General features: G+C 47.3%; 1 protein-coding gene and 1 pseudogene across 1 annotated transcript; one reads left to right on the forward strand and one right to left on the reverse strand.

Moving 5' to 3' along the window:
- The first annotated feature begins 61,834 nt into the window (after positions 1-61,834).
- GOSR1 (golgi SNAP receptor complex member 1) lies at positions 61,835-653,277 on the forward strand. Its single transcript, XM_086951506.1, has 9 exons — positions 61,835-61,973; positions 131,018-131,138; positions 157,589-157,676; positions 158,177-158,284; positions 279,154-279,245; positions 282,423-282,497; positions 583,746-583,775; positions 647,882-647,964; positions 649,422-653,277. Exons 1-9 carry the CDS (start codon positions 61,943-61,945, stop codon positions 649,544-649,546), a joined length of 753 nt encoding a protein of 250 aa, XP_086807632.1. The 5' UTR covers positions 61,835-61,942; the 3' UTR covers positions 649,547-653,277.
- Positions 548,820-549,581, reverse strand: LOC147660728 (cyclin-dependent kinase 2-associated protein 2 pseudogene; annotated as a pseudogene).
- Positions 653,278-874,600: the final 221,323 nt, after the last annotated feature.

Raw genomic sequence — 874,600 nt, forward strand, 5'->3', positions numbered from 1 at the left:
CTGCACCCTCCAACTCCACCCTCCAAAAACACCCTCCAACTCCACTCTTTAACTCCACCCTCCACCCTTCAACTTCACCCTCCACCCTCCAACTCCTCCCTCCAACTCAAAATCCACCCTCTAACTCCAACCCCAACTTCACCTCCAACTCCACCCTCCAACTCCACCCTCCAACTCCACCCTCCAACTCCACCCTCCAACTCCACCCTCCAACTCCACCCTCCAACTCCAACTCTAACTCCACCCTCCAAAAACACCCTCCAACTCCACCCTCCACCTCCACCCTTCAACTTCACCCTCTACCCTCCAACTCCTCCCTCCAACTCCAATTCCACCCTCCAACTCCAACCTCAAACTCCACCCTCAAACTCCTACTCCACCTTCCAACTCCAACCTCCAACTCCAACTCTACCCTCCAACTCTACCCTCCAACTCCAACTCCACCCTTCAACTCCAACTCCAACTCCACCCTCCAACTCCACCCTCCAACTCCACCCTCCAACTCCAACCTCTCCAACCTCCCAACTCGACACTCCAACTCGACACTCCAACTCCAACTCTACCCTCCAATTCCACCCTCCAACTTCACCCTCCAACTCTAACTCCACCCTCCAACTCCAACTCCACCCTCCAACTCCACCCTCCAACTCCACCCTCCAACTTCAACTCCACCCTCAAACTGCACCCTCCAACTCCACCCCTCCAAATATACCCTCCAACTCCACCCTTCAACTCCAGCCTCCAAATCCACCCTCCAACTCCACCTTCCAACTCTACCCTACAACTCCACCCTTCAGCTCCAACTCCACCCTCCAACTCCAAATCCACCCTCCAACTCCACCCTCCAACTCCCCCTCCACAATCAAACTCAAACTCCACCCTCCAACTCCAACTCCATCCCTCCAACTCCACCCTCCATCTCCACCCTCAAACTCCAACTCCATCCTCCAACTCCTACTCCAGCTCCACCCTCCAACTCCAACTCCACCCTCAAACTCCACCCTCAAACTCCAACTCCACCCTCCAACTCCAACACCACCCTCCAACTCCACCCTCCAACTCCAACTCCACCCTACAACTTCACACTCCAAATCAAACTCCACCCTCCAACTCCAAACTCCAACTCCACCCTCCAACTCCACCCTCCCAACTCCACCATCCAACTCCACCCTTCATCTCCAACTCCACCCTCCAACTCCACCTTTCAACTCCACCCTCCAACTCCACCCTTCAACTCCACCCTTCCACTCCAACCTCCAACTCCAACTCCACCCTCCAACTCCACCCTCCAACTACAACTCCACCCTCGAACTCCAACTCCAACCTCTAACTTCCAATTCCACCCTCCAACTACAACTCCACCCTCCAACTCCAACTCTACCCTCCAACTCCACCCTCCAACTCCACCCTCCAACTCCAACTACACCCTCCAACTCCAACATCACCCTCCAACTCCACCCTCCAACTCCAACTCCACCCCCAACTCCACCCTCCAACTCCACCCTCCAACTCCACCCTTCAACTCCTACTCCACCCTCCAACTCCATCTCTACCCTCCAAGTCCACCCTCCAACTCCAAATCAACCCTCCAACTCCACCCTGCAACTCAAACTCCACCCTCCAACTCCACCCTCCAACTCCACCCTTCAACTCCACCCCCCAACTCCAACCTCCAACTCCACCCTCCAACTCCCCCCTCCAACTCCAACTCCTCCGTCCAACTCCACCCTCTAACTCGACCCTTTAACTTCAACTCCACCCTCCAACTCCAACTCCACCCTCCAACTCCACCCTCCAAGTTCACCGTCCAAGTCCACTGTCCAACTCCAACTCTACTCTCCAACCCCACCCTCCAACTCCACCCTCCACGTCCACCCTCCAACTCCAACCTCCAACTCCACCCTCCAACTCCAACTCCACCCTCCAACTCCACCCTTTTACTCCAACTTCCAACTCCACCCTCCAACTCCACCCTCCAACTTTACCCTCCACCCTCCAACTCCACCTGCCAAATCCAACTCCACCCTCCAACTCCACCCTCCACCCTTCAACTCCACCCTCCAACTCCAACTCCACCCTCCAACTCCAACTCCACCCTCCAACTCCAACTTCACCCTCCAACTTCAACTCCACCCTCCAACTCCAACTCCACCCTCCAACTCCAACTCCACCCTCCAACTCCACCATACAACTCCACCGTTCAACTCCAACCTCCAACTCCAACATCCAACTCCAGCCTCCAACTCCAACATCCAACTCCAGCCTCCAACTCCAACTCCACCCTCCAACTCCACCCACCAACTCCAACTCCACCCCCTCAAACTCCACCCTCCAACTCCACCCTCCACCCTCCAACTCCACCCTCGAACTCCACCCTCCATTCCAACCTCCAACTCCAACTCCACCCTCCAACTCCACCCTCCAACTCCACCCTCCAACTCACCCTCCAACTCCAACTTCCAACTCCACCCTCCACCCTCAAACTCTACCCTCCACCCTCCAACTTCAAGTCCACCCTCCAACTCCACCCTTCAATTCCACCCTCCAACTGCAACTCTACCCTCTAACTCCACCCTCCAACTAAAACTCCACCCTCCAACTCCAACTCCACCTCCAACTCACCCTCCAACTCCAACTCCACCCTCCAACTCCAACTCTAGCTCCACCCTCCAACTCCACCCTCCAACTCGAACTCTACCCTCCAACTCCACCCTTCAACTCAAACTCCACTCTCCAACTCCAACTCCACCCTCCAACTTCACCTCCAACTGCAACTCCACCCTCCAGCTCCAATTCCACCCTCAAACTCCACCTTAAAACTCCTACTCCACCCTCCAACTCCAACTCCACCCTCCAACTCCAACTGCACCCTCCAATTCCAACTGCACCCTCCAACTCCAACTCCACCCTTCAAAAACACCCTCCAACGCCACTCTTCAACTCCACCCTCCACCTCCACCCTTCAACTTCACCCTCCACCCTCCAACTCCTCCCTCCAACTCAAACTCCACCCTCTAACTCCAACCCCAACTCCACCTCCAACTCCACCCTCCAACTCCACCCTCCAACTCCAGCTCCACCCTCCAACTCCAAATCTAACTCCACCCTCCAAAAACACCCTCCAACTCCACCCTCCACCTCCACCCTTCAACTTCACCCTCTACCCTCCAACTCCTCCCTCCAACTCCTCCCTCCAACTCCAACTCCAACTCCACCCTCCAACTCCACCTCCAACTGCAACTCCACCCTCCAACTCCACCCTCCAACTCCACCCTCCAACTTCAACTCCACCCTCAAACTGCACCCTCCAACTCCACCCTCCAAATACACCCTCCAACTCCATCCTTCAACTCCAGCCTCCAACTCCACCCTCCAACTCCACCTTCCAACTCCACCCTACAACTCCACCCTTCAGCTCCAACTCCACCCTCCAACTCCAAATCCACCCTCCAACTCCACCCTCCAACTCCCCCTCCACAATCGAACTCAAACTCCACCCTCCAACTCCAACTCCACCCTCCATCTCCACCCTCAAACTCCAACTCTATCCTCCAACTCCTACTCCAGCTCCACCCTCCAACTCCAACTCCACCCTCAAACTCCACCCTCAAACTCCAACTCCACCCTCCAACTCCAACACCACACTCCAACTCCACCCTCCAACTCCAACTCCACCCTCCAACTCCAACACCACCCTCTAACTCCACCCTCCAACTCCAACTCCACCCTCCAACTCCAACTCCACCCTCCAACTCAAACTCCACCCTCCAACTCAAACTCCACACTCCAACTCCACCCTCCAATTCCACTCTCCAATTCTACTCTCCAACTCCAACTCCACCCTCCAACTCCACCCTCCAACTTCACCCCCCAACTCCACCCTCCAATTCCACCCTCCAACCCCACCCTCCAACCCCATCCTCCAACTCCACCCTCCAACTCCACCCTCCAACTCCACCCTCCAACTCCATCTCCACCCTCCAACTCCACTGTCTAACTCCACCCTCTAACTCCACCCTCTAACTCCACCCTACAACTCCACCCTACAACTCCACCCTACAACTCCACCCTCCAAATCCACCCTCCAATTCCACCCTCCAACTCCACCCTACAACTCCACCCTACAACTCCACCCTCCAAATCCACCCTCCAATTCCACCCTCCAACTCCACCCTTCAACTCCAACTCCACCGTCCAACTCCACCCTCCAACTTCAACTCCAAAATCTAACTCCACCTTCCAACTCCACCCTCCAACTCCAACTCCACCCTCCAACTCCACCCTCCAACTCCAACCTCCAACTCCAACCTCCAACTCCAACCTCCAACTCCAACCTCCAACTCCACTCTCCAACTCCACCCTCTAACTCCACCCTCTAACTCCACCCTCTAACTCCACCCTCTAACTCCACCCTCCCACTCCACCCTCCAAATCCACCCTCCAACTCCACCCTCCAACTTCAACCTCCAACTCCAACTCCACCCTCCAACTTCAAACTCCAACTCCACTCTCCAACTCCACCCTCCATCTTCACCCTCAAACTCCAACTTCCAACTCCACCCTCCACCCTCAAACTCCACCCTCCAACTTCAACTCCACCCTCCAATTCCACCCTCCAACTCCACCCTCCAATTCCACCCTCCAACTCCACCCTCCAACTCCACCCTCCAACTCCACACTCCAACTCCACACTCCAACTCCACACTCCAACTCCACACTCCAACTCCACACTCCAACTCCACACTCCAACTCCACACTCCAACTCCAACTCTACCCTCCAACTCCATTTTCCAACCCCACACTCCAACTCCAACTCCACCCTCCAACTCCACCCTCCAACTCCAAATCCACTTTCCAACCCCACCCTCCAACTCCACCCTCCAACACCAACCTGACCCTCCAACTCCAACTCCACCCTCCAACTCCACCCTCCAACTCCACCCTCCAACTCCACCCTTCAACTCCAACTCCATCCTCCAACTCCAACTGCACCCTCCAACTCCACCCTCCAACTCCAACCTGACCCTCCAACTCCACCCTCCAACTCCACCTTCCAACTCCACCCTCCAACTCAAACTCCATCCTCCAACTCCACCCTCCAACCCCCCCTCCAACTCCAACTCCACCCTCAAACTCCAACTCCACCCTCCAACTCCAACCTCCAACTTCCAACTCTACCCTCCAAGTCCAACTCCACCCTCCAACTCCAACTCCACCCTCCAACTCCACCCCTCAACTCCTACTCCACCCTGCAACTCCATCTCCACCCTCCAAGTCCACCCTCCAACTCCAACTCAGCCCTCCAACTCCACCCTCCAACTCAAACTCCACCCTCCAACTCCAACTCCATCATCCAACTCCACCCTCCAACTCCAACCTCCAACTCCACCCTCCAACTACAACTCCACCCTCCAACTACAACTCCACCGTCCAACTCCACCCTCCAACTCCAACCTCTAACTCTACCCTTTAACTCCAACTCCACCCTCCAAGTCCACCCTCCAACTCCAACTCAGCCCTCCAACTGCACCCTCCAACTCCAAGTCCACCCTCCAACTTCACACTCCAACTCAAACTCCACCCTCCAACTCCAAACTCCAACTCCACCCTCCAACTCCACCCTCCAACTCCACCCTCCAACTCCACCATCGAACTCCACCCTTCATCTCCAAATCCACCCTCCAACTCCACCTTCCAACTCCATCCTCCAACTCTACCCTCCAACTCCACCCTTCAACTCCACCCTTCAACTCCAACCTCCAACTCCAACTCCACCCTCCAACTCCACCCTCCAACTACAACTCCACCCTCGAACTCCAACTCCAACCTCTAACTTCCAATTCCACCCTCCAACTACAACTCCACCCTCCAACTCCAACTCTACCCTCCAACTCCAACTCCACCCTCCACCCTCCAACTCCAACTACACCCTCCAACTCCAACACCACCCTCCAACTCCACCCCTCCAACTCCAACTCCCTCCCCCAACTCCACCCTCCAACTCCACGTTTCAACTCCTACTCCACCCTCCAACTCCATCTCTACCCTCCAAGTCCACCCTCCAACTCCAAATCAGCTCTCCAACTCCACCCTCCAACTCAAACTCCACCCTCCAACTCCACCCTTCAACTCCACCCTCCAACTCCAACCTCCAACTCCACCCTCCAACTCCACCCTCCAACTACAACTCCTCCATCCAACTCCACCCTCTAACTCGACCCTTTAACTTCAACTCCACCCTCCAACTCCAACTCCACCCTCCAACTCCACCCTCCAAGTTCACCGTCCAAGTCCACTGTCCAACTCCAACTCTACTCTCCAACCCCACCCTCCAACTCCACCCTCCAAGTCCACCCTCCAACTCCAACTCAACTCTCCAACTCCACCCTTTTACTCCAACTTCCAACTCCACCCTCCAACTCCAACTCCACTCTCCAACTTTACCCTCCACCCTCCAACTCCACCTGCCAAATCCAACTCCACCCTCCAACTCCACCCTCCACCCTTCAACTCCACCTTCCAACTCCAACTCCACCCTCCAACTCCAACTCCACCCTCAAACTCCACCCTCAAACTCCAACTCCACCCTCCAACTCCAACACCACCCTCTAACTCCACCCTCCAACTCCAACTCCACCCTCCAACTCCAACTCCACCCTCCAACTCCAACTCCACCCTCCAACTCCACCCTCCAATTCCACTCTCCAACTCCAACTCCACCCTCCAACTCCAACTCCACCCTCCAACTTCACCCCCCAACTCCACCCTCACCCTCCCAATTCCACCCTCCAACTCCAACTCCACCCTCCAACTCCAACACCACCCTCTAACTCCACCCTCCAACTCCAACTCCACTCTCCAACTCCAACTCCACTCTCCAACTCAAACTCCACACTCCAACTCCACCCTCCATTCCACTCTCCAATTCCACTCTCCAACTCCAACTCCACCCTCCAACTCCTACTCCTCCCTCCAACCCCATCCTCCAACTCCACCCTCCAACTCCACCCTCCAACTCCGCCCTCCAACTCCGCCCTCCAACTACAACTCCTCCATCCAACTCCACCCTCTAACTCGACCCTTTAACTTCAACTCCACCCTCCAACTCCAACTCCACCCTCCAACTCCACCCTCCAAGTTCACCGTCCAAGTCCACTGTCCAACTCCAACTCTACTCTCCAACCCCACCCTCCAACTCCACCCTCCAAGTCCACCCTCCAACTCCAACTCAACTCTCCAACTCCACCCTTTTACTCCAACTTCCAACTCCACCCTCCAACTCCAACTCCACTCTCCAACTTTACCCTCCACCCTCCAACTCCACCTGCCAAATCCAACTCCCCCTCCAACTCCACCCTCCACCCTTCAACTCCACCTTCCAACTCCACCCACCCCTCCAACTCCAACTCCACCCTCAAACTCCACCCTCAAACTCCAACTCCACCCTCCAACTCCAACACCACCCTCTAACTCCACCCTCCAACCCAACTCCACCCTCCAACTCCAACTCCACCCTCCAACTCCAACTCCACCCTCCAACTCCACCCTCCAATTCCACTCTCCAACTACAACTCCACCCTCCAACTCCAACTCCACCCTCCAACTTCACCCCCCAACTCCACCCTCCACCCTCCAATTCCACCCTCCAACTCCAACTCCACCCTCCAACTCCAACACCACCCTCTAACTCCACCCTCCAACTCCAACTCCACCCTCCAACTCCAACTCCACTCTCCAACTCAAACTCCACACTCCAACCCACCCTCCAATTCCACTCTCCAATTCCACTCTCCAACTCCAACTCCACCCTCCAACTCCTACTCCTCCCTCCAACCCCATCCTCCAACTCCACCTCCAACTCCACCCTCCAACTCCGCCCTCCAACTCCGCCCTCCAACTCCCCCTCAACTCCACCCTCCAACTCCACCTCCAACTCCACCCTCCAACTCCATCTCCACCCTCCAACTCCAACTCCACTGTCTAACTCCACCCTCTAACTCCACCCTCTAACTCCACCCTCCAACTCCACCCTACAACTCCACCCTCCAAATCCACCCTCCAATTCCACCTTCCAACTCCACTCTTCAACTCCAACTCCACCGTCCAACTCCACCCTCCAACTTCAACTCCCAAAATCTAACTCCACCTTCCAACTCCACCTTCCAACTCCAACTCCACCCTCCAACTCCAACTCCACCCTCCAACTCCAACCTCCAACTCCAACCTCCAACTCCAACCTCCAACTCCAACCTCCAACTCCAACCTCCAACTCCAACCTCCAACTCCACCCTCTAACTCCACCCTCTAACTCCACCTCTAACTCCACCCTCCAACTCCACCCTCCAACTCCACCATCCAATCCACCCTCCAATTCCACCCTCCAACTCCACCCTTCAACTCCAACTCCACCGTCCAACTCCACCCTCCAACTTCAACTCCAAAATCTAACTCCACCTTCCAACTCCACCTCCACCTTCCAACTCCACCTTCCAACTCCAACTCCACCCTCCACTCCAACTCCACCCTCCAACTCCAACCTCCAACTCCACCTCCACTCCAACCTCCAACTCCAATCTCCAACTCCACCCTCTAACTCCACCCTCTAACTCCACCCTCTGAACTCCACCCACCCACTCCCACCCTCCAAATCCACCCCCCAACTTCAACCTCCAACTTCAAACTCCAACTCCACCCTCCAACTTCAATCTCCAACTCCAACTCCACTCTCCCACTCCACCCTCCATCTTCACCCTCAAACTCCAAGTTCCAACTCCTCCCTCCACCCTCAAACTCCACCCTTCAACTTCAACTCCAACTCCACACTCCAACTCCACACTCCAACTCCACACTCCAACTCCACACTCCAACTCCACACTCCAACTCCACACTCCAACTCCACACTCCAACTCCACCCTCCAACTCCACCCTCCAACTCCACACTCCAACTCTACACTCCAACTCCACACTCCAACTCCACACTCCAACTCCACACTCCAACTCCACACTCCAACTCCACACTCCAACTCCACACTCCAACTCCACACTCCAACTCCAACTCCAACTTCCACCCCCACACTCCAACTGCAACTCCACCCTCCAACTCCACCCTCCAACTCCAAATCCACTTTCCAACTCCACCCTCCAACTCCACCCTCCAACTCCAAATCCACTTTCCAACTCCACCCTCCAACTCCACCCTTCCACTTCCAACTCCACCCTCCACTCACCCTCCAACTCCACATCCACTTCCAACTCCACCCTCCAACCACTCCACTCCAACTCCACCCTCCAACTCCACCCTCCAACTCCAACTCCCCCTCCAACTCCACCCTCCATCCAACCCCACCCTCACTCCACTCCATCCTCCAACTCTAACTGCACCCTCCAACCCACCCTCCAACTCCAACCTGACACTCCACCCTCCACCTCCACCCTCCAACACAAACTCCACCCTCCAACTCCACCCTCCAACCCCCCCTCCAACTCCAACTCCACCCTCAAACTCCAACTCCACCCTCCAACTCCAACCTCCAACTTCCAACTCTACCCTCCAAGTCCAACTCCACCCTCCAACTCCAACTCCACCCTCCAACTCCACCCTTCAACTCCTACTCCACCCTGCAACTCCATCTCCACCCTCCAAGTCCACCCTCCAACTCCAACTCAGCCCTCCAACTCCACCCTCCAACTCCAACTCCATCATCCAACTCCACCCTCCAACTCCAACCTCCAACTCCACCCTCCAACTTCAAACTCCAACTCCACCCTCCATCTTCACCCTCAAACTCCAACTTCCAACTCCACCCTCCACCCTCAAACTCCACCCTCCAACTTCAACTCCACCCTCCAATTCCACCCTCCAACTCCACCCTCCAACTCCACCCTCCAACTCCACACTCCAACTCCACACTCCAACTCCACACTCCAACTCCACACTCCAACTCCACACTCCAACTCCACACTCCAACTCCACACTCCAACTCCAACTCTACCCTCCAACTCCAACCCCACACTCCAACTCCAACTCCACCCTCCAACTCCACCCTCCAACTCCAAATCCACTTTCCAACCCCACCCTCCAACTCCACCCTCCAACACCAACCTGACCCTCCAACTCCAACTCCACCCTCCAACTCCACCCTCCAACTCCACCCTCCAATTCCAACTCCAACTCCACCCTTCAACTCCAACTCCATCCTCCAACTCCAACTGCACCTTCCAACTCCACCCTCCAACTCCAACCTGACCCTCCAACTCCAACTCCACCCTCCAACTCCACCTTCCAACTCCACCCTCCAACTCCACCCTCCAACTCAAACTCCACCCTCCAACTCCACACTCTAACCCCCCCTCCAACTCCACCCTCAAACTCCAACTCCACCCTCCAACTCTAACCTCCAACTTCCAACTCTACCCTCCAAGTCCAACTCCACCCTCCAACTCAAACTCCACCCTCCAACTCCACCCCTCAACTCCTACTCCACCCTGCAACTCCATCTCCACCCTCCAAGTCCACCCTCCAACTCCAACTCAGCCCTCCAACTCCACCCTCCAACTGAAACTCCACCCTCCAACTCCAACTCCATCATCCAACTCCACCCTCCAACTCCAACCTCCAACTCCACCCTCCAACTACAACTCCACCCTCCAACTACAACTCCACCGTCCAACTCCACCCTCCAACTCCAACCTCTAACTCTACCCTTTAACTCCAACTCCACCCTCCAACTCCAACTCAGCCCTCCAACTGCACCCTCCAACTCCAACTCCACCCTCCAACTTCACACTCCAACTCAAACTCCACCCTCCAACTCCAAACTCCAACTCCACCCTCCAACTCTACCCTCCAACTCCACCATCCAACTCCACCCTTCATCTCCAAATCCACCCTCCAACTCCACCTTCCAACTCCATCCTACAACTCTACCCTCCAACTCCACCCTTCAACTCCAACCTCCAACTCCAACTCCACCCTCCAACTCCACCCTCCAACTACAACTCCACCCTCGAACTCCAACTCCAACCTCTAACTTCCAATTCCACCCTCCAACTACAACTCCACCCTCCAACTCTACCCTCCAACTCCAACTCCACCCTCCACCCTCCAACTCCACCCTCCAACTCCAACTACACCCTCCAACTCCAACACCACCCTCCAACTCCACCCTCCAACTCCAACTCCACCCCCCAACTCCACCCTCCAACTCCACCCTTCAACTCCTACTCCACCCTCCAACTCCATCTCTACCCTCCAAGTCCACCCTCTAACTCCAAATCAGCCCTCCAACTCCACCCTCCAACTCAAACTCCACCCTCCAACTCCACCCTCCAACTCCACCTTTCAACTCCACCCTCCAACTCCAACCTCCAACTCCACCCTCCAACTCCACCCTCCAACTACAACTCCTCCATCCAACTCCACCCTCTAACTCAACCCTTTAACTCCAACTCCACCCTCCAACTCCAACTCCACCCTCCAACTCCACCCTCCAAGTTCACCGTCCAAGTCCACTGTCCAACTCCAACTCTACTCTCCAACCCCACCCTCCAACTCCACCCTCCAAGTCCACCCTCCAACTCCAACCTCCAACTCCACCCTCCAACTCCAACTCAATTCTCCAACTCCACCCTTTTACTCCAACTTCCAACTCCACCCTCCAACTCCAACTCCACTCTCCAACTTTACCCTCCACCCTCCATCTCCACCTGCCAAATCCAACTCCACCCTCCAACTCCACCCTCCACCCTTCAACTCCACCCTCCAACTCCAACTCCACCCTCCAACTCCAACTCCACCCTCCAACTCCACCCTCAAACTCCAACTCCACCCTCCAACTCCAACACCACACTCCAACTCCACCCTCCAACTCCAACTCCACCCTCCAACTCCAACACCACCCTCTAACTCCACCCTCCAACTCCAACTCCACCCTCCAACTCCAACTCCACCCTCCAACTCAAACTCCACACTCCAACTCCACCCTCCAATTCCACTCTCCAATTCCACTCTCCAACTCCAACTCCACCCTCCAACTCCAACTCCACCCTCCAACTTCACCCCCCAACTCCACCCTCCACCCTCCAATTCCACCCTCCAACTCCAACTCCACCCTCCAACTCCAACACCACCCTCTAACTCCACCCTCCAACTCCAACTCCACCCTCCAACTCCAACTCCACCCTCCAACTCAAACTCCACACTCCAACTCTGCCCTCCAATTCCACTCTCCAATTCCACTCTCCAACTCCACCCTCCAACTCCTACTCCACCCTCCAACTCCACCCTCCAACTCCACCCTCCAACTCCGCCCTCCAACTCCGCCCTCCAACTCCGCCCTCCAACTCCACCCTCCAACTCCACCCTCCAACTCCACCCTCCAACTCCATCTCCACCCTCCAACTCCAACTCCACTGTCTAACTCCACCCTCTAACTCGCCCCTCTAACTCCACCCTACAACTCCACCCTACAACTCCACCCTCCAAATCCACCCTCCAATTCCACCCTCCAACTCCACCCTTCAACTCCAACTCCACCGTCCAACTCCACCCTCCAACTTCAACTCCAAAATCTAACTCCACCTTCCAACTCCAACTCCACCCTCCAACTCCAACTCCACCCTCCAACTCCAACCTCCAACTCAACCTCCAACTCCAACCTCCAACTCCAACCTCCAACTCCAACCTCCAACTCCACCCTCCAACTCCAACTCCACCCTCCAACTCCAACTCCACCCTCCAACTCAAACTCCACACTCCAACTCTGCCCTCCAATTCCACTCTCCAATTCCACTCTCCAACTCCACCCTCCAACTCCTACTCCACCCTCCAACTCCACCCTCCAACTCCACCCTCCAACTCCGCCCTCCAACTCCGCCCTCCAACTCCGCCCTCCAACTCCACCCTCCAACTCCACCCTCCAACTCCACCCTCCAACTCCATCTCCACCCTCCAACTCCAACTCCACTGTCTAACTCCACCCTCTAACTCCACCCTCTAACTCCACCCTACAACTCCACCCTACAACTCCACCCTCCAAATCCACCCTCCAATTCCACCCTCCAACTCCACCCTTCAACTCCAACTCCACCGTCCAACTCCACCCTCCAACTTCAACTCCAAAATCTAACTCCACCTTCCAACTCCAACTCCACCCTCCAACTCCAACTCCACCCTCCAACTCCAACCTCCAACTCAACCTCCAACTCCAACCTCCAACTCCAACCTCCAACTCCAACCTCCAACTCCACCCTCTAACTCCACCCTCCAACTCCACCCTCCAACTCCACCCTCCAAATCCACCCTCCAATTCCACCCTCCAACTCCACCCTTCAACTCCAACTCCACCGTCCAACTCCACCCTCCAACTTCAACTCCAAAATCTAACTCCACCTTCCAACTCCACCTTCCACCTTCCAACTCCAACTCCACCCTCCAACTCCAACTCCACCCTCCAACTCCAACCTCCAACTCCAACCTCCAACTCCAACCTCCAACTCAACCCTCTAACTCCACCCTCTAACTCCACCCTCTAACTCCACCCTCTAACTCCACCCTCTAACTCCACCCTCCCACTCCACCCTCCAAATCCACCCTCCAACTCCACCCTCCAACTTCAACCTCCAACTTCAACCTCCAACTCCAACTCCACCCTCCAACTTCAATCTCCAACTCCAACTCCACTCTCCAACTCCACCCTCCATCTTCACCCTCAAACTCCAACTTCCAACTCCACCCTCCACCCTCAAACTCCACCCTCCAACTTCAACTCCACCCTCCAATTCCACCCTCCAACTCCACCCTCCAACTCCACACTCCAACTCCACACTCCAACTCCACACTCCAACTCCACACTCCAACTCCACACTCCAACTCCAACTCTACCCTCCAACTCCAACTTCCAACCCCACACTCCAACTCCAACTCCACCCTCCAACTCCACCCTCCAACTCCAAATCCACTTTCGAACTCCACCCTCCAACTCCACCCTCCAACACCAACCTGACCCTCCAACTCCAACTCCACCCTCCAACTCCACCCTCCAACTCCAACTCCACCCTCCAACTCCACCCTCCAACTCCACCCTCCAATTCCAACTCCAACTCCACCCTTCAACTCCAACTCCATCCTCCAACTCTAACTGCACCCTCCAACTCCACCCTCCAACTCCAACCTGACCCTCCAACTCCAACTCCACCCTCCAACTCCACCTTCCAACTCCACCCTCCACCTCCACCCTCCAACACAAACTCCACCCTCCAACTCCACCCTCCAACCCCCCCTCCAACTCCAACTCCACCCTCAAACTCCAACTCCACCCTCCAACTCCAACCTCCAACTTCCAACTCTACCCTCCAAGTCCAACTCCACCCTCCAACTCCAACTCCACCCTCCAACTCCACCCTTCAACTCCTACTCCACCCTGCAACTCCATCTCCACCCTCCAAGTCCACCCTCCAACTCCAACTCAGCCCTCCAACTCCACCCTCCAACTCCAACTCCATCATCCAACTCCACCCTCCAACTCCAACCTCCAACTCCACCCTCCATCTTCACCCTCAAACTCCAACTTCCAACTCCACCCTCCACCCTCAAACTCCACCCTCCAACTTCAACTCCACCCTCCAATTCCACCCTCCAACTCCACCCTCCAACTCCACCCTCCAACTCCACACTCCAACTCCACACTCCAACTCCACACTCCAACTCCACACTCCAACTCCACACTCCAACTCCACACTCCAACTCCACACTCCAACTCCACACTCCAACTCCACACTCCAACTCCACACTCCAACTCCACACTCCAACTCCAAATCTACCCTCCAACTCCAACCCCACACTCCAACTCCAACTCCACCCTCCAACTCCACCCTCCAACTCCAAATCCACTTTCCAACCCCACCCTCCAACTCCACCCTCCAACACCAACCTGACCCTCCAACTCCAACTCCACCCTCCAACTCCACCCTCCAACTACACCCTCCAATTCCAACTCCAACTCCACCCTTCAACTCCAACTCCATCCTCCAACTCCAACTGCACCTTCCAACTCCACCCTCCAACTCCAACCTGACCCTCCAACTCCAACTCCACCCTCCAACTCCACCTTCCAACTCCACCCTCCAACTCCACCCTCCAACACAAACTCCACCCTCCAACTCCACCCTCCAACCCCCCCTCCAACTCCAACTCCACCCTCAAACTCCAACTCCACCCTCCAACTCCAACCTCCAACTTCCAACTCTACCCTCCAAGTCCAATTCCACCCTCCAACTCCAACTCCACCCTCCAACTCCACCCTTCAACTCCTACTCCACCCTGCAACTCCATCTCCACCCTCCAAGTCCACCCTCCAACTCCAACTCAGCCCTCCAACTCCACCTTCCAACTCAAACTCCACCCTCCAACTCCACCCTCCATCATCCAACTCCACCCTCCAACTCCAACCTCCAACTCCACCCTCCAACTACAACTCCACCCTCCAACTACAACTCCACCGTCCAACTCCACCCTCCAACTCCAACCTCTAACTCTACCCTTTAACTCCAACTCCACCCTCCAAGTCCACCCTCCAACTCCAACTCAGCCCTCCAACTGCACCCTCCAACTCCAACTCCACCCTCCAACTTCACACTCCAACTCAAACTCCACCCTCCAACTCCACCCTCCAACTCCACCCTCCAACTCCACCATCCAACTCCACCATCCAACTCCACCATCCAACTCCACCATCCAAATCCACCATCCAACTCCACCCTTCATCTCCAACTCCACCCTCCAACTCCACCTTCCAACTCCACCCTCCAACTCTACCCTCCAACTCCACCCTTCAACTCCACCCTTCAACTCCAACCTCCAACTCCAACTCCACCCTCCAACTCCACCCTCGAACTCCAACTCCACCCTCGAACTCCAACTCCAACCTCTAACTTCCAATTCCACCCTCCAACTACAACTCCACCCTCCAACTCCAACTCTACCCTCCAACTCCAACTCCACCCTCCACCCTCCAACTCCACCCTCCAACTCCAACTAAACCCTCCAACTCCAACACCACCCTCCAACTCCAACACCACCCTCCAACTCCAACTCCCTCCCCCAACTCCACCCTCCAACTCCACCCTTCAACTCCTACTCCACCCTCCAACTCCATCTCTACCCTCCAAGTCCACCCTCCAACTCCAAATCAGCCCTCCAACTCCACCCTCCAACTCAAACTCCACCCTCCAACTCCACCCTCCAATTCCACCCTTCAACTCCACCCTCCAACTCCAACCTCCAACTCCACCCTCCAACTACAACTCCTCCATCCAACTCCACCCTCTAACTCGACCCTTTAACTCCAACTCCACCCTCCAACCCCACCCTCCAACTCCACCCTCTAAGTCCACCCTCCAACTCCAACCTCCAACTCCACCCTCCAACTCCAACTCCACTCTCCAACTCCACCCTTTTACTCCAACTTCCAACTCCACCCTCCAACTCCAACTCCACCCTCCAACTTTACCCTCCACCCTCCAACTCCACCTGCCAAATCCAACTCCACCCTCCAACTCCACCCTCCACCCTTCAACTCCACCCTCCAACTCCAACTCCACCCCCCAACTCCAACTACACCCTCCAACTCCAACTTCACCCTCCAACTTCAACTCCACCCTCTAACTCCAACTCCACCCTCCAACTCCACCCTACAACTCCACCGTCCAACTCCAACCTCCAACTCCAACCTCCAACTCCAGCCTCCTGTCACGACGTCAATGGTATTTACCACTAACCTCTGAAAGATGTCAGCAGGAACGATGGATGGATGACTAGTCCCCCTCTTCTCCAGAACGCACAACACACAGTGCAGGGGTAACACAACTATGTATAAATGCCTCCCGGGAAAAAAGGGGGATTAAAACAAGATAAGATATTCCAAAGGGCTTCCTAGAAATGTCTGGATGCCGTCCACCCACTCTCTCGCCAGTCTCTAGGACCCCCCGGTGATTTCTGCAGATAGGGAAAGAACAAGAACCAACAATTAGAAACCCAGTCCTGCACAGGAATCACAGTAACAATACTCTCTATGCGATAGGTACTAACGGTTGAGTGGAACTGGAACGCTTGAAAAGCCCTTAGGAAAATAAAACAGGAAACAGTACTTCATCCGGTAGAACCAAGCCGTCTCAGGAGCAGCCTGGCAACTAGTGGTCAAGGTTTCAGATGAAGACAAAATCAGCAAGGAAGGTGCAAAATAAAGAATAAACAAAATCAGCAAGGGTTTCTTCTTGTAAAGCGCACCGGTACCGGCACGCCTGGATGCACCAAAGGAATTCCCCAGGACAAATACAGTGACGGAGACGACAACGCGCTCCTGCGCGGGTCTCACAAACGCCACTCGCTAGAGCGAGGCCGCCCGTCTTATCAATGCGGGGACTCACTGAATGTAGCAATAATACAAGAATAACTGTTTCGAGAAAAACTGGGAAGCAGAATCCGTTCTGCTCAAGACTAACAAAGTACCTGGATCTCCGCTCCGACTAAACAGGCATGGCTCCGTCCAGACTACACGCAAGGTCCTGATTGACAAGCCCCGAGCCGTTACCTCGGAAGTCTTTTGTACATTCAACGCTTCCGTTTCCGTGTCTGATGGGTCTCTGGGGAATGTAGTCCCGCAATCGCCAGGCTCCCTCTAGTGGCGAGATGCGGTAACCACATCGTCTGACTACCGCTATCCGTCCCTTCCAGACCCTGTCACCCATGGTAAACGCTACAGAGCCCCCTCTCAAGGACCGACGTCCCGGCGGTCGACCAGGCTTGCCAGGATGAGCTTCATGAAACCGGTCTACCAACAGAGGGCAATGCAAATAGGCCAAAGGTTCCCAAGTCCTGTCCTCAACTCCATACCCCTTCCATGAAACCAGGTATTGCAACCTCCCACGGGACAGACGGGAATCCAGAATCTCCTCCACCTCATACTCATCATCCCCGTCAAGATCAATGGGGCCAGGGCGAGAAGGAAGACGCATACCCACCCGACAGGGACGAAGCAGGGACACATGGAATACAGGGTGGAGCCGCCAAGAAAGGGGGAGTGACAATCGAACAGCCACAGGGTTGACAATCCCCTCAATTCCATAGGGCCCTATGTACTTGGGAGCCAACTTACCCCGCCCTTTCAAACGCAGGTTCCTAGTGGACAACCAAACCTTATCCCCCACCTTGTACTCGGGTTCAGGGACCCTCTTTCGATCAGCACATCGTTTCTGGGCTGCTTGAGACAGAGCTAAGTGGTTCCTAGCGTCGATCAAGACAGCCCTAAGATGAGCGTGATGCTCCTGAATGGAAGGGTGAGCGGAGGTGACAGGCCACTCGAAAGGGAGCATATCAGGATGGAACCCATAGGAACAAAAAAAAGGCGAGCACCCTAGGGTGGAGTGTTCAGCGTTATTGTAGGCGAATTCCGCCATCCAGACCAGAGGAAACCAGTCACCGGTGTTCTGCAGAGTAAAGCACCGTAAGTATTGTTCCAGGGACTGGTTAAGCCGCTCTGTTTTGCCATCTGTTTGAGGATGGAAACTGGTCGATAACCGAGCTTCCATATGCAATGCTTGGCAAAGAGCCTTCCAAAAACGAGAGGTAAACTGAGAACCCCTGTCAGTGATTAGGACTCTAGGTATACCATGAGCTCTCACTACATGCTGGAGAAACACCAAGGCCAATTCAGAGGAGGTAGGCAGTTTTTTCAGGGGAATGAAATGACCCATTTTTGTCAGATGATCTATTACGACTAGAATCGTGGTATAGGTCTCACACGGGGGCAATTCCACGATAAAATCCATTGATACTGTATGCCAAGGAGAAGGTGGAATGGGGATGGGGCGTAGTAATCCCACAGGTTTGGAATGACTGGATTTACTCTGAGCACAAACAGCACAATTCTGTACATAGTCTTTGGCATCTTTTCGCAGCGAGGGCCACCAAAAGGAACGTTCCATATTAGCGATGGTCTTGTACTCTCCCAGATGACCTCCCAGCGTAGAATCATGACACCAATGCATGGTCCGCTCCTGGAGAGTTTTCAAGGGCACGTATAAAGCATGATAATGGTACAGTAGATCATCCTTGGAACTTCTATGTTCCGGTTCTTCCTGTATCCATGCAGCGCCATCGATTCCTGGCACGGCTACTTTGACGTCGTCCAAGAAATCCCGTGATATCACAAGAGCCAGCGTCGATTCCGGAAAGGCCGAAGGAGAAATAATGGGAGGAGGCTCCGTATCGTCCTTCTGCAGGGGTTCTGTGAGGTCCACCCTGCGGGATAGAGCATCAGCCTTGCCATTCTGGGGTCCAGGTCTATACTTTATGATAAAATCATAGTCCGAGAAAAAGAGAGACCATCGTAGCTGCCTGGGAGTTAGTGCTCTTGCAGTTTTCAGAAATAAAAGGTTTCGATGATCCGTATAAATCTCGACTGTATGTAGAGCCCCTAACAGATAATGCCTCCATTCTTCACATGCCCGTTTAATGGCCAACAGTTCTTTATCGGTGATAGAATAATTCACCTCACAGGGTGTGAGTTTGCTGGAGTAAAAGGCCACTGGATGTAACTGTCCCGTTTCTGGATGTCGCTGGGACAACACCCCACCCAAGGCATATTGTGAGGCGTCCGTTTCAACCACAAACGCCAGATTGGGATCCGGATGCCGCAGAATAGGAGCTTGAGTGAATCGCTTTTTCAACTTTTCAAAGGCTTGATCCACTTCTAGAGTCCACTCAAAGGATACATTCTTTCTCAGCAATCTGGATATGGGAGTAAGAATGCGAGAGAAATCCTTGATAAACCGTCTGTAGTAGTTAGCAAACCCAAGGAAACTCTGTACAGACTTAACATGTGTAGGGGCTGGCCACTGGGTTATCGCTTCTACCTTGCTCATGTCCATTTGGAACCCCTGGGCGTTGATGACGTATCCCAAAAAGGCCACCTCCTCAACATGAAAAAGACACTTGTCTAGCTTGGCGAACAGGGAATGGATGCGAAGGCGATCCAGTACCGTTTTCACGTGGCAGATATGTTCTCCGATGTTACGAGAATATATCAGGATATCATCGATATATACGATACAGATCGTTTCCAACAGCCCTCTTAATACTTCATCCATGAAGTACTGGAATGCGGCAGGGGCGTTGCATAGCCCAAAAGGCATCACTTGGTACTCGAATAAGCCGAACTTCGTACGGAAGGCGGTTTTCCATTCATCACCGGTCTTCACCCGTACCAAGTGATAAGCACCACGAAGATCCAGTTTGGTAAACACCTGAGCCCCTCGAAGCTGGTCCAGAAGAACGGGTATGAGGGGCAACGGGTATCTATTTTTTATGGTCACTTTGTTGATAGACCTATAATCTATACACGTTCGGAGTTCATCGCAGTCTTTTTTCGATATGAAGAAGAGGGGAGACGAAGCAGGGGAGGTAGAATGGCGAATAAACCCCGAAGCAAGGAGTTCCTCCAAGTATGTCTTAAAGTATCGTGTTTCAGGCTCGGTCAGAGCATACACTCGGCTGCAGGGTATATCTGCCCCGGGAACGAGATCAATTCGACAATCATAAGGTCTGTGTGGTGGTAGCCTTGTTGCTTTCCTTTTGTCGAAGACATCCAGGTAAGAAGAGTATTCACAGGGAAGAGAGGTAGCACAGCAGTACATTCCTTCTATACATCCTTGGGCAAGAAGAGCGGCCTGTGTTTCACTGTTGTCATCTGACGCCTCTGGAGGGCAGCAATGTTCTTGACAGTACTGAGATGTCAAAGACACCGTACGAGCAGCCCATTTCACAACGGGATCATGTAATGTCAACCAGGGCATTCCGAGGATGAGGCGGAACTGAGGAGCGTCAATGATGTCGAAATGTATGGTTTCCTGATGATTCTCACCTACATACATCACTAGGGATACTGTGTGAAAACGAACAGGGCCAGAGGTCAGGGCCTTACCATCCACGGCTTTCACCATTTCAGGGATCTTTTTCTTCTCATTCGGAATGCCCATCCTCCGGGCATACTGTTGATCGATAAAATTTCCTGTGGCTCCCGAATCCAACAGGGCAGACACTGTAAACGAATTGTCCTCGGTTATTCTCAAAGACACAGTAATACACATATGAGCCACTGAAGGCTGCATGGTATTTGCAAGGTATAAAGGGATCCTTTCTTCTTTGTCCAAACCCAAGACGGAGACCCCGTCCATACTTGGGCTCTTCAGTTTTCCGACTCCTGTGTTACTGCAACTTGGTTCCGGGGACCCGGACTAGGATAGGATGTTTTTCCTCTAGCCCGGCATTCTTTTATGAAATGGCCACTTTTCCCACAATAGTGACACAGCTTTTGCAGGCGTCTTTTCTCTCTTTCTTCAGGAGTCAAAGGACCCCTCACCCCTCTGATTTGCATGGGTTCTACTCCCATCCCAGGCTTGGTATATTCCTCTGGTGGAGGGCGAGGCTTCGGAAAATACGAACGTACTTCTCCTCTATTCCTGTCCCCTTTTCTGTCTTGCACTCTGTGGTCAAGTTGAACCGCAAGATCTATCAATTCATCACATGTCTTGGGTAGTTGTACCACTTGGGAGAGCACGTCTTTTAACTCCCCACGTAATCCCTGATAAAACAAAGAGGTGCGTTTTTCAGGGGGCCAGTCTGTTTCCACTATTAGCCGATTAAACGTGGTGATGTATGTCAACAGATCCTGTGATCCTTGACGAAGTGTCATCAGTTCACGATCTAGAGACAGCATGTGTGTTTTCCTATCAAACAACTTTCTCATTTCGCTACAAAAATCCTGGAAGTTGTGTAGCACCGGGTCGTTCCTTTCCATCAACGGAATAGTCCAACTGGCGGCATTTCCCCCCATGTATGACATCATGAACGACGTCTTGGAAGCATCATCCACAAAAATGGTTGGTTTACAGAGGAAATGGAGCCTACACTGGTTTAGAAATGTTTCAAATTTCTTCGTGTCCCCATAGAATCGCTCGGGAGGTGCCAATGGTATACCTAGATTCTGGATGACATGGACTGTGGGACCAGGACTGAAAGGTGAGGGAGTAGAGGGTTGAGAAGCAAAGAACCCACCTCCCATGGCCGCCCCATCCGGATTTTGAGAAGGGGGGGAAGTGTTGCCTCCCTAATATAACTCCTCCCTTTTCGAGAAATGCCTGCCACCTCCCGTCTTAGCGAACTCACTTCTGTTCGGAGGTCCGCATTCTCCTGTCGTGTGGCATGTACCTCCTGTTGGAGAGCAGTTACACTCTCCAACAAGGTAGCCAACACTGTATTAGTATCCATCGCTCAGGCTGACGAATTTCGTGGGCTTGTCAATCTGTCACGACGTCAATGGTATTTACCACTAACCTCTGAAAGATGTCAGCAGTAACGATGGATGGATGACTAGTCCCCCTCTTCTCCAGAACGCACAACACACAGTGCAGGGGTAACACAACTATGTATAAATGCCTCCCGGGAAAAAAGGGGGATTAAAACAAGATAAGATATTCCAAAGGGCTTCCTAGAAATGTCTGGATGCCGTCCACCCACTCTCTCGCCAGTCTCTAGGACCCCCCGGTGATTTCTGCAGATAGGGAAAGAACAAGAACCAACAATTAGAAACCCAGTCCTGCACAGGAATCACAGTAACAATACTCTCTATGCGATAGGTACTAACGGTTGAGTGGAACTGGAACGCTTGAAAAGCCCTTAGGAAAATAAAACAGGAAACAGTACTTCATCCGGTAGAACCAAGCCGTCTCAGGAGCAGCCTGGCAACTAGTGGTCAAGGTTTCAGATGAAGACAAAATCAGCAAGGAAGGTGCAAAATAAAGAATAAACAAAATCAGCAAGGGTTTCTTCTTGTAAAGCGCACCGGTACCGGCACGCCTGGATGCACCAAAGGAATTCCCCAGGACAAATACAGTGACGGAGACGACAACGCGCTCCTGCGCGGGTCTCACAAACGCCACTCGCTAGAGCGAGGCCGCCCGTCTTATCAATGCGGGGACTCACTGAATGTAGCAATAATACAAGAATAACTGTCTCGAGAAAAACTGGGAAGCAGAATCCGTTCTGCTCAAGACTAACAAAGTACCTGGATCTCCGCTCCGACTAAACAGGCATGGCTCCGTCCAGACTACACGCAAGGTCCTGATTGACAAGCCCCGAGCCGTTACCTCGGAAGGCTTTTGTACATTCAACGCTTCCGTTTCCGTGTCTGATGGGTCTCTGGGGAATGTAGTCCCGCAATCGCCAGGCTCCCTCTAGTGGCGAGATGCGGTAACCACATCGTCTGACTACCGCTATCCGTCCCTTCCAGACCCTGTCACCCATGGTAAACGCTACACCTCCAACTCCAACATCCAACTCCACCCTCCAACTCCAACTCCACCCTCCAACTCCACCCACCAACTCCAACTCCACCCTCAAACTCCACCCTCCAACTCCACCCTCCACCCTCCAACTCCAACTCCAACTCCACCCTCGAACTCCACCCTCCATTCCAACCTCCAACTCCAACTCCACCCTCCAACTCAACCCTCCATCTCCACCCTCCAACTCCAACTTCCAACTCCACCCTTCACCCTCAAACTCTACCCTCCACCCTCCAACTTCAAGTCCACCCTCCAACTCCACCCTCCAATTCCACCCTCCAACTGCAACTCCACCCTCTAACTCCACCCTCCAACTAAAACTCCACCCTCCAACTCCAACTCCACCTCCAACTCCACCCTCCAACTCCACCCTCCAACTCCAACTCTAGCTCCACCCTCCAACTCCAACTCTACCCTCCAACTCCACCCTTCAACTCCAACTCCACTCTCCAACTCCAACTCCACCCTCCAACTTCACCTCCAACTGCAACTCCACCCTCCAGCTCCAATTCCACCCTCAAACTCCACCCTCCAACTCCAACTCCACCCTCCAACTCCAACTGCACCCTCCAACTCCAACTGCACCCTCCAACTCCAACTGCACCCTCCAATTCCAACTGCACCCTCCAACTCCAACTCCACCCTCTTAAAATACCCTCCAACTCCACTCTTTAACTCCACCCTCCACCTCCACCCTTCAACTTCACCCTCCACCCTCCAACTCCTCCCTCCAACTCAAACTCCACCCTCTAACTCCAACCCCAACTCCACCTCCAACTCCACCCTCCAACTCCAACTCCAGCTCCACCCTCCAACTCCAACTCTAACTCCACCCACCAAAAACACCCTCCAACTCCACCCTCCACCTCCACCCTTCAACTTCACCCTCTACCCTCCAACTCCTCCCTCCAACTCCAATTCCACCCTCCAACTCCACCCTCAAACTCCACCCTCAAACTCCTACTCCACCTTCCAACTCCAACCTCCAACTCCAACTCTACCCTCCAACTCCACCCTCCAACTCCAACTCCACCCTTCAACTCCAACTCCAACTCCACCCTCCAACTCCACCCTCCAACTCCACCCTCCAACTCCAACCTCCAACTCCAACCTCCAACTCCACACTCCAACTCCAACTCCACCCTCCAATTCCACCCTCCAACTCCACCCTCCAACTCTAACTCCACCCTCCAACTCCAACTCCACCCTCCAACTCTAACTCCACCCTCCAACTCCAACTCCACCCTCCAACTCCACCCTCCAACTTCAACTCCACCCTCAAACTGCACCCTCCAACTCCACCCTCCAAATATACCCTCCAACTCCACCCTTCAACTCCAGCCTCCAAATCCACCCTCCAACTCCACCTTCCAACTCCACCCTACAACTCCACCCTTCAGCTCCAACTCCACCCTCCAACTCCAAATCCACCCTCCAACTCCACCCTCCAACTCCCCCTCCACAATCGAACTCAAACTCCACCCTCCAACTCCAACTCCATCCTCCAACTCCACCCTCCATCTCCACCCTCAAACTCCAACTCCATCCTCCAACTCCTACTCCAGCTCCACCCTCCAACTCCAACTCCACCCTCAAACTCCACCCTCAAACTCCAACTCCACCCTCCAACTCCAACACCACCCTCCAACTCCACCCTCCAACTCCAACTCCACCCTCCAACTCCAACACCACCCTCTAACTCCACCATCCAACTCCAACTCCACCCTCCAACTCCAACTCCACCCTCCAACTCAAACTCCACACTCCAACTCAAACTCCACACTCCAACTCCACCCTCCAATTCCACTCTCCAATTCCACTCTCCAACTCCAACTCCACCCTCCAACTCCAACTCCACCCTCCAACTTCACCCCCCAACTCCACCCTCCACCCTCCAATTTCACCCTCCAACCCCACCCTCCAACCCCATCCTCCAACTCCACCCTCCAACTCCACCCTCCAACTCCGCCCTCCAACTCCACCCTCCAACTCCACCTTCCAACTCCATCTCCACCCTCCAACTCCAACTCCACCGTCTAACTCCACCCTATAACTCCACCCTCTAACTCCACCCTCCAACTCCACCCTACAACTCCACCCTCGAAATCCACCCTCCAATTCCACCCTCCAACTCCACCCTTCAACTCCAACTCCACCGTCCAACTCCACACTCCAACTTCAACTCCAACCTCTAACTCCACCTTCCAACTCTACCTTCGAACTCCAACTCCACCTTCCAACTCCAACTCCACCCTCCAACTCCACCCTCCAACTCCAACCTCCAACTCCAACCTCCAACTCCAACCAACTCCACCCTCTAACTCCACCCTCTAACTCCACCCTCGAACTCCACCCTCCCACTCCACCCTCCAAATCCACCCTCCAACTCCACCCTCCAACTCCACCCTCCAACTCCACCCTTCAACTCCAACTCCACCCTTCAACTCCAACTCCACCATCCAACTCCACCCTCCAACTTCAACTCCAACCTCTAACTCCACCTTCCAACTCCACTGTCCAACTCCAACTCCACCCTCCAACTCCAACTCCACCCTCCAACTTCACCCTCCAACTCCAACCTCCAACTCCAACCTCCAACTCCACCCTCCAACTCCAACTCCACCCTCCAACTCCACCCTCCTACTCCACCCTCCAACTCCAACTCCACCCTCCAACACCACCCTCTAACTCCATCCTCCAACTCCACCCTCAAACTACAACTCCACCCTCCAACTCCATCCTCCAACTCCAACTCCACCCTCCAACTCTACCCTCCAACTCTACCCTCCAACTCCAACTCCACCCTCCAACTCCACACTCCAACTCCACCCTCCAACTCCAAACTCCAACTCCAACCTCCAACTCCAACTCCACACTCCAACTCCACACTCCAACTCCACCCTCCTGAGGAAATAGAAATTTTACGTGGCCAATGTGTCCCCTGCATGTACCCTATGTATGTTCACGTCACCAATGCACTTCCCCTCTCATGCCTGTAATAATAATGTTTCTGCATTTCCGTCCAACGTTAGAATGTCAGTTACCAAGCCTTCCATGAAAGAAATGTTAATTCTGCACTGAGGCCTATGTTGCCAATGCATTTGCATGGTGCACGTTTAAAAGTCGAGATGAACCCGTTTTGTGGCTCAGCCGAGCCAGGAACCGAATTCAGGCTCCAAGCCTCCAGACACTCTGAAAGCTGCAGGTTAGCTATGTATCCCTGACCCCTCGCATACTTCCTGCTCAGCCGAGAGGTGCCCAGTCCGGCCTGCCAAGACAGTATTTTGCTTACAGTTATCTGCTCTGCTCCACAGAAACACATTCCTGCTTGACGAAGGAGGTAAACATAATCCGCCTGCAGAAGATAGGGCCTAGCCTTTCTGTCTCCATTTAAGTGATTTACAGAACTTGCATCCATAGAAGGCCCATGGCCCCCACGCAATGCACGAAGAAATATATGCACACACTGGCTCTTAGTAATGAGCAACCTTTGCTCGAGCGACCTTTACTTCAGACCATACATCCTCCAAAACTCAAGATATCAGATAATACCAGACGTGCAGGTCGTCCTGACACCCAAGGTTTCTCTACTAGAACGAAAGTCAGCTCCCCCCAGCTTCCCCCAGTTATACGTCAATTCCACGTCATGACCAAGTGGCGCACACAAGTAGGGTAAAGGTTCCAGCTGATCACGCAGACCCCCTCCATGTATCCACCCACCTATGACACACCTATTACTCCTCAAGTGAACGCCCTTTTACACGCCCATGTGCTCTTATCTCTCTCTTTCGCTTGCTCCGCCTGGAGCGCTCCGCCTTCTCCATGCAATGTAATGTATGTTTAAAGTATAAATAATGTACTCTGTGAATAAAGTTCAGATGACGATCCTTCCTGAACCTTAGTGGTGATGGAACCCGATTCTCCCTTAACACGAGTTACTGAAATAAAGCCCTTTTGGATCGGACAACACGGACTCTGCCTCTCATTATATGCATGACCCTTGTTTAAGTATAGAAATTCCGACAGGGTAATATTTTTATTTACCACATAATCTGGCGCCCGAACAGGGACTAGTCCCCTTCCCCACGCGCCGGTGATGTAGGTCCAGCCCCTGCCCCCTTCTACAGCCGTGACGGACTTCAAAGTGTACACGACAGTGGGACTTCCTGCCTACTCCCTCAAGCCCACGGAGGAGATGGACTGCGACCAGGCATCCACACGAGGCGGTGAGGATTGCGGACCATCCCAACCAGAGCCCAAGCCGTGAGAGAGCAAGGTCCGAGGTATCCCGAGGCCCACCTGTTCCGAGGCGCATGCGCAGTAGCAGCAGCGGCAGCACAGTCACGCAGTATCGAGTTTCCGAGGCCTTCAAGTTCTGCTTCCCGGTGAGTACCGTTATTGGGAACGCATCTAGTTTAAGACGGGTTCATTTATTTGAGCTCGGTAAAGACGTGTCTGGTCACACAGGCACGGTAAAGACGGGTCCATTTCGGTGGGCACGGTAAAGACGTGTCTCTTTATGAGACCGGTATGGTTGTACTGTATTGCAGTGCATAAAGTTAACGGTTTTCAAGTTCATGTTTTCCCCATGTATCAGTCAAACTGTATCTGTTTTTAATGTTTTAGTGTTGTAGTGTGAATGGTTGTTTCAGTCAGTCTATTTTAGTGTATTGTGTTTTCATTACGTTAGTTCAAACATGCCACTGTTTTCGAAATTACGTCAGATAGGGACCAGGAAAGGGATACTCGAAGAGGCAGTTCCCGTCCCGCCTAGAGACACACCTGGTCATTTTATGTACCAGAAACACGGACTAGATGCCATATTGTTTTTAGACTTGTGGGTGGATTACACGAAGGATTTAGAGGAGAAGTATAGATGGCCTGCCTCAGGAACATGGGATGCTGAATGCATTATGAAAGTAGAGGAAGCGCTATGGAAAAGGAAAGTAAGACCGTCCCAGAAAGATGCCATTGAGTTATGGCGTAAAGAAGCACATAGGAGAGCAGAAAAATAATTCCACCAAGCAGAGAGAAGTAAACAGGCAGCTGAAAAAGCCAAAGAAAAAGAACTGCGGGAAGAGGGGGAACGGGTCAAGGCAGAACAAGCAGATAGAGAAAGAAATGCCCTCGTTGCAGGTATTTATCCCGTCCTTACAGAAGAACTAGCTAAAGTGACCCCTTCAGACCAAACCTGTAGACCACATACGCCACCACCAGTACCCTTTAGAGTACGTAGACAGAAGCCGACAGCCTCTGAAGCTTTTATTTCCTCCTATCTAGAAAAGCCCGCACCAGACTATGTAAACGCAGAATTCCCTCCGCCCCCAGCACAGGATCAGCTTCTACAGCTTCAGCTTCCGCAGGCTTCTCTTCCGCAGGCGTCCCTTCCGCATGCCGTGGCCGTGAAAGACGACGTAGGGCAAGGGGCAGTGGGAGGAGGGCCACCGCCAACGCCACGAACAACGCCAATGCCACGAACCCCGCTAGGGCTAGGGCAACCACGAACGCCACAAATGACATCAACACCATTTAAGTATGTAGGTGTAACGATTCCACGTTGTATATATGATCCAGTACCAGGAGAGGGTGCAATGCTCGTGTTTTCACTAAGATTAAGACATGCCGTTGACTATTTGATTACATTACCAGGCACGAAGGACCACCTAGATAAAATATACGATTTCATTAGAATTGGTAAGGGACCCGAGAGTATAGAAGATGCCATGGAACAAAGAAAGGTGGATGTTAAGAATATGATTTTATGTTTTTTGATTAACTGTCTGATCAGGGAACAAGATCAACCAGGCAGAGAGGTAAAGAAAGTTTTGACGGATTGGAGTGACAACATATCGGCCGGTCGACATGATAAACAGGGACAGACAGAAAGTATGTACAAGAAAATACGAAAGACGATTATAGAAATACACAAGGAAGAGTCTGACGGGCAGTATGAGTCATCGACTGAAGAGGTTGAGCCAGAAACGGAGGAGAAGGATAAAATAAATTACGTAGGCAAAGCGTGACAGTTTGCAAGGCCCAAGTGTCTCGACTACCGCAAACAGGCACATTCTATAAAAGAAAGATATTCCCTCGAAAATCTATTCCAAGCTACTGAAAAAGAACTGAAACGACGGGTAGAGTGCGAGAGACCCCACACCCCACACGAACAGGAATTAGTCCGGTCAGCCGTCCAATGGGTGTCTAATTCTAATATATATAACAGTGATGTAGTGGCCCAGACCTTTTTGAGCCTTTCGCCGAACGAACAGCGTTTGGCTGGTATTTACATGGTTCAACATTTGATCTCGTTATATGAGAGTCAATATTCTGATCCCGGTCCCTTATATAAATTACTGGACGATATACTTCTAGAAAGATGGACAGACCTAGGTACTGAATTAATTAATGTCATTCTGGACCAACGACATAAGTACTTGACTTCTCTGACCACATGCATGATTCCTGCCCCACACCACGACAGAAAGAACTTACACATAGATAGACAGAACCCCCTACGAGAGGTACATCCTGTTAAAAATACAGCGGGTGAGCTTCAACGAGTATATGTTTACACACCCTTGACGAAACTAGAAATATTGGAAATGAAAAAGATGTTACCCTGCCATGATAAGGACCCGGGGGGGTTTCAACGTGAATTAAAAGACATTCTCCGCATAGGGGATTACACATATGCTGACATTATTAAATTATTGAAAGTACTGTTGCCTGCTGGTATTTACGAAAAGCTTAAAGAAAAATACTGTGAGGTGGGAGAGAAAAAGTTAAGTTGGGCAGAATTGGAAGCAGAGGATAAAGACCGGCACCCTGGTGTTGGTCTTGGGGACAAAGCTAAAGCACTACCTGAAGTCCTGATACAAGTTCTGCCAAGATTATTGATTACTAAAAAAGGAAGATTGGGATGCTATTTCAGCCTGTAAACAGAAACAAGACGAGGACACAAGTGATTTTTATTCTAGATTTGAGAAATGTTTTTCTATTAATAGTGGTCTTAAGCCCAGTAGCGAGTCATATCCACATCTTTTTGTGAGCAAATTAGTAGAGAATTCTCTACCCCGATCAAGAATAGAGTACTGAAGGTTGAGAGTACCTGGCAAGCAAATAGCCCTTCCTAAATGTTGCAAATGCTACAATATCACCAGAACAGAATTAGAGAGGAACAGGATCATGAAAAGAGACGCATGAAAGATACGAAAATGAAAGTGTTGGTTGCACAATCGGTACCAGCTAATGCGAATAAAAAGGGCACGACACCTGTTAAAGGGAACTGTAATTATTGCAAGCAACCAGGTCACTATGTAAATGAATGTGCTGTCCTGAAACACAATATAGCTACAGGCAAGACAAAAGAATGACCGCATCCTCCTAGACAGAATAGCACCCCACAGAACACGCAACAGGCAGTAACAAATTTTCCACCCCCAACACCATCTGCCACACAACATGCCACACAACAAATGTACCAGTACACTCAGTTGGATTATCCAGAATACCAACAGTTCTCATGAAACAGCCTAGAGAGAGAAGTTGGCTTGCCCCTTATTGAGGTTCCTGTAGATCAAGAGGGTCCCTATGTACATAGTCGTGTATTGGGAAAAGACAGAAAATTTCTGATTGACCCAGGGGCGAGCAGAACTACCATCAGCCATGACGAGGTTCCAGGGGCACCACTCAAAGAATGTTTCCCTGGGATTTTCAGGAAAGCCTATTGTTAACGAAGTGTCGAAACCAGTTTCCCTAGGGGTCGGTCCATTGTCCCGTACCACAGACTTGTTACTTACTAGGTCATGTCCAGAAAATGTGCTTGGTATAAAGACATTGAAAGAACTAGGAGCAGTTATATGTTGTTCTCCAGAAGGAGTACGATTGTTCTTACGTGATTTTAAAGGACATTATGTGTTGAAAGATTTTGACCACAGACTCCAGAATGTACCACAGCATTTATGGGCACAAGGTCCGACTGACGTAGGTTACATGCACATTACACCACACCGTGTCACTCTCAAAACAGGAGTAGTACTACCACGTATCCGACAATACAAGTTGCCACCTGATGCCGTAGTAGCCTTAATGAAAATTGTTGACGAACTCATTGCACAAGGAGTGGCAGTGGAGACTGACTCGAATGTATGTAATTCACCTGTCATCCCTATTCTTAAAAGAACAGACCCTAATGCACCACCAGTCTACAGACTAGTGGTTGATCTTCAAGAACTGAATAAATGTATAGTCCCTCAATACCCAGTGGTCCCAGACATTTCTTCATTACTGACTGCTATTGATTCTGAGGCAACGTTCTTTACTGTAATTGACCTGAAGAATGCCTTCTTCAGTGTCCCAATTCATCCAGAGAGCCAATACCTCTTCGGATTCAGTTTAAATGGACGCAGCTTTAAATTTACGAGAGCTCCCCAAGGTTTTACAGAGAGTACCAGCATTTACAGCTAAGCGTTAAAGAGACAACTGGACAGTATTCACATGCCTGCCAACACTGCACTGCTCCAGTATGTAGACGATATCCTGATCACAGCACGATCAGAACCAGACTGTGAACATGCATCACTGACAGTTTTACACTTCTTGGCGGACAAGGGGCACAAAGTGTCCCCTTCGAAGTTGCAATTCTGTGCACAGCAAGTGGTGTACCTTGGACACTTGCTGTCCAAGAGGGGTAGACAGCTGACACAAGAACGTATACAGTTAATTGCTAACCTTTCACAGCCCAAGACACAAAAGGAAGTACGGGCCTTCATTGGCCTCACTTCTTACTGCAGACAATGGATTCCCCAGTATGCCTATCTAGCCAAACCACTCATACAGTTGACAACACAGGAGGCAGCGTCTTCGACTGTCCTCCCTTGGACACAAGAACATACCCTTGCATTTGAAGAATTGAAAAAAGCCTTATGTCAAGCACCAGTTTTAGCGACTCCTTGTTACAGCAAACCTTTTACACTTTTTGTCACTGAACGAGATGGTACAGCATTATCTGTCCTCACACAAGATCAAGCAGGAAAACACAAGCCTTGTGCTTATTTTTCTAGTACATTGGACCCAGTGGCCCAGGCTCTGCCTGCGTGCCTGAAATCAGTTGCAGCAACAGCCCTAGCTATAAGACAAAGTGACTCCATAGTGTTAGGACACCCCCTGACAGTACAGGTTCCACATGCAGTGGAAGTTCTCTTGAACAGGACACAGACGCAGCACCTGACTGTAGCGAGACTGACAGGATATGAACTGACGTTATTTCAGCCACGCATAGAGATCAGACGATGCAATATTCTCAACCCTGCTACACTCTTGCCCTCAAGCACAGTAGACACTGCACCACATGAATGTGTGGAAGTAATTAATACAGTGATGAAACCAAGACAAGACCTGACTGACATTGCACTGCCAGACCCTGACCTGACACTTTATGTAGATGGTTCATGCATGAGAACAAGCACAGGAGAGTTAGTGGCCGCATATGCTGTGACCACTGATACTGAAGTCATAGAGACACAAAGAATAGACACACTGTCAGCACAAGCAGCAGAGCTCATCGCTCTGACACAAGCCTGCATAAGAGCCAAGAACTTGAAAGTTAACATATATACAGATTCACAGTATGCCTTTGGGGTTGTTCACGACTTCGGAGTGTTATGGAGGGAGAGAGGTTTCCTGACCTCTCATGGGGCCAAAATTCAGCATGGTCCCCTTATTCAGGCTCTGTTAGAAGCAATACATTTGCCTACAGCCATAGCCATCCTGAAATGCAAAGCACATACGAAAGTTACAGACACCATTTCCCAGGGTAACGATCTGGCAGACCGAACAGCCAAACTTACAGCCCAGACACCAACAGACACAACAAAGACAGAAGTACCATCACTGACAAACAGCATGACAGTCAGGGATCCTTCATAAGATGTACTTGACATACAGACACATGCCACTCCAGACAAAATAAAGAAATGGACTGAACAAGGAGGGGTCCAGACTGACCAGGGTTGGATGACTAAAGGCAAAGCTACATGGTTTCTCCCAGACTCTATGGTACAAGTCATCATAAACACAGCCCATAGTCCAGCACACTTAGGAGAAAAGGCAATGCTAGACAGTTTACAGAATATCTGGTTTAACAAGCACCTGCGTGCAGCAGCGAAACAGAAAGTACGTACCTGTATGATCTGTTGTCAGTTGAGGTTCCGTGACGATTTGAACCCGTGTTTTCAACATTGTCGTAAACTCATAATTTTGGTACCAGTGAACCGCAAATGATCCATTTAGCATATCCTGGTGTTTTCGCCATGCTACGAGCAAGAGCACTCCTGTTATAAACACATTTCTGATCTCCCCATGGCATCCATCTTAGATTGCGGCAGCCATTTTGTATTCTTGCCCTCACATAGTCAATGGACACCGCAGTGACCTCTTTCACTTAAGGACACGTAAGCTTTAGCCGGCGATTCACCTTGCTAGTGACACGTGCACCTTAGGACAGAAACGCTGTGGCCGCATGACTCGGCAGAAGCTGCCTCCCCAGCCTGAGGCCAGTCCTGCTATACTGGTTCTCGTGTTCATTGGCCTGATCATGATTAGGCGGCCGAAGCTGGTAGCCTTGCCCATTTACGACCCACAAACATCTCTTATCCTGCTTTTCTATCTTCTGCACCTGGCTCTGCTCCTTTCCTTCTGGGCCTTTATTAGGGGGAGGTAACGAAATTTACGATGAGGCGGTCCGGCTCTTGAATGAAAAGTTGACATGGGATTATGATGGAACAGTGGGAACCCCTCGTTCGTAATGTTTTGATATCAGATATTGTGGACGATTCTTGTATAACGCCAAATAGGGCTTAGCCCTCACGAGATTGTATTCGGTCGACCTGCGAATATTTGGGGGGTGCCTAGACCGAAAGAATTTAAACAGCTGGAATATCCAATGTTAATTGATTACCTTTTCGACTTGACTGCTAAATTGAGTCTTATTCACCAACAGGTTTTCGATGCATTGCCAAAGCCACCGGAGAGTCCAGGTCATCAGCTGAAACCTGGTGATCAAGTGGTCGTCAGAAACTTTGGACGGACCAGAAATCTCCAACCGAAGTTCGTCGGACCATTCCAGGTCCTGTTGGCGACGAGGACTGCTATACGTGTGGCTGGCAGAAAGAACTGGATCCATGCGACGCACGCAAAGCGTGTACCCCTTCCACTTCCTTATGACAACTGGGTGAAAAAAGGAATCGGTGCTTCTGAAACTGAACCAGTTTCTAAATACATTCCTTTCAGCGATGCAGAATTGATTACTGATTCACCGAACTCTGACCCCCCTTCTGAAACTGCTCCTTTGATTCCTGAACATTTGTCCCCTGCATCAAAAGAACATTTGCCATCTGCGAACTCGAACATTGTGGCCCCTGCTGAAAATAGACTGTTTCCGGATCAAACAGTTCCAGGAAAGTTGAGATACAACTTACGTTCTCATTCAAAGGACAAATAAAGCAGGAAACTGCTTATTTTTCATATTTCAATTTGATACATTGCCTCCAGCCAGGAAGTTTGCTAATATTTTGTATTTTTTCATATATGTTATGTTGTTTTAATTGCCTTGCCGTCTGGGTAGCCGTAGGGTCGTGGCTGTGTGCCTAGCTGAATCTGCGGGGGCCAGACACAAGGTCAGCCTTTCTGTTAGTTCTGGGAACTCCCAGGGCTGATAGAGGCATTTTCAACTACGTACACATCATCAGTGGTCGCGAGCGGTTGTAGAAGATGGATCTTCCTGGGCTGCACCGAGAGAATGTAATTTATGTTCACAGAAATAGACTCTACAAGATTCTTTGTGAGAAGGTGGCCTGATATGCAGTGCTCACTATTCTAGTGAACACTATGTATCAGTCCAGCAACCCTTATTGATGATTGGTTGTAAGTCAACCTTATAGACCAGCTATCCTAGTAGCGTGGATACGAGCAGTCTAAGGCTAAAGACTCGAGAGGGCGCGTTAAGCCAGCTGTTTACCACACATATACCCCTTGAATACCAAGTGAAAGGACACCACACAAGTGTTATGAAAATAAACAGTTATTTATTTAAAGATCACAACAGCCCTGTACTCTTTATGAGGACAGGGTACTAAGCACAAACCAAAACTCTTACAAAAATACTTAAGTTAGCACAGTATATACAAATGCCCGAGGGGCACGGAAAACCATATACTCTGAAAGTGGAATGCGAAATTCCTAGCAGGTAAGTACAGTACTAATAGCTTTTGGAATCGCTAGGACTTGACTAGGGAATCGTTAGATTATGTCTAGGAGGCCTAGGGGACTCGGGTGCAGTGTGTGCACTCTCACGCGAGATGCGGGACAAAAGTCTATGGTAGCTAGGAATTAGAAAGTTAGTGTTCTCGGGCGAACCCGACCTGGTAGGGAGAAAACGAAAGTAGATTCTGACCCTTGGATAGTGAGGCTATGCTGGGGCACCGAAATGCCGAAGTTACCTAGCCCAGGGGCTGCAGCTGCATAGGTCTGAAAAGACGTCGGGAATCCTCGTAGACGGACCAGGAGCCGGAAGAAAAGATGCTGGCCGGTGACCAGTGAAGAAAGTTCAGTCGGATCCAAGCCTGGATCTTGAAGATAGATGACACCTGAAAGCAGAGGGGACCAAGTTCGAGACTACTAGCCAGTAGTCAGTGGGCACCAGGAGGGCACCGGATGGTAGCCACCTCGACAAGGTGAGTGGGTGACGCTTGACTCGAAGATCTCACGGACCAGGAGGCGTTGTCGGCGACCAGGATGGAGGATCGAGCTGTCCCACGAAGATAGAAGCTGTCGGCGTTGCTGGACCCAGGATTGGGCAACAAAGCCTTGGCAAATTCAAGCCCACGCGGTGGACCTAAAATGGCGTCTGGAGTGGACCAGGAGGGTCCGGGGTGCCTCTCTTGAACAAGGAAGCAAGGGCCAGCCTGGAGCAACCAGACCAGCAGTCGTGAAGTCGTTGGGCGTCGTTTAGAAGGCCACAAGCCAGCCGGCTAGTAGCCAAACAACGCGGTGCACAGCAAACAGCAGAAGGGCCCCACGCCGTTCGTGGAGATGCAGGGGGGCTGATCTTGGGTGCTGGAGCTGCGCAGGGTCGGGGCTTCTCGGACCCCAAAGCACTCACCAGTGGAGGACACGGTGGGCTTGCAGTAAAGATGTCGTGCAGTCTTGGCGATCGTCGGTCCCTTGAGGTCTCGTCGCACTCACGGTTCTCAGCTTGGCTGTAGAGGTGAGTAGAGGTCAGAGGTGCCAGGGAAGCCGGGTCTCGTCGAGCTGGGTCGTCGGATTCGTGATGAAGGACTTGCAGCAGACCGCAGTGTTCTTTAGGATGGTGCCCGCTTGATGCAGGGTGACTACTCCTTAGCCACAAGGGAGAATCTTGAAGAAGAAATCGTGAAGTCCTTTCGAAGAAAGTGGTATCTTGATTCCAAAGATGATCTAATCTTAACAGGGGGCCCGCTCCCATCTTTATACTAAAAAAGGGGGCTGACCCGGTGACTAGGTCCTGCCTATGGGTGGGACTAGGTGGGGGGGTGGTTACACCCCTCAGCCATGCCGGACTTCCCCAGGCCAGGGGCTGGTGTGCCCCTGGAACTGGTTCAGACCGGCCTATGCGTAGTGAGCACCGGGGTGCCACTCAGCAGTCACCTTCCTGTAAAGCCCTGCCTACCCAGGATACACAAAACCATGTCTGGGACGGTGCTAGCACCGCCCCTGACAGGAAACCCTTTGTCCAGGCTCCCCTCGCTGGAAGGACTCCCAGCTGCAGGGGGTCAGACTCGTGTCTGTGGTGGCAGCATCCATTTTGTGGAGCTGAGGCTTCAGTTAACTTTAACCGGGGTTCACAGTTACATACATGTCGTGTCCCTCTAGAAGGGTGGAATGCTAACCCCGTCGCCAGAATTGGCGAGGGGTTAGTATTCCAATTCGTATGACACCTTACTCGACATGTTTTGATAAAGCAATACCAAAGTTAGCATTTAACCGCGAGGATTATAATGCACTTAAGAGTATATGGTATGCGATATCATGGAACAGCTATTAGGACTTGGTTCCGCAAGCTGCAGACAGGCTCAGCTCATGCCAGAGCACCATCTCACACGATTCCAAGCACTCTGCCTTCAGGATTGTCAAGGCCTGCCATAGGAGTGACTGATAGGAATCTGTGTGTCCATTTTAGGGTTAGGTATAGGTATACTTCACCTACAGCAAAGGGTGATTACACGACTTTGCCCCAGCTGTCATGCAGCCAGTTGTGTCAAATTTAGGAGGCCAGCCAGGGGGGGCATAATACATGCTGCAGCCCCTGGCAGCCCTGGGTACACCTATGCCCTGAGTTACAGGGTCTGATAAGGTGGCCCAGTACCAATTGGAAATGTACCTAGGGTACATGGAATCCATTTTAAAGAGAGAGCAGTAGGCCTGGGGTCCTGATTGGCAGGGTCCCAGGTCGACTATGTCCAAAACCAGCTAAAACACAGGGCAAAAAGTTGGGGGCAACCATAGTCAGGATGTACCTTCCTACACAACCCCCCCCCAAACGAAAGGAGATAAGGCTATCCTTGTCCAGGTAAGCCTCTATTACCTAAGTGGCCATATAAGGAAGGACCAGCTCTGGCTTGGTTTCCCCCTGTGTCATGGTCCACTAGGCAACCCCTCACCCTAAGGGTATCTGAGGGTCTCCACCATAGGGAATCTCTGTCTCTGGTGTGTCTTGGGAAAGAAGAAGGCTGATGCTGGGATGGAGTACTGAAGTGAGGCTCCTCTACCTTTGGGCTCAACTTCCTCCAATCACCATTCATCATGTGTGCCTTTCTTTCTTTAGCTGAGATGCACTGAGCTCTCAGGGTCAGCCTCTGGCTACCTAAAGCTGGAGGCTGAGTCCCTCTGTTTGGCTTACTGGAGGGACAGGTCAGGTCTGGGGTTTTTAGGCCCCATGTTTGGCTGTGCCCAACAGTGTCCAGCTGTGGGAGTTCCCTAACTACTTTTAAGGGGGATCCCTCAGGAGTCTGTTCTATTTTCACTTGGCTAGGTTTACCAGCTTCAGTGATCCTAATCTGCTGATTAGGGGGTTCTTTTGGACAGGGGGCCCTTTGGGGTCCACCACTGGCCTCCCTGGTCTCTTCAGCCCTGGGCTGACTGAGGCAGGGTAGAGAGGTGCAGGTTACCTGCTCCAGACTGGGTCCCACCTGGGAAGGGTCCACTGCCATCAGGGGTTCTGCCAGGCTAGGCCTGACTACCTCTGGGGCAGTTCCTTCAACAGGGGTAGAGTCAGTTCCCTGAGGAGGCTGGCTCTCACCTAGTGTCTGGGAGGGGGAAGACTCTTCTTCCTCCTCAATGCTCTCTGTTTGAGTGGAGTGATCCATTGTTTCAGGCTTCACAACCTCACTATCTGTCTGAGTAGAGGCTGAGACCATTTCAACCTTGCCAACCTTTTCAGGAGGGCACTCAGTCGGTGTTTGGGCTGTGACTGTCACAGCCCTCCTATCCTGTTCTGAAAAGTCTGTCTGAGCCTGGGCAGTGGCTACCACTGCCCTTCCAACCTTTTCAGGGAGGAATGGTGCTTGGACTGGGGCTGTAGCTATTACTGCCCCACTGACCTGTCTGGATAGGCCTATCATTCTGGAATGAGTTTCTTGTTCCACCTCAGCCCATGCTGAGAGTTCCAGGTCATTCCCCAGTAAGCAATCTACAGGTAGGTTATCTGTCACTGCCACTCTCATGGGCCCTGTGACATTACCCCAGCTGAGCTTGACTACTGCCATGGGATGCCTTCTCTTCATTCCATGAATGTCTGTCACCTGATAAGTAAAACCAGGGGTCAGTTGAGCAGAGGGGACCAGATGGTCACTCACCATGGTGAGGCTGGCCCCTGTGTCTCTGAATGCCTCAACTTTCTGACCATTCACTAAAACTTCTTGTCTATACTTGCCCAAAATGTGGGGTCCAGTAGTGAAGTTGGCAAACCCCATGCCAGTCTCACAGACAAGAGTGTGGTCAGGGAACCTGGCTAAGCCATAGTCCTCCTGATTGCCCAAGGTAATGCCCACCACATTCTTGGGGGCACTCCCACCACCTGGGGGATTACCACTAGTGGTAACAGGAGGTTTAGGAGTATTACCTGGGGGTACATTTCCCTTATTACCATTTTTAGGGCAACTGACATCACTTTTGTAATGACCCACCTGTTTACAGGTATGGCAATAAGGTTTCTTTTGTTCTGAAGGAGTGTTCTGGGACCCACCACCCTTGTTGGAGTTTTGGGGCCCTTGGGAAGTCTTCTCTGAGGATTTATCCCCACCCTTCTCTTGAGGCTTGGTTGATTCCTTTTTCTGGTCACCACCCTGGTTTTTAGGCCTAACCCTGGTTCTGACCCATTTGTCTGCCCTCTTACCCAATTCCTGTGGAGAGGTCAGATCAGAGTCTACCAGGTGCTGATGTAATAACTGGTTCTGACAATTATTTAAGATTTGCTCCCTCATAATTAGATTATACAATCCTTTAAAATCAGTAACCTTACTACCCAGTAGCCAGCCTTCAAAAGCCTTAGTGGCACAATCAACAAAGTCAGTCCAATCTTGAGACTGAGTTTTCTGGGTGTCTCTGAACAGCATCCTGTATTGTTCAGTGGTTAAACCAAACCCATCAACCAGTACATTTTTCAAGACTTGGTAATTGTTAGCATCCTCCACCCTTGTGGTGAGGAGCTTATCTCTACCTTTACCATCAAAGGAGAGCCACAAGATAGCTGCCCACTTACTTTGGGGAACACCCTGCACAGTGCAGGCTCTCTCCAAAGCAGTAATCCATTTGTGGATGTCATCCCCTTCCCTAAAGGGGGGCACTATCTTATTCAGGTGCTTTTTATCAAAACTCCTTTCCCTATTGCTAGGTTTATTGCTGCCACCAGTGGGAACTAGCCCACATAATTCTTGCTCTCTAGCAAGGGCAAGTCTCTCTTTGGCCAGGGCAAGTTCTTCCCTTTCAATCCTCAGTTTGACTGCCCTTTCTTCAGCTTCATACACTCTCCTCTTAGGGGAAGACATTCCTCTGTGAGAAGAGTTGAGAGAGCCATTGGTTCGAAAGGATCTGCTAGAGCCTCTTGATAGAGACCTAACTCGTCCATTCCCAATGTTAAGCTGACCTGAGAGTGGGCCCAGGGGTCCCCCAGTACCAAGCTCATGTCTGCTTAAGTTGGACCTGCTTAGTCTACTGACTTCTAGCTGTCCCTTATCTGCCTCATCCCCAGACAACTCATCCTCCTCCTCAGCATCATCTGCCTCATGGAGGGGATGGATATCAAAGGGACCCTGTAAGGAGGGCAAACTTCCATCTGGATTAGAAGGGTCTGGGTTACCAGCCCTACTGGCATCATAAGCCTCTAAGAGACCAATCAGAAAGGAAGTGGTGGGGTTAGACCCCTGTTTTAGTTTCCTGAGAGTACACACTTGTCTCATCTCATGGAAGCTAAGAGCAGTATATTTTGAAGGGATGACCTGTGGAGGGTCAACTGACACAAGGGGAGACTCAGTGTTTCCTCCTGTGACCGACATACTGCTTCTAGTGTGGTGTAAGTGATGCACCTACCTACACTATGTGTTACCTACTGGTCCCTTGCTAGAGTTGTAGCCAAGGTGTGCTAAGCCTTGAGGAGCTACAACAGCTGGTTCAGTAGAACTCAGAGTATTCTAAGCTTCAGTTATATGTACCTTACAGTACTTATGTGATCTTTCAGCAAGATATTCTTAGGATACGTGTGGTAAAACAACAGCAAGCTCAAATCCCAACCGCTGCTCACCAATGTGAGAAGGTGGCCTGATATGCAGTGCTCACTATTCTAGTGAACACTATGTATCAGTCCAGCAACCCTTATTGATGATTGGTTGTAAGTCAACCTTATAGACCAGCTATCCTAGTAGCGTGGATACGAGCAGTCTAAGGCTAAAGACTCGAGAGGGCGCGTTAAGCCAGCTGTTTACCACACATATACCCCTTGAATACCAAGTGAAAGGACACCACACAAGTGTTATGAAAATAAACAGTTATTTATTTAAAGATCACAACAGCCCTGTACTCTTTATGAGGACAGGGTACTAAGCACAAACCAAAACTCTTACAAAAATACTTAAGTTAGCACAGTATATACAAATGCCCGAGGGGCACGGAAAACCATATACTCTGAAAGTGGAATGCGAAATTCCTAGCAGGTAAGTACAGTACTAATAGCTTTTGGAATCGCTAGGACTTGACTAGGGAATCGTTAGATTATGTCTAGGAGGCCTAGGGGACTCGGGTGCAGTGTGTGCACTCTCACGCGAGATGCGGGACAAAAGTCTATGGTAGCTAGGAATTAGAAAGTTAGTGTTCTCGGGCGAACCCGACCTGGTAGGGAGAAAACGAAAGTAGATTCTGACCCTTGGATAGTGAGGCTATGCTGGGGCACCGAAATGCCGAAGTTACCTAGCCCAGGGGCTGCAGCTGCATAGGTCTGAAAAGACGTCGGGAATCCTCGTAGACGGACCAGGAGCCGGAAGAAAAGATGCTGGCCGGTGACCAGTGAAGAAAGTTCAGTCGGATCCAAGCCTGGATCTTGAAGATAGATGACACCTGAAAGCAGAGGGGACCAAGTTCGAGACTACTAGCCAGTAGTCAGTGGGCACCAGGAGGGCACCGGATGGTAGCCACCTCGACAAGGTGAGTGGGTGACGCTTGACTCGAAGATCTCACGGACCAGGAGGCGTTGTCGGCGACCAGGATGGAGGATCGAGCTGTCCCACGAAGATAGAAGCTGTCGGCGTTGCTGGACCCAGGATTGGGCAACAAAGCCTTGGCAAATTCAAGCCCACGCGGTGGACCTAAAATGGCGTCTGGAGTGGACCAGGAGGGTCCGGGGTGCCTCTCTTGAACAAGGAAGCAAGGGCCAGCCTGGAGCAACCAGACCAGCAGTCGTGAAGTCGTTGGGCGTCGTTTAGAAGGCCACAAGCCAGCCGGCTAGTAGCCAAACAACGCGGTGCACAGCAAACAGCAGAAGGGCCCCACGCCGTTCGTGGAGATGCAGGGGGGCTGATCTTGGGTGCTGGAGCTGCGCAGGGTCGGGGCTTCTCGGACCCCAAAGCACTCACCAGTGGAGGACACGGTGGGCTTGCAGTAAAGATGTCGTGCAGTCTTGGCGATCGTCGGTCCCTTGAGGTCTCGTCGCACTCACGGTTCTCAGCTTGGCTGTAGAGGTGAGTAGAGGTCAGAGGTGCCAGGGAAGCCGGGTCTCGTCGAGCTGGGTCGTCGGATTCGTGATGAAGGACTTGCAGCAGACCGCAGTGTTCTTTAGGATGGTGCCCGCTTGATGCAGGGTGACTACTCCTTAGCCACAAGGGAGAATCTTGAAGAAGAAATCGTGAAGTCCTTTCGAAGAAAGTGGTATCTTGATTCCAAAGATGATCTAATCTTAACAGGGGGCCCGCTCCCATCTTTATACTAAAAAAGGGGGCTGACCCGGTGACTAGGTCCTGCCTATGGGTGGGACTAGGTGGGGGGGTGGTTACACCCCTCAGCCATGCCGGACTTCCCCAGGCCAGGGGCTGGTGTGCCCCTGGAACTGGTTCAGACCGGCCTATGCGTAGTGAGCACCGGGGTGCCACTCAGCAGTCACCTTCCTGTAAAGCCCTGCCTACCCAGGATACACAAAACCATGTCTGGGACGGTGCTAGCACCGCCCCTGACAGGAAACCCTTTGTCCAGGCTCCCCTCGCTGGAAGGACTCCCAGCTGCAGGGGGTCAGACTCGTGTCTGTGGTGGCAGCATCCATTTTGTGGAGCTGAGGCTTCAGTTAACTTTAACCGGGGTTCACAGTTACATACATGTCGTGTCCCTCTAGAAGGGTGGAATGCTAACCCCGTCGCCAGAATTGGCGAGGGGTTAGTATTCCAATTCGTATGACACCTTACTCGACATGTTTTGATAAAGCAATACCAAAGTTAGCATTTAACCGCGAGGATTATAATGCACTTAAGAGTATATGGTATGCGATATCATGGAACAGCTATTAGGACTTGGTTCCGCAAGCTGCAGACAGGCTCAGCTCATGCCAGAGCACCATCTCACACGATTCCAAGCACTCTGCCTTCAGGATTGTCAAGGCCTGCCATAGGAGTGACTGATAGGAATCTGTGTGTCCATTTTAGGGTTAGGTATAGGTATACTTCACCTACAGCAAAGGGTGATTACACGACTTTGCCCCAGCTGTCATGCAGCCAGTTGTGTCAAATTTAGGAGGCCAGCCAGGGGTGGCATAATACATGCTGCAGCCCCTGGCAGCCCTGGGTACACCTATGCCCTGAGTTACAGGGTCTGATAAGGTGGCCCAGTACCAATTGGAAATGTACCTAGGGTACATGGAATCCATTTTAAAGAGAGAGCAGTAGGCCTGGGGTCCTGATTGGCAGGGTCCCAGGTCGACTATGTCCAAAACCAGCTAAAACACAGGGCAAAAAGTTGGGGGCAACCATAGTCAGGATGTACCTTCCTACATTCTTCATAACAAATGTTTTCTGATGCAATGTGCAATTACGTTTTTGATTGTTTTAATGACATTGGTGGGTGGAATCGTCTTTGGTGTGCAATAAATTTTTACACCGGTAACAACCACAGTGCCTCCCCTTGATCTTGTTTCTTCTACTGTTGCTTCTTATCATTCTTTTCACTCGTTCCCCGAGCATGAGCAAGCTAGACGTTCAGAATTCATTAATAACACTTTTGTACAGCTCTTGCATCAACACCAACTGGTAGGTAACACAACAGACTGCTGGGTATGTGGTTTGATACCCCACACTATGGATAAAGGCATTCCTTATCTGGTCTTGCCTTTTAGCTACAATGGATCATGTCGGGCCTTCCAAACTATATTCGTCTATGCTCTCGAAACCTATCCCCCGCGCCCTCCACGCTCCGCTAAGTATACATCTGTTAATAAAGCCTTGATAAAGGGAATAACTGACATGGTTAGAGACGTCAACAACTCACCACCTGTCCCTAAAGATGAACTACGAGTTTATCTGAGTTGGAATTCCACGGAGTATAGTATTAGTTTGGGTGAAAGCAAGCGTAAGAGCTCCACTCCAGTCTGGGTCGTACCTCACCGAGGTCAAGTCTGTTTGCAAGGAAATGGGAGAAATCCGAGAGCTCAGCTAGGGAAGAGTGAGTGCGTTGAGACTTACGTGTATCCGTCTAACTCTTCCCCTGCCTTTCTTACTGCTAGGGGTACCTACTTCATCTGTCAGGACAGAGCATATACATGGCTGCCTGCTGACTTTTCAGGTTCATGCTATATTGCTCGACTGTTGCCTCCAACATACACTGCCTCTCCAGATTATCACAAGACCAGAGTAGCAAGAGGTGTTTTCAGCAAAGAAGATACCGCTGGTCAGGAAGCCGGAGACTTCTTCAAAGGTTTCCTTCCGTTCTGGGGGCCTATGGCCAATAGTAGAAATCTACGTCAGCTAACACGGGTAGTTGAATCTACTATTACAGAAACTGCTGGTGCCCTTAGTAATTTAACAGCTGAGCTTCAGGCGGATCGTCTCATGACGTTACAGAATCGTATGGTTCTTTACGTAATACTTGCAGATCGAGGTGGGGTATGCAGAATGATCCAATCGAGCTGCTGTGTTTTTATACCCAATAATGCTCCGACTGTATACGAAGCGATCTCTAAGCTACACAAGATTTCCGACTCTATTCACGTAGACAAGGGAAACTGGTCCTTAATGGAGTGGCTTTGGACTCTGCTATCAGCGTGGGGATGGAAGGTTCTGATGGTCGTTGGTATTGTCCTAGTATTCCTGTTCTCGTGCTGCCTTATTATCCAATGTGGTCCTGCTTTGTGTAGCCTCTGTGCTGCAACCTGTTTCAGAAAACCACCTGTGTTTGGAGACAAGGTACGAGGAAGGATGATGATGCAACAACATATCACTGACCTGATGAACATCGAGATAGACTCTGACATAGACTGAGTAATTGCCTATGTAAGGGCAAAAGGAGGGTCTGAGGTTCCGTGACGATTTGAACCCGTGTTTTCAACATTGTCGTAAACTCATAATTTTGGTACCAGTGAACCGCAAATGATCCATTTAGCATATCCTGGTGTTTTCGCCATGCTACGAGCAAGAGCACTCCTGTTATAAACACATTTCTGATATCCCCATGGCATCCATCTTAGATTGCGGCAGCCATTTTGTATTCTTGCCCTCACATAGTCAATGGACACGCAGTGACCTCTTTCACTTAAGGACACATAAGCTTTAGCCGGCGATTCACCTTGCTAGTGACACGTGCACCTTAGGACAGAAACGCTGTGGCCGCATGACTCGGCAGAAGCTGCCTCCCCAGCCTGAGGCCAGTCCTGCTATACTGGTTCTCGTGTTCATTGGCCTGATCATGATTAGGCGGCCGAAGCTGGTAGCCTTGCCCATTTACGACCCACAAACATCTCTTATCCTGCTTTTCTATCTTCTGCACCTGGCTCTGCTCCTTTCCTTCTGGGCCTTTATTAGGGGGAGGTAACGAAATTTACGATGAGGCGGTCCGGCTCTTGAATGAAAAGTTGACATGGGATTATGATGGAACAGTGGGAACCCCTCGTTCGTAATGTTTTGACATCAGATATTGTGGACGATTCTTGTATAACGCCAAATATTTATTGTTTAGGACACGAAGGCTTAGAAATGTACTAGCATGTAAAGAATTTGCCCCAAGCTGAAAATTTTGTATTTAAGGAGCAACCCACTTTGTACAAATCGAACAGGCTCCTAGAATCTGCCCGTGTGTAGTTTCTGTGACTTCTGTGTCCCTGCAGTAATAAACCTTTGGTCTTTGACGCCACCATCGAGAAGCCCGTGTTTCTGTTTATTTGTGCACCAAGACAGGTAGAACTCAGGGGTCTTCGGGTGTTGTCCCTGACACCTCTGGACGGTACCAAAAAGTCCAGAACTCCACAGTTCAATCCAGGCAAAGGCATTCCAGTGGAACAAGGTGGATTTCATCCTCCTGACCATCCTTTTGAAGTCCTCCAGATGGATTATATCCAGATGGACAGATGTAGAGGTTACAAGTACGTCTTAGTAGTTGTATGTGCACTATCTAGATGGAGAGAAGCGTACCCAGTCTCAGATTATACTGCTGTGACCACCGCCAGGCAATTGGTACGAGAGTTTTTCCCACGGTACGGATTGCCCCGTGTCGTGTACTCAGATAATGGTCAGCCATTCTCCTCTGAATTAATGAAACAAGTGTCCTTTCTGTTAGGATATCAATGGAAATTCCATTGTGTACGACACCCAGAAGCAGCTGGACTCGTCGAGCGACATAACCAGACACTTAAGACGAAATTAGCGAAAGTCTGTGCAGAAAAAGGCGTGGATTGGATGGTAGCATTGCCGGTTGCCCTCTTTTACATGCGTATGGTAGCTCATTCCAGAACAGGCCTATCCCCTTACGAAGTGGTTTTTGGTAGACCACCGAATATGTGGGGTACGCCTATGCCAAAGAAAATAACTGATGTTGACAGTAATATGCTGACAGATTACCTGGCTTCCTTGATGTCTGCACTACTCTCTTGTCGTTCACAGGTTGCCGCCGCTTTCCCCGACAACACTCAAGTCAAAGAGCATACCATCGTCCCTGGAGACCTAGTCCACATTCGGAACTTTGATTGATCGAGCCCTCTTGAGCCGCGCTGGAAAACACCGAAGTTAGTTCTGCTAACCACGAGGACTGCCGTCAAGGTCGAGGGACGCAAAGGCTGGATTCACGCCCAGCACTGTAAGAAATTCTTTGGAGATTCCGGAACTTTGATCAAGCCTAAAGACTGTCCCGACAATACTGACTCAAAGCCCCCTTTGCTAGAAAAGACTCCGCAACAGGAATATAGGTCTAAATTACGGTCTAGTAAGTCAGACAGCGTTCAATTGTTTAAGTCCACCAGGTGGTGAATCGGTTAGACAGGTTCCTGACATGTATAAGATCGTAGACCAGAATAGTAGAAAGAGAGAAATGAAAGAAAAGTATTGCAAGATATTACGCAGTAGATGTATAGTAACTCTGATTTTTATGTTTCTTCTGAGCATCACTATAATATGTATCAGCTTGACACTACATGTTTTCTTTCCTCCTATTGCCTCACGTATACATTCTTCCTTTAATGACACTGTAGAGCACACATTCAGTGATCTGCTACCCCATGAACTGTCATATCGACTAGCCCTGCGCAACAATACTTTTATTCGAATGTTGCACCATTCTCATCAGACCAGCAATATAACGAATTGCTGGGTATGTGGCCGACTCCCACCTAATCAGAAAACAAAGGGTGTTCTGCCCCTTTTTCCTTTTCCGTTCTCCCACAATGGTTCGTGCGGAGCATGGTTTGCTTTAATGTCATCATTAGACAGAAGGTCTGCAGTTTCTCAGGGTGTCTGGATATGGGGAAACTTGAATACCGTTATGAACGAGGCATGTTTTCCAGACAAAGACGGTCTTCCCCAAAGGAAAGGGACCGATCTAGAAAATGAAGTGTACGAACAAGGAAATGCTTCCCTTAACTTTATGATTCTGAATGTCCAGTCCGAGAAAAATACAGGTCCACCGTTCATATCAGTCCTACCAGTAAGAGGTGAATTGTGCGTTAGAAAGAAAGGATCAGTGCATTTAGGACACAGTGATTGTAATACTGTAGTCGAGTTCAATGATAAAGGAAAGTCTACTTTCAAAGCTTCCCGCCATTCCTATTTTATTTGCGGTCAGACAGCCTATGTACGTCTGCCCTTAGACTGGGGTGGGACATGTTATATAGCGTTCCTGCTGCCACCCGTTTTTCTAGCCCCATCCCATTATCATCGAGATTCACGACTAGTACATGTTAGACACAGGAGGGAGACCGATTCCCCAGTTGTTGATCAGACTGAGACAGCTTGGGAGCAATACACAGATTTCATTAAAGGATACTTCTGGTTCATAGGTCCAGTCCAAAACAGTAAACTCATACGCAGGTTAACAAGAACTTTAGAAGCAGTAGTGAATGAGACTACTTCTGCCCTGGCGAACTTGACCGAGGAGCAGTCTGCCATGAGACTTGTTGTTCTTCAGAATCGCCTTGTTCTTGACGTCATCCTGGCAGATAGGGGCGGGGCTTGTAGAGTGATCGGCTCCAGTTCTTGCGTGTTTATTCCTAATAACGCGCCTTCCATGTATGCAGCAATAACAAGACTCCATAAGATAGCTCATGAGATGCATCAAGACCCATGGACTTGGTCCGGTTGGCTCTGGAGTGTAATATCAGGATGGGGTTGGACAGTCTTGTCATTCCTAGGAATGATACTGCTTATTATATTCGGTTGCTGTCTCTGTCTGCAATGTGGCCCGGCGATTTGCGGCTTGTGTGCCACTGCCTGTATTCCCCATCAACGTATACAAAAGAAAAAAGACGAACAAATGATGCTGTATGATCAGATATATGGTATCATGAGTATAGATGTGTCCTGAAGGGCACAGTAGGGGACAAGGAGGGAATGAGGAAATAGAAATTTTACGTGGCCAATGTTTCCCCTGCATGTACCCTATGTATGTTCATGTCACCAATGCACTTCCCATCTCATGCCTTTAATAATAATGTTTCTGCATTTCCGTCCAACGTTAGAATGTCAGTTACCAAGCCTTCCATGAAAGAAACGTTAATTCTGCACTGAGGCCTATGTTGCCAATGCATTTGCATGGTGCACGTTTAAAAGTCGAGATGAACCCGTTTTGTGGCTCAGCCGAGCCAGGACCCGAATTCAGGCTCCAAGCCTCCAGACACTCTGAAAGCTGCAGTTTAGCTATGTATCCCTGACCCCTCGCATACTTCCTGCTCAGCCGAGAGGTGCCCAGTCCGGCCTGCCAAGACAGTATTTTGCTTACAGTTATCTGCTCTGCTCCACAGAAACACATTCCTGCTTAACGAAGGAGGTAAACATAATCCGCCTGCAGAAGATAGGGCCTAGCCTTTCTGTCTCCACTTAAGTGATTTACAGAACTTGCATCCATAGAAGGCCCATGGCCCCCACGCAATGCACGAAGAAATATATCCACCCACCTATGACACACCTATGACTCCTCAAGTGAACACCCTTTTACACACCCATGTGCTCTTATCTCTCTCTTTCGCTTGCTACGCCTGGAGAGCTCCGCCTTCTCCATGCAATGTAATGTATGTTTAAAGTATAAATAATGTACTCTGTGAATAAAGTTCAGATGACGATCCTTCCTGAACCTTAGTGGTGATGGAACCCGATTCTCCCTTAACTCGAGTTACTAAAATAAAGCCCTTTTGAATCGGACACCACGGACTCTGCCTCTCATTATATGCATGACCCTTGTTTAAGTATAGAAATTCCGACAGGGTAATATTTTTATTTACCACACTCCAACTCCACCCTCCACCCTTCAACTCCACCCTCCAACTCCACCATCCAACTCCACCCTTCAACTTCAACTCCACCCTCCAACTCCACCTTCCAAATCTACCCTCCAACTCCACCCTCCAACTCCACCCTCCAACTCCAACTCCACCCTCCAACTCCACCCTCCAACTCCACCCTCCAACTCCCCCCTCCAACTATAATTCCACCCTCAAACTCCAACTCCACCCTCCAACTCCAACCTCCAACTTCCAACTCTACCCTCCAACTCCAACTCCACCCTCCAACTCCACCCTCTAACTCCAACTCCACCCTCCAACTCCACACTCCAACTCCACCCTCCAACTCCACCCTCCAACTCCAACTACACCCTCCAACTCCAACTACACCCTCCAACTCCAACACCACACTCCAACTCCAACACCACCCTCAAACTCCACCCCCCAACTCCACCCTCCAACTCCACACTCCAACTTCACCCTCCAACTCCAACTCCACCCTCCAACTCCACCCTCCAACTCCACCCTTCAACTCCTAGTCCACCCTCCAACTCCATCTCCACCCTCCAAGTCCACCCTCCAACTCCAACTCAGCCCTCCAACTCCACCCTCAAACTCAAACTCCCCCTCCAACTCCAACCTCCAACTCCACCCTCCAACTACAACTCCACCCTCCAACTACAACTCCACCGTCCAACTCCACCCTCCAACTCCAACTTCTAACTCCACCCTTCAACTCCAGCTTCACCCTCTAACTCCATCTCCACCCTCCAAGTCTACCCTCCAACTCCAACTCAGCCCTCCAACTCCACCCTCCAACTCCACCCTCCAACTCCACCCTCCAACTCCAACTCCACCCTCCAACTCCACACTCCAACTCCAACTCCACCCTCCAACTCCACACTCCAACTCCACACTCCAACTCCACCCTCCAACTCCACCCTCCAACTACAACTCTACCCTCCAACTCCAACTCCATCCTCCAACTCCAACCTCCAACTTCCAACTCTACCCTCCAACTCCACACTCCAACTCCACCCTCCAACTCCAACTCCACCCTCCAACTCCACCCTCCAACTCCAACTACACCCTCCAACTCCAACACCACCCTCCTACTCCAACACCACCCTCCAACTCCAACTCCACCCCCCAACTCCACCCTCCAACTCCACACTCCAACTCCACCCTCCAACTCCACCCTCCAACTCCACCCTTCAACTCCTACTCCACCCTCCAAGTCCACCCTCCAACTCAGCCCTCCAACTCGACCCTCCAACTCAAACTCCACCCTCCAACTCCAACTCCACCCTCCGACTCCACTCTCCAACTCCACCCTCCATAACTCAGGAACACCTCCACATTACTCAGGGACACCACCACATCAGTCAGGGGCACCACCAAATCACTCAGGGGCACCACCACATTACTCAGGGGCACCACCTCATCACTCTGGGACACCACCACATCACTCGGGGACACCACCTCGTCACTAGGGGACACCACCACGTCACTCGTGGACACATCACATCACTCAGGGACACCACCACATCACTCAGGGACACCCTCGCATCACTCGGAAACACCACCACATCACTCGGGGACACCACTACATCACTTGGGGACACCACCACATCACTCAGGAACTCCACCATATCACTCGGGAACACCACCACATCACTCGGGAACACCACCACTCACTCGGGGACACCACCACATCACTCGGGGACACCACCACATCACTCGGGGACACCACTACATCACTCTGGGACACCACCACATCACGGACACCACCACATCACTCTGGGACACCACCACATCACTCTGGGACACCACCACATCACTCTAAAACACCACCACATCACTCAGCCCAACCACATCATCACTCAGCACCACAACAGCACTGTCCTTGCTTGCTACCAATAAGCATTGCCATACCCGATAGAACTCGCGTTAGGAAAGTGTAAGCTATTGGCTTTGTGAATAACAATGCTATTAATTTATATATTTTCAAAGCCAACACATTTTTAAAAAATGGGTCATTAACAATACCAGTAGCTCACACTTTCCTAATGCGAGACCTATTGCATTGCAAATGCTTGTTTTCACCTGCTGTCAGGACAAATTTCAAGAAATTTAGCTCCTGTCCCGGTTGTTAGAGAGGTGCGAGTGAAAACTGTGGGAGTTGCTTTTTATACTTTACAAAGCAGGGATTGTTAGAAGTTGTTTGAAGAAATCAATGTAATTAACAGGCAAGCTTCTGGGTTTAAAAATGTCCTTTTATTTATGTTCTAGCTGCCTGTTCTGTAATTCTCTGCTAAGGAGCACTGCCATTCTGTTCGCTCGCTTGAAATGAAACTGTAGTCCTTCTTTTATTTTCGTGAAATGTCCCAGTTTTTGGCTTTAAAATACTGGTCACCCTATCGCTCCTAATGTTGACTACCCCCCCGACAGAGGCCTGCCAACTTCCAAACCTGGCAGGAAAGGTGCGTTAGGCCGCAAGTAAGGCATAGCTCCACCCAATGGGACCTCCCCAAACTCATCCCGTCACAAAAAACAATCAAGTATTGGCAAAGCCAATAGGTTTCGCCTATCCGAAATCCATTGTCTTTGTGAATGTTAATTTACTTTCCAAGCCTGACACAAACTGTATATCAATGTTTGTTGCACCTTTGCTGCAGGGCGATTTGCAGGAGTGCACAAAAGGAATTTTAAGTCAGCCGAGTGATGTTATTTGTGATGATGAAATCCTTCTAACAAACAGGGACACAGATAGGGTGACCAACTGGCATAGGTGCAAATTCAGGACGGTGAGTGTAAAAAATCAGGACAAAGGGACAAAATTCAGGACAAAAATTCAGGACAAAGGGTCAAAATTCAGGGCAAAACTTCGGGACAAAAGTTACATTTTACAGACACGTCAGAGTTGGTCCCGCAATAGTATATAAGTAAGTAAATAGACAACCACCTAAGTACAAGTCAAAATAAGTTTATATTAGGTTGAGACAACTGTGCACGTCATTCAGTATGGCCGTAGCTTGCTACCTTAGACAATTCAAACTTTGCATCTCGCTCCAGCAGGTACATTAGTCAGCGGACAATGGGGAACCACACCTGAATATAAGTGAGGCTGGTTTTATTGTTGATTAAAAACTACTGGATATTCACGGAGGTTTGCAGTGCCAGCCCCCAGTAACACAACCTCTCTCGCTCCCTTTCTGCCTCCCAGTGAAACACCCGATGCCGGTCCGGACAGTCCGGCCTTGCTACCACCCCCATTGGTGCCCCTCATCTTCACTTAGACCGTCTCTCACGTGTATTTAATTTCTTTTATAGTGTTACTCATCCCAAGTATGTAGGGCAGGGTGTCGGAGTACGTTATAGCACACACACATTATATAGAGACAATGACTCATATTAAAGTGAAAGTCATTGTATAGGAAATGCTACTTAAGATAATGGGTGCTACAAGGTGTAATCATTCTTTCACCCATCATTCAGTCTTTCACCATTCATTCTCTCCTTCCATCTGTGTGCCCATCTATAGCCAAACATATTCACCCATTTGCAAACCTATCCACCATATATCCTTCCATCCATCCATTCATCCATCATTTCACTCATCCATCCCTTCATCCACCCTTTCACTCATCCATCATTCATCTACCCACCCTTTCACCCCATCCATCCGTACAGTCATCCATCCACTCTTCCACCCATCCATCTATTCACTCACCCATCCAGTCATTTACCCTTTCACCCATCCAGCCATCCATTCACTTACTCATCCATACACCCATTCACTTGCCCATCATCTACACTTCCACACATACATCATCTATTTACATTTTCTCTCATCCATACTTCCACTCATTCACTCATTCATCCATCCTTTCAGTATCTGTCCATTCACTCCTTAATTCATCCATTCATCCTTTCCTTTCAGTAATACATCCAGCCATTCACACATTCCTTTACTTATTTACTTTCCCACCTTTTCACATTATGAGCTGAGCCTTTGTCTGCAGAGTCACAGACAGAAGAGGCCCATCAAGAAATTCACCTTGCTGTAGTTCCTAAAGTGTGGGGTGGGGGAGGGTTCACTATGCCCCTGCACATAGGCAATAGGAAAACGTAGAAGTCATGAGTCATGCATGATGCACAGTGCCAGGATGTGAGGTGACTGTGACATGGTGTTGTTACCACGCCTTTAAGTGGTGTAAAAAAACTTGGGGGGTCTCTTAAAAGTGTGTGTTCTTAATTAAGGGCGTGGTTTAAAACACCTAGGCACAAAATCTGCGCTTAGCATAGTGTTTAGCCCGACTAGTATTATGTTGTTTCTGTCAATGCATCCAGAGTGGAGTGGTGTGGCTCACTGGTTAGAGGCGGCAGACCCGGAAGCAGAGAACGGCCCGGGACCAGGGTTCAATTCCCGACGCGGCAGGGTCGTGGACCAGGGTCAACGGACTCGATAATTCTCGCCTCGGTGCCTACTCGAACTAGGGATCACACTCGGCAACTCTGGGCATTAAGCTTGCCTCATCTCTACAACGGCCCCACACAGACGCCGGGGATGCCTGGTTTCACCTTGGAGATACCCAGAAGGGACCATCTCACAGGGAAAGCCAGGACAGGTTCCCCAGCAGTCTTCAGCGCCAAGACACCCCGAGATGGGGTAACAGTGCGCTTTACAAGTATCATCATTACATTACATTTTACATTACAGATGTATAATACAGCAAGTATTATTACACCAACAAGAAGCCAGGACTATTGGCTTTGTCAATGAGTGCTAGTTGCTTAAAATAAAAAAAGCAGTAACCGGGGCTTTGTTGAATATAATATTGAAAATATCTCACTCTAAAATGATGGGACAGTAAAAGAACGACAACCCCTTCTTTTTAATTTGTTTTTCAGGCTTCTTTAAATAAACAGTTTTTCCACTTTGCAGCATGTACGTTTTACCTTATTTCTAACAGATTGCCCTGCTTACACTAAGGTAGGAGAAGGCCGCCACATGCTTTAACACCCCCAGACTGCCCAATTGACATTCTGCATGTGGCAATCAGCGGCATACTGAATGACAATGGGCGGTAGGGGCTGCTCCTGTGCCCCAAGGAGGAGTGCGAGGTGGCTCCATCAGTGGGTGAGGCCTCTGGCAGGGGAGCAGTGCTGCTCCCGTTGAAGGCCAAACTCACGGACAAAATGCGTCGGTAAAGGGGATCCTCACGGACTACGGACGTGAGGTCCCAATTACGGACTGTCCATGAAATTTACGGACGGTTGGTCACCCTAGACACAGAGAGGATGTGGCGTAACAGTTAGAGCGGCCGACCTTGAAGTTGGGAAACCGGGTTTGAGTCTCGGAGGGAGGCTCAACATCCTGTGATTCTGGGAAATTCACTAAATCTCTCAATACTTAAAAAGGAAGGTGTTAATCCCTAATGCAGTTAAGGCTCATTTTAAGCCATTCGAGGCCTTTAAGCCGCATTTGTGGTAACTAAAATAAAAAAAATAAAAACAGAACGAACAGCGGGAAGGGTGTGGTAAAAGAACACGAGGGACATGTGGGAAGCAACATCAGGAGTGGGGAGGTGATAGGGAGCACAAAAAGTGGGCAGTGGGAAGAGTAAAGCGACAAGAGGCAGCATTTTATTTATTTTTTATTTTATACGTTTTATATAGCGCTAGCTTGACCCGTAAGTATCAGAGCGCTTTACATACACACAGTAAACAGCAGAAGAACATTACATTACATAGTAGGCCGGCAGTAAGGAAGCAAACCACAGAAAAAGTACAGCATGGGAAATAAATATGCAGTGTAGCGGAGGGGGAGAGAGCAATGAAAGAAAAGGCAAGAATGACATAGTCCGGTCACCCACTATCCTTGAATGTCCAGGGAGAGAGGAGACAGCTCGGATAAAGAAGACTAGGTTAGTTGACGCCAGTCATGAAAGTATTTGTTTAGGAGAAGGAGTTTCAGGTCCCTTTTGAAACACGAGAAGGAGGGGTTGCATCTGAGGACTCCAGAGAGAGAGTTCCATATCCTGGGAGCGTTGCCAGAAAACAATCGGTATTCAGTGGTTTTCTTTTTCAATTTCAGAGGAAAAAGAAGGAGTGAGTTGGAGCTTCTTAGTGTTCTGGATTGACCAGCTCTAACCAGTTTGTTTTTTAGGTAGTTGCGAGCAGGAGAGTGAAGGGTTTTGTGTGTGAGACAGGCCAATTTATAGATACATCTCCCTTCCATGGGAAGCCAATTGAGTCAGTTGAGAGCTGGAGTGATGTGTTCAAATCTTTTAACTCCAGATACGAGTCGAGCGGACATGTTCAGCACTGCTCTTATAGGGGCTAGGTGAGCTTTTGGAGTCCCGGTAAGGATGGCGTTTCCGTAGTCGATTTTAGAGAGCACTAGGGATTGGACTACTGTCTTACCGTTATCCTAGGGTAGAAAAGGTTTCAGTTTCTTGAGGTGTTTTAGAGAGAAAAGAGCACTTTTTGCAAAGTTTTTGAGGTGGGCCTCCATTGAGAAGTTCTTGTCAAGGGTGATGCCTAGAGACTTAACTGAGTCGGAAAGGGTAAGGGGCAGTTTAGGGCAACCAGATTCTTGAGCCATTCTTGGATTGGATGATGGTTACTTTTTGGAGAGAATAGGATTAGTTCCGTTTTGTCTGGGTTGAGCTTTAAGTGATTAACGTAGAACCAAGTTTGGATCTCGGTTAGGGTGCTATTGAGGAGTTGGATGTCGCTGGATGTCGCTGGGAGACTTGATCCTGAAATAGATTTGGGTGTCGTCCGTGTAAAGGTGGTAATTCACTTCGGCTTTTTTCAATTTGATTGTGGAGGGCTCCATGAAGAGATTGAAGAGGGACGGGGAGAGGATCGAGCCTTGCGGGATCCCAAGTGTGACTTTAGTTGGCTTTGAGAGACAGGAGTTCATTTTAATTTGTTGCGAGCGGTGTTGAAGGAAGGCGGTGAGCCATTTTAGTACTGTGCCATTAATGCCGGACCGCTTCGACAGGGTCTCCAAAAGGGCTGGATGGTTTACTGTGTCGAATGCCGCAGATAGGTCAATGAGGATGAGTAGGTAGGCATCACCTTCGTCTAGGGCCTTGTGAATGGCGTCGGAGACGCCGAGCATAGCTGTTTCCGTGCTACAGCCTTTTCTGAAACCAGATTGAAAGGCGTCGAGAAGGTTGAACTCATCAATGTGTTTATTGAGTTGGAGAAGAACACATTTCTCCAATGTTTTTGCAAGGATTGGGAGGTTAGAGATTGGTCTGAGGTTGTTAAGATCATTAGGGTCAGCCCCAAGTTTCTTGAGAATGGGTGTGATTTGTCCTAGTTGAAGGGAGTCTGGGACACAGCCTGAGGTGAGAGAGGCGTTGATGATTTTGTCCAGAAAGGGGAAATGGTGTGGTTGAGTTCTTTTATGATTGTGGAAGGGAGGGGTTCCATGGTGTGGGAGGAAGGTTTTAGATTGGAAATTATATTGACGACCTTGTTTACCGACATTAGCTCAAAGTCGGACCAATGCGTATTGTTTTTTAGCTAGAGGAAGGTCTGATTGTCCTTGTTAAGAGCTCTTTCCAAGTGGTCCAGGGAGGTTAAATGGGGGCAGGTTAAGAGGGAAGGGGGGTTAGCAGTTTGTAAGAAGGATTGATCAATATTAGAGACTTTATTGGTGAAGAAGGTGGCAATTTCTTCACATCGCTCATGAAGGGGCAAAGAGAGTGCAAGCCAAAAACTAAAATTCTGTGCAGGAGGACGATGGAACACATGCACTTGTATGGAATGCGGTGAAGACATTTTTTACAAAAAAAGTAACTCAGAAGCATGCTGCCTGTGAAAGGACACTAGATGTTACCAAGTGGCTGCCAGGTGGAAACAGTACTTGGTCCAAGCTCCAGGGAACAGTCGAGAAAAGAGAGGAAGTGAAATCTGATGATGTGAGAAGCTGCTGCACCAGTGAGAAGCAAGAAAATGAGAGTGACAGCCAAATTGTAAATAATGGACCTCTGTTTCATCATCTTTGCCACAAGAAGGGTAAATCAACAGTGAACCACTTTCCTCAACCCCCCCAACCCCCACACCCCGAGCTTGTGAATGTACACATGGGGAGTGGAGTTTCCCATGCCTGAACTGTATGTACAGCTTCCTGCCAAAGCTGGTTGAACCTCAGCTAACAAATCCTCAAATCAAATAGTGGCTTTAAACCCTATAAATCCTAATGTCAGAGTCCCTAGAGAAGAACTCTCCAGGAAGGTAGATGGTCTAAACCTCTTGTAACATTGCGCCAAACAGGCCTGGACAGGATCCTCCCACAGGCTTGCTTTGCCAATGCTTTTTAGAGTTTCTCTGATGTACTGGAGCCATGGTAGCCTGCCTGCCCGCACCTTGTAAACCTAAGATCTCCGCCAAGGCCAGTTTATAGGTGATCAGCTCTGGAGTGGTTCATATTCGTCTACAGAATAGTATTGGCCTAAGTCCTACCCCTCTGCCATTGACCCAACACCAACATCTAATTGAAGCAGAGTTAATGGCGTGCTGGCGTGGAGATTCAAAAGTTGCCTTAAAAAGTTATTCTCTACCTGGACAATATCATGGACAGGTTTGTATTCCCATAACTCAGCTACATATAAGGTAGCGACTCGGGCTTGGGTTCTGTAGATCTCATTAGTGGGGCTAAGAGGTTTACAAAAAGGGCACCTGAACATCCTCGTGAGGCCACCTGTGTGTTGTCCTAATTTATTGGAAATGTGGAATGACCAGTCCTTGTGTTTACTAAGAGTTAGTCCTAGGTAATCAAAGGTAGAAACCCTCTCAAGGAAAATACCATTCAGGCAGGGGTTTGGACATGTGGAATGTGGCAGATTAAACAATACATTTTGTTCTGGTTACATTAATTTCAAGGTCCCTTGCCTTGCAAAAGGCACTGAAACTATCCAAGTCCTTTAATACCCATAGGGGTTTTTGAAAGAAGAAGGGTGTTATCAGCAAACATCAATGCCTGCACTTTACAAGAACCAAGAATAGGAGTGTCATTGTTATTAGGTGTTTAATGTGGCTATAAAACCATTGATGTACAGACAAAATACCTTGGGGCCAAAGCACAACCTTGCCGCATGCCCCTGTCAACTGCAAAGGGTTCGGAAGGTTCCCCTAGTTTACCGCTGTGAACCTGTGCAGAGTTGTTCTCGTGCAACCTCTTGATGACATGGTGCAGATAAGGGGAAAACCCCACATCAGCCAATACTGACCAAAGTAGATCCCTCAGAACTAGGGGTCAAAAGCTGAATTTAGGTGTACAACTATCAGAGAGAAACTACCACTAATATCACAAAGTAGAGAGGAGGAGGGCAATGCACCCATACATCCCTCCCATAAACAACTGTTATATCACAAACAAGTAGGGTGCCTAAAATGAAGATCACTGATGCATGCAGACGACCACAGCCTAAATTACCAGGAAGGTCATCCGTTATTGCTAGGCTCAGCGAGAGTCAGATTAAAATGGGAAGGCCATCCTTAATGGAAGAGGATGTCTCACACACATAACAGTGTCATGCTTCATCATCGACATCCTCTCCCCACCCCGGTAAGATGGTGCTACCAGGGCGGACAAAACCTCAGCGAAGACTTGTTAATAGGATCGAGTTCTTATATTAAACTTACTGGTCAAGGCGGGATCCAGACAATATAAAAATACCTCAAAGCTCCTCGGTTATCACCTTTATTCGTGAGGAATCTGGGTATGTATAAAAACCCTCAGCTTAGCGGGTAGAACGAGAGCAATGGCTCAAACCTGTCTGCTGATCACCAACATGTTTCTGCCCTCAATATTTAGCCTATCTGGTCTGTGGCATTTGTCAAGGCTAAAGGATCTCTACAAAAATAGCCAAGTGGCTTAATTATATTCTAAATAGTAATGCAAGTGCATCACCAAACCACATAACCACTCAGATGAGTCCTACTCGCATAGAGCAGGAATGAGTAGTAGAGAAAAATATCCAAAGGGGACTGGCCACTCACCCAGCAGTTGCAGGCTCTCCAGATGAAGGAAGAAAGAAACGTAGCCCAGTCCAGCCTTGTCCGGGTGCAGAAGGGTCCGCTCTTGGCCTGGTCTACGGCCGGGCCATGCCCGGACATGACTAGCACTGTGGGACGCCTCTTCCATGTTTATGGCGCTCTGGCGTCCGTCACCAGCATGAAAGTTTAGCAAGCTGGAGGAAGTATTTTCCCCCAGCGTCCTGGCCAGGAGCAGGTCAGATAGCAAATGGGCTAAAATAGCAGTCAACCGGAGACCTGGGTTTATATATGTAGTCGATTGAGGAATCCCTGGGACTAGAGAGTACAGAGTGTTGATGGAAGGCGTCAGGTAGGTGGAATTTGGGGGTAGAGAGTACACAATGAGGAATGGAGTTTGATTTCTAAGTTGTGTTAAAAAATGTTTATGTAGCCAAGTTACAATGCCTGGCAATTTTACACCAACTGTTTAGAGACAGCAATAAATGTCATCATTTGTCCATGTTACTGCAAGCAGCTAAACTGTATAGTCCAAAACAGTGCAAAATCATGTAGGATGTGAGCATACTGTACAAGTTAGTGGGAGCGTTTTCACTTTTGGAGAAGAGTGTTTTGAAAGTTTTACATTATGAAACCTGATTAGATAATGTCATCACTGCATAAGTGTGTGTAACAGGGAGAGAAATGGTACTGTATCCTGGTTGGCACAGGGGGTGTTATCTGACTTGTATATTGATAGTACTACAAGTCCCAGCTTGTGACTGAAAGCCGAGTTTGTAGAGTGTTTTAATTACAGTACATGTGCTAATTTTATCTGTAATTTAAAAAAATGAGACATCTCCTCTTTTATGTTTTTATTACTATTTATATTATGGTTTTAAAATTCCAGGTGTTTGTCCTGCTGTTGAGCCAAATCATTTTCTTATCTCCCTTTAAAAAAAAACATTGTGCTTTGCTATTAATTGCGCTCTTAGTAGGCTCATGTACTGAACTTTTCTTTATGATCCTTGACTTTTATGGTCTAGAACAGAAATAAAGCTTAAACTGACTGAATAACTGAAAGCACAGTGAATGTGAAGGTAATTGTTTTACATTTGCACTTGACTCAGTATATGACAGTCTGCCGAAAAATGTGCAAACAGATTTACTCTTTTATGCAAAGTAGGTTAGTCACATTATATTTTTGGGGGTTTTCGTTTCTAATTGCATCAATAACTTTTCATAGCATTTTATTGCTCAAAAGTGTGTCATTTCTGATTTTAATCACTTTCATACGATGTCTTGCTTCGTTTTACTCGCGAAAAAGTGCCACTCAAAGAAGTATTACACATTTTGCAGTTTAATGTCTCTCATAACTACACCGTGACCATGGAAATGGTACACGTGCTTTAAAAATCGGGACGCTCCTGCCTGAATCGCATGTGAGCTCACATATTCCGTTTCAGCCAATCTAGTGTTACAAAAAATCATAGAACAGACTATGTATGGTGCTCTTCGTTTTCCTTGAGGAAAAATAGGCAAAAAAATATTTTGTATAGAGCTGGTATTTTCTTCCTCACCCCTACAGTAGCAACCACAGCCGATAAAACCTTAGCAATTTCAAAACCGATTACCTTTAAGAACATCGAGAAAACTTTATTAATTGATGCCTGTTCTTCGGCGGCCATCTTCTATTGGGAAGCTACCGTATTCATTGCATCGCGAGCCTAAAACTGCGATTTCTCATAGAGCAGACTTTTACTCTCTGGAAGACTGAGCAATAATGTTATTGTTCAGTCTTTCTAAGTAGCAAACTTTCTATAGAGTTGCATTCAAATATATGTCTGCTTCTCCAACAAAACTGACAACGCACCTCCAATTTTACAGAACACAGAATAACCCATTTTTTGATGGCCGCCACGCCGGCGTATAGGGCCTCTGTCAGAGTGGTCCTTTGTTTATGCCCATGGTCAGTGCCCTGTTGGAGTTACCGGTCGAAGACGCTCTATTCGCTGCTCCCTTCTCTATCCCCGGACCTGGCTCCGGTGACGCTGGACAACAAAGATGGCGGCAGGAAGCAGCAACTATTGGGAAGGTGAGGTGGCAGCGATGGGTAAAGGGTGTCAGACGAGGGCTATTGAAGGGATACCAGGATAGAAATTGTTTCCTGAGTAGGAGTTAGTGGAGACCTACAGATAAAAAAAAAGACTCTAAGGGCCTGGGAGTGTGATACAATGTCTAGGAAAATGTAAACAGGAAACACACCTGCCACACTCTTCAGTCAGAACTGCTGGTGAAGTCCGATATTTAGTGGGGAATCCCATTTGCGAATTAACGCTTTTTGAATTGTGATGTAGGTTTGATAAGCGTTTGACTCAATGTCTGTAGAGTATTTTTGTTTGGCAGACAGATGACTAGAAGTAGAAAGATTATGGAACCTGCCAAATGCGGGTGAGTTGACAGGTAGGGGGGGGGGGGGGGGGCAGAAAGAGAAGGAGCGAATTAACCCTTGAAGATATTTGTGAAATAAGTGTCGTAGGAAGTATTCCCATGAGAGTGAAATAAGTTAATCCTTAACTGTTAAGGGGACAGGGAACCATTCAGTGGTTCATCTGAAGAGTGGTTGGCGCCTCTGAGATTCCCAAGAACCCCTATGTTGTCCCATATAGTTCATCTGAAGGTCCACCCCCTCTCGCTGCCACCTAGACTAGAACATGTTAGTTGGTCATTTTGCCTTCATGTTCACTCGGCTAGTCCTCACAGACCCTTAGCTCTGCCCCAGCATTCTCCAGAACCCCACAGATGTCTTTGCTGGCTTTAGAGCTAATCACAAAACCCTGAAAACCTCTTTAGATTGTCCTCACATTCTCTCTACGAAAATCCACATAGCAGTCATGCGAGATCTCTCATTTGGACTTTGTGCCTTAACATGCCATCAGAGCTCTTTAAATGCCCTCCTCTGTCCCCCAAAGCCACTCTTGCCTAAGCTTTGGAAGTCATCAAACTCACTTCCACCCTGCCCATAGCTCTTCAGCAAAGAGCATCAGACGCGCTCCACTGCGTACCGTAGTTATGTTAATTGGTGTTTATATAGCACCAAATCACCATCAGGTCTATTGGCACTTGGAGTGGGGAGGGCATGGCTGCAAGACGACAGTCGTGGCAGGTGAGAGATAAGTGTTAGGCTGTGCTTAGAGCTTCCCTAAACAGGATAGTTTTGAGCTGTTTTTTGAACTGGGCAAGATTAGGTTCCTTTCGGAGCTGCTCAGGTACCTGGTTCCAGAGCTGGGGGATAAGGACGGAAAAGGCTCTGCCCCCTTTTGAGGGGAGTTTGTGACGTGGGCAAGACAGGAAACAAGCCTTAGAGGATCGCAGTGAGCGTACCAGGATATAGGCCTTCAGGCGTTCTTTTATGTAGGTGGGGGCTCGGCCGTAGACCGCTTTGTGGGCAATGCATAGGCCCTTGAATTTTGCTCTTTGTCTTATAGGGAGCCAATGCAGTTTGTGTAAAATCTGGGTGGCATGGGACCTTAAAGTGAGTCTAAGGATCAGCCTGGCTGCATCATTCAGGACCACCTGCAGTCTGTTTACCAGTTTCTGAGGGAGGCCAATGTATAGGGCGTTACCGTAATCCAATCTCGAGAAGATAGTGGCCGAAACGATCGTCTGGAGTGTGTAGGTGGAAAGAAGGGGAACCACTCTCCGGGATTGCCTAATCAGGCCAGTGCAGGTACCGACCACAGAGGAGATTTGGTTGGTCATCGAGAGCTCGGCATCAAGTTTTATGCCGAGGCTCTTTACAACTGTCATGGGTCCGGGGGTGGGGCCTAGCTCATGGGGCCAGAAACGGTCCCCCCAAGGGGAATCTGTTGGGATGACCAGGATCTCTGTCTTGTTGGGGTTGATTTTTAGTGAGTTAGCTGTCATCCAGCTTACAGTAAATCTGAGGATGTTTTGTGCCTGGGCCTGAGAGAGGGGGTGTTATCAATGCTGAGGAGCAGTTGGGTGTCATCAGCATAATTGTAGATTTTACAGCCCATGTTGGCTAAGGCTGCGATCAGCGGTTGCAGGTAAACATTGAAAAGGAGAGGGGATAAGGCCGAGCCCTGGGGGACTCCACAGCTGAGCATGCCTGTATCAGATACCAACTCTCCCAGTTGGATCCTTTGGAATCTGCCAGATAGAAACGATTCAAGCCACAAGGGTGCTTGGCCCCTGATATCCAAGGAGGCAAGTCTATCCAGTAGCTGAGCATGGCTGACCGTATCAAATGCCGCTGACAGGTCTAATAAAATCAGGGCACAGGGTCTTTTACTGTCAGCCATGATTCTAAGCTCATCAAGCACCGCTAGCATGACCAGCTCAGTGCTATGATGTGCTCTAAACCCAACTTGGCGTTCCTGGAGGAGGTGATGGTCCTCCAGGAAGGGTGGGAGTGTTTTCAGGACATGTAGTTCTGGGACCTTGGCCAGGAATGTAAGGGAGCCACATGACTAATCTGCAACTTCCAATGAACCTCTTTGCTCAAGTAAAATCCAGACTTTAAGCTTTCTCATGGGAAGGCAACATGCCCCTTTGCAGCAAGCATTATTATTCAGAGTAAATAAATGTAAGCGCATGAACACATTGCCCTTGTTTTCTTTGTACCACTCGTTACAACAGTGTTTTGTTTAATTGCAATATTGATGCTGCTTTTGCACATCATTGCAAATAATATACCTGCAGGTCCCTGGTTCTTATCTTAGTAAGGTCACAAAGTGGGTTCGGGTGATTCCTGCAGATATTGTTGTATTGGCTTGCAAGTCACTAGTTGTAACCAGGGGACATATTTCAGAGGGTTGTGCACCTGTTGCAGACATCTATATTGGGCATACTTGTCGTAAACTTACATCCTTCCAGGTCCAAGACATTATTTTAATTCGTAGGAGTTTTCGTAGTTCTCTGATAAGTCATTGTGTTAAGTATCAAGTGCCACAGCCAGTTTTGCTATGTAAGTCATAATTCGCTTTGGACGTACATCCCAGCAAATATTGTATTAAATAGCAATTCACACCCATTATGAGTTGCCGAAGCTCATTAATGAATGAGTGGAATGTTACTCCATTAGTGTGCTGTGGTTTGTTGCGTGGTGTGGTTCTTGAGGTCCACAGTTAGCCTTTATCATGATTTGTTATTAGGACTAGTTGAACTGAAAAGGAGTAAAGGATAAAGCTCCTGGATGAAGAAAGACTTTGTGAGTGTGTTGCAGCCTATGCAGGAACTGTTTTGCATATATCTGAAAAAGTTTAGTCCATCTTACCGCAAGAGTGAAGCTGTGCATACCATGTGTGTGACAATATACCTGGTCGTGCAAGTATGCTGACTGATGCCTACCTTGCAGCGATTGTTACGTATTATCAGTTGAATCACCTTAATTATGGGCCGCCCCTTTATGGTGTATGCTTCCACTGATTGTCGCACAAACTAACATTCTCACCGAAGTAGCAGAGGAGCAACCACTATGAATAGTGCTGGTCTTAGTGTATGTTTTTGTGTTCGGTTTTGAAGTTCTAGAGGGACCACCCATGAGTGGTATTGGTCAGTGACAGCCGGTTAATGGGCTAGGCTCTCAGGAGTGTGGGATTGCCTGCTGAGCAGTGACCAACAGCCAGTCCGTGTAAATGAAGATTATGCACCAGCTGTTTTATATTTCCTAGTGGCAGTCAGAAAATTGACAGAGGAGCTGCCTATGTGAATGAACATTATACGATCAGTCCCAGTATGTACTTTTTTCAATCACAGAATGGCCCTTATATGTGCCTTTGTGATTTAGGTTGGTAAATCTTTTATGGCACATCTATTGCGACTAGCAGATGGACTCATTAAGCATTAATGTCTACTCATTTTAGGCAACCATTGTGAGAAGTTGGCATGGCATATGCTGTTCACTATTCTAGTGGGCACCTTGCACCAGTCCAAACAACCCTTAATGATGGTAGGTTAAAGACAACCTTTATAGAAAGCTATCCTAGTGGTAGCTGTGGAGAGCAGCCTTCAGGCTAAGTCTTGGAGAAATGTAGAGCAGCCTGTTTTACCAGTCTATAATCTTGTGAATGAACAAATAAAGGAGAACCACACCAGGTATATATATAAAATATATGTATTTATTCTAAACCCATCCCTCTAGTCTCTTTATGAGGCTAGAGGCAAAAGTACATTCAGTAAACTTAATAACACTCAGTAGATTAGCACAATATATATTGAGCCCTAGGGGTGTACCAAACCATATATTAAGAAAGTGGTATAAGAACTACAACTTGATTAGACACAACTCCTAAAGCCTGTAGAAGTGGCGGGTCCACAAGGAACCACCCAAGGTAGTGACACAGGGGAGACTTGCAGTGCCTAAACACAGCCGCGGATCACCATTAACTTCTGTGGAGACTTAAGGGGTTCTAGGGCCAACACCCACAGGAGCACTGGAGTACTCTAGTTACCTCACCCAAGGAAGCCGGGTGCATAGGTTTTTTTGATGTTTGGTTTTGTCGTTGTTTTCAATGGCGATCTGCTGCAAAGGGCTGCTGCCGTCTAAGTGGAATATGTCCGGTGTGATCCAAGCCTGGATCGAAGCTGAGAAGAACCTGAAAGCAGAGGGGACATAGTCTGGATCACTTGCCAGTGACCAGGGGCACTATAGTCGAATGCCCACCGATGTCGGGTGATTTCAGGTGAAAGAGGTGAAACATGACTCTTCAGCCATGAGGACCAGTAGGTGTCGACGACGACCAGGTTCTGGAATCGAGCTGTCCCACGAAGGATGTCAAGTGCTGTGGTGTCGGCGCCCGGATTGGACCCAACAAGCCTTGTCAACAGCAACCCACGCAGGAATCAAAGAAATGCTTTGGTGTAGACCAGAAAGGTCCGAGGGACTCGCCATGCAGTGGAGAGTCAGGGCACGTCGGGAGCAACCAGGGAAGCCCAAGGAAAATCAGAGTTGCCTTTGTAGGGACCCACCAGTCGACCAACCAGGGATCGCGAAGAGCCTCGAGCAGAAATGCAAGAAGCGGGTTCGCGGAACACTTGTGGAGTGTAGGCCCACAACCTTAAGTGCAAAAGGTGCGCGGGGCTTGGGCTACAAGTAACCCAAAGCACAACTTCAAGAGATGTCCAGAAGTCAATGCACTTGCAAATGTGCACCGGTGTCCAGGAGTTCCGGTTCCACGTCACTCCTGTGGGCTCAGCTTTGCTGGGGACGCTGGTCTGCCTCTGAGAAGTCTGGAAATCCTCTTCCTGGGCTGCAAATACTTCAGAGTCCTGCGGGAGCTTCGGAGATGCAGACCGGCGATTACTTCTTTGGTGCCTGCCAAGCGGGGAGTCACTCCTTGACCACAAGGGAGATTCTTCTGTTCTCTAGTCTTTAGTAGAGTGTCGAAGTTCCAGGATTCAGTTTGAGTTTCGTCCAGGTGTAATCTAAAGTCCTGTTGCTAGGGGTTTCTTACTTATACCTAACAAAGGGGTTGGACTTACTCTGGGGACCCACCTATGGGAGGGTCTGGAAAGAGGGGTGGTTACACCCATTTCCTTTGGCCATGTTCACGCCAGAGCAGAGGCTGGTAGCCCCTGCAACCGGTTTGAACTGGGCTATGCACAGGGACACCAAATGTGCCCCCAGTGCAGACTTTCAAAGCACTCATGGAATGCACCCACCCAGCCCCAATATACTACAACCTGTCTGGGAGGTGGTTACACTTCCCTGTGACAGGAAACCTGTTGTCCAGGTCTCCCCTGCCGGAGTTTCGGTCAGAAGCAGGAGGCCAGACTCATGTCTGTGGCTGCAGCATCCATTTTGTGATGCCAGGGCTCTTTTAAACTATTACCGGTTAGGTAAGTGTGTTCATGTCTTCTCCCTCTCGAAGGGTGGAATTCTACCCCTGCCACCAGGACTGGCAGGGGGAGGGAGGGAAGGAGGGGGGGGGGTAGTATTCCAAAGTGTTTGACACCAAACATGACATGTTTCAATGCAGCCATTCCAAATTGAGATTTTTTTTGCGAGGTTATAAAGCATGTAAGAGTATATGGGCTGGTTGCATTACAGAACAGATAACAACTAAACAGTTAGAGAGAGAGTCCAAGGAATGTATAGTTTAAAGACCCACACCTGATTTTATCCCCAGCTCTTACTTAATGAATAACACACGAAACACAGGGGTCTACCAGCTAAATTCTAAAGCTGCACTGTCGTTACCGAGTCCACATGATCTCGGAGTGTATATATCACATAGAGACAGCGTATTTCAGAAAAAAGAGAGAAGGGTGAACACTAAATGCATAGAAGAGACCGGCACATCATGGGTTATTCGTACATGGCTGACTAATCCAAAGCAATTAGTAAAAGGTTCCCATCAAATTGACTCAATGATCAGTCCTATTCTTTGGCCAAACCCAGGTGCATATTAGGCTGGTCCCCTGATCATTGGAACATCAAGCACCGCACCTTATTGCTGTTTTAGGATTTGGTTCACCAAAATAAACAAACCGTCCATGATGACTGATCTTTTTATGGTAAAGTAAACAGTGCAACAGAAAAACTTAGTGACTTAAAATAGGATGGAATGTCCTCCTTCTAACAACTTTATTCTGCGGACAAGACACGCCTCCTAATTAAAAAACCAGAACAGTGCAAGAGAGACAGTAACAAATATCTGTCTAGAAATGGGCCAACATGTTTCTGCCTGACGGGTATTTAATCCCTTGGCATTCATCAGGGCCTCTGCTCTTATAATAGTTGCACTCCTAGTAGTGGAACAAAGAAATCACCACCATCACCAGAGAAATAAAGTATGATAAAACTAGTTGAATACGGTACAACCTGTAACAACCATGGACATTAACCCTCCATATCACTTTGGCTACTGTGAATTCCTTAATGGTAGGGGAATAGACCTCACCTCACCTGGACCATGCATTACAGAACAGCCTCGGAGAATAGGCTCCGAAAGCTGCAGAGGCGACCAGCTCATGCATGGGCACCCTCTCACACAAAACCAAGCACTCTGACTTCAGTATTGATAAGGCCTGCCATAGCAGTGACTGATAGGTTTATATGTGCAGTGATTTACGGTATCATATGTGCAGTGATTTACGGTAGATATAAGTAACCTATATCTTAGTAAGGGGTGCAGGCACCACCCAACCCAGGCTGCAGTAGCAGTCCTGTGGTGTCATTTTGGAAGGCTTCCCAGGGGTGGCATAATACATGCCTTTCTAACCATGACTGAGTTGCACTTTGGTCTAAGGGTCAACCTTTGGCTGCCTACAGCTGGGGGTTGGGTCCCTTTTGGTGGAACACTGGAGGGACATGGTAGGGGACACTGGGTCCCAGGTTTGCCTTTGCCCAACAGTCTCTTTCTGGGGGTGGTCCCTATTCAATGTCAAAAGGGATCCCTCGGAGGTTTGAGGAATTTTCACCTGGCTAGGGCTACTAGACTGGGTACCCCCAATATGCTGATGTGGGGTGTTCCTCTGGACAGGGAGCCCTGTAGGGTCCACTGACCTCCCTCACCTCGGCAGCCCTGGGCGGACTGAAGGAGGATAGAGAGGGGCAGGTTACCTTCTCCAGACTGGGTACTACCTGGGAAAGATCCACTACCATCAGGGATGTTGCCAGGGCTGGCCAGACTAACTCTGGGGCAGTTCCTTCACTAGGAGTAGAATCAGTTCCCTGAAGAGGCTGACCCTTACCTATAGTCTGGGTGGAAGAAGACTATTCTTTATCCCTTATGCTCTCTTTTTAGGGAGAGTGGGCCATTCTTTCAGGCTCCATCACTCCAAAATTTCCCTGGGGTTGGGCTGTGGCCCTCACAGCCCCACTAACTCTCAGGGACGCCCAGCATTCTCAGATGGGCTTGGTGTTCAACTTCAGCCCAGGCTGAAATTTCCTGATCATTGCCCAGTAGGCAATCTACAAGCAAGTTTGGTGACACTGCCACTCTTTTTGGGCATGTGACCCCTCCCCAGCTGAGATTGACTATTGCCATGGGGTGGCTGTTCTGACACCATCGATGTTGGTCTACTGGTATTTAAACTCCGGTAATAGCTGTTGATGAGGGACTAGTTTTTCTGTCACCATGGTGACACTAGCCCCTGTGTCCCTGAAGGCCACAGCTTCCTGACCATTGATTATTGGCTCCTGTCGGTACCAGCCCAAAGCATTGGGACCCATGGTAAAAGTGGCACATCACATGCCACCATCACAGACTAAGGAGGCTTGTGAGGGGGACTTGTCTAAACTAGGGACCACCTCTGTTCCCCATGAGAATGCACTTAACTTTTTGGGTGCAACACCACCGCCTGGGAGATTACTACTAGTAGTACCAGGAGGAGCGTTAGTGTTAGTTGGAGTAACATTTTCTTTATTGCCAACTCTAGGGCAACTGGGATCAGTTTTCCAGTGGCCAGGCTTTTTACAAAAATGGCAATATGGTTTCATTTCAGGAGAGGAAGAAGTTTGGGACCCACCCACAGAAGTGGATTTTTGGGGCCCTGTAGGGGACTTGTCTTTTGATTTATCCCCACCTTTCTCTTGGGAATTGGTAGAATCTTTCTTCTGGTCACCACCTTGATTCTTAGGCCTAACCCTGGTTGTAACCCATTTGTCTGCCTTCTTTCCCAATTCTTGGGGAGAGGTCAGATCAGAGACCACCAGGTGCTGGTGTAAAAGCTGGTTTTGACAATTATTAAGTACCTGCTCCCTCATAATTAGGTTGTACAATCCTTTGAAATCACACACCTTACTGCCATGTACCCAACCTTCCAGAGCCTTGGTAGCACAATCTACAAAGTCAACCCAGTCCTGAGTCTGTGCCTTTTGGATATGTTAATCCTGTATTGTTTAGTGGTTAAGCCAAACCCTTCAATCAGAGCACTCTTCAGGACTTTATAATTATCAGCATCCTCTTATCTAACAGTGAGGAGCTTGTCTCTACCTTCGTCTGCAAAGGAGAGCCACAAGATTGCTGCCCACAGCTCCGGGGGGACCTTCTGAACTGTACAGGCTCTTTCCAGTGCAGTTATCCATTTGTGGATGTCACCCCCATTCTGGTAGGCAGGGACAATCTTGTTTAAATTCCTATGGTCATGAGATCTTTCTCTACCACTAGGGAAGTTGCTGCCACCATGGGACTCTAGTCCCATCTTTTTTCTAGCTTTTTCAAGCTCTAAGGACTCCATTTCTAAGGCTACCTGCTGTCTTTTAATCCTCAGCTGGGCTTCCTCAAACCTGAGCTGCCTTTCTCTCTTCTCCTGGGAGGATTCCCTCCTATGAGAAGAGACGGAGGTTCCTATAGGTACACCAGAATGGGCCTTCTAGGTGTACCTCTAACTCTTCCTGGGGGGAGAAAGATAAGGCCACCTTGGCCTTCCTCCTCCTCTCCAGTAGAAGCTGCATGGTCCAGGTCTAGGTAATTGTCACCTTCCTGGTCAGCATCAGAGTCTGAGTCCTTGTGGTTTGTACCACTGGGCTCTGCCTGCTCTGCTGCCCCATACCCACTGCCTGACCCTTCAGGCTCTGAAGACTTTCTAAGATCATCTTACAATAGTACCTCCTTGAGGCGTTTGGTGTTGGCACTTTTGCCTGTCTTCAATTTCCTCATAGTACACAATGCCCTCGATTCTATGAATGGGAATGTGTCATACTTGGATGCCTGTAACATACTGACATCTGGCAGAGATCCACTGGTTCGTGGCTTTGAAGACATTATTAATGTGGTGTGTGCACCGTCCTACTCTAATGGGGCCTACTAAACTCTCTTGAACTTAATAAAGAGTGTGCTAAGCTCTTGACACACAACTCTAAGTTCAGTAGAACTTACTGTATGTTAAGCTTGTATTGTATATAGGTCTGATACCTTTAGTGGTTTTCAGTTAGTCAAAAACTTGAGATTATCTGGTAAAACAATGGCATGCTGGAATCCCACACGCTGCACACCAATGTGAGAAGTTGGCCTGGAATATGCTGTCCACTATTCTAGTGGGCACCTTGCACAGTCCAAACGACCCTTATTGATGGTAGGTTAGAGCCGACCTCTATAGAAAGCTATCCTAATGGTAGCTGTGGAGAGCAGCCTTCAGGCTAAGTCTTGGAGGAATGTAAAGCAGCTTGTTTTACCAGTCTATCATCTTGTGAATGGCCAAATGAAAGGAGAACCAAACTAGAGATATATATATATATATATATATATATATATATATATATATATATATATATATATATATATATATATCAATTCGAAAGAGAGTTGTCCCCTCGAAGAAACCACACAGAGGAGGTAAGTTTTCTTGCTTTATTAGGAAAGCTGCCGCATGGAATACAGGACGCTCTCACCAGTCTTTGACGCCCTGACGCGTTTCGTGCTGACTCGCACTTTCTCAAAGGGCAAAGGCATTCTCTGGTAATCACTCCACGTTACACGGGGCACCAATTAAAGTTTTTTAGTCCCACCTCTACGGGCGTTGCCAGGCGCACTGCCTGCTGGTTCTTGTGGTGCTGCCCAAATCTTCCTCTTGTGAGTCGCGGTGCGTTACTCTATTCAGCTCAAATGTATCCCAAATGGGTTGGTAGATTGCCGTGTAAACTCCAGGCGGCACATTACATCTTTCCTCGCAGCCTTCTCTCCACAACAGCAAAGCGCCCCTGGGCGCCAGCATGGGACCGATACTCACGGCGGGGTTTCCTCACGGCAGGACTGGCCGTAATACATCAATTCGAAAGAGAGTTGTCCCCTCGAAGAAACCACACAGAGGAGGTAAGTTTTCTTGCTTTATTAGGAAAGCTGCCGCATGGAATACAGGACGCTCTCACCAGTCTTTGACGCCCTGACGCGTTTCGTGCTGACTCGCACTTTCTCAAAGGGCAAAGGCATTCTCTGGTAATCACTCCACGTTACACGGGGCACCAATTAAAGTTTTTTAGTCCCACCTCTACGGGCGTTGCCAGGCGCACTGCCTGCTGGTTCTTGTGGTGCTGCCCAAATCTTCCTCTTGTGAGTCGCGGTGCGTTACTCTATTCAGCTCAAATGTATCCCAAATGGGTTGGTAGATTACCGTGTAAACTCCAGGCGGCACATTACATCTTTCCTCGCAGCCTTCTCTCCACAACAGCAAAGCGCCCCTGGGCGCCAGCATGGGACCGATACTCACGGCGGGGTTTCCTCACGGCAGGACTGGCCGTAATACATCAATTCGAAAGAGAGTTGTCCCCTCGAAGAAACCACACAGAGGAGGTAAGTTTTCTTGCTTTATTAGGAAAGCTGCCGCATGGAATACAGGACGCTCTCACCAGTCTTTGACGCCCTGACGCGTTTCGTGCTGACTCGCACTTTCTCAAAGGGCAAAGGCATTCTCTGGTAATCACTCCACGTTACACGGGGCACCAATTAAAGTTTTTTAGTCCCACCTCTACGGGCGTTGCCAGGCGCACTGCCTGCTGGTTCTTGTGGTGCTGCCCAAATCTTCCTCTTGTGAGTCGCGGTGCGTTACTCTATTCAGCTCAAATGTATCCCAAATGGGTTGGTAGATTGCCGTGTAAACTCCAGGCGGCACATTACATCTTTCCTCGCAGCCTTCTCTCCACAACAGCAAAGCGCCCCTGGGCGCCAGCATGGGACCGATACTCACGGCGGGGTTTCCTCACGGCAGGACTGGCCGTAATACATCAATTCGAAAGAGAGTTGTCCCCTCGAAGAAACCACACAGAGGAGGTAAGTTTTCTTGCTTTATTAGGAAAGCTGCCGCATGGAATACAGGACGCTCTCACCAGTCTTTGACGCCCTGACGCGTTTCGTGCTGACTCGCACTTTCTCAAAGGGCAAAGGCATTCTCTGGTAATCACTCCACGTTACACGGGGCACCAATTAAAGTTTTTTAGTCCCACCTCTACGGGCGTTGCCAGGCGCACTGCCTGCTGGTTCTTGTGGTGCTGCCCAAATCTTCCTCTTGTGAGTCGCGGTGCGTTACTCTATTCAGCTCAAATGTATCCCAAATGGGTTGGTAGATTGCCGTGTAAACTCCAGGCGGCACATTACATCTTTCCTCGCAGCCTTCTCTCCACAACAGCAAAGCGCCCCTGGGCGCCAGCATGGGACCGATACTCACGGCGGGGTTTCCTCACGGCAGGACTGGCCGTAATACATCAATTCGAAAGAGAGTTGTCCCCTCGAAGAAACCACACAGAGGAGGTAAGTTTTCTTGCTTTATTAGGAAAGCTGCCGCATGGAATACAGGACGCTCTCACCAGTCTTTGACGCCCTGACGCGTTTCGTGCTGACTCGCACTTTCTCAAAGGGCAAAGGCATTCTCTGGTAATCACTCCACGTTACACGGGGCACCAATTAAAGTTTTTTAGTCCCACCTCTACGGGCGTTGCCAGGCGCACTGCCTGCTGGTTCTTGTGGTGCTGCCCAAATCTTCCTCTTGTGAGTCGCGGTGCGTTACTCTATTCAGCTCAAATGTATCCCAAATGGGTTGGTAGATTGCCGTGTAAACTCCAGGCGGCACATTACATCTTTCCTCGCAGCCTTCTCTCCACAACAGCAAAGCGCCCCTGGGCGCCAGCATGGGACCGATACTCACGGCGGGGTTTCCTCACGGCAGGACTGGCCGTAATACATCAATTCGAAAGAGAGTTGTCCCCTCGAAGAAACCACACAGAGGAGGTAAGTTTTCTTGCTTTATTAGGAAAGCTGCCGCATGGAATACAGGACGCTCTCACCAGTCTTTGACGCCCTGACGCGTTTCGTGCTGACTCGCACTTTCTCAAAGGGCAAAGGCATTCTCTGGTAATCACTCCACGTTACACGGGGCACCAATTAAAGTTTTTTAGTCCCACCTCTACGGGCGTTGCCAGGCGCACTGCCTGCTGGTTCTTGTGGTGCTGCCCAAATCTTCCTCTTGTGAGTCGCGGTGCGTTACTCTATTCAGCTCAAATGTATCCCAAATGGGTTGGTAGATTGCCGTGTAAACTCCAGGCGGCACATTACATCTTTCCTCGCAGCCTTCTCTCCACAACAGCAAAGCGCCCCTGGGCGCCAGCATGGGACCGATACTCACGGCGGGGTTTCCTCACGGCAGGACTGGCCGTAATACATCAATTCGAAAGAGAGTTGTCCCCTCGAAGAAACCACACAGAGGAGGTAAGTTTTCTTGCTTTATTAGGAAAGCTGCCGCATGGAATACAGGACGCTCTCACCAGTCTTTGACGCCCTGACGCGTTTCGTGCTGACTCGCACTTTCTCAAAGGGCAAAGGCATTCTCTGGTAATCACTCCACGTTACACGGGGCACCAATTAAAGTTTTTTAGTCCCACCTCTACGGGCGTTGCCAGGCGCACTGCCTGCTGGTTCTTGTGGTGCTGCCCAAATCTTCCTCTTGTGAGTCGCGGTGCGTTACTCTATTCAGCTCAAATGTATCCCAAATGGGTTGGTAGATTGCCGTGTAAACTCCAGGCGGCACATTACATCTTTCCTCGCAGCCTTCTCTCCACAACAGCAAAGCGCCCCTGGGCGCCAGCATGGGACCGATACTCACGGCGGGGTTTCCTCACGGCAGGACTGGCCGTAATACATCAATTCGAAAGAGAGTTGTCCCCTCGAAGAAACCACACAGAGGAGGTAAGTTTTCTTGCTTTATTAGGAAAGCTGCCGCATGGAATACAGGACGCTCTCACCAGTCTTTGACGCCCTGACGCGTTTCGTGCTGACTCGCACTTTCTCAAAGGGCAAAGGCATTCTCTGGTAATCACTCCACGTTACACGGGGCACCAATTAAAGTTTTTTAGTCCCACCTCTACGGGCGTTGCCAGGCGCACTGCCTGCTGGTTCTTGTGGTGCTGCCCAAATCTTCCTCTTGTGAGTCGCGGTGCGTTACTCTATTCAGCTCAAATGTATCCCAAATGGGTTGGTAGATTGCCGTGTAAACTCCAGGCGGCACATTACATCTTTCCTCGCAGCCCTCTCTCCACAACAGCAAAGCGCCCCTGGGCGCCAGCATGGGACCGATACTCACGGCGGGGTTTCCTCACGGCAGGACTGGCCGTAATACATCAATTCGAAAGAGAGTTGTCCCCTCGAAGAAACCACACAGAGGAGGTAAGTCAAAGACTGGTGAGAGCGTCCTGTATTCCATGCGGCAGCTTTCCTAATAAAGCAAGAAAACTTACCTCCTCTGTGTGGTTTCTTCGAGGGGACAACTCTCTTTCGAATTGATATATATATATATATACATATACATATACATACATACATACACACACACTAGCAGCCCGTCCCGACGTTGTCCTTGTATGAATTGCTGCCGGGCAGTAGTATATTGTTTTGTAGGATTTTGTTTAGATAGCATTGCTCCGATTCACAGTGCACTGCTGATGCACTTAAAAGTGCGCGTTCAGTAGTGTGTGAACTCGAGTTTCCCTACTTTATTTTTCCTTGCAATATTATATAGCGTGAACTCAACAACATGGCATGAGCACAATTTACATTACAGAAAAACACATTCATTTGTGGTAGGCACGGGGAGACAAAGCGATTTGCCTGGAATCACGGGATGTTGAGCTGATGCCGCGATTCGAACGTAGCTCCCCAGCTCTAAAGTTCACAATTCTAGAACTTGTGGCGGGAGGTGTGTCTAAAAGTGTATGTCGGTGCTGGCCATCAATGAGAGAGACCTGTGCATTTTTCAAATGGGTGGTGCAAAAATATGAGTATGTTGCTGGAGATGTGGGCCACCGTGCCACCAATGTACTTACCGGGGGAGGGTAAACACCCATTATTCCGCAACTTTCTTTCCGCCTACCATCACTCCGCATACTTTCATTACGAAAGTACCATGACTCCGCAATGCCATTATAACGCTTGGCATTACATTTTATATGCTTTTACCACACATACATTTACAACAAAATTCGTTGTAAATGCATGAATGGTAAAAGCATGTTTTTTTAAATGTTTGGATAAGGTAAGTATGGGTATAGGGTATATGTTTTGGGTTACTGAGGTATATGTTTTGGGGTGATTGGATATTTTAATGGTTCAGATATAGTTTTGGGTTATGAGGTACAGGGGTAGTTTTTAGGGTTTAGGGCTTGGTTTGGGTTTTAGCTTTGGGGTAGAGGGTTATTTTAAGGGTTCAGGGCTAGGTTTGGGTTTTGGGGTACAGGGGTATTTTTAGGGTTCAGGGCTAGGTTTGGGTTTTGGGGTACTGGGGTATTTTTAGGGTTCAGGGGTAGGTTTGGCTTTTGAGGTACAGGTGTATTTATAGATTTCAGGGCTAGGTTTGGGCTTTGTGGTACAGGGGTATTTTTAGGGTTTAGGGATGGGTTTGGGGGTACAGGGTATATTTATAGGGTTAAGATGGGTTAGTGTTTAAGGGTGTTGGGGTATTTTAAGGAGTAAGGGTGGGTTATGATTATGGGTTGCAGGGGTATTTAAAGGGAGCAGGGTGGGATTAGCACACAATATGAGACATGGCATGAAGGGTGTAACGTACCACACACCCCCAGGGTTTGTCACGCCCCCAGCACATGCCCACAGCCCAATGCAGACACGCCCACAAGGGACTACTTTGCTGGCACGGTTCTTTTACCTTTTAAATGTATATGGTGGGCGTCTGCATAGCCTAATTCCTTCTGCTGCAACTGCCCTTTCCAGACCTGTATTGGGTGTTGTGATTGGTGCTGTGGTTCCTGAGATTACCCGCCTCAAAGGTTTGGGCTCTCTTTATTATATTAGTATGGATATATATATATTTATTCTAAACACATCCCTCTAGTCTCTTTATGAGGCTAGAGGCAAAAGTAAACTTAATAACACACAGTAAATTAGCACAATATATGTTGAGCCCTAGGGGCGTGCTAAACCATATATTAAGAAAGTGGTATAAGAACCACGACTTGACTAATCACAAGGCCTAGAGCCTGTAGAAATGCTGGGGCCACAAGGAACCACCCAAGGTAGTGACACAGGCAGGTGACGAGTGCAGTGTCTAAACCTAGCCGCGAATCACCATTAACTTTTGTGGGGAAAGTTGCGGTTGGAAATTTAAAGATCAAGGACACTTAGGACAGGACTTTGAACAAACCCCTTTAGACTTAAAGGGTTCTTGGGCCAACACCTACGGGAGCACTGGAGTACTCGAGTTACCTCACCCAGGGAAGCTGGGTGCATAGGTGTCTTATGGTGTCGGGTTTCATCGTCGTTTTCAATGACGATCTGCTGCAAAGCGCTGCTGCCGTCCAAGTGGAAAGTGTCCGTGTGATCCAACCCTGGATCGAAGATGAGAAGAACCTGAAAGCAGAGGGGACAGAGTCTGTGTCACATGCCAGTAACCAGGGGCACGATAGTCGAATGCCCACTGATGTCTGGTGATTATCGGGGGAAAGAGGTGAAGCTTGGCTCTTCAACCAAAAGGACCAGGAGGCATTGACGATGACCAGGATCTGTAATCGAGCTGTACCATGAAGAATGTCGAGTGCTGCGGTGTTGGCGCCCGGATTGGACCCAACAAGCCTTAGCAACGGGGGGGGGGGGGGGGGCGTGGCGGAGCTATCCGCGTTGGGAAATGGCAGCGCTGTAGGTGAGCTCTCCCGATCAAGCAACAATCCTACATATATCCTGTGTGTCTAATTGATGATTGCTTGCAGAGAATCAAGCGTTTACATAGAGGTGAGCGCCAGCAACAAAACAAGGTGTTTCTTTGTTAAAATATATACCTCCGACATGCTGTAATCCAGAGCGGTGAGCATTGCGGAGCGACGACTGGAGACCTAACATGGCGTACGTCGCCACGTAATCCACACGCAAGCCCGAGGCTCCGACAGTGCGAGGTAGTCCTGAAGGCGGTGCCGGAGCTGCAGAGACCGGAGCACGGTACGCGCTGCAAGATCCGGAGCGCAGCTAAGAATTCTATCCCTTCATGTCCCAAAGCTGACTGATACTGCCGCGAGGACATAGTCTGCAGCTGTGCAAGGCGGCGACTGAGGCGGACCATATTGGACGGAGGCTCCCGTGGGGATGTAGCTCCTTGTCGCCGGACAGAGTCCACGCTAATGAGGTGAATGAAGGTGCAGCGATATCTGAGGCGCTTGCGGCCTGCTGCCTCCCATGCCCCGAGCTCAGCGCGACTGGGGGGAGGGGAGTGTGGAGAGGCCGGCGGAGTGCCTGTAGTTCAGACTTCCTTACTGCGGGTGGCAGGGATACACCATGTGAGTGTGTGCCTTTGTAATGTTGCAATATCGCCTGCTGCTCTGATAAGGTATAGGCGATCCTGGTGAATTATTAAGTGGCTACTTCTGACACAGAATAGGCTACAGGGCACTACGCTAGAGGTTGTAGCCCCCCCTGTTAATAATGCACAAGCACTCTTCTGACCCTCAAGGGCTCCTGTGCGGGCTGAAAGGTTGGGGACTGATATCTTCGCCGTCCGCTAACTGAGCCACAATCTACTGATTGCACCACTGATCTGCTGGAGACAAGCCACACGATACCTGGCGTCCCATCAGATAAGAACTGCTTAATCTCTATGTGGAACAATATATCCACATCATTTTAATCGAAATTGTGGCCTGCGCTGGATCATAGGCACGAGCTCCTCAGCAAAATATCTTTAATTTGTCGCACCTGCGGTGTGACTATTGCACTCCACTAAGGTACCACCCAGACGAAAGAGATGGGGAAACCAAACTGCAGTTTGAGCATCAGCGAAAGGTCCCAGAAATGTCCGGCGAACCACCCGACTGGAGCCAAGTAAATACGTCTGCAACAGACGCAGTGCCGGCAGGAGACGTGCAGGCAATGTTCACAGAGATACAATCTACCCTCGCCAATATCGACGGGAAGATAGACTCTCTAACATATCAAGTGGACGGCATGTCGGAACGGCTGGATAAACATATAGTATGTGTTGGACAGGCCACATGACGGGCCGCTCTCCCCCGGCTCGACCAGGCCCGAGCCCAGTCATGCAAGCACCACACACCACCATTGTACGTCCTACGTCCCCTCAGGGACACCTGCCCTCGAACATGATCACCTCATGGGCCCGATCCACTGCCGACCCATGCGCTCAGCCTGGGCCGCCATCTTGGACACTTCGTCACGAGGCCGCCTGGCCCCCGATCGACCTCAACCCTGGGCCTAGCCCGGCCTCAGACATTCCGGCACCACCCTCCACCCAGGAGGTGAGCGAGCTACTTGGCAGGTCAATGGGAGAAAGAGGTGTCGATGGCTCTCCCCCGGCCAGTGCCGCTCGCCCATCGCCTCCCCGGGCGCTGGCTCCACCCCCCTGCTGGGTGTCTGGACTCCCTCATCCCGGACCTCCCGACCTCCAAGTGCGAGGGTCCGGACATCAAAGCACGCCAGCCCTATAACTGGGGCAGCTCCAGAGCAGGAAGGCAGTTGTATCTTGGAGTCGAGAGACGTAAAGAGGAACTCATCCTGGACGGACTACTGGCGCTGCCGTAGCTCTGTCCTGTGCACCATCGTCCTGCCTGTTGGCGCTGCCACAGCCGTCGTAACCTTCATCCTTCCTCGTCGTCCGGATCTGCTGGCGAGGCCGTGGACCGTTGTAACCGTCATCTGCATCGGGACCTGCTTGGCTTCTCCACGGCCCGTCGACCATCCGTCATCCATCCCGGGACCTGCTTGGCTTCTCCACGGCCCGTCGATCATCCTTCGTCCATCTCGGGACCGGCTTGGCTCCTCCACGGCCCGATCAGCAAACACGCCGAGCTCGAGGATTGAGAGCTATTTAACTCATTGGCAACTAAGACTGTCCCGCTACCCCTTTTTCCTCAACCAGAGATCAGAACCGAGGGGACCCCTGAGTCCAGACCTCCTTGTATCATATCAACGTAACCTAAGAATTGCCTATAAAGTCTCGTTAACCTTCAATCTTGTGTGGTGTCCGTCTGTGGGGGGGGGAAGTTACTTATCTGTACAGTCGTTGGAGACGGCTCTCCCTGGAGACCTCTCCCCGTAATCTCGGCCGACCCTCCCGGTCCGTCTAACATTGGTGGCCAGCGGCGCGATCCGAATCACCGCATAACGTACAGAGAGTAGCTCACCCCACAACGAACAACAATGTCAACTAAAGAGAGCGGATCAACTGAGAAGTTCCAAATGGAAAAACTCGAGGAATACAGCCATCGTGAACTAAAGCAGTTCTGCATCGAACTAGGTATCGCTACCACCGGACTAAGTACCAAGGACGATTTTAAGCATGCCCTAGAATCTTGGGCAGAGACCGGGGATGTCGAAGCCCCTGAGCAAAGCACCGCGAAAAATACCAGCACGGGCCCTGAGGGGCAAAGAACCAGTCTCTCGCAAGACGAGATCCAAGAAAGAGAAAAAGCCCGACTACACGAACTCGAAATGGCCCGACTCAAGATGGACATAGAACTCAAATTGGCCGAGCAAAAAATAAACTTAGAGCACCTTCGCCTCCGAGAAGAAAGAGAGGAGAAACAGAGGCAAAGGGAGCTCGAGGAAAAAAGACTAACGTACGAGCACGAGCGGAACCTAGCCGAGATCAACCTGCGCAAACAGAATAAAGAGTTAGGGGTGCCTGACCGACCGTCCACCCCAGGGACCACGGAGAAAAAAGTGCACATCCCCAAGGATGTGGTCCGAGAATATTTTCGAGAAGACGACATCCAGCAATGGTTTAAGGCCTATGAAATCGCGATGACTGCGCACCGGATCGATAGAGCCGACTGGGGAGCCGGCCTATGGGGCAAATTCCTCAATGAGGGCCGCGATACTCTGTTACAGCTCCCAGACCACCAGATGACCTCCTACGACCATATGAAAGCGGCCCTCCTCACCCGCTATGGCCTCACGCCCGAGATGTACCGTCAGCGGTTCCGAGACTGCACACGCATTCCAGGTACAACTTGGGTGGACTATGTAACGTACTTTAGCAGAGCCTTCGAAGGCTGGATCAGAGGGAACAACGTCACGACCTACGAGCAGCTGTTCAATCTGATGGTATGGGAGCATCTGTCCAACAATTGCTTCATTGAACTACACCAACACCTCCTCGACAGCAAGTTAACCGATCCCCGGCAGCTCGCAGCCGAAGCTGACCGGTGGGAGATCACCCGAGTGGGCCGGAATGGGTCCTATGAGCAGAGCAGGAACAACAATGGTCACCCCCGACCCAGAGGAGGAGGAGGGGGCCAAGGACGAGGAAGAGACAACACTCCGGCCGCCCCCACTACCAGCACCACCCCCCCGGCCAACCGGGGCAGCACCCCGGCGCGACCGGGATACAGAGCCAATGTTACATGTCACCGATGCCAACGAGTCGGCCACTATGCAAACGACCCAAGCTGCCCGCAGTATCAGAGTCCAAGACCCCGCCAGGTGGCCGCCGCGGCACTAGGGGAAGAACAGATCTCCGAGGAACAAGAAACAGACGAGCAAGAGTATCAAGAGTGGGAGCCAGCAGCCATGACTCTCGCGTGCTTAGGGGGAAGAGACATGGTCCCGCGGGTCCCCCTACCCGCTAACACCCAGAAGTACAGCCAATGGGTGAGCATCAATGGACAACGGGCCGAAGCCCTTCGAGACACCGGGGCCAGTGTGACAGCCGTCCGCTGTCATCTGGTGACCCCAGAACAATATCTACCGAACATTCTCTGCCCTGTGCGATCCGCCGACAACTCAGAGAGTCTGTGTCGGATGGCCTGCGTCCCCTTTGAGTGGGGAGGGGTCTCCGGCATGCTGAAGGTAACGGTCCGAGACGACGCCCCCGTGGACTGCCTCCTCGGAAATGACCTGGAAAGCTCCCCGTGGACAGCCGTGGAGCGAAAAGAACACTTGGGGATGTTGGGCGTCCCAGACTGGGCGTGCGTCACCACCCGGTCCATGGCCGCCCGTGCCAACCCTCACCCCGAAGAACCAGAATGGCCGGCGCCACCGCCCCCGGTCGCCCCCGCCGAGACCCCCGACCATGGTATCCCCCTCGAACTTGCCCAACCTTCCGACCTTGCTAATCTTGACCAGTGGGCTCAAGAAGGGGGACCCACACAAGAACAATTTCGTCAGGAGCAGGAGACCTGTCCCTCCCTTGAGGGACTCCGACAACAAGCGCTCGCCCAAAGCGCAGGGGATACCTCCGGAACTCATTGGGTCTACTGGGACAATGACCTATTGTACAGCGAGCAACGAATCGCCGAGCTAGGGGCCAACCGAGTACTAGTGGTGCCCCTCCGCTTTAGAGACTTCCTGCTAAATCTGGCCCACGATGTCCCCCTGGCAGGGCACCTGGGACAAGATAAAACCTACAGCCGCCTAGTGACCCACTTCTTCTGGCCAAAAATGAGAAACGATGTGGTCACCTACCGCTTCACGACCCCCTATCACCCCCAAGGAAACAGACTTGTTGAGCGGTTCAATCGCACGCTAAAAGGGATGATCGGGGGATTGGAAGAGCCCCTCCGTCGCCAGTGGGATGTGCTGCTGCCGTGCCTCCTCTTCGCCTACCGGGAGGTCCCACAGAAGTCCCTAGGCTTCAGCCCATTCGAGCTGCTCTATGGGCACCCAGTACGGGGGCCACTCAGCCTGATCAAAGAAGGCTGGGAGATGCCGCCGGCCAAGAGTCCGCCCGATGTCTTCCGGTACCTCCTCACCCTCCGCAACCAGTCCCGAAGGTTCAGAGACCTAGCAAAAGCCAACCTAGAGACCAGTCAAGAGGACATGAAGAAATGGTATGACCAGAACGCCTCATCTATTGAATTCGAGCCGGGGCAACAGGTCTGGGTAATGTCCCCCACAGAACCGTGCGCTGCTAAGACAAATGGACGGGACCCTTCAAGGTAATCGAGCGCAAGGGTCCTGCCACCTATCTGATCGATATGGAGTCCGCCCGGAATCCGCTCCGAGTCCTCCACACCAACAGACTGAAACCCCACTTTGCACGAACAGAACTCAGTCTCTTGATGGCCACAGACAATGGGGTTGAAGACGACTCCGAACCTCTCCCTGACCTCTTGCGGACCCAGGAGCAAGACGGCTCCGTGGATGGGGTCCGACTCTCGGAGACCCTCACCAGAGAACAACGCCACGAGTGCCAAGCCCTCCTATCACGATTTGCCAGTCTGTTCTCCCTCACCCCAGGTGTCACTTCCTGGTGTGTGCACGATGTGGACACCGGAGACAGCCCTCCTATCCGCCACCGGGCCTACCGCGTACCTGATCGGGTACGGGCCTGCATCCAGGCGGAAGTAGCTAAGATGCTCACGCTCGGGGTCATCGAGCCCTCAGACAGTCCATGGGCCAGCCCGGTCGTACTGGTCCCCAAAGCAGCCGCCCCCGGAACCACACCAGAACTCCGGTTCTGTGTCGACTACCGGGGCCTGAATGACGTCACCAGAACGGACGCACACCCCATCCCCCGGGCAGATGAACTGGTCGACCGAATGGGCGCTGCCCGCTACCTCAGCATCTTCGACCTGACGGCAGGTTATTGGCAGATCGGCCTCACATCCCGAGCACAAGAACGTTCTGCCTTCTCCACCCCCGATGGCCACTATCATTTTAAGGTCATGCCCTTCGGCATGAAAAATGCCCCAGCGACTTTCCAACGGCTCGTCAACCAGGTCCTGGCGGGGCTCGAAGAGTTCAGCGCCGCCTACCTGGACGACATCGCTGTGTACAGCCACCATTGGACCGAGCACCTCCACCACCTCCAAGCAGTACTACAAGCCCTTCAGCGAGCTGGCCTCACGATCAAGGCCAGCAAATGTCAAATTGGACAAGGGTCGGTGACCTACCTCGGACACCAGGTGGGAAGCGGCCTAGTGGCCCCTCTACAGCTGAAGATTGCCGCCATCCAGAACTGGCAACCCCCTATCACTCAAACTGAGGTGCGAGCCTTCCTGGGCCTCACGGGCTACTACCGAAGGTTCGTGAAAGACTATGGTACCATCGTGGGGCCTCTCACCGAACTCACATCAAAAAATCAGCCCAAGAAAGTGAACTGGACCCCAGAGTGTCAAGCGGCATTCGAACAGTTAAAGGCCGCCATGTGTTCCGCTCCTGTGCTCCAGGCCCCAGACTACAGCCGGGAGTTCGTCGTCCAGACGGACGCCTCCGACCAGGGCATTGGGGCAGTCCTGTCCCAAGTGAACACCGAAGGCCTTGATCAACCGGTGGCCTTCATCAGCCGGAGACTCCTACCACGGGAACAACGCTGGAGCACCATAGAAAGGGAAGCCTTCGCTGTGGTATGGGCCCTCAAGAAGCTCCGGCCCTACCTTTTTGGCACCCACTTTCGGGTGCAGACTGACCACCGACCCCTGCAGTGGTTGATGCATATGCGGGGGGAAAACCCAAAACTGCTACGCTGGTCCATCTCCTTGCAAGGTATGGACTTCACGGTTGAACACCGGCCTGGGTCCGACCACGCCAACGCGGATGGCCTGTCCCGGTTTTTCCGCCTCGACGAAGAGAGTCCCCAAGAGGATGGGTAACTCTCCCCGCCTTCAGCTGGGGGGGACGCATGTTGGACAGGCCACATGACGGGCCGCTCTCCCCCGGCTCGACCAGGCCCGAGCCCAGTCATGCAAGCACCACACACCACCATTGTACGTCCTACGTCCCCTCAGGGACACCTGCCCTCGAACATGATCACCTCATGGGCCCGATCCACTGCCGACCCATGCGCTCAGCCTGGGCCGCCATCTTGGACACTTCGTCACGAGGCCGCCTGGCCCCCGATCGACCTCAACCCTGGGCCTAGCCCGGCCTCAGACATTCCGGCACCACCCTCCACCCAGGAGGTGAGCGAGCTACTTGGCAGGTCAATGGGAGAAAGAGGTGTCGATGGCTCTCCCCCGGCCAGTGCCGCTCGCCCATCGCCTCCCCGGGCGCTGGCTCCACCCCCCTGCTGGGTGTCTGGACTCCCTCATCCCGGACCTCCCGACCTCCAAGTGCGAGGGTCCGGACATCAAAGCACGCCAGCCCTATAACTGGGGCAGCTCCAGAGCAGGAAGGCAGTTGTATCTTGGAGTCGAGAGACGTAAAGAGGAACTCATCCTGGACGGACTACTGGCGCTGCCGTAGCTCTGTCCTGTGCACCATCGTCCTGCCTGTTGGCGCTGCCACAGCCGTCGTAACCTTCATCCTTCCTCGTCGTCCGGATCTGCTGGCGAGGCCGCGGACCGTTGTAACCGTCATCTGCATCGGGACCTGCTTGGCTTCTCCACGGCCCGTCGACCATCCGTCATCCATCCCGGGACCTGCTTGGCTTCTCCACGGCCCGTCGATCATCCTTCGTCCATCTCGGGACCGGCTTGGCTCCTCCACGGCCCGATCAGCAAACACGCCGAGCTCGAGGATTGAGAGCTATTTAACTCATTGGCAACTAAGACTGTCCCGCTACCCCTTTTTCCTCAACCAGAGATCAGAACCGAGGGGACCCCTGAGTCCAGACCTCCTTGTATCATATCAACGTAACCTAAGAATTGCCTATAAAGTCTCGTTAACCTTCAATCTTGTGTGGTGTCCGTCTGTGGGGGGGGGAAGTTACTTATCTGTACAGTCGTTGGAGACGGCTCTCCCTGGAGACCTCTCCCCGTAATCTCGGCCGACCCTCCCGGTCCGTCTAACAGTATGGATAGATATGGCAGAACACCGAATATCCGACGTGGAGAACTCTCATCAACTGGAAATAAAACACATAAAAGTGGACAAAGCCCTGCAAACCCTTCTGGTAAAAACGGACGATTTGAAAGCCAGATCACGGCGCTGCAACCTGCGCATTATGGGGGTCGTGGAAACGACACGGACAGGGAACATGGAGAAATATGTTGACACTATTATCAACGGCACTTGGCAGGGACACCTTTTCTGAAGTCTTCATTGTGGACTGGGTGCATAGATCCCTTGCTCCATCGCCTGCGCCTTGGGCATGACCCTGCCCCATAATTGCCAAAATATTGAATTATAGGGATAGGGACACAGCGCTTCGCAAGGCCTGGGATCTAGGAACTATCAGTTATGACGGTATGACTATCTCTATCTACCCGGACTTTACATCACAGCTACAAGAGGTGCGAAAAAAGTAAATTGTTGTGAAGAAGAAACTGCGAGACAATAACATCCCCTATGCTATGCTGTACCCAGCTCGCTTAAAGATCACGATCGACGGGAAAAACACTATTTGTAGCAACTCTCCAGAAGTGCTCAAATTCTTACAATTGCATAATCCACAAGCTCTTCGAAGAAAATCTCAGCGAGGACACAATGCAGAGCAGGATCCCACGTCGGATGTTGAAAAGCGACCAAGTTTATTGGTCTGCACTCCCTAGTCACTCTGTACTCCCTAGCACTCCCTAGTCACTCTGTACTCCCTAGCACTCCCTAGTCACTCTGCACTCCCTAGTCACTCTGTACTCCCTAGAACTCCCTAGTCACTTTGTACTCCCTAGAACTCCCTAGTCACTCTGTACTCCCTAGCACTCCCTAGTCACTCTGCACTGCCTAGTCACTCTGCACTCCCTAGCATTCCCTAGCCACTCTGCACTCCGTAGCACTCTGCAGTCACTCTACACTCCCTAGCACTCCCTAGCACTCTGCAGTCACTCTAAACTCCCTAGCACTCTGCAGTCACTCTGCACTCCCTAGCATTCTGCAGTCACTCTGCACTCCCTAGTCACTCTGCACTCCCTAGTCACTCTGCACTCCCTAGTCACTCTGCACTCCCTAGTCACTCTGCACTCCCTAGTCACTCTGCACTCCCTAGTCACTCTGCACTCCCTAGTCACTCTGCACTCCCTAGTCACTCTGCACTCCCTAGTCACTCTGCACTCCCTAGTCACTCTGCACTCCCTAACACTCCCTAGCACTCTGCAGTCCCTCTGCACTCCCTAGCACTCTGCAGTAACACCGCACTCCCTAGCACTCTGCAGTAACACCGCACTCCCTAGCACTCTGCAGTAACACCGCACTCCCTAGCACTCTGCAGTAACACCGCACTCCCTAGCACTCTGCAGTAACACCGCACTCCCTAGCACTCCGCAGTCACTCTGTACTCCCTAGTACTCTGCAGTCACTCTGCACTCCCTAGTACTCTGCAGTCACTCTGCACTCCCTAGTCACTCTGCACTCCGTAGTCACTCTGCACTCCGTAGTCACTCTGCACTCCCTAGTCACTCTGCACTCCCTAGTCACTCTGCACTCCCTAGTCACTCTGCACTCCCTAGTCACTCTGCACTCCCTAGTCACTCTGCACTCCCTAGTCACTCTGCACTCCCTAGTCACTCTGCAGTCCCTCTGCACTCCCTAGCACTCTGCAGTCCCTCTGCACTCCCTAGCACTCTGCAGTCCCTCTGCACTCCCTAGCACTCTGCAGTCCCTCTGCACTCCCTAGCACTCTGCAGTCACACAGCACTCCCTAGCACTCTGCAGTCACACCGCACTCTGCAGTCACACCGCACTCCCTAGCACTCCCTAGCACTCTGCAGTCACACCGCACTCCCTAGCACTCTGCAGTCACACCGCACTCCCTAGCACTCTGCAGTCACACCGCACTCCCTAGCACTCTGCAGTCACACCGCACTCCCTAGCACTCTGCAGTCACACCGCACTCCCTAGCACTCTGCAGTCACACCGCACTCCCTAGCACTCTGCAGTCACACCGCACTCCCTAGCACTCTGCAGTCACACCGCACTCCCTAGCACTCTGCAGTCACACCGCACTCCCTAGCACTCTGCAGTCACACCGCACTCCCTAGCACTCCGCAGTCACTCTGCACTCCCTAGCACTCCGCAGTCACTCTGCAGTCACTCTGCACTCCCTAGCACTCCCTAGTCACTCTGCACTCCCTAGCACTCTGCACTCCCTAGTCACTCTGCACGCCTTAGTCACTCTGCACTGCCTAGCACTACCTAGCACTCTGCAGTCACTCTGCACTCCCTAGCACTCCCTAGTCACTCTGCACTCCCTAGTACTCTGCAGTCATTCTGTACTCCCTAGTACTCTGCAGTCACTCTGCACTCCCTAGTACTCTGCAGTCACTCTGCACTCCCTAGTACTCTGCAGTCACTCTGCACTCCCTAGTCACTCTGTACTCCCTAGCACTCCCTAGTTACTCTGTACTCCCTAGCACTCCCTAGTTACTCTGTACTCCCTAGCACTCCCTAGTCACTCTGCACTCCCTAGTCACTCTGTACTCCCTAGAACTCCCTAGTCACTCTGTACTCCCTAGAACTCCCTAGTCACTCTGTACTCCCTAGCACTCCCTAGTCACTCTGCACTGCCTAGTCACTCTGCACTCCATAGCACTCCCTAGCCAATCTGCACTCCCTAGCATTCCCTAGCCACTCTGCACTCCGTAGCACTCTGCAGTCACTCTGCACTCCCTAGCACTCTGCAGTCACTCTACACTCCCTAGCACTCTGCAGTCACTCTAAACTCCCTAGCACTCTGCAGTCACTCTGCACTCCCTAGCACTCCCTAGCATTCTGCAGTCACTCTGCACTCCCTAGCACTCCCTAGTCACTCTGCACTCCCTAGCACTCCCTAGTCACTCTGCACTCCCTAGTCATTCTGCACTTTCTAGCACTCCCTAGTCACTCGTCACTCTGCACTCCCTAGTCACTCGTCACTCTGCACTCCCTAGTCACTCGTCACTGCACTCCCTAGTCACTCTGCACTCCCTAGTCACTCTGCACTCCCTAGTCACTCTGCACTCCCTAGTCACTCTGCACTCCCTAGTCACTCTGCACTCCCTAGTCACTCTGCACTCCCTAGTCACTCTGCACTCCCTAGTCACTCTGCACTCCCTAGTCACTCTGCACTCCCTAGTCACTCTGCACTCCCTAGTCACTCTGCACTCCCTAGTCACTCTGCACTCCCTAGTCACTCTGCACTCCCTAGTCACTCTGCACTCCCTAGTCACTCTGCACTCCCTAGTCACTCTGCAGTCACTCTGCACTCCTTAGCATTCCCTAGTACTCCCTAGTCACTCTCCACTCCCTAGTCACTCTCCACTCCCTAGTCGCTCTCCACTCCCTAGTCACTCTCCACTCCCTAGCACTCTGCAGTCACTCTGCACTCCCCAGCCCTCTGCAGTCACTCTGCACTCCCTAGCACTCTGCAGTCACGCTGCACTCCCTAGAACTCCCTAGTCACTCTGCAGTCACTCTGCACTCCCTAGTCACTTTGCCGTCACTCTGCACTCCCTAGCATTCTGCAGTCACTCTGCACTCCCTAGCACTCTGCAGTCACTCTGCACTCCCTAGCATTCTGCAGTCACTCTGCACTCCATAGCACTCTGCAGTCACTCTGCACTCCCTAGCATTCTGCAGTCACTCTGCACTCCATAGCACTCTGCAGTCACTCTGCACTCCCTAGTCACTCTGCACTCCCTAGTCACTCTGCACTCCCTAGCACTCCCTCGTCACTCTGCACTCCCTAGCACTCCACACTCCCTAGCACTCCCTAGTCACTCTTCACTCCCTAGTCACTCTGCACTCCCTAGCACTCCCTAACACTCTGCAGTCACTCTGCACTCCCTAGCACTCCCTAGTCACTCTGCACTCCCTAGTCACTCTGCACTCCCTAGTCACTCTGCACTCCCTAGTCACTCTGCACTCCCTAGTCACTCTGCACTCCCTAGTCACTCTGCACTCCCTAGTCACTCTGCACTCCCTAGTCACTCTGCACTCCCTAGTCACTCTGCACTCCCTAGCACTCTGCACTCCCTAGCACTCCCTAGTCACTCTGCACTCCCTAGCACTCTGCCCTCCCTAGCACTGCACTCCCTAGCACTGCACTCCCTAGCACTGCACTCCCTAGTCACTCTGCACTCCCTAGTCACTCTGCACTCCCTAGTCACTCTGCACTCCCTAGTCACTCTGCACTCCCTAGTCACTCTGCACTCCCTAGTCACTCTGCACTCCCTAGTCACTCTGCACTCCCTAGTCACTCTGCACTCCCTAGTCACTCTGCACTCCCTAGTCACTCTGCACTCCCTAGTCACTCTGCACTCCCTAGTCACTCTGCACTCCCTAGTCACTCTGCACTCCCTAGTCACTCTGCACTCCCTAGTCACTCTGCACTCCCTAGTCACTCTGCACTCCCTAGTCACTCTGCACTCCCTAGTCACTCTGCACTCCCTAGTCACTCTGCACTCCCTAGTCACTCTGCACTCCCTAGTCACTCTGCACTCCCTAGTCACTCTGCACTCCCTAGTCACTCTGCACTCCCTAGTCACTCTGCACTCCCTAGTCACTCTGCACTCCCTAGTCACTCTGCACTCCCTAGTCACTCTGCACTCCCTAGTCACTCTGCACTCCCTAGTCACTCTGCACTCCCTAGTCACTCTGCACTCCCTAGTCACTCTGCACTCCCTAGTCACTCTGCACTCCCTAGTCACTCTGCACTCCCTAGTCACTCTGCACTCTCTAGTCACTCTGCACTCTCTAGTCACTCTGCACTCCCTAGCACTCTGCAGTCACTCTGCACTCCTAAGCACTCCCTAGCACTCTGCTGTCACTCTGCACTCCTAAGCACTCCCTAGCACTCTGCTGTCACTCTGCACTCCTAAGCACTCCCTAGCACTCTGCTGTCACTCTGCACTCCCTAGCACTCCCTAGCACTCTGCTGTCACTCTGCACTCCCTAGTCACACTGCACTCCCTAGCACTCTGCAGTCACTCTGCACTCCCTAGCACTCTGCAGTAACTCTGCACTTTCTAGTCACTCTGCAGTCACTCTGCCCTCCCTAGCAGTCCCTAGTCACTCTGCACTCCCAAGCACTCCCTTGTACTCCCTAATCACTCTGCACTCCCTACCCACTCTGCACTCCCTACCCACTCTGCACTCCCTACCCACTCTGCACTCCCTACCCACTCTGCACTCCCTACCCACTCTGCACTCCCTACCCACTCTGCACTCCCTACCCACTCTGCACTCCCTAGCCACTCTACAGTCATTCTGCACTCCCTAGCACTCTGCGCTCCCTAGCACTTTGCAGTCACTCTGCACTCCCTAGCACTCTGCACTCCCTAGCACTCCCTAGCACTCTGCAGTCACTCTGCACTCCCAAGCACTCTGCTGTCACTATGCACTCCCTAGCACTCCCTAGCACTCTGCAGTCACTCTGCACTCCCTAGCACTCTGCAGTCACTCTGCACTCCCTAACACTCTGCAGTCACTCTGCACTCCCTAGCACTCCCTAACACTCTGCAGTCACTCTGCACTCCCTAGTCACTCCGCACTCCCTAGTCACTCTCCACTCTGCACTCACTACTCTGCACTCACTACTCTGCACTCACTACTCTGCACTCACTACTCTGCACTCACTACTCTGCACTCACTACTCTGCACTCACTACTCTGCACTCATTACTCTGCACTCACTACTCTGCACTCATTACTCTGCACTCATTACTCTGCACTCACTACTCTGCACTCACTACTCTGCACTCACTACTCTACACTCACTACTCTACACTCTGCACTCACACTCTGCACTCACACTCTGCACTCACACTTCGCACTCACTAGTCTGCACACTCACTAGTCTGCACACTCACTACTCTGCACACTCACTACTCTGCACACTCACTACTCTGCACACTCACTACTCTGCACACTCACTACTCTGCACACTCACTACTCTGCACACTCACTACTCTGCACACTCACTACTCTGCACACTCACTACTCTGCACTCACTCTACACACTCACTCTACACACTCACTCTGCATACTCACTTTGCACTCTGCACTCACACTCTGCACTCACACTCTGCACTCACACTCTGCACTCACACTCACTAGTCTGCACACTCGCTACTGTGCACTCGCTACTGTGCACACTCACTACTCTGCACTCTGCACTCACTTCTCTGCACACTCACTCTACACACTCACTCTACACCCTCTCTGCACTCACTACTCTGCACTCACTACTCTGCACTCACTACTCTGCACTCACTACTCTGCACTCACTACTCTGCACTCTGCACTCACTACTGTGCACTCACTACTGTGCACTCACTACTGTGCACTCACTACTGTGCACTCTGCACACTCACTACTCTGAACTCTGCACTCACTTCTCTGCACACTCACTCTACACACTCACTCTACACACTCTCTGCACTCACTACTCTGCACTCACTACTCTGCACTCACTACTCTGCACTCACTACTCTGCACTCACTACTCTGCACTCACTACTCTGCACTCACTACTCTGCACTCACTACTCTGCACACTCACGCTGCACACTCACACTGCACACTCACACTGAACACTCACACTGAACACGCACTCTGCACTCTGCACATGTTAGAAATGGGATCCCTGGCTGGCCAAGGCTTGCGCCAAAGTCAGTCAGAGACCACCACTCCTAAGTCAGGGCAAGGGAGTTACACGCCAAGATAACCCCTTCTCACCCTCTAGGTAACGTGGCGCGAGCAGCAAGGCTAAACTTGGAGGCGATATGAGTTAAGTATTTGCGCACGCACCCCAGCAACAACACCCAAGGCCCACCACAAAGGAAACTCCACACAAGGTTATATATAAAAATAGCCTTTGTATTACACCAAAACACATTAGATAAAACACACACTTTACAATGTGCCAACAGGCACGGGCAGAATTTACAGGGGATATGTACAAGACCGGGCCACATGGACTACTGTCAGGAATCAGCACTTTTGGAACTTAGCACTAGGTAGAATTAGCACTTAGAACATAGAATAATATTCACTTTAGCATCAAAATAGAACATAAAGCACACAACCAGTAATCACTGGTAAAGGTCAAGTAGCACCTACGCAATCCTAACCACCTTAGGAACAGGTCACGCAGGGAACTAGGACCTCACTAGCACCACCTGTACTAGCAAGAACAACCACCTAAGTATCACAATACCTGTTGGGGTATAAGCACATAACACATGATGCATGACATACATTCAGAGGTGTAAGGAACAAGGCACATGATTCATAACCAACACATTCAGAGGTGCAGGGGAGGAAAACACATGATGTATCAACAACACATTCAGAGGTGTAGCAATAACAATTGCGCAGTAATCACATTGGCACATGAATCATAAATGCGCCAGAACTCACATTAGTCACCACATGTGACTGTCCCTAGGCCAACTGGCCTTGTTGGGGCTAGGACGCCCTGTGTCCCAGAGTCAGGGTCCTAAACGGAGCAACTTGCCACAAAGTGCTGGGCAGCTGGAAACACTGTTGGGCCACTGCTGGAGTCCCTCCTGGACTCAAGAATAATGAAAATGCCGCTTCGAGCCTCTCTCAGGGCTCTGAGGGCAAAGGGTGCCGTGAGCCTCGTGGGGCTCGCAAGAAAGGAATGCCCAACTTGTTGGAGTCCCTCACGGGGGACTCGATCTCGCACCTAGGGCCCTAGAGCCTCTCGGGGCTCTAAACAACAATCAGCGCCAGCTCGCGCTACGAGGGGGGGGCGGACACCGACAATGTGTCCCGGCGCCCCTCCCGTCTCGCCTCTGCCACACTCACCGGCTGTCTGCGGCGGCGGCTGGAAGACTCCTTTACTCGGCTGCACGCTCCGCCGCACAGGTTGCGGGGCTCTCCCTTCACTTGGGAAGCCTCGCGGTCGGGCCTCTTCGGCGCTCAGGTGCGGGGCGGGCGCTTCCCGGGAGATCTCCTGCTTCTCAGGGCAGGCAGCTAATTGCAGCACGCGTCGCCCGGCGAGCCCCCGTGGCCTTAACCAATGGCAGCGCGGCTCCCGGGTGACGTCGGCGGCTGCTCCTCGGATTCTCCTTGGCTGCGGCGGTGAAGTCCTGGGCAATGCCGGGTGGGCACCGGCTTCTGAGTACCATAAAGCGCGGTGGGCACGCGCTCGAAATGCGGCAATGTCCCCGGCAGGGTGGACACCTGCCAAGGGGCTCAAACTCGCCACGGAGCGGGGCCAGCGCCGGGTGGGCTCCGGCTTCCGACAGTAAAGCGCTCCTCAGCGCTAAATGCAAAGTAAAGCGCTCGTAAGCGCTGGAGGTTAAATTAAGCGTTTCCAGGCGCTTGGGAGCCCAGAAGTCCAGCAAAAGGTCCTCAGGGCAGTCAGGGGGGCAAGGCTGGGCCCAGGGCCAGCACACTGGGTCTCCAGGCAGGGAGATACTCCAAGTGGCGGTCCTCTGGCCCAGCAACAGCAGCAGCAGCCCCCTCAGGATCCTGGAAGAGAACAACATCTGTGGGGACACAGCCCCATTTTTATACACCACATTCCTTTGTCTAAGGGTGCAGGGTGGGGGAGAAACCAGTCGCAGCTGGTTTTGGAGCACTCATGATAGCTCAACCACCCACTTCATTCACTGGCAGGGCTTGGGTCATCAGTCGCACCACAGGGGGCGGAGCCAGCATTGTGTGGGGAAAGTCCAGGCCCATCAGGGACCAGGTGCAGCCCTCCCCAGCCATCAACATGCTAATCTCCCACTCACCACCAGGCAGACCCATCCAGCCTTCCTGGAGCCAGGCTCACCAGCCAGCTCCAGCCAATCACACGCCAGGCATATTTTATATTAATATGCCAACTCCTAGAAGTGGCACTTCTACATATGACACACTCATGCAACACACAGCATTGCGAAGCATTCAATCTCACGAGTTCGCATATATCAACTTCGAACCTGTACACCCCACGCATCAGGAACTACCAGGGACACATACATTCCCCATGCATTCCTATGGGAGGGCAGGCCTATCTCATCACATGCACTCAGAGTGCGCACGCACTTTCCACTGGGACACAGTGAAAGTGCGCAGAACCCAAAAATCACCATCACCAGGTCACCATTACAAGCAAAAAGTCTAGGGGTGAACCTGCCAGAAGGGCCAAGTCCAACAGTAGACATAAAATTTCGCCTGCGCGAAAAGCTGCGCAGTGCGCAGCTTTCGACAGGCGAAATCTAAAAATAGTACGCTCTGAGAAGTTGAAAACTTCCATGCGTGTTGTAATTGTTCTTGGCATCAGCAATCAGTATGATTTAAAGGTCATACTACGTGCTCTTTTGTAAACCCACAACAAATAATGCAATATAACGTTTCTCTTTTTTGTTGTTGTGGTATTTTTTTAGGTTCAGTCAAATGAAATCAAAAGCTTATCTTGGTCAGGCACATGTAAGTCTCAGAGAAGAATAAGGTTAAATGATGTGGATCAATAACGCAATTTGAATTTCTTGAAATAAAAGATGGCCAGGGCAGTACAATTATCAAATGTTTTGAAATATTGCTGAAAGCATTAACAGCTAGTTCCGCATTGGCAATAATTCTGATGTTTTAAGTGTGTGGTCCAGCAATCTAAATTGAAAATCTTTCCAACAGACTGAAAAAATGATAAACTCGTATCTATGTTCTTACTGTAAAAATATTAGCGAGGGCAAGAATTGACGTTTGACTAAAATCAGCTGTGCATTTTGGAAATCCTAGCTGATCGCTATGTGGCCCTCCTCATTCTGCTAGAACTTTCAGTTTGAAAAATATTAACCACTCCTTACTATGAATTGAAAAGTGTGAATTGAAGGGTGCCTGATCTGGCTGGCGAATATTTCAGCCCTTTCATGAATAGGTGCTCTCGAGTTTGTGTCACAAATCATACTATGAATCAGCTGTTAGCTTTGGAGTTCCCAGGGCACATTTAGACCAACAGGTATTTAACCTCTTGCATGCTATGGACGTGCCCAGGTGCTGAGGTTGACTCCAGCATTTCCTTGCATCAGAGGCAGGAAATCGCTCCGGTGCAAGTACTTGAGGGATTTCCTTTCCTTGAATTTAACCTCGGGAGCTGAGGGAAATCTTCCCCAGTGATCAAGGTTGTTTTTTTAGTCCAAAGTCTACCAGACAGCACAGCTGTGTGGTTTGCTAAAGACATCTTGGGGACATTCAGAAAGATTCCCTGGGAATGCATTCCACCTGTTGCTCACCATTGTCTTTGTGGTTTATAACTCACATTTTCTGGCTTTCTATTTGCTACTTGATATGTTTTAGGCTGTCCAGGGTGAGTTTGTACCTCTCAAGGAGCAAAGCCTTTTCACACCAACTCCCCTTTCTTTTATGAGTGCTCCTTTCTGTAAATCTTGTTCTTATCTTGCCGCATTTGCTGTGCATTCAAAGACCAAGGTCAAACGTCTCTTCCTAGGGAGTTTGGTGACTTTTTATGACTTCAAAGTGAAAGGATTTATGTGACAAATCTGCTGGATACTGGGGATAGGAAAGGGGGGTTTCTTGCACCCAACAACATTTAAATCAACTGTGCAAATATTTCAGAATGTATCAGAATTAGGTAACAAATGAAACACATTTTATGTTAAATCTGAAGTGTTGGAAACAAATACTTTAATATGATCAAAAGAAATCATCACACTAGGTGATGAAATTTCCAAACATTATCGTTTGTGAGCTGTATAGTTTTATTAATAAATATTAATAAAACTGTCTGTGCACATATATATAATGGTTATTTCAATTGAAAATGTGTTGTCTAATGGCAGTGCATTACCACACTATGCATACTCCACTCTGCACCACTCGATGCCACTGCACTCTACTTTGTACCACTGTATGCCACTGCACTCTACTCTGCACCACTCTACACCACTGCACTCTACTATGCACCAATCTACGCCACTGCACTTTACTCTGCACCACCATTCTATGCCACTGCACTCTACTCTGCGCCACTCTATGCCACTGCATTCTACTCAGCACCGCTCCACGCCAGTGCATCCGATTCTGCACCACTCCACGGCAGTGCATCCAACTCTGCACCACTCCACGCCAGTGCATCCGACTCTGCACCAACCCTACGCCAGTACATCCGACTCTGCACCACTCCACGCCATGCCACTGCACTCTACACCTCTCTGCTCTGTCCATATACTCTAGAATACTCTACTCTACACTACTGCTCTCTTCGCCACTCTAGTCTAGACAAAACCAATCTACCCTGTACAACTCCTCTCTTGACCACTCTACTCCACAACACTGTACTTTACGCCACTGCACTCTGTGCCAATTCACTTTACTCTTTAACTCTCACCTCTACGCCCCTGCACTCCATATAATCCACCGTATGCCACTCTTGTCTAGTCTGAACCACTTCACTCTATACTACTGCACTCTACACACCTTTACTCCACACCATTACACTCTGCACCACTCTACGCCATTGAACTCTACCCTGCACCCCTCTTCCCTGCACCCCTCTTCCCTGCACCCCTCTTCCCTGCACCCCTCTTCCCTGCACCCCTCTTCCCTGCACCCCTCTACCCTGCACCCCTCTACCCTGCACCCCTCTACCCTGCACCCCTCTACCCTGCACCCCTCTACCCTGCACCCCTCTACCCTGCACCCCTCTACCCTGCACCCCTCTACCCTGCAGCCCTCTACCCTGCACCCCTCTACCCTGCAGCCCTCTACCCTGCAGCCCTCTACCCTTCTACCCTGCACCCTTCTACCCTGCACCCCTCTACCCTGCACCCCTCTACCCTGCACCCCTCTACCCTGCACCCCTCTACCCTGCACCCCTCTACCCTGCACCCCTCTACCCTGCACCCCTCTACCCTGCACCCCTCTACCCTGCACCCCTCTACCCTGCACCCCTCTACCCTGCACCCCTCTACCCTGCACCCTCTGACCTGCACCCCTCTGACCTGCACCCCTCTGACCTGCACCACTCTACCTTGCACCACTCTACCCTGTACTCCACTCTGCACCAATCCACTCTGTGACACTGCACTTTATGCCACTCTACTCTAAACGAATGCGCTCTACGCCAGTGCACTCCAGACAACTGCACTCTGTCACTGCACTGTAAGCCACGGCACTCTACACTATGAGCTTTCTACGCCACTGCACTCTATGCCACTGTAATCTGCAACACTGCACTCGCCGCCACTCTACTCTGCCCTACTACACTCTATGCCAGGGGTCTCCAAACCGGTCCTGGAGGGCCGGATCCATGCCAGATTTTTTGTATATCCCCATTGAGATGCATGTAGTAATTTTAAAAATCTGGCATGGATCCGGCCCTCCAGGACCGGTTTGGAGACCCCTGCTCTATGCCAATGCACTCTACGTCACTGCACTCCGCAGCACTCCACTCTATGCCACTGTGCTCCATGGCACTATAATCTACTCTGCACCACTTACGCCACTTTTCTCTGCAGCACTCTACTGCATTTCATTGTGTGCCACTCTAGTCTGCACTACTGCACTATGCGCCACTGTAGTCTGCTATATGCCACTCTTATTTACGGCACTGTATTCTATGACACATCATTGTACTCCGCTGCATTCAATGCTGCTGCACTCTATGCCACTTCACTCTAAAACTCTACACCAGTCCTCTCTACTCTCTGCCAAGCCACTGTACTTGAATCCATTCCAGTACATGACACTCTCCGCCACTGCACTCTACAACACTCTACTCCGGTCTGTGCCATTCCACTAGGACACTCTATGCCTCTCTGCTCTACGCCGCTAACTTTTAGCCATGCTGAACAGCAGCCACACTGGTGTACAACATTGCTAAAACACATCGCCAAAGCCAGAAGCTCTTGCGTAGGTAGGCAAGACCTATTAGCTATGCCAACCTTGTTTTTCATCTCTGAAATGACGATTGGCGCACTGACGTAGTTTAAATGGGCTCATTTCCCTTTCACTGCATTGGTGCTCCGGGCATATCTCAGCGCACCCTGCCCCCGCCCCCCAAGCATCCATGCAGATGGAAGAGATATTGTTGGAAAGGGGAGAATCTCCCCTTCCCAATTGTACCTTTCCTGAGTGGATCCCTGCCTGGGGATTGAACCGCCAAGCAGGAATCCCCTCACTAGACACCAGTGAATATTTTCTTGATGGGGGAGCTACTCCCTTGCAATGGGCTAGTGGTCCCTCTCCTCTAAGCCCAAAAGTCTTTCAGCCGAGAAAGTCCACTAACCACCAGGAATTTTCTTTATGCGCAAAATTGGTGGAGGCGACCCTCCCAGGCATCGTGCCTAGACCCCACCCACCCAAATAACCCCCAGGAGCCTTTCTGCTCCCCGTCAGGGCATTTAGGAGGTGTTTTCCTTCAATCAGCTTCCCGATGGGGGCAGAAAGCCCACTAGACCACCTAGCAATACATTTGTGGGGGTAGCGAGCCCCCCCTTGCAAAGGGCTAGTGCTTCTCCTTCCCCATGGCTCACATGTCTTTCCTTTTCTCTGGGGGCAGATTGGAGGTTGTTAACTCCAACATTGCCCTTGAAGGGTTGTGGGTGGGGATTGATGGTGGATAGAAAGCCCACTTGACACCTGATATATATATATATTTTTTTGGGAGGAGAAATTGGCAGGCGGCTTTTCCAGGCATTGGGCCAAGCCCTACTCCTCAAATGACCTGCAGCAGTTGTTCTGCCTCTCCTAGGGAGACAGATAAACGGTCTTGAGTTCCAATCTGCCCCATTGGGAGGAGTCCGAAAGCCCATTAGACAACAGGGAGTTATTTTTATTGCTCTAAGGTGTGGGGTGGCCTGCCCTCCCGGCCAAACGTTGGGCCTAGCCTCCACCTACAATATGAAGCCAACAGTTTTTCGACCCTCCTAGGGACCAAAGCATTCCCATCTTTATGGCAAGAAAGGAAATCAGGATTTTTTTAATTTTTTATATATGGGTAGCATAGTTGGTCTAAGTTCCAATATCATCCTATTTCTATCCTGAATGGTTGCACTTTTCAGGCTTGGATCAGCTTCCACCTGGGGAAGCTTACCACAGCCAGGCATCTCTGAAAACGAAACACTGGGGGCAGTCTAAGATGGTGTGCATTGTTTCGATCCCATAACATTTTCTTACAGACAGTGCCCTGCAGATCTCAAACTATGGCTAAAATTGCCACATTTTCCATGCATTTCTGTGATGTAAACTTATAGAAACCTCAGGGATCCACAAAATTCCTACTATTCTGCCTTCCCCCACTTGCCCAATAAAAATGTCACTGCACTTGTGTGGCTAGACCTAGAGTCCTTGATACAAAAGGTCCCAAAATGTAATGTGGAGAAATCGCAATTGGGATAGCTCCAGTGTTTGGAGCCAGACTCTGCTTCCACACATGGAATACTACCAAACCCAGTCATTCCTGAAAACTAGACATCCGGGGGAGTCCAGGGTGGTGGCCCTTGCATAGATCTCACAACATTTTCCTACCCACAATGCTGTGCAAATCTCAAACTTTGACTAAAATTGCATGTTTTCTTGCATTTCTGTGGTGCAAACTTTGGAAACCTTAGGGATCCACAGAATTCCATCCACCCAGCAATCCCTGACTTCTCCTGATAAAAAAGCTACCCCACGTGTGTGACTTAGCCTAGTGCCCCCGACAGAGACAAAACAGACTAGGGTCAATGAGAGTCGCTCGGCGAGACTCCCAATTACCATGGTTTGATGCATGCAGTAGGCCCATCCACCCAACTGTAGTAGTGTTTTGATTAGAACAAATGGGAGAACGCTGGGTGGTATGAATTTTGTGGATTGCTGCTGATTCCGGAGGTTGTAGAAATGCAAGGAAAATGTGCAATTTTAGGACAATGTGGGTAAGAAACCTTTGTGGATCCAAGTGAGGCATAGAGCCCTGGACGTTTCCGGGTGTCTAGCTTTCAGAAGTGTCTGGATTTGGTAGGTTTCCCCGGTTGGCTGTTCATTCCCAGCCAAAAAACGCTGCTACCTCCACTGCCAAGCATATCATTTTTGTGACAGGAAATATTGATGTCTCCACATTGTACTTTAGGTTCTTTCCTGTTTCAGGTAATAGGCCTAAGCGCACACATGCGGTACCATTTTTATCGGGAGAAATTTGTGGCTTCCTGCAGATTGCAGAACTTTCCATGACAGAGATATGGGGAAAATGTGTTTTTGAGACAAAGGTTTGCAAAGGCTTCTGCGTAAGAAAACCTATTTAAAGCCACCCCTTCCCCTTAATGCCCCTGGGTGTCTAGTTTAAAAAAATGTACAGGTCTGCTGTCTTTCATTGGGTGCTGGCTGAGCTAGGGCCCAAAATCCACAGCTAGCCACGTTGCAAAAAAAGTGGCCGCTTTCAGTCGAAAAACGTGATGTGTCCATGTTGTGTTTTGGAGCCTTTCTTGTTGCGGGCAATACCCATACCCACACAAGTGAGGTACCATTTTTAACTGTACATTTGGGGGAATGTTGGCTGGTAGGAAATAAGTGGCCCTTGGCAGATTCCAGAAGTTTTCTTCTTAGAAATGCGAGGAAAATGTATGTTTTATTCCAACTTGGAGGCTTGCAAAGTCTTCCTGATAGGAAAACCTGGTTGAAGCCACACATCACCCCCCTCCCCCCCCCCCCCCCTGGATTCCCCTAGATCTCTAGGTTTCAAATATTTACAGGTTTCCTAGATTCCTACTGCTACTCACATTGGAAAAATACAGTCAGTTGTCAGTGGAAAAAATGTGACGTGTCCATGTTGTGTTTTAAGCACTTTCCTGTCTCGGGTACGAGTCCTATCCACACAAGTGACATATAATGTTTATCGTGAGACATGTGGGATTACAGAATAGTAGAACATTTGTTTACAATTAGCCATTTCTCATGGACTGTGTATCTGGTAGCTATTTCAGAAATACATGGGTTTGTTTGACACCCATTATTCACTCTTTATATTTTACCATAAAAATTGTTCTATACCCAGTACACAATGAAAAACCATTGTAAGGTGCAATTCATTTGTTGGCTCTGGGTATCTTGGGTTCTTGGGGAAACTACAAACCCTATATATCGCTCCAACCAAAATGGTCTAGAGGATGTAATGGTATATTGCTTTTGCAAGTTGGCCATTGTGACAAGAAATTACAAATAATAACGTCACAAATGACAGTTTTTTCCTCCCCATTTTCAATATTTTTTATTTCAACATATTGGCGTACAGATAAAGTGATTCGCCCCTAATAACACAATTTACAATTAAGCTTTTTCATTGGGATTAGATCCCAGTTCCCCTAGTTTCATTAGTCAGTTTTGCTATTAGACCACATATCATTTGTGGGTCTAATCACTTGATTAAGTTAGTCGACCTGTGGGTCTCTTAGCGGTTTATTAATATTTTGTTTTTCAAGTTCTGCCTCACTCGTACAAGTTTCTCATCTTAGGTGATTTTAACTTCCTGGCTGATGACCTGGCCAGTATCTATGCATAGAGTATCATTTACTGTTTGAATGACCAGTGCTAAGAACAACTAGCTGATGAACCCAGCCACAGTAGGGACCAAAGTCTGGACCTGATTTTTCCCTGATCTATTTGCTCAAGATAACCCACTGAGGCACCATCTAAAGGCAAGTTGGTACCCGTGGCTACAGCACAGTCCTCTTTAAAATAATTTAGTAAAACATGACCCATGATTCTTTCCCAAGCCTTCTTTGCTATGGATGATACACTTTTGTGGTCCTCACAAAAAGTATTTTGTTATGCATGATTTAAGTCACAGCAGCCCTGGGCAGCTTGTGCCCAAGAGATCACCAGAGAACAGACACAGCTGTAACTTGCTAATTGGGTTGTTCATTGAAGAACTCGGGCCATTGAAGAAAAGTGTGTGATGGGTATCATGGAAATCTTTAGTTGACTGTGCCACTTACCAGCAACATTCTTCAGGAAACATGATTGCTTGCATGAGAAAATATAACTTGCAATCCATGCTTGCAGAACCAGCAGATTAGACTTCTGAGCTGTTCCACATATACAAAGAACCCTCATCCATCCACAACAGTTGCTACCAATTTAGTTTTTTAACAGCATGTTGTTATTCTTTCAAAGATAATTGACTTAGTCAGGGATCATGTCTAGCCCATAGTCTCTGTTTAGGCATGCATGATAACCACGGAGGTGCGGTCATCGTTTTATGGGATGCAACGCTCAGTAGTACGGTGGATGAATGAAGAGATGTAGGATAATGATACATAAACTAATGAGTTTCAGTAAGCTGGCAACTTCGAGCAGCTCTGCATGTCCTTTCTGTGGTATTTCTTATGATCATAGCCCACTTGGCTCATTACTGAATTGGATTGTCTTTTCAGACATATTTTGTTAAAGTTTATGGTCTGGAGCAGCTTTTGTTAGAAGTAGAAATGGCTGGAGATTTTCTGTGGTGGACTTTGTTACTATCATTTCATATCTGATTATTATTGTGAGATGTATTGGAGCAGACATAATACGTTACTATATGGTATTTGCAGTGGTGGAGTAGATTTGATTCCGCCAATTGGCTAACGTTATATGGCAGTTATTCCATGCCTTTTTAGTTGCTGATGACTGGTGTATGGGCTTTACATTACTGAGTGACAGCAAGGCCCGTAGCAGATATGTGTTATTTGATGTAAGATGATTAAGCATTATAGTGGAGTTTTTATGCAGCCTCTATGAATTACAGGTGGCTACAGACAGCTGAGTGTTAGTATTAGAGAGGGCCAGAAGAGTTACATTTGAATTGAAATGACTATAAATAGCCAGCCCTTCAAAACTTAGTTAGATATACAAAGTAGGGTTCTGGTTGGTCTGCAAACTGTAGATTGAACTTGAAGGTGCAATTATCATTCAGGATTCTCTCCCTGAGTTGTGAAATGAAGTAGTTATCTTGGAAACAGCCATGTTTTAAACTGTCTTCTGAACTGCGTATGCTTCTGAATGCTTCAAATCTGCGCTGGTAGTGAATTCCAGAACTTGGCAGCTTGTAATGAGAAATCAGTGCCTCTTCTGGATTTCATATGATAAGGTGGTATGATGACCTGTGGTGCAAGCCTGGAGCGCAGTGTCTTGCTTCTTTGTATTGCTTGAATATAACCAGGAAGGATGGTTGTACTTTTCCTTGGGAGTCTCTTTTGACAATGTAGAGTCCTTTAACATTGCTCTACTAGATACAGGTAGCCATTGCAGGTTTGATTGCAGGACTGGGGTCATGCGTTCTATTGGGAGAAGGCAATGAAGTAGTCTTGTGGCAGCATTTCGTATTAGCAGTTTTATTGAATGTGATGTAACTGGATGCTTGTTTCCGGTCCAGGGAAGACCTGGCTTTGACAGTTCGGGCTGGACTGTTCCCATGAGGCACAAAGTCAGACTGATTTGCATATGGCCATGTCTGAACTGGGGTGGCGGAGTGAGCTAAAGAATGGTGATGGATTAAACCCAGATCAGTTGACTGGGAGTGAGTGTTTGATTTGCTCAAGCGCTCCGTCCATCATCCCCTTTTGTATCGCTTTGTTCATCCTAAGTTGGCAGGGTATGCTCAGACGGGAGTCCCTTGCTCACTTTGCCACTGGATTCAAGCTAGCCTGGCTGATGACGGCTGAAATGCCAGAAACCGGTCCCAGGATGCTTGTTTCTGGTCCAGGGAAGACATGGCTTTGGCAGTTCAGGCTGGACTGTTCCCATGAGGCACAGGGTCAGACTGATTTGCATATGGCCATGTCTGAACTGGAGTGGCAGAGTGAGCTAAAGAATGGTGATGGTTTAAACCCAGATCAGTTGACTGGGGGTGAGATTTTGATTTGCTTAAGCGCTCCGTCCATCATCCCCTTTTGTATAGCTATGTAACTGGGTGTGCCATGTTGTAGGTTTTTGGCTTAGTCAAGCCTGGAGGTTACAAGTATGAGGATAGTTTGTAGCATTTGTTGGTACCCAAGATTGGGAAGATGAAACGCATTGCTTTCATTTGTTAAAAGGCTCTCTTTGTTACCTTGTTCACTGGCGGTGTCAAGGATAGTCCTGAGTCTGTGGTTACTCTCAGGTTTCTGACTTCTCCTGATGTTTTTGGAGGTGCCTCAATTCGGTTGGTCAAATGGCATTAGACTTGTATTTTTGTGTTTGTCTGCACTTCATGATATCTGTCTTTACAGGGTTGATCTTTAGGTGGTTACTCATCATCCATGTAAATGTAAATGTACAGGAATTTATATAGCGCAAATCACCATGCGGTTTCTAAGCGCTTGCTTAGGGAACCCATCCTGGTATTCCCCTGTGAGATAACACCGGCAGGGTATCCGCAAGGTGAAAGCCAGGCATCCCGCCGCGAGGGGCCGTTGTGGAGATTAAGCAAGCTATTGCCCAGAGTCGCAGAGTGTGAACCCGTGAATCGAGTAGGCACCGGAGCGAGAATTGTAGAGTCCATGGACATTTTAGGACTCAAGACCCCGCCGAGCCGGGAATTGAACCCTGGTCCCGGGCTGACCTCTGCTTCCAGGTCTGCCTCCTCTAACCAGTGAGCCACACTTCTCCATATTTATGCAAAGGCAGTCAATATTTAAATAGTAGAGGTCCTCTGTCCAATCCGTTTTTTTTAAAGAATGATTTGTGTCTTCTGCATAGTTGTCAGGTGTGGTTGAATAGTTTGGCAAGGGGGTTCGGTAGATGTTGACTAACAAATGAGATGTGATTGACCACTAAGGGACACCACAGTGTTTGGTGTGAGAAGCTAATGTGAAAGGTGGTTAGTATACGCCGCTTGGGCTCTGAGGTAAGAAGCAAACCATTTTAGAGCATTTTGCATGTTCTGTGATGGAATTGATTCCTTGTGATAAAAGTACACTATACAACCCATTATTCATCATTTTAAGGTGATTCAAATTATCCTCCTGTATACTTGTCAAAAGTCTTCCAGTCAGCACTCGGATCAACTTTTTTGTTGTTCAAAACTTAATTGAAAGTTTAGTCCAGGAAAACAAGGAAAGTAGAAGTAACAAAAGGGGGAAATAAAGATTAGTGTATATAAATCACAGTACAAATTGTGCTCCACATACAGGGCTAGGTATATCGCTGGATGGTAATTTAACGAAGAGAAACAGAAGGAATTCCATATAGAGTATCATTTAGAGCATGATGTTGAGAAAAAGCAATAATTGCTATTGTGCTAACAAAAGGGTAACCTAAGAAAAGGGTATATTAAATGTGCACCGCAATTGGTGCATTTTTGTTTTTTAAAATACCTTTTAAGCTCACCATTGGAAAAAAATATATATTGCCAAGTGGTAAATAACATACCTCTTTTTGTGTAAACAGATTTTCTTTTCTTTTTTCCTTCTTGAGCATGCACAGTTACATACATCTTCCCTGTTGGCTCACAGCCAAACCTACTCTTTTACATTTTCTGGTCGTTTTACCACATATCTTTCCAACATGCATCTGATCTGATTCATGAGTATTTCCCCCCCAAACTCCCCTTTCCTATAACCTAACTGCAGGTCGCTATTAGTGTTCTGTTATGCACGTATGGGGTGCTCTTTTTCAATTCCAGTGTTAATACCCGTTGCTAGTAGTGTCTTCTGACCCTCTCGAGATCCTCCCAACCTGTCTGAATTTACTCAGCTGGTGGCGCCTGCACCAAGTCCCGTTACGGGCTTTGTCGTTTTAGACTTCCATGTAGAGACTGTGTTACCGGTGTTTAATTGCCTGATTCCAGGTCGGCGTGTCGCATACTCGCCACAGGAGCCTACCAGGCCCTGGCCTTTTCAATTTTACCCATCCCCCTTCGTGCATTTCTAAGCAGGATTCTAACCTCGCAGCTTGCCCATTTCTCCAGTTCCCTTTTCCATCTAGCAACGCAGGACTCCCCCAGTGCTTTCCATCGCCTAGTAATTTTATGATTGTCCAGAATATAGGCCAAATCCTGACATTTGTTAGTGACCCTTGTTTGAGATGTGTGGGGGAATAGGTTAAGAATGCAGTGCGCCGGTTTGCATTGAGCCTTGCGGTCGCTAATTCTTGCTGTGTTAGTCGTCACCTCCTGCCAATTTATAGACCATCCCGGGTACCTCCAAATCATATGCATAATGTCCGCTCTGATCTCCCCACATCTTGGATAGCCCATATCTTCCTCGTGAAAATATTGGTTGATGCATTCTGGTGTGAGTTATGCCCAGTGTAAGATGTAGAAACTAATGAGTCTAAAACTGGCATTCCTCGAGGCCCTGAGAGTTCTATCAAGTATGTTCTCCCAATCCTTGTCTTCCAGGGGGGATACCTAGGTCTATTGTCTAGTAATTTCTGAGCGTCGCCAGGAGTTGAGTAGAGTCTTTGCCAATTGCTCTGTAAAGGCAGGTGATGGCCTTTATGGTGCCTCCTACCCTTCCTATGTAGCCCCGCGTAGAGTGGTGGTCTGGCTCTGGGTTGCCCATCTCCCAGTGCCTTCATATAATGATAACATACATTTTTGGCCATAGTATGCTAGCGCCAAATTTTCCTAAAATTATCTAGCAGTTTTTGTTCTATTTATCGTGGCACCAATGGTTCCTGTACACCTCTTTGTAATTCAGTCCTTAACTCGCCTATCATTCTTCCCATGTAAAAATACTCAACACCTCTGCATTTGATGTTCCTTTTTGTGAACCTTTATCAGTGGTGCTGTCTTTCCAGACCTCATCACAGGTATTTCTTTTATTCACAATCATTGGTCTCTAATTCACTGCTATTTCTCTTCATACCATGCCGCTCTTGCTGTTTAATCAAAGATGGACGGGTAAAATGAGGCGTCATCCTTTCTGGAAACGAACAGTACAAATTATATTGTTGTTGCCAATCTCCCCAGAGATGCATTGATCAGAATCGGTGTAACTGGGGAAGTTAAATCACATTTGTAGCTAGCACTTTCACTGGCTTCAGTGTTCCAATTTTAGCTACGGGTGAATGATGATTTTTCTTTAACAATTGTGTGTGTCTCTCTCACTTGATTCACCTACTTGTACCTTAAACCACTGTTGACGTTTGCTGTCATAGAAGCACTCATTCCCATGTTTTTAGGTCTCGCCTTAGCCAATGGGCTTGCGCATTGCTCCGGTGAGATTATAGTAAGCGGAAAAGAACAGTGTACCAAAACGGCTGCAGATCGCATACAGTTCATGTGATCTATGCGCGTGCACACATAATGCCAGCCACATAACACACCACCATTTGTCTGTGCCTCGGCATCAGACTTCAAAGGCTGCCGCGCCCCCGCCCCCTCCATAGCAATGCAGAGAGCTTGTTTCTGGACGAAAGTGAGAGTCTACCATGCTTGTTTACAGTAGCCTTGCTCCTTAAATGCTGTTGCTGTGTTGCCCTCTCGCTAGGGACACTCCGCTTGAAAACACTCGACGTGCTAGCTGCAATGCTACATCCCCTATGCTTTGCCTCTAGACACGTTGATCCCTCGCAGACTGTGCTGACTCTGCCCCTCCTGATTCTGAAACTGACCAACGCAGTCACCACGCAGTCTCTTCTCTCTGTCTTATGTCTGCCCTGCTACCATTTACTTCGGACCCTCACACCTCCTCACCCTCACACCCCCTCACCCACCTTCACCCCTGTCACCCACACCCCCGTCACCCTCACCCACCTTCACCCCCGTCACCCACACCCCCGTCACCCACACCCCCGTCACCCACACCCCCGTCACCCTCACCCCCCGTCACCCCCACCCCCGTCACCCCCGTCACCCTCACCCCGTCACCCTCACCCCGTCACCCTCACCCCTGTCACCCTCACCCCTGTCACCCTCACCCCTGTCACCCTCACCCCTGTCACCCTCACCCCTGTCACCCTCACCCCTGTCACCCTCACCCCTGTCACCCTCACCCCTGTCACCCTCACCCCTGTCACCCTCACCCCTGTCACCCTCCCCCCGTCACCCTCCCCCCGTCACCCTCCCCCCGTCACCCTCCCCCCGTCACCCTCACCCCCGTCACCCTCACCCCCGTCACCCTCCCCCCGTCACCCTCCCCCCCCGTCACCCTCCCCCCGTCACCCTCCCCCCTGTCACCCTCCCCCCTGTCACCCTCCCCCCTGTCACCCTCCCCCCTGTCACCCTCCCCCCTGTCACCCTCCCCCCTGTCACCCTCCCCCCTGTCACCCTCCCCCCTGTCACCCTCACCCCCGTCACATTCACCCCCGTCACCCTCACACACCTTCACTCACCCTTACACCCTCACCCACCCTCACCCACCCTCACCCACCCTCACCCACCCTCACACACCCTCACACACCCTCACACACCCTCACTCGCCCTCAAAACCAAACAACCTCACACCCCTCACACGCTTACTCACCCCCCACACACCCTCACCCTCACCCACCACATCACTCAGGAACACCACCACATCACTCAGGAACACCGCCCCATCACTCGGGGCACCGCCCCATCACTCGGGGGCACCGCCCCATCACTCGGGGGCACCGCCCCATCACTCGGGGGCACCGCCCCATCACTCGGGGGCACCGCCACATCAGTCGGGGGCACCGCCACATCAGTCGGGGGCACCGCCACATCAGTCGGGGGCACTGCCACATCAGTCGGGGGCACTGCCACATCAGTCGGGGGCACCGCCACATCACTCAGCCCAACCCCATCATCACTCAGCACCACAACAGCACTGTCCTTGCTTGCTACCAACAAGCATTGCCATAGCCAATAGGACTCGCATTAGGAAAGTGTAAGCTATTGGCTTTGTGAATAACAATGCTATTAATTTATATATTTTCAAAGCCAACACATATTAAAAAAATGTGTCCTATACAATACCAATAGCTCGCACTTTCCTAATACGAGACCTATTGCATAGCAAATGCTTGTTTTTAGGTCTACCGGGACAGCGCAGCTGCCTATGACCCTATCCAGCTATGGGAAAAAGAGCTGTCAGAAATACTTTTCCTAGAGGCGCTTGGGCTCCACCCACGTGTTGCTTCCCTTGAACACAGTATTTGATTGGGCAGAAGCTGTTTGATAAGAGTGCTTGTATTTCGCTTTTTGCCTTCTGGGAAAGTTTGTGCTCAGTGCAACTGGACTGAATTGGTTAGGGTGACAAGCCAATGATCAGGACGTGTGCATGAACTGTTTATTACTAAAAGTTATGATAAAGGCAGTAGGACTGACATATTAACTTTCACAAATGCTTTTCACAATAAATATTTAGTCACAGGTGGATAGTCATTGCTCTGTATCAAACCATGCTCTGGTATTTTGTTACGTGGAATCTCAGAGATTACTGTAGTTACCAGGGCTTCGGTGTTGGAAATCTGCTCTGATAAATTGTAGTACTTGAAGATTGGCACTGTGATAATCCCATGTTAGGCTGGAGTTAATATTTTGCTTTGCCAGCTGTAATTTTGTATTCTTTTGTAATTTTAAGATTGAATGCTTGATGGTTGCTTTGTGGAAAAGTTTATGCTGAATACGTTAGGTATTACGTTATGATGACATGTAAGGCTACAGGTCCGATCGGTTCACTGGAACAAGGGGTGCCAGGGTCAAAGTTTGATCTGTTTATTATGACAATTTCTGTCAACTGCAATAGCCTGGTTTATTTATTGTGAAAAGTATTTGTTAAAGCAAATAGAGCTTTAATGGTGGCTTGGTATCACTATGTGTTACAGCCATAGACGGGTATCTTTTTTCCATGAAATATTATACATCACCACAGTAGGCCAGTGTTTTGATATTGGTCACCTCCTCTGACAAATACTGTTGCTACACGTTTTTCACTGTGTTAATTTGTGAAGATCCTTTTGAGAAGGATACATATTGTTTTGCCAACTGCAATAATTTTTTATGTATTTGTTATTTGCTTAACTGCATGCATGTTGGTTGTCAACTAATGCACACTTTAGTAGGCCTGTGCTTGTGAAGGTGTCAAGCCAATGGTAAAGGGTGTCGAATTATTTTATTTACTGGGAAAAGTCATGGAAAACAAAGTCATGGCAAAGCCAATAGGTCTGACTTGCTTATTGTGAAAAGCATGTGTTAAAGATGATAGGATGTTATGGGTGGGTTCTTATTACACTGCGCTGATGCTTGTAGGCAGATATTTTGTTACTTGGAATCTCACAGATTCCCTTACTAGGCAATGGTTTTTGTGTTGGTGACTCACTTGAAAAAAGAATTAGCACTGCAATAAGCCTTTCAGGAGGGATTGTATATTGTTTTGACAAAGGGTTTTCCCAATGGGTTGTCTTGTGGAATTCTTTATGCTCAGAACCTTAGATCTGGGCAAGGTATTGTGACAAGCCATTGATAGAGGCTGTAGGCCTGATTGGTTAATTGGGAAAAATTATTTCCGATTCTCTGGATCTGAGCTGATGAATGTATACAATAACAACAAAGGCAGTAGGCCTTATTTATTCATTAGGAAATACGTATGGCAAACAGAGTAAGACATGGATTGTTATTACAACATCTGCAAGTGTATCATTGTTTTCCCATTTCAAGATAGCAAGCATATTGATTCTAAATGGCAGCCATGCTGAAACTTAAAAACAATGATAAACTATGTACAGTACCACTGCCGGATGACTGACTGCTATGTTTAAATGTATTTGCTATAGCCAGGGTCACTGGGGTTATGTAGCAAGAAGAGCCAAATTACGCAGCATAATGCAGCAGATTTTCTAATAGTATTCCTTTATTATTTTGTCATTTTTTTTCACCACTCTTTAAAAAAAAAAAAAAAAAAATCTTTTTTATTAAACATCATTGAGAAATAAACATCAGGTGACAGTTAAACTGTTGTAAGTTTCATAATTTCTTTCCATACATCAGAAGTAACAATGCAGAATAGTTAAGTTGGATCAGGGAGGGTCGTGCACCTCTTCATCCTCTTGGCGCACCGGGTGCTCACAGATATCTCCACTGTAGTGATTCCAAGCCTCCCAAATCCTCTCCCACTTTGCCGGACATCCCCTCGCGGCATATACCGCACGTTCTCGAAACATACACCAGTCCAAATCATCCGCCCATTTCTCCACTCGGGGCGACTGGCTTGCCCCCCATAGCTGGGCAATATTATGCTTTGCTATCATGTATGCTAATGTCGCCAACTGCTTCCTGTGCTTACTCCGATCTGTGGGCTCCCAAACATTTAGGATACACCTGCGTGCCTCAGGCCTCATCTCCACACCTAGGACCTCCCGCATCTTATCGTGGATCTTCCCCCAATACGTCTGTACCCCAGTGCAGTGCCACAAAATATGCATAAACGCTCCAAGTTCTCCACATCCCCTCCTGCACTCCCCACTCTCCAAACGGCCCATACGGGTCAAACTCGGCCCCGTAATATATGTCCTGTGCAAAATCTTTAACTGCACTAGTCTGAGTCGCATCTGTATCACTACTTCCCGCAGAGAGGAGACCGCCTCCCTCCATTCCTCCTCCTCAAATTCCAGCCCATCCTCCCTCCAATGCGCTTTAATAAGGGTCAAGGGATCCTCCATATTATTTATGAGTTTACTGTAAATTAACTAGATGGTCCTCTCAGGGAGATGACCATCCAGCAACCGGTCTTTAAGGGGGGAGGCATCGGCAAGCGTCGCATCTTTGGGAATATGTGTGCGCAGTGCATGGCTAATCTGAAGGTAGCGGTAGTGTTCCCGGTCGTGCAAGTGGTACTGCTACTGAAGAAATTGAAATGTGTGAATCGTATCCCCTCCGCAGACATCCTTAATCTGTGTGATCCCGATGAGATCCCATTTATCGAAGCCCCTAGACTTCCACAGACTGCCCAATTTCGCCGAGCTTCACAGCAGGGTGGCCAATGTAAGCTTCCCCTCTCATTTCAGATAACTGTTAGTCCCGTGCCACACCTGAAAAGCGTGCGCCCTGGGTCCCGCTTAGGGGAATCGACCGGGTTTGGCATAGAGCACACTTGTAAAGTCGCCCCCTGGCATCTGCCAGCGGTCCATAGCGTAGCCCGGGTCCCCGGGTGGACCGTAGATAGCATAATTCACCGCAGCCAGCTGTGAGGCCCAGTAATAATTACGTAGGTCTGGTAAATCTATCCCCCCGTCGTACCATGGAAGAGTATGTTTAGTGAAGGCAATTCGGGGCTTTCCATCCCACAGTAGCTGCCTCTGTAGGGACTCTATACCCCTGAAATAGGAGGCTGGGATTAAGTCCATCGCATTTTGGAGAACCATACAAAAACCGGGGAAGGGCCAGCATTTTAAAAAGCACTGCTCTACCCAAAAGGTAGAGTGGCAGCGCCTTCTAGCGCGCCTCATCTCCCCTTAGCCGAGTCAGTGGAGCTCCCAGATTGTTGGCAAATCGTAGCTTTGGGTCAAGCGTTATGTAAATGTCGAGGTATTTAAACCCTACTGGTTCGATTCGTATTGGGCAAGTATGGGGAATTATCGGCGGATCCCCCCTGAGCACGTAGAGAACCGATTTCGACCAATTAATTGCGAAGCCTGAGTATCTCCCAAAGATCGCAAGCACATCTAGAAAAACTAATAGTGATCCCCTTGGGTTAGTGAGATAGAGCAGAATTTCATCCGCGTATACAGAGATCTTGTCCTCCCACTCCAGCTTCCAGCGCAGACCACGAATCGACCGATCCTACCGAACCCAAGCAGCGAGCGGCTCCAGGGCCTGGGCAAAAAGGAGCGGGGACAGGGGACAACCCTGTCTCGTACCCCTGCCAAGGGGAAATTCTGCAGATTTCTGATTGTTAACAACTACTCTAGCCAGGGGGTCAGCATACAGGAGATGCACCCAAGCGATAAACTCTGACCCAAAACCCATTTTCCCCAACACTGCAAATAAATATTGCCATTCAACCCTATCAAAAGCCATTGTTGCATCTAAGGATAGCAGCACTGCCGGCTCCGGCAGGGTGGGCGACCTTCCCTGCACCTCATGCTCGCGGCGCAAATTGAGGGCTATATTGTGGCGTGGCATGAAGCCAGACTGATCCGCATGTATTAGGGACGTGATAACTTTAACCAGTCTCGTTGCCAACAACTTCGCTAAGACCTTGGGCTCGGCATTCAGTAAAGTGATGGGCTTTTAGGACGAACAATTAGTTTTAGATTTGCCTGCATTGTGTATGACCACCACATTGGCCACTCGTTGGTCGTATGGGAGTAGTCCCTTCTCTTTACTCTCCTCGTACATAGAGCGGAGAAACGGAGCGAGACGATTGGTGCTCAATTTATACAGTTCTATGAGAATTCCGTTCGGGCCCGAGGCCTTCACAGATTGCACACCTCTTATGGCATGCGCCACTTCGTCATTCGTAAGTGGCGAGTCAAGATAGTGCCTGTCTTCGTCCGAGAGTTCGGGTAGTTGGATGTCCCTGATCATTTCTCTATTCATCTCCCCTCGGAGGTATATATCTCCTTATAGTATTCTGCGAAACTATCTGCCACTTCCTGTGGGTCTGTAATTTTACAGGCATCCTCTTTCAACAACTCCGGTACTAGCCGCGATGCCCATTCTCCCTTCTCAAGCCAGGCTATTAACTTTCCCGCCTTATCCCCATGTTCATAAACTCTACTCTGTGTCTCCTCACACTGTGCTTTGGCCTTGTTCGTGGCGAGGCTCCTGAACTCATCCTGCCGCACTTAAAACCGGAGCAGTCCCTCCGGGGTGGCTGCCTGGACCACCTCTTTCCAATCTCAACTTCCTCCTCCGCCTTTTCTAGGTCTGCTAATCGTTCCTTCTTCTTTTTGACTATCAAGGACAAGGCCTCCCCCCGGATCACCTTTTATACGCTTCCGACAGAGTCTGGGCCGAGTCTACTGTTTCCTTATTTTCTAGAAAGTACCTGTCCGTGGTTTTAATCAAGTCATTCTTGGTGGCGGGGTTTTTCAGAAGCCACGCGCTAATAGGAGCTATTTTACCTGCGTTGAAATAACCTATCTCTCACCGGATCCAAACCGGTGAGTGATCCGAGATACCTCTCCCCAGGTGGGGCGCCTCTCGAACATTTTGAGCCCGGGCCGCTGGCACCAGCCTGTAATCTAACCTAGACAGGCTACGGTGTGCAGCGGAAACATGTGTGAAGTGTACCTCAGTCGGATGGCGTAACCGCCAGCCATCCACCAGTCCCGTCGTCTCGAGAAAGTCCGGGAGCCACCTCTGCGCTGGCCGCAGCACCCAGGCAGGTTGCCGATCTAGCCCACCTTCCATGACTGCATTAAAGTCACCTCTCATCACTAGGAGGCCTAAGGGTAGAGTCAAGAAGATGGATCCCAAATCTTGAAACGTTTCAGAGTGCAGACTTGGTGAGACATAAATAGAAACGAGGGTAATCATCCTCCCCTCCCACTGCCCTGAAATTCCAATGTATTTGCCTCTCTTGTCGACCCACGTATCCTGAATGATCAGAGGTAAGGAATTTTTAATCAGAATACTAACGCCCCTTGACCCTGAAGTGAACCCTGCATGCACCACCAGTTTATATCCCCCTTTATGCAAGGCCATGCAACGGTTCCCAATAAGATGCGTCTCCTGAAGCAGCGCCACATCTGGGGAATGCCTATGGATAAACTGGCTAAACATCCCTCTCTTAATCTTGTCCCCCAGACCATGTACATTCCAGCTAAGCACACTTATCCCCGATCCCTGATTAACTTTCGACATCGTTCTGAGATGGAAACAATGCTCTCACCTCCTTGTCACCTGATGACAACAAACCAAACAACACACAAACAATCCCTTGAACATGGAAATCGAAAGGACTCCCAACCCCTCCCCCCCCCCCTCCCTGCACCCCTGCTCCCCTGCTCTTGGCTTACGCCCAACCCCAACTTGTAGTGTGCCTGTCGCCCCATATTATAAACTATGAACTAACTAAAAGTAGAAAAGATAAGGAAGCCTTGACCCAGTCACCTGCGTCTCCAACCCCCCCCACCCCTCCGAAACCCCCCCATTCTGTGTTTATACCCGCCAGGAGTCCAGACACCCAATCCACTCAGTACATGTGGGTGAGACCCACTACCTGGCCATAGAAAAGTCCCAGGCAATCCGTGGTTGCCATCATTCCTCTTCCTGCGGTACGCCACTGCCATCTCGGTCTTGTCTCGCTGGTTCATTTGGGAGGCGGCTTTCCCACCAGTCCGCAGCCACCTCTGGGATATCGAAACCCTCCTGTCGGCCTCTACCCTCAATCGAGCCGGAAACATCACTGCGTATTTTAGTCCTGCATCCCTGAGCTGCTTCTTCACTCCGAGTAAACTTTGGTGCTGCTTCTGAACAAGTTGGGTAAAATTCAGGGAAAAGGAAAGATTGACATTTTCATATCGGAGGGGACCACCCGATCGTGAAGCCTGCAGGATAGCATCTCTGTCCCTAAAGTTTAGCACCTTAGCGATCAATGGGCAAGGGAGGGCTCCAGGCTTGGACCTCCCCACCCGGCACTCTGTGTGCTCGCTCAATTGTGAAGTTGCCCAGCCCCTTAGACTTTAGATGATTTAGGATGATATCTTCGAGGTCCGGGGCCAGGCCCTCCACCTTCTCGGGAACACCAATAATGCGGACAATATTGCCACGGGCTCTCCCTTCATATTCATCCAACTTCCGAAGAGTCAGGGCGCCGGAGGCCTTGAGATCTCGCACTTCCCGCTGGAACTGTGCAACATCGTCTGTCAGTCTTAATATCTAGAGACTTAACTTTCTCACTCACCTTAGTGAGATCTGCCCGTATGAGATTGACCTCGATGGTGACCGCATCCAATTTGTGGTCCGGCGACTCCTTTTTTCCCCACAACGAGGTCTTTACCCCATCGATCGCCGCCATCACGTCAAGAAGGGTCGGTTCCGCCGATGGGCCAGCAGACTCCCCACCGGCCGAGGAAAGCCGTTTCGGATCCGGCAGCGATCCCCGAGACATTGTATACCGATCCCGTTTGTTGGTCTGGACCTGCCGCGTCCCCTTGGACGTTTTTGACTGCAGCATATCACCTTCGGATTTGGACGCCATTACGAGCGCTGTCTCTGTGGACTCCGGGCCACCTCACTCCCTCTGGACTTCACAGTAGCACATTGATCACCCTGGCAGAGGGGACTGACAGTCAGACAGTTCACTTATCAGCTCGGGCCCTCCTGCAGGTATGCCAATCACCACAGTCTGAGATGCGGTTCCCAAATGAGACTCAGGCTTCCAAGATATATATCCACCATTACGACAAAAGCACAGGGCCAGAAGAGCGCCGCCTAGTCCACACCGAGTTGCTGCCTCCAGGACCAACCCCGGGAAATCAACTCGGCGGGCCACCACCAGATGCTCTGCGGTCTCCACAATGCCTCAGTCCTTGATGGTGTCCACTCTGCACTTTCGAAGGAGAACTCCGCCGCCAATGGGGATAGTCCGGAAAGTGTTGGAGCTAGGTTCGCTGACTGCGCTGGTGTTCAGGTGCAATGGTCCGGTACACAGGCAGGCGGTCCCTCCCCATTTCACAAGCCCCCACCTGCCGTCACCGCGCCCCCTCCACTCCACACTCCGGTGACCTTTCACCTGAGACCCAATTATGTCGATTCCTGGCCAGTGCAGTGACCAGTGCAGGCAGGGGACCCGGCCACTCACCACCACCAGTCTGGGAGGGCACCCAGGCGTAACAGCCCGTCTCCTGGGCCCAGCGTCCCCAGGCCCCACTTTCTCCAGCGCCACAGACCGATGGGCCCCCCAATTCAGGACACAAAAAAAGGGGGTGATTTTCATAAATTAGGCCCTTAGAATCAAGATCTCTCTAATAGCATGTGAACTTCCATCACATTGATGCTGTTGTTTATGATCCAATGTATTCACATCACTGTTATTTGATATGTTGACCATGTCATCAAGCAATAGCATATGCCTCTTTACAGCTAACTTATGTAATATGGCATATAAAACAATGCAACATGTTGTCCCCAGTCAGAAGGGTAAGCGGGTGTTCACTGGCTTCTTGCATGCTGTACAAAAATGGCTTGGCAGTTCGGGCTGGACTGTTCCCATGAGGCACAGGGTCAGACTGATTTGCATATGGCCATGTCTGAACTGGGGTGGCGGAGTGAGCTAAAGAACGGTGATGGATTAAACCCAGATCAGTTGACTGGGGGTGAGTGTTTGTATTGTCAACGCTCTGTCCATCACCCCCTTTGGTCTTTGTTTGTTCGCCCTAAGTTGGCAGGGTATGCTCAGACGTGAGTCCCTTGCTCACTTTGCCACTGGTTTCAAGCAAGCCCGGCTGAAGACTGCTGTAATGCCAGAAACCGGTCCTGGGAAGCTTGATTCCGGTCCAGGGAAGACATGGCTTGGCAGTTCGGGCTGGACTGTTCCCATGAGGCACAGGGTCAGACTGATTTGCATATGGCCATGTGTGAACTGGGGTGGCGGAGTGAGGTAAAGAACGGTGATAGATTAAACCCAGATCAGTTGCCTGGGGGTGAGTGTTTGTATTGTCAACGCTCTGTCCACACCCCCTTTGGTTTTTCTTTGTACCGAAATGACAGGCGTGCACTTTAAGCTGCTACTGCATCTGCCGGCTGCCCCGATATCAGGAGCACCAATCTCTTCTCGTGCGCTGCACTGAGGCGGCAGACCCGCACTCAAGGGCCGCAATCACTCCTGCGGGGTAAGTTCAGACCCGGGGGCAGCAATATCTTCTAGGGCCGACGCGGCCGGCTCGCACTCCGAGCCGCCGCTGCTCCTCAGGGGCTCTCCGCCACCCCCACCGCCGCCCACACGATGTCAACGGGTACTCGGACGTCGGGGGGGGGGGGCTCCATCTCCGCCGTCCGCCGCACTGTTGCCGCCCTGCAATTGTACTGGGGCCCGACCGATGACTTCCGGTCTGCGGCCCGGTGTTGTGAAGATAGTGGCCGACTCCCACAGGAAACGGAGCCCCCCTCTCCAGGCTGCACGTAGGCCCCTTTGGACGAGAGGCGTTATCTGGCTCCCGAGGTCACAGCGGGACCGGAGTCCTCTGGTTCGGTGTCACTCGCCTTCCGCCGAGTAGCGGTGGGGTCAGTGATCAGGATAGATTTCAGGATGGTAAGGATGGGGGATTGGTCCAAAGGAGCCGAGTCTTCACTCTGGCATCTTTGACCGTCGCGTGGCTCCTCCCCTATTTTGCCATATCTGAAAAACACGTTAGTGTTAGATTCCTTACCTTAGAATATCCCCAGGCGTCAGTCTGGATCCGAAAACTTTTGCGTAGCAGTACCCCTGCGCGTCGGTAGGCGTCGTCTGCAGGCGTCCCCTGCAGCTCCGCGTCCGTCGTCGGCGTCGTGCGCCGTGATGACGTCGCTGGAGTATATAGACGCCGCCTCCGCGCGCTGACGTCAGTTCTTCGGATCTGCGCTTGCTGGCGCGGAAAAAAGAAGAGCAGTACTCCGGTCTTTTGACCAACTTTGTTATAACTTCTATCTCTTTTTGGTGCCTGGTAGGATGCCTGGTTTCAAGAATTGTGACGGGTGTGACCGCACGATGTCGGTCACGGACCATCACCGACTCTGTCTCCGGTGCCTGGGCCCCGACCACGACGTGGACGCCTGCGTCGACTGCCGGGCTCTCACTAACAGGGCTAGACGGGAGCGGTCCCGCAAGCTGCTTGAGCTCCGGGTGTCGGCCCCGCGTCGGGAGCGGTCTTGGTCCGGCCGGAGGTCCAGGGAGCATTCGAGGGAGCGGTCGCGGAGCCGCGCCGAGCGCTCCGGAAGTCGTCACCATTCGTCGGGCTCATCAGGTAAGAAACACAAGAAGTCGGGGCGTCGTCATCGTACCCCCGACTCCCGCGCGACACGGCCGGGGGTTCGGGTGAACCCAACTCCGCGGCTCCGCGAGAGGCTCCGGCGCGGCCTGCCCCATACCCTCCGGTCCCTGGGCACGGTGCGACGCCTGAGGAGATTGAGGCGTTCCTCATGGCCATGAGGGCGCTCAGTTCTCCGACGGGACCTACGGCGCCTTCGGGCCCAGTGCTACCGTCCGAGGGCCCTGACGGGTCGGGTGTCCCTGGCTCGACGCCATCGGGTGCTTCGGCCCCGGTGCCGCCGACGGCTCCGACCCCGGCGCCGCAAGGGCCTTCGGGGTCGACGCCGGCTGGCCTACCGGCTGGTTCGGCGCCGATTCCATCTGGGTTACCCCCGACGCCGCCCCCGCGCAGCGCCGGTTCTCCTGTGCCGGCTCCGGGCGGCGCCGTCCCCATTCCTTCCCCGAATCCGGACGCGGAGTCGGACCGGCGTCGATCGACGCCGATGGGGCCTGTGAACCCCGAGGAGCCGGTCTACATCGTTGACTCCGAGTATGGAGATGATGAAGAGTACGGGGAAGGTTGGGAGGGGTCTGAGGACCCTCTGTCACGTGAGTACCAGTATGACCCGGACTGGACAGGTGATTTGGGGGATGCCAGTGGTCTGGACGACTCTCCTAACCCTGGTTTTGTCTCTCCTCCTTCCGTGGAGTCGGTGGAGGGTGCTGCATATTCAGTGGTGCTGATGAGGGCTGCCAAGGCCTTACACGTTGAGCTCCCCGTCGCGGCCGTGAGACCTAACATCCTCACTGAGGTCTTCAAACCGCAGTCATGCCCACAGGAGCCACTGCTGCTGTTTAACGAAGCCTTGTCAGACGTTCTGTTGGGCACGTGGTCCAGGCCCGCTTCAGGTTCGCCTGTTGATCGGAACGTGGCCAGGCGCCACCGTCCTTGTCCGGATGACCCCAAATTTCTGTCCGCCCATCCCACCCCCGAGAGTCTGGTGATCCAGGCCTCTACCTCCCAGACCGCATTCCCGTCGGCCCCGCCCAATCGGGAATCCAAGAGGTATGACCAGTATGGTAAGAAGGTCTTCTCGTCCCTGAGTCTGGGACTGCGGTCTTGCAACACCGCATGCCTCTTGGGCCGCTACACCCACTCTGTGTGGGACACGGTCGCGGAAGTGCTGCCAGAATGCCCCATGGAGGTGCGGGCGAAGCTCGGCAAGGCTGTGGCTGAGGGCCGAGACGCAGCTAAATATTCCATACGGTGTGGTCTTGATACGACCGACTCGCTGGGCAGAGCTATGTCAACGACGGTGGCGATTCGTCGCCACGCCTGGCTGAGATCCGCCAACTTTTCGGCAGACGTCCAAAATGCCTTGATGGACATGCCGTTCGATGGCTGTCGCCTCTTTGGTGACAAGGCGGACCACGCGCTGGAACGCTTCAAGGACTCCAGGGTCACGGCCAAGTCCTTGGGTCTTTCGACCCAGCGCCAGCAAACGGGTTCGTTTCGCCCCTTTCGTGGCCAAGGAAGGGGCGTCCCCACACGTGCTGCCAGACACGCACCACAACAATCTTTTCAACGCGGTGGCGGCCGTGGAAACCGCCGTGGAGGCGGTCGGGGTCAACGGCGGGGTCAGGCCACACCTCCCCCCACAGCATCTGCCTCCAAATCCTCCTAGTCCGTGCTTTCGGCCCCATGTGACGCCAGTGGGTGGCAGGGTTCGCCATTACCACGCTCACTGGCGCACAATTACATTGGACAGGTGGGTGCTGCAACTCGTCCGAAGGGGCTACTCCCTCCCCTTCGAGACTGCTCCTCCAGCCATGCCACCGCAGAACCACCGTGTGTCGGGGGACCACTTGACACTTCTGCAGGAGGAAGTTACGGCCCTCTTGGCCAAGGGGGCCATCGAGCGCGTTCCTGGGCCAGAAGTAGGGCGTGGTTGCTATTCCCACTACTTTCTGGTACCCAAGAAGGACAAGGGGGGCCTACGTCCTATCTTGGATCTAAGGAACGTCAGCGGCTTCCTCCGGAAGGAGAAGTTCAAGATGTTGACGTTAGCTCAGGTCTTGGCTGCTCTAGACCCACAAGACTGGATGGTAGCGTTGGACTTGCAGGATGCGTATTTTCACATCCCCGTCCTGCCGGCCCACCGGCGTTACCTGCGGTTCACGGTAGGCCAGGAGCACTTTCAGTTTATCGTGCTCCCCTTCGGCCTTACCAGCGCCCCACGGGTGTTCACAAAGGTGATGGCGGTGGTCGCAGCCCATCTGCGCAGGTTAGGGGTTTCAGTCTTCCCCTACCTAGACGACTGGTTGTTGAAGGCGGGCTCGCCCCAGACAGTCGTCCACCACCTTCAGATGACGGCAGACCTCTTGCACGACCTGGGGTTCTCCATCAATGTGCCGAAATCACACCTGTGTCCCTCTCAAAAGCTCCTTTTCATCGGAGCGGTTCTGGACTCGGCGCAGTTTCGGGTTTATCCTCCGGAACGGCGGGTCCGGGATATACAGGCTTTGATTCCCATCTTTCAGCCGCTATCCCGGGTTTCGGTCAGGTTGACGCTGCGGCTGCTGGGACTGATGGCTTCCTGCATCCTTCTGGTGCATCACGCCCGGTGGCGGATGCGGGCTCTGCAGTGGGACCTGAAGTTTCAGTGGGCCCAGCATCAGGGCAACTTGTCCGACCACGTCTTGATCTCGGAGGGCACTGCGAGACAACTGCAGTGGTGGCTTACGGACCGCGATTGGGTCAGAGGCAGATCCCTCTCCCTTCCCCAACCGGAGCACGTTGTCATGACGGACGCGTCCCTCCAGGGCTGGGGGGGCCACTTGGGAGAGGCAGAGATCAGAGGCATCTGGTCTCCGGCGGAGTCCCGGCTCCATATCAACCTTTTGGAGCTGCGGGCGATTCGTCTAGCACTGAAGGCATTCCTCCCCTTTGTCAACGGGAGTGTAGTGCAGGTGTTCACCGACAACACCACCGCCATGTGGTACTGCAACAAACAGGGCGGAGTGGGGTCGTGGACCCTTTGCCAGGAGGCTCTGCGCCTCTGGCAGTGGCTGGAACGTCAGGGCGTGACTTTGACGGTTCAACACCTGGCAGGCTCTCTGAACGCCAGGGCGGACGAACTCAGCCGTCGGTGCTCGATGGATCACGAATGGCGTCTGAACTCGGACGTGGCGCAAGGCATCTTTCTGCAATGGGGAGAGCCTTGGTTAGATCTATTCGCCACAGAAGAGAACGCGCAAGGTCATCAGTTCTGCGCGTTGGAGTTTCCAAGACGGCACTCGCACGGCGACGCCTTTCGGCGCGAGTGGAGTTGCGGTCTGTTATACGCCTTTCCGCCTATACCACTTCTGCCCAGAGTGCTGAAGAAGATCAGGCGCGACCGGGCCCAAGTTATCCTTGTGGCTCCGGACTGGGCTCGAAGGTACTGGTATCCCGAGCTACTCAGCTGTGGTAAATAAAATTACCTATACTTAATTTCTATGCGGTAAAGTTCAATAAGAATAACTCAGTCAAAAATGAGAGGCAGAGTCCGTGGCATCTGAGGTTATAAGGGTTTTATTCCTTAAAAAGGAATTGGTTCGAACCAGGTATCATGTTCCATCACCACAAGGGTTCAGGAAGGGAATGGACATGGACATGGACATGTACAATGCTTTATTAACAGAATATCATATATATAGTCAATGCATATAGTGGTGATGAATGCAGAAGGCGTAACAGCTGAGAGAAACGAGATAAGAACACATGTGCGTAACAGAAGGCGTGCACATGGGTGTACACGGAGGTGTGTGCTAGAAACGTCATAGAAAAGTGTCACAAGTGGGTGGATCCATAGAAGAATCCTGCAGAGTCAGCAGAAATATGTGGCAGAGATGCGCGCGCAGCAGCATGACGTGTGATTGGCGTGGAACTAGAGGGTGAAGGGGACTTGACATTTGCGCTATACGGGGAGACAGAAGTCTGGCGTGTCAGAACAACCTAAACCCAAATCATATCTGGTATCTTGTGTTTGAGGAACTGTATTATCTAGAAGGAAAGGTCTCTCGGGCAGAGGCTATTCTATACTGACTGCTAGTGCGTGCATATGCGACTACGTGTCTACGTGTAAAGCAAGGGGGCCATGGGCCTACCATGGTAACGGGAGCTATGAATTTCTTGCATGGAGACAGAAAGGCCGGGCCCTTTGCTCTGTAGATGGGAAGGATGTTTACCTAAACTACTAGACAGGAATGTATTTTCGAGGAGAGGAGCAGATAACTTGAAGGCTGAATACTGTTTTGGCAGGCAAGCAGGCCGAGCCAGGCACCGCTAGCCGCGCAGGGAGTAAGACAAAGGTCAGGGATACAGATGCAGGTCCAGGCTGCAGCTTCCAGAGGCAGAAGGCAGAAAAAGCTCGATGGCAGAAATCAGGGCCTAACTCGCCAGAGCCAGGAAAACGTGAAAAGTGCACCATGTAAAGACGGTGGCAAGGCATACTTAGGAACTGAATATTCGACCCATTCATGGTGGATCTGAAAGAGGACATGTTAACGTTGGACGCAAATGTATTTGCGTCTTCATAGCTGGAAGTGGAGGGAACATACATGTACTTGAAGCACGTAAATGGAGCCGTTGGGGTCTACGTTAGGGGACATAATTGACCAAAAATTCATATTACCTCACAGCATGTCAGTCGGTCCCCCGATCCGCCTGCCCCTTCAGGAGGACCTTCTGTCGCAGCAGCAGGGGACGGTCCTCCACCCGAACCTGTCCAGTCTCCACCTCCATGCTTGGAGATTGAGCGGCGGCAGTTGAGGCCATTTGACTTGCCTCCTGAAGTCTGTGACGTAATTCTGGCAGCCAGGCGTACCTCCACTAAGTCGGTATACGCCTGTCGGTGGAACAGATTTGTGGCATGGTGCACAGCAAAGGCTGTGGATCCTCTTTCTGCCCCTCTTTCCGAGGTTCTTCTGTTTCTTCTTTCTCTTGCCCAGCAGGGCTCTGCTCTGGGCACTATCAAGGGCTACCTTTCTGCCCTTTCAGCCTTTCTGAGGCTTCCTGATCAGCCTTCTTTGTTCAAGTCCCCGATTGTAACGAGATTCTTGAAGGGCATCACACACATGTATCCACCTGTTCAGTTTGTGATGCCTCAGTGGTACTTGAACCTGGTTCTTACCTTTCTGATGTGTGCTCCCTTTGAGCCCCTTCATTCTTGTCCTCTTCGTCTCCTGACTTTGAAGACGGCTTTCCTGGTTGCCATCACCTCTGCCAGGAGAGTGAGTGAGCTCCAGGCCCTTTCTGTCCAACCTCCTTTCCTGTCCATTCATCCTGACAAGGTGGTTCTAAGGACTAGACCTTCTTTCCTGCCCAAAGTAGTTTCTGCTTTTCACATCGGGCAGTCCATCACCCTCCCCTCCTTCTTCCCGCCTCTGCATCCTTCAAAGGATGAAGAGCGGCTCCATCGTCTGGACCCAAAACGTGCGCTTTCATTTTATATGGATCGCACACGCCAGTTCCGGGTGGATGACCAACTGTTTGTTGGCTACGTGGGTGCGAAGAAGGGACGGGCGGTGTGTAAACGAACCATCTCTCGGTGGGTCGTTCTGTGCATCAAAGCGTGCTACTCTTTGGCTCGGAAGGAGCCTCCTGTTGGGCTGAGGGCCCATTCCACTCGGGCCACGGCTGCTACTACTGCCCTGGGCCGGGGAGTCCCTTTGCAGGACATTTGCCAGGCGGCTACGTGGGCCTCTCTGCATACCTTTGCGAGGCACTACTGCCTGGACAGTCAAGTCCGGAGGGATGGCTTCTTTGGCCGTTCTGTCCTCCAGGATTTTCTGGTGTAGGAATGTATTGGTTCGCAGACCCACCACCGGGGTTGGTATTGCTGGGGTATCTATTCTAAGGTAAGGAATCTAACACTAACGTGTTTCTTTCAGATGAACAAGTTACTTACCTTCGGTAACGATATATCTGTAAGAAACATTAGTTAGTGTTAGAGTAGGTAAGTAAGTAAGTACTTACTTACTTAGTGTTAGATTCCTTACCGAACCCACCCATCCTCCCCGTTCTGCGAACTGATACCTAGGGTTAAGGACATCCCTTTCAGGGCCCTAGTTTCAAATGGCACCAGTGTTGGTTCTCTCATGGCTCTGCGTTTTCTGGCGCGGAAAAGCTGTGTACAAAGAACTGACGTCAGCGCGCGGAGGCGGCGTCTATATACTCCAGCGACGTCATCACGGCGCACGACGCCGACGACGGACGCGGAGCCGCAGGGGACGCCTGCAGACGACGCCTACCGACGCGCAGGGGTACTGCTACGCAAAAGTTTCCGGATCCAGACTGACGCCTGGGGATATTCTAAGGTAAGGAATCTAACACTAACTAATGTTTCTTACAGATATATCGTTACCGAAGGTAAGTAACTTGTTCTTTTACACTTGTTAACTGTTTCTGTGTATAGGTGCACTAGTATAATGCTCAAACATAACAGTAAGGAACAGAAACGTGACCAGCCAAACTTTTCAAAGGGTCTTCCACTGTGTCACTGTCGTTTTACCATCTATTAAAGAGCTCATCACAGAATTTGAGGCAGAGGCACAACGAGAGGTGAAATTTATGGGCAAGTACACTCAAGCTAGACACAACGCGGAGGGGAACAGGCCAGGCAAAACCTTAACGAATATGCTCAAGACTCCACACATCACCACTTATAATTCTACGGTTATGGGAGACGGTTCACATTAGTCAAAGGCCCCCTGGAGGTTTTGGACTGATTTACCAACTTCAATACCAAATTATACACCGCTACCCATCTGACAGTGCCAGAGGAGCTTCAACCTTTCCTTGACTCCCTTGAGTTGCTGTGGCTTAGGAGGGCACATAGAGAATATCTGGATGAACCTTTCACATCCAATGATATTCTGCAGGTGATTAGCAGTCTTCCCATGGACAAGGCCCCAGGCATTCTATAAGGCCTATGCCGATCTGCTGGTCCCTCCACTCCTGGCAGTCTTTGAGGAAGCTCAAAGTACTGGCATGCTTCCCCCATCAATGCGAGAGGGGATAGTACAAACGTTACTAAAACCCGGGAAACCAAGCCAAGAGATAGATTCTTATAGTCCACTATCCTTGATATAGATCCAAGATGTATGCAAAATTGCTTGCAAATAGACTGCAACCTCTACTCTGATAGTGACACCTTACCAGTCCGGGTTAATTCCTGATAGATCCACAACTCATAGCCTCCTCACCTTTTTCACAGTGCTAGATTACTTTAATCCTAAAACAAAGGCGCTCGTGGCATTCCTAGATGCAACTAAAGCGTTTGATGCGCTGGAATGGCCATACTCTTTTGCTATTCTGGGGAGGATTGGGATCAGTCCGAATTTCATAGCACAAATAAGACTGCTATACATGGCACCTTTGGCCAGACTGCGCATGAATGGTATGCTTTCATACCACTTTTGCATATCCAGAAGAACCCGTCAGTCATGCCCCCTTTCCCCTCTCTTCTTTGCTGTTGCGATGGAGCAGATAGCGGCAAGGATTCGCCAGCATCACGTGGCAAGTAGATTTGTATTTAGCACCAGAGGGCTCCTAATCTCGTATGAGGACGATATGATATATATCACTGACCTGGTGGTTAACTTATGTCCAATGATTAGGGAGCTTACAAAAATTGGCGTTCTCTCTAGAATATTCATTAACTGGACCAAGTCTACCCTATTTCCACTTACCGAGGCAACTAAGCCTTTCGACCTGGATCACCCATTGAAATGGGCGGACGGTCCAGTGAAATATCTGGGCAACTGGCTTAGTCGGGCGAACAAGAAATTTGGAATTTAAATTACGGTTGCGCTGTCTCTTGGTTGGGAGGAAAACTAAAAATATGGGCTAGACTGCCGAATTCTCTCGCCGGTGGAATAGCCATTGCTAAAATGGTTGTGTTGCCTAAATTTCTAGATCTATTTGTTAATCTGATACTGCTCACCCAAGCATTTTCCAAACCCTCCGATCTTTATTAATCTCCATGGTTTGGATGGAGAAGCAAGCACGTGTCTCCTGGGAATTGCTCATACTCCCTCCTCATGCAGGGAGGATTGGGGGCTCCGGGTATACTGCTCTACGAGTTCTGCGCACAAGCTCAATTCTTACATTATTGGCTTCACCCCACCCCATTTCTGCCCCATGTAGCTGTGGAAGAAGATACTGCAGCCTCAGTCCCCCTCCAAGAGGCTATTTATCAAACATACCGGAGACCGAGGGACGGTTAGACACAGTGGAAAACAATTGGTGGGCTTGGGCAATGCTGCGCACCAGAGCTCGCTTGGAGATACTATATGCCCCTCTATCAGTCTCCCGCCCCTCTATCCCTCTCCCGCGTAAGTCACTGATCCCTGCGATGACAAAAAGTGGGAATGTAATGCTGACGAAATCAATGGGATGTGAGACCTTTGCAGATCTCTATCCTTATAATACCTTTGCACCCCGCCGGGACCTACGGCTGAGGGCACGAGGAGCTTCTCTGAGTTTTTTCTCTATTTTAAGATCCGAGCAACATGTAGGCAACTACACGCCACCTTCCCCAACCCCCCTAACCCCCCCAACTCAATTACCAGCACTTGAGCAGATAACAAACGCCTTACCCGTAGGCTAATATCACGCCTATACAGCTCCATGGAAGATGGAGGACCACTGACTAGACCCAGGGCGCAGCACAGTTGGAACTCTGACCTGGATGGCCAGATAACGGATGAAAAATGGGCTTTCTGTTGTGGTCAACTCCAAATGCTCTCACCAAATTACAAACTGAGGTTGATACATGTTTAATATTTACATAGATTTTACAGGACCCCCCTCTCAATTGATTCATATGTGGATCAGACCTGATGAGAGTTGCTGGAGATGTGGGTTCGTACCTGCCACCTTCCTGCATATGTCCTGGTATTGCCCACGTATTGCTGCCTTCGAGGCTGACCTATTTAACAAAATTCAAGAGATAATAGGGGCTCCTAGCGAACCACTGCCGATCATTGGATTATTGGGTTATGTGGAAGACACTAAAGCTGAGACACGCAAATTACATGCCATGTTACTCTTGTTAGCTAAACATAGAGTGTACATACATTGGGGAGACAGAAGAGTCCCCACGATTAAGGTATGGATACAGAATGTCACCTTCAGTCATACTCAATTAACTAACTTCTGGGAATTGATGCCTACAGCCTCCAGACCAAAAAATAAATGGGGTCCCTTCCTAGACTGGCTAAAAATACTCCCAAGATGATAGCACTTCCTCCCCAGCCCGTACAGACACTCGTGGGTCACAATCGCTTGAGCTACAAACACATGAGTAGTTCCCCAAAGAGCTCCTTTGAGCAAGTATAACAACTAGACACCTGTATGCCGCCCGCTACGTGTCCTCTGTGGGAAGATAATAAGCATAATGCCACGTTGCGATCTCAATGTGGACTATCCAAATGTTCCTATTCAGGTACTCTAGGTTTGTATACTGCTTCCTGATTGTTTTGTTTTTACAAGTTTACACATTCATGTTGGATTCTACACCTGATCATATAGATTATCCACTGCAATGTAGAATGTGTACTGCTTTTGAAAAATGTCAATAAACAAATAAAAAAAAACTTCTGTGTGTAGTTAATCATTAGTTTATAAAAAATATAGTTTTTTTAATTTGGAACCAAATGTATAAAGGAAGTGTGTTGCTACTTCAGCCCTGGGGGCGGCGAGTGCAGGTCATACTACCAGCTGGATTGCTCCTTCGTCCCTTTAAATGTCTCGGTATAATTACTCATGTTATTTTGTAGTTTTAGTAAATCTCAAGAGTATTAGTGTGAACAATGAGTTTGGTTTGTCTGCCTGCAACATATAACAATATATATCAATTATAACAATAAATCTAGCACAGTTTAACAAATAATATGGCTAAATGGATGTGTGTCGCGACTAGATTGCACTGTTGTACCGTATTCACTTAAATATAGTTTACCATTCTCTTATGATTTCGTGCTGTGCACTTACATTGTTTTAGTTTGTTTTATTGTCTGAAAAGCTTGTTTGGTCGACGTATCTGTATTAGGTAAATCTTATCATATTTAATACCCATTCCAAACGAATTAGGCTACATAAATGCTCTGTTTTGTACTGACTTTAGAATGCTGAAAAGTGTCGCACATATTGCTACCAACAGACCTACGTTTTGGTTTTATAGGTAATCTCCAAGACGCCAAACTGAGTGTGCAGCTAATTTGCACACTGTTTTGAACTGTCATGTTTGCAAATTACAAACTAGAATTCCACCAGCTTGCCTTAGAAAGATCAAGCAATTAAAACAACTCTTCCAACACCCTGAAAAGAGCATTTGTTGATATAACTATATATATTCTGTTTGTGTCTGAATGTACTATTTATATTCAAATCTTGCCTTTCTAGGAATAACTGTGCAAATCATTACATATCACTGTTCTGCAGATATTTATCTGCTGAAGCTGTTCATATACTGTTAGCTGCGATGCGCTGTTTACTAAGTACAGCAAGCACCGCTATTAGAAAGGCTGACTATGCATTTTTAATACATTCAAAATACAAATACATTACATTTGGCTTCATTTAAAAAACATGAAATACATGTTTTCTTTGCTCCTTGCCCTAGATCTTCGGAAGCAAGCCCGACAACTTGAGAATGAGCTGGATTTAAAACTTATCTCCTTCAGTAAATTATGCACAAGCTACAGCCACAACAGTGCCAGAGAGGGGCGACGAGATGCATATAGGTAATGTCATATTCATATTTCAATGCATCTTTTCTTGTTATGCTTTGATCCTGTACCAGGTCTTCTTTCCTTTGTATATTCTAAATGTGTTCACATTTGATTATTCTGTAATGATGGTATAGACTTCCAACTCTCCATGTAAAGACAATTACTAAGATTGGACATTGCACTGCTGTAGTGATGACCGCGGTTGATGTGTGAATCCTGTCTGCATGACTGCCCTACATGTCTTGTTTTTTAAGAAAACAGATCAAGGTCTCCTAAGGAAATGTACTAGTTACATGAAACAGCACAGTCTTTGATGTCTCTAGCCCCTGTTGCTTGGACCTGTTAATCTTTTAATTTTGTTTCAAGGGTGAGTCCCTAGAGGTGAGAGTGAACAAAGAAGTCACACATACAAGTAATGTTGCGTTCTACTGATAAATGTACAAACTTTGATGGATCACCTCACACAATGTATCTTGTTCTCAATTGAGAACTTTTAGAAATTTCTTTTATGGTCACATAATGAGAGTTTAAGTAAATCAAACTTCTCTGGTGTGGCAATATGGGTATTACATATTGTGTTTGCCTATCGCATCATGATTTAAGCAATTGCAAAAATAATAAATATCATGCTAAAGAATTGTGTTGCACACCAGCATATTATTAAAATTAATGTTATTTTAATAGTATGTTTGGGTTTGAACTACATATAATAAAAGGTTGTGGCTGCATTACCGACTCAAAACTCGCAAGCCGAGAGACAGCTGGAGAACCTAAGACTACATTTAATCAAAAGACCTTGACAAATATTAAAACAGGAACATGTTAACCTCTGTCGCGTATCAGTGGTGTTATTATATAATGAACTAGTTAACAATTTAGATTGTGTGGGATAGGCCAGTCTTGTAGATAACTGTATCCTATTGCTGGCAAATTTGCCCTTTGCCGTGGTGAAAGCGGTATGCTGAGGGCACACTTTCACTGACCAGGGACTGCATCACTTGATCTGTACTGCATCTTTGATATGCGTTTTTTCTCTTATTTTATAGTGCTGATCAGAATAGGTACAGAGCAGTTACTTTAGTTTATTTCAACAGTAATGTTTATGTTTATAATTTGAAGTTGGTCATAGCATAATTAAGTTGCTACTTGTATTCACCGTTTATTGGTTAATTGTTCAATTATTTTGCACTTGTAGACAGTACTAATGAAAATATAATATTTTAAAAATATTGGTTTGGGATTCCTCCAAAAAATGTGAGAAAAATATTACATTTGAAAAAAAAGTAATCTAAACATTTCTAAAACTCGGATTGTGGAAGTCAGCTAAACAACCGAGGCAGCAATATGTCCAAACTTAGTCAATCTAATTGCTTATGAAAATTTTGTTTTTTAAATTGCAAAAGTAGTGTGGAAGGCACTTGTAAACTTCAGTTATGACAAACAAATGTTACATAATATAACTTTCTTTGAGTCATGAGTATCTCTAAAAATAAATTTATTAATTTAATCCTTTTTATTCCAAAACAAGTGTGGTCCATAAATAAATCTTTCTGTTAATTTGCTACATTTGATTAGAATTGTTGCATGCAAAGCATTACATGTTCACTGCATCGATATTAACAATCAGTAGTCCATTGTAAGGAACAGATCATTAACCCCCAAAAAAGTGCTGCAGAGTCTGATTAAAATGTAGTCCGTTCCTGCTCCCATCCACACTATCTAGTAACGAAACAGGAAACATAGTATTTCTTTAGTTTTTCAAGTCTAGGCTTTTGGTTTAAAGAAACCTAACAGGCTCTTAATTTTTTTTAACATATCTTAATTAAATTTTAAAAAATGAGACTCGTAACCATGCCAGCAAACAACCCAGGGCCCAACCGAAATTCAATATTCATTACGATGAAAATAGTCCAGCATAAATTAAATGTACAGTCGTCCCCGAACAGTTGAAGCACCAATTACAGAAAGTGCTGTAACTCATTCCCTACTCAGGAAGACCAAGATGTGGGGTAGATATAATCCAGATCCACCTCCTACCGGGCCGTACCCAAGTATAGTGGCCATGCAAGGAACGGGCCACCCCCCTCTGGATGTGAATGTGCTGACCCCACATGGAATGGTAAACTATTAAGGGGTATAAAAGGTCACACCTCTGATCACGCCTTGCCGCCTGAGTACGTATAAGGAATAACCCCTTATCTTCGTGTGATTTAGGAGCCCATGGCCTACTTGTCTGGGTCAAAGACAGGGCCCCGATCTGCTGTCCTGTGTGGTTCCTCCCCAAGGGGAGGAGGGGGCTAGCTATCAAGGGTAAGAATGGGGCACAGGTCGTCCCGCGTCTCAAGATTGCTGTTGTATACTTCCCATATCATGCCTCAGTCACGTTTGCGCCTCGCCCGCGGGCCTCAGCTGAAACATCTGCCTCTGTTCGTGCCCTTTTTAATAACAAATAGAGCCAGCATTTCACCTCTGGGGCCATCTGCGATATAAACAACACTTCTATTTGCTGCTTAAACAGTGTAAATGCCAGGTCTATAAATCTGTGCATGTATTCATTCCGCTTAGTATGTGGGTGAATACCTAGTAAACAGGACTCCTGTGTGGCCACACCCACCCCACCAACCAGCGCGGACATGACCACCACCACATTCTCCCAAGTCCGCTCAATCGCAGAGCACGTCCTTACCATGTGGAAGAAGCCTGCGTCTCTAACCTGGGGTAAAGTGACAGGGCAGTGGGGTACATATGCACTATGTGTCGGGTGTGAGATACCTCTGGTGTAGATAATTAAATTGCATTATCTGAAAGTGCAGGTTGCGCAATAACCCCCCTGATATGTTATAGGGCATGTTCCTATTGCTTGTCAGTCAAGGCGTATGCCCTGCATCCTGCTCTCATGCACCTTAGTAACCAGTTTACAATGATGTTTCATCAGAATGGTAAATATTAAAGATATAAGTCTGCATGCCCCAATACGACTGCCGCGTCTAGCAGCTCTGTCTGTGGCTCTACCACCATGAAAAGCAACTTTTGGGTACTTGGTGTTGTAGGCAAAGAATTAAACCACCACAAGCACGTAGCCTGGAATGACACTGACATTCCCTCCTCAACAGGTCCCCTCTATGTACCACACTAGCATCCCACCAGCTCTACGTTTCGTGATGGTGTTGCATTTCTCGGAGCGCCACTGTATGCCAAATGAGGAGTAGTAGCGAATACAAGATGCTGGGTTGCCTTCCTGTGGATATCTTTGTGCCAGCTGTGCCGCGCTGTCAACATCGGCTCAGCACGTGGGCCACCCTCATCCTTGGAGAAGACAGCCAGGTGTAGATGGGTGATCCTGCCAGTGAGAATTTAATACCCTCTCGCCATGGCAGAGGGGCCGATCCCGACCAACATACTGGCCACTGTAATTGATTTGCTGCATAGTAGAGATTACAGTTAGGTACCCGAAGGCCACCTTCCTGCAATGGATGGCAACGTCTGGTGAGTGCAATCCGCCATCTGCCAGTTTCCCATATGAGTTCTACTAGTAGCCTATTGCGGGATGCACAACAGGAAGTGTCGCAAAAAAGTGCAAGGTCGATAAACATGCCTCTTGTTGTTTTTTTCTGGTCAGTACCTAGCACCTAGACAAAACATGCTAAACCCAGCTGCCCTGCTGGATACTCGTGCTTTGAAACTACGGGGATGCATGTTGTTCACACACACTTGGAGAGAGACCTTTCCTTTGAGAAGAGCTATGCTGTTCCAATGATGTAACCCTTTCATCTAAGCTCTAAGGTGTGGGGTATGCTGACAAAGCCCATAGATCTTCCTTTATATAATAAACTTCAACTTAACAATGGAAGGGTGGTTAGGCCTTCTAGTCCTTTTTCCACTGTCTGTATATGATGACATCCCCCTTTATAGTCGATGGTATTGTAACAGTGCTAACTGTTTTAGGTTTATGCATTTTGCTGCTGGTAGTGGCTTGGATACTGCATTATAGAGCACGATAGTTAAAATAAACATTTTGAACTATACAGTGTCTCTGACAATCCTTATTGTGGACAAGTGTGAGTGATCTAAAGGGTATGTCTTGCTACAGCGATTCCTGAGAGTCGAGAGTGTTATGTTCTGGGTTGTCTAATCTTTTGTAGCTTCGTGATTGTGTAGGAATCAATCAATCATGACACTTGTATAGCGCGCTACTCACCCGGGAGGGTCTCAAGGCACTTGGGGTAGGGGTTCGCTACTGCTCGAACAGCCAGGTCTTCAGTTGCTTCTTGAAGGAGAGGTGGTCCTGGGTCAGCCGGAGGTGGATGGGGAGGGTGTTCCATGTCTTGGCTGCCAGGTAGGAGAAGGATCTGCCTCCGGCGGTGGCTCTTCGGATGCGTGGTACGGCGGCGAGGGCAAGGCTAGCAGACCGTAGCTGGCGGGTGGGTGTGTGGAAGGTCAGGCGGTCGTTGAGGTACTTGGGGCCCAGGTCGTGGAGAGACTTGTGTGCGTGGGTGAGGAGCCTGAACGTGATCCTCTTGTTGACGGGGAGCCAGTGCAGGTCCCTCAGGTGGCCAGAGATGTGGTTGCGTCGGGGGATGTCCAGGATGAGTCGTGCGGAGGCGTTCTGGATACGTTGAAGTCTTTTCTGTAGCTTGGCTGTGGTTCCGGCGTAGAGGGTGTTTCCGTAGTCCAGTCGGCTGGTGACGAGGGCTTGGGTGACCGTCTTCCTGGTTTCAGTCGGGATCCATCAGAAGATCTTGCGGAGCATGCGGAGGGTGTGAAAGCATGAAGAGGAGACGGCGTTGACTTGTCTGGTCATCGAGAGGGAGGAGTCCAGGATGAATCCAAGGTTGCGTGCGTGGTCTGTGGGCTTGGGGGTGGTGCCCAGGGCAGGGGGCCACCAGGAGTCGTCCCAGGCGGAGGGTGATGGTCCCAGAATGAGGACTTCCGTCTTGTCTGAGTTCAGTTTCAGGCGGCTGTTCTTCATCCACTCGGCGACCTCTATCATTCCTTCGTGGAGGCTGGTTCTGACGGTGTCGGGGTCTCTGGTGAGGGAGAGGATTAGCTGGGTGTCGTCGGCGTATGAGATGATATTGAGGTTGTGTTGGCGTGCGATGGTGGCGAGAAGTCTCATGTAGACGTTGAAAAGGGTGGGGCTGAGTGATGATCCTTGCGGGACGCCGCTGATGACTTCGGTGGCTTCTGATCTGAACGGGGGGAGTCGGACTCTGTGTCCTTCCGGCGAGGAAGGAGATGATCCACTCCAGTGCCTTCTCCTGGATTCCGATGTTGCTGAGGCGCTGCACTAGGGTGCGGTGGCAGACAGTGTTGAATGCCGCGGAGAGGTCCAGGAGGATGAGGGCTGCTGTTTCTCCGTTGCAGGGCTCGGATGTCATCGGTGGCAGCGATGAGGGCGGTCTCGGTGCTGTGGTTGGACCGGAAGCCAGACTGCGAGAGGTCAAGGGATCCGTTCGTCTCGAGGAAGGCGGCCAGCTGCTTGTTGACTGTCTTTTCGATGACTTTGGCTGGAAACGGGAGGAGCGAGATGGGGCGGTAGTTTTTTAGTTCGGTGGGGGTCCGCTGATGGTTTCTTCAGTAGAGCGCTGAGTTCGGCATGCTTCCAGCTCTCCGGGAAGGTAGCGGTGTTGAAGGAGGTGTTGATGATGTCCCGCAGATGGGGTGCGATGACAGCGTCGGCCTTGTTGAAGACGTGGTGAGGGCAGGGGTCGGTTGGAGATCCGGAGTGGATGGAGTTCATCGTGCAGATGGTGTCTTCGGTGCTGATCGGGGTCCAAGCGCGGAGGGTGGTGGTGGGGGGCGATGGTGTGGTCGTGGCGTGCGTCGGTTGAGTGTTGAAGCTGTTGTGTATGTCCGCGATCTTGTTGTGGAAGTAGGAGGCAAGGGAGTTGCAGAGGTCTTGTGAAGGGGTGATGTCGTTGTTTCCGGCGTTGGGGTTAGAGAGCTCTTTAACGATGTTGAAGAGTTCCTTGCTGTTGTGTGCGTTGTTGTCCAGTCGTTCCTTAAATGCGGTTTTCTTGGTGGCGTGGATCAGTTGGTGGTGTTTTCGGGTGGCGAGCTTGAGGTTGGTCATGTTGTCCGGTGTTGGGTCTCTGCGCCAGGCTTTCTCAAGGTGTGGTAAATTTTAATTACCTATACGGAATTTATGCGGTAAAGTTCAATAAGAATAACTCAGTCAAAATGAAGAGGCAGAATCCGTGGTATCTGAGGTTTAAAGTGGGGTTTTATTCCTTAAAAAGGAATTGGTTCGAACCAATGGTAGCATGACCCATCGCCACGAGGGTTCAGGGTGGGAATTGCAATGGACATGTACAATGATTTATTAACAAAAAATCGTATATATAGTCATTTCATACAGTACATTGAATGCAGAAGGCGTAACAGCTGAGAGAAACGAGATAAGAACAGAAATACGTAACAGGAGGCGTGCACTAGGGCGTACACGGAGGTGTGTGCTAGAAACGTCACATAGAGGTGTCATAAGTGGGGTGGATCCCTAGAAGGATCCTGCTGAGTCAGCAAGAACATGTGGCAGAGATGCGCGCGCAGCAGCATGACGTATGATTTACGTGGAACTGGAGGGTGAAGGGGACTTGACATTTAGCCCTACATGTGGAGACAGAAGTCTGGAGTGTCAGAACAACCTAATCCCAAATCATATCTAATATCTTGTGTTTGAGGAACTGTATTATCTGGAAGGAAAGGTCTCTTGGGCAGAGGCTATTCTATACTGACTGTTAATGCGTGTATATGCAACTGCGTGTCTACGTGTAAAGCAGGGGGCCATGGGCCTACCATGGTAACGGAGGCTATGAATTACTTGCATGGAGACAGAAAGGCCGGGCCCTTTGCTCTGCAGCTGGGAAGGATGTTTACCTAAACTACTAGACAGGAATGTATTTTTCGAGGAGCGGAGCAGATAACTTGAAGGCTGAATACAGTCTTGGCAGGCCGGCAGGCTGAGCCAGGCACCGCTAGGCGCGCAGGGAGTGAGTGAAAGGTCATGGATACAGATGCAGGCCCAAGCTGCGGCTTCCAGAAGCAGAAGGCAGGAGAAAGCTTGAATGGCAGAAAACAAGGCCCAACTCGCCAGGGCCAGAAAAACGTGAAAGTGCACCATGTAAAGACGTTGGCAAGGCACACTTAGGAACTGAATATCGGACCCATTCATGGTGGATCTGAAAGAGGACATGTTAACGTTGGACGCAAATGTATTTGCGTCTTCATAGCTGGTTGTGGAGGGAACTTACATGTACTAGAAGCAGGTACATGGAGCCGTTGGGGTCTACGATTGGGGACACAATTGACCATAAAATTCATATTACCTCATTCCATCCTTGTCCCCTACGGACCCTTCATGATATATCAATCCTCATTAATCTATCAATCTGTTCATGTAACATCATTTGCTCTTCTTTCTTCTTACGGCGTTTTGAATGAGGACTTGAGTGAGGAATACATGATGTGGCGCACAAGCCGCAAATCGCTGGCCCACATTGCAGACATAGGCAACAACTGAATACTATGAGAAGGCCAATACCTAGGAAGGATAGGATTTTCCATCCCCAGGCTGACAACGTTGTCCAGAACCAACCGGACCAAGTCCAGGTGCCTGGATTCTGGTGTATCAGACTTGCAATTTTATGAAGGCGAGTTATGGCTCTATATACTGATGGCGCGTTTTCTGGAATGAAAACACAACAGCTCGACCCGATGACCTTACAGGCTCCGCCCCTATCGGCCAGGATGACGTCAAGGACGAGACGATTTTGAAGAACAACAATCCGCATAGCAGACTGCTCCTCTGTTAAGTTGCCCAGGGCGGAAGTAGTTTCATTCACTACAGCTTCAAGAGTTCTAGTTAATTTTCGTATCAGTTTACTATTAAAGACAGCACCTAAGTAGGGAAAGAAACCTTTATTGAAATCTGTGTATTGCTCCCATGCCGTTTCAGTATAGTCGACAATCGGGAGATCTCTCTGTGGTCTATTGTGTACTAGATGAGTATTTCTATGATAATCAGGAGGGGCTAGGAAAACAGGTGGCAGAAGGAATGCGATGTAACAGGTGCCATCCCAATCTAGAGGTAAGCGTATATAGGCGGTATTACCACAAATGAAGTAGGAATGACGTGAAGCTTTGAAGGTAGACTTGCCCTTATCACTGAATTCGATCACAGTAGTACATCTACTATGACCCAGGTGTACTGAACCATTTTTTCTGACACATAATTCACCTTTGACTGGAAGTACGGACATGGCGGGCAAGACTGGTTCTGTTTCGGATTCAACACTGAGAATCATGAGGTTAAGTGTAAAGTTACCTAATCCATATATTTCATTTTCTAGATCAGTTCCTGTCCTTTTGGGGAGACCCTCCTTGTCAGGGAAACAGACTTTATGCAGAACGACGTTCAGGTTTCCCCATACCCAGTTACCCTGGTAGACTACGGAGTCTGAATTCAAAGAGTTAATCAAACTAAACCATGCTCCACAGGACCCATTATGTGTGAACGGATACGGAAAAAGAGGCAGAACTCCTTTGTATTTCTGATAGGGAGGGAGTCGGCCACATATCCAACAATTAGTAGCATTGCTGGTCTGATGGGAATGATGTAACATACTAATGAATGTATTGTTGCGCAGCGCAAGTCTGTAAGATAACTCGTGCGGGGGCAGTTCACTGAAAGAATGCTCGGCAGTGACGTTGAAGGAAGAAAGTTCACGCTTGAATATAGGATAGTATATGTGGAGAAGCACACTTGCAGCAATAATCATAAGGCTCAGAAAAAACATGATCAATAAAGTCACAATACAGTGGCTGCGAAGAGATTTGCAATATTCACGTTTCTTGAGCTGTTTCTGTCTATCTCTCTCTCTGTTGGGGTCTAGGGGATACATGTCAGAAAACACGTCTAACCGATTCACCTAGGGGAGGACTTAAACAATTAAACTGTCTGACTTGCTAGACCTCAATTTTTCTTTATACTCCTGCTGTGGAGTTTTCTCTATCAGGGGAAGTTTAGAGTCACTAGAATCTGGACAGTCCTTAGAGGGGGAGGGTGAGTCAGTCTCTGGCAATGCACAAAATTTCTTCACGTGACTTGAGTGCAACCACCATTTTCGGCCCTCGACCTTGATTGCAGTCCTCGTCGTGAGAAGAACCAACTTCGGCGCCTGCCACCTGGGCTCCAGCGGACTTTTCCTGTCGAAATTTCTTACAAGGACGATATCACCTGGAACCACGTCGTGCGGTTTCACCTCGGTGTTGTCGGGAAAGGCTGCAGCGACCTGTGAACGACATGATTGTAGTGCAGACATCAAGGAGGCAAGGTAATCTGTCAACATATTACAATCGACATCAGTGATCTTTCTTGGCAAAGGCGTCCCCCACATATTCGGTGGTCTACCAAAGACCACCTCATACGGGGATAGCCCTGTTCTGGAATGTGGAACCATTCTCATATAAAAAAGGGCGACTGGCAAAGCTACGATCCAGTCGACACCCTTCTCCTTACAGATTTTTGCTAGACGAGTTTTCAGGGTCTGATTGTGTCTCTCTACAAGACCTGCTGCTTCAGGATGTCGGACACAGTGGAACTTCCACTGGTAGCCTAGCAGGAGTGATACCTGCTTCATAAGCTCGGATGAGAATGGCTGACCGTTGTCTGAGTACACAACACGGGGCAAACCATATCGAGGGAAGAATTCACGAACCAGCTGCTTGGCAGTGGTCGGAGCAGTGTAATCTGGGACTGGATATGCTTCTGTCCAACGGGAAAGTGCACAAACAACTACGAGGACATATTTAAAACCTCGACAACGTTCCATCTGAATATAATCCATCTGGAGGACTTCAAAAGGGTGATCGGGAGGATGAAAACCACCTTGCTCTACGGGAACGCCTTTACCTGGGTTGAACTGACAACAAATCATGCAAGTACGCACTTTCTGTTTGGCTGCTGCTCGTAAGTGTTTATTGAACCAGAGATGTTGAATACTGTCTAACATGGCTTTTTCTCCTAAATGTGCTGGACTGTGTACGGTATTAATGATAACTTGAACCATAGAGTCGGGGAGAAACCATGTGGATTTTCCCTTCGTCATCCATCCTTGATCTGTCTGGGTCCCTCCTAGTTCAGTCCATTTCTTAATTTCATCTGGTGTAGCATGTGTCTGTATGTCAATTACATCTAGGGTGGGATCCTTAACTGTCATGCAATGTGTCGATGTCGCGACTATTGTCTTTGTCAGGTCAGTGGTGTGAATCTGGTTCTGAGCTGTATGTTTTGCGGTTCGATCTGCCAGGTCATTACCCTGGGAAATAGTATCTGTAACTTTTGTATGTGCTTTACACTTCATGATGGATATCGCTGTAGGCAGATGTATTGCATCTAATAGAGTTTGAATGAGGGGACCGTGTTGAATTTTGGCACCGTGAGAAGTCAAAAAACCTCTCTCTCGCCAGAGAACACCGAAGTCGTGAACAACTCCGAATGCATAACGGGAATCTGTGTATATGTTAACTCTCTTGTTCTTGGCTTGAATACAGGCTTGTGTCAGAGCGATGAGCTCTGCTGCTTGTGCTGAAAGGGTGTCAATACAATTTGTTTCTATGACTTCAGTTTCTGTTGTGACTGCGTAGGCGGCCACTAATTCTCCTGTACTTGTTCTCATGCATGAACCATCCACATAAAGTGTCAGGTCTGGATCTGGTAATGGAGTGTCTGTCAAGTCTTGTCTGGGTTTCGTCGTGATAGTAATAACTTCAATGCAATCATGTGCCAATGGGTCTGTTTCAGTTAATGGCAAATGTATTACAACGTCTAATTTCTATGTGCGGCTGAAATAATGTCAATTCATAACCTGTCAATCTTGCTATAGTCAAGTGTTGAGTCTGTGTTCGATTTAAAAGAACTTCCACGGAGTGTGGAACTTGTACTGTCAATGGATGTCCTAACACTATTGAATCACTTTGTCTGATTGCTAGAGCTGTTGCTGCAACTGATTTCAAGCACGCAGGCAGAGCCTGGGCTACTGGATCCAATGTACTAGAAAAGTAAGCACACGGTTTGTGTGAACCTGCTTGATCCTGCGTGAGTACCGACAATGCAGTACCTTCACGTTCTGTGACGAAAAGTGTAAAAGGCTTACTGTAACATGGTGTCGCTAAAACTGGTGCTTGACATAAGGCTTTCTTTAAGTCGTCAAAAGCTTGTGTATGTTCCTGAGTCCAAGGGAGGACAGTCGAAGACGCTGCCTCCTGAGTTGTTAACTGAATGAGTGGCTTTGCTAGAAATGCATACTGAGGGATCCATTGTCTGCAGTAAGAAGTGAGGCCTATAAAAGCCTGCACCTCCTTTTGTGTCTTGGGTGGTAGCATACCTGTAATTAACTGGATGCGATCGGGCGTTAGCTGCCTCCCCCATTTGGACAGCAAGTGACCTAAGTAAACAACTTGCTGAACACAGAATTGCAGCTTCGAAGGGGATACCTTGTGCCCCTTGTCAGCCAGGAAATGTAAAACCGTCAGTGACGCTAGTTCACATTCAGGTTCGCTTCGGGCGGTGATCAGCAGATCATCAACATACTGGAGTAGGGCAGTGTTTTCAGGCATGTGTATACTGTCGAGTTGTCTTTTCAGTGCTTGGCTATAGATGCTGGGGCTTTCTGTGAATCCTTGAGGTGCGCGTGCAAATTTGAAGCTTCGTCCACTTAAACAGAATCCGAAAAGGTATTGGCTTTCCGGATCAATTGGGACACTAAAGAAGGCGTTCTTAAGATCAATAACGGTGAAGAACGTTGCTTCAGAATCAATGGCTGTCAATAGAGATGAGATATCTGGGACCACAGGGTACTGCGGTACAATACATTTATTCAATTCGCGCAAGTCAATAACTAATCGGTAAACTGGTGGTGCATTGGGATCTGTACGTTTAAGAATTGGAATGATAGGAGAATTACATAAATTCGAGTTGGTTTCTACAACCACTCCTTGTGTAATGAGCTCTTCAATGATTTTCAGCAAAGCCACTACAGCATCGGGGGTAACTTGTATTGTCGAATTCGTGGTGAAACAACACCTGGTTTGAGTGTGACTCGATACGGTGTAATGTGCATACAACCTACATCAGTGGGGCCTTGCGCCCATAAATGTGCAGGTACATTCTGTAATCGGGAATCAATATCTCTCAACACATAGTGACCTTTAAAGTCACGTAGAAACAACCGTACTCCTTCCGGAGAACAGCAAATAACAGCTCCTAGAGCTTTCAGAGTCTTGATACCTAACAAGTTTTCTGGACATGACTTTGTGAGCAGTAAATCTGTAGTACGTGTTAATGGACCAACTGCAAGTGGAAGTGGTTGCGATACTTCGTTAATAATAGGCTTGCCTGAAAAACCAAGGGAAACATTCTGTGAGCCTGAGAGGGGTGCCCCTGGGACCTCGTCATGACTTATTGTTGTTCGGCTTGCCCCTGTATCAATTAAAAACTTTCTGTCTTTCCCTAATACTTGACTGTGTACATAAGGACCCTCTTGATCTACAGGAACCTCAATAAGAGGCAAGCCAACTTCCCTCTCTAGGCTGTTTCATGTGTATCGCTGATAATCGGGATAATCAGTCTGGGCATACTGTACATCTGCTGTGATGCATGCTGAGTTGCAGCAATTGGTTGAGGTTGTGGCACTGCTACTGTCTGTCCTGTCTGTTGTGAGGCTTGCATAGGCTGAATATTCTGTGGTACTTGTTGTTGGACCTGGTCCTGTCTAGGAGGACGCGGTCTCTCTTTAGTTTTTCCAGTAAGTATATTATGTTTCAAAACCGCACAATCGTTTATATAGTGACCTGGCTGTTTGCAATAGTTGCATGTCCCTTTAACAGGAGCTGGTAAATTATTTGACTGTGTCGTGCCCTTTTTCTGACCGTCAGCTGGAACTGACTGAGCAACTAACATTTTCATTTTCGTGTCTTTCATGCGTCTCTGTTCGTGTTTGTGTTCCTCTCTAATTCTATTCTGGTGGTACTGTAACATTTGTAACATTTGTGAAGGTGTATTTGCTTGCCATGTGCTCTCGACTTTCTGTACACGATTCTTAACTTGGGGCAGGGAATTTTCTACTAGCTTTGTTACGAAAAGATGTGGATATGACTCGCTACTTGTTTTCAAACCACTATTTATACCAAAACATTTCTCAAATCGGGAATAAAAATCGCTAGTGTCTTCATCGTGTTTCTGTTTACAGGCTGAGATTGCATCCCAGTCCTCCTTTTTAGTTGCTAATAAACGTGGCAATACTTGCACTAACAATCCTGGTAATGCTTTAGATTTGTCCCCAAGCCCTGTTCCTGGGGTACGAGTCTTTTCTTCGTCTTCTAATGCAGCCCAATCTATCTTTTGCGTTCCTACCTCCCAATCTTTTTCTTTGAGTTTCTCGTAAATACCGGATGGCATTAACACTTTCAATATTTTCATAATGTCGGGGTAGGTGTAATCCCCCATGAGTAACATGTCTTTGATTTCGCGGTGGAAACCTGCTGGGTCTTTATCGTGACTGGGCACTAATTTCATCATTTCTAACAGTTCCATTTTCGTTATGGGCGTGTACACAAACACGCGTCTAAAAGAATTATCAGCATTCTGGACTGGATGCACTTCTCGCAAGGGGTTCTGTCTGTCTAAGTAATACATTTTTCTTTCTACGGGTGGAGCTGGAGCAAACCGTGTATTCAGGAAAGTATTATACCTGTGTCGATGTTCTAGAATTACTTTAATCAAGTCGGTACCTAGACCTCTCCATTGTGGCGAGAGTAGTTCTATTAAAATATCAGGTAAGGGACCTGGATCAGAATGTTGGCCTTTGAATAACGTAATGAGATGCTGAACCATATATATGCCAGCTAATTTCTGTTCATCAGGGGAAAGGTTTAAAAAGGTCTGCACTAAACCATCATCACTATATTTATCAGGATCGTCAGTCCATTGTACGGCTGACCTGGCCAGTTCTTGTTCATCCATGGAATTGAGTACATGGTACCCCATTCGTTCCTGAAGTATTCTATCAGCGGCCTGAAACAGATGTTCGGGGGTCTTTGGATTTGACATGGCAGCTTGAAATATTCTTTTACTTTCCGGGCGTACCGGACGCATTGAATTATTATAGGGTCTTCCTTTACCTACATATGCTATCATTTCTCTAACTGGTAATTGTGATTGTCCTGTTGCCGTTTCTGGTGCATCCTCCTCCCCTGAGGATTCGACCTTGTCTGAATCTATTTCTGGTTCTTGCGATCTTCTTTCATGTATTTTTATTACTGCATTTCTGATTCTTTGGTACATGTTTTTTATACAACTCTGTTTATCATGGTTCCCGTCTGCTATATTCTGACCCCATCTATTAAGTGCTTTCATTTCTTCCGGGTTTACACCCGGCCTGTCTTGTTCTCTTATTAGGCAGTTTATGAAAAACCGTAATATCTTGGCTTGAGTGTCAACTTTCTGGTGAGCCATGGCCTCGCCAATACTTTCAGGGCCTTCCCCTGTTTGAACAAAATGATATATTCTGTCTAGATGATCAACCATTCCTGGTAGTAACAGTAAAAAGTTGGTAACCCGTCTTAGGCGTACTGATGCGAGCATCAATCTGTCGTCATTTTTACCGGGTACTGGATCATATCTACAGTCTGAGAGACGTTCGTTAAGTATGTCATAATCGGCTGATTTAGGTGTACGTTGTTGCGCTAGATCCCTATAAGTCAATCGGATTGCTGGTGGCGGTGTTTGAAAACCTATCGCACCTCCCGAGGTGCCAGGACCAAAAGGATTGAATGGGTTAGTGATCGGAAGAATAGGTGCAGGAAGGGTTGGGGGAACAGGTACAGGGGTTCGAACGGGAGAAGGAGTTCGTTGCGGAGGTGGGAGTAGATGATCTCGGGGTGGAGTACCATCAGCGGGTAGTGGTTGAGCATGTGGATTTGTATATGCGGGAGCTACGTCGTCTAGATAGGAAGAAAGGAATATGTCCTTTGTGGTCTTGTGATGTACTTTAGTCGGGAGCAAGGGAGGGGGCAGATCCTTCGGTATTTCCGGGGTGGCCTTAGGTAAACCCTCGGCCAGCAAAGGATACATACCATTCATAAGAGTGTTTCGTTGTCGGTCTACTTGTTCTGTTTTTACTCGTATCCCCTCCTCAACTAATGCGTTTTCTTGGGCTTTGTCTGAATCCTCTTTATGTTTCTCTGCTTTTCTGAGTGCTTTCTCTGTGCGCCTATGCGATTCTTTACGCCATAGTTCAATGGCGTCTTTCTGTGACTGTCTGGCTTTCTTTTTCCATAACGCTTCCTCTACTCTCATGATGCACTCGGCATCCCATGTCCCTGCAGCGGGCCATCTTTGATTCTCTGCTAGATCTTTAGTATAGTCTACCCACAAATCGAGATATAATACAGCGTCTAGGCCGTGCTTGTGGTACATAAAGTGCCCTGGAGTGTCCCTAGGTGGAACGGGCACTGCTTCTTCTAGAATCCCTTTTCTAGTTCCTATCTGTCTTAGTTTGGAGAACAGCGGCATGTTTAAGTCGTGCTACTCTGGGCTTGATACTTACTCGATTTTAGACACAACTAATACAGTAAACACAATAATGTAGATCGAACAATCACTCATACCACGACATTAAAACATACTAAAACATTTCAGAACGAACAATAACGATTAGAATAAAACTAGTTAATTGCATACTGGATATACTGCTAAACAGTACAGATACACCGCTAAACAGTGCAGACCGGGTCTGCGTACCCAAACCCGTCTTGACCGGCACAAACTAATGCGCTCGTCTAGATGCGTCCCCAGCAACGGTACTCACCGGGAAGCACGGAACAGAAGGCCTCGGAAACTCGACACTGGACTGAACTCGACTGGACTCGACTCGGACTCGACTCGGAACTTCGGAACTGGTGGGCCTCCGGATACCTCGGACTTTGCTCTCTCAGCTAGGCTCTGGTCGGGATCCTCCGCACTCCTCACCGCCTCGTCTGGGTGTCGATCGCAGCCTCAGTCACCTCCGTTGGCCTGAGGGAGATACAGGAAATCCTGCGGGTACGCGTAGTTGTCCGTCAGCGCTGTGGCAGGGGACCGGGCCTGCAACGCACCGCCGGCGCGTAAGGTGGGGGAGGGGTACCTATTCGGGCGCCAAATTATGTGGTAAATTTTAATTACCTATACGGAATTTATGCGGTAAAGTTCAATAAGAATAACTCAGTCAAAATGAAGAGGCAGAATCCGTGGTATCTGAGGTTTAAAGTGGGGTTTTATTCCTTAAAAAGGAATTGGTTCGAACCAATGGTAGCATGACCCATCGCCACGAGGGTTCAGGGTGGGAATTGCAATGGACATGTACAATGATTTATTAACAAAAAATCGTATATATAGTCATTTCATACAGTACATTGAATGCAGAAGGCGTAACAGCTGAGAGAAACGAGATAAGAACAGAAATACGTAACAGGAGGCGTGCACTAGGGCGTACACGGAGGTGTGTGCTGGAAACGTCACATAGAGGTGTTATAAGTGGGGTGGATCCCTAGAAGGATCCTGCAGAGTCAGCAAGAACATGTGGCAGAGATGCGCGCGCAGCAGCATGACGTATGATTTACGTGGAACTGGAGGGTGAAGGGGACTTGACATTTAGCCCTACATGTGGAGACAGAAGTCTGGAGTGTCAGAACAACCTAATCCCAAATCATATCTAATATCTTGTGTTTGAGGAACTGTATTATCTGGAAGGAAAGGTCTCTTGGGCAGAGGCTATTCTATACTGACTGTTAATGCGTGTATATGCAACTGCGTGTCTACGTGTAAAGCAGGGGGCCATGGGCCTACCATGGTAACGGAGGCTATGAATTACTTGCATGGAGACAGAAAGGCCGGGCCCTTTGCTCTGCAGCTGGGAAGGATGTTTACCTAAACTACTAGACAGGAATGTATTTTTCGAGGAGCGGAGCAGATAACTTGAAGGCTGAATACAGTCTTGGCAGGCCGGCAGGCTGAGCCAGGCACCGCTAGCCACGCAGGGAGTGAGTGAAAGGTCATGGATACAGATGCAGGCCCAAGCTGCGGCTTCCATAGGCAGAAGGCAGGAGAAAGCTTGAATGGCAGAAAACAAGGCCCAACTCGCCAGGGCCAGAAAAACGTGAAAGTGCACCATGTAAAGACGTTGGCAAGGCACACTTAGGAACTGAATATCGGACCCATTCATGGTGGATCTGAAAGAGGACATGTTAACGTTGGACGCAAATGTATTTGCGTCTTCATAGCTGGTTGTGGAGGGAACTTACATGTACTAGAAGCAGGTACATGGAGCCGTTGGGGTCTACGATAGGGGACACAATTGACCATAAAATTCATATTACCTCAAAGGGCTCGGCAGTTCTTCTTGGAGCTCTTGAGTTCGTCGGTGAACCACGGGGCTTTCTTGCTGCCGGGGTCCTCAGAGGGGCGAGGTCGTCTGCGCAGTTGCTGATCCACTTCGTGAGGTTGTTGGCGGCCTGGCTGGGGTTCGTTGTGCTGGTGGGAGGGTCCAGGCTCAGGGAAGCGGCGAGCTGGTCGGCTGTGATCTTCTTCCAGCTTCTGCGTGCAAGCTGTTGCTGGTGGTGGTGGACCGTGGTTCTTCTGAAGCTGAAGTGGATGCAGCTGTGGTCTGTCCAGTGGAGTCCGGTGGTGTGGCTGAAGGCGATGTCCTTGCTGGATGAGAAGACCGGGTCGAGTGTGTGTCCGGCGTAGTGGGTGGGGGTCGACACCAGTTGCTTGAGGCCGAGGTTGGCGAGGTTGTCCAGCAGGGTGGTGGTGTTGCAGTCGTTGTTTTCCAGGTGGAAGTTGAGGTCCCCGAGGAGGAGGTAGTCAGCGGAGGGGAGGGCGTGCGGGCTGACTAAGTCTGCGATGTCTTCGCTGAATTGTGTGCGTGGTCCCGGGGGTCTGTAGATGAGGGTGCCTCCCAGGGTGGTCTTGGGGTCGGTGTGTATCTGGAAGGGCAGGTGTTCGGCGGTTGGGAGGGCGTCGTCGGTGTTGGTTGTGATGCGGAGGTGTTCCTGTGGACGATGGCGATGCCTCCTCCCGTCTGGTTGACGCGGTCCCTCCGGGTGATCTTGTAAGCGTCCGGGATGGCGATGGCGATGTCGGGTGCTGAGGAGGCCCAACTCTATTTAACATCTACATGGCACCGCTCGCCCATGTCGCCCTTCGGCACGACCTCAACATCATCTCCTACGTTGATGACACCCAGCTGATCCTCTCCCTCACCAAGGACCCCCACACCACCAAAACTAACCTTCACTAAGGAATGAAGGCCGTCGCTGAATGGATGAGGAACAGCCCTTCGGCCTACTCCACCCTCTCCATGACTAAACAGGTCAACACCGTCTCCTCCTCCTACTTCAACACCCTACGCATGCTCCGCAGGATCTACAAGTGGATCCCCACTGAAACGAGAAGGATGGTCACCCAGGCCCTCAGCAGCATGTTGGACTACGGAAATGCCCTCTACGCAGGAGCCTCAGCCAAACTCCGGAGACTGCTCCAACGCATCCAGAACGCCTCTGCACGCCTGATCCTCGACATCCCTCGCCACAGTCACATCACACCCCACCTGAGAGACCTACACTGGCGTCCGGTCAACAAGTGGATAACCTTCAAGCTCCTCACGCACACAAGGCACTCCACAACACCGGACCAACGTCCCTCAACAAACGACTCTGCTTCTACACCCCCACTCGCCAGCTCCGCTCCGCCGCCCTCGCCACAGTCCCTCTCTTCCAAAGAGCGACCTCATGCGGCAGATCATTCTCCCACTTAGCAGCCAAGACCTGGAACACCCTCCCCATCCACCTGCGACAGACCCAAGCCCTGCTGACCTTTAAAAAAAAAAAACTCCTCAAGACCTGGCTTTTCGAGCATTAGCTCCACCCCAGCGCCTTGAGACCCTCATGGGTGAGTAGTGTGCTTTACAAATGATATGATTGATTGATGTCATTGTCAGACATTTGTGGTACAAAACACACACAGCTCTGCATTAGTGAAAAGTCTAATTTGTAAAAAATATTAAACTACACTCAATATATTCATTGGTTTCTATAGTCACAACTTGGCTCCTGAGAGCAACGACTTGACAGCATTCACCGCCGTCGGAAATCAGAAGAAATGTTCACGCTTGCCTATGGGGTATAAGAATAACCCTGGGGCTTTTGCTGCACGTGTTGCGTCTTTGTTAGACAGCATAGACACTGATGCATTCTCGTACGTTGATAATATTTACCTGACGGAAGATGAACTGATGCCTCATCTTGTCCGAGTCGACCGCATTGTTTTGTTGTATGCCGACTATGGATACAAATTCAATTTGGCAAAATCACAAATCTCACATTTTGCATTGCTCTTTTTGGGCTACGAGCTCAAATATTAAGGTAGGGAGTTGGCCCCCCACTTTCTGGAGAAATGTGCACAGTTGCGACCTCCTTCTACACTGAAATAGCTGCAGTCTTTGCTGTGATTTTTTAATATCGGGAGGACATACATTCCTGATCATGCCCAGTGTATCAAACCGCTACATGCATTGATACAACCAACATTTTCTTCGGACAGCTGGCTTGCGGAACATACCTCAATTCTGCAATCTTTGCAATCAGATTTGCTTGCTACTAACTACCAGTTGATGCATGACAATACCACAAACCTGGTGATATGTATAGTACCGGGACGGTGGGTTTCACTTACTTGACCTTCAATGAGGGAGACACATTACCTATTGCATACAAATCATATCTATACTCAACAGCTGAAATGCGATTTTTTTTTTTAATATTGATAACGTTTTGACTTTATGGGGAGTGGCTTCCTCCTGGCTTCCGCCATGCTGTTCCTCTCCTGGCTCGGCCGCGCTCTCGCTTCTCTCACCTTCTTATACCCTGCCGAACCGCCGCCTCCCTGCACAAATGGCGATTCTAAAAGAGCGCTCGCTGGCGCAGGGAAAACGCATTCTAATGCTTTCGAATCAGTGACTAAGGCGAGTGTCCCAAACTCTAAAGCATTACATCCCGTTGGATTCAATGGGCTACATCTTTGACATCAGCTGATGTCACGTTTATCTTTGATCCTGCTCTTGAGACACAGGAGTTTTTACAGTATGAACGTGTACAACCTCCTCCACTGTCGTTGCTTCCTTAGGATGAGTACAAATGTATCATCTATACCGATGGCTCAGCCCAACCGGTCGTTGGTTCTAAACACGCTTACTCAGCTGCTTGCACTATTGTGGGTGGTTCGATTATGGATAATTTAAGTCCTCCACAGTGCATACGCAAGCACATGGGGTCTGTACAGCACAATTGGCGGAGCTGCGTGCTCTTGTTCTTGAGTTTGCTGATCCTAATGTGAATACTCTTATTGTCTGCGATTCTTACTACTGTGTTCAGTCTTTTAATGACCACTTATTCTTTTGCTCACAAAATTACTATAGAGTCTCTAAAGGAAGGGCAATAAATCATAAAATGCTTTGGGTTTGAGTGGTGGAACTTAAAACGTCTCCCACTCTAAACAGGTTATCCATACTCTTGGCCATCAGCATGTGGTAGCACATGCTGTTGGTAATTCTTTGGCTGAAGAAAGGGCCAAAGCTGCAGGAGCCACGTGTTCAGTAGAAGCAGAAACCAGGTTAATGACTAAGATAGATAATGGAATTTTGGCAGTGATAGCTGCTACGAAGGATGGAACTGCTTATCCGCAGCGATTCCCCTCGAAGTATTTTTATAATTTATCTCCCGAACAAGTTTCTTATTCTAAAATTTCATCAGTTGTGGATCGGCTGAATCCCAACAAGGATTGCAGACTTGCTTTGATCGTTGCTGCACACAAAGGCATGGCTTCTGCACATAACGGAGTGACTGCAACGTCTCTATTTTACAGCAAGGTTACTGGTGGCGTGGTTTATATAAACAGACCCGTAATTATGTACTTTTGTGTGACATTTGTCAGCAAATCAAATGGTCTATGGTCTCACACCCACCACAAACACAGCTATGTATATCTAATCAGCCATTTGGCTGTGTGTATCTTGATCACTGTGGTCCGTTCTCTTCTGATACTGCATATAAATATATCTTGGTTGCTGTTGATTCATGCTCTAGATTTCTTCGGGTTTTGCCGCAACGCAGTGCTGACGCTGGAAATGTCATGAGATTTGCGTGTCTTTGTCAGGATATTTGCCTTTGGCACCTTCCATTCTGACCAAGCCTAGCTTTTGCTTCTAAGGCGTACAAGGATGCGATGATGTCAATGGGGGTGCTGGTGCAGTTTTCATCTAATGGGCAATTCCATGGTGGAGCGAATGAACAGTGACTTAAAGCAATCCTTGACAGGTAGAGTCTTAGGTACTGGCCGGAACTGACTGGCCCACTTGTATGGGGTTCAGCGTGCACTAAAGAATCTCCCTAGAAGATCTTTGCGTGGGCAGACCCCATACGAAATGCTCTTTGGCATTAAAATGCTTTTACCAGACCTTGATGGTCTAGACTTTAAAGCGGCTGCCGTAACCTTTTACGTAGTTTATCATTCTACTATGTTACAGGACCTACAGAACATTTACCCTCTTCCAATGATGCAGCGCTGCTGATTCCGGTTGTCGGCTGACTCCTGTAAGATTGGACATCTGGTACGAGAAAAGCGGGAGAATACAAAATAATTTGGGCCCTCTTATCGTGCACCGGTTCCAGTACTTATATTGAAGGGCACTCATACAGTCATATTCCCATCGTTACCTGATCGCAAAGACAACAGATAAATTTCAGTGGACAATGTCAAGTTCCTCCTGCAGTTTCGTGCAACGCTATTTCGTTGAATCCGGTGACTTCATCCTCTTCCACTAATGCCCGTGTGGTTAAGGAGAGATGAAAACTATTGTTGCCCTATCGCCTGTTCTGCCTTCATCTTCTTCCAATGCAGACGTCGAGTATACTTGCCCTACAGATGAGTCCCAAAGTGAAGTGCCGAACAGTCCTAGCACCTCTAATAAACATGGATACAAGTAGTTATTTTGGAGATCATGCCAGTTTCTCTTAGGACTCATCCTCCTCATCGTCCACTTTGGGACTTCCACCTACAAAATTAAGTGTTTTCATCTCTTGGTTCAAAAAGACTTGCCTTGTCCCGCCCTGGACCTACATCTGGTTGGTATTTATCCTGATTTTCCTCTTCATGTCAATTGGATTTGTGATAGTGTTTTTCTTACTGATCATTATTTGCCAGAACGCTTTACTGTGAACTTGGTGGATGGAATTCTGACACCTCATACATCGTCCCATATCATGAAACGTGATCAAACTCTTATGAACATTTCGGCTTTCCCGGTTGCAGATGGCATTGTTTGAGATAAAGTAGCTTTTGAAATTCAAGGCCCGACGGAAGTCCTCAAGATACTATATGTTTTTCGCGTCTCCTCATGCAATGTGGTAATAATACAGGACATACATTCCAATGTTTGGAATGTGCAAGCTTTACATTCATCGTTTTCCGATTTAAAGTATTATGCTGCATTTTATCCTGAAGATTTATATTTGAATTCTGCCAATTATGCTGATTTAGTCTGTTATACACATTATGGGCATCATTACTTACACAAAACGAACACACCTGTCTTTAATTACACTCAATGGGAACATTGTCCAACTCCCATCCAGACGAGTTCTAAGACACATAGCGCTAAAAAAAGCGTACCTTTGCATCCCTGCGCTCCGCCATCCAACACTGGCTGTTCCTACTTGAAGACGGCTTTCCCCTCTTCTTCTGCGGCCACTTCCTTTCCTTGTAAACCACCACTGACTTTCTAATGGAAATTCCTCTGAGATGTGTCAATAGTGCAAGCTGTTGTTGAGTGAGTAGTAGAGAGTGTAGTAGAGAGTAGTGAGTGTGTAGTAGAGAATAGTGAAGAGTAGGGAGTGCGTAGTAGGGAGTGCGTAGTAGGGAGTGCGTAGTAGGGAGTGCGTAGTAGGGAGTGCGTAGTAGGGAGTGCGTAGAAGGGAGTGCGTAGAAGGGAGTGCATAGAAGGGAGTGCGTAGAAGGGAGTGCGTAGAAGGGAGTGCGTAGAAGGGAGTGCGTAGAAGGGAGTGCGTAGAAGGGAATGCGTAATAGTAGTGAGTGTGTGTGTAGTAGAGTGTAGTAGAGTAGTGAGTGTGTGTGTAGTAGAGTGTAGTAGAGTAGTGAGTGTGTGTGTAGTAGAGTGTAGTAGAGTAGTGAGTGTGTGTGTAGTAGAGTGTAGTAGAGTAGTGAGTGTGTGTGTAGTAGTGTAGTAGAGTAGTGAGTAGTAGAATGGTAGAGTGTAGTAGAGAGTGTGTAATAGAGTAGCAGAGAGTGTGTAGTAGAGAGTAGTGTGTACTTGAGTGCATAGTAGAGAGTAGTGTGTACTTGAGTGCATAGTAGAGAGTAGTGTGTACTTGAGTGCATAGTAGAGGGTGAGTAGTAGAGAATAGTAGAGTAGTAGTGTGTAGTAGGAGAGTGTGTAGTAGGAGAGTGTGTAGTAGGGGAGAGTCGAATATAGAGTAGTAGAGTGTTTTGTGGTAGTGTGTTGTGGTAGTGTGTTGTAGTAGTGTGTTGTAGTAGAGTGTGTAGTAGAGTATAATCTAGTGTAGTAGAAGAGTGTGTAGTAGAGTGTAATCTAGTGTAGTAGAAGTGTGTAGTAGAAGAGTAGTAGAGTGTGTAATATAGACTTGTAGAGTGTGTAGTAGAGAGTGTAGTAGAGAGTAGTGAGTAGATTGTGAGTAGTAGAGAATAGTAGAGAGTAGAGAGTGTGTAGTAAAGAGTGTGTGGCAGAGAGAGTGGTAGAAACTGTAGTAGAGAGAGTGGTAGGGGGTGTGTAGTAGAAGAAACTGAGGTACATGAGTAGTGATCCAAGGATGAGGACAAAATAATCCGAAAGCTACAGTATGTTGAAGAGGAGCACCACTCCAGGAGTCAGACTTCTAGCCCAGTAAAAGCCCAAAAAAGGTTTGTAGGCCCACTACTGCCTTCTGAGCCCCATCGAGCTGAGACAAAACATGGGAGCTGAAAGAGCAGACCCAAACGCATTTGGAGCTAAAGCACCCGTGGGGCTGAAATACCCGCCTTCAATGTTGAAAACCCCATCTTCGACCTAGAAGACAACACTCAGCAAAAAAGTCTTCTTATTCAGCCCAATACAGGGAAATGCTTAAACAGCCACCGCATGGACCATTAATGTCCACACTTTAATCCCATTCCTAAGTTGAGAAAGCTAACATTAGAGGAAGAACTAGAGTATGATGAACCTCCACAATCTGGACATAACCCATCTAAAGTGCATAGAACACCTTACCAAACTGCTAATATTCCTGAAACTCAAGTCTTCATCACCAGCTGCATGTCTGTCAACCCCTTCACCACCACCAAGGGCAAGTTTGCCACTGCCTCACTTGCCTCTAAAAGAATCACAAGAGGGGTCTATTTACTCTGTATCATGTAGATGTATACCCATACGACCAGCCAATCAGCATAGGTGAGGATCCATGGGAGGACTACAGTGTGGATCCTCCAAAGGATCAAGACATTGAGCCTTATCCTATGAAACCATCTCCCTGGATCATACAACAACATACCTTGCTGTAATTCAGAGAGCGGCTCTACATCAAAATGTCTCTATACACATTGTGAAAGAAGAAGACTATTTCCTTGTAGAGACCGTTTCAAAAGTGTAGTGCTCAGTTGCTTACTGTCTTAAAGGAAATCATAAAATCTGCTCCTGAAAGATCCTATTAGTCTATGTATTCACTCCACAGATAAAAATAAAAGTATACTTTCCCTGAGGCCCACATTTACATAAATTGTCTGGTTCCACCAGACTCACTAGTGGTTCATGCATCCAGTAAAGGGTGTCTGTGCAAACAGCATGAATGCACCCCTCCAAGATAAAGAAAGTAAGCGTATATACTCAGTAAGGGAAAAGAGCTGCTGTTGGTGCATAGACTCACTGGCTTAGTGTCAATTCTGTTGAATTGCTGTTAAGGTATGTCAGATTCCCTTGAAAAGATGGAAGCACTCGTACAACATTTGCCTGAAACATATAGGAAGAGGGAACAAACTATTAACAGAAGGGAAGATCATTTCAAATGCATACATATGCTACACACTTGAAGCAGCTGACACTGCTTCAAGAGGTATAAATTACTTCGCAGGCCTGGCTTGCTAAGAGTGTCAGAATTTAAACCAGAGTGGCAACAATACCTTCTTACATTCTGTTTAATGGGGAACACCTTTTTGGGCCTTAGGTGGACTAAATGTTCGAAAAATTTAGACAGGACACAGAAATAGCATAGTCAATGCAGGCACTACAAACATCCACCTCAATGAGATTTTGTTTCCTAAGCCCTACCTAAGAGGTTCACCCATTTCAGGGAAAATACCCCATACACACATACACATATGAAAGGCAACAGCATCGAGCCTTTCAGGATCCCCAAATCAATGAGGGCTACTCATTACACTATAGGTACTAAAAACGTCCACCTCGGTAAGGTTGTTCGTGAGACCTAACCATGAGGTTTTTCCAAATCAGGGCAAACATCCCATACACACACATATCAAAGACGACAACATCAAGCCTTTCGGGATCACTAAAATAACAGGGGCTACTCAAAGGGAAGTTATAGAGGTAACAATAGCAGAGGTAGGGGTAAAGATGGTTCTTTTAAGGGAGCCACAACCATCAAACACTGACCCGCCCAGGGCCCCCTCCGGCATATAACGCCAGTAGTTAGACGAATAAAGGATTTCCATCCGTACTGGGTGGAAATCACTTCACTGGGTACTCCTAATAGTCCAAAGAGGCTATTATCTCGAATTCCACACCAACCCACCCAAAAATGCTCCAGGAATTTCTAAGGTGGTTAATGCATTTTTGTAAAGAACTTGAATAAAACTTATTTTTACAGAGAGTTATTTGTTCATTGCGTATATTCTTATTCATAATTGTAACCTCCACACTCATTTGAATAAGCACCTGATGCTTGTATGATTCAGTTTAGTTTATGCTATATGAGAAAAACTGATTCACTCTGGAACGTCTCTTGCCATAGCCAAGCTTGAAAAACAGTAGAGGGTGTTTTTTATTTTAGGTTTTGTGATACCAACTTGTGTAGGCATTGTTAGAATCCAAAGAAATACCAATTAGCATAGTACTTTGCAGGCAGCCGGCATGGAACTTATGATTGTTCTTTTTCTTCTCCTTGTTATAGGATTGGTTACTTTTTATTGTGCCTGCTGGTTTTTTCCTTTCAAAACCAGATTTTCTGGTTTTGTTTCCTTGCAAATTTGCAAAGTTAAAGCCATTTCAATAAATGTCAAATACGGAGTCAGTCAATGAATTATCTTTTATTCAGACTAAAATAACCTCTCGTCTGTCTTTCAGCTCTGACACAACTCCCCTCTTGAATGGATCTACCCAAGACAGAATGTTTGAAACCATGGCGGTGGAGATAGAGCAGCTTTTAGCAAAGGTATCATGAAGCAACTTGACATTAGAAAACTAAAATGAAGTTTGGTTCAATATCACAGTGTTTAATTATTTGGACTGTTATGGCCAAGTATAATTGTGTGAATGGTGATATAGATTCATTGTTTTTTTACCAGTTTATCTTATACAAGTTGAATACATAGGTTCATGTAGCCAGTAGCTGTATTGTGGACCTAGGTTTGTTTTGATTTTATCCTTCGTATAGTGATAACAATGGGCTACTTGTAGCTTGCATCCATTGAAGGTGGATTGAATGAGTTGTTAGTCTCCATTCAATTATCCTTGTTTGCTTATTGTGATGGTCTATGTTATGGAGATTAAATGGGTTCATGATGGTGTTATCACTCCATTTATGTGTATTAAGATATAATGGATTTATTACCACTATCTTTCACTAGAGTATGTGGTGTCTGTGTAGTTGCCAGTGTGAATCACTTGAAATTTATTTGGCAAATGGATCTTCTCATGCTGTCTTTTCTCTAGCTCACTGGGCTAAATGACAAGATGGCAGAGTACAGCAGCAATCCAGGTACGGCTTCTTTGAATGCAGCCCTGATGCACACGTTACAGCGACACAGAGACATACTTCAGGTAATGAAGGGTGGGATAATTACCCTGAAATACATTTTAACACTTGATATATTAACTCGCCCATGCATAGAATATTCTTAACTGCTTATGACTGTTTTTGGTTGTGTCTGACACCTTCTTGAAACTTAAATTGATCCATTTCTAACCTTGTTTCCACATACTTCTTCCGTTTTCAAAGTATGACTTTACAATAATTAGTATCAATAAGTACCTACCTTCTACCTCTAACCCTCTGCGGCAAGATGTTTGGATCAGTCTCCTTCCTTTTTTGCAGTTTCCTTTGTGCAAGTAATTTTCCATTTGCTTTCATTCCACATTTAATCTTCCTAAATGTCTTGATTCTTTTCTTCATTTACATACTTCCAATGCGTATATATCTGTTAAAGTTCAACTCTACATGTCATAAGGGGTAAAAGTGGAAGGAACATCTTTATGTAAAATCAAGAGGCATGGCATTACAAAATATAAATACCACAGAGTTAGTTGATGGAATGGATGTGGGAGAGGAGGAGAAGTAAGTAGAAGATCTCTTTTGGAAGAGTTCAACATAAGAAAAGTAAAGGCCATCCGTTTTTGAATTACAGTGAAGCACTACATGTGAAATTGGAGGTAGAGAGAGGGAAGGTAGAAAATCACTCTATAGTGATAAGAAGTTCAAAGTGGAGCTGAAGTCCCAAAGTGAAGTATTGTATAGAATAGGAGTGAAGAAATGTATGTGGTAATTATTTCTTAGAGCCCCATTCCACTGAGAGAGAGTTCTCTGATAGATATGATGAAAACCAATGGAGAGCTATGCCCTTACTGGCAAATGTTTAGCGGCATATGGTGTGGGTTACAGTTGAATGCTTTAAATAGATCAAGAAGAATGCAGTCAGAAGATAGGTGAGTGGAGGAAATAAAGTTGCCGATATAGATGAGTGTTGCTTCTGTTAAATGAAGGTTTTAGAAGCCAGACTGGAAGGGACGAGAAGGTTGTATGAGTTAGTTGAAAACAAGGCCTTCCAGTATCTTCAATATAAACAGAAGTAGGGATACTGGTCAGTAGAGGAAGTCTGAAATTTGCAATCTTTCAGCTCCTGCTGAAAACAAAAACAAACATTATGGGTAGATAGATAAGAGTATGTGGTTCAATATAGAGGTTAGGTAGAGAAGTTTTTGGGGAGGAAGATTTAAGGGTTTATTAGTTTTGGGACTCACAGGGGTTCGGATTATATGCAGGGTGGATTAGGTCATTTGAAAATGAGCTCCAGGGGTTAAGTAGGAGAAGTATGTAGTGATCAAAACCTTATCTGGAACAGTGCACCCTTAGGTTGATGAAATATTGCATACTTGATCACTTGTTCTCGTAGTTGTGGCATACCAGTAGCCTCACAGCACTGTGCTGAATTGATCCTCTGATACCTCTGTGTCCAATATTTGGGTTTGTTGTGTTGGCACAGCGCTGTGCGGCCCATTGGACCTCGTAAGGTTCTGTATTTAATTTGATGATGTTCTTAAGTCTGAACTAATTATATTTGCTGTGTGCTCAAACAATGTTATTAATAGTAAGTAATATAGTGTTAATTAAACAATTCCCAATGCATTTCAAGACCTCTCTTCATCAAAGGATTATTTGATCTGCGGTTCTGTGGAGAAAAATAAAAGAAAATGTGCCAGAAATCAAACGTATCTCTGAATAACAGAAGTGTATAAGTGAAATCTAGAGATCATGCTAACATGAACTCTTTCAAGCATGAATCATAAACTGCGATCATATAAATGAAAACGTGTATCAAAATGGTCCAATAAGGGGACCCTAGCACGAAGTATTTTGGATCAATTCACAGTTGCTTGGTATTCACAATGTTCCAAAAATATACCACATTCATTCGGAATGTGTCCAGAAGTTTGATATTAGTATAAACCATCATGACCATAAAACTGCTCAGTGGCTTCCGTACAAACTTTTGAGCAGCTTCTGTACAATCTTTTGAGCTGGGATATCCATTGTATGTGCAGTACCTGGGCCTCGCTCTGGCTGTGTGATTCAAAAGACTGACGGGCAGATCAAGGCAGCAGGTGTCTACCATGCATCTAGACCTGCTGGCTCTGCCCATCTCAGTCTGTCAGAGTGAGCCGAGGGTGCTGGCTATTAGGGTGGTACGACTGGCAGTCAGAAAGAGTTTACTCTGAGTAAGCATGCTGGCAGCACAGGCAGTTGGGAGGTATGTGACAGCAATCAATGGATGTGCGATTCCAGGTTAAAACTTAATGGGGAGAAATCTGAAATACTCCTCTTGGGAACTCGTAACAAAATCCCCACATCCCTCCCTTGGCCACCATGCATGGGAACGCCACCTATTCCAAAATCCGAAGTCAAGAGCTTAGGGATATGGCTTGACCAGGATCTAAGTTTCAAAACTCAGGCGAGGAAAACGGCGGGAACCTGTTTCGGCCTGATAAAGATGGCTCGAAAGATTTTACATCTACTCCCGCTCCAGTCCAGGAAACTCCTGATGCAGGGGCTTGTGAACTCCAGATTGGACTATGGAAATGTCCTGTATCTGGGGGCCCCAGCCTCGGTTGTCCATAGACTTCAATGCGCACAGAATGCGGCGGCTAGAATCCTCACAGGAACCCCAGCGAGGAATTCGGCCAAACCAGCTCTCAGAAGACTGCACTGGTTGCCAGTAAAAGAGAGGGTCAATTTTAAGACCCTGTGCATCACTCACAGAATTATGCACAACGAAGGCCCTCCCATTCTTAGGACACTCGTGACTCAACAGCATTCAAGTCGACAATTAAGATCCAACTCTCTTTCCCTCGCCAATGTCCCTAGAATTAGGAAGGCCAGAACAGGCGGTCGCCTGTTCTCCTATAATGCTCCCAGACTTTGGAATGCCCTTCCTCTCTCCCTGAGGCAAGAACATAACCACCTCAGGTTTAGGAAACGTCTAAAAACCCTTCTTTTCCCTTGAGCTTATCTTCCTGACCCTTCCTTACCTCAGTACCGTGGTCTTTCTTTAGCGCCGGGATGCCCCAGGGTAGCTGCGCGCTGTAGAAAACCTAAAATCAAATCAAATCAAGCAGCTTCTGTTTACCATGCTGGAAAGGAATCAGTGGAATGCAGAAAACATTCAACGTTATAACGTGGCAATATTTCAGAGATTGCGATCCCGTGTCTGGAAACGATATTAGAGGTGTGCACGGCACACAAGCTTCTAATACAAAAAAAGGAGGTGGGTGGGGTGAAAATATACAAAATGAAAGGTATTGTCGACATGGGAAGTGAGTATCAACAGCATGGTAGAGGCCATTTAGCAGAGTGAGTACTGCTTTCAATTTGAAAGGTTTATGTAGATAACGAGGAATATTCTGCACTCAAATTTCAGGCTGCAAGTTGGACTCCAAGTCCTGTAGGAATAACATTTTTTCAGCTGGGGAATCTCAAAATGTATTTAATTATTGCAGGCCTGTGATTAAGTTGCACATTTACAAAACGAAGACTTATGACCTGCAAGACCCTAATTGGTTCTACAATGTGTATTATCTAGAGAATTACTTTTGAAGGTTATAAGATGGCAATTATTATACACTTTGCCATTCATACTGTTGAAGTTCATATATTTTTTTCTCCAAACATTCTCTCTAGTAATCTTTTGTTTCTGTCTCCTTCTCAAGTCATCGAGGGCTTGACCTCTACTATTTAGCACCATAATTGTTCCTTTTCATTTTATTCTGTTGGCCACTCCCAATCTAATATTCTTATTTCTGTTCGTGCTTTTGTAAGCATAAACCCTGATTTCTATTTTTCGTTCAGTTTTGCCTACTTAAACCAGGCCACAAGGACACTTCATCAGATACACACAAAACATGATGCCAGAGGTTGAGGGTGTCTCACTTTGATCCTTTCTCTTGTATAAGGATGATTGACCAGGTTGCCTTTGAATATATTTTTGCAGCTGATGCAATTGTACCTGGAGTTTGTTGTTTTGAGAAAATATTGACGTTGGGCACTTTGTTTTGGTTCAAAGTTACTTAAGGTTTTTGCTTCTTATACATGCCATCATGCACCATAAATATAGGTTTTTATGCGTCTCCAACCAATATGCTCAAGTGTTTTGAAATGATGCTTTGAGCTTTTTGTCCCGTGGTAAGTATTTGAAAATCATGACCTGTCTCTTATTATTTTTTTGTTTGGTTTGTTTGTCTTCAAGCAGTGTCATTCTTTCCACTCTATCCTTGTGCATGCTTTCATGAAACAGTCTCACGGTTCAAATTGTTCAGATTTGCACGCAATTGTTTTGCTTCTATGGAAGATTTTCTTTCAGTTTCTTAGGATAGAAGAAGTGATAATGACGTCCTAATAATAGAGTTAGTGTATATGTTCTGGGTTTCCTCTCTCATATTCTTTATTTTTTTTTCTGAAACATTTTATTAATGTTTCCATTTCAACAAATTAATCCAGTACAAAAACTTGAAGGTTCGCCTTTCCCAGTCCCTTAACAAAAGGTCCATACAGACCAGAAGCGTCCCCTCCCTCCCCCAATGGCCGCCCCTCACCTCCACCACTTGGGCGCCAGCAGTTCTCTTAGCTACACAGTTTAAGGACCAGTCACTCATTTCTCTCCAGGGGTTACATATTTTATTAAATATCTTTGGACATCCATGGACTGTGTATATTGTCTCTTCCCCTTGCATGCATCAATCCTTGTTATTCACCCACTGATTTATTTCCGGTGGGGCCCGTATCCCATAGGTGCACAGTGTCACTTCTTGTCATCATCAAAGTCAAATTGAACCACTTTATTGTGCATCTTGGGAGAGTTAGTGGCCCAAGGTCCCTAGCAACACCAAAGTAAGGAAAAGGTCAGTATTTTCTCCCCTGATCCCCTTTATCTGGAGACCAACCTGGGCTCAGAAGAGTTGAATCTCGGATAGTCCCACAGAATATGAAGCAGTGTTCACACCCGGCCACATCCCCTCAAACATTTATCATCACATGACTTTCCCATTTTGAACAGCCTGGTCCTAGTAGAGTAAACGCAGTGGAATATTTGAGCTGCACTAGACTGAACTCCACCCGAAGAGCCCCCTCCGTACAATATCTGCACGCTTCCCCCTAATCCGTATCCTACATTCCCCCTAATCCGCTCCCATTTTCCCCATAAACACTGTAGGGAGACCTTGCATTGGACACTTAGTGAACTATAGACTTGTGAAGTGGCTTGTTCATGAAGATGGGCAGCCAGTATCTGAAATTCCAGGGGGGTTTCATCCGCCACGTCTTGTTGCTGCTCCCTATAAATGGCAAGAGCTCACTTCACATGTAGATATCAGAGCCTTTGTCCATTTCTTACGTTGTATTGCACCTGAAGTTTTTGCAAAAGGTATCTTAGCCCTCTGCACCTATACAGCTTCCATTTTAGAGATTCCCAGGAAATCTCATTGTTTCCTCCCTTCAAATTTCTTCAACTCAGCTTGTATATCTGAATCCCAGAGGGGCGTTGCCAGCATCACTTCACCTTCCCTTCCAGTCTCGGTGTGGAGAGGTGAGGGTGCAGGACGGGTATTCTATGCCTCCCATAGATTTCCTCAATGTTCCCCCTCGTCTGTCTGTCTGCCAACAGCACTGGTTTATGAAAGGCTAAAGCTGTCGTATTCTTTTTTGATCTTACATCTAGGAAATGAATGCTTGTTTCATGTATTTTATGGGTAAATGTGATCTTTTCCTAATTTTGACTTATACAGAATAGTAGCTAAACTTTTGTTTTAGTCCAAATAAAAAAGATGTCCTCAATGTATATTGACACATTTTAAATCCTGTGATCTGTTGTTGTTGTGTTGGTATGTTCAGATTCAAATCTAGACATATAGGTATTAGCGAAGGCTTGCACGTCCCACAAACCACGAATGTTCCTATGAATTAAAGTTTAAAAAATCATTTGTGTTACCTATTTCAATATTCACAACCTAGGTTATAACGATTATTAAGAAGTGTGTCAGATTTTGGATATATTGTCTTTAGTTCCAATGTTGTTCCTGGTACTGAGAATGATCTCTCTTGACTTAATTAGTATAGATAGATAGATAGATAGAGCAGGCCCAAACAGGGATGTCACATTTTGATCTCACCTTTTGACCGGTGCTGTAGCAGAGATGTTCTGAACAGCCAGATATGTGGAAGATGAAGGGAAGAGAGGGTGGGACTACCATTGTCACTTTGCAGATTCTCATGGCTGGGGCCTTACAATGCCTATTGCTGCAAAGCAGGCTTGAGGGAGGAGAACCTCTTGTTCGACCCTGTGAGAATTCTGAGGGCCGGATGGGAACAAACTCATCAAAATTATGTACCTAAATCCCTGAAGATCTCTGTGAATTAAGCGGTCTTATATCTCTCGGGTAGGTTGCATAAATGTAGTTAAAATTACTATACTGCCATGACTCCTCAACTCATCAAGCACTCCCAAGTCCCCATTCCAGTGACTGAGAGCACAGAAATGCAGAAGAAACGAATTGATTTTATATGGGGAGTGAGGAAAGGCTAAGTCTCCCAAGTACATTTTGATGGTTCCATGGGATAAAGGTGACTTAGTTTGTCCCAATCTCCTGAAATACTATCAGGCTGTGAATGTAAGCATATTGAGGGTATGAGCAGTCAGGGAAACCAAGGGTAAAAATGTATGTTCAAACACCAGGCAGTGTGTGGCAGATCCTGGCATGGCTGATAAATCCCTCATCCCCTGCAAGTATATCTTCACTTCACCTGTAAAAACAGCTTTCTAAACGCGAGCTGTAGCTTTCTCAAAGCAAGCGGAAGCTTTCTCAAAACAAGCGGTAGCTTTCTCAACATGAGGTAGCTTTCTGAATACGAGCGGTAGTGACGGCCCGTGTTGAGGAATGTCACCGGAAGACTGCACTTCATTTTCTCACTCGCCAACTTAACATTAACGAAACGCGCAAGAAAAAAACTCTGCCACATAGACATTGGCAAAGTTTTTCCGAAACTCTGCGCACCGAGTGGAGGGTGCAAAACTCTGCGAGCTTTGCCGGATGAGCGGAGTTTACCACCCACACCAATTAATTTTATGATGGCTCCGCAAGTGATTTTCCCTTCAGGGCTATTGAAAGAGGAGCACTGGAGCCAGGGTATCGTGCTTTACGGAAATGCGGGCCATGAAAGTTGGTGGATGCAGTCAATAGAATGTAAATTATGCTTGGGTGCAGAGATAATATTCGAAATTGGGGCTTCTAGGCCACCTTGGTCATACGACCGTGTTAACACTTCCCATTAGATACTGGGATGGATGCCAACCCGTGTTCTAGGGCGATCATGACGGAACGTAATCGCTTGAAAAAGTGTTGAGGAAGTTGGATAGAGATAATACTGATTAGGTATACTAGCTGGGGCAAAATGACAGTGTTTATATGATGGATAAGGTCTGGGGGCAGGATGTTCTCCTTGAACACCGCCAAGCTCTGGAATGCTCTCCCCATCTCACTTCGGTCCAACCCAGACCTCCTTTCATTCCGTAAAAGTCTAAAGACCCTGCTGTTCGCTAAATCCGACTCCCCCTAGATTCCCTCCAGGCACTCCCTGCTTCTACTCAGCGCTTGGACGCTTTCGGGCAGCAATCGCGCTTTACAAGTACTTTTACAATTACAATATATGCTCAAACCGTAAGGACATCGGTCGCCATGATTAGGTATGCTACCTGGGGCAAAATGACAATGTTTATAATGGATATATGCTCGGACAGTAAGGGCAGCGGTCGCCATTGCTAAGCGCTTAGGTGTTTAATTGAGGACGTGCACCAGGGGAGAGAGAGAGAAGTCTAATGGGCAAGGTTGCATGCTGGTGGGTGTGTTCTAATTGATAGATATACTGTACAAGAGTTTAAATGCAGCAATCTCTTGAATGACTGGCACCAAGTTACTATCTGGCTCTCGAAGGTAGAGTATGATGCAGAACCTCTTCAAAGACTTGCAGAAGTTGTGGGGTTAATAGGACAGCGAATGCCTTTCATCATTCACTAGGAAACCCATCCAACCCCTGTGCCTTCCAGGTGGGCGGTTCAGAAAATACATGTCGAGTCTCCTCTAGGGTTGGGGGTGCGTCAGAGCGCCATCCAGCAATATCAGAGCAACTCCATTTAGAAATTCAGTGAGCATTTGTGACAGAGGAGACTCTGCGAGGTATAGAGGTCAGAGGAGAAAGCACTGAACTCCACCAGTATTTGTTCTGCATTATAAAGCGTATCCCCATTATCAGTTTGAATTTGGATTACAATATGGGAAAATGTTGGCAGTCGCAGCACAACTGCTAATGTTGTGCCTGGCTTTTTGCCTTCCCCGTAAATTGTGGCCTTGGGCATGGCAACCCAAGTGCTTAATCTCTCTTTCTGCCACCTTAGTGAACTTGGTGAGGGTTGATGTGTTTAAGGTGTGTGCATATTCAGTTTTTTGGGAATTAGCATCTTTTCCCAGTCTGTTCAGGTGGTTGTGGAGCACATACGTATACCATACAGTTTAGAAATGCATACCCTTTGTATAACTACCTTACATGCATCCCAAAGAAGGTCTACACAATCATTTGAGTGTTTGTTAAATTTAAAGTAGTTAATTATCTCTGTCCTAACTTTTTACAGAATACTTTATCATATAGGGCCATTGGTAAGAAATGCCAGGTAAAGGCATGGCGTTTAGGGGCAGGTTGTACAATGATGAGTACCATCTGGGCTTGGTCAGAATACTTATGCGGTAGGTGATCCACCTTGATCGTCCACATACATATATCTGAAGTACCCAGCCGGTAGTCCAATCTGAACCAACAGCTGTACCCAATGACATGTAATTGCCCACCAAAAGAGTGGGGTTCCCACATCATATGTTCTCTACGTTGTGGTCAGATATGGTGGAGCACAATCTAACCGTTTCTGTGGAGTGTGAGCAAGTTGAAAGATGCGATCTGTCTAACGCGGACTCCAAAGCCAACTTGAAGTCCCCACTCCATTGGATGGATAGAGGTGATTGTGTTAAGAAGGTGTGCTATGTGGTGGATAAAATCTGGGGCGTCCACATTGGTTCAATAAACATTCACTGATGTGATATGTTGATCGTGTATGGTGCCTTTGACTATTGACTATGCCCTTAAGTGTCATTAATCTCCTGGGTCACGAAAAAGAGCACCTGTTGATGAATAAAAATTACAGTGCCTCTTACATAAGAGAGGAGTAGTTGGCAAGCGTGCGAAAGCCATTCCACTTTGTCGCAAAATTGGCCAATTGGGGTTTGGTGAGGTGCATCTTCTGTAAGAGTGCTACCATGATGGCATGATGCGTCAGGTATGCTGGAACATGACATACCTTACGGGGGTTATTGAGTCGTCCAACATTCCAGCTTAGGCAGTTTAATGAGGCCATAATGTAGGTCAATACAGCTTCATGGGATATGCATATTGTATAAGTGATCGAAGTGGATTCCACCATTGTTTAGAAATCATGTATACCTCATGTAATGTGAATGTGTGTCATGCCTGGGATAAGATACAACCTGCAAAAGCACCAAAGTCCTCACCCACCCCCAGTCACATCGACCAACCCAAAATGCCAATTGAAATTAACCACCCACCCCGACAAAACCAGTCCAATAAGAGACTGCACAGTATCGCAACAACCAAATAAAGGTGAAACTGGGCACTTCCCAGGGGTGTGGTGGGGGTGAATGAGCACCAGCTAGACAACACCTCTATGATGGAAGTACGTGCTGGAGCACCCACATAGAAAGTAACAGACATAGGTTTGCTGATGACTTCAAATTTCCATAGATCATGAGGGCTTAATTCGAACAAAGAAGCAGTGGATCCGATTGTCAGCCTCATCCCGCCAAGTGAGAACGAGTGCAGCTAGGAGGCTGAGGCGGGAGACATGGCCAGACATCTACAGCGTAATCTACATGGGAGGAGAGAATGTGAATTCAAAAGTGAAGGCATGCCAGATATTGTTTAAGTTAAAGTTAAAGCCCTGGTGAGTGGATGCCATGGTTGAACCATAGTGGACTAGTCAGATGCCATCCAGGAGGCTATGTGGCCGGTCATAATAAACTTTGGTTTGCAACAGTCATACAACAATGATCAAGCGGAGGGCAAGAGTGACGTGGCCCAGACTAATATGACCAGGGCGTTTACTGTCACTCATTGTTGTTCAGATGTGAGCCTGCTGAGTGGCAAGATACCAGAGTGGAGGCTTCGTCCACCTTCAATATGTTTTGTGATAAAGGGAGTAGCATTCTACAGAGATATGCATATGTAAGGCTTATCGCGATTAATTATCTTGAGACACGCTGGGTACAGCATAGCATATTGGATATTCGCCTGGCACAGTTTCTGTTTTTATGGCAGGTACTCACGTCGGTCTTCTTGTACCACTATTGTGAAATCTGAATGGATACTTAGAACTTGTTTTGTTACTCTCGTGCCAAGCGCAGTGCTGCATCGCAAGTTCAAAGATACAATAGTGGGGCTATAATGGGGCGCATAGTGGTACCAGGATGCGGCAGAGGCCCCAGTTATTGGCGCTTTCACTTGATGGCAAACAAATGCCAAACTTATCACCCTAAATCGTTCAACAGGAAGTTTTTCAATAGGTCATGAGATTGCCTGTAGTGGTTGACTTTGGGGAACCAATCAAATGTAAATGGTTGCAGTGAGAACACACCTCCAAGTCCTGATTCTTTGCTTTGATCACATCAATGACTTTCACCATGTAGAGTATTTTCTCTATTTTGTGCGATGAGTTGTTTTCGATAGTTTTAATCTGTGTTTCTGCTGTTTTCAGGTGTCCCTCTTGCTTATGCAGGGCTTTCTACATCTGGTTAACCCTAGCTGTCAGTCCAATTTGGTGTCAGTAGAGCGCAGGCTGTTGAGGCAAATGGGGGACTGGCATCCCGCCAAGCCGGGTTTCGTCCCAGGCATTCGACCGAGTCAGTCGTGGTCTCAGTCTTGGACAAACTCAGAAAGGGTATGGATGAAAACAAACACCAGGCACTGGTCCTCCTTGATCTCTCCGCCGCCTTTGACACGGTGGACCATACCATCTTACTTACCCGTGTCAAGGCGGCCGGCATCGGGGGATCAGCTTTGATCTGGCTCTCCTCCTTTCTGAGGGAACGCACTCAGGCGGTCCGGCTAGGCGACTTCACGGCCACTCCCCTCCCTGTCACCTGTGGTGTTCCCCAGGGATCCTCTCTCTCCCCCTTACTTTTCAACCTTTATATCTTTCCTCTCATCTTTGCACTACAGCAGCTGGAGGTCACCGTCTATAATTACGCGGATGACCTCCAGCTCATCTTTGATCTGTCCCCTTCTCCTCTCTCGGTCTCCAATTTCCAGTCAACTATGACATTCATCAGGGACTGGATGAACCACAACCACCTTAAGCTAAACCCGGATAAAACCGAGCTGGTTCTCACTGGTGGTTCGTCCAGTCCCTGGAACTCTCTCTTCTGGCCCCCCTCTCTTGGCTCTGCACCGACCCCCTCCACCATGGTCAAAACACTTGGTGTCAAAATAAACAGCCAACTCACCCTCCATTCACAAATCAGTTCTGTGGTGTCCTCCTGCTTCCTCTCTCTCCGCACTATCCGCACTGTCTCCCGCTTCTTTTCCCCCCAGGCACTTAAGATCATTATGGCCGCACTTGTGATATCGAAATTGGACTACGCAAACGCTCTTTACCACGGTATCCCCGCATACAGTTTGCGTAGACTCCAGACCGTCCAGAACCAAGCAGCCCGGCTTGTGTACGGCCTCCCTCGTTATCACCACTCCACCCCTCTTCTCAGGGAGCTTCACTGGCTCCCTATAAAGGAACGGGCCCTATTCAAGATCGGGTGCATGGTCTTACAGGCCCGCCAGGGCACCGCCCCCGCCTTCATCTCCTCACTAATCAAGTCTTATGTACCTGCAAGAGAACTTCGGTCTTCCTCCAAGTCCCTCCTCCAGATCCCTCGCTTCACTCGCAAAAAGTGGGGCGGAGCCAATTTCTCCACCCTGGCTCCAACCTTCTGGAACTCACTTCCTGACCACCTCCGCTCTGCCACTCAGTATCTCCCCTTTCGCAGAGATCTGAAAACGTTCCTCTTCAGCCAGGCCTTCCCCACTTAAACTCCCTCATATATCCCCTTCATCTCTCCCTGGTCTTTTCCCCCTCAGTTGCTGATCCCCCTAGCGCCAAGAAACCGCAAGGTGTACGCTGCGCTATAGAAGTATTTTAAATTAGAAATTAGAAATTTGTATAGTGATGAGCAGCGTCTTAACATCTTAATCCTCTGTGGCCCCTACCTATTTTTGTGACCCCTCCCCCTCTGAGTGTGACGATGGTCTAGAAATGTGCTTGCCATCAAATGCGTTAAGTAGTGGCAGCAATGTGCTCTTTCTACTGAGAGCCGCACATTGCTGCTGCTCCACAGCGAGAGCCACTGTAGTGTAGTTCCTATATTCCTAATAGGCTCTGCGCATTGGAATACTATTCAGCAGTGTAGACGTAGGACTGAGGTCGACTAGGTCTCTACTGACTATATTACACTTAAGGTTTGCCAGCTAGCTCAGAGGTCACTAGAAACTTTCTCGAATAAACAAGGAGGAGTTTAACCTCCCTGGATAGACAAGAAGGGATTAGCTTCCGAAAACCATATAACATGTTAACTATGCTCCCTCAGAATAAGAGTAAATCTCTAGAGTCGTTTGAAAACAATACACTGCTATTTCACTCAGTCAATTGTGCGTTCTTAGTTTCACCAGAGCGCAGAGAAGAGAGAGACGGGCGTTTTCAATAAAAGGTATTATTTATTGAACAGTCTTCCTTCTCATGCAAGAGAAATGAATTGCCACAATTGCAATACTTAATGTAAAGTAAAGTACGTACAGTAAAAGGAGTATTATGAAATAATACTGTAAAAGCATTGATATGGTTTCTTAGCCATAAGATACTTTAAAATGGATAAAATATATACATACATATATACATTGACTAACGTGCTCAACTGGTGCTTCTAAAATACGCCTACCCCAGTGTACCTGACCTAAGCCTAATACGTGGGAAGGAGTAAGTAAGTAGCAGTTTAAATTAAGTTGGTTTTGCCAAGAATCTGATTCAAGAATTCTCTTTAAGGGTTTAGTCAGCACTGTACCTTGGGAATAGAATGTAGAAGGTCTGATATCTCTTTCCTCAGGACTTGATATCCCAGCAACCCGCAAGGGTAGGCTGGAAACGCCGGAGCTGTATTTTCTCGGCAGGAGAAAAGACAGCGTCTTTCTCAGCGCGTCAAAGAGGAGGGGCAGCGTCCGTGGGCTCTCGCATCAGCTGGGCTCTCGGGCAAGTGGATAGCTGCTCTGCTCCAAAACCACCACCCTGTGTTTGCTTAAGGCAACGTTGGTATATTTATACCTGAAAGGTGCCGAGTTTGACGTAAGGTTTGGACATAAGACGTCAATAAAGATGTCACTAAGAACTGACCGTTCTTACAGTGCTCGCAGTAGTTCTATTACAAAGCAAGTGGGGATTTCCCAGGTTGCTGGAGGTTTGGTGTGTCGAAAGAACTCTTTGTGCTTTCTAGGAATCCAAGGAAGTAGCTCTTGCGTGCCTTGGACTGCAAGGGCTATTTACTTAAATATGGATCTGATTCTTATGCCATTATAGGGATATTATTGATTATAGCCGTACAAGGGCATAAAATAGCAATATTGATTCAGGTTCCTAGATAAAAACACAATACCCACTCCACGATATAATGTCCATCATTACTAAAACTAAGCAATAGTAAACATTTAAAGGTGCATGTGTATTCCAACCCACCCCAAAAGACATTTTTGCATTTGAAATGGTGTATGCGAAATACATGAAAGATTATTGGTACTGTACGTTTATCAAGCAGTGTAATCATTCAGTAAAAAAGGATGCATATATTTAGCTGAACGATTTGCGAAAATTACACATGAAATGTCTCTTAATACAGAAAAGAAGGTCGAGACTATTTCATCACATATAAATACAATTGCTTGTAAGTGTGCTAGAGGCTGAGGTAATATTTTGTCTCGAATTACTAAAAATATAAGCTCTGTTCTTTAAGAATAGTTCTACTTTAAGCAGAGTACATGTGCCAGAAAAAGGGTAAATATTTTTGAATTTTGAAAAAAATAAGTTCGTTTTCAGGGGAGAAAATAGTTCCAAATGTTTTCAGTAGCTTTTGTCTATCAAAGCTGAAGGCCGAATTCAGAGTTCAGGGGAACGCTGTGTGCCGGTTTGAAAAAGTTATTCTTTCTGTTCAGGGGAGAACATAATTTCAGACAGATGTGCAAAAATGCAGTCTACAGCTTCAGGTGAAAGTTCGACCAAGTTTGAAAATGCTGCAACGGTGCAGTCGTGAGAATGATTGCTATCATCGATGTTAGGATCAGCAATGCTCACAGAGGGTCGTACCTGGGTGATGTTGCTCTCATCTCGTACTTCACTGCCACCTAATCGTAGTGGTGAAGTTTCAACGAATGCCGTCATCGGGATTGGTAACCGCTGGGGACAACGCGATGCATGAGCCGTTACAGGACTTAGCATAGTATCGATATCCATTGGTACTGCTGATTGTAGTGTAAGACAGGTGTCCAACACGCATTCTTCTCCGCATAGCATACATCGAAGCACAGGTAAGATGCAGTTTTGCCAAATAGGTCTGAATGAAAAAAACCAGGTCATATCTAGATCTCTTAGCCGAGGACTTTAGTTATGCGGTCCCGATAGCTATAGCTAGGATCGTTTCTTCCATCGTTGCTGGAGTCTTGTCTGCGATTTGGCTTGCAATATCGGAGCAGAAGAGTCAAAAAAATAATTCCTGCTACGAGTCCCAAAAGTAGTGGTAGGCCGCCAAAGACAGAATGGACAAAATTGGGAAAGATGCCCAGAACTGCTTCGAAGAGTGTTAACAGTCCCGAAAAAATTGTCTTAAATACATGTGCGATGCCACTGGTATCTGACCTATTTAGGATTTGGCTTAGCATTTCTACGAAATGCACGGGGCAATTAGTTGATAAAAGTGTATGTATCTCTGCTGTTGTCCTTGCAACTTGAAGATCATACGTTTCTTTTGATGACGTTAAAGGCACGGTTGTCTGTAAAAGAACAGACTTCATTCTGCTTAAAGTACCAATTCGTATAGAAGAGATATTCAAAGAAGGCCAAATCGTCGCCTCTGTATCAGGAGGGCCGTTTGGATACAATACTTGCATACAGCAAGTGACCATGGAACTAACGCTTACGAGATGTGCTTTCCCTGGCACCATGCCACAACAGCTGTGGTCCGTTATTAGAACGTAACTCCCGTTAGAAAGTTGTCTAAAGAATGGCTCTATCTGTGTTGCAGGTGTGCCGTGCTGGTGGCATGAAAGGTTATTTGAAGTCCCCTCCCAGGCCCCATGCAAATTAATACCTTGGCACAGAAGTATACCGCTTAGTGATTGTTTACAATTATTACCACTAAGAAATACATTCTGGTTCTTGTCACTATAACGTGTGTGTGTAAGGTAATTTCCATGATGACTTAATGTACCCTTTACCCAACCTTTCATACTGGCCTGCTGGTATATACTCTTGGCAATTTTTAAATTGGAAAGTTATTATCGGAATTGTGATTATTCCGTGTATTATCCATTTAATGACAGGTCTTTCTGACATTGTCAATGGTAATCTCTCAAGTTTTTCAATGCTCAGAATCGTATAGTCTGCTCCTTTTTGTGCCAAACTGATTTGTTTATCAGTAAGGTTAAAGATGGAGAATAATGACGTCGTGTTTATCAGACGCCATGGCACGTAGCTTGAATGCAGATTTTGCAACGTCCAGCCGAGCTGTACAATAGAACGTAATTGGGACTGACCGTGTTGTAACATTAGCAAGTCCTGATCTATGATATCGATCGCAGATGATACAATACTGTCCAGTGAATATATTCTGGAGGACAGAGTCATTAACCCATTGTCCACAACAGAAAGCGATTTTTCCAAATGAATACAATCAATTTCTCTTATTTTCTCTGCTGTCTCAATTTGAGTTACTTCCAAGCTTCGTTGTACACAGCGTATATACTGGCCGCTATGAAACGTTTTTGACGCTGTTTGCGTGGTCCCATTATGAAATCGCGCAAGTCTGCACCGTCTTTAAGTAAAGTCAAGTGTTGCTTGATTTCTGCCAGTGTGGATGTCTGTAGCCATTCAAGGCATAGTTTCCCTACACTGTATGTTGTTACTATCCCTGGATGTTGTCTCTGGGAGTATCTAGGGTCTGGTCTGGTCATTTTGAACCCCTGTGTTTTGTTCAGGAATATATCTTGACAGTTATTTGTGTCTGCTCGCTAGATTAACCACTTTTTCCAAACAGGATGTGTTCTGTTTTGGTGTAAAATTTGGGATACGTCTATCTCAATATCTGTGGTCGTATTATCAGGTATTGCCTTTGGAATAGACGGTTTGTTTAGGTCTTTAATCTTAGCTAGGCCAAGACAAGTAGTCTGTTGAATGGTGTTATTCAAGAACATTATTTGTTCTGGGATCATGCAGGCTCGAAATAATGCTTCTAAACCTTGGACATGCCAAGATGGTTTTTGTTTCAATGTTGTTTTTCCAGAAATCAAAACCAAATATAATCATTTTTTCATAAAATGTTTCCGAATAAATCAATTTAGTATTTGTCAACATAGTTTTTATCCCTGTTTTATCTACCAGTTTATAATAAAATGTTTCTGCATCACTTATGTTAAACCCTGAGAAGTATGGGAATTTCTCATAAAATGTTTTCGAAATGCTTTTAGGTGGAGTTGCACAATGTTCCCATTGATTATACTTAAAAACATTTCTAGGTTGAGCAGATTTATGCAAATAGTGATGTGCAAAGTGGTTATTGCAGTACATTTGTTCATAGTTCGATGAACCCTGTAAATAATCATGTTCTGTAAATTTTGCTGACATTACTAAATCTGACATATTATTTATGCTTTCAAAGTCCCAATCATCAGAGAATGTACTTGGTTTTACAAAGTCACTTAATGAAACTTTGAATTGATCTGGATATTTCAAGAGTTCAACCGGGCCATAGATTTCGTAATCCGTTTTGTCCCAAACTACCCCACTGGGTATTGGAATGGCTGTGACATTCACTGATGATAGTTCTCTTTTCTCGGTGTGAGATGACTTGTGTGGCTTTAGGACCAAGTTGATGTTCTGACTTGCTGTGTCCATTGTACTGTATTTTCCCAAACAAAGTACCATGATGAACTAAAGCAGGAGGAAAAGTACACCTAACACAATCCAAAATTCAATCCATGGAGAAATCAGATAGGTTTCTTTGAGTTGATGACAGAGTTCTGTTGCTTTGTCTTTAAAAGTTTTTGTTGCTGGCGTTTCTTCAGGTTCGCTTGGATCTTCAGAAAAGTTATCGAAATTGATGAAGTAGCCAGATGCAGTTCTGTCAATTGTTGGAATTGCTTTTTCAATTTTTCTTTCATTAGCATAGTCTGAGGCTACATCGTTGTAGACTGGTGTTTCTTGACGAACTGTTTCAATTTGGGTTTCAAGAGGCACAAGTTCCATGGCATTGTTGCATAGTCCTTTTTTATTCACTGCAGGTTTATCAAATGTGATTAGTCTCTCAGTTTGAACCTCTTGGATTGTAGCAAGTTTTGGAATTCTGCTAATTCTTGGGAGTCCACTGAGCCTACTACTTATTATTGGCCACATGATTGTGGTTTTACCAGGCCGATGGATACAACTCGGTTCTCCTTTTACCAGCAAGGGGCGGTAGTACACCTGATCTTGTTCCACTGACAGCTAAGACAGGTACTTGTGCTTTTCTATAAGAAGGCCCAAATTCCTTCTTCACCACGATCTTCTCTCTGACCAGATCCCCAATCTTTGGAATCCAGATAGGCCTTTCTGGGACAGGTGGCTTATCTTCAGTGGCTGTTGGCTGCTGTTTTAACTTTATGTTGCTCAGGGCTTTTCTTGTTTCATTTAAGTCCTGTAAAACAGCCAAACGATCTTTGATGTCAAAACATTTTTTCTTATCTTCTACCACTGAAGTCTGACTATCTAAATCCTGAATATACATTCTAGTTCCGAACAATAGTTCGTACGGGCTGAAACCTTTTAGAGAATTTCTTGGCAGATTGTTAGACTACGTTTGAAACTTGTTAAATGTTGGACCCACCCATCACCCGAACCTAATACCTTTGCCGTTATAGATTGCTTTATGTCTCGGGTTTTTTCTTTCCACAATCCCATTTCCCTCAGGATGGAAGGGACAAGAGTACCGCAATGCAATGCCCATGCTGGTCATGGCCTCCTTATAAGCTCGAGAGCTAAAAGCAGGACCCTGGTCAGAATGTAGCATGCCAATTGCATATGTGCCGATAAAGACTCGCAAATCTTTTATAACAGTTCTGGCGTCAGCCGAGCGCTGGGGCCTGTATTTTTAAGTGAATCTAGTCTTAAAAGGAAATTAATGCGATGCTTGAATTTACGTATAGATAGCCTTATGCTAACTACCGAAATGGCTATGGCAATACTCTGGTTGGTTCGCTACTGCGATCTCTGTTGCAGTTTGGACAGCTCTTTGCAAATGTATAATGTTGCAAGCTCTTCCCCGGCCACCAGTATTCTGATTGTAATTCTTTCAGAGATTCCTTGATCTGTTTGTGCCTCGGACCCAATCCCCATGTGTGCGTCCGCTATTAAGAAGACTCTCCTGTTCGTGTTTGGAATTACTCTATCCCCCACTCCAGGGATTCGAGCAAAAGGAACGTAGTTTGCGTCAATTACGTATGTATAATTGAATGGATAGTTCACGGGTAGTGCTGCACAGTCGCCTTTTGAAGACGTTTTTACCGCCAGCATGGTTTCCCCGTCTATGTATTTTTCTGAACGCTATTTTGTGGCTACGGAAGCCGGTTGAGTTGCTTCCGCTGTGGCTGTATTAGCCAATGAATTCTCTGCAACGTGAACGCCATCACGTTGATGACTCTGTGTGTGTATCACGTGAGTCTTCTGTAGTTCTTTTTGTAAAAGAACTACCTGTTCCCAAAGCTTCTTATGCTTTATTGTGGCACCTGTGTCATCTTTGTTATCATTTTGAACCCAGTTCTGCAAGTCACTATTGTAAGATTTGACGCAGAAATGCGAATCGCACACTATTAGTGTCGGGAATTCACGATCGGCATTTTCAAGCGCCATCTTTAAAGATCTGATTTCCGCTCGCTGAGCCGAACAGTTTCTCAGTGATTCAGTTTTTAGGTCGAGCAGACCTACTCTCAATGCGTGAGCATTGAGAGTGTCTGCTTTAGACCTTTTGTGGCCCGTATTTAGGAATGAGGACAGCTACCAGACGCGCGCTTTGACGAGGTCAGATTTTACCTCGGGAGCGAGCATCTGGTAGCTGCGCATGCGCGAATCAAATCCCTTGCTCACACACACACACACAGGCAGCCCCCACCCCTCTGCATGCACGCACACACACACACACACACACAGGCGCGCGCATGCACACGCAGGCATACGACACACATACAGGCACACATACAGGCACACTATCCCCTACCTCGCATTCTCTCTCAATCACACAGTCACGCATGCGCACACACATTCCCACACGCACACACGCGCGCACACACTCCCCCTCCCCTCCCAGGCATACACACAGGCACGCACGCACTTCACTTCAGCCATGGGCCCCACTCACCGACTGCGCTCTTCCGGCGGGCTCCTCTCGCGCTCCGCGCCTCACGGCGCGTCTCGTCTCCTCTTCACAATCGGGGCTCCCTCAGGTCCGAGGAGCCCTGCAACAGGCGCCACACTCCTTCTCCCCGGCCCCCTCCTGGGGACCCGGGCTGATTCGGACAGGCAGGGCGCTCCATGCGCCGGCAGCTCGCGGACCTCGGGAGGCGGGACTTCCGGTCGGCCGCGACCGGATTGGCCGGCCGGCCAAGAGCTTCCGGGTCGCCGCGGGACTTGTTTATAATGGAAGGTCGGTTGAAATATCACTCATAATTACACAAAGCAATCTCAAACCTTGTTTTAAAAGGTGTGGAGGTACTTGCCACCGTTTGTGACAGCGCCCGTGTTTTCCATAGGTTGTACGTGTACGGTATAGTTTGTTCATTTTTATGCAGTGTTGCGCTATTCCGATGTTTAAGAGCCGAGTTCAATGTGTTACACAAAGACTTCGAGAAACGTGGTTCAAAATATGAAATCCTTGCCAAGTGCTCGCCAGATTCCACATGCTGAGGGAACCCGCTGGAACCTTTCGAAATTCGGTGCCATTTGTTTGAGAATGAACTGTTATCGGCAAAAAGCGATTGCTTTATTTCCGGATAGAAGGTTCAAAGCAATCTTAACTATAATTGAATTACAACAGACCTAGATTTGTGTCTATCTAGATATATATTTAGTTATAACTTATTTATAAGGGCAGGTGTTCTTCTCCGCGTCTCCATATACACCACACCATGTATTTAAATATCTGTAATTATAACATCGTTTTATAAATAACCAGAAGCAATACTGTAGCTGATAAAGGTTGTAAGGCGTTTGCAACATCTCACGCTGCCATCCAAAGTGAGTCCACAGTGTGAACCGTGAGGCAGCCGGTGCGCCAGAGGCATCCGGGCACCTGTGGACGGGGCACGGTGCTGGCTCCTTGGCGTGTGCAATAGAGGGCGTCGGTGCTTGGAAGCTGCAGCCAGCATCTGCCGGGGAACGACCTCTTTAAACCAAGGAGGAATTCACCCCTGCCTGTACTCGTCCACCGTAAGCCCCCTGGATCCCAGCCAAGCAGTGCAGCCGAGCTCACCATGTGATTCCCGGCTGATTCATCCCAGCTCAGCTCTTCACACCGGCGCCCTGCTGACTTCCCAGGAATAAAGCCCCGCCATCTCTTTAAACCCCTTTCATCTTGAAATGATTTATGGGAAGGCCGGGCTTGCGGTGCCTGTGCCAGAGGCGGCGCTCATGGAAACAATAATATAAGCGAAAAGCAAAATACGGGGTATTTAAGATTTAAGCGGGGGAGCGCGAGATATGCGCCCTCCCCATCTTGCTTTTACATCTCTACCATCCTCCTGTTGCTTTGGTGTCCCTCTTTCCCCGTTTTGCTACTGTGTTCCCCTGCCCTCCCCATGTTGCTTCACCCCTTGTTTCTTTTTCCCCGATTGCTTTAAATAGTATTTAAAAACGCTTTTGCATGTTTTTTTTTGATTACCGATCTTACTTGGATCAGTATCTCAAAAACAAAGTGTCCATGTAATTTTGTCAACGAACATGCATGATGCTTACACAATGAGGCTGGCAGCCAGGCTACGTTTTTTACATTTGACTTTAGCTATGCTGCACAGCATTGCGGACGCTGTGTAGCGTGCCTACAAACCATTGGGCAGACCTATTGGCTTTGCCAATGCTTGTTAAACATGGAAGTGACACCCGATGTGGAAGGGCGGGAGGCAGAGGAGGGGCTGGTTGTGCAGAAGGTCAGTAGCGAAACCTCTCAGTTTGAGTTAAAAACATACAACTGGCTCATGATAAACACATTTTCTTAGCGGTTCCTGCGCTACGTGCGGCCACTTTTATGACGAGCGATCCCTGCTGACTGACTCGCCTATTACAAGCGCTCACTGCGGCTTTTGTGTGAAAACCAAAGCGCTCGCTGACGGGAATGCGGCCCGAGATAAAATGAGATAACCAGACGTGGTTTTCACGTCCTGCTTTGTGCATTTCTCGCTCTACTCCGAGCCAATTGCCAATACACCAGCACCATCAGATACATCTGCAGCTCCACTTTTCACTCGCTTACATTACCTGCAGCCCCACATCTGGGCGGCACAGATGTTTTCGTTTATGGTACGAAGGGGTATTTATTCACTAGGCAACCGGTGCCTTGAAAATAAATTAACTCCAGAGGACACCCAGGGATTTCTCTCTAGGTTCCAAGGCGTGCGTAGGGCCATCCTGCGTTAAAAGCACAAATGCAGACAGTGATCACTCATCACTCAGCACCACTCAACGCGACAGCACCACTCAACGCGACAGCACCACTCAACGCCACATCACCACTCAATGCCACAGCACCACGCAAGACCACAGCACCACGCAAGACCACAGCACCACGCAAGACCACAGCACCACGCAAGACCACAGCACCACGCAAGACCACAGCACCACGCAAGACCACAGCACCACGCAAGACCACAGCACCACGCAAGACCACAGCACCACGCAAGACCACAGCACCACTCAGCGCCACAGCACCACTCAACGCCACAGCACCACTCAGCGCCACTCAATGCCACTGCACCCCTCAATGCCACTGCACCCCTCAATGCCACAGCACCCCTCAATGCCACAGCACCACCTAATGTCACAGCATCACTCAGCGCCACTGATTGCCACAGCACCCCTCAACGCCAAAGCACCCCTCAACGCCACAGCACCACTCAACGCCACAGCACCACTCAACGCCACGGCACAACTCAACGCCACAGCACCACGCAACACCACAGCACCACGCAACACCACAGCACCACGCAACACCACAGCACCACAGCACCACTCAACACCACAGCACCACTCAACGCCACAGCATCACTCAGCACCACAGCATCACTCGGCACCACTGAATGCCACTGCACCCCTCTATGCCACAGCACCACTCAATGCCACAGCAACACTCAATGCATCAGCACCACTCAACGCCTTAGCACCACCATTTAACGCCTCAGCACCACTCAACGCCTCAGCACCACTCAACGCCACAGCACCACTCAACGCCACAGCACCACTCAACGCCACAGCACCACTCAACGCCACAGCACCACTCAACGCCACAGCACCACTCAACGCCACTGATTGCCACAGCACCCCTCAACGCCACAGCACCCCTCAACGCCACAGCACCACTCAACGCCACAGCACCACTCAACGCCTCAGCACCACTCAACGCCTCAGCACCACTCAAGGCCTCAGCACCACTCAAGGCCTCAGCACCACTCAACGCCTCAGCACCACTCAACGCCTCAGCACCACTCAACGCCTCAGCACCACTCAACGCCTCAGCACCACTCAACGCCACAGCACCACTCAACGCCACAGCACCACTCAACGCCACAGCACCACTCAACGCCACAGCACCACTCAACGCCACAGCACCACTCAACGCCACTGATTGCCACAGCACCCCTCAACACCACAGCACCCCTCAACGCCACAGCACCACTCAACGCCACAGCACCACTCAACGCCTCAGCATCACTCAACGCCTCAGCATCACTCAACGCCACAGCATCACTCAACGCCACAGCATCACTCAATGCCACAGCATCACTCAATGCCACAGCATCACTCAACGCCACAGCATCACTCAACGCCACAGCATCACTCAACGCCACATCACCACTCAATGCCACTGCATCACTCAGCGCCACTGATTGCCACAGCACCCCTCAACGCCACAGCACCCCTCAACGCCACAGCACCCCTCAACGCCACAGCACCACTCAACGCCACAGCACCACTCAACGCCACAGCACCACTCAACGCCACAGCACCACTCAACGCCACAGCACCACTCAACGCCACAGCACCACTCAACGCCACAGCACCACTCAACGCCACAGCACCACTCAACGCCACAGCACCACTCAACGCCACTGATTGCCACAGCACCCCTCAACACCACAGCACCCCTCAACGCCACAGCACCACTCAACGCCACAGCACCACTCAACGCCACAGCACCACTCAACGCCACAGCACCACTCAACGCCACAGCACCACTCAACGCCACAGCACAACTCAACGCCACAGCACAACTCAACGCCACAGCACCACTCAACGCCACAGCACCACTCAACGCCACAGCACCACTCAACGCCACAACACCACTCAACGCCACAGCACCACTCAACGCCACAGCACCACTCAACGCCACAGCACCACTCAACGCCACAGCACCACTCAACGCCACAGCACCACTCAACGCCACAGCACCACTCAACGCCACAGCACCACTCAACGCCACAGCACCACTCAACGCCACAGCACCACTCAACGCCACAGCACCACTCAACGCCACAGCACCACTCAACGCCACAGCACCACTCAACGCCACAGCACCACTCAACGCCACAGCACCACTCAACGCCACAGCACCACTCAACGCCACAGCACCACTCAACGCCACAGCATCACTCAGCGCCACTGATTGCCACAGCACCCCTCAACGCCAGAGCATCCCTCAATGCCGCAGCATCCCTCAATGCCGCAGCATCCCTCAACGTCGCAGCATCCCTCAACGTCGCAGCATCCCTCAACGTCGCAGCATCCCTCAACGTCGCAGCATCCCTCAACGTCGCAGCATCCCTCAACGTCGCAGCATCCCTCAACGTCGCAGCATCCCTCAACGTCGCAGCATCCCTCAACGTCGCAGCATCCCTCAACGTCGCAGCATCCCTCAACGTCGCAGCATCCCTCAACGTCGCAGCATCCCTCAACGTCGCAGCATCCCTCAACGTCGCAGCATCCCTCAACGTCGCAGCATCCCTCAACGTCGCAGCATCCCTCAACGTCGCAGCATCCCTCAACGTCGCAGCATCCCTCAACGTCGCAGCATCCCTCAACGTCGCAGCATCCCTCAACGTCGCAGCATCCCTCAACGTCGCAGCATCCCTCAACGTCGCAGCATCCCTCAACGTCGCAGCATCCCTCAACGTCGCAGCATCCCTCAACGCCGCAGCATCCCTCAACGCCGCAGCATCCCTCAACGCCACAGCATTACTCAACGCCACAGCATTACTCAACGCCACAGCATCACTCAACGCCACAGCATCACTTGGCACCACTCAATGCCACAGCATCACTCAGCACCACTCAATGCCACAGCATCACTCAGCACCACTCAATGCCACAGCATCACTCAGCACCACTGAAGGCCACAGCATCACTCAGCACCACTGAAGGCCACAGCATCACTCAGCACCACTCAACGTCACAGCACCACTGAATGCCACAGCATTACTCGGCACCACTGAATGCCACATCATCACTCAGCACCACTGAATGCCACAGCATCACTCAGCACCATTGAATGCCACAGCATCACTCAGCACCACTGAAGGCCACAGCATCATTCAGCACCACTGAAGGCCACAGCATCACTCAGCACCACTGAACGCGACAGCATCACTCTGTCCAACCATTCAACAACAACTGGTTCTAATATGTTCTCTCAATGTTTCAAGCTTTATTACAAATGTCACAAAAAGGTGTTAATATTTCACTGCTGTTCTTGGATTTTCATCACGATAAAATACAATGAACATAACCTTCCCAAAAGTTATTAACAAAAGATTAAGCTATTGCCATTATAAATTACAATAACCTTTATTTAAGTATTAATTATTAAAAAAATTAAAAGCCATTTTCAATTGTAATATTAAAACTTCTAAGTCATGTAAATACAACACATTTCATTACAAATGCTATAGGTGTCACGTTTGCGAAAGTTAAAACTATTGGCATTGTAAATTACAAAGCTATTAATTTCGCTATTTTCAAAACCAACACATAAATAAAATATTTGTCATTTACAATACCAATAGCTCAAACTTTCCTAATGCGAGACCTATTGCATTGCAAATGCTTGTTGTTATTTTTGGTCTGAATTTACCACAGCGCCAGCGACCTTTAACAATCGCGCATGCTGCATTGTAGGATTTATTATCCACATCGTAATGTTGTACAAATCTGTCCGTATAGATTATACAAGAGTACTGTTGGAGAGGCAGAATTTCGATTGGCAGAGGATATTCTTCTTCATATTTCAGATCCTTCTGTTTTTTCATGTTCGGGTCAAAATAGTATTTCACGTCTTCTGCAGCAAGAGAATTTTCCCACTGTATCCATTTTGGATCTAGTGCCACCGTTTTTAGATTAACTGGGCTGAATAACGCCTCAAAGGCTGATTCATCTGTAAAAACAGTTATTCCTTTGCCTTGGGCTTGGGCTCTTTCTTTTTCTACAGCAGTCTGAACCGCATTTACAATATTTTCTGTAAGACTGAATGTTTTTTCAGCTTCTGTGTACAAATGTGATTTGTAAGCTATTGGTAACGTTTCTCCCTCATTAGAGGTCAGGTACGTGAATCCGCATCTTCCTGGGATGACTCGGATTACAAGGTTGCGTGTATCGTCGCGAGTTTCAAATTTTGTTTTAGCTAACATGTCTGTTTGCAATGATCTCAACATTTCTGTGTGTTTCTGAGTACAATTGATTGGTTTAAAATCTGATTTTATTAATTCATAGAGAGGTTTAACCCTCTCTGCATAATTTAGAATGTAAGTTCTTCTGAAATTCAGGAAACCTAGTATTGATTGTAAGTTCTTCAGCGTTTTTGGTGCTTGGAGTACAGCGCACTTCTCTAAGAAGTTGTCTGCTAGGCTTTTGCCTTCACTTGATAATTCATATCCTAAAAACAGGACAGTTAGATAGGCAATTCGTGACTTTTTAAAGTTGAATTTGTAACCCTCTGCTGCGAACCCAAGTATTATGGTGTTCACTCTTTTCAAATGAGTATCCAGGTCATCATCTGTGAGATAGACATCATCGACATAAGATAATGCCTCATCATCATATATTTGTAGTAACTCGGTTACTCTTGCTGAGAATAATCCTGGGCTATTCTTGAATCCCTGTGGGAGTCGACAGAAATTTTTCTGTGACCCCATTATTGAGAAAGCGGTTAAATACCTGCTTTCCGGTGCGATATTTTGACAAAAGAATCCATTAGAAATGTCTAATGTTGTTTTGTATTTATTGGGAATAATGTTATTCATTAGTGCCGCACTGTGCGAATTTTGTACCGCAAATGTCTTGCAACATGAGTTAAGGTGTCTGTAGTCCAAGACTAGACTATATGAATCGTCTGGTTTGGAGACAGGAAACAAAGGATTGTTCATTTCAGAGGTGCATGTTTCAATCACCCCTTGGTATTCAAGTTGATCTAAGATCTCCCTGACTTGTTTTTTAGCTTCTTGCTTAATTGGGTACTCTCTTTGTGCAGTTGGTTGACATTTTAACTGGATTTTGTGAGGAGGGGAGTCCTCATCCCATCCTACATGATTTTTATATAATGCAGAAGCTTGAGCTACTGCCCATTTTCTTGCATATGTGTATTTTCTATGAATTGCAATATGATTTGAGAAGGCAGGCATAATCATTTCTTCGCCATGAGGGCACTCCCTGACAAACTCTGGTGGCCAGTCTTTCTCAGCTAATAGGATGTCATAGCCTTTTGAGAGGTTATCCCAAAACAGACCCCTTACCTTCCTAGTCTTATCTCCCTCTATACGCAATGTTATTTCATATATTTTATGAGGTTCGCTAACTCTGGTATCTGCAGTTTCCACCTGAATGTATTCATTCGTTTCCACTGTCTACAGATGATTCCTCAGGATCTTGCGAGCTATGGTCACTTTAGCATTGTCTGTGCCCACTCTCCGTTTTTCATCTGTGTCCTCAGTATCCTCGGCATGTTTGATTATTTTAATACTGGCTACCTTCTTTCTTGGAAATTGTAATTTTTTACTTTGAGCAGGTTCCTTGTCTTTGGACTTGACGTGCCCTTCCCTGTGTTCTGACCGTCCTCTTCTTTCCCATTTCTGCGAGGAAGTCTGAAAAGATCGAGAGGGACGTGTATCAATATCTTGATATCTATCAGGCTTTTTCAAATTATCCCTATTTCTAAGGTTGTATCTTTTTTCAGAGGGCTCCCTTTGGGGAGACTTGTGTTCTCGGTTCGGAGATCTTTCTCTCCGCCGAGGAGACCTTCCTCTGGACTGGAATCTTTTCTCTTTGGGAGTTGGGGTTTTACCGGTTTCCCACGCAAACTATCACTACCTATTTCTTCATAGGATTTTTCTATGATTCTGGCAAGTTCGCTTGGTTGGTCTGCTATATCTGTTTCTTTCAATTTTTGGAGGTAAGTTATATCCTCCATTGCCAATTGAACTAACTCTCTATATGCTTTTGTTAATTCTTTTATTTTAACTAAGAGTTCTTCGCTTGACATTTTATCAATGTCTGGATGTGGTGTGTAGCTGGCTAGAACTGGCCACGTTGCTCCTGGCCTACCTAGTGGACCGAGCCTGGTGATGTGATCATTATGTTTTAGTGCGCCTTTAAACCAGAGCAGATGCTCTTGGTAATTTAGTGGTATTTCAACATCCTCGAAAGGAGTGTATTCATCCGGAGGTTCCTCTATTTTGTAATAGTGGAATTCGTGTGTTTCAGCGTTTGCTGCTGGAAAGTTTATCCATGAATAGAATACCTCTGCCTGCCGATATTCGTGTGCCTCTATCACGAATATGACTATACCACCTCGTGGTGTCAGGCCATTTTCTATAATTTTTAGAGTTATAGTTCTTCTTAGATTTGCCGGGATGATAATTGCACCTGGTTCATTTTCATTAAACCCTGTAACATCGAAACCCCGTTGATTCGCACCTACTGCAGTTTCACCAGTTTCGTTGCTGTCGCCGTTAGTTGACATTGTTTTAATGAAAGTTTGCAGAGCAGGTTTCCAAGGAAACAAAATATTAGGTGCACAATATTTTGGAACACTGTATCCTTCAACGTTGACTAAACCAAAACTCTACATAGGAATCTCTTCCTACTAAGTTCCGGCGGATTTTAGCCTTTCACCCACTCCAGACGTCTATTGGAGTATTTACGGGAAAAAGGGTCTGTGTGAAAAAGGACGACTGAGTTACTCTAACGTCTTGCATTAGTTTTATCACCTTACCAAACGTTGGGCGCCATGTAGTGTAGTTCCTATATTCCCAATAGGCTCTGCGCATTGGAATAATATATTCAGCAGTGTAGACGTAGGACTGAGGTCGACTAGGTCTCTACTGACTATATTAGACTTAAGGTTTGCCAGCTAGCTCAGAGGTCACTAGAAACTTTCTCGAATAAACGAGGAGTTTAACCTACCTGGATAGACAAGAAAGGATTAGCTTCCGACAACCATATAACATGACAACTTTGCTCCCTCAGAATAAGAGTAAATCTCTAGAGTCGTGTGAAAACAATAGACAGCTATTTCACTCAGTCAATTGTGCGTTCTTAGTTTCACCAGAGTGCAGAGAAGAGAGAGACGGGCGTTTTCAATAAAAGGTATTATTTATTGAGCAGTCTTCCTTCTCATGCAAGAGAAATGAATTGCCAAAATTGCAATACTCAATGTAAAGTACGTTCAGTAAAAGGAGTATTATGAAATAATACTGTAAAAGCATTGATATGGTTTCTTAGCCATAAGATACTTTAAAATAAATAAAATATATAAATACATGTATACATTGCCTAACATGCTCAACTGGTGTTTCTAAAATACGCCTACCCCAGTGTACCTGACCTAAGCCTAATACGTGGGAAGGAGTAAGTAAGTAGCAGTTTAAGTTAAGTTGGTTTTGCCAAGAATCTGATTCAAGAATTCTCTTTAAGGGTTTAGTCAGCACTGTACCTTGGGAATAGAATGTAGGAGGTCTGGTATCTCTTTCCTCAGGACTTGATATCCCAGCAACCCGCAAGGGTAGGCTGGAAACGCCGGAGCTGGATTTTCTCGGCAGGAGAAAAGACAGCGTCTTTCTCAGCGCGTCAAAGAGGAGGGGCAGCGTCCGTGGGCTCTCGCATCAGCTGGGCTCTCGGGCAAGTAGATAGCTGCTCTGCTCCAAAACCACCACCGTGTGTTTGCTTAAGGCAACGTTGGTATATTTATACCTGAAAGGTGCAGAGTTTGACGTAAGGTTTGGACATAAGACATCAATAAAGATGTCACTAAGAACTGGCTGTTCTTACAGTGCTCGCAGGAGTTCTATTACAAATCAAAACAAAGCAAATGGGGATTTCCCAGGTTGCTGGAGGTTTGGTGTGTCGAAAGAACTCGTTGTGCTTTCTTAGGAATCCAAGGAAGTAGCTCTTGCCATGCCTTGGACTGCAAGGGCTATTTACTTAAATATGGATCTGATTCTTAAGCCAATGAACTGTTATCGGCAAAAAGCGATTGCTTTATTTCCGGATAGAAGGTTCAAAGCAATCTTAACTATAATTGAATTACAACAGACCTAGATTTGTGTCTATCTAGATATATATTTAGTTATAACTTATTTATAAGGGCAGGTGTTCTTCTCCGCGTCTCCATATACACCACGCCATGTATTTAAATATCTGTAATTATAACATTGTTTTATAAATAACCAGAAGCAATACTGTAGCTGATAAAGGTTGTAAGGCGTTTGCAACATCTCACGCTGCCATCCAAAGTGAGTCCATAGTGTGAACCGTGCGGCAGCCGGTGCGCCAGAGGCATCCGGGCACCTGTGGACGGGGCACGGTGCTGGCTCCTTGGCGTGTGCAATAGAGGGCGTCAGTGCTTGGAAGCTGCAGCCAGCATCTGCCGGGGAACGACCTCTTTAAACCAAGGAGGAATTCACCCCTGCCTGTACTCGTCCACCGTAAGCCCCCTTGATCCCAGCCAAGCAGTGCAGCCGAGCTCACCATGTGATTCCCGGCTGATTCATCCCAGCTCAGCTCTTCACACCGGCGCCCTCCTGACTTCCCAGGAATAAAGCCCCGCCATCTCTTTAAACCCCTTTCATCTTGAAATGATTTATGGGAAGGCCGGGCTTGCGGTGCCTGTGCCAGAGGCGGCGCTCATGGAAACAATAATATAAGCGAAAAGCAAAATACGGGGTATTTAAGATTTAAGCGGGGGAGCGCGAGATATGCGCCCTCCCCATCTTGCTTTTACATCTCTACCATCCTCCTGTTGCTTTGGTGTCCCTCTGCCTTTCCCCGTTTTGCTACTGTGTTCCCCTGCCCTCCCCATGTTGCTTCACCCCTTGTTTCTTTTTCCCCGATTGCTTTAAATAGTATTTAAAAACGCTTTTGCATGTTTTTTTTTTTGATTACCGATCTTACTTGGATCAGTATCTCAAAAACAAAGTGTCCATGTAATTTTGTCAACGAACATGCATGATGCTTACACAATGAGGCTGGCAGCCAGGCTACGTTTTTTACATTTGACTTTAGCTATGCTGCACAGCATTGCGGACGCTGTGTAGCGTGCCTACAAACCATTGGGCAGACCTATTGGCTTTGCCAATGCTTGTTAAACATGGAAGTGACACCCGATGTGGAAGGGCGGGAGGCAGAGGAGGGGCTGGTTGTGCAGAAGGTCAGTAGCGAAACCTCTCAGTTTGAGTTAAAAACATACAACTGGCTCATGATAAACACATTTTCTTAGCGGTTCCTGCGCTACGTGCGGCCACTTTTATGACGAGCGATCCCTGCTGACTGACTCGCCTATTACAAGCGCTCACTGCGGCTTTTGTGTGAAAACCAAAGCGCTCGCTGACAGGAATGCGGCCCGAGATAAAATGAGATAACCAGACGTGGTTTTCACGTCCTGCTTTGTGCATTTCTCGCTCTACTCCGAGCCAATTGCCAATACACCAGCACCATCCGATACATCTGCAGCTCCACTTTTCACTCGCTTACATTACCTGCAGCCCCACATCTGGGCGGCACAGATGTTTTCGTTTATGGTACGAAGGGGTATTTATTCACTAGGCAACCGGTGCCTTGAAAATAAATTAACACACCCAGGGATTTCTCTCTAGGTTCCAAGGCGTGCGTAGGGCCATCCTGCGTTAAAAGCACAAATGCAGACAGTGATCACTCATCACTCAGCACCACTCAACGCGACAGCACCACTCAACGCGACAGCACCACTCAACGCGACAGCACCACTCAACGCGACAGCATCACTCAACGCCACAGCACCACTCAACGCCACAGCACCACTCAACGCCACAGCACCACTCAACGCCACAGCACCACGCAAGACCACAGCACCACGCAAGACCACAGCACCACGCAAGACCACAGCACCACGCAAGACCACAGCACCACGCAAGACCACAGCACCACGCAAGACCACAGCACCACGCAAGACCACAGCACCACTCAGCGCCACAGCACCACTCAACGCCACTGCACCACTCAGCGCCACAGCATCACTCAGCGCCACTCAATGCCACTGCATCCCTCAATGCCACAGCACCCCTCAATGCCACAGCACCCCTCAATGCCACAGCACCACCTAATGCCACAGCATCACTCAGCGCCACTGATTGCCACAGCACCCCTCAACGCCAAAGCACCCCTCAACGCCAAAGCACCCCTCAATGCCACAGCACCACGCAAGACCACGGCACCACGCAACACCACAGCAGCACGCAACACCACAGCACCACGCAACACCACAGCACCACGCAACACCACAGCACCACAGCGCCACTCAACACCACAGCACCACTCAACACCACAGCACCACTCAACGCCACAGCACCACTCAGCACCACAGCATCACTCGGCACCACTGAATGCCACTGCACCCCTCTATGCCACTGCACCCCTCTATGCCACTGCACCCCTCTATGCCACAGCACCACTCAATGCCACAGCAACACTCAATGCATCAGCACCACTCAATGCATCAGCACCACTCAATGCATCAGCACCACTCAACGCCTCAGCACCACTCAACGCCTCAGCACCACTCAACGCCTCAGCACCACTCAACGCCTCAGCACCACTCAACGCCTCAGCACCACTCAACGCCTCAGCACCACTCAACGCCTCAGCACCACTCAACGCCTCAGCACCACTCAACGCCTCAGCACCACTCAGCGCCACAGCATCACTCAACGCCACAGCATCACTCAACGCCACAGCATCACTCCACGCCACAGCACCCCTCCACGCCACAGCACCACTCAACGCCACAGCACCACTCAACGCCACAGCACCACTCAATGCCACAGCACCACTCAACGCCACAGCACCACTCAACGCCACAGCACCACTCAACGCCACAGCACCACTCAACGCCACAGCACCACTCAACGCCACAGCACTACTCAACGCCACAGCACTACTCAACGCCACAGCAACACTCAACACCACAGCACCACTCAACACCACAGCATCACTCAGCGCCACTGATTGCCACAGCACCCCTCAACGCCAGAGCACCACTCAATACCACAGCACCACTGAATGCCACAGCACCACTTAATGCCACAGCATCCCTCAATGCCGCAGCATCCCTCAATGCCGCAGCATCCCTCAATGCCGCAGCATCCCTCAATGCCGCAGCATCCCTCAACGTCGCAGCATCCCTCAACGTCGCAGCATCCCTCAACGTCGCAGCATCCCTCAACGTCGCAGCATCCCTCAACGTCGCAGCATCCCTCAACGTCGCAGCATCCCTCAACGTCGCAGCATCCCTCAACGTCGCAGCATCCCTCAACGTCGCAGCATCCCTCAACGTCGCAGCATCCCTCAACGTCGCAGCATCCCTCAACGTCGCAGCATCCCTCAACGTCGCAGCATCCCTCAACGTCGCAGCATCCCTCAACGTCGCAGCATCGCTCAACGCCGCAGCATCGCTCAACGCCGCAGCATCGCTCAACGCCGCAGCATCGCTCAACGCCACAGCATCGCTCAACGCCACAGCATCGCTCAACGCCACAGCATCGCTCAACGCCACAGCATCGCTCAACGCCACAGCATCGCTCAACGCCACAGCATCGCTCAACGCCACAGCATCGCTCAACGCCACAGCATCGCTCAACGCCACAGCATCGCTCAACGCCACAGCATCGCTCGGCACCACAGCATCGCTCAACGCCACAGCATCGCTCGGCACCACTCAACGCCACAGCATCATTCAGCACCACTGAATGCCACAGCATCACTCAGCACCACTGAAGGCCACAGCATCACTCAGCACCACTGAAGGCCACAGCATCACTCAGCACCACTGAAGGCCACAGCATCACTCAGCACCACTGAAGGCCACAGCATCACTCAGCACCACTCAACGCCACAGCACCACTCAACGCCACAGCACCACTCAACGCCACAGCACCACTCAACGCCACAGCACCACTCAACGCCACAGCACCACTCAACGCCACAGCACCACTCAACGCCACTGATTGCCACAGCACCCCTCAACACCACAGCACCCCTCAACGCCACAGCACCACTCAACGCCACAGCACCACTCAACGCCACAGCACCACTCAACGCCACAGCACCACTCAACGCCACAGCACCACTCAACGCCACAGCACCACTCAACGCCACAGCACCACTCAACGCCACAGCACCACTCAACGCCACAGCACCACTCAACGCCACAGCACCACTCAACGCCACAGCACCACTCAACGCCACAGCACCACTCAACGCCACAGCACCACTCAACGCCACAGCACCACTCAACGCCACAGCACCACTCAACGCCACAGCACCACTCAACGCCACAGCACCACTCAACGCCACAGCACCACTCAGCGCCACAGCACCACTCAGCGCCACAGCACCACTCAGCGCCACAGATTGCCACAGCACCCCTCAACGCCAGAGCATCCCTCAATGCCGCAGCATCCCTCAATGCCGCAGCATCCCTCAATGCCGCAGCATCCCTCAATGCCGCAGCATCCCTCAATGTCGCAGCATCCCTCAACGTCGCAGCATCCCTCAACGTCGCAGCATCCCTCAACGTCGCAGCATCCCTCAACGTCGCAGCATCCCTCAACGTCGCAGCATCCCTCAACGTCGCAGCATCCCTCAACGTCGCAGCATCCCTCAACGTCGCAGCATCCCTCAACGTCGCAGCATCCCTCAACGTCGCAGCATCCCTCAACGTCGCAGCATCCCTCAACGTCGCAGCATCCCTCAACGTCGCAGCATCCCTCAACGTCGCAGCATCCCTCAACGTCGCAGCATCCCTCAACGTCGCAGCATCCCTCAACGTCGCAGCATCCCTCAACGTCGCAGCATCCCTCAACGTCGCAGCATCCCTCAACGTCGCAGCATCCCTCAACGTCGCAGCATCCCTCAACGCCGCAGCATCCCTCAACGCCGCAGCATCCCTCAACGCCGCAGCATCCCTCAACGCCACAGCATCACTCAACGCCACAGCATCACTCAACGCCACAGCATCACTCAACGCCACAGCATCACTCAACGCCACAGCATCACTCAACGCCACAGCATCACTCAACGCCACAGCATCACTCAATGCCACAGCATCACTTGGCACCACTCAATGCCACAGCATCACTCAGCACCACTCAATGCCACAGCATCACTCAGCACCACTGAAGGCCACAGCATCACTCAGCACCACTGAAGGCCACAGCATCACTCAGCACCACTGAAGGCCACAGCATCACTCAGCACCACTCAACGTCACAGCACCACTGAATGCCACAGCATTACTCGGCACCACTGAATGCCACATCATCACTCAGCACCACTGAATGCCACAGCATCACTCAGCACCATTGAATGCCACAGCATCACTCAGCACCACTGAAGGCCACAGCATCATTCAGCACCACTGAAGGCCACAGCATCACTCAGCACCACTGAAGGCCACAGCATCACTCAGCACCACTGAACGCGACAGCATCACTCTGTCCAACCATTCAACAACAACTGGTTCTAATATGTTCTCTCAATGTTTCAAGCTTTATTACAAATGTCACAAAAAGGTGTTAATATTTCACTGCTGTTCTTGGATTTTCATCACGATAAAATACAATGAACATAACCTTCCCAAAAGTTATTAACAAAAGATTAAGCTATTGCCCTTATAAATTACAATAACCTTTATTTAAGTATTAATTATTAAAAAAATTAAAAGCCATTTTCAATTGTAATATTAAAACTTCTAAGTCATGTAAATACAACACATTTCATTACAAATGCTATAGGTGTCACGTTTGCGAAAGTTAAAACTATTGGCATTGTAAATTACAAAGCTATTAATTTCGCTATTTTCAAAACCAACACATAAATAAAATATTTGTCATTTACAATACCAATAGCTCAAACTTTCCTAATGCGAGACCTATTGCATTGCAAATGCTTGTTGTTATTTTTGGTCTGAATTTACCACAGCGCCAGCGACCTTTAACAATCGCGCATGCTGCATTGTAGGATTTATTATCCACATCGTAATGTTGTACAAATCTGTCCGTATAGATTATACAAGAGTACTGTTGGAGAGGCAGAATTTCGATTGGCAGAGGATATTCTTCTTCATATTTCAGATCCTTCTGTTTTTTCATGTTCGGGTCAAAATAGTATTTCACGTCTTCTGCAGCAAGAGAATTTTCCCACTGTATCCATTTTGGATCTAGTGCCACCGTTTTTAGATTAACTGGGCTGAATAACGCCTCAAAGGCTGATTCATCTGTAAAAACAGTTATTCCTTTGCCTTGGGCTTGGGCTCTTTCTTTTTCTACAGCAGTCTGAACCGCATTTACAATATTTTCTGTAAGACTGAATGTTTTTTCAGCTTCTGTGTACAAATGTGATTTGTAAGCTATTGGTACCGTTTCTCCCTCATTAGAGGTCAGGTACGTGAATCCGCATCTTCCTGGGATGACTCGGATTACAAGGTTGCGTGTATCGTCGCGAGTTTCAAATTTTGTTTTAGCTAACATGTCTGTTTGCAATGATCTCAACATTTCTGTGTGTTTCTGAGTACAATTGATTGGTTTAAAATCTGATTTTATTAATTCATAGAGAGGTTTAACCCTCTCTGCATAATTTAGAATGTAAGTTCTTCTGAAATTCAGGAAACCTAGTATTGATTGTAAGTTCTTCAGCGTTTTTGGTGCTTGGAGTACAGCGCACTTCTCTAAGAAGTTGTCTGCTAGGCTTTTGCCTTCACTTGATAATTCATATCCTAAAAACAGGACAGTTAGATAGGCAATTCGTGACTTTTTAAAGTTGAATTTGTAACCCTCTGCTGCGAACCCAAGTATTATGGTGTTCACTCTTTTCAAATGAGTATCCAGGTCATCATCTGTGAGATAGACATCATCGACATAAGATAATGCCTCATCATCATATATTTGTAGTAACTCGGTTACTCTTGCTGAGAATAATCCTGGGCTATTCTTGAATCCCTGTGGGAGTCGACAGAAATTTTTCTGTGACCCCATTATTGAGAAAGCGGTTAAATACCTGCTTTCCGGTGCGATATTTTGACAAAAGAATCCATTAGAAATGTCTAATGTTGTTTTGTATTTATTGGGAATAATGTTATTCATTAGTGCCGCACTGTGCGAATTTTGTACCGCAAATGTCTTGCAACATGAGTTAAGGTGTCTGTAGTCCAAGACTAGACTATATGAATCGTCTGGTTTGGAGACAGGAAACAAAGGATTGTTCATTTCAGAGGTGCATGTTTCAATCACCCCTTGGTATTCAAGTTGATCTAAGATCTCCCTGACTTGTTTTTTAGCTTCTTGCTTAATTGGGTACTCTCTTTGTGCAGTTGGTTGACATTTTAACTGGATTTTGTGAGGAGGGGAGTCCTCATCCCATCCTACATGATTTTTATATAATGCAGAAGCTTGAGCTACTGCCCATTTTCTTGCATATGTGTATTTTCTATGAATTGCAATATGATTTGAGAAGGCAGGCATAATCATTTCTTCGCCATGAGGGCACTCCCTGACAAACTCTGGTGGCCAGTCTTTCTCAGCTAATAGGATGTCATAGCCTTTTGAGAGGTTATCCCAAAACAGACCCCTTACCTTCCTAGTCTTATCTCCCTCTATACGCAATGTTATTTCATATATTTTATGAGGTTCGCTAACTCTGGTATCTGCAGTTTCCACCTGAATGTATTCATTCGTTTCCACTGTCTACAGATGATTCCTCAGGATCTTGCGAGCTATGGTCACTTTAGCATTGTCTGTGCCCACTCTCCGTTTTTCATCTGTGTCCTCAGTATCCTCGGCATGTTTGATTATTTTAATACTGGCTACCTTCTTTCTTGGAAATTGTAATTTTTTACTTTGAGCAGGTTCCTTGTCTTTGGACTTGACGTGCCCTTCCCTGTGTTCTGACCGTCCTCTTCTTTCCCATTTCTGCGAGGAAGTCTGAAAAGATCGAGAGGGACGTGTATCAATATCTTGATATCTATCAGGCTTTTTCAAATTATCCCTATTTCTAAGGTTGTATCTTTTTTCAGAGGGCTCCCTTTGGGGAGACTTGTGTTCTCGGTTCGGAGATCTTTCTCTCCGCCGAGGAGACCTTCCTCTGGACTGGAATCTTTTCTCTTTGGGAGTTGGGGTTTTACCGGTTTCCCACGCAAACTATCACTACCTATTTCTTCATAGGATTTTTCTATGATTCTGGCAAGTTCGCTTGGTTTGTCTGCTATATCTGTTTCTTTCAATTTTTGGAGGTAAGTTATATCCTCCATTGCCAATTGAACTAACTCTCTATATGCTTTTGTTAATTCTTTTATTTTAACTAAGAGTTCTTCGCTTGACATTTTATCAATGTCTGGATGTGGTGTGTAGCTGGCTAGAACTGGCCACGTTGCTCCTGGCCTACCTAGTGGACCGAGCCTGGTGATGTGATCATTATGTTTTAGTGCGCCTTTAAACCAGAGCAGATGCTCTTGGTAATTTAGTGGTATTTCAACATCCTCGAAAGGAGTGTATTCATCCGGAGGTTCCTCTATTTTGTAATAGTGGAATTCGTGTGTTTCAGCGTTTGCTGCTGGAAAGTTTATCCATGAATAGAATACCTCTGTCTGCCGATATTCGTGTGCCTCTATCACGAATATGACTATACCACCTCGTGGTGTCAGGCCATTTTCTATAATTTTTAGAGTTATAGTTCTTCTTAGATTTGCCGGGATGATAATTGCACCTGGTTCATTTTCATTAAACCCTGTAACATCGAAACCCCGTTGATTCGCACCTACTGCAGTTTCACCAGTTTCGTTGCTGTCGCCGTTAGTTGACATTGTTTTAATGAAAGTTTGCAGAGCAGGTTTCCAAGGAAACAAAATATTAGGTGCACAATATTTTGGAACACTGTATCCTTCAACGTTGACTAAACCAAAACTCTACATAGGAATCTCTTCCTACTAAGTTCCGGCGGATTTTAGCCTTTCACCCACTCCAGACGTCTATTGGAGTATTTACGGGAAAAAGGGTCTGTGTGAAAAAGGACGACTGAGTTACTCTAACGTCTTGCATTAGTTTTATCACCTTACCAAACGTTGGGCGCCATGTAGTGTAGTTCCTATATTCCCAATAGGCTCTGCGCATTGGAATAATATATTCAGCAGTGTAGACGTAGGACTGAGGTCGACTAGGTCTCTACTGACTATATTAGACTTAAGGTTTGCCAGCTAGCTCAGAGGTCACTAGAAACTTTCTCGAATAAACGAGGAGTTTAACCTACCTGGATAGACAAGAAAGGATTAGCTTCCGACAACCATATAACATGACAACTTTGCTCCCTCAGAATAAGAGTAAATCTCTAGAGTCGTGTGAAAACAATAGACAGCTATTTCACTCAGTCAATTGTGCGTTCTTAGTTTCACCAGAGTGCAGAGAAGAGAGAGACGGGCGTTTTCAATAAAAGGTATTATTTATTGAGCAGTCTTCCTTCTCATGCAAGAGAAATGAATTGCCAAAATTGCAATACTCAATGTAAAGTACGTTCAGTAAAAGGAGTATTATGAAATAATACTGTAAAAGCATTGATATGGTTTCTTAGCCATAAGATACTTTAAAATAAAATAAAATATATAAATACATGTATACATTGCCTAACATGCTCAACTGGTGTTTCTAAAATACGCCTACCCCAGTGTACCTGACCTAAGCCTAATACGTGGGAAGGAGTAAGTAAGTAGCAGTTTAAGTTAAGTTGGTTTTGCCAAGAATCTGATTCAAGAATTCTCTTTAAGGGTTTAGTCAGCACTGTACCTTGGGAATAGAATGTAGGAGGTCTGGTATCTCTTTCCTCAGGACTTGATATCCCAGCAACCCGCAAGGGTAGGCTGGAAACGCCGGAGCTGGATTTTCTCGGCAGGAGAAAAGACAGCGTCTTTCTCAGAGCGTCAAAGAGGAGGGGCAGCGTCCGTGGGCTCTCGCATCAGCTGGGCTCTCGGGCAAGTAGATAGCTGCTCTGCTCCAAAACCACCACCGTGTGTTTGCTTAAGGCAACGTTGGTATATTTATACCTGAAAGGTGCAGAGTTTGACGTAAGGTTTGGACATAAGACATCAATAAAGATGTCACTAAGAACTGGCTGTTCTTACAGTGCTCGCAGGAGTTCTATTACAAATCAAAACAAAGCAAATGGGGATTTCCCAGGTTGCTGGAGGTTTGGTGTGTCGAAAGAACTCGTTGTGCTTTCTAGGAATCCAAGGAAGTAGCTCTTGCCGTGCCTTGGACTGCAAGAGCTATTTACTTAAATATGGATCTGATTCTTAAGCCAATGAACTGTTATCGGCAAAAAGCGATTGCTTTATTTCCGGATAGAAGGTTCAAAGCAATCTTAACTATAATTGAATTACAACAGACCTAGATTTGTGTCTATCTAGATATATATTTAGTTATAACTTATTTATAAGGGCAGGTGTTCTTCTCCGCGTCTCCATATACACCACGCCATGTATTTAAATATCTGTAATTATAACATCGTTTTATAAATAACCAGAAGCAATACTGTAGCTGATAAAGGTTGTAAGGCGTTTGCAACATCTCACGCTGCCATCCAAAGTGAGTCCATAGTGTGAACCGTGCGGCAGCCGGTGCGCCAGAGGCATCCGGGCACCTGTGGACGGGGCACGGTGCTGGCTCCTTGGCGTGTGCAATAGAGGGCGTCGGTGCTTGGAAGCTGCAGCCAGCATCTGCCGGGGAACGACCTCTTTAAACCAAGGAGGAATTCACCCCTGCCTGTACTCGTCCACCGTAAGCCCCCTTGATCCCAGCCAAGCAGTGCAGCCGAGCTCACCATGTGATTCCCGGCTGATTCATCCCAGCTCAGCTCTTCACACCGGCGCCCTCCTGACTTCCCAGGAATAAAGCCCCGCCATCTCTTTAAACCCCTTTCATCTTGAAATGATTTATGGGAAGGCCGGGCTTGCGGTGCCTGTGCCAGAGGCGGCGCTCATGGAAACAATAATATAAGCGAAAAGCAAAATACGGGGTATTTAAGATTTAAGCGGGGGAGCGCGAGATATGCGCCCTCCCCATCTTGCTTTTACATCTCTACCATCCTCCTGTTGCTTTGGTGTCCCTCTGCCTTTCCCCGTTTTGCTACTGTGTTCCCCTGCCCTCCCCATGTTGCTTCACCCCTTGTTTCTTTTTCCCCGATTGCTTTAAATAGTATTTAAAAACGCTTTTGCATGTTTTTTTTTTTGATTACCGATCTTACTTGGATCAGTATCTCAAAAACAAAGTGTCCATGTAATTTTGTCAACGAACATGCATGATGCTTACACAATGAGGCTGGCAGCCAGGCTACGTTTTTTACATTTGACTTTAGCTATGCTGCACAGCATTGCGGACGCTGTGTAGCGTGCCTACAAACCATTGGGCAGACCTATTGGCTTTGCCAATGCTTGTTAAACATGGAAGTGACACCCGATGTGGAAGGGCGGGAGGCAGAGGAGGGGCTGGTTGTGCAGAAGGTCAGTAGCGAAACCTCTCAGTTTGAGTTAAAAACATACAACTGGCTCATGATAAACACATTTTCTTAGCGGTTCCTGCGCTACGTGCGGCCACTTTTATGACGAGCGATCCCTGCTGACTGACTCGCCTATTACAAGCGCTCACTGCGGCTTTTGTGTGAAAACCAAAGCGCTCGCTGACAGGAATGCGGCCCGAGATAAAATGAGATAACCAGACGTGGTTTTCACGTCCTGCTTTGTGCATTTCTCGCTCTACTCCGAGCCAATTGCCAATACACCAGCACCATCCGATACATCTGCAGCTCCACTTTTCACTCGCTTACATTACCTGCAGCCCCACATCTGGGCGGCACAGATGTTTTCGTTTATGGTACGAAGGGGTATTTATTCACTAGGCAACCGGTGCCTTGAAAATAAATTAACACACCCAGGGATTTCTCTCTAGGTTCCAAGGCGTGCGTAGGGCCATCCTGCGTTAAAAGCACAAATGCAGACAGTGATCACTCATCACTCAGCACCACTCAACGCGACAGCACCACTCAACGCGACAGCACCACTCAACGCGACAGCACCACTCAACGCGACAGCATCACTCAACGCCACAGCACCACTCAACGCCACAGCACCACTCCATGCCACAGCACCACGCAAGACCACAGCACCACGCAAGACCACAGCACCACGCAAGACCACAGCACCACGCAAGACCACAGCACCACGCAAGACCACAGCACCACGCAAGACCACAGCACCACGCAAGACCACAGCACCACTCAGCGCCACAGCACCACTCAACGCCACAGCACCACTCAGCGCCACAGCATCACTCAGCGCCACTCAATGCCACTGCATCCCTCAATGCCACAGCACCCCTCAATGCCACAGCACCCCTCAATGCCACAGCACCACCTAATGCCACAGCATCACTCAGCGCCACTGATTGCCACAGCACCCCTCAACGCCAAAGCACCCCTCAATGCCACAGCACCACGCAAGACCACGGCACCACGCAACACCACAGCAGCACGCAACACCACAGCACCACGCAACACCACAGCACCACAGCGCCACTCAACACCACAGCACCACTCAACACCACAGCACCACTCAACGCCACAGCACCACTCAGCACCACAGCATCACTCGGCACCACTGAATGCCACTGCACCCCTCTATGCCACTGCACCCCTCTATGCCACAGCAGCACTCAATGCCACAGCAACACTCAATGCATCAGCACCACTCAATGCATCAGCACCACTCAATGCATCAGCACCACTCAACGCCTCAGCACCACTCAACGCCTCAGCACCACTCAACGCCTCAGCACCACTCAACGCCTCAGCACCACTCAACGCCTCAGCACCACTCAACGCCTCAGCACCACTCAACGCCTCAGCACCACTCAGCGCCACAGCATCACTCAACGCCACAGCATCACTCCACGCCACAGCATCACTCAACGCCACAGCACCACTCAACGCCACAGCACCACTCAACGCCACAGCACCACTCAACGCCACAGCACCACTCAACGCCACAGCACCACTCAACGCCACAGCACCACTCAACGCCACAGCACCACTCAACGCCACAGCACCACTCAACGCCACAGCACCACTCAACGCCACAGCACCACTCAACGCCACAGCACCACTCAACGCCACAGCACCACTCAACGCCACAGCACCACTCAACGCCACAGCACCACTCAACGCCACAGCACCACTCAACGCCACAGCACCACTCAACGCCACAGCACCACTCAACGCCACAGCACCACTCAACGCCACAGCACTACTCAACGCCACAGCAACACTCAACAACACAGCACCACTCAACACCACAGCACCACTCAACACCTCAGCATCACTCAGCGCCACTGATTGCCACAGCACCCCTCAACGCCAGAGCACCACTCAATACCACAGCACCACTGAATGCCACAGCACCACTTAATGCCACAGCATCCCTCAATGCCGCAGCATCCCTCAATGCCGCAGCATCCCTCAATGCCGCAGCATCCCTCAATGCCGCAGCATCCCTCAATGTCGCAGCATCCCTCAATGTCGCAGCATCCCTCAATGTCGCAGCATCCCTCAGTCGCAGCATCCCTCAACGTCGCAGCATCCCTCAACGTCGCAGCATCCCTCAACGTCGCAGCATCCCTCAACGTCGCAGCATCCCTCAACGTCGCAGCATCCCTCAACGTCGCAGCATCCCTCAACGTCGCAGCATCCCTCAACGTCGCAGCATCCCTCAACGTCGCAGCATCCCTCAACGTCGCAGCATCCCTCAACGTCGCAGCATCCCTCAACGTCGCAGCATCCCTCAACGTCGCAGCATCCCTCAACGTCGCAGCATCCCTCAACGTCGCAGCATCCCTCAACGTCGCAGCATCCCTCAACGTCGCAGCATCCCTCAACGTCGCAGCATCCCTCAACGTCGCAGCATCCCTCAACGTCGCAGCATCCCTCAACGTCGCAGCATCCCTCAACGTCGCAGCATCCCTCAACGTCGCAGCATCCCTCAACGTCGCAGCATCGCTCAACGCCACAGCATCGCTCAACGCCACAGCATCGCTCAACGCCACAGCATCGCTCAACGCCACAGCATCGCTCAACGCCACAGCATCGCTCAACGCCACAGCATCGCTCAACGCCACAGCATCGCTCAACGCCACAGCATCGCTCGGCACCACTCAACGCCACAGCATCACTTGGCACCACTCAATGCCACAGCATCATTCAGCACCACTGAATGCCACAGCATCACTCAGCACCACTGAAGGCCACAGCATCACTCAGCACCACTGAAGGCCACAGCATCACTCAGCACCACTGAAGGCCACAGCATCACTCAGCACCACTGAAGGCCACAGCATCACTCAGCACCACTCAACTTCACAGCACCACTGAATGCCACAGCATTACTCAGCACCACTGAATGCCACAGCATTACTCAGCACCACTGAATGCCACAGCATTACTCAGCACCACTGAATGCCACAGCATCACTCAGCACCATTGAATGCCACAGCATCACTCATCACCACTGAAGGCCACAGCATCATTCAGCACCACTGAAGGCCACAGCATCACTCAGCACCACTGAACGCGACAGCATCACTCAGCACCACTGAACGCGACAGCATCACTCTGTCCAACCATTCAACAACAACTGGTTCTAATATGTTCTCTCAATGTTTCAAGCTTTATTACAAATGTCACAAAAAGGTGTTAATATTTCACTGCTGTTCTTGGGTTTTCATCACGATAAAATACAATGAACATAACCTTCCCAAAAGTTATTAACAAAAGATTAAGCTATTGCCATTATAAATTACAATAACCTTTATTTAAGTATTAATTATTAAAAAAATTAAAAGCCATTTTCAATTGTAATATTAAAACTTCTAAGTCATGTAAATACAACACATATTTCATTACAAATGCTATAGGTGTCACGTTTGCGAAAGTTAAAACTATTGGCATTGTAAATTACAAAGCTATTAATTTCGCTATTTTCAAAACCAACACATAAATAAAATATTTGTCATTTACAATACCAATAGCTCAAACTTTCCTAATGCGAGACCTATTGCATTGCAAATGCTTGTTGTTATTTTTGGTCTGAATTTACCACAGCGCCAGCGACCTTTAACAATCGCGCATGCTGCATTGTAGGATTTATTATCCACATCGTAATGTTGTACAAATCTGTCCGTATAGATTATACAAGAGTACTGTTGGAGAGGCAGAATTTCGATTGGCAGAGGATATTCTTCTTCATATTTCAGATCCTTCTGTTTTTTCATGTTCGGGTCAAAATAGTATTTCACGTCTTCTGCAGCAAGAGAATTTTCCCACTGTATCCATTTTGGATCTAGTGCCACCGTTTTTAGATTAACTGGGCTGAATAACGCCTCAAAGGCTGATTCATCTGTAAAAACAGTTATTCCTTTGCCTTGGGCTTGGGCTGTTTCTTTTTCTACAGCAGTCTGAACCGCATTTACAATATTTTCTGTAAGACTGAATGTTTTTTCAGCTTCTGTGTACAAATGTGATTTGTAAGCTATTGGTACCGTTTCTCCCTCATTAGAGGTCAGGTACGTGAATCCGCATCTTCCTGGGATGACTCGGATTACAAGGTTGCGTGTATCGTCGCGAGTTTCAAATTTTGTTTTAGCTAACATGTCTGTTTACAATGATCTCAACATTTCTGTGTGTTTCTGAGTACAATTGATTGGTTTAAAATCTGATTTTATTAATTCATAGAGAGGTTTAACCCTCTCTGCATAATTTAGAATGTAAGTTCTTCTGAAATTCAGGAAACCTAGTATTGATTGCAAGTTCTTCAGCGTTTTTGGTGCTTGGAGTACAGCGCACTTCTCTAAGAAGTTGTCTGCTAGGCTTTTGCCTTCACTTGATAATTCATATCCTAAAAACAGGACAGTTAGATAGGCAATTCGTGACTTTTTAAAGTTGAATTTGTAACCCTCTGCTGCGAACCCAAGTATTATGGTGTTCACTCTTTTCAAGTGAGTATCCAGGTCATCATCTGTGAGATAGACATCATCGACATAAGATAATGCCTCATCATCATATATTTGTAGTAACTCGGTTACTCTTGCTGAGAATAATCCTGGGCTATTCTTGAATCCCTGTGGAAGTCGACAGAAATTTTCTGTGACCCCATTATTGAGAAAGCGGTTAAATACCTGCTTTCCGGTGCGATATTTTGACAAAAGAATCCATTAGAAATGTCTAATGTTGTTTTGTATTTATTGGGAATAATGTTATTCATTAGTGCCGCACTGTGCGAATTTTGTACCGCAAATGTCTTGCAACATGAGTTAAGGTGTCTGTAGTCCAAGACTAGACGATATGAATCGTCTGGTTTGGAGACAGGAAACAAAGGATTGTTCATTTCAGAGGTGCATGTTTCAATCACCCCTTGGTATTCAAGTTGATCTAAGATCTCCCTGACTTGTTTTTTAGCTTCTTGCTTAATTGGGTACTCTCTTTGTGCAGTTGGTTGACATTTTAACTGGATTTTGTGAGGAGGGGAGTCCTCATCCCATCCTACATGATTTTTATATAATGCAGAAGCTTGAGCTACTGCCCATTTTCTTGCATATGTGTATTTTCTATGAATTGCAATATGATTTGAGAAGGCAGGCATAATCATTTCTTCGCCATGAGGGCACTCCCTGACAAACTCTGGTGGCCAGTCTTTCTCAGCTAATAGGATGTCATAGCCTTTTGAGAGGTTATCCCAAAACAGACCCCTTACCTTCCTAGTCTTATCTCCCTCTATACGCAATGTTATTTCATATATTTTACGAGGTTCGCTAACTCTTGTATCTGCAGTTTCCACCTGAATGTATTCATTCGTTTCCACTGTCTCCAGATGATTCATCAGGATCTTGCGAGCTATGGTCACTTTAGCATTGTCTGTGCCCACTCACCGTTTTTCATCTGTGTCCTCAGTATCCTCGGCATGTTTGATTATTTTAATACTGGCTACCTTCTTTCTTGGAAATTGTAATTTTTTACTTTGAGCAGGTTCCTTGTCTTTGGACTTGACGTGCCCTTCCCTGTGTTCTGACCGTCCTCTTCTTTCCCATTTCTGCGAGGAAGTCTGAAAAGATCGAGAGGGACGTGTATCAATATCTTGATATCTATCAGGCTTTTTCAAATTATCCCTATTTCTAAGGTTGTATCTTTTTTCAGAGGGCTCCCTTTGGGGAGACTTGTGTTCTCGGTTCGGAGATCTTTCTCTCCGCCGAGGAGACCTTCCTCTGGACTGGAATCTTTTCTCTTTGGGAGTTGGGGTTTTACCGGTTTCCCACGCAAACTATCACTACCTATTTCTTCATAGGATTTTTCTATGATTCTGGCAAGTTCGCTTGGTTGGTCTGCTATATCTGTTTCTTTCAATTTTTGGAGGTAAGTTATATCCTCCATTGCCAATTGAACTAACTCTCTATATGCTTTTGTTAATTCTTTTATTTTAACTAAGAGTTCTTCGCTTGACATTTTATCAATGTCTGGATGTGGTGTGTAGCTGGCTAGAACTGGCCACGTTGCTCCTGGCCTACCTAGTGGACCGAGCCTGGTGATGTGATCATTATGTTTTAGTGCGCCTTTAAACCAAAGCAGATGCTCTTGGTAATTTAGTGGTATTTCAACATCCTCGAAAGGAGTGTATTCATCCGGAGGTTCCTCTATTTTGTAATAGTGGAATTCGTGTGTTTCAGCGTTTGCTGCTGGAAAGTTTATCCATGAATAGAATACCTCTGTCTGCCGATATTCGTGTGCCTCTATCACGAATATGACTATACCACCTCGTGGTGTCAGGCCATTTTCTATAATTTTTAGAGTTATAGTTCTTCTTAGATTTGCCGGGATGATAATTGCACCTGGTTCATTTTCATTAAACCCTGTAACATCGAAACCCCGTTGATTCGCACCTACTGCAGTTTCACCAGTTTCGTTGCTGTCGCCGTTAGTTGACATTGTTTTAATGAAAGTTTGCAGAGCAGGTTTCCAAGGAAACAAAATATTAGGTGCACAATATTTTGGAACACTGTATCCTTCAACGTTGACTAAACCAAAACTCTACATAGGAATCTCTTCCTACTAAGTTCCGGCGGATTTTAGCCTTTCACCCACTCCAGACGTCTATTGGAGTATTTACGGGAAAAAGGGTCTGTGTGAAAAAGGACGACTGAGTTACTCTAACGTCTTGCATTAGTTTTATCACCTTACCAAACGTTGGGCGCCATGTAGTGTAGTTCCTATATTCCCAATAGGCTCTGCGCATTGGAATAATATATTCAGCAGTGTAGACGTAGGACTGAGGTCGACTAGGTCTCTACTGACTATATTAGACTTAAGGTTTGCCAGCTAGCTCAGAGGTCACTAGAAACTTTCTCGAATAAACGAGGAGTTTAACCTACCTGGATAGACAAGAAAGGATTAGCTTCCGACAACCATATAACATGACAACTTTGCTCCCTCAGAATAAGAGTAAATATCTAGAGTCGTGTGAAAACAATAGACAGCTATTTCACTCAGTCAATTGTGCGTTCTTAGTTTCACCAGAGTGCAGAGAAGAGAGAGACGGGCGTTTTCAATAAAAGGTATTATTTATTGAGCAGTCTTCCTTCTCATGCAAGAGAAATGAATTGCCAAAATTGCAATACTCAATGTAAAGTACGTTCAGTAAAAGGAGTATTATGAAATAATACTGTAAAAGCATTGATATGGTTTCTTAGCCATAAGATACTTTAAAATGGATAAAATATATAAATACATGTATACATTGCCTAACATGCTCAACTGGTGTTTCTAAAATACGCCTACCCCAGTGTACCTGACCTAAGCCTAATACGTGGGAAGGAGTAAGTAAGTAGCAGTTTAAGTTAAGTTGGTTTTGCCAAGAATCTGATTCAAGAATTCTCTTTAAGGGTTTAGTCAGCACTGTACCTTGGGAATAGAATGTAGGAGGTCTGGTATCTCTTTCCTCAGGACATGATATCCCAGCAACCCGCAAGGGTAGGCTGGAAACGCCGGAGCTGGATTTTCTCGGCAGGAGAAAAGACAGCGTCTTTCTCAGCGCGTCAAAGAGGAGGGGCAGCGTCCGTGGGCTCTCGCATCAGCTGGGCTCTCGGGCAGGTAGATAGCTGCTCTGCTCCAAAACCACCACCGTGTGTTTGCTTAAGGCAACGTTGGTATATTTATACCTGAAAGGTGCAGAGTTTGACGTAAGGTTTGGACATAAGACATCAATAAAGATGTCACTAAGAACTGGCTGTTCTTACAGTGCTCGCAGGAGTTCTATTACAAATCAAAACAAAGCAAATGGGGATTTCCCAGGTTGCTGGAGGTTTGGTGTGTCGAAAGAACTCGTTGTGCTTTCTAGGAATCCAAGGAAGTAGCTCTTGCCGTGCCTTGGACTGCAAGGGCTATTTACTTAAATATGGATCTGATTCTTAAGCCATTATAGGGATATTATTGATTATAGCCGTACAAGGGCATAAAATAGCAATATTGATTCAGCTCTCCCTGCGACTCTGCGCCCAACACAGCACTGCTCTGCACTTCGGTCAGCAGCGAGCCCTGCTGCTGTGAGCTTTTCGGCACTTGCATTGACTTCTCACCAGCGCATCCCAACCTCTACATCTTTGCTGTGAGACAATAGCTCGAGTCATGAATCTGCACCTTTTAGCCGGGTGTGCTTATTTGACCTTTACCGTACCAGTGGCAGTACACTGAAAGTACTTACTCAATTGGTTGCACCTTAAACAGGCATTTTTTTCCTCCGGCATATATTCTAAGTCCTGATGATGATCCCCATATTTCAATGAATGATCGAAATATGACGGACCGTAAAGCACCATGACTGTTACAAATGTTTTATTGAGATATAAATAGCATGGGCACTATATGGTATTATGTGGTGCTAATTCAATATTTATGGCACCTTCCTGCAAATGTCTTGAGTTTTATATGCATATAATGTATTCTGTTCTTCCTGTTTCTTTCTTAAGCCGCCCCTTGGCTTTGTGCTCTATCCAAAACATTCATTAAAATTACTATGTATATGACGCTATTCTAAGCTGCTATAGACATTATTTTGTTTTCTATTGATATGGTTATGTGACCATTTCTCTGGAAAAGTACCCTTTGTTCCCTCATAACTAACTTCACCTTCAGGCCCTTGACATATCTTTTAGTTCCCTTGTTTATTATAACATCAATTCAAAATAACACTTTTGGGCTGAAAGCATGAAAAAATATGTGTGTATGTTGTTCTACCAAATCAACGTTGCCTCCTAACTAACAGGTATGACATTTTCATTCCACTGGAATCCGCAGTACTTATGCCTCTTTCTTCCCTGTTTGTTAGGAACAATCATGAGTTAGACTTAAAACAAGAGATGTTCTATCTTGCTTATTTATGTACCTCTTTAAACCTAGACCTGCAACATTATACAACTGGCCCCCTTAAGGAGACACTTGCCACCTTTTGCGTGTGTTATGATCTGCAGTGTGAAACTGACTACTGGGAGGAGTCACCCTTTCCTTATAGGCAGTCAAGAAGGAAATTGAACAGACCTTCTAATTGTCCACTCCTTGACAGATTGTGATGCCCATGACTCCTCACGTTTGCTCATGATATGGGTCTTTCTTAGTACTAAGCAGTAGTTTCACATCATTAAGCCATGAGAATTTGGCACTTAAACAGACCTTAGTTTCTAGGTGGACTGACATCCCAAACGTCTTTTCTAGTGCCCTGTGTTTCTTTAGAGAGCTTGTGATGTTAAGATAATGCTTTGATTGTATAAAGGTGCATTATGCTTTTCTCCTTTATAGAGCTTAATCAAGATCCAGTAAAGGTTATAGGTTGTTTATCGTGTACTGCTTTGGCTTGGGCTAACCCTGTGGTAATTAATTCCGATGTCCCTTTTGAAATGTATGATACTTGGCTGCTTGTTTTTAACAAGCATTTACAATGCAATGGTTTCGCCTTTGGAAAAGTTAGAGCTTTTGGCATTGTAAATGACAAAATTTGTATTTATGTGTTGGTTTTGAAAACAGATAAATAAATGGCATTGTCATTTACATTGCCATTAGCTTAATCTCTGCAGTCACTCAACAGTCCCTAGCACTCCCTAGTCACTCTGCACTCCGTAGCACTCCCTAGCACTCCCTAGTCACTCTGCACTCCCTAGCACTCCCTAGCCCTCCCTAGTCACTCTGCACTCCCTAGCACTCTGCACTCCCTAGCACTCCCTAGTCACTCTGCACTCCCTAGCACTCCCTAGTCACTCAGCACTCCCTAGTCACTCTGCACTCCCTCGCACTCACTCGCACTCCCTAGCACTCTGCACTCCCTTGCACTCTGCACTCCCTTGCACTCTGCACTCCCTAGCACTCCCTAGTCACTCTGCACTCCCTAGCACTCCCTAGCATTCTGCAGTCACTCTGAACTCCCTAGCACTCCCTAGCATTCTGCAGTCACTCTGCACTCCCTAGCACTCCCTAGCACTCCCTAGCAGTCACTCTGCAGTCCCTAGCACGACTTAGCACTCTGCAGTCACTCTGCACTCCCTAGCACTCTGCAGTCACTCTCCACTCCCTAGCACTCCCTAGTCACTCTCCACTCCCTAGCACTCACTAGTCACTCTGCACTCACTAGCACTCCCTACTCACTCTGCACTCCCTGGCACTCCCTAGTCACTCTGCACTCCCTAGTCACTCTGCACTCAATAGCACTCCCTAGCCACTCTGCACTCCCTAGCACTCCCTAGTCACTCTGCACTCCCTAGCACTCTGCAGTCACTCTGCACTCTCTAGCACTCCCTAGTCACTCTGCACTCCCTAGCACTCCCTAGCACTCTGCAGTCACTCTGCACTCCCTAGCACTCTGCAGTCACTCTGCACTCCCTAGCACACCCTAGCACTTTGCAGTCACTCTGCAGTCACTCTGCAGTCCCTAGCACTCCCTAGTCACTCTGCACTCCCTAGCACTCCCTAGCACTCTGCACTCCCTAGCACTCCCCAGTCACTCTGCACTCCCTAGCACTCTGAACTCCCTAGCACTCCCTAGTCACTCTGCACTCCGCAGTCACTCTGCACTCCCTAGCACTCCCTAGCACTCTGCAGTCACTCTGCACTCCCTAGTCACGCTGAACCACAACACACATCAAACTCTCCAAAGCACAACAACTATACACTAGTCCTTACATACACCCACACACACTGGACCGCTAAAACTCATACACCAGCCACACACGCCGAACCACATGCATCAAGACAAACTCACAGCGTCCATAAACTCCAAACCACGCACATATGTATAGACACCAAACTACAAAAGACATACACACATGAATCTACACAAAAGGCACACAGGGGTAAGCACACTAATGCTCACACAGGCGCGCATGCCGATAAACACACATACCCAGACCCAGACAAGGTGTACAGATAAAGGCCCCCGCACCACATTTGCATTCACCCATCATGGTCTGCCTACAGTTGACAGGTTGTGTGATCTTGGCCATATGACCGCATTCCAGTGTGTGACCCCCGTTGTTCATAGCTTGGTTGTGTATGTTTTAGTATTAAATACATATAGGCCTGTCTGCAGAAGTTTACCGGAACTGTGGTACACTGATAGAAAACCTCCTTTTTGCCCACAGAGAGGCGGCGTCAAGGGCCCTTTGTCACCGAAAGTTCTCACTAAACCCGAGTCAGAAGATGCCCGCGAGGTAGCGCTTATTGTAACAACTGTATTACATAATGCACTGTGAGCCCATTGTATTGGTTACATCATTTTGCCTCCCCTCCCGATGAAAAAGCTATCCTGCTGTAATACATTTTAAGGAGTAGTAACCGATTTTCATTGACTCTAGAGCTGGGTGGGTGAAGGGGAATTAGGTGGTATGGTCGAATAGATGTTCATCCTCCAAAGGTCGATAACATTTGAAATTTGTGCTTTTTGCAGTTTTTTATACAATTACAGGATGTTTAGCGTCCCCACCGAGACTTGAACCTGGTTCCCCAACTTTGAGGTCGGCGGTCCTCTGCGGTGTAATAGTGCCCCAGGAGGAGGGTAGAGAAGGTGACTACGGCCACCCAAAAGAGGCTGCAGCGGTTCAACCGTGGAGCTCGGGTGCAAAAGACTTTGATTCCTGGAGGCTACGTTTGGGGAGCCTGCCCCTCCTCTTAACAGTTACTTCACGATCTGCAGGAACGCGTGTGTGGGTTAGTTCTAGGTCCCCCTAAGAGAGCGCGGTGAGGCAATGGAGTTCTACGTGTACTCAGCGGATCGCCTGTTCCAATCTCGGTAGGTTAATTCGCCGACTGCAGAGCTCTGTGCGAGCCGGTTGGTTTAAAGGTTCCAATTCTAGTAAAATTGTAGGGTGGGTTAATGCGCCGACCTTGGAGCTCTGTGTATGCCCGGGAAACTGCAATATCGAAGCCCGACAGGGTGGCGGTAGGTGTATAGCTAAATGTACCCTCACAAGTTGGAGGCGGGCCGGGTCACCTGTAATTCCAAAAGAGCACTTCAAGCCACCCACATAGCTCCGCGGGGACCCGCTGCAGCGCCCAGCGAGCTGCCCCCGTGCCCCATTGTGAGCTGCGCATTTCAGTTTCATTTCAATCGTTGTTACTATCAGTGGGTCATAGAGGTACGCCCACCATCTTTTCAGATATACATTTTTTTCTGTGCTGACAGAAGGAGAAACTAGCAACTCTACCTGCATGGCACACTGCTAGGCTGCGTGATGGTAGTGTGGGGGAGGGGCGAGAGGCGAGAAGCTCGGGGGTAACATGACGCAGCGAGGTTTCATGGAACGGGCAGAGTGCAGGGAACACTCACCACAGACCAGCAGAATAAACTAGGCACCGCAAGGACAATATTTGTGAACAAAAGATTAAACAAGTAAGTATTGTAGATGCATTGTTTCTAAACCGAGGCATAACTATTTACTTTAAAAAATTTGGCGAGGTCACTATCGGCCTCAGTGGGATTAAACAATGAGCTATCGGCATTCAAACTGATTATCTACAGGTCATGTTGCACATCAGTCTTGTTGAGGCGTGGGAAATGTTCTTGGTGACAGTTACCCTCGAGCTATATAAACTTTTGAAATGGGTATCCTTGTGGGCAGTAGCATACCATTGATTGACTTCATACACAAATATATCAGCTTAAAGCACTATGTTTTGCGGTTATGACTGACATTCGGTGTTCTTTAAAATGCATCACTGAACGCCAAGATATTTTTAAAGCTCTCTCCTATCCGAAATTAATCCATAAAAGAAAATGAGTGACTGTCACATTTTAGACATACGAATGGTTGCCATACTAAAACTAAAACAAACTACCGTTTTTCATATAGACTGTGTGGAGTAACCCTCTTGGATTTTTACTTATTTTATTTTATGCGTTTTTATATAGCGCAGACTTTACCCAAAGGTGTCAGAGCGCTTCACAATAGGAACAGAACTGATGCATGAGAAGAACACTACAAGTGAACAAATTACAAAAGCAAACGTTAAGTTACATGAGGCAAAAATGACAATTGTGGGCAAACAAAATACAAGAGGTAGCAAACGGTGCGGTCCACTGGGTGTGCCTGGTGGGGTTAAGGGACAGACACTCTGAGGCCAAGGGGGGCTATAGGTTCTGGTTTCATTTACAATCTGAGAGGCCAGTAATGGCTTAATTCACCCACATGGTATGGGGCCATTTGTGGCACAAAACGTTTATCTCCCCGTCTTCCTCCATGTTCATTGTAAACTGTGTAGTCAGGCTCGCAGAGGGCGAGAGTGAGCGTGTGCCGAGGTTGATGCAAGGCAGCTTGACTGACCCCGCCCCGGGTGGTTGTATTCGGGAGTGTGATTTTCATGTCAGCTACTGCGGTACTGAGTGGGCTCAATTACGACATAGCAGTAATTGTAATTTTTGACATAATGTTGGTAATTATGTAATGTTTCCGAGATTCTGCAGCATGACTAAACATAGTCGGTCCGATTCCGAGCGTTGACTCACCCAGGGCTTTCGGTCTAGTTGTTCGTATTCCTAACGTAAGTCTTAGAGATAAATGAGGGATTTGTAAGAGCGTGCCTCGTTGGTGTGTGGGTACGGCACACTGCGTTTCGCTAGTAGCGGGCAGAACGGAACCACTTTGTGTTATGAAAACAGCTGTTTAATCAGTGGATAAAAATATAGAACCTGATGATAACATCTGTAGAGTACAAGGCTAGGACTGCGGAAATGTCTGGAGTGTTCTGTGGAACTTTCATATGGCTCGTGAGACAAGAGGAAAAGAAACCTGATTAGCGAGAGGGATGAGAGGACGAGACAGGAAAAGCATTGGCCGTGTGGTCGGGCCGTGCAATGAAATAATAAAAACAAGGTAGATAGTGGGAAGGGACGTGAGCCAGTGCTTTAAAAGTAATACAAAAGTGCAGGGATACTCGACATCTCATAGCACCTGAGAAGTACCCGTACTCTTTCACTAAAAGCATTGCACCCTTTCTAACACGAACGGCGGGAGGGAGGCCTACGAGGACAGGGGGGGGGGCGGGAGAGGAACGGACGGCGGGAGGGGGCGGGAGAGGACACAGGGGGCGTGAGGGGGGAGGGGGGCGGGAGAGAACACGAACGGCGGGAGGGAGGCGGGCTAGGACTGCGGAAATGTCTGGAGTGTTCTGTGGAACTTTCATATGGCTCGTGAGACAAGAGGAAAAGAAACCTGATTAGCGAGAGGGATGAGAGGACGAGACAGGAAAAGCATTGGCCGTGTGGTCGGGCCGTGCAATGAAATAATAAAAACAAGGTAGATAGTGGAAAGGGACGTGAGCCAGTGCTTTAAAAGTAATACAAAAGTGCAGGGATACTCGACATCTCATAGCACCTGAGAAGTACCCGTACTCTTTCACTAAAAGCATTGCACCCTTTCTAACACGAACGGCGGGAGGGAGGCCTACGAGGACAGGGGGGGGGGCGGGAGAGGAACGGACGGCGGGAGGGGGCGGGAGAGGACACAGGGGGCGTGAGGGGGGAGGGGGGGCGGGAGAGAACACGAACGGCGGGAAACGTGCCGGGGAAAAACATGCCCAGGACAGCAGCAATCACGGCCGGGCCGGACCAGACTCGGGGGCGTTCCCGGCGTCGCGTGACGTCGGCAAAAGCCAAAGAATCTCGGGAACGCCCCCGTGTCTGGTCCGGCATTGATGGACAGGCCCCTCGTCCAATGGCTAGGCTCCATTTATGGAGCTAGCCAATGGGACGGGGGGCGTGTTCCATAGTGCCTTACTGTACTCATTAGATTTCTCTGGAGGAGGAGCCTAACGGCTCCGCCCCCCAGCGAAACCTAAAAAGGTGTTTAAACGTCCTGGTTTGGGGAATTCTGCTGAAGAAGCTGTGTGTGTTATTCAACAGAACGGAATGGATGTTTTGACTTGGGTAACTCGTTTTCATCAATTGGCAGCTGAAACTACTTTATTAGAGAGTACTACAATTACACTACTTCAGTGACGGTAGAAAGAATAAATTAAGAATGAGCTGGTACATATCCAATGTCATGCTTCATTTTCTAAACCTATTGACCAAATATTCTTAATTGAACATTGAGTACAATACAAAAAGAAAGCAGTCCTGCAGAAAGTTTTCTAATTTAACTGGAGTAACTTCTCGTGGCTGGTCAGTTTCTAGTGTATCCATGGCCACCAGATGAGGCTATGAAAATAGGATAAGTAAGAGGTCCCTTGAGAGTGAAAAGCAGTAGCGGCCGGCACTGATCGGAGGTAGGGGGGCTGGTGGTAGGTAGACTGAAAAGGGAGGACAGGGGAAGTGGGAATGAAAAAAACAAGTACCTTCTCACCGCTTCCTATCCTCTGTAGTCCTCCCTTGACCTTACCAGAAGCACACCCAGGCGATCAGTCAGTCAATCAACACGCTGCGTCAGCAGCGTTATGATACATATGAACGCTGTGTTTCAACGCTCAGACGCTGACTGGGGGCCTGGGCATGTTCTCTATGTAGGCTGTAATGCAGTCTGCATGGAAAACATGAGAAGGGCTCAAGATTGTTTTGGGCGGCTCAAGAGGGCCGGCCAAGCAGTCACTGCGCACTTAAGGGTACAACCACTCCTCCCCTGCCCCCTAACACAAAGCGGTCGGAAGTAGGAGAAAATAAATTAAATGTTATCATTTTATTTCCCTTTGTGTCCTTTCCCTTTGTGCAGAGGACCCGCCACTGGTGAAAAGGAACACTGGCTGAATGTTTTCTTTGGTATATTATGTTGATGTTGGCTATGTGATTCAGATTTGTGTAAACCAACCTCTGAAGAATTTGGAAAGAGTCCTGTCATCTCCTGAAAAAAAGAAATAAATAGGAGTAGGTTGACCGACTTTTATTGCATCATCTATGAACAATACTGATACTTTTCTCTTACCAATTGTCTGGAAAGTGGGAGAAGGGAAAGACATTATTGTTTTTTCATTATTAAATAGTGACACCTGCAAAATATTTATTGACCAGGGTTGGAGCACCCAAAAACATATCCCCCCTCCCAAAACCAAAAAGATTTGTGAATGTAATCGCACAGATGATGCTCCCCATTTACTTCTAATCCGAAACAGGAAGCTCTGTCATCATTACAGGTCACTTTTGAAGAGTGCTGTCTTTTAATATTATTGCCTTGTCCAAATATACAGTGATTTGTGGTATTCCTTGGTTGAAAAGGCATAGCCATTATGTTAATTGTCTTCCCGAACAAAATCTCTGACGCCACATCTTTGTCAACTTCGCTCTTATTCTTCAGGAATTTATCGGGCACCTAATTAAGCAATAAGAGTCCACCCCAAAATTGATTGTGGCTAACCTTTCTTCAGTGCCATTTCCTTACCATGCTTCTTCTCCAGTTTGTTTTAAGCATAAGATTGCCTAACACTTAATAAGGGAATAGGAGTGTATAATTCAAACAAAAGTGGGTGATGTTGTTGCCTTTGAACATAACTAGATAAGGAGATATTAAAGGATTACTTGCAGGAGAATTTACAGGGTTGTTTAAATGGACCATCTTCTTCACCAGCTGGTGCGTGCACCTTTGGTTTTTACACCCAGGAAAGATCTGGACTGCCTTCCTTTCAGTGATTGTAGAGTGGTAAATGAAAATACAGTCCAGTATCTATATCTTTTATTTTTGATAAAGGCGATATTGGAATCTGTTAAAGGAGCAAGAGTCTCCACTAAGCTCTAGTTTTGAGGTGCTTTTCATCTCCCTGTAAAGGGGGAGATGAGTAGACAGCTTTTCGAATGCCATTTGGGCATTTTGGATATTGTGCAATTTTGTTATTATTTATTCTATATTTTAGGATGCTTTTAATCAGTTGATATTGCCCTATTTGAATGACATGCTGGTGTGTTTTGAGACTATGGTTGATCATCAAGAGCATGTGTTGAAATCAGACAGGAATCAAGTACTGTAGAAAGGAAGATTTAATGTCCAGCACAGCATCAGCAAGTACACAGCTACAAATCTCATGTCAAACTGACTCTCTCCTCTTACACCTTCTAGAATTCCAGGTCTTATTGGAATCATAACATGATGTGTAGAGCAGACATCAGAAGAACAGGCTGATGTCATACAAGCAGAAATAAATAAATACATGATAGGGAAAACATAGAATGTAACACATCCCCCTTTTTTTCATAACAATTGAAAACTAAACATAATCTCTCAATTTTAACGGTCTATTTGTAACACGAATATTACGTTTGATTCTTGAGGCAATGGTGTCTTGATTACCCTGACCTGAAATATCAGAACTAGGTAGATCCTTAGCACAGGCACCATGAACAGCATAGTTACATTTAGCAATTCTTTTTGTGTTCCATAACTTACCATCCTGAGTAATAACAGAATTTGAGAACACTTTTTAGGTCTCGTAGCGATACAGTGCGTAAGCACTGTACTCGCCGAGATCTATTGTTACAGACTCTGCTTCCCAGGAGACAGTGCCGGCCGCGCGCATTGCCTCTTCAAGGAGGCGATTTGAGCGGGGAACGCGCTCAGCTGCTGTCTCCTGGGAAGCTCCAAACACCATACACGCATGCGCATACACAGAGACACACACACACACACGAGCGCCCATGCAGGCACACACCCACACATACAGAGAACCCACCCCCGCCGTCGCATACACACACACACGCGCACACACACACCCACAAGTGCACCGAGTGCCCCCCCCACCCCCCCTTACTCCCCCAGCCCACTTACCGCCATTCCGGACTTCAGCCGCCACCACTGCTCCTCTCCTGGCCAGGCACTCCGTGGGCGCGAGCTTCCAGCAGGAAACGGAAGTCCCGCCCCACGGTAGTTTTCCTCACGCGCACCACATGACCAGCTGGGGAGTACAGGAGCAGGTTCGCTGGGATGAAGTGCTGGCTGGGCGGCCAATATCTGCTGGTGGTGAGTCATATGTTGGGAATGGATCAGAACCTCACACACTGACCGCCCCCCCCCCCCTCTCCCCCCCCTCCCCCCTCCCCCCCGCCGCTCGCGAGTTCGGCATCTACAGGATGCCCCCCCCTGCCTGTCCACCTCCAGCCCGGAGCCCCCTGCAGCCCCTGCTTCCCGACGCTGCAGAGCGAAGCCCCCGAAAGACGAACAAATAAACATAGGTTTCGCCGGCGGGCAGAATAATAAAGGTTTAAACTTGGTGCCTGAAGGGCTGGTTCTTTATCATGTCGTCCCCTCTACAGTACATACCCTTCCTGAACATTAATTCCTAGAGTCTCGTTACTTAGTGCAAGCTCGATATTTAGGCACTGCAGCGCTTTGCACACCACATACGTTACAGATGAAAACATTCGTTTTTTGTAGGTGTGCGGAGATTGTTATTCCTGAAGACTGTGTGTGTGGAGTCAAGGCTGCTCTCCTTAGGTCCTTGACTCTGGTTGCCGCGGAGCTAATGGTGCCGTGCCGTGACGGTGCAGGGACGATGGCCAAGCAGGTTCGTGTCCTGACCGAGGCACCGGTCCTGGTGCAGCTGCTTGAGGTACAGCCCTCCGAGCTGTTGCATTTTTCTGTAGAAGCTCTTCGGGGCATGACCCAGGGCAAACCGGAGGCACAGAGCTGTAGGGTAGTGTGCCATTGCTGTATGTGTGTGTGGTGCCTGTCTGCAGTGTGTGTGTATACAGTGCCTGTCTGCAGTGTATGTGTGCGCGTGCGGTGGCTGTCTGCAGTGTGTGTGCGTTTGCGTCAAGTAATCAGTATTAACTGAACAGACACAAATGAAACGAGACCTAGAAAAAACATTTTAAATACATCTCTATCGGTGAATCTCGTTCTGAACTCCAGCATATATTACTTCTGCAAAAAGCATGGATTCTCTCAAAACTCTGCTCCTGAAAGTGTCGAAATTCACACACAGCTATGCTCATGTGTGGAAGAGAAAAGTGTGTGACTGGATATGTACTCATCTATTGTAGAGGCATAGGATGCCCATTCATGCAGGCACATAGCTCACAAATAACAAATCTACATGTTCTTTTATTGCCACATTAAAACCGAGATAACTCATTTTTCGTCTATAAAATATCCCATTAGATACTGCTCATCTTCCAAGTCCTTCTTTCGATCTGCTTCTATTTCGTTTCTTTATCTTGGTTTATTGTTTTTCTGTTTCTGCCTGTCTCCTCAGTCTCTATAGCTCCTGTCTCTCACACCTTTATTCTACCCAGGAACGACATATACACCCTAACTCCACTCTGGCCTCCCAGCTCGTTTTCCTCCCATGTTCTGCCCATTTTCTCTCTATTTTTTCTTTCACTGAATCTCTCATAGTTTCCCGCTTTTCTGTTGCAACTGCTTTGTGCCTGACCTCGCTCTGTTGCTTTCTCTTTCTGACAGTTTTCCTATTTGTCACTCATGCTTTTTTAATGCTCATGTTAGCCACTTAACTTTTAACATCATACTGTTTTTCCGGTGGCTTTTGCTCTTCGTTTTTCTTCAATGTAGAACTGTACATATTTATGTATTTGAATGTATACAGTGCAAACGTAGCTAGAAAGCAACGCCGTGCCGTAACAAGAGGGAATAGGCTAATTCTGTATCATGCACATGAAGGAATTCTTCCAGTAGGGACAAATCAATGCAGATCAATGGGATGTTTCTTTAGATGAGGCGAATGGACCTCAGAAGCTCCTCGCTGCTGGTGTTGGGCGAGTTGCTCCTAGGAAAGGTGGTTGCTGTTTTCCAGGTGCTAGATAATCAGCAGCATCCGGTCTCCATCCGCTAGGTCTAGGAACAGATCATGGGCTCAGCGAGGGAACAGCGTCCGAAGTATGTTTAGACAAGCATTTTCAATACAATAGGTCTCACATTTGCGAGAGTTGAAGCTATTAGGATTGTAAATGGCAATGCCTTCTATTTACGTTTTAAAACATAAATAAAAGGCATTGTCATTTACAATGCCAATAGCTCAAACTCATGTGAATGCGAGACCTATTGCATTGCAAATGCTTGTTTAATCTGTATAGGTCTACCAAACTTAGATGGACCCTTAGTCATTAAACCAGGTTTTTTAATTCTCACCCAATCACCTACAACAAAATCATGCATTTAAACTTTCCATTTCTTGTTGTACCAACACATGGTCTTATTTTGTTTTTCTTCAACTCTCCAAGCAGTGTCACGTACACATTCTTTAGTAATCAGTTTATCTTGACATTTATCCATAAGCCACCATGGACAAATCTTAGAGGCAGGATCTCTACCCTTTAACAATTTGAAAGGACTAATTCCAGTTGTTGAATGAGGCGTAATTCGGTAAACCCACAACCTCTCTCTCAACTCACTCAACCATTCTCCACGTGTACTAATAACATCAGAAACATAAGATTTCAACACCCTATTAAACCTTTCTACTTGTCCGTTTTCATGTGGTTCGTACAAGGATGTGCACTTGTGTACAATCCCATGTCCCTTCAAAATGTTTTCCATCTTTGATGACTTCAATTGAACACCATTGTCCGTAACCAAAAAAGAGGGACAGCCCTCTCGAGCAAAAATCTCCTTAAAAAACAAAATTACAGAACTGGTCGTGGCACTGGAAACAAACTTCACCTCGGGCCATTTCGAATGGAAATCAATCAAAACCAATGCAAACCGTGAATTCTCAGGTAAGTTCTTAAATGGTCCTGCAATGTCAAAAGCTAATTTTTGCCAAGGCATCTCCGGCCATTTCACCACCTTTAAAGGTGGAACATTGGTTCTGAGCATCTTTTCACTTGACACACACTCTGTGCATTCCCTTACTGTTCTGTCAATAAACGCATCCATTCCTGGCCACCAAAAGAAACTCCTAACCAACCTCTTCATTGAAGATATGCCTGGGTGTGTCTTGTGAGCCAATTTAAGAATCATGTCCCGTATACCCTGCGGTGGAACACATTTGCCCGATTTAAACAAAAAATCATTCTCCATTTCCAACTCATCCGCTACCTTAGCAAATGGTAGTAACTCTTCCGCAATAAAATATTTCTTGGGCCAACCTTCCATCACAAACTTCTTGAGAGTGCTCCACTTATCATCTTCAGCAATGCAACTATTCCACTTCTCTTCTGTGATCTCTTGGAATTGATCACCTAATACATCAGCAATTGTTAAGGAAAAATCTACCTCTCTAATAACATCAACATCATCTTGTTTACATGGAAGACGAGAAAGAAAATCAGCTGTGACATTTTTCTTTCCTGGGACATATTCTGTACTAAAATTGTACTCCTGTAACCTGGATGACAATCTTGCGATTCTGGCTGTAGAATGCCAACCACCACCAGTAGATAAAATATTAACTAGAGGTTTATGATCCGTTCGCAGAACAAACCTGCAGCCCCAAACATACAACCGAAAATGTTCAACAGCCCACACACATGCAAGTAACTCCCTCTCAATCACTGCATACTTCCTCTCACAGTCATTTAAGGTACGTGAAGCAAAAGCTACATTCCATTCTTCTTTTCCTTCTCTTCGAGACAAAACACCCCCTAAGCCATACAGACTAGCATCCACAGTTATTATGCACTCCTTCTTCATCCTGAAAGGTTTCAAAGTAGGAGCATTAACAATGTCCCTTTTTATCAACTCAAAAGCCTCCTGTTGTTCCTTTGACCATACATACATCACATTCTGTCTTAACAAATTTCGCAGAGGTTCCATTTTGGTAGCAAAACCCTCCACAAATTTACTATAGTACTCACACATTCCTGTGAATGACAATAACTGATCTCTGTTGACAGGTGACGGTGCTTTGACTATGGCATCCACATTGTTTTTTTTCGGAATGATTCCATCTCCAGATAGGGTATGTCCCAAATATTCTACAGTATGTTGGAACAATTTGCACTTATGGGCTTTTAAAGTAAGGCTATGATCTTCTAACCTCTTGCAAACCTCATTCAGATGACCTACATGGTCATTTCTATTTCTTGAAAAAATCAGGATGTCATCTTGAAAACACTTCACATATTCATCTAAATCTCTAAAAAATCAAAAACATAACTCTTTGAAATACTTTCGCAGCTGACGCCAGACCAAAAGGCATTCTCGTATATTGGTATAAACCAAAAGGCGTGATAAATGCTGTCAGCTTCTTAGATTCTTCTTTAAGTTCAATCTGATGGTAGGCCGAACGTAAATCTAACGTGGAAAACATTTTGGCACCCTCGAACATTGATACTACCTCATTGATATTCGGTAATGGGTGACAGTCTATAACAATGTTTGAGTTCAAAGCCCTGAGGTCTACACACACTCTTAATTTTTGATCAGGCTTGCGGACTAAAACTATGGGAGAAACCCACTCAGCCGATTCAATAGTTTCAATTATGCCCTCATCTGATAACTCCTTTAACATATCTTTCAGTTCTTGTCTCACACTAATAGGTACACCTCTTATTTTTTGTTTCACTGGTGTAGCATTGTCTTTCAAAACAATTTTGTGTGAAAAGCTCTTAAGTTTTCCTAATTTGTCACAAAAAACATTTTTGAAAGAGTTGATCAGTTTCTGCACTTCGTCATCAATTTTGGAATTTTCATCTATTGTTGCAACTTGGTTATATAGCGTATCATCACACAACATAACAGGTTCCTTAGCCCTAGGATTTAATATAATACCCAACTTGTATTGGTCACGCCAACCAAGGACATTGACACCCTTTTTGGCAATATAAAGTTTTATGTCAGCGCGTCTGTGCTTAAAATGTATGGAAACTTCAAAAAAACCTTCAACTTCAATTTGGTTTCCCTCAAAACTAACAGCTTTGATATCTGGTTGTTCCAAATTACTCAAACTTAGTTGTTTACTCAACTTCTCAAGAAAATAGAGTTCTGTCATTATTGTCCATGGTGAACCTGAGTCTACCATCAAGGATATATTGACCTGGCACATCACAAAATCCGCATTAGGTGATTTCTTTATATGAGCTGGAACAACATCAATTATTGAAACAACAAAGCCTTTATCAACAATATCTGTATCTTGTAAAGGATCCTGTAAAGCACTAGTATGAGCAGATTCATTACAAGTGAGAAACGATACCGCTCCCTTAGAGGGTGTAGGATTGCGTTTGAGATCTTTACAAACACTAGTGAAATGTCCTATTCTTCCACAATTTCTACACTCTTTGTTAAGAGCAGGACATCCAGGAAAAGAAGCTAAATGTGATCTATTACCACATCTATAACAGACAGTCATACTACCAAACATTCCTTGAGAATTCCTATTAAATCCACTTCTGTAATTTTGTTGAAAACGTGAAGATAGAGGACGATGAAAGGTTTGTTGTATATGACCATCATTCCTAATTTTAACATTACATACTTCTTCTTCTGCAACTTTCTTATTAGCATTATCTTTAACAACTTCCATCCATTTTTCAGATTGTTCTAGAGCTTTAGCTTCTGAAATAGCTTCAAATAATGTGGGATTACCCAACACCCATAATCTTTCCTGTATTTTCTTATTCTTAACATGTACTATGATTTGATCTCTGATCATTTCATCTGTTAACAACCCAAAATTGCAATGTATAGATAATGATCTCAAACCTGTAAGAAAATCATCAAAATTCTCGTCGGATTTCTGTGCCTTCGTATAAAATTTAAATCTGTTTAATGCAATACTTGTAACCGGTTTAAATCTTTTCTCTATGCGTAATAAGGCTTCGTTATAGACATTCAAATTAGCACCACTACCATCACTCTGTACTGTAACCTGAGGCAAAGATCTAACAAGCATTAGAAATGCAATAGGTCTCGCAGCATTAGAGTTAGTGCTTTTAGAATTGTTAATGGTTTTTTTTGTAAATCTTTAGCATGAGGGTGAGGGTGAGTGAGGGTGAGTGAGGGTGAGGGTGAGTGAGGGTGGGTGAGTGTGAGTGAGGGTGAGTGTGAGTGTGGGTGAGGGTGGGTGAGTGTGGGTGAGTGTGGGTGAGTGAGGGTGAGGGATTGAGGGTGAGGGGTTGAGGGTGAGGGGTTGAGGGTGAGGGGTTGAGGGTGAGGGGTTGAGGGTGAGTGAGGGGTTGAGGGTGAGTGAGGGGTTGAGGGTGAGTGAGGGTGAGGGGTTGAGGGTGAGTGAGGGTGAGGGGTTGAGGGTGAATGAGGGTGAGGGAGGGTGAGGGGTTGAGGGGTTGAGGGTGAGTGGGGGTGAGTGAGGGTGAGGGGTTGAAGGTGAGTGAGGGTGAAGGTGAGTGAAGGTGAGTGAGGGTGAGTGTGGGTGAGTGTGGGTGAGTGTGGGTGAGTGTGGGTGAGTGTGGGTGAGGGATTGAGGGTGAGGGGTTGAGGGTGGGTGAGGGGTTGAGGGTGGGTGAGGGTGAGTGAGGGTGAGGGGTTGAGGGTTAGGGGTTGAGGGTGAGTGGGGGTGGGTGAGGGTGAGGGGTTGAGGGTGAGTGAGGGTGAGGGGTTGAGGGTGAGTGAGGATGAGGGGTTGAGGGTGGGTGAGGGTGAGTGTGAGTGAGGGTGAGTGAGGGTGAGTGAGGGTGAGGGTGAGTGAAGGTGGGTGAGGGTGAGGGTGAGTGAAGGTGGGTGAGGGTGAGGGGTTGAGGGTGATTGAGGGTGAGGCGTTGAGGGTGAGTGAGGGTGAGGGGTTGAGGGTGAGTGAAGGTGAGGGTGAGGGTGAGTGGTTGAGGGTGAGTGAGGATGAGTGAGAGTGAGGGTGAGTGAGGGGTTGAGGGTGAGGGGTTGAGGGTGAGTGAGGGTGAGGTGAGTGAGGGTGAGGTGAGTGAGGGTGAGGTGAGTGAGGGTGAGGTGAGTGAGGGTGAGGTGAGTGAGGGTGAGGTGAGTGAGGGTGAGTGAGTGTGAGGGTGAGGTGAGTGAGGGTGAGGATGAGGGGTTGAGGGTGAGTGAGGGTGAGGGTAGGTGAGGGGTTGAGGGTGAGTGAGGGGTTGAGGGTGAGTGAGGGTGAGGGTGAGTGAGGGTGAGGGTGAGTGAGGGTGAGGGTGAGTGAGGGTGAGTGTGGGTGAGGGTGAGTGTGGGTGAGTGTGGGTGAGGGTGAGTGAGGGTGAGTGAGGGTGAGTGAGGGTGAGTGAGGTTGAGGGTGGGTGAGGGGTTGAGGGTGAGTGAGGGGGAGGGTGAGTGAGGATGAGGGGTTGAGGGTGAGGGGGTAGGTATTTTGGGATGCGAGGTGACACCGCCACGAGACCTTGTCATAAATGCATAAAAACATATCCCTATAAAAAGAAAACAAAACACGAGATAAACAACATCCCTTAAGGAAAGTTACGTGCTGTGAGCCGCGGGGAGGGCTGTCGGAAACACCTACGGAACTGACATTTTAGAAACGCGTGGGCTGCAGGAAGGTCCCCCGGCACCTTGCAGAACAGAGCCTGCTTGTGATTGTGAACAGTACATAAAGGAGAGCGCTACCGAGTATCTACAGGCAGCCTCCTGATCGCAATCAAATTCCATCACTGCTAATATTTAGAACCCAAGCCATCATGTAGGGTCATAAAGGTTTAGTGTTCCCCGCTGTATTCTGAAAACACTAATTTGAGCAAGGACTAGGGGCTAATCCAGCATGTCTATACCGATGACCTCCAGCCACTTGACTCTTTCAGAGAGCCTATACAGCCCGCTTGACAGTCAACAAGCAGGGTTTCAAAATCTTACGAACAGGCAGAGACTTCCTTATAAGGAAAAATATGATCGCAATTTAAGGAACCGAGTTTCCCTGGTTAGATTCTCAGAGCAGGAAGAGGTTGCAGGCGACAAAACGACTTCTGCAACCGGTTCTGTAAAGGAATGTGACACGCATTCTCTAAAGGCTTTTTTTCCAAACAGTGGCGACCTTGCGACAAAGCCCTCATTTCAGCTTCGGAAAAAAACGTCCACAAAAAATTCCACCGAATGAAAAGCAGCAGCGGGCTTCCCGAACAAGCTGCAGTCCACCCTGGCATTAATGAACTTGCCAGCACACACGGCTTCCCGAGACCCACACATGTTCGACACCAGCTTCGTGGAGCCGCGCCCATGACAACTGGAGACACAGAATGTGTGTGCAAGGGGCTCATGGGGGCAGTCAGCTGGGTGGTAACGTGTTCGAAGCCTCTTATCGCATTGTAAAACCGCAAGTTCACACATCTGGCCCTCAAAGTCAACACAGATGCACGTTTCATGGAGGAAACACAAAAGAGCATGACAGAAGTGCAGACTGCCAGACTTCAGAAGAAGGGAGCAGATTCCAGTGGATTTTACAGAATAAAACCACTACCGCGCGTGGTGCTAACGGCGGAAAGCACGGCATTATCAAAGGGAGCCCCTAACCAAAAAGTATTGTTTCATAAGGACCGCCCAGTTCATACAATTAATTGCTTTATAGTATACAGCGAAATAAGCAAGATGGATTCAAGTTGTGGCTGACAATAGGGGTTTTAAATAAGGATTTCTTGTAACGGAAATTCTCTCTGGTGAACCTAAAGAGTTACAAGAAGACTTCCCAACGGTCATACACAGAATGGCAACAACATGGTCAACGGCAGCATTTTAAATTTAAAACCAATATTCAAAGTCTACATAAATTGACAGTCGAAAACCGAGCAGCTTTGAGTGTTCCACCCACAGCCCAAGCAGGCAATGCCAAACTACGTGCCTGACCGAGGAATTCCACAAATGTACTCGCACAAACACCCATCAATGAATGGAGCAAACAAGGGCATAAAGAAGGGCCATGTAAAAACACAAAAAAAGCAGACGGAAACATGAAAGAAAAGCCTTGAGTTAAGCCCAAAGGATAACAAGGGAGAGAGTGGGGTGACAAGGGAAGAGTGAGGCGAGTGATGGAATGGGGTTACAAGTAGAAAGACATTGGCGAGGAGAGGCAGGAGAGAAAGAAAACAAGACGGACGGACGGAAGAGAGGGGAGGGGGGAGGAGAAATGCGACACGGAGGGAAGGGGAGGGGGCGGAGCGGGTTAAATTATACAAACCAAAAACAAGCCTTTCACCGTAACACGGCGGGCAGGGGAGGGGGCGGGCAGGGGAGGGGGCGGAGAGGGGAGAGGTGCGACACGGCAGGATGTGACCGTTGCGGCGGTGTTACGCGGAAGGAAGTTAGACGGCGTTAGACGGAAGGAAGAGAGGGGAGGGGGAGGAGAAATGCGACACGGCGGGAGGGGGCGGAGCGGGTAAACAAAGACGGACGTGCACGCGCTTTTAAGGTCAATGCGCATGCGCATAAGCTCAATGCGCATGCGCATTGACCTTAAAAGTCACGGGCACTGCAAGGAATCGCCACGATTCCTTGCAGTGTAGATAAAGAGTGGATAAGTCGCAATAGTCTCGCTTGCTCGATGCGCATGCGCATCGACAGGCGAGACCTAAAAATAACTTGACCTTCGGATCCTAAACAATGAAGGAAAATACTTTTTTTTTCTTTCTGCCCCCATGCGTTCCCCATCAATTGCCTTCATATAAGTGATAAATTCTTTCTTCCACCTTACCCAAGGCATGGGAGGATCACCTTTAACTTGAAGGAATTTCGCTGGAGGGTCAAACTGCATGTTAAATAATGTGAAGTACTGACAAAATGCCTAAAGTTAAAAACACATGCTAGTTGTAATATTGTAAACCATCAGAAACTAAACTTAATTGATTAAAATAATGAACTAATCTCCATGGAAACTAAATACAGAAAACCCAAAATAAATAAGCTGGTACACATATAAGTAAATGTAAAATTAATAGTCTTGCTGAGTAGTAATTTTTTTTACCAAAAACGATTATAATGTCTGTAAATGAGCTGTAAATGAACTCCGTTATCGAAGCTCCGTAGTTTTGTTGAAATCGGTTCCCTTGGAAACCGAAAATGGCCGCCAACGTTGTGACGCGTTGCGTGGAGAAAGTGCGTGATGGCGCGCTAAGGAGAAGCGCTGAAAGACTCCCTTGACAACAGCTCGCGTAGGCGGCGGTGACGCTGCAGTGTTGATGCTTCCTTGGCAACAGCGCGCGTAGGCAGTTCAGAAGCTGCTCGCGTGAAACACTGGGAGAGCGATTGCTCGCGTGTGGAAAATCAAAAGATGCAATTCAGGCTGACTTGAAAATGAGGGTAAATAGTTCAAATATCCACAAAATAGGAGTAGAAGGTCGCAAAACGAGCAGAATTTAAATCGTCTTACTTGCAACACGCAGAGCAGGCAAACCAACAGTGTGTAGATGGAAAAGTTTCACAAGGCGAAAAATAGTCAGATTAAAACTCAAAAATAGTATGTAGGAATATATCCAAAGTTAAGAGGTTACAGCCGCAGGTGCTATCAAGGCACATAAATGAGAAATATAAAGAAAACTGTCGCTGGTGCCATCAGAGCACAAAAATTTTGTAAAATGAAATAATCCTTAGACACACTCCATACCTGTGCTGGTAAGATGACAGGAGCATAAGATAGTTCTTTCCCTCGTCGCCAAAATATGTTGAAATCAGACAGGAATCAAGTACTGTAGAAAGGAAGATTTAATGTCCAGCATCAGCAAGTACACAGCTACAAATCTCATGTCAAACTGACTCTCTCCTCTTACACCTTCTAGAATTCCAGGTCTTATTGGAATCATAACAAGATGTGTAGAGCAGACATCAGAAAAACAGGCTGATGTCATACAAGCAGAAATAAATAAATAAATAAATGATAGGGAAAACATAGAATGTAACAGCATGCGAGTCTTGTCCTATCAAGACTTCAGCAACATCACTTATTCTGCAGACTCGAGAAATGTGAGTTTGAGAAAGATGACATTGAATATCTTGAATAAAGATTGAATGCCTTTGGTCTTACCATGGATTCAAACAAGGTTTTATAAATTTTGGAATGGCCTCCAGCCACTAATGACAAAAACTCAAGTTTCCTTGGATTCTCAGTCTCTGATCATCAATTTATTAAGAATTTTGCAGACCTCACTTGTTGAAAAAAGAAAATGGGAGAAACATTTTCCCTAGAAAGATTTAACTCAAGCACAAATCTTATACCATCCAAACTCTTCTAAGTAGTTCATTGTGGAAGCAGTTGCCACTGAAGGAGCAGTTGGGGCAGTTTTATTAGACTTATGCCATGTTTTTCCCGATACTGAACTATTGAATTATAGATAGAGAACTTATAGGTGGTCTGTACTGAATGGAGATGTATTTTGATGGGCACCACAGAATCATTTGAAATTGAAACTAATCATCAGAATTTTGCAGTGCTTGCGAAATCTTTAGTGCAAAAACCGTCATCATGCTAGATGGGTACTTCTCTGTACCCAATATAATTTTACAGTGAATTATTTTCCTAACTCCTGCTTTGTCCCGTTATTATCATAGACTTCTCATATTTTTGATCAACATGCAACTCTTCTTATCAAGTGGCTGGTTTAATATATTGATTTTTAGACAAATGTGAGTTTGCTGAAGAACATATGGATCCGAAGGAGTGAGAATATCTTTGTCTCAGGACTTCTTTTGTTCTGTGAAATGGCTGGTATTTTAGTCAACAAGCCATTTTAGTTCCAACAACGAATAATTCGATATAACGAGCATTTTTCATGATACTGCAATTTATGGTCATTAGAGGAGTAGAAACTCTGTGAATTTAGTATTACAATCTTTTTGCTCAATCGGATGTTCTGAATATGATCTTGCTTGTCCCATTTGTGATTCAAACACGTCACTAAATTCTAAATCTTTTGGATATTTACACCTGCTGCATTTCGCCCCTGAACGTTTTCATATAATTATGACATTGTTTAGAAAGGATCTTCCTCTTTTTATGGAACCAATCTTTTTATTGGTAAAAGAGAGTCAAAAGCAAATAACTCTTCATCTTTTTAAAGGATACCAGACATTGATTGTTACTAGTGGATATATTTTCAGAAATGGTTCGTTTTTCACATTTGGCCAAGATACCCACAGTTGAGGCAATTGCTATAAATGTTTTTTGACATATCTTTTTTGTCTTCATTTACTACATCGTACCAATATTTCTGATAGAGACATATTCAGTATCTTTCTTGCATGTGTAAGACTCTTAACTAATGCCCTGGGAAGTGAACAGGCTTTTTCTTCTTCTCCTCTAATTGATTCATTGGTTCCAGAAGCTACTGATTTATGTGAATCAATTACAGAAACAGAGACAACTAATTTCTGAAAGCTTATTCTGTAAAAAAAATTCAGGATAAAGGAACATGTTGACAAGTCAAAATGAATTTCACCTCTATATTCTTGGACTTAAGGTCTCGTTTTCTTTGAGTTTGGAGGTTTCAAGTTACATTTTGGCCATCCTTTTTGGTGTGTTTATTATCACTCCTCATATCAAACTTGTAGCCTTCTGTTTGAAATTGCGTTGCACGTGGAAGATTCATTCTGTTTTCATGCATCTCAGTTGAAGCAATATGTACCAGATCTTATCATCAACTTCAATCTGAGCTTTCACCAGTTGGGGTGCAAGGACAACCAGAATATACATTTCAAGAGGCTTATGACTCTTGGATTTTCAGCGGTTGTTTTCAGTTTACGATTTACTGGCATCTAGTGAGCAGTCATGGGACAATGCTTCTTGTGTTCATACTTAATGGTTTGCTATTTCTTTCAAAAGCATAAAGCTGGAGCCTCAGGAGAGGAGCATACTGACACAGCTGTGACCCCATAGCCTTACTGGGTACTATCCAGGAAGACTGTGCATACTGCATTCTGTGATTGCATATTGCTGGACTCTGCTTCAAGCTCATAAGTGGACTTGCACTGAGCCAGGACTACTCTGTTGATTCTGTGATCGCAGTCACCCAACAGGGCGTTCTACAATCAGTTGGAGGCATTAGCCAGCATGGGTGGGGTTTGGAGCTACTGAATATGGCAGTGAGAGGGGGATTCGTCTTCCATGCATATTTAGCAGTTCTCCAGTATTAAGGGTGTCTTTAATAGATTCACATGCTTGAATATTCCCCGTCGTCGAAGTAGGAGTCCCACGGTACATAAAATAGCTGTAATATATGCATATATATAGATGAAAAAATTACATAATCATACATATAGAGCAATTAGATATAAAGATATCATAAAGTTATGAAAGTACCATAGAACAGAATAGTCCCATAGCAGCCTAAGTGAGAATTCACTTTAGTAACATATCAGTGCCATTTGAATGGTCCACATTCCAGCCAATCATGCTGTAGCACCCTCTAGAACCTTCTCCTCAGAAGCTCAAGTCCTCAGATTTTCTACCGCACGTCGTGTGAAGGGAGTCTCCCTGAGCTCTGCTCAGTTTTTCTACTTTCTTAGCTCATTTCTACTTGGCAAATGTCTTCCTCAAGGAAATCTTTATTTAGACCAAGTTCATCCTGTGGCAAACTGAGACTGTTTCATGAAGATCCACACAGTAAATGCATTTACTGTCTCTACCCGGACCATGAAGTCAAGAACTGTATGTACTGCCGTACTTTTTCTGCTAAAACTTTAAGAGACTGAGAGGCCCGTCTCCGTCTGTGGCTACAGAAGTTGAAGACCTCTTAGTCAGTGGTCTCGGAGGTTGAGAGTGTCTCTTCATTTCATTCCAAGGCCTCTCAGAAGCGTGGGTCAGAGAAGGAGATGCCCTCTCCATTCCTCAAGAAAAGAAGACTTGCTGAAGTCTCTAAGAATGTCTCCCCACAGGACTTGCCTCCAACGCCTACAGGACCTGGTTCTCTGGCGTCACAGTCCAAAGCCGTGCCATCATCTTCAAAAATTGGCACTGGCTCGTCGACGCGTCCGTCGTCGACGACATAGACGATGACTAAATCAGTTGATGCTGTCTCTACGTCGACGACGACATGTTCAATGTCTTCAAGGACTACGTCGACAACGTCCACCTCGACGACGACCCATGAGGTGAGACCCATTACTTCTATCATTAAGATCTTGTTGACGACTGCCAAGACCTCATCGTCGACGAAAAAGCTTCTGTCGACGCGTCCATCTTCGTCGACGCGTCCATCTTCGTCGACGAAAGCAACACCATCGTCGACGGGACCCAGCCCGTCGACTGGAACCTCTTCGTCGATGGTGACAACTCCGTCGCGGTTGCATCCTCGTCGACGGTCCCACCTTCGTCGACTAGTAAAATTCAGACGACGACATCCTCGTCGACGGTGACATCTGCGTCGACGCTACCCTCTTCGTCGACGGCGTCTTCGACGGCGAAAAAACGTTAGTCGATGAAGAATAAAGGGAAGTCACGTCCATCAATGGCTACGTATTCTTCATCAGCAGACCCAGCGCTGACAATTCAGCCTCCTTCTGAATCTTCTGCCGCTTCGTTGACGAGTTCGTCAACTTCACACCATCCGCTGGCCACAGCCACCACCTTCACAATGCAGTACAAAAGGGGGTGGTGATGGACGGAGCATCTGAATCAATCAAACACTCACACCCAGTCAAAAGATCTGGGTTTAATCCATCACCGTTCTTTAGCCCACTCTGCCACCCCAGTTCAGACATGGCTATATGAAAATCAGTCTGACCCTGTGCCTCATGGGAACAGTCCAGCCCGAACTGCCAAGCCATGTCTTCCCTGGACCGGAAACAAGCTTCGGAGGACCGGTTTCTGGCATACCAGCCGTCACCAGCCCCTTTTGTACCACCACCTTCACAATGGTCACTGCTTCAATGGTTAAAATACGGGTACCTCTTCTGCATTTAAGTCCTGTAAAGAGTGGCTCTGCTTTTCCTGAACAATTGTTTCAATCTGCGGAGTAGGATTCTAATGATGGCTTATATGTCGACGATGTTTTTCGACCTGCGTCTAGCCCCTCTGAACTTAAGATCAAGTGTCAGGACTATGACGAGGAAGAGGAAACCGAAGATGGGGCAGATCTTTTCCCCATAGAGCACTCTGAAACACCCATAACGGAACAGATGACACAAATACCACTGTCTTTAGTGTCTAATTTGCAGCACATGCTGGATGATTATAATCGCAGGTTTTCACCATCTAGGCCTGCTTCTCCAGCTCCGCAACCTCCTCCACAAACACAAGTTTCTATACCTACAGTAACACCCAGATCACCAGTACTCCTTCAGCAGGTTACTGATAATGAGGAACAGGACCCTCAAAACACAGATCAAGATTACGACGACAAGGTCCTCACTGATTGGGATGACTACAGTGCTCAAACACCTTCTACTCCACCAACATCGCCAAGAGCTTCGCCTCCAGTGGACATTGGCAGCTTTCACAACTTGATTGTCCGTGCTGCCAAAAGGTTTAGCCTGACTTTAGAGGTCCAGCAGACAGACTGTTTTTTATATGATTTCAAGGATCTTCCTCAGAGGCAAGCCCACACCATCCCGATCATCGATCACATTTGGGAGGAAGGTCTCAAATTAATGGAGCGGCCTAATTCGATCTCGGCCGATTTACCTAGACTTGATAAAAAGTATAAAGTGCCTGCAAATTCTCCAGCATGCCTAGTTTCTCAGCCGAAGGCGGATTCCGTCATCACTCATAAAAGGTCTCGCAATCCTGCCACACCTCTCACATCTCCCCCTGATCAAGAAGGGCGCAAATTGGATTCCATCGGGAAAAAGTTTACCACGATGGCGGCCACAACAGTTAGGGCGGCTAATTCCCTAGCAATTCTTGGACGGTATGACCGCCAGATGTGGTCCGAAATTGCAGCATTAATTCCACAATTTCCGGATGCCATCCGCGCGGAAGCGCAAGCCATTGTACAGGAGGGAGAGAAGGTCTCTTCAGAGATCGACTGTGCCATCGACATCTCATCTACGGGATTCAGGCAATTGGCTGGGGCCGCTGTGTTGCGACGCCAAAGATGGCTAAAGTCGACTGCATTTCGTCCAGAGGTTCAAGCCCGAGTGCTTGATCTACCCTATGATGGCGATTCGCTCTTCGGCAAACATGTCGATGACGCTCTCGAATACATTAAAAAGGATACAGATACGGCCCGGGCTTTAGCAACCCTCCAATATAAGTAACGGCCGTTTCGAGGAGCACGTGGTAGGGGCGGCAGCTCTTCCTCTTTTCGTGGCTCCAACCAATATCGTTCCTATTACGACAATAGACAACTAAATAACTACCAGTCCCAAAATCGCCAGACCAATTCAAAACCATACCAGAGAAAAACCATGTACAGAGGTGGTTCCAATGCTAAGAAACCGTGACAACACCAGCGTAAAGTACACACCGTCTGTGAAAATTGGAGATCGGATCTCCAAGTCCATCTTAAATTGTTCAAACATCACCTCCGATCATTGGGTCCTGGATGTGATCTCAAAGGGACATACGCTAGAATTTATACAATTTCCTCCCAACCGCCCACCTACTGGTCCGCCCCCACCTCATTACAGAGAACTATTGGCTCAAGTCAAATTGATGATCAAAAAAGGGGCTGTCTAAGTGGTACCGCAGGGGCAGCAGGGCAAGGGCTTTTACTCCCGCTTCTTTTTAATCAAGAAAAATTCAGGAGAGTGGCGCCCTATTTTGGACTTGCGGGCCCTGAACAAATTCATCACAGCAAAAACATTTCAAATGTTAACACTACTTCAAATTTTAAATTACCTCAATCCCAGAGAATTCCTCTCTACCATCGACCTCCAGGACGCATATTTTCATGTGCTGATTCACCACAAACACAGAAGATATCTTCGTTTCACAGTCGACACCTGCACTTCCAGTTCAAAGTCCTGCCCTTCGGCCTTCGCTCAGCACCGAGGGTCTTTACAAAGATTATGGCTCCGGTATCTGCTTTTCTGCGCCTGCAAGGCATCCAATTTTACCCTTACCTAGACGACTGTCTTATAAAGGCTCCGTCATACCAGGTGGCGAATCAGCACACTCAGGTCTGCATCTCGCTTTTTCGCACCTTGGGCCTTTCAGTCAATCGCCAAAAGTCACACTTTCGCCCATCACAGCAGCGAGATTTTTTATGACCCTTGCTAGATTCTCAATTGGCAAAGGTGTTTGTCTCCCAGGAACGACAGGACCGCATACTCAAGATGGTACTTTCCCTGCAGTCAAAACAGTACGTTTCTGTCCGGATGTTAAAATCATTCCTGGGCATGCCTTCCTCTTGCATACATCTGATTCCACATTGCAGACTACATATGAGAGTCGTACAAGAGGAACTAGACAAGCAGTGGAAACAGATCTCCGGGTCGTTCAACGACAAGATTCACCTCACGCCCCGCATTCAATCTGCCCTGGAGTGGTGGGCTCACCCTCCAAACATCTCCATGGGACGACCTTTTCAAGCGACGACTCCGACACTGACGCTCACGACAGACGCGTCATTGGAGGGTTGGGGAGCACACCTCGAAGGAATGTCCGTCAAAGGAAAGTGGACTACGCTCCAACGCACGTGGCAAATAAATCGCCTAGAACTTCTGGCAATTTTCCTTGCCCAAAAATCTTTCCAGAGGGTAGTGCAGGGCCAATCGCTGCTGGTGCGGACAGACAACACCACCAGCATGCACTACCTCAACAAACAGGGCTGCACGAGGTCTCTTCTGCTCTCCAGACAAGCACAAGAAATATGGGACTGGGCGATTCACCACCAAGTCCATCTCTCAGCGATCCATGTGCCGGTTGTCTCCAATGTCCTAGCGGACTCACTCAGCAGGTCTCTCACAGACAATCACGAGTGGGAACTCAATCAACCAACTCTAGAGTTCATCTTCCGTCAGTGGGGCCAGCCACAGATGGATCTTTTTGTGACTGCCACCAACAGGAAATGCCAACTCTTTGCAAGTCGTCATCCCCTCAGAGAGTCGAGCGGGAATGCATTTTCGATCAATTGGTCGCTCTCCCTCCGCTCCCTCTAGTTCCGCGCCTGTTACACAGGATGAGGCTTCAACCCTGTCACGTCATCCTAATAGCACCCAGGTGGCCACGGCGCCCATGGTTCACGGATCTCCTCCTGTTTTCTCAGAGCGATGCAATTCCGCTTCATCCTCTGCCTCACCTCCTGACAATGAAGCAGGGGCAAATCTGCTATCCAAATCCGGCGTATCACCAGCTACATGCCTGGAACCTGAACACAATGAGTTTGCACGTCTGAACATCGACGCAGATTGCAGAGAAGTGCTGGCTCTCGCTCACGCTCCATCCACCATTAAAACCCATCAACTGAAGTGGAAGCGTTTCTGTGTCTGGTGTCACACTAAAGCCTTGGATCCAATGACCGCCAAGCCTGAACAGATTCGACCTTTTTTCCTGTCCCTTGCAAAATCAGGACTTTCTCATTCCACTCTTAAAGTCTTCTTGGCAGCACTCTCCCGCTTCCGTCATGATGGTTCCACGTCATTATATTCCTCTCGAATTATCCAACAGTTTTTCAAGGGCCTCTTTCGGATGTTTCCGCCAATTTGTCTCCCTCCGCCTGCTTGGCGCTTAAATTTGGTCCTGTCTACTTGCTCTTCTACTTGCACTAACATCCTCCAGGCGAGTAAGTGACATTCAAGCATTTACGATCCAACCTCCTTTTCTTCAGTTTTCTAAAGAAGCGGTTACACTACGCACCTATCCAAAATTTATTCCTAAGGTTCCAAGTGATTTCCACCTTAATGAACCTGTCATCCTTAAGACATTTTTCCCTAATCCTCAGTCTCCTGCAGAACGTTCACTGCATTCTTTGGACTTAAACCGTTGTTTGAAATTCTACATTCAACGCACTACGCCTTTTTCGAAGATCAGATCAATTCTTCGTGGCCTATGGCCCAATCTGCAAAGGACAGCCAGTTACCAAACAATCCATTACTGGGTGGATTTCCTCTGCCATTGCTTTTTGCCACCAACGAGCTGGAAAGCCCCTCTCTAATCCTGTACGAGCTCACTCCACAAGGGCGGTGTCATCTTCCACAGCCCTCTTTGCGGGAGTGCCACTACGCCACATCTGCAGAGCTGCCACATGGTCGAGCAGACGCACGTTTACGAAGCACTACTGTCTCGGATCAGCAGACGTGGCTGTTGGACAAGCGGTGCTACGGAATCTTTTCCAATAAGGTGAGCCTCTGTTGCTTCCCGCCTCCAGTCATAAAGGTATTTTCTCTTGAATCATAGTATGAACAGTTTTACGTTGAATTGTTATGTACTTTGTTTTATGCTACCTTTATGATTCATGTTGTGCTTTACTGCTTTCTATTCTTATTCAAGCATGTGAATCTATGAAAGACACCCCTAATACTGGAGAAGAACATAAGTTACTTACCTGTAAACTGTGGTTCTCCAGTATTGGTGTCTTTCATAGATTCACATGCGACCCACCCTTCCTCCCCTCAGAGGCTCTCTTCTCCTCATGCACTCTGGGTCACTTTGTGCTACGAAAATCTGAGGACTTGAGCTTCTGAGGAGAAGGTTCTAGAGGGTGCTGCAGCCTGATTGGCTGGAATGTGGGCCATTAAAATGACACTGATATGTTACTAAAGTGAATTCCCCCTTAGGCTGCTATGGGCCTATTCTGTTCTATGGTACTTTCTTAACTTTATGATATCTTTATATCTAATTGCTCTATATGTATATATGTATGAATATGTAATTTTTTCATCTATATATGCATATATTACTGCTATTTTATGTACCATGGGACTCGCACTTCGACGGGGAATATTCAAGCATGTGAATCTATGAAAGACACCAATACTGGAGAACCACAGTTTACAGATAAGTAACTTATGTTCATACAGTGTATCAAAGGAAGAGGCATGGCCAAGCCTATTAACTAACCTTCCTAAGTTGGTGGCTTGTCCTTTTAGGACAGAGATGGTGGTCTCCAGTCAAAGATGAAATTAGTCTTTCTTCAATCAATCCATCAATCAAGGGTTTGTAAAGCGCACTACTCACCCGTGAGGGTCTCAAGGCGCTAGGGGTGGGGGCAGCTCCGGATCAGTCGCAGTATTGGATCAGTCGAAGAGCCAGGTCTTGAGGTCCTTCCTGAAGGTTCACAGGGTTGGGGAGCGTCTGATGTGCACGGGGAGCTTGTTCCAGGTCTTGACTGCGATGTAGGAGAAGGCTTTCCTGCCTGTTCTTGTTCTGCGGATACGGGGGACATCTGCCAGGGTCAGGTCAGTGGAGTGGGGGTTCCTTTTGGGTACATAGAAGGAAACTCTCTTCGTGAGGTATTTGGGTCCAATGTTGTTGAGGGATTTGTAGGCGTGGGTGAGGAGTTTGAAGATGGCCCTCTTCTCGACGGGGAGCCAGTGGAGCTGTCGCAGGTTTTGGGTCATGTGTTCGTGGTGCGGAGTCCAGAGAATGAGTCTGGCAGCAGCATGCTGGGTCGTCTGGAGTCTGTGTAGTAAAGCTCTGTTAATTCTGCCGTATTTCAATCTGATGGTTATGACCGCGTGGGTGACAGTCTTTCTGCAATCGGGGGGGATCCATTTGAGGGTCTTGCGGAGGATGTGCAGGCAGTTGAAGCTGGTATAGTGATCTAAAACAAGCATAGTAGACAATATATAGTTTGCACATGTACAGTCACCTACTTGCATATTACCAAATTGTGAGATTTATGATCAATGATTGATGCCAGGAAGCATACCCATCCAAGAGGTTTATGAATTCCTCCTTCTCCTATATTGCAATTTTGAGGAGTTTATTGGCCAACAAAGAATTTTCAGGTATGGGATTGTAAGATTCTGGATTTGTGTTTGACGAAATATTGTGGACGCATGGATATCTAGTCACTTGTGATAAACATTGATGTTTGTCATTGAAAGTCTTTTGGATTTTAGTATAGTGACATTATTGTTGTAATTTTTAGCCCTTAAGAAGTACCATTTCTTTTGTACTGAAACACGTTTGTTGTGCTTTTGATGTGAACTTGTTAAAAAAGAAAAAAATTGTGTTTTAACATGAAAATGGAAGGTGTTTATCTATCAGAGTTAACACATGGCTGGATAACTAACAAGACTGCATCTTGAGATACAACATGAAATGAAAGCATTAATTATATTCTAATAGCGACCTAAAAAGTGGTTTTCTCGTATGTGTAAAAAAATGTAGAACAATGATAGTGAAACAGTTACACCTCAATTGGCAGTGCATGGACGCTTCACTATCCATACATTGCAATGGAGACACTTCTTAGGCATACTCCGACACATAGTGCACAAATGAAATGGCTGCAGGCCATTAACTATGAAATATTCCTGTGGGCTGATCTATTATGTGAATGATACTGGCAACAAGTAATGTCTGAAAGGGCCTGACCCAAACGGCCAATTTCTGAAGGCAGTGAGCCAAACCAACTTTGTTTTTCCTCATTACATATGCTCCGGCACAACTAAAGTTGCCTCCTGCTAGACCAAAACATTGCTCTATAAAGTAAACCCTTTGTTCTCTTTTTGAAAAAAAAGTATCTGAGGGGAGAGGAACCCTTCCAAGTCTCCTGGATCGAGTTTGATGGTTGGTTTTTACCATCGCTGATCTTGGTTCCCTGTGTGGCCCAGTTTCTCTGGGTTAACCTGAAAGAAAGAAGTCCTCTGAACCGCAAAGAGACTCTTCTTGTTACTTAAGGTGCCTGGCTGTTTACTGTGCCAAGTACAGTTTCTTGGCCGTTTGCTTAATTATCCGTTAATGAATCACTTGTCCCTGGAATTGGGCTGGTTTAGTTATTCGTGGGTGAAGGGCAAATGTGAAAAGGTTCAGCGTTGTAGTCCTGGTGTGCGAAGGACTTGTAAGAAAAAGTGGGGATCTCATTGAGGCCTAGCTAGCCAGCATGTCAGGCAGGGAGGGAGTGTTCATGCAGTCGTTCAGTGATCTAGAAATCGTGACTATAGCAATCATTTTGCATCTCCATGTCCGAGTTGTCGAGCTGTTTCTTTATTAGCTGGTGAATTTGCTTGGATTGGGAAAGATGTAATTTCCGCTGTCGGCCTTCCCAGGGTGATGGACGACAGTCGTTTCTATGAGCTGTCACTGCTGGAAGAGTTCTGGCTGTCGCTCCTATTTTATTTCTGTTTTCGGATCTAGTTTCCAGTTCATCTTCCTTGTCACATTTTTCTGCTGCGACAGATGTTCTTCCCTTAAATTGGTCAATCTCTCGTCCCCTGGTGCTAGTAAATTCTCATCACTTGCTGTGAAGGAAAAGCTGCTGATGCAGTGCGAGTGTCGCGCAGGGAATCCGTTCTTGAGCAAAGCTGTCCCTATTAGAATTTGAATGTAAATCCAGTAATAAAAGCATAAATAACCGTGCTGCCAGCAGAGCATGGGAATGCCACCCAAATGGGGCAAAGGTTTCCCCGCCCTGGTACTTCAAGCCCATGCTTCGTTCTGGGTGCGGTAGAATGGTCTCGGTGAAGCTTTGCTGCTGTAGCTCTCTGCAAAGAAAGGGCGGCAGCCTTGCTGCACCGGCTGAGCCGCCCTTTCACTGTAGCATGCAATATATGTCGATAAGCATGGATAACAGAGAAACTCAGACCAGGCTCAGTTAGCATACAACGAAAGCACTATCCCCCCCTTTTTCAAGACCCAGCGCCCATCCAGAATAATAAATCAGGACATTTGGAATTATGAATAGTTTTTACTCCAGGGAGACCTGTTTGTGGCAGACCCTTAAGTATCCCATTGGTATAGCGACTGCTTCCTCATGGAAATGATGCTGTGGGCATAAGTTTCTTAGTCATGTTACCCTAAAGTTTCATGGCCGCATGAAGACGCCCTACCAAGGGGTTGTTAGGGTGCGGACAACCCCTACTGATGCCTCCTAGCATACCAGTGACCAGGCAGCACCTGCTGCATTAATAGGCTGCCCCCTGTATGGGCACTCTTGAAGGATGTGCTGGCCCGCAGTGCTCATTGATCAGATGTCAACAGCAAATGTTGATTGACTTCTGTCACAGGTAGATGCTGCTAGGGTTTCTCCTGTCTCATATCCCCCCATCAGAATCAATAATAATAGTCCTCTGGGGTCATCATTGATTATTAATAGCCCATCTCCATCTTTGCCTCTCAATGGTTTAGGGGGAATCTGGGACGACAATTATGCCCCATACCCCCCCTTGGACCTGATGACTTCTGTGGACGATGTCGTTCAGGAAGGAAATGGCAAATACGTAGAAATTGGGCCGCTAATCCCAACTGTAAGCAGTGGCACAAGGTTTGACCTAGGGTTAGCCCGGTCACACGATGGTGGTCAGAACAGTTGTAACGGCCCCCTTAACGTCATTTCATGGAATGTCGCGGGCTTGTCTAAAAAAAGTATTACTTCCTGACTGGAATGCCCTGATAGATAGATACGATGTGTGTATCTTTCAGGAAACCTGGTGTCTCAAACCTATGCACAAGTCGGGGTATTCCACCTTTTATGTCCCAGCTATTCCATCACGGCGGGGCCGCCTGTCGGGCGGCTTGTTAATCTGGGTGAAGATTGCACTAAACTGTAGAATAATCCATCGCACTAGTGCATCAATGGATTTGATGAGGCTAACGATCAGAGATTCCAAGGCCACAGTCACTCTGGAGCTTTTTAATGTTTATGCCAGAGGTCTGCAAGGAGGGGCTAAATCTCCTACCATTTCTGCTTTAGCTGACTCACTTCTAAGCAGTCCGACCGATTCACTCCCCATGGTCGCCGGTGACTTCAACTGTACTTTTGAACCGCTGGTGGTGGGTGGAGCAGGAGGTCTCCATGATGAGGATACGAGATGGGGAATACCACAACTGTCAATCGCGCCAATTAAAAAATGGACACCAATTGTCATCCAGATGAATGCTATGTTAATGGAATATTCCCTGGTAGCTGTGAATGGCTGTACACCATCCGATTTTGCGGGGGCCTGTACATACAATAGAGTTTCATGCCCTAGCAGAATAGATCATATCCTGGTCGATAAAAGATTATGGAAATATGTGAGCGACATGATTGTCACTCCTTCTATCCATAGCGACCATAACCCCCTATCCCTCTACATGCAGAACCAGTTGCTTAAAGGCGATCCTCGGACTAGTAACAGACCGAGATTGGTGACAAGAGAAATTATCCCCTCAAATTGCAAAAGGTTTATCAAATAGAAAAAGTTTGTCCTTGACGAGCACAAAATAACCACCCTTGCTGCGATCGTAAGAGACCAGACTGAAAAGCTTTCTGATAGTTGTACAAAAGACCCAGGTGAACCCCCGGCGGATGTGACTTATAATGAAACAATTGACATGATGGCCGCCCTTTTTATTGACACTCGGGCGTCCACCCAATGTAAGCCCAGGAAACCGGGAGCTAAATGGTATAACCATGAATGCCGGGGGGCAAAAACTAATCTGATACTTGCCGTCAAAACCCGAGACGCTGCTGAGGTCCGCCTAGCCCGATCTCAATATAGACGAGCATTATTGGTGGCAAAGAGGTCCTGGGATGACATGCATTGGGAGGAGCTGAAGATGGCTAGCAAGGCTAAAAACGGAGAGTGGTTCTGGGCTTTGGTCAGAAATTCAGGTGGAGGCGATACAGATCCAATACCTAATCACATTACCGACGGGGAGTGGTTCGACCATTTTAGTGGCTTATACAAAGGGGTAGGGGCACCTGAGAGTAGTCAATTACCTGGACAGGGCGTATTACCCTTGATAGCAGTGTGTCTTTCTTTGATCCTGTCGGGCAAAGAGAGGTTGAGACTGCTATCAACAAAATTGTGCAAGGGAAGGCACCGGGCCAGGATGGGATTCCGGGCGACCTCTTTCGAGCCAATACTGAGCATTGGGCCAAGTTCTTTTCTATTTTTATTAATGCCCTCCTACAGGGGGCTTCAGTTCCGATTTCCTGGAAAGGAGCCAAGGTGATCCCGATTTTTAAAAAAGGACCCAGAGGAGACCCCGCCAACTATCGTCCAATCAGTCTCATTGATGCTGGTCAGAAGGTGGTTGGCAGGGTCCTGCTGGAGAGAATTCTCACATGGGCGGAGGATAATTACATCATTTCCCAATTCCAGGCAGGTTTTAGGGCGTGCACAAGCACCATTGACCAGGTGCTTAGATTGGTGCTACTTTACTGGAAGATAGTAACCATTGGTAAGGGTGGTCTCTACCTGGCCTTTATTGATCTAAAAACGGTGTTCGACCTGGTCCCTCGAGAACGCTTGTGGTCAGTTTTACGGGAGATGGGGTTCCCCTTGCCCATTTTGAACTTGTTGGCTCGTGTGCACGATGGGAACTATGCTCGTATACGGTGGGGTACCCAAGATCAAAAAACTGCTAAAAGCCCGGTAAATAGAGGTGTTCGCCAGGGATGTGTCCTGGCGCCCACCCTCTTCTCATTGTTTGTGAATGGGGTCGTCTCCTTTTTAGGTCTCGCCTCTCAATGCGCATGCGCATTGAGCGGAGAGAGACTATAGGGGTTTAAACAGACTTTAACTAACTGGCGATTTGATGCTGTGCCCGTGCGCTTTTAGGTCAATGCGCAAGCGCATTGACATAAAATGCGTGTGCACAGCATCAAATCGTCAGCCATCTGTTGCCCAGCTTGGTGCCGCTCCACCCCCTGCGGCATCAAAGGCTTTCACGGCCAGCCAGCCGTGCTTTTAGTTTCACGGCCGGCCGGCCGTGTCTCCTTTTCTTTTAACTTGTTTCTTGTTTTTTTTCTGCCCCTGTTGTGCCGTCCGTCCGCCCTCCGTCATTGGTAATCTCCCCATTTCCTGTCCACAACAAATGGATAGCCAAAATGTATAAAACCGCCTCATGAGAAATTCGTAAGGTCCTAGACGGACTGAAAGTTTGCTGCAGACTTGGTAAAACCCAGGAGCTTTGATGAAAGAATGACATTGGAGTGAATGTATCTATTATACGGCCTCTGCTCTCTCCCCCTCTTTTCCCCTCCCAGCCCCCACCTATGTCATCCTGTCACCCCTTCCCATGCGTCTGCTGCCTCCATGCCCCTCACTTAATTTGAATCCTGGACACGGCAGACACACAGAGATGAGGTTACGTTCCAGTTACTCAGTCTTTCTGCTTATTCAGTTCTGTAGTAGGGGATATCTATGTATAGTCATAATCTAGTGAATAGTCCCGGCCACGTGCGTGGACCCCGGCAATCAAAAATAATCTTTTAAGTTGTCAAATCATGCAGAAACTGCAAAGACACTTAAGAGAGAATTTAAAGACAAATAATGCAGCCTATATCCACAGGCTACACTGTCCAGTACTTCAACTAGAAATTCCACCAAACAACACCACACACAACACAGCCTGCCCAGTTTCTCCCATAGAGAAACTTGCCTCCACCAGTAAAAGACTCTGGAATGATAGAGAGGAAGGCATGGACAGACAAGCCCCATAGGCTGCCATTATGTGGCTTAAATAGGATACTGTGCCTTTAAGAGAACTTTCCAGAACTTTCTCCCAGTATCCCAGAATGCATAGCGGGTCCCTCTTACTTTCAGTTATTTTTTCCGGCTCCTCCTAACAGGACCCTGGCATTGAGCTCTCCCTTGTTTCAAGGGTTTATTAGATTTTTGTCACTTTTTTGGATAAAAGTGTTTGAGTATATCTTTCTTGGTGCTTCTCTTCTCTCCTGTGTGTTGGTTCAGGCTTTTTAGGGCTCTAAAATGCCTGGTCTTTTCGACAAATGCCCAGCATGTGGAAGGAATAAGGCCAAGAGTGATCCACACGACGTCTGCATCGTCTGTCTCTCTGACACACATGTTCCTGAAGACTGTGACATCTGCCAGCAATTTTCAGCAAGAACCCTGAGGGACAGGCTGAAGATTAGCCTTCAAGGCCTAGAAGAGAGACGACGGCAGGCTGCAGGTGGGTCTGGGCAGGCTGGGAAGGTTCCCTCTGCCTCTGCTGAGGCCTCTGGGGGGCTCCCCAGAGGCAGGAAGGCCAGCAAACGTTCCCAGTCTCCATCGGCGTCGATTGCATCGACGACGACGTCGAGAGGGATGACGACGGTGTGTTCCCCATCTCCCCGGGGCTGCGGGTCGAGACGGCGTGAAGATTCGACGTCGAAGGGCCTGGATAGGCCGCAGTGGAAACCACCGTCGACTGCATCTTCATCGTCATCGTCGACGTCGGAGTCGACCTATCGACGTCGAAGACGGAGCGACAGGCATCGGCGCTCGCCGTCGAGGCGACACCGTCGATTGCCGTCGATCCAATGGTCGGCGTCGAGGGGCTCCTCGACGTCGAGGACCTCGAGAAGGAGGAATCGACGCTTGTTGTCGAGAATGGAACGGTCAACGTCGCGGAGGCGGCGTTCGGCGTCAAGAAAGAAGAGGTCGACGTCGCGGAGGCAGCGTTCGACGTCGTGGAGAAAGAGATCGACGTCGCGGAGGCGGCGTTCGACGCCGGAGTCGCGGCGGCGACGTTTGATGCCGGAAAAGCGATGCTCAGCGTCGAAAAGGAAGAGATCGGCGTCTAGGAGTCGCTCCACCTCTCCTAAGCGGCGCAAGAGGAGTTCTGGCGCCAGAAATCAAGCTGGATCTAGTGGAGGACGCAAAAGAAAGCGATCGCCTGTTGAAGGGGCTGGGTCACAATCCCCTTCGCCGAAGGAGTCGCCGGGCTCAGTGGTGTGCACACCAACTCGGCCTAGGTCGCCCCCTCCTCCTGTACCTAAGGAGGACCCTCCCACCAACCCTCTACTTCCGCCAGGACGACCACTACCACCACTTCCACCGCATGGGCCTGCCCCTCGGTCGATGATACCTCCGGTCCCTCCGCCGAGGTTGACGTCATTACCTCCTCTGCCGACACCTCCTAAGGGGACCCCGAAACCTAGACCCCAGGAGGAACCGAGGAAGACGCCCCCACGGAAACCTGTGGAGCGTCCACGGGCGGGAGATCACGCTCTCGCTTTAGGAGGAAGGCGCGATTGCGCCAAAGGTCGTCCACGCGGTCGAGACACCGCCATAGGAGGCACAGATCTCGCTCTCGCACGAGGTCCTCAGGGACTACTCTCCGACCTTGTCGGGATCGCCGGACACAACGGTGTCTCCGATTGATGACCTGGTGGCGTTCCATGATGTTCTTTTGAGAGGCGCTGCAAAATTGGGCATATCTTTGATGGTGCCTACGCCTAAGACATCAGTCATTTTCGAGACACTGCAGCAGAAACACCTGTCTCGTCCACTGTTGCCTCCGGTGCCGGGCCTGGAGGAACCGGCCATGGACCTTTTCCTCACCCCTGCGGTGACGAAGGCGGCCCCATCGAGATTGCTGAAAAAATACCGGGCTCCCGATTCGGACCCGGCCTTTCTAAGGGCGGAACCTCCTCCGGATTCTTTAATTGTGACAGCGGCCCGCAAACAACATGCCACCACCCCGTCATCCACGGTTCCCCCGGATAAAGAGTCTAGATGGATGGATTCAGCTGGAAGGAAAGTATGTGGAACATCGGCGACCTCTATGAAGGCTGCGAGTGCCACAGCTTTGTTGGGACGCTACGACCACGCCCTCTGGGACTCCCTCCAGCAGTTTGCGGAACACTTGCCTCGCGAGAAGCGGGAAGACTTCCAGGAAGTGTTAAACGAAGGGATGCTGGTAGCAAATCAGATTATCAGCGCTGCAGCGGACTCATCCCTATTAGCGGCACATGGTTTTTGCCATGGGGTTAACCAGCGATGTCACGCCAGGCTCCGCCTTACGTCACTAAAACCGGACGCACAGCAAAGGGTAGCCAACCTTCTATTCTCTGGCGAGACCCTTTTAGGGAAACGTGCGGATGACGAAATGGCCCGCATGAAGGCCGAGGCCGAAACGCTCACGGCTGTGGGCCTGGAAAAGCCCAAAGAAGCGACAAAATCGTACCACCCATTCCAACGGCGGTTTGGTGGGCAGGGCAGAGGACGTGGCCAGCCTTCGGGACAGTCGCAGCAACATCAACAGTTCCGTAAGCCATTCCAGAAACGCCAGAAGGGCAGAGGAGGCCAACAGTCGGCTTCAGCGACCAAAGGCCCGGCCGGGTCTAGGCCCTGAGCACTTACTTCCCCCGTATCTGTTACCCACTCCGGTAGGGGGAAGCATTCAATTTTTTCTGGCAGAGTGGAGAAAAATTACTCAGGACAAGTGGGTGCTGAATATTGTTTGCAATGGATACAGTCTTCGGTTCACCAGCCCGCCTCCAGCAATTCCACTGGTCAGCTCGCAGTTTCAGCTGCGCAAGCTTCAGGCGGAGGCAGATATCCTGTTAAGGAAAAGGGCGATAGAAGACGTCCCTCTGTCTCAGAGAGGAAGATGTCTGTACTCCCGGTTCTTCCTGATTCGCAAGAAGGACAAGAACGAGTTCAGACCCATTCTGGACTTGCGACAGGCAAACAGACGGATTCGCAGGGAAAAGTTTTGCATGCTGTTGTTGCATTAGATTTATCCTCAGTTGTAACAGGGAGACTGGCTATGTGCTATAGACCTACAGGATGCGTACTCCATGTGCCCATTGCACACAAACACAGGAAGTTCCTGCGGTTCCAAGTCGGCGCCATTCATTATCATTACACAGTACTCCCATTCGGACTAAAGTCTGCGCCGAGAACATTCTCGAAGTGCAGGCGGTGGTAGCAGCACACCTACGGAAGAACAAGGTGTTTGTCTACCCGTACCTGGACGATTGGTTGATCAAGGCATCCTCCTTCTCGGAAGCGCGAGCACACTTCCAGAAGTGAGGTTCCGTGACAATTGTAAGTGGTGTTTTCGACTTGCTCGAATATGGACGAGTTTGGTATCTATGAACCGCAAATGAAGAGTTTAGTGGGTGTACGCGTTTTCGCTATGCTAACCTAAACCGTTCGTCTGCTTCGTGGGTTTCTTCATCTGAACCCACGGGTTCCATTTTAGATACGGCATCCATTTTGTTTCTTGCCCTCAAGTAGCCAGCGAACGGACACTGTCCGCTTCGTGACCCTGGGATTCCCAAACTCTTGCGGAAGACACGTGTTCCTTTGAGGGTGTCTTTATGACGAGGAGGATGACACTGCAAGGCAGATGGCCCCGCTCGAGGCTCATCTTGCCGTGCCGGTCTATTGTTGCAGCTGTGCATTCATTAGGCGCGTCTCCTTTGATCCCTGCAATCGTGTTTCCGATATCACTTCCTTACACTCTTTCCAATCTGTTGACTATCTTTGTCTTCCTTTGCACCTGTTTCTGACTCTTCCTTAACTTGTTTACAGCCGGAATGAAATGCACTAATGATGGGAAGACGTACTTTTACAGTTGGGAACCGGCGATGTTACTGTAATTATGTTCCGGACCCTGAATACATGAAAGCGACCCCCTATGAAATTTACTGTGGGAACCGGGTTGTAACCTTTTGTTTGCCATGTTGTTCTATGACGAAAAACTGTATAAAGGAGCGATCCACATATACAATTTGAAGCAGTCTCCTAGAACCTGCATGCAATGTACTTCTTGTGACTTCTGTGTTCCCTGCAGTAAATAAACCTCGAATCTTTGACGCCGAAGGAAGTGTCCCGTGTCTCTGTTATTTGTACGCCGGAACAGGTAACCCAGGAAGGTATCAGGTGTTGTCCCCTGGCACCGCTGAGTCTTAGAAAAACCCAGTCCTTCAGTTGGCGCCCAAGTGGGGCGGCATCAGCGGTACCGGTCCAAAGCCCGACGATCGTGAGGAGCTTCGTGTGAAATCTCCGAGGGAAGGTGCACCCCGCTTTATCGATCCTGTTGTCGAAACAAGTGGCCCGAAGACCTTTCCTGCGAAGATCCCCGCCTCCTGACGGCTGCGACGGACTGATGCCCTGACTGTCGACCTGTTTTGGCGCCTGGCGTAGACGTTGGTACAGCGAGACGATTGACGGGCCTTCCTGGTGACGCCATTGTTCTTTGAGTTAAGTATTTGTGGGTCGCTCCCAGAATCCTTAGTTGTTGTGGGTGCTTAGTTGTTGCATGGTTCCATTGCATTTGTGGTTCTTCGTATTTTGTTCTTAGTTGTTCTATTTGACGACTGCAGTCGCCAAAAACCGAGTGTTTTTGCATTTTGCAGGGACATTGTAATCCAATAACCCTTGAAGTTTGTGAAACTCGGTTAGTGTGCATGATGCCTGGCCGTAGTACTTTGTTTTGCTGCTTTAGAGGTTGTGGTGTGGATTCCCGATTGGAGGACTCATGTCCGATACCTCCAGTTGGAACTCCAATCTATGAATTATATAGTCGTCATGGTGTGGGTCCTATCACATTTAATGATTGTTGGGTTCACTATACGAAAGATGATGGTGTCCTTAGTTGGCCACCTCATGGTAGTTTTGAAACCCCAATTTTAGATAATCTTGAAGCTAAATTGTTTCAAAAGAAAGCAAGGCCGGCCATGTTTGCTTCCTTTCGGTTATGGCGTAAAGAAGCCAAGCAGAAAGAAATCAAACAGCTTAAGCGAGAAGGTATCGTTACAACGATGAGAAATGCAGAGCAGTTTCAGCGAGACAAAGAAGAGAAGGAAAAGGAAATTTTTGATAGATTACAACGTATGACAGTGGATACATGTTATCCCGTTTTACCGACGGGTACTGAGAAGAAGGGAGAGGAAGCAGTAGAGGACCCTTTGTTGTCCTATCTACTGAAGTCGCCACCTCCATATGCACAGGATACCACAGCCCCTGTGGTTCCCCCTGTTCCTCAACCTGTTGTTCCGGCAGCTGTTAATCAGCCTGTCGCTGGTCCTGTTATTGCGAATCCTTCTGTCCCTATTCCTCTACCTACTACTGTCCCTACTGCTCCACCGTCTATACCTTCTCAAACTGTTGTTCCCGCTACTTCTGCTCTTGTGGCTACTCCTACTGCTCCTGCTGCTCCTGTGTTTAGCTCTCATGTTGTTGCTCCTGCACTTCTCTCCTCTTCTCCGTCTGTTCGAAGACGCATTCCTAATACTGTTGCTAACCTTTACTCTCCTTTTGGACCGCTTCTTGGGTCTGATGATTCTGATGTTCCCCAACGACGAAGTCAGCTTCCTGGCGTTAGGGAACGTGATACGCTAACTAGAATGGCGCAAAATTGGATTAGGTATCCCCTTAAAAATCCCCCGCGCATAGTTGTTGAGACTTTCTCTCAATTTAATGAGCCAACACAGAGATTCGTGTTTGAAGAAATGTGCAAATTCTTACGTGAAGCGATATCACATGATGTGGTAAATGAGGTATTGGTCGCTGTAACTGAACTTCAGCTTCAGTTTTCGAGTGGTATGATTGTGGGTAGCAATGTTAGACGTGCTGTCGAGCATCTTCTATCTTTTCGTCCCACTGTGATGCCTCGTGCATTGTTTAAAGGCGAATCTGAGGAATGGATGGCAACGCCTGGTCAGTATCCCATGCGAGAAGTTCCACCAGTGTGGATGCCAGGTGATTTGCAGGCTAATCCTATTATTCTGCCACACTTCCAGAGAGTGTGGATACACCTTCCATGGAAGCAATCGGAAGTTTTGCAGGTTAAGCAAACTTTGCCTGACCCCCGCAAAAATCCTGCAGGGTATTATAAAGAGTTGTCCCAATTAGTGGATGCTACGATTATGAATCTTGCCGACATCGACATGTTGTTCGGCAATGTCGTACCGCAACCGGTATGGGCGAAAATAGGTCACGAAGATCATGCAGCTGAATTAGGCGGTGATTGGGCTGCTCTTGCGGCGGCTGACGTACGACAAGTTGGTGGGGCTAAGCCTGAACAGCTCATTACTGATCTTCCCCAAAGAATAATTACCCTTATGAAGACACTTATGCCAGCAATGAAAGTTAATTGGGATAAACTGTCTGCGTGTAAGCAAAAGAAGGACGAGAGTGTCTCCGATTTCTTTACGAGATTTGAGGAGGCATTCATCGATCACAGTGGTCAAGATATGAGCACTGAGGGAGGTCAGAGGTTGTTTGTGGATAAATTTGTAACAACTTTGTTGCCTGAACTTAGCAACAAATTGAAAAATTCTGAGAGTTCGTGGGCTGTTTCTACCTCTGCTCAGATATTGGCTACGGCTCAATATTATGAAAATAGAGAGAAGGAGGAAAATGATCGTGCAGATAAAGACGAAAGACCTCAAAACTAAAGTTCTGTTACAACAAGCGTATCCTCCGCGCTCAAATCAAAATGATTCTCAACAGCGGAATAGATCGCAATCGCAGTCCGCTAGGTTGCAGTCACGAAATGACTCTTCTTCGCAAAGATCTATGCTTGGGTACAATCAATGTGCCTATTGTAGAGGTGAGGGTCATTTGAAATTTGATTGTCCGGTTCTGCGCGATCGAAATAGTGGCAATTCATCTAGGGGAGGTCGTAGTGGTCCTCAACAGGCTTCGCGAGGTAGAGGTCGTGGTGTTACTCAGACTCAAAATGAGCGTTCTAACAATTCATCTGATTCTAATAATTGTTTTGATCAGCGTGGTTCATCATCAGGTAGATCCGCGCAGTACCATGTGGACGATTTTTATGTCGAGCAGGTTACCGAAGACGGTGATTACTAGGACAGCCACAGACAAAGAGAGGGAGTAGTATCAGTTCCGGTTGATCAGAGAGGGCCTTACGTCGCAGTTGCCACATCGGGCGTAGTTGAGCCTTTTCTGTTGGACACTGGTGCAGCGAAAAGTTCTATCATGCATTCGAAACTCCCTGGCGCACCTTTGTCTGGCTTAACGAATGTTTCCGTTGGATTCTCTGGCGCCCCTGTTAGCAATCCGGTTTCTCGCCCTTTGCCCCTTACAATTGGGCCTTGTGAGCTGAAAGCTCCTTTGATTTTGACTACTGGTTGTGGTGAAAATCTTTTGGGCCGGGATTTGCTGAAACGGTTATATGCGACTTTGTATTGTTCTCCTGCGGGAGTGGAGCTTACATTGGGTCAGAGAGTGATCTCTCCCATGTACTTGTCATCTTGATAAGCTCCCACCGGAATCGAATTCTCTTCCTGCATCTTTGTGGGCAACAGGTCCCAATGACGTGGGCCTGCTTGACATCTCCCCTTATGTTGTCCAATTGAAATCAAATGTGCGATTACCACGTATTCCCCAGTATCGTATCTCCCTTGATGGTGAGCGAGCGTTGTTAGCGATCATCTATGATTTGATCGAGAAAGATGTTATCGAGGAGACTCGGGGAAACGTGTGTAATAGTCCTGTGTTACCTATTCTGAAACGCACTGATCCATCTAAGCCTCCTGTTTATCGTTTTGTCATTGATTTACGGGAGGTGAACAAAATTGTGATTCCTCAGTTCCCTGTGGTGCCTGACATTACGGCTTTACTGACTCTGATTCCAGCATCTGCTTCTTGGTTCTCAGTGATCGATCTGAAGAATGCTTTCTTTAGCATTCCGATTGCTGAGGAAAGTAGGGACCTATTCGGTTTCTCATTAGGTGGTCGCAGCTTTAGGTTTAAACGCGCTCCTCAGGGCTACTGTGAGAGTCCATCGATATACAGCCAAGCCCTGAAGAGTCAACTTGATGCGTTTGTGTTACCGGCTGGTGCGGCCTTGATCCAATATGTTGATGACTTATTGGTGGCTGCGGACACACGAGAGATTTGCAAGACTGCTACGGTGTCTCTGTTACAGCATCTCTGTGACTTACATCACAAGGTGTCACCTTCTAAGCTGCAATATTGTTGTCAAGAAGTAACCTATCTAGGTCACTTATTGTCAAAGGAGGGAAGAAGGTTGACCCCAGAGGGAATTGCAGCGATTGCTCGAATGACTATGCCAACAACTCAGAGAGATGTGCGTGCCTTTCTAGGTATCACGTCATACTGCAGGCAATGGATTCCAAATTTTTCATTGCTAGCGAAACCATTGGTAGCCCTTACGTGCAAGGATGTTCCAACTCCTTTGCCATGGACGGATGAATGTCAGAAGAGTTTTTCTGAATTACGTGATGCATTGTGTTCGGCCCCTGTGTTAGGTACTCCTGACTACAGTAAGCCGTTTACACTATACGTTCACGAGAGAGAAGGTTGTGCGTTGAGTGTTCTGACGCAGCAATTTGGCGGTAAGCAGCGTCCATGTGCATATTTTTCCTCAACCTTGGACCCAGTAGCTAGAGCATTGCCGAGTTGTCTAAGAGCGACAGCGGCAGCTGCGGTGTCCATCCGACAATCTGCAGGATTGGTTATGGATAATATGCTTACGGTGATGGTTCCGCATGCAGTTGACACTCTCTTGAATCGTACGAAAACCCAACACTTGACGAGCGCAGGGTTGTCCGGCTACGAGTTGACGCTTTTGGCAAGTCACATTCAAATAAAGCGCTGCAATGTCCTAAACCCGGCGACTTTGTTGCCAAGCAATATGGAATCAGACGAGGTACCACCACATGATTGTTATTTGCAAACTGAGGAAGAAACGAAGGGTCGTGTTGACCTAAAAAACACTCCATTGGAAGATCCCGATGGTACTTTGTGTGTGGACGGTTCATGTTTTAAGTTGCCGAATGGTGATGTGAAGACTGCGTATGCTGTGGTAACATTGAGTACAGTTGTGGAAACTGCGAGATTGAATCAGAATTCTGCGCAGGCGGCAGAATTAATTGCATTGACGAGAGCGTGTGTTTTGTCGAAAGGAAAACGGGTGAATGTGTTTACCGACAGCCAATATGCTTTTGGCGTCGCGCATAGTTTTGGTCGATTGTGGCGAGAGAGAGGCTTTATGACATCGCATGGTACGAAGATCCAACACGGACAACTCGTGAACGATCTTTTAGACGCACTTACATTGCCCAAGCAGGTGGCGATTATTAAATGTAGTGCGCACCGTAAGGTGAAGGGTGGCTCACTGGTTAGAGGCGGCAGACCCGAGAGCAGAGGACGGCCCGGGACCAGGGTTCGATTCCTGGCGCGGCAGGTTTCTGGACCAGGGTCAGCGGACTCGATAATTCTCTCGCCTCGGTGCCCACTCTGATCAGCGATCACACTCGGCAACTCTGGGCATTAGCTTGCCTCATCTTCACTAACGGCCCCACCAGACCGCCGGGGATGCCTGGTCTCACCCTGGAGATACCCATTATGGGACCATCTCTCAGGGAAGCCAGGAAGGGTTTCGCAGCGGTCGAAGCGCCTTGGGACCCTCCGGGTAAGTAGTGCGCTATATAAATGCCTATACATTACATTACATGATGTTGGTCGTGGCAATGCGTTTGCTGATGAGATTGCTAAGGAGACTGCTAGAAATCTTGCAACTAGAATGCATGTGACGAGTTCGGTAAGGTGGCCTGCAGAAACTGGTATGTGTGAGGATACTATTGAAAGTGTGAAAGCGATTCAGAATGAGGCTACCGAAACTGAAAAGACCAAGTGGAAGGAGAGCACAGGAAAATTGGATGCGAATGGATGTTGGATTGATTTGTCGGAGAATCAAAGATGGATGTTGCCGGATGCATATGTGCTAGCTGTTGTGACAATGGCACACGGCTTGTCACATATTAGCGCGAAAGGTATCTGCAAGTTGCTGTCCCCTGTATGGAAGAATAATGGTATCGCTAAGTGTGCTGAGAGATTGGTCAAGAATTGCATGGTATGTATGATGTACAATCCTGGCAAGGGCACTCCTACACCCCCTGGCCATTTTGCTCCTCCTACATGTCCCTTTGAGGTAATCCAGCTGGACTTTATCCATATGGAGCGATGTAATAACCTGAAGTACGTTTTAGTTGTGGTTTGCGCATTCTCCCGATGGATCGAAGCCTATCCTCTCAAAGACAATACTGCCCTGTCTACAGCAAAAGTCCTACTGAAGGAATACTTTCCTTGGTATGGAATGCCACGGATTGTATGGTCTGATAACGGAAGTGAGTTTGTGGGGAGTGTGATGAAGAGTGTGTGTAAAGGCCTTGGAATTACACAAAAATTCCACAGCGCCAATCATCCCCAGTCAGCAGGTTTGGTTGAGGGGTACAATGGTACTCTAAAATTAAAACTCGCAAAGATTCAGGCTACGACTGGTCTGTCGTGGCCCGACGCTTTGCCTCTGGCTCTATTGTCGACTAGGGCAACTGTGCACTCTCGAGTAGGGCTTAGCCCATATGAGATTGTGTTCGGCCGTCCTGCAAATATTTGGGGGGTTCCTAGACCCAGGTCATTCGCAAGTCTTGAATATCCAATGTTAATTGATTATCTTTATGATCTGACTGCTAAACTGAGGTTGATTCATCAACAGGTCTTTGAAGCACTGCCGGCACAGACGGAGGGTCCTGGCCACCGGCTCCAACCGGGAGACTGGGTGGTGACCAGAAATTTTGTCCGGAAGCGAAACCTCGATCCGAGGTTTGTGGGACCCTTCCAGGTGCTACTCGCCACGAGAACTGCAGTTCGTTTGGAGGGCCGCAAGCATTGGGTGCACGCCACCCACACCAAAAAGGTACCAATACCTTTACCAGCGGACTCGTGGGTGAGGACTGGCATCGCTGCATCAGAGACAGAAACTCTGCCGAACTTTGTGCCGTTCAGTGACGCTCAGCCTGTGGGAGATACTTCAGTGCAGCCAGATAACTTTGTTGAACCTTTGCCATTGGAGAATTCAAGACCTGAACCATCGTCTGACCGACAGGACTCTGTTCCACAATCTGATCAATTATTTGAAAAGCAGACTCGTCCTGGAAGAAGCAGATATTTTCTTCGTTCCAATACCAGAGACTAATAAATTATTTTTGCTTTTCCTTTTTTGAAATTCACGTTACCCCCATTACCATCTTAAACATTTTTGAACAATTGTGGTTTTTATTAATTTCTGAGTTCTTTTCCACGTGTGTGTTTTTCCACAGCTAGGAGATTTTGTATATATTGTTTGATTAAAAGAACCTTACATCCGGGTTGACCGTAGGGCCGTGCGGGTACTTCCTTCTGTTTAGTAGGTTCCTGACACTAGGTCGGAGGCCGTCGATTCCTAGGAACTCCTGGGGATTGACAATTGCTACACAGAACGAAGTGCGTCAAGAACGTTGCGGACGGTTTTTAGAGGATGGCATTCTCAAAGTTGTCGGAAGTGGAGAAGACTCAAGCGCAAAGATCCATATTGCATAGGGTTGTACGTACCAAATGCTTTCTGTTTCAGGTGTTCCTACTGTTCCTAACTGTTTCCATGTTACTGGTGGGTGGGGTATATTATGGAATACAATCGTTATTGCCTTCTGCTCCACCTACCCTTTCCTCTGAACCAAAACCTACTTCCACTGTTTCTCCTCATTCTTTTCACCTCTTACCCCAACACGAGCAGGTTAGACGTGCGGAATTCATGAACAACTCTTTCGTTCAGCTTCTTCATCAACATCAGTTGGTGATGAATACTACCAACTGTTGGGTGTGTGGTTTAATGCCACATACCACGGATAGGGGAATTCCGTACTTGGTCCTTCCTTACAGTTCCCAGGGTTCAGCTCGAGCATTCCAAACAATGTTTCGTAGCGCACTAGATTCCTACCCCCATCGAGAGCCACGCACTGCAGATCATGGTCCTGGCCCGTACCACAAGCCTTTGGCAAGAGCGATTGCCGATTTAGATAGGGATATCTTTGACGCATCGCTTATCCCAGAGGAAGAGGTGCGAGCATACAGAGATCTGAGTGAGGCTGAGTACAGCATGTTAGTGGGTGATCGACAGCTTAAAAGCTCGTCTCCGATCTGGATCGTACCCCATCTCAGTAATTTCTGTCTGAAAGGTCTTGGCCGAAGTCCGCGAGCTCAGCTTGGGAGGAGTGCCTGTACTGAAACGTATGTTTTACCGACGGCCTCTTCCCCTGTTCTGCTGACTGCCAAGGGTACATACTTTGTTTGTTACGACCGCGCATATACATGGTTGCCTCGTGATTTCTCAGGCACGTGTTATATTGCGAATCTGTTGCCGCCGACCTTCACTGTTGGGTCGGATTATCACATGACAGAGTTGTGAGAGGCGTGATTAGCGAAGAGGACACTGCCGGTCAAGAAGCGGGAGACTTCTTTAAGGGTTTCTTGCCGTTTTGGGGACCTATGACCAATAGTAGGAACCTGAGACATTTGACTCGAGTGGTGGAATCGACTGCTAATATCACTGCGAGTGCCCTTGGTAACATTACAGCAGAGCTTCAGGCTGACAGGCTTATGACGTTACAAAACCGTATGGTTTTAGACGTTGTCCTTGCAGATAGAGGTGGAGTATGTAAGGTGATCCATTCGAGTTGCTGAATTTTCATTCCTGATAACGCTCCAACTGTCTATCAAGCCATCTCGAAGTTGCATAAGATCTCCGAGTCCATACACGTGGACGTAGGTGATTGGACGCTACTAGGGTGGTTCTGGGGCCTGATGTCGACGTGGGGTTGGAAAATTCTGATGATCATTGGGGTTGTTGTAGCATTTCGGTTCACGTGTTGTCTTTGTGTGCAGTGTGGTCCAGCCTTATGTGGCCTTTGTGCTACGACGTGTATAAGACGGCCACCTGTTACCAAGGAAGCACTGATGGATAGAATAATGTTGCAGCAACATCTGGATGATCTGATGAATATCGAGATCGATTCTGATATCGACTAGTGCTTGCCTACATGAGGGCAAGAGGAGCGTCTGAGGTTCCGTGACAATTGTAAGTGGTGTTTTCGACTCGCTAGAATATGGACGAGTTTGGTATCTATGAACCGCAAATGACGAGTTTAGTGGGTGTACGCGTTTTCGCTTTGCTAACCTAAACCGTTCGTCTGCTTCTTGGGTTTCTTCATCTGAACCCACGGGTTCCATTTTAGATACGGCATCCATTTTGTTTCTTGCCCTCAAGTAACCAGCGAACGGACACTGTCCGCTTCGTGACCCTGGGATTCCCAAACTCTTGTGGAAGACACGTGTTCCTTTGAGGGTGTCTTTATGACGAGGGGGATGACACTGCAAGGCAGATGGCCCCGCTCGAGGCTCATCTTGCCGTGCCGGTCTATTGTTGCAGCTGTGCATTCATTAGGCGCGTCTCCTTTGATCCCTGCAATCGTGTTTCCGATATCACTTCCTTACACTCTTTCCAATCTGTTGACTATCTTTGTCTTCCTTTGCACCTGTTTCTGACTCTTCCTTAACTTGTTTACAGCCGGAATGAAATGCACTAATGATGGGAAGACGTACTTTTACAGTTGGGAACCGGCGATGTTACTGTAATTATGTTCCGGACCCTGAATACATGAAAATGACCCCCTATGAAATTTACTGTGGGAACCGGGTTGTAACCTTTTGTTTGCCATGTTCTATGACGAAAAACTGTATAAAAGGAGCGATCCACAGATACAATTTGAAGCAGTCTCCTAGAACCTGCATGCTATGTACTTCTTGTGACTTCTGTGTTCCCTGCAGTAAATAAACCTCGAATCTTTGACGCCGAAGGAAGTGTCCTGTGTCTCTGTTATTTGTACGCCGGAACAGGTAACCCACGAAGGTTTCAGGTGTTGTCCCCTGGCACCGCTGGGTCTTAGAAAAACCCAGTCCTTCAGAAGACGTGCGTTCTCTTGAACAAGCTGGGGTTGCACATCAACATGTCCAAGTCTGTCCCGACTCCGGTCCAATGCATACAGTACTTGGGAGCCTCCATCAATACGCTGTCAGCAAGCGTGTCTCCTTCGGAAGAGCGGCGATTATCACTCCTTCGCAAGGCTCAGGCTCTTATGACAATTCCATCTACAACAGTGAGGACGGTGTCTTCTCTACTGGGATCGATGGCCTCTTGTATCTTCCTGACGCCACACGCACGGCTGCACATGAGACCGCTGCAGGAGTGCTTGGAAGACCAGTGGGATCAGAGGAAAGGATCTTGGGACGACAAGATACGACTGTCCCTGCATGCTCTTCAGTCTCTGAAGTGGTGGTGTTCAGCGGAGAATCTCCTCAGAGGGGTTCCCTTCCACAAGGAGATTCCCACGCACACTGTCGTGACGGATGTTTCTCTCCTGGGGTGGGGAGCGCACTCCGGAAACCTACAGATTCAAGGAATGTGGTCCCCGATGGAGGCCACGTATCACATCAATTTTCTGGAACTCAGAGCTGTTCACTTGGCACTGAAGGCCTTTCTTCCGTCCTTTCAGACCAACTCTCTGCTTGTACAGACGGACAATACCACCACGATGTATTACCTCAACAAGCAGGGGGGCTCGAGATCACGCACTCTGTCGCAGGAGGCGCAGACGATCTGGCACTGGCTTCTGGCCAGAGGACTGACGATAACGGCTACCCATCTGCCAGGTGTGCAGAATCTTCAGGCAGACGCACTGAGCAGACTGGTTCAGGAAAACCACGAATGGGTCATAAACGACGAAGTACTAGGAGAGGTCTTCGCAAGGTGGGGAACTCCAGACGTAGATCTGTTCGCCACCGCCGAAAACAGCAAATGCCGAGACTTCGCCTCCAGGTACTACCAGCAGGGGACGCTGGGGAATGTGTTATGGATCAACTGGTCGAACAGCTTTCTGTACGCTTTTCCGCCCATTCCCCTGATTCCGGCAGTGCTCATCAAGCTGGCCCGGTCCAGGGCTCGGGTGATACTCATTGCCCCGGAATGGCCCAGACAGTGGTGGTTCACGGACCTGCTTCACCGGTCTCTCCTTCCTCCCATTCGGCTGCCGTGCAGGCCGGACCTTCTCACGAAGTTCGGGGGACAAATGTTACACCCCAACCTCTCGTCTTTGAATTTGGCGGCATGGCTCCTGAGTGCAATATGGCCATCTGAATCTGCCCGATGATTGCATGGACATACTGAAGGAGTCTAAGAGACCTTCCACTCGGACTTCCTATGCTTACAAGTGGAAGAGGTTCTGTATCTGGTGCCAGTCTCAGAACCATGACCCTACGACGTGCAAGGAAGATGTCATCCTTCCTTACCTTCTACATTTGGCGCAGTCTGGACTTAATGTTCATTCCATTAAGGTTCATCTCGCTGCATTGACTGCCTACAGGAAATGCCCTTCACAGACTTCCTTCTTCCAGATCCCTGTGATCAAAGATTTTTTGGAAGGCTTGAAGAAATTATTCCCTCCTGTCAGGCTTCCTTCGCCTTCATGGGAACTGAATGTGGTGCTGTCCAGGTTGATGAAGGAGCCTTTTAAACCTATTCATAAGGCTTTGTTGCAGCACCTGTCCTGGAAGGCGGCGTTCCTCGTGGCCATTACTTCGGCCCGCAGGGTGAGTGAAATTCAGGCGTTGTGTTGCCAAGAACCTTATACTGTATTTCATGCTGCTAAGGTTCTTATGCGTACTCACCCTAAATTTCTTCCCAAGGTTATTTCTGATTTTCATGTCAACCAGACCATAACTTTGCCTACGTTTTTTCAGAATCCTTCGTCTCCAGCAGAAAGGTCTCTCCATTCCCTGGATGTTAGGAGTGTGTTGAAATTTTATCAGGATAAAACCTAAGATATTCGTAGGTCTGACCAGTTGTTTATTAATTATGGATCAGTCAGGACGGGTCTTGCTACCTCTAAGCAGTGCATTTCTAGGTGGATTGTGTCCTGCGTACAATTGTGTTACCAAAAAGCTAATAAGACCTTAGGAGGTAAGCCTAAGGCTCATTCCACCAGGGGCAAAGCTGCCACGACAGCCTTGCTCCGTAACGTGCCGATTGCTGAAATCTGCAAAGCAGCCACTTGGAAGTCGGTTCATACCTTTGCTAAGCATTACTGCCTGGACACTGATGCCAGGGCAGATGCTCAGGTTGGACAGGCTTCGTTGCGGAATTTGTTCGCACAATAGTGGTGTTAATTTCTTTCTCCACCGCCGCTTTGGTGTGGGGATAGGCTTGCCATTCTATTTACTAGATTATGACTATACACAGAGATCCCCTACTACAGAAGGAGTAGTTTCTGTCCTGTAACTCCAGTTCTGTAGTAGGGGTATCTCTGTTATAGTCATAAGCGCCCGCCCTCCTGCCCGGTGGAGATATTTCTTCATGTAAGGAATGCTACAGGTCTGGCGTGCTACGCCTTCAAAAAGAACTGAAAGTAAGAGGGACCTGCTATGCATTCTGGATACTGGGAGAAAGTTCTGGAAAGTTCTCTTAAAGGCACAGTATCCTATTTATGCCACATAATGGCAGCCTATGGGGCTTGTCTGTCCATGCCTTCCTCTCTATCATTCCAGAGTCTTTTACTGCTGGAGGCAAGTTTCTCTATGGTAGAAACTGGGCAGGCTGTGTTGTGTGTAGTGTTGTTTGGTGGAATTTCTTGTTGAAGTACTGGACAGTGTAGCCTGTGGATATAGGCTGCATTATTTGTCTTTAAATTCTCTCTTAAGTGTCTTTGCCGTTTCTGCATGATTTGACAACTTAAGAGATTATTTTTGATTGCCGGGGTCCACGCACATGGGCGGGACTATTCACTAGATTATGACTATAACAGAGATACCCCTACTACAGAACTGGAGTTACAGGACAGAAACTACTCCTTTCTTGCCTTGTAATGTAATGTAATGTATAGGCATTTATATAGCGCACTACTTACCCGGAGGGTCCCAAGGCGCTTCGACCGCTGCGAAACCCTTCCTGGCTTCCCTGAGAGATGGTCCCTTAATGGGTATCTCCAGGGTGAGACCAGGCATCCCCGGCGGTCTGGTGGGGCCGTTAGTGAAGATGAGGCAAGCTAATGCCCAGAGTTGCCGAGTGTGATTGCTGATCAGAGTGGGCACCGAGGCGAGAGAATTATCGAGTCCGCTGACCCTGGTCCAGAAACCTGCCGCGCCGGGAATCGAACCCTGGTCCCGGGCCGTCCTCTGCTCTCGGGTCTGCCGCCTCTAACCAGTGAGCCACACTACTTCACCTGCCTTCCGTTCTGTCATTGCGCCGTCCATCCGCCCTCCGTCACTGGTAATCTCCCCATCTCCTGCCCACAATGAATGGATAGCCAAAATGTATAAAACCGCCTCATGAGAAATTCGTAAGGTCCTAGACGGACTGAAAGTTTGCTGCAGACTTGGTAAAACCCAGGAGTTTTGATGAAAGAATGACATCGGAGTGAATGTATCTATTATACGGCCTCTGCTCTCTCCCCCTCTTTTCCCCTCCCAGCCCCCACCTATGTCATCCTGTCACCCCTTCCCATAGCCCCTGTGCTTGGTATCTGCTTCAGCGTCAAACGTTCAAAACAATACCTTTATTACATGTATTTGCTCTTTTCATAGCTGCAGGACTTGGTTCGGATGCGGTTTTATTAACTGAATGTTTTTCTCGACTCATGTCACTCTCCCACTGTGGATAAAGTGCAGAGAGTCGGCCCGGGAGCCTGCACAGCTCGTTAACGGAAGGGTTTCACTTCGGTGTGACATTCCCATAGTTCAGCAAACTTAACGTGACATCTAGAGAGGTGCAGCGTCGCCAGCTCTGCAAAGCGCCTCTTATTATAAATTGTATCTGAAATTATCCAGTTTCTATAAATCCACCCATTCACACTTTCATCCATCTCCGTGTGCTGCCACTCCGACCCATCCACCCTCGGATGCAGGCACGCCAATCCAACCATATATTCATCCAAGTATACACCTATCAACTATAAACGTATCCATGCATCCATTCACCCACCCATTCACATTTGCATCCATCCATGTGTCCATCCATCCACCATCACCTCCAAATCCACCTCCACATGCACCGCAACATCCACCATCACATCCACCATCACATCCACCATCACATCCACCATCACATCCACCATCACATCCACCGCCACATCCACCTCCACATCCACCGCCACATCCACCGCCACATCCACCGCCACATCCACCGCCACATCCACCGCCACATCCACCGCCACATCCACCGCCACATCCACCGCCACATCCACCGCCACATCCACCGCCACATCCACCGCCACATCCACCGCCACATCCACCGCCACATCCACCGCCACATCCACCACCACATCCACCACCACATCCACCACCACATCCACCACACCCACCACCACTACATCCACCACCACCACTGCATCCACCACCACCACATCCACCATCACCACATCCACCATCACCACCACATCCACCATCACCACCACATCCACCACCACATCCACCATGACATCCACATCCACCATGACATCCACATCCACCATGACATCCACATCCACCATGACATCCACATCCACCATGACATCCACATCCACCATGACATCCACATCCACCACATCCACCACCACCGCATCCACCACCACCACCTTCACCACCACCACCACCACATTCACCACCACCACCTTCACCACATTCACCACCACATTCACCACCACCACCACCACATTCACCACCACATTCACCACCACATCCACCACCACATTCACCACCACATCCACCACTACATTCACCACCACATCCACCACCACATCCACCACCACATCCACCACCACATTCACATCCACCACATCCACCACCACATCCACCACCACATCCACCACCACATCCAACACATCCACTACCACTTCCAATGCATCCACCACCACCACATCCACCACCACCGCATCCACCACATCCACCACCGCATCCACCACCACATCCACCACCGCATCCACCACCACCAAATCCACCACACCCACCACCACCGCATCCACCACCGCAACCACCACCACCACATCCACCACCACATCCACCACCTAATCCACCACCGCATCCACCACCACCACATTCACCACACCCACCACCATCACTTCCACCACCACATTCACCACCACATCCACCACCACTTTCACCAAATCCACTAGCACCACATCCACCAGCACCACATCCACCAGCACCACATCCACCACATCCACCACCTCCACCACATCCACCACCTCCACCACCTCCACCACCTCCACCACCTCCACCACCTCTACCACCTCTACCACCTCTACCACCTCTACCACCTCCACAACCACCACATCCACCACCACCACCACCACATCCACCTCCACATCCACCACCATCACCACCACATCCACCATCACCACCACCACCACCACCACCACCACATCCACCATCACCACCACCACATCCACCATCACCACCACCACCACCACATACACGCCCACCATATCCCCCAGATCCACCACCACCACATCTATATGTGTGTGTGTGTGTGTGTGTGTGTGTGTGTGTAGCTCTGTGTGTGTGTAGGTGCAAATGCAATGTTATTGGATTTTCGTCACAATAAAATACACTGAACATAATCTTCACAAAAGTTATTTACAAACGTTTAAGCTATTGCCATTATAAAGTACAATAACTTTTATTTAAGTATTAATTATTTACAATATTAAAAGCCATTGTTATTTGTAATATCAATACATCTAAGTCACGTAAATACAACACACATTGCATTACAAATGCTATAGGTGTCACATTTGCGAAAGTTAAAACTGTAACTGACAAAGCTATTAATTTTGCAATTTTCAAAACCAACACATAAATAAAAAAAGTGTCATTTACAATACCAATCGCTCAAACTTTTCTAATGCTAGACCTATTGCATTTCCAATGCTTGTTATCCAATATTGATGCTGATGCCCGAGCCTGGCTGGTGTAAAAGTGCCCGCCATGCTCTTTGCCGATGACACTTTATTGGTATCCAAAACACCTACGGGGCTTCAGAAACTTTTGGATCGGTTTTCCATATTTTGTAATCAAAGGGGCCTGGTTATTAACACAACAAAAACCAAGCTCCTCTATTCTAACCCTAGTAAAAAAAGCCAACTGCACGATTACCCTTGATAATGTGCCCCTAGAGCGTGTCAAAGTCTTTGATTATTTAGGGATAAGGATATCGGACCAACTTAAATGGCAGTCTCACATTGAGAAAATGGCCCTGAATCATAAACGAGCTTTGGGAGCCATTGGGAAGGAACACAGAGCCTCAACCTCCAGACCTATAGCTCCAGTACTGGAGATCTATTCTGCGAAAGCTATAGGTAGCGCTTTTGTATGGAGCCGAGCTCTGGGGTTTTAACAATGCTGACACCCTCGTAAAGGCTGAAAATAAGTTTTTAGGGAGCTGGTTCACTACCTAGAGGCACCTCAAACAAACCCCTTCTATATGATTTTGGTCGCCGTTCCATTAAAGACCTTATTACCCTGCGTCCGCTTCTCTATTGGGCTTGCTTATGGCGCACTCCTGAATTATCTAGCTATGCAAATGGCCTTAAAGAAGTGATGAATATGCAAGGGTCCTACAAAATCGTTTGGCTAACCAAGGTCAAGAAGCTTTTACTTGCTATTGGTCTTAACATTGCTTGGGAAACAGGTGTGTCGGTGTCCAAATTGGAGATCAAGAGAGCCTATTGGCAATGGGTTGATGCCCAGGATTCTAGAGATACGAAACTGGACAGGTTGACAGATGAGTTCCGTTTACACAAGACTGTACACCGTCTTGAACCCTACCTGGATTTCATTAGGAAATCCAGTGATAGGGCCCTATATATTCAGTTCAGGCTGGGTACTTGTTAGTGGAAACCCCCCAACCAAACACCTATCAATTGCCCGTTTTGCACCGACACACCCGAAACTATACCACATTTCTTTTTTGTTTGTAGTGCCTACAAGAAACCTTGGTCAAAATGGTTAAGACCCTTCTGTTGTCAGCTTAAGATCAATAACCACGCCATTGCTCTTAGAATTTTGCAGACGGACCCTAATACCACCCTAGCCTGTGGAGTGGCTACATTTCTCAGTTGGGCATGGCTGATCAGAATGAAATATCTTAGATAATTTGATACGGTGAATATTCTTCTTTCTTGCTCAAAGCTGTAATTGGTTTAATGACTTTTTTAATTGTAGCAATTTGGTTTAAGTATTTATCCAAATGTCTTTTATATATGTATCGTATTTTAATTGTATTGTGCTTTTTAAGATATTTCATATCGAAATAAAGCTTTGTATGCACCAATAATCTGTGCAACCAAGATGGCCGCCTGGTAGGAGCTCTAGTCCGGAGCTCCTAGTGCTTGGGATCCCTTTCTCGGAATTATCCCTGTTAGCAGTCCTCTTTAGCGAGGAACGCAACTCCCATAACTCCCACAAGTAACTGGATTGCAACCTGAAAGTAACTGGATTGAAAGGTGAAACACACGTACCTGAAGCACTGGCGGCTGGGACCCCTGCCACTTTCACCGGATCGTCGGCGGAGCTGCTTGTGGCTGCTGCGGTCGCCGAGGAGGCTGGTCGCGGTCAGTGATCCGTGATCGTCCGGGAGGCTGTGGGCGTCGGAGAAGTATTGTCGTCTGGGGCCCCGACACTCATCGGATCTTCGGCGGTGCCCCTGACGGTGGGCTGGAGCCTGCTGTGGCTGTCTGCTGTGGCTGCCTGCCGTGGCTGCTGCGGGCACCGGTCACAACCGGTCACTTTTAACCCGCAGAACATCGGATCTTCGGCGGTGCCCCTGACGGTGGGCTGGAGCCTGCCGTGACTGCATGCCGCAGAACAGAGCGAAGCGGCGGGACCCCCCTGCGGAGAGTGCTGACGAGGAGGCGGCAATTGCAAAAACAACAAGTGATGGACCGAATGTGGATCAATGTCACACATTCCCCCAGTCAAAAGATCTGGGCCTAAATCCATCGTTTTTTTGCACTCCACACCACCCTGGGTTAGACAATGGCGATATGCAAATCAGCTCTGACCCTGTTGCCCCATGGGAACAGTCCAGTCCGAACTACAAAAGCCATGTCCTTCCCAGAACGGAATCAAGCATCCGAGGACCGGACCGGTTTCGAGGTAACACCTCTCATCAGCCCGGCTAGCTTGACTCCAAGTGGTGTGGAGTGCCTGGGACCCACGTCTGGGCATCCCCAGCGCACTTAGGGCGGCAATTGCAAAAACAACAAGTGATGGACCGAATGTGGATCAATGTCACACATTCCCCCAGTCAAAAAATCTGGGCCTAAATCCATCGTTTTTTTGCACTCCACACCACCCTGGGTTAGACAATGGCGATATGCAAATCAGCTCCGACCCTGTTGCCCCATGGGAACAGTCCAGTCCGAACTACAAAAGCCATGTCCTTCCCAGAACGGAATCAAGCATCCGAGGACCGGACCGGTTTCGAGGTAACACCTCTCATCAGCCCGGCTAGCTTGACTGCAAGTGGTGTGGAGTGCCTGGGACCCACGTTTGGGCATCCCCAGCGCACTTAGGGCGGCAATTGCAAAAACAACAAGTGATGGACCGAATGTGGAACAATGTCACACATTCCCCCAGTCAAAAGATCTGGGCCTAAATCCATCGTTTTTTTGCACTCCACACCACCCTGGGTTAGACAATGGCGATATGCAAATCAGCTCTGACCCTGTTGTCCCATGGGAACAGTCCAGTCCGAACTACAAAAGCCATGTCCTTCCCAGAACGGAATCAAGCATCCGAGGACCGGACCGGTTTCGAGGTAACACCTCTCATCAGCCCGGCTAGCTTGACTCCAAGTGGTGTGGAGTGCCTGGGACCCACGTCTGGGCATCCCCAGCGCACTTAGGGCGGCAAGCACTGGGAGCCTCCCTGTTGCTGCGGAGGCCCCGGACGACTGATCCCTGGTGCTGGAGCGCCAAGCCCTGGATCACACGGCTCGCGGCGGAGGTGCCTCTGCCCTCTCACCGGAGTGCCCGCTGGGTGCTCTGGCGGTGGATGGAGGCGGAACCCCTGGACAGTAGCGGTTGGGCTGCAGTGCTGCTTAGGAGAGCTGGGCGGCGGGTCGGCTGGATCGCGGCTTCGGGGGCCCCCGGGAGGACCGCGCTGCGATCACACACGGAGAGAAGTCACCTCATAGCCCCGCCCCCCCCCCCAGGAAGTGCACTGAATAAAACAAAACAACGCTGATAGCACAACCATCAGCTGTCATGTATTAATGGCATTTTTATTTTTATGGAGCCTACAATTGGAAAAGAGGAATGTACACACCGACAACTTGGAAAAAGGGCGTGTTGATGCCAGCAGAACAATCATCTCGTACAAAAATCGAGCCCAGGACTATGGCAAGGTATCGTGCCTCTTGCTCAGTTTTTCATTTTTATTTTTGCACCACTTTTTAAGCTGATTTACATGACTTTTTTGTGATCCTTCTGCCCAAAATGGCTGGGGCCATAAAATTGTAGTATTTACTCGACTCCATTTCCCTGACTTCCTCAGAAAACCAGATCTTTCACCCAAAATGGCTGGGGTCATAAACCTGCAACAACAAATCGCCAGACCCTCACAAAGCTCATTTTAAAGCACTGCCTTCCCCTTGGCCCTCCAAAATAGACATAGGACTCACCTCTACCCTCCCAGTAAGATAGAAACAGGACTTCCTCGACCAGCCCCTGTTTAGTATATGAAACTTGTCTGCATTGCTGATCTCAGGACATAAAAACAAACATAGGACTGCTATACTCTTTGCTACCTCTCTATCTTGGCGGCCATCTTAGACTAGTCAATCCTCATCTCTTCACCATGCCTAACGAAGCGGCCATCTTAGGCTAGTCAAAATCTCTACCCTTCCATACACACTTCTTAACTTTTTCCCCCACACCTCCCTCGCACACACCATAGCTCTTTTCCTACACCGACCCTCACAGCCCCCCTCCCCTGCCTATTCCCCTTCATCCAACATGGAACCCACGGGCAAACACACATATAAAATTAATTACCCCCCAGAGCTCTCCAAAAAAAACGCAAAACATTTTAAACACAACTTTTTAAAGTCCCACCCTGAAACCCCCTTTTTAGACACCTACTTCTCCCTCATCAGCTAAGAGCACCGATATCATTCTTTACACTATACGCAGAGCACAATAGAGAAAAGCATTCCTCACCCTACTCACCATCTCGACCACCAGGAAAACTGCCCATGGCATAACACTTTCCACCACACCATCCCAACTCTACCCAGCTAGAGCATCCATCACTATCTACAACAACGGCACTATCTTAATTCAATCCACAGACAGAAACCTTGATCTATTTGACAACCTGTTCCCCACTTTCAAAGAATACATCTCCAACGCTCAGATCCCACACCATCCGGCCTCCAATCCCAACATCCTCGACCCCACAGCACCACCTACCACTAACACGCCTCCTCCCTTCCCCCAGTACTCTACTCTATCACCCCCGGCTACATACACTTCACACTCCTCAATCCCAGACGCGGATCTCCCCTCCGCCACCAACACCCCCACTCCCACCACCCCACTCCCACATAACCAGAGCCCCACACCTCCGACTAGCTTCTCAGAACAACCCACCTCACCTGACTGCACCCCACACAACATGTCTCTCTCCCAACCCATCCCCCCCCACTCTTTGCACTCCCGCCACTCTTAGACCTCACTCTCCCCTCAACCTCTACCCCCCACTCTTTGCACTCCCACCACTCCTAGCCCTCACTCTTCCCTCAACCTCTCCCCCCCACTCACTCCCCTCTACCACACGTCACCCCCGCAACGCCCAGCCTCCACACTTCCCGCAATTGCCTCACCCCTCCTATCATTGATTCCCTGTCCAATAACACCAACACCATCACTAATCCTTTCACTCCCCTCCCCCCAACCTCCCTACCAACCGGAACATCAACACACTCACTAACTCCTCCAACCCCAACTCCAACCACTTCACTAACACCCCCGCCCCTCTCCCCCCCTATTCCAGTAACATGGACACCTGCTCTCTCTGTGCCCACCCCCAACTCCTTACCCAACCCCACGCTGGACATGATTATGTCCACCCTCCTCCAAGTGAGAGAAGAACTCCACACCCTCAAAGAGTTACTCCTCACACACCCCAGACACCCCCCTCCCACCACCACTTCTCAACCTAACAACATATCCCCCTCACATCCTACTCACCCCCTACATTGGACCTCTATCCCCTCTCGCAATACCTCCAACCGCCCCAGACGCACTATCAAGACTCTTTCCGACCTCGACATACACACCCTACTCCGCACATATGTCCCGGTTCGCCAAAACCTCTTAGCCACCACACACCTGTCCATTCCTACGATTCTCTCCAACCCCCTCAGGCACCCCACGCATAACAGAGGCTCCGTCCCCAACAACCTCACAAAAGGCCCCCTCACTCCAGATCCCTCCTCCTCCCTCTGCACCCCCAGACTTAAATGCACACTTCTCAACTGTAGATCGGCCCAAATACACTCCTCGGAGGTCACTGATCTCATCACTACTTTGAAACTTGACCTAGCCATCCTAACTGAAACATGGTTAACTGAATCTTCTACTCCTATCATGGATATCCTAGTCCCCCCCCCCCCCCCCCAACTACTGCATCATTAGACTTGAATGGTCCAGCAAGACAGGCGGTGGAATCACATGCATTTACAGGAGCAACCTTTCAATTAATAAAGTCACCGCCCCCTCTCTTACCTCCTGTGAATACATCTGCCTTGATGTCATCAGTGAAAACAAACCTGTATGTTCACTACACATCATCTACCACCCACCTGGGGACAACCTCACCTTCTCCCAACAACTCATGGACACAATCTCAATCAACTCAGGGCGGCAAAACACACAAATTTTCCTTGGCGATTACAATCTTCAGTGGAATGATTGCAGTGACGCAGTGGTAAATAGCCTCAAAAATTTCCTTAACGCTTCTGACCTCACCCAAATTTGCAACAGCCCGACCCATGACAAAGGCTCTATCCTCGACCTTATCATCTCCAAAGAAGGCACTATTCAACTTGATTCAATCCAAGCCTGTGACTGGTCAGATCACCATATTGTCACATTCTTCATCAATGAAAAAGTTAAACTTAACCCTGTCCAATCCTCCAAGCCCAAAGTTTGGAAAAGAGACCTGAAGAAACTCAATCCAAACTCTTTACCCCCTAACAGCTACAATCTCCTACTCCCCCCTACCGGCGTTACTGACGTTCAATACTTAACTGACCACTATCTCAACGCTATGACCTCAATAATCAATGAGGCTGCACCGATGCAACTGACAAGAGTCTCCACCAAGATCTCCAACCCTTGGTACGACGGGAGTCTCAATGAAGATAGACGGGCCATGCGAATGGCAGAGCGCACCTGGAGATCTGTTCCCTCTGCACTGCACCTAAAAATTCAGAAGAAAAAGAGAAACGCATACTTCAGGAAAATAAAACGCTCAAAATCAGATTTCTTCAGACTCCAGCTCGACCCAGCAAAAAACCGTCCAAGAAAACTGTTTGAGCTAATCCGAACACAATCCAAGGAACAACCCCAAGCAGTCGACACTATGGGCAATGCACCTTCCTGTGAAGATTTCTCTGCTTTCTTTAACCAAAAAACTGACAACATAAGGAGCGATCTCCTCATTGACGCAAGCCTTTACTCCAAACCCCACTGCATATCACCCAATGAACCAAAAAACAATGCGACATGGTCATCCTTTGGCACTTACTCTGAAGAAGAAATTGACAGACTACTCAGCACCTTGAAACCATCCAATCACCTCACTGACCCTCTTCCTGCTAACGCTGCAAAACACTTCACCCCTTTGCTCCTCCCACTCAGGACTAAAATTATCAACAGCTCACTTCAACAAGGAACCATCCCTGACTCCCTCAAAGTTGGACAAGGTACACCTTTAGTAAAGAAACCAACAGCCGACCCCACTTATCTAAACAACTACCGTCCTATTACCAACATTCCCACTCTCGCCAAACTGTTGGAAAAATGCGTTCAACTACAATTGACAAAGCACATAGAACAGTTTGATCTCCTCAACCCTCATCAATCAGGCTTCCGAGCAGGGCACAGTACCGAAACTGCTACGACTCACATAATTGACAACGCCCTCCAAATTTTAGATCAAAACGATACCTGCCTCCTCATCCTTCTTGATCTCTCTTCAGCATTCGATACTGTGAAACATGAGAACTTACTCGAACTCTTAAACACAAGATTGGGTCTTTCTGGGACTGTTCTTCAGTGGTTCACTTCCTTTCTATACAACCGGTCTCAGAAATTCAAGAACAACAACTTGATGTCCTCTCCAGTACCTGTATCGTTAGGTGTCCCCCAAGGATCCTGCCTATCCCCAACTTTTTCAACCTAGTTATGGAACCTCTCACCACCTTGCTACAAGTATCCAATGTACACTTTCACATGTACGCGGATGACACCCAACTATATCTCAAACTACAATCCCCCAAAGACATTATGCGTCTGAACTCAACGATCAGAAGCACCCAATCCTGGTTTGCCGATAACCACCTCAAACTCAATGCTATGAAAACTGAGTTCCTTCTGATCTCACCTCCCGTGAAAATCTCTACCACTCAAACCTGGCTTAAACACCTAACTGCACTCAATGTCCAACCGACCATCGTGGATTCAGCAAAATCTTTAGGCATAACACTTGACGCCAATCTCAACATGCAGCAGCATATCAGCAAGGCAACTAAGGGAGCGAACTTCCAAATAAATACCTTGAGGAAACTTAAACCCTTCCTCCCAGCCAAAGACTTCCAAACTGCAGTACAAGCACTAGTCATCCCTCGCATAGACTACGGCAGCATCGCCCTCTGCGGTCTCCCCCTAACTACAACTGCACCCCTAAGAGCTTCACTAAACGTGGCAGCGAGACTCATCACTGGATCTAAAAAACACTCACATATCTCCCCTGACTTTAAATCCCTGAACTGGCTGCCTTTTGAAGCCAGAATACATCTGAAAATTGCCTGCATGACGCACAAGGCTATACACCTGAACTCACCCGGCTACCTCACTCAGAAGCTGACAATTTCCGGCGGCTCCAGAACCACCAGAAGCACAAACAATCTTCTGCTGAAGCCTCGAAGATTCCGGAAGGAAAAAAAACGTACAAACGCTCCTTCTCAGGAATGGCGCCTAGGATCTGGAACTCACTCCCTCCTGAAACCAGGCTCATCTCCTCCACTCTTCTTTTTAAGAAAGAAGTAAAAGCTATCCTCATGGCTAAATACACTTGAACTACTACTTTTGATCTTTTAAGACTCTGCGTCGATTTGTACTACTTGTTTGATCCCTTTGCACATGTGCATTACTTGTATTATCGACCTACCTGATTGTCCATGCTCCCTCTTATTTGTACTACTTGCATTGATGACCTACCTTCCCAACTATGCTCCCTCGTGTACCCACCCTACCACTCACTTACCCCTTGCCAGTTTGTAAAGCGCTCTGTTATCTGCAAAGATCTTGTTCGCACTATATAAAACTTTCTAAATAAATAAATAGCAGATGAGGCAGTCAAGATGCAACTCACTGCTAATGCTCTGAGTCCAAAATAAGGTGGTCTTTCGTACTGCATAGAAACTCTCCCCTCCCCATGAGATTGTAAGTATGCATCTATGGCGGCTGGCATCCGAAGCACACCATCTGGGAGCACGTGGCCGAACTTCAACACCCACCCTTGACCGAAGCAAAGACTTAGCATCGTTGGATTTTGTGTTAGGATTGTGCACGGGGGAGGGGAGCAGCCGGGCATACGCTTTACCTCGGGGTTGATGTCTCCAAGTCGGATAATTTGTACAATCATTGGGTGATGTAACCAATTTCTAGTTACAGCTGTGTTCAGAATATGATGTAGATAGGACTCTCTGTGTTTACTCCGGGTGAGACTTGACGCGTTCTTTAAGATACCCACTGCATAGTGCCTTGGGGCCGTTCCTGGCGCTCATGCAATCTGCACCTTTGTAAAAGCGATATCTTTTGGTTCAAAAGCCAATAAATCTCATTGAGAAATGGTCTGTTGGAATAGTTCTGTTTATTATCTTTTTTGATGTTCAAAAACGGAGTTAGAACTTAAGCACATCTTGAGTAGGAGTAATGGTGGGAGGAGAGACTGTCAAGAAGAGTTTGTAAAGATAGTTGAAGTACTTTTGAACATCACATAATGGCACCAGTTACACGCAGTTAAAATATTATTGAAGGTTTCACACAATACCATAATGCTGATTGAAGAAAACGCAGTTTTGGCAGCTGCGGGGACATGTACTTTTATTGTAACACTGTGCGGCACAAAATGGGTTGAGGCAAAGGCACTAGGGGTTGAGCTGGGATAAAACCCTAGCATTCCAAAATGTTTGTCAAACTTCCCAATGCTGTTGGTGGCCCTATGCAGGGCTCGAGTCGGGGTACCACGTGGAAGGACGGCGTCCCCCCACTTATTTTACCGGGAGCCCGATAACTGGAGCAAATGGAACCACACATTCACTCTTTGGCCTCTCTGGGGCGAGATCAGAGATCATTCAGAAGCTGCTCACACGCTGGCTTCTCTGATGCAATCGCATCGAAGGGGTGAGCCAGGGGATGCAATGAGTCTGATGGTGCCTGCCACCTTTCATGACGTCACTTCCTGTTGTGACGTCAGCGTCCCCCCCCACTTCTTTTTAGGTCGAAGGCCTAAAAGGCTGCGCTTGCGCAGTCTTAGGCCGGAGATTTAATGAGTCTGAGTAGCGCCGAAGGTCCCGCCTCCGTGCCCCATCTCTCCTTCATTGGCTGGCTTCCTAAACGGAGGCCAGCCATTGGAGGAGAGATGCGTCACTCCAAACAAGCTCCGTCCTTTTCGGATTTGGGGGCGTAATTTTTGATGTTCTTTAGACAGTGACGTTGTCCGTCACTCAGAACATCAAAACCACGCCCCCAATTCGGAAAAATTTCAGGAGCGCCGGCCGCCATTAAGCTGTTTGTTGTACATGAGGTAGGTCGCATGCTCCCGCTGTCCTCGTTCCCGCCCCGAATCCGAAAGTCGTTGTGGCCGCCGTTTTGTTTTTGCCGTTTTATTTTTCTTTCCATGTTTTGTTTTTGCCGTTTATTTTTCCCGTCCCCTGAGGCTCTCCCGTCCCCTGAGGCTCTCCCATCCCCCGAGGCTCTCCCGTCCCCCGCGCCTCGTCCCCCGAGGCTCTCCCGTCCCCCGAGGCTCTCCCGTCCCCCGAGGCTCTCCCGTCCCCCGAGGCTCTCCCGTCCCCCGAGGCTCTCCCGTCGAGGCTCTCCCGTCCCCCGAGGCTCTCCCGTCCCCCGCGCCTCGTCCCCCGAGGCTCTCCCGTCCCCCCCCCCCCGCGAGTCTCTCCCGTCCCCCCCCCCCCGCGAGTCTCTCCCGTCCCCCCCCCCCGCGAGTCTCTCCCGTCCCCCCCCACCCCCCCGCGAGTCTCTCCCGTCCCGCTGTCCCCCTCCCGCCCCCTCCCTGTTGTGGCTCCCGCTGTCCCCCCTCTCGCTGTTCTGGCGATACGAAACCGCTCCCGCTGTTCGTGGCTCCCTGTCGGCCGTGCTCCAGCCCTAGGAGTCACACTCCATCCCCAGGCTCGCCTGTGTGCTCCAGCCCTAGGAGTCACGCTTCACCCCCGGATCCGATGTGCGCCACCATGATGCCCTCTAACAGACGCAGTCCAGCTCCATGCCCGACTGCCTGCACCAACATGTCACCGATGCATTTTACAAGCCCTTGGTGGAAAGCAGTTATTTGGGGGACTGCCCTACACGAGCGACGGCCTGAAATCAGTGACCCATATCCTCATTAAGTAAGCTTCAAGTCGAATTACTTACAGTGCCAAAATATAGCCCTTGTTACTTTTTAAATAATGTACATTTTAAGGTCATATTTTTACCATCAGAAATATATTTTGAACTTAGGTATCTGATCAGGACAGAGTGGAGATCGGGGAGCTGGAAGCATTTTTATTGCAGTGTAGACGCTGAAATCATGGTTTCGGACGGTGGTAAACCTAGCTGATCAGTTCCGTGCCGTTGTAGAGGGTGTTCCAGCACCCCAGCTGCGAGGGATGAAGCAAAACTTCATCCAGAGTAGAGCTGGTCTGTGTTCCCTGGAGAGCACACGGTGAGCTGCATTGAGACTTGCGTGGAAAGGAACCCCCACGTGAAACCCTAGGGTTCCTTTCCGACAGTAGATGCGGGTCTGTGTGTTCATAGAACCCCCCCCCCCCCTCCCCCCCCTCTTGCTGTGTGTGCCTGGAAGATGCTGGCAGGAGGGGGCGTCATCCAGCCCTCCCGCTGGCAGGATGCACACTAGGGCTCTGACTCGGGTGCTTCACTCTGATTGTTGGGGGGCTGCTGTGGACGGCGCTGCATGCCCGGACCCTTTAGCACAGTCGCATGAACTGCCACCACGCTGGCAGTTGTAATGATCGGCATTCGTTGCCATCAGCGCCTTGTGCAGGGGCCGTTTTGGGCGAAACGCATCGGTGGGCACACATCTCCTTAGCGCGTCCAGCTGTGGCCTCTGCACTTGTGAAAACAGAAAACGCTTGCACCCGGCATCGGTTGGCCCATATGTTGACAATCATGTGGCACGAAGTCTGCCCCTCCCCCTCCAGCTCACTGTACTGAGTAAGGGAGCGGGGCGCTTTTAATGGCTGGTGTTCAGTGTCCCACTCTTCAGCCAGAAACTTTCATCAGGGATATTAGGTGAAGATACCAGAGATGCCGCTTTCGAGGGGTTCAGACCGATTGGACGAGTATTCAGTGACTCACCATTTACTCACGCAATTTTCACAAATGTGTACGTGCGGCTTCTGGGCACTACTTGTAATGCGGGAAGCATGAACACACAAACAAGGTTGCCTTATAATCACGCCGTGAAGATTTGTTTTTTTCTATTTCACCGGGAAGAGTCGGTACTCAGGCCCCTCCTCCCCGCGCAGTTAGGTTTTGTACTTTTCTCCCGGTGCAGAGTTTGAACTTTGTCATCGGTTTCACAGAAAGCCTGCACATGTCCAATCATGAATTACCTTGGTGAACTTGTGAAATCCGACCCGCCTCTCTTCCCGAGGGAGCAGGCTAACTTTTGCGAAAATTACTGGAAGCATTAACTCCTATAGCCTAATATAAAATGTAGCTGCAGTGGTGAATTTACCAGTTAATCTCATGACAACAAGCTAGGGACATCTGGCTGTTGTGCAGGGTGTCTGCTGTCAGGGTGTCACAAACAGGGATGGGTGGCAGATTACATAGCTGCGGTGTGTGCATTAGGTTACACCGCGTGGGGGTGGGGGTATCACTTTAGCGTCTCTTTCAGATGCATGGGGAAGGGAGATGGATGCTAGTGTGAAACCTGCAATGCTTACCAAAGTCGATGGAGTCAGCACTAGGGAGGCACTCGCCGCGGTGATGGCTGTGGCGTACTGGTTGCACTGAATGGGAGTCGGGAGAGCGTTAGCACGGTGTGCCTGTGATGAGTTACGGTGATGAGTGAGTTTTCTGCAACTGTGGTCGAGGGAAAGGGGAGTTTGCCACAGGCAGAGAGGAGAGAGTTAAACTGCTGCAGGTCGTGCATTGTAAGGATTGGATTGTTATGCCACAGCTGTGAATGCACCGTAGTGCTATAGGATGCATAGGAGGGACATATGCTTGATGCAGCTAGCTGTCCTAGATGTGGCTAATGGCAAGCACAGCGTTATTCCACTGTGTCCTGTTTATTTATAGAGTTTTGTTTCACGTGGCCATGGCATACACAGTGGTCACTGTTTTCTGTGGAGCACACAGACGTTAAAGTTGTAGGGGGGCCCTTAGGGTATGCGGGTATGTTTACCTGTATTCATCTTAACTATAAATATGACACCGCATAGGAATGTTTGAGTGGAACATTAGGGCGAAGATCCAAGATGGATGACTGCTGCAGGTGTTTACCTCTGACAGGGTGTCTTACTGCTGGGAACCAAGCGTTTCAGGGACTCACCTACCCTGAACCCAAGAAGCAGGCAGGGAGCGAGGCTGTGGACAGCAACAGGGTCGGGTTCTGCTCACGACAGAGAAGGCGACCAGGTGCTGTGTTTTCGCATCGCCAGCCTAAGCCCTGTTCGTGTTGGAACGTAGTTCTTTCAACCGATAGCATTGGGCTTTATATGTTGCCAACATTCTTGTTATCACCTGATTGGTCGGTGTTATTTCACAAGCATCAGTGGGTTGGCAACCTGCAATTTACACCCATGACGTCATATCGGCGTATTATGGATGTGAGTCACAAACATGACATCATTTTTATCAGCTGCAGATTTCCAGCCAAGTAGAATCTTAAACATGTTCTCGTCAGTCGTCAAACGTGATGATTTCTCGTTGCCCTTTGATGCTTAGTTGCTCCGTGGTCCTTCACAACACGTTCGGGCACGGATTTCTCATCTATTGTGGATGTATGCCACTGGAGCCCTCGAGACACTGCAAGGCCGTTTACAGTGGTAAAGTGTCGGACTTGCTTTGTGCACAGAGCGGGCACACACCAAATATCTGTATTGCGCATTCGTACCATGTATTGCCCCAGAGGCACGCCTGGAACACTGCCAAATTTTATTAAATGCAGCTCTAAATTAACGGGACCCTGATGCCTTCACGTGTATCTGCTTTATAAATATAAGTAGTAAGCAGCCCATTTAAAGCAAAATATGGAGTAGCAGAGATGACAATTTTTGTATTGGAATGGCATATGGAATATTCTTCGAATTACAGTTAACCGACCCACCTGTCCTTGGTTTGCCTTTACTGCACGAGATCTACGTAAAAACAATACCAGCATATGTGAGCAACAATGCCATTAATTTAACAATTAAGCTATTGGCAATGTAAATGACAATGCCATTTATTTATGATTAAAAAAAAAAAAAGAAATGTCATGAGCAATGCCAAAAGCTCTACCTTTAATGATGCCGAGACCATTGCATTGTAAATGCTTGTTTAGGACTTGTGCCCTGGCCCTATGGGTCATGAGACTTCTGTCAAACCCATCAAAGCATTTCCCTGCCAGTGAAAGGAAATCAGGATAGAAGCCCTCTCCGCACCACATGCAAAGTTGCTTAGGAGTAGTGCCATGTTACACAAGTGTCCATAGGCTCAATATTGAGAGTACTTGTAGTATTTACCAGAGGCCTAACATAGAAGTTTAGTTTTTTTTTGGTCTGGCTTGACAGTGCTTTTATCTGTGGAACCTATTGTTACCAATGCTTTTGTATACGCAGAGGAGGCTTTGTCTTCACCCAGAGGAGAAGTCCTCTCTCAGCTTATGTTATTGTCTGCTTGGTGTTTCAGTCTGCCTTCTACAGAGTGCCTGCATTGTACTTAACTATTTTGTATCTGAAAAGTAGACTGAGTCATTACGCATTAAAGTATTTATCTTTTTTGTGCATTGTATGCTTAAGTCAACTGTTTAACATTTTGAGTTTTTTCACTACATGTTTTTTTAAATTTTATTTTAAATAGCTGGTGCTCAAAATTCAAATCTGACCTATTGGGTTATTGATGTCAGTGACTTCTCCAAGCTGGTACAAAGTCTTGACATTTATTCTCACTATGAAATAAGTGGGACTAGTTTTCTTTATTGGTTGTAATAAAATAAATGTGTAACCTGAAAGTGTTTCTTATCTCCTCAGGATTACACACATGAATTCCACAAAACAAAAGCCAATTTTCTTGCGATACGGGAACGAGAGGATCTCCTGGGTTCTGTGCGGAAAGATATTGAGTAAGTGATCAATTAGAACATCTAAGATGTTAGTCTGGTCAAGCTTTTGAAGGCAGCTTTGTGCGTGTAACTGAACGTATTGGCTCCATAATATACCATTTTAATAAGCCTACATCATGCTGGTACATTCAGACTGAAAGTCCTTGTTTCCCACTTGCAAGCGCGCTGTGTACCCTGTTCCCCTGAGGATTTTCAAGATCTGCGTTAAACTTCTACTGATTGCGTCTTACTATAAGCCTGAATGGTTCCATTATTGTGTTTTGTACAATAAAACTTGCTTTGACTAGAAGCACATGCAGGGACCAGGTATGCAAAACTGTTTCTGTGAATCAAAATATTTCCAGGGATGAACCAGTGCTTTTTCATCAATGGTGTTAATTTTGCTCCGAGATATTTAATCTATTGGAAAACATGCCCGTGGCATTGTGCGAGACAATACAGTGTGGCTTCTTTAATTTGGCTCGGATTTCTATATCAAATAACTAGTTCCCTGCGACTGCCTCATGCTGAAATCGTGCTGGTCACATCAGTCCCCAGGCAGAATGCTGAATTCGTGATGTTCAGTCTTCATGATGCATAACGATGACTACATGCTGGTCAGTTCAGACAAGGGTACAGTTAACAGCTATGCTGTCATGACTCAGTTCTCACCCTTCAGGGAGGTTACTATGGACGACCCCACTCTTTCGAAACAGAATGCCTTTAAATTGTTTCTAACTTAGTCCAAATTGTAGCTCCCGTGTTATTAATATGTGAAAACAAATACTGCCACCTAGCGGGTAATACTAGAATAATTCCTAAAGCTCTTTCTTATGTTCAGGTAAATCCGTCCCGGGCTTTATTTGGCGACCCCTGAACTTGTTGCAATTCACAAATAAATGTCTCCAGACAACTAGAATAGTCTTCTGTTCCTTACCTAACTGTTGTGTTGCACACATAAAAAGAACATCATCCATATTCTTGCAGACCAACGAATTGGCAGGATGAATTTTGCACTTACTTGGTAGACGAGTAAGAGTTTTAAAAAAGTAAAAATTTCAAGATCCATCCTTCATTGATACTGCTCTGTGTTGGAGTCTACAGCATGTTAAGGTATTTGATAAAGTGCTTTCCCCTTTTGTAATTTACAGTGATTTTACACCCTCTTCCTTGGCTTTCCATTACATCCTGAATACATATCAAACGCTTGGGCGCTACTCTCGCGTCCATATTCACGTGCGTAGCCAACATTCTTTACCAAAAACCTGCCCCTTCTCAGAAAAACCTGCTCGCCCTTTCGCGTGGTCCCCAGCCTCAAGCCAACCTGCCAGGTATGGCACTTTCTCCTTGCTTCTAGACCTTCCATGCACCCTCGCATCAGAAACAAGGCTGATTTACTATAATTTGGAATACCAGTAACAACGAAGATAATTCCACGGATTTCCCTTTATCCTGAAATCCCTGATCACACTATCATGACCTTGATACAACCTATAATATTTTTTTGTGTGTGTGTGATGAATTTCCTTTATCTCTTTTCTCAGGTTTTGAACGCTCTTCCTACCTGCTAGGCACTACCTACCTTGTTTTACAGTCTAAACATAACTACGCATCTCAAAGCACAACCACTGCAATTTGAGATGCACTTTTTTATAAAGTAGTTTTCACCTCCTGCTTTCCTTTACGGTTATTTTGGAATTGTAATAGTATTCTTAACTTGTATTTCCATTTGCTTAGACAATAGGCTGTGCTTTAAAAACAAGCAAGCATGTGAAGTCATTTGGTTGATGTTTGTGGAGAAGTGTGGCTCACTGGTTAGAGGAGGCAGACCCGGACGCTGAGATCAGGCCCGGGACCAGAGTTCAATTCCCAACGCGGCAGGGTCTTGAGCCCAAAATGTCCACGAACTCGGTAATTCTCGCTTCGGTGCCTACTCGAATCACAGGTTCACACTCTGCAACTCTGGGCAATAGCTTGCTTAATCTCCATAATGGCCCCCTGCGGCGTGATGCCTGGCTTTCACCTTGGGGATACCAAGTAGGGGCTATCTCACAGGGAAAAACCAGGACGGGTTCCCAATGCAAAGCGCTTTGAGACCTGGCGGTGATATTGCGCTATATAAAAACCCATCCATCCATCCATCCATCCATGTTTGCATGATGGTCAAACGGACGGGCGCACCGTACAAATGTCAATCCTGTTCTCTTTGCCAATGCTGTTTTTTAAATAAGTGACACTTGGAAGTGAGCGCAGACAACAGTATATGAAAAAATGGATGATCCAGAAAAGAAAAATTGGCAAAGCCAGTATGTCTGGGTTTAATGCAAAAATGCATGCAGGGTTAGCACATTAGAGCCAGACATGCAGGAGTGGACAAAGAGTGAAAGTTATAAAGTAGTGCCTTACACATTATTATTCAAGCGCTTGGGTGAAAGAGGACGTATACACCTAAACAGCCAGTAGCATTACGTATGAGATGAATACTCCACAGGGCATGCCTGCTTACACTAAAGAGAGGTGCAGGACCAGTAGTCCCTCATATATTTTACTGGAGGCGTAATCACACACCCAAGCTACTAATAGGAAACAATGTGACAAAAATACTCCTGTGGGCTGATTCAAGATGTAACGTAAAGTGCCTCAATCCAATAGCTAAAGGTTCAGAGCAAAATAAGTCAATGGCTGAAAGAGGCTGACTCGAACCCCTTAAATTTAGTACAGAATACAATATGCCATGTATGGCACAAACACCATACACGTCAGAGCTAAAAGAAAAAAACACATGCTCTGTTCCACTGTATTTATTTATTGGATTGGCTTCACCCTTAAATAGGTGGGTAGATTAAAATCTGCCTCTATATTTGTATGTATGGATGTACTTCTACTTTTTTGTCTACAGCGATAAACTAATTTCTTTGCCTGTTGTCACAAAAGCTTATGTGCAGTTACACTAACATTGTCTACAAGGTTTTAAATACAAAAAATATAAAATGCTGTATCTCTCTTCATTCAACTAGTTGTGGTGTAGCAAAAACTATAGCTATTGCAGGAGCGTTTTGGTTGTCGTAACTGTCCATATTTAGGTGTAACTCCGTTCGCTATGGTTGCTTGCAATATGCTTAAATATGTTGATTTGAGCACCAGGACGTGTAGCCCACACTGCAGTGAGATAATGAATGTTCGTTTTATACACTTTAGATCCTATAAAAGCGGTTCTGGAGTGAACAACAGGAGGACGGAACTATTTCTGAAAGAACATGAGCACCTTCGAAAGTAGGTTCAACTCAGTTTACCTCATTAATGGTATATTAAAATGTAAACTCTCGCTTTATTAAATATACATTAGCAGTGTGTGAACATTAAGAAAAAGCATTAATCATTTGTACATTGCATGTGTATTTTTAACTGTGCAATTCAGACTTTTTATGGAGTGTATTGGTGGAAAGGGTTTAGAGACTGTTAGCCTTCTATATAATTCACTATATTATTTAAATTCACTGTTACTATTTCTCGTCTTGAGGTTTGGTCTAGGAGTTTCTATTGGTATTTCAATGGCTGTTGGAGACTCTATATTTGATATCCACCACGAAGCCTAGGTCTTCGGCATCTTGTGGTCTGGTGAGGTACAGGGTTTGCACATTTGATATCTATTATTTTGGTATGAAGTTTGAGTATTTCCCGAAAGTGGTGAATTCTGTTCATGTTCTATTTGTGTAGTCTTTCCAGTTTCTTTAGGACTGCTCTACCATTCCTACCTTGAAAGTTGTATCTTACACACTAACTACCCTCATCCGTAGGTCTAAAAATGACTGAAGTTTTTTTAGCCCGTCCAGTAGACTTTAGGGCTAGTTATCAAGGTCGTTTTTTGCTCTTTTCCCATGTTTTCAGCTGGTATTTAAAACAGACCTTCAAGCTTTCATATATTGCATCTGCCATTTCTTTATTTGGGCCTGAGAGCTTATATTGGCCGCCCTGTAGAACTTGGGGCCACCTTACACTGTCCATTCATCCCATGTTTGGAGGAGAGAGCTTGTGAAGGATCTCAGCTTGATCGTTTACATCAGCGAAAACCATGCATGCATTTTATTTTGCTGATCCCACGTAGCCTAGAATTCCTTTAAGAGTGGGTTTACTGATCAGTTACTCTTTATAATTTGACTTTCATGAATGAGCAAATGTAATTAATAACTGAAATGATTACCGCTGCACTCCAAATGTGTTTTGAAAGTTCTTGGAGGTAAACCAATTAGTAAATCTTATAGGTACACCAGGTGTTCACCTCCTGGATCCTGAGGTGCTATTAGCCAAATGTCTAGAAAATCTTACAGCGACTAAGAATAACCCGGGGTACTCTTGGGCACAATCTGTGCTATATAACAGTAAACACAAGTCATCCAAAGTAGAATTAATTCTTTACTCCATAAGAGTTAGCAAATTCTCCAACAATTTCAAAATGTTGTCATCATATTCAATTCATATGACAAAATCAAAAACGTATATTCCATAGTTAGTTCTCCATAGAAGGTATGTCAATTAACATCCACATTGTTTTAAATCCCCAATGCATTTCGCACAAAAGCGCGCTTCCTCAGGGGGTCTGTAAGTAAAATGAAATGAGGAATATATGTAATAATACTGGTATCCAGAAGCAAGACAATACGAGAAAATACAAAACTGTGAGTGAGGGAAACATAAATCGAACGTACATCAGATGGTAGTGATGGGTTCATGCAAGGTAATCAAAAAGTGCCCAGCGTGTACATATATAACAACAGCGACAGACAATGTCGCCATGGTGAGCAATGGCCGAGTGAATAGGAACATGCAACAGATCTATCTAATCGAAAAGTGCACACACGCTGAAACTGAGAAAACATGAGAGAAATGACGAGACGTGCGTAACAAACTAAGTCATAAGAAAGTGCTCAGAAACTCAAAAACGAATGGTGGCCAAAATTTTAGCAAAGTGACATGAACTGTCCGAATCGGTATACGCAAGTGCAGCTTACCCGTATGGTGGACAAAAATAGTTAAACGCCGGTAGATAGATGTAGCGAGAACCAGGCTCAGGACGAGGCATGAACCCGGAAGACGCCACGCATGCGCATATGCGTCAAGATATTCCGCACGGTGAATAAACATAAAAGAAAGACACACAAGTAGCCCAGTGTTCATAACCTGAAGTTTGGAGCGGAGGTGTGAAAACAGATCCCATGTTGGAAGCATGGGGGGGGGGGGTGTGGGTATCGGGGAGTGATAGAAACAAGCACAAAACTAAAAAAAGATGCAAAAAATCGAAAAAGGAAAAAGGAAAGAATATGCAAAGTGTGGGGAACAATAACAATCAAAAGTTATAAAATAATGTAATGAAATAAAGCAGGGAACTGGTGTGGAGTGTCTGAAATTAGAACCAAAACAAGCGTATTGTTCAACATCATATTAAACAAAAAATCGCTGGTCACAGCTAAATGGAGAGATCAAGAAACACATAATGCAAGATGTATCAAATGTCATAAGTTCATAAATGATTCATCGATGATTCATAAATGGCAGCTAAATTCAAGACGTTCATTTAGTCCTTTCGACTGAACTGCCTGTAATCGATATATCCAGTATAATTCCCGTTGTAGCAAATGTTTGTTATTGTCTTTATGAGGTTTTTTGTCAACTTTTTCCAAAATCAAAAATCGGATTTGGCTGGGGTTATGAGACTGTAGAATGAACTGTGCAGCAATGTTGGACTTTAAATTTTTAGTGCGGATATTGCTCCGGTGCTCATTTAACCTTATTTTAATTTTGCGTTCAGTTTTGCCCACATATGGGAGGCCACATGGGCATTTAATCATGTACACCACATTACTGGTATCGCATGAGGCATTTACTTGAAGGTTAATGGCGGTGCCTTGGGTAGGGTTGAGCCATTGTAGATCCAGGGATTATGCTGCTGCAGTGACTACAGTTGTGGCACGGGATAGTTCCTTTAAAAATGGTGTTGCTTGTGATTGTGGGTTGTCACTTTGCTAAAATTTTGGGCACCATTAGTTTTTGAGTTTCTGAGCACTTTTTTATGACTTAGTTTGTTACGCACGTCTCGTCATTTCTCTCATGTTTTCTCAGTTTCAGCGTGTGTGCACTTTTCGATTAGATAGATCTGTTGCATGTTCCTATTCACTCTGCCATTGCTCACCATGGCGACATTGTCTGTCGCTGTTATATATTTTCACGCTGGGCACTTTTTGATTACCTTGCATGAACCCATCACTACCATCTGATGTACGTTCGATTTATGTTTCCCTCACTCACAGTTTTGTATTTTCTCGTATTGTCTTGCTCCTGGATATACCAGTATTATTACATATATTCCTCATTTAATTTTACTTACAGACCCCCTGAGGAAGCGCGCTTTTGTGCGAAATGCATTGGGGATTTAAAACAATGTGGATGTTAATTGACATACCGTCTATGGAGAACTAACTATGGAATATACGTTTTTGATTTTGTCATATGAATTGAATATGATGACAACATTTTGAAATTGTTGAAGAATTTGCTAACTCTTATGGAGTAAAGAATGAATTCTACTTTGGATGACTTGTGTTTACTGTTATATAGCACAGATTGTGCCCAAGAGTACCCCGGGTTATTCTTACTCGCTGTAAGATTTTCTAGACAAATGTAATTAATGCCATGCTAGTTCCACAGGTGGAGCCTAGAACTGTGTGTGGTCATTTTAACCCCACTTGAAGTATATCTATGAATCTTGTATCCAGTATTACAGCCCTGATCTCTAACATTGAACTTGCATTATCGTTAGACTCGGATGATGTTTGGAGATTTTTTTGATCTAGCACACACTTGCAAGCCTTACACATAAATATTTGTTTTTCAAGCCCCAGTACACGTGTATTGTTTAGCAGAAATGTTTGCTTCATATTTTTTCACGTGGTGTTTTTTTATTACTGTTAAACCCCTCGTTATTTAGTAGTGGTGTTATTTTGCTTCACGTTTTTTTCTGTTTAGTTTTCTTCTTTAACCCCTTGCCTGCTGATGACGGAACCGCTCCGTCATCGGCTGCGGTGGCGCTGTGCTGATGACGGAGCGGTTCCGTCATGGCCCGCCTGACGCTCCTGCGCGGCGCGAATTCCGCGCCTGCGCTGTCGTTCCATTGAGCGGGCAGGGCCATGACGGAACCGCTCCATCATAAGCACAGCGCAACCGACGCTGGTGACGGAGCGGTTCCGTCACCAGCATGTGGTCGCCGTGCGGCCGCCCCGCCCCCGTAGCACTGCGGCGGAATAGCCGCCGCAGTGAAGGGGTTAAACACTTGTGTTTTGTTGCCCCTCCTGTGTGTCACACGGTCTGGGAAATACTGAAGATCTGTTATACTGGATTGTTCCTTTCGCAGTTTGTTAACATTGATTATTCAGTATTACATTTAACCAGGATGCAGCGGAGGTGTTGTTTCAAGTGAAAGAGGCACTGGATGTTGTCCTACCTCAGACTTGTTTGACAAATGTGTGTGTGCGGTATATATATACAATACAAGCATCAGGATTTGGAGTTACATTGGAAACTGAGCTTTGAACATTTCACGTAGTTCAGAATTTAGATGAGTGTTTTAAAATCTTCTCACTAATTTATTTATTCATAAAGACCTTGGGCAGCACAGTGTAACAAGCATTGGAAAAAGCAGTAGGTATGGGTTTGATGTGTAATGGCATGCAGCATTAGCACATTAGAGCGAGACACACTGAAGGGAGCGGGCAGGGGTGGACAGAGATGTCTGTTTGTGAAGTAGCTCCTTGTTCACTTCACGCACTTTCAGTGGAGGCTGAAGAATACACTCAAATGGCTAACCGCATTTGGTAAGAAATTGATTGTCCACAGGGCTTAGCTGAGACGTGATTGACATAGTGTGAAGACAGTGGCTGAAAGAAGTTGGTAAAAGAAAGTCAGTGGTTGAGAGGCCTTCTTCAAGCCTGATGCATTATTATTGATAGCACAAGGTCTGTTTGATAGCTGAACTGTGAAAACCCAGACATAAAAAGAATCAAAGAATGATTAGACCGGTCTGCATTTATGGGAGCTTTGTGTTACAATAGTAATTAATAAAACAGAAATAAGAAATATTTTGTTAAACTCTTATTTAGAAACGTAATCAAAAGTTACCTGATATTGCTTTTAGAAGAAGCACATTTTTTTTCTAAAAGGATGGCATTTGAGGATGGAGTATGCCTTTTCTCACTTTCCCATACAGGTCCGTGCAGTAAATAGAGGGCCCAACCCTATCTTGGTGTCATAGATTCCCTTAAATTTCCAGTTCAACATGTACATGGTACCACCAACTTCCTATGCCTGATCACCTTGTAAAGTTTGTCTCTCCTTTGTTCTATATCGTTTTAGTAGGGAAAAAGAGGGCTAGTTCTATTTAAAACAGTTGATTTCTGTGCTTTTGCTGTCAAAGTACACGGAAGTCTTCAAATGCAGCAGGTACCCTTCGTACAATAATGGTTATTAACTTTGTACATGGTATTTGCGTTAATATTGTCGTCATTTTGATTAATGCAAACCAAACTTGTGAATTGTTTGTTGAGATGGGAACAAAGTAATTGTCAAGTTCTGGTTGTCCTATGCAAACATTAAGACTTATCAAGCGGGGGCAGTCCTATGTAAACATTGAGAAAGGTGGGCTTTGCAGTTTTCGTGCAGAATACATTTGGGGTGGGGGTCTTAAATAGCTTAAAGCTGTGGTTAATTTTCGTTTTTGACATGCAGAGGTTATTTTTTTTTAAAACCGTATCTGTGTGAAACTCACACTGTACATTTAAGTACAGTTGTAGTATTGGTTATTCCACTTTGTAACCGTGATCCCTAGTACGTACTTGTTGTCAAACATACATACGTCTGTACTGATATTGGCAGTGGACGTTGAATATGTGCATGTTGTAGGTAGTGAAATTTTTCAACTTGTGGGTAAAAGCGAGAGGTTAACTTTCGCCCCAGTGTAATTCTATGTCAGGACCGGAGGCTTCAGATTATGCTATATCTTCCTTCGCTTTATTAACATAAAACTCCACAGCAGCTTAGGAAAATATTCAAAACAGTGAAAGACAAATGCTTTAAGTCCCAAAGCATTTGAAGGAATGTTTTAACAGTCCAAAACCACAACTCCCAAGAGTCTCTTGTGTATTGCTAGTCCATAGTCCTTCCATCATGTCTACCATAGCTAGATAGCCAGTCATCTCTTCCTCTTCCTCCTCTGCTCCCGCAGCTAGATAAGTGCTTTTCATGTTTTTCCTTTTGTATGAGATTTACTGTGTATATCGTGTATACGATTTGTTGGGGGCTCGTCGCATGGTTTGCGTCTCTTCATTGCAGAGTCCCCGGTCGCGGGAACGTTCTATTTGTTCCTACGCGACTTTTTTCTTTCCCGATTGTGTGCTGTGACTGATAAAGCCGCCAGAGGGCGCCCGCGCGTCTCGCCGGCTCTTCGGCGCGTCTCTTCAGTTACGGGAGCCGCGCTGAGGAGCCTGCCTGCGCCGGAGCCTGCCCTCGCTTGCCCCTCTGACACCTGGTTTACCGGGTCTGTACTCCTGCTTTCTGACGCCCCGCTGGGGTCTGTATTGCGGCGTAGACCGCGTAAAACGCCTTCGGGCGCCTTTTGTGCACCTCAGTTATCTTCGTGTGGCATAGCGCGCTTGAGGGGTAGCAAGTCTCGGTCCCGGTGATGAGAGTCCGCGCGCTGGGGGGTTGGTGCAGCCCTACCTGCCACGCCTGTTGGCCCACAAAGTAATCGCAGTCAGTTTTGTCTGCCCAAAATCGAATTGCCTTTCACATAACACCCTCTTGGGTGCTTGTAGGGTTGCCCCTGGATTTGGGGGGTGTTTTTTCCCTAGCTTCTGTCTTGTGGCTTGTCCCCTTATTTCTGTGTGTTCGTGATGGAAGGGGAGTATGAGGAGGAGCCCTATTCCTACCTCCAGGACGATGAATTTTACCACGCGGTGGATAACTCCATTTACCGCTGTGTGACGGAGGTGGTGGGGCCCATGGAGGACCGCCTCTCCGCACGCATTGTTGAAGAATGCGCAAAGTTAGCGTCCGCGCATTTGGGGGCGCCTACTGCCCCCCCGGGAACGTCGGGCGGGAAACCGCCGGCACCGAAGAAACCCTGCAGAGAGGGACCCTCTTCAGAGTCGCAGGGGGTAGACAGAGGCGCCTTTGAGCGTCTCCGTGACGCCTTTTTGGCAAATGCAGCGGCTGCGCCCCCTGCTCCCCTGGCGAACCCTGACGCTTCAGGGGACGTTGGCACGGCCCCCGCTTCCCCAGTGTATGATTCACCGGACACTGACGATGACGGGGAGTCGGTGCGCTCTTGGTGCCCCTCGAGCTCAGCCACAGAGCTTCCTCGGGATGAATCGGGCATGTTGGACCCAGACGAGATTGTTCATCCGCGGTCCGCAGCTTGGACACCGGGTGAGACTGTGGCGAAGTTCGTTGCGGGTCGACTGCGCAAGCCGCTGGAAAAAGAAGCCAGAGGCTGTCTGCAAAGGGAATGCCCGAGGCCGACTTTGGAAGGGAAGGTGGCTATGACCCCCGAGTTGGATGCGAAAATGGCCACCTTCCTGGCCAAATTCATGAAAGATCCCCCGCAAGGGTATTGACCGATCCTGGCGGTCCTGTCAGGATAAGTTACTGGATGCCGTAGGGCCTGCCACAAAAATCCTCGACATGGTGGAGGAAGCGAAAGCGAATGGCACGGTCATTTCCCCGGAGGTGCTATCGAATTGGGCACAACGTGTTATCGTGTTTCTGGGTAATGCCAATTGCGCCCTGTCCACCGAGCGCAGGCGATCATTGCTGATTAAACTAGACCCTAAGCTGGGGGACCTGGCCTCGTCGGAGGCAGGCACGGTAGCCCAGGGGGGCCTCTTCGGCGAGCCCTTTATCAGAGAGCTGGGCAAGTTCGTGTCCACTTTTACATCGCTGGACAAGGCACAGTCCAGCATCAAACGCGTTTTTCACCAGCGTTTCTCTGGAGGGGCCGGTCGCGGCAGGGGCCGCGAGACCGGCCGTGGCCAACAAGCCAATAATAGAGGGCAAGGCTCCGGCAGAGGCCAGTACCAGACCTCTGCGAACTTCAATAATTTCTATCCCACCAGAGGGCAACGCTTCGGCGGCAGAGGTTTCAGGAAGAATTCCGGACCAGGAAATACCTCTGGTGAGTGTACTTTGTTTGGATCAGGTTCCGATAGGAGGGAGGTTGGCAACCTTTTACGAGGAGTGGGAATTGCTCAGTCCCGACGCTTGGGTTTTGCAAACCGTCCGTGGGTTCCATACAGAGTTCTACGACCAGCCCACTCAGGAAGTTTTTCCACGTCCGATGGTGTTTTCAGAGTCCGACGCGCTTTTGATAGACGGAGAGGTCGCGGAGTTGCTTCGCAAAGGTGCCATCCGTCAATCAATGCGCCACCCCAATGGGTTTGTCAGCAATGTCTTCCTAGTGGACAAGACGGATGGGGGCAAGAGACCTGTGATCAACCTCAGGGAGTTCAACGGGTGGTTGATATATCGACACTTCAAGATGGAGGGTATCCACCTCCTTCGAGACGTGCTCCTCCCTCGGGATTGGATGGTGAGGCTAGACCTCAAGGATGCTTATCTAGTCGTTCCTATCCACCCGCCACATCGTCGTTTCCTTCAGTTCTTGTGGAACGACAGAGTGTTCAAGTTCACGGCGCTGCCGTTCGGCCTTTCATCGGCCCCCTGGTGCTTCAGAAAGGTGTTGCATCCGGTGGTGGAGTACCTCAGGGGTCAAGGGGTGCGGATGTTGGTCTACTTGGACGATATCCTCCTCATGGGTCAATGTCCAGTGGTTTTGGCCGGGCAGCTGCAACAGGCCGTACAACTTCTTCAGAAACTGGGGTTCGTTATCAACGGCTCCAAGTCGGTTTTGACCCCCACTCAGAGTCTTACCTTCCTGGGTTTCGTAGTGGACTCGGTGGAGGCTGTTCTGTGCCTCCCGTCCCGGAAGATCGCGAAGATCAGACATTTGCTGCGGCAGACGATCACAAAGGATTGTACGTCCTTGCGGCATGTCGCCAAGGTGGTGGGACTTCTGTCGTCCTCCATCCAAGCGATCTTTCCGGGGCCCCTACATTACAGGGCGCTTTAACGCCTCAAAGCTCAGCACCTCTGGAGAGGGATGAGCTACGATCAGTTGGTTCCTCTCACAGAGTAGGTGAAGGAGGAAATGTCATGGTGGCTGTCTCACATGGAGGCGTGGAATGGTCGGGCGATCTTCGGGTCGGTCCCAGATCTCGTCATAGAATCCGATGCCAGCAGATCGGGTTGGGGCGCTCGGTGCGGGGATTTCTCCACCGGCAGCGCCTGGTCTTCAGACGAACAACGGTTGCATATCAACTGTTTGGAGCTCCTGGCGGGCTTCTTCGCAGTCCGTTGCTGGACCAAGGATTCGGTCAAGGCCTGTGTTTTACTGAAAATGGACAATGTTTCAGCGGTTCGTTATGTGAACCATCTAGGGGGTCCTCGCTCTCGCGCTCTGGCGAATTTGGCGAAGGACTTCTTGGATTACTGCCTATCGCGTCACATTGCTGTGACAGCGGAGTACCTGCCAGGCCAGGCCAATCAGGTAGCGGATTGGCACTCCAGATACCTCAGGGATGCCAGTCAGTGGAAACTGGATCCGGAAGTCTTCCAGTGGCTACAAAGCCTTTGGGGTCCCTTTTCGGTGGACCTGTTTGCGTCCCGTCTGGACCACCAACTGCCGTGTTTTTTCAGTTGGAGGCCGGACCCTCTCGCGGAGGCCACGGACGCCTTTCTGCAGGATTGGAGTCGGGAGAAACCGTTTGCGTTCCCCCCCCTTCTCCATGGTGGTGCGGACAGCGGCCCAGGTACGCCACCAAGGAGTGGAGCTGGTGTTGATTACACCGCTTTGGAGGTCTCAAGTATGGTTTCCGGTTCTTCTGGAACTTTCTTGGGATTTTCCAATCCTACTCCCCCTGTTTCCTCTCCTCCTGAGGAATCCAGATCAGGAACCGCATCCTCTCATCGTGCGGAGCTCGCTCCGCCTCATGGCGTGGGGGCTCTCAGGAGACGTTGGACGCTCCCGGGCCTTTCGGGGTCGGCTGAGAACCTTCTCTCCAAAGCATGGGCCGATAGTACGACGAAGCGCTACAGATCCGCTTGGCTTAAGTGGATGCGTTGGTGTCTTCGAAGGGATTTGGATCCCTTGGTCGCGGGCCTCGTTCCCGTCCTGAATTTCCTGGCTGAACTAGCCGACAAAGGCCTTGCCTACAGAACAATTAATGCGATTCGGTCAGCGATTTCGGCAGGCCATACCAACATCGATAACTCTCCGGTGGGAGAGCATCCTTTTGTCTGTCGTCTTCTGCGGGCTATTCGGCTCACGTTGCCTCCAGAACCCAGGTATTCCGTCCTTTGGGACGTCAATTTGGTCCTGAATTTGTTCCTTTCATGGCCGGCCAACTCCTATCTGTCTCTAAAAGAGCTCTCGGCAAAGTTGGCCATGCTGTTGTGTTTAGTTTCTTGTAGACGTGTGTCTGACGTACGCGCCCTGGACATATCAGCGCGCATCTTCTCCCCGGATCGGGTTACTTTTACTGTGGGTCGTCGCACTAAAACGGCGCCACGATCCATTTCATATCCAGCTTTTCTAGACACCCCTAAGTTGTGTGTCGTGCAATGCCTCAAAGCATATGAGGATTTAACATTAGAATTGCGCCCCCCGGGCGAGCGTCAATTATTGATTGCCTTACGAAAGCCACACAAAGCTGTCTCCTCCCCCACTATTGCTAGGTGGGTGCGTTGGGTCATGCAAGAAGCAGGCATCAATACGAAGCTTTTTGGAGCACACTCTGCCAGAGGGGCCATGGCCTCTAAGGCGTTCGCTGTGGGTGCTCGCTTGGAGGATTTAATGCGAGCTGCAGATTGGTCCTCGGACTCCACCTTTAAGAGGTTTTATTTTAAGCCTGTGGTGGATTTAGCCCAGTTGGTGGTAAGTAAGCTTTGAACTAGCATAATCTGAAGCCTCCGGTCCTGACATAGAATCGAAATTTGCCTGGCTTATGTAACGGTAAGTTTCAATTCTATTAAGGACACGGAGGCGAGGATTATCCCACCCAGAACGCACAGTGGTTTTTTCTACCCGCCCGTATGGCAGTAAGTAAAGCGTTTTCCTTTATGCAGTTATATGTGACTAGAATTTGGTTATTCCTCTGTCATTTTATTCGACTCCTGTGACTCCTCGCTTACGCTGTCCTTTTTTTCGGCAGGCAACGAGGGTGCTAAGCAGGATCAGTGAGGCGAATGCGTGATCTGCGCGAAGAAAGAGGAGGAAGAGGAAGAGAGGACTGGCTATCTAGCTATGGTAGACATGATGGAAGGACTATGGACTAGCAATACACAAGAGACTCTTGGGAGTTGTGGTTTTGGACTGTTAAAACGTTCCTTCAAATGCTTTGGGACTTAAAGCATTTGTCTTTCACTGTTTTGAATATTTTCCTAAGCTGCTGTGGAGTTTTATGTTAATAAAGCGAAGGAAGATATAGCATAATCCTCGCCTCCGTGTCCTTAATAGAATTGAAACTTACCGTTACATAAGCTAGGCAAATTTCGATTCTTCCCCACTGTTGTGATTGAACAGTCTCATGCCGTGAATATGTCAAGCCACTTTGCCATCTTAGATTTGGATAGTTTATTATTGTGCTGTGCTCCCTTCCCAATGTAGGGAGGGGTTTGAGTTCTGATCGTTGTTTACATAGCACAAATTGGCAGCACAGTTCTAATGTGACAGGGAGCCTCTGGAGCACTTTTGTTGTGCACAATACTGTATTTTCTATCACCAACTGTAGTGCACCACATTTTGTACAAGTAATACTTACTTCATTCTTGGTTTGTAAGTTGATATTATGTCCAAGTTAAGTCAGCCATTATAATCCTCACCTGTATTGTCTTGCTCCATTTTGTAAATATCCTGCTTGCTATAATGAAATCTCATCCATAGGCCCATTAAGTCTACCGCTGCTTAATAGAAACCTATGATATCTTTGTGGTGTGCAGATGATCCGTCCACCAACACAACTGTAAAATTCTATAGTTTAATGTCCACACTGTAAGGAAAAATAAAGACTCCAGACAAGACATTGTGTTCGACATTGGGAGCAGGATTTCCATCTTTACGTGGCCTCAATCTCGATTTGGATGTGTGACGAGCTGCCCTGGTAGTTGTTACCACTAGAACATTTGTCTTTACTCCTCACTGCCACTAAACTTCGCATCAGAAGACTTGGGCTCAAGTTGTGGGTCGTTGCTGGGTACCTTTTTAGAGTAGCCCGCTCATTAGATCTCATACTGGAGACTGTTTTCTGTGCAGCCCTTTAATATGACAACCTTATCCATTCTGGAAATTGTCATTTGTTGCTTCCATTGAGCTTATTAGACAAACACACCTGAATTGTGATTTTGAATGTACATTTCTGCACTGGAATCTGTTTAGGATTACATGGAGAAAGCAAGTCGCCTTAACCTCTGACCAGGGGGCTACTGATCTAAAGGCAATGCCAGCAATCCCTTGATTTGGTTCGAACCTTTACCAATCCTGTTTGCACTCCAGACAGTAGTATCACAAGTGCCGGGTCTGGCAGTGGTGGTGTGAATAAACATAGAGCCAAATTAGTGGGCCACTGTTCCTATTTGGACACTCTTGTTGTCCACAGAAAGAGAGAGAGAAGAGAGTAGATCTAAACCTCACAAGTTAGCGACAATCTCAGATCTTGTCTCTTGTTGCCCTCACACAGCCCAAGAGATGCCATGCTTCATCATTGGGGAACATATTTCTCAAGCAACAGCGGTCCCATGCATAGATAGGTACAGGAAAAATAAATATAGACACAATGGAGCTATATTGAGTAATGTGATTTGTCCAGCCGGACAGGGATCACAAATTTTTACTATAAAATAATTCAACAAGGTAATACCTTACATTCAAAAGAGTGAGATACAAGCCTGTGCCCTCACGCTTACAAATTGGCAAAGTGAAAGGATAGAAAAAGGCAGAAGGGAGAGAATTTTTAGGCAAAGAGTGAACGATTTCTGAAGATTAAAGAATGACAGAAATTCAATTACACCATTATACGCATAACACATTCGGTATACATTTAAATATATGGTGTTTCAACAAGTCGACGGCGTTTCGATCCCTTAGACATAATACATGGGATCATCATCAGAGTTTTACATTAGCCTAAGGAGAAGGAAGGAAAAAATGGAAAATATCAACAAGAGCGAATATCACAGCAAAAAATCTTGAGTGACATCCAGTGAATGTGAATAAAAGTTCCATAAGGGAAACGATGATCTAAACACATGCCTAATCCTGTCAGTGAAAATCATGTGAAGGTACGGCGAGTGTCTATGAAAATAAAAACAACAACCGTCACATGCAACACTGGCGTGCACAAGTCGTCACAAGAATGCGCGAAGATTTGCAGTATTGGTGAGAAGGCTAACTGTGGGCTAAGAGTGATCAATGAAGACTGAATTATCGACAAGGTGGTCATTATAAGTGCAAAAACTAAGAGGATGTGAAGAAAGCTAACAGGAAGTGAACATAACTCCCCAGTGAATGTTTACATAAGTGAAGGTCGGCATGGCTACCTGTTACACGGACTCTATCAGTTCTGAAGGGCAAGATAAGGAGCAGCTCCACGGTTGTTGTGGAGGAGGTAGGTAAGGATTCGTGCAATGACGGAAGCTTACTATCCACGGACGTGTGATAGGTCCAAGGGCTGGCGCGTCACACTAATACGTGCAATACTGGAGGAAAAGGGGGGGGAACGATTACTCATACATCATGCAGATCCGGGAAGAAATAATAATACCATGGAACTGTAACACGCGTCTTACCCATTAGGACAGAGCTGAACACAGCCCGCAGTGGGCACTGGGTAAGGGTTTAACGTGTTTCCTGGCAGATGGGCAGTTCCACGATGGGGCAACCAGTAAAAATTTCGGAATCCCACGTTTGAGGAGAATTCCCGATGCCAAAGTGAGGCGTTGGTACACGGTTCTGGGTTAAGGAAAGTAAACGGGACGTGAAATTAGGGGGGAAAAATTGGAAGGTAACGGCACACGAGGCTGCCAGTGGTTGCAAAACTCACCAATATGAAGGGCTTCGTGTATGGATCCTTGTATAACAGGAAGCCCGTAGTAGGGAAACAATCAATTCAAGTGCCAAAAATAAGGCACAAGCCTGCGGGGGAAAGGAGACGGGAGCCGTGTAGTCAGAGGGGCAATCATAAGGTGTCTGTACAATGGCGTCAACCCGCGTTTACAGGACTTACCAGAAATGAAGGCTTCGTGTATGGGCCCAGGTGTGTCCAAGGTTTGCAGGGAAGCAGGAAGTTAACGTCGGGGGTGAGAACTCATAGGCGGATGGAACCAGCCTCACTGGGCACAAAAATAAATAAAGGACTAGCGGCGGCCATCTTAAGTGAGTCTAAGTGAGTGAGAGCATGCAAAGAGAACCTGCGGTAGCGCAGAGTGATTACAATAATTTCATAGACACAGATACAGATAAAGCAATGAGGTTTTAGAATTATGAATGACCCAATTACAGTAGACTGGCCCAGTCCTCCTGTAAATTCAGCCCTGTATTTAGGCTGACAGTTCTTAATATCCATTTGAGTTCTTCTTTGTTGAGCAACCTGGACAAGTCACCTCCTCTGGGTGGTACAGTAACTTGGCTGATCACAGTCCACTTAATTTGGTTCTCCGAATGTCCTTTTTCTAAAAAATGTTCAATGAGTGGAGCATTGGCAGTTTAGCACCTGATTCGGCTCCGATGTTGGGATATCCTGAGTTTGATCTTTTGCTTCGTTTGTCCCACATGAATCATGTTGCATGGGCACAGAATTGCATAAATTAGATTACAGCTGTTACAATTAGTGAAGGTGTTCAGAACATTTTTGACATCTTTAAAAACAAATTCTTTACTTTCAATGCAAAAATCACACAGCACACATGCGCCACATTTAGAGTGGCCCCTTAAGGGGGGAAGTGACCAAAGGTCATGTAAGGTAGTATTGGTCATTTTGGATGGGTGCAAGGCTGCTCTAACCAGCTGGTCCTTTAGGTTTTTATTGCGTTTAAAAGCAAATAAAGGTGTTTCCAGGGAGAGGTTTCCAGAGTTAATGATGTGCCAATTCTTTTTGATACTTTTCTTTATCTTACTAGATACAGTGGAAAAGGTGGTGACACAAACCAGTTTATTGGATTCTTTTCTGACTTTAGGTTCAAGTAGTGTCTCTCGGGGGCAGTACCATGCCCTTTTCATAGCATTTCTAACCAGACGTCTGGGGTAACCTCTGAATCTAAGTTTATTAGCCAGGGTGTTAGCCTCCAGAAAGTAGTCAATTTTTTGGAAACAGTTTCTTCTCAGTCTTAAAAACTGTGAATAGGGAAGACTGTCTCTAAGGGCTCGAGGGTGGCAACTATCATAACGAAGTAGTGTATTTCTCTCAGTTGGTTTTTGAAACAAAGAGGTGAACAATAGGCCATCTTTGTGTTGGACACACAGATCCAGAAATGGGATACTGGTTTTACTATGATCCATAGTGAAAGTAAGTCCATTGCAATTGCTGTTCAGCCAATGAGTAAAGGTAGGGAGGATTTCAACAGGACATCCCCATATCATAAAGACATCGTCAATGTAGTGTTTCCACATGAGGGCGCCCTGATGAAAAGGATTAGTGACTGGGAGGATGATGGTGCATTCTAGCCAATCCATGTAAAGAATGGCTAGCGTGGGAGCAAAAATTGCCCCCATCGAAGTACCCTTATTTTGTTGATAACACTCTTCTTCAAACATAAAATAGTTTCGGGTCAGGCAGATCTCCAAAAGCTGAATTATGAACAGAGTCGGCACAGGGTGTGGACGGGGACGTTTAGTCAATATTTCTTCCATTACCAATAGGGAGTCTCTTTGGGAAATATTGGTGTAAAGTGACTCAACGTCTAACGTACACAGGGTTTCAGAATCGGGGTCAAAAGGATGATTTTCAACCAGGTTTATCATACTAATGCTATCCCTAACATAGCAAGTTGTAATGGATACAAAGTCTCTCAAAAAGAAGTTGACATAGTGACCAAGAGGTTCCAACACAGAGCCGCACCCAGAAACAATTGGGCGGCCTGGTGGATCAATGAGGCGTTTATGGATTTTAGGCAGTGTGTAAATGACCGGTATCCGGGGATGACTTACATTAAGAAAATTGAATTCATGTTTAGAGATGAAACCGGTTTCTAAGGCCTCAGAGGTCACCTGTTTTATCAGGGTTTGAAGTTCTTTGGTCGGGTTGGTGGGAAGTCTACTGTAATGATCAGTGTTGGAAATCTGGCGAGATAGTTCTGTTTTATAGCTATCTATATTTTGTAATACAATGCCACCACCTTTGTCCGCCGGTTTAATAACCAACCCGCTTTTATCTCGTAGTGATTTAATCGCATTCTTCTTATCTAGAGTGATGCTATAGGGGATGAACATGTGAGCTTGTGATAGGTTGATAGTCTCCTTGAGGATGACTTTTTCAAAAGTGATGATCTCCTTCGGGATCATATTGGCCGTAGGTGAGAAAGTAGAGGGAGGTCTGAAGGGTGTAATTGTGATCTTGGGTTGAGTTGGGTTCAGTTCAAAGAATGCCCGTAGTCTAATTTTCCAGAAGAACGCCAGTAGCTCAGATTGTATTTCCCAAAAATTGGGGTAAGAGGTAGGCACAAATGAGAGTCCCTTACTGAGTAAAGAGATCTCTTGTGAAGAGAGATTGTGGTTAGACAAATTGAAAAGTGGAATAGACATGTTCGAAGTCTCAAGGCTGTTCACCATTTGTAAAACTTCTGTCTCGTTTGCCGTTCCCCCGGCTGATTGTGCCAACGAGCTTGTTGTTTTACTCTGCCCGTCTTGGGGGCTTCCCCTCTCCCAGTTCCTCGTCCTAAAAAATGAAGGTTTGGATTGCAGGAAGTGGAACTGGAGCCTTCACCTGCGTCTGAGTTGTCAGAGGAATCAGCAGAGGAGTCAGTAAACCCTACCACTGTATTTCTCTGGTTGAACCTGCCCCAAGGTCTTGGATTCTGAGGGTTTTGGTTAAAGTTATGATTGGTATAAAAATCTTTTTGAAGGTAGGGGTAGGTTCTTTCGGCAGTATAGGATTTGATGTCCTTTTTTACTTTTACTGATTTTTTATTTTGTTTACTTCATCATTGGGCATTGCTCTTCGTCGGGCTGGCGCTGCAATGCCCTACAGGTCCCCCCAAAGGGTCGTTTTGTTAGAGATATTTTAGTAATGCCATATGATGACTGATGGTGTGAGATTTTCAGTGAGGAGGGTTTGTGAGAGAGAGTGAGTGAGTGATTGAATGACTAAAACTGGCTAGTGGATGCCGAAAAAGGCTTTTTAATGTGTGGGTTCCCCTAATAGGTTAAACAAACCCGTAGGTTGTTTGATACTGGCTAGGCGATAATGTGCTTCAGTAACTCTTCGGTCAACATGTTTCGTGCCCTTCATTGGTCATAGCGATCCCTGGCGCTTCCTCAGGACAAATAAAGTTGATTGTAAAAAAGTGTGAAATGTGAATAAGTGAAGAACCCGAATGTAGAAAGATGAGCGGTCCCGCTTGTGAAAACTACAAGGTGGCGTAGGCTCAAATAGTGACAGCTCTTGTTGCGACCTAGATAGGGAAAGAAATAAAAAACAGACTATGTACACACACACATACTAAAGAAGACAAAATTATTATATGGCTTTTAGTGGTGAGGTGATTGATAGCATCTCAGCCCAGTTATGTGCTCTCTTGTCAGGCAGGAGAGAGGTGGTGTACTGGTGGAGGCACCTTGGTAGGGTATGAAAAGGTGGCTTCAATAACATACATATGTAGTTCACATTTAGGACTCAATAGCGGAGTTCGCATGCATGAGTGATGGCATCTCAACCCAAATTATATTCTCTCATGCCAAAAAGAGGTACTGTCGGCGCCTAGGTAGGTTGTGGAATAGGGGCACCAATATACGTGCATTAAGTGCACGTTTAGAAGTCACATTTGTAAACATCAGGCAAAGAAAATGACCCCCATAGCAATAGATTATAGTAAGGTCAAAACAGACATTTCATGCACTCTTCCCTATTTATAAATTTGTGATCGCTCCATAGGTTATCGTGTGTTCGTCCGCACCGTAACAGGCTGTGGTTATCAGTGGAGAGAGAAAAGACACGTGGTATAGGAATGGCTAAGCGGAAGGCTGTTGTAATGGCCGTAAGGGCCCGCCTGATAGCAGTCGAATGAAGACCAGAGGTATTCTACTCACGGTTGTCATTGGGTGCACTGTGCTCCAACACCTACCCTTACACACATGCCTGCATATTGGTTTGCATATGTAGCGGTCTCCATGATATAGCAGGGCGCCTGATCTCCGATTGCCTGGCTTTCGGTGGGCGTGTTCTAGCGTTATGATACGCATGCGCGGGCACCATCTTTGAGTGGTGAATCATCCTTATTGTGAGCGAGTGTTAAAAAAAGACCTATCTCCAAAGGGGATATGTGAATGGAGAAGGACTATAATGGAGTGTAATAAACACTTGTGGTGATATGTGGGATGACAATATTTATGTATACTGAGATAGCAGTAGAGTATGCCAATCGGAGGGGGCAAAGGGTAACTGCTAAGTGCCACAATTATGGGATGGACATTAGAATGGAAAACCGGTCTAATTGCTAGATTGTTGAAACAACAGGAAGGACTCTGGCTTGTATGTTACTCCTACTAGGAGTCTATACGGAGCAAGGAGAGTAGGTGACACATGTTATTTATTGGGGGGTATCGCAGGGACAACGTCCATGGGGTCATAGTTCTATCCACGGAATGTCATCATTGAGTCCCCTCTTGTGTGGTTGAAGACTGTATACCCATAGCTGTTCGCGTCCCACTAGAGCAATGTTGCTCCAAGTAGGGTTGTATTGTAAGATAGTCCACTTGATATCGTCTGCAGAGTGCTTTTTTTCGATGAAATGGTTACACATTCTGGTAGAGGTTTGTCCACACCATATGGTGCTCTTGTAGTGTATTTTGTAAAGAGCACAGCTGCCCCAACGGGGCGTCCCGGCGCTGTATAATGCTGTGGAACCCTTCCTGGCTCTCCCTGTGAGATACCCCTAATGGGCACCCCCAAGGTGAAGCCAGGCATCCCAGTGTTGTAGGGGCCATTGTGGAGATTAAGCAAGCTATTGCCCAGAGTTGCAGCGTGGCACCCATGATTAGAGTAAGCGCCGAGGCGAGAATTATCGAGTCCGCGGACATTGAGCCCAAGACCCTGCCGCGTCGGGACTTGAACCCTGGTCCCGGGCCTGATCTCTGCTTCAGAGTCTGCCGCTCTAACCAGTGAGCTACACTTCTCCAACACTTGTGTTGGCTAATCCTGACTTTGACTTGCCTGGTCATCATCCCAACGTAGAGAAGTACACATGGGCAGGAAATCAGTGCGAATAAACAACCTGGTTACACATCTTACGTAACAGACAGCAGGGAACTCGTTCCAGAACAGATCAGTTCTTGGGCATACAGGAATCTGCTTTCTCTGAAAATTGTTCACTTCAATAGTGTAGACAGTGGGTTTGCTGTCTAATTGAGCTCAATTCTTCTGTCCTGCCTTAACGTGGAGATATTTGCCAGCTTGTGAAGATGGTACAGAATGTAGTTGTGGACCACTTTGTGGGACGGACATAGCTGAGACTGGAGGGTGGATTTACCTGAGGTCAGTGTCAAGGCTGCATCTGCATGCTTTTCTTTGAACATGGGTTTGCTGGCCACGGTCGCTAAGGAAGGAGCTCTGATCAACCTCTTTTTCTATTCTGGAGTACGATGTATTGGTTTAGTATGGTGAATAAATTAGCTGTATCTTCTCCTAATTACTTCAAGTGCCTGATTTCTCGTACTTATTCTTAGAAACTTTGTCAGATTAGAAATGGAAAGTTTGTGGCTTCAGTTGCAGATATTCGCAAGAGGTGTAGCAGTGGCTCTAGCAATGTTCAAGGCATAGGACTGGTACTGAACTTAGTTCAGGGCTGGGTGTGTGGTTAACAATCCGCACCCATGGGATTGTGACTGGAGTAGGTGCAGGTGTTCCTGTAAGGAGACTTAGGGACGGGCAGTGGCTCACCCTGTCCTAGGAGAACAAACAATAAGTGGCCTTTGGGACTTTCAAGATCCTTGGGTGGTATGGAGAAAGTTGAGGAATTTGTAACGCTTTTACTAAAAGGGGTGTATTGGGCTTGTTCCAGATCTCTGTATTCTTCCCCGTTTCTTTGATCATAGTTTGATGATCATCAGTCTGTGGATGCCTCATTTTGAACTCCTTGGGTATATTGTACTCTAACTTCTATACTTTCAGGTATTGCCCCTTGTTATTTTGACCTACACAAGATATTTGGGAGAGTGGGGCTCAAGAGTGAACAGGTAGCCTTTTCTTTGCCTGGAACGTCTAATCCTATAACATGTACCAGGCGGTATCCCAAAGGTGATTTTTCTTTTCTTCCACAGTGATACAGAGGTCATTTTTCCCACCTTATGTCTTGACCCTGCTTAGCCAAGGGAGGCACAATTTTTGTGTATCAAGAGCACCTTGTCCCCTCACCTATACCATTCGAAAGAGTGATAGTTTGTTCAGTATCTTTAGGCCAGTTACCTTCCACCTTTATATTGAGCAAATGGCACCGGTCGACTGTCTCTAAAGCCAATGAAGGAGTAGGCTTGTATAACGCAGGAGAAAATCTAGGATGGTCCACCAAAGGTATGGTTTCCTCTTGTGCTGAGCCTCAAGGGCATCACTGCTAGACCTTTTCCTGATAGATACTTCTAACTACAGATTCCAACCTTTTGAATATTCCCTAGACGTCAGACACTTTCATAAAGTCTTTTGACAATACCGCTGTGTGACATTAGGTGGCTTTGTGATGCTTTTGAGCTGTCGTCGCTCCTCTCTGGAAGTGACCAACGGGAGTTGCGCTTCCTCCGTTCCTTTATTTCTGTGCCATAAATGAATTCCCAGAGCTACCCCTCATCTGTTCACAAGACTATTTTCTTAAAATGTTTTCACTTAATACTAATCGAGAAACTAATGGTAGCCCCAAAAACATCGTTTAAACTTTGTGGTGACTGTTGGAAACAAATGTCTGTGAAAGAAAAATTGTCTTTGTTGCTTATGGTAGGACCACTACTCCAAGACCTACAGTGACTGTTCCTTGATGTATCCAAAGGCCATTTGGGACTGTGAAGCGAATCTCTACATCTCTGAACATCCCAAGCCTCAACTCCGTGACCTGTGGAAATCGAAGGGAAGGCCCTGTTCCTGAAGTCGTTCCTGTGGCAGGTCTTCATATCGGTCAAATCTAGGATAAGTCAAAGAAAAAACATAAGAAGTCCAAGTGGTATTCGCCCTTTTGTGCCACTCTCAAACTCCAGAGAAAGTGCTAAAGTTTCAATGTGCCTCCCGGTCTCGCTCTTAAAACTCTTCTCTTTGGAGCAGATTCCTACCCTGCAGCTCTTCATCGTGCTGGTCAGACTCAATATATTGTCCCTAACACAGTGAACGACCCAAGTTATCCATAATTTATTTGGGACGGACTGGCATGAGCATCTTTAATATGCCAGTGGCCTTGACACTTTCCTAGACACTGGGCTGGAATCTCCACCTGTCCCTGCTACAGAAGAAAGTGACTTATTCCCACTGGTGATGCGAAGGGTGGCTGAGGTTCTTGACTTCCAGTTGCCCACCATGTAGGTCAACACAGATGTACTCCTTAAGCTGCTTCAGCCGGGATAAACTATCATTGAACCACTAATGCCGTTTATTGAAGCCCTCACAGACATTCCTCTTGGAGCTTTGTCAAATTCTTGTTCCCGGCCTCATTCAACAACAGATAGCATAACGCCATTGTCCAGCCCCAGACGACTCAGCCTTCCTCATGCTGCAGCCAACACAGGAAAGCTTGGTTGTACAGGCATCCAAAAGCCGAATAAACCCCAATGCCTTCCCCACCACACTGCTGGAGATCTTAAGCCCATTGAAACCTTTGAAAAGCACATGGTCTCTTCCACCAGTTTAGCAGCACGTTTGGAAAGCGGAAGTTACATCCATACTCTTTGAGACTCTGTCGCTTAGGTCCTTCCTTTTGTGCTAGATGATCTGTGGTCCACCCTTAGGAAAGCCATTCAAGATGACCAAGATGCGGCAAAGTTTATCATTTGCTGTGGTCCGGATACCACAGATTGCCTTGGGCCCTCTGGAGAAACCCCCTGATAATATTTCGGCTATCTGGTTTTAGGTTTAAACCTATGATAACTGATAAAACCCCACTGAAAGGAAAATAGCCTTCACCAGTGTAAACATATAAACACTGAAAAAACACATTTGCAACCAAAAAATAAGTGCCATTCAAAGAAAGGAAATGATGAGTGAAAGAGTAATTTTTATTTCTTCCTGATGAGGCCAATACAATGTAACTTTGTTATACAAGGTAGCATCAAGAAAGACTAGGCTAACGTTATTCTCCATGAGTTTTGTTGTTTAGAGATATAACTAAAACATTGCCTCTTCCTTCTTTTTTTTTTACTTTTGTGGTCTTTAGTCTAAAGATGCAGTGTTTAGAAGCATGTTTTAGGTCTTATTTAGTTATTTTTATAAACTGTAGAAAATCGGGAAATATCAATATCATATTTGAAATTTTGGCTAAATTTGTTTTCATTGATAGGTAAAATGGCTGGTTTCATAAGAATCTTTCCTAATATGTAGCATCACATTTACCCACAGACATAAAATGGATGAAATCCTTTGATACACCAGCCCCCTTTTCTAGTGAGTCAGTATTGATTGTAAGTGAATTGCCAAACACCCCAGTCTTTAAACATTCAATGCAAGATGTAGTGACAGGTATATTTGAAAAGAATGTTGTCCTCAAGCATCTGAGATAGTGGTGAAAACATGACACCAGGCATTTAGTAAATATGGAACACAGTGTCACTTGGAATGCTGCTGAAAAAAGTTCCTACCAAGTTCAATAAAGTTTGGAGTGATATGGTTTGTATTTACAGTAATTCAGCTACGTATATAAAAAAGTTGTATGATGGGCTGTCAAAATAGATACTTGAGCTTGAAGTGCTTACTTGTAAGAGATCCTTGTCACTTGCTAGATGGAGTGCTGAAAGCATCTTTACAGTCTTCAGAGTTGATGAAGAATGCTATTGACTTTGTAGTCCATTCTGGTGCAGTAAAAATGCATTTGGTCCTCATAAACCCTGTGCACACTCTACCTACACACATGCACTATCAGTGCAGAAAGCAAGCAACAATTCAAATTCCATAAACATAAAATGTTTTTTTTAATGATGCCAAAATGTGTAACCACTGATAACCACTGTTTTTTTAAGGTATTGAAAAAACCCCACCAGAATTTACCAAAAATAAAAACTCAAAACAGGAAAGCCTAATAATATCCCAGGAATGTTATGGGGATGTTCAATCCAGCTTGAGGGACATGACTTTTGATATAGGTCATCTTCTTGGAAAGAAGGCAGATTCAGCCCTCAAGATATTTTAAGGATTGTAGGATAACAGGGTGCTCTTTGGGTCTGTCTGCCTGCCCCTCCACACCAGCAATTTCACTTCTTCCCTGGTTATGGCAGGGCTTTCAATACCGCTAGCAACCTTTGCAGCCAGTCCAAGTAGACTCCTCAGCCATTTCATGGGAAAAGGCCACTTTTATGTATACACACAGAAGGCCTGAGGAGATGTAACGACCAGCAGAGGGCGACTCCCCTTTAAAATAATCTAACAACACAAAAACTAGCCTCCCTGGGTCAAGGACAACAGAAGGGTGAAGGAGTGTTGGGGGAGTGTTCCCTTTTTTAGGATGAATTGCCTCACCCACCCGCGGGTGGCATGCTTCATCATCGGGAACCTCCTTGCATTGGTCGCAGTGCGGGCTACAACCCCCCTCACTGTGAGGGAGGAGCTCAGGGATGTTTTGGTTGTGTACGACAAGCGGTATACTAAAACCTTCAAATGAGCAGGGTGTTGAGGAAGTGTGTGAAAAGGGAGTGGTCGAGAAGTTAAAACTAACTCCCTGGTATGTTAAAACTCAATTTTAATGGCACATCCGGGAGCCATGCCTGGAAAATTCAAACTTGCATGGTTCGGTGTGGTCATACGGCAGACATGTTTCAGCCTAGGTGCCCTCCGCCGAGGTGCCGTGGCTTTCTTCAGGACCAAATGAAAGGAAATGCCTGAAAACTAGGCACCATACCAAATTTAGGTTGGTGTGAAGAGGATACATACAAGTGGTGATGGGCTGATGTTCAGCGGCGTCCCTATAAATGAAAATGTAGTTAATGACAAGCATGGAAGACATTACAATAACACTCCTTAAATGCCATGCCAATAGATATAATTAATAAACATGCTGTGGCTACGGTGATAATGGGCAGTTTGTCCCAAAGCTTACTGGGTTAGTACAAGGAGCTAGTGGCAACTCATCCTCTGTGCAGGCGAGGAGGGTTCCAATGCCTATAAATGGCTAGAGAGGGGCCAGAGTAACTGTGATTCACAGTCATATGAGCATAAATGATATATACAGTTGACTCAACGTGGGCGAAATGTAAACAAACATTATATATACATTAACTGCTGAAAGGGTTGTTCACAGATCAGTATATCTTAGTGCATGATTGAAAAAGACATAGAAAAACAGATCAACGTTGTTGGTTGCTAGTTATGCAGAGCAACAGGCATCGCAAACACTGTGATACTGTAGGTGGTATTATCAAAGCTAGATGCCAAAGGTAGCAACAAGAGTGATTTAGAACAAGGGGTAAGAGTGATGAACACACCCCTGTCTGGTCTGGTGTAGGCTGGTATGAGAGCCCTCTGCCGACACTGGGTAATTATAAATGATTGAAGAAATAGGTTTGATGAATATACGGTTATTTTTACCAAGTTTTATCTGGTTGATCATGTGTGAATAAGAAAGAACCTCTGTTCTTGTTGGCCTTTGTGTTTTACCAGCCAATCCGCATTGTACAAAATTGTGTCTAGAGAGGAGAGTGACTGAACCCCTCGCCCTGACGAATAGACCACAACATACGTAATTGGCAATGAAACATGTTGGCCTTCCTTGAAAAGGTTAGCAACATGCTGTGCTTTTAATTCGAGTAAGCTCACATTCCAGAATAAACAGGGTACTTTGATAGTGAGTCTAAACTCAATTTTAATTGCATTGAACACATTGTTCCTTGCATATCACAGGGTTACGGTTTTGGGCAGTTAATTTACTTTTTCTGTTCCTTCTCTTTGCGCTGGACACTATTTTCTTTCTATCTGTGAATGGGCAACCGATGATGATATACATGAGCATACTGGCGAGAACCGGCTGGTAGCCTCCCTGGTGTTGCATATGTGAGGTGCCCTCTCACTTTCTCATTTATATTTGTAAAGTATTATTTTTTGTGTAGTATTCTTTACTTGTATGTTGTGGGGAAGGATATATGTGGTTGGACACTTAGACTAACAGTGGTTTGTGTGGCTTTTTAAAGACTATATTAGATTGAGAGTTCTAGTACTGCGAAAAAGTGGACAGGGTGCCAGTGAGTGGGTTGAAAATGATATTCCAACTCTAGAAGCAATTTCCAAGAGTTATTTTGAAGACACTCTCTCATAACCAGGCCTTTTTTGTATGAATAGATGCCAAAGGTACACAGCGAATCCGTGGTAAACGAACATTAGACCACGAACTAAGGTATGGGTATCAAATGGCAGGTTAAAATAAAGTGCCAGTTCACCAGAATGTGGAGCAACTAATGCCAAAGGTGAGCCCTTAAGGTGTGTAAGACGTGGGTAATGCCTTGGGTCCATGGCACACATTAGAGGCCACGAGGAAATAGGTGAACACACTTATAAAGTTCGTACAAGAGGAAACATCCCTGACGTTGTGTGAACTTACAGATCCAGAATGGGTGCGACGGCGGGCACTGGGGAGATCTAGGGCCGCCTCTCTGAGCTAAGTCCATATGGGTCAAAGCATAACCAATCCCAGTGGGGCAGAGCGTATCAATGTCAAAGTTGGGGTGAAAGTTAGGCGGAGCAGCCGCTAGCGAAAAGCCCATATATGCGCGGTTGATAAACCATGCTGGGTCATGGGGGTGGGGGGGGGGGGGGGGGGGTAATGCTGCTGTTCGCATGAACAAACGCAATGCGGGGCAATTAGCACTTAACCTACACTCAAAGTTCAGGATATTCTGGTGCTGTGGTGTGGCCGGGAACGAGCAGGGGGATTGGCGAATGAAAGACGGCTAGAAATACTCACGCAGGATGGAAACTCTGCCTCCCCGTGTAGACCAGAAATGGAAAACGAACTTTGAAAATCTCCAGACGGGGAGGAAGAACGACGGCCATCTCAGAATGGTCCTGAAGTGCTGCATGCACACATTTCCTCTACACCCGGCTAATCTGAATTTTTTAGAAAACTTCTTGTCGTACACAACCAAATCATCCCTGAGCTCCTCCATCACAGTGAGGGGTTGTAGCCCGCACTGCAACCAGGTTCGTAGTGCGAGGAGGTCCCGATGATGAAGCATGCCACCTGCGGATGGGTGAGAAAACTAGTCCTATAAAAGGGAACCCCCCCCAACAAAACCCCTTCTGTTGTCCTTGACCCAGGGTGGCTAGTTTTTGTGTCATTAAAGGCTGCTTTTAGGCAAATACATCATACCCAACAGGGAAATCAAGTGGCCTAATCCATCTTCCCTCCAGGCCCTGCAAAACCTCTTTAGGGTGCCCTTCGAGGAATGCAGCCACCTTGTTGGAGGAAGGATCCTATATTTTCTGTCAGGGTAGCAGGCAGTCATTTTTGACAAGTGGGTACTTCAAATTTTTCAGCGGTACTATACCTTGCCATTTCTTGTCACTTTCTGCAACTTTCACCATTCTCAGAATGGCTGACCGAGGACCATCTGTCCTTCTTGTGGTAGGCAGTGCAGGCCCTTTTGGCTTAAAGAGTCATAGAGAGGCTATTGGCATCAGAGACAGACTAAGGCTGTTACTTCCACTACTTTCTGGTGCTGAAAGAGGACTAAAGCCTCCATCCTATCCTAGACCTTTGCCCTCTCAATGCCTGCCTTGCTTTGGAAGGACACATTCCAGCTGCTTACCCATGTTCATTTCTTGTCTGCCCTAGACCCTGGAGACTGGATGTTAGCGTTGGAGCGCCAAGAGGCTTATTTTTTATAACACAGTCCTGCTGATTTACAAGTGTTCTCTGCGGTTCACACTGAGACACAAGCACATTGTTGTGCTCGCTTTAGGCCTTCCACTGCCCCTTCGGTGTTTGAAAAAGTAATGGCGCACATATTCGGAGGTCGGGGTACTAGTCTCCCCTACCTCGATTATGACTGCTGAAGGCGGTTTTGCCCCACACAATTGTCACCCACCTCTAGACTACAGCACACCTCTTAACATCATTGGGGTTTACTAACGTACTGCCTAATTCATAACTGACTCCTTCGGAGATCCACCCTTTTATCTGAACCATTCCAGACATGGTGCAGTTTTGCGCTTACTCTCTAGAATCCAGGACATTTGGGCAATGATCACAATGTTTCAGCTTATGTCCTGGATCTCAGTAAAGATGAGTCTGAGGCTGCTGGGACTGATTGCCTGCAGCACCCTGCTGGTCAAGCACACCAGGTAGCATTTGCAGGGTTTGCAGTGGTACCTGAAGTTTGTGCGGGCACAGCATCAGGGGGACCTTTACAATTGCATCCAAATTTCTGAAGAGACTGCAAAGGAACTGCAAGGGCGGCTGCTGGACTGCGGTTGGTTAAATGGCAGGCCCCTCTCCATACCCCACCAAGAGCTGACAGTGGTGACCAGTGCATCATTTCTGGGTTAGATTGGCCATATGGGAGAGGTGGAGATCAGAGGCAGCTGGAGTTGCTGGCAATCCATTTTGCGATGAAAGCCTTCCTGACATTTATCAAAGGGAGGCTGGCATAGGTGCTTACAGACAACACCACGGCAATGTGGTACTCTAAGAAGAGACAGTGTGTGGTAGTGGACTCTGTATCAGGAGACACTAGACCTAGTGGCTAGAACATCAAGGGATTTTCCTGTTGGTGCTCCACCTGGTATGATTTCTAAACGCTAGGGTGGACCAACTGAGCCATCAATAACTAGCGGATCACAAATGGCATTTACACCCAAAAAATGTTTTAAGGTCTCTTCTGCCAAAGGGAAGAATCTTGGCTTGATCTTTTCACCACTGCTGAGAACCTGCAATGTCAGCATTTCCGTTTTTGTGTGTATGAGTTTTCAAGAAGTTCTCCCTTGGAGATGCATTCTGCCTAGAGTGGAGCTTAGGACTCCTATACACCTTTCCACCACTACCTCTCCTGCTCTGTGTTCTGAAGATCAGGAACAAGTGGGTCCAAGGCATCCTAGTGTCACCAGAGTGGGCAAGGATTGTGTGCCATGCAAAACATCTATCCTGCATTCATACTGCCACTTCGGGAGGTTCATCTGTCCCAGAAAATGGACAAGATTCTGCACCCAAGCCTCTACAACCTCCACCTACATGCTTGGAGATTTAGTCCATGGCCGTTGTCTGCATTCGACCTTCCTCCTGCGGTTATCAATGTCATCTTGGCAGCCAGGTGTCCCTCAAGAAATCTATATATGCCTGCAGTTGGACCAGGGTTTGTATCTTGATGCGCTACTCTGCAGATTGACCCACGTCAAGCCAAACTTGCAGAAGAGTTGCTTTTTGTGTGATCACTAGTCCAGTAAGGATGTGCTGTGGGCATGGTTAAAAGGTGCTTGTCAGATCTTGTTTTCCTGTGGTGCCGGATCAGCCCGCTTTGTTTAACTCACCCATTGTAGTGTGTTTATTTAATGGTTTGCAACATATGTTTCCACCCTCTCCTTTCATAATCCAAAACAAAAGTTGTTTAAAAAACGACATTCCCTTTCTGTGATTACTGTCTTTGCATGTGGTTGTTACAGTTTAAAATTGCAGTTTTGACCTGCCTGTGATTTCATATTTAATCACCTGTTTTGTGTTTTAAACTTATGGTTTTCCCTGCCCTAGATTGCTTGCATTTAACGTGTTGAATTGTGGGATTTGCAGTCCAACCTCTGTAGTTTGTCCCTCTCATTCCTTGGTGACAAATCTGTTTTCCTTCCAAATTTCTCCTTTGCCCTGTGCTTAGACCTGTGTGTTAAAACAGTGCACGCCCAGCCACCATTTTGTGTTCACAAGCCAGTGAGGCCAGTCCCCTGCACCCCCCCCCCCCCTCCCCCTCAGCAACAGAGGGTGCGCCTGTGAGCTGTTTAAACTTTATTTACTGGAGCCTGTGCACTTCGTTTTTTGGCCAGCAGGGGGAGTAAAGTTTTATTCAAACCGTATTGTTAGATTTAGAGTTAGTGAAGCCTTTACCTGCAGAAGTCCAAAGTGTGGATTGAGCCTGTCTGTCTCCTAGGAGATTCTCAACAGGAGAAGCAGCTCCAAGCCCCCACCCCCAGGCCAGCAGACCATTGGCTATTCAGCTACCAGGCAAGTCTGAACCCTCCTCTCACACCTGCCCAGGCCCCTTAAGGCCTTGTTGGGTGCACCCCAAATCATTCTCCTCCATCTTGTAAATTGCAGCCTACCTGTGCCCCAGATTGCAGGGAGCAGAGTCCAGGAAGTGGTAAGGAGACAAAGTAGTGCTGTCTCTTCCCAAAACAAAAGTTGTTTAAAAAACGATTTTCCCTTTCTGTGATTAATGTCTTTGCATGTGATTGTTAGTTTAAAATTGCAGTTTTGACCTGCCTGTGATTGCATATTTAATCACCTGTTTTGTGTTTTATACTTTTGGTTTTCCCTGCCCATGATTGCTTGCATTCAACATGTTGAATTTACCGTTCATCCCTATTTTGCGGTTGAGGTGCCGATTGTGGTGCCCAGGGCCGAACTGACTACTGGGCAGTTTGGAATGCTGCTGAGCTGGGGGCTGATTTAATTGCAGGTGGGGCTGATTTCGTTCATGGAGACCTGCGTGTGCTTCGAAATAATGAAAGCAAAACGAATTTCGTTTAGTACTCTCAGGTCCCCATCAACGAAATCAGCCCCCAGCTCAGCAGCATTCCAAACTGCCCGGGAGCCAGTCCGGCCCTGGTGGTGCCTGGCTGTTGAGCTGATGCGCCTCTTGACTTGATCAGTACGGACTGAAACAAGGAAGCTGTAACTGAAGAAACGAGATCACCTGGAAGGCATTGAATGCTCTTAGACCTTACTACTATCGACGTGGACTCTGACAGAGTTGGAGAGGTTGTACAGTCGCATTCGGGATTCCCAGAGTGCATGTGTGTTCACATTGGTAGATAGTGCAGACTAAGGTGTGCTCGTTGCTCATGTTGAAACGTTTCTGCTTAGTAAGCGGCTTTAAATTGTTTGGACGAGTTCCAAGCAATTTAGCTGTAGTGGTGTTCTCGAGTTGGGCGCATGGGGGCAGCCTTTACACAAATTCTGGTGGAGGATGCCTTTTATCCTCTCAAAAGGCTATAAAACTTGCAGAGAATTGCCTCTCGCAGAAATGAACGAATCTCATGCGTCTGCTAAATGCGTTGTTTGTAGTAGGAATGTAGGTTTGAGCCTCCGCGCTATTCCATCTCCCCTTGGGAGGTTTCTGCTCGCATAAAAAGAAACTATTTTCCTCAGCACATTTATAAAATAAGAGCATCCCATACAGCCGTGATTTCAAGAAATAGACCCTCATTAATATATTATTGGCTGTAGTCAGGCCTTTAACTGGGGTGAAAAAACTGAGGGGGGTCTCTCAAAGGGGCATGTTCGATATCATTAAGGGCTTGCCTTAAACACCGAAAGTAAAAATCTGTGGTTAGCATAGTGTGCCGCCCTACTGGTATTTTTCTGCGTCTGCCATTGCATTCAGATATATAATACAACAAGTTACATTACGCCTACAAGCCATGACTATTGGCGTTGTCAAGGGTCATTAGTTGCCTAAGATAAATAAACAACTACGGGCTTCGTTGTATAGAATATTGAAAATGCTACTGTTCTGAAATGGCGAGAGCGTTAAAGTACCCTAACGAGTCTCTTTTGTTACATCAAAGGCAGTCGAGGGTGGCACTGAAGCAGAGTTGAGATTTGTTTTTCAACCCCATGGTGAGGGCTAAAACGGAGAGCACATGCTGTTTTTGAACTGGCAATCCTGAGCACCGCCAGGACCCGGCCCACTTAAAGCCCTGGTTCTAGTAGTCAACTGTACCCCGGCAGCACGAAGGGAAATAAGACGAGCGAGGTTTTGACTTCCAGCCTTACGATGTGGTTTAAAGGAAGGCGCTTTAATTTGTACGCCCACCTGGCCAAACCTGTGCACGTTTTGGTTATGTGTCCTTCGACAAACTCCCTTTTGAAATGCGCAGCTAAACGGACTGAGTGCTCCCAGAATTACCGGTGTGTCGATTTCATTGAAGCTTTTCCAGCCTTCATTTTTGTGCCGTGTAAAGAACCGAAATTCAGTCACTTTGGAAGGCTTCCATTTTTTTTGCTCCCCGTTTGCCTTTTCCATCGTAGGTTGAAAAGATAGTCTCGGCTAAGCCTTCTTTCTTGTCCGTGGACCGATTGCAGCCCCAGTGGGATTTGGAACTGTATCATGTTTCTAAATGGCCAGTCAAATTTAGGGTTGAAGAAGCTGCAGGGGGCTGGAGAGACCTAATATTCCATAGGACTCTTTTACCCACTTGGAAAGAAGTGAAGCTCCTCTTGCAGCCGGAGATAAATAGTACAGAACTTCCTATGTGACCCGGATCCATTTAGAGCCCCCTGATGGTCCTCTCTCCATTGGAGTTAAACAGTACAGAACCTCCTGTGAGGCTCGGAACCATTTAGAGCTCCTGTCTCCATTGGTGTTAAACAGTACAGATCCTCCTATGAGACCCAGATCCAGTTAGTGCGCACCTATCCAGTGCTTTTGCGAGGCTTGAGGATGTACCGGCTAGTATATTAGTTTGCTCAACACAATTCATAAACTGGTGTAGACTGTCCTCCTCTTTCCACCAGGTGCTTAACTAGTCCAGTGTTACAAATCTGCATTAATTCATTTGTGAAAGTTGGGATTTACTTGCAAGTCCTTGCTGTCAGGAATAATGCTAGACTAGGTCTTCAAAGCCCAACAGGTAAGTGGGCTAGATGCCGTCCAAGAAGCCTGATTCTTCTGTGGTATCAGCTCATGCTTCTTATATTAACCAGCAGGAAAACTGCAGATTATTTAACTCCCGGCGCTTGAACGAAGGAGCCGGGCAAGTCTGACTGTGATGACAGACCTTCCATAGTGATCGCAGTGTCTTCCAGTCGTCCCTCTGTCTCTTTCTCGATCAATCACAATCTAACGAGAGAGAGAAAGCAAAGAAGTAAGACTATCAAAAGTCTCCTCTGCGTGCCTCGAGCCAGATCTGGCTGCTCTGAGATGAAGTGGGCAAACCATGGAAGCTTTCTCCACACCGAGCAGCAGCTCTCTTGCCTCTGTGTTGCCTCTCTGCGAAAACCCTTTTTCAGCTCCAAGGAAGTGTAAGGTCCAAGTGCAGCGGAAATAAATAATGATTTAAAAGGCCAACCACCAGCACTTCCCATCCTCTAATCATTGATCCCGCTCAGCATTTCCCGGTAGCTACTGATTAGAAAGGCTGAAGGGAGGAAAACAAATTAAGCTAGAAGCCATTTCATCAGCAAAAGCAGGGAGCAAGAGGCAGTGAGCGGAGGGTTTCTCAATGCTCTTTGAGAGAGAGAGTAGTGATTACCTAGCAAAAGCTATCAGATGATGACGTTGAGCAGACCTCTTTCTAGTCAAACGTGAATTTTGCAGATGCCCTGGCTGGCAGTGCCTGGTTTTAGGACCCCTACCACCCAGGCCAAGAACCTCGGGATAGTCATTGACCGCAAACTAGACATGACTGTCCAACCACTGCCTCATGCTTCCATAACCCGAAGATCCTGAGGAAAATGTACAAAAACTCCTAGTCAGTACCCAAAACAAGTGATTCATACCCTTGTTACAAGCAAGCTGGACTATGGGAACACCCTCTATACGGGGATCAACGAAAAAAAGTTCACCTAAAGGCTGCAGCACATTCAGGACTCTACTGCTAGAATCACTCTAAACCTCTCATGGCACACGCGCATCACAGCTGAAGGAACTCCACTACTTCCCATTCACAAACGAGCACAATTCAAACTCCTCACCCAGATTTTGAAGGCACTACTTAATACTGGCCCGGCATACCTCAACAATTGCATCTGTTTTCATAAACGTTCCAGACACTTCCGGACTCCTACTTGCACACATCCCACGCATACAGAAACCAGATCTGGCAGTCAAGCCGGAGGAACGACCTGCAGCTATACATAAGGGCCTCCTCCTCACTTCTTGAATTCCGCAAGAAGCTGAAGAACTGGCTTTCGAGTAGTCCCACTTGGCAATATATTCGGCTAGACTCACACCTGCTCAAGTCCATGATACACGCCCGGATGATAGCACGCTTTACAAATCTGCATAGCCTAACACAAAACTGTTATGGGCCTAACTGGTGTGGAGGGTCATCTGACTTGCTGGTCACCAGATTGAGTGGGTCTGTCTGGTAATAGTGCACCCTATCACACAGCATGTAATGGACGAGTAGTAGGGCCAAGAGAGAGCACATCTCCTCTTCACTCCTCAGCCAGCATTTTAAATGAGCTTCAAGTAGTTGCGATATAACTGTACATTAGGGCTGGAAAAAAGGTGGGACGATATCAAAATTCTAATCAGTGCTTGGAATGGAGACCGAGGATCAGAAGGGGCAGCTCCACCATTGCAGGGGGATTCAGGGTACTCTGCACTGTTGAGGTGTAGTTGCAAGGTGGGTGCAATGATTCTCATGTTCAAATTAGTTGTGGTGCGGCAGGAAGGGTAATTGGGCATATCCTGAGATGGAACTACATAACAGAAGATTGATGCAGCTTTTGGGAATTGCGCAAGACAGCACTCTTTGTTTACTGCTCACTATTTGTGAGTTTTAGGCTTTTCCCTCTACCTTGCAGTCACCCTTTGGATGCACAGTCTGCGGTAAGCAGATCATTTTAACATACCATGTAATGTCTGGATCAAGCCACTGTATGGGGCTCTAGAGTTCATGATTGGGTTGCAGCTTTAGGACTATATCAGTAGCTGTAGAACATGCCAGATAACAGTGAGCTTTAGTGGTAGAGCTCTGGAGAGGTATCCAATGTTGTACTTCAGATTTCGGCTGAAGTGGCAGGGCTCTATGCTGGCCATTTTTGGGTCAGCAGTTTGGAAATGAGACGCAGTGGCAGAATTGCATGTAGACTCTCTTCGGGGGCTTCAGATCAGAGCTGGACCACTCCTTCCTTTTGGCATTGGAAACCAGGGTGTCTAAAACGCATATACTGCAGCAGTGCAAGCTTCTATTACCTACAAAGAGCAGTAAAGGAATTGGCTGCCGCAGGGCATAGCCTCAGCCTTTCTCACACACACATAAGCTTCTTGTATAGTGTATCTTGTGCAGTACCAGTTCAGGCCCTCTCCTCTTGCTCTCCATTTTCACTGCATCGGCATATCGAGGAGGCAAGCACACGTGTATGAGGTAGCCTGCAAGGGGCCGTTACATACCTCTGTGTCCCTCTGTCTCTTACAGGTGGCCAGTTACTTGATCCTGCTCTGCCAAAGATAAAAAAAGAGAGAGGGAGTGCTGAGTGGCCCACTTCTCTTCCACAGGTGGCTGATGGTCTGACTGTCCCAAATGCTGTGGGATTGGTCGGGAATGGACATGAAGCGGTCAGGACCTGCGCACGTTTTTGGATCACTGTGCAGTTTTGGTGGGAGTATTCCTTTGGCAAAATAAGTTTGTTATACATCCATCTGCATCCATTAGCCCTTAATTTTTTTAATAGTGTGCTGTAACATTTTAAGAACCACTGTGCCAAAACCTGAAAATCATGCATTCATGCCAGTACAATTGGAGGAGGGCGTAAAGTGCCAAGAGAACATGTAGTAATTAGTCTTGTCGCATCACTTCACCCTGTGCCCTCTTCATCACGCATCACTTTAATATATCTCTGCCAGCTGCTAGATCTGTGGGACACTAAAACGTGAAAAATTATTACAATAAATATGCCCTGGCACAGATATTTTAGTTGTGGCGTTTTCTAAATAATCGAGAATGTAATAAATATAAAGTGAGTGGATTTGAAAGTTGTTGGTTCCATTTTTGCATCTAATTTTATAAATAAAATGAAATGAAATTTGATTTTGATTTGTAGAGCGCATGGCTGCCCGAAAGCGTCCCAGCGCTTGCTTAGGGAACCCGTCCTGGTATTCCCCTGCGAGATAACCCATTACTGGGCATCCCCAAGGTGAAAGCCAGGCATCCCGCTGCGAGGGGCCGTTGTGGAGATTAAGCAAGCTATTGCCCAGAGCTGCAGAGTGGGACTCCATGATTGGAATAGGCACCGAGGCGAGAATTGTCAGGTCCGGGGAAATTTGAGCCCAAGACCCGCCGAGGCGGGGAATTGAACCCTGGTCCGGGCCAGACCTCTGCATCAGGGTCTGCCGCTCCAACCACTTGAGCCACACTTCTCCACATAATGCACATTTAATACTGTAAATTGCTCCGATTTCTCACTGGGATTTTTGTAACAGTTTCCAGCAATTTTGGGTACTTTTACTGATTATTTTAACTGCTGCTAATCATCATCTTTATTGAGTACTGGCTGTTGGGGCTCAGTGCCTAAGCTGTACTTCAGCAGTGGACATTGCTCCAGTTTCTACTTAGAATTGATCCTTTTGCAAAGTTTGATGGGCTCTGATTTTTTGGGAGGAACATTTTCAGAGTGTTCTTCGTGGGCTTATTTGGTATAAAAATGTATAGCATCTCTGAGGAGGAGAAAGTAGACACCAACAAAGTGTAGTGTAGTTCCTATATTCCCAATAGGTTCTGCGCATTGGAATAATATATCCTATAGAATGACGTAAGACTGAGGTCGACTAGATCTCTTTTGAATATATTAGACTTAATTGTGAGTGCCAGCTAGCTCAGAGGTCACGAGGAACTTTCTCGAATACACAAGAAGGAATTAGTTTCTAACAACCGCATAAACATGACAACTTTGTTTTCCCAAGAATAAACGTATCTTCCGAGTCGTGGAAACAATAGATAGATATTTGACTCAGTCAATCATGCATGCTTCGTTTCTACAGAGGTACAGAGAAATAGAGAGACTGGCGTTTTCAATAAAGTATTTATTGAACAGTTTTCTTTCTCATGCAAAAGAAATGAACTGCTACAATCATAATACTGGTTGCAAAGTATAATGCATACAGTAAGAAGAGTATTATAAAATAATGCTGTAAACGCATGGTATAGTTTCTAAGCCATAAAATACATACATAAATAACAACGACTAAAACTGCTTAACTGGTGCTTCTAAAATATGCCTACCCCAATGTACCTAACCTAGGTCTAGTTCGAAGGAAGAAGTAAGTGTGGTGTAGCATAGGTTTTAGTTTTCTTTTGCCAAGAATCTATCCAAGATTTCTCTTAGGGTCTAATCAGCTCCGTACCTTGGTTTTAGAATGAAGTAGGTCTGGCATCTCTGTCTCGGGACTCGATTTCCTAACACCCCGCAAGGGGAGCTTGGAAACACTGAAGCTGGATTCTCAACGAGAGAAAGGATAGCTTCTTGATCAGTGCGTCAGCAGGAGGGTCGGCTAACTTTGGCACTTGCTGTAGTGCGCTGCGTTAGGCAAGTAGATAGTCGAGCTGCTCCGAACCACCCTGTGTTTGCTAGGACAAGTGTAGGCATATTTATACCTTGAAGGTGCCTGGTTTGACGTAAAGTCGGACATAATAACGTTATCAAAGAACCCAGAGGGAATGGTATTTCTTTGAAAAATCAATATTCAAGTAAGGGGATGTCCCTGACTGCTGAAGCCGAGTTTTCCCAGAAATCGTTGTGGCTTTTTGGAACTAGTGGAAGTATCTATGCCTGTATTTGGACTGCATGGACTATGTCTAAATATGGTTATGATTTCTATGCCTATATAAGGGCAATGTGAATTATACCTATATAAGGGCATGAATCAGTAAATTTCACTCTGGTCCTAAAACGCTATACAACAAAAAGGCATGAAGGTTTCTGGCAGTGGGTCTGTAGGGAAGACTGTACTTTCCCAGGAGTGATCCTCTAGTAATGAGCTACATCTGCTCCAAGCATACTTTCTGTCACGCACTAAACTCGTGCTGGAAACATGTCACTAGGGTGCAAGGACTGTGGGCGGAGAGATCAAAAGCAGTGCGCTTGAAGGCTGCATGGGTATCCCTTGGTGTGTGACCTGTGGGCCTTACATCTCTGAACATTAGAAAGGCTGTGCTCCAAAACCGGTTTAAACATCGCCTACAAGAAGCTCATAACTGCCTATTGTTGAAAACCTGTTGTGTACAATACCAATAGATAGATTTCTTTAAAATCTCATTTGCTTCCTTTGTATTTGATGCGTTTTCTTCCTTTTCTTGTATTTGTCCCTCTCCTGAAGTATAGTTTCTTTACCATCCTTTGATTGGTGACAGCTATCCTTACATTGCTCACATCAGGGGACTACTTTTTTTCTTTTTCTTTGACCACTCCATGGGAAGTGCCTCTGTTTCTTGCTCTTTTTCTCTCGTGCTGCTACCCTCCTCAAATACCCGCCTCTTGTACTTTCTATGTTGGTATAATTCCCTTCCATCTTATTTGTAAAAGCACAGTAGCAGGTCTATTTTTACTGAGATTTGACTAAAGAGCAGACTTTATTGAGTTAGTTTTATTTAATCTGTGTTCCAGATGTTGTAGACCTAAGCACACAAATACATCATTTATTGCACTGGAGAGAGCAGGCAGCTGACTGTCTCAGCTGGTGATTAAGGCAGAAAGTGTATTTAGAAATACTATAAACAAAAATTTCTCAGCTACCGGAGAACCACATATATGACCCCTAGGCTGTGACAGCACTCCAGATGCCATGATCATTTGCTTCATTAGTCCAGTGGAAAATAAATTAGTCCCTGCTAAGCATTTTCATCTAAATTCTGACCCTCCCTTATTCTTTTTAAATTCTGTTCCATTTCGGAAAATAAACTATACGGTTTATAAAGAATGAAAATATTGAATTCAGTGTACAATTTTGAAATCTATTAAGATGTGTGCTGTTCATTCCGAATTTTGAAATGTCATTTTCAATGGGTTTTTTAAAACAGTGCTTTACAAACATGCATTGGCAAATCCAATAGCTTGTTGTTCGCCTTGTTAAGGCATGATCTGTTGGCCTAGTTATAGACTCGCTGTCAACGCATCTAGTGGCGGGAGAGTTCTCCCTCCAGTACAAATAAGAGGTCTTTTCTTAGTATTCCCAATCCAGCAATTGCCTGTGGCTCTGCTGTTTACCACTAGAGATAAGACACCATCATGGTTTCTGTAGAGCAGAGATTTCTGGGGTGAGAAAAGACAAATCGTTTAGGTAGCAGCATTGGGGGGCGGGAGGGGGAGACTAAATCTACTGAATGGAATTGCTGCTGAATACTACATTGAAACTTCATCCATCCAGTTGGCTGTATATCCTGGATATGATCTAAGGAAGCGGGTTGGCGATTTTGAACTCCACTTGCCTGCCAGAATCCCACCGAGTACAGACTCCTGTCACCTGGCAGGGCGTAGGTAGCCTATTGGGTAAACCAAAGCAGGACGTACTGCTTGGGTAGAAGCTTGACTTGAGCTCTACAAAGAAATAAAGCAGCTGTATTTTCCCTGTCCTGTTTCCATATGAAGTGACCGGAGGGTGACATTGAGCACCATACATGCACACAGCGCATCACATTCTTCCTTTCCTTGGTTCACTGCCAAACTTAACTTTAAAGGGGACTTAGGGCAGTGTCAATATTTGGGCACGTATTAAATATGGCATAAGATCATGGTTCCTTTAACCCCACACCTTTTTAGGTCTTGCCTACACAGCGCGCAAGTGCTGCATGGAGTGACCTCTTGGAATCACTCTGTACTTTTTTGGAAACTGGTGCATATTTTGCACTGTTTCCTTTTAGTACCGTGCATGTATGGCGTTTCCCTTGCACGAGTGAGCAGCAGCGCCATCTGTTAGCAATTATCGCGCCTGCTGCTCGCTCCTGTAAGGTAAACGCTGCGTGTCGCTTTAACTTTCGCAGCCGCTCGACCAACTTCCTTCGTGTGTGCCTGCGCCTTGCATCCATGCCACAGGTACATAAGGGCCTTTTTACACTGAGAAGGATCATAGACTTCCTCGAGCGCAGACTGCTACAGTGACTGGCTGCCTTGAGCAAATTCACTTCAATTCTCCGCACACACAGTACAACCTCCACTCGCCTGCAGGGGGCAGAAGAACACCAGTTTAGAAACTGTTCAACGCGTACAAGTGCTGAAGCGACCCTTTGTTTTAATGCGCACGCATTCTAGCAATCATTACTTACTCTGCCTGTTCTCTTCTTCCTCTTCCCTCCTCCCCGTGTGGACGATCATTCCTCCCTTGAAACACTGGAGGAAACAAGGCGGTTCCTTCCCTTGCAGCACTTGCACCTATTGAAGCTAAACCACAATTACAGCATTTTAAAGGTTCTGCACCATTTTAATGAACATATTGATGTACATGTTTGTTTAGGCATCCCCTTATTTGAAAATTGATATAAAGCGCAACAGGGCATTTACATTATGACATGAGAAAATAGTACAATATTTAAATGTGTGCTGTAGGTGTATCTAAAGGTTATACTTTTAATGCTACTTCAACAGAGGTCGATTTGTCTTAACAAAAAACACTACTCCTGAGTTCCAGAAACACCTCTCAGCAGGGACATTAACATCTATCAGTCGGTGGCAAGGGAGTATCCAGAAAATTAACCCTCACATTTAGTTAAAAGCTATGGATATGGCTCCAAGCAAGACATATGAGCCCACCCCTCCCTAGAAGAGCTCCCTTGTCTCTTCCATCCACCCACTGATATCCACTAGTTCACCTTTACATTCCGTCATCCATTTTTTTTTACCATCTATCATGTGATCTTCCCAAATTTCATCCACCCATCTACTCTGCCGTCCATCCAACCATACACCACCTCATCATTCCATTCATCCACTCTGCTGTTCATTCATTCATCCACTCTGCTATACATTTAAGCATCCTTTCACCTACTCCCCCACCCACTCATCTATCCATCTCTCCCTTTTCTCTACCATCCTTTCACCTGTCCCTCCACCTATCCATGTATCCGTTCTCTGTCATCCTTTCACCTGGCCATCCATCCAGTCACAGCCATCCTTTTGCAAGTCTATCCACTACCCATTCACTCACTCATCCATCCATCTTTCCACCAGCCATCCATATTTTTACCCTGCCATCCTTTTACCCATCCACCCACATATCCATTCACTCATCCATTTCATCCAGCCAATCATCCATCCACATACGCACCCATCTATCCTTCCCTCTTTTCAATATTCATTCCTTTTCGTTTCTCACAAGTTTTGTTTGCTCCCAATTGCTCTTCTCTTCCATTATCGCTGTATTTCTTCATAGTGTTATTTATGAGCTTTCGTCTGCTGAACTGCAGACAGAAGGTCCATAAAGAAGCCCACATTGCTGTAGCTGCTTAAGCACGGGCGAGGGTTGCACAACGCCACTCGTCAGAGGCACTGGTGCCGGTCAAGTTCTAGGAGACTTGAAACACATACTTGCGGGTCCTTGCAGGCAGTTCCCCCATCAGGGTCTACTCAGAGTCTTACTCAAGTAATATTGTCAAAAGGCTTGCGTCACCAGTAAAATAACAAGGATTTGCAATGCAATAGGTCTCGCTTTTACGCAAGTTTGAGCTATTGACATTGTAAATGACAATGCTTTTTATTTTCGTTTTTAAAACCTAAATAAAAAGCATTGTCATCTACAATGCCAATAGGTTAAACTCATGTAAATTCGAGACCTATTGCATTGCAAATGCTTGTTTTCCTCAGCCTGTCAAAAGCCTAAATGTGGGGCCGAGCACTACTTTACAGGAAAAGCAGGCCTTTCACAGTTTATAATACTCTATTTCCAACAGGACACATAATCTCAGTTGGGAAATTTTCCATCATTCCCTGCCTCTGTAATTTGAAGAGTTCACAGTGATCATCTGTATGCCCATTACTACTTAGAAATTTCAAGGCGATCACCTGCGTAAAAGATGATACATAACTCATCATCAGCCTTAAATGATGATCCTGCTAATTTTACTGCAGGGTTGCCAGCAGTTATGATGGATTGATGTAACTTCCTTAAACTTAACTCACCAAAATCAGAGATCCTTCCTGTCTTCAACAAACTAAACCTGTGGGGTGCCTCGTTATGGCCACTCAAATTTGGAGTCTGCTTTCAAGTTGCATTTGCAGTACGAGATCTAGGAGTGATCCTTGATTCTGACGAAAGAATGTAGGCCGTCGTCGACTGGATGAGGAACAGCCCACTGAACCTGAACTTGGACAAGACGGAGGTCCCCATCCTCTGATCCACCCCTCGGCCTGGTATGACTCCTGGTGGCCGACTGCACTAGGAACACCCCCAACACCCACCGGCCACACACGCAACCTAGGGATCATCCTTGACTCCACCCTCTCTATGACGAAGCAGGTCAATGCCGTCTCCTCCTCCTGCTTTAACACCCTCCACATGCTTTGCAGGATCTTCAAGTGGATCCCCACCAAAACAATAAGGACAGTCACCAAGGCCCTCGTCAGCAGTAGACTGGACTACGGAAACGCACTCTGCGCAGGAGCCCCTGCCAAACTCCTGAAACGGCTTCAATGCATCCAGAACGCCTCTGCATGCCTGATCCTCAACATCCCTCACCGCAGCCACATCACACCCCACCTGAGAAACCTGCACTGGCTCCCTGTCAACAAGAGGATAACCTTCAAACTCCTCACCCACGCACACAAGGCACTCCACAACACCGGACCAACGTACCTCAACAGCCAACCCAGCCTCTACACCCCCACCCGACAGCTCCGTTCCACAGACCGCGCCCTCGCCACCGTCCCCCACATCCGAAGAGTGACCACCGGCGACAGATCATTCTCCCACCTCGCCGCCAAGACATGGAACACCCTCCCCATTCGCCTGCGGTAGACCGAAGACCTCCTGACCTTCAGAAGATACCTCAAGACCTGGCTCTTCGAACAGTAGCTGTTCCCCCTCTCCCCCTAGCACTTACCCTCGTGGGTATGTCGTGCGCTTTACAAATGCCATGATTGATTGATTGATTGACCCGAAGCTTGAAACACTGATTGCTAATGTCATCAATTCAGAATATCTACAGTTTATGCTCTGATGTGCATTACACCATTCTATTCTTACACTCAAAGTTATGATAGCCAACGCCTTTGGCCAATCACAGGTGGATAATGGAAACTGTGCCTACCTGGGACTGTCGAAAAAGTGTGTTGCCTACAGTAAATAAATGCAAAAATCTGTAGGAAGTACTTTTTTTTTAAAAACGGACTGTCTCTAAGTAGCTCTGTCGACTGCAATGGCTACTGGTACAGAAACAAATGGGCTTCAAAGTCTAATTTATTCCGTACACAATCTTCCATGAGTCAGTGCCTAGTGTAAAAGTTCAAGAAACACGTACCCATGAGAAACCTCGGATCGGGACGAAAAGCTAACTTTGTAGTTTATTCCACCAAGTACGCCAAGCGGGCTTGCAAACCACAGTCTGTAATATGATTCCTTTTGAGATTTGCATCCAACTCCAGTTATTAAAATTCAGCTAGGCCTAAAAAACCTGGCTCTTGTCTGATTAGATTGTTCAATTCTGCTGCTACAATGCTGCTTGTGTGATGTTGGCTCCAAGAGGCTCCCCTAGAATGCTGGTTGTGCTTGACAAACCCCCATAAATAAAGTATACAAGTACCAAAAATGAAACATCATGTTCCTTTCTTCTCTCTCCTGGCCCTTTTTCCTAGCATTACTAAGAAGCAGCCTCCCTGGTTTTCTTGCATTGATTTAAAATGGCATAAAGGTACAGTGTTAACAGCTATACATGTACCAATAATCGTATGACATTGTGTTCACTTCTTTTTTCTCAACCTTTATTCTTTTACCCTCTTGTTCTCTTCTTCTTTGCAGTGCTATAGTGCTGTGTTAGCACTATAAGAGTACTCAACATAAGATCATATACCCTTCTTACGTCTCGCCTATGCAGCGCCTGCACTGTTTCTTCGCGGTATGCTGTATTCAGGATATGGGCATAAAGCTCTGCCCACTTTTCGCCTATCTATTTAATTGGCGCCTGTCCTTTTTTAAATGGTGGCTTTTCATTGGTCTATAGGCTTAGTAGTCCCACCTTAGTACTGCCTTGTCTCATCTTGTAACCATCCATGAGGACAACCCCTGTTACATGTGTTTTTACTTCCTAGGTTTTAATTACAGCTTCTGAGCACTATTTTCTTAAAGGGTTTCAGGCAGGATACACGCTTGGTCCTAGGCAAGACTGGCAGTGTTTACTTGACTCACTAGCACATCTCACATTTTATATGAGAACTTCTATAAATTTCCCTTCGTCAGCTTTACACAGAGTACAACCTAATCCGGAATTAATATAATTCTTTTGACACATTTCAAAGCTACTAATTGTATATATTGACATAGCTATTTGAATGTACTTGTAGTACTGTCTTGAACGCAATGCTTTATAGGTATGGTGGATTTACCCTATCATCTGCAGGGTACAGTACCATGGGCACCCTGCAACATGTCTAGGTAAAAAAACATTGGCATTTATAATGCCAGTAACTACAACTTTGCAGCGTGCAGTATACCATATGTGGCCATGGGACCTCTTTTGGGCACATATGGGAGTGCAACATGGCTATGTAAAAAACATTGGCATTTATAATGCCAATAACTCCAATTCCAACAAATGCGAGACCGATTGCAATTTGCAATGCAATAGGTCTTGCATTTGTTAAAGTTAGAGCTGTTGGCGTTGAAAATGAAAATGTTTTTTACGTTTGCTTTTTGAACCATTGGCAATAGTGCTATGCAAATATAAATCCACTGCAAATAAAACAACAAAAGTAAAAAACCTTGTCATTTGCAACACCAACAGCTCTAACTTTAACAAATGCGAGACCTTTTGCATTGTACATGCTTGTTTTCTCTTGTCCATTCGTCCTTGCAGTATTGTGAAGCGACCTAATGGTGGTGTTGTACCCTACTTTACAAATACCAAGCATGACATATATTCATGCTCCCTTCTGACCTCTCCTCCCCTGTCTGTTCCTCGCAGTGCTACGAAGCTGACTCAGGGCAGCTTTAAGAGACACTCAAGCAGGAGGCGTCCTATTGCTTGACACTTAAAGTCATCCGTTGAAAGACAAGGAGCTTTAGGCAGTGGTTAATTTGTAAAAGAATGAGTACCCATGCTCTGCACAGAACTTAAGACATCGGCTGGTGCGATTAAATGTCGGCGAACCGAATGCCAAGGCTGAAGTAGTATTAAATCCACCTCATGGCTCTTCCATCCACTATCACTCTTCCTGCCCCATTATCTTACTCCTGCAGGTTCCTGCTTTCTCCCTTTGTCGTGGTTTTCAGTCTCTTTTTTCCTCCGTTTTTCCATTTTGTTTTTCCTCCCTCTCATGGTCTTTGTAATGTTCTGATGCGAAATGAGTGCCATTCCCCATAAGTAGGTGCTAGTCGCCCCCTCCAGCAACCACTAGCTTTAGGTATAAGGCAGAGGATCCATTGGGAGGCTCCGTTAATGGAGATGGGATTTGCGAGCTGGCTGAGAGAACAGCATGCCTTGACACAGAGCCCAAATCAATCCAAGCCGCATATTCTTGTGCTTGGTGAGCCCATTCTTACTGAGGAGAGTTCAGGAAGGTGCAGGAGCATCAGAGAAAGCAGTTAGCGCAGCCTCATGCCCTGCCAAGAAAACTCTGCGAGCTGGCCAAGAGCCTGCAAGCCTTGACTGCTGCAAATGCTGACACAGCTCACAGGTCTCGCGAATGAAGTAAAAGATCAGGCAGATTGGAAGAAAAGATCTGCAGGGTTTCAGGACAGCCCTATGGCCAGAGTCCACGTGAATGCGTGGGTTAAACGCGTGCCACATTCCCCTGGGATCCTCAGCTCTGTACTGCATCTGAAGGTAAAGCTGGTAGCTCATGAAGCCCTTTTGTACAGTGTAATTCTCTGTTACTGTCGAGATGCTTTAACACTTTAGTTTTGTGGCAGCTGCCTACATGTTTTCTTAAGCCGCCCACACAATGCACCCGAGATATGATGCTAGTCCTGTTATCCTTGGTGCACCAGGTTCTTTTAGCATTCTGTCTCTATCTCGGTCACCATAATGACCACAGCTGTGACCGAAGCATATTGAGCTATTCATTGTCTTCCTGTTCTGGTTAGAAGTGTCTGTGTTTACCAGACGGTGTCTATGTACAAGGCTGAGAACAGTGGGATTACACTATTGGGGAGTGTCTGAGGACATGAACATGTTATAAGTGAGATCCCCGTTGCTTTCATCTGCATCCTTTGATCCTACCTGAAGGAACGCAACGCAGTTGTTTTCTTCAACCTGTTACTGGTTGCTTCCCCTCTACACTACTTGCAGAAAGAAAAATATTCTTTAGTTTCTTAGGGGAATACATTGTGAGATTTTAGTGTACAGATTTACCCTCAAGGTGTCATGTTCTGTCTCCCACCACACTTACAAACTACAAAGCTTAGTTAGGGGTATGAAATGAATGCTGCTGTAGCACCTGGGATGAGTCCTATGAACTCATGAGAGATCACACAAACATTGGGTTCCACCTTGACATGCAAGATCCAGTTAGAGCATCGGCCTTCCAACTGTTGATCTCCCTCATTTGTGTGCATGAATCTTGAGCAAGGGAGGTATTTAATATTTTGAATATTAATAAGTCAATAAACCATGGGTAGTTTAGTCATGTGTGAATGGAGAACGCAACCAAACTATTTTTTTTAAAGGTGGGTACAGCTAGGGGCTAACTCAAACAGTCAACTAGTTTCCAGCAGATGGGGAACACATACCACATACAAAGGGCATCAGAGACATGTAGTTACTGATGCACTTTTGTCAAACTCATTTCTGGAGGCCTATTTTCTAGTACGGATATGTCATGTATAAGGTTGGGTTCTGCCTGAAGACTATCTACCTGCCTCCTAGTCAGAAGATCTCTACAGTACTTGTTTCTGAGGCACAAATATTAAACATTAAGTAAAATAAGTTTGCAATTATATGATTGAGCTGCTGAGTATATTTTACCTTCAATGAAGTATAGGAACAATCACCTCGGTAGACAGTGTCAACTTCCATTAAAGAGCCCATTGCCCATTACAAGTCTGAAAAGCCACGCACATCTCATACTTCAATCACATTACCAATGAAAGGCCGCTTCAAAAGACCTCGACTGTCCCCCAGATTAAGTTTAATGCATAAGTGATCGGAATTCCTCTAAGCCTGCAAGGACAGATGCCCATTCATTCACAATCTAGAAACGCTCTCTTTGTGACATTGGAAGGCCTGGCTTCATTACAACTCACAACTCAGTTGTCATATGTTTTGTCATGTTGTGCATTACAGCTTTGCTAGGCCAGTTACAAAAAGCCTATTCACCTCCCTACACAATAGGTTTGTTTTCACTGCAGTTGTTAGTTTGAAATTATGGGTTCTATATTTGCCAACCGATGGGTGCCCTTCAGGAGCAGACTGGCACAAAAATTGGCATGGGCACCAAAATAAGTGTCCACGTTTGGAAATCAGGGCAGTTTTGAACTGGTAATGACATGGTTTTTGAGTATTTTGCAAGGTATGGAGGACTGCATGCATGCGCATTTACTGCACATATTGTTTGTAGTAATATCAGGAAAATCAACAGTAAAAACCAGCCCGCTGGGCCATAAAGCTGGCCCATAAACTAGTCTGTCTGAGCAGCCCATCGGGCACTGTCTGTTTGCCCCATAGGCCAGTACAACCCTGGTACCTACCTTGCTGTGTAGTGGTAGGTCCGAAAACTGATTTCAAATTAGTTCTAGTTCAGAACTTTGTGCATCCGGTCATGTGCATGTGTACAGGTTTATACCCAACCGTGCTCCTTTCTCTGTGCCGGTGCATGCCTCCACTACCTTACTTTATTCTACCCGTGGTTGTGAACTGGAAGCTGCTCTTCTTATGTTCAACTGTGGAAATGTGCCTTTTAAGGGGCACACCGGTGCATGGTTTACCCTTCTCTTGTCCACGGGTCCATTGAACAACCAAATAGAGATTGGCACTGAAGCTGGAATTTAAATAACAAATGTAGTATTCATTCATGAGGGGGATTACGTCCATACAACACCCTCAAGTGTTCCAGGAGGTAGTGCATTGAAGCCATAGAACACAGGCCTTATGTACAGCTTTTTCTGCACTGGTAAGCATGTGGATACAAATAGAAGGTACAGGCCTACACAGGAATAGTTACCAACAAACATGGGGAGATGGGAAATCACTTCGCAAAGTGGGAGTCAAACTGCTTACAGTAGCCACAAATAGTTGACAGTTGTATCTTTACCCAGGTGCATTTCAGCAGCTACAGGCCTTTTCTCAGCACGTAAATTGCCATGGCTTAGTACAGAAGGAGTTAACTAAAGTTGATGACTCAAGCAGAATAGAGGGGCAAGCAGCAAAGAAGACATAAGAATTACATAACTAACAAAATGGATGCAACAGACAAGGTGGCTTCAGTCTATGCTAACAGAAATTATTTTCGCTTTCCACTCAGCAGTTCCATATTGTAAGTCCTACTCCTTTGCAAGCCTGATTAAACAGTCTTTTTGACAACACTTTGATTCACTCCACAGGTATAAGCAGTTACAGGTCAAATGAACAGCATACTTTATTTGTGTTTTACTTGGGCAACAGCCATTTGGTGCATACCTGCACTCTGATGCAACCATTTGGATGAGGGCTCTAAAAAACAGTCTGTTGTGCTGACCTACCTCATTCTTCAGCACATTTTTAGGTCGAGCCTAGAGTCCGTGTGCATGCTCTGCTTGGCGAGGCATGCATTATTCAGAATGTGGATTCTGAACACACCCACCACACACCCACCGCTTTTCATTGGTTGTTTGGTCTGCCTATATAAATTCTGTAGTTTTTCTTGGTGAATAGTGTCCATTTGTCCCGCCTTTTGGCTGTTTTGTTCCCGCCCTGCCGACTACCCTGCTACATGGATCCTTTCGGTATAGGCCATATGTTTTGTTTAACTGCACTACTTTTTCTCTCTGCCCTCTACTTGCCGTTGGCTGGACACCGCTGCTTGCAGCTCACTTAATCTCCTCCTTCGTAGGTATTCATTGAAGTTGGCCCGTATGCGTATTTATTTTTATTGATGGCATTTCTTAAATTCTTGTAAAAAGTCAGAGTGGGTTTCGTAATGCTAAGCAATGCTGGTCAAGTGCTGAAAACATTTCTCATTGTTGACTTTTTTTTTTTATACCATGGGAGTTCGGACTCTCACACCGGTCGCGGCACACAGGCCGTGCCTGGGCATGTCTGACCAGAAAGAGACACTCCCTCTTCTGCTCTGACAAGGACAGTGTCCACTTCTTATGCTCTGTTGCTGTCAGCTGCCCCCCTCTTTCTTCCTCTTCTTCCCTCTATTTGTGTCGCTCCTCCTCATTTGCTGAATGAAAGCATGACTTCAGTAAATGGCTCTTACTCTCACTTTACTCTCATTTCCTTTATTCGTTCCCCTGTGAAATTGATCCAAAAAAGAAAGGAACAATTTTGCTGGAAATATCTTATTCTCACGTTTTTCTATTCCAAAGTGCAGCCTCGTAATGGAGAGAATTTTTTTTAAAAATACGAAAAATAACTAATAAAGCAAGACAGAGTGGCCGCAAAGTGGCCGGATTAGTTTTATTCACGCCCAAACACACTAGTGCCACTTTACAGAGTTTGCCAGTTATGCTCTACTTGCGTTTTCTTGTCTTTCTGTTGATGGGTGGAGTGGAAAGCGTTTAATGGAATCCTTATCAGCTGTTTTCCTTATTTTAGTGTATAAAGTGTGTACTGCAGCTCTGTGTTCAGGTATGTGGTCTTTTTAAATCATACTGCTTATGTTTTGTAAGATTATAAGCAATGGGCATTGAAACGGATCCCTTCTGGGCCCTCTTGTCCTGTCCTTGACTTTTCAGACAAAAACACTAACTGATTTCTGAATAACGAGTGTAAAAGTGTTAAGGTATCCATGTTGATCCTGCTTACATTTGACATAGTTTACTTAAACTGGCTTTCCCTATAATTTTTGCTTTTTCCAGGTTATTTTTTTCAGGCTGCATATTACTCTTGTCTAGGGCATAATTTGAAATGAGTCGCATCCAGGTGTTTATAGCGAGCACAATTGTGTTGTAGCTGAAGGCTTTGCGAGTCACTCAGTGGGGAGGGATGGTGTTCAGTAGGGGAGAGAATGTGTCACTATGGCCAGAAATGCCAAATTTGGTTCAGCATTCATGATCAGTTTATCCGACCACTCTCCTGAGGGAACACTTTCCCCTGCTAGACCTTAGAAGGCCCCGTTATACCTTAGAAACCCTGGTGTCTTAGCACGAGCAGGTGGACCCTAGCAGTGCCAAGTGTGGGTTAACCTTGAAGGCCTATCCACCACAATCCATACTAAATATCACCTCCAGTCTTGCAGGCAGGCCTGCGAGGCAACAACCCCATTTTGACAGTGGCACTGAGGTCACAGGACCCTTGAGGCCAGTCCGCTTCCCGCATTGGTACCACCATTGGCCTTGTTTCAGCAGTAGAAGTGCAACTCGCCAAGAATTGGCAATGCAGGATTTGCACCCATACCAAACTAAGTTTGCAAACTTCAAAGTCTCTCTGCTTCTTGCACAAGTAATTTTAACATACGCTTGTACATTAAGGTCTGTGTATCGTTTTAATCCACACTAACCTGATCTTCAATCGTTGGCTACATTAAACACTCTCTTTTCTACTTAGGCATGTCTGTGCGCTTGGCTAACATAGCTTAAAAACATTGCCAAAGCCAATCGCTCTGGCTAAACACTTATAAGGTCCCAAAAGTGAGAACTATTGGCCATGCCAATGTTTGTTTATTTTACTTTTAAGAACAACAGCCAGGAAATGTACAGGGGCTTCGAAACCGGCATCCAGTGACCAGGTGTTAAGGCCCAGGGGCGACAGGCCCATTTGTGACCAACCCTTGAAAAACAAGTGGTTAGAAGATAAAGTAAAATTTTATGCAGTTTATCCGAAATTAGCATATTGAATTACATATGCGCACGAAGAGAAGTGAGTCTCACTATATTTCTTACAAAATATAACTGCTTTTTCTCATCCATATTTTCTTACCTCATAATACGGGAGTCAGCCCAAAAAATAATGGTAATCTCGAGGTAATCAAAACTTCAAGGGAATTCTAGAGAAATCTACAGCCTCTCTCCATAGATTGTCCTGGTGACCATTTGATAACTAATTCCTCAACTCCTTTACATGAAATAAGGATTCATGAATTGTGGCAAAATAAATGTGCCTCAGTGATGATGATCAACAGGAATGAAGTAGGACAGAGTTAGCGGACCAAGATCAAAGAATACAGATTTTCTTTTTTTTTTTTTTTGCTGTAACCTGTGTGTTTAAGCTACCAGAGGAGATGAAGAGGCTTGGCTCTTAGAAGGGAGAACTAGCAACGACCGAGTTGAGTCCTTTCAAATCGAGCAGTGCTCAGCAGAAAGTTAGGGGCAAATCATAATGCTCACAAGATGATAAAAGGAAAAGGGTGGTTGAAGAAAACGTGTGTATGTGCTTGGAATGGCACAATAACAATAGCACAGCCTCTTGATCTGTACTCTTTTAGTAGTGAGCCACTGAAGGTGGAGATGCACTTAGACTCTTTGATGAATGCAAAGTCAGAGCCAGAGGTTGCATTCTAGGTCACCCATATTTGGCTCATTCGGTAGTTGACCAGCACAGAATACAGTGAATTGCCGTAGACTAGATTAGACTAATCTTTAGGACTGTATTGTTGCAATCAGATACAGGAGGAATGCAAGAATCTTTGCGTATGTGGAGACTTGGAAATCAGATGGACATATGTTTGCTAATCTGGAATTTGAATGGTGCTCATCAAATAAAATATAGAGGTTTCAAATAACCATTGCAGGAACTGCGTGGTTACGCATAAAAAGAGGCCTTTGAAGAGACCGTAAACGAGGATGTGGATAAAGCAGAATTTAGAGACCATCTCACATTTACCAATTCCTGGTAGGTGCAACTTCAATCTAAATCCCCGGCCTTATTCCAGAATCCCCTCTCCACATTCTTTAACAAAAATAATGCATTCATTCTTGCCAAAATTTCAGTCAGAAACACTAAGGGCACTCATTAGTGAGTAGGCACTCATGGGATAAGGAATTGGGGGGATTAGAAAAAGGGACCAGAAAGGAAAGAAACTAAAGAAAGAAAACAAAATACTCGTTACATGTAGTGGTGCTCAAAATGGAACCAAGTCTTAAACAATAAACTAGTGGCAACTATTTACTTAGAATTTCAATTATCTAACTTGCATGTCGTCGTTCGCCACTGAACCCAAACTCTAAAACAAAATCCTGCCCTCAAGATCACCGCACCTTTAACCTTCCTCACATTCCACTTTCTCCCATCTTCGAAACCCACACTGTCACCCTTCACTGCAACTACCTACTTGGAATCTGGCTGTTTCCTTAGTACATCCAGCTCCTGGGATTACTCCTGCAACGTTCTCCTCTTTAAACACTCTCGACTTTCTCTTTAGTTTGTCACTGTGCCTGCCTACATATCAGTCCTGTTTGTGCTTGTGAAACACACCATAATTGTCAGTGAGCTGTTCATCTCTCCTACCTATATTCACGCAAGCGCAACAATTGTATGCAGTACTCTAGCCTTTAACAACAAGCATTTGCAATGAAATAGTTCTCGCATTTGCGAGAGTTGAATCTATTGGCATTGCTAATTAACACATAAATAAAAGGCATTGTCATTTACAATGCCAATAGCTCAAACTCTTGTAAATGCAAGACCTATTCTAGGAAGCGGCTGTCATTGTCCCGGCTGCTTGGAAAGCTGAAGCGCTCATGGCACGCTGAATGTTGCAGAAAAGCATGTTGTGCCTGCATTAGGAGAAACGTATTAAAGAAAGTGGTGCATCTGAAAGAGACTTTTAGTTCTGGATTCCTCACCTTAGAATTACCTCCAGGCGTCAGACTGGATCTAGAGAATTTTTCTTCAGCAGTACCCCTGCATCTCGGTATGTAGCGTCGGTCGACTCTGCGTTCGTTGTTGGCGCCGTGATCGCCGGAATGAAGTTGCAGTATCTCCTTAGAAGGTGCCCCTGCGCACTGATGTCAGTTCTTTCTTTTTCCGCACCAACCAGCACAGATCTGGAAAGAGCGGTGCCTCCAGTCACTTTTTGACTCTTTTTTCGACTTTTTGTCGAGTTTTCTGACTCCTGGTGCACGGGGGTGGTCATCTCGGCGAAAACGGCTTCAAGCCTTGTGGCTCCCTCCGCAAGCTGATGTTGTTGACTGACTCTCACCTTCAGTGCCTCTAGTGCCTGGAGCGCAACCACGACCCAAAGTCGTGCTCCAACTGCCGGGTCATGGCCTGCAGTCTTTGCAGGAGCAGTTCCCAAAGATTCTGGAGGCCCAGCAAGTCGGCTCAGCGCCGCTGTAGGTCCTGGTCGAGAGGGAGGTCCCGGGACTGGTTGCAGAGCCATCACCATAACTCCTCATCGTAGTCTTCGTTTTCGGGTAGTTTAAAGCACAAGAAGAAGGTGAAGAAGCACCGCTGCTCTTCGTGTTCTCCCCGTTCGTCGACTGACGCAAAGTGGGATGCGAGAGGTAGTAGCCCAGCTCTGCCTGCGGAGCCTGTTGGGTCGACTCTGGCCTTCCCGGGAGCCGGAGCGACCCTTGCCCAACTTCATAACGTTTACGAAGCCCTCCACTCCATCTTTGGCAGCCCGACTCTGCTGCCGCGCTTTAGACCCCGTGGACTCGGCTGGGGGTTCTAGGCCTTAGATGCTGGAGGCTTCGGAGCCACAGGGCCCCCATGGTTCCAGGCCTAGACCCGGATCGGCGCCGGTCGACCTAACAACACCTCCGGCACCAAATCCTTTGGCTACACCTCTGCCCCCTCCGACGCAGGTTGTGTCCCCAACCGACGTCAGCGGCAGTCTCCCACTGGATGTGGACACGGAGCCGGACCTGCGTCGACTGACGTCGGTACCGGCGCTGCCTGGTACTTTTGTACCCCTGTTCTCCCTTGGTGTTTCCTATCGCCCTGAGTGGCTACACGAGGAGGGTGAGGAGGACTGGGAGGGGTCTATAGACCCTCTGGCAGATGAGTTAGAAGAACCGGCCTGAAGGGAGGAGTTGTGTGAGGCCAGTGGTCTGGACACCTATCCAGACCTTGGCATGCTATCTCCCCCTACCGTGGCTATGGAGGAGGGTGCATCATATGCAGTCGTGTTGCGTTGGGCGGATGAGGCCTTAAACCTTGAGTTTCCTACTATGGTAGTCAGGACTAACCTCCTGACCCAGGTGCTTCTACTGGCGGCGGCCTCTTTGGAGCCCCTGCTGCCGTTCAATGAGGTCCTCACGGACATCCTTTTGGCCACTTGGTCCAAGCCCAACACAGGGGCCCCTGTGGATAGGATGATTGCCCCATGCCACCGCCTGGCCCTGGGCGACCCCATTTTCCTCTCCCATCTCCCTACCCCGAAAGCTTGGTGGTCAGAGCCTCAACTTCCAAGGTCGCATTTCCTACCACTCCACCTTATAAGGAATCTAAGAAGCTGGACCATCTTGGGAAGAAAATGTTTTCTTCCTCCAGCTTAGGACAACACTGCATGTCTCATGGGCTGTTACTCCCATTCTGTGTGGGACACGGTTGCATAGGTGCTGCCACGGTGCCCGAAGGAGGCTGGATCCGTGCTCTCTCGTGCAGTTGCCGAAGAGAGAGACGCAGCCAAGCTTGCCATATGATGTAGACTGGACATTGCCGGCTCGCTGGTCACGACGATTTCAACGTCCATAGCCCTGAGACGCTACTCCTGGCTGAGGTCCAAGCTACACTTTTGGACATGCCCTTTGATGTCCGTCGCTTGTTTGGCGACAAAGCAGGCAACACGCTTATGCGCTTTAAGGACACCAGGGCTACGGCCAGGTCCTTGGGCCTCGCTTCTACCTCTCGCCCTGCGCAGTCTGCTTTTCGCCCCTTTCGTGGCTACGAAAGGGGTGCCCCGCCATGTTCCATCCAGAGCCACAGGCCACAGGCCTGCGCAAGTTGTCCAGCCTCTGCGTGGCTGGGGACGTTGGTCCCACTGTCGTGGGTCTGCGGCCAACGAGCAGGCCAGTCCACCAGTGCCCCCTCTGCAGCAGCCTCCAAGCCCTCCTAGTCTGACCTTTCAGGCCCACCATTGGCCCGTGGGCGGCAGGATCTGCCATCACCTCCTCCACTGTCTCAACATCACGTCGTACAGGTGTGTTTTTGCAGATAGTCCAAAGCGGCTACTCCCTCCCTCTCGAGACAACCCCTCCATCCATGCCACCTCAATTCCTTCACATGTCGGAGGATCACTTGGCCTTTCTCCACCAGGAAGTGACGCCTCTCTTGGCCAAGGGAGCCAACAAGCGCATTCCTGCCCTAGAAGTAGGTCGTGGTTGTTATTACCACTACTTTCTGGTGCCCAAGAAGGACAAGGGCCTGCGTCCTGTCTTGGTTCTCAGGAACGTCAACTGCTTCCTCCGGAAGGAGAAGTTCAAAATGTTGACATTGGCTCAGGTATTGTCTGCCCTCGACCTTGGAGACTGGATGGTAGTGTTGGGCTCGCAGGATGCTTATTTTCACATCCCAGTTCTGCCTGCCAACAGGCGTTACCTACAGATCACAGTAGGCCACGAGCACTTTCAGTTTACAGTGCTCCCCTTTGGCCTTACCTGCACCCCTCGGGTCACCATGGTCGCAGCTCATCTGCGCAGATCAGGAGCTCCAGTCTTAACTCGACGACTGGCTGTTGAAGGAGGGCTTGCCCCAGGCTGTCGTCGTCAACCTCCAGACTACGGCCGACCTTCTACATGGACATGGCTGGAATATCAGGGCATTTCTCTGGTGGTTCAACACCTGGCAGGTTCGCTGAACACCAGGGAGGACAAACTCGGCCGCTGGTGCATGATGGATGCCTTATGGCGTCTAAACTCTGAGGAGGTGCAAGGTCTCTTTCAGCAGTGGGGAGAGCCTTGGTTTGATCTATTAGCCATCGAAGAGAATGCGCAATGTTAGCAGTTCTGTGAGTTGGAATTTCCAAGCCGGCACTCGCTAGGCGACGCTTTTCGTCACGAGTCGAGTTGTGGTCTTCTATATGCCTTTACGCCTATACCACTTCTACCCAGAGTGCTGAAGAAGATCTAACGCGACCGGGCCCTAGTCATTCTTGTGGCTCCAGAGTGGGCACGTAGAGTCTGGTATCCCGAGCTCTTGCACATGGCCATCGATCCTCTGATGCGACTGCCTCTTCGGGAGTATCTTATGTCGCAGTAGCAGGGGACTGTCCTCCACCCGGACCTGTCCAGCCTCCACCTTCTTGCGTGGAGATTGTGCGGTGACAGTTGACAGCTTTCAACCTTCCTCTCGAAGTCTGTAACATTATCTTGGCAGCCAGGGGTCCCCCACCAAAACGGTATACGCCTGTAGGTGGAACAAATTTGTGGCATGGTGCGCAGAAAAGGCTGTGCATCCCCTTTTTGCCCTCCTTTCTGAGGTTCTCCTCTTAATTCTTTCCTTGGCCCAGCAGGGCTATGCGCTGGGCATTCTCAATGGCTATCTTTCAGCCATTTCTGCCTTTCTTCGCCTTCCAGATCAACCTTCTCTTTTCAAGTCCCCTATTGTAAATCGCGTCCTTAAGGGCATTACTCACTTGTTTCCTCCCATTCCTCTCGTAAGTCCTCAGTGGGATTTGTACCTGGTTCTGGCCTACCTCATGTGCACTATTTTTGAGCCGCTACATAACTGTCCTCTCAGACTTTTGACACTCAAGACTGCCTTTTTGGATGCTATCACCTCTGCTCGCAGAGTGAGTTAGCTCCAGGCTCTTTCTCCAAAACCTCCTTTCCTGGCTGTTCATCCGGACAAGGTTGTCCTTCACACTAGTTCTTCTTTCCTTCCCAAAGTGGTTACTTCCTTACACATAGGACAGACCATCACTTTGCCCACCTTCTTTCTGCCCCCGCATCCTTCTAAAGATGAGGAGAGGCTCCACCATCTGGGTCCAAAACGTGTGCTTTCATTCTATCTAGATCGCACAAAACTATTCCGGGTGGATGACCAGCTCTTTGTTGGCTATGTGGGTGCCAAAAAAGGCTAGGCCATGCAAATACGGACCAATTCTCGATGGTTTGTTCTTTGCATCAAAATCTGCTATTACATAGCGAAGAAGGAACCTCCAGTCAGACCCCCCAGGATATAGCGGCATGGATTCGCAAATTTAGCAGCACAAATATGGAAATTTAGCGGCACAAATATGGAAATTTAGCGGCATTTTAGCGGCACTTTATTTTACTCATAAGCATTCATTTTCAGCCTTAAATCAATGGAAACTGTTTTAGCAGAGTATTCCACTTTGATTAGGCAATCTGGAATATGGAATAGAGGAAGCAGCCCACAGGTTAAGGCTGTTATCCCTTGGAATGGCAATTCTTCATCTGCCAGTTGGGCTAAACAGAAGTGTGAGGTCTAAAATTTTGTGTCACATTTTGTCATGTCAATTCCTGTGAGGTCATGGGTCTTGATGCGGACGCTCCCCCCCCCCCCCCCCCCCATCCCCCCCCCCCCACCCGTGCAACTCACGACACCCAGCACAAGTATGCACTGTTTAAGTGCTTGTTGCCAGTGCTTATATAGTGCAGAGCCCACTGCCTTTTTATGGATCATTTTGCTTTAGTCACCATCCATCCTGGCATTGAGCACATAACCTTACCACCAACTCCCTTATCAAATACTTCTAAAGTCTACCACAACTCTCCCTCCGGTCTACTCTGGCAATGGAAGACTTCACTGTAATACTGACTCACTGTCAAATTGCACTCGAAGGAGCGAGGAGTAATGGACCTGGAACCCTGTGAACTTGAAATCACAAGGCGCTCAACTATAATTCCCAGCGCCTCCAATTACTTGGCTATCACTCTTCACATTTAGTGGCACGTATATTTTGTGCGATCAGCGCTGTGTTGGTAATGCTGCAGAGTTGAACTGTCAAAGCCCCCGGTCATTACCTTAATAGGTGCATATGTATTGGGTGTGTCTCAGATGTGCAGGGGAGGTTCAACTGGTTTTTTTGTTTGAAAAGAAATGACCTGGAAACAAGGGACAACGTAATAGGTAGGGAGACTAAAAATCAACTGTAGAAAAAAGTACGAGACAAATGTATTGGATCTGAAAGCAAACTAAAAACTATCGGACAAAATGCACTTATACATAGTGAGTCTCCATCCTATCGAAATCTGGGTTTAGGCAGCTAACTGCTGAAATAAAGGCAAATGCATCCAGTTCCTTTGACAGTCCACCATGCTGTTACTAAGGAGACTGTAATGAAATGAAATCCAGAAGAGATCGTAACCGGCCTGGAAAGGATAAAAAGAATGCCCCCCCCTTCCAGCCATAAAAGAAAAACATGCCCCTAATGGGAGGACCCAGGGGGTTGGCTTCTCGTGCAATGACACACAGAACCCCAAAACCACCGCAAGCCCCTGACAGAGCCGAGGATAACAGGCGGGGGCGTGAAAAACAAAGCCTCACTAGCAAGTGAAAGGTCTTTAAATGACCTGTGAAGTACTCGGTGCTCAAAAACTGACTGTCTGTGTGTGTCCCGGGAAGCTGCTGACACGCACGAGTGGGGGTAGGGGGGGAGGGGGAGGTTGGGCGCGCTCAGCCAATAAAAGGCATTGTTTGTTTTGCTGTTTTGCTGTAGAGACACTTTTTTATAAATATCGCGGCCAATATGGTTATCGCGGCCATCGCGGTAATCTGCCGATTTCGCGATTTTTTCGTGAATCGCGATAAACTGGAGGGTCTGTCCAGTGGTGCTGTGGGCCCATTCCACCAGGGCTACGGCAGCTACTACTGCTTTGGGATGTGGTCTCCCTCTTCATTATGGTAGTGTATGCGGAGCCCCGCAAGTACATCCCCTGGTGAGGCACACCAATATGGATCACAAAAAGTGTGTCGACTTTCGTTTATAAGTCTTTGTTTATTTCATTTCCGTGATTATGTACATGTAGTTCATTTAAGGATAATTGAATCCGATATTTAGCAGCATATCAGAGGACAACGAATGTTGTAACACGTTAACATTTGAACATTAACCTCCAATGCATTTCGGGCTTAGGTGCCCTTGGTCACGGAGAGCTGGGGAGGAAGCAGAGAGGAACGACAGTGAGGGAATGTGCAGCGACTAGAAGGGTCGGGGAGTCTATCGTAGTGCTATGGTGTGTGGGCTTATCAAACAAGTTACAAGTGCGCGAGGCTACAGTGGGGGGTGGGGCATGTGATGGGAGTGTTACCGCCAGTGAGGAGATCGATATCTAATACCATACTTTCAAGAGTCTTACTTCAAAATTACGCGTGGCGTCCTGAGGCGTTGTCAGTCGGTCATCCGTTCGTTGTCTCATGCGCGTGTGAGACAAACTGCTTAATATTTACATAGACAGTGATGACGGACTAGCGCCCGGAAAATACGGGGGCCATTTTGAAATGGTGAAAACTAAAGGATAACGCATATAATGCAAGTTGGGGAGTACATGCATAGGGAGATAAACAAAGGTAAATAGGAAACCAAGGTGAAAATGAAATAAAGAGGAAGGTGAAGCAGCTGAGCAGTACTATATAGATGATATTACAGGTAACAGCTAAATTCTGTACGGTCATTGAGCCCATGGGGCTTAAGAGTTTGAAGAAGGTAAATCCATTCAAGTTCTCTCTTGAGCAACAGTTTGGTATTGTCAATGCCTTCTTTCTTGGGTACAATCTCTAGGATTATGAATTTCAATTGGGCGATGGTATAGCGTGCTTCCACAAAATGCAAGGCAATGCTGGATTTTTCAGTTTTTAGTCTGTTAGACTTGTGTTCATTAAGACGAGTTTTGATTTTACATTCGGTCTTACCTACGTATAGTTTGCCACATGGGCATTTGAGGGCATAAATCAAGTTGGTAGAGTCGCAGGTGGCGTCTACATGAAGTTTGATGTTGTGTCCTTTCATAGGGTGTTGTATTTCATTGCCCCTGATTACACTGTTACAGTGGCCGCAGTTCAAACAGGGTTGAGTACCGCGGTGACGTTTGGGTGACTCTGTGGGATTAGCCAATATTTCTTTGATGTTTCGGCTCCTGGTGTGAGCAAATATTGGTGGCTCATTGAAGATGCCCTGAAAATCGGGTTCATTCTGCAGTATTGGCCAATGCTTCCAGATGATCTTTTTGTACGCTGCACTCGCAGTGGAAAATTTAGATACAAGGACCATGCGTTGCTCTGTGTTTTTGTGAGTCTTAGCCAGGCAATCCTGTCTGGATATGTTGGCAACACGGGATTGTGCGTCTTGCAGAACAGTATCTGGGTAACCACGTGCCCGGAATCTATCTGACATTTCCATCATACGTTTGTGAACCATTGTCTCGTCGGATACGATGCGCTTGACGCGCAGCATTTGGGAGTAAGGGAGATGTTTTTTCAGAGAGCCTTGGTGGAAACTGGCAAAGTGGAGAGCATTATTTCGGTCTGTACTTTTTCTGTGAAGATCCGTGACTATTCCATCAGCAGTGTTCTTGATGTGGACATCTAAAAAGGCGATGTCGGTTTCACTGATTTGCCATGTAAGTTTGATCCGAGGATCTTTAGTGTTAGTCTCCGTCAGTAGGTTGTGAAGAGATTCTTTAGTGTCTGCCCATAGAAAAAATAGGTCATCAATGTACCGTAAGAACAGTTTCGTATGTTTTAGAAAACTTGAGTTGGTGTATAGGTATTTTGTTTCAAAATTCTCCATGTAGGTATTGGCGTAAGACGGGGCGGCGCAGTTTCCCATCGCCATTCCAGAGAGTTGCAAAAACCACTGATTATCAACTTTAAAGTAGCTGTGATATAGGGTAAATATCATTAATTCCATCAGGAACGTTTGCATGTCAGGATCAATGTCACTTTTGAGTAGAGTCTGTTCTATTGCTTCGATGCCCCCCGCATGGGGTATTGATGTATATAGCGAACTCACATACCTATATCACAGCTACTTTAAAGTTGATAATCAGTGGTTTTTGCAACTCTCTGGAATGGCGATGGGAAACTGCGCCGCCCCGTCTTACGCCAATACCTACATGGAGAATTTTGAAACAAAATACCTATACACCAACTCAAGTTTTCTAAAACATACGAAACTGTTCTTACGGTACATTGATGACCTATTTTTTCTATGGGCAGACACTAAAGAATCTCTTCACAACCTACTGACGGAGACTAACACTAAAGATCCTCGGATCAAACTTACATGGCAAATCAGTGAAACCGACATCGCCTTTTTAGATGTCCACATCAAGAACACTGCTGATGGAATAGTCACGGATCTTCACAGAAAAAGTACAGACCGAAATAATGCTCTCCACTTTGCCAGTTTCCACCAAGGCTCTCTGAAAAAACATCTCCCTTACTCCCAAATGCTGCGCGTCAAGCGCATCGTATCCGACGAGACAATGGTTCACAAACGTATGATGGAAATGTCAGATAGATTCCGGGCACGTGGTTACCCAGATACTGTTCTGCAAGACGCACAATCCCGTGTTGCCAAAATATCCAGACAGGATTGCCTGGCTAAGACTCACAAAAACACAGAGCAACGCATGGTCCTTGTATCTAAATTTTCCACTGCGAGTGCAGCGTACAAAAAGATCATCTGGAAGCATTGGCCAATACTGCAGAATGAACCCGATTTTCAGGGCATCTTCAATGAGCCACCAATATTTGCTCACACCAGGAGCCGAAACATCAAAGAAATATTGGCTAATCCCACAGAGTCACCCAAACGTCACAGCGGTACTCAACCCTGTTTGAACTGCGGCCACTGTAACAGTGTAATCAGGGGCAATGAAATACAACACCCTATGAAAGGACACAACATCAAACTTCATGTAGACGCCACCTGCGACTCTACCAACTTGATTTATGCCCTCAAATGCCCATGTGGCAAACTATACGTAGGTAAGACCGAACGTAAAATCAAAACTCGTCTTAATGAACACAAGTCTAACATTAGACTAAAAACTGAAAAATCCAGCATTGCCTTGCATTTTGTGGAAGCACGCCATACCATCGCCCAATTGAAATTCATAATCCTAGAGATTGTACCCAAGAAATAAGGCATTGACAATACCAAACTGTTGCTCAAGAGAGAACTTGAATGGATTTACCTTCTTCAAACTCTTAAGCCCCATGGGATCAATGACCGTACAGAATTTAGCTGTTACCTGTAATATCATCTATATAGTACTGCTCAGCTGCTTCACCTTCCTCTTTATTTCATTTTCACCTTGGTTTCCTATTTACCTTTGTTTATCTCCCTATGCATGTACTCCCCAACTTGCATTATATGCGTTATCCTTTAGTTTTCACCATTTCAAAATGGCCCCCGTATTTTCCGGGCGCTAGTCCGTCATCACTGTCTATGTAAATATTAAGCAGTTTGTCTCACACGCGCATGAGACAACGAACTGATGACCGACTGACAACGCCTCAGGACGCCACGCGTAATTTTGAAGTAAGACTCTTGAAAGTATGGTATTAGATATCGATCTCCTCACTGGCGGTAACACTCCCATCACATGCCCCACCCCCCACTGTAGCCTCGCGCACTTGTAACTTGTTTGATAAGCCCACACACCATAGCACTACGATAGACTCCCCGACCCTTCTAGTCGCTGCACATTCCCTCACTGTCGTTCACTCTCTGCTTCCTCCCCAGCTCTCCGTGACCAAGGGCACCTAAGCCCGAAATGCATTGGAGGTTAATGTTCAAATGTTAACGTGTTACAACATTCGTTGTCCTCTGATATGCTGCTAAATATCGGATTCAATTATCCTTAAATGAACTACATGTACATAATCACGGAAATGAAATAAACAAAGACTTATAAACGAAAGTCGAACCACTTTTTGTGATCCATATTGGTGTGCCTCACCAGGGGATGTACTTGCGGGGCTCCGCATACACTACCATATTGATATCCACAGGTGTTCAGACGGATAACACCACCCTTTGAGTGCACCCAGAACTTAGAAGCCTCTTGTTGAACCAATCTACCTCCTTGTTGTGCACCCTTCCACTTCCACTATTTGTCTCCCTCTTCATGACATCTGCCAGGCAGCCACGTGGACTTAATTGTACACATTCCTCAAACATTACTGCCTGGACAGCCAAGTCCGGAGAGATGGCGTTTTTGGCTGTTCAGTTCTCCATGACTTTCTGGTGTGAACTAAGTTCGCAGACCCACCTCCGGGGTTGGTATTGCTGGGGTATCTATTCTAAGGTGTGGAATCCATAACTAATAGTCTCTTTCAGATGAACAAGTTACTTACCTTCGGCAATGATATATCTGTAAGAGACCTATATTAGTTATAGATTCCTCACCGCCCCACCATCCTCCCTGTTTTGCGAACTGACTTCTGTGGTAAGGGACTCCCTTTCAGGGCCCTAGTTTTGTGAACCAGTAGTCAGTGTCTTGCATGGCTCTGCGCTTGTGGCGTGGAATGTCGTTTAAAGAACTGACATCAGTGCGCAGGGGCGGCCTCTAGATACCGCAACGTCATTCTGGCGATCACGACGCGGTGTCGTGCGACGCCACCTCCCAACGCGCAGGGTTACTGCTGAAGAACAATTCTCTGGATCCAGTCTGATGCCTGCGGGTAATTCTAAGGTGAGGAATCCATAACTGATATATGTGTCTTACAGATATATTGTTACCGAAGGTAAGTAACTTGTTCTTACAGACTAAAAAAGACATACTGTGTAACAACTGAAGTAAAAGGGCAAGTCCACATGGGAGGTTACAAATGAAGACAACGCCGTACTAAGGAACGACTAGCAACCCTATTAACGAATCGGAAGCCAGAATTTACAAAAGGTAATGATACAAGCCAATGACAAGTATGGGTGGAGAGTGGGCGGGCTTCAATTCCATACTCCAATACGCCATGTCGCAGAGCAGCGCATGCGCTTCCCAGGCTCGATCTAAAAATGAGTCTCCCTTGTGACAGTGTGTGGTCCCATAGCTCCACAACATTTTCTCAACTTCTTTCCTCTATCCCAACCCATTCTGCACAGCTAGTTTTAGGCGCACAGGCAGCAATTGAAGAATTCCGCCAGTCTATTCTTGCACAGATAATACATCACAGTCTTTGTGATGCTTGATCCCTTCGAGTCTCAAAATGTCTCGGACTCACCCAACGTGAACTGACTCATGTTGCCCCAAACTCTCATGGCAAACCTTCCTTAGTAAATGCCTCCTCAAAAAACTCACCATATTTGAGGCTTTAACTTCTTCAAAAACGCCATATCGATCCACTTATAGAAATAATTGATTAGCACCACAGCATAGCTAACATTTGAGGCCAAAAGGCCTACGGATGTTTACCTTCTGTTTCTCCCAAGTTCTCTTGGAGAATCCCATGAAAGCAACCGGTTTTCCATCACTACGTGTGAATTATCACTGCTTGTGCACTCTACACAATTCCCTATACATACATCTGTCTTCCGGTCCATGTCAGGTCACCACAAATCAACACGAGACCTTCTCTTCATGGTGTACATTTCACTGTGACCCGCATGCTGCAAACTTATACTTACTTGTAGTTCTTGTGGAACAACCAACCTGTCACACAACCGTACCATTCTGTTCTCACTGATATTTCAGATCAGATAGTTTGAAACCGACTCAAGTTCAATACTTCATGCAACTCTCCATCTTACCTATTTGGAAAGTGTTTTTTATGTGGCAGCACCATGGTTTCATCATTTAACACTGCTTGTTTCCATTATTCTTCAGTAATGGCCCTGTAACAAGAATTCTTAATGCCTGCCACCACCCACTCATCTTCCATGGAACTTCTGGCACCAAAAAGCCTTAATAAATAATCCATGTTCACGTTTGTAACACCAAGCACATACTTGATGCTAAAAGTTTACTCTTGCAGCATCTATATCAAGTTTACGATATGGGGTGTAGCTCAGCTTGCACCTTCTGTTGAAATTAATTAGACTACAAGTTTGTGATCAGTGCCCAATTTGAAAGAGGCTCCCCACACATAGGTCCTAAAGTGTTATACGGTCCACCTACAAGCCAACCTCTCCTTCTCGATGATGGAGTGAGTACTGGCTGCAATCTTCAGTATACATGAGGTGAATGGAACTACTCTTTCCCTTCCATCCCTAACCTACATCAAGATGGCTCCCAAACCGTACGTATTGGGGCCCTTAAGGGCTATCTTTTATTTCGCTGGTCATACCGCTTAAAAACAACCAATCCAGCAATACATTCCTTTAGTTCCTCAACGACTCATTGACTCTCCTCTGACGAGATGAATGCTCTGATCTATTGTGCTGTGCACGCATGCATTCCGATCCCAACTTTGTCTCCAAATCTGAAGAAACCACACACCAGAATGTTGATAAATGAAGAAGTTTGAGACAAGGCACCATCCACAAGCCCCTTACAGGCCCATTCCAAACCCCAGCCATATGCCAGAATCCACTTAAAACATTCTTTAAAACCCTGGACCTGTTGGGCCCACTGCGGGATAAGTAGGTGAGGGCCTTTGAAGAAGCTGCTTGGAGTGATGCATGCATGGCCCCCCACGCACTGGTGAACTCGGCACAGCTCCGGCTGGTTCAATTCAAAGTTATTCACCAGAATTACTTGATGCCTCGCTGGTTGTGGAAGGCGGAAGCTCCCGCCTCTCCTGAATGCAGTAGGTGTTGTGATCCCGGCGCTGACTTTTTCCACATGGTGTGGTCTTGTTCCGTCCTCCAGGCCTATTGAAACAGTGTCATAGCTACTTTAGCCCAGTTAGTGGGGACACTAAATCGATGTTGGCAAGCATAATCGAGGATCTTGGATGTCCCCATGGGGACAGGATACTGGTGGGTTTGGGCATGCTAGTGGTCAAACATGGATATAGCTAAGCAGTGGTTTTCTCCTGAAGCACCATCTATAACAGCTTGGACTCCCAAAATGGACTGACATGCCAAAATGGAGGATACTATATATACCTCTAAGGGGGGGTCCTCGTAAATATGAGCGGGTTTGGAGGAAATGGTGGTCTTACCATGCACTGGACAGTTAACACAAGTCTGATACAGTGATTGCCTCGATAACTGTGGAGGTTGTGGTTGGGTTTGGGGGGGGGGGCCTTGTGCACTTTAAGACTGTGTTCTGATCAGGCGACTGGTTGTATTGTTTATGAAAATAAAAATATTTCTATTAAGAAAACATTCTTTAATGGAAAGGAACATAATATGGGCCACCGTTTGTCAGATGAGGGATTTCAATTCACTTTTACCACTATTAATTTTCAGTGTGTTTATGCTTGCGTTATGGTGTGGAGACAACCATAGAACGCATCCTGAGTTCCAGTGGCTTCAGCATCAAGTCAAACCAATATGTCTGTGTTGTCGGCATAGCATAAAAACGTAAAACTAAAAGTAAGACTTAAGGGCTCAAGGGAGACAGCATAGATTTTGAAGTGGTTTGTACTCCGGTTCAGAACACTGCTATGAAGAATATGGGGTGTAAGAAAGTGGTCAAGCAAGATCAGGCCTTGGTTGACCACCTTTATCCAGTGTAGTATAAATGAAAATTAAGTTTTTATTATCAACATTTCATAATTTCTTTTTAATCTTGCAATTCAGACATACAGTTTACGTAGTTTTCTTTATTATTTGTCCATTTATTTCCTTGGTGATTAACTTAATTGAAATGTTATTGTTTATTAGAACAATAATAGTCTCACAGGAGTTAACGAGGCGAATAGGAAAAGAAAATATACATGGGAGATGAACCATGAGAAGATTTTCTGTAGTGGACATTCATGATGTACAATGCATATGTAACTTAGTTAAGCGTACATAGATTCTTGGTATATGCTTTTTAGGTCCCGCCTGCGCTGCTCTGCGAGGCTTTTCGAAGGGCTTTAAAACTCTGACCGGCCCACGGGAGCCGCTAGAAGCTTGTTTTACGGGGAGAAGCGTGCTCACGTGGGGATAAAAGAAAAGTAATCTGAAAGAGGCCACAGTGAATCAAAGCGAGGCTTGGAAGAAGGTGCCTGGTTATAGCAAATATCACCTAGGAGGCACCCCCGGAGCTATGCTGCTTGGAGAGAGCACGTAATCTGCTGTACTGGCCTGTGGCAGTCTGTGCCAGGCGCCCAGCTCAACATTATACCCAGCACCACTGGAATTATTTGACAAGGCCAAATTATCCATCTTTTTCTTTATTTGATCTTACACAAGTTACACAGCCGTACGCCTACAACCCTGGGGCCGGCGGCATGCTCAGCATGTAAATTAGAACTAGGAAATCTGAAACAGATTAACACAGCCTTGTGTCCGGCAACCCGGGGGTCCGGAGGCAAGTTTAAGGTGTCTATATTAAGTGCATTCCACTTGTGAAGAATATAAATGATAAAGCATTGTGGTGGAACTAGTTTTGTTGTAATAAACTTGAAAAAACAACAAAAACACAAACTTTTATCACTGCACCACGGCATTCTCCCTCCCGTCCCTCATTTGCATACTATGTGACCTTGTATAGTGGGGCGTAATTATTCACAACCCTTTACTCTGTGTCCTCCAGCTGTCTCGTTTGTAGATATTCAGATAAATAAAACCAAGTCTTTGGACCTTGAACTAGATGGGAGTACTTCTTCATAGGTTGCCAGAGTGTCCTTACAGTATGTTAGATCTTCCAACCAGTGTTGTAGCGTTGGACACCTCGAGCTATTCCAGTGGATTGAGATTCTACGTTTTGCCATCAACAGTGCCACCACACAGAACTTTCGTTTCCTCGCTCTGATTTGAGGAACTAGGCCCAGCAAGCACACTCGTATAGTACTCGTATAGATGGGTGTCTCTAACATAATACTCAATGCTTCCGTTACCTGGACCCAATAATTCGCAATTTTTGAGCAGTACCATGCAAGGTGGATGAAGTCTGCCCCTTCCACTTTACATCTTTTGCATCTAGAGTCCGCACACAGTCCGTATTTATAGAGTCTTTGTGGTGTGTAATACGTTTGGTGCAGGTATTTATAATGGATTATTCGTAGATTACCATTCGGAGTCAGCATGTTGGTTAGCATACATGTAGCGGCCCATTCTTCTGTGGTGATCTGTTCATTCATGATATAGTTCCATTTGTGCCTCATTTTCTCCGTATTCCCTGCTATATCCTCCTGTAATCTAGTGTATAGTCTAGATACCATGTGAGCTGCAGTAGGTGCCGTTATTATGAATTGTAATAAGGTCATTTGCTGGGGTTCTGCTGGGTATGTCGTGTACAGCTCTTTCAGTGCCCTTTGCAGTCTGTACTATGTGAAAGTAAATAACAGTGTTGGGTTACTAATATAGCTCAACTTCTCCAGCGATTTGAATTGGCCCTCCTCATATAGATCGCCCATTGTATCTATGGCGGATTGCCTCAGTAGTCCCATGCCCACGTCCTCTTGCGTGACCGAAAGCTCTGGGTGATGTGCCAATGGTAGAGCTGGCGCATATAATGGCAGCTTTCCCGCTTTCTTGCTCATTAGATACCAGGCCATGTTTGTTGCATCAATAGTGTTTATGTCGTGAGAGTGTAATGGCGATCTTTTGTGCAGTAGTATGGCCGATAGGGGAATAGGTAGAGCATCTCCTGCTTCAACCGCCACATGAGACATGAACGGCACTTCATGATACCAGTAATGTGCAAATTGTGCTTGTGCACACGGATAGTAAAGGAAAAAGTCTGGTACCACTCCACCCCCCCTAACCCCACCCTAACCCCCCCACCTCACCCCCTCCCCCTCTAACCCCCCCCCCTCTAACCCCCCCCCCCTCTAAACCATGCTGCAAGGTTCCATTTCCCGGTGCTTTGCCCATCAACTCGGTTGCCTTGCCCACCTGGTGGTGCATGCCCGCAAGTGAATGAGGTCACACCCCATTTTGAACTTGTAGGCACTGGATTCTTTAGTAGTACCGGGGTGCACACCCTACATCGCAAGCGGAAGAGAGTACTGTTTGCACACGTGCACAAAGCCGCTATACAGCCACAAACCCCACCCACGGCACTATTTAAATTGCACTAGGACTTTCAATGTTATTCTGTGTTCAAACGCCATCTTTGGACACATTAGAAGCCCCTCATCCTGCGTAGGCAAGACATTTTATCTTCACCTTGAAGTGCGTTTCAATCATCCTTAGCTCTCGCCCCACCAGAGCAGGTGTCTTCCCATGCGCGTCACACACGCGCGCAGCGCTCAGAGAGCCCTTTGCTCTACGCCCCTGCCCCATGCTGACTGAACCCCTCCTCGGCAAGCCAAGCCAGAGAGGTGCCGCTGAAGTGAATGTGGGTAGGCCCTGTTTACAGGAGTGTAGTAATTGGATTTACAAGAGAACCCAGTGGACGGGCCTGCAGGCTGTGCTCTGTTCTCTCACTGTAGTGCAAAGGCAGGGTAGAACGTCTAAGACGTGCAGGGAAACAATTCGAAACAATACATAGGGGCCTAGAATTGTCACCGCGCTTTCGGTTACTTTTCCTGGCGATGGAGCAGCGTCTGGAGGTCCGGTTCTCAGGTACCAAGCAATAACAAGGCGTCGGAGTCAGTGGTGGCACCAGAACCCCAAAAGGCTGGGGATCATAGGCTCTGGGTGGAAACTACGGTCCACCAGGGCAGATTACCAGATCCCACTGTGTTCTTTTACCCTGTGTGAAAAATAGGCACTACCTTGGCAACACAATTCACAGTGAATCCTGGTACGGTTTCCTTCACTACAGTCAGGGCCACTGGAATTATGCTGCAATGTTCGCACAAATATAGATATGCCACATCTTGACACATAGTAAATTATTTGCCACATAATCCGAAAATTTAAACAACAAAAATTGTTTCTAGCTCAAACGGTTCAAAAGTTACTTAAAAAGAAGAAACACGTGTTATGCAGTGAAAGACCCTTTGTAAAGCTGTACTTGTCACCTTTTTGTTGCTTATTGCTATTTTTGTGCATTAAAATGGAGCTAATAAGGTGCACCCAATGCCCAGACAGTGTTACCAAGTGTAACAAGCATTGGCGTAGCCAATAGGTCTCGCCTTTGGGACCTTATAAGTGCTTAGTTATCCAGCCCAATATCCTTAGTGCAACAACATCAACTGTTGCATGGCTAAACACTTATAAGGTCCCAAAGGCGTGACCTATTGGCTATGCCAATGCTAGTTTCTTTTCTTGATTGTTTGCATTTTCCTACTTACTAGAGTGCTTGCACAGAATAAAAAGAGTACCATTGTGCGAAATTCTGATCTCTGCATCGTATTATGTAGTGATACTTTTACAGCCGTATAGGAGTCCAAGAGCGCCTTTTTGTTTACACGTCTCGCATACAGTTTTCAGCCATCTGTTATTGAAAGACTGATTGCGGAACTTACAAAAACGTACTTTGTCAGCCCACCAATTGCTTACCATTGGTTTGCTTGCCTGTCACTCATTTAATTGCTTCTTATTCAATGGCTTTCTTTCCTTTCCTTGTATTTGTCTCTCACCAGAGCATACCTTACTTACCGTTCTTTAGATTGGATGACTTGTATTTAACCATTCCTCGCAGTCGGGGAACTACTTTGTTTTTCTATCAGGACTCCATGAGAGAGTGTATATGTTTTCTTGCTTTTTGGCCCGAGTGCTGGTTCCCCCTTCTAAAACATCCATCCCATGTGCGCTACATATTGCTCCCTCGGCTCCCCATCCCTAATTCATCCAGTGTTTTTCCCCTACACTGGCGTTTTTACACCCCTCTGCCCCAAGCTCCTCCATTGCGCCTTGCCCGCTTCCCTTCGCATCACGATGAGTTGACTTCCCTCCCTCCCACTACTTTTACTCTCACACCCCTCCCTTCCAGAAGGGAAAACAAATTATCACTTTTTAAGAGAGCCTAGACTGCTTGGTTTTCTAAAAGTGCTATTATGCACAAATAAATTAATTTTGTTTATTTACAAAATAAATGGAATGAAGGGAGGCCGTTCTGTGATGTATGTGCATGAATGAGTGGTGATGCATGTGTGCATACCTCATGGTAATAGAGTGCGGCAGTATCATGACGGATACACATCAATGTGTGTTTTTCATTTGTGGGTGAACTTGTTTACCCAGGATATATAGCATCAGCAAAAAAAGCCTTGGCAGAGTCAATAGGTCGAAAATGTGAGACCATTTGGCTTTGCCAGTGCTTGATTTCTTTTCTTATAGACGGATATAAATCTGTCGGTATTCCTTTGCTTGCAGTCAAGCTTTCCCTCGCTAGCATTCAAGGCCAGACTAATTATTGGAACGGAGTACTGCAGTGTGAAAACCTGCATAAAGTAACACCGATTTTAAAGACGAAAAACGCTCTCAGATCGGCATCATGGACTGGCTGAAAGGGAAGAGCATAAACCTCAAAGTTTAATGGCAGATTGGGGCTCCATTCTGTGCATTTCAGTAAACAGATTTGCTAGAAGAATCTCTCCAATCTTTTTATGTTGCCTCGCGTCAGAACCCCCCTCTTCTGCTAAGGAACCATAGCAGGACATCTGTGTTGTCTTCCTTGGTATGGGCGATTTGACTGATACACTTTTTGGCCATCAGGGGACCTGTAAAGTGACTGGCCCTATTACTACGGTTGTTACACTATACGTCGTCTTTAGTCTGTAAAAACTATTTTCTCTGAGTTTCTCTTTCTGCCAGAGGGCAGGGAGGGTCTCTCATGCGCAGTTGTGACCACCGGCTTGATTAACTCTTAGCAAACTGGGAGTTCTTCAGGGGGCACGGGAGACAGAAGGGGGCAACTCAGTGATGTCTTTAGGGAGGTCAAAGGTGCATGATGTAAATTCTGCAATAGGCCTTGCATTTGCAAGAGTTTAAGCTATTGGCATTGTAAATGGCAATGCCTTTTATTTATGTTTTAAAAACCAAAACATAAATAAAGGGTATTGTCATTTACAATCCCAATAGCTCAAACTCGTGTAAATGCAAGACCCTTTGCATTGCAGAGGCTTGTTATCACTTGCCATGGGCTCGTTGCCCATGGCAAGTAATAACAATGCCTTTTATTTATGTTTTAAAAACCAAAACATAAATAAAAGGTATTGTCATTTGCAATGCCAATAGCTAAAACTCGTGTAAATACTAGACCTATTGCATTGCCAGTGCTTGTTGTTACTTGCCATGGGCTCGTTGCAAGATTCCATGTGCTAAAGTCATCACATTTCTTTAACAAAACCAAGCATTGGAAAAGCCATTAGGTCTCACTTTTGAGACATGTTGGCTTTGTCAAGGTTTTTGAGCCATGCTGTACCGCATCCCCAATCAAGAGTTGTATTGGCAAATAAACTGAAAAACATGTGCAACATGGATGGCGCAGGTGGGGGAAAGCAATGTGAGAGGTGGGAAGGAGAACCAATGTGTGGAAGAAACATTAAAGGCGGGGGGACAGAAGCAACATTAAGAGCGCAGCAACAGGCGGCAGGAAGGCACAAGTGGGGGGGGGGGGGCAATACAGCTGCCAGGAGTGTGGAGGAGAAGCAACAGGCAACAGGCAAGAGAGCAAGGTGGAGGTGGCATGGAAGAGAACACGTTGGCCAGAAAGCAACGAGGAGTGGGGCATGAGAGTGAGTGTAGCATAGTGGGGGAGTAGAGACAAGCAGACGGGTGACAGCTAGCAGCAGAGTTCAGGATGAGAAAAGTTAATATGGGGGCAACTGAAAAACACATGCACTCCTATGGAGTGCTTACCCCAAAAGAAAACAAGTAGTTTTTGAAAAGCAATCGGTGGAAGCAAAGAAGCCAGCCAATCATATATGGTGGTAAAGAACTGTGCACTGTAGGAGGGACCAACACAAGACTGACAAGCTCGGACATGAACAAGGAGTAAGCAAATGAGTGTGACAAAGTCAACCAATTGTAAGTGGTGGATGGGATCCAAGGTCCTGTATGTACTTTATAAGCCTGCATTGAGTCTTGCAACAGCACATGCGCTACCTAATATGCTAGACTTAAGTATGCATGTTAAGTGACCGTCTAATGATGTACGAGCAAGGCTCTACATCGCATGTAGGGTGTGAAAGGTGCTAGGGATGTCTTCTGCAAGACAACCAGTTAGGTATCTAACCTGTAGTAAGCCAAGAATATCTCTTGTTCGGAACTATTGCGGTTAAGTTTATCCCAATTAATAAAATCTAATACTGCGAAGTCTTTAGTAAAGAAGTGTATGATTTAGAGACATTCTCTTGCAAGACTTATGCTTTATTACAGAGCTGGTTTTGTTGGGCATCTTTTAGAGAGAGATGGTTGTGAGAAATATTCTGTTGTAGGGCACACAAAGTAGTAAGGGACTGCCGCTGCATTGAGGAGAATTTTGAAGAAAATTACCCATAGGAGTTAAAAACGCCTTGTAGAAATCCGTGTAGCCGGTTTCGCGTTATTAAACACTACATGTGACAAACATCTGTCGTATTGGGGTGGAGTGTTCAACACATTCATGATACCGGTGTCTCCAAACTGGTTTACATTTAAACATGTTTCTTTTCTTTGGTAGCATGGCGACAATCAATCATTTAGCAGGATTACTTTATTATTGCATTAGTGGCTATACATATTAAATTGCATTTCCCCGGTGTGATTACTCATGTACTTTTGATACTTGAGAATTCAGTTGGTAGCCGCAGTGCAGTGGCTGCTTGCTCCAGGCTAAATGAACTGCATAGTTTGCCAGTGTAGGTTCCACATCACGAACATAAACTTTCTTTCGTATTGAGTGATCTTTTATCAAGTCCTTTAACAACTGAACCATATCTATGGCGTTTCTTTATTTTAAAAGTTTTATATAGCGCTGGCTAGACCCGGAGGTATCAGAGCGCTTTACATTAGCATCAGATCACAGTTGCAGATTACATAGTTACAAAGGTTACATAGTTCTTGGAGCATGGCAGCATTGTTACTTGTAAGGTTCAGATAAACAATAAGCACAAATACGTATGGGGAAAAGAAGGTACGGTGAGAGATTCAGGGGGGGTTGGAGTAGGGGAAATAGACAGATAATGAAGGTGGGAAAGAGGAAGGGAGGGGAGGGGAGGGTGAGAGTCACAACAAGGGGAGAAGAGGGGAAGGATGACGGGGACACAAACCGGTAGACGAGTCAAGGCAACGTCCAAAGTCCAGTAAGCTGTGATCCCAGGGGAAGTGAAATCCCTTTCCTATCTCTATTGCGAGAGGCTCCCTTTACGCAGTGGACTCTCTGAGAGGTCTCTGAGACTCCAAGGTCTACATACTGGATCCTTCCCCAAAAAGGGGAGAGGGAGTGCTTTGGCAAGGGGTGCCATACCATACCTCAAGTGGGAGTGGCTCCCTTGGCGCAGTGGACTCACTCAGCGGGTTCGCTGAGATTCCAGAGTATAAATATTGGATCTTTCCCCAACAAGGGGAGAAGCAGTGCTTTGTCAAAGGGCACAAAGGACAGGGGGTAGGCAGAGTAGAAGGCAAGGGGAGAGATTCAGGGGAGAGAGGATAGGACCTAGGGAAGACACAATAAGGAGAGACGAAAAGAAGTCTGCCTAAAGACCGACTGGGTAGGTGACGACCAAGGAGGGAGTCCAAGGCCCATCTCCCCTATAGCTAAACCAAGTAGCTCCATCGGGCATCAGACAAAATAGTTCAGTCTCAAAACATTTAGAGAGGAGGGAGGAGAGACATAAATAGAGGGAGGATGCGGTAGGAGACAATAGGAGAGACGACAGGAAGTGCAACACTGCAGTGTCAAAATAAGACCCCGTGGCTATGGGCAGATGCCGTTCAGGTACAGTGATACAAAGTGTAAGTAGATACATTTAAGTGAGGCACACAGTGTCTTATATGTTATAAGTAATGTTTGAAACACAGAACTGTAACTTTCCAGTTTGGGTACTGTATGATGAATTTTGGGGAGAGCCTAGGAAGAGTATTTGTAGTGGGAGTTGTTTCTAATAGCTATCTGTGGGTGGTCTCATAAAGAGTTTGGTCTGTTAAATGATATACATTTAGTGCATTCACAATCTAATAACAACGGAAGGACGGATCAATGAGTTCAACTTTCCAATTGTTTGGCTCTGTTCTCTAGTATTGTCTGTGTGATCCAAAGCCTAGGCGTTCATATTGCTCCTAAATGAATTTCTGTCAGTGAGTGATCTGCAAGTTAGTTGAGTGGTGGATTTGGTGCGTAGCATGATATCAACATTAGCATTCAGCACATTCTTGGTGCCAGAATGTATTGTGTGGTGCAAATGATATGAATTTGAACCAGTTGTCCACCTTTTCCAATTTTGTTACCAGCAGGGTATGTTTGGTAACAACCCTAAATGGACACCAGTTGGCAATTCGGTGTGATGTCAGGATACAAATTTGGAACACACACTCTGGAATTAGGATGGCATGTTAAACAGCAGTCATATATGTGATATGCAATGGATTGTATTAATTATAAATTGTATTTAACATCCTTGAAAAGGTCTTTATTATGACGAAACACGAGTCGGCTGTGCTTTCAATGATTGACCTGCGAGACAACAAATTTTGGATCTGAACACTTGAAAATTAAAAGTTGGATTGCAAGATTAGCTGTCCAGTACTACTATACTTGTGTGGTGCTCTGGATCACTTGGTTATCGGAGCTCCGAGCGTTTGGTATGTGTCTGACCTGCCTAGGATGGTTCCAAACCTCCTGTTATCAGAGCTTCGAATGTGATTGTATGTGCCTGGCCAATCGAGGATGCTTCTTAAACTCCTGTTATCAAAGCTCCGTGCGTGATGTTGTGTCTGGCCTGCCAAATATGCTTTTAAACCTCTTGTTAGTGGAGCTCTCAGCATATGTGTTTGGCCTCCTGCTGCTGCTTTTAAACCTCCAGTTTCCGGACCTGCCATTGTGAGGTCCTGTGCCTGACCTACCGAGGATGTTTCTGAACATCCTTGTAGGAGACCTTCCAGTGCCTGACGTACCAAGGATGCTTCTGAACTCCATGTAGCAGACCTTCCAGTGTGAGGTTATGTCTGGCATACGAACAGAGGAAGCTTATGGACTTCAATTTGTTCGACCTTCCAGTGTGAGGTTATGTCTGGCATACAGAGGAAGCTTATAGACCTCAATTTACCAGACCTTCCAGGGTGAGGTCATTTGTCCAGCTGCAGAGGTTGTTTCTAAGCTTCCACCTACCAGATATCTGTGCATGATGTCAGTCCTACTGAAGATGCTTCTAAACCTCTAGTTATCAGACAATTGTGTGATAGGTGTTCTCTCATGCGAGGATATTTCTGAACCTCCGCTTACCAGATCTCTCTGTGTGAGATAATGTGTCTGGGCTGCATGTTTTTTTCTAAACCCGTTTACCAGAGATCTGAGCGTGATGTGAGGTCAAGCCTGCTGAGGATGCTTCTAATCCTCCAGTTACTAGACTTACCATAGAAGTATTCTCTGCGGACAAGACCGAAATAACTAAGACTCCCGTTTCCAGACCACCCAGTGTGAGGTTGTGTTTGGCCTGCTGTGGATGCTTCTTAACCTCCAGTTACCAGATCTTCCAGAGTGATCTATGTCTGGTCTGCTGAGGATGTTTTCAACTTCTAGTTACTAGACCATCCAGTGTGATAAGTGTCTGGCCTGCTGAGTATTTTCTGAACCTCCAGTTACCAGACCTGCCAGTGTGATGTTACTTACGTTCCTGGCCTGCAGAGAATGCTTCTGAACCTCCAGTTACCAGAGCTCTGAGCATTGTTTCGTCCAGCATTTCGGGGAATCTACTAAGCCTCTAGCTGCCAGATCTCCGAGTGTGAAGTTATATTTCTGGACTGCTGAGTTTGCTACTAAGCCTCTTGTTATCAATAGGGGTAGGTGTAACTAGTGGAATTCCTTGTAGCATTATCACTCATATTTACTGAGGAATTAATGCTAGAAGAGGAATTCTGTGTTTAGTGCTATTTCTTATCACAAAAATGCAGCTTTGCGTCCAAAATGGATGCTAGGATGCATCTTGTTCTAAGAAATAGCACTAAATGCAAGACAACAAACATAAGGAGCCAGCCTCTCACACTCACAAAATGTGCTCTTGAGGTATATTTTCCCCCAACTTACTACTGACGTTTAGCGCTACTTTCTAGAGCCCATTTCACTCTCACATCCAAAATAGATATGAAGAAGCATTTTGAGCTAAGAAACCGTGCTAAATGTAGCAGATCACAAATAGGGAGCGTGAATGACCGCTCGCAATTGCTAACTGCGTTAGGATATTTTCCCCAACAAATTATGAGAGGAGGCGCTATTACATATAAATATATATTGCTAATTCCGCATCAAAGAGTAACACAAAATTACCGAAATTACTGATTACTCCGGCGTAATTGAAATTCTGCCCAAGCCTAGAAGCCTATTCATCACAGTACTGAGGGCGTTCTTTTATTGCATGTGTCCAGCTCTCCGAGGCTGTTGGCAAACCAAACGAAAAACAAAATTGTCTGGTTGCATTTGATCAGCATATCTTGAAAGCACCACCGTTATAGACAAATGTTTGTTTTAGAACCAGTCCTAAATTGAAAAAATAAGGTTAGCAACCATAACATTAACTTTGTTAGAGATGCGTTCTGTTTGTGCTCCCTTTTTGCATGGTATGGGTTTGTTATGTTTGGTAACAACCTTGATCATTATCTCTTTACTGTTCCTCACTATGTTGAGGGATTGGTTGACTTTTAATATAAATACCAAGTAGGTGGTAGGAATGCAAGCACCAATAATACTGTTAATTTGATTGTGATAGGCTTCCTGGGAGGAACGATCCCTCGTGCGTATGTATTTAATTAAACATAAGCTTCGAACCTGTTCTTTAGTATAATCCGCGAAGGCTTTCAATGTTATTTATAACAGTTATATGCTTACTCTATTTGTTCTTGGCATGATATTTTCTTGCACCTATTATGTAAAGCAAGTTACAACTGTGAACCAGGTTGTTGCTGCATACTTACCACGGCTGTGTTTTCGCTGGTGTTTATTGCTTTATAACATAAGCATATTTATGACTTTCCTTGTAAATGTAATATTACACGATCCTGATCGTGCCTATTGTATGCAGGAGGTAGTTTGTCATTAAAATGCTGTTTTTATGTATTCTATAGTGATACATTTGGTTCGTGTTTCTGTCTTTTTTCTCTTCACGGTATTAGACGTGCCAGTGTGCCCCTTTATAAAAATAACACATTTTTTATAGAAACGAATGTAACAACTATTTTTGGTCATTTGTTTGTTATCGCTATATGGTAGCAGGACTTAGACCTTGGTCGGAGTTCTAATTCTAAGTCTATGACAGCTGTCCGCCTGATGTTTGGTGTCTTTTTAGCAGAGCTCCTTCATATGATGATGTGTGTCAGAGCAGCAAGTGTTGCTTCTAAACCACCACTTACCAGAGCTCTGAGTGTGATGTTATGTGCCTGGTCCTCAGCGGTTTTTCTTAAAACTCCATTTCTCGCACTTCACAGGGCTCTACTTTGTGTTACTCAGTGGTGAACAATTTTTAGAGTGGGGTTGCTGCCATTAATGTTGTATCACTGAAGTCATAGTGATTGTGAAAGATCCAAGCGTCATACCAAAAACAAGCATTTGCAATTCAATAGTTCTCGCATTTGCGAGACTTTGAGCTACTGGCATTGTAATTGACAAACCGATTTTCTAGGTGTTGGTTTTGAAAACGGATAAATAAAAGGCGTTGTCATTTACAATGCCAATAGCTTAAAATTTCGCAAATGCGAGAACTATTGTTTTGCAAATGCTTGTTTACACAGAACAATCTAAAACATTTCTCACCTTGCCTTTAGTAGCATTATCTGGACTTTTTCCATAGACAATGCAGCAATCACCACTCAGAACACTTTGATGGCACATGACTGCCGAATAACCCCTAATCGCACCACTTTCACGTTTCTGTCTCTTCACAGCGTCCTCGTTTTCACAGAAATAAAAATCCACACTGAAAGCTGGTGATGTTCTAGTTTCTCATAGGCCTCTGGTGACAGTGCTCATTTGAGAGATATGTTTGTCTTGATCTGACAGTAATTGCAGGACTTCTTACGGAGCCCTGCTGTGGGTGTCACAATACTGGGAGGAGGGGTGAAGTGCATCAACTCACAGCTTCCTTTTTAACTGCAACACTTACCACACCAATCATGTTTACATTATAGCACATACATTTTCTGACAAATAACTCCCATGTTTTAGGTCTCGCCTAAGCCATCCCGTTAGGAATGCTGGCGAGATTATAGTAAGGCTTTTAAAAGTGTACCCAAACTGCAGATCGGGTACAGTGCATGTGAGCACAACCACGTGCATTGTGAACAGCTGCCATTTGCTACCTGACACTTCATCTTCGTGCGCGCGCCGCCCTCCGTCGCCTACGCTTCCTTTGATCTCGCCGCGAGTTTTCACAGGCTCCTCTCCACCCCCTTCCTTTAATGGCCCTCCCCCAGCACAGAGCGCGCATCGTTTGTTCTTACTTACAGCGCGCACCACTCGCGGGACGCTGTTCTTTATGTTAGGCGTGTTGCGCTGTGCATTTGAATTTGCATTTCCTCGGTTTATTTCATGTAGTAAACTTGTATGTTTGACCAAGTGGTCATTGCAATCCCCTCCGCCAAAAAGCATGCATCTCAGAAACACTTCCTAGATCCGTACATCTCCTTTCACTCGTGTTAACGGCTTGCCCACATGACATACGTGTGTCCCCTTTCCTCGCTAACCATCACTCATATAGATTCTCCCGCCTCCTGTTTATCTGCTCATGCATGTGCCTTCTTTTGCTGACTCGCTTTCTAATTCTCCACCCCTGTCTCTCCTCCTGCACCTGTCAGACGTCACAACCCATACACAGCTCTTCTTTTTCTCCACCTTCTTTTACCCCTGGCAGTCGAGCAGAACATCCTTTGCTGACTGGGAACCAAATAGTAATTGACAGCTCGTGTTTTTCTCCACCTCTCATCCTTGCCGGTTGCTCCAAATCCACCCATGAGCGGGATGGGATACCTGTTTTGTTATGACAATTCACAAGTTATAGAAGCACGTGAACTGGTATGCGTATACTGTCCACACGCGTCCTGTTTGCTCCTATCTAGGATCGTTCCCACACCAGCACAGACCACCCTACTCCCCTAGTGGGGCTTCCTTTACTCACAATGGACAGGCATCAGTGCAGAGAGCTGCAGATCCATGGCAGATGCATTCAGCCACCCCAGTATGCTTTGTGGGTGCTCAGCACTCGCAAAGAAAGTGTTGCACTGAAAGAAGTGTGTACCACATTTGTCTCCCTCCCACCCCACACCTCTTCGTTTCATACAATACGTTTTCCAACGCTGGATGCACAAGGTGCAGAACTTGGTGGAAGCGACACCTTTCAGTTAGTCCCAATCCTGTTTAATATGTATAAACCATAAAATACGGTTACTGCAGTGTTTCGGTTTAAATTACATGCAGTGGGTCCCAATGAAGTCTGTGCAGCATTGCTTCGCCCCGTTTGAAGCTCGGAGCGCTACTTCTATCACTGGATGCAATGCTACCTCTTGCCTTGTACTATACCCTCGTCATGTGCCACCCTCGCCAGTGTGCGCTCTGTCTTTGGTTTCTGCTGCATGTGCACATCGACCCTGACGCGCGTGCACCGTCTCCAGTGACAAATGGGTCATGTGCAGCGCGTGCAATGTCTTGCTGCACTGTCTCTCATGCACACTATTGTTAAGGACATCCTTCGTCTGTATGATGAGTAGTTTTATCTGCAGCACCCTAAACAAAGCGTGCAGCGTAGCCGATCGATTTATTGGAGGGCCCTTATGCTGCCTCCCTCACCAGGGTCACAGCAGTTTACTTCCCATCACTGAACGCAAAATCTTCCCTGCAGAGCTTCCATGCATGCAGTGACTCCTGCAGTGCGCACAGCCAACCCGCAGCCTGTGATGCGTGCCTGCACTATCAGGGATCCCCCGGCGGGGGGAGCCTTGACACCGACCACAGAACCCTTTCATCACGGACATGCGCCTGGAAACCGCTGAGCTCTAGTAATTGCTTTTTTTTCTCGGGAAACCTCATGGATCATGTTACTAATTAACACAGCACGGTTGTTTTCACTTTCACGGATGCGCTTGTTTTTTTATTTAATTCACATTGTCTTCAATTCTGCTGTAGCCAGATGATATTGTAGTACGACACATTTTGCAGTGCTTATTCATGCTGTCGTTGTTTTGATTCTGTAGAAAATGTCTTCAGTGCAGGAAAATGTGCTTTATTTATTGAAGCTTCTGAAACATTAGTCGCCTGGAAATTGCTGCCTCGGTGCACGGGAAAGCTTATGGGCTCCAACAACAATGGCTATCATTTCGACTGACCATCCGGCAGCCAAGCACAGGCTTGTTAAAGAGGTAGTCGGAAACTGCTAGCTGAACTTTTATCCCACGTTATTACGGAGTGTGTGCGAGAGTCAAAATGTACCTACTTGTTTATTGTTTTAATACATGAGTAATTTACTTCCCCCCAGTACACTGTGAGTGTTTTGATAATTACAGGGTGAGACTGCTAACCAGTTTCCAAATGGTAGGGATGTAATTTTGTGATAATCACTATTATTTGGTATGATTTTTGGAGCGGGTAATTTCCTCCACCCCCATCACTTTCTTGATGATGTTAATTTTTTCTAATTGATGAGGGAGTCTCCCATTTAGACTCGGATATGCGTAGGTACGCACATTTGTTTTGCACTTTTCCCAAATATCACCGGTTTCCCGCCACTTTGTTTTCAGATAAAACAGAATTTCTCTATGATTGCGTTGTTTCATCTGCCATACTCAGACTTTCATTTTTGCGGTTGCAGATTGTTCTTAAGTATCCCCAGATACATCAAGCCATGTTTATCTCTTCCGTAGCTGCTTGCATTGCAAATTTGAGCTTGGGTACGTACTAACCCTTCCCTAGCTTGCATGGTAGGTTTGTTTAGTGGCTCAACGCAGATTGGTCTTATTTTTAAGGATGCATGTTTGCTTAAACCTGGCAAGGCCGATTTGGCTCTTTATCCCACCGAGGTTACATTCCCAGTATCCCCGAATTTGAGTTACATGTAAACGACATACCCTCAGTAGTTACACAGATGCAACCGAAACGGTAAATACATTTTTGCTTTGTTAATCTTTTTTTCCCTAAAGTGGACACTTTTTCACCATTGCCACATTTATTTTGGCCTACAATTTATAGACTTTCGTTGCAATTGGTGTTGCAATATTTAGCAATGCCAATAGCTCAAACTTAATTAATGTGAGACCTATTTCATTGTAAATGCTTGTTACTAGAGTTACAATTTCTTGGTACATTTTATTTCTGACACAGACAGCTTTGACTGTCTCGTCAGCTTGATGTAATCAAGAGTTCATAAATGAAAACTGCATATGTACGTGTACATAGAGAGGTTTTATGTCAGCCTTCTTCATTGTGGTTCTTTCAGCTCTCATTCGCATTCTGCTTAAGCCCACCACAGTGCACAGCGTGAGGGAATGGTTCAGGCCACTTCAGCCACTGGCTTTCTCGCACTGTGAGTGACAGCATTTTGTCTGATCACATGTGAATAGCTGCATAAAAAAGGAGTCTACTTTAGCGTCAAGATTGGCAGGGCAATACTTTACTTATGCTTTTTCTTTATACTCTTTCTACTTCGCTGGTGTTTTTTTTTTTTAAAGGCAAACTTGTGCGTTTAAATGATGTCTTCATGTTTTTGTAATTCAAAACCAATATTATTTTTCTTTGCAATAATAACAAGCATATTTTTTGCAGTATGCATTAAAACTTGAAATTGGGTTTCTATTGTTGATGTAAGTACCACTGCGCGCTAGGATACATCTGTATTATTCTATTAAAATGATATACAATGGTTAATTTTGAAAATTTTTATTGGCAGCATATAGCCACAATGTGCAGAATGTTTGAATTGTATTTTTTTATGGCATTTCATATGCTTGTAATAATTGTTTTGCAAAATGAACCATTGCACCAGCTAGCCAAGGTCAGGCCTTCTGGAGTTGCCAGGGCTTATTATAATTGTATTACTCTTTCCTTACTGAATCACGAACACATTCACATAAGCCTTTGTTATCACGTCCCCTCGCAGCCAAGAAAAGGAACCGCTGCAAACTTTGAGCACGCCAAGATTCTGCTGATATGGTCGTGTGCGCACACCGACACGCGCCTGTGTTTTGGGATGTATTTTGCTCCATTGAAGCACACCGACCCTTTTGCTATGTGCAGTCAAAACATACTTCCTCTTTGAAGTAAACCATATCATTGAAACATTATCTCCCACATACTCTACGGCCAAAAGATTACCGCTGCCAGCTCTAACACATGCTTCTATTAAGATTATGGAAATTCGCCTAATATTTGGATGACTCTCCCACAAATCTCGCTTTGAGAGGCTCACGGTAGACATTCGTTCTTTCATATGAGAAAGGGCTTAACTGTTTGTAAAACCCTGAGGATTTTCCAGTTATTTCAAGCTGACTTTTTCATCATATCTGAAAGTCACATCTTTCCTTTCCATTACGTTTGGGTATATTTATTTTATTTTATTTTTGGTTTTGGATATTTCCGTTCTGCGCATTTTCAGTCTATGTTACTAACCGGTACACCTTAGACTGCCTTGAGTGACTTATTTGTTATTTCATTGTACAGATATTAACGGAGGCCCCTTTGCAAAGGATATTGGTGTGAAAGAAACATTCTGCAGTTATATATTGAATTAGAATACATTTTAACGCACAAGTTAAAGTAAAATGACATAAAAGCGCGCTCATGCACTAGTCAGCATTAAAACGTTACTAGAGGATTGGACTCTGTCTCTCATAACGGAGGGTAGTTTTAGTAAAGCAAAGTAGACACAAAGCACTTGTCTGCGCCTTGTGCTCAATGCATGGAAGCAACTCTGCAAAGCGGACATATGGCTCCGTCCTGAAGGGCTGAGGCATAACCCTCGCATGTGCCTATTCCGCGGAGACCCAAGCATACATACTTACCGGCCCCCGCATTCTGCTGTTGCCAATGGTGGGAAATAATGTCAGCCAACAATAACTGGTATTAGTAGTGGTCGTTGTTGGCCGCAGTTTATTAATAACCAAAGACATATTAATAACACAAACTGGTTTCAAGCAATCTCCCCTTTTACGAACATTAAACATCAATCATAATTGCCATATACAAATTATGACACCATCTTGTGATAACAGGTGTCAGTCTTTTTATGCCCTCCTTAGTTCGAAAATGGGGCTTGTACACAAACCAGTTTGTTGCCAGTCTATTGGTGCTCCAGTGGTTGGTTGCCCACGCCTTCTGCGTGTTGCGGAGGGGAGCTTTCCTGTCAGGAGTTAGGTCCCCAGCTCGCTACCATTTGCGCCCTGCCGTCCGGCCGGGTCTGGGCCGCGAGTGCCGTCTCCTCCTGTTACTCCCATCCTTTATGCCGCCACGTCACCCTGCCGTGCGGCATTCAAAAGTGAGTGGCCATCCTCTTACACACCGCCCGCCGGTGTGTTTTCTTAGCCAACCAGTGTAGGATTTCCGCTAACGCCCCTTCCCTTATCCAGCACTGCGACTTTGCTGTTCCTTAGGTGTGGGTGGGTGGGCTTCAGTCGTTGTTGTTGTCGCGCCGTTCTCCCAGCTCCTCGAAGGCGTTGTGCTTCTGCTGGGAGGCGGCGTCGCTTAAATCCTCCTGAGCCCTCCATGCAGGCCTCAGGTGAGTCCCCCTGATTGGGGGGTTCAAACAAAGCCAGGTTGACCATTGGGCGCCCTTTGGGGGCGCTCAGGTCAACAGGTCACTTCCGGTCGGGTGGCTGGTGCGCACCCCGCTTCCGCTGGTTCCTGGGCGCATCCAGGCGCCCAGAACCAGTTTACCCCCGCTAGTGGCACCACGAGGGTTATGGCGCCGGCCTTCAAGCCTCCCCCACCCTTACGGGAGGGTGAGGCGGCCTCTGCAAGAATTAGAATACAGCTGCCTGACTTCGGCAGGCGGCCCCGGCTTCTTGCTGCTCTGCATCTCTGTGGCAAACTCCTCTGCCATCTCATTCTCGCTTAAACGAGCTACAGCAATTCACCACGAACAGGACTACACACATCCGTTTGAAATCATCACTACACACGCTCCTACCTTTGAAAGGGTCGCAGAAGGTTTTGGATAATTTTGACTCAAAGCGATGAAAACAAGCATTTCCAAAGCCGAATGATAAAAAAAATAGTCCTTACCGACTAATGAGGAGATAGTGTAACACTGCAAGTAAAAGATCCAGTCCTGATGGGCGGTCACAAAAGGAAACAGGGCTATAACAAGGAGGGACTAAGAAACCTCATTACTAATCGGAAGCCAGCATTTACCATGGACAATGACACCAGCCAATGGAAAATATGGGCGGGGCTTCCATAGCACTTCTACACTTTACCCTACTACAGCATGCCTCGCAAAGCGAGCAGTGCATGCACTGCAATGCTAGGCTCGACCTAAAAAGTGTAACAAATGTTCCTTGCTCATTCATCAGGAGAGTGTTATGGGGATGTGTGGTATGGCGCTGGCGGTGCATTTTGGAGCACTAGTGAGGTGGTGCACTGTCACTTACAGACACATTAGTCAATAGTACCTGTTGGCTGAGGTAGTGCTTGTTAACTATTTTGCTATGCATCTGGGCTGATATGAGATTTTTTCTCAATCTCATATTACTACTCCCCGGAGGGTGCGGCTTTCATAGGATGTTGTGTGTCCGGACTGCTGAGGTTGTTTTTATTAAATCTGTTTTACTATCGCTCCGCGTGTGTGTGTGTGTGTGTTGGTCTGTCTTCACCAGGTTTGTTTGTAAATCTCCAGATTGTCCATATGTTCAGCCAGACTTTGATCTATCCATGCACTCACTGAAAAGAATATATCTCTTTAACTTGGTGCTATTAGCTCGTAAGGTGCAACTTGCCACCTCCATTGCAAAGTTTGCATTGAAATCCACGAGGGATTACCTTACATCTATACATCTCTGACGACTTTTGTCTTCCTCCAGCCTGACTGTCTCTTGATTTTTCAGTGTAGATTTGTATGTTTTGGGGTCTTGACTGATGTGAAATTCCTTTACCAAATCAGGAACAGGTGTTACCTTGGCTTTTGGTGCTATATTCCAAGTCAAAATTGCACCTGGAATCAGTGTACTGATTGCAGGCACGTGGCAAATGATGCTCCACCTCCAAAGTGAGGGATTTGTCCAAAGGCCTATAAAGTAACTGCTAATTTCTGTTACGTAGTCCAGAGTCTCGTTCAGCCCCATTCTCTTGATGGACATCAACATAGCAGAACTGGAGATGAATTCAGCTGCAGAAGACCTCACTAGATATTTGTTCTGCTCAAAGAAAATGCAGACTTCATGAGGGTCAGCATTGAGGACAACTTATCACATCCAATGCACTACTTAAAACCTGTTGTGACCAGCATGTAGTGCAAAGAAGGCCATGTTCCTTGAATGTTGAATGTAGTTGAAAGAAAATCAAAATATTCCTCTTCACGGAATGGGAGACAGGAAAGAATAAGCAACCTCCCGTACAGAGGGACAGAACTGGAGAAGCCAATCCCTGTGTTTTGTCTGATGGGTGGAAAAAACAGACTAGGAGGTGCAACCAGTGATACCTGTAATGGGTGAAGCTTGCATGCTGAGGCATCCAAAACTCAAGTGTCAATGTTCGTTTTGGAGATTCCGCATTAGTGTGGATTGGGGTCAGCAGGATAGTAACTCTCACAATGAAGTTTTGTCTACCTTAAACACAGTTGCAACGTTTTTTCCAGGTTTTACAACTTAGTCTTTCATGAAGAAATAGCAGTATTCTTTGTAAATAAAATAAAGGATATTTGTCCAATATTGAATCTGCTATGGAACCTAGGTAGTTTTGTTTAATATATAGACAAGGCGTGTATGTCTTCCACTTGCAGATACCTCACAGTCTCCTCGGGCACTCTGAAATCTGAATCCCTGCTTGATGCCTTTTGCATCAATACCTTAAACAATGGATGTGGTGACTCCTTCTCTATGCCACTTCCTTTCTCTCATTCTATAAGCTTTATCTCATCCTTCCTGTTTTAAACAAGCTATATCTACACCTCTAAAAAAAGCCCTCAGTCTGAAAATTCTATAGCATGTTTATCAATGCTTCCTGATGCATAACCCAGGGATATTGGTGCAGAGTTGTCACCAAACAACTTTATAATTAGTTAGAAGAGAATTGTGTGTTTCTTGCATTTCAGGAACGATTTAGCTTATGAGACATACCGGAATGGTCCTTAAGGGGGGATTTGAGGCTTCGGAGCCATGGGACCTAACAGCAGCATTTGATATCAGCAACGGTCCAACCGTTCTGTACCTTCTGAATAAGATAAGATATTTTGGGACTGATCTGAAGATGAATTCTTCTTTCTTGACTGATTCATGTCAATCATGCTTCATTTTATTACCCACTTAATTGTGAGGTTTATCTGTCTTTAATTAAACATGTTTTCTCATGGACCACCTTATCCATTTGTATAGTTTTTCCTTTTCTAATTCGACTTACTGATAACCCGATCACTTTGAGGTTCAACAGTGATCGGGATGCAGGTTCTGCTCGCTTTAAAGACTTTAAACATGCTTTTTCCAACTAGATGCCATGTAATTGCCCGAATTTCAAATATGGTGAACGAGAAATATTAATTCTATGTCAGGACCGGAGGCTTCAGATTATGCTATATCTTCCTTCGCTTTATTAACATAAAGACTCCACAGCAGCTTAGGAAAAGATATATAATAGTAACCAAATGCTTTAAAACATAAAGCATTGACGGAACGTTCAACAAATCAAAACAACAACTCCCAAGAGTCTCTTTGTATAATAATAGTCCATAGTCCTTCCACTCTGTCCATCACCGCTATAAATCCGGCCTTCTCATCCTCTTCCTCCTCTTTCTTCGCTGCTCCCGCAGCCAGATAAGTGCTTTTCATGTTTTTTCCTTTCGGTGTTTGCTGATTGTATTGTGTGTACGATCGTTGGGGGACTCACTACATGGTTTATTCCCTTACAGAGTCCCCGGTCGCGGGAACGCTCTTTCGTTCCTACGCGATCTTTCTTTCCCACTTGTGTGCGGTGCGTAAGTAGGCCGCCAGGGGACGCCCGACGTCTCGCCGACCCTTCGGCGCGCCTCCGCAGTGCCAAGAGCCGCGCCGTGGAGTCTGCCTGCGCAGGAGCCAACCCTCGCGTACCCCTCTGACACCTGGTGCTCCGGGTCTGTACCTCCCTGCTCCTGATGCCCCGTGGGGGTCTGTATTGCGGCTCTGACCGCGTGAAACACCTTCGGGTGGACTTTGTGCACCTCTTTGATTGAAGTGTGGCTTAGCGCGCTTGAGGGGTGCGGAGACCCGGTCCCGGCGAGGAGGGTCTGCGCGCTTGGGGGTTGGTGCAGCCCACCTGCCACGTCGGTTGTCCAAAAACGTGATCGCAGCCAGTTGGCCTGCCCATATCTGAGATCTATCTCGACTGCCGCCCTACAGGGTGCCCCGGATTTGCCCTTGTGATCCCGGATGGAAGGGGAATACGAGGAGGAACCCTACTCCTATCTGCAGGACGACGAATTTTACCAGGCGGTGGACAATTCGATTTACCGCTGCGTGACGGAGGTGGTAGGCCCCATGAAGGACCGCCTTTCCGCCCGCATCGTGGAAGAGTGCGCGAAGCTGGCATCGGCACATGTGCCTCCGTCCCCCGATCTCCCGGGGACGTCCGGCAGGTTGCCACCCGCCCCGAAGAGGCCTTGTAAGGAGGGGCCGTCATCGGAGGCCCAAGGAGTGGACAAGGGCTCGTTTGAGCGTCTTCGGGACGCCTTCCTGGCGAAGGCAACGGCGGTGCCCTCTGCTCCCTCGGTGGACCCTGGTGCTTCGGGGGACGTGTCGACGGCCCCCGCTTCTCCGGTGTACGACTCTCCGGATACCGATGACGACGGGGAGTCGACCCGATCTTGGCTTCCGGCGTCCTCTGCCAAGGAGATGCCACGAGATGAGTCGGGCATGCTGGACCCGGACGAGATCGTCCATCCCCGCTCCGCGGCTTGGACACCGGGAGAGACTGTGGCAAAATTTGTAGCGGGCAGGCTGCGCAAGCCCCTGGAAAAGGAGGCGAGAGGTTGCCTGCGTGGGGAGTGCCCTAGGCCGACGTTGGAAGGCAAGGTGGCCATGACCCCGGAGTTGGATGCCAAGATGGCCACCTTCCTGGCGAAATTTATGAAGGACCCCAGGAAAGGCATCGATCGGTCCTGGCGGGCCTGCCAGGATAAATTGCTGGATGCGGTTGGGCCCTCCACGAAGATCCTCGATATGGCGGAGGAGGCTAAGGCGAATGGCACCGTCATTTCTCCGGAGGTGCTTTCGAATTGGGCCCAGAGGGTGATAGGGCGCAGTTGGCGTTGCCCAAGAACACTATCTACGGAGAGGCCGCGTTCGCTCCTGATTAAATTGGACCCGAGGTTGGGAGACCTGGCCTCGTCGGAGGCGGGTGCTGTGGCCCAGGGAGGCCTCTTTGGCGAACCCTTCATCAGGGAGCTGGGCAAGTTTGTGAACACGTTCACGTCGCTGGATAAGGCCCAGTCCAGCATTAAGAGGGTGTTTCACCAACGTTTCTCCGGAGGGGCCGGTCGCGGTAGGGGCCGCGCGATCGGCCGTGGCCAGCAGACCAACAATAAAGGACAAGGCTCCGGAAGAGGCCAATACCAGACCTCTGCGAACTTTAACAACTTCTACCCCACCAGAGGGCAGCGCTTCGGCGGCAGAGGGTTCAGGAAGAACTCCGGACAAGGAAATGCCCCCGGTAAGTGTCCTTTGTTTGGATCAAGTTCCGATTGGGGGACGGCTGGCAACCTGTTACGAGGAGTGGGAATTGCTCACTGCCGACGCTTGGGTCTTATAAACTGTACGTGGGTTCCACATAGAACTTTACGACCAGCCCACGCAAGCGATGCCCCCGCGCCCAATGGTCTTTTCGGAGTCCGACGCGCGGTTGATAGACGGGGAGGTCTCGGACTTGCTACGCAAAGGGGCCATCCGTCTATCAACGCGCCACCCACACGGGTTCCTCAGCAACGTGTTTTTGGTGGACAAGACAGATGGGGGCAAGAGACCTGTGATCAATCTCAAGGAATTCAATGGGTGGTTGGTCTATCGACATTTCAAAATGGAGGGTATCCACCTCCTTCGAGACGTACTCCTCCCTCGGGATTGGATGGTGAGACTGGATCTCAAGGATGCCTACTTGGTCATCCCCATCCATCCCCCTCATCGTCGTTTCCTTCAATTCCTATGGGACGGCAAGGTGTTCGAGTTCACCGCTCTGCCGTTCGGTCTGTCGTCGGCCCCATGGTGCTTCACAAAGGTTCTCCACCCGGTAGTGGAGTTTCTCAGAAGTCAGGGGGTCCGTATGTTAGTGTACTTAGACGACATCCTCCTCATGGGGCAGTGCCCGGAGGTGTTGGTGGGCCAGCTGCGACAAGCTGTCCATCTGCTCCAGAGACTGGGGTTCGTGATCAACGGCTCCAAGTCGGTTTTGGTTCCCACTCAGAAGATCGTCTTCTTAGGTTTCGTGGTGGACTCGGTGCAGGCGGTCTTGAGCCTGCCGGGTCGGAAGGTCGCAAAAATACGACACCTGCTTCGGCAGACGATCGCGAGGGATCGCACGTCCCTGCGCCATATCGCCAAGGTGGTAGGACTTCTCTCGTCCTCCATCCAGGCGATTTTCCCGGGCCCACTGCATTACAGGGCTCTCCAACGCTTGAAGGCGCAGCACCTGCGTCGTGGGATGAGTTACGATCAGTGGGTCCCCCTCACGGACGAAGTGAAGGAGGAGATGTCCTGGTGGCTGTCTCACATGGAGGCATGGAATGGTCGGGCGATCTTCGGTTCGGCCCCGGACCTGATCATAGAGTCTGACGCCAGCAGGTCGGGCTGGGGCGCCCGGTGCGGGGATTTTTCCACCGGCGGCGCCTGGTCTTCAGAAGAACAACGGTTGCATATCAATTGTTTGGAGCTCCTGGCGGGCTCCTTCGCAGTTCGTTGTTGGACCAAGGATTCGGTCAAGGCCTGTGTCCTGTTGCGGATGGACAATATTTCGGCGGTTCGTTATGTGAACCATCTAGGGGGTCCTCGTTCCCGCGCCTTGGCAGATCTGGCAAAGGACTTCTGGGACTATTGCCTGTCACGCCACATTGCGGTGACGGCGGAATATCTACCGGGTCAGTCCAACCAAGTAGCGGATTGGCACTCCAGACACCTCAGGGACGCCAGCCAGTGGAAACTGGATCCGGAGGTCTTCCGGTGGCTACAAACTCTCTGGGGTCCTTTTTCAGTGGACCTGTTTGCGTCCCGTCTCGACCACCAGCTGCCGCGTTTTTTCAGCTGGAGGCCGGACCCTCTGGCGGAGGCCACGGACGCCTTTCTGCAGGATTGGAGTCGGGAACAACCGTTTGCGTTTCCCCCGTTCTCCATGATCATGAGGGCGGCGGCCCAAATACGCCGCCAGGGAGCGGAGTTGGTGTTGGTTACACCGCTCTGGAGGTCTCAAGTGTGGTTTCCGGTTCTTCTGGAACTTTCTTGGGATTTTCCAATCCTACTCCCCCTGTTTCCTCTGCTCCTGACAAATCCGGATCGGGAACCGCATCCTCTCATCACGCAGAGCTCTCTTCGCCTCGTGGCGAATTGATTACCCATGTTACTGATATTGCAAGGACCTGCTAATGTGCATTTTAGGTATTGAGGAAAATCATGTCCTTGTTGTCCATACAGACCCAAAACAGTAGTTCATACTACAATATCAACCAGGCCTGATTTAGGGAATTTCATGTATGTGTACCATCCTAAAGGAATATGGCAACATCTCAAAGTTTTTCAAAGCTTGGTAGATAGTGAGACTTTTGCCATGTTTTCCAGCCACTTGGTAAAGCTTTACGGGCGGCCCACCAACAGGAGTGTAGTTTTTAAAACTGATTGCACAAAGCCTTTTTTTGGAGATTCTTCTGTTTCTAGTAAAACCATCAATCAATCAAAGGCAGTTTGTAAAGCGCTCTACTGCCTCGACTGAGGCGTAACTGCACTCAAAAGCAGAGACTGAAGAACACGACCAAACATTTATATCTATACTTGGTTATAAAGCCAGGTTTTTAGATCTTTCCTGAAGCAGTACTTGGCCATACGTAGTTTGATAGGTAAGATGTTCCAAAGGTTAGCCGTCTGTACCGACAAAGACCTGAACCCCCAAACCCTGACTGACTTTGGCAAACCTCGGAATGTGCCAGAGTTAAACATGATTAAATATGAAGGACCTCTCCTGTTGGTACTGGCCAAGTCTATTTCTCAGATATCGAGGGCCTTTGCTCCCAGTGGCTCTGAGCAACAGTGTCTCACCCATATTAGCAACATGAATCCAATGAAGCTCCATAATTGAGGTGAGATGTGTTGGCAGAAGAGGACTTGGTGCAATCGCCTGGCCGCCATATTCCGTATGATTTGAAGTCTATGAATCGGGAAAGCAGGAAGACCCAGATATAGGCTGTTGGCATAATCCAAACTAGATGTCACAAGAGCGCAGGTTCTGGCTTTTTAAGTCTCTTCTGGAAGCAGAGGCAGTAGCTTCCTGACTAATCTTAGCTTCAGAAAGCAGGACGATAAGATCTGACTGATCTGGAAAGGTCTGAATCGAGCATAATCCAGAAATTTCTAGCCAATGCAGACGGTACCGGCAGTGGATTCAGTTTGGTGGGCCAACAGTAGCTCGAGGGAGGAGGAGCCATCTGGCTGAAGAAGAGCATCTAATTTTTGTTTGCGTTTAGTTTTAAAAAAATGGCATTTATCCAATTGTCAAAGCACTTTTTACAATTGAAAAAGGCTGCTTCTTATTGTTCTCTGAACAAGAACAGTAGTTGCGTATCATCCACATAGGATACAACCTTCACTTCCCAGGTCTCCATAAGGGTGGCCAAATGGGCCAGGTAAAGGTTGAAGAGCAGCGGGCTAAGGGCAGAGCTGAGGCACCACACAAACCAGTGGTTTAGGAGGAGATTAAAACAGGTGAAGGAAAAACTGCTGAGAATTTTTCCAGAAATGAATGAAACCAAGACAGCACAGTGCCTTGAAAGCCACAAAGGTGTCAGCTATTCAACAAGATGGAGAGTGCCACCATGTCAAACGCTGCCAACAAGATTAATGACAGCACTATGGCAGAGGCGCCACCATCCAGTGTTTATCGGATGGTCTCTGACATTTCCAATAAGGCGGTCTCCGACACGGAAGCCAGATTGAGTGTCTTGAGGCAGATTGCTAGCTTCCATGAAGGACGAAAGTTGGCGATATACCAGCTTTTCCAAGATCTTTGCCAGTACAGGCATCAATAAGATGGCCCTAAAATTGCTGAGCACCCCAGGGTCCGCATTAGGCTTCTTTAGCAGTGGCAGCTGGAACGCTTGTTTCCAGATAGCAGGATAGATACTGGATTTCAAGGAGGTATTCCAAATCCTATAAACAAAAAAAGATTTACAGTGAGGCAGCCAGTCTGAGAAATTAGGGGTGGCAGTGGTCCTCAGGGGAGCTGGATTAGCATTTTAGTAACTCCTTGAGAGAGTTTTCTTCAGGTATTGGGCTAAATTACGGGAGAACAGATGCTGGACAATTGGGGGGGGCTAGGGGGGATCAGTAGGCTGCTGAGCCGGATTCTTTGGAAAGGTGAGTAAAGGTTTTTTCATTTTTTTCATCAAAGAAGCCCGGGAGGCTAGTGCAAAGGGCAGGTGAAAGATTATGATAGGCACTTTTAACCACTACAGGGGAGATACACGATTTTACAATATGGAAGACTTCCCCAGAAGAGTTGGCAGCATTCTTGATGCGCAATGTGAAATGCTCTATCATAGTTTTCCCTGCAAGTTTGTAGAATTTTTTTAGAGCTGCCTGGGCATGTTCTGCTACAGGGTCATATGACATTCTCCAGCTGCCCTCCAGCTTTTTACAAAGGCTTTTCTTTGCTTTTAGGGCGGGGGAAAGCCAAGGAGCAGATGGCTTGGATCTTTTGGTCATAAGTGTTTAAAAGGGTGCAAGAGGAGCCTTAGCGATTCATAGATTGAATAGGCTTGAATCACTGTCTGGATTGCCTGGGAAAGTTGGAAGGAGAGATTGACGAGAGAGAGCCTTTGTAACATTGCGCCAGTTTCTCCTCCTTTCAGGTGCTGTCTTGGTCTCCACCTGGTTGCATAAGCCAAAAAAGCTAACCCGGATAAGACAATGGTACGTCCATACCAGGCACATGGAGGCGCCGGCTTGGAGGCCTGTGATTTTGGAAAAGATTAAGACCAATATGTGGTCGGCTATATGGGTGGTGGTGACATTCTGGGTCGGATAAAGGCCTGCCAGGGTCTGGGCCAGCTGAGAAGCCTGAGAACGGTACGTACGGTACATTGACATGAATGTTAAAGTCTCCCAGAACATTGAAGTTGTTAGTCCAAGGGTTTATAGATCAGCAAGCAGGTGAAGGAAAAAGATGGGGTAAGTTTGATGCAGAAGGTGAGGCCCGGAATATTCTTAATTTGGTCCAACCTAGATGGCGAAACCTCCAAAGTGTCCCTGGGAATAGTGTCTATGCGACCTCCCAGCCTATCTCCACCCTGGTTGACACACAGGATCCGATAGCCCGGGGAAATGGCCAAGGCAAGGTCTGGATTAGAGCCGTCCTTGAGCTACGTTTCTGTTAGAAAGATGAGATCCCAGGTATTTGTCAGCCATATGAAGGTGAAGAAGAGGCAAATAAATGAAAAAAGATCCGATCATGGCTCAGTTTGACACTGATCACTTTTATCACTAATCTGTTTCTTCCTCTAGTCTTGATTTTTCTCCCAGACATCACGCTGCTCAGGCAAGATGTACACTGTATCTGAAAGAGACACGTTAGTGATAGATTCCTTACCTTAGAATATCCCCAGGCGTCAGACTGGATCCGGAAATTTTTGCGTAGCAGTACCTTGCGCGTCGGTAGGCGTCGTATGCGGCTCCGCGTCTGTCGTCGGCGTCGTGGGCGCCGTGATGACGTCGTCGGAGTACTTAGACGCCGCCTCCGCGTGCTGACGTCAGTTCTTCTTTTTTCCGCGCCAGCAAGCTCAGATCTGGAAAAAGCAGTACTTCTAGTCACTTTTTGACTAACCTTTTTGGATAATTTTGATCATCTTTTCGAAGTCGTATGACTCCGATCGGTGCCATAGGGATGCCTGGATTTAAGCACTGCGAGGATTGCGACCGCACAATGTCTTTCACGGATCCTCACCACCTGTGTCTACTTTGTCTAGGCGTCGACCACGAGAGGTTGAGGGACAGGTCGCGGGGTCGGAGCCACTACAGCTCCGAGAGTCGGCACCACTCCTCCGGGTCGAAGTCGTCATCGAGTAAGAAACACAAGAAGTCGAAGAGGCGTCATCACTCTTCTGACTACCCCCGACGTTCGCGCGACGCGGCCGGGGGTTCGGGTGACACTGCCCACGCGGCTTTGTCGGAGTCGCGGGCGCCGCATCGAGCTCCACACCCTCTGGTCCCTGGGCGAGATGCGACGCTGGAGATCGAGCGCTTCCTCATGACCATGAGGTCCTTTTCTCCTCCGACGGGCTCCGCGACGCCTCCGGGCCCAGCGGACCCGTCTGGGGCCCCTAGCGGGTCGGGGTCTCCGGCCCCGATGCCGTAGGGTGCTTCAGCCCCGGCGCCTTCGGGCCCGGCGCCGCAGGGTCCCGCGGTCCCGACGCCACCGGCGCCTTTGGGCTCGGTGCCGCAGAACCCCATTGGACCTACTTCGGGATCTGGGTCGTCGCCGGTAGACCTTACGACCCCCCGGCGTCGGTCCGTCAGGTGTCACCTCCGGCGCCGTCCTCGGGCAGCGCAGTCCCCGATGCCTTCCTCGACCCGGTTCCGGCGTCTGAGCGGCGCCGCTGGGCGCCGCTCTCGACGGCGCTTGGGGGAGTTTTACTTCAATGAACCGGCACAATCAATTGATAACCCTGATTATCAGGAGATGGGTGATGAGGAGTATAGGGAGGGGTCTGAGGACCCTTTGACCAGAGTGTCAGTCTCAAGAGGACTCGACAGGTGGACTTGGGGATGCCAGTGGTCTGGACACCTCACCAGACACTGGTTTTGTCTCGCCTCCTACCGTGGCTTCGGAGGAGGGGGCCACCTACAGTGTGGTGTTGATGAGGGCAGCCAAGGCCTTGGGCCTTGAGCTCCCCGTCGCGGCTGTGAGGACTAACCTCCTCACTGAGGTCCTTAAACCGCAGTCAAGCTCGGCCGAGCCTCTGCTGCCCTTTAATGAGGCCTTGACCGACGTTCTTTTGGGCACTTGGTCCAGGCCCGCTACGGGTTCGCCCGTAGATAGGAACGTGGCCAGACGCCACCGCCCGGCCCCGGGCGACCCATGTTTCCTGTCCACCCACCCCACCCCCGAGAGCCTGGTCATCCAGGTGTCCAATTCCCAGACCGCATTCCCGTCGGCTCCGCCGGACAGGGAATCCAAGAGATACGAGCAGTACGGTAAAAAGATCTTCTCCTCCCTTAGTCTGGAACTGCGGTCTTCCAACACCGCATGCCTCTTGGGCCACTACACCCACTCTCTGTGGGATACGGTTGCGGAAGTGCTGCCAGAGTGTCCTTTGGAGGTACGGGCCAAACTCGGTCAAGCCCGCGCCAGGACAGTCTTGACTAACGGAGCGCGTTATAAATCTATACATAACATAACATAACTCGGCCAAGCCCTTGTGGAGGGCTGGGATGCAGCCAAATATTCTATCCGGTGTGGGCTGGATACCACCGACTCACTAGGTAGAGCGATGGCAACGGCTTTCTCCGGAAGGAGAAGTTCAAAATGCTGACTCTGGCTCAGGTCTGAGCTTCCCTGGACCCAGGAGACTAAATGGTGGTGTTGGACTTGCAGGACGCTTATTTCCACATCCCCGTCCTGCCGGCCCACCGGCGCTATCTGCGGTTCACGGTAGGCTACGAGCACTTTCAGTTTACCCTGCTCCCATTCGGCCTTACCAGCGCCCCACGGGTGTTCACGAAAGTGATGGCGGTGGTCGCAGCTCATCTGCGCAGGTTGGGGGTTTCAGTCTTCCCCTACCTCAACGACTGGTTGTTGAAGGCGGGCTCGCCCCAGACAGTCGTCAGCCACCTCCAGACGATGGCAGACCTCTTGCACCAGCTGGGGTTCTCCATCAATGTGCTGAAGTCACACCTGTGTCCCTCTCAGAAGCTCCTTTTCATCGGAGCGGTTCTCGACTCGGCGCAGTTTTGGGTTTACCCACCCGAGCAGCGGGTTTGGGATATACAGGCTCTGATTCCGATCTTTCACCCTTTATCCCGAGTTTCGGTCAGGTTGACACTGCGGCTTCTTGGGCTGATGGCTTCCTGCATCCTTCTGGTGCATCACACCCGTTTGCGGATGCGGGCTCTGCAGTGGGACCTGAAGTTTCAGTGGGCCCAGCATCAGGGCAACCTGTCAGACCATGTCTTGATCTCGGAGGGCACTGCGAGACAGCTGCAGTGGTGGCTCACGGACAGCGATTGGGTCAGCGGCAGATCCCTCTCCCTTCCCCAACCGGAGCACGTAGTTGTGACGGACGCGTCCCTCCAGGGCTGGGGAGGCCACATGGGAGAGGCGTAGATCAGAGGCCTCTGGTCTCCAGCGGAGTCCCGGCTCCATATCAACCTTTTGGAGCTGCGGGTGATTCGTCTAGCACTGAAGGCATTCCTCCCCTCTGTCCGAGGGAGTGTAGTGCAGGTGTTCACGGACAACACCACCGCCATGTGGTACTGCAACAAACAGGGCGGGGTGGGGTCGTGGACCCTCTGCCAAGAGGCTCTGCGCCTTTGGCAGTGGCTGGCCTGGTAGTTCAACACCTGGCCGGTTCTCTGAACGCCAGGGCGGACGAACTCAGCCACCGGTGCATGATGGATCACGAATGGCGTCTGAACTCGGACGTGGCGCAAGGCCTCTTTCAGCAGTGGGGAGAGCCTTGGTTAGATCTATTCGCCACCGAAGAGAACGCGCAATGTCATCAGTTCTGCGTGTTGGAATTTCCAAGGCGGCACTCGCTCGGAGACGCTTTTCGTCGCGAGTAGAGTTGCGGTCTGTTGTACGCCTTTCCGCATATACCACTTCTGCCCAGAGTGCTGAAGAAGATCAAGTGCGACCGGGCACAAGTCATCCTTGTGGCTCCGGACTGGGCACGAAGGTACTGGTATCCCGAGCTACTCAGTATGTCAGTCGATCCCCCGGTTCGTCTGCCTCTTCAGGAGGACCTTCTGTCGCAGCAGCAGGGGACGGTCCTCCCCCCGAAACAGTCCAGTCTCCACCTCCATGCTTGGAGATTGAGCAGCGACAGTTGAGGCCATTTGACCTGCGTCCTGAAGTCTGTAACATCATTCTGGCAGCCAGGCGTCCCTCCACAAAGTCGGTATACGCCTGCAGGTGGAACAGATTTGTGGCATGGTGCATAGCAAAGGCTGTGGATCCTCTCTCTGCCCCTCTTTCTGAGGTTCTTCTCTTTCTTCTTTCTCTTGCCCAGCAGGGCTCTGCTCTAGGCACTATCAAGGGCTACCTTTCTGCTCTTTCAGCCTTTTTGAGGCTGCCTGATCAACCTTCTTCGTTCAAGTCCCCTATTGTTAATCGATTCTTGAAAGGCATCATGCATACGTTCCCTTCTGTGCCCTTTGTGATGCCTCAGTGGGACTTGAACTTGGTTCCTACTTTTCTGATGTGCGTTCCCTTCGAGCCACCTCACAACTGTCCTCTCCACCTTCTTACTTTGAAGACTGCCTTCCTGGTAGCCATCACCTCTGCCAGGAGAGTGAGTGACCTCAAGGCTCTATCCTGTAAACCTCCTTTCCTTTCGGTCCATCTGGACAAGGTTGTGTTGCGGACAAGACCCTCTTTCCTGCCCAAGGTAGTCACAGCCTTCCACATCGGGCAATCCATCACCTTGCCCACCTTCTTTCCGCCTCCGCATCCCTCAAGAGAAGCTCCAACGTCTGGACCCAAAACGTGCGCTCTCGTTCTATCTGGATCGCACACACCAGTTCCAGGTGGATGACCAACTCTTTGTTGGTTACGTGGGCGCTAAGAAGGGAAAAGCAGTGCACAAGCGGACCATCTCGCGGTGGATCATCTTGTGTATCCAGGCGTGTTACTCCTTGGCTAAGAAGGAATCTATCACTAACGTGTCTCTTTCAGATGCACAAGTTACTACTTGTGTAACAGTATATCTGTAAGAGACATTAGTTAGTGATAGATTCTTTACCGACCCACCCATCCTCCCCGTTCTGCGAACCGATATCTAGGGTTAAGGTCATCCCCTTTCATGGCCCTAGTTTCAAGGCATCAGTGTTGGTTTTTAGCATAGCTCTGCGTTCTCCAGTATTACATCTTTCATAGATTCACATGCTTGTATCTTCCCCGTCGTCATGGTGGGAGTCTCACGGTAACAGAATGACCAAGCAGTATCATAGAGAAGAAAAACTGCATAGAAAATCCCCATAGGGGCTGTACTATTTGGTAACCAGACCATTTCTTTGTTTTGGTCCAAAAGCCAGCCAATCAGAATTGCTGCCCTGCCCTCACACTCCCCAGCAGCAGCTTCCTGCCTCAGATTTCCAACCGCCTTCGTGTGAGAAAGGAGTCTCCCTGAGCTCTGCTCAGTCTTCTTCTGTTCCTGTGTGAACTTTTGACCCTTTGGGAATCTTGTTTCCTGCCTTCTACCTTGAGGTATTGTGTGTATTCATATTGCTTATGATGGCTGAAAGCTCTAAGAAGAGGCTGTTCAGGCCATGCAGATCCTGTGGGAAGGCCAGACTCTTCTCTGAGGACCCACATGAGGACTGCCTTTATTGCCTCTACCCTAAACACCTGGTGAAGGATTGTAAGCTTTGTAGAAAATTTTCTGACAAAACTAAGCGTGACAGAGAGGCAAGATTACTGTTATGGCTTCAGAAGAAGAAGGCCACATCAGGCTCAGATTCTGAGGAAGAATCTTCTCACTCCACTCCCAAGAAAAGAAAGGCCTCTGTTTCTGTGGAGAAAGTGGAGTCTAAAAGGAGTAAATCTAGGGAAAAATCGACATAATCTCTTCCTATTACTCCTCTGGAGAAGCAGTTAAGTCTTAAAGGACCTGGATCTGCACCTTCTACCAGTTCGATGGTTTCTGCTCCTAAGTCTGTGGTGAAAACTTCAGTTCCGTCGACTTCAGCTTCGTCTAAGGCTGCGTCGACGACCACGACGTCTACGGCAACGACATCGATGAGTAAGATGTCTCTGTCAGGAACGACGACGACGACTCCGTCGACGACAGGTTCGATGTCACGAATGTCGACGGGGGTCCCGTCGACGAAGGTCCCGTCGACGAAGGTCCCGTCGACGAAGGTCCCGTCGACGAAGGTCCCGTCGACGAAGGTCCCGTCGACGACAGTCCCGTCGACGAAGGTCTCGTCGACGAAGGTCTCGTCGACGATGGCCCCGTCGACGATGGTCCCGTCGACGATGATCCCGTCGACGGTGGTTCCGTCGACGAAAATCTTACTTTCAACGGCTAAAGCTTACAGTTCTCCTCAATCGAAGACCATGATCTCCATCCGCTCTTTTCAGTCGACAAGAGGTTCGGCTACCATCAGTAAGTCCGCGGAGTTCACCTCTTGGACAAAGATTTCTCCATTGCCGCCATCATCGCTGTTGGAGCAGGATTCGGAGGGAGAGGAGTCCTCAGGTGCCGCTTACAGCCCTTCTCAGCTTCAGATAAAAAGCCAAGATACGGATGAGGAGGAAAGTTTTTCCTTCAAGGACAGGCCACAATCTGCCAGATATGAATCATTCCAGGAATCTGGTGATTATGAAGATGAAGAAGAGCAGCACGAGGACTCACGGGAGGAAGAACGTCAAGAGACAGTTTCTATACCCCTCACCCTTGTGTCTGATCTTAGATTGATGCTAAACGACTACTATCGTCGCTTCCCAGAGGCGAATTCATCGCAACCAGTTACGCACACGCCTCCCACGCAGACACCTAAAAAAGCACCTGCCCCTCAGGATCAAGGGGTTAAATCTCCGCAGGTGGTTACTATTAGGGACGACCTAACGGACTCCGATGACGATGAAGAGTCCGAAGACGGAGAGCTAGTTCATGATGCCTCGGGGAAGGAATGGGACGAATACGTTTTGCCTTCAGCTGCATCACCTGAACCACTCAAATCTACCTCCCCTCCTCAAGATATTGGAGGCTTCCATGATATCATGGAAAGGGCGGCCAAGAGATTCAGTCTGGATGTGGACGTACAAGAGACGGATTGTTTCTTGTACGATTTCAAGGATGATAACAAAAAGTCACTTCGCTCAATACCTATTATCCCGCATTTATGGGAGGAGGGCCTCCAGATTCTAAAAACACCAGCCTCTATAGCGGTTTCGGTTCCACGAATTGAAAAGAAATACAGAGCTCCAGAATCTACGGCAGCCTGCCTCATTGGTCATCCCAGGCCGGAATCGGTTGTGACACAGGCGGCGCAAAGAAATTCTAAAAACCCGGTAGCTACTTCACTAGTGCCACCAGACAAGGAAGGGAGGAGAATGGATGGAGCAGGTAAGAGGTTTGCGGTCATGGCAGCCTCTACCATTAAAGCGGCAAATGCGATGGCTCTGCTCGGCCGTTACAACAGGCAGATATGGTCAGATCTGGCCCCCATCCTGTCGGCGCTTCCAGAGGATCGAAAGGAAGAAGCGGCAGCCCTTCTTAAAGAAGGAGCAAAATCAGCGGCTGAGTCTATCGACATCGCCATGGATGTTTCGTCTTTAGCCTTCAGACAGATGGCCGGGGCGGTCTCGCTTCGCAGACAGGGCTGGCTCAAGGCGACTTCTTTTCGACCAGAAGTGCAGGCGAAGATTGTCGATATGCCCTTCGACGGTGAGAACCTGTTTGGGAAACATATCGATGAGGCATTGCAAGGCATAAAGTCGGACACGGATACGGCTAGAGCGCTGGGATCTCTTCAGCAGGGAAAGTTTCAGTCCTTTCGGAAGAGGGGTGCAAGAGGACAATTTAATCAACGATCCTCTTTTCAATCCAACCGATATCAACCGTACAGTCAGCAGGGATATCGTCAGTTTAACACCAGCAACCAGTACAGATCCTCTAACTCCTCTTACCAACAACAGTCCAGAGGTAAATCCAACGCCAGGGGGAAAAATCAGCAGTCTAATAGACTTCAATGATTTCAGACAGGCGCTCCCCACACTACTGATCCCGGACAACGACCACTATCTGTCTCAATACTACACCAACTGGATGTCCATAACATCGGACAAATGGGTCCTGGATGTCATCAGCAGGGGCCACACACTGGAATTTGTGGAGATACCACCGGACCACCCTCCAGTACTCAGGCTCAACCATCATCGCACAGAAATGCAGAAGGAAGTTCTCTCGCTTCTACAAAAGGGAGCCATAGAGGAAGTACCACAGCATCTCAGAGGGAGAGGCTTCTATTCACATTTCTTCCTCATCAAAAAGAAACAGGCCCAGAAATGGAGACAGGTATTGGACCTGAGGGATCTCAATCATTACATAAAAAAGATACCCTTCAGAATGTTGTCGTTGCAAGAGATCTTACTCATGTTAAAGGACAAAGACTACTTGGCGTCCTTGGATCTCATGGATGCGTACTTCTATATTCCCATCCATCGGAAGCACAGGAAGTATTTGAGGTTTGTTGTGGAGAGTCGCCACTTCCAGTTCAAAGTCCTGCCATTCGGACTCAAATCAGCCCCGAGGGTATTCACCAAATGCATGGCCCCGGTGGCGGCCCACTTAAGACTGCAAGGGCATTACATTTACCCATACCTGGACGACTGGCTGGTGACAGGTCCATCTTTCAGGGACGCAGCAGAAGCTCTACAGAGCTGCATCCGGTTGTTTCAGCGATTAGGTCTGAGAACCAACTTAGAGAAGTCCTCGCTGACTCCGGCCCAGGGCATTCAGTTCCTAGGGGCATGGATATGCACCAGAGCGGGGAAAGCCTACCCTTCCGAAGATCGGATGAGAAAGATCAGGGGGCTGACGGCTTCTCTTCAAGCAAAAAAGTCCACTTCCGTGAGGATTTACAAGTCCATGTTGGGGATGATGTCATCCTGCATCCCGTTGGTACCAAACTGTCGTCTGCGAATGAGACCTTTGCAGGAACAACTCGACGAACAGTGGGTACAGGCCAGTGGAACCTTCGAGGATCGCATTACCATCACGACCCGTATGAAGGTGGCCATGTCATGGTGGAAGATCCTAAAAAACCTGAACCAGGGACTGAGCTTCATTCATCGAGATCACGACTTCGTGATGACGACGGACGCTTCGCTGAAAGGATGGGGCGCGCATCTTCAAGAGCTGGAAATTCAGGGCCTTTGGTCGGATTGGGAAGCTCAGCTTCACATAAACATGTTGGAGCTCAAGGCGGTGTTCCTAGGGCTTCAAGCATTCCTTCCCAGAATACGTCAGTCGTCAGTACTTATCCAAACAGACAGCACCACGACCATGTTTTACCTGCTGAAACAGGGCGGGACGAGATCCAAACAGCTGTCGACACTGGCGCAAAGGATCTGGAAATGGCTCATAACCAACGAAATCTCGATCCAAGTCCAGCATATACAGGGAGTCCTCAACACTCGGGCGGACGCCCTGAGCCGCACTCCCAATGCGACACACGAGTGGGAACTTCACGACACTCAGATTCGCATTCTGTTCCAAAAGTGGGGCACTTCCACATTAGATTTGTTCGCGACTCAAAGCAATTCAAAGTGCACTCACTTTGCGTCAAGGTACCGTCAACAGGGATCCATAGGAAATGCATTCCTCATGGACTGGACAGGAAGGTTTGCATACGCGTTCCCTCCGTTCCCGTTGATACCGCGCATCCTGCGCAAGATGAGACTGGAACCGTGCCGGATCATAATGATTGCACCAGCCTGGCCAAGACAGGCGTGGTTTTCAGACCTCCTTCAATTGTCGAGGGGCGACAAGATCCAGCTCCCGACCTTTCAAGACCTCATCTCCATGGAGAAAGGGCAGATTCTGCATCCGGATCTACACTCTCTAAAGTTGTCCGCATGGAACCTCACGAGCGTGAATTTCAGAATCTAGATATTTCACAAGAGTGCAGGCATATTCTCTCACAAGCGAGAGCTGTATCAACGAACAAAACATATACAGCAAAATGGACCCGTTTCTGCCACTGGTGCAACAGACAAAACTTGCATCCTTTTGAGGTTCAGCCTGAAGGTATCCTGCCTTACCTGCTTTTACTATCAAAGTCAGGCCTTTCGCATGCTTCAGTCAAAGTGCACTTAGCAGCAATATCACGATTCAGGCGAAAGCCAAATGAACCATCTCTCTGGTCATCCAGAGTAATAAAGGAATTTATCAAGGGACTCTTTAGAGTCTTCCCACCCATCCAACGACCACCTGTGCCGTGGCACCTCAATACAGTTCTATCGCAGCTTATGAGGCCACCCTTTGAGCCCATACATAAGACAGACTTGCAGTTCCTGTCATGGAAAACAGCCCTCCTTCTCGCCTTAACATCTGCAAGGAGGGTTAGCGAAATCCAGGCATTTTCAGTGGAGGAACGCTTCTTACAATTCCGTCAGGACAGGGTTATATTGAGAACTAATCCTACCTTTATTCCCAAGGTGTCGACGTCTTTTCACCTCAACGAACCCATTATTTTACCTACTTTCTTCAGCAAGCCCTCATCGGAAGCAGAAAGAGCCTTACACTCTCTAGACATTTCAAGATGCCTAAAGTTCTACATTGAGAGGACAAAACCGTTCCGCAAGTCCAAGCAATTGTTCATTGCATTTGAAGGGCAGAGAAAAGGTCTTCCATTGTCGAGACTGAGTATTGCTAGATGGATATCCTCAGCTATCCTGAAATGTCATGACAAAGCGGGGAAGCCGCTATGTTCTAAAGTGCATGCACATTCAACGAGGAAGATGGCAACCTCGTTGGCCTTGTTCGCAGGAGTGGCACTGCCAGATATCTGCAGAGCAGCAACGTGGAAGAGTGTGCACTCATTTACAAGACACTACTGTCTAGACACTGCGTGGAAGGAGGACACGGCAGTGGGTCAGGCTGTTCTGAAGCGTCTATTCCAGTAAGGTATGGCCTCGTGGCATATTGTTTTTTGCTATACAGTACTTTGATGTGTACTTACATGCATTTATCGTTTTGCTGATGTTTTTCATAGCTACTATTATGTCATTGCTTTGCGGCAGAGCTTCCTTCTAGGTTCTGTCCTGGAAACGCTACGGGTATGGTGAGCACTGCTTACTACTCTGATACAAGCATGTGAATCTATGAAAGATGTAATACTGGAGAAGGAATTAGTTACTTACCTGTACACTATAGTTCTCCAGTATTATCTTTCATAGATTCACATGCGCCCGCCTCCCCGTTTCTCAGGCAGATCTTGTTCTCGGAATTTATCCTTGTCTCTCACTCGGGGACGGAAATCTGAGGCAGGAAGCTGCTGCTGGGGAGTGTGAGGGCAGGGCAGCAATTCTGATTGGCTGGCTTTTGGACCAAAACAAAGAAATGGTCTGGTTACCAAATAGTACAGCCCCTATGGGGATTTTCTATGCAGTTTTTCTTCTCTATGATACTGCTTGGTCATTCTGTTACCGTGAGACTCCCACCATGACGACGGGGAAGATACAAGCATGTGAATCTATGAAAGATAATACTGGAGAACTATAGTGTACAGGTAAGTAACTAATTCCTTTCTGGCGCAGAAAAGCGGTGTCTAAAAACTGACGTCAGCACGCGGAGGTGGCGTCTAAGTACTCTGACAACGTCATCACGGCGCCCACGACGACGGATGCGGAGCCGCAGACGACATCTACCGACGCGCAAGGGTACTGCTACGCAAACATTTCCGGATCCAGTCTGATGCCTGGGGATATTCTAAGGTAAGGAATGTTCAAGTTCAAGTTCCAACATTTGTATAGCACACTACTCACCCAGACGGTCTCAAGGCGCTTGTGGGAGGGAGGTGTTTTACTTATCGAATATCCAAGTTTTTAGTTGCTTTCTGAAGGAGAGGTGGTTCTGTGTAAGGCGGAGGTGGGTGGGTAGAGAGTTCCAGGTCTTGGCCGCTAAGTAGGAGAAGGATCTTCCCCCCCATGGTGGATCTGTGGATGTGCGGCGAGGGCTTGATTGGACGATGTAGAAGGATAGACGCGTGTTAAGGCATTCGGGACCTAGGTCATAGAGGGCTTTGTGTGCGTGGGTGAGGAGACGGAACGTTATTCTCTTGTTGACAGGGAGCCAATGGAGGTCTTTCAGGTGGCTGGAAATGTGAGCTTGCCGAGGAATGTCCAATATGAGTCTGGCTGAGGCGTTTTGGATGCGTTGGAGTTTTTTCTGTAGTTTGGCTGTGGTTCCGGCGTAAAGGGTGTTTCCGTAGTCCAGTCGGCTTGTGACCAGTGCATGGGTGACCATCTTTCTTGTTTCGGTGGGGATCCAACGGAAGATTTTTTTGAGCATTCGTAGGATGTTGAAGCAGGATGATGAGACGGCGTGGACTTGTCTGGTCATCGAGAGGGAGGAGTCTAGGATGAAGGCCAGGTTACGTGCGTGGTCCGTAGCTATGGGTGCGGTTCCGAGGGCCGGTGGCCACCATGAGTCGTCCCAGGCAGAGGGGGATGGCCCTAAGATGAGGACTTCTGTTTTTTCCGAGTTTAGTTTTAAACGGCTGTTCTTCATCCACTCGGCTACTTCTTTCATTCCTTCGTGTAAGTTCGTTTTGGCGGTGTTTGGGTCTTTGGTGAGGGAGAGGATCAGCTGGGTGTCGTCTGCGTAGGAGATGATGTTGAGGTTGTGTTGGCGTGCAATGGAAGCGAGGGGACTCATGTATAAGTTGAAGAGGGTGGGACTGAGTGATGATCCTTGTGGTACTCCGCAGATGACTTCGGTGGCCTCTGATTTGAAAGGGGGGAGGCGGACTCTCTGGGTTCTTCCGGTGAGGAACGAGATAACCCAGTCCAATGCTTTTCCTTGTATTCCGACTTTGCTGGGGCGTTGTATGAGGGTGCTAAGACAGACTGTGTCGAAGGCTGCGGAGAGGTCAAGTAAGATGAGAGCAACTGTTTCTCCGTTGTCCAGTAGTGTTCGGATGTCGTCTGTTGCTGCGATGAGGGCGGTTTCGGTGCTGTGTTTGGCTCGGAAGCCGGACTGTGAAGGGTCGAGGGATTTGTTGGATTCGAGGAAGGCGTTGAGCTGACTGTTGATGGCTTTCTCGATGACTTTGGCAGGGAATGGGAGGAGCGAGATGGGGCGGTAGTTCTTAAGTTTAGTTGGGTCTGCCGTGGGATTCTTCAGAAGGGCGCTGAGTTCGGCATGTTTCCAGTTTTCGGGGAAGGTAGCGGAGTTGAAGGAACAGTTAATGACATCGCGGAGATGGGGTGCGATGATGGAGTCTGCTTTGTTGAAAATGTGGTGGGGACATGGGTCGGTTGGCGATCCTGAGTGGATGGAGTTCATCAGGCGGATGGTGTCTTCGGTGGTGATTGGGTTCCAGGCGCAAAGGTTGTTAGAGTGCGGTTTTGGTTCGGAGGTGGGTGGAGTGGACTGGTCTTCGGACTGGTTTTCAAAGCTGTTATGTATTTCGGCGATTTTGTTGTGGAAGAATGAGGATAGAGAGTCGCAGAGGTCTTGGGAGGGGGTGATGTCGTTAGTGCCGGCGGAGGGGTTAGTGAATTCTTTGACTATGTTGAATAGTTCCTTGCTGTTTTGGGTATTGTTGTCAAGTCGATCCTTGAAAGCTGATTTCTTGGTGGATCGGATCAGTTGGTGGTGTTTGCGGGTGGCGTTCTTGAAGGTGGCTAGGTTGTCAGTGGTTGGGTTTTTTCTAAAGGTTTTCTAAAGAGTACGACAGAACTTCTTGGATTTCTTAAGGTCATCGTTGAACCAGGGGGCTTTTTTGCTGCCTTGCTTGATTAGATGGTTTTTCAAGGGTGCTAGTTCGTCGGCGCTGTGGGTGATCCATTGTGTGAGGTTGGTGGGTGCTTGGTTAGGGTCCGATGAATTGGCAGGGGGGTTTTGATGAAGCGATGTGAAAAGCTGGTCGGTGGTGATTTTGTTCCAATTTCTTCGGGGAATAGGTTGTGGGGGGTTGTGGGTCGTGGACTTTTTGTAGTTGAAGTGAACGCAGCTGTGGTCCGTCCAGTGGAGAGCTGCGGTGTGATCGAAGGAGATGTGCTTGCTGGTGGTGAAGATAGTGTCAAGCGTGTGTCCGGCAGAGTGGGTGGGGGTGTCAATGAGTTGTTTGAGTCAGTGATTGGCCAGGTTGTCCAGAAGGGTGGTGGTGTTGTTGTCGTTTTTCTTTTCCAGGTGGAAGTTGAGGACTCCCAGTAGAATGTAGTTCTCGGATGGGAGGGCATGTGGGCTGATGAAGTCAGCGATGTCTTCGCTGAATTGTGTGCGGGGTCCTGAGGGTCTGTAGATGAGGGTGCCTCTGAGTGTGGTTTTGGGGTCGGTGTGAATCTGGAAGTGAAGGTGTTCGGCGGTAGCGAGGTTATCGTCTGAATTGGTCGTGATGCGGATTGTGTTCTTATGGACAATGGCGATGCCTCCTCCTGTTTGGTTGGTGCGATCTTTTCGGATGATCTTGTAGGTGTCCGGGATGGCTATGGCGATGTCGGGGGCTGATGAGGTGTTCATCCATGTTTCTGTAAGGAAGGCGACGTCCGGCGATGTAGTGTCAAGTAGGTTCCAGAGTTCGATGGAGTGTCTGTGGACTGAGCGGGTGTTGAGCAGGAACTGTGCGCCATGGACAGAATAGCAGAGGACGAGGTCCGTGTCTTGGAATTAGAAGATACAGTGGCAGACATCTAACGAATAATCACAAGGCTCCACTCCATGACTAAGGAGCTTGTTGTGTGCATGGATAACGCAGAGGGGAGGGTCCGCAGGAACAGTCTCAGCTTTGTGGGACTTCCGGAAGGGTGCGAGGGGTGTTCTCCGGAAAAATCTCTTGACTAATGGTTGTGCTCTATCCTGCTGAAGCAGATACTCTTATCCTTCTTTATCATTGAGAGGGCCCACTGAACTCTGGCCCAAAAGTCTCCTCCTGGGGCTCACTAGCCCCTATTGGCTGCATAGTAAATTATGTGGACAGGGATGCGGTACTCCACCATGCTCTCTCACAGGAGGCCATAATGTTTCAACTTTCAATCCCACAAAATCATGATTTTCCAAACTATACTAAACTTGCCCAAGAACAACGGAAATCAATCATTGCTGCAAAAAAAAAAAAGACTACGAGACCTGAATATCTGATACATGCTGTTTGTTATACCCTGCCAAACCCCAAGTCATTTATCAATATTTTTAAAACCCTGGAGGACGTCTTTCAGTGGACTGATGAACGACTATATCCTTGCTCAAACACACACAACATCATGGAGTCACCACTCTCCCTCTAAGAGGGTGCTACTATCTCCCCTGTGACGATCTGTGACAAGTGGGCACAACAGCAACTGTTCCATACCTTCCTAGCGGTATAAGCCCGATCCGTCTGACAGTGCGCCGGACCGGCACGGCTGAAGCTTTGGCCGTGGCACAGAAAGGGCATAGCAAAGGTTTCCTCCTAATAAATCCAGATCGAGAATCAAGGACTACTTAACTACCATATTCCCACAGTGCACCTCCTCAAATACCTTGTGGTCGTCCTCGACACTGAACTTGGCAAACAGGCGTAAGGCATTTACTTACCTTAGTTACAAGGTAGGATGGCACGCGCATGGCAACTGTATAGCGCACAAAGCAAATGCAAGGAGATGATGGACGGAGCGCTGACATTTTTCAGACACTCGCACCCAGTCACAGATCTGGGTTGAACCCATCATCGTTTTTTAGCTCACTTAGCCACCCCAGTTTAGACACAGCTATATGCAAATCATGTTTGACCAGTGCCTCATGGGAACAGTCCAGCCCGAACTGCCAAGCCATGCAGTATAGCATACCCCTCAGTGCCAGTTGAACTCTAGGTTCTACACCACCCTGGACCGTCGCCACTGACCTTCGTTCTTGCTGGGTTGGGATACACTGGGACAAGATGCCGGCAACGCCCCATTGGTGGTGGTGTCACTTTGCTCCACGACAGATGCTTCACTGTATATCAAGTGAGGGGGAAGGGGGGAGTTGGTTTTTAATTTTGTTTCTTCCAATTTTGGCGCAATAGACACTCCTAGCTAACACTACCAATCCTACTACCTTCCCACACTCTTGATGACCCCCAGTGATAACGCAGCCCTAGAGAACCGTACCTGCTTTATGGCCCGGAATGTTTATGGTTTACTGAGTTAGATTAAATGATCTGTGGTTCTCCTATCTGCTAAGTGACTGCATGCTGACATCCTTTTCCTCCTGGATACCCATCTATTGAAAAATAAAATTCCCTTTCTGGCCCACTATGGCTATAAACAGGTCTTACACTGTGGATTTGTGGAGGGATCCCCAGGGGTGGCCATACTAATAAACGGCCATCTCTGGTATGGAATCACAAAATCGTTGTCCGACCTATGGGACCGATATGTGGCAACCACTGGCCTCCTGCATGGTGAAACAATGACACTGGTAAATATTTATGCTCCACCTTCACTGAGTGCATCCTTCCTAGAGGTAGTCACAAGAAGCATGGGTAAACACCTGATAGGCCCCTGATATTTGGAGGTGACTGGAACAGAGTGGTGGACGTGACAATGGACATGCTCATCGGGTACCAGTAGCAGACACTTCTTATTACTGCCATTTCTAGAGGCATTAGGCCTCTCTAACATCTGGTGCATGTTCCACCCACGTGAGAAATGTTACATCTTTCATTCTAGAGCAAACAGCACTCTGGCCTTCCTCAACTGCTTCTTCATGCCCAGAAAAGAGAGACTGCATTCTAGACACACAAATTCTTTCTCGGATTGTCTCCGACCACTCCCCCATAACAATCCGCCTAATAAGAGGCCGATAGAAAAAAAACCTGTGGCTGAGATTGTCAGATTGGTCCCTCCAAGACCATGCCCTCACCTCACACCTAGTAGGCAGGATACATCAGTACTGTGCTTATAACCAGGGCACGGTCGAATCCCTGGGCACTGTAAGGGAAGCCCTTCAGGTGACCCTCAGTGGGCAGATTATTAGCTACTTGACTGCGAAATAACACAAGAAATGGCAGACGACGTGCGCATTGGAGGCGTAGCCACTGCAATTGGATTCAGCCCGGATCATCAGTTGCGCAATGATATTAACCTAACACAAGCACACTTTTTTTGCCAAGCCTCATCCGTGTTCTCTTCGTTGTTTTCTTGTGGAGGGCCCGTACCACTGCTGCCAATGCGTATTGCTTGTCTATCCTGTCCCACACCTCCTGTGGTTTCTGAAAGAACTGCATACCTCGCCCCCCCTTTCTGAAGCCACCACCCTAAGCCTGGCCGGAAGCAACATTGCTTATGACAGACCCATTTGCTGCTTTTGAGTTTTTGCTTCTGCAAATGTGGAGCTTTGGCGCTGAACATATCTTGTAAAGTCTAGTAATAACATCACTTTGCTGTTTTCCACCTTCAGGTCTCAGTCCTTGTAGTATAATAGCCTGGTGACCACTGTTTGTGGTGGAGCCCAGGGCTGTTGCGGTCTCACCGAGACCCTAGATGCCCTCTCCAGAACAAAAAACTTTGACAACCCTTCCGGGGCCGGCACCTCTTTCAACCACCTAGGGGGAATAGTCCACCATGCTCACCCCTTTGATCCTCTAAACAACGGACAATGAGGGTTGCACCTAATTTAATTTTCTGACAGTCTGTCACACCGAGATGGATATGCAGTGACTTCCCCTCTGGGACCCGTATTAATAAAACGCTTACAGCACATAAGGGGCTGGAGGCTTTGTACCAGTGAAGAAGACGGTCTTTCATCCATTTGAATGTGGAAAACAAATACTTGTTGCGTTTCCATGAAGAGTTTATTTATTTATTTCAGGATTTGTAATGCGCATGGCTGCCTCAGCGACGAGGCGTCCCAGCGCAACCAGAAACCAGGCAGGAGACATGGAGGCACAGCAAGCGACAGATATCAAATAGAAGGGAACAGCCAAGTCTTCGAAGATTTTTGAAACGTCAGAAGGTTGGGGATGGCTCGGATGCTTACTGGATGGGAGTTCCACAGTTTGGCCGCTAAGAGGCCAAACGAGCGACCCCCTGCCCTCGCCTTCTTAACTCGAGGGACACAAACCAGACCTTGATTAGCTGAACGCAGAGCGCGTCTAGGCACGTATGGCTTCAGTAGACCTAATAACCCCACAGGGGCTTGAAGCCGCAGAATTTTATGCGCAATACATAGCACCTTAAACTGAATTAGGGCTTCGATAGGCAACCAGTGCAACTTCAAAAGCACCCGGGCCACTGAGTGAGATCTTGGGAGAGCCACTAACATACGTGCTGCTACGTTCTGGACCCTCTGCAGGCGCTTGATACTAAAGTATAAGGCGTTGCCATAATCAAGCCTCGCAAGGATGGAAGCCTGCAGGATGGTCTGGCGTACTCTAGGCGGGAAGAAGCCAAGCAAGGGCTTCAAACCTCTCAGAAGCCCAAAGCAGACTGCGGCTACAGCTCTTGTCTGCTTATCGAATGTTAGTCCGGTACTAATGAATTAAAAAAAATTATTAAAAATTTGATATAGGCACTGTGGATTGACTCAGGTGGAAGTGTTTACCTTTTGTGTGTATAGGATTATCTCGTAGCTGGATTGCTCATAGTTGTGTAGCAAATACGAAACTCCTAGTTTGGGGTAGGGAGGAATATATGATTGTGTATTAGTATGTGCAATTGATTGTATGTAATTGTTTTTTGTTTAAGTTTGGTATTGTGAGCTGTTGTATTTATGTATTATATCTAATGTGTTTGTATTGATATAATTTATGTACTTTGTGTCGATAAAAATAGGAGAACAATTAAAAGAATGTACTATTTGTCCCTATTGGTATCAGAGTTTGTATGTGCCTTAATGTGAATAAGTGCAAATAGAAGGGGACTGTGTACTATAGAATAGGATTGCATTTACTGTGTCCTATTGATAATTTCATTATATTGATTCCTCCACATCACTGTGCACGTATAGTTTGATCCTTTGATCTGCTCTGGCAGACCAATAACTCAGATATTATTTTGCCTGTATATGATCTCGGCATCCTCCAACTGAAGTTACAACGTGTGCACTTTTCTTTCTAGTTCAGCCTGTCTTCCTTTCATTGAGCTTAGTTAGGTTGGGATCTCTGCAAATTCTCATCCTGTCGCAGTTGCTTGCTCCGCCAGGCCATGGTGATCATTCTTCATAATGCTCATGTCAGAAACCGCTGTATCAGTTTTCACCTCAAGGACCTCCCTAAATATGGTGATGGCTTGCAATGTGACCTGGAGTGTAGGGCCTGCCTGAAACCCCTGCTGAGAGTCCGCCATGCCCCCTCCCAGCGTGTGATCTCCGAGCTCACTCTTCGGTGCACTTCCCATTTCAGGGTCCTTCCTGAGTGATACCTTCCCCATATTGACTACATCGTGTTTCGGGGCGGAAAAGGTTATACCCTGGAGGAAAAGCTAAAGTCAGTTGGATGGGTAACCAGCCAGTCCGGCCCCTCGAGGCAGTCGCCACCAGCAGCAGTGGTGATGCCATTTGTTTGCTCACTACATTTTGCTGATGATACTGCGTATCCTCCACCTAGTTGATTTGTCTTTGGGCCCATGCCGGCAGGTTTATTCCGCTATCAGGCTATGTGCCTCTCGGCACAGGAGACACTCCGCTGGTGCGCTTGGTCTTCTCAGAGGGCCTCTCTCAGCTGAGGCACCTAGCCCAGCTACTGGTCTTAGGTGTATGGTCCCTGCTGTCCTGAGTAGTATACTTAAAGGGCTGCCCTTTTCTCGCTGCTCATGGCTCACCTCATCTCCCCTCACTGCTGGGTAGGGAATTCTGCCACTGGAGCCCCACTGGCACCTGCGAGGGCACAGTTGCAGGGTGATGGGATAGTCTTCCTCGTAGCCCGTTGCAAGTGGCTCACCCTCTGGGGGCTCGTCAAATGCAGTGATGTGTTCTGGGTCACAGGGGATGGGTGGATGAGGTTCCAAACTCCAGCCGAGTCTCTCGTATACCATATATTAGTAGTCAGCCACTATCTGCCTGCTGCCGCAGGGACTCCGGCACCACCTTGTGCTCCTGTGCTGTGAAGCCCCAATTCAATTATCTCCATTGAAACATGTTCATTTCCATTGGGCGCTCGTCGCCGCAGTAGCTGAGGCCCAGCTGGACACCAGGTATGCAGCTGGCTCACACAGATTGCCCCTGGTTCCTTATCTGCAGGATGGGTTCAGATGGGGATCCCCCAGCGGGAGCTCTCCCTTTGAGCGCCCTACTCCATGGCTGCTTGGCCACGTCTCCCCCTCCCCCCCCCCCCCCCCCCCCCCCCCAACACGAGCACAGTTGTGATGTATCCTGCTCAAAGAGGCAAAAAGGGTCTGGTTGGACTCGCAATCCCGCATTTATTAGTGGGGGGGGGGGGGGGGGAATAAAGCTAGTAGCACTATTGATGCATTACCAGCACCCAAAGACATTCTAACAGTACCAACCTAGACAATGAAATCCGGACGTAAATGGGATCGAGGCTGCAGTCCACGAAGGGCGCATACATCTATGTATAATGTCTGGGGGGACAAGGATTGGGCCTAGTTTGCATTGTTGACATGTTGTACTTTCTCATGTCATAAAACAAATGTATGTATCTGAATGCTGGTACTTTAGCAACTTTTGAAAGTTCCTTTGTTTCCTTCACAACCAGCTCTCTAGTTTACTAGAGATCTTGCTACTTTTCCAGTGTCATGCAGTTTATATTTTAGGACCAGTTCCTTGATGACGTGCTTTCTTGCATAAAACACAACATTCCAATGCTGGGCTAAATTCTTTTGCTATTCCTTCTGCTTCCCACATAGAATCTTGACCGTATCCTAATTCAGTTCCATGGATAGTTATTACATTTTTTTCCCTTCTTAAGCTAGCCATCGTGTTCCCTGGAACATCCTTTATGTGAGACATAAACCTCTGTGAGAGATCACGGAACATCTACCTGGGCCAGGCCTCATTTTGAGGCTTTTTTTAAAGTTTCTGGATGCTAATTTCACAACTAACTCCCCATGATGAGCCATAGTCTGTTTGCTTGCTGACTCCTTAAGGATAAGTAAAGGTCTTTCTTCGCCAACGTCACTTCTGGGCAAAGGTCTGAGAAACAGAAGGCAAAAGTTTCTTCCAAAGCAGCAGCCTTTTGCTTAGGCAAATAAATTCAGATTCTGTTATGGCTATGGACAGCTTGCCATATGGGGAAACCTGGCATATTTTTAGAGTGTTTCAGTCTGACTGCTATAGGAGGTTTTCCTCTTCTCACTGATACGGTAACAAGACTGCTACAACTGTTGCACGTTAAAAAGGACAACATGACACTCACAGTAGCGTGACGAGTGGACTGGTTGCATCTCTTTACTGTGACGTTTATGAAAAAGTCACACATTTATCATTTTATGCCAAGTTTGATTTCCTCCATCTACACTTGAGGTTTTAGAAAAGTCAAAAAATCTTTCGGAATGATTATGACTGTGCCAAACTTTCTGTTGGCCTTCCCTGACTTTTAAAGCAATGCAGCAAAATAAAATAAACAAGTAATCTGACAAGAAGCACATATTTCGATTCTTAAGCTGTCACAAATAAAGTAGTGAGGGTGGTGCGGTTGTAAGGGATGTGCGGAACACTATATGATCAGATATAAGCATCTAAAAGATGAAAAGCAATAACATTGAAATCCTTTAAGTCTGTGAGTCGAAAAGGTCCAATCGCAGTAGTTTTTTCGCATACTCTTGCCCGTGCAATGATGTCTTTCAGCATTATATAATTTAATGGATCTGGGATCCTGTTGCCGGAGAATCATACATAGGGCCACTTCTTACTTTAGATTGCCTGTCTAGGATGATCAGATCATTGCGAGGAGATAATATTCCTTTTGGGAAGAGGGAGCACAATTTCCAATGTAATGTTGTTCGTAGCTAGAAGTGCTTCTGTCTCGCATTTCTTATGCACTAATGAACCGCTCTAAGGTTTTACAGCTATGAGGAGGTGAAGGGTCCTCTGCTGAGTGAGACTGCCCTCATGTAGCCTCATCTGTAATTTAATTTACTGGCACTGTTATGTTGTCAGGGCACAATGGAGATTTAGGTGCTGTGCAAAACGACGAGCTCAGTAAGTGAAGCAGTGCGTGTACCTTAGAAAGCCGGGTTGCCATGTCTGTGCCAGCTATGCAGAGTTTGAACTGCTGATTAATGCCCGCTTTTGCAGAAGTATTATGCAAAACATGGTTCTTCTTGAGCATTGGAGGCCAGGCTACTGTGCCCACGTGTACTTATGCCCGAATTGCCCCACCTCTTTCTGCCATCTTACAATATCCTCTTTCCCATTCTGCCTGGTTCCAGCCTTATTATCCCTTGCAGCCATTCTTCATTTCTAAGTAATTTGCTGTGAGACGTTATGCTGCTGTCTGCCTTTCTTTTTCAGTTGTCTTTCTCCCTTCGCAGCCACTTCTCTGCTCTTCAGTCGGGCTACTGAAATTGTATCTTCTGCTGTAAAAGAAATATTTTGTTATCCTCACATTGACACACAATCTCCTCTACTCCCCCCCCCCTGCTGTTGGGATGCAAAGGGGCTGTTATGTGCTGTTCTAACCTCTAACCTTCCTGCAGTATTTGGCTCTTTTGTGTTCATCTGACCCGTTCGCTGCTCAGATCTTCTTTAATCTTTTTACCTGGCCTCCTTATGTCTCCCTTTCGCATCATCGTGCTCCACAATCTTTACTTTCCTCCTTATAAATGTATCTTATTCCATTCTGACTATCGTTTTGTTTGTTTTCTATCAATTACTCCTTAGATAGGGTTTTGATTGAGTTTATACTTCTAAAACAAGTTGTGTGAGAGAACTGGTATACAGTAGAAACAGTTATAAAACCAAGATCTAGATCCTGCATGGCTTATCGTATCCATCTCTGTTTGCTACATGTATTGTACTCCTCCTGAACCTGTGTATCAGTGACTGTCCAACTTTAATACCCACACAGAATTAGAGGTCCCATATCTGTCTGATACAATCTCTGTGGCACCAATAATGTTGTGGCTCTCCATCTGGAGAAGGGAGTCCATACAGACTACCCAAAATCTAATTGAAGATTGTTTATCCATGGAAAATGTACATAGAATTCCATCATATATCAAATCCTCCTTCTCCGCTTTAGGTTTGTAGCACTTATTTACTACCCCCAGGTAATGCATGAGCATCTCAAGGCGGGAGGTAAAAGCTTGTTTTCTTAAACAGAGCAGATGCCAGATTACAAACAAACTGTTCAAAGGTATTGGTAAAACTGTGTCTCGAAGTTCCGAAGCCCCAGGAAGGGATAAAGTCATACCTATTTACTGTCCAAACTTACGTCATAGATTCTTTCTAAATCGATTCCGACAGAATCTTATACCATTCATGTTGTCACACCCTGCAGGTATCTATTCTATAAATGACTTGCCCTTCTGTACTTGTGACAGTTCTTCAGCACAATCAAATTTACATATTATTTTCCTTAAAAATATTATAGGGATCCCCCTAAAAGATTTATTCTCACTGATGTGCACATTTCGGTTCAAACAATGTCGTGTAGCAATGTTCTTTTTACAGTCCCTGCCTAACCTCTTGGTTTGCTTATCAGTGGCGTCTTTAACCCCTTTGAAGCGTCAAACGTTAAGCGCCCAGTGCTGAACGTTCGAATAACGGGTGCGGTCCCGTCGGCTAACGTCGTGCGCAGCACTGGCAAGGTAGTGCTCGCGACGACCATTGGCAACACTTAAGGGGTTAAGTCAATCGTAGAAGATCAGGCGGCAGAACAATCCCACTGAAAGCATTTTTAAATAGTTCCTAATTATCATTGCTTTTACTTTGTTACTTTCACTACCATACTGATATGTATAGCATTCTCTTTTTGTACTGATTGATTGATGATTTTTAAATTGTATTTATCTGTATTTTGTTGTTTTTAAATTGTATTCATCTGCCCTTTTATGATGGTATATCAGAAGTATCGACTAAAGTAATTGACTGGCTTCTGACCTTTCACCAGTCATATTTAAGATCTAACTACATCCCATTGTTAACCTTTCTCAGAAATTTGGCGTCCCAACAACCCTATGTAGATCACACTCAGGTTTATATGAAGATCTTGCCAGTCAGCCATCGTGGTGTTGAGTTACATATCTTTCTAAAAGAATGGCAGGAATGGATGTTAGTCAGTTTCCTTCAACTTAACCTCATCGCTGCTATTGATATTTTCCCCCTGTGCTGGGCCCTAATAATAATGGGTGTGGTCATGACGGAACCATTCCGTCATCAGCACAGCTCAACCGTGTCTGATGACGGAATGGTTCCGTCACCAGCATCGAAGGGGTTAATCAGAGCAAAATGTAAATAATTATACTTGCCAAAAGGACGAAACTGACTACTGTTGTAAATGATAGTCGCAGCATTTTTGACCTTCATATCAACCCTTTAGACAAAGTAAATATTTGGGCTTCAAATTGAGTTCTGATTAGGCATTAAGGCGTCAAATTAATACAGTGGCTGGAACAGTTTCTTCTACTCTAACAAACTTTAACCTTTAATTACTTTCAATCACAAATCAAACCCTTGTTCTACAGCAATTCCCTTCTGGACTACCTGCCCTCAATACTTATTAGTTACACTACAGAAAGCGTACAGTGCTGCTGTTTGTGATGTGTTTGCCTGCATAAAAAGGATCAGTTATCCGCCCGTATCCTCCTCCATTGACTGCTTGTAGTAGATTGCTTCAAATTCTCGATCTTGTGCTTGATCTTTCACGGTCTTCATCATGTACCACAGCTCTGTCTCTGTTCAGAAATATGCCTTAATGCTCCTTCAGGGAAATTACACAGCAGGAAACTACTCTTCTTAAACATCCCAAGATTTAACCTTAAAACCAGAGAAGGTTGCTGCTCCTCTCTGCTCGGACGAAGTTGGTGGAATGCTCTTTGTCTTTATATAAATTGTTCTTCCTCTCCATTGGATTGCAAGTAGAAACTACAATATTGTTTGATTAGTGGCAAGAGCTTCTTATTAAAGTTGTACCATACAGCTGTTAATCGATTTACGGCTAAAATATGAACCGTAAAAATTTAAATCAGTCTTACGAATTAGTTGCAGTAGAAGTCAGAATAGATTTTAAAGAATAGGAGAAATTGGTTCTTTTAGTCACTGATTGTGTTTGAAACCTTATTGAGATATTTTGGCATAGGACTGAGGCTCTCCTCATTCCTAAGCTGAAACTTATTCTGACCCCAGCAGCATAACATTGATTTAAAATCCTTAGCATGTTTTAATAAAAACAGTAGCTAACTGGCCATTCTCCTTTCACTGCCAGTGTGTGAAGGTCTGTAGGGAGGTGCACGTATAAATAAATAATTCTTTTAGCATAAAACAATGACCCTGGTAAGAGTATTCAATGCAGAAGCACATTATTGCAGCACTTTATCCGGGGAGATCGCAAGTGCATTTATTTACTGGGGGATCAAGGCGAGCTCAAAGAAGATCCCTTGCACAATCAAAATGTTTCCATCTGCAACCTTTAGGATACACAAAGGCCACAAATCCTCTGTCTGTTTATCAATCACGTGTTGACCATTTACAGATGTAGCCAGCCAAGAACCAGCTGATGGATAATGATTGTGAATTTATTTTATTTATTTATTTTAAAGGTGTTCTATAGTGCTAGCTGGACCCAATAGTATCAGAGCGCTTTACAAGATTTGATTAAAACATAGAGACAGTCCAAACTCAGTGTAGTTGATATAATAAGGTAAGGCAGTTGCATTTTAAGAATGATTTAAGTTTGGAAGTGATAGGAGTTTGTCTAATGACATAAGGGAATAGCAATAACAAGTAGGATATTCTCTCAGAACAAGAATGTATTTAGAATTAAGGACAAAATAATACAGGATTCAACACCAATAAGAAGTAAAGAAAAGAACCTCATTAGGGATTTCACCATGACCTAGACAATCGCATTAAAACAAGCATAAAGATCAAGAATCTGTCACTTAACATGCAGCATTGATCTTTTGGGGCATACACCAGCATCCAGTCATTTGTGAAATATGAAATGTGTATGAACCTATATCTGCCAACAAGTGACAAGAGCACAGGTTTACACGAGGCAGGTACGACCACTACTAGCTTTAAGTACAGTGAGATACTAGTGTGTTACCCAAAGATCATACATTGTAAATAGGTAGCTTTACCAGAAGCTAAACACAAACTGCCACACACAATGGGCCTAACTCTGGCAAAAATTAGATTGACTAACCTAACAGCTGTGTTTGATTCTCTTTCGTAATTGAAGGTAAAGCTGCATCTATTTAGCACAATATCAATAAAATATAAATTGAAAAAGAAAGAATGAGTGAGACAATTTGAAAACAGAGAACGTATATTTGACTGTAATCCTAACTGGTGAACTTAATTTACCCAGCTGGGAATCCTATAAAGGAACTTGAAGTTCATTCAAGCCCATCTGATGAAGGTCAATTACATTTTAGCACATCCAAACTAAGTAAACCATAAAGCAGATGCATTTAAGTAGTTCTTTGTTATAAGATGATATACACTTCGCCCAATGGACGCAATGCTGGAGCGAACAAATGAAAGATTGTTCAGATCTATTTTACAGGCAAAGATTACAACTTCCTATGAATGATGTACAGGCATGCTGAAGCAGACCCAAGATCAGCTAAGCTCCTTGCCCAAGCGCAGTAGAGCCAGCAGTAGCTAGCCCATGTGAGGCACCCGCACTGATCCAGACAATTCCTGCACCTCCCCGTCCTTTTTTACTTTTTTTATTTATTAATTTTTCAGCTGACAACAGTTTACAGCGAATAACAGAGCATTTTTCAGCCATGACTAAGAGCATACACGATTGCGGGCAAGTTAAATGTCTACATGACCAGTGAGAACAGGTAGACAGCGAGTTAAGTATTACAAAGATTGAAGAAGCATATCGTGGTCGACTTACAGAATGACAACAAGTAGTAAGCAGTAATAACACAGCAAGGCATGCATAGCGTCTGCTTAAAGCTTAATCCTGTCATGATATGTTTATGGCAGCTTGGGAGTGGTGTGTTTGTGATCATATAATATCCTCTCTAACCATCTTGTAGAAGTGTTGGGACAGTGGGGGCTGTCATCTCAGCAGAAGAAGGAAATGTCCTTGTGTCTTGCGATGATTCAGGGGTTGCCCACTCTGTGCGTGCGTTAGCCTATGTCAGCAATGGTTCCCATATGTCTTTGGGTCTTGACGCCATGGGCATGTGGTCCCAATATGCAGAGAGCATTTTCTGACCGTATTTAATATCGAGGATCCAAGCATCTAGAGTGGTAGCCCTGTGTGTGCCCTAGTGCATTGTAATACAGCATTTGGCCGGGAGGAGCATCATGGCCGATAGTCGGCTTGTGCCTGAGGGGCTTCTGCCACATACCCTAGTAAAGCTGTCCGCCGGGAGCAGTCTAACCTGTTCTCCATTACCTCAAGTATAGTATCAAATACTGCACTCCAGAAGCACAAGATAGATGGGCAGGACCACACAAGGTGGAGGAAGGATATTTTGGCATGGGCGCATCTCCAACATTTGGCGTTAGGTCTCAGACCCATTTTGAATAGTTGGAGGGGCGTGCGGTAAAGTCTATGGAGAAACATAAAATGAATGAGTCTCAACTTGTAATTAGGGGAGTGGTATTGGAGCTGTGCGCAGTAGAAGGCCCATTGATCTGCTGTGGGTTGTGTGTCTAGATCAGCACTCCATTTCTCCAGCGCCACAGGAGTGTCAATCGGAGATGTTTTTTGCATGGGGTTGTAAATGCGTGTAATCCGCTCCACAGGCGACCGGTTCGCCAGAATATTGTACTGCACAGTGACCGTCGGTGGTGTCGAGGGGTAGGAAGTGTTGGCTTGTCTACAATTGGCTCTAAGCTGGTAATCTAAAAGGAGTTCCAGCGCGGGTATCCAGGCAACATCAGGGCCCAGTGGCCTAGCAAAAACCTCCCCTCCCCCACAATATCCCCCCCAGCCCACCCCCCTTTCTCCCCCAAGGTAGAGAGCGTCAAAAGTGGCAGGTCCCAACTCGCATGCGCCTTGGATAGAGCGAGTATCATGCATTGGGGGGAACTTCGGATTGTGTGCCAGTTATATTGACGGTGTGTACAGTGAGGGTGCCCTGGCATGCCGTCTAAGACCCTCCCATGCCCATCGCAAGGCCTCCACTGTGTTTCTCTTTGTTTGGTCTTTTGTAGTTGTGGCAAACGGCAGCTGGTAGGGGGGCAGGAGAAGCAACATCTTTCTCGACCGCAACATGGGGCTCAAAAGGAATAGGGTGGGCCCAGTAGTGGAGATATTGGGCTTCTGTGCTTAAAGCATAGAGCTCGAGGCCCGTTGCCCCTATTCCTCCCTGCGCCAGTGGCAGCGTCAGCACCTCCTAGTTGATGTATGGTTGTTTTCACGCCCAAACATGTGTCACCAGAAGGGAGCAGAGCTGCTTAGAAAAGGCTTGTGTGAGAGGAAGAGGAATGTTGACCAAGAGAGATAGAAATTTGGGCAGAATGATCATCTTAGCAGAGAGCGGTAATTTGGCCCAAAGGCCTATTTTACTCTCCAACCAGGTGATTAGCCGGTCGTAGTTTATTCGCCAGATCTCCTGCACCTCTCTACTGAGCCAGATCCCTAAGTATTTAACAGCCCGTTCAGCCCAGGTCAAAGGTTAGTCCATGTCTAGAGTAATTGGGGCTGATGTCGGGGGTAACAACGTTGACTTAAACCAGTTTACCTGTATGCCAGACATGCCTCCAAACAGGAGAATCTCCCTCAGCACAGGATTAAGGTTTAGTTCTGGCTTGCGTATGTATAACGTGATTCCGTCGGAGTACATTAAAAAAATGTGCCCTCCGTCCGTGTGATGTTCGAGAATCCTAGCGGCGAGAGGCTCCATCGCTATCACAAATAATGGTGGCGAAAAGGAGTACCCCTGTCTGGTGCCTCGCAGTATATGAAACAAGTCAGATACCAGGCTGTTGAGCCCGAGTCTGGCAGTAGGGAGGGTGTAAAGCAGTTGTATCGGTTTCAAGAAATTGGAACTAATGCATATTCTGGACAATGTTGCAAAAAGATACGGCAGTTCGAAGGAATTGAACGCCTTTGTTGTGTCCAGGAAGGCAGAGAGTGTTGGTAAATCCTGAGGTAGCTGGTGGAGGATGGAAAAGAAAGTTTGTAAGCTATGCGTGGTGGGTCTCCCCAGGATAAAACCTGATTGATCCGGCCTGGCAATAATTGGGAGTAGGGGCAGCAGTCTGTTAGCTAGTAGCTTAGCTAGTATCTTGGCATCTATATTAATGAGGGAGAGCGGGCGGTAGGAGTTGCACTTAGTGGCTGGTTTATCTGGTTTTAAAATTGTAAAGATCACGGCTTCTGTCCTTGTTGGCGGAAGGTGGGATTTTTCAAGTGACTCCTTATAGACAGCTAGTAGATAAGATGCAAGCAATTCTGCGTACTTCTTATTGAAGGAGGCTGATAGTCCATCTCGACAAGAAGCTTTGTCTCCGGGTAGACTTTTAATACCTGCGTAATGTCTTCCATGGTAAAGGGCCAATCCAGGTATTTACGGTGAGCGTTGCTCACCCACAACAGCTCGATGTATTCTAGGTACGTCTGCAGCTCAGGGTGCTGGCTGCTCTGTGTGGCAGTTTAGAGGAATGCATAAAAGTCCTTTAGTCCTCCCAGCGTGTCGGCCTGTCCGCGAACTTAGCCAGAGTTATCCTCGAGGAGTTCAGTGACAAGACGAAGTGCGAGGTTCCCTGAATGTGAAAGCCAGGGCTCTACCAGGTTGGTCTCCCTCCCCGTACCTACGGGCTTGGGAATTCTTCCCCGAGAATTGTGTTTCACGAACAGCCTCAGCATCATATTCAGAGATTTTAGTGCATGTAGTCGCCAAGTGCGTGGGCAGTTCACTCTGAAAATACAGGATTTCCGCCTGGTATATCTCCCTCTCTATGTTGCCCAAGGTGGTCCTAATTGATTTTAATATTCTTGATTTCTTAGCAATACAGGCCCCTCTTATAACTGCCTTAAAAGACCTCCCATAAGGTTTAGGGGGATTCTACTGAGTTTTCGTTAGTGGCAAAATATTGCAAGATCTCTGCTCGTATCTCTTCTCTGAATGCTGTATCATTTAACGCATGCGGCGGCAGACGCAAACTGAAAGCCTGTGGTATAGCCATCTGAATAGTCCAGCAAAGCAGTACAGAGGTATGGTCGAAGAGAGTGCATGGCATGTGCTTGAGGCCCGTAGACCAAGACACAACATCCTTGGAGACCAAAAAAAGTCTAGGCGAAACCATGCATTACGACACGCGGATAGCTCCGGGTGCCAGGCACGCCAGATATCTGTTAGCCTGTATTCTTGGGATATGATAGCGAGAACGTCAGTAGCCTTGGGATGTAATTGTCGGGAGGCTACAACCCGGTCCAGAGAGTCCTGCATAACAACATTGATATCCCTCCACAGCCCCCAATATCACAGTCTCAGCACCCAGCAGTGTAATTTTAGACCAGATAGATTCAAAGAAGGTCGAGTCGTCTGTGTTAGGGCCATATACAGCAGCCAGTGTCAGCGACGTTGAGTGTAGGGTGCCTCTCAATAGGACATAATGGCACTCTGGGTCAATAGTTAAGTTGATAGTGGCCCAGCCCACTATCTGATGAGGATTGCCGTGCCTTTCTCATAGTTAGAATCCGCTGCTGAGAATGCCTCCCCCAGTACCTGTTGTGTAGCTTAAGGTCAGTGCCAAAGCGAAGGTGTGTTTCTTGCAGGAAGCAAATATCAATCTTGTGCCTAATTAGATAGGCGTGAACTAATCTTGTCGTCTTGTGATCGTTAAGTAAATAAACATGTATAAAGCGCTAGATTGCCGAGGCGTCTTGCCGCTAGAATAACAGAGATATGAAAAAGGCCAGGAAAGAGAATGTTATTGGGTGGGAAAAAGCCAGGTTTTCAACAAGGCCTGGAAATGTGCATGGGCCGGTAAAGATCTAACATTAAGTGGCAGATTATTCCATAGTTTATGAGCTAGATGAGAGAGACTTCTGCCATCCCATTTTGCTTTCTTGATTCTTGTTATACTAACCAATGCTTACTTTGCTGATCTCAGGGAGCGTCCCAGAGTGTACCATTGGAATAAGTTACAATATTCTGTGGGTCCTCCTCCATGTAAGGTTTTATTAATCAAGCATAACGCCTTAAACTCAATTGACTGGGAGCCAATTAAGTTTTCGGATGGTCCCCGATATGACTACATATGCATTGTAAAAACTGTATCGTTATGCAGATTCTCGTTGCTTCGTGTGATTCGAAGTAAAAGGCGGACCCTGTAGCTGCAATACCGCTCCAGCCAAACCATAACGATACAGTTTTTATGATGCAGTACACTGGGATAGTTACATAGTTGAGAGATAAAAATGAAAATAATCCACAATTGCTACAAACAGTGATACAAAAGATTGGTGCGCTAAATATATACTGGAGAGTGTGCACATTATCCAAGTGTACTGCATCTTAAAAACTGTATCGTTATGCAGATTCTCGTTGCTTCGTGTGATTCGAAGTCAAAGGCGGACTCTGTAGCTGCAATACGAGAATCTGCATAACAATACAGTTTTTACAATGCCAAACACTGGGATAGTTACATAGTTGAGGGATACATATGAAAATAATCCACAATTGCAACAAACAGTGATACAAAAGATTGGTGCGCTAAATATATACTGGAGAGTGTGCACATTATCCAAAAAGCATAAGTGGATATATGGTCTAAACGCAGGAATTACCAATTTTTGAAATACAAAAACGATCCCCCACTGACCCCCCCCATTTCGTGAAATAACCGGATAAATGACAAAGCCCTGATGAGATTCCAGGAACTGTTTCCTGGCATTGAAACGCGTCGTCAAATTCAAAGGAGTACATATGGTCATCTAGAGTAGAAACTAGCGACAGCTGGTTCAAAAATTGTTTCATTTATTGATTTTACTTCTTGATTTTTGACTTTGTCCCTTTTTTGGAATCAAATATACATAAATATATAATGTTTTGTGTTGTCTAAAAGCTTTTTTTTGGGATGGATGATGTTAAAATTTATTTGATTTAGCGTCTATATGCATTGTTTTATTTAAGTTTATGAATTGCATTGTATAGTAGTGTAAATATATGAATGTACAGTTGTTTCACTCTTCTTACGTCAATGTGTTTACATAAAGTCTTTATAAAGAAAATATAAACAGATGGTATAAATAAAAATACCTGGTCAAATGAAAGAAATTGTTTTTGAGACCTTTACAAGTAGGATTGTATATAAATAAGGGGAGTGTAGGCACTTTGTGTGTTTTTTTTTTTTTTTTTTTTTTTTACAAAAACCTTTATTTCACCTTCAAATTACACAGCAGAACGCCTACAACCCAACGGGCCGGCCGCTATAGTAGTCTTTAGATCAAATGGCAACGGTGTACATTCAATAGTCCACTTTCCAGTAGTAGAAACGATGATACAGCTGCCGAAAGGAAAAGGTGCAGCACAAGCATAAGTCATTTCAAAGATTATTGTTTTTTGGTGTAATTTTTTGTTTTCTCCCCCTCCCCCCCCCCCCCTGAACAACAGGAAAACGAAATAACTGTTAGGAATATCAAAGCGGTCATGTAGATAACAATGTCGTGCTTACGTAGTCTTCTTACCAAGACGTCCCTCACCAGAGTCCCTCCCTTCCCGCAGTCTGATCCCAGTTACTATATACTTGTCATTGTGGACATCTCTCTCAAATAGTGACCCCCAAAGTCCACCCGCGGGTTCCCTGCACCCCAATATGGCTGAATATCTCCACCCCGCCTCCGGCGCTCTCTTTCTCTAAGAAGTGCGGTATATTAGCCCTCTGCCTCTTCCTCATCTGAATCATCTTGATCGTCTTCCGGCAAAGGATCACAAATCTCCCCCCTATATACATTCCACTTGGTCCAAATTTTATTCCACTTCCCCGGGCAGGCACGATTGGAGTATACCGCCCGTTCCGTTATCATTACTCTATCCATATTCCGACACCATACTGACTTGGTTGGTACCTCCGCCACTCCCCATTTTTGTGCAATATCCCGTTTCACTATAAGCAACCCCACTGTGACCCAGAGTTGACCATGTCTAGAAATATCTGTAGGATCCCACACGTTTAAAAGGCACCTTTTTGGTTCTGGCAATAATGATGTTTCTAGTGTTTGTGAAAACGTTCGCAGTATTTGTCTCCAATATTCCTGAATCCGGGGGCAGTCCCATAAAAATGTACCCTCTTCCCCGCACCCACGCAGGCAGTAAGGGTGTTGTGTCCGGTGAATATGATGTAGCATTGTCCTTGTGTAGTACACTCTGTGTAAAATTTTTAATTGAACTAATCGCAGCCGCGCTGAGATGCCCACTTCATTAGGTGAAGCTAGTGCCTCATTCCACTCCTGCTCGTCCATTCCACTGGTGTCCCCCTCCGATTTTTCCTTCAAGGGCAGTGTTGGGTCTGGTAGGTTATTAAGTAGTTTGCGGTACTTAAGGGATGTAGCGCGTTCAACCATGAAGTCCGTAAGGAGGCGGTCTTCCAGCGGGGAGGACTCAGGCAGGTCAGTGTCTGCGGGCAAGGCCGTTAATAGTGCGTGGTGAATCTGGACGTATCTGTAGAGCTCCCTGTCACTGAGTCCGTATAGTTCTTTCAGTCTCTGGAAGGGTATCACCCCACCCCTCTCCCAAAGATCGCCCACTGTGGAAATTCCTATTGTTTCCCAGTGTGAGAAACCCTTGCTGTTTCTCATGTTGCCGAGGGCTCGAGAGTCCCACAGCGGGGTTAGCTTGGTAATTCTACCTTTCCAACCCAGGGCCGCCGTCGCTGTGTGCCAGATTGCTACCGTGAGCCTGGTGGGTCCCATTAACGTGCACGTTTTGCGTTGGTCGTATAATGGGGCTAGTAGAGTGTCAGTGCCAAGTTGTGCTCTATCTGCTTGGAATGCTCGTTCGGTTTGTGAAGTGTGGATCCACTGGTTGATGGGTTTGAGGTGTGCCGCCCAGTAGTACAAATTTAGTTTGGGTAAAGCAATACCACCATCATACCACCCCCTATGTAGCTTGGATTGTGCAATACGAGCAGGGAGGTTCCCCCATAGGAGGTTGGATACTAAAGCTGCCACCTTTTGGAAGAACCCGGGGATCACTGAGTAGGGTGTGTTTTCAAGGACGTAGAGGAAGCGGGGCAGGGCCATCATCTTATAGAGTGCAGCTCGCCCCAAAAGTGTCAGCGGGAGTCCTGACCAGAAATGTACGTCACGTTTGAGACTGTCTAGGTGGGGTTTCAAATTTTTGTCCATGAATTCTGCTGTGTCTCTGGTGATATGAATGCCTAGGTATTTAAATGATGTACCGGCTATCTGTAAAGGGCAGTCCGAGTCAAGGACCGGGGCCTGACCCTTCAGGACGTACAATTCTGATTTGCCCCATTTCAGTGTGTATCCGGATATCTTTCCATGAGTGTCACAGAGGTGTAGTAGAGCGGGGATTCCTGTATCCGGATTGGTGAGATATACTAGCATGTCGTCCGCATACAGGGATAGTCGATCCTCCCAGCCTTCCTTCCAGCATATACCCTGAAGGTGGGGTGAAGTTCTAATTAGAGTTGCGAGGGGTTCCAGTGAGATCGCGAACAACAATGGCGATAGGGGGCAGCCCTGTCTTGTGCCCCTGCCCAAGGAAAACTCTCGTGAGATATGGCCATTGGCCGCTACTCGTGCCCTTGGGTCAGTGTACAGTAATCTCACCCATGCAATAAAGCGGGGTCCGAATCCCAAGCGTGATAATGTCTCAAATAAGTAGGCCCATTCCACAAGGTCAAAGGCCATCCTAGCATCGAGTGCCATGATCACTGCTTGTGTTTCTACTGTGTCTGCCCGTGCCAGCACTCCATGCAATCTGCGCAAGTTTAGAGCTGTGTTGCGGTGGGGCATAAATCCGGACTGGTCCGGATGTATAAAAGATGACAGGTGGGGCAAAATTCTCATTGCTAGGAGTTTGGCCAAGATTTTGGCTTCTGCATTAAGCAGCGATATGGGGCGATTTGAGGAGTAGTCTTCAGGTGGTTTGCCTGGCTTAGAGACGGCCACTATGGTCGCCGCCCTTTGATCCGGTGGGAGCGTACCTTTCCCCAAACAGTCCTTGAACATCTCGAGTAGATGTATACTGAGGGTCTCCGGTATCGCCTGATACCATTCCACAGGTATACCGTTTGGTCCCATTGCCTTGCCCGGGTTTAAAGCACGGATCGCCAGTTGAATTTCGTCAGCGGTTATGTCTGCTTCTAACTCTTCTGATATTTCCGGGGTTAATGTATTGACCCCAATTGGGGCCAACACGTCTCTGGCCATCTCGGGCGTTACTGTGTGTTCTGGGGTGTATACCTGTTCGAAGTGGTCTGCGAGCAGCTCTACAATGTGTCCCGGGTTAGTGTGTATCTCCCCGTGTTCATCTTTCAGTCTTTGAATACCCCTCGAGTTCCCTTCTGTTTTATCAAGCCACGCCAGCATTTTCCCGGCCTTATCGCCCACTTCATAGATCCTGTTCTGAGTGTCGGATAGGCTTTCCCTGACCTGTGTGCGCAGGTGACCGTTGTACATCTGCTGTTGTAAGGTGAGTGAGTGCAGGGTGGATGGAGTGAGATGTTGTTCGTGAGTTGTAGTCAGTGTCTGTAGAGTCAATTCCAGGTCAACCAACTCCTGAGCCCGTTGTCTTTTAAAGCCCGTGATGGAATTTATGGCTTGGCCCCTCAGTACCGTTTTATACGCCTCCCAGAGCACCTCGGCGGAATGTACAGAGTTCATATTCTCAGTGTAGTATTGTGTTGTTGTTTTTTTAAGAGCTTTGCGAACTTGGGGGATCTTGAGGTATGCAGCATGTATAGGGTAGGTGCGTTTGCGTGTACGTGCCTGTGAGGAGAGTGTGAGAGTCAGTGGGGAGTGATCTGAGATCCCTCGAGGGTGGATCTCCATCGCGTCTATATAATGGAGTCCGTCTCCCAGGGTCAGGAAGTGATCGATTCTAGACAGACTACCATGTACTGCAGAATGGAAAGTATATTGCTGCACAACGGGGTGGAGGTGTCTCCAAATATCGACCAGTCCCATGGCTGTCAAAAATTGCTGAAGGCGGGGGACCCCTCCCGTGGAGGCTGGTGTTGGGAACCTGTCAAGTTGTGTGTTCAGAACTGCGTTAAAGTCTCCCCCGAGAATAATTTCCCCCTCCGGGAGAGATAGGATAAAATCGCCCAGTTTAGGGAGGTGTACCGAGTGAAGTGCCGGTGGGATGTATACTGAAACTAGGTTGAAGAGTCTCCCTTCCCATTGCCCTTGCAGCGCTGCAAAGCAGCCTTGGTCATCCGTTTTGGTTTGTAGGGGGAGGAATCGTGTGTTTTTATGCATTAGAATTCCGGTACCCCTAGAGCCGGACGTGAAATCCGAGTGGACCATCATCTTGTACCCTCTTCTATTCAGGGCCTTGGTGGTCTCCCCTGTTAAGTGGGTTTCTTGCAATAGTGCTATGGTGGGTTTGTGCCTCTAAAGTACGGTGATTACTAGCCCCCTTTTCACCTTATACCCCAGCCCTCTCACGTTCCAAGACAGTAAGCGTAGGGAGGGGCATTGTGTCTCGGGGTCTACATTCCCCGCGTCAGTCGCTGGGATGTCAGCCATTTGGCCCCATGGGTCCCACGGGGTGCCGGTGGAGAGGTGTGGCACCCATGGCGGGTGTGCAGTTGTGTGGGAGGATGATAAGCGTTCTCATGGAGGTTGGATGCCTCACTTCATTCTCCCCTTCTGGGATTAACTCAGGTGAACATTTCGTCTTTTTCTGTGACCTAACATACAAATTCCTAACAGTCAAAAAACAACCCTTCCCCCCCCTCCCTGCATCCCTGCCTAACGGACTTTCAACTGCCCGCCCCCCCAACTGAGTAGAGTGCTTAACCCCTCCCCCAACCAGAGTACTTGCGTGTAGGGGGGAGAGTGTCTCCCCAAGCAGGCGGCATCCCTGCGTTCTTCTGGGTTAGCCATGCCAGAGTCCATGTGCAGCAGTCAAAATGTGAAGTCAATAAACAGTGATTGTCATTAAAACAGATCCCGGGTTAGAAATTATTCCTCTCCTCCTGCTCCCGTAAAGCTGCGGGAGGGAGATCTCTCCGCTCCTCCCCCACGACCAGACGTTTGTGAGCCATTATTGCCGTGTCCTGCACTTTCGTGATCCGGTCTATGAGTTTTACGCTGTCGACCAACAGTGTGCCACCCCTCCAGCCAGTCCCGGGCAGCATCCGGAGAGTCAAGAAACAACACCTTTTTGTCCGCTACGACTCTTAGCCGAGCCGGGAAGATCGAGTATGGTAGCTCCTTTTCTCTCAGCGTTTTTTTAACTTCCTGGAACGTCCTTCTCTTCCTGGAGACTTCGGCCGTGTAGTCCGGGAAGAAGGCAATCCTTGAGTTCTGAATTTGAATGGCCGGCGCCACTCTCGCGGCCTGTAGTATGGCATCTCGATCCCTAAAGTTAAATAGTCTAGCCAAGATAGGTCGGGGCGATCCCCCAGACTTTGGTTTTCCCCCCGGAACTCGGTGGGCCCTCTCTACGGAGAAGAAATTCGAGAGCCCTTTGGGCTGGAGTCGGTTTTTAATCATGTCCTCCACATAGAGGTCCATCGCCCCCGTGTCTTCCGATTCCGGCACACCAAGAATTCGGACGTTGTTGCGCCGGGAACGGCCTTCCTGGTCATCCAGTTTATCTCTGAGCTGTTTGTTGTCTGTCTGTAAACGTGCCATTGCTGTTTGCAGTTCGGAAACATCCTCGACTAGGGATTTAGTGACCACTTCGACCTGCTTGACTCTCTCGTTCATTTTCTGGAGGTCTGCCCGTATCAGCGTGACTTCCGTGGCCGTTGCCCCCACTGTCGCCTGTACCTGGGCTAATGCCGCCAGGACATCTTCAAGCGTGGCCTTTTTCGCCCCCTCGGTCTCCGTCGTTTTCCCAGAGTTCTTGCGTTGTTCTTGGGGTGGCGTCTGCCTTTCATACGCGAATGTGTCCAGTTTAACCTGGGTAGTGCTGTTCTTGGGGCCCCTGTTTGACATAGTGCAGTTTGTGTTAGCGTTATCAGAGGCTACAGTAGGCTAGTGGACAGGTCGGGTCGGGTCATGCACTCGTAGTAGTGGCTGCCCCGTGTGAAGGGCCGTGAGGCGATATGTGCGTAGTTAGCAAAATGGGGGCGTTGCGTCCGAGGTTCGCTGCTTCTTCCGCGCCCCTGGCCAAGTCCTGCGGGTTTGTAGGGGATCGATGGACGTCGCAGGGTTTCTCCCGTGTCCTCGGGCCGCCGGAGAGTAATTTGTAGGTTTTTCGGAGCAACGTGCCCGATGGGCCGGGGCTTCCTGCTCCACACCGCCGCCACCAGGTCACTTCCGGCCAGCCATAGTCTTGCCGCGACACCGCTGCTTTCAGGCAGACATTAGGCCTTTCCCCACTCCGGTCTCTGTCTGGCGTTTCGATGCGAATTCGGGCCGTCGCTGACCCCAAAGTTGCTGCGTTGGTTGCCGCACGGACCCTGGGTCCGGTCCTCCCCTTAAAGCTCGTGAAGACACGGATAATTAGAACGGATTGTCGCGGGAAGCCGCCTTGCCTCGGGAGCCTCTCTAAGCTGCGGCCGCCATCGTTGGCTGCTAGCCACGCCCCCACTTTGTGTGTTTTTTTGCTTTAAAAATGGTCTAGCCTACCCCAATGTCCCTATGGGCCTAACTCCTTAGTTCTACAAAACAAACTGAGGCCAGCATACTTTATCAAGTTTGTTGTATTACTGTGTGTGTAGGAAGTGTCTTACATTTATTTCAGATGTTAAGATAGGATATATGATGTTACAACGCGGACTGTAACAACGCATACCGTTACAACGCGGATTTTACAACGCGGATACTGTAACAACGCATGTATTTACAACGCATATTTTTACAACGCAGGTACCTTTACAACGCAGACCATTACAACGTAAGTATTGGTAAGTATATATTAATATTAATATTATAATCGTAAATTAATTTAAAAAAATATAATTTAATGTAATTTTATTTAATTTAATTTCTGTTAATTAATTTAATTTAAAATTAATATTACATTATTTTTACCCTGTACCCCAAAAACTCAAAACTGACCCTCAACCCCAAAAATAATGTAATGTAATTTAATTTAATTTATTTTCTATTAAATAATTTAATTTAAAATTAATTTTAATTTATTTTTACCCTGTACCCCAAAAACTGAAAACTGGCCCTGAACCCTAAAAATACCCCTTTACCCAAAAACTAAAAACTGACCCTGAACCCCAAAAATACCCCTTTTCCCAAAAACTAAAAACTGACCCTGAACCCCAAAAATACCCTTTTACCCAAAAACTGAAAACTGACCCTGAACCCTAAAAATACCCCTTTACCCAAAAACTGAAAACTGACCCTGAACCCTAAAAATACCCCTTTACCCAAAAACTGAAAACTGACCCTGAACCCTAAAAATACCCCTTTACCCAAAAACTGAAAACTGACCCTGAACCCTAAAAATACCCCTTTACCCAAAAACTGAAAACTGACCCTGAACCCTAAAAATACCCCTTTACCCAAAAACTGAAAACTGACCCTGAACCCTAAAAATACCCCTTTACCCAAAAACTGAAAACTGACCCTGAACCCTAAAAATACCCCTTTACCCAAAAACTGAAAACTGACCCTGAACTCTAAAAATACCCCTTTACCCAAAAACTGAAAACTGACCCTGAACCCTAAAAATACCCCTTTACCCAAAAACTGAAACTGACCCTTAACCCTAAAAATACCCCTTTACCCTAAAACCCAAAACTGACCCTAAACCCTAAAAATACCCCTTTACCCCAAACATATAACATTTAACATATAACTATATACTTACCAATACTTACGTTGTAATGGTATGCGTTGTAAAGGTACCTGCGTTGTAAAAAAATGCGTTGTAAAAACATGAGTTGTAACAGTATCTGCGTTGTAACAGTAGTGCGTTGTAAAAAATGCGTTGTAACAGGTGCATACCGTTAAGATATGATGGCTGGATAGTACGAAACTTGGTGTTGTGCCATACCTAGGGGTCATAGTATTGCCTAATGGAAATAATTGAGGAGTATATCAGCTTAGTAGTAAAAGAAAATTGAAGTTGTGCGCTAATGAAGCAGTGTTTTTGGTTAAGAAATGACACTATGACAAATACATTTTTTCATCTAAAGTATATCAGAAGTCGTCCTTGCACCAGCTTGATATTTCTTCTGACGGATTTTGCCTTGATATGTTAAACGTGTGGTCAGAAGTCTATGTCATCAGAAAAAAAGGTTAGGGGTGTTATTGGCATGAAGACTGGAAGTTTGGTAATATTTTGTTAAGTACATTCTGATGTATTGTGTTATGTATAATGTCAGCCTATTATGGAAGACCGTTTGTTGTGAAGTAATGAAAGCATGGTGTATTACATTGTGAGTGTACCTCTGGGTTGATCCCATAGTTAGTCACTTGGCCTGCAGTTGAATTGTCAGTGTTTATGCAGCAGGTGAAGCGTGACCGGGGCATAGAGGGTTAGCTTCCATCTATTCTTGGTTTTTTATTGTTGGATTTCAGTGGAGATATTGACTTGTCTCAGATTCTTGACTATTTGGTTCAAGCTCTCTGTCTTATCGATGACTTGATGTTCATCTTCTGAAAATTCTTTTTGAGAGTTCTGGTTGCATGTAGGAGTCTTGTGTTCCACATGACCCTAGGAGAAGGGGGTTATTCATATTGTGGAAGGTTTCTTAGAATCAATAAGAGTTTTCAGGTCGACAGTTCTTCATATTCAGTTCTTTTACTTTCATTGTGATTATCATGACCGCTAGGTCTAACAGCACACACGTAAGTCCTATTGGGGCAGTTGTGGGCATTAAGGCTGAAATTTCTGACTTTTAATACTGATGTCAGAAGATTAGTAGGCTGTGATGGATATGGTACTCCCATCCAAGGAAATGGGCCTAAGTTTGTGCTTTGCAGCTGTGAAAATCTTCTCGGTATGTTGATGTTATAGGAGATAGGCGAGGACTGGGCAAGAGTGTTCTCCAGTGGTTGCTTGGCAAGAACTTACTCTATGTACCCTTTGAAATTCTACTGGTTCCACAAAGTCATTGTCAAGAAGAAGCAGGATTTGGTCCGCATGGGATCCTTTGAAGTCCTTAATTTATGTTTTCTCATAGACTTCCTAAATGTGTATATTACCTTAGCTCGAAGGCATCTTGGCTCAAATCCATATGTGTGTCTAGGTATCCCTGTATGTATTGTTCACAGCCTTCTCTCTGCAGGGGGAGTGCCCAACACCAGTCGCTAAGGCAAAAAATCTTGGGATCACTTTTGACTGTAGGTTGACCTTTGACAGTCAAATTATTTGCCTTATCTCCAGCTTCTGGTCAATTCTTAAAATGATTCGGAAAGTCCGCCCCTTTGTGCCGTCGGAAGCAGTAATAATGTTGGTGACTGCGCTGGCCTTCTCTAGACTAGATTATGGCAATGCACTGTAAATGGGAAAACAAACCCAACTCTTGAAAAAGATGCAATGCTTGCAGAACGCAGCAGCCAGATTAATACTGAACATCCCTAAGCACAAATCAGTCTCCCAACAGTTAGGAACTCTGCATTGGCTCCCGGTTAAGAAGAAGATCATTTTTAAGACTCTCTGTATCCCATTCAAAGCACTTCATGGAAAGGGCCCTGCTTACCTAACTTCGCGCTTAAAATACTATGTTCCGTCCAGGAATCTCAGATCTGTACAACACAGACTGTTGCAAATGCCCAGGTCTAAACCAGTCCGTTGGAGAGGAAGGAGCTTTTTGCTGGGAGCCACCAAGTTTTGCAATCTCCTTCCTCTCACAATCAAAAACAGCCTAAATCTCCAACCATTTAGGAAAAAAGTAAAAACTTGGTTGTTCCAAACTGATATCTAGTCCATCGATACACTAGCTTCATGCTCTGAGTCCTCAGCGCCAAGACGCCTCCGGGCATTTGTTGCGCTCTATAAATCTAATAATCAAATCAAATCAACTTGGTGTTTAAGGTTTAAAGGTCAGCGCCCATGGTGAGCAGTTCCTTAGACATTTCTGTGACTTTGGTGTCCAACTTGGAGCTTGTTTGTCCTATATTAGCAAGTTACTTAATGAGGGACTCCAGGGTGACCTCCGACATAATTGCTCTCTCAGGTTGCTAAACTGTCCTAAAAGGGGTTTCCATGAAAAGGAGTTGTCTAGAAGGGCATGTAAATGACATACCAAGGTATGAGTCATCAGGGTATTAGTATTAAGTCCCCAACTTCTGAGCAAGGAGTTCACAGACTTTGTATCTGTTTCAACCTGAGCAGTTTATGTACCAGACATCCTCTCTAGAATTTGGTGTGGCCAGTCAATGGTGCACTGATCCCTGTTGCTGGTGGGTAATCCAGATGGTGTGCAGGTCTGTTAGCACATGGGTGGTGTGTTCAGAGGAGGTCCCACTGCTTCATGCAGGAAGGTGCCCAAGGAAATCAAGGATTGCCTTATGACTTTTGGTATTTATTGTAATTATAACATTACCTATTGTGGAGATTACGGTGAGAGGAGTCGATATCTATTATTTTCTGCTATGTCCCATGGGACTCGAGCCGGTCGTTGTTGCTATTCCATTAGACTGCTGTCATGATGGTTTGTGCCTCTCTGGCATGTTTGCAGATCATTGGTAAGGAGAATGCATGCCCTCTGGTGGCTCTTGTAATGTTTTGTTTCAGTAGGGCATTTTTAAGTCACTTGTGCCTAGATATATGTTTAACCCCACCCCACCCCCCAAGCCGACTCTTTATGGCTTTTATTCCTACCTTTAACAATTTTAGGCATATGTTATGAAGTTAAGGCGATGTTCGTTCTGCAACAGAGTAGTCCTGCACCTTCTGTAATGTCTAACTGATCCATGTCAGTCGACTCTGGTGGATGAGGTTTTGCGTGTAGTGGTCCCAGACACAGAACCACTCTAAATGTAGCTCAGACTCACTAGTGCAACTTTGGGCGAGGAAGGGTGCTGCAGTGTGTTTTTGTGTTGTGCGTCGTCATTACTATGCACAACTCTGTCCTTTTGTCACACTGCTCCACTACATTAGCCAGGATCTATGCCATGGGCCTTGGGTGGGGGTGGTTATCCCTGTGTTCATGGGTGTTCTGTTATCATCAACCAGACCACAGCCCCACTAATCAGTGGGGGAGGTGTCCCCGTTGTCTATTTTGGTTGAGCACACCCTCAGTCGAAATGTTCTGTATATGGCCCCTCTGCAGAGCTGTCTCAGGGAGAAACCATCATGACTGAGCCCAAACCCCTCCTCACTTTTGATGCTGTGTCTTTTGGAGATGAATTTAGGGAAGCCTACTTATTTAAAGTCCGATTAAACCCTTCAGGTGGCTGGTGAGAAAATAAAAGCTTCCTTTGAAAACCAGCATCTTGCAGACCCCCTTCCAAGAACCCACAGATGTGCAGGCCTGAAAGAACTCTTTGGCTCAGATTTAGATATGTTTGACACGGACGAAGATAGTTCAGTGACTGATAACTTCCAACTTCTTTATCACATAAATGCTAGACTCTGCTTAGATCTTCAGAATGCCAACAGCCTTTTATATGTCCCAAGAAGGTGCAATCCCTTATCCATTGGGTCCTCGCTCTGGACATTTGTTTGTTAAAGGAGCAGAGATTAGCTTGAGTTCCACCTTCCATTTGTTGAGCACAAATCCAACTTTCTTACAGAATGTTGGAAGCTTTCTTCTGCTACTTTCCAAGCCTCTTCTACCTTTTAACAAAGGTCTACTTGAAGTGATGCTGTGTGCTGGGGAGAAACCGTTTTCGAACCTTGGCAGATTGCTCAGCAGTATAATCCTCAGCTGTATGATCCAAAATTCTTATTAGCTCATCAATCTGTTTATTGGTTCAATAATCTGCACCACAATTAAAGCACAGTGCTTTCCCTATGGTTGTGGCAATCCAAGTAACTTTACTCCATGGTGTGCAGAGATATTAGCTTTGGTCAATTCCGACTCTGTGCTCTGATAAGATCATGTGCCTCCTTTGGCAGTATGTTCGTGTTGTGTGGGAAATCACAAAGTTGGCTGTATATAACCTTCAGATGACATGAAAGGTCAAATTCCTGAATGTATAAAAGACAGCCTATGTGCTGCAAAGCAAATTCTGAAATGTAGCCTGACGTTGGCCAATATGAAGGCCCATTGTAAGGGCTAGGACTATTGCCCTTTATAGGTATTACAAAATATGCTCTACTGGATTACCTTGGGATGTCCGGGCTGCCCTAATGGATTTGTGCCATGCCTTTGACGGGGAGGGATTCATTGGAGGAAAAGCAGACTCCTGTTTGGCTCTCTGTGTCTGGCCCCAAGTTGTTCCTTCTACAGTTTTGCAACTTTCACAGCTTTTCCTATTTCTGTCTATTCTAAACCCCATGCAGAAGCCAGGAAATTTGCCTTGGTCTGTGTCTCTCTGAAGTTCTTGTGTTGCTGCAAAAGTGACTTGTAGAAGTGGAGCCCGTAGTGGAGAAGGGCATCGGATTGTACTCTGTTTGCCTTTTGGTCCCCAAGAAGAAACGGGGTCTCAACACATTCTGGTCCTGGTTTACCTGAATATCTTTTTTCAAAATGTGGTCCTTGAGTCAAGTTCTCTTTGCCTTTAATGTGCAGGATTGGATGGTATCGCTGGATCTCCAGGTCATCTATTTGTATCTGCCACTCCCTCTGGGACACAGGTATTACTTTGACTTCAAATAGGGGTCCCAGCACTACCAGTTCATTGTGCAGCCCTTCGGTCTTGACTGTTTTGCTAGTATTCACCAAAGTGCCATGGGTGATGGCAGCCTCCCTCAAGAGGTGAAGAGTCAGTGTATTTTGATATGTGAATAAATGGCATGTGGGGGCAGCGCCCTGTGCTGGTCTCTGACCATTTCCGACCATCTGGAAAATACTCTGGCCCACCTTTTATCTCCTGGACTCCATCGGCCAGCAGAAGTCCCACTACGTACGAATTAATAGACATACCTTCATTGAAGCGGTCATGGACACAACCTGTATGAAGCCTTTTCCTCCTCAGAATCAATGTAGAGGGAAAGAGGAAGTTGTGATCCAACCAATTTCCTCGAGTTATATATTCTGATCAGGGGGGGGGAAGGATCACTTGTCCTGCATAACTTTGGGTATGCCGCAACTGTTCCGAGTAGTCCCAATGTTAACCCTCATGCACGTGCTGGTAAATGGTGGGGTATTGAGCGGTATATCTTGTTTCTCCGCCGTCCCTCGCACGTGTGTGCATAATCATCGGGTTGTTTTTTTATGCAACCTCCATCCAGGAGGCATTACCCATTGTTAAAAACAGTAGTGATAAGTGATTGTGACGTGAAAAAGTGATAGATTAAAATTGTCTCTCTTGATCAGAAAAATTATTTATTAGTTCTGTATTAGAGGCAATGGATTTAAAAATTAAGTCGGTGAACGTGAGTGATTATGACTCGTTCACACTAAGTGAAAAAAGGTCGACATGTTTCAGCCCTTTCTTATGCCTGGTAGGTCATATGGGCTTTCTTCAGGACCGTGGTGTGAAATAGAGACCTCTCACGCCTCTATTAGTGGTAAGAAAAAAGGTTTAAGTAATGGAACATAACGTTATGTTGCTCCATAGGAGGTCAAATTGTACCTCCGTTCTTGGCTACATTAAGCCTCTTCGGTATCAGGGTGGGTTAGGGAGGCACACTCTGGCTCTCCATTCACTCCTTGTGCTGACTCTGCCACCTCTGTCCCGGAATACATTTTCCTCCTCCCCAAAATGATTTAAGACATTTGGAATATGATCCTATTTCTTCAGACACTAAATTGGATCCCATTTCTGCAGGTTTATCCTCTTGTTGGCTCTATGGCTTCATGCATTCTGTGGTGCCACACACCAGATGGCTATAAAGGTGCCTTCAGTGGTATCTCGGGAGACGGTAGCATGCTCATGTGTAGAACTTCTGCTCTTTCTTGCCAGACCTTGATTGGTGGTTGTGCCCCTTTTACCTCATGCTGAGTCATCCTTCAACCTCTCCACAGTAATAGACTTCAATTATTACAAACACCGGTGGAAGGTTTTTCATCTCATCAGAAAAATGAATGCACATCAATGTACTGAAGTTGAGAGCAGTATGCTTGGCTGTGAAGGCAGTTCTCTCTATCTCTGGCAGTGCAGATTATTTAAGACAACACTTCCACCATCTATTACCCTTACCAAGACACCTTCAATACACATGTGACGATTGAACAGTATCCATTAGAGCCTTCAGCTTACCTCCAGAATTAGTGATGTCATGTTCGCTGCCAGTAAGCCAGCCCATGAAGTCTATCTATGTGGGTTGTTGTGACTATTTTATTTATTGGTGCCAGTCTACCAACTCACTTTTTGAAGCTCAGCTTTCTGGATTTCTGAGCGTTGTGCTTTCTGCCAACTAACTTTATAAATCACAAGTGTGTGCTTGTCTTTGCAAATGGAAAAATCTGTCCTTATACGAGCTACTGACCAGATATACACTTTTCCTCAACATGCCAGTGCTGCTCTTGACTAGGCAAGATCTACATACTTTGAAACTCTTATCTGTTCCCTCTACATCCACCCTCTGAAGCTATCTAGGCCCTTCTAGTCAGTTATGCCATCTGCGTGTTTAACCTCATACCATCTCCATCAGCAGATGACCTTGTAATCATAGAATATACCACAAAAGTCGACACTCAATGCCTCATCTTACTAATCTGAGTTCTTCAATTTCTGCAACCAGGCACCCAGCCCTCATGCATTCAAATGTCGGGTATTTACATTGTCAAGAACCCCACAGCTGACCTGCCCTTATCCTCTTCTTTTTCCAAAGCTGTTGTGTGTGTTTTTGACACTGTCTTGCTTCAACAAATGCCACTCCATTAAAACTGTTCCAACCCAAGTCTTCACTTTCAGTACCCTTGGGCCACGTTATGTTATGTTATGTTATGTTATTAAAATTTCTATAGCGCACAGCTGCCCCAGCAAAGGGGCGTCCTGGCGCTTTGACAGATGCTGTAACATAACACACAAAAGAAATTAGCTAGGAACTGGAAAGAGGAAAGTTTTGATCGCCTGCCTGAAGGCGAACATATCCTCCAGAGCTCGAATGTGAACTGGGAGCGAGTTCCATAGGCCTGCCGCTAGCACCCTGAAAGAACGGCCACCCATCCTGCTCAACCTAAAGCGTGGACAGACAGCCAGATGAAGCCCCTCAGATCTTAAAGATCTCGACGGCACATAGGGCGTGAGTAGAGTAACAAGTGCCGGAGGCGAAGAAGTTTTCAGAATTTTGAAGGCCAGACACAGCGCCTTGAACATGATTCGCTGTCTGACCGGGAGCCAATGCAAGGCCGTGATGGTACCAGACACTGAACAGTGTCTGGGGAGGCCCACAATGGCTCGTGCCGCGGCGTTTTGTACTCTTTGGAGCCTAGAGGCCTCCGCTTGATTCACCCCTAACAACAGTGAACTGCCGTAGTCCAGCCTAGATAGTATTGAGGCCTGAACTACAAGCTGTCTGGTAGGGGGATCAAAGTACTTCAAGACTGGCCTAATACCACGCAATATTCCGTAGCACGTGGCAGCCACCTTCTTGGTGTGGTCCCTGAAGGTGAGCGCAGAATCCACCCAAACTCCTAGATTTCTCACTCCATCCACTGGAATAGGAGTGACACCAAGCTCCGACGGCCACCACTGGTTACCCCATAGCTCAGCGTGCTTCCCTAGAACCAATACCTCCGTTTTGGTGGCATTCAACTGGAGGCAGTTGGTGCGAAGCCAGCTGGCTACTGCCAAGAGACCCGCACGGAATCTCGGAGCTGCTACCTCGGGGTCTCCGCTAAGTGTCACCGCTAGCTGTGTGTCGTCCGCATATGAGGCCATCGTAAGACCCCACTGTTTGACGACACCAGCCAACGGTTTCACATAGAGGTTAAATATTGTAGGGCTCAACGAAGATCCCTGTGGAACCCCCATCTTCAGGGGGTAAGTGGTGGATTGGCCAGGTGGTATAGCCACTTTAAAAGTACGATCAGCCAGAAAGGACCGAAACCATTGGAGAGCGACATCAGTCACTCCCGCCTCCTGTAGGCGTTGGATAAGTATTTGGTGGGACACAGTATCGAAAGCAGCGCTTAGATCTAATAGTATAAGCGCTGCAGTATGACCTGAGTCAAGTACCTGGCGTAGGTGTTCCAAGATGTAAAGTAGTGCCGTCTCGGTACTGTGTCCTGACCGGAAGCCGTTCTGGCTGGAATCCAAAATCTGGTTGCAAGCCAGATGCTCCGACAGAACCGAGTTGACATGCGCTTCTGTTACTTTGGCGATCCAAGGCAACAGGGAGATAGGTCGGTAATTTTCTGGCAGTCGGGGGTCAGAGTTAGCTTTTTTTAGTATGGGAGTAACCACTGCCTGCTTCCAAGCCGCGGGTACAGTTCCAGAAGACAGAGACATATTAATGAGATCCAGTATGGGGTTTCGACACAGCGGAGAAAGTGTATTAATGAAGGCAGGCTTTAATGGGTCCGCCGGGGAGCCTGATTTGACCCTGAGGCTGAGTCTATCAAAGGCCTCAACCGACAGTTCAGGTAAGATAGCCAAGGGCTCATGATCCGATGTATCAGAAACAGTGGCTTCTCGATCCTGGTGGAGTGTGTCGAACCCGTGGTATATTTTTTCCACTTTCTCCACAAAAAAGGAGGCCAATTTGTCACAGTGTGAATCTGTGCAAATCGCCTCTGATGAGGATCTGTTTTTCATAAGGTCCTTCAGTACCTTGAAAATCAGTTTAGAGCGGTTAGTACTGGTGGCAAATTCCTGGGCGTAGAATGCAGCTCTAGCTCTGCAAATAGCTCTGTGGTAAAGTTTCACCTCAGTGAAATACCGGATTTTCAGAGCAGGGTCATATGATCGTCTCCATTCCCGCTCTGTTTTACGGCAGGATTTTTTCAATTCTGCCAGCGACTCGTTATACCAGGGACTAGGTGTTTTTGTCCGGCCTTTCGCCCAACGTAAAGGTATCAGAGAGTCCAAGGCGTCGGTGATCCACATGCAGAACTGTTGGTAGCCTTGTTCCACATTAGTGAAATTGTTCAGAGGTTTCCGCTCTAATGTACCGTAGAACTCTTCCAGCGTAAGTTTGTGCCACGGCCTTTTGAGGGTTAGCCTTTCCCTGGATATAAAAGGATTGTCATGGACCGGGCAGAGCGCCTCTACTAGTAGATGATCAGTCCACCCTATCCTCCTTGGATCTGACACCCTTAACCCGTCAAGTGTGGAGAAGAAGGGGTCAAGGATATGGCCTCCAACGTGGGTTGGACGGGTGACAAGCTGATTAAGTTGGAGAGCTTCCAAGTCGGCCAACAGGGAGCTCACAGTAGTGGATGACCCATTATCAAAATGGATGTTAAGGTCACCCAAGATGTTAAAATTGGCACAGCCCAATGCTATAGGACTGACCATATCGGCCAATGCGGATCTAAATACCGAGTCATTGCCGGGGGGGCGGTAGACCAGCAGCCCGCTGAAGGTGAACTGATGGGAGAAGGCGATTTTGAAAATAGCGCTGTCACATGCGGGTAGTCCTGATGGCTTCCATTCTGCTGGGAAGCAGGATTTGACAGCCATAGCAATGCCACCACCTCTTGTGGTCCTATTAGAGGTGAAGATGGTGTAGTTCTGGGGGAATGCCAGGTTCAGTATGGCAGAGTCAGAGTCCTGGAGCCAGGTTTCTGTCATTAAGAAAACATCGGGGTCCTCTTTATCTATCAGGTCATAGATGGACAGGTGGTGCTTTACAAGAGATCTCACGTTAAGGCACCAAATACGGAGATCTCGCGATACAGCACGAGGCCGTGCGACAGGGACGATGTTTTCCAAGGATCGTATTTTGGTTGGGCTCTTAAGAGACCAGCCTTCACAGGCGCAGCTGTAAGGGCCAGCTAAAGGGTCCACAGGCTTACACGCAGAGCCCCTGGACAAATGACCTATGGCCAACAGCTCTGACCGTGTGTAAGATATCATACCTGGCAGCGCAGAAAAACGGCGCTAAGATAGCAAATAAGATTGAGCCTGCCCTGCCTCGCGCTGCCTCGGCGCGGACGAGCGCAGACGGGCAGGACTCAGGCACGACTCCGGCTAAGCGACGGCGTCCACATCTGCGCGGGAGGGGGGAGCTTTAAGTAGGCTCTCCAATCGTGGCGCGAGCGCGAGGACGCTCCAAGATGGCGCCTAAAGCTACACTAACTGCCCAATCCAAAATGGCGCCCACAGTGAGCCACCCCCGGGATCCAGGCCCGCCAAAACGGCAGTGCGGGAGACAATTATGTGCAGAATGGGGACGGGGCCAAGACCCTGTTAAAACCAGGGGAAAAGTGCTACAAAAGAAATTAAGTTATCATCTCTCTGCTATTTTAATCGTGCTTGATCTCTCTGCTGCCTTCACCACAGTGGATCATATCATTCTCCTCTACACTATGACCATCATGGAGATTACTGGTACTTCTCTCACCTTAATCATAAAAAAGTATGATATTGGTTGCTCAGGTAAGTGATTAATAAGGATCCCAGTTTTCGATATTTCCTTTTTTTCCCATTTAGCCGATAAATAGTTTATAGACCCTCTGTACCTCTGTCTGAATTTTGTTTTACAAACCAAAAGAAGCAAACGAAAGTATGTGTACTTTTAAGTGATCCTCCAAGCTGTCAGTCAAGTCTACCTGACCCAAAGCTGTGCAGACTGACAGCACGGCAAGTTGAAAAGAGATGTGATTTCCAAATGATGATTAAATAGCTGTAGGTGTGTACAAATGTTGGTATTGCGGTGATCTTGTTTGAGATGAGTGTTGTGCAAGGTTGCTTAGGGCACTGAAACCCTACGACATCCAGATCGTGGGGTTGATGGTTCAATAAATATGGAAAAAATGCTAGTTACAATTTTTTTTCCACAGAATTCTAAAATAAATATGAATACCGAGAGTATGAGCAAAAATGAAACATGAATAAATGTTGTCAACGAAATATATACTGTAAAAGCTAGGGCTCAATATTTGATAATTTTTATATTTTTGCTACATTCCTAACACAGCCCTATTGGTGTTTTCTTTCCTGACCTGCCATCATCTCAGCTTTAGGAATAGCCATTCATACTTCTGCTTTCACTACTTGAAGACCGCTTAAACTTGCTATTGCACCCTCTTTGGCTTCCCAGTGTCCAAACCCCACATCCTGTAGACATCAAACTGGCTGATTTACAGTACATCACAGAACACTGGATAAAATACTCTTTGTATTGTTAATCTGCCCATGGATTTGCCCTTTCTTACCTTGTACAAACAAACTCTTTCTCTTTAAAGCCCTATTATTCAGGCTCCATTCTCAGCAAGACCACAGCTAAATCACCTGGCCACGTCTTGGCCTCTCCATTTGCCTTGCCATTGGCAGCCTACCCCTAGACCTCCAGCAGATACCTGCTTACACTCATTCAATACAACATTAAGGAACCACTTCATACAAGCCGATATCTTATATTTTTTGTCTGTCTTGGAGGAGGCTTATATTATTTTACATCTATTGCGTGGTACATGTTTTCTGCGCACGCCACAGCGTTGACGGTTTCTGTGTCAAATCTCCATACTTTTGAAATGTCATAGTTCATGGACGTCTGCTGTGGTGTTCAGTACAGATAAAAGTAGCACCAGTGCCGTGTAGGGTTCTCCCTTGCAAACTGGAGGTGGGCGCCTGAAATGTCTCAATCTTGAAGAGATGAATACCGTCTCGACTGTATGGGAGCCTAGGTAAACGTTTCCCATAAAGTCGTCGCCACAGCTTGAAGTTGCCTGCTGAGGGTTTGACCCCGTGGTCAGGGCAGGGCCCATTTTATGTTTTACCAGATGCAGAACATCCTTTACCTCGGAGACGCTGGTGGTTCCAGTTAAAGTGAGACTGGAGTGAGCGTCTTTGTGGGTGGCAAAGGTCCGAAGCAGTGGAAACAAAACGTATTGCGTGTGTTAATTTTGAGTTTCCATTCTGCAGAGCTGAGCTGTACAGTGTTGTCTGAAGCCGCAGGTTGCCTCTCGGCCCTGCGGGGGTTGCTGGTACGAAGCGTCAGCATTCCTAATGCTTTTGATGTGTTACATTTCCTTTTCTTTAGTGGGAGAGATGAGCAGCTAGTGCATTAGCGAGGTTACTGGAATTGCTTTTGACAGTTGTGGTTGGTAATAATGAGTAACCCTACTGCCTCGGCACGCCGGAGTTCGCTTTCTGATGCTCCCAGCCGTTCTCCTGCAGCAATTAACATGAGAGGGTCTCGGAAAAGACGGGCATGGCGTGCCCACGGCCTCTAGCCCCCGGCCTGCAGACGTGTTGTGCTAGTAGGTCTGTCTGCCACGTCCTGAGGCTTGCTGTCTCTTTCATCGTTTCAAATGTTCACACTTAAGTCCCATACTCAAGTGTGGAGTCTTAAATAATTGGCAATATAGTTTGGGGTACACTCTGTCTGTAACATATTAATACAGTAACCATAGGCTGGTTTGCTGCACCCATATAAAAATTAATCTATTAAGTTCTGAGGTCACCCCAACGGGAATGTATGTATGTATAGGCATTTATATAGCGCACTACTAGGGTCTACTAGGTGCTTCGACCGCTGCGAAACCCTTCCTGGCTTCCCTGAGAGATGGTCCCTTAATGGGTATCTCCAGGGTGAGACCAGGCATCCCCGGCGGTCTGGTGGGGCCGTTAGTGAAGATGAGGCAAGCTAATGCCCAGAGTTGCCGAGTGTGATCGCTGATCAGAGTGGGCACCGAGACGAGAGAATTATCGAGTCCGCTGACCCTGGTCCAGAAACCTGCCGCGCCGGGAATCGAACCCTGGTCCCGGGCCGTCCTCTGCTCTCGGGTCTGCCGCCTCTAACCAGTGAGCCACACTACTTCACAATCGTTGCCTAAATTCTGCAGGAGGCTCTTTTTTTAGCCACCATCAAAGGAATTCGAGAAATGTGCCACATTTCGAGCAGCAGAGCACTTTTGGCCTCTCTTGATCACTAACACCCATACATGTACTGTTTTAATCAAGAAGGTGACTTTGTGAGGTGTTTTACCGTGGATTCTGGAGTAGTCAGTGGTTGCCAGCCATGATCCGAGATTGTACAGTCTATGATGTATATTTTAAACTACTGATGCCAGAGTACCTTGGGTAATACTGTACTACATTTAGCTAACCAGTTTGCTCTCTTCATACCCTTGTATCTCTAGTGATAGTGAGGACAAACAGGCAGGAAGTGTTAGGTTTGGCACTCGCGTATTGCTCCAGGCAAGTAATTGCATAAACTAAGGCCTAGTCAGAGCTATTGCTTTATGAAAAATATTAGGTCATGTATTTAGAGGTAGGAAAGCAGGGCAGGTCAAATAAAGGACAATACAAAATAGCAGAAAGTCCCAGCACATTCTTGAACCGATGAACCAGCCAAACACACTTGAAGCAATCATGTGATAAAGTGCTACATTTCAAGTAAAATTGTGCCACCGACCAGTGTTATCTTATGACTGAACCTTCAGTTTTACTGTGACCTCTGTTTCCACAGCCAATCAATTTGGTTGAGGTGCTATGTGACTAGACAGTGGTCATGTTAGCAATGATAGGTCTCCCCTTTATCCTTTTGTCTGCAGTCCAGGTAGCAAGGCTCAAGAAGTCAGCTGGTTTTAGTCTAGGTGTCTGAGAATCCAGATAAAATAGCTCCAAGCCCACCACATATTGTGTTCAAAATAAAAACTCAGACTCTGGTTCACCTTGGGGATGGAACATATTTAGGCCACACTTACACACTCCACGGCTGCGTTTCGGAAGCTTTGGCTGCCGCTGCTATCCCTCCTGTCCAAGGAGTTTAATGAGATTACATGCCCCAGATACCTCCGCATATTACGACTCACGGAGGCTCCTTCTGGCCCACTGTGATCTCATGTACACTTGCAGTATTACTCGAGTGACTACTTCCATGATTGCTTCACAACTACGGCCCACACGTTGGGGTGGTAGGGGTGGGGGGGGGGGAGTTGGGGGTAAGGGGGGGTTCCGGGTTTCTGTTCCTATCTATCATCTACAGCCTTGGCATGATACTTCCGATTGGGCACCTGTACCTAGCTTACTGTTTGATCTACAGAGAAGACGTGACCGTCTGTCTCGCTCGCCTTCTATACCTACTGCCTTTCTATTGTATTGTTATGCCTGATTTTGCTTTTAAAATCAATAAAACACCTTTGAAATTATAATGAAAACTCAGCAAAGTCTGTGATGGTGTGGTGATTACTCCAGATTATGGGAGTATTCTGTTGTCTTGGAAATGGTCTTTTCTAGCTAGTGTGGCATTGAGGGTATGGCCAGTAACCTGTATGGCCACAATGACAAGTTGGTCATAGTTGAGCACTGCATTGTTATTTGGCATGACCGTGGCCTGGAGGAGATTCGGTTTGCAAACCAGTTAATGTAACATATTAGCATGCGTCAGTGGTATTTGATATGGGCTCCAGGAGATGTTTTACAAATACTGTTTTACAAATACTGCTGTTTCTGGAGGTGGTCGATAGGTTAGAAGCAATGAGGGGTTGAAAGTTGAGAGCAGTAAGCCGCATGTAAGAAATTATTTTCCCTGTGATATTGAGTGATCTTTTATCATGGAAGACACTAAAGAGGTATTGTAATATGTAGCAAGTTCTCTAGGGCAGTGGTTCCCAAACTTTTGACCCCGGGGGACCACCATTGAGTCACCAATATAAGCCGGGGACTCCCAAGCAATCTGTATGAGTTAAATTTCAAATATTAAAACTGTAATAAAAAAAACACACATGTGCACACAATACAAATTCTCAAAGTACTAAGGATTTTGGGGCCAGATGTACGACCATTTTATTTAGCGCTTCGCAATTGGCGACCCATTACGAATGGCAAATTGCGAGTCGCTAAATGAAATGTACAACAGTGTGTTTAACACTGTTTGGGATTCCCAATGGGGTTGCAAATTGCGAGGCTCATTAATATTAATGAGCCTCTCGCAATTTGCGAGCCCATTGGGAATGCCAGCCCTCCCAGGGATGGTGGCCTGCTGGAATCAGCAGAACACCATGTCCGGGACAGCTTTTAAATAAAGCAGTTTAAAAAAAAAAATGCAGCCTATTTTCCATGCATTAAAAAAAGAAAATGAAACAGTTTTGTTTCATTTTTTAAGGGCAGGCAGTGGTCCCTGGGACCACTGCCTGCCCTTAAAAAATAATTTTCAATGCATTTGCAAAGGGGATGGGGTCCCCGGGGAACCCCTTCCCATTTGCGAATGCATTACTATCTACTTGAAGTAAGTGATAAATGCGAGTGTTTTGCGACCGCAATTGCAGTCGCAAAACATTTGTACATGGTTTTGAGACTCGCTATTTGGAAGGGAATGCCCATTCCAAATAGCAAGTTGCAAAACATCAGTGTATAGAAAATGGTACATAAGGTAAGGTTAATACAAGGTGTAGTATTAACATCTCATTCATACTGATAGGCATTTTTAAAAAGTGCTTGGTCTGGAAAAGCAAAAACTCAGGATTCAGAACATAACACAGTGGCTAGCACTGACTTTTACATTAAAAATGTATTTCTTCCCAAACAAATCTTTTTATAGATCTCTCTGCTAGATTACGATTGTCACTTATGAAGTGCACCGTAACAAAAGAATCTCTGTGACAAAAGCAGTAACCACGGACCTATGCACATAAATTCTCCTTGTTACACGTTCTTTGCAGTACGCACATTAACCCTCTGTGCTACATTAGTTAAGTCAAAGCTGCCACTGAACAAAACTCTCCTCTCTCTCCAGCAGGTACATTAAACACTGACATTATCTTGACACTTTTCTTGTTGCTCGAACTCTGCTAATTGTACAAGAAAGTTTGCTGTGCTTTTAAAACTGCTGCCCACGGACCCCCTGGGAATGTGTCACGGACCCCTGGGGGTCCGGGGACCCCAGTTTGGGAAACACTGCTCTAGGGCACATCTTGTTGGGTCGGTTTCTGTAGAGTGGTAGATTTGAAATGGTTTCATGTAGAATGGCTAACGTGTCATCTTCCTTCCAAATTTCTGTTATAAAGAGGAGGTAGGGCCTGGAGTCACTTATTAAAGTCTTTTATGTGATTTCCATTCTTTTAAAGATCATGGTTAATAAGGATATAGAACAAATATGTGTAGGGGTGACCAGAAAGGCATGCAGACTCCCTGACTTTAGTTGTAGAGTTTAAGGGATTAAGCGGTGATCTTTGATGCATGGACATATTGGTGTGGTTGGTCCCAACAGCAGCATCAATGCTGTCCAGTAGTTGAGAGGTTTATGCACTGCAGCTCCTTTGACCGAATTAAGCAGAATTCGGTACTCCTCTTGAGCATAGGCTTGAAGAAAGAGGCACCTATCTAGCTAATGCCAAAAGTGCTGCTTGTAGCTTGTCATGATGGCACAAAAAGATGCAATGATGATCAAGATTTACTTTACTGTCCTGAAACGACCTGGTGACAGACAATACAGTAAATATTGTCGGAGGAAACCTCGCCCACATTTTTGTGGCATGTTTCATCTTAGGCGAACTCCCCCTGCCCTGGTTAGATAGTTCTGTCAGGTTGAACTCAACATGTTTGTAAGGGAGTTCTTAATGAGAATCAACAGATAATAAAGGCTGACCAAGTCGTAATTCATCTGGCTTCCTTATTTTTAATAGTACCCTGCGTACCTACCAATAAGGGAATTCTCTTTAGATGAACACTGTTGTATAATGTGCATATTTTAATATTAAACATGTTGTTTCTAGTTGAAACGTATGTAGTGGAAAGCAATTTGCAAAGGTTTGCTTGTCATCTTTCAATTGCTTATTGCTTTATCTGGTACTAATAAGGTGAAAACTTTAGCCAGACAGTGTTACCATCTATAAAAAGCACAAAAGAATGAGGTAATGCTATTACAAAATGGGACACATGCTGCATAATTTAAGCAACCTTGCCGCATAATTTGGTCCATCCTTGGTGCATAATTCCAGTGGCCCTGATTGTGTTTTTTTCTTTCTAGGGCACCAGGGGGCAAACCTGTACAACGTCTTGCAACTGTTACACCATACTTATAATATTAAACGCATGCCTTGTTGGTTTTGTTTGTGTTTGTTTGAAAGAATACCCCGCTGTCTAATGAAGAAATTAGAACTGCTCAGTGTGATATTTCGGTTAACCTTTGGTGTCGTCAAATCCTCAAAGAGACTGATATCAATGGTGTTGAATCAACAGAAAGACGCCCCCTTGTTAAGGTGAAGTGTCATTGGCATACTGAATGACTGTCTCCAACGCTGGAATCGGGAGGCATGTGTATGTTCGGATCCCACCTCCCTCATTTGACCAAACTGCGTCATTTCCCACATCTCCCCCAACATTAGGCTCGCTTCGAAGGACCGAGCCCCTGTGTGTAAGCACTGCACATTTGCATTTACCCCGCCCGGTCCCGGAGGCCTGTTGGGGGACATCTCATGATTTCCCTGCAGGGCAGTCTGTCTCTGCTGTTGTGTGCAGTATTTTCGCAAACCTCTGAGTGTTTCTACCGCTGACAGGTGTCGTAGGCCCTGCAGTGATGGATGACTTTAGAGCCGTGTATCTTGGTCTCTGTAGACGTGGCGTGTCGCTGCTGCTTGCCTGTGGTACTGAGCGAGCTGAAAGGCAAGACCTGGAGTCCGGGATAGGCAGGAGCGTCCCCGGAAGTGAGATCTTCCCGCGGTGTACAGACTGACCTCCCGGCACTGTGCAGTCCGCGTCTCCTCGAAGCCTCCAATTGTCTCTAGTGTGTATCTTCGGCTCTCTGCAGGTACTGAATGTGTGACTTGGTGATCAACTTACCATTATTATTTCCTAAAACCAGCTGTAGTTATACGTGCGAAGTGAAGGGATCAAGATCACTTCAAGGTGTTTTATGCTTGCATTGGTACATGGCAAATAATGTCAGTCTGCTAAAGCTTTCAAAGTCCTTATTTACACCCGGTCAACGAAGACCTAATCATCTGGTCAGTTTCATGCAGTGCGCGGTAACATTTCTATGCAAAAGGCTAGCACACCCCATTCCTTCGCTATAGAGTCGTTTAGATATCAGGTTCTTCTCAGTTTAGGTAGGTAGATGTCGGCTTAGATTCGGTTCACATGTAGCAAGAGCAGCCTTTACTCGGTATACCAAAATCTAGCTCTCAGCCCCACTCGCTTTAGAGACGGGTTGATCAGTGTACAGCATCGTTATCGGTTTAGCTTCTAAAGCGGACAGTTTGAATTCCAGAGCTCGCCTTACATACAGAGCGCACTGCCCCTGTTAGCTCTACAGGGCACCTTTAACTGGTTCCTACTGGTGTCGAGCGAGGTGGTGTCCTATTATAGTAAATACTTGGTAACCAATACAGCTTAAACACACGACTTCCCTTGGGCAGCATATTCGTGAAAGGCAGGCCTGCTGGTTGACGTTACTGGTTTACCTTTGAGCAGGCAATCAGCAGCTGCCAGAGGGTGCAATGAGTGTACACACCTTCAGGGGTATGCCTTAGGGTCTTGGGACACACCTTTCCAATGACTGCTCCACATCTGTGTTGTAGGGAAGTACTTGGCAACATTGGATGGCATGTATCCCATATTGACCAAGTTGCTGGGTCATATAGAAAGTTGGGCCCCCTTCACTCTCCCAGGTAGCCCAGTTGAGCAGCCCAGACCTACCACTGGGGCGTGGTCTGAAGATTGAGTTAAATGCAGTATAACACAGTAAATATGACTGCTCTGCCCGGGTGATAGCTTAAAAGAAAGAACATATAAACTGCTTAGGAATTTAGTACAGTAAAAATTTGAAGGAAAAGTGCTAGTCTAGTCTAGTTCAAGATATATATATATATATATAAAAAATGTAGTTTTTGGGACATTTCTCTTAATCTTTAGCAGTTTTAAAATGTCAAAGGATTAGTGCAACAAGTGAACCTGACTGCCTTCCTGTTAGAGACACTAGGATTGTGTAGCTCTGCCCTTGAAGGTGCTAATCACATCGAGTCAACAATCCGGGTTTCTGGAATCTGGTGTGTTTTTGGAGTGGCTCTAGCTCAAACAACATTTTGTAATACTGACCAAGCTAGATCTAGAGTTCACATAGTGGGCCTAGTTCTCGGACTTCATGGGATCTAGGTAAGTGGTGGCTGTTTGATATTTTCACAGGAACGCAGGGTCATGCAGTCTTCTAGGGATGGCTCGAAAGGATGCTTTCTCAGGACCAAGGCTGGCAGTGATCTTTGCTTGCGCTTGACGGAGGGCAGTTTGCGGGGGGTGAGGGGGTTCTCTTCTCAGGTAGTACTTCCAGCAGTCAGCAGCAGGGTCACATGCAGAGTTAAAGGTTGAGACCCAGTCTGGGTAAACATGCAGAATGCACCTGCAGTCCAGAAAGCACCAAAAGTCTGTTCTGGTCCAGTTCAGTGCAGTTCTTCAAATTACTGAATTGGAGTTTGAATTTCAGTTTGGGCAGCATTCGACTACCTGTCAGGGTGTTTTTAATGCTCAATGATATGAGCGTTACCCAATCAGGAGACCAAACAGTGCACGTTTTTGCTTGAGCTGCATTCAGTGTTGATTCCAAACCAAAGCCATTTAGTAGGACATGGCCTTTTCTGAGTTGGCCCCCAATTGTGTTGCTTAGGTAGGGCGGGGACTCCGTGTGCCCTCCACCCCTAGAGGAGCACCGGAATAATGAATGAGAGTTAGCATAAGGCGAAGGTACCTGAGCACAAAGGAACAGAACTACGTATATGTGCACTATCTTCTCTGTGACATGCTTGAAGCGACACTCGTTATCTCCCACATATCGGGTGAATGGAGATGGCTCGTTGCAGGAGTTTCAGAACTTTTGCTGTGGGAGCAAGGGTAAAGCCATGTTGTGGCCTAAAATATTATCACTTCAAAAACACCAGGCAGTACCCATGCAATAAAGGATTGAGGGTCGCCCTCGAGTACATAAACAACCAAGAGCTCTGCTGGGGAGCTTTGAGATCAATGTCTGATTGGAACTATAAGTGAAAATGTAATCCAGCATTGGCAAAGCCAGCAGGACTCCCCTTTTGGACTTATTCGATTTGCTGTTAATAATTTGTTGCTAATGCTACACAGCGCCGGACATAATAAAACGGGAAAAAACCAAGATGACTCGGCCATTAGTTCCATCATTTAGTATGTGAGCAACTGTGTGGGTACTTATGCACAGGTATGCTTAACCACGCTTGCCTCCTAATGCAAGCACCAGTTTTAATTTACCAATCCAAGATGGAATGCTAAATAAAAAAATATATGAAATGTAACCTCCTTGAAAGCACTTTTTTTAAGGTGGAGTGTCTGGCAGCAATTTGCTGCTGGCCCTGGAAAAAAATGTGTAAAATATTTATAATTAAAAAAAAAACTAACACAAAAACGGAGTTGAGTGTAACAGAGGAGTGTGTGCCCGGAAACAACAGGGAGTGGTTGTAGGAATAAAAGAAATACAGATCTGTTTGGAGGGAAGATGGGAAAAGCAGCACAAAAGGTTGAGAGCAGTGGTATGGGAGAGAACCATATTAGAGAGGAACATGGAGTATGAGGTAGTTTAGAGGGGGAAGCATGCAAGAGCGAGTGAGCAGCACATGTAGAGAAAAACATACACCATAGGAGGGAGAAGCATTAAAGTGAGAGAACTGGAAAACACAAACTCTCATGGAGTGCTTAGCCAGAAAGAACAAGCATTGGAAATGCAATTGATCTCACCTTTGTTTAAGTTAAAGCTATTTGCTTTGCTAATGGTATTGTATTTTAGCTATGTCTTATTGAGTGTTTGTATGTGATATGTTGTGCCTTTATGTTGGTTGAATTGTAATTGTTATGGGTGTAGTAGTTAATGCATAGCGTTCGAAGGAGAACAGCAGTGTTTAAGATTTGGAATGACAAGTATAGCATGAGGGTAATGAAGTAGAAGGAAGAGAGTAGCATGAGCGGGAATAAAGGAAAGTGGTGAGAGTAGTCTGAGGGAGAAGGAAGAAAGCGTGGGTGCTTTAATCCACAGAGTGATTAGACGTGCCTTGCACCACTGCTACACCACCCTAGCGGGCTCACCAGGCACCTATCATGGTTGGGTCTATACTCCCTGCTCCTATGGGCTGTTACTCTCCAGGCACACAACACCTGATGGAAAATGACCTATCCCGTTCCCTTTTCCGCAGTTTTTGCTCCGCTCCATAGTCTGTGTGGCTTACATTGTGTTCCACAGACCACTCCAAAGTTGGTGGGTGAGTGTTGTGAGGGCATCAGCACATGTATTTCTATGCCCACGCATAAGTATAGCACCATGCTTGCTGTGACCTGGTTTGACGTGATTTGTGGATTTCTTCCACGAAGGCCACTATTCGATCACGCACTCTCCAAACATTCGCAAACTAGCGTATGATGCTTAAACATCCTGTCTCTCACTCACTGGCTTCTCACTCCACAGGTGTGCCAGAAACACGCTCCTCATTGATTACGTCAAACAGTCCACTGATATAGGCCTCGGAGAGAGTCAGGCAGTCTCCACCCAAGTACACCCACACAATACAATGTTATCTGTACACAAATGCTCTTCGACGCCTCAGGTGGATCATAAAGCACTATGTAACTGCCACTCGATTGCACTGCAGCAGTGTGCCACTAAAACATAAAATACACACTGTCCTAGAAAGCCTGCACGCAGCAATAAACAAAAGAAGCAGCACGCCAAGAAGAAACAATTTGGGGCTGTGATTGTCTCCCTGGAGAATTCAAAAATTGTTTATCTCAATTTGTGAAAGCCCTGTAATTGCAGCTTGTTGACCCCCGTCTGATGGCATTTGCTTCACAAAAGGCCTCTGCAGGAAACCAAACATTAACCCTTGCTAATTAGGGTGACATCACTTACAAGCTGACCAGATTAGTATGCAGATAACTCTGCTGCATCTGCAGTACAACAAGGGCATCTCCTACATCAAGCTTTGTGTGCAGATCGCAGAGAGAAACTTCACTTAACTAGGCCTTTTGCCCCGCATTTGTTAAAAAAAAAACGAAAAAAACACAATTCGGTGCAGACGAACATTATTTTATGTCCGAAATCACGCTTTAATGTCTTCATTTTGCATTTTTACTGCTTTGTTAATTTATGAAACGTACAGCGCACACAATGGTGGGTCCCTTCTTGTGATCCACGTTAGCCTGTGCCGCATAGCCAATGGGTAGCCTGCTTTTGTCCCCGAAGAAATTCTGGAATGGTGCGTTTTTGAAAGACATCTGCTCGCAGAGAGGGGCTCGACTGAAGAGCCTTCGCCGCTTCGTGGCCACCAACTCCCCAGCCTCTACCAGGAACAATGACCTCCAGAGCTGAGAGGGGAGGAATGTCTGCGGTTATTCAAGCTGGTGACAAAACCAGCTAACGGGGGAGCACCTTCAAAGACCAGCAGAAGAAACAATTAGTGATTTTCTATGCTTATGAATGAAATTCAGGGTGTAAGTTACCCCAGCGAGCTTGCATGCGTTTCCAGGACAGTTGTAGGTAGCCCGAACAGCACGGATAAACACAGCTATGTTAAAAAAGCAATCTAATTAAACACGCGCCGCCGAGGCAGACTGCGCAGAAAATAAAAGCACACTGTTTTAATGAGGAGAAATGCTCCCTTTTGCCCTGCGTGGAAAAATAAATAAATAAATCAACAAGCGCGGCCGATGGTGAATTCGCAGCGTGCGAGGAAGACCCCCCCGGCCTCAGTAAAAAAAACAACAGAGAGGGGTGTCTCCGAAGAGGACGCCGCAAAATATAAATAAATAAAGTGGGTGCGGTGTCCCTAGCGGGCACCGTGCTCATTAAGTAAATATACAACTTAGAGCATTCGCCCTTTGCAGCCGGAATGTCAAAAAGAAAGTGCTCACCCCCTAATTAAAGGAGACAGTATCACGCCGCAATTAAAGGATCCAGTCCGGGTGGGCGGGGGTAAAAGTGGACAGGGCGGTAACCAGGAGGGACTAAAAAGCTTCCTTTACAATCAAAAGACAAAGTTTAGCATAACTTTTGACGCGAACCAACCAAAATACCGGGAGGAGCCGAAACACCACTTCTGAAACTATTGATTCCAAGAAGCCCTCGCACAGCGAGCAGCGCATGTGCGATGCAACGCCAGACGAGACCTAAAAAAAGAGATTCCCTCAAAGTGAGCAGTGGAAAAATGCAAGTAGCCAAACAAAAGGATGATAATGAGGCTATGCTGCAGGAAAGGGACAAACACAAGAAGAGGAAGGCATGCCATGGAATAAGAAGTAAACAAATGAGTCACTAGTGCGCAAGCTGTAAGACACAGTAGGTCTTTTGCAACCAGACAGTTGACTCGAAATAACAGTTTATTGGCTTTCATGCTTAGAGTTGCCCTTGTTTTGTAATTGGGTCATGGATTAACTCTTACTCTTGTCACACAAAAAGTGCTATGCACTTCTTTTTCTAGCTGTGCTAGGGTTTCGCAGTCGGATTCTTTGGTCTAGGTTTACTTAACTGCAGCATTTTAATCACACAAGACGTGCTCTTTTTTATACCCTTCTAAATTTCGATTTCTTTTTCAGTTGTATTACGTAAAAGATGAATGCTTCTGGTCTAAATCCCTCTTAACTATCCAATTCCAGCTGTAGTTTTATGCTTAATTCTTGATTTACAATATTGAAAAGCAGAAGCTGGTCCTTTTTGCATTTTCCGGCACAGCATACTTCCAGGGAGCAAGGTCTGCTTAGAAGAGCGATTGAAGGAAATACTTCTCTTGTGAGCCATACAACTCCTGCCTGAAACCCACTATTTAAGAGAGCCTCTTCACTTCAAGGTAGGGGGCAACATTGTGGGACAGTCTGTCTGGTCATGTTGGCTATGACAGATGAGCTAAGGCTTCAAAATATATTTATGACTTTAAAATATTGGGTTAAAGTATCATTTCTTTTAGTTTTACCCTGGTGTTTGCTTTTGAGACTTCGCTTTTGCAAAATCAAAGACTGTTAAAAGAAAATTAATACAATTATTATTTCCCCTTCTGCTCAATATCATACCCTCTGTGGGGATGGATTTGTTCAGGGTCCTCCTTAAAGCTGTGTCATGCATGAATTTTGATACAACTAGTTTGTGAAGCCACCTCTGTGATGTGTAAAAATATGTTGTGGGAGTTTAGGCTGGTCTGCATGAAGCAGGACCAGGACTGATTTGCATATATCTGGTCTCTGTCAAAAGCGGCACAGTGGGTGAAAAAATGGACTTAAATGAGGCCTGAGGTATCCTCCTTGGCTGAGATTCCTTTAAGCATTCCTTCCTTTACTTTGTTGTTCGTTGATGCTCAATTATATATCAATCACTCAGCACGATGCCATCTGCTCTAAAGCACGTTTGCCTTTCTTGATGAAGGAGCTCGCAAATATTAGGCCTATCTGTTAGCTTTTTTTTTTTTAGCAAAATTGATAGAAATATTGAACTGCAACACCTTAATAAATATCTAGTTAGAGGAGTACCTGCTGTATAGGAACCAATCAGACATCTACCGGACCACTGAACAGAGACAGCCTTGATTGACATTAGGGAGGAAGTGAGAAGCTCCTATGGGAAAGTGGGTGTGGTTGCTCTGCAGTCCTGGTCTTATTGGACCCATAGAGCCTTGTGTATTTAAAGGTTAGTTATATTTTGTCTGGCATCAAACTTTGGTGTCAGACATGAAGTCTAGCTACATCACATTGCTCCATGCAGTCTATGTTGCATTTAGGCGGGTAAATGTGACTGCTGGTTAGACCGGTAAAGGCATTAAACTTGGATTTTCTGATATACACAGATACCAGACAGTTGGCAGTTCAGTTTGATTAGAGGACAAAGGAGATGGCTCTTGAAGATGCACGTCTGTTAGATATTGCTCAGCCGATAGCTAACCTACTGGTGTTAAATATGCCTAAGACAGTGTGTTTTTAGTATGTAAGTGGAAGTCCCAGTGATAGTACTATTTGACTCTTATAGACCTTGCACGCATTGAATAATCTATCAGTCTACTTTGAAAAAAGTTGTGGATGGAGTGAAGTGATGTAAACGTCTCGTAATTCCTTGATGTACAACAGAAACAAACATCTTTGGTGAATCATATTAGTCAGACTGGACTTGGCCACCATGTTCTACACAAGTGTACTGGAATTTCTAATCTGGATGCTACAAAACATCCAAAGAAGAGGGGCTAAATTACCTATTACTTTGAAAACACGCCCAATTTAATTATATTACACTAACTACCAAGAGATGAAGTAATTTCTCTGACATTACGTGTTTTACATGTTAAGGCACTGCATTATTTGATAGTGCAGTGTAAAAGGTACAAACCAGCAACACGTTTTAGAGCCTCTCCTCAAATCAAATGTATTTGATTTAATGAGTTCTAAAAGTAGAGCACATTTTAGAACACTGGCCTTGTTAGTTTCCATGTTATGTTATGTTGTATGAAACTTTTAAAGTGCAACTTTTACTTAAAGGAGCATCATGGCGCTGAGTGAAACCCTAATGGACCCGGTTACTAGAACTAAGTGATTCAGATAAGTGATCTACATAGAGCGCCGGGGGCAGTGAAGATCCAGGTTTTCAGAGCTTTCCTAAAGAGGGTCTCTGATTGAATGAACTGTATATCGGTGGGGAGAAGGTTCCAGGCTATGGTCCCAAGTATCGCAATAACTTTCCCACCCTTAGTGATGCACCTAAAAATAGGGACTTCAAGAGATTTGCGTTGGACGATCTGAGTGTGCGTTGTCACACGGTGAGTGAACTTGGCACGGAAATAGTGAGGGCCTAAAGAATTAAAAGCTCTGAAAGTAATTATCAGGATATTAAAACAAGCATTGGAAATGCAATGGGTCTCGCATTAGAAAAGTTGGAGCTATTGGTTTTGTAAATGACATTTTTTTGTGTTGGTCTCGAAATTAGCAAAATTAATAGCTTTGTCATTTACAATGCCAATAGTTTTAACTTTTTGCAAACGTGACACCTATAGCATTTGTAATGTAATATGTGTTGTATTTACATGACTATAAAAAGAAACAGGCTTGTAAATACAAACGTTTAGTTTTGTGAAAATGCACTGCCATGCGACATGTGAACACATTTCACACTGGCTAATTATTGTAATTTGTTTAAATATTTACAACACTTAATTCACCCTAGTAGCCTAACAAAGTCAGTACAGAACCTCAGCTGTTGGGGAAAGCTTCCCCTTCCTCTCCTATACACACTGAAATAAACATGGCTGTAAATGTGTCAGGTTGTCTCGGGCCACAAGCACAATAAGGGAAACAAGAAAAACAAGCAAAAAATAAATATAACGAGACACGGCCTACCGGCCGTGAAAGTGAAAGTACGGCCGGCTGGCCGTGAATAATTAGGGGAGGAGCAGCAAGGAGAGAGCAGGAGCAGAGGCGCCAAGCTGGGGACCCATCAAAGACATATCCTTGAGGGCCTGCTCGTTTCTGGAGAATCCTGTGGAATGCCTCCACGCATGCCGACAAACAAGACTGCTCTCCACATACAATCCAGACCTGCGCAGATCACTTATTCAGCCGCATTGGCCATCATGTATCGTCTGGGCCAAAGAGGGCTTAAGGTATTCCTAAACTGCGCCCAAGATCTCACTGGCCATGTCCCACATAGCATGTGTGCAACAGTCCAGCAAACAAACTGCATTTATTAATCGCTGTGCTCGTCTGGAAGCAATAAAACATAAGACGTGCCCGCTGGTATACCAAGAAAAGTAAAATAAAGGGAGACACGGCCTGGCGGCCGTGAAACTGCAGGGAGAGAGAGGGGAGGTGCTGGCGGCCGGGTGAGGGGGAGGAGAAATGCGAGCCTGGCTGCCGTGAAACTGCAGGGAGAGAGAGGGGAGGTGCTGGCGGCTGGGGAGGGGGAGGAGTAATGCGAGCAAGGCTGTGTGCGGGGAAAGAGAGGCGAGGTGCTGGCGGCACCAAGCTGGGGAACAGATGGCGAAGACTGGCGATTTGATGTGTAGTGTTGTGTTAGTGTAGTGTAGAGTTGTGGTGGTTGTTTAGTGTAGGGTCGTGCTGGGGGAAGTGTTATAGGGTTTAGGGTAGTGTTGTAGTGTTTGTGTAGTGTAGGGTCATGCTGGGGGTAGTGTTTTAGGGTTTAGGGTAGTGTTGTAGTGTTTGCGTAGTGTAGGGTCATGCTGGGGGTAGGGTTTTAGGGTTTAGGGTAGTGTTGTAGTGTTTGCGTAGAGTAAGGCCATGCTGGGGTGTAGTGTTTTAGGGTTTAGGGTAGTGTTGTAGTGTTTGTGTAGTGTCATGCTGGGGGTAGTGTTTTAGGGTTTAGGTTAGTGTTGTAGTGTTTGTGTTGTGTAGGGTCATGCTGGGGGTAGTGTTTTAGGGTTTAGGGTACTGTTGTAGTGTTTGCGTAGTGTAGGGTCATGCTGGGGGTAGTGTTTTAGGGTTTAGGGTAGTGTTGTAGTGTTTGTGTAGTGTAGGGTCATGCTGGGGGTAGTGTTTAAAGGTTTTGGGTAGTGTTGTAGTGTTTGTGTAGTGTAGGGTCATGCTGGTGTGTAGTGGTTTAGGGTTTAGGGTAGTGTAGTGTTTGTGTAGAGTAGGGTCATGCTGGGGTGTAGTGGTTTAGGGTTTGGGTAGTGTTGTAGTGTAGGGTCATGCTGAGGGTAGTGTTTTAGGGTTTAGGGGGTGTAGTGGTTTAGTGTAGTATTGTAGTGTTTGTGTAGGGTCATGCTGGGGGTAGTGAGATAAGGTACTGTTGTAGTGTTTGTGTAGGGAAGTAAAGTGCTTTATGGTAGTGTTGGGGGGGGGGACGTGCTGGGTAGTGTTAATGTAGAAAAATAAGTAAAAAAATTAAAACCCTGAAATACTTACAGGACTCCATTAAAAAAAAAAAAAACTTAGAAGGTCCCAAAAGCCCGACCTATTGGCTAGCGTAGTTGTGTAGTGCCTTGACATGAATAGCTATGCTGTGGGATGGCTGTGCAGCACCTGTGCAAGACGAGGTTAGTTATGTGGCATCTCGGCAGGACTAGCTTTACTGTAGAGTGGCTGTGCAACACCACTGCTGGACTAGCCTTGCTGCGGGATCACACCTAAATAAAAAGAGCAAGCACTGGCGTTGCCAATAGGTCTCGCAGTAGGAAAGTTGGAGCTATTGGTTTTGTAAATGACAAAGCCCTTTATGTTTTTAAAATGAAACAAAAAATAAAAGGCATTGTTATTTGCAATTGTAATAGCTCCAACTTTCCTACTGCGAGACCTATTGGCAAGGGTGGCCAAAGTGAATTAGTGAGTGGTTGAGTGGGAGGTCTATATAATTCTAGACAGTGGTTTTCCCTTTTCTCCCAGACCACACAAACTTTTATTAAGGGGTACCTTTGTTCCTGTTTGTTCAATAAAACGACACAAGCCAAAACGGAACTGGTCAGCAAACTATCGGTTTATAGTCTACAACCATATAACTGCAATGTGGTGCGATCGATCGGACGAACGAAGGAAGGAATATGTGTATGCAACACCGGAAAATAAACTAGGCACATAACTAGACTACATTTAATCAAGCTCTAGTCCTCCAAGAAAGAAATTACCAAAGAGAGCAAAATACTTTATGCCTGGACATACGAAACTTGTTGCTTGCGGATTTTGAAAAGGTACTGTTAAAGCGCTTGATGCGTTTCTCTAATAATGTAATAGAGTTGTCGGGTAAGCCTTCAACATAATTTGACAATGCTCTTAGGAGACCGGATTTTTTTCAGCCCCATACCAGTGCAAAGATTGTGACCGGTCGGGAGATTTTAGAAGAGGAAAGCAGGGTCCCTCGTGCATTAGTTATTTAACCTCCCTCTACTAAAACTGGAAGGTTCAGATGCATCTTCCATCAATGTTATGATCTTAGTTATGTTTGTAAGATTGAGGCGGTGTTTAACAGAATACGTCGATTCATTTTGTTTCTATAGTGCGCTAGGATCAGGTGTATTTAGTCATTTTATAAATAACGTTAAAGGATATTAAATCATAACAAGACTGATAGGAGTTAGTAGTGAAAAGCGGCGTATCGGGGTGCGCGTTAAAAATAAGCGTAAAGTTCTCAAAATGTTAGCAAACGAGGAAACTAACCAAGTCGACAACAACAACCAAAAACAAGAAAAAAAGCTGATGTGAAATAACAACATAGAATTTTAAAAACTAATTTCTCAGAGACGGGGAAGGAGCGGCCAGGCAAGGCACAAACAACACAGATGCAATATCACCTACTAGCACTGAGAGGGGACATTGGAGGAAGAACGGATGAAGAGAATGGAGGAGAGGACAGGAGAGTAGCGAGGGGTGAGATAGCAAAGAGGGAAAAGTCTGGAAAAGAAGAGAACTGATATAGGCGAGAGTAGGAAAGAAAATAACAGAAGGGTGAGGTAGTGATGAATGAAGGAGGGGTAAGAATAGAATGACTGAGTGAAAGGAGGAGGGCGGAGTAGGGGGGACAGATGGTGAATGAAAGAGAGCGAGGGATGGGGTGGGGCGAGACATAATAAAGTAGGGAGAGTAAGAGAGGCAGAAAGTGAAGGCACGGGACGGCGCGAGGATGGCTGTGTCAGACAGTGAAGTGAAAAGGAGACACATGGAATAGCGGCGAATGGGAGGGGAGAGGAGACAGTAAATGGCAAAGGAAAGACGAATCGGGGACTGTGAGGAGTGGTGGGGGAAAACCACGAGGGAGACACGCGCACGGAGACAAAGTGAAACAACACGTACCTGATAATGCAGAGCGGCCGGGAAACTGAAAGTACGGCCGGCCTGCCATGAATAATTAGGAGACAAAGTGAAACAACACGTACCTGATAATGCAGAGCGGCCGGGAAACTGAAAGTACGGTCGGCCTGCGGCCGGCCATGAATAATTAGGGGAGGAGAAGCCACACAGCGCACGCTGGGAGAAGCCCTTTGATGTGCTGTGCGGCCGTGAATGCGCGTGCTTGTTTGGTCACGTGATTCACGTGAACTTAATGAAAACCGCAGCGCAAGAAGCCCTTGGTTTGACGAGGATTTCGAGCTCTTGAATTCTCGCTCCGCTCAATGCGCTTGCGCGCATTGATAGGTCGCGAGACCTAAAAAACAGTCTAAATGGCAGGATGAACCTGTGGAGAAGAGTGTTCGTTTTCGCTGGGACTTGCGCCTGTAATGCTTAAAACATGTAAGAATAAAGGATGTGCACAAGGGGCCGAGTTGTGAGGTTGGCAGCGTGCACAACAGATTATCACTTCCGAGGAGACACGCATGTATACGTGGGGTGCGGAAGCGAACAGACAGGTGCCTTGAAATATGGGACCATGAAAACAACAAGCTAAAAACACCATCCAACGCTGATAAGTAAAAAACAGTTTTTTTAATGGAGTGGTTCATTTCGAACACTCACTGAGAATAGGCAATGTAGAATGTAGATGTGCTTGATGTATGTGGACGGTTGTGAAATATATTGTGACATTATTTATTTAAGGACTGCTTTAACCATAAGAGTCAGTGCAGCATTTCACGTATGGAGAGGAGAAAAATAAACTGATCTAATTAAATAACTGTACTCCTTCATTAAAACTTCGCTTGCAAAGAGACAAGTCCGTTTGTGGGTTGGGATGCAAGGCGTTTAATTTAATTTTAATGCTCACTGCTGCAACATGCAGTGTTCTGCAAGTAACACATGTTAGTTCGAGAGCATAGCTTTTCTTTCAAGCTCGGCTTTATTTATATCCCTTCATGCCTCCTCAAATACAAACACAGAAACATGCTAAACTATGCTGTTACCATATTTCTGTTTGGAAACTGCCTGAGAAAAGAAGCAATTAGGTTGCCTGGTCCTTTGAAATGTGCGTCTGTCAGATGTGTTTGCACACAGGTGTGATGTCAGAAAGATAGTATTCATGCATGTGAAGACCAGTGTGTGCCGCCGAGTGTGAATTTATGCATATTTAATCTGGGGACCGCCTTTCTTTTAGGGATAACTAGTCATTCATTTCCAGCAGAGTAGTGACTTCAGAACAAGAATATGTTTATCATTGGCAACTTCTTTGTTTCTTTAAGAAAAAAAAATGGCTCAAATAGCATTTGTTTTTCCAAGTTAGCCTGGGGGCTTCACACTACACTTGCGTGGAACTGGATAAGGGAACAACCCATAATTGATTCAAAAGGAAGTCTAAGCAACTAAAACACGTCATATGTTTGTGTTAAGCTACTGACTGTTTTGTGTTAGTTATCTCCTTTTGTTTCAGCGAGGGGTGTCAAAGGTCTTTGCAAAGATGTTTTGGGTGGACTGAATAAAAATCGGTTTGAAATGTTCCTAGGAATAACAAGGAAATTCTCTGCTTTGTATGGGGAATTTTGTTTTTCATTCACCTAAAGTATCGGAACAAACAGCCCCCTATCAGCTCTCGCACCCATGCAAGTTAAATGATTGCAGCTCATAAGGGATTTTGAATTTGTAAAGAAAATGTGAAACACACATTGCACTATTAAAGAGGCTAATGTGCTTGGACGTGCTAGCACAATGTGGGAAACATTTAATGAATATGCACACATTCACTGGATTAAAAGCATAGCGTGTTGCTGCTCTGACATATTCCAGCAATTTCCAGCATGCCTCCTTTCCCAGAGACTCGGGCACGCCAAACATGAAAAGGAAAAACAAGACGGAGGGAAGGCAGAGAAGGGGAGGGGGGAGGAGAAATGCGACACGGCGGGCAGGGGAGGGGGCCGAGCGGGGAGAGCGGCGATAAGGGTGTGAAGCAGCAGGGCCTTTGAAGTGAAGCTAAGCTTCACTTCAAAGGTGTGGGAGGAGTGCTGCTGGAGAACAGATGGCGATTTGATGATGTGCACGCGCATTTTAGGTCAATGCGCATGCGCATTGACCTAAAAGCGCATGGGCACAGCACCAAATCGCCAGTTGGGATACTAGTTGGGTAAAGTCTGTTTAAGTCGCTATAGTCTCGCTCTGCTCAATGTGCATGCGCATTGAGAGGCGAGACCTAAAAAGGACTCTTCTATGGATTGGCAGCCAGTAGAGTGCTGCTGATGCTGATGAGCCTCTAGGTCATTTTAATACTTGTCGAGCGGCTGCTTGTTGCACCATCTGTAGCTTGTTTAGCTTGTTGGTTCCTGCCTAAAGGCTATTGCAGTAATCAAGTCAAGAGGTGATTAGGGCTACTGTGACTGCCTTTCTAGCAGTGCAGGGAAGATCGAAGAACTTTTTAAGTGACTTTATCAAAAGAAAGCAAGTCCCAGCCACTGCTAGGGATTGATAGCGTAGGAAAAAATGCTGAGTCAGATTTCACATCCAGGTACTTTGTTGCATTCATTGTGTTAGGAGGGGGGTGTCTATGGGCCACCGTAGGCTGGGGAGAAAGTATTGGAATTCCTTAGGGGCATGATTTCCGTTTTTAGGTCTCGCCTTTTCCATTCCGCAGGAATGGAAAATGGAGAGAATTCTAGTGCTGAAAATACTCGTCAAACTAAGGCTTTTTCTGTGCGGTTTTCTTCGAGTTCACGTGGCCACAGGCACGCGCTTTTGTGCCATAAACTTTTTTTTTCAAGAGCTTTTGTTGTTTTTCATTGGCTCTTCACTTTGTCCACGCCTCATTGAAGCTGCTCCCTCCGCCCACCTTCTCTCTGTCCTGCGCGTGCCTCTTGCTTATCTCACCATAGCTTGACAACATTCAGACGTGCACTCTTTCCAAGCATACCACCTTGCCTTTCACTTGCAGAAACACGCACACCAAAAACAAACAGCCCACAGACTCTCTCTCTCTCGCATTCACGCACGGCAACACGCACACCAAAAACAAACAGCCCACAGACTCTCTCTCTCTCCCATTCACGCACGGGACCACGCACAACAAACACAAACAGCCCACAGACTCTCTCTCTCTCCCATTCACACACGACAACACGCACAACAGACTCTACATTCAGACGTGCACTCTTTCCAAGCATACCACCCAGCCTTTCACTTGCGGAACACGCACACCAAAAAGAAACAGCCCACAGACTCTCTCTCTCTCTCCCATTCACGCACGGCACAAACTCTCTCCCATTCACGCATGGCAACACGCACACCAAAGTCAAACAGCCCACAGACTCTTTCTCTCCCATGTATGCACGGCAACACGCACAACAAACAGCTCACACAGAACACAGACTCTCTCCCATTCACGCACAGCAACACGCACACGTCGACAACATTCAGACGTGCACTCTTTCTAAGCATACCCCCCCTGCCTTAGCTTCTCTCATTTATTCATCTGCACGTTCCTGCCTTTCACTCGCGGAAATACGCACACCAAACACAATCAGCCCACAGACTCTCTCTCTCCCACCCCCCCACACTCCCAGTCTCTCTCCCATTCACGCACGGCAACACGCACACCATAGCTTCTCTCTCATTCATCTGTACGTTTTCACCCCCTCCCAGACGCTCTCCCATTCACGCACGGCAACACGCACACCATAGCTTCTCTCATTTATCTGCACGTTCTCCCACCCCCCTTCTACTTTTATGCCCGCTTTTCTCACAATCAGCCCACAGACTCTCTCTCCCACCCCCCCACACTCTGTCTCTCTTCAATTCACGCACGGCAACACGCACACCATAGCTTCTCTCTCATTCATCTGCACGTCCCCCCCCCCCCTCCCAGACGCTCTCCCATTCACGCACGGCAACATGCACACCATATCTTCTCTCTCATTCATCTGCACGTTCTCCCACCCCCCTTCTACTTTTATGCCCGCTTTTCTCTGAAAACATTTTAAAACACAACCAACAGTCCCCAGACTCTTTCACATTCACGCACGCCATCTGCTTCTTTCTTCTACCCTCTCTAAGGTGGGGAGGGGGCGAGAGCAAAACGTCTGGGGCCTAACCACCCCAGGAGACTGTAGTGCTTTAATCGCAGTCGTAAAGATTCTAATCTCTTGTCGGCCATCCGCTGAGAAATGCAAATATAAACTAAAGGGAACGAAACTCGCCTTCTCACCGAATACCATAAAATACAAGGGAAGCAACTTTAGAAACACTGTGGAAAGCACCACGTTCTTTTACACATACTATTACATGCAGGTAAAATGGTATTTTGTTATTCTTACGTTTGTTAGTGCAAGGTTTCACACCAAACACACATAGCACCAGCCGTAAGTGCCTGCTTAGGCCATGCACACACACCAACACTGCAAATGGCTAGAAATTTTATGTGTAAATGCAAATATAAACTAAAGGGAGCGAAACTCGCCTTCTCACCGAATACCATAAAATACAAGGGAAGCAACTTTAGAAACACTGTGGAAAGCACCACTTTTTTTACACAATCTATTACATGCAGGTAAAATGGTATTTTGTTATTCTTACGTTTGTTAGTGCAAGGTTACACACCAAACAAGGATAGCACCAGCCGTAAGTGCCTGCTTAGGCCATTCACACACACCAACACTGCAAATTCCTAGACATTTTACGTGTGCGGATTAAGAAAAATACCACATTTAGTATGACACAAAAAATGAGTACTAGGATTACGCAAAGCACTTTTGTATTTGTATAATTGTGTTGCGAGTGCTGCTTTAACACTTGCTCACACTTTTTATCGCCATAATTTGAAAACCTCAATCGTGAACACAAAGTGCAAATATTGTGGAACTATACACAGCCCTCACTCAGTGCACACAGCCTTCACTCACACTGCACAAAGTCTTCGATCGCACTGCATACAGGCCTCACTCAGTACATACAGCCGTCACTCAGTGCACACATCCCTAACTCACACTGCACACAGGCTTCACTCACACTGCACACAGGCCTCACTCAGTGCACTCAGCCTTCAATCACACTGCATACAGTCCGCACTCAGTGCATATTGCACACACTTAGTGCATACCGCACACACTCAGTGCACACTGCCCTAACTCATAGTGCACACAACACTCACTCAGTGCACACAGCACTCACTCGCACTGCACACAGGGATCACTCACACTGCAAACAGGCGTTACTCAGTGCAAGCAGCCCTCACTCAGTGCACACAGCACTCACTCACACTGCACACAGGCCTCACTCACACGCTTTCACCAGGCATACACAACACCGGCCGTAACTGCACGCTTTCACCACATGTTTCAATGTGGCACACACAAAAACAGGTATAAAAGCATGCTTTGTTGCTGTTGAGTAGTGCAGTAGTGTTGATGAATGAGGCTGTTGTTGTGCCAAGTACGGCTGTGGTGGTGCACAGTGATGCTGTGTTGGTGCTCAGTGGTACTGTGGCGGTGCTGAGTGATACTGTGGTGTTGCTGCGTGATACTGTGGTGTTGCTGCGTGGTGCATTGGTGGGGCTCAGTGATGCAGTTGTTGTGATAAGTGCTACTGTTGTGGTGCTGAGTTATGCTGTGGTGGTAATCAGTGAACACCAACACAGCAGCACTCATCACCACCACATGAAACAGGGGGTCCCCGCAAGAAGATATATAGTCCTGGGTTTACAGAATTCAAAAATCCAATCAATTGCACGTATTCATGAAACTTTGCACAGTATTGTGATTTATTAACACTGAACACCTCAAATGATAACAATTACTGAATATAAATTGAGCAATTAAGAAGCCCCAAGAGGGGGAGAAAGGAAAAGGAAAAAGGGGGTACTTAAAGGAGTGAAGTACAAAAAGATTTAGTCATATTAAGTCAGATAAATCAGATAATGACATACAAAAATTAAGCATTTCAGATGCAACAACCGAAATTTATGGACAAAATTGATGCAACTTTTAAGAAAGACATTCTACGGTAACAACCATTTCAATGGAATTGTCAGGGACTTGAACCGGATGTCAAGAGAACACAAGCAGTCGACGTTTCGACCCCTGTATTGTAGGTCAAGTTAGGTCCCAGGACAAAAAAGGGAAAGGAGTTGATGGGGCAACGATATCATGGGCAACAGGCCCCAAAGGGCTCCGCTGAAGGAACTCGGGTACACCACTCAATCGTAGGGGATATCCGCAGCGAAACCAAAATCGCAAACTTAGTTAAAAGCACAGAAAGCCTGGGATATCTACAGAAAACTGAAGAAACGGATAGCCAATATCCTAAACGCGGTCCTCAGGGGTTATATTGAACCAATGGCTACATCAATTTACCAGGAGATATCAGTTCGAGCGAAACCGTAATATTAGTTGGGAAGGATGGGCACCAAAGGTACACTGGTTTCAGGGAGTTGCGTGCAGTATTAATCCTAAACGTAAACAGGACCGGACGGGGCAAGGCTGCTTGACATGTCTCGAACGTTAGTCGGGTTAGTCGAACTCTGAGACGCCGTCCAGCAGAGTAGCGGGAACGATTGGCCCAGTTTTCTGTAGATATCCCAGGCTTTCTGTGCTTTTAACTAAGTTTGCGATTTTGGTTTCGCTGCGGATATTTCCCTACGATTGAGTGGTGTACCCGAGTTCCTTCAGCGGAGTCCTTTGGGGCCTGTTGCCCATGATATCGTTGCCCCATCACCTCCTTTCCCTTTTTTGTCCCGATGAAGACCCCGTCTAAGGACCTAACTTGACCTACAATACAGGGGTCGAAACGTCGATGGCTTGTGTTCTCTTGACATCCGGTTCAAGTCCCTGACAATTCCATTGATATGGTTGTTACCGTAGAATGTCTTTCTTAAAAGTTGCATCAATTTTGTCCATAAATTTCGGTTCTTGCATCTGAAATGCTTAATTTTTGTATGTCATTATCTGATTTATCTGACTTAATATGACTAAATCTTTTTGTACTTCACTCCTTTAAGCACCCCCTTTTTCCTTTTCCTTTCTCCCCCTCTTGGGGCTTCGTAATTGCTCAATTTATGTTCAGTAATTGTTATCATTTGAGGTGTTCAGTGTTGTTAACAAATCACAATACTGTGCAAAGTTTCATGAATACGTGCAATTGATTGGATTTTTGAATTCTGTAAACCCAGTACTATATATCTTCTTGCGGGGACCCCCTGTTTCATATGTACCACATAGCGCCCAGGTCCCCTTGACTGCATGGGTAAAACCCCCTTTTGTGTAATGTCTCATCACCACCACAGCACCACTCATCACCACAACAGCATTACTCAGCACCACACTAACATCACTCGGCAACACACCAACATCACTCCACACCACCACAACAGCATCATTCAGCACCACCACAATATCACTCTGCACTGACACAGCAGCACGCAGCACCACCACAAGCACCACTCAACAACACCACCACAGCATCACTTTGCACCAACACAACATCATTCACAAGCGACATATTGACAATAGGCATCACTCATCACGAGTCTAAAATTACACAGAACAACTCAGCACTATTGCAAGCTTCTTTCGTATATAGAGGGCACACAACACCATTGCAAGCTTCCCTACAATACAGAATACAGTCAGCAGCATTGCACCATTTAGAGTGGTGTGTCAAGTGAGCTCAATGCACAGTTTTACAGTACATTTCACCAGGCACACACACACACACACACACACACACACACACACACACACACACCACCAGCCATCAGTGCACGCTTTCACCAGGCATACACACACACCAACAGCGATCACTACACGTTTCAACATGGCACGCACAATAACTTCAGCTTTGAATATAAACGTTCTAATATTATGCTTCACTTTCATTCATAATGTCAAGGACGTAATCAATTGTGTCTTTTATCACCTAAGCTTACTTTGGGGACTCTTGCAAATTCTTGTTCTCCCACACAGAGGCACCCTGCTCCTGCGGTGAACATTCCTAGACTGGATTAGCACATTACTATCACACACAACTTGTTCATCATCAAACAACCAAGCTACAGGTAGCACCCTTTAGACCACATGCTCAGACTGTGGATCGTTGCTTCGTCCACAAGGCACTACACAGGAGTCCCGCAGGCCACGGATTCAGAACCTTCTGAAAATGTCCGCTTACCCACAAATAGGAAACATCAAAAAGGTTTCTGCCAACTTATCAACCTAACAATAATGCTATGCTGAAAGAAGATGCCTTCACTCTGAAGGGTACATTGTCTGGAACTATCTTCACCTCCAATTAACACCTACAGACAACTTCCGGCGTTTAAAAAATTCACATCATTATTAAACTAGCATGCTCTTTTTATTCGAGTACTATACAGCAAGTTTTTTACACACTATTATTAAAGTTTCACATCAACTACTTTAAAAACAAGCACTGGCGTTGCCAATAGGTCTCGCAGTAGGAAAGTTGGAGCTATTACAATTACAAATAACAATGCCTTTTATTTTGCATGTTAAAAACATAAAGGGCTTTGTCATTTAAAAAACCAATATCTCCAACTTTCCTACTGCGAGACCTATTGTGCACTGCACAGTTTGTGTGAAAGTGGCACTGCGTGGCTGAGTGGCGTTGCGTGGCTGAGTGGCGTTGCGTGGCTGAGTGGCGTTGCGTGGCTGAGTGGCGTTGCGTGGCTGAGTGGCGTTGCGTGGCTGAGTGGCGTTGCATAGTTGCGTGGCGTTGCGTAGTTGCGTGGCGTTGCGTAGTTGCGTGGCGTTGCGTAGTTGAGTGGCATTGCGTGTGTGAGTGGCGTTGCATGTGTGAGTGGCGTTGCATGTGTGAGTGGCGTTGCATGTGTGAGTGGCGTTGCATGTGTGAGTGGCGTTGCATGTGTGAGTGGCGTTGCATGTGTGAGTGGCGTTGCGTAGTTGAGTGGCGTTGCGTAGTTGAGTGGCGTTGCATAGTTGAGTGGCGTTGCATAGTTGAGTGGCGTTGCGTAGTTGAGTGGCGTTGCGTAGTTGAGTGGCGTTGCATAGTTGAGTGGCGTTGCATAGTTGAGTGGCGTTGCATAGTTGAGAGGCGTTGCATGTGTGAGTGGCGTTGCATGTGTGAGTGGCGTTGCATGTGTGAGTGGCGTTGCATGTGTGAGTGGCGTTGCGTAGTTGAGTGGCGTTGCGTAGTTGAGTGGCGTTGCGTAGTTGAGTGGCGTTGCGTAGTTGAGTGGCGTTGCGTAGTTGAGTGGCGTTGCGTAGTTGAGTGGCGTTGCGTAGTTGAGTGGCGTTGCATGTGTGAGTGGCGTTGCGTGTGTGAGTGGCGTTGCATGTGTGAGTGGCGTTGCATGTGTGAGTGGCGTTGCATGTGTGAGTGGCGTTGCATGTGTGAGTGGCGTTGCATGTGTGAGTGGCGTTGCATGTGTGAGTGGCGTTGCATGTGTGAGTGGCGTTGCGTAGTTGAGTGGCGTTGCGTAGTTGAGTGGCGTTGCGTAGTTGAGTGGCGTTGCGTAGTTGAGTGGCGTTGCGTGTGTGAGCGGCGTTGCATGTGTGAGTGGCGTTGCATGTGTGAGTGGCGTTGCATGTGTGAGTGGCGTTGCATGTGTGAGTGGCGTTGCGTAGTTGAGTGGCGTTGCGTAGTTGAGTGGCGTTGCGTAGTTGAGTGGCGTTGCGTAGTTGAGTGGCGTTGCGTAGTTGAGTGGCGTTGCGTAGTTGAGTGGCGTTGCATGTGTGAGTGGCGTTGCATGTGTGAGTGGCGTTGCATGTGTGAGTGGCGTTGCATAGTTGAGTGGCGTTGCATGTGTGAGTGGCGTTGCATAGTTGAGTGGCGTTGCATAGTTGAGTGGCGTTGCGTAGTTGAGTGGCGTTGCGTAGTTGAGTGGCGTTGCGTACTTGAGTGGCGTTGCGTGTGTGAGTGGCGTTGCATGTGTGAGTGGCGTTGCATGTGTGAGTGGCGTTGCATGTGTGAGTGGCGTTGCGTAGTTGAGTGGCGTTGCGTAGTTGAGTGGCGTTGCGTAGTTGAGTGGCGTTGCGTAGTTGAGTGGCGTTGCGTAGTTGAGTGGCGTTGCGTAGTTGAGTGGCGTTGCGTAGTTGAGTGGCGTTGCGTAGTTGAGTGGCGTTGCGTAGTTGAGTGGCGTTGCGTAGTTGAGTGGCGTTGCGTAGTTGAGTGGCGTTGCGTAGTTGAGTGGCGTTGCGTGGTTGCGTGGCGTTGCGTGGTTGAGTGGCGTTGCGTAGTTGAGTGGCGTTGCGTAGTTGAGTGGCGTTGCGTAGTTGAGTGGCGTTGCGTAGTTGCGTGGCGTTGCGTGTGTGAGTGGCGTTGCATGTGTGAGTGGCGTTGCATGTGTGAGTGGCGTTGCATGTGTGAGTGGCGTTGCGTAGTTGAGTGGCGTTGCGTAGTTGAGTGGCGTTGCGTAGTTGAGTGGCGTTGCGTAGTTGAGTGGCGTTGCGTAGTTGAGTGGCGTTGCGTAGTTGAGTGGCGTTGCGTAGTTGAGTGGCGTTGCGTAGTTGAGTGGCGTTGCGTAGTTGAGTGGCGTTGCGTAGTTGAGTGGCGTTGCGTAGTTGAGTGGCGTTGCGTAGTTGCGTGGCGTTGCGTGGTTGAGTGGCGTTGCGTGGTTGAGTGGCGTTGCGTGGTTGAGTGGCGTTGCGTAGTTGAGTGGCGTTGCGTAGTTGAGTGGCGTTGCGTAGTTGAGTGGCGTTGCGTAGTTGAGTGGCGTTGCGTAGTTGCGTGGCGTTGCGTGGTTGAGTGGCGTTGCATGTGTGAGTGGCGTTGCATGTGTGCGTAGTTGAGTGGCGTTGCGTAGTTGAGTGGCGTTGCGTGGTTGAGTGGCGTTGCGTAGTTGAGTGGCGTTGCGTAGTTGAGTGGCGTTGCGTAGTTGCGTGGCGTTGCGTAGTTGCGTGGCGCTGAGTGATGCTGTGGTGGTGCTGAGTGATGCTGTGGTGGTGCTGAGTGGTGCTGTGGTGGTGCTGCTGCTGAGTGGTGGTGTGGTGGTGGTGGTGTTGAGTGGTGCTGTGGTGGTGCAGAGTGGTGCATAGTGGTGCTGTGGTGGTGCAGAGTGGTGGTGCAGAGTGGTGGTTTTGTGGTGCTGTGGTGGTGCTGTGCTGTGGTGGTGCTGAGTGGTGCTGTGGTGGTGCTGTTGTGGTGCTGAGTGGTGCTGTTGTGGTGCTGTTGTGGTGCTGAGTGGTGCTGTTGTGGTGCAGAGTGGTGCTGTGGTGGCGCCGTTTTTTTTTGTTGCGACAAGTGATGCAGTGGCGTTCAGTGTTGCTATTGTAGCGCATAGTGATGATGTTGTGCCCCTGAGTGATGCTGTGGTGGTGCTGAGTGATTTACTTAGTGCGTAACAGATCTTGTGCATTTTTTTGTTATTTAGAATTTTTTTTTGCATTTTTGCTTTGTTGTTTGGCCTTAGTTTTGTAGTTGTTTGTCTAGGTCTCAAAAGGATAGCGTAGATTCTTTTTAGGTCTCGCGACCTATCGATGTGCGCAAGCGCATCGAGCGGAGCGAGAATTCATGTGGCGAAAACAGCTTCAAACCAAAGGGCTTTCAGCCCTACGCAACGCCACGCAACTACGCAACGCCACGCAACTACGCAACGCCACGCAACTACGCAACGCCACGCAACTACGCAACGCCACGCAACTACGCAACGCCACGCAACTACGCAACGCCACGCAACTACGCAACGCCACGCAACTACGCAACGCCACGCAACTACGCAACGCCACGCAACTACGCAACGCCACGCAACTACGCAACGCCACTCAACTACGCAACGCCACTCAACTACGCAACGCCACGCAACTACGCAACGCCACGCAACTACGCAACGCCACGCAACTACGCAACGCCACTCAACTACGCAACGCCACTCAACTACGCAACGCCACTCAACTACGCAACGCCACTCAACTACGCAACGCCACTCAACTATGCAACGCCACTCAACTATGCAACGCCACTCAACTATGCAACGCCACTCAACTATGCAACGCCACTCAACTATGCAACGCCACTCAACTACGCAACGTGGCGTGGCGTTGCGTAGTTGAGTGGCGTTGCGTAGTTGAGTGGCGTTGCGTAGTTGAGTGGCGTTGCGTAGTTGAGTGGCGTTGCGTAGTTGAGTGGCGTTGCGTAGTTGGGTGGCGTTGCGTAGTTGAGTGGCGTTGCGTAGTTGAGTGGCGTTGCGTAGTTGAGTGGCGTTGCGTAGTTGAGTGGCGTTGCGTAGTTGAGTGGCGTTGCGTAGTTGAGTGGCGTTGCATAGTTGAGTGGCGTTGCATAGTTGAGTGGCGTTGCATAGTTGAGTGGCGTTGCATAGTTGAGTGGCGTTGCATAGTTGAGAGGCGTTGCATGTGTGAGTGGCGTTGCATGTGTGAGTGGCGTTGCATGTGTGAGTGGCGTTGCATGTGTGAGTGGCGTTGCATGTGTGAGTGGCGTTGCATGTGTGAGTGGCGTTGCATGTGTGAGTGGCGTTGCGTAGTTGAGTGGCGTTGCGTAGTTGAGTGGCGTTGCGTAGTTGAGTGGCGTTGCTTGTGTGAGTGGCGTTGCGTAGTTGAGTGGCGTTGCGTAGTTGAGTGGCGTTGCGTAGTTGAGTGGCGTTGCGTAGTTGAGTGGCGTTGCGTAGTTGAGTGGCGTTGCGTAGTTGAGTGGCGTTGCGTAGTTGAGTGGCGTTGCGTAGTTGAGTGGCGTTGCGTAGTTGAGTGGCGTTGCGTAGTTGAGTGGCGTTGCGTAGTTGAGTGGCGTTGCGTAGTTGAGTGGCGTTGCGTAGTTGAGTGGCGTTGCGTAGCTGAGTGGCGTTGCGTAGCTGCGTGGCGTTGCGTAGCTGCGTGGCGTTGCGTAGTTGCGTGGCGTTGCGTGGTTGAGTGGCGTTGCGTAGTGGAGTGGCGTTGCGTAGTTGAGTGGCGTTGCGTAGTTGCGTGGCGTTGCGTGTGTGAGTGGCGTTGCATGTGTGAGTGGCGTTGCATGTGTGAGTGGCGTTGCATGTGTGAGTGGCGTTGCGTAGTTGAGTGGCGTTGCGTAGTTGAGTGGCGTTGCGTAGTTGAGTGGCGTTGCGTAGTTGAGTGGCGTTGCGTAGTTGAGTGGCGTTGCGTAGTTGAGTGGCGTTGCGTAGTTGAGTGGCGTTGCGTAGTGGCGTTGCGTAGTTGCCTGGCGTTGCGTGGTTGCGTGGCGTTGCGTGGTTGAGTGGCGTTGCGTAGTTGAGTGGCGTTGCGTAGTTGCGTGGCGTTGCGTAGTTGCGTGGCGTTGCGTGGTTGAGTGGCGTTGCGTGGTTGAGTGGCGTTGCATGTGTGAGTGGCGTTGCATGTGTGCGTAGTTGAGTGGCGTTGCGTGGTTGAGTGGCGTTGCGTAGTTGAGTGGCGTTGCGTAGTTGAGTGGCGTTGTGTAGTTGAGTGGCGTTGCGTAGTTGCGTGGCGCTGAGTGATGCTGTGGTGGTGCTGAGTGATGCTGTGGTGGTGCTGAGTGGTGCTGTGGTGGTGGTGCTGCTGAGTGGTGGTGTGGTGTGGTGGTGTTGAGTGGTGCTGTGGTGGTGCAGAGTGGTGCATAGTGGTGCTGTGGTGGTGCAGAGTGGTGGTGCAGAGTGGTGGTTTTGTGGTGCTGTGGTGGTGCTGTGCTGTGGTGGTGCTGAGTGGTGCTGTGGTGGTGCTGAGTGGTGCTGTGGTGGTGCTGAGTGGTGCTGAGTGGTGCTGTTGTGGTGCTGAGTGGTGCTGTTGTGGTGCTGAGTGGTGCTGTTGTGGTGCTGAGTGGTGGTGCAGAGTGGTGCTGTGGTGGCGCCGTTTTTTTTTGTTGCGACAAGTGATGCAGTGGCGTTCAGTGTTGCTATTGTAGCGCATAGTGATGATGTTGTGCCCCTGAGTGATGCTGTGGTGGTGCTGAGTGATTTACTTAGTGCGTAACAGATCTTGTGCATTTTTTTGTTATTTAGAATTTTTTTTTTGCATTTTTGCTTTGTTGTTTGGCCTTAGTTTTGTAGTTGTTTGTCTAGGTCTCAAAAGGATAGCGTAGATTCTTTTTAGGTCTCGCGACCTATCGATGTGCGCAAGCGCATCGAGCGGAGCGAGAATTCATGTGGCGAAAACAGCTTTAAACCAAAGGGCTTTCAGCCCTACGCAACGCCACGCAACTACGCAACGCCACGCAACTACGCAACGCCACGCAACTACGCAACGCCACGCAACTACGCAACGCCACGCAACTACGCAACGCCACGCAACTACGCAACGCCACGCAACTACGCAACGCCACGCAACTACGCAACGCCACGCAACTACGCAACGCCACGCAACTACGCAACGCCACGCAACTACGCAACGCCACGCAACTACGCAACGCCACGCAACTACGCAACGCCACGCAACTACGCAACGCCACGCAACTACGCAACGCCACGCAACTACGCAACGCCACGCAACTACGCAACGCCACGCAACTACGCAACGCCACTCAACTACGCAACGCCACTCAACTACGCAACGCCACTCAACTACGCAACGCCACTCAACTACGCAACGCCACTCAACTATGCAACGCCACTCAACTATGCAACGCCACTCAACTATGCAACGCCACTCAACTATGCAACGCCACTCAACTATGCAACGCCACTCAACTATGCAACGCCACTCAACTATGCAACGCCACTCAACTATGCAACGCCACTCAACTATGCAACGCCACTCAACTATGCAACGCCACTCAACTACGCAACGTGGCGTGGCGTTGCGTAGTTGAGTGGCGTTGCGTAGTTGAGTGGCGTTGCGTAGTTGAGTGGCGTTGCGTAGTTGAGTGGCGTTGCGTAGTTGAGTGGCGTTGCGTAGTTGAGTGGCGTTGCGTAGTTGAGTGGCGTTGCGTAGTTGAGTGGCGTTGCGTAGTTGAGTGGCGTTGCGTAGTTGAGTGGCGTTGCGTAGTTGAGTGGCGTTGCGTAGTTGAGTGGCGTTGCGTAGTTGAGTGGCGTTGCGTAGTTGAGTGGCGTTGCGTGGTTGAGTGGCGTTGCGTGGTTGAGTGGCGTTGCGTGGTTGAGTGGCGTTGCATGTGTGAGTGGCGTTGCCTGTGTGCGTAGTTGAGTGGCGTTGCGTGGTTGAGTGGCGTTGCGTGGTTGAGTGGCGTTGCGTGGCGTTGCGTGGTTGAGTGGCGTTGCGTGGTTGAGTGGCGTTGCGTGGTTGAGTGGCGTTGCGTGGTTGAGTGGCGTTGCGTGGTTGAGTGGCGTTGCGTGGTTGAGTGGCGTTGCGTGGTTGAGTGGCGTTGCGTGGTTGAGTGGCGTTGCGTGGTTGAGTGGCGTTGCGTGGTTGAGTGGCGTTGCGTGGTTGAGTGGCGTTGCGTGGTTGAGTGGCGTTGCGTGGCGTTGCGTGGCGTTGCGTGGCTGAGTGGCGTTGCGTGGCTGAGTGGCGTTGCGTGGTTGAGTGGCGTTGCGTGGTTGAGTGGCGTTGCGTGGTTGCGTGGCGTTGCGTGGTTGCGTGGCGTTGCGTGGTTGCGTGGCGTTGCGTGGTTGCGTGGCGTTGCATGTGTCAGAGGCTAAATGTAGCACAGGGAGACCTCCAGCGGTAAGACAATCAAAAACAACTTTGAAAACATTTCACAGTATGAAGAGATCAAACTCATGAACGAGCGTGATACACCTCAGCTAAAAATCATGATAAATAACACACATTAGAAGTGAAACTGCAAGTACAGAAGGACCAGCTTTGCTTGTTTAAAACTCCCAATTCAGGCAGATGAGTGTAATGTGTAAAGCGTCTTGTGCACATGAGCAGATCGGAGTCTGGAAGCAAATACAAAGAAGAGGAATGACTGAGGCGCATTGGTGTGAAGCACATCAAAGGGCTTCTCCTCCCCTAATTAGGTGAGGAGAAGCCGTTCTAGGAAACTGAAAGTACGGCCGGCCTGCGGCCGGCCATGAATAATTAGGGGAGGAGAAGCCCTTTGATGTGCTGGGCTGGCTGGCCCTGAATGCGCGTGCATGTTATCACGTGGTTCACATGAACAGCATGAAAACCGCGGGGCTGAAAGCCCTTTGGTTTGAAGCTGTTTTCGCCACATGAATTCTCGCTCCGCTCTATGCGCTTGTGCACATCGATAGGTCGCGAGACCTAAAAAGAATCTACGCTATCCTTTTGAGACCTAGACAAACAACTACAAAACTAAGGCCAAACAACAAAGCAAAAATGCAAAAAAAAAATTCTAAATAACAAAAAAATGCACAAGATCTGTTACGCACTAAGTAAATCACTCGGCACCACCACAGCATCACTCAGGGGCACAACATCATCACTATGCGCTACAATAGCAACACTGAACGCCACTGCATCACTTGTCGCAACAAAAAAAAACGGCGCCACCACAGCACCACTCTGCACCGCCACAGCATCACTCAACACCACCACTCAGCACCACAACAGCACCACTCAGCACCACCACAGCACCACTCAGCACCACCACAGCACAGCACCACCACAGCACCACAAAACCACCACTCTGCACCACCACTCTGCACCACCACAGCACAACTATGCACCACTCTGCACCACCACAGCACCACTCAACACCACCACACCACACCACCACTCAGCAGCACCACCACCACAGCACCACTCAGCACCACCACAGCATCACTCAGCACCACCACAGCATCACTCAGCACCACCACAGCATCACTCAGCACCACCACAGCATCACTCAGCACCACCACAGCATCAATCAGCACCACTACCGCATCACTCAGCACCACCACCGCATCACTCAGCACCACTCCATCACTCAGCACCACTCCAGCATCACTCAGCACCACCACAGCATCACTAGTTCAAATATGTTCTCTCAATGTTTGAAGCTTTAATGCAAATGTCACAAAAAAATGTTAATATTTCACTTCTGTTCTTGGATTTTAGTCACTGAACATAATCTTCACAACAGTTATTTACAAAAGTTTAAGCAATTGCCATTAAGAATTACAATCATTTTTATTTAAGTGTTAATTATTTAAAAAAGTTAAAAGCCAATGTTAATTGTAATATCAATACATCTAAGTCAAGTCAATACAAAACATGTGACATTACAAATACTAAAAGTGTCACACATGCTAAAGGTAAAAGTATTGGCATTGTAAATCACAATACAAAAATATAAAATGTCATTTACAAAACCAATAGCTCCAACTTTCCTACTGCGAGACCTATTGGCAACGCCAGTGCTAAGAGCTTCAGTAGTGTTTTGGAATGTCCTGGTGGCCTTCTTTGAGCAGGAACGTCATTTGTCCCGCAGAAGCAAGCTCACAGTGAATCTTTTTAGCAGAGCCTGCTGTACAAAGATCAGTGAGTGAACATCTCAGTTCCTTTGATTACCCTTGTACCCTGAAACGAGAAAAAGGATGCGTTAGATCACATCACCCTTGACATTGTCTTTCACCCAGGTAAGTTCATGATGCAAAATATGATGTCAGCACAAATCGACTTTGCACTGAAGGTCGGTGAGCCAGTTGCATTCCTCCTGAAGCAAACAACTATACATCTATGTCAGATGTGACCTTCACAATATCCCTTTCCTGTTTGATGGCGTTTACTTTTTCCTCATTTTGTACTGTTCCCGAGCTGCTAGACCTCGTAAGCTACATTAAATCTCACTGACACTTTTCTTACCACTTTTTTAATGTTATTGCATTCATCCATCCATATTTCTTCCTCTCCTTCCGAAGTATCAACTCTGTCAAGTGTTGCCAGAAATGTGAAACTTTTAGTCCATTTTCAGGTTTTGTTTTATATTCCACCTCTTGGTAATTGGTTATGAGAATTAAATAAATGTAAAAAAATAAAATAAAAAGCAGAGACAAATGTAGTTAAAATACTATAATAGAGATAGCATTGGGGAAAGAAATATGCAGGAATGAAGGAAAAAACACGAGGGAAGGCAAAAATAACAAGCAATGACCTGGCCACATCAACCTGGAACGATGTTAACATTTTTCCACTTCTTGATTTTAAGCATAAGTCTTAAAAAGAAAAAATGCAGCTGCCTCAAAGTTGCCTATATGCCTGCAAAAAAATGTAAAATTAAATTAACCACTGCATTTAATTGTAATGTAATAGTCAATGTGCTTGCGATTAGGCAGGTGTACGTAAAGATGTTGAAAAAACATTTTCAGTTTTAATGCATATCACAGCATAGTACGATTCATATTGGCATACAAGGTATTATAGGCTTTGAATTACTGTAACCTGAAGACGTAGGTTAAACACACCAAAAATACAAAAAGGATAAAGAATGAAAATAAAAAAAGTAGTGGTAAAGTATTGACCCACCAGCCCTGGTAAAGAAATGGGCTTCCTCTTGGATGGATGTGCACATGAAATGAGACAAAATACTGTCATGTGCAGTGCACGACAACTTGCTCCATACAGTAGTGGGCTGACACAAAATATGAATAACACTTTAACACACCAATGACTGAAAATGGCTGACACAAAGCCCAGTGTATGTGCACAGGTGATCTCCTACCTCGCCCTTATAAGTCATAATGACGTGTCAGCCATCATGTTGAGAATACAGTGTTAGGAGGTAGGCACACACCTTTTAATAGCACAAAATTGAATATAAACAAAAGGAGTCAAACATCATTCCAGCAGGCCTCTGTTACATAGTGCAATAGCATGCACACGTCCTCCTGTCTTGTATATATCAAACGTATGTGTACTCAAAGAAGATATCCTACTAGTACTCCTAAGACCAATTGAGCTCCAATGGTGAGCGTTTCGCAACCACTGTATTGTGAACACCTTTTATCACTATTTGTCCATAATGTGATACGGCGAAATTACATGAAGAAGAATAAAAATAAAGACAATAGCAAAATAAATTAACAAAAAAAAGACGATGAGTATCGTCAGCCAGACACTCACCCATATCAAATTTGTAAACTCATAAAGTAGTTCACAGAGATGTGTGCAAACTGCACAAGTCCGAGCTTAACACAAAATATGCCCAAGTGGGAAAGCGCCATAGTATTTGATAGGCAGGAAGTATATCCAAGCTCATAGACTAGTGGCCACTGGTTCAACTAAGTTTGAATGTCATAGTTGTCTATTCTCAACCAGTGTGTCATGCTCATCTTAGAACGTCATTGCAGCACCTTATAATGGTATATCCCAATATATGTCCACATATACAAACAGATGCTGCTGGCCAAAAAGCTTGAGGACGGTGGGTCCCACCCTGTATGAACACAAACATAAAAACAAATTGCGATATCCTGACTTCAAAGTTATTCATGCCTTGCCTGTAGAATCTTACAGTGATGACATGCCATGGAATGTTGTGAGTCAAATAGTCACAGTTAACTGGGCTGAGCTGCCTGCTCCTGGTGGGGCCTCCTTATGGGCTTGCTGTGATCTTGTACTATCTTGAATAAAACCTCCTTTAATCACCTGAACCTGCGTGAACTTGATTACTACCATTTTTGGCGATGAGGATGGGATTTCTACATTACTGGTTTGCCCTCCCATGTTCCCAAAATAACTGCTGGAGGAATTTGTTGCGTTTGGGAAGGCATTTTGATCTTCGGGTCTGTTTTACATCTGTTGCAACCTATACACAGACACACAGACTTCGCTTCAATCAGGTGAGCAGAGGCACGTTTGTTTATTTTTGTGTTTCTGGGGTTTGGCCCGGCGACATGGCTGTTTAACCAGTTAAACCACTGCCATTTGAAAATCGCATAAGCACCATCACGCGCACAAACTCCACATTATTATTATTATTATTTAACGATTTATAGAGTGCCTGGTGACCCGGAGGCATCCCCGTGCTGTAAAAGCTTGCGATGTCCAAGAATGGAAAGGTGGTCCTATTTGGGGAAGAGGAGGGTTTTTAGCTGTTTGTGGAAACGTAGGTAGCAGGGTTCCAGCCTCAGGTAGCGAGGGAGCGAGTTCCAGCCTGAGGACGGTTTTACTGAAAAGCGTCGGCCACCAGTACGAGCCCTCCTAAATCTTGGGACATTAGCCAGTCGCTCATAGTCTGAGCGCAGGAATCTTGGTGCTTTATACGGGGTGACCATGTCTCCCAGGTTTGAGGGGCCTAGACCGTTGAGGAGTTTATGGGCGGTACACATAGCCTTAAACTGTATCCTCTCTCACACTGGGAGCCAGTGAAGAGCCTTGAGCGCTGGTCTGGCCGAGGCTCTGGAGGGAAGATTCATCCGCATTCGAGCGGCCGCATTCTGGGTGCGTTGAAGCTTTGCCAGAGTAGTTTCGGGGGCTCCTAGGTAGACGGCGTTACTGTAGTCCAATCGTGCAAGGATCAGGCCTTGGACCAAGAGTTTCCTAGATGGAGGAGGGAGCAGCGGAAGGATCTTGCGAATTGATCGCATGAGTCCGAAGCAGGTTCCCGCTGTCTTGGATGCCTGAGTTTTCATGGACAGGTCTGGTTCGAGCCAAACTCCTAGAGTTTTGATTTCTTTCTTCGGGGCGGGCACCTCACCGAAAGCATCGGGCCAGACAGCTGGTGGAATAGCTGACCATTTCTTGCCCATAAGCATGACTTCGGTTTTAGATCCGTTGAGCTTAAGTGATGACTCGCACATCCAGAGGTGGATTTCCTGGAGGCAGTTCAACAGATTATCTGGGCAGTGGTCAAGATGTGAGAGCGAGACGACCAGTTGCGTGTCGTCCGCATAGCTCACAATCTTGATACCGAATGGGACAACTACGTCCTCCAGAGGGGCCATATAGGCATTAAACAAGGTGGGACTTAGCGAGGACCCCTGGGGGACCCCGCTAGACAGAGGCAGGGAGGCTGAGCGGGAGTTGCCGTCCCAGACCTGGAATGAACGGCCCGACAGAAATGACTCTATCCAGGCCAATGCCGTGCCCCCGAGTCCCGCCCTGGCCAGCCGGTGGAGCAAGACACGGTGATTCACCGTGTCAAAGGCTGCACTAAGGTCCAGGAGGATTACTGCCACTGACCCCCCTGAATCCAAAATGCACCTTGCCTCCTCAACGACTGCGTGGAGGGCAGTGTCCATGCCGTGGCCAGGGCGAAACCCAGTTTGGGATCGACGAAATAGGTTGTTGGATTCGTGGAACTGGGACAGTTGGACATTGACATGTTTTTCGGCCATTTTACTGATGCCCGGGAGGAGCGAAATCGGCCTGTAGTTGGCCAGATCGGCGGGGTCTAGTTTTTTTTTTTTTAGAAGGGCTTTAACTACTGCCCCCTTCCAGCTCGGGGGGACCGAGCCCTTGGACAGCGAGGTGTTGATCAGCTCCATGATAGGGGGCACAATGGCAGGGGCGACTGCTTTCAGGAATCTCATGGGGGCAGGGTTGCAAGGGGAGCCGCTTTTCATCTTGGCCAGAGTCTTTCCCACTTCGTCCAGAGAAACCGCCCTGAAAGCAGTCCGCTGTGGGCGAGAGGTGTTTCCTGGGCGGGTGTCAGGCGCATCAATGTCCCTGTGGTTTAGCTGGCTGGGTTGCGGGAGTGAGGCCAGGATGTGGGAGATTTTGGAGTCAAAGTAGGTTGCCAGTTCGTCGCTCCTACCCGGAAGGGACCTGTTGGAGGAGGGGGGTAGTGGTATTTTCAGCAGCTCTTTGGCGATGAGGTAAGACTCTCTCGCCGAGTTGGTGGCATTTTTTATTCTCGCATCGTAATATGAGGCTTTAGTGAGTTTCAGGGCAGATTTATAGGTTCTCACCGACCTTCGGTAGGCATCCTTACAGGAGTGGAGCCAGTCCTTTCTCCACAATCGCTCTGCTTTTTTGCATTCCTTGCGGAGGGTTCTGAGTTCCGGGCAGAACCATGGGGCTGATCCTGTCTTTCCGTTTTTATCTTCGCGGGTTTTTATGGGGAGGATGGAGTCAAGAGAGTTGGAGATCCACTTCCTAAAATTGTTGTCTGCTGTGACAGGATCCTCTGAGGGGGCAGGGGTCGTAGAATCCAAGGCTCTAGCCCAGTCCTCCGTGGAGAGTCTGGACCATGCCCTGTCCCGGGTGTAAGTGACGGGCTTGTGAGGCTTCCTGAATTCTCCTGGCCAAAAGAGAGGGACCAAAAAATGGTCCGTCCAAGGAAGGGGGAGGGACGCTTTGGCCTGGAGGGAGTGGACATTAGTAAAGACTGGGTCTAGCAGGTGACCCTTGATATGGGTGGCTCCAGAGTTGGCCAGTTGGAGACCATAGGCAGCCAGATCAAGGATCAAGTCGGCGGCCCCTGTGTCTAGGGGGTCATCAAAATGGATATTAAGGTCCCCTAGTAAGATGAAGTTAGTCGTTGAAAGGGCCAGCAGTGATATTGATTCTAGAAGGGAGCTAGCAAAGGGGCCAAAGTGGCCGGGGGGGCGATATACGAGAAGGCCTGCCAGCGATGTGGTCGGGGCCAGCTGGATGGTAAAATGGCAACTTTCAGAGTCCGAGATGTGGGCATTGCTAATTCTGCAAGAGAAATGATCCCGGTGCAGAATGGCTATACCGCCTCCTCTGCCAGAGGGGCGTAGTTGGAACTGGATGAGGAAGCCCGGGGGCAAGGCTAACACCACATCCGAATCTGAGTGGGTGGTGAGCCACGTTTCCTGGGGCTGAGCCTCTCTTTACCTGCCCTGTGTGCCTTCACTGCCCACGTGCTGCCATTCCTGCTTTCAGCTGTGTCAAGTGGATCTTCTGTGATGTACAGTCCTTTTTCTAGCCTGCTACTGCCACAGACGTTTGGGCGCACGCATTTGCTGCTAGCCATCCGGCATGCTGTCAGAGATGCGTGCCACCATTTTAGGTTTGGTGTATCTTTACGTTGCCAACCACGTTCTGGGTTTTGGATGTTCCCTGTCGCAGTCCTGCTGTCTGCCAACCACTTATTTTCACAGCACGAATCCAGTATCTTCACGGCAACAACCAGGTTCCGTTTTTGCCTGCTACAGTTCTGCTGTTCTTCAACCACGTTTGTGGAGAGTCATTAAAGTTGATTGACAGTTTCAATTTAGCACAAGTTTTGCTGTTTGGAGTTACATCGTGCTACATCTCTCCTGTACATCAGCCTGTGGTTTCAGTTAGCACCACCATATTTCAGGTACCTTCTTTTTACCTAATCTTGACTTTTAACGTTATCCACTTGCGGAATTCCTGCAGTCCAATAGCGACTTCTCTATCTACTCGTTTTTCGGTCGACATCCCATGTTTGTTTTCTTTTTCATGTGACAGTGATCTTCAACAAGTCAATCAGCCCGTGGATCTTTAGTTGGCGTTGTCCTTCTTGTAAAGTACTTACTTGCTCATCTACTCTGGATCTTTTTCATCTCAAGTTGCTGTTGGGTCCAGTTTTGTCTGCCTGTTCCAATCTCGGTGACAGGCACACCTGTGACTATTATGTTATAGTTAGCTTATGGTGCGGTTTGCTAGCTTTCAAATGTTTTAATTGTACATGTCCATTGGCACCTTATTCTCTCACACTGTCACATGTACGTTGGCAGCAATGTTTTATCTGTATACATCTGATTTTTCACGTTGCCATTCCTCCTCCCAATTTTTCGCAGCGTCCTCGTACATATTGGTAACATTTTGCAGCGATCTTTGTCGCATGGTCCAACACTGTTTTGTGTCACATTGGTCCGATGACACATTAGGCGTGCTTACATCTCGTCCCTTATTCTAGGGTGTCTTTTGCCTTCTGAAGCTCAGGTGAGTAGTTACTCACTGGCGTGGATAGCTGGTCTGCCTTCAACACTATTGTCCATGGACCCTAGGTATATGCCGAGTTGGTAAACGCCGTCAAGAGTCCATTATGCATGCTTTATATTCTCCTACACTGGCTTCGCAGTGGATGTTAGTCCCATCTGTATGTTGTACATTTATACCATTTTCACAAGTGCACAAAATTGTAGTTTTCCCTTCTTACAGGTGACCTTTACAATGGTTTTTGTCCGGTCTGCGTCCATGCAAGGGTTAGAGTCCTGTTGCATATTTAACTTTCTCTATAACCTAGAGACTGCTTACGGGTTCTTACCCACACTTCTAGTTGCCGGGTTCACATTTACAATTTTAGCTTACGTTTTATACCCTTTTTGAGTGCATTTCATGCTTTCATTGCTAGGTATGTACGGTTTATATTGAATTTTCTTTTGTGAAATATACACTGTTATCTTTGTATTACAAGCTTGCCATATTAGAATGATAATGGTGTTTGGATGCGGAATCCCCTGTTACTTTTCCTCATCTTCCTTGTTTCTTTCTTCATTTCTGTTTTCCTTCTGAGGTATTCTTCTTGTATCTCTTGTGGATTCTGAACTTTCCTCTGTTTTTCTGTCGTATTTCCTTTCTCTGCATTCATTCACAGCTTGTAGCCCTGTGTTCTGCTAGTTCTCCATTTCAACCTCCTTTCATTCCTGTTCTGGCCAGTGGGTGTGTTTTTGTGCTTCGTTTTCTCTGACGTTAGGTTTCTCTTCCTTTCTGTTATGTATAGAAGGGAGGATGGTTTCTAGGTTTTTGTTTTCCTTGCTTCTCGGCTTCTCGATTTCGCTCTTGTTGCTCTTTTTTCGTTGGTTTTACGGTTCTGTTTTCTCTTTCTCGGTTCTTCTCCCTTGTTCTCTCATTGTTGTTCTTTTGTTCATTTGTGAGAAAGGGAGATATGTTATATCCTGACTTGTTATTCATGCCTTGCCTGTAGAATCTTACAGTGATGACATACCAGGGAATGTTGAGTCAAATAGTCACAGTTAACTGGGCTGAGCTGCCTGCTAGCTGCTCCTGGTGGGTGCTCCTTATGGTCTTGCTGTGATCTTGTACCATCTTAAATAAAACCTTCTTGAATCACCTGAACCTGCATAGACTTGACTACAAAAAACATGCATTGTAAAATCAATAACATTGCCTGTGTCTCTTATGATGTATGCCAACCTGGGCTGCATCTGATTGCCTTTTGGGGTGGACTCTTTTCTCCTGCTTAAAATTCCTCTTAGTCTGAGGAGCCGTTGGCAACAAAGAGCTTAGATATCTTCTTGTATCTTATTTCCTCTTCTAATCTACCTTATCTCTCTTTTTTCTTCTTTTGTGGAATACTGGTATACACCATTATAGGATGCTGGAATGACTATCTAAGATGAGCATGGCAAATTGGTTAAGAATATATAAATATGACACTTGAACTTAGTTGAGCCAATGCCCGCCAGTCTATGAGCTTGGACATACATCCTGCCTCGCAAATATTATGGCGCTTGCCCACTTGGGCGCTATTTTGTTAAGCTCAGACTTGTTCAGTTCACACACATCTCCAAGCACTACTTTATAAGATTACAAAGCAAATAGGGGTGCGTGTCTGTTGAAGATACTCCTCTGTAATGTTTATTTATTTTGTTATTGTCTTTATTTTTATTCATGTAATTTCTCCATATCACACCATGGTCCTATAGTGATAATAGGTGTTCACAATACAGTGATAGCGAAACGCTCGGCCACTGGGGCTCGGTTGATCCTAGGAAGACTTATTTTCTTTGAGTACAGTAAGTTTGATGTACATACAAGACAAGAGGATGTGAGCATGCCTTGTACTATGTATCTGAAAGACTATTAGTTATGGATTCCTTACCTTATAATTACCCCCAGGCATCAGACTGGATCAAGAGAATTTTTCTTTAGCAGTACCCCTGCGCGTCGGTAAGTGGCATGGGTCGATTCCACGTTCGTCGTTGGTGTCTTGATCGCTGGAGTGACGTCGCAGTATCTACTTAGATGCCGTCCCTGCGCACTGACGTCAGTTCTTTTTTTTTCTGCGCCAGCCAGCGCAGATCCGGAGAGAGCGGTACCTCTAGTTATTTTTTTACTGTCTTTTTTTACTTTTTCCAACATCTTTTTCAAGTTGTCCGACTCCTGGTGCACAGGGATGCCACATCGGCAAACGGGTTTTAAGCCATGTAGCTCCTGCTACAAGCTGATGTCGGTGACTGGCCCACATCTAGTGTGCCTCTGGTGTCTGGCGAGGGACCACAACCTGAAGTCGTGCTCCGACTGTCGGGCCATGGCCCCCCAAGTCTTTGTGGGAGCAGTCACAAATGCTTCTGGAGGCTCAGCAGTCGACTCCGCGCCAGTCGAGAGCGAGTTTGCGGGACCAGTTGCAGAGCCATCACCACCACTCCTCATCAAAATCTTTGTCATTCGGTAAGTCGAAGCACAAAAAGAAGGCGAAGAAGCACTTTTGCTCTTCGCGTTCTCCCAGTCAGTCGGCCGACGCGGTATGTGGATGGTGGTCGTCCGGCTCCACCCGCAGAGCCTGTTGGGTTGCCTCCGAGCCTCACTCACTCCCTTCCTGGGAGCCAGAGCGATGACAGCCCAACTTTTTAGTTTTTACGAAGCCCTCAGCTCCATCTTTGGGCAGTCTGACTCCGCTGGCGCGCCTTCGGGCCCCGCGGGCTCGGCTGGGGGTCCTAGGCCTTTGATGCCTGCGGCTTCAGCTCCAGCGCCGCAGGGCCCCCAGGGATCCAGGCCTGTATCCAGATCGGCACTGGTCGACTTTACAACACCTCCAGCTCCAAATCCATTGGCGACACCTCCGCCCCCTCTGACGCCGGTTGTGTCCCCAACCGACGTCGGCCCCAGCCTCCCTCTCGACATAGAAAAGGGGGTGGTGATGAACAGAGTCTCTGAATTAAGCAGACCACTCTTACCCAGTCAAGAGATCAGCTTCTGGTATTTCAGCCGTCGTCGGCCCGGCTTGCTTGAATCCTGGTGGTGCAGTGAGCAAGGGACTCATGTCTGAGTATACCCTGCCACACCTATAGTGGCCAAAAACGATTCAGAAAAGGGGGTGGTGATGAACAGAGTGTCTGAATTAAGCAGACCACTCTTACCCAGTCAAGAGATCAGGGCTTAATCCATCACCATTATTTAGCTCACTGCATCACCCCAGTTCAGAACCTGGCTATATGCAAATCAGTCTGACCCAGTGCCTCATGGGAACAGGGCAGACCAAACTACCAAGCCAATTCTTCACCGGAAAGGAGACAAGCTTCCGGGGACCGGTTTCTGGCATTTCAGCCGTCGTCGGCCCGGCTTGCTTGAATCCTGGTGGTGCAGTGAGCAAGGGACTCATGTCTGAGTATACCCTGCTACACCTAAAGTGGCCAAAAACGATTCAGAAAAGGAGGTGGTGATGAACAGAGTGTCTGAATTAAGCAGACCACTCTTACCCAGTCAAGAGATCAGGGCTTAATCCATCACCGTTATTTAGCTCACTGCATCACCCCAGTTCAATTCGGATACTCTGTCCATCACCTCCACCCCCTTTTCTGAATCATTTTGTCCACCATAAGCATGGAAGGGTATTCTCAGATGTGAGTCCCTTGCTCACTGCACCATCAGGATTCAAGCAATCCGGGCCGAAGACGGCTGAAATGTCAGAAACCGGTCCCCGGAAGCTTGTTTCCTTCCCAGTATAAGAATTGGCTTGGTAGTTTGGTTTGCCCTGTTCCCATGATGCACTGGGCCAGGGACGGACTAATTTGCATATAGCCAGATTCTGAGCTGGGATGGTGCAGTGAGCTAAAAAACGGTGATCGATCAAGCCTTGATCTTTGGACTAGGTAGGAGTGTTCTGCTTAATTCAGATACTCTGTCCATCACCACCCCCTTTTCTGAATCATCCCTCTCGACATAGACACGGAGCCGGACCAGTGTCGTTCTCGGCACCAACCAGTACTTTTGTATCTCTGTTCTTCCCTAGTGTTCCCTATCGCCCTGAGTGGCAACTAGAGGAGGGAGAGGAGGACTGGAAGGTGTCTGTGGACCCTCAGGCAGACCAGTTGGAAGAAGCGGACTGGAGAGAGGAGTTTGGTGAGGCCAGTGGTCATGACACTTCTCCAGACCTTTGCATGCTTTCTCACCCTATCTTGGCTACGGAGGTGGGATCCTCTTACCCAGTTGGTTTACTTAGGGCAGCTGTGGCCTTGAGCTTCCTACGGTCAGGACTAACTTCCTGACCGAGGTGCTTCAACCGGCAACGGTCTCTTTGGAGCCTCTGCTGCCGTTCAATGAGGCCCTTATGGACATTGTTCTGGACATTTGGTCCAAGCCCACCACAGGGGCTCCTGTGGATAGGATGATTGCCAGACGCCACCGCCCGGCCGACCTCATTTTCCTCCCCCAACACCCTACCCCCGTGAGCTTGATGGTCCATGCCTCAACTTCCAAGGGTGCATTCCCTACTGCTTCACCTGATAGGGAATCCAAGAAGCTGGATCACTTTGGGAAGATGTTTTCTTCCGCCAGCTTAGGACTGCGGTTGGTGAATACCCCATGTCTTTTGGGTTGTTACACCCATGCTATGAGGGACAGTCGCACAGGTGCTGCCACAGTGCCTGGAGGAGGCCTGGGCCATGTTCTCCCGTACAGTTGCTGAGGGTAGAGGTGCAGCATAGTTCGCCATACGATGTGGGCTGGACACTGCCGCCTTGCTAGGTAGGACGATTTCAACGTTGGTAGCCCTGAGACACTATGCATGACTTAGGTCCACTGGCTTTTCGGGTGATGTCCAATCAACTCTTTTGGAGATGCCCTTTGATGGCCGTCGCTTGTTTGGCGACAAAGCGGACAATGTGCTCGAGCACTTTAAGGTTTCCAGGGCTACGGCCAGATTCGTTGGCCACGCTACCACCTCTCGCCCCGCGCAGTCTGCTTTACGCCCCTTTCGTGGTAGAAAGGGATGCCCCGCCACGTTCCGCCCAGAGCCACAGGCCCGCGTAAGCTGCCCAGCCTCTGCGCGGCTGGGAATGTGGGACCCAACATTGTGGGTCTGGGGGCCAGCGGGCAGGCCAATCCACCAGCTCCACCTCTGCAGCAGCCTCAAAACCCTCCTAGTCCGACTATTCAGCCCCACCAGTTGGCAGTGGGCGGCAGGATCCACCATCACCTCCCCCACTGGCTCAACATTATGTCGGAGAGGTGTATTTAGCAGATAGTCCGAAGGGGCTAGTCCCTCTCCTTCGAGACTACCCCTCCCTCCAAGCCACCCGCCTTCCATCGCATGTCGTAAGATCACTTGGCCCTTCTCAGCCAGGAAGTTACAGCTCTCTTGACCAAGGGAACCATTGAGCGAGTCCCTGTGTCAGAAGTAGGTCATGGTTGTAATTCCCACTACTTCCTGGTGCCAAAGAAGGACAAAGGCCTGCGTCCTAGCTTGGATCTCGTGGACGTCATCTGCTTCCTCCAAAAGGAGAAGTTCAAAATGTTGACACTAGCTTAAGTCCTATCTGTCCTCGAGACTGGATGGTAGCGTTGGACGTGTTACCTACGGTAGGCCACGAGCATTTTCAGTTCACTGTGCTCCCCTTTGGCCTTACCAGCGTCCCTCGGGTGTTCACGAAAGTGATGGCAGTGGTCGCAGCTCATCTACGCTGCTATGGGGTTCCAGTCTTCCCCTATCTCGACGACTTGCTATAGAGGGCAAGTTTGCCCAGGCTGTCGTCTCCCACCTCCAGACTACGGCGGACCTCCTGCATTCGCTGGGCTTCACTATCAACATGGTGAAGTCACACTTGATTCCCTCTCAGAAGCTCCTGTTCATCGGGTTGTTTTGGATACAGCACAGTTTTGGACCTATCCTCCCGATCAGCGAGTCTGGGATGTTCGGGCTACGATTCCGATCTTTCAGCCTCTATCCCGGGTTTCGGTCAGAATGACTCTGAGGTTGCTGGGCCTCATGGCCTCCTGCATCCTGCTGGTGGACTATGCCAGGTGGCTTATGCCAGGTGGCATATGCGGGCTCTGCACTCGGACCTGAAGTTCCAGTGGGCACAACATCAGGGGAATCTTTCCCCTTGCGTCCAGATCTCGGAGGGCAATGCACACCAATTGCAGTGGTGGCTAATGAACCAGGATTGGGTCAACAGCAGATTCCACTCCCTTCCCCAACCAGACTTCACAGTGGTGATGGATGCATCACTTCTGGGGTGGAGCTGCCACATGGGGGAGGTGGAGACCAGAGGCCTCTGGTCTCTAGCGGAGTCCGGGCTCCACATTAACCTTCTGTAGCCTCAGGCGATTTATCTTGCTCTGAAGGCATTCCTTCCTTCTGTCAAAGGAAGAGTAGTGCAGGTGTTCTCAGACAACACCACCACCATGAGGTATTTTAACAAACAGGGCGGGGTGGGGTCATGGACCCCATGTCAGGAGGCACTTCGTCTCTGGATTTGCCTGGAACATCAGGTCATGTGCCTGGTAGTTCACCACCTGGCGGGTTCCCTAAAAGCCAGGGCGGACAAACTGAGCCGCTGGTGCATGATGGATCACGAATGCCGTCTTCACTCAGAAGTGGTGCAAGGTCTCCTTCAGCAGTGGAGAGAGCCTTAGTTAGATCTTTTACCACCAAAGAGAAGGCGCAATGTCAGCAGATCTACATATTGGCAAGGCAGCACTCGCTTGGCGACGCATTTTCGTCGCGGGTCGAGTTGCGGTCTTCTAAACGCCTTTCCGCCTATACCACTTCTGCACAGAGTGCTGAAGAAGATAAAGCGCGACCTGGCCCTTGTCATTCTTGTGGCTCCGGACTGGGCACGAGGATTCTTGTATTCTGAGCTTTTGAACATGGCCATCGATCTTCCGATCAGACTGCCCCTTCGGCAGGATCTTCTGTCGCAACAGCAGGGAATGGTTCTCCACCCGAACCTGTCCAGCCTCCACCTCCTTGCGTGGAGTTTGAGCTGCGACAGTTAACAGCTTTCGACCTTCCTCCCGAAGTCTGTAACATTATCTTGGCAGCCAGGCGTCCCTCCACCAAAACGGTATACGGTTGTAGATGGAACAAATTTGTGGCATGGTGGGCAGCAAAGGCAGCGGATCCCCTTTCTGCCTCTCTTTCAGAGGTTCTCCTATTCATTCTTTCTTTGGCCCAGCAGGGCTCTGCGCTCGGCACTCTTCAAGGCTATCATGGCAATTTTGCTTTTCTTTGCCTTCCTGATCAGCCTTCTATTTTCAAGTCCCCTATTGTAAATCGCTTTCTTAAGGGCATTACTCACGTATTTCCTTGTATTCATTTCGTAATGCCCCAGTGGGACTTAAACCTGGTCCTAACTTACCTCATGTGTGCTCCTTTCGAGCCGCTACAGAACTGTCCTCTCAGACTATTGACCCTCAAAACTGCCTTTTTGGTTGCCATCACCTCTGCTCGCAGGGTGAGTGAGCTTCAGGCTCTTTCTTTGAAACCTCCTTTCCTGGCTGTTCATCCGGACAAGCTTATCCATTGCACTAGACCTTATTTTCTTCCCAAAGTGGTTACCTCTTTCCACACAGGACAGACCATCACTTTGCCCACCTTCTTCCCGCCCTGCATCCTTCTAAAGAGTAGGAGAGGCTCCACCGTCTGGATCCAAAACTTGCACTTTCATTTTATGTGGATTGCGCAAAACAATTCGGGGTGGATGATCAGCTCTTTGTTGGCTATGTGGGCGCTAAGAAAGGTTGGACCGTGCAAAAACGGACCATCTCTCGATGGATCGTTCTTTGCATAAAAACTTGTTGTTCCTCAGCAAAAAAGCAACCTCCAGGAGGGTTGCCCGGCCATTCCAAGAGGGCAATGGCAGCCACTACTGCTTTAGGACGTGGAGTCCCCCTTCATGACATCTGTCAGGCAGCCACATGTGCTTCATTGCACACGTTCACCAAACAATACTGCCTAGACAGCCAAGTCCGGAGAGACGGCTTCTTTTGCCGCTCCGTTCTTTAGGACTTCCTGGGGTGAACTTGGTTTGCAGACCTACCTCCTGGGTTGGTATTGCTGGGGTATCTATTTTAAGGTAAGGAATCCATAACTAATAGTCTCTTTCAGATGAACAAGTTACTTGCCTTCGGTAACGATATATCTGTAAGAGACATATATTAGTTATGGATTCCTTCCCGCCCACCCATCCTCCCTGTTCTGTGACCAGACTTCTAGAGTAAGGGACTCCCTTTCAGGGCCCTAGTTTTGTGCACCAGTGGTCAGTTTCTTGCATTGCTCTGCGCTTGTGCCGTGGAATGTCGTGTAAAGAACTGACGTCAGCGCGCAATGGTGTCTAAGTAGATACCGTGACGTCATTCCGGGGATCACGACGTCAATGTGGCGGCGAAAGACGCCACCTCCCGATATACAGGGGTACTGCAGAAGAAAAATTCTCCAGGTCCAGTCTGATGCCTGGGTATAATTCTAAGGTAAGGAATCCATAACTAATATATGTCTCTTACAGATATATTGTTAGCGAAGGTAAGTAACTTTTTCAACAGATGCCTACTGGAATGATGTTTGAGTCCTTTGGTTTGTATTCAATTTTGTGCCATGAATGTGTGTGCCAACCCCCGTAATATTGAATTATCACCATGTCCAAAAATTGCAGACACGTCTTTATTGCTTATAATTGCGTTATCTGTGGTAGGAGTACACCTGTGTTTGCTGCACGATTTCTAAGTACAGTATTGTGCCCTCCTGGTACATTCTATGAGACCGTTACGAATATCTTAGGAGACCCAGTATCTATAATTATGAGTAGACAGTACCACTCATATATTTGTAATGAATATAACCCATCAGAACATGTTCAAAGGTGGCCGATTATGTTTGTTTTGGAGTGAATCATTTCACCCTCTTTTATGTTGATGAATATATGCACTTTAAAAGATGATAACAAAATGTATTCACCCGTGACCAAGGTGTGTCGATGCTGAAACACCTTGGTTATTGGATTTTGGTATGTCCGCACTGCAGTAAACTGGATGTTCACAACTGAGTGGTATCGAAGTTATTTTTGCACCAGAGTGAGCGTCTCTGAACGTGTTGAAAAGTAATCTGTGTGGGACTGGCTCCTCACCCATACGCACCGCTACTGAGTGGGTCCCGACAATGAGGATCGGTGAGGATGGGATGGATAAGTGTGTGTGTGTACAAATATATATATATATATATATAATGTTTTAACGTACTGGCGATAGATACTAGCGCCGTGTGACAAACAAACTTTCAAGACTAGTGTGACCGTCACGTCAGCTGCAGTATGGAAAGTTCGTGGGCGATTCGTGAAGCAGGGGCTGAGAAAGAGGGATCCCAAAATGCTTTTTCCCTCTTCAATTTTTTATGGGAGTTTTGCAGTTTTTGAACACACCTACCACCCAAACCGCTGAACGGATCTACACCAAATCTTGCAGACCGGTAAATCTTGGTGTAGAAAGGGTGATGTTTGTTATTTGGTGTAAATCTGTTCAGTAGTTTGGGAGATATTAAAGACATGTATACATATCTAGGGACATTGATCTACCCCCGGGGGATCCACAGCTGCCCGTCATGGGCAAGATATTGCCCCCATAACGTTTTAGAGCCTAAATAAAGTATCTGCAGGTGCCCACGGATCTAAAGTCCAATGGAGGGGAAACAAACCCTCACACACCATACTCCTGCCAAGCATGACAAAGGCCGTGCAGAGCGTGGGGTTGGGTGCATGCAGGAGTTGGCTGCAGGTGTTGGCCACAGGCCAAGTCCTGGGGTCAAACCCCTGTGGGCGGCTGTAGTTGTATTAATGTAAGGTAATTATATATATATATATATATATACATATATCCAAAACAAGTTGCTCTTTCAATTGAAGCGCCTCACACGATGTATAGATTTCACCTTATTTATTCACAGCGCAGCAATGAGACACAGCGTCTATTAAAGATAATAGGCATTTGGCAAAACAGGAACAGTTGGTTTAATCAAACTCTTTGGCGGCAAGAAAAGGTACAGAGTTGGGGGTCTTTGGACTGTCTCAAAGTACAATTGATCTGAGTGCATATTATATACATTTCTTGGAGCATCATAAAACAATTCAGAGGAATGCAGGCCTAATCATAGTCAGTACTAACTCACACCTAATAACAAATGCAGGTGGGTCTCGACCTTGTGTGGTACAATTTAGGGCAAATGAATAACGTGTCCAATTGTCCGGCATGGGGAGTACATGATCACTGCATATGCTGTGACCTGGCTGGCTGAGTGTTCCTAACTTCATGTTGCATCTAACTTTATGGTGTTTTGGGAACGTGTGCAGCCCTCCAGCCATGTGTACTTTATTGGGGCCAAACTCCCCGGACTAATATTGTATTGCTGCGTATCTGTGGGACTGATCTGGGGTTTTCCTGTTTGCGCAATTGTTTTGCTAGCTACGTGCCACCCCACCTGTTATCTGTCAATCAGTTGCTCGCAGGCCTAGGTTACAAGGCCTGCCTGACCACATATTTGACTGGTCATATCGAGTGATTTGATAACATTGATGCGATCTCGTTTTTATGTACACATGTATCATTACGTTCATCGACATCAACTATTTCAATATTAACACCTATACATGTCCCAAGTCTGATGTAGAGGCTAGGGCGCTTCCTGGTAGCTCCTTTAACTCTAAAGCAATAGTAACTGTGTGTGGATTAGCCCTACAAGACTTAGAATGCTATTATTTAGCTGCACAGCTCCATGGGATCGCTCTATGGTTGTTTGCCCGCCCCTACATAAGACTGGGTTTACCCGTACAAACTTTAAGGAAGCGTTACTGCACTATTCATTGTTTCCTACGGACCATGCTACCCAGCACTACCTGGGGTTATTCTGCATGTCTTTTTCTTGCCTTACCAGAACCTTTAAACTCACTAACATGAAGCAACCCCATGTTCCTACCATACCTTTGCTAGGACTTCCCACTTGCAGAGGGTAACTCTGTCGGTGGCATGCTGCATGCCTCTCAAAGTTGGGGGATATGTTTGTTGACGCCGAGCTACTAGATTTCCAAACCCTTGTGGCAGACGACTACAGTCTTTACCCGGGTCAATTCCTCACTTATGAACACCTTAAACAATTGTTAAATGCCCTATTTCATGTCTGCCACCTACAACCAAACCCACATGAGGTTTATCAGACGCTCTACACCATAGGGACTAGTGGAAAACTGATACGATGTGTGTACTGATCTTTCCTGAAACTAAGATACAACTCCAGGGCTTTTCTCCTTATTAACTTGGCGACTGACCTGTCCAACCCTCAGCAGAATGTGGACTGGGCTAAAATATTGGAATATCCACACACAGTAGAGGTCCTCAAACTGGAGAGCGGGCACCCTGGGGGGCGTGGGGGCTTACGCAATCCCTGGGCGGGCCCCAGGCTCTGGCCAAGAGAAGCATCATGCTTTGATTAAGGGATAAACCAGCATTTACAATGCAATGGTCTCGGCATTGTTAAAGTTAGAGCTATTGCCATTGATCATGACATTCTTTTTGTTTGTTTTTGTTTTTAAAACATTTAAAGAAACAGCATTGTAATTTACAATGTCAATAGCTTAATCTCTCTCAAATGCAAGACCTATTGCATTTGCACCCACACACAGAGCCACCCACCCAAAGCCACCCACCCACACAGAGCCACCCACACAGAGCTATTCGCATAGAGCAACCCACACACAAATAGAACCACCCACACAGAGCCACCTACACACAGTTACCCACACACAGACAGAGCCACCCACGCATAGAGCCACCTACAAAAAAAGCCACCCACACAGAGCCACCCACACAGAGCCACCCACACACACACCATCTATTCTTTATTGCGCTAATTAACTATTGGACAAAGTTTCAGGAAAGGGAAAGAGGCAAACTGACGTCATTGCCTCATTCATTCACACCAGGCTACATTTCTGTGATGATATGTGTGTGTATTCTTAGTAATTGGTCTTTTTACGCACCCAGAATTTGGCTGTGATGGGATTTGTGGCACAGGATGTGCTATTCGCTCAGGATAAAACAATTTGGTGAAGTGGAGAAGCCGGGATTACATTGCAGGCCTCTTGGTTCCAGGGACACTACCTCAGCCACGCTCGAGGGAATGTTCCACAGACCTTGGTAGACCACCAGGATGTGTGTGTACAGTCAGGGGATACACGCCTGATACACTCTCCTCCTGTCCCTTGCGCCCCCGCCCTCGGGTTGTGACACAGCTCTACATTTAAAAACGCATCACCTTTTAAGTATTTGGCTATGCAATACATTTAGCGCACATTACTGCAACATAGCGGGGGCATGGCTTGGGCGCCGAAGGGAATGGCGGCGTGAGCTCGGAGATCCGCGCCCGATCCCCACAGAAATCCTGAAAATCGAAGCAGCAAAACCCACGACGGCCCCGGAAAAACGGGTCGCCGACGGGCGAATAGAACAGGCACACGGGGAACCGCCAACGCAGCCGATTAACAGAGGTTTGGCGCCGGAGGAACACTAAAAGCTCGACATGAAGAGGCTCCCAAGATAGCGGCCGAGGTGTGATAAGAGCCGATCAGCAGCAAGCGAAGTTCTCCCCCCTGAGGGAGCCGAAGACCCGACTCCGGATCACACCGCCAAACATGGCCAAGTGACCCAGCGGTGGACCTAGATGGCCTATGGCGAGAAGATTAATGCCCGCCGAGCTGACTAGCCTGAGAGCAGGGACTTGACAAGATGGCGGAGTGGCCCGGGCTGGTGCGTCATGCAGGGGAGCGGAGCCCGGAGAAGTAAAGGCCTGCAGCCTGTGGAGAACTAAGGAGTGGTGCGGACCAGCAAGGCCAAGACGCCCTCGCCGACGGACCGGCCGGTGGCCGGCTCACGACACCCCCTGAAAGAGACGGAGAGGTGGGGCACTGAACCCCGAGCCATCGGTGGCGGACGAGACGATAGCAGGAATTCCTGGAGAAGTGCCCCAGCCGCCCTTAAGACAGTGGAGCTGAAGGGGAGACCATACGGTTGGCCCAGCAGTAACTGGAGAGGCCCGGTCTTTACATTGCACCAAGCGGGGATCGAGGCAGCAGAGGCGCGAAGACGCAGATTGCGGGCCCGCCCTGCGGTAGGCCGCATGAAAGTGCTGAGCGGAGAGCAACTCCAGAACAATACCAGGCCCGAGGTCGGTCTTGACCCGAGTGACCCGTGGTGGTTTGCAGAAGGACGCAAATACGAGGCGGATCGACGGGTTGAGCTGAGATCCAGTGGTGGCCCAGTGGCGGGAGGGCTTGAAGCCGGAGCCCCCGAGGCGCCAACAGGCAGGAAACTGGGAACGTGACGGTCCCTGCAGTTGTGATCCAGTGCCCGAGAGGAGAACCGGGGGACAGCGAGGAGCCCGACTGGCAACTGAGGGCACTGAGCACATCGACGGAGTAGGCGGCTTGGCAATATGGTGAAAACGAAAGGAAAGACTGAGGGAGCTGCGGCCTCCGACGCGGTGGAAGAGGATCCTGCAGGACCATCGGAGCTGCAGCAGTTGCAGGACCGCATCTTGGAGGCTATAGCGGCAACAAGAGGCACTTTGCAGCAAGATATAGCGCAGGTGGTATTGGGACTGGGCCTCCTACGAGCGGACCATGACAAACTTAAAGATAGGGTCAAGGATGTCGAAGATACACTACAGGAACTGGCTCCTGCTCATAAAACTATGGAGGGTAGACTAACAGATGCCCTAGACCCGATACAGGTCTTAGAAAGACGGGCTGAGGATGCCGAAAATAGCAGTCAACGCAGTAATGTCCGCATAGTAGGAGTGCCGGAAAAGGCAGAAGGGGACGACATGGTTGAGTTCCTCGACAACTTGCTCAGGACTACGGTGGCGCCGGAGGGCCTTTCGCCCTTCTTCACCCTGGAACGCGCACACCGTGTCCCGTCCGGGCCGCCCAAACCGGGCCTGCCCCCGAGACCGATCATAGCCAAATTGTTGCATTACAAGGACAGGGACCTGCTGCTTCAAAGGGCTCGGGACACTGGTCCGTTTCAACTGGAGAACAGCAGACTGACATTGTACCCTGATTTCACCTTTGAGACGCAGTGACTGCGTGCCTCCTTTCTGTCGATTAAAAGGGAACTCCGGACTGAAGGCATCTCATACTCCTTGCTTTTCCCAGCTAAGCTCAGGGTGGTGGTTGGTTGATGATAAAACACACTTCTTCAGCACGTCGGCGGATGCATGGGCGTGGTGGGAAACATATAACGCGGGCACTGATGGGGCCAAGTTCCGAGAAGAAAGGGAGCGGGCTCCATCGCGCCTACGGAAATCGCAGAGATTGCGCAAGAGACGACAAGGCACACGGAAACCATCGACGTCACAAAATGGAAGCGGAGCGGAAGGCCGCGCTTCAAGCTGTAGAAACGCTGGCGAGATCCGGCGATTCCCAGTCCAAGCAGGGCACGAACACAGAGACACACACCTCAGCCATGGGCTCGGACTCGGAATCGGACCTTTCGGGAATACACAGAACCAAGGGCCCGTTGGTAACACCGCAGACGTCGGAGGAGATCCTAAATATTTGACTCGGAGCTGACGGGTAGTGGGCAGGATTGCCAACGAGAACCTCCTGAACTGAAGAGTACTATAACAGGGGATTACAAACTGGTTCATAAGCCTGCTGCTAATCATGGGGGGTCCACGGGAGGGTGCGGAGGGAGAGCCTGCGTAGCTACCTTCCGATCTAGGCCACGCTCCACTCGCCCTTAAGGCACTCGTGGTTACGACCGTGGAATAGCAAAACAGTTCGAAAGGTTGCATACGTTTGGATGGGAACTAATAGACCAATATTGGGGCCTGTTCTGGGGGGGGGAGGAAGGGGCATACTGTTGGGGACTTTTTTCACAGCTGGCAACTGTTGATCCCGGGACACCTGGGAGTTGGGGGGGGGGGGGGGGGGTCCACCATCCGCGAGGGAATGGGATTCTATGTGAGGAAGCGACTTGAACTATGGGACAATGGCTAATGCTAATGTATTGAAGTGTATAATCTGGAACGTGCGGGGGCTTCATACGATGGTAAGGAGACATAAGGTACATGCCCACTTGATTCGAAAGGGGGTCCATATTGCGCTGCTGCAAGAAACACACCTCACGAAGTAGGAAGGGGCGGCACTGCAGAGGAGATGGAGGGGTCAGGTCTTTTATACCACTTATTCAGCGTATGCTAGGGGCGCTTTGATATGGGTAAGGGCGGGCACACCCTTTCAGGAGACATGACATCTAATAGACCCAGAGGGGAGATACGTAGTGGTAGAAGGCAGGTTGAGAGGTAGGGACATAGTACTGTGCAGCATATACCACCCGAACACGGAGCAGCTACCTTCTTAACAGGTTTGTCGGGGACACTAGCACACTTCCTGGCGGGCCCGATTCTGATGGGAGGGGACTTTAACTCAGTAGCGGACACAACACTGGATAAGTCCCACCACCATTAAAGGACTCCCCTGTTCACCGACTCACAAAAGGTAGATTGGAATGGCAGGAGGGGTGGGGCTTGACTGATGTCTGGCGCGTACAACACCCAACTGAACGCGATTACTCGCACTTCTCCAGCCTGCATGACCTCCACGTCCGAATTGATGCGATACTATGCTCACAGGTAGTGTTGCTGGCCATAACTTGGTCCGAGTACCTGACAAGGTCAATCTCGGACCACAACCCGTTAATAGTCAACTTGGCCTGGGCGGTCGAGGTACCTCGAGTGCCGACCTGGAAGCTGAGACCAGAGACCCTGGAAGACCCATTGTTCCATGCGGTACTGGAGGAAGGGATAACCCAATACTTCACCGACAACTAGGGGACGGCAGCCACTAGAGCGGTGGAATGGGATGCTTTTAAAGTGGTGGTGAGGGGCCAGTGCATAACGAAATACGTGGGCACGCAGAGGGTGCTGCTGGAGGACCTCAATAAGGCAGATTCCAAGCTGCGGGAAGCAGAGAGTGTGCGGCCTGGCCATTCCGAACTCCAAGAGGAGGTCAACTTAGCTAGGGAGGCGGTGGCGGTGAAAGTGGAACGACTTCCTGGCTTTGATCACCGGGCATATATGCTTAGGGCCCACGTAGAGGGGGACAAAGCCGGAACATTACTAGCATGGCTGGCAAACCCCACAAAGCGATGCTCCCCAATACTAGCCATAGAGGATGAGGTGGGTCGCATCCACTACTCCCAAACGGAGATCTTGTATGGCTTTCAGAAGTACTATGAGGGCCTCTACAAGAGCGAACCGGGGGATCGGGAGAGTGAAACCGAGATCTTTTTAGATGGCCTCCAATTGCCCCAGTTAGACAAAGAACAGGCGAAGGCTCTGGGGAGAGACATTGACCTAGGAGAGATCAGGGGAGCGGTGAAAAGGATGGCCCGCAACAAGACACCGGGATTAGATGGTTGCCCATAGAATTTTATAGTAAGTACCTAGACGTCTTGGCGCCAAAACTCCAAATGATATGCAAAGAAGCCAGAGTAACAGGTCGCCTACCCCAATCAATGCGGGAAGCGCTAGTAATACCACTCCTGAAACCGGGAAGGGAGAGCTGTAGCCCTGCATTTATAGGCCACTCTCTATGCTGACCACTGACTACAAAATATTGAGTTCTATTTTAGCAGCTAGACTCCTACAGCATATGCCCGACTTAGTACACGAAGACCAAAATGGATTCATTCCCGCACGGAACACGACGATTAACATCAGGAGACTCACGTGCCTGTTGGAGGGCCCGTACGCTGAGGGCCGAGCGCCTCTAGTCCTATCAGTAGTCATCGAAAAGGCTTTAGATAGTCTAGAATGGGACTACTTATACAAGGTCATGGAACGCTTCGGATTGGGGGAAGGGTATATTAATTGGACGCGAGTCCTGTATACGGCGGCAGTGGCAAGAGTGAGGATAGGACTCCTAGTCTCGCACCAATACCGGGTGGAAAGGGACACCCGACAGGGATGCTCCTTGTCCCCCCTACTATTTGCACTAGCGATTGCGCCACTTGCGGCCGAGGCTCGGACGGGAAAACACTTCGAGGGAGTAGGCAGCAGAGACAGTCAGCAATTTATTTCACTGTATGCCGACGACCTGTTATTCCTAGAAAACGATACGACAGCGCTGGAGGGTGCAGAGAGACTGCTGGGGTGATTCAGCGAAATATCGGGCCTAAAGGTCAACTGGGCGAATACGTGCTTGTTCCCATTATGGTGGGACGCGGATCGCCCTGACCACCGGCCTATACTTAACTGGGAGCCGAATTGTCTTAAGTACTTAGGTGTATATATATACCACACGGCTGCGGATATGTTAGAGGAAAACGTGGACCGCTGTGTGCGAGCGCTGAAAGGCAGCATGGCCTTTTGGGCCACGCTCCCGCTATCCGTCACTGGCCGTATATCCTTGCTGAAAATGGTTGCCCTGCCGCGATTACTATACTACTTTCGCACACTCCCAATCTGGATTCCTAGTTCCTTCTTCCACCAACTCAAGTCTCAGCTGACTACGTACCTGTGGGGGGCAGGTAGATGCAGAGTGGCGTTGGCGACGCTCACCCGCCCGAAGGACGAGGGGGTGCTCGCGGTACCGGACTTCGAGCTTTATTATCTCGCTGCTCAACTGCAGATATACACACAGGAGGTGGCGCGGGTGTACCGGGGCCCTGAGAGCGACTGGGTGAGAGGCACGCCACGGCACGTCCTGGCCTATATAGCCCTACAGCAGAGGATTGCCATTCGAGACCTGACACTTGAGCAACAAATGTTCCGGCTTTGCTTGAACCGGTCTCAGCGGCGGGCGGGGATACGACACCGATATGCCCCGGAAATACCCCTGGGCATGCTGACTGCGCTGCCCCCCAGAGGAGATTGGTCGCAGCTGCAGTACTGGGAAGACGCGGGAATACAGGTTGTAGGAGACCTCTATGAAGATGGGGCGCTCCTCCCATATCAGGAACTTCAGGAACGGTTCGATTTGCCACGAGGGGGCTACCTTCTGCACTCGGCTGTGTTTGGAGCAATGCAGGCGCATTGGAAAGGGGGTCTGACAGAGCTCGAGACGTTCATGGCTTGCCAGTACGCTATGATGGCGGCTGGGACGGTTAAGACTGTGATGTGCCTGTACTCTAGAATGCTCCGCGAAAACCTGCAGCCCCTCACGGCGTTTAAAGTCCAAATGGGAAGCTGACCTGGGTAAGGATATTCCTGAGACGACTTGGGCCCGACTAGTGCGCCGAGCCCGATATAGCACAAGAAATGCAAGATTTCAGCTCATTCATTTCTACGTGCTGCACAGGGCTTACATGACCCCTGGCAGAATCAAGAAGTACTTTGGGGTAGTTGAGTCGGCGTGCCCCCGGTGTGCATTGGAGGGAGCGGAGCTGGAACACATGCTGTGGTCCTGCCCTGCCCTCCGGGAGTACTGGCAGGCAATAGGGGACACCTTGAACGAAGTAACGGAAAGAACCATTGAGTTTGATTCAGCGGTGTGCATTCTGCACTGGTTCCCACACGCCCAAAAATAAAAATTCAAGTAAATTCATTGATATGGGGTTGATAATAGCCAAAAGGGAAATAAGACGACAGTGGAAGGTGAGGACGAGCCCTTCTCATAGGAGATGGTATAACGAATTCCTCAAGTGGGTAGCTTGTGACAGCACACACAGATATCAATTAGCACGTCGGAATCCAGACCTTAGAGCATTGGATATGGCGGCAGCCTGGGAGGCGCTAGTACAAGCCCTTAGGGATAGCATGCTAACGGAGGACGAGGAAACCCTCAGCACGGACAGGAATTGCACCCCGGAAACACCGAGCACATCACACACCTAGACAATATATGGCCCAAGATTGTACCCTAGATTAGACAAAGCAAGAGACCCTGCGAGCGGATGGTGAGGGGGGAGGGGAGGGTGGGCAAGTAGCAATGTTGAGGGATAGTTTAAGGGGGAGTTCATAAAGTTTATTTCGGTTAGGAAAAGAAAAGTAGACATACACTCTTTAATGCGATGAGGATGATCCCAACAACAGCAACCAGACTAAGGAGGGTCGTTTAATTGCCACCACCCGACCTCCGGGTTGAGGACCTGCAGGCTGTGCAACAAGAAATGAAAGTATGTCGTTAAATGGCCCGGACAGAACTGTAAATGTGTGTATACTGGTATGTGAACTGTATGTCTACAATAAAAATTACATGTATTTGTAGCACAATGACATTCCCAGATGATGGTAATTCACACAACATATTCAATACTTGAGACCTATGCCCCAGATTCAGGGGAGCAAATTGTAAGTTATAAGAATGGCTGTTACCTTGTTCTTATTGGCCTATTACTTATCCTTTGTCATTCCAGTAGGAATAGCATTGGCACCTTATCTTTATGTTAAATAGAATCTTCATTTTTGCTTATGTATTTCTGTACTGAACCTGTATTAACATAATCAAGAGTTGTTTGGACAATGCTTATTACTAATGATTCAAGAAGCAATGTTCCATATCGTCCGACCATCACCTGGAAGAGAATGAGACCTGTACCTAGGTAGAGTAAATTCTTTGTCATTCGTTTGTGCACTGAGCTTTTCTATAAAAACTCAATAAAATATTTGCAACACAAAAAAGCAAATGTTCAAATCCCAGAATACTAGGTCTATAAAGATAGGAATTACTTAGGGAGTCATGACATGGGACCACTTGGCAGCTGAGTGAATTCTTAAATGTAGATGCATAGGTTAACGACGCTTAAATTGCATAATGTATGTATTACATTCATTTTAGACTGAATTGTGTTGTGAAATTACAAAACTTGTCCGTTTACTGTATTTTGGTCAATTCACAGCAATACTGCTTTACTGTGATTCTGCCGACCATGAATCACTAAAAAAGTAAAATAACTCTGTTTTACGGAAGACCAACAAGCGGCACATGTTGCTTCAAATAAACAGGTTATTTATCACACTCAGTATATACCATTACCCCGGGTGAGGGGGGAGGGCAGGTTGAATACTGAATGTGATCAATACATCTCCATACTCAGAGTTTATCATGGAAACTGAAACAATGTGGAATCTATGTTTGCCTTTATGGTTACCTGAAGAAATCTGGGAGGGGCAAACTGTAAGCATGCAGTAATTATCGCACGTGGTAATACACCAGATGGAATTTGCCGCACAACTCAGAAATTATCTCTTAAATAATAATCTGGGCAAAACGGTCACTCACAACTCCTCCACCATCATGAAAACGCCCTCCAAAAAAAAAGTAAAACACAAAAGACTTCCCCCTTCCACTCCCTAGAACCACCACGTCTAAGAGAACATACATTAAATCTCACACAAGATAACTCAGTCCTCCAAACACCACTAAGCTTTTGTCAATCAGAACGCAGCATTTGTTACCCTACCACGCTCTGAAATTTCCGCCCCAAGAGAAAAAGGACTCAATAACGCGCATATGCAGAACTTACTCATCACGCATCAATGAAATATCAAACACGTACTGAGGAATCAATAGCAACCCCCTCCTCCCCCAAAAAAGAACCGAAAACCCCACTGCTCGTAGAGCTTAATATAACCCCCACACAAGACCAGATGCTGCTTCGCGGGAGCACTTGGGCGCACTTCCAACTTCTAGCCTAAAACAAAGCATACAACCCCAATGAAGCATAACACATTTTCAAAGCATTATTTAACCTCACCCCAAGCAGTACAAAAGTCCCCTAACCTAACAAGCACAAACATCGACTCTCCCTACCCCAAGGATGAGACTCACTCCCTAAACAGAACATACAACCCGCACCTTACTGAAAGGAGTATAAGACCCACAAGTGTGTGTGTGTGTGTGTGTGTGTATATATATATATATATATATATATATATATATATACACATGCACACATGCACACATGCACACACACACACACACACACACACACCATTCTTTGTAAAACACATATCGCCATCCTACGATGCTGCACTCACTAGTGGAACTCTTCCAGAAGTTCCCGGCCATGGAAGAACCGCTGGGGCTTTGCCAGCCCAAGGCTTTGGTTACCGGGGTAAGGCAGCGCTTCTAGCACCCCGTGGAAGTAGAACACCGGTGCTAATGGGAGGAAGGGATCGAAGACTTCCAGCCTCACGGTCACGAAACAACGTAACATACAGTCAGGATATGGATAACAAGGAAGTTGTAACCAGGGTGGGAGTTACACCAGTCTAGGGAAAGATTGTGGTTGTCCAGGGCACCGGCCTCGTCGTCGGGGAAGTATGGATAGCTCACTCCAGTGGGGAGGAGTGCTGTAACCAGTCTCGTTGGGAGAGGGGAGGATTTGCTTAGTTCCTTAAAAGGGTACCTCCGTTACCTGTGGGGAATAATGTGGACTGTCCGGTTCTTCCTCCCCTCCGAGAAAGCTCACTCGCAACGCGATCTGCCTTAACGTATAGTTAGTTGTGAATTATGGGAGTTGAACACTTCGATGGACGCGTTTACTTTCTCTACAGAGTGGTGATCAGATCTCTCATCAGCCCGCAGCAACCGCGCTCCAGTGGACAGAAAAAGCCACACCTACAAAAGGCCTCGACAAATCAAGGACTGTATGAGCTGGCGATGGAGAAATCCATTGACATTTTAGCGCAAGTACATACAAGCCGACATTTTAGAACAGGAAAGTAGGACAATGAAAACAAAATCGGGGGAATTGATTTCCCCAATTGATTTCTATTAATACAGATACAGTTTCAAGCTGGAGATAACTCAAAGCCGTTTTTAGCCACAACAAAATTAATAATCTGTAGTCTCCCGTCGGAATCGGGTCGATTGGCGTGGAACTTTTTGGTTGTGATTAACAAAAAATGCTCCTTTCTTTAAAAAACAAGCATCACTACAGGGCAGCAAAGCGAGCTCCGGCGGGAAAGCGGAGCATGCAATCACACCACCATGTTTCTCCGAGGTCCAGCAGAAATGCCTCGGAGAAACGCCCCGTCATTTTCGGATTCGGGGCGTGTGTTTCTTTCTCTTCTCTTCCCATTGGCTGGAATGTGAAATTCCATCCAATGGGAAGAGGAGAGAAAGAAAAAAAAAAAAACCCGAATCCCAAAAAGACGGGGCTTAAATGGACAAACGCCCCTCTCCTCCAATGGCTGGCCTCTGTTTAGGAAGCCAGCCAATGGAGAATAGGGGCGGGTTCAAGCCTCATACTGAGAAACATAAGTTCTCGCCGATGAGACTGCGCAAGCGCAGCCTACGCAGGCCGAGACCTAAAAATGAGCGGCACTTTGTAGTAGGCGATCACTAACATATTTTGACATTTATATCCTGACTCAGAGTATGTATAAAAGGGCTAGACATATTTAAAAATTGCCAAATTAAATTAACTGGGAAAAATTGAAGCCTACTGCCACCGAGTATCCAACGGCTACCATTTTAAGCACATTCAATTTAATATTTGGAATGGAGCCTACCTTACACATGTCTGAATTAACAAAATATACCCGGGAGCCGCGGCTGCATGTCCTCATTGTATGCAATTAGATGCCGATTTTTTTCATGTGCTTTGGTTTTGCCCCACACTCCTTTCATACTGGCAGAGAGTTCTTGAGGTGCTGGCAACCCCGATGAGCTGTGTACTTTCAAAATCCAGAGAAGTGGTCCGATTGTGCAGATTCCACCTGCCTACGTTTGAGAACCCCCCACCAAGTTTATTGATCTGGCTCTTCTATGAAAATGCCATATTATACTGTACTGGAAGGATTCACTTCCTCTGACTATCGTAAGTTGAACCAAGTTTTTGCTCATTCTGAGAAAATATTTTATTGCACAGGCATTGACTAATTTGGTTGAGTGCTTTAAACACTGCACCAAGAATGATGCTCCCGCCCCGTAATCCACCCCGCCGCATACACTTCAGCTTCCTATGTACTAGGTGTTCTTGCCAAATCTAGGCAACTACACAAGGCAGTGGTCTAAGGGTACCTTTCTCCGACACTTTCATGATTTCCCCATTACAGCAATTTCTTCTAAGCACCACAAGGTTCACTGCTCTGCTTCCCTACGCTGATAGTTAAGGCAGCACAACTGGACAGGGGTTAGGGAGAGACTGTTGATTATGGGTCAGTTTTCTAAATTTTAAAATTGCTTGATAACTCTCTACAAATGTATGTAGCCCTGCACTATTCTTCTGTATTTGTATGATGGAATATATTGCCACAAGCCTGGCTACTGTCATGCCATTTACACACTTGGCATACACCAATGAAATCTTTAAAAAAAAAACATATGGTAGTGTTTCGATTTAGTACATTAGCTCACAATATGGCATTGTTATTCATTTGAAGGGAAATGTTCTAAACATTCAGTATAAAACATTCATTAACCCTCACTGTTTACATCAGTAGTGAGCGTAGTGAACCAACTATCTGGTGTCCCTTACATCATGACCAATGTTATTGTTATAAAGGGTGGAACATTACAAGCTAATAAAACGTACACATGAGTTTTTTGTGCACAGTGCATTTTAAACTGAATTACTTGAAAGTTCTCCCAAATGTCACTATTAAGCAAAATTTAACACTTGAAGTACATTGATTTGCATTGAATCACACAATTAAATCATGCTAGTAATTAGATATGTGAACCCAGGCTTCCTGGTCACACACATTGCACTTAAGACACTGACTAGATATATTTATTTTTCTCAGTCTATTTTAAAATCAGAAGACTGTGTTTTTGTACATTTCTTTAAAATGAATAGTACACTGTGTTAAATAAATACAGATCACTGGTTAATCTGACACAATATCTAAAAACAAGGTACATAATGAAGGTAAGGGAACGTATCTGCTAATATCACAAGCTTTTTCAGACATTACATAGCGATTCAATGCTACAGTCGTAGTGCATTAGAAAAAAGTTTAGATACTGAAATGGGGAAGGGATCAGTGAGCGCAGAGGCAGAATCAAAGGTGTAGCTACATAGAAAGACGTGTTACGCAAAGATCTAGTCAAGTCAAGTCAAGTTAAAATTTGTATAGTGCACTACTCACCCAGAGGGTCTCAAGGCGCTTGAGGGAGGTGGGGTACGTTATTTATCAAATAACCAAGTTTTGAGTTGTTTTCTGAAGGAGAAGTGGTTCTGTGTAAGGCGGAGGTGGGTGAGGAGAGAATTCCATGTTTTGGCCGCTAGGTAGGAGAAAGATCTTCCTCCCATGGTGGATCTTTGGATGCGTGGAATCGCGGCGAGGGTTTGATTGGCCGATCGTAGTTGGCGGTGGGGGTGTAGGTCAGGCGCGCATTGAGGTATTTGGGTCCTAGGTCGTAGAGGGCTTTGTGTGCGTGGGTGAGGAGACAGAACGTAATTCTCTTGTTGACGGGGAGCCAGTGGAGGTTTCTTAGGTGACCGGATATGGGATTGTGGCGGGGGATGTCAAGGATGAGTCTGGCGGAGGCGTTCTGAATGCCTTGGAGTTTTTTCTGTAATTTGGCTGTGGTTCCGGCGTGGAGGGTGTTTCCGTAGTCCAGTCGGCTTGTGACAAGTGCTTGGGTGACCGTCTTTCTTGTTTCGGTGGGGATCCAATGGAAGATCTTTTTGAGCATACGTAGGATGTTAAAGCATGATGATGAGATGGCGTTGACTTGTCTGGTCATCGAGAGGGAGGAGTCTAGGATGAAGCCCAGGTGGCGTGCGTGGTCCGTAGGTTTGGGTGCGCTGCCTAGGGCCGGGGGCCACCAGGAGTCGTCCCAGGCAGAGGGGGATGGTCCCAGGATGAGGACTTCCGTCTTGTTAGAATTTAGTTTTAAACGGCTGTTCTTCATCCACTCGGCTACGTCTTTCATCCCTTCATGTAGGTTGGTTTTAGCGGTGTTTGGGTCTTTGGTGAGGGAGAGGATCAGCTGTGTGTCGTCAGCATAGGAGATGATGTTGAGGTTGTGTTGGCGCGCGATGGATGCGAGGGGGCTCATGTAGACGTTGAAGAGAGTGGGGCTGAGCGATGATCCTTGTGGTACGCCGCAGATGGCTTCAGTGGCCTCTGATCTGAAAGGGGGGAGACAGACTCTCTGCGTTCTTCCGGTGAGGAACGAGATGATCCAGTCCAATGCTTTTCCTTGTATTCCGATGTTGCTGAGGCGTTTTATGAGGGTGCTATGGCAGACCGTGTCGAATGCTGCGGAGAGGTCCAGTAGAATGAGGGCAGCTGTTTCTCCGTTGTCAAGTAGTGTTCGAATGTCGTCTGTGGCTGCGATGAGGGCGGTCTCTGTGCTGGCTCGGAAGCCCTGTCCAACTGTTGTTTTTGCATTTGTCACCCCGAGTGGGTGGGGTATGCCCAGATGTGGGTCCCGTGCTCTCCATGCCACTGGAATCAAGCTGTCCTGGCTGAAGAAACTGAAACCGGTCCTAGGATGCTTGTTTACAGTCCAGGGAGGACCTGGTTTGGCAGTTTGGGCTGAACTGTGCCCATGAGGCTCAGGGTCCAGACTGATTTGCATATGGATGGGTTCAAACTAGAATGGCATGGTGAGCAAAACAACAATGGATTTAGAGCCTAGGCCCAATCTCTGTACTGGGCTGAATGTATGACATTGTTCTGCATTCTGTCCATCAACTGTTGTTTTTATGTACAATGACAACATATTTCGTAATTATTTTGTTGATCTATCACCATCAAGTAACTTCATATATAATTATGCACATCTTAAATGAAAAATAAATAAAAATGCTAAAATTAATCAGTGGGAAATGCCCTATTTTGTATGCACGAAAGCTGTATTGGTTACTGTGATCACAATAGATGTCTGTGTACAACCAGAAGCCCATAGAATTGATTCCGGTTTGTTGCAGCAGGGAAATGTGATTTGTATATTTTTAGTTCTAGTGGGTGCCTGAAAGCACTGTGAATGTGTAAGTCATCATTTTTAACGTGTATTACACGCAGTATAATATAGGGTGCCACAAAATGGGCATATACATTTAGGTTAAAGATAAAAAGTGCTTCTAAACTATACATTTTATTGCAACCATTTTTTAGGTCTTGGCTGGTGTGGGCTGCGCACATGCAGAGTCTTGCTGGCGAGATTTAATGAATTAGAGGGCTTCCAGTATCGGGCTCTAAGCCAAGCCTCTCTTTCCCATTGGCCGGCATCACCGTGGCCAGCCATTGGGAAAGAGCCTTTACTGACGTATACTTTTCTCTTTTTCTGCCGTCCCACTTGGACGGGCTCACCTGCTTTCCTTCTGAAGTAAAAGGTTTCTTATCTTTATGGGGCCATGTGTCTAAACACATGGCCCCATAAAGACAAAAAATCGTCACAACAGAAGGAAAGCAGGCCGCATGTTTATTTTTGCATCTTGATTTCACTTTCACTCCGTGTCGCACACTGTGGTCTCTCACATAGACACCTATGCTCGGACGCCTGCGCTTATTCATTTAGTCTCCCTCACTCTCAGCCTTGCATGCACTCACGTTCACACCCACACACTTTCTCTTTCTCCTCACTTTCCGGCCTATTCTCATATTCCCAAACGAGAAGCTTGCATGTCACACTGCTGCTTCTAGAGTAAGGGTGCTCTACATACTTGTTAACTAAGTTAGAGCTCCATTTTCCTTGATATTTGTTGAATGTCCTTTACAAGTTGCTAGGATGGGCTGTACCTTTTTCATAACTTTGTTGTTCCCCATTTTTCTCATTAGTAGATTAAAGCTAGATTACAAAACCTAAATGTTTTGTTGAAGGCTATAATGTTTGAATTAATATTGCCTTTGAGGAGTTTTCACTATGGATGTTAGTAATTCGTCCTACTGGGTTTGCGAGTGTTATTATGCAAATGCATTTCCTAAAATTATATTGGTGAGTCAATGGTTTTGTTTTCAGCAATGTGATTACAAACTGATTATCTTGAATACGTGTGAGCCTCCCTTTAAATATGTTTGATATACTTTCGTCTTAAAGGGCCTGGGTGATTTTTTTGTGTGTGAGGAAATGGCTTTAACAAACTTTATGTTATATGAAAGCATTGAACTCGAAATTCAGCAAATCTTTTCTCATGAAGATTCCGGGACTGGATAAGTTACCATTCTAATTTCAGCTCTACAGTTATTCTGGTGTCAGGCTTGTTGCAAATTGTTGATATAATATTTTGTACCGTAGTATATAATGGAATATTATGTTCCACTATCAACTAAATCTGTGGTTTTGTAATATAATGTTTTCTTAGTCACGACTGCTAACCAGATAGCTCCTCACTAAACAGTGATTTATATTGAGATTTTGTTTCACATTATCATTTATACTGTGGTGGTTTTGTTCTGAGGTCTTTAAAAATTTGTTTTTCCTGCTACTAGTTTTCTACCTAAAACTTACCACACTACATCAACCCACAAGATACTCCGAACTAGCTGCACCCTCTGTAATGTGTAGTATATTTTTCCTTTTGACACTGAATTGTAGAAGTGTTTTCACAGTTGCTTAGATGAGCTATGAGAAGCGACTGGAAGAGGCAACGGGTTTCGATTATGGCAGGGGTTAATTTTTCGACTATAACCTCTGATTAGTGTTAACTGAGGTTGTTTATCAGTTCCATCTACACTGTCTTCTAGAGGAAATAAATGCTTCGTCTGAAAAGTGTTTGATGTGGTGAAGGGTGGCAAAGCATTTTAGTATGCAGTTACTCTAACAATTTTGAAGGAGCGAATCTGAACTCTCTCCACTTCATTTCTGACTAGGTAGCCTAGCTCAATTTGAACTGCGCCTAGCTTTTATAACCGGATCTATGTCATTCTCCTTCAGATTGCGGTCACATTCCACCAGTTTTAATGACAAGCAGGTGACTAATGCAACAAGCATTGAAAATGCAACAGGTCTTCCCTTTGTTTAAGTTAAAGCCATTTGCATTGCTAATGGTATTGTTTAGCAAAGCAAATCGCTTAAACTTAATTTAAGGCGAGAACTATTGCTTTTGTAATGCTTGTTAACTGTCTATTTAAAGCAAGCACTCCACACCTCAGCTTGGAAAACCTATAAAGTATCTCAGAAAATGAAAATATCTTTGTCATCAGGTAGCTTTAAGTGACTCCAACACTTAACGCCTATACAGGCTACAAAGCAGCCATTACATTTGCAAATTCACCAATTGCACACAGTTGCATTTCTTTCGAGAAGGAGCCACCCTGGCAAGAAGGCCTGTTTCTTTTTCATCTTTCTTCCCCTCCCTCAAGAACACAGCACAGGAGACCCCCTCACTTCCACCTCAGCTGGGGAATTTCAATTGTCGAATTAGCTTTTTTACTTAGGCGGAAAGTCTAAAATTACGGACAAATGCCGTACGATAAAAGATAAGTCACTGACAATAGGGCTAATTTATACAAAATCTGTGTGAATTAAACTCGCGTAAATGCGAGACCCATTGCATTACAAGAGCTTGTTTAATGAACTCAACAGCTGGTTTGTTGTTGTTACACATTACATGATTGTGTAACACCTAGAGGGTGGGGGTGTTGATCCTTTAAATGGGCTACCAGAAACGGTTTGTAATTAGAAGGTGGCCCCCAAAATGGGTGGAGCCAGGGCCGGAACCCGGGGGGTGGGGTGGGGACACCCACAGCCCTGTCAAGAATGCCTCATCCATCCACTCCGCCTCCTCTATGATCGCCTTCTCGCCCCCTCTCTTAAAGCCCCCCTCTCCACTCCTCACCCACCTTCCTCCCTACTGCAATAACCTGGGGGCAAAGGCACCAGGAGCCGCCCAGAACCTACACCTTGGCTTTAGGCTACCTTCTCTGGATACATGTAGGACGTTACCCCTTATGCGTAAATCGAAAATGCCTACTAGAAGAAGAGAGAAGGAATGGGGGAACCAGCGAGGGAAGGGGGAGAAGAGGATTAAAGAAGAAAATATGTAAGTGATCTTATAAATATCCGCCGAGTCCAAATCCTCCACTTTTTGCATGCCCGTGGAGAGCGGTCAATCATGTGTGCACACCAGGTGTGAAACAAGCTAACAGGCATGATATGACACGGCTGCAGGATGCGACTGTGATAATGGTACGGTCGCTAGTTGAATGGTCAATACAACCGAAAGAGAAGGGTGAAATTAACCGCAAGACAATGCTCAATAAACATTGCTACTGACCGGTGGAAGGCAGTCGGTGTAAGAGGTTGAGTTCCGAGTTAGTGCAGGAGCCTCGCTGTGGCACAGTGCAGTCTGTGTAAAGAGTTAGTGCAACTTTAAAACATGGCCAAGTGCAATGAGTGAAAACCTAAAACCATGAAAAGGATCCAACCTATATAGAACGGAGCGCTGATAACAAGTCCGTATAGTGAGCCAGGGAATAAGGCTCACAAGCTGCAGGCGACGCAAGGAGTGCTGTTTCAGTGGCAGCGCTGTATGCTGTTGTTTCTGTGGCAGAGCTGCTTGCTGTTGGTTCTGTGTGCAGTGCTGTTCGTTCTGTGCGCAGTGGTGTGTGCTGATAGTTATGTAGCAGTTGCCGTGGCAGTGCTGTGCGCTGCTGCCTCTGTGCCAGTGCGGTGTCGATAGCCTCAGAACTATATAAAAGCCAGTTTTGCCCTGGGCTCAACTTAGCGATCAGCACGGGACTCCTCCACGAAGATCTCGTCTGTTTACAACCGGGCAGGAAGTCAGTGGAGGGATTGGCTGAGGCGGAAGCTGTTTCCGGTGAAGGGGCCTTGCTAGCTGCTGAGAAGAGCCGCCGCCCGGTAGAGAAGGTACCGAGGCCGCCCCTAACTAGCACCAGTACTGGCCATCTTGTTCACTTGTGCCGCTCGCCTTAAGGTTGTGACCCAGTGCTCCAGACTCGTTACCTGCATCTCGCTACAGGAGTAGCAGTTCATTTGCCGAAATCACCGCATCGCCAGAGGGAGGAGAAAGCCACCGCGAGGCCGCAGAGGAGGTAAGAGGCGCGGCCCCGGGACTGCGAGGAACAGCTTCAAGTTCATCAGCTGTTTCCTCCTCCCGCGTGAGCCGCGCCCCCCCCAGTGCCACGCCCCCTTTTCCTCCCTTCACTGATTTAAACAAGTCCAGTAACGCGCATCGCGGGACGCGCGCGGGTCGTAGCCCGGGGCGAAGCCCGGGCCAAGGGCGGGCCCGTTGTTGCCCGTTAGTGCCCGGTAGCGACCGGACCGGGCCACCTCCCTTTCATCACTGAAACCCTAGCCAGCAGACCACATCATGCCACCGAAAACCAGGAGTACCTCAAAGACCAAATCCAAACACGCTCAGGAGGTAGCTCAAATAACCGGACCCATTGACCTATTCATCTCACGGACCCATGAGGTAATTAATCAGAGTATCGCCCTGATGGAAAAGAGAGTGTCACTAGACCTCATGAACGCGAACGCAAAACGATCTTCCTTAGGTGCCATAGCAAATGCCACCTCTCCTATTCATCTCAACTCCCAAAACTGTTCCCTTCCCGTGACTTTGTCAGCTCCCGACATAAACACAGTTCCATCCATAGTAGATCTCTCTGTAACACAGTCCGAGTCTGACCTTTCACTAACTTTGGATGATTTGGAAGCAACCCCCGACCTGGCGGCTTGTCAAAGTCAGGAGGAAGCCCAGACAAACGTTAACCTGCACCTTCAAGGAGAAAGGGAAGGAGCTATCCCAAAACAAAATACCACAAAACCTGCTGAAAATGCAGCAACCATAGCTCCCTGTTCAAACCATGTTATAACCCATCCGAACCTCACAATGCAACCAAACGCACTACTCCCCTCTGCAGCTAACCCCACTCACTTGACAATTTCTAATGAGGCTACCGATAACCTCTGCAGAACATGCAAAGTCACCTCGCAAGTTCTGACTACAACAAAAGACCTCTTATTCCAATACCTGAAACCCATTCAACTTAGTATTAGAAACATAGAAGCCCAGTTGACCATAATCTCTGCAACACTCCTTGACACCAATACGCGCATAGAAATAAAGGGCCAGCGAAATCCTCCGCAGCCACCTAAAACACAATTCCAAGCGCAACCACCCAAAGTATTAAAACGCTCAAATCCAACTACCCTACCCCCAAAAAGTCACAAACAAAACACTGCGAATCAAAATCTGTCAATTACAACGCCTCAACCACAGCGGAGCAAAACCACTGCTGTATCAAACCAACAAACTCAAAGCACAGACCCAGCCACCGTAGATACTCCAGGATCAGCGACAAATAATCTTAGCAAAGTTCATCCCGCAAAAAAGCCAGTATCTCTTCCACCGAAACCAGCGGCCTCTCAGCCGTCTCCTAAAAACATCACTAAAAAAACACCAGCAACCAGACGTCCAGCCCACTTGCCTCCGGAAGCCACTCCCTATACAATAGTACTCACAGGCGTACCAGAGCTAACCGATGACACACCTGAAACCGCATGGTCACTTAAAAACAAGGTCATGCAATGGTTAAGCATTAACAGACCTCTAGAACCCCATCTTTCTGGAGGGATCTCCACAGTCCGCAGGGTAGTCTGGGTAGGCAAAACAAAAAAATCGACCCGCGGAGACTGTATCATAGTAACTTGCAGAGACCCCTCCGCAGTGGACTACATTTGCGCCTGGCCCTCGCTGGAAAAAAAGGGGGGGATCGATGCCTGGCATCTTTCTTTCTTCTATCCCCCAGCGAGACAACATCTCAATACCCCGCCCTGGTCCTGGCACCAGATCCCCAAAGAACCATGGAACCAAGAGCCATGGAACCAGATGGAGTATACATACGACCACGGAGGCAGAAATGGCCCGAGAGAACGGCCGAGGCAATACTGGCAAGAAAGACCCTGTCAATCCTATGAAGGCTGGCAGGGCTTTCCAACGCAAAACCGTTTTGACTGTCTAGAGATGGTCGATTGACCACTCAGGGCGGAACCTAGACATACAAACATCACTACCACACCACAACCAACTAACTCAACACAGCACCTAGCATCTTCAGAGTCCTTTCCTGACAACTATAAAAACCCATTCCAGGAATTGTTAACTACTTCCCCAAATACTCTTAACAAAGTTACTTACACAACCTTTCCAGTTGAAGACGGAACCACCTCCGGCTTGTTTCATCAGCCAATTGTAGCTCCTAAAGCTTCCGTCAAACTTCCACAGGTCAAACTACAACAACTGCCAGAAACCCAGACTGTAAATATCCAGTCAACTCCACCACATGTCTCGGTAGACACCACAAACCTGAGCTTCTCCACCGCATATTGGAACATCGCAGGCTTGACCTCAAAAATAACACTGACCTTATGGCTTGACACAGCAAAGCAACATCAGATACTGTGTCTGCAAGAAACCTGGTGCACAATCCCATTACATCTTGCGGGATACAAAACTTTCTTTACCCCTGCAGTACCTGGAAACATGGGCAGACCAAAGGGAGGGCTCACGACCTATGTCGCTTATACTCTCCCTCTCAGAGTGAAACTATTAAAGGAGTCACCTACTTTCCAAATCATGCAAATCATGCAGATAACAGCACCCAAAGACAATAACTATATACTCACAAACTACTACAATAACTCAGGTACTTTGGAATGCTGGTCAAACCTAGAAGAGATAGCCGCATTCCTAACCTCACTTCAAAATGACAACAATATATCTTCAACTCACTTCATTTGGGGTGGCGACTTCAACTTCCCTTTATGCCCAAACCACAAAAATGGAAACTGTGGTCTCCAGAACGAACTTGGGAATCCTACTCCTCACTTCGCCCATTCGACATGCGGCAACAAACTCAACGAAATCCTATTCTCCCTAGATATGGATTATGTTAATGAATTGGTTGACCCGCAGCAGGATTACTTACCCACCTTCCATGGGCGAGGCTACTCCACAACCATAGACTATATAATAGCCTCAAACTCACTCAAAGGGCAATTAATGAACTATGAAATTGGGACAAACCCAATAAGCGACCACTATCCGCTCAGCATGAAAATCAACATTAAACGAGCAGGAGCACACCCTGCAAAGCTCAGTTCCCTTGATCAACATTTAGTGTCCATGAACAAACTGAACGGGTATACAATCAAATGGGCAAAGATTGACCCAGAAGAGATGACACAGAGGGTCCTCGGAAAAACAGACCAATGGCTATCCAAATGTATGTCTCTGGAGACACCACCGCAAATAATTGTCAGCTGCTTCCAAAGTATCCAGGAAACAATAAGGGATGAGCTATTTGTCAACTTAAAAAACAAGACCAAGTCCCCCACCACGAGATGGTTTGATACCGCTTGTCGGAAGGCACTTACATCCCTCAAAGAAGCTCTGTGCAAGCCTACGAGAGACCCCCAGGAAATCTCTCACCTGAGGAAAAATTATAACTCTGCTCGGCAAGACCGCAAAAAACAAATTAAACAAGATCTTTGGCTACGTTTACACGATAGTGCCCGAAGGAAAGACAGCACTGCATTCTGGCAAACCATAAGATCTCCCTTTTTGGCCAAAAGCACAGACCCTGATCATCTTGACGTGGCAATAACTGAGGACGACTGGGTCTCCCACTTTGCAAAAATCTTTGGAACAACATCAGACTCCGTAGCAAACAATCCAACACAAGAAGCCCGGCTGGCGGAAAACAACATCTACCCGATTAAGATACATTTTTCCCTTAACGAAATCATAAAAGCAATCAGGGCTTCAAAAACTGGTAAGGCCCCTGGCCCCGACGGGGTCCCAATGGACTTGTTCCTTCACGACGTAGACTTTTGGTCAAAAATAATCACACGGGTCATGTCAGCAGTAGTTTCAACCGTTCTTTTTCACTCATGGTCAACTTCAATCCTACTACCCATTTTCAAAAAAGGTGACCGCAACGATCCCGTCTGCTATAGACCAATCTCCCTTCTGGATTCCATGGGCAAGATTGCAGGTCGATTACTCCTGGACCGACTACAATCTTGGGCCCGGGAGAATAACATCATAACCGACCTGCAATACGGTTTCCAGAAGGGGCTCGGGACCGTGGAGCAGGCCCTCAACCATGTTCTTCTGGCTGGTAAATATGCTCGCGCCAAAGGAGGTAACATCTTCCTCGTCTATGTCGACCTAAGTGCGGCATTTGACTGCGTCCAGCATGCGAAACTTTGGCAAATACTAACCGACATTGGTGTGGATCCCCCGATATTAACTTTCCTAAGAGAACTCTACACAAATGCTGAAGGCCGAGTACGATTTGGTACCAGCGGCGAACTGTCACGACCATTTCAAATAACGAAGGGAGTAAGGCAGGGATGTGTACTGGCTCCCTTCCTGTTCAACCTCTACACAAATGGGCTTGAACAGGCTATGCTGGAAGGGAGCCAGGATTTGCCCCAGATAAATCATCGCCCGATACCCACCCTCCTGTATGCTGACGATTCAGTAATCCTAGCACGGACCTTAAATCAACTCCAGCTACAACTTAACAAATACACAACATTCATGGATTCACTCGGTCTCAAAATCAACATCAAGAAAACCTTTACAATGAATATCGGCCCCAGGACTAAAATTTCCAAACCTATAACGGTCAATAACAATAAACTGGAAAAAACCCCGGTTTATCCATACCTGGGTATCCTAGTGGATGACGCAATGAACTGGCAAAAGGCAATCGAGGCCAGAAATCTACATTTCCGCCGTGCAACCTCAGCACTAACCTCTTTCTCGAGGAAATTGGGGAAACCAGCTCCACCTGAACTCCTGACCATATACTATGCAAAATGCCATAGCGTGGCCACCTATGGAGCTGGAATCTGGGGCCATGGACGTATTGACCAGCTACAGGTCACTGAAAACGCTTTTATAAAATACATCCTAGCCCTCCCTCAAAGTTCCCCGATATTAGCCTCACACCGGGAGCTTGGCATGGAATACATCATCGACACCATTCGATGCCAGCCCATCTTATTGTGGCATCGAATATGGTGCAATCCCGAAAGCCATCTAACTCGCTCCCTCATCACTGACTGTTTAGGCCTGACAAACTGGCGAAAAATCCCGTGGCTAAACTACATATGTAATTTCTTTAAAGACCTGGACTGTGAACACTACTTTGATGAACCTCCCTCAGTGGAAGATATTTCCAGGAAACAACTAAAGCTAATGTGTTTGGGCCATCTGAGGGACCTTCGAAACCAGGCAGAGATTACTAAACCACAAAATGAAAAAATCTGTGCACTACAGTCTGGAAAATGTATTCAGCCCTACCTGACGTACTTTTTATCCAATCACGAAAAGTTTTTACTTACAAGACTACGCTTTAACATCTTCTTCCGTTTCGTTTCATTTCCGGAAATGCAAAATTGGTCCCGTAACTTGATGAGGTGCCCCTGTGACGGAATCTCCCCACAATCCACGATCCATGTCGTCCTCTTCTGCAAATATTACAAACTACCAAGGAAAACATGGATCATCCCTATTCTCCGATCCAGTGGACTTGGACAATCCTACCCAGCATTCTTTTATTTGCAATCTCTAAAATCGCCACATGAAGCCAAACTCATAGTGACTTTTCTTAAAGCAGTCATAACAATACGTCGCAATATCTCTAGTTAAATCAGTACTGTTAAAAATTGTAAAAACTATTCCACTATTTTAAATGCCTTTTCTACTGTGATTTAATTTCTTTGTGACTTCATCGTTTTCTCATTTATGTGCTTAAAACTTTTAAACATGTACTTTTCATGATTATTCAAACTGATAATCGAATAAAAGTTGATGAAACTGAAACAGTGGAGGGACACCAGGCAGCTTGGGTGTAAGATAGGGCTCGCACTGCAGTCTGGGTAGCTTGTGTGGACTGAAAAAAAAACTTACAGGGTTTGGCCTCTACTAATGAGACATGTGCGACATCTTAATCATATTCAGACACTCTATATGTGACTACAATGTATGCAAAATAATTAGGGCACATACAGTATTAATGCTGATATACATAACAATAGTAGAATTCATGGTAATATGTTAACAACGTTTCAATCCCACCATATAATATCGGGACCACCATCAGGAGATAATGCATTATGCTTTATTCGAAAATGCCTACTGGAAGAAGAGAGAAGGTAAGGGGGGGAATAGGGGAACCAGCGAGAGAAGAGGGAGAAGAGGATTGCAGAGTTCAAAACCTCCACTTTTTGCACGCCCTTGGAGAGCTGTCAATCTGTGCAACACAAGGTGTGTAAAAAGCTAACAAACATGGCACCGCTGCAGGGTGCAATTGTGATAATGGCGCGGTACGCTAGCTGAATGATCAATATAACCGAAAGAGAAGGGTGAAATTAACCACAAGACAATGCTCCATAAACATGGCGACTGACCAGTGGAAGGCAGTCGGTGTAAGAGGTTTAGTTCCAAGTTAGTACAGCAGGCTCGCTTTAGCATAGTGCAGTCTGTGTAAAGAGACGGTGCACCATTAAAACATGGCCAAGTGGGGCAACGAAGTCCCGAGCTCCCGTGGGACTAGAGAAAAGGGGCCGGCATAAGAGCACAGCCAGCCCCCAGAATTCGCCCCCAATGAAGCTAAAAACATACGCGCTGCAGCACCAACCCAGCAATCCCCGCCCGCTAAAGCAGGGCGCAGCGGGACCATGGAACACGGGAAAAATGGCCGCAGAAGCAGGCCGTGTCCCAACAATTGAGGGCGCCAGGTAGAGGCAAACGCTAGCGCGAACCGCGCGAAAACACCGGAAAAGCTGGCAGTGCGGGGGCAAAGCAGAAAGAACAAAGGCGGCCGCTAAGGCAGGCCGCCCGACATTACAATGAATAAAATAAAAAAACAGGGAACTTACCCCGAGCTCAGCCAGGCAACCAAGGCATACCGTTGGCAGAAAAAAAATAACAGGATGTTACTTTCTGACACATCCTCCTTTATTGTCACGTGATAGTGACGCCATGTTGGGGGAAGTGCAAAAAGCTCAGCTAGGTTATAGGTTCTGTGGAGCAGACTAGCTGCTCACTGTTAAGGAATGGGACGGGGAGACAGGACGAGGAGGTAATGAAAAAGACCAAACCTATATAAAATGGAGCGCTGATAACTCGTATAGGGAGCCAGGGAATAAGGCTCACCAGTGGCAGGCGACGCAAGGAGTGCTGTCGCTCTTCGCGGCCGAATGGGAAAAAAAGGGCTTCCCGGCTAGTTAAAAGAGCCTGTGTAACACCACAGGTAAAAGATCCAGTCCTGATGGGCCGTCTCAAAAGGAGACAGGGCGGTAACAAGGAGGGACTAAGAAGCCTCCTTTTCAATCGGAGGCCAGCGTTTAGCATGGAGGATGATGCCACCCAGTCGAAAAGATGGGCGGGGCTTCAAGTCCCCTTCTCAAAGCCTACTGATGACAATAAGCCTTGCAGAGCGAGAGCCCATGCGCTCCAGCGCTAGGTCTTCGAGACTTAAAAAAGCAGTGCCTAAAAAGGAAGCAGTAGAAGGAGACTAATGAGGCCATGCTTCAGGGGAGGGACAAGCACAACAGGAAGGAAAGACCAGACAAGCTCATGAATAAAAAGAAAGCATATGAGCCCCAATAAAGCCAACCAATGGTAAGTAGTGGGCAGGCTGTATGTTCACTGTAAGCTGCCAATCAATCTTTTCGCAAATTGACAACTTGCGCTAATTGGTAGGTGACCTAAAAAACTATACAGAGACATTAACTGTTTACCTAGCCCAGCTTTAAATATACTTTCAAGGTAATTTGTATGAGTAGATCTGAGCTACCCGGCATCCCGTACCCTAGAGAAAACTCCCTTCATCAGCAGTATTTGCCTTTGCCTGTTTAGCTGCTTATGAGTCTTCTCTGTGTAGCAGTGCGAAAGTCCTTGGTGCTATCTAGTTACATTTTCTTTATTGCTCTTTCATGTAAACTATGCGTCATGTGATTTTTAAGCTACACATCTCCCTCACATCCTGCCTGCTGTGGCTCGGCCTTGTGGGGCAGAACATGGGTGGTAGTTTTGGAAGAACGGGCACTAAAACAAATTGTGTGAACTGAAACTGTATAACTGAGCCCAGGGCTTTAAGAGGTTCGGGTCCTCCCAGTGCTCAGCATTGGCAGTTCTAAAAAGCTGGGGCTGAGACTGGGGTCTATGGGGCACTCTATTTTTGCCTTCACCATCGGGGTGAGAAAAAAAATCCTAACTCTGCAGCAGGACCACCCTTCACTGCCTTTGATGTAACTTCAAAGAGCCTCGTTATAGTTATTTGACAGTCTCATCATGTCAAAACTGGAGCATTTTCATCATTGTATACAATAAAGCTATAGTTGTTGCTTATTATCTTGCGCAACTAACAACCATTGACAAAGCTAATAGTCTTGGCTTGTTGTAACGTCGCTTGTTGTATTACATATGTTTATGCAATGACAGAAGCAGCAGAATCAGTGGGGGACGGCATGGATCGGGGTGGGGGCAGTAGGGGGGATAACAGGGTTTAAATAAGAATTAAAAACACTTACCCGATTGCTGAGTCTCTCCTCCATATCTCCCCTTGGGCCTGAACAGCAAGCACCTAGGGTCCCCTGAGCCAATCACAATGCTGCAGTGTAGCTTTGTGATTAGTCTGAACGCCGTGGTTCAACGCTCAGCCAGGGAATCTAGACCTGGCATTGTTCTCCACCCAGGATGTAATGCAGTCTGCATGAAGAACATCCAAAGCGTGCATGAATGTTTGGCCACAAACCACTCCTCTCCCTGCTCCTCTGTCATTGGAGCAGTCCTGCCCGCAAACCTGCAGCAGCAGAAAAACATAAAATGATAACCAAGTTATTATTATTTTGTTTCCTGTCTTTCACTGCTTCAATCGTGTGGGGCGACGCTCCTCCACCTAAGCGGAGAAGTCGCCGCTGAGCAAAATACCAGTGGTGCGGCACACTTGTCTAAGCACAGATTTTTAGTTTACTGTGTTTTTGAAGCCACACCCTTAATTACATCGCCCACTTCCCTTTGAGACTCTCCCCAACCCCTCCCCAGTCTTTAGGTCTCTCTTAGCAAACCCATTAGGGATGCTGGCGAGATTATAGTAAGACTTTCAAAAAGCGTACCCGAACTGCTGATCGGGTACAGTTCATGTGAGCAGGGCGCGTGCACATCGCACACCATCGGCATCAGACTCAGACTTCAAAGGAAGGCGCTCCCCCGCCACCCAATGCCGCTCCCCCGCCCCCACCACCCAATGCAGAGAGCTAAGCGCTGTTCCCCCAACCCTCCACGCAGTGCCAAGAGCTTTTTGATTCACCCAGTGACTGTGTTGCCTTTAGCCCCTCTCTCCCGTCCTCACGCCGTTCAAGTTGTAAATTCCCTGCCCCCTTATGTTGTCCACGTTGACCACCTTCTGGCTCCTGGCCAGCTTGATAACAGAGGCGACATCAGGGCGCAGACTCCCTGCCGTTTTACAGTGAAGCGCGTCCATTTATGTGAGTATGCTTCATAGCGTTTTAACTTAGCCTTGCGAAATCTATTACTTGCACTCTAAACCTTCAGTTCCTGCTCCCTGTGTTTACCACACTCCTTCCGCACACACTCCCTTTTGCTTTACCGTGAAGTGTGTTCGTGTACGTGAGTACGCTTCATAGCGCTTTGACTTAGCCATGTGAAATCTATTAACCGCATTTCATTTCTGAACACTCTTGCTTAACCAATTGAGCTACTACAGAGTGAATCCCATGGGACTGCGCTGGGAGCATTGCATCCCAAGCTCGTTTCAATTAGGCATATTTGGCAGATGTTATTTAAGTGAATCCCTTCTGGATCCTTTCTGGGACTTTGCAGATTTGGCGTTCCCTCTCCACAGGTTTTCAAGAAGTCCTTGATTAATTGGTTGTGGATATTGTCGGTCCACTCCCACATTTCCGCTAGAAAGCCCATTGATAGGAGGTCACCCATCCAGGCGGTTCACACATCCTTTGTCCTGAAGACCTGTGTGATGATTTTTTTATAAACACACCCCGAGGGTCGAAAGGTCAACAACATTAATAAGGATCCTTCCTCTCGGCCAGCAAGCCTGAAGAGTGTACCACCAGTACAACAGACTGTGTCTTTGAGGTGACCGGATTGAAAGAACGGACAATCTAAACTTCTTTTTGTTTTCACCATGTTAATGTCAGGTGCTGATATTTGTTGGAGATTATTGTTTTATTTACACCTTGTCACCTTCTCATGAAGTCACTAAGTTTGCCATCATGTATGGCTTAACAGCCTTATATGAGACTTTTCTCCCATACTCCGAGTATAACCTGGATACATGAACACGAATATTGAGTGATCACAGACCCATGAGTGTGATGCTAAAATCATTTATTTATGTTTATATGTTCTATTTGACTGGTGCCTTAATTTACATATGCCAAGGAAAGCAGAGGTTGGGCTCATAGCAGTCAGCAAAGCTAGGCCTCAAATCACGTTAAAGGAGAAAATGCCACTGCTGCTGATCATTTGACAATACAACAGATTTTTGGTTTCGTGACCGCACAGTTTAATTACCACAGCAAATGTTTAATTCCTATTAGATTTAAAAAGAACCCCACCCCCAAAATCGATATCATTTATTTACACCAGCATTATACAAGGAAGTCGTACACACATTCAAAAACAATCAATAGATTTAATTTTTTTGAAAAATCCAAAACCACAAACACATTTCACAATACATCACATGTATCACAAAATATAATACAATGCCATTTCGATAATGTCCTTGTTCTGAATTGATATAATATATAGGAGTTCTAATAATTCCAACGATTTTATAGCTCCTGCCTGGGGGGCTTATGCCAGAAACAGAAACAATTAAATTCTGTGACATTACAGGGGTGTTTTCTTTACACAATGAACCTCATTCTCCCTGTGCCCAAAATTTCTTTTAGACCGTGCTCTTTGGGTGGTGCCCTTCGACGCGTTTCGAACCATGAAAGGCTTGGTGGTTCTCCTCAGGTCTCAGAACACATGGACACTCTTTGGTCAGGGTGAGAATCAATATATTGAGATTCAGAAACACTTCTTGCTGGAATGTTAAACTTTTTTTCATAAACCTTCCAGACCCTTGTTTCTGCATTAAATCTTACAAAATCTCTCTAATGCAGGGACATTTGTCTTATTCTGCATGGGATTTCAGACAATGCTACGCACACGCTGAGGGTGAAGCCTCGTGGGGCTCATTCAATTGTCTGTGTTCATTCCCATCAATCTTTCATTTCGAAATGCGATTCAGAACAGGAAAATAATTCCTCCTATTTACATATGTGGCATTGTTCAGCCACCATTGGTCTGTACGAAGGTGTTTATTAATGCTCCTCAATATTTTGCAAAGAAAATCACATCTCCCCACAGAACAGATCTCAATGTAGATTTGTAATAATCAACCGTGAAGCCAGAAACTGCTCTTGGCCCAACACTTAATGCCTTGGGGTGGACTATAAGTATTTATCAACATATGCCATACTGACAACAAAGGTTGGGCAGCAGACAGGGCAACTACTCCTTCCCAGTGCCCTGTTCTTGGCTCCCTTACGTCATCCAACAATCAGGCATTTTCCCGCTTCTTGAGCATTCATAGGGCTAGCACCAGCGTTCATTGTTCATCCACTGAGGCCATCTATCGTTAATGGTTAACATACATACTCTGATATTGGCCCCCTACGCTATTCAACTGTCAACCTGCCAATTTTCTGGATTAATTTATTATTTAAGAACAGCGCTAATTTTCAAGAATACATATAAAATTCACTACAAGAGCCACCACCCCTAGTCGGGACTTCGTGTTAAACTCGTGCCCCTCTTCTGGGCGAACTACTTTTCCCATCATGCCCGAGCCGCTTCCAGGAAGCGGGCTTGAGGCCGTCGTTGACACGCTGGATACTTTACTGTGTTGATCGGTCCAGCCTTCACCGCAGGTCCTGTCCCTGGACACACACCACAGCGTCCCCCACTGTAACTCAGGCAGTTAAGTGCTGGCTATTTGCTATAATAAGCGATGTTGCATTAGGGATCAGGCGATCTCCCAATACTCCGTCTCGGCTGCAACTCGATCGTGGTTACTTGCTGTTTTCATTTAGGGGCACACACAGCATGTTTTTGGCAGTTTGGGTCACATCGCTCCCTATGTTTATCAGAGTGGCCAGGCGATTTATTTAATTTGGATGCCTCCCTGGGTGATGAATTTCAACAGAGTAGGACTTCCCCCACCCGGGTATATTGCTACGAGTCCAGAGCCACTCGCATATAGCAACTAACACCTAGTCTTCACCATTAACAGCCCATCATTGCTGTCATCACTATTTCTCGGCTTACTTAAACAAGTGTCCCCAGCAAACCCTGTTAGTCTACATGTCTTTTCAATTACTTGATACTGATACAGAGGTATGTTGCTTAGACCCCGGCACAGACTTCAAAGGAATGCGCTCCCCCGCCACAGCAATGCTGATAGATTGCTATGTTAGTGATTGTTAAATCCATCTGGACAGGCGCCAACGCCATCTTTCTTTGCCATGACGTATGAGGGTGTGCTGGTAGCTTGTGTTCTGGCCACTCCTCTCTTCCCTCCCCAACCCATCCAAAACCAAACTTCCCACAGTTGCCAAGTTCACTCGCAGACAATTCTGAACAGCTCGCCTCTGTACTCAGACGCCCGGTTGCGCATATGCACAGTCACTGAGGAACAGACATAAATGCTCACATTCACCCTATGCCGCGCACGCCTGCCTTGGCCCTCTTCGTTCAGAGACTGGCCCAAGCTGCACTCCCAAACATTACTATTCTACACCCAGGACGTGCGCGCAACTGCTGCCTTCGGACCTGTGCTGCGTCTGGCTGGACCCACACTCTCGCCTCTTTGGAATTCTCCTCAGCTCGCCGCCGGCGCTCGTAGACATAGTCCCCGCACACTCCAGCCCTGCACACACAGTGCAGAGTCCCGAGCTCGCTCACAGACGAGCATTTTCCATAGCTCCTGCTTTAAGACACCCTGTTCTGCCCAGCTTATGCTCTCACTCATCTGTGTACAGTGCACCAGACACGCGCACCATGTATTTTAGACGGGAGTAGTTTCCAACGGTGCATCAGGTGCAGTGGCACTAGGACCCAGTGAATTATAATTATAATTTACTGCCTATACAGAAGTCGGCTGGCCCATTTTATCACTTGAACTAAAACCCCCTGTTCAAACACGGGCCTCTCTCAAAACAGACGCATTATTGGCATGTTACGGCTCACCCGTTTCACACTTCAGAAATTGTGTTTTTCTGATTATTTTACTGGTACTGTGAAGTTTCTTCTGGGGGTGACCTTCCCGAACAGTAACCTTTATGCAATTATAAGACATTGTTGAAACCGACCACTCTCACAAGTATATGTTTTCAATCCAAAAACAGGAGGCCTAAACATCACCCAGAGATTGTTATTTCATGCCCCGTACGGTAAATTGCAATCGCGCAAAAATCGCATTTATAAATGTTGTGATGTTGTTTATGCCGTGCTGTAATCACGGGTGCCATAAACACTGCACACTCCTTAACCTTCACCAACTCTCAAACGTGCCAAAAATTAAAAAGGGTAAAATGCCAATAAAAACTGGGACATGCGGCATGTGGTGCTATAAGCACTGTAATACAGTCGTTTTTCCCCTAACTTGGCACAAAACTGGTAATACATTTGACACCCATGGATTTCATATTTTATTTCGTGTAATAATTACTTTACCTCGCCCCAGGCCACCAGTGATCAGGGCCTTAAAGTTCTCTTTTAAGGCTCGACGTTACCTCAAACAGGGACCAGCTCCCTATATTACCTTGAGGCTCTTTCCACAAACCCTGTTGGTTGGTCGGAACCCACCCCCTGCCTTCTGACAAGGCCCGAAGGTCATTTCCAGCTATATTTATTATGGAACCACTTTTATTTGCAAAATGTTCTCGTCTGTTGTGTTAGTAAAAATTGTGAGGTTTTTTTTAACGCAGCTTTTTTTACTGCGTTTTTACTGTCTCAAGGCACTCTAAAAACAAGTTTACTGCCAGCGTTGCCCACTTTCCATGAGCAGCCCCAGCTGGCTCTGGCGTTGGAAAGGCACACTGCTCTGCCTTACTTACTTTAAACCTGCAGCATCCCCCCATAAACAGCTAGCATTTACAATGCAATAGGTCTCGCATTTATGCAACTTTAAGATATTACCATTGTAAATTACAATTACTTTAATGTACGTTTTAGTTTTTAAAACGTAAATAAAAGGCTTTGTCATTTACAATGCCAATAGCTCAAAATCTTGAAATTGCGACACCAGCTTGGAGGTGATAACCCCCTTCATCCTTTGTGAGTGTGAATGGATAGGTATCGCCGCGCATGATTCCCTCCTCCGAACTTTATTCATAAAATGTGTGGCACCTGGAGTGTCTTTGCTGTGGACTTAATTCGGCATCCGTGTGCAGGTTTAATATAATATGTTTAGCATTTGGGTTCTCTTGTTTTGTTTAGAGCCGGGACATTAAGTGATTTGGCTAGAATCACATAATGCTTGAGATTTCCCCGACTCGAACCCGGATCTCCAGCTTCAAGGTCGGCCGCTCTAGCCTTTAAGCCATGTCCTCTTACGTTGCCACTGGTAGCTGCCGACTAGGTTGTGTCGAACACAGAACAGCATTCCGGTGCGGTCTACAGGCAGTAGTGCAAGAGCGCTTCGAATGAGCTGTGTGTTAGTGCAGCGCTGACACAGTGGGCATTTAAGAACGACATTCTCACACAGTACAACGCTGGCACAATGAGCAATGGCACTATGTTAGCGCAAGGAGATCTATCGCCCTCACTCTATCTATCTATCGTCCTCACTCTATCTATCTATCGCCCTCACTCTATCTATCTATCGCCCTCACTCTATCTATCTATTTATCGCCCTCACTCTATTGATTTATCGCCCTCACTCTATTAATCGCCCTCACTCTATCTATCGCCCTCCCTCCCTCCATCACCCTCCCTCCCTCCCTCTATCTATCGCCCTCCCTCCCTCCCTCCATCTATCGCCCTCCCTCCCTCTATCGCCCTCCCTCCCTCTATCTATCGCCCTCCCTCCCTCCATCTATCGCCCTCCCTCCCTCTATCTATCGCCCTCCCTCCCTCTATCTATCGCCCTCCCTCCCTCTATCTATCGCCCTCCCTCCCTCTATCTATCGCCCTCCCTCCCTCTATCTATCGCCCTCCCTCCCTCTATCTATCGCCCTCCCTCCCTCTATCTATCGCCCTCCCTCTAGCTATCTATCGCCCTCCCTCCCTCTATCTATCGCCCTCCCTCCCTCTATCTATCGCCCTCCCTCCCTCTATCTATCGCCCTCCCTCTAGCTATCACATCACCACAACATCACTGAGCACCACCACAGCATCACTCAGGGGCACCACAACATCACTATGCGCTACCACAGCATCACTGAACGCCACCGCATGTATCACTTTTCGCAACCACAACATCACTCGTCGCAACCACAACATCACTCGTCGCCACCACAGCATCAATCTGTGCAACCATTCAACAACTGGTTCAAATATGTTCTCTCAATGTTTCAAGCTTTATTACAAATGTCACAAAAAGATGTTAATATTTCACTTCTGTTCTTGGATTTTCGTCACAATAAAATACACTGAACATAATCTTCACAAAAGTTATTTACAAAAGTTCAAGCTATTGCCATTATAAATTACAATAACTTTTATTTAAGTATTAATTATTTTTTTAAAAAATGTTATTTGTAACATTTGCGAAAGTTAAAACTATGGCATTGTAAATGACTAAGCTTTTAATTTCGCTATTTTCAAAACTCAAACACATAAATAAAAAATGTGTCATTTACAATACCAATTGCTCAAACTTTCCTAAAGCGAGACCAATTGCATTGCAAATGCTTGTTTTTCATTTTACCTCACCTAAAGCCCTGCCTGAGCCGATGTGTGGAGAGGCCTCTCGTTGCAGGCATTGGCTGCTCACTACAGAGACAGCTCCGCTCGAGTCTCGCGCGCTGCATGGCTTCTTCATCATTGCTGAAGACGGCGGGAAATGCTAGGGGACGAAATTGCTTCCCCCTACACAATTAAATTGCTGAGGAGCGCATTTCTACTGAAGGACAGAATACTGCATGGGCTCCCGGGTCGGGTTTGGAGACGTGCCAACAGTAATGTTATCCCATTGTTTTAGCTTGATCTTTTCAGTACTGTTTTATGGGGTCTGCTTTAATGCTTCTGTCAACGCCCTGTATGCAGAAACAGATGGTGCATGAGATTAATATACCTCTTTCTGGGATTTACTTGCTTTCAATTTTCTTGGGTCCCGCAACTGGCCCCGAGTTTTAAGCTTTTTCCGTTAGCGCCGAATAACTTCTTTGCTTCCTTCCGCTCTTCCTTTTCATCCTTACTCATAGTTGACTTTCGCTTCCAGTGGCTCTGCCGGGGTCATTGGGTGTCTAAGGGCAGCACAGTTTAGTGGACAGTGAGCCTTAGAGGAGAGTTAGGGCTGTCATTAACACGTGAATTGCAGAGTAGTATGGATGCTAGGTGCTGCAATAGCCGGGGAAGCGTTTGGGATGGCTTTCAGAGCTGTGCAGGTGCCGCATAAGGAATGCATTAATGTAGCTATTTATTTCAAGTGTTTCTTTAGCACGAACCGTGTGAATGCTACATCATGGAATAGCTGTGAGCTCTAGTTCAAGATTGGGGAGCATTGGCCTAGCTGTGTGAATGCTGCATCCTGGAATAGCTGGGAGAGCTCCAAAGCAGGATTGGACGACATTTGCCTAGAGGAATTGATACTGCATCCTTGAATAGAAGCCTGTGCTGCAAATCAGGATAGAGGTACAATGACTTAACTGTGTGAATTCTTAGTCCCCTAATAGGATGGGGTGCTGCAAGTCAGGGTTGAGGTACATAAACCTGCCTGGAATCCTGGAATAGCAAGGAGTCCTGCAGATCGGGTCTGAGGTGCATTGACTTGATTGTGTGCCTGCTAAATCCTTCAATATCACGAAATTTGATGCAAGTTACAGTGCACTGACATAGCTGTGTGGATGGTAAATCCTACAGTAGCAGCTGTGCTGCAGCGCAGGATTGGAGTCCAATGAGCAAGCTGTATGGATGCTGCATCCAGGATTTAAAGTAGGTACTGGGAGTCAAGCCTGGGGTATATTGATCTAGCTGTGAGGTGTTGCACCCTGGAACAGCAGGGAATGCTGCGGGTGAGGACCTAGTTTTATGGATTCTACATCCTGGTGTTGCAGGGAGCGCCACGGGTCAGGATTGGAGTGTAGTAACCTAGTTGTGTGGATTCTACATTCTGAGATAGCAGGGAACTCTGCAGGTCAGGATTTGGGTCCACTAACTTAGCTGCGTGGACACTGCATCTTGGGATAGCATGGAGTGCACCTGTTCAGGGCTAGGGTGCATCAGTCAAACTGTGTTAATGCTGCATTCTGGAATAGAAGGGGGCCTGCAGGCCAGGATTGGGTTTTATTGACTTAACTGTGTGGATTGAATAGAAGGTGGGCCTGCAGGCCAGGATTAGGTTTTCTTGATTTAACTGTGTGAATTGGCAATCCTTGAATAGCAGTCTGAGTTGTTCAGGGTACAGTGCATTGGTCTAGTCTTTCTGACCAGCTAGGGCCTAAAGCATCCTCATGGCAAGCAAGAGGATATTTGGAGTCCTTGGGTGCAGTTTTGACTTTGTTGTCAGAGAGGGGATATATATCAATGTCCTCGCACTTACAATGATGAATGGCTGCCCTTTTCACTCTGTGGGTCATTCAGAAACCAGGTAACCGTATAAGCCTTGGGCATTTCTGAAACATAAAGACCAAGGCAAATCTAGGGTGGTGTGACTTGCAGGGCTCCCTCTACACTTCTTATGTAGAATGCCCTGCACACTTCAATCATTGGCTCACATCATGCATTTTTTGCACATTTATGTGAGGGATATTTCTGGAATCTACGGTGATCCTCAAAATTTCTACTACCCAGTTTTACATAATTTCTCGTGAGACAAATGGTACCCCACTTGTATGCTTATGTCTATCACCAAGGAATAGACCCAACCAGGGACCATGCTAAAACACCATTGACTTTATATGGTCACATTCTTCATCCATTGATGCTGCGGGCGGTAGGCTCGCAACCCAGTTAACACTGAATGAAGCTAGACTGGTGGTGTATAGGCAGTTAACTGGTAAATGTGTGAAGCCAATCATTGCAGAACCTGTTGACTTACCTCAATCGTTTTTTTCCCTTCTCCTTTTATTTTATTTTTACATTGATGGTCTGTCTTAAGATTTTTCTGTTTTTTTAATGACAATTTGAGGACTGATGAGAATTGATTTCTACCAGGCCTTTGTTTTTTAAAGCAGTGTTGAGGGGCTGTTCTACTGAAAATGTGTGAGAGTTGGGCAGACTACTTAATCTTTCTGAAGTTGCCAAGTGTCAAGCCCTACTTAAACAACATACGTTCTAATCTTTATTTTGAATATGGGTGCAGTAGCAATGGGAATTGAACTTGGTGGTACTATGCCTGTATCATGAACATATTCAGCATTGGTGCGCAGGCTGAGAAGGTTGTGTTTTATTTGATTGCAACCTTTATACACCGCTTACTACCGCTATGTGGCACACAGAAGCACTTGCATACGTGAGTATAATGCTATGCCTTATATCGTGTATGATCTGTGCTTTTTCTACATTGTGCACTAGCATGTAGAATTATATTTGAAATGTTGGCATTTCAGCGAAACCGGTGCTTGAACCCCTTCTGGATCTACAATCGACACTGAATGTGTTAATGATATGGCCCCCTGATCTTTCAGGATGAGTCTCCTACATTCATACTTTTTTTACCTATAGGATGCGAAACTTAGAACAGGAATTTTGTGTGCAGTGAGTCATGGGAGGACATCGATTCCGGCTGTAGGCTTATGCAGTGATTTTTGTTGCTACATTCCTGATCCCTGAGGTTTCAGAAGTCGAAGCCCTGGCCTGCTCTCAGTGAAGGAGGATGGGATCATGATGGTACCAATTGTCCAGGCCTTAGTCAAGGCTCAAAGTTCAGCTCCAAAACTGCTAGCCACCACAGAACAATGTGCAGAGAATAATCTAAACTCAGATGAGGTGAACCATACTCTAAAGTGACTGTCAGAGTAGGTCCTGAGAGAGACCTTGTGGCTAGTTGCGTGGTATATTAATTAGCTTACCGTGGCCTGAGTGAGACATAGCAGAAACATTCATTATAGAAAGTGCATTGGAAAGAGCTTCGACACCAGTGGGCACCAAATCAGTAGAAGTGCAGTTGAAAGTTAATGTTTTCTAGTTTGTACAGAAAAGCAAACATTCACAAATATTATCTTTAGAGTCTATAGTGGTATTTTTATCAGTTGTAATCTTTTTTATCTGTAAACTAGAATGCTCAACATGTTTGAAATCTCATGTTAGAGGACCTCAACGGAGGTGCAGCAAAGCAGAGAAATAGCAAAAGAATGCTGAATAGAGAGTAAGAGAATACAAACAGTATGATATTGAAGTTGTTCAGCCACCACAGAGTGTAAATATCACTGTTAATACTTTGTATGGAATGCTGACTCTATTTTTGAATGGCTCATGTGGAACCTGCCTTGTTCTCAATTCATCATTGAAGTATTGCTGCTGCCTTTCCAGGTCACGTCTGGCATATTGTATCCCGGCCTGGAGACTACCTCGAGCTTGTAGTTTTTGCTAGTGGAGTATACATTTCATTGTCGTCCATTTCTGCGTATGATCTTTGGTATTTTGTGTTCATGTCTGGTGGCCTTATGTGAAGTGCTGTGCTTATTTCTGGAGCACTTCTGGCTTATGTATCTGAAGGATTATTTCGATTCATTGTTTTCAGTTCAGGCCCCCGTTCGAATGTCCAATTTTGGAGACGCCAAAGTCAGCACTAGTATTCATGAGTAACTTGAAATTGGAGGTGAAGGAAAGCTCTAGTGTTCAAAACACAGAGCCTTTTCAAAGGCACTGCAGATGTGCATACAATCCATAATCATTCCCCTTTTGAGCTGTTTGTAATAGTCTGTGCACAAAAGTATGCTACCTTCAACCAGCCTTATTCTTGGTACTCAGGAAAAAAATTACGTTCTGCAGTTGGGAATCTTGATGCAGAGTTTGAGGCAAAGTATACACCTATGTAGTTGCTGGTTCTAAACTTTGTGATTATCCTTCTAAAGCATACTAAACAAAACGTCACTCACCAAAATAAAGAGGTAATGGGTACCAGGGCTAAACTTTGTTCTTGTTCACTTGTTAGTTGGCTGATGGCCCAATGCAATAGGACTGTTGCAGGTGATCCTGCATCCTTCACCTAAGAGTTTAGTAGTTAAGGCATATACCAGCAGAGTTAATCCTAACTAATTTCCCACAACAACCCCAGACAAAGAGTAGAAAAGAGTTGAGGCATTTGAGAAACAGATATTCTCCTTGGCAAGTCTAGCCCTTCTGTCAGTCATCACCAGCTATTTACTGGGTAGGTGTTAGAATTGGGGGTCTCTGGTTGGCACAGGTAGGTACTTGTGACAACAGGGACCCTCTTCTCTAGTCAGGGCAAGGGAATTACTCTCTCAAAATAACCCCTGCTCACCCTCTAGGCGGCGTGGCGCGAGCAGTCAAGGCTTATTTCAGAGGCGATGTAAGTTAAGCAGTTGTGATCACATACAGTAACCCAGTGACAACACTACAATTGGACACCACACAGGTTTTATAGCAAAAATTAAGTATACTTTATATAGAGTTATCACAAGACCACTAAACGACAAAAAGAATCCACAGTACTATTAAGTTTCAAGAGTTCAGGTTAAAAAGGCTTAATTCAAGGTTCTGTGCGAGTTGGTTGCCTTGTCAGGCTACAGCGGTGCTGAAAAGAACACAGAGTCTAACAAATCCAGCAGACCGCGGCGGTCCGGACCCACTCGGATGTCGACAGACTCAATCACAGTACCTTTCCCTTTCCCTTGAGGCGGCTAGCACAGGTGTGCGAGTCGGTTCCGGGGTTTGTCGCGGTGTAGAAAAAGTTCGGGAGCTGGCGTTGGTCAGTCCGGATAGCGGTGCGAGTCGGGCGGTGCGTCGTGAAGCGTGCGAGGTGGTGCCCAACTCCGGTGCGATCACAGGACTCGAAGTCAGCAGCAGTGACCGAGTCGGTCAGGCCAGTTCGATTCGATGTAGCGAGGCGTTGCACGTCGCGGTGTCCTTCCAGTCGCGGTGCAGGCTACGGCTCGTTGACGGCGTCTGGACGGAGTCGGTGAGCGCAGAGCTTGCGTTGTTCGAGGCGGACGTTGCTTGGTGCGTTGCCTACAGGACGCCGGTCGTGAGAGTCGGTCACAGCTCCCTGCCTCTGTAGCCACTTGTTTCCAGCAAAAATTCACAAAGGCTGATGAAGTCCACTGGTCCTGGGACTTGGGTCAGGGGTCAAGCTCTCTTCCAAGCCCTTGGAGATCTTTGCACAAGTTGAAAGAAAAGTCCAAAGTTCTTTCTCCTGTCTCTGGCATTCAGGCAACCACTACAGGTCAATCCCCCAAGCAGCACTTCAGCTTGGGAATAGTCTCTCCTCCGTTTCTTCAGGTTCCTTCTGCTCAGCAGAGGTTTCGTCTTGTAAGTCCAGGTGTGATCTAATTTCTTGGGATCAGGGTTCCAATACTTATACCCCTAAATCCTTTGTTCTCTGAGGGGAGAGGGGCCTGTGCCCAGTTCAAGCCAGTTCTGAAGTACTCTGTTTACCAGACTTCTCCTTTCCTTTCACAGCACAGGGCAGGCACACCAGACGCCCCACAGGAGGTGGAGCCAGCATTGTGGAAGGCAAGTACAGTCCAGGAGCACTTCGTTGACAGTCTTCCTTCTCTTCTTTCAGTGTGCAGGGCAGAGACATCAGACACACCACAGGGGGTGGAGTCAGCATTGTAGAGGGAAGGCCCAGCCCTATTCAGGTACCAGGTGCGACTCCTCCCTCCAATCTAGATGCAGATCTCCCTATTCACCACCAATCAGCCCCGGTCTGTGTCCTGGAATTCCCCAGCCCTGTCACACACAAACCCAGAAAAGGAACACACAACCTCTGAGGCAGGCTCAAATGGTTAGGCAAGCAAATGCCTACTTTCTAAAAGTGATATTTGCAAACACAGAATATTAAAATAATTTCACTAAAAGATGTATTTTATTATTCTGAGTCCAGGCATACTAAACTCGAATTTCTACAATGTTCTCTGAGTCTGCTAGGATTATTAAGTGTAATAATTCTAACAACCAATTCTGGCCTATGGAGAACAGGTAGCCTTGCAATAGTGAAAAACGAAAATGTCTGTAATTCACTATTAGGACATGCCACACACATCAGGGCTTGTCCTACCTTATACTTACAATGCACCCTGGCCTTGGGCCTACCATAGGGGTGACTAATATGTAGGAAAGGGAAGGTTTAGGGACTGGCAAGTGGGTGCACTCGCCCAGTCAGCATGGCAGTTCCAGACTGCATGCAGGCTCTGCAATGGCAGACCTTCGACACATTTTACAAGGCCGCTTCTGTGGGTGGCACAATCAGCATTTAGATTTACACCCCTGGGCACCCTCAGTGCACTGTACTAGGGTCTGACAAGTAAACCAAATATCCAATCAGAGAACCACTAATCAATACATCATTTTACAGTAGGGAGCACTCGCACTGTGTGTAGGAGAGTAGGGTCTGCTTCCTATGGTCACCCCCACATTTTGCTTTGATTTTCTGGTTTTTCGACTTTAGTGTGGCTGTGGGCCTGCTAATCAAACCACAGCCCAGCTGTTCTCTCTCTAAATGGATACCATGTACTTCAGGTACATACCAGATTGGGTATTGGGTCACCTTTGTGAGTCCCTGTATAGTGTCCCTTGGGTTCCCAGGGCATAGGTGCATCCAAGGCCTACCAGGGGCTGCAGCATGTATTATGCCACCCCTGGCTGGCCCTCCAAACTGACACCACAGACTGATCACTCAGCTTGAGTAAGGTGGTGTAATCACCCCTTACTTAGATAAAGTATACCTATATCTACCTTATATATAGACACATATACACCTATAAGTCACTCCTATGGTAGGCCTCGACAATCCTGGAGGCAGAGTGCTTGGTTTTATGTGAGAGGGTGCCCTAGCATGAGCTGAGACCCTCTGCAGCTTTCGGAACCATCTCCTTATAGCTGTTCTATGATATAGCCATACCATATACTCTTAAGTGCATTATAATCCTCGCGGTTAATGCTAACTTTGGTTTGGCTTTATCAAAACATGTCATGTAAGGTGTCAAACACTTTGGAATACTACCCCCTGCCAGTTCTAGCAGCAATGGTAGCATTCCACCCTTCTAGAGGGAAAATACATGTATGTTACTGCTTTACCCGGTTAAAGTTAAACAGAGCCCCAGCATCACAAAATGGATGCTGCTGCCACAGACACAAGTCTGACCTGCTTCTGGACGAAACTCCGGCAGGGTAGGCCTGGACAATAGGTTTCCTATCCAGGGAGGTGCCAGCACCTCCCCAGACAGGCAGATGTGTATTGGGACAGGGAGGGCTGCATCACCAGATGCTTTTTGAGACACTGCCTGGGGCGCACAAGGTGCTCCATGCATAGCCCGGTTCAAACCAGTTGCTGGGGTGCTCCAGCCCCAGCTCTGGCGCGTAACTGGACAAAGGGAAAGGGGTGTAAACACCCCCTTCTCAGGTCCACCCATAGGAGGGACCAAGGCAGGTAATCCAGCCCCTTAGCTTAGTATAAGTATAGGAGCTGTGTCCCCAAGATTTTAGATTATCCTGGATAGAAACTTTGATACAGAACTCTTGGACCTTTGACATTCTATTCTGACTAGAAGACGGAAGTCATCTCCCTTGTGGTCAAGGAGTGACCACCCTGTGTAAACAGGCACCACCAGTAACTTGCCGATCTGCTTTGTCGATGCTCCCGCCGGAACCTGAAGACTCAGCGACACAGGAACTGGGCTCTCGACTTCTCTAACTCCGACCCACATCCACAGCAAAGCTGAGACCCGTGGACACGAGAGACGTGGGACCGGACACCCTAGACATCCTGCATTTTGCTAACAGCTCGACTACTGAGGTACCCTCACAGCTGTGCATTGGGGTACGAGAAGCCCCAGACCTGAGCGCATTTGCACCGAAGCCCAGCCCTCCACACTCCACGAGTGCCGCCTGAGGCCCGCTCTTGCATTACAGCTCGACGCGTCTTCCCGGTTCCTTGCCCGTTGGCTAGTGACCCCCCTGAAGATTTTTCTTTTGAACTAAACTACTTTCCTGGTTGCTCCAGGCTTGCTCCAGCTTCACTTCAAAGGAGAAGCACCACAGACCTTGCTCGTCTGCAACAGAGCCAATCTCGACATCCTGCGTGGGTTGCGGTTGCCAAGGCTTGTTGGGTCCAATCCGGATACCGACACCGCAGTCAACTAGATCCGTCGTGAGACAGCTCGAATCCAGGGCCTGGTCATCGTCGATGCCTCCTGGACCTTGTGGCTGAAGAGACAAGCTCACCTTCTTCACCTTCAAGCACGCGACATTGCCTGGTTCCTTCCTGGTCACTGGTTAGCGACCCAAACTCTGTCCCCTCTAATTTCAGGTTCTTCACATCGTCGATCCACCCGCACACTTTTCCTCTGGTCGACTGCAGCACTTCTTTGCAGAGCTCCATAGAAAACGACGATGAAACCAGACACCAAAAGGTACCTATGCACCATGCTTCCCTGGGTGAGGTAACACGAGTACTCCGGTGCTCCCGTGGGTCTTGACTCTCTAAGTGTCCTAGTCTAAAGGGGTTTTACCGTAGTCCATCCGGAAGTGTCCTTAAACAGTAACTTTGTAACTTCTTCGTTTCCCATTATAAGTCAATGGTAACTCGCGACTGTGTTTAGACACTGCACGCGTCTCCCGTGGGCCTCCTACTTCCTAACCCTTGGTTGTTTAGTGTAGTCCCAGCGATTCTACAGGCCCTAGGCCTGCTGTCTAACTCTCACGTGGTTCTTATACCACTTCTTTAGTATATGGTTTGTGAGGCCCCTAGGGCATAACTGTATTAGTGCAACTTATCGTATGCTAATTGAGAAACTTGTGATGTACTTTTACCTCTGACCTCATAAAGAGTGCAGAGGGGTGTTGCTTAGAATAAATACATATATATTTGATATATACCTTGTGTGGTGTCCTTTCATTTGGTATTCAAGGGATTATAATTGGTAAAACAGCGTACTTCACATGCTCTCTGAAGTCTTAGCCTAAGACTGCTGGTCCATGCTACCACTAGGATAGCTTGTCTATAAGGTTAACTTTACAACTACCATCAATAAGGGTCGATTAGACTGGTGCAAGGTGCCCACTAGAGTAGTGGACATCATATGCCAGGCTAACTTCTCACACTGAGGCACTAGACAGCAGTGGAACAGTGCCCAAAGCATCTAACATCAGCAAAAACACATGAGGCAACAGCAAAAATGGAAAGGAGACCCACGCCAATGGTGCCAGGTCTAACAGTAGGTATGCACATGGATTATGGGATAAGGTCACCGAGATCCTACCGGCAGTCCCAGAGGGATTTCTTACCAACCTGATGCAAAATATTAAGGATGACCAGGTATGCAGCAAAATGTCTTCAGTATTGGACACTGATTGCGTAGGCAAAGCATTTGGGACTAATGTGGTGCTCCAGCGTGTAGGAGAGTAGGGTCTGCAATCCTATGATCACCCAGATTTTTTGCTTTTGTTTCACTGGTTTACGACTTTCTCTGGCTGTGGGCCTGCTAATCAGACCCACAGCCTGGCTGTTCTCTTTCTAAATTACGATATGTACCCTAGGTGCATTTACCAATTGGTACTGGGCCACCTTATCAGACCCCGTAACGCAGGGCATAGGTGTACCCAGGGCCGCCAGGGGCTGAAGCATGTATTATGCCACCCCTGGCTGGCCTCCTAAATTTGACACAACTGGCTGCACGACAGCTGGGGCGAAGCCGTGTAACCACCCTTCGCTTTAGGTATAGTAGCTCTATATCTAACCATACAATGGACACCCGAGTTCCTATCAGTCACTCCTATGGCAGGCCTTAACAATCCTGAAGGCAGAGTGCGTGGGCTCGTGTGAGCTAGGTTCAGGCCCGAGCCGAGCCCGGTTGTAGTTTGCGGAATCAAGACCCAATGGCTGTTCCATGATAACGCGTACCATAACGGTAACTCCGGTGTCGCGTTATCCAGGCATGTCGAGTAAGGTGTCATACGAATCGGGGTGCTGCCCTCCCACCAATTCTGGCGATGAGGTTAGCATCCCACCCCTCTAGAGGGACACGACATGCACGTAACCGTGAACCCCGGTTAAAGTTAACTGAAGCCTCAGCTCCACAAAATGGATGCTGCCACCACAGACACGAGTCTGACCTCCTGCTGCTGGGAGTCCTTCCAGCGAGGAGCGCTTGGACAAAGGGTTTCCCGTCGAGGGCGGTGTTCGCACCGTCCCAGACAGGGTTTGTGTATTCTGGGTAGGTAGGGCTTTTGCGTGAAGGTGACTGCGGAGTGGCACCCCGGTGCTCACTACGCATCTGCCGGTTAGAACCAGTTCCAGGGGCGACAGCCCTGGCCTGGGGAAAGTCCGGCAGGGGAGAGGGGTGTAACTGCCCCCTTCCTGGTCCCACCCTTAGGGCAGGACCTAGTCATGTACCCACCCCTTTCTTTAGAATAAAGACCGGAGCGGGGACCCTTCCAAATTAGATCATCTTTGATTCAAGAACTACTTTCTACGAAAGGACATTCAAGACTCTTCTCAAGATTTCTCCCTTGTGACTAAGGAGTAGTCACCCTGCATCAGCGGGCACCAACTAAGAACTCTGCGGTTTGCTGTAAGTCCTTCCTCAAGGAATCCGACGGCCCAGCTCGACGAGAACCGGCTTCCCTGGCACCTCTGACCTCTACCCACATCATCAGCTCAGCTGTGATCCGTGGGTGCGACGAGACCTCGAGGGACCGGCCATCATCAGAACCTGCACGCTCTTAAAACCAGCACGACCATCGAGGTAACTCGCTGGTGAGTGCTCTGGGGTCCGAGAAGCCCCGACCCTGAGCCGCTCCAGCACCGAAGTGCAGTCTCCCAGCATCTCCACGATCTGCGTGGGGCCCTTCTGCTCGCTGCTCAGCACGTTGTCTGGTCACTAGCCGCTGGCTTGTGTCCTTCTGTGACGACATCCGAGAATCAGTACTGCTGGTCTGGTTGCTCCAGACTGGCCCTTGCTTCCATCTTTGCGAGAAGCACCCCGGACCCTCCTGGTCCACTCAAGACGCCCTCTTAGGCCCACCACGTGGCCCTGAGAACTGCCAAGGCTTGTTGCCCCATCCTGGACCCAGCGACGCCGACAGCATCATCCTTCGTGGGACAGCTCGCACCTCCGCCGTGGTCGCCGATAACGCCTCCTGGTCCGTGAGACTGCAGAGCCTAGCGTCGCCCACTCACCTGGTCGAGGTGACGGCCAACCGGTGCCTTCCTGGTACCCTCTGACTACTGGCTAGTAGTACGAACTTGGTCCCCTCTGCTTTCAGGTTTCTTCAATCTCCGATCCAGGCTTGGATCTCTACGAACTATTCAGCACTGGTCGCCGGCCAGCAACTCCTTTTCTTCCGGCTCCTGGCTCGTCAGCGAAGACCCCGACGCCTGTAAGACTTGTGCAGCCGCAGCCCTCGTGGCTAGGTAACTCGGCATTTCGGTGCCTGCATAGCCTCCTTACTCTAGGGTCCCGAGTCCCTCGCTTCCGACTTGCCTTATCGGGTCCGCCCGAGACCTTAATCTTTCCGTGTCCTCGGACACTTGTTCCTAATTGTGCACTTGAAGTATTTGCTAAAGAGATTTGGTTTGTGCTTAGTACCCTGTCCTCATAAAGAGTACAGGGCTGTTGTGATTCTTAATAAATATACTGTTTATTTTCATAACACTTGTGTGGTGTCCTTTCACTGGGTGTTCAAGGGGTACATGTGTGGTAAACAGCTGGCTTAACACGCCCTCTCGAGTCTTTAGCCTTAGACTGCTCGTATCCACGCTACTAGGATAGCTGGTCTATAGGTTGACTTACAACCAAACACCATAAGGGTCGTTGGAACGATACATAGCGGTCGCTAGAATAGCGAACGTTGCATATCGGGCCAACTTCTCACATTGGTGAGCAGCGGTTGGGATTTGAGCTTGCTGTTGTTTTACCACACGTATCCTAAGAATATCTTGTTGAAAGATCGCACAAGGTACTGTTAGTACATATAACTAAAAGCTTAGAATACTCTGAGTTCTACTGAACCAGCTGTCGTAGCTCCTCAAGGCTTAGCACACCTTGGCTACAACTCTTAGCAAGGGTACAGTAGGTAAACACGTAGTGTAGGTAGGTGCATCACTTACACCACACTAGAACCAGTATGTCGGACAAAGGAGGAAACTCTGGGTCTCCCCTTGTGTCAGTTGACCCTCCACAGGTCATCCCTTCAGGATATACTGTGCTGAGCTTCAAGGAGTTAAGACGACTGTGTCACTCCAGGAAGATTCAGCAGGGGTCTAACCCCACAACGTCCTTTCTGATTGGTCTCTTGGAGACTTATGATGCCAGGAGAGCTGAGAAACTTCGTAGCTCTTCTAATCCAGAAGGAGACATGCCTCCCCTCGAGGGAACCCGAGACGATCCTGACCTCATTCACCTCGCAACTGAGAACGAGGATGTGGAGGAGGATGAGGATGAGGATCTCTCTGGGGATGAGGCAGATAAGGGACAGGTAGAAGTCGTCAGACTAAGCAGGTCCAACTTAAGCAAACATGATAGCGGTACTGGGGGACCCCTGGGGCCACTATCAGGTCAGCTTAACATTGGGAATGGACGAGCCCGATCTCTGTCAAGAGACTCTGGCAGATCCCTTCAAACCAATGGCTCTCACAACTCTTCTCAGAGAGGGATGACGTCCCCTCAGAGGAGAGTGTACGAAGCTAAGGAAAGGGCAGCCAATCTGAGGATCGAAAGGGAAGAACTTGCCCTGGCCAAAGAAAGGCTTGCCTTTGCTAGAGAGCAACAGTTAAGTGGGGTAGTCCCCACTGGTGGCAGCAATGTACCTAGTAATAGGGAAAAGAGTTTCGATACGAAACACCTTGGTAAGATAGTGCCCCCCTTTAAACAAGGGGACGACATCCACAAATGGATTACTGCTTTGGAGAGGGCCTGCACTGTGCAGGGTGTTCCCCAGAGTCAGTGGGCAGCTATCTTGTGGCTCTCCTTTGAAGGAAAAGGAAGAGACAAGCTCCTCACCACAAGGGTGGAGGATGCTAACAATTACCAAATCTTGAAAAATACACTCGTTGAAGGGTTCGGCCTAACCACTGAGCAGTACAGGGTGCTGTTCAGGGATACCCAGAAAACGCAGTCTCAAGATTGGTCTGATTTCGTCGATTGTGCCACTAAGGCTTTTGAGGGCTGGTTGCTGGGCAGTAAGGTTACTGATTATCAAGGATTGTATAATTTGATGATGAGAGAACAAATTTTAAACAATTGTCAGAACCAGTTGTTGCATCAGCATCTTGTCGACTCGGATCTGACCTCTCCCCAAGAATTGGGAAAGAAGGCAGACAGATGGGTTCGTACAAGAGTTAAGCAGAACCAGGGCCAGAATCAAGGTGGTCAGAAGAAAGCAGACCAGAAGGGTAAAGATTCTAAAGGGGAACAAAATGACCAGAAGTCTTCGACAGGTCCCCAACAACCCAAAGAGGGTGGGGGTCAGGCTCCCCAAAAGAAGAAAGAAGGCCAGTCCAAAAGATGGTGCCAGTACTGTAAAAGTAAGTCTCACTGGTTTAGTGAGTGCACCAAGAAAGGAGGAGGGCAGACTCCTGCCACTGCAGCCCCTAAGGCACCTGTGCCCCCTAGTACAGTCAGCAGTGGTAGTGCGCCTCCCAAGGGTTTAGTAGGGTTAACCCTGGGTTCTGAGGGGCGTGACAACTTAGTTGGCACACTCACTCAGGCTGTCCTTGTCAGTACAGGGGACGCAGACGTATCCCCTGACGTAAGCCCCAATACTTTGGGCAAATACCGACAGACGCCTTTCATAAATGGAAAGATGGCTCAGGCCTATAGGGACACTTGTGCCAGCGTCACCATGGTGACGCCTAACTTTGTGGACCCTGGACAGATCATGCCAGGTACAGAATTCCTGGTGACCAATGCAAGCAATGTCACTACCAATCACAGTATGGCAATTGTAGCTTTCTCCTGGGGAGGGGTAACTGGCCACAAGAAGGTTGTAGTTAGTCCAGACCTCCCAGTGGATTGTTTGTTGGGCAATGATTTGGAGTCGTCACAATGGTCAGAAGTGGAGCACCGGACTCACATGGAAATGTTAGGTTTGCCAGCACATGTGTTCGCTGTGACTAGGTCACAGGTCAGGAAATGCCCCACTGAACAGGTGCTGGATCCTGGAACAACGGACCAGACACCTCCCAAGAAAAAGAGCAGTAGGGTTAAGGCTGCGCCTTCCCCCTTGCCCCAGGTCGAGGATCAAGTCTCAGAGGAGGCTGACCTACAGGAATTGAGGGAAACTGAGCCAAGGGAATTCGAACTTGATCAAGTTGAATTCTTGGGTTCAGGGGGACCCTCAAGGGAAGACCTGGGGAAGGACCAGTTAGACTGCCCTTCTCTTGAACCCCTCAGACAGCAGGCTGCTGCTGAGGCTGCTGGGAACGCCACAGGTACCCACAAGGTATACTGGGAAGATGGACTCCTGTACACTGAGTCAAGAGACCCCAAGCCTGGCATGACCAGGAGGCTGGTTGTACCCTTGTCTCAGCGTGGTTTCCTACTTACCTTGGCCCACGAGATTCCCTTAGCAGGTCACTTAGGCCAGACGAAAACGTGGGACAGGCTTGTCTCACACTTTCACTGGCCTCACATGAACGAGGATACCAAGGAGTTTTGCCGCTCCTGTGTCACTTGCCAAGCCAGTGGTAAGTCAGGTGGCACGACAAAGGCCCCCCTTATACCAATGCCTGTGGTGGGGGTGCCCTTTGAACGGGTGGGGATCGACATCGTCGGACCCATGGAACCACCTACAGCCTCAGGGCACAAGTTTATACTGGTGGTAGTGGATCATGCCACCAGGTATCCTGAAGCTATTCCCCTTAGGACCACTACAGCACCTGTTGTGGCAAGAGCCCTAGTTGGAGTGTTCTCCAGAGTGGGCTTCCCTAAGGAGGTCGTCTCCGACAGAGGTGCAAACTTCATGTCGAGCTACTTAACTGCTATGTGGAAGGAATGTGGTGTTAACTACAAGTTCACTACACCCTATCATCCACAATGCAATGGGCTTGTTGAGAGATTCAACAGGACCCTAAAAGGGATGATTCATGGACTACCGGAAAAGCTTCGGCGTAGATGGGACGTCCTGATCCCCTGCCTCTTGTTCGCCTACAGAGAAGTCCCACAGAAGGGGGTTGGCTACAGCCCTTTTGAACTTCTGTACGGGCATCCTGTAAGGGGACCCCTGTGTTTGGTGAAGGAAGGATGGGAGAGACCTCTCAAAAAGCCTGCAGCCAACATAGTGGACTATGTGCTTGGCCTCCGCTCGCGGATGGCTGAGTACATGGAAAAGGCATCTGAAAACCTTAAGGCCAGCCAAGAACTCCAAAAAGCTTGGCATGACCAAAAGGCTGTCTTGACTGTTTACCAGCCCGGACAGAAGGTGTGGGTGTTGGAGCCAGTGGCCCCAGCAGCACTCAAGGACAAATGGTCCGGGCCCTACACCATCCTGGAGAAAAAGGGAGAGGTCACCTACCTGGTCGACCTGGGAACTCCCCGGAGCCCCCACAGGGTGCTTCATGTCAACAGGCTAAAAGCATATGTCGACAGGAAGGACATGAGTTTGCTCATGGCCCTAGATGAGGGACAGGAAGAGGAGAGTGACCCTCTCCCCGACCTGCTCACTCAGAATCCTGACGATGGCTCGGTAGATGGTGTTGTCTTTTGTGGCAGCCTCTCCGAACATCAACAGAGCGACTGTAAACAGGTTCTTCAGTCGTTCAGGCATATGTTTTCTCTAACACCCAGTCAGACCGATTGGTGCACCCATGAGGTTGACACTGGTGACAGCTTGCCAGTCAAGAGTAAAATCTACAGGCAGCCTGATCACGTTAGAGACTGCATCAAAAGTGAAGTGCAGAAAATGTTGGAGTTGGGAGTCATTGAACCCTCGGATAGCCCTTGGGCTAGTCCCGTAGTTCTAGTGCCGAAACCTCACACCCAGGGTGGTAAGAGAGAGATGAGGTTTTGCGTAGACTACAGGGGTCTCAATGCAGTCACTAAGACTGACGCCCACCCAATACCAAGGGCAGACGAGCTTATCGATAGATTGGCTTCGGCCAACTACCTAAGTACGTTTGACCTGACAGCTGGGTATTGGCAAATCAGGTTAGCTGAGGACGCCAAGCCTAAAACCGCATTTTCAACCCCTGGTGGGCATTACCAGTTCGTGGTGATGCCCTTTGGTCTGAAAAATGCACCTGCCACCTTCCAACGGTTGGTGAATCAAGTCCTTACTGGGCTGGATGACTTCTGTGCGGCGTATCTTGACGATATTGCTGTCTTTAGCTCCACCTGGGAGGATCACCTGGTCCACCTGCGGAAGACGTTAGAGGCACTGCAAGCAGCAGGTCTCACTATCAAGGCCACCAAGTGCCAGATAGGGCAGACACAGGTTGTATACCTGGGCCACCTTGTAGGTGGAGGTCAGGTTCAGCCACTGGAGAGCAAGATACAGTCAATCAGGGACTGGGCTCCTCCAACCACCCAGACTCAGGTTCGAGCTTTCTTGGGCCTGACTGGTTACTATAGGAAGTTTGTCAGGAACTATGGTTCAATTGTGACACCATTAAACGAACTGACAAGTAAGAAAATGCCAAAAAAGGTTCAGTGGACAGCGAGCTGTCAAAAAGCATTCGATGACCTAAAGCAGGCCATGTGCACGGCGCCTATCCTCAAGAGTCCGGACTACTCCAAACCATTCATTGTCCAAACAGATGCTTCTGAGTTGGGTGTGGGAGCTGTTCTTTCTCAACTGAATTTTGATGGTCAAGACCAGCCCATTGCTTTTATAAGCAGAAGGCTGACCCCTAGAGAGAAGAATTGGTCAGCTATTGAGAGGGAGGCCTTTGCTGTGGTTTGGGCCCTGAAGAAGCTGAGGCCATACTTGTTTGGTACTCACTTCAAGATTCAGACCGACCATAAGCCCCTCTTGTGGCTAAATCAGATGAAGGGTGAAAACCCCAAACTGCTTAGGTGGTCCATTTCCCTACAGGGGATGGACTTTACAGTGGAACATAGACCTGGTACTGATCATGGCAATGCCGATGGGCTCTCCAGATATTTCCACTTAGAACAAGAAGACTCACCTGGTCAAGGTTAGCTTATTGTTCCGACGTTTGGGGGGGGGTCATGTAGGAGAGTAGGGTCTGCAATCCTATGATCACCCAGATTTTTTGCTTTTGTTTCACTGGTTTACGACTTTCTCTGGCTGTGGGCCTGCTAATCAGACCCACAGCCTGGCTGTTCTCTTTCTAAATTACGATATGTACCCTAGGTGCATTTACCAATTGGTACTGGGCCACCTTATCAGACCCCGTAACGCAGGGCATAGGTGTACCCAGGGCCGCCAGGGGCTGAAGCATGTATTATGCCACCCCTGGCTGGCCTCCTAAATTTGACACAACTGGCTGCACGACAGCTGGGGCGAAGCCGTGTAACCACCCTTCGCTTTAGGTATAGTAGCTCTATATCTAACCATACAATGGACACCCGAGTTCCTATCAGTCACTCCTATGGCAGGCCTTAACAATCCTGAAGGCAGAGTGCGTGGGCTCGTGTGAGCTAGGTTCAGGCCCGAGCCGAGCCCGGTTGCAGTTTGCGGAATCAAGACCCAATGGCTGTTCCATGATAACGCGTACCATAACGGTAACTCCGGTGTCGCGTTATCCAGGCATGTCGAGTAAGGTGTCATACGAATCGGGGTGCTGCCCTCCCACCAATTCTGGCGATGAGGTTAGCATCCCACCCCTCTAGAGGGACACGACATGCACGTAACCGTGAACCCCGGTTAAAGTTAACTGAAGCCTCAGCTCCACAAAATGGATGCTGCCACCACAGACACGAGTCTGACCTCCTGCTGCTGGGAGTCCTTCCAGCGAGGAGCGCTTGGACAAAGGGTTTCCCGTCGAGGGCGGTGTTCGCACCGTCCCAGACAGGGTTTGTGTATTCTGGGTAGGTAGGGCTTTTGCGTGAAGGTGACTGCGGAGTGGCACCCCGGTGCTCACTACGCATCTGCCGGTTAGAACCAGTTCCAGGGGCGACAGCCCTGGCCTGGGGAAAGTCCGGCAGGGGAGAGGGGTGTAACTGCCCCCTTCCTGGTCCCACCCTTAGGGCAGGACCTAGTCATGTACCCACCCCTTTCTTTAGAATAAAGACCGGAGCGGGGACCCTTCCAAATTAGATCATCTTTGATTCAAGAACTACTTTCTACGAAAGGACATTCAAGACTCTTCTCAAGATTTCTCCCTTGTGACTAAGGAGTAGTCACCCTGCATCAGCGGGCACCAACTAAGAACTCTGCGGTTTGCTGTAAGTCCTTCCTCAAGGAATCCGACGGCCCAGCTCGACGAGAACCGGCTTCCCTGGCACCTCTGACCTCTACCCACATCATCAGCTCAGCTGAGAACCGTGGGTGCGACGAGACCTCGAGGGACCGGCCATCATCAGAACCTGCACGCTCTTAAAACCAGCACGACCATCGAGGTAACTCTCTGGTGAGTGCTCTGGGGTCCGAGAAGCCCCGACCCTGAGCCGCTCCAGCACCGAAGTGCAGTCTCCCAGCATCTCCACGATCTGCGTGGGGCCCTTCTGCTCGCTGCTCAGCACGTTGTCTGGTCACTAGCCGCTGGCTTGTGTCCTTCTGTGACGACATCCGAGAATCAGTACTGCTGGTCTGGTTGCTCCAGACTGGCCCTTGCTTCCATCTTTGCGAGAAGCACCCCGGACCCTCCTGGTCCACTCAAGACGCCCTCTTAGGCCCACCACGTGGCCCTGAGAACTGCCAAGGCTTGTTGCCCCATCCTGGGCCCAGCGACGCCGACAGCATCATCCTTCGTGGGACAGCTCGCACCTCCGCCGTGGTCGCCGATAACGCCTCCTGGTCCGTGAGACTGCAGAGCCTAGCGTCGCCCACTCACCTGGTCGAGGTGACGGCCAACCGGTGCCTTCCTGGTACCCTCTGACTACTGGCTAGTAGTACGAACTTGGTCCCCTCTGCTTTCAGGTTTCTTCAATCTCCGATCCAGGCTTGGATCTCTACGAACTATTCAGCACTGGTCGCCGGCCAGCAACTCCTTTTCTTCCGGCTCCTGGCTCGTCAGCGAAGACCCCGACGCCTGTAAGACTTGTGCAGCCGCAGCCCTCGTGGCTAGGTAACTCGGCATTTCGGTGCCTGCATAGCCTCCTTACTCTAGGGTCCCGAGTCCCTCGCTTCCGACTTGCCTTATCGGGTCCGCCCGAGACCTTAATCTTTCCGTGTCCTCGGACACTTGTTCCTAATTGTGCACTTGAAGTATTTGCTAAAGAGATTTGGTTTGTGCTTAGTACCCTGTCTCATAAAGAGTACAGGGCTGTTGTGATTCTTAATAAATATACTGTTTATTTTCATAACACTTGTGTGGTGTCCTTTCACTGGGTGTTCAAGGGGTACATGTGTGGTAAACAGCTGGCTTAACACGCCCTCTCGAGTCTTTAGCCTTAGACTGCTCGTATCCACGCTACTAGGATAGCTGGTCTATAGGTTGACTTACAACCAAACACCATAAGGGTCGTTGGAACGATACATAGCGGTCGCTAGAATAGCGAACGTTGCATATCGGGCCAACTTCTCACACAGCGCCATATATTTATTAATTTGTAAAACGCACAGTTACTCAAAGGTGTCTTGACGCTTGGTTACGGCATCTAACTTTTCCGGCTGAATAGGTAATGTCCTAAAGGAGGGCAGGAACTGTTAATTGTAGGATTGTATTATTAAATAGAGGTAGCTTTTTTTAGAGACCTACGAAATTTTAAAATATTGGTTTCAGAGCATAGCTCATTCATCAGTTTATTCCAAACCTGAGCTGTAACCACAGAAAAGACACATCCTCCCTGCCTTGTCCTCCAGAGCTTATGGACAGTGATTAAATAATCAGAGGCAGAACTAATCCGTCTAGACACGATGTGATTTTTAAACATGCTAGACATATAGGTAGTATGAGATGCTGGATAGTAGGCATATTTCTTGAACAGGGAGCCAATGTAGGTTACGAGGTTGCAAAGAGAGGCTATCCAATTTCCCCATACCGAATCAGTCTGGTAGCCACATTTTGAATAAATTACAGTCTCTGCATTAGATAAGCAGGGAGACTGACATATAGTGCATTGCAATAGTCTAACCTACTAAGAATCAAGGCATGTTTTATCTAGGTTATTGGGGAATAAAGGGTAAGATATATTTTTTAGTTCTTTAATAATTAAAGAGGCAAGCAGTTAAATACGTTTTTATAGTGTTCAAATGACTTTATTGTTAAATAGGACATCCGAATTATGAGCAGTAGTTGCCGGGTTAGGACAAGCCCCTAATGTCTGGGGCTACCATGAAGATGTCCTGTCTAAAGGATTGCCAAACACCAACGCCTCAATTTTATCTGAGTTCAGTCGCAGGGAATTTGCATCATCCAACTGGCCCCCTTCACCAGGCAGCTTTTAAATTAGTCTTGTAGTTGGCTAAGATAGCCTTCCTTTCATCGGTGGAACGGTGGTCCCTGGTTGGGGGGGATTTTGACGGACGATGACTAGGGAAAATTAATTTTGTATTTGTTTTCCCTCTGCATCATCCCCCGAAATGCCCTCTTACCCTGCCTCACCGCTGTTACCTGCAAAGACCGTGGCTGAATCAGAGTGTCATCTGCATAACCATAAACCTGAAACCCAAAAGGAGCCATCCGATGCGGCAATGGGGCAACACATATCTTAAAAAGTGTTGACTTATAGCAGGTCGCAGAGGGATCCCACAAGGCAAAGCTTTAAAATCAGAAAGGAACCAAGCCACTTGAAAAGCTTGCATGGTTGAGCCATGCCTGGTTGAGATCCACAGGCTCCTGCATTTATGTTCAGGTGTCACTTATTGATATGACTTTTGATGGGTCTTGCCTCATTGGTGAGAAGGTTGTTTACCCATTGAATTGCTTCAAAGAAAGTAGAGCTGCAGCATGCACAGCGGTGTCCCCAACTATTTTGCCCCATTTGAGACCTCACCACAGGTTTGGCATACAGGTAAAGCAAAGGCCCACCCTCCAAATCCTTTCAAGGGATAAAGTAGACAAAGTCCAGGACCTTATTTGAAAGTTTTATAGCGCGCAAACAAGATCCTTGCAGATATCAGAGCGCTTTACACGCAGATGGCATAAAACAGATAAAGAGTTAAACAAAATATAATGCAAAGATGAACGAAACAGATTGAACAAATGTAAACAAGGTGAGGTAGCAGTGGTGTATAGGTGGTCAACTGTACACAAATAAAGGAATAAAAGTTAAACAAATATATCATGCCAAGATGAGCGAACAAGTTAAGCAAATGTAAAGCAAGGTGAGGTAGCAGTGGTGTATGGGTGGTCAACTGTACATAGTTTTGGAGGAGACATAATGAGAACGAGTGTACAGTAGTCTAAAATCCTGTGAATTTAGCTAAGAGGAGAGATTTTACTTCTTTCTTGAAGGAAGCTGTGGATGAGATAAGTCTGATTTCTGGAGGAAGGGAATTCCAGATCCTGGGCGCCATCCCAGAGAAAGAGCGTTTATATGTCTTCTTCTTGTGGAATCTTTGGGATTTCAAGAGAAGGTTTTCTGCGCTTCTTGGAGCTCTTGAGCCACCCGAGATTGTCAGTTTCTGAGCGAGGTAGCTGGGTGAGTTGTGGTGTATGGCCTTGTGTGTCATGCTTGCGATTTTCAGGTGTATTCTAACGTCGTTTGGTAGCCAGTCCAGGGATCTTAAGTCGGGAGAGATGGGGGGGCGTGGCTACCGGCCGAGCATGGCGGACGTGAACTGAATTAGCTCCGTCCCATGCCCTGTAAATAAGCAAAATATCCTGAGAACCACGAGAAGCGGGAATAAATCTGGCAGCAATCGAGGCTCCTGAAACCATATGCGAGCAGTTGCCGAGGAGCGGACTAGCTGCAGGAAGGACGCCGCAGACTAAAGTGGGAGGAGGAGCCGATCGGAGAGCTGCGGAGGCGCCGCAACATTTGGACGGCGCCCGGAGGTGCATCGGAGACGCTTCCTAGAAAGAGTGTAGCCGTCTGAGTCCGAACCCTCCGCACCGACAAATGAGCACAAGAGAAGACACAGCATAGGGAAACAAGTACGCTTTTATCAGGAATCCCTACCTGGGCGCGGAGGAGACGAACAGAGCCCCAGTGTGCAGTGGAGCAAATGCGGCGATTAGACAGTAAGCTGAAGGGGGAGAGGAAGCCGAGGGTAAATACTGAACGGAGGACGACAGTGTAGCGGTCGGGAACGGCTTAATACCGAGAGGCGGCCTCTACCGAAATGAACATCATAAAGCTACTTATAGGTGCCGGCGGGCGCCATCTTGAACAGTGCAGAGGGTGCGGGTTAGCGGCGTGAGCCTCGGCAGGGGACCTGACTCTATGAGAGATGAAGGCTCGTTGGGGTGTAGTTCCCCCCGAATTGTGAGACACCAGTCATTTACCGGTGAAGGGCCCCGCCGCTACACACCACACGCAAGAGAGGGCTGTGTTAGAGAACGCTGACACGAGGAGATTGTAATAACGCAGTGAGTTTGGAGAAGAGCACCGCGACAAAGATAGATGACCGCCACTGCCACTGAGGTCTAGGAGAGCGTCGCATAGCACATCCCGAGCAGACCCTGAATATAGGTGGCGGTGATTTGAGGTAACCCGGCTCGTACACCAATAAACAAAGGCGTCAAGCTCACTGTGGAAGGGAGGAGCCTCCCCCCCCCCCCCCCCCCCCCCCCCTCTCCCGGATGAAATACCAACATGAATGATTTCCAGGTGATAGGCATGGCGCGAGGGTTACATTGAACCGAGCGTGGGACCACTCATCAGCAGCGCCAATACCCACCAAGTGGGACACTAGCATTGAGTCCGGATCAATACCACTCGGGCCCCTGGAGACAGTGACCGCGGAGCACCGATACCCAAGAGAGGCGAGCGGGGCACCCCCCAAAACAACCTGGTATACAGAACAAAACCAAAACACAAACATGGGGTGCAACAGACTCAAGCAGCATGACCCAGTGGCGAACGCCGAACTACATTCAACTGGTTCTGAGGACCCACTGGCCTCTTCTAACAATGAAGTAATACCTCCGACGGGCAAGGACTCACAAGAGGCTAAATTGGACCTAATCTTAACAGAAATCAGGGCCTCTAGAGAAGCGTTGGAATCGCGAATTGACGCAATGTCGAGCCGACTGTCCATCCTTAAAGCCGACCACAACAAGCTGGCGGAGAGAGTCACGGAGCACAGGATTGCGCTGGACGATCTGATACAGCAACAGACTGAACACTCCACGCGCCTCGAGGAAATGGAACGGCAGTTCAAAAGCCTACAGGATAGAGTGGATGAGGCAGAAGGATGCTCGCGCTGCAATAATGTCCGCATACTGGGCGTTCCGGAACGCAGCGAGGGGAGAAACCCCACACAGTTTGTGGAAGACTGGTTGAAGACTGTGGTCGGACCAACCGACCTCACCCCGCTATACAGTGTGGAGCGTGCGCACAGGGTGCCTCCAAAGCCACCTAGACCGGGAGCACCAACGCGCCCCCTGATTGCACATCTTCTACACTATAAAGATAGAGACTCGTTACTAAAGGCAGCCAGAGAGAACTCTCCTTTGAAATATGAAAACAAGACGATATCTATATACCCAGACTTCACCCCGGCAGTCCAGAAAACTAGATCGACGTTCCTTGGAGTGAAACGTAAACTACGGGACCGTAACCTGAAATACACGCTGCTGTTTCTGGCGTGCCTAAAGATCGTATATGAGCACAAAACTTACTTTTTCGACACCCCTGAGGAAGCTTTGGAATGGATGGAGGTGGCGCTTACCCCACTCCACACGCAAGAACCCACGACAGACGACATGGAGGAAGGAACCACTCGTCAAGCAGAACCACAGCCGATCTCAAGGGACATTATGGGTGAGACGTCTGGCGCGAAAGGGAAGTGGACACCGAGCAGACCGGGATCGATTGCAGAAGCAACTTTGCTGACAACGGACGCACTGGCAGCGCATGATGCCCGGGATAAGATGGGCACGGACAACCACTCAGACACGCACGGAGATGTCGGACTCGGACACTAGTTTGCAATTGTTTCCGAAAATTACTGCACAAATGGCGAACAAATTTTGACTGTTAATGTTGAAGATGCCGATTGGTAATGTGTGAATGTACGAATGCGTAGGCGGACAAGCAGGGAACAGGGTACATTTTAAAAACAGGGTAGAATGCTGAGATCACTAGCAGGTACCTCGTGAGTGCGTGTAGCCTACCACACCCCCAGGGCGCAGGCACGCTTAAGTCTATTTGTGACCCACGTTGGGTCCAGATGTTCGGTCTCCAAATCTTTCTGGATGGGGACCTTAAAGTTGGGGAGTTTAGTAATGTTCAGGCACTTGGAACACACATCTGCATGAATAGCGCACTAGTTGTACTGGGTTTGACACAGATAACGGACACGCATTGGCATGGCGACTCCTAACACATATACGATATGCACCTGGAATGTGCGGGGTATGGGATCCGTACACAAGTGACCACAATTTTAGAGCAATTAAACAGGCGACAAATAACTATAGCATACCTTCAGGAGATCCACCTCAATGGATCAGAAGGCGCTAAGTTACATAGAAAGTGGAGGGGCCAATTGTTCGCTACCACTTATTCCCCGTTTTCACGAGGAGCAGCTGTCTGGCATAAAAATTCAGTCTCCTTCAAGATGATAGAGCATAGAGTGGATGAGGAGGGGAGATATGTGTTTATACGTGGGATACTAGATGGTTCCCCTATAGTGCTAGGCAGTGTATATGCACCTAACTCAGAACAGGCGAAGTTCCTCGCCACAATCAGCAGAGTTTTGTCAGACTGGTCGGAGTATGTATGGTTAATAGGAGGGGACTATAACGCAGTCTTAGATCTCTCACTTGACAGGTCTCACCCCCCGCTACTCGCAACAGAGAGTAGGAAACAGGCCGAAGCACTGGCACAATGGGCGACCAGCTGGGACTTGACCGATGCATGGAGAAGCAAACATGCGACACACAGAGAATATACTTTTTATTCCCCATCCCACACCAGGATAGATCGCATCTTCTGCTCTAATGCTTTACTGGGGTCAATTGAATCTGCCACTCGCATGGGGAAAACGTTCTCCGATCACAACCCGGTAGAACTAGTAATGCAACGGGGGAGGATTCCGACTCTGATATCGACATGGCGATTAACGCCGGAACTACTGGAGGATACAGCCTTCAGGTCGCACTGTCAGATGCCATTACACAGTACTTTCATGAAAACACATGCACAGCTAGCTCCATGCAAATAGAATGGGATGCCTTTAAGGTGGCCATACGAGGGTTAGCAATGGGTACGAAGGTGGGAATTCGACACTCAGTGGTGGAGGGACTTAAGGAGGTAGAGGGAAAACTGGCAATGCTGGAGAGTGAGGCAGCGGGTACGAACGACCAACTCACAACTACAGGAGGCCCACATCCAACATGCGGAACTACTTGAAGAACTGAGGGTAATTGACTATAGGGAATATACATGCAGACAACACACGCAAGCTGATAGGTCGGGACCTTTACTAGCGCGTTTAGTACGCAATACATCTATGTATACCCCTATAATGGAAGTGAATGACCAATACGGGATGCCGATTAGGACACAACACGGCATAAACGCCACGTTCCAAGAATATTATACAACGCTATATGGTCCACACCCACCACTATCGGACACGGCATACGAGTCCTTTATGATCGACCTACCTATTCCACAGCTCATGACAGACCAGAGACACGATTTGGCACGTCCAATCACGATTGCAGAAATCAGGCATGCGTTTAGGGCTTTGCCACGGAACAAAACCCCCAGGACTGACGTTTTACCAGCAGAGTTCTATGTGTCTTATATTGACCTGCTCGCTCCACAACTAGATCTACTATATCGGGAATCCCTAAAATCAAACGTGCGCCCACCCACAACCCTCCAGGCGCTGATAGTTTCCCTCTTAAAACCTGGGAGAGACAACTGAATTTAGCAAATTTCAGACCACTATCGCTTCTGAACACGGACTACAAGATCCTTAGTAAGATCTTGGCGACACGGTTGGCTCAATACATTCCGAAGCTGATACACTCAGATCAATGTGGCTTCGTACCCAGTCTGAGTACAGCGATGAACCTTAGGAGGCTAAGTCAGCTAATGCTACATGAGGAAGCGAAGAACATTGCAGAGGGATGTATATCTTTAGACCTAAAGCAAGCATTTGACTTGCTGAGGTGGAATTACATGTTTGCAACGCTCAATAAATTTGGAATTCCGTCCGAATTCATAGCATGGGTAACTCTCTTATACATACAACCAACAGCCCGCATACGCACTAATAAATGTATATCCGGGCCGCTGAGGATAGCGAAAGGTACTCGTCCGGGTTGCCCGCTGTCGCCCCTACTGTTTATATTAGCTTTAGAACCTCTCCTACATAAAGTCCGAACTCTCGCAGTACACAGAGGGATAATGAGAAACACAGTGACACATGTAGTGTCAGCCTACACAGATGATATATTATTATACATTAAGGACATGCGAGGCTGCCTAGATCCTGCACCAGAGATATTCGAAGACTTCCGGGTAATATCGGGCCTAGCGATTAATGACACTAAATAGTATTGCTATTGTTTTGCTGACAATGCAGGGGACACACAGCTACAATTTCCCCCATATTGGTTTCAGATGGCACCAACGACTTTTAAGTACCTAGGGATTAAAATTTACAGAGATACCCAGGACACGTCAGACGGTAACTTGGGGAAAGCAATTAATGTCCTCAAGACACAAGTGCATTTTTGGAATACATTGCCATTGTCTGTGTCCGGGAGGGTGGCAATATCAAAGATGGTAGTGCTGCCGCGCCTAATATACTTCTTCACGAACATGCCGCTTTTGGTCCCAACAAGCACCTTCAAAACAATACACACAATTCTGACAGAACTAATTTGGGGAATGGGTAGACGACGCATTAGCCTAGCCAAGCTGCAACTGTTAACTGCCCAGGGCGGTATTGGGGGTCCCGGATATGACAGCATATGGCTATGCTTGCCAACTCCAGTGGCTAGCTTACTGGCTAGCAGGTCGTAACCTACACGAGTTGGACATGACTGAAACTGATAGGGAGAGTGGCGTCATCCACAAATTATTGTTGCCGAAGGTTAAGGTCCCCGGCTCAGCGCCACACCTACTCAAGCTTGCAATTAGTTGCTGGAAAAAAGCGATAAAGTACACGGTGCCGACGACCTCCTATGCCTCCACTATACCCTTATTAGGGCTTCCCCTTGGAACAGGCACGCTGACAAAACGCAAACTCAATACCTGGCAGGAGGCAGGCGTCCTGCAGATAGGAGACCTTTTTGTAGACGGCACTATTATGTCACATGAGGACTTCAACAGAACACATCAGACTCCTGGGACGTTATTTTTACTATACGCAAGGGTCAAGCATTACATCACCTCGACCTGGGCACCAACAGGCGTAGAGCCACCCACAAACCCACTATTCACTGTGCAATACTTAATGGGGACCGGCGGCCACTTGACAAAATGGATAACAAATGGAATTAGAGCTGGGAAGGCTATCTCACTGCAACCTACTCATGTACCATGGGAGAGAGATATCGGCCGGACACTCGGGGACAAGGAATGGGAGAGGATTCTGAGATTCCCCAAAAAGGTGTCGCGGAACCCTAAATTCAAATTCATTCAGTTAATGGTTGTACATAGAGCATACCTCACCCCACACCGGCTGCACACCATATTTCCCGACGCACCAGGCACATGCCCTCGCTGCAGGGCTGACGCCGCCGAACTAATACACATGTTATGGGACTGCCCTAAAATAGGGTATTACTGGGGAACAGTGCGCGAGTCATTGACAAGGGTAGCACCCACCAGACCGTACAACACTATGGCATATGGCATATTAGGATTGGGCCCTACCGAAAAGAAAAAAAGTGTTGCTACATGATTTGTCGATATGGCCCTACTATTGGCTAAGAGAACACTCACGATGCGGTGGAAATCAGCAAGGCCCCCGGACCCTGAGACCTGGCATAGGGAGGTGGTGCGATGGGGGAGGGCGGAGGGCGTGGAACTGCAGAGGGAGGAGCGACGAGGCCTCCGCAAAACTCCTATATCTATGGAATTGAATGCAATGCTATTAGAATTTGAAGCCAACACTGACAACGATTTGAGTCAATAGAGTACTGTTGGAGCTGGGGATCTGAGGCACCAATGGAGGACCTAGAGGTAACCCCACCCCCCTTCCACGTTGACCCCCCCCCCCCCCCAGCAACACCTGGGAACCCATAAACAGGTGCACAAAGTGCTGACGCAGAGATAACTGACAAGGGAAAGGGAGTGACAGAGCCAGGAAATACACTTATAACCCATGCAAACATGGTGCAGTGCAAATGCGAACAGGATTTTCAAAGTGCCAGGGAAGTTGCGGGTGGGGGGTTTGGATATAACAAAGGGAAATAGGAAAATAAGAAAAACTGCAAGGCTATGTATAATTTGTGATTGAATAGACATACGGCATACGATGTATGGCAGATGAAAAGATTTAAAATGTAATTGCTACTGAAACATGCAGAAATAAAAATAATTTTTTTTTTAAAAGTCGGGAGAGATGTGAGACTGTTTTTTTGAGGCCGTGATAAGTCTGGCTGCAGCATTAATAGAGGCTTTTAATGGTGCGGTACTCGATCAGGGGAGTCCACACAGGGCAGCGCTTCCATTGTCCACTCGAGGGATTACTAGGGCTTGGACTGCAGTTCTGAAGTCATTTGCAGTCATTTGCAGGAGGAAAGGTTTTAGCTTTCCCATTTGTAGCATTGCTGATATGGTGATGCATATTGAGATTGCAGTCGAGGCTTATGCCTAAAGATTTTGCTGAATCCACGATAGTAGGTTGAACGTTAAGTGCAGTGAGATGGTTAAGACAGGACCGAGTGATGGGGACTTTGGAGGGAGGAGCTATTAGGCGGAATTCTGTTTTTAGGGCGTTAAGTTTGAGATGATTCTCTGCTAGCCAAGTTTGTGTGTTCTTAAGCGTTGTGTTGAAAAGTTTGATGTCTTCAAGGGTGTGTATTTTAAGGTAGAGCTGGGTATCGTCTGCGTACATGCGAAATTGTACATTAGATGCTTGAAGCAGTGTGGTGAGTGGTTCCATGACTAGATTGAACAAGGTAGGGGATAGGGAGGATACTTGTGGGACACCCAGTGTTGCAAGAACTGGAGTAGACATAGTATTGTTAATCTTGAATTTCTGAGTCCGGTTATGTAGAAAGGATGTGAACCATTTGAGTACTGTCTCTGATATACCCATTCTGAGATTCAGTAAATCGAGTAAGTTCTCGTGTTTGACCGTATCAAAGGCTGATGAAAGGTCAAGAAGGATGAGGAGGCAGGTGCCATTCCGATCAAGAATTTGAAGTGCATCATCAATTATGTGTGTCATAGCTGATTCCGTGCTGTGGCCTGCTCGGAAGCCTGATTGGTGTGAGTTGAGGAGTTGGAAGTGCTTGATGTGTTTTGTCCGTTGGAGATGTACACATTTTTCTAAGAGTTTGGCCAAAGTAGGGATATTGGTGATAGGACGATAGTTAATAAACTTGGTGGGGTCCGCTGGAGGTTTCTTTAAAATGGTTGAAACTTGTCCTACTTTGAGGGAGACCTTGTTGCAGAGAGCTGTTAATGATTTTGGTCCAAAGCGGGAGAAGCAATGGAATAAAGTCATGTACAGCGTTAGCGGCTAGAGGATCAGTCAGGTGATTGGAGGGCTTCAGTGTACTAAGAATCTTGCCGATAGTCTTCCGAGTAAGTTTCGAAGGATGCCCACAATGCATTGTTTTTTTAGAACAAGGGGTGTTTTGCTGTGGGGGTTAGAATAAAGTCTTAGATCAGAGAGGAGATCTTCCCTGATCGTGTCTGTCTTTAGATTAAAGAAATAAGAGAATTATTCACAGGACGGTGGTGTACTAGAGGTGTTTTGTGGTCTTTGAGGTCCATCCCTGGATTGAGTTTTGATTAACTCGAACAACTTCTTAGGTCGGTTTCTTGCCTGGTCAAGTTGGTGGCTGAAGAAGGATGCTTTCGAACGTTTGATTTTTCTAAAGTATGGTTACTTTTTTTAGGTCGAGCCTGGAATACGCATCCGAAGGATGCGGTCCAGGTGGGGAACTATAGCTAGCTGACTCGGGGGAATGAGGACAAGAAAGTGCCACGCGCTTCTCTCCGGCTGGATTTAGCTGCGTGCACGCGCACCCACATTCACGCATGCGCACAGCCACATGCATACACAGCCACACGCATACACAGGCACACCCCCCCCTCGCACCTACACACACACCCTCTTCCCCCCCCTCCCACAGTCACACACACGCGCGCATACACACAGACTCCAAGACACATACACACACGCACGCTCACACACATACACAGCCCCCCGCCCTCGCAGCTCAGCAACAAGGCGAAGCCCCACTCACCGGCTTCCTTGGTGCGGCGGCTCTCCTCATCGGCAGCTGCAGGGCCCGGCAGCGGGACTCTTCCTCCCTCCTTCGGCACCGGGGCGCAGGGTAGGCTCCTGCCTGCTCCGGTACTCCAAACAGCCGCGGCTCTTCCGTGGGAGGCGGGGTAGGCTCCCGCCCTCCTACTTCCTGTTTCCGGTTGTCCCGCCCGGCCAGCCTGACTTCCTGGACGCAGGCCGGCGGCGATGTTCCGTGTTTCAGTTTCAACTTTAAACTCAAAATTATGAAGTCGCAAGCGTGTCTGAAAAATCTGTAAATATTTTCGCACCAGACACAAAAGCTAATATAAGCTGCTCCTTCTGTTGAGCCAGTAGCGCAGCACATAAGAAAGCTCACTGTCTACACATTAGAAATAAATATGTCGGTAGTCAGTATTTTAGCGGCTCTTTCTTTGCGCGCAGATACTTACAACCCAGGAAAGTTTACCTTACACTCTCAAAGCCGACACCCGGTTACACAAAACATCTGCTGAAAGAAAGCATTTCTTCCAACTCCTGCCACTGTGGTCGCTGCAGGCTTTTCCGGCAGGGCTTGTTAAGCAGTGTGATTAAATCAATAGATGCACACTGCCCCCAGGGTGTGGTGTGCAGCCGCCTGCTGTTTTTAACGAGTTGCACAGACCTCTACCCACCCAGTACCCACCACGCAGTGAAAAACAAAACTAGGTCCTGTGAGTTCACTAACAGTGTTCACAGTTCGTCTTGGCACTCTTCTCTTCCCATGCAAAGGCAGCTTGACTCTGCACTGGTGACGACCAGCCCTCAACCTCTCACTGTGTTTAACTGCATCATGTTGGCCGGCCCGAACTGCAGGCGGGCGGCGTGACCATGTAGCTCCTGAGCTCACATCGCGGGCGGCCCGGCTGGGCAGGGCACTGACCTGTGTAAATAAGTGACCATTGTTTTCGGCTGTCAAATCAGCAACATTGCGGGCAGTTCGTAATCAAAACAGAAACGGGTTGGTGATTTAGAACAAGCAAATGAAGCTCTGGGAAGTTAACAGTGTGTGTGCTTTTTCTAAAACAAAGTTCATTCATGTGCTTGTGATTTTCTGTGCTTAGAACCAATATGCGGTCATGAAGAGAGGAACCAATGTACTTTATAAATGAGGATGGATAGCTTGTTCACGTCCTCCCAGCGCTTCAAAATGCCCTGGTGTTTTGGTCCGTGTTTCGCCTGCTGGTCAGCCTATCTTTATTCCTGACAGTGACCTCTGACACGCCGCAACGCAGGAATTCAAACTTTTAACCTGAGAGCAGGGCAGATCAGTCTGAGTGAGTGGTGCAAACAGCAGCGTGCTGCGGGGCCGAGCAGCGCCATGAATCCCCCCGGTCACCACGAACAAGTGAGTAAAACTCAGCAGATGGGCCAGTCAGCAGCAGAGGGAGTCCTCACAATATTTAAAAACTCCCACCTGCACTTTCTGGATGCAGGACGTGACGTGACGACGTCCTCCGGAGCAGTGCTTAATTTGTAGCAGAATGAGTGTCAGTCCCCAAAGCGCTGCTGAGAAACAAGTGGCCAGTGTTTTTAAACACCGGCGCACCGAATACCAAGGCTGCCTAGTCTTGAATCAATCTCATGGTTGTTCCTTTTAGAATCAGACACTTCCTGCCTCTTTATCTCAGTGGTGCAGGTTCCTGCATTCCCTGTGTGCTGTTTATTTCTGTCTTTCTCTTTCTCCTTTTCATTTTTTGTTTTTCCCTCTCTTGCTCACACTTAATGTCTGATGACAAAAAATAAGTCCTAATCACAACAAGCATTGGCATAGCCTATAGGTCTCGCTTCTGCTGCAGCTTGCCACGGCCCCTGTGCTGTCAGCTGAGCTGCCTGCCTTCCACCTCTGCACTCAATTAATCATTGCGCTGGGGTGCAGGCAGCTACTGGACGGCCCCGCCAAGCAGCCCTTAAGCCCTGAAGTTCCACCGCGTCGTCTGCAGTACAGGGCTGATGGATTCAGGGTCTGGGTGAACTGTTATACAAGATTGGGTGGAGGAGAACAGGTTTGTCACAATAAAATTCCAATTGGGAAGGTAAGGGCTAAAGAAGGGTTTCTGGCGAAGGCTCTGTAAGTAAAACAAAGAAGCTGCCAATTCCAGGGTGTCCGATTGTGGGAAAATTCATCTGGGAATCCCAAAAAGTACATCCAAAATGGAGGATATTACGTGCGGGCATTGCGCTCTGTCTCAGCCAGACATTCGCGTACCAGCGCCCGGCCGTGGATGATGCCTCGCTTTAGCCTCTCCATGGCACTCTTGCTGCCAGCGTATGTTGGCCTGATTTCTTTGCCCCTCTCCTCTATCACAGACAGCAGGTCAGAGTATGTGCTCTGGGAGGCCTGAGACCCAGGTGGCTTGATCACCTGCATGTACCCCATGGATGGTGGTCCGAAGTCATTGAAGTGTGGTCGAAAGGGAGCAGAGGTTCCACCTAGTGACCCAGACGGTGAAGGCACACTCACACTGGAAACTTGTGGGACAGGCGTTCCAGGACCAGAGTTGTTGCTGCTCCCCGTCGTGGCTGTCGTGCTGCTGGCTGTGGTCGTTGCTGGGGCGATGGGCTTGTAGGACATCCCCAGAGTCCCAATTAACGTGGTGGGCAAGTCGCCCCCTCCGGTGAAGGTCGCCGCCAGCGCAAGCCTGGCTTCTGTGATAGACTGTCCTATTAAATAAATATGCCCCCCAAAGGAGAGCCAATTCTGAATTACGTTAAAAACTGATTTATTCTTCTGTTGTGCTCAGTCGGTATTTTGAATTGCTTCCTTCTAACGGGTGTCAGGGTTGAGCTTTATGATTGGAGGATTAGCAGAAGAACGAACGAATTCTTTGTTGAAGTGATATAAAACCGGAGTTTCTGGTTGCAGGCTGACTTGAGTCCCTCTGCCCCTTCTTCTACGGTGACCACCCGTCCATTACAGACACGGACCGCCCGTGCACTCGGTCGTCTGCAGTAGTCATCTCGAGTCGCCTATAGTTGAAGCCTTCTTAGGAGTTGAAATACTGCGCAGCGGGAGGAGCAGCTGAGTGCCCAGCTGGCTGAGGTACATCATACACTTTGCGCTTGGAGCACCGCCATAATCTACCAAGCGGCTCTGATCCTCACGTGAAAGGCTGTTTTGATGAGAGAGGGACCGGTATGAGGGCTGAGAGAGCCAGAAGTAAGTGACCAATGTGAAGCTGGAGGTTTCGTAAAGTGGGGGGCTCCCCTACTGAGGTTGGGTCAAAGGGAGGGGCAGCCAAGGTGAGACAATTAAAACGAGACAACCTGGGGCAGCATACAGGTCTGTAGGGCTGCGGGGGAATACCAAAGTGCTCTGTGGAAATGCACCAAGAAATAGGCATAACCTCCTAATGAGCACGCTAAAGCTGCGTGGGGCCTGGGAGCACTGAAGTTAAAGCATCCTGAAGGTGCCCCTGCAAGGCATGTATATAAATTACCTGCAGTTTCCTGACAGCACCGTTCCCCATTTGTGTGTGTTACTTATTGTCTGTATATGCTTTTATTATTAGTTTGAAATCCTTCACTCCTTCAAGGTGCTCATTTTTATACAAACAAAACTTAACTACTGCATAAAAAAAAACATTGCCATTTACAATACTAAAAGCTCAAACTTTTCTAATGCGAGACCTATTGCATTGCAAATGCTTGTTCTTTAGTGTTTTGAGGTGCATAGCTGAGGGGACTGATCTCCAGTTGCGTTCCGCCAGTCTCATGGCTCGTCTATCTTCATTAAGCAGTCCGTCGTACCATAGTTTGGAATTCTTAGAGGAAACTCTCTTTAACTGAAGGGGGGCAACTTCGTTGATAATAGAGGACATCGAGTTGAGGTAGTGGTCGGCGAGAACCAGTACGTCGGTAGCGCCAGTATGGGGTAGGAGAAGATTGTAGCTGGGGGAGGGTAGAGAGTTAGGATTGAGTTTCTTCCAGTCTCTCTTCCAGACCTTAGATCTGGTGCCTTGAACCGGGTTTGATTTCACTTTTTCATTGATGTAGAACGTGATAATAGGGTTGTCAGACCAGTCACAGGGTAGGATTGACTTGAGTTGGATGGAGTTGCCTTTAGAAATGATAAGATCCAGGATAGAGCCTATGTCATGTGTAGGGCTGTTGCAAATTTGGGTGAGGTCAAGGGCGCTGAGGACATTTTTGAGATTGTTGACTACAGAGTCGTCGTGATGATTCCAATGGAGGTTGAAGTCACCAAGGAATATTTGTGTGTGTTGTCATCCCAAATTTGTTGTGACCAGGTCCATGAGGCATTCGGAGAAGGTGAGGTTGTCTCCTGGTGGGTGGTAGATAATGTGTAGGGAGCATACAGGATTACCTTCGCTGTTGATGTCAAGGCAAAAGTGTTCACAGGAGGAGAAAATAGGGGATATGGCTCTAATTACTGAGAGGTTGCTTCGGTAGATACATGCGATTCCATCCCCCAATCTTGCCAATCCTATCCAATCTGATGATTTGGTAGTTAGGGGGAACTAAAATGTCAAAGAGTGGCGAGGAAGATTCTGTTAACTAGGTTTCAGTAAGTACGGTCAGGTCTAGGTCATGTGCGATCATGAGGTCGGCAATATCGGATGCGTGTCTAGGGGCCGATCTACAGGTCAAGAGTGAGCATTTAAGCCGGGGAGTGATTAGGGAGGAGGAGGGGTCAGGAGCGAGAGTGACTTTTTTAAGATTATTGGTAACTATGCCTCTATCATTCTGTGTTGAGGACCTATGAGGGTTGGGGGGGATCGTAGGGATGGGAAGGTGTTTAGGGGCTATGTGGCCCGAGAGTGTGAGATCATAGGAGTGAAGAAGGGAGCGTATGTAGTACGCAGAAAGTGGGTTGGGGCTACGCCGAGGACGGGTGGGAGAATTACGGGAGGGAATGGAGGTCCAGTAAGGAGGGTTATGCTTGTATGAGAGTGGCGGGTGGGTGCTGGGCTTGTTGGGTGAAAGGGATCTGGGTGTGGGGTGCCAGGGTTGTTTCGAGATAAACTCTTTGAGAGTGTGAAGTTCATCTTTAATTTGAAAAAGGGTGGACATAATCTTGTCCAAGGTGTTGTTTGGGACGGTAGTGAAAGTAGACAGGGGAATGGGATGGGGAGGTTTGGCTCGGTAGGGTGTGAGGTCAGTAGAAGGCAAGGGGGTCGAAGGGGGGAGGTGAGTAGAGTATTGGGCACTTCGTTGACAAGGGTGCTGGAGTAGGGTGGGAATGGATACAGGTGGGAGAAGAGGTGTGGTAGGTGTGTCTAGGAGTGTAGTAGGTTCTGGGTTAGTAGATGGTGAACATGCAAGAGCGGGTGAAGCGTGTGACATTAGAGGGTGTGAAATTGCAGCTAAATGGGTGGAGGGTGCCATGCGTAGGAGAAGGCAGGGGGGGAGTAGTAGGGGTAGTGAAATTTATTAAAGGCGAGTTAGAGGGGAGTGAAACGATCAGTGAGTGATCGATGGGGGAGGAGGCAATAGCGGTGGGGGGGCTGTGGACGTGGACTTCAGGGATGACCATTGGATGGGGGAGGTCCATTGATTTTGTTATTGGTGGCCTCGGCCATTTTAAAAGTGAAAGAACCCAAAGCCAATGACAAACTTAATCAAAAAATAAAGTCAAAAGCACCAAAGGTATCATTACCTTAAAATAATGTTGCAGCTGAGGTCGTTTTTAGCAATGTCACAGTATTCTGCAGAGTTTATCCGAGCCCCATGTGTTGCATGAGGTCTGTGATGCCCAGAAATAGAGGATGCACCGTGCACAGTTTTCAGTACGACGTAGTTATCATCAAAAACGCTACAGCTAGCGTTCAAACGGCATTGTTATGAGGTAGAAAGAGCAGCTCATGATGGGGGTGGGGACATGGAGCGTTTTCCGAATGTGGTGGTAGGCTTACTTGTAATCTCTCGAAGTGTCCGCCTGGGGTCAGCTACTGGCATTGTCCCATGTGTATTGCCGCCGTTGCCGTTGTGCTCTCGTTGCAGCCACACACGAAGGAGAGCACTCTACCGGGTCTGAGGTTGCCGCAGGTCAGTCAGAATTTCCCCGTCTAGCTGCAGTGTTGTTGATGTTGGGGCACTGGAAGGGGAGAGCCCAGCTGCCTCTTCATGTGGGCTTCGGGGCTAAGAGGTCAGGCAGCGGTGCAGCATGGGACACCCGCCGCTGCTTCCACCCACCAGACAAGCTGCCTTGATAACGGGTTAAAGAGGGATCCGTAGCTTCCGCGCAGCACCCAGGACGATCAAGCTGTTCGGGTTCCCAGGGGTCATCAGAGCTGGCCACTCCGGCGGGAGGAAACCCCAGGACTCGTCCTGCGATCGTGGGGGCACCTCCGTTGAGCACCGGGAACCTGCAGCTTCAAGCGCCCGAACGATCAGGCTGTTACCTCAGTCGGCAGGGGTCATGGGGGCTGGCCGCTCCGTAAGCAGGGATCCTTGGGTCTCGTTCTGCTGTCGCTTGGGCACCTCCGATACTCGTCTTGTAGTATGAGGGACGCCGCGAACTGCTGCTAGTGCAAGCCCAGCCCAGGCCTGTTTGGAGAGCAGCAGGGAGTCTCCTACGAGTGGTCGGCCATCTCCTCGGCAGATCGATGGGAAGAAGAGCTGCTTTCTGACGACAAGAGCAGCGAGGGGAGCTCCGGGGTCCGTGTGAAGGTAGGAACATTCAGATAGTTCAAATCGTTAGGGAAGGAAAACCTGTTACTCTTATGAAAGTGGTTCCCAGCTGTTACTGCAGCTAAGAGGGATAGACACCAGAAAGGGATCCCAAGCGCCAGGAGCTCTTTCTGGGAGCTCCTACCAGTTGGCCATTTTGCATTGGGATCAGTGAACCTCCCAGTCCCCCTTACTTCTGGCATCCGCCTCCAAGCTTCTTTAGTTTGCCCGTAGTGGCGAACACAACTGCTCTGTGGAAGGCTGGATCAGTCGTTTCCTCCAGGTGTGGGAGAACATAACTTCTGACAGGGATGGGTCTTGCAGATCGTTCAGTGGGGCTACACTCTGCCATTCCTTTATGACCTGCCACATCTTCAGCCTACATCAGAGCGGCTTTCTGAGGAGCACCTACCTGCCTGTTTTGCTGCAGGAAGTGTACAGGCTCTTTTGGTGTTAGGAACCAGACCTTGAAATAGGGACTGGATGTTACTCCCACTACTTCCTAGGGCCAAAAAATTATAGCGGACTTTGTCCTGTTTTAGCTCTTCACGCTTTCAATTTCTTCCTGTGGAAGGACAAATTAAAGATGCTCTCTCTGGCCCAAGACCTAGGTGCATGGGACCCATCTAGCAGCATTGGAAATTCAGAATGCCAATCTCCATGTTAACGTCCTGCAGGCTCACGGTTCAAGGTGGGCCAGGAGCATTTTTGTTTGCTGTGCTCCCTTCTGCTTCACCACTGTGCCTCAGGTATTAATAAAAGTAATGGCAGCAGCCTAAGCATATCTTCTGACACGCGCTGAGCAACAATGCTTCGCCGCATTTCCTGATACTTTTAAAAATTGTAATTGAATCGCCGAGCACTGCTGCCTGAGACTGCTTTGCTTTTAAAGGAAAATCCCCCACTTACCCGCACTTCTGTACCCGCTGACACCCGGCTCCCCGCGCCTCCCCGGCCCACCACGGGATTCTCCCGATTGATGTGGACGGAGGAGCGAAATTGCACAACACTATCAGGTTAGAGGGGAGGAGGGCGCAACTGCTCTGGCCACATCCATATAACTAGATGATCATCACTACGCGCTGCGGGCGAGCCGAAGGGAAGCCTGTCTGCGCCTGGCTGGGGCCAGGGGGCCACAACCCCTGTCCGTTCACCATCCCACCTTAGGACGCAAGCTAAGAGGGGAAACTCCTGCCTTATGTCACTCTTCATGGGACCCAGCGGCCCAACTCACCTCATGCCCACATTGCGGGCTTCAATTCCATCTCAGCCCCCCACCAAAAAAAGAACAGCACAGCATGTATCTTTTAAATTGCAGGTCTCTCCCTAAACACTCTTTGGAAATTTCCATGCTGCTAGAGGAGCTTAACCCCGATGTTCTGTTTTTGACAGAAACCTGGATGCACACACACTCAGAGCCTGATATCGTCTGTGCCCTCCCCCAAGGCTATTAAATCCTACTCCGGGACAGCGGGAGGGTGGAAGGCCTAGCAGTCATCTATAAAGACTGCTACAGATGTCGTAGCACCCCTACCCCCATACCAGATTGTGAAAGTCTCCCCTTCACCATAGATTTCTCCCCCACCAGCACCTTCTCTGGAGTACTCTTATACCGCCCACCTGGCTACCCAGGGCAATTTACCAACACCCTCCCACCCATCATGGCTAGCCTAGCATTTAGCCCATCCAACTTTACCCTTCTAGGTGATCTAAACATTAATTTCGATGACTCCACAGACCTTACCGCTTCGGAACTAACCTCAAGCCTTTCAGCTCTTCAGCTCACACAGCTAGTACACAAACCAACCCATACCAAAGGTCATATCCTAGACCCCATCCTTAGTAATAGCCTAGATCTTTTAGTTGGGAACCCCCTTCCCCTTCCATGGACGGACCATTTCCTTATACCTCTGTCCTGGCTCACCCAAAAGTCACTGTCTCCCCAGCACCCAGGAATGCGCAGAGACCGTAACTGGACAAACCTCTCCACAACCAAATGTGTGGCAATTCTTGAAACCCTCAAACCACCTAGTAACCCCGACCCCACTCTGGCCAACGAGAACTACAACACATGGATCTCTGAGTCACTGACTCTGTGCTCCCTGTCAGGTGTACTAACCTCAAACGCAGCAAGGCGACTGCCCCCTGGTACTCAAGAGAACTACGGGAATGAAACGTACTTGCAAAAAGATGGAACGGAGATGGCGTCTTGACTACTCTCCCTTCAGGAAATCAGAATACATAGCAGCCATTAATACCTATAAGGACTGAATTAACTGCACGCAGTCGTCCTTTTTTGAGGAAAAAATCACGGAGGCAGCCTCAAAGCCCAAGGAAATTTACCGCATAGCAAAAACCCTCCTGCAACTTCCAGAAAAACCCCGAGACCCCTCTAATGCTCAAACCCGCTGTAACAATCTGGCAGATTTCTTTCTTCATAAAATCGTAACAATCTACACTTACTTCTCTCATCCTGTGACTCCACCCCGGACACCTTTCAACCCAGGGCCCCAGCATTCAGCCACACTCAACCATTTCCCCCTCCTAGACGCTTCTACACTTGAATCCATTATGCACCAGGTAAAGTCTGGCTCCCCCAATGACCCAGCACCACCTCGCACTTTACTACAAGTCACTAGCCATATTCTACCTACCATCCTGGAACTACTTAATGCCTCTTTATCCTCTGGCATCGTACCACCTCCATGGAAACGAGCCATGGTCAAAGCTCTCCTCAAAAAACCTAATCTGGAACCAAACAACCCCACCAACTATCGACCCATTTCACTGCTGCCGTGGCTTAGTAAAATCCTGGAAAAGCATGCCAACACCTTGTTAACTGAGTTCTTGGAAACCAACAATCTCCTAGACTCCTCCCAGACGGGATTCCGCCCCCTACATGGGACTGAAACTGCCCTGATCGCAGTGACGGAGGAGGCCAGGAGAATTTTAGATCAGGGTGGCTCCGCAGCTATCATCCTCCTCGAACTAAGTGCCGCCTTCGACACTGTGAGTCATAACATCCTACTACACCGATTTAGCAGAAAGGGAATATCAGGGACGGCAATCATCTGGCTTAGGTCCTTCTTCTCCAATCGCTTCTTCCAGGCTTTTGAGCGTGACTTTGTTTCCCCTAGCAAGCCCCTCGACTGCGGGGTGCCGCAGGGCTCCTCCCTGAGCCCTACATTATTCAATCTTTATATGAGCCCCCTAGCCGAGATCGTCCACCCTTTTGGAGTGAAAATTGTCACTTACGCGGACAATACTCAGCTAGTGGTGGCTTTCAACCCCCCACAAGCCACACCTAGCTGCCTGAAAAACTGCCTAAAAGCAGTTACTGAATAGATGACATCTTCCTGCCTCAAAATGAATGGGAACAAAAAGGAGCTCATTCTCCTTGGGAGTCCCAACTATAGCACCATCGATCCATTCTGCCTCGGACCAGCCCCTGTGCACAAAGACACAATCAAAAGCCTGGGCATTTGGTTCGCCAAATCCCTTCATTTCAACTACCAAGCAGCCAAACTCTCAGCCACCTGTGTTGGGCTGCATAGGCTTCTGCGAAAAATCCTTCCTCTGCTGACTTCCCATGCCAGACAGATAATGGTCCAGGGCTTGATCCTATCTCGTCTGGACTTCGGGAACGCCCTTTATCTAGACACACCCCAGACAACTTGTAACGAGTTACAGATCATTCAAAATTGCGCAGCCAGAACCTTCTCCAGATCCCCTGCCGAGTCCCGGTCAAATCCAGACTAAAGGACCTCCACTGGCTTCTAGTGAGGAAAAGGGTCGAATTTAAAGCAATGTGCATTGCCCACCGAGCTTTCTGGAAGAGAGGCGCCACCATTAACCAAGCTCTGATAACAGCCTATCACCCAAACAGCTCAGATCCGGATCTTTTCTGGCCGTAACACCGAGGCTCAAGAGCAAGATGTGGAGGCCGTTCGTTCTCCCTCAACTCGGTCAGACTCTGGGACTCCCTTCCTATCCAACTCAGATCTGAGGCCAAACTAACCATCATCTGCAAACTCTTAAAAACCCTGCTTTTCAACAAACCAGAATAGCCTGAACGTTAGTGTACTCGGCACGATGTCTGCAGCGCTAGGACACCTGAGGGTAGCTACCGCGCTCTACAAATGCTCTTTTCATTTCATTTCATCTTCTGAAGTCGGGCATACTAGTCTTCCCCTACCTCTACGACTAACTATTGAAGACGGGCTTGCCACAGTCCACCTCCAGGTGACATCAATCAATCAAGCAGTGTTTTCTAAAGCGCACTACTCACCCGTTAGGATCTCAAAGCGATGAGGGGTGCATGTGCACAGCTCCGTTGGAGTCATTTGAAAAGCTGAGTCTTAAGGTCTTTCCTGAATTGGTGCAGTGTCGGGCTGTGAGGTAGGAGATGGGCCTTCCACCAGCTCTGGTCCTTTAGAAGCGTGGGACGGTGGATAGGGAGAGGTTGACTGAGATGAGGTTTCGCTTGGGGCATGGAAGGAGATGCTTCCGTTGAGGTATTGAGGTCTGGTGTTGGGGAGGGCCTTGGAATCTTGCGTGAGAAGCCTGAAAGTTTTTTTTTTTAGTTTTTTTTTTAAACTTTATTGTGCAAAACAATATCATTACAAGTATGGGCCTACAACCACAGGCGCCGGCCGCTAATACATGTAAAGCAATTATATGACTTCACAAAGCAGCGACTGATCCCGTAGAGGTCCAGCAGAGTTACAGGATACATTTCTCAGCAACACAGGATGTAGTCAGGATATAGATATTTAAACATTTTTAAACAAAGTGAAAACAGAAAAACAGAACTCAAGGCGAAAAGCGGTCTAGACAATGTCGGGCTCCGATGGGGGGGCCTGTAGTACCGGATAGAGAATCAGGAGAGCAATAGAGATGACCACGGGGGGGAGGCAGTGGGGAAGTCAGACAATCAGGAAGAAAGAGTGAATTATTTCAGGAACCTCAGGATCAGGGAGACAGTGAATGTCCGGAGTGTCTTCGAAAGGGGGCGTACAGATGTTCCCTCGGTAGGCGTTCCATTGACCCCAAATTTTACTCCACGCCCTAGGCTTGCCCCTAGCCAAATATACCGTCTTCTCTCTAAACATGCACCAGTCCATATTCTCCTTCCATACTGACACGGTGGGAGGCCGTTGGGAACCCCACCGCTGCGCAATATCTCTTTGCGATCATGTTCCCAAGTGCCGCCCACCGGGTTTGGGCAACGGTGTAATCATTCGGCTCCCACACATTCAACAGACATCTACGAGCCTCAGGCAGCAGAGCGACCCCGGTGACACACTCTGCCAATACACCGCCACCTCACGACACTCCCAAAGGATATGAAGAAAGGTGGCACTCATTCCACATCCGCGCTTACACAACCCATCCGAGGAAAAACCCATAGCAACCAAACGAGGACCCGTAACATACACACGATGAAGAATTTTGAGCTTGACGAGACGGAGACGGGCGGGAATGGCGATCTCTTTCGGGGAGGACAGTGCGGACTGCCAGTCCTCATCATCCAACTCCAACCCGTCTCCAGTCCAAGCCTCCCTGAGACGCACAAGGAGATCTGCCCGATTGTTAATTAATTTCTTATAAATCAAGGAGATCGTACTATCGGGCAGATGACCGTCAAGTATACCGTCGTCAAGTGGGGAAGATTCAGGAACAGTGACACCGGCTGTGAATACAGACAGCAAAGAGTGGCAAACCTGTGCATACCTGAAGAACTCCCTATCACTCAACTCGTACTCCCTTTGAAGCACCGCAAAGGTCTTCACCGCGCCCTTCACCCAGAGATCACCCACTCTACTAATACTAATCATATCCCAGTATCTCGAAAGCCGGATTCAGACCGGGTGCATACGTAGCATGGTTGATGGCGGACAACTGGGAGGCCCAATAATACCTCCTGATGTCTGGGATCGCAATGCCCCCGTCATACCAGGGGAGAGTTAGTTTTGCAAGAGCGATGCGTGCGCGACCGTCCCATACAAGCCTCCTCTGTCTTCCACTTCCCGAACATAGGCTGCCGGAATAATGTCGAAAGAGTTCTGAAGTGCGTAGAGAAATGGGGGCAGAGACATCATTTTAAAGAGTGCCGCTCGACCAAGTGGCGGCAACGGCAATCTACGCCACCGAGCCACATCCAACTTCAATCGTCGGAGAGGGGGAAGTAGATTATGCTGGTAGCGGGCAGCCGGGTCGAACGATACATAGACCCCCAAATATTTGAAACCGGATTGTGAAATTTGAATGGGAAACCTACTCGGTAAGGGGGGGAAGGCCGCCGGAGATGACATACACACACGGTTTGGACCAATTAATGATCAAACCGGAGTTCTTGCCGAAAGAAGTGAGAACGTCGAATAGGACGTTAAGGGATTTACGAGGGGAGGTGAGGTACAAAAGGATATCGTCGGTGTACAACAAAACTCGATCTTCAAAATCGGGGGCCCCCTGAATGCCCTTTATCGACGGCTCCCATCGGAGCCAGGCTGCAAGTGGTTCTAGAGCAAGAGCAAAGAGCAGGGGGGACAACGGGCACCCTTGCCTAGTACACCTCCCGAGAGCAAAGGACTGGGACACTCTACCATTGACGACAACCTGAGCCAGCGGATCCGCATATAAAAGTCTCACCCAACTGATAAATTCCGCACCGAAACCGAACTTCGCCAGAGTGGCCCAAAGATATGGCCATTCTATCGTATCAAAGGCCATCGTCGCGTCCAAGGAAGCCAAGATGGCCAGCTCCGAAAGAGACTCCGCCCTAGCGAGAACGCCATGTAAGCGCCGCAAATTGAGAGCAGTGTTACGGTGCGGAATAAAACCGGATTGATCCAGATGGATCAGGTCGCAAATTACAGTGAGTAGACGATTAGCAAGGATCTTGGCGAGAATCTTCGGCTCAGCATTCAATAGGGAGTTTAGGTCTGTATGACGTACAACGATCACGAGGCTTGCCCTCCTTGGGAATGACCACTATAGTTGCCAGACACTGGTCACAAGGGAGGGAGCCAAGATCACGTGACTCCATAAACATATCGCGAAGATATGGTGCGACTTTGTCTGGGCGCAGTTTGTACAGTTCAATAGGCAAGCCATTTGGGCCCATGGCCTTGCCCGAACGGAGGGAACGGATTGCGGTCGCAATCTCGTCGACCGACAACGAGGCCTCCATGCACTCTCGATCCTCCTCAGACAGGCAGGGCAGCGCGATGTCCCTCAGCAATAAACGAGAGTCATCCTCATCTCTTTCGGACACCGGGGAGTAGACCACACGAAAATAGTCCGCAAAACACTCAACAATCTCGCCAGGGTCAGTCACATTCACACCATCAGAAGTCTGAATCACAGGGACCACACAATTCGCTCTTTCCTTCTTATCAAGCCAGGTGATCAATTTACCCGCCTTATCCCCAACATCATACAGTCTACCTTGCAGTTCCCTGTACATTGTCTTGGCAGCATCTGTAACAAGGGATTTATAGTCAAACTGCTTCAAACTAAGGGCGTGGAGTCTATCCTGGGTGACGCCTAAGTCTAGGTCAGCCTCCAACTCCAGTATTTCCGTCTCCAGACTCACGACCTCACTATTCCTAGCTTTCTTGGTATCAGCTATTAAAGATAGGGCCTGTCCACGATTCACAGTTTTGAAGGCTTCCCACAGGGACACTGAGGACAAAACGGACCCCTCGTTCTCCAGGAAATAGTGATACAGGGACTTAATAAGGCTGTTACGGGTCTTGGGATTGCGCAGGTGCCAAGGATTGATAGGGGTGATCCGCCCCGCAGCATGTATCCCCGTATCGAAACTGAGCCACACAGGAGAGTGATCTGAAATGCCCCGGGCCATGTGTCTGGCCTCCCTGACGTAGGAAGACTGGACAGCAGGCATAAGGATGTAATCAAGCCTGGAGAGACTCCCATGAGCCCCGGAGTGAAAGGTGTATTGACATTGTGTCGGATGCATTAACCTCCAGCAGTCTACCAGACCAAAAGTGTCCAAGAACCCACCGAGCCATAATTGGGAAGTGGGAAGATCCCTGGGGGGGGTGACGATCCAACCCGCCTGAAAGCACAGAATTAAAATTCCCACCCATGAGGAGAAGACTATCAGGGAGCTCCAGCATCAACCGGCCAACATCCGAGAAAGTAGAGGTCTAGAGACCCGGGGGAACGTATACAGTAACTAATGAAAGAGTCTTACCCTCCCACCTACCACTGAGGGCGGCGTAACGCCCTCTGTCGTCAAGGATTACGTTATCAATCTCTAGAGGGAGAGATGACCGGATTAGAATACCAACCCCTTTGGAACCAGTGGTGAACCCGGAGTGTGCAACCAAGCGATAACCCCACCTATTCATAGCATGACACACATTTCCCACCAAATGCGTCTCCTGCAAGAGCACCACATCGGGAGACAAACGACGCAAATATTGCAGTACAACACCCCGTTTTATACGATCCCCCAATCCATTGACGTTCCAAGATATCAATCTCAACCCACTACCCCCCATCCCCACAAGTGATGCATGAGTCACCCCTCAAAGAGCAGGACACCTGAAGCAGAGAAAAAAACAATATACCGCCTTGAGAAAGAAATACACAAACACCCCATTCCACCCCCCAACCGAAACCCGTTACAACTCCCCCTTCCCTGCACCCCTGCAGTAGACCAAGAAGCCACCCCAACATGCAGTGTGCCTGTCGCCCTCACAGTCCCATTCTACAAAAAGACCCCGGAGGAGGAAAGAGGCCCGTCACCACCCGCCACCCGGACGTGGACAACAATAAGACCTAATATACAAAAGAAATCGCACCCAGGTGAGTAATGTCCAATGTTCGGAGGTCAGGGACCGAAAAGTCTGCGTAGGCTCACCACCCTCGGCACCGCCAGGGTGTTCCGTCCGATCGCCTCGGCCCGGCAGGGAATCCAATCAGTCACTCACATTGTCCGGTCGATCGAAAAAGAAGGTCCGTTCCTCATATTCCACTCGAAGCCTAGTAGGGAAAAGCATTGCGTACTTTAATCCTAGGTCCCGAAGACGTTGTTTAACCCCCTGAAAGCCCATCCTTTGTCTCTGGACAAGTTGAGTGAAGTCCGGGAAAAAATTGACAGAGGAGTTTTCAAATTTTACCGGTCCGTGCACTCTCGATGCCTGCAAGATCGCATCACGGTCTCTAAAGTGAAAAAGTTTTGCGATGATAGGCCTCGGAGGAGCGCCCGGCTTGGGCTTACCACCCGGGACACGATGTGCACGCTCCACTACGAAAAACTTCCTCAGTCCAGAAGGGGCTAGATGGTTCAGGACTAGATCTTCAACCAGGAGGTCAACCGAGTGGGTCTCGGGATTTTCTGGAACACCTATGACGCGAATCAGGTCATTGGCCGATTTCAAATTGCCAAGTTCGGTTTGGAGTTCCGACACATCGGCCGTGAGGCTGGAAGTCTTCAGATCCAATTACTTCACTTTCTCATTGGTCTTGGACAGGTCGGCCCTGATCAGAGTGACAACAATGGCGACCGTGTCAATTTTACGAGCCAGAGCCTCATATTGCTGGCCGATGGTCTCCTTCATGTTGGTGATGGCGCCCATAATGTCCTGCAGGGACAAATCGACAGGAGCGGACGGGTCCTCTCTGGCGTCCTCCAGGGTACGGCTGGAGAGTCAGGGGGATCCTTTGGCTCGAGTGTACCGGTCCATAACATTTGTCTGGACCTTCCCCCACGAAGAGGCGTCTTGGTCTTCCGCTTCTCGGCTTCACCCCTGCCCGCCATGTTGGAAGATGCGCCCCGGAGGGGCCCGCGAGACCTGGTGAAAATGGCCGCCGGCAGGCCGGGCACCAACAAACCACAAAAGCTGGCTTGTACGGCCAAGACAAAGTCACGACTTGACCCAAAAGGCTGTGATGAGGAAGCAGTGCATACACTAAATGGAGGCTGGATTGGTCCCCCACCGAGCGAAACGGTCTCTCAATCAGACCATGCCAGGATCCAGAAACGAAACCGAAAGTAGAGGTCGGGCTGCCGAGGAGACCCAACTGCCGTTGTTGTTCAACTTCGTCCCGGATCCACAAGTCGCCAAGTCCCCGGCTTGCCTCCAGGCGGGCCCCAAAAGTTCAAAGCGCTGTAGTTTCGGTTGCCCAAGTCAGATTTAAATTCTGAAAAGAGTATTGGACTCAGTCGAGGTTCATATTCGAGAATCCGTCCAAGAATTCAGGATATCATCAGGATCAATTGCGAAGAGTGGCGAGGGTCCGGGGAGCCCTGTGCTCACGCGACCATCTTGGATGCGCGCTAAGCTCCTCCTCCAGTTATTCTTCTTTTGACAGAGAGCCAGTGGAGGTCGCGAGGTGTTGGGTGATGTGGTTGTGCTGTGGGATATCGAGGTTTAGTCTGGCTGCTGCGTTCTGAAGTTTGCCTAGGAGCGTTTTGTTGATTCCGGCATAGAGGGCGTTGCCGAAGTCCAGTCTGCTGGTAACAAGTGCGTTTGTGATCATTTTCCTGGAGTAGTCGGGGGACGGGGGGGGGTCTACTTGAATGTCTTGACTAGTGTGCAGAGGCTGTTGAAGCCTGCGGAGGAGACTGTGTTATTCTGGCGATTCATGGTGAGTGATGAGTCCAGTATGATGCTGAGGTTCTGTGCATGGTATGTCTGGTTCGGTGGGTTTCCGGGGGTGGGGGGGCCACCAGGTGTCGTCGCATAAGGAGGGGGTGGAGCCGAGGTCTTCTGTTTTCTAAGTTGATTTTCAGGCAGCTGTTCCTCATCCAGGTTGTGACAGCTTTTATCCCTTCTTGGATGTTTTGCCTGGTGATATCGCGTTCCTTAGTGAGGGAAAGGATGAGCTGGGTGTCAAAGGCGTAGGAGAATTCGTTGAGCCTATAGTTGCAAGAGCGGCCATGTAGATATTGAAGAGGGTGGGGCTGAGGGAGGATCCTTGGGGTACTCTGCATCTAATCTCTGTTGGTTCTGAGAGGAAGGGCGGGAGTCTAATTCTGTGTTCTGCCTGTGAGGAATGATCTTAACCAGACTAGGGCCTTTCTTGGATGCCGGCGTCACAGAATCTGGCGGCTAGTGTGCGGTGGGAGCCGGTGTCAAAGGCTGCTGATAGTTCCAGGAGGATGAGGGCTGCCATTTGGCATTGGTTGAGTAGGGTGGAGATGATTTCTGTGGCGGCGAGGAGGACGGTTTCGGTGGAATCCGGATTGAGAGGTGTATAGGGTGTTGTTGGCTTCAATGAAGTGTGCTAGCTGGGTGTTGATGTCCTTTTCGATGACCTTGGCTGTGAAAGGAAGCAGTGAGAAGGGCCTGAAGTTCTTGAGGTGCGTCGAGTCTGTGGAGGGCTTCTTTGGAGGGGGTTGACTTCAGCATGCTTCCAGTTGTCGGGAATGTGACAGTCTCATGGGTGCAGTTGATGGCTCACCATAGCTTGGGAGCGATGACTGTAGCAGTTGTGTGGAAGATGTGTGGCGGGCAAGGGTCAGAAGATGCTCCAGAGTAGATAATCTTCATGCTCTTTAGGGTGCCTTCTGTCTTGAGTGGGGCCAAGTAAGAAGGGTCTGTTGTTTGGCGTCAGTGGGGGTGGAGGCGGTGCAGAGGTCTTGGTCGTCAAAATTGTCATAAAGTTTCTTGATCTTGAGGTGAAAGAAGGAGCGGAGTCTGTTGCAGAGGTCTTGGGAGAGAGAGATGTCACATGTCTGTGCAGGGAGTGTATGTTGACGAGGAAGCAGTTTAGTGGCTTGTGTACACTGGCAACTGGTGGGCTGGGGGATGCTGCTGGGCTACTGAGGTGGATAAAGATTTTGCGGCAGTGACGGCAGGAGAACGGGCCATGGGTGTTGCCCGGAATAGAGTGCTGGCAGTTGTTGCTGCGTCTGGGATTGAGAGTGTGGAGGGTGCTGGGGTCGTAACGGCGGGTGGTCAGGGGACCATGGTCCCTGGCGCTGGTTGCCATTGGGTCGCGGACGAATGCAGACGTGCTAGCCTTTTGTGCGCCAGCGGCTGCCATTGAGTAGGGTTCGGGGAGGGCGATCCGCTGGGAGGCAGAAGCAACATGGTTGGGGTTGTGGGGTCAGCAGCGGCAGTCAGCACGGGAATAGGGGGCGAGCAGATGGAAAAGAGAAAGATTGAGAAAAGAGGCAAAAGAGAGAAATGGCCAAAGAGAAAAAAAGGCAAAGAAAAGAAAAAATTGGCAAAGTAATGGTGAAAAGAGGCAAGAGAGAGAGAAAAGAGGCAAAGGAAAGAGGCGAGAGAGAACAGAGGACACAGAGCTGAATAGCAGAAGAGCAGGGTGCTCTTCCACTAGACCACCAGGGCTGAGGTGTAGGCAGGAGCCTGCCGGTAGAAGAGGGTCTCGAACTGCTACATGTGAGCAGCTCGGGCTTAACGGCAGAACCTTAATGGTGGGGCTGCACAGGAGTAGTGCAGTGACGCTGACCAGGAAGGAAGGTCTCAAACCTTCTTACGTCATTGGCGTTCGCTATCAGTGTGCCAAGGTCACATCTGACTCCTTCATAGAGGCTCCCCTTCATCTGAGCCAATTTGGATGCTGTGCATTTTTGGATCTTCTCTGTTGATCCACGACGTTCTGGCTATGATTCCAATGTTTTAGCCTCAGTCGTGCATCTCAGTGAGAATATCTGAGGCTCCTTGGCCTATTGGCTTCCTGCATCCTGCGCGCCGGCCAAGGTAGATGGCATATGCAAGCTCTGCAGTGGGATTTTAAGTCTTGGTTGGCCCAGCACCAAGGGAACCTGTCTGATTCCATCCAGGTTTCAAAGGAGACTGCAAACGATCTGCAATGGTGTCTGCTTGATGACAATTAGACCAAGCAACAGATCCCTCTCCCTACTTCACCCAGAGCTGATGGTGATGACAGACACAGCTTTGCTGGGTTGGGGAGGTCATCTGGGAGAGGTGAAGATCTGAGGAGTTCTGGTCTCTAGTGGAACATCAGCCTGTTGGAGTTGCAAGCTATTGGCTTTGATTTAAAAGCCTTCCTCATATCCATCACAGGGAGACTGCCTCAAGTTTTCACTGAAAACACCACTGCCAAGTGCTATTGCAACTAGCAGGTACTTTGCCAGTAGGCCCTGCACCTCTAGACCTGGCTGAGTCATCAGGGCATTTCCCTGGTCGTGCACCACTTGGTGGAATCTTTAGACACCCTATAGCATCACAAACGTCACTAGGCGTCTTCTAGCAATGGGGAGATGCTTTCTCTCCCTACTGTGGCTACAGAGGAGGGTGCATCTTATGCAGTGGTGTTGCGTTCAGCGGCCTAGGCCCTAAACCTCGAGCGTCCTACGGTGGCTGTCAGGACAAATCTCCTGACCGAGGTGCTTCAGCCAGCAGCGGCCTCTTAGGAGCCCCTGCTGCTGTTTAATGAGGCCCTCACGGACCTTCTTTTGGGCTCCTGGTCCAAGCCCAACACAGGGACACCTGTGGATAGAATTATGGCCCGACGCCACCGCACAGCACCGGGCGACTCGCTTTTCCTCTCCCAACACTCCACCCCCGAGAGCTTTGTGGTTAAAACCTCGACTTCCAAGGGCGCATTACCTAACGCACCACCTGATAGGGAAGCCAAGAAGCTGGACCACCTTGGGAAGAAGATGTTTTCTTCCTCCAGCTTAGGACTGCAGTTGGTGAACACCACATGTCTCTTGGGCCGTCACTCCCGCTCGGTTTGGGACACAGTTGCGCAGGTGCTGCCACAGTGCCTGGAGGAGGCCCGGGCCGTGCTCTCCCATGCTGTTGCCAAAGGGAGAGACGCAGCGAAGTTCACCATCTGGTGTGGGCAGGACACCGCCGACTCACTAGGCAGGACGATTTCCCCGTCGGTAACCTGTTTGAGGTCAACTGGTTTTTCGGGTGTTGTCCAAGCAACACTTTTGGACATGCCCTTTGATCGCCATCGCCTTTTTGACGATAAGGCAGACAGTGCGCTCAAGCGCTTTAGGGATTATAGGGCTACGGCCAGATCCTTAGGCCTCGCTTCCACCTCCCGCCCAGCCCATTCTGCTTTTTGCCCCTTTCATGGCTACGGAAGGGGTGCCCCACCACGTTCCACCCAGAGCCACAGGCCAGCGCAAGCTGTCCAGCCTTTGCGTAACCAGGGACGTGGATCCCACCGCCATGGGTCGGGGGCCAGCGGCCGGGCCTGTCCACCAGTGCCCTCTCTGCAGCAGCCTCCTAGTCGGTTCTTTTAGGTCCATCCATCGCCAGTGGGCGGCAGGATTCGCCATCACCTCCCCCACTGGCTCAACATCATGTTGGACAGGTGGGTTTTGCAAATAGTCTGAAGGGGCTACTCTCTCCCCTTCAAGACTACCCCTCCAACCATGCCACCTCCAGTCCATCGCAAGTCGGAGGATCACCTCGCCCTTCTCCAACAGTAAGTTACAGCTCTCTTGACCAAGGGAGCCATTGAACGTGTTCCTGCCCCAGAAGTAGGTTGTGGTTATTATTCCCTCTACTTTCTGGTGCCCAAGAAGGACACGGTCCTGCGCCCTATCTTGGATCTCAGGAATATCAACCGCTTCCTCAGAAAGGAGAAGTTCAAGATGTTGACACTAGCTCAGGTCCTGTCTGCTCTCGACCCTGAAGACTGGATGGTAGCGTTGGACTTGCAGGACGCTTATTTCCACATCCCCGTCTTGCCGGCGTTACCTGCGGTTCATGGTAGGCCACAAGCACTTTCAGTTTACCGTGCTCCCCTTTGTCCTTACCAGCGCCCCTCTAGTGTTCACGTAAGTGATGACAGTGGTCTCAGCTCTTCTGCGCAGATCAGGGATTCCAGTCTGCCCCTATCTCGACAATTGGCTGTTAAATGCGGGCTCACCCCAGGCTGTCGTCTCCCACCGCAAAAAAAACAGTTGATGGACAGAATGCAGAACAATGTCATACATTCACCCCAGTACAGAGATCTGGCCTTAAATCCATCGTGTTTTTGCACTCAACACCACCCCAGTATCATACATGGCCATATGCAAAACAGCCTTGACCCTGTGCCTCATGGGAACAATCCAGCCTGAACTGCCAAGCCAGGTCTTCCCTGGACCGGAATCAAGCATCCTAGGACCGGTTTCTGGCTATCGGCAGTCATCAGCCAGGATAGCTTGACTCCAGTGGTGTGGAGAGCATGGGACTCGCGTCTGAGAATACCCGTCCCACTCGGGGTGACAAATGCAAAAACAACAGTTGATGAACATAATGCAGAACAATGTCATACATTCACCCCAGTACAGAGATCTTGGCCTAAATCCATAGTTTTTTTGCACTCCATGCTTGGTTCCGGTCCAGGAAAGACATGGCTTGGCAGTTCGGGCTGGACTGATTCCATGAGGCACATGGTCAAGACTGATTTGCATATGGCCATGTCTAAACTGGGGTGGTCTGGTGAGCAAAATAACGATGGATTAAACCCAGATCTGTGACTGGGGGTGAATGTTCTGCCATTGTGCAACATTCCGTCCAACATTTGTTGTTTTTGCATTTGTCACCCTTAGTTTTATATAGCGCGAACTTGATCCCGAAGGATATCAGAGCGCTTTATAATTATTATGTTGGTTTCCGACAGCCTTTCCATGTCGGCCTTTCCGACATCAAAGGGCTGTCAGAAAGCGTCGTCGGAGGCCCAAAGCAGAGCCCCAATCCCTCTGAGGCCTACACTTGTGGGCCTAGAGGGGACCTGCCCCCCCTGAAAATCCCTGCACCAAGTTGCAGGCTCTGTGAGGTGCCTGCCACACAGTGCAGGGATTTCAACAAACTCCCATTTCTCAATGGTTTCCACCTGCCGTACAAGCTCCCATTGAGAAATGGGAATTTGTGACCGCACCATATGCAGTCACATCCTAATTGGATGTTTGGAACCGTGACGGCTGATAGCCAGAAACCGGTCCTAGCAGGCTTGGTTCCGGTCCAGGAAAGACATGGCTTGGCAGTTCGGCTGGACTGTTCCCATGAGGCACAGGGTCAAGACTGATTTGCATATGGCCATGTCTGAACTGGGGTGGTCTGGTGAGCAAAATAACGCTGGATTAAACCCAGATCTGTGAATTGGGGGTGAATGTTCTGCCATTGTGCAACATTTCGTCCATCATTTGTTGTTTTTGCTGTCGTCTCCCACCTCCAGACTACAGCCGACCTACTGCATTTGCTTGGGCTCACCATCAATGTGCCGAAGTCACACCCAATTATCTCTCAGAAGCTAATCTTCATCGGAGCGGTTCTCGACACAGCGCAGTTTCGGGCTTATCCTCCTGAGAAGCGAGTCCGGGATATTCAGGATATGATTCGGAACTTTCTGCCTCTATCCCAGGGTTTGGTCAGAATGACCCTGAAGCTACTAGGCCTCATGGCCTACTGCTGGTGGACTACGACAGGTGGCATATACGGGCTCTGCAGTAGGTCCTGAAATTCTAGTGGGCACATTATCAGTGGAATCTTTCTGATTGCGTCCGGATCTCGGAGGACACTGCACACCAATTGGAGTGACAGCTAACGAACCTGCATTGGGTCTACTGCAGATCCCTCTCACTTCCCCAACCAAAGTTCACAGTGGTGACAGATGCATCACTTCTGGGGTGGGGCGGCCACATGGGAGAGGCGGAGATCAGAGGCCTCTGGTCTCTGGGGGAGTCCGGACTCCACATCAACCTTCTGGAGCTTTGGGCGATTCGTCTTGCATTAAAGGCATTCCTTCCCTCTGGCCGGGGAAGAGTAGTGCAGGCGTACACAGACAATACCACTGCCATGTGGTACTGCAACAAACAGGACAGGGTGGGTTCGTGGACCCTATGTCAAGAGGCTCTGCGCCCTTGGACATGGCTGGAACATCCGGGCATATCCCTGGTGGTTCAACACCTGGCATGTTCACTGAACGCCAGGGCGGACAAACTCAGCTGCAGGTTCATGATGGATCACGAATGGCGTCTTCGCTCGGAGGTGGTGCAAGGTCTCTTTCAGCAGTGGGGAGAGCCTTGGTTAGATCTATTCGCCACCGAAGAGAACAGGCAATGTCAGCAGTTCTGCGCGTTGGAAATTCCAAGGTGGCTGTCGCTAGGCAACGCTTTTTGTTGCGATTGGAGTTGCGGGCTCCGGATTGGGCACGAAGATTCTGGTATCCTGAGCTATTACACATGGCCATCGATCCTCTGATCAGACTGCCTCTTCTGGAGGATCTTCTATCGCAGCAGTAGGGAACAGTCCTCCACCCGAACCTGTCCAACCTCCACCTCCTTGCGTGGAGATTGAACGGCGACAGTTGACAGCTTTCAACATTCCTTCTGAAGTCTGTAATGTTATCTTGGCAGCCAGGCGTCCCTCCACCAAAACGGTATATGCCTGTAGATGGAACAAATTTGTGGCATGGTGCTCAGCAAAGGCTGTGGATCCCCTTTCTGCACCCCTTTCATTCTTTCTTTGGCCGAGCAGGGCTCTGGGCACTCTAAAAGACTATCTCTCTGCCATTTCGACCTTCCTTCTTTTCAAGTTCCCTATTGTAAATCGCTTCTTTAAGGGGATCTCTCACTTGTTTCCTCCAACTCCTTTCATGATGCCCCAGTGGGACTTGAACCTGGTTCCCACCTATCTTATGTGCGCTCCCTTTGTGCCGGTACATAACTGTCCTCTTAGGCTTCTGACTCTTAAGACTGACTTTCTGATTGCCATCATCTCTGCATGCAGGGTGAGTGAGCTTCAAGCCCTTGCTTCTAAGCATCCTTTCCTGGCTGTTCATCCGGACAATGTTGTCCTTCGCGCTAGGCCTTCTTTCCTTCCCAAAGTGGTTACCTCTTTCCACATAGAACAGACCATCACTTTGCCCACCTTTTTCCTGCCCCCGCATCCTTCTAAAGAGGAGGAGAGGCTCCACTGTCTGGATCCAAAATGTGTGCTTTCATTCTATCTAGGTCACACAAAACTATTCCGGGTGGGTGATCAGTTCTTTGTTGGCTATGTGGGCGCCAAGAAAGGTTGGGCCATGCAAAAACGGACAATCTCCTGATGGGTCGTTCTTTGCATCAAAATCTGCTACTCCTTCGCGAAAATGGAACCTCCAGTGGGACTGCATGGCCATTCCACCAGGGCGACGGCAGCCCTTACTGCTTTGGGACGTGGAGTTCCTCTTCGTGACATCTACGTGGGCTTCACTGCACACGTTTACCAAACACTTCTGCCTGGACAGCCAACTCTGGAGAGACCTCTTCTTTGGCCGTTGAGTTCTTCAAGACTTTCTGGTATGAACTTAGTTCGCAGTCCCACCTCCGGGGTTGGTATTGCTGGGGTATCTATTCTAAGGTGAGGAATCTATAACTCTTTCAGACGAACAAGTTACGTAAGGCCGGTAACGATATATCTGTAAGAGACATAGATTAGTTATGGATTCCTCTCCGCCCCTCCCATCCTCCCCTTTCTGCATACTGACTTCTAGGGTTAAGGATGCCCTTTCAGGGCCCTAGTTTTGTGCACCAGTGGGTCAGTGTCTTCGATGGCTCTGCACTTCTGGAGTGGAATGTAGTGTAAGGAACTGGCGTCAGCGTACGAGGGCGGCATCTAAGTATATACCCAACCACCTCAGATGCATCCTTCTCAACACCCGCTCCGCCCGCAAACACGCTGTTGAACTCTGGGACCTACTCGACTCATCCCCGCCCCCCCCCCAGACGTCGCCTTCCTGTCGGAGACCTAGCTGAACCTCGCCTCGGCATCTGACAAAGCCCTAGCCGTCCCGGAAGGCTACAAAATCACCCACAGGGACCGCACCAACGGAGCAGGAGGAGGATCCGCCATTGTCCACAGGAAAACTGAGCCCCGACCAACACCGACTACGCCCTTAGCACCACCGAACACCTGCACTTCCAAATCCACAACAACCCCAACAACACCCTCAGAGGAACCCTCATCTACAGACCCCCCGGACCACATTTCAGCGACTCCATCGCCTACTTCGTCAGCACACACGCCCTCGCCTCCACGGACTACATCCTCCATGGGGACCTGAACTACCACCTCGAGATCAACAATGACACAAACTCCACCACCCTGATCGACAACCTAGCCAACCAGGAACTCAGACAACTCGTCACAACACCGACCCACTCCGCCGGTCACACGCTTGACCCCATCTTCTCCGCAAGCCCCCACGTCTCCTTCAACCACACCACCAAACTCTACTGGACCGACCATCACTGCATCCACTTCACCTTCAAGAAACCAACCACGCACCACCCCACCCAACAGATGCCTCGCCGCTGCTGGAGTAAAGTCACCGAAGACCAGCTAACCACCACCCTCGCCCAGAGACCATCACCTCATCAAATCTGCCAAAAGGGCCTCCTTCAGAAACTGCCTAGACAACAACGCGCACAACATCGTGAAGGAACTCTCCAATCCCAGCTCCAACAACAACGACTTCCCACCCTCGCAAGACCTGTGCGACTCGCTGGCCACCTTCTTCCACTGCAAGATTGCAGACATCCATGACGGCTTCAACGCCACAACCACCCCAAAAACCACCATCCGCACCAACCGCCTGCTCTCCTGGACCAACATCAACAACGACAACACCATCAATATCATGAACACCATCCACTCCGGATCTCCGTCAGACCCATGCCATCCATCGCACCCCATCTCCGGAAAGTCATCAACACCTCCTTCGAGACAGCAACCTTCCCGGAGAGCTGGAAGCACGCCGAGATCAACGCCTTACTCAAGAAACCCCAGGCGGACCCCCAAGGATCTCAAGAACTTCCGGCCATTTCCCTCTCCCGCTCCTAGCAAAGGTCATCAAGAAGACCGTCAACGAACAACTGACCTCCTACCTCGAGGAGAACATCCTGGACCCCTCCCAGTCCGGGTTCCGCAGCAACCAAAGCACAGAGACTGTCATCGCCGCAACCCATGACCTCAAGTCCCTGCTATACAACGGAGAAACGGCAGCCCTCATCCTCCTGGACCCGTCAGCTGCCTTTAACGCGGTCTGCCACCACACACTACGAACACGCCTCCACAGCGCCGGGATCCAAGAGAAGGTACTGGACTGTACCACCTCCTTCCTCTCCAGCAGAACACAGAGCGTCCACCTTCTGCCTATCTGTGCCCGTCCACTGAATAGGCAGAGCATCCACTAATCTGCCTCCCAGTTGATGTGCTACTGCCCTGAGCGGTTCAGTGAGTGCACTTACTCTTTGGATCCGGGTGAGGAGGGTTCTATTTGTTAGCATTGTGCTTTTTAGGTTGATCCTAGAGCAGCGCATACGCTGCTTGCTCGACTTTTAGTAAGGGGCTTTTCAAAGTGCTACACGAGCGCAGCCACCATCTGTCTTTCCTCCCCACACAACTCCCTCTTCCGCCCCCCCCCCCCCCCCCCCCCCACCTCCACCACAGATCGCTTCTCACGGCCGCCTCACTTGATCGCGATCACTTTTGATGCCGCACGTCCGTGTCACTTTCATGGCCGCGCGGCCAGTGCTTGTTAGCAATTGCATTTATATAGCACTTTATACCTTGGACGCGGACTCAGTAGCGCGCTATTGCCTCGAATGAAGTTTTAATGGGATGAATATGGACATTGTTCTCTTTTAAATGGATGAAAAACAATCGGTTTACTGACTGTAAATAGTTCTAATGACGACTGCTCAAAACACTGGCTACTTTGGCACAACACAGACCACATTAGTTGCATTCACAAACAAAATGAAAAAAACTAAAGTTGCCCCATTTCCTTCAGTTAAGTGAACTACGGTGAAACATTTTTGTCACTGCTGCGCCAGTGGATATTTTGACCCTCCGTTTTTCAAACCTGAGACACTACGGGTCACTGTTGTAAATAATATGAGATTATCTTGCTGCGTGTACACTGGATGGAGAGATTGCCCCAGAGCAAGCCTTTACAGTCAGAAAGAACTGAGATCATATGCTGCAGAGCCAGCTATGCGGTCCAAAAGTATTGGCGGCTAACTGCCTGGTAGGGGGCCCAGTGGGCCATTAGAACACACTTCAGAAGATAGCAGAACATGGCACGCAGATGTGTGGTTATGAAAAGGAAATCTTGAGTTGGTGGTAAAGTGGAAAGGAAATGGACTAGAAAGACCGACAAAAATATTAATACTTGTGTGTAGGGCTTTCGGCTTTGGTGTGCCTACACTGCCCACCTTTATCCTCTAACAGTAGCGGCTGGTAGACTTTGAAAGTGGTGAGGCATAAACAGCAAATAGGCGAGCTAGAACTGCTTTAACCCCTTCACTGCGGCGGCTATTCCGCCGCAGTGCTAATGGGGCGGGACGGAAGAGCGGCGGGCGCATGCTGGTGACGGAACCGCTCCGTCACCAGCGTCGGTTGCGCTCTGCTTATGACGGAGCGGTTCCGTCATGGCTCGCTCAATAGAACGCTTAGCGCAGGCGCGGAATTCGCGCCGCGCAGGAGCGGCGGGCGGGCCATGACGGAACCGCTCCGTCATCAGCACAGCGCCACCGCAGCTGATGACGGAGCGGTTCCGTCATCAGCACTCAAGGGGTTAAGAAAAGAGGGTTTTCTTCCATAGGGAAATGTTTTTAAAAAAAATGTGGCTCACATGGTCAATTTAACATCGAGTTTGGCTAAAAATCTAGAGGTTATGAAGGCCGACTAAGGAAATATGTCAGCAAGCTTGTCTTCGCTTCATGAGGGTTATTAGGATTCACCCTCCCTAAAAACACTTAAAAAAATAAAAATAAATAACACGCCGGCAGCAACAAGTGCATTTTTTACATAATGTGCCCTAAAATGTGGCTAATTGATTTTACAGGTGGATTTTACTGGCAGTTAAAAAATCTGGCTATGCGCGGTCACAGGCCTATCATTTTTCACAACGTTTATTTAATCCTACTTTACCTTATTTTTCTGTCCGGACCCTTCTAAACAGATTTTCTGTCAGATATTTTATGGAAGGAGAAGGCAGAGCACACCAAAGTTAAACAAATCTCACACTCACAGCCATAGACAGCAGAGCTAGACAAGTCTTACAGGGTTGTGCAGCAACTTGATTGGAAGTTGCCCAGACATCTGATCGCAGGATCAAACATCTGATAAGTTGCACCAATCCTACATGCTCAGAAACAGTGGAGCTATCAAAGCAGTTTTACAGTTATTACTAATATAATGCATTCGGGTAAGTCATGAAATAACTCCAGTAGTAAGTGTCCTCTGAACCCAAGGAACCTAAATCAACAATAAGTGCCTCACACAGGGCTTGATTTGTCACTCAAATATAAGCTGCAAGCATGTTTTCGTTAACTCTTCACATTAGCTTGCCAGTTTCTGAATATACTGACATTTCTTCATGAAATGTTAGGCTGTACCCCAGAGGAAACTAGTAAATGCATCCTTTGTCAATTAATTCCATTGCGATCACATTTCAACTGAAGAATGTTTACGAATTTCCCAAGTGGGTATACAAGGCTAGAGGATAGCCCAAAAAATGTAAGAAAATTTGATCCCCCTGGATGAGCTTCTGTGGATTTGAGATCGAAGAGGGAGGAATAAGAATCCCCAAAGACCCATCAAAGCCCCAGAGAGATGGAGAGGACGTGAAGGCCTCCTCCTGCCAGTTTCTCGTCTTATCCATAAAGATCAGGCACACAATGGTAGACAGCTACACGAGATATACACAGGTGACGGGCAACTGAATTAGTAATTGTGTATCTACAGTGTTCATTCAGATGTGTTATGTGACCCTACACTGCAATCTGATACATAAGCAAGACCTATATCCCAATGTGTTGGCTTATTGTGTATCGTTCACGATAACAATCATAAAAAAGTTTTTTTTTAAATCCCAAGTTGAGGTCAAAATTTTTTTTTTTTAGCAATTATGGCCGCAAGTTACTTGCATATTGGAAGATTCAACAAGAACTCTGATTGATCTAATTCTCTAATGACATCACATAACCATCTCACCTCAAATGCAAATCATGGGGCTGTTTCACAAAGACACAAGTTTGAAGTTACTGTTATGCATGGCCACTATGATGCAATATCACTATTTTCCCATTGGAGAATCTCAGTCTCAGTGAGGCCAAAAAAGTGGCCAAGCTAATGAGATGTCACAGCACTTTCGGAATTTGAAACTTGTTGAAGAAAACTCTGGACAACCTGCCTTGTAGTGAATCTACAGATATAACTTGAGGCCCACATTTGGTTGGGTGATACCTAGATGTAGGCGCTACCTAGATGTAGGCGCTACCTAGATGTAGGCGCTACCTAGATGTAGGCGCTATCTAGATGTAGGTGCTATAAACCACTTGCATAATATAACACATTCCATCATAACTAGACAATAGTCTTGTGACAATAGGATGTTTATGCTCATGGGGTCTGTTAGACCAGTGTCCTTGGCCTTCATATAGGCTACAGACAGTTGCAAAAGGCACATTTGTGTCATAGAGCCCTCTGCAGGAGACCTGTAACAGTTTCCTAGAGTGAATTTGTCCCTATTTCAGTCTAGCCTTTCTCATTGCTCTGTCCAAGAGAACCATGTTTGCTTTCTTCTGGATTACTGGAAAGATGCATTTTTGGTCAAGAAAAACTACTGACACTTCTATCCACTTAAAAGTATGATCCTGTCCGGTTTCTGTTGAGTAGTCATGATGAGTGTCACCCCCATAGTCACAGACCAGTATACCAGATGGGTACCCTCGGACACCGGACCCAACCAGCCCAGCTGTGAACTCAGGACGTAGGAGTGATAAGGATATTCAACAGTATCAAGTGCAACCACATGCATAGTAGGAGATTAGGATTGGTGGGAAACATGATGCAAAAAAAAACCAGAAAATAGAAAAAGCAACATAGGCAAAAAATGAGTAAACAGAAGCAAACGGGTACAAAGTCTCAAAAACCGACATGTTGCCAAGCATGGACTCCATATCAGAATAGCTTTAAATACTGGCTCTAACCCTTGTGTCCTGTAAATGTACCAGCAACCAGAAAGTAAGTGTCCAAGTGTACCAGTCAATTTATGGTTCTGCTGCGCCTTTTTCCACAATCTCTAGCCTGGCTAGGTCTACGCTTATTCACCTGTCTTTGCGGAGCCCGAATCCTGACCGATCCCTTGCTGAGAATACAAATCATAGAATAAGCAAGTCTATGCTACAACAACTACCCATAAATGGAGGCATTCATTGCGCGATCCAGAGGATTAAGAAACAGGAAAGGCATGCCTAAGGCAGATTCAAAAGAACCAGCCACCTGTGTGACTCTTCGTAAATTGTAAATGACACCAGTGGCAGAGCCAATAGGTCTCGCCTTTAGGGCCTTATAAGTGTTTTACCATGCAACAGTTAATGTTGCACCAAGGATATTGTGCTGCATAACTAAATACTTATAAGGTCCCTAATGCGAGTCCTTTTGGCTATGCCAATACTTGTTTTATTAAGCACGCTTGCCTTGTTTGCAGGCTTCTTGAGGGGAGACTAGTGTCACAAGTTTCAAGATGGATAACATTAATTGCTGCTTGCTAGTGCGCCACCATGCAGAACTTTTGGATTTTATCATGGAATATTCACCTGTTGTCATGTTTCTTATGGAAACTTAACTCAACCAGTCAACACATTCTGAGACAGTAATAGATCTTCCTACTGGCTATTGCATCAAAAGGTGCGACATAACTTCCGGTGGTGGTGGGGTGGGGGTACTTTTGCAATTATTTACAGAAATTCTCTTATGTGCCGTCTTATCTCTCGTCCTATGCAGGGGTTATAAAGTGCACTGTTCATGGTTCATTCGAATAAAAACTTTACTTTCTCAGACCTCCTAATTTACAGATCTCGGGACCAGTGAAATGTTTTAAAGAAACTTTAGTAGACTATATATCCCCTCTTGTTTTGAAACTGGCTCACTTATACATTATAGGCGATCTTAACTCACACTTAGAGCAGATTGATGGCAGTTTCACACACAGTCTTAACAAAAATTTGGAAGCCATTCAACTGATTCAACTGATTCAATTAGTGACAGTTCACTCGCATGCGGTGGGACATCTATTGGACCCTGTCTTTTCCAACTTACCCAACCTCCAAGTATCTAAACCTCTTGCGGTGGTGTTTTCAGGTCACTTTATGGTCCCGAAGGTTTGAACATTCCAAGTTCCTCAGGTTTTGCTGTAGCCAAATCTGTTACCCGAAGGTAATGGCACAAACTCAACATTAGGTAATTTGGTAACCATATTGATACCACCAATTCTCAATTTGACTCGAATATTGAGGCAGATTTGTTGATGAAGATTTGGTTAACCTCAGCTTTGGGTGCCTTCATACCTGTGCACTCTGTTATGCTGAAAAAGAGGCCTTCTACCTCTTGGTTCAATGAAAAACTGAGTGGCGAAAAGAAGCGCTGTAAAGTGCATGAACGCACTTTGAGAAAGCATATGATGCCCTAGCTAAAAAAAAAAAAAATAAGTATATGACAGCCATCAGTCTATCATAAAATAATTAAAAAGGCCTGCCCGGATTTTCTTACTAATAACATTATTTTTAAAAAGTAGCAACCTCTCAAAAGAAATTGATACCATAGTCCACAGCTTGATGAAACCGTCAGATAGCCCACGTTTTTCCTGAGGCATCCTACGAGAATTGCAACAAGCTTGCGGACTAAAGATCAACAATATTTTTATCCATTTTTCTGCTGACCCTTGCAGTATTGAGGTTGACAGTCCTGTATTAAGGATGAGCAGCATGCTTCAGGAGGATGATCTGAGGGAGTTGGACCTGCTGGGCAATATCTCCCTTATCGCCTTGATAAATAATGTTACGTCGGGTTCTCTATTAAATCTGAACCTATACTAAGCATGCAAGTGTTCTTTACACCTACGTTGTTACGTATAGCTAATCTTTGTCCACTGCAGTCGTACCCACTGTGTGGTAAAACGGCAAGGTTATTCCTCTTTTGTAAAAATCCTAGCTTGATCCAGGCCAGCCGGAAAGCTATTGACTGATTTCTCTTTTTCCGTTCTTGGCGAAGGTAGTGGAGAAGCATGTGAATAATCTTCTGCTGACATTTTTAGAGGAGAACCAAGCGCTAGACTCCTCGCAGAACGGTTTTAGACCTTCCAACAATACGGAATCTGCAATCCTTACTGTGACTGATGCACTGCGTCTAGCCACGGACGAATGTGGCTCGACTGCACTTATTCTTTTAGATAAAGCACCGCTCTTGCTACTGTGTCCCATAAGCTGCTGTTATGGTGACTTCATGAGATTGGAGTTTAGGGAAAGGCTTGGGCTTGGTTCACCATATTTTTAGGAGATCAATCCTTTCAAGTGATATCCCCCCTTTTTCATCTTCTGAGAAAACTCTAAAACACGGCATCCCTCAAGGCTCGGCCCTAAGTCCTACTCTCTTTAATATCTAAGTTAGGCTGCCGGCGGATGTGATGAAATATTTTGGGATGTCTTTGGTATCCTACACAGGTGATGCTCAGATTTTAGTCTCTTTGTTGGTGTGATCTACGGAGGGCGCTGCCAATTTTCAGAATTGTATGACTGCCATTGCTGATTGAATGCATACTAATTGCCTGTAGTTAAAGGCCAACAAATCGGAAATTCTCTTCTAAGAGAAGCATTATCAAGGTTCGGGTGATCACTGCTGGCTGAGAGTTTTAGGGTCACTCCCAAGCCCAAATCTTTTGTAAAAAAAAAAAGTAGGCGTCTGGCTCGATGATGTTGTTTGCGCCACATGTCAAGGCTCTGTCTGGGACTTGTTTTGGTACTCTTAGAAACCTTAAATGTATTATGCCTTTTCCATCCTCAGATTCGTCAAATTATTATACAGTCTTAATCATCACGCTTCTTCACTATTGCAATATGCTGTACTTGGGCACAACCAGGCATGTAAAAAATAGGTTGCATATTGTGCAGAATGCAGCAGCAAGATTTCTTATTCATCTGCCTAAATTCAGCGCTGATTTTAAGCTTCTTTGGAAACTTCATTGACTCACGATAGAGAAACGTGTTCAGTTTAAGGCTTTGTACGTCCTAAATAGAAGGAAAGCTTGTACTTTATTCTGACAGTTATCAATTCCTTACCCACTGTTTTTGGATGAATCCTGAGAAAGGAGGGGAGAAATTTTGTAGGCCATGTGGAGGAGGATAAAGCAAGTGGGCGTGGCTTTGCTGACTCAGCATAGATTTAAGCTCACAGTTTTTGTCATGGTGGCATTTAAATGTATTTGTCTGGATGCCCTCTTACAAGTAGCCTGCCGAATATTATAGAACATTCTTTCTGTGAGACCATACTCCTTTAAGGACATTCAGAGGATGAAGAACAAGTGTAGAAAAATAGGAAATTCTTTATGTCCAGCATAGAATATATGGAGTAGGTTGATCTCACAGTGAATTAATACACCATGCTGGCTGACATCAGCACTAATAGGAAGACTGTGCCTACTACCAATGGAGGCAAAAGCCCACCAAGAGTAAAGGAACCAGCAACCACTGCTGGTTAAGGCCTTGGAGATTGTAAAATAATCTCTGTGCCTCCACAGACCTGCACCTCATTGTATTGTGAAAAACACTGAAACATTTTCTAACATGCCAGAATATAACAACCAGCAAATGGGTTCTAATTATTGCACACAATGTTTCAAAGCTTGAGTTTCCAAGTTATCCACTGAGCATTCTGCACAGGACATCAGCTGGGTGAGGAGGTCGGCTGTTAATGAAGAAAGACATGAGAGAATGCCAAGACACCTGAGAAGCAATGGGATTTACTCTGGTTACCTTGTGGTAAAAAAAGGAAGGTCCATAAATGGAGGAATGTCAACCCATGTGGGATCTCACCAACAAATGATTGGAAATCAAAACGTCAGCATGCTGGAATTACATCAGATTGACCCTCTGTGTAGTACGCTGATTGGTTGTTCGCCATACACTTTAAAGATGAATACTTTTTTATAGCAGTTATGGAAAGCCTTAGGAAATGCCTTCCCTTTAGAGTATGCTGTCATACGGTGATGTATTGTTGAGTAATCATAGCGAGCCATTCATGCATTTTCAAAGTGTAAGATTGTGGTGATAGCTTTATGACATGTCAGATCTATTATTACCCCTACTTGGACAGGCTGATCAGGGCGCATGCTTCTCATAAATTATCGATGCACATTAAGATGGCCTCTGACTTTTTAGAGCTAAAGTATGGCAAATCGTTGACCAATCCTCTCAAAGTTATCAAATTCTTGAGAGAAGTTATTGGCACAAGGTTCCACTAAGGTATCCTTTGAATCACATGCCATTTTTTGCACACCTGAAAACTCTTTGCCTTCTAAACGTAGTACCTCATTCTACAAACAGTTTCCTCACTTCTAGAGTCCATGGTGCTTTACATTTCCATGGTCTAGAATATCAGACCTCATGTGAGGCCTTTGCAGCAGTGCCTGAGAGTCATTGTCACCAGAGGGTATGGACCTGTGAAAGCAGAAGACGCCCGTCTCATACCTCAGCAGTTACCCTTGTGATCTGCAGGATGAACAAGTTAAGGAGCATACATTCCAGACATCTCTACAGCCTCCGTCGAGTGTGATAGAATGCTTGTTGTAGGGGTATGCTGCTGTCATACACCAGCTGCCAATAAAAGAAACAGACCTCCAGGCACGACCCTATAAGTTAGCATCCCAAAACCAAGTGAGTTTTAAGGAGTATTTCACCAAGTTCCTTTTATTGCAAATACGAACTGGTGAGCTGAACATAGTTTTATTGGTAGTAAACCCAAAAATGTTCCAAGTGTCCCCCTCTGCTAGGCAGTATCCCTTTTTGTCCAGCGGGTTGGGATCTTGCTCACTTTTGAGTGTTGGATTTTAAGCCTTATTTCAGCAGCTCTGACTCAGGCCCACTTAACCTATCCCCCTTAAGCTCCGAGCTACAGAACAAGTGGGCTAAAAGGCAAGTATATCAAAGCAGTTAGTTACTCCTTCACTCAATTAACTGCTCTGACTGATGGGTTCGGAGTAGACCTTGTGGTTATCCAAGGACACCATTTCTCAGTTCTACAATCGTTCACTGATCACACGTATGTAACTTTGTCAGACATTTCTATGTAACTGTATTTTTTCTAGTCCTTGCATTTAGGTCTTTTAAACGCTAGAATACAATTTGGGGTGATATCTTAATCAGAATGTACTATGCCCTTTTGGTTATATGTATAACTGCTCTTCCCTTTGCTGTAATTCATAAAGATCCGTCTTTTTAATAGATATTGTTCTGAGTGGAAAGTTATCTATGAGTGCTAATACTTTGTTCCATACTTTCACTGAGTTGCAAACCATACACCTATAGGAATACATAGCATCCAAAGGGCAGCATTGTAGTACACAAGACCCGGATTCAGCAGTGATAAGCAAGTTATTCACCAGAGAACTGTCCAGTAACCAAGGGCTGCCTGGATAAGACATTCAGGCCAGAGGAGGGTGACATATGAGCGTAACCCCATGAAAATGCTTTTTGTGTGTCAGTAGAATTAATATTTGTATCAGAAGTAATTAAGTCGAAGCTTAGGATAGCACAATAAAGCAGAGTAGAAACATTGCAACATCAAGCAGTGTCCATAAATGTTCTAGCACCTATAATTATTCTGTTTGGCCAGTATTCTTGAGAGACTCCACACCAAGAATAACTATAATTTTCTTATAGTAGTGGAACCCATTAACAAGTACTTGACGATCCTTCAAATGTGCTAAAGCAACCGGCTCAGTAGATTTCAGAAGAAGCCTTGTTTGATTTACAAAGGTTAATATATGGACCTGATACCTGGTGGGCGATTGGTAGTCTTGCTGGGTCCTATTGCTCCTAGTCAAAAGGTATATGGGGTTAGTAGACATTCCTGTGGAGTGTCTTTGGGGCTCATCCTATCCTTGCTGAGGGCCTCTTCCAACTGTGAATTGATGCATTTTTCAATCTCGCTCATAGGATTGTAGTCGTTTTTTTTGTAGCTTTATGGGTGAGCTAGATGGTGGTCTAGTTCTTCTGGCTCCTTACATAGCCTTGTACACCTAGGCTGTGTTTTTTTACATTTCATCTAGTGGAGTTTTCATAGCCATATATCTGTCTAAATACGAAACTCCCATCTCTGAAAAACTAGTAAAATCGTGTATTAAAACTATTGACCACAAAGTTCTAATGGCAACATTACATGGTGAGCCCAGAACCATTATTGTAGTTTTCTGTAATATCGTCAGTGCATGTGTCTGATGTATCTTTTTTCCGCTTCCTTTACAGCTCTGATCGCCTGATAGAAGAGACAATAAGGTAAGAATGTGCTTACAGATTTGTTACCCTTTAGAACAATCAATAGTAAATTGGTTTTGATGCGCTTTGGATGATGAGTTGTATTTACTCTGACTAATGTATGTAAATCAAGGTTGGCGGGTGGATTGTTGGCTACCTTTACTTAGTATCTACTTAATATTCTTTTCTGCATATAAACTGTTGTTAAAGACACTGGCCCAGCATCCAGGGGGAATAGGGCACGTAGGCGAGCCCATTTTTAGGGTAGCAGTTTTAATAAGGATCGATGGGCAAACTTGTCAAGGAGAGTTCTACTAAGTAGCTGCTCGCCTGCACTGTGTAGGTCATTGTTGTGGTTCTGCTGCCTCTAGATTTGCTTCTCCGGTGCAGCATGTTCCTCCGATAGTGTGGCAGTACAGGACATGTGATCCCGGGCTCCTCCCTACCTCCTCATACTAAAGTGTTTCTAATCCTTCAGTCAGTTCTTGAATAAGTGTGCATTGACTCGGACAGACTTTTGTTCAAGTTTTCTTCTGGAGAGTGATGGGACACATGTAGCTTTATCACTTGATGAGTATCAACATTACTGTCTGTGACCAGGTTTAAGATCAGACACTTTCCGGTGCATTGGGTACAGCATAATTTAGTTTTTAGGGAGCAAGCCATTGGTCCAGTGCCGTGATTTTCAAAGTCTGCCAGACCAACCACCTAGGACAAAGGAAGGTTGTGTGGACTCTAAACTGAGCTGGGACCCTGGAGTCAGCTTGCACTAGCGCTAGATACTAATTCTATTTGTGAACTAGGGAGCAGAAAAATCCTGCATAAGGCGGGATCTGGGGAGAGATACCAGGGGACTAATATGAACAAGAACTTACATTCACAAGTAAGGAGGAACCATGTCAACTTAGCTATATTACTGGGACACAGCCTTGAAGGTTAGTAATGGTGATGCGGATGGGAAACATACTCGCTATATTTATTTATTTATTTATTTATTTGAAAGTTTTATATAGCGCGGACAAGATCTTTTCAGATATCAGAGCGCTTTACAGAGAGGGGTACATGAGAGAGCATAGTCAGACACATATATCAATAGATCAAGCAATACAGATAGGTGGCTGCAAAGCCAATCATGTGAGTAATAAGACAACTAATACAAATAAGCAAAGTGGTCAAACATGTAGTAAAAATCGGTGCAGAGTATTAACAGAGTTCGAGAAAATAGTTCAAGTGTATTTAGCCATGAGGATAGCTTTTACTTCATTTTTAAAGAGTGTAGTGGAAGAGATAAGCCTGGTTTCGGGAGGGAGTGAGTTCTAGATCCTAGGCGCCATTCCTGAGAAGGAGCGCTTATATGTTTTTTCCTTCCGGAATCTATGAGGTTTCAGCAGAAGATTGTTTGTGCCTCTAGTGTTTCTAGTTCCGCCAGAGATTGTCAATTTCTGAGCGAGGTAGCCGGGTGAGTTTAGGTGTATCGCCTTGTGTGTCATGCAGGCGATTTTCAGATGTATTCTGGCTTCAAAAGGAAGCCAGTTTAGGGATTTCAAGTCAGGGGTAATATGGGAATGTTTTTTTGATCCAGTGATGAGTCTCGCTGCAGTGTTTAGAGAAGCTCTTAGGGGTGCCGTTGTAGTTAGGGGGAGTCCGCAGAGGGCGATGCTGCCGTATTCAATTCAGGGGATGACTACTGCTTGTACTGCGGTTTGGAAGTCTTTGGCTGGGAGGAAGGGTTTGAGTTTCCTCAGAGTATTGATCTGGAAGTTCGCTCCCTTTGTTGCCTTGCTGATATGTTGCTGCATGTTGAGATTGGTGTCAAGTGTTATACCTAAAGATTTTGCTGAGTCCACGATGGTGGGTTGGACATTGAGTGCCGTTAGGTGTTTAAGCCAAATTTGAGTGGTGGAGATCTTCGCTGGAGGTGAGATCAGAAGGAACTCTGTTTTCAGGGCATTGAGTTTGAGATGATTATCGGCAAGCCAGGATTGGGTGCTTCTGATCGTTGTGTTCAAGAGCAAGATGTCTTTGGGGGACTGTAGTTTGAGATAAAGTTGGGTGTCATCCGCGTACATGTGAAAGTGTACGTTAGATGCTTGTAGCAAGGTAGTGAGAGGTTCCATGACTAGGTTGAACAGAGTTGGGGATAGAGAGGATCCTTGGGGGACGCCTAGCGTTACAGGTATTGGCGAGGACATCAAGTTATTGCTCTTGAATTTCTGCGACCTGTTGTGAAGAAAGGAAGTGAACCACTTGAGAACAGTTCCAGATAGGCCCATTCTTGTGTTTAGTAGTATACTAGTTTAGCTATACACAAAGGGCTTGACTGCAGTTATGAAACAAATGCCACCAAGCGGGCAGCCACAGTACACCAGGCATATTACACTGTGAATGGGAGGAGTAGCATCTTCCAGGAAGTTACCCATGTAGTTTGTCAGATCTGTTACCTGCTTTGCTTCAGAAAACCCCAAACGAGACATTGAAAGTATGGAGGTTGGTGGAGGGAAAGCAAAACGCCAATGGATGGTACACCTGCGGCTAGGATCTGTGAGCTATCGTCCTCACTGCTCACCCCAAACGAGACATTGATAGTATGGAGGTTGGCGGAGGGAAAGCAAAACCCCAAAGGATGGTACACCTGCGGCTGGGAGCTGTGATCTATCATCCTTACAGCTCTTCAAAGACTTCTTTCTGAGAATGTAATATATTTCAGCTTTCCTCGAGCCTGACGCGATTAACCTCTTCGCTTCTAACTCCGTTGAATTGTCTGTTAAAAGCTTCAGCTCATTAAATTGTTAGTAATGAGGTCTTGTTATTGTTTCCCATGGGTACCATGGGGAGAACCAGGCAGCATTAGGGGCTGGTTCTGTGAAGTCGCTCGCCCCGGCTCGCTGAGAGGGTGCCTGGCTGCCTTTAATGGACTGCAAATGCATGAGTGAAGTCCACACAGGGCTTGGTGCAGGGTAGGATGTGACCTGCAGGAAATCTAGTTTATGCCTGTGGCAGGTCTAGAGTTCCCCGCCCACTGTATGTTTTGCTGACTGAAGTGAAAGGCAGAGAGGGCTTTAGGTATGAACTTTACTTGCAGGCTGTTTTTTCCCTTCTTTTCCCTTTTAAGGGGTGCAAATCACTGCTACCACCGCTAGTCCTCAGGGCGTTCCCTCTACTTGCACAGGCTCTCCCCTCGGCTAAGCACCCATAATCCCTGAGGCTTTAAGAGCATTCACATGTGGTGGTGGTGTTTTCTCCACCCTTTAGAATTTCTTTTTCAAACCAGTGTCCTTTGTGCGTAAGCATTCTGTTAGCCCATGTGATGTATTTCCCTGCTCTGCACATTTTACATCCAGCCACTTTTTTGTCCTCCCTCTTCCCCTGGCGTCTTGAAACACTAAGAACTATTTTCTAACAACTATGCAAGATACCAAATAATGTGAATTAATATGAACGTTCACCAGCTGACCTAGCTGCATTCACTTATGTTCGATTAGAAATGCAATAGAATCAAGCACATCACGTACCCAGCTGTGGCAAAGGTGACCTGCGTTGAACTTTCGAATTATCATCCTTCAATATGATTCTAAGATCTACGTTGCTTGTCACAGGGCAAATACCTGGCAGACTATGTGACTCTTACTATGCTATGAAAACCGCGTTTGTGCCATCGCCGGGGGAAAAAAAATTCGAATTAATTTTTATTTTTGTTAATTAATACCATGCTACATACCGAATCGTGTCTATTGCCTCCCGGATTCGTGCTCAGTGAGTTAAGCAGGCATTGCAGACAGATGTGAGTAACTAAACGTATACCTATTCAAATTACAACAGTCAGCCTTTGTCTGCCCTCTAAGGATAGTCACTCGCATTGGACAGACTGCCTTTGGTTCATCCAAAGCTAAGAAAATAAGTTATTTTGAAACCAGTTCACAAACCACTTCTCATTCGAAACAATAGGCCAGTGCCCACTGCCGCTGGTTAGAAATGAGTAAAAACATGGTGCTATCCTGCATTGATAACTAAAGGTCTGCTAGGAGAAGCGTAGTGTAACCTGTTCCAGAGAAGTCCGGCCACGTTTGTATGATTCCTGGCAGAGATTACCCAGCCTTTCATTTTTCCAAGGACGATAAAACTAGTTCAACAAGTAGTGTCCTAACTCCTAACCCTCCCCTAACATGTACATGTTATTTTATGATGCATTTTACTGTTCTCTAATGTTCTCTTCCAGGACATTTTAGGGCCTGGTTTTGATTGTATTGTAATTGCATGTATACGCTTATGCTCAATTAAAGGGAGTTTAGGACACAGGTTAACTATGTACGTTGTAGAGGTGTAATACACGATCAAAGATTCTCTTCTATAGAAAGATTAAAAGTGCCTACTTTCATCGGTGGCAACAGTTGCTTCATGCACATAGACTTGTTTTTGGAATCAATATCCCCGCTTAGAATTTGTTAACGATTTGATGGAAGCACCTTGCTTGGATGGATGCTCTAAAAGGCCTGTGGTCTAGCAAAGGAAATGGGTGTAACTCACCTGATCTTAATGGGGGTGACGCTGGGCAAAGCAAGTGTCCATCAGTTTGCAAAAGTAATGTTGGGAACTGTCCATTTGAAATTAAAAAAAAGATTTATTAATGTTTTAATATGAAAGGCATCGTATAGCGTATGTAATTCATTTTTTATAGTTGTAAGCAAGCGAAAAGTCTTTCCATTTTGAATGGAAGAGAAGTGGAAGGGGTGTGCACGAGCCATGGATGTCAGAGGCGTTTAATAAAGCAAAACTCTCTTTGCCAGTGCCGATAAAATAGTCTGAAGTTTTATCGGAATCTTACGAGCTCACGTTTCTGCAGCCTGATGGAGCCGGGCTTGTGTGGGACGTAGCACAGCTTCGTAGCATCTCAAGTCTGTTGCACCATTACCAATCCCCCTGTCCTTCCTTCATGTGCTCCAGTGAAGAAAATGCGACATTTACGTTCTCCAGTATTCAATCTTTCATAGATTCACATGCTTGTATCTTCCCCGTAGTCATGGTGGGAGTCTTCCGGTACATAATAGCCATAGCAGTAGAAGAAAAAACTGCCTGGAAACCATAGAGTAGTGAAACAATAGGTAACCTCTCCTACTCAATGTGGCCCAAACTACAGCCAATCAGCGGCCAACACCAGCCTACACCATTCCCAGCAAAGCCACCATACCTCAGATTTCTAACCACCTTCATGTGAGAAGGAGTCTCCGTGAGCTCAGCTCAGTTTTTCTCTCTTCATTGAACTTTTGACCTTCACAGTTGGAAGTCAGGTACTGTTTTTTGTCAGGATTATTACATTCAAAATGTCTTAAGGCTCCAAGAAGAGGCTTTTCAGAGCTTGCAGGTCCTGTGGCAAGGCCAGAATATTTTCTGAGGACCCACACAAGGAATGCGTGTACTGCTTGTACCCTAAGCATATCCCTAAGGACTGCAAATATTGCCAGACCTTCTCTGCCAAAACCCTTAAGGATAGAGAGGCGCGCTTCAAAAGAGAAAATCTATAGACTCGGAGTCTGGGGGGAAAGCCAAGGGACACACCTCCAAGAAACATAAAAGAGGGTCCTCTGAGGAAAAAGGAGATGTGAAGAAACAAAAAGCAGGAAAAACCAAGGAAGGTGAACCTTCTTCTTCTTTCCCTCCAACTCCTCTCAAGCCTTCCTCAGAAAAGAAGGCTCCGTCGTCGCTTCCGTCGACAAAATCTGCTGAAATTCCAGTCAGATCGCCATCGACGACGACCATCTCGTCGACAACGACGACAATCTCGACGACGACAGCTTCGTCAACGTCTATTACGACGACCACTCTGTCGACGGTGAGTACCAGACCCTCGTCGACGGCAAGATCTTCGTCGACGACCATCCTGTCGACGATGCAGCTGATGGTTCCGTCGACGACGAGAAAATCGTCGGCGATGCCTGCATCTCCAACGATGATGACTTTAACCTACATCTCCATAAAACGGATTGCTCCGTCGACGGGCTCGTCGGCGAGCAAAAAAGGAGTTTTCCACGCCGAAGATTTCACCTCTACTTCCCTCTACCATACTGGATTGCTAGGAATCTTAGGAGGAAGGTCCCTATGGCGTTGCCTATAGTCCTTCGCAGCTTCATATTAAAAGCCAGGACTCGGATGAGGAAGACTTTCAAGAGGTCCAGGAGCATTTCTCTTTCAAAGATCGTCCGGTCAGAGGCCAAAAGAGATACGAGTCTTCATCGGGCTTACCACTATGAGGACGAAGAGGAAGCAGATACATCTGTTCGGAAAGAGGCTATGTCAGTGCCCGTATCTTTGATATCAGACTTAAGACACATGATTGACAGCTATTACCGTCGCTTTCCGGAGGGTAATGCTACAGCCTCTTCCACTGCCTCTGCTACTGTCTCTCAACCTGTGAAAGCCACCTCCTCCACCTCAACGGACGGATGTCCAAAAGGTTATTACAATTCGGGATGATTTGAATAATTCCGATCATGACGATCAAGAGGAGGAAGGAGAAATTCCTCAAGATGATGTGGTTGGGGATGAATGGGACCAATATATTGTTCCAACTTCCCCGGTGTCACCATTGCCTCAAGCAAGCTCTCCACCAAAGGACATAGCCAGCTTTTACGATCTGATAGGAAAAGCGGCTAAGAGATTTCAACTTAATATGCCAGTGAAGGAAAGCAAATGTTTTCTTTACGACTTCAAAGAGTCTTCTAGGAAGTCTGTAAGAGCCATTCCAATTATTCAACATGTCTGGGATGAAGGACTCAAGCTGATGAAGAATCCAGCTTCAGTTCCAGCATCTATACCCAAGCTGGATAAGAAGTATTGTGCTACAGAAACGGCTCCAGCATGTCTTATAGGTCATCCTCGACCGGAGTCGGTTGTGACTCAAGCAGCGCTCCAAGAACCCAATGGCAACATGCCTTGCACCCCCTGATAAGGAGGGCAAGAAAATGGATGGCATAGGTAAACGCTTTGCAGTCATGGCAGCAGCATCAATCAAAGCGGCTAACGCGATGGCACTTCTGATCCGGTTTAATAGACAGATGTGGTCAGACATCGCACCACTACTGTCTCATCTTCCGGATGACAAGAAAGAGGAGGCAAATTCCATTCTGCAGGATGGTGCCAGGGCAGTGTCGGAGTCCATAGACGTAGCAATGGACATAGCGTCTATTGCTTTTCGCCAGATGGCTGGGGAGGTAGCCCTACGGAGGCAAGGATGGCTGAAGGCCACATCCTTTAGACCTGAGGTCCAGTCTAAAATCTTGGACATGCCATTTGATGGCGAAAGCCTTTTTGGTAAGCATATTGATGAGGCGCTGCAGGGGATAAAAGCAGACACTGATACTGACCCTTACCCTGTCTCAGGGCCGGTCGCTCCACTTACCGCACGGCCCCCGTGTGCCCGTTGCTGCCAAGAGTTCTGCCGCCACTTCTGCTGCCCTGATCTGCTGAGCATCTCCGAGCTCGGTGCCCGCCTTCTGCCTCTGCCACTGTTGGCTCTGTTCTGTTTCTTGTCTGGGCTTTGCTCCCGAGGCTTGCCCTCTCGCTACTCTCCCCGTGTTCTTGTCCCGCTTTGGGTCCCCCGTGATTGTGTTTTCCCACTCTGTGCCCCCTGTGACAGCCTTTCCCGCTTGTGTCTCCCCCCGCTTCCTGGCGCTGCTCCCTGCCCGCCCCCTTTTCCTCGGTACCCGATCCCGGTCCCCATTCGCCGCCCCGCTCCCGCCTCCCAGCTGCTACTCCCTCCCACTTCGCCACTTATGGCGGAGACCGCGCGTGCAGCGGTCACGCCCATCGGGCGCGCCGATGGTGCACCTAAGTCGCGTCGATGGTGCACCTAAGTCGCGTCAAAGGCAAGCCCGTCTACGCCTGGACCGCACCCAGCACCAGAACCCCTGGACCCCGCCGCAGCCAGCCCACCCGACGGAGATACAACGCCACCACCCTCCACGCACTCAACACCGGCCGACAACCAGCCTGCTATCGCGCCAACCCCAAAACGCACCCACGGAGCATTCACCTGCTGCGACTGCAAGTTCACCTGCCCTCGGTCCCGCACCGCCCCCGCCAGAACCGGCGCCAACAACATCCACCTCGAGTGCATTCTGCCTGCTCAACACCCGCTCCGTCCACAAACACTCCGTCGAACTCTGGGACCTCCTAGACATCACGGCGCCGGACGTCGCCTTCCTCACCGAAACCTGGATGAACGCCTCCTCAGCCCCCGACATCGCCATTGCCATCCCGGACGGCTACAAGATCATCCGGAGGGACCGCGTCAACCAAGCGGAGGTGGCATCGCCATTGTCCACAGAAACACCGTCCGCATCACGACCAACACCGAAGACTCCCTCACCGCCGCCGAACACCTTCACTTCCAGATACACACCTACCCCAAGACCACCCTCAGAGGTACCCTCATCTACAGACCCCCAGGACCACGCACATAATTCAATGAAGCCATCACAGACTTCATCAGCCCGCTCGCCCTCGCCTCCTCCGACTACATCCTCCTAGGGGACCTCAACTTCCACCTGGAGAACAGCAAGGACAACAACACCACCTCCCTGCTAGACAACCTTGCCAACCTCTGACTCAAGCAACTGGTCAACACCCCACCCACCGCGCTGCCCACACGCTCGACCCCATATTCTCCTCCAGCAACCACATCTCCTTCAACTACGCCACCAAACTACACTGGACCGACCACAGCTGCGTCCATTTCAACTTCAGGAAAACAACGACCCACCACCGCCCGCAACAAGCCCCCCGAAGATGCTGGAGCAAGATCACCACCGACTAGCTCACCACCTCCCTGAGCCAAAACCCACCCACCATCACTCCGGACCCCAACGAAGCAGCCCACAACCTCACACAGTGGATCACTGACTGCGCCAATGCCCTTGCTCCACTGAAGAACCCCCCCAGCAACCCGGACAGCAAGAAAACCTCATGGTTCACCAATGATCTCAAAGACTCTAAGAAATCCTGCCGTGCCATCGAGAAAACCTGGCGCCACGACCAATCAGCGGAAAACATGACTTACCTCAAGAATGCCATCCGCAAACACCACCAGCTGATCTGCACCACCAAAAGATCATCTGTCAGAGAACGGCTAGACAACAACGCCCACAACAGCAAAGAACTTTTAAGCATTGTGAAAGAGCTCTCCAACCCCAACGCAAGCAACGCGACGACATCACGCCATCACAAGACCTCTGCAACTCCCTCGCCACGTTCTTCCACCGCAAGATCGCCGATATACACAACAACTTTGGCGCTCAGACCACAGACCCTACCACCAAACCAGCGCCCCCCACCACCACCCTCTGCACCTGGACCCCCGTCAGCACGAAAGATACCACCCACACGATGAACACCATCCACTCAGGCTCCCCAGCCGACCCCTGCCCACACCACATCTTCAACAAATCGGACTCCATCATCGCACCCCAACTCTAGGACATCATTAACTCCTTCGCATCCGCCACCTTCCCGGAGAGCTGGAAGCACGCAGAGATCAGCGCTCTCCTGAAGAAACCCACCGCAGACCCCACAGACTTTAAGAACTTCCGCCCCATCTCGCTCCTCCCCATCCCCGCAAAAGTCATCGAGAAAACAGTCAACAAGCAGCTGACTGCTTTTCTCAAGACAAACCGCTCCCTCGACCCATCGCAGTCCGGATTCCAAGCGAACCACAGCACTGAGACCGCCCTCATCGCAGCCACCGACGACATCAGGACCCTGCTGGACAACGGGGAAACTGCTGCCCTCATTCTCCTTGACCTATCAGGCGCTTTCGACATGGTCTGCCACCGCACCCTGACTACCCGCCTCCACCACGTCGGAATCCAAGGAAAGGCACTGGAATGGATCACCTCCTTCCTCTCCGACAGAACTCAGAGTTCGTCTGCCGCCCTTCCATGCAGCACCCACCAAGATCATCTGCGGCGTACCCCAAGGCTCCTCGCTCAGCCCCACCCTCTTCAATGTCTACATGAGCCCCCTCGCAGCCATCGCACGCAAGCACAACCTCAACATCTACGCCGACGACACCCAACTGATCCTCTCCCTCACCAACGACCCTGCCACCGCCAAAGCCAGCTTCCAGGAAGGCATGAAAGACGTTGCAGAATGGATGAAGCTCAGCCGTCTGAAACTGAACTCAGACAAGTCGGAAGTCCTCATCCTCGGCCCATCCATCTCAGCCTGGGACAACTCCTGGTGGCCCCCAGCTCTGGACCCCCTCTTCCCCCCCCCCAAGCCCACAGACCACGCACACAACCTGGGATTCATCCTCGACTCCTCCCTCACGATGACCAGGCAAGTCAACACCATTACTTCTTCCTGATTCAACACCCTCCACATGCTCCGAAAGTTCTTCCGTTGGATCCCCACTGGAACTAGAAAAACGGTCTCCCAGGCCCTCGTCACCAGCCGACTGGACTACGGGAACACCCTCTACGCTGGGACCACTGCCAAACTAAAGAAACGACTTCAACGCATACAGAACTCATCCGCACAACTCATCCTGGACATTCCCCGACACAGCCACATCTCTGCCCACCTGAGAGACCTGCACTGGCTACCCGTCAGCAAGAGGATCACGTTCCGGCTCCTCACCCACGCACACAAGGCTCTCCACGACACAGGTCCCGAATACCTCAACAACCGCCTCACGAACTACACACCTACCCGCCAGCTCCGATCCGCCAGCCGTGCCCTCGCCACCGTTCCACGAATCCGCAGAACCACCACCGGAGGAAGATCCTTCACCTACCTGGCAGCCAAGACATGGAACACCCTCCCCACCCACCTACGACTGACCCAGGACCATCTCTCCTTCAGCAAGCACCTCAAGACCTGGCTCTTCAAGCAGTAGCGACCCCTCTACACCCCCCCCCCCCCCCCTCAGCGCCTTGAGACCCTCGCGGGTGAGTAGCGTGCTCTATAAATGCTCTTGATTGATTGATTGATTGATACTGCTAGATCCTTGGTATCATTGCAGCAAGGCCGTTATCAGTCATTTCGCGGCAGAGGATCCAGAGGAAATTTTCAACAGCGTTCCTCTTACCAATCTAATAGGTAACAACCGTACAACCAACAGGGATACCGTCGGTACTTCTCCAACAAGCAGTATCTGTCTTCGAATACTTCTTTCCAACAACAAGGAAGGAGAAAATCTGCTGCCAGAGGAAAGCACGACTCTGGTCACAGACAGTGATGTTCTTCAGGCACCTCCAACACCGTTTCAGATCAACCAGTTCCACTACCTCTCTGTTTCTTTCGCATTGGCAGTCCATAAAATCGGACAGATGGGTATTAGACATCATTACACAGGGTCACACCCTGGAATTCTCACAAAAACCTCCAAATCGTCCACCTCTCTGCAGACTTCAACAACATCTAGCAGCTCTCAAAGCAGAGATCTTATTACTCATACTGAAAGGAGCGATAGAGGAAGTCCTATCAGACCAGCAGGGAACAAGCTTTTATTCACATTTCTTCCTAATAAGGAAAAACCATTCTTCAAAATGGAGGCAGGTACTGGACCTCAGAGATCTGATCAAATACATAATGAAAATTTCATTCCGCATGCTGTCCTTACAGGAAATTCTTCTACTGCTTCGCAAGGGAGACTACATGGTCTCTCTTGACCTGTTGGATGCATACTTCCACATTCCGATCCACAAAAAACACAAAAAGTATCTTCGATTCATGGTGGCGGGCGCCATTACCAGTTCAAAGTGTTGCCTTTCGGCCTGAAGGCTTCCCCCAGAGTATTCACAAAATGCATGGCTCCAATAGCGGCACATCTAAGGCAGCAAGGTCTCCAAATGTTCCCTTATTTCGACGACTGGTTGATAAAAGGACCATCGTACCAAACAACACAAAGATCTTTACGGATTTGCATGGCTCTTTTTCAAAGATTAGGCCTTTGAATAAACAGAGAAAAGTGATTTCTTCTTCCGACACGTTCCCTGCAGTTCCTAGGAGCAATCTTAAAAACTCAGGAAGTAAAAGCATACCCATCAGAGGAACGAGTAACAAAAATCCTGAATCTGACTGCATCCCTGACATAAAAAAAGTTCACTTCCATCAGGATATTCAAGTCCTTACTGGGAATGATGTCCTCCTGTATCCCATTGATTCCCAACTGCTGTTTGCAGATGAGACCACTGCAAGAAGCTCTGGACAAACAATGGGTTCAAGCTCTGGGTTCCTTTCGACGACAAGCTGGTCTTAACCTGTCAGATGAAAAGAGCAATGTCATGGTGGGGTATCCTGATGCAACCTGACAAAGGGCCTGTTATTCGAATCACAATTGCCAAGTTACGTCATGACATCAGACGCTTCATTACGAGGTTGGGGAGCACATCTGCAGGACCTAGAGATTCAAGGCCTTTGGTTTCCCCAAGAGGCAAAAATTCACATCAATCTCTTGGAATTGAAAGCTGTTTCCCTGGGCCTTCAGGCCTTTCTTCCCAGAATCCAAGGTTCATCGGTCTTAGTGCGGACGGACAGCACTACAACAATGTTTTACTTTTGCAAACAGGGTGGCACAAGATCAAAGCCCCTGGATTTGGCTTCTGCGTCACAAAATAACTCTGCAAGTGGAACATGTTCCAGGGATAGAAAACACAAAAGCAGATCTGTTAAGCAGGTTGTCCGACATTTGCCACGAGTGGGAACTATGTCAAGTCCAACTGAATCGGATTTTCAACTTGTGGGGTAGCCAAGTTTGGATCTGTTCGCAACTCAGAGCAACAAAAAGTGCAAGCATTATGCCAGCAGGGTTCGAGAGGGAATGCTCTTCATCTCCGATGGACAGGGATGTTTGCTTATGCCTTCCCTCCCTTTCCCCTAATTCCGAGAATATTGAGAAAGATGAGATCGGAACCTTGACAAATAATTCTAATAGACCCAGCCTGGCCGAGGCAGTTTTGGTATACAGAACTTCTCCAGCTGTCGGTGGAACCAAGGATACAGTTCCCAATAACCAGGGATTTGATTTCCATGAACAGAGGCCAAGTACTTCATCCACAATTGACCTCTCTAAAATTGTCGGCTTGGAACCTTTTGAGCACGAATTCCAGTTATTAGATATCCCTCCGGAATGTCGTGAAATATTGAAAAGTTCCGCAGCACTGTCTACCAACAAGACATATACTGCAAAATGGAAACAATTCTGTAATTGGTGTCTTGCTCATACAGTGCATCCCTTCTCGTCTTCACCTGAGCAAATTCTTCCTTATTTGCTGCATTTAGCCTGATCAGGACTTTCGCATTCATCTATTAAAGTCCATCTAGCAGCAAAATCCAGATACCGAAAATCTCCAGGTCACCCATGGAGGAGTGTGGCTCAATGGTTAGAGCGGCAGACCCTGATGCAGAGTTCTGGCCCGGGACCAGGGTTCAATTCCCACCTCGGCGGGTCTTGGGCTCAATTTCCTCGGACCTGACCATTCTCGCCTCGGTGCCTATTCTAATCATGGGCCCCACCCTGCAACTCTGGGCAATAGCTTGCTTAACCTCCACACGGGCCCCAACAGCGCTAGAATGCCTGGCTTCACCCTGGGGGTGCCCAGGAGTGGACACTTCACAGGGAAAGCCAGGAAGGGTTCCACAGCGGTATGAGTAATAGCGCCAGGAAACCGCTTGGTGACAGTGCGCTCTACAAATACCTTGACATTTACATTTACATTTACATTTACCCATCTCTGTGGTCCCAAAGATTAATCAAGGAATTTTTAAAAGGGTTATTCAGAAAGTTTCCTCCAGTTAAGCATCCTCCACCTCCATGGCAGCTTAACACAGTCTTGTCTCAACTCATGAAAGCTCCGTTTGAGCCAATCCACAAACCGGAATTGCAATTCCTGTCATGGAAAGTAGCATTACTCCTGGCACTAACATCAGCCAGGAGAGTCCGCGAAATCCAAGCCTTTTCAATACAGGATCCCTTCATACAATTCAGGCCAGATAAGGTGATGCTAAGAACTAATCCGAAATTTGTTCCTAAAATACCCTCTTCTAAATGAACCGGTGATCCTTCCTACATATTTCAAAAATCCTTCTACAGCGGCTGAAAAAGCTCTTCATACTTTGGACATTGGCAGGTGTCTAAAGTTCTACATTGAAAAGACAAAATCTTTTCACAAATCGAACCATTTGTTTGTTGCTTACTCGGGGCCCAGAAAAGGTCTGGCCCTTTCAAGATCCTCCATCTCTAGATGGATTGCATCTGCCATTGTCTTCTGTCAAGAGAAAGCAGGAAGACCTTTCGACATGAAAGTCCGTGCTCACGATACACGGAAGATGGCAACGGCTTCTGCATTACTCTCAGGAGTACCCCTTCCAGACATAAGCAGAGCAGCAACCTGGTCAAATGTTCATACATTCACCAAACATTACTGTCTGGACACAGAATGGAAAGCAGATGCAGCAGTGGGACAAGCAGTTCTGCGACATCTTTTTGAAATAAGGTACATGTTTATGAATTTCTACTGTTTTTCTATAATGTTGTGTTCGAGGCATATGGGCTGCAGATGGTACATTATGAATAGATCGCCATCTGGTGTTGGGCTCGGATGATTGCACTTTGTTTTTCTCTTGGAGAGTCTTTTGTATCTTGGTGACTCCTCCCTTAGTTGGTAGTGCGCATGGGCATCGGCTCCATCCTTAGATTGTTTTTTTCCGCCATCGGGTTCGGATGAAGATCGAGACGCTCCAGATCAACTTCAGAAGAAAGTGATTTTTCGGCGCGTATTCCCTTTCCAATTCGACGGTATTGTTATCGAACGCGTTCTTTTCCATTCCGACGCGTTACAAATTAAAAATAGAAGAGAAAAACTTGCATCTACGTCGAAGAACAGGAGACCTTTCTCGACGCAGTCAAGCCCGGAGTCCATGGAAAGGACTCCATTCAAAAAATGTCCATCGTGTGGTGCTAAGTTCCCACACAAGGACCTACACGAGGTGTGCAACCTCTGTCTATCGCCTGAACACGAATCCAGGGACTGCGAAGCCTGCGCAGCATTCTCCTCCAAGCTAACGATTAGAAATCGTCGAGCTCGAAGACACGAGGCTTCCAGAATGCAGGCGGAGGCAATCCCGGAGCTGTTCGGAGACGATCAAATCGAGGAAGAAGAGGACCAGTCGGGGTCGGAAGGGGACCAGTCGGAGGTTGAAGAACTCTTCGAGCAACAAACCGTGAGTGACGACGTCCCCTTACCGAAAAACCGACCCCGTGCGGTAACGACCCCGCCCTCGGGCCCGGTCAAACCGCTGAAAAAAGTTTCCGACGCCCCGCCCTCGGGCCCGGCAACGAAACCGAAAGTGAAACCGAAACACTCGGAATCCCACCATGTCGGATCCGAGAAAAGGGCGACATCGACTTCGGCACCGAGGCTACATACAAAGGAGAGCTCGGTATCGAAACATTCCATGTCGAAAAAGAAGTATGATTTATCGCCCAAGAGACACTCGATACCCAAAAAGTCGGAATCGAGCAGACATTCGGTGTCGAAAACAGCAAGATCTGAAGATCAAAAACAAAAACAGCTCTCGGAACCAGGACCTTCGGTACCGATTCAAGAGCAACAAACAGATCCCAAACAAAAGATCTTGTTTATTGACCCACAAACTGGGAAAGTGGTCACGAAGAAGAGAAAGAGTGAACAGTCAGAAGATAAACCTCTTCCTTCAAAAAAGAGAACAATGGGGCCGAACATAACTCCTCCTGCTTCTCCTCGTCCTAGAGACACACCCTCTTCTCCTATTCCTCACAATAGGCCACATATTCCTACACCCTCCACACCAAGACCAGCTACACCTCAGTCAGATGTAGACAGTGATATAGGGGAGGGAGAACCTCAAGGGGATGACGAATCTATCCCAGATGAGGAAGATCCATGGGAAAATTACGATGTAGGGTCAGATGAGGACAACGACCCAGAGCTATATCCCTCAAAGCCTTCACCACCTGATGATAACACAGGTTTTGTGCAGCTCATTAATAGGGCAGCAAAATATCACAAACTAGATATGCACACAGAACCTCAGATAGAGGATTTCTTGTTAGAGACTCTACCTAGTGCACAGAGAACATCAGGTACTCTTCCTATGCTGAAGGGTCTTCTCACTCACACAGAGGAAATATTCGAAAACCCAGTGAGAGCCAGGGTATTAAACCCAAGAATCGATAAAAAATACAAAGCGGCTCCAAAGGACCCAATATTTATTAGAGGGCATGTACCTCTAGATTCGCTGGTGGTCTCAAACGCTCGTAAAAGAGCAAACTCATTATCTACAGGAGAGGCTCCTCCACCAGATAAAGAGTCGAAGTTAATAGATGCATCAGGCAAAAGAGTAGCATCACAGGCAGCGAATAGCTGGCGTATAGCCAATACACAAGCACTACTCGCACGTTATGACAGGGCACATTACGATGAGTTAGAAAAACTTCTCACACATCTTCCAAAAGAACATCAGAAGAAGGCAGACCAATTAATACAGGAAGGTAAAATAATAACCAATACTTCCATTAAGTGTGCATTAGACGCAGCAGACACTGCAGCAAGGTCTATTAACACTAGTGTCATGCTAAGAAGGCACGCATGGCTTAGAATCTCAGGATTCAAACAAGAAGTACAAACAGCCCTACTGAACAAACCATTTGATCAAAAGACATTGTTTGGTTCAAGTACAGACGAGACATTAGAAAAGATGAAGAAAGATACGGAAACGGCTAAGTCAATGGGAGCATTGCAACAGCCAACGCACAGAGGTTCCTTTCGTAGATCCACCTATAGAGGGGGCTCAAAAAACACAGGAACAAATCAGCAATCCACATCTTTCACACCAACATCACCCAGAGGTAATTCAAGAGGTAGTTACAGAGGTAACAACAAGGGTAGAGGCCGCGGAAATAATAACAACCGCAACGCCTCAACACCAAAACAGTGACTTCATAGAACTCCCCCCAGACCACATAACACCGGTCGGGGGACGTCTATCACAGTTCCTACCTGTCTGGGAAAACATCACGTCAGACAAGTGGGTGAGACAAATTATCCAACATGGTTATTGCCTAGAACTCACAGCTACCCCACCAAACATCCCTCCCAAACAGCGGCCAATGAGTCAGGATCATCTGACATTGTTAAGAGAAGAAGTGCTAGCACTTCTACAAAAGCATGCAATAGAGAAGGTCCCAAAAGATCAACGAGGAACAGGAGTATACTCTCTATACTTCCTGATCCCCAAAAAGGACGGGTCCCTACGACCAATATTAGACCTCAGACCTCTCAATGCTTACATAAATTCGGAGCATTTCCACATGGTCACGCTCCAACAAGTACTCCCTTTACTGAAGAAAGGGGACTTTCTTTCTACACTGGATCTAAAAGACGCTTACTTTCATATCCCAATTCACAAAGCCCACAGAAAATACCTAAGGTTTGTGTTAGAAGGACAACACTACCAGTTCAAGGTCCTTCCGTTCGGTGTCACAACAGCACTGAGAGTTTTCACAAAATGCCTAGCTGTGGTGGCAGCACACCTAAGGAGACAACAAATACATGTCTTCCCATACTTGGACGATTGGCTAATAAAGGCCAAATCAAAGGAAGAATGTCTTCACAACACACAGAAGACAATTCAATTGCTGCACCACCTAGGGTTTACGGTGAACTACAAAAAATCACACCTGCAACCAAACCAGATCCAGCAATACCTGGGGGCTACAGTAGACACAGAAAAGGCAATAGCATACCCCAACCCAATCAGAGTACAGACAATGGTCGGGTTAATACAAAGATTTCAACCACAACACTCACTACCAGCACAAGTGTTTATGCAACTATTAGGCATGATGTCCTCTTGCATACTGCTAATACCACATGCCAGACTACAAATGCGCCCACTACAAGAGTGTCTAGCGACCCAGTGGAATCAGGCTCAAGGTCAGATTACAGATCTGGTGTTGGTAAACGACCGGACGTATCGCTCTCTGAAGTGGTGGAACACAGAAAACATTTCCAAGGGACGGTCGTTCCTAGAGCCAATTCCACAAGTAATAATAACAGCGGACGCATCGCTCTCCGGATGGGGAGCGCATATGGACAAATACACAGTACAGGGGAAGTGGAGTGCGCAGCAAAAGAAACTGCACATCAACTACCTAGAACTATTAGCAATATTTCTAGCACTAAAAGCTTTCCAAATGCAAATAACAAACAAGGCAGTCCTGATCAGAACAGACAACATGACTGCAATGTATTATATTCAGAAACAGGGGGGGACACACTCTCTCCAACTGTCCAAACTAGCACAGGACATATGGAGATGGGCCATTCCTCAAAAGATCTACCTGTTAGCGGAACACCTACCAGGAATTCAAAATCAAATAGCAGACATCCTAAGCAGACAGTCAGAACAAGTTCACGAATGGGAGCTGCACGACCAAATACTACAGCCATTCTTCCAAAAATGGGGGCAACCAGAGATAGATCTGTTTGCAAATCATCAGAACGCAAAATGCAAGCAATTCGCATCCAGGTACCCACACCAAAGGTCCCAGGGCAATGCACTGTGGATAAATTGGTCCAACAAATTTGCTTACGCGTTCCCTCCTCTACCACTAATTCCATTACTGGTGAGAAAACTGCAGCAACACTCAATGACAATGATACTAGTGGCACCCACGTGGGCAAGACAGCCGTGGTTCACCACGCTGCTACAACTCTCACAAGTACCACATCAAAAGCTAAGGTTATTACCCATGCATCTTACACAGAACCATGGAGAAATAATGCACCCAGATCCCAAACAACTGAACCTAGCGATCTGGCTCCTGAGGTCATAGAGTTTGGGTATTTAGATTTACCACCAGAATGCATGGAAATCATTAAACAGGCAAGACGTCCTACCACCAGAGCATGCTACGCAGCAAAATGGAAGAGGTTTGCTATACACTGTAACAGTAAGCACATCAACCCTCTGGACGCATCCACTAAACAAATCATTTGCTATTTATTACACTTACAGCAATGTAACCTAGCATATACCTCTATCAGGGTTCATCTAGCAGCCATAGCGGCGTACCTACAAAACAGGCAACACCTGTCACTGTTTAAAGTACCAGCAATTAAAGCTTTCATGGAAGGACTCAAAAGAGTCATTCCACCAAGAAGACCACCTTCCCCAGTCTGGAATCTCAACATAGTGCTTACCAGACTAATGGGGCCACCCTTTGAACCTATGCATAGGTGTGAAATACAATTCCTCACATGGAAGGTAGCCTTCCTCATAGCTATCACGTCACTTAGAAGAGTAAGTGAACTGCAGGCTTTTACGATTCAAGAACCATTTATGCAGCTACACCAAAATAAAGTGGTTCTTAGAACAAACCCAAAATTCTTACCAAAGGTTATTTCAGCATTCCACATCAATCAGTCAGTGGAATTACCGGTTTTCTTTCCAAAACCACAAACAGTAGCGGAAAGAGCCCTACATACACTGGATGTTAGGAGGGCCATATTGTACTATATAGAAAGAACACAAACTTTCAGAAAGACAAAACAGCTATTTGTTGCGTTTTCTCCCACACATAAAGGCAATCCCATCTCCAAAGCGGGCATTGCCAGATGGATTGTAAAATGCATTCAAATATGCTACTTAAAGGCAAAGAGAACATTAACTGTTCCTCCTAGAGCTCACTCTACACGTAAACTAGGAGCATCTATGGCATTTCTGGGAAACATTCCACTAGATGACATATGCAAAGCAGCTACCTGGGTTACACCGCACACCTTCACAAAACACTATTGTGTAGATGTGCACACAACACAACAAGCTAGAGTGGGACAAGCAGTATTAAAAACATTGTTTCAGACAGTTGCAACAGACACGGGCGACCACCGCTAGGGAGAGAACTGCTGTATAGTCTATTCATAATGTACCATCTGCAGCCCATATGCCTCGAACGGAATATGCTACTTACCAGTATGCATCTGTTCTTGGCATAGAGGGCTGCAGAGTGGTACATGCCCTCCCAGCCTCCCCGGAAACCTGTGTCTGTTCCAACATTATCTTATTTAGATACACTTACATGGGCACTCTTATCTGTATTCTACTATACTACTCCATCTAACCCTACTATGGCAAAACAATCTAAGGATGGAGCCGATGCCCATGCGCACTACCAACTAAGGGAGGAGTCACCAAGATACAAAAGACTCTCCAAGAGAAAAACAAAGTGCAATCATCCGAGCCCAACACCAGATGGCGATCTATTCATAATGTACCACTCTGCAGCCCTCTATGCCAAGAACAGATGCATACTGGTAAGTAGCATATTCCTTTCTGCACAAATGACGGTAATGACAAAGGTCGCTTGTTGGTACCTTTTTGATTTCTTAATGAGTTCTTTTTCTAAAAGGAGTTTATGGCACACAGCCCCGAGAAAAAAGGGGGTCTAGCCTAGAGACGCTCTGACAACAAGGACTGCTATCTACTCTGATACAAGCATGTGAATCTATGAAAGATTGAATACTGGAGAAAGAACTAGTTACTTACCTGTACACTATGGTTTTACAGTATTATCTTTCATAGATTTACATGCTCCCGCCCACCTCCCCGTTTCTGCTCGGTACACCATCTTTTATCTCTGGTTTTCTGCATAGCTCACTCTTGGGCTGTTGGAAATCTGAGGCATGGTGGCTCTGCTGGGAATGGTGTAGGCTGGTGCTGGCTGCTGATTGGCTGTAGTTTGGGCCACATAATGAGGAGAAGAGGTTACCTATTGTTTCACTACTCTATGGTTTCCAGGCAGTTTTTTCTTCTACTGCTATGGTTAATATTTACCGGGAGACTCCCACCATGACGACGGGGAAGATACAAGCATGTGAATCTATGAAAGATAATACTGGAGAACCATAGTGTACAGGTAAGTAACTAGTTCTTTCACCCTGCTGCTCCTCAGCTATGCCTAGTGCAGCTCCTCTTCCGTTGCCTTTGCTGCTCCCCTTCCGGTTTGGCTTACTTGCCGGCCTTCCCCCCTCTTGTTCTAACTTCTGCTGACTCTTTGATAAGCCCATCCCTCAGTTAGGGTCTCCTTTTTAGCCCCAGCTCAGCTCAGCTTTTCTTGTGTGCCATTGTCAGTGTCTGCTACCCAGGCGGGAAACTAGAGCAAAATTTCAGGGGGGGGGGGTAATTCTTCCAGCAATAGGCAGAGTGGCTCGAAGAAGGGGTGAAAACACAACAAAAGCTTCATTAACAAGTAAATGGTCTTTAAAAGACCTGTGAGGTACTCGGGTGCGGCTGCAATTAGATGGTTGCCAGCCCGCGTAACTGTCTCAGCCCGTACTAACACACGACTTCGGAGGGGGGGGGGGGGGTGGTAGGGCTGTAGCCCGGTGAGCCCAATTGGTGTTGCGCGCCTGCTGGTGCCTCCAATCTAAAGTGGAGGTGAAGCGTGGGGGAGAGGTGCATGGGGAGCGCTAGGGGAATAATAATACATTTTTAACCCCTTCGCAGTGGGGGTAATTCCCCCGCTGTGCTGGAGGTTGGGGGGGGGGGGCACGCACAGCACCCCGGTGCTCATGGCGAGGCGCAGTGCTCGTGTGCTCATGACAAGCTGAGCTAGTCACGGCCACACCCGTTTTCCGTGGAACGCTCAGCACAGCAAGGGAATTATCCCCACGTGTGAGCGTTCCACGGCTCATGCACACAAGCACCGTGCCTCATCACGAGCTGAGCTAGTCATGAGCACGGTAGGAGTTAAAAAAAGAGACTTATTTGCCGCTGCTGACCACCTCGGTGCTCCTCTCCAGCTCTCCTCCCGGCAGTCGGTGGGCCACAGCACAGGCTCCCCACCCACCCAGACTTTGCTCTCATGCTATACTTAGCACAAGAGAAGCGCCTGGATTGGCCAGAGTGGACAGACCTGTCGCTCACTCTGGCCCAGGGAGCCTGTAGCATTTCTCCAATCTGCTGTGCTGGAAAAATATAAGTGTGCATGTCTGTTTGACCAGCCTAAGACGTCTGGACAAACTGACATGTAGACTCATAAGTGCCCACCACTCCTCATCCCTGCCATAACCCGGCCCTCCCAAGACTCCATTGCTCAGGCAGTGATAAATAAAGTAATAAAATAGTTTTATTATTTTATTTTTCATCTGCTGGCAGTGGGGTGACGCTTCTCCACTGTTACGGAAGAGCCGTGCCTGGCCTTTGCCCTCTTCCTCTGCTCACTTATGTCTGGGGTGCTGCTGCATGATTTTTGAGCCATTCTCGTTCATATCTGGTACAATTACAACCGACCCAGACTCCATGCTTGTGTGGTTACTCCTTTCATCCCCTTCTGGATTATGTAGTTTGTTTATCTTTGGCTGTTCAATGTGCCTTCTTGGACTCCTACTTCTCTTCCTAATCTAGTTCTGCTGCTGTTCTTCGCCTCGCTCTCCTTCCTTGTGCCTCAAGCTGCTCTTCTCCGCCTCACTCTAGTTCCTTGTGCCGTATGCTGCTCTTCTACTTCCTTGTGCTGTATGCTGCTCTTCTCCTTCCCTGTACCTCGTGCTGCTCTTCTTCTCACTCTCCTTCCTTATGAATCATGCTGCTCTTCTCCTCCTTGTCTCCTTTCTTGTGCCCCATGCTGCTCTTCTCCCTCCTAGTGCCCCATGCTGCTCCTCTCCCTCATAGTGCACCATGCTGCTGTTGTCCTCCTTACTCCCCTTCCATGTGCCTCATGCTGCTCTTCTCCTTCTTACTATCATTCATTGTGCCTCATGCTGCTCTTCTCCTCCTTACTAGCATTCTTTGTGCCTCATGCTGCCCTTTCCCCCACTCGTATTCCTTATTTCTCATGCTGCTTTTCTCCTCACTCTCATTCCTTGTGCCTCATGCTGGTCATCTCCTCCTTACTATCCTTCCTTGTGCCTCATGCTGCTCTTCTCACTCCTTGTGCCCCATGCTGCTCTTCTCCCTCCTAGTGCCCCATGCTGCTCCTCTCCCTCATAGTGCACCATGCTGCTGTTGTCCTCCTTACTCCCCTTCCATGTGCCTCATGCTGCTCTTCTCCTTCTTACTATCATTCATTGTGCCTCATGCTGCTCTTCTCCTCCTTACTAGCATTCTTTGTGCCTCATGCTGCCCTTTCCCCCACTCGTATTCCTTATGCCTCATGCTGCTTTTCTCCTCACTCTCCTTCCTTGTGCCTCATGCTGGTCATCTCCTCCTTACTATCCTTCCTTGTGCCTCATGCTGCTGCTTCTCCTCCCTACTATCCTTCCTTGTGCCTCATGCTGCTCTTCTCCTTCCTTATGCACCATGCTGCTCTTCTCCCTCCTAGTGCCTCATGCTGCTCTTCTCCCTCATAGTGCACCATGCTGCTGTTGTCCTCCTTACTCCCCTTCCATGTGCCTCATGCTGCTCTTCTTCTTCTTACTATCATTCATTGTGCCTCATGCTGCTCTTCTCCTCCTTACTATTATTCCTTGTGCCTCATTCTGCCCTTTCCCCCACTCTTATTCCTTATGCCTCATGCTGCTTTTCTCCTCACTCTCCTCCCTTGTGCCTCATGATGGTCATCTCTTCCTTACTATCCTTCCTTGTGCCTCATGCTGCTGCTTCTCCTCCCAACTATCCTTCCTTGTGCCTCATGCTGCTCTTCTCCTCCCTTATGCCCCCTGCTGCTCTTCTCCTTACTAGTGCCCCATTCTGCTTGTCTTCCTTACTCCCCTTCCTTGTGTCTCATGGTTCTCTTCTCATCCCTACTCATTTCTTGTTCCTCATGCTGCTCTTCTCCTTCCTAGTGCCCCATGCTGCTCTTGTCTTCCTTACTCTCCTTCCTTATGCCTCATGCTGCTCTTCTCCTTCCTAGTGCCTCCTGCTGCTCTTCTCCTCCTTCCTGTTCTTCTTTGTGCCTCATGATGCTGCTTCTCTTCCCTCCTATCCTTCCTTGTGCCCCATGCTTCTCTTCTACTTCCTTATGCCCCATGCTGCTCTTCTCCTTACTAGTGCCCTATGCTGCTTGTCTTCCTTACTCTCCTTCCTTGTGTCTCATGCTTCTCTTCTCATCCCTACTCTTTTTTTGTTCCTCGGGCTGCTCTTCTCCTTCCTAGTGCCCTATGCTGCTCTTGTCTTCCTTACTCTCCTTCCTTGTGTCTCATGCTGCTCTTCTCCTTCCTAGTGCCCCATGCTGCTCATCTCCTCCTTCCTGTCCTTCTTTGTGCCTCATGCTGCTGCTTCTCCTCCCTCCTATACTTCCTTGTGCCCCATGCTGCTCTTCTTCTTCCTAGTGCCCCATGCTGCTCTTCTCCTTCCTAGTGCCCCGTGCTGATCTTCTCCTTCCTAGTGCCTCATGCTGCTCTTCTCCTCCTTCCTGTCCTTCTTTGTGCCTCATGCTGCTGCTTCTCCTCCCTCCTATCCTTCCTTGTGCCCCATGCTGCTCTTCTCCTTCCTTATGCTCCATGCTGCTCTTCTCCTTCCTTATGCCCCATGCTGCTCTTCTCCTTCCTTATGCCCCATGCTGCTCTTCTCCTTCCTGGTGCCCCATGCTTCTCTTGTCGTCCTTACGCCTCTTCCTTGTGCCTCCTGCTGCTCTTCTTCCCACTCTCCATCCTTGTGCCTCATGCTTCTCTTCTCACTATTCTTACTTGTACCTCCTGCTTCTCTTCTCATCCCTACTCTTTTTTTGTTCCTCGGGCTGCTCTCTCCTTCCTAGTGCCCTATGCTGCTCTTGTCTTCCTTACTCTCCTTCCTTGTGCCTCATGCTGCTCTTCTCCTTCCTAGTGCCTCATGCTGCTCTTCTCCTCCTTCCTGTCCTTCTTTGTGCCTCATGCTGCTGCTTCTCCTCCCTCCTATCCTTCCTTGTGCCCCATGCTGCTCTTCTCCTTCCTAGTGCCCCATGCTGCTCTTCTCCTTCCTAGTGCCCCATGCTGTTCTTCTCCTTCCTTATGCCCCATGCTGCTCTTCTCCTTCCTAGTGCCTCATGCTGCTCTTCTCCTTCCTAGTACCTCATGCTGCTCTTCTCCTCCTTCCTGTCCTTATTTGTGCCTCATGCTGCTGCTTCTCCTCCCTCCTATCATTCCTTGTGCCCCATGCTGCTCTTCTTCTTCCTTATGCCCCATGCTGCTCTTCTCCTTCCTTATGCTCCATGCTGCTGTTCTCCTTCCTAGTGCCCCATGCTGCTCTTCTCCTTCCTAGTGCCCCATGCTGCTCCTCTCCTTCCTAGTGCCCCATGCTGCTCTTCTCCTTCCTAGTGCCCCATGCTGCTCTTCTCCTTCCTAGTGCCCCATGCTTCTCTTGTCGTCCTTACTCCTCTTCCTTGTGTCTCCTGCTGCTCTTCTTCTCCCTCTCCATCCTTGTGCCTCATGCTTCTCTTCTCCTCACTATTCTTACTTGTACCTCATGCTGCTCTTCTCCTCACTCTTCTTGCGTGTTACTCATGCTGCTCCTCTCCTCCTCCCTTTGCTTCCTTGTAACTTACACTCCTCTTCTCTTCTTTACTTCAACCTTGTGCACTAATGCTGCTCTACTTCTCACAATGCCACTTGTGGGTAATGGTTCCCTCCTCTTTGCGCCGTTCTTCCTTATGGATAATTCTGCTCCTCTTCTCCCCATTATCCGTCCTTGTGCCTCATGCTGCTCCTTTCCTCATCTATGCTTCCTTGTGCCTCATGCTGTCTTCCCCTCACTCTCCTTCCTTGTGCGTCATGCCTCTCTTTTGACGCTCCTTCCTTGTGCCTCATGATGCTTATCTCCTCCTCACTCTTCCTCCTTGTAGGTTATGTTCCTCTTCTCTTCACTCTTCCGTCTTGTGTCTAATGCTCCCCTTCTTGCTCTGCTTCCTTGTATCTAAAGCTGCTCTTTACCTTCTCATCTTGTGACTAATGGTGACTACTCGCTCTGCTTTCTTTTGGCTAATGCTTCTCTTCTCCTTCTGCTTATTTTTAGCTAATGACTCCCTTTTACTCCTCTTCTTGTGGCTAATGGTACTCTTCGGCTCACTGCTTCCTTGTGGCTAATGGTGCTCTTAGCTTATGCTTAGCTTATGGCTAATGAGGCTCCTCTTCTTACTCTGATGGTTTGGAGGTAATGCCGCTCTCCTCACTCTCCTACCTTGTGCGTAATGCTACTGTTCTCCTTTGCCTCCTTGGATGGATGGTTTTTATATAGCGCAATATCACCGCCAGGTCTCAAAGCACTTTGCATTGGGAACTCGTCCTAGTTTTTCCCTGTGAGATAGCCCCTACTGGGTATCCCCAAGGTTAAAGCCAGGCATCCCATCCTTCTTTGCGCCTACTGCGGCTCTTTCGGTCTCATTCATCTTCCTTTGTGGCTGGTGCGCTTTTCTCCTCACTCTGCCTCCTTGTGGCTAATGCTGCTCTTCTCTTGCTCACTCTGCCTCCCTGTGGCTACGGTGGTCGACCAGATACATACCCTGAGAGCCTGACAGGGAAGGGCGTAATTACCCGCCTCACCCTTGCACTTCTGGAAGTACCCGCTCCATCCGGCACTGGAAGAGTGACAGCAGTGGAAAGTGCAGTTCCTGGATGTTCTTTTAATGACACCCTGCGCCCACCATGAGTTGGTTCTCTTCTCTTTGAAATTGGGATAGATAATGTCTGAGGTACGCATTGCTTCGACCGTCGCAGTGCACACTGGCCTGGTGCATTAACATTCGGTGTGCACTAGACTGGCAAAGGGTGATTCCCGTGGTCAGTCAGCAGCCGGACTGATGGTTTAATGTTTTTTTTTATGTTTGGTGCTGCAGGTGGTTAGGCTACCCTCGCTCCCTCCCCCCTTTCTGGGCCTTGTGTGGCTTGACCCCTGCCCTGTCTTGTGGGTTGGGGCTTGCATGGGGGACACCCTACTTTTTCTGGCCCATTAAGAGGGTTTGAATCTACTTTCTCATACTGCCTCTCTTTGTCCTCTCTCAGCTTCGCTTTGTTCTAGGTCTTCGCTTCTCTTCCTGAACCTCTAGTCCCCTCTGCCTTTTCTTCCATCTTTCTTCTGCTCTTTCTACCCTTCCTCTCTCTCCATCTTCCCCTTCTCTAGCTCTCACCTTGCCTCTATTTCCCTCCCTCCCTCGCTCTCTGCCATCGCTTTCCGAAGAGAAATGTCGACAGAAGTACAAGTCGGACACACGATTTTATGTATCATTTAGGGAGGCTAGTGGGGTCAAAAATATTTAATTGTCTGAAAATCAAAATAAAGTGTCCACTGTAACTGCTGAAACACCAGGCGTCTGTCCTTCCTCCTTGCTTTAGACCATGAAACCGCAATTTCAGTATATCACTTGTTCAATGCAACCTTTGAACTTCCAGACCCTTCTCTAGTTTGCTGTCTCTGTTGGCCTATGACTTGTGTCCATAGCTTGAAGTAGTCTGAGCAGCACCCGTAGTTTATTCTCATTTGCATGCACCTTGGAAAGTGTTTTTACTGCTAATACATTTTTTTGCCTGATTATTTGAGTTATCATTTGTAAATAAGAGGTTATGAATTAGTGAAGCATTGTATTTAATTTAAGTCACGTGCTACCGCTCCTTGATCACGCCCCATTTGATAGCTCCCCCCACTTTCTGTGAACCAGTTTAAAGCCCTGCCTCAGACGGATGAAACACTAAGTAGCCCTGAACGTCGGAACATGGGATCAAAACAAGTTCCTGCAGTGGATGGATTAATCCACTGAGCTTGGAGATTTCCCTAACTCCAATTTTCATCGCTTCATTGTGGGCCCTTTGTTTGATGTGGATCCCTTTAGGTTTGAATGCATTCTTCAAAATACGTGGTGGTGTTATTCTGGCTTTCATGCTGATCATTGACCTATCAAGAAGGCATCCACCATGCACCTCTAACATTCCACTGGACCATGATGGTTCCGACAGCGGGATGCCCATTAAGAGTGGGGTCGCAGTAAACCCTTCCTGGAGCCAAGCATTGCCCGCTCCACATGCAGCTGTGTAATCATTGCTATTTTGCTGCCTCATAATGAAATGTGTTTTGTGGCAGCTAGTATACTACAGCGCCCACCTGGGCTAAGGTTATGTTCTTGCAGCTAGGTCACCGAAGTTCCTGTGTTCCTGGTCTAAATCGGACTGTAGTGTAAGTGACCTCCTGGTCACAAGTCTCATCCTGCCTTACACGTCCCGTCCCGTTAATACTCCGTCCACGGCGGGATCATTGTGGCTGCATCTTGCAGTGCACAGCTTCCTTCCCAGGTTGGCATGTGTGACATCTGGAGGCCTGTGCTCTGACAGCCCGGCCATCGCTCCTCGTCGCGCCTCTGCAGCCCAGGGACGCCTCGAGAGGCAGGGACGCGTCTAACATGATCCAATTTTTACCGGGCTGTAATTGAGCCTTGACAGGCTGTGCATTACGCCAGCTCCTGGTGAAATTGGACCTGCAGATTGAACGGGGTGTAAGAACGAGCTGCTCGGCCTCGTCTCAAGACAGGATCGAATGAAGACAAAGAGGGAAGGAGCTGGACGTTCTGCTTTACTCCCGTGATCCTCCCGATGACGGACTGTTCAGACATGTTTGGGGGCGCCGAACAAATGAATGCAGCATCCGGTGAACATGAACAGGTTTCCTTCAGACGTTTAATCCTGGGTACAGCGTGAAATGAAATGTGTGATTCTTAAGGACTCAAATTGCAACACATATAAACACAGAAGGCCATTGTGAGGAAAACAAATATCAGTAGGGTGTCGGCGATAGATAGAGTGAGGGCGATAGATAGATAGAGTGAGGGCGATAGATAGATAGAGTGAGGGCGATAGAGAGATAGAGTGAGGGCGATAGATAGATAGAGTGAGGGCGATAGATAGATAGAGTGAGGGCGATAGATAGATAGAGTGAGGGCGATAGATAGAGTGAGGGCGATAGATAGAGTGAGGGCGATAGATAGAGTGAGGGCGATAGATAGAGTGAGGGCGATAGATAGAGTGAGGGCGATAGATAGAGTGAGGGCGATAGATAGATAGAGTGAGGGCGATAGATAGATAGAGTGAGGGCGATAGATAGTGAGGGCGATAGATAGTGAGGGCGATAGATAGTGAGGGCGATAGATAGTGAGGGCGATAGATAGTGAGGGCGATAGATAGTGAGGGCGATAGATAGTGAGGGCGATAGATAGTGAGGGCGATAGATGGAGTGAGGGCGATAGATGGAGTGAGGGCGATAGATGGAGTGAGGGCCGATGGGCGATGGAGTGAGGGCCGATGGGCGATGGAGTGAGGGCCGATGGGCGATGGAGTGAGGGCCGATGGGCGATGGAGTGAGGGCCGATGGGCGATGGAGTGAGGGCCGATGGGCGATGGAGTGAGGGCCGATGGGCGATGGAGTGAGGGCCGATGGGCGATGGAGTGAGGGCCGATGGGCGATGGAGTGAGGGCCGATGGGCGATGGAGTGAGGGGCGATGGGCGATGGAGTGAGGGGCGATGGGCGATGGAGTGAGGGGCGATGGGCGATGGAGTGAGGGGCGATGGAGTGAGGGGCGATGGAGTGAGGGGCGATGGAGTGAGGGGCGATGGAGTGAGGGGCGATGGAGTGAGGGGCGATGGAGTGAGGGGCGATGGAGTGAGGGGCGATGGATGGAGTGAGGGGCGATGGATGGAGTGAGGGGCGATGGATGGAGTGAGGGGCGATGGATGGAGTGAGGGGCGATGGATGGAGTGAGGGGCGATGGATGGAGTGAGGGGCGATGGATGGAGTGAGGGGCGATGGATGGAGTGAGGGGCGATGGATGGAGTGAGGGGCGATGGATGGAGTGAGGGGCGATGGATGGAGTGAGGGGCGATGGATGGAGTGAGGGGCGATGGATGGAGTGAGGGGCGATGGATGGAGTGAGGGGCGATGGATGGAGTGAGGGGCGATGGATGGAGTGAGGGGCGATGGATGGAGTGAGGGGCGATGGATGGAGTGAGGGGCGATGGATGGAGTGAGGGGCGATGGATGGAGTGAGGGGCGATGGATGGAGTGAGGGGCGATGGATGGAGTGAGGGGCGATGGATGGAGTGAGCAGCGATGGATGGAGTGAGGGGCGATGGGGCGACGGAGCGAGGGGCGACGGAACGAGGGAACGATGGAGCAAGGGGAGATGGAACGAGGGAACGATGGAGCAAGGGGAGATGGAACGATGGGTGTGTGTTTGTATGTGTGTTTGGTTGGGGGGTGTGGGGCTGGGTGTGGTTATAACTTTCGCAAATGTGACACCTATAGCATTTGTAATGCAATATGTGTTGTATTTATATGACTTACATGTATTGATATTACAAATAACAATGGCTTTTAATTTTTTTAAATAATGAATACTTAAATAAAAGTTATTGTAATTCATAATGGCAATAGCTTAAACTTTTGTAAATAACTTTTGTGAAGATTATCAGTGTATTTTATTGTGACGAAAATCCAAGAACAGAAGAGAATTATTAACATCTTTTTGTTACCTTTGTAATAAAGCTTGCAACATTGAGAGAACATATTTGAACCAGTTGTTGTTGAATGGTTGCACAGATTGATGCTGTAGTGGCGCTGAGTGATGGTGCACAAGTGATGCTGTGGCGTTCAGTGATGCTGTGGTATCGCATAGTGATGTTGTGGTGCCCTTGAGTGATGCTGTGGTGGTGCCCTTGAGTGATGCTGTATGCCGTGCTAGGTTTTATTTTGCTATCATATGTTTTGTTTTGTTATGCTATGTTTTGTTTTGCTATCCTATGCTTTGATTTGTTATGCAATGCTATGCTGTGTTATGCTATGCTATGTTTTGCTATGCAATGCTTTGTTATGCTATACTTTGTTATGATATGCTATGTTTTGTTTTACTATGCTATCTTTTGTTATGCTATGCTTTGTTGTGTTTGGTATGCTATGCTATGTTTTGCTATGCTATTATATGTTTTGCTTGCTATGCTGTTTTGTTGTGTTTTGCTATGTTTTGTTATGCTATGTGTTCTTGTTTTTGTTATGCTATGTTTTGTTATGCTATGTTTTGTTTTGCTATCCTATGCTTTATTTTGTTATGCTATGTGTTGTTTGCCATCCTATGCTTTGTTTTGTTATGCTATGCTATGTTTTGTTATGCAATGCTATGTTTAGTTTTGCTATCCTATTCTTTGTTTTGTTATGCTATGCTAGGTTTTGTTGTATTTTGTTATGCTATGTTTTGTTGTGTTTTCCTTTGCTATGCTTTGTTATGCTATGCTATGTTTTGTTATGCTATGTTTTATTTTATTGTGCTATGTTTTGTTATGCTATGCTTTGTTTTGTTTTGCTAAGCTTTGTTTTGTTATGCTATTCTATGTTGTGTTTTGTTATGCTATGTTTTGTTGTGTTTCGTTATGCTATGCTGTTTTGTTATGTACGCTATGTTTTGTTGTGTTTTGTTATGCTATGCTTTGTTTTATGTTATGCTATGTTTTGTTCTGCTATGTTTTGTTGTGTTTTGTTATGCTGTGTGTTGATATACTATGCTTTGTTTTGTTTTGCTATGCTTTCTTATGCTATGCTTTGTTTTGTTATGATGCGTTTTGTTATGATGTGTTTTGTTATGCTATGCTTTGTTGTGTTTTGTTATGCTATGCTTTGTTGTTTTGCTATGCTATGTTTTGTTTTGTTATGCTATGTTTTGTTTTGCTATCCTATGCTTTGTTTTGATTGCTATGTTTTGCTATCCTATGCTATGTTTTGTTATGCTATGCTGGTGAGGGTGTGTGAGTGTGAGTGAGGGTGAGGGGGTGTGAGGGTGTGTGATGGTGAGGGAGGGTGAGGGAGTGAGGGTGAGGGAGTGAGGGTCAGGGGGTGTGAGGGTCAGGGGGTGTGAGGGTCAGGGTGTGTGAGGGTCAGGGTGTGTGAGGGTCAGGGGGTGGTTGAGGTGTTTGAGGGTGAAGGGGTGAAGGGGTGGGTGAGGGCGTGGGGTTGTGAGGGTGAGGGTAAGGGTGTGTGAGGGTGTGGGGTTGTGAGGGATGTGAGTGTGTGAGGGTGACGGGGGTGAGTGAGGGGGTGTGAGGGTGAGAGGGTGTGTGAGGGTGAGGGTGTGAGGATGAGGTGGGTGAGGGGGTATGGAGGGGGGGCTGGTGAGGGTGAGGGGGGTGAGGGTGATGGTGTGTGAAGGTGAGGGGGTGTGAGGGTGAGGGTGAGGGGGGTGTGAGGGTGGGAGGTTGTGAGGGTGTTTGGGTAAGGGGGTGTGAGGGAGGGTGACGGGGCGAGGGTGAGGGTGTGTGATGGTGAGGGGGGGTGATGGTGAGGGTGTGTGAGGGTGAGAGGGTGTGTGAGGAAGTATGTGAATGTGAGGTGGTGTGAGGGTAAGGGGGTGTGAGGGTGAGAGGGGGTGTGAGGGTGAGGGGGTGAGGCGGTGTGAGGGTGAGGCGGTGTGAGGGTGAGGCGGTGTGAGGGTGGGAGGGTGTGTGAGGGTGAGCAACGATGTATGCTATGAAAGGTGCTTGTGAATTTCTGAAAGGTAAACGCAAGGAAACAGAAACCTTGCACAAATACATATACATTGCACCTATCACTATACTCTAACTATACACTCGTTTGTGGAGGACGAGAATGGTTTAGTATAACAGAAAATTAAGGAGCACTGTAAACATCCTACTGATCCATGCTCTTAGTAGTATACATACAATCTGGAAACCGAATACCTTGTACACAGAATTCATTAAACAGGCCTCAAAAACTGATTACGGATATTTTAGAAACAGAAACAGGTCTCCATGAATGTGGGGAAACAAAAGGGGCGAAAATATTTGCCTGCAATTGAGACACTGTAATTTAAAAAAGGTAGGGTGTATGAATATTGAGGTGGAGCAGTGTACAAAAAGGGTACAAAGTGCAGTGAAACAGTGGGTGGAGTTTGTATGGAAATAAACACCTGGGGCACAGTGGGGATGCTGAGGAAGGGTCCAGTCATTGTGCAGATGTGACTGAGTGATGGTTGTGCTGCATAGGGAGTGAAAAGGTTTGCGGTGTGTAGAGCAAACGATGGGGAGCAGTGCACGGGCACCGGTTGAAGCTGAGCAGAGGAAAGGCAGCGCTAGGAGGGGGGCTGGGCAACCATGCCAGCATTCTGATTCACGAGCAGATGGTCCTGTTTATGACCTGCGGAGCGCGTGAAGTGGCTGCTGGCAAATGGAATCAAAGCGGCCACGGTCGCTTTGATGTTCTTGTCTTGCTTTGTGGGAGGGGTAGGGGGAGCGAATTCCTGTGCACGCGCCTGGCTCGCATGAACTGTATGCGATCCGCAGTGCGTAGACTTTTGAAAGCAGCTTACTATAATCTCGCCGAAAACAATGCTTACGCATTGCTTCAGCGAGACCTAAAAACGAGGCACACAAGCTTGTTTATTAAAAAAAAATTGGCCGGGGAGATGATTGCTTCTATTTTCATGGGGGGAGGCACGTGCTTCTCTCCAGGTTGATTTCAGACCTGTGGACCCAGCCATTTTTTTAGGGGGAGGGGAGCACACAGCCCCTACCACAGGGTGTATTAGGCCTCGGGTGCAGAATTATGTTTAAGGGGAGAGGGGCACGCTGCTCCCTTCCTCGAGCTGCTTGCGGCCCTGATGACACAATCCCTCTTGACCCTTTGTCGTCTTTAGGGGGATGGGTGCACATGGCCCTGTCCTCAGGCCGTATTGTGGCCCTCATCCCCCAGGGCCCACTGAATTTTTGAATGGGAGTCAGGGGTGTGCAGCCCCCTTCCTAAGCCTCTAAAGGCCCTGGGGACCCCATCTCCCTGGGCCGCAAAACGATGTATTATTGAGAGAGGCTGCGCTGCCCTCCTCCCTGAGCCATTAATGGCCTCGGGACCCCACCCCTGGGACAAAGCGGTTTCACGCCAGCACAGGCACATACAGGGAATCCTGTGTTTGCTGATGCCTGACAGGAGCATTTTCAAAACTCACGCCATGCAGTAGCAAACGCAGTCTGCTCTCAGCAGGGAGGAGCTTTGTAAAGGCTCCCGCGGGCTGGGAGCCGACTTAAAATCTGATTCCCTGCCTGCATTGATGCGAACAGGGAAACAGATCAAAATATTGCTCCTGCCCAGAGGGAGCAGCATTAGTAGCTGCTCCCTCTGGGCAGGATAAATGACTGCTCCTGCTGCATGCCTGGAGCCGGGTGAGGCTGTTGGTGCCTTGGGGCTCCCCCAGCCTCCAACCAATATACAGTAGGTACCCTGGGTAGGTACCAGGGCACCCATCTGTGAGAAAATCTGCCCTGGGGGATGGAGCCCCAGGGGCCAGAAAAGTCTTGGGAAAGGGGGGGTGCCCGCGAAACCCACCCCTTTAAATTCAGTGGTGGGCCTAGGGAATGAGGACATGACAGCAAAATGAGGCATATTTCCACCTCAAACCATATGCACTGCATATATAGCGCCCACTCGGCTCCAAGTTCCAACATTTATCCATCAGTTCTACCAACTAATCCAATTAATCCATACTTTAACTCAAATTATGTCTCCATATGTTCATTGAATGTTCCACTTGCGGGGTTTATATGGCAGGTTCCCAAGTTTCTGATGTTTAAACTGTGCCCATCCAGGCCTCCAGTTTACACACGACAAGTGCCATGGTTCTTTCAAAGCAGTGTTTTATTAAAAATCCCAATGCATTTCGGGCGGGATACGCCCTTCGTCAGGGGACACTAGAAAATGACAAAAACATAGCACATTTTTATGGCTGAATATGACGTACATCATGTGCATTATATCACTCGTTTAACTTGTTTATGCATTACATTTACTAAATGTCACTATTCACATTATGCAGACTGTTGGAATACATGATGACATCACAGAAGTCTCACTCTCAATAAAGCCTGCACATGTTCTTGTATGGCGGTTTGTATACATATTAAATGCAAAAGACGGGTATTCGATCTCTCGCGCTGAACACATAGCTGTAAATCGTTTTAATTAAACATTTGCCCCGGACCCACACTGGTACATTCCTAGCCCCTCTCTCAGTGCTGGGTGATTACCAAGCGTATTATCCTAGCGTGTCTCCTCTCCCCCATATTTCACAGTTTGCTAACTGAGGTATTGCAACATTTCTTAATAGGTGTGCTTACTGCACTTTCCGTACTTTACTTATGCCTTAATGTTTAACAAGTAACCCCCATGTACTTTAGGAGCACTCTATCAACAGCCTAATACCTTTTGTGAACCATCCCCCGATTAACCTACTTTGCCGTACCTGCTTCGGAGATTTTAAAATGCTCGGTTCCCACCTCACGGAGTCTGTCTAACTGTTCTAACGTCGTGCTTTTTTTATTCGTGTTCCTGTGCCTAGCTATTGCCTGATTGGTGCTATAATATACATCAACCCACCCCGTTACAGCTGCGCCTAACGAGCTACGTGAACAAACTGTCGGAACCATAATGCATCACGGAGGTGCATGTCACCATTATAAACGACCGCTGCTATGTTTTGTTGACATTAACAGTTTCTCAGATGAAAAATGTTTATGTAAACATGTTCGTTTCCCTTCGAATAGACACCACTTATATATGAACCAGAATGTTTTCTCCGTCGATATGGAACATTTGTCTTCGTTATTTTTCTTATCCTCTGTACTGTACTCCTCACGGGTGCATCCCCTTGGTAGGGCAATGAATGTGGTTAACAAAGCGAATTTGCAGGGTGCACTCCAATTATTTAAATCTTGACCTACTAATCCATTATAAAGAAAGACTGCGTGCAATCTGGTAAAGTGCCTTGCCCCAGTGGCACTTAAATACATGACAGCAAAATGAGGCATATTTCCACCTCAAACCATATGCACTGCATATATAGCGCCCACTCGGCTCCAAGTTCCAACATTTATCCATCAGTTCTACCAACTAATCCAATTAATCCATACTTTAACTCAAATTATGTCTCCATATGTTCATTCAATGTTCCACTTGCGGGGTTTATATGGCAGGTTCCCAAGTTTCTGATGTTTAAACTGTGCCCATCCAGGCCTCCAGTTTACACACGACAAGTGCCATGGTTCTTTCAAAGCAGTGTTTTATTAAAAATCCCAATGCATTTCGGGCGGGATACGCCCTTCGTCAGGGGACACTAGAAAATGACAAAAACATAGCACATTTTTATGGCTGAATATGACGTACATCATGTGCATTATATCACTCGTTTAACTTGTTTATGCATTACATTTACTAAATGTCACTATTCACATTATGCAGACTGTTGGAATACATGATGACATCACAGAAGTCTCACTCTCAATAAAGCATGCACATGTTCTTGTATGGCGGTTTGTATACATATTAAATGCAAAAGACGGGTATTCGATCTCTCGCGCTGAACACATAGCTGTAAATCGTTTTAATTAAACATTTGCCCCGGACCCACACTGGTACATTCCTAGCCCCTCTCTCAGTGCTGGGTGATTACCAAGCGTATTATCCTAGCGTGTCTCCTCTCCCCCATATTTCACAGTTTGCTAACTGAGGTATTGCAACATTTCTTAATAGGTGTGCTTACTGCACTTTCCGTACTTTACTTATGCCTTAATGTTTAACAAGTAACCCCCATGTACTTTAGGAGCACTCTATCAACAGCCTAATACCTTTTGTGAACCATCCCCCGATTAACCTACTTTGCCGTACCTGCTTCGGAGATTTTAAAATGCTCGGTTCCCACCTCACGGAGTCTGTCTAACTGTTCTAACGTCGTGCTTTTTTTATTCGTGTTCCTGTGCCTAGCTATTGCCTGATTGGTGCTATAATATACATCAACCCACCCCGTTACAGCTGCGCCTAACGAGCTACGTGAACAAACTGTCGGAACCATAATGCATCACGGAGGTGCATGTCACCATTATAAACGACCGCTGCTATGTTTTGTTGACATTAACAGTTTCTCAGATGAAAAATGTTTATGTAAACATGTTCGTTTCCCTTCGAATAGACACCACTTATATATGAACCAGAATGTTTTCTCCGTCGATATGGAACATTTGTCTTCGTTATTTTTCTTATCCTCTGTACTGTACTCCTCACGGGTGCATCCCCTTGGTAGGGCAATGAATGTGGTTAACAAAGCGAATTTGCAGGGTGCACTCCAATTATTTAAATCTTGACCTACTAATCCATTATAAAGAAAGACTGCGTGCAATCTGGTAAAGTGCCTTGCCCCAGTGGCACTTAAATACATGACAGCAAAATGAGGCATATTTCCACCTCAAACCATATGCACTGCATATATAGCGCCCACTCGGCTCCAAGTTCCAACATTTATCCATCAGTTCTACCAACTAATCCAATTAATCCATACTTTAACTCAAATTATGTCTCCATATGTTCATTCATTCATGAGGACCACAGGGCCTATCAAGGCTTAGGGAGGAGAGACCACACAACCCTCTTCTCCTTTAATTACAAAAAATGGCCACGGCCATGGGGATGGGGTTCCAAGGGTCTAATAAGGCTCGGAGAGGGGGGCCATGTGTGGCCACCCCTCCATTTTTATTGCAAAACAAAAAGGCCCTAGTGCCTAATAAGGAACAAGAGGGGGGGCACGCAGCCTCCCACATACTTGGGGTATTGAGTCCCAAGTGCCTAATAAGACTTGGGGAGCGGGTGTGCGCACCCCCTCTTTATTTTAAGTAGTGGCCCAGGGGAATGAGGTCCCCCGGGGCTTAATAAGGCTTGAGGAGTGGTGTGTCCACACGGCTTACCTCCTCTTTAATTAATAAAATAACAGTTCTAGGGGATGAGATCCCCAGGGCGGAATACTGCCATGGGGGGGAGGGGGCGGGCGTCCTGGGGAATGTGGTCCAAGGGCCGTAATAGGTTCAGAAAGGGGCACCACGCAGTCTCCTTCCTCTTTATAAACAAGACATGTCATGGGGGATGTGGTTGGCCCTGTGGCCAACTCCTCCATAAACAACGAAAGGCCCTGCACAGTGTCTGTTTAGTTGTCTTTACGGCGTTGGCCACAGGGCCTGTTATCTCATGTAATTATAACTCGTGCCCCAATGTAACTATAACTCATGTCCTCTCCATGCACTGCTAATTACTCCACATATTATGTCACTCATGACATCTTCTAAGACATCATTGATAATATCACATCAACATTTGCAGTGAAATTATTGATAAGAAAACTGTGCATGACGAGCCCAAGTTATAGTTAGCTTAGGGCACAAGTTACAGTTACTTGAGATAGAAAGCTTTTGAGCTTGTACTGTGGGTACATACCAACACCAGATTCTCTCATTTGGCACTTTTAAATACTAGGCAGCGTACTTGGTGTACTACAAAGCCTTCTTAAGGGTGACTTATCGAATATCTAAAAATAGGCTTCGTTCCTTTCAAGAGAGTTATTTTGGGAGGTTCTCTTGCAGGTTTAAAAACTTCAGCAGTAGAGCAAAAGATTTAGGCCTGAAGCCAGGTTTTGCCTGTTACACTAGTGAATGCCTCAATAAGTGCTGTGGTCCAAAAGTGTCACCCCTCCGTTGCTCTTCAATCTCTCAGGACATTTACTTTTTTCGTTTGTTTTTTGAAGGGCCCGGCAGCTGTCTGTTGTTTAATCATTGTGCCCACATGCTGACTCTAATGCAGGATTCTCCAACGAGTAGCTTGTGAGTTACTGGTAGCTCTCCTGCGACCTGTATGTAGCTCTCCTGCAACCTGTATGTAGCTCTCCTGTGTTTAGCCCAGCCTACTACATTTGAATCTTTTGCATGATGAATTAATATAAGTGTACCAAAATTGAGTGTATTTAAGATGAAAATGTGTATTTTCAGAAGGGGTAAATTAACTGGTAAATATTAAGAGCTGATATTTGATTGATAAATCATGGGGCAATGAGGGAGACATAACTAATTTATTATTTGTCATTTGTGTCAAGGGCATTGCAGACATAATTATTACATAGTACAAACTCGGAGGTATTCAAAATTTACAATGTCTTTTTTTGCATGTTTTTGCTTTGTCAAGCAAAGCAAAATCTTGGATCATTCTCAGATTGGCTTTTGTGCGCCTTATAGCACAGAAATGGCTCTTATCACGGCTACAGAGGAGCTCAGACGGACGCTGGATGGCGGGAGGGCGCCACCCTGATTCTTCTAGATTTGTCAGCAGCTTTTGACACCATTAATCACAGGCTGCTGCTGTACGGTCTAGCTTCTATCGGGATCAGGGATAAGGCGCTCTCCCTGCTAGGCTCCTTTCTGACTGGGCGTTCTCAGTTGGTCGCACTGAGCGATTGTGTCATCCCCTTTTTCACTGCCATGTATGTGGTGTACCTCAGGGATCGTCCCTGAGTCCTACACTTTTTAATCTGTCACTCCGCTGGCCAAACTGGTAGAAAGCCATGGCTTTGCCCTCGTATCGTACGCAGATGATACGCATATTATTGTCAAAGTAAGCGGTTCATCAAGTTCCACAGAAACAGCTTTCATGACGGCATGAGTCGTATAGGACACTGAATGTCAGAGAATTGTCTGAAGCTGAATTCCTCCAAAACTGAGGTTTTGGTCTTTGGCAATGATCCTTTCATGTAGACCAACGGCTGGTGGCCGGCCCAGCTCAGCCCACTACCAGCACCTGTCTCTAAGGCTAAAAATCTGGGAGTCATTATGGATACCTAGTTGTCTTTTGAACTCAAATCCACTCCACCACCTCTTGCTGTTAATTCATCCTAAACATTCTCAGGAAAATATTACCTTCAATTCCACCTGAATTAAGGAAAACAGTGATATCTGTTTTGATATCCTCAAGACTTGATTATTGTAATGCTCTGCTTACCAGCTCAACAAAATGCAGCATTCAAAAATTACAGACTGTACAGAACGCTGTAGCCAGGGTACTCATGGGAATCTCCAAATCGGATTCGGTAACTGCCACTCTGTCTCAGCTCCACTGGTTACAGGTAGCAAAGTGGATTCAGTTCAAATCCATGTGCATTGCTTTTAAATCCCTCAACAATATGGGCCCAACTCAGCTAGCAAATCATTTAAAACCCTACATCCCGTAAGGACATTCAGATCAGCCGAGCTTGGGAATCTGATTGTCCCTAGAGTAAAAAAGACCATGTGGGATGGAAAAAGTTTCATCACCACAACAGCAAAATTGTGGTACTCCCTGGCGACCTCTCCTAAAAAAGAGACGCATCTTTTAACCCCTTGGACGCTCATGACGAGCTCAGCTCGTCATGGTGTACACCTCCATACACTCATGACGAGCTGAGCTCGTCATGAACAATGGGAAATGAGTAGATCCAGCACAGGAGAAAAATAACACTTGCATCGATGTGGTTAAAGTTCGGGAAAGGCCTAAAACATTGCTTTTTAGGATATAACTTTAATCCCCACGTAAATTAAGTCTGAATGTGCTTTCAGGAGGCGCCTAGACAACTCAGGGTATTGCTGCAGTTTACAAATTAATCATCATCATCCTTATTACTGGCAGCCTTGCCTAATGCATCGATATGATGACAGCTGGTAATCTTCTATTTGATGGCCAGAAATCTTGTATGATGTGTTCATTTTTACAACACTAATGATGTCAGTAGCTCTGGATGATTTTCATTGAACATAAGTAGTTCCTATTATTAAAAAGGTTGGAGACCCCTGCCCTAATGCAACCAGCGGGTTAACTTTGACCTCCATAGTGCTGGTGAATAGAAGACGTGTTGGTCACATAAACAAAAGTTCTGGTGATGTGGCTGAGATGCTTTTTCGCTTCTTTGCTGTTTGATTCGGGTAACGGCGCACTGCTCTGTCCTGTCTGTGTACACTTGTACCCCCTTCATAAGGGGAGCAGTATTCACGGCTCGCCATGGGAGCGTCTGGCCTCCCACAGAGGGCCGTATAAATACAGCCGCGCTTCGGTGATCTGTGCATGCTTGGATTGCAGGTGTGAGGCGAAGCGCATCTCTGGCGATTATAAATCAGGCGCGGTGCAGGAGGCCTTCATGCCTCGAGTATCCCAGCTGTGGGAGGAAGTTAATAGCCGCGCGTGCCGATGTCCTAAGTAAGATGTATTGCAAGGCCAGCTACCGAAGAAGCGCCTCCATACTAAGCAGTCTGAGTTAGCAAACGATTGTTTAACCCCAGCCAAAGGGGTGCAGCTGCAAATACATATGCTTATTTTTCAAAAAGGAGCAGACTGTTTTTGTTGCTTATGTTGAAGGGACGTTAGATTGTGTTGTCTCCACATAAAAAATTATTTCCTGTTTTTATGTGGTAGAATGCTCCCATTGCTTATGATTATCAGTCGATGACTTTACTCTGAATGCACTGGCACAGCGTGAACTTTCAGGGCCGTTGCCGCTGGCAGGATTTCCTGGGCCCATGACAGAAATAGTAATTTCACAATCCATGACCCATACTTGGGGGTAGGGTGAGGAGGGGGCAAGGGTTGTGAATGCAAGGATTTTAAAATTCAAGACCTGTACGATGTAATGCTCACAAAAACTGCTTAATAACAAAACTGTCTCCCCACAAGGGTGACCACAGCTAAGTCATTCGCCCTCCACCAAAATTGATTTTGTAAGACCAAAATTGATTTTGTAAGACAGCATAGCGTCTGAAATCATCCGTGATCTGGCAAACGATGAACCTATCACTATTAAATAAAAACTCCCTCTTAACACGAAGTGAACTTTAACTTTCAAACACGATTTAGAGGTTTTCCAAAAAGAAAATGCAAAATGAACACTTTTGTAAACAGTTGACTGACTGAAATATTTTTATAGCGCTCTTATGCCGAGGTGTCTTGGCGCTGAAGAACGGAAAGAGTACAGGGGTTGGTTAGGGCATAGAAAAGAGCCTGGTTTTTAGCGCCTTCCTGAAGCTCATTCTATTCTTGTTGGACCGTAGGGTGAGGGGCAAGGAGTTCCACAGTTTGGAGGCCTGATAGGAGAAGGATTTCCCACCCCATCGGGCTCTCCGTATTTTTGGCAGACAGATCAGAACTTGGCTTGCTGATCTTAAAGTGCGCAGTGGTGCGTACCGCGGGAGGAGATTAGTGAGATCTTCTGACCCTTTCCCATATAGGGATTTGTGGACCAGGCAGAGGGCCTTAAATTGAATTCTGCGCCTGGCTGGGAGCCAGTGAAATTCTCGTATGGCTTGAGATGTAGGGTGCCGTTTCAGAAGATTCATTAGGACTCTTGCAGCCGCGTTTAGAATGGACTGTAGCTTGGCCAGCTGTTTTTCGCCTGTGCCTAGGTACAGCGCATTGCAATAATCCACCCTTGATGTTGTTAGGGCTCCCACCACCGTTTTCCTTAGGGTGAGCGGAATATACGGTAAGATTTTCCTGAGCACCTGATGGTGTAGGAACAGGCCGATGTTACCTGATTTATTTGCGCTGTGCAAGAGAGATCTTTGTCAATCAGAAAACCGAGGTTTCTGACCTTTCCAGCATGAACAGGGCATGTACCAGCCTCTGGAGGCCACCAAAGTTGGTTCCAGATAGATGGTTTTTGGCCAAACTCTATCACTTCTGTTTTTTCGGTGTTGAGTTTTAACCCCTTCGCTGCGGCGGCTATTCCGCCGCAGCGCTAAGGGGGCGGGGCGGCCGCGCGGCGGTTCTGTGCTTGTGACGGAACCGCTCCGTCACGGATGAGCTGTGCTTGTGACGAAATAATGGGCGGGCGGGTTCGTGACGGAACCGTTCAGTCACAAACCCGCCCGCCCATTATTTCGTCAGCGCAGGCGCGGCGAGCGGGCCGTGAGGGAACCGTTCCGTCACAAGCACAGCTCACCCGAGGCTTGTGATGGAACGGTTCCGTCACAAGCATGCAAGGGGTTAAAAAATTGTGACTCATCCAATTTTTAACATCTAAGAGACAGTTTCTGAAGTGTTCTGCTGTGGCTTCCGCCGTTTGGGAGAGTGACACTACTATTTGCGTGTCGTCGGCATACGACACTAAGTGCAGCCCATGTGATTTTATTAGTGCAGCTAGTGGAGTTACATACTAATTAAATAGTGTCGGCGAGAGTGCTGAGCCTTGGGGTACACCACCAGGGAGGGAGAACTCATCAGATTGGAGACCTCCCCAGTGGATTAGCTGGATTCGAGCATCTAGGAAGGACGTAAGAAGGGTTAGAGCAGTGCCTGTGATTCCCAGAGTCCTCAGTCGGCTCAATAGGACCTCGTGATTCACGGTGTCGAACGCCGCTGTTAAGTCCAATAGGATCAGGGTCGCTCTACCACCTCCATCCATTGTCCTACTGATATCCTCTGTTGCCATAATTAAAACGGATTCCGTGGAATGGCCGAAACCCATGTTGTGAGGAGTCTAGCAGATTATTCTGGTCTATATACCTCATTAGTTCCTGATTCATGGCTTTTTCTAGAATATTAGCAGGTAGAGGAAGGTATGATATCGGCCGGTAGTGCTTAGGTTCCTTAGGATCCAAGGTCTCTTTTTTGAGGATGGGTCTGATGCAGGCTTTCTTCCAGCTGCGAGGAAATGTACCTGAGCTAGTGACCTCTTTAAGCAGAGGGGTCAGAGCTGCTCTTATTGTCTCAGGAATTAGATGTAATATATAAGGAGGGCACGGGTCAGGTGGTGAACCAGATTTAGTCTGGGTTAGCAGGTTAGTGACCTGTGTTTCCTCTAGAGGTGTGAACTGAGAGAAATTGGTTACGTCTGGTGTTGAGTTTTCTATATGGGTGACGGATGTTCCTGCAGCTGAGATATGAAGGTCATCATAGACCGTCTGGACCTTTTGTTGGAAGAATATTGCTATATCCTCTACAAAGTTCTGATCTGGCACAAAGGCGGTGTCGCGGGGGCTCTTTGCTAGATGTGCAACCGTTTTGAATAATTCCCTAGAGGAATTTGAGGCCTCTTGAATTTTTTTGGTGAAAAAGACCGATTTGGCCTGTGCTATCGCTATCTTATATTCATGTAGAGTTTTGGTGTATTCTGTCCTGTTATGCTGGCTATAGTCAGAGCGCCAGATCCACTCATAGCGTCGGCATTTGAGTTTTATTAGTGTTACGTCTGGAGTATACCATTGGGCGGTGGCTGATCATCTTCTGGGTTTTTTGGTTTCCACTGGGGCCAGCTTATCCATTTCTTGGCTGATCCAGGTATTGAAATAGTTCGCTCCGATTTCGCTGTTGTAAATTTCGGGTAATGGAAGGTTTCTAGATAGCGTGTTGGCTAGTTGGTTGGCTTGGAGCTTCTTCCAGGGCCGTGTTATTACTGGTTGCGAGAGATCTCTGCGTCGGATAATAGAGAGATTTGTATGTAAGTTAAAGAAAATGGCTGCATGGTCAGACCAGGGAACTGACAGAATCGATGTTATGTTTAAGGGATGGTTATTAGTAAAAATACCATCAAGTGTGTGTCCAGCTGTGTGTGTGGGTTTGGAAACGTTCTGGTTCATCCCGAAGCTGTGAAAATTGTCAATTAGAGTGGCCGCCTCGGTATCTTTATTATCCTCTAGGTGGAAATTAAAGTCACCCAATATTGTGAAAGTGGGTGCATCTGAGGTAGATTCCAGAAAGTTGAGAAGTGCTTTAATGAAGGGGGCTCTGGTCCTGGGGGACCTGTAAACCAGTATTCTTGCGAATACTGTTTGATTTCTGTCTTTAACGTTAAAGATCATGGTTTCTGCCTCCAAACCTTGTTGTGGGAGAATGGTTAATTTAAAGTGGGAACGTTAAAGACAGAAATCATTGAGCCCATCCTGTTGGCATATCCCACCAAGTAGCCGTTCGGAACTGCTATATTCCAATCCGGCCCAGAGGTTTCAGACGCCCATGTTTCCGTAAGGAAAACAAGGTCAGCAGAGTTGTCCGTTATTAGTGCTTCAAGCTCATATTTACGTTAGCCATGGATCTTACATTTATAAGTATGATCTTTAGGGTTTTGCAATTGCGGTCAGGTTGACCATCTGTGTGGTGGATGGGTCTATTTGTGAAAAGTGGGTGGTTAGACGCATTATTGGGCTTACTTTCGCCCCTATTCGGACGCTGCTGATCATGAAAGAGGGTTGAGGCTACGCTGAGTAACCGGAACCCACCGGCCGCACAATTGGGGGTATTAAGAATACCATTATTGTGCAGGATGGTCGGATGCTTACAGGTCATTGGCTCTAGTTGGAGCAAGTCATCTTTAGCATAGCCGTTTCTAGCAATTAGGGCATGGGTTTGGGCACTGGGCGCGGGTCCGGCGCGGACGGGCGCAGACGGGCTTGCCTTTGGCGCGCCCCCGCTGCGCTTCCAGCCGAGCATTGGGCTAAATAGGTTCTTGCCCGGATGTTGAGTCAGCTAGAGCGCGTCCCCAGCAGTCCCCACCAGTCCTAAGATGGCGGCTGTGTGGAGTGGGAGGCCCGAGAATGCCCTTGTTTCCCTCCGCAACAAACGGGACTTCCCGCAGCGGAACAGGGAATAGGGGTGTTAAGGTAGGTTCAAACAATTTTTAAGTCAATTGTGCAAACACAGCAATAAAGTTAAAATACACCAGCTATCTAATAAAAAACGTAGTAATCGCGATTTTTTAAAAAGGGCAAGGTTTATCCTAGAAGCAACAATGATTCTAGGCTAAGCCCGCGACAGGTCAATTTCGTGCGCTAGTCGCTCTGTAGTGCTTCCTTCTATATCCATGATTTTTATAAACCCTTCCCCCACATAAAGCAAGTATTTGAAATGCAATAGGTCTGGCATTTGCGAGAGTTTAAGCTATTGGCATTGTAAACGACACTGCCTTTTATTTATGTGTTGTTCTTTAAAACATAAATAAAAGGCATTGTCTTTACAATGGCAATAGCTTAAACTCTCGCAAATGCCAGACCTATTGCATTGCTAATGCTTGTAAAAGCGCCCCTTGCCGCACTTTAACGGTGGCTGCGCCCATGTCTTGAGACGCGGTTTGTCTAAAGAAAGGTGCAAGGTGTTAAGTGAAAGAGCGGTATGGGGTGCTTATGCAAAAAAAGCATTTGTTTGTCAAGTTGAGAAACATGTTTTTTTTTGTAAAAGCGCCCCATGCTGCACTTTCACTTTTATGGTGGCCACGCACCTTTATTTAGACACAGCTCATCTATAGAAAGGTGCGCTGTATGGGGCGCTTTTACAAAAAAAGCATCCGTTTGTGAAGTTGGCCCAATAAAAATTTAAAAGTGGGCGCTGTGCAGAAACTGTAGCGCAGCGCCCAGAGGCAAAGCCGGCACCCTTGCAGGAAAACACTTTGTGCGTGTAATAAGGGGGCAATCATTAAAGAAAATAGTGCTCACAGACTGTAAATAAAACACACTGTGTAACAAAAGTAAAAAGTCCATTCTTTATGGAAGGTTATAAATGAAGACAAGGAGTCACTAAGGAGGCACTACTAAGCCTATTTATGAATCAAAAGCAACCATTTAGAAACAACAGTAACTGGAGCCAATTGAAAAGATGGGCGAAGTTTCAAGTCCAAACCTGAATACAGCATGCCTCACAGAGCAGCACATGCGCTGCCCAGGCTCGAAAAAAAATTCACATCTATAATCCTCCTTTTATTGGCCCTGCACTGCTACATGTGCTGCCACCAAATGTTCCTGTGCAACCTGCCTCCTAATATCAGAATGCCGCACAGCCGGGAGAAAAAGACTGCTGCTTAAAACTGGAACTTTAAATATCAGGGGGGTGACCCTGTGTTCCTCAGAACCTGGGTATCCTAAAACCGAAACAGTTTTGTCTGATAGACGTAGCACTTGCTACTGTGTTCCAAAATGAGTGGCTACAGTCGCTTACTTGATTAACCCTTTCGCTGCGGCGGCTATTCCGCCGCAGCGCTAAGTGGGTGGGGCGGCCGCATGCTGGTGACAGAACCGCTCCGTCACCAGCCGCGGTTGAGCTGTGCTGGTGACGGAGCGGTTCCGTCATGACCCGCCCGCTCATTAAAACTGCCGCGCAGGCGCGAAATCAGCGCCGCGCAGGCGCGGCGGCCAGGCCATGACGGAACCGCACCGTCATCAGCACAACCCAACCGTAGCTGATGACGGAGCGGTTCCGTCATCAGCAAGGGAGGGGTTGAATCACATAAAAAAAGAAAGAAGCAAAAGAAATGTGTAGGTCCGAACAACTGGGCTAATAAGTGAATAGTGTATATTTAGTTGTTAAATGATATCAACTCATAAACTCAAACATTGAGGTGCTCTATAAGTGATAGGTGAAAAAAGTGCTCGTGTAGTACATCAAAAAAGTGACTACACTTACATAAGAACAACTAAAAAATATTGATAAACCTATCTAATATGTTCAAATCTGCAATGTCTTATTGGTGGACTAAATTCATCTGTCAACAGCTGCCCCAAAAACGGAGTTTTGTACAGGCGGGAATATGGAACAGTCGACATTTTGGCCCTCCTAGGAAGCATGTGCTTCAGCGCCCTCCCATCCCAGTGCCCCCACCCTTCCGGCCAATCGGGGAAACGCCCAGTCCGACGCCAGGCGGTATTAATGGGACAGGCTCATTTGGTGCATGCCGAAAAAGTACAGCACATTTTGCAATTCACGAGGATGGGGTGATTTCAGAGTCTGTGTACTCAACCAGGGACAGCAGTCGTCTTCCTCGTCTTCTTTCGCATGTGTGGTGGCCATGGTGTTTTGATTACCCTTTCTTTTATCCTGTGTGGCTCATAAGGGGCAGAAATGTTTTTTCCTGTCCAGCCGCCACGGTATGCCTTTGGAACGGTGGGTGTTGTACATCGTTCAACAAGGTTACTCCCTCCCCTTCACATCTACTCCCTCTCAGATCTCATCTGTTTTTGCTTACACCTCGGTGGATGATGCCACCATGCTTGTGCAGGAAGTTCAGTAGTTACTGACCAAAGTGGGCATAAAGTGGATTCCAGAGGTGAAGAAGGGTGAGAGGTGCAGCTCCTATTATTTTTTGGGTGACCAAAAAAGATGGAGGCCTCAGGCTGATTCTAGACATTTGACTTATGAACGCTTTAAGTTGAAGGACAGGTTCAAGATGTTCATTTTGGCTCAGGTTCTTTCTGTTGTGGATCCTGGAGACTGGATGGTGTCCTTGGACATGTACTTTCATGTGTCCCGTCCTGCAGTTCCATAGACACTTCCTACTGTACATGATGGAGCCCAGTGCACTCCCAGTTTGCCATTCTAACTTTTTGACCTCACCTCTGCCCTTCTGGTATTTACGAACGGGATGGTCTTGTGCCCACCCTCGCAGGGGGGGTATATGTGTATTCCTATACCTTACTGGCTCCTGAAGGTGGGCTCACCAGTCAGTGGTGAGCTTCCGTCAGACAACGGTCACCCCTCTGTCATCTCTGGGTTTTCCATCAGCAAATCGAAATTCCAGCTGAAGCCTACCCAGAGGATTTGCTCCATAGGGGACATCCTGGACACAGTAGTGTTCAAGGCCTTTCTACCCTTGCAGTGGATCTGGGACAGTCATGATATGATCCTAATATTTAACTGGCACTGCTGGGTTCTGGCGCAGATGCTTTTGAGGCTTTGCGACACTTGTCCTCATGCATTCTGATGGTTCCATGTATCTTTTAGCAGGTACTTGCCTTGCAGCGAAACAACCAACTGCTATGGGCAAACCACTGGGACTGCTTTTCAGACAACTCTTCCTTTCAAAAGGGCATCAAACGTTCCTCCCACTTATCAAGGGAGAGCTGATTTAGGCTTAAACTAACAACTAGCCATGTGGTACTGCAACAAGCAAGACATGGTGGGGTTGCCGATACTATGCAATAGGCACTACACCACTGGAAATGGCTGGACTTTCAAGAAATCTCCCTAACGCCAAACCATTTATTGGGCTCGCTGAAATCGGAGCGGATGCGTTCAGCAGATATCAGCTGGCAGAGGTGGCTCAAGGCATTTTCTCCCCAGAGGCGTGCCTTGGTAGATTCTTTTCACCACCACACCGAAATTAAACACTGGAGTATCCTCCAGGAGTCTTCAGTGGCAGTATGCTGAGGGTTGCAAGCCTCCAGTACTCCTTCAGACCTCTGCCTCGAGTTCTGATCTACAACTGGGTTCCGGTAATCCTGAAAGCTCTGAATTGGACTAGGAGAGTGTGGTACCCAGATGTGTTTAGCTCCTCCTTCCAATCTGGCTACCAGTTTAGGTTGCTCACCTCTCTCAGCAACTGGGATGGCTCTGTACCTAAGTCTCCACACCTACATCTCTATGCATAGAAATGAACCGCACCAAATGAGCACATTTGATTTATCTTTTCGAGTAGTGTATGTAATTCTTGCCACTAGGCACCCATCCACCAAAACTATTGCGGTTGTTGGATGAAGTTTGTGGCCTGATGCAAAGATTGTCAAATTGACCCTCTTCAAGCTACACTGTTGGGATGTTTTGTTATTTGTTATATTGCTGGCCCAGTTAGGGCTTTGAGTGGGATGAAAAAACTGGGGGGTTGGAGGCGCCTCAAAGGGGTGTGGCCAATGCAATTATGGGCGTGGCTTAAAATACATACTCTAAATATCTGTTCTTAGCATAGTGTGTTGCCCGACTTGTATTCTGCTGTTTCTGTCATTGCATCTAGATATAGGACACAACAAGTAACATCATACCCACAAGTCAGGACTATTGCCTTTGCCAATGGTTGTTAGTTACATAAGGTAAATAAGCAGCAGCTATGGCTCGTTGTATATAATATTGAAAAAGCTTCCACTTAACACCTTAGCTGCGTGTAAACATTTCTCCCCAGTGCTGCGCTGTCCATTAGAACTAGTGCTGAATGGACGTTCAATGGTCGTGCGCAGCACTGGGGAGGTAGCGCTGCTGACGACCATTGGCCGTCAGCAGCACTTAAGGGGTTAAAGGCCTGGTGACACCACAACAATGATGCTGCTCCAGAGTTTTCAAAAAGAGATGGGATATCCAGAGAGAAAATGACTCTTTAACCCCTTTATCGCGGTGTAGAATCCGCTGCAGTGTGGAGGTTTCCGTGCCCGGGCAGGGCCGCGTCGGCCAGCGGACGTGCGCAGCACTCCGAAGGTAGTGCTCGCGACGGCCGCTGGCCGACGCCAGCGCGCAACGGGTTAAAGTATTTCCCTTCCCCCTACAAGGCTCACCTGGCATGACGTCATACCGTAACTTCTCCACTAGTGAGAAGTGAGCAGTCTATCTCTTTTCATGCTGGCAAGGGGGAGAGACTAGGTTTTACTGACTGGGCTGAAAGAGAATTCTTAGCTTACATCGAGCAAACAAAAATAGCAACAGGTGGATGTTCAATTTTTTTGGCTTTGTCAGTGCTAAGTTGGGAAAGGCGATCCTAGGAGCTATCCATACTATGGCCTTGCCAAAGTAATCCACATGAAGGCCTTCGGGCCCATTTCAGCAGAGCTCAGACTGTCACAACAGTGTTGGCAAGATGTTTCTGGTATTGGACATCTGCCAGGTTGCTACTTCGGTATGCATAAACACCTTCACCAGGCGTTACTGTCTCAACAATCAAGTACTCTGAGGGCCCATTTCACCCACTTGAGCCTGGTGTGAGTTTAAACCTCCGACTATCCACCTTTTGGGAGGTCCTATTTTGGTACTTATTCAGTAGATGAGAATGCTGCATTTATAAGAATGAAGCAAAGCTTTTAATGGTGAGTATTGTATCTGCATATTCCTCACTGTCCTCCCCATTCGGAGTGGATTTTTGAGGTTCGAACAAGGTTCCTGTTAGATTTTGCACACTGTCTTTCTTCCAATTTGTCACAGGTTGTCTGCGCCTGAGAAAGCGGAAGAGTTCAAATGTAAACTGATGTTATCGCCAGATGGCGGTGCCTATGTACGACTTTGTGCCGTCACTTCCATAGGTGGAGTGCTATGGCACCACCTGCTTGCACTTTGGAGCATTAGCTATAAAAAATGTCTCAATCTTGTCTGGCTCCTGGATAATTTAGAAGATGATGAATCTGCAATTAGATGCGTTATTCACCCGAAGCAGTATTACCAAAGGTAGGTAACTTGTTAAATAGTCCATTAAGCCACCAGAACCAATATTACCTGGCCCAAGCTCCTTAACCACTCTTTATGAGAAAAGAGCTCTGACTCAGGTCGGTTGCATTGTGTACCGATTCAGTATATCTGGGTCTCAATGCATTCCTTTGCCTGGCCTTATTGTGTAGATGGGCAGGGCAGAATACAATCCCAATTCGATAGCACTATACTTTAAAATATTATTGTGTGGTTCATTGGTATCTCAAACCTCAGTCAAAATTTCACCCAGGCCTTCCTTAGAAAAAGCTACTTTTGGTGACGTACTTTCTGATGGATGTGACCGCTCTTGCAGGTTGTGTGGCACTCTCTCCTCCCCTCCTGAGGTTTGTTCTTCATGAAGCAATTTTTCTTTGGCTCTGTCCTTAGTGTCTTAGATTCTGTGACGGTGTGGAAAAACAAGCAACACTTATGTCGCAGACCACAGTGGCACCGTGTACAGGGCCCATCACTTCCGGTGTTCCTGACTCCACACAGGACGTTGTACAGCGCAGACAAAGTGGTACAGCTGACAAATGTCGAGTCCAAAGTAGCACCTTGAGATGAGGTTCATGCAAAGACTCTGCTTGAACTGCCATATCCATCAGAAAGCACTAAAGGTACGATTGTAGTTCCAGATGCTTTGCAAGCTTCACAGAAGACTTGTGGTCTCTTTTATCTGAGCGTATGCTTGCCCTAACGTAAGAATGGTCAAGTCGAGGCCTCTTTTCTAGTCATGACAGTCATATTATTTTTGCCTCACGTCGACGCACCATCCATATGCATACCATATCAAAATCTTCTGTGGTTTCATGTTTCAGTAATTCTGCAGCTGTAGTTCACCAACAGAATCCCATCACTACAGTGTACCTCTGCTTTGGACTGCCCGGCAGCTGTATACAGAAACAGCCGCTTGTTCCAGTGCTCCCGAAGGACCGCACAAGCAGCGGCCTTTCTTGCATCCCTCAAACCTCTGTACCTGGAGGCCACGCCTGAGGCATCCCTCAGTTGATGTGAACATGTAACTGGTGAAAAGCTCACGCATGAGCCACAACAGCGCGACGGTCCCAATAGAGGGATGGATTACGCATTATTTTGCGGAGAACGCTGGAATGACTGCAATGAGGGCGGTGGAATGAGACGCCTTTAAGGTGGTTGTCAGAGGGCTCTGCATAGGGAAGCATGCAGTAGTGCGGAAGGTACTTTTAACCGACTTATAAAACGCTGATAAGGCGTTGAGGAAGGCAGAGCTGGCGCGACCCGGCCACCCGGACCTTCAGGAACAAGTCTGCGCAGCGAAGGAAGCAGTAGCAGTAGAAGTGGAGCGCTTACGTAGTTTTGATTATAGAGCGTACACGGTGAGAGCCCACGCTGAGGGTGACAGAGCTGGACCTCTGTTGGCTTGGCTGGCAAATCCCCTGAAAAGAAGCTCCCCTATAGTGGCCCTGGACACGGCGGAAGGGGGGGTAGTCCACATCCAAAATGAGATTCTGCAGTGCTTTACGAACTACTATGAAGCTTTGTATAAGAGCAGGCTGACGACCAAAGGCCGGAACGCAGACACTTTTCTCAGTGACTTACAACTACCGGGCCTGGACCAGGAGCAGGCGAAAGCCTTGGGAAAGGACATAGAGTTAGGGGAAATAAGAGGAGCAATAAAACGTATGGCCCAAAACAAGACCCCAGGGCTAGATGGGCTGCCCAAAAAATTCTATGTGAAATACGTGGATCTACTGGCGCCGAGACTCCAAGAGGTCTACAGAGAAGCGAGGGAATCAGGACAGTTGCCACAATCAATGCGGGAAGCATTGATAATACCGCTGCTGAAGCCGGGAAGAGAGAGCAGGGATGCAGCCTCTTACAGGCCACTGTCGATGCTGACAGCAGACTACAAAATTCTGAGTAGCATACTGGTGACCCGATTGTTACACCACATGACAGCACTAGTCCATGAAGACCAAGCTGGCTTCATACCAACGCGAAACACAACTACAAACATCCGGTGACTGGTGCGACTGCTAGGAGAGGACGACTTGGGGGCACAACAGCCAGTAATACTTTCGGTAGACATCGAAAAAGCCTTTGATAGTCTGGAATGGGACTATTTATATACTGTATTAGGATTCGTCGGGTTAGGGGACCGTTACCTACAATGGACTAAGGCATTGTATACGTCGGCGGTGGCCCGGGTGAGAATAACAGCCAGTAATACTTTCGGTAGACATCGAAAAAGCCTTTGATAGTCTGGAATGGGACTATTTATATACTGTATTAGGATTCTTCGGGTTAGGGGACCGTTACCTACAATGGACTAAGGCATTGTATACGTCGGCGGTGGCCCGGTTGAAAATAGGCACGCTGGTCTCCTCACAGTACCCTGTGGAGCGGGGTAGGAGACAGGGATGCTCGCTATCCCTGCTACTTTTTGCCCTGGCAGTGGAACCATTAGCAGTGGCGATGAGAACGGGTGCCCACTATGGGGGGCTGAAAGGCAGGAATGGTCAAAATTATATATCAATGTATGCGGACGACCTGTTGCTCTTTCTGGAAAATGCCGACGGAGCATTGACAGGGGCGGAGGGAGTGCTTTCGGCTTTTGGGGAGGTCTCTGGACTGAGAGTGAACTGGTCCAAACGTGCTTATTCCCAGCGCGACAAGGAGAGCCGCAGCCTACCCAGCTGCGAGCGGTGCGGTGGGAGCCCAGCTGCCTGAAGTACCTGGGAGTGCACATTTACCACCGGGCGGAGAACCTGTTGGAAGGCAATATTGGCCGAGGGATACGGGCATTGAAGGGCAGCATGGCCTTCTGGGCTACCCTCCCACTATAAATGACAGGCCGCACAGCATTGCTCAAAATGATAGCGCTCCCTAGGTTTCTTTATTACTTTAGGACACTACCAGTGTGGATACCCGGCGCAATGTTGAAATTACTCAAATCAATGGTGGTGGCCTTCCTCTGGGGCACGGGACGTCGTAGAGTGGCACTGACGACACTTATGAGGCCGAAGGTTGAGGGAGGGTTAGCGGTCCCAGACTTCGAGCTGTACTACTTGGCGGTCTAGCTGCAGGTGCTTACGCAAGAAATCGCGAGACAATTCAGGGGGCCGGATCTGGAGAGAACGGGAGGCATCCCTCGCCACGTCCTCTCGTTCATAGCACTGCAGCAGAAACTGGATCTTAGAGCATTGACCTTAGAAGAGAAAACACTAAGGCTCTGCTGGAACCGTTCTCAGCGGAGGGCGAATATAATGCGCCCATATGCACCTGAGATCCCCCTGGGGATGGTGACTGCATTGCCGCACGGAGGTGACTGGTCGCAACTGCAGCGCTGGGAAGAAGCGGGAATCCAAATGCTGGGGGACCTTTATGACGATGGGACTTTGTTGCCCTATCAGGCCCTACAGGAAAGATATGATTTACCGAGGGGGGGGGATTCCTGCTGCAGGCGGCGTTGACCAGAGCGATACAAGCATATTGGCGGACTGGCTTGGCGGAACCGGAAACATCGTTAGCCTGCCAATACGTCATGATGGCGGCGGGAACTTTCAAAGCGGTCACATGCCTGTACTCTAGGATGCTGAACGAAAAGCTACCACCTTTGGACACACTAAAAGCAAAATGGGATCTGGACCTGGGGAAAGACATACCTCAAGGGGCATGGGCGCAGGTAGTGCGAATGGCCTGGAAAAGTACGCGAAACGCTCGGTTTCAGCACGTACACTTCTATATCCTACACAGAGCATACCTCACACCACAGAAAATTGGGAAGTACTTCAAGGTAGTGGACACAGCGTGCCCTAGATGCACGAGAGCGGGGGCGGACCTGGCGCATATGCTGTGGATTTGCCCAGTGTTAGGCCCATACTGGAAGGAGGTGGGGGATACCCTGAATGCGGTGACAGACCGACAACTGAAGTTCGATATGGCCATTAGTGTATTACACTGGTTCCCCCACATGGCTAAAAACAAGATCACGAGTAAGTTTGTGGACATGGGGCTCATATTGGCAAAAAGAGAGATCACGAGGCACTGGAAGGCAGCGGCGGGCCCCAACAGCAACAGGTGGTCGAGTGAGCTCCTGAAGTGGGCCAGCAGTGAGAGCACACTACGATACCAGCAGGCGCGCAGGCAAAACAATGAGAGAGGGCTAGAAACAGCGGCGGCCTGGGAGGCACTAGTAATCACCCCTGTACGCGAACACTGAGAGCACATTACGATCGCAGGCGCCAGTGATGAGGTTTGAGGAGGTGGGGAAGGGGGACGGGGGACTGAAGGGAGTTAACAGAGGGATTGTTTTTGGAACTTAGATTAAAATGTACATAGATTGTAAGAGTTGATGTATCTCACGGTATGACACCTGGGGACTGAGATAGGATAAGTAATATAATGCTCAATGTTTGCCTTGTGAAAAAAACCAATAAACTACGTCGTTTTAAAAAAAAAATGAGCCACAACAGCTCGTTGTAGCTGCCAATGTAGTTAATAAAGCATCTGCAGCTGTTCATGCTGCTTTTTCGGGTCAGTACTGTCTTTGTGCACATTTTACCGCCTGGAAACATGTGCAATCCTGTCCCCATTCTTGGTTGCTTTCACGCTGGAACTGTGGCACAGTGGAACAGACATCACGATTAAATATATGGGATTAAAATGGGAACACCCAATCATAAACATACTATGTTTGCAGGCGATATTCTGCTCTCCCTTATTGACACCAAAAAGCCAGTAATTGTTTTAATGGGCGAACTTGGGGAGTGTCAGCAAATATTAAGCTTTAAAAACGAATCTGAGCAAATCCGAAAGATTGGCGATCTCGGTTTCAGAAGGTGATGCTTGAGAATTGGCGAAAATAGGTCCCCACAAATAGGCTTAGGCCTTACTTAGACACCTAGGTGTAGACACTTTACAAACATCAGCTATAACTTAAAATATAAATCTTAGGATACTGACCAGAGCAGTGAAGGCTGAGCTGGAAAAATAAGGCACTGTCGTAGCAAACGAGCTTCGGCATAACAAATAAGTCTTGCCTATGTGAGATATATTGGCTTATCTCATTTTTTTTGCTATGTTGCAAACTGCTGAATGTAATGTAGAAAAGCTGTATGGCACACCCAGCAGTATCCGTGTTCTACTGTTTTGAAAAAAATGTAAGTTATGCTTCAATTAAGCTAGTGCCTCTGTATAATACGGCTAAAAACATTGACAAAGCCAAGAGATCTCACATAGGCAAGCCCTGTTGACTTTGCCATTGCTTGGTATGGAATGCTGTGTAGTAAGTTATAAGTATTCATGTAATGTTTACAGTGACAGAAGTGCTAATGTTATAGCATGAAAAAGGCCCTTGCCAAGGTGCTAGTGTGTCGCATCGCCGATAACTTATCAGTGTAGAGAAGAGTTTGATAGATATGTTCGCACCTTCTGGTTTTATTATGCCTCAGTGGGACTTTAATTTGGATCTCACCTTTCTAATAAGGGCTCCATGTGAACCTCTGCACAATTGCACCCTCCGGCTGCTTACTATCAAAACGGCGTTTTTAGTTCCAATTACATCGGCCATGAAGATGAGAAAATTGCAGGTTCTGCAACAGGACCATCTTGCCTTCAGGAAGCAACTCAAGACCTGGTTGTTCGAGCAGTAGCGACCCCCCCCCCTCTCACATATGTCTTGGCTGCAAGGTAGGAGAAGGATCTTCCTCCAGCGTTGGCTTTGCGAATACGTGGGACGGTGGCGAGGGCGAGGCTGGCGGAGCGGAGCTGGCGGGTAGGCGTGTAGAATAGGAGGTGGTTTTTGAGGTACCTGGGGCCCGCATCGTGGAGAGCCTTGTGTGCGTGGGTTAGGAGTCGGAATGTGATTCTCTTGCTGACGGGAAGCCAGTGCAGATTCTTCAGATGGGCAGAGATGTGGCTGTAGCGGGGGTGTCCAAGATGAATCTTGCCGAGGCGTTCTGGTTGCACTGTAGTCTTTTCTGGAGCTTGGCTGTGGTTCCGTCGTAGAGGGTGTTTCCGTAGTCCAGGCGGCTGATGACGAGGGCCTGGGTGACCGTCTTCCTGGTTGCGGTGGGGATCCATCTGAAGATTTTTCGGAGCATGCGCAGGGTGTTGAAACAGGACGATGAGACGGCGTTGACTTGCTTGGTCATCGTGAGGGAGGAATCAAGGATGAATCCCAGGTTGCGAGCATGGTCCGTTGGTTTGGGTGCGGTGCCCAGGGCCGGTGGCCACCAGGAGTCGTCCCAGGCGGAGGGCGAGGGTCCGAGGATGAGGACTTCCGTTTTGTCAGACTTCAGCTTCAGCTGGCTGAGCTTCATCCATTCTGCGACGTCCTTCATTCCTTCCTGGAGGCTGGCTCTGGCGGTGGCGGTGTCTTTGGTGAGGGAGAGTATCAGCTGTGTGCCGTCGGCGTAGGAGATGATGTTGAGGTTGTGTTTGCGTGCGATGGCTGCGCGGGGGCTCATGTAGACGTTGAAGAGGATGGGGCTGAGCGAGGATCCTTGAGGGACGCCGCAGATTACTTCGGTAGCTGCTGACCGGCACGGGGGGAGGCGGACTCTCTGGGTTCTACCAGCGAGGAACGAGATGATCCATTCTAAGGCCGCGCCTTGGATTCCGGTGTCGCTGAGGCGTATCAGGGTGCGGTGACATACCGTGTCGAAGGCTACTGAGAGGTCCAGGATGGGTGCCGTGGTTTCCCCGTTGTCGAGCATAGATCTGATGTCGTCGGTGGCTGCGATGAGGGCGGTCTCGGTGCTGTGGTTGGCTCGGAAACCGGGCTGTGACGGGTCGAGGGATCCGTTCGTATTATCTTATTGCGCTGAAGTATCCTTGTATAGCGACGCCTTCTTATAAATCTTTTTCAGTGAGGTAGTCAGTTCTGAGTTTTGTGTCAGAGTCCGTCCTCACGCAGCTGCATCATTCGCTACGTGAGGACGGACTCTGACTCTGACACATTGAACTCAGAACTGACTACCTCACTGAAAAAGATTCATAAGAAGGCGTCGCTATACCTTCGAATGTGTAAAGGAATCCTTGAAAACTAACGAGGACCTCTTCCATAATCCCGTGGCTTCGGAAACGACCAACTTTACAGATTCCGCCACTGCGTTTTTAATCTCTATGGTGCAAACTATTCCATATACCTGGGACACCTGTTGGCTCCCATAAGGATACTTCAGCGCAATACGATAATTCTTGAACCGGTATCAGCGCTAGGAAATTGACTTTATGATCCGGACGCTTGCATGATTGACACATGCGCCTACATGATTGAGGGTACTCAAGATATAAAATCCATGTCCTGAGGATGGTCTCCTACACGAAAGAATAGAGACCGAAACGTCGACTGTGGCTTTATCTACCATTGAATATTTAATTAATTTTGTGTTGGGTAGAGAAGCTTGAGCAATTGATGTAATAAGGGCTGTGTAGATTAATGTATTTACCCTTTTACATCTTTGCTGTTTATCTTGTACCCAACTTTTTAACTTGATTTGAAAAAAAGATTAAATACTCTTTGTTTATATACACCTGTTTTTCAATCTCGTTTTGCTCTCTCCCCTGACTGATTACTAATAAGTAACAGCTTTGAATATATGTCAGTTTTGTTGTTGCATAACCAGCATTAGTGGGTTCAAATCACTAAGCTCACACAATCTCACCCTCTAAGTGATTTCAAAATTCCTGTGTCTATTAAAATCCCTTGAAGGTATCCTCACCCCATCATACTCTTTGCCCAAACCCTTAAGGGTATACTGGGCCGCCCACTATCAATTCTCATAGGCAGCAACGTGGGCATCCCTGCACAGGTTTACAAAGCACTATTGCATGGACAGTTTAGTCCACAGGGATGGCCTTTTTGGCTGCTCTGTCCTGCAGGACTTCCTGGTTTAAACTTGTCCACCGTCCCTCCTCCAAGGATGATATTGCTTGGATATCTATTCACAGGTAAAGAGTCTGTGGCTAGATGTCTCTCTGATGGACAAGTTACCTTCGGTAACACCTTATCTTGTAGAGACATGATCTAGCTGCAGATTCCTTACTGACCCACCTATCCTTCCCGCCCTGCAGACAGGTTTTTATTGTCAGGGGTGTTCCCTTTCAGTGCCCTAGTTGTTCAAAACACACCAATGTCAGTGCACTTCATGGCTCCGCGCTTCTGGCGTGGAAAGTCTTGTATACTGACATCAGTGCGCCGATTTGGTGCCTATATAGGTGATGCGGTCGACTCTGTTACGTGGAGATGCCACCTAACGGCACGCATTGGTATTGCTCAAAGATAAATCTTCCGAATCCAGTCTGATGCCTGGGAAATTCAAAGGTAAGGAATCTGCGGCTAGATTATGTGTCTACCAGATAAGGCATTACCAAACATACGTAGCTTCTCTTTTAGTAATAAAATATCGCAATAATCTGTGTTCAGTGGGTTTCGTAGAGCTTTTGGCCTTTGTGCCACTGCACATGCTGCACCATTCAAATCATGGCCCTCGTGCCTGCAAGGTAATTGCACTTGTGACTTCATATTTATTAGTAAAATATAGCCTTAATCGGTGTTCAGTGGATTTCCTATAGATTTTGGGCCCCGTACCATTGCACCAGCTGCACCATTCAAATCATGGCCCTAATGCCTTCAAGGTAATTGCACTTCTGACTGCTTGTTTAGTAGTGAAATATCGCCACAATCCGTGCTCATTGGGATTCCTAAACCTTTTGACCCCTGTGACATGGCACCTGCTGCACCATTGAAATCCTGACCATAGTGCCTGCAAGTATAAATGAGGAAATTGTTTATATCTAGTAATATATGTGTTCCGAAAAAGGCATAGTTGTAGGCGGAATACATAATTATTGTGTAGCTAAACATAAATACAAAAGCTTTCATAACAAGCATTGGTATAGTCAATAGGTCTCGCCTTTGGGACCTTATAAGTGTTTAGCCATGCAACAGTTGATGTTGTTGCACCAAGGATATTGTACTTCATAACTAAATACTTATAAGGTTCCAAAGGCGAGACCTATTGGCTATGACAATGTTTGTTGTGAAATGCTTCAGCTGCGAAGGGCAGTGGATGGCCTCGCTTGTTAGAAATGAAGCCTGCTGTGTCCTGCGACAGCTGGCCGCAAAGGCAGGAGTGTTTCTAGGCGGATACTTTCCCTGCATCTGCGGGGACAGTATACATCTTGCTTGTGGTCACTTCATTCTCCATTGTAATAAATGCAAGGCTTATATTTTAGAAAAATCAACTCTCACGTTTTAGTGAACCCATGTGCTTTGTCATGGCAGGTTTGTGGCTCAGACCGCAGCATATTCATTGCCAATTCTAGTTTTATTCATACATGGTCAGGAGCAATAGAATTCATGTTTATACATTTCCAGTCTTTAATTTTAGAATCAGTTATTATTATTTTTTTTCGAATGGAAATTTCACTTATTTGGAAAAGTCGAGGGAAAAGTTAATACAACATTTTGCACATTCTCATCAAGAACTGGCTTGGGACAGGCCTCTCGTTAATAATTGTGGCCATGAATAAAATATCAGCACCATACATAGTTCTTCCCTCCTGTTCACGGAATAATCTTTAAGTGGATACAGCACAACACTGTTTATGCTTTTTCTTAGAGCTATGTTTCTCTTTATGATTTTTGTCCTCCCACTCCCCCCTCCAGCTATCGAAGCGTGATCTGCTATTGTGTCACTTTAATGGGCTCAGAGGCTACAATAGCTCTACTAGTTGTGCCTGTGAAGTGTACAATCAAGATTGTACCTGTGTAAGATGGATTCTGATTTGAATACATAAAAACTGAGTTGAGTGTGTTTGAAACATGCTCATTAGAAGCTTTTAGAGCCTGTACTGGACAAGAGAACACCAATTTACACATAATTTCCTTAAATATATACTATGTTTCAGAGTACACAGAATGCACAATTATGCTGCTTTAAAAAAATCTGTCAGGGAAGATAATACGCATGTAAAGAATCATCTTAAATACTTACTGATTTAACACGTGCTTGCAAAATGTGCTAAAATTCACAGCTTTGCTCTTTTTGGGTCGAAAATCGCCTGATTCCTATGTCTTGAGCGCACATATCACCAGAGCTCAGAATATACGGCTCTTATGCCCCGTCTTTAGCTGCACGCATTGCTTAAAATATACAAACTCACAATACATATATGGGGCTCCAACATCTTGAGAACCGTGCTGGAAAGGTTGAAGATGCTACATAGATGTGACTCCACTATACGGCTATTTAATTCAAGCTTGTTCACTCCGTGATATCCACTGAGTGCGTGGTAAACAAGTGGGAGACCCCATCATCTCACTTGGTAATTGTAGCCATGCATGTGCTTGGGAAGTTTGGTTGTTTTGTTTAAAATCGAGTGGTTCATTGCTTCTAGGCTTCCTTCACTCAGTGGTATGCATTGAGCCTTTCACACATGTATAATTGTGCTAATAAACGTAATAAGGACCTTACATTTAGAGCATAGAACAAACGTAGCAGTTTTTTTTTATACTCAACAAAATCGCTTCCCAAGTGAATACCACTCATTTGTCTCAATATCCTAGGAATGAAGCCGTTAAAGTATTCAAACATGCAAGACGTGCGACGGGGTGATGTTTGCAGTAGGAGCATAACACATGGAACTGTTTCTCGGAATCCCAAACTATGATCTACAGTTTAGACAAAGTGCATGAACCTACTAAGCTATTAGACTTGCAGCCTATCCTGTGGATCCTGTGGTCTGCAGGCTCCTGGCAGGCGTTGCTGTGGAGCAGGCACCACCAGTATAACTAGTTAAATTTAAAAAAGCACAAGCATTAGCCACGCGGCAATAATAGTAACGCCGCACGACCGTGAAAGAGAAAGTCATCACGATCGATGTAAAAGCGAAAGTCATCGCGATCATGTGCTAAAGCACGCAAGGGATGCGCGCGCAGCAGCGCATGTGCTTGTGCACGTGAGCATAAGCTGGTGGCCGCTTTGAGAGCACTTACAAAAGCTGCTACTAAATGTCTCTCTGAGCAGCGCATGTGCGCTGACTCAGCGAAACCTAAAAAGTGCCTTTATACTGATCCAACTCTCTAAAACGAGGGGCCACAGATGTCATAAATAAAGCTAAAAGTGAAAAGCAAGCATTGTTATATTGTGTTACAATGTGCCTGGCTCTTTCCTGTGAAAATATCAGTGAATGGCCCATAAAGCAGTGTAAATTCCCCACAATCGCCATATTTTAGGCTGGTGCGGAGTCCAAAATGCGGTTTTGTACTTTGTTCCTAAGAAGGCAATTTCACAAATTAAATGAACTCGCCAGAGAAGAGGATTTTGCAAAAAAAAGCAAATGAATTGTGCAGCTGAAGAACGAGAAACCGTTTGAAATGGCTATGTTTAAAATACATTTTTTTGTTAAAAAGACGCAAGCAGGGACCATGGAAAAAGTAGGATGCATTCCTCTTTCCTATGCTCTCACTTTGAAGTCAGTCGGAAGCAAAATAAACACCAGGCTTCCATGAAAACACAACTTGACATTTGACCTCAGTCTTTGAATGGCCAGAAAATGTAATGAGATAAGAATAACATTTAAAGGCCTGTTTATTACAGAAAACGAGTTAGTGGAAGAATACTGGAAACACGGATTTTGCTTGGGGGAGATACATCTCAAGCTTCAAAGCCGAAAGCAAATAAAGCCAGCAAATGGAAAGACAGAACATCTGTTACAGACCACAAAGCCAATAGCAAGCCCCGGGCACAATGCATCCCCAAGTCAACTTTCTGAAAGTCCTCAAGATGCAATTCGCACGGCGACCTAAATGACTGTCGCCAAAACTCTTGTATGTTTTTTCAAGCTTTGGCACTTTATAGTAAACGGGAACGCATTGCGCACTTACAAACCATATTCATGGATTTCATTTGGCGAGGGCAGAAGGCCAGGTTTGTTAATGAGCACTCCATGCTGCCCACTCAATGAGGAAGGTAGGGGTTCCACAACTTGCTCCGATATTATCAAGCAGGCCGTTTGAGGTACCTGAGAGAGTGGACAAGGCGAGAGAGTAAAAAAGCCTCTGGATAATAAGGGGAGGTTATTTATGGACGATACCATGGACTCCCGGAAATTCACAGCTTTATATTTTGCCTGTCACAAGCGCTACCCTTTGGGTTTGGGACCCTGTGGGAATTCAGTTGAGCCTGACGTAATCCTTCTCCTTTTCACCAATATGTGGAACTAAACATTGGCAGCTCGGAGTAATAGACAACTCTCGGAACTGGAACACTACAGATATATCCAAATATGACATGGAGGCCAGAGCCCCCTAGTCAGAGGAGGAGAGACAAGTGCATTAACTCCATTTAAAAATGATGTATTAAATTACAATAAGAGACATGACATATATTCCCAATCTACACAATTTAACTAGCCATAGTAAAGACAGGAAAACTCCCATTCCTGAATACTTGCGAAAAATAACTAGGAATAGCGCTGGGCGCTAAGTAGTGCAACAAAATACAAACAAGGTCTAATAGTGTAGCTACTCGTGTGGGGTGGGAGTAACTCTGTTCGAAATACTCTATAGGTACTACACCCAAACCAACTGAAACGAACATTTCACTCGAAAAGCTCAATGTGTTGTAGGGGAAACAGGAAAATTGTTTGGTGCGCCTACTCATGAATTGTGGTCTTGTAGAAAATTGCACCCATATTGGGAGTGAGTGCTCAAAACTATTGAGGAAGTGTCGGGGTTCTGTATAGCGAAATGCCCAGAGGTGATAATGTTTGCACCATCACCCAACCATCCCCTCCCTCCCCCCCCAAACTCCCCAGCCCTGCCCTCCTCCACTCCTTTCCCCCAAAGTAGAGGCTTCAAGGAACTGCTATGTCCCAAGACGTGTTGCTTATTCTTGAGGAATCGAGATATTCGATGATTACCACAAGACAAAAAAAGAAATGATGCTCAAAAGAAATGAGCATAACCGATTTAGAATGAATTGGAGAAACAATAGACGTACAGTGTCATAAAATATCCACACTTCCCAAAAGTGAACACTAATGAGAATGAGATGAGGATGAGGTGCGTGGGTGGCCGAATTGGGGTTCTTTGTTGTGCCATGGTGGAGTGCTTTTTGTTTCATATGCAAAAAGAATAATGAAGCAAAAATATATTTTACCTAAAATGTGAAATCACGTACTGCCCACTTTTGTTTTTCAGTATTGCCATGGCAACGAAAGAAAACATGACGTCGCAGCGTGGAATGTTGAAAACCATACAGAGCAAAATGAATACGCTGGCAAGTATCCTTTTCTCTAAAGCCATGCTGTGGAATGGGAAGATGGGAACACACTTATCTCCCTAGTTCTCCTAGAGCTGAGCTGTCTACGAGCTGCACGTCACGACACTATGTCTCTTTGATAATAAATTCTAGTGTTTTGTTTTATTTTTTTGTAGTTGGTGTGGTGGAGTGAATCAGTCTGCATGTTTTTATTTCGAGTTTAAACGTGCTTGCTGTACAGAACAGGGATGTTTTAGACAGCAGGTACTGGAACAGATGCTAAGGAGCAGAGCTGGCCCTGCTGGTGGTGGTTCATGAAATATTAATAGTCTCGACTATCAGAAAGCAGCATCTGTTTGAGTCCAACTCTGAGCATTCTGTGCCTGCACACAGTTCCCAGGGGATTTGTTCCTGCAAGATACATTTAATGGTATATTCATGTTTACTTCATTTCTTAATTTCGTATTGTTTCAGGGAAAAGTAAAACTAGAGCCTAATTAGTAACATACAAATTACAATGTAAAGTTGTTACCCAGTGTTAAAATACGTCCCCACCATTGTCTGCCCAGTCATCCAACCTCATCTTTCCCAAGACCTTATGCTACCTTCCGAGTGAAGAATCCTCATTGGTCCTGCTCTACATGAGGCACTCTGGTTCCAGAGGGAGGAGGATCACCCTAGTGTGGCATTCAAGAACAAGACTCCAGCACTGGCCAAAGTGGCTTACCGCTACAGAGGCTTTGGCTCCTTGAGGCCGTAAGCCTGGTGTAAATCCCTTTACTCAATTGTATATGAATCCTTTTATGCTTTCAGAGATATTGGTCATGTGTGCTTTAAAATGCACTAATTGGTACGCTTCTCTAAAAGATTAATTTGAAGGAATCCTTGAAAATCTTTAAAGCGTACTCACGTTTTGGTCAATGTTACCGGCCCCAAATGAACTCTTCGCCACATATTTTCCCCAGAACCCACTGGTTGGGAGAACCCCTTAACCCTCTATAACATGGTCTTTTCATTATGTCAAATTTGGAATATTAACAAATATTAAATTTTACAAATCTTCCTTAAACACCCAACCCTGAGATTAAAGAAAAAAAATATTTCTTGGTGATTCATCCTTTTATCATTGAAACAGTGTGTTATTGAGGAAAGCTTAATAAGTTTGAGAGGGGGAAGCCAAACAATTTCTTGCTAATTGTTGGTCAACAGGGTTAGTGAAGGAGAATTATTTTGGTGCCCACCTTAGCTACCGCCTGGAGAAGTGATGCGAAGCAGGTGAGATGCCCCAGCATGACATCCTGTCTTTTATCTTAGAAGGTTTCAGTTTTTCCTGAAAGGTGGCAGGCAGCATGAATGCGGAGCAGTGCGGACTCCTGGTGTGAGTAATAATGTGTGTAGTGCAAAATTCGAACACTTATCTGGCAATCCTGACAATTATAATTCTTCAGTTTGTTATCATCTTAACAAAGTTTCTCTCAGATCGTTTTCCCGCTGTGAACAACTTGATTCAGAGGATCAATCTGCGGAAGCGACGGGATTCCCTCATCCTGGGGGCTGTGGTCGGCATTTGCACCATTCTTCTCTTGCTCTACGCCTTCCATTGATGGAGAACAACCCCCATGAACTCTGCCCCCTCCCCGGCACAGCTGGGAGCGGGAAGGATAAAGAAGTTTGTCGGCAGTCGAGACACCTACATATGAAGACTGGAAGCCAAACCCAGCATCTTCCAGGATTCTGTTTACATCTTTGTGAGCCTTGATATAAAACATTCAGGCCAATTGATAGAGCGGGGCTCCAAAGCATTACTCTGTAAATGGGATTCATCCAGTGTACGTGGAACACCCACATTTTTGTTTCAATTTATTTTAAGTTATGGATTTTAAAGAATTGTAAATTTACTCCTTCACCTTCTCAACGGCTGATTTTACCCAAATATATGAATCCCATTTATAGGCAAATACTGCTGCTCATCAAATCTGACAAGTAGTTTTTGGCTTGCGATGTCACAAGGAGAACTGTGGACACAGCATCTGCCTTTCACATCCCTCTTCCCAGCATGGCAGAATGGTTTAAAGAATGTAAAACTTATTGAAGCAATTCATTTTTTAGTTTGTAGGAGAATTTGAAACCAGGCTGAGAGGAAGAGGTATGGCCATGGCCATTCAATTCTTGTAGATATGTAATATGTGGCACAGATCTCACTCGCGTGTATTCCTCCTACTGCTGTAAGATAACTGGGATATTTGTGCTATCTTGATTAGAATACAAATGTTATCCACAGTCCCAGCAGTATGGACTTTACAAATTTCTTACTGCATTTCAGGTACACAGAATGGGGGGAAATGATCAGGGTATGTGTTTTATTGCCCTCTGAAAAAGAAAAGCTGCATATGTACAGTAAGCACCATGGTTTTAAACCTATTTACGTAAAAGCAGAAACCTGTTCTTCAGTTTATAGGAAGCAGGATCAGTGTCTGTTTGTATAGATCAAAGACCTGTGTCTAACCACACACTTCAAAGACCTCTCAACTCTGAGGGTTCTACGCTGTGCAAATGCACAGATTTCTGGTAACTCGACGCTGGCAGTCTGTTTCAGAACTGACTCTGTCTTCCTTTAATTTCGGGCACATGACTGCGTTTCTGCACTCACACTAGTGGAAGGCAATCGATATACATTCTGGAACTTGTTTTTTCTGCAGCATTCACATTTAGTAACAAAGACTGATGGAAAAATTTAGATTTGGTATAGTTGTAAAAAGCGGAGTCACATGTTACTACACAGCTTTGTGGGCAGGGCTAAATTAAGTATTTGAAAAATCAAAAGAGAGGGGGGAGGGCCAAGAGGAGCAACACTGTCTTCATTGGGTGGCTGGCAACCAATTCTTTATATGTAAAATAAATGAGGCCTGCTGAAATAAATCTAATTGTTCTAGGTGGTAGCAGTGCTTATTTAATCATTGCCCAGATCTGTTGACTTACGAGGTCCAGTTCATAATGAAAATTGAATACTCTTTATACATGTATCACCTTAAGAAAACTTTCAGTGCTGTACATTATGTAACTGTACGGTCTTTGTTCTGGGTTAGATCCTTTCTTGGTTGGAAGGCATATCTGTTAATGTTGTAAAAATAAGATTTCTATATTTTTTCCCCTCTGGCAACGTTTGTTGGTTAACTGGAAACCCTCCAACCTTCTATTTAACAAAGCTGTTCTGAAGGCAAGACAGTAACACATGAAGCTTCAGTAGACTTCAGTTCCCCTTACCTTACTGCTTAACTCGTTGGCAATCAAAATATTTTGTTTACCATAAAGAATATTAAGAGCGCCACTTGGTAGGACATAGATAGCACTTTAATGATAAGGCTCATTGGAAGGAGATTTCTCGTTGAGGTTTACTTCCTTTGCTTGGTTGGTCTCAGGGAGTGGCTGCTTAATATAGTGTATTGTGTGTCAGCAGGGTTCAAAAGATCACTTCAAGGCACTTTCCTATAGTTATTTCCAATGAGAAAAATCTTTTGTCACCCTTCACCTGTCTCCACGTTTTGTAATTGTCATAAAGGGTCAAAAGATACATATTCTGAATACGTGAAATACTGCTGGAGCTGGTTTAAGAGGTTGTGTACACAACAGCACAATTTCTTTTTTTCCTAAATAATTAAACATGTGGCATAAATATGCATTGGTATCCTCCTACCGTTGCAGATACCAGGGACCATAAATTGGTGAAGTGTGTGGGCCACCTCTTGAAGATGTGAATCACTTGCAGAATTACCGGCGTCAGTGCACTGCAGGTTGCCGCTAGCATCCTGGTCAGTTAAGCACATGCTGTAATCTGCAAATGCAGACAGATTCTGTTGATAGCCTTTTGAAAACTAGCGTGTGGGGAATGAGATGTTCAAGTTGCAGTAGACCGCACCAACATTAGCTTTGCATCACCATTTATTTATTTATTTCCTGGATGAGTTCAAGACATCTCTGTGCTATGAACAAGATGTGACCATGCTCCAAACCCCCAAAAAGTTCACTCTTTTAAAGATATTGTTCTTGAAATATGTGCTTATACCGAAAGTATGATCACCGCGGGATCCTGTTTTAATGTCCCTATTTTGATGATTATGTGGCCTAAACTTAGATAATGAACTCTAAGGATCATTGCACCCCAAGTGTTGGTACATTGGCGAGAGACGTTCGTGGTGAGCTCTGCTACATGTCTTGAAGTAAGGTTCGATGATATCAAAGCATGACAATTGCTGGCACCTCATCAAGCCCTTGCCTTTTCGGTGTTAAACTAGTTTCTTGTGCCTGTGTTTGACACTTATTCTCCTACGTGTTGCCTTTGTGGCTTGTGCTTTTCATTACTGTCACTCACTGTGAATCATCTATAAGTAAAGGCTCAGTTGTTTCTCAAATGGAAAGGGAAACTGATTTGCTTACTTCTGTTGGAGGGGATACATATTTGCTGTAATCGCTCCAACAATGTTGTTTTAAGAGACAAGACAGTTTGGATCGAAGTGATAAATAATTTGTGTCATTGTCTCCCTAAAATGTGCATTTTTTCTTACATTTCTAAGTTTCCCAAGTTAGCGTTCTGCAAATCAGTGTTAATAAGAGTCTAATTTTCTGTCCTTCAGTACGGGAAAAAGGACATTTAATTTCATGCACTTACACCTGTGAGTCTGTGTTAACGAAACGTAAGAAGAAAGTCCACACACCGATAGATTGGTTTGTAGAAGCAGTTGTCTGAATTATTAGGCCCTGTTCTGGTAAAATATCATGCCAGTAACTAAGCTATCCAATGAGCTCTTGATTCCAGAGGCAAAACTGGTAGGACCTTTTCTACGTTTTTGAAGGGCTGAATTCCTCAACAGCTGTGCACATGAAATTGGGAGGATTAGGTTGATCAGTAAGAGTGACTTCTATGTGCCTGAAAGTTCGACTTTTTGAAGGAAAAAATGCCCCCATTTTGAAGTGGTCGCCAATGGGTCACACTAACTCTTTTGTGTCTGCGTCTCTTGCTTTGGAGTTTGTGGACAGAGTTCCAGCCATGTTACTGATGTAGGAGTGTGCTTGGATCTTAGAGGACGAGTGAAATGGTTCAATTCGATCCCATGTCTAAAGGTAAATCTCACATAACATTTTAAGATCGTTGTAACTACTTTATAACCCCCTTACACTGCACTTTTTAATTGTTTACTTCTAAATTGGTTTATTGGGACTTTGCTTTATTTTATTGCCTCTGTAAGTATTCCTGCTGTTTCACCTAATGTCTATTTTCCATGTGTATAAGAAAAGCTTTTGTAATGTAATTTAATAATAAATTAGAGATCTAAATCAGCGTACAGATTTCTGATTTTATTTTCTGCTTCCTGAATTGTTCTTGATAATGTTTTCTGTGCTGGAAAGGCTCGAGTTTCTCTACCTCATTGTCACACCGTCAGCCAGGGGGTGGAGTCTAGTCCCAATAGTTAGTAGATCAAGTCCATTATTATTATTGGATTCTTATATAAGCACATAGCTACCCTGTACCAAGGTGGAAGACTAAACAGCTTCAGGAGTGATACTGAAATTAGCTAGAGTTCGAGGCATGTGGGCTGCTAAATTCATATCTTAGTATTAGATCGCCACCTAGTGTTGGGTCCGGATGATCGCACATTGTTGTCCTGGAAGAGTCTTCGAAGTATCCTGAGATGGGTGGCTCCTCGCCTGGACTACAGTGCGCATGGGCATCGGCTCCATCCCCAGATTGTTTTTTTCCGCCATTGGGTTCGGATGCGGTCTCGACGTCTCTCCGTCGGAACCGAATAAACATCTAATTTAACGGCCAAAAGGCTTTGGGTTCTTTACGTCGGTATTGTTTGCGTACGGTCTCGAGTTCTTCCGTCTCTCGGAGCCGGAATCAGCGGAGTTTTTACTACTCTTCGGACATCGAGGCCTTCTCATCGCGACTCGACACTAAGTTCCCAACATGGAGCGGAGCCCGTTTAAGCTCTGTCCGCTCTGTGGGTCCAAATACCCACATATAGACGTGCACCCGGTCTGTAATAAATGTCTTTCGCCAGACCATGACGAAGGAAGTTGCAGGGCCTGTGCGAGTTTCAGGTCGAAGAAAACTCTCACGATTCGGCGCGCGGTGCGCCTTGTGGCCAAACAGGCGGCCCCGGATCCAGAAAACATCTTCGACGACCAAGAAGAGGAGGACCGGAGCCATCATCTTCAAATCTCCCCACCTGAGACGGAGGTCGAGGCTGATCCGGAATATGACGACGACGGAGTCGTGGGTCAAGGCCTTGAATACGTCGACGAGGTAGGGGACGACGATATGGTTTATGGGGCCGCGGAAGATAGCTCAGGGGACGAGCTATGCCCCGAAGTTGAAGGACATCAGGAGAGGGTCGCGGGATCGCCTGTCGGCCTTACCCAAGACCCTGTAGCGCAAGCCACGGCCCCGCCTGCTGGCCCGGCCACGGACATACTTGCTGCGCCGAGGGTTTCGAAACCGAAACTGAAAGCAACGGTCTCGACTGCACCTAAAATGGCCGAACCGAAACCGAAAGTCAAGGACTCACTCGTCCCTAAGATGGCGGTCGCAACGGCAAAAACAAATAAACCGGCGGCCTCATCGACTCCGTCGACCTCCGGTCCGCAGAAGCCGAAGAAACACGGCGATTCCTCAGGGTCAAAATCGGCGCCGGAGGAGAAATCCTCTAAGAAGGGTGGCACGCACAAGACAAGCGCGCCGGCGCAGGCAAAGCCAGCCAAGGCAACCGACACAGCCCCGGCTCCAACGGGGACATCTGCGCATCGCTCCAAGGACTCGGGGTCGGCGCCGTCCATCCCTCCAAAAGACCAACGGAGCGTCGCATCCGAAGGCAAGGCCGCCTCGTCGGTGCCAAAGACATCGGTCACCGACGCATCTCTCGTGGCTGCTTCACTACAAAGAATTAGGGAGAAGGCTCTTTCTTCGTCGACGCCAACGCCATCGACGCAGAAGGCGGCAGACGTCCCGGTCAAGCCAGCAAGTAAACTCCTCTTCCTTCTACCGCCAAAAGTGGCGCCGAAGGCCTTCTCATCGAAATCGACGCCAAAGAAGTCGGAATCTTCTACGGCATCTTCGGGTCAGGTGCTCGACCCAGAAGGGGATTCGGAGTGTTTCATAGACGCGGACACGGGGAAGTTAACCCTTTACAAAAGGAAGATCACTTCGCAGCCGGTGGAATCCTATGTCATCCCCCTAAAGAAGAAAAAGTTTCCACAGGACGCCTCAGGCCTCATGGAACCTATCCAGCCTCCTCTGGGAAGGAGCCCAACACCGTCTCCAGACCACTCTGAAAGTGAGGGCTATGGTGAAGATGAACAATACACGTTCCCAGTAAATGAACCTGATGCACAGCCAGATTCTTATTCTGTCACTGGGGACCAAGGCACCCAAGATGTGGGACAAGACCCACAGACTTTCAGTACACGTGCATCCCCTACAGAGGATTCTGCAGGTTTTCATGCACTCATTGAGAGGGCAGCTGCTAATCATGATGTGGACATGCATGCTGACCCAGTTGAGGAAGACTTTCTATTCGACACCTTTTCAGTTTCGGAAAGAACTGTAAAGACCCTGCCTATGCTCAAAGGGGTCCTCAAGCATGCTGCGGACATCTTTAAAGAGCCTATCAGGGCGAGGGTGGTCAACCCACGTATTGAAAAAAAGTACAGACCAGCGCCTGCAGACCCTGCATACATTCGAGGACAGTTGCCGCTTGACTCCCTGGTGGTAGCAAACGCACGCAAGAGGGCCAACTCCCAAACAACGGGTGAAGCTCCTCCCCCGGATAAGGAGTCCAAAGTGCTAGAGGCAGGAGGCAAAAGAGTGGCTGCACAGGCTGCCAATTTCTGGCGTATTGCAAATACACAGGCACTACTGGCACGTTATGATAGATCACATTACGACACACTAGAGCAGATTGTGGAACACCTGCCTCCGCAGTTTCAAGAGGGCACCAAAATGATTATACAAGAAGGACAACTGATCTCCAACGCGGCCATAAAGTGTGCACTTGATGCCGCGGACACAGCCGCTAGGGCCATTAACACCAGTGTCATGCTCAGAAGACAGGCTTGGCTCCGCATATCGGGGTTCAAACCTGACATTCAATCAACCATACTTAATCAACCAGTCAATCCGGATAAACTGTTTGGTCCAGATGTTGACACCACCCTGGAAAAAATTAAAAAAGACACTGAAACTGCTAAATCTATGGGAGCCCTACAATCACAGCAGTTTCGTGGCAATAATTTTCGTCGCTCAGGTGCCCGTGGAGTCACCAGAGGACAGTTGGGTCAACAGTCACAGTTCCCTAGAGGTGGAGCACAGTCCTCGTACCCCAAACAAAACAAGAGGGGCTACAGGGGAAACAGCAACAAAGGACGTGGCAAAGGAGGCAACAATTCACGCTCCTCTGCCCCAAGCAACCAGTGACTCTCTGTCACTGCCCCCCGACCATTTAACACCTGTCGGGGGGAGAATACAGCAGTTCCTGCCCGTCTGGATCAACATCACCACAGACAGGTGGGTGCGACAGCTTATCCAGTACGGTTATTGTCTAGAGTTAAAGTCCACTCCCCCCAACATTCCACCAAGGCAAAGACCTATGTCCGCAGAGCACTTGCACTTATTGCAGCAGGAAGTGTTGGTGATGCTGCAAAAAGGGGCAATCGAGCTCGTGCCAGAGGGGGAGGAAGGAACAGGGGTTTATTCCCTGTACTTCCTCATTCCAAAGAAGGACGGATCTCTCAGACCAATTCTGGATCTCCGTCCCCTCAATCTGTACATACTGTCAGAGCATTTCCACATGCTTACACTGCAACAGATCCTTCCTATGTTAAACAAAGGAGACTTCTTAGCAACCTTAGATCTCAAGGATGCTTATTTCCACATTCCGCTACATCCGTCCCACAGAAGGTACCTCAGGTTCACTATCCAGGGCACGCATTATCAGTTCAAAGTCCTACCCTTCGGAGTCACAACTGCCCCAAGGGTGTTTACCAAGTGTCTGGCGACAGTAGCAGCGCACCTCAGGAGGCAGAACATCCATGTCTACCCCTACCTCGACGACTGGCTCGTTCAAGCCAGGTCGGAACAGCAGTGCGCCGCGGACATGTCGACTACCATTCACCTCCTTCACGACCTGGGTTTCTCGTTGAATTACCCAAAGTCACACCTTCAGCCGGCACACGTCCGGCAGTTTCTGGGTGCGACAATCAATACCCTGACGGCCAAGGCGCAACCAAACCAGGTCAGGATAGACGGCATACAGTCTTTAATCCAGAAGTTCAGACCGGGACACTCACTTCCAGCAAGAGTGTTCATGCAGTTGATAGGCATGATGGCCTCCTGCATCTTCATAGTCCCTCACGCACGGTTGCATATGCGCCCGCTCCAGGAGTGCTTAGCAAATCAGTGGACACAGGCTCAGGGACAATTAACAGACCTAGTGTTGGTTACCAGTCGGGCATACAACTCTCTGCATTGGTGGACTCCACACAACCTTTGCAAAGGCCGACTGTTCCAGGAGCCAGTGCCACAGGTTATCCTGACAACGGACGCATCTCTCCAGGGATGGGGAGCTCATCTGCTCACTTACACGGTGCAGGGACTATGGACGACGCAGCAGCAGAAGATGCACATCAACTATCTAGAACTGATGGCGATCTTCTTGGCACTCAAGTCCTTCATTGTACATCTGTGCAACAAGGTGGTGTTAGTCCGGACGGACAACATGACCGCGATGTACTACATCCAAAAGCAGGGAGGCACCCACTCACCACAGCTGTCTCACCTGGCTCAGAGCATGTGGAAGTGGGCCATTCAGAGGAACATCTTCCTCATGGCAGAACACCTCCCAGGGAAGGACAATCAGATGGCGGATCTGCTCAGCAGATACAGTCATCAAATGCACGAGTGGGAGATACATCCATCGGTACTCCAGCCGTACTTCCAAAGGTGGGGTCGTCCAGACATAGACCTGTTCGCCACAAGGGAGAACGCAAAATGCCAAAGCTTCGCCGCCAGGTTCCCACACCCCCAATCGCAGGGCAATGCGATATGGATGAACTGGTCAGGCAAATTTGCTTACGCTTTTCCCCCGACACCTCTGATACCACTGGTGGCGAGAAAACTAAGGCAACACTCGATGACACTCATCCTAGTTGCTCCGACGTGGGCGCGCCAAGCCTGGTACACCACGTTCCTCGAACTCTCAGTGGTGCCGCATCAAAGACTGCGCCTCACGCCCAGACTTCTGACGCAGAACCATGGAGAAATTCAGCATCCAGATCCGCAACAGCTCAACCTAGCGATCTGGCTCCTGAAGTCTTAGAGTTTGGATACCTCAACCTACCTCCTGAATGCATGAACATCATCAAGGAGGCGAGGAAGCCGTCAACCAGGGCATGCTATGCCGCAAAATGGAAACGTTTTGTCATTTACTGTGCAGACAATGACATAAACCCGCTAGACGCATCTATCCCTAACATCATTTGCTATCTGTTACACCTTTATAAGTGCAAGCTAGCGTTCACTTCTATTCGGATACATCTATCCGCCATCGCAGCTTACCTTCAAAATAGGCAGCACCTCTCGGTCTTCAGGGTGCCTGCCATTAAAGCGTTTCTTGAAGGTCTGAAACGAGTCATTCCCCCAAGAACACCGCCAGCTCCGGTGTGGAACCTCAATGTGGTCCTCACCAGACTGATGGGACCACCATTTGAGCCAATGCACTCGTGTGAACTGCAGTTCCTAACGTGGAAAGTTGCTTTCCTAATTGCTATTACATCACTAAGGCGTGTTAGTGAGCTGCAAGCGCTCACAATACAAGAGCCTTTCATCCAGATTCATCCAAATAGGGTAGTGCTACGTACTAACCCCAAATTCCTTCCAAAGGTGGTGTCACATTTTCATCTCAACCAAACTATCGATTTGCCGGCATTCTTCCAGAACCCACAAACGGTGGCAGAAAGAATGCTCCATACGTTAGACGTACGGAGGGCATTGATGTACTACATAGACAGGACACAACACTTTAGGAAGACGAAACAACTCTTTGTTGCCTTCTCACCACAACACAAAGGCAACCCAATTTCCAAAGCTGGAATAGCCAGATGGATTGTTAAGTGCATTCAAATCTGTTATCATAAAGCCAAGCGCACTTTAACAATACCCCCAAAAGCACACTCCACACGCAAGTTGGGGGCATCCATGGCTTTCCTAGGAAACATTCCTCTAGAGGACATTTGCAGAGCAGCCACGTGGATTACACCACATACCTTTACAAAACACTACTGTGTTGATGTACATTCCAAACAGCAAGCGGCTGTAGGGCAGGCTGTTCTCAAGACACTTTTTCAGGTTTCTGCAGCTGGCACGGGCAACCGCCGCTGATGGAGGGACTGCTATGTATTCTATGCTAAGATATGAATTTAGCAGCCCACATGCCTCGAACTGAATATGCTACTTACCAGTATGCATCTGTTCTTGGCATGTAGGGCTGCTAACATTCATGTCGCCCACCCTCCTCCCCGGTGCCTGTCGCAGCTGCAGATATACTATTGTATTCAATCATTAGCATGGACATCCTTTACACTTTTCACTCCATCCTCTGCCACAATGGCGAAAAACAATCTGGGGATGGAGCCGATGCCCATGCGCACTGTAGTCCAGGGGAGGAGCCACCCATCTCAGGATACTTCGAAGACTCTTCCAGGACAACAATGTGCGATCATCCGGACCCAACACTAGGTGGCGATCTAATGCTAAGATATGAATGTTAGCAGCCCTACATGCCAAGAACAGATGCATACTGGTAAGTAGCATATTCATTATGGCTCATCGGCATGGAGTGGAGGATTCAAATAACTAGGTTTTTAGCTCCCTGCGGAAGGCTAGTAGGGAGGTACAGCGTCGTAGTGATTCCAGAAGGAGTGGCCGCCCATCCAGACTCGACTAACTCTCGGAACTGTAAAAAGAGAAAGATCGCTTGAACACAGGGTACAGGATGGGTGTTGGGGGTGACAAGGTTTTGCAGATACCAAGGCCCTGAGCTAGAGTTGATTTAATACATATAGGAGAGTGCCTTAAACCCCGTGCGCTTGTCCAGTGTTAGACAATGGAGGTCCTGAAGAAGGCCGGACTAGGCGGAGTGTTTGGGATTCGGAACAAGAGTATGGCGGAGGTATTCTGAACTACCTGAAGGTGTCTGATCACAGGCTTATTTGTTCCCATATATAAGATATTTCCAACATCCAGCCTAGACATAATCATGACCTGGATGACGGTTCTCTGGGCCACGGAGGGAAGTACCCATAGGATCTTTTTAAGCTAACTCATGGTCGCAAAGCATGAGGAGGCAATCTTTGAACACTTGGGGCTTCATGGATAGATTTGAATCTAACCAAAAACTAAGGTTCTTCTCCTTGTGAGTGGGAACAGGAAGAGTACCAACTAAAGAAGGCCAGTGTTTGGGTCACCAAAGCTCGGGATTCCTGACTAGTAGTCTGACTAGTAGCATTACCTCGGTTTTGTCACCATTCAACTTTAGGGAGTGCATAATGTGTATTATGTATTATACTGCCTTGAGATCAGAAAGATGAAAAAGAGGTGAGTTACGAGGCATTTCATCATATTATGATTATGGATTTTGACAGAACTGTATTGCCCTCTACGATTGCTATTGTTCTCACAACTCAGTACTATGTATCTTATACCTGTGTCTTGTGGCAGTTGTTAAAGATATGCTTTAAGATGCAACTGGGTGCTACCTTTATGAAATCTTTTCCTCCACCTAGCCAGTGGCTGCCGCCTCGAAATAGCCTTTTGTCTTTATAGCGAACCATCAGTGTCCTAGTAGAGGCATCGAGCTGATGACCATGTTTGGATGCACACTCCCATCCCAGCAGTACCAGCTCCGAACCACAGTCCTCCTTGGATTGTTAATCTCCTTTTCTACCCGATCGGACTATTGAACCGTCTCCCAAGGAAAGGATAAGTATTCGTAGCTGAAAAGCAGCCAGCTGCCTTCATCCTTAACATGGCTGAACTTAGTTGGCACTATTAGCTGAAATTACTTACTCATTCTTACCTGTTGTGGAGTTAGACCCAAGCAGACATTACTAGCTGTATTTAATCTCAGTACTTGTTGTTTTATTTTTTAGAAATTGATATGTATTGATGCGCACAGCCCGATGAGTGATAAAATGCGGAAGGCGTCTACCATTACTTCTACATATCAACAAAACTACTTTCCCTTCCACCTTCATACTCCCCCCCTCCATTTCAGCTGAGCAGCATTGCATAATTCTCTCAGCCTTGTACAGAGACTTCAAATGGAATCATTAGTAGCAAATAAGTAGGCTAGCCTGTTTTAGCTTTAAACCTATAATAACTGATAAAAACCCCACCGAAAGGAAAATAGCCCTCACCAGTGTAAACATATAAACACTGGAAAAACATCTTCACAACCACAAACTAAATGTTGTTCAAAGAAAGGAAAAGGTGAGTGAAAGTAATTTATATTTCTTCCTGAAGGGGCCAATACAATGTAACTTTGTTATACAAGGCAGCAGCAAGAAATACTGGGCTAACCTTATTCCGCTTGAGTTTTGTTGTTTAGGGATGTCACTAAAATATTGTTGTTTCTTCTTTTTGCTGTTTTCGGTTTTGTGGTCTGTGGTCTTAAGATGCAGGTTTAAGAAGCATGTTTTAGGTCTTATTTAATTATTTTATAAACTGTAGAGAATCAGGAAAAATCAAAATCATATTTTATGTTTTGGCTATGTTTGATTCTTTCACCGACCGGTAAAATGGCTGGTTTCATAAGTCTTTCTCAGTTAGTACCATCCCATTTACCCACAGACAGTGAGTGGGTTAAACCCTTTAACCCTTTCCATGCTCATGACGAGCTCAGCTCATCATGAGGCACGGTGCTCATGTCCTCATGACGAGCCGACCTTGTCATGAACAATGGAATTCAAGCATTTTCAGCACAGCAGGGGAATATGCTCCGCAGTCAAAGTGTTGATACATCAGTCCCCTTTTCAAGCGATTCAGAATTAGGTGAATTGCCAAATACCCCAGGCTTTAAACATTCAAAACTAGGTGTGGTGACCGGTATATTTGAAAAAGTGCTGTCACCAAGCATCTTAGATAGTGGCGGAAACATGACAACAGGCGTTTGGAAAACATTGAATGCAATGTCACTTGGAATGCTGCTGAAAAAAGTTCTTACCAAGTTTAACAAAGATTGGAGTGATATTGTTTGTAGTTGCTATAATTCAGCTACTTATATGTAAAAGTTGTGCGATGACCAGTCAAAATCTATACCTGAGCTGAAGTGCTTCCCTGTAAGAGATCCTTGCTAGATGTTATACTGAAAGCATCTTTACAATCTTCAGAATTAATGAAGAATGCGATTTACTGTGTGGTCCATTCTGGTGCACTGTTTCTCATTTTGGGTTTTGTGTGGCTTCAAAGAAAGTCATGCCAACTGTGTCATTCAGCTGGTGGTTCTCAGTCCTAGAGACCGCGAATGGTATTTTATCCATTTGAAGTCCATTTACATAATATTTGCTTAGTGATGATGCCAAAGGCAAGACATGTGAGGATCTTTGGTCGCATATTACTAGGAATGTCAAAAAAGTACACTTTATTACATTCTGAGATTTTTTTCAGAAAAACATGACTGCTGTAGTAGACGTAATAGCCTTTGGGACCTTATAAGTGTTTAGCTATGCATCAGTTGATGTTGTTTCAGGAATGATATTGTGCTACATAACTAAATACTTATAAGGCCCAAAAGGCAAGACATATTGGCTATGCCAATGCTTGTTTTTCTGCCCACGGTAAGGAATTGAGTATGATCCGCTCATCTCTGAGTTGCGAAAAGAAAACAAACAAGGAGCGTTATCGGTAGGTGGCCGCCGAGCTGATAGGAAGAAGGGCCTGCTGCCAGCCGGGCGGGCGTGGGAGAAGGGAGAATGAGGATGTCTCATCTTTGTGAGATGTGGGAAAGGGGGAGGCTGACATTTCCTGGTCTCCACACTCGCTGCTTCTCTCAGACTAGAAAAGACAAGATAAGTTGCTGCCCGTAGTACAATGTTTCAGCTGAAATAAGATTGCAAAAAAAACAAAAACTAATGTGATTACCTGGTGGTGGTTGGTAGGAGTACACTGGACACTTAGTTTTTAGTTTACCGAATTGCTGCTGATTAAATACTAACTTTTTGCGGCACAGGGAGGTGGAGGGATTTGCCACAATAACACCATTTCTGATGAAGAGCTAAACATTAGATTAGCACTCAAGAAATGAGGGTTCAAGGTCAACATCAATAGATTTGAATATGTGAATAACGTGCAAATCCTAAAGGTTCTTTTTTTTTTTATCGCCGTCCTAGATGGATGAGGGAAGGGGGCGGCGCAGACAGTCGACTGAGTCATCTACAGGTAGCTCAAAAACATGAACAGCATGCTGTTAACTCACTGAGTAGTGTTGGTGTTAGACCTGGCACCTTGGCGTGAGTTCCCCTTCCACTTTTTGCTGGTGTGCCTCCGATGTTTTGCTGGTTTTCCGATACTCAGGGCACTGCGCCACGGCCGACCCGTGCCGCAGTGCAAGTGCTCCCTACTGTAAATTGTACATGTGATTGGTATCCATGATTGGTTCATTGGATTTACTGTTAGTCCCTAGTAAAGTGCACTAGGAGTGCCAGGGCTTGTAGATGCCAATACTGCTAGTGGGCCTGCAGCGCTGGTTGCGCCACCCACAGAAGCAGCCGTAAGATGTGTCTGGTGACTGCCACCGCAGAACCCGCGTGCAGTCTCGTACTGTCATGCCGGCTGGGCGAGTGCACCCACTCGCCAGCCCCTGAACCTTCCCTTGACTGCATATTAGTCACCCCTATGGTAGGCCTGCGGGCAGGGTGCATTGTAGGTGTAAGGTAGGACAAGCCCTGATGTGTGTGGCATGTCCTAGTAGTGACTTACAACTAAATTCGTATTTCACTATTGAAGGCTACCTGCTCCCGTTAGGCCAGAAGGAGCTGCTGGAATTATTACACCCTATAATCCCAGCAGGCTCAGGGAGCATGGTAGAGAGTCGTGTTTAGTATGCCTGAACTCAGGATGATAAAATATTTATTTTAGTAAAGTTTATTTTAATATCCTGTGTTTGCAAATGCTACTTTTAGAAAGTTAGCATTTGCTTGCCTAACCATTTCAGCCCGCCTCTGCTGGTATGTGTATCTGACTGTCTGGGATGTGTGAGGGACAGGGCTGGGGGATGACAGGTGGTGAATGCGCAGATTACACCTTAATGGGAGGTAGGAGTGGCTCTTGACTCTGAATCTTGCTGTGCTCTGCCACCACAATGCTGGCTCCACCCTCCTGGGGAGCGACTGATGACTCAGCCAACACCTGGCCCAGGAAGGGCGAAGCCCCATCAACAAGGTACTCTGGCTGCCCCTGTCCGCACAATGCTGGCTCCACCTCCTGTGGGGCGTCTGATGCGCCTGCCCCTCACACTGAAAGCAGAAGCCGGATTACACCCACCAGAGTACTCAAGGACTGAAAGTGGCTATGCAAAGGCCCCCCTGGCCTGCGAGAACAAAAGAAATGCAGTATAAAAGAAGGAGCCTTGCTCCTTGTAAATTAGATCCTGTTTGTGCTACAGAAGGAACTCTACCCGACGAGAAGGACCGGGAAGGACAAGGAAGAGTGCTGTCTCTTGCCTGTGTCTGGTGCCTTGCTGCAGAAGGAGAGGAAAAGGAAAGACTACAAGAAGACTTTTTCTTTGAGAAACTTTGTGCCAAACTCTGCTGAAAGATCTCCAAGGGCTTGCTGTTGAACTTGCCCCCTGACCAGCGCCCCAGGACCAGTGGGCGCTACATCCTGAAGAAAGCGACAGTGTGTGCTGCTTATCGCTGCAGTACTGACAGAGGGGTCTGGGAGCGCTGGGCAAGCCTGCCACGCTCCCCGTACCCAAGGCATCGACATCCCCCCGAGCACCGTGACCCGGGCCCAAAGCAACAGCGAGAGCAACGTGAGGTCCAGCCGCCGCTGGCCCGAGCACCGTGACCGCAACTGCACCGGGAGCCCGAGAGCAAAGTGAAGGAGGACCCGTCCGGTCCAAGCTCCCGAATTGACTGCGCTTCGAGCCGTCAATCCACCTGCGAAGACGGACAGCCGCCCGGTGATAACCCCCCTCTGGTCGGTAGCCTGCCCGACAGCTCAGCTGTGAGTGCACAGCTGCAACCGGCCCTTGGCTGGGTACGTCCTGCACTTGGGGACCGTACTGCCACTGGCCGCCACCGCACAGCCGCCGCCTCCAGGGTCGGAGCGAACGACGAGGAAAGGACCCTGCCGCCACAGAGCACCGCCGCCCTGGATGACCCGTGACCTGCCCGGCTGAGAGCCGCAGTGAACAGCGACCCCGGAAAAGCAACGCGACGTGGAACAGCTCCCCTGGAAGCCGCCCGCTCCACAAGAATTTGAAAGGTACTGTGTTGTATCCTCACGGTGCGGGCATCCTGCAACTCGAGCTCGCACCGCGCTATCTGCTCCCAACGCGAGCCGCCTCTGAAACCGAGGCTCGCACAGCTCCTGGCCCTCGAGGCCCACGCAGAGAGCGCATTGAGGCGCTACGAGACACTGAACCTTGACGAACCTGGGCAGAAGGCCCGAAAGATTGCTTATTGCTAAAAGAGAACTGTGGCAACCTGAACTTAAGTAAACTGGAACCGTTATTGAAAGTTTGGCAACTGTATTTACAAGCCTGCTTGAAATTTATATGAAGAATATATATTTTTACAAATACAGTTTGGTGTCATTGTGTGGTGGGTTGGTTGTGGTGGTGTGATATTGCAAATGTTTAACCCTATGTGCCCCAAAGATTAGCCTAAGACTGCTTAAGCCACACTACCTAGAGGGTAAGCGGAGGTTGTCTGGAAGGTAACCCTCAGCCCTGACGAGGAAGAGAGAGTCCCTGCTTGTCGCTAGTGTTACACTGCGCCAACTAGAGCCTCCCCCTTCCTACATTGGACGCAGCGGTGAGGATTTTCAAATTTACATTTGCAGTGTCTATACCTTAACTTCTGACCATTGCACAGTGATTTCAGTCCAGTTACTTGGCCACAGGTTTTGTTGTAATTTTGCCGAGAGAAGATCCCTAGCGAAGAAACCATGCCGGGCACGAAGAGCCTGGATGGAGCGGAGTCCACGACCTCCGAGATGTTGGAGGTGGAATGGGACGCAGCAAAGCTGGATAAATACACCAGAGTTGAACTGAAGTTTTTTTGCAAGAAACTCAAGGTTCCGCACGCCGGTTGCAAGAACAAGCCAGAGCTCTACAAGGACCTGAAAGCCTGGTTAGAGTTCAGAAAGGCCCCGGAGGAGCAAGATGCCCTCGCGGAGCAAGATGCAACTGAGGAGCAGAATGCACCTGTGGATCTGGTGGATCTCGAAAGGCAAGACAGCGTGCACAGCTTTGGTAAAGGCCTGTTGCCAGAGGAGCTGGCGGACAGAAAGGAAACGAGGGATCATGAAAGAAAGCTAGCAGAATTAAAAATCCAACTGGAGCTTGAAACCAAAAGAATGGCGCTGGAAGAGCGAAAGCACCAAATGGATTACGAATTGAAAATGAGGGAGAGGAGTCTAAAGGAGAGAAACTTGGATCATCCTCCCTCTGGTGGCAGCACAACGCCGGTGCAGGTAGAGTCAAGAGTGCACATCCCCAAAGATGTAGTTAAAGAGTTCTTCAAGGGGGATGACATAGGACAGTGGTTTAGGGCATACGAGGTAGCCATGTCCTCCCACCGGGTCCTTGACAAGGATTGGGGAGCGGGGTTGTGGGGAAGGTTCCTTAGCGAAGGGCGAGATACCCTGCTAGATTTGCCCGTTGAAAACCAAAGATCCTATTCCCACATGAAAGAAGCTTTAATGAACAGGTATGGGCTTACCCCTGAAATGTATAGACAGAAGTTTAGGGGATGTACTAAGCGGCCTGGGAATACGTATGTGGAGTATGTGACTTATTTTTGCAGAGCACTGGATGGTTGGGTGAAGGGTAGCAAAGTGAATGATTTTCAAGGTCTCTTTGATTTAATTGCATGGGAGCACTTGTCTGATCACTGTTTTCCTGAGTTACGCCAACACCTGATCGATAGCAAGCTGTCCAAACCGAGGAAGCTTGCTGAGGAGGCGGACCGCTGGCTCAGCACCAGGGTCCACAAGGGTCCAGTGGGAGACTCCGCCAAGAGTGGGCAGGGTCCCCAGCAGAAGAGTGGGGGGGACAAGGGAAAACAGAAAGGGTTTCAAAAAGGCCCCCAAAGTAATCCCCAAGGGGACCAGCAGAAAGGTTCTCAGCCTCCCCCACCCCCAAAGCAGAATAGGGCTCCGACAGGTAGACCTGTTCCAAAGGGGCCCTTCAATTGTTTCCAATGTGGTGAGCCGGGGCACATATCCAGTGACCCCAAGTGTCGCCTGTTTGGAAAACCCGCACCCACTGGTGCTCCGCCCCGTCAAGTGACTAGTGTTCACTTAGGAGAAGAAGTGATGGTCCCGGGGGGTGGAGATCCCGTTCACATGACCCTAGTCTCACTAGGAGACAGTGAGATGATCCCTACAAACTACCTGCCCTCTAACACTAAGAAATATGGGCAGGTGGTGATCATCAATGGTAAGGAAGCTGAGGCTCTTAGAGATACAGGAGCCAGTGTGACTGCAGTGAGGCAGCACCTGGTGTCTCAAGAGCAGGTTGTGCCCCATGCCTACTGTAGGGTTATCAATGCTGATAATTCAGAGAGTCCGTGTCCGATGGCTCAAGTTCCCTTCGAGTGGGGGGGGGTCTCTGGTACTCTGCAGGTCTGTGTGAGGAAAACCATGCCTGTTGACTGTTTGCTAGGGAATGACTTGGAGCACTCCCCTTGGGAAAAGGTGGAGAAGACGACTCACCCGCGGATGGTGGGTCTGCCTGACTGGGCGTACGTGACACCCAGTCAATGGCAGCCAGTAGGGGTGATCAAGAGGTCCTGGGGCCTGAGGGAGAGGCCCAGGAACCGGCCTTAGGGAGAAGGCGCAGGGGGCGCGGGAAACCGGCCCCTGAAGTTCCCACGGTCCAGGAGGAAGCAGACCTTGAGGGGGATGCCCTGGAGCCTACAGGGGAACAGATTGCCGAACTGGGGGACCTGCCTGAGCTGACCCATTGGCAGCAAGAAGGAGGACCCTCCAGGGAGGAATTCTGCAAGGAGCAGAAAGAATGCCCTTCTCTCGTGGGTATGCGGCAGCAGGCTGCAGACCAGGCCAATGGTGTTCAGGCCAAAACACATTATGTGTACTGGGAGAACGACCTCCTGTATTCAGAGCCTAAGGCTGCTGAACCTGGGTCAGCCCGTGTGCTGGTGGTACCCCAGAAGTTCAGAGCTTTCCTACTGGGTCTGGCTCACGATGTGCCTTTAGCAGGACATTTGGGGATGGACAAGACCTATGACAGGCTTGTCACCCACTTTTACTGGCCCCAAATGCACAAGAGCTCAGACGCTCATTGTAGAACCTGTCCGACTTGCCAGGCAAGTGGGAAGAGCGGAGGAAGGAACAAGGCTCCCCTCCAACCCTTCCCTGTGGTCGGTACGCCATTCCAGCGAGTGGGTATTGATATTGTTGGGCCTCTGGACCCCAAGACAGCCATGGGCAACAGGTTCATCCTGGTCTTGGTGGACCATGCCACCCGGTACCCTGAAGCCATCCCTCTGAGGACAGTGACGGCCCCCGTGGTGGGAAGTGCACTGATGGGAATTTTCTCACGAGTAGGATTCCCTCTAGAGGTGGTGAGCGACAGGGGGACCAACTTCATATCCAAGTATATGAAGTCCCTTTGGCAAGAGTGTGGTGTAACTTACAAGTTCACCACGCTTTACCATCCCCAAGGTAACGGGTTGGTTGAGAGATTCAACCGAACCCTGAAAGGCATGATCATGGGCCTGGAAGGTCTAATGAGGCGTAAGTGGGACGTCCTCTTACCATGCCTGCTCTTTGCATATCGCGAGGTACCACAGAAGTCCCTAGGGTTCAGCCCCTTTGAACTGCTGTACGGTCACCCCGTGAGAGGACCACTGAGTTTGGTAAAGGAAGGCTGGGAGCAATCTCCCAGGAAACCTCCCCAGAATGTATATAGCTACATGCTGGCCTTCAGAAACCAAACCAGGCGCTGCAGACAACTTGCCGAGGCAAATCTGGAAGCAAGCCAGGAGGAGATGAAGCGTTGGTACGACCAGAATGCCACTCTGGTCGAGCTTCAGCCTGGACAAGAGGTGTATGTCCTGGCCCCAGTGGAACCCTGTGCCCTTCAGGATAAGTGGACAGGTCCATTTGAGGTTGTGGAGCGCAAGAGCCCAGTGGCATACTTGGTGGACATGAAGACGCCCAGGAACCCTTTGAGGGTCCTACATGTCAACCGCCTCAAGCCCCACTTACGAAGGTCCGAAGTGGGCATGTTGTTGGCAACTGATGATGGAATGGAGGAGGAGTCGGAGCCTCTTCCTGACCTCTTAGTGGCCTGTGAGAAGGACGGGTCAGTGGATGGAGTTAACCTCTCACCCACCCTGACCCCTGAACAACAGGAAGACTGCCGTCAGTTGCTGGGGCAGTTTCCAGATCTGTTCTCCCTGGTTCCGAGTGTCACAGATTGGTGCGTCCATGATGTGGACACTGGAGACAGCTTACCTGTGAAGCATAAGGCTTACAGAGTGACTGACAGGGTCCGGGCCTGCATCAAGGAGGAGGTCTCCAAGATGCTTGCCCTTGGGGTGGTTGAGTCTTCCAGCAGTCCTTGGTCCAGCCCCGTGGTCTTGGTCCCAAAGGCTGCTGCGCCGGGAGCCACACCCGAACTCCGGTTCTGTGTGGACTACAGAGGACTCAATTCAGTCACGAAGACTGACGCGCACCCCATCCCCAGAGCTGATGAGCTCATTGATCGGCTAGGGGCTGCCCGGTTCCCCAGCACGTTTGATTTAACGTCTGGGTACTGGCAAATCGCCTTGACCGAGGGGGCAAAGGAGAGGTCAGCATTCTCTACACCAGATGGGCATTTCCAGTTCCGGGTTATGACATTTGGAATGAAGAATGCCCCTGCCACCTTTCAGAGATTGGTCAACCAGGTGTTGGCTGGGCTGGATGAGTTCAGTGCCGCCTACCTGGATGACATCGCGGTGTTCAGTGGCACCTGGCCAGAACACCTGCAACACCTCTGGGAAGTGTTGATGGCCCTGCACAGAGCAGGCCTCACAATCAAGGCAAGCAAGTGCCAGATTGGGCAGGGTTCCGTGGTGTACTTGGGACACCAAGTGGGGAGTGGCAAGGTAGCACCCTTGCAACCCAAAATCGAGACCATCCTGGCTTGGGAACCCCCCAAGACCCAGACTGCGGTGAGAGCCTTCCTGGGGCTCACTGGGTATTACAGGAGGTTTGTCAAGGGCTATGGCACGATTGTGACCCCTGGACAGAGCTGACTTCGAAGAAGCAGCCCAGGAATGTGATTTGGACTGACACCTGTCAGAAGGCTTTTGACACCTTGAAGACTGCCATGTGCACGGCGCCCGTGCTCCTGGCTCCTGATTTCTCCAAGGAATTCATAGTGCAAACAGACGCTTCAGAGCATGGTGTAGGGGCTGTTCTTTCACAGATGACTGAGGAGGGCTTTGACCAACCCGTAGCCTTCATAAGTAGGAGGTTACTTCCACGGGAAAGTAGGTGGAGTGCAATAGAGCGTGAAGCATTTGCTGTGGTCTGGGCGCTGAAGAAGCTAAGACCCTACTTGTTTGGGTCTCACTTCCGAGTTCAGACGGACCACAGGCCCCTCAGATGGTTGATGCAAATGAGGGGTGAGAACCCGAAACTGTTGAGGTGGTCCATTTCTCTACAGAGTATGGACTTTACGGTGGAACACCGCCCTGGCACAGATCACGCCAATGCTGACGGTCTGTCCAGGTTTTTCCGCCTTAGTGATGTGGAACTCCCTGGGGAAGGGTAGTTCCCCCCACATTTCAGCTGGAGGGGACACGTGTTAGACCTGGCACCTTGGCGTGAGTTCCCCTTCCACTTTTTGCTGGTGTGCTTCCGATGTTTTGCTGGTTTTCCGATACTCAGGGCACTGCGCCACGGCCGACCCGTGCCGCAGTGCAAGTGCTCCCTACTGTAAATTGTACATGTGATTGGTATCCATGATTGGTTCATTGGATTTACTGTTAGTCCCTAGTAAAGTGCACTAGGAGTGCCAGGGCTTGTAGATGCCAATACTGCTAGTGGGCCTGCAGCGCTGGTTGCGCCACCCACAGAAGCAGCCGTAAGATGTGTCTGGGGACTGCCACCGCAGAACCCGCGTGCAGTCTCGTACTGTCATGCCGGCTGGGCGAGTGCACCCACTCGCCAGCCCCTGAACCTTCCCTTGACTGCATATTAGTCACCCCTATGGTAGGCCTGCGGGCAGGGTGCATTGTAGGTGTAAGGTAGGACAAGCCCTGATGTGTGTGGCATGTCCTAGTAGTGACTTACAACTAAATTCGTATTTCACTATTGAAGGCTACCTGCTCCCGTTAGGCCAGAAGGAGCTGCTGGAATTATTACACCCTATAATCCCAGCAGGCTCAGGGAGCATGGTAGAGAGTCGTGTTTAGTATGCCTGAACTCAGGATGATAAAATATTTCTTTTAGTAAAGTTTATTTTAATATCCTGTGTTTGCAAATGCTACTTTTAGAAAGTTAGCATTTGCTTGCCTAACCATTTCAGCCCGCCTCTGCTGGTATGTGTATCTGACTGTCTGGGATGTGTGAGTGACAGGGCTGGAGGATGACAGGTGGTGAATGCGCAGATTACACCTTAGTGGGAGGTAGGAGTGGCTCTTGACTCTGAATCTTGCTGTGCTCTGCCACCACAATGCTGGCTCCACCCTCCTGGGGAGCGACTGATGACTCAGCCGACACCTGGCCCAGGAAGGGCGAAGCCCCATCAACAAGGTACTCTGGCTGCCCCTGTCCGCACAATGCTGGCTCCACCTCCTGTGGGGCGTCTGATGCGCCTGCCCCTCACACTGAAAGCAGAAGCCGGATTACACCCACCAGTGTACTCAAGGACTGAAAGTGGCTATGCAAAGGCCCCCCTGGCCTGCGAGAACAAAAGAAATGCAGTATAAAAGAAGGAGCCTTGCTCCTTGTAAATTAGATCCTGTTTGTGCTACAGAAGGAACTCTACCCGACGAGAAGGACCGGGAAGGACAAGGAAGAGTGCTGTCTCTTGCCTGTGTCTGGTGCCTTGCTGCAGAAGGAGAGGAAAAGGAAAGACTACAAGAAGACTTTTTCTTTGAGAAACTTTGTGCCAAACTCTGCTGAAAGATCTCCAAGGGCTTGCTGTTGAACTTGCCCCCTGACCAGCGGGCGCTACATCCTGAAGAAAGCGACTGTGTGTGCTGCTTATCGCTGCAGTACTGACAGAGGGGTCTGGGAGCGCTGGGCAAGCCTGCCACGCTCCCCGTAACCAAGGCATCGATATCCCCCCGAGCACCGTGACCAGGGCCCAAAGCAACAGCGAGAGCAACGTGAGGTCCAGCCGCCGCTGGCCCGAGCACCGTGACCGCAACTGCACCGGGAGCCCGAGAGCAAAGTGAAGGAGGACCCGTCCGGTCCAAGCTCCCGAATTGACTGCGCTTCGAGCCGTCAATCCACCTGTGAAGACGGACAGCCGCCCGGTGATAATCCCCCACTGGTCGGTAGCCTGCCCGACAGCTCAGCTGTGAGCGCACAGCTGCAACCGGCCCTTGGCTGGGTACGTCCTGCACTTGGGGACCGTACTGCCACTGGCCGCCACCGCACAGCCGCCGCCTCCAGGGTCGGAGCGAACGACGAGGAAAGGACCCTGCCGCCACAGAGCACCGCCGCCCCGGATGACCCGTGACCTGCCCGGCTGAGAGCCGCAGTGAACAGCGACCCCGGAAAAGCAACACGACGTGGGACAGCTCCCCTGGAAGCCGCCCGCTCCACAAGAATTTGAAAGGTACTGTGTTGTATCCTCACGGTGCGGGCATCCTGCAACTCGAGCTCGCACCGCGCTATCTGCTCCCAACGCGAGCCGCCTCTGAAACCGAGGCTCGCACAGCTCCTGGCCCTCGAGGCCCACGCAGAGAGCGCATTGAGGCGCTACGAGACACTGAACCTTGACGAACCTGGGCAGAAGGCCCGAAAGATTGCTTATTGCTAAAAGAGAACTGTGGCAACCTGAACTCAAGTAAACTGGAACCGCTATTGAAAGTTTGGCAACTGTATTTACAAGCCTGCTTGAAATTTATATAAAGAATATATATTTTTACAAATACAGTTTGGTGTCATTGTGTGGTGGGTTGGTTGTGGTGGTGTGATATTGCAAATGTTTAACCCTATGTGCCCCAAAGATTAGCCTAAGACTGCTTAAGCCACACTACCTAGAGGGTAAGCAGAGGTTGTCTGGAAGGTAACCCTCAGCCCTGACGAGGAAGAGAGAGTCCCTGCTTGTCGCTAGTGTTACACTGCGCCAACTAGAGCCTCCCCCTTCCTACAGTTGGTTAAATGTTTACCCCTATATTTGGTGTGTGAACAAGGCAGTCTGTCCTGTAGCCGGACTCCAGCTTTCTGCAAGGGGGGGCGGGGAGGGGAGTTAATGCCTTTAGGAGAAATTATATTTTGGCACAAGTCTGTTTACAACACTGGCTCGCGAGCCTCTTGTATTTATTTCCATAATAAATCTTGGATGGGGAAGGTTTTATTCCGTGGCAGATAAGATGAATTGGGTCGCATAGACAACCACCAGCCCAAGATTCGTCACGTACCAACCATGGTTTGAGCTCGTTGCAGTGCCATCTTAGAATGGTGGTTAGTGATGTTATATTTATTATCGCATTAGCTCATGATTTCATTTCAGATATGTAACTATCGGAATCTGCTGCAAATATAATGAAGGGAGCGGCGCATCAGGAAGCTCCGACAGATGTTTCTGAGACAGTCTGAACATGGGAAGATGCGGCCATCCACCGGATCAGAGTTACACAAAGTAACAAGGGGAGGGGTCGACGGAAGGTGGAGTGAGAGTAAAATAGAACTGTGAGAAATAGGGAAACCGAAAGTACGAGTACAAAAAGAATTCACCTCACGCACTTGAAATGAGTGCTGGCACAAAAAGAATAAATCAAAGACTGGACAAACCAAAAACATGCAGACGACTCAAATGCGTGCAGGCAGGGACGGACTACAAACATGCCTCAAGTGCATGCAGGGAGAGATGTTTCCTTTTCTGCTTCGGTGGCAGTGTGAGTGCAGTAAAAGCACAGAGTAAATGATAGCCGTGCACAAGTGAATAATTAATGCTGCTATTTTGAAGCACGAGCGTCCAGTAAAAGCAAAACACACTGCTGGCACTGCAATCGTATGTTTGCTGGCCCGGGAAGGGTGCGTGCATGCGTGCGGGCGCACTTGTGGCGCGCTCCTGCTCGCTCCCGCAAGGTGGATACTGCCACAAGCACGTGTATGTGCTTCCAAAAAGAGCAGAGCGACAGCTAAAGGTCCTCCTATGCAGCACATGCGCGCTGCGTAGGCGAGACCTAACTATAGTCTGAAAACATCGTTGTCTACCAAGTGTTCAGCATAATTGGTGTAGATGTGAAACATCTTCTGAGAGTAGGCTGGGCAACACTTTTAGTGACTTTGGCAGTGCAACATGTTTCATGTTCGAATTCTTATCACTTAGTAAGCAAAGAAATGATGAGGAGCAATTCAGGAAATGTTATTTTACAGTGCATGAGAAATGTCAAGTCAAGTCAAGTCATGAAATTTGTATAGCGCACTACATACCCAGAGGGTTTCAAGGCGCTTAGGAAAGGGGAGGAGGATTATTTGTCAAATATCCACGTTTTAAGCTGCTTTCTGAACGCTAGGTGATTCTGGGTGAGGCGAAGGTAAGCGGGGAGTGAGTTCCATGTTTTGGCAGCCAGGTATGAAAAGGATCTGCCTCCCATGGTGGTCTTGTTGATGCGAGGTACAGTGGCGAAGGCTTGGCTGGAAGAGCGAAGTTGGCGGGCGGGGGTGTAGAAGGACAGCCGAGAGTTGAGGCAATCTGGTCCGATGTCGTAGAGTGATTTGTGTGCGTGGGTAAGCAGTCGGAAAGTGATCCTCTTATTGACGGGTAGCCAGTGGAGGTCTCTAAGGTGACCAGAGATGTGTTCGTTGCGTGGGATGTCTAATATGAGCCTGGCTGATGCGTTTTGGATTCGTTGGAGTTTCTTCTGGAGTTTAGCGGTGGTGCCTGCGTAGAGGGTGTTTCCGTAGTCCAGTCGGCTCGTGACCAGAGCGTGGGTGACTGTTTTCCTTGTTTCGGAGGGGATCCAGCTAAATGTTTTTCTGAGCATGCGAAGAATGTTAAAGCAGGAGGAGGATACGGCGCTGACTTGTTTGTCCATTGAGAGTGAAGAATCTAGGATGACGCCTAGGTTCCGTGCGTGGTCTGTCGGGATGGGTGCTTTTCCGAGGGCTTCCGGCCACCAGGAGTCGTCCCAAGCTGAGGGGGATGTACCTAAGATGAGGACTTCTGTTTTGTCTGAGTTCAGTTTCAGACGGCTGTGTTTCATCCATTCTGCGACTTCTTTCATTCCTTCGGGTAGGTTAGTTTTGGCGGTGCTGGGGTCCCTGGTGAGAGAAAGGATCAGTTGAGTGTCATCCGCGTAGGAGATGATGTTGAGATTGTGTTGGCGAGCGATGGCCGCAAGGGGGCTCATGTATACGTTGAAGAGGGTGGGGCTGAGTGAGGATCCTTGTGGTACGCCGCAGATGATTTCAGAGGCCTCGGACTTGAATGGTGGGAGGCGGACTCTCTGGGTTCTTCCAGTGAGGAACGAGGTGATCCAATCAAGTGCTTTTCCTTGGATTCCGATGTTGTTGAGGCGTTGTAGAAGGGTGCTGTGGCAGACTGTATCGAATGCTGCAGAGAGGTCGAGGAGGATGAGGGCGACTGTGTCTCCATTGTCCAGTAGAGTTCGAATGTCGTCTGTTGCTGCGATGAGGGCGGTCTCAGTGCTGTGTTTTGCTCGGAAGCCAGATTGTGAGGGGTCGAGGGATTTGTTGGCTTCGAGGAAGGCGGCGAGCTGGTTGTTGACTGCTTTCTCGATGACTTTGGCCGGGAATGGAAGAAGCGAGATGGGGCGGTAGTTTTTGAGTTCGGTGGGGTCTGCTGTTGGTTTTTTCAGAAGGGCGGTGAGTTCAGCGTGTTTCCAGTCATCCGGGAAGGTGGCGGAGTTGAAGGAGCAGTTGATGACGTCTCGGAGGTGCGGAGCTATGACGGAGTCTGCTTTGTTGAAGATGTGGTGAGGGCATGGGTCTGTGGGGGATCCAGAGTGGATGGAGTTCATCAGGCGGATGGTGTCCTCGGTGGAGATTGGGTTCCAGGCGTTAATGGTGTTAGCGGGGGGAAGATGGTCAGCAGATGGTAGGGTGGGTTGGCTTCCGGGTTGGTTGTCGAAGCTGTTGTGGATGTCAGCAATCTTGTTGTGGAAGAAAGAGGCTAGGGAGTCGCAGAGGGTTTGAGAGGGGGTGATGTCGTTGGAGTTGGCCGAGGGGTTGGAAAATTCCTTGACGATGTTGAAAAGTTCCTTGCTGTTGTGGGCGTTGTTGTCAAGTCGATCCTTGAATGATGTTTTCTTGGCTTTTCGGATCAGTTGGTGGTGAGTACGAATGGCGCTTTTGAAGGCATCCTTGTTGCTGGTGGATGGGTCTTTTTTCCAGGCTTTTTCAAGGGAGCGGCACAGTTTCTTGGATTTCTTGAGGTCATCGTTGAACCATGAGGCCTTCTTGTTGCCAAGTTTGTGATGACGTTTTTTCAGTGGTGCTAAGGTGTCAGCGGTGTTGGATAGCCAAAGGGTGAGGTTGGAGGCGGCTTCGTTGGCATTAGAAGAGAGGGCTGGGGGGTTTAGAAGGAGCGATGAGGAGATCTGGTCGATGGTGATTTTGTTCCAGTTTCTTTGTAGAGTTGGTTGGTGGTGGTTGATGGGTTTTGGTTTGTTGTAGGTGAAGTGAACGCAGCTGTGGTCAGTCCAGAGGAGCTCCGTAGTGTGGCTGAAGGAAACATGGTTGCTGGAGGTGAAGATGGGGTCGAGTGTGTGACCTGCGATGTGGGTGGGGGAAGTGACCAGTTGTTTAAGTCCGAGGTTGGCGAGGTTGTCCAAGAGAGTGGCGGTGTTGCGGTCGTTGAGCTTTTCGAGGTGGAAGTTGAGGTCTCCCAGGAGGATGTAGTCTTTGGAGGGGAGCGCGTGTGGGGTGATGAAGTCCGTGATGTCTTCACTGAATTTTGCGCGGGGTCCTGGTGGTCTGTAGAGGAGGGTGCCTCTAAGAGTTGTCTTGGGGTCGATGTGGATCTGGAAGTGAAGGTGTTCGGAGTTAGCGAGGTTGGCGTCGGAGTTGGTGGAAATGCGGATGGATTTCTTATGGACGATAGCGATTCCACCTCCTGTATGGTCGGTGCGGTCCTTGCGTGTGATCTTATAGTCTTCAGGGATAGCGATGGCGATGTCAGGGGCGGAGGAAGCGTTCATCCATGTTTCAGTTAGGAAGGCGACGTCAGGAGAGATGGTGTCTAGTAGGTTCCAGAGGTCAATGGCGTGCCTGTGGACCGAGCGGGTGTTGAGAAGGATGCATTCTAGGTGGTTGGGGTCGGGAATCCGTGGTGTGATCGTAGCGGAGATGTTGTCGGTGCCGCTGAATTTGCAGGAGTAGCATGAGAAAGGTCCATGGGTTTGTCCAGGGGCGGCTTGGACGCAGTTGGGGGCGCGACCGGGGTTAAGAACTAGGAGGGAGGCGGCATCGTAGGTAATGCGGGAGGGCTGGGCAGCGCGAGGGGCAGGGGGTCTGGCGCTGGGCGCGGTCCAGGCGCGGACGGGCGTAGACGGGCTTACCTTTGGCGCACCTTCGACGCGGGTTGGGCGCGGTCGCTGCGCGTGAACGCTGCGCGCAGGAGTTACTGTCATATATGGATAGTGGAGGGGGAGGGGCGAGGGCGTATCAGCTGGGAGGCGGGGCGGGTGCACGAGGACGACGAGGACAACAAACAAAATGGAGGCGGGGGGGGGAGGCACAGCGTAGCGCTACAGGTAAATGCGCTGAGAGCGTAGGGGAAGCAGTTCTAATCTTACAGAGCGCAAATGAGGCACAAAGCAAGCAAAATGTCAATAAAGCGGCACAATTTCAGAAGCCACAGAGCGTCAATGCAAAATACACTTTGAGCAGATAAACAGCGCAGATCAAGCAAAGCGCTACTTAGCTATGCAGCAGGCGAAATGGACCAAGTGAATATTTCTGGCAAGCGAGGCAAAGCAGCGCGGAGAAACCAGCTGTCTGCAGGGACAGTGGGAGGCCTTTTAAGTTAGTCAAGCCTCACTGAGGTACTCTGCACAAGTTATAGTTCCATTCCGTAACAGGTATTTCAAAAAGTGCTGCTTAATATTTGACAACTTCAATAACTGAGGGCATAGGCGCCCCGTTTGACACATATATTGCAGAAACTGTCCAAGAGATTCGCAATCTTCAGGTATACCAGTATTTGCATGGAAAGCTATGTCAGTGGTCAGATTTAGCAAATTGTTTACTGGCTGTTTTGGAGTTGCCCGTATCAGGTGCCAATGTTGAGATGGACTTTTCAAAGAAAAACGTTTATATGGAAGGAAAGAGCGAGTGCACATATCCAAAGAGTCACTAAAGAAATATTGTATGGTGTACTACAATAAGTTTGATTTGTAAAAATGTATTTGGGTGTACGACGAGCTCCGGTGCCCAGAAGTGGAGGTAAGGAGTGGGGCGCTGAGGTGCGGGGGTGGAGGATTCGGCTGTAGTCGCTGCGGCTCCCTTTGATTGTCCCGTCTCTCCTCCCTCTCATACTCCTGGCGCCCTACCTACGTTCTGAGGCCGAGGTGATCTGGCCGGGCTGAACAGGACGCTGCGCAGAGGTGCACCCAGGGGTCATCTGGCACAACACCCTTGGACCCTCCACTTGTCAAGCGCACGTTAAGCAGGTTCGGAGAGGGGCCCGGCCGTAGGACCACTAGGACCCTGGTCCTCCCTGGGGTCGGATCATGGGCAGAACAGACAGGACCGCAATGGTTCCTGCCACCCAGACTAAAATGGACCGTTTCACCACCCCAGAGGCGGGTTTCTGGGGGGGTGGCGGGACAGGAAGCAGCCCCGTTCACCGTACTGGCAACGATCCTCCAGGCCATCCACACATCACAGACCTCGGTGGAAGGCAAAATTGCCAAAGTCAGGGTGGACATGACGCTCATTAGACAGGACCTCTGTAACGCAAATGCCCGGATTAAGGAGATTGAATCTAGGAGGACGACGTGCAGCAACTTAAGGGGTAGGTGGCGTGTCTTCAGACGCATACTCAGGAGCTGCACCGTTGGGCAGAGGCTGCGGAAAATAGGTCCGGGCGCAACAACCTCCGACTGATGGGCTTTCCAGATGGGGCGTAGCAGGTTTCATGAAGTGGATTTCCTAGAACGATGTTTGAGATCCTGTGTCCTCGAGGGAACCCTGTCCCAGTGGTCCACGATTGAGCAGGCTCATCGGTCCCTGGCCCCCAAACCATTGCCGGGCGCTCCTCCTCGCCTGATTATAATGCGGATCCTTAACTTCAAAGACCTTGACATCATCCTAGCTGAAGCCCATAAGCAGAAACGGCTCCTACATGAAAACTGCGTCATTATGATCTTCCCGGATCACACCCACGAGGTTCAGGGCCAGAGGTGCTCCTTTGGTGAGGGTTAAACAAAAACTGAGGGCATTTAACATACAGTATCTGCTCCTCTTCCCGGCTCGCCTGGGGGTGATTTTTGGAAACAAGACACTGTTCTTCAACAATCCGACGGTGGCTTGGACCTGGGCTACGGAGGAGCGTCCTCTGTGGGTCGATGACCCAGTCATGGAATAGGGAGAGGAGAGGGATGGGCTGCACCGGTCCATTCCCTCCGCTCCTCAGCCTCCCCGCAACCGCTCCCGTAGGCGCCGTGATCAGATGCGGGTCCGCTCGGACTCCCTGCCAGGTCACACACACGACAGTCCACCCAGGTTGAGGAGTTAGCATTGCCTGGGAGGCGCTCTGGATCTTCTGGCCGGCAGGACGACGGACTTGCCGCGACCCGGCCCTCTGTGATTGACCTTCCGGACACAGACCTCTCCTGTAGCCCGATGCTGCTGAGGGACCATGCTCGAGCCGTCCTCTGCCCGCCGGGCCTAGATCCGCTGCCGGAGACGGCACGCAGTTCCTGCTCAGTATCTAGCTTCCCCTTGATCTCTTTGTCATTAAGCATCCGCGCAAGAGGAGGGGTCCTCCACGCTTCCCTATTCCAAGGCGTTTTAGTTTGGTTGTTTGCCCGATAAACTGGGTGTTATTGTTGATTGGAGGATCAACAGATGCTTCTGTTCTTTAAGTGTAGGGTGAGCTTGAGGGGTGGGTTCGGGACGGTTTTGTCCGTTATGTTGTTCTAGTATGTATTGCGTTTTGTTTCAGCCAGCTGGATTAACACAAAGCACTGGTGGGTGGGACAGGTGGGTTCCCGTGGTCTGTACCCACAAGCAATACCCTTGGCGCTTGGGCACGTATGCTTACGCAAAACTACGTGCTCCGCCTAGACCAGGTGCACTCAACCATGACAGATAATACCTTCCCCACAGGATCCCTCCACGTTTTGTCGTGGAATGTCAACGGTCTGTTGGATCGCCACAAGCGTACAGCAGTTTTAAGGTATGCGCAGCGTCTCCACATAGACATCCTACTGCTCCAGGAAATGCACCAGTTGGGTAATTTTTTCCCATTCCTGGCTCGGTATGGCTGACAGGGTTTGGCACTCTGGCTTCTCCAGAGGCTCACGCAGGGTGGCAATCCTCCTGAGGCGTTCCCTGCCCTTTGTTCTGTCCCAGGGGGTGCATGACCCCTACAGCTCGTTTGTGGCGATATGTGGGTCGTTATCCGGTACATCCCTCACTCTCCTGCCATTATACGCCCGCCCTCCTTGCTTGCGACCACTCAGCCTCCCTGCTACACGACATGCCTGCAGGTAATATGATCATTGCGGGCGACTTTAACGCAGTCTTAGCCCCAACCCTTGATACGTCAGGGCCCGCTTCGGCGACCCAGGTAACGAATGCGAAGCAGTTACGATGATGGTCCGAGACCCTGGGGCTTTGTGATGCATGGCGCACTTGGAACCCGCGTACTGTCCAATTCACGCACACATCTGCGGCCCACCACACCCATGCCCGCATAGATGCAATTTTCGTTCCCGCGCTTGACTGTTCTCAGATAGTGGGGATTCGTATCCTCCCTAGGGGCATCTCTGACCACTCTCCGATCCTTCATAGTCCGGGCCCCCCACCCCCTCGGTGGCCCGTAAAACTTAGAGAATGAATGCCTGGTTCCTCCAGGATAAGAACTTCAAGAAAGAGGTTGGGAAGGAACTCATCCGATACTTCGACACTAACGACGGGTCCGTGTCATCGGGAGGTGGGCAAGGCGACCGTTAGGGGCTTTGCAAAAACGGCAACTTAAAATCCAGAGACAAGCGCAGCTGCAGGAAATCATGGCCAAGGAGGCGCAGACGCTTCGATTGGAGCAGCTTCTCTCCATATCGGAGGATGCATCCTGGGCTCGGCAATTGGCCCTTATTCGGGGCAAAATCAGGCAATTATGCTTGGATGCGGCCAAGCTCCTTTGGCGGTCCTCAGTGGACAGAGTATACGGCTGGGGGACAAAAATGGGACAATACTGCACAGGTTGGCCATGTTCCCCAGAGCGAACCGCATCATTCTGGAGGTGTTCAACACAGCTGGGGTGGTGCACCGTGCTCCTACGGCAATGGCAAGTACCTTTGCTGCATATTATAGGCAACTATACACGGCACGGACCCCCAGGCGGACCGTCACTGCTCTACTTGACAGGGGCGGAGTGCGCCTCCCCACGTTGGATCAGGCGGCCCAGAAGGATTTGGAACACCCCATCTCCCTAAAAGAGATTGAGGAAGCGATCAGCCTGACCCCTTCGGGTAAGACCCCGGGCCCGGACGACCTGCCGCAGGAATTTTACGCGGCCTATAGAGGCACCTTGGTCAGTCATTTGGCAAACCTTTTTAAAGAAGCGGTAGACCGGGGATCGTTTCCACCAGAGACGGACATCGCCACCATTGTGGTTATCCCAAAATCCCAACCTCCCTCCTGCTCCTGTGCTGAGTACCGCCCCATATCCCTGATTAATACCGAAATTAAACTCTACGCCACCATTCTGGCCCAACGACTGAAACCCTACTTGACCTCATTGGTGCACCCAGACCTATGTGGATTCATGCCGCAGCGGGGAACCCGCCATTGTCACAGAAGACTGGAGTCGACCCTGGCACACCGACATCCGATAACCCCCTAGTTGGCCCTTCTGTCCATAGACTTTGAAAAAGCCTTTGATTCTGTGGATTGGGAGTATCCGTTAGGGGTACTGGTCGAGATGGGGTTTGGACCCCACTTTTGTTCTCTGGTTCTTGTCCTCTATGTTCACCCGAGGGCGCGAGTCCTAGTTAACGGAGTGCTGTCGGAGGCCTTTCCCATCATTTCGAGCGGGCCACAGGACTGCGGCTTAACCCCGGAAAGTCCGTGCTAGTCCCTCTGCATCTCTCTAGGGCAGAGGTCTTCAAACTTTTTGATTCCGAGACCCCCTTGTAAAACCTTTTTAGGTGTAAGAACCCCCTTCTGACAAAAGTTTCTAGAAACTGGTACTCCTCATCATCAACAACTATCGTCAACCATAAATGCGCCTCATCACATCCATCCATCGATCATTCATCCACCCACACTTTCACACATCCATTCATCAACCTTCATCCATCCACCCTTTCATCCTTCCATCCATACAGCCACCCTTTACCCATCCACCCTTCCATCCATCCACCCATCATTCATCCACCCACCTTTTCACACATCCATCCATGCATCATTCATCTATGCAACCTTTTATCCATTCATACATACATCCATCATCCATCCACCCTTTCATCCTTCCATCCATCCTTCATCCGTCCATCCTTTCATCCTTCTATCCATACATCCATCCTTCCACCCTTTCATCCTTCCATCTGTCCTTCATCAATCCACGCATTCATCCATCCATTCACCCATCATTCACCCATCATTCATCTATTTATTTATTTGCTTCTATAGCGCCGGACTCGACCCCGCGCTTAACTCGCAGTAGATGTCAGAAAACAGTGCCTTAGGTGCAGGCAGATGGAAGTCTAAGCCTCCCGAAAGAGGTAAGTTTTAAGTGCCTTCCTAAAGGAGAGAAGGTTGGTGTTATGTCGTATGTCCACAGGGAGTTTGTTCCAGAGGGAAGGCCCTACATAAGAGAGTGCACGGCCACCCTGCCTTGCCTTCTTAATGAATGGAATTTTTAGTAAAAGTTGACTGTTGGAGCGCAGAAGGCGTTCCGATGTGTGAATTTGAAATTTCTGAGTCAAATAGTGGAGGCTTGATCCGAAAAGACTCTTGTGAATGATACAGCAAATTTTAAATTTGATTCGCTGGCATGAAGGCAACCAGTGAAGCTCTTCCAAAAGGGGCCTAGATGGTGTTCTCGAGGGGACTTTAAGAACCAGTCTGGCCGCAGTGGTTTGGGCCACTTGGAGTCGGTCGATTACATGTTCATTTGCCGAAATAAGGAGGCCATTACAGTAATCCAACCGACTTATTACAAGTGCCTGGACTAAGGTCTTTCTGTAAACTTCTGATAAAAAGGGAAAAACCCTTCTTAAGAGACCAATTGTCCGAAAACAGGATCCAGTCACCAGATTCACATGTTCTTTTAAAACCAGATTCTGGTCTAATCGGACTCCCAGGTTCTTGACTGATTGTTTTGGGCAAGGAATAGGTCCTAACTCCAGAGGCCACCAGTCTGGTGACCATAGGAGATTTGCTTTCCCAAATAGCATGACTTCTGTCTTGCCCACGTTACACTGGAGGTGAAAATTGCAAAAAACACAGTTGATGGACAGAATGTAGAACAATGTCATACATTCACCCCAGTACAAGGATCTGGGCCTAAATCCATCGTTTCTTTGCACTCCACACCACCCTGGGTTAGACACTGGCTATATGCAAATCAGCTCTGACCCTGTGCCCCATGGGAACAGTCCAGTCCTAACTACCAAGCCATATCTTTCCCAGACCGGAATCAAGCATCCAAGGACCGGTTTCTGGCTCTCAGCCTTCATTCAGCCTGGATAGCTTGACTCCAGTGGTGTGGAGAGCCTGGGACTCACATCTGAGTATACCCAGCACACTCGGGGTGAAAATTGCAAAAAACACAGTTGATGGACAGAATGTAGAACAATGTCATACATTCACCCCAGTACAAGGATCTGTACAAAGACGTGAGTCCCAGGCTCTCCACACCACTGGAGTCAAGCTATCCAGGCTGATAGCCAGAAACCGGTCCTTGGATGCTTGATTCCGGTCTGGGAAAGACATGGCTTGGTAGTTCGGACTGGACTGTTCCCATGGGGCACAGGGTCAGAGCTGATTTGCATTTAGCCAGTGTCTAACCCAGGGTGGTGTGGAGTGCAGAAAAACGATGGATTTAGGCCCAGATCCTTGTACTGGGGTGAATGTATGGCATTGTTCTATATTCTGTCCATCAACTGTGTTTTTTGCACGTTACACTGGAGGCAGTTGGAAGCCATCCAGTGAGATACCGCTCTCATGCCCTCAGCAAAAGAGTTCTTGATTTCTGGGGTTAAAGTCTAAAAAGGGAACAAGAGCTGGGTATCATCGCCACCTTTTCACACATCCATTCATCCATGCAACCTTTTATCTATCCATACATCCATCCTTCATTCATCTACCCTTTCATCCGTACATACTTCATCCATCTATCCTGCATCCACCCACCCTTTCATCCATCTATCCATCCACCCTTTCATCCATCTATCCATCCACCCATCTATCCATCCACCCTTTCATCCATCTATCCATCCACCCTTTCATCCATCTATCCATCCACCTTTTCACACATCCATCCATCCATCCTTCATCCGTCCACACTTTCATCCTTCCATCCGTCCACCCTTTTATCCTTACATCCATCCTTCATACATCCACCCTTTCATCCATCCATTCACCCATCATTCATCCACCCACCCACCTTTTCACACATCCATCCATGCAACCTTTTATCCATCTATACATCCATCCTTCATCCATCTACCCTTTCATCCTTCCATCCATAAATACATCCTTCATCCATCCACCCTTTCATCCATCCATCCATCATTCATCCACGCACCTTTTTGCACATCCATCCATCCATCTTTCTTTCTTTCATCCATCCATCCACCCTTTCATCCTTACATCCATCCATCCACTCATTCATCCACCCACCTTTTCGCACATCCATCCATCCATCCACCCACCATTCATGCCTCTCTCATGGGGGGGTCAGTATCTCTCTGTGTCTTCTTCCTCTCTCATGGGAGGGCATCTCTGTGCCTCCCTGCTGAGGGAGGGAGCAGACAGGCTGTAACAACATCTCACTGTGAAGAACTGACACTCAGGCACATTTCTCCCACAGAGATGCCAGGTATGAGGGCTCATGGGATTTGAACCAATGATTTATGGGACGTGTCGTGGGGGGGGGGGGAGGGGCGGGGGGGGGGAGACGACCTTTCACTTGCTTTACTGACAGGACCCACAGCTCCAGGCGCAATGTCCATTGAACTCAAAGGGCTACAGCCTCCTCCCCCAGCCACCCAACCCTCCCCTCGTGTATTTGAGCCCGGCTGAAACAACTTCCCGTACACACACAAAGCCACACCCGAGTACTTCACAGGTCTTTAAAAGACCTTTTACTTGTTAATCAGGCTTTGATGTTTTTCACCCGTCGGTGTGAATTAGGCCTCTGCCGTGAGCACCCTCAATCAGTCCGACGCCACTAAGGCATACCACACGTTTCAAGGAACTGCACGCTCTGACAGAATGTGCGACCCCCTTCCCAGGACGCCACGATTCCCCTGGGGGTCGCGCCCCACAGATTGAAGACCTCTGCTTTAGGGAGTGCTTCGAGAGGCAATCCACCATACTGCTCCGGAGGCTGTCCTTTAAGTACCTGGGGTTCTGGATCACCCTACTCCCCGAACTGGGCTGGTCCCTCAATGTGGCCCCCTTGTTTAAGAGGGCTAAAGAGGATCTCTTTAAATGGAGGGAGCTGCCTCTAAACCCCCTGGGGAGGGTTGCTTTATTCAAAATGATGATCCTCCCCGGGTTCCTCTACGTCCTCCAGAATACGCCCTTCTGGTACTCCAGGGTCTGGTTCAAGGAGTTGGGACAGCCTAATCACAAAGTTCATCTGGAGTGGTGGAAGGGCCTGGGTGGCTCTGACCGTCTCTTAGATTCCCTCTTATGTCGGGGGCATGGGAATGACAGACCTATATCCTTATTTTGTAGCGGTACGTCTACTTGTGATACATGATTAGTTTAACGGGGTCTGGTAGGACCAGAGATACAGGCTTGAGCTGAGCGAAATGGGGATAAAGTGCGTCCAAGCCATGCTATATGGAGAACCCATTCCGTCCAGACTTCCTGTGGTGATGCGCTCGGTGCTACTGGCATGGCGGGCCTCGCTTCGCCACACAGGGTGGTTGGGGAAGTTGGCCTAGTGCACCCTCCTTTGGCAGGGAACCTGGCTTCGGGAAGTCAGCGGTCTGAGGGGTTTTAAATCTTGGGATCTTATTGATATCTCCCAATTAGGGGATGTCTGGGGAAAAAGGCCAGATGTTGTCCTTCCAGATGCTCCAGAACCGCTACTCCTTACATTCCTCTCAACACTATAAATATCTACATTTGAGAAACGCCCTCCTCACACACACATTACAGGTGACACGAGACTCCCCGAATACAGCCCCCCTGAAGCTCAAATGCTGATGGGCGACTTGGGAAGGGGGGGGTCTCCTGAATTTACCGCTCTCTAGTCAATAACACCTCCACATCACTAGACAAACTGAGGGATCAATGGGTGGAATGGGTGGACCCTCCTGATGATGCGGACTGGCACGATGCCCTTATGACCCCCAGAATAGTTACTGTCTCGGCCAAACTCAAGCTGATAAAGCTCTGCTACCTACATGCAGCGTACCTCACCCCCCTGGGCTGACATCGAGCAGGGTTGCGCCCGATGCGTACTGTACGCGATGCCAGCATGCTCCAGCCGATTTCCTCCACATGGTTTGGTCATGCCCCCGCTTGGGGCAATTCTGGGGTTCCATCGAGGGGGAACTAACTGAGGTGCTAGGCTGGGAGGTCCCCCATGATCCACGTCACACCTTGTTGGGAATCACTGATGGGCTGGATGGGTCCAGGGCTGACAAGTTGTTTTAGAACACGGCTATGATGGTGGCCAAGCGGGACATTGCGTCAGCATGGATAAGCCATAATCCTCCCACCCTGGAGAAGTGGCGAAAAGGGGTGGACTGGTGTGCGACCCAAGAGAAAGCCATGTATACTGCAATGGGGCGTGCCAAGAAATACCGTAGAGTGTGGGGGAAGTGGTTGGGAGCTGTGGAAGGTACCAATTGACTGGACTCCAATTTTTACCAGGGTTTTAAAGGGATCTTGATTGGGGGGTATAAATATGAACTGAATGTATGTATAACTGTGATGTCCATGCTTTGGCTGATTTGCTCTTCTTTATTGTTAAAATCAATAAAAATTGTTTATTAAAAAAATAAATGTATTTGAACCTCATAAACCCTGTACGCACACTGTCTATACACTTGCACTATCAGTTCAGAAAGCAAGCAATAATAAAATCAAAACATTCCATAAACACCTGAAAAACATCATTTTATGCATAGTTGCTTTTAATGGCGTGAAAATGTGTAACCACTGATAACCTCTCTTTTATGGTAGTGAAAACACTGACAAAACCCCACCAGAAATTACCAAAATTAGAAACTGAAAATGGGAAAGCCTACAAATAACATAGATCATCCCTTGAGCCCTACAAGATGTTTATTGATCTAGCTCCATGTGCAAGTTAAACCAGCAAACTTCTGAAACCCCAAATATATATCCTGAAGTTCCTCCCGCATCACAAACTTAGTCACCTTTTCAAACATGCAATAATTTCTACATTTGTTAGGACCTTACTGCAGAATTTGAATCCTTCACACCTCCATTACCCCACTTTCCATTGTCTACCTCTTAGGGCACCTGTTCTATTGACTATCTCCAAGACTCCAGTAACACCATTACATCCTCTGGCTCACCGAAGGTTGTCCTTCTCTTGTTTAGTGACCCCCATAGCTTTTCAGAAAAAAGCAGGTTTCAGAAACAGAAATTGCACCTCAGTTGCTCTATCATCTTTTGTCTCAGTTCCATTTGTTGATTGACATCTTATACAAGGACTCTGAAAGCTGTAGGAGAGTAGGGTCTGCTTCCTATGGTTACCCCCACTTATTGCTGTGTTTCACTGTTTTTTCTACTTTAGTCTGGCTGTGGCCCTGCTAATCATGACCACAGCCTAGCTGTTCTCTCTCTAAATTGATACCATGCACTATAGGTACATACCAGATTGGCTACTGGGTCACCTTTGTGAGTCCCTGTATATAGTGCCTTATGTACCCAGGGCATAGGTACCCCAGAGCCTACCAGGGGCTGAAGCATGTATTATGCCACCCCTAGTTAGCCTTCCAACTGACACCACAGGTCTGCACTTGCAGCCTGGGTAAGTTGGTGTAAGCACCCCCCATTACTTAAATAATGTATACCTATATCTACCTTTACATATAGACACATATTAACCTATAAGTCACTCCTATGGCAGGCCTTGACAATACTGAAGGCAGAGTGCTTAGTTTTGTGTGAGAGGGTGCCCTAGCATGAGCTGAACCCCTCTGCAGCTTTTGGAAATATCTCCTTATAGCTGTTCTGATATATAGCCATACCATATACTCTTAAGTGCATTATAATCCTCGCGGTTGATGCTAACTTTGGTTTGGCTTTATCAAAACATGTTGTGTAAGGTGTGAAACACTTTGGAATACTACTCCCCCCCCCCCCCCCTCCCGCCAGTTCTGGCGGCGGGGGTAGCATTCCACCCTTCTAGAGGGAGAAGACATGTTCACACTGGTTTACCCGGTTAAAGTTAAACAGAGCCCCAGCATCACAAAATGGATGCTGCTGCCACAGATACGAGTTTGCACTCCTGCTGCTGGACGAAACTCCAGTAGGGGAGGCCTGGACAATAGGTTTCCTGTCCAGGGAGGTGCTGGCACCTCCCCAGACAGGCTTTAGTGTATTGGGGCAGGGTGGGTTGCATTCAGTGAATGCTTTTCAGACACTGCCTGGGGCATACAAGGTGCTCCATGCATTTCCTAGTTCAACCCGGTTGCTGGGGCACTCTGCCCCAGCTCTGGCGCGAAACTTGACAAAGGGGAAGGGGTGTAACCACCCCCTCCCCAGGTCCTCCCGTAGGTGGGACCCTAAATTTAGTCCAACCCCTAAACTTACTATAAGAATAGGAACCCAGTCCCTAGGACTTTAGAACCCTGGACGAAACTCTGAAGAAGAAATCCTGGACCTTCGGCATTTCATTTCGACTGAAAGACTGAAGAATCACCCTTGAGGTCAAAGAGTGACCTCCCTGTTCAAACAGGCACCAACGAAGCATCTTTGCTGGTCTGCATTTTCGAGGCTCCCGCCGTATCCCGAAGAATCTGCAACACAGGACACGGACTTCCAGACATCTCTGAAGCAGACACGAGTTCCCAGCAGAGCTAAGACCTGTAGCTGACACGAGAGACGTGGGACACAAACTCCTGGACATCCTGCATTTTTGCAACTGCACCTACTTCCCGAGGTATCCCGAAGTTGTGCATTGGGGATTTGAAGCCCCTGCCCGAGCAACTTTAGCACCGAAGTACAGAGGCCATCACTCCACTAGTGACCCGTGAGTCCCCTTTCTTCACCGCAGCTCGAGGCTCCTTCGCGGCTTCTAGTCCATTGCAAGTGAGCCCCCACGAAGGCCAATTCTTTGTTTCTTGAGCTTTCCTGTTTGCTCCAGACGTGCTCTGACTCCCCTCCAAAGGAAGAGTCTCACAGACCTTGCTGGTCTGAACCGAAGCCAATCTGGTCATCTTGCGTGGGTTGCTGTTAAGGTTTGTTGGGTCCAATTCGGATTCCGACGCTGCAGCACTCGACAGCCTTTGTGGGACAGCTCAAATCCAGCTCCTGGTCATCGTCTATGCTTCCTGGTACTCGTGGCTGAAGAGTCATGCTTCTCCTATTTCACCTGAAAACACCTGACATCGGCTGGCATCTTCCTGTTGCCATTCTGGTCACTGGCTAGTGACCCAGACTCTGTCCCCTCTGCTTTCAGGTTCTTCACATCTCCGATCCACCCTTGGATCCACCCGGTCACTTAAGTCAAAGGTGATTTGCGGGTGTGTTTAGACACTGCACACGTCCCCCGTGGGTCTCCTGCGTCCCTACCTCGGGTGGTTTCTGGTTGCCCCAGCGGTTCTACAGGCCCTACCAATATTTCAGTATATTGTTTGTGAGGCCCCTAGGGCACAACGTATACTGTGCAACTTATCGTATGCTAATTAAGTTCCTTGTATTGTACTTTTACCTATGACCTCATAAAGAGACCAGAGGGGTTGTGTTTAGAATAAATACATATATATTTGATATATATCTGGTGTGGTGTTCTTTCATTTGATCATTCAAGAGTTTATAGGCTGGTAAAACAACTTGCTTAACTCGCCTCTAAGTCTTAGCCTGAAGGCTGCTCTCCACAGCTACCACAAGGATAGCTTTTTATAAGGTTGACTTTAAACCTGCCATCAATAAGGGTCATTTGGACTGGTGCAAGGTGCCCTCTAGAATAGTGGACATCGTATGCCAAGCCAACTTTTCACTAAAGCCACACTTGTTCCTCTGCAGTCTGGACGTTTTGTCATTTCAGTAGCCTCTATTAGCTCATCGCTGTCCTTTAAGGTATAATTTGATCTGTATCCACAAACATTTTCAAATTTTGAATGTTATATTGAATGCCAGATGAGGTTTTCTCTGATAGCCAGTTTGGCTAACACCACCACAATTTTTGTCCTCTACCAGGCACCTCATAAATCCCTCCCTTCCGGCCTCCACCTGGTCCATTGCTCCCACCTCCCTCTCACCAATACTCTCTCCTCACCCGCTCCTATTGGATGGCTATGTCAAGCAAAATATGTTCACCTACGTTGTAAAACCCAAATCTTAGATATGCCATTTTTTGGGGCATTCTCTAGTTAGTCTCTGCTTGGAAAACATGTTGGTGAGGTTATGCAGACAATCAAAGCAGGAACAGCGAGAACGGTGCATTCTGTGGAATGGAGATACTGCTATCATACTGCTAAGAGATCGACTTACACTACCTGGAAGTTGAGTCGTATGATAGTTTTTACTCCTTGAGGCTTTATGGCACTCAGCAGGGTTATAAATACTACCACAGATCTCTAGATCTCTTGAATGTAACCAGGACATTGATTCCGTTCACTTTCTTGACCTTATGAATGCGTTTGGTATTAAGCAACATATTCATTCCCCCACCCATTGGGACGGCAACACCCTGGACGGCATTTTTGTTATTCACAACAATGTTAGGATTAAGGCTGTCCTGCCTCTTACCTGGGTTGACCATGGACTGGTGGAGTTTGAGGTCACCTTTCCCTCTCTCACTAAGGTAATGTCTAATGTACCCACTGGAAGGATGCTCTGACCTTACTCTCGGCTAGTAGCTTGATTGATTATCCTATAACAGCAGAGGGTTATTGTGACTTGATTACCAATGCTTTGGACATTGTTGCTCCTGTTAAATGCTGTGTTATTAAGAGAGCCGAACCCTCAGCTCCATGGTTCTCAGACTAACTTAGGACTCTTAGACAGCTCTGTCGTAGGCAAGAACGGAGGTGACGGGCGGCCCCTTCTTTCAAGGAAAAGTGAAACAGATCCTTGATGAAGAACTATAAGCGTCCCATCTTTTAGGCGAAATCCCAATATTTTACTGATCAGATTAGGTCAGCTGATTATTCATCTAGAATACTCTTCAAAGTCATCAGAGAAATTACAGAGACCCCAGGAGCTCCACTCTTGAATCCCACCCAATACTTCTGTCCTGACATAGCCTTCTACTTCCAGGAGAAAGTCTTGAACATTTTTCACATTTACTCACCTTCCGAGGAAATCAAGTCTGTCACAGACTGCGCTTTGGCACCCGCGTCGGCTGCACCTAGTCTGGCTTTGTTTCCGGATATTACAGTCTCTTGCACTAAGGAACTCCTTCTTGGCCTCAAATCCGGTTCTCCTATTGATCCTTGTAGGGTCTCTACACTTAGACTGGCACCCAAACTTATAGCTGAGTTCGGAAGTTTGGAAGGAAGCCACGGTCACACACGCTTTAAGAAGCCCAATGCCGATCCTTCAGAACTAAAGAACTATAGGCCGATCTCCCTTCTTCCAGCCCTGCAAAAATGCTTGTAAAATGTATCAATATTGAACTCTTGGAAATAATTGAAACACACAACATCCTGGATATCTCCCAGAATGGGTATCGGGCGAGTCACAGCACTGAATCCACGTCGGTTGCAGCCTCTGATTATATCCGCATGCAGGTTGATCAGGGCGGATCAGTGATGTTGATACTGCTGGAACTCTCGGCGGCGCTTGACTCCACCTCCCCAGTTTGCATGTTTCAGCGATTGCAGGTTGTTGGTGTCTCTGGTAAGGCCTTACAGGTTCTACATTCTTTTATGCACGACAGAACCAATGTCGTCAGTCACGGCGGGTTCAAAGCCAAGTCCTTCAGTCTTCCTTGTGGGGTCCCTCAGGGCTCCTCACTTAGCCCTACTCTTTTTAATCTTTATGTGACCCCCTTGGTTCATTGGTGAGATCTTTTGGCTTCCAGGTCCTCTCCTATGCGGATGAAACTCAAATCATTATAACCGTCTCTGATGATATGCAGCTGGTTGCTCAAAGGTTTAATATATGTATGTCTAACAACAAATGGGTGGGGTCCTAGGGAATTAGTTTAAAGACCAGCGAGGAGAACTTCCCCTATACTTAACCAATTTCACAATACTACCTCATGTCTATATATTGGCACGTGGTTTGTGTGTAATGAGTGCAAATACTCTCAAAACAAATATGTGCATAAACAATAAAGGGGATTATCCCTTAAGGACTAGAACCCTCACTCATCCGGAGGTGATATGCTTCATCATATGGGTTCCTACTCCCAACAGGAAATCCTAGTCCTGCTGAGGTCTACATCTCCCTCACTGTGAGGAAGGACAGGGATGTTTTCAACAGATGTTCACTAGTGTGACTAGGATGCTAAAACCCCATATGTGAAGAATTAGTGTAATGAGGGTGCAGCTCCACAAATAATGAGAAGAAAAGTTAGTGGTGATTTAAAACTGTCTAGGAAGATGCAACAAAATGTTTTTTTATTGGGTTGCTCTCTCTGGCAGGATTAAAAAGCAGTGCAAAGAGCAGTATAGATTTAAAACTACTCCTATAAGGAGGTTGACATGTTTCATTCTAGGGATCAGTATTATGGATCAGTGAGAGAGAGAGAGAGAGAGAGAGAGAGAGAGATAAATCGATGTTTATTTTAGACCATAGTCTATAAGCCATACATAAAACTTTGGATCCTCATTGTGATAGCATAATTAGACCACATTTCTTTTAAACACAATTTACACAAATATAAATCCATAAAATTCCCAATATTGGTGGAACGCAAAAACATTTAAAATAAACACCCCCTCCTTTATTTTCTCCATTACAAATTCTCTTGTTGCTTTCAAGAACTTTCCCACGGCAATTGTAATATCTAAAAATGACATAGCCATAAGGAGGCAAGCAGCTTAAACACGTGAATGTACCTTATATTTTAAAAATATTGGACATAAAAACAATTTCCTTATTACTAAAATTAAAGTGAAATCAAGCAATATATGTAAGATATCATTTCTTACACCTAAGCCACATTTACAAATACCATCTGGTTGGATCAAAGCTGGTTTTATTTTTCTTTCTATCTTCCAAGGATTAATGCCCACGCGAACCCTTAGGATTTCATGTCTTAACCATTTATTGGGCAAAAATGGGAACCGCGTCTCCTTTTCCCATGCGCTCCTTACCCAATTACCAGATTTTTAAAAAATGTTTATTTTTTTATTTTAGTCTTCATCAAGCAAGATTTTTTAGAATATGGAGGAGTCAGAGGCCCCATTGTTCGGTTGGTACCTAGTTCACTGTGGCCACTTTTTGTCCTTCGGGGGGTGCGATTTACCTTGTCCTTTGGGGCCTCTTTTTGTCCATATCTAGGTACACGATTATTGGAGGAGGGGGAGCTAGTCATGTTGACTACTCGGTTCAAGACCCGCCTTGAAATCGTTATTACCATTGCCTTACTCATTGGACCCCCTAGAGGTTGAAACGTTGTACCTTTGCCAGATATTCCAGAAACTGTTTTTCTTATTGTACTTCCCCTGTTTATCCAGCTTATATACCCTTAATACTGAGTTAAGCCAGTCAGAGTATCGTGGTGGTGTTTGATTTATCCAGTTAATACAAATTTCCCTTATGGCTAACAGAATTAGTAAAAAAAGAATGCTTTCCTTGCCCTTAGACAGTGTGGTAGGATGTGCATTATAACCAACCCCAAAGATAATCTATTCCATGCTTACCTCAATGCGTTGCTCTAATACTGTGGAAAGTGTCTTACCAGTCTGGGCCCAGTATTCCTCCAGCATTACACACTCTCGGAACATGTGCAAGTCATCTGCTCTTTCTTCCCCACATTTAGGGCACTTTTTTACTGGGTTATTTTTTATCTTTGACAGCTTTTTAGGGGTCCAGTACGCTCTGTGTATCGTAAATAGGTGTTTTTTCTTCAGTGGAGCAGATTTTACTACACGACCAGCAGTTATATTTGAGGTTTGCCAGTACTGGGTAATGTCGAGGTCGGGCATTGCTTTCCCCCAAATTTCGTGGGGGGTCTTTGTATTCTTTCTCGCCTGTTCTTATCAATGCCCAGTACCAGTATGATATTTCTTTTTTAAATGACTCTGTGTTCAGAAGTTTTTGTTCAATGATGTCATCACCTTGTAGGTTTTCTTTTACTCCTTTTATCCAGCTGTTTAATTGGTAATACTTGAATCTGGATAATGTCCCCTGAGTTTTTTCATGTAAGATCTCCCATTCAGCAATTTTGTTGTTTTTTATCAACTGACCCCAGTAGTTCATGTTGGCTTCCCTTAAGGGGGTCACTAAACCGTCTTTTAGACAATCAGGGGTACCTGGGGATTCCCAAATTGGTGAAAATTTACTGTAATAAGGCATTGCCAGGGTAGATCTTATATCATACCATGTTCTTGCTGCCGCTTTTACCATCTGTAGTTTGATCTTTTTGAAAAATGTGGGGTGTCCAAATTTGTATAGATAGTGATCTCTTCCGGGGCCGATTAGTGCTTTCCAGTGCATAGGCCACACTTCCCTTATACCTAAGAGTATCCTTATGTTTTTGAACTGAAAGGCACTGTAGTACTCCAATATGTCTGGGCTGGCAATGCCGCCTTGTGCCTTGCTTCTTCTTAATTTCTTCCAGCCAATCCTTATTCCCTTGGAAGCCCAAATAAAGCTGGATATCTCTCCTTGCAGCTTTTTGATCGGCTCTTTTTTGGTTGTATGTCGTTACAACGCATAATTTTACAACGCATACCTTTACAACGCATGTTTTACACCGCAACATCCTTTACAACGCATTCCATTACAACGCATGCTATTACAACAAATTCTTTGAAACTACCTTTACAACGCATTCCACTACAATGCATACTACATTTACAACGCATACCATTACAACGCATACCATTACATTGCATGTATGGTAAGTATTGGATAGTGGAGGGGTCAAAATTATTATTCTAACTCCAGGGGGTGCAGCAGTAGGGTAAGTGTTGGATAGTGTAATAGTGTAGGGGTAAAAATTACTATTCTAACTGCAGGGGGTGCAACAGTAGGGTAAGTGTTGGATAGTGTAGGTATGCGTTGTAATGGTATGCGTTGTAATGGTATGCGTTGTAATGACTGCGTTGTAATGACATGCGTTGTAGTGGTATGCTTTGTAGTGACATGCGTTGTAATGGTTGCGTTTAATGGTATGCGTTGTAATGGGTGTTGCGGTGTAAAAGTTTTGTTGTAAAGGTAGTGCGTTGTAAAAGTTGCGTTGTAAGTGTTGTTTCCCCTTTTTATTAAAATCCAGTGGGAGAGAGTTAAACAGGTATGTGCATTTTGGTAGTATTGTCATTTTTATTAGGTTAGATTTCCCTATGAAGAAAGGATGTAGACCAGACCAAGTCTTGAGGAGTTTTCTTAGGTCTTTGTGTATTCTCATGAAGTTTAGGCTGGCTATCCTTTCAATGTCTTTAATGTATTCTATTCCAAAGTATTTTATTTTATCATTCACTAGGGAATTTCCGGACACATCGTTCCACTCCATTATTTCTGATTTCAATTGGTTAACCTGGTAGCCTGACACTGCCCCAAACTGGCCTATAATATCTTCTATCTTTGGGAGTGAGCTGGTTAGGTTGCCTGTGAATATCATCAAATCATCCGCAAATAAGGCAACTTTCTTATTCCAGCCTTGGTGGGTGAAAGGTATAATCCCCTCTTCTCTTCTCAATAAGCATGTTAAGGGCTCTATATAGAAATTGAATAGTAGGGGAGATAGGAGGCACCCCTGTCTAGTGCCTCTTTTTATCTGTATACTATCCGCGAGTGCCTCATTGACCAATACCGTAGCTGCTGGGTTTTTGTAGATGTTTTTTATGGCATTCTCAGACTTATTCTCAAGATTAAATTTAGCCAAAGTAGTGCTCAGGAAGGGCCTACTAACCATATAAAACGCTTTGGCAGCATTAAATGTTATGACTGCCAAAGGTGTAAGGTATTGGGTCGCAATATCTATAGTGGTGGTAAACTCATGCAATAGTTCAGATATCTGCCTGCCTTTAATAAATCTCTTTTGGTTTGGGTGAATCAGGGACCCTGCCACTGCCCCTAATCTTTTTGCCAGAATCTGTGTGTAGATTTTATAGTCACAGTTCCGAAGGAGATATGGGCCTATATGACTCGCATTTGGTTGGGTCCTTGCCTGGCTTTAATTAAATGCTTACTATTGCGTCATTCCATGAGTTGGGGAGATAGTGATTGTTTAGAAATATTTAATTAAAGAGCTCAGTAACAGGAGCTAGTACAGCTTCCTGAAGAGCCAGGTAGATTTCATTTGGTAGAGAATCTGGGCCTGCCGCCTTTCCTCTTTTCAGGTTCTTTATTGCTTCTAGGACCTCTTTCCTAGATATTTCCCGGTTAAGATCTGACTTCTGTTCCGGGGAGGCCATTGGGATCTCTATTTTATCTAGAAAGCTGTGTATTTGGTCACTGGAGCAAGCAGACTCTTCTGTGTACAGATTTGTGAAAAAAGCTGTGAATTCTTGCCTAATTTCATGATTTTCTGAGCATTGTTCCTGTTGGCCCTCTTTCTGTATCTTTGTGACCCTACTCCGGGTTTGTTCAGTTCTTGCTTTCCAGGCCAGAATCCTTCTGCAACCTTCTCCATATTCATATTGAGAGAGTTTGCTAGCTTCCCACCTTTCTCTAACTGTTGTTTCCAGGGAATCACTCAACTCTGTTTTCTTGTTTTTCAATTTCTCCCCCAATTCCTCATTTTCCTGGGTGGTCTTGGCTCTTTTTAGTTCTATGTTTAAACCCATGAGATCTTTTTCAATGTTTTCTATAAAGGTTCTTTTCTCTCTATTTTTGTGTGCCATTATGCCCACGATTTTCCCACTCGTAAAAACGTTATATGCATCCCAAGCTGTTTGTTTTGTCGTTCCTTCTCTGTTTAGCTCAAAGAACTGTTGCTTCTCATCTGTTAGTTTGTCAATACATGATTGGTCCAGGAAAATCTTCTTGTCCACTGTCCACCTTTGAGTAAGGGGAGAGTTTATTAAAACCAGATTAAGTTGTACTGCAGAGTGGTCGGATAAGTGTTCTGGGATGTGTTCAACTTTTTTTGTATGCTCAACTAGGCTCCTGCTAATCGGGAAGAAATCGATTCTGGAATCATGTCCTAGCCTTTTGGTTTTAAATGCATCACGACCAGTTCCGACGATAACCTCACAGTCGCCGAACACCTTCACTTCCAGATCCACACCGACCCCAAGACCACACTCGGAGGCACCCTCATCTACAGGCCACCAGGACCCCGCTCACAATTCAGCGAAGACATCACTGACTTCATCAGCCCACACGCCCTCCCCTCCGAGGACTACATTCTACTGGGAGACCTAAACTTCCACCTGGAAAAGAACAACGACAGCAACACCACCACCCTTCTGGACAACCTCGCCAATCTCGGACTCAAACAACTTGTTGACACCCCCACCCACTATGCCGGGCACACGCTCGACCCAATCTTCACCTCCAGCAAGCACATCTCCTTCAATCACACCACAGCTCTCCATTGGACGGACCACAGCTGCGTTCACTTCACTACAAAAAGACTACGACCCACAACCACCCACAACCAATTCCCCACAGAAACTGGAACAAAATCACCACCGACCAGCTCTTCACATCGCTTCACCAAAAGCCTCCTGCCAAATCATCGGACCCAAACCTAGCAGCCACCAACCTCACACAATGGATCACCCACAGCTCTGACTAATTAGCAGCCTTGAAAAACCATCAAATCAAGCAAAGTAGCAAAAAAGCCCCCTGGTTCAATGATGACCTTAAAAAATCCAAGAAGATCTGTCACACCCTCGAGAAAGCCTGGCGAAAAAACCCAACCACTGACAACCTAGCTACCTTCAAGAACGCCACCCGCGAACACCACCAACTGATCCGATCCACCAAGAAATCAGCATTCAAGGATCGACTCGACAACAACGCCCACAACAGCAAGGAACTATTCAACATCGTCAAAGAGTTCACCAACCCCACCGCCGGCACCAACAGCATCACTCCCTCCCAAGACCTCTGCGACTCTCTAGCCTCGTTCTTCCACAACAAAATCGCTGACATACGTAACAGCTTTGGAGACCAGTCCGGAGACCAGTCCACCCCACCCACCTCCGAACTAAAACCCCCCTCCAACAATCTTTGCGCCTGGAACCCAATCACCACTGAAGATACCATCTGCCTGAGGAACTCCATCCACTCAGGATCGCCAACCGACCCATGTCCCCACCACATTTTCAACAAAGCAGACTCCATTATCGCACTGCATCTCCGAGACGTCATCAACTGCTCCCTCAACTCCGCTACCTTCCCGGAAAGCTGGAAACATGCCGAACACAGCGCCCTCCTGAAGAAACCCACAGCACACCCCACTGAACTTAAAAACTACCGCCCCATTTCGCTCCTCCCATTCCCTGCCAAAGTCATTGAGAAAGCCGTCAACAGTCAGCTCGCCGGCTTCCTCGAATCCAACAAATCCCTCGACCCTTCGCAATCCGGCTTCCGAGCCAAACACAGCACCGAAACCGCCCTCATCGCAGCAACAGACGACATTCGAACTCTACTAGACAACGGAGAAACAGCTGCCCTCATCCTACTTGACCTCTCCGCAGCCTTCGACACAGTCTGCCATAGCACCCTTATACAATGCCTCAGCAACGTCGGAATACAAGGAAAAGCATTGGATTGGATCATCTCGTTCCTCGCCGGAAGAACCCAGAGAGTCCGCTGCGGCGTTCCACAAGGATCATCACTCAGTCCCACCCTCTGCAACGTATACCTGAGTCCCCTCGCATCCATCGCGCGCCATGAACCTTGCTAAACTCCTGAGGCGGAAGCCGGGAGACCACCTTATTTTAAATCGTATTTCTTGTGTCACCAATTTTGTCAAATATCTGTATTTTAAATTGCACTCACCCGCCTGGCACCACCGGAACGGGCTATAGAAACGCCTAAACAGCGATCTCTTCGCTGCAACAAACAATTAAAAAGCAAACAAATCTGCCGCCATTGACGGCGAGGAATCGAGGCCACGCCTACCCCTAGGCCACGCCCACCCGCCCATCGCAGTATAAAACGCTGCCGACAGCGCCACAACATCAGAACCTTGCTAAACTCCTGAGGCGGAAGCCGGGAGACCACCTTATTTTAAATCGTATTTCTTGTGTCACCAATTTTGTCAAATATCTGTATTTTAAATTGCACTCACCCGCCTGGCACCACCGGAACGGGCTATAGAAACGCCTAAACAGCGATCTCTTCGCTGCAACAAACAATTAAAAAGCAAACAAATCTGCCGCCATTGACGGCGAGGAATCGAGGCCACGCCCACCCGCCCAACGCAGTATAAAACGCTGCCGACAGCGCCACAACATCAGAACCTTGCTAAACTCCTGAGGCGGAAGCCGGGAGACCACCTTATTTTAAATCTTATTTCTTGTGTCACCAATTTTGTCAAATATCTGTATTTTAAATTGCACTCACCCGCCTGGCACCACCGGAACGGGCTATAGAAACGCCTAAACAGCGATCTCTTCGCTGCAACAAACAATTAAAAAGCAAACAAATCTGCCGCCATTGACGGCGAGGAATCGAGGCCACGCCTACCCCTAGGCCACGCCCACCCGCCCCTTCTCCACCCTTAAAAAGATGTGCAATTACCGGACGCGCAGCGGACGGGCGCAGCGGGCGCACCGAAGGCGCGCCAAAGGCAAGCCCGTCTGGGCCCGTCCGGGCCCAGCCGGCCCTAGGCCCAGCCACTCTGCCCATTGTAGCCAGGAACGACCAGACCTACACCCGTGAGGACTTATTAGCCTTAAACACCAAAAAACATCCCTCCTGCTCGCGCATCCTGAAGGGTGATACACAATTTTCCGGATGTAACATCTGCGACCCCGCCGAACAAAACCCGGCACCTAAGGGCTTGCTCTTAGGCCTACTTAATTGCAGGTCGCTCGTGAAACATTCGCACAAAGTGAACCTCTTAATCACAAACTATGCCCTTGACATTTTGTTTCTTACAGAAACCTGGCTCACCCCTAGTAGTGGCCCCGACTCCGTCCTAGCACTCCCCCCCCCGGGTACTTCATGCGCTCATTGAATAGACCTGAGGGCAGGGGAGGTGGACTAGCCATAATCCTTAAAGACGGCTTCATCTGTAGAGCATCTGACGGCAACATCAAGGGATACGAAAGCTGCCACTATACGATACAAATTTCCCCTGTTACCTCGCTGTCAGGAACACTGGTATACCGCCCGCCAGGCAATTTAGCAGACTTTCCGAATAACATTACGGATCAGACCTCCATTAAATGTACGTCTACCACTAACTACCTATTATTGGGAGACTTTAATGTACACTTCTTGGACCCGGCTGACAAGCAGGCCAGTGAACTACTTCAGGACTTCACCTCCATGGGCCTTGATCTTAAAAACCCACAGGCCACTCATGAAAGAGGGCAACTGCTTGACCCTATCTTCTCCAATATCCCCGAGCTGAAAACCCTTGACCATATCCCCCTTCCTTGGACGGACCACTTCTTGGTCCCCCTCGTATGGGACATCATCACCCCGCCCCCTCAACCTCCCAAAATCAGTACGTACACCAGACGATGGCAGAAATTGGAACCAGACGTATGGGCTGCCAAACTCAGGGAAAACGCCCCTGACCCCTCTCAAAACACCATAGCAGGGGACAAAGAATTTAACAACTGGATCACCCAATCGCTCGATGCCATTCTGCCTAAAACTCACTCTCTGAAACACACCAAGAGAGTGAACCCCTCACCCTGGTACACCCCGGAACTCAACCTCCTGCGTAAGGCTTGTAAAAAGAACGAACGACTCTGGAGGAAGGAAAAAACAGAGGGAAAAAAAGAAACGTTCCGTACCTCTGTAAAATCCTATAAAAAAGAGCTCCGCAATACTAAAATCTGTTTTTACGAAAACAGAATTAAAAACGCTGCCTGCTCGGCTCACGAAACCTACTCCGTTCTTAAAGAACTCCTTCACGCCCCGGATCTCCCACTTAAATCTCTCGACCCCAAAGAAGCTGAAATCAAATGTAACAACTTAGCCACCTTCTTTGACGAGAAGATTCAAAAAATTCTTCTTGCTATACCCCCCCCCCGAACCGGCCCACACGGATCAGGATTTTACCATCACCACCATTAATCCTCCCCTGCCGTCGGCCAGCCCTCAACCCTCCCTGGACGTCTTTGGCCCTGTAACAACGGAAGAGGTAGAGGCAACCTTGGCCTCAATTAAAAGTGGTTCCCCCCTCGACCCTGCTACCCTCCGCTTCCTGAAAAAGGTGTCGAGCACCATCATCCCTCCCCTCACGGCTTTAATCAATTCTTCCCTTTCGGAGGGCATAGTCCCCCCTAGCTGGAAAGCGGCAGCAGTTAAAGGCCTTTTAAAAAAACCCTCCCTAGACCCACAGGACCTTTCCAACTATAGGCCCATCTCGCTTCTCCCAGGAAACAGCAAGATCGTGGAGAAACTGGTAAACAAGCAATTATCACTCTACCTAGAGAGCAACAACTTATTAGGGACCTCCCAGACAGGGTTTCGTCCAGGTCAGGGCACGGACATTGCCCTCCTGGCAGCAGTGGAGAAGGCCAGAAGCATTTTGGACACTGGAGAATCAGTGGCAGTGATCCTCCTGGACCTCAGTGCAGCCTTCGACACTGTAGACCATTTCACCCTAATCCACCGACTGGGAGAAACTGGACTGAAGGGCATGGCCTTGAAGTGGCTAAAATCCTTCTTATCAGGACGTTCCTTTCAGGTACGGGAAAATGACAGCCACTCACCCTTCATCCCCCTCCGATGTGGAGTACCGCAGGGCTCATCCTTGAGCCCTACGTTATTCAACGTGTACATGGCCCCACTGGAGAAGAGGGTCAGCTCGTTCGGCGTGTCAGTTATTAACTACGCCAACGACACCCAGTTGGTCGTAACCCTTTCACACCCCCACCAAGCCCCCTCTGATCTTCACAGCTGCCTCTCCGAAGTCCACCGATGGATGAATCTCTCATCGCTGAAATTGAACGGGTCCAAGACTGAGATACTCTTGATGGGCCACAAGGGGCCCTCCCTGCCACTTCACCTTTGGCCTAGCCGCCTAGGTGACCCTCCCGCACCCAAGGACGAGGTCAAGAGCCTAGGTGTGTGGATCGACAAGGACATGAGCTTTAAAACTCAGGCAAAAAGGACGGCAGGGACATGCTTTGGTTTACTCAGAGCCTGCAGGAAGATCTTACCCTTGCTCCCCGAAACCGCAAGGAGGCTCCTCATTCAGGGTCTAATTCTGGCAAGATTGGACTACTGTAATGCCATCTACCTGGGAGCTCCCGAAGCCACCCTTAACACTCTGCAGAAAGTCCAAAACGCTGCCGCCCGCCTTCTTACGGGCACTCCGGCAAGATCCTCCGCCAAGCCAGCGCTTAAGTCTCTCCACTGGCTTCCAGTCAGAGAAAGGGTTGTCTTCAAGGCCCTCTGTTTGGCCCACAAAACCCTCAATAACAACACCCCCCCCTTCTCAAAGAACTCTTAATCCCTTACAAGGCGGAGAGAGATCTCCGTTCTAGTGGAGAAAATCTGATCTCGGTCCCCAGAGTCAAAAAGGCCAAGACCAGTGGCCGTCGTTTTTCGGTCCACACGGCCAATCATTGGAACCACCTACCACGGAAACTTAGGATAGAACTGAACCACCTCCAATTCAGGAAAATTTTAAAGACTCTTCTTTTCCCGCAAACATAACCCTGTCAAACATCTGAAACCCATGAAGAAGCAGGTTAGCGCTGGGATGCTCTCTGAGTTACTACGCGCTTTATAAAACCATTAAATAAATAAATAAATAACACAACCTCAACACCATCTCCTACGCAGACGACACCCAGCTGATCCTCTCCCTCACCAAAGACCCAAACACCGCCAAAACTAACCTATACGAAGGGATGAAAGAAGTAGCCGAGTGGATGAAGAACAGCCGTCTAAAACTGAACTCGGACAAAACGGAAGTCCTCATCTTAGGATCATCCCCCTCCGCCTGGGACGACTCATGGTGGCCACCGGCCCTGGAAACCGCACCCAAACCAACGGACCACGCACGTAACCTGGGCTTCATCCTGGACTCCTCCCTCTCGATGACCAGACAAGTCAACGCCATCTCATCATCATGCTTCAACATCCTTCGTATGCTCAAAAAATCTTCAGTTGGATCCCCACAGAAACAAGAAAGAAGGTCACCCATGCACAGGTCACAAGCCGACTGGACTACGGAAAAACCCTTTACGCCGGAACCACAGCTAAAATACAGAAAAAACTCCAACGCATCCAAAACGCATCAGCCAGACTCATCCCAGACATCCCCCGCAAAGCTCACATTTCCGGTCACCTGAAAGACCTCCACTGGCTCCCCGTCAACAAGAGAATAACGTTCCGTCTCCTTACCCACGCACACAAAGCCCTCTACGACCTAGGACCTGAACACCTCAACACGCGCCTGTCCTTTTACACCCCCACCCGCCATCTACGATCGTCCAATCAAGCCCTCGCCTTAATTCCTCGCATCCAAAGATCCACCATGGGGGGAAGATCCTTCTCCTACTTAGCGGCCAAGACCTGGAATTCACTACCCATCCACCTCCGCCTTACACAGAACCACCTCTCCTTCAGAAAACAACTAAAAACTTGGATATTCGATAAGTAAAGTACCTCCCCTCCCTCAAGCGCCTTGAGACCCTCTGGGTGAGTAGTGCGCTATACAAATTTTAAACTTGAAACTTTAAACTTGTTGTTTATTCCCTTTTTCCTTCCAGTTATCCACAATCCCTAGATCCTTTATACAGATTCCTCCCCATTCTCTCATTTTCGGCGCTGTGAGTGATTTTCCGGTCGGGTAACAATCTTCTTTGGGGTTTAACAGGATATTAAAGTCTCCTCCCATTATTATTGGTGGGTTGGCTGCCAGGAGATGGGAGAATAGGTTTTGAAGTGGTTCAGGGTCGTCTACATTTGGGCTATAGTAGCCCACCATCATGTATGAGTTGTTATAGATTCTCGCTTTCACACTGACCCATCTTCCCTTTCTATCTGTTTCTGATTTCTCAATTACGGCTTTCAGAGATTTCTTGAATATAACCGCCACTCCTTTTACATTGCAGTTTTGGCTCGTTCAGATGCAATGCTCTATCCAGCCTTGATTTTTGCGTATAGGCTCCCATTATTCCTTAGTTAAGTGAGATTCTTGGATTATTATTATTTCACAGTCCTTGTTTTTTGGATATTCCAGAATTTTTAATCTCCGTTTTCTTATTCTCAGCCCATTTACGTTCCATGTGAAGATGTTGAGCTTTTTTTCCTTTCCTCTTGCGTCTGTGCTAGCAATCCTTGGTTAGTTTCCTACATTTTGCATGTCGGCCACCAAACTCCTCTTGACTTGCTTTTAGGACTTTGTTTTTTTTTTTGTTTTTTCCCCATTTTGCTCCCTACCCAGTGACACCATTTTTTCCTTTTTTCAAATTTTTTTGGTGAGGATTTCTGCTGTATGTTTCCCCCCTCCCCGGAGAAGCCTCCCTTTTCTTCCTTCTTTTGGGCATGAATATGCCCTTTTGAGCATGAATATGCCCTTTTGAGCTCCCTGCCCTTTAGTTTGATTACGTTTTATTCCTTTCCCACTGGCTTGGGTCCGCCGAGGCCTAGCGGATTTTGTTTAGGTTACTGGGAGTGAGAGTGAGAGCGGGCTTCCTGTTGTGTTTTAATTTGCTCCATGAGCTTTTCAACTTCATTTGGATCTCTTATATTGAACATTTTGTTATTCCACATGATTCTTAGTGAGGCTGGAGAACGCATCTGAACATTTGCACCGAGTGCCCTCAGTTGTGGCATATGTTGGCCCAACTCCCACTGCCTGTCCTGAGTAGTTTTTGATATATATCTGATCTAGTTCTGCAGGTCCATCCATCTTTGGAGAAAGACACATATTTTAATCCCTTGCTCAGAATCCTTTCCTTAAATGAGTATGTCATAAAGTTGATTAATATTTTCCTGGGATTTTTGCTTGGTTTACCCTTCCTGAAGGGATCGCGGTGTATCCTTTGGATGTCTTCAGCGAGGTTGGATGACTTGGTCCAGTGGATTAATTCTTCCAGAAGCTGGATTATGAATCTCTTTGTCATCCCCTTCCAAGCCTTCCGGTATGTTTAGAATTTTGAGGTTGTTCCTCCTAGCATGATTTTCTAGCGACTCCATTCTCTCACTGATCTCAGAATCTCTAGTTTTAAGTTTGTTTATTTCTTTGTGGTTCGCCTCAGTCTTTTTGCACAGGACTTCTATTTCACCTTCCACATGTGTGACCCTGTTTATGATGGTGTTTATCTTTTGGTCTAGTGTCTCACAGGCTTCCTGAATCTTAGTCTGGTTCCTTTCAGAGATTGCGAACTTATCCATAAATTCTTTCATCATCTCTCCCAGAATTTTCTCTGCCTGTTATCTACTAGTGCTGTAAGAGCTTCTACTGTTACTGTTGCTGCTACTTTGAATTTGGTCAAGACAGGGGTCTGTACTGTGGGATGGTGCTGGATCCAGCGTAGTTATAGGGTGAATGGCATTCGCTGCAGCCTCGCCTCCACTGTCTATTTCTTGAGTTGCGAGAGCCTGGAATTTATTGCTTGTCGGTAGTCCGAAACCTCCATCTTTTGGTTTCTCTGCCATGGTTATACCTTTTAGTGTTGCGGAAATTTTTGGTGCGATTAGGAGTGGGTTTGGGTTGATTCCCACTGGAGCATGGCTACTAGACCCTAAGTTTCTTGGCTCGCTGTTTCCCGCCTCCCTAGAATCGCTTTTTTCATGAACTTTAAAGAAGGATCGGAGTGATGGAGTGATTTTTTGGGCACTACTAAGCCCGGGCTTTGCCAGGCTTAGCCGGGTCGCTCTTGATAGGGGCGCTGTTGTCTGTCCTGCGATGTGCTTCTTGTTCCTCCTTTTTGCCCCTCTGGGGATAAGCTGGTTCTTGTCCTTGTCTTTGTCCCTATCCTTATCCTGGTTTTTTTCTTTAGCATTTTTTGATTCCTAAATCTCCAGGTGTCTGCTTCTCAAGCTTCTCAAGCTATAGCCCCCTCCAGTGTTACTCCCTTCTGTCGGACTTTTACTATCTGTGAGGGGAGCCTTGGATCTTTCCAGGTTTCCTGCTGATAGTATTAATGTTTTTACTCTTGTAGGAGAGCCTGGTTTAGATGCTCTCCCCTCTTATACCCCCCTCTCACTATTCATTGCTGCTGCTTTCGGCCCACCCTTGAGCTCCAAGCCTCAGAGCCATCAAAAAAGTAGCAAACAGATGGGTCGCTTACCGGGACTTGTTGCTGTCGAGCTGCCCCCTTTCTCTGCCTTGCAACGCTGGCGTTTCTTCCTGGCTCCGGCTCGGATACAGTGGTTTTGCTTTGAGAGAAGCTGCCCCTCCTCTCTGCCTCCTCCTGAGATGCTGGTGCCACTCTCCCCCGGAAGGAGATCCGATGCGCGGTCCTTGTGTTGATGAGGCACGCTCTGGCCGCCTCCGCCCACACCACCGGTGAGCGATGAGCCGCCTCGCAGGGCTCCGTCTTCCCGACTCGCCCGCAACTGTCCAGTACTGTGTCGGGTGCACACTCACTGGCCGCTGGTTGCTGGTCGCAGTGCAGTCAGCTTCGCGGCTCCTCTCGGCGCACACGTCGAGCCTCGATCAGAGGCCTCGCTTTTCCTGCTCCCGCTACCGCTACTGCTTCTCGCTCCTCACCCAGTCTTTAGACGGCAAACAACAACTATGACGATGAGCCGTGATGACAAACAAACTGGTGGCTCCCCCGCACTTTTCCACACCTCGCAGTGGTAGTCTGCAGTGGTAGTCTGTGGGATTAGTAGGACTCACAGCCCGCCGGCGACAAGCGGCAAGTGTCGCAACACACTTCTCCCCAGGTAAGGCTTTGTTTGAGATAATCTGTTCCTTGCTCCTCTATCCGCCTTGCTCTTGCTCTCGCTCTCGCTCCTCTCCCCGGCGCTCCTCAACCTCTGGTGGGCATACTGTAAGTTACGGGTCTCTCGGGCAGGGAGCTCGCGACTGAGCTTCTTAGTCAGCCGCCATCTTCTCCCTCTCTCAATTAACAGATTTTTTGTACCTTCAAATAATCATAGTCTTGTGATTGAGAGAATAGGAGCCCATGATCCCTAAGCATTCTCTTTGTAAAACCTACGTCCAGGGATGGCTGTAGAAGGCTCAATTTTAGGTGCACCGCTATGGTCTGGATAGTTTTCCTTACATCCCGTGCTCAACCAAGGGTACTGGTTCGGATTTCCTCTCTGCACCATATAGACACCTTCTTTATGCCACATGACTCCTGGCGTTTCCAGAATCTTAGTAGGGCCATTTGGGTCTTTGTATTCCAAGCTATTAGCCCTACCTCCATTCTGATTGCTTGAATCATGGTACAATTTGGTAAAGATAGCAGCATTTTTAAAATCTTTCCTTTTTCGCGATCCCACCCCCTTTTACCACTCAGATAGAGCACTTCTGCACCATATAAAACTTGCGGGGGATCATAGCTTCAAATGCACTTAACATATGTCTGTGTGACATATCGCCATATTCTTTATTACATTCTTTCAACCCACAGACGGATGAGAAGGCCTTTGCGGCTTGAGCCTCCAAATGAGTGCTCCACTTTAATGCGCTATCAAACCAAAGGCCTAGGTATTTGTATTCACTTACTAATTCCAATTTATCTTGTCCTAAAAACCAATTATACAACCCCGCGGGGCCGGCCGCTATGACACAAACGGATGGATAAAAAGGAAATTAGGAGACAGTACGCTGTTAAGGCAATCTCTTGAGCATACACTGTCATGTGGAACATAGCACCATATCAAATAGGATAAAAAAGGTTTAATTTTATGATTTTGTCGAGAAGAACAACAACACACAAACACATGGTATCATACTGGCAAGGGTCGTAGGAGGGGGGAGGGGGGATAAAACAAAGAGATAAAGGAACACATCTGGCGAGGGGGGCGAGCATGAAGGGGAAAAACAGAGGAAATACGGAAAACTGGAAACGGAACGTCAATCATGGAGAAGAGGGGAGAGGGGCCTCATAATCAAGTGGAGGGGAGCAAATATCTCCGTGGTACGAATTCCACTGAGCCCAGACCCTGGACCATTTCTTGGGACGCCCCGTGCCTCATACACAGTTTTTTCTCGGAACATGCACCAGTCCATGTTCTCCTTCCAGGCACTGAGCAATGGTGGTCTAGGGGAGCCCCAGAGCTGAGCTATATCTCTCTTCGCGACCATGTTGCCCAGAGTGACCCAGAGCGTCTGGGCAGCGTTGCAATCCGAAGGCTCCCACACATTAAGCAGACCACGTTGTGCTTCGGGAAGGAGGGGGATCCCGGTGACACGACCCATAACATCATGCACTCTAGACCAGAAGGCCGCGATCATTGGGCATTCCCACAAAACATGAAGGAAGGTACCATCCATACCGCACCCACGCCTGCATCGTCCATCTGAAACTAAACCCATTCGTACCAGACGCATTCCGGTCACATAAACACGGTGGAGGATCTTCAGCTGGACAAAACGAAGCCGAGCCGGGATAGCCACCTCCTTAGGGGAGGATACAGCGGACTGCCAGTCCTCGTCGTCGAGTTCGAGCCCGTCAGCTGTCCAAGAAGCACGAAGTTTCTCAAGTTGGTCAGCCCTGTTGTTGACGAGCTTTTTATATATTAAGGAAATCGTGCTATCGGGGACATGGCCGTCCAAGACACGATCCTCCAAAGGGGATGACTGCGGAATATCGGTACCAGGGGGAAAGACGGAGGACAAGGCATGTCGAACCTGCATATATCGGAAGTGCTCCCTGTCATCGAGCCGGTATTCCAGTTTCAAAACAGCGAAGGACTTCACAGCGCCCAGTGCCCACAGATCCTCCACCTTACTAATCCCAATCATGTCCCACTTATCAAACCCTTTCGTCTTCCACAAATTGCCCAACCGATCCGAGTCATACAGTGGCGTCATACGCGTCAGCTTACCACCCTAGCCCGTGGCCACAGTAGCATCCCTCCAGGCCCGCACCGCACACTTCGTTGGACCTGTAAGGAGCCGGACGGGTGACTTTGAGTACAGAGCCCTATTAAAGTTGCCACCGGGCAATAGCAGTTTATCCAGAGCAAAGGCGGGGGCAGGTTCCGAAGAGTACGTCGCATGGTTGATAGCACTCAGGTGTGAGGCCCAGTAATAGCGTCTAATATCCGGCAAAGCAATACCACCATCGTACCATGAGAGGGTAAGCTTGGACAATGCGATACGGGCATGACCATCCCAAATCAGTTGTCGCTGTAGACTCTCGACCTCACGAAAGTAGCGAGCAGGGACAGGGTCGAAAAAATTCTGCAGGGCGTAAAGAAATCGGGGGAGCGACATCATTTTGAAGAGCGCCGCTCGGCCCAATGGAGATAGGGGCAATTCACGCCACCTTCTTACATCCTGCTTGAGTCGGCGGAGCAGAGCATACAGGTTCCGCTCATAGCGGACCGAAGAGACCGTAGAGACATAGATCCCCAAATATTTGAAGCCGTCCGTCGCCACCAAGATGGGGAACCTGCGAGGCAGAGGCGGCAAAGCCCCGGCTATAACATAAACACAGGACTTGGTCCAATTGATGACTAATCCAGAGTTCTTACCAAAGGACGTAAGAACGTCGAAGAGGACCTTAAGAGACTTTTGAGGGGAAGTGAGATAGAGAAGGATATCATCGGCGTACAATGAGACGCGATCCTCGAGATCTGGCGACCACCGGATCCCCTTAATCGAGGGTTCCCACCGAAGCCACGCCACAAGGGGTTCAAGCGCGAGCGCAAATAGAAGCGGGGAAAGCGGACTGCCCTGACGAGTGCCACGACCTAATGGGAAGGGGTCAGAGCATCTGCCATTTACCACAACCTGAGCCAGTGGTCGTTCGTAAAGGAGCCTGACCCATGCAATAAAATTAGGACCAAAGCCAAACTTAGCGAGGGTCGCCCAGAGATAGGGCCACTCGATGGTGTCGAAAGCCATAGTAGCGTCTAGGGAGGCCACCACTGCCGGCTCCGCGAGGGTTGCAGCCCTCGCGAGAACACCATGAAGCCTACGCAGGTTAAGGGCCGTGTTCCTGTGCGGAATGAAACCGGATTGATCCGGATGGATCAGGTCGCAAATCACCTTCAACAACCGATTGGCCAGAACCTTGGCCAGGATTTTGGGTTCCGCGTTTAGCAGGGAAATGGGGCGGTAGGAGGTACAACGGTCACGAGGCTTGCCATCTTTATAAATGACCACTATAGTAGCTAGGCGCTGCTCAAGTGGGAGGCTACCAGCCTCAACCGCATCGAGAAACATGTTGCGCAGATGGGCGGCCATCTTGTCCAGGCAGAGTTTGTAAAGTTCGATGGGCAACCCGTTCGGGCCCATCGCCTTACCCGAGCGTAACGATCGGATGGCAAGGGCAATCTCATCTACGGTGAAAGGGGCCTCCAACACAAGGCCATCTTCCTCCGATACAGTAGGCAAAGCTATATCACGCAATAACAGCCTGGAATCGGCCTCATCACGATCACTAACAGGAGTATAAACCTTCCGGAAGTGGTCCACAAAACAATCAACAATCTCGCCTGGGTCGGAGACATTCTCACCGGATTCGCGAACAATAACAGGCACAACACGACTCGCTCGTTCAGCCTTATCTAGCCATGCCAGGAGTTTGCTAGCTTTGTCACCCACATCATACAGCCGGCCCAGTTGATTCGCGCGCATTAACTTAGCAGCATCAGTGACACAAGCCTTGTAGTCAGCCTCTTTTAATTCCAGAGTGTGCAACAGTGCAGGCGTGTCGTCCCCACCCAGCTCACTTTCAAGCGCAGTGATCTCAGTCTCAAGGGCCAGAACAGCCTCCCTTTTAGCCCTACGCTCAGCAGCAATGAGAGATAATGCGGAACCCCTGATAACCGTCTTAAAGGCCTCCCACAGAACAGTAGGGGAGGTGACCGAGCCCACATTCTCATCAAAGTAACAGTCAATTGCCTTCACCATATCTGAGCGGAGCCGGGGGTTTCGGAAGTGCCAGGGAGGGACAGGGGGGATCCTATTGCCGAGCAGACCACCCATCGAAATCCTGACCACCAAGGGGGAATGGTCCGAGATACCCCGGGGAAGATGTCGAACCTCCCGGACAGTGGACAGAGTGGAGGCCAGCATAAAGAAATAGTCTATATGAGAGAGGCTGCCATGTGCACCAGAGTGGAAGGTATACTGCAGGAGCGACGGGTGCAGTGAACGCCAAACATCCACCAGACCAAAAGTATCTGCCATCTCATTGAGCCACATCTGGGATGGCGGCAGGACTCTAGAGGGCAGCCGATCAAATTCGCCAGACATAACAGAATTGAAGTCCCCGCCCATGATTAACAGTCCATCAGGGAGACCAAGAAGAGTCTTGCCGAGGTCGGCGTAGGTGGTAGCTTGCAGCCCCGGGGGAATGTATACAACCACTAGCACAATTTGTTTACCCTCCCACCTCCCGGAGACAGCAGCATACCGCCCCCTATCGTCCAATATAACATCGTCAATAGCAAGGGCTAGGGAGGACTTCACCATGATACCCACTCCCCGGGACCCAGAGGTGAAACCAGCATGTGCGACCAATCGGTAGCCTCGACGGTCGAGAGCCTTACAAGCATTACCGATTAAGTGGGTCTCCTGAAGGAACACAACATCAGGGGCATGTCGCCTCAGTAACTGTAACACAATGCCACGTTTGATTCTGTCACCCAAACCGTTGACGTTCCAAGAAAGAACCTGCATCTCACCCCCCCCCCCCATCGCAGCAAAGGCAATCTGCCCCAACCCTCCCCCACAACCCCAAGTTCGGAATATTTGCAATCAGTGAAATACCATGAAAAAAGGAACATAACAAACAAAACGAAACACAACCAAGTCCCCAAGAACCATCCCCCAACCAAGAACCCGTTACAACACCCCCCACCCTGCACCCTTGCTGACTAAAAAGCCACCCCAAACTGCAGTGTGCCTGTCGCCCCATCTGATCTACACAAAGAACCCCCCGAGGAGGAAGGGAGAAATCACCCGCACCCGCACCGCCACGGGCATAAACATAGAGCCCACAGTTAATTTACTCGTGAAGTAGTGTGGCTCACTGGTAGTGAAGTAGTGTGGCTCACTGGTTAGAGGTGGCAGACCCGAGAGCAGAGGAAGGCCCGGGACCAGGGTTCGATTCCCGGCGCGGCAGGTTTCTGGACCAGGGTCAGCGGACTCGATAATTCTCTCGCCTCGGTGCCCACTCTGATCAGCGATCACACTCGGCAACTCTGGGCATTAGCTTGCCTCATCTTCACTAACGGCCCCACCAGACCGCCGGGGATGCCTGGTCTCACCCTGGAGATACCCATTAAGGGACCATCTCTCAGGGAAGCCAGGAAGGGTTTCGCAACGGTCGAAGCGCCTTGGGACCCTACGGGTAAGTAGTGCGCTATATAAATGCCAATACATTTACATTTACACTCTGTAGAGTTCGTAGTCTCAAGTCGGACCTCCGGGGGCCCATATCACTCCTGGGCCGTCGCATCACCTTCCGCACCACCAGGGCCACCGCTCTCAGAGTCATCTGTCGGCAACGAGTCCAACCAGTCAGCAGCACGGTCCGGCTGATCAAAAAAATAGGCACGTTCTCTGAACTCAATCCGCAATCGAGCTGGAAACAACATGGCGTACTTCAGTCCCCGGTCCCTTAGACGACCCTTCACTCCGAGGAACCCAGATCGCTGTCGTTGCACTTGGGGAGTGAAATCAGGATAGATGGAGATAGTTATTGTCGTATTTCAACGGGCCGTGTTTACGGGCGGCCTGCAGGATAGCGTCTCTGTCTCGATAGTGAAATAGCCTTGCGATGATAGGCCTCGGTGGGCCTCCTGGCTTCACTTGACCTCCTGGGAAACGATAGGCACGCTCTACGGCAAAGAACTTGCTGAGTCCAACCGGAGCGAGTTTAGCAACTATAAGTTCCTCGACCAGTAAATCGATCGAGGCAGCACCATCACTTTCCGGCACTCAAACCAGGCGTATGTTGTTCCGCCTGGCCCTATTTTCGTAGTCCTCAATGCGTTTGAGCAGTAGATCGTGCGAGGAACGCAGATTCCCGATCTCGGATTGCGCCTCCGCCATGTCCGTCACCAGACTCGACGCCTTCAGGTCTAGTACCTTCACCCTCTCGTTCGTTTTGGCCAGATCGGCTCGAATAAGAGTGACATCCACAGCCACCGTGTCTATCTTGGACACGATGGCTTCGTATTGCTGACTCATATCAGCCTTAAGTCCAGAGATGGCAGCCAATAGGTCTTGGAGTGACACTTCAGAGGAAGACAACATGTCCGTTTGAGGGCCTTCAGAGCCCACACTGGTGACACCGGGGGAGCCTCTCAGGCTGGGTGTAGCGCTCGATCATTTTAGACTGGATCGACCCCCTCCCCCCCCTCCCCCCCCCCCCCCCCCGAGTTACAGTCTTCCTGCGTTTTTCCGCCTCAGGTTTCGTCGCCATGTCGCAGTCAGCGGCGGCCGAGGGCACCATAGTTCAGCGGGACGATGATAAGTCCAGAAACTTTGAAGTGTAGTTCGAAGAGTGAATACCACAGGCCTCCTTGCCAGTCCAAAGATGGAAAGCGTTCACTGTGAGAGTGGCAGGCGAGGACAGAGTAGGAGGAGACAGAGACGATGAGGCCGGAAACCGAAAGTGAAAGTGGCACACCACCGGTGGGCCAGATGCCAGGCAGCCGTTGTTGTTGCATTACAGCTCGGCCATGGCAGGCAGCCGAGGCCCCGGTTGCGTCTGTGGTTAGGCCAGAAAGTTCAAGACGACAGAAAAATGGTCCCCAAGGTCCGATTTCGACCAAAAATGGATCGATAGCATCAGTGAGAGTAGTACTTCAAAAGCCCGTCGAAGTGATCAGGATAATTGCAGGATAGATAAAGAAGGGCGGCGCGGGTCTCGGGAGCTCTCTGCTCACGCGACCATCTTGGATGCCCGCGTAGCTCCTCCCCAATTACCATTTTTAACTCTTTTCCCAAATCATAAGACCTTTGTTTTTTCCATATTGACAGTTAGAAACTTTTTGTCACAATCATTTTTAAACACATTTAATTTCCTCTGCAAACCCATTTCAGTTTGGTCAAGGATTACAGGGTCATCGGCGTATAAAAGGCATTACAGCTCGGCCATGGCAGGCAGCCGAGGCCCCGGTTGCGTCTGTGGTTAGGCCAGAAAGTTGAAGACGACAGAAAAATGGTCCCCAAGGTCCGATTTCGACCAAAAATGGATCGATAGCATCAGTGAGAGTAGTACTTCAAAAGCCCGTCGAAGTGATCAGGATAATTGCAGGATAGATAAAGAAGGGCGGCGCGGGTCTCGGGAGCTCTCTGCTCACGCGACCATCTTGGATGCCCGCGTAGCTCCTCCCCAATTACCATTTTTAACTCTTTTCCCAAATCATAAGACCTTTGTTTTTTCCATATTGACAGTTAGAAACTTTTTGTCACAATCATTTTTAAACACATTTAATTTCCTCTGCAAACCCATTTCAGTTTGGTCAAGGATTACAGGGTCATCGGCGTATAAAAGGCAGGGCACTTTATTTCTATTCACGCGCGGACTCGCGCTTCTTTCAATTTCCAGCACTACCGGAAGGTCCGCTAGGATAATTGAAAAAAGCAAGGGTGCCAAAACGCACCCCTGTCTAAGGCCATTCTTTACTGGTATTTTATGGGTTAGTGACCCCTGTGTATCTCTAATGACCTGTGCCCAATTGCCACTTTGTAATTCTTTTAAGATATTTAGAATGCCATCCCGGTATTCCATAATTTTCCAGCACTTCCCAGAGGCTGTTACGGTCCACTGAATCAAAAGCTGCCTGAAAGTCGACAAAGCAGCAAAACAGTTTACCGTTTTGCTCTATCGACTTTCTGGCTAATGCCCACACCGCAAAGCAATGATCCATAGTGAAGTGACCTTCTTTGAACCCACCCTGTTCCACTGGTACAATAGGTCATTGTTCCACCCAGTCTTTTAACTTGCTTAGTCCCTTGCTCATTGCACCATCAGGATTCAAGCAAGCCGGGCCGAAGACGGCTGTAATGCCAGAAACCGGTCCCCGGGAAGCTTGTTTCCTTCCCAGTATAAGAATTGGCTTGGTAGTTTGGTCTGCCCTGTTCCCATGATGCACTGGGCCATGGACAGACTAATTTGCATGTAGCCAGGTTCTGAGCTGGGATGGTGCAGTGAGCTAAAAAACGGTGATGGATCAAGCCCTGGTCTGTTGACTGGGTATGAGTGTTCTGTTTAATTCAGATACTCTGTCCATCACCATCCCCTTTTCTGAATCGTTTTGTCCACCATAAGCGTGGAAGGGTATACTCAGATGTGAGTCCCTTACTCATTGCACCATCAGGATTCAAGCACGCCGGGCCGAAGACGGCTGTAATGCCAGAAACCGGTCCCCGGAAGCTTGTTTCCTTCCCAGTATAAGAATTGGCTTGGTAGTTTGGTCTGCCCTGTTCCCATGATGCACTGGGCCAGGGGCAGACTAGTTTGCATGTAGCCAGGTTCTGAGCTGGGATGGTGCAGTGAGCTAAAAAACGGTGATGGATCAAGCCCTGTTCTGTTGACTGGGTATGAGTGTTCTGTTTAATTCAGATACTCTGTCCATCACCACCCCCTTTTCTGAATCTTTCAATTTCCAGCACTACCGGAAGGTCCGCTAGGATAATTGAAAAAAGCAAGGGTGCCAAAACGCACCCCTGTCTAAGGCCATTCTTTACTGGTATTTTATGGGTTAGTGACCCCTGTGTATCTCTAATGACCTGTGCCCAATTGCCACTTTGTAATTCTTTTAAGATATTTAGAATGCCATCCCGGTATTCCATAATTTTCCAGCACTTCCCAGAGGCTGTTACGGTCCACTGAATCAAAAGCTGCCCGAAAGTCGACAAAGCAGCAAAACAGTTTACCGTTTTGCTCTATCGACTTTCTGGCTAATGCCCACAGGGCAAAGCAATGATCCATAGTGAAGTGACCTTCTTTTGAACCCACCCTGTTCCACTGGTACAATAGGTCATTGTTCCACCCAGTCTTTTAACTTGCTTAGTATTATTTTCGACGAGACAATCGATGACGTCGTCGACGGCATTCCCGTTGACGACCATACTCATACGGACGACGGGAGCCTTGTCGACGGCAGCTCCGTCGACAAAGGCTTTTAAATCTCTGAAGTCAAAGACCGTGATCTCTATCAGATCTTTTCACTCGTCGACAGGACCATCGACGGTAAGGAAGTCTTCAGAGTTCACTGCATGGACAAAGATATCTCCTCTACCTCCATTAAACTTTCTAGAAATGCAGGAATCGGACAATGAAGAGTCTTCAGGGGAAGCGTATAGTCCCTCCCAGCTGCAGATCAAGAGCCAGGACACAGATGAGGAGGAGGTTTACTTCTTTAAAGATGCTACTCAGACCAAGTCTTTGAGTTATGAATCATTCCAGGAACCTTGTGACTATGAGGAGGAACAACAAGCTGAAGGAAGGGAAGGATCTATATCAATGCCTATATCACTAGTAACGGATTTGCGTCATATGATTAATGATTACTACAGTCCCTTCCCTGAGGCTAATGCCCCTACTCCAACTGCTACAGTGGCTCAGACTCAAGCATCGGCAGCACAGTCAACAACTGCAGCGCAGATAATACGTTCCTCGCCAATAGTCACAATTAGAGATGACTTGGCTGAGAGCGACAGAGATGATCAACCGGAGGAAGGTGAACTTCTCCATGAAACCCCGGTAGGAGCAGAATGGGATGAGTATGTTTTGCCAACAACTCCTTCACCATCACCTTCTCCAGCTAATTCACTTCCTCAAGACATCGGAGGATTTCATGATATTATAGAAAAGGCTAAAAGATTTGACTTACACATGCCGGTTCAAGAAACAGAATGTTTCTTATATGATTTTAAAGAGGACTCAAGAAAGTCAATCAGATCGATCCCAATCATACAGCACATATGAGATGAGGGTCTCAAAATTATGAAGACACCAGCTTCAGTGGCAGTGTCGGTCCCAAGGATTGAGAAGAAATATTGAGCACCAGAAACTTCTCCTGCGTGTTTAATAGGACAACCACGACCGGAATCAGTGGTGATGCAGGCAGCGCAGAGAAACTCTAAAAATCCTGTCTCCACATATATGGCCCCGCCGGAGAAAGAAGGAAGAAGAATGGATGGAGCGGGAAAGGCCGCAAATGCCATGGTCCTCCTCAGCAATTATAACAGGCAGATGTGGTCAGATATAGCACCACTATTGGCTCACCTGCCAGACGAAAAGAAAGAAGAAGCAGCAGCTATTCTACAGGATGGAGCAAAAGCGGCTGCGGAATCCATCGATATAGCCATGAATATATCTTCGATGGCTTTTCGTCAAATGGCAGGAGTGGTGGTGCTTAGAAGACAGGCCTGGCTGAAAGCTACCTCCTTTAGGCCCGAAGTACAGGCCAATATAGTTGACATGCCCTTTGATGGTGAAAATCTTTTTGGAAAGCACATAGATGACGCACTCCAGGGCATTAAGGCAGAATCGGACACGGCGCAGTAGATCTTATGGACGCATATTTCCATATACTGATCCATCTGAAAACAGGAAGTATCTGCGTTTTGTAGTGGGGGGATGCCACTTTCAGTTAAAGATGCTGCCCTTCGGCCTAAAATCGGCCCCAAGGGTCTTTACAAAATGCATGGCTTCAGTCGCAGCTCACCTAAGATTGCATGGGCATCAAATAATCCCCTATCTGGATGACTGACTTACAGAAAAGTCCAGATCTCCTTAAAATGCTGCATGGATCTCTTTCAACGACTGGGTCTGCGACTCAATCTAGAAAAGTCATCAATAGTGCCTTCTCAATCGCTTCAATTTCTAGGGGCCTTGCTCTGCACAAAGGAAGCGAAAGCATATCCGTCGGAGGAGCGGATTCGATAAATCCTAGGTCTGGCCTCATCCCTACAGTCAAAAAAGTACACTTCAGTGAGAATATACAAATCCTTGTTGGGAATGATGTCTTCCTGTATCCCACTGGTTCCAAACTGCCGTCTTCAGATGAGGCCTTTACAGGAACTCCTCGACGAACAGTGGATTCAATCGCAGGGGACATTCGAGGATGGGATCACCATATCTCCTCAAATGAGGAAGGCTCTGTCATGGTGGAAGGTACGAGAGAACCTAGTACAAGGCCGGGCTTTCGAACCCCGATTTCACAGTTATGTAATGGCATCAGACCCTTCGCTGCAAGGTTGGGGGACGCATCTTCAGGAGCTAGAAATCCAGGGTCACTGGTCCAAGCAGGAAGAACAATTACACATTAACATGCTGGAACTGAAAGCGGTATTCTTGAGTTTAAAGGCCTTTCGACCCAGGATATGCGGCTCTACAGTGACAGGGACAGTACAACGACAATGTTGTACCTCTTGAAACAGGAAGAAACAGGAAGGAACAAGAACGAAACCACTCTCGTCGCATGCTCAAAGAATTTGGAGATGGCTAGTACATCACAACATCTCCATTCAGGTTCAACTCATCCAAGGAATACACAACACAAGGGCAGATGTCCTGAGCCGAACAGCCAGTGTGTCCCACGAGTGAGAAATAGATCATGCTCAGCTGCAAAGAGTGTTTCAGCGGTGGGGCACGCCAACATTTGGTTTGTTCACAACCCAGGACAACTCAAAGTGCGAACAGTTCGTAAGCAGATATCCACAAACGGGATAGTTGGGAAATGCTCTGCATCTGAGATGGTCGGGAATGTTTGCCTGCGGTTTCCTCCATTTCCATTAATTCCAAAAGCACTCATCAAAATGAGGTCAGAGCCATGTCGTGTGATTCTGATAGCTCCAGCTTAGCCGAGACAAGCATGGTTCTCGGAGCTCCTCCAACTTTCAGTGTCCAACAGGATACAGTTCCCGATAACTCAGGACCTGATCTCCATGAACAAGGGACAAATTCTCCACCCAAATTTGACATCGCTGAGCTTATCAGCATGGAACCTCACGAGCATGAGTTCCAGACTCTGAACATTCCTCAGGATTGCAGGGACATTTTATCTCAATCTCGAGCAGTCTCCACAAATAAAGCATATGTGGCAAAATGTTCTGTCAATGGTGGGCATCTCAGGCGCTACATCCTTTTGCAGTTTCTCCGGAACAAATCTTGCCATATCTTCTCTACTTTTCGAAAGCAGGTCTTTCACATGCCTCATTAAAAGTGCACTTGGCAGCAATTTCAAGATATAGGAGAGTCCCAAATCAGCCTTCGCTCTGGTCACATAGAGTGATCAAAGAATTCATCAAAGGGCTCTTCAGGGTGTTTCCTCCGATCCAACACCCTCCGATCCATTGGCATCTCAATACAGTATTGTCTACTTATGAAGCCACCATTCGAACCAATACATAAGGCAGACCTGCAATTTATATCACGGAAGACAGCATTGCTTTTGGCCCTCACATATGCGAGGAGGGTTAGCGAAATACAAGCTTTCTCAATAGCAGAACCCTTTCTTCAGGACAAAGTGATACTAAGGACGAATCCTAAATTCTTCTCTAAGGTCCCTACAATATTTCATCTCAATGAACCGGTAATATTACCTACTTTCTTCGGAAATCCTTACACAGGAGCAGAGATGGCCCTGCACTCGCTAGACATCAAAAGATGTTTAAAATTCAATATTGACAGGACAAAACCTTTCAGAAAGTCAAAACAGCTGTTTATAGCCTTCATAACATATTGTCAAATGTCATGAAAAGGCTGGGAAACCACTGCGCTCCAAAGTTCAAGCGAATTCCACAAGAAAGATGGCAATTTCAATGGCCCTGTTTGCAGGAGTGTCGCTGCCAGACATCTCCAGAGCAGCGACCTGGAAGAGCATCTACTCCTTTACTAGACACTACTGTCTAGATACTGCGTGGAAAGAGGACACAGCAGTGGGGCAAGCTGTCCTTCGACGTCTTTTTCAATAAGGTATTTTTTCTATTCAATTATTTATTGATTTAAGTATGCATAGGTGTATATATGCATGAATATACATAGGAATAAGTACAAGAATATACAAATTGATGAACAATGTTTAATTTCTACACTAATTTACTGTTATATATGAATTATGTTCTACTTTTCAAAGTTTACAGAGATTATTCATTTATCGTGGATGGTGTCTAATAGTTATGACATCACAATGTTTAGGAGCAGAACCAGAGTTCTTAGGTTCTATCCTGGAAATGCTAAGATTATTTGGTACTACTTGCTACTCTGATACAAGCATGTGAATCTATGAAAGATTCAATACTGGAGAAGAAATTAGTTACTTACATGTACAATATAGTTCTCTAGTATTATCTTTCATAGATTCACATGCGCCCGCCCACCCCCCCATTTCTCAGTTGGAACCTTTTACGTCTGTGTATATCCATGTCTCTCACTTGGGGCTGGAAATCGGAGGTAGGAGAGTTCTGCTGGGGAGTGGGATGTCAGGGCTTGCTGCTGATTGGCTGAGTTTTGGACCGAACAATAAGGAGGTCTGGTGACCAAATAATTCATTCCCTATGGGGTTTTCTATAAAGTTTTTCTTATCTATGGTACTGCTTTGGTCATTCTGTTACTGTGAGACTCTCACCATGACGACGGGGAAGATACAAGCATGTGAATCTATGAAAGATAATACTGGAGAACTATAGTGTACAGGTAAGTAACTAGTTTCTTATGCTTGGGAGCCCTCGCATCTGTTCTTAGTTCTATACTTATGCTTTTAACTACTTGGTTTTCTTTCTCTATAAACCATGCAAGATTTTGGCCACTCACACGTTCTAACTCAACGTTTTGTTGCAGTCTAGTTAACCTCTCAATTGCTGCGTCGGATAGCCGAGTGGTTATCCGCTTCAGGTAATCCATCTCTTGTAAAATAACCTTATCGCAAGCAGACTGTGGGGATATTTCCAGCTCCACTTTTATTATTTAATGGTCACTACATTCCGCTAAGTAATTTCCCAACTTAGCCGCATCAGTCTGTATCGCACTTTCAGAGAACTTTGCTTTTTTTTAATATCATATGACTCCAGTACTTCTATATACCAAAGGTCTGACAATTTAGGATTTAATTTGTGAATAAAATATCCCACCACCAAAATCAAATCAGTTCCATACATATCACAAAATGAATCCAAATCCTTCTTAAAATGTACCAATTCGACCCCATATTCTTTCTGCGAACCCCATTGCATATAAACATTTAGGACAAACCTATTTTCATATTTTTTATCAGCAAACGTTGATATTCTACAGCCTAAAAGCCACTTACATGTCACAGGTAACTGGGATTTTTTGGTTACTAAGTTTGTTGATAGTAGAATCAGTGAGCCACCTGCAGGGCGGCCTGATCTAAATGTTAATGCCGGACGATGGATTTGTCGATATCCTTCAATTACGGAGGGTTCTCCACAAAGCAGGTCTCTTGTATACAAATGATCTTGTTGTTTTTTGCAATCTCTTTCAAAACCTCCTGCTTTAACTCCGTTACTAAGCCATTTATATTCCAAGGGACCAGTTTTATGCCATGTGGCTGCCCCATTTCCTATTCTACATCACTTAGTGATCCATAATATTCGGTTCCCTCCAAATAACGCTGTGAAGGACCTGCAGGACTTGTATTATTCTTCCAAACTTCCATCAGGTCTAAATTATTTTTTACTATATTGAAGTTTTCAAACTCTTGGTCCATTTCACTTACTGATAGCTACACTTGTATCTTTCCTAGCCCTGCATGGAACCGTAGGATGGTTTTCTGTTGTGGAGCCTTGTATTCTAGCACTACCTCTTCTTTGGGTACTAGTCTAATCCCTTCTTTACTTAGCTCCTGCTCTGCGTTTATTATTGCAGTTTTAATGAAGAGTAAAGCAGCACCCTAGTAAACTAGTAAGATGCTTGAAATCTCACCTGACTAAGATATTTTGATCCTATTCCTTTTAGATTTGGGCAGTGGGCAAATGATTTGAGAATGCGGGATCTATTTAAGTAAGAACTCTTCTTCGATTTTTTTCCCACCCCTTCCCATTTTCGTTTCCTACTGCTGCTTTCCTTTCTTACTAACATCCTTCCTGATTTTTCAGCACTTACTCTAATTAATCTTGCTTCACTCCCTGTTTTGAGGGGTTCAAAATTGATTTCTTCTTCAAGTACATCAATTAGCTCCTTCCGCTCCCTTTTACTTTTTCATCACTCTCGTATTACCCTTTCCTTGTACAGCTCTTCCTGCCAATCTCGCTCGTTTTGATAAGCCATGGGTTATATATTCACCCCTTTTTACCAACATCGGCCATCTTGATACATAAACCTCATGGGCAGCAGTTGGTGATTCGAAATCATGTTTAACTAATGAGGGCTCAACAATTACGACCTCCTCCTCCCCCTCCCTCACCAGGGCTGTAAACTCAGGGTCTGAGACAGGTCTTAACATTGATGGCATTTGCCCCCTAATACCACGTAATTCTCCCTCAATTTTAGAGAGGTGCATTTTCTGAGTTTTTAAAATATCATGGTTTAACATTGTTACTTCTAGCAGGCCTTGGAGTGATTTTTGCAACATTAGCATCAATTCCAGCATTGAAAATGCGGAGGTCTCCGAAGATTCTAAATTCATCTCCAGAGATTGGTTTTCACTGTTTGTCACAATTTTTGTCCATGTGCGTTGGGTCCTTGACTCCATGTAAAACCGACCTTTCTATTCCGTTAAAACTTCTATCTGAGGTTTGGGCTACTTCAACTTCTTCAATTTGCCTTGAACCCAGACTATCTGCTTCTTCGTACATCTGTAGTAACAATTGCGGAGAAGAGGAGAGTCGCGGTGACAATATTGCCCCTTTATGGCTTATCAGGGATTGTATCAATTGATTGGCCAGATTTACAGAGTCCACAACGCGTTCATCAAAGATTAAAGAGTAGCCCCCTTTCATGATTACGCCCCTTCTTCTGTGGCCGTAGATTTAGCAGGGGAAAAAACCCTTTTAAAATGCTTTCCCACAAAGTCTTTAAGGGAGTTTGATTCTTTACCTCCCTTACTTCCCCCTTGTTGTTGTTCTTTTGGGGCTTTCTGTTTTTTCCTTTGGACCCGTTTACGTTTTTGCTCTGCCCCTGGGCCGGTCAGACTCTCTCAGACGGTTTGTTGAACTCCTGCACTGGTCTTTACTTTCGGTGCAGGTCCCGGGCTCGCCTCGCGTCCCAACTCCGTGTCCCAGCTCCGCTCCAGCGCCGACTCTCGCTCGACGCACAGCACGTTGGGGGTCAGGGTCACGACGCTGTACGGTAACAAAAAACGTCCCAGGACTCTCTCAGAAAATTATGTATCAGTGGCTTTCTTCAAGACCAAGACGATGTTAATAAATGCTGCTGCTATCAACTATGTAAGTGAATAATATAGAAAAAGGATACAACACCAGTAATCCTGCGAAGCGTTTTCAGGATTTACTGGGAATATCTGTGAAAAGATGAGAGAGAAAAACAAACCCACACTGTCAATTTCTTGTGCTTTGCTATATGACATATTTGAATTTATCCTATGGTCAATAGTCTATGCATATAATATTGCGTGTGGTTCAACTTACCCTCAATTGTAGGATAGAAAACCTCGCCTCTACCTGGCAACAGCTCAGGGAAGGGGGTCCCCTTTGTGGGAAACAAAATTCTAAGTCACACCTCACCAAAATGATAGTAGGGAATTATTGTATTAAAAACAATGCTGTGTTTGTTCAGTCTTCAGTAGTATCCAATCCCCCCCAAAGCTGGTGATCTCATACCAACTACATGATTTTTTATACATATAAAGATATTTCTTTAATAGTAAGCTATTCTCGCTCTTGTCTCAATCAAGACCCAACTATTACTTCCAAATGTAATGCGGAAAGTACGAGGGCCTTATATAGTCTGATTGAGAAAGAGGTTTCTCAAAAGATTTGAGGCACTCCTGTTGTCAGTATGCCCTCTGGAGCATTTCCCAACTATACCAATCTACTGGTCTTGTTTACAAAACAGGACCACCTACGTCCCCCATCTATAGTTTGTGGCACGGTGGGCCTATATATTCTCTGTAAAAATCGGTTTTCAATGCCCATAATGCCATGTCTAAACAGACTGAGCCCATTCCTTACAATTGTAATAAAACAATAGAACAATAGGGGGAGTTGTTGGAATTGTTTTTGGAGCCTCTAGTAGGTATTTAGACTAATGGAGTGAACAAAATTGACAAGATGGCAACATAGTTTGCATGCTATCAAAAAGGGGAAGTTTGGCATGTTATCCAAACAAAGGGGCATGTTACCACAATAAGGGGGAAGAAAGAAAAGAAAATCCTAGGTCCCCTTACCTGTCCGTCTGTACCCCGTCTCGGTACTCCGCTGCCCCCGGAGGTACCAGATGGTCAGGTAGGCATGCTTTAAATAGCTAAAACACGCTCAATTGTCCTCAGGTGCAGGCGTAGGTGTCCCTTCCACCGCCTGTAGGACCCGCTAGAAAGCTCCCTTTGCGCGCATGCTTCTACAAGGGACTCTGGTCTCTATTTTCGAATTCAACTCCAACCCACACGCTGCTCTTTGATGCTGCGTGGACTATCTGCGTGGACTATCATCTTGTATGGGGTATTAACTATAAGTACGACCCACCAACTGCGGTAGACTCAAGGTCAGAGTTCTAAAAAAACATTACATCGTCCTGGACATCATGCTCGCAGTCTGTGTGAACGTATCTGGTAACGCTGATCTTGATTAAGTTTCTATGGTGCATCCGTGAGAACGGGACACCGTTCTCTCCTGCAAATCATGCTCGCCGTCTGTGTGAGCATATCTAGCAGCGCTAATCTTGATTACATTTCTATGCCGCATGCTTGAGAACGGGACTCCAGTCTCTGCAGTGCATAAAACGATCCACATATTGGCGTGAAGCAAAAATAGAGTGTGGTCATCCTGTACACTACCAATCTCAATGCTGGAAAGGAAAAGTATTGAAAAGTATTCTATTGTTTTGGATAGTTTTAGCACCAGAAGAGGAATGCCCAATGCTACCTGCGCCACTACTCTACTTTCCAATACAAGTGTAGACTCCTGTATCTTGTAGAACCTCTCTCCTGCATGGTATTACAATCAATATGTTTAAAAGTGGGACCCCAAGTGTGGCGCCATACCTAGTCGTGTACAGATATAAAGTATTACGCCACCTCTCCTGCATATTATGATAAAAGGTACTACTATACCATACATGAATCTTTCCTTATTAGACAACCAAGGTATCTCATTGTTTAACCCAACAATGTAGTTTTTGAGCCTGAACACCCAGCGCTGCTCACGATGGAATAGGAATTTTTATATATCTGTGATGTGTGATTGTATCTGTGGTTGTTCTAACACCACCCAGTGTAAGTTGGTTTCTGCAAGTTGTTTGTCAAGAAAGTGATTTGTCAATTTTGTAGCTCTCTTTTTGCACCGAATGGTACTCTTGTGTTCTGAAATTCTTGTTTTAATTGTGCGTGATGTCATCCCGACATAGTGAAGCTTGCACGGGCCCCAGATCAAATAAATTAGTTTATCGCTGTTACAATTAGTGTGCTTAGAGAGAGTATCCATGGTCTCTCTGTACCTTCAGTTGTTCTTTCAGTTTGGGGACACACAGCACACATATCACACGGGAAATGGCCTTTCACAGGACGTAAGTTCCAAAAAGTTGTAGTCCCATCATTATTATTCTTTTCTCTCGGGCGAGTGTGTGGACCTAGCTGTCTCTGATATTAGCACTACTCTTATAACAACCATAGGAAGTGGGAGTTTTTCATTTCCTGAGTTGATAATTTTCCAGTGGCGAATGATACTTTTCTTGATCAGATTTGAATAACCTGAAAAAGTATTGACAAAGGTCAATCTGGAATTCTTCTCTTTCGGTGCTTGATTTTCAATCAGAGCTTCCCGGTGATTGTTCGCTGCTCTTTTGCGTGATTTGTGTATTGTTGATGTCTGGTAGTTTTATACCTTCAAATCAGTTAACATTTTCGCATGTTCATCATATTTCTCCATTGTAGAGCAATTGCGCCGTATTCTGAGAAATTGCCCGGAGAAATTTGGGGTGATAGCTTTAGTAAGGCAGTAAGGAGTTACAGGCCAAAGGCTTTTTGTACAGTTCTGTGGCAAGACCATCTTTCTCAGGGAATATCCGAACATCAAGGAAGGCAAGACTTTCTTTAGAGTACTCCATAGTGAAGTGTAGATATTCATTTTTCTCATTTATCCATAAGTGGAAAGCCTTTATTGTATCAATGTCACCTCTCCATACCACAAAGATATCATGTATGTAGCGTTTCCAGACCCAAATGTGTCTGTAGAAGGGGTTGCATTCTTGTAATATAGATGGTTGTTCAAACTTATGGACATACAAGTTGGCCAGACTCGGCGCGCAAACACTGCCCATTGATGTGCCCGAGATACAATGAATCCTCAAACTTAAAAAAGTTTTCCTTCATCACTTTGTGGGCACAAGCCATAATGAATGGCACTGGTGTTATGCTTTCCATAGGATGTTCTTCCAACATCAGTTGTATGGTTGCCAACGTCTCGTCTTGAGGTATACATGTATACAGAGACTCGACATTGAACGATACCAAGAAATCCCGGTCTCTATCAAATGGAATCTCTGCAAGGTGACGAAGTAGATCTTTAGTATCTAACAAGAAAGTAGGCATTTTAGATACGATGGGCCTTAAGAAATAATCAACCAAAGTGGATAAGGTTCAAGTAATGACCCTATTCCTGTGAATATAGGCCTCCCGGGTGCGGAACGTTTCTCTTGATGTATTTTGGTTAATACATAAAGGTACGGAGTAGTAGGAAATGATGTCGTCAAAAAGGATGCCTCATGGTCTGTGATCCATTGATTTTCTTTTCCCTCATCCACCATTTTCTTGATTTCCTCTGATAGACGTTTAGTGGGGTCCATTTTCAATATTCTGTATGATCTTTTGTCGTTCAGTTGACAAAGGCACTCTGTTCTATATGCCATAATATCCATTATAACTATGGCACCCCTCTTGTCAGCAGGTTTCAGTTTGATGGTCTCATCCTGGGATAGATCTTGTAGTGCTAGTTTTTATACTTCTGTCAAATCTTTATATTGTACAATGTCTTGGCCTATTATGCTGTTCACATCATGCAGTATGGCTTCCTCGAAAGCCATACCCGGTGTCGAAACCAAGTGTGCTGGAGGGTTAAAGGCGGAGGGAGGTCTTAATCCTGTATTCTTTGTTTCTTCTCCGATGTCAATCCGTTCTTTGTCCTTAAAAAAGGAATTCAAGCGGATCTTCCGGAAAAAACCTGCCAATTCTCGTTGGATTTGGAAGGCATCTCCTTTGTACGTTGGTACAAATCCAAGACTTTTCTGTAAAACTGATGCTTCTGTCTCGGTGAGTGTCTGTGCACTCAAATTTACGATCAACTGGGTCCGTGACTGCTCCCTGGTTGTACCGGTGGTTGCATCATGATGCGTGTTGTTGTTGTAGCTATTGGTGTGTTCCAATGTACTCCGGTCTGTGTGTTTCTTCATCGTCCTCGTGGACGGCCTGGACCAAACCCTAAAAAAGGATGGTCAGGCATCATATTATTGAAGGGTTGTGGAGGATAGAACTGTTATTGTAGATGTGGTGGTGGATATCCCTAGGGAGCAGGCTGCCACCACTGATTTTGGCCTTGAGCAAAATAGCCCCCTCTTCTTTGTCCTCTTCCTCTTCTATTAGTTTGTCGTCTTCCTCTTCCTCTATAGTTTGTGGAGTCTGAGTCACTTAACCCTTTATCAATGGCTGATGTGGAATAATTCGAACTGTATCTTCTGCCTCTCTGATTGAATTGAGGTGGAACATACTGGTCGCTGGTATAGGGATACACTTTCTCCTTAGAAAATTTCTCCAAATCTTTCTTGAATTTTGCGATTTTGGTAGCAAGAACTGCCTCTTTTAATTCTTTGTTGTTTTTGTTGGTTTCATCTGCTTGTTTCTTGTATACTGAAGTTACCATTACTGATTTGATGTGAGCTTCAAGAGTTTCAATTTCCACTAGAATGGTATCAGCGATTCGTTTGGCCGTGGTGATAATCAAGATTAGCCAATCTCTAGTGCACCTCCATGCGATCAGTGACCAGTCTTTTAAAAAGGATTTGTCCTCTAAAAACAATCTAGGTGCATTAGTCACTATTAACCCTAAGGGTGCACAGTTGGCTCTGAAATACTCTGTCATAATGGCTCCATGTATATGTGTACGGGAATGTGAGCGTTTCAACACCAGCAATTTAGCCCAATCAACATTAGATGTAGTGTCAGCACTCACGCTGCCTTCTAGAATGCTGGGTGTGCTCAGGATCTCCTGAGCCATATCTTCATCAAAAGCCAGGCCCAATCTGTGAGCCATTTTTCGGCGGATGTGCAGGTTATTTAACCAAATATGAAATCACTTCTCAGCCGAGGATTGTGCACAAACACTGGAGTTAGAAACACACATCAAGCATTAGTGATCCAAACCACCTTTCGAGCACATGCAATGGACCCGCGGCCTAAGCCGCACTAAAACTCTAACAACAAATTATTATTATTATAATATATATATTTTATAAAGCGCTTGGTTACACCAGCAGGTTTGTCCCCGCGCTGGTTGCTGCCGTTGCTTCCATTAGCGTTTGGATCGGATTGTGACAGGGATCCTACTTCGAGCACTGAGGTTTGGGGAACAGGATAGTTTTAAGCTCTCTACGGAATGTAAGCTCCGAGGTTTCCAAGCGCAGCCTTTCTAGCAGCTTGTTCCATAACCTAGCAGTCAAGGCTCTAAAAGATTTTCCCCCCATTCTTGCTCTTTTTACCTTCGGGACCTGCACCTGCCCTGTGCCACAGGATCTTAACTGGCGGATGGGCTCGTACCGCTTAAGATAGTTATGCAGGTACCTGGGGCCTCTCCCATGGAGGATCCGATGTCCTATACAGAGGGCCTTAAACGTCACCCGTTCCCTAATAGAGAGCCAGTGAAGAGTTCTCAGAGCTTTTTGTGATGATGCCATTCTAGGTAGTTGAAGGATCAGACGGGCCGCCGTATTTTGTATACGTTGCAGTCTCGAGACGCATTTTTCGCTGGCCCCTAGATATAGTACATTTCCGTAGTCCAGCCTGGATGTTATCAGGGTATGGACTAGGGTCTGGCGTACCGGCATAGTCATGAGGTTCAGTGTTTTCCTGAGGACCCGTAGTGTACCAAAACAAGTGCCTGCCTCTTGTTTGGTCTGGTGGTCGAAGGATAAGTTTTTGTCTAGCCAAACTCCTAGGTTTTTCACTACATTGCTGGGTGTGGGCAATTCACCCAGCTCGTCCGGCCACCACGCTGAGGTCCACGCTGATGGAGATTTACCTACGATCAATACCTCTGTCTTATTTCCGTTAAGACGGAGGCAGTTGTCTGCCATCCACTTGGCCAGTTCCTGCATGCAGCTCATGAAATTTGCCGCACATTGCTCCTCTGGTTGCGTCAGCGTCACAATCAGTTGCGTGTCGTCTGCATACGACACTGTCTCAACCCCAAATTTGTCTGTGATCACTCCAACAGGGGCCACATACAAATTAAATAAAGTGGGGCTGAGACTGGTGCCTTGTGGGACTCCCTGCTTGAGTTTTATTTTATTGGACCTGAACTGTCCCTGTGCGACCTGGAAACTGCGGCCTGTAAGAAATGATTCCAGCCACTCCCATGCTTTGCCTCTCACTCCTCCCTTTTTAAGACACTGTAGCAGTGTGTGATGCGCTACAGTGTCAAAAGCGGCACTAAGATCCAAAAGGATCAGTGCCGCTGTCTGGCACTCCACCAAATGGGTGGGGTGGTGTCCTAGGGAATTAGTTTAAAGACCAGCGAGGAGAACTTCCCCTATACTTAACCAATATCACAATAATACCTCGGGTCTATATATTGGCACATGGTTTGTATGTAATGAGTGTGCAAATACTCTCAAAACAAATATGTGCATAAACAATAAGGGGGATTATCCCTTAAGGACTAGAACCCTCACTCACCCGGAGGTGACATGCTTCATCATATGGGTTCCTCCTCCCAACAGGAAATCCTAGTCCTGCTGAGGCTACAACTGCCTCAATGTGAACAAGGAGCAATGGAATGTTTTCAACAGATGTTCACTAGTGTTACTAGGATGCTAAAATCCCATATGTGAAGAATTAGTGTAATGAGGGTGCAGCACAACAAATAATTGGAAGAAAAGTAAGTGGTGATTTAAAACTGTCTAGGAAGATGCAACAAAAAGTTTTTGGTTGGGTTGCTCTCGCTGGCAGGATTAAAAAGCAGTGCAAAGAGCAGTATAGGTTTAAAACTACTCGTATAATGAGGTCGACATGTTTCAGCCTAGTGATCAGTATTATGTATCAGTGACTTTCTTCAGGACAAAGACAATGTTAATAAATGCTGCTGCTATTAACTATGTAAGTGAAAAAATTTGAAAAGTGAGACAACACCAGTAATCCTGCGAAGCGTTTTCAGGATTTACTGGGAATATCTGTGAAAAGATGAGAGAAAAAACAAACAACACACACTGTCAATTTCTTGTGCCTTGCTATATGACATATTTGAATGTATCCTATTGTCAATGGCCTATGCATATAATATTACATGTGGTCCAACTTACCCTCAATTGTAGGAAAGAACACCTCACCTCTACCTGGCAACAGCTTGGAGAAGGGATCCCCACTCTGTGGGAAACAAAATTCTAAGTCACACCTCACCAAAATTATAGGTGTGAATTATTGTATTAAAACAATGTTGTATGTATGACCAGCATAATACGATGGATGAAGGACAACTCTCATAAAATGAATACGTAGAAAAACGAAGTTCCGGTTTTCGGTCTTAAGCTCTCAATTTGATCTGCCACTTGGTGGCCGGATACCTGTGGCCCTCTTCCTGTCCTGGTGACAACTGCCAAAAACCTGGGAGTTATTTTTAATAGGGGCCTGTCTTTCGACGCCCAGGTGAACCGCACGGTTAGCACCTGTTTTCATATTCTTAAAATTCTAAAGAAAGTACTGCCATACATTCCCCCGGATCTCCATCGGCCCACTATCATTGCTCTAGTCACCTCACGGCTTGACTACTGCAATGCATTATACCTCAATGTCAATAAAGGCTCCCTGAACAAGCTGCAGGTAGTGCAAAACGCTGCGGCAAGACGTATACTGAACATCCCTAAACATCAGTCCATCAGGGAAGGAATCTGTGCCTTGCATTGGCTTCTGATCAGGAAACGTAAAGCTCTGAATCAGGTGTACAAGGCAATGCATGACACCGGATTATCTCACCTTGCAACCTTATTCCACTGGTACACCCCGGGCAGAACTTTGTGGTCCTCCACTTAGAAGAAGCTTGTCTCACCTAGATTTTGCCGGTCCAGGTCGGGTGGCTGCTCATTCTCTGTGGCGGCTGAAAAACTTTGGAACACTGTGCCTCTCTCCATCACTATGGCTGACTCACTTGTATCCTTTAAGAAGATCTTAAAGACCTGGCTTTTCGTCTTGTAGTCGGCCAATGCTTGCTTCCCCTTCATCCCGCTTAGCGCCTTGACACCTTCTTGGTTTAGCGTGCTTTATAAATTCCCATCCTATCCTATAACCCATGAGATGCCTGAGCAGTCCAGAAACCATGACTCTTTACACCTCACTCTGCCTCCAACTTAGCCACACTTAGCCACTAGGGTACATCATCATACAGCAAAATGGAAGGACTTCAGCTCCTACAGGTGATTGTTTGACATCATCAAATATGACAATTCGTGTTCTTTGATTTTCATTTTTACGTTCATGTTTATTTTTGCACATTTTGTATCCATATTTTCCTTCACTCGTTTCTCGTAATGTGCCGCCTATATTAGGTTGTTTACATTGTTATTTTTGTCATTACGTGAGTTTTGTTTCCCATGCGTAAAGTGTTTTGAAGCCACAGTACCCGTCTCACATGACCGGGGTACCGCAACACTATTGGTTGCGGTCGCGGTCACGTGACACAGCTTGCATCCTATTAGAACTGTTGTAGCTAGTATGTTGAAAACTTCAGAATCCACGGAAGCGCGAATGCATGCAAATGCTCGTAAGTTTTTCCTTGTCGGCTCGTGTAATATTGGCTAGCTACACATTTGTGGGGGAGTTTAGCGTTATACCGGGTCCACTCACCTAGTTGGTGGAGCACTCTTCTGCTCTTTTATTTTGGTCAACCTAATGGCGCGTCGTAATACTTTTTGCTGTTGGTGTTTTGGAAACTGTCTAAGTAGCACGACTCCTTTCTTTCTTTTTCCGTTTCTGAGCCGTTGCCTGTGAGATCATGACATAGAATATTTAACTGCTGTTTATGATTGAGGGTGACTAATTTGGTCCTGTTTGATTTCCATTCACAGACCCCTGACGAAGGGTCATGGTTTTGTTCGACCCGAAATGCATTGGGTGTTATCATAAAGTGGAATATTGTACTAATTACACTTCAACATAAGAAGATGATTATGTTGGCAAGATAAACCACATAAGGTTGCAGAGATGAAGTAATTCAAAATACTGATGAACTGAATAAATACTCATGAGCTTTAATGAGAAAACGTTGTTTTCGTTGTGAATTTGGCGCCCAGTCCAGAGGCTAGTGCTTCTAACCTCAACACTTGATCGTTTTGCAAAGGCACGTTCAGGCTACGTGCGACGACGAGGGCACCTACCTATATACATTCCTAAAACCAGATGAATACACTTTAAAGAGTGCTCGGGATAACATTGTTTGTTGTCACAGTATTTCAGCCTCATACAATCCTTTGAGCACCAGACAGTCATAATGCAATTGGATGATATAGCACTTTCTACGACTAACAGAGCTGAAACGTTAGTATATTCCACAGAAGCTGCAAAGGAAATCTATGGGCTCATACAGGAGACCAGACGCATCACTCCTCAAAAAACTACTACAGCACAAATTCTCAGGCAATTTGAATACACGAGCAAAAAAGAAATCAACCAAAGGTTGCATGCAACCACTCTGATACACTACCACAGAAACCAAAGGATCCCCAGGGGACTCAGGATAGCGCTCAAGCCAATGCTTTGCGCCAACAATAAGAGATTTTTAGAGAAATGGTACCAAATATTGAATAAATGTTCCCTTGATTTAATCTTGTTGATAGTGGAGGGACTGTCTAAAGTATTGTTGGAAATCGAGGAAGAGATTAAGACCATAAAAGAGGAGTTGAACAAAATTCCAGACTTAGATAAATTGTTGGAGGAGGTCAATCTGAAACTTGATCGCTATGCTAAAGAGGTGAATGAAAGGAAAATTCGTAAGTATCGTCGCGATACTTTAGACTACAAACTTGAAGAGGTGTATTCGTGGGCTGAAATCTATAACCAAAGGAAATGGCAAGCACAACCTCAAAAAAAACAATCGGCAACTACATCTTCAACAGAAAGTGTTGTATCAGATGCAGACATTGCGCAAAATAGACCACCATTAACAAAAACCAGCAAACAACCAGTGGTACCGTCAACCAGTCAAATAAGCGTTCAACAACCGGCTTTTTTAGATATAAGTCCAGCAGCAAACGCTCCGCCAGTTATACCACAACAAGAAGGGCTAAGGGAAAAAGAAACAGAGGAGGAAATCGCCAGGCGGACACGGAGTCAAGTACAGAAAATAACCTAGTGATCAATATTTCTTCTAAACAACTAACTCACATGCAGCTGGCAGTTTTGAACAAAGGGACCACATTTGTGCCAACTTACAGATCCAACGCTGGAGAGACTGAAATCACACTTTTGAAGTTCTTTAGAAACTTAAAATTAAGATATTTCTTTAAGGATATGAGTCAAACGTCTGTCATTCCAACATGGGATCATGAGTTCAAACCACCGAGAACATTTTGTGCACCTACTACGCATAAGACCTTAGAGGCATTTGAAAGATCAGTAATTTCAGATATTCAAAAAATTCATTTCAGCAAACCTCAGAGAAACAACTTGAATTCCAAAGAATGGAATACACTCAAAAATCTAAGCAATGACAAAGACTTGACTTTCCAGAAAGCTGATAAGGGCGGCGCCCTTATAGTAATGGACACGGAGTTCTACACTTCAAGTGTCAACAATCATGTTCAAAATCAAGAAATCTATCTGCCATTAACCTCAGATCCCACACAAGAGTATCAAAAGGTTCTATATCAAATTTTGGATCATGCCCTAACCATGAAATGGATAAGTCAGAAAACACACGCTTTCTTTCATCTTAAATACCCAAGAAGACCGCAACTTTATATGTTGCCTAAGATACACAAGGACCCCATTAGACCACCATTCAGACCCATCGTCTCGGCCTGTGGATCTATCTCGGAACCAGTAGGTAAATTTGTAGACAAATTCCTACAACCTCTCGTCCCAAAAAGCGAGACATACATCAAGGATACGACGGCTTTTTTGAACATGTTAGACAAAGTAAATTTGTTGCAAGGAGAGACGTATTGGTTATGCACCATTGACGTCGTTGCATTGTATACTTCCATCCCGCATAGGGAAGGTATTGAAGCACTCGAGTGGAGCTTATTGCATAGTGACCTTGAGGAACATCAAAGAATTTTGATACTGGAATTAATGCAGTTCGCATTGTATCATAGCTATTTTGAATGGAATGGACAATTTTTTAACCAATCCAATGGTACATCGATGGGCTTTGGGGGGGCCCCCTCATATGCTAATATTTTTATGCAAAAATTCGAAAGGGACCACATCCTGGAGAATCAAACATGGGTAGAAGGTCTCACCATGTTTAAGCGGTTCATTGATGACATTTTTGTGATCTGGTGTGGAGCGAGAGGAAAATTGGAAGACAACATCAAGATGCTCAACTGTCTAAATGAAAGGATCAAATTCACACACACTATCTCTAAAGACACCATATCATTTCTCGATGTGCAAATCACCATATGCAACCATGTAATTAGCACGAAAGTGTTTCAGAAGCCGACTGACAGAAACTCATGTCTTCTTTTTCAGAGTTTTCACCCTGAGCCACTGAAAAAACATTTGCCTGTATCACAATACCTACGACTCAAGAGAATTACATCAGATGAAGACCAAGCCAAAAAATCCATTTTGCAACAAACCGTGAAGTATAAACAGAGGGGATATCCGGATGATATTCTCCAACAAGCCATGATGAAAGTAGATAAAATCAAGAGGATTGATTTATTGTCACCCAAAATCAAACAAACTGCACAAAAAACTGTATGTGTATTAAAATACTCATCGGATTCAGAAAAGATCAAAAGAACAATTAACAAGCATTGGCATTTGGTACAATCGGAACCTGACTTGAAAGATTTATATAATGAACACATTACGTTCGCCTATCAAAGATCAAAAAATCTCAAAGAATTGCTCAACACTCCTGTCATGGAGAAGAAAGCATGGAAAGGAATGTCCAAATGTTTTAACTGCACCCATTGTAACAACGTAATTTGTGGCAAAACATTGATGCATCCCACTAAAGGTTTTCCTATTGAACTACAACATTCAAGCAATTGTGACACTGCGAATTGTGTTTATTTGATCAAGTGCCCCTGTGGCAAGATTTACATTGGGCAGACTGAACGTAAATTGAAAGTCCGTATCACGGAGCACAAAAGTAACATTAGACTCAACAATCTAAAGTCATCAGTGGCTTGCCATTGGAAAGAGATGAACCATCAAATATCACAGTTAAAGTTTATGGTGATCGAGGCAATCCATCAGCGTCCTGACGTGGATCCCATAAAACAAAGACTTAAAGCGGAGTTTTATTGGATCAAAAAACTCAATTCTACCCATCCTGTGGGTTTGAATGATCGTATTGAACATGCGTGGGCTTTATAGTACTCTTATCCACCGCATTGACTTTTGCAAATCCTGTTCCCTAACAACGTGTTCTTTGATTTTCATTTTTATGTTCATGTTTATTTTTGCACATTTTGTATCCATATTTTCCTTCACTCGTTTCTCGTAATGTGCCGCCTATATTAGGTTGTTTACATTGTTATTTTTGTCATTACGTGAGTTTTGTTTCCCATTCGTAAAGTGTTTTGAAGCCACAGTACCCGTCTCACATGACCGGGGTACCGCAACACTATTGGTTGCGGTCGCGGTCACGTGACACAGCTTGCATCCTATTAGAACTGTTGTAGCTAGTATGTTGAAAACTTCAGAATCCACAGAAGCGCGAATGCATGCAAATGCTCGTAAGTTTTTCCTTGTCGGCTCGTGTAATATTGGCTAGCTACACATTTGTGGGGGAGTTTAGCGTTATACCGGGTCCACTCACCTAGTTGGTGGAGCACTCTTCTGCTCTTTTATTTTGGTCAACCTAATGGCGCGTCGTAATACTTTTTGCTGTTGGTGTTTTGGAAACTGTCTAAGTAGCACGACTCCTTTCTTTCTTTTTCCGTTTCTGAGCCGTTGCCTGTGAGATCATGACATAGAATATTTAACTGCTGTTTATGATTGAGGGTGACTAATTTGGTCCTGTTTGATTTCCATTCACAGACCCCTGACGAAGGGTCATGGTTTTGTTCGACCGGAAATGCATTGGGTGTTATCATAAAGTGGATTATTGTACTAATTACACTTCGACATAAGAAGATGATTATGTTGGCAAGAAAAACAATATAATGTTGCAGAGATTAAGTAATTCAAAATACTGATGAACTGAATAAATACTCATGAGCTTTAATGAGAAAACGTTTTCGTTGTGAATTTGGCGCCCAGTCCAGAGGCTAGTGCTTCTAACCTCAACACTTGATCGTTTTGCAAAGGCACGTTCAGGCTACGTGCGACGACGAGGGCACCTACCTATATACATTCCTAAAACCAGATGAATACACTTTAAAGAGTGCTCGGGATAACATTGTTTGGTGATACCTCAATTTAGAGTCACACAATTTTTTTTTGATTAACAATGACTCAGCAACTGCGAGGATCATCTGGGACTCGTTTAAAGTGTTTTTGAGGGGGCTCATAACAGGGAAAGTATCATACAAAAGGAAGCAGTATAAGGAGCAAATTTCTTCCATTGAGAAAAGGATAATCAATCTCCAAAGTCTCATCGATATTAGTATTGGGGCAGATGAGTCCATCATAGATAGTCAAAGAAGGGAAATGGCGACCCTGAAAGCCAATCTAGGTTCAGTATTGAATCTTAGATTGCAGCAGAGATGGGAGGCAAGCAAGCTGGCCCATTTTGAGTATAGCGAAGGCGCAGGCAAATTGCTTGATTGGAAGACCAAAACAGACCTGGTCCGGAACAACATAGCCATCATTAATGTGGGTAATGATTCTTTCACATCAGACGTTGAAATCAGGAAGGCCTTCAAGGAATTCTTTGAATCTATCTATAAGGAGGACATTGGAACTCGGCCTGAGGAGGTCGACGACTGGCTAAGGCACATTGATCTCCCCAGCCTTACGTATGAACAGTCCCAATTCTTGGATAGTGCCATAACTGAAGGAGAAGTTAGGGCCGCCATAAAAAGAAGCAAGAAGGGAAAGGCTGCAGGGCCCGATGGGCTACCTGCAGAAATCTATAGAATTCTAGAGGCTGAGATAGCCCCCTTTCTTACTAAGCTGTTTAATCAGATTCTTCTTGAAGGTCATATCCCCCCTTCATCATGGGACAATGCATCGATTACGCTTATTTTGAAACCTGAGAAACCTAAAGATGCCTGTGAATCATACAGGCCAATATCAATTTTAAACGTGGACTATAAGATCTTCCCCACAGTATTGGCCTCTAGGTTGGCCCTGGTAGCCCCCGTCAGTCCTTCATGCAGATCAAAAAGGGGTCGTAAACGGGCGACAGTTATACGAATTGACGTACGACTTAATAGGGGCAATGGATATGGCAGTGTCACAGAACTTGTCCTTGACCGCTCTCACGCTGGACGCAACTAAGGCCTTCGACAGGGTTAATTGGGTTTACCTGTCGGGAGCCTTGGCCAAGTTCGGCGTGGGGGAGGGATTCCCTCGAGCAGTGGGTCTGTTGTATGGTAGCTCAGTGGCGAGCCTATTGATCAATGGGGAGCTGTCAGACCCTTTTTTTATAACCAGAGGGACACTGCAGGGTTGCCCGCTCTCCCCCCTACTGTTTGACTTTTATATTGAGCCTCTCGCGCAAGAACTGAGGAGAGAGATTGCCATCAGTCCTTTTTGTTACAGTGGGTGGGAGAGGAAGGTAGCTCTATATGCCGATGACCTGCTTATCCTCACATCAGATGTAACTACGGCTCTCCCTGTAATATTTGAAATTGCTCGGGGGTTTGGTCGGATATCAGGGTACCAGAACAATACATCAAAGACAGAGATGTTGGTTTGGAACGATGATGTGAGTGCATTGGAAGTACAGGCGGGTGAATCAGTGCGTTATTTGGGCTTAAACATAATAAAGGATCTCAATAAACTTGCTATAGTAAACCTCACAGCAGTTGCTAAAGAATGTAGGAAGCTAATGCAGTCATGGTCCCACCTTCAATTATCCTTGATTGGGAGAGTTAATTTGATTAAAATGTCCATTCTGCCCAAAATCTCATTTCTTTTCAATACAATTCCCCTTTATTTTGATCAGACTTATATATCTAAATTACAGTCAGATATCACTTCTTTTATCTGGAACAAAACATTACTGAGAATAGCCTGGAAGAAGCTTAGAAGGCGATGGGAGAAGGGGGGCTTAGCAGCCCCAGATTAAAAACTATACGCTTGGGCGTTTCAGCTATCTAATACTCGAATGCTCTTAAAAAGACCTACTGACCATGGGGTAGGCTTAATGTTTTCAGCCATGTTGGATGGGGAAGGTCTCAGCCAGTCGGGGTACCTATTTAAATTTGGCAACCCGAAATTCTTTAAAAAGATAAAACTGAAGGTCCTATATGGATTGGCGAAAATGTGGTGTGAGGTAACAAATTCAATCAAACAGGGTTATTTTTGTGATAAAACACTGCTTTGGGGGTTACCTGAAAGCCCAGCCTGGCTAGAAGACATCCTAGCCATGCCTTTAAAAGAGGCAGGCCTTAAAGTATGGGGGGACCTCTTCTATGAGGGGGACTTGCTTTCGTGGGAGCACCTACAGAATAGAATAGGTCCAACCATTTCGAGGTTCAAATACCTACAAATGAGTAGTTGGACACAGGCTTATAAAATTCCACCTTCAAAAAGAAACAGGTTCCCTCTTGGAGGGTATAGTCAATTAATAACTAACTAAGTGAGTATTGGTCCAACTAAAAGCGAGATCTCACAATGGTATAAACTCCTACTTGAGGAATCTGATGGGGAATTTAAGCTACCAGTACAACTGTGGGGTGTCTTAACAACTGGACAAGATGTACAAGAACTTTGGTCCACCTCATTTGAGCTCTTAAAGAGTTTAGTAAAGCCTTCATGGCTTCGCAGGAACCATCTTTATACCCTCCATAGGGCGTATTACTCTCCCCAGAGATTATCTAAATTTGCCATAGGAAATCCAGTGGCATGTGCAAGGTGTGGGTTGCTGGCAGCATCAGACATTCACATGTTTTTTGAATGCCCTCGGGTTGCTGCATTTTGGGTAGCTATTGGTAAGACTCTTACAGCATCGTTGGGTTTCCCAGTTATCATTGATCTACCTTTAGTGATTTTTGGGATCCTGACAGGATCACAGAATGCAGCTAGAAGCCTAGTGTTTTATACGGTCCTCTTGGCAAGGAGGGAGATCTGCAGGAGGTGGAAGGACCCCCTACCTCCTTCCCACGGGGACTGGCTGACATCCAGTCTACCGGCGGCACGAATGGACCTAGCCAGACCAGGGAATCAAAGCAAAAGAGCTTTTTGGCACATGCTTGTTTGGGCACAATAAAGATCCGGGGGTTTTTTTTTTGTTTGTTTTTTCCCCGGGTCCAATGATTACACTACTATGGTGCCAATGTCTAGCCATAAACTAGCAGATATCCGGTCGTAGCCCGGCCCAGGCCCTGCCGTAGGCTTCCCCAATGGTAGCCAAGAATGAGACTAAGCTAGTGACAGCTGAGGGATGCGTGGTCCCCCCACTTCATATGATCCCATCCAGTTATAACACTGAGACAGCTGTACTATGGCTTGTTTTAGATGGCTTTCTTATACCATGGTGGATATGAGGAAAAAAAAAAAAAAAACATATTCAAAATATGTAGCACCTGGTCGATTGCTCAGCCTCCATAGATTTTCATGAATCTTTTAATAGAATTGTCAACAATGTTTGCTTTTTTCCCCATTATTTGAAATGTGGTTGGTCCACGCTCGTTTGTGGTCCACCATCACACCATGATAGTATAGTCATATTTGGTGACTTGTTCAACAATATTGTTATTGATTTTCCACCCGTAAGACATTGTTCAGTTTCCAAACAACATAACTTTAGTTTCTGCCAAGTTGACCATTGTTTCAGGTATTCTGCTGACACACAGAACTGTGCAAAGAGACACAGAACATCAGTGAATTGTGGTGGACCAAAAAACTCACCTCATTACCTAGAACCCCTAACCGACTAGCATCAGTGTCGCATTAGCTCTTCGTCCAATAGCAAAGGAACCACTGATTAGACAACCCAGAACATGCGACTTAGGTTACTCTCAGGAATGGTGGGAATTAAGAACACTCTTTCGTTATATTCTCATACCAGTCCACAATATGGGTAAAGAAAGAGACACGATAACGTTTAAAATATGTATTTTAACGACGTGCTCTAAGATGCAGTATTTTTGCGAGCATAAGCAGACATATGATTAAAAATAATACGATCAGCATTGTTACAACTTCATAAAACACAAAAGGAGAAATCATATTATAATGATGGTGCAACAGGTTATACAGCACCTCGTATGCCACCCTCCCTAGCTAGGAACTATGTTTTAATAAAATATAGGTCTCTTAGGCTTGAATAAGGGACCCCATACCTCTAAGATCAGAAGAAGTGAATCACATCAGGATCTGCAATAGTTCTGTCTCTCTGGAAACGGGCTTCCTTTCAGACTGTCTAATACATGCATGGAGTGTGATATTAAAGATGCCAGGATTTTCAGTTAGCTGCAGCAGCGTGTATGTTATGTCTAGTGCATAAGACGATCAGCCTGAACAACACCGACATTGTTTTGATAACCTTGGAGGCTTCAGCACTCACTGTGCAGACTAAGGTCAAGCTGTACGTCTAGGGACATTGAAAACAAGCCATTCTCGTGTGAAGCAATTCACACAGCCTAACTTACAACAACAGTTATATATAGTGTTGTGTGAAAAAGCAGCAAAAAGGTAAAATGGCGTTTAAACTTGAAATAAGCCTATGCTAATATAGCAATGTGCACAAGAGCCAGCCCTCACTACACCATAAGATCGTTGATGTCTTACCGCTTTTGTAACTCAAACAGTTAAATAGCTTCAGTTAAGACAAGGGTGATGGTGTCTTCTGCATACACAAAATATCACATGCATTTTCCACCAAGTTTAGGGGGTAACCCCTTCAGATCTTTAAGGTAAAAACATATACAATGAAAAAGTAAAGGTGCCAGGGTCCAACCTTGCTTTAGCCCGTTAGAAGTTTTTATCTGCGAAGTAAGGGTTTTCTCTGAAAGTTTAACTTGTTGCCAATAGTTGTCGTATAATGCTTCCAGGAAGTAGAGCAATGATTAGTTAATTCCCCAGTTCTTGAGTTTTCTGCAGAGTTTAAACCAAGTTTCTTTATTGAAAGCAGATGAATAATCAATGTAGCAAACCAATAAGGGCAGCTTTTTTGTTAAGGTGTGATTAGCTTAAAGATTCAATGCCGCAATATTATCTAATGTGGAACAACCAGTCCTAAATCCGATTTGGTTACATGGTAACAAATTATTATCAATAACCCAGTCAAACAAATATTGTAATAAAAATGTACCAAATATTTAATCTTCCGCATCCAGTAATGCAGGTAGACTATTGTTTTTCAGGTCGTCCATGTCCCATTTTTTGCAACATGGATGAATAATTGATCTTTACAATAAAGACGGAATTTTACCTGTCTCAAGTACATTAGTAAATAGAGTCCAAACTAAGTGACTCCAGAGCTCCAGGTCCGATTTAAGAATGTTAATTCGAATTCCATTTAGGCCTGGCCACTCTTGAGGACCTGGATTTATTTTATTAGTGAAAATATGTCCTCCCTTGTCACCTCCAAATCACCTTGTTCAAAATGTGTCAGTATAGACCTTCCTCCTGTATTGCTTGCATATCGAGTATTGATATGGGTGAGTCTTGTTTTAAATGGAATATGAAAGTCAGAGGAAATTCTGAGAGATCCTATTTCCTGCCCAACTATTCTCCAAAATGATTTTAACTGGTCTCCTGTAAGTATATATAGGATGTATAGAAAGGAATGTTATCAAATTATTGCTATTAGGCTCTATGTGGCAGTCAGTTCCCACAATATTCCATGAGCATAGTTGCAGTTGGTTTTCAGCTAATAAGCAGATTGTTACATTTTGTTGCATTTTTAAAAGCAGTTGGCTGGTGAGTATTGGGTGAATATTCAGAAGGTTCATGCCTGTGAGAAGATTCTCGCAATATCTTCAGATATTTTATTTAGATTGTCTCCTAAGAGTTATGCCCCAGTCAGCTAATTTGGATTTCCTTGTCCACATATTTTTCATGATTGCTGCTCCTGACAAGGATGGGGCTGTGGATAAACTCCAAGTTCAGAAGGTCTGACGAGGCTAAATCCTTGCTGTTTTGAAACTGTAACAAGATTTTTATAATCTGATGATTTAAGACTTCAAACTGACCTTCTAAAACATAATCTAGGATATAGTTGAGAACAAGGTTATAGAAGGCTGAAGATCCTGGGAATTTATATTTTGCAAAATTGGCTAATACTCCTCTGTGCCGTTATTTGAGGTGACACTTAGATGCAGTTAATGAATTTAAATTCAGAGATTCTATTAGTAACTCCATTTGCAAGATTGGACTTGTTTGAGATGTTGTGGCATAGTCAAGATTACCTGAAGGACAGTGAAAGTTTGTATTCTTGTATAGGGCTTTTACGAGTATTGCAAACACCTCTGCAGTTGTATTGGTGGGATTTGCGACTTATGAAGGAAGTCTGAGATGAGAAGAAGTCTATTCCTTGTTAGTATCAGTCGGCAAAGTATCACTGGTGATTGTTCCAACCGGACTGGAAGATACATCCATAAACCTTTGTAGGGTGCCTGAATCAATTTGGATAGCTCCAGAGCTGGTATTCTGCTGGGCATCCTTTTTGACAAATGATGGGAAGAAGTTGCCAGTGCTACCCAATTGCGATCAAGTTGGATGATTAGTAAGAGCCTAAGTAGTGCCTTTTACTTTTGTATTCAGTTTCCTCTATTTTTTAAGCCGATATTCACTGATATATGGTTAAAAATCCCCAGTATTTACTCCTGGGTACCAACGCTGCTACATTGCCTACAATGGAATTTGGTAAAGCTTCTTGAGATTCGGTCTCCATAATTTCATTAGACAACACAGATCGTGAAATGAACAGAGCTTCTGTGATAGACATTGAATCTCTATAGCATCAATCTTATCTGCAGAGGCAGCCAAGATACAATAACTCTACAATCTGCTGAAAGAGGCTGATAAATTGCCAGAATTATAGACTAGCTCTGACCCATTTTGCCAGGGAGAAGTCGAAAAAAAATCTACACTGTTCTTCAAAATAGACAAATTGGCACTGTAATTCTCCATATTGGCAATGCACTGTGGTAATTTAAGCAAAGAGTCCATTATGTTGGACATGGATACAGACTCCTCTTTTATATCCTTTAACAGTGCAGTTTTTTCACCCAATATCGACTCTTAGTTTTACAAGAGATATGCAATTCTCCGATAGCCTGAATCACTGGGTAGACTGGAGGTGTGATTATCTCATTTAAGTCTGTTGTTACTGTATTGGAACAGTTGTGTTTATTTGAGTTAGAAATATGCCAACTACATGGACGAACAGCCAGTCGCGGACTCTACATGCCTAATAGATCAGCTAGCAACTTAGAATTGTAAGACAGTTGAAAGCTTACGCTGGTGACACATTGTCCTATATACCAATCATCCCATTGTGCTGTCTTTGGATGCGCACCATCGAGAAAGTAGCTGGATTCCGAATGGCATCATATAGCTGGAAAAAAGGGCCAACTTAGAGTACGTTTATTCCACAACTTGGAAGGTACTGCAGTGGTGTTAGAATGGAAAACACCTGGTCACTGATGATTCATGCAAATTTTCAGAGCTACAGTTTTACCTTACAACAGATACCACCTTACATACATAGCTTATATATAGCTCCTGGAGATGTACACCCTAACAAGGGCAACCAAAGCTCGTGTTGGCACAAACGTTTATTTGGTTAGAGAAACTTGAGAAAACAGAACTTGCTTAGTGGTGGGATGGTACTACATGGAAACAATATATCAAAAGAAATAGAATACCTAGAGGGTTGAGACTTTTTGTGTTTCCCACCTATGATGGCCTATATGCAGATTTGATGTTGCGATGGGAGAAAGAACTCACCAACTCTCACAATAACATGCAGATTCTAATTGACAGTTCAGCTAGATAGTCTGCCAGATTGAAATCTGAAATTATGGAACTAAAAAAAGAGATTCAGGCTATGAATTTGACTGAACCTATTAAGGAGAATTATGATATATTTAAAGAAATATTAGATGTTTATCAGGAAGATATTAAAGAAAGGAAAGCTAGGAAACTCAGACGTGATGTGAATGACTCTAGAACACCCAAGATCTTTATATTTGCTAAGAAATTAGATCATTTGAGTAAAAACAAGAAGGTTGTAACAAGGAGGTCAGACAGGGAAAATAGAACAAGGACACCAGCAGCCTGCATAAAGTTTGTTTTCCTTCTTTTTTTTTTTAGTTCCAACTAATTTATTGGCATTTAAAAGTAATAAACAGGTATTCAAATGTTACATTGTCCTTGCAAGGGTTCGAAAGAAAAAATACCACAATACATAAGTAATAGAAGGAAGATTTACAGTGATCATCATGAGTTAGCAAACAGTCCTAGAGTATACAATATAGATCCACCTACATCGAGATTATATGTATTACCTCTGTGAATAATCAACCTTGGGGAAGTAAGTGTCCCTAAGACAAAAATACACTTTTCTTTGAAGCCAGGTCAGAAGAAGACTGCTGCTGGCACCTTCTGTGCCCCTCTAATGGACGGAGCCCTGGGTGTGGGCTCAGCTCACACATGCTGATTGGAATTAGTATCAAATAAAGCAATTGGTTTCGAAATGGTTACGTAAAGACAAAAACATAAAAAGCTATGTGACCATGTTGACTTACCTTTGTGTTTCATTGATGTGTTTGAGGTGAAGCGTTACTTGCTTTGCCCGAGTTCCTCCTGGACCTTTACCCTCCTATGGGTGTTATTTTGAGTTTTTAGACCACATGAATGGTGTACTTGCCTTCAAAATATTTCAATTTTTCTTGCATCTTGGTTTTTGGTTTATTACATTCTTTGTGTCTAGACTCACTAATGAAATTAAATGTGAGAATTGACGTCAGACGCTTATATTGCGTTACAATAATATTAGCAAGAAAACATGGCGGGCCATTAGCAGCAATGTAGGATTGCTTAAAACGGGTGTCGCGCAACCTCAGCCCATCACCCCCCAGAACACTCTCAGGTTGAATTATATGCCCATTAATAGCTGCAGATCACATCTCAGGTGTAATAATATTCATCAGTACAAACTATAATCTGAAACTTGTAATAATCGGAAAGAAATGTTGTTGCATCACACTTAGTAAAATATAGCCCTTCATTTTCATCTCACCGTTGTCTCAAACATGACTGAGTGCTTGCTGTTTTGATACATTGTGACTGTTCGACCTGTCAGCCCTTTGGGTAGTCCCTCCTTATTTGTCTCCCCTTTTTGCCTATCTGAATTTTTGTCCACTACATTTTTTTGGTGTTGACTCTAGGTCTCTGGGCGCTCCATTGTTACTAATTAACAATGACGCGCAGATGCCCCTCTAAAATGGAGAAAGTGGAGTAGGACATCTACAAAATGGTGGCTTAGTTAAGTTTCTAAGATGGTTGCCCTGTCAGAGGTTACCTCAGAGCTCTGGCCCATAGGACGCCCACGTGGACATCGGTCAATGTCTGCAGGCCCGTAGAGGCTTGTGTTAGGCACCTATGTCTGCTCCTGAATACGAGGTCGCTGGGATGTCATGCCTTGCACCTATATGATCTCCTCGTGAGGGAAAACCCCCTGTGTCTTCTCCTAACCGAAACCTGGCTGGGAGAAGCGTCGAATCCGGATATCTTTTCCGCTATCCCCCCAGCCTATAACATCTTTCGGCAGGATAGAGAGAAAGGCAGGGGCGGTGGTGTAGCTGTGGTGGTGAGGAAGAACGTTTCCTGCTCTGTTCTCCCTCTCAATCCTATTGGGGGCTCGGAGTCCATTGCTTTTACACTCAGACTGTCCTCGGTCCAAGCATTTAAGGGGCTGTTGGTCTATAGGTCACCAGGCCCGATGGGCTCCTTCTTGGAGGATTTGCAGATAGCGATTTCCGAACTGGCGCTTACTACACAGCACTGTGTAGTGGCGGGCGATTTCAACTTCCATCTAGATGTCATAGGCGACCCGGACACTATCAAACTGTTGGACATCACATCTCCTCTGGGCCTATTACCGTGCGTGTCAGGTCCTACGCATGAGAGAGGGCATACCCTCGATCAAGTGTTTTCATCAGTTCCGCTCGCCGATGTAGAGACTCTGCCTGTGCTCTGGACGGATCATAGGCTGATCAGGTTCTCTGTGTGTGAGAATGGGCGGCCGGATAACATCGCCCCCATGCTACCTAGATCGGCCTCGAGAGCGCTCCATAGAGTGACACCTGATATGTTAGAGCAGGCGCTCGCGGAACATCCCTGTTATCTCTCGGGTGATCTGGAAAGAGACACGGAGGCTCTGCAGTCGTGGCTGACTGAAAGGCTGGATGATCTTGCCCCACTGGCAGTCCCTCGGTCCACGGCTGTATGGCAATCTGCGCCGTGGTTCACTGAGGCGCTGCGGGTGGCCCGCAGCCAATGCAAGGTTGCTGAGAGGGCCTGGCGCCTTCAGTACAACGAGGTGGACAAACTCGCCTACAGGGCGGTTATAAAGGCCTATCATCGGGACATCTTAGATGCCAAAAAAGAATACCTTGCTAAGAGGATTGAGGTGGCGGCGAACTCCTGCAAGGAGATCTTCACGGTGGTGAAGGAGTTCACGACCCCCAGTTCCTACTCAGCCCCACCAGTGCCATCGGAGGCGTGGGCGTGTAATCTCGCCAGCTTTTTCACTAATAAGGCAATTCAGGCCTCCTTCTCGGAGAGCGCTGAGGATGGTGGATGTGGCCCCGGAGCGGAGCGTGAGCTATCGCCCATGCCTACCGCAGTGTTGACAGATTTTCCAGCAGTCACTTGCGAGGCGTCGCGGGCGCTGCTTACCAGCCTTAAATCTGGCTCGCCACTTGACCCATGCCCTGCCAAATTTTTGGCCGGGATGGCGGCGGTGGTGAATCCCCTGGTTAACCCCATCCTCAATGCCTCCTTGAGGGAGGGAAGGGTGCCTACCACCTGGAAGAGGGCGATGGTGATCCCCCTTTTGAAAAAGCCGGGCCTTGATGCCGAGGTTTTGGCCAATTATAGGCCAATTTCACTTCTCCCGGCTCTGGCCAAGATTACCGAGAAACATGTTCATGGCGTCTTGTCGAGCTTTCTTGAGACCAACCATCTGCTCCATCCTTCCCAATCCGGTTTCCGTCCCAACTTCAGCACGGAAACGGCATTGCTGGAGGTCTCCGAGATCATCAGGGAGACCTTGGATGTTGGTGGCAAGGCCATGTTAGTCATGTTGGACCTGTCAGCGGCCTTCGATACCGTCCCCCACGCGGCGCTCCTCGCCAGGCTCCATGACATCGGCATTAGGGGGACGGTGCTCAAATGGTTTACGTCTTTCCTGGAAGGCCGCCGCCAGACGATCTGGGTCTCCCAGAGCTCCGCCGAGATGCCGCCTTTGGGGGTTGGGGTTCCACAGGGCTCTGTGTTGAGCCCATCACTGTTTAACATCTTTATGTCCCCCCCTGGCGGCGGCGGTGGGGGCTGACGGGGCCCAGATCGTGTCCTACGCCGACGACACGCAACTCCTCTTCACTTGTGGTAAAGATCAACCATTTGATGGAGAGAGTATCCGGGGTTGTTTGGGCAGGGTATTCGACTGGTTCCAGCATAACAACCTGAAGGCCAACTCCAGTAAGTCGGAGGTCCTATTCTTCGGCTGTGTCACCGACCCTGAGTGGCGGCAATGGTGGCCATCTGAAATGAGCCCTCCTGTACAATCATCTGCGGTTGCTAAAAATCTTGGCGTCAAACTTGATAATAAGTTATCACTGAGAGCGCACATCCTGGGTCTGGCCGGAACCTGCTTTGGCATTCTGAAGATGCTCCGCAAGTTTCTTCCACTGCTTTCTGCGGAGCATAGGCGGATTACAGTGCAGGCGCTTATCGGGTCCCGGCTCGACTATGCCAATGCCCTCTTTCTTGGCCTCCCGGATTACCTGGTCCAACGCCTTCAGGTGGCACAAAACTCTGCTGCCCGTGCCATCTTTGGCCTGCATAGGCGGTCACGAGCCTCTGGGTTGCTGCAGAAGCTTCATTGGCTGCCTATCCGTAATCGGATTATGTTCAAATCCCTTACGTTGATGCATAAAGCCCTGTTTGGCTCAGGGGCTGGGTATCTACGGCGTAGATTGGCCTTCTATCGTCCAGCCCGCTCACTGCGTTACGAATCTCTTTTTACTGCCGTGGTGCCACGTGGGCGGAAGGCGCGGACTGGGGGCCGTTCCTTCAGCTTTAAGGCACCCCAGTTGTGAAACTCTCTGCCACTGGCGCTACGCAGTACCTCTAATCTGCTTCAATTCAGGAAGAGCCTGAAGACTTGGCTTTTTAATGTTTAACTGTTCTCTTTGCTGGGTTCTTTCTTTCTTTTCTGTATTAGTTTCTTCTTGTTATGTTATTACACACGGAGCCGCTTGTGGAAAGCGCCGGGACACTCTTTTAGAGTAGCCGTGCGCTATATAAGTTTATTTTAACATAACATAACAAAGTATTCGAGGGATATAGAACCTTCCAGCCCACTCTAGTGACCTGGGCCTAGGCTATATAAGGGAGTACACTGGGCGGCCATTTTGAGCGTCGTGGGGCTGGCTCGGTACAGGCTGTGGCGTCAGGGGATAAAGCACTGAGAGAGTTGACTACTCCTGAGGGTTGCTTCCATGCCGCTGTCATCGCCCCTCTATCCATAGACCTGGCCCTGCCTAGGTATTAATCAGATGAACCTTGCCCTGGTGTCTCCACGAAAAGGAAGGGGCCGTCACTTTCACTGGATTGTCCCAGAGCAACTGTTGGGGCTCATGCTGATTAAAAAGTACTGCCCCTTTGACCTGTGGGGGTAAGAGCTGCCCTGAGGGCACTGGATAGCTACGGGTTTAAAGAAGGGACTGTGAGAACTTGCACCCCCCTCTCTAGCAACACCGCTCTTGCGGGGTTGTAAATTGCGTATGCCTGCCCCAACTTACCTGTGCTGAGGAGCGCTGAGAAGAGTCACCACTGCTGACCCCCCTTTGGACGATTTTGCTGGGGCTCCGCTGTGGTGTAGAGTTCGCCTGACCTGCGACATTGGGCTGGGAGCTCCGTGAGGCTTTGGTGGGGTAGTGAGACTAGGAGTGCCCTCCTATGGGCAACGCGACTCCCTCCCAGGGTGAGGAACCGGTAATTGATACGTCTGTGCAGCTGCCCCTCGCTGAGGAGATCTATGCTGAGGGGGTGGCGCAGCATTGAAGCGTCCTTTCACTCACGCAGGCCCAGTGGAGGGCTTGTCAGCTTCGCTTAGGGAGCAGCGCTGCATTGAAGACACCTCTATCCCGCGCAGGCCCAGTGTAGGGCTTGACTTCTTTGGGAGGAAGCGCGGCTGCTCGAAGTAGAAGAGTGGCTGCCTGTAGAGGTGGCTGAGCAACGGCAGTCTTGACCGGGCATTATAGCGGAAGCGTCCTTTCTCCAGCACCGGCCCAGTGTGTAGGCCGGCCTTGCCTGAGAGGGAGCGGACGCTTCACCGGGAGACTGTTGGTGAGTGGGTAGGCTTCCTAAGCTGCCTGTGACGGCTAGAACTGCCCATAAACACTTCAAGACCACAAGTAAGCAGGGATTTGGAGCTGGTGCGGGACACAGACCCAGAAAAATCCCTACTGGGACTAGTGATTGGCCTTCTTTCCTGATCCTTGGTGGTAGAGGTACTGTGAGCCTGGGGGTGTTTAAACCAGAAAAACCACTCTACTGGATTTAGAGTCATGCCATTCATAGTACTGCTGCTGGTCGATTGCTATAGCTAAACAGACGCCAGGGGTTTGCAGGTTACCAGAACAACCGAATGTTTACTCACGGAAAATTAATGCATATACTGATCCTTGGGAGAATATAATTCCGGCTCCTGCTATATTAACGCATATCCCAGCTTTACCAGGAAGAGATATGTAATACTGTTTCCTTACTGAAGTAATGCACAATCTTGTTTCACTGTATAGATGCATTTTTCATGCTGCTTGTCTTATCTCAACTGCAAAGTAGCTATCTGAAAATTGGAGAAAAGGTACTTTAGCTGAATACAATGTTGTGCTATAATTGATGCAGATAATCATATGGAGAAGTGCTAAATGTGTTGAAAGTTACCTTGCTAACGGAGTAAGCTAATTGAAGGAATTTGATAAAGCATACCATTGTTTACTAACAAGATGTGGTGTCATTTTTCAAGTGGAGGGGCGCTGGGTTACTGAGTGAGTGTGACGCAAGTATAACACAATTGCCTTGGAGTTAGGCCTTCCCACTTGTGCCTAGGTGGACCAGTGATCCCGGGTCCAACATATTGGTGTTCAGTGGTGGGATAAGGGCTTGTGCTTGCGTCCACTTGACAGTGGCTCAGTGTGCACCATGCACCTTACACCTGAATTTTTGTTTTCTTTTTCTGATTGGAGTTTTCTCCTAGTTGGTCTCCCTAAATGGATATTTTTGATATTTCCAAAATCCTTTCTTGTGGTGGCGATAAATAGTTCTTATTTGACACCTCACTCTTAAGAAACCCCAAATAAATGTCTGGGGGCCCGTCTGGTAAAATGGAGTTTGTGTTGGCTGAGTTAGAGACTTACTCAGTGGTGCAACTTAGGGAATTTTGCCAGGAGAAATGGGTGTTCTTCAAGCGTTGTGCGAAGAAAGTAGAACTCCAAACCAGCTTGAGAGCATGGGTAGCAGCTCACCCAGATGGGGAAAGGGGAGGAAGAAGGGGATCGTGACACCATCATAGAAGTGGACATGCTGTACCAAACCGAAGGGGGGAATCTGTTACCAGGTCCTGGGACACCTTCAAGGGCGGGCAGTAGTGTGTCTGGAAGGAGCCTGTCCTCAGCAGAATTAGCAGACAGGAGGGAGAAGAGACAACTGAAATTAGAATTGGCCCGATTGGAGATGGGGCGGGAGGAAAGGAGGTTTCTCCATGAGCTTAGCTTAAGGGAGTTAGACCTCAAAGCCCTACAGATAGGGACCCCCAGTAATCCTATTGGTGGCAGCGTACCTAAGGAGGTTACCAGGGAGCCCAGACCCTACGTGCCCAAAGATGTAGTCGCCAGTTTTAGTGTAGGGGATGACATTGCCAAATGGTTGGCTGCCTATGAGGTCTCACTAAGAGCCCATGGGATTTCAGAAAGTCATGGGGGGGTTGCCTGTACAAGTATATGCCTCCAGTGGGGAGGGATGCTCTTTTAGCCTTGGAACAGGAGGAACAGACCAATTACCCCACAATGAAGGTTGCGTTAATCAGGAAGTTTGGGCTGACCCCTGAAAAATATTGTCAGAAATTTCGGAACAGCCACAAACTACCTACACAAAACTGGGTAGATTTTCTGGACTACGCTAAAAAGGCCTTAGAGGGTTGGGTACAAGGCAGTGAGGTTACTGATTATGAGGGGTTGTTCAATCTGTCCCTGAAGGAGCATCTCCTCGAGAAATGTTTTCCGGAGCTGCGTCAACACCTGGTGGACAGCAAGCTGAATAACCCTAGGAAGCTTGCAGAGAAGGCGGACATCTGGGCTAGTACCCGGGTGTCCTCAAAGGGGACTGGAGGGGATTCCCAAAAGACTGGTCAGGGCGCTCCCCAGAAGAAAGAGGGGGGAGACAAAAAGGAGTTATCGAAAGGCCCCCAAAACAGCTCACAGGGGAATGGATCAGGTTTCCCTCCTAGGGTTAACCAACATAAATCCCCCTATCCTGACCATAGTCAGCAGCCTAGGGTTGTCCGCTGTTATGAGTGTGGTGGAATTGGGCACTATAAGGGAGATACCAAGTGCCCAAAGAGACCACCCCTCCCACTGGAGGAAAAACCCTGGGAGTGGCTAGTGTAGTGCTCGGGGAGGAAATGACCTTAGGTAAGGGAGGTGAGTGGGTAGGGATAACCTTAGTGTCCCGGGGAGACAGCGAGATGGTTCCTAAGATCCAGGTGCCCCCAAATACCACCAAGTATGGGCAGTGGGTCACCATCAATGGCCAGAGAGGGGAGGCTCTGAGGGACACAGGTGCCAGCATGACTATGGTAAGGAGTCATCTGTGATGGCTGACGGCAGAATAAGCCACTATCCTGTGGCTGAGGGGTCGCGGGTCTCCTACGAGTTGCGGTGAGCCCTGCCGTGCCAGTCGATTGTCTGTTGGGAAATGACCTGGAGCACAATGCTTGGAAAGAGGTGAAATTCCGGACCCATCCAGTGATGCTGGGTACACCTGTCCAAGCACACGGTCCGCGACTGCCCGGAGGGAGAGTTCGCAAGGGCTGGAGCCTGGAACAAAGGCACAGCAAGCTGCCAAAAAGGGGAAGATCCGGGGATAGGGAAAACCTGCCTCGGCGTCCATACCCCGTGAGATGGATGTGGCACCTGAGGTGGTGGTCCCGGAGTCCACGGAGGGGGATGTCGTCTCCCTGGAGGACTTACCTATCCCTGCAGAGTGACATGTGGAGGGAGGACCTACCAGGGAAGAGTTTTGTCAGGGGCAGAAGGAGTGCCCTACCCTTGAGGGTCTGAGGCGACAGGCCGAAGCCCAGGCAGCAGGTAACATTGCAGGCAACTTTCACATCTACTGGGAGGATGGCCTTCTCTACAGCGAACCCAAAGCTCCGGTGCACGGTTCGTCACGGGCCTTGGTAGTTCCCCAACGTTACCGAGCCTTTCTCTTGGTGTTGGCTCACGAGATTCCCTTGGCAGGACATCTGGGGCAGAACAAGACCTTTGCCCGGCTTGTCCCCATTTCTATTGGCCTCAGATGAGGGTGGCGTCCGACACTTTTTGTAGGACAGGGTGTCCTGTCAAGCCAGTGGGAAAACAGGGGTTAAGCTGAAGGCTCCCCTGGAGCCACTACCCGTCGTTAGCACCCCCTTTGAAAGGGTGGGCATCGACATTGTTGGGCCATTGGATCCACCAACTTCAGCCGATCACAGGTTTATCCTGGTTCTGGTGGATCATGCCACCCGGTACCCAGAGGCTATTCCTTTGAGGACCATTACTGCACCTGCGTTGGCTCGGGACCTGATGGGGATTTTTACCCGAGTGGGTTTCCCCAAGGATGTTGTGTCTGACAGAGGGGCCAACTTCATGTCAGCATACATGCGGGCTATGTGGAAGGAATGTGGAGTTACCTACAGGTTCTCCACCCCTTACCATCCCAAGACCAATGGTCTGGTGGAAAGGTTTAACAAAACCTTGAAGGGCATGATCAGGAGTCTGCCTGAGAGCCTGCAGAGGAAATGGGGCATCCTCCTACCTTGCTTGTTGTTCTCATACAGGGAAGTGCCACAGAAAGGAGTGGGCTTCAGCCCCTTTGAACTTCTGTATGGACACCCTGTCAGAGGACCTCTCAGCCTGGTGAAAGATTGATTGGAAAAGAATCCCAGAAGGCTACCCCAGGATGTGGTGAGTTATATGCTGGCTTTTCGTAGCCAAATGGCTAAGTTGTGGAAGCAAGCTTCTGACAACCTTGAAGCCAGCCAGGTAGTCATGAAAGAGTGGTATGACCACAATCCTCACCCTGTGGAGTTGGAGCCTGGCCAGAAGGTGTGAGTCATGGAGCCTGGAGAGCTTAGTGCCCTCCAGGATCGCTGGACAGGCCCCTTTGAAATGGTTGAAATAAAGGGCAAGGTCACTTATTTAGTGGATCTTAAGACCCCCAGGTAGCCCCATCGGGTGCTCCATGTCAACCGCCTCAAACCCCACCATGAGAGGCCTGAGGTCATCTTGATGATGGTGACTGATGGGACAGAGGAAGAGGAAAGTGAGCCTCTCCATGATCTCTTTGCATCCAAAGAGAAGGATGGTTCGGTGGGGGGAGGAGGGTGATCCTCTCATCATCCCTGACTCCCGAACAGCAGAGAGACTGCCGTCAAGTCCTGGAGCAGTATTCCTCGCTGTTCTCCCTTATCCCGGGAAGGACCCACCTGTGTACCCATGATGTGGACACAGGGGACAGCCCACCTGTGAAGTTCAAGACCTACCGGCTGTCAGATAAGGTGAAGGCCAGAATCCACAGTGAAGTTACTAAGATGCTGGAGCTGTGAGTGATTGAACCTTCAAGCAGCTCCTGGTCAAGTTTGGTGGTTCTGGTACCAAAAGCTGCCCCGCCGGGCACCACTCCAGAACTCAGGTTCTGTGTGGATTACAGGGGACTGAACTCTGTGACGAAGACTGATGCCCATCCTATCCCTAGGGCGGATGAGCTCATTGACCGGCTGGGAGCTGCCCAATATCTAAGTACCTTTGACCTCACATCAGGGTACTGGCAGATCTCCCTTACAGAGGGAGCAAAGGAAAGGTCAGCCGTCTCCACTCCTGAGGGCCACTACCAGTTCTGTGTGATGCCCTTTGGGCTCAAGAACGCTCCTACCACTTTTCAGCGGCTGGTGAACCAGGTCCTCTCCAGTATGGAGGCCTTCTCTGCTGCCTATCTTGATGACATCACTGTTTTTAGCAGCAGCTGGGAGGACCATTTGTGTCACTTTCAGGCTGTCCTACAAGCCCTGAAGCAGGCCGGCTAGACGATCAAGGCTAGCAAAAGCCAGATCGGGCAGGGGTCGGTAGTGTACCTAGGCCACTTGGTGGGCGAGGGTAAGGTGCAGCCCCTCCAGACTAAGATTGAGACTATCATGGCCTAGGAGCCCCCCAAGACCCAAACCGAGGTCTGAGCTTTTCTGGGCCTCACAGGATACTACCGTCGCTTTGTCAAGGGATATGGCACAATTGTGGCTCCCTTGACTGAGCTTACATCCAAGAAACATCCCCGACAGGTAGTCTGGACGGAGGCATATCAACGAGCTTTTGACACCTTAAAGCAAGCTATGTGCGCGGCTCCTGTCCTAAGGGCCCCTGACTTTTTCAAGGAGTTTATTGTCAAAACAGATGCATCGGAGCATGGCATTGGGGCAGTGTTATCGCAACTCAATGAGGAGGGTCTGGACCAACCTGTGGTTTTCCTATCAAGGAGACTGCTCCCCCAGGAACAGAGGTGGAGTACGATTGAGTGGGAAGGTTTTTGCGGTGGTATGGGCTCTGAAGACTTTGCGGCCATACCTGTTTGGCTCGCACTTCCTTGTTCAGACTGACCCCCAGCCCCTTTGTTGGCTGATGCAAATGAAGGGCGAGAATCCCAAGTTGCTAAGGTGGTCCATCTCCCTACAGGGAATGGATTTCAGGGTGGACCACCGACCAGGAGTGGACCATGCCAATGCTGACAGTCTCTCCAGGTATTTCCGCCTTAGTGATGAGAACTCCCAAGGGTTTGGGTAGCTCTCCCCACTTTCAGCTGGGGGGGGGACGCGTGTCCCTCCTTTGGGTGGTCCCTCCTTATTTTTCTCCCCTTTTGAATTTTTGTCCACTACATTTTTTTGGTGTTGACCCTAGGTCTCTGGGCGCTCCATTGTTACTAATTAACAATGAAGTGCAAATGCCCCTCTAAAATGGAGAAAGTGGAGTAGGACATCTACAAAATGGTGGCTTAGTTAAGTTTCTAAGATGGTTGCCCTGTTAGGGGTTACCTCAGAGCTCTAGCCCATAGGATAGTATTAGAGGGATCTAGAACCTTCCGGCCCACTCTAGTGACCTGGGCCTAGGCTATATAAGGGAGGGCACTGGGCAGCCATTTTGAGCATCATGGGGCTGGCTGGAGTACAGGCTGTGGCGTCAGGGGGATAGGGCACTGAGAGGGTTGACTACTCCTGAGGGTTGCTTCCTTGCCGCTGTCATCGCCCCTCTACCCATAGACCTGGCCCTGCCTAGGTATTAATCGGATGAACCTTGCCCTGGTGTCTCCATGCAAGGGAAGGGGGCCGTCACTTTCACTGGATTGTCCAAGAGGCAACTGTTGGGGCTCGTGTAAAAAGTACTGCCCCTTTGACCTGTGGGGGTGAGAGCTGCCCTGAGGGCACTGGATAGCTACGGAGGTAAAGAAGGGACTTCCCCCCCTCTCTAGCGACACCGCTCCTGCGTGGTTGTAAATTGTGTATGCCTGCCCCAACTTACCTGTGCTGAGGAGCGCTGAGAAGAGTCACCACCGCTGACCCCCCCTTTGGACGATTTTGCTGGGGCTCCGCTGTGGTGTAGAGGTCACCTGAACTGCAACACCGGGCTGGGAGCTCCGTGAGGCTTTGGTAGGGTAGTGAGACTAGGAATGCCATCCTATGGGCAACGCGACTCCCTCCCAGGGTGAGGAACCGGTAATTGATACGACGCCTGTGCAGCTGCCCCTCGCTGAGGAAATCTTCGTAAGGGGGCGGCGCAGCATTAAAGCATCCTTTCACTCGCGCAGGCCCAGTGGAGGGCTTGTCAGCTTCGCTGAGGGGGCTGCGCTGCATTGAAGACACCTCTCTCCCGCGCAGGCCCAGTGAAGGGCTTGACTTCTTCAGGAGGAAGCGCGGCTGCTTGAAGGAGAAGAGTGGCTGACTGTAGAGGTGGCTGAGCAACGGCAGTCTTGACCGGGCATTACAGCGGAAGCGTCCTCTCTCCAGCGCAGGCCCAGTGTGTAGGCCAGCCTTGCCTGAGAGGGAGCGGACGCTTCACCAGTAGACTGTCAGTGAGTGGGTAGGCTTCCTAAGCTGCCTGTGACGGCTAGAACTGCCCATAAACACTTCAAGACCACAGGTAAGCAGGGATTTGGGACTGGTGCGGGACACAGACCCAAAGAAATCCCTACTGGGACTAGTGATTGGCCTTCTTTCCTGATCCTTGGTGGTAGAGGTACTATGAGCCAGGGGGGGGGGGTTTAAACCAGAAAAACCACTCTACTGGATTTAGAGTCCTGCCATTCATAGTACTGCTGCTGGTCCATTGCTACAGCTAAACAGACACCAGGGGTTTGCAGGTTACCAGAACAACTGAATGTTTACTCACAGAAAATTAATGCACATACTGATCCCTGGGAGAATATAATTCTGGCTCCTGCTATATTAACGCATATCCCAGCTTTACCATGAAGAGATATGTAATACTGTTTCCATACTGAAGTAATGCACAATCTTGTTTCACTGTATAGATGCATTTTTCGTGCTGCTTGTCTTATCTGAACTGCAAAGTAGCAATCTGAAAATTGGAGAAAAGTTACTTTAGCTGAATACAATGTTGTGCTATAATTGATGTAGATAATCATATGGAGAAGTGCTAAATGTGTTGAGAGTTACCTTGCTAACGGAGTAAGCTAATTGAAGGAATTTGATAAAGCATACCATTGTTTACTAACAAGATGTGGTGTCATTTTTCAAGTGGAGGGGCGCTGGGTTACTGAGTGAGTGTGACGCAAGTATAACACAATTGCCTTGGAGTTAGGCCTTCCCACTTGTGCCAAGCTACCCTAGGTGGACCGGTGATCCCGGGTCCAACAGTGACCACTGAAATGTCTTGAATGGCTGCGTTCACTTTGCAAGGGAGGTGTAAAACCGGTATTACTACTTTCAATATATATAGATATATATATATATATATATATATATATATATATATATATACATATATACAGGCTCAGGGGTTAGAGGCGGCAGACCCGGAAGCTGAGATCGGCCCTGGACCAGGGTTCAATTCCTCGGCGGGTCTTGGGCTCAAAAATTCCACGGACTCGATAATTCTCGCTCCGGTGCCTTCTCGACTCACGGGTTCACACTCTGCGACTCTGGGCAATAGCTTGCTTAATCTCCACAACGGCCCCTCGCGGCGGGATGCCTGGCTTTCACCTTGTGGATATCTTGCCGGGGTTATCTCACAGGGGAATACCAGGACGGGTTCCCTAAGCAAGCGCCGGGAAACCCTTTGTGGGTAGCTGTGCGCTATATAAGCTCAAATACATTTACATTTACATATATATATATATATAAATATACACTCACACACACACACACACAAGCTAAGCTACAGGAATATAGGAGATAAAGTGTACCCCGACAACAATCAGGAAGACTGTTATAAAGAAGTCAATAACTCAGGATACTTGAAGAATCTTCTTTATTCGTACCTTTCACCATCACAGGTTCCAGTCAGCTGTAGAATGTTCAGACAAGCAATGTTAGGCAGGGACCAACAGGGGGGAGGGAGAGGGGTGGTTGGGCATACCAAGTATGGAATATAACACATCTCCTTGCATAGGGAGATGAAGTAGGAAGGGAGGAGAGGAACAGGGCAGAGGAGCAAGACATATAGTAACATGATATTCTAAGAATGGGGCCTAGAACAAAACAATATACACAGTACAGTGGTCTCTAGTCCATTTGGGTGCCGTAGTAGGGATTGTAGTGTAGTTCCTATTTTCCCTATAGGCCCTGCGCATTGGAATAACATAAACAGCAGTGTAGACGTAGGAGTACGGTCTTCTAGTCTCTACTGACTATGTTAGACTTAATTGGGTTTGTACCAGCTAGCTCAGAGGTCACTGGAAACTTTCGTGACTGAATAGGAAGTTATCAGCTTCCCTGGCTCAGACAAGAAGGGATTCAGTTTTCCAACAACCGCATTAACATGACAACTTTGCTCCTCAGAATAAGAGTCAATCTCTAGCGTCGTGTGAAACAATAGACAGCTATTTCACTCAGTCAGTTGTGCAGAATTACTTTCACCAGTTATGCAGAGAATAGAGAGACGGGCGTTTTCAATAAAAGGTATTATTTATTGAAAAGTCTTCCTTCTCATGCAAGAGAAATGAATTGCCACAATTGCAAGACTTATTATAAAAAGTACGTACAGTAAAAGGAGTATTGCGAAATAATACTGTAAAAGCATTGATATGGTTTCTTAGCCATAAGATGGTTAAAATGAATAAAATATATACATTCATATATACATTTGGCTAACGTCCTCAACTGGTGCTTCTAACTACGCCTACCCCAGGGTACCTGACCTAAGCCTAATACGTGAGAGTAAGTAAGTAGCAGTTTAAGTTAAGTTGGTTTTGCCAAGGGTTTGCTTCAAGAATTCTCTCTTAAGGGTTTAGTCAGCACCGTACCTCTGGAATAGAATGTTGGAGGTCTGGTATCTCCTCTCAGGACTCGATATTCCAGTTACCCGCAAGAGTAGGCTGGAAACGCCGGAGCTGGATTTTCTTGGCAGGAGAAAAGACAGCGTCTTTCTCAGCCCGTCATGGAGGAGGAGGGGCAGCGTCCGTGGGTTTCTCGCATCTGCTGGGCCCTGTAAGGGACAGCTGTTCTGCTCCAGTATTCACCACCATCATCGCGTTTGCTTAAGGCAACGTTGGTATTATTTATACCTGAAAGGTGCTGAGTTTGACGTAGGTTTTTGGACATAAGACGTCAATAAACATGTCACTAAGAACTGGTCGTTCTTACAGTGCTCACAAGAGTTCTATTACTAATCAAAACAAAGCAAGCGGGGCTTTCCCAGGTTGCTGGGGGTTTGAGCTGTCGAAAGAACTCGGTGTGTTATCTAGGAATCTAAGGAAGTGGCTTCTGCTGTGTCATGTACTGTAATGAGCTGCAGAGACAAGTTACTGAAATATGGCTCTGATCGTTTATGCCATTATAGGTATATCTATTGATTATAGCCATATAGGGTAAGCATGGGTGAATTTTGCGAATCTGGCGTTCGCGAATTTAGCGACTTTGCGAACTCGCAATCCGCAAAATCCGTGAATTCCCGCGAATTTGCGGATTTTTTTTTTGTGTTCGCAAGTGTTTCTGCCAGTTCGTGAGGATTTGGTACTAGTTCGCAATTGCGAACTTACTTGTCGGCTCGCAACGGTCGCGACTATGTTGTTTCTACGTCTGGTTCATCATCACAGCCTCCCAGCACCCTCTCTTTCACCACTGCCACCCTCTCTTTGACCCATGCCACCCTCTGTTACATCAATGCCACCCTCTGGTTCATCATCACTGTAGAAGATGGGGGGGGAAAGCAAGCACACCTGCCCTGCTTCAACTGACATGAATTAATTTGGGGTTAGTTTATTAACAACACCTGCCCTGCCCCAACTGACAATAATGAATTAGGGGCTAATTAATGTGTCACTGAATTTGAAGTTCCAGCCTGGCACCTGCTTGTCTGCTCCCTTAGCTGTAAATCAGGACCTTTGTGGCATACAGTTAAGGTCAGAGCAGGGTCACACAATAGTTGCAAGCAGGCAACCGAATTCTGGAGGGCCCCCTCAGGAAGCACAACAGGGAATCGTTACAAATCATGAGATTGACCTTTTGCACCTGCTCATTTGTTTTGCTTTTGCAAAAATCGGTTTTCGGTAATTTCGCGCTATTTGCGAGGCTCGCCGTCGTGCGAAACCGACCGCGGAAGCCGCCAATTCATGCGAATGAGCTTTATATTTTTTTGCGGCGTGTTATTTCGCGAGTTTTTTTGCAGTATTCGCGAGCCGCTTGCAGCGCAACATGCGAATTTACCCTAAGGTCAAGTACGGGCGCGGCCATTTTGTTTGCGTGACGTATTTCCGTTTCCGCCCGCTATGTATAATCTCGCGAAGTAAGCGCATTGCGAGTACAAGTTCGCACGAGATCGCAAGGAAAATCGCGTGCGAACTTACTTTCTCGCTCGTGAACGGGCGGCCATCTTGTTTTTCATTCATTTCCTGTGTCTGGGCATGGTGTTCATCCTCTTGCTATCTTTGCCATCCTTTGCTTGTTTTCAGTTTTTTTCGAACGATTTTGCTTCTTATCTATCCCTCTCTTTTCCTAGCTGTATATTTTTGTCTTTTCTGCTATTTTTGTTTACTTTTAAACTACTTTTTTAAACTCTTTTCTTTTCTTCTTCCCTATCCTATTCCTTCTTAATTTTCTACTTCTTACCTTACCTGCCCAGACCATGGTGAAGCCAGGCGCCGTGAAGCTGCCCAGGCACTTGAGGGCCGCAGCGGGGAGGAGGAGTCCTGGACCCCGTGCCAGGACAGCATGCGGGCGATTGAGGGGGGAGCAGGTGACGCAACGGGAGATCTTCAGCCCGGAGGAAGTGGGCGCGCTGGTCTACTTCATCCAGCGCCGCCTGCCCAGGACCATCGCGGGAGGCGGCAGGATCGCGGCCGGCGGCTACAACATCCGGGAGCGCCGGAAGCGGTGGCAGAAGGTGTGCTGGGCCATGTCCCAACTCTCCGGGGTCCAGCGCACCTACAGCCAGGCCACCCACCGCTGGACGGACCTCCTGGACCGGGAGCGCGACCTGCTGGACCAGCTCGGCTTGGAGATCCCCGGGCTTGGTGAGTAGTAGTAGCTATCTCATCACGCACTACTATGTTTTCTCCTGCTCTGTGTTGTTGTATTGCAAATATTTGTTTTTTACATGGAGCAAGCCAATAATGCTGCTGACGATTACATTGCAGTTAAATTATATTTCAAAATCTTCTGTGCATTTCAGGTGCACTGCTCTCCTTCTCAGTGGCGTTGCTACTATGCTTATTTGTTTTCTATTTTGTGGTCTCATTGGCCTGAGTAACTATTATGTATGAGTGTACTTTACAGAACTGCGTAATGCTAGACACTAGGGGGCAGATTACATTTACAAGCCCCTTGCGCCACGTTTACGTTGCCTTGTGTGACGCAACAGCGGCGTAAACGTGGCGCATCCCTGCGAGTCATTTACAGCATGACGCATCTAGGGAGATGCATCACGTTGTAAAGCCATGGGCCTGCGCCACAATGGGTGCGTTCCTAGTACGCAGGGTGGGCGGTCCGGCGGCTGTGCGCCTCGCAAAAGTGCCTGCGTGAAATCTACAAGATTTAACGCAGGCACTTCTGCGACGCTGCTACGTCAATTCAATTCCTTATGCCTTCTTGAAGCAGGCGTAAGGACTGACACAGCATGTTAAGTATTGGGTGGCCCTGAGCATTACTGGAGTTGCATTGCGTTGGCGACGTGACTCCAGCGATGCGCCGCTCTTACGTGACGAGATGCGTCACGCAAGTGCCTACCCATGCGCCAGGGCGCGCCGCATTGTAAATGAGGCGCATCTGCCGTGTCGCAAGGGTAGTTTTGCGTGCCGCATTTGATCTGGCGCATCTCTGGAGATGCGCCAGAACGCGTAAGTAAGTATGCCCCTAAGGGGCAGAATTGCAATTACCGTCGCATCCCTGCAAAGTAGCAGGGATGCGCCAGTAATTGTGCGGCCCGCTACCACCACCAAACATGGTGCGCCGTATTTGCAATGCGGCGCACCATGGGCCCAAAACGTCACCGAAGCTTTACTGTGGGAGTTGCGTCGCAACGATGGCGTAGCTCCAGCAATGCTCTGGGGTACCCTATCTCCCCAATGCTGGGTCAAGCCGTACGTCTGCTTCAAGCAGGTGCAGGGTTTGTGTGACGCATCATTGTCCTAAAGGTGACTGATTGAAATTTTGTAGATTTCCCTCAGCCCCTTTTAGGATGTGTTCCAGCGCAGGAATGCCCTCCCTTGCGCCGGAACGCCCCCTGATGGCGCAGGGCTTTATAACGGGATGCATCTCCCAAATGCGTCACGTTGTTATATTACTATACGCCGCACCATGGCGCCTCTTTTGTTTAGCTGCTGCGTCACAAAAGTCACGCAAGAACGGAGCAAAAGAGCCGCAAGGGGCTTAAATCTGCCCCTTCCTTTGTACCCCTGACAATAAGTAAAATAGTGGCGGTGGATTGATAGTTTGACTATTTAAATGACTGGTTATGTAGCAGGCAACTGTTAGTGTTGTCACTGATCTGACTGAAATCACAATGGAGTTTGTCTGTCACTTTGCGTCTTGCCTGCGGACTGCTGCCTGCCAGTCCTAGGTGAACCTTTCAGTACTTTGTTTAGTGAGTTACGTGACTTTCGAAGTCGCAGGTCCGCAAATCAATGAAAACTAACCCTAATCAATATAATTTCGCGGAAATATTTTGTTATTGTTGTTTTGAAATGTTTGATTTGGTTGACATTGACAAGCAACAATCATCCATGTTTTCTGTTCTTTCTTTCATGTTGTACGTCAGCTCCCCCCAGGGGCGAGGGGACACAGGAGCAGCAGGCGGCGGCGGATGCTGTTGAACAGGGCCAGGATCGGGCAGGCGAGGGCTCCTTTGCTGGCCCCAGTCAGTTTTCATTTTAGACTAGTACCTATTTTTCCTAGCGTTCCTCATTTGATTTTTTCAAAATCGTCTTTGATCTTCTTGTAGACTGTATCTAAATTCTTATCCTGCCTCTACTATGACTCCCTGTGGTATTACTAGATTATTCTTATTAGTCTGTCTGTGTAGCTAACTAAGATTGCACGGTTGGTGAAATTCCCATTCTAGTCAGCAATAGCTCTATCAACTTAGTGCAGTCCTCTGGGATTGTCCATAATGTCTTTTGAAGTGTTCTATCTGCTTTGAAAATTCCCAACTATAAAATGTGAATGACCACCAAGAAAGAATAAGATACTACCTTTTGGTTTGGATAGGAGGACAATCCATACCACTACTGTTGCGGGGACAATTCTTCTGCAGAAACAGAACTATGGACAATAAATAGTGCATTGCTTATCAATTATAATAGGCGCTGTTAGAGTTTCCACATACCTCTGTGATAACAGACTTTGAACCCCCAATGGCCTTACTGACTGACTACATAGTGTGGCACAGTCATTTACCTCCCGAATTCATCGATGATTGATCCCCAATGATGATTATCCAACGTAGCTCAAGAGTACGGAGTCAGAGTCAAGAAGTGTCAGAGGCACGGACTCATGCTTGCAAAAATTGCAAAACCTTTCGCTCAGTCACTCTAGTCTGGACCAAAAAACACAGAGTCTATTTAAGTTTAAAAGCTTTATTAAAAGTAAACACATTTATTAAAATGAAGTCATAATAAAAAAACTAAACGTTTAACTGAGAATGGAAAAGTGGTTAGTGCTGACGATTAATTGAAGACATTTCTTGTGGTCGAGCCGAGCTCTCACCTGGTTTCAACTTGATCTTGTTGTTAGAAGTCCATCTTCTGTCTGTGTGGAGAAAAATGGTGCGTGTTAAAAAGCCAGCCTTCATCAGTTGTGCCAAAAAGTGCAGCAAGACAACACCCTTCCCTGGAAAAAGGGACATTTTTTTTTACTTTAGAGTAGACAGTCACAAATTACTTTGTTTTCGCATGTCTTCATTCCTAGACCAAATACTAGTGAGTGGTTTATTCTAACATTCTTAAATGTACTATGTAGGTGGAACATCTGGTGGCGGGGCCAGCGCGGAGGTGGTGGTGCTCGACACGGAGGCGGAGGGCAATTCTTCAGGGGAGGAGGCGGCGGCTCCAGTGCCGGCTGTGAGAGTTGAGACGGTGGTGGTGGCGGGCAGAGGTAAGCTATTATATATTCCTTACTTATTGAGATTGAAGACGTGGCTGGGAAGGAAAAAATATGAGATGCATGGCTGGGTGAATGATGAAGCAATGATTGGTGGAAAGACAACAGCCTGGGTGGGTGACCCAGAAACTGTATGTGTCCATATACCTGGATCATGCTACTATCTGACTCTTAGATAGCATATGTGTATCTAGAGCAGGGGTACTCATAGTACGGCCCGCGGGCCGGTGGCGGCCCGGCAAGCCTTCCTTGGCGGTGCACAGACCTTGCAGACAATCACTGCTCCCCCGGCCCCCACAGAACAGAGTGGAGATGCAGGGCCACAAAGAGGTGAAATAGAACAAAGCCTCTGCTCTGTGGGGCCGGGCAAGCAGTGATTGTCAGGGTGGAGATGCAGGGGCGCTACAACAAACAAAGCCTCAATAATATGTTAATGGTCTTTTAAAGACCTGTTGAGTACTTTGGTGTGGCTGTCTGTGTGTGCGCGTTGAGGAAGCTGTCTCAGCCCGGGCTGAAGGCTGACACAGACAGACACACACACAGTGAGATGACAGAGGGGGAGGGAGAGGGAGGGCAGGAGGGAGAGAGAGATGGAGAGGGAGGGCAGGAGGGAGAGAGATGTATGTAAATGCTGGGTCTGGTGGCTTAGTGGATGAAGGCATCTGCTGCAGGGACCTGTGTGCAACCTCATGGTCACAGGTTTTCGTTTTGCTTTAGCCCCGCCCCCTCTGACTCCGCCCCCACCAGTGCAGCCCTCGGCCACAAACTACACTGTGAATTTAGCCCCTGAGAGAAAGTTTGTGAGTACCCATGATCTAGAGAGAGTAGACGGTCAGTGGATGAACTAAGTGTAACTTTGAAGAGCATGTAACACTGCACCCGCACGTCCGTTCCAGTGTAGGAAAGGCAAGGAAAAGAAGTTGTAATTTTGTCCAAATACTACCATCAATAGTAGCAGTAGTTTGTATTGCAAGCACAGCATAGATCCGGTTATTACGGTGGCCACTCCCTACCTCTCTTAATAAGTTTAGTAGTACTCAGTCATTCATGTGTGGATGTATCACTGGTCACTCAATAAAAAGCAAAGCACCTAAAGTCATCCCATATGTAAGCAAAAACATCCCATGTGAAGTGATAGATAATCAGATTATTTATCTTCTTCATTTTCCATTTCTAGTACTCATTTGCACTGTAGGGTGAAAGTTAAATTAATTAAGCAGTAGCCCTTGTAACAGAGTATTCTCAGTGCCACCCATAATAGAAAAGTAAGAGCTTCACCACCTGCATGTACTGGACCGGTACAGTAACGCAAGTCTAGGTCACTCATCATGGCGTGCGTCTCTTTTTCTCGGGTGCAAGTTCACTGCGCTGGCATTATGCCGGCTTGCAGAAGATAACGTACCAATTTTCCTAAACAAGAGACTAGAAGAAGAATAAGACTGGTGTACTTTCATAGTCGACTCCAATGGAAGTCCATAGTGCTCGTAAAATTTGTTCCTTAAACTCCCACTAATGTTAGAGCAAGGATGAAGAAGTGGGAGGTTAGATAGATACTGGCCTCAATAGTTATGTAATGCGCTTGCAAGTTGCTAGTTGTACTGCAAAACAAATTTCTGCTGAATGATTGAGTTAATCTTAAAGAGCATTGGTTACAGACTGTCTTTCTTTCTTCATATAGATGCTCCTTCCAAACCAACAAGGAGGAAGGAGCTGGCTAGAGCGGCCCGGCAACGGAGGATCGATGCCACTGTTGCAGAATATCGGCGGCTGGTGGCCCTGGAGGACGATGAAAGTGCGCAGTCGACCACGACAACAACGTCGGCTGCATCGGCCTCCGTGCCCCCACGGGCTGCCACTCAGCACTGTGCTCCAGCCAGACTGAGCCGGGCTGCCAAAGCCAAACGCCGACGGCGAGCAGCAAGGACAACAGCTGCCTCTCACAGCCATTGCAATTGCAAGGCACGCCTGCGCCGCAGTACCCTGAGGGTGTCCCGCCTTCAGCAGGAGCTCCACCACTTTACAAACGTGTTGGAGGGGCTCCGCTTAGAGCACGCCTTGCTCCGCAAGGAGTATGATGCCCTGGCCCAAAAAGTAAACAGCATCCACCGATAGTGTCCCTTGTCCCTTTTTTAGATACTTTTGGGGGGTGGGAATCGGGAGTTCGGTTTGGGACTTTTAAAGGACAACCGTTGGGGTTAGGGAGGGTCTTGCGGGAGATTATTTTGTTAGGGCTATAAAAATATACTTTTTGAAACTTTATCTGACCATACCCGTTTTTACTGCTTGCCTGGTGGGTGGGGGTTTAACAGTAACTTTGTTTTCCTGAAAGTTTAGTTCCATTTTCTTCCTTTAAGTGTAAATGCCCAAACAAGAGTCCTAGGACTTTAGTAGTACTACCGTCAGTCTCTCGTCTCTCCTAATACTCCATTATACTCCCTCCCACCAAACGCTTATCTTACCTGTCCTGTAATTTGTGTTTCAAAGTAGGGCTAGGCACAGGGCTGGCTCCACGGGAAATGGCGATTAAGGTTGGCAATCCTGGGCGGATGAAATTTCCTCATAGCAGTGTTACTAGTGGTGTGACACAGTGGCAGTTGCATGCCTATGAAAAAAAAGAAAATGAAATCTGGTTTGTCCTCCTGAGCAATACAACGGTACAATAGAGAATATAGCAGGTGACAGTACACTAGAACAGTGCCACATTGTAGCCTAACAAATGGTAAAGTATAACTACTAATTCGGTTGAAGTTCTTTGACATTAGCCATGGGTCTTTGTCAAGCAGAGTAAGACTATATCCTCGGATTTCTTCACCAGCCTGTTGCTATCACCTTATCCTCCCCAGCAAGTGTGTGGATTTATTGCTGTAATTTAGTCACACATCAATCAAAACCACACAGCCCGGGGGAAGAGGGTTAGGGTTTGAAAAATGGATGGGTACGGGGGTTTTTGGGAAAGGTATTGGGAGACAAGAAAAATAGCACAGCATGGACAAACAATTGTGAACATAAACAAATCTTTGGGTACAAACCTATCCATCAATCTTTGAAAGTGCATGCACTACTGCATGCATGTCAGTGAAAAGTAAGTAGTACTTTCGACAACTGTGGAAGAAAGAATGCGACAGTACAGGGCGTGTGTGGAATTATTGATAACTATATTCAACATAAGGTCTCTGTTGCCAGATACCTGAGAGCCTTATTGGTCACTATAAATCCATTCACAACACTCAATGGGGTTGGTTGGAAGGTATAGTAGATAGAAAAGGATAAATTGTTCTTTTTCTAGGTGTCCCCTCACTCACCAGGGTTGCCCCTTGGTGACATGCTTCATCATTGGGGCCATCCCAGTCCTCTACGGGCTGGGGCGTGCTGCAACTTGCGAATTACGTAGGAGCACTTACAAATTACTATGTGTGGTGCAGATGTGATAGTGGAGTGGACTAAGTGATGTGTTAAGGGATCAATTTAGAAGCAGAGAGAGATCCAAGAAATGCAGTCACAGTCATAGAAAAAAACAATGGATACTGTATCTGTATGTTGTTGTAGTTGTCCTGTTGAAATTGGTAAGTAAGTTGCATGCAGAAAAAAATTCCTCTTATTAGCGGCACTCCTCCATTCCATCTGACGCTTCGTCCATCAATGTTGGTGACCAGAAGTCACCCTGTCCACTGCCTGCCTGGCGGATGCTGAATTGCGGCTCGCTAATGTGAAGCCTGACTCCATCCTTTTTTCCCCATTTGCACAGACTGAAACCCGGCCTGTAATTATTCAACGAAAAACAGGAAGTGATATAATATTACAACACCACTGATAAATAAATATAAGGTATGTAGGCTGTGGAGTGCAAAAAGTCACACTTTGATTTTCCGAGTAGACAGTACAATATTTTTGAAAGTGCGTACTCTGTCTGAGTCACCTTTTGAAGGATAAATAAGTATGGGCAAATTAATGTAGCGGATCTTTCCCCTCAAGCTGGGTGTACTGTAAACTGTGTTTTAGAACAAAATTAGATCTTCCCAGCAGTGCTCCCACCCAGACCCTTACTAAAGCCAGTCGCAAAAATGTAGAAGACCCCCAATCAAATCTCAAAAAACGAGGCCTAGCAGAAAACTGGTGACAAAACGTACTTTGAAAGTAAAAGTAGGCCCAAATACCCCCTTACCCACTGTGGATTGTATTCAAAACACTTGCAAGCAACCAAGCAAAAGTATCCATAGCCAGCATTGCTCCAAGACTCGAAAACCCCCCCACCCAAACACATGCAATAGAAATACTGCTAACCCTAACAAACCCTAAGTTAAGAATAGTGGCAAAGGCTTTCTTTAACTATGGCAAATCCCCCCTTTCCCACCATGGATTTTCTTCAAATGACTTGCAACCAAAATTACACATTCTCACGAGTGCTCTAAGAACCCTGAACTCAGTTGCAAAAATCTAGAACACCCCGAAACACATGCAATCCTGCTGCTAGGGCTAACCCTAACGAACCCTAAGTTACAAAAAGTGCCAAAAGGCTTTTCCGCGTGGATTTTGTCCCAACCACTTCTACCCGGTATTAGACCTTCCCAGGAATGCCCCAAGACCCGCCAACCCACCCGCCAAAAAGCATAACACCCCCAAACAGGCCAAAAGCAAAATCTCATACTTACAATATTTCTCGGCCATCGGTCCAAACGCACTGTGTAGCTAGGCCATAACTCCGGTGTACCACCACGGATTTCCTGAAAAGCAAATGCAATCAAGATTAGAGTGTCCCAGCAGTGCCCCCAGACCCCGAAACCCACCCACAAACAGCCGGAACCCCCCCAAAGAGCACCTCAAAGGCAAGCAAGTCAGCAAAAACACCAAAAAATTTCCGCCTCGGATTTGGTCCAAACCACTTTTATCCGGTATTAGAGCTTCCCAGCAATGGCCCCAGAGCCGTCAACCCAGGAGAAAACGAGTAGAAGACCCCCAAACAGCCAAAGAGCAAAAGTACAAAAATGGGGACTTGGTCATTTTTTTGCCAATTTCCCAAATCACTCCGCGTGCGCTCTGCAGCTAGGCCCTAACTCCCCTCTGCCACCATGGATTTGCTTCAAACCTCTTGCAAAGTAAAGTATCCATAGCCAGCAGTGCTCCCAGACCCCAAAACCCACCCACAAACACCAGGAAGCCCCCCAAACAGGCCCCCGAAAACGCTACATTGAGCAAAATGTCAGAAATAGCAACAAAACAAAATCAGCATGGATTTTGTCCCAACCACTTCTATCCGGTATTAGACCTTCCCAGGAATGCCCCAAGACCCGCCAACCCACCCGCCAAAAAGCATACACCCCCAAACAGGCCAAAAGCAAAATCTCATACTTACAATATTTCTCGGCCTTTGGTCCAAACGCGCTGTGTAGCTAGGCCATAAGTCCGGTTTACCACCACGGATTTCCTGAAAAGCAAATGCAATCAAGATTAGAGTGTCCCAGCAGTGCTCACAGACCCCGAAACTCACCCACAAACAGCCGGAACCCCCCCTAAGAGCACCTCAAAGGCAAGCAAGTCAGCAAAAACACACAAAAAATTCCGCCTCGGATTTGGTCCAAACCACTTTTATCCGGTATTAGAGCTTCCCAGCAATGGCCCCAGAGCCGTCAACCCAGGAGAAAACGAGTAGAAGACCCCCAAACAGCCAAAGAGCAAAAGTACAAAAATGGGGACTCAGTCATTTTTTTGCCAATTTCCCAAATCACTCCGCGCGCGCTCTGCAGCTAGGCCCTAACTCCCCTCTGCCACCATGGATTTGCTTCAAACCTCTTGTAAAGAATCCATAGCCAGCAGTGCTCCTAGACCCCGAAACCCACCCACAAACACCAGGAAGCCCCCCAAACAGGCCCCCGAAAACGCTATATTGAGCAAAATGTCAGAAATAGCACAAAAAAAATCAGCGTGGATTTTGTCCCAACCACTTCTATCCGGTATTAGACCTTCCCAGGAATGCCCCAAGACCCGCCAACCCACCCGCCATAAAGCATAATACCCCCAAACAGGCCAAAAGCAAAATCTCATACTTACAATATTTCTCGGCCTTTGGTCCAAACGCGCTGTGTAGCTAGGCCATAACTCCGGTTTACCACCACGAATTTCCTGAAAAGCAAATGCAATCAAGATTAGAGTGTCCCAGCAGTGCTCCCAGACCCCGAAACCCACCCACAAACACCAGGAAGCCCCCCAAACAGGCCCCCAAAAACGCTACATTGAGCAAAATGTCAGAAATAGCAAAAACAAATTCTGTGTGGATTTTGTCCCAACCACTTCTATCCGGTATTAGAGCTTCCCAGCAATGGCCCCAGAGCCGTCAACTCACCGCAAAGAGGTAGAACAACACCCCCACAAGTGCTGAGTCTTTCTTCATTGGGCGTAAACCAGCCCTCTGCTTTGATGGTAATAGGAGTCTGGAGGAGGAGGATAGAGGAGCATGTTCTTCTGAACTTGTGAACTTGAGGAATACAGACTGCGGCACCTTCAAATCAATAAGCAAACAAGTGAAGACAGTTCTGCTGATGGGCTTGTTTTTGTAATTAGGTGATTAAAGTTTGAATTATATTAACTGTGCACAACAAAGAAAGACAGACACACAGGAATAAAAGTGAATAAGGACGAAAAAGAAAGTTATTGATTCATTGTCTCATTTTCAGGGCTCGGTGTCACGGTCCACGAATAAGAATAAGGCTTCGTCATCATACTCTGCGAATTCAGGCAGGGTGAGCTCAGTGTCACCTGACAGAGAAGAAATTCCCTCATCTATGTTGCTGTCCACCTCGTCTTCATCCGGCGCGCTTTCTCGTACTCTGTAATCTGGTGGTATGAGGTGCTGATTCATCTTGATCATTGTTAACCTCTCCACATTTGTGGGCGAGAGGCGGCTCCGTTTGGAAGTTACAATGCCACCAGCAGCACTGAAAACACGTTCAGAAGACACGCTTGCGAGTGGGCAAGACAAGTAGTTTAAAGCCAGGTTGGAGAGCTGTGGCCACAATTCTTTTTTCCCATGCCAATACGCCAATGGGTCAGCATTACCATAGACCTCTGTTGAGTCATTCAGATAGTCCTTCACCATCGACTCAAGGTTCTCCTCCAAGGTTCCTCCACTTTGCTTAGCTGTTGCTGTGACCTTTTGAGAACCAAACCCAAGCCGAGCTAGCCAATCCTCTTCAGCCTCCAATGTTACTGTTGTGTCTGGTGGTGCAGATGATCCGGTTGCCGGTCTCTTTAACGGCTGAGAGGTCACTTGTACCGCAGCCACTGGTGCAGAAGTGGATTGTTGTGACTGGGGATGGCCTGCTGATGCTGATGTACTGCCTTTTCCTTCAATTTGCTGCCGTTCTCTTTCAAACCTCTTGGCTGAGGAGGCTAGCCACTGTTTGTACTTTGTAACATCTTCATCAGCAAAAGGAAAGAATGCTTGGCCTGCCAGCGCCTTTTTGTAGCGTGGATCCAGAATAGTAGCACAAATGTAATGCTGGTTTGAGTGGATCATTTTAAGACGTTCATCACCTTGTAGGTGCTCTAATAATTTCTTTGCCACAACAAAAGGGTCTTGGTTTTCTTCATCTTTTTGAAACACAGAATACACCTCCTTCAGTTGGTGCTCCAGCATGTACAACAATGGGATAGCTTTTCCCAAATTACAGTCCTCCTTGCTGACTGCACGCGTGAAGAACTCAAAAGGACGAAGCATACGTGTCAGGCTTTTAACTATGTCCCATTGCGCCGCACCCATCCTCAGGTCCTCCTTCTGAGCTGTACCCTGTGTTAAGAAATAGTGATCGAGTACTGTATACTGCTCATACAGACGCTCAAGCATGTAGAAGGTTGAGTTCCAACGTGTTGCCACCTCCTGGATGAGTGCTTTCACTGGCATTTGACGTTCATATAGCAGGCTCCTCAGATGCTTCCGGGCCTTTAAAGAATGGCTGAAATGTTTGCACATTTTTCGGCAGGTGTTCACTACCCTGTACGCTGCACTGTCAATTTGCGAATCTCGCGGATTGCGAATTTACCGAAAATCCGCAAAATCCGCGAGCTGAACGGATTTTACGCCCATGCTTAGTATAGTGGCATGAGGTCACAATATTGATCGGGGTCCTAGATAGAACGCCCACTCCACGTATTTATGTCATCAAATTACTAAAACTAAAGCAATAGGATGCGCGTGTATTCCTACCCACCGCAAAATACATTTTGCATTTGAAATGGCGTATATGAAATACATAAGAATATAGGTACTGTACGTTTTTCAAGCATAGTAATCAGTTATGAACGATTTTTGCGAAAAATTACACATGAAAAGTCTCTTAATACAGAAAAGAAGTTTGAGACTATTTCATCACATAGAAATACAATTGCTGAAAAATGTGCTATAGGCCGAGGTAAAGTTTTTCCTCTAGATCTACTAAAAATAGAGCTCTGTTCTTTATGAATAGTTCTACTTTAAGCAAAGTATGTGTGCCAGAAAAAAGGTAAATATTTTGAAAAATGTCTGATTAAAAAAAATATTTTTCATGGGGAGTGGAAAAACAGAGTTCCAAATGCTTTTCAGTAGTTTTTGTTGATCAAAACTGAAGGCCGAATTCAGAGTTCATGGGAACGCTGTGCGCCGGATTGTTTTCTAAAATTCATTGTTTCTGTTCAGGGGAGAACATCATATCAGACAGGCTCTCAAAGAATAGGTCTACATATTCAGGTGACAGTTCGACCAGGTTCGATAGTGCAGTAACCTGGCAGTTGTGAGAATGATTGCTATCATCGATGTCTGGATCAGCAATGCTCACAGAAGGTCGTACCTGGGTGATGCTGCTTTAATTTTTTGCTTCACTGACGCCACCTAGTCGTAGCGCAGGAGTCTCAACGAATGCCGTCATCAGGATTGGTAGCCGCTGGGGACAACACGATGCGTGAGCCGTTACAGGACTTAGCAAAGTATCGATATCCATTGGTACTGCTGATGGTAGTGCAAGACAGGTGTCTAACACGCATTCTTCTTCGCATAGCATACATTGAAGCACAGGTAAGATGCAGGTCTGCCATATAGGTCTGAATGAAAGAAACCAGGTCATGTTCAGATCTCTCAGCCGGGCCAATCCATGGACCTTAGTTATGCGGTCCCGGTAGCGTATTGCTAGGATCGTTTCTTCCATCCTTGCTGGAGTCATGTCTGCGTTTTGGCTTGCCATATCGGAGTAGAAGGGTCAAAAATAAAATGCCTGCTACGAGTCCCAAAATTAGTGGTAGGCCGCCAAAGACTGAATGGACAAAATTGGGAATAATGCCCAGAAATGCTTTGAATGGTGTTAACAGTCCCGAAAAAATTGTCTTAAATACGTTTGAGATACCAATGGCATCCGACATATTTAGGATTTAGCTGAGCATTTCTGTGAAATGCACGGGGCAATTTGTTGATAAAAGTTCATGTATCTCCGATGTTGTCCTTGCAACTTGGAGATCATACGTTCCTTTTGATGACGTGATGGGCACTGTTGTCTGCAAAAGCACGGACTTCATTCTGCTTAAAGTATCAATTCGTATAGAAGAGATATTCAAAGGAGGCCAAATTGGCGTCTCTGAATCTCTCAGGGTTGTTTGGAAACAACGATTGCATACAGCAAGTGACCATGGAAGTTACGCTTACGAGATATGCTTTCCCTGGCACCAAGCCACAACAGCTGTGATCCGTTATTAGAATGTAACTCCCGTTAGAAATTTGCCTAAAGAAGGGCTCTATCTGCGTTGCAGGTGTGACGTGCTCGTGGCATGAAAGGTTGTTTGAAGTCCCTTCACAGGCCCCATGTAAATTAATATCCTGGCACAAAAGTATACCGCTTAGTGAATGTTTGCAATTTTCACCACTAAGAAATACATTTTTGTCGTTGTCATTCTAACATGTGTGTGTATATGGTAATTTCCATGATGACTTAATGTACCTTTTACCCAACCTTTCATACTGGCCTGTCGGTATATACTCAAGGCAATTTTTAAATCGGAAAGTTGTTATCGGAATTGTGATAATCCCGTGTATTATCCATTCAATGACGGGTCTTTCTGACATTGTCAATGGTAATCTCTCATGTTTTTCTATGCTCAGTATTGTATAGTCTGCTCCTTTCTGTGCCAAACTGATTTGTTTATCAGTAAGGTTAAAGATGGAAAGCAATGACGTTGTGTTGATTAAACGCCATGGCACATAGCCTGAACGAATATTTTGCAACGTCCAGCCTAGCTGTACAATAGAACGTAATTGGGACTGGCCATGTTGTAACATTAGCAAGTCTTTATCTATTATATCGATGGCAGATGATACAATACTGTCCAGTGAATATATTCTGGAGGACAGAGTCATTAACCCATTGTCCACGACAGAAAGTGATTTTTCCAAATTAATACGATCAATTTCTCGTATTTTTTCTGCTGTTTCAATTTGCATTACTTTCCATGCCTCGTTGTATGCAGCATATACACTTGCCGCTATGAAACGTTTTTGACGCTGTTTGCGTGGTCCCATAATGAAATCGCGCAAGTCAGCACCATCTTTAAGTAAAGATAAGTGTTGCTTAATTTCTCCCAGTGTGGATGTTTCTAGCCATTCAAGGCACAGTTTCCCTACACTGTATGTTGTTACTATCCCTGGATGTTGTCTCTGGGAGTATCTAGGGTCTGGTCTGGTCATTTTTAACCCCTGTGTTTTGTTCAGGAATCTATCTTGACAGTTATTAGTGTCTTCTTGCCAGATTAACCACTTTTTCCAATCAGGATGTGTTCTGTTTTGATGTAAAATTTGGTATACATCTATTTCAATCTCTGTGGTTGCATTATCATGTATTGGCTTTGGAATAGACGGTTTGTTTAGGTCCTTAATCTTAGCTAGGCCAAGACAGGTTGTTTGATGAATTGTGTCATTTAAGAACATTATTTGTTCTGGGATCATGCAGGCTCGAAATAATGCTTCTAGGCCTTGTACCTGCCAATCTTTTGTACCCCAGATTGTTTTCGTTTCAATGTTGTTTTTCCCGAAATCAAAACTAAATGTAATCATTTTTTCATAAAATGCTTCTGAATATATCAATTTAGTATTTGTCAGCATGGTTTTCGTCCCTGTTTTATCCAACAGTTTATAATAAAATGTTTCTGCATTACTCGTGTTAAACCCAGAGAAGTATTGGAATTTCTTATAGAATGTTTTTGAACTGCTTTTAGGTGGAGTAGCACAATGTTCCCATTGGTTATATTTAAAAACATTTCTAGGTTGAGCAGATTTATGTAAATAGTGGTCTGCGTAATGCGAAAAACAGTGCATCTGTTCATAATTAGATGAACCTTGTAAATAATCATGTTCTGTAAATTTTGCTGACAACACTAAATCCGACATCATATTATTTATACTTTCAAAATCCCAATCATCAGAGAATGTACTTGGTTTTACAAAGTCACTTAATGACACCTTGAACTGGTGAGGATATTTCAAGATCTCGACCGGGCCATATATTTCATAGTCTGTCTTGTCCCAAACTACATCGCCGGGTATTGGAATGGTTGTGACATTTACTGATGATAGTTCTCTTTTCTTGACGTGAGATGATTTATGAGGTTTCAAAACAAAGTTGAGGTTCTGACTTGCTGTGTCCATTGAACTGTATTTTCCCTCAATGAATTTTCCCAAACAAAGTACCATGATGAGCCAAAGCAGGAAGAAAAATACACCTAGCCCAAACCAAAACTCTAACCATGGAGAAATAAGATAAGTTTCCTTGAGTTGATGAAAGAGTTCTGTTGCTTTTTCTTTAAAAGTCTTTGTTTCTGGCATTACTTCAGGGTCGCTTTGATCTTCAGAGAAGTTATCGAAATTGATGAAGTAGCCAGAGGCAGTTCTGTCGATTGTTGGAATTGTTTTCTCCATTTGTTTTTCATTAGCACATTCTGATGCCACATAATTGTAGACTGGTGTTTCATGACGAACTGTTTCAATTTGAGTTCCAAGAGGCACGAGTTCCATGGCATTATTGCATAGTCCTTCTCTGTGCACTGAAGGTTTATCAAATGTGATTAGTCTTTCAGTTTGAACCTCCTGGATTGTTGCAAATTTGGGTAATCTGTTATTTCTTGGGAGTCCACTTGGCCTGCTGTTGATTATAGGCCACATGCTTGTGGTTTTACCAGGTCGATTGATACAACTCGGTTCTCCTTTTTACCAGCAAGGGCCGGTAGTACTACTGATCTTGCTCCGTTGATTGCTAAGACAGGTACTGCTTTTCTGTAAGAAGGCCCACATTTCTTCTTCACTGCTGTTTTTTCTCTGACCAGATCCCCAATCTTTGGAATCCAGACAGGTCTTGCTGGGACAGGTGGTGTGTCTTCAGTGGTAGCTGGCTGTTGTTTTAACTTTATGTTGCTTAAGAATTTTCTTGTTTCATTCAAGTCCTGTAAAACAGCCAAACGATCTTTGATGTCAAAGTCTTTATTTTTATCTTTTACCACTGAAGCCTGACTATCAAGATCCTGAACATGCATTCTAGTTCCGAACAATAGTTCGTACGGGCTGAAACCTTTTGGAGAATTTCTTGGCAAATTATTAAGACTACGTTGGACACTTATTAAATGTTTGACCCACCCATCACCCGAACCCAATACCTTCGCTGTTATAGATTGCTTTATGTCTCGGTTTTTTCTTTCCACTACAATGTTCCCCTCAGGGTGGAATGGACAAGAGAATCGCAATCCAATGCCCATACTGGTCATGGCCTCCTTATAAGCTCGGGAGCTAAATGCAGGACCCTGGTCAGAATGAAGCATGGCAATTGCGTATGTGCCGATAAAGACTCGCAGATCTTTTATAACAGTTTTGGCGTCAGCCGAGCGCTGGGGCCACATTTTTAAAGCGAATATAGTCTTAAACAATTAATAGGACGCTGGATTGCATATAGACAGCATTACCCTGTCCATAAAGGGTATCTGGGCAACAGGCTGGTCCGGTTCACTACTGCCATCTCTGCTGCAGTCTTGACAGTTTTTTGCAAATATTCTTTGATATTTTTGGGCCTCAGACCCAGTCCCATGTGTGCTTCTGCTATTAAAAAGATTCTCCGGTTCATGTTTGGAATTACCCTATCCCCCACTCCAGGGATTCGAGCAAAAGGAACGGAGTTTGCATCAATTACGTATGTATAATTGAGTGGATAGTTCACGGGTAGTGCTGCACAGTCGCCTTTTAAGGACGTTTTTACTGCCAGCATGGTTTCCCCGTCTATGTATTTTTCTGAATGCTTTTTTGTGGCTACAGAAGCCGGTTTACTTGCTTCCGCTATGGCTGTATTAGCCAATGAATTCCCTGCATCGTGAACGCCATCACGTTGATGACTCAGAATGTGTATCACGTGAGTCTTTTGTAGTTCTTTCTGTAAAAGAACTACTTTTTTCCAAAGCATTTTATGCTTGATTGTGGCACCTGTGTCATCTTTGTAATCATTTTGAATCCAGTTCTGCAAATCATTATTGTAGGAGTTGACGCAAAAATGCGAATCGCACACGATTAGTGTCGGGAATTCACGTTCAGCATTTTCAAGTGCCATCTTTAAAGATCTGATTTCAGCTCGCTGAGATTTAGTTTTTGTTATTTTCGGTCTGAATTTACCGCAGAGCCAGCGACCTTTACCAATCGCACAGGCTGCATCGTAGGATTTATTTTCTACATTGTAATGCTGTACAAATCTGTCTGTATAGATTATACAGGAGTACTATTGTAGAGGAAGAATTTCGATTTCCAGAGGATATTCTTTTTCATAATTTAAATCATACAGTTTTTCATGTGCGGGGCGAAATAGTATTTCATGTCTTCTGCAGCAAGAGATTTTTCCCACTGTATCCATTTTGGATCCAGTGACACTGTAGGCAGGTTTACTGGGCTGAATAGTGCCTCGAAGGCGGATTCCGCTGTGAGAACAGTGATCCTTTTGCCTTGTGCTAGTTCTCGTTCTTTTGCTATAGCAGTTTGCACTGCTTTCACTGTATTTTCTGTGAGACTGAATGTTTTTTCTGCTTATGTGTACAAATGAGATTTGTAAGCTATTGGTACGGTTTCTCCCTCATTAGAGGTCAGGTACGTGAATCCGCATCTTCCTGGGATTACTCGGATTACAAGGTTGCGTGTGTTGTCACGTGTTTCTAATTTTGTTTTTGCTAACATGTCTGTTTGCAGTGATCTCAAAAAATTTCTGTGTGTTTTTGAGTCCAGTTGATTGGTTTAAAATCAGGTTTAATTAAGTCGTAGAGAGGTTTAATCCTCTCTGCGTAGTTTAGAATGTAAGTTCTCCCGAAATTCAAGAAACCTAGAACCGATTGTAAGTTCTTCAGCGTTTTTGGTGCTTGGAGTACAGCTCACTTCTCTAAGAAGTTGTCCGCTAGGCTTTTTCCTTCACTTGATAATTCTTATCCTAAAAATAAGACTGTCAGATGGGCAATTCTTGACTTTTTAAAGTTGAATTTGTAACCCTCTGCTGCAAACCCAAGTATTATGGTGTTCACCCTTTTCAAGTGAGTATCCAAGTCGTCGTCTGTGAGATAGATGTCATCGACATAAGATAATGCCTCATCATCATATATTTGTAGTAACTCTGTTACTCTGGCTGAAAATAATCCCGGGCTATTCTTGAACCCCTGTGGGAGCCTACAGAAATTTGTCTGTGACCCCATTATTGAGAAAGCGGTCAAGTACCTGCTTTCTGGTGCAATATTTTGACAAAAGAATCCATTAGATATGTCTAATGTTTGGTGCAGAAATAATGGTGTTCAGTGGAAGTAGGGGCAAGATGGCCGCCGAGGCGCTGTGGGAGTAAGTCGCACTCAGACCCCTCTCCTGAAGATAAGCAAAAACTTCAGGCGCTAATGGAGATCCAAAAGCAGCATGCAATCCGCCGCTTTGACTCAGCACAGAGGAACTATTAACTTTGCAAGTTTACTGGAGAAAGCGAAATTGTGGTATTCCAGGCTCCGTAAAATACTGATGGCAGAAATGGGCACTCGAGGAAAGGAGAAAGTGCAGCAACAAATACCCATGCCGGGTGTTACAAACAAGGACATCACACAAAAGGAAGCGGGTAAATTGGGCGCTATCCCGAAAACAAAAGCGCCACCTAACAGCAAAAAGACAACCCCCACGGTCTCCACCCTTACGAAAACACAGCTACGCAAACTGGAGAGAGCTGGCGAAAAGGAGAAAGCGCTGATTCAAAATAAAGACATGAGAGGTGCTTGCACTACAACAGCGGCGCGGGATGTAGCAGAAAGAAAGAAAAACGATACTGTATATCGGCAACCCTCAGTATCCGAGGTCTTCGGAGCCAAAATCCAAGCGGAGGCATCGGGAGTTTCAGGACCATCGGGAACCCTGCAAAGTACGACAATCCCGCCCGCAGGAGCTGTTCAGAGCGTCCTCGAGGACGCAAGCGGAGGCGTTGCTAAGCAACCGGGGATTACTGAGCTCACGCTTCCCGCGGAGCTCCGAGCGGTGAGTCATGCAACAGCCCAGCCAGACGACGCTGTATCAGAACAGGTACAGACGCAGACCCAGGGGATGCAGGACGAAAGCCAAGACCCGGACCCGGTCAAAGAGGTGAGAGAGGCGAGAGAGGCCAACAGTGGGGGTGAGATGTTGAATACAGGGCAAATGCTTGAGGCCCTTAATGAGGTGGAAGCCGAAATTCGTGAGGAGCAAATGCAAGCCAAAAAGAAAGAGAACGCTCCGCTGGGGGCAGATAATGAAGGATATAGACTATCTAACATTCTGGCAGAAACAGCTTGCACAGATGGGGCTGATGGAGATAGGTTTTTTTCTGTCCCTGAGGAATCAGAATCAACATTGGCAAGCAGCGAGGAAGAGAGAGACTTTTCTGACTCACTCTCGAGCTCAGAAACTAGTGACAGTTCTAGGGGGAGCGGCACGCAAAAAAAGCGCAAAACAACATCTAGAAGAGCAGGATCCGCCCAGAATATTCATAAGGGAGCATATAAAAAGCTAGTATGGGACTATTCTGCTACCTCCAACATATATAAAGAAGATGAGAAAGAGACACAAAATGATGGAGGGAAATTGGACTTAATGTTTGCCACGCTGAAACAGATACAAATGGAGGCAAGGACTGAAAGCCGGAGGGCCAGGCATGATACGAAAAAGATTCAAGCCTCAATCAGGAAAATGAATAAAAAGTTCGAAGAAGTTGAGGAAAGAATCATTGGAGTTGAGGAAAGAACTGGTCGTCTAGAAGACGAAGCCACTGAGTGGCAATCATCTAGAGAGGGTCAGACTAAGGTCATGGAGGATTTGCAGTGGAAGGTGGAGGACTTGGAGAATCGCCAGAGGCGCAATAATGCCAGGCTCCTTGGAATAGAGGAAGGGATTGAAGGCCAAGATCCTAGAGGCTTTGTTGTTAAACTGTTAAAGGGCGCGTTCCCAGAGGTACCATGGAACTGGGAACAAGAAGTGCAGAGAGCCCATAGATATCCACTTTTTGTAAAGAAAACTCACAAGGAAGGCTCAGGAACGCTCCCCAGGGCTATGTTAGTTTTTTTCGGAAACTTCCTTGCAAGGCAAGAGTTAATGGAGAGAGCCAGACCTGATGCCAAAAAGACGGTGGAAGGGATAACTTTCTTTGCAAGACCTGACTTTTGTCACATAACAGTAGAGAGGCGCTGGCGGCTAAGACAGTTGATTAATGCATTTCAGGCCCAAGGAGCAGAGGCATATCAATTGTTTCCAGCAAAGCTGAAGGTTATCGTAGCGGGCCGCACTAGAATGTTTTTCTCTGAAATAAAAGCTGGGGAATTTTTGACAGAGTTAAAAGAGAAAGGGGGGGCCCGAAGGAAATAGTTAAGGAAGGGAGTAGAAGAAACTCAAAATCAAGTAGCTACAAATGTCGGATAATGCACTAAGCCTGATAGTTAGATGATAAGAGGGGAGGAGAGGGGGAGCGACTCTACAACGCTAAGCGGACACACATAGGTCAGGGATGACCTATTTGCCTGTCACAGGGGGGGAGGGGCAGCAACCGGGGTGGGGGGGCTTAAAGGGGAGGGGGAGGAAGGGAAGAAGTCACGGGTAAAAGGTGGTGGTGTAAATTAATACAGATTTGTAAAGATTGGAGGGATGCAGTAAAAGAATACACAGAAAAAGATAAAAAAGTGGTTGAGGCGCTGGTAAAAGCTAAACTAGAACTATGGCAGTTAGGATAATGACGATTAATATCTGTGGGCTAAATAACATGGAGAAAAGACAGAAGCTATCCGCGCTGCTGCGATTTTGGAAAATTGATATAACCTGTCTACAGGAAACGCACGTAGCAGCTGAAGATAAATTCTTGCTTGGCCAGATGGGACTTGAGATTCTTGCTAGCACAGGTCAAGAAGGGAGAAATAAGGGGGTGGCAGTCCTGGCCAGAAAAGGTGTTGCTAAAATTAAAAAGAAAAAAGAGGATCCCGATGGGAGATGGGTGATGCTAGACATAGAAACAGCCGCGGGAAGATGTACCTTGGCCTCACTATATGGTTCAAACGAAGATGAATCGGAATTACTAGATTTTATGGATAGCGAGCTAGCCTTGTGGCCAGAGCCTGTGATCTGCTGTGGGGATTTTAATATCAATGGGCTGAATGGAGTAATAGGTGCAAGTGGAGGCGGATATCAAGGAAGGAAAAAAAAGGTGCATAAAGCAATACAAAATCTTGCTAGACATAACGCGCTGGTGGATATATGGTTGGAATTTAATCCGATAGGTACAGGTAGCACTTTCTATTCAGCACCACATCAAACAGTTGCCCGTTTGGACTATTTCTTTATTTCTAGTTCATTAGTCAGCGGGGCTAAAATAGAATGTCTCCCAAGGATAATGTCGAACCATAATCCGCTGGTGTTAAGCCTAGCAATATTACAAAAAGCAGAAAAAATAAACCCGACATGGACGTTTGAGAGAGGCTTGCTGAAGGAGGAGGAGTATATTATAAGGATGCAAGAATGGATGACACAGTTTTGGGATACAAATAGATACTCAGCCTCAGCAGATATGGTGTGGGACAGCTTTAAAGCAGGAGTAAGGGGAGAGACACTAAGCTATACCTTGGTAAGAAGCAAAAAGGAAAAGGAAAAGGTGGAAGAGGAGATTAGAAATGTGATGGTGTTGGAAAGAAGGCTAGTGGATGCAATAGAAAGACAAGAACCTATTGAACAGATCTTAGTGGCTATAGAGATGCAGAGGTCAGAAACAGGGACCACTCTGGCACAAAAAACAGCAAGAAAATACCTAGCACATAAAGAGAAATGTTACGAATGCAACGAGAGGGTGGGACATTTGCTCGCAATTAGAACTAGGCAAACGCTAGCTGCAGGGGAAATTTAAGAAATTAAGGACTGCAATGGGACAATTGTTAATAAAGTGGAGGAGGTGCAGGAGGTGTTCAGGAGGTTTTATGAGAGACTATATGAGCAAGATAAAAACGATGAGGAGGTAGAGGCAAAAAGTCTGGAATACCTAAGGCAAAGCCTACAGGAGGGGTTGAGCATAGAAGAAAGGGACAAATTAGATACGCAATTAACGCTAAAGGAGATAAGAGATGCAATATTCAGTTTACCATCTGGCAAAGCAACGGGACAAGACCAGATCCCGGTAGAATTCTACAAAACTTTTTGGGAGGTACTGGCCAAAGACATTTGGATAATCTGTTGCTTGGCACAGGGAGGCAGAATTGTTCCTCAGTCTTGGGCGGGTGCCGATATAATCGTGATATTGAAAAAAGACAAACCCCCTACTGAGCCGGGTTCTTATAGACCCATCACATTGCTTAATGCCGATGCAAAGATATTCTCCAAGGCACTGGCCAACAGACTGAGCAAGGTGATAGAGAGGGTGGTCTCCCCTACACAACATGGATTTATACCAGGGAAGGGAACTACTGAACACACTAGACAGCTGATTACTATATTGGACGCTGCAGCGGCCTCAGGTGACCCTGTCGCGGCTATATTTTTGGATGCCGAGAAGGCTTTCGACGGGGTCTCTTGGGCGTACCTTTGGGAGGCTATGGGCTGGGCAGGTATAGGTCGAGGATACATAACTGCAGTCCAGGCACTATATAAACATCCTAGTGCTAGGATACGTATTAATAGATCATACTCTAACGCAGTGCAGATCAGACGGGGGACTAGGCAGGGATGCCCAGCTTCACCCTTACTATTTGCAATATATCTAGACCCCTATCTGAGAAGGCTCACAAAAAATAGGAGGATTACTCCAGTTATGTTACACGGGAAAGAATATAAATTATTTGCCTATGCAGATGATGTGGCTGTCATAACACCGACACCAGAGGAGTCATTGGTTGAAATTGAACAGGAGGCAAGGAAATTTGGAGAGGTGTCTGGATATTCAATAAATAGGGGGAAAACACAGGTTGTTCAGAATATACACACCACATTCACAGACGCAGGAGTTGTCTCAGACACAAAGTATTTGGGTGTTAGGGTGACGGCAGATTTAGAAAAATTAGTAGAGATAAATTTGGAACCATTGCTGGTCAAGGTTAAAAGCAACCTGGAGAGGGTAAATAACTTACAGTTGACTCTTATGGGTAGAATTAACTTTATTAAAATGGTTACTTTTCCGAAATTTTTATATTTGTTCAGGGCAATTCCACTTTTTTTTGAAGGGATATGGTTTAACAAAATAGAATCAGTAGTAAATAAATTAATTTGGGCACAGGGGAAGACACGTAGAGCGTACCGGTTTTTAACACTACCACGGGAGAGGGGAGGCTGGGGAGCACCTGATTTTAGATTCTATTACTGGGCAACAGCTCTACAATACTCCAAAGGACTATTAGGCGGAAGTGCTCAGGAGGAAGAGGGGAGAAAATGTCCGGCGAACGTATATGAAGCACTCTTAGGTAAAGCGGCAGAAAACGCTTTAGTAACAACGGTGGACTTTGCATATTTTAAGCATACAAGATTTAAGACTCTGAGTGCGACTGGGAAGGTATAATCGGTACTTAAGGCTCTATATGAATGATAACCTTCCTATGGAAATTTTTTGGGACACAGCTATGAAAGAATGGGATGAGAAAGGGATCAAGAAATTGGGGGACTTAATGGATGAAGGGGGAGCAATCTTAACGTTCCAAAATATACAGCATAGGTATAAAATAGCTGGACACAGCTTCTTCAAATATCTACAAGTGAGGAGTTACTTCCACACAAAAACGGGGGGTGCAGGAGGGATCGCGAGATGCAAGATAATGGATTATCTGGGAAGCAGCCTCTCATGCTCAATAAAACAGCTGTATGCAGAGCTACAAGTTTACAAAACAGACGACAGAGAGAAATTCAGTAATAAATGGAGAGAACAGGTAAAGGCACGACCGGAAGATCTACAAATTTCTTTAGATTTCGGTCGAACTATTTTATGCTCAGCTACACTCCAAACCCAACACTATAAAACAGTCTATTCACTATACTATACACCAGCTAGAATAGCCAGTTGGGGAGGCTCCACCGGAATAACGTGCCCAAGGTGTAATTCAGCACAGGCAAATATTACACATATGTTCGCACAATGTCCGCAATTATACACTTTAAAATTAGCAATAGAAGAGTTTCTGGAGAAATCACTGGGAATAAAAAATAAATTAACTGAGGAGCTGATAATTCTTGGGGTAAGCTCGGAGGAAAATATAATGTATCCAGAATTTTTATTCATGGTTACAGCAGTATACAGGATAATTGTTGCAAAAGCATGGAAGGAGAAGATAGCACCATCATTCCAGACTTGGGTAGCAAGATTATTATCTACCTATAATTTAGAGAGGGCCATATATGACAGAAAAGGAAGGAAGGCAAAAGCTATGGGGTGTAAGATATGGCTGCCCATTGAGCATTGGAAGTATAGGAAAATTACGGGTGGTAATAACTGAGGAATTTGTTGAGTCTATAAGATTAACAGATATGTTGTAAGATGTGCCATATTTATGTTTAGTGTGTTAATATTCTAAATCTGCATATCATTATTATTTAGTAACACAAATCTGTATTTGTTGTAAAAGACTATGTAAATGTTTAAAAACACATTGGATGTAACAGAAAAAAGGAGGGGGGGAAAACATTTCTTGAATAAAGATATTTAAAAAAAAAAAAAAAAAAAAGATATGTCTAATGTTTTGTATTTTTTCCGAACTATGTTATTCATCAGTGCCGCACTGTGCGAGTTCTGTACTGCAAATGTTTTGCAACACGAGTTAAGGTGTCTGTAGTCCAGGACTAGACGATATGAATCGTCTGGTTTGGAGACAGGAAACAAAGGATTGTTCATTTGAGAGGAGCATGTTTCAATCACCCCTTGGTATTCAAGTTGATCTAAAATATCCCTGACCTGTTTTTTAGCTTCTTGCTTAATAGGGTACCGCTTTGTGCAGTAGGTTGACTTTTTAACTGGATTTTGTGAGGAGGAGCGTCCTCATCCCATCCTGCATGATTCTTATATAATGCTGGTGCCTGGGCTACTGCCCATTTCCTTGCATATATATATTTAGTGTGAATTGGAATGTGATTCGAGAAGGCAGGCATAATCATTTCTTCGCCATGAGGGCACTCCCTGACAAACTGCGGGGCCAATCTTTCTCAGCTAACAGGATATCATAGCCTTTTGAGAGGTTATCCCAAAATAGACCCTTTATTTTTCTAGTCTTATCTCCCTCTATACGCAGTGTAATTTCGTATATCTTATGAGGTTCGTTAACTCTGGTGTCTGCAAATTCTACCTGAATGTATTTATTTGTGTCCATTGTCTCCAGATGACTCATCAGGATCTTGCGAGCTATGCTGATTTCTGCTGCACTGTCTAGCAATGTCTGTGCCCACTCTCCGTTTTTCAGCTGTGTCCTCAGTATTCTCGGCATGTTCGATTACTCTAATACTGGCTACCTTCTTTCTTGGAAATTGTAATTTTTTACTTTGAGCAGGTTCCTTGTCTTTGGACTTGGTGTGCTCTCCTGGGTCTGACCGTCCTCTTCTTTCCGATTTCTGCGAAAAATATCGAGAGGGACGTGTATCAATACTTTGATATCTATCCGGCTTTTTCACGTTATCCCTATTTCTAAGGTTATATCTTTTCTCAGAGGGCTCCCTCTGGGGAGACTGGTGTTCTCGAGTCGGAGTTCTTTCCCTCCGCTGAGGAGACCTTCCTCTGGACTGGAAAACTTTTTCCTTGGGAGTGGACTGTTTATTTCCATCCCAGCTCTTTTTAGGAGTGTTTAGATTATTTTTAATAAATAATTTTCAGGATTTTCGAGTAGTTGGGGTTTTACAGGTTTCCCACCCAAACTATCTCTACCTAATTCTTCATAGCATTTTTCTATGATTCTGGCAAGCTCAATTGGTTGATCTGTTATATCTGTTTCTTTCAATTTCTGGCGGATCGTCACAGATGCTGCTTCTCCTTTTATGTTGGCTAGTATTATAGCCGAGACCTGCTTGAAGTCTTTCAGTAATTTCATACCAAGAGTTAAAGCAGGTTCTGGACCCTATTCATTCTGAATTTGTTTTAGCACATCTGGTATTACCACCATGGATGGAACACCATGTGTTTTTGTGTAAATGGAAGCAAAGACTGTACCCCAAGTGTCACAGTCCTCCACGTGTGGTGCGACCCCCATTGGAAGGCAGATAGTCAGAATTCTGTGTTTCTCAATAGGGGTAGTATTCGGGAATACTGCCTCTATTTGAGTAATTTTCTGTGCTAACCAGAAAGGGATTTGTTCCCGTTTTATGGGTGTAGCGTTTGCCGCTGGAAAGTTTATACATGAATAGAATACCTCTGTCTGCCGATATTCGTGTGCCTCTATCACGAAAATGACGGTACCACCTCGTGAGGTCAGTCCGTTTTCTATAAGTTTTAACGTTATAGTTTTTCTTATGTTTGCCGGAATGAGGATTGCATCCCGGTCATTTATTCCTGTATCATCGGGACCCTGCTGAGTTGCATTTACTGTGGCTTCAGCAGTCCCGTTGTTCCCGCCTTCTTCTGACATTTTAATGTCAGGAAGGTCTTTTGTTGCAAATCAGGTTTCAAGGAAACCAAGATTAGGTGCACAATATTTTGGAACACTGTATCCTTCAACGTTGAATAAACCAGAAGCTCTACCTAGGAATCTCTTCCTACTAAGTTCAGGCGGATTTTAACCTTTCACCCACTCCAGACGTCTATTGGAGTATTTACGGGAGAAAGGGTCTGTGTGAAAAAGCACGACTGAGTTACTCTAACGTCTTGCGTTAGTTTTATTGCCTAACCAAACATTGGGCGCCATGTAGTGTAGATCCTATTTTCTCTATAGGCCCTGCGCATTGGAATAACATAAACAGCAGTGTAGACGTAGGAGTGCGGTCTTCTAGGTCTCTACTGACTATGTTAGACTTAATTGGGTTTGTACCAGCTAGCTCAGAGGTCACTGGAAACTTTCTTGACCGAATAGGAAGTGATCAGCTTCCCTGGCTCAGACAAGAAGGGATTCAGTTTTCCAACAACCGCATTAACATGACAACTTTGCTCCTCAGAATAAGAGTCAATCTCTAGCGTCGTGTGAAACAATAGACAGCTATTTTACTCAGTCAGTTGTGCAGAATTACTTTCACCAGTTATGCAGAGAATAGAGAGACGGGCGTTTTCAATAAAAGGTATTATTTATTGAACAGCCTTCCTTCTCATGCAAGAGAAATGAATTGCCACAATTGCAAGACTTGTTATTATAAAAAGTACGTACAGTAAAAGGAGTATTGCGAAATAATACTGTAAAAGCATTGATATGGTTTCTTAGCCATAAGATGGTTAAAATGAATAAAATATATACATTCATATATACATTTGGCTAACGTCCTCAACTGGTGCTTCTAACTACTCCTACCCCAGTGTACCTGACCTAAGCCTAATACGTGGGAGTAAGTAAGTAGCAGTTTAAGTTAAGTTGGTTTTGCCAAGGGTTTGCTTCAAGAATTCTCTCTTAAGGGTTTAGTCAGCACCGTACCTCTGGAATAGCATGTTGGAGGTCTGGTTTCTCCTCTCAGGATTCGATATTCCAGTTACCCGCAAGGGTAGGCTGCACACGCCGGAGCTGGATTTTCTCGGCAGGAGAAAAGACAGCGTCTTTCTCAGCGCGTCAAGGAGGAGGAGGGGCAGCGTCCGTGGGCTTCTCGCATCTGCTGGGCTCTGCAAGGGACAGCTGTTCTGCTCCAGTATTCACCACCACCATCTCGTTTGCTTAAGGCAACATTGGTATTATTTATACCTGAAAGGTGCCGAGTTTGACGTAAGTTTTTGGACATAAGACGTCAATAAAGAGGTCACTAAGAACTGGTCGTTCTTACAGTGCTCGCAAGAGTTCTATTACTAATCCAAACAAAGCATGCGGGGCTTTCCCAGGTTGCTGGGAGTTTGAGCTGTCGAAAGAACTCGGTGTGCTATCTAGGAATCTAAGGAAGTGGCTTCTGCTGTGTCATGTACTGTAATGAGCTGCAGAGACGAGTTACTGAAATATGGCTCTGATCGTTTATGCCATTATAGGGATATCTATTGATTATAGCTGTATAGGGGCATGAGGTCACAATAATGATCGGGGTCCTAGATAGAACACAACAGGATAACACAACATTTCAGCAATTGAGATAAGAACAGGCGATTATAAAGTACAGTAGTCTTTAGACCACCTGGGTGCAGACCTGGTCCTTGGTGACCTTCTAGGAACATCAAGACCTTTATCACAACCCTGCGCCACAACCTGATGAAGCGAGACATGCCGGGCAGGGACAACTCTGTCCATGCTCCATGTTTGGCCATTAGCAAGTTTGCATTCCATTTCTGCCTACATTAGTTACTTTCATGGACTCTGAGAATCTTGTAGCTTCCCGTCCTTCATGGTTTGGGTAGATCTACACAAACCCAATCGCCCACTCTGAAGGTGTGTGCTTTTACATGTTTCATTTCTTCGTACGTGAGAGTGTGGTTTTGGGGACTCTTCCCTTCAAGGAGACAAAGGGTGAAATCCCTGTAACTGAATTGGGGGTTGAGCGATAGGCCCAAAGAGTACCTTGCTATGCCTCTTTTGCAGCGATTCCTAGAACCTCTGCTCGCTGCAGACATTCTTTCACCAACCGGTTCATATGTTCCACCAACCCGCTGGCCCGGGGACAATATAGAGCTGTTTTATAATGGGTATTGCCCATCTCTGAAAGGAACTCCTTCATGCTTTCTGATGTAAATTGTACCCCGTTGTCAGTTACCAAGGTGTCAGGAATACCCTCATCGAAGAATACAGCCTTAAGGAAATTAATTAGTACCTTGGTGTCTATTTGGTGTAGACACTTGTAAACTATCTAACGAGTGTGGGAATTTACAAGGACTAGTATGAACCTTTCATTTAACATTTTGAGATTCAGGGGTAGTTTTGACCATGGCCGATCTGGCATAACTACCGGAGACAAGGGGGGTCTCCGTGTTTGATGAATTTTGTCAGAGCAGCTGCATTCAAGACAATCATGTACGGTGTGCTCAGTCATGGTATCCATCCCTGGCCACCAATAGTCCAACCTGATCTTGTTTTTGGTGAGGCTACGCCCTAGGTGACCAATGTAGGCCAGGTCGTCGATTTTTTTTGTCTCAATTTCACAGGTGGAACAATCTTTTCACCCCTGCAAACCGCACCCCCTTGAATTATCAATTCCAATTTCACATTCCAGTAGCCACTAAGCGGCGTGGTAACTTCTTTCTTATCATTGGGCCAACCATTGACTATGGGATCTTTGAGTGCCTTCATTTCTTCATCTGAGTGCAAGCATTCCTCTTTTCTAAGACAAGACAGTTTATGTATAATTTCATCAGAATCCCCTACTGTTTCACAATAATCAACTTTAGGTGTCGAGCAAGATAAGAAATCCGCTACAACATTTTTGATGCCTGGCAAGTACTTAACTGTGAAATTGTACCCCTCCAGTACCAGATTCCATCTTGCTATCCGTGGTGTAGTTTTCACTGACTCTTTTGTTGTGAAAGCATACATTAAGGGTTTGTGATCAGTCTTCACAGTGAAGGGAATACCCCATAAGAAGAAACTGAAATGGTTAATGGCCCAAGCAAAAGCAAGTGCTTCTTTCTCCACTGCGGAGTAATTAGCTTCTGCTCCTTTAAGGGCACAGGAAGCAAAGGCAACCACATGCTCATTGCAGTCGACCACTTGGGTAAGGCTGGCACCTAACCCTTTATTACTGGCGTCAGTGCACAGCACAGTGGGTTTGGTGGGATCAAACCTGCCCAACGACGGGGCGGTGGTGATGCTCTCCTGCACTGTGATGAATGCTGCCTGACACTCTTCACTCCATACAAAAGGTGTTCTTGTTTTTAACAATGATATTAATGGCTCCCACTATGATAGCATAGTTGCGGACAAATTTTGCATAGTACTCAGATAAGCCAAAGAACGATTTGAGATCTCCGACACAGTTGGGAGCTGTTGTTCCCTGAAAGCCTCTACCAAGTCTACCTTGGTTTTTATTCCATCCTGAGATATGGTGTGCTCTAAGTACTCTACAGACCCCACCCCTATACAGCATTTATCTTTCTTCAATTTTAGACCTGCTACCTCAAGTTCAGATAGTACCTTTCTCAGATTGGTGTTGTGTTCTTCCAAATCTTTTCCATAAATAAGAATATCGTCCTGAAAGCATAATGTGCATGGAAGAACTTTCAATACATGTTGCATGGAAGGCAGCAGCAGCTGAGGCCAACCCAAAGGGAATGCAAATGTATTGTAATTCCCCAGCTGTGTTATGAACGAAGTTAGGTGACGGCAGTCGGGGTGTAGTTCCACTTGGTGGTAAGCCAAAGATAGGTCTAACACACTAAAACAACTCGCACAATTAATGAGGGTGAGAACTTCGTGTATCCGGGGTAGGGGATGCCTATCCACACATATGTTCTTGTTTAAATCCCTCGGGTCAACACAGAACCCGATTTCCTTGCTGGACGATTTGGTGGTAAGAACTATGGAGGACAACCATTGAGAGCTTTGTGTGGGTTCAATAACACCTAGTGACAACAATCTATCTAACTCAGCTTGTAGGGGTGCCTGCATCATGTGTGGTATGGGCCTGGCTTTATTAGTCACTTGTTTGGCCTTGGTTTTTAGCTTAATGGAGTGTTGGTAGTTTTTAAGCAGCCCTAGCTTGTCAGTAAAGACTTTGGGAAAATCATTACATACTGCAGTGCCCCCGACTGAAGGATCTACAAGTAGGACATGGTCTGGGCTGTTGGGGTCTAACCTAATACCTAGCTCTCTCTGGTGCCCCCACCCCAGTAAGTTGGACCCTTTCTGCGTGATATATATCTTCCCAACCGCGCTTCTCCCTTTAAATTCAATTTTCATGGTGGTCATGCCTACCAAGGGTATAGGGTCACCGTTGTACCCCCCGGGATGAATATCAGGGAGTTGAAAGTTTTGTTGCCCTGAGGAAAACATTCTTGAGAAAACCTCAGCTTGCACTAAGGTATAGGGGGAACAAGAATCTGTAAAAACTGTGACTTCTCTCTTGTCTAGGGTGACAGTACATGACGGAAGTTCAGCATTTTTATCAGGGTCGTTGAGTTGAAATACATGTTTAGATTTCTTCGGATGCTCTTGCTCAATGGACATTACTGCTTTGGAACATTGATCAAACCCTAGTCAAATACCCCCTTTCACCACACTTGTGGCATGTGATTGATCTGGAGTGACACCCTACGTAATTTGCTAAATGACTTGGGCTGCCACACCGGTAACACTTTAACTTTGTACCCGCTGTAAGAGTATTGGGTAGTTTACTCTTATTTTCTTTGCTAACTTCTGTTTACTTATAGCATTTACTTCAGCATGTTTGTCCCCATTTTCCTTCATGGCTGCTATGCAACCTGCAGTGTGCTCAATCCCGACTGCTATTTCTATAGCTTGTTTAAGATCTGGATTGGCAACTAATAGCCTCTTTTGTATGTTAGTGTTGTTAGTACACCTCACCAATTTGTCTCTGATGAGGGAATCCTATAGAGTTTCAAATTCACATGTGTTTGCTAGGCCTTTTAAGGCCGCTATGTACGTCTTAACATTTTCATTCTTGCCCTGTACTCTCGAAAATAATTTATGCCTCCCCAACACCACGTTGATAGTTTTACCAAAGTGGTTTTCCAGTCTGTTAACTGCAATCAAATACACATTGTCATCCTCATTGCTATCACTCCCCGCTTCTGCTGATGCTGTAACGTTGTAATAAGTTTCCCGGCCCTCAATACCTAAAATTTTGAAGTAGGGTATGCAATTTGTACACAGAAGAAAATTGTTCTCCTCCTATTACGATCAAGTAAGACTCCAATAGTCCAAACCATTGTTTCCATGGCAGAAGAGGCTCTCCCACCTTGTTGAGGAAAGGAGGTAGTTGGGACATATTTGAAGTGGCCATGTTGGTGTTAATAATCTGCAGAACAGGGGAAAATTGCGAACTGACAAGACCGTAACCTTTTTCAGTCTGACCGAGAACGGGCTGCACAACACAATGTTCAAGGAGGCTTGCAGAGTTTTGAAGCCAAACAAATGTAAAAATAAAAAAAAATTGATGTGCCTATCAGCGAGTGGAAAGCCTAGGCAGGCAGAGACAACTGTGGTAATACTGGCAATAGCTGTGTCTGTCAGCGAGGGAAAACTTGGGCAGGCAAGTGGTGCTTGACAAGAAACAAAAAACTCCTTATGAAATTGCTGTGCTTGTCAACATATAGCAAGCCTGACAAGCATAAGTAAAATCTTTATGGAAATAATAAATACTCTTGTTGTAAGAACAAGGTTCCCTTCAAAGAAGTACGGAGGCAGGAGAGAGGAAGCCGGAAAGGGTTAATCTCCGCCGCCTCCTCCGAGAAACGCCCACACAGGCCGGCATATCACAGGTCTGCCTCAGAATTCCTCAGGATCCTCCACGGAAAGCAGAAACCGCGTTTGATTTTGTTGGATGGCTGGACACTTAAGGGAGCTGCGCGACCAACAGCGAAGAGGTAGGGAGCATGGGATGTTTAGCATGCCTACCGCTACGCACCCCCTTCAGCAGCACTCTATGGATGAAGAGACGCCATGCGAGCACCTCAGTCACGGTTAGAAGACCGCACGCTCAGCAGGCAGCGTGCGACAAAGGAAGTCACTGGGGCTTGCAGGTCACAAAAGGAGCTCCAGATGAGTGACGCCACTCCTCAGTATCCCTACAGCGGCAGTCCCATGAGTGAGGCTCACACGCAACTACTCTGCATCGGAGGGATACTGCTTCTCAGCTGGAACACCACAACGCTTCTTCAACACAGCAGCAGCACTTTCACCCCTCCGATGTTTGTCAGGGATGCAACTTCTCAGTATATCCCTACGGCGGCGGTCCCATGAGGGAGGTTCACCACACAACCACTCGGGCATCAGCGGGATACTGCACCTCAGCTGGAATACCACGGCGCTTCTTCAACACAGCACCAGCACTTTCACCCCTCCGATGCTTGTCCGGCACACCTCACAGCGGCAGTCTTACTAGGTATTTTGTCCTGCGACCCTCGCTTCAACTCGTGCCTCACAGCTGCTCAAATCCTCACGTCATCAAGGAGTATGTTTCAACCTCATGCCACAGATAATTGATTCGAGGGTTTAACCTTAGTTCAACTTAAACGTCGTGAAGCTTTTCCGCAGATCTAGCTTGAAATCACACAAAAATAACTCTCCTCATAGCCACCAATCAGCAATTCCTTGTCGTGATAATCCAGGGTGGACGCACTCGTTCAGGGGAGAAAATGTCACTTACTTTCCATTGAATAGCTTATTGATATCCGCTGTCACTGGATTATGTATTGGGGGTGATGGTGAACCGTCCCCACACTGTTGTCTGTCGCCAATGTTATAAAGAAGTCAATAACTCAGGATACGAGAAGACTCTTCTTTATTCGTACCTTTCACCATCACAGGTTCCAGTCAGCTGTCAAATGTTCAGACAAGCATTGTTAGGCTGGGACCAACAGGGGAAGAGGGAGAGGGGTGGTGGGCCATACCAAGTATGGAATAAAACAAAGACCATATCAGAAACACCTGATGTCAAAAGGGAAAGAGCAAGAATTGCACAGTGTTCAGTTCAAGGAAAATATAGAAAAAGAAAGAGAGAAAAGTGATAGACTATATAACATAAAACAAAACAGATGAGAAATCAAGGTTAGATTCTTAGAAGAACTCCCCAAGTGAGGCTCAGTTACAGGCCAGAAGTCATAATGTGCTCCAGAAGACACGTTTGTACATAAAACACCAGTGACCTTATTCCCACTGAGAAGGTTCAAAGAAAGTTTGTCAGAGATATGGACACCTACTATATCAGTATACGGAATGTGTCTCCGACATGGACAGATCACAGGTGGAGAGCGCCAGGTGCTCCAAACAAAATATAGCGGACAGTCTGGTCAGAGTGCTCAAAGGATAGGATAGGATGGGAATTTATAAAGCGAGGAAGAAGAGACTTTCTGGGTTGCATATGAAGGCAAAAGCATAAATACTTAAAATGTAAGTGTTGCAAGTAGATTTCAAGGATGACCAGAGGTAGCCATGAAGTATTACCATGTAAAGGTTTATTAGTTGCTCCAGTAGATAACAGTTGTAAATCTTGTTAAGTTCATCAGATGTTCAAAAGGGAATAAATAAGATATAATAGAAGTCCCACCAGGAGCTAGATGGTTGTTGCTCAGCCTACACTCTTCAACTGTCATTCCTCACATAACAAGCACACTCACATTCCAATCACACTGTCATCAGGCATTCCAACATTCCACGCAGACATCACATTCATACTGGCTGAGCAACTAAGAAGAGGATGCACTAGGGAGAATCAAGTTACAACATATCCTCTTCCCTTGGGAACAACAAACAATAAAAATTGCAACAATGCAGCATAAGCAAGAGAATGAAAGTGCAAGAAACATTGTGCATAATACATCTGAAAAGTACAGAAGAAAAATTAAATGTGAAAAATACAAAGGAAGAATTAGCACAGATTAGAGCTCAGGATGCAAGACAGCACTTCCCCCTTCCTAGGGAAAACAATAGAATAGGTGCATAACTAAATATTCAAGCATCCTTTACTAGTGATGAATAAAGGAAAGAATCAAAATCAAGAAAGAATAGGAAAAGAGTAAAGGTGCAAGTCATAAGTGTAGCCGGAGGCTGAGTGAAATAGATACAAAAAGTACTACACCCAACCATGTCTCTACACATCCCACCCTCGTTGCCAAAATGTTGTAAGTAGATTTCAAGGATGACCAGAGGTAGCCATGAAGTATTACCATGTAAAGGTTTATTAGTTGCTCCAGTAGATAACAGTTGTAAATCTTGTTAAGTTCATCAGATGTTCAAAAGGGAATAAATAAGATATAATAGAAGTCCCACCAGGAGCTAGATGGTTGTTGCTCAGCCTACACTCTTCAACTGTCATTCCTCACATATCAACAAGCACACTCACATTTCAATCACACTGTCATCAGGCATTCCAACATTCCACGCAGACATCACATTCATACTGGCTGAGCAACTAAGAAGAGGATGCACTAGGGAGAATCAAGTCACAACAGTAAGTAGCATGATTTGTATATCTACGTAGGTGAACAGCACTGGCAGCAGAAGCTATCTAGATGAACAATACATAACCTTCAGTTACTCCAGGTAGGGAAACAGAATTAGAGAAGTTCAAGTACGGCGAACGGAATTCATGGTATTTACATTCCGCCAGACTAAGGAGATCTTTCAACATATTTATCCTTAGAGGCTAAAGGGAAACAGTTGTGTCAAACAAAACACAAATCTTTAGATCTACCCAAATACATTCAAAACTTTTTTTAAAGTCCATGTATGAGAGACATTCCATATACTGATATAGCAGGTGCCCTTATCTATGACAAACCTTCTTTGAAACTTCACTGTGGCAATAATGGCATTGGTGTTGTATTGTATTGTATTGTAATTGCATTTATATAGCACTTTCTACCCCTGACGAGGTGTCAAACTGCTTTTTTGGGGAGTAGCATGCTACTCCGGAACCCTTAAAGTATTAGTGGTATATTAGTATAGTGAAATATGGAAGTAAATTGAGTGGTGGATATGTTAGTCTGTTATTTTTGATTGAGGAGGATAGTGGAGGTATAGAAGAAGAAAAGGTTTACATTTATATAGTGCTCCCTACCCCTGATGAGGTGTTGAAGCGCGTTACGGCGAGTAGCAGGCTACTCCGTAACCCAAACAGGATTAGTGGGGAAATAGTTTAGGGAAATATGAAATTTATTTGAGTGATGGAAATGTTAATCTGTTATTTAGATTGAAAAGGGATAGAAGAGGGAAGGGTCTAGAATTTTTTATTTTTGGGAGTTCATAGCAGGAGAATGGGGTTTGGGTTGAGTGGGAAGAGTCTGAGGAAGAGTTTAAAAAGGCTTGTTTGGGAGATCTGAAAAAAAGGGGTATGAGATGATGCAAGGACGGGTAAAGGAGATAAGAGCCTATAAAGGGTTATTTTGGGGATCATAGTAGTGGTATAGGTTTTGCCATAAATGAGACAGTTGAGGTAGATGATGTATTGATAGAAGTATAGGGTGAGAAATAGGGTAGTGATTTGGAAAGAGTAGTAGAACCCTGACCAGCGCCGAACACCTGCATTTCCAGATCCACACCAACCCGAACACCACCCTCAGAGGCACCCTGATCTACCGACCCCCTGGACCACGCACGCAATTCAGCGAGGACATCGCCGACTTCGTCAGCCCGCATGCCCTCCCCTCCGCCCACTACATCCTCCTGGGAGACCTCAACTTCCATCTGGAGAACAACAACGACCGCAACACCAGCACCCTGCTCGACAACCTCGCCAACCTGGGACTCAAGCAACTGGTGTCCACCCCCACCCACCTCGCCGGACACACACTCGACGCAGTCTTCTCTTCCAGCACAGACATCAACTTCAGCCACGCCACAGAGCTTCAATGGACGGACCACAGCTGCGTCCACTTCACCTTCAAGAGAACGACGTCCCACCACCACCAGAAACAGGCCGCCCGCAGAAGCTGGAACAAGATCACAGCAGACCAGCTCGCCACCTCCCTGAGCCAGCACCCTCCTGCCAGCTCAGCGAACCCCAGCCAGGCCGCAGACAACCTCACGAAGTGGATCAACAACTGCGCGGACGAACTCGCCCCACTGAGGACCCCGCCCAGCAGACCCGGCAGCAAGAAGGCCCCATGGTTCACCGACGAACTCAAGAGCTCCAAGAAGAACTGCCGAGCCCTCGAGAAAGTCTGGAGAAGGGAACCGACACCGGACAACAGGACCTCCTTCAAACTTGCCACCCGGAAACACCACCAGCTGATCCGCGCCGCCAAGAAAACAGCTTTCAAGGACCGGTTGGACAACAACGCACACAACTGCAAGGAACTCTTCAACATCGTGAAAGAGCTTTCCAACCCCAGCGCAGGAAACAACGACATCACCCCATCGCAAGACCTCTGCAACTCCCTCGCTTCATACTTCCACAACAAGATCGCCGACATACACAACAGCTTCAACAACCAACCAACGCACACCATGACCGAACAACCACCCCCCACCACCACCCTCCACGCCTGGACCCCGATCAGCACCGAAGACACCATCCGCACGATGAACTCCATCCACTCCGGATCACCGACCGACCCCTGCCCTCACCACGTCTTCAACAAGGCCGACGCTGTCATCGCACCCCACCTGCGAGACATCATCAACACATCCTTCGACACCGCCACCTTCCCCGAGAGCTGGAAGCACGCCGAACTCAGCGCTCTTCTCAAGAAACCCACAGCGGACCCCACCGAACTCAAGAATTACCGCCCCATCTCGCTCCTCCCGTTTCCAGCCAAAGTCATCGAGAAGACCGTCAACAAGCAGATGGCCGCCTTCCTCGAGACGAACGGATCCCTCGACCCCTCACAGTCCGGCTTCCGAGCCAACCACAGCACCGAGACCGCCCTCATCGCCGCCACCGATGACATCCGAGCCCTGATGGACAATGGAGAAACAGCGGCCCTCATCCTCCTGGACCTCTCCGCGGCATTCGACACGGTCTGCCACCGCACCCTAGTACGGCGCCTCAGCAACATCGGCATCCAGGACAAGGCGCTGGAATGGATCATCTCCTTCCTCGACGGAAGAACACAGAGAGTCCGCCTACCACCGTACAAGTCAGAGGCCTCCGAAGTCATCTGCGGCGTCCCCCAAGGATCATCTCTGAGCCCCACCCTCTTCAACGTCTACATGAGCCCCCTCGCGGCCATCGTACGCAAACACAACCTCAGCATAATCTCCTACGCCGACGACACCCAGCTGATCCTCTCCCTGACCAACGACCCCGCCGCCGCCAGAGCCAACCTGCACGAAGGGATGAAAGAGGTAGCCGAGTGGATGACGACCAGCCGCCTGAAACTGAACTCGGACAAGACGGAGGTCCTCATCCTGGGCTCCTCACCCTCCGCCTGGGACGACTCCTGGTGGCCTCCCGCCCTGGGCACCGCACCCAAACCGACAGACCATGCACGAAACCTGGGCGTCATCCTGGACTCCTCTCTCTCCATGACCAGGCAAGTCAACAACGTCTCCTCGGCGTGCTTCAACATCCTACGCATGCTACGGAAGATCTTCTGGTGGATCCCCACCGAGACCAGGAAGACCGTCACCCAGGCCCTCGTCACCAGCCGACTGGACTACGGCAACGCCCTCTACGCCGGTACCACCGCCAAGCTCCAGAAGAGACTCCAGCGGATCCAGAACGCCTCAGCCAGACTCATCCTCGACATCCCACGAACCAGTCACATCTCCGGACATCTGAAAGACCTTCACTGGCTCCCCGTCAACAAAAGAATCACCTTCCGCCTCCTCACCCACGCACACAAAGCCCTACACGACCAAGGCCCGAGCTACCTCAACAGCCGAGTCAACTTCTACGCTCCCAAACGCCACCTCCGATCAGCCAACCACGCCCTCGCCGCCGTCCCCCGCATCCGAAGAGCGACTACAGGAGGAAGGTCCTTCTCCTACCTGGCCGCCAAGACCTGGAACTCCCTCCCGACCGACCTGCGCCTGACCCAAGACCACCTCTCCTTCAGGAAGAAGCTGAAGACCTGGCTGTTCGAGCAGTAGCGGCACCCCCCCCCCCCCCCCAGCGCCTTGAGACCCTACGGGTATGTAGCGCGCTTTATAAGTGTCAATGATTGATTGATTGATTGATAGAAAGAGGTTTGAGATGAGTTGAGGTACAGGATATATTGAGAGCAGTATAGGGTGAGAAATAGGGTAATGGAGAGTAGTAGAATGGGGTTTAAGTTGAGTCAGAGTGGAGGTAGAGGATATATTGCGATATCTATATATATATATTTATATAGGGTGAGATATAGGGTATTGCGGGGGGCACGATATAGGTGCTCAGACTGCGATCTCTTTACTTTTTAACTGTTCATTTGTGCATTACTGGCTCCTGTGTGTGCGCGACGCTGCTGAGAGCAGGGGGGCACATTAAACAGGTCGCCTGCACTGCGTGTGTTTTAAAAATTCCGCATGATTTTAAAAATTGCTTGCTAACAGTCACCTGATTATCTGTATTTACCACTCCCCGTTCCGAGCCGAGCCGAGCTAGTGGTGTGGAGGGAGGTCTTACTATCCCTACTCACTTCCGGCGGAAGCGGGGGGGGGGTGCGGTCTAGTCCTCCTACCGCCGCCTCCCTACTTAACCGATGTGCTGGCCGATGCGCAGCGGACGCGACAGTGGCGCGCCGGAGTCGTGCCGGAGTCGTGCCGCAGTCGTGCCGGAGTCGTGCCAGAGTCGTGCCAGAGTCGTGCCCGTCTGCGCCCTTCCGCGACCAAGGGCCAGCTCTTCTGTCTCGACGTGTCCAACATTAAGGATAACCTATTCCAATAATACACTCTTGACCCTTAGGCCACCCCAATGCTCGTATGATACTCCTCTGTGCCCACAGCAAGCCCTTCTGACGTGCCCTGATTGTTCGCTGACCCTCTCTTTGCTTCCCTCAACATTAGATATTTCTGCATCCAATTTCTTACGAAAACCTATTCAGGAGCCCCCTTTCCACACATTTAGCTTCATCAGTTTAAATTGCAGGTCTCTCCCAAAACACAGTAGAGACGTTTTTGATCTTTTGAGCTCCTCCCAACCTGACGCCCTATTTCTTACGGAGACTTGGTTGATGGACCATTCGGGTCCAGATATCGCAGCTGCTCTTCCTGATAGTTACACCTACACGGGTAGAAACAGAAGGGGTAAGGAGGGTGGAGGAATAGCTATTATTTTTAAAAGAGCCTTCTCTTGTAAGTGGGAGGATATTGTTATTCCTAATTGTGAGGTTGGGCTGTTTAAGATACTTCTATCCCCCAATTTCACCCTTACAGGTGCCCTGATTTACCGCCCCCTGGCCCTGCCAGTTCTTGGGCTTCATCTCTTTCAGAGCATTTAGCTCCTATACTATTGAATGCGACTAACTTTTTAATTGCTGGCGATCTTAATGTTCACTTTAATGATAAAACTTGCCCTTTCAGTAACAATTTGATATCTGATCTAGCAGCCATGAACATTACCCTGCATAATTCGGGCCCCACTCATAAGGCTGGTAATTTGCTCGACCCAATTTTCTCCAATCTAGAAGCATTAATGTGTAAGTCTCCCTTACCTGTCCCGTGGTCTGACCACTTTATTGTAGAATTCTCCATTACGATTGACCAATCTTTCAACTCCCGTGCAACGGCTTCTAAACCTAGAATGACCCGCAATTGGAAGAATCTTGATTTCAACAAATTTAATTCCGTTTTGTTAAACTCTATGCCTCTTACTGAGGTTAGTAGCCTTGATCAAGTGGACGTTATTCACCACTGGTTTACTTCTGCTGTTAATACTTGTCTTCCACTTCGAAAGCAGACATTTAATGTACATCACCCCCTTGCACCATGGTTCAATGACCTTCTAAAAAAGGAAAAAACCAGCTGTAAACATCTCGAGCGGAAGTGGCGCTCTGACTACGACCCTCAAATTAAATTGCAATATAAAGCTGCTTTAACAAAATATCATTCCCTTTGCAAGATAGCCAGAACTGAATATGTTAACTCATCTATTCTAAATGCCCAAAATCGTCCCAAAGCCTTGTTTAAGGTTGTGCAGGAACTCTCTGGTGCCACTTGTCAACCTAAGGCCTCTTGTTTGGATGACGCACAATGTGACTCCTTAGCAGACTTTTTTGTTTCTAAAATTGAGAATATATATGCTGACTTTGGTCCCCCTAATGCCCCCCCCATTTCCCCATGAGCTTATCATATCTACTACTCCATGCGATCATCAGTCGGCGGAATCAGATATTACTGCCTGGGACCCTTTGACCCTTCCTACATTATACGACATAGTTAGAAGTATTAAATCCGGTTCCCCTTTGGATCCCATCCCTCCCCAAATTCTGCTAACCCTAGACTCCTCCTCTCTTAAGCTCATCTTGGAGTTATTGAATACGTCACTCAGGGAGGCCAAGGTCCCCAATTCTTGGAAACACGCAATGGTTATACCGTTGCTGAAAAAGGCCAATTCAGATCCAAATAACCCCGCCAATTTCCGTTCAATTTCGCTTCTTCCAGTCTATTCTAAGATTCCGGAAAAGCACGTAATAAACAACTCACCAGCTACATTGAATCTCGTAATATTTTACATCATTCACAATCTGGCTTTCGCTCTGGTTTTTCTACAGAATCCACACTTTTAGGAGTCTCTGAAACTATTCGTCATCTGGTGGACAGAGGGGAGACCGTGGCACTTATTCTACTAGATTTAAGTGCTGCATTTGATACGGTCTCCCACCCCACTCTGGTTAACATCCTCAAGACTTCTGGCATCACTAATTTTGCCCTTGGATGGCTTACCAGCTTTTTGTCTGATCGGGCGTTTCAAGTCTTCTCGGCTACTTCTGCGTCCAAAATCCACAATTCAGCATACAGTGTTCCCCAAGGTTCCATCGTGAGCCCCCTTCTCTTCAATTTGTATGTCAGACCCTTGGCTACTATTGCGGATCAAGCTGGGCTCTCCATATATTCATATGCAGATGACACACAGATCATCTTTTCACTCTCCACCAGCCATCACTCCACTACATCCTCCCTCTGCTATGGTCTCAACAACGTTGCCTCCTGGATGCATGACAACAAGGTACGGAAGGAAAACAGAACTTCTTCTGTTTGGCAACAACACCGCCTTATGGGGACCCTCTCATTGGCCTGCTCAAATGGGCACCCCTCCTAACCCATCTAAAACAGCTCGCAACTTGGGCATCATTTTTGATGACCAGTTGTCCATGAGGCAACATGTTGTTAGAGTCTCTTCCACTTGCACAACTATTCTCAAATGGTTGAAGAAAATCACATGGATGCTTCCTTTGGACACCCAGAAAACCGTAGTCCAGGCGCTAATAACATCTCGCCTGGACTATGGTAATGTTCTTTTTCTGGGGGCGGGCAAAGAGGTAATCCGTAAAGTGCAGACGGTTCAGAACATGGCAGTCCGTCTGCTATGTAAACTAACCTACAAGTCTTCTACCTCCCCTTCCCGCCGTAGCCTTCATTGGCTTTGCATTGATAGTCACTGTAAATTTAAGGCACTCTGTTTTATACACAGAATTAATACTGGCATGGCCCCTCAATATCTGAGATCTTTGATTCATCTGTACTCTCCCTCCCGCACTCTTCGTTCGTCCAATCAACACAAACTCCAGATTCCCAGGATTAGGAGAGCCAGTATGGGTGGTCGCTCTTTTGCTTTTCTGGCCCCATCCCTGTGGAACTCTCTCCCTCTACCCCTTCGGATTGAACCTAATTACCTAAAGTTCCGCATGGATCTAAAAACTTGGTTATTCAATCAATAAACTATTTCTGCAGGCACACCTCCCTTGTTGGTTTAGCGCCGAGAAACCTCCGGGTAGCTGCGCGCTCTATAAAATTAAATATAATAATAATAATAATAATTGCATTGGATATACTAAATTAGAAGCAAAGTAATACATCTATAGATACATACATGGAAGGTATATAAATGCATAAGGAAGGTAATATATGTAGATTAAAGTAGCATTTAATAAAACTCCGGCATTCATGTGTTGTATTTGTTTTGTAATTCAATAGTGAAGAAATTATAGATAGTCATGATAAAAGTTTTACTTTATACAGTCACTTAAATACATGTTAAAACAGAATAATGTAACTATAAGTAATATGTACATTTATAAGCGAAGAAATGTCCTGTACCATAAAGGGTTTAATCAAAGAGTTATTCCCCAGCTTATCCACAAACAGGTTTATGTATAGAGCAAACAACATAGGGGAACAAGGACGTCCTTGCCGAGTTCCTCTGGTAATTCTCACTGATTTTGATACCATACCTATTGCAGCAATTGTAGCCACTGGTGCAGTTTACAATACCTGTAAAGCAGTCGTTAAACCCTTACCAAAGCCCGCTCGATACATCAAATTCCACAAATAGTTCCACTCCACACGGTCAAATGCTTTTTCAGCATCCAATAAAAGTAGCCCTACTTCCCGCTTTTCAGCCTGGGCTATATTAAAAAGTGTCACCACCTTATTCACATGGGTGACCGTCCCACGCGCAGGTATAAACCTGTGTTGATTTACTGACACTAATGGGCCAATAATCTTTGACAAGCGATTGGCCAAAATTTTTGAATATATTTCGCCATCACAGTCCAACAAAGAAATCTGACGATACGATACGGGAAGATCCGATGCTTTCCCTTTCTTGCCAAAGACCACAAAAGTGGCCTCTTCCCATGATTTGGGATCTTGCCCGACCTGTGCTGCCCAAAAAGTAGCCAACATCTCCAACTTAAGCTGATTAAAAAATACCTTCTAGATCTCACCCGGAATTTTATCCGGTCTCGTGGCTATCCCCATCGAAAGGCTATTGACTGCAATTTCTAGTTCCTCCATAGTAATTGGGCAATCCAATTGTTCCCTCTCATCTGGATCTAACTGTGGAATATCCCCCTCATAAACATATTATTATCCACATCCACCGCTGCCTGATGTGTATAAAGTTCTGTATAAAACTGATGGAAGATTTCCAAGATCCCTTGAGGGTCGTGACAATACACCAATCTTATCCTTTAATGCCAAAATGCGATGGGAGGCTTATTCTATGAGCTGACATAGTGCGAGGCAACGACCAACTGCTTCTCCATACTCACGGCATTGTTTTTATACACAAAATACTTTCTCGTGTTCTCCCTATTCCACACCCCAATAATTTTGGCCCGACATCTAGCAACTTCGTTCTCATAATCCATAATATTACCTCTCTGTGCTATCCCCTGAGTCAATTTTTCCTCAGCCACTCCTAAATCAGAATATAATTCCTGCATCTCAGTTTTATTTTTCTTCTGATGATCTAGACCGACACTCAGTGCTTCGCCTCTAAAACAAGCCTTAAAGGCATCCCATATAATTGGTATCTGGGCAGATTGTCTATTGCAAACAAATAAATCCTTGATCCAGCTGGACATATGTTCTCTAAAATCTTCATCTAAGCACAGCTTCAGATCAAAAGAGAAAACTCTAGGTACAAAGTTCAGACTCATTGCCCCTATTTCTAGTGCAACAGGAGCGTGGCCTGATGATATCCTGGGGAATATTTGGACCGAGGCCCATACTAAACTTACGGCAGATTAAAAAAACAATCCAACTGAACCAGTTTTTTATGGGGAAAGGAATAAAACATGTATCCCGGATCCATAGGATATAGGTTACCCCATACACCAACCAACCCGTGATTGTTCAAAAAGTTATATAAAGCATTAAAGACTCTGGGCTTACGATCCTTATATCCTCGTGGTCCATCCTGCAACTCCTAGTTAGCTAAATTAATATTTATGTCCCCACATACAATCAGTGGAGTTGGCCAAGACGCAAGTTCTAAATTTAGATCCTCCAAAACTGTTGCCTCATGCAAATTGGACACATAAATAGTACACACTGTACACTTACTGCTGCCAAACACACACTCAATTATGGCCCATTGTCCTAATTTATTCGCCAGGCAACAATCAGTTGTCTGCACTATTGGTTTAGCTAAAATCGCAACACCACGGGTCCTTGAAGTTTGCTGAGCAGCCACTAAAAGTTAAAACCCTAATTATTTTAAAAGATTACGTTCTGCCAAGGGTGTGTGCATCTCCTGGACACATAACATCTAGTTGGATAATCAGCCACAACCCTCCTCCTCTTATTCACATTATTAAGACCTGAGACATTCAAAGAACAGATTTTAACACCCCTAGCAGCCATAATAAAGCCAAAAAATTACCGCTATCAAAAACCATATCAGGAATGTTACATATACCAAGCACCATCCTCGAGGCTGTATCATTAGTTTATTACCATTTTCTCTTTTTGTTACTGTGGATTTTTTCCCCATTTTACCCCACCTAAGTGCCCCCCCGGACTTACCCCCCTATCATCCCGATACGAGGTTTTAGGACTCATGGTCCTGTAGATGTCAATCTTCCGCACATCCCCTGCCGTTGCTCGCAAACCTTTCCAGTCAAGGGAGAAAGGACTTCCATTGTCTGGACAGGAAAACAGATACACATAAATTTCAAATAAATAGGGCAGAAGGAGTATATCTCCCAAATTGGAGAGAAAAACAAGAACCCCCCACCACCTTTATACCTCAGTTCTATATCAACAGAATCCCTAAATAGAATTCAGAAACTCCTTTGCAGACCCTTCATTAGTGAAAAATCGAGTACGCTCCTGAATAATCACTTTTAATTTACCGGGTTCATCAAATATGCTTGCGCCCCTTTAGCTTGAAACTGTGTGATAAGCTGCTGTAGCTGCCAGCGGTTCTCTACTGTGTATCGACAAAAATCCGGTCTTACAAAAAATTCAAAATCTTTTCCATCCCTTTTCTTATCAGGGTGTGCCAACTGAAAGATCTCTTCTCGAGCCAAATTGCTGTTGAATGAAATTAAGAAACCTCTAGGTTTGTCATCTGTCTGACCTGCTCGAAGGCGAATATTAAATGGAAACCTATGAGCTCATTCAATCTCCCTGTCCCAATCCCATCTAGTGAGTTCCGGGAAGGCATTCGTAAATAAGTCTACTATGAATTCTTAACAGAAACCTGGTTAAGGGAGGAAGCTGACCCAGACATTACCGCCATACTACAGAAGGGATATGGATTACAGAGGGTCGACAGGGTAGAGGAGGAGGATTAGGCATACTTTTTAAGGATTGTTACCAATGCAGAACCAGCCCTGCGACAATTCCTAACTGCGAAAGTATGAACTTCGCATTAGACCTATCCCCTACCTTAACCTTTTCTGGCCTACTTATCTATCGCCCCCAAGGCCAAATTGGAGATTTCATGAACTCCCTTCCCTCCAAGGTCGCTGAATCAGCCATCTCTTTGCCTCATTTTACGATTCTAGGTGACATAAATATCCATTTAGACGATCCCATGGATCCTCTAGCTACCAACTTTTTAAACAATCTCGCAGCCCTACAAATTGTTCAGAAGGGTTTTGAACCCATGCACAACAAAGGTCACCTACTAGATGCAGTCTTAAGCAATGATCACAGACTTAAGACAGGGAACCCAGTTCCCCTCCCATGGACCGATCATTTTCGGGTCCCACTACTCTGGCACATTCCAAGCCCCCCCTCTGCGCCCCCTCGAGCTAAATTAAGAGGGAGGGACTGGGCGAAACTATCCACAGACCAGTGGGCCAATTCCCTCTCCATTACCCCTCGACATACTGGGGTTGACGTAGACACACTTTACATCCATTATGCCAATTGGCTACAGACCACCCTAGACATAATTGCGCCTCAGAAACCCCTCAAAGTGAAAACCAAGTTCAAAGAATCACCTTGGTTTACCCCCAAGCTAAATGAGCTAAAACAAAACTGCCGGAAGCTTGAGAGAACTTGGAGACGCACCCTCAAGGCACAGGACAGAAGTAGCCATCGAGAGGCAATCAAAAAATATAAAGCTGAAATCACACTAACACAGGCTTTATTTTATGAGGAAAAAATTAGAACGTCTGCCAATACCCCGAGGGAACTATTCCGGATAGCAAAATCCCTGATTAGTACCCCCAACTCTGCAGGATCCCCGTGAAGCCCAGACTCGCTGTGATAGACAGGCAGAGTACTTCCATCAAAAAATTCAAGCCATTTCCTCATCATTTGACCCGGTCAGTCAACACCCAGTCGGAACAGATACCCTCCCCCCCAACCACGGTCTGCCAGCTAGCTGAATTCCCACTGCTTCTCTCTAAATACTCTTATGTTGAAAGTCACATCAGGTTCCCCTTCAGATCTCGCGCCCCCACGCCATCTTTTGAAAGTTGCGGATACCATTAGACCAGTGATTCTAAATATTGTAAATATGTCAATCACCACAGGGAGAGTACCAGAAACTTGGAAATGTGCACAAGTCAGGGCTTTGTTAAAAAAAAAAAAAAACAACCTCGACCCAGAAAAAAATGACCAACTACTGCCCCATCTCAGTCCTCCCCTGGGTAAGTAAGCTGGTGAGAAACATATCAACACCAGCCTTATGCTCTATCTGGAAGCCAACCATCTGCTCCATGATTCTCAAGCTGGCTTTCGCCCAAAATTGGGGACAGAGGCGGCATTATTGACTGTCACAGAACTAGCCCGTAAGCACATGGATCGAGGCGGCACCACAGCAATCATGCTGCTGGACCTAAGTGCCGCCTTTGATACCGTAAACAGTAACATCCTTATCTCCCAACTAAAACAGCTCGGAGTGACGGGAAGCGCCATCTCATGGTTACAATCTTTCTTAGAAAACCGAACTTTCCAGGTGGTGGAGGGTGACATTCATTCCAAAACTTGGCCTCTCAACCAAGGTGTGCCTCAGGGCTCCTCCCTGAGCCCCACACTTTTTAACATTTACATGCAACCGTTAGCGGAGGTCGTTCACCCTTTTGGCTTTGAAATCGTAACCTACGCTGATGACACCCAGCTTGTGGTGGCCCTGAATAAGCCAGGAAGCACCCCCTCCAACCTGAACAGCTGCCTAGTAGCAGTTACAAAATGGATGGCCTCTTCCCATTTAAAACTCAACGGGACAAAACAGAACTGATGTTCCTGGGGAACACAGCCGGCCCCAGACCGACCCTCCAATGGCCACCCTGTATGGGCCCCCCCCCCCCCCGAGCCAAAAAAGCAAATCAAAAGCTTGGGCATGTGGCTGGATGATACCCTAAGCTTTAACCAGCAAGCCACAATACTCTCCGCCACCTGCTTTGGGCTGATGCGAATGTTGCGGAAAGTCCTACCACTCCTCCCTTTTCATGCCTGCAGGATAATGGTCCAGGCCATCATCCTGTCCCGTCTTGATTATGGGAATGCTTTATATCTGGGTGCACCGACCAGCACACTTAAAAAGCTGCAAGTCACTCAGAACGCAGCAGCACGTCTATTGCTCGGCCTGACCCGTAGGCATTCGGGCACTGCCGCCCTGAGGAATTTACACTGGCTGCCCATCCAAGCCAGAGTAAAATTCAAGGCTATGTGCATAATGCATAAGGCCATATGGAAAAACGCAGCCGCAATGATCTGCTCCCTAGCCACCCCTTACCATCCCCAAAGAACACTGCATTCCAGCACGGCCTTTCTGGCAACAACACATAAGATCAAACGGGCCAGGTGGGGCGGACGCTCCTTCTCCCTGAATGCTGCCACGACCTGGAACTCTTTACCATCCACGCTTCGCAGCAAGCCCAATCATCTAAAATTCCGCAAAACTCTTAAAACCTTCCTCTTCTCTAAGTAAATCAGTAGACTCCCAGAGATACGTATTCACAGCTCTACGAGGCCCTCGGGTAGTAATGCGCTTTATAAAACCCACTTTCATTTCATTTCATTTCATGAACTTGCGCTGATCCTGCCCTTCCTTTCCCGCTGGAATCTGCAATACTCTTAAAATTATTCCTTCGCGGGCGGTTTTCCATGCCAGCCATTTTCCACTGTGTGTCCTCCTTAATAGAGCGAAGTGATTCAGTCACAAATTTCTTTTGAACCAATTCGTCCTCTAAATTAGAAATCTGTGTTTCTGCTTCATTAAATCTCGAGGTAAAGTCAGCATGGGATTTGACAAGCTTCCGCACTGAGTTTTGTAATTTACTGCACAGATTTTGTACCCTTTGGCCTTCCTCCCTTGTATCCTCCCGATGCGACATTATCGATTGATATATTAGTGACAAAGAAATATCTTCACCCGGAAGAGTATTCTGCAGCTGGCTTACAGGTTGCTGCCAATTCTCATTTTCCCTCTTACCAGCATTCAGCTTAAGTCTCCTCCGCACCGTGTATGGACTACCATCTATAAAGTCACCAGAATCCTGCAAGCAGATACTGCTGTGGTCGCTGCCACCGGCCACATTTATCTGCTCAGAGTGTTGCACCGCCAGGTCCTCACATGATGAAGCGGATTGATCTGACAGAGAATAAAAGTCCCCTGATTCCGCATCTTGACACTGTATTTATTTATCTCCTCCACTGTTTACAGCCTGCTTATCTTGTAGCTCGCAGCCATCAATGGCGCCAAGATCAGCACCTCCTGTCGTCATACTCATACCGCCTGAACCTGTACCTACAGTGTTCTGTACTAGGGCTTAATCTCAGCTGCTTGACTGCCGCCTGTCACTTCCTGCAAAAGTTTCCTCGCACATCAACAGGTTTGATACTAAGGTCGTTGATTCCGTATTTAGTTCCCAGCATCAATAATGTCCGCCGTATCAGAGCCTTCTACTAACATATGCGCAGACTTTTTACCTTTCCTTTTATCTTTTGGTTGCTGAAAAAAACACCTGGATAGTTTTATTGCCTCCCGTATCCCCTGTAACCTTCGCGCAGTTCGAGTCTGGTTTTACATTTTTAGGTGGGTTACCTGGTACTTTATCGTTTAACTCGGCGTTGCCTTCAGCTTCTTGAGCTTGCGGTCCCCCGCGAGTTCCTTTCGGGGGCATTACCAACACAGAGTTGATTCTTCCGCCGTACTCGCCAAACTGTCTCCAGGTGAAATAATTCAGCGAGCTCCACAGCCGGTGTGAGGCACCCGCCCAGTGGCTCTGTCGGCACCTATTCAACCCAGCCGCAAGTATTAACAAAGTATCCAGCATTCGTCTGCAGATAACAGCTCATAAGCAACCCGCTCGAAATGGTAAACAATCCAGGATAAAATTTCTTACGAAGATCTTAATAAAGTCGGCAGGTAGAAGTTCTTTTTATCACACGCTTAACTCCGCCTCCCTTCAGCAGTCATTTGCGAGTTCGGGCAGAAACGGTCAGCTCACGCGTCCACTCGCGCAGGCGCCATCTTGCCTCTCAACCCAGTCTTGGTTTCTAGTCTCTGGTCACTCAGCCTAGTAATATATACATTTATTAAGCAGAATGAACTAATATCTATAAAAACATTATACACGTTTATACAAAGCAATACACATATGTAGGTACATATCTATAGTCCAAATAAATGCATATATACAGATGGATATGCTGTATATTTATGTTTGAGTATGGTGGTTATGTGGGGGAAGAGCCAACTCTTGTGTAGTTTCCTGAAGATAAGGTGGTTATCTGTGGATCTTATGTTTGGGGGTGAAGAGTTCCATAGTTTTGCTGCTTGAACAGAGAAGGATGTGCCACCCATGTTTTTTTTTCTTGTACGGTGAAATTTTGAGGTGAGGTGCCACTCTAGAGCGGAGGTACCTTTGTTGAATGTATTTTGTGATTTGTTCTTGATGAAGAGCAGTCCTGTTCCATGTATCGCTTTGTGGGTGATACAAAGCATCTTGAATATGGATCTTCTGGCAACCGGTAACCAATGTAGGGCTTTCAAGGCAGGGGAGATGTGGGCTTGTGGCTTTATGTGTAAGAGTAGACTGGCAGCTGAGTACCGAATCCTTTGTAGAATTTTCATAGTTGTTAAATGTGATCGGTGGTAGAGGCTATTGGAGTAATCGATTTTGGACAGAACAAGAGAGATGGTAGCCTAGACCTTGCGTGGAAATTTCAGATGGGGGAAGATGTGTTCCAGAGTTTTTTTATTAACAAAGATTTATCTTGCTAGTTTGTCCTCTTGGGCATTCATAGACAGCTTGGAGTCCCTGGTCATTCAGAGGTTTCTTACTTCTTTGATACTTTAGGCGGTGTTTCCAAATCAGCAGGCCATGCTGATTTGGGTCATAATTTTTCCAATCACCACTTGTGAGTCTTTCCGTTTTGAAGCATTCAATTTGAGATGGCCCATTGATCCACGGCTTTGAGACAACCAAAAATTGGTGAGTTTCCAATGTCTTTTGGGCTTTCCAGTTGAATGAGTATTTGTGTGTTATCTGCATAGCTGTAGCAGGTGAGATGAAATTGATGGATCAGTGTGGTAATGAATTCATGTAGATGTTGAAAAGCATGGCTGAGATGATAGAGCATTGAGGGGCTCCTGCTTTTGTGCAGTTCGGTTTGGCAAGAAAGGGGCAGTATGGATGACATTAGGTCAGTTGTGAAGGTACGATGTGATCCAGTGGAGAGCAGTGCCCACTATGCCTGCTTTATATAGTCTTTTCATCAGAGTATCATGGTCAACCGTGTCAAAGGCAGCTGGGAGGTCCAAGTGAAGAAGTGCAGCAATCCTGTTCCAGTTAACTGTATTCTTAAGGTCATTCCAGATGGCAACGAGGGCAGATTCTGTGTCTGTTCCTAGATGGAATCCTGTTTGAAAGTCTGAAATTATGGCATTATCTTCAATGAATTGACACATCTGGGCAAATGCTGCTCTTTCTATTAGTTTGCCTAGGAAAGGTCAATTTTAATGTTATCTTAAAAAGGTTTATCAAATGTGCTTATAGCCAAAATTAGTCTTGGTGCTAGTGTCAAGAACTCGCAGCATTGTCAATAATCAAATAAAAGGGCAAACCTATCTTTTATGGGGTACCAACCAGCTGGTCCAAGGAAAAAAAAAGTTTTTTTGATCCTTTCTAAATTTCAAAAGGTTGGGTTGGGCTCGTAGATGTTTTGGCAGTAAATTCCACCAAATAGGAACAGCTTCTTCCACCCCAGTGAGTTTTCTTTATTCTGGGTATTTGTACTTTGTTGGCTATACAACCACACACAACCTGTACCACACACACAACCACACACACTCAACCACACACACACACAACCACACAACACAGCCACACACACAACCACACACACAACCACACACACACACAACCACAACCACACACACTCAACCACACACACACAACCACACACACAAACACACACAACCACACACACAACCACACACACACAACCACAACAACACACACACAACCACAACCACCAACAGCCACACACATGGATGTACCATCCTACAGCCTTTCCTATTTTCACTCTTCATGTACCCCAGCAAGACTGGTCCATCATTAACTTAACTTTTCTTTGCCCAACTACAAACAGAGGTGTTTATAAACACCAGTTGTGTAAAAAAAAAACACATAAGCAGAGGAAGACATAGTCTGACTTTTGACCTATGTGATTGAAGCACAGCAAGCACTACAAGATAAAAACTGAATTTAAAGTTATTTTTATTTATAGATTGGACATATCACCTTAAATCAAAGGTTTGGAAAACATTAGCCTAGCACTTAAATTATAAGAATGTATGTAGAAAGGTAGAAACAAAATATAGTCTATGCTGAAAAAAATTAAATGACCTTCTCTTTAATGCATATATACTTTAGATTTGCAGTGCTCCCCCATTCGATTCTGTAACACAACAGTTGCAGCCCACAGTAAAACTGCCTGTGAAAGGTTAAATGTGTTTCTTTCAGCTGTGATTTATCTAAAGGGATCCAGTTACACCCCTGCCCTGTTCTTCTTATTGCGGGCACCCTTGTCTTTGTTCTTTTTCAGATGCGTGTTAATTCTCAGATGCATGTAAAGAGCTGTCCAGCTGATAATAAGAAGGACCCTTTGCGATGTGCGCTCCTGAAGCCGCCCTGCACAGGGAGAATTGACAATGTGAGCGGCCGCCCAAGCGCGAGCTCTCTAGAGAGAACAGTGCTTCCTTCCATTCTACACTGTGTTCTCCTCTGTGTTTGATCTGTTTTTGCTGGTTTACATGCTTTGGGCACTGTGCCACTGCTATTCAATGCCACAGTGCAAGTGCTCCTTTTTGTAAAGGGTTGTAATGGATTAGTGACTCCATGATTGGCTTATTTGATTTACTTGTCAGACCCTAGTACAGTGCACCATGTGTGTCCAGGGCCTGTGGATCAAATGCTGCTAGTGGGCTGGCAGCACTGATTGTGCCACCCACAGAAGCAGCTTGTAAGGTGTGTCTCCGGCCTGCCATTGCAGAGCCTGTGTGCAGTCTAGTTCTGCCATTCCAACTTGGTAAGTGCACCCACTTACCAGTCCCTAAACCTTCCCTTTTCTACATGCTAGCTACCCCTAAGGTAGGCCCAAGGGCAGGGTGCATTGTAAGGAAAAGGTAGAACATGCCCTGGTGTGTGTGGCATGTCCTGATATTGAATTACAGCCAATTTTGTTTTTTACTATTGCAAGGCTACCTGTCCCCATAGGCCAGAATGGGCAGTTTGATTATAACATCTTATAACCCTAACTGACCCAGGGAACATGGTGGTAAAATTAATTTAGTATGCCTGAACTCAGAATGTTAAAGTACATCTTTTAGTGAAGGTGATTTTTACATTCTGTGTTTGAAAATACTACTTTTAAAAAGTAGGTATTTTCTTACCTAACCATACAGCCTGCCTCTGCTACGTTGTGTATTGCATGTCTGGTTTGTGAGTGACAGGAGGGCTTGGGCTCCTGCAGTCTGATGAGCCAGGGATGTGCTGATAAGGACCTTGGCAGAATGGGGAGGATATTTCCTTTCAGCTACCTAGATCAGGTCTGCATTAAACAATGCTGTCTCCACCTCCTGCCAGGAAGCTGCACCAGTGAGGACAGAACTGTTTTTGGCCAGGTACAGACACTATCTGTCTTCAGAGAACAAAGAAATTAGTAGTATAAATATTGGGGCCCAGACCTCAAGACTTTAGATCACTTCTGGGAATCAAGACGAACCTTTGCAGAGGAGAAGAACCAAAAGAAGCTGAAGGATTTGACTGCCCATGTGCCAGTGTGCTATTTTCTTGGGTTGGCCTGCAGTGGTTACTTATTTGCCAAGGAAAGGAGACGGAACTTTTATTGAACTTTCATCATCTTGAAGAAGACTCTCCAAGGGCTTGAATTTTGCCTGCCTCCTGCTTAAGTCTCAGGGATACAAGACTTCACCACCAGCTCCCCCCCTGAATTTCCATGCTGTCTGCAGAAGCCTGTGTATTGGTGGGAGCTAGAAGTGCGACGCAACGAGAAGAAGCGTGACGCCGCTGTATCGGTTACTGTTGCACCACCAGAGAAGCGTGTCACCGCCGCAGAGGTTGCCGTCGCATCACCAGAGAAGCGTGTCTCTGTCGCAGCTGTTTGTCGTCGCATCACCGAAGAAGCGTGTCGCCACCGCAAGGGTCACAGTCACATCACCGGAGAAGCGTGTCGCAGGGCCTGTCGCGATTTACAAAAAGGGGGTGGTGATGAACAGAGTGTCTGAGTTAAACAGACCACTCTTACCCAGTCCAAAGATCAGAGCTTGATCCATCACCGTTATTTATCTCACTGCCCCATCCCAGCTCAGAACCTGGCTATATGCAAATCAGTCTGTCCCTGGCCCAGTGCATCATGGGAACAGGGCAGACTAAACTACCAAGCCAATTCTTCACCAGAAAGGAGACAAGCTATCGGGGACCGGTTTCTGGCATTTCAGCCTTCTTCGGCCCGGCTTGCTTGAATCCTGATGGAGCAGTGAGAAAGGGACTCATGTCTGAGTATACCCTGCCACACCTATAGTGGCCAAAAACGATTTACAAAAAGGGGGTGGTGATGAACAGAGTGTCTGAGTTAAACAGACCACTCTTACCCAGTCCAAAGATCAGAGCTTGATCCATCACCGTTATTTATCTCACTGCCCCATCCCAGCTCAGAACCTGGCTATATGCAAATCAGTCTGTCCCTGGCCCAGTGCATCATGGGAACAGGGCAGACTAAACTACCAAGCCAATTCTTCACCAGAAAGGAGACAAGCTATCGGGGACCGGTTTCTGGCATTTCAGCCTTCTTCGGCCCGGCTTGCTTGAATCCTGATGGAGCAGTGAGAAAGGGACTCATGTCTGAGTATACCCTGCCACACCTATAGTGGCCAAAAACGATTTACAAAAAGGGGGTGGTGATGAACAGAGTGTCTGAGTTAAACAGACCACTCTTACCCAGTCCAAAGATCAGAGCTTGATCCATCACCGTTATTTATCTCACTGCCCCATCCCAGCTCAGAACCTGGCTATATGCAAATCAGTCTGTCCCTGGCCCAGTGCATCATGGGAACAGGGCAGACTAAACTACCAAGCCAATTCTTCACCAGAAAGGAGACAAGCTATCGGGGACCGGTTTCTGGCATTTCAGCCTTCTTCGGCCCGGCTTGCTTGAATCCTGATGGAGCAGTGAGAAAGGGACTCATGTCTGAGTATACCCTGCCACACCTATAGTGGCCAAAAACGATTTACAAAAAGGGGGTGGTGATGAACAGAGTGTCTGAGTTAAACAGACCACTCTTACCCAGTCCAAAGATCAGAGCTTGATCCATCACCGTTTTTTATCTCACTGCCCCATCCCAGCTCAGAACCTGGCTATATGCAAATCAGTCTGTCCCTGGCCCAGTGCATCATGGGAACAGGGCAGACTAAACTACCAAGCCAATTCTTCACCAGAAAGGAGACAAGCTATCGGGGACCGGTTTCTGGCATTTCAGCCTTCTTCGGCCCGGCTTGCTTGAATCCTGATGGAGCAGTGAGAAAGGGACTCATGTCTGAGTATACCCTGCCACACCTATAGTGGCCAAAAACGATTTACAAAAAGGGGGTGGTGATGAACAGAGTGTCTGAGTTAAACAGACCACTCTTACCCAGTCCAAAGATCAGAGCTTGATCCATCACCGTTATTTATCTCACTGCCCCATCCCAGCTCAGAACCTGGCTATATGCAAATCAGTCTGTCCCTGGCCCAGTGCATCATGGGAACAGGGCAGACTAAACTACCAAGCCAATTCTTCACCAGAAAGGAGACAAGCTATCGGGGACCGGTTTCTGGCATTTCAGCCTTCTTCGGCCCGGCTTGCTTGAATCCTGATGGAGCAGTGAGAAAGGGACTCATGTCTGAGTATACCCTGCCACACCTATAGTGGCCAAAAACGATTTACAAAAAAGGGGGTGGTGATGAACAGAGTGTCTGAGTTAAACAGACCACTCTTACCCAGTCCAAAGATCAGAGCTTGATCCATCACAGGGCCTGTCGCGGCTCAGAATTTTCCTGAATCGCTGCACGGTCGTCGGGCATGCACGCATCGCCTTCACATTGTCGTATCGCATCAAAGACGCCATCTTATCGCACCGGATCATCGCATCGAGGTGCCATCTTGTCGCATCTGGAGCGCACTACGAGATCGACGCATCACCTCCATTCCGGTAAGGGACAGACGCATTGCCTACTTTGCACAAGCATTGAGGAACCGATGCATCGAATCCCTCGAAGCAAGGAAATGATACATCGCTCTCCCTGCAAACCTTTTGTTTATCTTGCGTTACGCATCCAAAGGTACATTGTGAGAAACGTGTCGCATTTACCATCAACTTTGAACTAAGCCATTTTTATCATTTAAAAGTCATTTTCCTACTATTATATAGTGTTTTTTTGTCATTTGGGTCTTGTGTTAAGTCTATATAAAGAATACTTATTTTTTATAAAACCTGTTTGGTGTTCATCTGTAGTATTTTCACTGTATTACGGTGTGTGTTCACAAATGCTTTACACACTGCCTCTGAGATAAGCCTTCCTGCTCGTGCCAAGCTCCCACAGTGTTCAGCAGGGGTTGTTTTAGGAGTGTAGCCCTCTTACCCTGACTAGAAGCAAGGGTCCCTATTTGAACAAAGGTGCAGACCATTGCCAACTAGAGACCCCCAGTTCTAACATCTGAAATTCAACTCACTTGCTTCACATGCAGAAAATCTGAGGATAACCAGCCTATTACCTTTTGGCCAAGGGACTTGGTCCTTCACTAATAAGATCAACTAAAGTAAGAAATATGAAGTGCTCATTGTTTCTGACTTGCCCCTTAAATGACTCAACTTCCACATCAGACAAATCTTCTGATACATTTTCCAACACATAGGTTTTCAGCAGAGCATCCAGAACACCATCGTCCTGATTGTGTCATGTCTGGACTATGTAAAAGAAATGTAATTGTGAGCACCACTCTACTCACTGTGTAGCCCACAAAGAACACAGAATGAGCAGCCATATCGTTTCTACACCACATTGCACCAGTCCTTAAACACTTCAGTCCCTACCCAAGATCAGACCATTTGTATTAAAGCATTCTGCATTGACCATAGGACCATTCACAGCACTGGCCCATCTTTTATCCGAAAAACCCATCAGTGATGCATTCAGAATAGACCGTGCACTCTAGACTGCCACAATGCTATTGACTATTCTGGCCTTCAAGTAAATGTACATTGGTGGAACCTCCCTCTTTGTTTGGCCACTGAAACTTAAACGTTTTCCCACCAAAGCTAAGAAACATTCATAATTATCTAGAATCCAGGAAGACAGAAAGGAACTTGATGCTCCTCATTAAGTGCTCCCCTTACCCCAAAGCACTCTGCCCACCCCATAAATCAGAAACCAGTCACCCACAAAAAGTAGTGATTATAAGCATATGCAAAAGTATTTCCACTCCTTGCAGCTCCACTCCATGCTTATGGGCAGCTACGAGATCCCATCAGTCTGGTCGCCATTCATGATGCCAAACCAATTTCCTCATAGGCCGCCCTATAAACCCACACCCTTCAAACCAAGCACAACCAGTGAATTTGTCGGCTTGCTGTCACCTGAATTGCCTTCTGGGGCCTCGTCAAGGGCATGAGCTGCTTAATGCAACTGCAGTACAATAGTCGTGCAATGTTTAAAGGTGTTCTATGTTGCTACAATGTGTTGTGTTGCCTTGTGCCTTAGTTTGGTGTTGTACATGGGCAGCAGTTTTTTATATAATATTGCGTGAATTGATTGTAGTATGGTGTGCTGGTATGTTCTTTGGGATGATTTTATGTTCTAGTGTGGTGTCTTATACAGTAGTATATTTGACATTAATAAGTGGTATTCGCTTATGTGTTGGTGTGGTATGGAGTAATATACAGCTTGGTGTCGTTTGAATTTCGGTTGTTTGTGCAGTACTGAATACTGAGGGCAGGTGTGTTGAGTTGCTGCGTGGAATGACATCTACTTTTTGTATTGTGTGGATAGTGTGCTGTTTTCTGGTTTCAAGTAGAATGTCAAACGATGTTGCATTGTGGTTTTCATCCTGGCGAGAGTGAAGTTTATGGAACTGGTGTTTGCCCAAAGAACTTTCTATGGACCAAGTCCTAAATACTCATCAAAGCGACTTTCTCACTATCATCCCTCTAGAACCCCACATTCGGCTGATGCACTTTTGGTTGTGGTGCCTAAGACAAGGAGGAAGAAATGGACAGACTCCTCCTTTTCTGCGCTAGAGGGAAACATATTTCCCCAACATTTTCGTGCTATTAGGGATGCAGGCTCTTTTAAATGTGGCCTGAAAACCTGTCTTTTTAAAGAGGCATTAAAGATTGTGCCCCCCCCCCCTACATACAAGATCAGTGGTCTACTTACCTGCAGCGCCAGGACATTCCATGGAGTAGCTGGGCACTTTATAAGCTCCGTTTTGATTTGATGTTGGGTGGTATTTTTTGGTGTTAGTAGTGTGGTGAGTTTATAGACCCTGTGAAGTGGTATTTTGTAAAATATTATACCGTTTGTCATTCATGGATGTGGTGTGATGTATTGTGAAAGCAGGTGTTGAAGTGTGAATTGTGTAATGATGAGGTGTGATGATAGATGGTTTTGTATAGAGTAATGTATTGTGGACCTGTTCAGAATGATGCAATGCAATATAATCTAGTAAAATGCAATATCACCTGTAGTGGTGATGGGTAATTTGAAGTGATATGACAGTGTATTGAACAGTTGGTCTTCCCTTTGGACACCTCACCTTCCTCTCGTTCCAACTTTCAAACAACGATGTTGTTCATCTCTGACTGGATGGCTCACAGTCAGCTCAAGCTGAATCCGTCTAAGACGGAACTTGTTCTGGTGGGTGGTCCTTCCAATCCTTGGGATGACAACTACTGGCCTCCTTCTCTTGGCATCCCCCCTCGCCCGGTCAGCTCTGTGAAAAGCCTAGGAGTGGTCATCTCTGAGGACTTATCTATGAAATCCCAGATCTCGGCTGTCATCTCATCCTGCTCTTTCCAACTGCGAAGGATTCGCAAGATCTGTCGATTTCTTCTTCTTGACTTTGCAAACATCTTGTATGTGGGGATTCCTGCCTATCAGCTCCAAAAACTCCAGCTAATTCAGAATCAGGCCGCCCGCTTGGTGTTCCACCAACCCAAACACCAGCATGTCTCACCCCTTCTGAGGAGCCTTCATTGGCTCCCAGTGGCTAAACGGTGCTCCTTCAAACTCGGCTGCACCATATTCAAAGCTCTCCATAACCGCGCCCCCGAATTCATCTCCTCCAAGCTAAAGAGATACCTCCCCACCCGTAATCTAAGATCTTCTGCTGATAACCTTCTCTGCATCCCGTCTATCCGACGCAAAAAACACGGCGGAATGCGTTTTTCTTTCACAGGCCCTTCCTTTTGGAATTCCCTCCCTTCTTCTTTCCGTCACTGCCCCTCTTATGAGTCGTTTAGAAAAACTTTGAAAACTTTCCTTTTCAAAGCTGCCTCAGAATAACACCCTTGCCCTGACTCGTTATGTCTGTTATGAGCGCCAAGAAACCGTTTCGGTGTACGTGCGCGGTATAAACTTTTTAACATAACATAACATGAAGTGGTTTGTATTATGTAATATATTGTGTGCTCTTGTGGCGTGGTGTGTTAGGGCATAATGATAGATTTGTTGTGTGGTTTGGAAATATGTTGTGTGGAGATGCACGATGGATGTCAACTGGATTGAAGAGGTGTGGTCTATTGTGTTCTAGGATGGAAAGTGGTCCAGTGTGTTTGTGATGTGGTGTGATGGGCGTTCTGTGAGTAGGTATCGTAAAATGATCGAATTGTCTTCTTTGGTGTTTGTTCATTGATGCAATGTCGTATGGTTTGATTTGGTCACTTCTGAATTGTGGGAGCTATAATTTACTCTGGTTCAAGTGAGGTTAACATTTTGTTGTATAGTGTGATGAGGGAATAGACTGTGTGATGCGGTGTGTTGTGCAATATACCACTCTGGAAATTACGGTCCAATTAGAGTTTATGTGGTTTGAAAGGGTGAAGGGTGGCATAGTATACTGATGTGGGTGTACCATTGGATGCTGAGATGTGATACATAGCAAACACAGGGAGATGATAGACGGAGTGCTGAAACTTTTCATACACTCACCCGCAGTCACAGATCTGGATTGAATCCATCATGTTCTTTAGCTCACTTTGCCACCCCAGTTCAGACACAGCTATATGCAAATCAGTCTAGACCCTGTGACTCATGGGAACAGTCCAGCCCGAACTGCCAAGCCATGTCTTCCCTGGACCGGAAACGAGCATCCTGGGACCGGTTTCGGGCTAACAGCCCTCATCAGCCAGGCTAGCTTGAATCCAGTGGCAAAGTGAGCAAGGGATATGATACATGGCGGGAAACGGACGTGTCTGTGTGTGTTCTAAGGTTGTTCTGCTGTTGAGAGCAGAACGGTGGGGTCAGTTTTATAGTATATATTGAGATTTGTGTTTTTGCTACAGCCTGTAGAGTGGCTTCCTAATATGCCGAGTGATATGATGTTGTAATGTGGTGGAGTATGATATGTAGAAAGGGCTGATTTGGGGAGGGTATGTGTGGGTGGACTGGTTGCAGGGGCTCCAGCTGGGGTAGGATGCCGACAGAGCAGAATGTAAGCTGGGCATTGGATTTTGTAGACCAGCGAGAGAGACTACATATTTGGTTTAGAAACGTCTTTAATCGTAATGTCTTAAAGCTCAAGTCGATGAAAATGAATGTAGTTCTCAAGGCAGCGCTTGGTGACGTTTCCAGTAGCAGTAATGAGGTAGAGCGCTCCACCCATTTCGGTAGGAAGGCCACATCAATTATTAACTGAGCTGCATTTGCTTACTTCTTTTCAACTCCATCATGCAGTGACGCTTGGCTGAGCTTTTACCGTCAGCCATTTCACAAGGCTAGGGTGTGCATAAAAAAGGACGTTGTAATAAAATGCTTTGTGGGACAAGATGGGCCATAAGATGAAATTGAGCTGATGCCAGCATCTTATACCTATCCTACATATTCATGGTTTTAGCAATGCTGAACAAGCATTGGCAACTTCAGTAAATGTGGCATATAACTAAAAGTGCCTGGATGTTTCCATCCAGGCAGTCGCTCATCCATCCCTCCATGCACTCTCTGACTCATCCTCGCAGTTGTGCATCTGGTCATCCATCTGTTGATTCATTCTTGCAATCACCCACTTGCCCATGTACAATACCACACACAAACTCAACAATCAACAAAGAAGCATTTTTTTTTATCTGACTGTGGTGCTAGTCGATAAGGAGAGCGAGAGAGCTGTGGTTTGAAACTCCTACTCTGTGAGTGATTATATAACAATATTTACTATTTATAAAGCACCAACATCTCCCTCCTTATGGTTTCAAGGTGCTAGGGGCCGTCTGCGAGATTAAGTTTGCTAATGCCCAGAGTCATATGATGCTGAGCTGCTGACGGGGATAGAAACATGAGCCTTGCTCTCTGCAGTCAGCCGTTCTGGCCTCTGCGCCCCACCTCCCCCTATTCTGTTAAAAGTTTGTGACTGCTAGTTTGTCGGGAGTGTAACCGTGCTTAATACCTAGCTGAGTAATTATCTACCGAAGATGGACAGCCCCATACCACATGCCAGCGCACTGCCAGACTAGAAATATTGTAAAAATAGAACACCAGAAGAAAATTACTTCTTCATATGATTTTTTCTCAGTTTTACCCCAAAGGTGTCCCTCAATGAACCCCAACCCCTTGCTACATCCTAGGTGGGGTCTAGGCACCCCACCCCTTATTGTTTTTTACACTTATTTTTCAGGACCTGGTAACTGAGACTCCGAATCCTAAAATGGCAACCACAATTTTTCTTCAGGTTGCGGCCAGCATTCACTCAGCATGGTATGAGCTTGCAGATCCTCAGCAATACTACAGTGTTGTGTTATATATATATATATATATATTTCGCTCAGTCCCCTGCAGGTTTTGAGAGAAATGACAAGAATTTGATTTTCAGTGGCTCCATTAGCAATATCTGTGTGGAATATTTGGACTTGAAAGTGTTCATAATAGACAATAAAATAGAAACATCTCTCTTCCGCAAGAGTACAGCGGGGAACTCAGTATTGTATGCCAAAAGCAACCATCCAACTGCATTAACCCCTTGCGTGCTGATGACAGAACGGTTCCGTCATCAGCATCGGTTGAGCTGTGCTGATGACGGAACCGTTCCGTCATGACTCCGCCCGCGCAAGGCGGAGTCAGCACAGGCGGAAAATACGCCCCGCACGCAAGGGGTTAATACAGAGCATTCCCTATGGAGAGCTACTCAGGCTCAAACGCAATAGCTCTAGGGATTCAGATTTTAAAATTGCAGCATCATTATGTATCAGTAGATTTCAGAAGAGAGGCTATGCAATGGCCACCCTACAAAGTGCATATCACAAAGTTAATGCATTGCAGAGACAAAATCTACTGGCAGACAAGAATCGCACTTCCATTGACGAGAATACCGAAATGGGTAAATTCCGGCTGGTAACTCCATATTCGGCGGAAGCGAATTTCTTGAAACGTATGCTCAGAAAGAATTGGCATATATTAAAGACTGACAGTTGCATCAAAGATGACATTCCTGATTATCCTTTGGTAACCTTCAAGAAATCCAGGTCTCTAAAAGACATGTTGGTCCAAAGTCATTTAAAGAAAATTGAAAGGAAATCCAACACACTCGCTGATTTAAAGGGTTTTCATCCATGTCACCACTGCAAAGCCTGTGCACACAGCAAAAGAGTGAAAAACTATGAGATACCAAATACGGGAGTAACAAAAACGATCAACAAATACCTTACCTGCAACACTTCTTATGCAGAATACTGTCTCAAATGTCCGTGCGGACTGATGTACATCGGGAGAACGATCAAACCCTTAAAACTAATGATTTTAGAACACTTAAGGGCAATAGACAAAAATGATCAATCGTATCCTGTTGCCCGACATTTCCAGGATAAACATTCCAGCAGTAGACATCAACTACAATATTATGTACTGGATTACATACCAGAGAACCCCAGGGGGGGAGACAGACTACATAGGCTAAGAAGACTTGAGTCCCGATACATCATAGACTTAATGACCAAATATCCCAATGGCTTGAATGCAGGGGAAGAACTGGCATCTCATATTGGATTTTAAGTAAAAAACAGAAGTATAATGAACTGAAGTAGGTTTGTATTTCAGTGTAACTCTAATAGAAAAACAATGATCTTAACCAACATATGAACTTCTGAATTATATGATCAAACAACCTCATGTAAAGTAACTTATAGAGACATTGGAAAAAGTTGCAGAGAAGAAAACTATTTGTGTAGTTTTTCCAAATATCCTTTAATATCTTGAAATATATGTTTAATTGAAGCGTGACATTAAGGTAATCCTTCTATAGTGAAAGTTCTTGAACCTATGTAATATGTTTATGATGAATGAGAATTAAGATTGTGGTAAAACATTTGTAAGTCAAGGGAGAATTGCTGATCCACGGCTTGATTATTCTAAATCGTCACTGGTACTGTTAAAGTACAATGGTTACGTCAGTATATGGCTAAACGGCTCACTCTAAGATTGGGTTTGCAGTTCCAAGATGGCGTAGTAATTGTCACTAGAGAAGATGTTGGCGGCTTTGGTCAGTAAATCTTGGAGATAGAATTAGCTGTGTTGAAATACATGTTTAATTGTGCAAACCCTGATTATGCCGAAATAATTTAGCCGATACACGGCGTAGAAACGTTATTGCGGTAATGTGCGCGCGATTGATAATTCTAATCTTTGCGCAAAATATGTTTTGATTATATTGTGCTTGCGATTAATTTGAGCATAAATAGTGGCGAAATCAAGAAGAAAAGTCCCTATGGAATCATTAATGTACTGTAACAATACGTGATGTGTACTGTGAACAACATCCAATATGGCGTATATTCTAGTCCCTTGTTTGTTTTTACCACTAAATCACACGAGAACGCTGTTAAAAACATGGCGCCTACCATCAATGTTTGTAACATTGAGGAAGGCGGAGCGCCGAAACGCGTCTGTTGCGAACTTTGAAATAAACAACATCGGAGAACTACCCCCGGAGTGGGTTCTTGGGCAAATCTGGTGGAAACCTTGAGCTGCATATATATATATCGGGGAAGAGAAATCGGATGCCTTTCGAATAAAAGTTTGGTAAACAGACCCGGTGTGGAGTGCGGTCCTATATCTGGGGGACTTTGTGGTAAAGACATAATCGCGGCGCCACCGGCCGCGGGGACGATGCACCTCCTGTGAACAACGAGGGTCCCGTGGAGGCGTAATGTTAAATCCTAAAGGGCACACCGAGTGAAAGAATTAAGGCATGCAAGATCCCTTCCTGGAGCCCACTGGAGGGCTGAAAAAAATGGGGTCCCAAATGGAGTGCGACGGACAAACCCATTGGAGGGTATTATTGGCAGTAAAAGACTACAGATCCCAGCGTGCAAAAAAACTGAACAATTAGCATCACAGCAGGCACACCGGAGGCCAATTAAACACGTGAGCATGCAGAGGAGACTTAGTCAGCCTTGTAAATGGTCCGCCCGACACGGCCTCTGATGAGAAGCAAAAATGCTTTGAAACGCGTCAGGCCAGGGACTACAATCGGGGAAGAGAAATTGGATGCCTTTCGAATAAAAGTTTGGTAAACAGACCCGGTGTGGAGTGCGGTCCTATATCTGGGGGACTTTGTGGTAAAGATATATATAGATATATAGATATATAGATATATATATATATATATATATATATATATATATATATATATATATATATATATATATATATATATATATATATATATATATATATATATCCTACATCCTACAGGCGGTCGCCAGTAGGTATATATAGTTAGGACCTAGTTTCCCTAGGAAATCCGCAACATTCTATTGGGAGTAACTTTGGCGCCGGTTGATGAATCTTTGCGATTTTCTCAAAGAAGATGGCCCGCTCCGCTCCTTCCCTGAATGTTTTGGGGGGGTTCGTCAAGTGGGGGCTGAGAAAAAAAGGGGGTCCTAAAACGTGTTTTCACCATGATAATTTCCATAAGACAATTAGACACGGCTACAGTCCGAACCGCTGAACGGAAGTACACCAAATTTGGCAAAATGGTAGAGTCTGATTCGCAGATCACGCTTTTGCTTAAATGGTGTAAATCCCTCCAGTAGTTCCTGAGAAAATCAAAAGAGAAAAAATATATATATCTATAAGCACGCACCGTGCGCGCACTGTCCGCGTACGGTACGCGTACCTTCTCGTGCCGTACGCGTATGGTACGCGTACCTTCCCGTGCACGAGCTGCATGCTGATAGGCTGCAACTGTCTGTCAACACTCCAAAACAGAAATTGTTGGCAGCCATCTTGTGCCTTGGTAGACTGAGTCACAAGAAAGCAGAAAAACAAACGTGTAGAACTCAAAAAGAGGGCAGGGTAGAAGCACCCTGACCCCCTAGGCCTGCTCAGAGGGTCCCACAAGGACCCCCAAGGCAAAAAAAAAAAGAGTTTTTTTCAAAAATCGCGGGGTACGCGTACCGTACGCGCACCCCACGATTTAAAAAAAAATTGGGGCCTTGGGGGTCCTTGTAGGACCCCCTGAGCAGGCCTAGGGAGTAAAGGTGCTTCTACCCTGCCCCCTTTTTGAGTTCTAAACCTTTCCCAGCACGAGCTGCATGCTCATTGGCTTTCAACACTTTAAACCAGAAAGTTTGGCAGCCATCTTATGCTCGGTAGACCGAGGCACAAGAAATCAGAAAAACAAACGTGTAGAACACAAAAAGGGGGCAGGGAAGAAACACCCTGACCCCCTAGGCCTTTCCAGGTGGTCCCACAAGGACCCCCAAGGCCCAATTTTCTTTTTTTTAAAACCAGGTCTGGTTTTTTTCAAATTACCCCCCAGGGGACCAAATCGCGGGGGCATAGTGATAAAGAAGAGTGGGGGTGGGCCATATCCCCCCTACACTACCCCGGGGACCGCCGCCCCCCGGGGAAAAGCAACGCAGCCCCTGGCGCATACTGGAGGCTCCTGGTGGGCTAGTTGGCCCCCAGGGACCCCAATATGCAAGGGAACTTAATCCCCCAACTTAGAACACTCTACAGGGCGCGTTTGCACAGTTTAAGTTGGGGAATTAATTCCTGTTCAATCCAGAGGTCCCCTAAAGGGCAACTAATCCAACAGGTATCTCGAGTAAGCGCCATGGAGCTGCGCTGCAGAGTGTTGTAAAAAGAGGGCGTGCCCTCTGAACACCTGTTTGCAAAAATGTAGTAAATCAGTATAAAAAAATAACAATTAATACATTTAAAATTGTCATTTTAAAAACCTTCGAAATTCACTGAAAAAACCATAGGTTTCAGGCCTTATATAGTTAGGAATTAGCATTTAAAAAACCTTGCAAATTCACTGAAAAAAACATAGGTTTCAGGCCTTATATAGTTAGGAATTAGCATTTAAAAAACCTTTGAAATTCACTGAAAAAACCATAGGTTTCAGACCTTTTATAGTTAGGAATTAGCATTTAAAAAACCTTTGAAATTCACTCAAAAAACGATAGGTTTTAGGGGTGTTATAGTTAGCTGGACATTTCACTCATACAAAACCATTGAAATTGCTCCTATATAGCCAACAGTCAACATTCTAGTCAACATTCAACAGCATGGGTCGTGATGGGGAGAGGCACCACGACCCATGTCAACATGGCAATTACAGCATTTGACGTAGCCTCGACTTCTCACACCCCACTCGGAATGGTTATGCTAGATGCAGAAAAGGCTTTTGACCGAGGGGGGTGGGAGTACTTGTGGGAGGTGTTGAATAAGATCGGTATACATGGTCAATACATAGACTGGATACGTTCGCTGTATGACAATCAAATGGCCAAGATCAGTTATCGGGGAACTGAGTCGGCAAACTTTTTGATTGAGAGGGGAACAAGGCAAGGCTGCCCCCTGTCGCCTCTGCTCTTTGCTTTATCTTTGGAGCCATTTTTAAATGCACTGTCCGCACAAGATAACATCCTTCCAACACTACATGGCAGGAAGAGCTTAAAAATAACCGCCTTTGCAGATGACATAGCGATATTTACTACGGACTTAGTTAGAGTCATTCCAGAAATAATAAAAGAAGCTGCTAATTTCGGAGAGGTGTCGGGATACAAATTAAATGTAAGCAAGACGCAGGTTATTGCCAATTATAAACCTTTGGAACCAATCCCGGGCCTACGCCAAAGTGCGACTTATCTAGGAATTAAGCTGGCAGCTAACATTGATAAGGTAATAACAATGAACTATGACTCACTGCTAAAGGAAATCACTTTAACTTTAAAAAAAAGGGCACAAGATACCGCTTAGTTTAGTGGAGCGCATAAATCTAGTAAAAATGAAGATTTTGCCCAAATTTTTATATTTATTTAGATCCATCCCTCTACAACTTAATTCATTTTTTTAAACAAATTGGAAGGTATTTGTAGTAACTTTGTGTGGGGCTACAAAAAAGCGTGCAGATCTATGAAACTATTGGAATTATCAATTGAAAAGGGAGGATTAACGTTCCCTGATTTTAGGTTATATTTTTTTGCTACCATTTTCTGTCGCATACGAAGCTTGTTGAAAAATGAGAGTTCGTTGTTTTACCATCAGTACATGTTGGGACCTGATTGTAATCAATTTTTATTTCGTGTACACAACCCAAATTATTTTAAAAGAGTAAAATTCCAAACAGCTAGACACATTAAAAAAATTGGGACCAAATTATGACTATAGATAAGACCTCTTTTTATAATGCGGAGCTCAGAATATGGGGTAACCCTGGACTACCTGGTATATTTTCAGATGGGACAGGGAATCTTTGGGCCAGACATGGCGTTAGCACTTTGGAGGATTTATATGGCCCAAATGGCTTTCTAGATTTTGACACATTAAAACTTCTATTCGAACTAAATAATGATATGTATTTTAAATACATTCAAATACGAGACTTTGTACTTCGTAAGATGAAAATTGTAGAAGTGTCTCACTCAGATACATTAGTATGTTTATATTCGGATAAAAACAATCACTCATAAGCTTGGGCTATGGATATCTGAGCTCAGGTAAAATAGATGATAGTGGGAAAATAGCGGCCAAATGGTCGTCTAGACTGGGAATAAATATCAACCCCATACAGATATCATCTGCATTACGCCAAATAAACCAGGTAGTCCAATCTTCTAATCTGAGGTTGCAGCTATATAGAACAATAACTCTGCTGTACTATACTCCTCAAAGAATATCAAGCTGGACACTAGCAAATCAGTTAAATGATCGAACAAAATGTCCAAAATGTAATATGGAAGCAGCAGACATTGCGCACATGCTCTTTTCGTGTTCGGAGCTAACCTCATTCTGGAAGGGGATAACAGATGTTCTAACTAAGAAACAAATTATCACTCCATCACTTTCAGCACATTTGATCTTATTAGACATACAAGATGTTCATAGCCAGTACAAAGATTTAATAACTATAGTATATGCCTGTGCTAGGCTAGTCATAGCTAGATCCTGGATATCAAGGGATCCTCCGAAAGTAATTGAATGGTGGATTTTGATAAATGAAATAAATGTAATGGATCTTTCGCTAGCAAGACGTAGAGGTCCCAAGGCTTTGATAAAGAAGGAAAAAATTTGGGGAACTTTCTTCGAACTGTGAAATTCAGGATACAAATGTTAGAAGAGACCAGTCTAAATTTGTGTTTCTATCTTCTAAAGTATACTTATGAAATTGTATAAGGTCGTCCTCTGCCTCAGTTGATATTTGTTAGTCTATATTTGTTTTTCTTGTTTGTATTAGTTATACTATGTAGATTTAATGAAGATGTTCTTCTTGCAATAATAAAAATATTCCCCCCCAAAAAAAGAAATTGCTCCTATATAGCTAGTTGTACTAACTATATTTCGCGCACCAGCAATCCACTGCTGATGATGTCACATATTACATCATTCATGACATGGTCAGTGACATCACTGATGACATCTCAAATGACATCACTGATGACATCACTGATGACATCATCCAGTGAATGTGGTTTGCTTCGTTATTTTAATATGCATTATATATATAGCAATTTGCATTGAAGAATGAGCGGATATATAAAAAAAAATATTTGGATGGAGGATTTAGTAGCAGTGTAATTTACTGTTAACTTGACCAATGCGGGAACTGCGGGAACTTCGTTAACTTTGTTTGTCCCTCCAAAACATTTTTTTTAACAGCTTCCATGAATCCTCAGAAATTGCTGAGAATTCCTCTGCAACATAATCTCTACAGATGCAACAAACTCAATATCTTCATTCACCACATACTTTTCTTTACCAGGACGTGGAACATATTCCACGCCAAAATTATATTCGTGTAATTTAGACATGAGTCTGCTTATGCGTGCTGTGGCATTGCGACCACCGCCAGGTGACAAAATAGATACCGCGGGTTTGTGATCTGTCCTAAGCAGAAATCTGTTGCCCCATAGAAAGTTACGAAAATGTTCAATGCCCCACACACACCCCAGGAGTTCCTTTTCAATGAGAGAGTACTTCCTTTCAGTGTCACTGAGGGTGCAGGAGGCAAAGGCAACACACCACTCATCCTTACCACATTTCTGGGATAAAACACCACCTACACCATAAAAACTGGTATGAACCGTGATAATGCACAACTTGTTTACACAAAAGAGTTTCAATTTCCAAGTTGGCGCCTGCGCAATTTCATCTTTGATCTGTTGAAATACATCTTGTTGCCTTTTACGCCAACAGAACTCTGTCTTTTGCCAGGTGAGTTCTCTAATGGGCTCAATCTTCGTAGCAAACCCCTTTATGAACTTACTGTAGTACTTTCATAAGCCCGCAAAAGACAGTAGTTTCTCTTTGTTGTCTGGTGCTGGAGCTTTCACAGTGGCATCAACAAGGGATTTTTTGGAACAACACTATCCCCAGAGAGAGTGTGTCCTAAATACTCAACAGAATTGCGAAACATCTTACATTTCTTGTCTTTGAGAGTTAGACAATGTGACTCCAAGCGTTTGCAAACTTCTATAACGTGTTCCTTATGTGTTTCATGACTGCAGGAAAACACAAGAATATCGTCTTGAAAACATTTTACACAACCATCTAAATCCTTAAAAATATCATGCATAGCTCTCTGAAAAACTGACGCCACAGAGGCCAAACCAAAAGGCAGTGTCTTATTCTGGAATAGCCTCTGCAGTGTAAGAAATGAAGTAAATTCCTTAGAGTCATCAGTCAAAGCAATCTGATGGTATGCTGAACGCAAATCGAAGGTGGAAAACACTTTGGCCCCCTCCAACATGCACACTACTTCATTAATGTTAGGCAACGGGTGGCGGTCTATCACTAAATTAGCATTCAATGCTCTAAAATCCACACATAGGCCTCAAATGTTTGTCAGCCTTTCTGGCTAAAACGATGGAAGAAACCCATTCGGATGATTCCACTTCTTCAATGATGTCCCCATCAATAAAATTCTGTAACAAAAGCTTGAGCTCTTCCCTCAAGTTCACTGGGACAGTCCTAAGCTTTTGCTTGACAGGTAGCGCTCCTTTCTTTAACTTTATCTTATGACTGTAATTATTGAGTTTGCCCAGACTCTTTGAAAATACTGTAGGAAAAGCATCAATGACTTCACTTGTAGTCTGGTTCTCATTCACGCCTTCTGATATTACCAATACCAGATTAAAACTTCTAGGATTAAGAATTATCCCCAGACTCCACTGATCCTTCCAGCCCAACACATTCACACCTTTGACAGCAACATACAACTTCACAAGTGCAACACACCCCTTGAATTCCATGTCGACTTCTGCAAAACCTTCTATGTCAATCGTGGTCCCATCAAGAGCTTTAGCAATGATGTCAGACCTTTTTAGATCCTTGAGACTCAGAACTCCTTTGAAGCTATCAACAAAGAACGCCTTGGTAATTATAGTCCAGGGAAAACCCGAATCAGCCATGAGTTCTAATGTTAAACCAAGAACATGTACAGAGCATTTTGGGGGTCTCAAACAGAACTCAGCATTCTCGGGGCATCCATCATCAGTAATGGAAACCACAATGCCTCAATTATTCCCATTCACACCGTCATCGCACTCTTCCTCATTCAAATAGGAGATTTTCCTTTTATTGGGTTTTCCCCCATAAGCACTTTTGCAGACACTGGTGAAATGCCCACGATGTTCACACTTCTTGCTTTCTTTACCTAACGAAGGACATCTAGGAAAAGACGCCCCATACCTAACACTCCGATATCTAAAACAATGAAACTCTTTGTCAAATTTTTTAAAATTTTGTTGACCACTTGTTCCACTGCGAGATGTTTCAGGCCTAACAGCGCAAACATCTTCAACCTTTCCCTTTCCTTCTCTATCCAAAGACTTCTTCCACTTTTCCAAATTTATTCCATGGCTTTAGCAATTGTAATAACATCCCTCAAATTTGGATCACCCATTATCCATAGTTGTTCTTGATTTTCTTACTCTTGACATGAACAATGATTTCTTCATTTCATCGGTGATGGTTCCAAAATGACAGTTATACTATTTATACTATTATTGCAATGTAATTTCCGCTCTTGTGTTACAAGTTCTTGTTTTGTATTATATTTATAAAATGCTAATAAACTATTTCAACACAAAATTACAGTTTACGGATAGGGAACGTAAACCAGTGAGGAAATCATCAAAAGTTTCAGAATCATCTTGAGCCCTTGTATACTATTTGAATCTGTTTAAGACAACACTAGAAGTGTCTGGTTTCCATGTGGGCCATGGCGTCATCATACACATTTCTATCACCACTGCCATCTGTTTAAGGAAGTGTTCTGAAAACAACTTGACCTTCTGACCCTAGAGAATGCAGAACAATGTTTTTCTTCTTTCTGAATAAAGTCTCTCCCCATCAATAGCTTAAAGATAAGTCAGAAATATTTCCTTCCACCTTGTCTATGGAACAAAACAAAACAAACAAAAATGTAGTTAACCCCTTCGATGCTCATGACGAGCTCAGCTCGTCATGCAGTACACTGCTCGTGTGCTCATGACGAGCTGAGCTCTTCATGAACAATGGGATTCATGAAAGTGCAGCATCCTGGATGAATTGCTGCAACACTGATGGTGTTAAGACAATTATGCTCAGAATAATGGGTATACCATAAAAATTACTTGAAGGAATGCTCCCAAGATGAAAGAAAAATGAAGCAAAATGCCAAATGGAGTTGAGTATAAGGCTTACTACTCCTTACAAGTTTGTGCAGTATTATCCAACAAAGTGGACAAAAATATACTTGAAAATTTCCACTTGTGACACTTACGATAAAAATGAACTTACGTGAACAAAAAGTCTTCCCTCAAAGCTTTGTTGCTTTGCAGATGCTTTCCAAATAAAGCGGAAACATGCACAGCTACATCGTGCAAAGACGAACAGTCTGGGTATGCGGTTGTCAAGGAGATGAAATTGCGAAGAAAATCAAGATGACAGCTCACGCATGCGTGAATACGTCATACACAGCGTGCTGCGGGGACGCAGTCTTCACTTTCTGAAGATTCTAGCCACAGGACTCGTGTATTCCCTTGCTCCCGCCCAGCAATTCAAATGGCAACAAGAGTGCGAGCAACGTCGCGATGCGACCACAGGACAACAATGAAAATTAAAGATGAGGAAAAACGTTACCTTTTTGATTACAATTTCAATGTTTCGTTGCAGCGAAGATACCATGAAGCTTTTTAAAAAGAGTAGTGCTCCACATTCAGGAAACGGTTGTGACGCTTTTCGGATGCGTAGTACCTTGCATTCAGGAAACAGCTTACAGCTCACAAGGTGTTGGTTTAAGAATAGTTGAAAGCAAATCCAGCAAAAAAAAAGTTCTCAACCCAAGCATGAGCAGCAGTAGCAAGTACACAAACATTGAAAGCCTATGAAACAAATAGGGAGTACTAGGTACTCAGAATGTAAATAGTCCAAAGAAATCCACAAAGGTACTTCTCCTTTGAAGACAGGTTGCTCCTGTGCTGAGAAAATGTAGCAGACAAGTCATCAATCGTCACCAAAATTGTAAAACAAGATGTCCAAAGAGGGAAATATATAAAAAAGGCAGTTTTCTTTTAAACAAACTTTATTGAACCCTCAGTTGGAGTACAATATATTACATCAAGTTCTAATGGCATTTTTGTTTTTGTTGGTTGTTATCCAATCCTTACCAGTAATAAGTGTGTCAAGTTAAAATTCGTTATGACCAGTGTAGTACATCACACTGCAAATAATGCAAATACTACAAACCAAGAAAACAGAATATAAAAAAGGCAGTTTATTCAGTTTCAGCACAGTACATGCCAACTGCTCAAGAAGAGGTCTCATGAGCTTCTGCTGCATGGAACATGGAATATCCACATACCATAGCAACAGATTACAGATAGTAATTCAAACATAACTTGTAGGGAAAGGAATTAAAGAGACAGAGCAAAAAAGAGGAGAATGGAACACCATTTCTTCAATTTTCCAGTTTGTTAGCCCCCGACATGTGTTTTACTCTTCATGAGCTCCTTGGTGGAGCACACGAGGTACTGAGCGCCAAATGTCTTTTTATACACAGATTTCTAGGTGGTAAACAATGTAAAGCCTCTTAATATAGTTGTTGTTAATGAGTTCATAATTTAGCATTCCTTCCTGTTGCACTTGCTACACAGTTCACAGAGTAAAACCTTTTCCAAGTGTACTTGTCAGAGTGGTCACAATGTAAAACCTTGTTTAACTGTATTTATCATGGCGTTAAACTGTGTTAAGTCCCTTCCTCCTCTATTGGACACTGGATGGGCTAACACAATGTCTTCTCAATCAATTGCTCATAAAGATGATTAAAAACGTGACAGAACCAACAATCTCTGTAAGGTCTCTCTGTTAAGAAATGCAAACCCTCGTCCTATTGCATTTGTCAAAAATATTGCAGTATTAACCCCCTTTGTGTTGCATTTGACAGTGTTTGCAATAAAAAAACCTTCCATTTGTATTTGTCAGAGAGTTCATAATGTAAAACTACTGCCTATTGCATTTTTCCAGAGTTCACAATGTAAAACCACTTCTGTTGTATTTGTCAGGGATTTCATAATATAAACCCCTTCCTGCTATATTTGTCAGAGGATTAGGCCATGAAAACCCTTTCCTGCTCGATTAGGCAAAGGGTCTGCGTTAATGTCTCTATCTGGTAAGAGAAATTAAACTGATTCTTAGGCAGGTTGATATAACGTCTGGCCAATTAAATGCATGTGAAGAAGACAAACAAAGGGCAGGAGTTGAACTCCCTATCTCTATACTTCTTTTAAAATAATTTTATTGTGATTACATTAGCTACCGCAGACACAAAAGCAGGATCTAGAATATAAGATCATTTAATTTGGCTCAGTTGCGGACACAATTATGATTTTACCCTATATGTTTTTTTTCACTTACTTTTGGTGATCAGTTTAGCGATCCTCCACCCGCACCCTCCTGTGTCAAGTGTGAGATTGCTAGCATATAGATATCCTGGCTTAGGATCTTCAGATCTGTGGTAACCGGATGGGGTAAGCATTTAGGGCACAGATGTGGTCTTGGGACTGAGAACCAGTTGACCTCAGATCTAATGCCAGCCTCCTTACTTAAACCACTTTGGGTGATCCTGGGTAATTCACTGAATACCCTCAGGTTTCTAGCTCTTTTATTTGGGATTGCTAAAGAAAAGCTACATTTATTTGTGAGCACATTTTTTCACTTACTCCAACTGGGAATGGTCCAGAGTCCACTAACACAGAGCACAAACAGTGTGGTAATGTTGATGTTTGAAATAGAATTGACCTGTGTGACATGCCTCTATGTGCTGCACACAGGACATTGAAGTTGTTTGACTTGTAGCCATTTTACATTGTCTTACCAGGAAAACATGGCCAGTTTTGTATTCTCATGATACTTGAATCAACTGTATTCTGTATTAGTTAAAGAAAGTTCATCCAGTAGGTTTGTATCCCCAGATATAGGGGGATGGCTTTATCAAGCCTAGATGTCTCCATTGTGACTACTGTACTGATCTGAGTGAGCATTATTACATACACCAAGTTTCTCATGCTGCATATGTATGTACATATAAGAACGGCGTCAATGCATCAATGCATGCTGAGGAGTTTGACATCCCTGTTCTCTGTATTTATCTACTCCTCCATGCCTGAACGCCAAAAGGCCACCACTTGATCATAGAAACGCAATGCTTAAAACACCTAAATCTCCTCCAGTTGTGCTCGAGAAGCTGAATGGTGCCAGCATACGGATGGGCTAAAGACTGGGTGAACAGAGCCAGACTGGGGACACAAATGTTGCAGAACTGGGGACAGCAATGGGAAATAGACACATCTGGAAGTAAATAGAAAGGGATATAGATTGAGAGAATCTCTTGTGGAAGGATCTGAACTGTGCAAATTCTGTGCCCCATATTTGAGGCTCTACCACAACAGTAATGAAAATGGCACAATCGACTGTCAAATGGCATAGATGGGGCTGATTAAATAAGGGCACTGACACAGTGGTGCTGGAACAGTTTTCAGAGTGGGGGTGCTGTCATCAATGTTATACCACGGATATCATTGGCTTTGTGAAAATTCCAAACATCACGCAAAGAACAAGTATAGCAAATGAGCCACTCCCATTCAGAAGAGTGGTGAGGGTGTTGTATATAGCCAGTGATGCATTTTGGAGCACACTGTCACAAATATATTACTAAAGCTTGGTGTGGTAGTGAACTGCCATTTACAGATAGAAATTGTTTTCATTGAAATGGCCACTACATTTGCAGGCTTACAGTTTTACTGATAAAAGCATGTGTGGAATATCAGGATTCAATGAATACTCATTTTCACTTAACATCCTACAGCCTTTCCTTTCACACTCCCTATATTGCAGCAAGATTGTCACATAGTTCACTTTGCAAAATCTTCTTACTTTGTATTAAGAGAACAAAAAGTAAACACCAGTCTCCATGTTGAAAGAATAACCAGCAGTTTGTCAAAAGATATACCTGACATTTGACTTCTATCTTCAAAAGCACAGAAACTTGACAAGATAAAGACAACATTTTAAGCCATCTTTGTTGCTCATTCACCTTCTGAACTTTCGCATGATTATTTCTCAGAGTACTACAGCACCCCCCGCAACCCTACTACCAGCCCATATGGCTGACATTGAGATCGATGTGATGTCACCCAGAACTGATCAATAGGTAAGAAGTGCAGCGCCATATACATGCATACCTGCATTTGATGCAGTTGTCTCAATCAAAACTAAACTGCATATTACACTAATGTCACTTAGACTTTTACCACTTTCTCACATATTACATGTGATGGAGCAGGGGAAATACAAACATTTTTGTACCCCCTTCAAAGTTAAAGACCTCATAACTTTAATGATACTAACTGTGTGAACCAAGGAAATTAATCAACCAAATGCACCTATATTTTGGACACTACACGCGGGGAAAACTAACTGCTATGTTGCAAAAACCTAATTTATTAATAAAATGTGATGTGAAGTAACATAGATTGTGATTGAATAGAAATAAAAGATGAATTAGCATGTATCTCAGTGTTTGTAATAGAGTTATATTGTGGCATAGAATGCAGATGATAAGTAAAATTGGCTTTGTTTGTTGCTTTTGCTAGGTAACATCTAACATGAATTATTAGAATGGTGGGCGGTAAACAGAAGGGCTTAAATTCTATATCTAATTTTCTTATATTTACTTTCGTTCTAGTTCCCATGAGAGCCTGGTCGGCTACGTCTGAAAGTGGCTGATATTCTATGCGACTGCGCACAGAAAATTCAAAGATGGCCCGCGCATGGGTAGAGCGGATGTTCAGTCACGAGTGTATGGCCTATGTCCGGAGTGAGAGATGTTAAGGCCAGCCAGGCCTGTTTCAGGAGTTGTGCTGAAAGTCTATTCTGAAACCCCTGGGAACCGATGGACAAGGAAACATGGAAACAGAGAAATGTTGCAAATGATAAACAAGACCCAATATGAACTTTATCAGTCATGTGAACCTCTGAGATGAGCAAGGACTTTTTCGAACTGGTTTGAGCTAGGAGGACAATGAGGTGATCATCGCCACCCCTCCTTTGGACCAATCAGGAGTGAATGTAGCCCCTAAATGTTTCAATAAGTGGTTGTAGAAAGTTAGTGAAAGGGTATAAGAAGGCTTGTGCCTATGATGTGTTGCTTGTTGCGCTATTTTCTTTTTCATGACTTGACAGGCTGTCAGTTGAGACGATTTGTGATGCAAGAGACTTTGCAGATTTTGGACTCAAAATTCTGATGGGGAAAAGGAACGAGATCTGGAGGGATACTTCCGAGGAGGGTAGAGGGACAGACAGTCAGCTTGTGAACCTATTCTGTGATCTACAGCTCATGCTCTGGTGAACCCATTTTCCATCACCCTATGGCCAAGTGGTAATGAGTATTTTCCGTTTTCTTCTAAATTTCTTATGCTTAAATATATTGAAATAATGCTTGAAATATTATTTGATTTTTTTTAATAATAAAACTTATGTGATCTAATTCTTCTTTTAAATGAGTTAAGATAAAGTCTTGCAGAAATATAAACTCGAGTCTGTGGTTATTAGACTAAATGTCATGACAAATAAATGTTAACGGTTTAAACTGTGATCGAGCTGGACTTAATCGCTATTAACTAATTCCTACTAGTTTGGTCCATCAACCGAAATAGCGGAGCATCTTGATGATTTAAACGGATAACTAACTTAACAAAATGTATAACATGTATATGGTTGAGATATAGGTTACCTAGGTACCCCGCATGTCTTGCAGCTTGTCTACTTATCACTAATCTGGCCTAGCCAGGATTAAAGATCTTGGTATGAGAATAACCTCATACGCCGACGACACCCAACTGGTGTTGGCGGTACACAATGATGGAATGCAAGTGGCGGCCAGCTTTCAGGAGGGAATGTTAGCTATCAGCTGTTGGATGGCATGTAACTGCCTAAAGCTAAACTCTGATAAAACGGAGGTAACGACCTTTGGAAGTTTAACCCCTGGTTGGTCCTTTGTTTGGTGGCCAACCGATTTGGGACCCCCGCCTCAACCAGTCACTAAGGTCAGGAATCTTGGTGTTATGTTCGATGACAAGCTCTCGTTCATTCACCATGTGAATGCAGTTGTTTCCTCATCCTTCCATATCCTCAGAATGGTAAGGATGCTTCTTCCTTTCCTTTCTCTTAGTGCAGAAAAGAATCTCATATCCAATGTAAGCAAGAGTTGGAGCTCAATTCCTGTTTTATATTTCTTGAATAAGTGCTAAATTTGCCCCAAGATGAACCTCGTGTTGAACCTTACGAATAAATGTATAGTTCAGTATTTAACATTTTCAAAGGGCTCCACATAGCTCTAACTAGTTTACTGTTGGGAGGAGGTGACCAGTGGGTTGAGGGTTTAGTTCCACAGCCTTTCACTCGTGCTTCCAGAATAACTTTGTGCCAGTCACAGAAGGATATAGGCCTTCCATATCTTTCTTAAATATAATACACTAGCTTACCCATCGCGTGTTGCTGCGAACTCAGATGAAAGGAAATTTAAGGAAACGTGTTATGATAACATTCAATTTACATTGTGTCATTTTTATTGAAACTTATTCATTTTAATATGGAAAACATTTTAAAGTGTTGTTTTAATTCTGTTTATTTATTCGAGTACTTATGGATACACGGTATTTTTTGTTTTTCCGTCTGGCGCGCACACAAATAAATCAGAAGGTTTTCCGACGCGTGAGCTGGCCACATACAGTTGTCCATGTGAGAAGCACGAATTCTCCAAATGTAGTCCACATACTTGCAGCGATTGTCCTTGTGCTTTGTTGATGGTCATTGCAAAAGCGAGTCGCACCGTAAACTGTAAACATTCAGTATTGGAAAGATTATGAGGGCCCTGGGGGCCGATTTTTTTTTTTTTTGCCAGAAACCTTCGCGGGAGTGTACTTAACAACTTTTAACAATTTTTATTTTATTTTTTTTAATTTGTTTTGCCAGAAACCTTTGCGGGAGTGAACTCAAAAACTTCCCAAAGTTTCATTGCAATTGAATGAATGGTGTAGTAATGCATAAAGGACAAACAGACATACTTTAGTTTTTATATATATAGATATATGCGTAAAGTCATTCTTATAGGAACATGTATATGCCTCAACAGGAAAAATTCTATTCATTCCATGCAAACGGTTTCACCCCTATAACCGGCATTATTATATTTTATGGGAAAATTACACTTTTAAAGATATATTGTTTTCATAACATGTCTTTAAATAAAGGTGTTGTACAATTTGCCGTCCATTAACTATTCTGCAAACTGTCAGTCCCCTGGGGGTGATGAATGGAGCTAAAATTTTAACTTTGCTGTTCCTCGTGTTGACCAATTCTTCTTTCCCTTAAGCCTTCCCATACATGAATTATTGTATTATTTGATTATCACAACAGTATCACTATCATGAATGTATCACACATTCATAATTATACATTCACTCTCCCAATTCTCTCCAGCATTGATACCATCACTGTGACTTGAGTCAATCCATTCCTCATACATCAGCCAACTGTAATTCTTATGCATTTCACCACTCCCCTTCACCTTACTCCATTCTCCCCTACATTTGGGAATTCTACTCCCTCAAAACCCTACCATCACTAACCTTAGCCGAATTCATAAAAAACTTCTTGACTACCAATGGTTCTAAAAAGAAACTCCATCCTTTCTGCACTCTACCTGTATTTTTGTCAAGTATCTCTTCCATTTTCAATTTGGTAACATGTATACCAAACCACTTGTCGTAAGATTTTTTTTGTATGAGGATTCAACATAAATAATGTAGTTTCTCACCTCATCTACAGACCATTCCCCTTGTCTAAACTTGAACATTCAGCTCTGATTGTCTTTAGTAAAAAAAAAGAACTCTTCCCCCTTCATGATAGTAAAAGGACTATACCCTGTGACTGTCTGGGTTATTTGGCACATCCAAACCATTTTCCTCACTTCAAGGATGCATTTATTCCTCTTGCTATTTGCCATCTGCAATATAACTTTAATAACTCTACTAAATCTCTCAATTGCACCATTTCCCTCAATGAAAGACATGACCTTATGCTACACAATTGTGGTAGGGAATATCAAAGCCAGAATGTCAATGGTCACAATAACGCGACCAGTATATGGAGGGACAAAACACAAGTACATAAGTATTTGTAAACTTACCTTTCAATATTTTGTACATTGATATTCTTATCACAAAATTGTAATCCATCGATATTCTGGTTTATTTGTTCCGACCAATGTTCCCTCTAATTGTTTTCCTCTGTGTGCGGCAGTGGAGGGTCTCTGTGCACTGCAACCATGGCTATGTGCGCCAGGAACTATACCGCGTGTGTCTGCGGCGCCAAATGGCACTCAAAACGTATACTTTAAAAAGTGAAAAGATGGTGCATTTTCACACATACAGCGCAACAATAAGGGTCTTAAGGGCAGTTTGCAAATTTATTGTATTGCCTGTATTTTCATTGTTGTGCCTGTAACTGCTGTTGTCGGTCTTCCCCGCTGCCCGTACATGGTCCATGCCCCTTTTTCTTCCCTCTGTTCCCCTCACTGTCCACGTGCTCTCTCTGCCCAGTTTTTCCTTCAGTACCCCTTGCTGCCCGTGCCTCTGCCCAGTTTTCACTTCTGTTCCACTGGCTGCCACCGTGCCTCTCTGCCCTCTGTTCTTAGCTACCCCTATATTTCTGTATTTTGCCTCTGTGCCATTAGTTTTTTGAGTCCGTACGCCCTCTGTGCCACTCGTTTTTGTGCCCCTTTTGCCTTCTGTTCCACTCGTTTTTTGTGCCCGTCTGCCCTCTGTCCCACTCGTTTTTTGTGCCTTTATGCCCTCTGTGTCTGTCCCACTCGTTTTTTTGTGCCTTTATGCCCTGTGTCCCACACATTTTTTGTGCCTTTCTGCCCTCTGTCCCACTCGTTTTTTGTGCCTTTCTGCTCTCTGTCTCTGCCCCACTTGTTTTTTGTGACCTCTGTCTCTGTCCCACTCGTTTTTGTGCCTTTATGCCCTCTGTCTCTGTCCCACTCTGTCTCTGCCCCACTCACTTTTTGTGCCTGTCTGCCCTCTTTCTCTGTCCCACTCCTTTCTGTGCCTTTCTGCCCTCTGTCTCTGTCCCACTCATTTTTTGTGGCTTTTTGCCCTGTCTCTGTCTCACTAGTTTTTGTGCCTTCATGCCCTCTGTCTCTGTCCCACTTGTTGTTGTGCCTTTATGCCCTCTGTCTCTGTCCCACTCGTTTTTGTGCCTTTCTCCCCTCTGTCTCTGTCCCACTCGTTTTTTGTGACTTTCTCCCCTCTGTCTCTGTCCCACTCGTTGTTGTGCCTTTCTGCCCTCTGTCTCTGTCCCACTTGTTTTTGTGCCTTTATGCCCTCTGTCTCTGTCCCACTCGTTGTTTTGCCTTTATACCCTCTGTCTCTGTCCCACTCGTTTTTTGTGCCTTTATGCCCTCTGTCTCTGTCCCACTCATTTTTTGTGCCTTTGTGCTCTGTCTCACTCGTTTTTTGTGCCTTTCTGCCCTCTGTCCCACTCATTTTTGTGCCTTTCTGCCCTCTGTCTCTGCCCCACTCGTTTTTTCTGCCTTTCTGCCCTCCGTCTCTGTCCCACTCGTTTTTTGTGCCTTTATGCCCTGTCTCTGTCCCACTAGTTTTTTGTGCCTTTATGCCCTCTGTCCCACTCGTTCTTGTGCCTTTATGCCCCCTGTCTCTGTCCCACTCGTTTTTTGTGCCTTTCTCCCATCTGTCTCTGTCCCACTCCTTTTTGTACCTTTCTGCCCTCTGTCTCTGTCCCACTCGTTTTTTGTGCCTTTCTCCCCTCTGTCTCTGTTCCACTCGTTTTTGTGCCTTTATGCCCTCTGTCTCTGTCCCACTCGTTTTTGTGCCTTTCTCCCCTCGGTCTCTGTCCCACTCGTTTTTGTGCCTTTATGCCCTCTGTTCCACTCGTTTTTTGTGACTTTCCCCCCTCTGTCTCTGTCCCACTCGTTTTTTTCCCACTCGTTTTTGTGCCTTTATGCCCTCTGTCTCTCTCCCACTCGTTTTTGTGCCTTTCTCCCCTCTGTCTCTGTCTCACATGTTTTTGTGCCTTTATGCCCTCTGTCTCTGTCCCACTCGTTTGTGTGCCTTTATGCCCTCTGTCCCACTCGTTTTTTGTGTCTTTCTCCCGTCTGTCTCTGTCCCACTTGCTTTTGTCCCCCTCGTTTTTGTGCCTTCCTGCCCTCTGTCTCTGTCCCACTCATTTTTTTGCCTTTCTGCCCTCTGTTTCTGTCCCATTCGTTTTTGTGCCTTTATGCCCTCTGTCTCTGTCCCACTCGTTTTTTGTGCCTTTATGCCCTCTGTCTCTGTCCCACTCGTTTGTGTGCCTTTATGCCCTCTGTCTCTGTCCCGCTCGTTTTTTGTGCTTTTCTACCCTCTGTCCCACGTGTTTTTTGTGCCTTTCTGCCCTCTGTCACTGTCCCACTCCTTTTTGTGCCTTTCTGCCCTCTATCTCTGTCCCACTCGTTTTTTGTGCCTTTCTCCCCTCTGTCTCTGTCCCACGCGGTTTTTTGTGTCTTTCTGCCTTCTGTCTCTGTCCCACGAGTTTTTTGTGCCTTTCTCCCCGGTCTCTGTCCCACGTGTTTTTTGTGCCTTTCTGCCCTCTTTCTCTGTCCCAATCGTTTTTTGTGCCTTTCTCCCCTCTGTCTCTGTCCCACGCGTTTTTTGTGCCTTTCTGCCCTCTGTCTCTGTCCCACGCGTTTTTTTGTGCCTTTCTGCCCTCTGGTCTTCTGTTCCGCTTGTTTCCCCAGCTGCTGTGGCCTTTTTGCTTAAATATTGTTGTTAATCAGAGCCCCTTCACGGGCTCCGATTAACAGCAATATTTAAACAAAAGGCAACAGTCTGCCCCGCACTTTACTAACAAAAGCGTAGAGACAGTTTCAAAACACAGCGGGTACTTTAGTACCCGCTGTGTTTTGAAACTGTCTCTACGCTTTTGTTAGCTCTAAAGTACCCGCTGTGTTTTGAAACTGTCTCTACGCTTTTGTTAGTAAAGCGTGGGGCAGACTGTGGCATATTGTTTAAATATTGCTGTTAATCGGAGCCCGTGAAGTGGCTCTGATTAACAACAATATTTAAACAAAAGGCCACAGTCTGCCCGCTCCCACATAGCCGCAAGTGCCACAATCCCCACAAGCCCCCCACCCCGCCTCCTTACCTGCACTCCTCACGCCCGCTCATTCATGATCGCGCTGCTCACTTCTTTAAAGAGGCCGGCAGAGCGACTCCTTCTAGCGACGTCCTGTGTGCCCGCTCCACGCGAGATGGTGCGCGCTGACATCAGGGGAGGTGCGCGCGCGCGCCCTAGAGGGAACGGTGGTTCCGACCCACACTCTTCCATCCCATTCCATCTTCAAAATCCTTCTACCTCTTCACCAATAAACGAAGCATATTATTCAGTAATGACCGTCTTGGGTAATCCTTCACTTGGAAATTACCTCATCCAAATAATCGATTGATACCCGGAGATGTGCAGCTACCACTTTCATCTACAACTGGACCTATAGTATTAATTCTTTGTTTAGCCATACCACACTGTAATACTCCTTTTTTTAAAGGTATATTTATTGGCATTTTGAGTATATATCGCATACAAATGTAAGTATCTCAGTATACTGAAAAACAATGAGGCGGTCTTAGCGTCATGAGCGTAGAGGAAACCACAAACATTTTCTACATATGCAGTTATAATGTACAGGGTTCTCTTGCGTAAAAAAAAAAATAAGTGAGGACATAACTATCTTCTAGTATCAAAACCGTCTAGTCTTTTGGGGACACCGGGGAGTCATATAAGGCACTTTATTTGTCACTTTTCCCCCTCAACTGTTTATATATGTTTTAGCCCACTTCGACATTTGTTTAGTTCCATGGGGTGTTTTGACCATCTTTAGCAGACCAAATATTTTATTCTTACTAACATTTAAAGGTAGCAATAAGGGAATTCGTAGAGGCCAATATGCCTAAATATAAGAAACAGAAAAAATCAAACCAAACTATCTAAGGGGTCTGTCCACCCATCTGACGTGAAGATGTCATTGTGTTGCAGAAGAAGAAAGTGTAGGAAGGTGAAATCTGACTACATGGTTGACCCCACTTTTTTCTAGTGTTTTGATGGTTTTTGACTTTGTTTGGCTGGGATCCTGCTAATCAGGGCCCCAGCCTATCTGCTTTCCTCTATAAATTGATTGCATGTACATTAGGTACACTCCAGATTGATTACTGGGTTACCATTGTGAGTCCCTAGTATATGGTACCTTAGGTACTAAGGGCATAGGTACCCCAGAGGCCTACCAGGGGCTGAAGCATGTATTATGCCACCCCTGGGAAGCCTTCCAAAATGGCACCACGGGTCTGCTACTGAAGCCTGGGTAAGGTGGTGCATGCACCCCTTACTGAGATATAGGTTACCTATATCCACCTTGGATCGCTGACACATATAAGCCTATAAGTCACTCCTATGGAAGGCCTCATCAATCCTGAAGGCAGAGTGCTTGGTTTTGTGTGAGAGGCTGCCCACGCATGAGCAGGACGCCTCTGCAGCTTTCGGAATCACTTCTCTGTAGCTGTTATGTGATGCAGCCAGACCATATACTCTTAAGTGCATTATAACCTCGCCGTAAATGCTAACTTTGGAATGGCTGCATGGAAACATGTCTTGTTTGGAGTCAAAACCTTTAGAATCCTTTCCCCCCCGCCCACCAGTCCTGGCGGCGGGTGTAGAATTCCACTCTTCTAGAGGGAGAAGACATGTACATACTTACTTAACCGGTAATAATTCTAAAGAGTCCTGACATCACAAAATGGATGCTGCAGCCACAGACACAAGTCTGGCCTTCTGCTTCTGGGGAGGCCTGGACAATAGGTTTCCTGTCACAGGGAGGTGTAACCACCTCCCAGACAGGCTTTAGTGTGTTGGGGTCTGGGTGGGTGCATTCATAGAATGCTTTTCAGACCTTGTTAGGGGGCACACTTGGTGTCCCTGAGCAAATCCCAGTTCAAACTGGTTGCAGGGGCAGTCAGCCCATGCTCTGGTGCGAAACTGGACAAAGGGAAAGGGGTGTAACCACCCCCTCACTGGATCCACTCACAGGTGGGTCCCTAGAGTAAGTCCAACCCCTAAACTTAGTATAAGTATAGGAACCCAGTCCTTAGGACTTTAGATTACCCTGGACTAAACTCCGCAACATATATCCTGGAACTTCGACATTCTATTCCGACTAGAAGCCTAGAAGTACCCGCTGTGCTTTGAAACTGTCTCTGCGCTTTTGTTAGTAAAGCGCGGGGCAGACTGTGGCCTTTTGTTTAAATATTGCTGTTAATCGGAGCCCGTGAAGGGGCTCTGATTAACAACAATATTTAAACAAAAGGCCACAGTCTGCCCGCTCCCACATAGCCGCAAGTGCCACAATCCCCACAAGCCCCCTGCCCCGCCTCCTTACCTGCACTCCTCACGCCCGCTCATTCATGATCGCGCTGCTCGCTTCTTTAAAGAGGCCGGCAGTGCGACTCCTTCTAGCGACGTCCTGTGTGCGCTCTCCACGTGAGGTGGTGCGCGCTGACATCAGGGGAGGTGCACGCGCGCGCCCTAGAGGGAACGGGGGTTCCAACCCACACTCTTCCATCCCATTCCATCTTAAAAATTCTTCTACCTCTTCACCAATAAACTAAGCATAATATTCAGTAATGACCGTCTTGGGTAATCCTTCACTCTGAAAATACCTCATCCAAATAATCGATTGATACCCGGAGATGTGCAGCTACCACTTTCATCTTCAACTGGACCTATAGTATTAATTCTTTGTTTAGCCATACCACACTGTAATACTCCTTTTTTTTTTTTTTTTTTAAATGTATATTTATTGGCATTTTGAGTATATATCACATACAAATGTAAGTATCTCAGTACACTGAAAAACAATGAGGCGTTCTTAGCGTCATGAGTGTAGAGGAAACCACAAACATTTTCTACATATGCAGTTATAATGTACAGGGTTCTCTTGTGCAAAAAAAAAAAATAAGTGAGGACATAACTATCTTCTAGTATCAAAACCGTCTAGTCTTTTGGGGACATGGGGGAGTCATATAAGGCAGTTTATTTGTCACTTTTCCCCCTCAACTGTTTATATATGTTTTAGCCCACCTCGAAATTTGTTTAGTTCCATGGGGTGTTTTGACCATCTTTAGCAGACCAAATATTTTATTCTTACTAACATTTAAAGGTAGCAAACAGGGGAGTCACTCCTTGACAGGGGAGTCAAGGAGGGACTCCCCTGTTCAAACAGGCACCAAAGAAGCATCTTGCCGGTCTGCATTTCTAAGGCTCCTGCCCGATCCCAAAGGATTTGTGACACAGGACCCAGACTTCCAGACTTCTCAGAGGCTGACACGAGATCCCAACAAATCTGAGACCCGCAGCCCTCACTAGTGACGTGGAACCGGAACCCCTGGACACCGTGCACATTTGCTAGTACATCAACTTCTCGAAGTTGTGCATTGGGCTACTTGTAGTCCAATTCCTGAGCACCATTTGCACTGAATATTGTGGGCCTACACTCCACGAGTCTTCCGTGGGCCCCCTTCTAGCATTTCCGCTCGAGGCTCCTTCGTAGTCCGTGGTCAGTCGACTGATGGGTCCCTCTTCTGTTTCTTGGGCTTTCCTGGTTGCTCCAGACGTGCCCTGACTCCCCTCCAAAGAGTGGGTCCCTCAGACCTTGCTGGTCTGCACCGAAGCCAATCTTTGGTTTCTGCATGAGTTGCTGTTACCATGGCTTGTTGAGTCCAATCGGGAAACTGACACTGCAACACTCAACATCCTTTGTGGGACAGCTCGAATCCAGCTCCTGGTTGTCTTTGACGCCTCCTTGTCCTCGTGGCTGAAGATTCAAGCTTCAACTTCTTCACCTGAAATCACCCGACAATGGTTGGCATCTACTCATCGCCTTCCGGGTCCCTGCCTAGGGACCCAGACTCTGTCCCCTCAGCTTTCAGGTTCTTCAGAACTTCGATCCACCCTTGGATCCACCTGGACACTTTCGACTTGGTCGCCTGCAGCACTTTTCAGCAGCTCGCCATTGAAAACGACGACAAAACCCGACACCAAAAGACACTTATGCTCTGGGTTACCGGGTGAGTTACCTCACCCGGCTTCCTTGGATGAGGTAACTCAAGTACTCCGGTGCTCCCATGGGTATTGACTCTAGAACTGCCTAGTTCTAAAGGGGTTTGCTCCAAGTCCTCTTCTAAGTGTCCTTCCTTTGTAATTTTCCAATCACAACTTTCCCTATAGAAGTTAATGGTGATTCGTGGCTGTGTTTAGACACTGCACGCGTCCCCCGAGTCACTACCTTGGGTGGTTCCTGGTGGCCCCAGCGGTTTTAAAGGCTCTAGGCCTTGTATTCATGTCAGTCGTGGTTCTTATACCACTTTCTTAGTATATGGTTTGTGACGCCCCTAGGGCTAATTATATATTGTGCTAATTTACTGTGTGCTAAATAAGTTTACTGAATGTACTTTTGCCTCTAGCCTCATAAAGAGACTAGAGGGATGTGTTTAGAATAAAAACATATATTTTATATATATACCTGGTGTGGATCTCCTTTCATTCACGAGATTGTAGACTGGTAAAACAAGCTGCTTTACATTCCTTCAAGACGTAGCTTGGAGGTTGCTCTCCACAGCTACCAGGATAGCTTGCTATATAGGTTGTCTTTAAACCTACCATCAATAAGGGTTTTCTGGACTGTTGCAAGGTGTCCACTGGAATAGTGGACAGCATATATCTGAGAGCGAGTTCGAGCCTTCTGTGCCCTTATTGCTTCTGCTCGCCGCTGCACCATTTGGGACAGTACCCTATTTTTTGTGTCTTCCTCCCAGTATTTACTGCCTGTTTGTTGCCTTGTACCGTTTTGCATAGTTCCAGCCCTCTCATACACCCCCCCTTCTTGCTCCGGCACCCTTTTCCCACCGCTGCCCCCTGCGGCCCCACCCCACCCCCTCCTCCCAGCTGCTCCTCCCTCCCTCTCGCTTTAAATGGCGGCTGCTGCTGGACAGTAGGAGTGACCCATGACCCTGCTTGCAGGCCAGGTCGCCCCCCTACTACCGAAAAGCTCCACCTGCTCGTCAGCCTGCCGCTGCTCTGAGCGCGAGTTCGAGCCTTCTGTGCCCTGATTGCCTCTGCTCGCCGCTGCGCCATTTGGGACAGTATCATATTTTTGGTGTCTTCCTCCCTGTATTTACTGCCTCTTGGTTGCCTTGTACCATTTTGCTTAGTTCAAGCCCTCTCGTACACCCCCCTCCATCCCCCCTTCTTGATCCGGCACCCTTTTCCCGCTGCTGCCCGCTGCAGTCCCGCGCCCTCGCCGCCACGCTCCCGCCTCCCAGCTGCTCCTCCCTCCCTCCCCGCCTCAAATGACCGAGATCTTGTGGAACGACTCCTCGGCACCCGACATCGCCATAGCCATCCATTACAAGATCACCCGCAGGGATTGCACCAACGGAGTCAAATGAGGAATTGCCATCGTCCACAAGTCCACCCTCAATGTCGCCACCCACGCAGATGACACCCTCAACACTGCCGAACACCTGTAATTCTGGATCCACACCGACCCCAACACCATCCTCAGAGAAACACTCATCTACAGGCCCCCCAGACCCCGGGCTCAGTTCAGCGTCTCCATCGCCGACCTCGCCAGCACCCACGCACTCGCCTCCACGGACTACATCCTCCTCGGGGACCTGAACCTCCACTTCAAGAACGACGACGCCAACTCCACCACCCTGATCAACAACCTCACAAACCTCTGCCTCAGACAACTCGTCACCACACCCACCCACGTCGCCGGCCACACGCTGAACCCGTCTTCTCCACAGGCTCCCATGTCACCTTCAACCATGCCACCGAATCCACTGGACCGACCACCGCTGCATCCGTTTCACCTTCAAGAAACCAACCACACACCACCGCACCCAACAGCTACCTTGCCGCTGCTGGAGCTAAGTCACCTACGACCAGCTGATCACCACCCTTGCCCAGAACCCACACACCGACCCCACCAACCCAGACGCCGCAGCCCGCAACCTCAGATAGTGGATCGACGACTGCGCCAACATCCTCGCCCAGCTCAAGAAACCCTCCACGCCAGCAAGAGAGCCACCTGGTTTACCGACAAGCTCCAGACCTCCAAGCGCGCATGCCGGAAACTTGAGAAAACATGGCTCCAAGAACGCACACCGGACAACCTCGCAGCCCACAAGGATGCTACACACAGACATCACCACCTCATCAGACTAGCCAAGAGATCCTCCTTCAAATACCACCTGGACAACAAAGCACACGACAGCAAAGAGCTTTTCAGAATTGTAAAGGAACTCGCCAACCCCAGCGATTAAACCAATGACATCCCGCCCTCACAAGAACTGTGCGACTCACTAGCCATCTTCTTCCAACGCAAGATCGCTGACATCCACAACAGCTTAAACACCACGACCGCCCCGACTATGCCAGACGCCACCTCCCCTGTGAACACCACCAGCGCCAACCGCCTGACCTCCTGACCTCCTGGTCCAACGTCAACGATGATGACACGCAAGGTCATGAACTCCATCCACTCAGGATCTCCGTCAGGCCCCTGCCCACAACACATATTCAACAAAGCAGACACAGCCATCGCACCCCAACTGCAGAAGGTCTCCTTCGAAACAGCGACATTCCGGAAAGCTGGAAGCACGCCGAAATCAACGCTCTCCTCAAGAAGCCCAAAGCGGACCCCAAGGACCTCTAGAACTTCCGGCCCATCTCCCTGCTCCTGTTCCCGGCAAAGGTCATCGAGAAAATCGTCAACATGCAATTGGCCCGCCACCTGGAAGACAACAACATCTTGGACCCGTCCCAGTCCGGATTCAGACGCAACCACAGCACCGAGACAGCCCTCATCGCCGCCACAGACGACATCAGGCGTCAACTAGACAACGGCGAAACATCAGCCCTCATTCTCCTGGACCTGTCAGCCGCCTTCGACATGGTATGAAATCGCACCCTAAAGACACTCCTCCTAGAAGCCAGAATCCAAGAGAAGGCCTTTGACTGGACCACGTCCTTCCTCTCAGGCAGATCCTAGAGAGTCCGCCTCTCCCCCTTCCAATCCAAAGCCACCGACATCATCTGCGGCGTCCCTCAGGGTTCATCCCTCAGCCCGATGCTGTTCAATGTCTACATAACCCCCCTCGCACAAGTGGCCTGCCATCACAACCTCAACATCATCTCCTACGCCGACGACACCCAGCTCATCCTCTCCCTCACCAAGGACCCACACACCGCCAAAACCACCTCCACAAGGGAATGAAGGCCGTCGCCTACTGGATGAGGAGCAGCCGTCTAAAGCTGAACTCGGACAAGACGGAGGTCCTCATCCATGAACCCAGTCCCTCAGTCTGGGACGACTCCTGGTGGCCGACCACAATGGGAACAGCGCCAACACCCACCGATCATGCACGCAACCTAGGATTCATCCTCGACTCCTCCCTCTCCATGTCCAAATAGGTCAACGCCGTCTCCTCCTCTTGCTACAACACCCTCTGTATGCTCCGCTGGATCTACAAGTGGATCCCAACCGAAACAAGAAGAACGGTGACACATGCCCTCGTCAGCAGCAGACTGGACTATGGCAACGCACTCTACGCAGGAATCCCAGTCAAACACCTACGATGACTACAATGCATCCAAAACGCCTCTGCCAGACTGATCGTCGATGTCCCCTGCCGCAACCACATCACCTCCCACCTGAGAAGCCTACACTGGCTCCCCATCGACAAGAGGATCACTTTCAACCTCCTCATCCACGCACACAAAGCACTCCACAACGCCGGGCCAGCCTCCCTGAACAGCAGACTCAACTTCCACACTCCCACCTGCCAGGTCCGCTCCGCCAGCCTCACCCTCGCCGCTGTCCCCCGCATCCAACGTACGATCTCCGGCAGCAGATCCTTCTCCTACATCGTCGCCAGGACCTGGAACACCCTCCCTACCCACATATGGAAGACCTAAGACCTACTCGCCTTCAGAAGACTCCTCAAGACCTGGCTCTTCGAACAGTAGCAGCACCCCCTCCCCGCAGCGCCTTGAGACCCTCACGGGTAAATAGCGCGCCTTACAAGTACTTTGATTGATTGATATGCCAGGCCAACTTCTCACAGAAAGTATGAGGCCACATAGCGGCCCATAGAGGGAAAGAGGCACTACTGGTGAGTTATCTATGAATAGATGTCTGATGGGAGCAGGTGAGGTGAGGGGGGCATACCCTCCAATGTCCCACATTACTACGATCATGGGAGGGGGCATATTTCCCTGTAGGAATGCAGACTCACATCACTGCTAGTGCATGTCCTCCTCCTCATCAGTATCTCGAAAGGGGTCAACTCAAGCTCCCTTGGCTGGCATGTCCTGTCCCTCTACATCAGCCCTTCCATCCTCCACTTGGTGTTCCCAGGTCTCTAGGAATTACACCCACGAGCCTGCAATTGAGCATCTATGTATATCAAGAGCATCCTCCCTAATTAGAGTTCGCTCTTCAGCTCTAGCCAGACCATGACATCCTTCAACCAAGTTGCAATCACTGGTCCCACCCAAGATATCTGCATCATTGCTGTATGTCTCTTGGCCAAAGCCAGGGCCAGATCTAGGAATTTAATGCCCACTTTCCGTGCCCAAGGTTTAGGAAACAACCCTAGCAGGCAGGTCTCCAAGGGGCAGGCGAGAGTGCGACCCAGGGTTGTGTTCAGTGTATGTACCACCGTCTCCCAGAATGGTCACAGCTGTGGACCGTTCCAGGTCATGTGACCAAAATCTGCATCAAAGAATGTACATGCAGGGCAGGTTTGTGGCTCCTGTGACCAAAATATGCATCAAGGAATGTACATCCAGGGCTGGTTTGTGGCTCCACGGCATAGATGATCTGTAGTCTGTTGGTGTCAAATAGGTCATGTGTGTACATAATTAAATTGGTTGTGTTTCAGCCTTGTATTCCTGAAGACTCTTATGGGGTATGCCAAGATTTGACATCACTCTTAATCTGTGAACTCATGCCTCAGCAGTGTTCCCCATGGATCCCGGATTGCCACCAATGGTTTCTAAACCATTCCTGATAGCGACTTATAAAACCACTTCACCAGGTGTCATGCAATGCCCATGGACATCAGTAATTGTAGCACTGTGTGCGTCTCTGGTTCATCCCAGTCACCCAACCACAAGTCCCCGAAGGTTTCTGCCAATGCTTCGTAGGTTAAAAAATTGACCTGGGGGTAAGTCATATTGGGTCATTAACCTGTTGGACGCTAATGACGAGCTCAGCTCGTCATGAGCCACGGTGCTCATGACTAGCTGAGCTCGTCATAACGGTCTGAACGCTTGCACGCAGGGCTTATTCCCCCGCTGTGCTGAACGTTCTTAAGAAACGGGTGTGGCCGTGACGAGCTCAGCTCGTCATGAGCACACGGCCGCCGCAGGGCTTATTCCCCCGCTGTGCTGAACGTTCTTAAGAAACGGGTGTGGCCGTGACGAGCTCAGCTCGTCATGAGCACACGGCCACCGTGGCTCATGAAGAGCTGAGCTCGTCACGAGCACCGGGGCGCTGTGCGCGCCCCTCAGCACAGCGGGGAATTCCCCCGCGGCCAGCGGGTTAAATCTTCCAGTTGCATCAGCGTTCCTAGCTGATTAGTCACACAGCGTTACTAGTCCAATTGTACTTCTGTAAAAAGAAGAAAAAAGTGGATCACCATGGGGAGCCCCACCAGTGGCAGCGTTGGGGCATAGATTGGAGCCCTCTGTAACCTCCGCGTGCACATTTTAAGGCCAATGCCCATAGTACACCCTGTTGAGAAATCTCCACCGCCGGACTGAGGAGCTCCTCGATGCTGATGTATAAGGGCGAGGGTATATAACATAAGCTTATTTAAATAAATAACAGTAAAATGAAGCTCCTAGAAGTAGGAATAGTTTCGAATTTTTAGAAGGCCTTCTGCGCCTGCGTGAGCATGTGCCTGATTGAGCACTGCTAGGACTTGCCCACGCACAGCCCTTGTCTTTTCTCACAGCGCTGTGACGTCAGTCTCATCTCGCCACCTTCCCCTTGAGCACCTCTTGAAAACACCCTGGGCGTTTTGCTTCCAAGCCCGGGCTGTACAAGTCTGCATGCCACTCAGCAGTAATTTCACCCTTTACCACCTCCCCATACGGTAAGGTGTGGCCCTGTAATTTCACTGACCACACCTATACTGTGACGTGATGGGAAAGGGTGGACGTGGGAAGCATGCGAAAGACACCACAAACAAGCATATTTCGTCAGTCTGTGGTGTCAGATGACCTTTTATTTAATGTATTTCAAACCCGAAAAGGAGCCCCTTCTGTAATGGGTAGCGCACGCAAATGAATAGTAGATTCGATCGTGCTTTGGGGATGTGACCATTTCCAGCAACATGAGCCGATCAGCAGCTGCCTCTAAAACGAGTAAGTTGAGGGAAGTAAACTCTGTTCGCTCTCGTCTTTCCGTTTCTAGCTGCTGCTGCTCTCTCTTCTGCAGCAACAATGGGGTCAGAGCTAAACTCTTTACTGACAAAACTACGTGTGGGTGTTTTTATCTCCAGTGCAGTTTGTTATGAAGTTAGCATACTAGTAGTTGGGAGTGGGCGGAGCTAGGGGGCCAGAGGAAGAGGAGGAGCGGACACAGGAAAGGGGCAGTTAGAGTAGGGACAGGGCATGAGCAAGGTGTATTAAATAAAGCTCCAGTTTAGATATCACTAAGTGTCTGTGTTTATTGTAGCACGATGCTACAACTGGCGACGAGGGTGGGATAGAGCAAGCCCCACTGTGTGCAGAGCCTCACAAGGACGCCCTGTCCTGAGCAGCTTCGAAAACGCTGCTGAATGGAGCCACGCTGCCGCCTGAAGGACGAGGCCAGCAGCTGTTAAGAGTGCCCTTCAAAGTCTGTGAGGGAGCAGAGGGGCCGAAGAAACGAGCGCTGAACCGCTCGAGAGCCAAGCAGTCGATCGCGTTGAAACGCGTCTCACGCTGGAAGCGTGTGCCCTGGGTGAGTGGCCCGTGTGCAGAGATCGGAAGCCCACTCCCACCCTGTACTGTGCCCAGGAAGGAAGAAGAAGTGCCCCAGAGCCGTGGACGGCGTCCACGACGTGCCGCCAGCAAGCGCTGCTAAGAGCGCTGCAATTTGAGCCCGGGCGCTGGTGGAGATCGGAAAACCTCACGCCTAATGCGTGAGGTTTGGCAGGTCGTCGGCACGAGAGAGCGGGAACTGCGAAGGTGAGCTGGGAGCCCACCCCAATCTCACCTGATGTCCATAGTGGCTGAGGAGGAGTGAATCCTGGCGTGGACTGCCCCAGAAGCCGACCGCCGGTGAGTCCTGAGTGACCTCGAATGAATGAGCCTGGAGAGCCGGCCTCGTGTGTGCCTGCAGTGACGGCGGCCATCTTGAAGTCAGGCGTCTGGGAAGGACAACCCTGTACAAAGTGAAGGCGGCCATTTTGAAGTCAGGCACTGGTAAAAGAAACAAGCATTGGCCAATAAACAAGCATTGGCAACAGAAATAAAACAAGCACTGGTAAACAAACAAGCATTGGCGACAGAAATAAAACAAACACTGGCAAAGAAACAAGCATTGGCAAACAAACAAGCAGTGACACCGGAAGTCAAACAAGCACTGGCAAGCAAACAAGCATTGGTATCTGCAATTAAACAAGCATTGATAAGTAAGCAATCAGTGGCAAGGAAACAAGCATTGGTAAAACCAAGTGAGATTGCTGCAAAATGTCCGACGAAGACAACACTCAGCCTCCAACAAATGACGCCAGTCCCCAGGCCACAGGTGGGTCGCTCCTGCGGGCACCCGCGCCTCTCAAGGTGATAACTGGAGGGAGTATGGGTCCCAGATGGCAGGAATGGCTGGAAGAGTTTGAAGATTACGTTGAAGGATCGGACATTGTAGGGGACAAAAAGAAGTTGATTGCCCTGCGCAACCTGGCGGGGCGAGAGATAGTTAAAATAATCAAGGACCTTCCTGCTACTGACACGGATACTTACCATAAAGCACGTGACGTTTTGAATAAAAAATGTCTTCACAAAAGAAATGTAGACTACGAACGCCACACGTTCCACTCCGCTCGGCAAGGGAAGGATGAGCCCATGAGTGCCTTCATGATGCGTCTGCGGAGACTGGCCAAGCACTGTGAATTTGATAATTTCTCAACAGATGCCGCTATCAAATCGCAAATAATAGACGGATGTTATTCTGATCAACTTAGGAGGCGCCTACTGAGAAAAGTACATGAACTAGATGACATAGTGGAGATGTCATGAGTTTATGATCAGGCGGAGAAGTACGCAGCCGATATTGAAACTGAACACAAAGGGAGTCATGAACAAGTGCGACGTGTGCACGCCAAAAGCGACAGTCGAAGGAGCTCAAGAGACAGACAATGGAGGTCGCACACATCTTCCCGTCAAGAACAATCAAAATATCAACGATGAGAACCATGGAAGAAAGAGAGAAAATCGGAAAGAGTGAGGAAGTGTTACCGATGTGGGTATGATTACCCTCACATGGACAGCTGCCCTGCCATGGGTCAGAGATGTCAGAAGTGCGGTCGAAATAACCATTTCGAAGTGATGTGTGGGGACTACAATAAGGAGAAACGAAGTGGTACCACAGGGACACCACGATCTGACACACGAAGCAGAGCCCCAAGAATGTCTCGGTCCGACACCCGAAGACACCATGCGCGAGCTGTCCAAGACCAGACGGAGCAGTCTTCTGGATCGTCGCACTCTAGCAGAGAGTCACGTCGGTCCAGGTGGGAGTGGAGGTCACCTTCCAGAGAATCCAGACCGTCGTCCCGAGACTCAGCATACACCATCGAGTACCTGAATCTGGCGGCAGATCCGGACCAGCTTAAGAAATACCCTCGGCTGGATATCAAAGGTGGCAATCACGACACAAAGTTTGTACTAGACTCTGGTGCATCCTTAAACTACATTCCAGTCACCGAATACGAAAGAATGAGCCCACGGCCTCCTCTGACATTTGCACCCCTGAGAGTCTTCACGTGGATGGCCAAGAAGCCACTTCCCTGCCTGGGGAAGTTCTCGACGACTCTTAAACATGACAACACAACCATATCAGCGGTCATCCATGTCATCAAGGGCCCAGAGGCAGACTGTCTATTGAGCTTGCCAACCGCTGAACGGCTTCACCTAGTAGAAATTCTTTTCAAGGTCAGCGACAACCAAGATGTGACTTGCCAGTTTCCCGGATTGTTTCAGGGATTGGGCAAATTGAAAGACCGTCAGGTGCGACTGCATATTAATGAACAAGTCAGACCCGTCGCCCAACACCCTCGGCGGATACCATTTCATCTACAGACTGCTGTTGAGGAAGAACTCCAGGATTTGTTAGCCGCAGATATCATCGAGCGCACTGATGGCCCGACCCCATGGGTATCACCAGTAGTTATTGTCCCAAAGAAAGGCACGGCCAACAAAGTCAGACTCTGTGTAGACATGCGCCTGCCCAACACTGCAATCGAAAGAGAGCGACACCCGGGACCACATTTGAGCGACATGATCGCAGCGCTTAATGGGGCCACCGGTTTTTCCAAGTTGGATTTAAATAAAGGGTACCATCAACTGGAACTGGATGTAGGGTCAAGATATATCACCACTTTTGCAACCCATCTGGGGTTGTTTAGATATAAAAGACTGAGCTTCGGAGTTTCCTCAGCGGCCGAAATATTTCAGGAAACAATTTGGCAAGTCATTCAAAACATTCCTAACACGCTCAACTATAGCGATGACATCCTCGTCTATGGTTCTGATGTACGAGAACACGATATCGCACTCAATCGTGTCTGTCATGCCCTATTGGAGGCAAACCTGACTCTGAACAAAGAGAAGTGCGAGTTTCACCAGGCCACACTGAAGTTCTTTGGACACATCTTTTCTGGAGCTGGCATGAAGCCTGACCCTGACAAAATTGTGACCTTAAACAATACCAAGAGTCCCCAAGATGTCAGTGAACTCAGGTCGTTCCTTGGAATGGCCAGCTATTGTGCTCGTTATATTAGGGACTACGCAACGATCAGTCATCCCCTCCGCATGCTAACCCATCAGGGTCAACCATTTGAATGGACTCCCCAATGTGAGCAGTCATTCAAGGAAATCAAGAAAGCGGTGGAATCAGCGGATCACCTGTCATATTTCAACCCAAAGCGAAAGACTGAGAACTGTGGGGCTTGGAGCGATCCTGGCACAATATGAGAATGACTCAGATCAACGCCGTATCATTGCCTACGCGAGTCGTAGTCTGACTGACCCGGAACGGGCCTACTCACAGCCCGAAAAGGAGAGCCTAGCCGTAGTATGGGCATGTGAACATTTTCATGTTTTCATATATGGCAAACATTTCACTTTAATTACAGACCATCAAGCTCTTATCACCATTTATGGAAACCCACGATCCAAGATGCCCCCGAGGATTGAAAGGTGGGGCCTACGGTTACAGGAATATACTTTCACCATAATCCACAAACCGGGGAAGTCTGAAAATCCAGTGGACTACATGTCCCGGCACCCACTTCCATCATCAGCTTCCAATTCATCCATCGCAGAAGAGTACATTCATTTTGTGACTGACCGAGCTCTACCTCCAGCTATCCCCATGGATACCATTCGGGAGAGTACGGCACAAGACGTCATCCTGCAGAAAGTCCTTCACAGGGTTCGAAACAATCGATGGAGACACGACCCTCAGGATGAGAATGCCGACTCCTCTGTCCAACGTGAAATGCAGGCCTTCCGGCATGTGAGTGGCGAACTGTCGGCCACCACTGATGGCATACTGTTGCGAGACCAGAGGATTGTAATCCCCACTAAACTGAGACAAGGAGTGGTTGCTCTTGCACATGAAGGGCATCGGGGGATTGTGTCAACCAAACGAGCACTAAGGGAACGAGTGTGGTTTCCATACCTCGATCAATTGGTGGAAGCCACCTTGAAGGATTGTCATCTCTGTCAACTCACTAGCAAGAGCGATCCCCCGGCACCATTACACATGACCACCCTACCCAGTGGTGTGTGGCAAGAGATCGCTATTGATTTCTATGGACCCCTGTCATCAGGCAAATATGTACTGGCCATCATTGATGAATATTCTAGATATCCCATTGCATGCTTTGTACCGTCCACAAACGCCTCCAGTACTATTAAAGTACTTGATGAAGTCTTTGCAACGTGGGGGGTTCCCAAGACAGTTAAATCAGACAATGGGCCCCCTTTCAATGGGAAAGACTTTGCAGCCTTTGCGAAACACCTAGACTTTCATCACCGTAGGATTACACCCCTTTGGCCACAGGCAAATGGGACAATTGAGAGATTCATGGCCACGCTCAAAAAGACCTTCCAACATGCTACCGCGGAAGGAAGGGATCTGCAAGCAGCACTCAATGAAGTCCTCCGAGCGTACCGCACAACTCCTCGCGCAACAACTGGCCAGTGCCCAGCGACCCTCATGCTGGGACGTCCCATGAGGAATCGCATTCCAACGTGGGATGGAGCCTTGAAAGCATCATCATCTGCAAACGATCCACATGAAATAAGAGCAACTGACGAACGCAACAAAGGAAAAATGAAGGCCTATGCAGACCACCGGAGAAGAGCGAGGTCACTATCGTTACATGAAGGGGACCATGTCATCGTCAAGCAGGAGCCGCAGAAAAAGACCGACTGTCTATTCAAGGACGAACCATTGGTGGTCACGAAAAGGAAAGGAACTATGTTGACGGCGGAGTCCGAGCAGCGGCGAGTCACGAGAAACATCTCGCACTTTAAGAAACTGCCACCAGACACCTCCAGAACCATGATGAGTGAAATGGACACTCCCAGTTCGGAAGAACTGCATTCAGATGATCGTGAGAGCACCGCTCCGATCGTTGAGACACTGAGTACTAATAGTCCGAGAGCCAGGTCGCCACGACCTCATCATGACGTACGTCCACCCAAGAGACTGATCGTAGAGATGGACTGAGAAGTCAGTATGTTTTGTTTGTTTTGTCACAAAGGGGGGAGATGTTATGAAGTTAGCATACTAGTAGTTGGGAGTGGGCGGAGCTAGGGGGCCATAGGAAGAGGAGGAGCGGACACAGGAAAGGGGCAGTTAGAGTAGGGACAGGGCATGAGCAAGGTGTATTAAATAAAGCTCCAGTTTAGATATCACAAAGTGTCTGTGTTTATTGTAGCACGATGCTACACAGTTTAGATTTGCTTTTTGTTGGGAAAGTGGGACATATAGATAGAATCTTCAGGCAGAATAAAACCAGCACTAGCAAAGCCACTAAGTGTAGCTTGTTACCCAATGAGTGATGTGTTTTGTGTGTATGTGTAAAGGGGTGAGTTATTGAATGTGGAGGGTTGACTGAGTGGGTAGGGAAAATGTGATGACTGGTTACATGAATTGGGGAAATTATAGTGGGACGCTTGATGTGCAAGGCTGAATATCAGTGGGTAGGGGATTGATGTAAGGTAGGTGAAAATGAATGAATTATTGAATGTGTATAGGTTAGTGTGTATAGCGGGTAGGTGTTATTTAATGATCTTGAGTAGTTGAGTAAGTAACTGAGCGGATGACTGGGCTTGATAGGATGGGTAGACGAAAGCTCATTAAAACACAATGATTTGACTGAAATACAACCTGCTGCCTACAATAATATATTTCAATAAATAAAAGTACAACGGTGAGTGGGTGAGGAAGTGTGAATTAGGTGAATGAGTGGTATGATAGATGAGAATGCTTGATTGAATGAATGAACAAGTACAAGTGAGAGGGTAAATGTCAGAATGGGTGAGTGTGTGGATAGGAGTGGATGGTTCCGTTGGGGAATGAGAATGGAGGGATGAATGTGAGTTGATAAGGAATGGTGCGAAGCATAAGCTGGTAATACTGGTGAAGGTTTGAAGGGAATCTAGTCAGTCAAAGGCCTCTTTCCTCCTAGCTAAGTCTGAAGGCCCACTGGAATAATGCATGCACTAAGCTTTCCAACAAGGCTGATGATGGTTTAGACTTCAGGTCCCCACTCAGCCTTTCATCATCTTAAGGTCAATTTAAAAAAAAAAAGACTATTGAGTTAGGATAAAAGGAATATCTGTGTTTACCTTCCTGCCCTGCCACATTTTTCAATCACCAGCCGCCACTGTTGATGAATAGACATTCCAAAGGAGACTAGGTCCTCCTTATGGGCTCCGACAAGCCACTGAGCAGCCCACTGGAGCTGTGCAGCCAAAAAACACAGCTCAAAATCGGGGGCTCCTAAGCCCCCCTCATCTGGGGGGTGATGGAGGACCTCCAATGAAACTCAGTGGTGGCCTCTGTCCCATATCAATTCTCTAAGGAGGGTATTTTTTTTTGCTGAAACCAGAAACCCAGTATCTTGAAAAAATATATAACCTTTACAACATGACCATTTCGTACAAAGTTGTCCAGGGCTTGATGGGCAGCCTCGGAGATAGCCAAAAGGTGACACAGGACTTAAAGGATCTAAGAGCGTTCCCCAGATTGCCCTCCCACTAGTCTTCCAAAGCGTGGAACAGACGGATACCCAGATACTGGAAGACCACCGGGGACCAGGTCAAGACCAGAGGCATATTTCCAGACACCTGCTCTCAAGGGGAATAGGCATGTCTTGGTCTTATTGACCCGGGGTCCGGAAAGTGTTGCAAATTCACCCAGTAGAGTCATTGTGGTCACAGGCCCCCTTGAGCCATCGTCAAGATAGAGCAGCAGCAGATCATCTGCATACAAGGTTTTCATATGTTCCCTGGCCTCTACTATCTCCCTAGAGCCCGCTCCTTCCTGCTGGAAAAGTTCTGCCAATGGCACAATGGCCAAAGTAAACAGGAGAGGGGAAAGAGCACACCCCTGTCTGGTGCCCCTATAGACATTGTATTGTGTGGAGATGGAGTGGCTCGTTTTGACCCGCGCGGTGGGGGACGAGTATAGCAACTTACCCCATTTAACCTAGTTCTCCCAAGCCCCATCCGGTGCATGACTTCGAAAGGAAAGTCCCACCTCACTGAGTTGAAGGCCTGTTCAAGGTCCATAGGCATAAGGCATGTGTACGGAGCAATACATCTGGGTGATAAAGAACATGATGTAATGTACAGAGATTTAGAGAGGTGCTTCGTTCTGGGATAAACCGGTTAAGGTCGCTATGTATCCGTGCACTCATATGGGGGAGCAATCTGAGGGCCTGGATCTTAGTAACGATTTTAAAATCCATATTTAACATGGAGGATGGGCAGAATCCAGAAGTGTGGGGACCAGTACCTTGTATTTGGGATGTGGAATCACTGTTGCGCCTCTTGTGGACGCAGGCAGAGAACCTAGTCTCAGTGATTCAGCAAGCCAGCCAAGGGTCCAAAGTCCAAGCAAAAGTGGAATAAAATTCCACTGGTGGGCCATACGGTTTTTCCAGGGGCCATATCTTTATTGGATAATCAGATCTCCTAAGTCTACACAGGGCCTCCCAGAGCCTCCCAGGGTCCAGTTCATGCAAGGGGATGTGGTCCAAGAAAGTGGCCCGGGTTTCTGCAGCGAGTATTCCCAAAACGATGAGTTGATCATCGTGGGTGAGTAGAGTGGTATCAAGTTGCTGATATCTCCGTGCACTCTCTATTTTTAAAGCTTCCATCCTGAAACATTGAAAAAACATTTGCCGACATCCCAATTCATCAGACTTAAAAGAATCACTTCAGACACACGCATTTTGGAACAAACTATTGAAGAGCAACAGCATCAATATCTCTCTCGCGGATACCCTAAAGAGATCCTAGAACAAGCCCTTAAAAAAGTGGCCAAACAAACAAGAGAGAGCCTATTAACACCTGCAACACAAATCAAGGAACAAAAAACAGTATGCGTCTTAAAATTTTCAACAGCAGCAAAACAAATTAAAAGAATCATCAACCACCACTGGATGTTGATCAAAGATGAACCAGACTTACAAAATTTATCTAGCGACCGAGTAACATTTGCTTTCAAAAGATCTAAAAACTTGAAAGAAGTCTTGACCACAACTAAAGTAAAAAAAACTCAATATAAAGGAATGTCCAAATGCCTTAATTGCATACACTGCAATAATGTAATAACCGGAAACACATTCATGCATCCCACGAAAGGCCACAAAATCAATTTACAATACACTGGCACTTGCGACCCTAAGAATGTAATATATGTCATCAAATGCCCCTGCGGCAAAGCATATGTCGGACAAACTGAAAGGAAGTTAAAAATAAGAATGTCAGAACACAAAAGTAACATCCGTACCAAAAATATGAAATCAGCTGCGGCAACTCATTGGCTGGAAAACAACCACCAAATAGCCCAACTCAAATTTACCATACTGGAGATACTCCCACAACGCTGTGACATGGATCCCGTTAAACAGCGGCTACAGGCAGAATTTTTCTGGATCAAAAAACTCAATTCCCTTCAACCAACAGGGATCAATGACAGAATTGAATATTCATGTTTTCTCTAACATCCACCATTAAAAGTGCACAACTTGGAACTATGAGGTCCCTTCCTTCTCTCCTTCAATAAACTCTCTTCAGTTTTTCTACTGTTTATGAACTATGATGATTACTCACCTTTCCATAACGTAGAGAGGAAGTAAGGTTTAAACATTACCACAGGTCATCGTAAATTTCATTGTAAATTTACTATTTTTTTTTGTGTTTGCTCGTCATTTTATGTGTTTGCACTGTTATCACTATGCACTTGACTAAAATTGTGATTTTCTCATCTTCACAACACCACATAAACACTTGACTAAACATCAATATCATAGTGAACACGGTCACCCAGCTCTTAAGCTGTGTTTTTTCTATTCTTGTATCAGGACCCAGATCGGGAGAGCTGCACTGATCTTATTGCAGCATCAACATTCACATAAATTAAACAAATGTCCAGTCGTGTACTTCCTGGTCGACTATCACGTGACCCATGTCACCGCCATGCAAATGGCTTACAACTCACGGTTTCCGAACCGCTTTGTAAAATAACTTCATATCAGACCACCTATCTCCAAACTGTGGATGGAATCTTAATTTAGCCACTACGTTATACATATACCAATTCGTGATAAGTTTCAGTATACTTTCACGAGATTCCGACATCACGTGATCATCACAGAGTTATAATACTCTCTCTGATTGGTCCTCTAACATACTGATCATTTCCGCGTTCCGACGCCGAGAGCACAGCGCGTTACTTTTCCGAGTAAGTTTTGTTTGTTATACGGGCACTGTTCTGCGGGTTAATCTGGTTCATTTTAACGGGGATATCTCCCGCAACACCATTTTTTCCTATTGCTTTCATTTCTGTATCACCAGTTCTCACAAAATAGTACGCTAATCACCTCTTACCTCACCCTTCACGGTAAACACAGTTAGCCTAATCAAGTAATGGACATATACTAGATTTTCCTTTTGGTTATACCGCTATGACCCACGCTATGAAATTAATTGAATGTACCAGACAAAAGCACAATGTGATTTAACATGCAATGTTGTTTCAACTGATTATGCTGTGTTCCCTGATCGCTAAGGTCCTGTAGGTCTCCATTTGTTTAGGCCCCTGACGAAGGGTTATCCTTTTAACCCGAAATGCATTGGGCGAGCATGAAGTAATGCAATTTATCTGCTTATGTTTGGAAATAAATTCTCATAAACATCCTTGACAAGCATAATGATCTAACAATGAATAAAAATACATGATGAAAACAAGAATGATAAGATTGGTTTAATTTCGACAATCAAGTAACGTTGAACGAGTGAAGAAACCCTTGGTTTCATGTTAAATGACGCGTCCTTAGTGATATCTATATCACACATCCTCTTTATGAGTAGAGTGGTATGTCATCTCTCAAAAGATCTATGTAACGGGCGCCCCTTGAGATTCGGGCCTAATAAGCCAGGCCAAGAGCCTGCCAGGTTTACCCTCTTCATTGTGTGCCCTAGCAATATAGTCTTTATAATTATGGCAGCACAGATGCTCCAGCATTGTGCTGTATTGCACCCTAGCTTACCGTAGATGGGGCTCTGCGCCTTCATCAGTCCCTAGTGCGTTTTCCAGATTGTGTAGCCTACCATCCAACAGGTGGAGCTCCCTCCTCCATTACTTTAAATGCCTCCCGTCTATGAGCGAAGCATTCAGTGATAGCAGTGCTTAGTAAATCACTCCAAGCAAACACAAGGAAATGATGGACGGATCGCCAAAACTTTTCAGACACTCACCTCAGTCACAGATCTGGGTGGAATACATCATCGTTCTTTAGCTCACTTCGCCAACCAAGTTCAGATCCAGCCATATACAAATCAGCCTTGACCCTGTGCCTCATGGGAACAGTCCAGCCCGAACTGCCAAGCCAGGTCTTCCCTGTACCGGAAACAACCATCCTGGGACTGGTCTATAAAGCACGCATCCTCTAGAAGCAGCGGATTAAGCTATCATGTGGGGATCTCCGAGTGCTCTTCATACGGTCAGAACCTTAAGAGTCATAGGCTGTGGTCGGGCAGCTTACGTCCCAAGTATTCCTTATGGGTCACATATTGGCTAAGCCTGTTGGAACAAACAAGCGTATCCTGTCTAGTATGCATATGGTAAATGTGGGAATAATACGAGTAGTCTTGCGCCTGCCATGCTGGGCCCCTCCAGATAGCTGATGACTATCAATGTCCCAACCAGTCCCTAAAGCCTTCAGGTCTTATGCGCCAAGTCCCCAGGTGGTGAGGGGTGGGGGGGGGAAGGGGGTCTAGAAAGGTCAAGTGTAACATTGGCCACGCAATTAAAATTCCCACTAGCAAAAGGTCATCCATTACTAAATGAGCCAGTGGGGTTACCAACACCTGAAGGTAATCAACCTGATCTTGGTTTGAGACAAACATGCAACGCAATGTAATATCCAAACCTAACAGTTCACTCCTTATCAGCACATATCATTCCTCTTTGTCTATTGTGGAGTGAGTAAGTTTAAAGGGTGTCCCTGCCCTAATCCATATGAGAGCCCGTGCAATATGCACAGTAAGCAATAGCAAATAATTGCTCTCGCCATCCACGCCGCAAGCTGTCAACCTCCTGTGAGGTTAGTTTCTTGTAACATAGCCACTTGCACTCTCTGCCTCTTTAGATATCTATGAATGTTGTGGCGTCTAGAGGTGTACCCCATCCCCTTGATGTTCCAGTACATAAAGGTTAAAGTAAATTTAGCCTGTAACTATTCTCAATCCACACTGCGGCCCGCTCCCTCAAAAGCAACAGTCATTGCAACCCGAGACAAGCAAACAGTACCCCAACTACAAACTCCCCAACCCAAGAGCAGACCAGCAACGGCCAGCTACGCAAACCTGAAAAGCAAAAACACTGTTAATAGAATGCCACCACCTGGCTCCTGGCAGGAGCTAATCTTGGAGGGGAGGGGGTAGCTAAGTAATATGACTTTTACCAGTGGTGTGCAAGCCCATTTCTTAGTGTTCGCTCGAGCACATAAGTCCGCTGGGGTCTCAGTTTCAGAGAACTCCCTGGCTAGGGCCCTTAAATTAACAATAACCCCAGGTCGGGGTCAGCATCCTTAAGCAAAAACAATATCACTCAACCAAAGTTTCCCCCAGCTATATAGGTATCAGTCTCAGATCATAGGTAGCAGTGCAATAAAACTCCCAGTATCATCCCCTCAGATCCGGTCGTCCTCAGATTGTGGAGTCACTTTAGGCAGGTCTTCCCCACTAAGTATAGAAGTGTCTGATTCCAAGGCCATTTATCTACGTTTTGTAGGAGTGCAGGTTTCAGCATCTGTCTTTTGCATCAGTGCTATCTCAGCCATTCAAAGCAGTGCTGCTGCCCGCTCCTGTTCAGTCAGGGAGGTGGATGGTGTCTTCAAGGACCTACCACAGGAGGCAACTTGGGTACGTTTCCTATGTCTTTGCTTAGTTGTTCCTGACTTGGGCTGGGCTTTGGGAAGTGATGACCCAGCTCTATAGGTCTCCAGCTAGATCAAAGCTGCATCTGAATCATTACAGTAGTGAGTAGTGCTATCTAGAATGATCTTAAGTTTGGCAGGAAACATCAGAGAATACTGCAGTCCTTCATCCCAGTAGGCCATTTCCACTTCTAGAAATGAATCTCACAGTACTTGGACAGATGCTGTAAAATCTGGGAACACGGGCACCTTTCCATTGTCCACAACAAAGGGGCCTTAAGTTCATCCTCTTTGTCCCTATCTCTTTAGTGGAGTAGTCTAGCCACTACAGGACAGAGTGGGCGACCCAGTTGCATCTGGTGGGCGGGTTCTTTGTGGGCTCTCTCCAGATCAAAGAAAGGAGTATGGTGTACAATACACATTGCACTCAGAAGCCCACGGCAGCCTCTCGTGAATCGATTGCATCCTCACCCTGTTCCATCTGCTTCCTCGCTTTGGAAGTTTTGTCTTCTTGATAGGACCATTTCTGGCCATTCCCCAGTCAGGGCGATTTATTGTATACTTGACCAAGACGACCACTGACGACTGGTAATCAACCCATGGTATCTCAAGATGCCTCATATACATGTGGGACTCCGTATAGCTTTGGAAATTACTTCAAGGACAATGATGTCTCCATAGATTCAACACAGACCTTATGGGAGGCATACAAAGCCGTCATAAAAGGCCTGGGACTCTCATTAATTGTGGGACATAAAAAGGAAAATGCTGCACACTTTGATGCATTGGAGTTGGAGATCCATGACTTGGAATCTGAGCTCCAGAATTGGGACCAAATGGGTGTGCAGCACCAACTAACCTTGAAATAAAGGCAGTACAGAGATGTTGCAATGAAAGTAGCTGGAGCCTACTAACTGGCAACACAGCACCGCCTCTACGAGATTGGTGATAAAACTGGGAAACTCCTGGCCTGGCTTGACTGGAAAGAAAGAGCAAATCGATCGGTGCTTGGAATATTAACTGACAAAGGGGAACAAATGAGGGGTAGACAAGAAATAGCCACTCCCTTTGCGACCTACTATGCCCAATAATACTCACCGACACTTATGGCCATGGCCGATGAGTCTCACAAATTGTTGTCAGATATTAACCTCCCCATCTTCTCCCATTCTGACAAAATGCACCTAGAACAAGAAATCACGAAACATGAACTAGACCAGGCAATCCATGACCTGAATTTTGGTAATGCTGTGGTGGGTCCCAATGTATTCCCTATTGACCTTTCCAAGCTGACGGTATCCAAAATTACCCCCATCTTCTCAAAATGTTCCTAGACAGCCGTTAGAGGTTCTCCCTAACCAGAGACCAGAGACTGGCTAGCATAGTTTTAATATAAAGATGGCAAACAACCAGAAGACTGTGCTTCCTAGAGGCCTATACCACTCCTCAATGTGGAGGTAAAATTTTTTAGCATAGATATTAGCCTCATGATTGGTTTGAATGGTCAAGTCATTGGTCCATCCAGATCACTCCAGCTTCATGCTGGGCGAAGTACCTTCCTCAATCTGCAGCTCCTTCATGGTGTCTGGGGTTGTGCACAGAGGATTCGCAAAGACACCCTTGTGCTCTCGCTTGATGCACGGATAGCCTTCAACACTGTAGAGTGGCCATTTGTGTTTGAAGTCCTTTTGCAGTTTTGTTTTAGACAGCGTTTTTTATCATGGGTATGACTCCTTTACGCTTACTCTATGGCTTAGGTGACATGTCGTAGATATTCCTGTTGAAATGTGGCACGCATCGGAGATGGCCAATTTCTCCCTTGATCTTTACACTAGTCCTGGAACCACTCGCAGCATGGATATGTGGGGACCCCCTAATTAGAGTGCTTAGATGGATGCAAGAATGGAAAGACAGGATTTCCCTTTTGTTCAGATGACATCTCTCTTTACGTCCCAAATCCAACCCACACCCTTGACAGAATTATGCATGTGCTCACCCTATTCTGTTGATACTCTGAGTATACAATTAATTGGAACTAATCCCTGATTCACCTCCTTCATGGGTGTGCCCTGCGTTTGCCTAGCAGATACGCTGCTCGTATTGCTATGGAGGGATTCGGTTATTTAGGGATTTATATCACCGCGTAACCAAGCGCTTTTCACACTCTCAACCAAGAGCCCCCACTTGCATGCCTGCAGAAAGATGTTCTGCATTGGTGAGCCCTACCCCTGTCACTTTTAAGGAACGCTGCTTTATTTATAATGATGGCGCTGTCTTGCTTCCTTTATGCACTCCACAATATGCCATACCCAGTTCCAACTTCCTATTTTCAAACTATCGTTAGAGAAATTCGAACATTACTCATGCATGGGGAGGGGGGAGGGGGGGGGGGGCGCAAAATTGCTACCAAGAAATTGACTAGGGGCTGGTACAATGGTGGCATTGCTCTGCCTGACATACGCAAATATTACTTGGCAGCGCAGCCCATACCCATCAACCACTGGGTCCATCTCTCTGACTCAGAACCAGCTTAACGCATGGATCATCAAGCCATGCAGCCGGGACACTACGGTAGGGCAGTCTATGGAGGTGCACATCCTTCCCAAATCCTGCAGTGATCACCCTCACACTTTGGCATAAAACATTACATTCCCTAGGTTGGTGTGGTAGTATCACACAGGCCACTCTCCTATGGGACACAGGGCACGTTGGGTACACTGCCGGGATTGCGCAAGTGGGACTTCATTGGAATTGCAAGGGTGGGTGATCTGGGGACACAGGGGGCGGCTTGTTCAGTTTGTTGACTTGCAGGCTATCAGCTGGCCTCAATGAGGCTTACTGCTACCTTCAAATCTGTCATGCACTACACAAGGCATTGCTAAAAGGAGAGGATTTCCTGGAATCATCCCCACTTGAAGATAGATTATTGACCAGCTATATGCCCAAAAAGCTGGTTTCCGTAACTTAACAACTCACCTGACACCCTAATTAGTCTACGAGAACATTGGAAGCATGACCTTGAGGGCCGGTAGGATGACGAGTGGCCTGAGGCCCTGGCAACCCCATGGGAGGTAGCCATAAGCCTGTACTACCCTTGCGAAGATGGGCTGAGCAACCATGACAATGTGGTTGAGGAACTGTGGCCAGATAGGCATGATTTATCACATGTTATGGAGTTGCCCAGCTGAACGGGGGTATTGGGGATCAGTGGTAACTTGTTTAAATAATATTTGTGGAAGTAACGTTGAAATCTTCACAAAATGCTGTTAAATATATGGGGAAAAAACTGACCTCACCCACATGGAACAGATCTGGATGGCTTTGGTGTTAATGTTGGCTAAACATGGCATTGCTCTTGTTTTGAGAGCATAACAACACCCACAACTGAGTGATTTGAAGTTGCATTGTGTTGGACTTGGCCCTTTTTGCAGGGTTATCCCCAAACCTTTTGCTTCTTCCTCCAATTTTTTCCTGACGTGTTTGTTGGCTTCATGGCTCTGGGCACTTTGCTGATCTGTGCTAAAATGCATATGCCCTCTATGTAAAATGTTATTATGGATTGGTGTTTCCATGATTGGCATATTTGATTTACCTGTAAGTCCCTAGTAAAGTGCATTGAGTGTGCCAGGGTCTGTTAGCCGCTTCGTTGCGACGAACATTCCACCGCAATGCAGAAAAAAATGACACGTGCACATTTGGACTGCCAGCGGCCGTCCTCCGCACACGCCCACGTGACGTCGGCCGGCCGCCGGCCATCCGACACATGGAAAAGGTTAAACAAATGTTACTAGTGGGCCTGCAGCACTGATTGTGCCACCTACACGAGTAGCCCTGAAAAAGTATCTCAGACCTGCCACTGCAGTGTCTGCGTGCAGTTGTTTACTGCCATGTCGACTTTGCAAGTGCACCCACTTACCAGGCCCTAACCTTCCTATTTTTTACATGTAAGGCACTCCCATGGTAGGCTCAAGATACCCAACTGGGCATGGTGCAGTGTATGTGAAAGGTAGGACATGTACATGTACGTGTGTGTGTGTGTGTGTGTGTGTGTGTGTGTGTGTGTGTGTGTGTGTGTGTGTGTGTGTGTGTGTGTGTGTGTGTGTGTGTGTGTGTGTGTGTGTGTGTGTGTGTGTGTGTGTGTGTGTGTGTGTGTGTGTGTGTGTGTGTGTGTGTGTGTGTGTGTGTGTGTGTGTGTGTGTGTGTGTGTGTGTGTGTGTGTGTGTGTGTGTGTGTGTGTGTGTGTGTGTGTGTGTGTGTGTGTGTGTGTGTGTGTGTGTGTGTGTGTGTGTGTGTGTGTGTGTGTGTGTGTGTGTGTGTGTGTGTGTGTGTGTCTCAGACAGACAGACAGACAGACAGACAGACATACATACATACATGTCCGTGTGTGTGTGTGACATGTCCTGAAGGTGAAATACTGCCAATTTCGTTTTTCACTATTGAAAGGCTATCTTGCCCCATAGGATATAATGGGAGTTTATTTATAACATCTTATCAGTCTTGACCCTGCGCCCAATGAGAACAGTCCAGACCGAACTGCCAAGCCAGGTCCTCCCTGGACTGGAAACAAGCATCATTTGACCGGTTTCTGGGTGTTACCCTTTATCAGCCAGGCTAGCTTGAATCCTGTTGCACAGTGAGCAAAGGACCCACGTCTGGGCATACCCGTCCCACTTGGGGTGACAAATGCAAAAAGAACAATTGATGGACAGAATGCAGACCAATGTCATATATTCACCCCATTACAGAGATCCGGGCCTAAATCCATCATTTTTTTTTCTCACCATGCCATTCCTATTTGGACCCAGCCGTATCCAAATCAGTCTTATCCCTGTGCCCAATGGGAAAAGTCCAGCCCGAACTGCCAGGCCAGGTCTCCCTGTACTTGAAACAAGCATCCTAAGCGAGGAAAAACACTGGAACGTTACATTGAACCTGCTTGAAGAAGATCTCTAAGGGTCTGTGTGTGCTGGCCAACCTGTTCTGAAGTCTCAAGGGACACAAAGGATTCACCCCCAGCTCCCTTGAACCCTCTTGCTGAAAGTTCTGACCTGTCAGAAGGTGCCTATTCCAGTCTGGGGCTTCTGGAGGTTGTTCCTGCTGTTGGGAGCTGGAAGAAACCTAAAACAAGCAAGAAAATCCGCTTCCGACGCTGTCAGTGATGCTGCGACCTGTACCGAGGCTTGGGGCACCACTCGTGAAGTGAATGACACACCGCCTGGCCTGCACTGAAGCTCCGACTCCCTTTGACACATGCAGTTATCGGCCATGCCCAAACCCAGCGCTTGCACCAACTCCGTCCTCGCCAGGGACTGCATCCTGTTATCGCTGCGCCGATATCTGCTGAGGGTAACTCCACGAACTCGTCGACTTCGCATCGCATGGAATTGTGGGAGCT

The sequence above is a fragment of the Lissotriton vulgaris genome, unplaced genomic scaffold, assembly GCF_964263255.1.
Source record: "Lissotriton vulgaris unplaced genomic scaffold, aLisVul1.2 SCAFFOLD_863, whole genome shotgun sequence".
In the NCBI taxonomy this organism is placed as follows: domain Eukaryota; kingdom Metazoa; phylum Chordata; class Amphibia; order Caudata; family Salamandridae; genus Lissotriton; species Lissotriton vulgaris.

Coding starts and splice junctions, on each gene's coding strand:
- GOSR1 (XM_086951506.1), top strand. CDS start 61,943: ATGGCGGCAGGAAGCAGCAACTATTGGGAAG. Junction 61,974..131,017: donor AAGCAGCAACTATTGGGAAG/GTGAGGTGGCAG, acceptor TCCTTGCCCTAG/ATCTTCGGAAGCAAGCCCGA. Junction 131,139..157,588: donor GGGCGACGAGATGCATATAG/GTAATGTCATAT, acceptor TCTGTCTTTCAG/CTCTGACACAACTCCCCTCT.